We start from the raw sequence: 1103897 nt of genomic DNA, 5'->3' as shown, positions 1-1103897 counted from the left end.
GTAACAGGGAGAATCGAAGCTGTTCCATTGTGTAGTTCTGTGTTTTTCCTAGATAAGGCCAAGGACGGTGGAGAGGGGCGTGAGCGCGTGTGCATGAGTGTGCGCGCGCATGTGTGTGTGTGTGTGTGTGTGTGTGTTTACAATCAAACACACACAAAGAAAGTTTTAAGATATTTGGGAGTTGCTGTTCTCTTACAGTTTGGAACTTGCTGCCTTTCCAGGAGGCAGTGGAGTGTTGGTAAAGTTTGGGGTGTCATGCGTGATCCTGTTTCAAGCGCTGAACTAGCACCGGCATCTTCAGCAGGTTCAACTCTGAACATCAGCTTCTTGATCTATAAGATAAAGCAAAGTAACTAGAGATAGTGCCTAAGTCACAGGGGGAAAAAAATGTGTATCGTGAGGACTGAGACAGCTCAGTGGATAACAGTGCTTGTGGTCAAACCTCATGTCCCAAGTTAGAGCCCAGGACACACAAGGTGGCAGGAGAAACTCCTGCACGCTGTCCTTAGACCTGCACACACACAGTAAAGAATTAATTTTTTAAAAAATGGAACGTCCCCCTGCCTCCAACTGCTTGTTGAAATAATATTATCCAACTGGAATCAAATTTCCTATGGGACATGGTTCGCAATTAGGGGTGATTTTTTTTTCCTCAGGGGCACTTAGTAATATCTGGGGACATTAGTCATTGATGTTAGGTGAGGGCTGTTTCCTGCTAGCATCTAGGCTGCTGAAGTTCAAGGATGTCACCAATACCCTGCTGGGTACAAGTTAATTCATAGTAACTAGTCTGAAATGCCTGTAATGCCTGCTCTAGGCCAATCCTGCTAGGGTGTGATTCACCCAAGACTGCTGCTCCCTTTAATCCTCAACCTCAGGAAAAAGTGCTGTTTCGAATTAAGAAGAACAAAGCGTTGTAGGGATTCACATCAATGACTCAAGTACACAAAGCCTCCGCTTAACATGAAAATGTAGATTACAATTGTATATTTTATTAGGAAAGGAACATACAGTCGATGCATGGTTTTCTGTTCTTGTTTCCAGTTATCCTCAGATGCTTCTGAATAGTCACCGTCTTGTGCCTTGCTTGGTCAACCTGAAGTCTGCAATGTAGTCCCTGCCCCAAGGAACACTCGGCCTCCTTGGGAGACTGCTGTTCACTAACAATTGAGGAGCAATACAAAAAAAAAAAAAAAAAAAGGAGGGGGTGAGAGTGTCTGGCTTTGGGTTTTATTTTATTATGCTTTTTGAGATAGGATTGTGTAGCCCAGGCCTACCTTGAACTTGTTAGATGTTAAAAAAGAAACTCTGATTCTCTTTCTTCTTCTTCCCAAGGGCATGCGTCAGCACACCCTGTTTATGTTGCACTGGGAACCAAACCCAGGGCTTCACACATAGCAGGCAATCACTCCACCAGGTGAACTATATCTTCTGTCCTATTTTTCGTTTTTATAATTTTATCTATTTACTTTTTTTTTTTTAAGACAGAGTCTTTCAGCCAGCCGGTGGTGGTGCACACCTTTAATCCCAGCACTCGGGAGGCAGAGGCAGGCCTGGTCTACAAGAGCTAGTTCCAGGACAGGCTCCAAAAGCTACAGAGAAACCCTGTCTCAAAAAAAAAAAAAAAAACCCAACAACAACAACAAAAAGACAGAGTCTCTCTGTATAGCCCGGGGTGTCCTTGAATTCACAGAAGTCCACCTGCCTCTGCATCCTCAGTGCTGGGATTATAAGGTATATACCACCATTACTGGCTATTTACTTACTAATTTAATCTGAAATACTGGAGATTGAACCCAGGGCTTTGTGCCTGCCAGGCAAGCATTCTAGCTCTGGTCCAAATCCCCAGTCTGAATTTATTTTAATTTATTTTTTCTTCTTTTTTATTTATTTATTTTATTGTTGTTGCTGCTGTTTTTTATTTTCGAGATAGGGTATCTCAGTGTAACTTTTGGAGCCTGTCCTGGAACTTGCTCTATATAGACCAGGCTAGCCTCAAACTTACAGAAATCTGCCCACCTCTGCTTCCCAAGTGCTCGTATTAAAGGTGCGTGCCACCACCACCCGGATGAATTTATTTTCCTTAAACTATCTCATTCAAACTTTTACCCAAACATATGCTTCCTAAAACGACTGAGTTTCAATAAAACTGAAATGCTCATTCTGTTGACAAAACATATGCCCCTACTGTGTACAAAGCGAGCCCATATGCCCCTACTGTGTACAAAGCGAGCCCATACTCTCTGAATGTGAACGGAGCCCATAGCTTGTTCTGGTTGAAATCTCTTCTCGGGATCACAGGCTGTTCGAGGACATATGTTCTCTCCCAGCATATGTTAAATGCAAATCCCTTTTAACTGCAGGCAATATGGTATACATCCCAGAGTTCTGTGCATTAGCCCCGACTCAGAATATCCCTCCGCAAACACTTAGTCCAAACACACAGACACCCAGAATAAAGCACCTTCCCTCGGAAGCCAGGCACTGGTCCTGAATACACACCACACACAACAGGCCAAGCGGAGGGTGCTTGGAAAGACTGTCTTTTGGGGTCTGTGGTCCTATTCTCCTGCCTGCTGCTTCCTCCATGTTAAAGACCTTGCCCTTCCTTGGTCTTCAGTCTGTCTATCTTCCTTTCTCCCATACCCTGATTCCCGCTTAAGATGCTTGTACCTTGTACAACCTTTCCATTAAAGTATCCCCCATCAGCTGAGATTAAGGCAAGCATGCCCAACCTTCATCTTCCCCTCCCCCACCTAATGCTGTGTGGACACACTTTCATATTTAGGGCCCTCTGTAAGGCCCTGTAAGTCTAAAATATCCACCTTTCTCAGACTCTTAAAACTACTGCTTATAGGCTTGGCTTCTCCAGCCTACCCTTCTCTTGGCCTCTTTCCTCTATGTAAAGCTTCCCAGAGGCTGCCTGTAACCTTTCTAATGCAGTCCCAGTACTGCCCATAGAGCCGCTCCTGGTGAGCCTCTAGTCTCCACCTGCCTCTGTCTGTGTGTCTGTCCACCCCATTCGACACCCTCAGCCGCTCACCAGAATGCATGGCTTCCTCTGTTCCCTGCTGTATCCTCTGCTTCAAACACTGCTCTCACACACACGGGTCTACACGGCTCTCCCCACTCATCCCTAAGCAGAAAGGCTTGGGGGAGCCTGTTCTCTGAGGTACTTTCTCTGGTCTCCAAGACAAGATGAGGTGCCTCTCTCATGGTCCCAGCACCCTCAACTTACTCCCTCCTCACTGTGCTGAACTCTCCACTCTTTCTTCTTCATCTCCTACAAGATTTACAGGACAGTCTCATTTCCGTGATACAGCCAATGCCTCGTGTCCAACACAGCACAGTGCCTTAAGCATTTGCTGCTGAATGAGCTGCTGACCGGGTCTGGGGAAAGAGCAGCAGGTGCTCTATGGTCCAAAGCTTTAAATGTCACGTGGGCTCTGGGGCTCTTGAGGAGCTCCCAGCCCTTTCTTTAGAGCCAGGTGAAACTCCCAGTTTGAGACGTTTCTATCACTTGGTTTTCTGACCTGCAAACTCTTGTTGTTGTTTGTTTTTGTTCTTTGGGGTTTTTTGTTTGTTTGTTTGGTTGCTTGGTTTTGGTTTTTTGTTTTTTTTTTTTGTTTGTTTGTTTGTTTTTTGAGACAGGGTTTCTCTGTGTAGCCCTGGCTGACTTGGAACTCACTCTGTAGACCAGGCTGACCTCGAACTCAGACATCTGCCTGCCTCTGCCCCCGGAGTGCTGAGATTAAAGGTGTGTGCCACCACTGCCCGGCTGTGAACACCAAGCTCATATCACCACTTCTCTGCTTGGCATTCCAGCATTAAACCTCTGGGGTTCTGTGTCCAAAAACAGACTTCTGACGGCCCTTGACAAATCTGGTCCCTCCCACTTCAGCAAATGACAAATTCTTCTAGTTCTCTGGAACAAGCACACATCCTTGGAAACATCCTTAACTCATTTCCTTCCTTCCTTCCTTCCTTCCTTCCTTCCTTCCTTCCTTCCTTCCTTCCTTCTTTCCTTCCTTCCTTCCTTCCTTCTTTCCTTCCTTTCTTCCTTCTTCCCTCCTTCCCTTCTCTCCTTCCTTCCTTCCTTCTTACCTCTCTCCTTCCCTTCTCTCCTTCCTTCCTTTCTTCCTTCTTCCTTCCTTCCCTTCTCTCCTTTCTTCCTTCCTTCTTACCTCCCTCCTTCCCTTCTCTCCTTCCTTCCTTCCTGTCTCTAACTCTGTAATACATTTTAAAAAAAAATCTGTTGACACTATCTGCCTAATATCCTATTTCCAGTCCAGCTTCCCGGAACCTGCCACCATCTCTCCTACCTGGATTTCTGTAAACAGATCCTGCCTCCCTCTTGTCTCTGTTGTCTCCCTATAGTCTTTGCAATACCCCAGCAAACACAGGGCTCCTTCAGATCATGCCGCTCTTCTGCCAAAACCTCCAAGGGCATCTCCATCCGCTCACTGCAAGGCCATGTGGTCTTGGCCCCAAGCAACTCTGGCCTACTCAATGACACTGACCCCTTGCTGTTGCTCAAACCAGCCCCCACCTTAGCCTTCCTGAGACTACTTATTTAGAATCTAGAACAATCTTCCTCCAGACATCAAGTATTTAACTCCATCTCTGCTCAAATGCATGAGACGTTTTCCTTCCAACACATCTGAAACTGCTCCTGCCCCCAACCCATTCATTCACCCAGTGGTATCTCTAGTCTGCACTCACTACCACCTGACAGCCTGTCTCTCCATCTGCTCGGCTCCAACTTCAGTGAGAACAAGGATTGTATGTGTGCTGTGTCCTCAGCTTCTAGGATAGTGTTTCGCATATAATAGACACCCACTAAGTAATCAGAAATCAAGAGTCTGATTAGTCAATCAAAAAGGTACCCATGGGCTGGGGAGCTGGTTCGATGGGAAAACCCAGGCTCAGCAAACATGTAAGCCAGAGTCTGGATCCCTGGCACCCATGTAAACGACAGGTGGAATTGGTGGCCTGCGTAGAATTTCAGCCTCTGAAGTCAGCAACAGGAGGCTTCCCAGAGCAAGACAGCTAGCAATACCAGCCATCTCGGCTAACTCTGGGTTAGACTGAGAGACCTTCCTTCAAGGAACAAAGTGCAAGAGAGATGGGGGAATAATTCCTGATCAACCAAACCTCAACCTCAGGCCTCCATATACATGTCCACACACATACACTTGTATTCATGTGCACACATGTACCAAAACACACATAAATGTGCATACACACATACATACTTCACACACACATACATACACATGAAAATGAAAAGAGGTGTGTGGTGGGGTACTCATGAGTCGAGTTCTTCCATAACTTTAATTTCTTGAACCCCCTCCAGAATTTAGCTACCCTAAAGCAGGGCACCTATCAACTCAGTTGTTTGGGCTCTGTTTCTTATTTAGTCAAAGTAGGAGCCCCTGCTGCCTCTTCAAAACACACTTCTAAACACAGCTTCCTTTGTGGTCCTCTCAAAACCAGGCTGTGAGTTTCGGATGGAAAGAATAATATGCTATTTTTGCATCTGAAGCATTTTCAGTGCTTTTCTCCAGCTGAGCAAAGTCACAATGTATCTTAGTAGACACACATGCATGCACGCACTCATGCACACACGCGTACATACACACACACACACACACACACACACACACACACACACACACAGGCCCAGCACCTATCCAGGACATTTTTCACTCTAAGAAGCACAAGAGTCAGAAATTCTAAAGAGAGAGAATGTTTTGCAGATGAACCTGCGGCTAATAGTGGTTCTCACTGATCTCCTTGTCTTACGACTTTTCTGGAGGAAGTAGGCTTAGCATTCCCGTCGCTCGATGGTTGATAGGCTGTGAGGTTGTTCAAAGCTTAAGGGCATCCCTCAAGTACCTGACTTAGATCTGAGCAATGCACTTTCACCCAGACAAAGTCCCACAGGTGAAGACAGCTGGAGACACTTTGGTGCACAAACTCTCAGCGCCGTGCCTACTTCCTCTAATCTTTGCAACCGGATCTCAGCAAGAATCATACTCACTGAAGGAGAGAGAGAAAGAAAAAAAAAAAAGAACACAAGGCCTAAGAACTCTGGGTAGAAGAGGATGTGTAAGCCCAGGCAGGCTGTATATGCACATATGGTTTTATCATTTCATGCTTCTGCGGTTTCTGACACGGGAAATTCATTCTGGACAACCCTGCCTGCTTTCTAGTGAGGGCAGAAAACAGAGATGGGAAGTCTGTTTATCTCGGCGCTTGAAGCACAGTGATAAGATCCAAAACAGGACCATTTCGAAGGTGACTCCCAGGCATATCAAGTCCCTAGAGAGGAACAGAGGACCAGAAAGCTTTCCACACTGTCCTCTGGCTATCTGGATGGCTGTCACCCCAGAGCCTCCCAGATACAGGCAAGTTACAATAACAAAAACATTGATTGAATTCAACTTCATGAGTGTCACTGTGTGCTTCCCAGCGTCACCAGGGGCTTCTCTGTTAGAACCCCTGAAGAAAGAGTCTTCTCATAGAAGACCTCAGTGAGGCCTAGGGCAGCTTTTCCCACCCACAGGGGAAATAAGTTAGAGGTGTGCAAGGTATCGCAACATAAAACTCGATGTCTAGGTCGAGATGGTTCAGCAGGTAAAGGCACTTGCTGTCAGTCCTCGTGAGCTGAGTTTAATCCCTGGGACCCAGATAATGGGCTATAAGAGAAATGACTCCTGCAGATTGTCCTCTGACTTCCACTTAGATGCCATGCCACATGCTCACCCACAGGAACACACATACAAGATTAATTAGTTTTTGATTTGTTTGATTTTTAAGGTGGCTGCATTGTTTTTGGAAGTGGTTTTGTCTCCCAAACCTGGTAGGTTAGAGATGAGTTCCCAGTTTGATAATAGTAAGAGGTGGAAGAAACTTCAAGGGATGGAGCCTCGCCTGAAGAAATGTATCCTGATCTACAAAAAGGAAAGAAACTTTTCCATTAAGCTATTTAATCTTTAAAAATTACATTAGAAGGAGAATCTAAGTTTTAGATAACAGTGTCTATGCTTAAACTCAAAGTTCAGATAAAGAAAAGTGGATCTTACATTAAGATTGTTTATTTAAAGATTTTATTTTATTTTTATTATGTGTATGGTGTGTATGTGTATGGGTGTGTGTGTGCACGTGCACACGTGCAGTACCCTAGAGGCCAGAAGAAGGCGTCAGATTCCCTGGAGCTGGAGCTACACGTGGTTGTAAGCTGCCCGATGTGGATGTTGAGAACTAAACTCAGGTCCTCTGGAAAAGGAATAAGCACTCTTAACCACAGGGTCATCTCTCCAGCCCCATTGCTTGCTTGTTTGTTTTTCGGAGTCAAACACTCACCCGGAAAGCTAAGTCTTAGCCTCCTAACACAGCTATCACCACACTGATTCTCTTAAGCTGCAATTCATTAGACATTAAACCACATCCTGCTTTAGTAAACCTTCTAATACATTGAGATAGAGGCCCTATGAATTATTAAAGTCCTGTTCAATTACCTATTTGCATTATCCACCTGGGAGCACTCTGATTTTCCAAAGCTTGTCTCTGGCATGGCCAGTCTCACAATGTTCTCACAAACTGTTGACGTACCAAGTCCCACCCCTCCCTCTCTCAGTGTGTAATGAACTGCTTCAGTGCCTCCTGGGAACCCAAGAAATGGCTAATAACCAAGCATTGTCTGCGTTGGCACTTCAGAGCTGGGCTGAGGACTTTAGTCCACTCCAGATGGCCACAAAGTATTATCCCTTATATTTCCCACCATCGCTCCTGCTTACCTCAGGACCAAAACTGTCCTGAACCCCTAAGGCTCACTAGCCAGCTAGTTTACAACAAATGAGAGGAGCTAGGAAATGCCTGTTCTTTATTTCAGCATCAGCTCATTTGTAGTGAGCAAACGCACCACCGCTTGGTAACTTCAGTTATTAATGCCTTCCTATGTGTCTTGGTGTGTGTCTTGTATATCCCACCATTGTAGGATATACCTGACTCCATTGAATTATTCCCGGGTTTCTCTCACAAGAGTTTCTGGGTTGAGCCAAGACAACAAAACAGATGGCCCCATTCCTCAATGGATTCAGATGAAAACTGGTAATAAGACCAGGTACATCTCCAAGAGCAGACACTGGAAAAACAAGCTGGGTCTATAAGGACTCTCCATGAGTTGGCACAATAATCGTGATTTTATCAGTTATGACCATCTTACCCCATCACACATATAACCATGGTTCCAACAACTGACCATGCTTGGGAATCTGACATTTCTTTTTCTTTGATCTGATCTAGTTGGTTGGTTCAATAATAAATACGTGAGGCCTTCTTTAAAAGACCGTAAGATAACACTATTGCATTCTCTTTTTAGATCTATGTTTATGTATTATTGAGTGTGTGCATGTGTGTGCTCAGGCATGCCTGCATGTGCCACCGTGTGAGTATGCAGGTCCGAGTTCATTGCTCACCAATCAGTTCTCTCCTTCTACCCTGGGGCTCAGGGTTGTCAAGCTGGCTGGGCAAGTGCTTTTATTTGCTGATCCACCATGCCCACCCCTCACTCCCACCCCGTTTACTACGCTAAGTCTCAGGCATCATCGTGTCTGTCCTTCAACTCCCTCTGTAACCAAGGATAGCCTTGAACTTCTGTTCCTCTGCCAGCACTTACCAGAATGCTGAGATTACAGATCATCATACCTGGCTTACACAGTCCTAGAGCTAGCACCCAGGGCTTAGTGCCAATTAGGCAGGCACTCCACGGAGTGAGCTCCGTCCCCAGGCTCTCTGTTGACTCTTTGATGGGAAGAAGCCAAGGAGCAATTCTATTGCACAACACACACAACAACGCTCTCAAAAGCCTTCTTTCCAAATTCCTCTCCTCAAGATTCAACTCCCACATCTGCTGTTTCGCTCTGCCTCTCTTTCTTTCTGCTGCTGTTCTCAGCCTTTCGCATCTCACTTTCTCCCCCTCCTCCAGGGACAACCCGCCTTCTGCAGAGAAGCCTTTTCAGGGATCCAGCACCCCACTCTCACCAGGCCGAGGCTCCTCCAGGAGAGGAGCCAAGGACAGATAGGACTTAGTATTTTAGCCACCTCCAGTGTTCAAATTAATTCATTAATTTTTGATTCATTTATCTATCTATATTTATTTGTTTATTTTATGGGTATGACCATTTTGCCTGCCTGCATGTTTGTGTGCCACAGGGGTCAGATCCTCTGGAACTGAGGTTCTGGCTGGTTGTGAACCACCGTGTAGGTAGCAGAAACCAAACCTCTGCCCTTTGCAAGAGTAGTAAGTGCTCGTAATCACAGAGAGCCATCTCTCTAATGCCATCATTTCAGCTTTTTTTCCTTCTTTCTTCTTTTAAACTTTCATGGGTTTCCCTGATGTGTTTCCAAGGACTGCACGCAGCTCCCTTTCCCCCATAAGCCTTCAGAATGGCCATTACTGACCAAAAAAAAAAAAAAAATGTGGAAAGGATCATCTGCCCATGTTCTTTTGCATCACAGACACCCTTTTCCTTGGTGACCTGCCCAGCTCTTCACCATGGAACTATTCAGGAAGGAGAATGACACATTAGGGACCCTTGCTGTCTACAATTTAGTGATTATAAATGCCCCTGCTCCTATCTCTCCTTCAGCTTTAACCAACTAAAAATTGTTATCAGACTTCCTCCCTCCCTCCCTCCCTTCCTCTCTCTTGTCTTTCTTTCTTTCTATGTCCTTAAAAACCAAGTAATCTCATCTCACAAGCCTATCTTTGACTGGTGACAGAGTTCAGTTGATAGAGTGCTTGCCTAGAATCCATGAAGCCCTGGGTTTGATCTCCAACAGCACAGAACCATCTAAGACGGTGCTCACCCATGGCACATGGGAAATGAAAGCAGGTCGTCATCCTTGGCTGTGAATCCAGTTCAAGGTCAACTTGAGATACGTGAGAGTCTGTGTCAATAAAGTAAGATGAATGATGAATGTAATAAAGAGATAAACTTGGTCTTAGCAATCTTAGTAAAGTGTGGTGGCATGTGCCTGCATTCCCAATACTGGGGAGCTCAGGAAGAAGTTTATGCATTATAGGTCAGCGTTAGTCTGAGCTGTACATAAATGGCTGGGCACTGGTGGCACTCCCCTTTAATTCCAGCACTCGGGAGGCAGAGGCAAGCAGGTCTCTGAATTCGAGGTCAGCCTGGTCTACAGAATGAGTTCCAGGATAGTCAGGGCTACAGAGAGAAACCCTTCCTCAGAAGACAAAAGCAAAATACATAAATGAGCCAGATGGTGGTGGCCCACGCCTTTAATCCCAGCACTCGGGAGGCAGAAGCCGGCGGATCTCTGTGAATTTGAGGCCAGCCTGGTCTACAAGAGCTAGTTCCAGGACAGGCTCCAAAGCTACAGAGAAACCCTATCTCGAAAAACCAAAACCAAACAAAACATAAATGAGAAAATCTAGAATCTCAGTCCACATTCTATTCACAATTCAGACAATTACAGTATCCCAGGGTTAAGTGTTATCTATGTAACCCTTAATTTGGGCTTGTTGAAGTGTGTCCTGTTTGCAATGGCAGTAACTCTGAAGAATTGAACTTGCTTCCTTCTGCCTAACCCACATCCAATGGGACACACACACCCTTGGCCTGACTCACTACGGGAAGTAGAACACTTAAGAAGTGATAGTTGTGGCCAGCACCCAACTTCCATTATTCTCGGAGGGAAAAATAAACCCCGTGCCAAACTTATTAGTCAGACTTCTTTTTAGAGATAAGTAAGAGGAACTCGCTTTATGCTAGCTTAAGCAAAAAAAGAGCAAACTTGTTGGCTTCACTGAGAAATCTAATGTGCCAGGGATTGAACACAGGGCCTTGTGCATGCTGGTCAAATACTCTAACATGGAGCCAGACCCGTCCCCAGCCCTTAAGAGCTCAAGTTTAAACAACTTGGCAATGATTCAGCTAGCCAAATTTCTCATGTCTGTTTGCTCTATCTTAGTGTTCCTTTTATGTGCCCTAGCTCAAAAGAGCTCCCCTTGCCCCCAAAGGGCCTCCTTCATATACTTGGGAACACGGTTTGTTGGCAACTCCCAACTCTAACATCTCAACTTAGCAACTCTAGCAGAAAAACAGCCTTTTCTCTCCCAACCACCTCCTGTTGGTCGCGGAGGAAAGACTGTAATTGGCTGCTGAGATAAAATGTCCCACCCTCTCAACCACGGATCCCAGAAAGGGTAAGATTCTATGATCATGAAGCCAAATAAAACCACAGGGAGAGCTGGCTCAGGGCTTAAGGGGTGGGCTTGCTGCTCTTCAAGAGGCCTAGAGTTCAGTTCCCTGCACCCACCTAGGGCAGCTCGCCACAGCCTACAGTTCCAGCTCCAGAAGATCTCACACCTCTGGTCTCCACCAGAACCCACGTCCGCACGCACATAACCCACACACAAACACACACACCACTTAAAAGATAAATAAATATTTAATAACTAACCCCAGGGAATAGAGGAGTGATGTCCCCAAATCGGAGACACTAGTGTCAGAACACCACACATCCTCACACAATGGAGTCAGCGCCTCCTTTTAGCCCTTGTTCCTTTGCTTTTTCTGCCTTGTGACTTCTGACCAACTAGTGGCTTTAAGAGTTTCAAGTCTTCGGGTACAAAACAGCTACACGGTAGTTACGAACACAGTATCAAATGACGTGTGTGTGCTACAGTTTCTCCGTGCTTTGTAGCTTTCAGATATTGAGAAACTCAGTTGAGGCAGGCATTTGCCCAGTGTTGGCTTATTTTTTTTTTTTTCGAATTCATATGTGGAGCCCTTTAGGTTGTGTGAGCAGCCCTCTGGCTCATCCTATGAGTTAGAAGAATCAGGCGCGAGATAGAACTGCCTAGAACAAACCCCAAAGGGCTTATTTATGTGACTGGCTACATGCAGGCATGCGAACTACATGAGGACGAGCAAATGAATCATTTCCTGGATTAAGAAAAGAGGCAGAGACCCATTCAGGAACAGCACGCAGCGGGTGTCCGCCTCTTAGGGCAGCCACATTAGGAACATCGACCCACAGGACTACCCTAAAGGATCCAAGAATTTCAGGGCCTCAAAAACGGTGTGCATTCACCCTTCACCAACTACAGTACTGTGTGTATGTGAAGGGTGACGGCGCACAGGCGAGGAGCTGTGCAGCGGCTAGGAAATCGTTTAAAGATTGCGCTGGGCGGGATCATCCAGCTTCTTTCCAGGCCCGCCGCGGCACCCTGGGCCCCAGCCCGCTCCGCTCCCGGAGCGCGCAACTCCGGGCCGCATTTTCGCGCTCGCTTTCTCGCCACCTCCCCCCTCCCCACACCGGGTTACAGCTCCCCCGCCAGGAGTAAACAAGCAGTCCTGGAGCCCGCAGCCAGTAGGCCGGGCCCCTGAGCCCAGTTTCCTGCGCCAACCCTAGCAACAGGCTCCGCCCCCCACAACAGGCCCCGCCCCTCCCTCCCGTCCTCCTCTCGCCGGGCTGCGAAGCCGAGGAGGCCCCTAGCCTTCGCCGAGCCTTCTCCCCCAGGGACCGCCCCGCCCACGCGCACGCGCCCACGTGACTCGTGCTATGGGCAGGAGGGAAAATGGACTGGGGGCGTGGCCAAGCCCCGCCCCGCCCTGCGGCCTGCGCTGCCTGGCCCTTCTCCAACCCGCTCGGCACGCTGGGCCTCGGCGTGTGTACCAGCGCTGTTTCTGCAGACACAGCTCGCTCCGCTCCATCTTCCCTGTAGCCTCGGCCCGGCGGAACCTCATAATTTCCTGCCTGAGCCCCAGAAAATCGACCTCGGCTCTTGATGAGCGTACTCATTCCGGCTGCGTAAAAATGCCTCCTGCGCGGTCGGGGTGGCGCTCGTTGCCTTTTCCTCGAAGGTGAACGAACTTGAGAGTCAGGGCTGAGTAAGGAGATCCCAAGTCAGTCACGACCTCCTGTTGCTTCTCTGTACGATCTCTTACTGCAGTTCAGGGTCGGAAAACTGACCACTCCAAACCGGCAGGCCCAGTCCAGTCCGCATCCTCTCATCCCCCGCCTCACCCAGGGTCAACACTTCTGCCAGTCACCTTCCAGGTAGCCCCAGGAGCTAGACACAGATGCCAGAGAGCAAGGTGGGGAACCTTCCCAACAGTACTTTCTCGTGCCTGTTCCAAGAGAAAGGACTGAGCAGGCCTGAATTCCACGGCCTGTTTCTTCACCTACTTGTTATCTTGGGCAAGTCATTTGACTTCTCGCTGCTGGGTTCCAGAGATGACTTGTAACCTGGACGAGTGACAGAAACTACCTAACAGAGATGTCACCCAGATTTATGTGGTAGGTCAGGCGTTCAGAATAGGGCTTGGCATCCAAGCTAATCAAAGACATCACTCAGCACTGGTCGCCGTTCTGTGTTGCCTTTTTAACACACTTCCGGGTGCCTGCCAATGTGCAGCATTCAGACAAGGCTTTGGGGGCCTGAAGCTAAGGTTATCCATGCGCGGGAGTAGGGGGTAATGGAAGGACAAACATAAGGTCGCTGTACTGACTAAATCAAACGCAGTTTATGACTTGAAATCTTGTGGGATTGCACCTAGATCTTTTTTGCTTGCCACAGTAACCCCCACCACTGAGCTACACCCCCCATTCTCTTACAGACTATTTTGAGATAAGCTTTTACTCAGTTGGCCACTTAATGTAGCCCAGGCAGGCCTTGAACTTGTGATGTTCCCGCCACAGTCTCCTGAATAACTGAGGCTTGAACTCCCAGACCCAGCACCAACAAATTTCTAAGTAGAAGGAATGCCCTGCGCGATATGAACCAACTGTGGTACCGAGGACAGAAGTATGCTTGGTGGCGTGCTCGAGCGGGAGAAAGATGGGGTTCTGAGAAAGAAGTTGGCCATTGGCCCAGACAGAATAGGGAGACACTACTGGCCCCTGGTCTTTTACCCTTGACCCCTCCTTCAGTAAATTCCACAAGAGAGTGTTTGTGCTTAGCTTTTGCGCAGGTTCCTTCAGAAGAGAGAGCCTTTTAGTCTCCTCTATCCAACCTCTTTATAGTTAGCCCCCAACTCCATCCTGTGGGTATTGGTGGCCAACATATGTTTCAATGTTTGCTAAATGAAATTTTACCAGGGAAGCTCATCTTAAAAGGAACTTTAGTTGGCATGGTGGCACACCGGTTTAAGTCCAGTGTTTAGCAGGTCGAATCTCTTTGAGTTTGAGACAAGCCTGGTCTACAAGGCAAATTCCAGGACATCAAGGTCCACAGGATAGAGAAGGGGAAGAGGAAGAAGAAGAAATTTTAGGTACTGGAGAGATGACTCCCAGGTTAAAAACTCTTGCAGAAGACCTGAGTTCCCAGCCACCACATGGCTTACATGTAACTTGACTCCCAGGAGATCTAATGTCTTCTTCTGACCTCTGTGGTCTCCTGCATGCATGTGATACACACATACCCATGTAGTCTCACACATATACATAAGGTTAAGACAAATCTTAAACATGTTTAAAGGAATTTTTGTTTTCTTACTCAACTCCAGAAGTATAGGAAGCCTGGAAAGGTATTTGTCAGGGGTTCACAGCAAATGGGATGTAGAACTATGTTTCTAGCTTTGCACTGATTGTTATTGCCATCATACAGGAGCTGGAGAGAAAATAGTCCAAAGGGTGGGATTTGGGGCTGGAGAAATAGCTCAATGGGTAAGAGTGCTTGCTGTACAAGCATGAGGACCTGAGTTCAAATCCCAGTACCTGCCTGTGTGAGCACCTGTAAGGCAGTGCTTGGGTGGGGAGTGGAGACAAGAGGATCACTGGGCCTTACCTCCAGCTCCAAGTACAGTGAGAGATCCTGTCTCGGGAATAAGGCAGAGAGTGATAAAATGGGACACACTGTCCTTGTCTGGCCTCCATGCCCATGTATGCACATGCTGACACACACACACACACACACACACACACACGGCACACAGGACTTGCAAGAACTGAGAGAACTTCATCCAGATATCAGAAATACTGCAAGAGAGGACCTGGATGGTCCTCATGGATGAGTAAGATTGGCATCTGTAGAAAGAGAAGTCTTCAGAGGGGAAGTGGCTTTTTACTGAAGGCTGCGACGGATGTTTATAGGGGTGAGCAAGGAAGCCAGTTGGGTACGAAGAGAGGTCTGTGTTGGATCTTAGTAGTAAAACAAGGTATTGGAGAGTTGTTGAGGCCAGATTGGAGAAATTCCAACTAATGGAGTAAGTTTTGACCTTTGTGTGAGTACCAAAGACTTCCTGAAATTAGTGAACAAGGTCGCTGAACCAAGCCTGGGTACCAGGCGGAGATCTGCCAGCCTCCTCTGATTTGCATCTTTTGCAGACAGTCGCTTGCTGTATATTCATCCTCCACTCACAGGAAACTCTATCAACTAGCTTGCATCTATTTCATCTCCAAATGAACATGAGATTTGCCGGGGAGCAGAGAAGGGAGAGGGTGGTAAGAGAAACAGTAAGCATGTTGAAGACTAGCTGCCTCCCTTGTGAGATTCCATTTGATCCCCACCTTTGGAGGGGTGTGTTACTGCCTCATTATCTCCCAGAAAGGCAGGCTTCTGCCAGCCTATTGATTTTTTTTATTAGTAATCATCTTCATTCTTTTTTCCAATATTTATTTTATGTGTATGTGCCTGAGTGTATGCATGTGCACCACATGCATGTGAGTGCCTGAAGAGGTCAGCAGAGGGAGAGGTCAGAAGAGGTCAGGAACTGGAGTCACAGATGGTTGTGAACCACCACGTGGGTGCTAGGAACTGGATCCTCTGTGGTAGCGGCAAACGTTCTTTAACACTGAGTGCTCTCTCCAGGTCCTTGTCTTCATGCTTGCTAAGAGCAGATTGAAAACTGAGTTCAACAATGCCGTAGACTTCTCTCCTGGTTAAAAATTGGTTATGACATACATGCTACCAAGGAGTAATGGGTAGGCAGAACCATTAAAAAAGTATTGCTTGAGTTAGATGTGTTAGTGTACACGTCTAATCCCAGTACTTGAGAGTCAGGAACAGGAGGGCTGAAAGTTCAAGGCCAGATTGGACTATATGTTCTCAACAAGTCAGGGCTAGGGCTCATCATACTAGTAGAGTGTCCTGGGTCTGAGTATTGCTTAAGGGAAAACGGTTCCACTTTACACACTTATCACTTGTGAATCAGTCCATTTCTTCCCTGAGTTTTTCCATCAATGAAATGCAGGTCAACAGCTGTACGAATGGAGGACACTCCTCAAAGCCCCCTTCCCGTAGCTGGTCCATGGCAGCACGTACAATTGAAATGGGAAGTAAGTTCCACAATCATAGATCTAGGAGGTGGGAGAGCTAGAATTCAAACCAACGTGTCCATTCATGTGGGCTTTCACTCCCACACGGGCAGTTGTGTTTGCTTATTTATTTTGGTTTTGAGAATCTTGCTATAAAGCTCAGGCTAGCTTCAAACTTACCACTATTCCTGCCTCAACCTCTCAGTGTTGGGAATACAGGCATGTGCCACTGTGCCAAACCCGTGTTTGATGCCAAAGCCTACACCTGCTGCTTCTCACAAGCTTCTAATCCGAAGACACAGGCATCCTAACTCCCAAGTCCTTGAGGAGCCACCCTGGTAGGCTCTCAGTTTTAGAAATATTTTTACAACCCCAATTTTTCTCTTTGTTTGGTAAGAGGATATCCACATCTTGTATCGTGGGAGCCAGATGAGACCAGGTAGAAATTCTATTTCTGCTTTTTCCCAGCTAGTCCCAAAGGCTAATCAAATGGAGAAACCTTAAACTTCAGGGCCTCTCACATGCATAAGCCCTTTGCAAGCTGCCTAACCAATCTCAGCCCTCTCATTGTGCATTACTGTCTCTAAGGAGTCCCCAACAATTGTTTGTGCTTCAGACCCCAGGCATCTGGAACAGCCCTAGGTGGGTGGCTGTCCAACACCGTTGACACATCCTGGACTCTGGTCCACCGGCTGACCGTCCAGTTGGTGAAGAGTGCTGGGGGGCTGGAGATGACACAAACAGCCTGAAGAGCTGGATCTCAGAGAGCTGGCGGCCTGGGCAAAGGTCACACCGCCCCAAGGACAAGAGAAACTTCTGAATTACCTGTTTACTTAGTAGTTAAATCCAAACCACTGAAGTATGTTAGTAGTTCCTTATAAAGATGATGTATACGCATGAAAATAAGTCAATCTTTTTATTTTGCTTTTCAACAACTGCTATTACTTTCTACTGGGGTGTGTTGAACATCACACAACTTCCCAGACCTTACAATCAGATTGCACGTAACTGCCCTCATTTCCTAGCCCCCTCCGGGCTTTACACCGTGCATGGTTTTAACACAGCACCTACCAAGATCTGACTCTGTAAAGACTTGGCACCATCAAAATGAACTTAACGCAGGCTAATTCGGAAGCTTCACTTTCTTTAACAGTCCGTGCCCATTATGGCAGACATCAGGCATCATTATGTTTTCCTTGGATATTTATAAAATACTCCCAGTCTTGGTAAAGACAAGATGATTAGGAATTCAAAATTACCCTCCACTATATACAAACTTTTGAGCCCAAGCAGGGCAACAGAAGACCCTGTCTAAAAAAGAATTATTTCTTTTTCAGGCAAAAGGACATAAGTGTAGTATGGAGGTTGCTAGTCAGATTCCGGCTGCTCAGCCCCGAAATAATCACCCAGAAACCATATTATTTATAATACTGTTTGGCCAATAGCTTAAGTGTATTTCTGGCTAACTCATCTTAAATTAACCCACCTCCATTAATCTGTGTATTACCACGAGGCTGTGGCTTATTGGGTAAAGTTCCAGCATCTGTCTCTGGCGGGGCTACATGGCTTCTCCTGACCCTATTTCCTTTCTCCCAGCATTCAGTTTAGGTTTTCCCACCTAGCTCTACTCTACCCTATCAGGTCAAGTCAGTTTCTTTATTCATTAACTAATCGTATTCACAGCATACAGAGAGAAATCCCACATCACACAAGTCATGAGAAAAGATAGAAACCATTTTTTTTCTAGTTTCAACTTAGACATGGTGTGTGCATGTATGGATACATGTGTGAATACAGATGTGGCTAATAGTGTGTGAAACCCAAACAGCTATTCTAACTGCAGAGAAATTAACTGAGGTACAAACCGAACAAGTGTTTGAATGGCTTCCTAAGACCAGCTGTGTGGTGTTTTAATTTGTGAGTTAATGGGAAAAATAATTTTATTTATTAATAAAATAAAATATAAGTCCAGGTGTGGTGGCACACACCTTTAATCCCAGCACTCAGGAGGCAGAGGCAGACAGATCTCTGAGTTCAAGGCCAACTTGGTCTACAGAGCTAGTTCCAGGACAGCCAGAGATACTGAGAAACCCTGTCTTGAAAAAAAGCCAAATCCATAAATAAGTAAAATAAAATATGAGTTGGGTGTGGTGGTTCAGAGGCAAACAGATCTCTTTGAGTTCAGGACCAGCTTGATCTATCTAGAAAATTCCAAGCTAGCTAGCGAGACCTTACGCAGTAAGACCCTGTCTCAAAATAATAATAATAATAATATTAATATTTTGAAGTACCTTGTACCTCGTAAGTTTGTTGTAAGGCCCTAAGGTATCTCACAATTAGGAGAAAATTGATTCAGAAACTGTTAGAGATGATTTCAAAAGCAACTAAAGGAGAGGTTGGTTATCTCCAGAAGGATGGAGCAGATGAGAAGACTGCCATATTGCCCTGAGCATGCTCCATCTCATCTGGTCCAGGTATGGGCCAGACCTGGGTGGATCTGGATGGGATGGAATGGGAACATGGAGGAGAGATACATCTGAATACACCTTTGTTCATGGCCTGCCACAGTGTCCATGCTCAACTCTACACAGGAAGTCTCTTCCTGGCACACCCTGCCACCCCTAGTTGATTATATTTACATAACAGCCGCAAAGCCAAAAACAATGATGGATTGTTAGGAGGCCTGGTTCTGCCACTTAGGTTGTTTGACACCTTGGTTATCTCTTCTTTCCAAAGTCTCTTCCAGCCTTGAATATCACTGAATCTAGGCATCTGCCCTCAGACTCTCTCCTTGGTAGCCAAGGTCTATGCATCTGATTTCACCCCAGCTTCCTTGGAGTTGGAGGAAAGGAACCATTTCTTCTGAGGTGCACATCCTAATGCTGTCTTTGGAACCAGGCAACATTTTGACTCACAGCAGGCATATTTCTGAAACGAAGGAAGAAATATCAGGGTCAAGAACTGCTACAGAGGGGTCTGGCACTAGGGGCACTGGAAATACCTGCTGATCTGAGGTGTACACTTCTGTGATGAGCACATTCTTCGGATGTATGCTACACATCAGTGTTTTAAAAGACACAGAAGACAGCTCGTGTGGTTTATATCCGCATTGCCAATACTCCAGAGCCCACGGCAAGAAGACGGCAAGCTTGAGACCAGCCTTAGCCATATGGCAAGCTCCAAGTCAGCCTGGCCTTTATAGCAAGACCCTATCCCAAACAAAACAAAATAAATCATTGTGAAAGTCAGGAAAGCAAATTGTAGAATTGACGTAATATTGAAATTATAACACACTCCATGATACAATATTTTTTAAGATTTCTTTTATGTGTATGAGTGTTTGCCTGCATGATTGTATATGTGTGATGTCTGAGGAGGCCAAGGTACCAGATTCCTTGGAACTGGAGTTAACGAGCAGCTTAGAGCTGCCGTGTGAGTGCCGAGAACACAACCCAGGTCCTCTGAAAGATCAGCAAAGGCTCCAAACCACTGAGCCGTCTCTCTAATACCAGTATTGTTTCTGAAGTCCCGACAATAAACTTCAGCAGTGTGAGCATGCTATATGCTTGTAGTAATATCTTAAAATAAAATTTAAATCACGTGAAAAAAAATTTAGGATACTAGCTAGCTATCTGTAAGCTTTGGGCAGGAAGGAAGAGGCACTTTCTGCATGATTTCTTTTAAGTATGATTTCTCTGAAAGACATCCTTTGTTACACTGCCCTTTCCCTGTCAGATGATTAGTCAGTCCACATCCATAAAAAAGTCAGTTTATCAGAAAATTTGCAAATTAAAAAAGGTCGAATCTGCATTACTCAAGATTCTTGAGCCGGGCAGTCGGTGGCGCACACCTTTAATCCCAGTACTCAGGAAGCAGAGGTAGGCAGATCTCTGTGAGTTTGAGGCCACTCTGGTCTACAAGAGCTAGTTCCAGGACGGGCTCCAAAGCTACAGAGAAACCCTGCCTCGAAAAACCAAAGAGAGACAGACAGACAGAGAGAGAGAGAGAGAGAGAGAGAGAGAGAGAGAGAGAGAGAGAGAGAGAGAGAAGAAACAAAGAAACAGCAGGGTCGTTTAGAAGGGATGGTCAAAGTCATCCTTTTTCCTTTGTAATTATGCGGAGGAGGGTGGGGGCAGGGAAAAGCATGTGCCCACCAGTGCAGGTGCTCAAAGAGTTGACAGGTGCCAGATGCCCTGGAACTGCCGTTGTATGTGTTTGTGAGCCACACTGATGTGGGTGCTGGGAACTAAACTTGGGTCTTAAGAGCATCAAGCAGTCTTAACCAGCCATTTCTCTAGCTCTAAAGCAGTCTTTTTTCTTTTTTCTTCGAGACAGGGTTTCTCTGTAGCTTTGGAACCTATTCTGGAACTAGCTCTTGTAGACCAGGCTGGCCTCAAACTCACCTGCCTGCCTCTGGCGTGCGCTACCACTGCCCAGCTCCACAGCAGTCTTGAGAAGCATCGAAGGGCTAGGTACCCAGATAGGAGCTGCCTGTTGAGTACATGCATGAATGCCACTGATTTCAAGATCAGGGCAAAATGGGGTTCCATGTGCTGCCAGGTTATTTATGGTTCTGAGCAAGCAGGTCCCATTCTGGGGTCACTTGAGAGTAAACCTTGGGGTGCTGAGTGTGCAGCCAAACAGGAAAGTGGGTGCTTTTAAGTAAGTTGTGCTGTGGCCATTTGGACACAGTACATAAGGACTTCGCTGAGATCCACCCCCCCACCCCCTGCCCCCTGCCCCCCACTGAAGCAAAGAAGAGAAACTGGCACATGCTGTCAGTGACCAAACGGTAAGAAGGCAGGCAGTTACCCCCCCCCCCCCCAGCCTCACTTTCTACAGTTGTAAAATGAAAGTCAGTGTCCCTGCCATCTAGGGTTGGTATGACCTCATTAGTGGCCAGGAATGTACAGGCTGGTTCTCAGGAGAGTAGGCTAATACAAAGCTAGCCCAGCAGGCTGGCATACTCCTGTGATCCCAGCCTTAGGGAGACTTATGAGTTCAAGGCCAACCTGGGCTGCATAGTACCAGGCTAGGCAGAACTACATAGCAAGAAACTACAAAAGCCAAAAACAACAAAATCCCAAAAAATTAAAAAACAAAAACAAAACAAAACAAAAAATCCCCCAAGCCATCAACCCTTAAAAAGCAAACAAACAGAAAATCTTAAAGGCAATATTGCAACTTCAGGGTGTTACCCAGAGTCCTTGTCCATTCAGGTTTGGGGAACAGACTCAGGACCATGATTTCCAATGGGCTGTCTGGAACTGACTTCCCAAGGGACACTTTTTGAGCCGGTTTCACAACAGTAGCTCAGGCTGTCCTTGAACTTGTCATGACCCTTCTGTCTCAACCTTCCAAGGATTTGGATTATAGACCTGAGCCACCACAAATGGCTCTAAGGGACTCTTTGTGATTTTTGCTCCTGTCTTTTGAGACAAGGTCTCTCTATATAGCCCTAGAAGTCCGGGAACTCTATGGAGAGCCACCTGCCCCTGCCTACTGAGTGCCAGGACTAAAGGCTATGCCACCAAGGGACACCTGGCTCCAAGGGACTCTTAATCAGGTAATTACTATGATTATTCAGCATGTAAGCCATAACTTCTCTTTGAGCCTGACCCCATGGGAGCTGTTGAACCTATTAGTACAGCCCGCTGAGTCTACAGGGAACCTGGGGGGAAGTCTAACTGGAACCAGTGCAGCCTGCTGAGTCTACAGGGAACCTGGGTGTGTGTGTGTGGGGGGGGGGGTCTGAATGGAACCGAGGTCGGCACTCGGCCCTTGGGAAACACTGTGTACTGATTCCTCCTTGGCTCTTCAAAGTACTGATTTGGTGATATGATTTTGAAGCTTGAGGGGAACAGATAATGCCTGGAAAACTGAAAAACAAGAACTTGTCAAAGGTCACCATAGTCAGAACACACAAATTTAACTGTTGCCTTCCTTCCCTCCTCCCTTTCTTCCTTCCTTCCTTCCTTCCTTTTCTTTCTTGTAAACTGAGGCAAAGAAGGAAATGTTTGGGACCTACTAAAGGCCTGGTTGCTATTCCAAGACCTTGGCCTTATCAGAATTCACAGCGACAAAACCAAGGAACAATAAATCCGCGTGGTCTTCCTGTACAATAATGTTAGCATAGAACCATTTACTCGTATTTAGGATGTGTTTAAAGAAATGGAAGATGTAAGAGAGTAAGCACAAAAACCAAAGTTAGGTGGTTCATGTTTGTGATCCTAGTGCTTAGGAGGCGGAGGCAGGAGAATGGCTGCAAAGTCAAGGGAGGGCAGCATCAGACGTCTCAACCAGTAAAGGTGCTTGCCCTCAGCCTGGTGAACGGAGTCTGATTTCTGGAACACACCTGGCAAAAGGGGCACTGATTTCTGCAGGTTACCCCATCACCTCCACGCAAGCCACCCCCAACGATAAATTATTTAAAAATATTTTAAAAGCAAGATACTACATGATTTATGCAGAATTATCAAGTATGTAAAGAAAAATAGACACGTTAAAACATAAAATATTCCAGTGTATGAAGAATTTGATTTAGGGTGGTAGGATTCTGGGTGCTTTATTTGGGGAGGAATCTAATTATTCATATTGCAAACCTCCTGCTTCCTTCCCAGGTCACTGAATCAGGAGATTTTTTTTTTTCCATGACCAATCTGAAAAGTTGTGAAAGCTGCACAGGACCTTTGGGCACACAGACCCTCTGGGGTGGGGCTGCAGCTGGAGAAGAGGTTGCAACCTGGGGAGGCAGGCGGGATCACGCAGGTCTCCCTGCACACAGTGTTCCTCTGCACACAGTGGGCCAGCAATCCTAGTCTCGCTGGCTGGGGTCGGGGACTCCCGGCAGAGAGTGGCCCTGTATTGAGTTGCAGCCACAGTGGGGCAGCCTTCGTTCCCTCCCAGCCCCAGACTAGTTCAGGCCAGGCTTGCAACACGATCGCCCCATCATGATCCTGGCATGAGGAGCCTCCTAGATTCCCCTCCCCGCCAGCCCAGCCTTGGTGTGCCGAGAAGACGCGGAGCGCCGACGTGCCTGGCCCCACGGAGGCCCCTGCATTACTCCGGACCCGCCCTGCCGTAGTGGGTGGGTGGGGGTGGGAAGGACGTCGGACCAATACAGGGCCCCAGAGGCGGCCTGGCCTGCACGTTCCGGCCGCGCGACTGTGGCGCCGCCCTATGCCCACAACACGTGGACGTCTGTGGGGACCGCCGGGGACACCCAGGCCCCCAGAGCGCAATCGCCCAAGGCGGCCTTGGGATTGGGCACCACACCAAGTTTCCTTCAGTGCCTTGCTTCTCACGGGCTGTCCCCCACCCCCCTTGCCTGGCCAGTTTCTATCTCCACTTTCTTTTCAGCCCAAGGCTAAATATGCCTTCTGAAGGCCTTAAGCCCATCCTTCACTATCTGCAAACCCACCCGCCCTTGCTAGAACCTTCAGCGCCTCCCCACCGAGCTGCCGCTCAGTGTCAGCCAGAAACATTCCCAAGACCAAGAATAGTCCGCACCTGTGCCGGCTGTGTTACTTGCAGGGCCCAGTGCAAAATGCAAGGCAGGGCCTCTTGCTCAAACCTGAGTTCCTAGCAGGAGACAGCAGGGTTGACCCAAACCCAGAATCCTTCAAGTGGGACGACTTGCACTTGCTTCAGAGCCAGCAAGTTAGTCTTGCCATTAGGTTGTCCACTCTCAAGTGGGTATTAGTGAAAGCGTGGTATGCCGGACAAATAACCTCTCCATTGTGGTTGATGGGGTTTTTGTTTGTTTTGTTTTGTTTTTGATATGGGGTTTCCTCTGTGTAACCATGGCTGTCTTGGAACTTGCTCTGTAGACCAGGCTGGCCTCTAACTCAAGAGATCCAGCAGCCTCTGCCTTCAGAGTGCTGGGATTAAAGGCATGCACCTTCACTACCTGGCTTCAGGAAAATGTTCTTGCCCTTGAGCCTGAAGGCCTGCTGTGGAGGTCAGCAGCCAGCCTGTCGGAATTGACTCTCTACGGCAACGTGGATCCTGGGGTTGAACTCGGGTCCTCAGGTCTAGCTAGCATCAAGGGTTTTTACCACTGAGCCATCTCTCCTGCCCCATTAATTTTTTTTTTTTTTTTTTTTTTTGGTGGTGCTGGGGGTGATACCCAGGGCTGCACATCTGTACATATCTAAGCAAATGTGCTAGAACAGAGGTAAGAACCCAGCTCAAAAGTGTGCCTTCACTCTTCTCCCCTTCCTTACCCCTCCCTCGCCTTCTTCCTTTCCTTTCTTCTTTGAGGAGACAAGTAGACAGTGCCCAGGGCCCTTCTAATCACAAATGCTTTGGAGACCTGGAGGCAAATGCGCCAGTGAGGCCCAGCCCCCCCAGGGCCTTTCAAAGTGCCTCCTCAGGAGTCATTGCAGCCCTTCCTTGTGGGGGGTGACTTCACCCGGGAGAAACCTGGAAGACACCACCTTAGTCAAATCACGGAAACCACAGGTCCTGAGATGAGTGGAGCTTGTGTGCCCCCTGACAGGACACAGTGAGAAATGACAGTGTAAACACCGTGAGGCTCTGTCTCAGAGCAGCATAGCCCAGGTTAGGCACAGCGAAATAGCAAACAACTCCAAACTGAAGAGAGCCTGAAAAACCACCAAATCAAGGTCACCCGAGGAACTGCTCAAGGTGGACACAGACGACAACCCAGGTGCAACATGTGATCTCTATGAAGGCCCTTATTGAGAACATAGACAACACTTGAACGGAGCCAAGTGTGGTGGTGCATACCTGTGATCAGGGAGTGGGACAGGAAGTCAGGATCAGCCCCAGGGACATATCACCGTCCAGGCTAGACTAGGCTGTGAGACAAGCAAACACACAACAATAAAAACAAAACAAAACAAAACAAAAAGGGGGGCTGGAGAGATGGCTCAGTGGTTAAGAGTATTGCCTGCTCTTCCAAAGGTCCTGAGTTCAATTTCCGGCAACCACATGGTGGCTCACAACCATCTGTAATGAGGTGCCTTCTTCTGGCCTGCAGAATATTGTATACATAATAAATAAATATTTAAAACAAAACAAAAAACAAAAGCCTTGAATAGGCTTAGGGCAAAAAGAATAAACAGGGGCTGGAGAACCGGCTCAGTGGTTAAGAGTGCCGCTGCTCTTGCAAAAGACCTGGGTTTGTTCCCAGCACCCACATGGTGGCTCAGAATCATTTGTAATTCCAGTTTCAGAGGATATGATGCTACTTCTGGCCTTTGTGAGCACTACAGGCAAAACACTCACCATGAGATTAAAAAAAAAATAAAATAAAATTCACCATGACAGGCTCCACGTCAGCTTTTCCTCTAGCTCACGTAGAGAATGGTGTTCTAGTCACCCAAACTTAAGCACCTGGGGTGGTCTTTCATGTTTCCCTGGTCCTTCTCAGCCTAGCTCCTGAATCCTGCCAATTCTGGGTTTGTAAAATCTTTCTCCCATACTTGCCTTTTAAATGAAACCTACAGTTCTTAAGAAAAGGACTCAGCCTAGCTCACGTAATTGTTTTAAGGAGGATATAGAAGGAACGTATACGCATTGTGTAACTACAAGGTCCGATTACTGCATCTCCAGCTTGGATGACAGCTATTTACCGCTATAATCTCCTAGTTGGTTTTCTCAGCACCCATCACCAACCTGTTCTGTATTCAGTTACCAGAGTCATTTGCTTAAAAGCACTCGTCATCCTTTGGGGACTTTGCTTCCAATGGTCCATGGCCAGACTTAATCTGTGACTCCTGGGAACGCTGTGTCCTTTGAGTTGAGCGAGGTGGTCTGCCCGCCTATCAAATGTACAACAAACTGAGTCCCCATTTCAAAGAGAAAAAAAAAGTCAATGGATCAAACTTGCTTGGGGGGGTTGAAAATGCCCCCCATTCTTGTTTTCCCTTTGCAGTGAGGACCCAGCCTCTGATCCACTGGCATTCGTGGAGGACAAAAACGAATAGACCAGCAGCGTATAAGTAATAAATATTTAGTAATAGCAGATGAGGCTTCATTCCGAGGCTGGGTTTCTTTCTGGGCATGTGTTAGTAGTTGTGATTTTTGTAAATCATGTCAATTATATGGTCAGTTTCCTTCTTGAAAAGTATTGCTGTTTTTTTTTAAATGAAATGAAACATATCAAAATTTCATCATGAGCAAATTACAGGAAACATGTATTCCAAATAAGCATCAGAATTATGTAGCCAGGGTTTCCCATCGCCGCTCCCTTGACTTCAGAGTTACTCAATCCCTGTCCATGTTTGCTGGGCTGTTTTTGCTGGGGGTTCCTGACATATGGTCTTACTATGTAGCCCTTGCTGGTCTGGAACTCTTTACGTAGACCATGCTGGACTTATCAAAAATAGAGATGCGTGAGGCTGGAGAGATAGCTTAGCAGCTAAGAGCACTGACTGTTCTGCCAAAGGACCTGGGTTCAATTCCCAGCATCCACAGAGCAGCTTACAACTGTCTGTAACTCAGTTACAGGGGACTCGACAACCTCACACAGGCATACATGCACGCAAAATGCTAATGCACTTGAAATAAAAATAAAATATTTTAAAAATATAGATGCTAGCCAAGTGTGGTGGCACAGAACTTTCCATTCCACCCTTTATGGGGCAGATGCAAATGAATCTTTGTGAGTTCAAGGCTGTGTGTGTGTCTGCGTGCATGCATGCCAGGGGCAGATGGGGTAAGATGGCTCAGCCTGTTAAGGTGCTTGCCATGTAAGCATGGCGACCGAGTTCAGCCCCTGGAGCCTATGGAGGAAGAAGGGAAACAATTTCCAAAAGTTGTCCTCTTACTTCTAGTCACATGGATACACTTTGGCATGTGCATGCATGTGCATGTGTGAGCAGATGCATGTACAAGCACATACACACAATGTATTAAAGATGTCTTGAGGCAATATCTCATTATGTGGCCCTGGATACTTGGAACTTGTTATATAGATCAAGGCTGGTTTCAAACTGACAAGAGATCCACCGGTCTATGCCTCCAGAGTGCTGGAGGTTAAAGTTGTGCACCGCCATGCCTGGCTAAGAGGAAAAAATATATATAGATATAGATACAAATATATAGATTTTTAAAAATACACACACACACACACACATTTGTGGAATAACACCAGACTTTTTATGTTGTCTCTTAAAAGTTCATACGTTAAAGGTGTGGTCCCCACAACAGTACAGTCGGAAGGAGCAGCCTAGTGGGAGGTATTTTGGGTTATTTGGATCTCTTTCTCATCCTCAGTTTTAAAATTTCTGCAGAGGATCAATCCAAGGGCCTCACGCATGCTAGACAGGAGCTCCGCATAAGCCACACCTCCAGTCTTCCTTTTCTGCTCTTTCTAAGCTACAAGGTGTGCGTGTTTGCACTGCCAATGTTTGCACCATGAAGTGTCGCTGCACCAAAGACCCAAACCAAGCTGCTCGACCTTATCCATGAGCTAAAATTTCCAAAACCACAAGCAAAACCACATCTTTTCCTTTTATAAGCTAATTATTTGGGGCATTTTTATTATAGTGATGGGAGGCTGACTAACCTGGGAACAACTTAGAAAATAAAATGATCAAGATAGAAACCGTGTGTATGTGTAGGTGTGGGCACATAGGTGGGCACTCGTGGACAGGAAATACGGACAGGGACAGAGGAGAAGGCTGCGTGTCCTCTATCCCCCTCCATCTCGTGACTTGGAGGAAGGACCCTACCTAGCAATTCTGTAGCCCCTGCTGCCCCTCACCCAGCACTGGGGTTATAGAGTGCATTGTCACACCTAGCTTTTTAAGTGGGCGCTGAAGACCCAAACTCAGGCTCTGGTGTTTGTACAGCGAACTCTTCTTATTCACTGAGTCACCTCCCTGGCCCAAACACAGTATTTTATCAAAATCTACAAGTCATTTGTGTGACTGAGAAACTCGTCAAATTTTCTCTGTTCTGTTTATTTATTATTTATTGTATTAGTTTCTTTCCACTGTGGCAAAATCCATGACAGGAGTAACCTCAAGGATGAGAGGCTCATTTTAGTTCATGGATTCAAAGGGCTCAGTCCATCATGGGTGGGAAGGCCTGGGGAACAGGAATCGAAGAGCAGAGCACAGACGAGGCTGAGACAGGAGGATCATGGATTAGAGACCAGCCTGGGCTACACAGTGAATTCTAGGCCTGCCTGACCTTGTCTCAGAATCTACAACAGGACCCAAGAGGTGGCTCAGGGGTAAAGGTACTTGCTCTTAAGGCTGAGGTCCTGAGCTCTATCCCTGGAGCCCCTGGGGTACTGGAGAACTAACCCTCACCTCACCGGCTGTCCTCTGACTTTCACAGGCACACCACGGTATATGCACAAATGTAATTAAAAACAAACTAAAAACCCAAGCAAATAAAAAAGCCCATTTAGTCCAAGTATTATTCATCCCCAGACCACCCCGAGCCCCGCCCTTCCTTGGCCTCATGTCTGCCACCTCATTGTGGTGAAGGCAGAATAACTACAAGAAAATCATATACAAGTACTCGGGCGCTCGATACAGAGGGACATGAGCATCCCTGATCCCCAGCAGGTTCACAAACCAACAAACAACAGTGTTTTCCTTCTTCTGGTATAGGTATACACAACAGACCCCAGAGACTCACAGGAACACTTGGCAGGTGTGAAGCCTCCCTCTCTAATTACAGGCTCTGAAGGCACAGGCATGGGATTCCTAGAGCCACAGGCTAATAGGACTATAGCCGTATCAGTGAGCTCTGAGTATGATTGAGAGACCCTGTCTCGGTGAATAAAGAGGAAGAGGTTGAGGGTGATTTCTGACTTCAACCATGGGCCTTCGCATGCATGTTCACACACACACACACACACACACACACGCACGCACGCACGCACGCACGCACATTAACCTACACACAAGCAGAAGAAACATGTATACAGTCACATGCCACACACACACACACACACACACACACACACACACAAATGGGGCAAAGGAGAAAGAAATTGAGGTCCCTGAAGATGTCTGGTTGCTGGGTTGGAGGTAATGACAACATCTCAGAGTGAAAATGACTGGCGTGGGGGTAAGTGAGGAGAGGGTGAACGCTGGAGCTGGACCTGGGAATCATCACAGACTCACAAAGCCAACAAAGGAGGCAAAGGAGAGTCCATAGAAGGAGCAGAAGGTCCCTATGGATACAGGGTAACTCCCCAGTGGCAGAACGGGAGAGGGATCTGGGTTGGAACAGTCAGTGACTCACAGGTAGAATCCGAGGGGCCGATGGAACAAGATATAGCTTCTGACCCAACAACAGCTGATGCTGCAGAGTTCAAATAGGATGCAATGGAGGAGGGGCCACTGGAGGTGGCCAAAGGAGCCCCTGAGAGGAAATTATGTGAGACGGTGGATTTCCCTGCAGGGAAGGCTGAGGCCAAGTTTTCTAGCTACTAAGGAGGGTAGCTGCTGATGTGCCTAACAGGAAGATGATGACCGACTTACAAGAAAACATCTTGCTGTAAAGAGGAACAAATAGCATGTCACCGAGTGTGGCGGCACACCTCTGAAAATCCCAGTGTAGGACCCAGCCATGACAAGCTCAAGGTAGACCTGAGTCTCAGTCTACCCTAAGGTATTACCTGATTCTAAGAAAGACCACAGACTGAGACTACCCAGGTACCACCCAGGAACAGACCATCCAAAGGAAATTCCCAACATTCTGCTCTTGTAGTTAGGAATACCTGCCAGCACACACCCCTAGCTTTTCACCAGGACACCCCTAGACAGTCAATGTCAAATGTCAGCCAATCAGGGGTCCTGAACCTTAGAAATCCCTCACCCCCACCTTTGCTACTATAAAAACCCAATCCTAATTGAGCGCAGGACTCTCGGACAACTCCAATACATTGGACACACAGAGAGTCCGAGTTTGCAAACTTGTGTAAAAATAGAGGCTCTTTGTTTTTACATACAGGATTTGGTTTCCTAGTTGGTTTTGGGGGGACTCCATGATCTGGGCATAACACCAGCATTTGGGAAATAGAGGCAGGACAGTCAGATCAAGGCCAGTCTCAGCATCATAGGAAGTTTGAGGGCAGCTTAGGTCACATTAGAAGGTCTCACCCCTGCCCATCTGCCCCCAGATTATAGGATCTGGGATATAAGACATATACATGGAAGAGGCTTAAGGGAGAAAGCAGGTCCTGAGATGCACAAGAAGGTGAGGTCAGGATACCCCAGGGGGAGAAATGGTCTGGCTTTGTCTGTAGCCATGCCCCCCGCCCCCCGTCCCCTACTGACTTGGAACTGCCTGGCTGGGAGGTTCTCTGAACTCCAGCGGGTCTCTATGGGAAAAGATGAGTCTGTCTAAAACTGGGTTTAGGGACAGGAGAAATGGCTCAGTGGTTAAGGGCACTTGCCCCGCGCTCGGCCTCGCCAGCAAGAACGACGCGGGACACTTAGGATTCTTCTGCAGTAAAGCTTTATGCGTCTTGAGAGGGAGAGCATAAGCTTACATGGCGGAGACCCAGGATGAGGGGAACCCAGCCCTTATAAAGGAAACAGTCCTCGCTTCTGACGTGTCACTCTTGGATTGGTCCGCTGCCCATTATCCCAGATGATGCCTCGGAAGTAGGCAGGGACGCAGTGGTAGAGAGTTACCAAGCACATGCGCTGGGATTAAAGGCGTGTGCTACAATACCTTGAACTCACAGAGATCTGCCTGTCTCTGCTTCCCAGGCATTGGGACCAAAGGCGTGTACTACCACGCCTTGAGGTCACAGAGGTCAATCTGCCTCTGCCGCCCAGGCATCAGGACTAAAGGCGTGTACCGCCACACCTTGGGGTCACAGAGGTCAATCTCTACCTTTGTTCCTAGAAGCAATGGAGAATGTGGTCCGGCCCTCCACAGGCACTGGCTGCTCTTCCAGAGGGCCTATGTCTGATTTCCAGTACCCACAAGGCAGCTCAAAACAGTCTGGAACTCAAGTTCTGGGGGGGGATGTGACGCCCTCCTCGGACCTCGGTGGGCATTGCGTGCACATGGTGCACAGATATAAGCAGGCAAAACCACTCATACACATAAAAATAAAATCCTTAAAAAATTTTAAAACTGGCATTAAAAGGGTGATTTTAATGGAATAAATGACTTAAATCAAATCAATAAGCATTTTTGTAGGTTCTGGCATACAGAGTCAAAATTCTGAAAGCATCCTTCTGGATGCTGGTTGTAGCGTTCAAAGCAAACGAGTAATGGAAGAGAGGGGAAGGAGCGCCCTCTAGTGTCCCTTCTCTGCTGTAACCAGGGACTAAAGAAGCTGGCTGAGAAATGCGAATTTCTTAACTTCGGGTGACATTTTGATGACAGGATTACTGTCAAACACCGATCATGTGCCTGCTGAGTAAAAAGAAATGTGGAAAGAGCGGGTGAATCTGGGATTCTGTGAAGAATTTCCCATCCCAGAGGGTGGGAAATGAGGTTCCTGCGGGAACGAATACAATAGAAGACGGACAGACAGAAATGGGTGGAACGTTATAAACAGAAAAAAATCAAAACCAGAAAGGACAGGCATCAAGATCCGTGTGGGAATGGAAATGTTTCTGATTTAGACACTTAAAATGATACCTGACTTTCTTCGAAGGCTCCAGTTTCATCGTTTTTCTTTGTTTTGTTTTGTTTTTGTTTTTTCTGTCTTCCCAAGACAGGGTTTCTCTGTAATTTTTGGAGCCTGTCCTGGAACTCATTCTATAGACCAAGCTGGCTTCAAACTCATAGAGATCCGCCTGCCTCTGCCTTCCAAGTGCTGGGATAAAAGGTGTGCATCACCACCGCCCGCCTGTGTTTTCTGTCTCTTTAAGATAATCTTACTGTGTGGTTCAGAGCTGGCCTTTTTACAGCAATCCCCCTGCGCACACCCATAAATAAAATATTTAAAAATGCGAGAAAGGGGAGGAGGAAGAAGAAATTACGTGATGATTCCAGTTTTGTTCGTTTGTTTGTTTTGTTTGAGACAGGGTCTTACATGTAGCTCTGACTGGCCTAGAACTCATATAGACCAGACTGGCCTCAAACTCACAGAAACCCACCTGCCTCTGCCTCTCAAGTGCTGGAATTAAAGGCATGTGCCACCATGCCCAGCTAACTCCATGCCTGACAGCAGCCTTCAGCTGTTTTCTGAGAGCCCATGTGAGGACCGACCCTAACCCTCCCATCTCCCTACCAGCATCTTCCACACTCTCTATCCTAGGAAGACCCTCTGTCCAGCCCAAGTAGTGAATGAGGGTTGATCCAAGACGCAACAGGAGAAGGGAGGACATATCCACTCAAGGAGGTGCTGGTAGCCACAGGGCAGCAGAGGCGGGAAGCGTGGCTCTTTGGAGTCAAACCCTGATGGTTTGATGACAGTCACATCCCAAGCCTGCCGCTTTGTAGCCATTGCGTGGGCTTGCTACTCCATCCGAAACTTCCCATCTATAAACTGAGGGTGCCAGTCCTTCCCTCCTTCCCTCCCCCCTCCCCTCTTTCTGTTAAAGGTCTTGCGGGAACTACACAAGCGTAGGCAAATGGTTCCTGAAGTCTATAGTCGAATGCTGTTTCTTTTCCCCTCAGGCCCCAGACCAAGCTCCTGCTTCCCCTGCAATTCTCACAAGCTTTTCTTGTCCAATACAGTTGCGCCAGCGAGACAACTGTCAAAGCAACACAAGCTGCAGGGGAAGGAACTGTTTGTTTGCATTCCGGGACAGGGTGGTGTGGGAAGGTCTTTCCAAACCACCCTCATTACTTCCCCAGACTTTTCCAATTGCCCATGCCAGGCATCTGAGAGTTGCTCACCAACCTCTGGATCTCTAAGTCCCGCTCTTGTCTCTATCTTTCTCATCCTCGCCCTCCTGCCACCTCTTTGGGTCACCTCACTGTCCTCTCTGCTCTGTGACGGACAGGGACAGCCTTCTTTCTGCACAGCGCCTCTCCCCAATTACCCAGGCTCCAGAGCCCTCTACATGCAAGTCTCCCCAGGTCTCTTTCCTATTTAACCGCCCCTTATCGATTCAGTACCTAGGGTGACGCCTTGACTTCCTGGCAGGGCTCAGCTTCCTGTTTGGACCCTTGACTACTTTTCCAGCTCTTTCCCCAACCTCAGGGCAGCTCAGAACAGCTCCTGTGGGCTCCAACCTTCACAAACTGTTCAGTCTCCAGAATAACCCGTGGGGACTGAGGGCTTCCTGGAAATGGTTTTTTTTTTCATTTCCTCCTTCTCCTCTTCCTTTTCCTCTTCCTTCCCTTCTTCCTCTCTCTCCTCCTCTTCATCTTTTCCTTATCCTCCTTTATGTACCCCTTCCACCCCTTTCCCCTTTCCTCCCTTTCTCCAGTCTTCCCCCTTTCTTCTTTCCTTTCTCCTTCCCTTTGCCCTGGAGATGCTGGGGATCACACCCAGGGCTCACACTTGCTCACACTAAGCTATACACCCCAGTCCCCTGGATGTGGGCCTGTAGTACTGAAGCTGAGGCAGGCCTGGGCACACCAGGGTGACGGATGGTATGCTTTTGCCCTGGTTCTCTGGCCATTTCATTGCCTCATTTCTCGCTTGGAAATGATCTCCCTTGCAGATCCCGTGCCACTTCTATTGATTCGCCCCTGGCTTTCTTTTCTGCTTGGGCATCCCTGCCTCCTGCAGCTCCTCCCAGAGTGGTTTAATCGTCCTCTCTTCGAGCTCTGCTCAAGGCACTCTGTTCCAGGAGCCCTGTATTGCAGTGACTGCCCCCTCTCATCTCCTCAGCTTCTTGGGCTCCTTAGCCTAAGAACCAACAGGCTTAGTCCTCACAACCACAACCTGCATCTACAGGTTCTTCATTCTCAGACTCTACCAATCACCAAAAAATGCTACAGAACGTTATCACACTCTTGCTGATATACATGTACCATGCAGCCATGGTTGTGTCTGTACTGAGCATGTGTCCTTTTTGTTCACTGTACAAAGGACACAGTACAACAACCACTCACATTGTGTTAGGAATTACAGTTCATCTAGAAATAATTTAACTGTATGAGAAAGGCTGGGGACATAGCTCCCTGGTACCAGTTTGTGCATGAGATCTTGGGTTCAATCCCCAGCCAGCGCCGAAAGAAATAATGAATAAATGGGAGAGGCTAAGGATATTACAATCCCTAGGATATTGGTAGAGTGCTTATCCAGTACTCACAGGGCTCTGGGGCTGAGCCCTAGTGTCTCATCAACTGAACGTGGCACCCACCACACCAGTCATTTCAGCATCAAGAGGTGGAGGTAGGAAGATGAGCAGTTCAAGGTCATCTTCAGATACTTAGTAACTTCAAGGTCATCCTCGGATACTTAGTAAGTTCAAGGTCAGCCTGGACTATAGGAGACGGTCTCAGACAGGTAGACCAACAGAAACAAATGGGAGGCTATTAGAAACATTGCATATGAGAACAGGTTATTTGCACATGAGACACCTCTGCCAGGTCCATTTTGGTGTCTGTGGCTGTCCTAGGAACCAGTATGTTCTTCCAGAGTCTTGCAGCCCTCCAGAGTCCGTGTTCCCTTTGTTTTACATGGAGCAACTGTCTGGCCAACTAGAGAAATAGAATGGCATTATGAACCGCCATGCTTGGAACCTCAAAGGTGACTCAGGCCCCCATGCTTCAAAACCCCAGGCTGCTGGGGGCTGACCATGAGAACACAAGCTCCAGGAAGAGGACACCTTTCCCATGGGAAAGACATAAAATCTCAATGTGGAACAATGCTTCCGTGGCACCACCCACGGAAGGTGGTACAAACAAAAGGGATTACTAGATTGTTTTCCATCATTTGGACACAGACCACTTTATTCTGTCTGGGCCACTGTTCAAAACCATTTTGTGTGTGTGTGTGTGTGTGTGTGTGTGTGTGTGTGTGTGTGTGTGTGTGTAAAGACTTTCCTGGGATCTCAAGTGATGGCTGTGTTTGCTATCCTTTTCAATACTGTGCAACATACCTAAAATAAACAGTTTTCAGAGGAAGGACTTATTTTGGTTGCTGGCATCAGAGTTTCAGTCCCTGGTCAGTTGGTTGCATTGATTCTGGGCCCATTCAATGCAGAATAGCCTGGGAAGACGAAAGCTGTTTCCCTGTGTGGCAAACAGGGCAGAGAGTAAGACAGGAAGGGGCCAAGGTCAAGACAGACCTTACAAAGTATGACCTCTGGGACCTACTCCCTCTAACCAGACCCCACCTCCTAAGCACAGTTGGTGTAAACTCCTCAGTGAATTAATTGACCAATGAAGTCAGACCCTAATGATGCAATCACCTCCCATGGATTGGATTTGCCACCTGGGGACCATGCCTTCAACATAGGAGCCTCTCTGGGGCTACTTCAAACTCAAACTGTGATAGCAGACGCTGCTTTCCCATTCTGTTTTACTTAGGTAACTGTGCATCTCCGAGCAGCGGTTTCTGAGACACTGAGAAGGCTGCACGGGTAGGTGGTTTAGTGTAGCCGGTAGTGCTGTGAGGTGAGCCCACCCGTAAAGTCAAAAATGAAAGCCGTTATTGCTGGCCGGCGGCTGTATAGGGAACTGGCCCAAATCTTGCAGCCCTGAGTATTAACAGCCCTTTGTCTTTTACGTACAAACCCCACATTCTGGTAATCACACTTCTGTCAGCAAGCCGCAGAACTACAGAAGCCAAACATCAAGGTTAGTACATTGACAGACTTTTCTGAAACTACGGACTAGGCCTTTGATGGGTTAAGTCTTGGCTTCCATGTTGGCAGGCACTGGGGCTTATGTGCTGGGTGTTAAGATTGGAATGGTGCCTTGAACATGGCGTCAGTTGTGTTTGGGTCTGGGCGCCTGTTACAGTAGCACTCCTGTCTTTGTGGCTAAATGACTTTGTTTGTTTGTTTTGCTTTTTGTTTTCCAGTTATTCCAAAGCTCTTTTAAATTGCTTAAATGGCAACTGTAACTTCTCCAGACACGTACTCGATTGTTGGGGGGTGGGGGGGTTTATGCATGTGGAGGCCAGAGGATACTTTTTAGGAGTTCGTTCTCTCTTTCCACCATGGGTTCTGAGGACTGAACTTAGGTCATCAGGTTTGTATAGGAAATGTTTTCACCCACTCAGCCATCTTGCTGGTCCCAGACCTTTTCCTCCATGATACTGGTTATTTTCCATTGTTCTACCCTTGTCAGTTCTGGTCTCTTGCCTCAGGAGGGCTGGCAGCTAAGGGCTGAACCACAGGTATCTTTGTCTCTACTTCCAGATGGTGTTTGCCAGGAGTGAGGAAGGGTGTTAAGAGAGAAGAGTTAAGTATTGGCTGCTTCCCTCCCCACATTCCTCTGCCACCCCGAACACATCCTATCTGCTGGCCTCTCTCCCAAGTCCACAGCAGAAGCTGGATTCTGAGACTTCCCCCCTCCCTGCTCCCTTCATCTCTTTGACCCAAAGGATGAGAAAGGTTCTCACTGCTGCCATCTCAATGGCATCTTATCTCGATTCTCCTAATCCTGCCCATTGATGTAGGAGGGTCATCTGTCTATGTGTTACTTTCATTGGTTAATAAAGAAAACTGCTTGGCCTGATAGGTCAGAACATAGGTAGGTGGAGTAGACAGAACAGAATTATGGGAGAAAGAAGCAGAGTCAGGCAGAGGCAGAGAGCTGCCCGCCATGAAGCTGCCAGGTCAGACATGCTGAATCTTTCCCGGTAAGCCATGACCTCGTGGTGAGATACAGATTATTAGAAATGGTTTGAATCAATATGTGAGAGTTAGCCAATAAGAGGCTGGAGGTAACGGGCCAGGCAGTGTTTAAAAGAATACAGTTTCCATGTAATTATTTCGGGGGTAAGCTAGCCGGAATCTGGGTGGGAACGCAGCCTGCTGTTCCTTTTGCAACAACCCATAGCATGTGTTACTGGCTGAACCATGTCCCCTACGCATCCACATGCCAGACTCCTATCTCCTGATATCTTAGAAGGAGCCTGCGTTTGGAGACAGAGATGAATGGGGTTACGTGAGTCATTGGAACAGGCCCTAGTCCCCTAGAACTTAGAAAAAGAGATTTACATGAAGACAGGGAGAAGATGGCCAGGGGAGAGAGGAGACCTCGGCGTTACCTGCTGACATATCATCTTGGACTTCCAGTTTTCAGACTGTGAGCAAATACATTTCTGTTGCTAAAACCTCTCAGTCTGTGCTACAGATCCAACATTCTAAGTATCTCCTTTACCAACTCCTCCAGGAGCCTGGGGGGTGTCACCTCCTTCTAGGACCCCGACTCGCCCAGTATCATCGAGGCCATCAGACATCCCTTCATGGAACCCAACATATCCACTGACAAATTCCCAAGGTTCTGCACGCTTTACCCTCTCTGCCATTTATTCCCTTTTTCCAAGACAGACTCATAGGACCATTCACAAGGTACATAAATCAAGAGTTTAATGGAGGGACTTGTTAGACTCCAACTCTCAGCTGGGAAGAATACCTTGTCCTTTCTAGAAAATTCCTTTTCCCGCCTGAAGTCAGCTTTGCCTCTGGAGCCTCTCTGTGTGTGTGGGGGTGACTGAAGCCCAGGGTGTCTAGGGGAAGTGTTCCGTGAGAACTTGAGTTGCTGCTTCAGGATCTGAGGGTCCCACTGGCAGATGAAGAGGCCAGGCGGGATGAACCGGAACTTTCGGATGGGAACTCAGGGACATCTAGGGAAGGAAAAGTACCAAACAGAGGGAAGGTTATTAATGTGCCAAATGACGTCATACAATTAAACTTCTTATAATGCCTTGATGCAGTGTGAGGCAGTCATAAGGAAGATGAGGGTTTCTAAACTTTCCCAGTAACCCCTACATCACTCCCAAGCAGATTTCATTTTGAACTATATAACTATTACATTTTCACCCCCAAAATAGCTTTCACCCGCACACACAAACACGTGTATACACACACACACACACACACACACACACACGCACGCACGCACACACGGGCACTGAGTTCATTCCTCAAGAGCCACCCACCTTGAATTTTTGATACATGGTCTCTCAGTGGTGTGGGGCTCATCAATTAGGCCAGGTCGGCCAATCAGTGAGCCCCAGAGATCCCCCTGTCTTGCTCTCCTAAGTGCTGAGATTGTAGGTATACACCACCACACCTTTCTCTTTACATGGGGGCTGGGGGTCAAATTCAGGTCCTCATGCTTGCAAGGCAAACATTTTATAGACTGGGCTATCTCCCCAGTCCCCACCAAATTTTATTTAAGCCTCAAATTTTATTATGAGCTAGAAAGGGAGGGAGGGAGGGCAGGGAGGAGGGAAGGTGGTATTCACAATCTCCATCTTACAAACAAATGAAACAGAGGAGCAGGCATGTGAACTATAGTCCACAGTCACACAGCACAGTGTCACTGCAGGCTCCAGAGACTTCTGCATCTTAGACCAGGGACCACAATTTGGCCCCCACGCTTTTCACTCTACCCATCCGCATGCACACTCTCTAACAAGGCAGATGGCCCAGGCTGACATCCCAACCCGAACTCACAGCGACAAGAGCTCTCTCCTTGACATCTGGTGGTGTGCAGGAACCGGAAGAGAGAGGAACAGAGAGGAAAAAGAAAAGGCGATCTGAGCTTGAGGCAAGAGAGAGACGTGCTCTGTCAAGTTTGAAGCCGGGCACTTGGAAGGCAGAGGCAGGTATCTCTCTGTGGCTCTGAAGCCAGATTGGTCTACCCAGTGAGACCCAAGCTCCAGTAATAAATTAAACTTAAAAAGTTGGCCCTCGAGCCAACATCTATAGTTCCAGCTGTCTGAAATTAGAGGAAGAAGGGCTCCCAAAAGTTCAAGGCCAGCCTGGGCTACATAGTCCTAGGCTACCTGACTTATAACAAAATAAAAAACAACAGAAAAAAGTAAAATAAATAGCTTGCAATTTCCAATTGCAAATGATGAAAGACACCCCACCCTCCCCAATCCTGGCAGATCATGTAGGATCACTGATCCATCGTATGCCCTGACAGACGTGTGCAGGCTTCCTCTGAACCTTGGAGAATTTTACTCTTTATTTTCATTGATTCAGAAACCAGTGATGGCTGTCACCTGCCCTCCCATCCAGCTAACCTGACCCTTTACTGTCCCTGAAGGACGCATCATGTAGGAGAGTCCAGCACTTTCAGCACTGTGACCTGCCTGATTCCTTACAGCGAACTTATTCTTCAAGGTCCACCTTCTCCCAGAATGATTTCTTTTTCTTTCTTTTCTTTTTCTTTTTTGTTTTTGGAAACAAGGTCTCATCTAGCTCCGGTTGGCCACTTTGAACACTTGATTCTCCTGCCTCATGAGTGCTAGGCTTATAGGCATGCATGACTACACCTAGAGACTCAAATGTTTTATCTGTGTGTTCACACACATGTACACGCGGAGGCCAGAAGTCAACATCAGCTACTTTCCTCAACTGTTCTCCATCTTGATTTCTGAGGAATGGTCTCTTGTTGGCCTGGAGCTTGCTGATTCAGCTGGACTGGCTGGCCAGGAAGCACCACTCTTGTCTGTCTTCCCAGAGCTGGGGTTATGAGTATGTTTAGAGTCTTAGTCAGGGCTTCTATTGCCACAACCACGGCAACTCTTATAAAGGGAAAACATTTAACTGGGGTGGCTTACATTTTCAGAGATCTAGTCCATTATCATCATGGTGCGACACGGTGGCTTGCAGGCAGACAAGGTGCTGGAAAAGTAGCTGAGTGTCCTGTATCTTAACTTGCAGGCAACAGGAAGTGAACGGAGACACTGGGTGTGGCTTGATCACACATGAGACTTCTAAGCCCACCTCCACAGTGACACACTTCCTCCAACAAGACCACACCCACTCCTACAAAGCCACACCTCCTAATAGTGCCACTACCCTTCAAACCACCACACTGGGATTGCAGACTCACGCCAGCCACCACTGTCCACTTTCATGTGGGCACTGCCTTGTATCAAACTCAGGTCCCCACGATTTCACAGAGAACAGTTTACTGACTGAGCCATCTCCTCAGCGCCGTCTTTTGTGTTTGGGGGATAACATTTCTCTGTGTGGCTCAAGTTGACCTTTAACTTGTAGCAGTCCTCCTGCTTCTGCCTCTCAAATGCTGGGACTGCAGGTGTGCATGAGCACCTATTTCGAATGCTTTTACTTTCTGGGGTTCCTCCATCAGTGGGATTCCAGAACATTACTGAGCCCCCTTGACTGCTTGCTCTTGCACATAGGCGTTCATCTCCATGACTCTTGGTCACCCTGCCTGCAAAGCTGGGGTCTTGCACTTCACTGGGTCCACAGGCGCTGTCTACCGAGGTCCAGATTATGTAGGATGGTGATTTTTTTTCCCCCAGAAAAGGTAGACAAAACTAGGGTTGAAGAAGCAAGTGGCTAAGTTCAAAAGGTCAGAGTGTCAATGTTAAGAGCGGGAGCAGGGGGATGAGAGCATGTAACTGCCTCTCTTTTGACGTTTTCAGTATTGTCTTATGATCTCTACAGAGGCTGGTCTGCTCATGCAGGCCTGTGGTGCAAGCTCCTTAGGAGGCTGAGGCAGAAAGGCCAAAGTCCAAAGCCTACCTGGGCTACAGAAAGTTCTAGCTCAGCCTGGGTAACTTAACTTACTAACTAAACCTTGTCTCACAACAAAAAAGAAAGGGCGAGTTGGGGGATACAGCTCCATGGTAGAACATTAGCCTAGCACTGATGAGGCCCTGGGTCCAATCCTCAAACCACACCGAGGAAATAAACGAACCAACCAACCATAGAGCGATTGTTTCCACAGGAGGCAAGAGGACAGACTGGAGTGTTCCTTTGTGCCCCGTCAGGAACAATGAAGACGGTGCTGTCTGCTGGATGAGGACAAGGCCTGGCTCTGCCGATAACACGAATGGGCTTGTCGCCCTCACCTGTAACACTTTCAGCTTTAATCCTATTACTGGGCCCTGCTCATCTGTCACTGGAGTTGAGGAGCCCTTTGCTCCTGAGCCTGGGGCAGCCACAGGCCTGGGCAGGCTCTTTGCCACTCTCTGTCTTCATGGTGGCAGGTCCCAGGAGCTCCCCCTGCCTTGCTCCTCCGCAGCAGTTGTCACCACCTGTCCAGACTCTCGGCTGTCTCCTTCCCGCTGAGAGCAGTTCTGGTATTCTCACGTCCATTCGTCTTCTTGTCCCAGAAAGCAGCTACAGAAACCCTCTCCAGCTTAAGACTGGGTTTGGTTTGTCTGCTTTGGTTTCCGAGTGTGTGTATGTGGGTGCGCATGGGTGTGTGAATGTGCCTGCATGTGTGTGCGCACATGTGTGTGCATGCAGGTGTGTGAGTGCACATGTGGGAGCCAGAGGACACCCTCCAGTGTCATTTCTCGGGAGCCATGCATCTTGTGTTTTTGAGACGAGGTCTCTCAACATCCTAGAACTTGCCTAGTGAGAGAGGCCAGGAAACCCCAGCAATCTGCTTGTGTTCACCCTCCCAACTCTGGGATTACAAGCGTTTATCACCATCACCAGCTTCCCCCACAAACATACCTTACATAGGTACTAAGGATAAACTCAGGTTATTGTGTTTGCAAGGCAAGCATTTTATCACTGGGTTTACTTTAAGACTTTAATGTCTGTTTTTTGTTGTGGCTGTGTGGCTGTGTGTGTGTGTGTGTGTGTGTGTGTGTGTGTGTATGTGTGTGTATTAGAGTCAGAGTCTCATACAATGTAGGCCAGGCTGGCATGGAATATACCAATATAGCATAGGCTAGTCTCAAACTCAGAGCAGTTCTCCTGCCTCATCCTCTCAAGGGATTACAGGCATGAGTCATAAAATTTAAGAGAAAAGCAGTAAGATACATAAAAGAATCAAACCCTTAGAGTGCTGGATCTGGGTTTGCAACATCTGACTGTGATTGAAATGATAACTAGAAAATCCCTCATTCAACACCAGGGCTCCCCAAGCCTTTTGCTACCCCACCCCCACCGAGATCCCTGAGATGTCCACCTTCTCAAACATAATCTTAGCAACAAGGTCAATTTTAGGGAGGTGACAGAAGTCTTGATTTCATTTGACCCCGAGCACCTTAGGTCGAGTCTGTTTTCACTAACCCTCCTTCCTACACATGGCTTCTTCCTTAACCAGCATCTCCAAGTAGGCTCTGAGATTGCTCTCTTTCTTTAAAAATAGAGCTTCTTTATTGCTTGCATAGGCTACCTTTCTCCATAATTTAATACCGAAAAGATGAGGAAGGGCTCAGTGAGATCCCCCATTCATCCGTGCTCCCTCTTACAAGGTCAACCAAGGTTATTTGCTGCTTTACATCCTTCTAAAGACCCTGTGTATATTCACAATGCTCACAGGAAATGCAGATGCAAAAGCACACATAAAATATAAGCGTTGCCATGGAAACACAATGCACATGTGCACACACCATACACACCAACATAAAAACACGGGGTTAGATATTGTTCCTCTCTCTTTTAAAAATGTCTTTGGTTATCCTTTGATAACTTCATAATGCATATAATTTATTTTGATCAGATTCACTCCCTATCGCCCTCCCTAATCCCCTCCTACTCCCTCTGAACGCTTTCTTCTCAGTAAGTCCCCTCCTACTTTCGTGGGTTTAAATTTTTTTTTCAGATTTATTTACTTAGTATGTATACAGTTTCTGCCAGCATGCCTGCCTGCAGGCCAGAAGAAAGAGACCAGATCTCATTACAGATGGTTGTGAGCCACCGTATGCTCGCTGGGAATTGAACTCAGGACCTCTGGAAGAGCAGCCAGTGCTCTTAACCACTGAGCCATGTCTCTAGCCCGTGGCTTTTAAATTTTTATTATAACTCTCCAATGAGTTTAATGAGTGTTTACTGGAACACGAGCAACTCACAGTGGCCACGCCACTGAAGAAAAATGACTCCTGCCCTCCCCACCCCCAGCAGTCATCAATGCTGACAGCTCCTTAGCTAGACTTCACAAGCCCAGTCCCCACTCATGATGGCCTGTTGAATGGCCCCTTCTTGTGCGGGTCTTGTGCAGCTAACCACAGCTGCTGTAAGTTCAGGCTTGGAACATGGAATTGTTAGAATTGGCCTACTTCCTGAGTATCTGGTACCTAGATCATCATGGCTGGATCTACCTCGCCATCTACTCTTCCCCCCCGATTCTGGATCTTCTATTCAGACCTCCCCTGAATGGTTCACTGGGAGACCCACAAGTTCCTCAACCCTACCACATCTGCTGAGTTTCTGGCTTCAGTGAATAAATATTGGTACAATTTGTACCTACCTAATTATTTAGATTATTTAGACAGGTACAATTAAATACTAATTATTTCTTCCTCAGTTGGGAGCTTTTCCCCTCCAGCCTCCAAGCCACCTGAGGGCAAGGACTTGTCTTATCCTGTTTGTGTCCCTAGTCCAGTGCCTGCAGAATACTTGTTGACTCAGTGAGATCCGCTCCAGTGTCTTCTTCTTTCGGGGCAATGGCTGCAGAGGGCAGATGATGAAACAGGCACAGAAAATGCTGACGGTCGGCTGGGTCCTGGAAAAGTGGATGAGAGGATCCAGAGACTGCTGAAGCTGAGAGACCCAAGACGTAGCGGTGCCCCAACAAGCGACAAGCAGGAAACAACCTGCGTGAATAAGTCGGCACACAGACCTGCGTTCTCCATCCTACAGCTGATTTCTTAAGAGTTTTCCATGTATATGCAGCCGCCTGGAACAGCCATATGGGCAACACTATCAGATAAGTCCATGGATCCATGAAGAGAGTTAGGTAAGGCAGTTAGTATGGAGAGCGAGGAAATACAGTGCTAAGAATAGTACATGAGGTGTCCCAGTAGCTCCCCCAGAAAGTCAGTGGCCATCAATGTAAGTGCCTGGAATCAAACACACTTGTTCACATAATCTTCCCAGCACCTCTGTAATGTGTGTGTGTGGGGGGTGGGGGGTGGGGAGTAAAGACAGTGGCAGAGCCAAGCACAGGCAGGTACCTATAGCCCCAATTACTCGGGAAGCTGAAGTGGGAAAATCATTTGAGTTCACTAGTTTGAAGCCAGCAATGAGATTCCGTGTCAGAGGGACAGCGGGGACACGGCAAGTATTCACTGTGTAGAAGACATCACCACCCCCATCAGTGTTTAGGAATCATATCTCTTACGTATTGTATTATGACTCCGAGTTCAGGGTGATATATAACCCTGGGTCTAGATGTGGATTATAATTACTATTTGAAAATTATGAAAACAGAAGGCTTTTGTGCGAGTCACATAAAGCAAGAAGATCGAAGCACTGGCTGGTGACCGTCAGTGGAGACGAGGTCTCACTGAGTGAGGAGTCCTCACTGAGAGGGGCTCCTTCTGGGGACAGGGTCTACGAGGGGTGAAGGCCCAGCAGCTGCTCTGTGAGAAAGAGCCCTGTCCTGTCACTGGGAGCCCAGAAAGCTGCTCAGGCCCATCTGGTCGGGACCCTGCTTTGGTCAGCACCTACGGGAGGGTGTCCCCTTCCCTCCCCTCTTGTTCTGGGGAAACAGAAAGGACAGATCAGAGGGACATCATCAGCGCCATCTGGACGCCTCAAATATGGCTTTGTTCATTATCTTGAGGCGAAACTGCCAGCTGCGGAGGAAGATGGGGCAATTTAGCCAGGGTTTTGAAATTCTAACCCAAGACTTCAAGTCTATGCCACTCAGTCATCCAAGTAGGGGAAATAAAGCAGACATGTTGCAAAATATGCATGGACTATACAACACAGGCAGCGTGCTGATTCCTGCTCCCAAACAGCCACATCTCAGCACACTTGGCTCCCAGGAGATTTTCAATGAAGCCTCATATACCAAATGCTAAACACACACACACACACAAGATACATACACACATGCACACACAGACATACACACAGACACATATATACACACATACTCACAGACACACATACATACACACAGACACATATACACACAAATATATATGTATACATACACAAATACATAATACATACATAAACAAATACATGCACATAATATGTATACACATAAATATACACATACAAACATAAACACACATAATTTCTTAAAATTCCTAATACACACATATACAAACCCACATGCATACACACAAACATACATATGTGTATATATATAAATATATATATATATATATACAAACACACATATACACATAAATTAACCCAATACATAAACATGTAGTATGAATGCTTCATGAATGCTAGGCAAGCACCTGACTGACTGAGCCACAGGTTCCTACTTCAGAAGGCAAAACAAAGAGGAAAGAAAACTGGGAGAAGATGGGTACAGCTGGAACATACACACACATACATACATGCACACACACATACATATATACACACACGTATACACATGCATACACATACATATAGACACACATATACATAGTCACACATATGTATATACACATGCACATACATGTGTACACACATACGTATATACATACATACACAAACTACATAAACACAGATGCACACACAGATGCATCCCCCCCTATCTATGTTCATATAAAGTTTAAACACTATGGTAGCAGGGATTTAAACCTGTCATCACAGAGAAGCACATAACTAACAACATATAATTCACAGGCAAAATTCTTTTCTGGCAGATCCTAGGTAGATGTTACTTTGTGCCAAATGTTTTTGTTTAAATAGCCATTTGGCATATGTCTAAATGTTTGGTGACAGAGAAGCAGGAAGGTCCTTTTAGTGGGAAATGTCAAGGTCATTCATTATATCTAGTACACCAATAATGGGGGCAATGAGACGGAACTCAGCTCTCTCCGCAGTTCTAAGAAATGCAGGCCCTAGGCAGGGGTTCCCAGGCCTTTTAGGCACCAACACGGATAGAATTGGTAGTGGTGTATTCGGTACACTCTGTGCTTCAGTCTGGGAGAATGGAGTCAAGAGCAAGACTTCTGAGGAGCCAGTGCAGGGAATGTACACAGACACATAACACATATACATTCATGTCCAAATACACACTGGTGCAAAGGCCATATGGGCAAAGAAAACGTAAGGCTTGCACTTTGTTTTTACTTTGTTTTGAGACAGGGTTTCTCGCCCAGGCTGGCCTTGAACTCGCGTAGACAAAGTTGACACTAAACTTCTGATTCTCTCCATCACCTGAGTGTTGGAATGACAGGTGTGGTCGCCAAACCCAGCTTATGTGGTGCTGGGAATTGAACCCAGGGCTTCATGAATGCTGGACAAGCAGCTGTCTGAACACAGCCCTGCCCACTTCGGAAGACAAAGCAGAGGTGAGAGGAAACTGGGGGAAGAAGGCAGAGCCCCGTTCCTGCCTCTGTCTGGAGTCCCTGGACTCTGCCTTCTGGCTGCAGGGCTCCTCCTCCAGCTCCTCCTCTGTCTGCTTCCAGCAGCTGTCTCCCACACCTGCTCTGCGGCCCCAGGGGAGACTCGGTCTCTAACTGCTGCTACAGTAATCATTATCTGCAATGCCTGGGAGCAGAAGGATCTGATTCTGGGCTAAATGGGCAATGAGACGCCTCAGGGATGGGCTCTGAGTCTACAAAGGGAATTCACCAGACGCCTCAGGGATGGGCTCTGAGTCTACAAAGGGAATTCACGGATGATTTGTATACACCACACACATGTATCCTGAAGGCGAGTTTATGGGATATTTTCTATGCGCGTTACTTTTTTTTTTTTTACCGTGACACATGCTCGGAGGTCAGATGTGGAATGTTCTGTGGTGTCACTCAGAAAGTGTGGGTCAACGTGACACAATCTGAAATCACCCGGAAAAGGCGTCTCGGTGAGAGACTGTCTACATCGGGTTGGCTGTGGGCATGTCCGGGGGGGGGGGGGGTCTGCCTTTATGCCTAACTGATGTGGTCAGACCCAGGCTGAAAGAGAAACAGAGGGTGGCACTGCTTTGGGGTGCTGGCCTGTGTAAGTATAGAGAGGGGCTGAGCACCACCAAGCATGCTTGGCTCCATTCTCTCTCTGTTCCTGACTGGGGATGTGACTAGTTGCTTCTAGTTTCTGCCTTGACTTTACTGCAATGACGGACTGTAACCTGGAATTGTGAGCCAAATAAACTGTTTTCCCCTTAAGGTGCTTAATGTCAGGGCACAGTATACAGCAAACAGAAATGAAACGAGGCCTGGGCTTTGCAGATTAGAGATGTACCATGCAGATTGCCATGATTGCCAACTACCGGCGGCTGCCCACTTTGAGCTAAGAACTATGCTAAATGCCTCACCTTCTCCCAAGCTTGGATCAGTCTTGTCAACTGTCTCCATTTTCCCAGATGAGGAAATAGTCCCCAGGGAGCTTAAGTGCCCTGGGATAAATTCCCACACTACTGAAATAGTGATACAGGGCACTGTGCGTAGGCCATCTGAGTCCCGTTCTGTGTTCTTAGATGGCAAAGTAAACAAGAAAGACAGCATGTACTGGGGGGGGGGGGGGGACTAGGTGCCCCTACCATCGTAGGTGCTTGTGATGGCTGTCAACTTGACAAAATCTAGAGTCACCTGGGCTCTGGGTCTCTGAGTCTTATCTGTGAGGGACTGTCTTAAGTGATGTGAGAAGAGAGATCTTGACTACGGGTGGGGCCATTCCAAGCAGGGGATGCCAGACTGCATAGAATGGAGAGGGTACACTGAGTGCCAGCATGCTCTCATTTGTTCATTGCTTTCTGCTCTTGACCGTGGATGTAAGGCGACCAGCTGTTTCAGGTTCCCGCTGCCTTGATTTCCCCCACGATGATAAACTATAACCCAGAACTGCTAGCTAAATAAACCTATTCCCCCATAGGTTGCTTTAGTCTGAGTATTTTATCACATCAGAAAAAGAAACAGAAGTCGGTATCAAGATGTGTTTTTGCTGCTGTATACACCTGATTATGTGGCTCTTAGGCCTTTGAACACTTTTGTGGGAGGAATATGGAAGGCTTTGAATTTGGGGGCTAAAAAAAAAAAAAAACTATTGAATGCTGAGAGTCCTGCTGCGATGGACTGTTAACCTGAAACAGTGAGTCAAATAAATCCATTCTTCTTTAAACTGCCTTTCTGAGAGTAGTTGGCACAACCACAATGAAAGAAACTAACACGGTCCTTAACTTAGACCTTATATTTATGTGCTAACAATAACCCTGCAAGATAAACCATGATTCCCATTTTACAGATGGAGAAAATGAAGCTTAGAGAGACTAAGGAACTCACCCACAGCCATGCCCAGTTTAGGAAAAGAACCCAATTTTATCTCCATGTATAGCCACATCCTTTCTGCTTCTTTCCGAATGAAATCCCCAGATGTTTCCTTGGTGGAATGAAAGGATTTTAAAATCTCTCCCGTGGAAATGGGTAGCTTTGCAAATCCAAACCAAATAGATGTTATTAAAAAAAATGGGAAAGAGTTTGCTGGAATTTGAAAGCAGTTATTGAAGCAAGGAAACCACTTTAAATTCTCTTTTGTAACTTCTTCAGTCTTAAGGAACCATATTTTCTAAAGTTCAAAGAAAAAGATGAGAGAGTAAACAAGAATTATTGGCTTAAAAGTTGGATTCACAAATGGAACGGCTTACCTTTGGTATTTGATGTAATGTAATTTTAATCACGGTTGTAGCCTCCAGGAAAGAGGAAAAATGAGCATGAACACATTCAGTAAAAACCTAGGGGGAACCCTGGAGAGTCAGGATCCAGTCTGGAATGTTGTGTGGATGCACGGGTATGCGTTTGCAGGTGGAGGCCAGATAACCGCTGGGGTGGTCCCTCAGGTGTAAAATATCTATTTGAGACAGGGTCTCTCACTGGCCGAGGATTTAGCAATGAGGCCACGCTGGCTAGTCAGTAAGCATCAAACATTCCCTCACCTTTGCCTACCCAGTACAAGGACTGCAGGCACTCACCGCCACGCTTGGCTCTCCCCACCCCACTTCCGTCCCGTGGGCTCTAGGGATTGAACTGAGGTCTTCATTCTTCCAAGGCAAGCACCGAAGAATTATCTATCTCCTACCCTAGAATATTCTTTAACAATGTTGCCATTCAAATTCTCATTTTATGCACGGGAAGATGTAAGAGATTGACTGCTAGAGTTGAAACTGGGTTCTCCCCTTCTTTCGCATCATCCCAGAATCTCTTTAGAGTACATTTCTTTTTCTCTCCCACTTGATTCAGCAAAACAAACAGAGAATGATCAAAGAAACATTAAAAAAAAAAAAAAAACCGTCAGGACACCAGAACAAAGAGACCCTGAAAAGAGGTGAGGAAGGTAATTGCCTTCTGGAGGCTGGAATTAGCAGTCGGTCTTATCTGAGGCAATTAGAGAGTGTAAGCAGGTAATTAAAGGCCCAACCACTTGCTGAAATCCCCAGCCCGGGCAGGACCTGGAAAGCAAGGACTAACTTCCAAGGAAAAGTCCAGTGGAGACAAAGGTGTGTGTATGTTGTGCCCGACCTGGTGGGAAGGGAAGATCAAAAGGAGATGTCAGCTGGGGGCCTGTGGGGATTTGTGGAGGGACAGCTAGAGAGATGGCTCAGTATTTAAGAGCACTGGTTGCTCTTCAGAGACTCCGGGTTTGAGTCCCAGCCCCACATAGGTAATTTAACAACCACCTGTAACTCCAATTCCAGACGCTCTGACGCCCTCTTCTGGCCTCTGTGGGCATTGCACAATGTGGAGTGCAGACACATTATAGGCAGGCAAAACACACAGACATTAAAATAAACAAAATTTAAAAAAAAAATTTTTTTTAAAGATGTCATTCATGGTCCTCGGAGTCCAATTCCAGAAAATCTGATACCCACATCCTGAATTTTTGTGTGTGTGTTGTTCCAAGAGTTTTTGTTTTTGTTTTTGTTTTTTTAAATTTTCTTGGGCTTTGAGACTTTCAAGATCTTGTTTGTATGTATAAAGTAAATAGAATTTCCCATAGAGATGGAAGGAGGTTTAAACCCCAATAGTAGCAAACATACTTACTTGAAATGGGAAGAGGGGTCATTTGTGTCCTGGCCCCTCCATGACCCATCTCAACTTCTCTCTTTCTCCTCTCAACTTCCTGCTCTCTGCCTCCACCCTTCCTTTCCTTCTGTCCCAGCCCCTTCTCCCTTCTCTCTCCACCTGCTAACACTGTGCCCCTGAGGCCCCATTTCTCTCTACAAACTCCCCAAAGTCTCCCTGCAAGGGGACAGCTCCCTCCTTCCCTAGATGGCTTTTGGAGGTCAGCTGTTAAGACGTGGAAAAATGGTGTGTGTATGTGTGTGTGTGTGTGTGTGTGTGTGTGTGTGTGTGCGTGCGCTCGCGCGTGTTGATACCAGAATGGAAAACCTTTGAAGTTTAAATAAGATGGGGCATTGTGTGGCATTTGTGTTTTTCAACCTGGTCTGTTTGGTGAGGAATATTATCACCTCTAATAGTGATGGGGAATTCTCGATATGTCTGAAAGTTTCCCAAGAAGCCTTGGAAATTTCAAAGCATCCCCAACCAGATCTCAGTTTGATTCCCATCTTCTCACAGATGTTCACACCAAAAAGTGGTTAGGGGACCGGCTACATCTCAGGCAGCCCCTGGCGAGCTCATGTAGAAGTGAGAAACGCAAGAAAAAAGACTTCCACATTCACACCAGCTAAGCAGGAATTGGACAAGCTCATCGCGCTCCATGTGCAAATTAGAAGCTGACGCCCTCGGGAGGTTTCTCTGTAGACAGAGCCCCAGCGCAGCTTGTTCTGAGGAGTGACAGGCAGAGGAGAAGCTGGTCTCCCTGCCAGGGCCCTGCAGCAGGCCTGTGGAATATTCACTGCATTCTTTCTTCTTCCCTAGACCTTTCTATTCAACACTTTGCCTTCTTCCACTACCACACATGCCTCTCCCGCAGGATCGGAACAACAGGCCTTCAGATGTCGTAGTTCCAGACAGTCCTCTGGTTAGGTGATGTCACTTTCGTCTGTGTAGTGAGCACCGGTTCCCCCGACCACACCACACACACACCAGTTTCTCGCCCCCATAAACCTGCTGAAAGAATCCTAGAACTTCCTATCCCAGTCCCTCATGGGAATCATTTGGGGTGTATTCAAATGATGTTCCCCTTCTTTAGGGGAGGGGGTGATGGGGAACCTCCTTTAGTCAATCACTTTTAAGAGGCCAGGTTAGGGTATGACCTTTGGGGTACCCAGAGAAAACCACTAGCCCACCCAAGGCTCGCTTGCGCTCACGCTTGCATGCGCTCTCTCTCTCTCTCTCTCTCTCTCTGGTTCTCATGTTACACACCTGAGGTTGGACTTTTTGTTCCTGTTCCATGAGTTTGGCCCTTATAATAAAGAATTATAACTGGAATCTTTTGGAGTTAGCTTGGAATTATTTGACATGCGTCCTCACCCCTCTTTTAACATCTGGCACCCAACGTGGGGCGCAGGGACCAGTCCTCCTCTCTTTGGGAACCCCCCCCCCCCCGCAGCAACCGCGTGGTACACTGGGTACTGACTCTAACCCGCCCGCTCTAGCCAGCGGCTCGTGATCGTGATCTACAGCCATAGCTGAGTCCTGAGCACTCCACCCTGGGAACGCAGCCCTACACACGCTGCTGCCTCTCCAACCAGAGACTCCTGAGTAATGTCTCCCTCCCCTCTCCAGGTGTCCCCAGCACATCTTCACTGTCACAAGGGTCCTGCATTACCAGCGTGTGGCTTTGTCCTTCCCAGACCTGTAACCTAGAGTGAATGGAAACTACCACTCTATAGAGAGGGATCCTGAACCCTTACTTTGCAGGCTGGACAGCCAGGCTTGTCACAGGCCAGCGTATCGCAGGCATAAGTCAAAGACCACAGCATAGTTCTGGTGGGGAGGGGTAATTATACTCCATGTTCTTTATCAAAACTACCAAATGTACGTGGTAATTATAATTAGTATACTTACAAAACCAAAACAAGTAGATATACTAATCATGTGTTTAGTAATAGCTAATTGTTCTCTATCACTAATTCATCTGGATTTCCCTCTTAGCCCTAATTAGCACAACTTCTTCATGGCTTATTATTTATTTATTTACCTGGGTTGTTGAGGCAGCACCTTACCTTGGTCTAGCCCTAGCTGGCCTGGAATTTGTACTGGCCCTTCTCATGCTTCAGCTTCCCCAGTGCTGGGATTACAGGGTGCATCACCACACCTAACCACTTTTTAATGTCTTCATATTGGTCTTTGGGGTTTGTTGTTTTGTTTTTTGGAAAGGGGGTCTCACATAGCTCAGGCTGGCCTTGAACTTGCTATGTAACTAAGGATAACATTGAAGTTCTGACCCTCCTGCCTCCACCTCCCCAGTACTTGGATTATAGGTGTGAGCCAGCATGACCAGGTTGTGCAGTGCTGGGAATTGAACCCAGGACTTCATGCATGCTGGGTGAGCATTCCACCAGCTGAGTTACATCTCCATCCTTCCACTTTTGAATTCTAATGAACACTTTAAGAAATCTCTGCTAGTGTTTGATAGATGGTTAATGTCAAAAGTCACAGATTTTTGTGCTTTTTAAGCAGGAGAAACATTCAATTGCATTGATAATTTCTAATCATACATTGCCACCAACTCTTTAGATTCATAGTCTCTCTCTCCTTCTCCCCTTCTCCTCCCCTCCCCTCCCTCCATCTCTGTTTTTTTGGTATTTTGAGTCCACTCTCAGACTCATAGCTGTCCTCCGGCCTCAGCTTCCTGAGTGTTGGAATTCAGGAGTGGGCTACTACATCTGGTTCAGATTCTGTTTTGGCTGCTTTCCTCTTCCTCCTCATTTAGTGGGATGGAAACTAGGCAGAATGCCTCATAGTGGCCTGTATAGTAAGGCCCACGATGTTGTCTGTCTGTCTGATCTATCTATCTATCTATCTATCTATCTATCTATCTATCTATCTATCTATCTATCTATGTCTCTGTCTGTCAGTCTATCTGTCTGTCTGTCTATCTATCTATCTATCTATCTATCTATCTATCTATCTATCTATCTATGTCTCTGTCTATCTATCTATCTATCTATCTATCTATCTATCTATCTATCTATCTATGTCTCTGTCTGTCAGTCTATCTGTCTGTCTGTCTATCTATGTATGTCTCTGTCTGTCAGTCTATCTGTCTGTCTATCTATCTATCTATCTATCTATCTATGTCTCTGTCTATCTATCTATCTATCTATCTATCTATCTATCTATCTATCTATCTATCATCTATCTATGTCTCTGTCAGTCTATCTGTCTGTCTGTCTATCTATGTCTCTGTCTGTCTATCTATCTCTCTTTTTCTCTTTTTCTGTCTGTCTATCTATCTATCTATCTATCTATCTATCTATCTATCTATCTATCTATCTTTTCAGTCAGCAGACTCATGGACAGCTCTACAGCTTTGGTCCAAGCTTCATAGGCTGTGCATGTCTACACGGAGCCTCCCCCAGTGCAGTAGAACTGGTCTCTAGCACACAGGAAGGTCTATTTTAAGAAGCTTTCTCTCAGTCTCTTGTGTGTGTGTGTGTGTGTGTGTGTGTTTAATATAACACTTGAAAGTACATTTCAGCAGAAAGTAACAGGTTCTCAAGCAGACCTGAGGAAGAGATTTACTCCCGAGAGGATGCAGATTATCCCGCCAAGTGATATCCATTCTCTATTAATTTTCCTGGAGCGTGTCCTCAGCTTCTCTTTCAATTCTCATTACATTACATGCACTTTTAATTCCACCCACATTCCTTCCTACTTTGCTCCAAAACCTCTCATAATGTGATAAAAAGGGATCCCCTGTGGCCCAAATCACAATCTGGGGAAGTCTGCTACAAATTAATTGTGTTCCCTAGTCACAATTACTGCCATTATTATGTTGCTGATTAACTGCCTTTTAACTGAAAAATTCTTAATTCAGATTTTTTTTTAGTCGCTTTAGCCACTTATTTATTTATTTAGCCCAGGCTGGCTTTGAGCTTGCTGTGCAGCAAAACATGACTCGGAACTTCTAATCCTTCCACCTCTACCTCCCAAGAGCTGTGGTTCCAGGCGTGCACCACGGTGAGCTTTCCTCTGTGCCGGGGATGGGAGCCAGGACTTGGTGCGCGCTGCCAATCGCTCTAGCAACGGAGCTACACCTCTAGCCCCAGAGACCAGGGTTTAAACAACCACTTGACGATTCTGATTTAGCAAACAAATTCAATTTCGCAAATAGGATTAGGGAGCAGGGTAATTTCCATCAGTGATAGGGGGAGAGATTCAGAAGCAGACGACTCACCAGCGACCGTGCTTTCCTGAGCCTGACACCGGCCTCAAGCTTGTTTTTCTTATCTCGAAACTGCCGCTTGAAGTCTGGGGTCACTTCGTTTCTTTTTCTTCTTCTGCAAAATTGCAAGTGATGGGAAAATTAGAACCGATCATTTGGAGTCTTCAGCAGCTCACAGAGCTATTTTTTTTTTCCGTCTGACTTCTGATGCCCTGTGATTTAAAGACTGCCTGTACACCATTGGAAATGAGTCAGCTGTCTGTCTATCGAGAGCTGGGTCAATCAGCCCTGGCACAGGAACACAATGGAGCGCTATGGGCGATGAAAAGGAAGGCAGACTATTTCTATAGAAAACTGTAGGGTGAGCCTCGGGATACAGTGACACACGAAGAAGAAAACCAGGTAAAGAGAGGCAAAGATATTGTATGCTGCCATTTATCTCAGAAGGAGACAGCTGAAAACATAACATGCCTACTGTTCGCCAGCACTTTTTAAAACATTATTTTTATTTTATGTGTATGTGTTTTGCCTAGATGTATGTATAAGCAGTGCTTGTGAGGCCAGAAGAGGGCGTCAGATCCCCTGGAACTAAAGTTACAGGCAGTTATGATCTACCATGTCCGGGGCTGGGAACTGAACTCAGGTCCTCTGCAAGAACAACAACCCCTGTACTTTCTATTTGTTAAATTTTATTATTACTTTTGTTTGTACATTTTAGCTATTATGTTATTATTTTTGAGGCAGGATCTTACTATACTTACTGACTGCTCCTGAAACTTGCTGTGTAGACCTGGTTGCCTCAAAACTCAGGCTGAAGCCGGGCTATCGTGGCGCATGCCTTTAATCCCAGCACTTGGGAGGCAGAAGCAGGCGGATCTCTGTGAGTTCGAAGCCATCCTGGTCTGCGAGAGCTAGTTCCAGGACAGGCTCCCAAAAGCTCCAGAGAAACTTTGTTTCAAAAAGCCAAAAAACCAAAAAAAAAAAAAAACTGGTGCAGGAGAATTGTCTGTAATCTGTCAATCATATTTTAAATAAATGCTGATTGGCCAGGCAGGAAGTATAGGTGGGAAAATAAGACAGGAAGTGGAGGTGATACAATGAGAACAGGAGAATTCTGGGAAGCAGGAAGCTCCCTCCGCCATTCCTGCCCAGATCACTGAAGAAGCAACATGTGAGCTGCCGAGCTAGAAAAGGTACTGAGCCATGTGGTTAATGTAGATAAGGATAATGGGGTAATATGTGTTATAAGAGCTTATAAGAAGCTTGAGCTAATGGGCCAATCAGTTTTAAAATCTTATGGAGTCCTGTGTGTGATTTTCTTTGGGGCTTGCCGGTTGTGGGGTACTGGGTGGGACAGATACCCCCAATAAGCCGACCCTTCATGTTACACAAAACCTCTGGCTGATCATCCTGCCTCTGCCTCCTAAGCTTTGGGATCACGGGCAAGCACCACAACATCCAGCTTTTTGAACTTTTTAAAATGGAAGAATGATACAAAAATTTGAAAAACTGGTATCCATAGGTGGGATTCCCAGATGAACCCCCCCGGAAACGATATGGAGACAGAGGGGCAAAAGCTAGACTCCCCCAAACATAACTTTATTTTGTATACTTGATTTTGGAACCATCTAAAATGTTCTCCAGAGCATAAGCTAAGATGAAAGAGAGGAAATAACAAAAAGCAAAACGAAACAAGTTTGATCTTGTCTATGAAGCTGGTGGCACCGCCGCACACAAAGCAGTTTTTCCTGTGCCGTTAATGCTGAGATTTATCTGAACAGCCTTTCTTTTCTTCCTGCCTCCCTTCCTTTCTTTCTTTTTAAGACAGGGTCTATTTATATAGTCCTGGTTGGCCTGGAACTAATTATTTAAACCACACTGACTTCAAACTCACAGAGATTGCCTTTGCCCCTCCGCCTCCTGAGAGCTGGGAGTAAAGATGTACACCACCATGCCCAGCCTGTCTGAATATTCTTAGTAGGGTGTCTGCCAAAGATAAAAGCACAAACCAGGAAATCTGAAGCTATTTTCAGTAATCATGTGTTAGTATTAACACGTGTTTGCTACCACACATGCTAGGGGAAGGTAGAGGCCATCAATCTGTGGCACAGCAAAGTCCAGCCTGTTGCCTACTGTTGCTCATAGACTTGTATTAGAAATTGTGTGTGTGTGTGTGTGTGTGTGTGTGTGTGTGTGTGTGTGTGTGTAGGGGGAATGTCTAGGTGAGTTTTCAGGCTATGCTAGCAGGGCTGAGCAGTTGTGCCACGGAACTTATGTCCTACAGAGTCTAAAATAGTTCCCTTCTGGCCCTTTCTAGAATACCCATGTTTGCCTGAAATAGTGGGAAGGTAATGCGCTTCCATGGTTACCAACAACACAGAAGGGAACAGAAATGAAGGTGCATGTCTTTGTAAATATATTCTAGAGCTCCTGATTCTGACTATCAGTGTGGCCAGGGACGGAGGAACAGAGGACAGGGGACTGAGAAGATGCATGTGGCGGGCACTCCAGAATGTGAGGAGCATGACAAATGGCCCGATTCCTACAGCAAACTGCAAGGGGTGGGGGTGGGCAAGGAGGAGGAGGGAGAGCAGGATGGGGAGGAACAACCGAAGAGGAGGAGGCGGAACAGAAGGTTAACTTAAAATTCAGGGCAAGAATGGACAGGCGGGTCAAATACAATACATATTTTAGACCATATCTGGAACCTTATTAAACAAAGCATTCATTAAAAAGTCAAACATCTGTGTGACATTCGAGGAATGCTGAATGTTGATGACCCTTAACTGGATTAAGGAGATATTTCTTGAGTTAGATAAAGATGGTGTCAGGTTATGGTTTTTACAAAGGGTCTTTATGTTTTAAGAATACAGATAGAGTCGGGCATGGTGGCACAAGCCTTTAATCCCAGCACTCAGGAGGCAGAGGCCCGTGGATCTCTGTGAGTTCGAGGCCAGCCTGGTCTACGGAGTGATTTCCAGGACAGCCAGGGTTGTTGCACAGAGAAACTTTGGAAAAACTAAAAACCAAACAAAGAAAAAAAAAGAAAAGAGAGAGAAAGAGAGAGAGAGAGAGGAAGAAGAAAGAAAACAGAAGTATAGGTATGACATATGAAGTAAGTCCTACATTGGTGCGGGAGAATTATCTGTATTCTGTCAATCATGTATTTTAATAAAACGCTGATTGGCCAGGCAGGAAGTATAGGCGAGTCAACCAGACAGGAAGTAGAGGCGGGGCAATGAGAATAGGAGAAGGCTAGGAAGAAGGAAGTGCTTTCCTCCAGTTCTGCCCAGACCACCGGAGAGGAAAGATGTAAGCTGCCCCGCTGGAAAAGGTACTGAGCCATGTGGCTAACGTAGATAAGAATAATGGGGGTAACATAAGTTATAAGAGCTAATAAGTAGCCTGACCTAATGGGCCAATCAGTTTATAACCTAATGTAGACTCCATGTGATTTTCTTTGGAACTTGCTGGCTGTGGGGTACCGGGTGGGACAGAAACCCCAACAAGCTGGCCCTTATGTTACACTATATGGAATAACATAACATTATTTATTTAAAAATTATTTAGGGTATGCAGACATGGTGATGAGTGCTTGTGGTTCCAGCATTGGGAAGACTGAGGCAGGAGGATTGGGAATTTGAAACTAGCTTGGGCTTCATAGTAGACCCTGGTTTAATCATCAGCATCATCATATAGGAGAGGGGCAGAGTAGGTAAGGAATTAAGGACTCCAGATTGGCTATGGGTTAAAAACTGTTAATAACTGAAGATAGCCACAAAAGGGTAATTTGATTATCTATCCATGTATCTATCTATGCATCTCTGTATCTATCTATTTATATTTGAATACTTGTCATAAAAACTTTTTATTTAAAAAGAATGCACCTGCCCAGATATTACTTGCCACTTCATTTCCAAGACCTCGCTCAAGTTTTAACTGAGGAGTTTCAAACAGACAGAAGAGCTAGAGAATAGGGCATCGGTCTCAGCCTTAAACAGATGTTGGTGGCACTTGGCTGCGCTTGCTTCACTGCACCTTCCACATGTATATAGCTGGGTTTTGTGGTGGTGGTGACTTGATTAGTTGCAGAAATGACACCCCCTCCTCCTAGTACTTCAACACTCATCTCCTAAGACGAAGACACTCGTCTACCCAGCCACACTAGCACCACTGTCATAGGAAATAAACATTATTTAATATCATTTAGCACATGGTCTGTATTCAGATGTCTGCAGTTGTTCCAAGGATTTCTTTTTTCCCTCCCTCCCTCCCTCCCTCTCTTCCTCCTATCCTTCCTCCCTCCTTCTCTCCCTTCCTTTTGTCTCCCTCTCTCCCATCTGCCCTTTTAACTAGAACCCCCTTGAGAATCAAGCTGCATTTGGTTATTCTAGAACTTTCTCCCACCTCCTTTCCTCAGTACAGAGACTCTGTGTAGCCTTACCTGTCCTGGAACTAGTTCTTGTAGACCAGGCTGGCCTTGAACTCACAGAGATCCTTCTGCCTCTACCTCCTGAGTGCTGGGGTTAAAGGCATGCGCCACCAAACCTGGCTTTAATACAGATTTTTTTTTTTGAAGCCAGAATCTAAGACCTCAGAGACTTTAACACATGCTTGCAATACTGTGTGTGCCCCCAGACGAGCTACATCCCATGGACCCTGATGCCCAGTTGCATTCCTCATTCATTCTGTTTCAGGTGCAGGACTAGAAGGTAACTTCCCGACAATGTTTAATCCTAAAACTGGCTTAAACTGGCTTTGTTAGTAGTGACATACCATACAGCCTGGCCACATGTGGAAAAAATGAATAGCCATCAAATTACAATTTGAAGGAGAGCCTCGATATACAGAAATTTCAAATGTACCAGGCACTGTGGCACACACTTACAATCCCAGCACTCAGGGTTCTGAGGCAAGAGGAACACAGGTGCAAGGCAAGCCTGGGCTATGAAAGGAGACTCTATCTCCACAAACAAAAGGCAGGAAAGTTGAGAGATTCGCAGCATAGTGATAAACCACACAGTCTCCATCTCATTTCAATAACTGGTCATATTTTACTACATATAACTTAACTTTCTACTTCATTATACTACAGGTTTTGGTTTGAGGGTTTTTTTTGGTTTGTTTGTTTGTTTGATTTTAGGACAGGATACCTCTATGTAGCCCAGGCTATCCATAATGTGCTATCTTCTTGCCTTAGCTTCCTCGGTGCTATGATTACAGGTGTGTATCATTAATATCTCAACTGCCATTTCAATTTTGAGACAGGGTCTCATTACTTAGCTCAGGCTGCCTCAGACTTGGTCTGATCTTTTACAAGTCCATCCCTACTTAGCTTGGTAGGGAAAAGTGGCTGTCTTACTGCCTCACGCTCTGTATGAGAGGGTGGCGGTCAAAGTTTGGCCTTCCCTCCTGTTGTTTGCTTATTCACTGGTAAAGGAAGGAAGCATAAGAAGGAAAAGGAAAAAAAGTCTAGGATGAGCCACACGATGCTGGTTTGAAACTAATATTAAAATATTAAAACAAGACATCTAAGGTTGGAGCAATGGTTTATCAGCTAAGGGCTCTTCCTGCTTTCTCATAGGACCGGAGTTCAGTTCCCAGGATCCATACTGAACAGCACACAACCACCTGTGACTCCAGTTCAAAGGCCTCCTCTGTCCTCCACAGGCATTCCTCCCAACACACACACACGCATGCGCATGCAACACGTGCACACAAACAAATGGTTAAATTAAACTCTAAATATTTAACAATGGGCTGGCCAGCTGGCTCAGCGGGTAGCAGTCCTTGCTATACACACCTAATGATCTGAGTTTGTTGGAAGGAGAGAACTGACTTCTGAAAGTTGTCCTCTGACCGCCACACACGTGTGCCGTGGCACGCACACATAGTATTTAAAATAGTAAGTAGGTTGCACTGCTAAGTCATTACAGCTATGGGAAGTAGACGGATGGCGGTGAAAAGGGCAAATTTGTCAAGAGTGGTTTAGTCCACACCGACCCACTGAAAAGTTTCTGTAGTTAACAGTGAGCTCTGGGATCACTTTTTCTTCCATCTACCCAAATGTCAATCAATTATTTTGAAAAACAAATAGGGTGGGAGGGGCACGGAGCGTCTCACCGTTGCCAGAGGTGTTCGGGGTCACAGTTGTCTAGATAATTAAAGCGGATGATGTCAGTGGGATGCTTATCGGACGACCGCCACGGTGGAAGCTCTTTCTCCCCTGGGTTATTCTTCTTTCTTAAGGAAGTGGAGGATCTCAAAGCTAACGAAGGGGACTGCTTTCCCTCTGCAGAGCTGCCGGGAATGGGCTGAACGTCGGCAATTATGAATCCATCCTTGGGAGGTGTCTAGAGGAAGAGTGTGTGTTATTTCTACCCTCAGACCACCAGAATAACACCATCACCAAGAACAAAGAACACAAACATATTAATCACCTCCTCCTCCTCCTCCTCATCCTCCCTGTGGCAACGGTAATGGTGGTAAAGGTTACGCGGACCACAGCAGTCCCAGTCCCAGGAGTATTTGATGTGTACAGCAGTTCCTTTGCATTTTCTTATTCTGTCACTACAGTAATTGATTTATTATTTATTTATAGGGTCTTGTGTAGCCCAAACTCACCTCAAACTCCCTATACAGCACAATGTGATCATGAACTCTTGATCCTCCTGCCTCTGCTTCCTGAGCGCTGAGGTTACAGGTCTCTTACGCCAGGTTTACATAATGCTGGGGACTGAATTTAGGACCGACAGGCAAACACTCAATGAGACGAGCCGTGTCACCTGCCTTATTTGGTTCTCAAAGACAGTGTCTCAGTCTGTGACCCAGACTGACTTGGAGATCACTGTCATCCTTCGTCTCCAGTCTCAGAAGCGCTGGGATTACAGGTGTGAGCACCACTCCCAACTCTCACAGTAATTTAAAAATAGCTCCTATTTTACGGAGGCAGCGTCTGAAGCTAGAAGAAACTATTCAATCAACCCATAAGGACATAAGGAGGATTTCGATTTGATTGCAGAATTCAAATCCAAGTCTGTCATACTTCAAGTCCATATGTCAAACCTTTTCATCCTATCCTGTAGCTCTACTATCCATTATCTAGCCTGTCACACTGCAGTTAATATATTCATAGAAGGGTACAACCCCCGCCCCCGCCGCCTCCCCCCCACAGTGCTCTACCCTTAATGAGCTAACAGACAGACAAGTTCAAATTGCACAGGGGTAGACTGTAGCTGTGTCAGTTATCCAAAGCCAAGCCACTCCCCGAGAACAATTCTATTTAATTTCCAAAATTAGAAGTCTGTCTTTTGTGTGCCTGGTTCATAAAGCGTTTTCAATGTGGGTTTAGCCTAAGGGAAGTGGTACTGGTATGTTGAGAAGCCATTAAGAGCTCAATTTTTGTTCATTAAGAGATTAAGGAGGCTTTGCTTCGTAAATCGACTTGCTTCAATTGTGAGTGAAAAATCAAGAATTTCCCCAGTTGGGACTGGGGTGTAGCTCTCTGGTAGAGTCTTCACCAGGGTCTTATATTTCATACCCAGCTCCACCACCAAAAATAACGAAGGAAGGAGGGAAGGAAGGAAGGAAGGAAGGGAGGAAGGAAGGAAGGAAGGAAGGAAGGAGAGAGAAACAATGCCCTTAGTTCCCAGAGCACAGCAAATTCACTGTTTGATCCACTCCTTGTTTGGGGTCGTCATTTCTACTCCGAGATTATCCTTAGTAACTAAGTGTTTCAATGACAGTGTTTATTTGGGTATGGCATGGCTCCTAGGCCGAGTCCTGTGGAAACCTGGTTAGGATCTTTGTATTCTTGGCACCTAGCACATAGCAGCATCTGAAAAATATTTACTCAGTTAATGAACGATTATGGCTGTATCAGTTTGCTGTCTGCTGCTACGACAAACTCCACAGCCAGAAAAGCAACCTGGGGAGGAAAGGATTCATTTCACCTTACAGGTTAAAGTCCATCATTGAGGGAAATCAGGGAAAGATCTTGATGCAGAAACCATGGACGAATGGTGCTTTGCTTCCAGATTCATCCTCAGTAATCTTTCTTATATAGTTTAGGATTAGCACCTAGGATTAGCTGCCTAGGGTTAGCACCACCCATAGTGGACTGGGCCCTCCTACATTAGCAATCAAGACAATGCTTCACAGGCATGGCAAGTGGTCAATCCCAGGCATGTCAAGTTGACAATCAAGATTACCCATCACTGTAGCCAACTAAGAAAACATTTAATATTTGTGCAATTCTGTATGCTGTACAGGCCTCATCTAGAAGGGACATTCATTTTTATCAGCTTATTTAGAAATAAACCCTTGTCTTTTCGCTGGAGGAGTTCTACTTTTATCCCTTGTAAGGGTTGATATTGTCAATCTGACAGGATCTGGAGTCACTCAGGAGGCAAACCTCAGGGCACACCTGCGAGGGAGTTTCTAGACTGGGTTAGTTGAAGTGAAAAGATCCACGCTAACTGGGGCAGCATCGTTCTGGGCACTGAGGTTCCCGACTGGATAGAAAGGAGACAGTAACTGAGCACCAGCATCCAGCTCTTAGCTTTCTGACTGTGGAGGCATGTGACCAGCTGCTATAGGAATTTAGCGGTGTTGCTCTATCTAGAGTAGACACTATAACGAGCAGTTGTTTTACAGAAGTCCCTTAACCCTGAAGAATCTCTGTGGAAAACAGCGATTACTTGCCATGATTTGTAGAATGCTTTTCTGAAGGAGCATTGCAGCCTCCGTGTGACTGTGGTCACAGGACACCTCTGGCGCACCCAAGGCTCCTGCACTACTGTGTACTGCAAGCGGTACACAGGAAAGGACTAAAGTCACGAGCACCCGTGATGCTCTCCTTTGTAGACATACAGTGAGATCACGGATCTTGGTATGAGGAAATACTTTACCCAAAAAACAACTTTGTGTGACAATCAAATCGGCCTTTGTACGGCTGTTCTGGATTCAGTTCATTAGAGGCTCGACCTTCCTGCTGCCACACAGGCCTGAAATTTCATCTTGGAGGGACCTCTCTCTTCAACCGACCCACATGACACAGAACACCCCACCAACCAACCACCTCAACATCCTTCAGTCACGACTTTCCACCACTATAGACCGAGAGCCAAAAATAAGCCTTTCTTTCTGAGTTGCTTTTGCCACAGCAGTGATAAAAGCAATTAATACAATGGTATTAGAAATAAAATAATATGGAATAATTAAAAAAAACTGGGAAGTATTTAAGTATAAGTAAGAGTAAAATACAGAAAAAGCATTAATTCTGAAAAGCACAATGCTTGGTATTCTAACAAACTGACAATAATGAAACCCACGACAGTGACGTAAGCAAGTTTTGTTCCTAACATTTCAAGTCTTTTGTGTTGGCAGTCGGGTTAACTGATGGGCCTGACACATGCCAGGCAAGCTCTGGGCCCACTGCTGAGCTATGTTCCCAGTCTGAATGGGAACATAGTCCAGTAGATTTTCTGGAATTCTGTCATGAATGGACATTGAATCTTGTAAAACAACTTGTTTGCATATCTGTATTAAAATGATCCCATATCTCTTCTTTTTTTTATTCTGTGACTATTCACATCAAATGAGTGTGTGTGTGTGTGTCTGTGTGTGTCTGTGAACACATGTGTGAACATGATTATGGAGGACAGAGTTAAACCTTGGGTGTCAGGGTCTCTTCCTGGGATCTGGAGCTCCCCCATTTGTCTTAGCTAGCTGGGCCTAAGGGATCAACTCTCTCCACCTCCCCAGTGCTGGGATTGCAAGTGTGTTCCACCACTTCTGGCTTTTTTGTGTGGGTACTGGAGATCCAAACTCCATCATGCTTGCATGAGGCCCTAGTATGGATCCCCATCATAGCTAACACATAAAAACTCACGCAATCTGGCACATATCTATAGTAACAGCATCCCTAACGCTGAGGCAGGAGGCTCTCGAGATCAAAGCCAGCCTAGGCCACCTAAGGAGATGCTGTCTCAAACATTGAGCTAATTAGCCCACTGACCGACCAACCAACAAACTTGGTTGGTCATCTTATAGAATCATAACAAATATAAATATGTAAATTCTAATGGCCCATGCTGACGATTACCGAATATAATGCAGAATTCCCACGTCAGAACTATCTGGCACACAAATCAGGGTGAGGAATCAGAGAAGAGCACACACTCCCCATCCCCAGGCCTGACCTCTGCAGGTAGCTGCGGTTGGAGGGCATCAGGTGAGAGCTCTCTGTAACACAAATATCCTGAGAAGGTCTATGAAGCCTCAGACGAGACATTCGGAGTCGTGGGTATGTCCTTTGACCCACTCATTTCCTACATTCAAGCTGGATCTTTGACTCACAAGTTCTAGAATTTGCTACCGCTTTCTGTCTCAAACTTGCCTTGGGTTTGGTGACGTGAAGTTCTCTCACCATTTGAATGTAGTGCTTTTTCCAGACGCCCTGCTCAAACGGCGTTGGGGAGAAGTTGATGTACCAGTTAAAGCGCAGGCACTTGAGCATCCAGAGCTGGTCCAGCTCAGCCAGGCTCTTCCAGTACCAGCTCACCTGGGAAAACAAAGCAGCCTCCTCACGTTCACAGCCTCCTTTCCTCTAGCGCGGAGCTGCACTGAGGGACCCCAGGGAACTGCTGTCATTTGCCTCGGAGGCGCAGTTCGGTAATGAAACACTTCTGATTCTCCTGTGGTGTTCTGGAATTACAGGTATGCCTCACCACACCTGCTCTACAGGGTTATATCTCAATTTAACTCCGGTTTATTTTTTTTAATATTTTTTAAACCTTTATTTATTTTTACTTTTATGTGTAGGAGTATTTGCCTGTGTGTATGTATAGGCATGCAATCCAAAAGAGGAGTCAGGGCCCTGGAACTGGAATTACAGATAAGTTGTGAGCTGCCATGTGGGTGCTGGGAACTAAACCTGGCTCTTCTGCAAGAGCAGCAAGTGCTCTTAACCGCTAAGCCATCTCTCCAGCTTCTTAACTTCAGTTCCATACAGTAAAGAATACTTGTAAGAAATACTGGCTTCTTTTCTCCCCCCCCCCCCAAGCCCTCTGATGGTACACTGGCACATTCCGTTCTACCTATCTTTCTTTCTGTCTGTAGCCCAGGATAGCCCTGAACTCACAACGGTTCTCCTGCCTTAGCTTTCCAAGTGCTGAGTTCACAGCTACGCAGCTGAGCTTAGGTATCTGTCACTCTCATCCTCGTAGTAGACGTCTCATGGACGCCCTCTTTTGTGCTTTTCTATTGGCAGGTGAGCTGCACTGCACAGTCTGGGATGCTATTACAGCTGTGTACACAGGCACCCTGCACTGTGCGGTCTAGGGCAGCGGTTCTCAACCTGTGGGTTGCGGCCCTTTGAGGGGTTGAACAACCCTTTCGCAGGGGTCATATATAAGATATCCTGCATATCAGACATTTACATTATGATTCATAACAGTGGCAAAATTACAGCCATGAAATAGCAACAAAAATAATTTTATGATTGGGGGTCACCACACCATGAGGAACTGTATTCAAGGGTCGCAATAGTAGGAAGGTCGAGAACCACTGGTCTAGGTTGTTACTGTAGTTGTGTGCTAGGTGGCAATGCTGTTCTCTTGAGGAACCACGTATATGTGTATAATTGCTAGCAGCTTTGTCATCTGACACTCCTGGTGTCTTACACACACACACACACACACACACACACACACACACACACCTCTAAGTCTACAGAGTTAGATATAAAAAAAATAGCCAACGGTCATTCATTCAAACGTTGCAGAATAAAATCCATCACTTCGTCTTATGCCCATGCACGTGAGGGTTCATCTTTAGGTTACTCCACCCTCAAAGTTTTCTAAGGCTGCCCCAACAAAATGCCATGTGCCATTCCATTGCCTTTACCTGTGCACAACGGCAAAGGCTCCGGGGGTCCAAGAAGGAAAAGATATAGACAGATAACACCCTTGGCAGCTTGGTAGTAAAATCCAGGGCCTCCGCTGGGATTCTTTCCTGCAGCTTTCGACAGCAGAACTTCTGCTGAGCCAGGGAGCAGCGCTCTAGAAGGCCTGTAAGGATTCTTCTCCTTTGAGAGTCTGTCCATTTGTCAAACTGAGGAAACAGAGTAAGAGAGTCCCATGCTGATTCTGATCAATCGTGAGGAAGAGACCAGCACAGAAAGTGAGTTTAGTAAGTGACTGCTAGCGCATAGCATGCGTTTGTTGCTATACCGGTTTGGTAAATTCCACATTTCACCACGGACTTACCCTTTCTCGCATTTCCACGTACGTGACCAGACCGCATGCATCGGACAGACTGCATCTGGCCCAGACCTTTAGTGTATATGTAATAGTCAACTTGACACAATCTAGAACCACTTGAAGAGAGTCTCACTGAGGGGTTGTCTAGACCAGGTTGGCATTTGGGTATGTCTCTGGGAGAGTATCTCAGAGGGACTGTCTAGACCAGGTTGGCATTTGGGTATGTCCCTGAGACAGTGTCTCACTGAGGGATTGTCTCGATCAGGTTGGCATTTGGCCATATCCCTGGAGGAGTATCTCAGTGAGGGATTGTCTAGCTCAGGTTGGCATTTGGGTATGTCCCTGGGGGAGTGTCTTGATTATGTTAATTGATGTGGGATGATCCAGCCTTGCAGGCCCATATTTTCTGGATGGTGTGACAGCCAAGTTCTCGGGCCATAGTTGGTAACCAAAGCAATCCCTCTAGACAGGCTGTTGCTACCTAACAATAGGCTCAGGATGTACCGCTCCTCCTCTTTTGTTATTATGTAGATCGCCTGGGAAGAGATGTGAATTCCAAGCTAGTGAGTCTGGACATGACTGCTGTCCTCTACCCCAAGAAAGAGACTATTAATGAGCTTCCACCTTGGTTTACCTTGGGGAATAAAGGGTGTTTGAATAATAAACGCGGGTGATCCTCAAGAATGAACGAAGCCTGGGACTCCCTTCTGATATTGCTGTGTGAACTGTGTCTCAATTGTTCTTGCACCTCCGTGCCGGTCCAGAGAGGGAAAAGTAGTTTATGTTGGGGCATCGGACCCTGACACAGCCTACAGTGGGAGGCACCATTCCCTAGGCAGGGGATCCTGTGCTATCTAAGTGCCGAGAGAAAGCTGAGCATGTATGCACGTATGCACTTACCTTTCTCTGACTAGCTGTTTTAAATTACTGCACTGATGGCCCTGCTATGGTGGACGATAACCAGAATTGTGGACTAAGATGAACCCTTCCTCCCATGGATTGCTTTTTTTTGTTGAGGTGTTTTATCATAGCACACATGACCTGACACTAGGAAACCTAACAAATAATTGTGTGTAGGAAGAGCAGAGAGAAATGAGTGAGCTGCGATGGCTGTTAGCCAGCTTTCTCCTGTCTGATACAGTAGAGAAGCTCATGTTCAGGAAATGGTTTTACCTACAAGACAATCCCCGCAGACATGCCCACAGGTCAGTCGAGTTTAGATAGCTCTTCAGCTGAAATTCCTTTCTCAAATGAGTCTAGGTTGTGGCAAGCTGAGAGTTAAAATTCTCCTTCACAGTATGTGTGTGAATTCATTGTTGTTGGGGTACAGATGTGAGAAATGCCCCTGTAGGGTGTGTCCCTCCGGCCCTCGTATTCTCTTCCAACTTCAAAAGGAGCCTCTCTTTCAACAATTTAAATCATCTTGGGATGACTTCCTCGGCTTTCCTCCGAACACTGATTCAGAGTTATCAGAACTCTCCTGGATTACAGTTTACCTCATGTAAAGTCTGTTTATACGTTCTGAGTTTGGATTATTTGACAGGAGAGAATACTCAGGGTCTCGCTCTCAATTTTCTACTGTTTGTAATATTCAAAATGTCCTCAATTATACATTGTGGGTCATTATAGCTACATTATAGCTATACTATAATGTAGGGATACTGTGAGGATTATATACTATCGTGAGGATTACATATACACATATATGCATGTGTGTATGTACATTGTATAAGAGACACCTACTACTCTAAAATGCCATAGAGATCTTAAAAACGATAAGTGGTTAAATCTATGTACAAGAGATATGCAAGACACTTTAAAAGCAGCAAGCTGTCATTTCTGTGCCTCGACATGGCCCAGTCAAGGTAAGCTCCTCAGATTTCCTTAGTGCCACATAAGAGAATGAACTCACATTATAATGTGAATTAAAATGAATATAAATGAACATTAAGATCATAAAAACCTATAAAGGAAAACACAGAAACACTCTCCCTGGAGATTAAAAAGATAATTACATGGACTCTTCATTTGTTTCGCTGATCCAGAAAGTCCAGGATAATTTACATTTGGCTCGGATAGGTGTTTTTTGCCTCAGGGATTTTCCTTTCTAATTGTGTTTGTTTTAGCTAATAGAAAATGAATTTGCATTCCTTGAACCCCTACCAAGTCAAGGTGGGGGTGATGACTCAGAATACTGAGCAGCAGGAGAAAAAAAATCCCTTTGGAGTTTAGAAGGTGTTAGGACAAACTAGGAAGTAGCTAATCCATGCAGAGTTCCCTGGGCAGGAATTTAGCAACCTCCCTTATTTTTTGCATCAACTCTTCAGTAAAATACAAAGCATAAAAGGAAGGGATGAGGATGTGAGGCTGGGGAACCATTAGAATTCTCTTATTCCACTGTCACACGGTGTTGGGCTTCACTGGGGTATTCTTAATAACTGTGAGCATGCTATGTTTAGAGTTGCTGTAGCTTGAGCTATCGGAGTTCACCAATCTCACAATGAATGGCAAGGACAGGGAGGTGATTTGGTAAGCTTCCCCCAGCTTGTGGAGTGTGTGCGTGCATGTGTGTGTGTGTGTGTGTGTGTGTGTGAGAGAGAGAGAGAGAGAGAGAGAGAGAGAGAGAGAGAGAGAGAGAGAGAGAGACTGATGCTGGGAATCACCACCTATCACTGTAGACACCAAGTGAGGGTCTCAGCCAGATCCAGTGCTCACAGGGTTATCTTGCTAACCACCTTGCTCTGGGGATCCTGGCTCTGCTTTCAAAGACTAGCTTACAGGCAGAGACGACACCCACCTGAACTTTATCTGGATTCTGGGAACCTGAACTCCTATCCTCATACTTTTGAGGCAAGCACTTTAACCACTGAGCTCTCTCCATAACCCTACAGAGGATTTTTTTTTTTTTTTATTTAAAGAGAGGGTCTCATCGTGTATCTCGGACTGCCCTTGAACTCACAATCCTGCCTCAGCCTCTGGGGTGCTGGAGTTACAGGTGTGTACCTGTAATTCCACAGTGCACTCTACATACAGCTTAGGTTTCTCATTGATATTTTGCTTGTTGCTATTCTAACTATCAAACAGAACCATGTGTATGTGCATGAACAAAAATTAAATTATTTATGGGGCTGGAGAGATTGTTCAGTGGTTAAGAGAGTTGACTGTTCCTGAGAAGGACCCATGTCAGGCAGTTCATACTGTAACTCCAGTTCCAGCAGATCTGACACCCTCTTCTGGACTCCTTGGGTACCTGCACTCAGGTGCACATACGAAGGGACTCAAGCATGGCAAACATGGTTCTGGCAGGCCTTGCCCTTCTCCCCCAACCCCTCTGCCTTGCTAAAAATTGTTAGCTTACATTCTGAAAGCTAACCACCAAGGTCAATTCCCTTATTTGACCACTTCTTCCACCTGAGGCTGACCACCAAGGTACAGCTATCAAAGTATTGAAGTCCAGTAATCAAAAGCCCCCTTTGGCCAGGTAGTGGAGGCACATGCCTTTAATCCCAGCACTAGGGAGGCACAGGCAGGAGGATCTCTGTGAGTTAAAGGCCAGCCTGGTCTATGGAATAAGTTCCAGGATAGCCATGGCTACACAGTGAAATCCTGCCTTGAAAAATAAACAAAAACAAAACAAAAAAACCCTCACCTAATTAACATGTCCAATTAAAATTATACACCGCATCCTAAGACAGGGTTTCTCCTTTCCCCTTTATAAAATGCCAGTTTCCCGTGGGCCACATCTGTCTGCTCTCTATCCAAAGGCAGTCCTTTGTCACTCTGGGACAAATTTCCCTGACCTCTCTCTCCCGTTCCCTTCCCCGTCTCCCCAGTCCTCTATCTCCTATCTTTGTCTCTAATTCCCTGCCCTATGTCCCACTGGGGCAAATAAATCTCCTTTGTGCTGAGAACTTGGTCTTGAGATAAAATCCATGTCTTACAATACCTGCTCCCCTCACATATACACACAATTAAAAATAAAACTTTTAAAATTTGAAGACTTTGAAGGTCTGAGAGATGACAGCTCAGTTGGTAAGGGGGTTTGTCTTGCCAGATCTGAATTTAGACCTCCCCAATACCCATGTAAAACCACACACTCCTGTAATCCCAAAGTTGGAGAGGTTGAGACAGGAATCTCTGGGGTTTACTGGCCAGCCAGTCCAGTGGAATCCATGAGCTCCAGATTTGTAAGAGATCCTGCCTTAAAAAGTAAGGAAGGCCAGTAAGATGGCTCAGTAGTTAGGCGCCATAGTGTACAAGCCTGGTGACCTGAGTTTGATCTCAGAAATCTATGGAAAGATGGAAAGAGAGAACAGAGGTCACAAAGTTGTCCTCTGACCTCCACAGGAGCACTGTGACACGTGTGCCCTTATACAGGCACCACACACACACACACACACATACGCACATGAAAATGAGAAATAAAGTATACAACTGACACACACACACACACATACATGAAAATAAGAAATAAAATGTACAACTGACTGTGTTTTAGTATAGTTACAAGATCACAGAGCCATCACCACTATCTAATCTCAGCTTGTTTTTATACCCCCCCCAATAAAAAAAAAACAGAAATGGCACCCTGTTCTCTGAAGTGCCTTACATTTAATTTTTCAGCTGTCATTTACTGCCTTTCAGAGACTCAGTAACCAAATACGTTAGCCTGGGAGTCACAAAGTCATTTGGAACCAATCTCATCCTCACCTAGGATGGTGGATGAGGCACTCACAGGCATCCATCATAATGCGAATGATTTCACCACTTATTTTTCTAATTTTGAATTGCCAGCAGATTATTAAAGATAAAATGATTTGGGAAAAAAGAAATGCATACGCATTTATGCTATGGGATGATCTTTCTGTATGCTGTGAATATATATTCCTCTCACTGGTTAATAATAAAAGCTGTTTGACCAATAGTCAGGAAGGATAAACTTAGGTGATCAATCAACTGAGAACTCAGATGAGGAGGGATAGAGTCAGGAGAGATGCCAGTCAGTGCCAAACAAGCAGGACTCATTGAAAATGAAGTAAAAAGCCTTGACCCATATGGCAAAATATAGACAAAAATATGGGTTAATTTAAATGTAAGAGTTAGGTAGTAACAAGCCTGAGCTACCGGTCAAACATTAATAATTAATATAAGCCTCTGAGTAATTATTTAGAAGTGGCTACAGGGCAGGGCGGGACAGAGAAACCTCTGTTTACACATTTCATTCTATTTTAAACTGTTTTTTTTGGGGGGGGGGTAAGTAGGAGAAGATTGATTTATGGAAGCAGGGTCTCAGAAGCCCAGGCTGGCCTTGAACCTGGTGCATAGCCTTAGGCTGTCTTTGACTAGATTCTCTCACCTCTGCTTCCCAAGTGCTGGGATGACAGGCTTTTAAGTGTACAGTGGCATTAAATAATTTCACATTATAGTGCAACCACCACTACCACCTGTCTCCAGAGCTTTCTCAAACCAAGAGTCTCCACCCATCAAACACAAGCTCCCTAACCCATGGTCACCTCTGTTCTATTTTCTATCTGTATAAACTTGCCCATTCTAAGCACCTCATATAAAGTGGAGCTGTACAATATTTGTCTTTGAAACTGGCTTATTTCACTTAGCACACAATGCCTTAAAAGCTCATCCATGATCTATAGTATGTATCAGAAATACTTCCCTTTTACAGCTGAATAATACCCCACCATATGAACACACCATGTTTTGCTTATTCATTTACCTGTGGATGGATATTTGGCTTGTTTGGGCTTTTGACTATTTTGAATACCATTGCCATAAACATTCATGAGCAAGTTTTTGTATGACCATATGTTTTCAATTCTCTTGAGCAGCAGAAAATATTTAGCTGCGAGTGTAGAGTAATTCAACAAGTAATTTGTTGCCCAGAAACACATAACTTGACATTACTCAGTAATGGGTAATGACCTCTGGGACTCTGTCTCCTCGTTAGAGGAACAGATGAGAAAGTCCTCTCCAATGATGAAGGGTAGCTGTAACTTGTTAGGCAGAAGCATGAACTCTGTGGAAGTTCAAGTATACACTGGACGCTGGGGGCCCAGTGGATGAACTGCAGCGGTTATAGACATCATCTCTCAGACCCAAACCCACATCACTAGCTCTAGTTCCAGGAGGCTGGAACGCTGTAGCCATATCTCTCAGCTGACAGCTAGCTCTCTGTTGAATGCTGCCCATGAAGAGGGAGGCACTAGGGGGAAACTGAGGAAGGAGAGACATGCTCCTTTCTGTTCACCCGCTGCTGTCAGCTCTACCCTGACTTGTCACCCTGATTTCTTGCTCCAGCTTTCCCCCAGACGACCTTGAAACACCAGGCTTCCTTGGATATATAAGAACCAGCTGGCTGGGATGCCTGCTGTTCCCTCTCTGGAGTGTGGGCTCCCTGCTGGGCTGGGGTGAGTAAGGCTGGCATTAGCTCAGTTCTCCACAGACTCTCATCAATCCCTTCCTGAGTCTTTTCTTCAATATCCGCTCACCAATGCTTTTGATTAAATTATGTCTGTTAAAATAATGGATGAGTTGTGTTTTCCAGGGAGACTCTAAATGGAAATTATCAGTCATGCTTCTCAGGAAGGAGCTGGCACTGCCTTAGGTACACATGGCACCAAGGCAACATTGCAGACAGAGCGTTTGTGTCCTGAAACATTCACACGTTGAAATATTTACTGTCTGTCTGTCTGTCTGTCTGTCTGCCTGTCTATTGGTTTTTCAAGACAAGGCTTTTCTGTGTGTAGCCCTGGCTGTCCTGGAACTCACTCTATAGATCAGGCTGGTCTCAAACTCAGAGATCCTCCTGCCTCTGCCTCACTGAGTACTGGGATTAAAGGCATACACCCCTTTTCTGGCCTCTATGGGCATCAGGCACCCACATGATGCACATACACACACGCAGGCAAAACACCCCGACACGTAAAATAAATCTAAATAAAAATTAAAACAAACATGAACTCCTAAGCTGCAGATGAGGATGGGGGTAGTAGGTGGGACCTTTGCTAGGGGGAGCCCTCAACAGGATCAAACAGATCTCAGAGGACTCTTTCCCGCTTCCTGCCCTTTCAGAAGACAGCAAGATGGCTGCACAAGAGGGCTTTCAACAGACCCATCGCCAGCACCTTGATCTTGAGATTTTCCAAATCCCAGAACTAACAAAAATAAATAAATAGCTGGTGCAGGAAAATTATCTGTATTCTGTCAATCTTGTTTTAAATAAACGCTGATTGGCCAGGCAGGAGGTGTAGGCAGGAGGTGTAGGCAGGAAAACCAGACAGGAAGGGGAAATGATGCAAAGAGAGCAGGAGAATTCTGCGGAGGAGGAAGTTGATTCCTCCCACTCCTGCCCAGATCACCGAAGCAGCAGGATGTGAGCTGCCCCACTGAAAAAGGTACTGAGCCACATGGCTAACATAGATCAGAAAAATGGGTTAATCAAGATGTGAGAGTTAGCCAGTAAGAGGCTAGAGCTAATGGGCCAATCCGCTTTATAACTTATAGAGATCTCAGTGTGATTTTTCTCTGCGACTAAACAGCTGGGGGTCCGGGCAGGACAGAAACACAAACAAGCAGGCCCTTCATGTTACAAATAGCCACTTGGCCTATGGTTTTCATTACAGTAGCTTGAATAGACCAAAACAGATAAGATACTGATGTGCGATTCTCCTCTGTATGCTGTGAATGCCTTTAGTTAATAAAGAAGCTGCTTTGGGACTATTGCAGGACAGAATAGGGCAAAATGGGAATTCCAAGCAGATAGATATAGAAAGAGAATAGGCAGAGTCAATGAGAAGCCATGTAGCTGCCACAGGAGACAGACTCTGGACACCAGACAGAACCTTACTAGTAGGCCACAATTACATGGCAATACACAGATTACTAGAAATGGGTTAATTTAAGATGTAAGAGCTAGATAGAAATATGCTTAAGCTATTGGCCAACCAGTATTGAAATGAATAGGTTTTCTGTGTGATTATTTAGGGTCTGGGTGGCCAGGCAACAAACAAGCAGTCTCCATCAACCATGGTGCAGAAACAGACACACTTTATTTTTATTATCTATCTATCAATCTATCTATCTTTATTTTTATTATCTATCTATTTATCTATCTTTATCTTCTATCATCTTTCCTCCCTCCCTCCCTCTTTCCCTCTCTTCCTCCTTCCCTCCCTCTTCTCTCTCTCTCTCTCTTTCTATCTTCCTTCCTTCCTTCCTTTCTTCCTTCCATCCTTCCTTTCTTTCATCTAGCTATCTTGTGGCATTGGGGATTAAACCCAAGGCCTTGTGCAGGCTAGGCAAGTACTTTGCAACTCAGATATCCCCAGAAGCCCTGGATAATTTTAAATGCTTTACCCATTTTCCAAGCAGAGCTCTTCGTTCTTCAAACACCTACAGCAAAGAGAAGAAAATAGGGTCATTTTGGGCATCGTGGCTCAAGATATCCACTATAAACAACACTGTTAAAGGATCAGTGAGTAGGGATTTACCGCCTCAACCGAGTATGAAGAGACAGGTTGCATTTCTGAGAGGGCACTTTATTTATTTATTAAATGGCCTTGTACTCTCTATGTAGGCCAAGGATGATCTTGAATGTCTGGTCTTCCTGTCTCTACTTCCAGAGTGCTTGGATTACAGGTGGTGCCATCACTTCTAGTTTACACAGACCTAGGGCTGTGAGCACGCTGGGCAAGCACTGTACCACTGAGCTACACTACCAGCTCACTTTACTTACTTTTAAATTAGCCAAGGCCTCTCTTTTTAGTTTCTGTACATGGCATAATTCATAGGAAAGAAGTAACCTATTCTCCCTACTCTTTATTTCTATCCTTCTTCAAGTTTTTTCTTTTTTTTCTTTTAGACAGGGTCTCTCTCTATAGACCAGGTTGGCCTGGAACTCAGTTTATAGCCCAAACTGGCCCAACCAACTTGATCTTACTGTCTCTGTCTCCCAAGAACTGGGGTTACAAGTGTGCACCACCAAGACTCACTGAGAAATTGCCCTTTTCTCAAGAGAAATGAAGTAGGAAGGGAGAAAGGAGTTGTAAAGAGTATTCGAGCCTCAAATTTGGAAGGCCATAAACTGACACAGACAAATAAGAAAATGGAGCTCCTGGAATTTTTCAATATTAATCATGTAAGAACTTGTAAAATACATGAACAAACAGTTCTATTTCTCTCTCTCTCTTTCTCTCTCTCTCTCTCTCTCTCTCTCTCTCTCTCTCTGTGTGTGTGTGTGTGTGTGTGTGTGTGTGTGTAGAGACCAAAGATCAACAACATAAGGTATCTTCCCTAATTTCTTTCCAACTTATTTTTTGAGACAGGGCCTCTCACTGAACCTGGAGCTCATCAGTTTGGCTAGGCTGACTGGCCAGCAAGCCCTGGGTATCCAATTGTCTCTGCCTCCTGGGCATTGAGATTTAATGCATGCTACTGTGTGCAACTTTTCTGCAGGCTCTGGGCATCGAACTCAGGTCCTCACGCTTGCCAAACTGTACTAACTAACAAGCACTTTACTAACCAAGCCATCTCTCCAGTCCTGCTTTTGTCCTCAGTGTATACATACATATATGAATATCCACGGGCTTACTAATTATAAAATTAGTCATTTCTGTACGTGTGCCTCTGGGCTTACAACTTTGTGTCTGCACAGGTTTGCTCTTATATACTATTTGGGTTAGAAACCATGTCCTACGCATTTGACACATCCAAGCGGAGTGCTAGTATAGCATATTGCAAGTACCCGAGACAGTACATTCCAATGGATGTGACTGATGGCCTTACGGGTGTTACAGAACAGTGTGAGAGAAAGTATAGGTTGGTATTTTCCTGGGCCTCAGAGCATATGTGGATTTGAGCATACGAAGAGAAGAAGACCAACACGGGTATGTTTGGCAGAGGAGGAGTTATACAGAGAGGAAGAGAGAATAATGAACATATGTGACTGTGTCTCCCACGCCAACACAGACACCCTCTGTCAGCTTTCAAATGGGGACCAATGTTACCGCTCTTGAGCAGTCCTGCAGGAACGTTCCAGCTAGGAGAGGCTGTGCAGACCTTGCTCCTTCCTGACTGCGGAGGATGAGAAGTTGGCTTCATGCTGCCAGCCGGCCAACCTTTCCTCTCTCAGACCCTCACACTCTGGTTATCAAAGGCATATTGAAATGGGGGTTGAAATAGCAGCTTCAACGAGTATCATGAGAGCCTTCACTCTCCTGTGCAAGGAATCTCACACCCCACATGTAGATACTTTTTGCATATTAGAGAAGGATAAAAGGGACCCTTGCCTCTTCCCACCCCAATCACTGCCGCCGGGATGCTATGATCCTATAATAACGACAACAGATAAATTCAGGATTGCACATGCAAATAGAGGAGAATGTAGAAAACACAGAAGAGACAAAACTAAATCTGGGTTCAAATATTTCTGGAGATCCTTCTCTACAATACCTCCACAAGCCAAGCCGCCAATGCTGATGCAATTCTGATGCCCAGGGCCCCTCCCCTTTCTGCTCCACTTCTGCTCCACAGCGGCTGAAGAATATCTGGTTTTTGTGTTTTGTTGTTTGAGACATGGTTTCTCTATGCAGCCCTGGCTAACCTGGAACTCACTATGTAGACCAAGCTGGCCTCAAACTCACAGAGATCTGCCTCCCTCTGCCTCCCAAGTGCTGGGATTAAAGGCGTGCACCACTACATCTAGCAAGAGTGTCTGGTTGTGTCTCTAGTAGTTTCTGTTCATTTTACCTCCCCATAAAGATGCTCCCCAGAACCAGCAAGAACAGGTTTCATGGCAGACTCTAAGCAACACTGATGGTCAAACAATAATAATGAAAAGGTTTCTGAAAGCACAGGAGGTCAGAGCTGAAAGAAATCCTAAAGAGGGGCTGGAAAGATGGCTCAGGGGTTAAGAGCATTTGGCAGCTTCCAACAACCTGTAACTCCAACTCTAGGAGATCGATACCCTCTTCTGGACTCTGTAGACACTGCACTTGGGAGAACATACCCCCCCACATATACACATAAAAATATTGAAATAATGCTATAATAAAAATAAATAATAAAAATATTAAAACAATCATTAAAAACCTAAAGAACTTTTTTCTTCAACTTACTTATTTTAGATAGGACAGACAGACTTCCATAACTTTGTACACATTTTTAAAACAATATAAACCAACCACTAGATCTAGCTGGGCAAAGTGGTTGGTACAGAACTGTAGTCTCAGTACTCAGGAGGCAGAGGTAGGAAGATAGAAAGTTCGGGGCACGATTGGTCTAACAAAAAGAACAAAGGTCAAGCGTGATGGCACACACCTGCACTCCCAGCACTTGGAAAGAAAGCAGAGACAGGAGGATCAATGCAAGTTTATCTTCAACTACATAATAAGTTTAAGGCTTACAAGAGACCCTGTATCAAAAAAAAAAAAAACAAGACAAAACAAAACAAAAACAAGGAAAGAAAGAAAAGGGAAGGATGGGGAAAAGAAAGGGAGGGAGGGACCCTGGTACTGAACTAACTATTCAGCTTAACTCTGCCCTGGGTTTTCCACTATAACTGTGGTCTTCTCCATCCTGGCCGCCTGGAACTTACTATATAGCCTAGGTGGCTGGAACTGATGCTTCCCCTGCCTCAGCATCCTGAGTGCTAGGATTATAGGTGGATCCCACCACCCCTGCAGCCTTAAATCCTTGTGGAACTTCTGCCTGTGCTCTGCCTGGTGTGGAAAGAAGACTGGGTCTTGACATCATCAATAAGTTTTCAAAGGGGGGTCGGGCTGCACCATCGCAGTGTTCCCTGAAGGTGTGACTCGTGGTAACATTGACAGGAGATGCATAGTCCACAGAAAGTATCAGGAAAGGCGTGACGGGGGAAGTGGGTTCTGTCATGCTGCAGGCTAAAGCAAACACAATGTCTAAGCCAGACCTGGAGGTGCAGGCTTATTATCACAGCTACTCAGGAGGCTGAGGCAGGAGGATCACAAGTTCAAGACCTGTCTAGGCTACAGAGTGAGTTTAAATCAGTTTAGGTAATGTTGTGAGACTGTGTCTTAGAAAGTAAAAAAGGAGGATTAGGGCTACAGCTCAGCGGCAGTGTGTTTTCTAAGAATCTGTGAGGCCCTGGGTTTGAGCGCAAGCAGTGAAAGGAAAAGGAAAAACCAACATCTATTCAGACTCCAAGCAATCCCAGGCAGTTACAGACAGTATCGCCACCCAGGAGAAACTGACCAGAGAAGAGAGGAGGAGAGGGGTTACAATGAGCAAATATAACCGTCTCTCCTGCTTCACACATCCTGACTCAACGTCAAGAAGACTCCACTCTGGCTGAGTCTGCCCTTAATACATTATATATACAAACAAATTATATATATAATTTATAATTATAGCTTATAAGGATAATTATATAATATATATAATTTGGGGCAAATCATTTTGCTGTCAGTCCTCATTTGAATTTGCATTCTTACGTTCCCTGAACTGGAGTGAATTTTCATTCCAAAGACGTGCAATCAGGGCCTTCAATTTTAAGGAGCTGGAAAACAGACTCTCTCTTTGAAATGGCAATATTAAAATGGCTCTTCTCTCACAGACGGCTGCAGTCTGTTTATATCACAGTTTACCCACAGCCTGCTGTTAAGTCAAAAATCCCTTGGTTGTTATTTTAGTCTGTTGACACTGCAATTGCATATTTCCTCGGGTGACATCACTGCAGTGGAGGAGGGAGCTACTTTGGAAATCCTAAATTATGATCGATGGATGGCAGCGAGGGGCCGCCTCCCAGAATGCCCTTTTTACAGGCACTCTGGGACGCGTGGGAATCACGCACCAAAGCAATGGGGATGTGCACTTTTCATGATTGTAAATTATACGTATTTAAGGTGTGCCAACATGATGTTTTGGGATGCATATACAAGAGCGAAATAATCGCTAGAGTCAAGGCAATTATCCTGCCCATCCCTGTCCATGGCTAACTTTGCGTGTGGGGAACGCGATCCTTCTAATTACAACACTGGCTGGCAACATAGGTACTATTACAACACTCTCCCCTTGGAATCCTCAGTGCCCAAATTACTCTGTAATCTGCTGCATTTGCCTACCTTGATGATGCTTTTATTTTTTTTTAAGTAATCTAAATTTGAATTTAGTCTCTCAGCTGAAAACCTGCTGTGAAGTTAGAACCCTGAGTCTCTTATTTTAGGCTGGCTTGGCTATTATGTATTTTACATTCTGCCACAGAACAGAGGAAAGACAAAAATTAAAAGACAAAATGGAAGGTTGGAGATGTAGCTCAGTAGACTGCTTACTTAGTTTGCATGATGCCCTGGGTTCAACCTCCAGCCCCTTATAAATGGGGCTTAGAGCCACAGGCCTATAACTCTTGAACTAGGAAGGTAAATTCAGGAAGATTAGAAGGACGGAGTTATTTGTGGTTACCTACTGCGTTCAAGGCCAACTGGGTCTACATGATACCCTGTCCCCAAAGAAGATGGGTGCTGAAGAGATGGCACAGTGACTAAGATCATGTGCTGCTCTTACACGGAATCTGGGGTTCATTTCCCAGCACCCCAATAGGGTTGGGCACAACTGTCTGTAACTCCAGGTCTGGGGACTCTGATGACTTCTGGGCTTCATGTGGCACTGTGCATGTGTTCTCTCTCTCTCTCTCTCTCTCATACACACACATACACTAAAAATAAAATATTTTTTAAAATAGAAGCTCACAATTGCATATATTTTTAAAAAATTCATTTGAAACAAGAAGCTAACTAAATGATATTTTTGAATATGGGAGCTATGAATGATGAGTATTTTCTCTAAAAAATTTCACTGAATGTGACAAAAGCCATTAAAGAACAAGGGTAAAACCATGCCACGTTCACTATTTTGTATTGATCCTTTCTAGAACTGAAGGGTTCTAGAAAGGGTTTATTTAGTATCCACTGGGAGGCAGCTGGTTGACAGCCAGGTGCCCAAAGAAGCTGCCTTGACCAAAGTCATGACCTTGGAGGGGAGAGCAGCTGGTCACTGAAGGGCAGTGTCAACTATAATGGCCAGGCCTCCCTGAGATCCCGACAGCTGGTGTCCTATGGGGACAGTGGAGCTGTCATGGAGATTGCACTGCAGCTCACCTTCCTCCTTGTCCCCAAGCCCACGCCCTTCCCTTCTGTATCAGAGTGCTCCAGAGGAGCAGAACTTGCGCGTGTCTGTACAGGGTTTACTAGAGTGGTTTACAGGCTGTGGTCCAGCTAGTCCAACAATGACTGTCTACCAACGGAAGGTCCAATAATCCAGTAGTCATTCCGTCCACAAGGCTGGATGTCTCAGCCGGTCATCAGTATATGCCAGAATCTTGAAGAAGGAGGCTCTCATGCCAGTGAGGGAAAGTGCTTGCTAGCGAGAACAAGGGGGCAGAGAGAGCAAGCTTCCTTCTGTGTCCTTTATGTTATTCTGGCTGCCACCAGAAGATGTGGTCCAGATTAAAGGATGGATCTTCCCATCTTTAATGATTTAATTAAAAAATACCTTGCATATGTTCCCAGCCACTTGGGTTTTAGTTAATTCCAGATGTAGTCAAGTTGAGAAGCAAGAATGGCCATCATACCTTCTCTCCTCTTCTTTGGGGTTAATTCCTAGATGCTCATCTCAAAACCTGCTTCTCAAGGCCAGGATGAACATCAGTGGGAGAGACCTTGGTTCACGCATGCAAGGCCCTGAGTTCAATTCCCAGTATTGCCAAAATAAAGGATCTTCCTCTATTGCTCCACCCACAACAAGAATCCAGGTGCTTTGGGGACTATGAAGGTACTTTTTAAAAAGAGTTTTAATTTTGATTTTAATCATGTTTGTGTGTAGGTATGTGCACATGACTGCAAATGCTCCAAGAAGCCAAAAGCATCAGATCTCCCTGGAGCTGGAGGTACAGGAAGTTATGAGCCACCTCGTGTGAGTACTAGGAATTAAACTATGATCTTCTGCAAGAGTAATATGTGCTCTTAACTGTGGAGCCATCTCTCCATCCACAAGCACTGGCTGGTCTGGAACTCACTATGCAGATCAGATTGGTCTTGAACTGACAGACATTCTCCTGCCTCTGCCTCTGAGATCAGGGATTAAAAGAAATTGCCACCATGCCTAGCTTAAGATACACTTTCTTCACAGTGGCCAAATTGATTGAGACTCCTGGGAAACTTTCTGAAAATCAAGACATTCAACAACTTGGTATTTCAACTCAAGTCACTTTTCCACACATGTGCAAAACCTTCACAATTCAATGAGGAAACAGATTTCCAAATCTGACACTGAAGTTGGAGGGATAAACTGTGATATAAACTGTCGGAGAGCTACGAGCGTCACAACAGGTGCTCGGTAAATAATTGTTGTGCGGAAAGGAAAAGATTTCCATACGTTCATTTGGCACTATGGGGCCAGACTCCATCTGCCTCTTCCCATCCTTTTGTTCCCGAGGCCTCCTTTCTTCCCTCTCTCTCCCACCTTGAGTCATTTTTTTTTTTTTTTAAGATCTTTTCCCTTTTAGTTTTTCTCCACTTTATTTCTCAGGATTCCAATCTCTTACGCAACCCTCTTCCCTTTACTCCTGCTTCACATTAGAGAAGGAGAAAGGTCCTAGTTCTAAGATGAGCCAGGATTAACGATGGGCTTTGCCAAGAGGGATCAACACTTTGTTAGGATTGCAGAAACAATGGCCCAACTCCAGCCAAGGAAGGAGCTAGAAGGGCCCAATGATAAAAGTCAATGAGTAGCTCCAGAAGGGCTCAATTGATGAAACGCGCGGTTGCAAAAACAATGACCTCAACTGCATCCCCCAGAACTCACAATGGAAAACAAAACAAAACAAACAAACAAAAAAAAATACGAGTTGTGTTGTGTTTAAATCCCAGCCCTGGAGAGTCAGAGGTAAGGGGATCCCTGGGGCTCAACCTGCCTCACCTGCTTGGTAAGATATAAGCCTATGAGAGACCCTGATTCAAAAAACAAGGTAGAGCCAGGCGATGGTGGTGCACGCCTTTAATCCAAGCACTCGGGAGGCCAAGGCAGGCGGATCTCTGTGAATCGAGACCAGCCTGGACTACAAGAGCTAGTTCCAGGACAGGCTCCAAAGCTACCGAGAAACCTTGTTTCGAAAAACCAAAACTAAACCAAACCAAAACAAAACAAACCAAACAAACTAAGAAACAAAAAACCCAAGGTAGAGCATACCTGAGGAATAATAGCTGAAGTCCTTTGGTCTCCACATACATACATGCACATGTACACTTGTAGTTACACATATGCAAGTGCACGCGCACGCACACACACACACAGAGAGAGAGAGAGAGAGAGAAGGGTGGGGACAGAGAGAGAGAGAGAGAGAGAGAGAGAGAGAGAGAGAGAGAGAGAGAGAGAGAAGCGAGAGGACTGGACTTGTGTTCTGAAAGCCACACCCAGACCTGTGTCTTCAGAGAGTGGGGGAAGGAGCACATGTCAGTCTGGAGGGGCCGAAGTTGAACAGAAAAGGTAGAAACAGCAAAGAGGAGGCAGGAAGCAGTGAGGTGATGAGGGCACTGTGGACTTCACCCTGCTGGCCTCAAGTGTCAGGGAGTAGAGACAGGGGTGGAAGCTGGGAGGTTGGCTGGGGGTCAGGACCTGAAGGGACCTCAGAGATGCGTGGGGGATTGGAATTTGCTCTTTGGAGTAAATCCCATTTTCAGTCTCACCTAATAGGATTGGTATTTAGAAAGATCTCTCTGGAGCCTTAATAGAGGAAAAGTAAGCGGGTGCAGTGACAACAGCCAGGGAGTTACTGTACTGTGCGCGGCAAGGGTAGTGGCAGGAAGGGACCTGAGAACGTGGAGCTGGGCTGGACTAGATCTAGAGAGAAGACTCAGAGACCCAGAGAACAAATGGGACATGGAGGCAACGGTGTGTAGGGAGCTATTACTCCACGGCGTCCCTATCCTAAGAGTCTGGGCATGCTGAGAAGGGAAGGCACCGAGCGTTCTTCACTTAGGCCTATTTTCCAAGTTACACTGAAGGAAGGCAGCCTAGAGGGAGGACTTTGTGGTCATTGTTCACTATGAAGATTAGATTCCTTGTGTTCATTGGTCTTCAGCTGCCAGGAAAATCACCCTGTTCTAGGCATGTATCTGGGTAATGGGCATCACTCAGCTGGCCTAGGTCAACCAGGAGAGAGCCAATGTTTAGGCTTGATATGGAATGCTCACCCTGACAGCTCTGCTGTGCTTCGAAGTTCTTTGTCCCTGCCCAGATCCCTGTGTCCCTTACTGTGAGATAGTGCTGCCTTTTGTTCCGCCCGCAACAGGCTGACTTATTAGCCTGTAAATTGGAGTGAAGGATCCAATCCCACACCTGGCAGGAAAAGGGGAGACTTTTATGGCCTCGTGATGGTATAAAGTGGGGTTTCTCACCTGGAGGAAGGACTGGTGTGGAGAGGGAAGATAGTGAGGTCAGTTTTACACAATGAAACTGATTGTGCGTCGCTGCCAAGCGGGTGTGGTCCTGATGCTCAGGGACTGATCAGAGTTCTGCAACTCGCAGAAGCAGGAATACAATACCCCAGAGCTCCGCCATACCCACACCCCAGCCACTTGCTGCAATTTCTTACTGGGTGTATTTCACTTGGGTCTCCCTAGAATTAAACTGGGAAATAGACTTCTCAGGAGAACACCAGTACCACGAGTACTCGGCTGAAATGCATGTATTCACTAAATGGATAGACTAAAAGTTTACCCAGAAACTCGGGGATTGGTTTTGGGGGGAAGCCCTCCTAGACATCTTTCATCCCCTCCCCAAATTCTGTTGGCTCCAAGAAGAACCAGTGATGGGAAAAAGAAGACACACCTAGGACAGATAATGCAGGAAAGAACAATGACTTTTCCCTTGGGCAGAACTCTCATCTATTTTTAGTCTTGTCCACATACAAGGACACAAATAAAGTTGTTTTGTCTTTTGTTCCAAGACTATACCATCTTCAACAATTTGTGCTCATATTCTGATTATCAGGATTTTACCCCCGCCCCCCCCCCCCCCGGACCCAAATAATAAAATACTCTGACTGCTTACCTGGTCATTCAGAAGTTGATGATTTAGGGGTGTCCAGGTGCTCATCTTTGTCTGCATTTTGGAGCCATCAGTGCTTTTTGGAGGTGCAAAGGCCATCATGAAAGGACCTGGTATTCTTCCATCAGAAAGACTACACCTATCAGGAGAAATGAATTATAAAACCTTCTGAAAACTAAAAAAAAAAAAAAATTTACAACTTTTTTTTTTGTATGTTGAAAGAGGGTATGGGTGGAGAGAATATTTACTAAGAGTCTTGCTTATGTTAAAGACTTTATACGTATGTTCAGTACAAGTTTACAATGAGCTGGTGGAACAATTGTGAGTTGTAGCTACTTGGACCATTGAAAAAAAATGAGGCTCACTGAGGTTACCCACTCTGCCCAAGATCATATAGATAGTGAGTTGTACAGGGATCAGACCACTGGATCATGGGGGACGTTCAGAATCATTCTTAGCTCAGAACGAAGTTTACTGGCCAGAAAGAGCAATGCTTCAAATTTAGTCACAGTGCAACATAAAACACACCCTTAGCTGGGCAGTGGTGGTGCACACCTTTAATCCAAGCATGCAGGAAGCAGAGGCAGGAGGATCTCTGAGTTGGAGGCAGGCTGGCCTACAGAGCTCGTTCTAGGACAGCCAGGGCTACATAGAGAGAGACTGTATGGAAAAACAAAAACAAACGACAACAAAACAAACAAACAAAAACCCACATCCTTCAACCCAGCTTTTGGGAGGCAGAAGTGGGGGGATTTTTTTTTTTAATTTAAGGCCATATTGTTCTTCACAGAGAGTTCCAGGCCAGCTATGGCTATCTTATGAGATCCTGTCTCAAAACAAAACACCTAATTTTTGTCTTTGTGTAATTAGGTCTCCCCCTCTACTCTTAGCATGGAGGTAAAAGAGTTCCCATCTAATACACACTCGAGGGGTAGACTGAAGTAGTCGGCAAGACCACGCCTTTAGAGATGGACAGATGTGTTTACTGGGGGAAATCTGCTGGTTTTAGGTATCTGGTATGCAGTCTACCTACTTTTAATTAAGGTACTTTAATTTCCTTGAGGAATTATTTTCCTCACTGGTGTGCAGCTTGCTGGCTGGTTGGCTGACTTTAGAGATGTGTAGTTGCTGGGGTTTTTATTCATTTGGGGGCCACCAGTAGTCCCTTCCTTGACAACAGATGGTGAGTGGACCACGTCACAGATGAGCTTGAACTTCTCTGCATGAGGTGGTCACTGAGGGTAACATTAGCGACCTGAGCAGATTGCAATGCTGTGCCTGCTCTTCTGTCCCCCAGAAGCTACCTGCCCTTTCCCTCTTCTTCATTTGTTCGTTGTTTCTGCTTTTGCAACCTTTTTTTAAAATTGACCCTGTGCAGTTTCTTTTTAATACTGGCCCTGCAATTTAAAAACAGTTCTTAGATTTATTTATGTTATTGGGTGTGTTTTGCCTACATGTGTGCATGTGTGGATGTCTGGTGCCTGAGGAGGTCAGAAAAGGGCATTGGCTCCTTTGGAATTGGAGTCATGGATAGTTGTGAACCACCATGTGGGTGCTGGGAATTGAACCTGGCTCCTCTACAAAAGCACCAAGCACCCTGACTTCTGAGTCATCTCTCCAGCCCCACTTCGTGTAGTTTTTGTTTTGCTTTGTTGTTTTTTTTCAAGACAGGGTTTCTCTGTAGCTTTGGAGCCTGTCCTGGAACTAGCTCTTGGAGACTAGGCTGGCCTTGAACTCACAGAGATCTGCCTGCCTCTGCCTCCACTGAGATTAAAGGCATGCACCACCACCGCCTGGCTCTTGTGCAGTTTTTTAAGTCCTATGCATGTGTACCTCCAAAATGATACTTGGAAAAGAGAAAAAGGTCTTGACAAGGTGGCTGATGAGCAGGTGGGCTGAGTAACTAGTAACCTCTTTCAGTCTTTCTAAGAACTTGTCACTTATAGAGTGTGCAAAACCTGTCCTTTGGTGAGCCATGATGGAATATTTTATAATGGACCGAAGATTCAGAACCTGCCCCCAGTGTTTCTACCCTCCCTTTTCTCTGAAGATGGGTTTGTCCACACAGGTAGAACTGTGGCCAAGGTGACTCTATAAATGCCTGATCTGGGGCTCCGTACATGACCCTACAGCATTAAATATTGAACAAATTAAAAAACCAACTGGAAGCCAGGCAGTAGTGGTGCAAACCTTTTAATCCCAGCACTCAGGAGGCAGAGGCAGGCGGATCTCTGTGAGTTCGAGGCCAGCCTGGTCTACAATGTAAGTTCCAGGACAGCCAGAGCTGCTACACAGAGAAACTTTTCTTGAAAAAAAAAAAAAACAGAGAGAGGGAGGGAGAGAGGGTGTGTGTGTGTGTGTGTGTGTGAGAGAGAGAGAGAGAGAGAGAGAGAGAGAGAGAAGAGAGGAGAGAGAGAAGAAAAAACCAATTGGGCTGGAGATGTAACTCTGTTAGTAGAGAGTGCTTACATAGCTTGCATGATGCCTTGGGTTTAACCCCACTGACACATAAACCAGCTATGGTGTCACGTGCCTGTAATACTCGTGTTCATTGGATAGAGGCGAGAGGCCAGAAGTTCAAAGTCATCTTTATAGGCTAATGAGGCTTTGCCTTAAAGACATGCATAAAAAATTTTAATGCATTACCTTTCAGCTGAGATGGGATTTCTCCATTCACCACATCTGAAATCTCTGAGGTCCTCACTTGACATGTAATATTCACTCAAGTTTAAGTTACAGCTGAAGATGGAGCCAATATTTTACAACCTGGTAGGTTCATTCATCAACACCTTCCCTTGGTTGCACCCTGCCGCCATAGCTTTTCGGCTCTTCTCAGCTCCTAATGTTTAATTATCTAAGTCACTCCAGGTCTCGCTAGGCTTCAAAAGGCACAGGAAATGGTTTCCTTGCAGCATCGTTAACGAGCAGCCAGAAATACAGGTGCAGGTGAGCAGGCAAACAATAGATATAAAACACCTCCACCAAGCTCAGATCCGCCCTGGTAAAAAATTGGACACTGCTTGTTTTTATCTTGAAACAGGGACTTGGTATAAAGTTCAGGCCGCCTTCAAACTCAAGATCCCCACCTCTTCTATCTTCCCAGGGCTGGGATTAATGGTATTTGTCACTGAGCCAGCATCACTCCCTCCCCCTTTTTAAGACAGCAGCTCTTTTAAAATCTTCAAGAGTCCTGAAGCCTCTGAGCTAAAGGCTGAGTCTCCTTCCTAGAAAAAAAACACAGGAAGCTAAGATTCTGCTTCCCCCGGGTTAAAAAACCTCTGCATTAAGCTGAGAAGCTCCCTTGCTTCCCAGTGTGTGTGGCAAGCCATTTGTTGTATCCTGGGTACCGTTTCTGAATGAAGATAAGATAGATTTGCTCAGAGACACCCTCAGGGCCTGCAAGGCTGTTTTCTTCCCGCTGGTTCCTTGGATCTGAAAACTGCTTCTGATTAGACTTTCTGCAGAGCATCCGTAGTTTCCAGGAGGGGGTGGGCCTGGCCAGGAGGCACAGATCTTGGTGACAGTTGTGCAGAAGCGAGCCAACGGAGGTATCTTGCCTCGTCTTTTGTGATTATCCTTTTTTAATTTTCCTCTCCCCCGCCCACTCCAGAAGATGAGCAGTGTGCACAGCTTGTATGCACATACAAGTTCACAGAATAGACTACCACTCGAAAGACAGGACAAAGCAGGCTGTCTCACCCTCTTCCAGAGACACAAGTTGCTGGTGCTTTCGTTGCCCTCTTTGCCTTTTAATGACTGCCTGTCATTATACGTCACGTTCCTTGGGATAAAACTGTAGAAAGTAGGCCAGGACCCCCATCCCCTATAAACAGAGCTCCAAACTTCGTTTAACGGCCAAGCAGGAGTCTCAGGAGTCTCTCTAAGATCTGATCTGGCCTTCTAAACCTCCTGAGCCATTGTTCACACCATCACCATTACACAATAACTCAACGAAGGACCTATTCCAGGCAGGCCTCAAAACTGCTTATGTAGCCAAGGATGGCCTTAAATGTCTCATCCTCTTCCCTCCACATCCCAAGCTCTGGACTACAAGTGTGCACCACACACCTGACTTATGCAGTGCTGGTTTCAAGCATGCTAGACAAGCCCTCTACCAATGGAACTATAGTCCGAGCCCTGAGATTTGTTTTACCTTGCTTTTGTTTTCGTTATGTGACAGAGTCTCGATTCACATCCCTGGAACTTGCTCTGTAGACCAGGTTGGTCTCAAATTCACAGATTCACCTGCCTCTCCCTCCCCGTGGTAGGATTAAAGGCCTGTGCTACCACACCCAATAGTTTTTGTTTCTTTGTTTTTAAGGAGCCGTCAGTGAAGTCACTTTTTAACTAAAAAAACAAAAAAAAAAAAACAAAAAAAAACTTTGAATCTCACTAATGGCTATGGGACCCCCCAACTCCTCAACATGAAATCTGGGTCGGCTCACTGGAACTGTTTCAGCCTTACTCCGTCTTTTCCTGTACTCTGTCCAGATCCACCGACAGCCTAACCACTGTAAGGACGGTAGCATGAAACCCTTCTGGCTTGTGTGTTCTTCTGACACTGCGTATCTCAATTCCAATCACTGTGGTACATAAAAGATCTTCAATAAGTATGTGTTACTCAGTGGAAGGAAGAAATGTCCTGGTGGGAGAAGGGCGAGGGGGCAGTGTGACGATTAAACCTTGTGAGACTGCACGCCAAAACTCAGAGCATAAAGAACCCGGCACAGAGAAAATACTCAAGACTGTCAGGGTTTCATTTGGAGGCTACAATGAAGAAGAGGATTGAGTTTCTCTGCTAACACATAATTCACCCACAGTACACTGTAATGTTGCCAGGCGCGGGGAATTTCACACAGTATCAGGAAATAGAGGATGGGTAGGTTTAAATGCGAATTCACCTTATATTCAACCAGTTAAAAACCGAGTAAGCGCTGTAATGCAGGGCTTTTAAAGCTAATGTTTGACCTGCACGTAATTGTTGGTTGTTAATTTCATAGGTGTGGAGCAACCACTGAAACTGCAGCAGCCTGCAATCCCAAGAGCCCCGGAAAGGCTTGTGGGAAGTTAGGGAGCTCTCTCAGAATCTCCATCTTTTTCCTGCCCTGCCCACTGCTCTCACCTCAGCTGCCGGCCTCCTTCTTCAAGCCTCTGGCTCTGGGGTTGCCATCGTTGCGCGCTAGGGCAGCTTTCTTTGCTTCCTTCCAGCCCCCACCTCACCGCTCCCAGCAGTCCAATCACCATCTATAAATCCTGTCGCTGGCATCCGGGGTCTCTTAGGCAACAATGTGTGGTCTCTTGATTGGCCAGGGCATCCAAGGAGGGCTGGCTCCAAAATTGAGCACGGAGATAAAAAAGGAGAAAGTGTGGCTGTAGGGTGAGTGGGAGGAGCTGTTATGTCTTGATAGAATGCTAGCAGGAAGATATATCCAATCCTGAAACCAACAACCTTGAAAAAATGTTCTTAAAGGCTTGCCACGGTTGTATTCCAAAACAGCCCTTCCCTACGGAGCATGCCCAGTTATGTTACTCTGGTCCGTCAGGAGCTCTCAAACCTCGTCGCAAACCCCGTCGTGACAGGTTTTAAGACTGCCCAGAAGGTGGAAGAGGATTGGAAGAAATAAGAATTTGCAACGGGTTGGATGGCAGAAAAGCACCTGCAGAGGAAAAGGGAGTCGTGGAGGAACTGCCCCAAACTGAGTGACAGATACACCGGGGAACCAGCAGATGGCATGCCGTTGTAAGAATAACTCTGAATTTGGGTTTTAAAAAAAAAATCCAGTCACATTTAATTAGTTAAATGCACTGAGCACCCACCTTGTAATGAGAACCAGAGAATGCAAGGATTAAAAAAAGAAGGAAATATGAAGCTGGGCGTGGTGGCTCAAAAGCCTGCAATCCTAGCACTCAGAAGGTAGAGAGGCAAAAGGATCAGGGGTCCTTGGGCAGTTTTGGCTACATCGGGAGTTCGAGACCAGCCTGAGCTTCAAAACCCCTGTCTAAGACACAGGAAAAATCTAATGAGAGAAACTGAACAGGGAAATATGAAAATAACAAACGTAAAGCTCAGGGCTCTAGTAGCTGTGATCGTAAGTTCTGGAGAATTTCAGGAAGTTCAAAATTCCATGCCTGCAGCCACAATGCAAGGCAATTTTGATGAGCATCAGCTAGCTGATCAAAAATGAATCCCAGAACCAAAATCAAAAATAACAAATTTCCACACTGTCTTTCTTGCTAAAATAATGGACTCTCCTACAGCTTAAGCAGTCCTACAAACCCTACATGCTTCATCATTTTTGTTTTTAATAGTGTAGTTTTAAATTTACGTTTATTTGTGTGTGTCTTTGTCATGTGGGCATGTGTGTGCCATGTGTGGGGGTCAGAGAACAACTTTCGGGAGTCTAATTCTGCCCATCATGTAGGTCCAGGGCTCAGACTTGGCAGCAAATGCCTTTACCCTCTCAGCCATCATGGCACCCTTATGGTTCATAACTTTTAAATCGGCAGCATTCGCGTGTCTCCAATTTAAATGGAAAGAGGAAAGTGGGTCTCACGGAGGTCCGTGCTTTGCCTAAGTTAACAATGAATCAGTAAGTGGCCAAACTGAAATTAGAACCTAGGTTGTCTGGATTCCAACCTAGTGGCTTTTTTCCAGATGACCAGCTTGTATGTAAATTAATAAACAAAGCCTTTGGGGATGTGAGGGGGTGGCCTGGGGGAGGCAGGTAGAGATGTCATACTAAATTACCATGCATTACCAGTTAACATTTATGACTTCAAAACGAGTTCATCCAGAAAAGGACCAGTTTTAACAATGCCTAGGTGGCTGAGTCTCTCTGTGAAGTTCCCGCTTGTTAAAAGCTTTCTATTAGTGGTTACGACATGGAAGGAAGAGGGAGAAGAGACATAGACAGCATCTCGAGTTATCCCTGTGGGATCTGAATGTTTTTATTCCTGATAGATGATCCCTTTCTCTGCTCCTAACAGTGCCTTCTGGGTCTCCTGTCCTACAACTTCTCCATCTTGACTGCTCCCCCAAAGGGGAATGAGTCACCCCATGCCTACTGTGTTCCTTGTGAGTCACCCCATTCCCACTGTGTTCCGAGGGAGCATGCATACATAGCCCAGTGTCTGTGATATATTGACGTTACCTTTGTGTGGAACATATCAGACACAAAAGCTTAGAGACTTTCATAATACCTGTATCTCCAAAAGACATTTCAAAATGTTACTGTTGGCTCTCTCTCTCTCTCTCTCTCTCTCTCTCTCTCTCTCTCTCTCTCTCAGTGTGTATGTTTACCAGACACATAGTAGCTCTTCCTGCATACAGATCCCATTGTCTTCCCTATGTCTAGAAAGTCATTGGTCACCTTGCCACAGAATGAGTGTGCAGCCATCTTGTTCCTTTTTGATATTTTCATATGTGTTCACTCTTATAAGCAATGTATTCTCGCCACTTTTTAAAAGACACACTGCCACTTACATACACTGTAGTATCATTCTCTGCTAAGTATTGCATTTAAGGGACTCAATCATGTTGATACATTTGCAATTGTGTCTGTGTCATTACCACCTCCCGGTGTGAGCAGTAGTGTGGCCTGTGTCAGGCTTTTACAGGATGATGAGTCCATTGACTAGGAAAGCTCCTGGGGAGCACATTTCCAGTGCTTTAGCTATGGGGCCTGGCAATACATAAAGCCGGCACAAGGTTTCCCCCATACACTACCTGCTTCTTTACTCATGCTCATCGAGTGGCACCACTGGCTTCCCACGACACCCTGACCGCCTGGAATGGCCCTAAGAATCAGTGTTACTGTCCTGAAATGTTACTGTGTAAGTCAATAAGGAATAAGGAAACTGTTTCTGATTTCATTTATCATGGTGGTTCATCAAGGCCACCACATGATGTGAGACTATGTCCAAGCACAAGACTTCAATATTCACTACGCTATTTAAGAATCTTTTAAAGATTATTATATTTGTCTCTCTGTCTCTCTCTCTTTGTGTATGTGTGTGTGTGTGTGTGTGTGTGTGTGTATACCTATAGGACGGAGGTCAACCACAGGTATGTTCATCGGTTGCTCTTCACCTTGTTTTTTGAGACAAATCTCTCACTGGACTGGGGATTCACCGAATGGGCTAGGCTGAGTGGCCAGCTAGATCCAGGATTCTCTCTGTCTCTGCTTCCCCAGCACTGGGATCACAAATACCTGCTATCAGGATTGGATTGGGGGGGGCGGTTGTAGCTCAGGTTCTTCTCTTTGTACAGCAAGTGCTTTACCAACAGAACTATCTCTCTAGCCCATATGTTACCATCGTAACCATTTGTGAACATACAGGTCAGTCGTGCTAAGTACATTCACTTGCAACAGGACCAGTGTTGCTGACAGTCCTGTGAGCTGCCAAGAGAACAACGATGCCATGAACTCTAAGTTGAAGATGGACAAAAAGAAAGGCAAAACGTTGTAGCAAGGAGAAAACAATCGCGATTGATTGGACCCAGACACTTTCATTAAAACGCTGTGTGGCTTTAAAATAAGACATCCAACCCCTCTGAGCGTTCTTCTCCCCTGTTGGGAAAAAAAAATGTATTTAGATGACCTTTAAAGAATCTTTCCGCTCTCAAGTCGTGCATGTAGCAAACGGAGAGGGAAGCCTTTTCTAAAGGGAAGATGAGGCATGCCGCCAGTAAGCATAAGCTCCATCTGTTTATAAGGTCTTGTTGGAGAGGACGCACAACGTGCACCTGCTTCGCGGGTCAGTGTGCAGAGTTGCAAAAGGCCGGGTGTCCCTTGCTACTTGTTCACGGTCCTACCCTCCTCCACGGGTGATCGCTCCCAGACGGATCCCCGAGACCCCGAAATTGACACACTGGCTCTCAGAGCAGGTGTTGGAGGACCCGCACCGAGAGCTTGGCAAGGGAAGGCTTTGCAAGAAGGAACCGGCACATTTCAGATGAACGCCTCCAGCGCTGGGAACCACTAAGCCAACGTGCGGCAGCTCAAGGCGTCACCATCACCTAGGACGCCAAACAGAGAACAACGAAACGCGGGTCAGTCCCGCACAGCCAGGCTCAGGCTGGGAGACGCGGTGCAGCGCGCATGCGCGGCACGTGCGCGCGCACCTCCCTCCCCGGGCCGCGCGCCCCGACGCTCGCCAAGGCTCGGCGCGCCGGCGGTCCTCAGCGGCTCGGGGGACCTGAGGGACGCGCGGCCGCCTGCGGGGCCAGCGGTGCAGCCGGGGAGAACCCGGAGGCCGCCGGTGAGGTGAGTCCCGCGGCCGACGCTTCCTCCGGAGCCGGGAGAGCGGGAGGGGAGCGGAGCGTGCGGAGAGCGTTGAGGCGCCCGCCCTAGCCCGGCCGCCCCTCGTCAGGCGGCGCTCGCCGCTCGCGTCGCGGCCGAACAAAAGCCCGAGGCCGGCGCTGCTGAGGCGGGCGCGGAGCGGCGGCTGGCGAGGGGCCGGGCCCGAGCAGGGTCGGGGTGGGCGGCGCGGAGTTCGGGGCCTCAGCGGTGCCGGGTGGGGATGCCCCGGGAAGGTGGCGGGGCCGGTACGTCCCGCTCGCGCCGGGCAACCTGTGCGAGTGTGGACACGGAGGGTCCCCCGCGCCGGCCGCCTGCAGGGAACGAGGCCGGCCCGAGCCGGTTTCTGCGCTTGGCGACGCGGGGGCGTGGGCGGGAGGACGATGCGCCAGGCTCCGGCGCCGCTACTTGCTTGCTTCCCAGCAGCCCCCGGCCCACCCCTGCCACCCAATGCCCAAAAGTTGTCCCCGTGCTGCCCATCACTTTGCAAAGTCGGCGGCTCCCTTTTCCGCGCACTCCCTGGCTGCCCCGGTGGTGGTGACTCGGGGTCGCCGGATTTGTCCTGGGATGCCACGGCTGGATGATGAGCAGTTGGTGGCCTCTGGAATAAAGGCACTGGGATGAGGGTGACGTTAAGACTGTAAACATCCCAAAGGCTTCTTCTGCCTTGGGATTCTTGGAGGTAGGCTTCCTCAAGGGAAGAGAAGAGGGCTTTTTTCGTTTTTCTTTTCTCCTCCCCTTTTCTTATCTTTTCCCTTCCCTTTTGTGGGTAGAAAAAGAACAAAAGCGCATGCCGTTAATTAGGCAGAAGAGACTTAAAGTTGAAAAATGAGACTCGAAAGGTCTCCGGTTTTCGCCCAGTGTAAAGGAAACATGGGAATTTTTAGCATCCTTCTGAATTTCTCAGGCTGCCCAACAGACGCACCAGCTCAAAATCTCCCCGTAGAAAAGTCCTTTCAGTACATCTGGAGTGTTTGTTGATGGGAATTGGGTTACTTTGTAAAGCCTTACATGAGAGCAAGGAAACAAAGACCCAGCTGGGCTTAAGGATGTTACCTCCCTCCTCAGCCTTCTTTGGTCCTCGGTGGTATCCTGGTGGCATAATGGGCTAGAAGAGGACTGGATCCATCCTGAGCTCTGTATTAAGAAGCGGATACTTAGTCATGCATGATGGCTCATGCCGGTAATTCCAGCAATCGGGAACTGAAGCAGGAGGATCACCGCAGCAAGTTCTAGGACAGAATAGCCTAGCTACATAGTGAACCCCCTTTCTCAGAAAGAAAGGTGGGGGGGGCCTCTAGATCTCTAGACAATGCTCCCCATGCCAACTTTTAAATAAATCAATATCCCCTGCCCCCCTGGGAAACAGAACACATTGACTTGAACTGTATCAAACCACAGACAGCATAAGGTAAAAAGATTCAGAGTTAAGGAGCCACTGAAAGAAGTGTAAATATTTGGAAGGATAAAAAGGGACATACACTATAACCCAGTTGCAGCAATTTCCATGCTTCGCTGGACTTAGTAAAACAATGTGTAGTGTTGCACTCTGCTCCCAAGTGCTTTGAAACTCTTAGGAAAATAGGTTTTTTTTTGTTGTTTTTTTTTTTTAAAAAAAAGTCTATCATTCTATTTCATCTTTCCTGCCCCCCCCCAATCTGGTGGTAGTGTATGACCCATCTCCTAGAAAGCTAACCAGGTTCCATTAATAAAGGAAAAAGGGACTGTGGCCTCCTCGTCCTTTCTATTCTTTCTCCATATTTCTTTGAACTTTATTTTCTGTTTTGGGTATTCAGGTTATCTTTCTTGGTATTTTCATGCTTGAGATATTTGAAGTAGAAAGGGCTGGGAGGAATTTAATAGTGACGTGCACATTCTTTGTATAGTACAGCATGAAACCTTTATCATCTAAGATGAGTGGAGGTCTTGTGTGTGTGTGTGTGTGTGTGTGTGTTTTGTTTTGTTTTTGGCTTACAAAAGATTGTCTGTTTTCCAGGTTTACCTCTGGGGTTTGGGAATCCACCCAACTTATCTTTTATATTAGTTTGCTGCTAAAACTCTGCAATGATTTTGTATATTAAACTTCCGAGTGTGAGATCAGGTGTGGTGGCGCACACCTTCAATCCTAGTGCTTGGAAGGCAGAGGCAGGAGCATCTCTGTGAGTCGAGGCTAGCCTGCTTTCCATAGCAAGTTCCAGGACTACATAAAGAGACCCTGTCTCCAACAAACAAACGAAAACCTGAGTATATTAGTATAGTGATGCTTCTGTGGACGTTATTTTTTTTAGGAGTCTGGTGGTAGGCAACAGTTCTCAGGATATTGTTACCTTCTTTCACTCAGTAGAGGTTGGGCAGATACAGTAAGATTCTGAGGAAGGAAACTGAGTTTTCAGTGATGGTGTTTTCGTAAGACTGGGTACAACAACTCTTCATTGGCTCCAAAAGACTTAGCTTGTGTCCGAAATGGACTTTTGCTCCTTTCTGGTTTATCATCCTGGGAACCATTGGCTTTGGTGGACCGAGGGAATGCACAGCAAATGAAGCTTTTGAAGACTGTAACTCAGGGTATGAGCTTAACACATTCCAGTCTCCCCTAATTACGTCTCAGAATAATACTTTAGTCAGAGCTCATGAAGCATACGATCTTGTTAAGGGGAAAACATGAGGACTTGCTATTTCCTCACAGAAGTTCAGCTGAGTTCTGGGTTTTTTGTTGTTGTTGTTGTTGTTTTGATGAACAGACTTTAATTGGAAAGGGAAGCTGGTTGGAATTTCACCTTTTTACCTTTTGCCAGAATCTGTCCATCTTCAGGACTGGAAATACAACTCGGCTGGTAGTGGTTGACTGGTACCAGCAAGACTCTCAATCCAGTCTCTACTGGGGTGGGGGCCAGGGAAGCAAACAAGCAGATCTGTCTTTGAACTTTCAGTTTTACAGGTTATTTTTGAAAGATTCTTTGCTTCTCTTAGTTTCAGAATTTAGTAATGTGTAAATCTGATTGAAATTTGATGCCTACCATTCCTTTTGATTCTGCATCGAGAAGTACTTTTTGGTTTATTTCTTTAAGCAATACCCCTCAGCACATTAGTAGATTAGAATACTTGTTGTAATTAGTAAATAGCAGAAAAAAGTTTAAAAGCGAGTGAGGTGGATGGTGGGCACTATGATGCACACCTGTAATCCCAGCACTTGAGAGATAGAGGCAGGAGGGTCAGGAATTGAATGATAACCTTGGCTACATGATATTCTGTCTTACCCCTTGCCCCTAGTAAAAATTAGATTGATATAGTTAGAAAGGCCAGAAAAAAATAACTCTGAGATTAGTAGAAGTGTAAGTTCTATGAATTAAATATGACATATAAACTTTTTTTGTCCTAGCTAAGAGGCAATTTGGTAAGGATGAATTTTTTTTTTAACTATAAGATATGGAGGGCTGAGGAGGTGGCTTCATTGTTAAGTATTGCTGTGCATGCATGAGAACCTGAATTTGGATTCTCCATGCCCAGGTAAAAAGCCGTATGTGGCAGTGGTGCTTGTAACCCGTTGTTGACCAGAGCAGAAACATGAAGCCCTTGCTTGCAGGTCATATAATCTAGCCAGTTGGTAAGATCAGGTTCAGCAAGAGACCCATTCTCAGAAACAAAAACAAAAAAGCAATTGAGAAAAATCCTGACACATGCAGGCATACATATGAGCACATACACACATAGAACCCCCAGTAAGAAGTGGAAAATGAAAGAACAAATATTGAGTGGGCCTTAGAAAACAGGAAGTGACACTGGAATAGTTTGTAGGGATGTTTTTCTAATAAGATAATGCTTTCCTTCAGAAAGACTGCCTCAGAGGAGCCCATTGCTAATCTTTGTGATGTGTTCTGGGAAAACATGTCTGAAAGATGGCACTATGTTACCTTTCCACATTGTAGCCAGTGTACCCAGCCTTTCCAGCTGACAGATATTTCTGAACTGCCTGTATTTACAGGGTGTCAAGGAAATTAAACGTAAACTAAGAATGATGAGAGGGACCCTGTCTGTGGAAAAAGTGATAGAAAGGTATTTCTGAACAGTCTTTTCTTGCTGGAACTTTCTAGACAAGGCTTGTGGTACACTTTCCTTGTGATTGCTTCTGGGATCAGCTAGCTTTCTCCACCTGAGTTCTTTGAACCTGGTTTTGTAAGCAACCTGGGAAGAGTCATTCAACATTTCCTTCATCTTTTTCTTCCTGTCCTTCAGGTCATGTGCTCAGATGAATTTATTTTAAGGCCTTTTTATCATAAAAACTGACAGTAATTGGAAAATAGCAGACTTGAAATGATGTACATCCATAAAACTGGAAGTGTATAAAGTTCAGGGTTTTCCTGTGTCCCACTTAGTGCAGGAACTGAAACCAGACTTCACACATCTAGGAAAGTACTTACTAAGCTGTGTCTCTAGCCCTAGTCTAGAATGTTACCAAGCATTTACAGTCAGTTTTCCAACTATTTCATGTTGCTCTGTGGAGAGCATAGTGCATCTCTTTCCTTACAGACAGTGCATGAACTGTCATGGCATTCATTTTTGCTTGGACCATGGAGCCCAAAACTGCTTACTCCCTCTGTTAGCTCAATAGGCTCCTTTATTCTGTTGCAGGCCTATAGATTCCTGCCACCCCACAAAGGATAATACAAATAATGCTTCAAACAACTGTTAACCTTTATTTAATGGGTTGCTGTATTTTGTCAAGCTCTTTTTGAGTTCACAATCACCTGTTTCCTGCAGATCTGAAACTTCAGCTTAGAGCTTTTCCATAGATGAGCCTTGAGGGAAAGTGCCACATTCTCATGATTCTGATTAGAAACAAGTATTTCAGAGTATATGGAAATGGCTGAATCGGTAAAGTGCTTGCCATGTATATATGAGGCCTGATCCCTGGAACCTACATAAGAGAGATTCCCTCTGTAAGGTGCACGCATGTAATCCCAGCTCCAAAGACAGGTGGATTCTTGAGACTGACTCTCCAGACAGCCGAGCTGAATCAGAGAGCCCTTGGTGAGAGATCTGGTTGTCTCAGCAAAACAATGTGGTTGATTCTGAGAAAGACACTGGAGATTGACCTCTAGTCCCCATGTGCATGTTCCTGTACATGCCCCCATGTATAGGAAATCCATTGTTTGAGGGTGCTGTGGCATGTATACAATGTACTTTAAATTATAACATTTGATTTCAGTAACAGGTAACCTGAATTATTTGTATTAAAAAAAGTTTTGTTTTGTTTGGTGGTGTGTGTTGTATGTGTGTGTGCATGTGCATGTGTGTGCTACAACATGCATGTGGAGATCAGAGAATAACTTTTAAGAATTAGTTCACCCTGGGCTGGAGAAATGGCTCAGTGGTTAAAAGCACTGACTCTTCCAGAGGACCCGGGTTTAATGTCCAGCACCCACATGACAGCTCACAACTGTCTGAAAATCCAGTTTCAGGGGATCTGACACCTTCACACCAATGCACATAAAATAAAAGATAAATAAATCATAAAAAAAAGAATTAGTTCACCCTGTCATATGGATTCTGAGGATTTAACTTCTGTCAGCCAGGCCTAGTGGCAAGTGCTTTTACCTGATGAACTATCTGGCTGACCTGAAAAATCCATTTAAATCATGCTAAATTATCACTTTGCTTTTCCTACTATCTGCAGTAATACAAGTGGTGTATCTCTTGACTTGGTGCTTTAATTACCAGCCAATAAACTGTTCAAGTAGCATTAGTTCTTATCTGCCAGTCAGTACACATTGTTGGATTGGGGAGTTACTTGCCTTATATACAAAATGTAAAATCAGGTCTTTCATAAAATTCCATAGAGCACTTATTATTTTAAAATATGCCCCTTTCCTTTAAGATGATCTTAGCCATGTAGCCCAGAGTGTTCTCCATTTAAAATCTTTTTTGCTGAGTTCTGGGATTATAGGTGTGTACCACCATATCCAACTGAAATATCTGTGAGTTTTTTGTTTATTTTTTGAATATATGCTTTTCTGACAGAAGTGAGTTATATATGCATACTTTTTTTATTACTGCTATAGAAAACATCTTTGTGTTAGATTGTTGTGGTGCCAGAAGCCTTTAATTCCAATCCATGGGAAGCACAGGCAGGTGGATTTCTGTGAGTTCAAAGCTCACTAGGGTTACATAATGAGACCCAACCTCAGGAAAAAGAAAAAGATTTTGTGTGTGTATGTGTGTGTTTATAAATATAAGCGTACTCTTGTAGTGGTGCATGTATGGCAGTCAGGGCAACTTTGGATGTCAGTTTTGCCCTGCATCTTGTTTAAGGCAGTCTTTTGCTTATTGTTGTATATGCCAGACTAGCTGGCTCTTAGACTTCCAAGGAATCTCCTATATATGCCTCCCGTCTCCCTGTAGGCATGCTGGGACTACAGATATGTGCTATTGTATGTGCTTTATGTGGGCTCTAGAAATTTAAGCTCAGATCTTCATGAAACATAAGCACTTTATTTACTAAGCCATTTTGCCAGTCATAATTGTTTTGCTTATCATTGTTATGTTATTATGTTGTAAATACAATCCATGTTCATCTTTTGGGAGGAAGGGCCAGTGCTGAGGATTGAACACAGGGCATTGTGCATGCTAAGTGTACATGACCACTGAGGTATGCTCTAAGTCATGTTCATCCTTTTCAGTGTCTATATGATACTCCATTGTGTGTTTATTCCACGTTATTTAGCAAAATCCCTATGATAATTTTTTAAGGTTACTTTCAGTTTTTTTAATTGTTATAAATTGATCATTGACAAAAAACAAAAAAAACAAAAAAAGAAAAATAGTTGTTATAAATTACCTATGCTAATATTTCAGTTATATAACGTATGCACTTGTATGCTTCTGTAGCAAATTATGGATAGGTTTGGTGAATCAAATTATATGTGCGTTTAAGGAATTTTTATATAAATAGCCATTAAAAATGACTTTTATTTAATTTGTATGGGTGTTTTGCCTATATGTACATATGTGTGCCATGTGCCTGCAGTCCCTGCAGAAGATAGAAGAGAGTGTTGAATCCTCTGGAACTGGAGTTACAAGTGGTTGTGAGTCACTTGCAGGTGCTGGAAATTGAGCTGATATCCTTTGGAAGAACAGCATGTACTTCTTTTTAAAACTTTTTAAAAATTTTTTCTATCGATTTTATTGAACTATACATTTTTCTTTGCTCCCCTCCCTTCCTCTCCTCTTCCCTTCTACCCTCTCCCATGGTTCCCACAGCATGTGTCTTTTAACCACTTAGCCATCTCTCCAGCCCCATAAGTAGCCATTTTTTAAAAGTATTAACTAGTTTACATTTTTATCCAAAGTATTTCAAAATGTTGAAAATAACCTTTTTCTGTAATCCATGCCATACTTCATTCTGTTACTGTATTTTGTTTTTTCGAGACACGGTTTCTCTGTGTAACATCCCTAGCTGCCCTGGAACTAACTCTGTAAACCAGGCTGGCCTCAAACTCACAGAGATCTACCTGCCTCTGCCTTCCAAGTGCTGGAATTAAAGACTTGGGTCACCACTGCCTGGCATCATTGTTATTTTTGAACATTTTATTGGCAAAAGTGTTATGTTTGTCTTTTTTATTTGCAGTTTTTAAGTGAAGCTAAATATCACATCTTGTGTTTGTTGGCCTTTTGTATTTCTTTTGTTCTTTGGAATGTTTTCTACTCTTTTTAAAAATGTTTTTTATTTTATGTGTGTGAGTGATTGCCTGCATGTATGTCTGTGTGCCATGTACATGCCTGGTGCCTTCAGAAGAGGACATTGGATCCCGTGGAACTGGGGTTATGGATAGTTGTGAACTACCATGTGGGTGCCGGGAACCAAACGAGTCTTCTGCAAGAGCAACAAGTACTCTTAAGCCCTGAGTCATCTCTTTAGCCCTGTTAGTTATTCTTTATATCCAATATTTAAATTAGTTTTATGTAGATTATTATATATAAACATGTTTTTTTTTTAAAAAAAGATTTATTTATTATGTATACAGTATTCAGCCTGCATGTATGCTTGCATGCCAGAAGAGGGCACCAGATCTCATTACAGCCGGTTGTGAGCCACCATGTGGTTGCTGGGAATTGAACTCAGGACCTCTGGAAGGGCAGCCAGTGCTCTTAACTTCTGAGCCATCTCTCCAGCCCCCCATGCTTTTTCTTTTAATTGTTCTGTTTTAGCATAACATTTCTCAAGACCTGATGTATAGGACACTGTAACTATGGGTAGTCCTTAGGCAGTGGTCCTTAGGCAATGTGTCTCTCTTCAGGGGAGTTGGGTAGCTCAGTGGAAGTGGTAATTTGGAATCATTCCTTGCCCTTCTCTGGTTTGTCTACACAGCTCGGCTCTGTGGTAACCATTTTTTGGTCATGTGTTTAAGATTCTAGGGCAATATATGTGACCTTATATTTTTATGCTGTCTGAAGTAATGTAACATTAGCAAAACTGGCTGATGATACTTGTAGAACCATCTATTTTTAGTTCAGTATTGGTTGATAGACGTAGCCTTGTCAACTGCAATTCAGTACCCAAAACACTTAATGCTTGATGCTACTCTTTTGCATATGTTATCTCATAATTTACTCAAAGATTCCCATGTTTGAGAAGTGATGTTCAAATCATCTTCAGAAAAAAGTATGGGTTAATTGACAGTGTTTACAATGTTGAATTAGTAAGAGGTTTAATCTCTTCCCAGACCTTTCACAGCTACTTTCTACCAAGTCAGTTAATATAAAAGTGTACTTCTAGAGACCAAAACACATGTAATAAATTTGAAATTCCATGGTCTAGTTTACAACAAATGTCATTTAAACACAGTTTGGAGCAAAGGAAAAAGTATTCAAAATGGAGCAATTACATCTTGTGACAGAATTCTCCATCCTGTGTTAAATATACAACTTAGGTTATAAAATTAGCCTTTAAGTGTTATTTGACAATATTTTTAGTGAATATATCATATGATAAGATAGAAAAACTATTACTTTGTGAATACTCCTGTATTTTCTTTATTAGATAAGTTTGATATATGATCAAATATTTTAATGTCAAGTCTGCAGTATTTTGAGAAGTGATTAACTTTCCCGTTTTAAATACTTTTCAGATATTTCAACAAGGAAGAAATCACTCTCCTCCTAAGATGGAATCTGTGATTTGGGAATGTGGTTGATCAACTTGATATGCTGGCCAGATGTGCCCTATGTAATAAAATGAAAAGAAGATACAAGATGATGTCATTTTCCAATATTGTGAAACCAAAAACAAATGCCTTTTGTGAGACCAGGTTAACAAACCTCTGACAGTACAAGGAGTTTTTAACTGTTTGAAGAACCTAACAGATACAGAGGGGTGCTTTCAAGCTGAGACCTGCAAGCATTCACTGGTCGAAAACACATCTTGAGTGGATCTGATAATCCGAGTCTCATTCCAGATCCAGGAAGAATGGCTATGAGTTGGGTTGTCTTTTATCTTTGGCTCTTGACTGTGTTTGTGGGACATATAGGTGGGCACAGTTTATTTTCTTGTGAACCTATTACCTTGAGGATGTGCCAAGATTTGCCTTATAATACTACCTTCATGCCTAATCTTCTGAACCATTATGACCAACAGACAGCAGCTTTAGCAATGGAGGTAAGACTTGTGCTACTGTTTGACATTCCAGAAAATAATCTACAGTGCCCTGATGACCCACCTAATCTGTTTGATTAGGTGTAAACAGTAGGAAAAGATTGCTGTTTTTAACTATATCTTATACATTTGAAATTTTATATGGTTTGGCTCATACTATAATAGTTTGAATAATTTGTGTTTGGAGAAATTCTACTCTTGCATTTATTTTTAGACATGTTTTTACAAAGAAATTTGAAACACTGAAACATATGTGATGATACCTCTTCAGAGATTATATTTCTTTTTTTAAATAATAACTATATCAATAGTGGAGTATAATAATATTACATATATTTCAGTAGCTGTCTTAGGGTTTCTATTGCTGTGAAGAGACACCATGTCCACAGGAAAACATTTAATTGTGACTGGCTTATAGTTCAGAGGTTTAGTCTATCATCATCATGGTGAGAAGTATGGCAGCATGCAGGCAGACATGGCACTGGAGAAGGAGCTGGGAATTCTACATCTTGATCAGCTGGCAACAGGAAGTGAACTGTGTCCCACTCTGGCTATACCTTGAGCATGTGAGACCTTAAAGCCTGCCCTCACAGTGACACCAACAAGGCTACAACTCCTAATAGTGTCACTCTCTCTAGGCCATGCATTCAAACAGATGAGTCTATGGGGGCCATACCTATTCAAACCACCACATTAGCTGAGTATGGAATATAATGTGTTTTTTTAAAAGACTGAATTTTTCTTTAGGTTCACAGTGTTTTGTTTATTTTGTTTAATATTTGAGATAATTTCCTGGTAATGTCAGGTACACATCAATTTAAGAGTACCTTTCAGGCCGTGAGAAAGGTTTTTGTATATGAATTCTGTTCTTGATGGTTCAGAACTTTATGAACGTGTGTTGCCTTACTTGAATTTTTTTTATGATAATTCTTCAGGTACTTCTTAATATATTTGCCTCAGAAACTATGTCCAATTCATGAATATGGCTATTCCTAGATTTAAATGTATCTGTCTGTAATGGTCTTAGATTTGAGAACAAAGATATATTTACTAGATAGAAATGGGGAGACAGCAAACAGTCTAATGGGGAGTATGGGCTTTGGGGCTGGATGATCCAGAATTTGAACTCTAGCAGTGTCACTGTGGCAACTTGTGTGAACTTTGCCACCCTAGTTCCTTTGATTCTAGTAACACCAACAGCAGGTATGGTGGTGGTACAAGCCTATCCTCTCAGCACTTGGAAGATAGAGGCAGGAGGATTAGGAATTCATAACAGTTTTCCTTTATAGGATGAGGTGGCACCCAGCCTGGGCTGTGTATGACCCTGCTTTCAAAAAAAAAATAAATAAAATAAGGCTAATAATAATTATATAATCTTTCATAGTACAAAATTAAAATATGCCTATAGAGTACTTAGTACATAGCAAACAATCTCTAAGTGATGGTTTTTGCTACTCATTTATTTGAGACAGTGTCTCACTATGTAGCCCTGGCTGGCCTGGAATTTGCTGTCTAGATCAGGCTGGCCTGAAGCTCAGTAGAGCTCCATCTGCCTCTTGAGTTCTGGGGTTAAAATTATGCATCACCACACCCTGAATATCCATATTCTTATATTAACATGGTCATCTAATATAATTTTGATGATTTATATTTTAATCAGTTTGACAGTGCTTTCAGAATCTTGTTTTCTTATTTAAGGTAACAATAACGAAAAACCTAGACGGGCTTGTTAGGATTAAATGAAAGATTTGTAAGTTGCTGCACAATGCATGGTGTACAGATTTTAATTCTATTCCAGATTCTGTTTCTAAATTGTCTAGAGTCACTAGGAAAGTGAAGATGGCCCAGATGAACTTGTATCATTCTTTGCATGTTCGTGGAACATTCAGAATGATGGCATGACAGGTTTTCTCTGCCTTCTGCTCAAATATGCCCACATAACCCATATAGTTTATTGTCAGTAGGTTTGCCTCTTCCAATATCTGACAGCCTAGGAAGGGTCCATAAGTGGGAAGTAGTTTCTAAGAAAAGGCTGCAGAGATTTGACGGAACCCCGAGGAAGCTGCTTACTGCACAGTTGTCATGGCAGGACAGAGACGTCACTGACAGAGTCATCAGACACAGTTGGAGAGTGAATCCCATGTAATAGCAAAAGACTTGAAAACTTAGCAGAAACTACATCATGTTCATAGCCGTCTCTCAACTCAGTAATTCTGTGTTTAAAAAATATTTTTTTCTAGTGCTGGGGATCAAACCAGGGTCTTAAGCTACTAGAAAAATGTTGTACCAAACTATTTAATGTTTTGAGGAACTGTGGTATTACCTTCTGCAGTGGCTGTGCTGTTTCAGACTCAAAGTAATACACAAGGATTCTTAAATATCTCCTTGCTTGCCAGCATTTTCTTCTTCCTCTTTAAAAGATTTTATAGTAGTTATTCTGCTCTAATGGGTATGATGTCTTTGGTTTTTAGAGCTACATTGGGTTAGGTAGTTAGCATTTCTTCAATCAGTACTTACTGATGAACATTTGCTCATAAAAAGTGCCACACATGTATTTTCATACTTCTACTAATATGTTTTTTAAATGAAATTCAAATGTTCAAATCAAGGAAAATGCTTTCATTGATACTTTTAAACTCTATGTAGAAATTGTACCATACTTTATGTCATCCCAGCAATGCGTGAGAGGACCTGTTTCTCAGCATTAGCAGTAGAACCTACTATTTGTCTCTGTATTAGACTGTCCCTGACAGAGTACCTACAAAAATAGCATGAGAGTGAGAAGACTTATTTTGGCTCACAGTTCATGGACTTTGACTTCACCATGGGGGAAGGCGTAGCAGGGAGGCTCAGTTCATAAGATGTTTGCGGCCCTGTTCATATTGTAGTGGACCCAAAAGCAGAGTGCGTGCTGGAAGCGGTAGCTGAGTTTAACCCTGAAATGCACTTCCCAGTGGACCTACTTCCGTCAGGTAGGCCCCACCTCCTGCAGGTTCCACAGCCTTCTAAAAAAAAAAAAAAACAAAAAAAACAAAAACCACTACTGCTGGGAACAAGTGTTCGAAGCAGGAACCTCTGGGGACATTCAGATTGAAGCCATAGTTGTATTCAAACCTATGTGGTAGCTGCAAAATAGCATCTCATAGATCTTTAGCACCTACTTTGCAGAGACAGAAATTGCATCATATGTGAAGGCAGTAAAATGAAGATTAATTTCGCTGTAACGAAGAGTTTGTAGTGAAGAGGTTAGAGTAAGAAATTTGGAGGTACAGTAATTCAAGTCCAAGTTTTGCTACTTATAAACAGTGTCATTGGGACAGAATGTCTTACTGTACCATCATTAGAATGAAATCAGTTATAAAGATCAAACAAAATATAAAAACTACTTTTCTAAAATAGCAGTGCCAGTCCTTGCCCAGAGGATCCAGTTTGAAGCATAATAGACATTAGTAAATGGCTTCTACTTTAACAACTAGTTTCAGTGGTCTGTAGACGCTGTTCATCACAGCTGCACAGAACTTCCTAGCGTCCTTATTGAGTCATTTCAAATGTCACATTTGCCTGAAAGGCTCTTCCAATATCTGGGTGATATCTAGCTTTATTCTCAAGACCTGGTTTGGGCCTGATTTCCTTATGGGATGTAGGATGACTAAAGTTAGGGCCTTTTTCCTCCATACTTAGGATGCTTTGTTTACCTTTGTTCAGTGTGTATTTTGTTACAATGTTTGCTTTTTTGTCCCCATTACTACTTTCATTTGGAAGCTTGTCCTTATCAGAGGCCACCCTTGTATGCCTAGAGTACTTAAGATACTACCTCATATACAGTAATTAATAAATGTTTTAATTAAACTGTAAATTCTTTAGTAATGGCAGTGATCCTAATTATGTTTCACTGCTATACCCAAACTCTTAGTCTCCTGGGGTTGAAAATAGTTTGGTGGGGTAGTGATGCTGATCACAGTTCCAAAGCTACCACCTGCCTGTGAACACTAGTACGATATTCTTTTTCTCTTTCTTTTGTGGTTGTTGTTCAAAGTGATTTGAAACTTTCAACATTATGTGTTTATATTTTATAAACAATGTAATTAGCGAAAATATGATGCAATGTAGCTTTCCTTTCTCTAGGACCTTGTGTTGTTTCTGCTTAAATATACCTTTGCTTGTCCAAATTCTGTTGTTCTTGATCTATTGTTAAGTTTTTAAAAATGTACACAAGGGTGTGTGGCTTCTTCAAAACATATGTGATGCTGTGCAGGCTAGTTTTATGTCAGCTGATATAAGCTGTAGTCATCAAAGAGGAAGGAACCTTGATTGAGAAAATGCTTCCATAAGATCAGACTGTAGGCAAGCCTATAGAACATTTTCTTAATTAGTGATTGATGAGTGAGCCCAGCCCTTTGTGGGTGGGGCCACCCCGGGGCTGTGATCCTGGCTTCTATTAAGAGAGCAGGTTGAGCAGGCCTTAAGGAACAAGCCAGTAAGCAGCACCCCTCCATGGCCTCTGCATCTGCTCCTGCCCTCAGGACCCTGCCCTGTGTGGGTTCCTGCCCTGACCTCCTCCAGTGATGAACAATGATATATAACATAAATCAGATAAACCCTTTCCAGCTTGCTTTGGTCATGCTGTTTCATCACAGCGATAGTAATCCTAACTAGGACAGAGACTAATATAAGAATCTTCTAAATTTAAAATAAAAAACCAGAAGTAATTTCTCTTCTGACCTCTTTGGCCTTGGCAGAAAAAAGGAGCATCATCCTCTGGAAAGCGTTTCAGTAAGATGCACGTGTTGTCCAAGGCTCCAAACCCCTACCACCGTCACAAGTCATCCTGTGGCAAATGGGGCTACACTGCTAGGCGACAGAGAAAGTATGAGTAGAGTGCCAAAGCTAGGCGACAAAACAGTACTGGGCTTGGGTGGATAAGACACCAAAATTGTCTGTTGCGGATTCGGACTTGGATTCTCTGAGGGAACCATCCAGTTCTTCTTGAAGATTTCAATCAGTTTCAAACTGGTTTAAACACACACGCACACACACACAGTCTACAAACAGATAATGGGAGACTTATTTGCACTTATTTCTGATATTAGGAACAAAAATAACGGCTTTTGAAATTTTGAATGTACTCCAATGTAACAAGACTGATTGGCATTTATGGTTAGGCCTTTTAGAAAATAAAATTTCTTTTGAGTTCGTGTTTTTATTTCTTTGTTTTCCGAGACAGGGTTTCTCTGTGTAGCCTTGGCTATTCTGGAACTCTGTAGATCAGGCTGGCCTCCAACTCACAGAGATCCACCTGCCTCTGCCTTACAAATGCTAGGATTAAAGATGGGTGGCACCACTGCCTGGCTGAGTTCATGTTTTTAATCTCTAAATTACATTCATTGTCCACCATATTTACTTTCCTTATTGTCTTTTATTTAGGTTCATGTTTATAAGGAGTTCTTTTTCTCTAAACAATAATGTAGTGGAAAAATTATTACATTGACCTATATCCCCAGCCCTGATAGGTGTGGCTTTATAAACCATTTCTGTGACTAGGGTAAACCAAACAATAAGAAGCTTCTAAATTAAAACAACTATATATACAGGTAGTAGAGAATTATCTGCAATTATTTCTGATTTTAAGAACAAAAATACTGAGTTTTAGGTATTTTGAAATTGGTTTTCTTATGATAAATTGCATTAAAGAAATTCCTAAAAATTATTGCTTTAAATCAGATTATTAAATAGAATAGAATTTGACTTGTAAGGTATTATATTTTAAGTATGTCAAATTCAGAACTCTCCACAATGGTGGAAATATTAAAAGTTTACTCACTAAAGATAAGTTAACCCTATGTACTGTTTTAGGAACACTACTTTGACTTATAAAAGTGAATAGATTTCTGTAATAATAGCAAATTTTGGAACAGATTATTTAATTTCCCAAGCCATTAGCAATGTGTAGACTACCATGGTACATTTTAGAAACCTGGAGGTTTTTTTTTTTTGGTTTTGAGACAAAAAATAAGTATTAAAAATTTTGGACCTTGTAGCATCAGAAACTGTTGTCCAGAAAGGGAGATTGGGTTTTTGGTTTTGTTTCACTTTGCTTTGTTTTGTTTTTTTATAATCTTTTATAGTTCTACTTACATAAAATTATTTTTATAAATTGTTTGGAATAACTTATTCCAGTTGGATCTAAAGCAGCTATGAATAGCAGTTTTGAATTTTCAAGGCTGTTCCACATTGGTTCACATTTTGCGAATTTAATCTTGCTATTCCCAAACCCAGTATGGCACAGTTTCTATGGTTACCAGGCCCTTTGTACAGTGACAAAGATTGGAATTCTGATTCTCCTGAGTCAGATTTTGGCCTTTGACACTGTCCCCTTTTCACACCCTTCCTAAGCTTGGACTATTGTTATGCTTGAAGGCTTGTCAGTTAGCAGGTTGCTATGGGAACGAATAGAAATTTGAGAGAAGAAAGAATGGGAGCACAAAGACTTGGTTGATTTGAATTTAAACAAAGAATGTAAGGGTCCATGCAGTGCACCTTTGTTGTAGAAATTAGAAATCTAGTTTTAGAAAGTACTTTCCAGTTTGTAAACTTCCTTACTCCAGCCTTGATTTAGGAAGTAAAAACATCACTGCTTAGAGAAACACTCAAGAAGAATCATTTAGAATTCAGTCAGCCAACTTCCTTTCTATATTTCATAGATTGTGAGTACCGTTCCTTATGTTATAGATGTGTTCTCAACCTAAGTGTCCAGGCCATATCATTTAATATATATTTTGCTGAGGTTAAAAATGTTAATAAGGTCAAGGTTATTTGCTTATTTTAAAAGTATTAATACTTTGTTTTTATAACAGCTTTATTGAGTTGTACTATGAATAACAAACTACGCTTATTTAAAGTGTTTCCTTTGGTGAGTTTTAACAGCTCCTATCACCCTCACCGTTATCAAAGCGTAGACCATTTCTGTCACATCAGAAGCCTTATGGCCCTTTGTGGGCCACCTCTGTACTCATGCTTCCAGCTATGGCAGATGTGCTCTGTGCTTAGGAATTAGTGTGCATTCTAATGTTTTATAGACATGGGCTCATACAGCATCTACATTTTTAGATTTTATTTTTAGTTATGTGTATGTGTATTTTAGGTTTATGCACATGAGTACAGTGCCCATGGAAGCAAGAAATGGTTATCAGATCCCCTGATGCTGCACCTACAGGCTGTTGTGAGCTGCCTGTTGTGGGTAACAGAAACTGAACTCTGTCCTCTGCAGTAGCAGCTGTGCTCTTCCCTGCTGAGCCATCGCTCCAGGCACACCATATCTACTTTTTAAATAATCTGGTTTCTTTCAACTAGCATCACAATTTTGATGTTATGTGGGACTCCCCTCTGTATGCTGTGAATGTTTTATTACCATTGGTTAATAAAAAAGCTGCATTCGCCTATGGCAGGGCAGAATATAGCAAGACAGGAAATCCAGGCAGAGATAGAGGAGGAAAGAAGGCAGACTTAGGGACACTTCATGTAGATGCCCAAGAAGCAAGAGGTCACAAACCATGAACCTTGTAGTAAAATATAAAATAATAGGAATGGGTTAACTTAAGATGTAAGAGCTAGCTAGAAATATGCCTGAGCCATTGGCCAGTGTTATAATTAATACAGTTTTTGTGTGATTATTTGGGTCTGGGTGGCCAAGAAATGAAAGTACAGTCTCCATTTACAATGGAGACTGTTAGTTATGTTCTGTTTGTGTTAAGACCATTTTATAAAAGGGGAAACTAAAGCATAGAGGTTAAGGGAAGCATTGTTTAAGTATAAGGGCTGTAAGTAAAAATGTCAAGGTTTGACTGAACTTGGAGTCATGTTTATAGTTGTATGACCTTAGACAAGTTAGCATTCTGTGTTTATAATATGGAATTGTGAAATTGAAATAACATATGCAAGATACTTTGAACAGTACCTGTTGTACTGTGTAATGTCAGCAAAACTAGTTCAAGGTATTAATTCATTGCAAACACAATGTAGTCATTAAGATAAAATTTTATAACGTATGATAGTATTCACAGGTGGAGATTTTGATAACATATATACAAAGATACCCCATCATATGGTTTACATTTGCTTATTTATATATATATATACATATATATATATATACATGCTTGTCATATGTGTACATACATCATGAGCATGTGAATGTAGGTTTTTGTTTGTTTGTTTTTTAAGACAGTGTCACACTATATAGTCCTAACTGACCTGGACCTTGCTGTGTAGACTTGTCTGACCTCACATTCAGAGAGATCTGTCTGCCTCTGACTCCCAAGTGCTGTTAATTTTGCCTTTAGATTTTAAATAATTATAGGTGTTTAGGTGTGTGCCTAAACGTACACAACAATTGCATATATCCCTTTTCTAGTTCATGCTCTAATCTTACTGTTTTATAAAATTATGATACCTAGTTAACATTGAAAGATGCATGCAATTTCCAGGTCTTTGCTATTACAAATAAAAGTCATATAGACATTTGTGACAAGTTTTTGTGTAGACATAACTTGTCATTTCTCTGGGATAAAGGACCAGGAATGTGATTGGGTTTTAAGAAATCGTAGTGGTTGTAAACCCATTTTACATTCCTCCCTGTAGGATGTAGTTTTACTGTTTTTCTTTGTGTTCTTGCCACTATTTGGTATTACCACTATTTTTGTCTTTGGCAATGCAAGTATATATGTAGTACTATTTCATGTGCATTTTGTTTGTTGAAGTAACTATGCTTTATGCTTATTTTCTGATTATATTTTCCACTTTGTTAAAATAGTTTCAATTAGCTATAAAGTAACAGATTTCATTGTTTTGCTGAACCTTCTCTTTTACTCCCTCTCCATGTCCTTTCACCTCCCAGTATTCACCTTTCAACTTTAATGACTCGTTTATTCTATTACCACACCCCTATTACAACCCTTTCTCCCTTCTCCTGGCTCCCTTATATTTTACTTTGGAGTCTTGAGTAAAACTTTTACTTATTATTATTAATGTGTGTGTGAAGGGGTGTACCACAGTATGATTGTGAAGTCCAAATAATGATATTTAGGAGTCAGTTCTCCTTCTTTATATGGAATAAGTTCTGGGGACTCTAACTCAGGTTCCCAGGTTTACTCAGCAAGTGCCTTTATGTGCTCAGGTCTCTTGCTAGCCCCTGAGTTATTTATATATACTGGATACAAATCCCTTCTAACTATAATCCTAGTACCTGGAGGCTGAGGCTGGATTATGTTCTGGACGAGCCTGGCCTATGTGGTAAGATCCTGTCTCAAAATACCTAACCCAACTAAAACAAAATAAAATAAAATCTTTTGTGTGGTATAAGATACAAATAGTGTATCCTAGTTTGAAAGTTGTCTTTTAATCTTTTTAGCAGTCTTTATGAGAACAGGAATTTTCTGTTAGTCTTTTGGTTGTGACACTAACATTTAGTGACTGAGCCATCTTTCCACCTCAGTACTTTACTGACGTCCAGTTTAACACCCCCTGCCATACACACGTTAGGAATGTTTTGAGTTTCATTTCTAAGAACTTGTCACCTTGTGCTAGTTCTGAAAAATGTATTGTCATTTTCCTTTCTCTGCTTTCTCCCTCTGCTTTCTTTTCTCCCTATCAGAAGAGCTTGTCTATTTCCACTTCCCAGGGGTATCCATATATGTCTGTCTCTCTTAGGGCTCTCCTTGTTTCCTAGCCTCCCTGGGGTTGTGGACTGTAGGCTGGTTATCCTTTATTTTATGTCTGATATCTGCTTATGAATGAGTACATACTGTGTTTGTCTTTCTGTGTCTAGGTTACCTCACTCAGGATGGTATTTTCTAGTTCCATCCATTTGCTTCAAGATGTCATTTTTTTTTAACCATTGAGTAGTACTCCATTATGTAAACGTCCCACATTTTCTTTATCCATTTTTTGGTTAAGGAGCATCTAGATTGTTTCCAGGTTCTGGCTATTACAAATAATGCTATGAACATAGATGAGCAAATGTTCTTGTGGTCTAAGTGTGCATCCTTTGAGTATATGCCCAAGAATGGTATTGGTGGGCCTTGAGGTAGATTGATTCCCAATTTTCTGAGAAACCATCATATATACTGATTTCCAAAGAACCATGACAACTCTTATAAAGGAAAACATTTAGTTGAGACTTGTAGTTTCAGAGGTTTAATCCATTAATGTCATGATGGGAAATGTGGCAGCATGCAGGCAGACATAGTGCTGAAGAGGTAGCTGAGTTCTGCATCTTGATCCACAGGCAACAGGATGTGAAGCCCAACCCACACTGGCACCCTTCCTCCAATAAGGCAACTAATAATGCCATTTTCTATAGGTAAAGCTAGTCTCTGTGGGGGCCATACCTATCCAAACCACCACATTCTACTCCCTGATCCCCATAGGCTTATAACATAATACTAAATACATTTAGTTCAACTTCAAAAGTTTCTAGTCTCACAGTCTCAATAGTGTTTAGAAGTTCAAAGTCTCTACTGAGATTCATGCAATCTCTTAACTGTAATTCCATATAAAGTCAAAAATCATACTCTAATATATAATGGCACAGGATATACATTACTGTTCCAAAATAGAGGAAAGGGAGGATAGTGAAGAAATACTGGGCCAAGCCAGGTGGTAGTGTGCATGCCTTTAATCCCAGTACTCAGGAGGCAGAGGCAGGCAGATCTCTGTGAGTTCAAGGCCAGGTTGGTCTACAAGATAGCTAGGGGCTCTTAAAGAGAAAGACCCTGTCTCAAAAAAAAAAAAAAACAGAAAGAAAAGAAAAAGAAAGAAGGAAGGAAATACTGGACCAAAGCAAGATCAAAAACCAACTGGGCAAACTCCAAACTTGCATGTCCATGTCTGATGTCAAAATGTTTTTCAGATATCCAACTCCTTTTATCTTTGTTGACCACAACACACTTTTTCCTCTTTGGCTGATTTCACTCCTTGTTAGCAGCTTTTTCTTGTCACAGCTCTGGCATCTCCAGTATCTTGGGGTCTCCAAGGCAATCCAGGCTTCAACTTCACAGCTTCACGCAATAGCCTCTCTAGGCCTCCATTCAGGGATACCCACCCCTGCCATATGCCTGGCCTCAGCAACTTTTCTTAGTCATAAAGGAAATTCCACAATCCCCTTCTTCTATCCTTGGCTCTAATGCTAAAGCCACATGGCCTAAGCTGCCAAATTCTGCTGCTTGTTCAATTACATCTTCACCAGCTTTCTGTTTTCGATGATTTTCTTCACTGCCTAGGCTTGACTGTTCTGAATTTGCTCTGTAGACCAGGCTGGCCTCAAAACTCAGCGATCCACCAGCCTCTGCCTCCTGAGTGCTGAGTTTAAAGGTGTGCACCACCATGCCTGGACCTTAACTGTTCTTTAATTCCTTTCCCCAAATTGGAAGCTTTGTTGGGTAGGATCTTGCCCCGAGGTCACCACTCCCTTTATTCCATTTTTTAAATTTGTTTATTTCCTTGGACACATTTAGCTACATTTCACTTCCTGGTGTGCCACTTTCATCCTCAAGTTGTACATTTTGTATTTTTTCTTGCCTAGCTTGCTCCTTCACAAGGGTCAACACCAGTAACGACATGACAGAGTATATACTAGGGTGTTTTGAGATTTCCCTTGCCAGTACAATTAATCCAAAATTCTTCATTTTAGCCTCAGGCAGACTTTTTAGACAAGGGCAGAATATCACAAAGGACAATCTTAGGCAACATACTAAAATTCTTCTCCTCCGAAACCTCTTGAACCAGGCCTCCACAGTTCAAATCACTCTGTGGTGGTTTGAAAGAAAATGGTTCCCATAGGGAATGGCACTATTAGGAGGTGTGGCTTTGTTGGAGTATGTGTGGCCTTTTTGGAGGAAGTTTGGGGAGAGCTTTGAGGTAGGTCTCCTTTGCTCAAACTGTGATCAGAGTGACATACAGTTACTTCTGCTACCATCAGATTAAGATGTAGAACTTTCAGTTCCTTCTCCAGCACCATGTCTGCCTGCATGCTGCCATGTCCCACTATAATGATAATGGACTAAATCTTTGAAACTGTAAGCCAGCCCCAATTAAATGTTTTCATATATAAGATTTACTGTGGCCATAGTATCTCCTCACAGCAATAGAAACCCTAACTAAGACATACCCTCAGCACCACTGTCTTCCATGTTCCTCCTAGTATGGTCCGTTAAGCCCCACTAAAAGCATTCAGCTGCCTTTCTAATCCATACTCACAAAGTCCACACTTCTGAACAAAACCATGGTCAGATCTATCACAACTATATCTCAGTTCCTGCTACCAGCATCTGTCTTAGTGTCTTAGTTAGAGTTTCCCCTTTACCAGTTTTGATATGCACTCACTTGTCTGTATATAAGAGAATGTGTGTACAAGCTTTGCCGTTATCTTTTTAATCATGTTTTATGTTGTTTAATGTTTTATATTAAAATCTATGGTAAATTTTGAGATAATTTTTGTATAGAGCAAGGCTAATTTTTGACTTATGAATATTTACTAATTGAAGCACCATTTGTTTAAAACACTATATTATTTATCTTAAGATGTAGAAAAATCTTGCTTTTGTCTACTGATCATGCTAAGTTTGTGAGTAAATGAATATTTGGTGGGCTAGGATCAAACACAGGACTTCATACATAAAAAAGATTTCATTAAATCTTAGAGATTATTTGTGGGAAAAGTTGGCATTTTTCCTCTTTTTTTATTACTTTATAAATAATATCAATCAAAATCCCCACTTCCTTCCCCCTCCCACTTCCCTCCCACCCCCCCCCCCCCAGTCCTAAGAGAGGGCAATCTGTTCCTTTGGTTACAGTAGGTATCTTAGCCTAGTTTTATGTTTGGGGCCACCACAGTTTTCTTTTTGTTAACTTAGTATTAAATTATAGCATTAGCTGTATTTACAACATTTGATTTCAGTGTAAAGAATTGTTTAGAAGTTTGGGGTTTTTATGTTAAGGAAAAGAGGAATTGATCAGCAAAAGGTGAGAGACCTTCTCTCAATTGGAACACTCTTTACTGTGTGGTAGCTATGGATAGGCTGCTGGGCAGTGGTGGTGCACACCTTTAATCCTAACAGAGGCAGAGGCAGGCGGATCTCTTTGAGTTCAAGGCCAGCATGGTCTGCAAGAGCTAGGCCTTTCCCATTTCTATCCTTTGCAGTGTAACTACCTGTCTTCTCCCTTCTACCCTTACCAGATCCCCTTGCTGCTGCTAATTTGCTCTTTTTGATAGGTGTTAATTGAAATACATAAAAGAAAATTAAAATTCATACAGTCCCACCACCAAATGATAAAGCTGTAATCATTCTTGAGCTTTAGTGCATATTTTATATAGTTTTTCTTTTTCTTATGTTAAATGTATTTTATTAGTAGTAATTAATTCCCTGCCTGCTTTTTCATTAATATTACCTGTAACACTTATATATGTACAAGGATTTATCAATTTTGTCAAAGTCCTTGGATTTAACCAAACTAGACTCTTGAGAAGTAACTCGGGGGATATTTTATTTTTTTTTTAAAAAAAATCTTAGAAATATTAATGACTTTGAGAAATTTTTTAAAGATTAATAAAAAAGAAACTTATCTAAAGCTTTTTATCTAATTATTCACTTTTAACTTTTTCCTAGCCATTCCACCCTATGGTGAATCTGGACTGTTCTCGGGATTTTCGGCCATTTCTTTGTGCACTCTATGCCCCTATCTGTATGGAATATGGACGCGTCACACTTCCCTGTCGTAGGCTGTGTCAGCGTGCCTATAGCGAGTGTTCAAAGCTCATGGAGATGTTTGGTGTTCCTTGGCCTGAAGATATGGAATGCAGTAGGTATGGGTCATTTTTTATGCTAACATGTGCTTTCTCTTTCATCTGTTTTATAGAGTAGGGTTGTTGACTTTTTTAAATGTATGAATGTGTGTATACAAATGTTGAGCACTGTTTCATTGTCTTATTTTTCGTAAGAATTGGGAAGAAGTAAATGAAAATGATAGGAAAAAGGAATTTCTGTGAAGAAATGGAAAAGAATTAAGAATTATATAAACAGGACATTTGGTTGATTTTCTTTTGTACCTTTAAAATACTTTTCTGTTTTTTAGAAGTAATGACATTCATGAAAAATTAGAAGCCAGGCAGTGGTGGCATACGCCTCTAATTCCAGCACTTGGAAAAAAAGACAGGTAGATCTTAAGGCCAGCCTGGTCTACAGAATGAGTTCCAGGACAACCAGGACTACGGAGAGAAACCCTGTCTCAGAACCAAAACAAGCAAACAAACAAAAAGGAAAAAGAAATATAGATAAGAAAAGAATTACTCTTAATTGCCTTTGATATAGATGTGCGTATATCTAAAGCTGTTGTCAATTTTGTTTCTTTCTTTTTTTTTTTAAATCACACATTAACACCCAGTTGAGAAAATGTTGGGTGCTTTTCAAATCTCATCTAACACACAGACTGTGAGCTGTTACAGAAGATTAAAAGATTTGTTTAGCAGTCATTCCTGTAGTTTTATAGGAATGAGCACTATTAATAGTAATAATATAATATGTTATATAAGATACCTTTATTTTCTGAAATATTTCAGTGATGCAGAATAATAAGAGAATATTTATGTATTCATAATGATCTGCCTTTTTGCTATCTCAGCATTTTGTAATGTTTGTCTTCAGATCTTTTATTTTTTTAATTTTTTTTATTGGTATTTATTGAGCTCTACATTTTTCTCTGCTCCCCTCCCTGCCTTTCCTCTATCCCCCTCAATCCTCCCCCAAGGTCCCCATGTTCCCAGTTTACTCAGGAGATCTTGTCTTTTTCTACTTTCCATGTAGATTAGATCTATGTAAGTCTCTCTTAGTGTTCTCATTGTTGTCTAAATTCTCTGGGATTGTGGTTTGTAGGCTGGCTTTCTTTGCTTTATGTTTAAAAACCACCTATGAGTGAGTACATGTGATAATTGTCTTTCTGTGTCTGGGTTACCTCACTCAAAATGATTTTTTCTAGCTCTATTTGTCAGCAAAATTCAAGCTGTCGTTATTTTTTTCTGCTGTGTAGTTCTCCGTTGTGTAAATGTACCACATTTTTCTTATCTATTCTTCAATCGAGGGGCATTTAGTTTGTTTCCAGGTTCTGGCTATGACAAACAATGCTGCTATGAACATAGTTGAGCACATGTCCTTGTGCATCCTTTAAATATATTCCCAAAAGTGGTATTACTGGGTCTTGAGAAAGGTTGTTTCCTAATTTTCTGAGAAACGCCACACTGACATCCAAAGGGGCTGTATCAGCTTACATTCCCACCAGCAATGCAGGTGTGTTTGCTTTTCCCCAGAACCTCTCCGGCATAAGTTGTCATCAGTGTTTTTGATCTTGGCCATTCTTATAGGTGTAAGATGGAATCTTAGAGTTGTTTTGATTTGTGTTTCTCTGATGACTAAGGATGTTGAGCATTTCCTTAAGTGTCTTTCAGCCATTTTAGATTTCTCTGTTGAGAGTTCTCTGTTTAGGTCTGTACTCCATTTATTTTAATTGGGTTATGTGTTCTTTTGGTGTCCAATTTCTTGAGTTCTTTGTATATTTTGGAGATCAGACCTCTGTCTGATGTGGGGTTTGTGAAGATCTTTTCCCATTCTGTAGGCTGTTGTTTTGTCTTGTTGACCATGTTCTTTGCTTTACGGAACCTTTTCAGTTTCAGGAGGTCCCATTTATTAATTGTTTCTCTCAGTGTCTGTGCTACTGGGGTTATAATTAGGAAGTGGTTCCCTGTGCCAATGAGTTCAAGTGTACTTCCCACTTTCTCTTCTGTAAGGTTCAGTGTGGCTGGCTTTATGTTGAGGTCTTTGATCCATTTGGACTTGAATTTTGTGCATGGTGATAGATATGGGTCTATTTTCATTCTTCTACATGTTGATATCCAGTTCTGCCAGCACCACTTTTTAAATATGCTTTCTTTTTTCCATTTGATATTTTTTGCTTCTTTGTCAAAGATCAGGTGTTCGAAGATGTGTGGATTGATATCCGGGTCTTCTATTGGGTTCCATTGGTCCTCCTGTCTGTTCTTATGCCAATACCAGACTGTTTTCAGTACTGTAGCTCTGTAGTAGAGTTTAAAGTCAGGGATTGTGATGCCTCCAGAAGTTCTTTTATTGTACAGGATTGTTTTGGTTATCCTGGGTTTTTTACTTTTCCATATGAAGTTGAGTACTCTTCTTTCAACATCTTTGAAGAATTTTGCTGGTATTTTGATGGGCATTGTGTTGAATCTGTAGATTGCTTTTGGTAAGATTGCGATTTTTATTATGTTAATTCTGCCTACCCAAGAGCATGGGAGATCTTTTCACTTTCTGGTGTCTTCTTCAATTTCTTTCTTCAAAGATTTAAAGTTCTTGTCATACAAGTCTTCCAGTTGTTTGGTTAGAGTTACTCCGAGATATTTTATGCTATTTTGTGGCTATTGTGAAGGGTGTTGATTCTCTGATTTCTTCCCCAGCCCTTTTATCATCTGTGTACAGGAGGGCTACTGATTTTTTGAGTTAATCTTGTATCAGATCTTCTTTTAAGAAATAAAACACTGTAGATACAAGCTGAGCTTGGTGGCATATGCTTATAATCCCAGCATTTGGGAAGCTGAAGCAGGAGGATTATAAGTTTGAGACCAGCCTAGGCTACATATTGAAACCCTGTCTAGAGTGAGGTAGGGTGGGGTTGGAGTCTCTATAGTACAGCTGTGTATTTTGTTGGTCCTTGTCTTGCTCACATTCCTTTTTTTTCTCCCCAAGGTGAAGTAAATATCATGATAAATTAATTATTAATTATGCACATGCTTGGTTTTATATATTACACATACATATATATGTATTCCATAAACAAAATGTTTTCCCTTGTCTGTGCTTGTGTGAGTGTGTGTGTGTGTGTGTGTGTGTGTGTGTGTGTGTGTATGCGCTTGCGCATGCGTCCATATGTGGGTTTGGGTCATTTTTTTAAATTACTGATTAAAAGTTAATACCTGATGGTTAATTGTGTTAATATCTTAGAAGTACTTAACTATCTTCCTATTGATAATTATTTAGGTTACTCCATGGTCTTCATTAGACTATTCAGTTCTCCTTTAAAGTACTTTTGAGTGTAATCTGGCAGTATCTGATAGAGGAATATACCATGTCCTCAAATGACAGAAGGACTAGGAAGCGAAAGGGCAAACTCTCCCCGAAGTCAAATCCATGAGGGCCTTGCCTTCATAACTGATACTACCACAGTGAGGACTAAGTCCCAACACATGAGATTTGGGGGCATTCAGACCATAGGACTCACTCCACAATTTCATGGACATCCTTGGTTTCTTCCCCAGCCTTTTTATGCTTTTCATCATTTAGTATAAACTTTGTTACCTCTCACTTGGAATAATACTTCTGTTGATAATTTCACTTTTTTTTCCCTTGTACTTAATCAGATCTCCAAATGGACTGCTGTAACCCATTTCTTATAAATTAATTATGCTGTGTATTTAATTATCAAACCATACTTATTTTGTTGTTGTTGTTGTTGTTGTTTGTTGCTACTTGTCCTGGTAAGGAAATTTTCTCTTGTTCCCCTCAGCACCTTTGCTGATAGAATTTTAGACCCATAAGAACAGGGACTTTGTTCTATTCGCTGCTTGTCTTCAGCATCTAGAAGAGTTGGCACACTGAAGACACTTAATATTTGTTGATCTTATGCCTGTTAAATAAATATATTCATGTAACTCAGCCTGAGTAATCTAAGAAATCTAAGAGGTAGCAGAAAGCAATTCAAGCTGAGAAAAAATACATGCAGGAAGATCAATACATAAAAAATACAGGAAGGCTAATACATTTAAAAAATAAGTTAAAAGCAGAGCCAGATGAAGTAGTGATGAGGGGATGAAGCTGAAGGTAGTTAGAGACTGCAGCTGAGTTCATAATAGTTGGATATAGGGATTGAGTTCATGAAAGCTGAACAAAGATAACTTTCAGAGGAGAAAATAAAAGAAATTGTAGACATGTTGAAATTGAGGTATTTGAGACAAATTTAAGAGTTAAGATTCTGGTTCTGGCATTTACTTAAACCTATATCTCACCTTTATTTCCCTCATCATCAGCTTGCCCTCCTGTCCTTGTGTGTTTAGAACATCATTTCTGGGCTGTGGTGCTCTACTCTGTCAAACCAGTCAGTCTTGTTTCTTTCTTGGATACTCTTCTCATGTGTCCCTTGGGTTATGGTTCTTCACAGAGTTCATTCTTGCTTTCTTTGGTACTTTCTCTGGAGTCTCACAAAGCAAAACTCAGTAAAATAGGTATATTGAAATAATAGCTTGTATTTTATCTGATTACAATGATTAAAGCTAGAAATCAGCACCTAGAGAAACTATGAAATACACAGACCCATGCATATTAAACAATAACACACTATAAAATGATGAATGGGTTGTTGAAGAAACTAAGAAGAATTTTTTTATTTGTTTTTTTGAGACAGGATCTCTCTGTGTAGCCCTGGCTGTCCTGGATCTCACAAAGATCCACCAATCTCTGCCTCCCGAATGTTGGAATTAAAGGTGTGCGTGACTGTCCAGCAAGAAGGAAAATTTTTTAATGCTTAGAGTTAAATGAAAATGAAAATATAATACACAAGATATAATGAAAGCAGTCCTAAGAGGGACATTGATAGCTTTCTGAAATATGATTTGTGGTGACTGGTACATAGAATTTTCTTTTTTAAATGTCCTTAATTTTATGCACATCTGTGTTCAGAAGTAAATGAATTATAGGATACAGTGGGCTGAAGAGAAGTTGTCAGGATAGTGGGAAAAGCTAGGTAACATTAAAGATCTGAGATGCTATTTAGTTACCCAGTAACATAAGCAGAGACTGGGCTAGGGGCATCTAGAGTGCTTGCTCAGCATTCATAAAAGCCCTCCCCCGAAGATATTTAGAGAATGCACACAAGATTTAAAAGTCATTTGTAAGGTTGTTTATTACTAATTTAGCTCACAGCGCCTTGGACCATGCATTTAAGGAGGATTTTTAAATCTTAAGTTCAAACTTTTATCTGCTGTTCTTTTGATACATTATAATTATAGACACACACACACACACATTTCACATTTGGAAACCATAAAGACTGTACTAAGTAAATATTCCATATATATATGTGTGTGTGTGTATGTGTGTGTGTTGTTTATCATTGATGGCTGATTTGACTGTTTTTATGGTAGAACAAATTTAATTTAAGATTGCCATTTAAAATCTGCTTGAAGCCTCCCTACAATATGCCATTTTCTTTGTTGTTGTTGTTATTGTTGTTGTTGTTGAAGATTTTTTAAATATATAATTTATTTTTATTTTATGTTCATTGGTATTTTGCCTGTGTATATGTCTGTGTGATGGTGGTGTCAGAACTCTGGAACTGGAGTTACAGACAGTTGTGAGTTGTCATGTGGGTGCTGGAAATTGAACCGGGGCCTCTGGAAGAACAGCCATCTTTACTTAACTACTGAGCCATCTCTCCAGCCCCTCATTTTCTTTATTTTTATTTACTGTAAGTGATAGGAATAGTTGAGGTCATAGGTGCTAAATTTAGAATTTGAAAATTGTTAAGTGATGGCCAGCAGACATACATGAAAGTAAATATGGTTATCATCTTTTATTTTTTAGGTTTCCGGATTGTGATGAGCCATATCCCCGACTTGTGGATTTGAATTTAGTTGGAGATCCAACTGAAGGTGCCCCAGTTGCAGTGCAGAGGGATTATGGTTTTTGGTGTCCCCGAGAATTGAAAATTGATCCTGATCTTGGCTATTCCTTTTTGCACGTGCGAGATTGTTCACCACCATGTCCCAATATGTACTTCAGGAGAGAAGAACTGTCCTTTGCTCGCTATTTCATAGGACTGATTTCAATCATTTGCCTCTCTGCCACCTTGTTTACTTTTTTAACCTTTTTGATTGATGTCACGAGATTCCGTTACCCTGAAAGACCTATCATATTTTATGCGGTCTGCTACATGATGGTATCATTAATTTTCTTCATTGGCTTTTTGCTTGAGGACCGAGTAGCCTGCAACGCATCTAGTCCTGCACAGTATAAGGCTTCCACAGTGACACAAGGATCTCACAATAAAGCCTGTACCATGCTTTTTATGGTACTCTATTTTTTCACTATGGCTGGCAGTGTATGGTGGGTAATTCTTACCATCACATGGTTTTTAGCAGCTGTGCCAAAGTGGGGTAGTGAAGCTATTGAGAAGAAAGCCTTGCTGTTTCATGCCAGTGCCTGGGGCATCCCTGGAACTCTAACTATCATCCTCTTAGCGATGAATAAAATTGAAGGTGACAATATTAGTGGCGTGTGTTTTGTCGGCCTCTACGATGTTGATGCATTAAGATATTTCGTTCTCGCTCCCCTCTGCCTGTATGTGGTAGTTGGGGTTTCTCTCCTTTTAGCCGGCATTATATCCCTAAACAGAGTTCGGATTGAGATCCCATTAGAAAAGGAAAACCAAGATAAGTTAGTGAAGTTCATGATCCGGATTGGTGTTTTCAGCATTCTTTACCTTGTACCACTCTTGGTTGTCATTGGATGTTACTTTTACGAGCAAGCTTACCGTGGCATCTGGGAAACAACATGGATACAGGAACGCTGCAGAGAATATCATATTCCGTGTCCGTACCAGGTAAGGGAACCCTTGCTCTAATTCTCAGAATGTGTGATAGTGAAAAGAGGATTGCTAAAAATAAGTAGTCAGGTCTGTTGTTTTCCTCACAGTTCCTCATGAGCCTTAAGCATGTACATTAGAGTTTTACAGTGAAGATAGTAAGTATATTATAATAACTATATAACACATAGATTTGCATAGACATTCATATTAAAAGATGATTTACATTTCCATACTATGAACTTCAAACAACAACTTATTTCCATTACCACAGAGTGTTTATTGGTTCTTTGAAAGTAAGGTTTATAGGGAGAAAACTGTTCCAGCTCTGACAGAAGGGTCCTGTCTTCTGTGGAAATTTTACTGATCGTCAGATTAGTAATAATTTAAACAGTTTTGCAGAAAAAGCAGAATTCAGTTACATAAACTCCCTTGGAGTTATTTTTTCTTGTTTGTATTCAGAATATTTTGTGGTATACTCTTTTTTTCTTAAATATTTATTTATTTTGTATACAGTGTTAGTTTCCATGTCTGCCTACATCCCAGAAGAAGGCATCAGACCTCATTATAGATGGCTGTAAGCCATCATGTGGTTGCTGGGAATTGAACTTAGAACCTCTGGAAGAACAGTGTTCTTAACCTCTGAGCCATCTCTCCAGCCCCTGTGATGTACTTTTGAATTTGAAGAGTCATAGATTCAGAATTTTAGATCTAGAAAGAAGTTTAAAGATGGTTTACTTGGATTCTGTCCATAAGTTAAATTTTCATATGTCTGTTTTGTTTGAATATTTGAAATACTTAATGACTTGCCCATGTTTGGTATGTGACCAGCTGGTATTTAGACTTAGGAGAGTAACTGAGAACAGCTCAGATGACCCCATCCTCTAGATGGTACCCAATCCTCTTCCTTTTAAAAGGACTTTTCTTTTTCTTCTCTAATTTTTTAAAGGTTTATTTATTTAATTTTATGTGTATTTTGTCAGCATATATGTATGTACACCACATGCATGCCTGGTGCCAGTGGAGTTCAGAATAGGGTGTCGGGTCCTCTGGAACTGGGTTTATGGATGGTTGTGGACCATCATGTAGGTATTGGGAACCAAACCTGGATTCCCTCCAAGAGCAGTGAGTGTTCTAAAGTGCCGAGTGGCCGCTCAGCCCCTCAAAAGGCATTTTCTGAAAAGTGTCCTGACATTACATCTGTCTTCTCAGTGCACCAGTCACCTCACCACTCCCCGGCCTGTGGTCTCAGACTTCTAAACACTATTGAAGCCCTCACATTTCAGACCAAAGGGCTTGTGTTAATGTAGCTTTCCTTCCTACTAGCCAGTGAACTCTTTGAGAGCAAGAGCTTTTCTTTTACTGAAAATAGATTCTATTTTCATACCATATTACCTAATTAAGGTTTCTCCTCCCTCTACTCTTCTCAGTTTCTCCCTTCTCTTTGGATCTACTCTCTTTCTGTCTCTCATTAGAAAAGAACAGGCTTTTAAGAGATAACACTTAAACATGACAAAATAAAATATAGTAAGATAAAGCAAAAACTATCAAATTGAAATTGGAGATGGAAATCTAACAGGAAGAAAATAATCACAAGAGCAGGCACCAAGAATCAGAGACCCACTCCTTCTCACACTGAGAAGTCCCATAAAATACTAATAGCTAATAGCTATAATATATGTGCAGAGGACCTGGTGCAGACCCATGTAGACCCTGTGCTTGCTGCTTCAGTCTCTGTGTACTCATATGCGCTTTGCTTAGTTGCTCCAGAAGGCCTTGTTCTCCTGATGTCCTCCATCCCCTTTGTCTACAATCTTTCTACCTCTTTCTTGTGATTCCCTGAGCTCTGGGAGACAGGGAATTTGATGGAGACCACCAATTTAGACTTTCTCTCTTTCTACATAGTGTCTAGCTGTGAGTCTCTGTGTCTGTTCCCATCTACTGCCGATAGATATCTCTCTGATGATGACTTAATAAGGCACTGATCTGTGAGTATAACAGAATATCATTAGGAATCATTTTATTGATTCTTTTAGACCAGTAGTGTTTGATTTTACCCTAGGTCTCTGGGCTATCTAGTGTCTGCTTTTTGGTTATTCACGTAGTGTTGGGTATGTAATCCTTCTTGTGAAGTGGGCCTTAAGTCAGACATTGGTTGGCTATTCCCACATGTTTTGTTTTAACATATTTTGCAGTCAGTATAGATTGTAGATTTTGTGACTGGGTTGGTGTCCATGTTTCTCTTTTCATTTTCTCTTACCACACTAAAGAGACTAGAACATAGGCTCCATGTAGACATCAGCTCAACCACTCCATGTTCAGTGATTTGTGTTGTTACTGTTTTTAATGGAATTGCTTTGAGTTTCTCTCATTTAAGTTGATGTTGGCTACGGGCTTGCTGTAAATTGCCTTTATTAAGTTTAGGTATGCCTGTTGTTTCCCTAATTCTATTCCAGGACTTTTATCATGAAAGGATGTTGGATTTTTGTCAAAGGCTTTCTCTGTATCTAAATGAGATCTGTCAGGTCTCTAAAGACTATTAAAGCACTTCCTTTGTTCATGTATCTTTTTTTCCTATTAGACAGTGAACTGTTTGAGAGAAAGAACTTTTTTAAAAAAATTTTTGAAGGCATATTCTGTAAGTATATGTAAGTAAGTACAGAGATGAAGAAGAAAGGATGTCTTAGAGAAATAATAACACCAGTGCTGGGGTGAGGATGCTCAGAGCACACTGTGACAATGACAGTTTCCTGTTTTCTTGTGGTTCAATGTTTTAAAACCAGCCGTAGCCAACCATTGTCCGTTCACCAGCCATAAAACAACATATAATTGCGTACTAGGTAATATAGGGAAGCAATTGATAAGAGTCATCCATGTCTTTTATTTACTTTTAGATCTGAAAATTATATTAGGAGTTTTTAGTAAGCAAGTCTGATAGGAAATTCAATAGACGGTCAATTACTGTTTTTCCCCTAGCCTGTAAATTATGGGTTTTAAAGATAGTAACTAATATTTCTTACAGAGATAAAAGCATTGTTTGTACTGAATATACCACAAAGCAAATGAAAAGCTGACATTCTTGTCATCTCCTATGAGCACTGACTGTGTTAATATCATATTCATGTCCCCAACACTGCGGTTACATTTATTTAAAATGACCTCTCTTCTTCATCCATATACCCACATTCTTTGTAATTTTCCTTTCTGGTCTCTATAGGGTTTTTGTTGTTGTTGTTGTTGTTTGTTTTTACCCAAATCTGCAATTATTGCATTGCAGGATAAAGAATCTTCAATTCAAGTGGTTATTTTAATTTATATTCAAATATTTTCCCCTTTTACGTGTATTAGACATAAAGGGTTTTTTTGGTTTCTTTGTTTTGTTTTGTTTTTGTTCTGGGCCAACTTTTGAAGTACTACCCCAATTCCTTAGTGTTTACGTTACGTTCCCTTATTAGTAATAAGGTGATGCTCCTTACTGACCTTGTGGCTTCTCCCCTGTGACTTTGTCACTGCTCTGATAGGTGACTGTCTGTTGCTGATTTCCAGTTATTTGCATCACAAGTATCTTCTCTGGCTTATCTTTTATGATTTGGAATATTTGTTTGTGGTTTTTTGGTATGGTTTGGTTTTTAGGGTTTTTTAAAAAAATATATTTTTGTTTAGGTTGAATCTGACCGTTTCTTTCTTTCTTTCTTTCCTTCCTTCCTTCCTTCCTTCCTTCCTTCCTTCCGTCCGTCCGTCCGTCCATCCGTCCGTCCGTCCATCCGTCCTTGCCAGGGTTTCTCTGTGTATCACTGGTTGTCCTGGAACTTACTCTGTAGACCAGGCTGGCCTTGAACTCACAGAGATTCACCTGCCTCTGCCTCCCAGGTGCTGCGATTAAAAGTGTGCATCACCACCACCTGGTTTACAAATGTTTTATTAGTGCACCATACACAAACTGTAAATGAGTAAGAAGTTTAAATATCTGCACTAAAACAGGTGGCAGTTCAATATCCAGGGTGGAGCGAGCAGTGGAAAGAGGCCTCTTCATAGGCAAAGGCGGGGGTGGGGGCGGTTCTGAACCTTCTCAAACTCTTCTTGTTCATGATCATGAGATCACGTACCTCCATTCAAGGGGAGGAGTGGGATCTGGTGCTCCTCAGGCCAATCAGAACTCAAAGTCTAGAGCAGTGGTCCTCAAACTTTCTAATGCTACGATCCTTTAATACAGTTCCTCATGTTGTGGCCACCCCAAACCATAAAATTATTTTTGTTGTTACTTCATAACTAATTTTGCTACTGTTATGAATCGTATATATCTGATACATAATCCTTCTGAAAGTCATTTGACTCCTTATGGGGTTGTGGCCTGGAGGTTGAGAAGCACTGATCTAGAAGATGGAAGGGGAAGAATATTTCTATTTCTGGTGTCATCAGAAGCAGGAGCAGAACTTTGTACTTTTAACAGTCTTCTTGGTGACCCTTTTCACAGTGAAAGTTAGTTTTTGTTTGAGGTCTCTATTAGTCTTTACTGACTTTTCTGTAGCTCTTGACGAGCCTTTCTGTCAGTGTTGGGTAAGGCTGATGGAGCACTGAACACTTTGCCAACTTGTGTTTTTAAAACTGCTATTTCCTATCTAAGGTTTTGACACCAAGTGTCAGCCTTAACCCTTCCTTAGCCAAAAGGCTTCCAGATTCTCCACTATCCTCTCTACAGAGACCAGAATAGCCATCCTAGATTACTCCAAGACTACTCTAGGTTTTCTGAAACTCGAAGAGGACATTTTCCACATTCATATCTCATGGTTAAGAACACTTGTATGCATACATTTAATTTTTTCTCTGTTATTTAATTTTTCCCATAATTAATGTTAACCTTTCTTTTTAAATAATAATGCCATCTAATAAATTCCTTTGTGATTTCATGGTTTTTAATCTCACTTGAGTAAATTGGGTGTTTAATTGAATCTAGTATAGTCAAAAGACTGAAGTACTGTAAGGAATTCACTAGTTATAGTGACTTGATGGTGGGTAAAAGCCTATGATACTATTTGATACACGTAGTAACCTCAAAGTATATAGTGTGGTTTTGCTGGAGTAGGTAGGTATGGCCTTGTTGGAGGAAGTGTGTCACTGTGGGGGAAGACTTTGAAGTCTCCTATGCTCGAGATCCTGCCTGGTATCTCAGTTCTTCGTGTTGCCAGCACAAGATAAAGAACTCCCAGCTACCTCTTCAGCACCATGTCTGCCATGTCCCACCATGATGATAGTGAACTGAACCTCTGAACTGTAAGCCACCCAGTTAGATATTTTTCTTTATAAGGGTTTTCATGGTCATGGTGTCTCTTTATAGCAATTGAAACCCTAGCTAAGATACACAGTCACATTAGCAACAACAAAAGTAACCTGTACAAACTACATTTCATGACTACAAGGCTGGCCACCTGTGCATGTAAAAATACATATCACAATAGTCACCCTTTTACTTTTTTATTTATTTTTGAGACAGTGTTTTATGTAGGCCAAGTTTGCCTTGAACTCACTATGTAGCCAAGAATGACTCAGTTTGTAAAGTACTAGGGATGGAACTCAGGGCTTTGTACTTGCTAGAGGGTTGAAAGGGAAAGAGAAGCTCTACCAATTAATTGATCTATACCTCCAGTCCCATTTAAGCATCTGTAAGTGTCTCATTCCAAGTACATTCACAATTAGCAACCCTTCCTAGTATTTTTTTTTTCAGAAATGTTTTCATTTTCTCAAACCGAGGTTAAACGTTTAACAGTGACCCTACACTTATCCCCACAATCTCTGGTCCCCCCACCATTCTACTTCCTTTGTATGACTACTCTAGTACCTTAATAAGTAGGATCGTATAGCATCTCTCCTACTTTATGGTTTTTAATATACAAATGTTAGGATATTAGTTTTTATTCAGAATTTCATTGGTATCTTGAGCACCATGGATATTGTATTCTCATTTTGAAATAATATTGAACCTAAAGGAACATGCAGGAAGCTCTTTTGATAATTCCTAATGGTAAGTTTTAAAGTGGTTTTAAGCAATAGTGGGTAACTGCCTCAGGTAATTTAGAAAGACTAATTAGCATTTGAATGTGTTTGATTAAACTTGCTAAGATTGTAAGCCAGGAAGGGCAGTTCACACCCATAATTCAAGCACCACTAGTGCTTAAGGACAGCCTGGGTTGCTTAGTGAGAATCTAAATAACAAACACTACAAAACAGCTAAGGAAAAAGATAGTTGGCCTCTAATATCTAAAAAATCTAGTTTGTGAAGTAATTTATCACATTTTTTAAAATATCAATTGGATTTAATGCAAATCACATATATATAAGCATATGATTTGGACAAGATGAGCTAAATATGTTAGTTTAAAAAATCTTTGAAATGAATGTTCTTCCTGAAAATGGAAGTTCACTGCCTACACTGCCTACACTTATGCTGACAGTTTTTTTTTGTAAGAATGTTCATTTTTTTTTAAGATATGTCACACTGTAAAAAGTATTATTCAGGAGCCAGTCAAGGACATGTATCAGTTTTTTAAAGAAAGGAATACTTAGTCCTAAATTTACTCAGAGCAATGCTTATTTCACAATTGAAAAAGTGAAAGGGTTAGAGAGATGGCTTAGTGGTTAAGAGTGTATACCGTTCTTGTGGAGGGTCTGAGTTCAGGTCCAGCACCCAAACTATCTGTTGCCCTTCAGGGTGATCTGACTCCTCTGTCCTGTATGGGAAATTCACATAATTTATTTATTTATTTAAAAAAAAACTTTAAAAGCAATGACATTTAGTTCTAGAACAGGTGTTATATTAGTAATTTCCTAGGTACTTGAGGGGTTAGTTTGTTTTATGTTTTAAGTGTGTATTGGTGTTTTGCCTGCATGTATATCTGTGTAAAGATATATGTAGGTGTGACTAGAGGTTTCTCTCCCACCTGCCAGTTTCTGAATAACTACTCTAAGACTTAATATTAATTGCAAACTGTTTGTCCTATTAGCTCAGGCTTATTATTAACTAGCTCTTAAACTTAAATTAACCCATTTCTATTATTCTATATTTTACCACCAAGAGGCTTGTGGCTTGTTACCTCACATCTTACTTCCCTGGAAGCTGCTGGCATCTCCCAGACACTGCCTTCTTTTTCCCTTTATCTTTGCTTGGATTTCCCACCTGGCTCTATTCCCACCTGGCTATTGGCCAAATTGGTCTCTTTATTAACCAATGGTAATAAAATACATTCACAGTATATAGAGAGACATCCCACATCAGTAGGATTCCCTAGAACTGGAGTTACAGACAGTTGTGGTCTGCCATGTGGGTACTGGGAATTGAACCTGGGTCCTTTGAAAGAACAGCCAGTGCTCTTAACCACTAAGCCATCTCTCCAGCCTCCCCCTTTTTTCCTTAAATAGCAATTCCATTTATTTATTTGTTTGTTTGTTTGTTTATCTATCTATTTATTGTGTCTTAAGAGATTTGAAGCACTTTATAAAAATTATATTCCTCAAAAGTTGTTGATACTCCTAGAATAGATTCTGAATGTAACTGGACATATTAGCTTAAAACCGGAACAAATCAAATGGGTTGACTTCATACCAAGTTTTTGCCATCTGTTCATATAAGGAAATAATGTTACCTTTTTGTTTGTTTGTGTTTGTTTTTGTTTGTTTTTCAAGATAGTGTTTCTCTGGAGCTTTGGAGCTCTTGTAGACCAGGTTGGCCTCAAACTCACAGAGATCCACCTGCCTCTACCTCCCAAATGCTGGGATTAAAGTGTGTGCAACCACTGCCTAGCATCATGTTACCTTTTAAGTTGCTATGAATACTAAACATGATAAATTCTATCTCTTACCTGAGTGTCTCGTATAGAGTATAATTTCACTATTTGGATAAGCACATAATTCTTCCTGTATTCTCTACTGTAATCATCAGATTTTCTTGTAAACATCAATTTTCAAAAGCATATGTTTTTTCATTTTTCTCATGATCCCTCTAACCTTAACCCAGTGTCGTATGTCCTAAGGTATCTGACACTAGAGCTTTTGCTTCAGTTATAGGAAGTATATTTCCATAGCTCAGTCTGTCGAGTTTACATTAGAACCATTTGCAGAGTCTAGAAAAAAAATCACTTTTATAGGAAAACAAACATAATTTATCCTTCCAGACACACAAGACAAGCCATCTGTTGTTTATCTAGTCTTGATTCAGAAAATATAAAAATAGCAGAATGACATTAAATCTAATTTGTTGATTTTAGTTTCATTTTCTGATAGGACTGTTCCCTTAGGTAGGCATTTTCAAAAGAATGAACCACACTCAGGACTGGTATTTTTCTTCTTGAACCATGAAAGGCAATAAAGAGTTCTTTTTGTTTGTTTGTTTTGTTTTTTCAAGACAGGTTTTTCTCTGTGTAGTTCTGTCTGTCCTGGAACTCGCTTTGTACACTAGGCTGGCCTCGAATTCACTAAGATCCTCCTGCCTCTGCCTCCCAAGTGCTGAGTTTAAAGGCGTGTACCACCATCGCCCAGCCCAAGGATTTTTGTAAATATATAGTTCTAATGTTTTGGTGGAGGTATCTACTAATTTTTAAAGTGGATGCTTATTTTGCTTGTAACTTCTAAGTTCAATCAGTTTACTCTCAATTTTTTTAAGTTTCTGTTAAAGAGGAAAAGAGTCAAATTCCCTGAAAAAGTGTAGCAACTCTTACAGAGTTAAGATGCAGGCTGCTGCTATTATGGCCTCCATGGAGCAAAACAGTTTAAGCTATGAGTTCATTTAAGGGGCACTGTTGTATACCTGGTTTGTAAACTTTACACTTTGTGTTTTGGGTCATGAAGGCAGGCAGCCAAGATCTCATATTTGCTGTGTACCATACTTGCTGTGTAGTAGAGGCTGGCCTTAAACTCCTGCTTTCCTGTCTCCATCTCCCAAGTGCATGGATTATGTGCTACCATACTTGGTAGTTTACTTTCCCCCTTTTCATTTGGTGTCATCATGATCTCCAAAATGACACAGCAGCCTTTCTGTAAAGGGTCACATGTAAATATGGGGGCTTTGGTGGCCAAGTGCTTAGCTCTGCTGCTGTCGTCTGCAAAGAGTCATAAAAAAGGAGGCAAATGTTGCAAGAAAGTTTTACTTACAAGAGTGACAGCCTACATGCTGTAATTTGCCAGCGCCTGATCAACATCAAGCATTATTCTGTATAACCTTGGATATTATGTAATAAACGCCTGACAGCGATTGATACCTATTATGTAAATTGTCAGACTCGCAGTGCAGTCTCACCGCTTTAGTCATAACTGTATGTCCACAACTGAAATATTTAGTATAATTTATTATTGCTGTGTCACTATACTAAATAAATGACTTGTATATCACTGTAAGACATGTCAGTAAAGGTCATTCTTAGCAGGTTTTTATTTATTTAATTTTATTTCATGTACATCGGTGTGAGGAAGTCAGATCCCCTAGAACTGAAGTTATAGACAGTTGTGAGCTGCCATGTGGGTGCTGGGAATTGAACTTCGGTCCTCTGGGATAGCAGTCAGTGCTCTTAACTGTTGAGCCATCTCTCCAGCCCTCTTTAGCAATTTTTTTCTTTCTTTTTTATTTTTATTGAGCTCTACATTTTTCTCTGCTCCCCTCCCTATCTCTCCCCTCACCTTCAACTCTTTCCCAAAGTCCCCATGCTCCCAATTTACTCAGGATTTCTTGTCTTCTTCTACTTCCCATGTAGATTAGATCCATGTATGTCTCTCTTAGGGTCATCATTGTTGTCTAAGTTCTCTGGGATTGTGGTTTGTAATCTGGCTTTCTTTGCTTTATGTTTAAAAACCATCTATGAGTGAGTACATGTGATAATTGTCTTTCTGGATCTGGGTACCTCACTCAAAATGATGTTTTCTAACTCTATCCATTTGCCTGCAAAATTCAAAGTGTCATTATTTTTTTCTTCTGTGTAAATGTACCACATTTTCCTTATCCATTCTTCGATCTAGGGGCATTTAGGTTGTTTCCAGGTTCTGGCTATGACGAACAGTGCTGCTATGAACATAGCTGAACACATGTCTTTGTGGCACGATTGAACGTCCTTTGGATATATACCCAAAAGTGGTATTACTGGGTCTTGAGAAAGGTGGTTTCCTAATTTTCTGAGAAATCGCCACACTGACATCCAAAGGGGCCATACCAGCTGGCCCTCCCACCAGCAATGCAGGAGTGTTCCCTTTACCCCAGAACCTCTCCAGCATAAGTTGTCATCAGTGTTTTTGATCTTGACCATTCTTACAGGTATAAGATGGAATCTCAGAGTTGTTTTGATTTGCATTTCTCTGATGACTAAGGATGTTGAACATTTCCTTAAGTGTCTTTCAGCCAATTTAGATTCCTCTGTTGAGAGTTCTCTGTTTAGATTTTTTTTGGATTATTTGTTCTTTTGATAACCAATTTTTTGAGTTCTTTGTATATTTTAGGGATCAGACCTCTGTCTGATGTGGGGTTGGTGAAGATCTTTTCCCATTCTGTAGACTGTTGCTTTTGTCTTGCTGACCGTGTCCTTTGCTTTACAGAAGCTTTTCATTTTCACCTCTTAGCAGTTTTTAAAAGTTTCACTGCACCAATTAAGGGAAGTAATTATGGTAGTTTATGCTAATGTAACATCGGCAATACAGTTTAATAATTGTAGTTGCTGCCAGGGTATGGGTGTGTGTGTACATGTGAAGGGTGCATTTGTGTTTTCAAGCATGTGCCCATACATGTGGAAGCCAGAGACAACCTTTGATGTTGACTGACAGTGGAGCCCAAGAATAATTTTACAGAGTAAGGAAACTACATGTGAAACAGTTTAACCAAAATCATACAGTAAGTGACAGAGTTTGGATATCAACTGCCTGGTTGCAAAGCTTGCGGTCTTAATATTTTATGCTTCCTTCTATGTAAGAACACTGATGTGTTTGAGGGGCATTTTTCTTCTTTTGGATATTGCACTCAGAAGTTGTATTTTTAGGGTAGTCACTTAGTTTATTATTTCTTTAGCTCTATTTGTTTGTTTGTTTGTTTGAGACAAGATCTCATGTAGCCCAAACTGGCCTCAGATATACTAATGGTGGAGGATGATCTTGAATTTGTGATCCTCCTACATCTACTTTCCAAGTGCTGATATTACAGATGTGTGCTATCACACCCGGTTTATGTGCTTCTGGGCTTCAACCCCAGGCTTTCCGGCATGCAAGGCAAACACTCTTTCAAGTGAGCATCATCCCCAGCCTGCGCTCTGAAATCTTACAAGATGATATCTTAAGTTCTTCTCACATGCAGTAAATGAATCTAGAAACTGCTTTCCCATAAACCACATCTTTCTCTTCTTTTAAAAATCTCATTAATTCAATATTATTATGCTTCTCCTCTCCTGGCATGTTGAGGTTGCTATGGAAGAGGGAGTGATTAAGACACAATTGTCGTGAAGGAGATCATAGCCCAGTGGAAGAAAGTTACCTTGAGTCAGGTAACACCATGACTAAAGCAGAATTATCTGTGAGTTCTTCTTTTCCTCAATAGGAAACGAGCACTTTCTTAGCATGCACCAGAAGAAAAAAAATATGTGAATAATGACAAACAGATCTGGAAATACCTACTAAAACAGCTTAAAGTTTCTATAGCAAGAAAAATAATTGTTAAGTATACAAAGATTATAATTATATTTCCAACTCTTCATAGCCAGGTTAAAATGTCTCTGAATAAGAAAGCCTTACGTTGGATCCTGAGGTTTAGAAGTGACTAGGTAGTCGTTGTAACAGATTTCCAGATAACAACACAAAGTACTTTATTAACTCTACCTTAAAATTAAACACAGCATTTAAGGGGCTGAAGAAATGGACTCAGGTTTGGACCCAGGTTCATTTCTCAGCACTCACATTGTGGCTCACAACTGATAGGGTCTTTTGCCTGGTTGCTGTTTTTTTTTTTGTTGTTGTTGTTTTTTTTTTTTTTTTTAATTTTCAAGACAGGGCTTCTCTGTAGCTTTGAAGCCTGTCCTGGAACTAGCTCTTGTAGACCAGGCTGGCCTCAAACTCACAGAGATCAGTCTACCTCTGCCTCACAAGTATTGGGATTAAAGGTGTGTGTCACCACCGCCCAGCTACTTGCTTGCTTTTTAAATCATGAGATTTTAAACAATTTGGGGATGTTTTAAAGATTTCTCCATTGTGTACAAGACTGAGAATGCTATTGGTGATGACATTACCGTGTAAAGAAGAGCCCTGGTTTATTGTTCTGTAAAAACTGATTTCCCTTTTCTAATTATTTTTCAGTCTGCATTTGAAAAAGAAAAACTTGCTAAAATAATTTACTTTTTGTATGATTTGCTTTAGGAAGAAAACAGTAGTTTTGTGATTTTTTTTTAATCCAGAAGAGAAATTATATTCTCCATCTGTGCACATCATTGTTACAACATGCATGAAGGTCATCATTCCTTATGCTCACCAAGATTAAGATGATTCTGTAGTTTTTGTTTCCCACTTAACTGCATCTAGTATTGTGCAATCTATATGGACAGTGTTGTTTTTCTATTCTCTAGCTATTCCCTGTTGTAAGACAGATGATACCATCAATGATGATCAACACTTATTTTGTACAATTGGATGTTAACCTTTGCTTAATCAAATATAACTCCTTCATAATGCCAGCAAGACAAAGAATGACAAAAGTTAGATAACTGTATTGTTTCTATTTTCATTTTGAGCTCTTGAGTAAGTTTGGCTTTTGACATTTTTCTGTGGGGTTAGCTAAATAACAGTGTCATCTGTATTGATGTATGCATGACGTATCTGTCAGGTAGTAGTAATATATCATGGTAACATCTGAGTATTTGCATTCTGCTGGGCAGTTTATTCTGAATTAGGCAAGTTCTGCTCTCCTTTGTCTCTTTGCCCGCTGAGTAGTTACAAGCTTGAATAATGAGAGACAAGTTTGTTCTTTAATCATTACATTTTATTTTTTATTTACTTAAAGGTTGACAGTGAATAGTTATGCAGCAGTCATTGGTAAAGGTACCAGAACCCAAGTTGAACTTTGTTATAGTTGGCCACACTGGCTCCTCTTAATTTTATAAGAAGTAATTACCTTAAGATGGCAGTCACTCTGTTTAAAAGAGAAAGATTATTTATAAAATGTTTGAAAAGTAAATTTATATTGATTTTCTTCCAGTGATCAAAGTAAAATCTGGGGGTTGAAATTCTACTTTATTATACATTTTTCACAGCAGCACCAATAAATTGAGCTTTAGAGAGGAAGAGAAATAAAACGAAAGGGTGAACTGCCAACAGCTCCTTACTTGCCCAACCTCGTGTTGCTTTAATTTAAAGCCAATGTTTTCCTGAAAGGAACAAATTATAGTTTATAGACCATGCGTGATGTGTGTAGTGGTTAGCATTCCCTGGCTGCTTCTTCCTGGCCACACTGCACTGCGGTGCTTCCTCAGTGAGACAGGAAGAGTTCACGGTGAAACTTGCTGCCACTCTGTTCCAAGGCTTGCTAGTCTCTCTGTGCTATATTATCTTAATTACTATAGCATTATAATAGGCTTTTATGTTGATAGGACAAGTAATTGACTTTTCAAAGTGTAATAAAAGTAAAAGCTGATAAAGCAGCATAATGTAATTAAGAAGTGTATAAAAGTTGTAACTCGAAGCTTCGATTCACGAACTGGTGACAGAGGATGTGGCTCAGTGGTAGAACATTTGACTGAGCACACAGAAGGCCCTGGGTTCTGTCGTCAGTCCCCAAGAAAACAATAGAAAATCTGCACACTGTGTTACTTGTATGACAGGCTACCTGAGCCTGATTAATAGTTTATTTTCTTTCTTTTTTAATAGTATATTTTCATATGGCCTTATATGATTACAGGTTTGATGTAAGTCAGTGATTTGTGATTAGCATACTTTAAAAAATAAAAGCTAATCAAACACAGTATGTATTTCCATTAGAAAAATACAGATTTTGCTTGGTAAGGAAAAAAGAACCAAGAGCCAAAGATTCTGCCAACCTGATTCAAAGCAAAAATCTCAACAACAGTTTAGGCTACCAAGTAATGTGAATATACCTTAGGTTCCTTTTAATGTAAGGCTTTTCATCCTTAATATGAGTAATTTTTTTCCATTTACTTAAAAAGAATTTAAACCTCATGGCTTTGTTAGATTATGAATCTAATAGGAAAAATAAGATAAAAATTTTTCACATGTGCTTCAATAAAGCCATATAGTAGTTCTACTGGCTATTATTAGAGTGCTTGTGGAGATCAGGTGCTTAGAAGATAATGTCATATAGGTTCTTCACAGCTAGCCAGGCTATTCCAAAAGACAACAACGACAAAAACAGGGCAGTCATCAAAGTTGATGCAAGTGTCTCCTTTCTCTGGGATTCTCCTTGGTTTCCTAGGTGACAAGCCAAAGGAATACATCAGATGAATTGAATTAGGGTTATGTGCTCATGAGTTTTAAATGTCAACTTGATGCAACCTGTTCTAGACCACAAGGGAAGAGAGTCTCAAGGAGGGATGGTCCAGATCCGGTTAGCCTGTGGCAATGTTGGTGGGGAATTATCTTAATTACAGGAAATGATGTGGCTTCGAAGACCCAGTCTGCTATGGATAACACCGTGGATTTGGGCCTTAGACTATGTAAAAGAAAACTTGCTGAGCACCAAGCGGGATGCATTCCTTGTTTCCCTGCCCCTGACTGTGGTTGTGATGTGACCACTTCTCCTTTGCTCCTGCTGCTGCGGCTCCCTAGAGTGGTAGGCTGTAGCCTGTTTTGTGAACTAAAATAAACCCTCTGTCCCAAAGGGTTTTGTTGTGGCGGTTGTCCTTTTATTTTTGTTTTTGTTTGTTTTTTGGGGTTTTGGTGGTTTGGGGTTGGTTGGTTAGTTGGTTGAGTTTTTTTGTTTTCCTTGTTTTTGGTGAGGGTATTTTATCACTGCACCAGAAACAACTCAAGGCAGGTTATATTTATAACATCAGAAAGATTCTGGTGTTTTCGAGAACTTTATAAAAGAAAAAAAAAAGTAGTGCTTCTCTTTTTTCCCCTTCACTATATAAGGATCGATTTATTTTTCAAGTTTGTTTTCTTTAAGAAAAAATATTAATTCACTTCATTCTAGTTATTTTAAGTAAAATTGAGCATATATTCCTTTTCCTTTATTTAAGTACGTTTATTTGATGGGCTTTGCCCTGTGTATCATGTTTATATACTACAGACCCTCAGTATTTGTGTTCTCTAATGTATAACCAGGTAATGCATTCTCCAGCTCTTTTCCTCAGTCGTAGGGAGGCTCCATTTAGAGCACTCACTTGACCTCCTCCCCTTGGTGCCTTGGACTCATGCTCCAACACTCACAGTGTATATTTCTTAAGTCAGTGTCTTGCTTTACCCTTACCATCCACAGGTGCTAACTTGTCTCCTCTGGAATTGTGGGTTTTACTGGAATCTTGTAATATACTGTTCAGTGCTATGTCCCTGCTCTCCTTCAAATCTCCTGTGTACTGCTTGCATGACTGACGGTTTTTGTGGTTGCTTTGAGTATTACTGATTTTGTTTTTAGTACTCCTTCCCTTTAATTTAAGCATTTCCGTTCTGTGAGCAATGTTGATTTATAAAAGACAGTATTATACAGCATAAAACCATAGAGGATAGAACTTGGGAAATAGGACCTCCTGTCTGTCCTCTGTCGCCCCCCCCCCCCACTTCTACATAGTCTTAATCTTCCTGTGTTTTAAACATGTATCTTAGCTTAATTTACAACTCTTAATATTTTTCCTAAAACCTGCTTCCTGTGTCTCATCCCAGGTTCCCCGCATTCCCTGAGTGGTATTTGCATTCTGCAGTTGCTCAGACTCTTAATTTGGAGGCATCTTTGAGCCTTGTCTCCTCTCATACGTTGTATTCAACCCACTAGCTTCGTACAACCTCCACTTCCTCCCTTGACCAAGTGTGCACTCTCGCTCTCCACAGCTTGTTTCAGTATGGTAGCCAGAATAATCTTTTGAAAACACAAGTGAACTTGGTTACCCCTTTGAACAAAGCCCTTCAATGGCTTCCTGTAGTCCTGGAATAAAATTTGTATTCTTTCCATTGCCTGTAGGACCAGACGTCTTTTGGTTCCTGCTACTTCTCTGCCTGTATCTCCTACTTTTCTCCTCCTTGGATGCTCGACTTTAGCTGGCTTTAGCTTTACTGGCCACTTTGTTTTTCTTCAAAAGTAACAAATTTTCCTTAGGATTATCATTATCATTGTTTCTGTTTGAAATACTTTCACTCCAAAATACACCCTCAACCCCTACTTATTGTGTCATGTCTATGGAGACACCTTAGCCATTCTGATAATTTCTAATCCCTCTCCATCACTTCCTATCCCAACTCTTCTCTCCTTTGCTCCTTATCTTGCCTTAGTTGTTTTACTGCTCCCTAAATGCCAAGGAGTTCCTCGTTTCCTTGTGTATTAGCAGCACTCTACCGTACCTTTCCCTAGAATGGAGATTCAACAAGCATGCAGAATTCTCTAACTTATCTGCTGTGGGATGTAGTAACACTCAAAATTTGAATGACTGAAGGTGCAAATAAATTTAATCTTCAGGTGGTTGGTTTTACCTCCCTGTATTTTGACTCCATATCTACAAAATGAAGGGTTTGCACAGAGTCCATGAGTATTTACTCCAACTTCAGATGATCATTCCCTTATAGTCACAAGTTCAAGGCACTTAACTTTTCAAGTGATTTTTGAAGACATATTGCTCAATTTAGTACTTGACAGCCACAGCACTTCTAGGAGTTATATGATTTCTGTTGAGTTCTCCCAATGCATTTGACCAGTTGTATTTTCTAAGGTTATTCATTGTCTGCCTCATTGTATTATTATTTAAATTTCCTTATTATTATTTATGTGTATGAGTAGTTTTGCTGTGTGTATGTCTGTGTGTATGCCTGGTGCCCACGGAGGCCAGGAAAGAGCATCTGATTCCCAGGCACTGCAGTTATAGATTGTTGTAAACCATCATGTGGGTACTAGGAATCAAACCCAGGCCCTTTGGACGAACAACCAGTGTTCTTAACTTATAAGGGATCTCTCTAGCCCCTCTTTGTATTAGCCAATTAAATCACCTCTCTACAGTTCAATATCTTTTTCTGATCAGTCCTCATTTGAGCATTCATTGACTTTAAGAAAATGTGATTTGAAGTATATTTCTTAGCCATGTCTTTTTTGCTGTACTCCACCTCTGTGAAATTCCTCTTCCCATCTCTTTCTCTGGATACATACTACCATGGTCAATGTATATGTTCCTTGTCTTGATGGATTTCTAAATCATGGAGAAGACAAGAAAAGTAGACATAAAAATTAGTGTCTCATTATGCTGTAGTTTTCCCAGCCAGGGTGTTGGCACACACCTGTAGTCTTAGTACTTAGGAAGTTAAGGAAGGCAAATGTGTGTGGTAGCTCACCCATACACTGTGCACTCAGGTGGCAGAAGAGGTTTGCCACAAGTTCAAGGCTAGCATGGGCTTCAGAGTGAAGCCTCATCTTAAAAAAACAGAGGCTGCTGGGAGGTGGTGGTGCACACCTTTTTTGTTTTTTGTTTTTTGTTTTTGATTTTTGAGACAGGGTTTCTCTGTAGTTTTGGGTGCCTGTCCTGGAACTAGCTCTTATCCCAGCACTCAGAAGGCAGAGACAGGGTGATCTGAGTTCAAGGCCAGCTTGATCTACAGAGCAGACTTCAAAGCTACATAGAGGAACTCTGTCTGGAAAAACAAAACAAAACAAAAACCCACCAGATGCTGTGGAATCCAAAGGTGAGATCGAATGAATGTGTGTTAGTTCAAGGGTGTCCCATGTTAAAAGACATTGTTTCAGAACAAAACATAAACAAATAAAAAGGTTTTCTGAGATGAAGAGACTCATAGACTATAGGACAATGCCTAGAATTTGCCCTTTCCAACTCTTCATTGTCTGTTATCTTAGAAAAAAAAAACTTAGGTAAATATCTTCCTTACTGTAGGACTTTTCAGAAACATCAGCAGACTAATGTAAAGATCTTTTAAGAGGGGAGTATAGTCTCCAAGTTTTATTTCAGCACAGTATCTTTTTTAAGCTTTATTTTTGTTTCTGAGTGAGTATATGCCATGTGTGGGTGCTTGAGGAGACCAGAAGAGGGTGTCAGATTCTCTGGAGCTGAAGTTACAGACATTTATGGCCGCTTCCTCCCCAGCATGGGTGCTAGGAACTAAAATCAGCAGATTCTCTTAACTCCAGTCTTATATGGGAGACTGCTGTGCTCCGTGAGATATAGCATTGAACATTTGCTAGGTACAAGCATTGTTGTAACTATTTATTGTCATTCTTTATGAAATAGACATTTATTCCTTAATATTTCAAGAAAATCTTCCTTTAAAAAATACACTGTGGGATTGGAAAGATGGTTCAGAGAAGTGGTGAAGAGCCTGTGACTCTTGCTTAGGACCTAGGTTCAGTTCCCAATACCTACATGACTGCCTATAATCCAGCTCCCCAAGATCTAGTGCCATCCTCTGGTCTGTGTAGGAACCAAACATACAATGGCACACAGACATACATGCAGGGAAAACACCATACACATAAAATAAGCAAATATTTAAAAATATAGATTGAAACCTTTAGTCCCAGACTTTGGGAGGCAGAGGCAGGTGAATCTCTGAGTTTGAGACCAGCATTGTCTACAAAGCAAGTTCCAGGATACCCAGGAATACACAGAGAAACCCTGTCTTGAAAAAACAGCAACAAGAAAATTGATTAAAGCAACAGCCAGAATATTAGCATAAGTAAAAGACAATAAGGAGTATTGAGTGCAAAGTTGAAGACTACCAAAGGCAAAAGTCTCCAGAGTAAGATAGGTTTCTCTAGCAACAGCAGGACTTCGCAGACAGTGGACTTTCAGGTAGTAACTGATTAGCATCACTGTGCTATATGTCCACTCAAGGTTAATGACAGAGATGTTTTTAGACAAATTTAGGCATACCCTACCCAAGAAGTTGGGCATTGTATTAGCTGGAAAAGAAGGAGTCCTGAAGGGAAAAGTTGTAAGTAGTTCTAGGCATTGTTAGTAATGATAATATTTTTGTGATATCTGAATATTTCAAAACTAGGTAGTACTGTCTTATGAAGAGGATGTGTTGCTGAATAATTTTAACTGTAATTTTTTGTGGGATTGGCTTTGGTTTTTGGGGATTTGAGACTGGATTTCTCTGTGTAATGGCCCTAACTGTCTTGGATCTTGCTTTGCAGACAGAGATTCACCTGCCTCTGCTTCCTGAATGCTGGGATTAAAAGCATGAACCACTACCACCAGGCTTTTAACTGTAATTTCTTCTTAATAAAACCAAGCATAAGTAGCCAGGTGTGGTGGCACACACCCTTAATCCCAGTGCTTGGGAGGTAGAGGCAAATGGATCTCTGTGGGTTTGAGGCCAGCCTGGTCTATGGAGGGAGTCTGCATCAGCCAGGGAAACAGAGTGAGACCCTATCTAAAAAGTTTTAAAAGTGTAAGTATATATTTAAATACATATGTATTTACTGAATATCACTCATGTGTCAAGCACTGCTAAAGGCCCTGGAAATAAAACACCTGGAGAGTAAGTGAACCTTCATCTTCATGGAGTTCACATTTCAGTGGTAAACTACACATTGTTTTTAAAAGACACAACTAGCACAGACAGGTCTTGCTGGGAAAGAAACAGTCTATGAAGAGGTGTGGGGAATCCTTGTAAACATGTTGGGATGGGTAAGAAAAGGCTGATGAACAGTGTTAAAGTAAGACAAAATGTAAGGTGAAAGAACATTAACAAAGTGAGACAAAGCATCCCCCCCTTACTAGCAAGATACAAAGTGACAGGTGACAGGATAAGAACTGGCAGGCTCATGGTCATGAGAGTGTTGAGTGTATCTCTGCTAAAACTTAGAAGTAGACAGAAAATTAGTCAAGAATATAAAAGATAGAGGGTCGGAGAGATGGCTCAGCTAAGAGTACTTGATGCTCTTTTGAGGATCCAAGAAAATTAACCATAGAAATGAAGATACAAAGTTTGTAACCTGATTTCATTGTTATCTATTGTGTTTATAATTTCTATACTTGCCTTTAATAGATATACATATATAAGGTGATTTTCTTTCCCTCCCTGTAGGTTACTCAGATGAGTCGTCCAGACCTGATTCTCTTTCTGATGAAGTATCTGATGGCTCTCATAGTCGGGATTCCCTCTATATTTTGGGTTGGAAGCAAAAAGACGTGCTTTGAATGGGCCAGTTTTTTCCATGGTCGTAGGAAAAAAGAGTAAGTTAATGAGTTCTCATAGTATTAATAGCTCTTGTGCACACGCATGTGTGTGTGTGCATATGTGCTTGCATGTTGGACTGGGAGAAGTATTATAACAAGATTGTGACTATCAGCAGTGACTAGTAACACTCAGCACAGTAACATGACTTTAAAATGAAAGACTAGCTGGACACAGTGGCGCGTGCTTATAATCCTAGTTATTAATTAGACTGAGGCGAGGGATTAGGAGTTTGAGGCCAGACTGGACAAGAAAGGAAGACACCATCTTAAGTAAAAACAAACATAAACACACCAGACAACTGAAAATTTGATTTTGGTTGAGTAGAGCCATACAAATGATTCCTTGTTCTAATCTGTAATAAGGAAGGAAGGCCAAGCATTGAACATTTAAAGTATGACTTTCTTGAAATTGAAAACAAATGGATGTTTTTTCTCTTCCTATTTACCCGGCCTTCCTGACTCCCTTGTGAAGGTTGGTGTGTATTCTCATCTCTTTTTAGATGAGAAAACTAAGAGCAGCTTGAATAATTGGCCACAGCCACACAGCTGTTCAGTGTGAGAGGTCACTTCAGCTTCTACTTGAGGTTTGCCGTTGCTTTTCCAGGTCTATCAAACATGTGAAAAGATAGACTATTGCTCCATTCTAATTTAGTGCACATTAAAAGTTTATAACCTCAATTTCTTTCTTTTATTTAATTGTAGATTGAAGCTATTGAGAGAGTTAATTAAGAATAATGGTAATAGATAGCATAGTATTCCTGATTTTAATGAAAATATTTCTAGTTAGCCAGGTGGTGGTGGCACACACCTTTAATCACAGCACTTGGGAGGCAGAAGTAGGCCAATGTCTGTGAATTCAAGGCCAGCCTGGTCTACAGAGTGAATTTCAGGACAGCCAGGACTGTTAAATAGAGAACTCTTGTCTTGGAAAAAAGGAAAACTTGGTGTTTTCATTAAATATGATGCTGCTTCTGAAGGAAACATGTTTTCTCTTTGTAAGAACTTACTCATCATCTATTGATAATCTATTATAACTTTAAATATCAAGAATGCATTAAGTGGATTAAAGGAAAAAGAGTAAAGTACTCATCAATTACCTATCTTCTGCCTGTCAACCCAGTACTGTAAACAACAGGAAATTTTAACAACCCTGTTAATTCGAAAACTTACACATACTTTCTCAATATATGATGAAGTCTGTACATGTTGGGGTTGCTTTTTTTAAATTAAGTCATTTAATTTTAACTTTAACTGACACTTTGCAATGATTTTATTTTTGTTAATTTTATTTTATTTTTATTTTATTTTCGTTAATTCAGTTATTGCTTTGTTCATCATAATGCACATCTATTTACTGTCCATCCTTTCATAACATTCAAAAGCCTTTACTTTTGATAATTTGGCCCTTTAAATTGTCTATGACTTCATTGAATATTTGCTTAATTTAATTCTTCATAATACTTTGTCCTAAGGTTGACCAGTCAGGTTTGTTCTAACACTAGGTCACTATTCCTGCCACTGAGTCAAAATGGAACCTTAAACTGCTCTTGCAAATTAAAGTTGTATCCAGTTACCATGAAGCCATTATTCTGCAAAGCATGAAAGAAAACTTTTCTATCTTATAATTATTTTTTAAAGTATTTTGGAACCTAAAAAAATCACAGGTATCGTGAGCTGCAAGGGACCTTTTTAGAAATAAGCTGTCAGCCTTTATTTCATAAATAAAATGAAGGAAAAACAGGATAGTAACTTGCTGAGATCACCTGTGTGCTCACAAAATTGGAACTACAACTACAATCTTGATTTTCTTACACAGGCTCTCTGGCATACCACTTTAGGGCAGATGCTAGGATTACTGGCGTCAAGCCCACTTTTTGACAGAGATTTTTGTTATATTCTATTCTCTGCCAAAAATGTTCACTCAAATTGGTCCCAAAGACTTAATTTGGGGAACAATTAATTTCAAGGCTGGCATCAACCAGTATTGCATAGCAGTATTGTTTGTTAGTCTGTAGGACTGTTTGTATCTTACACTTCCTGTTGTGTGTGTAGGATAGTGAATGAGAGCCGGCAGGTGCTCCAGGAACCTGACTTTGCCCAGTCGCTTCTGAGGGACCCAAATACTCCTATTATAAGAAAATCAAGAGGAACTTCCACTCAAGGAACATCCACACATGCTTCTTCAACTCAGCTGGCCATGGTGGATGATCAGAGAAGCAAAGCAGGGAGTGTGCACAGCAAAGTGAGCAGCTACCATGGCAGCCTCCACAGGTCACGTGATGGCAGGTAAGTTCTGGGAGCAACTTAGTTTATTATATGTATTCAGTTAGGATCACAATACTTAAGAGACAGTCAGTTCTGAAATAGAAGTGGATCATGATTAAGATTTTTTAATTTTCTGGTTATAGTTGTCCCAGATTATGGGACTTAAAGCCAATCAAAGGGCTTTGGAGTTTAGACCTGACACAAAAGCAGCATGGTGTTACTGTAGTGCACTGAGGGGGATAAGAGGTGGGTCAGTCAGTTTAGAGAGATAAAATTAGCCAGGCCATGGTGGGCCACCACTTGGGAGGCAGAGGCAGGTGAATCTCTGTGAGTTTGAGGCCAGCCTGGTCTACAAAGCAAGTTTCAGGACAGCTAGAGCTGTTACACAGAGAAACCCTGTCTTGAACCTCCCCCCCCTCCCCGCATAAATAATAAATAAATAAAGATGGTTTCACAATTAAAAGTACTTGCTGTTCTTCCAGAGGACCGGAGTTCAGTTCCCAGCACCCACATCAGACAGCCCCAGCCCATCTGCAACTCCAGCTTTAGAGGATCCGACACCTCTGGCCTTCATAGGAACCTGCACTCACAGGCACACCCACGTGCAGGCACACACACACACACATAAAGAGAAAAATAAAAGGCAATCTTTAAAAAAAGTGCAGATCTAGGATGATAAAACTTAGTTTCCTTATGTATAAAGGAGAAATAACAATAGCTACCCCTTCATTAATGTCATAGATATTCAGTGAGATAATGTGCCTGTTCGCTAGAAACAGAGCCTGTCTCAGAGTCAGAGAGAAATTCAGTTATTAATGTAAGTAAGCACATAAGTAAAATATAAACATAAAACAAAATATATTCCAGGACTATGCAAGTGCTTTCTTAAGGAGCCAGATAGTAAATGCTTTAGGCTTTTTAGTTAAAGTGGCAGCCATTGCTCAGAGCTGCTGTGGCAGTGTGCACTCAGACAAACTGCATCTCAGTAGCCTTAGTTATAACCTGGAGGAAGCAGAGGCTGCATTAAGTCAGTTTGTCAGCCTACTATTTTGTGGGGTGCTGGAGTTCAAACCAGGGTTTGAGCATATTAGGTCAGGATTTTCACTCTGAGCTACATCCTAGTACCCAGCACCCAGCCCTGGTTTATTAGTGGAAGCAGAGACTAGAGTGACTCTGGTACCATGGAGAGCAGTTCAGAAAATGCTTCAGAGAGAACTTGAAGGAAGCCTGGCTGTGGGAGTTCATTAAATTTGGGGTTGGGATCTTAGAGCTAGAAACTGCTTACGAGCTGCCACATGAAGTCATTTGAGAGATAACAAGCTTCAGAGAATAGAGAAGCAGTGGGGAGGAGGAACAGATGACTTGAAAGACAGATTTTTCTTTAAGAAAATAAACATAAATGTTGGAAAAATGGAGGAGATGGGATGAGCATTGCTGGGGAGGTTGTAAAATATTTCAGCCACTTGGAAATCAGTATGGAGGCCCCTCAGAACACTAAAAATAGAACTGCCTTATGACTCACCTACATATTCCTGAGAAAATACCCAAAGGGATCTAAGCAGCATAATGTAGAGATACTCCCTGCCTTGGTTACGTTTTTTATTGCTGTAAAGAGGCACCATGACCATGGCAGCTCTTATAAAGGAAAACATTTAATTGGGGCTGGCTTACAGTTTCAGAAGTTCAGTCCATTATCATCATGGTGGGGAGTATGGTAGTGTGCAGGCAGACACGGTGCTGGAGAAGGAGTCCTACATCTTGCAGGCAACAGGAAATAGACTGTGACACTAAGCAAAGCTTAAGCAAAAGAGACCTCAGAGTGTGTCCCTACCATGACAGACTTCCTCCAACAAGGCCATACCTACTCCAGCAAAGCCAGACCTCCTAGTAGTACCACTCCCTGTGAACTTATGGAAGCCAATTACATTCAAACCACCACACCCTCTACCTGTGCTTATTGCACCACTGTTCAGAATAGCCAAGTTGTAGAATCAGCTTAGATTTTCATCAACAGATGAACATATAAACAAAATATAGTGCAAGTGCACAGTGAGATTTTATTTAGCTATAAAGAAGAAAAGGTCATTCTTTTGCAGGAAAATGAGTGGATCTGCAGATCCTCATAGTAAATGGAATAAGGTAGATACCAAAAGACCACTCTTTTCCCCTCTTATGTAGAGCCTGTAGAGTGTGTGTGCGTGCGTGCATGTGGTCAAAATGTGTATGTGTTGCTTTAGGATCTCAGAGAAGAGCACCATCTACCTCATCATGAACAGTCAGAAGCAGCTTCCCAACAGATGGCACTTCTGCTTTAGAGTTCAGAGGGAATGAATGACAAGGGAACAGTGCACAGAGACAAGAACAGGCAGATAAGTCTCAGTGCCCAGTGTGTGTTGGGACTTCTAAGAGATGCAACCATCCTAAGGGTTTGGGTTTCTCTGACAGTGAAGAGGCTGTTGCAAGACTTTGAGAGCTAGGGTAATAAATTCTGATTTGAATTTTAGAACAGCATGAGAAAGGAGAGTATAATGAAGCTCTTGATTTGGGGTCTTCATGTGAGGTGCTGACAAGGAGTTAGGGAATCCGTCTTTTGGAATGCACCTTATCCATGAACTGGTGATGTCACTGACATCCTATCCTTATCCTTTTCAGGGACAAATAGACATTATTATAGTATTGTGTCTATATATGACATTCTGTGCATAAAAATAAAGAAAGGTTTTAATTTCTGTATCCTAAGAGCATGGAACCTTATAGAAAAGGTGCAGTATATACACATGAAGCAGAGTGATGTAGGTACGGTCTATAGGACTCTCCCATACACAGAGCTGGAGGGCAGATCTCAGAGGTTCACGATTACATTGAAAGTAAAGTCTAAACAAAGATTTCCATAATCCAAAAGCCATCTCATGAAGATTTCCTTCTGCTTCAGCCAGGTTTCACTGCATGTTACTGCTGTCTGCAGCCGTCTCAGTATCTCAAGGTACCCTGGCCTGGGTCACAGATTCCAAGTACTTACCTGGATTCTCTACTTGGATAATTATTGATCTCTACACCTACATGTAAACATCACTTCAAAGAATAAGTAATTGTTAGTTAGATGAGAGGATAGCTAGCAAAGAAAGTCAGGAGGTAGACGCTTGGGGACGAGTGACTAGGTTGGTACATAGGTGACCTGGCAGTGGGGAGCGATAGGGTAAACTGTCATTGACTTAATGTAGATGAGTGGTAGCCAGTAATAAAGAGAATCAGTGTGTAAACCATCGCGTTCCCACTGACTCTGCAGTGCTCACATTATATTTTTACAGCAATGGCAAAAGTGACCATCCTGATATTTTGTCTAAAAATCTATAAAACTATGTTTTATATATAATGCTGTATAAAATTTGTATTTTCATATTGTATAGTATATAATCACATTGGTTTAAGTGGCTTTTGAAAGATACAGAAATTTTACAATTTCTACATTTATAGTTTATATTAAACGTTGTAATTAAACTTGTTTTCTATATAGTTAGTTCTTATTTATTCATGAGCAAATATGTTTTAGAATTCTGTGGATAGTCATGTTTATCAGATATAATTATACAATGTAATTTTTCCTCTGAAAATGTATTATTTGGAGGGGTCGGAGATCGTTCAGTCCTAAGGGAAGAGTTCAATCCCAACAGCACACATAAAAATGTCAGGTACAAGGGGCTGGAGAAGTGGCTCGGTTGTTAAGAGCACTGACTGTTCTTCCAGAGGACCTGGGTTCGACTCCCAGCACCCACATGGCAGCTCACAACTGTCTGTAACTACAGTTCCAGGGGATCTGGCATCCTTGCACATACATGCAGGCAAAATACCAATGCACATAAAATAAAAAATAAAGTTTAAAAAATGTTAGGTACAAATGGCACATGCTTGTAATTCAACATTAGAGAAAGATTTTAATTTTATTTATGTGTATCTGTGTGTATGTGGAATAGAAGAGGACGTCGGATTTCCTGGAATTGCAGGCCGTTACAAGCTGCCTGATGTGGGTGCTGGGAACTGAGCTCCAGTCCTCTGGAAGGCCCCTTTGTATATTTTAAATGACTGAATGTTCTCTGCTCTCCTTCCTTCCACCCTTTCCCTCTTTCCCTCTTTTCCTCTCCTTCCTTTCTCTCTTTCCTTTCCATTCCTGCTTAAACCCAGGGCCTTGCACATGGTAAGCAAGTACTTTACTATTAACTGTCATTCCCAGCCACCCTTTTGTAGTGTGTGTGTGGTGTGTAGTTTGTGCTTGTGTATGTATGTGTACATGTGTGTATACAATGTGTCAACATCGGGTGTCCTTTTCTTTTTGATATGGGGATCTCTCACTGAACCTGGAGCTCACGGATTTGGTTAGTCTAGCTCCACTGGGCTCTAGGAACCTGTGTGTCTCTTCCTCCCCAGCACTAGGGTACTGGTTTACATAGCCATGCCAGCTCTTGTGAGGTTTCTGGACATTGAACTTGGGTCCTCCTGCTTGCACCATTTCCCCAGCCTCCCTGTCCTGTTTTGTTTTTTTTTTTTTTTTTTTTTTTTTGGAGATTATATCTTGCTACATTGCCCAGGCATGCCTCAAACTTACCAGTCTTCCTGCCTCAGTCTCCCAAGTAGACTGTAAGATATGTAAGATATGTAAGATATGCACCACCACACAGGACTTGTTTTTTTTTGTTGTTGTTTGTTTCTCAATTACTTTCTATCATTACTAGAATATTTGCTTTCTTTATTTGATATTGATACTTAGGAAACTATTGAAAGGTAAAAGTTGGCAAGTCATGTTTGGATATCAGAGAATCTATTTAGTTTGAAGAACAATAATCATTTTTGCAAAGTAGTAATTTTAAAATAGATTCTAGCAAGCCCATTATAAGATATTTGTTTTTGCAAGCATTCCAATTATTCTATCAAAACATGCAGTAAAAATGTAAATATCTCAGCCGGGCAATGGTGGGCACATAGGAGGATCTCTGTGAGTTCAAGGCCAGCCTGGTCTACAAGAGCTAGTTCCAGGACAGGTTACAAAGCTATAGAGAAACCCTGTCTTTAAAAAAAAAAGAAAAGAAAAGTAAATGTCTCTAGGTTCTAAATGTAAAAAAATAAATGCATAAATTTAAGTGTTTGGAAACAGAGTAGGGTCTCTTGAAGCCCAGGTTGACTTTGAAATTCGCTATGTAGCCAAAGCTGAGTGATCCTTCTGCCTCTGCCTTCCTGTTTCTGGGATTACAAACATGTGCCCCATGCCTGGATGTAGTGTTTACTCATTAATATGAGAAAATGTGAAAACATCTAAATATACATCTGTCCTGGGTCATTTTATGTCAGTTTGACACAAGCTAGTCATTTGGAAAAAGAGACTCTCAGTAGAGAAAATGCCTCCATAGGATTGAACTATAGGCAAGCTTGTCAGGCATTTTGATTAATAATTGATAGGGGAAGGCCTAGTCCACTTTTGGTGGTGCCACCCCAGGCAGGCAGGTGTTGTATAAGAAAGCAGACTGAGCAAAGGATGAGGAGTAAACCTGCAAGCAGTTTTTCTCCATGGCCCCCACACCAGTTCCTAGCTCTAGTTCCTGCTTTGAGTTCCTGCCCTGATTTCTTTGGATGATGAAATAACCCCCTGATCTTGGTGTTTTATCACAGCAATAGAAATCCTAGGTAGCATCTTTATTATTTTTTCCTTTTGCCCGTCTTTGTCTCCTCCATGAGTAAGGAACTAAAGGTATACGCGATTGTGTTTGGTCCCTAAAATAGGTTTTTAAATGACTGTTTTCAAAGGACTTCTCAATGTTGGCAAGCACTACTATAAAACTGGATGGCCACCTCAGCAGTGTTCATGACTTTCTTTCAGATCTTTTAATTTTACAAATAGCTCACCTTAAGTCACGCTATATTTTAATAGGGTAGGAGAGTGATTTTTTAAAGTGATAGCTGACTCTTCAGCTGCTTATAATGATTTATTTTGATGACTGTTAGAAAGGGAATGAGCTGGACATGGTAGCACACACCTTAAAACCTAGCTCTTGGGAAGCTAATGCGGGAGGATCTTTGTCAATTCAAGGTCAGCCTAGTCTACTTAGTGAGCTCCAGAACAGCCAGAACCACTTAGAGACCTTGCCTCAAAAAGAAAGAAAGAAAAAAATGCGCGAGGGGGGGTGTGCAACTGGGGTCATTACCCCATTTATGTTCTGTTGCCTAATATGTCCAAGGCCTTACTTTAATCCCCATCACTACAAGCAAAGCAGAGAGACAAAAACCAAAATAGTTTGCAATATTCTGAGGTTTTTTTTTTTCTTTCTTTTGCAGTGCTAGGGATGAAACCCATGGACTTATATCTAGACCAGCCCTGTACAATTGTGCTGCCTCCATCCCTTGCCCTTGGCTGGCCTTGAACTCAAAATTCTCATGTCTTATCATCCTGAGTGCTGGTATTATAGGCCTAACAATCATTCCTGACCCTGTTTACTTTTAGAAACATTATATTTAGGCAAGACTTGTAGTCCAGGGGCTCTTAACCCTGTGCTGTAAAAGCAAACAAAAGCAATATGTTCATTAAAGTCAAGAAGTATGTATACTTAGTTCTCTTTTAATTTTATTTTCCTAAAATATGTTTTCCAAAAGTTTATGAGTATATGAACAAAAAATATTTTAGAAAAGGTGTGTGGTGGCACACACCTTTAATCCCAGCACTCGGGAGATAGGGGCAGGAAGATCTCTGTGAATTTGAGGCCAGCCTGGTCTACAGAGCGAGTTCTGGGACAGCCATGGAGCACAGTGAAAAAAACCGTCTCGAAAAATAAAACAACAACAACAAAAATATTTTTAAAAGAAGTTTCTCTAAGTACTACAGACTAAGACATAAGATATGGTACTTATCCTGAAAGAACTCACTGTTTAGTCAGAAAGATTGATAAATAAATGCATCAATTAAAAAAAGTCTAATTGGTTTTCATGGCCTGCCTTGACTGGCCTAGAGCTAATAACTTCTCATTCCAGTGGCTGAGGTTTGTTTTTCATGGTCATTGTTTTTTGCATCTGCTGTGGTTTGTTGATTGGGATTGTGACAAAAGACAATTTGATCAGCATTTCTTGGTAGAGTACCTAGAGTAAGCTGTGTAGGCCCAGCTGTGTGTAGAGACCAGCTAGGGGCACAAGGATTTGCTGATGAGAGTATTGGTTACAGGGTGTCAGGATGCAACTTCCAAGTAGCTATACCTTCTACAAATTACCATCTTCACAGCTTTAAACCCTGAGGAAAAGAGTGAAGATCACTTACAGATTTGACTGATCGTCTGTTAACTAGCACGTCTAGACACTCTGGGCACAGATGTCAGTAACGCTTAACATCTCACTCACTGATGTCTGCGTCACTCTTCAGTTCTGTGATTTTGTGTATTCCCTCTTCCAGCCCTAGTCTTTAGTATCATTGGAGTCTGCACCACTGTTGACTGTACCTGGTCTGATAGAGTCTGAGGGCACTGCCTCATTCCCTTTCTTCACGTCTCTGAGTCCATTGTGTTCGACACATACTGGAATAAGAACAGTCTCTGCACCTAACATAGCTCCAAGTGGGTCAGCCTTGCTTAGTTACCGTTTGCCCCTTTGCAGGAAAAAAGACCTTCATCCTGAATATAAGTAGATTCTCTCCGTTAGCCACATCAGATAATTCTACAACATTATGAAATCATGTCATTTATTGCTTTTTCACTGTTGACCTACTGAGCACTTCAATTACTAAGGCATTTTAATGAGAATTACTAGTGTTACTCTCTGGTGTGTTCGGTTACTCACTTCAGAACCCACTGTCTGTGCAGGTACACTCCCTGCAGCTACCGAGGAGTGGAGGAGAGACTACCTCACGGCAGCATGTCCCGCCTGACGGATCACTCCAGGCACAGCAGCTCTCATCGGCTCAATGAGCAGTCTCGACACAGCAGCACCCGAGACCTCAGTAACAACCCCATGACTCACATCACACACGGCACCAGCATGAACCGTGTTATCGAAGAGGATGGGACCAGTGCTTAGTCTTGTCTATGATGACAATGTGTGCTGTTGGAAAGCAGGTTTTAGTCTTTGCCTTTGCATGGCTGGCTGCTGTAAGTTGCTGTCTTCCTGCTTTCCCTCAGGCAGAGTGTGTCCACTGAGAAGGTAGATCTTTGCTTTTGTATCACATCAAACGTGGCGCGTAAACACAGCTAAAACATTAAGAGTCATGTCATCACAAAAATAATTCTTTCTAGGTTGTGAAGAGATGATTGTCTGGTAAGCATTTTTATAAACCCACTTATTTTATATTTAGAAAAATCCTATATGTGTGGTGACTGCTTTGTAGTGAACTTTCATATAATATGAACTAGTTGTGAAATGACATTCTGGTAGCTCTGTTAATAAAACAAAGTTTCAGAATTAAAGAAAATTTCTATGCAAGGCTTATTTCTCAGATGAATACTAGGACTTTGTAGGTTTGTTTCCACTGGGTGAATGAAAGCCGGTTTTTTAAGCTGTAGAAGACTGTGATAAGCCAGCAAGGGTATTTAACTAGTAGATAAAAGTGCCAGAAGAGTCCAGTTGGCCTGTGGGAGGTTCTCTCAAAGTCTCTCACTCTTCCCCAGAGATATTCAGGATGTAGATTAGCACTGGAGTAAAGGCAGAGATGAGCATTTCCCTGTAGTCGTATTGTTTTTTCACTTTTGTAAATATTACTTTTATGGGCTATGTTTTTATAATATCCATATGCATGATAGAAAAGTTTTAGTTTGTGACCATCTTTTCCCAGGTAATTGTATTGATTCATAGACAACTTCATGTTCAGACATGTTCTGTGGAGGCATGCAGTAAGATAAGCATCACACATTATAAGGGTTTTTAGTGGTAAAAAATTACAAAATGGCAAAATATTTTCTCTGTATTCGTTGTTGTATTTTTCTACAGTGAGATGTGACCTTGCCAAAGCCATCAGACATTGGTATCCAGGCCCTGCTATAGTGAGCTGATTGTCTGCCCTCGAATTCCCCAGGAGCCAGTTGGCTACCACTTTTGCCCCACATCCCTATTTTCAGTTTCTGAATCACTGTTTACATCTGAAATATATAATCTAAGTCTAAAGTGGTGATTAATTTGGGTTCTTGAAAATCATTGTAGCTAAATGGAGCATGGTTATTCTTTCTGTGAATACCTTTTCATCTTAAAAGTATCAAGTAAAAAACACTTGACATTTTATCTTATAAAACTTAAATGGTTTAGGATATGAACTGAAACTAATCAGAAAGAAAATTTCTGTAAAATGCTAATGTGTTATTCAGAAAACAGTGATGCTCAGCCCTGATTCAGATAAGACTCACTCTGGGAACTCTTGTTAGCCAGCATCTTTCTCTTGGGTGAGAGTTTATGCTTTAAAAATACAAAAGCTTTCCAGGTGATTATTAGCAGCCAGACTTGAAGCCCATTCTTCTAAGCTCCATGTCCCCTAATGATGGGCTGATGGCGTCACATCTGATCATGGGAAGATCCATCCAGACTCAGTGATACATTTTACATTGTTACCTAATATACATACTGTTATTTCTACTTTATTATCCATTATAAAACACAGAATTCTCAGCTCTCATCCTTAGAGATTCTTACTGAGTAAGTCGAGGGCAGTAGGATTTCACAAGTTTTGTGTATCTAAAACACCACAGAAGATTCTTAGCAGGGTGTCCAAGAATTGCACTCAGAAAAAATATTCTAGACTCTGGAGAGAGAGGCATGTCTTTGCCATATGCTAGCTTTCAACTTTGAACAAGTCAACCTCCTTGAGCCTAGCTCCCCTTGTTTGAAAATGAAGACTGAAGATGAATATCTACTCTACCTACCTCACTAAGTTGTCAGATTAAGATCAAATGATAAAACAACCATATGGAAGCTCTTTGAAACTGTGAAGCATTGTGGAATATGAGAGATTAAGGTTTTTGAGAACTTGGAGCTTTATTAGAGGTCTACTGTAGTACATTTCTTGACACACGTTTAATTCATGTGTATGCTTCTTTCACCCTTTAAAATTAAGAGTTCCCACCTGACAGAAGAGCCAGTTTTCTGGTCGTCATGACTTATTTGTATCATGCTGCTTCTTCAAAGTATATATCAGTAGAGATTACCCATCTTCATAAGACACATTTGAGCATGTACCCTAAATGGTTTCTCTTCCTCTGACCTCCTGTCTTTCTCCTTGGAACTGGAGTTACCACTCAGAGAGGCCTGGAGTTCCTTATAACGATAGTCAGTAAACTTTTCCTTAAGCCTTAAAAGGCACAGCTGATAACTTGTCTATAAATAAACCAGTAACTCAGGAAGCTTCTGCTTGAGAAGCTCCATAGAACAGCATGGGCAAACCACAACAAACATCCACAAACAAAAACAGGAAGTTAAGACAGAAATACCAGTTTGAGCTCAAAGATGTCATCGTCTGCCACCATCTGCATAATACCAATTGCCAAGTGTTAATTTGGTGTCTTTTCCAGTGAGCCAATTGTAGACAGTGACGTGAACATTGCTATCTATAAAAGTCTTACCTTTGTGCTTCCAGATTCTGTGTGTGTATTTGCATCTCCTCTAAGCTGGTGGTGATGTGTATGTGAATGTTGTTGGCCTACAGTCAGCTTCAACAAGTACCATTGTTCACTTGTTCTGTACAATCTGCATAATATTGTTAGTGTTAAGTAACACTGTTCTGTTTGGGCCATGTTCTTTATGTGCTCTGAGTTAGGAATCTTTTTTTTTTTTTTTAAGAGACTGTTGAAGAACTATAGCAGAACAGTGATTTCAAATCTTTACCTGCTTAAATTGACTTGAACAAGTCTGGACAGTTTTTACCATATGGGTAACTTTAATTTCTGTTGTGATTGGCATATGTTAATACTTAGTGTTTTCTTTGTTCAATTGACAACCAAGAAAATGATAGTTCCCTCTAAAGTATTAATACGTTATCAGAAGTGTTCTGAAAAGTACTTTGATTTTAGCAGTAGTGTTTTATTCATGATTCGGCAAAAGATCCAAAGCAATATTAAGCTCAAAACAGTAATTTGTTTCCGAGGCCGTGGATGAATAACAATTAGCACAGGACTTCGTGCAGCATAAGCTTCTCAGCAAACGTTTAATGAGCAGCTGACTCATAACACTAATGCGGACCATGACAGTTGTTTATATATGTCTGTGATTTTTTTAAATCCGTGTAAAGTGAGAACTCTTGGGTCTCACACAGAAACACAGGAAATAGAAGTTTCCTAGAACCCAGGCTTGTACATAAACTCATGGTGAGAAAAGCTTGGGGTTGGGGAAGTGGATGGTTCCGTGCTTTAGTGTGTTCGCTGCTCTTCCAGAGGACCAGAGTCAGTTCCCGGCTTCCCGTCAGCCCTCTGTGGGCTGCTGCAGCCCCAGCTCCAGGGTGTCTGAGGCGCTCCTCTGGCTGCCTTTGACACCAGCACTCTTGTAGCAGGCACACATGCACACATCAATTCAATGTAGAGTAATTTATTTTTTCCTGAGGCAGGGTTTCTCTGTGTAGCCCTGGCTGTCCTGGAACTTGCTTTGTAGACCAGGGCAGACTCAAACTCAACAGAGATCCGCCTGCCTCTGCCTCCCGAGTGCTGAAATTAAAGGCATGCACCACCATAGCCCACCTTAAAGTAAATATTTTTAAAAATATGAATAAGCATTTTTTGACTTCAACTATATGACCTTAAATTTATATATATTTACATACATTTGATCATCTGTTTATGGAAATGCATTGGCATTTGTACATCTCTTCATAGTTTTTCTTCTTTTTCATTTTTTGTTGTTTGAATCATGAGAATACTGGGGAAAGCTTAGGAAGACAGACATCCTTCACCGTTCACCAGACTTCAATTGCTTTCTCTAATTCTAATCCTATGTAGCTTTAATCATTAACTGATACAGGATGATGCTTTTCTTTCACTATTCCAATCTTCTGGAAAAACAATGTTAAAATTCTGCCTAGAGCCAACTATCTTAATAGACATAGGTGTTGTTTAGCCTATAAAAAAATTATCATATGTTAATGTGTTTATTCCTGTGTTCTCTAACTAGAAAATCTGGCTGTAAAGTTTTTCACTGATATTTTGGTCAAAAGTCAAGCCAGTACAAAATCCATTAAGTTCAATCTATTTAAATGTGTTAGAGGATAATTTTCTCTAACTTTTATTTAAATAACTGCCTAGAAACCTATCTTGTTTTTTTCATGGATGTTTTTGTTGGTGTGGTAAAATCATCCTTAATTTTCTCTAGTTTTATTTGCCACTGCACAATTTTCCCTTGGTTAAAAAAGTTTTTTACTTTTTAATAATTCAGAAGTTTAAATTTTGCCAGATGTGGTAGCGTGCACCCTTAATCTCAGTACTTGGGAGGCAGAGGCAGGAGTGTCTCTGTGAGGTTCAGGCCAGCCTGGTCTACATAGTAAGTGCCAGGGCAGCCAAGGCTACATAGAGAGACCTCATTTTTAAAATAAATAAATAAACAAACAAACAAACAAACAAATATTCAGTGTTCTGGTTTTCTGCTCATTACCACTAACTGTTAAATTGGTATTTTTAATCTTTTTTCAAGCTTGTTACATTTTTCTGAAGCAGATAAATTATCTAAGCAAGCTTGCTCATATTTGCAAACTTGCAGGTGTTTCTTTGTTTTATGCTAACTGGCTTTTCAAAATTTAGAACTCAGTGGTTTTGTTTTGGCCAAGTTTTATTTAATAATTCGTAAGAATACATTGTGTTATTTTAAAAAAATATACTAGGATTTTGAGTCAGGACAGCTGATACCTAATGGTGCCTCCCTTTTCAATGAGCTGTGTAACTTCAGACAAAGCATTTTTGTTTGCAGTTAAAGGGAATTTAGTGTTTAGGAGTCTCATATTCCTCTGAACTCTAATTAGCTTCTCCCTTGACCATTTTATAGTCATTGCTGTGAGTTCACTTGCATTCTCTTCTCATAAACTATGTTTACTTGATCAGCTTATACAGCTAAGGCAGCTTGAACTGAAGTTGACAGGTATTATGAGAGGCATTCCTAGTTCTTGTTTGGTTCTGTTGTTGAGGTGCGAGGGCTTAGACTCCAGGACCCCAGTGCTAGAAAGTGTTCTGTCACCAGACTCCATTTCCAACCCTTCACAGAATACCTCAGGCTGATCTGCAGGTCCTAAGTATATATCCCAGACTGGCTTTGAACTTGTGGTTCTCCACTTCTGCCAGCCAAGTGCTGGGATTTCGGGTGTGCCACCATGCCCCAGTTTAAGTGATTTTTAAAAGAGGAAAATTGTATTTCATATAGTAAAAGTGAAATAAATACCAGACATAAACTTCTTAATAAAAAAGTTCTTAAACACCAGCATAAACATATTAAGTTGATTTTAAAAAAAGAAATGACATGATATTTGTGGTCTTTGTTCTCTTAGTTATGAGTATAGGTATTTGGTTAAGACCTCTTACCAGATGCATTCTGTAGAGCTGTAGTGGAGTTCACTGGGAGAGCACCTACCTAGTGTGTGTTCAAAATAAAATTAGTGAACAACTCAGTTACAGCACTGGTCCTTTGCTAATTAAAAGACTGTCAGGTTTAACCAACATTCAAATGATTATAAAAATCTATTATTAGTTTTGGTTTTTTGAAACAGGATTTCTCTGTGTAGCCCTGGCCATTCTGGAACTCTCTCTCTTTGTAGACCAGGCTAACCTCGAACTCAGAGACTCACCTGCCTCTGCCTCCTGAATGCTGGGATTAAAGGTGTATATCACCACCACTCAGCTTGATTATAAAACCTAAAAGAACCTAGAGAAACTGAGTAGAATTTTTCCGTTTCATCATTATTTTTTGACTGCCTCTTCACATTCATTGAATAAGTGTAGCTGTCAGATTGCCTCAGAAAAGCGATAGCCTGTTTTAAAATATTATCAGGATTGGGATTTAGCTCAGCAATAGACAGGACCCTGGGTTCACTTCCAGCCTTGAAAACAAAACTCACAAAATATTGTTAGAGATAAATGTGATTTGTTATTGTAAATTTGTCCTGGCTTTGCAGAAAATATTAGCATAAATTCCTTAATTATCTCTAATAGGGCCAGTGAGATGACTCAGCAAGCACAGGCGGTTGCTGCCAAGCCTGTTGTTGAGTTCCAGCTGAGCTTCATATGATGGGAAAAGAGGGTATTGGATCCCCTGAAAGTGCAGTTACAGAGGATTGTGAGCCAGTATGTGGGTGCTGGGACTCTGACCCCAGTCCTCTGAAAGACCAGCCAGTGCTCCTAACCACTGAGCCATCCCTCCGACCCACCCAATTACTTTAGAGATCATTTTCTTTGCTCTGACTGTCTACATCAGATATAATGTCTTGAATGCTTTGGACTGTAGGTTTACAGTGCACCATTGGGTTTGAAGTCTGGCGAGTACATAACATTAGAAAGTAGATTAGGTTGGTGTACTGGTTTCTAGTGTTTTGTTTTTTAACTATGACAGTCTTGTAGCCCCCACCCACGTTGGTTCTGGTGAACAAGCCTAAGGCCTTGCATATGCTGGGCAGTCATCCTACCATCCTGGTAGGATTTCCTTAGCTATACTTGATTCTTTGTCTTAGGGCTTTCACTGGCTTCCAGTAACTAAATTAGATGCTTCAGTCTCTCACCCAAAGATTCCTGTGTGGCTATATGCTGCATAACATTTTAGTTGATTTAAAACTCAAGGGAGCCCAAGGCAGGAGGATCACAGGTTTCAGACCTGATTTAGACCTCCTGTCCATACTGCAGTGGTCCCTAGGGTCTTATCACTTAGTAACAAAACAGACATGTGATTGGGTGAGTGCATGCTACGATGTTGCAAAGTGACCCAGTTGCCTAGCAACACATTTCTCAAATGTAGTCTGCCATTAACCATGACTATTAAAATTTTTTAAATTGTCTCTAAAAACAACACATTTATTTCCAGGTTTCCTGCTAAGTCCTTGTTGTTGTAGATACTGAATCTGAAGTTCAGTTTCAGTGAATATTTGGGGGATTTATAGTGAGAAGATGGAAGAAAAGCCAAGTAACCCTAGAGTGGCTTATAGTTATCCATCCTATATTATTCTGTTTGTTTAGCTGTTCCTTCCACCCTCAGCTTTGGAAAGCTGGCAAATTGCTTCCCTCAGCTCTGCCTTAGATCATTTTCCAGAACTAATCCTGTCAGCAAAAACATTTCCTATGAAGTCTTTTTTCTTTTCTTTTCTTTTCTTTTTTTTTTGTAAGAGAAAATCTACACAGTAGGTTTTTACATTGAGCTGAAATGAAGATGCCTTGAAAATAATGTAAGTGTGAAATTATTTAAGTTTGGTGGTACACACTGGAATCCCAATCTTTGAGAGGCTAAGACGGAAGGATTATAAGTTTAAGGCCTGTGCTGCGTGGTAAAATCTAGGCCAACCTGAGCTACATAGTGAGGCTGTATCTCAAAAACCAGGTAGAGAGGAGAAAAGTGTTCAGCGTCTGGAAGTTCTCTCATCAGTGGGTATTATTTCTTAGCTATGGATTGAAATAAATCCAAATTCTTTTTCATTTATTCTTTTATAGTATTCCAACTTCCCCCAAACCCTCCAGCTTTTCATGTTTTGTGTTTGTTTTGTCATTTCCCCTAGTACTAGGACCTTGCCTGCTGCTCGGGCCTTGTGTATACTAGGCAAGTGCTCTAACTCACCAGGTTTTGGTCTTTTGTATCAAGTATCAAGACTTCTCATTTAGTCCAGACTAGCCTAAAGCTTGCAGGCTTGCTGCCTGGGCCTCCTACTCAAGATTGCAGGCATGAGCCACCCATCATGTAAGACTTTTTATCTGCTTAACTTATTTTTCCCTCTCTCCCTTCCATTTTGATGTGCGTGTGTGTGTGTGTGTGTGTGTGTGTGTGTGTGTGTGTGTGTGTTACTAATGATTGAACTGGGGTTTTCCTACACTATCCAAGCCTTCTACCACTAAACTGTATCCCCAGTTTTCCCAACTTTTAATACCAACTTCAAGCACCTTTTCTGCTTTTCTTTTTAATTTCTGGATTTTGTTCTTGAGTTTTATTTTCTCACCTATGTTTGACGTTTTGTTTCATTGTGACAAAGATACCATCGTCATCTTGTTGCTGAGTTCATGTTCTTAAAGATATTTTGTCAATTTGAAGCAAATGCCTTTGAGAACACTTAAGTTACATAAACTTTTTACTAAGTTTCATTTTCAAGCTTTTATAAGCTAACATACTGTCATAATGTCAAAGGAATAATCAATAAATACCTTTTAGAGGCAGAATAATCCCCAGAGTGATATATACTCTATTTTTGCTAAATACTGAGTTTTATTCCCCTGATAGACACTCTAAAATAATGAATGCCATGTTACACAGTCAACACATTTTTTCATAAGCTTTCATTTAAAGATTTTCTTTATACTTACATTTCTGATTATAAGAACAAAAATATATTAATATAAACATACATGCAAGAATATGAAACTCTCATTCAGGAAATCCCCAGTTTTATGATCCAAAAAGTATAAATTAGGTTGTTTCAGACTTAGACTAAATTGTCCTATATTGTTGTGAATAGTTAAGATTACTGGTAGAAAATGTTGTTCAATGCCCAGCATACTCTGGAGTTGCCTGGGTGCCTTCAGTTTTGGTGCATTCTTAGGCTAGAGAAAGTCACTTGGATTCCAGTACAGACCTGGTACACTTCTTCCTAGGTGATCCCCTCAAGCGATGCCCTGACTGAGCCCCACTCTATCTGATCTGTCCTCAAATACACAGCCTGAAATCTCTCTACTTCCCTCCTAGTCCCAGCTGTTCTGATCAACATGTCCAAAGTACGACCCACTTCAATTATCAGGAAGAAGGAAACTTAGACAGTCCATATTAAATTATTAGTGACTATATTCCTGTTATTTTGATTAAAGAGAAGTCTGCATTAACAACAAACACTTCAATCTTGGCAGCGCTACACAATGATGGGAAATTTATAGGTGAACACTGTCCGTGCCTGCTCAAAAAAAGATTTTTCCCTATTTTTGTTAACAGTTTTCCAAGGGATGTGAAGGCAGGAAAATTACCCCCTTTTCATTATTCCAAAACTTATTTTTAAGTAACTGATACTTAGCAATTTAGTTTTTAAAATACTGTTCTGAATTAAATTGTTGAGGTGATTTTCAATTCTAAAACTAACCTTGTTTTATCACATACACATCTAGTTGGAAAGTGTTTGTGATGAAGATTTGTATCTGTGGCATTAGTTCTTCATGTTTCTTCTCTATACGTTGGCTAAAATTGCTGATGTCCAGATGAGTGGACAGTCGCTGTGGTGGGGTCTGTGTAGGGCGAACACACCAGCTAGAGCATGGGCTGTACTTCACGGTAGCTGGTGTGCTCTGTGCTCTGCTGTTGTAGATTTATTTTGTTTACAGTAGACTGATGTCAGTTTTGTAAATGTTTTTCTTAGCACTTTAACTGTGAGTGTAAAAACTGATTTTAAATGTAGTGGCTGTATATTTTGGTTATAAACTGGAAATTTTTAATAAAACTAAATAATTTGTTCTCTTTTCTGTCGTTAGTATATTATTGAGTATAATTTCCTATGTCATCGTCCAGTCTCAGTCTAATAGATTTTACTACTTCTTTAAAAGTTAGGTTCCCAAGGGCTGGAGAGATGACTCGGCTGATAAAAGTACAGGCTGCTCCTGCAGAGGACACAGGTTCAGTTCCCAGCAAATGTGGAGTGCACAACCATCTGTAACGCCAGTTTCAGAGGCTCCAGCCCTCTCTCTGACCTCTGTGGTCACCGAGTATGCATATGGTACGCAGGCATACATGCAGGCAGAACACCCATACACATGCAACTAAATATAACTTAAAAAAATAAGTTCCATATTTCCTTTTTACAGTATTTCTATTTATGACTATGTAAGAAACATTAACCTGGGATTTAGAAATATATAAACACACAATGTCTATTGGAAGAATGATCTATGATAACCATTCAATTCCGATAAGTGAATTTAAGTATTTAGCAAACAAAAGTAAGAGAACAGATAGCAAGCTGAGAAATATCTATAGTGGTGTTTTATTTGTGTTTTAATAAATAAAGCTTGCCTGAAGGTCAGAGGGCAAAGCAGCCAAACTAGTTTGTCATACAGGTCAGGGTGGTGGCACACTCGGGAGGTGGCTGCAATGGATCTCTTTTAGTTCAAGGCCACCCTGGACTGGCAGAGGCAAACAGATCTCTGTTAGTTCAAGGCCACCCTTGGCTACACAAGATTGAATCTGTCTAAAAGAGAAACAGCTCACACAAAGGTGATCCCAGCAATAGGGAGGTGGAGACAGGAGCAACATGCCTGGGCAGAGAGAAGAATATCAGGGGGAAGAGACAGGAACTCAGTGGGACGTGGGGTGTGAAGTCTTCAGAATTTGTGAGCAGGATCTCGCCCATTTTCAGTCTGAGATAGAGGTTAGAGTCAGTGGCTGGCTGCTTTGCTTTTCTGATCTTCAGGTTGAACCCCATTATCTGTCTCTGGGTTTTTATTATTTATGCTACAGACATCAGTGTGGGAGCTTACAGCATCCAGCAGAAATGACGGTGGAGGTGTTGCTCCATCATGAAAGGTTCCCAATTGAGAGAAAAGCAGAGCTGTCTCTCCATGGCAGTACATGAAGTTTACCAGTGAAGTTTATATTACACTATCCTCTATCACAGTGCGGTTTATATTACACTATCCTCTATCATAGTGTGGTTTATATTACACTGTCCTCTCTCACAGTGCAGTTTATAGAAATCATGAGATCCAATCGCACACTCGGGAGACAGTAGTGGGAGAATCTCCATGAATATTTGCCAGCCTGGTCTACATGGTTCCAGGCCACCTAAGGCTACACAGTACCAGTCTTAAAAAAAAAAATCACAGGTGTGTACTCATTTCAGGAATACTCACTAAAATCAGAATAGTAAAGAGATCAGCATGGCTCCTGCCCAACAGTAACAGGGGAGTTCTATTTAAAAATGAAATCCTGGGGCTGGAGAGATGGCTCAGAGGTTAAGAGCACTGGCTGCTCTTCCAGAGGTCCTGAGTTCAATTCCCAGCAACTACATGGTGACTCACAACCATCTATGATGAAATCTGGTGCCCTCTTTTGGTGTTCAGGCAGAATGCTATATACATAATAAATAAATAAATCTTAAAAAAAAAGATAAAAATGAAATCCTAAAGTTCAACTGCCTCCCAGCGTTGGATTGGATGGTGTCAGTATCACACTGCTCCACAAGGCCTTGGTTCCACTTTGTGATGAGAGGCTTCCTGTAAGTTTATTGTAAAATGTCCCTTTGCCATTGGTTCTGTTTTACAACTACAGGATAATTCTTTCCTAGGAAGACTTCCTAGATCCTCACGCCAAACCGTTTTTGCAAGCAAGACATGCCCTGTTCTCCATGCAACTTCCTGTAGCTGTCCTTTGCCAAACGCCTCTGATGTGACTATCACAGAATAACCGCCCACCTCGGAAGGGTTCTACATTGTTCTCCTCGCTGTCCTTTGAATTCTAAATTTACCTTGAAACTCTTTTCAATGATTGAGAGATCTAGCTGTTCATAGAATAAACTATGTAGGTATGTATATTCTCATCCGTTGTTGAAACGCTGTATTTTTTAAGTTATTTTTATTTTATGTGTATTGGTGTTTTGCCAGCATTTCTGTCTGTGTGAGAGTGTCAGATCCCCTGGAACTGGAGTTACAGACAGTTGTGAGTTGCCATGTTGGTGCAGGGAATTGAACCTGGGTCCTCTGGAAGAGCAGCCAGTGCTCTTAACCACCGAGCCATCTCTCCAGCCCCATTGACTTGCTGCTGCGCACCAGGCCTGTGAACCCAGTAATCCTTAATATCCCATCAGTTCACTTCTAAACAAAACACTTACGATGGAGGAAGTGGGTTTTTTTTATTATTTATTATTTTTATTAAGCATTTTATGTTGGCTAAATTTAAGGTGTTCACATTCAAGGAGAGGTGAGAAGGTTTGGTTTTGTGTGTGTTTTGTGGTGTTTGCTGGTTAACGTTGCCAACGCTGGTCACTGGTGGAACGAGCACTATCACACAGCGTGTGCTAGAGCACACAGGTACATGTACACAAGTTTCTTCTTTCCAAAACGAAACTATTGGGCTAAGCCAATGGCTTTTAGCTGTGGGACCCTTTCATCAAATAATATAGTTGTTCAGGCTCTGGAGAAATGTCTGTCGTTCCAGAGAACCCAAGTTTAGTTTCCAGTGCTCACACCAGGCAGCTCATGACCACTAGTAACTTAAGCCCTCTCTCTTCCCACCCTCCCTCTCTCCAATAAATCTATTTAAAATTTACTAAATCCAGAGGAGCTGGGTGTGGTGGCGGTGCACAAATCCCTGCATTTGGGAAGCAGAGGCAGGTGGTTCCCTGTGAGTTTGAGGCTAGACTGGTCTACAAGTTCCAGGATAGCCTGAGCTGCTAAACAGAGAAACCCTGTCTCGGAAAAAAATAAATTACTAAATCCAACCGGTTGTGGCCATACATATCTGTTGTTAGAGGCCAGCCTGGGTAGCATACATAGCAAGGCTCTAATAATTTTTGTTTATGTTTTAGCAAATAAAGCTCACCTGAAGATCAGAAAGCAGAGCTAAGCCACTAGATGGTAGGCAGTGGCGGCACACACCTTAGATCCCAGGACTCGGGAGACAGAGCCCTGACAGGTCTCTTTTAGTTCAAGACCATTCTGGGCTACACAAAATTGATCCAGTCTAAAAGAGAAACAGAGCTCACAAAGGTGATCCTAGCACTTGAGATTATATGTCTTTAATCCCAGCACTATGTAGGTGGAGACAGGAGTGCTACGGCCGGGCAGAGAGGAATCTAAGGCAGGAAGAGACAGTCTGAGGAGCAGTCAGTGTGAGGACAGCATTACCCCTTTGGTCTGAGCATTGGTAGAGGTAAGAACGCTAATGGCTGCCGCTCTGCTTCTCTGATCCTTCAGCTTTCATCCCCTGATAGCTGACTCTGAGTTTTTATTATTAAAATCAATTAGAATTCATGTTATACCTAATTCCCCCAAAACTATAATTGTTTGCACCTTCACTGTGATGGTACCCACTCAGATCTACCTATGAGAACACTGTATAGATATGTGTATATACACGAGAGAGTAATTCTATAAGGAATATGTCTGAGTAAGACAGATTGTAGCTATCAAACTGTTGTGCCCAGACTCTTGGCCCCCAGAGAGACCACCAGGGTTCTGGGACGTGGATGCAAAAGCAAGGTTTATTCCAAAGCGCAGTATGAGCCTAGGCAAGAAACTCGTCCAGCACACTCAACGCAGTGAGGGCTGGAGGAGCTCCCTTCCAGAGATTACAAGACAATGTTTATAGACAATCTTGCAGGACCACCAGTTCTCACCTAATTTGCATACCCGAACCTAATTGAGGACAGCAAATGATAACAAAGGGGCATGAAATTCAATAAACATGATATGGTTATGCAAATGAAGTATGGACATAAGTGTGTGTGTTCTCAGTTGGCTCATTCCTATCTGTCCTTGGGGTATGTAGATGAAACATATTAAGGACATATTTTTAATTGGTCGGCTCTTGGCTATCCGTGAGGCAATGCTCTCCCAGTTGTTATCCACTCCTGGCCCTTGTCACGTATGAAGTGTGTTAGCCTAGCCTAAACAGCGTGATTCAGGCGGAAAACAATTAGGTCACTCTGACCGGTTTTTCCTTCCTCTCCAAACCAGTTTTCCTGGTTTGATATTGTGTTGTGTTTATGAAAGAAATGTTGCCGTTGGGAGAAATTGGGTGTAGACATTGTGGTGGTTTGAATGAAAACGGCTCTGGAGGCTCGGGGAGCGGCACTGCTAGAAGCGGCCGTTCTGGAGGACGTGTGTCACCGGGGTGGGCTTTGAGGCCTCCAGTGCACAAGCCAGGGCCAGTGTCTTGCTCTTCCTGCTGCCTGCTGATCCAGCTGCAGCACTCTGAACTACTCTGCAGCGCCACATCTGCCTGCATGCTGCCATGCTTCCTGCAGTGACAATAAGAGGCTGAACCTCTGAAACCGTAAGCAAGCCCCAATCAAATGCTTTCTTTCGCATTTCTTTCTTTTGCCTTTGGTCATGGAGCCTCTTCACAGCAATAGAAACTCTAAGATAGGCATTATTTCTTAAATTGCATTTAAATCGATAATTATCTCAAAATGAATACTTCAACAGCACAGTTTTTGTTTGTCATTGTTGTAGAATTCCACATACTGAGATTCCAGGTCTGAAACACCACACCTGGCTCTAAAATATTTTAAGCACTAAATTAAGATGATTTCTAGATGTTTTCTAAAATCTTCTGACTGACACCCCGGTTATTTTCTATCTACTTTTTGCCTTCCGTTGATTTAAAGAATATGTTAGCAATTGTCATATAGAGGTTTGATCCATTCTTATTTGACCCTCCAAATTTTAATGTTCTCAGAAGAAAACTAGACTCTGCTAATATATTTGCGCAAAGAAAGTAGCCCTCGGCAGCACATGCCTGCCTCCTGCTTCATCTAAGTCTCTCAGGAAGAGCAATTCAGGATTCAGATTGGACAGCAGCCCCTACTCTGGCAGACTGACACCCTCATACACACTCAGAAGATGCCTGGTCTGTCGTCCCCAGGACCTGTAAACTTTCCACTGATTTGGCAAAGGGACTCTTCTGGTTTGCTTTTCTGCTGCAGTGATAAAAGTCAGGACCAAAGCAACCTGAAGGGGAAGGAGTTCATTTCTGCTTACAGGTTATAGTCCTTCATCACAGGAAGTCAGGCAAGAATTTAGCACAGAAACCATGGAAGAATGCTGCTTACTGGCTTGCTCCCATCCCAGGCTCACATTTAGCAATTTTTTTTAATGCTGCCTAAGCCTGCCTGCCTCAGGATGACTCACAGGGCTGGATCCCTGTACATCAATTAGTAGTAGTAGTAGTAGTAGTAGTAGTAGTAGTAGTAATAAATTTTTAAAAACTAAAAAAAGAAAGACCTACAGACATGTCCATGGGCCATTGTGATAGAGACAGTTACTCCACTGAGGTTTCTGTCTCCCGGGTCCATCACATTGACAACCAAGATTAGCCATTGCTAATATTAATTGCTAATAGATATCATTAGGGAGACTGTCCTAGATTATCAGTGGGGTCCCAATCTAGTCACATGATTTGGTTAAAAAAAAAAAGTCAAGTGTTTTTGGCCTTGATTGTAAAGAGGGGTGAGAAAGATGTCACACTGCAAGGACTTCCTCTGCCGTCTCTGGCTTTTAAGGTGGATGGAAGATGCCACAGTGGATACAGCAGCCACTCAGAGGCGGGGCGGCTCTCAGTGACAGTCAGCAAGAACGAAGTAAGTCCCACCCTCCTCTCCAAAAAGGAACTGCTGGCACCTTAAATTTAAGCTCCTGAGACCTCCAACTTCAGAGCTGCAGAACCGTAGGATGGCTGACCTGTGTTGTTCAACCCTGTAGTGGGAATTATTTGTTAGAAGAGCAATAAAAAAATGAATATACAGAACCTCACACTTGCATGTCTGCAAACTGTAGGCAATTAAACGAGTAATGGGAAGTGGCCCAAGGAATCCATTAAAACTCGAACAGTTTGTAGAGCTGGCCGGTGATGCTGGCTGTTGACAGGATGGAGGTTCAGTAAGAGCACCCGTCCCCTGTGCCTTTGAGGGGGGACATTTCATCATTTCTTTTTGTTTGTTTGTTTTTCAAGATAGGGTTTTTCTGTGTAGCCCTGGCTGTCCCAGAACTTGCTTTGTAGACCAGGCTGGCCTCAAACTCACAGAGATCTGCTTCTGCCTCCCAAGTGCTGGGATTAAAGGCATGCGCCACCACTACCTGGCTTCCCCCATTTTCTGTTTTCTTTCCATTTATTTTCATATCTTGAGACTTCCATTCTTAATACTCTCTCCTCCTCCCAAACCATTCCATTTTCTCTGTTCATCTAACCAGACATGTGTTTGCATTAACCCTGCATTGCCACCAGCAAATGTGACCATGTAAGAAGATGTCAGGCCTTAGAAAAATACTGAGATTTTCAAGTATGCCAAGGATTGGAATAGGTAGGGAAAGTAGCTCTGTTACCTGATCTCTGTGTGCTCCTGGGACGTAGTCACAAAAGAGAATTATATGCAAAGCCATTTAATTTAAAAGGCAAAATCCCCAAAGTCAGGCATTCAAAAGTGTTTTTGAAATATTTAGACATGGGAAGCTCTTGGCTAAGGTCCCTAATGAGTCACCGTCATCTGCTCTGCAACAGAGACTTACCAGTGAATCTTTGGCATGCCTTTGTAGATTGTTCAAGTCTACCATCACACAGGATTATTGGATACCCACACACACACACCATTAGATGAATTGCTATGTAATAAATACACTAGAAATATCCTAGCAGTGCCGTGAGATGGATCAATGGATCATATATATTTTAGGAATTTTTTGACAGCAGACTTGTTGGAAAAGTGTTTGCTAAATATGGGGCATAAATGCACGCACTATGTCTGGAGGCAGCTTCTGCCTTCCCATATGTCCAGGAGAGAAGTTGGTCTCTGGCAACAGATTGGACACAGTTGAGCCTGTTTGAAGGAACTGTGGGTGGTGCACGTGCCCCTCAGCCACCCGCTGAGTGCAGTCTGCATGAGTCTTGGTCATAATGACAGAGATAAGTCCCAGGGTGAGGATGAGCATTTCTGAAAGTTCCCGAGGCCACATGGCTACGGGAAATTGCTTTCTTCCTGGAGCCATTACTGTAGTATTAAAGTTAATTAACAAATCCAGAGGTACTCAAGCAAACTAAATCCTTTCCATCTAATAAAAACCCTTCCTTCTCCCGTTCGCTGATAGGAGTCATTTTGCAGACAAGACAATCAAGTGAGAGTCTGTTTTAGATGTCAGAGTTGTAAGTTTTAGAGTGAAGGGTCATTATTTATATTGTTTTTCTTGTCAATTGGTGGAAATTACTTTAGGAAATGTTTCAAGTCTCTATGACCATCCAGTAACATTCATTCATTCATTTAATACTCATTTGTTTGCCTACTCCTTACTCCAAGTAATACAGCTGGTTTGGAAAAGAAAATGACCATCTCTGCTCTTGCAGACCTTACGCTGTAGTGAATAAGCTTCTGACTTAGTAACCATATACCACTTTACCCAAAGCTTGATGAGAGCACAGATGTGGAAGGAGTTACCTCTGCTGTAATAAATGCATATACAGAGAACCTTATAGAATATGAATGATGAAAGCCAGGCGGTGGTGGCGCACGCCTTTAGTCCCAGCACCCAGGGGGCAAAGACAGGCAGATCTTTGTGAGTTTGAAGTCAACCTGGTCTACAGACCTAGTTCTAGGACAGCCTGCAAAGCTACAGAGAAACCTTGTCTCGAAAAAAACAAACAAACAAAAACACCAAACAAATGAAAAAATACAAATAATAAGAGATTAAATCAGTAATTATTTCTTATTTTCTGTTTGCTGGGATTATGGCATTTTAGCTGTTTTCTGTTGCTGTAACAGAACAGTTGATACTGGATAATTTATAAAGAAGTCTGTTTAGGATATAGTTCTAGAAGCTGGAAGTTCAAAGTTGGGTGGCTGTTTCTGCCTGGCTCTTAGATCAGGGCCCAGTGTTGCTCCATCTGTGGACATAAAGCAGAAGAGCAAGTGGACACATGCAAAGAAATCTCCTGTTAATATTAATTTTATGTGCATGAGTGTTTTGCCTGCATGTATGTAAGTATACTATATGCATGCCTGGCAGCCATGGAGATCAGAAGAGGTCCTCCGATGCCAGCTGCTGTGTGGGTGCTGGGAACCCAATCACTGTGTCTGTGTGTATGTGTGCATGTGCACACACGGGTGATATGAATGAGCTACATGGAGTAAGGAATAGGCAAACAAATGAGTACTGAATGAATGAATGAATGATATATGTCTTCTGCCATTCTGTAGAACACACCCATCTTTCACCTTGGGAGCACTGGGATTACAAATGCATCGCACTGCATACGGCTTTTAATGTGGGCTCTGGGGATCAAGCTCAGGTCTCAAGGCTTTCTTGGCAGTATCTTTGCCTGCTGGCCCATCTCTCTGGCCCCTGGGTAATCTTACATTGCACTTAGACCTTATAGGAAACGTGAAGAGCACTCGAGGGGGGAAAGGAAGCAGCCATGGCAGAGCCAGATAAATCACAGAGGAACGGCCACTCCACTGAAGGCCTATTTCTCCATGGCCACAGAAGACAGTCATAGATCTTCATTTTCTGAGAGAAAAATGACATTGAAAATAAGAATCGTAAGCCAGCAGAAGTATCTCTTAATGAGAAAAGAAAAAAATGTTTCTGAATATTAAAGGATCTGGGGCCACCTACTCCAGACCCTCCTAGCTACACACCTCTTCTTCTTTTGTCAACTGGAGGAATATAGCTGTCGGATCCCACCACTAGCATAACAAGAAGACAAACTCCTGACAGAACAGTGGACAGTATTTTATAGAGACATTTCTGTTGGCGGCTGACTACCAAACTCTGCAGAGCCAGAGAGCCCGAAGGAGTCAGAACAAGGAGGATGGGATCACCCATAACAGATGGACAAAGTCTCCAGTTAGAGCTGTGTGAGACTGGAGCTCAGTGTTTGGCTGTGCCGTGTGTGGTGCCCATCTGACCTCTAAGTAGCAGGGAGATGCTGGTCTAGGTGTTCAGGAGGGAGGCCAGAGCTTGGGACACCAACGTGGACCACAGGCACATACAGGTGTTCCAAATAACGAGGAAGAAGAGTCCAGAAGCTCCCTCCTGTGCACCCTGACATTTGGAAAGGTAAGAAGAGACTAGCAAGATTGATGCGTAGGAGAAGGATTGTCCGCATGTCCGGGAAAGTGGCTGGTGACAGCTTGTCAAACTGGAGCAAGGCTCCATGACACCCATGCTGATCAGACTGACTCTGTTCAGCCATGCTTTAGTGGAGTTGGTGGGAAAGAAAATGTACAAGCAGGACTGAGAGACACTGAGATTTGTTTTTCAGTAAAGGAAAAGAGAAAACTTGTTGCAAAGAGAGCCAGGCGGCTTGTTTGTCCCAGCCACCCGGCTAGCTTAGCCCCGAAATAACCACACAGAAACTATATTAATTAAATCACTGCTTTGCCCATTAGCTCTAACTTATTGACTAACTCTTATATCTCAGTTTAACCCATTTCTATTCATCTGTGTATCACCACATGGCAGTGGCTTACAGGCTAAGTTTTGGCAGTATGTCTTACTCTGACAGTGGATCCATGATGTCCCTCTCTGACTCTGCCTTCTTTCTCCCAGCATGCCATTTAGTTTTCCCTGCCTACCTAAGTTCTGTCCTATCAACAGACCCAAAGCAGTTTCTTTATTAAACAATGAAAGCAACACAAAGACAGAAGGACCTCCTACACCAAGAGCTAGGTGCAGAGAAATCACTATTATTATCATTACGTTTATTTAGTGGGTGGAGAGTGGGTGCAGGATTCTGTGGAGGACAGCTTGTAGGAGTCAGTTCTTTTCTATCACGTGGGTCCCGGGGTTCAAACCCAGGTCGTCAGACTTGGCGGCGAGCACCCTTATCCCAGCCTGGTATTCATTCATTCGTTTATTTGAAACAGTTTTCTCTATATAGCCCTTGCTGTCTTGAAAGTCACTATGCAGACCAGGCTGATCTCAAACTCAGAGATCTGTCTACCTCTACCACCCAAGTGCTGGGACTAAAGATGTGTGCCACTGTGCCCAGCTTGACACTGTGTTTACTATGGGGATGAGCGTGTGTGTGTTCTGATGAGAATGAGCTAACAGGTGAGAATGCTCCTGCCGGGCCCTGAGCAGACCCCCTACAGCAGCACAGAGATTGCCCATCCACGGTAACAGGGTATGGGCATAGTAGTGGGTACTACAGGAAGGGCGAGGGTGGCAGCTTGAAATTTCCTCCCGTCAGCTAGAGAGTGAAGCAGGAAGGCAGGTCATTACGAGCGAGCGGGTCTGCTGAGAAGAGGTTGGCGTCTAAGGAGCTAGGAGGAAGTGTGAAGTCATCACCCAAGAGAATGGGAGAAAAGGGTCAACCGGGAACAGGCAGTTTGTCTGCCAGATAGCATTTAAGCCCAGCAGACATTAGCAATCAGTCACGATGAGTGTGGGGTTTCTCTGTCAGAGACATGGGCACCCAGGCTTCTGCACTTCTTTGGAGTTTAGCCAGTTTGGGTGATCTGGTGATTAAAGTCATTATACATCTTTTTATGGGAGGGTTGGTTGTTTGCTTTAAGGCAGGGGTCTCATGGAGCTCAGTCTGGGTAGCCAAGGGTGGGCTTGACCTCCTGATCCTCTTGCCTCCACTTCTGAGATTCTGACTTTGTTATATACCTTACAGTCAATTTTAAGGTGATCTGTAATTTGATTAAGCTGTGTTTTTTACAGATTGGTTAGCCTGTTTGCCTCCAAAATGCCATTCAAACTTAAATGTAAGAATACATTTTATGGCTAATACTACTCACTTGGTGCTCGTCCTAGCGTGACCAGCCGCTTTTTAGTGGCCTCCTGTAATGGTGACTTAGAATCACATGGAAATGCACCTCTGGTGTGTCAGTGTTTCCAGGAGATTTACCTGAGAAGGAAAGACTCGCCATGAAAGTGGGCGGCACCATCTCATGGACTGGGATCCTAGATGGGTGGAAATGGAGAAGTGGGGTTGAGCACAAGCATTCACTTCTCCTTGCTTCCTGACTGTGCACACAGGGTGGCTAGCTGCCTCAAGCTCCTACCCCCATCTCTTCCTGGACACAACGAACTGTGACCTCAACTGGTAAGCCAAAATAAACTAAAACGTTTGTGGTTCTCAGCCCGAACAACCCTTTCACAGATCACATATAAGATATCCTGCATATCAGATACTTACATTATGATTTATTGCAGTAGTAAAATTACAGTTATGAAGTAGCAACAAAAATAATTTTGTGGATGGGGGTCCCACCACAAAACCACCTTATCACTTCCTGTCTCCACCTCCCAAGTGCTGGGATTAAAGGCGTGAACCACCATCGCCCAGCTTCTGGGAACTAGCGGCTACCTAGCTCTGCCTTCTGATCTCCTGGCAAGCTTTATTAGTCAGAACACAAAATATCACACAACAGTTTTATAAAGTGTGTGGCGTTGCTTGGGAACAGGGATCCGTGAGGGGACACTCTGAGGTCTGACTTTAATTTGGGTCATTTCTAGAGATAGTAGGTCAGGAATCCAAACGGGAGGCAGACTAAGCAAGGTAGAGCAGAGGAGGCGGATCCTGAAGATGAGGCTGTCAGTGTAGACCCTGAAGTGCTGAGGACAAGGGTAGGAGCTGTTGGTGGAAGAAAGCAGAACCAGGAGCTACACCCTCCAGTGAGCAAAGGAGGCTGGCCGAGTAGTAAGGAATGGTGGGCGTAACAGGAGGGGAAGGAGAATGTTCTGGAAGAATGGTCCCGGAAAGGGGCGCATGACTCGTGCTCTCGACTGGTAAACGCTCAGGAATTTATTTTATTGAAGTTCTCAGTGTTAAAGAGATGAAGGCATTAAGATGCTATTGGATAAGAGGTGCAGGTAAAATGTCCCTTTCTATTTGAGAAAGGGCCTTTCCCCTCTCCTCCATTAGCTTATCAGCGTGGGCTAATTCGCAGACCGGCATCTGTGTTTCTAAGTGAGTGAGGTACAGGCAGGGCATTTGGTAAGGCCAATGAATCCGTGTTGTCGCCTGGGAGCTTGAAATGGGCAATGCCTGGAGAAGGCGCTTAATCTACCTGAGTCTGAGACTAGATCACCCTGGACTGACTTAGTACAGACCCTAAGCAGGGACTCCTGCTGTCTCTCTGGTTTGCTTTTCTGTGGTACTATTTCCGATCACTTAGTACCCAGTCTGTAAACGTCATCGCTTGTATTATTCCTTCCCTCTCCCTAGCCGTCCCTACAGCTAAAGAAATGGCTGATACAATACCAATGGCAATGTCTCTAGGGGCACGGTAATTCTCTTTGAAAGAGTTCCTAGATTGGGAGGGGCCTTACACCCCTGAGCCCAGGTGCAGGAGTTAATCCCCTGGGGAAACCAGTGTTCCAGAGACACAAGTGCCGGGAGAGAGAGAGGCTGTGGTGTGTCCAGTGACCACAGAGCAGAGGGGCAGACCTTCTGCTTCTGAGCTAACTTCAGGAGCAGAAGAGGGCTGAGGGAATCGAGGGGTTTCAGGTAGAGTGTAGGGATAATGGAGGATAGAGATAGGCTGAGAAAAGGGGGAACCTTCTCTGGCTTCCCTGGGAATAGGCAGTAGTACCCAGGAATTAGGTGACTTTTCTCACCTCTCCTGTCCAGTCATGGCTGCTGGATAAGATGGCTTAGCCTTGGAGCCGGGAGTGGAGAAGCTAGGGCTAGCTCCCAGGATATTATAGTTCCGGGAGGGAAAAAACCAAAATCACCTTATCTTGAGTGGTTGACTTGTCTACATACAGAACCGAGTAGAGACTGATCTCATGGTCAAGGTAGACACAAGTTGAAGACAGCGAAGCTGGTCCAGTCACCTGCTGAGTATCTGTAGGCCCAGCCAAGAGTTCATGTTTGCAGCAGAAGCGGTCTCACAGACTCTGAAAAGCAACCTAGTTGAACGTGATCATAATCCACGTCTGATGTGCTATCCTAGCAAAGCCAGAGGGAGACGGAGTATCGCCCAAGCACTGTGACTAAGTCAACCAGGAGCCAGTGAAAGTAGAGAGGATATAACATTCTTCATATAGCACCCAGAAACCATCTAACCTGGGGACAGGCCAAGGTTGTGAGGGTATTTTAAGCTTACTAATAAAAGCAAATTCTCACAGCTCCTCATCTCTGCCCCGGAGTCCACAAGCTACCCATACATGCTTCGTTTATAGTAATACATGTTGAATGGGTGGGGCTGGAGCCAATAAAACTTTATTTATAAAGCAAGCAATAGGCCAAATTTGGTTCCAGGGCTGTAATTTACTGCCCCCCCCCCCCGAGCCCACCAATTGATGATAGAACTGAGACCCGCAGGTGGAGGGGAAACAGGACTAGAAAAACACCTGCCCTGAGTCTCAGAGAAACACTCCCTTCACTAAAATAGATTCTAACATTTTACCTGCCTAAAAGCCACCTGGAATGGGGGCGTCATAAAAGAGCAGGCTGGAGAGTCTTGGTTCCGCAAATCTGGAGTGGAATTGGGATTCTAAATGTGTACATAAGTCTGCTGCCTGTGGCCCAAGGACCACCCTTTGCAAGGCTCCGCATGTTTCCAAGCAACAAATGAACCCGGTTTCACAGCTGGGCAGATAAGCAGGTGCTGAGGAACTGTTCTGGAAACTTCCCCCAGCTTAGCTTTCTTGTTTTCTTTTGTTCCAGAAACCCTGAGAGGGCATCAGCTTGCCCGTACATGGTGCGCGAGCGTGAAGTATGCAGGCACCTGCAGCAGGCTCGTGGGTGGACGCGCTAATGAGCATCCCCCGCTGACTGACTAGAGGGAGGCGCTCATTCCAGGCCTCTGGCCAGGAGCCTTCCCTTGTCGGCTTGTCAGAGAGCCAGTGCCCGCAGGCTTCGGGTTCACCTCGATAGAAAGCGACGTCGGAGTCACAGCCCAGGCCACACATCTCTCTGGAAAGGGTCGGGAAGCTTGTCCCTCGGCGCAGAGCTGTCACGCTTGAGTTGTTCCTTTTGTTCTTAGCTGGTTACCCCTGCCCGGCCCACCTTGATCCCCTGAATGTGGACATTGTCTGTTCTTAGTCAACCAAAGTGAAGCCTCTGTTCTCGGAGGAAGCCTGTCCCCCACCCTCCAGATACTTAAGAAATATAACCCCTAAGAAAACAACGCTGGCTTAGGAAATGCTAGGAGCCCTGATTCCAGTTAAAGCTGGCCTCATCCAGAAACTCCATTTCTTACATTAGCCTTGCTTCAGACGCAAGAGTACCTTTCGCTCACAGCTCCTTACCTCGCAGAAGAACTCTCCGATGAAGCCCAGAGGCACGTTTATTCTGTTGGAGTTCAAGTCATGAAACCTAGGTGGGGGGGGGAGGGGGGGAGGTGTCACAGTTGAAAGAGTGCTCGCCTAGCGCACAGAAGCCCCATTTTCAATCTCCAGCTCCGCGTACAATATTGGGGAGGTGGAAACGAGATGTTTGAGCTCATCCGTGGCTGATACAGTATTCAAGTCTAGCCTGGACTACATGAGGACCGTCTCATAGCCAAACACAGTGGAACTCAACGCTGAGATGCCTTTTAGGCTGTGTGCAGCTGGCGCTCCCAGGGAAGGGAAGAGACTGGTGGAGGTCTGGCTCACGCGTGTTGGCTGATAGCTGCCCTACGTTCATAAACGAAGTTGCATTCTTGCACCCAAGTCCTGGCAACTCACGGTCACTGTCTTGATTGAAGCCCCTCCTGTCGTCGCTCTGGGATCTGGGGAGACTACCGCCTCCTGAACAACTTCTGAGCCAACAGTATATTGATTAAAAAATGTCTGTTTTCATCTGTTTGAGTCTCCTCATTGTAAGATGAAAACCAAGGGCTTCTGTGGCCTAGGCCGGGGTAGGCGGCCAGTGGCCTGCAAGAGGGCTGGTGTCCCTGTACACAGTTTGAGCAAGGCTCCTGTCTGTGTGTGTGATGAGAGGGGACAGGCTAGAGCAATGGAAAGGTGCTGAGGGACTCCCTAGTTTCTGTGTAGCCCAGGATTGCCCTTGGGGATGGGGGTGGATGAAGATGGCTGTGGTCCTTCTCTGCTGTTTGCTCTCTTCCCTGGTGGCTCTCCCCGTCATCTCCCCACCTCCTGCCTTGTTGCATCAGATTGGTGGCACGTAGATACTTGAGCATAGACACACATCTATCAAGTGGGCAAAGACCCACAGTTTCTCAGATCCCTCTGGGGATTGCGATAGGAAAAAGTGAAGGACGTTACTACTGACTTTGCTGCCTTTTGTTGGGTTCTGACTGCCTCGCTGCCTGCTTAGCGTCCTTCTCGGTCTCCTCCATTCTATGCTTCCACGCCTTCTTTTTGCCTCCCATCTTTGGCTTTCTGCCCATGACATCCTCCTTTTCCACATGGTCACAATATGGATCTGAATATTAATAACTGTCACGTGTTGGGAAGCGTTCAGTTAGCAAAGCTTCCTTCCAACTTTCAGTGCTACCCAGTTGGATGTGATATGGGGAAAATTGCACAAAATATACTCAGAGCTGAACGATGAGACTGTTTCTGCAGCGTGTGTTTGCCCTAAGGAATTCCCCCGCGGTGGGTAGCCATGCTTCAGATGCCTCTGACAACTGTTCTTGGCCCCTCCAACTTCACCCTCGCCAGCTGGAAGTGGTAAAGTCCCCAAAGGTTGGTCCTAGTTAAGCATCTGGAACGTAATGGCGCCCCCTCGTGACACATTTTTAGATTGCATGCTGGTTGGATGAGCGACAATAGAAAGGCAGTAAGACCTCAAGTGGCTGCTGAGACCACAAGGATGGACTCACGCGGTGTCCTGTGAGCAACACGAAGTTCTTCATGAGCCGCCACAGAAACTGCAGCACTCTAGAGTATGGATTTCAACCTTATATCCTCTGGAACTAATATTTCAGTGTGCTGTCACCTTCCTGTGTCAAGCCACTTGTCATTTGCCGGCATAATGCTAACGTTGCGTATTTAGAAAATCTGACCATTTACATCTTGAATTGTTTCCTAGAGGGCTGGGCATCGCTTTAAATCTCAACAGCTGTCTGTAATTCAAGATCAGACACAGACATTCAGACAGGCAAAACAGCAATGCACATAAAATAAAAATAGTTAAATTACTATGAAAAGAATGTCTTGCCAGAACAAGTCTTGGAGGACCATGGCACTGCTGCCGCTGGAGCTGGGAACCATGTTGGTCCCTCCACTGTCTGTGACAGCAGTGAAGAAGCTAAGGATGTAGCTCAGGGTAGAGCCATTGCCTAGCAATGGATGTAGCTCAGGGTAGAGCCTTTGCCTAGCACGGGGTGCAGCTCACGTTAGAGTCCTTACCTATCATGGGATGTATCTCAGGGTAGAGCCCTTACCTAGTACAGGGTGTGGCTCAGGGTAGCTCACGGTAGAGCCCTTGCTGAGCATGGGATGTATCTTGGCGTAGAGCCCTTGTCTTCAAGCCTCAGCACAGCAGACTGAAAACCTAACTATGTCAGAAATAAAGATGATACAACAGGAAAAAGATCTCGAGCAGAGTCAGCAACACAACCACAGTGCCTAGCAAAGGAAGCACCCAGAAGGTTCTGAGCAAGGCCATCAGATATGAAAAAGCCATCCAGAAGAACATGCTCAGAAGGGAGTTTCCCATGCCCCTACTGTTCCCACGGTGAGGGGAGAGTTAAAAAAGGCCTGTTTAGCACCTCTGGAAATTTGTGGAAAGCATCCTCATAACTGAATAGCTAGAACATTGAAGTATTTGACTTCTTAGTGTTTTACAGAGCCTCACTATGTAGTCTAGACTTTATCTAGAACGTATCATCCTCCTGCCTCAGCTTCCCAAGTGCTAGGATTAAGATTACAGGATCATGGGGCGGGAGAGGTGGCTCAAAAGTGAAGAGCACTGGTTGCTCTTCCAGAGGTCCTGAGTTCAATTCCCAGCAACCACATGGTGGCTCACAATCATCTGTAATAAGATCTGGTGCCCTCTTCTGGCCTGCTACCTGCAGGCAGAACACTGTATACATAATAAATAGATAGATAGATAGATAGATAGATAGATAGATAGATAGATAGATAGATAGATAAACAAACAAATAAATATATAAATATATAAAAAATTACAGAAGTATAGTTATCATACCTGGTGTTTCAATTTTTCTATGCTCAAATTGTGTGGAGCAGAAGGATGGCTCTGCAGCTAAGGGCGCTCGCTACTCTTCCAGGGAACCTGAGTTCAGTCCCCAGCTAGCAAGTCAGGTAACTCACTGCCACCAGCTTCAGGGGATCTGGCACTCCCTTCTGCCTGTGTGCCCACCTGCACACATAGCGTGCACAGATAGACGTACGCATAAAAACAAGTCAAAAAGCTGAAACTGCGGAGCTGGGCAGGGTGGCCACAGCCCTATGACAACAGCACTCAGGAGGTGGAGGCAGGAGGATCAGGAGGGCGCGGTCCTCCTCTGCTGAGTAGCAACTTCAAGGCCAGCCTGAGCTACGTAAGTCTCAATACATAAATAATCTGCAATTCTTTGATTTTGCGTTCAATTTTTCATGGTTACTCTCATTTTGCTACGTTAGAAGGTAAAATGCTAGTTAGGTAGATTATGCTTGATGGTTTTATGTGCTTGTGATCTTTAACTTCAAGTGTGCTAAAGTTTTATTTTGCTGTTAAAACTTTCTGAAGTTTCCAAAGTTTGTATCATGTGTTAAGTCAGAGGTTCTCAACATGTGGATCGCGGTCCCACAGGGGTCACATCTCAGATATTAATAATTCATAACAGTAACAAAATCACAGTTATGAAATAGCAATGGAATAACTTTACGGCTGGGGGTCACCACGGCCTGAGGAGCCGTGTTGAGGTCACAGTATTAGGATGGCTGAGAACCCCTGCACTATAAGCAGTGTCCCAGCGGCTCAGTGCCAGTTAGCTCACGTGATCATCACATGCTATGATTAGATCTGGGGTGGTCTATCTTGATTGAACTGAGAAGAACCCAACAGATTAGCAAGACACTGTGGAGTGTCTGTGAGGGTGCTTCCACAGAAGATTAACTGAGGGGTCAGGGGGGACATACTCTGAATGTGGGCCACACCAGCCAATAGACTGGGGATCCCTGTGGAATGAAAGGGGGAACTTGCTAGCACAAGCATTCTCTCTCTCCCTCTCACTCTCTCTCTCTCTCTCCCCATCTTGTCTCTCTTCCTCTCTCATCTCTGTCCTTCCTAGGTACCATGAGGTAAGCCAGCTGCTTTGCTGAGCCACACGCTCCCCGTTGTGATGCCCTGCCTTACAACCAGCCCAAATACAACTGCCAAGTACATCTGGGTCAAAACGGACTTTTCCTATTGGTCCATTGGTCTCTCATATATGTGTCACGGCAACGAGAAGTCTGACAAAGAAGGCCTCATTTCACAGATGGGAAAATAGAGGACGATTCAGTGTGTCTTCCAAGGTTATGTCTCACATAGTTACTTTCCTATTAGTGCAATAAAATGCCTTGCAAAGGCAAGTCAGGGAAGGAAGGGTTGATATTGGCTCCCTGGATGGGGGTACAGTCCATCATGGCAGGAAAGTCGGGGTACCAGGAGTGTGAAGTGGCTGGTCAAATTGTATCCACAGTCAGGTGTAGTAATATTTCATTTGTATTTTTAATAAATAAAGCTTGCCTGAAGACCAGAATGCAAAACAGCCATACTAGTCAGCCATAGAGGCTGGGCGGTGGTGGTGTACGCCTTTAATTCCAACACCAGCGGGGAACATAAAGCGGGATGAAACTGTTCTTTTTCAGTTTGAAGATTTCATGGAGGTAACAGCTCTCTAGTGAGTGGCTGCTTTGCTTCTCTGATCTTCAGGCTGAACCCCGATATCTGTCTCTGGGTTTTTATTATTCGTGCTTACAGTCAGGAAGCAGAAAGATGGATACATGAGCTCAGTTCATGACCCCTTTTTATTCAGGCTGGGCCTCCACCCCATGAAATGGCTGAGCCCACATACAGGGTGGATAAAACCCTTTCAAGCAGTGTCCCATGAATACACCCAGAGGTGTGTCCCCAGGTGATTCTAGGTCCTGTCACATTGACCGTGAAGACGAGCCGCCCCTCAGCTAGTTTGGGGCAGAGTTAGAGCTTGTGCTATGCAATCTGGTTCCAGAATGTAAACTCTTAAACACCGTGTCATCCTGAATCTCCCCTAATTAAAATATCAGCTCGTCAGTATTATAGACAATAAAAGTCTAGGGGCTGTCATCAGCAACTCAAGGGAACTCCCCGGGAAGGAAAAAACTATTCGGCATGTTTAGGAATTTTTTAAATGAAAAAAGAAATATGATTCAAATACACACACCCACAAAAAAAAAATACATTCTTGGTTGTTTGCTCAACTCTAAGCTTGTGCATGCCCCGCTTTCTTCTCAGCAGCTGGAGGCTGCCCAGCGCTGTGAATGTTCTCGCACCTATTCGTATTTGCGTTTTCTGTGTCAGCCTCACTTTCCTGAGGATCTCCTTGAAAAAGTCAGCCGAATTTGTCCAAAGAAAATTTTGAGTGTATCTATCTGTGTTGGAGTGTGTGTGTGCGCGCGCACACGTACATGCTGCAAATTGAAACCAGAGCCTTGTTTAAATCCGACGGAGTGCTCCACCGCTGAGCTACACTGCCAGCCCACCTTAAAAAACCAAGCCAACGTTGCTTGTACTCTTTCCAGATCTGCCTCCGACGCTGAACTTGAGTGTTGGCAGCTCTTCAAAATAGTTCAGCTCCTTCCCTGAACTCACTTAGCAGCCGCTCCTCAGTCCATTACGGGAGGTTATTAGGAGGGGAAAGCCTCGCTTCCATCACCCTGGAGAGAGATTGTACATATTGCTTCCTCTTCTCAACTGTATTGCCAGGAACAAGGAAGGCTTCGTGGCACCACAAGTCCCCGTGTCGATATTAATACAAAATACAGACAGCTAGGGGCTGGAGTCAAAGCGTCTTCCAGTTTGAATTTAACATTAGACGATCTCTCCTCTCTAACATTTCCAGAGTGCTGAATTGCTGAGCTCGGAGAACGCAGCCTAGGTCTTTCTTCCGGGTTTGGACAAAAACGTTGCTGTCTTGAAGCGAAACAGATGTGATCACCCACAAACCCCTCAGGAGATGGAGCCCATTAACCTTGTTTCCTGGAGTGCTGTGCCTTGAAGGAGACCGGTCCCCACAGGCTTATATATTTGAGGATTAGGAGGCGTGGCCTCGTTGGAGGAGGAGTGCCGCTGGGGGTGGGCTTTGAGACTTCAAAAGCTCACACCATTCCAATTGGCTCTCTCTCTCTCTCTCTCTGCCTCCTGTTTGTTGATCCAGATGTGAGCTCTCAGCTACTGCTCCCACACCATGCCTGCCTGTCCACCATCATGCAGTCACCATGATAGGCACGGACTCGCCGTCTGAAACTGTAAGCAAGCCCCGAATTAAATGCTTCCTTTTATAAATTGTTTTGGTTCCGGTGTCTCTTCACAGCAATAGAACATTAGCTGAGACAAGCGGGGAAGTGGGGAGCTCAGGAGACCCTCACAAGGTGTCCACCTTCTTGGACAACTGGTTCTCATACCCAGTGTCTCTTCTCTTGCATCTCCACGTTCTCCGAAGTTTGCAGTGTTCTCTTGCAGACGGGAACTTGTGGGGTGAGCCAGGCTCTCTAGGGACCATGTGATGCCCCCTTCTTTTTCTTCTTCTTCCAGGTTTTAAATTATTGTCCAAATAGGCTATTGCATGGTGCATGGACATGAGCTTCTCTAAGCGTGGGGCTTGAAAAGAGAGGTCAGGTATTTTAGAATCCATTTGTGTTGCTCTCATCATCAACGCAGTGCTGTCCATGTGTGGCCAGTACACAAGTCACTCCGTCTAGCAGAGTATGGATTGAAATATGTTTTCATACTAGTGAATGAGAACTAGGTATCAGTTTCTGGAGCTTCTGTGACTTCTGCCTTTGTTCAAGTCCCAAATTCTACAGCCAGTGTTTTTCAAGCCTAGCTAAGCCCAGTCAGAAGATGCCACCTCCCCATCCCTGCTCCTTAAGATAATATAACAATGGTTCTATGTGGGGTGTATCAGAATGCCCCTGCATCAGAGCAGCAGCAGTGACTATTACTAACCTAGAAGACGCAGTTATAGAGATGCCAGCCCGCAGGAGTCAAATGGCTCTGCCCATCTTAGGGATGGATGTCCTAGTTGCAACCTGAGCCGCCTGGCGGAGGTAACTTCCCAGCCCATCTCTGTGAGGGGCATAAGGTGGAGTGAAGTGGGTGGCAGAGGAAAGGAACCAACAACTAATATATTCAAGACCTCATGTCAAGGCAAGCCTGGGTGCTAGGTAGGATGAGCCTCCTTTTGAAGCACTGGAAACTGAAGGTTCAGGTTAAATTGCCCAGTGAGTTTTGTTAAATGTAGATTTCCTAAGTATCCCAACTATATAGCTTAGAGCAGAGCTGAATCCAAGGCTGGCTGGCTGTCCTCAGTCTCTTAAGGATGCTGCAGCCTTGCTGGAAATGTGACGAAGTGGAGACCGTTCCATTCCCAGACTTCTGTTGGAGAAAGCAGGGGAGTGGCTGCAAGGAGTTGAAGGAACTGTGATAGGAGGGGGGTGGGAAGATCTGAAGCCCTGGCTCAGAGGTGGCTAAGAAGGGTCTGACTTTCGTTGGCTTTGATGATGACTTGCTATGCAAGGATGCATGGAGACCTTGGTCCTTCTGGACCACAGGAAAAGCTAGGCAGTTGTTAAGTAGTGTAGGGTCCTCGTATCCCCTCTTCCTCCACTACATGTAACACTTGGCCTTCCTTCCAAACACCGAGCAGATAGTTAAACACATTGACTGGAGGGAGAGGAGATCCATCAGCCTTTGAGGTTCCATCAGCATCTCCCAGAGACACACACAGCATCATACAAGCTAGGCCCTTTCCCCAGTCCAGTGCCCTCTGCCGGAACTTTCCACTCTGTGCTGGGGGTCAGAGGTGAAAGTGAACACATCCACACTGCAGCCTTCCTACCTCCAAGCGTTTTGCAAGCATCTGTGTCCAAATGGAAGACATTTCCAGATTTCTCGTGACTCTGAGTAAATCTTTCTGGAGCTCGCTCAGTAGCGCCGGTATTGTAAACTATTTCCTGGGGAGAAAACAGCAAACAAACTGTCCTGCTGCGGCTCTTTAAAAACTTTTACAGGGTGACGGTGATGGTGCAAGCTTTTTAATCCCAGGACCCGGGAAGCAGAGACAGGTGGATCTCTGTGAGTTCGAGGCCAGCCTGGTCTACAGAGTGAGTTCCAGGACAGCCAAGGCCACACAGAGAAACCCTGTCTCAAAAAACAAAACACAAAGCAGTAACAAACAGCAAAAATATAACAACAACAAAGCTCTGTGTGATTCTGACTACATATTGCAAAGTTTAAAATTTGAGTTTCCGTGTCACACCACGAACATGAGCCTATGTTGAGGTTCCTTGAGAACAAAATCAAGCATTTCCCCGGTGCAGAATGCTACAGTGACGTCTCCCTTCAGTGTAAGCCTAGAGGAAGGGAGGAGGAGGAGGCTGGGCTGGAGGGAGTCACAGAGAGTCAGAGAGACAGTGGGGAGATCAATGAGGGTGCAGTGGACATGGAGAACAGCATGGAAAAAAATGGAATAAAAATCTATGGTGACAGGAAGGACAGTGACAGGATTGTCAGGTCACATGACTGACTATGGAGAATTAAACCCTTGAATAAGCTCATGGGCAGTGACACTGTAGCACCAACCTGAGGTAAATTTGAGTGTGCAGGCACGGAGAAACTGGCGTTCTACCGTTGTCCCAAGGCAAGGCTCGTCCTCTACGCTTACAGCCGAGGGCACTGCAGAAGGCAGGGCAGATGCCTCCTCTCCCGAGGTGCCGGGGGCTCCACCTGCCAGGCTGTCAGATTGTCCTGGACATTTCCGGGCGACCTGAGCTCTCAGGACCACTAACGTGCAGTTTGGAGTAAGCCGTGTTAGAGGCACAGATGGACGTGTCTTTCCACAATGTCAGAATTGTTTAATGACGCCGAATTCACAAACTACATGAGTCCATTGGCTGCAGTTTGCCAAGTAGTCTCAATTCCCCTCGATAGCTGGCTGTTGGCAAACGCGGGTTCTTTTATTCCAGTCTTAATTACTAACGTGAACTCTCAGATCACACATCACAGAGTGCATGGTAATTAATCTATACATATGAATATATGTAGGTCACAGAGTGACTCCAAGAATTAAAGAGGCTGCAGCAGATTTGAGGAGCTCAAGGAGGCCTTCCTGGAGGTAGAAAGCAACTGATACAGATGCAGAATCACTGTAATGTTTAGGTGAGATATTAAGGAATGGGGCTGGAGAAATGGCTCAGCGGTTAAGAGCACTGGCTGCTCTTCCAGGAGACCCTGGTTCAACTCCCAGCCCCCACATGGTTGCTCACAACCATTTGTAACTCCAATCTCAGAGGATCTGACACACTCTCGTGCCTCTGGTGAACACTACACACATGTGGTATACATACATACATGCAGGCCAACATCCATACACATACAATAAAAATAAATTTTCAAAAAAAAATGAGTAAAGATATTAAGGAATCCAGCTGGAGAGTCTGTGGTCACTACAGCGGAACAAGGCTGCAGAGTCATAGGGTTGAACCAGGCCTCAGGGTTGAGTTGAGTCCTGTCCACAGAGACCAAATCCAGGACCGAAAGGACAAAGGCATGGATGAATGAATGCATAGGAACTTAAGTTGCTACATCAGCAGTGGGGACCAAACTGGGCTGAACTCCAAGGACGGTCTTCAGACGACAATTTGACAAGTCCCACTGCCTACCCTCTCTCAGTGTGTTCAGTAAGTTCTTGGTCTGGTGTTTCTGATACTCTTTTGATATACCCATTTTGTAGCAGTTCTCTGAGCCAAACAGCCACCATCTTCAGGAGTTTGAGTGGGCCAGTGTACCAAAGATCATCACAGCATGAGTTCAAGAGTTCAAGCCCAGCCTTGGCTACACAATGAGTTTGAGATTATTCTGGGTTATATGAGACCCTGTCTCAAAAACAAATGGGATGGAGAGATGGCTCAGTGGTCTCTTACACTTGCTATGCAAGCGTGAAGTTTGGATCCCCAGAACTCATGTGAAAGTCAGGTGTGACAGTCTGTGCCTAAAACCTCACTTCTCTGTGTGTGTAGAAGCTGTGGGCCTAGGGGCTTGTTGTCTGGTACGTCTAGCTAATTAATAAGGTCCAGGTTCCGGGAGATGTAGAACTGGACAGTGGTGGTGTATGCCTTTAATCTCAGCACTCAGGAGGCAGAGACAGGAGGATCTCTGTGAGCTCAACGTCAGTCTGATCTACAGAGGGAGTTCCAGGACAGCTAATGTAGTTACACAGAGAAACCTGAGAGAGAGAGAGAGAGAGAGAGAGAGAGAGAGAGAGAGAGAGAGAGAGAGAGAGACTGGGTGGTGGTGACGCATGCCTTTAATCCCAGCACTCAGGAGGCAGAGGCAGGCAGATCTCTGTGAATTTGAGGCCAACCTGGTCTATAAGAGTTAGTTCCAGGACAGCTAGAGCTGTTATACAGAGAAACCTTGTCTTGAAAAATCAAAAGAGAAAGAGAGAGAGAATAATGATGGGAAAACCCCAGGTCTACATATGATTCCTACAAATGCACAGACATGTGCACAAATGCCTGCAACACACATGTGCATAGATACCTACAATACATTCAGGTACACAGATGTTCACAACACATATACAAGAAAATGATAAAACACACATGCTCAGAACAACCTTTCAAACAAATACTAAAGTAAACTGGACATTGTCTTGTTGGGAGCCACCTGGAGGCACAGGTGGTCCTGCAGTTTGGAGGTATACCTGGCTTAGCCACGTGGGGCTGAGCACCCTTGCCTGCACCCTTGCCTGCACATGCTCAGACCAGCAGAATGGCATTAACCAATCAGGACAGCGTTCAAGCCTCTCCACCGTTTAAAAGCAGCTGCCTCTGGGCTCAACTTCCTCTCTCTAAGCTTTCTCTTGTCCCTGCTCTATCTTCCCTTCCCCCAATTTTCCTCAATCAAAGGGCTCCGAATAAAGACGTGACCAGGGAAGGAATTCTCGTTTTTAGTGGCGTTCATTCCTGCTGGTCAGGATGCGCGCCGCATTGTCTCTGTCACGCTATAAATGTTCATACCTTAGTTCACCCATGCAGATTTATGTGCACATGTGTGTGCATTACTGGGCTGTACAGCCTAGTCCCAGATGTATTTCTTTTAAATCTCTCCTATGGATTCTTCAGCCTTCAGGCTTACTGGGCTTTGCCCACCCCGAGCCACCTGCGTATATACGTGTGTACTATGTGCTAGGCTGGAGCTTTTAGAGGTTAAAAGTTGTTGGATCCTCAGCATGGGCTATGTAAGACACTGGAAAGAATTGATTTGTATGATGTACAAATCCTATATTCTGGATTCTGAATGCGAATGTTTAATTGTTCATCTCTGCATTTGTTTAAGAGAGTCTCACGTAGCCCAGTTGGCTTTGAACTCTCTACGTGGATGCGTGGATGAGGACTACCTTCAAGTTCTGACCCTCCTGTCTTGCCTCCCAAGGGCTGGGGTTATACAGTCACAATTGGTTTATGCAGTTCCAGGAATCAAACCCTGGGCTTTTGTGCATGCCAGGCAGGCATTCTACCAGCTGAGCCCAGCCCTTTTCTTTTTCTTGTTTTCTCCTCTTCTTTCCGTGTTTGCTGTTAGTGGTAGTTCTGTTTTCTAAATGAGAAGTTTTGAATTCTACTGTAATTCCAAGGAGGAGCCCAGATGTCTGTGCACAGACCCACACAGGCACTCACAAATATATGTCTTAGGTCAGTGCTCTTGGGCTGGAGAGACAGCTCAGTGGTCAAGAGTACCAGTTGCTCTTGTAGAGCACCCAGGTTAGATCCCTAGTGTCTACACGAGGGTTCACAACCATCTAACTCCAGCTCCAGGGAATTTTTGGGTGTTTCAGACACAAGGTACACACGTGGTTCACAGTCATACATGCAAGCATTGCAAGCAAAACTCTCATATATATAAAGTAAAAATAAAATACGTAAGTTATTTTCTTTGCACCATTGATAAGATCATATATGAGTTTCTTTTTTAGCCTGTTGAGTGATGGATTACATGAGTTGGTGGGATGGGTTAGTTTCCTTTTGTTTTTTAAGACAGGGTCTTGATATTTAGCCCAGGCTATCCCTGAACTTACTACGTCGCTCAGGCTGGCCTGGAACTTATGATTCTCCTCGTTCTGTCTGCTAATTTTGGGAAATTCTGGGATATGCCACTATATCTGGCTTTGGACTTTTAAATTTGGCATAAAATTGTTACTTTGGGAGCTGAAGAGATGGTTCAACAGAGAACCTAGGTTTGATTCCCAGCACCAACAATCATCATGGCTCACAACCATCCATATAAGTTCCAGGGGATCCAGTGCCTTCTTCTGGCCTCTGGGGCACCGAATGCACATGTGCACAGACATTCATGCAGGCAAAACACCCAACCACAAAATAATAAAATAGGCCGGGCGATGGTGGCGCACGCCTTTAATCCCAGCATTTGGGAAGCAGAGACAGGTGGATCTCTGTGAGTTTGAGGTCAGCCTGGTCTACAAATGAGTTCCAGGACAGCCAGGGCTACACAGAGAAATTATGTCTCTAAAAATTCAAAATAATAATAATACTATTTTTTAAATTGTTATTTTGGAAACTATAATTACTCTTATCACAAACAGCATATGAGCTGGAGAGGTGGCCCTGTGACTAAAGCACTGTCGACTCTTTCAGGTGACCCAGATTTGATGCCCAGCTCCCATAAGGTGGCTCACATTTGTCTATAACTCCAGTTCCGGGGGATCCAATGCTCTCTTCTGACCTCCTGTGTGCACCAGGCATGCACATGGTGCACATATATAAATGCAAACAAAGCGCACATATACATAAAATATAATTAAAAACCAATATAATAAGCTATTTCCAACCATTTATTCTAGAGTATAAATTAGCATGGAAGAGTCTCTCAGGAAACAGGTAGAAGTATTTGTGGTGCTAAGGGAGGGACCGTGAGATTGGGAGTCGGTAGGTGAAGCTGAGCGATAGAGGCCATGCAACAGAATGAGACAGAGGCAGACGGAAAAGCCAAATTGTCTGCAGTGCCTGAGAGCTTTCTCCCCGGACCCCAACCTCTTTAACAGCGAGTCTTCCTGTGGAGCCAGGCTGGCCTCAAACTTGTGATCCTCCTACCTCAGCATCCCACATGCTGGGATTATAGACGTGTGACAACACATTAGGTGGGCAGCCTTCCTTTCTAAGTAAGTTCAGTTAGCACTTGTGCCCTGCGTGTGAACCTGGATAGCGGAGGGTGATCGAGGAATGCCAGGGGGATTCCGAAATCCGAAATGCCGAAAGACAATCTTGTGTGACCTTGGCTGTGCTCAAACTTACTCTGACAGTCACCTTGAGCATCGGATCCTCCTGCCGTCTCCCCTTCAGTGCTGGGTTACAGGTGTATGCCGCCATGCCTAGCTTATGAGGTGCTGGGGAAGCAAACCCACAGCTCTGAGCATGCTGGGCAAGCACTCCACCGCTCAGCTACAGCCCTGGCCCCCAGAGGCTAATTTTTGAATTCTGCCTGGTGATGACCCATGGTTAGGGACACAGGGGAACTTCTGAGCCTACAAACTGAATGTCACCACCCAGACAAAGTGACAGAATCCAGTTCATAGTCTTGAGGCTTTGGCGCAGGGAAAGGAAATCAAAGAGGCTTTCAAGTGACAGTCCTTGGGGGCAGACTCACAGCGACGAGCTGGTTCTGACCGAATTCAGGTTAGGTCATGGCATTTCTCAGCCCTCAATGGGGTCCTTGTTGGTATTCTATAGTCTATTTATGTTCATGTGAAGCATGAAATAGAGTCGCATGCTGGCATCTCACTGTTTCATCTCTTGTGGATGTGGGGAGGGTGGGCGGTACTCACACAGAGCCGGGGAGGGGAGGGGTGAGCCTGTGCGTGTGCCCGGAGGACATTAGCTGGTTTGCACTCCACCTTATCTATTAAGATCGTTTCTCACTGAAGCTGAAGCTTTCCACTTTGGCTAGACTGTCTGGCCACTGAGCCCCGGGGATGACCTGGTTCCGCTCTCCACTGCTAGTGTTACTGGCATGCGCGGCTATGCTCAGCTTCTGTGTGTGTGCGCGCGCGCGCGAGCGCGTGCTAAGGATTAGCGCTCAGTTCAACTTGCTCTCACTGCACACACTCCTCAGTGGGCCATCTCCTCAGCCCGCTCACTGCACACACTCTTTCTCAGTGGGCCATCTCCTCAGCCCCTGTTCCAGTTTTCTTGAAGCGAGTTGGTTCTTACTACTTAATGCAGTAATTGAAGGGCTTTGCCGAGGTTCTGCTGCGTGTGCATTGGTGACTAGCAAGCCAGCAAGTTCTAGCTGGCCATGCACTCTGATCTCTCATCTACCCATCTGTCTTCTAGTCTTTCCAGCTCTCTCCTATCCACTGGCCCGTGTGAAGGGGCCCCACAGCCGGCTGTGCACCGCATTACCTTCTGAGAATAGCCCCGTGAGCACCCATTTGGGTATCAAGTATAGACCCAGCTTTACCACCCTTGCACCGAATGTAACTTTCTGTCACTTCTAGGCTGCTGGGGTCTCTGAATCAGTGGCTTCAGTCTTCCTCCTCTTCCTACACATCCCATATGGGGAAAGCCTGCGGGACAGAGGGGTGGCATGAAAAGACCCATGGGCCCAGTGGGAAGGTGTAGGCTGGGGCCCCTATTTTACCACATTCTCCTTACTGTTTATGAACTTATTTTCCTGAGACAGGCTATGCTGTGTAGCCCTGGCTGTTCTGGAATCCATAATGTAGACCAGGCTGGCCTCGAATTCACAGAGATCCACCTACCTCGGCCTCCTGAGTGCTGGGATTAATGGCATGTAATACCACACTGGCTATTTATGAAGGTATTTTTCTTCTCTTCCCATAATTCTCTTCCCTTCCTTCTTTCTCTCTTCTTCCCTCCCTCTCTCCTCCCCTCCTCCATCTTTTCTTCCTCTATTTCTCTCTCTTTTTTTCCTTGTGATGGATCTCATGGAACTCCGGCAAGTCTTGCACCCCTGACCCTCCTACCGCCACCTCCCAAGCGCCAGGATTACAGGCGTGTGCCACCATACTGACAAGTGCCAGGATTACAGGCGTGTGCCACCATTCTGACCTTTAGGAAGGGTTCTGAAAGATAAGTAGAAGTCAGCTAAGTCCACAGTGGGAACAAGATCTTACCCCGGGGCAGATGAAATACACTTCAAGTGTTGGCCTGTGTTCTGAGCATGCAGTGTCCTGAGCATATCCCAAATGTGGAAACAGCCTAAATATCCATCAACAGGAGGATGGGGAAATGGGGCATACCCATACCCAGAGACTCAGTCATAAAATGGATGAAGATTGATCTGAAGCATTCTGCCCCATGGATGGACGTTGGAGACCCCTGCTGACTCAAAAGCTGTGCTGAATAACTCCATTTATAGGAAGTTTCTAGAATAGATAAATTCACAGAGAAAGTAGATTTGGGGTCACCAGGTTAAGATGAGTTGGGCGTTAGGGCTTGACTGAACTGTAACTGAGCTTCACGGAGAGTATCGAACGTTTTTGAAAGGTGTTGATGGTTGCCTAACAGTGGGAATGTACTTAAAATGTTACTGAATTCAAAGCTGAAAAGGTTAGGTTACGTTCATGTTATCACAATAAAAGATAGTTTAAAATCTACATACTAATGATAATACTATAGGTATATCTCAAGATTTCTGGTATTGGTCCCAAATAGGGAAGCAAGGAAAATATGAAGTTCCAAGTGTGGAATAGGGGAAGGGCAGGACGGCAAATACAGCTGGGCATCCAGGGGGCATCAGATCACCCAGGAAAGGTTCCAAGAAGGAAGAAACACCCGGGATCAGATCTGTCTGTGGGAAAACCTCTCATACATGTGTGAGCATCACAGAGCACTTGAGACAGAATCGAACAATACTATAAGAGTCTGAGTGTACAGGGACTGGGCTAGGCAAGGGGTCCTTAGCTCTAGGCTTCTTTACAAGCCATTAAGAAAAAGGAGACCCACGTGACTCTAGATCTTGTGACCTGGTTAGTACAAGCATCACCTGCTGTAATGGGGTGGGTGCTCGTGGGTGCAGCTGGAGAAACAAGAGAAAGCCACGTGGCCCTGAGTGCAGTGATGAAGGTCATCCTGCTGCCTGGCCACCTGTGTTCCCAGCGCTTTCTTCTCAGGGACTGTGCCCTATTTAGCTGAATAGGGGGTGTTGCCCTCAATCTGGGAGAAGCTGAATCGCCTCACCGTTGTTCCCAATTGACAAGCAGTGAAGACGTGAGCTCTGGAGGTTAGCTCCGTCTCCCGGTAGTTTTCCAGACCCCTGCTCCCCTGCTTCCCACTGAGCTGCTTCCGATTGTCTGTCCACTGTCCACCACTCCGCTCCAGCCACAGCTGTCCGGCTGAACTTTGTGTCTTTCTCGCAAAAGCAGTGGCTGCTGTCGGCTTTTACTGCAGGACTCCCAGCTGTGGCCGACGCTTTGAGCATCACTGGTAAGTTAGTCGCTCCATCTCGGTGGCGTGCTGGAGTCTCCAACACTGTGCTCTGTGTCCTCTTGTGGGTAGCCTGAAGTCAGCTGGGGGTGTTTATGACATAGATGTCCATACATACCACAGACCAGAGCTTGTCCATGCTGAGCTTGGGGTTCTCCTGGATTCTAGCAAAAAAAAAAAAAAAAAAAAAAAAAAAAAAAAAAAAACAGCTCTGACAGACTGGGTAGGCAGTGCTTGGTTTCTTGTAGACAGTCCAAAGTTTTTAACGGTTACAGTTTGGAGATATGTCTTGGCTCTGGAAATCATTTTGTACCTGTGAGGCATCCTCTCCAACCTGGGGGCTCTGATCAAACGTCTGCTTCAGTAGGAGGACTTGCCATGTCCTCTCTGCCCAAGACCCCAAGGTTCAAATGTACGAGATGGGCCCTTCCGCCAAACCAAGCATATGAACAGCGTCCAGGCACATGAAATACACACCAAGCAGGTTTCCGAAGTCTCTAGGGCTACCTTAGCTCGTCCACAGTGCCAGGTTTGTCCAGGAAGGCTGGAGATGTGTTACAGGCCAGAAGAACAGAGTAATCATTTTGGTCTTACTGTGTTTCAGCTGCCAGAACTTTGATACATTTAGGGCTATTTACAATATTTTTGTCATTCATTGTGTGTTTTTCATAAAAATGTCCTAAGGTTGTGCTGTGAGTTTCCAACTTTCGCTCCCAGTTTTTGGGTTGAGTTGTCGTCTCTCTCCCATCGTATGCTGACGTTCTAAACCGCCCAGTACCACAGAAGGGATCTGCCTTGTAAGCAGGGTCCTCGAAGATGCAGTAGGTTTAGAATGAGACATGCTGGAGCCAGGCAAGCCCCTTACTAAAGATGACTGGCCCTATAATCAGGGAAAACTTGGTAACACTGTCACTATGAAAACAGGGCGGACACAAAACACTCCATCTCAGCTTTCAGCACTGGAGCCCACTTTGCTAGGGTGAGTCTTCGCTCACAGCTTGCTAGCCATTTTAACCACCTAGTCTGAGTTCTTAGAGGAACCTACCAAACTAATACGCTCCCGAAGAAATCCTAGCCTTCTGGTATCCTGCCACAATCTGCAGAAGTAAAATTGCCGTAGTTCTCTAAGGCCTCAGAAACAGTTTTGTGTGTAGATATCTTTAAAAATCACTTAAATGAACCAGGTGTGATGGCGCTTGTCTTTAATCCCAGCACGCAGAGGCAGAGGCACGCAGATCTCTGAGCTAGAGGCCAGCCTTGTCTACAGTGAGTTTCAGGACAGTCAGAAGTATATAGAGGGATGGCGTGGGGGGGGGGGGTCACTTCGAGTATGGAAAAACTGAAATCCTACTGTGCTAAAGTCAGAACTAGTCTCAATAACCTAGAAACAAGACTGGGTGGATTGGCAGCATACCCCTGGAATCTCGGCTCTTGGGAGGCTGAGGCAGAGAGTGGTTCCAGACTAGCCGGGGTATATAAAGAGATTCCATCTCAAAAGCTAGGAAAAAGGGCGGTGGTGGTGCATGCCTTTGATCTCAACACTCAGGAGGCACAGGCGGGTGAATCCCTGAGTTCGAGGTGAGCCTGGTCTACAACGTGAGTTCCAGGGTTCCAGGACAACCAGGACTGTTATAAACCCTATCTCAGAAGAAAAGAAAGGAAGAAAGAAAGAGAGAAAGAAAGTCAGAAAAAAATTTAAAAAGAAAGGAAATTCCAGGCACACTAAATGGCTTTCCTGATAGATTTTATAACTTTGCGCCTTTCTGCATAGCATCCCATTCCTGTTTATCTAGAACTCTGCTGAACTGTGCGTTCATTGGATATGCTTCTTTCATCTTGATATCATTTATCGTTTTCGATTGTCTTCCCCTGGTGTCAGGAGAATTTCTAACGTCGGAGGTGTTTTAGCTTTCGCTTATGTACTTTGAGGGAAGAGGCTCCAGCTGTTTTACAGGTTTCCCTTTTATTTTGGTATTTTCTTGAACGAGCAACCCGTCAACCAGCGGGGTCCCTCAGGGTCTTGAAGCCCAGCAGCCGCGCTCCGGGTGTCGTTACAGAAGTGCCCACCAGGGGTCAGCACAGGCTCGGCGTTGGCCTGAAGTATCCCACAATGCACCGAGCCTCCACCCGTGCTGCTGATTGTCAAGCGGTGGGGCGGGGCATCCCCATCGGGGGCGCGGCCTGGACGTTTGGGCAGGGTCTAGTTCTATAGGGCGTGGTCTATAGAACTGGGGCGTGGCCTAGTTTAGGAGGTGGGACCTAGCTGCGGGGGCGTGGCCTAGCTGGTAAAAGCGTGGTCTGGGTGGCGGGGGACCGGTCCGGCCACCGGGGGCAGGACCAGGACCAAGAGTTCTGCCGCGGTGGTGGTCGGCGGGTGTTGCAGGTGTCTGTCTGCTCCCAGCGCTGTGGCCAGGTAGGGACTCCGGAGGAAGTCCTGGAGCAGTGCGGGCGTGGCCGCGGGCTTTGCCCGGATCCCCTGCACTGCATTTCCAAGGGTTTCCGAGCGCGGACTAGAGGGCATCTGGAGCCTGGTGTGGGGTCTCGTGCACCTTCAAGGCCATCCCTCCCGTGGGAATGGATGCAACTTCGGGCGCAGGCGACTGGTGGGAAGTTGGAATCGTGGATTCGCTAGCACGCACTACAGGCTAGGGTGAGTGGCAGCCGCTACACTCGGGCCATCCTCTCAGGAGACGCTGTCTCTTGGGCTGAGCTGGTGGGGTCCTGGCGTCCCAGCAGTCCTAGACGCCACCCAGGACGGCCCTGGGGGACTCTTTGATACCACACCCAGCTCCTTAGTTTTCAAGTAATTAGCACTATCCAAAAAGTAAGATTCGGTATCTAGGAAACACTGAAATGCCTGGAGGTTTGGGCTTGAGGGTGTCTTTCCCCCAACAGCCTGTTTCTGCTTTAGTTCACTCCTTTCAGTCTCACTTTCTGTTACCCCGTTTCCTTGGCGATCATGTCACAACCTGGAAGCTTCAGGTCGCAAAACTGAGTGGAGTGACTCTGCCCACTTTTCAATGCCCTGCGAAGTTTTGTTCACGGATCTCCACCCCCAATAGAAAAGAAATCATATTTTAGTTTTTTCTTTTTAGATTTATTTTGTGTGTATTAGTGTTTTGCCTACGTGTGTATGTACACTGCATGTGTGCCTGGAGGCCAGAAGAAGAAAACAGATCCCCAGAACCAGAATTATGGATGACCGTGAGCCACCACGTGTGTGCTGGGGACAGAACCCTGCCTCTGTGATATTAACACATGTTCTTAACCATTGAGTCGTCTCTCCAGCTTCATAAACTGTATTTTAAAAGCATGTTTCATCCTATGTTATATCCACTGCCAAAAGCCAATTGATTTGCTTTTACTTGATCTCCAAGCAATTTCTCTTACTGCTTAGTAATGTTTATAATTAGGAAAACTACAGCGCAAAGATAATCCAGGTGAACACAGTCTTAATTAGCAAATGAGCTGTTGGTTGGGGGCAGTGGATGAGAAATCAGGCAAGCTTGTTCTCAGACATTTCTGCTGCCAAGGAGGTTGAAGTATGAAAACTGTTTTTACTGTGTCTTCCAAACCTAAAATGCAAATGATGAGCACATGCTCCTTTTTTAGTAGACAGACCTCTTGGCTTGCTCATCGAAATAAGAAAATTCTGTTTTAAAAAATATTTGTTTTTTTTTTTTTTGAGACTGGGTCTCTGTGTAGTCTTGGCTGTCCAGAAATTTGCTAGGTAGACCAGGCTGGCCTCAAACACACAGAGATCAACCTGCCTCTGCCTCCCGAGTGCTGGGATTAAAGGTGTGTATGCAAAGGTGTGTATGTGTGTATGTATGTGTCCATGCCCAACCAAAAAAAAATCTTTCTTTCTTTCTTTCTTTCATTCTTTCTTTCTTTTTTTCGAGACAGGGTTTCTCCATAGCTTTGGAGCCTGCCCTCGAACTCAATTTTGTAGCCCAGGCTGGCCTCAAACTCACAGATATCTGCCTGCCTCTGCCTCCCGAGTACTGGGGTTAAAGGTGTGCGCCACCTCTGCCCAGCAAGAAAATTCTTTTAAACTGTTAACTGAATTACTTCTACTCAAGGAAAGGAGGTGACTAATCACAGTTTGGCTTCTCTATCTTTGTTAAGCAGTAACTTGTCTTAATGGTTATCCTGAATGACTTCATCACATAGAGATGGGCCTGTTCTGTAATGACAGAGCACCACCCAAGTTATTCAGAGGCAGATTCTGTCCAGGAGACGTCCTGTCAATGTGCCCGGATTGGAAATGCAGAGATAATTTAAACTCCGGATTCTGAAACTGATCTAGGAGGGTAAACCAACCCAGACAGTGTGTATTTGCCAGGATAGGCGGTGTGGCAGTACGTGCTTGCTATGGTGACGGACAGCATGGCACTACCGTGCCACTCATGATGGCCAGGGCTTTATGTCTAGTCTGTCAGTTGTGAGGGAAAGACCTCAGGAGAAGCCAGCACTTGAAATGAGTACTAAGGATGTCTGGGAAGAGGGGTAAAGAAATAACAAAATCACAGAGAGCAAGAATGGAATGTATAAACCGGGAGAGATGAATATGCTAGATATTATACTAAGTGACACAAGCCAGTCCCAAAGGATAAATAATGTATGGCCCTATTTGAACACAGTTCTTAAAGGAAGTAGATTGATAGAAGACAGAACGCTGGTTGCCGGGAGCTGTGGGAAGAAACAGAGTTAGCGTCAAACGGGTAAGGATTTGAGAAGATGAAGTCCTAGAAAAGTATGCTGATGGTTCCACAACAAAGTGAACATATCAAAAGCCACAGAACTGCATAAAAATTGTTTAATCCCAGGACTCGGGGATGGCTCCGTGGATAAGCATGAAGACCCAAGTTCAAGTCCCCAACATCCCTTGAAAGAGTTATGTATGTGGCTACGTGCATGTCTGTAACCCCAGGGCTCAGGGTGGAGATAGGGCAGACACAGGACTTCTGGGGCTTGCTGGCTAGCAGCCTAGCTCTGGGTTCAGTGAGAGCAGTTATGCCTTGAGGAAGAGCGATAGAACAGGATGCCCAGCATCCTCCTCTGGCCTCATACTACAACACTTACCGCGTACTCCTCTGAGCACATATTCAACACACACACACACACAGACACACACACACACACACACAGGGTGAATCCCCTTTTTACTGTTTCCTATCAACATGAAGAATCTCCACCAGGTAGTGGCGGTGGCGCATTGTCTTTAATCCCAGCACTGGAGGCAGGCAGATCCCTGTGAGTTCGAGGCCAGCCTGATCTACAGAGCAAGTTCGAGGACAGGCTCCAAAGCTACACAGAGAAACCCTGTCTCGAAAAAAAAAAAAAATTCCTTCCACAAACCTCTGCCCACGAAGCCCAGAAACAGAACCAAGTAGCCCTGCATGCCTTGAATCCCAGCACTGGGAAAACAGAATGGGTGTATGTCTGTGAGTTCGAAGCTAGCCTGATCCTCACAGTGAGTTACAGCCCAGCCAAAAACTACTTAGTAAAACCCTATTTTTTTTAAAGCAATGCTAATGTATATAACACATTGTATATATTTGTATATCTTACTGTCTAGAGAAAGAAATCCCATTGGCCATCCTTTGTGGTCAGATTGCCAATGTCTAGGAGCTTGTGACACATTTGTGACCAGGAAGACAGTGCAACTCCCCTGCAAAAAGGTAAAAGGTATTTTACAGAACCCAGCCCAAGAAAAGAATGCTGGGTGGGTTCCCAAATGACAGATCCCCAGGGCGCAGGTCTATCTATGCTACAGCAGGCTTGCCTAACACCCTTAACACACCCTTTAACACTTTAACACGCTGACAAGAGGGAAACCCAAGGTTTCACAGTGATTGGCCCAGGGCCACTGCACAAGTCCAGGCAGACTGAGAATGGGAAACCAAAACCCATCTTCTAAGCCCAGACTACGGCTTGATACCCACAAGGACTCAGCTGATGAAGATGCTCTGTCCATCCGAGCAGGAAGCAAACCATGACTTTCATCTCTGTCAGCCCTGCGGCAGCAAATTATAAAAATATAGTTACTGAGGAGATTTGGGTGCTTAGAAGTGGGTGTGTCGGACTGCCGGTTCCATTAGGTCTCAAGGTGGTACAATGAAGCCAGGCATGGTGATCTAATCCCAGGCACTTCAGAGACAAAAATAGAGAATCAAGTAGACAAAAGTAGAGTTCAAGGCCAGGGTCAGCTATAAAATGAGTTCAAGGTGCAGCCTGAGGTATGCGATAGACCCTGTCCTAAAACAACAACAAAAACATGAAAAACACAAGGCAAGGAAAAGGTCAAACGTTTGTATCAAACGTGAACCTGGAGAGATGGTTCCGAACACGTACTGAATTGAGGCTTTGTGTGCACGCCTTAATTCCTGCACTTGGGAGGCAGAGGCAGGAGGATAGCTGTGATTTTAAGGCTAGCCTGGGCTACATAGCGAGCTCCAAGACAGCCAGGGCTGCATAAAGAGGCAGAGACAGGAGGATCTCTGTGAGAATGAGGCCAGCCTGGTCTACATAGCGAGTTCCAGGACAGACAGGATTGCATTAGAGAGACCCTGTCTCAAAAAAAAAAAAAAAAAAAAAGTTTCGCTTATGCTCTGCCAGTTCTGGTTCCCGTTTGCTGTGCTTTGAAAGTAGTTTGAGTATTTGATCCCCAAGCATTCACAGAGTGGCCTGTGGGGGTGATGGGGGTGAGCTGAGGAGAGCATCTATCACACTCTTCTCAGAGGAGGGATTCCTGGGCTGCGGACAGACAGTTTTCAAATCGAGTCTTGTGATTGAGGTATTGTGGCTATTTCCAGATAGGTGGACCAGCGCAGGCATCTTTTGAAAAGTGCAGACGGCTGTGGCTGTTAACTGTCTCCACTGTGGTGTCTCACGTGAGCTCCCATCTCAGCCCAATCTTTGGGTCCTCACAGGGAAGGGCCTTATCTGGTATCACTTGGTTTCCTTTGGCCAAGCATTAAGTCTGCTCTTAAGAGAACTGTGACCTTATTTTATAGGCACAGATGAAGGAGGGTGTGTGTGTGTGTGTGTGTGTGTGTGTGTGTGTGTGTGTGCGTGTATGTACACAGATACCCCAGGACAACTTTGGGTATCATTTCTCAAGAGCCACCCACCTTGTTTTTGAGATAGAATTTCTCACTAGGCTGGGGTTCTCCTTATTTCACTAGCCTGGTTGACCAATGCACCCCAAGGAATACTTCTGTTTTCACCTCCCCAATGCTGGGAGTACATGTACTTGCAACCACCCCTGGTCTTTTTATGGGGTTTGGGGGGGGGGTCCTTATGCTTGCAAGGCAAGCACCTTACTGACTGAGCCATTCTTCCCAGGAACACCCCGCCCCCCTGCTTTTTTTTTTTTAACTCTAGCCTACTGTCCTCTTTTCTTTCTTTCCTTCTTTGCCAGGCTGGCCTCAGACAGCAATTCCGTCATCAGCTCTGTGACATGAGCCACCGTAAACGGGCGATCTGCTGTCTGCTACCACCCACTCTGTCACCTGGTTTTTGATGCCTTCCAGTGTCTGTCTTCATCAGCTTGGCAGTTTACTAGATAGAAAGCTAAGAGCTGTGTCGACAAACCTAAAATTCCCTCTTTCAGATCATTAAGGGATTCAGACCTGGACTTCTGGGTGCTGGCCTTTCTGTCATCCAGATCTTGGTAAAACTGGAATGGTTTCTGGTACCCAAGGGGTCCTCAAGGCACACAGCCCGTTTTCCAGCTGGTTCTTTCTCATCCTGTTCTCCGCAACAATTTTTCTTTTTTTTCTCTTCTTTCCTTCCTTCCTTCCTTCCTTCCTTCCTTCCTTCCTTCCTTCCTTCCTTCCTTCTCTTGTTTTTTATTTTTGTTTCTTTTTTCAAGAGAGGGTTTCTCTGTGTAACAGTCCTGACTGTCCCGGACCTCACTTTGTAGACCAAACTGGCCTTGAACTCACTGAGATCTGCCCTTCTCTGCTTCCCGAGTGCTGGGACTAAAGGCGTGTGCCACCACTGCCTGGCTACAACAATTTTTCAAATGGCCTTCCAAGCTCCTCCCATTCTCAGCGAAGGACTTAACCACGGCTTTAGAGATAAGATAAAGTCAAGGCTGCTGTGCATCACCTTGAATAACTTTACCTGCACCCTGTTCTTTTCCTGTCCCTTGGGGTGCCCAGCCCTTGAATTAGAGCCACGCTCCCCCACCCCCGAAAGTAGGATCTTGCTCTATAGATTTAATCCTCTTGCCTTGGTTTCCCAAATGATCGGATTACAGATGTTACTACCAGATAGGGCCAGCCTTAAACTCAGGGGCTCAGTCTGTGTTCTAGCCTTGCCCTCTACCTCCACATCTGTCCCCACTGCCATCTCATCGTCAAACCCCACTTTTCCCAGCACCCTCTTCTCCACGTACCAGCTTCTTGCTTTAGACTTGTCTCTGCTCTCTGACTCTCCTTCCGTCCTTCCTCTTTTCCCTTCCTCCTGCTCGGTTCCCATCATGTCCCTGAAACTGTCTTCACAGAAGTCACCCCACAGTTGAGCATCACTCCGGTGCCAGAGGCTGTTGGCCCAGGCTCCTCTGCACTCACCAAGCTCTCTTGCTTTGTGCCTTGGCCTTGTGCTGTGCTTGCCCTTGGGACTGGCTGCTTCCCTGGGCTCCCCACTCTGGTTGTGCCCACCCTCCTGGAATTCTTTAGTTCTAAGCAACAGAGCGGACTAAACAACCAGCCACTCAAATGACCAGACTCTGAATCCCCAGCCAAGGAAATGTGATGATCTCTGCCCCCCCCCACCAAATCCAGAGATGGATCCAGGCCAGCGGCATTAGCACACAGCCTTGGCCTGCCTCTGGGTGTTCCCCCTGTGTTCCCTGGAAAGGTAGCACTGCTACCAGTGGCCCCACATTTCTCTTCAGACCTCAGAAACCCAAGGAGTGGCCCTGGCTTGACTTCCCACGCTGGAAGTCTGAGTTTCTCCTTTGCCATTTCCTCACAGATGTTTGCTGACCCTGCTCAGGCCTGCTCCTGGGTCTCCTGCCACATCTCCTCCTGGTGGTTCCCACCCAGTCTGCACACCTAGCCTGACTACACTTCACAACATGGTCAGGAACAGTTTTGGAAAATGCTACCAAATCCTACCCTTTCCCTAAGCAAATCCCCATTATGGAAGATGGCTTCCCTCTTGTCCCAAATGGCCTGGTCTGATGGATGCTGCTTGCTCCTCAAGCTCCCCTTTCCCTCCCTCTTAGTCCCTGCAGTTCTTACCCGTAGATGCCAGGCCGGGCGTCTCTCAGTTCTTCCTTCATAGTGTTCCTTCCCACATATGCTGCTGACAGACTGCCGCTGGTCCTCCGAGCTCTGGGGTCAGAGGCAGCTTCCCCCAGGAGAGCCTCTGTGCTGTGTTGTATACACATGCTTCCTCTTAGGGGACTCTGCTTCTGGCCAGGCCTGGTGGTGCAGGCCTGTCAGCCCAACTGCTCCAGAGGCTGAGGCAGGAGGATTGCAATTTCAAGGACTGTCGTCCTGGAAAACCATGAGGCCTTGTCTTAAATCATGAAAAGAAGCTGGGCAGTGGTGGCACATGTCCTTTTATTCCAGCACTTGGGAGGCAGAGGCAGGCGGATCTCTATGAATTTGAGGCCAGCCTGGTCTACAGAGCAAAAAAATTAAATTAAAAAGTGAAAACAGCTAGGGTTCATGTGGTTGGGTCGTGTATCTAAGTGGTAGATTGCTTTCTTGGTATGTATGAAGACTTAAGTTCAATCTGAAATCTCTCTCTGTCTTTCTCTCTCATACACACACACACACATACAGAGAGAGAGAGAGAGAGAGAGAGAGAGAGAGAGAGAGAGAGAGAGAATATTAGTTAATTTTGGTTGCTGTGGCAGAACACATGACCAAGGCAACTTACAGGAGAGTTTATTTGGGCTTCAAGTTCCAGAGGGACCCGATGGGGAAGCATGGCAGCAAGTGGCAGTCATGGCAGTGGGAGCAGGGAGCCAAGAACTTAAATCTTCAAATGCAAGCACAAAGCAGGGAGAATGAACTGGAAGTGGCTTGAGGCTTTTTTATCTCTAAGCCCACCCCCTCAACCCCCCTACCCCCCACCTCCCCACCCCACCCCCTGGTGACATACTTCCTGCACCAAGGTAGAACCTCCCAAACCTTTCCAAGTAGTGCTACCATCTGGGGACCAAATGTTCAAACGCTGGAGAGATAATGAGATTTCTCATTCAAACCAACACACACACACACACACACACACACACACACACACACACACATGGGTAGGGAAGAGAAAGGGAGGGGGAGGGAGAACCATTTTTTCATCTTGGTACTCAACACTCCGCATTAGCTTGTTAAATCATGCCTCAATTGACTTAAAGAGCTATGAAGGGTTAGGCCTAAGCGCCCTATGCCACCTCCCCGCCTCCTTCCCTTGTTGAGCTTTGCTTTCCAGCCTTCGCCAGCGCCACCCCGTGTGAGGTTGCCTTTGTCCTTATATGTAATATCATTCTAGCTCCTTGACATGCCGTGTTGTAGGAGCCATGGAGGAAAGAAACCGGAGAGTTCCTCACTGGATACAGAAAACACTTCATTATCTCCGCAGGAACGGAAGGGAGAACACATAAGTGGCGGCTCAGCTTGAGGGGTCTTCAGCCAAGAGGCAAGGCGGGGAAGCTGCTTCCGCAGTCTGTAGAGACGAGACGAGGTCCCCTAGGGGTGAGAGGAGAAGTCACACAGCAGTGGAGAGCTCACAGGGTGGGAGTGGGGAGGTGGTCGGGGGCGGGGACATCCCTTCACACTGGCCGCGTCCTCCGTGAAAGTGAAGCCAACAGTTGGCACTTCCGGTATACATCCCAGTGTCACTCTATCTCTGTTCTCTGACTGTGAGGTTTCGGGGCAAACAGGACTGCCTATCTGTCCTTCCTCTGCGGCTCTGCACTAGCGAGCTGACAAGAACTTACCAGGACAGACTTCGGATATGCAGAGAGCAGAAAGAGTGATGTCATGTACCCACCGCTTAGCTGGTTAGGTGGGTTTTTCGTTTGTTTTTAGTGCTGGGGTGCGCTAAGTATACAGTCTGCAGCTTCACCTGAGCTACGCCAAGCATGCTCACCCTCCCAACTCATACCACTCCTCTCCCTCCCCTGCTTTTAAACTACATACATACTCTCTATGTAGTTCTGGCTGTCCTGGAACTCACTGTGTAGACCTGGCTGGCCTCAAACTTGTATCTGCCCGTCTCTGCCTCTGCGGTGCTGGGATTAAAGGTGTGTGCTGTCACGCCTGGCTCCCACTTTTCTTTTTGAGACAGGATCTTGTTATGGAGCTGGTCTTGAACTTGTTCCAAAGCACAGACTGATATTTAGCTCTAGTCCTCTGGCTTCAGCTCTGAGGACCGAGGGTGTAGGTGTGCACACTCACACCCCATACCACTTAGCTTGCACACACCTTTGCGTCTTGCCTTTTTTTTTTTAAAGATCCTGTCAGATAAGAGCTGACAGCCCTGTGTACCTCTCCCCTTTTGTCCTTGTCCCTCTCTCCCTCCTAGAAGCCGAGGTATCTTTCCTTACAGTGCATGCTGTCACCATACACAGGTGTGAATGGGAAATCAGCATGCTCTTGTACCCTTACCTTTTAGATGTCAAAGGTGTTTGTTCATCTAGGACTCTAGCCATATAGTGCATGCTGACAGGGCAATATTTCTTTTTAGAACAATGTGGCAGTGGTGGGGTACAGTGCCATGCATGGTAAGGATCCAGAGATTGATCTAAAAGGGCTTCGGAGGGAATAAAGGACAGACACACGGGCAGAGAAAAAAGCTGGGATAGGATGGTATAGGTTCTCATATGGAAAAACTACAACACCCCAGCAGCTTGCTATGTTTATTATATGCAGTTGAACAAGGAGGCAGGCTTAGCTAACCTCAGTAGGAGTGGTCTCTATTGAGGAGCAGTCTTGGGACTATAAACATGGATGGGGAGAAAGCTATGGTAACTGCTGTCTGCAGACGCTGTAACTGTTGTCTGCAGACACTGTTGCTGTCCACGTTTGCCTGGAACCCGAAGAAAACTTTGCCATCCCTTTGAGCCTTACTCAGGGAAGGCTTTGCCAATGCAGTGGGGCTGAGGCACTGGGGTCTTTGACATGGCTATGCCCATGGCAACAACACACATTCCTTCTCCCAGGGCACTACCACCGCCCGGCTTTGTTTGTGTATTGTTTGAGACAGGATTTCTCTCTGCAGCCCTGGCTGTCCTGGAACCCACTTCGTAGACCAGGCTGGCCTTGAACTTACAAAGATCCTCTTGCCTCTGCCTACCCTGTGCTGGAATTAAAGGTGTGCATCACCATTGCCCAGCTAGGACTCATCTCTTGATAGGGTCATAATTTGATGGGCTATTGGGAAGTGATAAATTTAGTAGGTGCTGGTTGTACCCACTCCCAAGAGAGAATGACTCTCGACCTCTGTGTTCTACATTACTGCACGGCTTTGCACGGAGAGCAAAGGCCTGTTGTGTGCTCCGATTTTTGAGGTTTAAAGAAAACAAACAAACAAAAAACCCTAGCAGCTCTTTGGGAGTCAAAGATCATTAGGGCTGAGTTGGTTTTCTTTTCTTTCTTTCTTTTTTTTTAAAATTTTTAATTGATATTTATTGAGCTCTACATTTTTCTCTGCTCCCCTCCCTGCCTCTCCCCTCCCCTCTTCAATCCTCCCCCACAGTCCCCATGCTCCCTATTTACTCGGGAGATCTTATCTTTTTCTACTTTCTACTTCCCATGTAAATTATATCTATGTAAGTCTCTCTTAGTGTCCTCATTGTTGTCTAAGTTTTCTGGGATTGTGGTTTGTAGGCTGGCTTTCTTTGCTTTATGTTTAAAAACCACCTATGAGTGAGTACATGTGATAATTGTCTTTCTGTGTCTGAGTTACCTCAGGCAAAATAATGTTTTCTAGCTCCATCCTGAGTTGGTTTTTTAACCGTTTCTGTCATCTTGAATTTGTTTATTGGCTTTGGCAGGTTAGTACAGACTTCTGATATCAGCAGCATTCACTTTAAGCACTCCCAATCCAAAGACAGACTCCAGAATCTAAAACCTGAGCATTGACACAATTGTTGGAAAGTTCAGACTTTGGGATGTTTTCAGTTTAGGGATGTTTAGCATGTGAAAATACCCATTAATCTGAAAAGCTCAAAATATGAAGCACTCAGAACTCCACATTTGGGTAAGAGATACCATGTTGAAAATAACCTTTATAAGTCTATAAGGTAAATATTAAGTGTTTAGTTAAAAAAAAAAGATGGGTTGACTAATTCAGAGATAAGTGGTGGAGAGTGTTTAACTAATTTTGAAATAGCATTTTTGTGTGTATGTACATGATCACATGCATGTAATTATGTGTACAGGTGTGTGTGTGCACATGTGTATTTGTGTTGGTGGAGGCTCAAGGTTGGGAATTTTTACTGATCAAGCTCCATTTTCTTTCTTTCTTTCTTTCTTTTTTTGGTTTTTCAAGACAGGGTTTCTCTGTGGCTTTGGAGCCTGTCCTGGAACTAGCTCTTGTAGACCAGGCTGGCCTCAAACTCACAGAGATCCGCCTGCCTCTGCCTCCCAAGTGCTGGGATTAAAGGCGTGAGCTACCACTGCCCAAGCTCTACTTTCTTTAGTGGGACAAGGCCTCATGCTGACCTAGTCCTTGCCAATGTTTTTCAGTCTGTATAGCTAGCCAGCTTGCCCTGCGCGTCCCCTGTCTTCACCTCCAGTGTGCCTCCATACCCACAAGTCTCTTGGCAGGGGTGCTGTGAGTTCAAATTCTGCTCTTCGCACTTGCACGACAACACTTGACCCACTGGGCCGTCTCCCCAGCCTCCGTGGCTTTTGTGTGGTCCTAGACACCGACTCCAGGGTCCTTTGCACTTTCAGGCAAGCACTGTATCACCAAGCTCCACCCCCCAGCTCTAAATCGTTCCTTTTCAATATCTACTTGGTTACCAAGGGCTGGGGTATCCTATTTCCCAGCTCCAGTGTCTAGAGAATGATCCAGCCTGGTCTTGAGGGAGCCTGAACCAGGATTGCAGTGGACCAGGAGTTTGGGGCTGATTGGAGGGTGGTTATTGATGCAGAAACAATAATAGGAGCTAGCTGCTGGTCACGTGGGCGGGGACGAGCAGGTGGTGCCGGGATGAGTCGGGACACGGAAACCGTTCTGTCTTTTTATAAAAGAACTCTATTTGCTTGAGAGAAGCACCTGCCATTAAAGGTCCCTCTCTCTGAGGCCTTCTGTATGCTGCCATTTATAAGTTACCATCTGTGAGCGATTGGGAGGCTGGTGACAGGTAACCGTGGGGGTTTTGCTAAGGTGGTGGGGGCGGTTCTGTTAGGAGTAGAGGGTGAGACTACAATGGGAGGGAAGGGCTTGCTCCCAAGAGACCCCTGGCCAAGGCCCTTTGGTGTCTCTTCAGCTTCACTGCAGAAAATGTGCCTTCCGAAGAAGTTCAGTGTCTCTTCATCGCGTTCCTTTTTATTGGAATGTGGTAGCTCTATGCCTTAGTCTGCATTCTGTCCTAATGGGCTACCCGAGGGAGTCGTGGGTAGAGGCTTCTTTTGGCTCACGGCTGGGCTTAGACATCATGTTTGGGTGTCTAACATTATATGGTGAAAACTTTGAATTGCTTCAACTCATGGCAGAAAGTGGAAGGGCGGGTGTCTTGTGAGAAGACAGGCAATGTGACGTGGACACATAACCACCGGCCCTCGCGGTAACTAAGCCAGCTCTAGTTCAAGAACTCCTCCAGAAGGCGTTAATCCATTCCTGAGGGCCTCGCTTCCAGGACCCAAACGCCTCCGGCTAGGCAGGACCCAAACACCTCCCCCGCTAGGCTCCGCATCCCAGCACTGATGCACTGAGGAATTAAGCCTCCCACATGTAAACCTGGACAAATGGTGTCCCGTTCATAGCAATTTCTACTTACTTGTGTGATTCTGGTTGGTCTGGCGTTCTCTATTCCGAGCACCATTCCTTCCCCCTGGCCGTTTGATTCTGGCAGCAGCTGCTACCGCGCTCGTATACCCCACTTATCTGACCCAGGCCGACTGAAGATTCCTCGTAGGATTTTTAAACACAGAACTAGCAAAGGCTTGAGGAGGGTGGACAAGGGTGATGCTTGACCTCTCGGTGTCCATATTTCCTGCCCTATGGTAGTGTCTTACAGTGAGAATCATCAGCAGAGGACAAAGTCCTGCTCAAGTTTGGATCCTGGTTCCCAAGTTTTTTGGGAGATGGCTACACCCATCTTGTCTAAGGCTTTGTAGCTTAGCTGTTATTTTAGGGGTGTTCTTTGCTACCTGCCCCTTTGTACCCCCCGAGTTCCTGTCATTTACCATCAAGAGTTCTGACTAAAGCTGGGCAGGGTGTTGGCCATCATGCTACCTACCCCCAATCTTGGGATTCAAGAAGGTTTGAAGATTGAGACCTTGGAAGTGCCTAGGCCTTCTGTGTTATTTTTCAGTCACTGAGTTTTGAGTTTTGCATCCAATTTTATTAATTCATACAAAATTTTGTATGATATGGGATGTCCTTCTGTATATGTGTTACTTTTATTGGCTGTTGAATAAAGCTGTTTTGGCCAATTGCTTAGCAGAGTAAAACCAGATGGGAATGGGTTAATTTGAGATGTAAGAGTTACTTAATAGGTAGCCTGAGCTAGTAGGTCAAGCAGTGGTGTAATTAATACAGTTTCTGTGTGATTATTTGGGTCTGGGCAGCTGGGAAAAGAATGACCATTCTCCACTTACATTTGTGTTAAAAGGTAAGAGACTCTGCTACCTTCACATGCCCAAACCAACCCACTAATTTAAATATTAACCTGTTTTACCCATAATCATGGAAGCTGGATGGGTGGAGGTAGAAAGGGATAGTTTGAATATAGAGTGATTAAGCCACAAAGATGAATGTGACATCACTTGGGTTTAGAGAGTGGAGGGAGGAAGGGGCTTGGAGGGCTACTGAATTTCAAACCCACTGAGGAGAGAGCTGTCAGGAGGAGGAAGCTGCTAGCCTTAAGGATCCCGGATACCTCGGTTACCAGCTTCACTTCCTCATCTTGGACAGTTTTACTCTGCCTCTCAGGTCAGCTGGGTCGCATAGCCTACAGCCCACTGGTATCTTTGACATTATGGAGAATTTTTGTTGTTGTTTGTTTGTCTCCCATTCTTTTTTAAAGATTTATTTACTTATTTGATGTGCACTGGTGTTTTGCCTGTATATACTCTGTGTGAAGGTGTTGGATCCCCTGAACTGAAGTTACATACAGCTGTGAGCTGCCATATGGATGCTGGGAATTGAACTCAGGACCTCTGGAAGAGCAGCCAGCGCTCTTAACCGCTGAGCCATCTCATCAGCTCCATTATGGAGAATTTTTTAAAAAGTGTAACATTAAAATTCTTTTCTTTGTGGAACTGGGAGCTGAACCCAGGGCTTCATACATACAAGAAAATAGTTCACCACTGTGACACCACCCTGTGACATTTAGGCTGCCCATCTGAGCCTTCTCTGACCCACCCTTCTTTCTTTCTACTTGCGATAAGATCTCCTGTTGCCCAGACAATATGGCTGAAGATGACCTTGAACTCCCAGTCTTGCCTCTCTCAAGTGCTGGGTTCACAGCTGTGCACAGCCACACCTGGGTTATGTAGTGCTGAGGATCAAACCCAGGGCTTCAAACTTGTAGGCAAGAATGCTGCTAACTGAACGACACCCATGCTGGAGCTCACTATGTAGACCAGGCTGACCTCCAACTCACAGAGATCCATTTACCTCTGTCTCCTGAGTGCTGGGATTAAAGGTGTGTGCCACCCCCACATAGCCTCCTTCATCTTTAAAGGCTTCAGGCTACAGAAGAACCTTGGTGCGGCTTTGTCTTTAATGCTTGCATTTTTGTTGTGTTCTTGCCTTACCCTGTACTTTTTTGGCTTGTAAGAATGATCTATACTCATGAAAGCAATTGGAGAGCGCGTCAAAGAAATCCCAGAAAAGCAGCCCCCACCCATTACTCTGCAACCAGGAGCCAGCAGCGTTGGCGTGGGGCACACATCTCCGTGGTATCTGTGAGGAGTGTTCTAAGCTTTGGCCTGGCTGGCGGCCATGTATCCATCCCAGTCTCTTTGACCTCCCAGGCTTCGGTCTTCTGCTAATAGCAATCACTTAATCGACCTTCCCTGCCCCATCTGTCCTACATGATAAGAATTCAAGCTGGCAGGGGTGGGGGATGGATTCTGGTAACTGGTGAGGAGAGCCGATCCCAGGCTTTGAGATTCGGGGGTGAGGGTGGGGGTGGGGGTCGTTTCAGGAGCTCCGCAGCCTGACCGAGGCAGAGGTACCTGTAAGGGAGCCTGGCATCTGGACTGGGCTATGGCACAGGAGCTTGGTACGGAAGCAGCACACTTGCCATTCTCATATCCCTCCCTGACTGTTCATGGAGTCCACACTTGGCACGGGCAAGTCCAGAGCAGCCCGTGCCCCTCCTCGGCACGCAGACCACAGTCGGGGATGGCTTCTTCGGGCTCTTCTTGTTTTCCCTGTTCTGAATGAGAAAGCTTCTGCGCTCCATACAGCGGAGCATCTTTCTTCCGCTATCCACTTTTTCTACCCTCAGTCTGAGCTGGTTTTCTGTGCTAATAACCCTATACCACAGACTGGGTAAGTTAGAAAGAAACGAAGTCTGTTTTGGCTACAATTCTCCTCTAAGGTCAAGGCCACATCTGTCGTGCAGAATCCTCACCTGGCACAGTTGCAGCCCACAAGCTAGAGACAGAGACACGGGAGAGACCAAGCCATGCTGACCTTTGTAAAAGGCTCTTTATTTCTTAAAAGAAAGAAAGATGTATTTCTGTTATTTTTTTTTTAAATATTTATTTATTTATTATATATACAATATTCTTTCTGCGTGTATGTCTACAGGCCAGAAGAGGGCACCAGACCTCATTACAGATGGTTGTGAGCCACCATGTGGTTGCTGGGAATTGAACTCAGGACCTTTGGAAGAGCAGTCAGTGCTCTTAACCACTGAGCCATCTCTCCAGCCCGTATTTCTGTTATTTTAAATTACGTGTATATGCGTGGGTATGTGCCTGTGTATATGTGTCATCCGAGTCATCAGATCCTCCTGTTACTGAAGTTACAGGCTGTTTTGCACTATCTGACATGGATGCTGAATTCTGGAACTAGCTTGGGTCCTCTTCAAGAGCAGTAATTGCCCTTAAGCACGGAGCCATCCCTCCAGTCCCACAGACCCGCCTTCAAGATAGCCTATTAACCCATTAATATGGAGAGTTTGTTAATCCATTCATGAGGGCAGAGCTGTAATCATCTAGCGCTACCTTGTATAGCTCCTAATGGATATTGAATTTCAGCGTGAGTTTCAGAGAGGGTAAACCATGTTCAAATCATAGCACCCCCTTTCAACCCTCTCCAGTAGCCAGTGCAGTCATATAGCTTATAAATATTAAACATACACAAATAGTTTTTATGTTCTTGGTTTCCCTCCTTGCAAATAAAGCATTATATATATATATATACATGTATATGTATATATATATATTTTTCTGCACTTTGCTGGGCCTTTTTGGTCACATATGAGATCTTGGAGACTTTGAAAATACCTGCACAGCTTCCTCGCGCATGTTTGTACTGTCTGAGTCTTACGTTGTGTGTGTGTGACATGATGTAGTTAGCCAGACCACCTCCCCAGTGAAAGGCATTTGAATTCTTCCTGTCTTTCATTATTCTGAGCAATGCTACAATGACTCGATTTAGAGCTGTGATATTTCTTAAGTATTATAGTTTAAGGATAAATTCCCTGGAGTCAAGTTAGGGGTCAAAGGTGATTGTCCCTCTCCCTCTCTCTTTTTTTTTTTTTCCTAGAATTCCTTTTTTCAAAAACTTTTTATTCATTTTACATACTAACCACAGTTTCCCCCCTTCCTCCCTCTCCCCCTCAATTCCCCCCAACCCACCCCATCTACTCCTGATCCCCGAGACCAGGTTCCTCTCACATGGGGGTGTCTGGATCTGCACTTCACTAGGACGAGAGTGTTTGTGACTCACACGCGGCCCTATGTTCTCGTCAGCTGTTTTCATTCAGCTATTGTCCTCCCAATTAGAGGGCAGATGTGTGGAAAATAGGGCCCCAGATATAGATCTCCCTGCCCTTGAATTCTCTGCATTCATAAATTATAAGGCCACACCCTGGGAGCACAATAAATATTTTCCTTTGTCCAGTGTAATTGGGAGACCAGCCAGCCATGCCGGGAGGAGTGGAGTCTCACACTTGGGGAAAGTTAAGCAGAGCTTCTCTCTCTCTGTCTCTCTCTCTGTTTCTCTCTCTCTCTGTCTGTCTCTCTGTTTCTCTCTCTCTCTTTCTTTCTCTCTTTCTGTCTCTCTGTTTCTCTCTCTCTCTTTCTTTCTCTCTTTCTGTCTCTCTGTTTCTCTCTTTCTTTCTCTCTTTCTGTCTCTCTCTCTGTTTCTCTCTGTGTGTGTGTGTGTGTGTGTGTATGTGTGTGTGTGTGTCTGTCTCTGTCTGTCTGTCTGTCTCTCTCTCTCTCTAGAGAAAGTTATTTTGAATTCTTACCCCAAGCCCAGTGGTCACGGAGTGACTCCCGAGACCAGACCCTTGACTCAGGCCGACAGCAGGTCTGTTTATTCGCTTGTCAGCTTCTGTCCCAGAGCCTCAGCCTGTCCCATGGCTCATTTCCCTCAGCCTGCGCCAGCACCTGCCCCGGCGTCAGCAGCAGAACAAAAGAGGTTTTGAAGCTCTTTTCGTCTGTGCTGTGTATGTAAACATTACATCACTTCAGGTTACTTTGCCTGTATCCCAGTAGCAAAATGCACTCGTTGTTGCCTTGCTGTCTTGGTTTCCATGGCGTTACATCACCTCACCGTTCTGCTGCTACGGACGAATACAGCAGGCTTTACCCTAGTTTATAAAACTGGATGCCCTTGCATGTCAACCGTCAACACTGGAAATGTAAGTGGGAATTGCAAGGGATATATCTTACAAATGCTGTCAATATGGCTTCTAGGAAATAAGCTTGTTGGATATACAGACACATATAGAGGCATGTTGATACCTTGTATGAATGTACACACAATATGTTTATTTCCTCAGTTAAAATGTAGATGATTTTTAATGTAGCAAAACATGCACAGCATAGCATTTTACCCTTTTCTTTTCTTTTCTTTCTTTTTTTTTGGTTTTTTGAGACAGGGTTTCTCTGTAGCTTTTGGTGCCTGTCCTGGAACTAGCACATGTAGACCAGGCTGGCCTCAAACTCACAGAGATTCGCTTTCCTCTGCCTCCCGAGTGCTGGGATTAAAGGTGTGCACCACCACTGCCCGGCCATTTTACCCTTTTAAATGTATAACCCGACCTGAAGATGGAGCTCAGTTAGATTGCTTGCAAAGCATGCGCCATCCCAGCACCACATAAAAGAAGGGTAGAACCACAAGTTTGTTTGTTGCTTTTGTTTTTATTTTTTTAATTTTCTTAAATTTTTTTGATTTGATTTTTCAAGACAAGGTTTCTCTGTGTAGCCCTGGCTGTCCTGGAACTCACTCTGTAAACCAGGCCAGCCTGAAACTCACAGAGATCTGCCTGCCTGGGATCAAAGACACTCACCACCACTGCCCGGCCAGTTTTTATTGTTTTAGATTAAAATACATATCACAGAAAATTTAATCAGTGGGTTATACAGGTAAACTGTAAAGTTGGCCTCCAACAAAAGGCTGGTGTCCCATTTACTATGTAGCCCAGGCTAGCCTTGAACCCAGGCTAGCCTTGAGCACATGGTTATCTTCTTGAATCGGCCTCTCACGTAATGGGATTACAGATGCTTGCCTCGTGATGAGCTGTACATGTAGGTGTGTGTGTGTGTGTGTGTGTGTGTGTGTGTGTGTGTGTGAAGGATATGGACATGTGGATGTAAGTGTAAGTGGATCATGGAGGCCAGAAGAGGGTGTTGGGTTCCCAGGAGCTGGAATTGTAAATGCTTGTGAACCACCTGACATGAGTGCTGGGAACTGAACTTGGGTCTTCTGCAAGAATGGTATGTGCATGCAAACACTGAGCTGTCTCTCCATTCATGTAAACACTGATCTGTCTCTCCACGCATATAAACACTGAGCTGTCTTTCCATCCCACCCATCACCCATTGATTTAAATTGGGTGGGCTCTGAGGATGAAAGGATGTGGTGTGAGGGGGCTCTCAGGTTTACCTGGGCCCTTTCAGAGAAAAGTAAGGAGGTAGCTAAACCTCTTCGGGATGACTGCAGTCAGGTTAGGGCAGCTTCGATTACAGTGGAGAGGGCTGGGCATTAGTATCTGATGGTGGGGGCCAATGGATAGATAATAAATACAAGGGACTTGGTTAGGTACTAGGGATGGGAGGATTCCTGCTGAACTGGACTCAACAGGCCAAGGATGGTCAGCCCAAAAGGAAGCCTGGCAGTCAGGTACCCTCAGAGGAGCTGACTAAAGTTTGGTGTGTGTGGGGGGGTGGGGGATCCTCACTGGCTTGTGACCGCTGCTGTTCAGTACTGGGACTCCTGGCCAAGTGGCCCTCATCCTTGTTGGACTGATAGTCCAGGGCTTGGATGTTTCTTTACTTTGCATGTTTTTTTTAAAATCATAAATGTTCCCCTAGGGACTCCTTGTTCTAACATTTTGGAAGACAGGGTGGCTTTGTAGTTAGGAGCACAAGCTTAGGGGGCAGAGCTCATCTCTGACACCTTCCTTACTGCAGTAACTCTGGGCAGAGCACTGAATAATGCCTTCTTCCTAGAGTGGTTAACTATTAAATATTAGAGTTAGTCTGACACACTCCATCTTGGTCTCCTGAGGCCAACACAACCTGGCTCAGTATGCCTGATATATAATATAGATACAGATATCACTATACATTTATCTAGGCTTGGTGGATCAGTGAGCATTTAGTAGTCTCGGTAGCCAATAGCACAGCCCTGCTTCTTTCCATTGAAACAGAACCTCTGAGGCCTTCTGTGGTACCTCTTTTTCTTAGAAAAGAATTCTGGAACCTTTTTAGTACACACTGTACTCTTTAAGGAATGTACCCTAAATTTATTACAATAGTGATATGCTTCAAGCCCACTGGAACCCTGTGTGTGTGTGTGTGTGTGTGTGTGTGTGTATTTATGTGTGTTTACAAGAACTTTTTACAGTCACCAAACAAAAGAAAATGATAAATCAAAACATTTTCATATACATTAGTGGAGCCAGCAGGCAAACGGACTTTATCAAAGCAGAGAGATCTCTGCTCTAGGTCTCAGAGGTGATCTGATAATGTTCTTAGCTTTGGAAACACTTTTAAAATATTTATTTTTGTTTTTAATTATGCATATGCATATCTCTCTCTGTCTCTCTGTCTCTGTCTCTGTCTCTCTCTCTCTCTCTCTCTCTCTGTGTGTGTGTGTGTGTGTGTGTGAATGCAGGTTCCTTTGAAAGTCAGAAGAAGGTGTTAGGTCTCCTGGAACTGAAGTTATAGGTGGTTGTGGACTGCCATGTGGGTAATGGGATCTGAACTCAGGCCCTTCAGAAGAGCAGGAAGCTTTCTTAATTGCCCAGTCGTCCCTCCAGCCCTGGGAATACCCTGATGATGATGATGATGATGATGATGATGATGATATTGATGAGATATATATATATATATATATGCAGGGATGTGCATATTGAGATCAGAGGACAACTTTCATGAGTTGGTTCTCTCCTTTAACTATGGGCTCTGAGGACTGAACTCTGGTCCTTAGGTTCGGGTGGCAAATGTCTTTACTTTCTGAGCTCCCTCTCTGGCCCTGGAACCCTCTTTTAATGGTATAATTACTGTAGCAGTACCTTCCTTATCTGGTACTTAACATGATGTGTTAGCTACATGACTTTTCTGATCTTTCAATCAAATATTTTTTTTAAGCTGTCAACTACATAAACACTCTCAATCTGATTAATGGCTGAGTCCTCCATGGCCTTTTCGCCTTCTGAAGTATGTCTAAGAGCTCTCGGCGGTTTGAGAAGGAGCGTGCGTCTGTGAGTGTGTGTGCATATATGTGTGTGTGTGTGAGGGTGCTGCAGTCGGGGGAAGATTGAGAGGAGAAAATGCTATCATTTTTTTTTATAGTCACTCATACAAAATAGCTCACACAAAGGTCAGAGGGGCTGGAGAGATGGCTCAGCAGTTCAGAGCACTGGCTGATCTTCAGAGGACCCAGCTTCAGTTCCCAGCACCCTCTTAGCAGCTCAAAAGCACCTGTAATTTCAGTTCCAGGGGATCTGAGCCCCTCTTCTGGCCTCCGTGGTCTCCTTGCATGTATGTGGTACACAGACAGACATGGGCATAACTTTTATATAGATAAATCAGTAAGTCTTAGAGTAAAACGGATGGTTAGCTGGGGAGTGGTGGCACACACTTTTAATTCCAGCACTAGGGAGGCAGAGGCAGGTGGATCTCTGAGTTTGAAATCAGCCTGGTCTATAGAGCAAGTTCCAGGACAGCCAGAGCTACACAGAGAAACCCTGTCGCAAAAAAAAAAAAAAAAAAAGCCATGGAGCCAGGATCCTTCTAGTTTGTGGGGAGTACAAATTGACTCTCTGCTTCTCTACTCTGAGAAAACTGCACAAGGACATCATTGCTACCCAGGTGATGACATTGATTGTCTCAGTGAGCACACACACGCCTGGCTTGTCTCAACCCTGACTTCACTTCCAGGACTAACAACACAAGAGGGCTGACGTCAGTACTGAGTCACTGAACTGGGATCTCTTTGTTTGAGATACCGAGTTGCAGACAAGATGTCCTCCAAAGGGACTTGGGAAGAGTCACTAACAATGACGCTGATTCTTAGTGATGAGGCAGTTCAGGCAGAATTGAGGGGATTCAGAGGAGAATATCTGTTCATTGTTGTGTTAGGCTTCTCCAGGGAAACAGAAACAATATATACACTGAACTAAGATATGTACAGATGTGCACATGCATATGCTATTAAGTGAAACAGTATACACGTTGAATTAAGCTATGTATACATGTATACATACATATACTATACATTGAAACAGAAACAAGGAAAGAGATTACCATAAGGAATTGACTCATGGGACAAGAGGAAGCTGAGAGGCCCGGAGGTCTGCAATTGGCTGGCTGCAGGCCTAGGAGAGCAGTATCTATTCCAGTCAGGAAGCTAGGGCCAAGGTTTCCATCCAAGGCCAACGTTGTGGGGGAGGCTGAAGGTGTTTCCTCTTGACTCTTCCATTCACTACTGAGTTGATTGAATCGACACATATCTAGAGGAAATATCCAGTCAACCTCTGGCCTTCTTGTACACACATACACACATGTACAGGTAACATCTCCCACACATACATGTATATACCACATATGCACGCACGCACATGCGCACTCACACACACACACACATACACACAGAAGCAAAGGAACTAAGTAACAATGCAAGACTTTCAAACATCTTCAGACATTAGCAAACAACCATGCTTGTCAGTTGGTCCTGATGTTGCTGAAAAATTGTGAGTCTCGGGGATTAAATTATCAGCTCAAGCACTGATAAGACCTAGGACACTTTCTCTGTGCGCCTTGAAAAGGGAGCGTCCTGCGTTGCCTTAGGGTGGAGACTGCTGACAACCAAATAGAGAACTCCCTGCAACTGGCCAGATTACATTACCTGGCCTTGCTGTCTACTGTTAAATGGAGAACAGTTATCGGAACAGAATGAGATCTGGAAGTTGGGATAGGATGTAGAACCCCTACATTCTAATGCATTCTTTACCAGTGGCAGAAGTCCCCATTTTCATCCTCAATGCATTTGACCCCTTTGCTCAGGCTGAAGTGGCCTCTCTACTCTCAACACAGCTTAGAGCTTAACCCTGTGTTGCCCAGAGAAATTGTCACATTCTGAACTGAGGTAGTGACAAGGCTGGCTCGCCTCAGGGCCCACCTCACAGACCCTCTTTGCAGCCAATCATGTCCCTGGACTCAGATCTCAGCAGGTCCTGAAACTGAGATACAAGGTGTTACTAAAACCCCTTCCTTTGGTGAGATGTAAGCTAGGCCTCCCCATCCTCCTCCTCTCCCAATGATAAACCAATATGAAATTCCTTAGTGTTTCTTAAGCTTATTAACATGAAGCGATGGGGAAGCGGACAGACAGGAGCATGAGAGACCCTACAGCAGCCGCCGTGGAAGGTCTACCCCCAGCATGCATGCTGATTCCATCATGGAGTATAGAGTCCCCTCATCCATAGCCTCTAGCCCAGGAGTTCTCAACCTTCCTAATGCTGCAACCCTTTAATACAGTTCTTCATGTTGCGGTGATCCCTAACCATAGACTTATTCTCATTGATCCTCAATAGATGTAATTTTGCTGCTGTTATGAATCATATGTAAATGTCAGTGTTTTCTAACGGTCTTGGGCAACCTCTATGCAGGGGTCATTTGATTCCCCCCCGCCAAAGGGGTCGAGGCCCACACTCTGAGATCCAATGCTCTAGCTCCTTCCCAGAGACCCAGAGGTCATTTACAATTGGGGAGGGATTGCATAAAGCTGGTTGGGAGAAGGAGCTGGATCCTCAGGTGAGGGCCCCACGCCTGCCTGCCCCTCACTGCCGAGAGAGAGAGAGAGAGAGAGAGAGGAGAGAGAGAGTCATGATCTCTGGTGAGCAGGCTGAGTCCCACTCCTGAACACGGAGGCAGTTTGGCTGGGAGGATAGTCCCATACCACCCGAGATTTAACCTGTGGCCGGATCCTCCACTACATTCTAGAGAGCTACCAAGGTCTGTGATTTACATAGGCAGAAACTCTGAGAACATGTGTGGGACCAGATTCCCAGGGTGTGGGGTGATGGGGTGACAGAGGGAGGTAGGGTTTGCTGGCACATGTCCCTTTCATGGTGTGGTGGGGAGAGCTGGAAGGGGCTCCCATGGTGCACTTGTTTGGCTGAAATGTGAGCTGAGAGAAGGGTCACCCCGGTGGATGGGAAATGACAGACATATGTTGATTTAGTGTGGAGGAAGAAACTCAGAGGCTTAGGGAGATCTGGGAGTAAGAGCAGGCTTGGACCGGTTCACCCACACTGGGACTGTCTAGGAAGACAGATCTTCTACAAAGACTGTGAGAAATAAATTTGCGGGAGAGTCCCACATCTTTAAACAGGACTGTGAGGGCTCTCGTCTGAGGATCGGGCCTCAGACCTGTAGCTGATGTCTGTGACTTTCAAAACTCGAAACTGGTGGGAGTTATTGGCTCCTAGGATGGCAGGGGCCAGGTGGCTGCCACGTACTGCCATGGAGCCCAGATTGTCAACACAGATGCAGGGTGGGTTAGGAGATGCTGAGTTCTCTTCAGACAAGCTGAGTTTAGAAAGCCATGGAATATTTTGCTAGAGAGATCCAGAGAGCAACCGCATAAAATCCCAGGGGCTCAGAGAAGAAGCCAGAGATGGAGATGGCACGCTTGAGAATATCTGGTGTAGACTCAATCTGTGCAAAAAACAAACCCTGACTTGGTCTTTGGTGACCGAGTTCACTTAGAGAAAAGAACACAAGGAAACCCGAGGCCCAGGACAGAGAGAGCCCCAGGTGATAAGTTTAGTGACCGGACAGAGGAAGACAATCCAGTCACAAGAGAGGGATGTTAAGGGACAACTTGTGTCAACAGTGATTTTCAGGAAGAGCTCAAGAATCACCTAGGTGTTTGTTAGAATATAGGTTGAGGGTGGGGCTGGGGTGCTTGAACCCATTCATGTGCATGTTGGGGACGGAGGTTGATGGTGAGTGTCTTCCAGTATCTCCCTGAACCTGGAGCTCACTTGTTCCAGCTGGACTGGCTGGCCCATGAGCCCCTAGGATGCTACGTTCTCTATGTTTCTTAGTACTGGGGTTACAGACATGTATCTCCATGTTCGGTTTTCATGTGGGTGCTGGGGATTAGAACTCGGGTCCTAATGCTTGCTCAGTAAGCATGAGCCATGCCCCGACTCACTTGCTGCCCCCATCTCCCACCCCTCTCCCTTTGAGATTTTTCTGTAAAGCCCTGGAGACCTCAGACTCAAGGGTGATCCTTCTGTCCGTGTCTCCCGAGCCCTGAGATTTCAGGGCTGTCCTACACGGTTCTAGAACGCAGAGCCTCCCAACCCCAACCACGGAGATTTTGGAGTCAGTAAGTCTGGACAGCGTCGGAGCTGCTGATCTTCATCCACCCTCAGGGAACACGGGGAAAGGACCCCCGAGAACAGGGCATCTGAGGTCAGTGGGGTGTTTCTGGGGATGGCGATCTTCATAGGTTAAGGTGGAAGAAGCAGCAGAGACAGCATGTAGAACATCCCAGAGCGAGACCGGATAACTAACGGAGGAAATTAATGCCAGAGGATAACGTGAGTGGAGCAAACAGGATGGAGGAGTCAGAGATGGCCATGGTAAAAAAATGTTAAGAGGGCTACAGGGGGCCATCTTCAAAAACCGAGGCCCTTTGGAGAAGCCGTTCTCATGTTGCTCTTTCCTCTCTTATTGGCTTTTAAAGAGCTCCTTAATCTTTGGAGTGAATGTTTATCTTTCTGGCCCTCCCTCGGAGCCTAGAAGCTTTTTGTCTCAGACGATGTCCTCTGAGCCTGGTGACTTCTGTGTACGGATCCACAGAGATGACTCGCTCCAGATGAATAAGCAGGGATGAATAGATCCGAGGCAACACCAGGCATTTCAAGGATAAAGGGGAAAATTCAAAGACTGTTTGATCATCATTGCTAAAACCATGTTGCTGCCCGCTTCCTGTTAGCAATGCTGTCGGCTGTTAGACAGCTCCCCCGGGATGTCACTCTCTGGCAGAGCAATCACAGGGAAGCACAAAGACTTAGCTTTCTCTCTTCTGCTTACCAAAGCCTGCTCCCTCATAGCTGCAGAACCCTGCGACAAACAAGAGACGCTTCAAAAACCACTCTGTGTCCTTATAGAGCAAAAACATCCCTGAGAATAGCTGAGAGGTTGAATGTGTTCTGTACACTCTGAGTTCAAGACAATAGAAACCTCCAGCGGGCCTTGTAAGAGCAAGTACTGTGCTTGCAGAGACAGTGAAATACTGCTAGGGGGTCCATAGGGGTGGGATCTGTCACGACTCTTGTGACTGAATTAGATGCTATGGCTGGGAAAACACTTGGTTGCTACTCAGGCTGCCTTGGAGAGGGGCCTTAGACTCAAAATCACAAGAGACTTGTTTCTTTATTCAAGTACGGAGCTTTCCTCTTGGACAAGTATCTGGAGACTGCTTGACCTGACCCTGCACTAAGACGAGAAGTGCACTTGACCTATGGGGCAGGTAACTTCCCAAGAAGAATTCAAAGTGTCCTGGGCCCTCAGTGTGGGGTGACCTTGGACCCAGTACTAAGAATTACAGAAATGATAGTGTTCTTCTGTGAGGGTTTGCAGTGTGTGTCACTTGGTTTTCTGTTACTGGATCAAAATACTCGGGATAATTAACTTGGAGGAAAAGTATACTTTGGTTCACAGTTTTGGGAGGTCCAGCCTGTGATCAGGTGGAGCTGTTGCTTAGGCCTCTGGAGGTCATTGGAAGGAGCAAGCTGCTCACCTCATGGCCAAACAACCAAAGAAGGAGAGGAAGGGATCAGGATCATACAGCTCACTTCAGGGGCTTGACCCCAGTGACTTAACGGCCTCCCGCAAGACCCTTCTTGTTTTTTCAAGATTTGTTTTTATTATGTGTATATGTCTGGAGGCCACATGTGTACAGGTACCCTTGGAGGCCAGAAGAGGGCACCAGGTCTCCTGCAAGGGAGTTACAGGTGGTTGTGAGTGGCCTTATGTGGGTGCTGGGAACCAAAGTCGGGTCTTCTGGAAGAGCAGTAAGCAGTCTTAACTACTGAGCCATCTCTCCAGTCCCAAGATCTCTTCTTAAAGGTTCATGGTCCCTCTAGAGAGTACCGCTCTGGGGCTGGAGAGATGGCTCGGCAGTTAAGAGCATTGCCTGCTCTTCCAAAGGTCCTGAGTTCAATTCCCAGCAACCACATGGTGGCTCACAACCATCTGTAATGAGGTCTGGTGCCCTCTTCTGGCCTACAGGCATACACACAGACAGAATATTGTATACATAATAAATAAATATTTAAAAAAAAAAAAAGAGTACCACTCTGAAGAACAGGCCTTCAGCAAGTGGGCTGTCAAAGGGCATTCAACATCCAAACAGCAGCGTGGGATGGGCAGAGTGCAGGGCAGAAGCTACAGAGAAAAGAAAACTTGTAGATCCCCAGTGAGGGCGAGCAAGGGAGAGGGGAAGAACATGGCATCTCTGTATTCTCCAGTGGGTTGACCTCTTAGCTCAGGGCTTTAAGAAGTTCTTTTAATTTTATGTGTATGGGTGTTTTGCCTGCATGTATGTCTGTGGGTGTACAATGTGTATGCTGTGCCCCCCGAGGCCAGGAGGAGGCTTTGGATCTCCTGGGACTGGAGATACAGAAAGAGGTCGGGAACCACCCACCATGTGGCTGCTGGGACTTGAACCCGGGTTCTCTGAAGAGTGTAGCTAGCTATTGTTCTTCACCTCGGAACTGTCTCTCCAGCCCCTCACCCTGGGGATTTTATTATGGGACCACCTCCTGCAATGGTGCTAGAAGCTGAAAATACCAGAGGCTCCGACAGAAGCAAGAAAGGCCACCGGCTCCAACTTTCATAGGCACTCTTGTCTCTCTCCATAGACAGGGCTGCGGCTTCTTTGTCTATCTACCAGGAACCAGCTGTGGTCCTTCCAATGTTGCTGCCGGAGGTTCCATAAGAGGACAGAGGCACACAGTGAGTGATTACATGAACGGCAGCACCACGCTGAGCTCAAACCAAGGACTTGCTTTCTGTTCCAGTTCTCATCTCAAGAAGGCTTTCCCAGGAGCTCAGATTGTAGCATAAATTTCCCCCCAGTAACACCATAGCAGCAATTAAAACTGTCCTGGGTTAGAATTCTCCTTCTGCTCTTCCCCAAAGACAACTTAGATTCTTGCCTCCAGAATCCTTAGGTCTAAATGCAATAAGGTAAAAATCAATCCTAACAACCCAACTGGGGCATTTTATACTAAGATTAAAAACATTTACAACAGTATAGGCTGCGGCACTAATTCGCTTTTTATGTTTTGAGAAGCTCGAGCTACAGTTTCCCATTTGGGGGCCTGGAGAGATGGCTCGGTGCTTTTGCAGAGGGTATGTGGTGGTTCACAATGACCCAGGGCTGCAGTGCCAGGGGACCTGGTGCCTTCTTCTAGCCTCTGCAGGCACTGCATGCCTGTGAATTGCATATGCACATGAAAGCACTCATGCTTGTAGCTTTTTAAAAGGAGTTACTGGACTGGGGACATAGCTCAGTGGTAGAACTCTTGCCTAGCATGTGCAAAGTTATAGGTTCGGTCCCCAGGCCCACCATAAACAAACAAACCCAGTCAAAATATTATCTGGGTTAGGCTGGGTGTGGTGGCACGGCCTATAATCCCAGCACTCTGGAGGCTGAAACAGAAGCATCCCGTGTTCAAGGCCAACCTCATCTATGTAGCACTACCCTGCCTTAAGACACAAAACCCCAGCTGCCCCAAGCTTGTGGGAGCCCTCAGACTCTAGCTAGGTAGTCTGTATGGAACCGACCTAGGCCCTCTGCATGTGGGGTGACAGTTGTGTGACTTGGTCTGTTTATAGGGCCCCTAGCAGTGGGATCAAGGTCTGTCCCTGGCGCATGAGCTGGCTTTATGGAACCTAAGGATGCCTTGCTTAACCTTGATGCAGGGGGAAGGGGCTTGGTCCTACCTCAACTTGATATGCCATGCTTTGTTGACTCCCTTGGGAGACTTTTCCCTTTCTGAGGAGAGGATTGGGGGGGCATAGAAAGAAGTAGGGGAGGGAGTGGGAGGAGATGAGGGAAGGGAAATTGTGGTTGGTAAGTAAAAATTTTGATAAAAACCCATGAAACCCAAAAATAGCTTACACATGCATTAATTGGTTAGAACATTTACTATCTTACTTTTAACAATTTTCAAATACACTGTACATCCTTATGCAGTCTTTTGTCTTAATGTGTTTGGCTGTTTTGTCTGCTCATATGTCTCTGTTTTCTGTGCATGGAGGATCCATGGAGGCCAGAAGAAAGGTTGGATCCTCCAGAATTGGAGGTACAGACCTTTGTGAGCCACCTTGTGGGTGCTGGGAATCGAACCCAGGTCCTCTAAAAGAGCAGCCCTAAGCCTCAACCTTGAACCACTGAGCCACCTCTCTCGCCCCACAAACTAAGCACATCCTGGATGGTGGACCCTGAGGTGTTTGGTAAATCCCAGTGAACTTGCCCTAACTGACCGAATCTCTGCTCTTGGCCTGGAGACCACTTTTCTGTGCTTTGCTCCTGCATTTGACTGACTCAGATCCTACATCTTTGTGGCATTGTGCCACGTCTGCATTTGTGGTCCCAGCCTGCTTCACTTGGGCTACCATCCTTTAGGGTCTTCCGTGCTGTCACGTGTCGCTTCTATAGTAGCCCTTCTATTTTTAAGGCTGGAGAAAGTTTTCTGTAGGTGTGTACTTTTCTTTCCCTTGACCTGTTCATTAGCCAAGGGACACAGCCACAGCGGTATGTAGGTAGGTTAGTCACAGCTCCTGACTGTTGCCTCTGACCCTTGGTCAGAGGGTCAATCATTCTGCTTTCAGTTTTTCTTTTTTTTTTAAACTTTTTATTTTTTGTGACTTTCACATCATGCATCCTGTTCCCATTCCTCTCTCTCTCTCTCTTTCTTTCTCTCTCTCTCTCTCTCTCTCTCTTGTTTTTTTTTTTTTTTTTTTTTTTTTTGAGACAAAGTTTCTCTGTAGCTTTGGTGCCTGTCCTGGAACTAGCTCTTGTAGACCAGGCTAGCCTCGAACTCACAGAGATCCATCTGCCTCTGCCTCCCAAGTGCTTAAAGGGATTAAAGGCGTGCGCCACCACCGCCGGGCCCCCATTCATCTCTTGTCCTTTCATATCTACCCTCTGTCTTTGCAACCCCCATGCAAATAAAAAAATCTCATCATGGAAGCTGTAGTGTGACATAGTGAGTTACACAATAAACCCTTTTGTCCATTTTTGTTCTTGTGCAAGTGTTCATTGCAAAGAGTCATTGGTTTGGTTTGAAGTCTCCGGTCTTTGGTTTCTGCTACACTATTGATGCTGGCCCTCGCTGGAACTCCTCTTGAATATCTCTCTGTTGCCCTGTATTGTGGAGATCCTGCAGCTTTGGGTCTGCAGGACCGGCCCCTTCATATGCTCCAGCAGATCACAGATGGGGTGGATGTCGGGTCAGGCCAAGTTATAAACCTGGTTCTGGGCCTGGGTAGTGACAGGGTTGGTATACCCACCAGGGTGAGCTCTCCAGCATTGCCCTGGCTAATTCACCCGTTGTAGCTATGAGCAAGGGCAGGGCCAATTCTCCAGCTTCCACATCCTGGGGATCTGCTGCTCTCCCACACCGACACCTTCAGAGCCAGCTCTACCATGTCCCCCAGGTGAGGTGCAGGGACCACCACTCTCCCACGTGCTTCATCTGCTGAAGGGCAGAGCCAGCTCTCCTGTTCTTATGATCTCAGAGCTACAGGCAGAGGGGAGGGGGGAGGGGCATTTCTCCCTGTCCACACCTCCATATGGCAGATGAGGGACAGAGCCAGATCCCCCATGCTCTGCTGTGCTGCCCGGACAAGGTGCAGGGCCTGCTTTCCCAAGTGTTGGAGCTGGTAAAGGAGAGGTCAGCTCCCTTGCCATCTGGAGGCGTTAGGGGCAAGGGGAAGGGCATCTTTCTCTCATCCCCACCAGCATACCACAGACGAGGGAGGTGGTACCAGCTATACCCCTTTCACACCCTCAGGGTTGGCTCACCTGTGCCCCTGTCAACGCCCAGGTGAGGATCAGGGCCCATTCTCTGGTGTGCTGCAGCTGGTGAGGGGTTGGGTCAGATTCCCCATCTGCTGCGGGTGGCAAGGGGTGAGGGGAGGAGGACATCTTCTTCTCACCCATGCCACCACATGGCAAAGGAGAGGGATGTTACCTGCTCTTCCCTTCTCACCATCAGTGCCAGCTTGCCCATGTCCCTGTGAACAGGGTCAGCTCTCTTGTGCTGCCCAGGGATGGTGTCAGACCCTTTCTCCCAAGTGCTTCAGCCAGTGAGAGGCAGGACCAATTCTCCCTAGTGTTGTAGCCAGTGAGGGCTGGAGCCCACTCTGTACAGCCCTATCCTCTCTGCCTTTAGTGGTATCAGGAGCCTCGAACATCAACACAGACCATGGTTGTATCAGGGTCAAGAACATAGGTCTAGACATCACCATGACCCTGGGTGACAATCAAGCCACACACCTTAGCCAGCTCCTTACTGTTTTCCCCTCTTCAGATCTGCATCTGTCCACTGGACATGAACTGTCTGTCTCTCTGTGTCCCATAACATTGTACATTTGCTCACCATAATAGTGCCCCCCTTGTTGCTGTGGGTGGACCCATGTTTTCTTCTCAAAGCCCAGGGCAGGCCTACATATGGGTTTCTTGGCCCTGCTCAGTCTATCATGGCTCAGGGCAGGAACCTTGGAGCCCAGGGCTGACCCTTATATTTTTTCAAAGGTTTATTTATGTGTATTGTGTGTGTTTATTTAAGTGTACCACATGAGCCTATGGGGGCCAGGAGAGAACAACAGATCTTTATTTATAAATGGTTGTAATGGGGGCTGGAGAGATAGCTCAGTGGTTAAGAGAATTGCCTGCTCTTCCAAAGGTCCTGAGTTCAATTCCCGGCAACCACACGGTGGCTCACAACCATCTGTAATGAGATCTGGTGCCCTCTTCTGGCCTGCAGACATACACACAGACAGAATATTGTATACATAATAAATAAATAAATAAATATAGTTGTAACCACCAAGTGGGTGCTGGGAACTGAGTTTGAGCCCCTGGCTACTCTTATTTTTTTTTTTTTTGAAGAAACTCTATAGTAAGTCATTGTTTACAATTCTCAGTTCTAATTCAGCAGTTGCCAAAGATGCTCTTAACTCCACAACTCTGCCAAACACTTGCCATCTTTTGGATCTTTATATTTTTAAAACATTAATGGGGTTGGAGAGATGGCTCAGTGGTTAAGAACACTGGCTGCTCTTCCAGAGGACCTGGGTTCAAGTCCCAGTACCTACATGGCAGCTCACAACTGTCTGTAACTCCAGGTCCAGAAGATCTGATACATTCATAACACCTTCATACAGATATATATGTAGGCAAAACACCAACACACATAAAATAAAAAACATTTATCATTGTTGTTATTATTATAATTATTGTTACTGTTTCTGAGAAAGGATCTTCCTGTTTAGTCCTGGCTGGCCTGAAAATTACTATGTAGACCTGCTTGACCTTGAACCTCATAGAAATCCACTTGCTTCTGCCTCCCCAGTGCTAGGATTAAGGTCTGTTTAAAAGATTTATTTTCCATGCCATCAAGTTCTTTATAGAGATTGGATAATTGACCTCTCTTCAGATGCAGGGTTTGCAAACATTTCCTTCTCTTCCCACGGGTTACCTCTTCATTCTATTGGTTATGTCTTTTGCTGTGTGGAAACTCTGTAAATCTATCATAGCCTTATTTGTCAATTTGTGTGTATTGTCTTGTGCAATGAAGGTCATATCCCAAACTTAAATTCCCAAGTCAATGTCAAGGAATGCTCACCCTGTATTTCCTTCTTCTAGTTTTTAAACTTCCAGGTCTTATATTTAAGTCTTACTCCATTTGAATACCTTTTTGTATATGGTGTGACGAGTCCAGTTTCGTTCTCATGCACATGAATTTCAGTCTCTGTCCCATGAAGAGACCATCCCTCCCCGGTGTGTGAGCTCATTATTCTGGTTTACAGCCTTCCTCGCTGTGTGAGCTCTTTAGTCTGGGCTGGTTGTCTAGAAATGTGTAGATTTATTTCTGTACTCTGTTCTGTCCCTCTCATCTTTGTGTCTTTGTATCTTTATGCCAGTAAGGGCTGTTTTGATTACTATAGCTTCATAGTATATTTTAAAATCAAGTCATGTAATACTGCCAGCTTTTTATTTTTATTTTATTTTTGCCCTAGATTGTGTTATTTATTTGGAGTGTCATGGTTCCCTATGAATTTTAGAACTGATTCTTTTTTTTTTTTAATGAAAATTGTCATTGACATTTTGGTGGGGGTTTGTAGGAAGGATTTGTAGGGTAGTATGGGCTTTTAATAATCATTAAATCTCACTAGCACAGGAAATCTTCCCATTTATTTGTGTCATCTTGAGTGTTGGTAATCAACATTTACAGTCTTTGTCTCAGTGGAGAGGGAAAGCTTTCAAACTAGATGGAGCGCTTTGTTTTCTTTGTTGACATGTACCGCATTTGCGCGTGTGCTAATACACACACACACACACACACACACACACACACACACACACACAGAAGGTGGACACTCTAATGTATTGAAAGATGATTGTCTGCCATTAACTGTCTTAAATATTTTCCCATGAATTCTTCCCTCTTTCTGTCTCTTTCCTTCCCTCCATTCCTCCCTCTTTCCTTCCTTTATTTTTCTTTTTTTTTTCGGTGATGTAGGGGTGGGAATCCAGAGCCTCGAACCTCCTAGGCAACTGCTCTGCCACTGAGCCACACCCCGGGCTGCAGCATGCATTTTTTAAGCATAATGACATTCTTATACCTAACTACAGGAAATTCAATACTGCTATAATGCTGTTAAATACTGGAATCCATTCTCAGGTTTCAGCATTTGTACCAGTCATGCATGTCATAACTTTTTTGTCAATTTGGTCCAATTCAAGTTCACCATTGCATTGTTAAGTTTGGATTTCACACCCCTTCCCTCCTTCAATCCTCCCTTCCCCCCCCCTTTTTCTTCGCTCCTCCCCTCCCTCCCTCTCTTGCTTTCTCCTCCTTGTCCCTCTAGGACATTGACATTTTGAGAATGTAGGTCAGTTGTTTGGTAAAATGTTCAACTTGGGGTAGTTTGATTGCTTCCTTGTGGTTCTTCTGTTGCATAATGCTTTTTATTTTTAATCTTATTTGTCTTTTAAAGTAATTTCAAACTTAACGAACGTTTTCAGGGTTACCTAGCATTTGTTACTTGTTTTAAGTGTGAGGTTACTCTTAACCAGAGGCACCAGTTTTTGCCACTTTGCCTATATTCACAATTCATTTTCATTCATACTACTTCTCTCTCCTCTCGTTCCCCTCCCTCCCCTTTCTCTCTCTTTCTCTTCCCCTCTCTTCTATCCCTTTCCCTTCCATCATCCCCCTCTCTCCCCTTCCCTCTGAACTCCCCTCCCCCAGTAGAATTTGAGCTTCTATGTCTTGAACAGTTGAGAGAATGTGCATCACCCTTAAATAACAACTTTGGAGACGATGGTGTGGGCCAGGAGCTGACCACCAGAGGGTCAGCATGTGCAGACAGGAAGCCATTGTGGACAGGAAGTGGCCTGTGGGGAGTTCACAGTTTAGACTGACTAAACTCAGGAAGACGGAAGGGCAGTTAGAGCTCGCCACTTATCATGCTTAAGAATTAGGACTTAGTTCCATGGGCAAAAAAACCAGTCAGGTGTGGTGCGTGCCTGTGACCCCAGCACTTGGGGTGAAGGCAGGAGGATTAGGCTCTGAAGGACATCCTCTGCTGAAGAATGAGTCTGAGGTCAGCCTATACTATGTCAGACCTGGGGGAGGGGAGAAATGAAAGCAAAACAAAACAAAAGGCCAAGAAATCAAAACATATGAGAAGACAAAATGCGGAAGGTTTTGTGCAAAGGGATGTCAGTACCGCTTGCTTTCAGAAAAATGAGGGCATTCAGAAGAGGAAGGACAAGATGAGCCACGTGGGTAGACAGACATCTTGACCTACCAGCTGGTAAAGACTGGGAAAAGTGATGTTTTTTTATTTCCTACTGTATTTGACTATTTTGCATATTTGCATATTTGTTTAATTATCACAGCCCTGTCTCTCAAGCAATAGAGGTGAGTTACTTGGCCAGGAACAGACATAGTAAGTTTCTGACATCATTAAAATGCAGACCCTCTCTGAAGTCCAGTGGGGTGAAGAAGCAGTAGGATTTGTTTCTAGAAGCATCCTTATCAGACTCCAATGGCCAGTTGGACATGGTGGATGAAGGCCACAGGAAAGTAACAGCCCGTGTTTCCACCTTGGGCTACTGGCTGGGTTGTGACCATGTTAACTGGGGTTGTGGGACCTAGAGACGAGAAAGACCTGGGCAGGTAGACAGAAGAAGGATTTTGTTCATGATCTCGACAAAATTGATTTGAACAACTGGATTGGTGCAAAACAGGATAAGGTACTTAGTGGGTAGTGTGGCCCAAGAGCTCTGAGGAAGAGTCTAGAAAAGATATATTTGACTGCTGGTATCATAGTTATATTAACACAGTCAGGGCAGAATGAGGGGATGGCTCAGTGGAAACAGGAAACGAGGCATGGTGACACACACCTGTAGTTCCAGCACGTGGGAGTGGAGGCGGGAGGAATGACCCCAGGACACCCTTGGCTACGCTATGGTATAGTGAGCTTTATCTTAGGCCTGGGATTTTCCATGTAGCACAGACTGGCCTCAAACTCACAGAGCTCTTTCAGCCTCTGTCTTCTAAGTGCGAGGATTATATCATGTCCCACCAGATCCAGCGCTTGGATGCTTTTATTCCTTGGCTCCACAACGACCCAATTGTCAACTCAGTTCCCATCCCCTTTCTCTTATATTTTAAAGGCGCTACTGATGTTTTGTGTGTGTGTGTGGGGGGGGGTGTTTTGCTTGCATGCATATCTGCGTATCACACATGTGTCTGGTGCTCACCGAGGCCCGAAAAGGGCACCGGATCCCCTGGAACTGGAGTAATAGATGATTGTGTGTCAGCACGTGGGTGCTGGGGAATCGAACCTGGGTCCTCTGCAAGAACAGTCAGTGCTCTCAACTACTGAGCCGTCTATCTAGCCTCCCATCCCCTTTTCTCTTGATTTTTCTCCCAAGTTTCTCACACACAGCATTGGTACTTGTGACAGATATTAATGAAGGCTCGAGCAATGTTATACCCTTAGCAACATAAATAACTTGAAGTCCAAAAATAGATGTTGCTATCTTAAGCCGTTGTCTCTGGGACTCTTTCTCCGAGCTGGAACCTCTCACTGCCTCTATGTGAGCCCCATCTCCCTTTACCTCCAGACTCCATATTCCTGGACCTGTTCGAGTGAGATCTTTTAGCCATCGCTGTTTCACAGTTTGAGCTAAGCCTTGGTCTCTCCTTCCAGACTGCGTGCCATGTGAAGGTTGTTCTCTAAACAGACATCTTTAACCCCTCAGAGGAACCCTGGCCCTGGCTGTAATACCACTATTTTTTTCTAGTACTTATACGTAATTGTAAAAGTCGAAGCGAAGGTATTTAAAAGAGGTCAGTCACATCTGCGGCCTTCGATTTTCCTGCTGAAACATGAGGTGTGTTCCTTTGTAGAGCTAGTCATGGATCTTGGGTTGATGTCACAGCTGGGGCCAGAGAGTCGGTCAACAGAAATAGAGCAGATTTCCAAAACTTCACAAAATGCCATATGTACCCGGACTGATTTCCTCTCACAAAGACTACAAAGTTGTGGAATTGATTTGCTGCTGGAGACGGCGGATTTCATTTACTGAGCACAATGGTCAACATGAGAAGCTGAAGAAGCAACGGAGGACAAAGGAGCTGGATTAAGCAAACTGAAGCCTGGAAAATGGAAATGAGCCCCTGATGGTTCCCCCTTCGCCTCCAGCAAAGACATAGAACATGCCAGGAACTTCTGATGATGATGCTGGAGATAAAGGAGTTTTATTAATTACCCATTGCTCCCTGGAAAATTAGTCCAAAGGTGGTGGTTTAAAACGCCTGCGTTTATTATCTTACAGTTTCAGAAGGTCAGGGATTCAGGAATGGTGTGTCTTGGGTCTCTGGTGAGGCTATCATATCTACGGAGGCTGAGCTTGGGCTGAGCGGTCAGCTCTGGTTCCCAGCAGACTTAGTTCCTCTCCATAAGGGTCTCTCCATGGCTTCCTTTTGACCTTATGGTGTAAGATCTTTTTTTTGTTTTTCTTTTTTTTTAAAAAACCATTTTAGATATTGCATTTATATTGTGTGTGTATATATATAGATAGATCAGAAGGCACCTTGTGGGAGTTGGCTATCTCCTTCTGCTGTGTGGGTCCTGGAAACTGAACTCAAAGCCATCAGGCTTGGGCAATATGCCTTTATCGCTGAGCTATTATGCCAGCCCTGATGGTAAGCTTTTATGAAACTGGCTGGTACAGTGTCATAAGAGAAAGAACAGTCAGGTGGAAACCTGCAAGACCTCACACCACGTCTTGGGTATGGCTGCCATCACTTTTCTATTAGTCACACCGAGAACCCTTGGTTACTGTAGAGGGGACTGCGCTAGGGTGCAAATGGCAGCATGCGGTGGTCCCTGGAAGCTATAAGAAGTCTGCCTGGGCAGTGGTGGTGCACGACTTTAATCCCAGCACTCTGGGGGTAGAAGGGGGTGGATCTCTGAATTTGAGGCCAGCCTGGTCTACAAAGTGAGTTCCAGAACAACCAGGACTGTCACACAGAGGAATCCTGTCTCTAAAAACCAAAAGAAAAAAAAAATAAAGTCTGGGGCTGGGGAGATGGCTCAGAGATTAAAAGCATTGGCTGCTCTTCCAGAGGACTCTGGTTTAATTCCCAGCACCCACATGGCAGCTCACAACTGTCTGTAACTCCAATTCTAGAAGATCTGACACCTTCACATCAATTAATATAAAGTTAAATTTTTTTTAAAAAAAGGAAGTCAAGTTACCGAGAATTGTTTTCAGTAATGTATGCCATGGTGCACATGCATGCATGTGGGAATGTGTGTGTGTGCGCGCGCGCACATGTATGTACATGTGTATGTGTGCACTGCATACCTTAACATTCCAAGAAGAGTGTAATTGGGCAGACTAGCAGTTACCATACAGCTAGACTTTATGGATCAATATGTTACAAATTAAGTGCTGTAGTATGTTGTCAAGTAAGGAAGATACAGTTGCCTTCCACTAGAAATGTCACTTCATAAAAGCATGTTTTGACATTAAAATCGAAAGGACATGATCTTAGAAGGAAAGACATCCTCTTCATCAGGTAGGCTTTACTTCATTTAAAACATACTAATAAAGGGGCTAGAGCTATGGCTCAGTGTTCAAGAGCACTTGCTGCTCTTACAGAGGACCCTGGTTCAGTTCCCAGAACCCACACGGCAGCTCACAACCATCTGTAACAGTGCCAAGGGATCTGATGTCCTCTTCTGGTCTCTTCAGGCACTGCACACATGTGGTACACATATAGACATACATGCATACAAATGATCATACATATAAAATAAAAATTAACAGAAAAGCCATACTGACTTGCCTTTGCCTTTCTTATGTATCTGTGAGTGATGAAAACTTCATACACTGGGCAGTGGTGGTGTACACTTTTAGTCCCAGCACTCAGGAGGCAGAGGCAGGTGGACCTCTGAGTTTGAGGCCAGCCTGTTCTACAGAGTGAGTTCCAGGACAGCCAGGGCTACACAGAGAAACCCTGTCTCAAAAAAACAAAAACAAAAACAAAACAAAACAAAACCCCTTTATTCTATCTTGGTCCACAAACTGTTACTGGGAACTACCTAGTAGCTTTTGAGATGACTGAGAGTTGTGTACTAAAAATGAAACAAGCAAATAAAACCTCCAGGTGCTTGGTACATAGAGACAACAATAAACATACGCCTCTATCCTGGAAGCACTAATTAAACACAAAACACACATGTTGTATCACTGTTTCAGCGGATTTACCTGTAGTCTTAGTTTCTTTTCTGTTACTGTGAGAAAATGCTGGTAAAAGCAACTTAATGGCGAAAGGACTTATTTAGGCTCACACCCAAGGCTCAGTCCATCACGGCAGAGAAGGCGGCAGGAGTGTGAAGTGACTTGTCATGTTATAGCCACAGTCAGGACCCTGTAGCAGTGAATGCTTGCGTGCCTCTGCTCAGCCCTCTCTCTCCACTCAGTCCCCTGTGTGGGGAATTGAGATTAAGATGGGTCTTCCCACAATAATAAACCCAAGCCAGATAACCCTCCATAGGCATGTCCAGGAGCCATTTTCCAGGTGATTCTAGATTCTGTCAATTTGACAACATGCATCATTATCATACATATCTATGAACAGTACACATGCATGATGGCTTTTAACAGAATTTCCATATGTACTTTATGTATCACATGAAGCTGATGTATTTCTGCCTTTTTTGTGTCATTTCTGTCAAGTGTTCTGTTTTTGAGTGGTCACTGCCTCACCTTAGGGATAAGCTTCTCTTAATATGATGCAATCATGCATGTCTATAACATGATGTAATTATGCACATCTATAATATGATATAACTATACACATCTATGAACGTTCTCCATAAGAGATGAACTTTGGATGATTATATTTTTGTCCCTCAAACTGGTGAATTTGTAGAAAGATCGTCACATATGGTTCAGATGTGGCCATGAAAATGTGACCATATTTCTGGCTGCTGGTTTGGGTTGGAGGAGGGATGGGGATTATTTTGTTCTGAGAGTTACTTGGCTCCAACATAGTCATGTTCCCACCACTGAGACTGAGAATTAATGTTAGTGATATTAATGAAAATAGAAATTTTCTCCAACAAAATCGTGCTGTAAGCCTTTATGAACTAGCTTAAAGCCTACATTTTTTTTTTCTTTTTGAACTTCTGGTTGGTAGAATCGATTGGTTTTACACCCTATATACAAGCTCCAGATGTTCACAAGCAACTCATCTTTTGATAGTGTGCAGTGTGCTTTTGGAAATCACACACTGAACTTTGAATTTATAGCCATATTAGTTAAGAAAGTCATTGATGTGGCTGGAGAGATGCTCAGTGGCTACAAGTACTTGCTGCTCTTGCAGAGGACCTGAGTTCAGTTCCCAGTACCCATATCAGGTGGCTCACAACCACCTGTAACTCCAACTCCAGGGATCCTGTGCCCTCTTCTTCTGGCCTCCATGGGCATCTGCACACATGGGATATATGCTCACACAGACAATATGTACACACATAGATAAAAATTAGCTAAATATGTATATATATATATGTATGTATGTATGTAATTTTTTGTTAGAGATAAGGTCTTGTGTATTCCAGGCTGGCCTCAAACTTGGTAGGTAGCTGAGGCCAGCTTTGACTATCTGATTCTCCTGCCTCTACTCCCAAGTGCTGGATCACAGGTACTAATCACCAGGTTTGGCTTTATTGGTGTTCCTTCAGAACCTCTGTGTTGGAGCACTCAGTCCTAAATGGCGTGTCTTCATTACCCCCCCCCCCCTTCGGGGCTCAGGGAATCTGTTCAAAAGAGGAGGGAGAAAGACTGTAAGAACCAAAGGGGTGGATGACTCCTCCAAACACAGCGGGACCGATGCAAATATGAATTCACAGGGACTGTATAATAGCATGCGTAGGCCCTCAGAGGTTCAAGCCAGATGGGGTTCCAGAGCTGGTATGGGCTCCTACCCCTAACCAGGATCCTATGTGCAAATGATATTTGCTTGCAAAGAAAACAGTTTTCTTCAATGAAGTCTCACTTGGGTATATTAACCTTATGTCATGGTAGACCTCATGTCTGGCAGTAAATGGCCAACACAAAATGAACCAATGGAGTTTTGCAGACTTTTTGTCTCAAATTGCTTTGTTTGGGGGCATGTTTTGTCTTATTGGTCTTAACTGTATATTTTGTTCTCTCTCTCTCTCTCTCTCTCTCTCTCTCTCTCTCTCTGTGTGTGTGTGTGTATGTGTGCATACGCGTGCACAGACACATACATTGTGTGCATTTTTGCTTTGTTTTGTTGTTTTCTTGTTTTTTAAAAAGGGAGAGAAAGGATATGCAGTTGGGTGGGTGGGTAGTTCCTGGGAGGAGTTGGGGGAGGGAACATATTGTATGAAAAAAAAATTTCAATTAAAAACAAAACCTCTGTGACATTTGGCCAACTGCAAATCTTTTCCACAGAAGATGTTCATAGGTGAAAGGTATTAGCAGTTGACTTTTTTAATCTGTGGATGACTTCCTGGGGTGAGGACAGGCTTTGGGCTGCATACAAATGTGACAATGGAATGCAGCCACTACCCTGTCTAATTCTACTTCTTTTCTCCAGTTATAGCTCTCATTACACCAAGTCCCTCAAACAGATGGTGGTGTGGTGTGTTTTTGTCTGTTCATCTTTGCTATTCAATTATTTCATTTAGGATGAGTTTTGGTGCCTTTGTGTTTGCTTTAGGGGGACCTTGCATCACCAGACAGAACTGCCAGGACCATGCTTAGAAAATGTCAGTGGCATTTTGATATCTGCTATTGGTCCTAGCTAATGGGATTTTTTTTTTCCTTTTTTGAGGTTCAGGGATGAAACTCAGGATCTTGCCCGTGTTAGGCAAGCTCTTTACCACGGCGCTACATGTTCAGTTCCAGTATTATGACTGTTATTTGTCCAGTTCAGGTTAACTCTCTCTATGCAGATAACAGGATTGAATTAGACTAAGGTTCCTGGAAAGAAGCTAGAACAAAATTTATCTTTTCATAGCCACAAGACACTATGACATGGTGTTAATGACTTAACAAAATAGTACTCTGTGTGTGTGTGTGTGTGTGTGTGTTGTACTGCTGAGGACCAAACCCAGGCCCGCCTTACTTCCCTTGGCAAAGTGTTTTACCAGCCTTGCCCCACCCCATCTACAAATGGGTTTGTTTTTTTCTTTAGACAATAAAATGCGCGTTGGCTTGAAGCTGATGTTAACTCGGTGTTCTTGCCATAAATCATCCGCTCACCACCCCAAATGCTCTGCCAGGTTTTGGCAGACAAAAGCCAGCCACTTTTAAGAGGTAACATCAGAGCTGAAGCCCTGAAAGTGAGCCATTTAACCGTGCACTGAGTGCTGCTAGGAGAGCCTGGGGATTGACCTTTCTCTCTTTTGGCACTGACCGTTGGGGAAGAGAAGAGTGACCTTGAGCCCTAATCTAGAAATCGTCATGCATTGTTCTAATTATAAAGCCACACAATTGCCCAGTCACTTGTGCCCAGAAAAGGTCTTCAGCACTGGTTTTCAGCACCTTTTACAGATAGAACCAGTGCTTATCTGACTTAAACTCACTCACAGCTCCTGAATCTTTTTGAAGGTTACTGGGGTCACCAATGGCATCCTCGCTGAGTGGCTTGTAGGTCTGGCAGCTGTCCTTGTAGGAAGTGACTATGGATGCCTCCTTCCCTAGAACTTGAGACCTTCTGATATTAGTTTCTCATTCATAAGACCGACATCCAGGATTCTCTTGGGTAGTCAGCATTTGGGGAAGCCTAAGTCAGTGGCAGGGACTCCTTACCTAAGCGAACATTTTTGATGAACTCTAGAAATACTTTTCATGATGAAAGAACACAGTGGTTTTTTTGTTTTGTTTTGTTTTGATGTGTATGGCTTAAAATAATTTCTAGGTTTATTTATGCATATGAGTGTTTTTTTTTTCTGCATGTATGTACACGCAGCATGTGCCTGCTGTCCGGGAAGGTCAGAAGAAGACATCGGATCTCCTGTAACTGGAATTATGGGTGGCTGTGAGCTGTCATGTGGGTGCTGAGAAATGAACCTAGGTCCTTGGCGAGAAGCATCCCTCTGGCATCCAGTTTTCATTTCGTATCGCTGTGCCCTGTCTCGAGCCTCTCAACAATTCTCTAATCCACACTGTCAATCCTTGTGAAGGAAACGATGCTTACTGACATCAGCCAGCCAGCCTTTCGAGTTTCTGCACTTGAACTCACCTAACCAACCAGACACCTTAGTCCGATGCGCAGATGCAGTGCACAGTTCGCCTGGCGCTTGTTAGTGTTTTTCATGGTAAGATGTCAGGCCTTGGACCCGGGCTGCCCAGGTCTAACACCTGGCACTGTCACTTAGCAGGTTCTGAGACTTGAACAAGTAAGGTGGCCCCTCTGGGCTTCCTTTTCCTCATCTGGGAGGTAGGAATAATCACGATGCTGTCTGTGTTGTGTTGTTCAGGTGTTAAATAAGATGGTTCAAGACAGGTGCTCAGACATGTCAGCGGGTAACTGCCACTCGGTTATTTTCAGGAAAGAGTATTAATGACATCAGTCAAGGTGTGCTTGGTTGCCAGGAACAGGAAGGCTCTTCGTGTTAATGCAAACGACGTGAAGGTTTTCTTGGCAATAACTCAAGTGATTGCCTGCAGCTCCCATGATAGCTGGGACAGGTGGAAAGCCCCGGAACTAAATGTTGACAGCCTCGTAGGCTGCTTCCTTCATCTTCCACAGTGTTTTCCACTTCCCTCTGAGTATTGGCACGTTCGCTTTCTGTAGACCAGCTTTCTTGGTGAACCACTGTCTGTATATGTGTCTAGAAAGAGGCCCAAGTCTACGTAAGGTATTTGTTGAGCGGTCCCTTGTCATGTGACTGCTTCCCAGCATGCTGCGGCCCTCACATTTCCAGGCCAGATGGGAGGAGGCTGTGCAGTATGTCAGCCTTTTCTCAGGACTGCTGAAACAAGCTGACAACAGCTGGCAGCTCTGGGGTGACCACATGACAGTACCCCAATTATGTATTTAAAAAAATCCTTTCATTCAAGGGTGATATATGTTAATAAGAGGGCGTCTGGATGGATTTTGACAAACTGAACATACCTAATGCCCAGAGGACCACCTAACAGCCTGAACCTGTAGCTGCATGCCTGCTCCTTTCAGCACCCTGAACAATCGGATTAGCATTTGCATGCTCTTATACTCCAAATTTGGGAATTCGAGACTATATCCTTGTATCTCGATCCTTTTTCTTCTTTTAAAAGTAGATTTTTTTTTCTTGTCTGTGTATGAATGTTTCACCGGCATACATGTCTGTGCACACACTAGTACCTGTGGAGGTCAGAGAGTATGTGGGACTCCTTTGGAACTAGAGTGCCATGGGGGTACCAGGAGCTGAACCCAGGTCATTAACTCTTGTAGACCAGGCTGGCCTTGAACTCACAGAGATCCATCTGCCTCTGCCTCCTGAGTGCTAGGATTAAAGGTGTGCACCACCACCACCCAGCTTGCTGAGCCATCTCTCCAGCCCCAATTCCTTCTCCTTAGCATTATGTGAAGAACAGAATTCACATCAGCATCTGATGCAGCTTAGTAGAGGAGCACTCACTCATGGTCTGTGTGACTATGTCATGTTTAATCTGGTCTGCTGCTGCTGGCTATTTGGGTAGTTTTGTTGTAGCTGAGGAAGCCCTTTCACTTTAGGTCCTCCTGCCTCTACCTCTCCATTGTGAGATTACAGGCCTGCACCACCCTGGACAATTGGTACGTGCTAGACAAGCTCTTTATCAACTGAGCTACAAGCAGTGTACCAACCAATTGAGCTGCTTCCCCAACCCTGCAAGCCCCTTTTTGTTGTTGTTGTTGTTTTGTTATTTGAGACAGTTTCCCTGTGTAGCTCTGGTTGTCCTGGAACTTGCTCTGCAGACCATTCTGGCCTATGTGTTGAATTATCTCCATCCTGTGTAGTTGACTGATACTCTCCTATGAGAATTCTGTTTGACTGGGTGCCTCTTTTCTTTCTTTCTTTCTTTCTTTCTTTCTTTCTTTCTTTCTTTCTTTCTTTCTTCCTTTCTTCCTTTCTTCCTTTCTTCCTTTCTTCCTTTCTTCCTTTCTTTCTTCTTTTTTTAGAAATTAGCTCTTTTTAAAAATTTTTTAATGACTTATTTAACTTTTTATTTTTTATGTGCATTGGTGTGAAGGTGTCAGATCTCATGGAACTGCATTTCTAGACAGTTGTGAGCTGCCATGTGGGTGCTGGGAATTGAACCCAGGTCCTCTGGAAGAGCAGTCAGTGCTCTTAACTGCTGAACTCTCCAGCCCTTGGTGCCTCTTCTCTTCTTCATGGTGTGAGGGCACAGCCGTGTTGTCCACACTGCATAGCTTTGGTTAGGTGCGCACCTATTTACCTCTGTCCTTTAGACATAAGCTCTATTTATAGGTAGGTTTGAGGTAATCTGTCACTTAGGCTAAATTGAGTTGATCTAGGGGTGATACAAATTGAAACAATCACATTTGTCTTCTGGGAATTTCAAATTCGGAACTATTCAAGGCAGAATGCTGCTGGGAACCCCTGGGTAACTGTTGGGGACCAGAGGCATAATGGATTGATCCTTTTTCCCCCTAATTTCCTAATCTCCTACCCTAATTTTTAGGGCAAACAGGGATCTCTTTATGTGGTTGTTAGATCACAGTGTAAACCTGTTTCTGATTAAATTCCAAAATGTAACACAGGGACAATGAGTGCTGTAAAAGTCCCATCTATGGTGAGGCCAGTGAAGGGTAGCTTTGTTGTGTGCATTGTGACTTCGGCCTCTTTCCAGAAGAAAACCAACGCTATGATTATGATAAAGATTTTTTTTCAAATTTATTTATTTATTTGTTTATAAAAATTTCCACTTCCTCCCCTCCTCCCCATACCCTCCCATTCCCCCCACTCCCTCTCCTCCTCGCCCCCACTGATAAAGATTTTTGAACCAGATATTTTGGTAACAAGACAATAAGTTCATGGGAGGAATAAAGGGAACTTGATCCAGGGACGGTATGAGAATTCTAAAAGATGGGTGGTGGAGACCCTGGGTTACAGTGTCTTAGTCAGGGTTTCTGTTGCTGTGAAGAGACACCATGACCAAGTCAACTTTCAGAAGGAAAACATTTAATTGGGCTGGTTTGCTTACAGTTTCAGAGGTTCAGGCCATTATCATTATCATGGTGGGGAGCATCTTGGCATGCAGGCAGACATGGTGCTGGAGAAGTAGTTGAGAGTCCTGTATCTTGCAGGCAACAGGAAGTCAACTGAGCCAATGGGTGGTATCGTGAGCATGGGAAACATCAAAGCCCATCACCACAGTGACAAAGTCATCCCCACTCCACCAAGGCCACACCTCCTAATTAAGTGCACTCCCTAAGAGATTATGGGGGCCAGTTACATTCAAACTACCACACAAGGCTTTAGGTCTTTGTGATATTGAAGATTATGCTTCTTCAATTTGGGGTTTCTGTTTTAGGAAAGATGGAAGTAAAAATATTATAAATCAAGATATTCTGGGAGAGCAAGGAGGAGGGGATAGAGATGAGTTCATTGTGGGAAATAACAAATTTAATATCCCGGTGAAATAACTAGATTGTTCTGGTCAAGAATGTGGGGCTCAGAGTTTGGACAACTTGGAGTCCTGGGCTCTGCCTTGCACCCTGTGGCCCTAGGCACTTGCTTCCTGGAACTTTCTGAAATTTCACTTCCCCTGCCACAGGTATCTCCTAGCCAGCCAGACTTTTTAAAAAGAGAGAAAAACAGCAGGCACAGAAAGGGTGTGACCTACTGCCTGGCAATTAAGTATTCATAAAATATGCATTCACGGGATGTTGCGGCTGTGAAGGAATCTAGGGCGCCACTGCAAAACAAGGAGGGAGTCCTGCAGCGAGGGAACTCTTGCTACTCCAGCAGCTGCCCAAAGTGGCAAGAGAGGAGGTGTTAGGAAAAGCCAGAGTCACAGAGCTTGTTTGGCACACTTTTTAGAAGGAGCAGGACCTAGTTGTTGGTGAGGGGAGAGGAGGATGAGCAGGCAAGGGCAGGTCGACTGGCTCCTGAGGATGAGGTGCTTTCCGGGTGGGAGCCGGAGAGCAGCAGCCAAGCCTAAAGTCCAATAAGTTTCAGATGGATCTTTTCTCTCCCTAATGCTTAGGGTAGAGTTACCGTCAAGTATGTTAGAGTTAGAAACAGCAGTGTGTTACGTATTCAAATCCGCAGGATGGCTGATTCCTCCAGGCAGCTGTTATCTGCAAGTCAGGTCTTGCCAATATGGAGATGAACCAACCCCTGGAAATTCTTACCTTGTCTCCTATCCTGCCCCTTTGCATACTGGGCTCTTCCTGCCTGCTGCTACTGCTGCTGCGCTGTGTATCTCTCTGGAAGACAGCCAAGTCGATGGCTGTTAAATGAACACTCAAGCTAAGTGGACCACGTTTTCCCCATTTTCAGTTCTTCAGCTTGTAGAGTTTGCTCCTGCTTCCCTGACTTTCCTCAACAAATGGGAAGAAGTTATATTTTGGTACGTCAACTGTGGTAGTAAGGCTTTGGGATGTGTATATTCATTTCTAGTGAAAGGGACAGGAAGAGGGCTAGGGTCCTGGAAACCCAATGGCCATCAAAGTCACCTGCAAGCCAGAGGCGTTCGAATTCTTGTCTCTCAGATTCAAAGAATGAAATTCATGGAGCACAGAGGGCTAGTTTTTTTTTTTTTTTTTTTTTTTTTTTTTTTTTTTGCGGGGGGTGAGGTGGGGTGTGTATTCTAGGGGACTGAAGGGAGCGAAAGAAGGCTGAGCTCCTGGGCGGTAGGAAGGGTCCCAGGGTACCAGGGACGGGATGGGGTCCCATTGAGCTTCACTGCCTGGGAGTTAATGGTGCTTTAGTGGATGAGGAAGAGAGGGGGGTGGGCTGGTCAGTCCAGTTTTTATTCCAGGTTTCAATGTCTTGAAGTTTGGGTCACAGCTTCAATATAGTTTCCAGGAAAGGGGTACTCTTTTGATGGAGAAAGAAACAGAGATACACACACACACACACACACACACACTCCCACTTCCTGGTATCTTCAGCCTCAGGCCATGCATGGTAAAACCAGAGACACTAGATTAGACACTTATGGCCTCTTTGGCTTCTGCAAGGACAAAGTTATGGGCATTTCCAAAGGCATATCCAGCCTTTAGTCAAGAAAGGAGCCAGTCACTTCCCCTCCACCCAATTGCCTAGGCAATTTCTGCCTCCTGTTCTCACTGTAGGAGAGAGGAGAGTAATGTGTCCTTAGCAGGGAAAGGAAAAAGGATGGTGTGTTGGTTAATTATTTATTTATTTATTTATTTATTTATTTATTTATTTATTTATTTTGCCGACTTGACACAAGCTAGAGTCCTCTGAGTACCTCAGGTGTGGATGTGGTGGTCCACACCTTTAATCCCAGCAGAAGGAGGCAGATCTCTCTGAGTTTCAGGTCTGTATAATGAGTTCCAGAACAGCTAGGGCTTTGTAGAGAGAGACCTTTTCTTAAAATGCCCTTCCCCAAGTAGAGAGAGGGGAAAGGAGGAGAAAGGGAGAACGGGGGAGGTGGGAAAGGAAGAAAGGAGGAAGAAACTCCTCCATCAGACTGGCCTGTGGGCAAGGGGGGCATTTTCTGGATTAATGATTGATGTGAGAAGACCCAGCCCATTATGGGCACTGCCACCCTTGAGTAGTTGATCTCTAGTGGTATAAAAAGAAAACTGAGCCAACCATGGGGGACAAGCCAGTAAGCAGCATTCCTCCATGGCCTCTGCTTCAGTTTCCGCCTCGCAGGGTCCAGCCCAGCTTTTACGTTTCTACTTTGGCTCCTCTCAGTGATAGATGACAAATGGGATCTGTAAAGCTAATAAACCCTTTCTTCCCCAAGTTGCTTTGGTCACGGTGTTTTATTAGTGACAGAAAGTAAAATAGAACAGATGGGAAAGAGCTGACCCCGACTTTGGAGACGCATGGAGAGGTCAGGAGGATGAGGAAAGTACTCCAGAAAACAGGTTGCTAGAGTTTCAAAGCTGCTTTGCAAAGGGAGTGGTGAGCTCACACTGTCCACTGTGGGAGCGGAATCCTGCTTTCTCAGCCTCCCTGTTCTGAGCAGTGGGCGTGGGCTCTCCCACGAAGGGCAGGTGGAAGGGTCAACAGCTGTGACAGCCTTGCTCCGGTGCAGTTCTCCTTAAAGGAACAGACCACCCAAGCACAGGGATGGATTTGAGCCAACCTCGCTGGGTGTGTCTGGGTTCTGCTGAGGAAGGCCTGGTGTAATAATAACTTTGTTCCCGGGGGATTAAAATAAATATGTTGAAGCAATCTGGTTTTAGGTTATCCTGCAATTGTGAATTTTAAAAGATGATTTTAAGCTGGGCAGTAGTGCATGCCTTTATCCCAGCGTTCGGGAGGCAGAGGCAGGCGGGTCTACAGAGAGGCAGCCTGGTCTACAGAGTGAGTTACAGGGCTGCCAAGGCTACACAAAGAAGCCCTGTCTCAAAAACAAAACAAAACAAAACAACAACAAAAGATTCAAGACTATTTTCTAAGTTAGCTCTGTTGACCCCGTGCCGCTTTTGGGATCGGTCCTACCTTCAACCTCCATCTTTTTCTTTTAGGTATTTGAGGGAGTCTTGCCAATCCCAAAATTACTGGGACTGGCTTTAAAGAATTTAAAAGGCATTCTTCTTAGTCCTTAATTCTCAAGAGATTAACCTGTTGTTTTTGCAAAGCCGAGGGTTTTTTGTTTGTTTTTGTTTTGTTTTCCCTACGTATCGGCCCTGCCCTTTATTATTTGCAGCTAAGTATTTAAAAGTGTTTCAGAACTGTGGGTCATTGCTAGCGCGGGCACTTCAACTGAACATAGGTTTATTTTTAGGCTGAGGAGTTACCCAAATAAGTGGGCTCCTCCTCAAGCCCGCATGCCTGTTCCTTCTAACAATCACCCACAACCAGCCTACATCTAGGACCCCGGAGGGTAGAGCCCACCACCTCCTCTGCCCCCAGCTCCGGGCGCATCCGGAAAGTCACGAACACCTCTGCATTCTTTTCTTCTAGGCAAACGCAGGTTCGGCCATTTCCGTCCCTGGTCTTCGGCAAGTTCCGCCCTTGCCGGTCGGAAATGGCCGCCGGCCGGCAGGGGGAGCGGAGGATTCGGCGCGGCCTGGGAGGCGCGCAGCCGGCAGCCAGAGCGGCTTGTGGGAAGCGGAGTTTTGGGCAGGAGACGGCGATGGCTCGTCTCTGACTGGAAGCTGGTAAGGGTCCGGGTGGCATGGGAGCCCGAGGACCCGGGCAGGGCAGGAAGGGCTGGCGGGAAGGACCCGGCAGCTTCGAGCGCGCGGCCGTGGCGGGCGGGAGCGACAGTGGCTGTGCCCGGATCTGTTGTGGCGGCGCAGCCGAGTAGGCCTGCCCCGCGCTGGGGGCCTCGCTCCGCTGGGGCCGGACACTAGCGGCCCGTGGAAGCATCTCCTGTGGAAGCGCAGCCTCCAGCTCCCGGTGCTCAGTTCCACATCTGGCCGGCTCTCCTCGCACAGCTGCGCGCTGCTGCCCACCGGGCTCTTCTCACCAGGTGGCCACTTCCTGCCAAGGGTCCAGGTGCTGCTCTGTGTCTGTCTGGGGCCTGGGTGTGCCGCAGCAGAGGACGAGGGATGCAGGTCCCTGCGCCCGGAATGGGGGGTGACCTCTCTGTAGGCGACAACCCCAGATCAGAGCCTTGGGGATGAGCAGGGCAGCACCAGGTGCTTTCTCTGGCTCCACAGCGAGCCAGCTGCTTAGCCCCTGTTGATATGGCTCTTAGTCCATTGAAATTCGGTGGGTGCCAGCTCCTCCCAGCCTGGATTGTTGCTCTTTAAATTCGAAAAGCCTTTGTCAGGATCTCTTCTTTTGGGGAGGAGGAAACGCAGTATGTGATTTAAGAGATGGCTTTAGCTTTGCTTCTCTTCACTTTGTCTTGTTCTTTCAGTTTGGAGAGTCTGGCATTTCAACGCTGGTCTCCTTGATCCTCATTATATCCCTGTCCATCCGTTTGTCCATCCGTCCATCTATCCATCCATCCATCCATCCATCCATCCATCCATCCATCCATCCATCTATCCAATGTTCAAACCACGAGTTTCCCGGCTATTGCTCAACAGTTAGTCTTCCCCTCTGGCCCAGTGACTTTAAATCTGTAGAGTCTGGGTTGGTGGTTCCTCCTGGGGAATTGGTAGCCTTGAGTGAAACTTGCTTTTCTCAATAACTTATTCCAGCGGAGGACTTTTAAATAATTTGTGAGGAAAGAAATGCCACTTTGTTAAACTCTTACTTGGTGAGTTAAGCATACCCTTTCCTGTGAGAATTCCCTGCTCTTTGCCTGTGGGGAGCCTGAGGGTTGAAGTTAGTCGCATTGCTTTCTGGTGGAGACCTAGAATTGTGGATCTTCAGAATTGTGTGAATTTTGATTTTGTTTGGTCGTTTGAGACAGGGTGACACTGTAGCCCAGGCTGGCTCAGAGTTCTCGGTGAGCCTGTTGCTTCAGCGTCTGTATGTAGTGTTATGATTGCAGGCTGGGGCCGTGGCACCCAGACTTTTTTTATATATATAATTTTTATTTATTTATTATGTATACAATATTCTGTCTGTGTGTATGCCTGCAGGCCAGAAGAAGGCACCAGACCCTATTACAGATGGTTGAAGCCACCATGTGGTTGTTGGGAATTGAACTCAGGACCTTTGGAAGAGCAGGCAATGCTCTTAACCTCTGAGCCATCTCTCCAGCCCGGGTTTGGTAATTCTTGAGACATGTGTTTGGTCACCAGAGGTGAGGGGTAGAACTAACAAAAAGTTTATGGTGTGTGTGTCTTCATTCTCTCACCCCTCATTTTTCTAGAAGAAAAACCATTATCAAATATTTGGTGTGTGTTGGAATCTCTTAGTGACTAGGTCTGAGCGCTTTTGCCTGCGAGTAAAAAGACTCAGTGACCAGGTAGGAGACAAAAACAGGTTCTAGGTGAGGGAAAGGTCCAAAATATACTAGAAACTTTGAGAAGACAGTGTGCTAGCTGGAAAGGGTGTGCTGTGTGAAAGGGTAAGACCAGGGTGTGGTAGTTTGTACCTCTAATCCCAACACTAGGAAGGCTGAGGCAGGAGGCTCACCATGAGTTCCAGACCAACCTGATATGTGTGGTGAGCTCTAGCCTAACCAAGGGAAGGTCAGTAAAAGGTGGTACAGGAGTTAGGAGCGAAGCAGTTCCTGTCCACCTGAGAAGTGACTAAGTTTGTTTGCTTTTTACCTTTAGAACCCAGGGCGTCACACATGCATGCAATAGTGGCCAGCACACCATCGAGCTACAGCCCTAGCCCTGGTGGTGACTCTGGGGCAGGGTTAACGGGGTTGTTGGAAGTAGAGTCGGTTATCAGGCAGAAGAGCATTTCACCAGATGTAGCCCTGGGGAGGCAGAAACTGTCTTTGTATATGGTTTAGGGTGAAACAAGAACTAAGAACCAAGGACCTTTAATTAAAATGTCTAAAGTGACCCGCTAGTCTTTGCTGGAGAGCTAAGTTTAATTGAAAAAGTTTTGGGTGACCTGTTTCTTTCCAGGCAAGTTGTGGCAACACCCATCTGAAACAAACATTTGCTTGGTGGTCAGGAGCATCAGGAGCCTGAGGTCATCCTTAGCTGTATAAGGGAGTTTGGGGCCAACCTGGATTACATGAGACCTATGCCAAAAAAACAAAACAAAAAAAGCAAACCATCAAATATTTATTTTTGTTTACTGTTAGTATCTGTTTCCTTTAAAAATCTGTAATAACAAGGTAGCTGGTATGCTATAGGTTCCGGAAGTTGCAAATTGTGGGCAGATGAAACTGAGAACTTAGGACAGAGGTCAGGTCATCTGTAGCAAGGACAGAGGTCAGGTCATCTGTAGCATAGCCCTCTCCTGCCTGAACCAGTCACATGCCCATTTCACGTTTGCAGTCTTTCAGGGGCCTTATAAATAGGTGTAAGAGAAGCAGGATCTAAGAAACAAACCTGTAACCTTGAAGTACAGATGGACAGAGAGACTCATTTAGTATCACGGCTCCTCTACATAGGCCATAATAAGCAGTGTAGAGTATTGCTCAGAGGCATCCAGATGACCCATTAAAATCCCAGGGATGGAGCCTTAGGAAGGAGAACGGTAGAGTCTATTGAAGAGCGAGAGCAGCCCTTCATAATACAGAGCAGACTCCAATGCTTCCAGTAATTAAAACCTGCCTGTATCCATCGGCCAGTGAGCAAAGCTGTGCTCTCAGTAAAGCGTGGAAGAGCAGGCGGGCTAGCTCCGGTGCCTGCTCTAAGTATCACCTCTCATTAGCTCACTTTTACTTTTGTATATTCTTCTGTTTGGCTGGGCCCAATACCTTTGAGATTGGTCGTGATGTTAATGATTAACATCCAGACGGTCGCTTTGTGGACACTTTACCCTGTTATCCCGTCCTCTCCCATGGCATCATTGGAAGTGCTTTCAACTCCTTTTAAATATTTTCTTTTTCAGTGAAAATATTTCATATCCCAAGGGAGGAATACAGAACAGAAATAGGTTGGGACTATGCCCTCAGCATATGTAACAAGACGGTTAAAATATGTAAACCCATGGGGCTGGAGAAATGGCTCCGTATTTAAGAGTGCATATTGTTTTTGTAGAGGACCTGAAGTTTGATTTCAGTGCCTGCAGCAGGCAGCTCACAACTGCCTGGATCTCCAGGTACAGGGAGCCAACACCTTTCTGACCTCCTTGGGCACATACACAGGCACACATATACATATAAGCAAATAATACATGTTTAAAAATAAATCTAAAATATAAACACAATGTAATGGTGGATTATAATAGTGTTTTTAACTTTATAAGTTCTTTGCCATCTTTGTGTTTTTGGTTTTTTCCCTTCTTCCATAGAATTTATTCTTTAGGGGATGGAGAAGATGGCTCAGCTGTTAAGAGCACTGGCTGCTCTTCCAAAGGACCCGGGTTCAATTCACATCACCCACATGGCAGGGTCTGTAACTCCAACTCCAGGGCATCCGAGACCGTCACACAGATACACATGTAGGCAGAACACCAATGCACATAAAATAGAAATAAGTGAAAATCATTAAAAAAAAAAAGAATTTATTCTTAGCTCTGGCTGTCCTGGAACTCACTCAGTAGACCAGGTTGACCTTGAACTGAGTGATCCGCCTACCGAGTGCTGGGAATGCTGGTGTGAAAGGCTTGTGCTGCTGCCACCACCACCACCACCACCTCTACCACCTCCACCTCCACCATCACCACCAGCTTAAGAATTTATTTTTTAAAGTCACTGAGGGGCAGGAGAGATGACTCAGATAGGAGTGTGTATTGCTCTTGCAGTGGACCTGGGTTTGGTTCTCAGCATCCACGTGCTGACTTCTAACCATCTGTAACTCCAGTTTCAGGGGATCTGGTGCCCTCTTCTGATCTCCACAAGCACCAGGCATGTATTTGGTACACCTCCATTCTTTCAGGCCAAACCCTCATACATATAAAAAAAAAATGAGATAAATAAATCTAAAGACCAAGTCACTGATAGATAAGAGGCTAACTGTTATCGCATTGCTGTGTGGGGGCCGGGGGAGGAGAGGATGTAGGGAGAAGGCCTGAGTGAAGCTGGTTGCAGCAAGTGGTCAGATTCTTAAACTGGTCTGCAGTATTTACTGTGTCCCCTTCTGAAACCTTACCGTGAAGTCGCCGTCCCAGCTTGTAGACTGAGTCCCGAAGGCATTTCCTTAGATCCAGCTGTGGCTTTTGTTTCTTAGCGTCACCATTATGGACTACAGAGAAAAATCCCTATGTGGGGAGATAGTCACCATGTTTCCTTCTTAGCTTTAGCACACTGGTGTTTGTTTGAGTCAAATAAGGCCTTCTCAACTTACACAGAAACGTTTAGAAATAGGGAGATTGCATGTTAAAAACCTCTCCTTTTGTCTTCTTTTGAGGAAACTGTTGTAGGGTTTGTGCTTCATAGCTGACAGTGCATCACACAGGTGTTGGCAGACTGCATTTGGTGTCTTTACTGGCCAACCGAGCTTGTCTGTCTTTTTTTTTTTTTAATTTTTTTTCTTTTTATATGCATTGGTGTTTGAGGGAATTGGCTCCACTGGAACTTGAGTTACAGACAGTTGTGAGCTGCCATGTGGGTGCTGGGAATTAAACCCAGGTCCTCTGCAAGAGCAGCCAATGCTCTTAACCGCTGGGCCATCTCTCTTACCATCTCTCTCTCTCTCCATCTCGCCAGTCCGTTTGACTCTTAAGGCCTCTGCTGTCCTCAAAGGATTTCCATTTCCACCAGCTGTTTCTCGTTTGACGGTTTTCCATCCCTTTGCCAGCCTTTGAGTCCTCTGGTCTCCATTTACTGTGTTAATGGCCTTCTTCAAGTGCGGCGCTCAGCACAGATGGCAGAATTCTGCACACGCTGCTGAGGACACAGCCACCTTTGCTTTCCAGTCTCCTCTTTATGTGTGGGGGAAGGGGCAGACGGGAGCGGGGAAAGCAAGACCAAATTCAAGCTGATGGACTTTTCCTAAATAGTAGATTTCCTTGCTTTACTGATTGCAGTAGCTTTGTCGGTGCGCAGGCCTGTGCTCAGTTAAATGCAGTCATTCCCGTGCAGTTTGAGATCAAAGTGCTTGCTTTGTCTTTATCTCTATTGGATTTCCTCTGCAGAAATCCAACTGATAGCTTTTGTATCTTGGGTTTTCTCCCAGTCTTGACTGACTCCTCCCGTCGTGACTTCCTTTATGTCTTAGTTGTAAAACACCAAGAGCACTGTGGCTTTGAATGAAGAAAACAGTTGATAAGAGCCCCAAACTTGTGATTAATGAACTCTATGGAAAACGGAGGTGGGGTCGGGGAGGGGTGCTTAAAGGAACATGCCATGCACAGGGGGTGAGGACCCTCCCTGACTTGATTTGACACAGTGGCATTTGTCCTTCCAATAAAAAGCCTGTGAGCATCTGGGCATTTTCTGGACAAGGTACTTATAAGTCAGTGGAGTCCTAGAGTCCTGAGGATCTTTGAGGCCAATTGCTCTAGTCATTCCCTTTAGGAGTTAAAAAGAGACTAAGTGATGGCTCCTGACTGGTGGCAGGATCATCAGGAGTTCGAGGCTTGCCTCGGTTACATAGACTCTACCTTAAAAAAAAAAAAAAAGAAAAGAAAGAAAGAAAGAAACCAAAGTGCCAAGAGCGAATGGGTTAGGAAGAAGGAGGCATTCATTGTAAAGGACTGGTGAGTCAGAAAGATGGCAGTGATAACGCAAGGGCAGAACTCTGTTTCCAATAGTCACAAGCTGGGTTACAGCTGCTTTCACTTCTGCTCTGCATCTCATTGAGAGAGAGGCCCAGGCTACTAATGCTACCGACTCTACAGGCCACAGAACAAAGGAAAAGTCCTGTATCCCTGAGAAATGGAAGCCTGAGAAAGACCAGCTCATTCTCTGTCACGCCACAGCTTGACTGCTCCAGAAAAATTCACTAGCACATTGTGCCTGAAGACCTTACTAAACTGCTCTTTGTAAGTCTGGCTGTCCTGAAACTCATGTAAACTAGGCTGGCCTCAAACTCACAGAGCTCTACCTACCTCTACCCCTTGAGTGCTGGGATATTAGAGAGAGAGAGAAAAAAAAGGAAGAATGAAAAGATCGTGTATAACTTTGTGAAATAAATGAGCCACCGATGGTGTTTTGCCTCTGTGTGTTTTTCTAACCAGATACATGATTTCGAATATTATTTTACCACTAATATATCATTGTAACATGTTTCCATCTTACTGAAAATTATTGAAAAGTTTACAGCCTGATGTCCATATAAGAAAAATATTTTACAGTTAGCCATTCTTAACTTCTTGGATGTTTTGTTGTATATATTGTAGAAAGAATGCCGAGGCGTTTACATCTTGTGTGCAGGTCTTTAGCACATAGAATATATTCCTAGAAAATGAAATTGCTAAGTCAAAGATGAGAAAAGCTAAGACTTAGATCACAAATGCCCTCTATTTGCACAATATGAACCACACTGTGCCTGCTGCCTGCACAGCCTAGAGTGTACGGACCTTGCCACCTGTCCTTAATGTTTTAGTATAGACATTCTTGCAGGCCATTTTCTTCCTGTTCTTGATTCTGGCTTTCTGGAAGTGGAGTTAAGGGTCAGGACAGCCTCCATTTGCCAAACTGTCTTTCAGGAAGGTGTGTGACCCTGGATTCTGGTAAATAGCAGATGGCAAACAGTTCTTTGCTGATCTATTGGTGGAAAGCATCATTGTATTTGTTAGAAATGTGTTTCTCTGCCTGGAAGGCACACTTTTAAACATGCTTATTTGACTCCCCTTCAACCCTTCCTTTTAGTAACTTCTTGTCTTTATCTTTTGTCCACCGTTAATGTTTTTGCCCTTTAAACTTTGGTCAGGTAGCAAATCAGCCTTTTGATCAACAGATCGACAGACAGACAGACAGACACACCCCTTTGATTTGTGGGTAATTGTGCTGAACTGCTGTGCCTGGGCTGTTGTGTGTTTGCCAGGTTCCTAGAAAAGTGACCATGTTTAACTTGAACTGAAGTGACTTGCATGCTTTCCTTTTCTTCTTCCGCTTCATGTGTGACAATTTTTTAGTTCATCTGGAAGTTTTTATTCTGGTTTGTCATAGAAATTCTTCCCCCATAGGTGATTATCACATTATTTACTGAACTCTCCAGCATGTACTCTAAAAGACTGCAGCAAAATATTTTCCTCGTTCCACCTTCCTCATTTGTTCTGTAGCTCAGGCTGGCCTCAGACTCACCATCCTTTTGCTCAGTGTCCTGAGTGCTGGGGTTACAGGAGTGCACGTGCCCAGTTTATCTTTTCCTTTTAATTACAAAAGCAGTACAAACCTATTAAGTGAAAGGAATGGAGACCTAGCGTTTCTTGTCAGTAAACATATAGTAGATAAGTGAGAAGCAGTGTACAGGGTGCTAGGCTGCACAGACCAGGGCTTGTGTCTGCCTCCTCAGCTTGTTGGCTGTATTTTCTTAAGCACCTTTCCTGGCCTCCACCATTCACCACTTCTTTGTCTGGAAAGCCCCCCAGTGGCTTCTGAAGTGATCAGGAGTGTGAATTGTGTTGTTTGGAGTACACTGTCTCCCCCCCCCCCATCCCCGTGGCTTCTGAAGTGATCAGGAGTGTGAATTGTGTTGTTTGGAGTACACTGCGCCCCCCCCCTCCAGTGACTTCTGAAGTAATCAGGAGTGTGAATTGAGTTGTTTGGAGGATGCTGTGCCTGGCACAAGGAACTGTTCCTGGGTGCGGTGCTGCCACTGTCTTTCTGCTTTAATCTAAGTGCAGTGCTGTTTCTCTTCCTCAGTGGCTTTAATTATATAATCATTCCCATGCCATTGGCCTTTAAAGCAAGTCAGGTCTTTTGGCAGCAGAGGTAACCACAATGTGTGTAGAACCCATGCTTGGGTTCTGATAGAATTCTGCCACTTAATGAGGCAATTTTGGCCGAAATGGGAAAAAGAAAATAGTACTATAAATATGGATGGGTAGGTAGGTTTTGGGTGTACAGACTAAGACACACTTGGTAGATCATTTTCTCTTTTAGTAAAAAAAAACACTTTAAATATGAAGAGAGTGTTAGCTTTAATCATTGTTTATGGTTATAGTGTAGAACAGCCAGGGAGAATGTAGAAATCATCCTGTGTGTATGCATATGGGACACAGACACACCCTTAGATGAATGTGAATGTAAGTGCTACCATTGGTACCATAGTGGACAATGGACTTTGGTTTTGTCATGTGCAATGCAGTGACATCTACCTGTAAGGCTGTTGGAAGATTGGGGCGATGTATTGAGGAATGTAATAGACTTAACCTGGTGCATAGTGAGCATTCAATAAATGTTGGCTCACAATTACATTGAGAGCCATGTTAAGCACATAGAGGATTTCAGTTGGAAACACCTGAAAAGGGCCTAGATGGCAGCCCAAGTGGAACCAGCCACTCCTTTGTGCTTCTCCATCTCTGAGTATTTTGGCATAATTTTCTCTGCTTCCTCTTTGTCTCCCCTCCCTCCAGCTTCTTTGGATATAACCGTTGAAAGACACTAAAGAAGACCCAAATAAACAGGTGTCCCAAATCTATGGTAGAGAATCTCAGAGCGTTATCCTTAAAGGAAGAATAGTCAGGGCAGTAGTTGTGATATGAATGTATCAATTAAATCTTGGAAGCAAGGTCCTGGTACAGCAGAATAATATTCCTGCCAGTTTAGGAGCCGCTAGAGGAGAAGGTGTAGCTACAGAGGAGGGGGAAGACAACAAGAAGGAGGAGGTGGCAGGGGAGAGGAGGTGATAGGGGGTGACAGAAGGGAGGAGGTAGTGGCCGAGGGAAGGAGAGGTGACAGGGAAGGAGGAAGGGAGGAGAGGGAGTTGACTAAGGAGGAAGCAGGAGGTGTTTAGGGGGATCGGGATAGGCAACAGAAGAGGAGGTGATAATGGGGGAGGAGGGAGGTGACAGAGGGGAAGAGGAGGTGACTGGGAAAGAGGAGGTGATGGGGAGGTGACGGGGAGAACAAGGTGCTGGAGGAAGGAGGTGATGGGGAGAAAGAGGTGGGGGAGTGACAAGGGAGGAGGTGACTGACAGAGGGGAGCAGGCTATAAATTTCAAAATTGTCTGGGGATGAAAATGCTGGCTGAGAGTTTGAGTAGAATATTATTAGTAGCTGCCATTTCTCTGAGAGGGATTTAAAAACTAGAGAAAAAGAATTGTTTCTCTAAGGAGTTTTTAATCTGGTTGAAGAAGAGTCAGTTGAAATGATGAACTAGGTTTTGAACCATATGATACTAAATTGAGTCCAGTGAGATTTTAGGGAGTTGCCAGTCCTTTGTATTTTGAAAAACTTTATGGAAGCTGTTAAGACTTAAAGTGACCACAAAGGGTAGTGGCTATAGGGTTTATGGCTGAAGGAGAACTGTCTGCTGGGGATTGAGACTTGGGAGAGAACACGGCTCAAGCCCCTCCTCTCCATGCTCGGTGGGACTTTCAGAGTCCTGAAGGGACCCTGCGGGGCAGTGAACAGGGAGACGAGGCAGAATACCATGCATGGCCCGACCTGGTGACAAGCAATGTCCGACTGGGCACATTGGACTATTGGTGTGTGGACAGAGCAGTGTGTCTGCAGAGAGCTCTGCTAAACAGACCAGGATCGAAACTAAGGGCGGCCTCCCGTGGCGAGCACAAGAAGATTCTTCCTACGGGAAGATACGCGGTCTCCTATGTTGTCTGTTTAAGAAAACCTTCAGTTGCATTCCTAACTGCAGCAACAGACTCTAGTGTCTCAGGGACTTGTATATGGAGTCTGTCTTCCTTATATCTGCTTGGTGTGGCTCTCAATCTCTCTCTCTCTCTCTCTCTCTCTCTCTCTCTCTCTCTCTCTCTCTCTCTGTTTTTCGAAATAGGGTTCCTCTGTGTAATGTCTTAGCTGTCTTGCAACTAGCTCTGTACACCAGGCTGACCTTGAACTCACAGAGATCTGCCTGTTTCTGCCTCTCAAGTGCTTGGATTAAAGGCATGTGCCCCACTGCTTGGCTGGTATGACTCTTTTTAGTGGCATAGTGTTTTCCTATCGTTTTCTGGTAGGAGAGAGAGAGAATTCGCACCTGCTCTTAACTACCAGTTAGTATAAAGGACAGATTGCTCTGGGTCACTTTCCCTTTGCCCACACCTGGCCTTCTGGCTTTCCCCAGGCAGAAGAGTGGAGATGTGGTGAGCAAAGAGATAACTGAGTTCTGCCCACCTCTCTGCCACACGGTTACCAGTAAGCCCTGTAAATGGCAGCTTTGATTCTGTTCCTTGGAGAATGTATTATCCTCTTTCTAGCTAACAGTGATTTACAAAATGGCAAGCCATTCTTAATACAACCCAGCAATTTCACGTGGAAAAACACTGTGGCTCTCTGCAGAAATACCCAGGGAGGCCTCGATCGTAATGGGAACGAGAAGCACCTGTCTAACGAAAGGGGCCTACCTAGTGCACTCCCTTTCTGTATGGGTGGGATTCAACTACCAGTGCCTTCGTGGTAGGATGTCTCATGGTAGGAGAGCAGAGAGGTTTTGTTTTTATTTTTTAAACTCTTGCTGACTTTAAACTGGCTGTGTAGCTAAGGGTGTCCTTAAACTCTTTTTACATCATGTGCGTATGTGTGTGTCTATGTGTGCCTATGAATGCAGTGCCCTCAGAATGCAAGAAGAGGACACTGGAGCCCCTGGACCTAGAGTTCCAGGCCGTTCGTTGTGAGCCTCTGATGTGGGAGCCAAACTCAGGTCCTCCACCGAGCTACATCTTCAGACCCGACCTTGAGTTCTTGATTCTTCTGCTTCCACCACGTCTGGCTTAACAGCTCTTAATATAAGGGGGGAAAAATCAGGTTGCAAAAGAGAACATACGGTGTCCTAGTTTTGTAAGCATGTATGCGTGGATAAAGGAAGCCGCTGCCTTTGGCAAAACAGCATTTCTGTTTCCCTCCAGAAAGAGACATAACTTCTATTTTATTTTATTTTATTTTATTTTTTTTAAATATTTATTTATTTATTATGTATACAATATTCTGTCTGTGTGTGTGCCTGCAGGCCAGAAGAGGGCACCAGACCCCATTACAGATGGTTGTGAGCCACCATGTGGTTGCTGGGAATTGAACTCAGGACCTTTGGAAGAGCAGGCAATGCTCTTAACCTCTGAGCCATCTCTCCAGCCCCAAGACATAACTTCTAATTAAAACGTACAAGTGAAGGGTAGGATGCAAGGGCTTGGAATCTAAGAATCTGGTCAGTGTGCTGGGGTGACCACACCTGAGGTGTTACCCTGAGTTTGTGAGCAGTAGAATAGAGACACCATGTGAGGGAATAGATCTTCAAATGGCTGAGTGTCCAGAAAAGCAGTAGGGGGACAGAGCGCTCCTGCCACAGGCACGCAGATGCCCCTCTTAGCCCGGGCTGTGGGTTGTCAAGAGGGCGAAATAGCCACCAAGAAAGCATGACTGTGGTTTCCTGTCTGTGGGTTTTGTGTTCACGTTTATCATTGCTGTGTGGTGTGGGAGAATCTCTAGGTTGAGAAGTTGACATGAGACCAAAGGCTGATAATAAGGCTGGCTGGCAGTTCAGCAGACTGTTCTAGACGGGTGCACAGACGTTTCTCAGAAATAAACGCCCCCAAAGAGGGACTGAATATAGGGTTACAAAGGAAGTAATCTGCCACCCAGTAAGCAAGAATCAGCAGCTAGATTAGGGTGAGCCAGGAAAGATAAGGAGTAGGTACTGTCACACAGTGAAGGAATGGAGACTTGAAATAGTTGTCAGAGTTAAAGCCTAGAGGTAGAGGTGATGCTGGCAGAGGAGGTAACTGACTAGTTAAGTAGACAGAGCTGAAGACCATGGCCCGTGGGCTGCTTCTGGCTCCTGGCTTGCGTTTATTCTATTTATTTATTTATTTTGAGATAGGCTCTCGCTTGAATTCACCTGCCTCTGTCTGTGCTGGGATTAAAGGCGTGTGTCACTGTGCTTATCAAGTGTTTTGCTATTTATAGTTTGCAGTGTAAGAATGAACATTTTAAAAGGGGTTGTCTTAAATTTTTTTTTTAAATTTTCTTTTTTAAATTTATTTAGTTTTATTTTATGCACACTGGTATTTTGCCATGGGTGTTAGGTCCCCTGGAACTGGAATTAAAGACAGTTGTGAGCTGCCATGTGGGTGCTGGGAATTGAACTCAAGTCCTCTGGAAGAACAACCAGTACCCTTAACCACTGAGCCATCTCTCCAGCCTCCTGTCTTAAATTTTTTAAAGCTTTGTTTCACTTTATGTATATGAGTATTTTGCTTATATGTATGCGTGTGCACCACATGCATGCACAATTGGTGTCATGGAGGTTAAAAGAAGGCATTGTATCCCCTGGAACTGGAGTCACAGATGGTTGCTGGCCACCATGCAGTACTAGGAACTGAACCTGGGTCCCCTGCAAAAGCAGCAAGTGTTACAAGTGTTCTTAGCCACTGAGCCGTTTTCCCAGATCCTTCTGCCCTTTTTGAAAGACTGAAATATGCTTCAGGTACTCTGAGTGACCCATACACACACTAAAATATTAGTTGTCTGGCGCTTTGCTGAAAGTTTCCCAATTCCTGAAGTAGACAGACGTGAAGAAACTGCCAGAAGGCAGTGCAAAGGGCAAGGTGAAGTTATGAAAGAGATAAGAAGGGAGGAGGCCGGCATAGGCTCTGGCAGGTATCAGACGGAAGCTCAAGGGGGAGAGAGAGAGGGGCGAACTGTATTCCAAGACCATGGATTATAAGTTTCCAGGTTAGTGAGTGGCAGGAGCTCCAAGATTTAGAAAGTTCAGAGTCTTCAGCAACGTGAAACCAACTCCTCCCCAAATAAAACTCCAAGTGAACAGCAGAGCATGGGGCTGGGGAGACGGCTCAGCTGGTGAAGTGCTTGACACACAAGCAGGAGAGCCTAGGTTCGATCCCAGCACTCCTATAAAAGCCAGGTGCAGTGGCATGCTGGCATGCTGGTATGCATCTGTGCTGGGGAGGGAGGCTCAAGCATCCTTGAGAACTTGCTGGTTGGCCAGTCTAGCTTAATAGACCTAAACTCCAGGTTTGGCAAGAAATCTTCTCTTAAAAAGGGAGATCAGAATTGGGTGGTGGTGGCACAAGCCTTATATCTCAGCACTTGGGAGGCAGAGGCAGGCGGATCTCTTGTGAGTTTGAGGCCAGCCTGGTCTTACAGAGCAAATTCTAGGACAGCCAGGACTGTTATACAGAGAAAGCCTGTCTTGAAAAACTAATAAATAAATAAACAAACAAAAAAAAAGGTAAAATCAGCTTGAAAAAGATGCCCAAGGTCAAATTCTGGCCTCTGAATGTGCCTGTGCACTAAACCCCACACCCCATGCAGAAAAACACATACAGGAGCCAAACCCATCCAGTGGGGCCAAACTGCCCATGAGGCACACGTACAGGTGGACTGACATCTCACTTTGTAACAACGATGATAAATCCAGAGGGGTCTCCAGAGTATGGTGGAAAAGGAAAATTGTGTATGAGGAAGAAAGCAACAGCCAGAAGGGAGGAATGAAGCTCGGAAGAGGAAAGAACAATTTGTGCAGAGAAAGGATGTGAATGAACATGGTGAGCTCTGTTGACGGCCGGGAGGCCGAAACGGAAGTGGAGCATCATGTGCCTGCTACGGGTTAGCACAAGCATGCCTGAAGGAAGGAAGCTGTCAGAAGCACTGCTAGACCTTGGTTAGGGCAAGATTGTGCTTTACATGTTAAGGGTAACCACTGAAGAGCACAGACTGCAGTTTTCCTAGTGTGAGAGGGGACTGTACCAGATTCTGTTGATTAAAACATCTGCAGACATTCAGGATTCTTATATAAAGTGGGATAGTGTTTGCTTGTATTGCCACGTCCTACCACATCAGTGGTTCTCAACCTTCCTGATACTGCAGCCCTTCAATACAGTGCCTCATGTTATAGAGACCCCAACCATAGAGTTACTTTTATTTTCGTTTACTATTTCATAACTAATTTTGCTACTGTTATGAACCATAATATAAATATCTGTGGTTTCTGATGGTCTTGGGCGACCCCTGTGAAGGGGTCGTTTGACCCTCAAACGATCACAGTCCAGAGGTTGAGAACCCCTGTGCTATGTACTTTAAATCATCTCTAGATTACTAGTAATACCTTATTAGTCTGTTTTCTCTTGTCACAAAATACTTGAGGTTGAGTAATGTAGAAGATAAAGAGGTTTATTTAACGTGCAGTTTTTTGTTCATTGGGAATTTCATACATATATCAGTGTATTTGATCTTCCCAGCCCCGCACATCTCTTTCCAGCTTCCTATCCTCTTTTCACAGCCCAGCGACCATTAGTGCTTCTCTTGTGCATGGCTGTAGGGCCACTTAACAGGGTTGTTTTTCTGATTTCTATCCAGCAGGGTTTTCAGTTGCCCAAGCACCTCAGCTAGGGGTGGGACTTCAGGTCCTTGCCTAGTGTCTTCGAGCTTTGAGTGGCTTGATCTCATTCATAGTTTTTTGTTTGTTTTGGTTTTTTGTTTTGTTTTGTTTTTCAAGACAGAGTTTCTCTGTGTCCTGTCTGTTCTCGAACTTGACTTTGATGACTTTGATGGCGTCAAACCCACAGAGATCCACCTCCCTCTGCCTCCCAAGTGCTGGGATTAAAGGTGTGCACCACCCACCACCTTGCTTCTTACTCATAGTTTTTAAGATTGAACATTCAAAAGACATAGTGCTGGCTTTGGCAAATGCCCCATGGCTGTGTTGCCTCTATGGTGGTTGATAGTATGGTAAAAATTAAGACCACAGGTGGTTTAGTTGTTGGGATTATCGTATTAAAATTTTAATTTTATTTTTAGATGAGAGTCTGCATTCATTGTCCATGTTGGTCTTGAACTCCTACCTCAAGTGGTCCTCCTGCCTCTGCCTCTTAAGTAACAGGTACTTGCCATCATTCCAGGTTAATAGTTTAATTCTTACAAATACACTAAATAAGATCGAAAGGTAGGGAGAAAGTGACATGGGTCTGAAATCATTGTATGGATTGCAGTCATCAGTAGACTGGGTGAAGTAGAAGAGTGGATTGGAGAATTGAAGGATGGGCAGGGACATTCGAGCTATAGCATCGTAAGTGAGATTATTAAAAACCCGAATTTGGTTTTTTATACCAAATTGTTGTTTGCCAACAGGATAAGTTGGCAGACTCTGGTTGTTCTGGGCTAGAACCAGGGTGAAGACAGAATAATAATTAAAAAGAAGGGGAAAGTGTAAAAATTACTGTAAAGCATTATTGCAAACATTATCATGATTATGATCGTAATAAAAATGACAGGCTTGGCAGGAGACTAGACATAGGAGCTGAAGATTGAAAATAACTGATGCTTGTAGCCTTTTATGTGACAAACTCAGAAGGGTGATGCCTGCATGCTGTCTCTAATTTTTGTAGTACTTCTGAGCAAAGGTACTGTTGCTTTTCTGATGGAAAAACTGTCTCTCATGGTAAAATGGGTGTCTAACTGTGGGGTTCCATCCAGGGCTGGCTGCTCTGAGGTCTGTGTCTTTCCTGAATATAGCACATTGTTTCTGACTGGAAGAATGTAGAATTACGGGCAGAACTAAAAGCTGTTTGGAAAATGAAGTCCTTGAAGTGACTGTGACCCCAGGAGAGGCAGGGTGCAGAACAGCAAGGCAAGTATTGCGGGTATAGCTTGTAGGGAGATATGAGCATAGGTGATGCTTGACATCATGAAAGCAGATGGGTTCATTAACAGATGATGCCGAGAGCCTTCCAGAATACTTTTCAGTATGAGGTGGGAGGAAGACTGGATGTCCCCAAGACAGAAAAAGAACATGAGTCAAAGATGTGGGTGGGATACTAAAAATGTCCTTCCATAGAATTAAGGGAAGAGACCAAGGAAGTGATCAGTGACACAGTTCATTCATTAACTCTCAGTGGACACAGTGGTGACACAGCAAGGCCTGAGCAGACGAGGGTCCTGCTCTCGGGGAGTAGGGTTTAGTGTGGGAGGGAGGAAAAGGGGAGAAAGAGGGAGGGGAAGGGAAAAGAAAGGGGAGCGAAAGGAGAAAGAAGAAAAAATAGGTTAATTTCAGAAAGTGTCAGACTAATAAGAGAGGCGGCTTTAAAGTGAGAGCATCAAGAAAATGGGCCTGAAGCATGAGAGTCCACGGGAAACGCGGAGATTTCAGAGGACAGCAGGGACGAGGACGTCAGGTGGGACAGAACTTGGTGTGGGTGAACTACAGGGGAGCAGCGCAGCTCAGTTTGAACGAGCAGGGGGGACGGTGGCCGCGAAATTGGTACAGTGAGAAGCCCTGTAGCGTCCTAAAGGAGGGAGAACCCACTAGTTTGCAGTATATGGGGGCAGTGCAGGCAGGGATGGGCCGTGGTGATGAGGAGTAGGAAGATGCACAGTGCACTTGCACTGAGAACCACCGGCAATCAATCACCTAAGTGTGTTGGCTTTTATTTCTAGACGAGAGAGGAACAGAAGAGAGTTCATGGTTTCTCTTCATTTTACGCTTGAAAACTCCTAAGTTGATGGTTAGGAGACAGAATCCACACAATTGGCCACTGATTGCTCTTTTGGCTCATGCTGGTGGATGAGGTAGAACTTAGTGGGTGAAATTCTTTAGAATCAGCGTTGGCTTCCATTTGAACATTTATCTCCATTGTCATTTCTCCTTGTATGTTGGGCACGCTGGGAGTACTGCTGCCCAGATGCATGGAACCCAGGGTTCTCTTGCCTTTGTTTTCTCCGTGCGGGATGACAGGTTTGCCTGCACACCTGGCTCACGGCTGATGCTGGTCCATTTATGTCTCCAGATGCTCCTCACCTGCCTCCTGTTTGTCCCGAGCTCCATTCTAGTGTAAACATCTCACCTACCCAGAGCTCTGTGCATCCTTCAGAAATCCCTTGTATGCTGCCCACATTTTATAACATCCTGCTTTACACTCTCCAGCACGTCAGCATGCCACAACCGCCCGAGAGAAAATTCCCCATTGTCCTAGTGTTTGTCGGTAGTACCTGCTCTCTCCAAAGAGCTCTGCTCAGCCGTGTGCTCTGTGACTGCTGAGTCTGCAAGGGAAGCCTTCTCAGGAAGACTAATCAACAGTGCCTTCCTTAGTGAGCACTTTTCAAATAGTCTCTCTTTTCTCTTTCAGCCAGGAGAGCAAGCTCTGGTGTCAACTACTACAAGAACTCGTATGTTGAAGCATAATGCTACTACATAAGGCAGAGAGAGGAAGAACGCTGCCCAGTAAGGTGAGAAGGTCGCACTGGCCGCACTGCCTGGATTCTGTCTTGTCTTCTCTTTATTTACTCATCCTTACAGCAGAAGCACAAACGTTTGAATAAAAGAATAGTGTGGGTTCTTTAGAAATGTGGGTTGTGAGTTGGGCATAGTTATGCACACCTTTAATTCCACCACTTGGGAGGCAGAGGGAGGTGGATCTCTGTGAGTTTGAGGCTAGCCTGGTTTATAGAGTGAGTTTAAGAATAGCCAGGACTATATAGAGACCCTGTCTTCAAAACAAAACGAAACAAAATAAACAGAGAAATGAAGGTCTTGCTGTGGGTTGTTTGGCCGGATGTTATCTATTTGAGTGTGAAGATTTGTTTTCATATTTATTTTTTGAGGCATATTTATTATTTGAGGCTCACAATATAGCCCCATCTGGCCTAAAATTCACTGTGTAGACCAGGGTAGTTTGGAGCTTAGCTAGATCTGCCTGCCTCTGCCTCATGAATTCTGGTATTAAAGGTGTATGCTACCACACCCGCCCCTAAAGATTTATGTTTGTTTTAAATCATGTGTTTGTGTGTGGATTTGTGCACATAAGTATGGGTGTTTTTGGGGGCCAGAGGCTTTGCAGCCCCTGGCGCTGGAGTTGCAGGTGGTTGTGAGCCACCCCATGTGAGTGCTAGAAACCAGGCTTGGATCCTAGTAAGAGCTGTAAGTAATCTTAACTGCTGAGCGATTGTTTCGACCCCTGTTTATCAAGCTTAAATTATCCAAATTTAGTATTTTAAGGGTGGATTTTTGTTTTACTTTTTGTCATCCTGACCACTTATTCTCAGTAGAATTGTCATCAGCTTTTTGTTTTTACCTGTTCGTAGACAAAAACTTACGAGACTTTAAGGGCTGCACATCTGGAGCAGAGGTGGAAGCTGGGAGTGTGAGCCCCCGTGAGACGCATAGACGTGCTCTTGCAGTTGGTGTGTGTCTTCCCATCTCCCTCCCCTCCACTGGGGATCGAATCCACAGATCTGACAAGACAGACAAGTGCTTTTCAGCTGAGGGCAAGGGTTTTTACACTTGCTAGGCAGTTCTTGACGTATGTTAGGTATGTCAAGAGTAGCCACAGACACTTTTGTTTTCTTTTTTTGAGGCACAGTCTTACTACATAGCACAGGCTGGCCTTGAACTCAAGACTCTCCTGCCTCAGCCTCCGGAGCGCTACCTAGAATGGCTGTGCCACCCTCCCTGGCTGTGAGTGTGTTTTTGTGTGTGTGAAGAAGTGAACGAATGAAATGGTGTATGTTTTGGCGTAGAGCAGCTCGGCTTGACTTCTAGATATGTCAGTTTGAAGGGAATGTAGGTAGGAAGCCTCTCTGTTGGTCGGGGAGAGTTTGCAGAGGGCACTAAGGATGCTGTGTAGAATGCTTGAGTCTCATGCTCATGCCCTCTGCTTATCTCATAGCATGGTAATTCCTCGTCATCTGCATGCACTTATCTCCATTTCCAAGTTTAGGTCCCTGAGTGCGAGGGCCGACAGCAGGTCCTTCCCTAAAGGACTCATTTCTAAGTACACTGCTCTCTCTGAAAGACCGAGTTACTGCTTCTATTTTAAGGAGTGCCTGATGTCTGCTAATGGATGATAAATAGAGGCAAACTGGAGGATACCTTTCATCTATTCCTGGGTGAAGTTCAAAAGAGCTCTCTTAACTCTTTTCAACTCTAAATTTAACAAACCGAGCTTCTCAAGAGTTGTTTTTGCTGAGCAGCTCACAGGGAGACTTTCATGTTAGGAGAGGACCAGCTCCAGATGGATGCTGCTTCCCTCATCTCACGGGGTGCCCAGGTCTCGGGTAGGAACCACTGAGCAGGGCTGGTGTGTAAGCAGGTGATGGAGCTTTGAACATAATCTTTTCAAGACTGACAAGATTCTTCTTCTTTTGCAGGCCTGATTGTCGGTAGTGACATGGAGGACGGGGCTGGCATCTCAGGCTGCCAGCTGTTTTCACCAGCCACTGTTTAACTTGAATAGAAGCGATGCATACGGGCTGGTCAACAAGGCCAAGGAACAAAAGCTATGGCAGTTAAAACGGTCCCTCCGAGCCCAGGGCCTTTTCCCTGGATTTTAACACCATGGATTTCTTCCTTTTCATCCCATCAGCAATGTGGTACCCTCTTCTATTTGAGGACAACAGCCAATACTTAGGATCTGCCTGACTAGGGTTAGAGACCTTCCAAGTCACGGCTGAGGAAAATGAAATTTCCATTTTATTTGGTGCCTTGCGCGGGGCTCACACGGACTCTTCCAGAAACTTGTGTGTGAAGAAGAGGTTGAGTTTTGTCAAACACACTTATGGTTATGGCGAGTGATCCGACGTGATCAGAGTGGGCAAGAGCCACAGAGAACTCATGACAGGCTATACCATGTTGCGGAATGGGGGAGTGGGGAACGGTGGTCAGACCTGTATGCTGCGCTGGTCCAACCGCATCCGGCTGACGTGGCTGAGTTTCACACTCTTCATCATCCTGGTCTTCTTCCCCCTCATCGCTCACTATTACCTCACCACTCTGGATGAGGCAGATGAAGCCGGCAAACGCATCTTCGGCCCTCGGGCCGGCAACGAGCTCTGTGAGGTAAAGCATGTTCTCGATCTCTGTCGGATTCGCGAGTCCGTGAGTGAAGAGCTTCTGCAGCTCGAAGCCAAGCGGCAGGAGCTCAACAGTGAAATCGCCAAGCTCAACCTCAAGATTGAAGCCTGTAAGAAGAGCATAGAGAACGCCAAGCAGGACCTGCTGCAGCTCAAGAACGTCATTAGCCAGACAGAACACTCCTACAAGGAGCTGATGGCCCAGAACCAGCCCAAACTGTCTCTGCCCATCCGACTGCTCCCCGAGAAGGATGATGCTGGCCTGCCGCCCCCCAGGGTCACGCGGGGTTGCCGGCTGCACAACTGCTTTGATTACTCTCGCTGTCCTCTGACCTCTGGCTTTCCCGTCTATGTCTACGACAGTGACCAGTTTGCCTTTGGGAGCTACCTGGACCCTTTGGTCAAGCAGGCTTTTCAGGCTACAGCAAGAGCTAATGTTTATGTTACAGAAAACGCAGCCATTGCTTGCCTGTATGTGGTGTTAGTGGGAGAAATGCAGGAGCCGGCTGTGCTGCGGCCCGCCGACCTTGAGAAGCAGTTGTATTCTCTGCCACACTGGAGGACAGATGGGCACAACCATGTCATCATCAACCTGTCCCGGAAGTCGGACACACAGAATCTACTGTACAATGTCAGTACAGGCCGGGCCATGGTGGCCCAGTCCACATTCTATGCCGCCCAGTACAGGCCTGGCTTCGATTTGGTAGTGTCACCACTTGTCCATGCCATGTCTGAACCCAACTTCATGGAGATCCCACCGCAGGTGCCAGTTAAGCGGAAATATCTCTTTACTTTCCAGGGTGAGAAGATTGAGTCCCTGAGATCTAGCCTTCAGGAGGCCCGTTCCTTTGAGGAAGAAATGGAGGGTGACCCTCCAGCTGACTATGATGACCGGATCATTGCCACCCTGAAGGCCGTACAGGACAGCAAGTTAGATCAGGTGCTGGTAGAGTTTACCTGCAAAAACCAGCCGAGGCCCAGTCTGCCTACCGAGTGGGCGCTCTGTGGGGAGCGAGAAGACCGTCTAGAGTTACTGAAGCTCTCCACCTTTGCCCTCATCATCACCCCCGGGGACCCGCACTTGGTTATTTCATCTGGGTGTGCCACACGTCTCTTTGAAGCCCTGGAAGCGGGGGCCGTGCCTGTTGTACTAGGGGAGCAGGTACAGCTCCCATACCATGACATGCTGGAGTGGAACGAGGCCGCCCTGGTGGTGCCCAAGCCGCGTGTTACGGAGGTTCACTTCCTATTACGGAGTCTTTCAGACAGTGATCTGTTGGCTATGAGGCGGCAAGGCCGCTTTCTCTGGGAGACCTACTTCTCCACGGCTGACAGTATTTTTAACACCGTGCTGGCCATGATTAGGACTCGCATCCAGATCCCAGCTGCTCCCATCCGGGAAGAGGTAGCAGCTGAGATCCCCCATCGTTCAGGAAAAGCAGCAGGAACTGACCCCAACATGGCTGACAATGGGGACCTGGACCTGGGGCCGGTAGAGACAGAACCGCCCTATGCCTCACCTAAATACCTCCGCAACTTTACTCTGACCGTCACAGACTGTTACCGTAGCTGGAACTCTGCTCCTGGGCCTTTCCACCTTTTCCCACACACACCCTTTGACCCTGTGCTGCCCTCTGAGGCCAAATTCCTGGGCTCAGGGACTGGATTTCGGCCCATTGGTGGTGGGGCTGGTGGCTCTGGCAAGGAGTTCCAGGCAGCACTTGGGGGCAATGTCCAGCGGGAGCAGTTCACAGTCGTGATGCTGACCTACGAGCGGGAGGAAGTGCTCATGAACTCGCTGGAGAGACTCAACGGCCTCCCCTACCTGAACAAGGTAGTGGTGGTGTGGAACTCTCCCAAGCTGCCCTCGGAGGACCTTTTGTGGCCAGACATTGGTGTCCCCATCATGGTAATAGAAATGGGCAGTACGTTTTACTGCGTGAAATTGTACCGCACTCTTAATGCCTCTTCTAACTTTTATCACTTTTTTTTTTTATCACTTTTGCTCCCTCGCTGGTAGCAGAGGTGAATGTAACATATATATACCTCTGTGTGTGTGTGTGTGTGTGTGTGTGTGTGTGTGTGTGTGTACAGGAAATGCTGGGGATTGATCCCAGGGCCTTTAACATCTTTTACATGCTGGTATAGCACATTTATCTATTTATTTATAAAGCCCTCCAGGCTCCTTCCCTGTGAAGTTTCTGCTTGCTGCCTTCCAGGCTTTGCCGGTTCCTTTGCTGCCCTGCATATCCTCCACAATAGGAACTGAAGCCGGAGCTGCGAAGGTTCACAAAGCTCCGGTTATCCTTCGGGCACCTTCCATACTGATGCGTTAGAGAACTCTGTCTTGGGGCACTTAGTAGGCACCGTGTGTAGTCTCTCCATCTCCCTTCTCTAGCTCTCGCCAAGACTGCTGCTTAGTAACAGGAACTGTGCTTAAGCACGTTTGAGTCCAGAATCTTCCATTTCAGTCGCTCCAAAGGACTGGGAAAATGATGCAGGTCTGCCCCCGGGGTACAGTGGAAGCCTCTGGAAGGCTGGCATTGGGGCTTTTGATATTTGAGAGTTGAAGATTTTGAGCCTTCTTTTCCTGAGTATTTTGCAGGCTGTACTAATGTTCTCCTGTGTCTGAGTCAGGGTCCAGGGGACACATTAGCTGGGTGTGTAGGGAGAGTGTGGTTTCTGCGTGTCTGCCTACAATACTACACTTAACCAGCTGGGAGAGGTACTCCATTGCTCTTGTCTTAAGACCACCAGGCACTCAGCTGCATTGTGAGTACTTTCTAGAAAAAGGAACAAATAAAGAAGGTCTGGTGGGCTGTGTATTGCTAGATGCTTGCTTGAGAAAATTCAGAGTTTTTGGGATGATTCATCTAGAAAAGAGTTCTGGGTCTAGTCCACTTTTTAAAAGTTGATGTTGTTAGTAAAGTCATTCTTTTAAGAGGTTTCCTTTCATTCTTTTTTTTCCCCTTCCAACATGGTCTCACTATATAGTTTGCTCTGGCTGTCCTGGAACTCACTATGTCGACCAGGCTGGCCTTGAACTCACAGAGATCCATTGCCTCAGCCTCCTGAGTGCTGGGACTGAAGGTGTGCACCAGCATGCCCAGCTACCTTTGCAGTGTTTTCTGAGCAGCAGTAGCATTATGTGTATGTTTAGTGTATGTTCTGTAAATGGGAGAGTTCTCTGAGAGACTTCCCCAGTTAGTTTGTATCCTTTCGGGTCTTCAGTTCCAGGTCGTGGTGCTTGGAATGAGAATGATCCCCGTAGGTGGTAGGTTACCTGTTCGCATGCTCAGTCCCCAGTTGATAAACTGTTTGGGAAGGATTAGGAGCGAAGCCTTGTTGGAGAAGGTGCATCACGGGTTGGACTTGGAGGTTTCAAAGCCCACACCAGACCCCGTGTCTTGCTCTCTGGCTGCTGATCAGGATGTAGCTCCCAACTACCGCTCCGGCACCACGCCTGCCTGCCTGCCCGCCACCCTGCTCTCCACCATGGCGATAATGGACTTAACCCTATGGAACTTTAAGCAAGTTCCAAGTTCAATTCTTTCTCTTTAAACAGTTGCTTTGGTCATAGTGTCTTTTTGCAGAAGTAGAGCAGTGACTGGGACCCGTGTTGTTGAGTTGTTTTCAAGTGTGCTGTTTTATGAGAGACAGATTTCTTCATGCAGTGCATGGCAGAGCAGGCTTGGCTTCCTACTTCCAGTAAGTGATGACTGAAATCCACCAGAGAACTTGCCAGAGCTAATCCTTTCTTTAATCTGGTGGGAAATGAGTAGTCCCCAGTGATTTCTGGTCAGCCCATTGCAGTAATATGATACTTAGCTAGAAGTGCCAGAAATTCTCCAAATGGACCGTTTTAACATATTTTTCTGTAGTAGCATGCAGTCTTTTCTAGAGTTTCTTTCTTTTTTTTTTTTTTAAACTACATTTGTGTGCATTGGCGTTTTGCTTGCACTTATGTGGGAGGGTGTCAGATCTTGGCGTTACAGACAGTTGTGAACTGCCATGTGGGTGCTGGGAATTGAACTCGGGTCCTCTGGAAGAGCAGCCAGTGCACTGAGCCATCATTCCAGCCCTCAGGAAAGAGTTTCAAGTTAGAGAATTTCAGTCTAGTTGACCACACCTTTTGACTGTGCTTCCTGCTTAAGGGAAGCAGGTATTTAGAGCAGCAGTTGAAATTGCTGACCCTCTTGGTGGAGGCAGGTGTCAGGGCCAGCAAGGGCTCTGTCTATAAAGCTTCCCAAAATAGGTTTTCCACCTTGATGTCCAAAGTAGAAGTAAGTGTCAGGATTTCCAGCCATGTTAATGCATAGCTTTTCTTTTGTACCAAGCTCAAATTTCCTGGAAAGGCATACAATTGCTTATGAGGAAATAATATAAATATATAATGTATAACATTAAAGCTGTAAAATAACTATGTGTAAAGCATGTAGCAAGCTGGGCGAGGTTGTGTTAGTCTCAAGATGCAGTGACTTTGAGCAGCATTGATGGTTGGAAAGCAGAGGCTTGCTGTGAGGGCTGGAGCTTGCCATTTGTAACCAGGCTGGTCCTGAGTTTGTGCTCCTACCTCACTCTGGGACAGATGTGCATACCAGCCCAGCTCACGAACTGTCTCAGCATCTTCTTGGTGCCGAGTGGTCTTTGTGTGCCTCGTCTCCCTGGAGGCTCACCCCCTAGTTTGTGCCGTTTCACTAGTGCTATCACAGGGCTCGTCAGCATTGCTTTAAAAAGTTCAAACAGACTTGTCTCAGAAGTTAAAGCATGGGCTGTTTTGTGCTGCATGAGCCTCGTAGTTAAAGTTATGAATGAAAAGCAGCTGTTACTCTTAGCTCCTGCCCCTTGTTTTTTTTTCCTTTTGGCTCCTCCCATTTGTTCAGTGAGTGAGAGAATAAGCCAGTGCCCCCTTGGCCTCAAGGTCTTTGATGTTGGTGCTCATAAGTTAGAGACATGGTGGGTGCAGCTTCCCAGGCCTCATGCTCTTCATTCCTGAGCTCTGTGGTTTGCTCTGAGTTAGAGGAGGCAGCTGCTCTTCCCATCCTTCCTCTGTGCGATGACCTGAGATGAGGTTGGCTACAGAAATGCGCTGTGTGTGCGACACTTAGAGGCTGAGGCCGTCAGGCTGGACTGAGCCAGTGTAATCTTAGTGATGTAAAGGACAACCGTCAGGAGCAGTGGAGGTTCTAGGTGAGTACTGTAGGTTAGTGCTGCCGTCTTGGCGCACTGCACGGTGTTGAGAAGGAACGTGTGACAGAGTCAAGACTTCTGTGAAGGATGGCAACAGATGGCCGGCTGCCCCGAGTGTGCTCTGTGAAACAGGCAAATGGCACGGAGAGTTGTCCAACTTGATCCATGTAAGTCAGTAGATTTCTTTTTGTTCTTCTTTGGAAAGCAAGATTAGAAGTCAGATGTGGTGGTGCCTACAAGTAATCCCCGCAGTCCAGCGGTGGAGGCAGGAGGACTGTAAGTTAAGGGCCAGCCTGTCTGAACAAACATAGCGAGAAAAATAAAACAGAACAAATACTAAGAGGCCTCCTAATTTGTCTCATTATCATTCTTTAGGATTATTTATATTGTTGAGTATTCGATCTGTAAATTTGACAAGATCATTGCCATATTCTAGAAACTGCAGGGCTGGCTTATCTCTGTTCCCCTTTTGTTCTTCCACATGTTCATATGACATATGTCGGACATTTCTGTGCTGGCACTACATGCTGTTCCTTCTGCTCAGTGTCGGCCCTGTAATTAAAGCAGTACTTCAGAGTTACCAAACTGCAAACACTAAGTCTGCAATATACCTTCCTGGCACAACATGAAGAAACTGTCAGTTTTGGGGGGTCAGGGTGGAGGATTCCTGTTGTAATTTGAAACCAAACAACAAAAATGGGAATGTTGCTAAGTTCTTCTAGTTGGCTTGTTTCTCTTACATTGGCTATGCTTTCCTCAAACTCCGAGAGGCCAGTGCTGGTCTTGTGCACATGGGTTTAGGAATGGCTGAGTCTATCTGTCAGGATTCTGTTGCCCAAACTGACAATGGTTAGTTGCTGAGCATTAGTCTAGTGATTAAGTACTATAGCTTTGAAGGCAGCACCTGTTTTTGTTTTGAGGCAGGGTATCACATAGCCCAGGCTGGCCTGGGACTTGCTATGTAGCTTTGAACTTACATTCCTGTCGTTCCCACCTCCAGTGTGCTGGGGTTAAAGGCAAAACCTCCCCCTTCAGCTTCTGAATCAGAAATTTCCCTTCTCTTCACTTCTTGGCAGACATCTCAGGGACGGACTTTAGTGAACTTGTGCACAAACCTGCCTGTGAATCCGGGCCAGATCTTGTTTGCTGTTAGATTCTCAGCTTTGTGGTCTGCCCTGCTCAGGTCCTTTAAAAAAGAATAAGAAGGGAGTTAGGTGTGGTAGCACACACCTTTGATCCCAGCATTTGGGAGGTGAGGCGGGTGGAGCTCTGTGGGTTTGAGGCCAGCCTAGTCTACATAGTGAGTTCCAGGATAGCCAGGACTACAGTAGAGAAACTCTATCTTAGATAGGGTAGGGACGGGAGAAGAAAGAAACCCCTGTGAACTGTAGTTTGCAAATGACTCCTGTCTGTGCTCTGGGCCCCAGGTTGTCCTCATCACTTCAGTTTTCCTTGTTTCTCGTTTATGGACTTGGAGTGCGGCTGTTTGCCTGGTGATTGACTCCAGGTTCTGCCGACAACCGAGCCATCACCAGGCTCACGCTGTCAGAGGTTGAGTGGAATCGCTCCTCTACTTACATAGGCTCCACAGCCATGCTGCTTTCTTTGCGCCCGTGCAGAGCCATCTCCTGGGGCTCTTTGGGAAATGCAGCCTTGGCTGGTGACTTGGAGGCCCTAGTTCCAATAGTCCTGGCAGTGTCCTTGCTTTGAGTCACACCAAGTGCTCGGACGTTGTAGATAATCCTGCTGGAAATCAATTCACAGAACTGATAGTCTTCAGGAGAAGCTTGAGGGATGGAACTTCTCTGTGTGTCTCTTCTGGGGCTGATGAGGGGCTGTGCTCTGCAGGACTGGCTGAAGTTCAGCGCTGTGAGTGGGTGCAGATGTGTTAGGAAAGCCAAGGAATGATGAGGCAGTTTGGGTGAGTGGTCACCTGTTCCATCCTCTCAGGCAGTCACATGGTCTTCCGTGATATAACATCTCTGAAATTGGGAACATCTTAACGTGGATGGGATTGCTAAACTTGCCTTTGGCGCCTGTCACTTCTGGCCATCTTCCTGCTCCCTGGGGAACAAAGGCTGCTGAGATATAAGGTCTTGGTTGCTTCCCTCCTGGCTGTGTGTGTGGATCCAATCCAGGACCTCACAGTCTAGGCGAGTCTTTTACCCTGAGCAGTACCCATGTGTGTTATGTTCTCTCTCCCTCTCTGTGTAGTTTGGTCTCTTTTGCCTTTCTTTAACCCAGTTTGACAATCTCTGCCTGTTAAATGGCCATTCTGGCTCCTGACCCAGAACTTGGCCTCTTTGTTCTGTTACCACTGAGTCTGAGCTTAGGTGATCCCTGACTACAAACCAGGGCTGCTTTTTTGTTTTTGTTTTTAACTGGCTATATATGTTCAGGGCAGGGCTGGGCTCTGACATCTGGAGCAGGGTAGTTGTGATCCCTCTTTGTTGATGGGGCTGGAGCATCTGTGGTGCTGCGGCCTGTCTAAAGCAGCACTCCAACTAATCTGAAACTTCACCTACATTTGGAATTGATGTCATTTTCTGTGTCGGAACAGGAGTTAGTGATAAATTTTCCATGGTGGCTTTGGTTTGAAGACATTTGCAAAGTTAGCATCAGTTGAGCAGGCAAGGGACTGGTCCAGCCCAAAGACCATCTCCAAAATCGCGCAGATGTGCACGCAGCGCTGTCTCCAGAACTCACAGCAGAAATCTCTTAGCCCCTCCCCTCAGGTAATGGTCCACCATTGGTGGAGCTGGGCACGAGTCAGAGATGTCACAGTTGGCGCTGTGGTAGCTCCCTTGTTTATAGCACTGCGGTAGCTACTTTTCTGTTGCTGTCATAAAGCGGCATGGCCACAGCAGCTTACAGAATAAAGGGTTTATTTGGGAGTACGGTTCCAGAGGGACGAGAGTCTGTCTTGTGTCAAGGAAGTGAGACAGGAGCAGACATGGCAGCTGGGAAGAGGCTAAGCAAACACATACTGGTCCACAGCAGGGAGCAGAGAATAAACTCAGAATGACCCAAGTCTAAGCTTTTTGTATGTGCAGTTTCTCAAGACAGGGTTTTTTTCTGTGTAACAGCCTTGGCTGTCCTAGAACCTGCTTTGTAGACCAGGCTGGCCTTGAACTCCCAGAGAGCCACCTGCCTCTGCCTCCTGAGTGTTGGGATTAAAGGCGTGCATCTCCATGCCCATTAAGTCTAAACTCTTAAAGCACGTGCCAGTGACACACTTCCTCTAGCCAAGCACACCTCCTAAACTTTTCAAACAGCCACCAACTGGGCCTATGGAGACATCTTATTCAATCCACAAGTTCCTTAGCTATTTGTCCAGCTAATAAGGAAGCATTATTTTACCCCGAGGATGCAGAGAGGATCTTACAGGGACCCAGATAGCCAGAATGGTCATCTCCCTTCCATCGCCATCTGTCCTGCACTGAGGATAGCCTGCTCCTGACACCAAGTATGACGTGTATCCCAGGTCTAGAAGTCTACGTACCCGTGTTCTCAGCTAAATCTCCTGGCTGAAACATCTTTCCTCTGTCCTTTTACCAAAATTTTGCTCCCTAAGAAGATGCTCCCTGGTCATCAGAACAAATCAGTCCTGTGCACATGTAGCGTGCCAGGAAAGGAAAAGCTTCTGCATGCAGAGTGAGCATTGTAGACGGTATCTGTCAGCACTGTGGGTGGGCGCCGCAAAGGCAAGCTGAGGAATACTGTTCTCCGAAGCTTTGTCCCCCAAAGGCTCTCAGATTGAGTGGTGGTGGGAGGGGCGTGGCCAGAAGTGAGATAAACTCAAAAGTATTTCTAAGTGTCATTTTAAACTTTGTGAGCAGTTGGTTAGATCTGAGCTAGAACCTGGACCCAGCTGTGCCCTGCCACTTCATGTTCTCGTGGGAAACATGCTTAATCTTCTAGACTGTATTCATTGTATAAATAATCGTCAGTGTTTCATGAGAAAGTCAGTTTTCTGTGACTGGTGGTTAGTGTGAGGCCCTCTTCTGTGTCCTGAGTGGGAGGCAGCGTCATTGAGAGGCACACGCTAGGTGTCACCCACCAGGCCAGTCGTTGGTAAGATTTGGACTAAAGTCACTTTGAGAATTCTTTGATGCAGTGCTCATTTCTTGTGTTTGCCTCCTTCATTTTCAGGTTGTCCGTACTGAGAAGAACAGTTTGAACAATCGATTCTTGCCCTGGAATGAGATTGAAACAGAGGCCATACTGTCTATCGACGATGATGCTCACCTCCGCCACGATGAAATCATGTTTGGGTTTCGGTGAGGGACAGATTTTCAAACACTTCAGTGTGAAAGTGAGAAAAACCAATTTGAACTTGTCAGCTGACAGAGAGGAGAAACTCTATGAGACTGTCAGGGCATCGTAGGACGGGCTTGGTCCCAGGTCTCAGTGGTTTGGCTAACTCTTGCTTATCCTCTTCAGGGGTGCTCTAATCTCTGTAGGCTCTTCCTCTGGGGCCAGGGAGATGGGAGTCCCTAATTAGCTGGGCCAGGGCTGCTTGCCTCTCCTGGACCTGCCGGCCTGTCCCCTTAAACCCAGCCTCCGTGGCTGAGAATAGAGGTGGGGAGATTGGGTTTGTGTTGTAGGAGGGGGAACAAAGGGCTGTTTGGTGAGGAATGGGACAGGGCCAGAGTACTGGCCCCCAAGATAGAAGTGGGGTGGAGAACAAGGTCCCAACAGGAAAAGAAGAGTGGGAGAAGGGGGTGGTAGCAGTAGCAGTGGTAGTGACACTAACATTAGTCACCAACATTTGTCCTTGCCGTGTGCTGGAAGACTTCCAGAAAACCTTGGCTTCTCTCACTAATGCCCCTTGAATTAGTTAATTTTTGCTATGACAAAATAACCTGATAGAAGCATCGCAGGGGAAGACTGATTTGACCTGGGCTTTGAAGCATCCCGTCGACAGGTGCCTGGCTCCATGCACATGGACATGACAGCTTGGCAAGGAGAGAGTGTGGAGAGGAGACTCTGTTGACAGACGGGAAGCAGAGAAATGGCTGAGTATGGAAAGGGACCAGGATAGGTGTTAGGAATTTTTCCTAATGCGAGCTCTCTGCCGACGCAAATTCCCAATCAAGCCAAATCAAAACAAGTCAAATTAAGAAATATCCAGGTTTAATGGGAGTCCTGCGCTCTCGAGTGGCTCCGAGGGGGAACTGGGAGGCTGTGAACACAACCACCAGGAGGAAGGAAAAGAGACCACGTGATTCTCTTTTGGGAGTTCACTTAAATACTCTGTGGGAGTGGTCCTGACCCCTCCCTGGGGTTCTAGGACCCCATCCTAGGATTTGAAGTCCAGACCAATACAACTCTCAGGCCTTGGGGCTGGGGGCTATGCTCCCAACTTAACAATAGGGTGTCCCTCTAGAGACATGCCCTCAGTAAGCTTGTCCTTCTAACTAGGATTTCACCATCTCCCAATAAAACCATCACATTATAAGTCCATCAAGGGATGAGTCCCCTTATAAGATCAGAGCAGTCACAGACACAGCCCAGGCTGTGTCTAATCAAATTAATAAACAGGTAAGCCAGCACAACCCTAGGGCCTGATGGTAGGAGTTGTAGTTTGTATACGTGATCTACAGCAGTGAGCTGAGATCCCAGAGAGCAAAGCTGTAGGAAGTGGCAGCCAGCTGGTGGACTGCAGGCCTGTTTAACTCTTCAGTGCTGGCTGCTCTCTTGAATTCACTGTGCCGGTGCTCTGGGGCTTAGGTGGCCTAGTGAGGCATACTGCCTGTAAGAGACTGAAGTGGGCTGGGGGTTCTGAGTGGGTTGTCACTGGTGTGGGCTCAGGTCTGTGTGTGAAACCTCCACAGTGAGGTCAGTAAAACACCTCGCTGAGCACTCAGAACTTTTTCAAGAAGTTGGCATTTACTGTGTCACCTGGGGTCACTGTGGAAAATGTATTATTAATTCCTGTTCCATCACAGAGAATAATGTCAGTTACAAACGTACATGAATTATGGATTAGTTGGAGTGCTGCTTTAAATTTACTTTAGTGCTAACACCCATGGCGAACATTTTGCTTGAAATCAAGTATTTGGTGGCATTTATTGGATATAATTTATGTACACTCCCATTCCCACATCCAGGTGTAGAGCTGGGTAGATTTTTATACAGTCATCGAGTCCATCTTAGAAAACATTATCACCAAAAGAAACCGGATCCATCAGCCACCGCTCATCCTGCAGCCCCATTAAGTCCTAGGCAACCACTAAACTTCACATCTCGGTAGATTTTCCTATTGTGGGCATAAGTGGCCTCCTGTGGCTGGTGGCTGGCTTTCTTCTTTCTACCTTGTGTTTCTAGGGCCGTCTGTCTCATAGCGTGTGGCAGCGCTTCATTCCCGTTGTATGGGTGCCATATGTTCTTTCCTCATTTATTTAAAGACAGGGTCTCAGGATGGCTGGAGAGATTGCTCAATGGTTAAGACCATTGGCTGCTCTTCTAGAGGACCTGGGTTTAATGCCTAGTACCCACATGGCAGCTCACAACTGTCTTTTGCTCCAGTTTCAGGGGATCTGACACTCCCAAACAGACATACATACAGGTAAAACACTAATCAATGCACATAAAACAAATAATTTTTAAAAAGTGGGGGTTCTCTCACTGTGTAGCTCTGGTTGGCCTGAAACTTACAATGTTAATCTGGCTGGTCTTGAATTCAGCGATCTGCCTGCCTCTGCCATCTGATTGCAGGGATTAAAGGTGCATCCCCACCAGGCCTATGTTGTCTTTCTTAATTGTACTAATGGACATTTAGGTCTTTACTACTTGGCAGTGAAGCCCAGTGGTGTACTGTGCCTGTTCATGTGCGTGTCTGGACTGGAGCATTTCTCTTGTGGGGCGACTGGGCCAGAGGGCAGATGTTTCGAGGTCCTGCTAAACTGCTTTGCAAAGTTGCCACACCACTTTCCATGCCAACGGTTAGTGAGCATGCCACTTTAAGCATACACTTACTGATTTTTATTTTATAGCTATCCTAAGTGGGTGTGAAGTGGTGTGGTTCAAGATAGATTTCTGTGTGAGCAATGTATGTACACATGTGGAGGCCAGAAGTCAGCTTTGACTTTATGGACTGAGCCATCTCCCCAGTTCCCCTTTACAGTTTTGTTTGCTTTCTCTAACGACTGTGATGTTGAGCGTCTTTTCACGTGTTTATGAATTAGTTGACCATTTGTGAATTAATGTTGATTCAGATATTTGGCCTGTTTTTGTTTGGATTATGTGTTAGGGCTCTCCAGAGTAACCTAAACTAAAGAATGGATTCCTATATGTAGAGAAAGGGGATTTATTAGAATGACTTAAAGGCTGTGGTCCAGCTAGTTCAACAATGGCTGCCATCAACAGAAGGTCCAGGAATCCACTGGTTCAATCACATTCAGAATACACTGGGATCCCAAACAAGTAGGCTCTGATGCCAGGAAAGGAATGGACTTGCTATGGCGGAGAGAGCAAACGGGCAGAGAACAAAGCTTTCTTCTTCCATGTCTCTGGAGAGGCTTCCAGCAGGAGGTATGGTCCAGATTAGAAGTGGGGTTTCCAGGTTGAAAAGATCCAGATTAAAGGTGTGTCTTCCTGCCTCGAAGATTCAGATAAGGCGTGGATCTTCCCTCTTCAAATTTAGCAAAAACCCCTCAAATGTGTGCCCCTTTATTTTTGGATTTTAGTTAATTCCAGATGTAATCGTTAATTCCAGATGTAATCAAGTTGACAGCCAAGAATGGCTACTGCAGATTGTTTAGCTCTTTATTGCTGCTTTCTCAAAGTTCTTTATTCTAGATAGAAGCGTATATATGTTCCATGCCAGAGAGTCTCTGCTCAGCAGGTTCTCTTTGCACCTCCTTGTGGCATTCTTTCAAGCACAAAGTTTTAAATTTTGATGAATTCTAATTCATCTGTGTTCACTTTGTTTCAAAACAAAGTGATTAGTAGCATTTACAAAACTGTTTTAATTGTATTTTGTCAGCTTTAGTTCATATGAATTGAGAAAAGGTGGTTTATCTTAGGCGGTACAGGACTCCACTGCCTTGTTCCTCTGCCTTCTTTCCATCCCCTGACCCTCCTGGTCTTAGGCTTCCTTTTGCTGCTAAGCCATAGGTCACAGAAATGGCATCTTTACTTCTGGCAGAAGATCAGCCCCCCCCTCACCCCCCTTCCACGTGGTGGATTACTGAAGCAAGTCTGTTGCTAGCTGAGATTGAAAAAGGAAAGTCCTGCTGACCGGGCTGTTGTCCGTGGTAATTAGCCATTGCTCTTCCTGTTACGCTAGGAGAAAAGCCTAGAAGAGCTCCAGAAATGGTCTTTGCCACTGCAGGTGTCGATGGTGGGAAATGGCTGTATTTTTGATGTGGAAAGACACACTTCAGGCCCACTGAGGGGCTGGGAGCTGTGGGTGTGGCTATGAGGTGGTAGGAGAACTTCAGACACTCCTAGCCCCCTCCCAAGAATGATGGAGAAAAGGAGCCCCAGCTCTGAGGAGTTTGAACTCACAGAGGTGGTGACGGTGCTGACTTCTTTGTCAACTCTGGCTTTTTGGTCTTTTCTGGATGGTGAGGAAGTAGTGAATCCCTTTTTAGTCATTCTGGATGTGGGGCGTAGCCTTCAAGAACTGAAGTGGCACATTGTCTCCAGGGGTAGATCCCCACCGACATCTGTGGGCAGGAAAGGGAGACACAGAGCGGAAGGCACAGTATGCCTTGTTTAGGTTTTATTAGCTTATATCAGTTGTACGGAGCTAGGGACCTCATTGTGACATTTCTGTGCGTCCGCAGGAGGCAGTTTGAGCGCTCGCTCATCTGCTTTACCCCTCTTCTTCCTCTGTCCCCGCTTACTTCTTTTAATTTCATGTCATTTCCCCTTCGCTTCTGCACATGCTAGGAAACATTTGTCTTCCTGAGTCCAGCTTATTTCATACCACACGATGAACTTAACTCCGTCCACATTCCTAAAAAATGACATGATTTCACTCTTTGTACCTGTGTCTGTGTGCCACACTGTTTTTATCGACTTAAGAATGAATGGGCACCGGGCCACTGTGAAATGCTACCGAAAACGTCTCTGCAGGATGCTGACTTGGATTCTTTTCAGTAGAGGTTGTACTTTAACTCCCTGAGGGGCTCCGTGCCAATTTTCTAAGTGGCTGGATTAATTTAGACTCCTGCCGTGTGTGTCAGGGCCCTGTGTGTCCATACCTCCTTACTAGAGTTTCTGTTTGTTTCCTTGACGACAGCTATTCTGCCTGGGTAATGTGAAAGCTCAAGGTAATTTTGATTGCATTTTCCTGATCACGAAGGGTGCTGAACAGTTTTCTATGCATTTATTAACCACTTCTTATTTCCTTCGCCCATTTATGTTGATTTTGAGGTCTTTATATTCTAGTTATTGCTTCCCTGTTGGATGTGTACCAGGCAGTGCTTCTGTTCCCCTCGGTCTCTCCACTTGGGGCTCCCTTGTGCAGAGCTTTTGTAGTGGACGCAGAATCACTTGTAACAATCAGAAGTGGAAACAGAGGAGAGAGCCATTGTGTGGTCTGCTCACAGGAGGCAACTATAGGTACAGTTCATACGGACATATGGTGCGAGCTAGGCTAAGGAAGACAAGTAACATCTGAGACTTCAGTGCTGGAGATGTCGTGACGGTGACCTAACTTGTATGTCTGGATAGTGTACCCTTAAAAAAGATTAAGATGGTATTTTGCCGCAATAAAAAAAAATCCATTGTTTATAAAAGGAAATCTATAAGGCCCTGTTTTGTGGTGGAAGTTGTGAGCTATCGTCTGTTAGATCGGTGACTCTCAAACTCTGTTTCAGGGGTTGAAATACCCTGAAGCAGCTCAGGAGGTCTCAGGGAGCTGCAGTCTCTGAAGCCTTTAGCGGCTGCCAGCTCCTGGAACTTGTGCTTTCAGCCAGCGAGACTGTGAACTGATTCTGTTTGTTCTGACTTAGCTACAGATTTGGGAATGATATAAAAGTTTCTTCTGGGCAGCAAGATGGCTCATCAGGTAGAGGCACTTGCCCACTAAGCCTAGGGACCTGTGCTTGATCCTGGACCCCACTTAAAGGTAGAGAGAACTCATGCCACCATGTTGTCCTCTGATCTCTACATGTACACATGAACACATGCATGCAAACATGCACGCATGCACGTTTCTTCAGATTTCTCAAAGAGGGACCCAGTTCTCTCAGTTTTCTTGCATTTAACAGATGCCTCCATCTGATGGTCAGTGGACAGCTTTACACAGCGGGTTTCTCTCTAGGCCCTGCTCAGCTGAGGAAATGGGTTCTCCTCACAGTGATCGCCTGTGGTATCTGAGTGCTTCTCACATGTGCTCTCTGGAGCAGGAAGAACAGAGAAGCTTAGGGTAGAGAAATTACATACATGTTCCGTGGAACATGTTCATTACATGTGATTGTACATTACAAAACTTTAAAGAAATTATAGAAACAGGAATTGGTTGTCTCCCACTTCTTAGCAGATTGTCACCTTCTGAGGCGTCTTACAATGTGACCTTCCCACGAGACACTGGAGGGACACTTGTGTGCAGATTATTGATGACACTGTGTTTTTTTTTTTTTTAACCTGATTTGCTTGTCTGGTTTTGTTTTTTTTTTTTTTGTTTTTTTGTTTTTGTTTTTTTTGAGAAATGAAAAGGAAATAAAAGGAAAAATGCAAAAGTCTAAGGGTCAAAGCAAGCAGATAAAAGCACTCATTTTAAGTGTGTGTGTTTTCAAGGGTGTGGAGAGAGGCACGTGATCGTATTGTGGGTTTCCCTGGCCGGTACCATGCATGGGACATCCCTCACCAGTCCTGGCTCTACAACTCCAACTACTCCTGTGAGCTGTCCATGGTGCTGACAGGTGCTGCCTTCTTTCACAAGGTAAGAGAATGCTGGTTCCGTGCTCTGCCCTTAGTAAGGGTGAGCTTGTGTGGGAATGAACGCTGCCTTTAACCTTTACACACACACACACACACACACACACACACACACACACACACACACACACCTATATACTGTAGGCGGAGCCCGCTTGTTCATTTCCTGACTGCTCAGACCCGAATAATCATACAGAAACTATGTTAATTCTATATTAATTACAATGCTGTTTGGCTGAGAGCTTGGGTGTATTCCTAGCTACCTCTTATATCTTAAATTAACCCATTTCTATTAATCTGTGTATCGCCATGAGGCAGTGGCTTACCCGGTAAGGTTCTGTTCTGGCATCTTTCTCCTTCGGCAGCTACATAGCGTCTTCCTGCCTACTCTCTCCCTATATCTCTTCCAGCCTGGCTTTATTAACCAATGGTAATAAAGCATATTCATAGCATACAGAGGGGAATCCCACATCAATATACCCTTCTGGGCCAGAGGCAAGCTGTTCCTGCATTTGAAGAAACTGGGTGCTATGCTCAGAGAATCTGAGTGTGGTGGCCCACACCTGGAATCCCAGTAGCCTGTAGCTAAGTAGGAGGATCATAGGTTTGAGGCTAGGCTAGGTTGTACAGTGAGAACCCATCTCAAGACAAGGAAACAACCAAAACCATGCATATAGTAACTAAAAGTCAGGACCAGGACTGCCTGTAGACCATGAGGACTGCCTGCAGACCACTGGCTCTCACTATGGACAGATAATCTTCTGCCTCAGACTGATTGCCACTGTACAAGGTCCACTGTGGTCCTCTGTTCAAGGGCTCTGCCACTCCTGCCCAGAGATGTTGTTTTCCCATTAGAGTTTGTACTCACTGGATGCCCACAATGCAGGTGCCTTCGACCATCATGCCTTTCTGCACTATTATCTTTATGCTGTTTTTGCTCCTTTTTCTTTATTTCTTCTGATATGCAATGCAAGTGCTAGCCTGTTGTGGCTCCTGAGTTCTTAATGGCTGTGTGGTCAGAGCTGCGGTATCCTGGGTTATAAGGAACATAGGGTATGAAAACATGCATGAGAGAAATGAAGAAATACCGTAGGTTTTTATGTTTGCTTGTTGAAAGGCCGTCGTTTCAGATAAGTGGGGTAAGTGAGGCATTCTACTTTCATTCTTCCTTTGTTTGTTTTTTGAGACAGGGTCTCTTACATACCCTTGACTGCCCTGGAACTCACTATGTAGATCAGGGTGGCCTCAACCCGAACTCAGATCTGCCAGCTGCTGCCTTCCCAAGTGCTGGAACTAAAGGTGTGCACCTTTAGTTTTTTTAAATATTAATTTTTTCCAGATGTATGTGTATGTAGGATATACTTGCATGTGTGTGGGCACATGCAAGACTGTGTATGGTATGTACAGACTCAAGGCTGATGTCAGGGATCATCCTTGGTCATCTTCTACATTATTCAATAAGGTAGGGTCTTAGTGAACCCCAGAGCTTGTGGGTATGGTTGGTTTTGGCAGCCAGCTTGCTCTGGAGGTCCTCTGTCTCCATCTTCCCAGGTTGCATTTACAAATAGGCTACCACCCCACTTGGCAATTATGTAGGTTCTGGGGATCCAAACTCTAGTTCTTTGTGCCATTACCTCGGCCCCGTATCACATTTCTTTTGAGTGATGTTGGCATATACTTTCCTTTTCGAAGTCTTCAGCTGGCTCTGAAGGTGGTGGGCACTGCTCCAGTGTTCAGGGGGCTTGGGCTCCATTTCAGCACCACCCCTACAGAATGCCTTTGCCAGCTCCTCAACCACTGAACTGGCCATCATTAGGGTGCTGCCTTCCATTTGGTGCTTTCTTGTAGACTGTAAAGATGCAGGCTGATGAGATGTTCTTAGTGGAGATCCATGTTGCAGGATGCTCATTCTTGTTCTCAGTCCATAACGCCAGTCCATGCATCCCTGCTGTGACCACCTCCTGGGCACCTTCCCACACCTGTCCAGTAGCCCCTAGAGCCATGGGTATTTTTGCTGCAAGTGAAAGACCTCCTAACAGTGTTCCGATCTTTTCTTCCCTGACAGTATTATGCCTACCTGTATTCTTACGTGATGCCCCAGGCCATCCGAGACATGGTGGACGAGTACATCAACTGTGAAGATATTGCTATGAACTTCCTTGTCTCCCACATCACACGGAAGCCCCCCATCAAGGTAGGCCCTGGTATCTGTGGGAAGGTGTGTGCATGTATACTCCATTCTTTTGTTTGTCTCAATGCAGCTTGTGACAGTGCCACCCCTCAGACTTTCCTGTCACGTGCACAAGGACACCCCTTACATAACTGATGTCAGGACTGTAAGATGGGATCTTGCACTAAGGCCACTGGATGGAGCTGAGGGATTGGCGGGGCAGGAGGGGTGGGGACAGCTTTACTCCTGTCCTTCCTTCACTTCTGAAGCAGGCTGCGGTTTCTAAGGGTAGATGCTTTGTTACTGGAAGGAATTGCAGCCATCTTCACGACACCTTATGGTAGCTGCAGCATATCAAAATAGCACTGCTGGTCACTGCTGGGAAGTGGTGGTCATAGTTTAGTTCTCAGCATGCATGTCGGGTGCCTCACTACCTCCTGTAACTCCAGTTCCAGGGGATCTGATGCCCTCTGCTGGACTCTGCAAGCACTGCACGCATATGCACATTCCTATACACAGACAGATACATACATGTGTACACATAATTAAAGTAAAAATGTAAAGAAGTCACTGCTTCAGTGAAAACAGTGGTTGTATGATATGAGCGTGTGGTGTGGGTTCAGGGAGAGTTGGTGGGAGAGCAGCGGGTAAGTGGAGTGAGGGGCCAGGCTGTGTCTGCGTGTGTCCCCTCAGCACTGCAGCTTACTCTTACATGTTTCTTTGTAAGAAGATTTCATTTAAAATAGATGGACAAGAGTTGTGAGCCGTACACTGGACGGCTGGCTTCCTTCTGCCCTGACTTGGTCCTGTCTCTGCTCCAGGACCAGGGTTGTCTGTTCTGAACTTCCGTGAATGACCTTACACCTTTCTCCATGTCTCTTCATCGTCTTGCTTACATAACTTTGTCATCTTGTTTTCCATGCTGAGTTTAATTTCAGTGCCTTTCACTGATTTTTCTCTTCATGCTTGTAGGTTGAATGGGTGGTTTCTGAGTATCTCTAGAAAGTTCCTGTGTACATACACATTCATCACAGCCACCCATCGTCCTGCTGCCTCTGGCTCTGGTTTCTGCAGGTCCTTCCTCTGCTCGCTCCTATGTATGACTTGTTTTGATGCTGCAAAGGGCTTTGCCCTTCCTCCAATGGTTAGAGCTGAGCTTGAGAAAAAAACCTTTGTTCACCATCTTTCTCGGTCTCTGCCACCCAGGTCTCATCCCACTGGGTCCCAGGCTCAGGTCTCTAGGAGAACTTTGTGAAAGGTTGCTGTCCTAGTTAGGGTTTCTGTTGCTGTAAAGAGACACTTTTTTGTTTTGCTTCATTTTGTTTTTGTTTTTTTGAGACAGGGTTTTTCTGTGTAGCCCTGACTGCCCCCTAGAACTAGCTCCATAGACCAGACTGGCCTTGAACTTGGAGATCCTACTGCCTCTGCCTTCCGAATGCTGGGATTAAAGGCATGAGCCACCACCACCTAGCCGACAGCAATGCTTATAAAGGAAAACATTTAATTAAGACTGGCTTACAGTTCCAGAGGTTTAATTCATTATCATTATGGTAGGAAGCATGGCAGCATGGTGCTCCAGGCATGGTGCTGGAGAAGAAGCTGAGAATTCTACATCTTCAGCCATGGGCAACAGGAAGTGAACTGTCTACCATACTGGGCACAGCAGCTTGAGCATATATGACTTCAAAGTCTGCCTGCACAGTGATATACTTCCTTCAACAAGGCCACACCTTCTAATAGTGCCATCCCTATAGGTCAAGCACTCAAATGCACGAGTCTATGGGGCCATACCTTTGCAAACCACTAGTTGCCTATGCTAATAGTTAGCTATATGCTTTGTGACACCATCATGTTTTTTTACATTTTTCTAGTTGTTGGAAATCTTAATAACTAACCTTTTTTCATGCTTTAAAGTGTAATTTTCTTAAATGTCTTTTTAATGGCTATGTAATATTTTAGAATTATTTGTTTCCGTTGTGGCTAGTTTTCCAGTATTTCTCTATGCAAATAACTATACCAACATCTTGCTGTACCACCCAGGTAAAGATTGCATGTAGACTTATTTGGGCCAGTCACATTGGGCATGCTGGTACTTTGTGTCTGATAAGTATGGTGACACGGAAAGACACCTGTGAGTGTTTTTGATGCATATATGCTGGGCTGTGTGGATGTAGCCATTGGCTCAGCAGCTTCTCTGTGGACATAGCATTGGCTTGGCCACTATGAGGTTCTGTCGGCACCCATGCTGTGTTCTCACCCTGCTCTCTCCTGTTTCCAGGTGACATCGAGGTGGACTTTCCGATGCCCGGGGTGCCCTCAGGCCCTGTCCCATGATGACTCTCACTTTCACGAGCGGCACAAGTGTATCAACTTCTTTGTCAAGGTGTACGGCTATATGCCCCTCTTGTACACACAGTTCAGGGTAGACTCTGTGCTCTTCAAGACCCGCCTGCCCCACGACAAGACCAAGTGCTTCAAGTTCATTTAGGGCCTTGCCAGTTCTGAAGAGACGATGAGTGAGTGGAGTGAGGAGAGTCGCTCCACGGTTCCCAGGCATTGAAGGACCTTGGGGACATCTGTGGGCGGGGCTCAGGCCCTTTGCTGGGGAAGGCAGCAGGAAGAGTGGAAGGGAGTAGCTGTCTTTATCTTGAAGTCAGTCACACTGGGCCCAGCATCCTGGTCAGCCGACTCAGGGCTTCTGTACGGGGCACTGACTGATGTGAACACTGAGGACTGTGGGACTCTGGGGAGTCACTAGTTCATAAGCCCAGGACGGCTGGTTCGTGGTTTTTAAATTCAGTAACAACTGTTATTATTTAAAGAGAGTTTTCACATTTGCCATTCAAGACTTATTTATATGTGTGCATATATGTACACACATACGTGTATATACATATATATGCACACACACATATACATATATATATATATATATTTGGTGGGGTGGGGGTGCACCTGAAATTTCTGCCAATCTCTCCAAGGGAGGGACCTGCCTGGCTGTGTATTAGGTGGAGAGGGTCCTGACCCTGTGTTACTTGGACTGTCCCAATGGCACTGGCTGCAGAAACAAGCAGGATGGACTTGGCCTAGGCAAGATCTGATCTACTCCGACCCCTCCCTGTAGCCTCAGTGATGCTCACACAGCTTCCCCTCCTGCTGGAGGCTGCACAGCGGGGCCAGCATGCTCCCTGGGCTTTGAGGGCTGGTGCCAGGCAACACTTGTCTTGGGGGTTATTGCCACTCTCCCGTTCTTTCTTGTGTTTGAGAGAGAATAAAGAAGCAGGTGGTGAGGCAGGGATGAGGCCTCTGCTGCCCAACGGCCTTTAGCTCACCCTCCTGGTGATGCCGGTGCAGGGCGCTGGTGCAGGTCACTATACTATTGGCCGGCAGGCCTTGACTGGGAGCTTGTATGGTGCAGAACTGGCCTGTGTCCTTTTAAGGATCCCAGAGTCTCACGGCAAGGCATGCGCCTTGGGATGGACACCTAAGTGAGTTCACCTTTCCCCTCACGTCTGGACTCCGTCGTGTACCTGTGGGGTTTAGACCCCGGATGTCGAGTTGGCTGTTGGAAGCCCCCTCTTTCAAGGTCTGCGACATGCTAGAAGCTGGAGGCTGGGGTCTGCTAGGAGAGTTCTAGTCCGGCCTTAGAAGCTAACAGGCACTCACCCCCACCTTACCGCTCTCCACTCCCTGTTGTGGTTCTGTTCCCAGGGCTGCCAGTGAAATAGGCTGATTTTTGGGGGTGGTGGCAGCAGGAAACTGAAAGTGTAGCATTGTGTCACTCAGGGCTGTCCTAAGCCAGTCCCGTCTTCCTAAGCCCTGACTTCCACTCCTGCCGCTGTCCTGACTTCTCTGTAGATCCCTACTGCAAGCTGGAGACTGCCGTGGCCTCCACCTCCAGGAGTCCTTGCGGCCAGAGGACCAGGATGCTGCAGAGCCTCTACTGGTGTCTTCTCCAACCTGACACCAAGGGCTGCCTGGGACATTTAGTTTTTAGCACCTCAGCAAAGGTGTCCATTCTCCTTCCCCCGACTCTCTGTCCCCTTACTGTTCCTTGTGGCAGTAGCCCTCTTCCCTCAGGGGAGCCAAAGAGTGTGGTGTTTTTTTGCTAAATGTGTGGCTGCTATAATGTTTTTTTTTTTTTTTTTTTTTTACTTCCCAGTATTGGGTATGGAAGCCAGAGCTGTGATGGGCATCCCGACAATCGCTCTGCGGTGAGCCCCGTCCCCATCCACCTTGTTTCTTTCAATGTGAGAACTTGTAGATTGCTGTGGTATCCGATGAGGAAGTCCTGTACGGTAGAACCCCTCTGGAGGGCACTGAAAGCTGTTGGTCACTCATGGATAGCATCGAAATGTGTTTCAGGGATAGTGATCAGAGCATCCTATGGGATAGCATCTCTGGGCCCACTGGGAACACTAACTGAAGGTCCCCAGCAGCAAGTATGGACAGTGGCTGTGTCTGAGGGACCCTCTCAGAGGCAAGAGGCAGAGACAAAGCAGTTGGACACTGCTTGTCATTTGGGCTGGGGAGCCAAGGGACATGCTTGGAAATGATTCTTCCCGCCACAAGCTGCTTTGCCGCAGCTCACCATGGTCACCTACTCCAGATTCCTAACACGGGTCACACCTGGCTACCCAGTCTCAGCTTCCAAGGCCAGGACAGCCTTGTTTTTCAGTTGCTCTTTATCTTGAGGGCAAGGGCCACCCACAGAGTGACAGTCCCCCCAGGGTGCCTCAGGCCAGTGGACCACCAACAATGCTCCTGTCTGGGGTGGCCTTGTTAGCAAAGGTGAAGCTGGAGGGTGGGGCTGCCTGGGGCAGCTCTGATAACATAATTTGTCCATCTGTCTGCCCCTTTCAAATCATGAGCACAAAGGTCTTACGTTGGATTTTTGTAAAAAAAAAAACAAAACAAACAAACAAACAAAAAAACAAAAAAACCAAAATAAATGGAGACTTTAACTCAAGCTGTTTGGAGGTGTTTGGTTATTCTCAGCAGTGACAGAAGAGTGACCTGAGCCAGGGTGCCTGCCTGAACGCAGTGGCCTCTGCATGGCCAGCTGGGCGCCCTCCGACATCAGCCAGGGAGAATAATGGGAGCCGACGAGTGTGAGCCCAGGTGGTCAGCTGGTGTTTTATTTTGCACACCAGCCAAGCTTCTTACTGTGGAGATTTTAAAAAAGATTTATTTTTATAGTGCGTGCGTGTGTGTATGTGTGTGTGTGTGTGTGTGTGTGATCACGTTAGCAGCTGCCTGCTGAGGCCTTAGAGGGCATCAGATCTGCGCAACGGGTCTTTTTTTTTAACCACTGAGCCATCTCTGACTCCTCCCGTTTGCTTTTAAAAATGTTATGGTGTCCTGTGCTGACCTGGAGGGGTCGTCTCTGGATTCCACTTCCACATCAAGTCACAGGCTTTTGGTGTGTGCATCTGAGAACTACCTGGGTTGAGAGCAAGTGCTGTCCTGGGCTGTGGAATATGGAACCGGAATTCCAGGCCTGCAGAGGCAGCCCTCCTGTGGTTCGGCAGGTGGGAGCTCAGGACACTGACATCTAAGATTTGATAGGACTTAATATTGTCCCCCTGGTGAGGCCAGCAGATGTGGAAGTCGTGCCATAGTCATTATTTCTTGCCCAGAGTACTGAGGAGGGTGAAGGAGGCTGCTATGTAAAAATATCGTACTGTGTACACAGAATGCCTATTTAGGATTTCTGGTTAGTTCTGTGGAATCCAGAGTGTGCGGTGGCATTCTGTACCACTGTCACTCAGGTGTTAGAGCTGGTTACAGTGAGGTGGGCACTCTCTGCCGTGGAGTATGTGTGTTCAGATACTGGGCTAACACAGAACTGGTGGGGCCAAAGCCATCTCTCTGCTTGTGGTGTAATCTCATAGAATGGCAAAAACTGCCAGGCATCGGCCTTCGATAAGACGGCAAGTCCACGTTGGGCACATGTGAACAGATGCGATTGACTAAAGTCAAGCAAACTGCTGGGCTCTACGTGTGTTCCAAATGACAAGGCCCTGCTCACCTGCTGCAGCTGCCCTTGGAGTGTGTGCTGTGAAGTGGCCACTGTCCTGTCTCCTGGCAGAGCAGCCCCGCTTGCTGGTCATGGCCTCCTGCGTGCTCTACGTCACACACTGGAGGAGCATCCCAAAGAATGTAGCGCCAAGGAAGCCATTAGTGGGCTCCTGACGAAAGAGTGGGACAGGTAAGTTTGGGGGAGAGGACAGGCAGAGTGAGCAGGATTGCTCCCAAGGTGTCCTGGCATTGAGTGATCTTGGGGACATTTGTGGGGTGGGGTTCAGACCCTTTGCTAGGGGAGGCAGTAGGAAGGGAGGAAAGGGGGTAGCTGTCTTGCCAACAGCCATTTGTGCATTTCAGTGATGGGCGAGCCGGGTGTGGAGGCGCAGACCTGTAGCCCAGGCGCTCAAGAAGCAGGAAGACTGCCTGGAGTTGGAGGCGTCTTGGGCACTTGGGCCGTTTCCTGAGTTCCGCGTTAGGGATTAAACTGCTGTGAATGCAGGAGCAAGACCTTTTTCGTGGACACCGTTCTTCCTGCAGTGAGGACCTGTGAGCAGAGCTGTCGGGTGATGCACATTTGTACAGTTTTCCGAGCATCTGGGAGACCTTTTCCTGCAGCAATCGCTGCATTTTGTACTTGCAGTGATGCTGAGGTGTGTTCCGTTTCACATGTTCAGCAGCCTGTGGCACTGCCAGACTTGGGTTCAAAGTTCAGGCCACATTTCCTGGTGACTAATGATGGGAAGCATCTTCTAAGTTTACCGCGCTGCCTTAATCAATGTTCATTGACACTTCCATGTGCAGGTATAATTCATCTCATTCCCGTCTCATTCCCGTCAATCTCCTTTCTCCTCTCTGGATCCCTTTCACCCCCTATACCCTTTGTGGTTTGTGAATGAACTGAGTTTGAACAGGGCTGTCTGTGACCATGGGTATGGCACTGTCCACTGGAGTCTGGTGGGCTCACCAGTGGGTACACAACTGAATACAGTGACTTCCCTTTTAGAATCTCAGAGTAGCTAGTAGTTTAACACAGAGGGGTAGGGCCCCACAAGCCTCTCCTCCACCCACGGCTGATTGTGGACATGTGGACATGGCCAGTCTTGCGCAAACCAGTGCAGGCAACTAGCTGCTGAGTTCATGGCTGCGATGGCTGTGTCATGCCCAGGAAGATGGCGCTTAGATTCTTTCTGCTCCTCTTCTGCCTTGTTCCCTGAGCCTAAAAGTGCGTAATAAAATGTCTTGTTGGGAGCTGAGCCCTCTGTCCGTTATTCTCAGCACTGTGATTCGCCATGTGGCTCTGTGCCTGCCACTGCTCACAGAGGGGAGACTTCTGATTAAGGTTGACAGTAGCATTTGCCTGCAAGTGTCGATTTTTAGAGGGCAGTTTGATGCTATGTCAATCTAACTAAACGATAGTAGTAAGTTACGCCCTAGGGCCAATGACTGCCCCAGCCATGTTTTTGACCAGTTATACAGTACCAGGCATAGGTGTTTTCTCATGGTGGGAGACTCAAACCCATCATCTAGTCATTGGCTAACCCCAGAGCATCATCTCACGGCAGAGGTGGGCACAGTTCACCTGGCAGTTAGTGTTGGTTTATACAGTTGACAGCTGGGCAGGACCTTGGCACTTTTCTCCCTTACCCACCTGCCTAGCATTTTCCAGGAGTAGGAAGGCTAGCTGGCAGTGAGCAAGTTCTAGTGCAGGTTTGGCTCGATTTCCCTAGCTCTTGCAACCAGAGGGTGTGGTGTCTTCAGAACACGGTCTTACCATACAGTTCTGCTGGACAGCCATGAGGGATGCCAAGAGCTTGTATTACCTTAGGGGCCTCTGAGGTCTCCTTGATAACAGCTCGTAAAAGTACCAAACAATTGGCACTAGGAATTCTTTTTTTCTAGTTCTTTTATTTTTCCCTCTGGGCTTACTTTGTTCTTTTTAGTTACTGGAGGTAAAAACGTAGGTCCATTTTAGGCCTTCCTTTCCTATGACTATTTAAGGTCTGTCTTGAAGGTGTTTTAAAACACAGTTCCTCTTTTTTTGAGAGCGGGGTCCCTCTGCATTTATGCCAGCCTGTGTGTGCATATATGTGTGCATATGCACACAGAGACCAGCGATCACACTTGGTGTTCTTATGAGCTGTCAACTTGTTTCTTCAGCCAGGCTCTCTCACTGGGCGTTGGGGCTCAATTAGTCTGGGCTGGCTAGCCAGTGTTAGCCCAGGGACCCACTTTTCTCTACCTCCCTTGTGGTGGATCACAAGCACGTTCAGTCATACCCAGATTTGCCCTTGGACTCTGGGGACAGAAGTCATGTCCTCATGTTTACATAGCAAGCACTTCCCCAGCTCCAGTTAAGCGCCCCCCTTTTTTTTAGTTCATTGGGGAATGAACTTTTTGACCCACACTTATTTTTATGAGCTGCTTAGTTTCTGGATATTTGCAGGTTTCTAAAACGTGTTATAAAATTCAAATTTAATTCCACTCTGGTAAATGTTACCTGGATGATTTTAAACATAGCAAGACTTGTCCATTGCCTGGCACAGGGTCCTCATAACCAAATACCACTGCCCTTGACGACTGTGTGTGTGATGTGCAGCTGGAGCGCAGCACCTCTGTGCCCAAGACGGGTACTTGGGTGAAGGGTGTTGAGCTCCGTTTAGCTCATTTATAAATGCACTGCTGTGGTGGTTTTAATAATTAGTGTCATCAAGTTTTCAGCTCTGTGGCTTGGCCCTCGGCACTGTTGATTCATAGCCATGATCCTATCTAGATCCCTATGAGCTGTCATCTCTGGCAGCATCACCGTCAGGTCTGCACTGCTGTTCACATGGCATAGCCTCCCCCAGCCAGTTACTTCCATCCTGGTTTTATATGTAACCGTAAGCAGTACATAGTTTTTTTTTTGTTGTTTGTTTTTTTTTGTTTTGTTTTTTTTTTTCAGGACAGAGTTTCTCTGTAGCTTTGGAGCTTGTCCTGGAACTCGCTCTGTAGACCAGGCTGGCCTCAAACTCACAGAGATCCACCTGTCTCTGCTTCCCAAGTGCTGAGATTAAAGACGTGTGCCACCACCACCCGGCTTTCTTTTCTTTTCTTTTTAAGACAGGGTTTCTCTGTGTAGTCTTGGGTGTCCTGGAACTCACTTTGTAGACCAAGCTGACCTCACACATGCGGAGCTCCACCTGCCGCTGCCTCCCGAGTTCTAGGATTAAAGGTGTGTGCCACCACTGCCCGGCTAGTTGTTTTTACTGTTTAAATCAGCCCTAGCAGTCTCTCCGTGTTAGCTAGCCATGGGCTTGCTGCTCTGCACACCACCATCCGACCCCATAGTGGAAACTTGTCATTTCCTCCCTTTCAGGTGAGGGGCTTCTAGAGGTGGGCTGCCCTTTCCTTGCGTCCCAATTCCTCTGGGTTTTGAGTGTGTGTCGTTGTTATTCAATCTGCCTATCCAACATCCTATCTGACGCCTCTACTCTAGTCCCTACTACGTTTGCCTGGAATTTAAATATGAGGTTGGCCCTGATGGGAGCTATCAGGGGCCTCATGTTGTTTACTCTTGCTTTGTGGGGCATGTGATCTATTTAAATTGTAACTACAAAGTCTTTTTAGTTCTTGGCCAGTTTTAGTTTGCAGACAACTTACCAACATCTTCCATCTTTATCAGTAAGGTCTCTACCAAATCAGGAAGTCATTTAAGAGCAAGGATGAAAGACAGCGAGTTTAACAGTGATGATGTTTAAGAAACTGACCACCAGGAATGAATCCCAGCACTCAGAGGCAGAGGCAGAGGCAGGAGGCAGAGGCAGAGGCCAAGAGGCAGGAGGCGCTCTGAGTTCGAGGCCAGCCTGGTCTATGAACGAGTTCTAGGACAGCCAGGACTACACAGTGAAACCCTATCTCAAAAACCAAAAACCAAAAACCAAACCAAAACAAAAAAACCAAAAACCAAACCAAAACAAAAAACCCCCCAGCAAGGTAGGCTGGGCCTGTAATCCTCTAAAGAAGTTACACGTTTACTGAAGGTGGGAGGACACAATGTCGCATGTACACATAGAGGTCAGAGGTCAGCTTTCAGGAGCTGGTTTCCTGTGCTTCCTACCATGTGTTTCCCAGGGACTGAATGGAGCCGTTGGCCTTGGCAAGTCTTGAGTCTTGGTCTTCACATCCCTCAAGCCTTGTGGTGCTCCTCGTTGCCCTGGAGTTGAGGGCAAAGCAGACCTTGGCTCTGCTGAGCTAAAGTTAGCAGACCATGTGCAGTGCACAAAATCCAGCAGCAGGAGTTTGGCCAGGACTCCCGGCTGATGAGAGGGATGGATGGGCTTACGGGTTGGGAAGATCATCATTTTCAAAGGATGAAAGTGCTGCAATTAGTTAATCTGGGAATGTATTCTTAAACTATTTTTGCGATATATGGTCACACCTTGTAGTACAGGTGAGCCTGGAGAACACTAGGTACCCCAGGCTGGCCTTGAACTTCAGCAATCCTCTTGCCTCAGCCTCCTGAGTGTTGGGGTTGCAGGCGAAGCTACCCCTGGCTAGCAGCTTTTTAGGTAGTGATACAAACATTATAAAGATTAAGTTGCTGTTCACTGTGGTAGATGTGTGATGTGGGAGCGGGCACGGTTGGGAATTAACACTATGGTTACTCGCGTGTCCAGGGGTGACATCCTGTGAACACAGTAACTTAACTCCCACCGCAGGCCTCTAGTTCCCGTGAGAGACAAGCAGTGTGGTTGGTGCCTAAATGTAGGAATTTAGCAGAGTCGCTGTGTCTGGGGTAGACAGATGAATAGTTTCTGTATCTAGGGTGAACACTAGAGCGAATGGCTGTTTTCTAGAAGTACTGTGACCCTGAAGAATCTCTGTGGAAAACACTGATTGTTTGCTGTGATTTGTAGAATGCTTTTTCTGAAGGAGCATTGCAGCCTCGGCGTGACTCTGGTCACGAGACACCTCTGGCGCCCCCGAGGCTCCTGCACTACTGTGTACTGCAAGCGGTACACAGGAAAGGACTAAAGCCACGAGCACCCGTGATGCTCTCCTTTGTAGAGACATACGGCTAGATCAGGGATCTTGGTATGAGGAAATATTTTACCCCAAAACCAACTTTGTGTGGCAATCAAATCGGCCTTTGTACGGCTGTTCCGGGTTCGGGTCATCAGAGGCTCGACCTCCCTGCTGCCACACAGGCCTGAAATTTCATCTTGGAGGGACCTCTCTCTTCAGCCGACCCACACGACACGGAACACCCTGACACCTGATGACACGGCCTGGTTAGAGACCCTGCTCAGACACCGTGGTGCTAACATGCGAATGCTGAAATACATGGAAAACCATCTGATGGCGGGACTGAAGCGGTACATGGGGCACATGGAGCGGTCCAGACTGTAGTGGAAAACCTTCAGGATTTAAGCTCACGATCTGGCTGGAGCCCATGGCACTAGCCATCTTTGGCTCAGTTCTATACCGCCTATCTCCAGGTCAGCCGTGCCCTCCCCCAGAACTCGAGTTGGTTACTTACACCCTAGCCAAGGTTCAGACCAATGCGCCGATGCATCCTCCCGCCGTGGGAAGCCTGTGAGCACATCCCACCTACTTCCTGTGGGGGGCAGCTCTTCTCCTGGTGCCTGTTTCACGACTGGTTTGTTTAGCTCTGCAGTGCCTGTCATACAGTGAGGGTTCCTGTTGGTCCTTCAGTGTCAGCTGGGAAAGCCAACCCCCGCATTTCCAGGTATCAGGGAGGGCTGCGGGCTCACTGTGGGGTGAGTGAGAGGAAGAGCAACGTGCTCTTGCCTGAGAGGAATGGACCACAAATCCTGTCTCCTTGGCAGGATGTAGAGGACCGGAACCATAAACTGGCTATTTTGGGGAGACTCACTCAAACTCTGTATTTCAGGCCTCTTGTCCAGCCGCGGATTTTCATTGTGAGCAAAGAGAATTTGGGCCTGGGAACTCCAGCTGAGTGGGGCCAGGAGCTCTGGCTAAGCCACAGCAGGTCCCTGGGCCACAGAACCCAGGAAAAAAAAAATCTACTGATTCCCAGCTGCTAGGCTTGGGGTCACTTGTTAGAGCAGTAGACCCAGGCTTTAATCCTTTGGGGAAAGTCGGCCTGGGCTACTTATGTCAGGACCCTGTCTCCAAACGGGCAGACAGTGAGAGCTGCAGAAGACTTACACAAAATCGATGGCCTCATTGACTCTAGCGAGGACCAATTTGTCACTTGGGTTGTGCTCAGCAGCGGAAGTGCTGCCCAGCCCTCCTGCTCCTGGGGTGTGGTGCGCGTGGATGGAGGGAAGACTAGAGGTCAAGCAGTCACTGCTTCACACTGGAAAGGCCCGGATGGATCACGATGAGCAGTGCCTTGTGACCTATTCTCTGGGCTGCGGCTGCCTGTGAGGAATCCTGAGCACCAGGCTATCTCAATTCGGTGGGCTCCCTCTAAAGCTATAGAAAACAGCAGCTTCCTCAGGCTCCATTTTGTCATCGATAGCCACTAGGCTTGGGTGGAACTCTTGAGTGCGGGTGGGTACCATTGCAGGCTGTGTTCCCGGGCCAGAGCCAGTCACAAGTGGCTTTCATTAGTTCTGTGGGTTCTACTAACCAACCTACTATGGCTTCCAAACATATAACCCTTAGAATTAGTCAGCTGGCTCTCTCCCTGTACCTGGGATGGCAGCACCACTCTCTTTGCTGGAAGCACGCACTTTGCTTTGTCTCCATCTAGCTTCTGCGGCCAAGTGGATGCTTGTGACGTAAATTACCCTCAGTAACTTCTAAGTCATCCCAGCTACCAGGTATGGGTTGACTGTCTCTTGGCAATCAGGCCTTGGACGATCAATGCCTTGGCTCTCTGATCAGACTTAACAAGCTAAGCTCAGGGTCCCCAAGGCTCTCTGGACACACACCTGGTAGACAGTTTATTTAAATGTACGTTTGGGTCTTTTGAACTTTATCTTATAATGCATTTGCATTTTCCCAAGATGTTTAAAGTTCAGTTTGATCTCTCAGAAGTTTTGTGAGAAAGAAGGTGATGCCCTTCCCTTCCCACACAACCCTGAGACAGCACCCAGCTTGCATGGTAGCCCCTCCCCCCCCCACCCCCGTCCTGTCCTTCCCAGCTGGGCTCATGTAGTGGAGTCCGAGGTACATTCCAGAGGCCTCGGCAAAATGACCCATACCCTGTGTGCAAGGACGGGAAAGTGAAACCCCTTTCCTCTGCCAATCAAGAGCTCACCCCAGATACAATTCTAGGAGAGCCAATCACCTCTCTTCAGAGCCTGAATGTACCATTCTGCCTACAGCACTTCCTATAGCTCCCACGTCACTAAAACCCCTTGAGACACGCAGCTGTTAGACCAATTTTATTTTTTCATTGTTGGACCTCACACTTGCTAGGATACACCTCTGAGCTGCACCCCAGCCCCTATACAGGATCTCATTAAGTTGCTTAGGCTGGCCCTGTGATCTCGTGTCTCTAGAGAAGCTGGGCACGCTGGCCTGAGCCCCCAGACCTGGCGGCTGACCTCCTGCTGTGCCTCCCACCCTGCTCCCCAGGTCCAGGGCACCGCCATTTCTTTGCAAAGCTGGCGTGTGGTTTCCACTCACATTTTCTTAGCTGTGGTCAGGGCCAGTGTTATTCAAAAGTAGCCATGTCTGTGACAGGCCCTTCTAAAGCCAACCTCCCTCCTGCAGTGTGGGCAGGGGTGGAGAGCCGCACATCTGTCAGCTAGTTCTCGGATTGTTCTGCTCAGGGTCTCCCTACAAGGCTGTTCACGATTTGTGTAAGAAGTACCTTTCCTCCTTCCTTCCTTCTTTTTTCCCAAAATGGTTTCTCTGTTTAACAGTCCTGGCTGTCCTGGAACTCACTCTCTAGATAAGGCTGGCCTCAAACTCACAGAGATCCACCTGTCTCTGCCTCCTGAGTGCTGGAATTAAAGGCGTGCGCCACTACTGCCTAGCTAAGAAGTACCTTTTAGCAGAATTGAGATCAATTTGAATTCCATGTTGCTGTTGTCTCCTGTTTTGTTTTTCGAGACAGGGTTTCTCTGTGTAGCCCTGATTGTCCTGGAAGTCACTCTGTAGACCAGACTGGCCTTGAACTTAGGAGGTAGGTGGATCTCTGAGTGCTGGACTAAGGGCATACACCACCATGCACGACTTGTTCCTGCTTCTTGAGACAGTCTAATGAGCCCGGGCCAGACTTGAACTCGCTGTGTATCAGATGATGACTTTAAATTCTCCAGTACTGGGATATATCATTTTTGTAAACGGGGCTGGGTTATGATTAAGGCAGAGGTGAGACAGATGTGCTGTGACATTTTCACTATGAGGTGTGGTTTCAGACCCTCCCAGCCCCCCAGATAGTAAATTATTATTTAGACTATAGTTCAATAGAACAGGGTAGTTCTATAAAAATAATGTTTATTTTAGCAAAATGGGCCACAGAATAGAGCTGGATAGGTTAGGTTTCTGATTTGGGGGACTTTCCTTTGTTAGGTGTAGCACTGTCCAAGAGCTGCCCCCTTCGAGCCCTGAAAACGCAGGCAGCCGTTTCCCACTTCCCTAGGGAAGGGCTTTGTCACGCTGCCGCCCCCACGCTGCTCGGGAGCTCCAGAACCGAAAAGAACAGGACTCCAAAAGTTCTTGGCTTCAGCAGTACAAGGAAGTGCAGGTCCTGGCCGAAGACACGTCTCCCCAGACTGTCCGCGATGAAGGATGCCCCACTCAGAACTTCTGTAGGAACCTGAGGACAAGGTCCCGCAATCGTACCCTCAGAGTCTCGTCGTTGTCACAGATGATGTGAGTTGAGTCTTCTTCAATCTGGATGAGTGTCTCAGCTTCCTGCAGCAGGACAATATGGCCCTTGGCTGTGTCTTCCACCTTAATGTCACTGAAGCCATGCTGTTCCAAGAGAAAAGAGGATGATGGCTACTCTGAAGGCAAGACCTGACTAAGCACTTGAGACTGGCATTACTCTTAACACAGCTCTTTCGACTACCAGGGTCAGAATCCAACCAGAGTTTCATATTTATAGAAGGCCTCAAACAGCAGTGGTGGCACATGCCTTTAATCCCAGCACTCAGGAGACAGAGGCAGGCAGATCTCTGAGTTTGAGGCCAGCCTGGTCTACAAAGCAAGTTGCAGGACAGCCAAGGCAACACTGAGAAACCCTGTCTTTAAAAAAAAAAAAAAGGCCCAAACAGACAAAAATGTCAGGAAAACAGCCCAATCACCTAGCCCCTTTTACGAGTGTACGAGGGACTTGAGTACACCCAGACTCTGAGATTCAGGGGGAATACCAGGTTGCTGACCTTGGCACCTGTCCACGTTCAGTCCCCACAGTTCTGAGTCCTAGGGAAAGCTCCACTCCTCAAAGTTACCACTAACTGGGGGTCTAGCAGCATCTCTCCAGCCACCTTTATTGCTGACTGTAGCATCGCCTTGGAAATTAGAACTGCAGCTACAGTAGAAAGAGACTTCCCTGGATGGTACATAAACAGGCAAATGCCTGATGCAGGGACTGCCTGTCCTTGGCTGCAGACAGCACCCACTCAGCTTTGGGAAGGAGGTGAGGTTTGCAGGGCCCATGCAATCAAAGGGGCTTGCTCCTGGACGAGTCAGGCAGGAGAAAAAGGTAAGGTCATTGTGGAAAAGCCAGCTATTTTGAGGAATAATAATTTAAAAACTCATAGGTAGGAACCAGGATCCCTGCCAGGCCACAAGGGAGATGGGGTCCTTTGGTCATCTGCAGGACTAGGAAGATCCTGAGAGCAGTTTGAGAAAATCAAAAAATTCAAAGACCAAGCCTACTGAGATAGGAAGCCACGCTTCTGAGACTCGAAAGAAGTCGGCAACTGAGACAGTGTGGTTATTAACAGCTTGACTGCGGAATGTCTGTCTCTGTTATGTACTGGGGCTAGCCCAGTTCTCTCGGAAACATACCCCATCCCCCTTTTCCTAGCAAGGGTGATAATGTGTAAACAGTGAGCATTACAATCCTGCGACCGAAGACAAAATCATAAAAACTTTAAGGTCGTCTACTGCCCTGCCCCAGCACCAATGTAGTCAAGAAATTTCCCGTTTCGGGGCTGGGGAGATGGCTCCATGGTTAAGAGCATTGCTGTTCCTCCAGGGAACCTGGGCCCTGGTTCAATTCCTAGCATCCAGTGGCAGCTCCTGTCTGTAACTCTAGTTTCAGGGGATCAGCCTCCTCTTCTGACCGCCTTGGGCACCAGGCAAACACATGGTACACAGATAAATACGTAGGCAGAACACCTATACACACACACACACACACACACACACACACAAATCTCTCCTTTGGGAGAAGCAGCCACTGGGGCCCAGGGAATAGACGGCCACTGAGACAGGACTTGAGTGTCTCCATCACGCTTCTGTCTGAATCACTACCTGTCTAGCCACACCCATGCTAGCCCTCTTGGCTGGCAGTGGTCTTCCTGTGAAGAGCAAGGCTCCCGTGAGGATGGGCAGTTTTAATGTGCCACACTTGTTTCTGGGGTTCTGCTCCCTCGTCCCAGACTGAAGGTAAGGGTGCTCTGGGGACAGCCCAGGAGGGAAGGCGTTCTTTGGCTTAACCCATTTTGAGCCTCTCCTTGGGCTATCGCATCCTGGCTTATCCTAAGAGGAGATCAGGCCACCAGGCTCACCTTTTCCAGGGTCTGCACGAACTGCTCTACCGGGATGGAGCCGCTCAGCAGAGGCTTCAGCACTTTGCAGTCAGGAACATCCTCACTCACCCGCTTCCTCTTCTTACTGCTGGTGGGCTGGGCGGGCCGGGGAGGGGGCTAGGACAATCAGAGTGCGGCTTTCAGTGAGAGCCTCTTCACTGAGCTGAGATCATGACCCTGCTGGTCTGAAAGGCCAGGCTCATCATCACCTGGGCCCATGCGGGTTAATGCAAACCATGTGCTTGGGATCATCTCATCTGCCTTTCAGCAAAAACCGTGTTTACATTTCGAGGGATTCCGCTACTTGCTGATGAAGTCCCTCCTAATGGACACTGGCAACCACAGCCATGCATGGTGATTAAGAACAGATTGTGGTGTCTAGCCACCAGACAGCGTGGAAAACGTGAGAAATCCTGGACCTCAGGGCTCTGAAGATTAACCAGGAGATGCACGGCAGCAACCAGCACAGAGCCTAGTACTCTAAGCGCTGGCTGCAGGGGCACAGGGGCAACTGCCTGTCCATGTGTCAGGCTTTGGGCCACCCTAGCTCTGTACTGTGGCTGTATCCCAGGCCTCGTAAGGGATAGGTATTGTCTGCACCTTTTGGGTCTTACCCTGCAGTGCTCAGGCTTGGGGCTCAACAAGGAACGTGCCCGTGATAAGCTGGGGTAATGCTACTTGCAGAGTGGACCAACAGGGCACTCCTCAGGCTGGCTTGTGTGGTTTGACGCATGTCGTCAGAGGGAGACGTGTAAGAACTCATATGAAGTGCCTTCTTTGTTTCAAGAACACACATGTCTCACTTAACCGGATCTTCAGTGTCGAGCTGGCTGGGGGGCCAGAGCTGTCCTGAGGGGAGGGGTCTCTACTGGGTTCCCACACGCCCTCATACCTGAAGCACATGCTTGTTATCCTTCGTGTGTAGCACAGCCGAGACAGTTGCCAAGGAGATGCCAGGCTTGATTTCCATGGGCACCAGGGAGTCTGCCAGCTAAAAGCAAACACAGGGTTTCAGATGGGCTCCCCCTGAGGAGGCGGGAAGAATCCCAGGTGGACAGTGACCCAGGGCCTAGTGGAGCACAGCACTGAGCTCTTAGCATTCTTCTGTCCCGGTGGGAAAGGCCTTCGAGGCTGGCCATTATATTTGTCTTGGATTTTACTTACGCTGCCAGAATCTAATATATCCAGATGACTCACTGCATGAAGCAGGTACACACTCCCACAAATCTCTTGCCAATTACAGTGATGGAAGAGGGACCAGCAGGAAGGGGTGGAGACAGCAGACGAAGGCTAGAGGAGGGAGTGGGAACTGAGAGTGCCACCGCATCTCAGAGCACTTGGCACGGCGGCTCCTGAGCACTCGGCAGGGTCCATCAGGGCAGCTTCACATCACTGTGCACTGGACCCCACAACTATGGACCCCCTGCCATGACATCACTCATACAGCTCCAGACAGTTCCTGAAGTCTTCTCAGAGCCTCCAAGAACCTCCCAGATTCCTCAACACACACACCAGGTATACATTCCTTTTACTCTGCCTTGGGCTCACCCCCATACCTTCTACAGGTGACCACTGTCACACAAGATAGGGGCTGTTGCACATGGACCGAGTGCTTTTCTGATTCCTGGCAATCTGGTGTCTGCCAATGGCAGGACAAGTGGCCCCTATTGTGGGACTGTGTTTTCCAATGAGGTCACCGAATGAATGGGTGCCTCTTCCTGTGCAGCGACAGTGCACACAGCGACAGTGCACACACTGCAGGGAGCGCGGACCTCTGGGGTCCTGGTGCTCAGCCTGGCTATGTGCTGTCCTTAGCTGTACGGATCTCCAGGAAGCCAGGGAGCCTTCACTTAAAAACAAAATTAAATGTGCAAGATGCCTTTGCATAAGCATTGGCATCCACTGTCAGTTGCGTAGAGGGAGTAGCTTATAGCATTTAAACATCGGCGAACAAGACGGGAGGGCTCTCCTATGAAGTGAGGAAGCGTGAGAGGAGCGAGCTGTGCCTCACTGGGGTGCAGTTACCCAACACCTGACTGCCAGGTTCCATCCTTCACCTCTGCCCCGCTCACAAACACACTCTGCTCCGTAAGTGACTGTTCTCTGCACAGGTCGGGCTGGCATGGAGGCCTGAAGGTGGCATCACAGGGACCAAGTTGGTGAGCGATTCCCTGGGCAGTTGTAAGCTACCTCCAGGTGGGCCTTCTCAGAGGGGACAAGTGCCTCCACGGGAGTCAGTCTTGAGCCCCAACCCATGGCAGCTTAGGTCAGCACTCCGGAGGGTGGCATTCCCCGCCCCCATAAGCCGGGTCTTCTATGATAACCGGCCCAAGGACTGACAGCTCACAGCGTGCAAGTCCTCCTTCCTGGAAGACTAGATCACAGAGGCTGCTGCTTGGGGAAACACTCCCCTAACTGCAGAAGATTTTAACCCTTTCATCCTCCACATGTACTTTGCTTGCCGGTGGTAAAAGAAACAGCACTTCTGAATCTGTCTTACACTGTACTGGGTAACACAGCAACCCTGACTCCCATATGAAGCAGAACCTAGAGAAAGGCTTCTCAGAAGCTGAAGAGACAGTGGTGGAGCTGCAGGGGGAGGGGAGCAGAGCATTGGCAATTCTCTGAAAGAGAAAGTTAGAGAACCTTCTCATTGCCAAGCTAGCCATCTGTTTTCTAGAACTTTTCCCCAGCAAAAGCCATTTATTCAAATCAAAAATATTCAAAGGTCTTTAACAGACACACTGAGAAACCTGAGTGCTGGGGGCCCCTGGGCAGCAGCTACACGTTGCTCTACGGTCACCTCCTTTTCCTTGCTGTTATCCCTAGCTGAGTCACACTTGACTGTTCATAAGTACAAGGCACCTTTCCATTTCCTTATAATAAAACCCAAGAGAGAAGTTAGTAGAATGTAAACCATTCAATTTCGGAATAAAAAACCTTAAATGATGCCGAAGTAAATACAGACGAGTAAGTTTACACTTCTCCTTTCTCAAACATGAGTTCCAGGAAGGACAGGAAACCCTCAGAGGGCACTGGCATCCTCCGCAGTAGAGACCCAGCACGCTGCCTGCAGACCCCACCACTGAAGTCTAACAGAGGGAGCAGTCACGTGCCTGGGGTCTGTGTTCCTTCCTTCATTTTTGACAGACTGGCTGTGTCCCAGAGGGCGCTCTGGCAGAAACTCGGGTTTAAGGGCGAAAGGACAGCAGCTCACCTCTGGCATGATTTCAATTTTCTCATAGCGTCGTTTGAAGGGCAGGGCGAGGACCTCAGCCCGCCGATAGGACATGGCTGGTGGCTGGCAGTCGATCATGAGGTCCATCCTGTGGGACTGGGCTGGGGGTGGCTGGGTGTACTGCTCAGGACAGACCACGTGCAGGGGCTGAGGAGCAATGGGATAAGAAGGTCACAAGACAGGGCAGGAGCTGGGTGCACAGCAGCCCCCTAAGCCTCCTCCTGACTCCGTAGTACCATCCTGAATGCTCAAGCCCACTAAGTCAGACCACCAGGGCACATTCTCTCAAACCCAGCTAGCCCTGAGGGAGAAGAGGAACCCAGGTGGTTGAGGGGAAGGTCTGCTTCCTCTGCACCTGCCTTCAGTTTTCACTACACTGAGTAACTTTGGTGGTGACATCATGTGTCTACTCCCTAGCTAGGCTCAGCTCCTTGAGGGCAGTCCTCCTGTGATGCTTGCCGTCAGCTATTACAAGCCCTTGACTAGCAAGAACTGTGGCTTTGCGCTAACCCAGTATTCTAGGCCTGGTGTATCTTAGGCTATCTCTAAGAGAGTGGAAACCGGTGAGGCACATACCTATCTGAGTATGACAGAGAGCTGGAGAAGAAACTGTACAAACATCCCAGCTGACCGCGGATGCTGGCAATCCATAGGTCAGTGAATTGTCCCAGCTCTGACTCAAGAGTTTGGATTAAGCCACAAATCCTTTTAAGAACAAAGGTTTTCTGTTGCTAGGCCTGGCTGGATCTGATCTGCTTGTCCTTTCAAGCCAGCACTTCTCCGGGGCGCCTTCTGTTGTTACTAGCCTGGCTAGCATCTGACAGCTGTGTCCCTGCCTCAGCCTGAGCGTCCTCCAGAGTGTTACTCGCTGAAGGTGGGGACCAGATAGCCTGATTTCTAATATTAGCACGTGACACGGGTGTGAGGCTGTCTTAGGGACCTGGACTCAAGTTGCTCATGATGAAAAAGCACGAGGCCCCTAGCCATCCCCTCCGCATGCTGATGAGCACACAGGGTACTCTGTGTCCATCCAAGGTGACAAGCTAGGGCACCTGCATCAGCCTCCCTGGGGGCTCTTCAGCTTCCTGTCTCTTGTCACCCTGCCCTAGCCTTTTGCATATGGGCACCTCATCATGATGGCAGAGTCCGTGAGGAGGGGGAAAGAGCTAAACTCTTTCCATAGCCGAGAATGACCAGCTCCCTTCCTCTCGCAGGGTCTAAGCTGTCCTCCTCAGCAGCTCTAATTGCCCCCCCCCCCATCCCAATGCCTTGGCTCATCTCCTGCCGCCCAGGACAGAAACTCTCACTTCACTAGAACTACTTTCCCTTTCTGCAAAGTGGACTAACACGGACCTAGCATGGAACTCAACTCGGGATTAGGCCGAGTGACTGTCCTGGAGGAGAGGGGCATCCGTGTGCTTTTCAGGACACAGCTGGTCCTCATTAGAGGGCCCGTTTATGCCTTCTTTTCCTCCCTTTCCATTTCTTTGGAGGGGAAAGTTTTTCAGGGAATTAAGATCATTTCCTTGAGTTAGAAGGGTAATAGGCAGCATTCTACACAGCCGAGGTCAGGCATCTTCACATCATGGCTGTGCAGACCTGATCCACGGAGAGCCGCATGCAGACCCCGGCCCCATAGCAAATGTACCTGCACTTCTTTAAGCAGCTTTGACACCTGGATGAAATTCAGTCGAGTGTCAATCGGGCAGTAGATGCACTTCATGGCCAGTGGTTGGTAAGGTGCCAGGGCCTCCAGGTAGGAGAAATCAGGCTCTAGGAAAGTGGAACAGGAAACTTTAACATGCAGGTGACAGAGACATCACCAGGCCAGCTGGCAGCTGATATGGTCAGGGCTAAGCAGACAGTCTAGTGGGATCAGGGACACAGAACAGGGGCCATGGGAGGAAGGGGAGAGGCTGGGTGGACCCCTGTGATGACTGCTTGGACCTGGGGGCATGGGTGTAGGCTTTAAGACTTAGAAAACAGAGACAGTGAGAGAAATACGGGATAAACAAGTAAAAGAGCTTTTCTCTAAACAAAACGCCAGCTCACAAACAGGAACTAGGTGTGTAGTAGGCACCATACTTCAGCACTCTGGAGACTAAGGCAGGGGACTAACAGTTTAAGGCCAGCCTGGCTACATACTGAGACCCTGTCCCAAAAACAAAAACAAAAACAAGTAAAGGTATTAGGCAAACATCACAGAGACAGTTTGGCCAGACTGGGATCAGTGCTAAAGCTCCAGATACAAAGCTGGGAGCGAACGGGATAAATGTTCTCTTATGTCCCCTGTAAGAGACAAACGGTAAGTTTACAGTGCAAGACCTGCTCAAAATTAACACCCAGGTGGGAGACAAAACCTTGTAGGTCCCACCTGCTGTCACACACCTCACAGACTGAGCTGCAAACCCAGAGGCCCTGTCAATAGGCTCCTGCTGAGTCTGTCACAATCCCACCAGGAGCCTGGGCTTCAGTTTCTCTCTCAAGGGCCACTAGGGCTTGCTTGGCAGGAATTGTGCATACCAAATGAGCTGCTCACCAGAGCCAAGAGAACAGGATATCCTGCTTGCCCCACAACATCCAAGGTGACAAGTACAGGCTGCCTAAGACACTGAGCCCCTTCTCTCAGCTAAATCCAACTATTGAAGCAATGGACCTCCAAAAACTAAAACTTGCCCATGAAGCCCAGGCTGGAGTGCTAGTCACAGGAGGACTCCAGCCTCCAGCAGCTCCGGGAAGAGAGATCACAGTCCAACAACACAGAGGACCACTTTGTAGACGACTATGATGGATCAGCACCGGGTAGAACCACATCCTGACCAGACTGCTAACTAGTGTACTGCTACATCTCTGTTTAAACTTAGGTCTTATGCTGCTACCCCAAAGATGGATGTGGAGGTGCTCACTGGATCCTTTTACCTGTTCTCCAAAATATAGCCACACTGGATAAATCTTTTCTTTTCACTATATTTTCTCTGTTGAGCCTGCTTTTTAGGGTTGCCAAAGCCCAGGCTTTCCTTCTAAAACCTCTGGTAACAGGAAGGAATACTATGCGGTAGCCACAATACAGCAGGAAAGGAAGACGAAACTTCTCCCCTCTTGAATGGGGGTCAAAGCTGACACACCTGTCCCTGAAACCCAACAAACCAGTACAAGTGTCAGCACATTGCCCAGTGTAACTGGGCATCTCACAGCCTTTGACTTCTTAGCTGGCCCCTCTCACTGTGCCCACGGAACCAGAAATTTCTGTCACATCAGTCACAGCTCATCAGCGAGCAGAAGAGACGAGCCACAGCCTCACTACACAGTGTTTTCTTGACAACCCCAGCAAAGCTCTGGTGACGGGCAAGTTTTAGGCTTTGTGGGTAAATGCATGGCCTGAGAGTCTCTGCTTTCACCCCAAAGGTGGTCTGAGGACAGCAAAGCAGTTCTTGGGGTCACAGCTGAGCCACTGACTTCCTGTTGGATGTGGCCCCAGTGTGAGACAAGGCTATCCAGGGACCATACAGAATCCATGAAAACATTCAAATATCCAGCACAAACATAAAATGCAACGCCGTACCCAGCCCAACAGGAGCAACCATTACCATTGAAAGACCTGGATAAATCCAGATCCCCCTAACAGGAAAATAGAGCCAAAAATCTAGCAGGAAGAGAAGAATCAGAAATCTAAGGTTAACCAGTTCCAGGGTTCCAGGAACTAGCTGAAGATAAAGGTGGATTGTAATCTTGAGAGTAATCTTGAGAGACAAAGAGATTCCCCCTAGTAATTGTCACCCCCTAGTAATTATCACCGGAATAGGAACTAGCTGATTACGACCTTTGAGAATGATCTTGAGAGGCAGGGAATTGCCCCTTTGTAATCATCACTGGAATTTTCGGACATCCTCCCTGCCCTCCCTTTTGGATTACTGGACTGTGTGGTTTCTTCCTATAAAAACTACTTCTCCCGGTCACTCGAGGTCGAACTCTTCCCCTGCGTGGGTTATGAGTCTCGGCCTCAGTGCACTGGTCCCCGTCTTGTCGTCTTCATTAAACCTCATGTGATTGCAGCAAGGACGGTCTCTCGTGAGTTATTGGGGGGTTGCGTTATCCCGAGGCTTGAGTGAGAGTCTCCCCAAATCGGGGGTTTTTCACCATAGCCTGGCTATTCTCTTGCCTTCTACGTAGGACACTGAGACAACTAATTGCATAGAATTCTTGTGATGGCACCCAGTGCAGAATGAGCCCAACGTCTGTGAGTCAGTCTGTTACCCCGCTGAGACCTGACCACAAACTTTCCCAAGCTTCCACCCTGCTGTGTGACTTCCTGCAACAGGTATAAGGAATCACATACTCTACTACAGTCAAGTTCTCGGTGGTCCCTGTCTGGGGCTGCCTGAAGTGTTCACAAACTCAGGCTGAGCACAGGGCAGGGTTGACGTGCCCTGACCCAGATGCTGTCGGTATAATTGCACTCTCTAACCCCAAACTCCAGCCTTAAACATTATTTTTATTTTCTGGTAAGTGCATGTGCCATGGCACGTGTGTGGAGGTCAGAGGACAACTTGTGGGCACAGCTCCTTCTACCATGTGGGGCCCAGAGAGCTACCTCAGACTGTCCTGCTCCGCAGCTCCTTTTCCCAGTCTGCCATTCTGCTAACCACAAACCAGTTCTTCAAGGAATTAGGGAGTTATAAGAAGCAAGATGGTGAAGGACATGGCATCAACAGCCACCGTGTGCCAGCGCTGTTCTCAAGGGCCAATACACTCTCCCTAAGGCCTGGGGCCACCCAGACAGGGCTTACCAGTGATCCTATGGACAGCGAGGAAAGCAAGGCTAGGGATGGAGTGATGGCTATTCTTGGTTGTCAGCTTAACTCTATCTGAAATGAACTAAAATACAGAAATGGAGGGCACACCTGTGAGAGATTATTTTTGTCTGGTTTGAAGTGGGTGAATCTACTTCTAGTCTGGACCTTTCAAGTGGGAAGAGACTTTCAATCTGGGCCATACTTCCTGCTAGGAGTCTAAATAAGGACACAGAAGAAGGAAGCTCTTTGCTCGCCTGCCCTCAGTTTGCTAACACATCCATCATTCCTTTGCTGGCACTGGAGCCTACTTCTTTGGGATTCCAGCTCACACTGACGACCAGCTGAGACCTCCAGCCTTGAGGACTGATTGAGCATCTTTGGGATTGTCAAGCTTTCTGTGCACAGCCAGCCACTGTTGGACTAGCTGGACTGCAGCCTATAAGTCATTTCAATAAATCCCACCATATAAATGAATGAATTCACATATGAATGAATATGTAGTCATTCATTCTATAAGTTCTATTGCTCCAGAGAACCCTGACTAATACAGATGGGCGGGGCTGAGGGTACAACAAGCTTTCAAGAGTCTGACTTCCTAGCTTGTAGCATTTCTAAACTTCAAGGCAGTACGAAGGCCTTATGCTGATAAAATAGGTAGATTGCCTATGTCACCTCTGCATGGCCTCATCCCGCTAAAGATTTTGCTCCTTCCTGAGGGCTCTGTTTCTGGAAGGGCAGTTGTAAACCAGAGCAGACCAGAGTCAAAGACCCAAGATCCAGTTAAGTAAACAATCCCCAACTGGCGAAACCAGACCAACTTCTGGGATCATTAAGGCTCTCAACACCTTACAAAATCCTATCAAAAAGCAGCTCAGCAGATTTCAGGACTGAAAAAAAAACAAAGAATCAAAAGGAGCAGAAGCAAAAGCTGTGCCTGACACACAGTTGCCCAACGCGGCTTTACTCTTATTCCTTCATAGCTAGTTTATTCCTGTTTATTTTTGGAGACAGGCTGCCCTGGAATTTGATCCTCCGGCCTCAGCTTCTCCAGTGCTGAGGTTACAGATGTGCAAGGCTGCTGTGTCACATTTATGCTTTTCTCTGTCCTGTAGGCCCATATACCGTCATCCCAGTGGTCAGAACAGGAACCCGTTTACCTGTAAAGATGACAGTGTTGAGGCTAGACTTCCCCCAGAGCTCCATGAAGTGGACAACGTCCCCAAACCGGAGGGAAGGATGCCCGGTGAACACCACACACGGCTGTCTGAAGTCATTGCTGAAGTCTCCATGGATGCTGGGGTAGTGCTTCAGCTTATTGGTCTGAATGAGCTAGAACACGTAAAAAACCCAAGAGATGTCAGCTGAAGAACCCAGTTGTGCTGTAGAGATGACTGAAAAATACAATTGAAGATGACAAGCGACAGACTAGGAAAGATGTATATATATATATATATATATATAAAGCCACACCTGTCTGTCAAAACCGAACAACCTGGTTTAAGCCAAAGGTCTGCAGAGGTAACTCCCCAAAGAGGATACAAGGGAGCATCTGGAGGCGCTAACACCAGGCATCATCAGGGAAATGACAATCAAAGCAGCAGACACTGCTCCTTATCCAGTGCAATGGCCAGAGGCTAGACCCACTGTATCTGTCTGGTGAGAGTGTGGTACAGAGGTGTCCTCCCTCCTTGCTGGTTGGATGAGAAATGACATAGCCCCTGAGGAAGACTCTGTTGTTGCTTGTCAAACAGGCCTATGTATACACTCACCAGAAGACCCAGTAACCATGCTCCTTTGGTATATAACTCAAGGAACCGAAAGCTTAAGATCTACAAACTCCTGCCCATAGACAGTTTTATTCATAACTGCTAAACTTGGAAGCAACCAAAACATCCCACAGTTGGCAAATGGATAAATGGGCACATTAAGACAACAGAATATTAATTCAGTGCTGAAGAAGTTATGAGAAGACGGTGTTGAATGTGTCACTAAGCAAAGACTGAAACAGGAAGAGGTGGTGCACTTCCGGAACTATATGGCATTCTGAGCAAGAAAATGTGTGGAGGCAGAGGCTGTGTACAAAGTCTACTTGGGTCTGGATGGGCCCTGGAGTGCAGAGTAGGGAGATCAAGTTCTTGCACATGTTCAGCAATAGTCTCATGCAATATGGCACACAGGCACAAAGGCACCAAGTATGCTTATGGCTGTGCCAGACACCGCTGTATCTGAAGTGGTGATGTCAGTGTTTTGTCAGTTTAACAAAAACATAATAAAAATTGAGGACTAACCTGTCCAACAACAGGAGAGCTGTCTAAATTCATGGCAGTGTATCTGTGACACAGTATAGATATTATGCAGCAATAACATAGTAACAGTACCACGAGTCACACAGAGAAGTGTGCTTAAGATGCCACGTGGTGAGCAAACTACCTGTTGGGCCTGAGAGGAAGGGACGTCCCACTTGTTAACTGCAGTGTTACTTCCACTACTGGAACTTTCTACGTGGACCAGGGAATACTCAGTTGGTAAAGTGCTTGCTGTACAACCCTGAGGACCTGAATTTGGACTCGGGCATCCACACAGAAAGCTGGTGTGCCTATGTGTGTCCAGTGCTGGAGAGGTGGAGTCAGGAGGACTCCTGAGGCTCGAAAGTCAGCCAGGCTGAATTAATAAGATCCATGTCCAGTGAGAATCTGTATCAAAAGTATAAGATGTATGTATGGGGCAATTAAGGCTGATCACTGGTGCACACACATGAACACATATACAAATAGTTTAAAAATTAGATTTTACATATGTGATTGACATGACCAGAAAACATTTTGATAATAGATCTGTTCCTAAAAAAGTTGGGAGGGGGTATTAGAATAAAAGTCCCTTGCACAGACTATCACAGAAATGGGCTGTGAACTGTCCAGACTTTGTAATATGATGTGTTTATTAGAGGAAGCAAATGAATTGTGAGCTGGAGTACTTATCATCTTTTTAAAAATCTGTCTGCTTGCTTTTGAAACAGCATCTCATTGTGTATCCCTGGCTGGCCTGGAACCCAGATACCTATCTCTACCTCCCAAGTGTTGGGATTAAAGGCATGCACTATCAAACTCAACCCCTATTGTGTGTGTGTGTGTTTTAAGAGTGAGTCTTGTTGGTGCCCAGGCTGACCTGGAACTCACAACCTGTCTGCTTCTGCAGTGCTGGGTTTACAGGCGTGTGTCATTGTACCTGGCTCCACGTAGGGATGTCTTAGGTAAAGACAGATATCCCCGTCATACCATCACCCACATTTCTTCCATGCCCTGGCTCCCTGGCTTCATTTTCTTACCTCTGCATGTGGGAAAGGCGGCTCTGGGAGATACACTTTACTCTGTTTGTTGTGACAAAGCCTTTAAGAAAGAAGACACAACAAGGCGTTAGGCAGTGCACGGGCATCTGCTGCCACCTAGTGGCAGCAGCGCAAACGCTACACACACAAGTTCTTTTAAAGCAGTGGTTCATAACTTGGGAGTCAAGATTTCTTTGGAAGGTCAAACAACCCTTTCACAGGGGTCATTGGAAAGTACAGACATTTACATTTTGATTCGTAGCAGTAGCAAAATTACTGTTATGAAGTAGCAACGAAAATAAGTTGTGGTTGGGGGTCAGCACTGCACGAGGAACTGTTTTAAGGGGTCACTGCGTTAGGAAGGCTGAGAACCCTGTTTCAAAGCTTCCTGGCACTGACTCAGTAACAGCCAGGCCTACAGCTCACTCAGGACACGGTCTCTTGCAAGCACAGTTTTTCTAAAGAAATAGACTGACTACTTGTTTGGAATAATCCTCGATTCATAAAAAAGCTGGAGAGTACAGTTCTCTTGTGTGCAGCGCTAACAATTCCCACACCAGGGATACAGCTCCTATGCCCCGGGGGGCCTGGAACTCACAAGGGCTGGTGTGACAGGTTTGCACTGCTATGCCTGGGTGAGTACATTAGACACTCAGGTTTTGGAACTATCATTATTGTAACTGTTTTGATTTTTGCTTTGTACACGGCAGACAAGAACTCTGCCCCTGTGCCACGGCCCAGACTCGATCTGGATCCAGCTGTTCCCACCCAGGGTCCTTTTCCTGTTCCAGGATCCATCCTGAGACACCAGATTATGTCTCACAGTGTTTGGGAGAAGAGCACCTGCCTTTTCTGAGACATGGCTTTCTGCGGATGCATACACCCTATTCCGTTACAGCAGCACTACGCGTCCCAGTTGTAAGGGAACTGAGATAGGAGGATTTGAGTTTGAGGCCAGAGTGGGTTACATAGTAAGACTTCAGCTTTGGCTCAAAAATTATAGAGGAGTCTAGAAAACTGAAATATGACAAACAAAACCAAACCCCTTACAACCAACCAATCGGTGGGCAGTGATCATGTTGGCCAATGAGCATGTGCATACACGGGCACGCGCGCTTAAGCACACACACACACACACACACACACACACACACACTACCATACGTTCTAGGAACTCTCTTTTAAGAACCGTGTCAAAATGTTGAAAAAAACAAAGGGTTCAGGGGTAAAATTTTATACTGTCCCTACAATGTACTGAGGTTTTCCTATCCATAGTTTCTTTAATCTTCTTTTAAAAATATAGCTTTTAGGAAGACAAACCATGAAAATACTTTTAGAAAACCACCTCATACACCTAAATGGACCCTAGTTCTGTCCTCACTTCAGACTTAGGAGAGAGATCCAAGAGTTTTAGTTCAGAAGTCTCCTGAGTCCAGGGTACTACTATACATCAGAAGGCGATGGAGAAGGGACCACAGTCGGATTAGGGACTGGGAAGCAACAGGAAAGCGCTATGGCCAGTTCTGCACTCTCCCCTCATCACTTCTAGACTCTTCAATGTAGGCACAACAGACAGACTTCCATACCCTGCTGAGAGGCTAAGGGTTTGCTTCTTCTGGGGGCAGCAGCAGCTGGAGTTCAAAGGGCAACTCGTGTTTACTGGGTTATCAGGGAAGGCAACAAAAGCTGCTTTCAGAATCAGGCCTGTGAGTCTGTAATACCCCTCCCCCCACCCCCAGTCTCTGGGCTCCCAAAGCTAGACATACAGCTGGCCTGCACTCTTGAGAACACTGGCTCGGGGAGAGTCTCTGGGACTTTCCCTTCAACTCTCTCCTCTGAAAACTATCCTAGCAGCCAAGCAAGCAAATGTACCCTTGGTCTGGAGCTAGGCTGATACTGGGACGACAAGGAACCGGGAGGGGCTTTTGCAGGTTACAGCAGAAGCCCCTGAGATCAGGAACCACAGAGTAGTTTCCAGCAGCCCCAAGCAAGCAGCTGGGCCTGCGGTTGTCCCCAGAGCACCTTTCCAAGCAAGGAAGAGGGGAGGCAGCAAGCCCGAGTGGATGATGGCGGTCCTGACTTGGGGTGACCAGGCCTAACTTGGTTCCACCACAACCTGTTGCTGAGTTACTCCAGTCTAGGGCTCTAGAGCGAGCACTTGTCCAGTTAAGCAACTGAGTTCCTAGTGGTGACTTCGATCCCGAGTGGGGAAAGGTCATGGAGCAGTGGTCTTTGGGCTCCAGGCCACACTGGAACGGCGACATTTTCAAAATCCCAGTACCTTGGGCTTTCAGATGGTCACCAGCTGCCTAGACACCTCCCATATATAGCTCAGGATGAGAATGGCAGCTGGGCAGGAGGGCAGCGACCTAATGCTGGGACAGCTTACAGAAATGAGGAAGACTTTTACTCTGTGCTTTCTCTCTGGGAAACCATGATTCTTAACACACTCTGAGGAAAGAACTTAAGTCCTAATCTTGCTCCTCATTACACCATTCCTTCTCCCTCAGGAGCTGACATTCCATCCCTTCCTTACCAGCCGCTCTCGGAGGGTTACTCCTCTCCCTAGGCAAGCACACCCATTCTATGGCTTCCGCCACCCCAACGCCAAGGACATCCCAACGCCTTCCCTGGCTCCCAGATTTCTGGACTAGTCGTGTTTCATGTGTTCAAACACAATGCTTTCTTTTTTTTAAACAGGGTTCCATGTTGCTGAGGTTGGCTTCGAACTCACTATGCAGCTGGGGCTGGCTTTGAATTCTGGATTTTCTTTCCTCCAGGCTCCTCACTGCTGAGATTACAAGCATATGCCACTACCCCCGGCTCTACTATTAGTTCTTGCATACTCTTGCTTTCTGAAGATTTACTTGTTTTTATTTTATGGGTATGGGTGTTTTGCTTGCATGTATGTTTGTGCACCACACGTGCACTACCTGTACAGGCTGAAGAGGGAGTTGGATCTACCCTTGGGACTGGAGTTTCCGATACTTGGGAGTTGCATTTGGGTCCTGGGCCCTGAACCCAGGTCCTCTGGAAGAGTATCCAGAGCTCTTTCCACTGAAGCACTTCACCTGATATTTTAGTTTTAATAAATATGGTTGGTCGCAAGTAATATTAACACAAGGGGAAATCAGGTGAAAAGTGTATGGGAACTCTTATCATTATGTTTTTCTGTAAATCTAAAAAGTACGAAGTTTATTAAACAAAAAAAAATTTTGGAAAGTATCAAAATGAGGACATGGCTAGAGAATATTAACAAAAAGTTTCATTAATATGTACAGAGTTCAAATACGTAAGAGATATAAAACCTCTAAGAAGTAAATGGACAAAAAAAGAAATAATTTACATAAAAATCTTTCTGGCAAACAGTTTACTGTCAGATAATGAACATTAAAAAAATATTTCTACCCTTTATTCCAGGAATTCCACTTTTAGTAACTTACCTAAGGCAAATGCTATCATCATACATATACAGAATTTTCCCTAAAAGGAAAAGCCCTGCCCTGCCAGCCAATAACAAGCTAATAAGCTAAGCTATACGGATGTGGGTGACGTAAAACAGGAGACAATGCTGCAGCCTGTGTTCTCATTTTTTTTTGAGACAAGGTCTGGCTTACAACTGAGTCTGACCTTGAACCTCTGATCCTCCTGTTTCAGCCTCCTGAGTGCTGGGCATACAGGCAAATGCTGGTCTTCCCAAAGATTTCATAATGGTTTACTATAATTAAGTGTTTCCTGCTACACAAGCACTGCGCTCCTGAGCTACCACCCCTGTAGGCAAACAAAAGCAGAAATAGTCACACTTGGCAGGCACTGCCTCAAAAGTGTCACCTGCTCAGCATGGCTTATAGATGCGGAGAGTGGGGTTCACTCTGACCACGGTGCTGCAGGCTCAGGGCCTATTGCTTTCTGTCATGTTCCCCCCTACAATAAACATGGATTACCCACTTACGAGCTAACAAAGCCCTATGAAACAAAACGACAGACGGACCCTACAGCGCTCTCATCCCTGCTCTGGGTGGCAGCCACACTTGCAGCCACAGGCCTGGTGAGGTGGGCGCACTGCCTACTGTGCCTTCAGGGCTGGACCCAGAGTGTGCTGCAATATTTTAATTGGGGATCTGGATGAAAACAAATTTCTAGCACCGTGATTCAGTCTACAAATGATTCTTAGGGCACCCTATGTGGGAAGAGACCTATGTGTAAAGGATGAAAATCAGTGAGGACAACAGTAAGGGACAGTCCTACCCGCCAAGATGAGCAGTGTCAATTCAGGGGGAAGCCCTCAATTCAGTGGGAAGGAAACCCCCACACTAAAGCTGGGGTGGGGCAAGGGGCAGACATAACATTGGATATGTTACGACACAGGAATGTAAAAATTCTGTTTTCAGCTAGCAGTGGTGTACGCCTTTAATCCCAGCACTCGAGATTGAGTTCGAGGCTAGCCTGGTCTACAGAGCAAGCTCCAGGACAGCCAGGGCTACAAAGAGAAACCCTGTCTTGAAAAAAACCCAAAACTACCCCTAACCCCCCCAAAATTCTGTTTTAAGTGAGAAACTTAGTAAATGCTGTGTCCATTTGGCCACCATATTACTAAAAATGATTGGACATACTCTATCATGTGTCTCATGGTTCCGGAATGTTTAGAAATAATAAGTGCGTTGTAACAGTAACTACTACTTCCATCTCCCTCTTTCTGGCCAGGGGAGTTAAGACTCAAACTGACCATACACCATTAGGGTTCAGTAACCTCATGTCTAAGTATCTGCCCTAGGGTTTGATCAGATTCCTGATATGATAAAACACGACTGGTAAATGGGCTATGGAAATAAAATAAAAATATAACTTTTCTTATCAGATATAGTTAATTAACTACAACAAGGTGAGTTTGGCGCTGAAGGCCTTTCAGAATGGAACTTCTCTTTGTAGTAGGTAGGAAAGTAAGCAATGGTTGTTTTGAGAACAGAGTAATTTAAGCCGATTCCATTCTCTCCTTGGTATGCTTCTAAACTCTAGCAGTATAGGGGATTTGACTTTCAGTAGTTTAGTCTTTTGATCAGATAGGCAGACGGGCAGGCAGGCATGCGAGTACACACACACACACACACATACACACAGTCTCAAGAACTCTAAGAAACCACGATTATTTTTACTCTTACTGACTAAATATACTGAAGTAGAACTCAGAGACAGGACACTGACATACCACTCAGCAAAAATCTGGGAAAACTCCAGCGAACTGTTGGCCACCGGGGAGATGAAGTAGAAGGGGATGCTGGAGAGGCCGGCTGAGTCAATGTACTGATACAAGCACTCCAGGAGGTCATAGATCACTCCCGAGGGGTAGCAGGGAACCAGCACGTTTCCTCCGTTCCGGACTGTCAGAGCTAGAAAGGTTGAGGAAGGAGAAGATGGTACCAAACGGACAGTGTTAGGAAGGGCGAATGCAGCCTTTAAAACAGCAGCTACATTTCTTGTTTTCTTATGTCTGATTTTGTTTATTTTTGAGACAAGTTCTTGTTATGTAGCTTTTGTCAGATCAAAGGAAGACCCCAATTCCCAAAACTCCAAAAGGGAGTCCAAATATCCAGAAACGAGGTCCACCTGGACTACAGAAGGATTTCTGACAGTTAGATAAAAGCCAACATTCCACAGGCACTGGTGAAACCAGTTCCCATGAACTAAAGGAGTCATTTCCCTTACCTGGCAGAAGGGACATTGACTAGCTGTGGCACCAGGCTCCTTCAGCATTGCCGTACCTATCACACATTGCAAAGTTCCGGCAGTAGCACCCCAGCCCTTCTGGCCATGTCTCACTCTGAACTTCCTCCAGTCACAGGCTTCCTCTCCCTCTGCACAGCTACTCTTTCTCCTTATAATCCTGCTATTCTCGCTCTCCTCTCTCTCTCATGACCCACACCGTTACATCATCTACTTCTGCAGAGGAGCAGACACCAGGGCACTGCAAGGTTGAAGGCTGATGTTCTCATCACTGTCCCTGGGAAGAGTGTGTGGTTTTTTGTTTTTGTTTTTTGTTTTTTTCAAGACAGGGTTTCTCTGTGTAACAGCCCTAGCTGTCCTGGAACTAGCTCTGTATACCAGGCTTGCCTTGAACTCACAGAAATCCACCTGCCTCTGCCTCTCAAGTGCTGGTGGTATTGCTGGTATTAAAGGCATGAGCCACTGCTGCCTGGCAGAATATGTTTTTTATTTTTGGTTTTTCAAGATAGGGTTTCTCTGTGAAACAGTCCTAGTTGTCTTAGAACTAGCTCTGTAGACCAGGCTGGCTTCAAACTCACGGAGATCTGCATGCCTCTGCCTCCCGGGTGCTGGGATTAAAGGTGTGAACCACCACTGCCCAGCTTCAGTGTGGATTTTAATAACTGCTATGAACCCGAGCTTCCAGCAGCTCCTTCTCTTTAAATCCTATTTAAAGTTTGCAGGATGTCGCTGCTTAGTCCCTTGTCATGGCCAAGTGAACCAGATGGAAATAAACCTTTTCAATTTAAGGTCTTTTCATCACATTTTCTCTCACTAGTATGTCTGTAAGCAACTATCTCTTAAACACTGAAAGCCAGTACAGAACATAGAATTAATCACAACTTATGGAGCTGTAATGTGTTAAAAGTATGACTGGCTGAAAAACCGTAAAGTCAAGTCTACTTTTGTTTGTAAAACAACGGAAGCAGACGGCTTTGGGTGTAGGAGCTGAAGTCTCGTGCCAGGAGCCCTGCCCACCCCTGCTGTGATGGACAGGTCTCCAGGAGGCTGTGAATTGCTGCCATTAGAGCATGGAATGAAGGCGACACTTCAGAGAGGCCGGCTCTAGTTTCAACATAGTAAGGGCCGCTAGTTTACCACTTCAGCTGGCTGGGCCTCAGTTTCCTCATTAGCTATGTGGGGACCGAGTGAGCGCGGTGCTGGGCCTCAGTTTCCTCATTAGTTATGTGGGGGACGAGTGAGCTCCGTGCTGGGCCTCAGTTTCCTCATTAGCTATGTGGGGACCGAGTGAGCTCCGTGCTGGGCCTCAGTTTCCTCATTAGTTATGTGGGGACGAGTGAGCTCCATGCTGGGCCTCAGTTTCCTCATTAGTTATGTGGGGACCGAGTGAGTCCGGTGCTGGGCCTCAGTTTCCTCATTAGTTATGTGGGGACCGAGTGAGTCCGGTGCTGGGCCTCAGTTTCCTCATTAGCTATGTGGGGACCGAGTGAGCTCCGTGCTGGGCCTCAGTTTCCTCATTAGTTATGTGGGGACGAGTGAGCTCCATGCTGGGCCTCAGTTTCCTCATTAGTTATGTGGGGACCGAGTGAGTCCGGTGCTGGGCCTCAGTTTCCTCATTAGCTATGTGGGGACCGAGTGAGCTCCGTGCTGGGCCTCAGTTTCCTCATTAGTTATGTGGGGACCGAGTGAGTCCGGTGCTGGGCCTCAGTTTCCTCATTAGCTATGTGGGGGACGAGTGAGCACAGAGCTGGGCCTCAGTTTCCTCATTAGCTATGTGAGGACGAGTGAGCTCCGTGCTTTTCAAGCTCCAGTCTGTCTAACAGTCGTCTAGGGAACACGCTGAATGAGCTTTTCTTCTAGGTCCTTCCCTTCCCTGCCTAGCGGATCTGCGACAGGACCTTCAAGTTTGCATTTTCATTAGCTACCCTCGATGATCTTGAGGATCCCCACCTGACACAGTGCATTAGATGCTGGGTTGCCCCCCAATCTAAAGCTCCTGGAGTCAGGGGTTCTAGGTTACTAACAAATACACAAAACCCAGAAGCTCTCTGAGACCAGCCCACTTTTCCACAGCTCTATACGACAAAGAATAAAAACAGGGGATGAATTGGTAGCAAGGCTCAGATTTCAAAGGACAGCGCCTTCTGTGTCCAGGAGCCAGAGCAACACCACTTAAAGTTGCTGGAAGGTGAAGGTCAGCCCCTTAACCCCTCCCTCTTGGGTAGCTAGCTCAGACTTAATGTTTTGTGCCTCTTGCCCTGCCAAGCTTATATGCGGCAGCCAGATGGCCAACACGATGAAGATCAGTAGGGACTCGAGGAGGAGGAAATTACATTCAGATGAGCTCATGGAGGCAGAGACCCCAAGATGAGAATAGTGCCTCTGAAAGGAGATGAAAGGAGACGAGCTTCCTTTGCTCCCCGAGAGGATGCAGGAAAAGGGTGGTCCTCTGGGTCTGATTTCTGTCTCAGGGTGTGAGACAAATGCTCACTGCCTAAGTCACCCAACTGTTAGATCCAAAGGACACTCCAGCTCCCCAAACCCTAAAAGGTAGTCCAGATACCCAGAAATGAGCTCAACCTGGACAATAGGAGGATTTCTGGTGGTTGTGAAACCGGTTCCCATCTACCAAATGGAGTCATTTTCTTTACTTCTGGCAGAAGGGACACATGGCTACTGTGGTGCCTATTGGTATATCAAAGTTCATGCTGGCCTCCAGGCTCCCTCAGGATCACAAGTACCTGTTACACATTTCAAAGTCTATGTTAGCATCCTGGCCCTTCTCACCTCCTCTTCCACCTTAAGCTCCCTTCAGCTCCTAGGCTCCCCCCACCCCTCACTCTGTTCCTGCTTCTCTCATTGTGTTCTCTCTGTTCTCCGCTCTCTCACAGATAGTTCTGACCATGTTCAATCTACTTATTTCTCTCTCTCCTCTGGACTCTTCCAGATGCCTCTTGCTGTTCTTTTTCTCATATCTACAATAAAAACCTTCCCCTTGACCGTACACGAGGTGGTCACGTTATCAATTTATACCCTGATGGTGATACTTTGTCATAGCAGCTTGTACAGACATAGACAGGAGCCAGCCTTCTTTCCTAAGACAGGAATGGGATTGCAATATTTCACTGACAATTTTACCAAGGGGGAAAAAAATGTTTTCCAGACAGAAAACATCCCTAGGGCTCTCAATTTAGTCTTTTCCCAAAAGAAGGAACAATAAAAGCAACCAGATATCAGCGAGCACAATTCCATGCACCCATCTTCTCACTGGTGTGAATTTCAAGTGTGAGTCATTGCTGGGCTAGTATTTGCAAAGCAGTGTGAGGGGGTGTGACTCTACCGCTGCGATGTATGAGCACGTGTCCCTGCCATCCCCACAGCAACGGGTTAGCCAACACGGGCTGTGAGAACATGCCGACTATGTTTCTAGAAGCTGCTAACAATTCTGACGGATGGCTTTAAAACCCTTAGCACACCTTCAGATTTACAACCCTTTGGAATGACTCTTTTGGACAACAGTGCATTTCGAGGAGGAACCTAGGGGTGAAGTCAGTGAGAGCACGGAGGCTTCAAAGAAACACCAGAGGGCAGGAGTGCAGGAAAGGGGTGAGGCTCAAATGAGAAATAAACCTAGGATAGGATGCAGACCCCAAGTTCGGTCTTGAGAAGTCCCTTACCAAGGTTGCTGCAGAACTCGCCCACCATGCCGTCGGGGTTGGCAGTGGGGATCTGAGTGAGCCCTGTGAGAACCAGAACGTCGCTGTTTTTGAGAGAAGCTTGGTCCATGGGCTGAAAGACAAAAGAAAGCGACTGTTACCTACAAGCAGCAAAGGACAAGAGCAAATGTTTCTCTTGTGGGTCCAGTCCAGCAGCGAAGGCTCAGCAGCTCTGGAGTTAGCAACAATCTGCCATGACTGGGTGGTCTCACATCACATTCACCGTCACAGAACTAGACATTTAAGATCGCCTCCTGTTTCCAGTGCTTCCCTCTTGAGAATGTCATGCACATGCCTTCCACGTGGTTCTAAACATCAGCATGGATCAGGGTCGCCAGAGGGTGTGTCAGAGAACCGCTGAGCTCATTCCTACAGTTTCTGGTGTGTTCCCAGGCAGGGCCTGAGAATCTGCATTTCTAGCAAGTTTCTGGGAAATGTTCCTGCTGTTTGACTGGGAATCACATCTGCACTAAATAACCATCTTCTCAGAGTAACTGCTGAGGAGACAAGCACATGCCATGGGAAGACAGAGGCAAAGTTGTTTACCTGTGTAGCAAGGGTTGGAGGAACCAGAAAGAACACTGGGTTAGCACTCATGCCTGTTCCCAATTCCTCAACTAGACCTACCTATGACCTGGAGCAAGCTTTGAACCTGATTTCTTATGAAATAGCTGGTCCTGACCACCTCCTCCAGTTGACTCTTGAGTCTCAGAGGCTCACACACTCTATCTGCATGTGAACTGTGAACCCCACTGGCACCTGACATTCTTCATGATGGTGACAATTACTTTTACCTACTATCATTTAAACTGTGATTATTTTCAGAGCACTTAAAAACATTCTGCTTTTCTGCATAAATTAAGATTTGACTGAAAACAAAGGTATAAGAACCGAGAGGCCAGAGTGTACAAATGTTTTTCTCTTGTGACTATCTGCCCTGAAAAAGCACCAGACCACACACTTTATGAAGATATCTTATTCTTTCTTTTGCAGAGCAGACCAGCAAAGCCTCAAATCTAGATTGTCAATTCCAAGAATCCATACCTCTTGAGACGCTTCTCCTTTGAGTATCAAAGTATGGAGACACGGGCTTCTTTATTTTATGAAATAACAAGGTATGGCCCTGTTACAAACTGCTCATAATGCAGAAGAAATTTCTTTAACTGGGCAGAGAGAGCTCAGAGATGAACATGCAGTACATGACTGGCTTGGTTCTTCTCCACAGGTTTTTACTAATGCATCTAACAGCTTTTCCTCTTCTTGGGCAGAACCTCTCAGATTCACACCTATGTACTTGTTTCCACAAAAGGAAGTAAGTGTGCACTGGTGGGGGGCACAATGGTTTTAGCAGTAGCGATGCAATGAGCCTTGGACTGCTTCCTGTGTGTACCAGAAGGAAACTGAAATGGTGACAAGGGGACCCAGCAGTGCAGTAAATGACACTCAAGATAGCCAACTAAACTGACTGAGGTGGAGGAGGACCTCAGAGGGCCACCAGATTCCCTGAAATGGTGTGGATGATTCTATATGGCTCTGGAGATTTAACTAGGTGGTCAGAAAGGGCTATGACCCCAAAAGTTTAAGAATGGCTGAACTAAAAGAAAAAGAAAATGCGGAGTGAACTACTCTGACATGACCTCTGAGCCCCAGCCATTAATATCTTCTTCTGAATATTAAAAGCCCACAAACAAATGCAGGGTGGTGTTCAGTGTGAGCAGCCTGAGCTGGAATCATTACAAGATACTTGGCGGTCAGGTTTACAGATGTTTGTAATTTCAGCCCTAAGCAGAGACAGTCTTATTGACTCCCAAGGCTCCAGGACAGATACAGGCTTAAAAGGTTTTACTGAAAGTTTCCACACCCAGGTGACATTTCAAATATCTGCACTTCAGCAAAGATAAATACATATATTACTGGTGTCAACAGCCACTTGATGAGTAATTAAAGGGGAATATTTCGTTTAATCACAAAAAGAAAAACTTCCCTTGTTTAAGAATCAAAAGTAGCTCACAAACTGATAGTTATAAACATATGAAATAAAACGGTAAAAGCTCCAAGTTTAGGGGGCTGGAAAGACGGATCAGGGTTAGCAGCACTGGCTGCTCTTGCAGAGGAGTGGAGTTCAGTTCCTATCACCTACACAGTGACTCAAAATCATCCATAACTCCAGTCCTAGGGGATCTGATACCCTCCTCTGACTTCAGGCGTGCATACGTTGCACAGACATACATACACACAGGCAAAACATTTATATACATAAAAACAAAACAATAAATCTAAATCTCCAAGCCTAGTTAGAACTGTTGTACTGTACTGGTTCTTTGTAGGGGAATATTATTTTAAGGTGTATTGCTTTTTTTAAAAATATTTATTTATCATGTATACAATATTCTGTCTGCATGTATGCCTGCAGGCCAGAAGAGGGCACCAGACCTCATTATAGATGGTTGTGAGCCACCATGTGGTTGCTGGGAATTGAACTCAGGACCTTTGGAAGAGCAGGCAATGCTCTTAACCGCCGAGCCATCTCTCCAGCCTCAGGTGTGTTGCTTTTGTTTATGTTACATTTCTTTAACTCTGTGAAGCTGTGATTCTTTACCTGTCTAAAACACCTGATGGTCTAATAAAGAGCTGAATGGCCAATAATGAGGCAGGAGCAAGGATATGAGGGGTTGGCAGACAGAGAGGATAAATAGAAGGAGAAACGAGGGGAGGAGGACATGGGGCCAGCCACTCAGCCACCCATGGGGTAAGAAAGGAAGATATACAGAAGAGAAGGAAAAAAGCCCAGAGGCAAAAGGTAGTTAGGATAATTTAAGTTAAGAAAAGTTGGCTAGAAGCAAGCCAAGGGTGGGCATTCCTAACTAAGAATAAGCCTCTATGCGTGATTTATTTGGGAGCTGGGTGGAGGGCCCCTCAAAAAGCCAAAAGAAAATCAAACAACATTTTGGTGCCTAACATGGGGTGCCGATTGTCCTCTTTTAAAATTGTTGTTGCCTTTTAAGCTACAGCTATCCTAGTCAGCAACTGCCACTCTGCCGGTACCAGCAGCGGTTCTGAAGTTCTGTTTCCTCAGGCACCAACTCTTTCAAGCTACAAAGGGAATTTATCTAATTCTCTGTCCCTCTAAAGAACTCAAGACTCAAAAGTTGAGGTGGAATTCTGCTCTCCAAGTTTACCTCCTCGTGTCTCTCAAGAAGCTCTTGTGCTTCTCCTTGCCTCTCTTTAAAAGCCCTTCTCCACCTGGCTCCTCCCTACAACTTCCTGTCCGCTAGTTGCTGACGCAGCCTCCTGACCACAGGTGAATTTTATTTAATCAAACACATCTTTGCATCATTAAACAAATGTTCCACAGCATAAAAAAGTAACATACCTTAAAATAATAGTCTACAACAGTTCTCTAACAATTAACTTTAATTTACAAGCACACATTCACTTATAAAACAAATAACAGGTTTGGTTATGACATCTTTATTCACATATATAATGCACATGGACCATAGTCACTTCACCATGACCTCTTGTCCTTCCTCTTCCCTCCCAAGTCTCTTTCCCTTTCCACTTAACTTTTATGATTTTGTGTGTACAAGTGTGGTGGTGTATGTGTATATATACACGTACACAAGAAGGTGTGCATGTGCAGAGACCAGTAGTAAAGAGACAAAGTGTAACCGAGAAAATGCAAAAAAGGTCAGAGTGAATCCTATGAACAGGGCAGGCAATAAGAAGTCAGCAGCCTGAAACACAGAATAGTTTTTGGTGATAATAGAAGTAAAGAAGGCCAGAGGGGTAGGGAAAATACAGGAGGAGATTCCTAAGGTGAGGTAGTGATTTCACTCTTAGATGTGAAATAGGATCCAGTAAGTACAACAAGAGGAAGCCAGAGTGCAGAAGACTAGATGATTGAAACACAGGAGAAACGGCAGCCTGGTCAAGGGAAAGTGAAAACAGAAGTCAGCAAGGATGCAGAGAAATCTGAAGGCCCTTTATACCTTAAAAACCATTCATAGCAGCATTGTTTATCATAGCCAGAACCTGGAAACAACCTAAATGCCCCTCGACTGAAGAATGGATAAGGAAAATGTGGTACATTTACACAATGGAGGACTACACAGGAGAAAAAAATAACGACACCTTGGAATTTGTAGGCAAATGGACGGAGCTCATTTTGAGTGAAGTAACCCAGACCCAGAAAGACAATTATCATATGTACTCACTCATAGGTGGTTTTTAAACATAAAGCAAAGAAAACCAGCCTACAACTCACAATCCCAGAGAATCTAGACAACAGTGAGGATCCTAAGAGAAGCATACATGGATCTAATCTACATGGGAAGTAGAAAAAGACAAGATCTCCTGAGTAAATTGGGAGCATGGGGACCTTGGGAGAGGGTTGAATGGGAGGGGTGAGGCAGCGAGGGGAGCAGAGAAAAATGTAGAGCTCAATAAAAATTAATAATAAAAAAATAAACACTCAAAAAAAAAAAAAACCAGATGGCAGAAACAAAGAAACGAGTGAAAACAGTTAAGGACTTATTGCCTAGGAAAGGGAAAAAAATACCCCAGACCATGAAGTACAACTCTGCCCTCCAAAACCAGTTCAAACCCCATCATTTCAAAACTCCCCAATCTCCTAGCTGCATCCCTGGACTCCCACAGTAGACTTCTGGTCTTATAACAATGTTCAGTTGCACTGTGGGGAAAAGCTCCTCCCTATCAGAACTTCTGTAAGGGTCACATCCACCATCTTGTCTTCTTTTTAGACACTCCACTCCTAAGCCCTCGCTTAGGGAATAGCTATGGCTCCTGAGGAGCCGATAAACATACACACACAGGGATTCACTTAAGCAGCACACATTACTTTTGAGAGAAGAAAATACTCTGAGGAGAGACAGTGTCCAGCCAGAGGAGACAAACAATGGAGACAGCCAATGGAGAAAGACACAGATGCCAGCCCGTATTGTTCCTCTCCTGGCTTCTGGGGCCAAGTTAAGTGAGCCAGAAGCTCCAACAAATTCAGGGCTTGTTTGTACCTTTCTTGTGGCCCTAGTTGAAATTGTAAGACATTTAACTTTCACCATGGAGCATCCACATCAAAGTACTGCATCAAAAACAAAACAAACCAACAAATAACAAAACTTTTGAGAAAAACCCAAAAGAAAAAATTGTCAACAATACAAAGTGAAACCAACAAAATGAGTGGCTACCTTAAATCTGAACAATGGTTTTAAGGACTTTAAAATTTAAAATATTTTCTTTTTTTTTTTTTTAATTTTTTTTAAAGCAGCAAGTGTTCTTTTTTTTTTCAAATTTATTTATTTATTATGTACACAATATTCTGTCTGTGTGTATGTCTGACAGACATCATTACAGATGGTTGTAAGCCACCATGTGGTTGCCGGGAATTGAACTCAGGACCTTTGGAAGAGCAGGCAATGCTCTTAACCACTGAGCCATCTCTCCAGCCCCCTAAAATATTTTCTTTAGATTTATGAGAGGAATGCACATTATGAGACCGTGGACAATAAGACCTCGAGAAAACAAAGCAAAGATATGAACTCGATGTAAGTGCTCACAAGACATGAACTCACGAAGAGAATATGGCAGCCATCCATGCAACACAGCCCATTCAGCTAGAACAACAGCAATCTTGTCATGTGCAGCGAAATGGATGCAACTGGAACAGTACATTAGGAAATTACCAGCTATAGAAACACAGAGAGCAAAGTACTGTGTGTTCTCTCTCATATGCAGAAAGGAAAAAAAAATCCACACTCCACTCCCCCATCCCAAACCAAAGGAGGACAGTGATTAGAAGGCACTGGGAATAGGGGTGGTGAGAGCGAGCGGACAATGGATGAATATGATCAATATGCATTGCATGCATGTGTGGAAATAGCACGGTGAAATACATCAGTATGTACAATTAATTGTGCTAACAGCAACAAAACCGGGGGAAAAAAAAACCCAACCCTATCTAACCCAAGTCTAACCGGATAAAACAGACTAAAAACAAAAATGCAGTAAAATACCAGTGGACTACTGAAGGAATGAAGACTGTAGAGGCCATTATAACCTATTTAAGATGAATCACAAAGTACTGCTTACCAAAATCTAACAGTTAAACAACAACAGGAGAGTTGAATGGGGTAGAGCAACAGAGTTAATCCTAATATAAGGAAGGAAGTAAAGGGCAGAATAGAGAACAAATATTCATGTATAGTCTACAGAGCACAGGGTTAGCTCAGACATTCTATAAGGAGCAGGTCTAAAAAGAAACTCCTTCATAAATAGGTGTGGACCGTGAACACATCTCATCCAGGGATTATAAAAGCACCGCCTTTAAACTTCAGTCCAAACCACAGACTACCACCGCTTGTGTTAACAGTGGGACTGGCGACTTCAGCCAGAAGAAGAAAGAAAAGCTCTAAGGGGAAGAAAGGGACACAACAGTGGGGCTGCAGATGACACCATCGAAGGGTGCCCTGGAGCCACACAGTCGGCATGGCAGCCGAGTAAGCGCTGAGAACCCATGCCCTTCCTTCCTGCTCGGGATACTCTTCTTTGCTAGGGCCTCAGTTTTCTTCTCTATTTCTAGTCATACTTCCACACGGCTGCTTTTCTTCCTTGCACAGCCTACTGAGAAATATTTCCCTACAGGCCGGTCTTTGGCCCTTGGCCTTTTATTTATATAATTAGAATAAGTATGATGATTCTCCAATTTGTTTCTACACTTGCCTTCAACCCAGGCTCCCGTCTTGTACTTCTAGCTAATATTCTCTCGGTTCACATCCATCATTATCTACAGCCTACTTCTGCGACAGATGATCACCTTGCCAACTCTTTGTCAAATGCATTATCCTTATTCCCAATGTCATTCATGCACAGAATCTTTTACTTCCATTTCTCCTCCCCTGAAGACAGTGGCCATCAGTGACTGCTCTACATTTTAAAAAATCATATTGAAATTTGTAATGGTTTTGTGAGCATCTGTGTGTACTTGTGGCATGGTGAGAGGTCAACTTGTGGGAGTCAGGTCTTTCTTTTTACCATATGGGTCCCAGGTATTGAACTCAGGTCATCAGATTTGGCAGCAGGTGACACTTGGCACCTGGTGAGTCATCTTGTCACCCTAGCATAAAGGCTTCTTGAATTGAAGACTTGCCCATCTTTCCTTTTTTCCACCTGCCCCCCCCCCCTTTTTATGAGACAGGGTTTCTTGTGTAGCCTTGGCTGTCCTGGAACTTTCTCTGTAGAATTATAGACCAGGCTGTCCTTGAACTCACAGATCCACCTGCCTGTACCTCCCAACTGCTGTGATTAAGGGCATGTACTACCACTGTCCAGCTCAGCCTGTGTTTTCTCAAAGCCACCTCTCCACTCCTGCTGCTTCCAGTTTAGGCAAAAGCCTCGTACTCTTGTTTACAGACCATTGCAGCAGCTTGTGCTGTGTTTCTCTGCTCGCAGGGGCTCCAATCAGGCAGGCCAGAGTACAGTATTCTTTCTGTGAAGCTTAACTTTAAATCTGCTGTCACAGCATATACCGAATTCTAAATGATCTACAAACAAACAGGTGTGTCTGTAACCCAATAAAACCGGGCTTATTTCATTAATTAATTTTCTCCCCAGAATAAGTGGTGGGCCAGACACATCCCTAGTCGTTTCTTAACCTCTACAGTAGACCATCATGCTTTTTTCAAACTAAAACTTCTTTATTCCCACATATTCAATATAAAACCAACAATATGGGTGAAGGAAAATCTATTTTTTTCCTTTGATACATATAGTACAGGTTGCCAACTAGAAATTAAACCAGTTATTTAGGTATGTTGCTCATTATTCTCAAGACCTTATTTTCCCTTTAAATTTATGGCCCTTGTAAGGACAATTTACTGGAAATTACGTCAACTGTACTGTAAAGGTTTTGATCTAAGCAGGACAAATCAGAGCAGTTGGCAGCCAAGTCATCCTCTTGTCTTTTAGGGCAGAATACATCAAGAATGAAAGAAGCTGCCAATAAAAAAATTTGATTCAATGAGGCAGATTATGATGGCATTGATGGGATTTTGATCTCAGTAAGCGGGAAGGGCCCAGAATTCTGCTAGCTACAGGAAAACACAAGAACTTGTCTCCTGGAGACCTTGAGATCAAACTTGGTTATAAAAGAAGGGATGAGTTAGGGGAGGTGGTACACCTGTAAGGACGTCACTTTGGAGGTCTGGGCAGAAGGACATAGTTCAAGGTCATCCTTAGCTGTATAGCCTGTTTGAGACCAGCCTGGGTCACGTGAGACCCTGTCCCTGCCCCGACAGAAAACATGAATAAACACTGCAGATTGGCAGCAGCACCTAGTCTTTCAGACAGGGCACAGAATTATTTTCTCCTCTTTGAAAATGGAGTAAGATATTAGTTTGAGTTAGTCATTCTGTAAGGTATATATGTATGCATATATATACAAATATGATTAAATCATACATTTTTCTGTCACAAATATAGCAAATATTTCTCAAACATGAGGAACAGAGCGCAGGGAAAGCACATCTGAGACAGGAGGAGGTGGTTGTGGTATAGTTCAAAGCTACTGTCAGGGAGAGGGCAGAACTACAAAGGAGGCAGAAGGGCCTCCTGGTCCAAGCCTCAACTTCTGTTTTATTATGCAGACAAAAAACATCTTAAGGTTACATTCATAAAGTAACCAATTCCAGATAAAATGTGACTGGGATGCCCACAAGTTATCTGTATATTCAGCAACTGACTACGTAATCTCGATCACTCTTCCTTTACAACCACAAAAGAACCAGGGATTAAAACAAACAAACAAACAAACAAAAGTTCTCTACAAAACCCAAAGATTAAATATTACATTCATAACAATGTTTATGTGTAACTTACTGCCAAATACATAATAGCTTCCCCTCCATGTTAAAATACAATAGGACACCTTTAGCCCCAGTGCTCGGGAGGCAGAGGCAGGTGGACCTTTGTCAGCTGAAAGCCAGCCGGGTCTAGACAGTGAGTTCCAGGCCAGCCAGGGCTACACAGTAAGACCCTGTTTCAATCAAACAAAATATACAATAGGGTGGAGCTTGGGAAGTGGCTCAGTGGGTAAAGTGGCTGCAGGATAAGCATGAGGACCCGAGTTCAGATCCCAAGCACCCACTTAAAAAGCTGCAACCTATCTAGTTGGGGGTGGAGACAGGTGGATCCATGAAGCTCACTGGCTAGCCAGTCCAGCAGAATTGGTGAGCTCCAAGTTCAGTGAGAGAGCCTGTCTCTAGGAATCAAGGCAGAGATGGATCAAGAAAAGACACAAAGCCGTGACCATTTTCCTCATGCATGTGTACACACATGCACATACCCACACTACAAGTATACACACCACAATTACACCACAAAACAAAACAACTGGGCCTCATCATGGTCTACAAAGGACCGTGTGAGCTGGCCTTGCTCCTTTTCCGGCTGTATGGTACACCGCAGTCACATGGAACTTTCTCTGCTCTTCACACGCCCTGCCTGCTCTGCTCCGGGGACTCTTCATCAGCATCCCTGTAGGCTCTGTCCCACAGCTTCACATGGCTCTTTAATCCTGGCTTCAGATGGACCACCCAGGCTATACTACCTCCATTCCTCTCAAAATAAACCTGCTGTGCTGTTCGCAGGACTCCTACCCCAGTCTGAAATCACACAGCACATTTCCTTACTCATCTTGGTCTTAGATACTATCGACTGAAGACAAGATGTACAAGCGGAGACCTTGCCTGGTGGTCACTCAACCCTGACACTGAGATCAGGGCCCGAGATCTGCCTTCAGTAAGTGCTCAGCAGTTAGTGTGTGCGGAAAGAGTCAACAATCTCTGTGGCCTGCATCAGGCCAGGCAGGGTCTTGGGAGGACCAGGAATCATCAACCCAGAGGTGACCTTGAGACAAGAGAATTCCTTCTAAGGAAAGCACAGTCCTGGCCTTAAGGACCGAACAGTTCTAACTCCCCAGAGCATCTAAGAAACAGATTATGAAGGTGTAAAACTGCTCACAGTACACTGGAGACATTCTGAATTTGAATTAAATAAGCACAGGCTGATGACGAAACGTTAATTTACCTGAGGGTGTGTGGTAAGCAAGGAGGATCCGGAGACATAAGACACTTTCTCATAATGGGACTGGATAATCCAGTTGGAGCTTCCTAGGGCATAGCCAGAGCTCAGAGGGGTCACCTGAACAGCACCAAAAAGCTCCTAGAAGAAACCACACAGAGAACATGTCAGCTGTCAGCAAGTTAAGTCAGTTTAAAGGAAAGAGCAACGGAAATGTCCTTATTTTAAAGCAAACTGAAGAAAAAGGGAAATAACAGAGCCCGTGCAGTGGACAATGGGAGCACTCCTGGAGTCTCTGCCACCTAGGGCTCTGCTCATTGTCTGTCACCAGGACACGGCCTAGGCATTAAGGAGCAAAGGCGACAAGTCACCCAACAGGGTCAAAGGCTACTTTTCCTTTCCACTTTAGGTTCAGCTCTGAATGGCTCCAGCTGCAGGCCAACAACAGAGCAGGAATCCTCATCATTTAGGCCAACTCTCCAGTCACCCATGTAAACTGCTTCTGTTTCCTATGGCCTATGTCACAGACAGGCAAAGCTGTGTCTGGTTTCTCAGGTGACAGGATGGGACAGGTCTCCAGACTCACGGCTAGCTGGCCAACCAGTTCGAACTGGTGTCAGGGAACGGGGGTGACAAACGAGGACCACCGAAAAGCAAGGAGGGTGGAAAAAAATCGGCCGACATCCTTTTTTCCTGGAATCAGCACAAAGGAGACAGGGCAGCTTGACAAAGAGAGCCACCAGTCCCCAGGGACTCAGCACAGGGGTGGCCCTCATGAAAGCACTCACAAGGTATCAACACTCACAATTTTCTGAGAATATCCCACCAGCTGGATTTTACTCAGGGCAGAGTTCACCTCCTGCATGGTGTAGCATCTTCTCCAGGTTGACACTTCCACTGCATCCTTGAGAGGAGAAGGCAGCAGCCTGCAAACACACCACAATGTCAATCAACAGGTGAACATGCCATCAATTAATAGATATCTCTAGTAATATGACCACTTTACGTAAGTGGGTCAGTTTATTGGCACAGGACTGCTCATGGGTTCTTTTGTTTTTTGCCCCATGGGTTCTTTTCTAATCATCATTTATATAATGCTAGTATTACTGTCTCCTCTCTCTTATTCTAATAATTTGAGTCTTCTCTTTTTTTCGGTCAATTTTATTGATTAAAAAAAAACAAACCAGGGTGTATGTAGTGGCTCAGTGGGCAATAGTACTTGCTCACTAAGCTTCATGACCCAAGCTCAGTCCCTGAAATGAAGGTAAAACTCTGCATGCAGTGGTGGGCATCTGTAATCCCAGGACTCTGTGACATGGAGAAGGAGACAGGAGAATCGGCAGGCCATGGGTCAGCTAACTGGGAGCATGCAGTGTAGTGGCAGAAGCGAGGGACCCTGCCTTAACAAGGTGGAAGGTGAGAACCGACTTTCAAAAGTTGCCCTGACTTCCACAAAGGTGCCAAATCCACACCCACTTTTAAACCTTTAGATTTTGTTATTTTTTCCTATTATGTTTCTATTTCCATTTTAATTATGATTTTTTTTTAAAGACAATGTTTCTCTGTTTAACATCTCTGACTGCCCTGGAACTTGCTCAGTAGACCTGGCCTCAAACTCAGAGATCTGCCTACCTATGTCTCCCAAGTGCTGGGATTAAGGCATATACCACCATCTGGCTAGTTATGATTTTTTTGAACCTAGGATGATAATCCCTGTAGTCCAATTGGACTGTCCAGTCCATTCACATTTATCTTTTATTACTGAAAGAGTTGGACTATATCTTCCACTTTATTTTTTTTAAAGATTTATTTATTATGTATACAACATTCCTTCCATGTATGCTTGCATGCCAGAAGAGGGCACCAGATCTCATTACAGATGGCTGTGAGCCACCATGTGGTTGCTGGGAATTGAACTCAGGACCTCTGGAAGAGCAGTCAGTGCTCTTAACCTCTGAGCCATCTCTCCAGCCCCCTATATCTTCCACTTTAATTTTTGCTGCTTGTCCCACTTCTTTTTCATCCATCTATCCTTCCTTTACTACTTCCTTTTGCACTAATTTCTGATGAAGCTTTTAAATTTACAATTTTCCATTATTTTTGAGTTATACTTTAAAAATGATTTATTTCAGCCAGGCAGTGGTAGTGCATGCCTTTAATCCCAGCACTCAGGAGGCAGAGGCAGGTGGATCTCTGTTGAGTTCAAGGACAGCCTGGTCTGCAAAGCAAGTTCCAGGCTACACAGAGAAACCCTGCCTTGAAAAACAAAAATAAATAAATAAATAAATGTTTTTCCATTTTTAATTTCATGTGTATCATGTGGGTGGGTGATACCAACAAGACTGGAAGAGGGAGCCAGATCCCCTGAAACTGGAGTTACAGGCAGTTATAAACTGCTCTGTGGATGTTGCGTACCAAACCCATGTACTCTTCAAGAGCAGCAGGTACTCTTAACCACCGAGCTATCTCTCCAGCCCCTTATATACACTCTAACACAGAACATTTGTACTTGAGCGATAGCCCTGTCCTGTTGTTTCCTCCCACAGGGCTGGTGATGAACCCAGACCCTTGCACACTGTAGACTATGCTTTGCCTCTTTGCTATACCCCAGACCAGGCATTTCTACTTACCATCTCACATTCTCTTTCCTGTTCATAAAAGATAAATGTGACTGCTAATACCACCATCAAAAAACATCTCTTTGATGAACAAACATTTTTGTTCTAAAAAATATGAGGAATAATCTGGAAGACTGATCAGTCAGAGGCTGGCTATACAAGCTAGGTCGAAGTACTTCTGGTGAACTGAACACGCGCAGGCTCTACTCCCCCAAATACACTGAGCAGCAGAGGGGTTCACTCCTTCACACCCGCACCCTCATCTATACTCTAATGGTTCCCCCTCTACTCAGGTTTCGCTGTACTCTGTCTTCCAGTGCCAGGTTTCCCAGCGTTGGAGACCCACGTTCTCACCACCTGTCTTCCACATTTTAGACAGGTAACAACAGCTACTCCAAACAGAGACCACTGCCCCACTTTGGGTCTCATGACAGCACCTGGGCCACGCGCTCTCTTACATGCTCTGGGGCATCTGGCCTGCTTATCAGGGAGCAGGGAAGTGGTGAGGAAGCATGTCGGACAAGGCCATGGACAGTAAGCTGCTACGGATTCTACTTCAGGCAGCCCAGAAGGTGCTGCTTCAAGGTGGCGGTACTGTGGTAGCATGGGAAGCCAGGAGCGACGCCAGACAAGCCTGGATTTCAGCCCAAGGTCACCATCACCTCTGAGCTGCAGTCCTCACTTGTAAAAGGGGACACCAGGAGTGTTCTGTTGGGGGATGGGTAGCACAATGGATGTACAGTGTCCGCTGCAGCCACCCTAACACCCACCTTTTAAGTTGCCACCACCAGGGTCCAGTTCTTGGGCCCTCCAGCTCCACCCTCCGGGAAAAATAATGACTTCAGGCCAGAGCTGGACGGCTTTCATGGGAATGGCTAGAAGTGCAGAGCACAGTCCTAAGTGCATGGCTCCTTTGGGTGAATGTCATACATGGTGCCTCTCTCTAGGAGACTGACTAAAAAGTCACGCACAAGAGTAGACTTGCAGCTACGTTTCCTGTGGGCTTCCTTACCCATCACGTGATACCTGGCACGTCACTGAGCTTTCCCTCCAGCCAGGACTGAGATCTGTAGCAGGCTTTGTCAACATGGGCCATTCTGCTGGTGAGTGCTAGCCTTGAGTCAGTCACCGTTAGAGTCAGGTCTGAAGCTTAAGGGAACGTTGCGAGTGTGATTGTGGAAGTAGTTCCTGATTTTTAATCTGTTGATTCGGGGTCTATTTTTAGAGAAGGTACTAGGGTAGAAGGTACTTTTTATGTAAGAAAGCAATCCATTAAAGTCACGTAAAAGGCTAGAACTTACAAACATAGCGTCAAGAGACGCTGAAGATAGCATTCTTTACACAAAACCTCCCCCCCATGTCTCTGACAACAGTTCAGTAGATCATGGTTGTGTGGGGAGCAGGCTTGTTAAGTATGCCTTTAATTTCACTAATATACACTGAAATAGCACGGCACCTTTTTTTTATCCAATTCTGTCACGTCACAAATGCATTAACTTTGCTCTCATTTTCTAGACGCTGCACTGAATTCTCAATACTAATAACAGATGCACGCATGCCCAATGGCTACCTCAAGGAAGGAACTGGCTCCTGTCTGAACTGCACTAGCAGATGAGGGTACAGGTCACGCTAAAACAGAGAGAGAACAGCGGGAGACAGCAGACTGAGCTTCCAGCTAACTGGTTTCAGGTCTGACTTTCCGGATTAGGGTTTTGTGTTAGGTCGCTTTAGACAGGGCTCCCTATCACACCCCTATCCTGCATTTACCACCTTGTATTGGCCACTCCCTGGGCATGGACCAAGTACCTGCTTCTCAAGAAGAAGAGTAGGACAAAAATAATGAGCTTATAAATCTGATGATTAGATTCTGAGAGAGAGGGACTTCAGAATGCCCCATTTTTACACACTCTGATGAAATCAGCTGCCATGTTGTAAAAAGTTCAATTGATGGGCACATAGGGGAAGGACTTGAGGGAGGCCTTAGTTCAACAACTAGATATGTGAGCCTGCGAGTGGTCCTTTCCAACTGGACCTGAGTTTACCAGCAGCCTGCTGAGAGATGCAGAAAGACAGAAGCTGTACAGTGTTGGAGCTATGATGGTGTCACACACCTGCAGTCCCAGCAATTCAGAAGGTTAAGGTTCCATTGAGTCCTCAAGTTCAAGACTGACCTGAGGAAGGTAGTGAGAACTCATTCCCAAAACATACAAAGTCTGGGTTTATGTTCTACTGGAAAGGCGGCATTGTAATACCCAACTACGTTTGGCTTTTCGTAGGCATTCTGAAGGTAATTTTATTTTGCTTTCTCTCTCTCTCTCTCTCTCTCTTTCTCTCTCTCTCTCTCTTGACAGGGTTTCTCTGTGTTGCTTTGGTGTCTGCCTGGAACTCACTATGTACACCAGGCTGGCCTCGAACTGACAGATATCTGCCTGCCTCCCAAGTGATGGTATTAAAAGGGTGCACTACCACTACCTGGCTTCTCAAGGTAATTTTAATAAACAATTAGGAACAGACTGCCTTCCATGTCTAATTTAATGTTGATTTTTTCCTTCTTTCAGTTGAAATATTAAGCATTCACTTAATCTTTCATCCCTATATCTCTAAATTGAGGGGAAACTTCTTCCTTATAAACAGCAGCAAGTGAGTGACATGTAGTGAGGGTGTTAATTCCCCCCACCCCGGATAGGGTTTCTTTGTATAGCCCTGGCTGTCCTGGAAGTAGCTCTGTAGACCAGCCTGCCCTTGAACTCAAGAGATCTGCCTGTCTCTGCCTCCTGAGTTCTGGGTTTAGGATATGGGCCACCACTGCTAGTCAAATCTACTTTCTTAAGAAATATAAAATTGTCCCCAGGCTCCATAGGGTACTGGTACCAGGAATTCCTGGCACACACCAAAATCTGTGGATGCTCAACTCCCTTCTACAAGATAGTACAGTGTTTATAAAGTCATGTGCAAATTCTCCAATATATTTTAAGATTCTTTAAAAAATTAGAGGTAACTCTTGCCATGTAACTGACAGTAGGCCTGAACTTCAGGGCTCAATAAAGCAATTTTGTTATTTCAGCAGTATGTTCTAATAAGTTGGACAGGTCTACTACACTTTAGGTCATCTCTAGGTTACTGATCATATACAGTGTATGGTCATAGTGCAATATAAATGATGGAGGAGAGTTATCTGTCTATTGTGCTATTTTCATTGGTCAATAAAGAGACTGCCTTGGCCCCTTGATAGGACAGAAAATTAGGTAGGTGGAGTAAACAGAACAGAATGCTGGGAAGAGGGCTATGAGGCAGACGCCATGGAGCCAGCCACCAGGTCAGACATGCTAAATCTTTTCCGGTAAGCCACCACCTCGTGGTACTACACAGATTATTAGAAATGGGTTAATCAAGATGTGAGAGTTAGCCAGTAACTAACTCTCTAGAGATAATGGGCCAGGCAGTGCTTAAATGAATACAATTTGTGTGTTGTTATTTCCGGGGCTAAGCTAGCCTTGCGGGAGTCGGGCGGGATGAAAAGCATGCCTGCACACAGCTCTTCACTACATATGGCGCCCACGTGGATAAGTGAATCCACAGAAAGCTTGAGAAAGCTTGGGAAAGAATAGAGTAAAGCATGGTTTCTTGGTAGCAGAATTTCTTGGGTCTGCTCTGCTTGCTAGAGGCAAGCAAGCACTCTCATCTAAGAGAGGCTTCCCGACTCAGCTTTAGCTGCAAAACTTTGCAGCTCTTTTAAGAGGTCCTGCCACTAAACACTTAATGTGTTTAGGAAAAAGTGAACGCATGCTTTTCGGTTGTCAGTCGTAGCAGGAAAAAAGCTATGCTGTTTTAAAGTGCTGGCTTTCTGGGCTGTCCTGCCAGGGCAAACTCTGACTCTTTCAGGCAGGCACTCCGACTGAGTGTGGTCTGTGAGCAGAATGCTGCAGCTTGCTGGCAAGGACCTTGAAACGCCATAGAGTTGTGGCAGTGAACACAGCTCTGGCTGGTATCTCAGCCATGAGGCTGGAAAGCTAAGGAATGGGCTGGATCTAACTGTCAAAGCTACGGCTTTAGTCCTACCCATTAAAGACTCGTGTGGTCAAAAAAAGAAAGAGATATACAGTAAAGATAGATTCAAAGATGAAGAAAACCTCTAAATGGTTTACAGTGTGTTAAAAATAAATGCAGGATAAAAGTTAAAGTTCTTAAAGTAAAAGAAAGAGAATAGTTGGGTGTGGTGGTACACACCTTTAATCCCAATGCCTGGGAGGCAGAGGCATATTGACCTCTGTGACTTCAAGGGGTAGAGGTAGATTGACCTCTATGACTTCAAGGTGTGGTAGCTTGCACCTTTAATCCCAATGCCTGGGAGGCAGAGACAGACAGATCTCTGAGAGTTCAAGGTGTTGTAGCACACACCTTTAATCCCAGCACTTGGGAGGCAGAGACAAGTGGATCTCTGTGAGTTCAAGGACAGCCTGGTCTACAGAGTTATTCCAGGACAAAGATATACAGAGAACCTGTCTCAAAAAGTCAAAGTAAAAATAAAAGAAATGGATGTTGAAATAAAGCCACGTAAAGATGGAAAATACACAGAGAATCTTGACGCTGTATGTTATTATGCTCTCTTTGAATTGTTTGAATGCTGAGGAAGGAGCAACAATCGCCAAAAGACATTTGCTTATAAATGCTGCAGAACTAACCCAAAATAGGTATTTTGAAAATACCTTGGCTTCAAAACTGAAGTCAAAAGGTATGTTACTTTGGAGAAGAGATTTTGCTTTTGTTTCCACAGAAAATGAGAGGCTGTGGATTCATTCTGAGTTAAGAAAAATCAGGTTCCATAAAGGAAGACCACCTGAGAAATCTCCGATAGGAACAGATGGCCCAGATGTCTGAGTTCTACATCCAAAACAGATTCAAGACTGCTGCCTGAGATGATCAAGACTCACAGGATACTCCAGTCAGGACTTGATTATAACTCTAAATTTTCTTTAGGTCCCCATAAGATCATCAGCGCCCCCAACCAGCAGGAAGTAGCCTGAAATACTACGCCCACATTCCCAACAAATGGACTATGGGTATTTTCCATTGTTTAAAAAAAAAAAAAGAGGGAAATGGTTCGGGAGAATTGTCTGTATTCTGTCAATCATGTATTTTAATAAAATGCTGATTGGCCAGGCAGGTAGGAAGTAAAGGCAGGTCAATCAGACAGGAAGTAGAGGTGGGGCGATGAAAACAGGAGTATTTCTTCTGGGAAGAAGGAAGTTCTTCCACCACTCCTGCGCAGACCACCGAAGAGGCAGCATGTAAGCTGTCACACTGAGAAAGGTACTGAGCCCATGTGGCTAACATAGATAAGGATAATGGGGTAATATATGTTATAAGAGTTAACAAGAAGCCTGACCTAATGGGCCAATCAGTTTATAACCTAATGTAGACTCTGTGTTATTTTCATTGGGGTTTGCCGGTTGTGGGGTACTGGGCAGGACAGACACTCCAACAAGCTGGCCCACATGTTACATATAAAAGTACTGCAAATGGCTTTACTGTTCATGGAATAATAGTTTCCATCAGCAGTTGGTTGAATTCATTGAGTACAAAACTCCCAGATACACACGACTAACTGTATACAGTAATATATGGTGTATACACATATAATATATGTATGTGTGTATGCATATTTACATAGATACACACAACAGTGCCTAAATTCTTTGGATAGCTTATTCCAGTGCCTTATATACTGTTTATGTCTCATAGATTTCTCTACTCGGAAATGTTTATAAAGGTTCTCTTTTCATAAAAGTTTGACAACTACATTCTCGCAAATGATCTAGGATTTTTTTTTGTAAGCTAGACAAAAGTCTTAAATTAGGGGTAGTCAAATGTTCTGTTAGCTTTTAAAAAAAGCTATTCTTTGGTTTAATGCTAAGACTTAGAGCTTTTGTCTTTTTCTTGGTGTACACTGGCTGATTTTCAACAAGCCAGTTATTTTTGTTTACCCCATTACTTGTTCCAGAATGGTTTCTTGATACTTTGAACCAACCTAGCCTACAAAGTCCTAGCCCTGGGCTGTAAGCTCAAATTCAGGGGTTATATGTCTTAAAAATTGATGGAACTTTTCCACAGATGTTTCACAATGCTGGCCAGATACTTGGTTGGCAGATATTCGTAAAATCTGATTCCACATCTATACCCACTCTTACTTCCCCCTGACATTGGGTCACTCTGTCATATACACCTATCTCCTAACATCTTGTCAGACTGAGCTTTCCCTAAACCTCCTAAGTGTATGTGAGGCCACACTTACAGCAGGGCACTTAGAGACCCACTTAAAGCCATTAGGATTATTAGCTGATTTGGGATAAGTAGGATAAGGAAACCCAGAGGGAACTGGTTCTGTTTCTGGCTTTCTAATTTATCAAAGTCAAATTTTCATAGCCTAAATTTTTCATAAGTACTTTCTCATTTCATTCTTTTCTTATCGCACTTGAGTGCCCAATAAACTTCTTTCCCGGGCTGCTGATATTGGCCAAAGTCCTGCTGCCTCTTCCCGCATCTTACCAGCACAATCAGCAACCTAAGATCATGGGTTTTTGTTAAAGAGTTAAGACCTTTAGGCCTATAGGGACCACTTAAAGGCAGACAATGAACACATTGATCAGGTTCTAAGTGTTAGTTGAACAAATGGGCAGAATATAAGAGCAGAATACAAGAAGTAGAAGCTGTGTCTACTCTCAATAATGACCATGTGACATCTGTGCCACAGGGATGGGTTGGAGGCTGGATGCTCTATATTGAGTTTATCAAAAGTGAAGCTCAAACCAGACATTTCTCAACATTAACTGGGAACACTACAATCGGAACTTTTGTTTCAGACCCAATTGTCTCTAGAAAAAACAAAGGCAATTACTATGGTCAGCAAAGCATGGTACACATTATTCGAGAGGGTGTCCAGATGATCTTTGCCTCAACTCTACAGTCACCAAAAGAAAACAAAGCAAACTCTTCTTTATGTTTTGGTTTTTCAAGTGGACTTGCTGAGCAGGACAGACTCATGGACAGATGAACCACACCAATTCTGAGTCTCAGTAGGAAGTAATAGAACAGTATTTTCCCCATTAACATCTTTGGAGTTTGGGTACCATGAATTGGTCCCTCGAAGGTTAACTTATTGACTTAAAATGAACAAAGGATCTGGGATCACAAGGCTCAACAGTCTGTGACTCCATCAAAGTACAGCCATTCTCTGAAGACTGACCTTGAGGAGCCCTTCCCATAGGTATCTTCGAAAATTGTAATGCATGTGCTCTTAGAGATAATTCAATTCTATGTATTTTACAGAAGAGGCCAACAAGTCTCAAAAAGTGAGGCTGGCAATGTTAAAGAAGAGGCAAGCGTGGGCTTAGAAAGTTTCTTTGCTTTAACAGGAAGGGTGGCATCTCAGATGAATTAGGCCTAGAAGGCAGGTGTGCTCTGGCTGCCATAATTAGTCTTTTTTTTTTATCACTGTTGTAAAACTGAAAGAAACATAAGGAAAAAAAGGTTTATTTTGGCTGATGGTTGGTTCCAGAGGGTTAGAGATTAGAATTTGTAATGGTGGGGGAGGCACGGCAGCAGAAACAGGAAGCAGAGAGACTAAGAAGGAAGTAGGGAGAGTCTGGAAACTCTCAAAGCCTGCCCCCAGAGGTGTGCAGCAAAACTGCACCCTCTAAAGATCTATTCCACAATGATGTACTTCCTCCAGCAATGCTGCAACTCCTAAAGATCCCATACCCACTCAAACAGCACCAGCAACTGGGAAGCAAATGTTCAAATACATGAGTCTTTGGGGGATATTTCTCATGCAAACCACAACACCAAATGTTACTAAAGTGGGTAAGGACTGGTTTCTCTCTCTGTGTGTGTCTCTCTCTGTCTCTCTCTTCCTTTGAGATGAGGGGTTCTCTGTGTAACAGCCTTAGCTGTCTTGAACTCACTCTGCCAACCAGGCTGGCCTTGAACTCACAGAGAGCCGCCTGCTTCTGCCCCTTCCCCCCAGTGCTGAGATTAAAGGCGTGTGCCACCACCACCAAGTAGGTAAGGACTATTTTAAGAAGTTTACCCAGTACTCATTTGATCTACTTGATACCCTGAAAAGTGGTTAACATCCATCTCAATTTTACCAATGAGAAAATAGAGCTTAGAAGAAAATGAACTGATTCAGCTACCAAGAAACAGACCTAAATTCTCTCTCCCGTCTGTGTGACTGCTAAGCCCAAACTTGCTAAATTTCGTCCTATTATATAGTTAGGCCATAGCTGATGAATGTCAGAGCGAAAGAATAAAACCTTTAATATGCATTTGAAGCCAGTGAACCTTCCTCTTATGTTCTTAACTCCTTAATGCTTATGAGATTATGACAGTATCTTATGATTTTTATCATGTTTTTTAAAATGCAGAATCTCACTAGTATCCCAGCTTGCCCTTGAATGTTTCTCCTGCCTCTGGTCCCTACCTACCTGGTGCCAGAATTATAGGTGTGCACCATCACACCTGGAAATGCCTTATAAAGATTTATTTTTAATTATGACAATGGAATCTAACCTCATAAAGCATTCGTATTAAAAATACCAGACACCAGAGTAGCTTCTTAGGTGGAACATTTTGCTTTAAAATTGCTCATTAAAAATCTAAACTTTAAGGTTTATGTAAGAAAATTCTATTGTGCGGGTTTTCTCTTCAAAACTCCATCTCCTTTTTCAGGAAGAGTATACAGAAGTGTCACGAGTAGGAAGAACGATAGCTAACATCTTCTGCATAAATCTCAGGGACATGTCAACTGAGGCAAGAAGTCACACAACTGTCAAAAGCAAGACTAATAGGATTTTTGAATATACATCCTAATAATAAATCAAATGTGAATTCAAACCAACTCCGAATGATTTAAGAGAATTTGTCAGATTTTTTTTTTGACCAATGAGCTTGAGAATTTTTAATTTATTGTTTTCTTTACTCGATGGCCTTATTACTAACTCCAACTACTTACATGCATTAATTCCAGGCACTTGACCAAGATCTATTTTAAGAATTCCTGTGTAGTTTGAAGTAAAATTAGGGGGCTCAAGTTTCAAATCCGACACCCAGTGATTTGCTTGAATCATACAGGATTTTATTTTAATGTGTAAGCCAACACTTAAAAAAGATTAAAAAAAACACTTATAAAGAAGCCAGATTTAAACTTCTTAAAAAAAAGAAAGAGAAAAAAGAAAAAGGAAAGAAAAAGAGGGTAGATTTGGCAGCTCACATTCTTAAACAGCCAAGACACACTCAGTGTGCCCCCAGATGCTTCAGTCAGGAGTGTGACAACCAGTCCAGGCTCTATATCATGCCTCTATTTTAGAAAATTCATGGATTGCATCCCCGGGGGGGAAACATTCAATAAACTAGGCCACAGAAACCCAGTTCTCAGTGCAGCATGCTTTGGTCCCTTAGAACACTAGGTATCAGAGGAACCTAACGGTAGCAGGCATCCTTCAGCACCCAACCCTTCAGCCGACCAACGAAGCACTTCTAGTACCTAGCCCAAGGTGAAACTCTAGAGCTCTGCTGTCTGATACCAATCAAAAAATAAAGAGCCCTTTAAAAAGTTCTGCTTCCTTTTTTAATTTTTTTCCCCCTGGGCTATAACAGTACCCCCTCCCCTACAGACAGACACACACACTGATGTGTTTCCTTGAGTGGGAAGGGAGAGCCACATATTGATATCAAATGTCCTCTGTTATTTTCTACCTTATTTTTGGGACAAAAATCTCACAGAACCTGGAGCTTGCTATTTACGCTAGACTTGCAGGCTAGCTGACCGCTGGGTCTGCTTGTCTCTGTCTACCCCTCCCCCCCAGCACCAGGTCACAGATGTACCCTACCTGGCCTTAAGGACCGTGCTGAGGTGGGAACTCATGCTTGCAGGGAAGGTGCTTTCCTTCCTTAATGAGCCGCCACCAGCCTCAAAGAGTGCTCCAATTTTCATGCCAGTTCTAATATTTATGCTGAATTTATCTATGATAGAAAAAGGACAAAGCTGGAGATTTAACTTTCTCACTTCGGCATATTCTTTCCAATAGCGAGGGCCCACCATGTGTTCCAAAGCCAAAATGCAAGACCCGCTCAGGGCCAGAATACACAGGGATCTTCTCCAGCAGTGCCTTTTCCTTTTCTACTTTTTGTCCACCAGTTGGTGGTTCTGTTTCAACTAACACTTTTTGCTGAGCATCTCCTGAATAACCTCCAGGGCCCTGCCCTTACCCTCCCTTCTTTCCAGCTCCATTCACTCTTCTTAATACATATTGACATCACTCTGGGAGCAAATTATCTTGTTATGTTTTACAATAAATGGGTGGCAAGGGGGAAAAAGGGACTTTGCTCAAGGTCACAGAGAAGGCAAATGAAGACTCAGAAGATTTGGTCCCAGGTTTGGGAAGTCAGGGACACGGACCTTTGAATACTACTTCTGATGTGCCCAAAATATTTGCAGCTGAGTACACAGGACGTAAACTTACCAATAGGAAATAAGTAAGGGAGGCAAGGCATATCGGTCTATTCCAGGGAAAGATAACACAACCTTATGATTTTTAAGGAGGGGGGTTATTGAGACCTGGGGTCCCATGGGGTCCAGTGTGCTCAAGGCAGACTGTGCCACCATTAAGGGCTGAGAAAAAAGGGAGCTGAGACTTTAAATGAAACACAAGGAGGGGAAGGGACCATGTATCACTGTGTGGGAGTGGCCAGATGAAAGAGGCCATTTAAACAGAAATAAGACAGTTTGGCTATGGGTACATCCAGGCGATGTGAAGACACTTGCACACCATCCTACCAACCAAGGAGACATCCAGAAGATCCAAGCAAGACAGGAGAAAGGGTGCCGCATACTTGCTTCCCTTTCCACCACACAAGGGGGCCTGCAGGACACGCCCTCAAAGAGCGACTAGGCAGAGGAGTGGGAGTATGAACTCTCTAGCCCGAATAATCAGGACCTACCACTTCACTAGCGGGACGACCTTGGGGAGGTCAAGAATGTCTTTGGCACTTCTCTCCTGTAAACTGTAACAAGGCCACTGCTTACCTCACCAAATTATTAGTTCTCCTTGGTAACACATTTAGAACGCTGTCTGGCAGAAAAAACAACCCAGAGGTTAAATAAGCAGTGCACACAAGGAACACATAGAGGAGACTTGTACCTAAACTCTAAAACACAAAAACAGGGTAACTCCGCTACACATACACACTCTCACAGAAAGACTGGCAAAAATCAAAGACATTCTGAAGCCAAGGTGACTGCCATTATCACTGTTCTGGGGGTGAAGGTCAGGGCAACTGGAAAAAGGGGGCAGGATCAGGAATGCTCAGGAAGTACAGACTAATTTGAACTCCAGGCTTTCCATGCTAAAAAACAGAAGGTGAGGGCGGGGCGTGTCGGCAGCAGCAGGGGTTAAACAGAGCCTAAGTCAAAGCTGGCTGGTGTCCTCTGCATTGTGGAGGTCAAAGTGGATGAGGGGTTAAGCCACCCCTTGCTCCCTCCCTGGTCCTTCTCCTTTCCATTACCTCTGACATTAGTCTCTTGGTCCCTGCATGTCACTCTGGCTAAACTCTTGGGATGGTTACACCCAGGGCTCATCTCCATTTTACCACTTGCTTTCCTTTGTCTTTTCTTGTACCTGGTTTCTAGCATGCACCTTTGATAGACATAGAATTTGTTTTATGCAGCCCAGGCTGGCATGGTTTGCAGTCCAGAGTGCTGGGATTACAGGCATGTCACCACCACCCGCAAACCTGGGTTTTGGGAAGCACCCTTTGTCCCTAGGCTTCCACTCGCCTTCCTGTTTATTATTTTGCAGCTCCCTTTAAATCCCAGCTCAGAAGCTTCTCTGAAGCTGCAGTCTTCTTCATGCTCACTACTACCCCCCAACTCAGACTTGTCATCTGTTCTGGAATGATCCCCTGCTGGTCTTCCTGTGTCCATCTGCACGCTGCCTCACTCCCAGGCTGCGTTCAGAGCTCCTTTCTTCAAAAACAAATATGGTCATGTCATTCTCCTTACAAGCCTTTACTCCTTCCCTGCACGTACTCAATGGGGGAGCCAACCTCAACCTCACAGGTAAGAGACTGCATACATAACCTCACTAAACCTGCCCCTCCTCCTTTCACCTCTCACAGTCAACACTGAATTTCTCACCACCCCATGACATGAAAGCTGGACTCTTCTTCACAACTGGAGTGTGGTGTATATGTGTGTGCGTGCACGTATGCAAGGGTGTGCACGCGGGTGTGGTGTACATGCATATGTTCACATGTGTGTAGACATTCTGGTGTGCATATGTGTGGAGGCCCAAAGCTGATCCAAAGTATCTTCCTCAATGGCTCTCCCTTTATTTACTGATGCTGGGCCTATGGGCTGAACCCAGAGCTTAGCAGTCTTATCAGTTCCATCCAGTCTAGCCAGCTTGCTCCAGGCAGCCTGTCTCTGCCTCCCAAGTGCTGGGATGATCTGCTCACTCTTAGGTGTGCTTTGGGGATCTCAACTATGATCCTCATGAATGTGGGGACTTTGTCCACTGAGCTACCACTCAGCCCCCAGACTTTATATAAGAATCTTTTCCTCCAGTTGCTTGACATCTTCTAAGAAACGTCCACCTCAGCTTCCTTAAGTAGCAAACATTATTTTCTTACTCTAAAAAAATATTTGAGTATTTACTGTGTGTATGATGTTTGTGCATGGGCATATGTATGTGACAAGACCTGTGTAGAAGTCAAAGGCCAACCTGTGAGGTTTGGTTCGCTCCTCCTACCACGCAGGTCTTGGGGATCAAATTCAGGTCTTCAGGCTTGGTGGCAAGCCCCTTCACCCATGGAGCCATCTGGCCATCGTAGCTTTTTACTGTCTGAGTGTCAACAGCACTGTGGTGAATCTCTCTTAAGACAGTCTTGGCAAGACCTAAGTGACCTGAATCATGAGACCCAGAACCTCCATGGTAGAGCCATGTGTTGCCAAAGCTCCCACACCCAGCATGGGGCCTGACTCTGTGAGTTAAATGAAGCCCTTTCACCTTTCATCCTAACAAGGTCTGTGTTGACGCATAAAATGAAACCCAAAGAGCCTCATGAAGCTCTGTAGCCAACAAGGAGAGGGCTATTCTCACCGCTGTATATCCTTATTCTTCCACAAGGAGGCAGACTGGGCCTTTGGCACTCTTTCGATGAACTTCACCAGCTCTTCCATGAGAAGCCTGCATTGAAACAGAGCATGAAGAACACTGGAGAACAACTTGCTGCTGACACTGTAGCCTGGAGAGGTGGACTTGCCCACCGCCCACTAGCCTGTCTCAGGAGACAGACATTTTAAACTGATGCAAGCAGCTGACGATGGCTTTAGGAATCAGAAGTGCTTCACTTAGAGGGAGACCTCAACAGTTAGTTTGAAATCTGCCCAAAGATCAGCAGTGGGACAGATCTCTGCCATCCTGAGGTGGCACACCCGAATATAGGCAATGGAGTCCAAGGCCCACTGGGCTGTATAGATACTGAAAGCTAGAGATAATCAAAAAGCTAGAAATAGAGCTGAGCATGGCAGCTCACGCCTGTCATTTCAGCACTTGTGATGTTGAGGCAGGAGAACTGCCATGAGTTTTAGGCAACAGAAGGAGACTGATTTCCCCGCACCCCCCGACCATAAACTCACTTTCTCACCTACCTGGATATACATTTTCAACATCTGAATCTAGTTTATGCTCTAATCCAGCCAACCCACACTGGTTAATATCTTCTCTGTACAAATGCATAGGCAACAGCAATATACAAATTTATTGGCAATAGAAACCCAAAGAAGTGGTGTGGCGTTCGTCTATTTCCCTAACTACTTCTGTCTCCAGGGGGAGTGCTGGCCCCAGCACTGAAGTTCTGAGCCCCAGGCTCATTGGTGCTCTGGGATGCTCCACAGAACCATCCTCAAGCACCATCTTTCTCAGCCTACAGCCTAATAATACGCATAGCTCTTTCTCTCGCTACACTGCTGCCTTGTTTGGCCCTCTCTGGTCTCCAGAATCCCTCACTCGAGGGATTTTTGTATGCACTGTAGGTGATATTTTCACACTGAAGATTCTGTTAGCACTCCTCCAACCTGAATATTGGATTCTAAAAGTTTTAACTTACTTGGTTATTTCAAAGCAATACATTGTGGGCTTTTATTACCCTAGTAATAATTTTCCTTACTCTCCCCCCCCCCTTTTCTCTCAGTAACTGATCCCATGACAACTTGCAGCAGCCACCTATACTGTGAAGGCTTAGTTGTAGTAGAGAAGCATGACCTTTTTGGTTGACTGAAGATTATAATAAAGATTTTAATTTAGTTTGCTTGCTTTTTGTTTTTCAAGACAGGGTTTCTCTGTGTTGCTTTGGAGCCTGTCCTGGAACTAGCTCTTGTAGACCAGGCTGGCCTCGAACTCAGAGATCCATCCGTCTGCCTCTGCCTCCCGAGTGCTGGGATTAAAGGTGTGTGCCCATACCACGGCCTGACTGCAATTTTTTTTTTTAAGATTTATTTATTTTCGTAGCTGGAGAGATGGCCCAGGGGTTTAGGACCCTTGTTGTTTTTATATAGGACTTAGGTTCGGTTCCCAGCACCCACACGGAGGTTCACAACTATCTGAAACTTCAGTTCTAGGGGATCTGATACCTTCTACCGACCTCTACAGGAGCCAAGGACAGGAGTGGTGCAGAGATATATACACAGGCAAAACACTGAACAGATAAAAAAATCATCTAAAAAGTTTATTTATTTTCTTATGTGTACACGTATATATGAGTGTGCATGCCTGCATATGCATGCCTGCTCGCAGGTGCCCGTGGAGTCAGGAGCAAGATCCCCGAGAACAGAAGTCATAGGAGGCTGTACGCTGTCTGATGTGGGTGCTGGGAACTGAGTCTAGGTCTTCTCCAAGAGCAGGAAGCCTTCTAACTGTCGAGTTATCTCTCCAGGCGCAAGACTGCCTAGTCTTAAATCCTTAGAGTGCTATATTTCATTCTGTCACCAGGGAAGGACAACTTAACTGCTTAATTACTCTTCTTTCCTTGTTTTCTACAAGCTGTCTCTATTAATACCCCTCAGTAAATCAAGAAAAGGGGGATATTTTCAAAGCAAAGCAGTAAAGTTTCTTTTTCTTCATTTAAATATGCCAAGTTCCCTTGCTCTGAAGCTCTTTGCCCTGGATCTCTGTGGCATCTTCCTAGGTCTCTGTCCTATCTAGCACCATCTACAGAGGGGTTGCCTAGGAACACTCCTTTCAGTTATGCTAAAAGAAAAGACTGGGACTGCCGGGGCACCAGTCTCCAGGGATCTCCAGTGAGCATTCTTGTATCCAGAGAGCAGCCTACTCTTCCCTGCTCCTGGGAAAGAAATCAAAACCCTCTTGATAACCCACTCAACAGCGGCCACTGAAGGAGCTTGGCAGCCATATCGCTCTCACCTGCCGATCTGCATGGTGGGTTCTGTGGCATACACTGTGCCTGTGAATCCCGTATGCTCGGTGATGTAGGGCAGCGCCATCATGCAGTGATAGTTAGAGATGAGAATCACATCGACTGTAGACAGGTCTATTAGCTCGGTCTGAAGAGAGAAGGAGGGGTGATGTGTGTCTGTGTCAGGCACACAGATCAGCAGACGGGACTGACAAATGAAGCTGTCGGGGTGCAGAGAAGGAGTTTCGGTTCTTTCCCGCAACACCGCCCTTCTCTCACCGCGGATGTGTCCTGATACGGACAGCAGATAGCGGGGTAGGATGGCTAGCTGCGAGGATGTGGCTGGCTCACCAGGATCACTCTGATCTTACACGTTTAGCAAATAATCAAAGAGAGAGACAACAATATGTTTCCATTATTGTTTTTCAAGTTTTTGACTTTTCATGTTTGACCACCGTATTCATAGAGGAGAAAACAAAAGAGAATGGTGGCCACTTCTCTTTTTTTCCCCTTTCCTAGACAGGATTTCTCTGTAGCTTCGGAATCTGTCCTAGAACTCGCTTTGTAGACCAGACTGGTTTGGAACTCACAGGGATCCACCTGCCTCTGCCTCCAGAGTGCTGGGATTAAAGGTGTGCACCTTCCAAGGGGGCTTTTTATGTATCCCTCCTGTGACAACCCCTGCGTGCTTTTCCAAAACCTCCTCTGCATTCCCACCTAACAAGCCTCTGCACACTAGTGGAGGGCAGGACGGACTCAGGCAGGGACTGTGGGAAAAGTGAGCCCCTGCAGCTGGCAACTCTTTTTAGAGGAGTTAACCCCCAGCCATGTGACAGACCCCAGATGAGCACAGCTGGGTCACCACAGTGTGAGGTAGGAGAACGGGGTGTGGGGCTGTTGCTCAGAGAAGGAACACAGATACTGAGGGCATGGGGAAACGAAAAGAAGCAGTGTGCCATCTGGGATGCGGATGTTTTCTGGGAAAGTGACTTTAACAAAGCTGCCAGCGACACCAGCATGCGTGTAAAGGACACGAGTGTCTCATTGCTAGGACAGTGGCATCTATGGTGCTGTGTAGCGGTTTCTCTAAGACAAATATTCCATCTCAGATGAGACGCAGAGTGTTGTCGAGGGAGGTCAAACCTTCCATCCCGCAGAGGAGTTCATTAAAATCCAGTAAGTAGACAACCCAAAGGTTCCAGGAAGGCCCTAAAACTGACCTGAGTCCCCAAGCCTCTTCTTCCTCAAGTGTATATAAGCAGGAAGGGCTGCCGAGAACACACTCAGACTTGCAGAGCTGCCGGAAAGAGGCTTAAACAAACTGAGCTCTTTAGAGGAGACACTCCTGGACTTGTTCTGCTACTTGCCAGTTGTGCAGTGTGCTCCAGGTTTCTATCTTTTGTGAGCCATCATCCATGCTGGGGTGGGATTTTAGTGAAGTAACTGTCTTTGAGCCATTTCTTTCCTGTAAGTAACCCCAGCTGTATTCCTTCAAGTAATACCAGTAAAATGCATTGTTCCTTCTTTCCTTGGTTTATTATTGGTTCCCTATCTGGGGTGAACAGGTTTGTCCCCATCTCCTCAGAAGTAATGTCACACTACCTATACAGCATATGGGAACAACAAACCTATGCAGCATCCCACACCTATTAGCCTTAACACCACACTCTGCCCTGTACTTGCAAGACAACACCCTTATGGTGGGGGTGGTTCTACTCCCTGATATTTCTAGAGCCAATTTCACAAAAGGAAATTAAGACAGAGCAGCAGAGGGACAAATACAGAAGAAAACCATAGGAGTGATAGTGAAAGCAGCAGTGAACCTCAAAAGCAGACCCCTTTCCTCACACGGAAGGATGCAAAAGGGAGCCTGACTGTTCTCTTTAAAATGGACCAATCAGGCTGGAGAGACGGCTCAGAGGTTAAGAGCAATGGCTGCTCTTCCAGAGGTCCTCAGGTCAATTCTCAGCAACCACACGATGGCTCACAACCATCTGTAATTCTATCTGGTTCCCTCTTCTGGCATGCAGACAGAACACTGTATACATAATAAATAAATTAATTAAAAATAAATAAATAAAATAGAACAGTCAGCCCACAGAGCCCAGAATCATGGAAAAATTTGCTGAGGAAGGTCAGAAGGAAAAAAAAAAACCTTATTCTTATTTTATGTATCTAAGATACATGATTTCATAAACATTCCCCCCCAATAGCTTAATATTAAAATCACATTTATGCACTGACATTCACATATTTACTTACATACTTTTAGTGGGCTAAAAGATAATTTCCTTTAAAAGTGTTGTGTACAAGCGTTTGGTTGTACACACTGCAGACAGGGGCACAGTGATGCAGTGGCTGCTGACTGTGCTGCACTGTGTCCTCCAGGACAGTGTAGGTCGGAGGGAAACAGTTCAAGGAGTTCCATGGGTCTGTGATTGGTCTAGAGTTGGTGCCTCTCCTGTTTCTACCACATTCATATTCTTTCCAAGTCCTAACAGCAATATGGCTCTACCTTAAAACAATGATTATTGCCTTTTAAGTCACATAATCTTGCTTGAACAACGACCTACGGCGTTTGAACCCTACTTATATGACTAGCACAACCAAAGGTGCACTGGGAAATGGAAGTGTTCTACTGAGAAGTTCCGCACTCTGGGGCACCAATTCACATGCTCCACATTCTTGACCATCAAGTCAAGGTTGCGACAGTCGGTGCCCTCTGTGTTCTGCCGAAACAAATGCAGCACCTGGGATATGGAACAGATGGGGAACCACCCCACCGATTCTTAAGTGACAAATGCAGTAACACTTGAGGGAGGGCTCAGGGTCATGACCCTTAACTATGTATGCCTTGACTTCAGTGCTGATTACAGGATGCTTTGCTTCCAACAAGAATTGCTTTCGTCTTACCTCTGGTAAGCAGAATTCAGGCACAGAATCCACAAATACATGACCTGAGCATTCTTTCAGCTCCTAAAAGAGATGGGGAGGAAAAATACTAAGAGACACTTAATAGATACAGTACCAAAAAAATTCAACCTCCACACCTAACTTGGAGGGTGGGAGGTTATTTTTAGACAAACCATTCCCTCTTTAGGCTCAGGTTGGCTAGGCGCCCGACTGAGGATGGAAGCGCAGCTTGGTGGCAGACTGAGGGTTTGAATGCACATTCCCCGATGTCTCTTTAAGAAGTTACAAAGAATGCATGTTCTGCTATCATTTGTAATCCCGTGATTTCCAAGAACTAGTTACCAAGTCAAAGCTCCCTGGGCCCTGTCTAATATCTAAGAGATCAGAAACTGGAGAGGGAGCCATGGACCTCGTATTTATGACAAGGACCTCTGGGGATTCTGCTATGTCAGGTTAGCAGTCCAGTCCCAGAGAGATTACTTAGGAGCCTTTCTTCCACCTATCAAGAGCTGAAGGGAAGGGGCCTAGTAAGGAGGGAGGAGTGAGAGTTGGGGGGCAGGGATCAAAGCTGCCACCACCACAACGCATGTACTGTCTGCTTCACAGAGCGTGGACTTACTAAGAAGCACAAACCAAATATATGTATTCAAAAAAAGAAGGTTTACGTCTTAAAAATGGGACCCTATAACTTCCCACCTCAAAGGCTACTGCCCATAATTACAAGCACACCCGAGTCTGGGTCTCCCAAAGGCTGGCTGTGAGAAAAGAGTCTGAGAGCAGCAGCTTGGACAGGGTGTCGGTTTTCTGGTAGTGGTTCCCTGCAGGGGAGGGTGGCAAACAGAAGGCATGGTGTCTGGAGATGGACATGCATCTACATTCCACTAGAGCCGCTCTGTCCACTCCCATGTGGTCACTCAGAAGCGAATCAAACTGTCCTGAGTCTACTGAGAAATGAGAGTAGGTTCTAGAACCTCAACCTGCCAGTTCCCACGCCGGAGCAGCATCAGGAAAAACTACAGATGAAGTCACACAGATAAGAGTGGCTGAAACTATGCCAGAGCACGGGGGACTGGAAAGGCTGGAGACTCGGGCGGGTCACTGACAGGTTGTCTGCAATGCCCCCAGGAAAGCCACTGGCGCTTCTAAACAAGGGGTGGAGTTTCTGGATCATCAAGCACATGCCTATGATTTTACAATCAAACCAGTTAGGACTTGACAGTGACCTTCGCTCTCTTCAGAAAGTGAAATACATAACTTTAGTTCTACCATGCTTTCACAAGTCACCCAACAGATATTTCTACATATCTACACAGATGTATCGAAATTTACCTCAATCTGAATTACTCTGAGTCTTTATTTGAAAACAGGGTGCCAACTACATTACTATCCTTAGGAATTTTAAAGTCTTTATTGGGGTCTTAAACACTTCTTCCCCTTGAACACGTTGAGAGTACTGTTTAACTACCGAGAGGATGAGCCAAAAAAAAAAAAAAGATGAACAATCCTTAATTACAAAAGAACAGCTAGCTAAAAACAAATGAGCAATTAATTATGTTTAATGGGGGAATTCCCAGCTTCTCCAAGATGAGGCTAAAACGGAGGTGTTAGAGAGGCAGGAAAGAAGGCAAAGCAAAAAGAGGTCTTTTTGTTTGTTTGTTTGCTTTGTTTTGATTTTTAAAAATTTTCTTTTGTGTGTGGGGTGCTACGAGGATGAGGGGAGGAAATGGGGAGAACTAGGAGGTGAGTGGAATTAGGGTGCATGATGTGAAACTCCCAAAGAAGCAATAAAAAAGTAAAATTTGGGAAAAAAAAAATGAGCCACACCAAGGATGGTTTCAGTTTCAATTGCGTGACCTTAAGAGGGCACTGTGATCTGCCTCTTCAGAGTGCTGCGCACCAGCTCGACACAGTCTGAGCTCTCAGCCACCAGGCCCGCAGGAGACTCATTGTCATTCCGAACACTCCCAATGTGGCTCTCGCTCACTCACCACTCCCTTGTAATGAGACACTCCCACGTACACATGCAAGTCATTTCACTGGCAATGCTTGGGAGCCTTTCTCGGGGACAATGATTTACGGTCAGCAGGAGACCCAGGCTGAAATCAGGTACACAGGCTCCTGAATGTCACATCACTTTATAGTCAGCTATGAGGAAAATCTAGTTTCAAATCAGGCATCTGGGTTGCACTAGAGTTTGGGGTGCAGCTACAGGAATTAAGTCTGAAAGAAGCCCACGCTTCTGCAGCAGTGGCCATCATAAGCGGTAACTGTCTCACTCAGATGAATCATGTGAAAGATCTTTCTCATTCAGCTTTTTAATTTTGAAGCTCAGGCGAAGATGGATGATTTAGAGGACCACATGTTTTAATCTTCTACTGCCGCCTATGTCACAGTTTTAATTTTTTTAAGCATTGGGATCTCATTTAATAAGCTGACCAAACTCAGACAAGCATCACCTTTGGGACCCTAATTACAACTGCAGACAGTTTTCTTCCTTTGGTGATAAATTTGCAAAGTATTTAAGATTGTCACAGACACAAATGTGACCTGAGGCCAAACACAGAGAGTCTCTAAAGTTCCACAGAGATAGTAATTACCAAGTATGAGAGATCTTAACATGAATCTCAGGGTTTGGAATAGAACACACACAAAAACACAATGAGTCCCGAGTCGTCAGCACGGCTCCAGCAGGACAGGACAGCTTTTCACTGTGTTCAGGCAGGCTGCAGTTTTCATTTTAGTCTTACCTTGTCCAAAAAAGCATTTCCATCTTTTAGAGACCAGCCAGGAAGATTAGACAGCCTGGGACTGCAAAACAAAAATTGAATTATCCTAAATACATTATAACCTTCAGTGAAATCATGATGATTTAACATTCACCACACAATTAAACACAGTTAACAGTTACTGGCAGTGGTTCTTACCCAAATTAACAGAGATGATGAGAACCAACCACGTTGTATTAAGCCTAAGAATCCATCTTAGAGCTGGCTACTGTGGTCCTCGCCTATCACCCCAACAACTGTGAGGACGAAGCATGAGGACCTCATCTTTGGGAACACCTAGACTTCAGAGTGAAATCCTGTCTGAACAGAATAAAACAGCTGGGTATCATGGGATGTGCCTGTGATCACAGCACTCAGGAAGCTTTGGCAGCATAGGGACCCAGAGGTCAGCCTAGGCTGCGCGTGCAGTGAGGTGCGATCTCATAAATACCAAGGGCTGGGAATATAACTGGATGAGAGAAAGTTGTCTTTCGTGTGCACGGCCCCGGGTTTACTCCCTAGCACCACCAAAACCAAAACAAACAAAGGGTGGTTATGTGGGAAAAGAGCAGTTTAGCACGGAAATGGGGAAAGTACGAGGATTTATGCAGAAAAGGGAAGAGTGCAGATGAAATAGTGAGAGCATTTTAGAGCTTCCACTCACTAACTCCTTGGCTTTATCTTATTTGTGTTTAACAGCCATCGTGATGGAGGCAGAACGGGTGGCTTCGTAGACTGAGAAAGCAGACGCAGGTTTGGTGCTGGGCTGTGACTTCAGCGCTGACAAGTGGATTACATCACCTTGAACTCTACCTGTGATCTCCTTTTACAAAAGAAATCTTTATGTGATCCTATATATACAGGTATATAAAATAAGCACACAGGGGCTGGAGAGATAGCTCAGAAGTTAAGTGAGTACTACTTTTTGCAGGACCCAGGTTTGGTTCCCAGCACCCACACTGGGCGTCTCAAAACCACCTGTAACTACATTTTCAGGTTATCTAGTGTCCTCTACTGGCCTCTGAGGGTACCTGGACATACATAAAAACTCATACACATGCACTACACTAAAAGTAAACAAATAAATCTTAAAAATTAAGCATAGAAACCAAACATTTACTAATAATTATAAAGAAACAATCTTTTGGCATACATATCACCTTACCAACTACTAAAGATCAGAGTAAGTTTGCATACTAATGAGATAGATATGCTCATTTTGATCTTACAGACATCAGTAAGTCTTTTCTGCAGGAATCAGACAGCTTCAACATTTTTCCAAGTCGATAAAAATTTTGATATTGTAATCACCAATGTTAAGAATGTCATTGCACAAAAATATATGATTTTTAAAAATGACAGAAGCAGGGTCATTTCAGAAGTCGTTGGACATTCTATCCTAACTGCAAGCCAGAATTCATCTAACAATTTATGAAACTGAAGTCAGCAATTCAAACGACAACGTAAAAATTTAAATTGTTTTTATTTTGTGTGTGTGCCAGGGGTTGTATATGTATCATGGCATTCGTGTGGTCAAAGAATAACTTTCAGAAGTAGGTTCTCTCTTTCCATGAGGAGGGTCTTGAGCTCAAACCCAAGGCATCAGCTTTGATAGCAAGTACCTTTATCTCTGAGCCATCCTACTGATTCAGAAACAGCAAGTTTTAAAATCAAACATTCTAACACAATACAATGTAAAGATATATCCAGCTTGACTAACTTTACTAATGTGCTAATCTGTTACTTGCACACAGCAATGGCAGGGAAATTGTCTTTGTTTTTTGTAATTAAACCATTATAAGTTGGAAAGTCATGTATGCACAGTAAAGCATTGCAGTGGAGACGACTGAGGCACTGTGTACCGGCACCGCAGAACACGAAGCCCGCTGCAGTGTAGGCACGGGACACAACATAGGTGAGAGCAGACAGAAATCCTGGACTCATCTGACTTTGAATTAACTCTTGGTCACTGTACATTCAGAAACCTGCTGTTGCCAAGTCTCCTGCAGTCGTCACAGTCAATTAAGTAGGGCACCAATCTACAATATAAGAAGCTGGGCACTTGGCACCCATGGCTTAAGTTTCCGATTATGGAAAATGAAGCCACTTTCCCTAAGAGTTATAAAGCGACTCTCTATCCTGGTGAATGGTTTCTAGAAGCTGAGACTAATTTCATGTACATTAAGAAGGCTGAATAAAAACAAACAAACAGACATGTACGAGCCAGCAAGAGAGCTTTGCAGTGAAAACACTTGCCAAGCAAACCTGAAACCAGAGCTCAAACCCCAGATTTCATGGTAGAAGGAGGGAACCAAGTTCTGAAGGTGTTTCCTGACTTCTACATGTGCTGTGTGAATGTACACACACACACACACACACACACACACACTCACACACACACCCTACTCACATAATAACAAATTAAAAATCAAGCAATCATTTATTTCTAGTAATCTGACTTAGTTTTATATACTAGAGACCTGAAAAATGTCAGCAAAGAAAATACTAGAAAATAATGATTGAAGAAGAACATATTATTATTGCATTTAACTATTTTAGAACCGGTTTTTGACACAAAGGATACCATGAATTTTTTTTTGGTCAAGAATTCACATATACAAGATCTGTTTTTCTAATAACTATTTACTTTGGAAAATATGTAAATTAGTTCCATAAGAATATAACCTAAAGCATTATAAAACATTTACCTAGGAAAATAGTGAAAGGCAAGTTGAACAGGATAGGCAATTTTTAAAAATACATTTTATAATTTTCTAGTATGAAATGTTTTATACTTTTAAATTCAGAGATAATATCAAAACAGACACGGTATATTCACATAACTATTCAAAAATATTTATTAATAGCTCATTACTCTACTTTGATCAAAGTCTAGAAGATAGGAAAGAGTGTCAGCATTTGGTCCAGTGCTGTAGAAACCAAGGCTTTCACCCAGCCACTTAGGATCTTTATGTCAAGCACCCAGGTGGGTCCTGGACCCAACTGTGAATGAAACACACGTGTCCTCCCACAAAGGCAGGCAAGACATTACACAGCCACACAAACAGCCAGAGAACAAGCTGCTCAGAGGATGAGGTGCCACAGTAGTACCAAGTACCACAGAGGATGCCTAACAAGGACCAGTCCACTCAGCATCAAAAGACTTCCCAGGGCATAGGACTAAATTGAGGTCTGAAACACCAGGGGCTAGGTGTGGAGAGCACAGGGAAGGAGCAGGCATTTCCACATGCTGGCAGCCACACTGAGCCCCACATGGTCTCCCCGGCCCTCATCTGGCTAGTGGCATCTGCACATCCTTCTAGCAGAGATACTGCCACCTTAGATGACCTGAGAGAGGGCTTTCTGCTGTGCTGGCCAGGAGAAGGATAGGACCCGGAGAGGGTGAAGCGCGGACGGTACAGTAAGAGCGGTAAGAGAAACACACACCGAGAGCTTAGACAAGTGCTAGACAAGCCCTGGCTTGTACGTCTACAGGATGACTCTGGGAGGAGGGGATCTATGTCTTCTTATAAGAGGATAATAGTTCCAACCTAATGTGAGTAACATCAAATACACCCACATTAAAAGACTCTATAAAATAACTGACCCGTATGTCTAAAACTGACAGATTGAGAAACTCTTCCAGATTGAAAGAGACTCAAAACCAGACAATTGAATACAGTGTATGATCAACACAGGATGCAGAATTACAAATTAATCCTTTGTTTTTGTTATAAAGCACTTTATAATGAAAGGTGAATTGGTGAAATGGAGAAATACTAATAGGTATAGAGATGAGGACTAAAGACGGAAAGTCAGTCAGGTGTGGTGATGCACACCTGCAATTCCTAGCATTGGGAGGTAGAGACAGGAGGGTTATGAGTTCAAGGCCTGCCTGGTTTCAGGAAGGAGTGATTGACTAGTGTTTACAAGGCCCCAAGTTTGATCCCCAGCACAACACAGACACAGACACGCCCACCCCTGCCCCGAGTTTGCACTAAAGCAAAGATACAATAATTTAACAAAGGCACTTTAATAATGAAGACTCTGAGAAGGTAAAGCGGTTTGGGCTCCAAGGAGGAGAGTGATTTACTCATAAAGCCAAATATTTACGGAGTTGCTATTACAGGCCAATAATTGGTCTAAGTGCTGGGAATGCAGTAAAAAACAAAAACAAAATTCCCATTCTTATAAAACATCTTCAGTGGAGAAGATAATAACTATGTATATAAGAAGCAATGCAATAGTAAGAGCTACAAAGACAAAGCAGGGTAAGGGGACAAGAGAGGGGAGGATGGATGTGCTTATTTTAAGCAAATGTATCCTAAGTTTCTGGCTTGAATGACAAGAGGCACTTAGCTTTTTTTAAAACCCATGGATTTGTGTAGTGTACCATGCATTCATGCGTGTGGAGGCCAGAGGTTGATGTCGTCGTCTTTGATCCCTTTCCACTTCACTTACCAGCCCAGAGTCACTGATTCAGCTCATCTAGCTGGCCATGCTGCCCCAGGGTGTCCCCCACTCTGTCTCCCCAGTGCCAAGATGAAAAGTAAGTGGCCACGCCTGCCTGGCTTTGATGTGGGTGCTGGAGATATGAATCCCAGTCCTCACAGTCGGACAGCAAGTGCTTTACTCAGTGAGCCATCTCCCTAGTCCTCAGTACACTTTTTATAAATGACTCCATGGACTGCTGGCCATTCCAGTAGTATTACTTCCCTCTGAAGTGAAAATAAGAAAAAAAAAGTCAGAAGAGGATCTCCCTTCTCACCCGTCCTAGTGACAGAGAATGAGCAGGAAGGACAACATGAAGCTGGTACCGTCTGACCGATTCTGGTTTTGGTAGTCAAGGAAATCCACGAGCCGGAGAGCAGGCGTGTCCTCTTTAGAAGCCTTCATTGTAGCTGAAGACGGTATCTATCTTAGAACTAGGTGCTTGTTCAGGTGCAGCAGTCTCCAGCTATGCACCGGCTTTCTCTGCTGAGAGACTCCATGCTCTTTGAGGGTACGGGATTAGTTTTGTGATATAGGTATCCCTGGTTCCAAATAGGGTAGATTTTTAATAAACATCGAAATGATGAATATTTTGTTCTTTATGGGGAAAAAAGACAACAGTATCCAGCTTTGCAAATAAGAAGTAATCTGCCAGCTATGTAAATACCATCTTCCCCCAGCCTTGGATAACATCTATATTCTAAAGTGCTGGGTGTTGTTATAAGTGAATCCCATCAACTTTGCATAAAATGTAATCTGAAATTATCTGTGACCTTGTCCTCATGGCTCTTTGTTCTATCCTTTATCTCAGAAAAAGATCAATGGTAGATTATAATTTTTCTGGATGGTTCATAGGGTTATCCTTGTGAATAATCACTGTAGTCGGTGCTGTCTTCAGGAAAGACTGAGATGAATTAGATGGTTTACTCAGTTCGCTATTCTTTTAAGCTCTTAAATTCATTTCAGATAGCTTTTCCATCTCATCTCTGATACATGGTTATCATCTTTTTTGCTACTGTGAGCATATTTATCCTAAAAGTCACTTTTCTTACAAACTTCCCTGTCTAAGTAGAAACAAATGGAGAAACCAGCTTCTTAAAATCTTAGTGTAGTGTCCCCAATGCTGACTGTAGAGTCAAGGCAATCTAGGTGACTTAAGACAAGGACTTGGGACACACACACATACACACACACGACCTAAGATGAATAATATGAAAACAATGCACAGAAAAGAAATGTCAGCATTTACTCTGTCAAGCCCCTGAAAAGGGAGTTAAATGATCCTAAAATTCAAGTCTGGAGCTCATCAGTCAGTCATTTATTACCTCTTACATGAATTAAGAAGACAGATGAAATATACATGACCTCAGTTGCACTGAGCAGTTTCAGAAACATTTTACAGAGGCCCAGAAGAAGTTAGAATAAAAGAGTCAGTCAATAAATCAATAGAGCACTTTCCACCAACACAACCAAAGGAAATTATTTGGACAGAAGTTTTAAGGGGACAAAGCAAATGCATGAGACAACACAAGGTACAAGTAATGTTCATACTAATGGATACCATTTTTCAGGAACTAAAGCACATTTTATCTCAGAATGCATTAGTACATACCTTTGAACAAGAGGCAAAGGAAGGAAATTGAGGGTGGAAGTCATGTCCAGTCCGCAGTCCAACATAATAGTGGTAGATTTGAATTTAAGCACATTGCAAGGTAAAGTTGGATGCCCTGACAGGCAATACTGAAAAAGAAAAGGAAAAAAAAAAAAAGACAAGTTACAGAAATAGCCTAGGAAGTGAAGCAAGTAAAAGCAATCATCTTCTCCCGTAAGAATAGTTTATACTCAGCTAGCTTTCTGTGACATCACCTTCTCTAATAAGAACAGTATGAGCTCAGCCAGCCTTCTGTGTGACGTCATCTTCTCCCAGAAGGGCAGTGTGTGAGCTCAGCTAGCCTTCGATGTGACGTCATCTTCTCCCAGAAGGGCAGTGTGTGAGCTCAGCCAGCCTTCTGTGTGACGTCATCTTCTCCCAGAAGGGCAGTGTGTGAGCTCAGCCAGCCTTCTGTGTGACGTCATCTTCTCCCAGAAGGGCAGTGTGTGAGCTCAGCTAGCCTTCGATGTGACATCATCTCCTCCCAGAAGGGCAGTGTGTGAGCTCAGCTAACCTTCTATATGACGTCATCTCCTCCCACAAGGGCAGTGTGTGAGCTCAGCTAGCCTTTTATGTGATGTCATCTTCTCCCAAAAGGGCAGTGTGTGAGCTCAGCTAGCCTTTTATGTGACGTCATCTTCTCCCAAAAGGGCAGTGTGTGAGCTCAGCTAGCCTTCTGCGTGACGTCATCTTCTCCCAAAAGGGCAGTGTGTGAGCTCAGCTATCCTTCGATGTGACATCATCTTCTCCCAGAAGGGCAGTGTGTGAGCTCAGCTAGCCTTCTATATTACGTCATCTCCCAGGACAGTGTGTGGCTTCACCTAGCCTTTTATGTGACATCATCACCTCCCAGGAGGACAGCATGTGAGTTCAGTTAACCTTTTATCTGATGTCATCTTCTCACAGAAGGGCAGTGTGTGGGCTTGGCTAGCCTTCTATGTGATATCCCTTTTTCTTGTTGAATTTTCGTTACTTGCAAAATATTCAAAAGTCTCAGATCCTAACAATTTGTGATAGGTCACAGTTGTTCAAAGTAGAGGATTCCAATGATGCAGCCATGTACTTAACCACCTATGGGCTCACAGATCCCTGCTGACCTTCTGCACCTAAGGGGCACACCGAAGCTGGAGTGAGTCAGTGAAACTCACTGAGTCCTCAAATTATGTTTGAGGTTTGGGTTTCTCTGCCTATAAAGAGTGGCTTTTCTGGAAGAGGAAAAGGAAACTGTTGTAGACTATCTATCAGACAGGGGATTCACATCAACAGTCTATATGGAACAGCAAAAATTAAACACCAAATAATTTAACTGATCAATAGGTTAATAAACTGAACAGAGATGGCAAAAAAAAAAGAAATACAAATGACCAGTACACATTTGAAAGAGTCTTCGATATATTCAGCTATCCGGGAAATGCAAACTGAAACTGCTTCTGGACTCTATCACACACGAGTCATGACTCTCATTAAGAAAGCAAGCAAGAATAGTGGCGCCTGCCTGCAACGCCAGCACCTGGAGGCAGAGGCATGAGGCGCAACACAAATCTGAGGCCAGCCAGGCTTCTTATTATGAAGACCCGACCTGGAAAGACAAAATAAAAGCCAAAACAAAGATGACAACAAGTGATGGCAATAGCGTGAGGAAGGAGGAGCTTTACACGCTCCTGAGGGGGTGTCAGCTGGCACAGGCCGTCTGGAGAGCTCAGGAACTAAAAAGAGAACTACCAGAGGAGTCGGCCATCTCCCTCCTGGGCATACACCTGAAGGGCTCAAAGAGAGACGTACACACATGTTTTTATTGCTGCCCTATTCACAACAGCTAAAAAGCTAGAACAAGCCTAAACATCCAGTAGCAAATGAATGGTTAAAATGTGGTACAAATATGCCATGATTATTCTGCTGTAAAGTAAAAAGAAAGCATGGACTTTACAGGGAAATGGACAGTATCAATGTTCTACTGCTAACCTTTAAGCAAGCCTCCAGCCAGTCACTACTTCGCTGCAAATGAGCCCAAAAGAGCAGCTTGTAGCTTATACCTGTTAGGTTAAAGATGAGTCAAAGTAGGAACTTTAACCAGCCGCAGACATGAAGGCTAAACTCATGACATTATTTCAGTTAGTCACTACTTTCTAGCCCAAAGCTAACGAAAGCTAAAAGGTAAGCTCACATAATAAAAACAGCTAGCTATCTCCTGCTCCAAACACCCCATCCTGAATTTTGGGTCACGCAGAATAACTTTTAATTGAAACAACAGATGGTTTCCTTCTCAGTAGGTCTAGGGGGATAGTGCACATGCTTTATGACCATGGTCCTCATCATCTGAGCAGAACACAGTTTCATGTCACCCCAATAAATGCTACAATGAGTCCAAGACTTGGAGCAGCCAGTTTGTTCTTGTTCTGGTCAGCCTGTTTGGCCCACAAGGTGTCTTTCTACTTTTCTATCACGGCAACAAAACACCATGACCAAGGAAACTTACAAAAGGATGTGCTTACATTGGAATTTACAGTTTTGGAGAATTAGAGTCCATAACCATCATGGTAGGGGTGGGGGGCAGGGCAGCAAGCAGACAGGAGAGGCACTACAGCATAGTTGAGAGCTTACATCTTAAGATACAACCAATAGGCAGCAGGAGCTAGTTGGGAATGGTGGGCTTTTGAAACCTCAAAGCCCTTCCCCTTTAGAGGAAGGAGAAGTATTAAAGTCAGGACACACCTCCTCCAACAAGGCCACACCTCCTAAACCTTCGGAAACAGTTTAAAAAACTGAGACCAAGTATTCAAACATATGAGCTCATGGGGCCGCCGTCATTCAAACCACACAAGTTACACTTTATTTCCTTACTTTCATTTCAACAAAAGCTTACTTTAACTTCTTTAGGTCTACTTCGTTATTTGGAAAGGCACTCTAAGGGAGGCATCATTTATTATGGTCATCAGAAGAGACAAAGGGCTAAATATGAGTGCAAAATATGTTTAGAGTAGCTCTGAAAGGTGACAGACCCTCCCTGTTCTCATGTGCCTAATTTGGAAGGACAAGGAAATTGTATGTTACAGCTCTGGAAGAGCCAACATATGGTGAGGTCCTCCCGCCTCCCAGGACGGACTGCTCACCACAGGTCACCTGCATGGAGAGATAGTGTGCTAGCCAAGGGTTTCTCCAATCAATAAAAGAGGTATACCCCGTATCACCCAGAGATGACTGACCCCCCCCCATGCTCATACAAGCCTCTAATGGGCTTTCTGATCACAGCGCAGCTAACCTATAGAAAGGGTTTTAAGATCAAGTCACAAAAACCCAAGACAGCAAGGGATTTCAATTTTGAAAATAGAAATATACCTATGTTACAAAAATCTTCAAAGATAGAGGAAAGAGAAGTATTAAAGTCATACCAGTCTAATTATGAGTATTTCCTTTTACTTTATGCAAAACAATATAATTTTTGTGCATGGGTGGGTGGTACTGGAAAGATGGCTAAGTAGTTAAGAAAACTGTCTCCTTAGGTTTCATTCCCAGCACCCACATGACAGCTCACAGTCATCCATAGCTCCAGGGGCCTGGCCACCCTCTTCTGGCCTCTGAGAGCACTGTATGCACATGTTATACAGATATACATGTAGGCAAACACCCACACACAAAATAAATTAAAATTTAAAAAGGTGTAATTTATTATAAAATCTGGGTGCTGCTTTTAGAACTCATGATGACTGTTTTCCTTGTCTCGGTCACACGACGCTTCATGTCCATTGGCTAAGCAAATATCTCATCGCTCTTCAGGCAGTCATTCCCTCCTATTGAACACAACGGTTTGCACAGCACTAATTACAGACATAGTGTGGAGGGTTGCTCCCCTACTGGACTGCTTCTTTCCTGCATTCTCAGAAGTGGTATTAACTAGGTCAAAAAGTATGAGCATTTTATGGCTCTTAAAATCTGCTGCCAAAATGCTTTCCATAAAATGCCGTGGCTATTTACATCACTGCTAACAACTCAGATTTGTTCTGCCCATACATTACAGTCTACACCATCTAGAGCCTACGGTTTCACCAAAAACACCCCTAGAACTGCAGTAGCTATCTAAAGGTAATTAAATGACCCCACCCAAGAAAAGCCAACTATTTGCTAAGTAGTGTTGAGGCAGTCTGATCAAATTATGTAAGGCTGGGGTTTCGTCTGGCAGATTACCTCAACTCCAATCTTACTCAATCTCATTCCTAATGTGTGATTTCCTGAGGTCTAAATTCCCTCATCTATCGCAGAACTTCAAGAACCGAGGGAGTGGAAGGCGTACCCGCCACACCCATTCCTAGTTGCCCTAGTTACAGCAGCATTAAAAGGTGGTGGTGGGGAACTTGCTTCTAGCGGTGCTTACCTGTGCCTTAAACACTTGCACATCTCCTAAGACTAGGTAGTCTTATTGGTTTACGATTTTAAAATACAAAGATTCAAGACTTTCATGACTATTTGGAATCAAAACAAAAAATAAAACTGTCAATCATTCTCTGTGAGTACTGCATCCATCTCGTTCTTTGTACTTCTCTTTCTGGAACACCTACTAGAACACACGCTGCAACATTCCATTTTACCTGTGTCCCTCACAACTCAACTGTTTTCATTTTCATTTCCATACAGCACACTTTGTCTTTTCCTCAGATTTCTTTTGTTAATTTTAGTGTTATCAAATCAGCTGTTAACCAATGAGCTAAACTGATAATATTCACATTCCCCCCACCTCCCCGGGCTGTAAAACAACAACAACAAAAATCAAACAAACTTCTTTGTTTGGTGTGGTGGCAACTGTAATCTAAGCACTGGAGAGATTGAGATGGGAGGATCCCAAGTTCAAAGGCTTGGGCTACAGTCGTGTTTTATGCCAGTCTAGGCTTCACCAAGACCCTGAACCAATTAACCACCCACCTCTTAAAATTCACCAAGGTACAAACAACACAAATGTGCAACAAATATTTGAACAGGCATTCACTGAAGATGACACTGCAGTAAATAAACACTAATCCTTAAAAAGGAACAGTGGTGGCGCACGCCTTTAATCCCAGCACTTGGGAGGCAGAGGCAGGCGGATCTTTGTGAGTTTGAGGCCAGCCTGGCCTACAAGAAACCGTTGCACCTGTATTAGAAAAGGCAACATTTAAAAGACCAAGTGCTGGCCAGAATACAGGGCAACAACTGGGAACTCATACACATCTCCACAGTACTGCTGACTCAACTTACTGCATGGAGACAGCTCACCCCTTCGAGTATGGGTTTGACTGCATATAAGTCAGCTTATGTATTCAGAGTGATGGATATTTGGCTTGCACTTAAGTGCACCGTGGTGGAGAAAAGTCTACACATTTTGTGTGATGATGAATAATGCTGCTGGACATGTTTACCTACAAGTTTCTGAAGCAGCACACATCTTTATATAATGCCTCTACGGGAAATAGGTAAGGATTGTTGGGTGATTGATAAATCCATGTGTAGCTTTCTAAACTATCTTCCAAAGTGAGATATTATTTTTGGCTTAAAAAAAAAAGTCAGTTCTTATTGCTGGGCTGTGTATCACAGATCCAGTATTGCGTGTGACCTGGGCGTCTCTAAAGTGGTGTTGCCCTGAGTAGAAGCTGGAAATCTTTAGGCTTCAAATTTCTCAGTGGACAAATGAGATTTAACTAACTCATTTCTCAGCTGTCTTTTAACTTACACAATGAACATGCTGGGAGGAACTACGTTTCTTATGCCTAATTTTTTAAAAGAGGAACTTAGTTCTGCAGGGGCTAATAAGCTTTTCTCTACACCAACAATGGCCCTCAGGAACAGCAGCAGTTCATGAGGAGACGCTCTATGCCCTAACAAGGATGCACTGGATTCTTGCTGTAGCAGGGAAAGGGGAGGACATCCTCTTTTAGGAACCCTTGCCTTATTTCTCACCATCCTGAGCCACTGAGCCAAATGTGCTGAATCTGTAACTATTACTACCCCTACTAAGATTGTCTTGGGGCCAGACCCTCTAACAGCCAGAGATTTCTTTAAATATATTGCAACTTATTTGTTAATCTTTTATTTTCCCCCCTGCTTTTTAGCTTGATTCTATCTTGTAGGAATGCCGTCAAATGTGCCAATCATGTTCACGGTCAAACTAACGACACAGCTGGGTAAGATAAGAGGGCTAATTTTCCACTTGTATAGAAAGTCTGCAGCACTCACAGGAAAGGCACTTTCAGGCTGGAGGGTGAGTAGGCACCACACAGACTGACACCCAGGGCTCTCACTCCCTAGACCCTAGTCTTGTGCTTGTGGTTCCATGAAAACAAGCCCAAATGCAGGAGGAAGTTGGATAAAGCAAGGCCCTGGCCAATGGAAGCTCAGAAGGGGGTGAAAACGCGCCCAGTGAACAATTACGGCCGAGGGAAGTACGACAGGTCAGGGTTGGCTGAGGATTGTAGGCTGCCTAGCACCAGCAAGTGATATATGTGAAGAAGTAATTAGAGCAGATGAGAAAAGTTCACAGACCTATTTATGTGACTGTTGATGTAAAAGGAAGCAAATTACCCACTCCCCCAAATCTAGCTCTTAAATAATCCCCCATCCTACACACCAGCTTATTTCCACTTTCCCCCTCCCATTTGTCTCACTGATATAACTAGAAGACAATGCTTCATTCAATAAACTATCTTAATTTGTGGAGAAAAAAAATATCAAAATGTGGTCAATGCTAAGCTTTCCAAACTTAAGATAAGCACACTAAAAAAATGCATGACTGACTGCTGGCTGCCTCTTCCCCAAGAGGAGGACGACTCTTCCCATTTCTTTTTGCCATGTGAGCACCGTGGTTTCTAAACTAAGGAAGACATCACTCACAGCTTCAAAGGATGCAGCCTGTGGGCTGAGGACAACAGTTACGTATGCTTGTTTTGGACACTGGATGACAAGCTTCTACCAATTTTCACAGGTACAATACTTTATTTCTGTGACACAGAAATGATCTCTGAGCAAATCCTTGCTATTTCAGCACAAAGCAAAACAACCAACCAACAAAACAAAACAAAAAACCCAACAAAATACTTCAAGATGGCACCGCAGCATCATCCACCAGGTACCCACACTTCTGCACTCCTGCCTACTCCTTTTTAACATGAGCCAGCTTTTGTTGTTGGTTTGTCTATAAAGAAGAAAAAGAGCAGGCATGGAGGTTTGTGCCTGTAAGTCATGCACTCAGCTGAAGCAGACTGCTCTGAGTGAGGCCAGCCTGGGCTCAAACAAACAGTAGGCAAGATGGCTGATCAGGTAAAGACGCCTGCGACCAAGTCTGATGACTTCAGTTAAATCTCCAAAACCCACATACCAGGACAGGAACTGACTTCTAGATGTTGTTCCCTGGCCTCCACGTGTGCGCAGTAGCATGTAGGCACACAAGCATGCACACACATACTCACATGCATGCACACACACACACTTATACAAAAATTCACATCAGAAAAGACTTGAGACTCTTCCTTGAGTGTCTCTTTCCCCCATCCTCATGTTTAATCTATATTAAAATATCCTTTAGAGATGTCTATCTCTGCTTCAAAAATGTTTTCTGCTGCTTTTTTTTTCATTTTTAGAGTAATTAATTATTACCACAGGGTTCTACTGGCAAATAAAAAAATAAAAACAACAGGCTTATTTAGGACTATCTTGAGGAGTTGGGGGAAGGAGAAAGAATATAACACTGTATGATAGTCTCAAAGAATAAAAACACTATTTAAAAAAGACAGGCTTAAACAAGATGATGGTGGCACATGTCTTTAATCCCAGCACTTGGGAGGCAGAGACAGGTGGATCTTTGAGTTCAAGGCCACCCTGGTCCACAGAGTAAGTTCCAGGACAACCATGGCTACACAGAGAAACCCTGTCTCAAAAGTCGCCCTCCATCCCCCCCCCCCCCATAGAGAAGAGAAAGAGGAATTCACACCTGCTGCACCAACCCTGGACTTGGTTTCCACAGGAAGGCTGCAAACATCCATCTTGTGTCCTTCTGTCCCTCAGGCTGAATCTCTTAACTGATTCACACTTGAGGAGACTCACACAGAGTCTGCCAGTCTACTGCACTCCAGTATATTAAAGTGTTAGTCACTGATTAGAGGATTACAGGGGATCCTTATTTATTTACATTTCTCTTTTTACAGTAGTGTTTACTGATTTTATAATAGGGTTATTTTTATTTTCACAAAACTTTTAAAAATTTACATGTGAAGGGCTGGAGAGATGGTGCAGTGGTTAACAGTACTGGCTGCTCTTGTAGAGGACCTGCATTTAGTTCCCGACACCCATCTGGCAGCTCACAACTATCTGTAACTCCAGTGCCAGGAGATCCAGTGGCCTTTTCTGACCTTCATGTGGACCAGGCAGGCATGTAGTGCACATACATACACACAGACAACACACACAGACATACACAAGAAAATAAGTTTAAAAAGTTTACTTGCTAAAGAAATGCTTTCTTTTGATTCTTCCCTCAGAAGGAAAGTTTAGTTCAGTGGGTTTCTCTGGACAGAGCCCTCTGGCCTTGCTGCAGCTTTGCACTGGGTCTCAGCAGCTGGTTCAACAGAGAAACCATTTCACCAGGTTGAATTTCTCAGGGGTGCCTAGGGAATCCAATACGAAGACGGCAATTGCAAAAGCGGCATGCCAGTCTGTAAGGTGTAGGCAGGGACCTTAGGCTTCGTGTGGCTCAAGCCAATAATACCAGTTCCATACTTTAAAACTTTCAGGGCAATATTATGCTGAGTAGAGGAAGGTAGACACAAATGGGACATATGGTATAGATCCACTTAAATGAGGTTTAAGAGAAAGCAAACACAGAACTGATATAAACCAGAATGATGAAAGCTGGGGTTGTGTGGTGGGGGAGAGGCAAGTCTGACAGAAATGGCTTCCACTGTAGTCTAATTTGCATGCACAGGTGCATACATAGGTTACAAACTCATCCCACCGTATGTAGGATTGAAATTGGCGCTAGTTTTATTGTGTGAACTTTTAAAGCTGAAAACAGTGGAGTGTGGTGGCACTTGTCTGTAATTGCAATCCTAAGGTGGCTGAGTACAAGAGACAAGCCAGGCTTGTCTACACAGTGAGTCCAAGGTCAGTGTGGGATCCCCACCAAAATACTGTGTCACAAAACATAACCAGGAGCCAGCAAGCATGGTTCAGAGGGTAAAGCTACTTGCCATACAAGGTTGGCAACCTGAGCGAGTTCTATTTCTGAAACCCACAAAAGATGGAAGGATGTAGCACAAACTCTAATTGTTCTTAATAAAAACTCGGCGTCAGGTATTAGGTAGTGAAAGCTGAGAGTTCAGAGAAGCAGAGCAGCCAGCCACTAAAGAGACCTTATCTCTACTGGTGCTCAGACTAAAGGGGCGATCCTGTCCTCAGACTGCATCTGAGCTCCTGTCTCCTCCCGCCTTATATTCCTCTCTCCGCTCAGCTGTATTCCTTCCTATCTCCACCTCTCTAGTACTGGGATTAAAGGTGTGTGCCACCACCGCCTGGCCTCTAGTGGCTTAGCTCTGCACTCTGATCTTCAGGCAAATTTTATTTGTTAAAACACAAAGTATCAATACATTTCCCCCTTTTTGTCTAAAATAAAAAAGAAAGCTGTAACTAATCTAAGAAAAATTATATACAATAAGTACAATAACTATATACAATATAAATAGGCAATAAGTACTTCAACAATGTCTAGTCCATTTGTATTTGACAAATTCAGAGAAGATACTCCATTACCTATCCTATCTTGTTGAGTTCAAAGTCTTGTACCTAATTTACTTTCTATCATAACTTGTATTACCATCCAAAACTATCTTTTGATATCTCTCAACCTTATACACTTTACACCTCTTTAGTTTCTTTTCTGTACCTGGTAAACAAGGAAAACTATAACTATCTAGTCTTCAACTCCCTCAGAGACCCAAGAAAGAAATAATATTAACTGAGTAAGCAGTAAGTGCAAGCAAACGACTTTCAAAAAATGTGAGAAATCACAAAAACAGCCAACTGCCTGGACAGTCACCCAAGTTTCCTCTGCAGAAGGAGAGAACCAGTTCCATAAAGCTATCTTCTCACCTTCACATGTATGTCATACAACATGCACCATTCTTATGACCACCCACCCATGTAAAGATAAAAAATAATAGCAAACTAAGTCAATGAATCCAAAAATAAAAAGGCAACTCACAACTCTGAACACAGCATCATACTGATCAGTGATTCATCTGTTGGTATTTCTGATGATATTCAAGCCATTTATTAAATCTGGAGGAATGGGGTATTCTCACCCATCCTCACCTTTCTCAATGACGAAAAAAGCCACGGAATTATTAGTGTTATTCTCTCCCTTTCAGATCTGGACCCCTTCTCGGAGTCCAGCCATCAGTTAGTCCCACTGTTTCTCAGGATGCCTTTGCCTTCTGCCTCCGAGGCCCTCTGTGAAGTGGCTGGCATACCCCTCTGCTCGAGACAGGTAGTTTTGACTTTGGACGTGCTTCCATGCATTTGCCGACCCTTCATGGTTTGATTATATGCCATTTTCCAGACCATTTTCTGTACCTGAAGCCGAGTCATACTTTTTCTTTCCCATTCCAAAGCTTTTTTCTGGTTACTTCTGTCTTAGATTCTCAAAGAGATGAATTTAAAGTCTTTGCATGTTCAAAATTTGTACTTTTAAGACTTTCCTGATACTTCCTATGGAAAAGAAAAGTCCTTATTCTGTCACTATTTAGACCACTGAGCGTCTGCTCAGTCTCATTACCGCAACTGCTATTGGCCAAACTCACAACCTTTCAGACATCAGTGATATCCATGGGGTGGAAATGCTATTTCACAATAATGAAGTAAAGCACTACACACCTGTCCATCCCTGGGAAGTGGATACCTTACTTTCATATCCTTCTTACTTTTAACTGTCTTCTCCACCTAGAATAAGACACAACCCTCCTATTCAGACAAATTTGCCAAAGTACTTTCATGTGAGTGGTGCTGAGGATGGAACTCAGGGCCCAGTACGTGCTGGGCAAGCACCCTACCGTGGAGCTACAATCTCTGCCCCGAGAGTTTGTAAAGGCCAGCTCATCAGCTTTTAATTCTGGAAGGAGCTGTGATTTCTAGATGGAATTCATCCTTTACAATCTCTGTCTTACACAGGCCACTACTGCCTTTATCACAGTCTGCCACCGAAAGCCCACTAATCACACGCTCGACTACATGGTGCCTGCAGACCGATAGGCACATCCCACACCACCGACAGTGCTGCTTACACGACAGGCTCAATATTCACTCAGTAACACTCAAAGGACCTTAGACAAGCAGACAATGGGTTTTTGTTAGTGCCTTTCCTACTGGTGGCTACAGATCATCATTCTGCAACCGTTTCTTCTTCCTACTGGCGATGCAGTTTGAATTAAATACCCTTTAAAATAAATAAACTGCCAGGTGGGGCTGGTTCTGAGCCTCCTTTGTTCCCATACTTTTTTTTTTTTGGCATGTAAGATTTAAATGATAACTATGTTTATTTTAATAGACTATCTGTTCACCTTTCTTGCCTTGATAGGGGCTGTCTCTGGAGACAGAACTATTTCTGGCTGCTGTTTTTTGAGGAAACTGCCATTTCTTTTAAGGTCACAGAAGACTTATTCTTTCTGAGTCGGCTAAGAGTCACCTAAGACTTCAAGTTATAAAATCCATTGTTTACTTAAAACTTTGGAAATGGCATACAAGATATAATTAACTGCCTAGGACAAACATTCAAACACAAATAGATCTTTCCTGTAGAAAATAACATATTGTTGGACCATGTGAAGGAATCTCACTTAGTAATGACTAAAAAATTCTGGAACAGGAAAGCAGCTAGCTATAGGATACGAATTATTCAGGAAATTCAACCCAAAGTCAGCATCGAGGTAGTGTATTGACAAGGCACAACCACTGTCACCAGGAACAGAAGAGATGCCTACCACCATCACCACTCCAACCCACATCACTGCATGTGTGTACAATCTACAACTGCAACTACACATGATGTAAATGAAGCCTGGGGAGAAAATGAAGTACAAAGATAGACACCTAGAATTTCATAAAATCTAACTGGATAAATTAAATAGTAAAATACACTTAACAAGGGGGCTATATATCTTAAATATGTAGGAAATGATTCTAATTCAGTAACAACAACAACAACAACAACAACAACAAAAACCCATATATTATTTAGATCTGGGGAGATGTGTTTGTTGCACAAGCATGAGGACCCAAGTTCAGATCCTCAGCACCCGTGTAAAAACCTGGGTGTGGCTGTGTCCCTGTGAGTGCAGCAAAGATAGAAGAATTGCCAGGGCTTGCTGGCTGCCAGTCTAGCTCCGGGTTCAGTGACAGACCCTGTCTCAAGAAAATGCTAGAGCAGGATGTCCAATATCCTCTTCTGGTCTCTAGACAAGTATGCATGAGCACATGCACCTATACACGCATGTAAACAAATATCCCCATACATGCACACGGCAGAAAGTGCTTAGACATATTTAAAAGGAAGTATCTATTAGGAGAAAGTTTTAAAACGCAGTAAAGTAGCAGTAAAATGATTTAAGCAAAAGACATCTTGTTCTTGGACTCAATAATTTAAAGAAATAGTAAGTCGGGCAGTGGTGGTACTTTTAAATCCATACCTTTAAATCTAACATGTATGTATGTATACATTTTTGCTTATTTCTCCAATTAACTCTTTAAATTTTTGTTGTTGTTGTTGTTATTGTTGGTTTTGTTTTTTGAGATGAGGTTTCTCTGTGTAACAGCCCTAGCTGTCCTGGAACTAGCTCTTGTAGACTAGTCTGGTCTTAAACTCAGAGATCCATCTGCCTCTGCCTCCCAGTGCTGGGATTAAAGGTGTGTGTGACCACTGCCAAGCTAATCTCTTTAAATTTTAATAAATTAATCTAGTTCCAAAAATATTTTAATGGAAACAAATAATTCTAAGCGAAAGGTCTAGCTTTTATAGAACATGTAATGTTCTGGCTTGCTCTGGAGTCTGCATTGAGGAACAAGATGACCGGGTAAGATATAGAGGTATCAATCAGAGCCCTACAAGTCAAAGGGTGCAGAGCTGGAGTGGACTAGCCTGGGAGGGGAATGGGAACACAAGAGCTTGCATTGCAAAGACACACGATGGCCTCACATAAGAGAGGGAAATCAAATTACAATCATGTTGTTGACACACCATGTTTTCTCACTTTCCAGCCAGGAAAACAAACAAACAATTTTGACGCTAACATGGAAGTGGGGCTTAAGAGGGGAGCTTTAGGCAAGCTTAATCTGATGAACCACGATGGGGAACTCGTGTGTGTGTGTGTATGTGTGGTATGTGGTGTGTATGGTGTGTGTGTACGTGTGGCCCTTGAGTCATCAATTTCACAATGAGAAAAGTATTTCCTATACACTCTCAGATGCCAATTAAGGTCAGTATGAAATACAATTCACTTGCAAACGATGGGGTATAACCTAGCGCTGTGTCTATAAGTTTGGTTGGATAAATTCAGCTATATTTAAACAACAGATGTTGTGACATGGTTTCCTGGAAACAGTGTGAGTGTGAGTGTGAGGCACAGTGGCACCAACTTCATGAGCCACGCTTAACATCAGCACCATACTCCACATCTTCAACTTGATATTTTCACAATAACTGGGAGTGGCAGAGACGGGGCAGCAGAACTCTATTTCCGAGGCTAAGAGCCACAATTCTAACTGTCCTTTCAGGAAACCAAAACACAATGTGTTTGGTAAAAATACTTCTAAAAATACTTGAAAGGCACATTGGAAACATCTCATAGTTTAGACCAAAAGTATGTAGAAAACAAAGAGTCCTTGGATTTTGCTACATGCAGGTTCTTACTTAATAGGCATGAGCATTTAGTTTTAGAAATTGAGGCAGTTTTAGATTTCTTTTTAAAACAGGGTCTTATGCACCCCAGGCTGGCCTCAAACTCACCATGTAGCAGAGGATGGACCTCTGAGCTACCTGCCTCCACCTTCAGAGTGTTAGAATCAAAAGTGTGTGCCACCATGCCCCATAGTTTTAGAAACTGACAGGAAAAAAGTTGTACATTTCTAACTCAAGACAAAGCAATATGTCTCAATATTAGTATTATCACTATTTATTCAAAAAATAAAAAGGGAGATGATAATTACATTTATATATATAAACTCAAAGACTATCTTCAAGAACACATAAAAAAACTGATGGGGAACCTCAGCCAATCACATTCTGCTTAAGGTGTGTCCTCCTGGGGCCACACAAAACAAATAAAAGATTGAAGTGCCTTGCCACTTCCTCTTGCTTGGCCCCTGCATTCTTGGACAAACCATTGGGACTCTCGTGTAAGTTTTCCCCTTTTTCCCAATTATTAAAAGCTAAATCTTTTTGTATTGAGTTGGCCTGGTTAATTACCGATTGACCTTGCCCCTTTAAAAAACAAACAAAAAGCCAAGTTATTCTGGGTAACAGGATAAAGAGTAGAAGGGAGGGGCTGGAGAGATGGCTTAGCAGTTAAGAGCACTGGCTGCTCTTCTAGAGGCTCTGAGTCCAATTCCCAGCAACCACACAGTGGCTCACAACCATCTATAATGGGACCTGATGCCCTCTTCTGGCCTGCAGGTGTACATGCAGAGCACTTGTACATAAAATATAAATAAAAGAGGAGGGAATGCGCGCGCACAAACACACACACACACACACACACACACACACACACACACACAGAGATAGACTGATTTACCTTTATGCTATATATATGAGTGTTTAGTCTGTAAATATGTCTTTGCACCATGTGCATGCTTGGAAACTGAACTCAGGTCCTTTGCAAGAGCACCACCTATTCTTCATTAGTAAGTCATCTCTCTAGTCTCAAGGGATTTTTTTTCTTTTCTTTTTTTTTCTTTTGTTTAGATAGGATTTTATGCAGCCTAGGCCGGCCTGAAAATGATTGTGTAGCTCAGGATGACCTTGAACTCCTAAACTTCCTGTCTTCATCTTCTGAATTCTGGGATTATATTGTACAATGACAAGACAATGTACAAGACAAAACCTTGACAGATTTTGTTATTATTTATAATTTTTACACATTCAGTTTGTTTTTAAAAATAAAACTAAACAAAACAATGTGGATGCATTACAAAAACCCCCAAAATTTGCACACTGAAGTCTCAGCATAATTATTACAGAAATGCAAATCAAAACTACCAGACTCAGGATGGCTACAAAATAACAGCTCAAATTGAAAGTATCAGCAAGAGCGTGGAGAAATCAGGAGCCCAGGACACTTCTGGTGAGATTATAGAGTGGTGCAAGGACAGTCACTCTGGAGCACACGACGGAGGCTCCACAGTAAACTAAACTCAGAATCCTGGATGATTTGACAATTTCATTTCTGAGCACATGCTGAAAACAAAATAACACACAGGTGAACTGAAAACGAGGACTAGAATAGGGATCTGTACTCGCAGTATCTGAAGCAGGCAAAGGTCTGATGAAACACAAAGTGGCCTATAGCACTGAACATTACTCAACCTTTAGGAAGGGGACTCTGACGCATGTGACAACATGGATGAATTTTGCAAACACTGCTAAGTGACATAAGTCAGCCAGAAAGGGCACACTGTATACTACTGATGTGAGGAACCTAGAGTAGCCAGATTCACAGGGACAGAAAGGACAATGGCTGACAACCAGCTGCTTAGGGGAGTAGGAAATGAGTAATATTTAATGTGTAAAATCTAAGAACATTCTAGAAAAGTATGGTCACGATCGCATAACAATGTGAATGTACTTAGTGCCACCGATGGTTAGATGGTAAATGGAACATTGTGCATGTTTTGCCACACCTCAGGCAACAGTCCACAAAGACAGCCAGAGAAGCTGACTATGTCAGTAAAAGCCTCCAACAGCTGCACACAGTGATGAAAACAGTCAGACACAAAATACTGCACAGATTATGAACCAGTTCATATGAAAAGACCAGAAGGGCAAGTCTCCAGCGACAAACAGTAGATTAGAGGCTGCATGGGCCCATTAGGCTGACTGAGAAGAGGCATAAAGGATTTGTGATGATAGGTGGATAATTGTAAATTCACTAAAATCCCAGTAAACCTCAATGAGCCTGCTTAAAATATAAAAAAAATCAGCAATACTATAATATTCTTTGTTAAAACTACTGATATATAGTATATATATTTTCACATATTGGGAAAAAACATGGCAAGGAAGCCTTAACTAGAAAGCCTAACTATGCTGCCTTAGCTTTGCTCCTGATGCTGAGACACACACCCTTACAAAAGCAACTTAAGGGGGATGGGCTTACTTTAGCCACTCAGGGCTTATTTTAGGCACTCTTCAAGGTACAAACCATTACAGCAGGTAATTTATGCGACAGAAGCTTAAAGCAGTCGCCATATTATCAACATCAGGAACAGAGATGGACAGATGCATTCTTGCTAGTGCTCAGCTGGCTTTTCCCATTTCATACAGCCCATGATCCGTGGTTCACCCATAGTGGGCAAGTCTTCCCTCCTCAGTTAACACAATAAAGCCCTCACAGGCATGCCCAGAGGCTCATCTTGAAGAACCAGCCTGCCTCCATCTTAGGCTTAAAAGCCACCTTACAGAAGACATACCAGGTTCATTTCTGTGTATTGCCTGTTCCAGGAACGGCAATCACTTTGTTTCAAAAAGTTAGTAAACCCCTTGCAACCCTACCTTTGTTTCAAAAGGGTTGTTATGGCTACCTTGTTGTGACTACCTGTTGTTAAGACCACCTTACAACCATGTCTTACTTTTTAAGGAGGTTGTTATGATTAACTTGTTATGCTTATGTTCTGACCTGTAACCCCACCTATTCTGCTTGTTAAATCTCCCGTTTGGAAACCCTTTACCCCTGAGCTATAAAAACCTTGTCTTTCTCTATGCAATGCTGATTTCTTGAACTCTGCCTTAGGGGGAGGCAGCCCATGTACATGAATAAAAAGGCTTGTTTTAATTGCTTGCTTTAATTAATATGGTCATGATAATCTGGGTCAGTGGTCTTCCTCCTCCTCCTCCCAGTTTTGGGATTAACAATCTCCCATATGGTTCTATATTCTATCAAGCTGACAATGAAAAGAGGAAAAATGTAGATAAATTATACTTATAAAAAGCCATACGTCTGAAAATTTGATTATGCCAGACATTTTATTTTTTTCTACACATGCACAATTTATTCACAAAGTAATCAAATATCGGTAACTTTCTCAACCGGCCATTTTAATCTAAATCATGTCCTTGTACTCTGAGATTCCATCTTAAAGAAACCAGAATGGAGTAGATCAAAAGCATGAATGACATCTTATGTTAGAGAGGATGCAGAGCAAGGGCAACACTTCCCAATAGTGATGGGAGTGCAAACTTGTACAGCCCCTTTGAAAATGAATATGGCTATTTCTCAAAAATTTAAATCAATCTACCTCAAGACCCAGTTATACAACTCTTGGGAATATACACAAAGGAAGCTCTATTAAAAACAAGGACAGACATTTTATTATAACCTTTCCATCCCTTTATAAACACCAATGATTAAAAAAGTTAACCACCTTAAGAGCAAACGGGGCACTAATTTCACAATTTGTACTGAAGAGTGCTTTTGTGAATACCATCTGCCCGACTATACATCCTGGAGGAAGCAAAAGTTCACTTAGTTGTGCTTTCCATAAACTTAAACATTTCAGATCTTTAAGGCATGGGCATATACTTAGCCAACATGGGACAAGTTAAACTTGCGTTTCTCACAGCAAGTTCATTGTGGTCACTGAACATCCTGGGCTCTGAGTTGACTCTTCTCTGACTCTAGGGGCTAGAGAGAAGGCTCAGGAATAAGAGCAATTGTTGTTCTTGCAGAGGACTAGGGTTCTATTCCCAAAACTCACAACTGTCTACAACTCCAGTTCCAGCGGATCTAATGTCCTCTTTTGCCCTCCTTGCACTCAGTACACAGACATACATGCATGCAAAACACACATAAAATAAAATCTAGGAAAAAAAAAACTTTCTCTATCCCTTTCCTGTCTGTCCTACTTTTCTCGGTACCTCTGGCTGCCACCCTCTTCTTAGTCCTACCTGGTATGGCAGTACCTGGCTTCTAACTGGCCCTTTTCTAGAGGTGTGGAGGATCTTTGCTGTTCACATCCTTACCTACCTGCCTGATCCCATAATTTTGTTCACCTTAATGCCTAATGTTCACACACTGGCATTTTCAAAGCAACACCAGACATCTTTTGAAAATACCCTTTACAGATTGCGTGTGGCACCACGCTATTTATTGAGTTTGCTTGTTTAACGGGGGATGAGGCACAGAGTCTTACTGTTAGCTCTGGCCAGCCTGGAACTCACTACATAGGTCAGGCTGGCCTTGAATTTGCATCATTCCTCTCGCCTCTGCTTCCCAAGTGCTGGGATTACATGTGCGAGTCCTCCTGACCAGAGACACCACAATTTCAACTGACGAGAGCTCCTCTTCCTGAGAGGTCCTTCCATATCCACAACCACTACTCTAGGTATGTTTTGCTAAATATGAAGAAAGTCTGCAGAAGGTGGATAAGGGTAAGGCCAGAGGAAAGGAGACAGTTATATCAGTAGGAAAAAGGCAACAGCTTTCTCAAATACTGCCAGAACAATGAAAAGCTAGGGGCAGCTAGACATTATTAAAGTTTTAAGAAGGTATATTACTGGCTACCACTAAAACTAAAATCTCTATTTTAGTACAAGAATACTTAAGCCAGTGATCCACAGTATGTCTCTATCATGGCACACACTGTGAACACTGTCTGAATCCTACAGTAAACCCAGCAAGCTGTATTTCCATAAAGGCAGGAAATACATCCGTCCTGCTCACTGCAGTACACCAGAACTTGAGCAATGCCTAGGACAAAGGAGGTGTCCAAAAAGGTGTCCACTGAATGGAGATGTGAGGGCCAGTTTATTCCCAGATCTTTGCTGATATACAGGAAGCTAGGAACAAATTTTCCACCAGGAATGGCTAGGTTTCCCTGAGTGTGGAGGCCAGAGTTTACACCCTCCCTGCTTGTGAGCTGTCACAGACACACTGCTGCCCGTCAGAGAAAATGGTGAAGGGCTACGAGTGTTCAGGGAAAGTCACCCGGGCACAGTGTGTCAATATTAGAGGGGGTTGCCTTTATTGTGCAGCACTGGCTTAGTTAAGGAATCACAGAGTGGTGCCGTCACCCCAACCCCAATTCAGTTTTGCTTCCTGGGGGGAACATCTACCTTCTATATAGTTTTTACTTTGGTAACAACAGAAAATCAGATCTTTAGTGAAACAGTTTGGAATTCTGAAATGTAAAATGTCCATTTTTATTACAGGGCATCATCACACAAGGTATTGCACGGCTAATGCAACATAGGGCTCTTTCAGAGTTTGAGGAAATTAAGAAAGGAAAGCACTTATTTTACTGGGGCTGTGCTTTAAAAAAAAACAAAACAACAACCAAAACCCACCTTCTAAAAAGCATGGCATGACACTACAACAGAGGGACACAGGGGGGCGCACTAATCAACCGGAGAGGAGAAACAGAAATGCCTGAAATCAGGTTGACATTTTAATAGTCACACTGAGACACATGCAGCAAATTCTGGGGAGATCTTGAGGCTTATCATTTACTGAAAGGGATGTTCTGTTCCTGATTCAAGTTCAAGGAAGCCAAAAGAATTTGTCACTCTGTCAAGGAGAAGCCTAGCACTTTCAAATACAAGATGAGGATCAGTCACACCCGTAGCCTCTCCTGACTTGTTAAATGACCTTGGAGCAGGAGTCACAGCGTAAACAAAGACCTTTATATAATCCACAACTGCACTTGAAATTCTGCGCGTCCTCCACGGCACGGCTACATCAATCTACTTCTTTGTTCCATCTGTTTTCCCTGGAGTAATGGTGAGTTAACCTGAACAGGTAAAAGGGAAACAGTTTTGCAAAAAGAACAGCCTAGAACTTAGATGTAGTCTGTGGTCTTCCGAGTTTTAAATTTGTAAATACAATAGTAGTACACAATTTCCTTCACAGAATTCGATGAGGACAGTATAATGGAGAGCAAAGCGAGCTTCCTTTCAGGCCTTTAACAAGAGTGACAACAGCTGTCAGGAGCCAGGGACGCAGAGGCAAGGCGCCTCACTCACAAGAGTGCCATTAATCCAAAGTCACATTCAAGTCTGCACTTCAGCAAAACGATACGTTAATCCCAGTCACAGCTCTTTGGGGTCGAATGCACTAGTTAAAACGGAATGGGCCGAAACTGTGACTGTTAAGGGGATACTGTGGCTGCATAATAAATATCTGTGGACTGGCTAAGCTAGAAGATTCTGTCAGTCACTGGGCCTCTCTCAGAAGGACTCTGCTCATCTACTTTCATCTTCACTCACTTGAGTGACTAGACTCCTGGCCATTGTGTTTCAAGCTCACTTGATGTCTGAGACACTGAGCAGACATTCAGTGTACCTTACGGCCATTTGCTAGGGCCTTTGGTGACTTCTTCCCATGATTAGCTGAACTAGCCACTAGGGGGTACCTAATTAGGCTCAACCTATACTAAAAAGTAACTGTGCTCTAATGTGTGCCAATTTAGAAGATATACTTGGAAATTTCTTAGCTCTCCTAAAATGATTAGTGGGAAATACCAATAAATTTATTTTGTTAAACAAAGCTGCCAGAATAATGTATAATATTACAAATATTGGCAGTCATTAAGTCCTTCGAGTTAGTATCTAATTAGGAACTCTTCAAATATTATAATGGCATTCAGTGTCTTAAGTGTTTGTGTGAAAAGCCATCAAGAAAGTGGTGTGAAAGGAGTTAGAGAGATGGCTCAGTGGTTAGAGCACTTCTGTTCTTCCAGAAGATCTCCTGGGTTTGACTGCCAACACCCACATGGCAGCTCCCAATTGTCTGCAAACCTAGTTCTTGGGGATTCAATACCCTCTTCTGTCCTGCTTGGCACCAGGCATGTACATGGTGCAGACATGAATGTGTGGGGGGGAAGCACTCATACACACAAAACAATACATTTTTAAAAAGAAAGTGGTGTGCAAGGGACTTAGCGGTTATGAGCTCGTGGTGCTCTTGAAAAGGACTGGGGTCTGGTTCCCAGCAACCACACTGGGTGGAATTTATAGCTCTAATTCTAGAGGACCCGACATCCTTTTCTGGCCTCCTTAATACATATGGTACACATACAGATATGCAGGCACACCCCCATATACATAAATACAAATAAATATTTAGAAAAAGAAAGTGGTGTGCAAAGTTAGAAAACTGCAGATCCTACCACTGAAGCTATTTAAACACATGAAAGACAAACAAAAAGCCAACTGAGCTGAAGTATCAGCTGACACTCTTGATCCCAGCTCCAAAAGGCCGAATGCAGGAGGACCACTGCATGCTGAAGGTCGGCTGAGCCAGGTAGTGAGGTCCAGATTCAGATTCAGAGTTTCATGTGATTCAGAGTTTCAGTTTCAAAAAAGAAAAACCAGAAGAATACTAGCTTCATTCAGTTGGTACTGACATGGGGCCTGTTAGATTACAAATGAGGTTTTGTTGTTGTTTTGAGACAGAGTTTCTCTGTGGAACCCTGGCTGCCCCGGAACTTGATCTGTAGACCAGGCTTGGCCTTGAACTCAGAGATCCACCTGCCTCTGTCTCCCTGAGTGCTGGGATTAAAGGCATGCATCACCACTGCCTGGCCTACAAAGGAGGTTTTAAAACCTTAATTGTTTTGTAAACAAGTTTGTAAGATGGTGTCTTACCATCTCAGGTTGGTCTGGAACTTGAGATCCCTCTATCTCTGCCTTTGCAGGGACAGGATTACAGATGTGTGGTACTATGTTCAACGTCAACAGTACTTTTAAAGACTGCAACTGAAACGAACTCCAATTAAAATATAACATATCTGTTTGCATGCCTCCAAGAGTTGATGTAGCATTGTGATGTCATTGTGTTCTGACTGTCCTTACTAAGCAGCAGACTCGTAAGCCAGGGAGACATGGATTCAGACCTTGCTTTTTCACTTTTAATTTGTTTTAACTTGGGGTGTCTTCCTTCGTTTCCCAGAAACTCACATTTTTAATTTGTAAAATGGAATACTATCAACTAGACCAAAGTATGTATTGCGCCAACACTTTGTGCACCGCCGGTTCACACAGGGCCTGCTCTGCAAAAGGCAGCAATCAGGGCTAGAGAGGTGGCTCACGGGTTAAGAGCACTTATTAGTCTTGCAGAGGACCTGGGTTCAGCTCCCAGAACCTATGAGATGGTTCACAACCATATATAGCTCCAGCTCTAGGGGATCCAGTACCCTCTTCTGGCCTCTATGGGGACTCCAAGCATCTGGTGTGCAGATTTACAGGCAAAACAACTCTCCCACACAAAATAAAAATACTCTTTCAAACAGTAGAAATTATTATTTTTTACTCAGGTTATTGTTTATTATAATCTCAAATTCACCCTTTCACCTTTTCCCAGCATTTCCCCAGACCTTGACAGGCTTTGGGAAATTACTCATGTAGTCATAAAGTCAAACTATGTGTTAAGGCTCTGGGAATACAATGTCCACATTAGGAAGGACAAACACAAAGAAATAACTATAAGCCCAACAAATAGAAGGTGTGCCATGAAAACATGTACCAGGACTGTTGAATTTAAGAAACAAATATGTGAAGACATTAAATAAGAAAAGACAAAATATGGTAGGTAATTGAACATACTTTAATTCCTAGAGACAAAAGAAAACAGTGAACTCAAAGAACTGAAAAACGACCCATGCGATCTGAATAAAGACATCAATGACAAAGGCTCCTTAGACTACAGGTAGAGTCATATTCTCCAGGGTCAAGTCAACCAAGTTAAAGATTATGAGTTTATCTGAAGGGCAAAACCAGCTACTAAGGTGGTTCTTAGGGAATTCTGCAATTGAAAAACAATGTTGAGATTCACCAGAAGAGAATAAAGAGGTTAAGACTGAATGTAGGGAGGCCGTCTAGAAGGTGTTGTAGTTTGTTTCCCATTTCTTTGATAAAACACCATGACCAAGCTAAATGTAGCGGTGCACACCTTTAATCCCAGCACTTGAGAGGCAGAGACAGGTAGATCTCTGGGAAGTCAGTCTGGTCTACATAGTGAGTTCCAAGAGAGTCAGAACTACATAGTGAGACCCTGTCTCCAAACAAGGCAAAACAAAAGACAACACACAAACAGAACACGACAAAAAAAGCATCTCCGATGCCCCATGAGGAAGAAAAGGGTTTAGCTGGCTTACATATTCTGATCACAGGCTATCCTGATGGGAAGTCAGGACATGAATTCAAACAGGACCCCGGGGCAGGAACTGAAACAGAGGCTACGGAGGAACACTACTTACTACTTGCTCCCTGTGGCTTGTTGAGCTTGCTTTCTATCAGCTTCAGGAACACCTATACAGGAATACACAGCAGCTGGGGGTTGGGCCCATTCACATCAATCATCAATCAGGAAAATGCTCTACAGACTTAAGAGAGGCATTTTCTCAACTGTGGTTCCTCTTCCCAGATTAAAAACAAAACAAAAAACTAACCAGGACAGAAAGTCAGATTGAATTCCAAGTGCCAAGTGAAAGAAGCCACTACAAAAGCAGTATTAGTAAGAAAGCAGAAAAAAAAAGAAAAATTCAAGAAATTTTCATTAAGGGAAAAGAATCATATCAATGGAAAAGAATCAATAAGATGTGATGTGGCTATACCTCATAAGCCATGTGAGGGAAAAGCACTTTGGAAAGTCTTATCTCAAAACAAGAATTTGTTCAATAATATGTACATGTTTCATTATGTAACTCATTATCCCTATGCTGATGATCAAACCTAATGCAGTGTGCATCTTAGGCAAGCATTCTGCCTCAATCCCTACAATATATATAAAACAAACAACCACAGCCAACTCCACATTCCTAAAGCAGTGCACAGAGTTAAAACTTAACAATATGAGAAATTTATTAAAACCCTTTGGCAGGCACAGCACACAAATTTAGCCTACTGAGAAACTATTTTTGAAACCACTTTGGTGTATGAACAGCAATTCTCCATCAAAGACCACTTATCTTTCAACTATAGGGTTAATTATGGGATTTACACTTGGCTTGAAATCGAAGAGAGGGGGGTGATAATTAGAATACTTTCTTTTCTTGGTGTCAGCTTTCGGCTCTGAAAGGTAAAGGCTAAGTTTTCATTTGGTCCCCTCCCGTTTTAACCTTGTATATCAAGCAGAAGGATTTTATGAGTAAAGCAAAAGAGACATAAACTCTGCCGCCCTCATAAAAGTTGTTCTGGAAGAAGCATTTGCACACCGCTTCCTTCTTAAACAGAACCTATCAAACAGGCTTCACTCCTCATTGGGGGCATTTATCTCCATGTAGCAATTATGAGGGTTCTACCTGAAGTTGGCAGTGAGGACATGGGGGCATAAGGGGTTGAGGGCAAGCATTTTACACCTGCTTTCAATTCTCCTTACTTCTCTATCACTTACGCCTGAATAAAGCAACTTGTCGAAGCAAAGATCTGAGAAGGCTGCCTATACGCCAAGTGTTTGAGCTGTGCCACACAGTGACTCCTCCAAGATGCATGTTTCGTCTAGAGCTGTTTATTTCACTCAGGACCTAAACTGGAACGCTTCAACGCTGCTCCGGCTAAATCCTTCACGAGCACACTCCGGCACAGGTAGGAGTAACAAGACATTTAATGAGCTCCTGCGCTCTGTTCAGATCGAATCCGGCTCTGCAACGTAAGTACGGAGTCCACTCCAGCGCTCATTAAGTGGAAGGAGGAGGATGAACTGTTACAACTCGCATGTGGAAGCTGAGAAACGCGACCAAACCAAAGTCTTAGAGTCTATCCTTAGCTCGAGGGTGAAGAAATTAACCTTCAACTTCATGTTTGGCCAAGGGGACCTACCAAAGAGTAATGAAGACATTCTGACAGGTGCAAGGAGTGTGGGGTGAATGCAGGAGGGAATTCAAATCTCAAAGCAAAATCAGCTTGCCACAGTCCATCTCACTTTAGTTTTGTAACTGCTGACCTTTCTCCGCCACAAGTCATGGTGGAGACCACAGAATCCAAACGGATACAGCATTACCTTTGCCCTCTGACTTAGGAGCGGAAACTCACCAGTTTCATATCGGACTTTTGGATGTTCAGTACCAGTCTCTTCACTTCTCAAAGCAAAGCAGCGTCTTCCGGTTCCAGCTCCGTCGCCGAGAGCATCGCGGGACTTGGAGTTTTTCCTTCTCACGCACTTTCTGGAGCACCACGGGAAATGCAGTTTTACTGCAGGCATTATGGGAACTGTGGGCGTCTTTCCTTTTCCTCCCTTTTCTTGCCAAACGCCTCCTTCCGTCCGCTTAAATTCATCGCCGCCGCCAATTCATCCTTCCTTTCCATCCCAGAATGATATCATGACCCTCATCCCGGTCTGGAATCCATGGTGTTCTGGGATATGTAGTCCGCACGGTTCCAGTTCCCGGCTCCCCTCCTCCCTGTGGGAAGGCGTATGGGCGCAGTGCCTGCTGGAAGCTGTAGTTCCCTGGGGCCTCAGACCCTGAGCTCTACGCTTTTTCTCTAGGGAGCCGAAAACTACAACTCCCAGGGATGCCCGGCGGCAGCAGGTGGGAGCGGGGCTGTTGCTATCAATATGGCGGTTGTCAGCCAGACAAAGACAGTCAGTCTGATGTGATTGAGACAAGGGAGGTTTTCAGGGGGAGACTGGGAGATAGGGGGCTCCCCTCCCCCCGCTGCTCTTCCTGCGCGGGCCTGGAGCCCTCCTCAGCCCCTCCCGCAGGGCGCCCCGCGGTGAAGATCCCCTCCCCCTCCCGTCTTCCTCCTCCCTCCCTCAGCCTTGCTCTGGGACGCTGGGGAGGGGGCTGAGCCTGGTGTAGAGAACTCAGCTGTGCTTCCGAGGTGAGTGGGGTCGTTTGCGATCGGACTGCCTTAAGTCTCTTTCCTCACTTCTTGCATTACTTTAAGGGGGAGAAAAATGTTTCGGAGGGGTTTTGGGGGAGAGAAAGTGAGTAGGCGCCACAGATGGGTCTCTGGAGTGGCCAGGCTTGGGGAGGGGGGGAGCGGGCAAGCGGAGGTGGGGGGGAGGCTCCCCAGGGGGCGGTGGTGCGCGGGTTGTGGGGTGGGGCAGTTTGTGAGGGGCGGGCGTAGAGAGGCGAGGACGGCTCCCTAACTTCTCCTCGGTCTCCAGGACCGGCGGAAGGTTTGAATTCTGGAGGTGGGGTCTTCCTGCTTGCGAGTTTGAGAAACTGTGAGGTGGCTTCGAGGTGTGCTGGTTTGTTTGGGGAGTGTCTCGCTGTGTTTTAAACTGTGACGTGTACTTGGGTGCTGGGCTCGTCTCGAAGGAATGTCTGTAGATGGTAAGTTAGATAGCCGGAGTCGAAGATAAGCGGCCTGGGCTTGGGAAGCACGCGTGAGTCCGGGGCTGGACTTTGGCTCTCCGGACCTTGTGCAGGGTTTTTTTTTTTGGGGGGGGGGGACGGGTCAGTAACTCGTTCGTGTCTGGGGGGCCAGCTCACACTCGGTGCCCTCATCTGGGCCAGTCTCCACCCCAAACTCCCGGCAGGAGGACTGTACCGATGATGTGTTGGGGAGATGCATCTTTGCCTCCCCAAGTCGGCAGCTAAAGGTGGGAAAGGAAGTGTCTCTTAAGATTTTATTCCGGAACCGTGTTTTGGTTACACTATTGGGGCTACTTTGAAAGGAGTCCTCCGCCCACCTTCACCCCGAAACAGTAAGTAAAGGTAGCCTGTCATCTTCATGCTCAGTGACTTGCCAGTTATTTAAAATTCCGGGACGTGGGGTTGGGAGTCTGGAGGGCTAAATGGCATATACATGTGTGTCTACTAATGAGGCGAGTGTCTGCTGTGTGCCCTGAGGTAGACAGGGCGACTTATTTTCGTAGTTGAAAAAACTGTTGGAAATTATTTTCGGGGAAGAGGCTTGATGGTGCGCTGAAAGGCGCTGCGTGGATTTTTCGTCTACCCCACCCTGCTCTGTCTTAACATTTGCTTGGAAACTGGTATGGAAGAGTGAGGGAGCATTGGGTGAGCGAAGCAGAGAATGCACTTAGCAGGACGGATACACGCTATGTAAAGTTGAATGATAAAAGTGATTGCTATTTTGTCTGAAGCTTTAAGAAAAGACCTCGTGTGTTATATAGGGTATAGTCACGTGCTCCTTTTTCTGGGGACCTACAGATAATGGAACTCTTTGCCTTCTCCTTTCCTATCTTTCCCTCCCTTCCTTCCTCTCCCCCCCCCCCCTTCCTTCCTTGGCACAGAACATTTCTCTTCCTGATGGACATAATACCTCCTGTGCTTTTTTTTTTTTTGCTTAGTTTGTGCTAATATGGGTCGTGCTTTTTGTGGTTGCACTATAAAATGCATCATTAAGTGAAAAGAACCCGAATTTGTTGGTTTTTTTTTTTGCATTAATGCCACAAGTAATTATCACACCAGGCTTGCAGTGTTTTGCATTAAACTTACTAAAATTGCACAACTAAGTTGCTAGATCTGGTTGAATTATGCTTATAAGTCAAGTTAAAGAAATCTGATTTTATTTTTCAATTTTCAATTAGAGTTGGAATGAAACATCTCTTGTTTCTCACAGTCTTGAATATTTAATGACATTACACCAGGAGAATTTAAGATCATGCATTTTGTACTCCCTCAGTCCAAAATACAACTCCTTCAGTCACTCTCTGTGATAATTTTGTGCTAGCACAGACTTTTAAATAACCAAGAGTAATTGGCATCACTTCTATTTTAACTTGAGAATTTAACGTATTTATATATTTGATCAAAATGTATCAGTTCTTGAATGTTCCATCTATCAGAAAGGGGCTTGTAGATTCCATAGCATCTGAAAGTCACACAAATACATTGGGATTGTCTGGTGGAATTAGCCTTTGGTTTGAAATTTCTGCTGTCGATCATTCACGCAGATAAGGGAACTGTTAGCATGAAATCGAGCATTATGTATTTAAATTGACCTGAATAGAATTTCCGATACAGAATGTGCTGTTCCAAGCTGAGCCTTTGGTTTGTTGAAGACCAGGATTTTCAGAATTACTTGTTTTAAGCTTTATCTTAACCTGAAACATTAATTTTCAAAAACTGGAAGAAAATTTCATGTAACAATATAATAGTTGCTTACTTGTGTTTTTCTGAAATGTATTCTAATAGTCATGGAATTTTTAATTGTTTAATAATCATTTTAGATACGTCAAACTGAAATGCTCCAATCTAGAAAAATAAGTATTTTTTCATCTACCATTTCCTGAAATCTTTTTGTTTATATTCTCCAATGGAAATGTGAAGTTATTTATGGGAAAAGCATTTGTTAAACTTTTTTTGACTACTAGTCAGAAAATGGTAAAAATGGTAATAAAATAAAATAAAATAAAATAAAAAATGGCTCCGTGTACACCAGGAAATAGTCCTTGCACTCATTGGGCTGATTCTGTTGCATTTTGAGCACTGGGGCATTAAAATGATGTAAAGCCTTTACTGCAGGCTAAAGCATAAAACATTCTCAGCATGTGGAAGTCATATGGTTTACAAAAAAGAGTAGAGAACCAGGGCATTGGTGCCTGTCCAGCTTAAATTTTCATCCTGTAACTGTAAAGACATATTTATTTTAATCTGATCATTTCTAAAAAAAATGTGGCCTTTATTACGGGAAGTTGAAAATGCAAGCTGTTTTTAACCAAACTGCTGCTAGTTATACGGAACACTGTGTAGTCAGGAAAGCGCATTAAGGAAAGGAACCCTTAGCAATGTGTTGAATGCCTTTCCAGAGGCTTTATTTGCACTGCTGGGTGCATTTCATCTTCTAGCCCAAGTAGAAACTTAATATCTTTATTTTTCTAGTTATAACACACATTGTAACAAAGACCTCATTCTTCTGTCCTGGCAGTTTTCTACTAAGTGTTAGTGGGTATTCTTGCTTGCGTCATTGTATATTAATTTGTTCTTTTTGAGTCTTCCTATGTGTCATATTAGTTCTGTCTCTGGTTTCAAAGTTCAGTTGGCTACCTTGTTTCTATCAACAGCAGGTTTACCATGGGGTTCATCTACTGCAGCTTTTCATTGTTTTTGTGTTCTGTTCTTTAAGCTTGGGTTATTTCTTTTGGAAAGTATAAATTTATCATAGAATGTTATTTTTCATAAATAGGAGTTGGTGTACTTCTCAACTCTATGAAATGATGACCATTATAGAGTAGTATTAAAAGTGCCCAGTAAAAATGTGCTGGGTTTTGTTTGTTTGTTCTTGCTTTATGTAGGTATTTTGGCTTCCAGACTCTTACTATTCTATTCTTTGGCTAGATTTTTATGTCAACTACTGGTTTTTCTTTTTCTTTTCAATTTAGTACAACTTTATATAAGACTGTTATGAATAAAAAACATAGCATATTCATATCACATATATTCATATATGCAGTTAAATATGAAGTATGCTTGTGTGTGTATCAGACCTACAGCCATGAAAACAAATCTGACCCACAAATAGCAGAGATCAAAGAGTAGCCACCATTCATGCTACATTAGAGAAACTTTGGAGGTTTCCTTATCATTTTAAACCATCATTTTAGCAGATTCTATCAAACTATAGTTCTCTCAAATGTCAGCCTGTCAGTCTGGCATTTTTCTCCAGCTAGTACTAAATAATCAGTGTGTGGCTCAGATTCCTAGATACAGCTGTGCCCAAGACGGCGTTTGCTTAGACTGAGGACCCATCCGTAGGTGCAGAGTAGAGACTCTTGGTGACTATCTGATGTAAAACTTGTAGGTTTTAGTTAATCACTGTTTATGGACTCTTCTGATTTAGGGATGCATAGTAGGCTTATTTTAAAAAGCATTTGTGAACTAAAGATAAAAATTGCAGTTTAAGTTTAGCTTTGCTGTGACGGACTATTTTAATTTTTTTTTTTGACTCAAGACAGGTGCACCTGAGTCTTTCTTTTTAAGTGATAAAATGATTCTAGTTCATTCTGTGGCCATTTAGAGTTTCATTGGGTTGTTGGTTATGATTAAAATATCTACTAGATATAGGTCTCGACTAGGTTTTTGTCACTGTAACACAGGTTGAGGTTAAATGGGAAGAGGAACCTCAATTGAGAGAATACCTCAGTCATATTGCCTGTGGGGCATTTTCTTGATTACACATTGTCAAGAAGAGGGTCCAGTTTGCTGTGCAGGCAATTTTACCCCTGGGCAGGTGGCCCTCCAAAGCATAAGAAAGTGTGATGAACAAGCCAGTGATGAAGTCCCTTTGTGGTCTTTACCTGGTTTTCTGCCTCCAGTTTTCTGTTCTTGTGTTCCTGTCTTAGCTTCCCTGAATGATGGGCTGTGATGTGGAAGAGTAAACCAAATAAACCCTTTCCTACCCACATTGCCTTTAGTAATGTGTCTTTATCACAGCAAACGAAAGCAAATTAAGGCAGTGTACTTGGTAGTTCTGTCCGGCTGTTGGTCAGAGGCCCATATGTGGTGCATTAGAAACATTAGTAAATTTCATATTCAAGGGGCAGTATGGATGTGCAAAGGGACAGTGACTTTAATGAGTATAGTCACATTCTTTTTATATTTATTTATCTATTATGTGTGAATAAAGACACCTGCCATGGTGCACACATGGAATTTAGAAGACAACTCACAGGAGTTGGCTCTTTCTTCTTCCATCATGTGGGTATTGGGGATTGAACTCAGGTCTTGGGGATTTGAACTCAGGTCTTCGGACTTGCTAGTAGGTGGCCCTTGACCTGCTGGCCCAAGATTCCATTTTTTTATACAGGGAAAACGCAAATGTTTGTGGGTTCTCCTTAAATGAGGATGATGTAATACTGGAATTATCTGCCTTGTAATTTTGATAAGAAGTAGTAGCAGTGGTAAGTCCTGAAGCTCTTGGCTTGGCTGGTCAAGCTTTGCAATCATGAGATGGAGTTGGTCTTGCTGTCTGCATATACTTCCTTTCATTCTCTTGCTACTCTCCTAATTCATTGTTTCTGACTCATTACATCAGTCTCCTAACTAATCTCGTTGCGTGCAGTCGTGTTTTCATTAGTCATTCTACACTGGTACCTGAGGGATCTTGCCAAAGTAAAATGTGAATTTGATTGTCAGCCATACTTTTCCTGTAATCCTTCAGTGGCTCTGCAGCCTTTCAAATAAATCCACACTTTGAGTCATTCCACCTGTGTCAAAACCAGTTTTCACCACTGTGTAACCTCGAGCAAGTGTTTTAAATGTCTCTATCTCAGTTTCCTCATCTGTAGAATGGGGATGAAAAGAGAACCCATTTTGTGGGATTGCTTCACAAGAGCCCTTAGAGCGCCTTGACTATGTTGTGTCATTCACAGAGTGCTGCAAAACTAGCTTCCCCTGTCAGTTATGTCATACACAACTGGAGTGTGGTGCAGAAAGAGGAGGGGATATAACCTATGGTGCGGTGCTTGCCCAAATACCGAAAACAGAAGAAAACAGAAAATCCCAAACCTAGAGACTGATATTGGTACAACATATGTGTATAGTTCTATTTTACCATGTTTAGTTCATGTAATTCCCACCAAAACTTAGGCACAGAAATAATCCATCACCGCATGTGGGGACTCTGTGTCCTCTTTGTTAGGGACTGTTGTTCTGTGGTATAACTGCACAGAAAGGCTCTGGATGAGCTGCTTTTCTATTGTTGTGATAAGACACCATGGCCAAGACAACTCGCAGGAGGATTGATTATTTTGGCTCATGGTTCCAGAGGGAAGAGTTCATCATGGTGGGGAGGCATGCCTGCAGGATGGCAACTGTATGGTACAGTGCTGAGAGCTCACATCCTTTCCTCTAAGCACAAAGCAGAGAAAGCAAACTAGAAATGATTGGAGTGTTTAAACTCTCAAAGCCCACCTCTAGTGGCATACTTCTCCCAGCAAGGACACACCTCCCAGATCTCCCCAAACAGCAGCACTAACTGGTAATACCTGTTCAAATACACGAGCCTGAGGGGGACATTTTCATTTAAACCACCACAGGCACCAATGGTTGGATCAGGAATTTCACTCATTTGCCTTTTTAGTATTTGAGAAAGTTTTTGGTACAGATAGAAAGTTTTATGAAAAATTCGTTTTCTTGTTATCAGAATTTGAACTGGAAAGTGGTGGCACATGCACTGTCTCAAAACAACAGCAACAACGACACAAAGAAGTTGAAAGCAACAACACAACACAGAACAAACTCTAGGGCATAATACCAATAGTCCAAAGGGTTAGGAGTTCAAGATCATCTTCCTTGAGATAGTGAGTTTGAGGCCAGCGGGGGCTACAAGAGGCCCTGGCTCACAAAACCAAAACAACAACAAAGCGTGAATAAGCTTTTCTTACGGAATGATGATGTTATGATGTTAGTACCGATTAAACTTTGCTGGTGAAATTTAAGAATGATAGTGAGGTGAGGTTTTCTGTAAAATTAAGATGATTCCTCCCTTCCCCCTCCCTCTCCTACCTCTTGAAACAGGTTCTGTAGCCCCGATTGACTTGAATTCTTTTTGATTTTCTTTCCTCGACTTCTGACTGCTGGGACCAGAGATGCTTGCCACTGCCCAGCTGATACTTAGCTGATACATACATCCAAAGCAGAATGATGTTAGATGACCAAAATTACACCTATATTCCATATCATATTGATCTTGGTTGGTGTTAGTGCAAACTTGCCGATGAATCGGAGCTCATGGCAGTCTTATTTTGAACTTGGAAGGAAATTAACTTCAAAGAAAGTATTTCTGAAATTATTCCTGGGGAAATAAATGAGAGATTTAGAGAATAAAAGAGGGAGAGATTTAGATATCATGACCTTTAGTTGGGGGGACCAGAAAGGTTTATCAAGTTCACAGCTAGTCATGGGGCTGCCTATCCTTAGCTATGTGATAGAGAGTTTTTAAATGTCACCGCTCTGTGGTATTAACGCAAGATTTTGTCTTTGAAATCTGAAGTATTTTTAATTGTTAGCATTGATAATTTGCTTTGGAAAAAATGAATTTAAGTTGTTTCAGTGGCAGGAATAAGATAAATATCAGTGGAGCTTCCTGGTAAGCCAAATTCATCGTTTCAGCTGCCTGTGGTTTCAGTTTCTTCCTGCTACATTTTTTCATTGTATTTATCTGGTTTCAGCATTCCTTTTCTTGGTATGTACTCTAAATTATGTTTTAATTAGAACTTACTTAGCCTCAAAGAGAAATTGTTATAGGTATACAACTGTTTGAGACTGATGAAACTAGATGTGTTTATTTATTTGTGTGTGTGTGTGTGTGTGTGTGTGTGTATCTGTGCCTGCATATACTTACATGTACACTTGACAGGGTGCATGGGTAGAGGTCAGAGGAAACTAGCCCTTAAATGAAGAACACTGTTAAGAATCTTAGAAGATAGTCTCTGCCTTCTATTCTGGAATATGTGGTCTCTTGTCTCAGCTATATTTTGCATGCCTGCTTTATCTGTTTCTTGCTTCCCCCATCTGCTCTGTCTGCCTTGCTGAGTTCTGTAGTCTCCTTGTCCCTATTAACACTGACTTGTAGATGGGTGCGGTGTACCATGCTGCTGTTAAACTGATTCTTCATCTAAAGCTTGCTTCTTAGTGGTGATAGTGCTTCTTTTAGTTCTCTGGACAAGAGAGAGATCCGAGTGCACTGACAACGCATTCTTGTCTGTCCCTATCCCGTGAGTTAAGAGAGCAAGTGGAACGCAAGAGGGAATCATCTATAAGAGAAGCGAGTACTTGGGCGTTGTGTGCATGGGGTTCCTTGAAGGGATTGTACAGGAAGGGCATTCAAACACACTGAGTCTGGGAGTGTGTGCGGAGTTACTCAGTGATACAGAAATGAGTTCATTGCCCTTACTCTTTTCTTCAAGGATCAATTTGTAAGAAGTGGCAGAAGACCTACGTTGTAATTTAGCATTGGTTTTTTAATCCTAGTCACCTCAGGCAAGCTAGAAAGATGGTAGAATAGCACTGTAGAAGTAAGCTTTAATTAAAGCAGCTCTTTCTTTGCTATTTCTCATCAAGTCCGAAGGGAATAAGAGGAATGTTAGGTGATTCTCTAACTATTGTAGCAACTAGAGCCTATCTCACACTTACCTTCTAGTATGGTAACTGTTTCCTTATAACATCCATTATGAGTCTGGAGAGATGATAGCTCAAGGGTTAAAAGCACTTACTTCTAACGTCTTCTTCCAGAGGACGTGGGTTCAAATCCCAGCATCTACCTGGGAGTTCCCAATTGTCTATTCTAGTCCCAGCGGATCTGACATGTCCTTCTGGCCTTCTCAGGCACTGCACAAATGTGGTGCAGACATAAATCAGGCAAAGCTTTCATACACATAAAATAAAATAAAATATTTAAAAGTGAGCATTGGCTGCTCATTCAGAGGACCCAGGTTCAATTCCTTGCACCCACATGGCTCCCATCTGTAACTCCAGTTTCATAATCTGATGCCCTTTTTCCTAGCTTCCATACTACATGTATTTATTGCATAGACATACATGCAGGCAAAACACTTATGTGTATTAAATAAAAATAAAGGGAAAAGAAACTTTTGTGGTAGGTCAGAACAAAACTAGTACATTTGTGCCTTCTATTTGAAAAGCAATAAACAGGACTTGAGCTAGTAAATGCACCATATAAACCATCTTGTGCTGCTGAGATTCAACAGTGGAAGAATTGGCACGTCTGTTCAGCACAGTATCCATCAACCTTGCTTTATATTTAGCAGAGAATCTTAATGCCTAGGAAAGGAACTAGAGCTTTTTAAAGTTCCTCTATCAATATTGTTTTTAAAATGAATTTCAACGCTGAAAACTCTAAAGCCAAGTTTAGATTTTTACAAATCAGCCCGAGAATTTTAGACACAAACAGAAATCAAACCTAGTCAGCTAAGAGTCTAGAAGAAAGGCAGTCCAATTACAAAGGAAAGGAGCTAATGCCTTTGGAAGTCAGAGTGATGTCAAAGAAAGCAAGTCTCAGGTTTTTGGTTTTGTGTGTGTGTGTGTGTGTGTGTGTGTGTGTGTGTTTTCAGATAAAAAAAAATACCCAGAAGGAGTATTAAAATGCTATTTTCCTGAGTGCTACCTCCAGATTTTTAGAATCTGGGATGGGCTCCGGAATAGGCCTCTTGCGTAAACATACTAGATAATTCTAATTGATATAGGGCACTCCTCCATAAATGCACTAAATAATTCTAATTGATATAGTACATTTGGAAAATGCAGATAGTGTAATGCTTAGATCTGAGGTAGTTGTTAAGATCTTTAGTACATTAAAATGTCTTTTCCTGATATGTTCTTGCCTTGTTCTAAGTAATGTGTTTCTCTAGTTGCCTCTGCTCTTAAATTCTGATGTGAGGAAGGCTTTGGGTGAGCATAGGTAGTTCTCTAGATATTATCCTAAACAGTATTATGCCCCAGGCAGTTATTCTTCAATGACTAACTACTTCATCAGCTCTTTTTCTTAAGCATGTGTATGTGCATACACATGTACGTGTGTGTATAAAACCTTTAGAATATCAAGCATCTTGAAATTTTGCCCTCAGAAATTAATTCCTTAGCCCCACCCCCTTAAGGTCTATCCCTGTTATGCTCAGAGTCTTGATTATTTCTAGACCATTGAGCTGCTGAGGAACATGAACTCTGGGGCACGACTGTTCTGATGCCCCTCTGAGCTTTACAACTTACTTTTTGTATATGTGTTTCATTATCTCCATTGGTAAGCTGGGGGCAAATAACAGTATGTGTTTGGGGCCAGTGAGATGGCTCAGCGGGTAAGGTGCTTGCTGCCAAGCTCAACAACTGAAGTTTGATCTCCAGGACCCACAGGGCGAAAGGAGAGAATCAACTTCTGAAAGTTGTCTTCTAACATGTTTGCTGTAGCACATGTGTGTTTGTACACACATGTAAAATAAACAAGTAAATGTACTTAAAACAGTATCAACATAATAGAATTCTTGAACTTAGAAAAACATTTATACTGTGCTTATGATAGTGGTTCTGTGATCCTGTTTCTAGGATCTGCATGTTCTCCTTAATCCTTAGGATTCTTCTGTGGAACAAGCAATATCCTTTCTAGCTAAAATATTTTTATTGTATGTTTATTCTTGTCTCAATATTCTTTATGTGTAGTACTTAATTACATTTCACATAAATACCCATTGAGATCATTGCAGCATAAAACTAGCCTTCCTACCTTTTCCCTGCTCTATTCCCATGGTGCATAAAATGCACCCTTAAAATGATTTTCATGGGACTAATAATAGTCATGTTTAGTGTGGATTCTATCTAAGGTCACATTGTACTGTTTGACAGTTTTGACCCCTGTGCTTTTTAAAGCTTCTAATATCTCCTTTTCCCCTTGAATAGTATCTTACTTTCTTTTCCCTAGAGATGTTTTCTGTACTACATCCAGATGAGTTATCCCTCCTTCCATCCGTCCAGCATTTCTCCTCTTTGTATTTGCCATGTTACTCAGTTAACATGTTTTCATATCCTTGTCTTATCAGTTAGGATCTTATTTAGTAAACCCAGTTAAATCCTTTTTCCCATGGATCTTGAGACACTCATGCTAGTCCATGTACTTCTAAGCCGTGCTTACAGACTCACCATCATAACGTTTGTGTTTACTTTTAAAGCATGTTGCATTTCCAGTGGTTTAGTCTCCATTCCCCGTGTTGTGTCTGTACTGGTTTCCCACCCCGAGTGTTGGGGTTTTGCTTTTCTTGTTGACTGAACCCTCTCATTCATTTGTATGAACTCTCAGTTGACTAGCCACTGCTGGATGGATTACTATGTTTTCTCACTTAAAGACTTATTTCAGTCGGATTTTTAAATTTTTAGTTTTTGTGCATCATAAATAAATCAACAGTCATTTACTTTGACCACCCACTGTCTAGTAAACATTAAAACTTCTAGAATTTACATGTGGTAGCCTCTTTAGTATGGTGCTGTGAACGTGCAGTAAACTTTACTGGGAATGAGACCTAGGAGAGAAGACTGATAGTATGTGCTGTCCTTGTGCTTCTCCCCCTGCTGGGAACTGCTTTTTCTGTTCTCCTATGTCCTTTTGTTCCTTCAACCTTTGCTTCCTGGGCTCACCTAGTTGGTAAAACTGTGCCTCTGTCTTTATGTTAGAAAAAGATTGGAAAAAAATTGAGAATCACTAAAAATCAAGTAAAGCTATCTTCCTTGGCAGTTTACATGTTGAATGATTGTGTTTTGACTTTCTGATAAGTGTATAAAAGTAGGCGTCAGTGACTTCATGTGAACAAGAGTAGTTAGGTAATGAAAACAATTAATATACCAAAACCATTAAAAAGTGATTTCCTAAATATTTTAATCAAAATATATGACTGTTTGTTCACATTAACTGATACAGAGATGTGGCTCTCAACTGATGTCAGTGGAGACTGCCCTTTCATTTCTGGCTTCCCAAACCCAAATAATCACACAGAAACTATATGAATTTCAACACCATTTGACCTATTAGCTCAGATTTTTTATTAAATAATCTTACATCTTAAGTTAACCAATTTCTATTAATCTGTGTATCACCATGAGGCTGTGGCCTACCAGTAAGGTTCTGGCGTCTGTCTCCTTCAGCAGCTACATGGTGTCTCCCTGACTCCACCTACTCTCTGAATATCTCTGCATTCAGTTTAGTTACCCCCCCCCTCCCCAGCTCTCTTCTGCCCTGCCATAGGCCGAAGCAGCTTCTTTATTAACCAATAGTAATAAAACATATTCACAACATTCAGAGGGGAATCCCACATCAAACTGGAGAATTGTACAGTGCTCTTACGTCATTTTGATTATCACTACTGTAGTAAAGGTGGTCTGATCACCCAGTGGGCAAACAGTCGCAGTGTCTCCCCATCCCAACAGAGAATTCTCTCATTCAAACTTACAGTGGTATGAGGTCCAAACACTTGATCTTGGGCCACACACAGTCTGATATTGCTGGAATGCATAGATTGACTCTGTATATCAGCTTATCTTGTACACACCATGTATTTATGATGTCAAGTTTGATTTTTATTTCTATGCCTCTGTGTATGTCTGTGTACCCAGTGCATGCATGTAGAAGTTAGCTCGAAGCTGCAAAGCGTAACAGACTCCCTAGAACTGTAGTTACAGACAGTTGGACAGCTGTTATCTGCCATATGGGTGCTAGAATTGAACCTGGATCTCATGTAAGAGCTGCCATTGCTCTTGACCCTGGGACCATCTCTCCAGCCCTAAAACGAAGGGAGATCTTGAAGACAAAATCTACAAGTCATATTTTAATGTCTTAACTTCCCCTAAGTCTCTTACAGTAGGTTTCACATCTACTTTTCTTGTTTTTAGTAAGCAATCTTAAATTGTATGAAAACATTTAACCTTTTTTTTTTGTAATTTACTTTGTATATAAACAAGTGCTAAAACTTGTATTTGGCCAGCTTCGATAATATATAGTTACATTCCCCCCACTGCAGGGCCAGCCGGGATATGTAGAGTAAGAAAATCAGCCTACCTTTGGCACATGGGAGTATGGGAGGTGCTTGTTTTGTATAGGTCAGGGTTTTTCAAAGGAACAACTGATAGAATTGTTACAAATTCTTCCTAACATGAGCTCTATGCCGACTGGCCGACGCAAAAAATCCCAACCAAGCCAAATTAAAAAATATCCAGGTTTAATGGGATTTCTGCACTCTCTGGTGGCCCCGAGGAGAAACCAGGAGGCCGCTAACCACCGGGGTGGGGTGGGGGGCACGACACCATGTGTTTCTCCTTTGGGAGCTCACATAAATACCCTGTGGAAGGGGTCAGGACCTGGCATGCTGGGATTTGAAGTCCAGACCAATATAACTCTCAGGTCTGGGGGCTGGGATGGATGTGAGGGGCTGGGGTCTAGGCTCCCAACTTAACAAGAATGAATATGTGTATTAAAGAGAATTGTTAGAATGGCTTACATAACATAGGCCAGTCCAACATGACTGTCCCGCTGGAGAGACTGAGAAGCAACTTGCTGCTCAGCCCGTGAGGCTAGATGCCTCAGCAATACCAGTGTTGTGCCAGAGGCTTGGGGGATTCCTGGGGAACTGCTGGTCTTCATTCTGTGTCGGAGGCCTGAAGAAGTTGGTTCTAATATCCTTGAAAGAATATAGCAGCGACAGGATAGATGAGCTTGCCAGCAAGAGTGAAAGCAAATAGCAAAAACTTCCCTCCTCTGTGTCTTTTTATCTGGGTGGGTATTCTTGCTTCAATCTGACCAAGAAAGCCCCTCATGGGTGTACGCAGTGGGTTGCACTTCAGCAGATTCCTGATCAAGTCAACTTGATTAGCTCCACACTTAGCCTCCCTTGTCAACTGTTTTAGGAGGAATACCTAGTTAGCATGGTTATTGAATGGAGGTTAGCCAGGAGCTTATAAGAGAAAAATAAGGAACCAAACTGTTGTTGTAAATTGTTCTCAAAGTAAGTTCACCGATAAATCTTTTCTTATCTAATGATCAAGCCCTCCCCCCCCCCCGACAAATAAAGCTCTCTATAAGCATACAGTAATTTTAAATTGCAAGTGCATTGCTTTGCCCCAGATTGATAGGATTCATGAGGGTGTCAGGGAGGGAAAAGGACAGCGAAGTCACCAGTTATCTCTTTAAAAAAGAATAACGCTCTTTACTTTTGGTGATAGGAATGTTAGAGAATCTTTGATTATTCAAAGTAGCTGGGAGCTTTGTCTGCCTTAGAAGTTATTAAATTATTTATTTTCTGAAAATTGCAAGGAGAAAGACTAAATCCACGATTATCCAATTAAAGCAAGCTGTATTTGGGGGTGCACCTGGGCTGGCCAATTTGACTGCCTCTCCCTAAGTCGGAATTTTAGAGAGCAGCCCCGGTTGGCTTCTTGAGGTCCCTTTTGTGGGAATGATAAAGTGTTACAGGGGGGAGAGAGTTGGCTGTTGTCCAGGAAGGAACAACGGTGAGGATATACATCATGTGAATGAGGCCACACATTTAGTGCAGACTGGAAAACATGTTTTGCAGTTTACATCAGACCTAAGAAACAGGAACTTCTTCTTAATTACAAATAGAAACCTTAACTTGCAAGGACTTAACACAGGACAAACAGGAACCTACTCTTAATTGTCCTAACTGCAAACAGAGCCCTTAACCTACAAAGGATATTGTCCTGTTTTAGTCTCACACTAGTTGCTTTTGTGAGGGTTTATTTATTTAGTTACTTCTTTTCCTGGTGCTTGGGATGAAATCCAGTGCTATGAACACACTCTTGTTTTGAAGTATATTTAACTGTGCTTCAGAGGGTGCTACTAACTGGCCTTGTATCCTATATGACAAGTCTGTTTTAAGCCTAGTCAAACTTCTATGTTTTTTTTTTTGTATTTCCTTCATTTAGACCTTTGTATATTGAATACCACTAGCTAGTTTTCTGCCTTTTACCAAAGTATTTTTCTTTTCATCTATTTTTTAAGACTATACTTGACTATATATAATCCATGCTGCCCTTGAGCTCCCAATCCTCCCAGCTCAACTGATAGTTGGAATCACAGATGTGTATTACTACTTCTGATTTGTGTTTTCATATTTTCTCTCTCTTCCTCCCTCCACCTCTCCTTTTCCCTTCTTTCTTCTCCCCTCCTTTCTTCCCTCCCTTCCTCTTCCCCTCCGTTCATGCTGGATATTGAACCCAAATCTTGTACGTATAGACACATACTCTACCCCTAAACTACAGTCTTAGTTCTTAATATGGTAAATACTGAGCCAGCAGTGGATAGCTTGTGCTCTTTTGTGACTATCAGTTTGACTAGCATAAATTGTTGAAGTTCATCCATGTTGTAACATACATTACTATTTCTTTTTATTGCCCAATAATATTGTATTGTTTATAAATGTGAGTTCATTCAGTACCTGGTAATTTGAAGACAATGAGAACGATGTTTATGTGAAATTTGTCCACCATGGACTTCATGTTTTCATTTCTCTTGGATGGATACTTAAAACTAGTAGTTTTAGTTCTAATGTTAAATTTATGTTTAGCTGTTTAAGAAACTACCAAACTTTTTTATTTTATTATTGGGAGCTACTGAGTACCAGGCTCAGCACTCCCTCAGGGTTCAGAACAGGACGTCTACAAGTGAAAACTGGCTTGGAAAAGGGATCTGAGGGGTAGAACGAACAAACTCAGGTGCGTTTTCCCTGCATGTTTCTTTATTCCTTTGGGGAAGATAAAAGAAGGGAGAAGAACAAGAAGCATAAGGGCTTAAGGGCAAGGTCATAAGGCATCAGGCAATACATAAGGGGTTTATATAGGCACACAGACAAATTAATAATCCCATAGGCGGTAACAATAGTACCAGGCATGCATTTTCACAGAGTCACACGAAACAAGAAACCAGTGGATCTGACCAGGCGGTACCTTATGTCTCAGAGGGGGCATGGCTGTGAAGTTCCCCCGAGGCCTGGAACACAGCTTTGGTAGCTATTCTAACCTGCAGTCTTGATTTGCATTAGCATCTAGCTGGGTGAGTTAAAAGGAATCTCTTCAGTGGCCCTTGCTTTTGACTCCAGCAGGGTGCCCAGGTGAGAATTTTTCTCTCGGAATCTAGGTATTTTTCCTGTCTAAACAGTTAATTTCCTGGGCTATAATCTTGTGTTAGTTGAAACCAAGGTGAAGGATAATACAGAATATTGGTAGTTTGTTTGGAGCAAAGGGCCAGTAGATTACAGCTTCCTGAGTCTGCTGTTAGAGCAGACATACTGCTTGAGGCTCCTTTCTTATCAGTGAGCACTGTCAATAAGAAAGTTTGTGGGGGACTATTTTTATGTAGATTTTTGGCTATGAGAACAAGGACTTGACTGAGTGAATCCTTGTCACACAGTGGTTTCATGTTGTGTGAGGAGGTATCTTATTGCCCTACAGGAAAAGTCAGGCTTATACACTGCTGGGATACAATAGAAGGGAGAAATGTCATGATTTCAGTAGCTTTCTATGGAATTGACAGTGACTTATCGAAATAACAGGTGGGCTTGTAACTCTGCAAAAACGGGTTAGTCCGTGTGGGTGTGTACAGATACACTTTCCGTGGATTGTCCAGTAGATCTGTCAGCTGTACGTCTGGATACTGTATAATACTTGTGGGCTCACTACATTTTATTTTTAGGTTTTTTGAATCAGGGTCTCAATCTGTAGCTCTGACTGTCTTGGAACTCACTATGTAGACAAGACTGACCTCGAACACACAGAGATCCACCTGCATCTGCCTCCAAGTCCTGGAATTAAAGGTGCGCACCACCATATCCAGCTTTTGCTTTATTTTCTCTTATTAGTGGTGATCTGGGTTACAGTTTCTCTGTCTGTGTTGTCACTTGTCTATCTTTGTGTTTGTGTATTGGTTGCAGATTTTCCTGCGTCCTTGTTAGTATTTGTTGTCTGTTTATAATGTAGAGACGCAGTTCTTTCATACCCTTGCTGCTACTTGTAATCATCTCCCATTTTATCTGTGGCCATTCTCATAAGACTGATGTTAATTTGTTTTTCGGATAGGTGATGATGGGCATCTTTTCAAAGATTTACACATTTTTGGGTGAAATGTCTGCTCAGGTAATTGTTCATCTTATAGTTTCATCACCATTCTATGAGTGAGTTGTAAGAGTTCTTTATGTTTTCAATGTATTTTTGTTTGTTCTTATAAACAGTAAATTCACATGTACTTTTTTTAATCTCTGTTTTATTACATTTCTCTCTTGTTCTCTTTTTTTCTTCCTTTCATGAATTTTTAAGGGGGACTCTTTCAACTCTCAGTAAAATTGATGCTCATTTCAAAGATCAGAGAGGACAATGAATTGATAGACCAATGACAAACTACCTTACCCTGTTCTTCCGTTTGCCTTCAAAAAGTACTTATATAGATTCTATCATGGTGGCCCCTATTCATGATCCCAGTACTCAAGAGGCAGAGGCAGGAGGATTCAGAGCTAGAGTCAGCCTGATACAAACAGACATACACACACCCTGTCTAGAGCCAGCCTGAAACACACACAAACATACAGAGACCCTGTTTAAACCAAAATAAAACAAAAGTAGTGGCGTAGTCCCACCTCTGCTTTCTTAATGCTACTAATAATATCACAGTTTTAAACTTCATGTCTCAGTAGCCGCTTCCACTGTACATTATCTTTTCGTCATAGTTGCTTGAACAGTCAGGTGCATAGATGGAACAACAGACACTGACTATCCTACGTAAGCTAAAAGTATATTTACTGGACTATGGATATTGCTCAAGTTGTAGAGTTCTTAGGAGGCAGGCATGAAACTCTAGGCTCTATATCCATTGTCACATAAATCTGGCATGGTGGCACACTCTTGTCATCCCAGCTTGCAGGAGCTGGGGGCAGGGGCATCCGAAGTTCGTGATTGTCTTAGCTATAGAGAGCATTTGAGGCCAGCCTGAGACACATGAGATGCTATATCAAAAAAAAAAAAAGAACAAATTTATTGCATGATGTTAGGAATTTTTCAGAATTATTAGCAAGACTACAGAACAAATCTCATGCAATGGGAAGACTATAGGAGGCAGCTCCTGGCAGGATCTACAGCCAGAGCTACCCCATAGGTGTGGGGTCACCAGTCCTCAGAGTCTGAGGCACATACATTTGCCTGTACTCCATATTCAAAGGACATTGAGGTTTTGGAGTCTTATATTTTTTAAACTTCTTGATGTGAGACAGATTCCATCTTCAGTATTAAAAGAAATCCAGGCATTCATCCAACTAAAATTGTAAACAGAATGAAGTTCCATGGGCCGCAGTTTCACATCTCAGTTTCAGGTCCTGCTTTATTCCCCTTCTCCTTCAGAGACAATATTGATTATTCTCACTGGTGTTTCCTGATGCAAGCTTCCAGCATCTGGTGGACATGCTTACTCATCTTCAAAACTTTTACACAGTGTCACTAAAGTCCACGAACAAGTTTCATCCTTCTAGTTTGATATCTCGGCAATTTTGTCATTATTAACCCCTTTCTACTTCAGAGACTTCCTTCTCCCAGACCTCAAGTTTCTCAAAACTCTACTCCAGCCCTGACTTGTTTCTCATCCACACATACTTCTTAAGCATACCCATCTACTCCCATTGTCTTATTTCCCAATGGTAGACTAGCCTAGGCCTCTGGACATCCAACTAAATGTTTCCTCTTAGGTGTTTGAAAGGCATCTGAGGTAGCACTTCTGGAATCATACTTGAGTTTCTCTTTTCTTCTACTGTTGCTCTACAACAGTGGTTCTCAACCTTCCTAATGCTGCGACCCTTTAATACAGTTCCTCATGTTGTGGTGACCCCCAACCATAAAATTATTTTGTTGATACTTCATAACTATATTTTTGTTACTTCTATGAATTGTAATGTAAATATCTGATATGCAGGATAACTGATATGCAACCCCCAAAGGGGTCATGCATGACCCATAGGTTGAGAACCATTGTTCTACCAGAAGTGACACCAGTGGTCAACACCTGTTTCTGCTAGTAAACTGGTGTCCTTGACTCTTAACTACTTCACATTTTCTTAGCTTTATTTCCAGATAGCTCCTGGTTGTCACCATTTCTCTTTTCCTCTTACATGTCACATGGCCAAGCCCCCATCAGCCATAGCCTGAAATAGTTATCCCACAGAAGAGTCGTGCGGATAATGTTATTCTTCAATTTTTAAACACCTGCCCTCAGGAGGAAGCCTTCACTGTCTAATGTGTCTCTTGTGCTCTCTGATCTCCAGAGTTCGTTATCTCTGTTTTCCTTCTTGATTTTGATGTTTTAGCTTTACTGAACCTCTCAGCTGGCAAACCTCTTCCTACCTTAGTTGTCCCCCACATGAGGGACGTGAGACACTCAACCTAATTGTTTATAGAATACAAATTCTCACAATGTTTTTAAAATTTCCAACCCAGTCCTCTTTTCTGGCTTTTACATGGGAGGGGCTCTGAGGGGAGGTGGGCATGTGAATGCTTGCTTTTCCTGTTCTCCGTCATGACACACATCTGGGAGCCAGCACCATAGGCGGGTGCAGCAGTGGAGCAGCTGCAACAATGCAAGACAGCGCTGAAGCCTCTCTGACATCTCAGCCAGAGTAAGGCCTCAGTGGCAGTTGAGTTAAAAAGTGACTGTCTAGTTTCATTGTAGTGAAAAATAATATTTTCTTTATTATATCAGTGAGAAATTCCCTTTTTAAAGTGTATTCTACTTTATTTGAGAACAATGTTATATGTGTAGTATCTGTGCAAAACAGAAGTGAACTAGTTTATAAAACCAGGTAGTGTATAAAGAGTAAAAGCGTGACAGTGAAAATCCTAGTGAACACGGCTTTACTTTTTTCAAAGATGGAATTGGAAATTCTGCTGGAATGGAGTATGGGTCAGGACACTGTCAGCTGGAAGTCACAAATGCTTTGGGAAATAACTTTATAAATTCATTCATTTTAATGTAGCAGAAAAATGCAGAGCAGGACAAGCTTTTGGCAACAGCTGACCTAGTGGCACTAATATCCTCTGTAGTCTTCGTTGTTGTTGTAGTTTGCTTCTTTTGCTATGGCTTACATTCTCAGCTTCCTACAGCAGCGCTGTCTAATAGAATAGAACGAAAGGGGCTGGAGAGGTAGTCCACTGCTCTTCCAGAAGATCCAGGTTCGATTACCAGAACCCACGGTGGCTCACAGCCATCTGTAACTTCAGTTTCAGGGGCTCTCTTGTCCTTCTCAGGCCTCCATGGATACCAGGCACACAGTGGCCCAGACATGCAGACAAAATTTTTCAAAAAATTTTGAAACCTTTTAAAAGGAAATATAGTAGGAGGCAACATTTTAAATTTAAACATTCTAGTGACTACATGTCGGCAAATAAAAAGAAACATTCAAAATTAAATTTAATAATGTCTTCCATTTAACTTAGCTGTCCAACACATTACTGTTTCAGCATGTTCTTGGTGTAAAAATGAGTAGGGGAATATTTTATCTTCCTTTCTTACATTAAGTCTTCAGAATTAGTATTTTACCTAGAGAGCACATTTCCGAAGCGCAGCAGTAGGGCACTTTCAGTGGCTTCTGGGGGAACTATTGAGAAAGTGGCACGATGAATCCGTTTGGGAGCCATGTGGATGAGATGCTCTGAGTGACGCAGTACAAGCCAAGACCCACTCTGCGAGGATAATGTTAAAACCAAGGTTTCTCTTTGGGTTTTCTTCTAGAAGTTTCATGATTTTGGATGTTATATTTAGGTGTGTGTGGTGTATTTTGAGTTAGTTTAAGCTTGAAATATTCCTCAAGGTTCTACTTTTTTAGAAACAGATTTCTTGTGTTCTTTATTTGGGTATTGAAAACGCCATTCCATCTATCTTGAGTTGCCTTGGCACCTTTGACAAAGCTGTGATGGTCTTCTTTTGTGGAGCCACACAGACTTCAGCATCAGCTTGCTGATATGTGTCACAAGCCCTTCAGGAATTCTGAGTGGCTCTTAGGAGTTAACAGAGAAGCATCTTAGTGACACTGTGTCTCCTGGCTGCTCTGTTTACTTAGAAGATCTTTGATCTTCTTCCCCTTGAATTTTTCATTTGTTGCTCTACAGATTGTGAATCTATGTGTTAGATTTATAACAATATTTTATGGTTTGGTGTTATTGTAAATGCTACTTAATTTTTAAAAAGATTTATTTATTTTGTCTTATCTATGTGAATGCTTTGCCTTTATGTATGTATGTATGTGTGCCACATGCATGGTGCCTGAGTTGGTCGTCTTTTGGAACTGATGGTTGTGAGCCAACATATGGGTGCTGGAAACCAAACCTGGGTCCTTTGTGATTGCAGCAAGTGCTCTTTACCCACTGAACCACCTCTCCAGCCCTATAAATGGTACTGTTTAAGAAAAACAAGCAGCTGGGCAATGGTGATGCACGCCCTTAATCCCAGCACTCAGGGAGGCAGAGGCAGAAGGAGTTTTGTGAGGTCAGGGCCAGCCTAACCTTCAGAGTGAGTCCCAGACAACCAAAGCTACACAGAAAAATTCTGTCTAGAAAAACTAAAATAAAAAGGGAAAGAAAGAGAGAGAGAGAGAGAGAGAGAGAGAGAGAGAGAGAGAGAGAGAAAGACAGACAGACAGACAGACAGACAAAGCAAATCGCATAGATTCTACATCATTCCTAGTGTGTAGAAATGCAGGGTTTGTTGTTGTTGTTGTTGTTGTTGTTGTTGTTTTATCTTTGAGTCTGGCAGCTTTGCTGAATTCATGTAATCAAAAAGTGGGGCTCCCTCCCTTCCTTCTTCCCTCCCTCCCTCTGTAGAAACCTTAAGTTTTTTCTATATCATAATTGCATCATCTGTGGATGAGTGTTTTTGTTGTATTGGCTAAGGTTTGGGGTATAGCGCTACTGAACAACTGTTAGAGCCACAAACTTTGTCCTGTTTCTGTAGTGATGAAAAGCACTCCACCTTTCATTATTAAAGTGTGATGTCAACTACAGGGTTCCCGTGTCCCTCATCAGTGACAGGGTGCCTATTTTTAGTTTACTCCAACTTTTGGACATGAGTGAGGTGATCAGCTTCATTAGGTGCTGTTTTTGTAGTTATTAATTCTTATTTAGTCTGCTATGATGGTGGCTTGCATTGGTTTACTTTTAGATACACATATACCCTACATGGTGTAGTATCTGTTCACATATTGCTAAGGATCTTTCTCATCTTTCTTCATGAGGAATAATGTATTTCACCCTGTAATTTCATTTTCTGTCTTCTTCCATTAGGATAATTTTTGACCTTATTCAAACAGTTTGTTTTCTTCTAGTTCAAGTTCCAAAATAAATTAAATAAAATTTTAAATTAATTTTAATTAAATAATAAAATAAATAAATAAAAGCTGACATTGTTTTTTCTCAGAATAGTTAATCAAGTTGTCAATGAAGCCATCCAGACACGAAATTTTCTTTGTTAACGTATTTTGGAAGTGCAAACCCAGTTTCTTAAGTAGCTACTTGACTATTTAGGCTATTTTTTTTGTGGGGGGGGGTAATTTATGTATTCAAGGAGAAGGTCTGTTTCATCTAAGCTTGTGTGTGTGTGTGTGTGTGTGTGTGTGTGTACGCGCGCGCGTGTGTGTGTGTGTGTGCGCGCATGTGTGTGTGTGCGCGCGCACACATGTGGTTTGAATGCTCCTTTGGGCACAGCAAAGATTGATCACAGGGCTAGCACTCTACCACTGAACTGTCCCAGACCTGATTTTCATCTTTTATTTATCATGTATTTGTGTATGTTCAATAATCCTGGAGCACTTGGGATTCATAGTGTTAACCAGAGTTGACATAAAAGGGCCCTAGAACCCAGCAACTGTCAGTTAAAAGAGTCAAACCAAGAAGCCATCCATAGTAATCTCTAGCTCTTCTGCACCCTAATGTTCATCACTCAACAGGATCTGTTACTGGAGAATTAGGAAATTGCCCGGTACTTGGGTGATGCAACGTAAGGTTAGAAACACCTTTGCTAGCACACCTTCCCGACAGAACATGGAACAGATTAACAGAGAGAGCTATTAAGTAAGTATATGAAATAACAATAAGAAAATAAAGTTCATTTTGAGAGAATAGCTAGAAGAGCTGATGAAAACAAGAACAGAGAACTGGCTGCCCCGAGTCTCGACTGATTGTAACATTTATGAAAGTGGATATGAAAATTTCTTTCTGCCCGGGATGACATAAGCCTTGGGTGTGAGAATGCACAGCATAAGAAGAAATTCTTACTACTTTGGTTGCTGTTGATTTGGCTCTGTAGTCAAAGGCTGCTTGCTCTGTAGATCCAGAACTCGGAATAGATGCTTGAAACAGGAGAGAGCCAACTGTATTTACTACTGCAAGTGGACAGTCATAGCTTTTGTTAGCTTTAGACCAGGATGTATTAATCTTTACTGCCATCACTTTATCCTTCAGGTCTGTAACTGGTTTAAAGTTCCGCCCTGGCTCTCCTTTAACCTAACAGTTAGAAGCCCAAGCTGCCTCTGATAATCTGCCTCATTTCCCAATTCCTGTACTTCCTGCCTTCCCCACCAGAATTATGGGTCTGCCTCTACCTCACCCACATTAACAGATGCTTTCTCTATGCAGATGTGAATGAGTACCTTAAAATATGGAAATGCTTGAATGGTTGCTTTACCAAATATGACAGTGATTCTGTTGCTTGGCTAAAATGCCCTAGAACACAAGAAGTTACTTTTAAAAAATGAATTTATTTTTAAATTCTGTAAACTTGTGTGTGGTATGTCTGTCAATGGTTATGTGAACGTGAATGCAGGTACACCCAGAAGCTAGGGGGTCAGAGTTTCTGGAGCTGGAGTTACAGGTCATTGTGAGCCACCTAATAGGTGCTGGAATCGAACTCAGGTAGTACTGAGTAGTACTGGCCCTCAACTGCTGAGCCAACTCTTCAGCCCAAGAAGCTACAATGTGATATCAGTAATTAGTATAATAAGGTAAAGAATTATTTAGTAGACCATTTCAAATGGGTAACGCTTAGCTTAGCACCTGAATAACAAGAAAGAGCCAGGCGTGAAAAGCGTGAAAAGCACGTTCTAGGTAGATTGTGCACACTGTCTGTCTCAGAAACAGTAATGACCTTGATAAACAAGCTGCCTGGGCTCAGGGCAGAGTGAGCGAAGAATAGAGGCCAAATGTTGTAAGGCAGTGTATACATACCACAATGAGAGATTAAATGTATTCTGTGTGTAGTGGAGCCCACTATGGGTGGGGCTTTAAGTAGGGTGTGACATTATTCGAGTTACTACTGTGGCTGCCCTTGAGAACTGCTGTTAAACTCTGGTTCCTAATTCCTGTACTTTCCTCCTCACTGCCCCGCCCAGGAGCTCTAGCAGACACTGCACTTGTAGAAAGCACCTGGCTCCAACCACACATGAAAGCGTTCAGTCTTCCATCATGATTGTGATTAAATTTTAGGTATTTGGTAAATCATTATTTTGAAGAAGTTTTTTTTAATGCATATTTTGCTGAGTTTTGTCATTGTCTTTAAATCATGAGTTGAAATTTTCTGTGTTTTTTGAAATGGTCATAGTTAGCTTGTTAATATGGTAAACCACATTGAGGGGTTTGGAATGTTAAACCATCTTATACTCATTGTATTAGTCAGGATTGCAGGGACCTTTTGTATCACTGGGCTCAGCATGTCAGTTTATCATTTCCTAATATTTTATTAAGGCTCTCTGTACATGTTCCCAAGGGACACTAACACATGGATTGCTTTGCCCTTAATGTATTTGACTTGGTGTTACAGTGATACTAGCCCTGTCTGTTGAGTTGAAAAATGCTTGCTTGCCTTCTGTTTTCTGAAATAGCTTATATGAATTGGCATTATTTCTAACTTAAATGCTTGGGAGAATTCACTGTGAAACCAAAAAGCTGAACAATAAAAAGAATTGATAAGTTTTATTTAATCAAAGCCTCTTCTTCTAAAAGCATGATTGAATAGCAGCAGCAAGGTCATATTACAAATGGATGTGTGTTCAGATAGGTGTGATTTCTAGCCTGATTTTGTGATGTGTCCTCCAGTGGAGTGTAGAAAGGTCAGTGCTGAGCTTAACTCAAGAGCCTCTATATGCAATTCTAACTCTGACACTTGTGAAACATACTGTTAAATTACTAAAGTTTTTTTTTTGTCTTTCAAGTCTCAATTTTCTTTTGTTGTGAGATGGAAATACTAACATTACAGCCAAATGAAGAAACAGACACTAGTAGTATACACAGTGTTATGGCTGTTAGTGTATTCTCACTAGTTATTTGTATGTGCTTAATCCTTAATAGTGTCCCTTTTTCAGAAAACAAACTAATTATGTCTTAAGAAAAGTCTAAAATATTTTTTACTCTTTCATTAGAAGTATAAATTTCAATTTAATCTTCTGATTCTTGATGACTGTGGAAATCAAAAGTGGGTATAGCCAAATTATTTTCATGCTCTCTTTAAGGAAAATGCAATCATACTATTGTCGCATGCGCTCTGTAGTTTATGTCTAGCTAGTTCCTGTTACCAATGTTGGTTTTATGAACAATCAAAATGCAGACACAGTAAATGATAATCATTGTTACTGTGAAGGGTTAATATTATGACATTTTAAGGATATGCTGTATGTTATGTAATTAAACCAGAACAACAAACTAAACAATCATTAGTGTACTTTTTGCCTGAAAACTTCCTCATTTTAAGTTTTAATAGAATTTTACCAATCTACAAAGCATAAGTATCCACTATGAGAAGTAAAAGATAGTTACATGGCTCTCAAGAAAGTATTAGGCATTTTGAGCTACAAAGAGAATAATTTCATGTCAAATGAGAAAACGGTGAGGCTTTGTAAACCCACTTGTCTTTGGCATAGAGAAAAATGATTATTTTAAGTATCTGAGAGTTATATAACAGACTCAGCCATGCATCACAAGTTTAAACTTTGTACAGTATAGATTTATTTCAGTCTGTGTGAGTGTTTACTTGCATCCATGTATGTGCACATGCATGCCTGGTGCCTTTGGTGGTCAGAAGAGAGAGTTATATCCTCTGGAACTGGAGCCGCAGAAAAAGTGTGAGCTGCCATGTGGGTGCTGGAAACTCAACCCACGTCCTTTGCAATAACAACAAGTACTCTTAACTGCTAAGCCTTCTCTCCAGCCCAAGAATCTTTTCTTCTTTGATACGTCAGTGAGTCACAAAGTTACAAACAACAGCTCTGAAGATGAAACTCCATATTGATCTAGAACTATGACTTAACAGAAGTGAAAACAGCACAACTCATTGTTATACCTTTTTTCTTCCACTTGTCTCAATAGCTGTGTAGTGTGATTTTTTTTTACTTTTTACTTTTTATTTTTTTAAATGTTTGATATTTGCCTCTACATTTTTCAAACACCTTCATGTTTTCATTTGATGTTCAAATGCCCCACAACATAGGTAAGTTGGTTTTACAGCTACTTAAACATAGGAAAATTACAAGCAGAATAACAAGACTGAGATAGAATCCAACGATCCAGAACTCCTGGTTCAATGCTTGTTGAAATGGTATTTGCAGATCATTATTCATCTACTTACTCACTACTTATTATGTAACAACCATGTTCCAGGAACTATCTTGACCAAGAGGAACAGGGACATACATGTTTTCTACCTTCCTGAAGCGTCAGTGTAGCAAGAATCATTATTTAAATCACCATTCAAACCCAAAGCTGCACTCCAATGAATACTGTATTAGAACTTAGAATGTGGAGTGTTGACCTTGTCAGATTGACAGGAAAGGAGTCCCTTGGGAAATGATGAAGTCCAGGTCTGAGGGCTAGGTATCACATTAAGAAAGGAACTGTCAAGGCTAGACAAGGGGGGGCATCTTGTGCAGAACAGCCACCACTGCAGGAGAGGACATGCGAACTGCAAGAGACTTGAGGAAGAGCAGGAGCTGACAGAGATCACAGTGTAGTGGATTCTGACCACCCACGCTGAGAAGGGTGTTTATTTTGTTAAGTCCCCTGTGTCATGTAAGCGTGTTCAAGTCTTAGTGGTTCCTGCTTTATTTTACCAATTGCTTTCTAGTTTGCCTAGATGGTTCACAAAACTAAGCAGTTAGGGAACTGTAACTCCATTCACAAGTCATCAGATTAACTCATTCAGGGAGGTCTATCCCTTTAGGGAATAAAGGAAGAATTCGCCAAGCTGGTGACCTTTGGCCTAGGTTTTATTAGTGCATTGAATTACCAAAGCAACTACTCTATAAAGACATAAAGAGAGAGTGAAATGATACCCCTTGCTGCTTCAGGAGTGTAAATACTTTCTTTTGCTGTAGCCCTTGTATATGGCATTTGTTTCTAGACTGTCATTCCTACACTGTCCTAACAGACAGAAGTCTGGTAGCTTGCAAAGTTTTGTTTAGCTCAATGCTTGTCCTATTAGGTTAGAGGTGTGGACATCATTTTCTCTGTTCTGCAGAGAAAGCCAGCTGAGGCAGATTGATTGTACATAGTCCCATTTCAACACCACTCTTCATTTCCCAACCACTGCAACGAAGAATCGACGTCAAAGTCTCTTGTCTGGAATATGGGAAATTGATGGGATCCTAGTGACATAGGAGCTCTGCTAATAATTTGAGACAAATGACAGCTACCTTGCCTTTAGTGAAATGAAGGTAAATGGGCAATTAGCGGTATTCTCAGTGGAAACAGAAGTTGGCATGTGGAGAAGCAGAGGTTGGATAAAATGTGTCTAGTGACACGCTATTTTAGTATTCATTAAACTCACCTTACCTACAGTGGGGCATTTGAACACAATGAAAAACCTAAAGGTTCTTTGAAAGATACAGAAGTAAGCACAAAATTATACTACATAGCTACTGAGGTAGGTAGAAGAAGAAAGGGGGTTATAATAATTGAGTTGTGTTGTTTTCACTTCTGTTAAGCCATGGTTTTATATCAACATGGAATTTCATCTCCGGAGCCTCTGAAGTGACTCCTTTCTAATCTTAGAAACTCCTCTTCCTGCCTTTGTGTAAGACAGTATTGTTCATCTTCACATATGAGTCCAAATTACCCAAGGATGGTCTTTGCTTTCTTTTCTTTTCTATGATCTAGCACATGTTGTGGTTTCAGCGCAAACACCATCTGCATGCCTGACCATGAAGTGATTTTTTTTTTCTCAAAGCCTTTGTTAGGCTGCTCCTGTGTGTTACCTCATCACAGGCACTGCACTTGGGTCTCCTGTGAGGGGACAACCATGCCATGCCCGGAATGTACGTTCAGAGCTTCAGCCTTCAGCATCAGGAGCCTGGCTGGAGTTAGAGAGCCCCTCTTCCTGCTCAGTTTTGGTCTGCCTGTCTTGAAAAGATCCTTTATCTTTTGGGTCTACCCTTTACTTCTTCAGAGCTCACAAGCAGTTCAAAGAAACATATGGCAAAGGATGCCATTTCTCTCATTGCCTTGTTTCCTGCTCCTTTCTCCACCCCTAGGTTCCTGTTGAATCAGTGCCGTGAACTCCAAGGCAAAATGCTGTAGATGTGGAGGGGGTGTTACTTACTGTCCCACTCTTTCTGAATTTTGTCGTCCTGGAAGTACTGAGGCTTGAACCTAGGACCTGGTGAATGCTAGGAAAGCATTCTGTCTCTGAGCTGCCTCCAATGGGAAATTCTTACTAATGCTTGGAATGAGCTCTGCCAGCTTGAGACATGTACTTAAAAAAATTCTTTAATAGGTGTTCATTCGTTTTCAGTTGGTAAATTCAAAAGGTGCATAGAGGTAGACTTTTGCAGTCTCTTTACTACTTCTATCTCTCAGTTCTCCTTAAGAAACGTAGGATTACTGGTTTCTTCTAAACATTTCTAGAATTATTTGATGTGTATATAGAAACAAGGCCATGTGTGGACAGGTTTCCTTACCTATTTTTCCTCTGCAACTGACAAAAATACTTTGTCCTCTCTTGTTTTTTTCAATTGAAATCGATTTCATAATGGCATATAAGGACTTTCTTTAATTTTTATGGCTGTATTGTATGATTATCCCATGAGTTGTTTCTCTAGTCACCTTATGGTACTGATGTAGATTATTTCTGATCTTATAATAGTGCTGCAAGGAATAACCTTAACTGAAGTCACCTTGCCCTGTGTGACTGTGTGTTCCTGGATTAATCTCCAGAACTGAAATTGCTCGGCGGAAGGTTATCGGAATTATCATTTTGGTCCCACCACCTTTTTTGGTAATAACTCTGAAAGGGGTTATTTGTTGTTGCCATTGTGTATTCTTAGGCCCTGGTGTGTCCTCTGGGCTGTCTTTTAGGTGAACTAGCTTTGTCACCATTGGATTTTGTTTGATGACTGTTCTAGCAATGCCTAGGCAACAGAAAATAAACCAGGGATATGAGAAAAGAGAAAAAATGGCTTTCTTTCACAGTGTAGGGGAGATATATATCTTCTCCGTTCTTCTTCAAACATTAGAACTAAACTAACATATTATTTTGAGAAAAGCACACAATTTTTTTTGATAATTTGTTTTCCATGGGAACCCTCCCAAGAAGAATGAGGGCCCCAAGAAGCAATTAGTACCAAAGCTGGTTTAGACAATTAAAAAGCTTTCAGTCGGGTGGTTAATCTTGGAAGAGTGACTAAGCAGATAAGGTTAGTTGAACAGGATTTGTTTATGTAGATTTCTTCCATCCTGGACTCCTGATAAGAATGGCTTCCTTCCTCCGGTACAGGGAGGGCACCTTTCTCACGGGAGTTCTATCTCCTGCTCTCATGAAAGTGCCCTTCTTGAAGTGCTGCCTTCAGAATGCTTTTAACTAAAATAACTCACATGAAAAGCCAGTGTGTTTTGTAATGGCAGCGTTTTTCTAGGGACAGGACAATATAAGGCATTAGTTTTCTTTCCTGCGACAAATCAGAGTGTTAGCTAAGCTCGGTGATCTACAGTGACAGGTACGTGGTGTCTGGAGATGCTGAGGGATGTTGTTACTTGCCTTTGGAGACAGGTGCAGAAGATCTTGTTTATATCAAAACCCAAAGCACTGATATATATGTAGTCTCAAAATTGTAGATACGGTGTAGGTTAAACAGTGTGCATCCACAGGATTGATTCAACTTTACCCCCAAAGAAAAAATTGTTGAGAATTTAGGAGCCCAGGAAAGTGGCTCAGTTGATAAAGTGCTTTGCCACACAAGCATGAGGATCTGAGTTGAATTCCCAACACGCACATGGAAATTCAGGAATGGTGGTGCACACCTAATTCCAGCCATGAGAAGGTGGAGAGAGACCACCCCTAGTGCTTGCTGGCTAGCCAGTCGGTCCTAGTCAGTGAGAGACTGCCTCAAAATGATAAGGACGGGAGTGACTGGGGAAGACACCTGCAGCCCATATCTGGCCTCTCTTGGCATCTGTACTCACACTTGCACGTTCAAAGAAATTATTTCTCACAATTTAGTTTGAAGGAAGCCAGCTTTTGTGGGTGCAGAAGTTCTTTGGCCCTATCTTGGTCCTTAGATTTGTGTTTTGTGGAAGTTGTAATTATGCACAAGAAAAAAATATAAGACAAAATCGAGAAAGCAGTTATTTAGCTGCATTAATACAAGGGAAGAGAAGGTCTTAAATGGAACAGTAGCATTGGAAGAACCTGCAATGGAGTGTAATTGGCAACATTTGGTTTAGCACATGCGTGGTTTGTGCAGTTCACCATATAAAGAGTAAGCTTTCCCTGCTGCATATTTCAGTTTAAAATAATGACCCATCATTATTCCCTTAAAAGCAGTATTTGTGAGTCTACCACCAGTTCATATGAGTGTAAAATGAAGCATTTTCACAGTCTTTCACAAAGGGTTTTCTAGTCTCTCTCTCTCTCTCTCTCTCTCTCTCTCTCTCTCTCTCTTTCTCTCTTTCTTCTCCCAGTTTTTCGAGACAGGGTTTCTCTGTATCTTTTGCTGTCCTGGAACTTGCTCTGTAGAACAAGCTGGCCTGGAACTCACAGAAATCCACCTTTCTCTTACTCCCAAGTGCTGGGATTAAAGGCGTGCGCTGCCACACCCAGTGTCTAGTCCAAATTTAGCAAGATATAATTCATCTACTTAAGGTAAATCACTTATGTTTAAAATTTTGTAACACCATCATCCAGAATCCACAGAAGATACTCCTTTTAGATTCTTTTCCTTCTTTTTTTAAAGACGCATTCTGTAGCCCTAGGTAGCCTAGGATTCATAGTGTCCTCCTACCCCAGCCAGGAGCCTGAGATACTGTTGTGAGTCACGTCTGCCTCTTAGAAGATACTTTGTTTTCTCTTTTGTTTTAAAATCTCTTCTGTGATGATTATACCTCTGCTTACTCTCTTATCTCCCCTTTCTCCTCCTTACAAGATCCTGTCCCGCATTCATGTCCTTTTGTTTTGTGAGCATTGACTTTAACCATGATGTCTGTGTGTCCAAGGGCAGAACTATGCAGTGGAGCCTGGTGGGCTCATCTTTGGGTCCACAACTGAAAATAGTGACTGCTCCTCCCTCAGAATCCATCAGTATTTAGTAGTTTAGTAAGGATGGTTAGGGCCCCATGAGCTCCTTCCTGATCCATAGTTGGCTGTTGACAGGTTCAGTGCTGTGCAGACCTGGTAGATATTCTTAAGCATTGTATAAAATAGGTATTTTCACATTTTTATTTATAGATAAACACAAATAAGTAATAAAGACCGGGGTACATATTTAGCATATTTATTGTGCTGGTTAGAAATAATGTAAAGAATTTAACATCAATTTGAGTATGGAAATTATCCCAATGATGAAAGAGTTCTTGAGGAGTTAGAGAGATGATGGCACAGTGGTGAGGAGCACTTCGCTGCTCAGTCGAGAGGACCAGAGTGTGATTCTTAGCGCCCGCATTAGGGATCTTACAACCTCCTTTAAGTCCACGTCCCAGGAAATCTGAAGCCCCCTTCTGGACTTTTTAGGTACTCACAGACAGGCACACCTATACACATAAGTGAAAACATAAAAATATATCTCTAAAGAACTCTTTCCATCTATAATTCATAGCACATTTTGTGAGAGCTGGTGTTATATCTAGTTGCATACAATAAATAAAAAGACTATATTTCTATGGTGTTAGCTTATACTTGTTATAAAATTTTGGGCTCCTTGAGCCCAACTGAAGGAAATAATTCAGAGTAAGGGGTCTGTAGTCCATGAAAACTATAGCAGATAAAGACAAGATAAATTGTTACTATTTTGAAATAAACATATGCTCCTTTTGGGATTGAAGGTCATGGAGGAACATAGAAAGTAGGGTTACTTAGCTCTGAACTCATTTTTAAAAAACGGGTATTTAGAAAAACCAAGTATCCCCTGTGGTAGTTGAATGAGAATAGCCCATAGACTCAAATATTTGAATGTTTGATCTCCAGTTAGTGAAACTGTTGGGGAGGCTTGACTTTGTTGAAGGAAGTATGTCACTTTGAGGTTTCAAAAGTTCATGACAGACCCAGTCAGTCCCTCTCTCTGCCTGGCCATTGTTGTCTCATCATGCACCATGCCTGCCTGTCCTGCCTGTCCTGCCTGTCCACTGCCATGCTTCCCAACATGATGGTCATGGACTCTATTACCCTCTGGAATGATGAACCCCAAATTAAATGCTTTCTTTTGTAAGTTGCCTTGATCATGGAGTTCCTTCGCATCTATAGAAAAGTAACTAAGACACCCCCCATCTCAGCTACATAAACTCGGAAGCTGAATACTAACTCTGTAGGAAGTAGAGTCAGCTCTCTATGGGGCTATGAATGGGATAAAGCTTGGGGCAGGAACACTCCTAATTTTGTAGTTATTGTGATTCTTTATTTCAAGTTATCTTTGCCAAGCTTTCTCCTTCCCTGTCTCTTTTTCTGTTTTTACCGGGGATTTGTATCGCCTAGGCTGGTCTCGAATTCTTGCCTCTTGTCTCAGCCTTCTGAATACCGCAATTACAGGTGTGTGCTATCCCGCCTGGCCAGCTCATCTTTTCCCTTGCTGTATGTGGAGAGGTCTATTCCCTGGTTCTCTGCCTTCTGTACTCACCAATGCCGATGGATGCTGTGGCTCATCTAGAAAGGCTCTGTGTGTACTTTATCATTTTTTTTTGTTTCATTATAAACTGAGGTGATTGGAAAATTTGGTCTTCTCATTAGCATCAGTTAACCCAAGATGTTGTAATTTACCCTATTGTAGCTTAATGAATTCATTTTTTTAAACAAATTTTGTAATTATTTCTGTGATTAAGCATTAGGAAACTGCTGGATTGAGGGGAGTACAAAAAGAAGGGGACATTTGGATCTTCCAGTTGTCCAGGGTGATAAGCTTTGCTCTGGTAATTGTCACTTTATTCTGCCTATGAAGGTGAACAGTAGAGGCGTCAAATGAGTGAGTGAGCAATAGATAGGGATTGATTCCCTGAATAAACTATTATATTGTACTATCGGAATATTCCAGATGTATGCCAAGCAGAAATAGATTCTGTTTTAGGCCAGAGGAGAGTCTCTTTTAAAAGATCAGCCACTTGTAAAGTTACCAATCACAATGGCAGGGATTCTGTCCTCATGGTTTTCAGTTTTCCTACTGTAGGGAACTCCAGGGACAGTTAAGGGTTAAACGGCATGAAGCTGTTTTGTTTCTAAATTCTAGTTTAGTATTCTAGCTACCCCGGGGGCCTCTGATCTTGACACAGTTTGATTCTAAGTGTAGTGTAGATGTGGATTATAAATCGTTAGTCCTGGGAACATACACTGTTCCTCTTTCAAGAACAAAACTCATTTATTTCTACGATGTATAAATAAATACTTTTAATTGCCTGAAAAAATGGTCAGTTACATATTTTAAATTTTAGTATTAGAGTCTTTGTGCTTTCCAAGTTAGAACTTTAAGACTATCTTATGTGAATGAGAGTTGAAAATAGGTATTTTTACTGGAGGTGGTGGTGCATGCCTTTAATCCCAGCCTTAGGATCTCTGTGAGTTGGAGGTGAGCCTGGTCTACAGAGTTAAGTTCCAGGACAGCCAAGGCTGCACAGAAACCCTGTCTTGAAACACTCCGCCCTACCCCCCAAAGAAAGAAAATAGGCATTTTCTTTCATGTCTGCACTAAACAAAGGTTTGTTTACTGCTCGTCAAGTCAGCACACAGTTAAGGAATGAGCCTGCAACAGCTGATAGGAAACAGACCTTGCTGTTAAGCTCCTGTTTGAGTATAAAAGACGTTACATGTCACATGCTGTAACAGCAGATAGAAGAGCACTGTAACGGGCATTGGCGGTCATTCTGATTGCAAGGAGCCCTGTATTTCAGAAGGACCAGAAGAGCTGATTAGCTAGAGCAGGTGTTCACTATGAGAGAAGGGAAGTAGAGGTTAGAGACTAGTTTGGGATCATTTAAGGCATCTGGCCCAATATCTGATACACATTCCTTTGAAATGTTTGTATCTTAGGTGTTGTCAAATTTGCCTTTAATGATGAGTTTTGTTAAGTATTCAGCTTGGAATTATTGATATTGTAGCATAGACACACATACACACGCCTATGTATCATGCATTTTAGTGCTAATATTTGAATCCAGGGCCTTGAGCATGCTAGGTAAGCACACAGTGACTAAACTACATCATCAGACCCGTGAGAGGTATTTTTGATAATACTAGGCTCAACTTTCCTTTATACCCAGGCAACATTATATGTCACCTGAGATACATGACATTGGGTTACTGTATAGTTTTCATTGTCTTTTAAACTATAATTTCCAAGTAAGGGGGCTGTTTAAAAATCCTGGACTCGACTGGGCGTGGTGGCATACACCTTTAGTTTCAAAATTCTGGAGGCAGAGGCAGGCGGATCTCTGTGAGTTCAGGGACAGCCTAGTCCACACGGTCTACAAAACAAGTTCCAGGATAGCCAGAGTTGTTACATGGAGAAACCTTGTCTCAAAAAAAAAAAAAAAAAAAAAAGATCTTGGACTCCCTTCTACCTCAACTTTGAGCTCAATGGTTCATAGGTTAACTGGGATTTTCTCCTGTAAAAGGTGTTCATGCGTTTCTGATGCACAACTGCTCTAGCCTGACATGGAGAGAATATTCTGCATGCTATCACCAACTTTTATAATAATTCAGTAAAAATGGAATGAGGTCATGTGTATCTTAACAGTACCAAGCCCAAGATCTCCATAGAAGGGACTTAGATATATATTATAGACAGTAGCTGCTCCATACATGGGTTTTGAATATATGTGTACCTGAAAGCAAAGCAGAGCATATAGCTACAGATCATTTAGAAACAATGAAGTCACAAAGAAGTGACCTCTCTGGTGGATGATGTTGTGAAGGTGCTGATGGATTCTTTCTGTCAATATATTAGCTCTATATGTACAGGGAGAGATGCAGGATCAACTCTGACTAGGAGTAAATGTTCCTTGAATTCACAGCATAGTTGAGTTTCCAGATACATGCTATTAATAAATTATAAAGCATGCAGTGTAATTTCTAATGACCAAACTAGCCACGTTTTAAGGTGATCAAGACCAATAATCTCTGCAGTATTAGACTGTCATAGAGATTGTGGCAGGCATGTGGCAATTCTGGGACTCTTCTGATTGTGTGTATCGATACACCTGGGGATTATCATGAATTACAGTGATTATAATGAGTTATGGTGGCCTAGGGACTCCGTGCCAGGAGCCATATAGATGAGGATGCTTTCCTTTCTTCTTTCTGTTAATAAATATGTGCCTTTTATGTTCCACATACTGCTTTAAGAGCAGGTGTAGCTACTAGGCAATAGTGACACAAAGAACAGGTAGTTATACGTACTTGGTATGCGATTAGACAAAAAGCAAATATGTGATTGTTTTGCTTTTTAAAATAAAAATGGAGTTTAGAGAAGAAAGCTGAAAAAAAGTGTAATTGTACCCTGGTTGTTTGCTCAATGACTGTGCAAACAAACTATACATTATCTAAGAAATACACAAAAAGACTCATGGTGTGCACAGTATCTAAAGTGAGTTTCTAGGACCTGGGAACCTGGTTCCCTGACTCTGCTGCTGAGAGCACAGGTCAGGACCTGAAGAGGAGCTGCAGAGTCTGTGGCTAATCACACAACTGACTCACACACAGATACCTCTCCAGCATGTTCCCTTACCTCTCTCCTGATGTTTTTCTTCTATATACAGCTGCGTACACACACAGGAGACTTTTCTGAGGGCCAAAGCTTAGTTCTCCATTTTATTTTTCTTTCTGTTGCTTTACTGTTGTTCTACTCTGTTCTTTCTCTGGTTTCTGCCCTGATGTTTCCTTCTTTTTCCCTGCTCTTCTCCTTCTATATCTTTCCTGGTGTTTTCTTTTTATCTCTTCCCTGATGTATTCCTTCTACATCGCTCTTTTTTTCTTTCTTATTTTTTCCCATACAGCTTATGTATCCCAGCAAAATTTGAAAAAATAATAAATATAAAATATAAAAATTACAATATGGTTATATTCTATTTTTCTCCAAGTGAATGATTATAATGAATACAAGAAAAAAACAGCTTGTTTCTTATTTCCCTTACATGATTAAACATTTTACATATTAATTTGTGAAAAATAAATTATTCCCAAAGACCCACATACAATAATGTATAAGCAACTTGTTATAGATTAACAGAGTGTAAGCAAACAAGATGTTTTTCTCAGTTAGTTCTTTTACTGGCAGGCTGCATTTTGCTGTTACAAAGAAAGGATTAATTGTTTTATTATTTATCTCTAAAAGTAATATTATAAAATATTTGAAGTAATCGCAAATCTAAACTTTTGTGTATATATAAAACAATTAGTTATTTCTACTTTTGATTCTCAAAGCACACACCAATTATCAACAGGTTCTTTTTTATTAAATTTTATCAGGAAGCTGGGGGCAGAAATGGGTACAAGAATTAATCATCGCCTTTGATCACCAACCCATCTTTAGCAAGAAAGTCACGTCAGCTATTAATAACTGGGCTGCCTTTGTTCTTGTTCCTTGACCTCAATGAATCCCTCAATCAACTATTAAAAGTGTGTCTTTCTTTACTTTAAATTGTTCCCCAAGATTTTCTACATCAAAGCCATTAACAAAAACATCTTAATCTAACTTTACTAACAATATACATATCTAAATTCTTTCTAAGGATGGTGGTTGAATCATTAATCTGCTCCAATAACAATGCCTGGAAAAAGTCAATCACTATTTTTTTAGTCCCTAGTGAGGGATTAGAAATCCCCTTAGAGTTTTCATACAGCTCATAGATTTTAAGGGACATGGTGACCTCGAGGGCAAAAGCAGCGATATGCTCAAGAACAGCATGAAGTCCTCAGGACATGGAGTCCTTGAGGCTCTGCCTCTCCAACCCTCACCCAGTGTGAGTAAGCTGACCGCCAGGTCATATTCTGTGAGTTCCAAACTGTTTGCTCTTCCATTGACATGGCCTCCAGCGCTGCCCTCATTACTCTATAGAAGTCTTGTGTTGGGTCTGAGGAGCCGTGCTCCTTAGGGAAACTCTACTATCATACTGGAAAAAAAAAAAAAAAGGTCCTGCAAGGATAAATGAGATAGGAATGCCCAGTTTGGAAGCTGTAAATGTTATGCTCATATTTTAAAAGTTGTGTGAGGGGGGAAAAAGGATGGAAATTTAGTCAGTGTCTGTCAAGCCAGGTGAGTTGAAGTGAGAAGAAATAATCTTAGAATCTAGGAAAGCAAGATCTTTATCAGTAAATCTCTCCATGAAGTTTTCCCAGCACTGGGAATGTAGAAGCAGCAGGGGTATCTGCAAGGCTATAAGATCTTGACAGGTAGGGTGTGTAATAATTCTTCCAGAGTAAAAAATCTTCATGGTATGTGATACGCCTGTTTAATCATGAATGCTGAACATGCTCAGTGCATCACATTGAAGTATTTGCTCCAGAGAAACAATACAGAAATGATAATGGCATCATTAACCCTACAGTTTGAAGATGAAGCCTGTAATTCTGTAAAAAAAGCTGATTGACCTTGGGCAGCTAGTGTCTTAATGTTCCTCAGGTGATTGTGAACTTCAATAAATTGGTTCACATAAAGCCTTCGTCCAGTGAATCTGGCTGAGAGAATAGCCATTAAATTTATAGTCTGAAACTACCTGGAGGAATTATTTGAGAAATTAGTATTAGTATTTTATATCTTTTTGGTGGTTGTGGTAGGAGGGCTCACAGGGTCTCAGGCTAGTCCAGAACTCACTTTGTGACTCAGGCAGGTCTTCCCAGGTGCTGGGATGAGCCACTCTGGACAATCTAGTCTTCTTCTCCTTCTCTTCCTCCCTCTTTTTCTTCCTTCTTTTTCATTTTAACCCTTTGGAGCTGAGAACCAAACTGAAGGCCTTGCACTTAGTAGGCAAGCACTCTACCACTGAGCTAAATCCCCAGCCCCCAAGCCCTAATATTTCAACCATGGTGCATTTTAAATTTCTGTATGTGTGAATCTGTCTTCTCACATGTCACCAACCATTCTTCACCCCACATTTACCATCTGCCTCTCAGATAGATACTAAATATAGAAGGCAGTATTTATCTGGAACTATTCAAAGGGAAAATGGTTGACGTGAGTGAAACACCTCTGATTAATGTCCTAAAGCATAAGCTTTTAATTGTTTTGTCTTAACAAGAAATAATTGATTCAGGCTGGGGTTGTGCTGGGGTGGAGTGGGGCCTAGCATGTTTGAGCCCCAGGTTCTGTCCTGAACTCTGTCTTTAGCCTCTTATTGGCTAACTCTCACATCTTGATTTAACCCATTTCTATTAATCTGTATATCACCACGAGGTCGTGGCTTAGCAGAAAGATTCAGCATGTCTGATTCTGGCGGCTCCGTGGCAGTTCTCTCACTCTGTTTTCTTTCTCCCAGAATTCAGTCTTGTCTTCTCCGCCTACCTAAGTTCTGCCCTATCAACTAGGCCAAGGCAGTTTCTTTATTCATTATCCAATGAAAGCAACACACAAACAGAAGGAACCAGGCCCAGGGTGGGAGGGTGCTGTGGTGTCTGCTTGTTAACTGTCCAAACTGTGTGTTGGGTACATTAAGCAGTTAGTTCTAGATTCTGTGTTTGCAACATGTTTGCAGATTTCCATAATTTTTCTTCATCTCTGTCTCTGTATGTTTGTGTGTGCGCTTGTGTGTATGTGAACAGGTGTGAAGGCCAGAGGCGAGTGTCAAGTGTCTTCCTCATTTGCTCTCCCCTTATTTTTTTTTTAATATTTATTTATTACATATACAATATTCTGTCTGTTTAAGTGTATGCCTGCAGGCCAGAAGAGGGCACCTCATTACAGATGGTTGTGAGCCACCATGTGGTTGCTGGGAATTGAACTCAGGACCTTTGGAAGAGCAGGCAATGCTCTCAACCTCTGAGCCATCTCTTCAGTCCCCTCTCCCCTTATTTTTTGAAGACAGGTCTTTACTGAACCCTGAGCTCACTGATTAGCTAGCCTGGCTGGCCAGCAGGCCCCAGAGGTCCTCCCATCTCCACTTCTCCAGAACACCTCTGTGCCTGGCCTGTTTTAACTAATTAATTATTTATTTTTTTGGTAAATTATTTTTGCTTTGCTTTTAATTAATTTATTTTTGTTGTTTTATTTTTAACATGGTTGCTGGGAATTCAGCTGTTCTTCATGTTTATGTGGCAAGCACCTTACCCTGAGCTGCCTCCGCACCCTCATTCTTTGTTTTATTGAGACAGGAGCTCTACGCGGCTCTTAACTGACCTGGCACTCCTGGGTAAACCAGGCTGGCCTTGAATTTGCGGTGAGCTCTGTCTCTGCTTCCTGAGGGCTAGTGTTAAAGTCTTGTACCACCATTCTGGCTTAGGTTTTTATATTTATTTATTTATTTATCTATCTATTTATTTATTATGTGTCTATTGGTGCATAGTGAAGGGAGTCTCATCTGTCTGTCACAGTGCAGGTGAAGGTCAGAGGACTACATTTTGGTGTTGGTTCTCTTTTACTTTTTTGTGGGTTTGGAGCATTGAACTCAGCTCACCAAGCTAGCACAGCAAATGTCTTTACCAGTTGAGCCATCTTGCTGGCCCACAGTATAGCCTAGCCTAGGCTAGTCTCTAACTCATTTTCTCCTGCTTCAACCTCCAGCATATCCTGCTGATCTTTTTAAGTTTGCAATTAAAAAGAAAATTTGTCATATATATATACACATATATATATATTATATATATATATATACATACATACATACATACACATATATATTTAAAAAAATCAACAGGAGACTCAATAGTTTTTACCCCTGGGCAGAAATACTGAGAGCTATCAGATCGGGTTTTTTTTTTGGATGGGGGGGCGCTGTTATTATTTGCTTTTGCAAGCTATTGAAGACCTGTTTCTGGCCTTTGTTAAAATATGCAGAAGGTCTAGCATCTTCTAAATTTTGTCATTAGATATGTTGCTGTGTTATTGTTTCCATTATCTTTTTCTGCCTGGAGTATATATTTTTATATGAAATGTAAGAAGAAATTTTGTTACTTTTGCTGAGAAATGCAATCAGCAGTATTTTCAAAAGTAGATTTTCTTTGTACTTTACCCTTATTTTAAAGACAGGTATTTGTTTTTTAATCAGAAAGAAAGTTAGCTATGGCAGTAACTTCTTTAACACTGTAGTTTAAAGTATGTGGCTGCACAGAGTTTCTACTTTACTGTGCATCCACTAGGGACTTCAGTCATAGGTAGACACTTGGGTCTTATTTAAAGTAATTAAATGATGGTGGGTATTTCAGGTATTTCACTGTGAGTCTTTTATGTCAACATTTTTACTAATTGACTTCTGATATGTATCTTAATGTGCAATTTATGGAAATAGTTGTTTCTATCTACAGATTAAGGTTTGAAATGCCGATAAATTTAGTCTTTGGTCTTTGATTTCTAAACCATGAATAGATGTAGGAGAGGGAGACAGAGAGAGAGGGAGATAGATAGATAGATAGATAGATAGATGATAGATAGATAGATAGATAGATAGATAGATAGATAGAGATAGATAGAATATTGATTTGAATCAGAATATTGATTTGTTAGCCTTACTCTGTCACTCATGTATGCTGTGTTAGTCATCTGAATCAGAAGAATATTTATCTCTTTTTAAGTTGATAGTAATAGCTACTACCAGTGCTAGTTTCTGAAGTGTTTCATCACTCCTCTTAAAAACTGAAAACATTCTTCAGTATACTTGTGATAACTGAGACTCCGAGAATTGAGTCCACCTAGCAGCAAGATGAGCATTACACTTAGCAGTATACCCCAGAACCCACCTGCAGCTAAGCTGTGCTGGGGCTTGCTTTGTCTTCCCAAGTGCCTGGCATTGTGGAAAAGATGGCTGAAAGCTGGGGAGTGCTACCCTGACATGGTTGAGGGCCAAGGCCTACTCTTCAGTTAAGGGCTTGTTGAATGCCATTAGAGTGTGTGCATCTCGTTGCAAGTTTGGATTCACTTCTGTGGGTGGTTCCTGATAGCAAGTTAAATTCGGTGATTTTTTTTTTATTGCTCTCACACCCCCCCCCCCAAGGAAATCATTTGGACAGCTATTAATGTAATTTTTCTGTGTTTTTTGTTTTTTAAGTTTTGCTCCAATTCAAACTTCCAAAATAATTTTGGGAAAAAAGATTAGTAGATATTAACTCTTAATATAATACCCCAAAGTTGCACAATTAAACTTTTTATTCAATGCTGAGTTACATAACTGTTTCTCAATTTCTGTCTTTATTCCACAGAATGGTAAATAAGGCTGGCCGTCTCTGGAAAGGCCACTGATCCGCCTCATGTAAAGTATGCTCAGTTCCTTCCCAGTGGTGTAAGTATCCTTCTCGACTCTAATGTTAGCTGGTTAGACTGTGACTCAGATCTGATGACAAATGCTTTCAGAATTCAAAGAATTCGTTTAAATGGCATTTATTTCTTTATGTGTGGGGTGGTCCTTCAATTGCTTTGGCTTGTGTGTGGAGGTCAGGACAGGTTGGTGGAAGGTGGAATCAAACACAGGTTTAAGGGCAAACACTTTTACCCTCTAAGCCATCTTGCCAGCCCAATGTGAAAGAAATTTTTAGGAAACTATTCAAATGGTGTACGTCTTTGTCAAGGTAAACAAGTGTAATTATATGGTGAGGAATGAGGTTTCAGACCTGTGAGGTTTTTGTTTTTTTCTTTTTTATCATTTTTACTTTCAACATTGTATTTTGACATTTTCCATCTAAACATAAAGTTTCCATATTTATTATTTCCTTAAAAATTTTTTATTTTAATTATGTACATGTGTGGGTATGTACTAGTGAGTGCAGGTGCCCAAGGAGGCCAGAGGCCTCAGAATTGGAGTTATGAGTGATTGTTAGCTGTCCTGTGTAAGTGTCAGGGACCAAGCTCAGGACTCTACAAGAACAGTAAGTGCACTTACCTGCTGGGCCTCCTCTCTGGCCCTCTCATTATTTATAACTGTTTAATAGCCTAGAAACTGGTGAGGTAGGTGGTTACGTGATGGCAAAAGCTTCAGTTGTATTCTTAGTAATAAGCAGAATATAAAAAGCATGCTCTCTTAATGCTTGATTTGCGTGCAAACTCCTAAGGACACTGTAGCCATTTCTCTTTCCCTACTACAGATGGTAATGTAGTTCTGCCTCTTAGCTAATGTAGTCGCTAGCTGTTGTTTGGAGTCAAGGCAGAGAGATACAAATGGAGATGGTGGTGTTGTGTCAAGAATGTTTTTGTGCTGGAATATGAACTGTAACCACCAGTTCATATAAAATAGGCCTCAGAATAAAAGTATTCCGGGAATTTCAGAAATTAGAGAAGATAAAGGGCCTATTAGCTCATTAAGTGCATCTTTAGCGTCTGGTGCAGAGTGCCTTGAGCCTAAGTAATTTCTAAAATTTGGTGGAGTCTGTTTCACTTAAATTTCTTCTGTTTTGGTTGACAGTTCTATAATCTAATAAGTAGACATTAAGATTGGTTTTCTTTATTATTTAGGTTTCTCTTTGAAGCTCCCTCCATCCCCCAACACACACATACATTACTTCTGTGATTTAGTGCAGTCTCTGGAGGAGATCCAGGTGATAGAACTGTCGCCTGAGATTCTGCTCAGTAGCTGTGCCCTAGGAACGGCACTTTATCTTTGGGACTTTGCCCTCCCCACCCACCCTTGCCTTCCTGCTGCTTTCTTTGTCTTTTTCTGTTCCTTTTCTTTTTCATCCCCACCCTTGTTTTTTGGAGACTGGATTCTCACTATGTCTAAAATAGCCTGGAACTTGCTGTATGCCTCAGATTGGCCTTAAACTCAACAAACATTTGGTCATCCTTTTGAGTGCTGGGATTGTAGGTATATACCACCACATCTGGCTCTTGACACCAAATGAAATTAAAGAGATGATCAAAATTAGGTTCACAAACCACACAATTCATTGGCACATAAAGAAACACCTCTGCTTGGTTCACAGTTTTTTTTGGGGGGGGGAGTTTCAAGACAGGGTTTCACTGTGTAACAGTCCTAGCTGTCCCGGAACTAGTTCTTGTAGAGCAGACTGACCTCAAATTCAGAGATCCGCCTGCCTCTGCCTCCCGAGTGCTGAGTTTAAAGGCATACATCACCATTGCCCGACCATATTTTGTGTTTTGAGACAGGGTCTTATGTAGCCCAGACAACCCTCAAAACTTGGCTCCATGGCCAAGGATAACCCTGAGCTCCTAGTCCCCCTGCCTCAGCCTCCTAAAGTTTCTAACAAACCTCAGAGGACTGTACTTAATGTATAGTTTTGGTACATCTTAACCACACAGTGAGTTCCTAAATATTTGACACTTAGGTGTTCAATTAGTGTAGTACTGGTTTCTGTGAGAAGTAAAGCCTACGACCAGGTGTACCTTTAGGGGAGTGACTGCGTCTCTTGATACTCACCGTAGAGATCTGCAAGATCACGAAGAGGACACGTGGAGGTCACCTTGATTGACTGCCGAATGCTTAGCCCCAAACAGAACATCTATGCCATCCCCTCCAAGGCCTTCCAAGGCCCAGAACATTGAAGAGAGGAAGCAGAATGACTGTGGGAGCCACAGGTTAGAGGAGTGCAGTGGGAATGCACCCTTCTGTGACATGACTGCAGCAGCCAGCACATTGTATACACATTATTGTCACAACTTTTAAAAGAATTCATTCAATTAAAATAGAAAGCAAAATTAAGGAATGTATTGACAAATGAAAGCAGCAATGAGATTTTTTTTTTCCTGTGGGATTTTTTTCATTTGTTTTCTTTTGTTTCTTGTTCAGCACTTGATGCCGGAGGGCAGTGCTGATAGCAGCAGGTGAAGTTGCAAAGCTTTCAAATTGTCTGTCAAACTTACATGTTTTGAAGGCTAGTAGTTCTAGTCAGCAACTTTCTACAGGGTCTGGGGAGCTATAATGTAACATTTCTAAAAGAAGGGAGAGTTCTCAAGTAAATGAGTGTTGACTCCAGATTCTCCTGTACAGGACTCTGATGAGACTTAATATTCTCTGGCCTGTAATCTCAGTACTTGGAACACAGAGGCTGAAGGAGCGTGTGTTCGAGGCCAGCCTGACCTACATAGCAAGGCTCTGTTTCAGACACGTCAAAACAACAAAGTACTTTACCCTCCAAGAGTAAAAGGAGGAGCTTCATGAGCTGCATCCTCAGATGATGGACATCAACTCTGCTGTATCTTATGACATATTTGTCATTTATGGCAGGGTTTGCAATCGTTTTAAAGCTGCCTAACAGATTATCCTCCAAACTGCACAAAATGGAACTCAATCAGTGCTCATTTAAAAGAATACCAAGCTTGATTGACACACTGGAATGGAATATAATTATACATTTCACAAAATCTTTTTATTATGAAAGGGACATTTACAGGTGATCTATAGTCATAGGCTGTTCTTAGGCTTTAGTCGGTTTACCTAATAATTTGAACTAACGAATCATTTTACACTGCAGTGAAGCTCAGTTCACTGTAAAACATTAGTTCTTACTCTTACATGTCATTTTCTTACTTGAAGCCACATATTTGATAGAGGTAATAATCAAGAGAGGGAGCAATGTATATAAATAGTAAGAAGGGTCTGGAATGTTTGAATCACCCTACAGTGACCACATAAAGCAAAATGGGTTCTGCCTAGTCATTCTGAACAAGATAAAAATAGCAGAAATGGCCAGGTGGTGGTGGTGCACGCCTTTAATCCCAGCACAGAGAGGCAGAGGCAGATGGATCTCTGAGTTCAAGGCCAGCCTGATCTACAGGAGCTATTTTCCAGGACAGGCTCTAAAGCTACAGAGAAACTCTGTCTCAAAATAATAATAATAATAATAATAATAATAATAATAATAATAAAAAAACCCAGCAGAAATGATCTGGGAGAAAACTTTGTTTGTCTAAAAGTCAACTATTGATGCTTTGCAATTCGTGTCATTTTTGCCCCTATGATTTCAGTGCTAATTAATCATCTCTTAATGCTTTAGCTAGACTCTTCTGCTGTCTGTCTTTGAAATATCACTTATAAAGGTATATCCCAAGCCTGTGGCCTATCTAGAAAGGTTTTAGGTATTATTGCAAAATATGGTCAATATCTCAAGATATTGGTAAGACTGTGGTCTTATAGTATCAGTTTAGGAATTGAGCTTTAAAGTCCTGAACTGAATTGGTCTTTTCTAGTTTAATCTTTGTCTATCTTATTCGAGTGTCAAAATTCTTAAATTATTTTCAATTAGTGTTAGTTGGAGCCTATGTTCAAATTAGTAATTTAAAGGAAAACTGCCCCTTATCCTATAAGTGATCTTTGGCCTTCAGAAAAGCAATTTAGCTCCTCCATGTCATCTTTTGTCATGTGAGGACCGCTGGCATTCTGGTCCTAGATGACCTCTATAGGTCATTTGCTGCTGTTATTTTATAAAACTGCTTCCACTAGGTAAATTATGAGAAGTACAAATGGGGTATGGCATAGTATAGCCAGTCATGTGTATTGATTGCGCATTATTCTCAATGTCCACAAGAGCTTCCAATCATTTGTGTGCGCTTGTGTTTTGTTATGTGCATGATGTGATCCTACTCAGGATGCTGTTGTCCTCCTCTAAGTCACTCTTTTGATCCTGGCAACTGTGACCTCTGCGCTAGCTCCCGTGGCAGTTGGAGCTGTTCTTGGTACAAATTACAGATATCCATTTAAACACAGTGAAATGTAAAGGGAAATTGATTGTTTCACCAAATGAAAGAAGAGCAGAATTATAAGAAGCTTAACAATTACAGGGCAACAATAGGATGCTGCAGGGCTTTTCCCTTGTTCTCTGCAGTTTTGGGTTATCTGCTTTATTCTTTCTTCAGCTCCTGCTTTGTGAAAGTATTCCTGTGACTTAGCTCAGTTACACTCACTGTCCATCTTACCATAGTCTAAGTAGAACGTTTTGTAGAGAGCCCAGTTTCTATTCCTATGGTTGTCTGTTCACCAGAAGTTGATTTCTGTGAAGAGCTGACCAAAGAACATGTGCTTAGGAATGATTAGGTGTTCTGGGTAATCAAGGTAATAGGTGGGCCCTATTGCTCCCCTTATGATGGATGATACCGGAAAAAAAGTGATTTTCTGTTGTTATTGGATCCTAAACGGTGTAAAGTATTTCAGATACTGTGAAATTCTTTGCTCATAGATAGTGTTGTGTCATATAGAAGGAGGCTTGAAGAACTGCACTTGTGATGTACACTGACTGAACAGATAGAAAAATATGATTAACTTTTCTGCATATAGATCTTAACGTTAGACATCTAGAGGAAGAATAGTTTGTGAAATACTTTGATTGAATGAGTACTGAAGGTACCAAAGCAGGCTTTTATTTTCAAGGGAAAGTACCTATGAAGATGAAAAAATAATTATGAGGGGAAACTAGAATTTGCCAAGATAGTAAATTCAGGGGTAAATTAGTTTAAAAATTAGTTTAAAAGAAAAAATGGAGCCAGAGAGGTAGCTCTGTGGCTCAGAGTGCAAATTGCTCTTTAATTTTATTTTAAGACAGGTCTTATTAAGTTATAAGATGACCTTGAACTTAGTCTGTTGCCCAGGTGGGCTGTGAAAGTTGTCTTTGTGCCACCAGTACAAAAGTATCCTAAGTCCCAGTTTCCTTAACAGTTAATACTGTAACATTAAAACAAAACAAATAAATCATATCTACCACAGAGACTTACTGTGAGGATTGCATGAGGTTATACTGTATAAAATTCCTGTTCAATTTCTTAGTTCAATTGAATTTTTCTACAGTACAGTCCAGGGGTTGAAGAAACAGTAAGCTCTCCACAAGGCTTAGGGGACTGCCTCGAGCACATTTGTCTTTAATGGAAGAAAATACCTTTACCTCTGTATCTCTTAGTAGTTATTTATTTCAAGGCTATTCCATGCCACATATCATATCTATGACTAGAAAATACAAATTAGAATAGAGATGGTTCTCATTTTCAGAAATACTGAATTCAAAAATCAGATTTTAGGGCCAGAGAGAGATGGTCAGCAGTTGAGAGTACTTGATGTGTTTGCAGAAGACCTGGGTCGGGTTTTCAGTCCTCACATGATAACTTACAAAACCTTTTGTAACTCCAGCTCCAGGACATTCATTGCCCTCTTCTGGCAGCTCCTATTACTGCATGCATGTGGTGCCCATACATACATATAGACTGACACTCATTGCAAAATAATAGACAAATACATAAATCTTTTTAAAAGTTAGCTATTATTTAAAAAAGTAATTCAAAGAGAGAATGTTTTTATGATGTAGCTAATGTCTTAAAATACTAAGTTTCTCTCTAAGAAAACATTTTTTAGAATTCTACAGTGTCTTATGCTAGTTTAGGTGGAGACATGTAGAACCAGTTTTCAAGACATGAATAGCTCCAGTTGGCTGTACATATGAGCAATACATTCAGAGAGCATGTCACAGAGACGAGAAGCTCGCGAGACTGCTAAGCTAAGAAGTAGAAGCAGTGCTTGGTGTGTTGTTATATTTGTATAACCAAGTATTTATGTAGTCACTAGCATTTGCTTAGACTAAGCCAAGCAAAACAGTTTTCATTGAATGACCTAACAGTTGTCAGTTTTGCTGATATTTGGAAAAGCAAGATAACACAGACTTTTCCACCAATTTCCCATTAATATGCTAATATGCATCAATATATTTTGAAATTGAAAAAAAAACTGTACATTACCACATAGTCTAAGCCTGATGAACTGTATGTTGTAGGAGGCTGCTTGTTTGTTCCCAGCTGCTCAGCCCCAAAATAATTACAAAGAAATGGTATTCATTAAATCACTGCTTGGCCTATTAGCTCTAATTTCTTATTGGCTAGCTCTTTCATCTTAATTTAACCCATTTCTATTAATCTGTGTATTGACATGTGGTTGTGGCTTACTGGCAAGGTTCCATCCAGTGTCTGTCTCTGGCAGGGCTACATGACTTCTCTTTGACTCCGCCTTCTTTCTCCCAGCATTCAGTTTAGTCCCGTCCCTCCTCTTTGTCCCCCTCACCTTGCCTAGCTCTATTCTGCTAAACCATTGGCCAAAACAGCTTCTTTATTCATTAACTAATAAAAGCAACACATATACAGAAGGACCTCCCACACCAACTATATGTACTTTACCTGATGAATTGGCATTTTAACATAATAAATGTTTTGTTTCCAAATTTTGGTTGGTTACCAAAACTGAAAAACATAACTTTTATTCCATTATAAATTAGGTTTTATGTTATAACTGATAGACTCCTACTAAACTCAGAATATGTACCAATCCAAACCATAAAAAAAAAGTCTATTAGGACTCATGTCTTTTTATTTTCTTTCTTTTTTTGTTGTTGTGTTTGTGTGTGTGTGTGTGTTATTAATATGTGTATGAAGGCATGCAGAGGCCAGAAGTGGACATTAGGTGTCTTCGTCAGTTGCTTTCTACCTCATTTTGAGACAGGAACTCTCACTGAAACCACAGCTCATTAACTAGCTTACCTGGCTGGTGGTCAGCAAGCCCCAAAGATCTGATGTCTCCCTCTCCAATGCTAGAACTGTCATGTGCTACTGCTCTCAGCTTTTGCATTGGTGCATAAGACTGAACTTAGGCACTACTGCTTACACAATAAACATGCCACTTGACTGAGCCTTTCCCTGTCCCTTAGGATTTTATATTCAATGAACTGGTACTGAGATCAAACCTCTTCTGCTGAGGATTCTTGATGGTGAAATGTTTTTGTTAGTTGACAATAAAGGCACTTCATTTTTATCTTTTTCTCCCTCCAGTTTGCTGGAAACCATGTCTCACTATACAGATGAACCCAGATTTACCATAGAACAGATAGATCTGCTCCAACGTCTCCGGCGTACTGGGATGACCAAACATGAAATTCTCCATGCATTAGAAACTTTGGACCGTCTTGATCAAGAGCATAGTGATAAGTTTGGAAGGAGATCCAGCTACGGGGGAAGCTCCTATGGGAACAGTACCAACAATGTTCCAGCATCTTCCTCTACAGCCACAGCTTCCACACAGACCCAGCACTCCGGAATGTCCCCATCACCCAGCAACAGTTATGATACCTCCCCACAGCCTTGCACTACCAATCAAAATGGGAGGGAGAACAACGATCGATTGTCCACATCCAATGGGAAGATGTCGCCATCTCGCTACCATGCAAACAGCATGGGTCAGAGGTCATATAGCTTTGAAGCCTCAGAAGAGGACCTAGATGTAGATGATAAAGTGGAGGAATTAATGAGGTTAGTTACTTTGCCTGTTATGAATTACCCCAAAATAAATATGTTTTTAAGATTGTTTTTAAATAGTAGCTTGTATTTCAAAAACTTAACAATAAGAACAATGGTTTCTCCCTCCCTTCTTTGGAAATGAAAGTAAAACTTGAAATTGTGGTTTTAGATCAAACTTTTTTTTCTTCTCTACTTCAGCCCTTTTGCCTCATGATGAGGCTTTTCCGGTTTCTTGATTGTTCAAGGGCTTTCTCTATTTATGGTGTTAGCAGATAGTTTCTGACTGATGGTTTATTTAATTCAGTCCTTACTCCTTCATTGTAAATATTTTTCTGAGTAGTAAGATAGATTTACCGTGGTGTGGAATACATGCACTCCTCGTGTTCCTTTGCATCATTTCAATCAGTGCAACAATTTGAACAACTGTTGGGTTAGAAGTAATTTTCAGTAAGAAGCATAGATACCATCCTGCCCATGAAAGTCTGAAATTCTAATTTTGGTAGTAGATGCAGCACCCACATGTACACCATACTTCATCAGTTGCCAAGTTAGCATGTGCACTTCGAGTTTAAACACACACACACACACACACACACACACACACACACACACACACACACACACTGAAGCCTACTTTCAGCTGAAGTAATTTAGACTTTGTGGCAGACCTGGTTCACTTTGAGAGTAACACACATGTGTTTTCTATTCTATGTCCAGAACTAGGAACTTCCTTAAGCACATGGTGTGGGCTCGGTATGTTAGCGGAGTAGATAAATTTAGCCTAAACCATAAGGATATTCTGTTTTGAAATAAGGATATGGAGCTAGTTCAGGGGATAAAGGTGTTTGCTGCCAAGCCAGAAGACTTGAGTTCCATCCCTAGAACCCACACAGTGGAAGGAAAGAACCAACTCCTAAAAGTTGTCCTCTGACTATAAACATGCCATGACACAGGTACTCCTGTACATCCACATATAGTCAGTAAGTGAGTAATTTTTAATTTTTTTTAAATAAAATAAATAAAAATTTAAAGATAAATTTTAAAACAAAAATAGAAATATACATATTTTATTTAGTTTATTTTTTTTTTATTTTTTCTAGTTAACGAACCAAAAAAACATATCTTTAACCTGGTTAAGAACATAAGCTGGGTATGGTCACTTATGCCTGTAACTCCAACATTTGGAGGGCCAAGGCAGGAAGATTGCTTGAGTTCAAGGCTAACATGGTAACTTTTAGGCCTGTCTTGCCTACAGAGCATTGATCTTTCTTTCCAATAAGCATCAAAAGAAAACAATACAGTTGAGGCAGACCTTGGCAAGTGTAGTAATGCCTCAGGTTGCAGCACACGTTTTCAGAGGCTTCACATTCTACACTAAGTGGTTAAAATTAGGGAGTTTTTATAAACAGAAATGCCAAAAGCATTTTTTCAGAATATTTAGGTTGCTATGTAAGAAGGATTGCTTTGTGCTGGAGAGATGAACTCATTGGTTAAGAGCACTTGTTCTTGCAGAGAACCCGAGTTTGGTTCCCAGCACCCATTTGGTAGTTCACCATCATCTATAACTCTCATTCTAGGAGCTACAAAACCTTCTGACCTCTGCAGGCCCAGGCAACACATACATGCATGCAAGCAAAACACTCATACGCCTAAAATAATCTAAAATTAAACATAAAAGGCAAGAGGCTGCAGATAAATTAGTTATAGTTGATAATGAACAGAATTGTAGACTTGTCAGAAGTAAAAACAAAAGTTGTAACTGAGTTTTAACTGGTCCTGAAGATTTTCTGACATCAGGACAGAATGAAGGTGACTTGACAGTGCTGTGTGAAGACCCATCCTGTAGCACCTCAGTGAGGAGACAGCCTTCCACACGTGGCCTCTACTGAGCTTGTTTTCAGGGTAGAGTTGTGACACATAGAATCCTTGACTGCAGGGACGGTGAGGTACATGTAATGAAGAATATCATACCTCATCAGCAGTCAGTGTTAGCAAGCTTTTAGTACTCTGAAATACTAGAGGTCAACGAGGCCTTTGGTTCCTCTTCAACAACTAACACAGGTGCCCAAGGCTCTGCTGTTGCTGGTGACTTTCTTCGTGCTCAAGATTGAACCCAGGGCTTTATCTTCCACTGAGTCACATCCTTGGCCATAGATGGTTTTAGGAATTTAGCATCTATCATTATTTAGAAAGGAGAACCATTTGGGCAAATTAGTTACTTTATTCATTGATGTTTCATGAGATTTTAATTGTCCTGCGTAGAGAAGATAGTAAACAAGCGTTTATTTGTTCAGGTGCTAGTTTGTTCTGTTTGTGCGTGTTCACTTAGGTACAGTCTCATGGGAATAATGTGTGTTTCATCTGTGTGCTCGTAACTGTGTAGTTATTAGGATGCTTTCTTCTTCCCTTCCTCTGCTTCTTGCTGAGAACAGCTCCTCTGACACTTAGATGGCTAGGGCCCCTAGACCTCTGGTCCCCTCCCTGTCCTCCACAGTGAGCTTCCTCCACTCCAGCTCTACTCAGGTGTACCCTTTCTCCCTGTTCACGTTTACTCAAGTCTTCTTAGGACTCAGGGGAAAGTTGATTGAATGGCTGCTCACTTGATGTTTGCAGTCCCAACAGCCATGCTGGGTGCTTGATCAGAGAACCTAAATTCATGAAAATTAATAATCTGCTTAGGAAAGTTTGATTATTGGGCAACTGAGCCTAAATTATATCCCATGTCTTTATTATCATGTTGTTGCTCGTATATTTTATCACTGACATTATTTATGCTTAGAGTTTACATGAGGCTTTAGGAAAGGCAATAATTATAATTTTTCTAAACAGTGTGAATGGCCTTTCTGGGCTTGACCTGCTCCTTCCCTGACATGATATCTGCTACTTCAGATCAGTCACTTACTATAAATAATGAATTCTTATTGGTGAGATATTAGAGAAATTTTCAAACCGTAGCTCTTTCTGGGTATTCTGTGTCTGTCTGGTGATACACTGTCCTTCCTGTTTGCTAAACACTGACATGACAGTGACCTGGAGTTGGTGGGCTCTAGTAGGAAAGATGGATACCCGAGGGCCTTCCTGCCTCCTGTGCTGTGTATAAAATCCACCTCCTACTTGCCCACAGTCCCAGCCTGCAGGTACTCCACCCTAAGACATGCTTTGCAGATTTTGTTAATTCAGTGAATCTATATTACAGTATATAATTTGAAAGTATATAATGGAGATTTTGTGTGTGTGTGTGTGTGTGTGTGTGTGTGTGTGTGTGTGTGTGTGGCTTCATCAGGTTATAACTGTACCCTTGATCATTTGTTGAAGAGACAGACATTTTCTTTTCTATTTTTGAATTGAGTTCAAATAAATGAAGAAAGCCACACTAGCATGTAAATTCTCAGTAAATGGTTGCATGTGCCAACAGTGAAAGCCAACTCATTTTACATTAGGACATCTTAAAAGGCCCATTAGTATGTAAGTATATGCATAGGGATGTATGTCTACATCTACTAATAGAATATAGCAGTGTTTTCCTGCGGTCATGTATGCGTTACAAGATAATGTAAATGAGGCTTATTGAAATTAGTAATGTTATACGTTATATGTTGCTCTATACCATTATACACCTCATTTTGTTAGTATTTTGTGTAAAATTCTGCAAGTTCATACAAACTGTATGTATATGCTTGACACTAAAACATAGGCAGAGCATCCTTGAGCCATGGTGTTTTAAAATTCAAAACTTCTGAGCACTCTGGTTCACAAGTGAAAAATAATAGAACACATTCCTAGACACAGAGTTATTTAAAATACTGTCTCAAGTTATATTTAGTTTCTCTATATAATTATATAAAACATAGTTGAGTTTTGTGTTTATACTGCGCTCTGCCCCTAAGATATTCATTATAAATATGAAAATAGTCCCAGATTTAGAGAAGAAAACCTGGAAAGGCTTCTGGTCCGACGCACTTCAATGGGCTCTCAGCCTGTATTCACTCGTGCAGGCAGGGTGTTCATGCTCTGTAGGACGGTAACACCACTGAGTGGTGGTGCGCTCTCCCTCCATCTCTGCATATAGAACAGCTCTCCCTTTAATGTTCTCTCTTAAAATCGTGCTTTGTATCTGCACAGGGAGAAAGTCGTGTCTTTCAACTGTGAAATACAGTGTGTTGGCTTCATCTTGGGGTGACTTTGAGCTAGTTCCCTTTATAACATCCAGAAGAATGCTGAGGGTGTGTTAACTCGGAGTATGAGTCATCCTAACGCGTATTATTTTTAAAATATGAGCCCTTTAATATGCTTTCTTCCAGAAAACAAATCAGTGTCATTTTGAATCACCATAAATAACCTCTCTATCCTGATTTGGAAAACATAAACGTACTTGAAAATAAGAATTTAAAGCTGTTGTATAAATTATTTAGATTAGGTTTTCCATTTTACAGCCTTTAATCTCTAGAAAATTTTCACTCATTGAACAAATTTTTATTATATGAAAAATCCATGCTGACTATGACAGAATCTTTGTACTAAAGAACTTTCCAGGCTAGTAGGATAGATGGGCTACAGAATAGCATTGTGTCAATACTATAGTTGTTAAGTGTTAGCTTTACTCAGAGATCTTTCTTTGTAAGCTATGATGATCAGAGAGAACTTACCTAGGTAGATGACAGTTACATCATATCTTCTTAATCTGAAAGCCATGTGTGGCGGTAGTCCTCTGGAATACTAGTACTTAGGAGGTGGAGGCAGGAGGCTTGCTGTGAGTTCAAAAACAGCCTTGACTCTGTAGCAAGACTATGCTCAAAACAAAACAAAGTAAGGAGCATTATAATCAGTACAGGGTGGTGGTGCCACTAGATCCCAGCACTCCAGAGGCTGAGGCAGGAAAACCTCTGGTTCAAAGTGATCCTGGGTTAGACCCCTGCCTCATACTCCTATTCTCAGATACAGACACATGTAAAATTTTTGAAAGTGTTTTATCAAAAAGGCATTCCTGATGAATTCTTACGTATTTATTAGAACGGGTTAATGGTGATGCTAACTAGTTTAAAAGGAAGGCAGTAGTCAGTGGTGGTTCTCATCCTACTGAGAAGTCCACCAGATGAACAGTGCAGCGGTTTGAGAACAGCAGCAGGAAGACGTGGCATGCACTTCAGGTGCCTCAGCTAAGACCAAGTGCTTGCTTATGTTGGAAGTAAAAAGTGAAACCAGAGAAATAACTGGCTTGTTCTTTAATTCACTAAGACTTCAGAAGTGGGCGTCCTTGGAGTATGTGAGATACTTGGTGCAGTGGGAGAAAGGATTCATTCTATTTAGTCAAAATGTCAGACTGCCAACAAAGGGAGGAAATATGGAATAGAAGACGAGAGAGTCAGATCTGTGTAAGTGATCTTTCATACTAGCAAATAGGTGATTCCGTAAGGTAGAATGGCAGTTACAGGAGCGGGCGAAGAAGACACAGAGCCAAGCCAGCCCAGTAGAATGAACTGGGCAGTGAAGGCAAGCGATGTTACTGTTTTTGCAAATACCTAGTGAACCCAAGCAAACAGGTGTTCTTCTAAAGTGACTTTAGAGCACTCTGTCCATGGTGCTTTGAGGCACCTGGTCTGAGATGTTAACTTCAGTCTGACAGTTACAGTTGGTCATTTGGTTCTTCTTTTGTGTGGATCCTGTCTGACTGTTTCATAGAAATAATAGTTTGTGTTTATATGGTATATTTACAATTCCAGAACTTTCTACTTCAATGAGAGTTCCTTTGCACATATTATATTCATGTATGTGTATGTATTTATGTTGTATTTATATCATTCAGTTTTTTATTTCATTGCTTGGAAGAACATTTTAAAGGCTCTCCCAGCCCCAATGTTAGAGATTGAACACAGGGTCTTGTACATGCTGGGAATGCATACTGCCACAGGCTATATCCATGACCTCTGAAAATCCTTTAAAATTTGGGGATAGGTGGGGACCAACAGGAATGGAGAAGAGAAGAGGAGAGGGAAAGGACCAGCTGGAGTTGAGAAGGGGAGAGGAAGGGGACCAGTGAGAGTGAAGAAGGGATGAGGATGGGGGCATGGCAGCCAAGAGACTGGATCAAAGTGCATTATACACATGTGTGAAAATGCCATAGTGAGACCCATTATTTTGCACAATTAATATACACTATAGAAATGCAAATCTTTGGAATGAGTGTGTTAATGTTCTTGTTTTAACAAAGGGTGAAGCCTGAGTACAACCTTATTAAGTCGCTTTCCCTTGCATGTTTTTGTCTATTAAGAAGTGAAGGGGCTGGAGATTGAGACCAGGGTGGGTCTTTTGATGCTCGCCAGGCATTTAGGCTTTTAGCCGCACCCCAATCTTTTTTTAAAAATTGTTTTTCAAAAATTATCTATGGTAAAGCAATGAAGAATGTCTGTTTAAACTTACTGTGAATACTTTAGAAACTGCATAATATATAAGAATGGATTCTTGGAGGTGGTGAGTGGGTTGCTGCTTTCTAACACTGGGAACTCCTCCTGTCTTGTGCAGTCCTTTAGAAATACCATGCTGCAAGGCTGTGAGTAATTTAGGCTGCTTACATAGTTGAGTTTATCTGTTCTGTATGATTTAGTGTCTGCTCTAGGTGCATTTGATTTAAAATGAGTTGGTTTAAATTTGATTTTAAATTATTAGTCAAGAAAATACCATTTGCTCATTTTGCCTATAAAAGTACATTTTTAAATTTAATCTGAACACTTATTCTCAAATATAGCTTCATCATTTGGTATGTTGAAATGTAATAGTTTATATAAAAAATTCAACTTAATTTTGTAGTTATGTCAGAAGACAAATTATTTGGTTTGTGTACAAGAGCCGTCTGAAACAGCTACTGCTAAAGTCGTCTCTTGCTCATAATTGGCCCAGAGTCCAGAGACAGGCATTTTGAAAGAAATGTAGTCAGCATGTAGATTGGAATCTAAATAAGTTTGTGAAATTTTAAATATTACATTAGGCAGCTAAATTTTTGTTTCCTTGTTACTGGTTGACTGTGATTTCCAATCAGTAACTCAGGGATATTATAGAGCTACATATTGGATACCCAATATTCCATCTCTACTCTTTTCCAAAATTCCCCAAAGCAGGGACATGGCCCAGATAGTGCTATGCCTGCTGCACAGGAATGAGGAACTAAGTTCACATCTTCAGCACCCACATAAAAAATCAGGCAGTGGTGGCCTGTGCCTTTAGCCCTGAGGGGATCCCTGCAGCTCATTGGCCAGCCAGTTAAGCAAACTAGTGAGCTCTGAGCTCAGAGACAAGCAGAGACTCACACATGTACAGGCTACAAGTGAGTACATCTCCACGGGGAGCATGGCACCCCCAACAGAGTGCATAACACATCCAGGTGAGGGGACCGAAAGACCTATCTACTTGAAATTACAGGTTGGTATCATGTTCTGATAGGATACTTCCGTTTCTTCTCCAATCAAGTGTCAAAGGTTTTACTGTGAATAACTGTTAACGTTTTAGACTTTGCCAAGAGGCAAAATCGAGGGTATAGTATAGACACACCATACAAGAGAGAAAGCTGGGAATGGCAGCACACAGCTACACACCTAGCACTCAGGAAGCTGAGAGTAGGTGATCTGTAAATTCAAGGCCAGCATGAGCTAATAGACTGTGTCGCCGGAAACTAAAAATGAGAGAGAGAAGGAGAGAAACGGCCACAGCCATTCTTGATAAAAATCCAACATGGAACTTGTAATCTTAGTACCAAGAGACTGAGATGGGAGGATTGCCTTGTGTTTGAGCACCACCTTGACTAAATAGTTTCAGGCTTGCCTAGTGAGTGAGTTCCAGTCAGGCAGTGGTGCATGCGTTTAATCCCAGCACATAGGAGGCAGAGGCAGAAGAATAGTTCAAAGCCAGCCTGGTCTGTAGAGCAAGTTCCAGTACAGCCAAGGCTACACTGAGAAACGAGAGAGAGAGAGAGAGAGAGAGAGAGATTGATTGATTGAGTCCCTGCATTAAAAAATGAAAAAAAATTCAATATGAAATCGTAGTGGTTGTATACGGTATGGGGAGCTTATATAATGTTTGTAAAAGTAAAAGTAATAATGATTTTTTTAAAGAAAATTATTTGCAAAGGTCCATCTGAGAAAGATTATTAGTTTGTGATTTATATGAGGGCAGAAGGCAGAAGACTGACTTGAGCTGAGTTCCTTAATCTGTTGACCTTGTTTAGATAAGCTACCATGATTCTTTCAGTTTTCATCTTGAACAAAAAACAGTGTTCTGGTTTTATAGTCTTTAGGCTCCGATTTAATTTTTATTTATTGTTTGTTTTGGTGAAAGAATGAGTTGTTCTTTGTTATTCTTATGGATGTCTGGTTTATGAAAGCATGCTGACTTTCTAAATAGTTTGTAATGGACCAAGAGTATATATTACCAAGGTTGAATAGTATAGTTATTAACTATTTTGTGTATTTATTATATGTAATATGAAATTAATAATTACTTTCAATATGAAGCTGTTACTGTTTCAAATCATCCCACATTCTTTGGGGAGGGACTTATGCAGAAGGGAGGGAGAGGAAGCAGCTAAGGGTGTTTCATACAATGCTAGTATTTTCAGTTGTAAAAATGGTGTTTATTTCTGCCCCTGAAGCATTTCCAAGACTTTAAGATGAGTGTCACTTCTACAGTTCCTCCATTAACCTGCAGACCCACAATCTACTTTCAGCTGATTTTCATTGCTGTTGCTTTTTATTTTTCCAGGATTTCTATGTATGATTTATTCCCCAATATTGAGACCATACATACTGCATATGGCAACCTTATTCCTAATTTAGATTATACACAGCTTGCAATTAATGGTCCTCCCACATGAGACTTGTATCCACAGTGGCATTCACTGAGGTGTCTGTCTGATGGTGTGATGTTTCAGGATTGGAGTATTTGGTGTTTCTTGGTTTGTTGTAATTTCATATTTTCACCTAAGTTTAGTCTGTTCCCCTTTTATTTTTGTGTCCTTCCTTTCTGTGTTCTCCCCACCTCTCTGCTTCACCTTTCTTTTAGCAAAGATGAGGATTTCTACCTTCAACATACATTGTTGGTCTTGTCTTCTGTTTTTGTTAGGAGGGACAGCAGTGTGATAAAAGAGGAAATCAAAGCCTTTCTTGCCAATCGGAGGATTTCCCAAGCAGTTGTTGCACAGGTAACAGGTAAGAGCCGGAGAGCCCTTTATTCTAGAATCATGTCTCGTCTCTGCCATCTGTGCAGGTGTTGGACTATCGCTTACATTTCCGTGCTGCAGCCCTGTCGGCTTGGGCATGGTGACGGAAGCCTGGGACTTAAACCAGTGTCTCTGATAGCACGGACTGCTCCAGTCATTTTTTTTTTTTAAAAAAAAAAAAAAACAAAAAAACAAAAAAAAACTTGTGTTGGTAAATTTTGTAACATCAATAATAAGAAAAAAAATTCCCTATTTTATAATTGAAACAGGGATGTCGTTTCCTCTTGATTATGATAGCGCCTGTGACACATGCACACCAGCTGCTGTCTGTGTCTTTATTTTTAAAAGCTTTGCAGTCCTTTCAGTTAAATCTAGGACTTTACCAGTAAAAAGTGACTCATGAGGAAAACGCAAGTCTTTGTTTTCCTTTTTTGTTTTGGGGGTTTGTTGTTGGGACTTTGGTTTTGTTGTTGTTTGTTGTTTTTTTGTCTTTTCTTGAGACAGGGTGGCATGCATGCAATTGAAGCTGGCCTCAAACTCACTCTGTGGCTAATAATGACCTCTTGCGGCTGGAATATATGCACGCCCCCATCCCCTACTGAAAACTGTGTCTTTTGAACGACCTTTTCTGTATGTGAAAGCTTTCCTCACACCCCTCTTGACAAGATGAGAGTCACCATTGTCTTTTCGTTGTTGTTGTTTCTCTCCCATCCCATTCTCCACCCAACCCAGACCCCCGCCCCGACATGTGGTGTATATGTATCATTTTGGAACTCTTGAATCTGGGTGTAGGTATGCCATCACTGTTGGTGTGTGCCCGTCCTTAGTTATAAAGTCCTAAAGGAACCAGAAGTTCTTCTAATACATTTACATTTGCTGTGTTATTATACTTTCTGCACTGACAGTGCAAGAATTACCATCACCACCCCTTTTTGCTCATAGTTGCAAACTTATGCCTTGGGGCATCTTAAGTCCTTGCCTCAGTTTTCCTACTTTGTGGTTACAGGTTGGCGTCTGAGCTTCTCCAGCTCTGGTGTTCCTTCTGTGGTGGAAACGCTGGTACATACTGAAGTAAATATTCTTAAGAGGTTGTTCCTGCTTAGTAATTGATTTAAAAATGTAACTTCAGAGTTAAAAGTATTAAATTTCATTCCCTGTACCTATGTCAGCCAACCCTTTATGATATGTATACATACATGCAAGTGTATATATTTTACCAGTAATATTCTTTTATAAACAATGTCTTTATACTGGTAAAAAGACTTTTAAACATGTCCTCTATTTAGAAGTCTTAATGGTAAAGAAAGGTGTGTGAATTTAATTATTTAAGTCTTCAGGTATTTGCCAGTGGGATGTATAAGATAAATTATTAATCTTTATCTTAAAAAACTAAGTTACAGTGCTTAACATACCATAAGGGCAAGTCGTGCGGGTGTTACTGAAACTCGTGATGTGGTAGTTTATGCCATGATGGGGATCTTGTCTTTTTGTCCTTTACTTTAACTTCTAGGAGTATAAACAATATATGTCCTAGTTTGCAAACCTGGGTGCGTGGGGAGCAAGACGAATTTGTAATATGATAGAATCACAAGGTTGTTTTTGTTCAGAAGAGAATATTTCTGAGTATTGAATATATTGAATCTTGAATTATCTTAGGCATGAGTGTGTGTATCTGTGTGTGTGTAGGACAGAAGACAGCTTGAGTAAATCAGTTCTCTCCTTCTACTATGTGAATCCTGGGATCAAACTCACCTTGCCAGGCTTTATGACAAATTCCCTTGCCTTCTGAGCCAGCCCTTGTCTTGGACTTGTGAAATAGTGGCTTTGGATGAGTGTCCAACATAGTTGCAAATCATAAAAAGATACCTTTAAAGGTATCTTCCTGGGCTGGAGAGATGGCTCAGAGGGTAAGAGCATTGCCTGCTCTTCCAAAAATCCCGAGTTCAATTCCCAGCAACCATATGGTGGCTCACAACCATCTATAATGAGGTCTGGTGTCCTCTTCTGGTCTGCAGGCATACATGGAAGGAATGCTGTATACATAATAAATAAATAAATATTTTTTTTAAAAAAAATAAAGGTATCTTCCTTATGCCACTCATGGTGGCATATCCAAAAGCATTGTCTCATAATGAGTTAAACACAGTATATAAAATATTTCCATTTTAGAAAGGGAAACTGAAAGATGTTTTACATCTTGCTATTCAAAATACAGTCCAGGAAATAGCAGTTTTGGCATTAGCTGAAAACTTGTTAGACGTGTAGGAATACACGATGGCACCTCTAAATCTGCTGAAGTGGATTTTACACTTCAGCCAGATCCCCTTCCTTTAACCACCATAATGATGGGATATTGTTAAAAATGTCTTCCCCATTTCAGCTTCACCTCAAAGAGGTTTTCCTCTTTGTTTTTGTTCCAAAGGATTGGGTTCACATTTCTGTGAACCTACCTTTGGCCCTTCATTGTCTAAAACAAGAAATTTAAAAAAAGAAAGAAAGAAAACCACAAAAGCATTTATTTTTGTATGTGTTCCTGCATGAGTGTCGCAGTGTATGTGTTGAGGTGAGAGTTTCTTTATTCTTCTACCATGTGTGTTCCAGAGATTGAACTCAGGTCATAAGCCTTGGCATCAAGCACCTTTATCCATGGAGCCATTCTGCCAGTCCAGGAAATTCTTATAATGCAACCCCTACATCCATTTTTATTACTATTTTCTATTATGTGTATTCACACAGCTGAATTTAACAACTTGTAGTTTTGAGAGTCCTGCTCATTTGCATGCTCCCAAATTCTTGGTTTACCAGAAGACCTTTACCTCCTCAGCATAGCTCTATCCGTTCCTACTAACCGCACCTCATTCTCTTAGGGTGGCATTTTGACATTCTGACATTGGTTTAATCCTCACCTGAGTGATGCAGTTTCTTCGGAGGGTCTGTCACTGACCTTTTACCTGGAACAATTCACATCTACCTTGACACCTGATAGATCTAGCTGAAGCACCAAGGAGCTGGTTGTGTTTAGCACAAACCATACATCGAAAGGTACACTGAGGCACTGTTTCAGGGATGATTGCTTGCTAAACAGTCCCATGCATTTTTGTGGGTAAGAAAGTTGCAGTACTTTTTTTTTTTTGCTATTTTATTTTAATCTACAAAACAGGAGAATGAGGAAATTAATAAGCAGGCTAATCTACTTTTTATCTATTGACTAACTCACTGAGTTGTGGTTCTCATGTATTATGAATTAATCACATTTGTGTCCCGGCCTGACCAGCCAGGAAGCTAACAGAAACAGCACTTCTCATGTCTGGGAAGAACAATGAGTTAGTGAAGCCCTTATGATTGGCCCACTGGGGGAGGGTGAGCCTGGTTTAGGAAGCCTTCCCATCCCTGGAATATCTGGCTATTACCTAGATATGTTTTTCTGTTCTATAGCAGATTTTCTGAAAGTCATTTGAGTTCAACTCTAATATGTGAAATCAACCTTAAGATAAAAATCAGAGCGGATGGTGCCTAACAACAGAAAATGCTAAATAAAAAAGTATAGCAAGGTGCAAAATTCCAACACATGTGCTGTTCCAGAAGTAAATGCAGAGGCTGCTTTTTATAGATTTGGAGGGCTTCTATAATAAGATAAACAAGAAGTGCAGGGGTGGGGTCTGTATAAATAATATCCTGCTGATAGGAGAAATGACAGTGTAAACAGGATATAATAACAGTGCCTGCCGAATTCCCAGCATGTTATTTGTAGATTCCGTCACAGTCGCAGCTGCTCCCACCATGGGTGGATTTTTACCTCTGCAAGAGGTCGGCCAAGATTCTAGCTTCTCCCTAACAATGATAGGGTGGTGAGCATAGCCTTGGCTTTAGTAATAAACACTTGCATTTTATATTCACTGTCAGTAAAATGTTTTCTTAGGCTGTTTAAGAATTTCTAAAACAAACAAAAAAATTTAATGACCTCTGGGAAAAATTGGGCACACACAGAATAAATGAGTAAATATACAAAGGTTGATGGGTATTATCAGCCAAAGAAATACACTAATTGGTGTCATGTCTTCTGGGAAAAAAAATGAATACATGGGAGAAGAAAAAAGTTAGCATCTCTGAATTTTAAGAACTTTATTATAATTGTGTTGAATTGTTGGGGTAAGTAGACACCGAGTTTGTTCTTTCTGTAGTTTAATCATCTCACAGCCTCCTTTTCCTTACTTATAAGATGTGGGACTTTGACTCCATAATTGTTCTCTTAGTCGTTGTAACAAAATGTCATAAACGGGGTCGTATACAAACATGGAAATGTATTTCTCATAGTTCTGGGGTCCAGGAAACCCTGAGCTAAGGCAGTTTCCATACCTAGGGACTGCCTCCTTATCTGACTCATACACTACTCGTTCTTGCTGGGTCTTCTCGTGGTGGTAGGGGTGAAGGTTGCTAATCCTGTTCATGAAGGTCTGCCCACGTGTCTTGGTCCTCCAAAGGCCCCTACATGTGAGCATCACCTTAAAGGCAAGAATCTCAATAAAAGGCTTGAGGTGGGCACAGACATCCACACTATAGTGGCTCCACTTTTCCCTACTTGTCTAGTTCTATCTGCTCTTAAACTTCAAGGACTTTTGACACTCGTATCTACTTAGATCTAGCAATTTCACTTCCAGCCACAATCAAACCACTTCCCTTGTTATATATCTCTAAAGTGAAGAATGAAAATATTATATACGAGTCAAATATTTTACATTTGCAAAAAACTTGTATTGCTTCTTTTAAATTACAGAACTTTAGACCAGGTGTTATAAACCAACTAAGATATCAGCTTACATTTTTAAAACTAAACTTTATTCTCTAGAGGAGTTTTTAGTTCACAACAAGATTGAACAGAAAGTTGAGAGACTTCCAAAATACATTCTGGTCCACCACGCGTACCTAGTCTTTCCTCCACTGTCACCGCCCACAGTGTCCCATTGGTTGTAGTCAGTGAACCTATGCTGATATGTCATATGCTAGGAACTAGCACCCCTAGCTGACAGTAGGCCCCCTCTTGGTATTGTATATGCCATTGGGGTTTTGACAGAGGTCAACAATGTATGCCCACAATTAAAATACCACACAGGATGATATCACAGCCCTCAAGGTTATCTGTGCCCTGCCTGTCTGTTCTTTGCTCTCCTGAAGTGCTGTAATCATGCATCTCTGCCACACGGTCTTGTCATTGGAGTCAAGTCTTGATAGCATCCTCCTGGGTTCTTTAGTGACTAGCCGCATTTAAGGTTCCTCTGTGTCACTTCATAGCTCAAGCACTCATTTTCTTCTGCTGATGAGTAATATCTGGTTGTCTGGATACCACGCCTTATCAGTTTCCTACTAGTGAATGTATTACTTTGAAATCTTGTCAGTTATGAATAAAGTTGTTATTAAGAAGTAGAATTTATATCTAAATTAGAATAGCCGTGTTTCTAGAGCCTAAATCAGACGATGGAATTGTTATAATAGTCAGAAATAATTCATTTGCTCATCTGACAAGACTTTATCAGAATTTCACTGACTTTAAGTAGATATCCAGTTTGAAAGCTGTCTGTTATCTGTCTACACAAGCAGGCTTTGAGGTGGGAGATAATGACTGTCTCCAAATTAAATGTTTGGAGCTGTAGTTTCTCTATCCAGAGGCTTTCTCACTCGTTCTGAGCAGCCTCTCTCTACAGTGTTCTAAGTGTTTTGTGTCATGTATTAGGGGCTTTCTCTTGTTTTACAGCTCTTGGAGACTGATTTTTATTCCATCTTCCTCTTCAAATTCTGGATAAGCTATTTGCTTGTAAAACCAGCACGTGTGGGCACACCATTTTCCTGCATGAAAGAAACCCGCCTCTGACGTGCGATGCCCGTATTTTCTTACTCTGGTGGTGGCTGTTTTAAACTGCCCTGTGTAGTCACTGCAGTGTATGTATTCCTCTGGGCTTCCGTAGTGTCAAGCGCAGTGTGGAGGGTTGCACGTTTCCATGCCGAAGTTAGGTTGATTGCCAATCTTATAGTGAGAACCATATTCCCTATTTGAACTTAAGTCAGAAACCACATTAAACTGCTTCACATGCCCATTAGACTTGCCGGAGACTGCCGAAGGTGATACACCTGTGCCTTCCAGGGCGCACTCTGCAGTTCTCATTTCTGTTTCTCTCATCACCTAAGATTGAAAAGTCAACTAACAAACAAACCTGTACATAAAGTGTATGTCCCTTTGTGAGATAAATAATTTCTTGCCAGAATATAATTTTACTTTTTCTTACCATTAAGTAATAGTGAATTGAGGTGGTGGGGTGAGAGCAATGACAGCTTCCTGAGCAGAGGCTCTCGTTCCTCAAGCCTAATGACTTTGAGATCCGTTCGTGGAGCTCACTTGGTGGAAGGGAGAACTCCTGAAAGTTGTCCTCAGACTGCCACATGCATGCTATGGTATGCACCTCACATACACAAAAGGTAAATAAGTAGAACACTGTATTTTTTTCTTTAAAGCTAGGTATGGGGACTGGAGAGACAGCTCAGCGGTTAAGAGCACTGAGGAGCAGGGTTTAATTCCCAGAACCCACGTGGCAGTTCACAGCTGTCTATAACTCTAGTTCCAAGAGAACTGACACCCTCACACGGACATGAGTACAGGCAAAACAGCAGTGCACATTTAGAAAAGAAGAAGAAAGAAACAACAGAAGAAACCTAAGCCTGGTGACATGTGACTATAATCCCAGCACTAAGAAGATAGAGGCCATGTAGTATCATGAATTCAGAATTATCCTTGGTCGAACTCAAGATTAGCCTGAATTATGTGAGGTCAGGCCCTAAACAAACAATAAATACTTAAAAAACAAAACAGGAATAAATGTCCGAAGGGGGATGCCAATGTCCTAGGAAGAGAATCAGGAGGCACCTCCTGTGAGATGGTAGTTCACCCAAGGCTCAGGTGTACCCGTGTGACTGTCTCTAGGTCTCCCTGGCAGATGTGTGGATAGTGTCCTGCTTTTGAGCATGTTCACTTAAAGGGCCTATCCCAGATAATATTACCAAAGAATTGCCGCTGTTTTTTATGAGGAACTTAGAAGCCAATGTTTTTGATTCTGTATTTAAAAAGCAGGAAGAGTCTTGCTATGTCATCCTGGCTTGCTTGGAATTCACTATGTAGCTCATTGTGTCTCAAACCTCACATCCTCCCGCCTTAACCCTTTAAATGCTGTGACTTTATAGGCATGTGCTACCATGGTCTTTTTTTTTGGTGGGCGGGGGGGATTTATCTGTGTAAGAGCCCTGGCTGCCCTGGAACCCACTGTGTAGACCATTCTGGCTTGAACTCACAGAGATCCATCCGCCTGCCTCTGCTTTCCAAGTGCTGGGATTAGAGGCACGTGTCGTCACCACCTGTCTATAATAAATCTATTCTCATGTCTTTATTTGTTTGTTTGTTTGAAGTAAGACAATTTTTATTTTAATGTTTTGAGTTTGCATCCTTTTAAAAACTCTTATTTTCTATTTGTTTTCTTTTGACAGTTTTTAACAGAAAGATTGCCTTTTACTCCCAATCTCTTCCTCTGCTTAGATGACTTTTGAAGGCTGTTCGACCAGTTTCCTTTGATTTTCCCAGCAGATAGAATGTCTTTGAAATATTTGTGTGTGTGATAATCTTAAGACTAATATCTCTTAATCCTTGTTGATCTGTGTGTTGAGTCTCTGGTTTGGCCTTATCATTAGGCAAGTGACGGCCGTGAGTTCTAGAGACAGTTGTTCTGCTTGGTAGCAATATGCACCTTCCAGGCCAAACCTCTTTTTAAGAGTCCTTATTTTTAGCTGTAACTGATGTGACACTTACCAAGTGCTGGATGCTGTGCTAACTGCTTTATATAATTGAGAAACAGGTGTGAAGTTCCACAGTTACAGATGAGAAAACCAAGGCAAGGAGGTGGCTGGCTGACCCATCAGGTAGCTTCTTGTTGGCTGTAGTCAGGGTTCCTAAGCTTAGGCCGATCAATGCAGGCAGGATGTGTGTGGTCTGAGGCCAAGGATGAAACTGCAGCTGTGTGGGGCCTGGGTTCAAAATAGCTTCATATAGTTTATCACCTGCTTTCCAGAGAGTGACTTGTCCCATACCCAGTAAGGAGGTGAATCAGGATTTTGAATCCAGACTCTGCTTAGTTCTGACCAGCATCTATTGCCCACTTATCTTTCTCCAGATTGACTTTATGGAGCTAGGCTACTCAAAACCAAATATGTTGATCACAGTTTTATAGTCCTAAACTGTATAACATGAACTTAGAGAAAAAATAAATTAAAAAATAAATCTAACCCCCGCCCCCTTTTGATGGCAGTTGGAGCAGCACTGCTCTCACGAATTGAGTTGGGAGTAGTTGGTAGTTTGTTTTTTCCTTAAAATTTTGTTCACTTTGTTTTGATTATAGACCTGGTTGACATACCATTATCCACACACTTTCCTTAGGACTCTTTTTTATCTCTGCAGACATAAGCCCCACCTCACTCATGCTTTAATAATTGAGTCATCTTTTTCTTGGTCAGTGTATCTGACTGAAGGTATTTACAACTTAAGTTTCCATCAAGTCCTGCCTTGGTTCCTTCATTACAAAAGTTTGTATATGTTGGGTTCTTTGTTTCTAATCATCTCTAAGTATTTTATAATTTCCTTATGGTTTCTTCCTTGACTTACTGGTTAGGAAAGTGTTGTTTAATTTCCATATGTTATTAAATTTCTTAAGTTTTTCCTTCTGTTTTCTCATTGAACTCAGGATTTTGTGCATATTAGGCATGCACTCCAGCACTGTTCCTTATTCCAGATTTCATGGCGTTTGGAGAACATACCTGTTTATTCCTTCTGGAAATAGTGTCATTCCCTTCTGGATACTGTCACATGCATGCTCCCCCTGTAGTTTGAGGACTGAGAGATATGTCCTTCCCTAAAGGAAAGTTAAAGTCACCTTGGTAAACATTTGAGAGCGATGTGTTTTCTTCACATGTTGGGTAGAATGTTAGGCTTTGCTTTCTGCTTATGCGTTGTTTCCTTATTGCTCTTTAATTATTTTACTTCTGGAAAGTGGGATTATTGGTATCACCATTTATTAGCCTTACCCGGTTCTCCCTTCAGGTCTCATCAGTTTTTTGAAGTTCTGTTTTGTGTATATGCTTTTAGTTATATCTTATGCATTGACTGTGTGTTTGTGTTCAAGGCAGTCTCACTATGTAACTCAAGGCTTACTTGGAACATTTGACTGTCCTGTCTCGACATCTAAAGTTCAGGATTATGGGCGTGTACTACATGCCCAGCTCTGTAAATTCTCTCAGCATTGAGGATGCTTTTCTTTTTTTTTTATAGTATCAAGATTTACATTACAGTTTGTTTTGTCTGGTGGTGGCTGCTTTCTACATGATCTGCCTTTTCCAATCTTGCTTCCGATTTATTTGTCTTTGAATATGAAACCTGTTTCTTACAGACAGCATATAGTTGAACATATATTTATTCTTCTCTCATACAGTACATCCAACTGCAGCTTCCCTTTCTTCCACTCTTCCTATTGCCCCCCCCACCTCCCCTTTCCCCGAGATATACTCTCCACCCCACCCCACCCCAGAAAAAGGCAGGCCTCCCAGTGATATCAACCAAACATGACACAGCAAGATACAATGAGACCAGGCATAAACCCTCCCATCAAGGCTGGGCGAGGCAACCCACTGTAGGCAGAGACTGATTATTTGTTTCCCAGCTGCCCAAATAATCACACAGAAACTATATTAATTGCAACACTGTTTGGCCTGTTAGCTCAAGATTCTTATTACTAATGCTTATATCTTAAATTAATCCATCTTTATTAATCTGTGTATTGCCATGAGGCTGTGGCCTACCAGTAAGGTTCTGGCGGTGGTGTCTTTCTCCTTCAGCAGCTACATAGTGTCTCTTTGACTTTTTCTTCTCAATCTCTGTCTCTGTCTCTGTCTCTGTCTCTCTCTCTCTCTCTCTGTTCTGATTTCCCACCTGGCTTTGCTCTGCTAAGCCATTGGCCCAAAGAGCTTTATTCACCAACCAATAAAAGCAACTCATATACAGAAGGACATCTCACATCAACCCACTAGAAGGAAAAGAGTCCAAGAGCAGGTAAAAGCTTCAGAGAAACCCCCACTCCAACCATAAGGAGTTTCTCCAAAATACCAAGGCAACAACTATAACATATATGTCGAGGCCCTAGCGTAGACCTATGCAGACTCCAAAATTGCCACTTCAGTCTCTGTGTGACCACATGAGCTCTGCTTAGTTGATTACATGGGTAGTATTCTCCTAGTGTCCTTAACTCCTATGGCTCCCTCTCTTCTATAGGGTTCTTTGAGCTCTGAAAGGACCCAATGGAGACCTTCAACCTGGGCATGCTTTCCTTCTTTCCCTTTCTCGCTTTATCGATTTCATTTATCTAGCTAGCTAGCTAGCTAGCTAGCTATTTATTTATTGTTTTTGTCAGTCTTATTTGGTTCTACCCTAGGTCTCTGGGCTCTATAACCTCTAGTTTTGGGTCATCCAGACAATGTTGGGCATGGCTCCTTCTCTTGTCACTGGCCTCAAATTAGACTAGTCATTGGTTGGCCCCTTCCACAAGTTCTGCTCCTGCACACCTTTCAGGAAGGACAGACTATAAGTAGAAAGTTGTGTGACTGGGTTGGTGTTCCAGTTCTACCACTGGAGCTTTGCCTGGTCACAGAAAATGGACACACAGTTCAGGCTCCATATTCTCCATTATTGGGAGTCCCCACTAAGGACGCCTTTGTGTATTCTAGGGAGTTTCCACTGTGCTAAGTTTCCACATCGTTCCCCAAATGTCCTCTAATTCTAGTTGTCTCTCCCTTTACTCTCTCTCTCTCCACCCAACACCCCAACTTGATCCCTCCTAGTTTACAGCCCTATCTGCCCCAGTTCACCCCCCAAATCTATTGTATTTTCCCTTCTCAGGGAGATTCATGCATCTCCCCTGTACACCTCCTTGTTTCTTAGTCTTTCTGAATTTGTGGATTGTAACATGATTATTAATTACTTAACAGCTATTATGCACTTATAAGTGAGTACATAACAGCACTATGGATGATTTTTTTCTGGTTCCATCCATTTGCCTGCAAATTTCATGCTGTCATTTTTTAGCTGCTAAGTAATACTCCAGTGTGTAAATGTATTACGTTCCTTTATCCTTTGTTTGGTTTTGGGACATCTAGGTTGTTTCTAGTTTCTGGCTATTATGAATAAAGCCACTTGTAAACAAAGTCGAGCAAGTGTACTTTGGGGTATAGCTGGGTCTTGAGGTAGGTTGATTCTCAATTTTCTGAGGAACTGCCATATTGATTTCCAAAGTGGCTGTCCAAGTTTGCATTTCCACCAGCAATGGAGGAGTGTTCCCCTTGCTCCATATTATCTCACCAGCATGAACTGTCACTTGTGTTACTGATTTTAGCCATTCTGACAGGTATAAAACGGAACCTCAAAATTTGCATTTCCCTGCTGGGTGGTACTGACATCCTCCTTATTCCCAGCACTCTGGAGGCAGAGGCTGATGGATCTTTGTGAGTTCAAGGGCAGCCAAGATTACACAGAGAAACCCTGTCTTAAAATCCAAGACAAAACAAAACAACACACACACACACACACACACACACACACACACGCACGCACGCACGCACGCACAAACCCAATAACAAACAAACAAAACCTTAATTCAAATTTGCATTTCCCTGATAGCTAAGAATGTTAAACATTTAAGTGTTTCTCAGCCATTTGAGATTCCCCTGTTGAGAATTCTGTTTAGATCTATACCCCACTTTTAAATTAGATTGCTTGATTTGTTGATGTCTAGTTTCTTGAGTTCTTTATATATTTTTGATATTACCCTTCTATTGAGTGTGGTGTTGGTGAAAATCTTTTTCCATTTTTGTAGGCTACCATTTTGTCCTGTTGACTGTGTCCTTTGCTTTACATAAGCTTTTCAGTTTCATGAGGTACCATTTATTAATTATTGATCTTAGTGCCTGCATTATTGGTGTTTATAATGTTGACTCCTGTGTCAACGTGTTCAAGGCTATTCCCTGCTTTCTATTCTGTAAGTTTCAGTGTATCTGGTTTTATGTTGAGGTCTTTGATCCACTTGGACTTTAGCTTTATTCAGGGTGAAAAAAATACAGATTTAATTATAGCTCTGCAGGATAGTTTGAAATCAAGATGATGATATGTTCAGAAGTTCTGTTATTGTTCAGGGTTGTTTTAGCTAATCTGTTTTTGTTTTGTTTTGTTTTGCTTTGTTTTGCTATATGAAGTTAAGTATTATCCTTTCGAGGTCTGTAAAGAATTGTGTTGGAATTTTGATGGGGATTGTGTTGAATCTATAGATTGCTTTTGGTAGGGTGGCCATTTTTACTTTGTTAATCCTACCAATCCATGAGCATGGGAGATATACATCTTCTGATATCTTCTTCCATTTCTTTCTTCAACAACTTGAAGGTTTTTATCATACATGTATTTCTCTTGCTTGGTTAATGTTACCCCAAGATATCTTATTTTATTTATGGCCATTATAAAGGGTGTTGTTTCCCTGATTTCTTTCTCAGTCTATTTGTTACTTGTATATAGGAGGGCTGCTGATTAATTTGAGTTCATCTTCTATCCACCCACTTCGCCAATATAGCTGTTTATATGTTCCCTGGTTGAGTTTTTGGGGTCACTTATGTATACTATCATATCATCTGTAAATAACAATATTTTGACTTCTTCCTTTCCAATTTGTATCGCCTTGGTCTCCTTCAGTTGTCTTATTGTTCTAGTGAGAACTTTAAACACTATATTGAATAAATAGGAAGAGAGTAGACAGCCTTGTCTTGTTCCTGAATTTAATGGAATTGCTTTGATATTTTTCTCTCCATTTAATTTGATATTGGCTATTGACTTGCTGTAAATTGCCTTTATTATGTTTAGGTATATTCCATGTATTCCTAATCTCTCCAAAACTTTTATCATAAAAGGGGTGTTGGGATTTTGTCAAAGGCTTTTTTGAGCATCTAATGAAATCATATGTTTCCTTTCAGTTTTTTTTTTAATGGTAGATTACATTGACCGGTTTTTCTATGTTGGCTCTTCTTGTATCTCTTGGATGAATCCTACTTGGTCATGGTCGATGATCTTTTTGATTTGTTCTAGGATTCAATTTGCAAGTATTTTGTTGAGTATTTTTGCATCTGTGTTCATAAGGGAAATTGATTATCTTTCTTTGTTGATTTTTTTTTATGGTTTGGGTATCAGGGTGACTGGGCCTTTAAATGAATTTAGCCATGTTCCTTCTGTTTCTGTTTTGTGAAATAATTTGGGGAGTATTGATATTAGCTCTTCTTTGAAAGTCTGATAGAATTCTGCACAGAAAGCATCTGGCCCTAGGCTTTTTTTTGGGGGGGGGAGGTGGAAGACTTTTAATGGCTGCTTCTATTTCCTTAGGGACTATAAGTCTATTAAGTTGTTTAAGTTGTTTATCTGATCTTCGTTTCACTTTGGTAAGTAGTATCTATTGAGAAAATTATCCAGTTATTTTAGATTTTTTTCAATTTTGTGTAGAATAGGTTTTAAAGTATGACCTAATTATACTTTGGATCTCCTAGGTATCTGCCATTATATCACCCCCTTTTGTTTCAGATTTTGTTAATTTTAATATTCTCTCTGTGACTTTTAGTTAGTTTGGGTAAGAGTTTGTCTAACTTACTGATTTTTTTCCCTCAAAGAACTAACTCTTTGTTTTTTTGATTGTTTTTATTGTTCTCTTTATTTCTACTTTATTGATTTCAGTTTTCCTTTTGATTATTTCCTGCCATCTACTCCTCTTGGGTGTGTTTGCTTCTTTCTGTTCTAGAACTTTCAGATGTACTCTTAAATTGCTAGCATGAGATCTCTCCAATTATTTTATATAGGCATTTAGTACTATGAACTTTCTTCTTAGCACTGGTTTTATTGTATCCCCTAAGTTTGGATATGTTGTGTATTCGTTTTCATTCAATTTTAGAAAGTCTTTAATTTTTTTTAATTTCTGCTTTGACTCAGTTTTCATTCAGTAGAGAGGTATTCAGTTTCCATGAGATTGTAGGCTTTTTGTTGTTTCTGTTGTTGTTGGAACCCTACTGTAGTCTGTGGTGGTCTGGCAGGCGCAGAGAGTTATGTCAGTTGTATCTGTTGAGACTTGCTTTGTGACCGGGTGTGTGGTCAGTTTTGTAGAAAGTTCCATGAAGTGCTGAGAAGAAGGATATTCTTTTGTATTTGGGAGAAAAGTTCTGTAGATATCTGTTGGTGAGAGCCAGGTATTCAAGTCTCCCACTATCAATGTATGACTTAAGCTTTAGTGGTGTTTCTTTTACAAATAGAGGCACCCTTGCTTTTGGGGCGTAGATGTTGAGAATTGAATGTGATCTTTGTGGATTTTTCCTTTGATAGTATGAAATGTCCTTCCCCTTCTATTTTAATTGATTTTGGTTTGAAGTCTTTTTTTTTTTTTTTTTTTAGATAGTAGAATAGCTATACCAGCTTGCTTCTTAGGTTCATTTGCTTTTAAAGTCTTTTTCCAACCCTTTACTCTAAGGTGATGTCATCTTTGATGTTAAGGTGTTTTTGTATGCAGCAGAAGGATGGATCCTGTTTTCACATCCACTCCGTTATTCTATATCTTTTTATTGGGGAACTAAGTCCATTGATATTGAGAGATAACAATGACCGATGGTTATTAATTCCTGTTATTTTAGTGGTGGTGGGGGTGGGTGGGTGGGTGGGTGGGTGTGCGTTCCTTTTTTTTGGTTTTGGTGGTATGCAGTTACTTATTTCCTTTATTTTCATGAATGTAGTTGACCTCCTTGGGTTGGACTTTTCCTTCCAGTACCTTCTCTAGGACTGGCTTTGTAGATAGATACTATTTAAATTTGACTTTATCATGGAATATAAAGTTTTATCCACCTATGGTGGTTGAAAATTTTACTGGTTATAGTCGTCTCGGCTGGCATCTCTGGTCTCTTAAAATCTGCAGGAAAGGCCCTCCTGACTTTTAGAGTCTCCATTGAGAAGCTGGTGTGATTCTAATAGGTCTAACTTCTTATGTTACTTGCTCCTTTTCTCCTTATAACTTTTAATATTCTTTCTTTGTTTTGTATATTTCGTGTTTTGATTATTATGTGATGAGGGAGGGGACCTTCTTTTCTGGTCCAATCTAGTTGGTGTTCTGTAAGTTTCTTATACCTTTATAGACATCTCCTTCTCTAAGTTAGGGAAATTTTCTTGTATGATTTTGTTGAAAATATTTTCTGGGTCTTTGAACTGGGTTTCTTCTCTTTCTTCTATTCCTTTTAATCTTAGGTTTGATCTTTTCATAGTATCTCAGATTACCTCAATGCTTTGTGTCAAGAATGTTTTAGATTTACCATTTTCTTTGATTGATGTATCTGTTTCTTCTATCATTTCTTCAGTGCCTGAGATTCTCTCTTCTGTCTCCTGTATTCTGTTGGTGAAGCTTGCCTCTGTAGTTCCTGTTGGTTTATCTAGATTTTTTATTTCCAGGATTCCCTTAATTTGTGTTTTCCTTTTTGCTTCTATTTCCATTTTTAGTCTTAAACAGTTTTTTTACATTTCCTTCAACTATTTTTTCTTGCCTTTTTGTTTTTGTTTTCTGAGACAGGGTTTCTTTGTGTAGCCTTGTCCTAGAACTCACTCTGTGGACTAGGCTGACCTCAAACTCACAGAGGTCCACCTGCCTCTGTCTCTTAAGTGCTGGGATTAAAGGCGCGTGCCACCACCCCTAGGCTTTTTCTTGGTTTTCTTTAACAGATTTATTCATTTCCTTTTAAGGGCTTCTATCATCTTTATAACGTTTTAAGGTCCTTTTTGTGTGTGTCAGCTTTGTTGGACTGTTCAGGGCTTGCTGTGGTAAGAAAGCTGGACTCTGGTGGTGACATATTGCCTTGGTCTTGTTGATTTTGTTCTTACTGGTATTTAGGCATCTGGGTTTGGAGTGATTATAGGTCGAGGTGCTGATTTCTGAGTTTGTCTTTGTTGAATAGGTGTTTTGTTCCTTGGTTTCTGTTTCCTCACTGATCTTATGGTCAGTGTGGCCTGTAATTGAGTGGGGGTCTCCACCCAAATTGGGGTCTGGTACATGGCTACAAGAAGGGGTTCAGGGATTAAGGTAAGGTTGGTTGGGCACTGAGAGAATGGGAGAGGTCTACAGGCAGGTGACATACCTGGAGTTCTGGTGGCCAGTATGGCCTCTGGTTGAGTAGACCATACTTGAATATATAGTGGTTTTTATCTGTTCTGCTGGCTTCTGTCTTCTTTTAGAGTATTTAATTCATTAAGATTTAATGTAATTTAATGATAGACAAGATTTGTATCTATCCTGTTCTCTGTACATCTTATGCCGTTTAGTTCCTTTTTTATTGCTTCTTCTTTTTGTTAAGTGAATATTTTCTAGTGTGTAAGTTTAAATCCCTTGTTATTTGTTACATAGTTTGAGTTATTCTGTTGGCAGTCGCACTAAAGATCACCATTGGTGTATTAATCTATAATAATCTAGTCCAGATAAATGTCAGCCTAATTTCAGTACAACTTTGCTCTTACATAGCTTCATTTTCTTCTTGCTTTGTGCCATTGTTGTCATACACATTGTATACTAATTAATACATGTGTTCATTAACTTAAATATGTAACTAGTGCGTTACATTTTTCTTTTCAATAAAGTTAGGACTAAAAATGCTTTTGTCTTTCTGTTTCTGGATGCAGTTTTCTTTCTCATCTGTGTTTGCTTGCTGTCACTTGCTCCATCACAGCAGCAGCAGGAGGGCATAACGAAGCGATGCCACTCACCTCCTAGTGACTAGGAAGCAGGAGACCACAGGATTGGGGACATACACCCTTCCAGTGTGTGCTCTTAGAGACCTTATTCCTCCAAGTAGGCCTCACCTCTCAAAAGCCTCCGCTGGGGACATTTTTAGATGCTCCCGTAGCACCATTACTTTCTCTGTCTTCAGTGTATCCACATTCCTGTCTAATGTCCTTTCTTTATACCCCAGTATGTTCTTTGTATATTCCTTTGTATATTCCTTTCAGGAGAGTACTGTCACATTACTTTTGTCCCTCAGGCAGTGTCCTTAAGTCTCCTTCCATGGCTTCTCTGAGAAGCCCACTTTTAGCCCTAGTGAGCTTGCTTTCTACATATTTTTTTTTATTTCCATCTTTTTATCCTTGATTTTGAAACATTTTTATTACAGTTTTGTTTATTTTATATGCATGGGTGGAGGCACATGAGTGCCATGGGCCATGGGTAGAGATCAGAAGGCAACTTGTGGGAATTGGTTCTCTCCTTCCAGCATGTGGATCCCATGGATTGAACTCAGGATGCTGGCCTTGGAGGTACCTTTATGTGCTGAGACATCTCACTAGCCTTCTTTTGAGGTCTGAGAGATTTATGGTATTCGTAGGTGTGGATTTTTTGTTAACGTACTTGAAGATCTCTGGGCACCTCTAAAATGTTAAGGTTTTTTTTATCCAGTTTTCAGTGATTTTAGTCATTATTTTCTCAGTGTTCTTTATTAACTTTTTAATAATCCTAAGAGTCTCTGTGTACTGGGCATGTGTCTGTCTGTGCAGCTTTGCTCCAGAGTGCTCGTTCCCATCTCCTGTGCCCCATAATGTCATCTCAGTTGACCTTTGCAGTGCTGAGACGATCACCTCCGCTACTTCCTGTTTGCTGTGGAACCTTGCCAGTGAACTTTTCATTTATACTTTTGAACTCCAGAATTTCTGTCTGGTTCTTCCATATAATTATTGTCTCTCTTGATAGGTTTTGTAGGGTAAGACATTTTTCGCATCTTTTCCTGTTGTTCTTTTGACCTTTAGTTCTCTTCATATATTTAAAACCGTTGGTATAAATCTTTGTGAAATGAGTCCATTGTCTCAGTTTCTGTATGGACACTTTTTTTCTGTTGTTGAATTGTGTTTTGTTACGTTGTGTTGTTGTTTGGTTTTTGATTGATTGGAGACAGTGTCTCGCACTGTAGCCTCGGTTGGCTTTGAACACTTGGTAATCTTTTTGCCACTGCCTCCTGGGTGTTGGGATTACGGCATGAGTCACCATGGCCAGCTTCTGTGTCACTTTTTATTGACAATGGGTTTGTTTGTTTGTTTGGTTTGTTCTGTTTTTAAGACTTACTTACTTCTATTGTGTGTGTGAGTGGTATGTGGCTGGTGCCTGTGGAGGCTAGAAGAGTTCAAGATGATTGTGAGCTGCCTTGTAGGTGTTAAGAACCAAACTTGCACAGTAGGCCTTCGATAATTTACACAGCTTTGAAAAGGGTGGCTTTGAGAATTGTGGTCAGTGCTTTTGTAGAAGCTGTCTTGCTTTCTTTGCTTTCACAGAGGCTTGGCATAGTAGAGATTCTTGCTATACTATTTTCACTGACTTTACTTGAACAGATCCTAAAGGAACAGTGACTCAAATTTTATCCCTGTAACAATGTCCTCCAAGTATGAAACTGGGGAACAGACACTCAAGCCGATAAGGCCTGGCTAATACAGCACCAATCAGCTTGTACTGGTAAGAACTCTGTGGAGAGATTGTGGCCACCGAGACTTAAGGTGAAATTTTTAAATTGAGTGGAACATGGAATCAAGAAGAAATCTGTATTTTCATCCCACCATGATCACACACACATTTCTCAAAATTCATTGTATACATAGGAATTTGTTCTTTGTAGAATATACTACAGTTTATAACAGACATACAGGGCTTTAGAATTGAAAGACTGGGAGATGAGAAAAATCTGAAATCTAGTTAAACCTGAGTAAGCAACAGTGGGAAGTCTGGGTCATGACAGAATGAACACGCTGACTGCAGATCAGAAGTTGGTGTGAAGGTCACAGAGCCAAAGTGTTTGTCTTAATCATTTATTGCTGCATAAACCTTTATCCCAGAATTTATTACCATCTTGAGACATAAGCCTTTAGTATTCCAGACAGCAATATAGGTCAGAAATACAGGAGCCACTTAGCCAGGTTATTTAAGCTTAAGCGTAAAAATTGAATCTGACACCCTCTTCTAGCTTCCATGGGCACCAAGCACACTTGTGGGTACACATCATTCATACACACAATAGAAATAAATAAGTCTTTTTTTAAAAATTGTCATTAAAAAGTGACCCCGAAGCTGGTCATGGTGACTCATGCCCCAATCCCAGCACTCAGAAGGCAGAGACAGAAAGATTCAAAGCCAACCACGGCTACAGAGTGAGAAACTTTCTCCAAACAATCGGAATCCAAACAACAAAAGATAATACAACTGAAAGAAGTCCATACAAAACATAGCTAGAGGGCTTATGAGATTGCTGTCACCTGGGTTACGTGAGGCTTAGACGTATAGTGTAGAAGATGGAGAAAATTCCAAGACATGGGACAAAGGTAAGTCACGTAATATGTGTAGCTTCGTAAACTACATGCTCTTTAAAACTACACATATGCATAAGTTTATGTTACATGTATTGAGAAAGTCGTATGCATTCATACCAAATAAACAAGGATGACTCTAAGGTAGAAAGTAAGAAAGTGGTAGGAAAGAGCTGTTTTCCTCTGTGTGTTCAACTTGAATTTTTATAGAGAATCATGTTTTGCTTAGAAATTGAATCGGGAGCTTGATAGTGACACTCACTTATATAATCGGAAGATTATTTGTGTGGGACAGGCTTGAGACACATAGTAACTTCCAGGCAAGCCTGGGCTATCTAATGAGACTCTGACTCAAATATAACAAAATATGTTTAAACATCTGATTTCATTGTGAAAGTGAATTGGAGAAACGGTAGCAGTTCTGCAGTAGAGAACTGCTGAGAGATGTGTAGTGGTCTGATTTAAGAGGAACATTCATGAGGATTTTACATTTTGTGGTTCTGGGCTGACTTATTCATGTCATCAGGTATTTCAGTTGTCCAGGTTAAGATTCCAAAATGCAGGAATGATGACTCGAAGGAGGAGATATGGCAAAAATTTAAGAGTTCGGGAAGAGAGTAGGTAAAACTGAGCTGTCTCATACAGGAAGACAAGCAGATGAGTGGTGTGGAGAATGAGTTAGGCTACTATGTCGATCTATGAGAAGTTCTCATTGAGGGTGACTAGCTGGTGGTTTTCAAGAACAGGCTGTGCCCCGAGAGTCTCTTGCATTTACATTTTAAGTCATTATTGTTGGTAGTTATGATGGTCAAAGGCAGAAAGAAGCTTAAATATGGAATCCCAGGGGCACTAATATGTAGGGAGCTAACATAGCACCTGGAGTTAAAGAGAGGCTCTTCTCTGGAGGAGCTGCATCCCTCATTCCAAGGATGATGATATGAATGGCCAGTAGTGTCATATTCCATAAATTTGGCAGGACACGAAACATGGAATGGTAGGGTCCAGCATTAAGATTTAGAAGACTAAGTTATGGTTGAGAGCCCCCTAGTGGAAGGAAGTGGGTGTTTAAGCACTTGGAAGCCCCCAATACAGCTGAAGTTCAGAATGTGAATGGGGCCTCAAGACTGTTTCCACCTCCTTTTATAATGTATGTAAGTTATATGTAAATTTGTCTTTACTTCTGCCCCACCAGAGGTAGAAAAGAGGATTTTGAAGAGCTGAAACTTTTACAGAGATTTTCTTCTACAGCAGGGAAGGGAGTGTCAGGGAATTTTTCTCCCAAGGGAAGTAGCAGAGCTGACAGGCAGTGAAGAGAAGCTGCTGGGACCTGAATGCCAAGTCCACCAAGCTTTCAAACCAGCCCTTGAGAAAAATCATTTCCAAGTGTGACCTTTGCTGTTTAGCTATCTGTTTGGCAGTGCCCCTTCTGGAAATGGCTGACTGTACTTTATTTCCTGCATTGTTGTCTGAGTCTGAGGTGTGTCAAGAGGACACTTGTATCACTTGCCCCTCCCTTTGTTTTTATTAAATTCATAATTACAAAGAGAGAAACTTGTGTGACATGCTTCTAAGTCGGTCACATGAATTGTAGACAAAGGGCAAAAGTGACCTTTTTATAAGTCTTCATTCACTTTAATTACAGTATTTCTAAAAGAATCAACAAGAAGCTATAATATTCAGTGTCAAATTCCAGAAATTGCAACTTTTATAGAAAGATTAAGGAAGCTGTAGACGTAGAAATGTAGGAAAGTTTACAATTTTAGATTTGTAATGTATGCCTGTAAGCTTTTGATTATATAGATATAAATGTGATACATAACATATAAAATTATATTTTCATAAAAGTATGTACTTCCTGATTTGTATCAAGTGTATAATACATATTAATATATATTTTATCTACTTTTTAAATTTCAGAAATTTGTGGGGATGTTTTTAAAATATAAGTACGTACAGTAGGTGACAACTTGGTGACTTTCATAAAGTACAGGCACCTACCTTCTATATCAGTAAAGAGCATCACTGGCTGCCACGTAAACTTTCATTCTCAACCTTTCTTTTCCTGCATGGTTACCAGTATTTGCATCCCTATAGATAGTATAGTGTATGGCTTTTGTGTCTGGCGTTTGGGAGGCAGCTTTGTTTCTGTGAGGTCTGCCCACATGGGTACATAAACTAGTAGTTTATCATTTTCTCGTGCTATGGCAGTCTGAAGTAGAGGACACAGCTATCATAATCTTTGCATTCTGCAGCTGATGGCTATTCAGCTTTTGAACCATGGGATGCTATGTGTAATGCTCATTTATGAGGCTTCTGGTGCATGTCTTTTGAGTATGTTTGTGCTGGATAAGTACTCATTTCTATGGGCTGTTTATCTAGAATTTACCTTTCGTGGATATTGTTAATTTGTTTCTCAAAATAGCCCTGCCATGTATGATTCCCATGACCATACTAACACTAAGTATAATGGCTCATTGTTGCTAAGTTAGTTTTAGTTTTTGATTTTTTTTTTCGTAGCTTTTAAAAAACATTAAATTTAACTGGGCAGTGGTGACGCATGCTTTTAATCCCAGCACTCGGGAGACAGAGGCAGACGGATCTTTGTGAGTTCAAGGCCAGCCTGGTCTACAAGAGCTAGTTCCAGGACAGGCTCCAAAACTACAGAGAAACCCTGTCTCAAAAAACCACCAAAAAAGAAAAGAAAAAATTTAAATACATGGCAATATTTTGTAATGAAAATAAATATATTGTAACTGATATCCTTTTGATGGGCTATTGCTACCCTTGCCACATTCTACCTTGTGAGCTCTGTGGTTAATTCTGTGTGTATTCTAATGTGAGGAAAATTTAATATTGGAGCAAGCTAACAGATTTCATACTTTTTCTTAACAATTTTTTTTAACTTCCCTGTTTTTTACCTATGTGATAATAGCAGGAAATCCATTTGAATGGTTTTATTTGGTTATCAAGAAAATGGATTTTGATTTTATGGAGACAGGGTTACTCTGTGTAGCCCTGGTTGTCCTGGAACTCACTCCATAGACCAGACTGGCCTCGAGCTCACAGAATTCTGTCTTCCTCTGCCTCCCAAGTGCTGAGATTAAAGGCATACGCACTACTGCCCAGCCGTTTTCTTCATGCTTATTTTAAGAGTAGTATAAAGAAGATACCATGGTGCCTGAAGCTAGATTTTGCTGAAAAAACACCACTAATTTAATTGTCCAGAATAATTAACAGCACTAGCTGCCAGAACCGGCATCGCATGGACCCTCTACCATAGGAAACCATCTCTGGGGATTACTCGAGAGCATTTTCAAAAAGAAAATCTTGTCCTTTGGAAAAGAAAGATGGTAGATGAGTGAGATGACTCACTGGGTGAAGGGACTTGATGCCAAGCCCGACAACCCCCGTGTTGTTCAGTTCTGAATCCCCAGTGATAGAAAAGAACTGACTTTCATATGTTCTCTGACCTTGTGCACTGGACACACACACACCCTACACACAAATGTTAAGACGAAAAGTAAGTTTTTAGTCAGAGAACTTTCCTTCATAATGTTCCTTTTAGCTTCTCCCATGTTCTCAATAGTTCTGACAGGAGTTGCTAAGTGTCTGAAAAATCCTGAGGTCTTGCTTTTACTTAACATTTGATAATGTCATGGTAGCCCTCCATTCTGTTGAACACCATAGCTTTAGACTGCTGTTGGCACAGTGGTGTTTGGCGATGTCCTGTTGCTACAGTAGGTATCTTAACCCTTTGGAGCAGTGGTTCTCAACCTTCCTAATACTGTGACCCTTTAATATAGTTCCTCATATTGTGGTGACCCCCAACCATAAAATTATTTCATTGCTACTTCATAAGTGTAATTTTGCTACCATTATGAATCATAATGTAAATATCTGAAGCAGGATATTGGATGTCGCAACCCATAGGTTGAGAACCACTGCTTTGGAGACTTTGAGAATTTTCAAACTCTATCATAGCCAGATGATCTTTTGGAAATGCCTGCTTGCTTGCTTGCTTGCTTGCTTGCTTGCTTTCTTCCCAAATTTCTCTGATATTGCCAGTTGTATATTGGATTTTTAAGAATATAATGACCAGAATGAGTGTGTGATTCTTGAATGTTTTGGAACATTCTTTTGACTTTCATATGTGCAAATCATCCACCTCTCTAAGTAATCGCTGACAAGAAACTCTTAGCAATAGCAGAGAACTACTGTTGGGTAGTTTGTTGTTTTGAAGGGAAGTCATCTGGAAACTGCTTTTAGCTGCTGAACTTTCTTGAGAGGTCACGCTGTAACCCAAGTCCACAAGTCTGCCAACTCTTGCTCCTCTCTACTAATGGAGATGGGTCTGAGATGCTTCAGTGAATTAGCAAGTAGCCCGAAAGCTTATTGAAGACAGTGTGTTCGATGACCTTTCCCTTCCTAGCCTCTAAATCTTTTTATTAGTGTCAATAATGAGAAATAAAACTTGCTGACTAGATCTTTCTCTCACACAATATCTGCTAGAGTGTCTCATTCTTAAACAGATGTAGAATGTAGATCTGACAAGTAGTGTTACTTGGGCATCATCTTGATATCTCTTGGTTACAGACTCAGTTTGCAGATTAATTCTAGAAGACACTTTAAAGTCTTTGTTGACAAAATGTTTGACTTCTTATAGATAATTTCTGCGTATGTCCTAGTCATGGTGGTCAGGGTAGTGTTAAGGAGTTTCTTCAAGTTGTAGCTTCCTCACACAGTCATATGGAGTCAGCACTGAGGAACTAAAACCAGCAGAGCCCTCATTGACATGACTGATTCCAGAGCCCCATCAAAAGCTGTTTTCTTTTCTGTAGGTATCAGTCAGAGCCGGATCTCTCATTGGCTGTTGCAGCAGGGGTCAGACCTGAGTGAACAGAAGAAAAGAGCATTTTACCGATGGTATCAACTTGAGAAGACAAACCCTGGTAAGTATTTCTTTTTATTTATGTGCCTAAATGAAAAGCATAATTATTTCATTGAATCCATGTGCTAATTTGTCCAGAGAAACTGTTTCATGCTTTAGTGTCTTCCTTTATGTGAGTAGGCAACTATAAAACCTAAAGCGTGGTTGTCATTGTGTTTAGGTTTCTGTTTCCTAGGCCACTTCACTTCCTCCTCTCAGCCACCTCTTGACTTCCCGATTAGGAGATTTTCTGGGCACAGTTCGGAAGAATGGTAATGGTATCAGTGGCTGGCTCTCTTTTCAGCTGTGGATGCACAAATAAAATTTACCTTTTTTCAGTTTTTGGAAAAACATATTAATTGGTGTGTATTTAATATTTTTATTGAGTTCATTCTTTGCCCATTACTAATGGTTTTGTGTCTTTAATGCCTGTGACCTGGGTAATAAATGCATTGTGAAATTTTAAGGTAAAGCTGTTCACATAACTCCCAGAAACAGCACTAGACTGGAAAATAAAATGAAATCTTAAGGGTAAAAATCATGAAAGTCTTGTTGTCTGGAGTTGCCAAGAATAGGCAATATTTATCCCAAGATAATTTTAACAAGTGATAGATCAAGAAAAATATGATGTCACGGGAGTGGCTGTCTTGGGGTGCACGTTGCAAAGGTGATGATAGTGAACCTCATCTCAAGTACACTGTTGCCATTGAGATGCCTTCTCCAGTCCTCTGCATAAAGCCTGCAGGCACCCCAGGCGAGGGGCTGCACTCAGCAGTGCTAGCCCGAGCTGCAGACACAGCAGTGACTTTTAGGGTGTGTATACGGGAAGTTTTGTTAGTTTTTCTCAACAATTGCATTCTTAACCCAAAATGCCCTGGTAAGATGAAGCAAAACAGAAAGTATCAATGTATACAAGGAATTTCTAGAATCTGTTCTCCCCCACTTTCTCTTTTGAAGTGCTATAGATACACAGACATTTTAAAAGACCAACAAGGTATTTAGTTACCTTATTGGATAAAAAAATTATGATCATTTTGCTGTTTGCCAATAATTGTTAAGATTTATTTGTGTGTCATGTTCTAATAATCAAGGTAGTTTCCTATAAAGATTGCAATCTCCATTATTGTACCTAAGAAAAGGAATATTTCCACAATTGTTAGTCTTTTATCACATCTCTCTGTTACAAAGGTGCCTTGTATAGCTTAATACCTGTTTTCTCCCTCTCTGTCTTTTAATAAGCAGTATCAGTTTTAGGTCACAAATTAGGATGCTTCTCTAGCCTCTTAAATTGTCCAAACTTTTTATTTTTTAATGATATAAACTTTTTTGGGAGGGATCTTTTCAAGACAGGGTTTCTCTGTGTAGCCTTGGCTGTCCTGTAACTTGCTCTGTAGGCCAGGCTGACCTCCAGCTCACAGAGATGCTAGGGCTGGGATTAAAGGTGTGCACCACCACTGCCTGGCTAAAGTAGCAAAATCAAAGGATGATATTTCTTCTTCTGCGGGTACTTTAGAGTTGCTGTTATCTCTAAATACGGTGTTGCACCTAAGATGAGTTCTCTTCTCTCTGCCTGTTAAATAGTTGCTTGGAGTACCTCACATTCATCTTTGCAAGATACTGGAATCATCTGACTGAGAACTGGTTAAATTCTCTACAGGATAATATTGTAGGATTGTATAATTATTTTTAGTGTGTTTTGTTTGAATTATATTTGCATGCAGTGAAACAGCATTCAGAAGTTAAAAATGTAAGATACGAAACAATATAATCTGTATTCAAAGAATATGTACATACACACATGTGCGTGCTTGGGATTGAACCCAGGGCCTTGTGCATGCAAGGCAGGCATTTACCATTGAACTGTGACCCTTCTTTGACTTTCTGAATTTTAGACCATGTAGTCTGTGTTTGGAAAATGTGTAATATTCCTTCCATATAATGTGTAATGGAAGGAAGGAGGGAAAAAGAGATGTGAAAATCAATTTGTTTACATTATAGTATCAAGAGAAGAGCTCAGTTCCTGAGATGTGGTCCCACAACTTATCTGAAGCAGTTTAGAGAAAATAAGCTATGGGTAGGCTTATTAGGAGGTGGTTGCTGTTACCACACTCTATCCTCAGCCCAGCAGACAGGTCATAATGCGAAATGTAGCTAGCATTATGTTTTCACATGCATTCTGAGAAGAATGTAAAATTACGGCAAACCACAAAATGAAAAGCTGACTTTTCTGTTCTCTGATACTGAACTATCTGGCAAACAAACAGCTGTATTTGTGGATTCTTTGCCTACTCTTGACCTTAACAAGACTTTTGGTTGCATTCCTTGAGTGAAATTTTCCTTTCAACCTCCTATCCATTTGGATTTTTTTTCTTTTTTTAAAAAAATTTTTTTATTGATTTTATTGAGCTATACATTTTTCTCTGCTCCCCTTCCTGCCTTCCCCTTCCCCCTCTACCCTCTCCCATGATCACCCTGCTCCCAATTTACTCAGGATATCTTGTCTTTTTCTACTTCCCATGTAGATTGGATCCATGTATATCTCTCTTAGGGTCCTCATTGTTATCTAGGTTCTCTGGGATTGTGAACTGTAGGCTGGTTTTCTTTTCTTTTAGACAAAAGCCACTTATCTGTGAGTACATATGATATTTGTCTTTCCATTTGGATTTTTTTATAAGGACTCTTTTTACAAAGTTCTTTTTACATGAACTCAGCAAGGAAAAAATAGAGTTACTTTGACTGATAATCGAATACCTATAGATACAATGTAATAATCAGATAAATAGACCCATAATCAGTTATTCCTACCACATTCTAAAGCCTGATAAGACTTCTCAATAAAGCAAATTAATGGGAACCAATCATGTGCACTTTATATTGTTTCTTATGACAACATTTACAAGAAAATGCCTGTTTTCTTAAAGAACGGAGTTTAAATTCAGTGTGTTTGCTGTGAGAAAAATTCCTTTACTCAAATTAAGCTCCAGTCTTCTCTTGCCTGAATCAATCATTGCTATGGCAGACAGGGTTTGTGGGGCACCTGCAGGCTTGAGACACTAATCCTTCAGACTTTTCACATTAAACAGTCTGATGGGATGCCTATGCATAATACACAAGAAGTCCATGTCAGATCAGAAGAAAACACCCATTCTGCGCATGTAGCATGCCAGAGCTCCAGGAAATGTGTGTATGACATGGGAGAAGGTGAGAAAGACTTGGGAGAACCCATTTTCCATTTCCGTGGAAGGAGTACTAATGACCTTCTTCTACTAGCTGATTAACAGAGGCTTGTCCAATTCTAAGCCGGTACACAAGATAATCATATCTACAGGAGAACACTCACAGAAACCTTAAAATCTAATAGTAAATTATAAAAGTGGTTTTTGTAAGCAGAAATTGCTTGTTCATTCCTGGCTGCCCAGACCCGAGTAGTCACACAGAACTATAATAATTGCACTGTTTGGCCTATTAGCTCAGGCTTCTTATTGGCTAGCTCTTACATCTTAAATTAACCCATTTCTGTTATTTTATATTTTACCTTGAGGCCTATGGTTTGTTACATCTTACTTCTTAGTCAACTCCAAGGCATCTGCCTCATTCAGCAGCTACATGGCATCTCTCTGACTCCACTTACTCTCTTTATCCCTTCCAGCCTGACTTTATTTTGCCCTGCCATAGACCAAAGCAGCTTTATTCATTAACCAATAAAAGCAACACATATACAGAAGGACATCCCACATCATCTCCCCTTTTCTATCTAATTGAAATGGCAAGTTTTAACTTTAACATAATAAAATTATATATACACAACAGTTATCAAGCAAGAATTATAGTTACAGTATTTTGCCCATTTACATTTGGCAAATTAAGGAAAAATAGTCTATCATCTATCTTTGTGAGTGTAAAGTTTTATATCTAATAACTATCTGTCTTCAACTCTTCAAAGACTCCAGAAGGATATAATATTACCTGACTAAACAGGAAGTGCATTGTAAGCAACCCCCAATTGCCAGAGACATCTTGCTGCCTGGACAGTCACCCAAAGTTCTTCTGTAACATTGGGACATCCATCTTCAACCTGCAGGCCTATAGTATCCAGCAGACTTTTCCGTGAAGCAGAAAATTTGAAGATCTGTTCTGCCTTGTAATGGCATAGTCCATCAGTTGCTTTCTTCTGTGTCCTGCAAGATGTCTGACAGTCTCTTTTATGAAGCAGGAACCCTGAAGGACCATCCCATCTTTTGGAAAGGTCAGCGGCCACTTTTCTGTGGGTCCTGCTTATCCAGTTCATATGTCATACCATCAAGCAGCCCAAGCAAGAGCAGTTTTTTGCCCAAATGGCTAGCCTTGTCACATTTAAGGCAAATTCCATAGTAAGTTTCTTCAATGCCCATTAACCTCTCAGAAATAATTAGTGCTGCAGAAGCAGGCATATATCACTGTCAAGAAAAGTCTAAGTTCTTAAAACATTTTAAATGCCATTTTTTAAATATTTTAAATACATTTAAAACTGTAGGTCTTTGAAGTGTTGAAGATTATCTATCTAACTGAAATATATCTCTGTATATCTAGAAAACCTAACTAACATGACTACAAGTTTGACTATTATAAATGATTATTAATCTATAATTTTTAATTATACATTACAGTTTTGAATAAGCTGTATAAACATAATACCTTAAACAAGAATAGAAATACACATACAACAAAATTGACCTTAAATTTGTATCAGTAAACCAAAGTCCATACCAATGTAAAGTATTCATTTCTATATCTTATCCCCCTTTAAATGAAAACTAACATTTATAAACAATCATTTTGGGAATGTGTTGTTTCTTCCAAACTGCATTGTGCTGTTTCTTGGACCAAGTTTTTTTACGATTCACAGAGACAGGGGGGTCTTGTTCCATCAAACCACATTAGTCTGGAAGGAATCCATAGGCTCTCATCTTCTGTGGAAACAAAAGCAGAACCTCTTTTCCAAAGTAACATATCTTTAGACCCAAATTTTGATGTCAAGATACATATATGTTGGTTTAACTTTAGCTGCCCCCAGAATCAAATGTCTCTCTACAGTAACAATTTCAAAGAAAACACAGTAATATACATAATCCATATTCCCTGTGTATATTCCATCTTTATGTGGTTTATTTTCTTTACTCCTTTATGTTTGTCTGTATTCTTTTATATTACTTTTACTGTCTCTAAAGATTTTGTTTTATTTTTAAAACCATTTACTTCTTTTTATAACTGTGTGTATTCTTTTTCCTCTCTCCCAAACCTACATACATTTTTTAAACGCACTGTGTCTCATTTAGTTGCCTTTTATGTCTGAATTTGTCCTATTGTGTATCTGAAATCCTTATCTGACAAGGAGCATTTTAAAATGGTTAGCAGTGTGGTTGCCCCAGCCTTGGATGCTGACTCTGCCTCTATTGGCCTTTCATTATGGTATAGGTATGTTCACCTCCTCTGTGAGACATTTTCACTTCCCCAGCTCCAGGGACACAGCAGGTCTATGTTGCCATTAAGCAAGTTGTAGCACTCTGCTCACAAACCCCATTTAAGTGTTCCATAATCAGACCTCCTGAAAGAGCCAGAGCCATTTGTACCAGCGTGAACCAGGAAACTCATTTCTAAAGGAGTCGCACATCCGTTTGCAAACAGAGCCTATCTGAAAAAAATATGGCTACCTAGAAGATGCCCTTGGCTTGCATTTTTGTAGGCCTAGAAGCCCTTTTCTTAAGCTTTCTTAGGTTTTATGTGGATGTATGTTGCCAAATGTCTGGGTGCCATTTTGTAAGCAGAGACTGCTTGTTTGTTCCTGGCTGCCCAGACCAAACAATTACATGGAAACTGTATTCATTACAACACTGTTTGACCTGTTAGCTCATGCTTCTTATTGGCTAGCTTTTATATCTGAAATTAACCCATTTCTATTCTTTTATATTTTACCTTGAATCCCATAGTATGTTACTTCTTGCCTCTTGGGGCATCTTCATGTTGTCTGTCTCCTTTAGCAGCTACATGGTGTCTCTCTGACTCCACCTATTCTCTCTCTGTATCCCTTCCACCCTGGCTATTTTGTCCTGTCATAGGCCAAAGCAGCTTTATTCATTAACCAATAAAAACAACACATATGCAGGACATCCCAAATCAAAATTTTGTTTTAATGTGAACTAAGATATAGTGTCGAAACTGTTACTATAAAGAAGTAAGTCACACATAAGTGAGTCCCTGGGTTTTTCTCCAGCCCAGATTTCCCATATCACTACAGGGAAGTTTTAAGGCTTGTACTCACTATTCCCACATTCTAGTTTCTATGCATTGTTCTGTCAAAATCAGTAATGTTCATCATATTCTTGTATAATTCACTGCTCCCTCTCTGTCTGAACCAAAACAAAGTAGATAGACTTTGCTTTCCAGAAGTAATCTGTATTTATTCCAGAATGCTTTGTTTACCATTTTTCTTGTTTTTCGTTTTATCTTGTGTGTGTGTGTGTGTGTGTGTTAGAGTATAGGGGTACACATGTATGTGGGTATATGTGCACCTGAGAGTCTGAGTGTGGGGAAATGCGTTATAGATATCCTGACTTATTGGGAAGCCAGACTGTACTTAGAGCCACAATAGGACAGCTCTGGGGGTGGGTAGAGCCATAATAGGACAGCTCTGGAGGGGTAGAGCTGCAATAGGACAACCTGTCCTGAAGGACAGGTGTCCTGACTATGGGGATGCCAGGCTACCTGGTGCTGGGGTGCAGTGGGGGGATGGTCTCTCCACATTATATAGCAATCCTGCTCTTCTCCTGGAGAACGCTACAGCTGAGCTGTGCTCTGTTTCCTTAAGGGAACGAAAGTTCTAGCAGAGCTGTCTGCTTCTTCTCTGGCCCAAGGTGTTACTTCTTTTGCTAACACTCTGCTAAAGGGGAAGCCCCTACAGCAAGGTTTTTCAGCTCAGTTCGCTAAGGGATGTCCCAGCCAGGTTCTATTCTGCGCAGGCGAATGAAGATCATCACCCAAGACTCTTTTGAGAAAGAGATTTATTTGGTAAGGAGGAGTCTAGGAGAGTGGCCACCTCTGCCAGGGAGGGATAAATGGTGGCCCCTAACTGAACAGGCAGAGTGGCTTATAGTGCTTCTTAGGGGCGGAGTTTTCCCAGGGAGAAGAGTTGGTTAGTTTTTCTCTGCTCAGGGATTGGTTAGTTTAGTTGGTCAGGGGCAGAGATGGGTCTGATTTCATGGCCAAACTGTGTTTCTTTCACTGATCCTTTTTAGCTTTTTGACTCTAATCTTAGTACCAGGGCTGTTCCCCCCCACACACTGGCTCTGATTCTAGGGACAAAGTGTGTTTCTTTGGCACTGGTTTCAGAGTCTGGGCACATGTCTTTAGTCCTGGGTTCAGGGATAGGAATGTTTCTTTCCCTGACTCAGGTCTCAGATCCAGGGTGTGTTTATTTTACTGGCTCTGAGTTCAGAGTCAGGGTGCACAGTGATCAGTTGGTTTCCTGCTCCAGTTGTCCCCTTCACCCTACACTGAGGCTAGATGTCAAGAATCATCTTCAGTTTCTCTTCCACTGTATTCACTGAGACAAACTCTCTCAGCCAAATCCTGAGTGCACAGATATGGATAATCTTGCTATTTGACTTGCTCTGGGGACCCCCAACTACAGTTCCCAGGCTGGGTTACAGGTAACTAGCTACAATGCCTTCCTGGCTTCTTGTGCTGTTTTGAATGACTGCTACATTGAAAAAGAAATGGGACAAGAAAAAAAAAAAGGCCCTCAATGTGGTATTTTAAAATTAAGAATAGTTACAAGTTTAAAATTGCTCAGTTTTAGCCTTCTGTATAGAAATAGTCTTCATTTCTTTCAAAGTCACCATGTTAATATTTTCTTCTCTTGGTTTTATCTCTTTTCCTCCCTCCGTTTTCTTCTTTTCTTACAAACTTTATTTTAATCTAAATTCTTTTTTATAGGAAGTTTAGACAATGCAGAATATTTTTAAATGATTGATACCATTAACAGTAAATCCCAACAACAGGTGAGCAGCATTGGCTGTCTACCTCCTTCAGCCTCTTAGGGTCCTGCTCTCTGTTAATTTCCATGCCTGCACCACGTTGCCTACCTGTAAGAACATGCCACAGTTCTAGCAGCACATGCTGGAGCTGACTGATTTGTTCTCTTCTCCCCCATCCTCTCCACTCTGAATCCCTTCATCCCGTCACCAGATCAAGCCTAGGGTAAGAGAACCCATGGCCTTATCTATTCAGTTTCTGCCTTCATCTTGACTAGCTGTGATGTTAGGTACTTTGACTGCTTTGGACATTTTCTTTCTGGAACAAAATTTGGATAATTTTAATTAGGTAGATTCTTACCCTAGACTCTTGCCGTGCTGTAATCCTTACTTGCTTTGGGAAAAATTGGAGACTTTGAATCAGGCCCAGATTATTTTGACAAACCTTTAAATATTTATCTATTTATTTATATATGTATGTATGTGAATGTTTTGCCTGCATGTATGTCTGTATACCATTTACAAGCATGGTATCCACAGAGGCCAGAAAAGGTCTTTAGTTCTCTCTCTCTCTCTCTTTTTTTTTTAATTATAAACTGATTGGCCTAGTATCTCAGGCTCTTCTTATTAACTCTTTCTTACATCGTACATTAACCCATTATTCTTGTCTATGCTAGCCATGTGGCTCGGTACCTTATTCAACCAGGCAGTCACATCTTGCTTCCTCTGCGTCTGGGTCATGACTGCAGACTACAGAACCCTCTACCCATTAGTTCTCTTGGAACTGAAGTTATAGACAGTTGTGAATCACCAGGTGGCTGCTGGGAATCAAACCTGGGTCCTCTAGAAGAGCAGCCAGAGCACATACCTGCTATGTCCCCAAGCCCTTTCCTCAAACCCATTGGCTATAGTATAAAAGATTTAAGCTTTCTGGTAATAATAGAAGAGATTCAAACCTACTGGCCTTCATACAAAAGAATCACACTCATTGACTGCATGGAGAAAGCTTACAAACTTAACTACATGTAAATTAAAATAAAAATATATACCATAATTAAAGATACAGCAAATGAGAAATGAATAATTACAGCTATATAACTGGTAATTGATGTTGTATCTCCACTCAGATAAAATCTATAACTCAATAACAAAAGGACCATAAACTAACAAAAGTTAGATAATAGGCAGTAAACAAGAAGGTGCTTATCTTTACTATTAGTAAGGTATTTTATCTTAAAGGTATTTTTTCTGCTAAATTGGTACATTTTAATATGTAATATGCTTAGTGTTTGGAGGATATGATGAAATAACAGCTGGAGATGGTTGTGATGACTTGTATTAATTATCTGCTGTGATACAAAGCGTGCTATATTTTTTTCAGCTTAGCAAAACAAAGGTTTATTTTCTGTTTCTATAGACCAGGAATCCAGGAGCAGCATCCTCATGAGCTTTTAGTCAAGCCGTCAGCCAGGGCTGCAGTCACTGGAACTAGGTGGTCCACTTGCAAGGCCACTCACATGGATATTGTCTGTCCCTGTTCCTTACTGCCTCATGGCCAGAGACAGCAGTTCCTCAAGAGCCCCATCATCCATTCTCACCGAGAAACGCCTCCCTTGAACAAATGATCTGAGAAAGAAAGCACAGAAAGATGCCCTAGCGTCTCAATCTGGACGAGACGTGCTCTCACTGCCACATGCTGTTGCTCACACATGAGTACAGAATGGGAAAGCACCCCACAGAGCACAGCTGCCAGGAGGCAAGGAAGGACTCATGAGCCCTTGGGGCTGACTACCAACATGCCTTTGTTGGGACTGAATGTCTGGGTATTTATTTCTGTCAGCTGGGTGTAGAAGGATCCATATGATGTATATTGTGGCGTAGTGTACAAGGTAGCTTTTTTCCTGCTTTGTCTGGTGCTCAGGTAGAATGGCAAAGGCACCTGGAGATCAGTTGGATAGCTTTTATTCTGTGCAGACTTCCATATGGCTACTTTGTGGGGTTGATCCTACTTCTTAAAGCACAGATGAGCCAGCATACCTAGGAGATGTAGAGAGCAGGTGCAGGGCTCCCTGTGATCTAGCTTTGGGTTTTCTCCATGTCATAGATGAGCCCAGGTCTAAGAGCACAATGACAGGGAGGCATGGCTTATTGTGAAGATCCATATTTAGACCTGCCCTAGGCAGTTATGGTTGTGAGAGATGATGCTGACCTGTTGTAAACCATCTATCTATCTATCTATCTATCTATCTATCTATCTATCTATCTATATAAAATTTTATACCGGATTTGTCTTGAATATAAAATTAATGAAATTTGCGTAGTACTGGCTTCATAATATGTGGAGGGAAATAAAGAAATTAAAAATGAGATGAGATATTTTAGCTTGCAGTTTGAAGAAGAAATTTACTAAGAAGGGAGAGATAGACTATATGTTTAAAAGGAGAATCTAGATTGTTTAAACCATTGGTCTCCATCCAAGAAAATACAAATAAAGATGTTGCCGTTAGGAAAGGAGTTTAGCTGGGACCACTTTTGTGTACCTGTTGTTCCAACTACTTGGGAGACTAAGACCAGAGAAACTAGTGAGGCCAGGAGTTAAAGGCCAGCCTAAGCAACATAGAATGACCCTGTCTCAGAAAGGGTGTGTGGATATTCAAATAGAGTATATCCATGGTGTTATTTGATGATATGATAGAAAATAGTTCCTATCGTGAAGAAACATGTTTATTGTGTGAGATTAACATGTATTCTTATGTACATAAACCCTTTGAATTCTAACTTGCCTTTCTAGGACAATATTAAGAGTTTTGATAAGCTGGGCTTGATGAAGCATGCCCATACTTCCAACACTGAGAGATGGAGGTAGGAGTTGTGTGCTGCCTTACTCCTTGTCTCGAAAGAAAGAAAAGGAGTTTGCTAAACTACAGTCAAAGGGAACTTCTTGGAGGCTTTAATCAAAAGAGTGATATAACTATAATTGTGTTTGGGAAAGATGGATTTAGCAGTGCTAGGAGTAAATGAGGAAGAGGAGGCAGGGACTTGCCATGGCAGCATGCCAAGCTCTGTGCACATCTGTGAGCTAAGTTCATAGAAGCCAGAGACAGTGTAGCTTCTGATTTGAGGCTAGCCTCAAGTCTAGAACAAACCATGGGAAAAGACATGTGATAAGCCAAGAATTAGTGAATTATAACTCGCTGATGCTGTTTGAAGATAGCTGGTCTAAATTAGTTAACCCTCTCAGATTGAAGTTGTTCTGTCAGAGGTGAGCAATATGGTCTTGGTAGGTGGTAGGCCTGTAGAGCCTGGATCCTGCTCACTAATAGCTTGTGAAATACCATCTTATTTTCTTTACTGCTGTATTTTACACTTTCTTTTTGAAACAAGGTCTCATGTAGCTGAGACTAACCTTAACTCCTGATCTTCCTGCCTCTGACTTCCAAGTAGTAGGATTACAGATGTGTACCATCACATCTGGCCTAGTGTAGGAATTTCAAAAAAGGCTCAATGTCCCGCGCTACCGTCTCTCCAGCAAGAACCACGCGGTACACATAGGATCCTTCTGCAGAAAAGCTTTATGTCTCTTGGGAGCTAGAGCATAAGCCACATGGCGGAGACCCAGATAAGATGGAACCCATCCCTTATATAGGAAACAGACCCTGCTTCGGAACGTGTCATTCTTGGATTGGTCAACTGCTCCCAGTCCCAGGTGATACCTTGGGAGTAGTGGAAAAATACCAACACGTGTGAGCTTTCTAGCTCACCTGGCGGTGCAGCGCCATCTATGGTGGAGAGTGTGGTTGCGGCCTTCTACAGCTCAACAAGGAAATTCCAGTGCTTTTTATGAAGAAATAGGTCTCATGCTTTGTGTGAAATGCATTGAAGGAGCTAACAGACACATGAGCTGTGGAAAGGTAGCAATTAGGATGACCTTTGTAGGCTTTTACTGTTTCAGGTTTTTTCCTTTTGGTCATTTTTGTCTTATGTGTATAGGTGTTTTGCTGGTGTGTACGTCTGAACCATATGTGTAGAGTGCCTGCAGAGGCCAGAAGAGGGCATTGGCTACCCTGGAACTGGAGTTGCAGATGGTCAGCTGCCATTTAGGTGCTGGGAATTGAACCTATGTACTCTGGAAGAGCAGTCAGTGCTTTTAACCACTAAGCAATCTCTACAGCTCTTTGATCATGGTTTTAAAAATAAAAATATTAAATATATTGGCCTTCAAGTCTCAATGTCAAGAAGCTTATACTCAGACCTCATTGTCTTGTTTTCATGGTATCCTTGTAATGCTGATGTTTTTTAAATTATAAGATATATGCTTAAAAAATGTTTTGTTTATTCCAGGGGCTACGTTAAGTATGAGACCTGCCCCTATTCCAATAGAGGACCCTGAATGGAGACAAACACCTCCTCCAGTCTCTGCCACACCTGGAACCTTCCGACTCCGGCGAGGGAGTAGATTTACCTGGAGAAAGGAGTGCCTAGCTGTTATGGAAAGGTACTTCTCCTATCGCTGGGAAACGCTTCCCAGACCAGTTTCATTTCCAACAAGTAATCTGAGGTGCAGATTCTAGTTCTATGGATGTAATAGACTTTTAGAATTGTTGAAATAGGAGAACTCACAAAGCTGGGGTTAGCGTTTATCGGCCTATTTGACTTACATACTATTTAATTTTGTCATGGGTAGCATAACAGTCTTTAGAGTTAATATTTTTAAATGTATATCTTTCTATTGTTTTGAAAAAACACTGTGAAGTCTTTATTTTCATCAGTGTTGAACTGTAAAGGAGCGCTCTGAGGCTCACTTTTCTGCAACAGGGAGACGATCTCAAAAGATGGGTCTCCAAAGGTTTAAAAATTTAACAAAACCCGATCCATATCTGGTTTTAACACTTTTTGGCAGTTTCATTTTCCCCATTTTTATAACACATTGCTGTATTTAGTATGTATTCTAATTGTCCTTTGAGTACCCTTCCACACACACTCCTTGCATAAGTGATACCTATCTATAGGACTCTGACTTGGTAGAGAGGTGGACAGACAGGCAGCAGAGTCATTCTTACCTAATCTGACCCCCAGTGTGGCATCCTGGAAAGAACACTTGATGAAGATTCAGAAGTACCAAAACCTGATCAGACTCTGATCAGGTCAGAGACCAAAACTGCATCTTCCTTGTCTCTAAAATGAAAATGTCAGTACCAGCAATATGTTATTCAGGACATTTGCCATCTCTCTTTCGCCTACTTCATTGCTGTTTCCCGGTACATCGACATCACTACCTGAATGAGGACAAGCTTTACAGTGTTGAAGTTCAGATGATGTAAGTGAAGTGACTAGGTAGCCAGAGTGGGGCTGTCAGTTACCCATGGCTGTGAAGTTCTCTCTCTCTCATAACCATGAATTTGTTTCTTCCTGATGACTGAAGTGAGCAGGGGAGACTCATGCTCTGGGAATCTGACTGCAGTCTGTTTCTTTTCTCTCATCTGGAAGTCTGGTTCTTTCTGAAAGTTTGTTTCAGATTTTTCATATAGAAGATGGGAATAAAAATAATGCCTACCTTAAATTATTCACAGCATTATATATTTTCCTCTGGGTACATGATAAATTTTGATATTATCTTGTGCCTAGAATGGGTTCTAATTATACTGATGATAAGAGTCAGTTAAATTTTTCATTAAGATATTAAAGTGCATTTATTACATAAAGTCAATATGAGAAAGGATTAAACATTGAGACCATGAATACAGTGGATTACATTCTCTGTATGTTTTAGGAATCGAACCTCAGGGACTCAGAGAATAGGTTTCCCTTTACTTCTGAATTGTTCTTTCAAGGCAGCAACATCTATACATGAATCACACGGACTAATTTTAGACAAAAAGATATACAACATTTTATCTTTTTGTAAGGGTCCTATTTAGTTCTAACATACTTTTAGTCTCAATTTTAATTAATGAATATCTTCACTTAGGACTTAGTTTCTTCTGGCTTCATTTCATCATAACCTGACACAGCTAAAGTGGGTGTGGCTCAGGCCTGAGTTCTCAGAAATGCTGAAAGCCTTTCAAAGCACTGAGTATCAATTGTCTAAATGATCTGCATCCTCCAGAAATGGAGATTTGTATTCTCAGAGGTGGAGCATGAAATCTCCTGGTCTTAGAGTAGCGTATCACACTTTTTGGCTAGACTGAATGTTTGAATAAATACATACATAGCCCAACCAAGTAAACCTTATTCAAATATGTTGGTATAGAATAAAAGTAAATACTATTCCATTCCTCACTCCATACAGGAAGATAAATTTCAAATCAATTAGGGAAGTGAATTCATAATACATAGAAGAAGAAAACATAGGCTATCTCTTCATAGAAGAAATCTTCTGGAAATGAGAGAGGTGTTTCCTGACTGAGCCTCCAAATCAAAAAGCAGAAAGGAAATGATGGACAGATATAAATGGAAAGAACTGCTGGGGTGAAACTAAGCAAAGTAGTAAAATAAATTGGAATAAAATATTTGCAATTTTTGTTGCCCTTAATCTGTAAAGAATTTCTAAATGAGATAAGGCCAACAGCTCTACAGAAAGATGTACTAAAGGGGGTGGCACAGAAATAATGCAGAAGCCTTTTAAGCACATACAAAAGTCCTAAAGTTATTGTCATTCTTGATTGGTTTTTCTTGAGACAGTCTCACTTTAGCCCTGGCTAGCCCTCAACACATGGCAGTCTTCCCATGCCAGCCTCCAGGTGCTGAATTTACAGGTATAAACCACTGCATCCTAGCCAAGATACTAACCTTGAATCGAGTGATTCAAATTCAAACTCCATTGAGATACCATTCTTCACCTGTCCCACAGGCAAAAATCACCAGGTTTGGCCAAGTTTTCTCTTGATTAGGCTTTAGAGAAATGGCATTCCGATCTATTATTATGGAAATGCAAAATGGAGCAGCTTCCATGGAAGAGAGCTAGGCAGTGTCAGGAGCCATTACTAATGGATTTGCCCTTTGCAACAACATTCCTGTTTCCAGAAACTTATACTGGGATATATACTGTCAAAGATATACTGACAGAACACTGACAACAGCCTGAATGTTGTCAGTAATGGTCTGGATGAATGAGTATGGAAAACAAAAGGCCATTGGCATGACTCGGCAGGTAAACACTTGCTGCGCAAGTCTGGCACCTGAGTTCAATCCCCAGAACCTACCTAAAGGTGGAGGGAGAGAGACACCTCCACAAAGTTGTCGTATGACCTCCACATACAGTGTAAATGCCCTTAAAACATATAAACAAACAAAAAATAACTTTATTGAGATAGAGCTCCCTTGTTGAAAGTGTTTATTTTAAAGCCCTGAATGTATCTATAGTCACACAACTATTACCACATTTACTCTAATTATGCCTCCAGAATCTTGGTGTCTAGCAGAAGTTACTTGCCTTTTCTCCCATCTCTTTTTAACTCTGTGTAAACATTAATCTTTGTACAAATTTACCTGCTGTGAACATCTTAATATTATAGGAAGCCAGATTAGGAGGCTGTTAGAATAATCTGGGCCTAAGTAATAAGGGCGTAAATTATAGTAAAAAGACAAAGGAATAAGATATGAATGGAAGGCATAGCTATCAGAAAGGAATTTGAGGAAAGACATAATATAACTCAGCTATAGGCTGAGCATGGGAATGGTAGCAGCAAGAGCCTAAGAGGAGATGGTCAGGGTGCTCACAAAGGAGCCAGTGTCTGCACCATTAGAAAATGGAAGAATCTTTCAGTATCCCTAGACTCCAGTTCTTGTTTATAAGATGAAGATTTGGGTGTAATGATAGAATAAAGGAAGATGAACTTCAGAATTAGACAAGGGTTGATTCTAGCCACTCACCCAACCTCCTAGTGAATTGTTGGGAATGTAGGGCCTTGATAAGTCTATGGAGATGAATATGAAGCAGTAGTAGAACAGTTATTGCTGAGAGTGTTTGTTTTCAGAGTAAGCCTATTCCGGCTAATAGGAAGTATGAAGTTACCTGGCATGACTCTCAGGAAGTTGTCATGGCGTTAGAAATGGGAGCACCATCATGAAGTTATTTTGAGCTCAAGCCTTGGGTACAGGTGATGTCTGGTTACATCTTTCAACTTACACAGTTTCTTCATGTTTTCCCCCAGCTAAATGTAGCTAGGGGGGAAAAAAAAACAAAACAAAGCCAACTCTTAAAACCCTGCTGATTTACCAACTTTAAATTCATGGTCATGAACATCAAGTAGCTCTTCAGTTCTGTCAAGCATGCATACTGCCTTCCTGGCCTCCCCCTTTCCTCTTAAAATTAGTTTACACCTTGTTTTCTCTCTGAAAACACCTCAACCTCTTTCTCTTGTCATGACCTAATTCACATTTTATTGAGAAAAGCAAAGCACTGACAGGAGACCGTCCAATACCTGATAGCATGTGCACACATGTGCAGAGACTATGTGTGTGTGTGCTTTCCTATGCCTTACCACACCCAAGGCATTTCAGGGATGTATTTTCCCCAGTACTTATCAGAGTACTGTGCTTACCGTAGACGGTCATGATGCTAATATTCTGAACGTTGCCTTTTTTTCTTTGCTGTCCTCTTGTATTCTCTATCCTACGCACATGAGTTTTCCAATAGTGACTTCCAGAAACATTGATTATCACAAGAGGCATTTCTATTTATAGAAATACCCAGAATAATCAAGTCTGTAGGAAAAGAACATAGTTATTTCCTCAGGCTGGGGAAGATAGAGCCCTGGGGGTCAGGAAACAGCTGAAGAGCACATTGCTTGTATGAATATACCAAAAGCACATTTCAGATATGTAAACTGCTTCACAAGTGAGTCATACCTCAACAAAACTACACATAAAAGGGGAGACACCATTAGGAGCATCCCCTGTCTACCCTCCACAGTTGATCCCCACTGCCACCCTTTCCAAATGAGGCAGCCAAGGCTCCGGGGGCTTAGATGACTTGCTAAGGCCATACAGTCCCGTGAAGAGCTGAGCTACATGTGTCTCTCTAGACAGTGCCTATTGCATGTAAGTCCTGTCCCTTGAAGAGAAAGCCATTTTCTTCTGGGTGTATACAGTGCTCTTAGCACATGCAATAGGCCTTGGTTAGCCCTGGATTAACATACCTTTTAGCCTTCTGTTTGGCTAAGAACATATAAGGGTTTTTATAGGAAAAGATGTAGCACAAACATTAAGAAAATAATTGATGTTGGGCCATAGGAACATGAGGAATCACAGGTTTATTCTATCTGTGTAGGTTGGTCGTGTTTCCTATTTAGAACAGTATTTGTTGTCTTAAGATTTGAGTATTTTAATAGAGAATTTAGGATGACATTAGATCAGTTACTTATTAAACTTTTGCTATATATTAGCACTAAGCTAGACTTACCTCAGTGGTTTATATATTCACAAGATGGAAAACATTAACTATGTTGCACACTTGAAAGGTTTATCTGTAGATAATATGAGACACATACTGGGATTTCCATTCCAGAAACCTGCCCCTTTACTCATTCAGTCAGTCATCTGCTTCCTGGTAATGAGGCAGTATCTGGCAGAGAGCTAAGAAACAGTCACAGTGGAAGAAGGTCATGAGCAGGCTGGATCTGGGTTCTGGAGGATTGCAGCCAGGCCTCCCGGTGCACTCTTTCCTATGCGTCTGTCGGGAATCTGGCCTTGGTGTTCCTTTAGCTTTGGAAACAAGTGTATCTCCGGAGTATTAGAGTCTGTGACTGGAATGCAGAGAATGAAACCTGGCTATTGTTCCTACCCCTGTTTCATTTCAAGGAAGAAGGTAAATGAAGCCTCGAAATCAGGCCACAAGCTCTTAACCCAGTTATGTAAGATGGGAAGAAAGCAACAACTTGGGGAACCTTGACCAGACTCAGGAATAAATGTGAGAGGCCTGGCAGTATCAGGTTGATGCAGTGACTGATCACCAGCTCTGGAGTCAGAGGTGTGAGAAAGTTACTTATGCTGTTACTTCTAGGCGAGTGATTGAATGCCTATATGTCATCGTGTCCAAGAAGATACAAATGAATGTGTCTGTGCACTTGGAGTTCTACCGTGTGTTTTGTTGTTGTTGTTGACCAGAATACCTATAGTATGCTGTTGTTCTTGGGTTGCTTTTGTCATGGTCCTCTTCTTTAAGTCATAGAAAAAAGACCAACTTAGAGCCCTGGAATTATAAGAAAAATGGTTTTTGTTCTTTTGACCTTTGAACTTAACAAAACAACTTTAAGAAGTTAATCTAGAATATTTTCCCCAGAAGCCAAGGAAGCAACACTGAACACAAGCCTGAGAGTGAGTGTCTCCTTCCCCCAAAATTCAAGTATCCAAAAATAGGTTCTTAGAATAACTGCTGTCGTGAGCGAAAATAGCATTGCAGCCACAGTACTATGGCAAACACAAATTAAATCAAAGCTCTAAACTTGGTGTCCCTGCCCTTAACCTGATGTGCGTATAATCTGCGTTTGAGACGTGTCTGACACACAGATGCATTTCACACAAGTGTCTTATTGCTTCCTGGGAGAATTAGTATGGAAGAGCCGAATCGGCTTATAAAGCATGTTTCTAGAATGTTGTTTGAGGGGTCTGTAATTTAATTCCCTTGGTCTTCAGCGTTTTGGAATTCTTCCCAGGACAGTTTGTGTTAATGCTTGGATTTTGGTGTCAGTTTCATCTCTGTCTCTTTTTACTTGTAGTTTTGGCGAATTCCTTGCTGGGAGGATTCAGGGAAGCCATATTTGCAGAAACTAAGCTCTAGTGCAGGCTGGCATAGCCTGGGTACTGTGAGCAGAGTCGTCCCTGATGGGCTCTGTCAGAAGACCATTTTCCAAAGATTTAATTTTATGTATCTCCTGATAGTTTGTTAATGCCTCCTTCAGCAATAGTCTTATAGAGAGAGTCCCTCAAATTCGGTGTTTACAGGTGTAGGATAATGAAATATCCTGAGAGGGTTATGATCTCTCATAATAAAGAATGGTAAACAAAGCCATTGTTCACCTCCCACCCACTTTATCAAGGTCTTCTCATTTCTTATAAAATGAGAAAACTGCAAACCCATGTCTAAATAGTAACTTAGAAAAAACTGATTTCTCTTATTTTTCTTTTCATCCCTAAAACTTCCTTTACAGTCCCAAGAATATTTTGTTTTATCTGTATTATATTGTTGCTGAATTGAATGAGCCTGCTAAGGAAAGTACCCCTTAGCTTCTGGATCTCAGGCAAGTTAGTAACATCGAGAGAAAAATGGAGAGTGTTTTTAGCTCTTTCCATTTAAGTGTGATTGCTTTTTACAAGTATCTAAGTCAGTAATGGTGAAGTTGTTAAGTGGAATGCCACACAAAGGACAGATATGACTTGGTAACCTTGAGGGAAGATGCGGATGACATGATGTGAAGCAGTTACGTTTTCATACTAAAACACGAGGCAAGGAGGAGTCATGGCGACTCAGGAAGCTGAAGCAGGAGGATCACCTATGAGATTGAAGCCAGACTGGGAAGAATAATGAATTCCAGCCTAGCCTGGGCTGCTGCGTGAGTCTCTGAGAAACTGATAACAATGAGTGATAGTAAAATGAAGCAACAGATACACGTGTACAGAGATAAAGATTGAGAGACATAGTACAACTTCACTTATTTGCTTTTAATGTTGGTGTTGTGTTTTTGTGTTCTTTTCTTTTTGTTTAATAGCTGATGATATAGTGATTAAGAACACATTGGTGTAGGTACCCTTAGGTGAGCCACTTGCCAAATGTAATGACTGCGGGCTAGGGAGATGTCTCAGTGGTTAAAAGCTGCTCTTCCAGAGGGCTGAAGTTCCATTCTTAGCACCCACATGGCAGCTCACAGCTGTCTATACCCTCCAGTCCACGGGGAGCCACCCTCTTCAGGCTTCTGCAGCACCGGGCACAAATATGGTAGACGGGCATATGTGCAGGCAAAATACCCCTACATAGAAAAAGAAAAAAAAAGATGATACTCATCTGTAGAAGTGCTGTGATTTCATGACTATGTTTACACAGTATACATGCCATGTGATTAATAGTTCATAATCTTCCTTTCACTACATGTTCAAGATTTAATTAAAAAAATAGAGCCAATGAGATGGCTTAGTGATCTAAGGCCCCTATCACCAAGCCTGACCACCTGAGTTAAGTCCCTCGTAGTCACATGTTGAAAGAGAGGAACTGACTCATGTAGGTTGACCTTTGACCTCTGCATGCACCTCCTCCCCCAAAATAAGTGAATAAATCTAGATAACAATAATAGTACATTAATAACTTTCATGGTGTTATGGTTTGAATAAAAATGGTCCCCATTGGCCCATAGTGAGTGGCTATTAGGAGGTGTAGCCTTCCTGGAGTAATTGTGTCACTGAGGGCAGGCTTTGGAGTCTCAGATGTTCAAACCACGCCCAGTGTGACTTTAGTGTCCGGATGTAGAACTCTCGGCTCCTTCTCCAGCACCATGTTTACCTGTATGTTGCTATGCCTTCTGCCATGATGATAATGTAAGCCAGCCCCAATTAAATGTTTCCCTTTATAAGAGTTGCCATGGTCATGGCGTCTCTCACAGCAATAGAACCTTAACCAAGGCATAGAGTACTTTTGTTGAATTGGAAATTTCTGAAGTTACTACTTTTCATATTTCTTAATCAATTAAAGTCTGCTTGGCCTTTCTTTTAAAATGAAAACAATCCAAACAGGACATAGCAGTGCCTACAAGTTGTTCCAGGTGCATGTCTAACTGGGACAAGAATGTCACCTGAGTCCAGAGTTCAAAGTCAGCCTGGGAAACAGAGACTTCATCTTTTTTTTTTTTCTTTTTCTTTTTTTGAGAAACGTGGGAAGAAGAGGTAGCCATTCACTTTTCTCTGTGGAACACTACATAGTGCTGAAGCATTTTGAAAAGCTCTGATCCTGTAGAAGTGAATGATGGGTGGGGCCCAGGCTACCCTCACACAAGAGACTGGCAGTCAGACCAGTGGGATGCGTGAAGTAATGTCAGGAGAGGAGACACTGCAGAAGCACACAAGCTGCTTGCTGTGGCTGTAACAGGATGTTTCCGTGGGTTGAGAGGAGGCAGGATATGCCAGTAGCAGGAGTGACGTGCTGTGAGCATGCGTTCACTCGGGCTAGAGTGGCGAGGGATCTTGCATCCTATAAGCTTGGCTGTCTCTGCATTTTGATTTGCGTCCATGCCGCAGTGAGTTCTCTAACCATATTCTTTGTCGTTATCCGTCTTCCAGGTTGTCTGTGCTGCCACTTTCTTCCCACATGTAAACAAAGTGGATGTGTTTGCTTTTTCAGTGCCAGTTATCCAAGATTATGGTTTGAGTGGCGATGATTTATAGGACAGCATAGGAATTGAAAGATTGAAACTAGTTAGCAGTCTTCCCAGACTTCCTTTCTAAAGTCAGAGCCTGACTAGACTCCCTTTTCTAGACATGAAAATAAGTAACTTGACATCCTAGCCACACTGACTCTTTAAAATCTTCTGATTCCCTCCCCCCATATTATAAAGGACATTGTTATAACAATTACAAAATTCAGTTTTCTCGCTGATTTGGTGTTAAGGTACATTGTCAAGATGGAGTTACAGACAATATCATTGCCAGAGAGAATTATTCCCATTTGCTCAGTGTGTTTTACCTGGCTCTTCAGCAGCATGCTTTATGTGCTGCAGGCAAGCATTCTGTTAGACCCAGCAGGCATATGAGGTACATGGCACCGGGCATGAGGGCTAATGGTTCTAAGTGTAGCTTGAGTGTGATTGAATGACGATGTAAGAAGACCCCAAACTTTAGCAGAGCCACAGACTGTTATCCCAGATCTGCTCCTCCAAACCTGTCAGGCTCAGAGGAGGGACAGAGTAGTACAGTATTTTGTGATTTTGTTCAAAATTTTAGGGCCTTTAGTTCAATTCAGAGAGAAGTAATAATGGGAAGATTTAAAGGTCCCACTTAAAGTGACTCAGAAATCACTTTCATTCCCTCAGTGTTGTCTTCCCTTTGCTTATGTTGTTGTTTTCCTTCACCCATAAAAAATGTTCTACGGTGGCGGAGTTGAAGCTCCTGAACGCTGCTCTGTAGTGAATGAGAATTAAGGCACATACCCTCTGCCTCCCTGAGATGGTTTTGCCATCAGCTGGTCCTCCCCCCTCCCTTCTGATGCTATCACTGTTCTAGAATAGGAAATGCTGGGTAATAAAGTAGACATTTTGGAATTAATAGGTACTGGAAGTTGAATTTTAAAATGAGTTTCTCCTCTTCCTTACCCTTGTGGAACACTCGAGTGGAGCGTGATGAGCCGCACCTCCTGCACCTCTGCAAAGAGAAGGAAGTTCTTAGCATTTATATGAGACAGCAGGAGCCTGGACATGACCTCATTTCAATCCATTAGACTATTTGAGGAAAAAAACAACAAAACTTTGCCACTTATTGACAAGTAAAGTTATCCCAATCCATTTCTCATAGCCAATAAGAAGATGAACTGTCCTTAAATGCATTTTAAATTTGGCAAATTATACTTCCTGGTTCCTTTCTGGTCAAACAGAAATAGCTAAAAGAGAAATTATCATGATGCTTTTGAGGTGGATTAAAAGTTTTCCCCGTTCTCTTGTGGATGCTTTGCCAGCAGTTGTTATTTTTAACAATGTTTGAACCCCTGTTTCTCAATAGTTCTTGAGCCGGAACAGACAGCCCCACGCTCCTCGTGCCATCCTGTAGCCGTGGTCTACACGGACATGAAACACAGCTCATACCATATTAACGAGTCATAAGAACCCGAACTTTCGATGTGTGAAAACTAATTGAACTTGTTGCACAAGTTCTAATTGGTCTTAATAATAAAAACCTGGAACCAGGTAATCAGGGTAAATGCTGAAAGATCAGAGAGACAAAGGAGCAAGCCACAGCCAACCCTTACCTTGCTAATTTCTCAGCTCCTCCCAGCCATGTCACTTCCTGTCTGTCTGTATAGACTTCCAGACCTCTGTGGTTAACTAGTGGCTATCTCCGCCCTCTGATCTTCAGACAAACAAAATATCGCCACATGAACTTACTGAAAACTCTGTGGGAAACGAGTGAGTGAGCTTCTTCTTAAGGTTCAGATACGCCAGTTTCTACCTTGTGTAAGTCCTGTGGGAGATACTAGGAGACACTATATCATCAGCAGGATCAAAGGAGGCCTTGGCTCTTGTTAACAGCGAGGGAAAAAGTTGTTAGTCCTAAGATCACAACTTACACAAGGGCTTGCTCATGAGGCTGGTAGGAGAGGAACTTGTGAGTCAGTGTTCTACATGACTGTCTTTTGGTTGAGGAAACTGAATGTATTGCTAAGTGTCATGGTACAAAATCCCTGGATGTGCTCTTTAAACTGTACTTGGAAGAAGACCTGTGCCATAGCAGTCCTGGTCATGATACAGTGCCTCCTACAAATTATTCTGTTCTATTGCTTTGGTGACATGCCAGTGGTTAAGAGCACTACCTGCTCTTCCAAAGGTCCTGAGTTCAATTCCCAGCAACCACGTGGTAGCTCACAACCATCTATAATGAGATCTGGTGCCCTCTTGAGGAAGAGGTCAGTCGTCCTCATCAACTTAGACCATGAAACCCAATATGGACAAGTTCAACAGAACCGCCATATATGGACTCTCCGTGCATGCTTCAGCACTGCCAGGGCATAGATTTCATTTTCATTCATACATTAAAAGTTCAGACTAGAGCTGGAGAGGTGGCTCAGCTCTTGCTGAAGACCTGGGTTTGATTCCCAGCTCACAGCCACCTCTAACTCCAGTTCCACCTGATCAGACTTCCTCTTCTGACCTCCACTAGTACTGCACACACACATGTAAAATAAGATAAATGAATATATTTTTCAAAAGCCCAGATTCTGTTTTCTGTCATTTTGCTGACTGGTCAACAAAATAGCCTTTCTGTTTAGTTATTACTTGGAAGTTTACTAACCTTGTGTACAGTTGCTCAGTAGCCTTTAGCTGTGGCACTGAGTAGTAACATGTGTTCCTTCAGGTATTATCAGAATTAATTTGGCTTTTTAAAAAAAAAAAAAAGACAGAATCCCCCTACAATAGCCCAGGCTGTCTTGAAACTAGCTGGTTTGTTGCCCAGGATGGCCTCAAAATTAAAGATCCACCTGACTCTGCTTCCTGGGAGCTAAGATTTAAGAAGTGCTCTACTACAACCTACCTTTTGTTGTTGTTTTTAAGGAAAAGGTTTGGGGGGGGGCTTGTTTGGTATTTTGTTTTGTTTGAGACAAAGTTCTCTGTAATTATTACTCCTTTAAAAGGTTGCTGAAGACCCCATTACCTACACTCTGATAGTTTGACTATCACTGAAAATGGTTATGAACCCAAGACACACGTAGTGGAAAGCGAGGCTTCAGGAGTACTGGGGAACTGCAGACTGGTGCATCCCGATTCTTTCTTCGCTCAATCTTGGCCAAAGGCTAAGATGTTACTGCAACCTCAATTCTTAAAGGTTTATGTACTTGGTTTGCTACTTATTGAGATGAGAGAAAAACAAATAGATTGATCCCAAGGAAAACCAGTTCTCATTTTAGGCTTAGACATTATCCTTTTGGCATGAATGTGCATTTTGCAAAAAGCTTGGTATTGATCCTAAGGAAGAAAAAAAAACATCCAGGAGACAATGAGTTGATCTGTATCAATCCTCTTTTGTTGGTCTTTGTATTATGATACATTATTGGCCTGGCAAGTATGAGAAACTTAATTCTGGATTACCTTCCAGTTCTCTCTTTCAAACCTACTTCCTATCAGTAAAGCAGGACAGAAGCCAAAAGGTGCAGCCACAGCCTGGCTGTAGGTGAAGCAGATTGAAGAGGAACTCACCAGCCCCAATGCCCAACAGTTTGTGAACGTTCAAAATGTCGCTTTCAGCTGACTTGCATTTCACTCACAATTGGTAGTTTCTCTAAAAAGTTTGTGGACAAGCAGACCCAAGCACCACCCTTTGGGCATAGCGTACTCTTTATTGTTAAAGCGGAGAGGTGACCAAATGCCTCAAAATTTCATGAACTTCAGTCAGGCCGCTTGTCGCAGGCAAGTGCTCTTTCCTCACTTTTTTTTTTTTTTTTTTAATGTGGTGGGAACTTGCCAGGTTTACTATTTGTTTGGTTTTGTTGTTGTTTTTCCAGAGAACTCCAGAAATATCACTATCTATATTGACTTGAATGTAAAATGTCCCTTGGGTTCATATGTTTGAAACCCTGGGCCTCAGCTTCTGGTGGTGTTCTGGAAAGCTTTGGAACTCTTAGGAGATATGGCCAGACTGAAGGAAAGGAATTTCTGGGGAATGGATTTTTGAGTGTATAACGTGGTCTAGCTTGCTGTCCTCCCTTTTGACTGGTCTCCTGGAATGTGAGCAAACTCCCATCATGCTCTCCCACCATGCCAAACTACCATGTCCCTCAAACCATGAGCCAGAATAAACCCTTTCTCCTTTAAGTGGCCTCTTTCAGATAACCTGTGACAGCAAAGAAAAAAGTGACTAATTCCTGGCTATCAGGGAGCAGGTGGTGCGTCCACCAAACGTCTAAGCATGGAATCTGCAATGAAGGGCTTTGCAACATGTAAACCTTGGAAGGCCACATTTTATACATAGTATCCATAATTCTCAGCCTTGAGGTTTTTTGTTTGTTTGTTTGTTTGTTTTGTTTTTGTTTTCAAACAACAAAAAAGAGCATCTTACTATCCTGATAGTTAGTTGGAAGCCTGTACCCTCTAATGTCTGCAGAGGTATTGATGCATGTAGATTAAGTGAACCCCACTGTAGACATAGGCTGGTAATATGTAATGATGGTTTAATCCAGAGTTTATTTAATCCTGTTTCCCGGGGAAGAAAGATGGGTCAGTGTTGTAGTTGTCCCCTGAGATTTTCTTTTTCAAGGAAGCAAAGCCCTTGGGTGAGATGCAGCTGTGAACCTGCAGGTAGCATGGGTCCCTCATCAGGGACTCCTGTGAGATTAGCAGGATCATGGGCTAGTTGATTCATCTTTGGGGGTTTGCATAGCGTATCTTAAATGAAATCAGAAACAGTTTCCTGTCTTTAGCTAACAATGGCCATTCCTGTTAGGACTTTGAGTAAATGAACTGAGTTAGGAAACCTGCATTACAAGCCATGTGACCTTGAATAAGGCAGTTCTTTCTCCTTCCTGGCTCCATCTATGAAATTCACGTTCTTACTACAAGTAGAAGATGCTGACCTGCTGATGTTTCTTTCCAGCTTAAAGGTCTGATTCCTTGTCAGGGTCTGCTCTACAGTCTCAACCGCATGCAATGGGCTGTGTTAGGACTTCAATGGGCATTTATGAACGATTTGCAAATTTGTCTTTTTATGTCTTTGATCTTTCCATAGGCTGAAACTAATTTTTCTGCTTAAAACTCTTTATTTTCACAAGCTTTTCCCTTGTAAAACTTTTAAGATACTGCCAAGCTGTGAAAACAGACAGCTCTCTCTGCAGCAGAACTCATTTATATTTTAGCTTTCCTCTTCACGTACACCTTTTAAAAGGTTGATGTGGGGAGAGCCGTTATTTATTTTGTTCTGCCTGTAGAATTAAAAATGAAGCCATCTGTAAAAAGGCATTAGTGTAGGAGAATGGGTTTTGCTTGCCGTACTCTAGTCCATTTGCAAAACACTTTTAAATGTTGCTAAAAGGTATAGGACAAACTAAGAAACTTTATTGTTTAATAATAATTATATAAAATTCCATTTCTCGCATAATAAGGTAGCATATTTTCCTTTCAAATATTGCATTTTGCATTATAAAGTTATTATATGATTAATATATAAATTGTGAGGAAATCAAGAAAATACAAAGTAGACAATAAGGCCCTTTTGTGCTATCACTAGCTGGTAATCATTAATGCTTGCTGTTTTTCAGTCCTATCTCTGTATCTTATGTACATATCTTTTTAAACAGAAGAGACTTATATCAGCGGTGCAATTCACTATTAACTATCATTACATAACCTTTTAAGCATAACTTTATTATGAATGCTACCTTGAGAATATGTTGTAATTTATGGACATTTAAGTTAGCAACTGTCTTTCTCCTCTGCATCTAACTTAGGATAAGATCTAATGAATTCAGGAAATTATGGCCATAGTGGACTTACTGCATAGCTGATTATGCCCCCATTTGTATACATGATGGGGCTAAAGTATATGGAGAAGCAGGTGGGTTGGATTTGAGAGAACCCTGCTTACTTGCTTGTTTGCTGTTTTGTTTTCTTGCTTGCTTGTTTTGAGATAGCAATTCATTGTGTAGCTCAGGCTAGCCTTGAACTGACATCCTCCTGACTTCAGCCTCAAACTCACAGCTAAATATGACCTTGAATTCCTTTTCTTCCTACCTCCACCTGGTGAGTGCAGGATTACCAGGCTGATCTCTACATGCCTGGCTCTTTCTGTATTTTTCTTGTTAGACGTTTTATTTATCTTGCTCTTAAATACATAGATCCTTTTTTAAAAAAATTATTTATTTATTTATTTATTTATTTATTTATTTATTTATTTATTTATTATGTATACAATATTCTGTGTGTGCCTGAAGACCAGAGGAGGGCACCAGACCTCATAACAGATGGTTGTGAGCCACCATGTGGTTGCTGGGAATTGAACTCAGGACTTTTGGAAGAGCAGGCAATGCTCTTAACCACTGAGCCATCTCTCCAGCCCCCGACATAGATCCTTTTGTGTTAACTTATTTAACTAGCTACTATTTATATCTGGGAAATTCTGATTTTTTAAAATGGTTTATATGTATTTACCATGTACAATATGAATTTTTAAATTTTTATTAGCATTTATTAATTTTGCAAAATAGTAGGTTTCATTATGACATTTTACACATATATAATATGTATGAAATTTTTGATCATCTTCAATCCCCTGTTAACATATTCTGCTCCCTACTCCCTCTCAACTGTTTCCCTTCCATCACCAAGCCCTCTTTCTACTTCCATGCATTATCTCTACTGGCTTCTTCTTTTTCTTTAATGATTATTGTTCCATGTGTATGTACATATAGACATATAAACAGCAACCTGCTGAGTTCATTTAGCATTGCTTACATGTGTATGTTTTAGGGCTGACCATTGGTATTCGATAACCAATTAGGGGCTCATTCCTGGGAAAAACTGATTCTCCCGATCTCAGCAGTCATTGATAGCTTCTCTTCTGGGGTGGGGCCTTGTGAGATTTGCCCCATCCATGTTGGCATGTCTGCTGGTGTTGTCATTGTTTAGGTCTTGTTTGGGCTGCCATATTGTTGAGATTCCACCGATGCAGCTTCCATATCATGTATAGAAGACAGTCTCATGGCAGACAGTCTGGTCCTCCTTGGCACTTGCAATCTCTCCACCCTTCATCCTTGGTGTTTCCTGAGTCTGATGGATAGGGGCTGTGTTACAGATGTCGCAGTGGGACTGGGCAACCCATCAGTTGTTCTCTGCTTTTTGACCAGTTGTGGCTTTCTGTAATGGTCTCTCTCTCTCCTGCAAAAAGAAGCTTCTTTCATGAGGAATGAGAGCTACATTTATCTGTGGGTACAAGAGTAAATACAGGGAAGGCAGAAAGTGATTATATTGGTTTGGTAAAGTAGCTGTAGGGGTTCTGGGGCTATGTTGTCTCACCAGACATGGGTAATTGGCTATGATTCCACTATCAGACATGAATTCCCTCCCACTAAATGGTCCTTACGTACAGTTACATAGCTATTGGTTACCAACAAGATATAAGTGCCACTATTGCACCTTTGGGGATAGCTTGCCATTCTGATCATTGTTGTGGTTCATAGGTGCCTCAGCTGGGCAGGACTGTTGATTGCTTTTCTGCCATGGCAGCTTGCATAGCACTTTTCAGTACTATGAAGCCTAGTCTTCAGGGAGCATGCTTCTGGGACAGATCCAGCTCCTGAGTCCATAGGGTTTTCAGCAAAAAAGGAACTTACTTCAGAGCCTGGGAAACAACTAAGTTCAACTACAATACACTGAATTGTTTTTGGGAGTTGCTTAAATTTACTGAACAACAACTTAAAAGAAAGTTTCTCATACCTGGTTTTGTGTGTGTGTGTGTGTGTGTGTGTGTGTGTGTGTGTAGCACATGTGTGCGTGCACACACACACTTTTATATACATATAAATATATAATTGTGGGTAAACATAAAATAATGATTCCTTCATTCCTCTCTCGCAATATTGTCCACAACTGCCACCACCATTCTCCCTTCATGCTACCTGCTTGCTATCTGCTATTCCCTCTCACCTAGCAACCTTGGACTCAAAGTCAGAAGACTTGATCTAGTTAGTTCTGTAACCTTGGGAATGCAGCTTATACTGTACCATTTCAGATGACTAGTTAGCAATCTTCAAGACCCATGACTGCCACAAGACCAGGCTCAGTGATGGAGTCATATGTACAGCAGAGTTCTAGCTCTACCCTTCTCATTTCTCTCTGGCCCCAGACTGTTTTGTGGAAACTTTTAAAGGTATGATCAGTCTTAGAAAAACGTTGATATCTTTGAAGGAAAGGTAGAATATTATTTAATGATTTGTAAGTGCATGGGAAAAGTATTAGAGCCTGTAGCAGAGACAGATCCCTCCTTTGGGAGGGCTTTCCCATCTGCCATCTCTGGCTTTACCCCATAGTATAGAAACAAAGAAATGAAAACATTTTAATTGTTTTATTGCTAAAGATCATTTCACACATAGATGCTCTTAAATAGGAGGTGGAACAATTAAACTTCATAGCATGAAGGCTGGTTTAATGTTAATGTCTTCTGAAGAAACTCACACAGAATTTTGGGTAGTAGGAAACAATCCTGAAAGCTTATTCTGGATAACTAAAACAGTGAGATTGTAGATCTCTGCTGCAGAGGTAGCTTACATGAAGACACAGAGGGAAATGTTCGCAGATGGCGTTAGCTCTTCTTAGGGCTGGTCTCTGTCTTTTCTGCAGTCTCACCCAGACACAAAGGGAAGAATTTCCTGGCTTCAGTTCCCAGGGGCTGAAGTGTTACTGAAATGGAAGTGCTTAAAGAGCATTGCCATTTGTGCCCAGCTCATGGCTTCTTGTCTCATGCACATTATTTTGCCACTTTTCAATTCTAACTCTTTCCCATCATCATATAGCAAAACAGTCATTTGGCTTCCCTATGGGAGGCTTTGCACTGGTCACTCACTGACGATGTCCTCAGTGATGCGCAGTGTCCTCAAAATTTGCCGTCACTTTATGTTGTTACCCACGGGCATGTGCATACATTTCTCCCCCTTTTGTTTATTTGAATGTCCAGGGCTGTAAGCATTTTCAATAGAAAGAAGAGTAAGGTTCCAGCATTTGATTTCAAGTCTCCTTTAGAAAGAATAACCAAGATCTCCTAAAGTAGAAATGTTCTTTGTTTTGTTTTGTTTACAAAAACCAAAGCAAACAAAAAACAACTAAAAGCCAAAGTGCTGGGAGATGAATGTTGAATCGTTCTATAGGGTTGTCATAGGGCGTATGGGTACCACCCCAGGGACTCCCACCTCTATCTCCAAGCCTTACCCCACATCTTGCCTTCTTAGTTACAGCCACAGGTACACACCTGGCTTCTGGTGCTCTATAAAAATAGCTTTGACCCTCAGATGTCACTACTTTAACCCATTCTCCAAGACACCTAAAGAGTTGGTTCCACTCTGCAGTGTGGACTCAGTCTTTCCTCCACATTGATCTGCTGCCCCATCTCAGGCACCTTGCACTCAGCCTGGGTTGTGTGTCTTCCAGTCTCAGAGTGCTGCAGGCTGCTTTAGGATTCCTTTCCTCTGCCTCTCATCGTTTCACTATGCCCAAACCTCTGCCCTGGAAGCTCTGCTCTCTCCTTGAGAGCCTGTACAACTGTCAGCTCTCATCTGCTACGGTCTGCTTGCTGTGCCTGCAGCCGCTCTGCTTCCTTTCATAGTTCTCTGTTTACCTCCGTCTGCTGACCACACTGGCAAGTTTTGTCTGGTTCATCTTTGCCCGCCCTGAGAGTCAGCTGGTAAGTAGAAACTGGGACTTTGTTTGGGGGTGATTAAGAAGTTGTAGACATTAGCCTATGTGCTGACTTCCTTAATGGTCCAATTTGGTCACATAGTACTAAAAGGAAACACTATTCTGATGTAATTATAGTCATCTATGTCTCCATTGCTGAAACCACCAGCATACCTGAAGGAGATACTGTGGAGCCGGCTGGGACCCTGAAACTCTTTCTGCTTGAAGAAATTATGCTGGTTCCACCAGAAACCTTGCTTGGAGCCTCTGCTCTCTGCTCACCCCAGATTCTTTCTTACATTCCTTAATGCATTTCTTGCTCACACGTCTTATTCACACATTTGTTAGTCTTGTGCTATGACCAACCAGACTCCCTTTGTGAGTAATTAGAAACACGGTCGTTTTCTTCTTTGATGCTTCTCTTTTCTCTAAGCAAATTCCCTCTAACTGAGCCTCTAAGGGGAAAACCCGGGGTTTTTAACATAAGACTAATCAATATAGTGTGGTCCTAGGTCTGTACCTTACTGCCCAAGCGGGGGATCAGGTTCAAGTTCCTTATATATTTTAGATTCAGTCATTGTGGCAGCACGATAAATAAAAACCCAGAGACAGAAGCTGGGGTTCAAATCAAAGGTCAGAAAAGCAAAACAGCAGCCTCTGATTCTTAGTTCAAAATGGTGCTCCTGCCTCCAGGAATCTTAGAATGAGACTGTGTGTGAGAACTGTCTCCTCCCATTTTATATTCCTCTCTAGGGCTGGGATTAAAGGTGTGTGTCACCACTACCTGGTCTGTAAGGCTGGTTGGTGTGTCTGTTTTACTCTCTGAACTTCAGGCTAGCTTTATTTATTAAAATACAAATGAAATATCACTACACTTTGTCAGACGTTTTCTCTGATTCTGTAGCTTGTCTCTTCACTTTGTTGTTACTTCCTGTTGTCCTGGGGTCTTGTCCAGGAAATCCTTGTTCATTTTGATGTTCCAGAGTACTTTAATTTTCCTTCTGGTGCTCTTTTGGCTTCAAGTCTTATATTTAATTTTGATTTGAATATTCTTTTAACTGGTGGTGTTCAGTTCATTCTTCTGCTTACAACCAAGGTTTTGTTAGACTGGTTGGAAACTGGTTGCTAGCTAAGACCTAAGGTCCCCATGAAAAAGTGATGGGTAAGACCTGACCCATCATCACAGGCTAACCTCATCTCCTGTTGAAGAAATGATAAGTGTCAGACATGAACAGATATTGGAATCTTATCAAATTCCCTTTGTGCGCCCAGTGAGATGATCGTATAGCTTTTGTCCCTCACACTATGGGAGGCTGTGTCATGCTCAGGGATTTGTGCATGTTTAACCTCTTATCCCTGGGATGTCTCTTGGTTGTGATGAATAGTCTTTTTAATGCGCTCCTAGATTCCATTTCCAGGATGTTAACTGAAGGGTTTTTGGGGTTTTTTTTGTTGTTATTGTTTTGTTTTGTTATTTGTTTTTTCTTTGTCATCTGTGGTCACTAGGGTATTGGGACAGTACAAATCTTCTATAATGAATTTAGAAAAACTCTCTTCAGATTTTGAAATGATTTATGAAGAATTAGTGTTAATTCTTTAAATGTTATCCAGAGCTCAGCAGTGAGATTAAGCAGAATATTTCTTAATCATAAACAATAGGGCTGGTGTTATGACTCAGCAGTTAAATGCATTGTCTGCTCTTCCAGGGGCCCAGGCTCAATTCCCAGCCCCAACATGACAGACAGCTCACAACCATCTGTAACTCTAGTTCCAGTGGACCCACGCCCTCTTCTGACCTCGGTGCACAGACATAACATGTTGGGCAAACATTCATACATATAATTTTTAAAAACAATAGCAACAGTTTTTTTAAAAGAGGAGGAAACACTGCTTTTTCAAAAATATGGCTTAAATTATATGAATAAATTATCCTTTTCCTGAGGTCTTGATTTGAGAGAAGTTACTCTCTTTACTCTGATCTTCATTGTATGCACTTAAATCCTGGAAATACAGTGTAAAAGAGAACTCTAAAACTTTGAGTTAATAGAAAACATTATGCCAGGAATAACTGAAAATTTTAATTTAGCTCCCAAAACCAGTACGGCATTTTTTTGTTAGTCACTGCACCACAATGCTAATGCCTTCTACCTGATCCCAATCCACTTTAGAGCATGAATTGTCTACAGAATTGTATTAATTATCAAACTGGTTCTTAATTATTTCAGTGTTTCCCCCAAGGTCCTTTTGTTGTAAAAATGTGTTCGTTCACTTCGAAAACCCTGCAGAGAATTCTGCAAAGCACATTATGGAAGCCAGCCGTGTCAGCAGCATTTTATTTCCTGCTCTATGTGTCGTTCTTGCTTGGCAGAGATAAAGGCCTCTGACAGCTCTGTGTGTTCTGTGTTGGGCTTAGCCGTACATGCCTGTGACCCCAGTGTCTGTGAGACAGCTGAGGTAGAGTCTGGTCTGGGTTTCAGTGCTTTCCTGTGGATGAGGAGAAGGTACAAGACGGAAGAGCTGTGAGGAAGGAGCAGATGAGTTCCTATAGGATTCGGTTGGTAACGAAAACTCATTTCTCAGGCCATTGGCATTGGAGGAAGGCAAAAGGCAGGTGTGCTGGCAGGAGACAGGCACAGGCTACTCCCTTTCTTACTTATATGGGGGTGGTGAGTCAATCCCAAGCCCCCATAGTAAACCTTTGAAAATATTTGAACCTAAGTAATGTGTCAGGAATATGAATCAGTTGTGGTCTTTCAGGTTATTTGGCCAAAGAGTTATAAGGTATACTGACCATAGAGTTGTCACTCACATGGAACCTTAGGTCTTACCAGCCACTGTTTTCCATCCAGTCTGACAAAGCCTTAATTGTAAGGCACACTTTACTGTGCACGCCAGTGAGAGAGGAAAAAGCAAAACAATATTACCCGTTAGGAGATGTGTCCTGATGTCGAGGGTCACAGTGATGAAATGTGCATCATGAAATCAGTGAAATAAGATCTTTACATTGGTACAGAGAAAAGCTGAGAAATGCAAGAAAGAATTTGAGAAAATGAGCGGAAGAGGGGATACAATTAAGGACAAGTAGAGAAGTTGACCTTGAAAAGGAGAATGATTTATGTTTCCTTGGCTATGGGAAAAGAAATAAATAATGGCCTAGAGAAGTTTAGCCGTTCAGAAGCTAAGAAATCTAGCAAACCAATAACCGCGAAGGCAAGGTCATCTGCAGAAAGAGTGACAGTGGTGGCTTTGAGGGCTTGAGACTTCAGAGTGGGAAGGTTTCAGAGGAATGAGTCATGAAAGAGTTCCATCAGAAACAAAGGGACGAGTTCAGATTGCAGAGGAAGGAAACCTCTTGGCGCTGTTGTGTGGTGTTCGGGAACACTTGGTCCTCCGAGGAGGACGGGAACAAAAGGGAAGGTGCTGTGCAGCGGGAGATTTGCAGGGCAGGATCACAGAACAGAAAAACTCATCAGTACAATTCCCTTCCTCTCAGACAAGTTTGGCTTGTCTGTCATTTGGGCAAGAAGTTAAGGGCTGCGACTAGACGTAGTAAACATTTATTTTTTACTTAGGAGAGGAGAAACAATTACAGGATTAGTGATTGCTGGAAAGATGAAGGCTAAAGTTTGCAGAGATGTAGATCAGGAGGAAGCTGACTGGAGAATTCAGAATTTAAGGTCATGGAGGGAGAATTCAGAGTGATATGTTTGGAGGCGTGTTCTCTTCCTATAAAGCACAGGTGGAATCATGTTCCTGCTGTATGAAAACCTCTGGTTTTCAATGGATGGCCCTTCATTCCTAGAGGACAGAGCGAGTGCATTGCCAGCTGTCCCCTCTCCCTCTGAAGAAGTGATCGGCACTAGCACTGATCTCATCGCACCGTCCTGCGAAGCCCGTGCTCTTAACACTCTGCCCCCCTCGGTGCCCAGGGATCTCGTGGTCTCATCTGCCATCGCCTTCAGTCCTCAAGACCTAGCTCAGACTTCCCTGTGACATCTTTGCAGACTCCTCCCACAAGCGTGACCACACAAATCCTGTGGCCTTTCACCACAAGTACATGATGCGGGAGAATTGTCTGTATTCTGTCAATCGCATTTTAATAACTGGGCGGGACAGATACACCAACAAGCCGGCCTTCATGTTACAAGTACACTTACGTATATCTTTCTGTCCCAGTAGATTGTGAGCTCCTTGATTGGGGTAAATGAGTCAGCTGGGTGATGTTTCAGATGTTAGTCTGTGTTCCGGTTACCTGACTGTCATATTGAAGTTTGGCTCTGAGTCTGCTCCATGGGAAGCTGTGCTGCTGCCACGGCCTAACCAAAAGTTCAATCAAACACAGAGACCAGGACAGCATGGACATGGAGCAGCCATGAGCATGGTAGCTTGGAAGGGTCTGAAAATGAACACTGGCACTCCAAGGACCATGCAGGAGGAGATGCTTACACCAAGGGAAACAGCAAGGACCCATGTGGAGCATGGTCAGAGACAAGGGTGGGAGCATATGGCTGGGAGGCTTATGTTTCAGAAAAGAAGATGGAGAAGCGAGGCAACAGCTTTACCCAAACTGAAGTGAAGGTGTGCTGTCCGTACAGAGACCTCGAGGGAGGTCAGGCTTTTAAGGAGGAGAGGGACCTCTGAGGCATTTGGGCAGTGAGTGGTCTTTCTGTCATTGCTGACTGGCTGCTTTCCAGGGAAAGGAAGAAGATTTGGTAGGTACTAGAATTCAGTAAAGGTCATTGCCTGATTGTCAGCATCCAGGCTCAAGGCATGAAAGCTCCCTTTTTCTGTAAGTTCATAGATGTCAGAAAAAGTAGCACTAATAATGGCATTCTGTTTCCACCTACATTTTATGAGTCTGCCCAGTCTAACAACAGATTTAGCAAGCCTCGTGTTTTAACTATTGTTGAGCCAAAGTAATATCTACTTCCTAATGTACAAAGATGAAATGCATAAGTATGCCTTGAAGCCCCTTCTTCGACAGTGAGTGCTCAGTATTCTCAGCTTACTGTGTGTTCTCCTCTTTACCCATGGGAACCAGCACACATGTAGCACACATGCAGCACACATGCAGCACACATGCAGACAGGAGCCTTCTAATTCATAGCATTTGTGATGTACATTATTCTGCATTTTGTTTTTCTCACTTAGGAATATGCTTTAAAAATCCATTCAGGTCAGTGGATAGAGTGCTAACTTATTTTTTCCTAATTGTTTAAAAATAGTATAAATACCCCATAATTTGTTCTGCCACCCCTTGTTTGTGGATAATTGGTTAATTTTCAGTTTTTACTACTATTAAAAAAAAATGACCAAAAAAGAAAAAGCTGTGCTGATACCAGTGCTTTAGTAGCATGACTCTTGTGGCTCTGTGACTTTCGTCAGTCATGCACACCAGAATAACCTGTAGTGTTTCCCTGCATGTGTCTATTGTATATTGGTCATGCCCCTTACCTCCCTCCCCTCCCTTTTCTTCGCTTTCCCTTCCCATTATTCCTCTTGCTTCCCCCAGTTAGTTTCACTTCTGAGGTCATGTCATACATACATCCACAGTTGTATATAGCTATATAAGATCTAAGAACCACCCACTCGTGAGAATAGGCATAATATTATGTTCCTAAGACTAGCTTGATTCAGTTAACATGATCATCACCAGGCGCATTCACAAAAAAATAACTTTCATCTTAGAGGAATCTGTTAGTGAAGCACAGAAGCATGTAGCCACTAGGCACACAGAGTAATTTCAGTTAAGTAAAAGGCAAATCTACTCCTTACGTTGTCGTCCTTTGAGGTGCACAGTGGGCACATAGGTAGTGGTTACCATAGCAACACTAGCAACTGTTTCTCTCCACCAAAAAGTTCTTCTGGACATCCTGGACTATACCAGGTTACATCTTAAAGGAGACATTTTAATGAGCACATTTTAAAGTAAAATGTGCCTTTGTTGGTTGCCCCTGCAGTTACTTCAATGAGAATCAATATCCAGATGAAGCAAAGAGAGAAGAGATTGCCAACGCTTGCAATGCAGTCATACAGAAGCCAGGTAAGGAGGTGAGCTCAGAGGGCAATGCTCAGTTACATTCAGTGTGGTCTGTACACTCACCCTCCTACTGCAGGTCCCAGCCAAGTGTTCTCCAAACAGTACTCCTGATGTTCATGTGACCTATGTGGATGAAGTAGTCAACACCATGACTCTCCATGAGACTTAGGCCCTGTTTTTAATTATGGATTTTTTTACGTTTTTAATGGTGGATTTATTTGTCCAAAATTTAGCATAAATTTATCAATTCTGACAATGGTAAAGTGTGAAAATTCAAGCAAGTTTTGTTAATAAAAGTATGTAAAACTATTTTGTTCACCATTGCTATAAAATTGTGTGAATTGTATTTCTTTGTGGGGCAGCTTTTTGGAGTTGAACTCTATCTGCTTCCCACACTGGCACTGGTGACTTCTGCATAGCTAAGGGAACATGGTGGTTCCTTTTGAGTCTCCTGTGGAGGTCCATAGCCACTCTGGCACTTCCTATGTACCATACCCCCTCCATACTTGAGAGACTTGGCACAAACAGCTAGTTTCCACGTGATCACTTGTTTTGATGGCTTAAAGACTATATGAATATCAGAGTTTTATAGGGTGAGGGGGATTAATCTCCTTTATTTAGAAAGCCAGCTTCTAGTGATATTACCCAGGACACTCAGCTCTACCCTTAGGGGAGGGGAGTCTGGGCCTTGAGTGCACAGGCCTGCAGTCCCAGTGCAAGGGAAACACATACAGATTGAAAGCTGAAAACAAGAGGCCAGGAGAGGAGGAGCTAGCACAGATGGCTGCTTACAAGTTAGCATGGTGTCTCCGTAAGAATCAACTGCAGCGACCAAGAGGACAGGAAATCTGAACTCTAACCTGAGTGATGCTGTGTTCCAGAACAGTCACAGTAGTGGATGGGTACATGGCCATTAGCCTTCAACACAACATGTATCTCCTATACATAATATGTAACATATATCTTAAGATGCCAGGATTTTATCTGTATACTTCCATAAAGAATAACATTCCTCTCAATGCTGCTATTTAAATGACACCTCTCCGGAACTAACATGGAAACTATGATTTGATCTGGAATCCTAGTAATCGGACTTCATGGATGTTTTTAATATTGAGCGTGTCTTCCTGTGTTGTGGCTAGCTGTGTATTCATTTATGTGTTTGTTGATGCTGTAATAATTTTAGTGGGTTCTTAGTACTAAGCAATGCTAAAAAAAAGATTCCACCCCATCTGTTATTTTGGCAATAAATAGAATCAAAAGCAACTTTTAGCAAAGAAATATTTCTTAAGAACAGTTCAGTCTTGGATCCAAGATACAGATTATCTGAATTTTGTTGCATGCATTCACAGGCAAAAAGCTGTCTGACCTGGAACGAGTTACCTCTCTGAAAGTTTATAATTGGTTTGCTAATAGACGGAAGGAGATCAAGAGGAGAGCCAATATCGGTAATGTATCAGAGAGACTGCCTTCTCTCATGAGAAGTTTAGAAATGAGATAAGAGTGGCCAGTTTATGAGCTGCAGGTCTAAGTGATCCCAACACTTAGGGCTGTCAAGAAGCACCATTACGTCTCTTCATTGCATTTTTAATAGCGAGGTCAGTGTTACCTGCACTGTTTTATTTATATTTTAATAACAACTTCGTTATTTATAAAGCTGATTGTTCTTAATGTTCTAGATTGTAGAATTAACCCCTGAGCAATGGCTTTCTCAAGTGACTCATATTAAGGATTTCTGTGGGGTCCTAAGAAAGGAACTGTGATGCCCCCAGCCTGCTGGTTACTGCTACAGCTATGACCTAGACTCTGAGAAACATCTGATCAGTAGCTGGAGTAGAAGAGATTCAGCAGACAAGAAGCAAAAGTCACAATAAAGGGCGTATCAGAAATCTAACATCAGGTTTGGTCAGTTCACAGTGTATACTTATTGCTATATACTGTGCCGTATACCATAAACAAAGTTTCCACTGGCCAACAGCAACTTAATAAAGCTGGAAGATGGAAGACCATGTGAGAATGCCTGAGGGGAAAATGTGCACTCAACTAAAAAAAAGAAGAAAAGACATAATTTTGTCCTGTTCAAAACTAGTAAAAGTGAGATTTGAGCGGATGAGACGAGAGTAAAAGATTCATTTAAGCTTCTGAAGTTGCATTTCAGGGCTGGGGTGGCACAGTGACCGAAAGGACCTGGTTTTGATCCCCAGCACCACAGGAAGTACAGTTGCATTTCATTGGTGAATGTGCTTCTTCCTGCTCAACCCAGTTCTCATTTCCTTTGTGCAGCCCACCAGGACAGCTGCTGACGTCATAGGTTTTAGGAAGTACCCAGCAGTCCGGGTTGGTAGTTGAATGTGTACAGAAGCCACACAGAATTGTATTTCTGCCATTTACAGATAATTAGAAACAGATTAACTATGTTCTGACTTCCTCACCGTAAAGATCATGGTGATGAGGCAGCAGATAATTTAGGGAGCTATTTGCTTTTTTCGAAGAAGCAGCAATCCTGGAGAGTCATGGGATAGACGTACAGAGTCCAGGAGGCCACTCCAACAGTGATGACGTGGACGGGAACGACTACTCCGAGCAGGTAGGTGGCTGAGCTGAGGCTTCTGGTTACAGAGTGGTGGGGCAGTGTGGCAGCTCAAGCCCGTGGGTATGGTCGTATGGGGAGGTGGGGAGAGCAGTTGGTGTCCCTCCACTCTGCTCATGGATCTAGTTAGATTTTCATGTGCTAAGATTCTGTTGTCCTGTTAAATCTGTGAGTAATCTCTATCCACCCCATGGGTTTATTGTCACACAACAGGACACTTGGCAAGCACGCAATGGGGAGGAGGAGGAGGGAAGAAGTTCAGAGGGAGGCAGAGAAGCAGAGAAGGTAGAAGAAGAGAGGAGGATCTGACCCAAACAAGCAAGTTAACCACTTACCACACACACAGTGTTTGAGAAGCACTTAGGGGCACGCGGGCAGTGGTGGTGGTGCCTACATATGGACCATGCAGGGCACAACAGAAGGCCCCGCCCACTCCAGCCCCATTACAGTGGGAACGCTCATGCCCAGAGAAGTGGTTAATCAGAGTTTCTCTGGACATTGACATACTCATCTTGTCATAAATGCAATACCTGCATGTCTTCTCACCTCATCCTGCTGTGTTCTGCATTGCCTGGGGAAAGTGTATTTAATTGTAGCCACTGCATGGAATAAGTCAGTCACTACAAGTGGGGGAGTTCCCCCCACCCACAAGCGTGTTGACAAAGAGTTCATTAAAATTTTCTATAGGATCTAAGTTTCATTTCCATACGAGAAATTCAAAGAACACACAGTCCCTCCCTAGACTCTGGCAAGAAAGCAGGCATTTGCTCTTTCTTCTGGTGGTTTCCTTGTCCCTCAGCCTGCCGTGCTCTTCACTCTCTCGGTGTTCATTACCTCTGTGAACCCCAGTACTCCAGAGGGGCACGTGAGTCTCTGCAAATCCCTTCTTCAGTCCTAAAGCTAAAATCTAAAAGCCAGAAGGAAACAGTACAGCCATGTGTTCCAGAAGATCATCTACCCCAAGAGAGTTGCTTCTCCAAGCACATCTCCACCCTTGGCTCAGGAGAGTGCTCTGTTTCTTTCTTGTCGAAAACCTTCCTGTAATTCTTCAGCTGACCCACATAGATGGATCATTTCCATCTTTTTTTGCAGATGCCCTGAGGGCAGCACATCCTATGCTTTTTCCCCCAAGGGACTTACCCTTTCCAAAGCTCTTTGGTACAGAGTCCCCTGAAGATGTGACAGGTGAGAAACACCCCTTCTCTGTGTTAGCACTTTCAGTGCCCAGCACACACCCTGTAAGGACAGCTTCATTCACAACTTCCTTCCTCTGTTGTCTGGGTTTGGTTTGATTTGATTTTGGAACTTGCAGTCAGTCTCCTGCCTCAGCTTGGGAGTGCTGGGGTTACAGACATGTGCCACTAAGCCTGTCAGCAGCTTTACCGTGTAATGTGTGTAGCTTGAAGGGTGGAGAGCTTCACTGAGCTCTAAATGGGATGCTGCACTTGTGACTTGTGTAACTGAGGACCCTCCCTGACTTGTAAGGTGTAGATGTCTGTACTTCTGCGTTTTCTTTACTTGTCTCAGCAGTGACACCGTGGATTCCAGTAGCCACTCAGTAGCCTTGTAGATTTAGGAGTGCGCTAGTTTGGGCTCAGTGATTACTGTTGTGTCTGTGGCAAACAGAAAAACCCAAATTACTAGTTTATTTTAATCACTTCAGGTTTGATCACCACTAGCAGTTTTTTGATAGAATAAATAAATTCTCAGTGCAAAAAAGAACAAGTCAAATCATTTTTGCCCTTTTTGTTGAGTCACACAACCACTTGAAGTCTCTGGACCCATGTCCATTCAGTGTCTACTTAAATACAGTTCACTCCACCGTGAGATGCACTCGGCAGCTTCCTCCACAGATGCTTCTGTCCCCTGCACGGCGCCCTGCATGCCTTTCTGTGAGCTTGAGAATTGTTACCAGCCAACGAATAACATTCATTTCTTATTTCTACACATCTAGGATGACAGCACGAGCCATAGTGACCACCAAGATCCCATCTCACTAGCTGTGGAGATGGCAGCCGTCAACCACACTATCTTGGCATTGGCCCGGCAGGGAGCCAATGAGATCAAGACAGAGGCCCTGGATGATGACTGATCAGGGAGGATCACACAGTTACTTAGTTTAGACGTAGCACCTTAGCAGACTTTCCTCGGTCCTTAACATGTGTTCTTACAGTATAACTTACAGTTTCTTGTATGTCAGGTAGCCGTTAGGGTCTTGTTCTGTGAAGATGGCATGGTGCCCTCAGCCTTTGCATATACTCTCTCAGTATTAAAATCCCAGTAAGTAATAACCAACCAACCAAACGTCCCTCTCCCAGCCCCTGAGGCTAAAGAAATCTTGCTGCTCCGTCTTAGCATTCCAAGAAAGTGCTTCCAGGTATATAAATAACCCTCAGTTCTCAAATATTAGGCTCTGTGTAAAATCTTGGGTACCTTTAGATTCATGTAACACTAGGCTGTACCCTGTTCCTGCCCCAAGACTGACAGGATGCAAGCTGAGGTAGAGGCACAGGACCAACAGACACCATCCGGGAAGTATCCACGGAGCGCAAGGAACACTAGAGCCCCGCCTCAGCTGGAGAGTCATTGATTTCAGCCGCAATAAGCCGTGCCTCCTAGTCACAGCGTGACTAGACTATACTTCTTTGGGTGCTGTGCTAAGAACGTCATTGGAATCCCGAGCTCAGACCTTGGTTAGTGTTAATATGGCCAACACAGACATCCTTTCCTCTCACAAGCTGTGTGACTTAGTAGATAACATACTGCCTTCTGCCTTTGGGACCACGATCCTAAAACAAAAAAGACAAAACACCAAGTTCTGAAAAGCAGAACCCAGCTTGAGAGCATAGGGGAAAGCATGCGCTGAATGTCGGATGGATGCTAAGCCCAGTTCTCAGAGCCGCTATACATTCCACAGCGTGGTACCAGCGCCTGCCTGGGAAAGTGCTGGAGATACCATGCGAGTTGCTTTGTCTCCTCTTGGTGCCCCCTCCCTGCTACCAAACAGTCTCTGAGGATAGAGCTGAGGTCAAGTGAGTGAAAGATCAGGCTCTGTGCCCATCTCCTGGAGCCTCCCAGAGTTGCTAGAACTCTCCTGGGGACTGTGCTGCCTCGACTGTCACAGGTGCAGATCCTTGCCTAGCTAGGGGCAGAGAAAGCAGGGGACATTTACCACTTATATCCTGAGTGTGGGGCACAGCAGGATGTGTCTGCTCTGCTCCCATTACTCTGTCCTTGTGGAGGTGTGAAAGCTATATTGCTATAGGCAATTTATTTAATAATTGGAAGCCATATTGATAATGGATGTGGTAATATTTGTAGTTTAATCTACTTTAAGCGGCAGTAACTAATGGAATTTTTTTCCTTGATCACATATGTAGCACTTTTGTTACTTTTTAAAGATATTTATATTTGATAAATCTTTTTTTCATTTTGAGAACTCAAAATACCAAACAGTGAACTTACGTTATAAAGTCACCCTGTGATCACCTTGTCATCTAGTAGCAAAATGATGAACTATTCATGTATCAAAGGGAATTACATCTGCTGGCCTTGTATGAAAATGATCCTGGCAACCTGATTAAATGACACACTGTCACTGTGGGCGAGAAGAAGCAGCCTTCAGTGTGTGTCTGAGAGAGGCTAAGTGTTTTCTGCCTCATCCCATCTCTCCTCTGTGTGTCCGACAAAGCCTTGTTTGGAGGGCAGTGTGGAGCGGGCCATTAAGCAGGGCTTCCTTCCGTCTTTTTGTCCATTACCTGAACCAATTTCTAAGACAGAAAGTAGGCACTGTCTCCTTACCTCCTCCTTCACCAAATGTGTTCAACTTCAGAGCTGTTGAGAGAGGAGGGCACACTGACCCTCATTCTCCTCTTCTTGCTGGCCGGATACTCAGTATCCACAGCACTTAGCTGGTCTTACTGGGGCACACTCTGACGGGATTATCTCTTTGGTTGTAAGTCTTGGTTACATGAATGTGAGGAGTCGTCTTTGGGGGGCCTGAGGATGCCACCCCACCTACGTCTGAGACTTTGAAGAGCACTGGGTAGGGCCTGGTCCTGCTCCTGTCCGTGGATTTCAGGGGGAAACGTGTGTTTTTCCCAGCTCCAAAAACTGAAGTAAAATGGAGCCATCTTCTCTTACTGTAGTACTTGAACCCACAAATTTAAGAGTAGCATTTCTTATTCTCAGGAACGAGCACCCCACACCTACTTAGAATCTTCCATGGTTTGTTTGATTTATTTTATTTCACTTAGGAGATTGCATTGTCTTTCTTTCCTTTTGTTTGCTCAGAGGAATATACCTATTGTGTCTTTCCATTGCGGTCGCGTTTTGTCTGCTCATTCTCAGTTGAATCAGAAAGAACAGGAGGGGGAACCATATTTTTCTAATGAGCCACATCCACGATTTACCACGAGGTGATTGTAACTGACGACTTCTTTCTGGTGCCGTTGCTCTTGTCATTTGTTCTTGCTCGCCTTTTCAAGGGAACAGACTTCAGCTGTTCAGACAGCTCCAGTTTCTAAGGGAATTCTGACTGTAACAGAAAAGCAAACCCTTCTGTTGTCCGAAGACCTCTGAGGGGGAAAAATGCAGTGGGGGATTCGGCTGAGGCTAGAGCTGGCTGGTGCAGGCAGTTCCGGCTCTGTGTGGCTGTGTCGTGGCACTGGGAGGGCAGAGCTGCCACAGAGGCTGGTCCTGCTGCTGGAGAAACTGCCGCATGCCCACAGACGCACAGCCTCACACGGAACCTGCGTTTTCAGACCCACAGTGGGAATTTGCTGCTTTGGGAACAAGGTTCAAATCTACTGTCAGGTGGTTGTCTGGGGGTCACCAGGTTCTACTTTTGTGTTCTGGTCCCTGGGCTCTTGGGATGGCCACGGGGCTGCCGCATTCACTCTTCCTTTGGACGGTAAATCTTTCCTGAAGATTTTCCGGGTTTTAGGTATGATATCGAATTAGAAACTTAAGCGTCCCAGCTGAAAGGAGAAGAGCTGTGCTCTTGCTTGCCTGTCTCTGCTCTTACCTCCATCTGTACTTCTGTGGCCCTAGAGATCTCTGTCAGGAGTTGTGCCTTCCTGACCAGTGAAGATGTTGAAAGGTGGGGGGTGGGGGCCAGACATTCAGAGAGTGTGCTGTGGTTTTATTTTTTTCAGGCATTTTGAGTTACTGTTGCTGGGTAGGAAGGTAACTAACTTCTCACCTTCTAGTTAGTACTTTCCATGACGACCTGTTCACAAAGGACCATCTTAAGATATTCCTGCCTATCTGAAGACAATCGCAGCCAGCAGCAGAGGATAGCCAGGAAGGGCAACACAGTGCTCTCCTGTGTGTGACTGTGCAGTGCCCTCAGAACCCAGAAGACACTCGCGTTCACAACAGCCAAGTTTGTGTTGAATACCACATGAGGCAGGCTACAGGAGGAGGGGACCTGGGACAGGAGGCAGCCAGCCCCTTGGTTCCTTTCACTCCAGCAATGCAGGTGACGTTAGAACGACATGAGTGAGTTGGAAGCCTGTTTGGGCTCCTGCACTCCACTCCAGAGCTGCATTCCTGCACAACTAGTTAGGAGCAGACATCTGGACTTATTTTCACCTCGCGGGGCTGGCATACAGAGAGCTGTGGTACAGTCATCTCCGCTCTCTAGCTTTAGGAATTCTTGCTCTAAATTCTTCTTGGCTACCGTCACCAGGCACCAGCGATAGAGGACCCTGGTCCACCAGGACACCCCCGTCTCCCCATCCCTGACTGGCTCCTCTTCCTTACATTTTGGGTCAGCACTGCGTCTCTGCCTTGAGCTGATTTTCACGCGACATTTTCTCTCATCTGATCACAAGCTTAATGGGTAGTCCACTCCGAACCCGAGCCCTCCTTCCTCTTTTAGGTAGCCAGACTCCATTTGCCGTGCCTGCTTCCTTTGTCTACACACCGAGAATACTCCCCTTTCCACAATGACTTCTCTAGTCTGTTCTAAAAATGTTTCCTTCAAGTCCTTATTCTCTCTCATCCCAAAAAGAATTTGATTAGAAGCAGCATCACCCACTCCATCCCTTTTTATTTTGTTTTCAAGACAGGGTTTCTCTGTGTAGCCCTGGCTGTCCTAGAACTCACTCTGTAGACCAGGTTGGCCTAGAACTCAGAGACTCACCAGCCTCTGCTTCCCAAGTGCTGAGATTGTTGGCAACATTCCCCAGGCGGTGGTGGCTCATGCCATTAATCCCAGCACTTGGGAGGCAGAGGCAGGAAGACCTCTGTGAGTTCAAGACCAGCCTGGATCCAGGATAGGCTTTATAGCTACTGAGAAACCCTGTCTCAAGAAGCAAACAACCAAAAAATCCTAAACAATCCCATTTAACTTGACTCTACTTTTATATTTATTTCCTCTTGTTCAGAGAACAACCTGAATTTTTCCCATGAGCCTCACCAAGTTCCTAGGCAATAACTTTTCTTGTGGTCGGTGGTCTTGTGCTCAGAGGCTCTCTGCCTCCTGCGGTGCATCAGTCTGTCCATCTCTGTGACGTCACCCTATTGCCATCATTATCAGCTATGTTTTACTACTGCAGTCACTGAGGCTGTTCTAAGGCCAGCCAAATCCACTTACAGCTTTACTGAGCCAAACTCATTTTTTACGATTCTCCAAGTGAAGGTTGTTCACATCGACCAGTTCTGCTGTGCATGTGTTTGAGTGGGAGTTGATTGGGATGCACTGGGGCAGGGGTAGGAATTACACATGCACAGCATTCCTTTGTGTGCGTGTGCGTGTGCATGCTGAGTGTGTGTGCTCATGCTCTGTGTGTGCACAAGTGTGCTTACTCGGGATTCGGCCACCAGTTATCAGCCATATTAAATTTAGCAAACTGAGCTAGGGCTCTGAAGACCCTTTAGCAGTCGTCTCCGTAGCATGGGTTATGACTGTAACAGCGCCTGGACAGCCGTGAGGCTTCCCAGGGAGGCGCTTTCTAAGGCAGTCATGGTAGCCTGTGCTGCCCTGCACAGCCTCCTTCATCACACACCCTCCATTTCAGAGATGACCAACACTTTAAGAAGAGCCCTCATTGCACTAGAGAACTGACATACGAAGGCAGTAGGGAAGGCCTTGAGACCCATCACATCATCAGATCGGTGTTCTGGTTGCAGAAGCTTCTCTCCTGCAGAGTGTGTTCCAAAAGGCTTTTCTTAAAACTGTTTGTTTCTAAACTGAAGGGAAAACATTACTGCTTGCAGCAGATACAGGTCTGCCAGGTGCTCAGAAATGAAGCCTTGTGCCCATCTATGGACTGTTAGAAACCGGAAGTTTGAAAACCGAGAGGTTTCTATAGCTACTTCATTACACTATTTGGTGAGAGGGTGGGGGGTGGGTTTTAAGAAAAAAATCAGAAAAATCAGCTAGTAACCTGAGCCACCTAGACCTCCACAACACTGATTTTCTTCTTTAACCAAGAGAGAGCGATACTGAGGGAAGGTTCCTCCAGCTGTCCCTGTCATCACCAAGGTCCATTCCCAGGCTGCTTTATCATTCCTAACATCCATCAGAACTAGATGTAGTTGGTTCCTCTCAGGTGAGATGTGAAAAGTCTTCTTCCACTAGTGGAGTTCCCTCCCAAGCACATCCCACCCTTCACCACTAGCCCTTGCTAGGAGCAGGGGAATTCTGCTGCCTTCCTTGGCTGACAAGCCCTTTCTGTCTTCAGGCTGAGTACTATTGTTGAGGAACTTGGTGCCCCATTTAGAAAACCCAGGAGGCCAGCTCCCCTGACTCCATGTCCGTCTTCTCTCTCTTTAAATAAGACTGGCTCCATACAGCCATAATTAACTCACAAATTCATGGTGGTGTACTGTGATCAAATGAAGGTTTGGCTGAGTCTTTTTTCAAACTGTAACCATGGTAATTGAGGGGGGAGCGAAGAATGAATATATAAAAGTATAATGGCAATTGTTCCGAATGACTGAGTGTCCTCCTGACATGTAATTAGCTGTTTTAGCAGGATGTAGATTGGCATGGTCATAATTAAGAGGATTTCTGTCCTTTATGTGACTGAGAATAGCAAGGCACCCATCCTTGTTCCCCCTCGAGCACTGATGCTCCCAAGAACATTGAGAGCAACAGCTCAGTAAACCAAAATAATGACATGGGTGAGAGAGGACTGGGAATCATATCTGGTCCAGAATGGATTGCTTATTGCCTGCATCTGGCTTCGAAATTCTCTGAAACCTCTCGTGTCCAGTTTCAACCTATCCTACTTTGGGCAGAAACTAGTCAGCAAACTGAGACAGCCTCTGGCAGAGCTCCTGTCTTCATCCTCTCGCTGGTAGCTGGGGTACCTCTCTGGGGATACCTGCTGCTTTACTGGGCTTCATATTTGTAGGCTTTTCTTTGGAAACTTATTTCCACTGCCATGACCATCAGAAAGTGTTTGTCACATGGAAGTTTACAGAGTTGAGTAGTGGTTTCCTTATGGGGCCATAAGGCCCGGGACAGATAACATGACAAGAGCAGGTGCACACAGGAAGGTGTGAGCTCAGGCCCTAGGAGCAGGTGTCTGCACTCCCCATCTTGTTCATGCCAGGCTTGTTTGGCTATTGCATGCCTCCTAGTGATAGTCTGCTGTCTTTACTGGGTTCTTGGCTCTTCAGAAGCCATGCTCTCTGTCTCCCCCCACCCCCGAGTTTAAGTTTATTTTCCTTGTGCACGTGTGCCTTCAGGTAGGCATCATGTAATCCTCCTAGCCTGTGGCATCCTCATGACCAGGAACTGCAGAACTCACTAGTCCTCCAGCCGATGCTTAGTTTGTGCTTTTTTTTTCTTTCTAGTCATCCTTTGCAGGAGCCTTGGTTCAGGTAGAGGAGCAGAAGGGTCCACAGGAATGCCAGCAGCTACCAGTGCTAAGTGGCCTCTTATAAGCTCTCTGCTGCCCGTGAGGCTCAAGACTCCGGTGAGGTTAGTTGGAGTCCATGAGCCCTGTCCTGTCTCAGGCTGGACACTGTGGGTTTGGGTAGTGGCTGTGTGTGTGTCTTCACCCTTTCTACAGAATGTGCCCCTCTCACCCGGAACACTAGTCAACCAGGATGCTGGTCTTAGGAGACACAGAGTGTGGAAAAGATTCTGTTCATGGAGATGCATCGGTTTGATTCCTCCAGATACCTTCAGTGAAATGTACAAAGGTGTCTGTGTCTGGATGGTGGTCCTGGAAGGGTGGCCATTGCTGCTGCTTCTATGAAAGACACTTGTGGCTCCTTCCCCCGGCCTGCAGGCCAGAGGTGCGATCCTTGGGAGGGACCTTGCTGAGGACAGTCTTACTTTCCCAGTGATAGTAGTTATCTATGTTTCAGCCTTCTGATTCGATTCTGGAAAGTCACTATTTGGGTTGATGTTGTGATTCGTACGATACGTACTACACACAGCAGTACGTAGTCTTTGGGAGACCAGAATTGGCATTCAACTAGAAGTCCCTAATGTTACCTGCTTGGGTGCTCCAGGGGGCCACTGATTAAAAACATACTACCCAAGGTACATAGTCCTACATTCCCACAGATACCCCCACCTCAACACGCAAAACTGGCTCAGTTGTCAAGGGCAGTGTAGGTAGTATTTGTTTCTGAATAGCTTTAAAAAAGAAAAAAAAACTAATCCCAAAAATGATTACTGTAAGAATCAGAAGATGCTGGCATTTGGGGAATGTGTCATCTTGTTCTGCTGAGGTCACTGCCAACCTGCCTGCTGTTCTCTGGCAGCACTGGGTTACCCCAGTGCCACAGACACTTCTGTCGTCCTCTTCTCTGCGGCCTTCAGCTGTGGGGTGCTAGCCCAGCCCTCCCCACTTGCTGGTGGCTGCCCTGAAGCCTGCTCTTTTCAGTTCTTGCAGCACTTAACTCCCGGGACTTAGGCATCATGCTTGAGTTCCCAAGTGGGTGGTGAACACTCCCACAAACCTGCTGTCCCTCTACCACAAGAAAGGGAGGTAGGGGCATTGAGGAACCCAAGGTTCTGGTGTTGGGTATCAGTGCCACGCTGCCATGACCTTGGCTCCTCATCAACACTGACCACCCCGTAAGTAAATGCCTGAAGACACCCAAATTTAGGCCTAGAATAAGAAGTTCTTAATATTTGGAGTCCAGGAATATAGCAAGCTGCCTCAGGATCACGTGGGGGCTTAGTATTGGTCAGGCACCGAGTAAGAGGCATCTTCTGGTTGACCTGCTCCACTCCTTTCCCCATCTTCTTTTCTAGCTCTTTCGCACAAAAGTAGGTTCTCCAAGAGTTGGCTGGGTCACTGTCCTCTTTCCATCTTTTGTCACATCATGGGTAGCCTTAAAGCCCAAGACAGTGAAAAGCACTTGAGGCTAAGGGACCCAGCAGGCCAGCTCCTGGAGCTTCTGACATCTTATTACTACACTAGCTGTCCGGGGGGGGGGGGGGGGGGGGTCTTAACATCTTAACATTGTCCTCGTTCTGCCCCCAACACCTTGATTTGGAGAGAAAGAATATGTGTGCCTTTCATTTTGGTATGATCAAGATTTTGCATCTCTGTTGATGGCCAAAGGTGCCATGGAAATTGTGGAATAAAATCAGTGCCTGTTGCCTACCCAGGGCTCAAGACAGAGGCCGGTCCCAGGGACTTGTGTTTGAAGGGTCGTTGCTCCCTCCAGGATTTTGCTTCTCAGCGCTTCCAGGTCAAATCTCTCCAGTCTTGTTTTGTATCTTCCTAAGCCCAGAAACCCCTCCCATTTTGCTTTACTGGAACTAAGAGCCCAGCTTAAACCTGTGAGGCTGTCTGTCCACTCCATGGCTTGCTGAGGCCATTAGACTAGAAAACCAAATGGCATTAGAGCTCTGTGAACGCAAACAGCAGCCACTCTGCTGATGCTTCCTGGGCCCTGTCTGCAGGCGGGGAGGTGCCTGTGGGAGTCGTGTGTGCTGAGTGGAGGTGAGTGCTCGTGGCTGCTCTCAGAAAGCAATCCCTTTATCATTTGCCTTGATGCCCATGTTGACTGTACTGAAATCTGTGGGGACCTCATCATGCATCTCGGAAAATGGGCACCAGAAAAACAAAACCAAAGTTCTCGGGGTGGGTAGAGTTTTCCTTCCAAGCACTGGTCGTTCTGGCAAGCTTTCTCCTTCCTGCTCTTTGGTTCTCCTACACCACCACTATGAAAGCTCCCTTCTCTCAGTGGTTCTCACAGTGACCCTGAGCAGTGTCAGGGTAGCTGCATCTCACGAAATGCAGATCAGGGACCACAATGGCCAGACTGGCCCCGAGCCACTACATAACTTCACTGGCTGCAAGATAGGACACTCTCTACCGGAAGGTGCCAGGAGTGTGGCAGTTGCTTCCCCTGGAAGAGCCTACAGCCTTCCCCGAGATCATGGGCTCAGCCCCTCCTCCATAGTCATGGTTGAGTCAAATCTGCTGTACCTTCCAGGATAAAATTCTCATTTATGTTAAGTGCCTAAGCAAGTTACAAACCTCTGGGACCTGCTGAGAGTTGGCCTGTGCCCTGCCCTGCCCACCAATGTACCTAGCCTCAGGGTGGGTGTCATGCACCCCCCATCCACCCAGTACCCCTGCCATTCTGAAGGCAGAATGGTCACAAGGGCAGGCGAGGGGAGAGGGCTGGCTTTGTCACTGTTTCCTGTGTTCCTTCTGTTGATGTGACTGTGGTCTCGAATCATAGGTGGGTTTTAAGGAATCTGCTTAGCTAGGTCTAGCTCAGCGGCAACTGAGTGAAGCAGCAGGCGTGAGACAGCTTCTGTCTGAGCAGAATTCTGCCTGTTAGCACTGGGGGAACATTCCAGCTCTAAGACGGCTAACAGGCAGGGATCGTGGCTGATACACCTGTGCCCTTTTGCCACCATGAGTACTGGAGCCCTGGCTACACCAACAGCCCAGATACCAGGGAGCCAAGAGCCAAAGGCCATCATCAGTAGAGTTGCATTAAGACCCAATATGCATTTTTTTTAAAAAGTTGTTTCGTTTTGAAAATCAAGTCTAAACTAGATTCAGGCCTTTATTTACATGGGGTATAGGATAGATTAGTGACTGTGCTGTGCTCTGTTGTCTAACACAGGTGATGAGTGGGAAGGGAACAGTCCATAAACAGACACCCAGGGTTTCTTTTGTTCAGACAGTGGGGCAGTGGAAACACTGGTCATTTGCATGTAACAGGCATGGACGACCTTACCAGTAAAACTGCCTCACCTAGAGAAAGGAAAGCTATGGGTGAGTGGCCAAGTGGTGATGAAAACGAGGCTCTGTGGAGCATGCCTACCATGCTGGCCCTGAACGGTGCTGTTGCCCTCTCCTCTAGATGCAGCACTCGTGGCGTCGGGCACCTGCTGGCCCCAGTGTAACTGAGGAATGTCAACCAAATGCATGACTGAGGGAGGACAGCTCTGAGGCAGAGTATCCAGAGGGTCAGGGTTCTGGGCCCTGACTGGACTTGAACATTCTAGCAAGAGCCCAGTGCTGAGGAGTGGCAGCCACTCCTGCTGGAGTTCACCGTGGGGCTGGGAACAAGCTGGCATGGCCAGCTGGGAAGTGGAAAGCAGGCTTCTGTTTTGACCAGACACCAGGGACTGGATGTCTTGAGGGTGCCCGCAGGCATTCAGCGTGGCTGTGTAGCGTCCTGCTGGATGGGTGGGGGAAGGGGGCAGAGCACCCTCCTGGCCTTGGCCATTGTGTGTCTTAGTCTCTGTGTTTTCCTTTGGTGTCGCCTCTGGTCTCTGTCCCCATCTTGTGTGCCATGTATCCCTGAGGGTGTCACACCTGTGTCTGAGTCTGCTGTAAGGTGTTCAGTCTACCTCAAGGGGTCATCATGGCAAGCTCTGTCCACATGGAATCCTCCTTACATGCCACACACACTGGAATGTATACCGTCCCACCCCTATAACCTCCTGACCCCATCTTTTCCCGTAATCACCACAGACTCCTAGTGCAAATTGGATGCTGCTTTAAATGTGAAAAATTGTTCAAAAGCTATAAAATCTGAATGAAAGCTAAAGCTGAATTTATAAGCCTTGTTGCATATGAGCCAAAAGTGCAAAAAGCTCTATATAATGAACTAACCTGCCACTCGTATAAATATAAATATATATAAATATATTAAAACCAGACTGTTCTACAAAATTGTGTATTTGTATTTTTGTGTACGTACAATTTTCTGCTAAGCAGAAGGAGGGTGTAGTATAGGGCGCTGTGAGAAGAGATTTGGTTTGATCCCATTTCTTTGTTACTTATTTTTGTTAACATCAGATGCCTGTCTTCGTCTTCTCTGTGTATGACACTGTTTGGAAAGCTGCAGTATCCTTCTTCCTTAGGCCGGAGTCTGTGATGATAAAGCTGGGGTGCAGAGAGGTGTCTTGGCCACCCAAGAGAGGGGAGCAGGCTTGACTCCCACTGTGCTCCTCAGGTGTCCTGAGGCGGCCCTGAGGGAGGGAAGTAGCTGCACCCTGAGGCCAGGCATGGCATTCTGATTTGTCTCTGGAAAGCAAACTCCCCTTCTAGAAACCAACTTCCCAGACAAGACCACTGGATACTTAGACCCGGGGAGCAAGGGGAAATCCTGTCTGTTGCCCAGGTGGCTCTGCCTGGAGTAGCACCCAGCCCCCTGGCTGTCACTGGGCCATGCACCCCTTCCAGGTAGCTGCTGCCTTTTTAGACAGGGTTACCAGATGCCTCCCTCTCGGAGCTGTCATCTGACCTCCTGCCCTTGACCTGGAGCATCTCAGAACCCACTTTGCCGGTGCTAAACAGGAGAGGGGTTAGAGTGGCTACCAGTAATGGCCAGAACCAACCCACTGGAGGCCAAGACAAGCTTGGGTGCCCGCCCACGTCCTCCTAGCCCCTCCTGGGCCCGGGTGGAGCCTGCTCTAGGAAGTGATACTGCACCTTCCCAGTAGGACTCGGATTATAACAATGTGTGATGACTGTAGCAAGAAGCCCTTGTTTCTGGATGTAAATGGTCAAAGAAACAAGGGCTCTACTGTATTGATTAAATAGTTCAGACGAGTCCTGTTTCATTGTATCTCCTATTCTGGATTAGTGCCTTTTGGACAGTAGACTGTTCTGTAATTAAAATGTAGTATACTGCTTTTTTGTACAGTTTTGTTTTAATAAAACTTTTTTTTAATTTGTGTTTATTTTAGTATTGTACCTATTAGAGAATAAAATGTATAACTGAACAAAGGCTGTCTGGGATTTCTTTGGATCCGAATATTTAAGGAGCGGGGGCTAAAGTGGGTATAGGTGTCTGTTCTATTCACCATCCCTTATGCATTTTTAGGGGGCTATTTTTGTTTTCTAGTTTGGGGATCAAACCTCAAGTCTCTCACATCCCAGGCAAGTGCCCTGCCCCCAGCTCTGCCTTTTAGACTTTGCAAAGGGATGGGGAGCTGGGAGATCATAGTGCCAAAGCCCAAGCAGAAGAACCTCTGCCATCACTTGACCCTGGGCCCCATGGTCACCCTAAGGGATCTTTTAGGAGTCCCCAAGCCCCAACCACAGTGGCCCAGTGTCCATGTTTGGAGAGGGCCACCCAGTAAGGCTCCACCCCCAGGATCACAGCCAAGCTTAAGGTGCCATTGCTTTTCAGTCTTTCTGTTTCCTGTTGTAGCCAGCCCCATTCTGGGCCTCTTAAAGGAGGCAGCTCCAAAGCTACATCTGGAGGCTACATCTGCATGCTCTGGTTTTCAGTGGTGAGCAGAGCAAGAACCAGGTCCCAGCCTTCCCTGTCCCACAGGCAGATCCATTGACCCTCCTTAGAAGACTGAGAACAACCAGTCTCCCTTTATGGGATGGCATATGGCTCAGGAGGTCAGGACAACAGGCCTGTCCCTACCTCATGGGTCTGCATAGTTTGGCCCTAAACTCCTATTTCAACTTAAGCCTAGGCACATGCACTACATGGCTAAGCATCTCCTTGGGGTACCCCTCCTCTCTGCATCCAAGAGTGATTAACTCAGCCCCTCCAGGCCCTGGTGCTGGCCACACTCCAGGCTCAGGATTGGTGCACATGTTCCTTGAGTAACTCAGTAAGCAAAGCGTGGATCAAGTGTGGCACCCACTAGAGCCCATGTGAGGGCTTGGTACACCCTAGACTGCTTCTGGAGCTGCTGGGTAACAGCAGTCTGGAAAAGATGACGTATCCACCCCACCCCTCACTCATCCAAGGCTGGATCAGTTCCATTCAGAATCCTGCCTCATCTTTCACAGGACTGCCCCTGGCTGCCACACTCCTGTCCCTCTTGACAGAGCTTATGTCTGAGAATAACTCTGCGGCACTTGGGAATACAGACAAGCCCTGTGCAGACAGCTGCCTGTGGCTGTGCCCACTTTCCCTCGGGCCTCCAGGTAGCCTTGACCCTGCATTCCCAGACTATTCTATTTATGAGACTTGGGCAGAATGATGCACTGCCAGGGAGAAAAACATGAGCAAGTCCTGTCTGCTGAAAATGGCGCTCTGCTGTGGCAGGGAGCTAAAGAGTGGGGCTCCAGGAGAAGCAGAGGCGGCTTGGTCCCTTCCCTAGTACAAACCAGGAAGGGAAGGCTTCCTGGTAAGCAGGCCTAAAGTCAGGTTCCACAGCCCTAATTTATGCCTCTTCCTGAAACACCTGTTCCAGGGTATGTCCATGTCTGCAGCAGTACAAAGGCTTTTGCTCTCTAGTTGAGTCCAGAGTGGGGCCTACCCCACAGGCTGAAGCAGATGGTAAAAGCCCTGCCTGACAGCTGAGGACCCACACACCCACACTGCCACCTGTGCTTAGCTAGCCCTGAAGCCCGGTTACTTTTGAGTCTAGCACCTTAGTTCCTGTTGCTGCCTGGCTTCTAGAAGGGGCTGATGTGAGTGAGGTTGGAGACAGGTCAAGATGCCAGTGGGGCCTTCCCAGGGTCTTTGGTCTGTGCCCTGGGGCCTGCTGCTCTCTGAACTCCTCTTGTCCATCTTGAAAAGCCCTAGCACCAGCACCGAGGGACAGAACAGTGAGCAAAACCCAAGGTGAGGGTAGAGAACAGTCAGGACTGACCTCAGACATACGCAAGAAACCATCTGGCTTTATTTAGAAGCTGTTGGTCACTTGATAGAAAGGCATTTATGGTACAAAATTACAGTAGTTTGGTTCATCGTACAACATAAATCATCATCTTTACTACTCATTACAGGGTCTTTGGATTTTTAACTCCCATTTAATATGCACCAAATCACTGTAATCCTGGAATCAACATCACTTCATGTGAGCTCGTATTTATATGATCCACACACCCGTGCTGTTCCCGACTCTCCCCACACCGTGGGTATCCACAGCCCACCAGAAAGGCACCACAGATTTTAAGAGAAAGATGCTTTGGGTAGTGTCTGGGGCTGGAAGCACAGGCTAGACACTGGCCCCAAGGAAGGCACTAGAGATGGCCCTATAGTCTTGACCTGAGGTGGCCTGGGCCTTGAGGCACAAGAATCACCCTCCATGCACAACACACCCCGCATACACAGGCAGCTTGGGCAGGCAGGTCAGTGCTGTGTGTGCCACTCACCTGCTTCCTACACGGAGCCTCTAAGGTATGAGAAGTGGTGGGGAAGACCACAGATGTGGGGACACCATCTATACCTCTGCAGCTCCTCAGGGGCCATGTCCCTAAAACACAACCCAAAAACAATGGCCCTCTGCCCCTTAGACCTGGGCCCCAACTACACACCCACTACCTGCCTAAACTACCTGTTATTTTAGCAACCATGACCCCTGTACATCACCACTTTCCAGCTGCAAGTTAGTGTCAGCCTGCTCCAGAAAAGCATTGAGTAACAGATCGAAGCTGCAGCTGGCCCATGTGGCCTCATCTAGTATAGCAGCCTAGTCAGCAGGGGACATGAGGGTCACGGTGCAGCAAGCCCTGCAGGCCTGCAAAGACCTAGGCTTCATCTCTTCAGACTCACCCTGAAGCGCCAGATTTTCTGCGGTCACCTCCCTACCCTCATAGCAGACACACACACAGGGTCCTCTCAGCTACAGGGACGGCTCATAAGAAACACCTATGAAGATAAACTTGCCAGCATGAGGCCTCAAACTTCACTCCCATTAAAGCCCATCCTGAGCACCAAGGTACATGAGAGCCTTCTGTGAGGGCAGACTGCCCTTACAAAACTCAGCTGCCTAGGAAGCTGGAGCGCTTCACCTGAAGGCTGTCCTGCAGGCCCGGTGGGAGTGGGGAGGGCTGGGGAACCTCAGGTCCAAGGAGCTGGGAGGAAAGTGGGCTGGAAGGAGGGAAGATGGTCCCAGAACCACCAGACAACAACAGCTGCTCAAGCTGAATCACTTAGGACTTGCACTGCTCTGGAGAGCCCCAGCTAACAAGATGAAGTCAGCAGTCCCTTTACATCCTGTTTTAGACCTCCGCAATGACAGGTGGCATAATGTCCCTTCCCCCAGCATAACAATACTGGCCTTATGCCTACGGGAACTGCCCTCCCTGGCACACACTGCATGGCCACCCCCGAGGAAGGAGGTACTCTGGGGCTCTGGGGGACACCGTGGACTTGACTGGACAAAACCTCTAACTGAAACAGTTGAGAACTTCTGTGCTGGCCCCAAGTACAAGCCAGGCAGAACTGGCAGTGCTAACTCAGCAACACACATCTAGAGGGGATCCCCAAAATGCCAGCTGAAGGAGTTAAGAGGGCTGGTGCCTGCCTCTAGCCGGCAGCTCCGGACATCCGTGCCGTTCCAGAAGGAGATGGAGGCAGGTCTCTCCAGACAGACCCTCTGCCAGCCAGGCCCCCTGGTGACAAGAGCAGAGTAAAGCTCAACACCCTCCACCCCTGCTGAGGCTTCCATGCAGGCGGCTCTGCCAGGGAGACCGCCATCCTCCTTTTGCCCGAAATCAGCCACTGCTCGGGCTGGGCACACAGATGTAGTGAGGTTTGTAGTGGGCTAATCATACAACACAGACTGTCCAGACTGAGTGCCAGCAACACTAGCATGGAGGCCACAGGGCCGGTGGAGGCTGAGATGTTCTGAAGGGCTACTAAACCCATTCCCCAACAAAAGCTTTCTGGGTGTGGTTCTTAAGGGTCAGAGAGTTTGAGGCCAACCTGTTCTACAAAGATCCAGGATAGCCAGGACTGTTATGCAAAAAAAAAAAACCAAGTCTCGAAAAATCAAAGACTCTGAGGGTCAAAACTTACAAGCTGCCAAGAATAACTTCCATTCTGAGCTGAAGAACAGGGCAGAACCTGGGACAACAGGACTGGGTGGCTTCGACCTGCCCACTCAGCACCCCCCACACACACTCTGGGACTCAGAGCCCACACACATTCCAGGGAGGAGGTGGTCATGTCCTGGGATCTACCATGACTGCAGCATATATCCAAGGAAGGAAAATGGAGGGCAGTTCTCTCCTCACCGCCTGCCTGCCCAGCTCGTGGCCCACAGGTGTAGTCAGGGTTTAGGAACTGCCATGGAGTCAGACACTATCCAGCTGTTTCCTGAAACAAGGTACTAATGGCTTGAGCTATGTCAAGCCTTCACCCCAGTGACAATAAGGCCATGGTATATCTGCAATCAAGCAACATAAGGGTGGCTTCATTTGCTGGCCGTCTCCCTCCAAAAGGCTGCAGCTCCAAGCAGCCAGAGGCAGTGAGTGCAAGGCAGGCCCTAGGCAGATGAGCTGGGATAGGCAGCGGCTGTGGGTCACTAATTATTTCAGCTTTTGAAAAGAATAAATTAAATAAATATAGTTCAAGCATCCTGTTAGGGAATGAGTAGCCAAAAGGAAAGACTTTCTGGTGTAAAGACTGGACACCAACCAAGATGCCTCCCAGCAACACCGTGTGTCACGCAGGGATAGACATGGGTTAGGGAGACTGAGGAAGTCTCTGGTGCACAGAGAGTGGTACGGGGCTGCTCCCCGGGCACAAAAGGGAACTCCTGTCTGTGGAGGGCAAGACACTAGTTGGGGTCATTATTTAAATTAAGACATTAGTAAGGTCAGCAGAATAAGGAAAAGGGGAGCCCAACAAACCTGGCTGGGACTCCCCCCCCCATTTCAAGCAGGCAGGGAGGAGCTGGCCTGACTCTAGCCCTGCCAGCCAACTACCATCCCTCAAGTCTCAGGGCTCCCAGAACCTTTCACCCCAGCTGGAGGAGCGCAGCTGAGGAGCCTCTGCCTTCATCAAGTAGAGGAAGAAATGCAGCTTCCAGATTCCCAGGGAGGATGGAGAACCAGGTTGCCCACCATCCCTGCATCGTGCAAAAAGCATTCATGGCCCTGCTCCCATGAAAGGGGTGTCCTCCAGGGAGGTACCAGAAGGTCTCCCCCTTCCCATTAATGTCCACCAGGAGTGGGGGTGCAATTCAGCTGGCCCAGGACTTCCGGTTCTCGGGGCTCTTGTGGCTCCTGTCACCCTTGGCCAATGCAGCTGTCAGTGAGGCCAGGTTGGTGGCAGAGCCCGAGATGGTAGCACTCCTGCGGGCCTCTGGGGCTCCCTGAGGCTGGAGCCCTGCACTGCGCCTGCGCCCAGGGCCTGCAGCCCTGCGGACTCGGCCCGGTCTCACCAGCAGCCCATAGCCAGGGTTGCACTTGAAATACTGCTTCCCACCAATGGAGCCATCATTCTTTCCTGCGGGAAAAAGAGGAAGCATTATGGAGGTGCCATGTTATACACAGTCATCTTCCTTACTGTGCCCAACATGCTCCCATCTCCATGCCACCACCCAACCCAGAAAACAGGTGGTTCAGTCATTGCCATGGTTCAGCACGGCCCTGGGGAACCAGTGAGCCTAGAGCCAGAACAGCAGCCTCTCAAGACAGCAAACAGTGTCACCACGGACCCGCAGCCCCTCAGCCCTGTGCTCTCAAGCATGAGATAATAAGCCTTGGACAAAGACCTGCTGAGGACTGGGGAGGCCACCAAGGCAGAGCTGGCTCTTGCTCCTCCAGGAGCACCAGTCCCTTTTCTGAGAATGCAAATGTAAGCTTAGGAGGGCAGATGACCCAGGTTCATCCAAGAAGCTGGCAAAATCACAGCAGAGTGTGTCAGCAGATGCCACAGAGTAGGCTGGCAGATGTCATACTGGGGAGTCAAGAACTGTAGGAGCGACAATTTCCTCTGACAGGTGAGAAGGGGATGTTATAGGGAGACGGAGTAGACAGGGAAGAACCTACCTGGGAGCCATGGTAACCAGGTTATTTCTTTTAGTGCCTGCCTTGCCTGTTCATCTCTGGGAAGTAGGCCAGGGCCTGCAGTGGTTGCTCTGCCTCTCTACTTTTCAAACATCCTCACACATATCCCTTTTGGTCACTGCCACAATCTCTTAACTGGCTATCTCTCACCCCAGCTCCGCCTCATCTGGTCTCAGCTGAGGGCCCAGCCAGCTGCACACAGACCACAGCTCAGTCCAGGTGTGACTTCCCCCAGTTGGGCCCCCACAGCACCTAGCATGGATGACTTGAGACAGTGGTCCTTCCCTGATTTCCCTGATGTGCAGCTCTCTGGCCTTGCCCTTCATGACCTGTTTTGATGTCACACACTATCTGTCACCTTAACACTCCTCCCAAATGGTCCCCCTCCGACCATCTGTCCTTGGCTGCAGCTTCTACACATCTTCCCCAACCCAACCCTGACCACTGTTGCCCACACCTCCCACAACCTTACCCACAATCCTCTCCAACCCATACAACTGCCACTCCTCACAGTGAACTTCCCGTTCCCATTACTCCCCATGTATGTTCTGCAAGGGGTGATCTTTTCAAGCCCTGACCAAAGTGCACTAACTCCCACAAAACCCTTAGATGCAGGCAGCAGACACCCCTCAGGCCTCACAGCCATCTTCCTGATGGTCCTCATACACAGCGAGCTGGGCCACACTCAGGAGCGCTGCCATGCTGCCCTGCCCGACCCTGATGGCAGCAGCCTTCCCAGCTCTGCTTCCTGCGTCCTTTGTTTCTCTGAATAGCTCATGGCATTCCTGACAGCCGCCCTCCTCCTTCCTCAGCACACTTCTTTCCCTCACAGTGCTTATTCCCATCAGAATCTTATTCCTGTAGCATTTTCCCCTCTGCACAGTTAAAAGTCAAGTGGGGGATGTTGCTCACCATCATGATAGTGAATTTGAACCTTAGCACAGCAATGTGAACAAAAGCATATGCTTAGGTAGTTCCTGCTGGTGAATTATTTACTAATTCTCTTTAATTCTGGAGCTCAGCTGCAGACACAAGATTCTTCCTGAATCCCCCTTTGCACTTTGCAAAGAGCAGATCTGAAATTTTTCCCAGCCGTGCTGCAGCTAACATCCTGAACCACTTCCAATCAAGCTATTCTGTCTGTGTCAGATTATTTTTAAAGACAGTGACTTCAAAGGAAGCATTTGGCTCAGGGACGAGGGTGTCATTTTGGCCTATGTCTGTAGTCAGGAATGAATGGGCCTATGAGGTCACAGGCTGGTAGAGGGATGACAGTAAGGCCTAGTGCTGGGCTCTGAGAGTGGCCTCCTAAAGGCTGGAGTCCACCCTGGCAACAAACTGCTAGCTCTGAGGGTCCACAGACAGTGGCAAGGAGCCAGCTCTCTCGGGTGGCAGCCTGGGCAGTTACTGCTGCAGGAAGAGGTGGACTGCACACCTCAGCGACTGTCACTGCAGTCCAAACTCTGCACTCTCATCTCTCCCTGCTCAGACCAAGGAACTCTTCGTGCTCCAAAAGGAGAAGATGCTCACACCTGGCCCTCCAGCACTGTGAGGGGGCCACCACTCTGGAAACCATCTGTTCTCTTCACACGCTCAACGCTGAGCAAGAGAGATGGGCCCCTGTGTCCATGTGACTGTCCTCAGCCTGCTCTGAGAGCAGCCTAAGGGCACAGACATCCATGCAGCAGAGCTCAGCCATAAACAGGAATGAGCTGCAATGGCACCACCACAGAAGGGGACTCTGGCCACACGTTAGGAAAGAAGCCAAGCCCAGATCATGGCCTCCCATAAAATTGCAGATAAAAAGCAGATTAGCTGTAACCCAGGGGTGGGCAGGGCACAGCTGTCAATGGACATGAGATTCCCCTGTGACAATAAAGAGCCCAGTGATGGCGGTCAGCTCAGCAAGTATGCTCAAAAGCACTGAGCTGCAGGTTTCACTGGCGCAGGTGGGAAATGGGTACCTAATAAAGCCTGGCCTGCATCTGCAATGGGGATGGCAGGGCTTGAGAGGCCAGAGTGCTGGGCACCCAGAATCTACTCCTGAGGGTAGATTCTGGGAAATGTCTAGATAGAAGTCTGGCAAGTGATTCTTTAGGGCCTCCCCTGCTCACTGACCACTTCTGAGCTCTGAAGTTGGACCTGAGAGTCAAGAGTCCACAACACTCCACTTTCCCCCTCCCCTCGAGCCACCAGCTCATGGCGAAGTGCCCTGGAGTTTCAAGAGCACTGAATGCAGCCTGGGGTGGTACTGCTGCCACTTTACAAAGAATGCTGGGCATGGTGGCAACCAGTTATAGCCCCAGGTAATGGTGAGGCTACAGCAAGAGGATTGTTGGGCCCAAGCCATTCTGAACCAGTCTGGGCCACACAGCCAGATTTAAAAGCATTACACCAAGTTCATAGTGGTTTTCGGTGACTACCTTGGGTCTCTGATGTTTCAGAGACCTTAGACATGCTAGCGTTGGTTTATGAAGGATCAGGAGGCTTGAAGAGTGTGACTGATGTCACTGGGCACATCCCACAGCCCACTCACCTGAAGGCAGGTCCAGCTCCACACCAATCCATGTCCCTTCCTGGAAGTCAGTGGGTCCAATGTACCTCACGATGCCAGTTTTGCTGGTGCCCACAACAACATACTCTCCCTCCCTGAGCCACTCAGGGACTTCGCTGGCCTCCTCAGAGTCGGATGTCACTTCTAGCCTCCCCAGGGCTTGCCCCCCAGCATGGCTGAGCTCTTCTGAAGCCAGTGGGTCCTCCTCAGCTCCAGAGGAGGCACCCCCCAGCATGCCTGTGAAGGACTTAAGCTCTGAGGTCCGCACTTTCCGGATTCTGAATGGGGATGTGGGCACAGGAGACGTAGGTTCAGAAAGAAGGGGTGGTCTGGGAACCTCCAGCTCTATGCTTTGAGAAGGTGTGGTAGGCAGTACCTGGGGCTCCTCTGGGGCAGGTGGATGGCTCTTTGTACAGGAGAGGAAAGCCAGCTCAGGCTCTGGGGTGACCTGACTTAGGGCAGGGGGAGACCCAGGTGTCTGATTGCCAGGGCCTGTGGTGTCCAGGCCTAGGTTGAATGTTTCTGACAGGGTGGCAGTGGAGACGCTGTGGGAAAAGTAGCCACTGGAAGCTTCACTCAAGGGGCTGGGGGGGCCATCTTGCCCTTCTGGGGGCTGAGTAACCACCATGGTAGATGGCGAGGAAGACACTTTGACAGGTTTGTCGCAGATCTTTACAGCAGGGGCCGCCATCTGCACCATGGACTCCAAAGCCCCAGCAGGCACTGGGCTGCCTCCTTGAGCCTGCAGAAGGGCAAAGGATATACTGAGGAGAGTTGAAAAAGGCCTTCCCACCATATCAAAGATATACTGAGGAGAGTTGAAAAAGACCTTCCCACCATATCAAAGCACATGGGCTAGCTCTACCAGCTCTACGCTGAAGCCTGGGTAGGAACTGTTCCAGGCTGAGGGATAGCACACACCTGAAGCAAATATAGCCAGAGCTTGCCTTGGCCCTGTAGCCAAACACCAGGTGAGGCCTGTGCTATATACCTGTGTCCAGGAGTGGCTGAGCAACATGGTACAAGCCATGCTGCATTTGCAGCTCATCTTCCACAGAGATTCATCTCTGCACTTGGGGACAGGGTGGGATGACACACAGCAAGGCCCCTTGTTCCAGGGAGCATGCCTGTCCCAGCCTTCCTGGTCTCAGGTAACTGTTCCCATGGAAGCAGACGCCTTCATCCACCACTGTTCTCACAGTGAGACGGAAACACACACTAAAGAGGGCAGAGGAGCACTTTTCTCTGGCCAAATCCAAAGGATGACCTCACCAGAGGATCTGAAAGTGCTTTAGCAAGCAGTGCAGGCACCAGGAGGCACTGACCCCAGACAGTGCTGGGTGGGGTGCTCGGGCTGGGAGTCAAGGACAAGGAGGGGACCCAGGATCCCTGCGGCCATGACTCTTTCTCTAGGAGCTGGCTTTCCTGGCTGTCGGTGTCGTGTCAGGGCCGGGGGCCTCTAATCCTGGGACATGGGTCAGGGTTTCTCACAAGCAAGGACAGAGCCAGTGGCAATGGCCTTTCACAACTCTGTCCGAGTTACCAGATAGAAGAGACAAACAAAGCTAGCATGTTGTAGTAATGGCAGGGTACCCACTAGGCCCAGCGTTTGGGAAGTGAGTGTAGAACGCTCTTTCAGATAACTGAGGCTGCCTGAGGGAGTAGAGCACCAACTCCCAATTCTGTACCCACATGCCAGGGACGACGGTGGGAGGCTGCACAGGGAAAGGAAAGCTGCATCTCAATATTTATGTACAGCTATGGTCAATTTCCACTTGAAATACAGGATTTATTTGAACTGGGAAGTAGCTAAGATCTATACGTCTCTTCCAGTTTCTTGGCTTAACGCAGCAGTTTGATAAATCATGCATTTTCCCGTGAACTGTCATTTATATTCCTGCTTCCAGAAGCCTCCGTTGCCCACAAGGCACCCTTTCTGGGAGGGAATTAACGGCACCTCTTGAGATTAACAGCCCATTTTTGTGATGGGGCTCCCACTGAAAACTTACTCAATCTAGCAGATCAATAACTGTCATCGCCATAAATATGCTGAGAGATTAGGCAATCCTTCAATCATTTTTCTTCTGCAACTTAGACATGCTTTATTTATTCTTTCCTACTCTAGTTAGCTATTGCTGGATGTGGGGAGTGGAACACACAGAGCTACAGAAGAAGCTGGACATGACCTGTGGCTTTGAGAGAGGGCCCTTTCCACGCTCACCCACCAGTGAGATTCAGTCACCCCCAGTTCCATCCAGGCTGCTCTAGCAATAGAGGAGCATGAAGGAGAGGCAAAGACAGCCTCAGGTGACAGATGTCCCACTTGAAGGTGGGAAGCAGGTTGCAGGAACTATAAACACAGTCATTTATTTACAGTAAGGCCAAGGGAAGTTGAAGTGCTTGCCCACGCTCCCCACAGAAGGGACAAAACAGTGATGGCACAGATCAAAGACAGTGGAAGGGGAGACGATACACTTGCTGCCTACCATGCCAGCATCCCGCAAGCAGTTTCCATGGCTGAGGGTGATCTGTCACTTGCAACCTAACTGCTGCCTCTGGAATGTCCAAAGGTCGTGAGGCCATGAGGATGAAGGTGGCCTTGCCAGTGAGAGTCTTGCTCCTGTTCAAAACTGTACACACAACGAACAACTGTGCTCCCAGGAGGAGGGACTCCTTGGGAGTACTAGGACACCAGGAAGGCACTAGAGTGATAGGGCGCTTTCAAAATGGGGTGCTACCTGAAGGGGGACTTTTCCTTCACATCACTGGGCTGGCCCTGTTTGCTGTTGACTGAATGAGTAAACTTCCCCTATGAAGACACAGGCATCTCCCGAGACTGGAGACATGGGGGAGGTGGACAAGGGAGGCCTACTGCTCACGGGACCATAAGAGATGGTTTCCTCCCCGCTTAGCATCAGTCTTCACGCAGATATCATGAACCAGAATGAAATGTAAAACTGAGAATTAAGCAAACACTCACAAGGAAGAGATGGTTCTGTTTATAGAAATCCCCTCTGCCTAGCAGTGAGCTATTAAAGTACAGACTACATTAGCAGTCAAGCACCAAAGACTTTAGCAATCATATGATTAGCAGGTTGAAAATAGCCAAGTGTAACAAGGAGCCTGTGCAGGGAGAAGACAGTGACCTACATTGTAGTTAATTATCAAAGTGGGAAGCAAAGGGGGAAAGGCAGGTGTGGACGAAAGGATTCTAGCTAGTGTCAGGGCCACCTCTGCAAGTGGGACAGCCCCAACCTGGTGACTCACCTCCTCTGTCCTCGTTGCCCGGGCATCTGAGAAGGTAGGCTGCACCAAGATTCGGGGCACGGGCTGAGGAGACAAGTGCATGAGTGAGAGACCCACAAAGGGCACAGGAGCACAGAGCAGAAAGCTGCCAGGAGTCACTAGGAGACCATCACAACACTCAGGAACTCCAACACACTCCAGGGTTCCACACCACAAGAGAAAGGAACCCAGTAAAGACTCACTCCAGCCAGAGACAAGACACACATACAAGTGTCATGCTGCTCTGTGGTCATGGACACATGCTGACCAAGGATAGACTGTTTAAGTGCAAGTCTCTACATGGAGTAACTGGGGCAGGAGGCAGGCGCTGGGAGACAACCTGAGCGTACTCAGAGCACATAACATGTCACAGGACTGAGAAGGAAGGAAGTTTCTCTTGCTGGAGCACCAAGCAGACAAGGACATATGGGCAGCCTTGGGCATCCCAAACTAACCAAGCTAGGGAAAGAAAGAGAAGTCACCTGACTCCTAGCAAAGCAAGCAGAAGACAGCCAAGAGTCAGAGAGCCTCACTGGCTGTGCAGTGCAGACTGATAGGAAAGATACTGCAGTCAAGCAGACATAGCAGTAAGAAAATTTGGGGAAAAGAGCCTAAAAGAGGGGTGAAACATCACAGCAGAAGACTTCTTGACTTACAAACACATGATTCGAGGAGCATTAGAGGAAAGCTGAGAATCTGGGTAAAAGCGTAAAGTCAGAAGGAGGTAGCAGGAGCCAGGTTCATCTTGCAGTGAGCTCAGCAGTATGGGACACAGAGGTAGACAGCAGCGTGAAGGTCTCTGGAAGAAACCAGGAGCCCACCATTTCTGCCTCCAGCACTTGCCAATTCTGGCTTCAGTGTCCCCTTCCCCAGCTCTGCTCACTCAGCACTAGAGAACGACAACCAGGCAGTGGGCACAGCATGGGCTGCCCTCTCCCTGTTCAGTGGCCACAGCTCTACGACGACTCATGTCATCATTCTGACCTAGAAAGGCTGAAGTATTTACCAGAGGACCCCAGGGAGGAAAAGTCAGGGGTTTGGCAACTGCTCGCTGCTCAGACAGCAGAAACGTGAACTAACCAAGCCTCCATTCCGTTCCTTCTGGTTCCCAGGATCGGACCCTGAGAATTCTGTGTAGTTCTGACTGTTAGACAGGGCCTTCAGGCCTAAGCATGACTGCCAACCTTCCTGAATTGCAAATGACTCACTCACACACACACACACACACACACACACACACACACACACATTTTGGCAAAGGTGACACCACAACCACATGGGTCACAGGGCTACTTTTAGGAAACAATACTGCCATAGACCCACTCTACTGAAAGTGATGGGACGGCCCCAAGAAGGTGCCAAGGAGAATGCAGACAGGAGCAGGATAGAAGGACGAGATAGGCAGGGGAATGAGCGAGGAGCATGTGTGGCTAAGAGAGTGGACAAGAGAGGGTGTCCTGTAGCAGCAGGGCCACTGTCATGCAGTTCAAAGAGCCTGAACTCCAAGACTCGACCATAAGAAAAGTTCTTGGTCTTAGTACCACCTCCCCTGCCCCTAGCCCCCAACCACACTCGGGACAGCTGGCACTCTGAAAGTGCAGTCATCTTCTGTGTGCACCTGCACTCCACCTGAGTCCAGGGGACCTGATGCTGCCTCTATTCTTTTCCCCACAGATCAAAGTCCACCCAAACAGGAAGATTTTCAGGGTATGTTTCTTATTAAAGACAGTACAAGGTTTATTTCTCATGCTCAGATTGCAAGATTCATTCTTCAGCTGGGTCTGACTGAAAACAGATGAGATTTGGGGAATTGTCCCACTGAGATGAAAACTGCCACCACTAAAGCATGAAAAGGTAGGAGCCTAGCAGGATGGGATGGTGGCCACTAGCACAGACATTTGCTGACGTCATAGTAAGCGTGGAAGGATGCTCAGGCTCCTCATGACTCAGCAACTATAAGCTTCCATGGCTCCCTAACAAAACAGCTGCAGGAATTAGCAGACCGAGCCCTGGTTCCCACAGACTCTCAAGATCTCAATGTCCGCAGCATTTTCTCATTAGGGAGTGGCAATCTGGTGGTGATGGTGACTAAAATGAAGCGTGTGGAAGGGATACCAGGATGGAAGGTTCTAAGGCTGAGGGGACGCAGAGGAGCCAGAGGGACCGTGCAGGGCCAGCCTGAGCAGCATGGCGGGCAGCAGGGAAGGGACTGTGTGTAAGGTACCACCTACTCATCTCCCCAGGAGAAGTTACTCCTTCTGGGTCTTGAGAAGCCCCTGCAGAGCAAGAGGGTCAGCGCTGTAGGGGTCTGTGAGTGCACAAACGGCCCTGCTGCTTCTCCAAATGGCGCCAGTGAGAAGGGTGCTCTGGGAGACTGGTTAGAAAGGGAAAACGCTCGGTGTGAGGGGATCAGTTAAGACATGGTTTCAGTGGTTCTACGGAGCACTAAGGGCCTGAACTGAGGCAAGAAGGCAAAGACACAGAAATGAGCATTCTGGCTCAGGAGGGAGTGTCTGGGGGCTAGAAAAGACAGACCCAGTACCCAGGCTGAGAGGAACTGTGTGCATCCACACATGAGGGCATGGTGGGCAGGGCTGAGCCTCCCATGTGGGACGATGGCCTGTGGTGAATGCAGCGGTCACTGTAAGGGTACCAGATCCATCTACAGACTACACTGGACCTTATGTGAGCCACTGTTCCTTCCCACGCAATAGCTTCACCCTTCAAGCTCAACTGTTTGCATTCTAATGCTCTTTTCCATATTCCCTGCACAGACATTGCCTCTATTTCAGGAGCTCAAAACATTTCAGATCATAAGTTCATTAATCCTTATGACACATCTGGTAACTATTAATAAAAACGACTGCAAAGTATTTCACAACCATAAATATTAAGAAGCCCCATGAGAAGGCTGAATACAATGATCTGTTTCCCACTCACTCAAGAACCAGGGCTCATGCATAGCCTACTGCCGAAAGCACCATAGCTGGATTGGGTTGGTGACCCAAAGGAGCCTGTGCATGGTTTGCTGCACACTGCTGAGACCCAACAGAGCCCTGTTCAGCCACCACAGCCTGGCAGTGTTTCTGGGAAGTGGTACCAGTCATTTCTAAGATCACAGCTCGCCCTCAAAGTGTCAATCCTGGCTTGATGAACACCCACTCCCTTCCCCATGCCATACACACACATTGGGCAGTGCCTGCCGGGACCCTGCACTGCCTGTGCCTCTGTCTATGGAGCTCAGAAGGAACATCTTGCCCTCTACTCTTAGAAGGGCATCAATGAGTTTTCTGTCTTTGTGTTTTCTGAACAAATAAACCTGTACATCAGTTTCTTAACAAACAGCATAGAGAATGAAACAGAGATTGTGGGAAAAGATCCTCATAAATTTTAGCATAAGGCCAGGTAAAGAGAACAAGAGGTTGGGCAGAGGAAAAATTAATTACTTTAAACTTACTGAATATTGAATGTTCAGACGCATTTTTCTTATCTATAAACCTTTTCTAAGGTTTGCCTACTACCCTCAATTTGATCAAAATGGTGCCTAACTATAACACTCAGCCTGTATTCTAATAAATATTAATCAATGATTTAAGTACAAGTAGGGTTTAGTTTTATAAGAGTTGTAAATTGTATTTTTTGCTGCAAATAATCAGAAGCCAACATCTCACCTTCCTGATGGCATGAGGAAAGCTTAAGTAAACAAAGCCAGACATTGGGCGTTAGAAACATCTAGCTTTTAAAGATTCTGATGAAAGCAGCGCCTGGTTACAGACACACACGCTACTGAAGACCAAGCTGCAGCGAAACTTCATCAATGGAGAGCTGTGTCTAAGGGCCATGTTCATGAGGGGAGAGAGCTCTGCCTGCAGGACGTGGCAACAGTAAGGGCAGAAGCATGCTCAGGGAAGGCTCTGGCCTGGCCAAACCATGGTGGTGGTGATACCTTCAGTGCCTGGTGTCTGCCACATCCATGTTCCCACAGCTACCTTCTACTTTACACTCTGTGTGTCAGGCATGACGGAGCCAGTGTTTCACTCATCTGGTGGCTCTATTTCAAATGAAGAAGTCGGCGTTCTGACAGCCACGACAGTGCCCTTGAATCACCCTGTCACCAGCATAAGGCACACACATGAAGGTGGTGATCCAACCACATGTGTTCTCTAGGTGACCACGTGGGGAGGGCGGGCAGACCGACCATGACAGGTTCTGTCAAAGGCACTATTACCCTGCCCGCCACATGGTTCTGTCAATCACAGGAGGTGACTTGAGATTTCTGATGAACACACAATTCCTGTGAGGGCTTTATGCAAACTTGAACAGTCTTCCCATTTCCTTCTGGACTCTGCCTTGCAGACCCAGCGAGAGGGAGCAATCCAGCACATAGACTTGACTTTAGCTCCCTGTTCTGAAGCAGCCCACAATCCCCACTGCCCGTGATCATCTTTAAAACAGGAAAGAGCAGGACAAGGAAATAGAGGTCAAGGGAGCTCTGTTCTTCCCAGAGTTTGTCTGGTTCTTTAAATACTTTCTGATTCAGTGATTTGATGAATGCTATTACTTGGTTATTGTTAATCACACTCAGCTGCAATCTAGTCAGCCCATGCTATATCCAAAAGCTTAGGCTCCAGGCCTGATGGAGGGGCCAAGCCTACCTGGATCTCAAGTTTCCTCAACAGGGTGGTACTATCTGACAGTGGCCCCCTGCGCCTGAGGCTATATGAAGCAAAACCTCCTGCAACCACCCTACCCAAAGCTGCAGGCACAGAAAGTAAGCAGGAAGGGAGCTGCCTGTGGCTGGTGGAAGTCACTCACATTAACCCTTTCATTCCTTAGACTAATCAATGCTGCCACTTGGTGTCTCAAGCTCTGAAGCACACCAACAGCTTCATGAGAACATAGATTTTCAGAACATGAAGAAAGCTATCATGGCAAATTAATTCAATCTGACTAATTAGAGAGCAGGAAGTCCTTTCAATTACTGTATGTGCTGTCTGAGAAACACACTTGAACACGGGTGCGGGTTTCATTAATTGTAGTTCATTATTTTCCAGATTCGTTACTAAATGTGCCTCAGAAGGTCAAAGACAGCAATTTTGTCAGCTGCCACCTCTTTCCGTGCAGTATCTTTGCATTTCTGGAACTCAGGCAGAAACTGATTACAACCAGAACTGCGCGCCATGAAAATGAGAAGCCCAACTCTTTAAGAATACACTCACACAAAGAAGACTGCACACAACACAACCTACAGTTGTTTGTAAAAAAAGGAACTATGAACTTCTATCACAAAAGAAAAGATTGTGAGCCAACATTCTGAGCCACAAAGCCAGGAACCAAAAGCATCTGGCCCGTTCTCAGGAATCAGAAGCAGTGACTGATGTGGGATTTCCCTCTTGATCCTTTGGGGTTGCTGCTTCAAGTGACCAGATATCTTCCTACCAGTGCTACATCCTGCATTGGGGGTGGCGGGGGAGGGAGGGTGACAGACACTCCTGCCTACAAATGCCAAGGACACCGATTAAGATTTTTGGCACTATTCAATGTCTCCTGACAAACCTACATTCCTCTCCCACCTGCCCTGCCTGCTGCTGGAATGATGGAAATGTGAGTGATCCAGGGCCTCTTCTGCCCTCAGACATCATCTGGGTTAGTTACTGTATGCTCTCCGAATCACTGTTGCAAAACCCAGGAATGGCAGGACCCTATTCTGTTCATTTTAGTCCACCTCCCTGTGGCAGCACTTCAGCGAAATCAACCTGTGCTTCCTCCCCTTTGGAGTTGGCACGAGGGTGCAGCAGTCCCCTGTGGGGTGAAGTAACCAGGCCCCCCCAATCCTTCCTCATAGAGCATTTCCATTTGCTCTGAAATAATGCCATCTTGTGCTGTTGTTCCTAACAATCTCAAAGGCTCCATGCTCTTTGTCCGCTGATGGCTCTGGAGAACCACAGTTATAGGACTGTCTCTAAGAAAGTGCTAAGCCTCCAGACTAAACTGTGATCATCATAAAGGAAGCCATTTAGTCCCTCTCTTAGGAGAGGAAGTGGAAGGTGATTCTGATGACAAAGGCCTGCTTCCCTGAACGTGGTATGCAGGTTTGAGTCTGGCTCTCTGCTTGTCATCATACGCAAGCCTTAAGTAGTGTTGCTCTCTATCTGTGTCTCTAAGTCCCAGCAACAGCAGCAGCAGAACCACCCTTCCTACCCTGCAGTGAGTGGTGCCAATCCACTGAGGCACGTCACTGATGGGCTTTTTCTGAGTTTCATCTTGGGTGATGTTCTAAACATCTCAGCAAAGGAACATTTGTACAGACACTGGAAGAAAATAAACCTCAGGGTACTTGTAGCTAGCTAAGCTGTTGCCAATATCAGGTGCCTACACAGAAGACAGTGAAGTTGGGCAGAAAGCAGGGTCACTGAGCACTGGCCGTGGAGCTCATTTTGCTGGGCTGGTGACATAAAGCAGGTGAGAGGTCCCTTTAGCTCCATGATTCCACTAAGGGGACAATGTGGGTGGCAGCTACTCATGTGGAGACACACTGTGCTGACCTGGTGCATGGTGGCCAAAGAGTGGCTTCCTTCGGGATCAGGGCTCTCTCTGCCTTAAGCCTTATAAAGTCAACCTTTTGTTTGTGCCTCAAATGCTGACACCCTATAACTAAGAAGTGTGCTGAGGATAGCTAAAAGTGTAAGGTTTAAAAAAAGGGAACTACTCAAAAAGAATCCTGGGGATTTTAAAATAAACTTTTAGAAGTGAAGCTTGGAGTTTCCTGTTTAAGTGTTTTATATATTATTAGTTATCACAATATAAGGAGAAACTACACTGACAAGAATGGAAACAGAACAAAAATATCCAAGTGGTGGTTAGCACTGTAGGTTAGTTCCAGTTAGTGATTGTGCTAGCTAGTTTATATCAACTTGACACAAGACAGTCATCAGAGAGAAGAGAGCCTCAGTTGAGGAAATGCCTCCCTCATCCTGTCTGTAGGCAAGCCTGTGGGACAATGGTTCTCAACCTTCCCAATGCTGCGACACTTTAGTAAAGTTCCTTACGTGGTGACCCCCAACAATAAAATTGTTTCTGTTGCTATTTCATGACTGTTGTGAGTTGTAATGTAAATATTTGTGTTTCAAAAATGGTCTTTGCTGGCCCTTATGAAAAGGTTGTTTGATACCCCCATAAAGGGGTCACAACTCACAGGTTGAGAACCACTGATGTAGGGCATTTTTCTTAGTGATTGATATGAGAGGGCCCAGCCCATTGTGGGTAGTATCATCCCTGGGCGGTGGGTTTGGGTGCTGTAAGAAAGCAGGCTGAGCAAGCCATGTGGAGTAAGCTAGTAAACCACACTCCTCCACAGCCTCTGTATCTGCTCCTGCCTCCTGAGTTCCTGTCCTGGCTTCCTTCAGTGATAAACTACAAGGCAGACGTGTAAACCCCCGCCCCCACCCAAAAAAAATCACCTTTCCTCCTCAATTTGCTTTTGGTCATGGTGTTTCATCCCAGCAATGGTAACTCTAACTAAAAAGAGTGGTACTCTGGTACAAGTGCACCATTTAAGGTCAAGCTCAGGATATTACTATCCTACCCACTCCCCTGCAGGCCCCTATAAGACAACACAGAGATGAAGATATTGTCACAGGAGGTAGGGCAGACTAATCCAGAACTGCTAAGACTGGGGTAGGCCTGCAAGATCAGGGACAACTCTTTCCCTGACTTCCACCAGCAAAACAGAGAAAGTCAAAGGCCAAGGCTACAAACAAGATGATCCTGGTTTTTTTGGAGAAGCCACAAGGAAGAATTTTTTTTAAGTCAAAATTTCAACTACCAGGTATACAAGATTGTCAAGCGAGTGACAAGTAATGGAAGGAGGAGGAGGACCATGCAGGAGCCTGGCTGGCACTCTGGCCATTCTCCCACTGGCACTGAGACCCCACGTCCGCGGATGCATATCCAGGAAGTAGAAGCACAAAGCACATTCCAAGTTACCCGAGTAGAGAGAAAACTGCTATTGACACTGCCACTTACAGTTAGAATTTCCATCCCACAGAGCTCTAGCAGACAGGCAAGGAGAGTGAGAGGCTGAGGCAGTGGCTCAGCTGGAGGGAGGAGGAAGGGGCGTACATTTTGAGTAACTGGATCCCAGTGAAAGACCCAGGCCTCTGGGAATCTGTTTTGGTGGCATGTTCATCCACCTAGGAGAGAAGGTTCATAAATGTCATGACACCTCAGGTACACACTCTGTCTCACCTCTGCCCTATACACAGTGCTGTCTACACACATGACAGAGGCCCACACAGGGTCACATCTCCATGTTCATATAAGCAGACACTAAGACAACTTAATATGTGATTTGCCAGGCTGACTCAGAGCAGTGAGCAGGGAGAGAGTCAACAAATGGAAACCCAGCAAGTCCCAGGAAAAATACGTGTTTCTGGTAGAAGCTGCTGTTTTCATTTGGTTCAGAGAAGGCTACTGTGAACTTGGCTGTGCTTCCTTGCATGGCTCTAAACCAATGCAGGGGAGACCAAAGGGCCTTCCAGCACTGGAAGGAAAGGCAGGTACCGGAACTCTGAATGACATGTGCTCCGGACATTCCTAAGATAAACGGTAGTGGGATGCCTTCGAATGGCAGAGTGGGGAGGGGAGCACAATCAGACTAAAAGGTGGGCACTCGTCCTGGAGAGCGAGTGCTGTAAGCCACAGTAAGAATGCAGATTCGGCTTTATTTTCAGAAGGTTTCAAACCACAGCCTTATGCTTCATATGAATAGTTAAAGCATGGGATGAAGTGAGCTACCCAGAGGAAGAAACACAGAGGGTCAAGGAGATACCCGGACACCCAGCCTAGGAGAGGCCACCATGGAGGACGTGCTGTTAGTGACAGCAAGGCTGACAGCTCTATGCAGATGAGGACAGGACTGTGTGCGACCTGGAGGCTGAGGAGCCACCTTCCCCAGAGAGGTGTCCCCAGAGATCACAGCTTATGTTTTAGCTGCACCACCACACACTGTCACTGAGTCCAATGTTAATTTATATTTTCATACATTCACCAAGAATTTGGACAAGGTCAGCCTCAGCAGCCTCGGCCTTGCTCATGTGTGCTCAAAACCTAAGTACACTTAAGTGAACAGAAACTGCTCAGAAAACCTTCCAAATCTCCAGGACACCTTGTCCCCTGGATATGACAGACTGCCTTTCTGCTCCCATTAGGGGCTTTGTCTCTAACAGCTGCCGTTTCCGTCCTAGCCAGAGCTCACGGCTTAGTGCAAGAACAATGTGAGCAGAAGTGAGCTCTCACATGCAACCAGTACTTTGACTTGCTGTGGTAAGAGCTGAAAGGAGCTTAACAAAAGCCCCTCGTCTTCAACAGGACTCCCATCTCCTTCCATCTGGACAACTACCTGCACTGAGCAACAGCTGAGAAACCGTGGCCATCAAATCTGATGTGAAGTCACCACGGTGCACACGAATGCGGGTGAAATGAAATGGTCACCAGGAGAGACTGGGGAAGTGCAGCTCTTTTTGAAGTTACTTTAGGAATCAGATAGACCCTCAAATCAATGGTGACAAGTTTAAAACAGCACAGTGTGCACAGTGACAAACCACTGCGAAAGTTGGCTTTGCCTGCTGAGCCCTCCATTCACTCATGTGTCTCTATAACTGTCATGTGACCCTGGACCTGCTTAGCTAAGTTCAGTGTCAACAGTTACAAAATTGCTGTGTTTCATTTTGCCATCTGCTCCATGTGCTGATGTGCACGCGTGTGTCACACAGGGCAGGAAGCTCTCTCCACGTGTGTAACAGCTTCCTGACACCAGCAGCGCCCCTCCTGAAGATGCCTACACACAGTCCTCAGGAGTCGCTACATTCCTGCCACTCAGACATTCGAAATATGGGGGAGCCGATGTCAAAAGACCCATTTCGACAACGCACCTGCACAGCTTGTGTTTCCTCATTCATCACTTTCCGAAGAGTTAATGCCTACATGACTACAGGTTGCATCTCCAAGTGGATTCCTTTCACCGCTGCATAGAAGCAGCTTCCTGGTAGTCTGACAAACCCTAGAACATTTTCTCTGATACTTACTCCATTGCTAGGCAAAGTTTTTTTTAAAAGGAAGGGAGACAAGGGGCCACTTTGAGTCAAAGAACTGATTGTCCACTGAGGAGGAGAGAGTTGGGGGGAGAATCATGATTCAAAAAAGTTTGAAAAGAAAAATGAAATCAAGAATTAAAAATAGAATTACATTTTCTACTTGGCAACACAAACAACACTAAGTGCACCTCTATACATCTGACTGTTGTTGCACTAAGCGGTATCACCATAAATCACATTAGTAGCAGACTTGGCGTTCTGTTTTGGAGCAGAAAGGATAGAGTGTCAATACATTCAAACAGCTCTGCTATCTGAAGGGAGGGGAGGGGAGGGGAGGGGAGGATAAGAGAGGGGAGGAGAGAGGAAGGGAGGAGAGAGGAGGGGAGGGGAGGGGAGGGGAGGGGAGATTATCACAGGCTTTCCCAGGGCTAGAGCCAGCTCTAATACCCACAGGGCTATTCTTCTACCTCCAGCTTTGGAACAGCAACACAACAATGCCAGCACACCAGAGAAACATTCACTATGGCTTCCTCACCTGGTGTGCAAGGGGAGATGACTGTCTGGCTCTTCTGTCATCACGGACAGGGAAGAGAGACTTCAGCAGCTTTGGCATCTGTGGCACCAGGGACTTCACTGGGTTCAAGTAAGAGGCTGCTATGCCACCCAGTCCTGTCAAATAAACAGAAAGAGACGGGACAAAATAAAAACAATGACACATAACTTTTGCTCTATAAATTTTCCAAGTGTCATTTGTAAGTAAACCTAGCAGTATGAACTACCAAAGGCATCAGTGCTGGGATTAAAGTGTGCGTCCACACCCAGCTGTAAATCTAAAATAATAATAATAATAATAATAATAATAATAATAATAATAAAAACAAAACCCAGAATAATACTGTGATATTTATGAAAATAAACAATAATCTATACAATCAGACACCGTCACGGGGCAACCCTGTCAAATATCTAAGGAGTAAATATTACCAATCCCACAAAAACCCATGCAGAAGAGATGAGGAGAACGGCTTCCCAAGTCATTGTGTGAGGTTAACACAAGCATGACACCAAACCTAACACATAAGAGTAAGTAAAAGCTGAGTCATCATGGAACATGTAGGTAAAAATCCACAAATGTTAGCAAACAAACCAAGATGGGCACAAGGTGACTTATCAAGAGGAATGCAGGATAAAGATACCCTTCCAAACCAAGGTAACACTCCAACCACCAGGACATCCTGACAGAATCTCTTTCTGAAAGATGTTCACATTTCATGGCAGTGATTAGCAGATGAAGACAACTCACCAGGATCAGGAGACTGGTTATTCTGGGGAGAAACAGTGTGAGCTGGAGGACTTGAGGTTGTTCTGCTGGAAACTAGTATCTGGGATACATCCTGCTGACTTTCCCACCGGCCCTGTTACACACAAGGACAAAGATAAGTCATTTTGTTTCAAATTAATAAGTTTATGAAAAAATTATATATAATATCCCAGGATAAACCAATTAGCATTACTAAAGCTTTATTCTGTCTAGGATAGAAATCTGATTGTCAGCCTCCTTCATGCTTGCCACTTGCTTATGGGCTAATTCCCCTCGTGGTGAGTCTTCACTGCGGTGTGGGGCTGATTCCCCTCGTGGTGAGTGTTCACTGCTGACTGGGGCTGATTCCCCTCGTGGTGAGTCTTCACTGCGGTGTGGGGCTGATTCCCCTCGTGGTGAGTGTTCACTGCTGACTGGGGCTGATTCCCCTTGTGGTGAGTCTTCACTGCAGACTTCTCTTCACGTTACAACCTGTGGTTTCCAACAAGCCCATCCCAACATTCACTGCATCCTGCCACCTCAACACAGCCACGTGGGTGGGCTGTAACTGCTCCTTTAGAAATAAATCCCCTTAATTCTGCCTCGGCTCCTGGCTCCTGCGGCTGGGAGCTGACATCCTCACTCCTATGCCTCTACTGGAGCTCAGGAATGGGTAGGGGCCTCCTCTTCCCAGGGTTCTAGGAAGTTGCCTCTGGGTAGCATGATGCTGAGCCCCAAAGTGTGAGCAGATCTTAAGTTCCCTTTGGTCCTGTGGTAACAACTCCCATCTTTCTCACTGAGGTCAAATAACAGTTTTAATATTACTTTAACTGAGTGTTCTGCCAACAGATGACCCAGGGTTAACTAGGATACCCTGAGACTGCTAAGAAACAGACCAGAAATGGTGAGTCCTCGGGAGCTCAAGAGGGACTGAAGGGGGCAGCCCCACAGGTTCCTACATGGATTAGGAATCTATCTGCTTTTAGCAGCAACCAAAGGACTGATCATAAAATCAATAAGCCCTAAGTGATCTGGATCATGTTCACCGCTGAGAACTTGCTCAGCACTTGATGGCATTAGAGAGAGAGAGAGAGAGAGAGAGAGAGAGAGAGAGAGAGAGAGAGAGAGATGTTCTCTCTCTGGGCACTCATTAGGAAACAGAAAACAAAACAGACTCCGAACACATGATCAGGGCAGTAAGAAATACCGCTCCAGCTGGGCGTCTGCACACCTACAGATCACAAGCTTACTTACAGATCTTAATCTTTGGCTTTTTTTTTTTTTGCATTCTAACTTAATTACCTTCTTGGGAGGTTGCCCATTTTAGGTGCTCTGGGGTGTCATGGTCAGGTGTCTGAACACTAAGGTCAGTAGCTTCAGAAGATCTCAGCAGAAGAGACACTGTGAGCTCTGTTCATGGTGTCAAGTTCACACAAGGTTGTTCCGAAGACAACTTACTTCATTTCAGAGGAAATTTATTCTAATATCTTAGCTCTCTCGTCTGCCAGCAGCCACAGCCACACTGTGTCCCTTAGGAAACTGAGCAGCTGATCTGCAGTCAGCACCCGGGCTGTGTGACACAGAGTTGACCAGTACCAACTGCAGAAGGTGTCACTTCTCCGAGGCACTTTCAGGGCTCCCAGCCGGCACATGGTGCAGTGTCACCATTGAGGACGACCAGCAGCAGTGGTTTGTCCTGCCTCACACCCTATACTCTGAGTGTAAGTAAATGACAGGCGCAGGCAACACGCAGACAGTGTACGCATAGCAGGCCTGTGATAACGGCAGATGGAGACCATGGGCCCCAACACAGGTCCCTGCAATCAGGACAGACAAGAAACCTCACAGTCATCCGTCGCCAGCATTACTGCCCAGAGTCAGCGCCCTGGCAGATCGGGCTCTACTTCCTAGGGACAGAAAAGAGGAGATGGGTCCCCACTTCTCTACCAACACTCAGAACTACATAGACACCCCCGACTAAGTAAGTGGTCCTCCTCCTCCTGCACAGCTCAGAGATGAACGAAATACTCAGAGTGGGGCTGCCCGCCCAGGGTCGTGGGTCCCTCTATCCCCCAGGGACAGGGCAAGTCCTGACTTTGCGATAAACTTGACCTGCCTGGCTATGCTAGTTTCTCTGTACTGAAATGTTGGAGGAGAGAACAAAAATAAACCAAACAAAATCAGTGAACACTCAGATGTACTTCAGAGGGAATGAACTTGGGACTATGAGGAGAAGGGGCTTTGGAAATTTTGCTCTAGAATTTTCTGGGCTCTCTCAAACGGCTCAGACATAAAAGTGAAAAGGCACTGGCACCTCCTTACTTCTCCCTTGCTGATCTTCAGAATCAGCTACGGAGATACTAGAAAAATAACCCTGGCTTATTTGGCTCCCCACACAGATCACACAGAGACTCTTTGTTCTAAGAAGCAAAACTCCAAAAAAAAAAAAAAAAGCAAAATCCTCAAGATTTTGGGATGGGTCCGAGGCTTAGAAGCACAGCACAGCCAAGGCAACAGAGTCTCCCTGTCTACCTGTGGTCTTCCAGCAGGCCACTGCTCCTCCACCAAGTATAATTCTTTGCTTTTCTGTAAAAGACTTTGACTTCAATGAGGAAAGTGACAAAGAGTAAATAAAAAGAGATGCCATGTCATTTCCGGCCCCCGGGCTAATGTGGCTGAAGGGAGGGTGGTGACTCATGCTTGGCGTCTCTAGAGCCAAAGCTGAGCTGACGGCAGTTCCAGGAAGCTTTGTTAACTCCACATGCTCAAGGTACCAGCTGACTCAAACTTCATCAGAACTCCTGAGGACTGGGAATCAGCTCAGTGCAGAGCAATTCCCTGGCATACATCAGGTCCCACATTCAGTCTCCAGGACCTCACAAAGCACCACAAAACAAAACCTGCCCTACTACTTAGTAGAAAGGCACCTCCTCTACAATGGCTTTAGGAAAGACAACAGATTTGTTGACAGCTGTCCTTGCACCACAGAAGGTCTCAGTGCAAGGGCCAGCAAGAGCTGAAATTAATTCTGCATCGAGATACCCAGTGGTAGATGATCATAAAGAATCCATTTTCAATACATCTATTAAAAATGTTTTAGAACAGAGGCAATGCATCCAGTAACTGTAAGCAGAAACACCACTTCAGTTTGGTCACATTTCATATTTTTAATTGGAAGACATCCCAAGAACGATTTGCTTTAGGCTCTAAAGTGATAATCAAGCTCTTTAATTAATTACTTTATCAATTCAATTTTGATGAAGCAATTCTGAGCTTCAGTAAATAAATAATAAAGGTAAAAGGTGGATACACACACACACTTGCACACATGCACATCCACATGTACATACGCATGCACGCATGTGCACTACTCCATTAACTGAATTCTTTAGGGTCAGTCGTATCAGCCCCTTCTTGACACCTCTTAATGCTACTCCTGCTCCCAAGGATGATTGTCTACTCTGATGATAAGAAACCACAAGCACAGGAAGGGAGACTGGAGCTGGCTAGTGGATGCTCTCTGACAAACTGTAGTACTCTGGTTTGCCTGTGATGTCTGGATTCCACACTTCACATTCTAACTTATGGTGCTGATCTACAGCATGACCTACAGTGTTGATTGATTTGTAGTGTGGAGCTGAGAGCAGTAAACAGATTAAGAGAAAACCAGAGCTGACCTCATACAAGCCTGCAAGATAGACATAACTAACACGAGTATAATATTTGATGATTTCAAAATGACTTTCTAGCATTTTTAGCATCACCAAGTCTGGGTTGAAATCTGTAGGACTCAACTCCTCAAGTCCATGGACATTAAATACTTCCTTGAGGAGAAATCAAGATTGTCTGCTTCTGTAAAGTTTTAGGGCCAAAAGAATGCCTGAATTATTTCTGCCCATGTGTCTGTGTGTGTACATGTGCCTGTGTGTAGTACTTAACCACACCACAGGTATATGTTTGTTTCCTCGGTCACTGTAAGGATGTTGCAGTGCTCGTCCTAGTACTCATGCCAAGTCACTGTGGGTAAGCACTTCTGTTGGGAAGGGTTTGACAGGCCCTTTGACCTTCTGTCTACCAGTTTGAACACTGTCCAGCTTAAGGAATGCTCCTATAAATGTTCATAACCCTTTTTCTATATACATAATGACACATGTAATGATGTCCTTAATGGGCCAAAGGGTGAACCTTCTCCCTTACTTCTCATTAGTGAGAAGGTATGACTTAAAACATATTTGGGAGTTAATCATCTTTACAGTGCTCTGCTTTAGATCATAATACTTTGGGGCCCGCACAGGAAAACGGGGAGCTATCCTGTGACCCACAATTGATGTTGGCTGGAATATTCTTGTCTGCTGCCATCTGCCTGTCCTATCTATAGGCATCTGTGACAGAGCAGTTCTCCTCCTCACCCAGGGGCAAAAGCAAGGCCTAAGGTGGTACTCAAGGTGATCACAGCCAGGCTCACAGGAGCATGCAAAGGTTGTCTCCACCATGGAACTGACAGCCATGGAAACCAGGTTTCCTGATGCCCAGCACAAAGATAAGAGTCAAGATCTGAGGATTGTAAACTGTTCCAAGCTCCAGGCAGAGGCCACACATCTCAGAGGTTTATAGGAAAGACTGGGGAGACCAAATCAAGAAGACAGAACCATCACATGAGCCAAATCTGAGCAGATGGAAATAAGATTGCCATTTTCTCCAAGTTATTCAGGAACCCCAAAAAATCCAGAACAAAAAAGGGCAGCTCCTAGAATAGCAACAAGAAGCACTATGCCCTTAAGCTGAGCAATGCAACACAGGTAGACTGCCAGAAGATGAGTCTCATCTCTCCCAGTGCTCAGCAGAAACGGCCTGGGAAGGTGCGGTCATCCGGTATCGTCCCAAGCTATCCTAAATGCTGTCTCAAAGGAGTCTGGAAGGATCTGACATGATCAATCGATCTGTCTATCTGTCTGCCTGTCTATCTCCATCTCTCTGCACACACATACAACTTTACCTGCTCCTCCCACAGCCTGCTTCTCTCTGAATGGCACCTAGTCCTCTCCTTCCCCAGACATTTCTTCTTACCCGCAGGGTCCTAGAATCCATCTCCTTGGTATCACTATCTCCTCCTATTCTTCCCCATGAGCAGCTCTGTCCCCCTCCATAGTCTTTCCAATCCAAATAATCTTGTGGCTTTTGCACTGACAACTGCATGCAGCGCTCTACACACCACAGTCAACAATGGGATGGCTGGGGCTCAGACAGACCCCTCAGACCGTCCAGTCCAAGTCTGACACTGCTGCCCCTTGCACCACTGCTCCTCAGCATATGGTCACTCAGGATTTCCAAACAAGGCCCCTCCTCCCTGGCTTATCTCCACTCCTCTGTGGTCATGCAGGAACTTCTGCCCAAAATGCGAACTCTGGCTCTGCACCTGCCTGGGTCACCCTTGGGGCTCCACACATGATCACCACCTCATTGCAAGCCTTGCAGGATGTCTGGAGAGCAGGTGTCCCTTCTGTGTGGTGCTTTATCTCCTCTGCCTGATGTGTCCCTTCATCATCTCTCTTGGTGCAGACAAAGCACGGCCCTGCTCTCTGAAGCAGATGCTACTGCTGGCTGTCACTGTCTCCATTTTAAAATAAGGAAAGCATGCGGAGACAGAAAAGCAGAAATCTCAGCCACTTCTTATGAGGAACTTGGTTTTTGTTTTTGCTGTTTTTTTTAAATTGTATTTGCATTAGTGTTTTGTCATGAGGTTCAGGTCTCCCGGAACTGGAGTTACAGACAGTTGTGAGCTGCCATGTGGGTGTTGGGAATTGAGCCCAGGTCCTCTGGAAGGGCAGTCAATGGGCCATTTCTCCAGCCCTTACAAGGAACTTGTAACTGAGGCTTTGGGTTAGATGCGCCTCCCCCCAAACACACAAAGTCACGTTTTTCCCCCTACTATATATATTTGCCTTAATAGTTCCTATATTCACACTTAAAAATCCTCACACAATCAAGTCCCCAAAAGCTCTGCTTTCTTCCACTGATGCAGGAACTAAATCACAGTTCGGCCCAAGTCATGAAAACCATGCACCAGCTGAGCAGCTCCTCCTGTGTCTGTGTGAGTTCAAGTGTGAGCGTGGTTATGGTTTCAGGCATAGTAACAGCATCTGGATCTTTACAATGAGCCTTGGCCATTAACTTCATCTTCATTGTTTTTATACTTTCATAAAGAAAATGTCCAATATGAGACGAGTACAGAATAACAAGAACAGAAACGGTCTCATGGACACCATTTGGCCTCAAGGATTACTGTCAATCAGCCAGTCTTTATGTGCCCACCCCCCCCACCCCCCCGCAGTCATCTGAAGTAACTCCTTCACCTCACACTGCCACCATGGCAATGCAAGCTCCCGACCTACTCTAGGGTCATCCTGTCAACACAGCACCAACACTTAGCCAGGTACCTCAGAGTGACAAGAACAAACTGTGGGGGGATCCCCCAGATCAGGCAGCTGCAAGGGGCACTGACATTTTTAGGCAAACAATAGGGAGTTTTTGTTTGCGTAAAACTCTGTTACTGGGGTTTACACATTTTCTTTTCTTCTAACAAACAACAATAATTATAAATATATGCCTCTTATTCTTTGTAAGATCATTATATCATAGTTTCACTATCATAAATCCAATTTGAAGTTTTGTCTTCAGAAATAAAATATATATTACAAGTAGAAAAAAACAGCAAAATAAACTTTTTGATTCTCATAATAAGAGGGTATTAGTGGATGTCAATGCAGGATCAGAGAAACAAATCTGGAACTCTTCCCAATACATACAGCATAGCTCAGATGTGAAGTAAGAGTTGGGACATATGCAAATACAGAGGTTTGAGAAGATGAAAGAGGCAAGGAGCTAAGTGTACCTCACCTTGTTGCTGCCCAGACTGTGGGAGGGGCTAAGCTCCTGCCGGCTTCCAGACAACTGGGGAGAGATAAGGAGGATTAGTGTAAAAGCAGAGAGCTTCTGGAAAGTCTTGCTTTGAAAACCAAATCAAGCAGGGCCTGAAAGCACAAGCCTGTGCTTGTAATCCTAGTGTTTGGAAGGCAGAGGCAGGAGGATTACAGTGAGTCAGAGGTCAGCTTGGTTCCAACTCAGTCAGAGAGACATAGTAAGACATAATCTCAACCAACCAACCAACCTACCAAACAAACAAACAAAGCAAGATGGTGAAAACCACTGAGTGGTTATCAGTGCCTTCCCAGGGTGGCTTACCTAGGCTCTAGTACCTGCTACACACCACTGAGGTGATGCTTCCCTGGGCCTGAAGAGAAGACATTTCGCTCCTTCTGTTTAATGCCACTGGATCCTGCCATGGATAATTTATTTCTTAGGTAATAATACCTTTTCTTTTACCTAAGAAATAAACTATTCAGAGTATAGTATCCCAAATACCAAATCTCTGCAGATGCCAGTATGTGTCAGTAACTTACTGCAGTGACTTGGAACTACAGTGGCATTTCTACATGCCTGAGAGTGGGCCTGTGGTGGTCAAACGTGTCTCCTGCACCTCTACACCTGCAGGCTCTCCAGCGGGAAACTTGTCTTTCCTGTCACTCACAAACACTTACAGCTGAGGACAAAAGTGGCCTACTCTTCATGGAAATGAGGAGCAGATAAAGAGCATATTTATTTGTCAACAATTATCTCCATATTCAATATACATATAAATTAAACCCTTTTTAAGATTTATTTATTATTGTATATATACAAGTGCTCTATCTGCATGCAGACCAGAAGAGGACATCAGCACTACAGATGGCTGTGAGCCACATGTGGATGCTGGGAATTGAACTCAGGGCCTTTGGAAGAATAGTCAATGCTCTTAAGCTCTGAGCCATCTCTCCAGCCCCATACCCTTTTTTTTAAAATCAACAAATCTCAGCCATAGTTATGAAACTCATATAACCCATTTTATGCATTCATACTCCCCTACATGGCCTTCAAGCAATTGGTCTACTAACATATTGCAAGCACTGTAATTTAAAAATAATGAATTAAAGCCCAGAAAATGACTTCCAGGCCCTGGGCGGGCAGGCAGCTTATATTTAGCTTCACACACATTTGTGGCCTCCCAATGTGTGCTGGACAGGTGGCAGAGGACAAATGAGCAATGTGTGCCAATGGCACTCAAGCGAGCGTCCTGGCTCCAGCAGCAGGCACAGTGGCAGAGGGGGCACAGATGTGACAAGGGAAGGGACAAGGCACTTCAAAACCAGCACAGGGAAGTAAGAGGCTGCAAGGACGCAGACAGGCATCCAAACAAGAGGCCAGAAAGGTAACAGCTCCCCAAGGGCAGCAGGAGGGACTCACCCTGTTCATGCTGGGTGAGCTAATACTCCTCCGGTTCAGCTTCCCTTTCCCTGTCAGCTGCTCCTTCACGGCCACTTCCTGGGGAATGAAGAACACGCCAAGAAGAGGTACATGTGAGAGATGCATGCCAACACACATGCTTAAGACTTTCCCCACATTCCTTAAATACCAGCCATTACTTGACAAGACAGAATGACCCCACTGCAATCACTGGATTATGGGAGAGTAAACTCTTCAAACTTCAGGTGCAACAACCCCATACTCCAGAGGGTCAAGTATATAAGCCAGATGGTGCTCCACCGTAGCACCACTGCCCATCACTAACCTGACGAAGGCGATCTAAAGTCAGGAGGTTTTCCACAGCCAGCACACTCCTCAAATACTTCTCAATATAGGCCTCGGAGTCAGCAGAAGCTGTGTTTTCCACATTAGCTGCCATCCTTGCCAGTGCCTCTCGCTCCTCTACTCCCTGGGCATCCTGAAGAACACAACGATGCATGATAAAAATAGGCAGAAAAAGGAAGTACTACAAATATTTCTTTCTCTCCTCCCTCCCTCCCTCCTTCCCCCCCTTTCTCCCAAAAGAACAGAAAGAGGCATGTTAAAATTAAAAGATATCATTACAGATGCTTCACATAACACATGCTACACATGTACAAGCTCCCACACACATATACATGTATATATCCACAGAGCTCTAAACTGACAAAATTCATGGAATCCAAAGTCCCATTTCAACATCTGCTTTTAGAGCTCAAAATGCACTTTTCCCCCAGAAATCATGAACCATCACTAAGTACCAGGCTAACCAGGAAGGCTCTCACAAGCATTCCAAACACAGTTATTCTCATATCCCAAATAAACATTCACTATCAGTTACCTACTGGAAAAGATTCTGCAGATAACTGGAAATACAATCACCAAGACAACAGTTCTGCAAGAAGGTAGTAGCATCCCTGAGATTCATGGGAGCTGGGTCAGCCCACTAGACAAAGTAAAGACCTAAGAACCCTGGTACCCAAGTGGGATGCTGATGCAGTGTAGAGAAGGGAGTAGAGGAGGGCAGGGTAGGGCCCTCGTTGCTGCGAAGCAACCTGACACAGATACTCAGGTTGCTGAGCTTCTAACACTGCCTCAGGCCTCCCTGGGGAGCAGCAGTGGCCAAAGGTTCTGGAGAACAGATGTGAAATCCCACATTGTTCTACTGACTGAGCTGCCTGTGCTCATAAATGGGAAACTTGTGGGTCAGGAGGGAATGAGGAAACAATGTTGGCTTCCTCTGGAAGCCTAGCCAATTACCAACCATTCAATCACACAAGGGTGCTTAGTTTAAGCTGATTCCCCTACAATCCTTTCCTTTTAATTTCTAGAAAGAACAATGAATGAAGCATGGAGTAATCTTTGCTAGGTCCAAGATTTATAATCAGTCTACTGCTGCAAACAGCTTCCTTGCTGACTGACCGGCTGAGGACTGCTGTGAAATGAATGTAGCCCCCCCCCCACACACACACACGGACTGCACAAGGGCACTATCACAGTTACACCTCAGCCCTTGACTGTTGGGGGTTCTTGTTTACAATAGGGTCTCACTAAGTAGCCCAGACTAGCCTCACATTTATGACCCTCCTACCTCAGCTTCCCAAGTTCTAGGATTATAGACATGTACACACCTGGCAACAGTCTAGTTTTCATATGTCAAAGATGCTTCACTCCAAGTTAAATACTTAAATAGTTAATGTTTAATATGTAAGGCTAACTTTGAAAACTCAAGAAAGAATTACTATTGGATGCTTTAAGAGACAAGAATTTTACAGCATTAATGTAATAGGGCAAGACAGTACAGAGGTTCCTCCATCTTATATTCTTGCTGAGGTCATTTCAGGTTTAACTAGAATTTGGTCTCCTTGATGGACAATCTCATGAAAAATTACCCAACTCTATCCTAGGGACCTGAGGTCAGGATAGGTAACTTAGCCTGTGTGTGCAGAACCCCTACAGCTAACTATTTACCTTAGTCTCTATTAAACTGCTTGTGTCTGTGAAGCCCCCAGTAGCTGTGGAGAGATCACGGTGTGACTTTTGCCTGCAAAAACCCTGTGCTCTGGACACTCAGGGTCACACCTAGGTTGCCAAATACCTGGATGTAATCCTACCTAGCTAGAATAAAGACTTGAAGTTGGCTATGCACTGTGTCTGAGTGGTCACCTCTGGTGGGCTCCCTGTAGCAGTAAGAATTCTAAAAGTCCAGGTGCTGGTAGTTGCTTGCCTACTTTTCAGACTGTGTTAAAGCAGGTGTTGATCAGGAGGCAGTGCTGACAGTGTGTGGGGAGGCCCCAGGACTCCGGTACCTGTGTCCCCTTCTGCTCTGAAGACATCATTCTCCGATTCAGAGTAAAGCAAGCAAGCTCACTCTGCTGGCTACCTTCTGGCTGCACATCAGATACAAGTCTCTACACTGGACGGTTTCCGTCCCTGTGATTAACATATTACTACTGTCTACTGTGTTTTAAATAAGAAGTTTTCAAAATGGAGTTCTTGACTAGAGAGATGGCTCATATTACTACTGTCTACTGTGTTTTAAATAAGAAGTTTTCAAAATGGAGTTCTTGACTAGAGAGATGGCTCAGTGGGTAGCTGCACCTGCGGTGCAAGTCTGGTTACCTGACACTGACCCCTGGAGCCCATGCAGGAAGCTGGAAGTAGGCGAGCATCTGTGAGGCAAGGACTGCTACGACAGGAGATGGGAGGCAAACACAGGAGACCTGGCTGGAAGCTCAATGGCTAATGATGGAGGAAGACCCCACCTCCAAACAAGGAAAAAGGAGAGAACAAGTCCCAAAGGTTGTCCTCTGTGGCATGCCCATGGCACTTCTTCCTCTCCTCGACACTCTCACTGTCTCTTACACATTCACTCAATTAAAAAAATATATACAAAATGCTAAAAATCTCAACTTTTAAGGTCACAAACACATTATACTAAAAGTTTGGAGTAGAGGACTCATCAAAAAATCTATAGCATCTCCCTAAATAGATGGTTCATTTTTTTTACATTTCTTTGTTTGCTTGTGATAGAGAGAGGTGCAAGTGCCATTAGACCTGTGGGAAGGTCAGAGTACAACCTGCGGAGCTGCTTCTTTCCTTTGACCATGTGGCTTCCTAGGATGGAATAAACTCGGGTCATCAAGCTTGGCAGCAAGAGCCTTTACTCGCTGAGACATCTCGCCAGCCTGTATCATTGGCTGTAATAGTTCTTGGTGGGTGACTTTTCAAGGAGCTAGCTCTTTGTTTATTTTCAGTTCGAACTTCAGAGAATCCTTTACCTCTGGAATATTGGAGACAATCTCAAAGGTCACTCCACAGCCAGGAATAGAGCTCCGATGAGACATCTTTTTGAGGAGACTTTGAGCAAAACCCTAGAGGAAAAATAAAATATAGACCATTACTCCTCCCCTGCTAGCTCTTTTTACTGGAACAAAGAGCCAGTATAAGAGCAGGCTTCTGACACGGTGCATGAGAGTCCTCACTTAAGCACAGAATTGGTGGACTGGCACCTACAGTGTGTGTCGGGTCCTGCACCCAACAAGGGAGAAGTCAGACCTGGGGTCTGGAAGCTGCCACACGCATCTGGATAAATTCAGAAGACACGAGATACAACAAAATGACCTTCTAAGTAAGATGGAAACAAGGACTGGTGACGCTTACACTTTCCTCCTCCAGCACGATAGACGTCTTGTACCATGAATATTGACAAGTTCAGGCATTAAATTCTTGACCAAAGCAGGATCGTTATGAAGGATGATTTAAGAGTGCCTGGTCATTGTTTATGCTGACTGCGCTCTTTGCACAGTTAGGAATTGAACTGTTGAATTAATGCATAGATGACTCATTTGGAGATGCTGTGAAGATTGAACATTCTGCAGAGGTTGAAGAGAGCAGCCATGAGGGCGGAATACACTTGAATAAAGATAAGGGAAGGGAATAGTGAGTAGGCACGAGGCGAAAGGTGAGGCAGGAACACACAGAAATCCGAGGGAAAGAAGAAGAGCAGTTGGTGCTAAAAACCTGTAATTGTACAATCCTATCTAATAATGATTGAGTTCCCCCTTGGTGATGGTTAACTAATTTTCAAAGGAGCCTCTCAGTCAGGCAGTGGTGGTGCACGCCTTTAATCCCAGCATTTAGGAGGCAGAAGTAGGTGAACCTCTGTAAGGCCAGCCTGGTCTACACAATGCGTTTCAGGGCTGTTACACAGACAAAACCTATCTCAAAAAAGCAAAAAAATAAAAAATAAAAGAGCCTCCCAGAACACCTGAGGTTGACCTCTGACTCTCCCCCAAAAGAGCCTCCTAAAGTGAAGAGGTCATTCACTTTAAGACCCCAACAATGCCCTGTAGCACTCGGACAAACAGACATGTGGTCCAGGCATGACTGTGGTTCCTCAGGGGTGTTAGAGCAAAGGGTCACCTGACTATGCTTACTATTTGCATGAATCAGTGACGCCATGCTGCCAAGCGTTTGTCACTGTTCTATCTAAGAAGCAATGGAAAGGAACTAAAGGACGGGGGAAGTGGCACTGCTTAAAATACTTCCAGCAAATCACTCTAACGAGGAAGAAATGAACATGTCTCTCCTGTCCCACAATACATGTCATTCCCCTGTGCCTCTCTGTGGGGATGCTGCAGGTCAGGTGGACAGGACAGCAGAAGGAGAAATGGAAACTCACTCTTCACGAAGCTCCCAGAGCAGCAGGCCTCTCTCCACCCCTTTAGACTTTCCGAAGAGAGACACAGGAGTGAGCTGGAGACATGCAAATACTCCACAGCTAACCCCTGACCTGGATTTTATTGATGTTGGACTGGAGCACAAGGAGCTGCAATTTTAACAGCATTATGCCAGTCTTCATTGCAGAGATTGATATCAGTGCGACATTTAGAACTAAAGATTAATTTTTAGGGGTGGAGATTATATCTCAGAGTCTGTCAACCATGACTGTGTTCTTTCAAATGAGAAGATCTATTTCCATCTGAGCCTGTGGGTTCAGAATGGCCCACAAAAAGGGGGTGACAGAGTGAATGAGGAGCCCCAGAACCCACCTTCCAAATCCTCACATTTACAAATTCAGTAACACAGAGTTTAAATCTTACCTAGAGTGTTTCTAGAAAACTCTTCATATGTCAGGGTTCCTCCCTCCCTTTCTATCTCTTCTGTAGGGAAAGCCACCTGATTGCCTGCCTATCCAGCACTCTATAAAGTGCCAGCTCAAAGCCTCCCTCCCCTCCACAGCTATTCCCCATTACTCTGTGGGCAGGATGCCATCCACTCCACCCCATGGCACCCCACTTCGGAACTTAGGAACTTTGGAAGGCAAATGGACTTTGGCTCTCTAAAGACCTATACTAAGCCAGGTGGTGGTGGCAGCTGTGGTAATCCCAGCACTCTGGAGGCAGAGTCAGGAGTTTCTCTGAGTTTGAGGTCAGCCTGGTCTAATAAGGGAGCTCCAGGGCTACACAGAGAAACCTTGCTTTGCAAACAAAACAAAAACAGATTAAAATAATAAAAACAAAAACATAAAAACCCAGACTGCTTCCTATTCAATGTTTTAGAACCAAAGCCAAACTGGGAACCAAAGACTTCTGGGAAGAGAGGAGTCAGCGCTCCCAGATGAGCACACAACGGATCCACTAAGGAACCTCCTCGAGCTGCTTGACCCAGAAGAACCCTTAACAATAATAGAGCCACTGGACTTTCCCAAGGCAGGGCTCCTGTATGAATCTACCCTGAGTCCTGTGAGAAGGCCATGTGTGTTCAGAGACTGACGGTATGGTGAATGACGGCAACAGGAACCTGGAAAAGGTAGGCTCAGAGCTCCACAGAGCGTGTCTACAGAGTTCTTAGTGTTAGTGACACAGTCAGCCTGTGCTCACTCACCTCACCCACTACGGCTAAAGCCTCACCTGGCGCCCATGAACGTGGACACAAATCCTCTTGCGTAGGACCAGCTGCATGTCGGCAGGATGGCTGAGCTGGACTGTCACTCGCAGGATGAGGAACACTCGCTCATCAGCAGGAGTACCTTTACTGAGCTGAGGACAGCTGTGCACTGCAGAGTCCCAGGAGGCCTCTGCCTTCGCCTGCAGAGGAAGCAGAGACAGACTTCACTTGCCTGGCCAAGGGCGCATACCCTCTTGAGAATGCCACGTAGCTTGAGTAAAGGTTCTCTTTCAAGAACTGCCCTGAAGAGTTGTCAGGGTGTGAGCGAGCAGCTGCTGCTGCCATGAGAGGCTGCAAAGCATTGGGCATGGAGGCCAGGCAGTGGTGGCGCACACCTATAATCCCAGCACTCAGGAGGCAGAGGCAAGTGAATCTCTGTGAGTTTAAGGCCCGCCTGGTCTACAAGAGCTAGTTCCAGGTCAGGCACCAAAGCTACACGGAGAAACCCTATCTCGAAAAACAAACAACAACAAAAAAGTATTGGGCATGATACCTGTGTTGGTACCCAGGCTCGGATATTTGAATGCCTGGTTCTCGGTTGGTGGATTGCTTAGGAAGGATTAGGAGATGTGGTCTTGCTGGAGGTGTCACTAGAGGTGGGCCTTGAGGTTTCCAAAACCTACACTAGGCCCAGTCTTTGCTCTATTGGTTCTTCTCCCCACCCCACCCCCACACCAGAAGCCTGACCTAAAGGGCCAATCAGCTTTATAACTTACAGAGATCTGTGTGTGATTTTTCTCTGGGACTAAACAGCTGGGGGGCCCGGGCAGGACAGAAAAACCCCCAACAAGCAGGCTCTTTCATGTTACAGAAGGGCGCCCAACGTGGATAACTGCATCACAGAAAGCCTATGAAAGCTTGAAAAAGACTAGAGTAAAGCATTTTGGTTTTCAGCCGTAACAGGAAAAAAGCTGCACTGTTTTAAAATGTCGGCTTTCTGGGCCGTCCTGCCAGGGAAAACTCTGACTCAAGCAGACAGTCCGGACTATGGAAACACTGTTGCAGCTTGCTTCCTGGCAAGGACCTTGAAACGCCTTAAGAGCTTTTGACTGTTGTTTTCTCCATATTCCTTAGCAAATTAAAGACCCATGTGCTCAGAAAAAGAGAGATATACAATAAAGAGAGATTCAAAGAGTAAAAAAACCTCTAAATGGCTTACATTGTGTTAAAAATATATACAGGCTATAGGTTAAAGTTCTCAAAAAAAAAAAAAAAAAAAAAAGAACAAGTAGCCTGGGAGGCAGAGACAGACGGATCTCTTGGAGTTCAAGGATAGCCTGGTTTACAGAGGAAATTCCAGGACAAAGATATACAGAGAACCTGTCTCAAAAAAGCCAAAAGTTAAAAGTAAAAATAAAAGAAATAGAGGTTAAAATAAAGCCACATAAAGATGGAAAATATACAAAAAATCTTGATACTGTATATTATTATGCTCTCTTTAAATCGTTTAAATGCTGAGGAAGGAGCAACAGCTGCTAAAAGATACTTGCTTATAAATGCTGCAAAATTAATCCAAGATAGGTATTTTGAAAATACCTTGGCTTCAAAATTAAAATCAAAAGGTATGTTACTTTGGAGAAGAGATTTTGCTTTTGTTTCCACAGAAAATGAGAGGCTCTGGATTTATTCGGAGTTAAGAAAAATCAACTTTGACCAAGGGAGACCACCTGAACAATCTCCAGTAGAAACAGATGGCCCAGATGTCTGAGTTCTTCAACCAGAACAGGTTCAAGACTGCTACCTGAGATGATCAAGACTCACAGGACTTGATCATAACTCTAAATTTTCTTTAGGTCCCATAAGATTATCAGCACCCCCAACCAGCTGGAAGTAGTCTGGAATACTACGCCCACATTCCCAAAAATGGACTATGGATATTTTCCTTTGTTTTTCTTTTTAAAAAAAGAGGGGGAAGTGGTGCGGGAGAATTGTCTGTATTCTGTCAATCATGTTTTAAATAAACGCTGATTGGTCAGGCAGGAGATGTAGGTGGGAAAACCAGACAGGAAGTGGAAATGATGCAAAGAGAGCAGGAGAATTCTGGGGAGGAGGAAGCTGATTCCTCCCACTCCTGCCCAGATCACCGAAGCAGCAGGATGTGAGCTGCCCCACTGAAAAAGGTACTGAGTCACATGGCTAAAATAGATCAGAAAAATGGGTTAATCAAGATGTGAGAGTTAGCCAGTAAGAAGCCTGACCTAATGGGCCAATCAGCTTTATAACTTACAGAGATCTGTGTGTGATTTTTCTCTGAGACTAACCAGTTAGGGGGCCGGGCAGGACAGAAAAACCCCCAACAAGCAGACCCCTTCATGTTACACACACCCATCATGGATCAAGATGTAAGCTCTTAGCTACATTTCCAGTGCCAAGTCTGTCTATCTGTCTGCCTGCCTGCCTACTACCACACTCCCCACCATGATGATCAGGAACTAACCCTCTGAAACTGTAAGCAAACCCTCAAGTGTTTTCTTTTATTAGCTGCCTTGGGCATGATGTCTCTTCACAGCAATAGAATATTAACTAAAATATTATTAGACTGTTTGCTGCTAAATTACTTGTTTTTTAAATGTTTAAACATCAACAAAGACTGAAAGTTTTCAGTACTGTAGACTTTGTGTACTGTTCCTTGATCTTCACTCACTGAGACCATTTGCCTATTTAGTCCGCAAACCAATCACTTTCAAGTAAATTGCTGGTAAGTATCACACCCAGGAAATCACCAGGATGTTATCGTATTAGATTTGCCCATGTTCCCAGTCCAAGATTACAGACTGCAGTAGCTGTCAAGGCCCCAGGGTCTACTATACCATGCAGTGCCTGTCACATCACATCTGACACAAGCAGGTTTGGGGCTAAGGAAGGACATAGTGTGATCAAGAGGAACAGGGCTAATGTCCAACAGCAGGTATATGAGTTCCTCAGATGCTCTACTGCTGGTACCATTTGTCAAGCATATTCAAAATCAGGGAATAACCCCCAGGATTATGCCATCACATAGATTCAACCATGAGATACATTCAACAATGAATCTGTCTCATTGCCTTCATTTATTCTTTTGCTCTTTTTATTCTGAGACATGGCCTCACTAAGTAGCTCATGCTGACTTTGAACTCAGGTTCCTCATGTTTCAGTCTACCAAATGCCAGCACCACAGATATGTACAACCAGACCTGGCTTCCTTTTTCTCCTCTTTTGACTCTTAAGTCAGGCATGATGTTCCATACCTTTAACCCCAGCACTTGGGAGGCAGATGAAGTAGATCTCAGAGTCTGAAGCCAGTCTGTCCTACCTAGCCAGTTCCAGGCCAGTCAGTGCTACATAGTGAGGCCCAGTAATGAAAGTCCTTACAAAAGAATTGCAGAGCAAATATCAAAGCCATGTCCTTCCAGTCTGTAGCTCCCTATACTTCAGTGGAATCAACAACCTCCTCCCTCCTTCTCAGGGTGGAACAGAGCACAGCCACAGCCAGTGGATGTGGTCCACACTGACATGAGGGAGGGAGAAGGTAGATGGAGTCGGGAGTGAGGATCAAGCTTGGCTTTCTCTAAGTACAAATAGAGTGTCCACATACACTGTGGAGGCCACTATCTTGCTGACATCAAAAGGCTCCTGCAGGACTGGGAGCTCCATATCTGATTCTCCAGGTATGCTGACTTACCTCACCATCGTGTTGCTTCACAATCTGCAGCTCAAAGAACTCCTCCTCCTCTTCCCCAGTCAGGGTGGCATCCCATCCGGCTTCTGGGTCATCGAGATTATCCTGAGAGCTGAAATCATCCGCTGAAAGCAGGGCTTTCACTCAACATCAGATCGTTTGCAAGGACACCCTCCTCCCGCCCCCCCACCTGAACCAACGTGCTTATTATTAAAATTCTTCTGCTTTAAACTTCACTTGCTTTCTGCACTGCAATCTCGAATAACATTGACAATAACCATTTAATAGTTCACAGATCCAAGAGCCAGAAAATGCTTCAAAAAATTACCCAAGCTGTTCCCCATGTGTCATATTTTACATGGAAGGCAAAGGAAGCCAAAACGCCCAAGAGGTTTCTAGAGGTCAGTTCATAAATGGTAATGATGGGATCACAGTCCAATTCCCTCACCCGTTAGTGCACTTAAGAAACAAGAAGAAAGCAAGAGCAATTCCTGACAGGTAAGGCTAACAAAAATGCACACTGGCTAATGGACCTGGCAAATGCACAGAGCCCTGTGGTCACTCGGTCCCAAGTCTGGCTTCCCAGTGCCCCATCCACCTTAAGCCTGTGCCTACACAGCAACTCTAAGTGTTCTTGTGTGGACCACTAATGCAGAGTACTGAACAAAGTTCTGACTCTCTTCAGCCTCCCAGGCTAATGTGGTATATCTACACAATGGACTTTTACTCAGACATAAAGAAGAATGACATTATGGAATTTGCAAGAAAATGGGTGGAACCAGAGATTATCATATTAAGTGAAAGAAGCCAAACATCATACATCATGTATTTTTTCCAAACAGAATATAAAATAAAAGGAAAACTACAAGGGAGGCAGAGAGTTGTTGAAAGGGAGGGGGGTGAAGAGACTATAATAAGGGAGAAAAAACACAAATACTACATTTTCTCTCATATGTAAATCTAGATCTATCTATCTATGTAGTCATCCATCCATCTATCATCTGTCTGCCTACCTATCCATATGACATGAAAGCAGGAGTATGACTTGGCAGTAGGAACCCGTGGAAGGTGTATAGGAAAGACAAGAATAACATGAGAAGGTCCATATGAGCAAAGCACAATGTATGTACATATGAAAATGCCATGATAAAATTCATTATTTTATATGCTAACAAAAAAATTTATCTGGAGAAGAAAACAAACACACAGCTAAGAAATCTTTCTAAACCTCAATCCTTCCCAATCTCTTAAAGCTTCTTCAGCTGCCTACGAAGCCCAACACAAGAACAGGCCAGAGCCCACTCCTCCTCCAGGCTCAAGAGCTCAAGATAAAGAGTCTCCCATGACAGCTCTCACCCTAGGACGGACGGACAGGTGCTGTGAACGCCCCATGTCTCTCTAACCGGTGCATGTGTGAGCTCAGACACAGAATGCTGGCCCCTCAGGCATCCTAACACACCTAACACGTCCACGCAGTGAGGGGACCACTGAGGACGCCCAGGCTTTTTTCTATTTAGGGAAGTTCGTGTTAATGCACACTTCTGCAGGTGTTTCATGGAGCTTAACTGCTGACTTCTTATTTTTAGCTCCCTAACCTACCTTTGCATTTCTATTTTCCCTCCTATAGACAGAGACCAGTGGGATGGGTGTGTGGGGGACTGGGGGAGGGGAACAGTTATGTAAAAAGGAAAATAAGCAAGCAGGGTTAAGTTCACAGGAACTCACAGAAAAGCTGAGAAAATCATTAAATAATGCTAAGAAAACATAGTATCCCAAGTTGCTGGTTCCTTCTAGATAGTTTTTTTTTTCTGAGCAATGAAGTCAGAACATATTTTCAGTATAGAAAAACATCCTAAACTGATGGGAAAACAGCATTCTCACAGAAGCAAGGCTGCAACATGGAGATGTGCCCATCACTGTCATCACTGCTATGCTGGGCTGCAGCTCAGTGGGAGCACACTTGTCTGCATGTGTGAGGCACTAGACTCAATCCCCAGCTCTGGGGACAGAAATGAGAAGGAAGAGAGGAAGAGGAAAGGAGGGAAAGGAAAAGGGAGGGAGGAAGGGAGGGAAGGATGGAGGGACGGAGGGAGGAAAAAAGAGAGTTCACCAAAGTAAAAACAATACTGAGATTGACTTCCAACAATTCAGTCTTTGTCCAGCATTATATTAGGGAACAAGGAGCACTGACCCTAACATTAGGGCATCAGGGTGACTGCAACCCCACAACATGAGTGACTACATCTATAGTGTGACTCTGTCACTCTTCATCAAGGTAAGCCTCCAGAAGCCACCTCTAACTTACCATTTAGGTCAAGGAATATGACAGGAATGTGGTTCTCCATTCCAGGCACTGGGGTCCTAAAACAGAAAGAACAGATCATATACATTATCTGAGACACAAAAGACTCATGTCACTCGGGTGACTTATCTCACTCTAAGTTGGCGTGACAAGGTTCATGATGGACTGCAGGACCTGCCTCCTAAGCTGGGCCGTGGAGCTCACTCTTATAGACCCGCTCACTATTCACCACCAGCCTGTCTAAAGCTTTCTTTCTTGCCAAATGACACATGTAAGGGCTCCTGGTGGCTTAACTTGCTATTTTTAATTTCTGTCAAGTGTCAGAGAACATTTGCTGACAGCATGGCTTAAGTACCAAAACCAAAAACTGTTTGAGATGCAGTTTTCTTATGACCTAACATTCTTTTAAGGGAATGAATGATCCAAGTAATTAACATATTAACTATTTTTTAATGCTAAGTGCAGTGGTACTAAATATTGATTCAAGTTCTCAGAAATCCTAATTACCTTGGCCAATAACAATATTATTTAATAAAACAGTTTCAGGCCATAGTCATAACCAACTCATGAAGATAATTTACCAAATAACTACAGATAGCTCTGTTCTCACACACCATGATGAACCAACCATTAAATGCAGCACTGCCAACAAAGGAAGGAAGGGAGAAAGGAAGGAAAGATGGACGGACGGACGGACGGACCGACCGACTGACCTGGTCCACCTGATCACCCCTGGGGGACCTTACCATTCTGCTGGTGCCCCTGGAATGCCACTGCCAGCAGAGGGCACCATCACTGCATTTCTCTCCTCTGTGAGCGTCAGCCGCATCTCCAGGAGCTGTGCCTCCCGCTCAGCATCATCCTCGGTTTTGTCTGGAAGAAAGGAATCAGGGTTGGAGCCAGCAATCCTGCTTGCTGTTCCCACATATTTTACAGATTTATTTATTGAGAGAGAGAGAGAGAGAGAGAGAGAGAGAGAGAGAGAGAGAGAGAGTGTGTGTGTGTATAAAACAGGGAGGATCATCCCCCAGAGACCAAAAGAGGGTGTCGTATCCCCTGGAACATGAATTACAAACAGTTGTGAGCTGCCATCATGTGAAAACTGAGACTGAACCAGGTCCTCTGCAAGAGCAGTAAGTGTTCTTAACCACTAAGCCATTTCTCCAGCCAGTTTCCATATTGTCTTTGAGTAAACATGATTTCCCAATATCAACTGGAACTTGCAGAGGCTTCTTATAGCTCACAGATCTCTGGTGTAGGTCTGACAGGTTGGTTCAGCTTCCAAGTTCCCAGTACCTCCAACAAGAAACATCAGCACCTTTCACCCAGTTACTTTCTAAGGAGTATGGATATTTTGCTACATGTATGTCTGGGCCCCATCCCCAAAAGGAATTTCAAGAAGACATCATCACAACCAAATAAATGTTCTTCTGAAAGGCTATACCCCAAGTCAAGGACAAGCATCCACCCTCACCACCACATTCACTGGGCCCTCAGCTGGTTACAAGAGGGCTATTGATGAGATGCCTTAGCTGCACTGCCACAGGGAGGAAAATGTCCAACTTGTTCTTCCTACCATGTTTACTGACGAGCTTCTGCAGTTGCTGATCCAAGTATTCTTGACGCTTGGTTAATGCATTGAGCCATTTTCTACGCAGCCTCTCTAGATCCCTATCCTGGAAGAAAACAGGGGAAGCCAAACTCAATGCAATATTCAGGCAACACATCCAGCCAGATATTCCCCTGACTAACTTCATTCTCTTAACTCCAAGATTCAAGCAACATGCAACAATTGTCTTTTGTTTTTTCTTCCTCCTCTTTTCTTTTTTAAAGACAAGGTCTAATGAAACCCAGACTGGCCTAGAACTCACTATGTGTAGCAGAAGATAACCTTGAACTTCACAAGTCTCTGTTCCCACCTCAGAGTCCTGGGATCACAGGCCTCTGTCACCATGCACCTAAGCACTTCATGTTTGCCAGGCAAGCACTCTACCACCTGTACTGTGTGCCAGCCCAACATGCAGCACAAAACTCAGATCAGAACTCCTGGAACAGAAAGCATTAGCACACTCTAGAGTAGACAGGCCCTGAAGAATTGGTTCTCTTTGTATTTGCTGAGAACGACATCTACGAGGCTGCCTTGCAGGACAAGATTCACAAACTGTAGCTAACAAGCTCCAAGCTTCTACTCCTTGGAACAACCAGGAAGAATCCTTCAGGTCTCTATCCACTGCTCCCGTCAGGTCACACTAGACTCCTGAGGACCACAGCACATAAGTGCTTCTCCTCAAGTTCGTGTACTCAAGGTAGCGTTGGGCAAGTGGGCAGGGGTTGTTACTGACAGACTGAACTCCACCAGTCAACACCTGCCAGCACGCCAACCTGACCTCATTTCCTTTAGTAACATGGTTAGGGGGCTGGGTGGTTCAGAGGAATGCTGCAGATGTCGAGTGTCTGGGTTTCACCAGGGCACTTAACCAAATAGCTTATGACATTCCTGTGGACAAGATAGAGAAATGTGCTATGCATCTACTCTAAGTGGCATCACAGAGGACTCAAATGCCACATCCAGAGAGCAGTGATGAATGGGAGAATGTCTGTTAAAAGAAGACTCCGTGGTGGTACCATACTCTGAGTACAACCCCAGCTGAACGATGAGGTGTTTTTGTTTTCTTTTATCAGTGACTTATAGGAAGGCAGACATTTCTATCAAATTAGGATGATGCAAAGCCAGGAGAGTGACTACAGTGGATGACATAATCAGGCTCCAAAGAGCCCGGCAGTCTTAAATGATGACTAACAAGATGCAACTTCACAGACACAAACAAAATCTGGCACATTAGGAAAAGAAAAGACAGGAGAAACAAATCCCGCCCCCCCCAAAAAAACTAATAGATAAGTCAAGGAAGTGGGCATTCGGGGTGACCTAGCTTCACACACATAAGACACAGAAATAGGCATACATCCCCGTGCCCAACCGTGGGTGACTCAGCTCAAGGGGAGCCTGGCAAGGTATCTGGGAGGTGGTTGTGTAAACAGCCCAATGCAGAAGGCCTGACTAGGAAAAGCTTCTCTCACAGCGGCTTCCTAGTCCTAGCTCGCCAACCCCCCTCCATGCTACCCAGCATTCCATACTTTGTTTGACTTTTGAGAAAAAGCAGAATTGTTTAATTATCAAGTATCAGTGCAGAGATCCTGGCCTGTGTAATTAAGCACTTGAATCAAGCTGATTTGATGAGGACAACAGGTGCTCAATTACCTGGTAGCTGTCCATGTCCTCCTCTTCCTCCTAAAAGAAAACAGCCTATTATGTAGAACCAAAACAATTATTTACCCACAAATCAGGCCTCCATACACAGCACAATCTTCTCCCACAGTTCCAGTCTTCTTGTTTAATTGACACACCACCCTGTGGCCGCCCATCCAGCCCCACTCCAGTCCTCCATTGTCAGGAAGATGGTAAGACTGTAAGCTTCTGGGGAAAGTGAAGAGGCTCCCCTGACCTTTTCCAAGTCAGTACAATGCTCTCCCCGCTGGGCTTACAACCCCCAACACCAGGGGAAATCAAACACCTGCTGGCACGGCCTCTTTACCAGCCAGTGGGGGGTTCTATAGAGGGGTGGGCCATGGGAGGAAGTTAATCACTGTGAGGCTTGGTGGTTTGCCAGGCTGAGAGGTTTTAACTCTCAGCTCACTACACACCAGAACAACACATGGTCACAGCCTAGTGCAAGGGCCTCTTGCCAAGGCAGTGTCTGAAGAGACACTAATGGCAGAGAAAGGGGCAAGGGTAGCAAGGTCTCAAAGACTCTGGTCGGCTGTTGCCTTTCAAAGAACACAGAGCAGGCACAGAAACTTACATGACAGCTCTCGTGGATCTTAGGGGACCTGAGCGGTCTAACTTTCACACACCCAATGCCAACTGACAATATGCATTCTTCCATCAGTGGTAAAGTCCCTGACTCCTGCACGGACTTCACTTCAACTTGAACTCGCCGAGACTGCCCCTGCAGCACAGAAAGATTTGATAACACAAAAGATCAGCTTCTTGATTTTCAAAAATCTGGTTTAGAGAGACCCCTACAGCCTGATGTAAAGAAATGCAGTTGGTTTTGGAAACATTCATCTATCTCATAACGGTTTCACCTGTCTCATAACTGTTAAATACTAAAGCACAAATTCAAAACTAGTCAGGAAAATCTATTTTCCTTCAAACATATAGAAGACAAAACGAACATACATTTTTATAATTCCTGAGTAATAAGAAACTAGAAGAAAACTTTTGTGTTTTGTTTAATGAAAATTAGGCTTGCTATGTAGCTCTGGCCTAATCCTGAATTCAAGGCAATCCTCTTGGCTTACCTGCCAAGTGCTGGCAAGTGACAGAACACACAGGTGAATAAAAACTTACAAGCAAAAGAAATGTAAACAACCAAGCCACTGTAATCTCAGCATTCAGGAGACAGTCAGGGAGATCTCTGTGAGTTCAAGGCTAGTTTGGGCTACATAGAGTTCTAGGCTATCCTGGCCTACATGGAGTTCCAGGCCAGCACAGTCTAGACAGCATTCTGGGGCTCTATAGGGAGGCCATGACCTAAAAAGGAAAAGATGAATTTTCTGATAGGGTAACTATGGGAGCCTTCATTTCTACCTGCTAAGCTAGAAATTACTCCCAATAGAGACCAAGGTTTATGAAATAGGCAGTATCAACCCTATGGAATGGTCAAGCTTGTTCTAGGGCTAAGTAACTTCAAACTGTGAGCAACGTTTGCCCCAGGAATTCAGCAATCAAGTACATGGATAAGTATTCTGGAAGCACCGTTAAGAATGAAGTAGTGGATCTCTACTAAATGCATAACACTGACAACTGTTTAAAGTATGAAGCCATGCACAGTTACTAGGTGACTGCTGCAGAGAAACACTTATGACCTAAGTTAAAGTGCAGGGCACCAAAATCAGCATTCAGTCTGGTGTTAAAAATAAGAACTGCCAAGCCGGGTGGTGATGACACACACTTTTAATCCCAGTACAGGTAGATCTCTGTGAGTTCCAGGACAGCCAAGGCTACACAGAGAAACCCTATCTCAAAAACCCTCACTCCCCACTCCAAAGAAAAGAATTCAGCTGTGTCTCTCCAAGCGCTGTGTCTTCACACAGCACAGTGCACACTGCTGTCCCCATAGCACAGTCTCTCCACAGCATCATGTCTCTGCATGGCACTGTGGCTGAAAAGCCTCTAAGTCTCTGACTTATACATGAATGCATCTGAGAAAAATCATTTACTTTTACCTTTTAGAACTATCAGAAATTTAAATATTTAAGCAAACATTCTCCTTCCTTCAACCTTTTTCCGTGTTTTTCTTTGAATACTTTAACATTCATCTCTGTAGCAATTCTAATAATATGGGTTTTTAAAGATTTTTTAAATTTATTTATGTGTGTGTGTGTGTGAATATATGCTATGTGACTGTTAAGGCCCTCAGTTCTCCTACGGCCAGAGATACAGGTGATTGTCAGCCATGCAACCTGGGTGCTGGGTTCCAAATTTGAGTCCACTGGCAGAGTACAAAGTATTTTTTTTTTGCAAGTACATGAAATTATACTCAACTTCAACAATCAAAGAAACACACAAGATAGAACGACCACTTAACATTCAATGGTCTACAGAAGCTGAAGCAGACTGAAGGGAATAAGGGAACCTAACAAGAGCTTGAAGGCATTGGGCTTAACTGTCACCCTGACAAGAGATTATAGACCTCCAGTCCACTGAGCTGATCTGATTGTACAGCCAAGTCACTCTTCTAGAGCAGGACTTTCTGGCTTCAGAGAACCAGACATAGCTTGGGTGTCGGTCTCTGAGAAACAGAGAAATTGGTACACACACCTCACTGGGCATGTGCTTCAGTGAGAACAGCACTAACAACGTGAATCTCTTAAAACGTTAACAGTGCAGGCAGGGTGGGGAAACACAAAGACTTGTATTAGCTGGAGCTACAGCTTCTGAAATGAGTGCTAAGGCAACCCAGAGCGCCACAGGGAATTCTCAGGGAACACTGCAAGTACAGAGTATTCTTAATCACCGGGTCATCTCTCCAGGCCCCCAATATTGTATTTTAAAGTATGGAAACTCTAGAGAATAGCCTACTAGATTTCAGAATGATGTAAATTATAATAAAAAGAAGTACTTCCAAATTTTTATGCCAATTATACTGAGATTTTCCACTCTCTGGAATTTGTGTGACATGAAAGCAGGAAACAAAGAAGGGGAAGGACCAGTAAGAGGGGGTGTGAGGGAGGGAGTCTGGGGGAGAGGTATGAATAAGCACTAAATATGTGCGCATATTCAGGAAACTGTCATAATGAAGACTGTCACTTTTTGCTAACTAAATTATAAATGGAGACCCTCCCTGTCACTGTCAGTTAGCAGCACAGACTGACAGACCACCACTCACCAGTAAGTGGTGCTTCTTCCACATCTCTCTCTGCTCATGGACTCAGCCATACACACTTAACACCCACTATGTGTCAAGCAAGTGGCTCTAGCACTGTCCTAACTGTCCCCCAAACCCACGGCTGGTGCGAGCCTCTGCCCCATGTTCCAGGTGGAGGAGCTCACGAGTACACAGCTTGGACCTGGCAGGTCAGCCACTGCACGTTCGGTTCCTTCTGCCACTTTGAACTCCTTTCCTTGTATTCATGAGTCTACAAGAGGGCTCACACAGTGAAGGTGCTTGCGTCAAGCCTGATGACCTAAGCTCAATTCCTAGGACATGAATAGTAGAGAAAATCCACTTCTGCAAATTGTCCTCTGACCTCCACTGTGTCCTGTGGCACACAATCACTCACACACACACCACACACACACACAAAGTAATAAAATGTTTTTCAAAAAAGCTTATTTTTAACCCTTTTAGAAACTATTTTTAAAATATCGTAATAATAAAAGAAATGTATATAACATAAGAAACAATTTTAATATAAAAATGGGCTTGAAGACAAAAAATTGAAACTAAAAAAGGACCAGCGAGATGGTTAAGTAAGTAAAGAAGTTCCTGCCATGTCTAACAACCTGAGCTTAAACCCCAGGACTATATGGAAAAAGAAGAAACAAAATCTCAAAAGTCCTCTCACCTCCACATACACAACTATCCACATTCGCTCACAATACATAAATGCCAATAAAACTTAAATTTTTCAAAGAAATGGGATTGACCATTGTATATATAATCATCATCAAGAGTTCTGTTCAAAGAATCCACTGTAAGTCTTCTGGTGTCTAGGAATTTACTATGACATCACAGTCTTGGCACCTGTCGGAGTTGGAAGATCCCTCCTGTTGGGACATCTTTTGCAGCAATCACTTCCACGGGGCAGTATTCACCATTCTCATTCTGTTCCAAGATCTGAACCCAGAATTCCAACTTCCTGGTGACTTCACTCCACCTAGGAAATACATGCAGTTCTTGGGAAATTACACTTCTTTTGGAGGGGGCAGGGTTTCATGTATAGATTGTGCTCAAATACATAGATATATATTTGATAGTTGAAGGTAACCTTTAACTTCCACTCTTCCGGCCTCCTTCTCCAGAGATGACAGACGTGTGACAACATACAAAGTACAGACGTGTGACAATATACAAAGTTTATGCAGTATTATGAATTAAACCCAGGGCTTCATCCATGCTGGGTAAGTACCATATCAACTGAGCCACCTTTGCAGTCCCCAAATTATGCTTCTCTGCTTCAATGCAGACAGCTTAAGATCTTACATTTTACTTAACAGTGAGAATGACCTTAAACAGAGGAGCTCAGGAAAATGATCTTCAGATCAGAAAGATAAGTACAGCATGTAAATAGCATGAACAGAAAGTCAAACTCACAGCATCAGATACAGGATGGCTCCTTGGTTTTCTGTTATGGTTTCTGAGAACTGAATCCAGGTGGCCTTCATGTGCTAAGCACATGCTCTACCACTGAGTCACACCTTAATCACTGGCACTTTTATTTTGTTTCAGAAATTACAATATGGGGCTAGAACAATGGCTCAGAGTTCAAACCCACAGAAACAGTGGGTGCAATGGCCCACCAGTAATCCCAGTAAACAGAAGGCGCAAACATAGGGCTCTCCAGAGTAAGGTAGACAGCTAGACTAGCTGAACTGGTGAGCTCTGGGTTCAAGAGCGAGACCTTGCCTTGATATATGATGTGGAGAGCAACTGAGGAAGACATGTGACATCAACCTCTGGCTTCTATACGTATGCATACATATAAACATAAGTGCACGCATGTACGTATAAACACACACACACACACACACACACACACACACACACACACACACACACACACCACAGTTTATCCAGTGCCCGAAATACTCTAGTCAGTATGCAGAAACCAAGCACAGGATGCTCTTCTCATAGGAAGGTGTCATCTATGACTTGAGAAGGATGTACTCTCAGGTCAGGAAGAAAACAAAGAAAACAAATCTCACCTTCTAATTTAGGAGTTGATAAAAAGAGAAAATCTGTTTCTCATCTATAATTAGATGGAAGTAAAAGTACCCCCTCTTTCAGTCCTTCCCTTTCAACTCTTGTATGTTATCAAATGAGCCTACCCTCCTCCCATCACTGATGCCACTCAAAACTGGAAATGCTGGGGGTACAGAACTGCACACGGCTTGCCTAGCGTGTGTGAGGCTCCAGCAGCACAAAACCAAACAAGCAACCACCACCAACAAGCACCTATGAGCTTGAGACACGGTCAAAATGACCCTACAGCAGACTGCATCCATCTCTCCATAGCTGGTTAATCAGACAAAACCCACTGTGCTAAGTGACCTTTCTCCTAAACTTCATTCCACTGTTGCTTCTTAAACACCCATGTGCTTTTCCCATCATCCTCTAAAGTTCGCTGCTTTAAGAACATTTTACTGGAAGACTAGAGACAAACCTGGTGATGCTCAGTAAAGGGGACCATTATTGTATAAAATACCAGGATAGCTCAATAGTTAAAATGCTTGGTGCCCAAGCATGAGGACTCACTAGAGTCTAGAGCTCCAGAACACACATAAAGGCTGGATGAATCAATGCCTGCCTATAATTCCAGCTCTAAACATAAAGACACACAGGATCCCTGAAGCAAGCTTAGCCCTGCTGGTAAGCTCCAGGTTTGAATGAGTGGCCTTTGAATAAGGTGAAGAGTAGTTGAGGAAAACTTCCTATGCCAATTTTGACTCCCCCCATCCATGACAGGGCACTAGCACACGCCCGTACCCCCACTCATGCAAATATGTCTACACACACATATATATATGCCATACATACACAAGGGAAAGAAAACTAATTTAAAAATAAATGATGCCCTCTTTTTCCCCCTTCCTGCTTCCAGCCTGCACCGTCCTCATGCCCCTTTCCTATAAAAATAAATAAATTAAAAAAATAAAAAAAATAAAATAAATGATGGTCATCTCCAGCAATTTTTTTAAAACCAAGAAATGGGAATCCAATGAACATCATCAAAACTCACCTGTCCCGAAGACTCCTTGTCTTTGCTTGGATGATTCCCAAATCCCACAGGGCTGGGTTTTTCCGAGGATCAGTCATTTTATGCCCATAGACTTCAATGGCCAGTGCCCCATCTGAGAGGTACTCAATGAAGTCTTCTGTGATGTTAACATTGAACTCCTGAAACACAACAGCTCATTGTAGAGGAGCACACACTGGCTTGATCTTTCAATCACATAAGCCAGACTTCACATCTTAATGACGTCAGGGAGGAAAGACAAAGACAATGGCACACTTTCCTCATAGAACACAATGATCATTTAACACCAACAGCAATGTGCACACAGACTAACACACTTGCTTTCAAATACAGTTTGGATCTGAGGGCAGCTGGAGAATGTTTCCGTGCTTAAGACTGAGTGAGTACTGCTCTTCGGGAAGCCCCACATCTGGTGACTCAGCTACCCAGATCCAGGGGATTGATGCCTCTGGCCTCTGTGGGTACCTACGCTCATGTGCGCACACCCACAAAGAAACACACTGATTTAAAAAATTAATCTTTTAAAATTAAAAATATATAAATATAGCCATGACTTTAAAACTTCTCATTTTGAAAAGCTAATCTGTAAGCACAGCAAATTATTTTGTTAGCAATATTTTGGGAGCCTGTTTTCATTTTGTTGGGAGTCAAATGTGGAGTAAATCGCAAAAGCTGGTTCAAACTCTGATGGTCACCAGTCAAAGGCAAAGTGATGGTCACTACTTTGAGTTTATTCAGCCCACAAAAATATCATCACTAATAATAACTGTTTGGAAAGAGCAAGCAATCAGCATGGCAGAACATGTAGTGCCCATCACGGTACTCTCTGACCTTGTTAGGCCAACCATCCAAAGATACAGTACTCACTCATTAGCTGTGTTTACACAAATAACTCGGGCACTGTGGTAGACTGGAAAGGAACTCACACTGCAATGATCGAACACAACCATACACTGTGGCTCCTTGCTGGTGGGAGACGAAGAGGTATCCACTTCGGGGGCAACAGTCACTGGCTCCTGCTGATCCCAGAAGTCGTATTTGCAGAACACAAAGTGGCACAGATGCTGCGGCAGTCCTGTGGCTTGTAGTATTTTAACCTGAAGGGAAAGAAGACTCCACTGTCTCGACCAGCAAGCTCCCAGGAATACTTAATTCAGAGATTAGGGTGGGTGGGGGTCGTGGTCCTGTTCTGGCTCTGTCACCAAACATGCTTCAACTTTGGGCCTATGTCCTTCAGGGTTGGTTCGGGACTAGCATACAGGCCAGCCTGACACAGGGTGATGATAACCAAATGCCAAGGTGGGTGCTGGGCAGTACTTAGAAACGATCAAGAGCATCTGAATCTTAGCTTGTCAGGATGTAGGATACCATCATCACCACTCCCAGAAGACCCAGTATTTTATAAGGAAAGCACAAAGGCGTTGAATGTAAGGAACAAAGCACAAAACTGTGTCTGAGTCAATGAGCAGCAAATCTTCAGGGCGGGGGAGAGATTCACTCAATTATCTCAAGTATAAGGAGAGGCTGAGCTCTGGAATAGCATGCTATGTGCTAAGACCATATTACCTAATTTTTATTTTATTCCTAGTAGAGAACTGCCTTGAGTGTTGCACTTGACCATCTTATCTGGAGCGGAGAAGGGAGGAGGTGAAGATCATAGAGTTGCTGCTTTCTGCACGGACACTCGCCCCAGTATCTTCCCCAGAGAGTGACAGCAAACACTCAAATGAATCTCTGGATGAGGACTCTGCAGTCCGTGATTTAAAAAGATGGCCAGAAGCAAGGGCCCAATAGGATCACCACCCCAGAAAAGATTCCTGCACCAGAGTCTTAAAACAAAAAGTTATTTTTATTAATTTTTTAACTATATGGATGTGTGTGTTACATGTGGGTATGTGCCTGTGAATGCAGGTTCTTGTGGAGCTCAAACGAGGATGTCTGATCCCCTCTGGAGTTACAGAAGACAAAAGGTGCCTGACATGGATGGTACAAACTTACCTCCAAGTCCTTTACAAGAGAAGCAAGTACTCGTAGCCGTGAGCCATCTCCCAGCCCCGTTTATTTATATACATTCATATACACATCTGTATGTCTGTATACATGTGTGTATACATGTGTGAAAATGATGTATATGCAGGTGCCTCAGAGAGGCCACCAGACCTTTGGAGTTGGAATTAGAAGCAGTTGTGAGCTGCTACAAGTAGATGGTGGAAACAGAACTCAGGCTCTGGAAGAGCAGCACACACCCTTAACCATGGAGCCATCCCTCCAGCTGCTCGGTCAGATCTTAAAGTAGCTAAACATTTTTCATACTTTTTGCAACAGCATCTATATTTAAACTTGGAGTTTCTGTGGTAGCTTGTGATGGTCTTAAAACCACACAATTATAAGTAATTCCTAGAATTATTAATTATACTGCATGGTATATGTGATGGCTATTGCTGGTTGTCAACTTGACTGCATCTGGAATTAACTAAAACACAAATGGCTGAGCATACCTGTGAGGGAGTCTTTCTTTTCCTTTCTTTCTTTCTTCCTTTCTTTCTTAATTTATTTTTATTTTATGTGTATTGGTGTTTTTCCTCCATATATCTGCTGTGTACATTTCCATGTATATCTGCCAGATCCCCTGGAACTAGAGTTATAGACAGTTGTGAGTTGCCTTCAGGATACTTGGAATTGAACTGGGATCCTCTGGGTTTCCAGTCCTGGGATTTTTTTTTTTAATTAAATCATTCGAACTGGGAAGATCCATTTCTGATCTTGATCTTTGAGGTAGGAAGACACACCTTTAATCCAGATCTTTTGAGGTGGAAAGATCCACCTTTAATCTGGGTCACACCTTCTGTTGGCAGCCTTTATAAAGGATGTGGAAGGAAGCTTGTTCTCTTTGCCGGCTTGCTCTCACTCTCTCTATCAAGTCCACTCCCTCACTGACATTACAGCCTACTTCTTTGGAATTCTGTTGTATACTGAAGACCACCTAAGACATCCAGTCTCATGGACTGAACAACTGAATTCTTGGACCTCCCATTGATCATCAGTCATTGTTGGAATAGCTGGAACACAAACTGCAGGCTATTCTAATAAATCCCCTTTAGATGACAGACAGACAGACAGATTCATGCTATAAGTTCTGTTCCTCTGGAGAACACTATGACCAGGAGGATTTTCACACAACAGAGTTCATCACCAACTACACTGTCCAGTCACTCTCTTTCCCTAAATTGTCTGATTTACTCCGGATCTAGTAAATAAATTTAATGAGAATAAATTGCACTACGTGGTGTAAGTTCTCGTGGCTCAGCAACCACAACTCTAACCATGGCATTCAGGGACTGTGAGGACGCAAAGCAGATTTCCTGTGTAACATGTACAAAACAGGTCAGCCAATAAACAGCGACTTTATTTTATGCAATTCTTCCTGAGATGCCAACGAGCTTGCACTACCCAGGCAGCAAATCTCTGACGGGCTCTGAAAGGCTAATGGATTTTCTCTCTTCATATCGAACTGACCATCAGTATTCTAGAATACATTTTACAAGAAAATTTTCAAAGTTCTATTCTCCACATGTTTCAAATGTTTATTACACACCTCAAATGAGGTAATGTGCTGTGGGGCATGATTACAAGGTCTTGGTATAACACAGATCTAAAAGAATCCTTGCCACTTGCTAGCCTGTGTGCTGGTGTAAACGCTTATTCTTAGCTTTCTCCTGGCAGAGAGGGGAGGATTTATGTCTGTCCTGACACAGGTGAGGCCAGCCACATCAATGGAAACAAAGAGATGAGTGACAGCAAGGACAGGCACTGCTGAGCAGACCCTGTACACATGCTGATCTGTGACAGAATTCTACCTGAAAGCCATTGCATTCCTTCAGAAATGAATCTCAAACTAAGGCTGAAATAAACAAGAAACAAGATCAGATGTGCTAACCTGCCCTCTACAGGAACTTCTAAGAATTAAAGACTGCCAGTAATGAAGAGCAACAAGAACAAGAAATAAGTATATGTTCTCCGGAACATATGCAGTTTAGAGTTTTTTATTGTCTTTTTTTCTTTTTTAAGTTAGCTACCAAAATTGAAATCACCACAAGGTGTCAGGATAGCACTCCACTTTCAGCTCAGCATGAAAGAGCCCAAAAGTATTGTCAGGAATCAATGTTATTTGGGGCTTTTAATTTACTGTTTTTGAAAACAGGAATATGGACATACTTTCATTATGGAAAAAAGGAATGCAGATGTCTTGAACAGCCATGATATCCCTCACTCATGGTACCAAAACCACCCCCAGGTTTGACTTTCCACAGGAACTTCACTCACTGTGGCGTCTCACCTTTTACACAATGGGCTCCCACAGCGAGGGCATGGCCTCCAAGAAGCATGTCCCCTTTAAATGAACACAGCTTCTTAAGAAGTGCAGATTCTGAGTCCAGAAAAAGAAGTGTGTATAGGATGAGATAAAATGTTTGCCATTCCCAAAAGCTAAAGCTTTTGTCAATGACAGTCAGGCTCCTGTCTGCAGGACTCAAGAGCAAAGTGAAGGGGCTGCCACTACTCAACTTTGGAAACACTGGAGATTTGTTACAAGTAATGAATACCCATTAAAAGACACATATGTTAAGTCTGAGAGTTCATTATGACATGAAGACAATTTTAAAAACCCGTAACTTTAACAGAAAACACACCACTCCCTATAATGCATACTTGCTTTCCTATTATACAGCACATTATGTTTTGCTGCTGACCTACATTTAATGCCTCTGAGTATGCCATGTATGACCATCAACACACAACAAGGCAACATACAGGTTTTATGACAAATTTCAAGGTGAGAAAGAGCGCAGAATCTAGAGATAAGAGAAACCTGGGTGACACTAACGAAGACGGTTAAGAAGGCTGACTATATAGTTTATGATCTTAATGAATTACTATTTTGATTCTTTTTTTTAAGTACTTACTATTTTGGAGACACATACTACCTCCAAATGAAATAAGATGCCTTGGGTGTCTGTCCTAAAGCTACTCCTAATGGGAGTGACAGCATGAAGTGCATGGTGAGCCATGCTGGACTGTCAGGGCAATGTGGAGCGGGTAGGCGGGGACTGACCACACTTTCCTTACTACTTTCATGCTCGGAATCTTCCATTAAATCTTAACGTATTTTGTCACTTTTTTAAAGGCCATGTTATCTCAGATACATGTCTTTTTTTTTTTAATGGCAAATTTTCATTCTCGTTTTGTTGTTGTTTTCTTTCTTTGGTTTTTTGAGACAGAATCTTCCTGCATAGCCCTGGAATGTACTTTGTAGACCAGGCTGGCCTTGAACTTACAGAGATTCACTTGCCCCTGCCTCCTGAGTGCTGGGATTAAAGTCACCACCGCCGGGCATCATTCTCATTATTTTACACTATGAAAGCTGACCTCCCAGAGAAGCAATCAACTGTCTGTCATCTCAGAAATGGGCCACATGGAGTCAGAGCCTACATACCTGTGGTAACCAGGCACGTGACCTCAAGGAAGAGCTTCTGCAGTCAAGTACAAATTAACAAGAGTGGGGTCATTAGTGAGTTAAGCAACTCATGTCTCAGAGCACCGCAGGTTTCATCATGTGGACGGCTGCAGAAGGCAGCCCGCTCACAGCAGCACTCGTTTCCCCACCCACGGCTGTGTGTAACTTACTCCTTCAACTTCAATTCTAAAAGTACTTACTGAGGAAGAAGACTGACCAATGACGAGTTAGGAACAAGAGCCTGACTTACGCTTCTTCTTCGCAGATCTTTAATCATCTCTTTTAAACATTACAGGTTCTTACTGGTCTCTTGTCATCAAAATCCTGCCAGGATTCTGAGCACTAGCAGCACTGGTCCACTAGGCGGCACTGGAGAATCAGGCAAGGACTGTACCATAAACAGACTAGGGCACAGGTACAGGGAGCACGCCATCCTCCATACTATTTACCCACAAAAACACCACAGCACCTGTAGATCTGGTTGTAGCTAACATCTCTCCTGCAGTCTCATTCTCCCAGGATCTCCCTCAGTCTCCCTCAGAACCTACCTCATGAATTCACAGCTTTCCTGTGTGCCCAGACAGCTGATGCCAGCTCTATCACAGCAACGAATCATACACTAGAGGCTTCTGCTCATACCCGCAGATCCCTACCACTGGACAGTGGGAACCTGGCATTTTCATCTTTACCCTGGTGCCTGACATAGGTCTTCGAGGAAACACTCACAGTGTGCCATGAACAGCACATACAGGGAGATGAGACAGAAAGGGCCGGGAACTGTGGAGCTGAAACGGCACACGCAAAGGCACTGGGTAACCAGGGAGAAGCTGGGAAGGGTGGAAATGGCAGCAGCTGAGGGACAGGGCACAGAGAGGCAAACATCCACTTCATCAGAACTCGAAAGCTCCAGTAATAGAAACTCCTATGGGAATTCTGGGCTGCTTCCACAGAGCAGGATGTGTAAGCAGGCTCACTCACCCTGTTGAGAGAAAGGCCACGGAGAGAAAGTGCTGGAAGTGCTGAGTGAGTCTTCCAGAAGTATAACTGGAACAATCACTAAGATACTGAACGCTAAAAGATTTCTTTGAAGACAGGCATTTACAAGTTATTGGAAGTAAGTTTCTTATGCAAATACCTACAATCTCATAGATGGTCCCACCTTCTAGACTGGATCTGGAGCTTACCATGCAGACCAGCCTGTTCTCCTGGACATCCTTGTCAGAGCTGACCTCTGCAGCATCCTCTCCTCCTACAATCCTCTCCCCAATGGCCCCGCTGAGTCGCATCACCTCCACATGCAGCCGGCCGGCCACCTGAAGGAAGGAGGCAAAACAAACACTGGTTTCTGGGGCTGAGTTTTCTCTGTGGGACCTGTCTCCCTTGATAAAGCCAGAGGGTAACAATGTGTGAAAACCTAACAGGTGATTTTCTAACAGCTGCTACGCTGTTAGAAATCTAAACAAGATAGGAAAAGTCAACTTACAGCCCTATGGAAATACACAGTATCCACACACAATACTATCACTAGTCAGGACTGGCTAGACAACAAAGGTATTAATGGCAAGTGTCCTGTCACTGCCCACTCCCTGTCCCCTGAACTGCTCTGCAGAATGAGCCAGAGTGAAAGCCCACCTCTCCCTTCTGGTTGATGATGGGCACAGCATACTGTAACTTCACGTCATAAAACAGGGTCTCCAGGAAGACATTGGCCACACCAATTAGACTGTGATTCTCCTGCTCATCGTAGAACGGGTCAGCACGCTTGAAGTAGGACCGGGTGACCTGAAAGAGATTTCAAACATACAACCTCGAAAGAAAAAAAATCACATAAAGTAAACTCATTTGGCCAATAACTTTACCACCATATCCAGACTCCTTCCTTCTTTCTCTCTCTCTCTCTCTCTCTCTCTCTCTCTCTCTCTCTCTCTCTCTCTCTCTCTCTCTCACTGTGTAGCCTTGGCTAGTCTATAACTCACTATACAAACCAGGCTAACCTTGAATTAACAGAGATTCTCCTGCCTCAGTCTCCGACAGTTTCTTTATGCAGAAGGTTTGACACAGAAATAGAGAGACAGACAGACTGACTAAAAAGAAAAAGCTGACAGCACTAACCCCTTCACTGTTCTCTCAGGCAGGAAAACCCCACTAAACTGTTAGACACACTGCTGCCATCAGCACAGCACCAGTGAGGGGGGAGATATTTCTACAGAACTACAGAAGAAAACTACAAATTTATGCAAAAATATCATCTCTTCATAAGATGACAATGTGAAAAAACAAACATTAAAAAGAGCTAAGGAAGAAAGGCATTCCATGCAGAAACAGGGTCATCAGACTGTAAACACTGATATATGTAGCGGGGTGTGACAGTGCACGCCATAAACCCTCCCTCCACTCAGGAGGCTGAGGTAAGAAGAACAAGCTGGGCTACAGGAAGTCCTGTCTTAAAGGAACAAATATCTAGAAGAGACTAACAACAAAATACACAGGGTGCATTTCTGTTTTAAGCATGTACAACATGGCTTGCTTGAGTGAGAAAACCTGGCAATAAGGAGCCAGGGCCAGAATAGATCTTGGGCACTTACTTTGGGATCAAAATGCCTTCACAAACTTTCCTAACAGAGAAAATATCAGGGTGCACTGATGACTGTGAAACCATGAATGGTGGAGTAGCTGTGTTTGCAGTGTGCTGAGACGGACTGGTTCCCACCTCAGAGAGAACCCAGAATAACCTGAGACAGACTAGCAGACAGAAAGGAGAAACTCTGCTAGAACCCCAAAAGAAAAAGAGATAAAAAAGAAAAAACATGCAAATGACCAATTATTAAAATTCTTACATAGCTCAACAACTTAAGGAGTAAAATAAATTTTACTTTAAAAATTAGAACGATTGTAGGAAAGCATTCAACGTCCCCAAGTCGGCAGATTTGTTATGATGTGGCCCCTTCTCGGACCATCAGGTAAGTGACCCTTGAGCGACTCACCGGGCTGTCTTCTTCACATTCCTTCCACTCCTGATAGAGGTCTCTCATATCCAAGAGCCTGTTTTCCAGCTTTTCCAAAGACCAAATTTGCTTTCCTTTTCCTTTTCTTCTCACCTGGATGGCAGGTTCACTGAGGAGAGAGCCTCGCTGCAGAGACAGGAGGTGGCAAGAAGGCAAAGTCAGCTGAGACAGTTATGAAACTTTATTCTTTGAGATGGGGTCTCATGTACCCCAAGCTGGCCTCAAACTCCTGACCTTCCTGCTTCCACCTCCTAAAGCAGCAGTTCTCAACCTGTGGATTGTGATTGCTTTGGGGTCGAACAGGGGCCATCTAAGACCATCAAAAACACAAGATATTTACATTACAATTCATAACAGTAGCAAAATTGTAATTATGAAGTAGCAACGAAAATAATTTTATGTCTGGGGTTCCTCACCATGACATGAGGAACCGTATTAAAGGGCCACATCATTAGGAAAGCTGAAAACCACTGTCCTAAAGGCTGGGATTACAGGAGTTTACCACTGCTGTAGCCTAAAAAACATTTATTTTCAGAAGTGTGAGGGTTTTTTGTACTGTGAGTGTGTGTGTGTGTGTGTGTGCGCGCGCGTGCGCACACGCGCATGTGCACGTGCACGCACAATGGCACAGGTCAGAGGTCACCTTACAGGAGCTGGTAGTCTCCTTCCAACATGTGGGTCCTGGGGATCATACTCAGATCATCAAGCTCAGTGGTAGGCGCATTTACCCAGTGAGCCATCCTGTCAGCCCCCAAAACTGTGACTTTTCATTTGTTTAAATCAATAGCATTTTATCTCTTCATAAAGTAGACTTCTAAGAGTAGCCACATGGAATGTTTACAAGAATAAATTATCCAGGGTATCCCAGTCATTCATTTGAGGCCAAAAGAATCTCAACAGTTTCCTACTTAAAACAACTAAAGGAGCAGAGTATGCGGCACAGCCAGTGGCCGCACAACACTGCGTGTGGACTGAGTGCCACTGCAGCACTCTTTCCAGAGCAGTGCTGTCTCCAGGGTGGTTGTGCATGCTTATAATCCTACACTCAGGAGGCTGAGGCAAGAGTATAGAGTTTTCAAGGCCAGCCTAAACTTTTATAAACTGCAAGATATAATTCAAAAATCCAAGAAGCTCATACACATACCTCAGAACTTAGGAGGCTGAGGCAGGAGAATTACCTTGAATTTGAGGCTTTGTCTCAAACAATAAAAATGCCAGAATAAAGAAAGGAAGCTGAATGAGAAGAAATGATAGGACCAGAAGTGCATGCTTAGTGGCGAACAGAGTCACACAAGCAAGCACACACACTCAGAAAATTAGAAGGAAATAACTTCCCACTAATCCAACCACTGGGTAGAGCCCAGTGCAACCTCAGCTATGGCATTTCTGCTTTCCTCACCTTCCTGTTGGCATCCAGGCTGGAGGCTGGAATCTGGAGGGTAACTTTGTACTCAGTTCTTTTATCCAGCTCCTCTGCGATGTAACTAGCTTCTCGGACCAGCAGGTTGGCCTTTACAATCTGTTCCCTTAGCCTCATCAAGCTGTTATTCAATGCTGCTTCTCTTTAAGATAAAATAAAAACAGGACTGGTGGGTGCAGGGAACAACACACAAAACAGCATATGGGAAACCAGGGTCACACTCAACTCATTCACAACTCTCTCCTATACTCAGGAACATATTTGAACACTGCACACACTAGTCTCTGGATCATGTCACAGCACAGCACTCCTTGCATAGCAAGCCGGCCACAGGCAGGCGCAGGGCTCTACAAACTAAATGTGTATGAAACACCAGGCACCCTGATCAATTCAGATGCACTCAATACGACATGCTTCACTCTCCAGTCGACAGGGACGTATCCCTGTATGCAGACCGGAGTAGCAGGGGTTAGTGCTACACTCTGGAGCTGTGGGAGATGGCATTTAGTGCTATGCTAATTAGCTCATACAGAGATCAAGCCGGTACTCTGCATCTTATTAGCATCGTGATTTACCTACCTGACCTCATTGGTCCAGACTATCAACTTTCTTTTCCCCTTTCTTAAAAAGGGTATCTACCAACCTTCATAATCTAAAGCATGATACAATGGTAAAGTATACTTCTCTATTCAAAGCCAAAGGCCACACAGACTGAAAATGAGCAGCATCTAACATGGCATTTTGGTGGTGGTGGTGGTGGTGGTGGTGGTGGTTTTCTTGAGACAGGTTCTCTCTGTGTAGCCCTGGTTGACCTGGAACTTGCCCTGAGACCAGGCTAGTCTTAAAAAGACCAAAGATCTGCCTTCCTCTGCCTCCTGAGTGCTGGCTAGGATTAGAGCTGTGTGTCACACACCCAGCTGCGTTTAAAGAAAGCTGCAAGTACCGGCAATTCCCATCTTTCCAAAAATGAAAAATAAGAGCTGGAAAGCAGCTTAGTGGTAGAATGCCTGCCTTGCATCCACTAGGCCATGAGTTCAATCCTCAGTGCTGTGAAAGGAATACAAGAGCAAAGACGAATCTAGGCAGCATATGAGCACAGACCTGCAATCCCAGTGTGTAGGGTGCTGAGGCAGGAGGATTCTAAGTTCCAAGCCAGCATACACTGCAGGGTGATTTCAAGGCCAACTTGGAAGATACATATGTATAAAACTCTGCCTCAAAATAACAACCAAAGAAAAATGAAAGCGGAAAAGGGGAGAGGAAATAGAGAGATGGGGAGAGGTGGGAAAGAAGTGAAGGAGGAAGAGAAGGGAGAGAGACAAACCAAGTGACTCTTGGCTGTAGCAAACTCTTGAAATGCTATTCCTTTGTAAGCATCACCCGGGGTTTCCATCCAGAACTTTCCCAGGTGGGGAGCACAAACACTACCCAAATCAGTCAGGCTGTCCTACACACCTACCTCTCCTCAGCCCACTGTCTCAAGCGCTGCTGGGCGCTGGGCGAGTGAAAGGAGAGCCGGTCCCCACCGCGGCAGTTCTGCCTCTCAGGAGACAGCCTTCTTCGGAGCTGTTCCAGCTCGTGTTCGTACATGAGCCTCTGGCGCTCCAGAGCCGAGCGCTTTTCCTCCTCATGCTGCTGTTCTAGGCTGTTCAATATGGACTGCATTGGATCTGAACATGTTAAAAGAAAAAAAGTGTAATGAATAAGAAAGTATGGTGTGATAGTTTGAATGTAACTGGCCCCCATAAGCTCATAGGGAGAGGCACTATTAGAGGAAGTGTGTCACTGTGGGGGCAGGTTTTGAGGTTTTCTATGTTCAGGATACTACCCAGTGCCTAAGACCATTTCCTATTGCCTGCAAGATGCAGGACTCTCGGCTACTTCTCCGGCACCATGTCTGCTTGCACGAACCATGCTCTCTGCCAAGATGATAATGGACTGAACCTCTGAAACTGTAAGTGAGTTCTCCCAAACCCACCCCCACACACACATGCCCCGCCAAGTAAATGTTTTTCTTTATAAGAGCTGCCATGGTCAAGGTGTCTCTTCACAGCAATAGAAACCCTAAATGAGACATAAAGTATACTTCAGACATCCATCATTCATTCAAACTGTCATGACCGGATACATTTCAGACAATTTGGAGTAAGGATGGCTTTCTCACTGCCAGTTACTTGTATGATATACTTTAGATAGACTCAACACTGTCTGCAAAGCAGTAAAAGAGAAGGTTAAAATGTATTCTCTGCAGAACCTAGGTTGTAGTGAATGCTCCAGAAACACAAGAAACCAAAGGCAGTCACACTTCAAACCTGAGAAATTCCACCCATTAGGACAAGTTTGCAGTGATTTATCACAGTAGAGAGAGGATGTTCTGTAAGCACAATCAATTATTATAGCCAAGGACACAAACAGAGTTCAGAGGTCATCAAGAAAAGGGTGTCATCAAAAACATGATCAGCACCTCCCTCAAGCACAGCCTGTGCTCACCATTGCTGCCCAGGGCCTTCATGGTCACCTCCATCTGTGCATACTCGAAGTTGAAGTTGATCTCGCTGGAAACCTCACTGGAGGAGTCCCCGTCAGCATCCAGATGCTCACAGCTGCTGTCGTTCTTCAGAGAAGCATCATGTTCCTCATCCTCTCGTTCGACTTTCTTTTTCTTTTTTGGCAGATTGAGTCTTGGGGTGAAAAAAAGGGTCATTAAATAAAGAAGGATGCTTATTCATCCCATTCCTTACACACTGGCATTTGCTAGAGGCTAAGGGAATGCCACAGCAGTACTAACAAGCTGCTGCACTTAGGAACTTTGTACTCTAGTAGTAGAAATAAAACATCCACAAGCGTACAAGTGGTTACAGCAAAGTCCGCACAACTTCTACATATCAGGTGAGAGAGAAAGGCTGAGGGCCAGATCAGAACAAGAACTAGATGTGCTGACAAGTCTCTGGAGACTTTATAAGTAAAACACCATGGTGTACACACCATACGGAACCATCTGAGGGCCTGGGAGACCAGTCAGCAACACTTTCAGTGTGGAAGGAAAAAATGAAAAGCATTTCCCATGAGCTTGCATCTTTCTAATTTTTCCTGTAAGATCAAAACAGCAAATGGTATAAAAATGAGGATCAGCACCAGTTATGAGCAAGGTTTGTTAGACAGAAGAAATACATTGGCCAAGGACAGAAAGAAGAGACCAGGGTCTGAATGCTACAGCAGACAGCCTGTCTCACAATGCAACAAAATCCCTACCATGTTTGGGGTACAGTGTTGCAGTCACAGATGAGAGCCTTCCTTTGCAGACTCCCTTGCAGCTACTAGTCAGAGTCAAGGGGACTAAGAGGAAGATTTCTCGTGCCCTGACAAGAGGATAGCAAGGCTGTCCTTTGCTGCTCTTTTGTCCCTGTGAGCTGAGTGCTTCTTTCATGGCTGCAGGGGCACAGTTCTTCCATGGGGAAGTGTCAAGAAAATGGTGAGCCACAGCCCACTTTAGCAGCCTTCTCCGTGAGGGCTTCTCACTGTCTGGGAATATACAACCTGCTTAAGCCATCAGTGTCCAGTGTGCTGGGACTCATTGAAAGCATGGTCAGAGAAACCACCAACCTCCTCTGGGGATAAGGAAGCTAAATCCCACATTTCTACTACTGCTTTTCAGACAAAAGAAAAGAAATACCAGAAAGATGACTGATAGACAGACAGACAACAAACCCAAAAGAAAAAAAATGAGTTAATTCTGATACCAGATTGGGGGGAAATCTTACACTGGGAAGAAAATTAAACCATTAAGTAAGTTTAGTACTTTTGATGAGAGACATGTCATTCTCGGCACCTAGAGTTCACATATATATGAACAAACGCATAAGTCATGAATACAACATATATGTACAAGCATGAGAACACACACAAAAGGTGTCATTTTTATGCTGTTAAAATGACTCTTCTGTTTCAGAACATAGTCTTCAATGGCCTCCCACCTTTGGAAATGTGAGCGATGCCATACCTGAAGAAATGGTTGTTTCCCCAGAGTATCCTATCCCCATGGTGCAGCTGGATGGGGCTGGAGACAGAAGACCCATTTACAAATGTCCTGTGGGAAAAGAGGACAGCATGAGTAGGATGACCACAGCCTCTGCTTCCACAACCTTATACTACACTAGCTTATTTTCCTCAAACTAAACCTGCCCTTGGAGATGCTAAATATTTGTAGTTACATCTCTACACTTACCTCAAATGTGAGGACATTGAGCATTATTATTTTACAGCCTTCAAAGTTCTAAGCATTATATAGCCCATTTCATACACTGATGGTACTTTCAGAGATCAACCTCTGTTTCTCAAAGCTCTGAACATCTTAGACCGTAGGGAGGAGTAAATATGACAGGTAATAATGAAAGACAGAGCAAGGAAACAAAGCAGAGCCAAACCAGATAGATAAAGAACTCGCTAAGTGACCAGATTCTAGAAACAGTGGCAGATACCAGGGGTGAAATCTACAGGGAATTCTGAAACTGCTCACAGTGGAGAGCGTCACCCATGTCCTTTCAATCCAGAGATGTCTCATCAGCTCAGCTGAACTGTTTAGTTCAATAACAGACTTCTATAGCAGACATGGTGGGCAGAACACTAGCATGGGAGGAATTTGGAAGCACAGGAAACAAGCAGAAAAAAGTACGCCTGTGCATATTCCCAGGATACCAGCCCACGCTTCTCTCCTACCAACTGAGTCACTGGCTGAGAAATAGGACATCAAGTACAAATTCTTTAACTTGCCATGGGAGGCCTTTCCTTCCTTCCACAAGGAGGTCTCTGTATCTCCTCCATTCCCTCTTCTAGGGAACCTTCAGCTCCTCTGAAAGCAGATTTCTTTTCTGTACACTAAGCACAATCAACTCTTCCTCCACTGAGGAATCTATCAGTCTCTGGAGTCATTTATTGCCTCTGGAAGAAGGTCCCGCCCCTCTCCAACCCTCTCTAGCCTCCAGAGTCTTCCTCACAATCCAAGTCTAATTTGGATTCTATTTCCTCTGCAGAGCCTGCTGAGCACTCTGGTCTGAGTTTCTTTAAACTCTATAAAGCTATGAATCTTGTTTGTTTGGTATCGATTGTTTGGGTTTTTTTGTTTTTATTTATTTATTTTTTTGATGGGCTCTCAGCATGTAGGCCTGAGTTCAAGATCCTTCTGCCTCAGCCTCCTTAGTCCTAGGCTTATGAACATATGCCAACACATGACTAAACTATGCACTTACCTGTCTATGTGTCCACGATACTCTGCATTTCCATCTGCACAAACTCTTACTCTTATTCAAACCTTGCTCCCCATGTGGGATTCTTAGACACTAACACTGACTCTTTTGTTTCTGTCTGTATGAACATTCAAAGTACAAGCTCAAATACAGAGTTGTGATGTGCTAAACTTAGCACACCCAAGGCTTTATGGCTCCATTCTTCAAATACAATGAGTTAAGAAAGAAAAACAGGAGCCCAGGCATGGTGGCACATGCCTTTAATCCCAGCATTTGAAGAGGAAGGTGAACCTCTTGAGTCCAATGCCACACCTATCTACAGATCAAGTTCCAGGGCAGCTAGGGCTACACAGAGAAATCTTGCATCAGGAAGTGGGGGTGGGGAGGAAGAATATAGGCTTACTTTGAAAAAGCACTGTAGTTAAGTCATGATTTTTTTTCTTTTTTTTAAACTTTATTTCATGCACATTGGTATAATGATGTCAGATTATCTTGAACTGGAGCTACAGACAGCTGCGAGCTGCCATGTGGGTGCTGGGAATTGAACCCGGGTCCTCTGGGGGAACAGTCAGTGCTCTTAACCACTGAGCCATCTCACCAGCCCCATGATTTTTTTCTTAAAATATATATATATATATATATATACATACATATACATACATACATATATATATATATATATATATATATATACCAGTTCTTAAAGGTCGATCTATGTGGGGTACCCATGACAGAAACTGCTTCCATTGCAACACTGGCCCATGTCCTATACTAAGACTCATATAGACCATGCCAATCATCAGCCTGTCTGACACTCATATAGACCACGCTGGTCACCAGCCTGTCACCTGTGCTGTGAGCTACCCTGCTGAAGCTGCACACACAGTAAGGCTTCGACAGCAAATGCAGTCTTGTCAGAGAAGAATGTTCCACCGGACTGTCCTAGGATCAAGCAGTATGGCATTGAGTAAAACCTGACCCTGAGCATACAGCACCTTTACTATCTCAACTGACAAGATAAACTCCCAGAAAGCACCGCTGCTTTGTGTCAAAGATGGTGATGCCTTAACACACACAAAGCAGCATTTCAAATCTTCCAGGTGAGCAGTGAACAGAGGGAGCCCATTGCCAAGGAAAACAACTGGCAGCATTCATTGCCATACTAAGAACTTTGAATTCTGGAAAATTTTTGTCCATATCCTCCACTCAAAGACCACTGGGAAGTTATCCCAAGTTGAACTACTTGGACTTGTCATTCAGACTTGGAAGCAGTATGTGGAATGACTGCCTGTGTGGCAGTACCAGGGTGCCAGGGAAGACCTGGGGTAGAACTGGGCTTTGGCTGGATGAGGAGAGGGTTTAGAATTATTTCCATCATTAAAAAGTGTAGTTAACAGGGAATTCCCCCAAGTAGACATTGGCAGAGCTTAATCCTAAAAGTCAAATGGGAGTTGACAAGCCAAAAGAATGGCAGCGTTTTATAAAGGGAGATAAATGGGAATGTAGGGACTTCCTCCCCAAACCAGAGGAGTGTGCCAGCTGAGCAGAAAATGGAAACTGTTTGGGGTGTCGGAACCAGTTCCAATCAAGACAGAGGGAAGGCGGCTGGAGAGATCTTAGTGGTTAAGAGCACATGCTGTTCTTCAGAAGACCTGAGTCCGATTCCCAGCACCCATGCAGGGGCTCACAACCATCTGTAACTCCAGCTTCAGGGAATCTGATGACTCTAGCCTCCGTAAACACCTGCACCTATGTGTGTATCCTCTGACACACATATACATACACATAATTGAGAAGTAAATAAATATTTTTTAAAAAAATGAGGCATGTGGAGTGAGGCCAGGATGCCAGGAGTATTAGAGGATGAGAGATACTAAGATTAAATAGAAAAGGCCTGACATATAACCAGGGTGTCTTAAGTGAGGTGAAAATAAGAGCAGACCCGATGTCCCTCATCCTCCCCCTATTCCCTACCCCCTACCCAGTGTAATCCACACTAACTTAAGCATGTTACCTGGTGTTCTTCTGAGGGGTCAGCATGACCTGGCCTTCAGGCATGATGTCTATGATACAGTGCTCGGGAAGAATGCCCATCCCGCAGAGCTGGATGTCCTGGGAATTTGCTGACCCTATCAGTGTGTGCTCCTAAGAAAGAAGTAGAGTTCCCTATGAATTAAGATCAGCTTCAGTTAGCCCCTCAGGCACAAGACTCTGAAAGCAAATGAATGGTGGCCCCTGACATTCATTCTGTGAGTTCTAGATCTTTAAAAGAAGCAACGTCCCTCAGTTGTTGTCAAGCTCAAAATACAATCTTCTATTTATGTACATCTACAGTTGTTATTTCTCTTACCATCTTGATTTTAAATATTTTATACCACTCTCAGAGCATAAGCCATATATCAACAATATTTCACAATATTGTCTAAAAACTACAGTTACAGATCTGGTAGGTGGAAGAAGAAGGGCTGAAAGTTTGAGGCCAGCCCTGGCTGCACAGTGAGTTCAAGAACAGCCTTAGCTACCTGAGACTTTGTTTCAGGAGGAGAGAGGGAGGGAGAGAGGGAGGGAAGGAGGAAGGGAGAGGCAGAGGCAGGGAGAGGGAGAAAGAGGGAACAAGAACTATGTGGTCTCAATCAAAATGAGACAACTACAAAAATAAATGTTGTTTAAAGACAGCATCTGGGGCCAGGAAAATGGCTCAGTAGGTAAGGGCACTTGAAGCCAAGCCTGATAAGCTGAGTTCAACCCCAGAACCAACATGATAGAAAGAAAGTGCACCTCACTTCAGATGTTTTCTTTCGGTTTTTTTCTAAGGTATTTTAAGTGTATGAGTGTGTTGTCTGCATGTTATATCTGTGTACCATGGAGACCAAAAGAGGATTTCAGATTCTGAGGGACTAGTTACAGACAGTTGTGAGCGGGCATATGGGTGCTGGGAATTAAACCCAGGTTCCTCTGAAAAAGCGGTCAGTGATCTTAACCACTGAGCCATCTCTCCAGCTCTTCTATCTCAGTTTTTAATATATTTTCAGAGCTAGACCAGTGTCACTGCCACACTGCCCCACTTCTGGCCCACTGTACCAACTAGCATGGAAACTGTACAGCTGGTATATCCTGATTTCTCCCTCCTCTTGAGCCCCCATGACACTTAAGAACTAGTAATTATTGAGTTACTGTTTTGCACATGCTGTTTTCCTCCTTGTTTTGACTGTAACCTATCCAAGGCTCCTGCAGCTGGTACAACCAACACAGGACAGAGTCTGCAGTGGTCTGGTATCTGTAGACAATGATTACAAGTCAACAGAAACAAGAGACACAAACTCAAAACAGACAAAAGTAATCCAAGTTCTAGTCCTGGCTATTCTGGAACTCATTTTGTTGATCAGGCTGACCTCAAATTCAGAGATCCACCCTTTCTGCCTCCCAAGTGCTGGGATTAAAAGTGTGCACCAACACTGCCAAGCTAGAAATCCATTCTTTCAATAAATACTTTGCATATCAAATATGTGAGAAACAGTGGATTCCTAGAGACACAAGAAACTGTCAAGTCCCACTTAGAATTTATAGTATAAAGGAAATCTCAAGTTTCTCACTTGAGGTTGCAATCTACTGTGATTTGGAAAATACACTAGGATCCAGACTCTAAATCCAAAGGCTCAGTTCTGCAAACTCTTTACTGCTCAGTGTTTAAGTCAACAATATGCTCTAAGCAACAGGGTGAAAAACAGACGAAGAAATTTCTCACAGGCTGTCTATCTCCTTGGTATACACAGGCCTATGATCCCAACACTCAGAAGGCTGGGTCAGGAAGACTGTTAAATTCAAGGTCAGTTTGAGACCCAGTCTCAGAAACATGCTCCACCCCACCCCACCCAGAAAAAATGATCTAATGAGTACCTAAAGCTGGGATGGGATGACACACGGTGAGCAATAGAATGAACTAATAAGGGACTCCAAATGGTGACAGTAGAAGGTATATCAGAGTACAGGTGGAGGGGCACGCTCTGGAGAAGAAAATCCTATAACCTGGACACAGGATGGCAACAGAGATGCTTTAATCTGGAACACGAATCTGCAGATGATGTTGGGAGAGTCACCTAGAGAGATTAGGTCAGCACATCTGAAGTCACATCCATTCAAACTGACTTAGAAGTTGCAGGCTAAGAAAAAAAACGTGCAGCCTCCAAATTCCCCCATCCCACATGGTAGCATTTTCTAAAGAGAGACCATTCTTGAACTGAGCTCACCCTTCTGATTGTGCCTTGTCATGAGGATGGTCTTGCCATCAGGCGAGCCTGGCACTGCCTCAGTCTGGGCCCAGATGGGGCTGACCATTCTGGAAAAAAAAAAACTGATCTCCTCAACACAAGGGACCAGAAATGTTCTGACTCTAAATGCCCCTCTCCAAACAGCTGTTGCTGATTTATTAACTTTTTACTTAGAGAACAGACATCAATCGGGTTGCTCTTTTGTGGGTTGTTTTGTTTTTCTGTGTAATTTAGACTGTATCACTTCTGAAGGAAAAGGAATTCCAAACTCTGAGACTCCGAAGAGGCAATGTGCCTCAGTCCTAGTCTACTGTGCATATTCCCAGAGTCCGTGAGTGTCTGTAGACTGTACTAACTCAGGATGCTCGGCTGGGAAAGAAAGCATGCCTTGCCTTGTATGCAGGAGAACTTGAGTTTGATTCCAGAACCCACTTACAAATGTCAGGCAGACCTGCTATCTCAGTCCTGAGGAGGGAGGAACAGGAGTGTTCCTGGGGCTCATCCGACAGGCAATCTGGCCTAACTAGTGAACACCAGACCACTGAGAAACGCTGTCTCAAATTAGTAAGTGTCTTTCATGACCAAAGGTTGTCTCCTGATGTTCACATGCATGCCCACACACATATCTGTATATACATTACACACAAATACAGATATACAGCATATTTTAAAAGAAAGATGTTGCCAACACTGTTCAAAGGTGTCATGAGAATTGTGATGACATACTATTTTTACTTTTCTATTTATTTTATACATATGGGTACTTTGGCTGCAAGTATGTCTATGAGCCACTCGCATGCCTGGTACCCTTGGAAGCCAGAAGAAGGTACTAGAACTAGAATTACAGACAGTTGAATTTTTTTAGTTGGTTGGTTGGTTGGTTGGTTGGTTCTGTTTTGTTCGAGACAGATTCCATTATGTGTCTCCGGTTATTCTGGAACTCGCTTTGTAGACAGGTTCGCCTTGAATTTAGAGATCCTCCTCTTGCTTCTGCCTCCAAAGTGTTGGGATTAAAGGTCTGCACCACAACACCCAGCTGTAGTTACAGATAGTTATGAGCCACCATATGGGTGCTGGGAATCAAACCCAGGTCCTCTGGAAGAGCAGCCAGTGCTCTTAACCACTGAGCATTCTCTTCAATCCAACACACTATTTTTAATAGGGCAAAAATAGCATGTGTGGGGGAAAGCAGAGTAGGGAACACAGTATAGTTGTATAGTGCTTCTGTCTATAAAAGTTACCCATAGAACCAGTCTTCACATGAACCCAGGAAGCTACCTAGAGGCACTCTCTTCCAGTATATAAAGAACCAGAAAGCCTTGACTCTGCACTAGATATGTACTCATTCATATAAGTGTCAAAGGCATTATTTAACAACTCATAGGGTTGCCAAAAACTATATAAGATACTTACGGGGAAAAAAGGTGGGGAGACTTATCAAAATGATAATAACTAAGCAATTATTTCAGTGTATCCTCAGTGAAAAGTAAGAAAGCAGCTGTGCTGGTTGGATTTTTTTTGTCAACTCTCACCTTGACACAACTAGAGTCCGTGGGAAGAGGGAACCGAAATTGAGAAAATGTCTCCATCAAATTTCCTGGGGGCAAATCTATGGGGTATGTCCTTGATTAATAATTGATATGAAAGGACCGCCATGGGCAGTGCCACCTCTGATCAGGTGGTTCTAAGTGGTATAAGAAAAACGCTGATAAAGCCATGGGAGCAAGGCAGTGAGCAGTGCTCCTCCATGGTCTCTGCTTCAGGCTCCTGTCTGTAGTTTCTCTGGTCCTGGTTTGTTTTGTTTGTTTGTTTGTTTTTAATCACGGTAATAGAAAGCAAAAGGACACTAGCCAATGTGCATGTTCTTAGAAGGTAAGTGACAGCATTCTTTACAACTGTCTCTGACTTTATCAAAGCCAGCTCTCTTTCCTCGCCACATTAGTCCATGTAATGATGGGAAGAACCTGCGCCCAGCAGTACAGACCCTGGGCTAGAATCTATGTGCAACTAACTCAGGCTCTGGGACAGGTAAGGAAAATGGGAGACACTCCTCATATCTTACTGTATCAGGCTCAAGGACTTTCCTGGCTTTCCCATTTCCTGAGATTTTCAGATTTCAGTGTGTACTGTATTTTCCTTTCTATTTCATGTGCTGATCTGCCAATATCTAGGTGATCAGCTCTTCCTTTTGTTTGTTAATAGGTTGATAATTTAAACTTTTACATTTTTCCTAAAAGTTATTGGAAATATCAATCTCCTATCAAGTGGCCCTAAATAAGAACTTTAACTATTTTCTCTCTTATTTAAAAAAATATTCCCTATAAATTATATTAAATAATGGCAGGTACATTACTTAACTTATTGGAAATAATATCAAGATATTCTTTCTATATAAGTAGTTCAATGACATTACTCAAAGACAGAAAATGGGGGCTGGAGAGATGGCTCAGTGGTTAAGAGCATTGCCTGCTCTTCCAGAGGTTCTGAGTTCAATTCCCAGCAACCACATGGTGGCTCACAACCATCTGTAATGAGGTCTGGTGCCCTCTTCTGGCCTGCAGACATACACACAGACAGAATATTGTATACATAATAAATAAATATTTAGGAAAAAAAGACAGAAAATGGAAACTGGTCCCAAAAACCCAAGACTGTCCTACATTCCAATTGATGAAATAAAAGCGATGGGTAACAAGCAGTCCCCCGTGTCTCACCAAGCACTCCGTGAAGGTAGGCCATGCACTCACCTTTAAGTAGTATACCAGGAGTTCATTCAGAGCGGGGTCAGCATTCAGGTTAACCAAGAAGCACTTGTCATCGCCAACTTTGATTCCAGAAGTCTGAAGAGATATCCCAAGGCTCTCAAGCTGCTTCTGCCGCTCCTGCAAAGACACCAGGAGGTGGTGATCCCCAGCCACAGAGGCAGCAAGACACAGAGGCTCTGACAGTATCAGAAGACTGTCCCACACCTTTATCATCCAATGCAAAGAAAGCATTCTCGGGAAAAATAAAGATGATCATATTTTTCTCTTCCCAAATATTAAAAGTTTCACTTCGCCAGAATGGAGGTCAAAACAGCCTGTAATGCTTGCAGAGCCCTTCAGCCTGGCCCACGCCCTCTCCTTCACATCTCAGCACACTCTTCCTCCCACCTGGGCCACCATGAGCTACACAGAACTTAAGGTCTCCTTCTCAAGTCACAGTCATCAGAGTCACTGACCAGGTCCCCCACAGTGTAAAATAAAAATAAGTTAAAAAGTTAAAAATTAGGGCTTGGCAAAAATAGGCATCTGTATCAACCCCCCAACACCCCCCTCCAAATACACACACAGGCTCAGGGTCCATCAAGGAAGGAGAGACAGAAAGCTGCAAGAGCCAGAGGTTGGAAAGGAGCAAGTCAAACGGTGTCCTCTGGTCAGAGCAGGGCCACTGCGGGCCTGAGCTCACTGCAGCTACAGGGCCTCCACAAAACCTGTACATGATCACACCAGTCAACATTCCAGAATGGAGGGGAAGGTGCTCACGAGTCCTCACCCTGAATTAGAGACAGTTGATGCTGCTGGGGGAGGAAAAGTCGGCTTTCTTTAAGGTATGACACCTGTTAGGTCAATCCTGCCCCAGAGTGAATGGTCACACACCCATGAGTGTAAGAACAATACAGTTAGAAGGAAGGAGTGAGCAGTGACTGCGATCAAAATACACGGTAACATCGATGAAATTCTCAGTAAACACGTAGCTCAATAGTGGGGTCCTTGATTAGCATGTATGGGGTCCTGAGTTCAGTCTCCAGTACAAATAATAAATAAATACTGATACTACAAAACTAATCATTTCTCACACAGAAACAAGCTAATGAAGCTATGAAATCTTTACCTTCAGACCAATTCTCTGAAGTGCAGCACCTAGGGGACCTGCAGGCCCATCAGTGTGCTAGATTTGCCACATCGCCACCACCTAAGTACCATAGCAAACTGCCCCCAACACAAACCTGTGCAATCTCCTCGGTTTTCCTTAGTTTCTCCTCCCAGGTCACAGTCATTTCCTGGATGAGCTTCTCGGATTCTTCCAGACGGTCTTTCAGCTCTGGAGATTTCATTGCCTAAAAACAAAACTTTACTTTTTCAAATGTCTGTTTGGTGCCGGGAAAGAACAACCAGTTGGCTGTGAAAGGACAGGGGCTACCACCTGCCACTGAGTTTGCCACCTGCCTACAGCAGGGTGATGGCCTTCGGAGACCACAACACCTATCCTGGGAGGACTACAGACCCAAGAATCAGCTATGGCATACTCAGAAAGACACCCTAACTCTTCTCTTTCCTCCAGCCTTCTGTGGGGATTTCATTACATTTCAGGAGATAAATGTGCCCAGCTACTTATGGAGGGAAGAGGATTTTAATTCCAATAAGTTGTACATCTAGAATCACAGGCATTGCTTCATCTCAGTCTCTTCCTACTGATGATTTCAGGAATGTACTCAAGGCTACACAAGTTACATGTGTGCATGCTGCAAACTGGACAGCATTAAAATAACACTTCATCTAAGCCAGAAGGCAGAGAAGCAATGGATGGTGTTATTAATAAAGGGAAGACAGAAATCACATCCCCAAAGTTCTTGAAGAACTATAAATTCAGGATAAAATTCAATAGGAACAAAAACAAACCAAAACCATGATCAAGGTAACTGTTATGACCATGTAGCCACTTGATTTTCTACGATGACAAGAGTAATGAGACAGGAGAAGGATGTGGTGGCAGCTCCAGAGACAAGTCCCTGGGACAGAAACATTAACCACAGCAGGAACCCGAATGTGACATTTCATGCTAACCCAAGGAAAGCACTCACATCTAGGCCAGCACTGTGATTTTCAAAGCCTGTTACAGAGCCTAAGCATCAGCTGCCACAGAATGAACGGAGACAGTGACCGCACAGAACACCTCCAAGCTCTGGCCACTTCTGTCCTGAGACAGCTTACAATATTACTCTACAAACCTAACTCACCCATAACAGAAAAGGGTGGGATATAAAGGTGAGGGTGCCTTCTGTTCTAACTAACAGAGTGAGAAAAAAAAATCCATCCAATTCCTTTTGTCACAACTGTATGCCCAGTTTCTGCACAAAACTAAATCACTTATTTTGCCCCCCCGCCCCCCGCCTCTCTTTCTCCCCTCTTATTCTAGTCTGTCAGCTTCCTGGACAGAAACAGAAAGAAGCATGCTTCCTATTCCCCATATTCTCTTACCCAATCCTTTTCAATAGCCATTTAAAAAACAACAACAACAACAACTAAATTCAAACATGACCACCTACTTTATCGCTCTACTCCAACTCCTCTTCCCACAGGGCTCCCAGAGTTCCTAGCAGAGCACTGCTCAGGGGAAGAAAATTCACACTCCAGCTTGCCAGGGCCCCCAATGACACAGAGCCTAACCAGCGGGGCCTCCTACCTCAGCCTTGGTCAGCTGCTCGCGGAGCTTCTCCACCTCTTCTCGGAGATCTCGGATGATCCGCGCATTAGGATCCTCGTTCACCACAGCGTGGTTGACAATGTGCTTGGCTCTATCTGCATACCTCAGGGTTGAGAGGGTTTCATCATAGTTATCAGCGGCTGGGCTCACAGTGGCCACCATGGCGGTCTTGCTATTTCCCCCAAGACTGTCCTACCAGGAAGAACACAGTGAAGAGTCTTTTAAAGTCTGAAGAAGACATCACATGAGAAAGCTGAAATCTGAAAGACTAAAACAGCCCAAGGCCAAGCACACACAAGGAAAAGCAGGGGCTCACAGGCAGATCCTCATGGGGCTCAAGCCTGAGGCTGACTCTTCTCTGCCAATTACTTTCTTTTCTTTTGGGGGGTGGGGTAATGGTGGTGGTGGTGGTGGTGGCAGGGGGTAGGGTTTCTCTATGTAGCCCTGGCTTTCCTGGAACTCACACCGAAGACCAAGTTGTCCTTGAACTCAGAGATCCACTTGCTTTTGCTTCCCAAGTACTGAACCTTAAAGGTATGCACCCCTATGTCCAGCTCCACTTACTTAACAAACCAACTAAAAAGAACCCCTAAACAACAACAAATCCTTCCATTTTTTTTTCAAGAAACAGGAAACCCCAACAGACTACATTCATCTTTTTAAGTAAAAATTCACCCAGAGCTAGCATGTCCCATTTAATAGGCAATGTGAGCAGACTTCGGTGGCCAGCTAACTTTAGAGGAACTGAGTGTGCATAGTATCAAAGTCCCCTCCTTTGGGGACTTTGGTAGTGCTGTGTATGGAACCTAAGGCTGTGCCACTGAGTCACACTCCCAGCTCCAAGGAAGCTCACCAACACCCTCCTCCACGGTTCCACCTGTCCTGTGGGTACAACAAGTTCCCGGAAACCTTGTAAGGCTCTGAAACCTAAGGGACAATTATGATCCTCCGAACCAAAAGCTGAGTTACAGCAGCTTCATTTCTTCCTCTGCCAGCGTTCTAGAAACCACTAGCACATGCTCTGCACAGCAGCTTCCACAGCTCATTCAAAGATCCCAAGGAAGCTACTCATCCGAATGTCAGGTAACTGGCTTCCAGGACAGGAGAACTACTCTAATCAGAACATTCAAAATAATGAGTTAGGTAAATTGGTAGTAGAACACTTGCAGAGCGCACATGCTCTGGGTTATATCTCAGGATTGAAAAGAAAGATAAAAGAAAAGTCCTCAAAAAACTTTAAAATCAGCCGATCAGCTCCCACTCCATTGGCCATGCAAAGGAAACTACAGGCCACTGCTCTGCATCTCTGCCTCCCAAGTCCTCACTAGTACAGACCTCTTCCCTTGTGTGTGGTCAGCATTAACAGACTGGCATCTAACTGGCAAAACACCAAAGGTAACAGAAGGGCTGGCATGTCACTTTTGATATTAAATTAAAAGCAGGTGGTGCTTTCTCTCTAGGGCACTGTCTCTTGCTCTCAGGAGGAGATGCCATGAGGTAGGCTGGCCCCTATGAAGAGACTCACAGCAATGAAAAGGGAAGCAGGCCCTTGAGTTCTGTCTATCAGCATGGAAGTGAGCAACACCCTCACCCAGGATCACGCCTCCAGATGGCTACAGCCTTGCCTCATACTTGGACTACAGCACATAGCCCCTAGCCCCAAGCACCAAAGACTGCCTGTAGAATCCTGACCTACAGAAACGGAGATGACTGCTGGTCCTGCTAGCTCGTTGGGGAGTAAGCTGTTAAAGGATGGTAGATAACTGCAGACATTACCATACCATATAAGGCATGGGAGCATCATAAAAAAACTAAACCAGGCAGGCAGTGGTGCACTGGGGAGGCAGAGGCAGGAGGATCTCTGTAAGTTTGAGGCCAGCCTGGTCTACAGAGTGAGTTCCAGGAAGCCACAACTACACAGAAAAAAAAAAAGCTAACCATAATAATGCACACTTGCAACCCCACTGCTGGATGGGTGGAAGAAAAGCAGATCCCTGGGACTTCCTGGTCAGCCTGACCACTAGATGAGATCCAAGTCAGCGAGAAACCCCATCTTGAAAATAGGTGAGAACTAGGAAGACTGTTCATGAGTTCAGAGTGTTCACTGCTCTCACAGAAAATCTGAGTTCAGTTCCCAGTACCTACAAGGTGGTTCACAACTGCCAATAACTCCAGTTTCAGGAGATTCTGATGCCTTCTGCTGGCTCCTACATGTCTGCGATGCATATAAACTCACATGGGCAAACATTATACACATACAATAAAAAATTCTTAAATGACTTTAAAGGTGTACAGAGTTTGAGGAACAAAACCCAAGGGTCATCTAGCCTCCACAAGCACACAAGCATGCACATGGATCCATACATACATGAACACATAAAGATTCAATATTCCCTTTCAGAAATGCAGTCTCAAAGAATGGCAGTCTCAAAATCCAGAGAAACGTTCACTACATCACAAGAAGGCTGACTTAGGCCAATATTCATCTCCAGAAAACTCTTAATTCTGAATTATAGCTTTTCCAATTTTAATACATATAAAATTTGTTAGAAATTTTTGTAGTTTTACACAGTTCTCTTTTTGAATTCACTTAGTACCCCGACTCTACTAGTGAGAAAACAGGCTTGTTCTAAATGAAAACAGACAAAAACAAACAAGACATACCCATCAACAACCTGCCTAACAATTCAGAACTAGCAGACTGAGCAGCACTCTACCCAAGGTGTTTTCCACCTTCAGTTCCAAACAGACCTCTCCTTCCTCCCCCACAGCCACCCACAATAAGCTCTTGGCAACCACAGCAACTTCAGGCCTAAGGGCTGACACTGCTCCAAATTATTCTGTCCTGATATTAGAAACAAAATTAATTCCCAAGGCATCAACAGCTCAATCACAGACAATATGTATGCTTACTCATTCATTACTGAAAATCTAGTTTTTCAAAGAAAGCAGAGATAATTATATTGAAGAAAATAAATTCTTGCATATAGAAAGGCAGAAAATGTAACCAATCTGAACTTCCAGGAGTACAAGCCAGGACTGTTTGATTCTCTTTTCACTCCTAGACACTGGTGTCACATTGTCAATGCTCCAGGTTTGTCTGTGGAGTCCCATGCAGATTAATGACATTCAGATGGGACAGAAAGTCTCAAGGACTGCAGTTCCACCCGCCACATATCCCACTTAGGACTACTGCAGTCTGCCCATGGACACAACAAGCATGGATGACAAATGGGACTGTAACCATAACCACCAGGAGCAAAAGCAAGCAGCCACTGTGTTTAGGCTGAGAAAAGGAAACTGGCACCCCAGGCTTGATTTACTAAATGACCATGCAGCAGCAAAATGCTCATATTGCCTTGAACAAAAAGGAAGCGGTAACAAAAGAATGGGCAGGCATCCAAGAAAGAGTTTACAGTTTATTGTTTACTCTTCAATTAAGCAAATCAGACCAGCTTTGTTTCAAATGTGGCAATGCAAATTAAATGGACACTAGAAAGAAATCTCATTTTAGAAGTCAGAATTTTTCTTTTCAAGTTGAAAGAACACTGAAGTCATCTAATCAAATTACTTCATTGTTCTGCTAAGAAGCTGAGTCCCAGAAAGGCTGAAATTCTTATGGAAGGTCAGAGTGCTAGTTCAGAACAGAGTGGGGATTGCTTGCTCTTCCGCTCTCAAGAGCTTTGCCATCTAATGCGAGAGGCAATGTTGTAGGAGAGTTAGATTCAGGGTCTGACCACAAAGAGAGGGAAGAATCCAGAAGAGAAGACACTGTAGATCTCTAGGTGAACCAGCACTGGTGGGCACAAGAGAGAGGACCAGGAGAGATGGGGTTAAAGGCCTACAGTGCAGGCCTTTAACCCCAGCACTCAGGAGGCAGAGGCAGGTGGCTCTCTCTGAGTTCAAGGCCAGCCCAGTCTACAGAGTAAGTTCCAAGACAGCCAGGGCTACACAAAGAAACCCTATCTTGAAAAAACAAACAAAGCCCTAAAGTAAGAAAAGTTAGTACAACCATCTGCACCAACTAGAATCTACCTCACTGGAGCGCACAAGAGAAAGCTAGGAGGAAAGGTCAGCTAGAGTTGGCCTTTGTAAGCCCTTCATTGAAGAACTTGACCTTGATTCTAGGGGACTGGAATACTGAAGAGACTTAAAGTTCTGGTGAATTTAGAAATTGTGGAGAGTGGATTGGACAAAAAAGTCCAAGGGAAATGGCTGTCAGCTAAGTGAGAGATCTACATGACATCCACTAGGAACTGACATTAAGAATAAAAGTGGGGGTTAGCTCTCACAGAGTGTGACCTGGGTGCACGTTACCTTAAAGACAAAGGGGTTAAGAGACCCACACACAGACGGAGATAAACATCAAGTGTGTAGCACAAATATTGTGTAAATGGCATTCACTCACAAACTAAACATGCGAATCCTGTCCAAGATAAGCAGTTTGATGCTGGGGAGATAGCTCAGTCAGTAAAAGCTTTAACACCCAAACGTAAGAACTTGAGTGTGACCCCAGCACCTACATAAAAAGCCTGGTGTGGTGGCACATGGCTGTAATCGCAGCCAGTGGGGAGTAAGAGACAGGCACATCTCTGAAGCACACTGGCCATTCCCCAGATCCTAGTGAGAGACCCTGGCTCAAAGGTCAAGGAGCATCACTCCTGAGAATGACACCCAAGGCTGACCTCTGGCACACCTCTACACACATCCATTTCTTTAAAAATTGAGCCATTTCAAAAGAGTGGCACACAGTGACACACTGCAGATTCCACTTAGAGATTTTTTTCCTTTAATTTGCATTTTTATTGTTTATTTTTCTATTTTTATTACATTATTTTCTTTGTGGGTAAGATTGCAAGAATGAAGGACAGATACAGAAGGATAGGGAGATGAGTGGGATTGCGGTGCATGATATGAAATTCACAAAGAATCAATAAAAAGTTTAAAAAAAAAAAAAGGTGGGGCTGGTGAGGTGACTCAGAGTTCAAGAGCCTGGCTACTCTCCCAGAGGTTCTGAGTTCTATTCCCAGCAACCACATGTTGGTCACAACAATATATAGTGAGATCTGGTGCCCTCTTCTGGCCTACAGGCATACATACAGGAGGAACAGTGAATACATAAAAAATAAATCTTTAAAACAGGCAAAATCACTAATTTAAAAAAAAAAAAGTGAGCCATTTTATGGGCTCAAAGGAAGTCATTCCTGCTGAGGGATATGCAAATCTCACACCAACACTGAAAGGCGGGGCTTAGGGACAGACTATGAGTTAGAGGACAAGGCAACAGCCTAAAGCCCATTCACAGATGAACCAAGAATTCATGCTCTGGGTGGGGGTGGAAGGCAAACTACTACATCTCTGGAGTAAGTTTTTAAATCCCTACTTAGGTTCTTGATGCAAAAGTCAAATATGACATAAAAAAGATATTTCAAGTCTTTTTTGTTTTGTTTTTTGAGACAGGGTTTCTCTGTGTAGCTTTGGAGCTTGTCCTGGCCCTCACTCTTAGACCAGGCTGGCCTTGAACTCACAGAAATCAACCTGCCTCTGCCTTCCATGTGCTGGGATTAAAGGCCTGTACCACCACCGCTCAGTTGATAATTCAAGTCTTTAAAGAAAAAACAAATTAATATCAGAAACCAAACAAACATGTGTTGTTTTTAACCTGAAGTGCCACAAAGAAGTTGCAATTACAGACTAAATTAAATTAAAACAACAGGTAAAATGGCTACTTTGGTTCATTCTTCACATATTATGAACATTACTTTTGATCAAAAACCACAAAAAATCAGTGGGCAGCCTCTCAATGAATCTTTACTAAGGAGCACCACCTCACACAAACCAGTCAGAGCAGACATGGACGCCTGTGCCCCAATTCTCCTTAAACAGGGGCGACAACTACTTTGTAATTAATGGCAGCCAACTGAACCAACAGAGGAGAACGCCTGCTGTCTTAACTGAAGTCACAGGGACCATGTAGATTCTCATTTTAAATCAGGCACATCAAGGGAATGGCCATGCATGACTGGAAACACCTCTGTGGCAGTCTGAGGGAGAAGAACCTTATCAGATTCTCTTTCTAAAAACATGAGCAATGTAGGCTAATCCCTGACACAGTCCCTGGTACTAAAATGTCTATAGTACTCATTCAAAAGCAATTCTTGGGGAGTCAGGAGAGACAAGAGCTTGTTATGTAGCCCAGTTGGCCTAAAACTGGAGGCAATTCTTCTGCCTCAGCCTCCTTCGGGCTAAGATTATAGTTATATCCAGTTTATAAGCGATTTTTTAATTATCAAAATTTTTCTTGCCTCCTGTTTAAAATATCACATTTTATTGCATTTTTGTCAAAGGAAGCCATCTTTTTTATTTTCTAGTACAGCAATGCACCCAATTTTAGTCTTAGACTTCTGCTAAACTTACTGCAGTTATATAAACAGTATTTCAAAGGTGTGCAGAGATGTAGAAAGGATGCTAAGAACCTGAAGGTAGCAGGGCAATGGTGGTGCACACCTTTGATCCAAGCACTTGAGAGGCAGAAGTAGCTAGATTTCTGAGGTCAAGCCAGCCTGGTCTACAGAGAGAGTTCCAGGACGACACAGAGAAAACCCTGCCTCAGGGTGGGGGGTGGGGGGGAAAGAGGAGGAAGAGGAGAAGGCAGCTGAGTAAGTACAGTTGGGAGGAAATAGATCCCTTAGCAAAGGCTGGTCTCTACACAGCGACTCCGTTGGCAGCGGCACCCTTTACTAAACTCCCCGAGGCCCCTGTTTCACTGTAGTTAGAAACAGTAAGTACAGTACATTCTTACCAATGAGAAAATAAGCCATTACTAAACTAAGCCAGGCACCAAAGTTATTTCTGTCTTTCTTTTGGTTGTTATTGTTGCTTTTAATTGTGTGTGTCTCTGTGTGGATTTAAGCAGGCGAGTTCAGCACCTTTGGGAGCCAGAAGAGAGTATCATATCCCCGGAACTGGAGTTACAGGCAGCTGTGAGATGGGCTACACAGGTGCTGGGAACTGAACTCAGGTCGTCTAAAAGAGGAGAACTCGTTCTGAACCGTGTGCCATCTCCCCTGCTTCTCTATTCTCAATGGACCATGGTGAGTATTAGAAAAGCAAAAGCTCTGTTCCACACTGACACCTTAATAAAGCTGTCACCTAGTTTACATGCTCTAACACCCAGCCTGATGTCCCTTCCCCACACCAGCTCCAGGAAGACCCCAGGGGTCTATTGTGAAATCCCCTCCAAACTTGTAAGTTGAGCCTCCATGCTCACCCCTCACTGAGGGCAAGGGTCTCCATTTCCTCCTGTTCCCTCATGGAGGTTTTCCTTCCACATTCCTGTCCCTTGATCATGCTAACAGAGAAATAGCTGTGTGCTCTACTCTATATTCAGCAGACACTTTCCAGAGGGAAAGAAACCAAAAGTTCGGGGGGAAAATGATAGAGAAAATAAAGCTTGAAGCAGGTGTCAGGCAGTGGACACTGAGTGACAACACTGTTCCCTCAGCACTAGGTCTTTCTTGCCCATTCCAGCTCCAGGGGCCACTGTGTATCTAACAACCCTTTTCCAGGCAGGTTCTGGGGGACAAGAATGCCAAACACTAGGAAGAAAATGCCACAAGCTCCTTAAAATTGAAACTGTCCAAACAGTCTAAAAGCTACTAGCCTGAACACAGATGGAGAAGGTACCTAGAAGAGATGAACACAGATAATCACAGAAAGTATGCTAATGAAGGATGAAGAAAATGACTCACCTTGAGAAGCCACGTGAGAACTGAGTCCCGGTAGGGAACAAATTTATTTTTGTTTTTGCCAGCGCCCTGATCAGCTAGGGCCGAGATAACCAGACCCAGGGTTGTGAGAGACCTGCATGGAACAAAAACCACAATTATCTAAACCAAAACATATCAAATGTCACATTAGTCGCAAGAATGGACAGCAAGGTGCCCTTGTGCCTGCATGTGAGGAGCGCTGTGGTCAGCACTTTGTTGTCTGAAGACTGGGCTCCAAAGGCTGCTGCCCATCTGTGCTACCGGTATCAATAAAAATGCTTAGCATTTTTTGTTTCTCATATTTGCAGATAAAATATATGAAGTGTAAAACTTCAGGTAAAGATAATATAAACAATGGACATCTTCAAGAAGAATCCACAAGGTAAAATACTAATTAAGGCAATAGTGCTAACAAACACATCTGCACAAGTCAGTCAGATCCCAGTATTGGAGACGTGTTCCACAGTCCCCATTTGTTGCCTTGACTCATGGCTGTGGGAACCCTGAGGGGAGGGAAGACTTGATTCCACGAAGAGGTAATGATTCGGCCTGAGGGAGAACCATATGCGTGATATAGTTGGCAGGTGAAGCATTACTTAGTAAAGTCTTGCTTCTGACACTTTGACAAACACAACAGCAGACCTAAAGGGACAGTCCAATGTGGCTGGCACATTCACTAGAGATGGATGGTCACTGGCTTTCTCTCCATTGCAGGCCAGTGGTTCTCAAGTAGAGAATGACTATGCTCCTCAGGTAACAGTAAGTCAGAAAGAAGAGACTGAGTGGTCAGAACTGGGGGTCAGTGGATACTAAAATCTCTTAGTGAGTGGACACCAGAGAGTCCCACATCCCACAATGCACAGCATCCTTCACCGCCAAGGACAAGGAGTCATCTAGTGTCAATAGGGGTATTGTTGAGAAGCCCTGACTTGACTGAGGGCTGTGCTCCTCAGTCCCATCAACAACTCCACAGATGAGAAAATGAGCCTGGCTCATGGGAAACACTAGGAAAAAAATCCAAACTGCTTATTCACCATTGCCTCAATCGTTCCAGAATCATCTTACTCCAATACCCACAGATGTTCCCCTATTTTTCGATCAACTCTATAAAGCAATTCAAGAATGTGATTCTGGGAAGCTTACTTGTTGATGTTGCTGCCCTCCTTCAGCCTGTCGCCCGCAGCTCCAGTTTTTGTGGCTCGTTCGCTGCCAGCTAAATCCACTAAGCTCAGCTTGCCCACTTTCTCTCCAGATGTCTGCAAAGAAAATCGACACATGCTGGCAAACAGCTAATGAATGCCAAAAACAGGCTGGCTCCTTCGAACAGCTTATTGTCTTATTCGTGCTGCTGCTGTGCTCTGCAGAAAAACACCACCTAGCACAAAACCAGCACAAAACTGGCAGAATTTGCTAACCCGGTTGTTAGCAAACAAGGGACTTGATGGCCTCAGGGAAAATGTTACAAAATGGGACACTTTGGAGAGATTGGTAAAATTTTCAGAGATGTATACAAAAAAAATGCTCTTAAGATCAAAAGATTAATGATTTGAAACTGTACTTAAAATTTCACAAATATTAGCCAGTAATCTAGAGACAAAATAGTTACATTTTTGATTAACAGTTTTAAAAAAATCTGACTTTTGTATAACAGAATTGTTCAAGAAGTCAAAAACATTTTCTAAACACTTTCTCCTTGAAGCTGACTGGCTCTAGTTTTCTACCATCAGCTGTGGTCTTAAGACAGTGGTGTTTCACTTCAGCAGATCACAAACTTGTGACAAGTTTTCTATTTTACCTCATCATCAAAACAGAAACATGAGGAAGCAACATCAGAATCTGCAGATTCGAGCATTTTGAAAAGTTCCCTTTAAAATTTATATTATCATCTGGCTGGGAATGTAGCTCAGTGGCAGAATGTTTATCTAACATGCAGAAGACTCTGGGTTCTGTTCTCAGCACTGCAAAAAATACATTTATATATTTCCATACAATAAACATAACAAAAGAATATTTTGCTTTCCAAATCAAAAAAACTTTTAAGAAAGTCTTCAATATGGTATTTGCTTTATTTTGTTTTACACTAAAAAAGGAAATCAAAAACAAGTAACTTTTTGTTTCTAACACTGATCTGGATGTGATGGAGGAAAAAGTGATTTTTCAGCAAGGAAAAACATTGCCAATGTGGAGCACCCAGCCAGGAGATGATTTTGGCTTCCAGTATTCAAAACTGAGGTCCTGAGGGATGGACATTATCAGTCAGTCTTCACATGAAGGGAAAGAACAAGCGAGTGAGTCGGCAAAACTGTTCCCAACGTGCACAAGCCCTGAATCTTCACAGGGTCCCAAACAATGCTCCAAGGGGGCTCTACACAGTCTAATGATTTTATGCCACGCTTCCCCCACACAGGCTGCAGCAGATATCCCACAGCAGGGTGTAAATGCACAGCTGCTGTGGAAAGGCCAGGTCACTGCCCTCTCTCTGGAGTGGGAGGGTCCCAGCCTAGTCCAAGATTCCCTTGTAGCCAGGCCTCGGGCTATGACTCAGGAACTTTCCAGCGGACGTTCTCGCTAAAGACTGGCTTTTTTTCTACCATCAGGCAAGTCATGGAATCTGAGGTTTCCCAGGACGTTCTACAACTTACAGAGTGCTAAGAGGCAGCTGCACTGATAGAGGCAGTTTCTCCACTCCTGATTGCAGCTGTAGTGTCCCTGTGGTTTTAGGAGTGACTCCTAGAGTTACTGGGGTGCTCCAACAGCACTGCAGCACCTCACTCAGCTTCTATTCGTCAGGACCTTTGTCCCTAGTCCTGACCAACAGCTACCATCAGAGAGAACAGGATCAGCCATAATCACTTCAGAAGCTACTCACCCCAGACTTCACATCATACAGAGTGTGTGTCAGGGTGATCTTGAAGACTGCGTGGGACCGGCTGCTTTCCTCATTCATGTTGGTTGCAGCAACTGTCCGAGACTTGTTGCCCTCAGACATCAGAGACTCAATATCCTAAGTAGAAACAGGTTACAGGCATGCATTTGGTTATTTGTGAATAATCATGACTCTCGCACACTAGCACAAGCACCCAAGTTCTTAGAGGCTACATTTTGTTTTTCAGCGAGAATACAACAGCTCACACTGTTTCTGAGAAACAGCTAAAGTACATGATTTACTGCAGACACGGGAGCAAATGGCAGCTTTGACACAGAAAAGATAGAACTTAGATTCCCTCAACCCATGGATGGGATCTTACAAAGTAGCCAGGCTGGCCTCAACGTTGTGATCTTCCTGCCTCTACTTCCACAGTACTTGCTGCGGGAGTACCTTCCGCTCCGTCAGCCAATAGCCCCTGAAATACCAGCCCACTGTGGCGTGGTATATTTCTCTTTAAAAAAAAGAGCGGCAAGCCTCGGCTAGGCCTCTTGGTTCCAGCGCTTGGTTCCGGCTCCTGCTCCAGCGACTAGGCTCCTTTCCTGATGGTTTATGTATATGTAAGTTTACCACCCAAAATAAATGCCCCTTTAAAACATAACTGGTGTGGGATTGATTCGCCATTAAGTACTGAACCACAGGTGTGCCATGTTGGGGACCCTGAATTTCTTGTGCCGGAGTAAACAGCCTGTTTTTCGTATGCTTGCAGCTGCTCTGAGCATGAGCCTGATGGCTGGGGAGTGGTTTCTGGGCGTGGCCAGAGCACTAGATAAGCTGCCTCTGAGCACAATAAAGGGGGCATTCTTGGGGAATTAAAGGATGACCCATGTATCTGTCTCTGTCTGCTTGTATGTTTCAATCTCCATCCCCTTGCCCGGCTCATGAACCGTCCCTGTATGCTACAGGCTTAGTACCATAGTACACATAGTATAGGCGCTACAGTTCTATAGTACATGTAGTAGCACGGTCGCTACAGTGTCATACACAACATTAGAAACAATACTTTGACTGACATGAGATGCTGATATTCACCTACTCTAGAAATAAAAAACAAAACTAAGTACATTCAATTGTAAAAAGCAATACAAGTTTATGCTATTAAAACAAATTATCTAAAAAGCAAAAAAATACAAAAGATTTACCCCAGCTGGGTGGTGGCGGTGCACGCCTTTAATCCCAGGACTGGGGAGGCAGAGGCAGGTGGATCTCTGTGAGTTCGAGGCCAGCCTGGTCTGTAAGAGCTAGTTCTAGGACAGGCACCAAAGCTACAAAGAAACCCTGTCTCAAGAAAGCAAAAATAAATGAATGAATGAATGAATGAATGAATAGGATTTACCCCTTTACCCAAACACATTAAGTATAAAAGTATATATTGGATAATACTGCTATAAAAATTAGCATAAAGCTTGGAATACTAGAAAAATTACTATGGATTTGGGGGTGGGGGACAGGTCTGGGAACTGAACCCAGGACCTCATATATTTTGTATGGTTGCTACACAAATGTTCTACCATTGAGCTAGCTCTAGCTCTATTTTTACTTTTTTGAGACAGGGCCTAAGTAAGTCACTCAAGCCTTGAACTGTCCATCTTACCACCTCAGCCTCCAAAAGATCTGGGGTTGGAGAACTGGGCCACCAGGTCTGGTTAAGTTTTTCCAAATGTTATATGCTCTGGGGCCAGACCTAGTGGCACATACATTTAATCTCAGCACTAGGGAAGCAAAGCAAGTGGATCTCTGGAAGTCTACACAGAAGTTCCAGCGCATCCAGGGTGACACAGTGAGACCCTGTCTTTTCCTCATTCCCCAAACTTACAAGCTCTGAAACAGTGACTGGAGCAATCCGACCTTAGCTTCATTAATTACAACACAAATTATCATCTTCTGGGCTGGGAATGGAGCCCAGGAGCTATGGGCTTGCTTAGTGTGACAAGGTCCTGGGTTGAACACCGGCATCACAAGCAATAATGAATAAATACACAAACATAGCAAAGTCATCTACAAAGATCTGTGAAATGAGGACTGAGAGAGATGGAGTATGCAACAATGCCACCCAGCTGCCTCCACCACCTGGTGCTCTTTCCGGTGAAGGAGCCCTCTCTTCTGCTGGGTTGGCTGTGGCAGAACCAAGAGGCAGCATTTCCCAGATGTCTTCGTAACCCAGCCTGGCCACATGATTAACTAAAGTGTGACACAGACCATCTGGGTGATTCTCCGTAATGGAATCATAGCTGTGCTGTAAGAGGCATTAGGAGAGGCTGGGCGTTACATCTCCCTGTGGAGAAGGGAAGGACTGAGGTCCCTACCAACAGCTTGGAGTCGTGACACCAGCCTCAGACTACCTATTTCAGACATTTTTCCTCCCACAGGAAAGGATAGTTTAAATCACTGCTTATTCTTTGATTAATTCACTCACATGTATATTGAAAACATCTACCATATGCCAGGTACTTCCTAGACACTAAGGATACATAACAACAAAACATGTAACAATCTATGCAGAAACATTACTAAAATCCTGGTATGTTTTTATGATGTATATACTTGAACATAATCTTAAAACTGTGAAATAACTATGAAAAATTTCATAAGTCATATAATTATACTTTTGTTTATAAATTAAAAAAATGATACTTAGTAAAAAATTTCAACACAACAAGTACTCTCAAAGTAAAATCATTAGCTGCAAAAATAGCAACACAAGCAAAACATTTTTCAGAACTTTCCCAAGCCCATCCTAGATCCATTAGCTGTGATAACCCAGAGGCCCCAATGGAATTAGGCGACATTTACTGACTAATTTCTATCTTGCTTTGAAGTTTTTTGTAGAAAGTGAGTTACTAAATGATGATATTGTAAATTTAATTTTAAAAATATAACACAGGGCTGGAGAGATGGCTCCAGAAAACGTGAATTCGATTCCCAGCAGCACATAACAGTTCATAAAACTTTGTAACTCTAGTTCCAGGAGATCTAATGCCCTCTTCTGGTCTCAGAGGCACCAGGCACACACATGGTACACAGGCATACATGCAGGCAAACACTCATATATATAATAAAAATAATAAAAGTTTTAGAAAACAAAGACATGTAATGAGCGAAAATTACAGTAAATTGAAGCAGCTTATATAAAGAATGCTGTTACCTTGTAGCTTGTGACAGCCAGTTTAGAAAGTCCATCCACGTAGGGTCCCAACACACTGTGCTCTCTCACTTTCAAAGTTTGACGGCTTCTGTTCAGGACAGAGATGTGATCCATTAGTGATCACCTTTTTTAGAAGAACTCGACTGTGCTTCACAGAAATGTAACTTCTTTCAAGACGGAACCCCCAAAAGAGCAGAGGAGCTGACTAGAATCCTCGAGGATTTAAACCTAACTTTAAAACCCTTGCTGGGAAGAAAAGCTTGAAAATATGGTAAAATACCACATCGCTCAAAAGGGTAAGCGTGGGAAGTCCAGTTACTACCACAAAGAATGCAGAGTCAAATAAATACCAACAATCTCCTTGTCTATCCCAGAATCGGCCCCAAGACAGAAAAACCACAGGCACAGCTCAGGCGTGAACAGACAAAGAAACAAAGACAACAAACGGCTCTCGTAGCAATTTAAAGACACAATACTGAGCTTATCTAAGGCTTGCCTGGTTGTTCTAACAAGAGGGTCTGCACGCTTTATCACACTGGCACACTAAAGAAAAGGGGGGAAGTATGATTGTTTCAATAAATGCACAAGAGATTCAATAAAACAAGAAGCAAATGTTCATTAGTTCCTAAAACAAGTCTCCCAGCAAGCATGCAGCTGTGGCGCTCTCAATGCTTTCAGCAAAATACGAGGAACACCTGTCCAGATGTTGGCTAAAGGGCACCAAGTTTCAGTCAGGATGGGAAAAGTCTGAGACCCACAAACTGCATGGTGACTACAGTCAGTCCTTGTGTAATAATCAAAATTTAAAATTGCTGGGAATGAGTTTCACACCACAGCAAAAATAAAAATGACAATTGAGGTAACAAATAAATTAGTTAGATTGAGGAAGCTGTTCCACAGTGTCTACATATCCCAAAATAGCCCACTGTAATCTATAGAGAAAAGTATTATTTGTCAATTAAAATTATTTTAAAGAGTATTTACTAATAGTGAAAGCCTATTTTTGTTTTATCTGTATGATGTGTTCATTTGGGCACCAAAAGATACTATTTTTTCAAAATAGATGAGTTAGAATATTTAAAATTCTATGGTAATTTTTGGTGCCTAAGGTTCATGCTCCTCAGCTGATGCACATGCTCCTTTATAATCTTTCCTGTCAATTGTCTTGTCTGCCCATCCCTACCAGGGATCAAACTTTATTTGCATAATAGACTTTGGGCTCTAGAAGAGTAAAAATGCCTTGTATTAATAATAGTTTTGGGAGTCTATAGTTCCTATACAATCCCTGGCATCTAAGAGTCACTCAAAGAATTAACACACTTGGTTAACAAAGTAGAAACAGAACTACAGTGCCAATGAGGACTTGTGAGGTACTAGCTGCAAGGCTTGGTAGAGTACAGTACAGGTAATGGGGTGGCCTGGAGACAGAGTACAGGTAACGGGGGACCTGGTACCATCTCTACATCATCCACCATATGGGAAGTGAGCAGAGGTACTGAGGGAGTGGGGGAACCAAGAATAACTCGGCCATCTAAAAGCTTTACTGTCTTTCAGCTTAGTATTTCCTAATGATTCAGAATCTTAAAGCATCCTATGTTCAACTTAAAATGTTTTATGAATGCAGATGATGCCACGTGGTTTAACAAGGTGTTGAGTTCAGCTGAAGTGGACAGAGTCTGAGATTTGGGTTACTGCTCACCTTTTACAACAGCACATAGTTTGCGATCAACTTTTAGTCCTTCAGTTTTAATTTTTGTTTATATGTATATGTATGTGGGTGGGTATATATGCATGTTCAACTGTGTGCAGGTATATGTGTGAACAGGTGTGTACCTGTGGAGGCAAGAGGTCAACCTCAGGTATCATTCTTCAGATACTCTCCACCTTATTTTTTGAGGCAAGGTCTCTCACTACGACCTGTGATTCCATGAGTAGCTATGCCAGCAGCCTGTAAGACTTAGGGATATGTCTGTTTCAGCCTCCTTGGTACTGGATTACAAGCACACACCATCACACATGCTCCCTGCTCCCCTTTTCTGAAAGACAATGTATATATACTACATTATGCCTCCAGCAAAACAACAAGATTACATTGTTATACATGATAGTCACTGAATTAATAAAATCAGTACTTCAATTTATTTTTATTGATATTTATTGAGCACTACATTTTTTTCTCTGCTCCCCTTCCTGCCTTTCCCCTCCTCTCTTCAACCCTCTCCCAAGGTCTCCATGCTCCAAATTTACTCAGGAGACCTTGTCTTTTTCTACTTTCTACTTCCCATGTAGATTAGATCTATGTGAGTCTCTCTTAGTGTCCTCATTGTTGTCTAAATTCAACAATGGGGTTGTGGTTTGTAAGCTGGCATTCTTTCCTTTATGTTTAAAAACCACCTATAAGTGAGTACATGTGATAACTGTCTTTCTGTGTCTGGGTTACCTCACTCAAAATAATGCTTTCTAGTTCCATCCATTTTCCTGCAAAATTCAAGATGTTGTTATTTTTTTCTGCTGTGTAATACTCCATTGTGTAAATGTATCACATTTTCCTTATCCATTCTTCAGTCGAGGGGCATTTAGGTTGTTTCCAGGTTCTGGCTAAGACAAGGAAAGCTGATATGAACTTAGTTGAGCACATATCCTTGTGGCACAATTGAGCATCCTTTTGATATATACCTAAAAGAGGTATTACTGGGTCTTGAGAAAGGCTGTTTCATAATTTTCTGAGAAACTGCCACACTGACATCCAAAGGGGTTGTACCAGCTTGCATTCCCACCAGCAATGCAGAAGTGTTCCCTTTTCCCCAGAACCTCTCCAGCATAAGTTGTCATCAGTGTTTTTGATCTTGGTCATTTTTTCAGGTGTAAGATGGAATCTCAGAGTTGTTTTGATTTGCATTTCTCTGATGACTAAGGATGTTGAACATTTCCTTAAGTGTCTTTCAGCCATTTTAGATTCCTCTGTGGAGAGTTCTCTGTTTAGGTCTGTACTCCACTTTTTATTGGATTATGTGTTCTTCTGGTGTTCAATTTCTTGAGTTCTTTGTGTATTTTGGAGATCAGACCTCTGTCTGATGTGGGGTTAGTGAAGATCTTTTCCCATTCTGTAGGCTGTCGTTTTTTCTTGTTGACCATGTCCTTTGCTTTACAGAAGCTTTTCAGTTTCAGGAAGTCCCATTTATTAATTGTTTCTCTCAATGTCTGTGCTGCTGTGGTTATATTTAGGAAGTGGTCTCCTGTGCCAATGCGTTCAAGTGTACTTACCACTTTCTCTTCTATGAGATTCAGTGTGGCTGGCTTTATGTTGAGGTCTTTGATCCATTTGGACTTGAGTTTTGTGCATGGTGATAGATATGGGTCTATTTTCATTCTTCTACATGTTGATATCCAGTTATGCCAGCACCACTTGTTAAATATGCTTTCCTTTTTCCATTTGATATATTTTGCTTCCTTGTCAAAAATCAGTTGTTCAAAGATATATGGATTGATATCCAGGTCTTCTATTCGGTTCCATTGGTCCTCCTATCTGTTCTTAAGCCAATACCAGGCTGTTTTCAGTACTGTAGCTCTGAGTAGAGTTTGAAGTCAGGCATTGTGATGCCTCCAGAAGTTCTTTTATTGTTCAGGATTATTTTGGTTATCCTGGGTATTTTGCTTTTCCATATGAAGTCGAGTACTGTTCTTTCGAGGTCTTTGAAAAATTTTGCTGGGATTTTGATGGGCGTTGCGTTGTGAGTACTTCATTTTATTAAATAATAAAATTTAATAAAATCATTTTTAAAATGAAGTTTTCTCAAATACTCTGGTTGAAATAAAATCTGATTTAAAACTTTTGATCCAATTACTTTGACTTTTCAGAAACAGAAATGCTTGTCGGGTCTGGCGAGATGATTCAGCTGTTAAGAGCGTTTGCTGTTCTTGTTGAGGGCTAGAGTTCCACTCAGAGACAACAGACTGCTCACTACGTTAACTCCAACTCCAGGGCATCCCATACCCTCTTCTGACCTCCACATATGCGCGCGCGCGCGCACACACACACACACACACACACAAAATTTTTTTACATTAAAAAGGAAACAATTTTTTTTTTTAATCTTCAAGGAACTTTCGTAGAAAAACACCATAGCCCGCACAGGTTGAGCCCTTACTGTATGCCAAAAGTCCAGAGACCTCAGTTGTACCACACTCTCAATCTTCACAGCAGCCTCTGGGATGCTGTAAATAGCATCATTCATTCCCTGTGCAGTTTGCCGAGGAAGTGTAAGGAACTTGCTCAACCAGTAACAAGAGGATCCTGAGCTGTGAGACTCCAATGCCCATGTGCTAAGCACTACGCTACATGCAAAACAAACTAGGAATCACTAAAGAAAGACTAAACACATCTGACTGGCAGACTTCAAGCCAGCCTGCTGGGGATACAGAACACAGGCATAAACAGCTATGGAGCCTACCAGCTGACTGCTCCTGGGAAGAGTAGGTCTGAGCTATCTCAAAGAAACTGACCATCTCACAGAGGTCAAAATACAAGGAAAGCAGGAAGGCTGAATTAAAAAGTACACAGGGATCAAAATGTAACTACCTAAGCCATGACCACTTATCTCTGACCTCTGGCTTCTACATACCTTACCCTCCAGCTGCACTGAATGATGACCATCCTGTAAATGAGTGATATCCATACACTTCCACAAGGCTGTGTCTATACATAAGTGGTTCTCATCTCACTTCTGAGTGAACAAACAGCATATAAACCATCAAGCACCTCTATGGAATTCTTTCTTGGCTCTGGGAAAGGCCCCCTTCACTTTTTGCACTCTGCTTTGGGTTAGTGTCCTTCACAAGTGAGACGCAGACCGCATGCCCCTCTAACTTGTCTGCAAAACTGATTCTCTCCATACTATGCCTCTTCCTTTGAACTGCATAGTGCCTGGCATATAAGAATGACTTGAGGGGTTGGAGAGATGGCCCAGAGATTAAGAGCACTAACTGTTCTCTCAGAGGTCCTGAGTTCAATTCCCAGCAACCACATGGTGGCTCACAATCATCTGTAATGAGATCTGGTGCCCTCTTCTGGTGTGCAGGGATATATGCAGACAGAACGCTGTATACATAATAAACAAAACTTTTTAAAAAAAAAAAAAAGGATGACTTGACACACAATGGATAGGTAAAGTGTGGACAAACTATCAAGTGTCAACTCAAGCTCCAGCTGAAGATCATTATCAGTCAAAGAAAGGTGGCTGTCAGGTACTGAGATCCATTTGCTCTTGATTAAGCCTCACTGGGATTCTCTGTCTCTAACGTCATCTTTCCTGATCCACCCTCCTCACTCAAACATAACTCACTATCTGCTCCTGGGCTTTAAGCCTCGCCCACATGGCTCTCTGACCTAGTTCGGTTTCACATGAGCCAGCAACAGCCACAGTCATTGCTTCCCACTCTCCATCTCCCCCACCCGCCTGAGGTACATAGGTTCCTCAGCTACCTCTCCCCCTCCTCATTTAGTTCCATGTGGCCGCAGGGTGAACAAAGCAATTCTAAGGGCCTCCTTATGCTCTAATGCAGTTCTCTTTCAAAGTCAATCCCATGAAATCAGGGGCATTTCCTACGGGGCGTCAGGGGAGCTTTTAGATTAACTACCCTGAGACCAGGTTCAAGCTCTCAGTTTACTTCCCACCTCAATTCATACCTGGAACCAACCACAGAAATCCACCCAAAATTTATTGCCTCTAAAGAAAAAAGCTGAATCACTGAAGACTACAGCACATTCGTATAAAATGACTGCCTCTCGCCACCTTTGTTTTGTCTGTGGCTTTGGGTAATGACAGGAGAGGCAGCATGGCACACGTACAGACCTGCATCATCACTCTGCCTGCTCTAAAGACCCCGAAACTGGCTGTGGGAAGCTGATCCGTGTAAACATAAATCACAAACAGCATGGCGAGATCACTCTCCACTATAGCTCAATTACAGACTTCTCTAAAGGCAGTCTATTGTGTCTGTTTCAAAAAGCCCCAGCACTCCAGCCTCCAAGTCTTTTACCCTTTGGGGTCAAGAAGGTCTCGAACTTTCTCATTATAAATCTCCATGTAGGATACTTCGACTTTAAAGCTCTGCTCTTCGCTCTCCTCTTTCTGGGTCCGCTCGAAGAGTCCACTGCAGAGTCTAGGGATTAGTCCAGGCTGGTCGGCTGTGCCCATCATGGTGTAAGACTTTCCAGACCCTGGAAAGGAAAAGGAGCCATCACCACCTCTTAGAGAAGTCTAACGGCAGTTAATCCTATTTCTACTACCTATAACACATTTTTAGAATTTAGAAAAATGCACAAAATATAATAATATACACGTAAGAAATGCATCCAAGAATAATGAGAATGGAACATACAGAAGTGTCTATTACTTGCGTAAAACAAAACTAAACATGGTCAAGAAAGAAAAAAAAAACTTATCCAGCATAATGGCCCATACTTCTAATGTAGCACTCAAGAGGTAGAGGACAAGATCGGGAGTTCAAAATCATCCTCCACTACTTGACACCTTGTTTTTGTTTTTTCAAAAAAAAAAAAAAGACAGCCCCTCCTTGAATACTCTTCATATTTAAAAAAAAAATACCACCAGGCGGGCGCACACCTTTAATCCTAGTACTCGGGAGGCAGAGGCAGTTGAATCTCTGTGAGTTCTAGGCCACCCTGGTCTACAAGAGCTAGTTCCAGGACAGGCTCCAAAGCTACAGAGAAACCCTCTCTTGAAAAAAAAAAAAATTAAAAAACATAGCAAGATTTTTCAAGTTTTCTGAGTAAGTTAGAATCATCATAGATATTCCTAACTACTAAAATCAAAGCACAAAAGGCAAAGGCATCCATGGGCTGTGGGGCAAATCAGCTTACTGCCCTCTTGTAACTGAACAAACAATAATCTTCCTCTATTTTTTACAAGCATTTTCTCCACTGTAACAGAAATGCATATTCTTTCAAGAAGACTCAGAAACCTGTGTGATGGTACACATCTTTAACACACCAGCACTCCAGAGGCTAAGGCAGGAGGATGGCAAGGTCAAAGCCAAACTAGGTTACAGAAGGAGATCCTATCAAAAGACAGAAATAAAGGAAGGACAGACGGACAGATAGACCAGAAAACACAAATGAAAAAAAAGGAAAGATTAAATCGCCTCAGTCCTACCACCAGGAACCAACACATGACACTTTGATATAATCCGCCCTTTGGGTACCAATGGCTTTGCAGTAAGTATGTGCTTTCGACCTTACAAGTCCTGCTGTGTCACCTGTCACAATACCTAAAACTAGGGTTCTACATTCCAGGCCTTCCTAAAGTGAGCACAGGATAACATCATGCCAAGCATTTCACAATGAGGAAATGATAAAGCAGAAAGGCCCACTTGGTAAGAGGCATGGGCAAGAGAGCATCTGGCACGCCTGGCTCAGAATTTCTGTTCTTTTGGGCACAACACATGATGTCCGAACCCATCATAAAGACTGTTCTATGAAGAGTCCTGTCCAGTTGGACAGGTCACATGATAAACCATTAAAAAAGCAGCCAGTTTCACTTTAAATTGGTTTTCTTTCTTTAATTATAAAGTATAGAACCCTAAATCCCTTTCCAGTTATGCCCAGTAAACTATTAATAAATGTGTTCTTTTAAAAATCTATTTTCTTGACCAGGCAGTGATGCACACACCTTTAATCCTAGCACTTGAAAGGCAGAGGCAGGTGGATCTCTGTGAGTTCAAGGCCAGCCTGGTCTACAGAACAAGTTCCAGGACAGTCAAGGCTACACTGAGAAACTCTGTCTCAAAGAAACAATAAATAGTATATATTTTTTAATTTTTACTTTATGTGTATGGGTATTTTACCCATATGTCTGTGTACCATTTGCATGCCTAGAGCCTGCAGAGGCCAGAAGAGGGTGTCAAGTCCCCTGGAACTTGAGCTACAGATAGTTCTGAGCCACCATGTAGGTGCTGGGAATCAAATCCAGGTTCCCAGGAAAAGCAGTAAGTGATCTTAATCACTGAGCCATCTCTCCAGCACCAGAAGTGGGTTCTTTTTTTATGGTATTTTCTCTGTCATGATCCTTAAAGAACTACAATATACAGACACAGCCAATAATAAACACAATGGTCACAGCTTTGCAAATTATTAAGATTAAAAAACAATTTGCATGAGAAGAGGGAGGAAAAAAATCAAAAGAGAAAAAGGATTTTAATCCCAATTTTATTGTACTATCTTAAAAAAAATATGCCACTGACTAATTTAATCACCTGTGAGAAAAACTAACACAGGATAAGTAAGCAAGCAGCCCAGTAAACGTGGCTTCATCTTCTTCATGGAAGGATGCTCAAGTGTGGACTATGTGTTAGTTCACATTACCTGTCTGCCCGTAGGCAAAGATACAGGCGTTGTAGCCATCAAATGCATTCTGAAGGATGTTTTCCCCAAGGCACTTGAAAACATCATCTTGACCTAAAGGACAGGAAAATTTTAAGAATATTTTAAGGGCAAAGAACACACAAACAAATAAGAAATCAAACAAACTCAATAAAACGAAACAATCTGCCTGTTTATCCCCAAACAAGATTTTTAAGCTTGAAAGTTTCTGCCCCACATGCGTGAACAAGGCCATCCAAATCAAGCCATGCAATGCAGAGAGCTAAGGAGCTGCTTATTTTACTGTTGACAATTAAGATTCAACAATCTTCTCTGTTTATGGTATGTGTTGCCCCGTGTGTGGAAATTAGAGGACAACCGTTAGCAGGTGGCTCTCTCCTTCCACCATGTGGGTCCTGGAACTGAACGTAGATCATCAGACTTGGTACAATCACCTTTACCATCTGAACCGCCTCACTGGCCCTAAACATCTGAAATTTAAACTTAGGACCTAAATGTGCCTGAATTCAACTACATACCATCATTTTATTCAAAATGTACTAGAGTTCAGAAAAATCATCAACATAAACTCCTTTCATTTTCTCATGAAATTTTCAGGTTACACGACTTACAATTCACAATAGTTAGAACAGGGAGTGAGATCCTGGAAATAGAGGCTGAGGAGATTGTTCATAAGTTAAGAGCACTTGCTGTTCTTGCATAGGACTTGGGTTCAATTCTCAGTATCCACATGGCAGCTCAAAACCATCTATAACTCTAGTTCCAAGGATCCAGTATCCCCTTCTAGCTAGCTTCCATGGGCTTCAGGCACATACATGGCACACACACATGCAAGCAAAACAATCATACACATAAAAAAAATTAGAAGAACCAAATGTTGCTGTGCCTAGCAAAAGTGTTCCATCTGCCTCACATTCTAGACAATTTACCAGCTCAGTTATCACACTTCTGAACTTGGGTGATCCATGGAGACACCACTTATGCCAGGGAGATCAAAGGAAACCTTAAATGTTATTTTTGTTAACCATGATCTTTCTTATATCAGAAGCAATAAAATATTATGTTCAGTGTGTAAAAGATACTGCTTAGAAGCACGTGACCTTGACAGTCAAGGATGCAAAGAACAAAGGGCTGTCACACAATCCTACACTTGTTGAGAACTGGGGATGAGACAGTTCTCTTTGGAGAGTAATAGAACAGGACAAAAGAAAACGGAGAGGGGTTGTGGTATAGAGAGATGACAGACGCTTTGGCAGGCCTGAAGAATTAGTGAGCACCACAGAGGTTTTAAGGACTAGAACTTGGGCTCCCGTGTGGGGCTTCTCCCTACTTACACCAGGTCCCTCTACAGCACATCACAAACATCATAAGGGTCTGCATGCCTGTAATGTGGCTCCTGGTTCCATTAGATGACCTCATGAAATCCTGCAGTCATAGTATTTATCATCTCACATAAAAACATCTCACTGAAGTCTCCCGGTCCCTAGACAGCACAAAATCTTTCATAGCAAATGCTGGAAGCAGCTGCCTGGACAGTGTTTGAAAGTTACACCAAATGGCAGTGGGAGAACACACCAAGATGTTTCCACATTACTAACTGCACAGAACAGTGTGCTCAGTTACCTGCATACTTCTCTCGGACAGATTCATCCATGGACCAGAAACAGTGATCATATGCAAATATCTGTTGCAGAGGGAACATAAAGAAAGTGCATTAAAAACAAACTTTTAACATCACAATTGCCATTATAATAATGCTATGCATTATTATAACTTACTAGTCAGGCCTTATGGCACAAACCTGTAATCCCATCACCTGAGAGACTAAGGCAAGAGAAAAGCCAAGTTTCAGGGTAGCCTGGGCTACATTGTGATCATGTTTCAACTGCCCAATCCCTCAGATAAATACTGACACTTGAGGTCGGAGAGTAGGGGTTAGTGATGCATATAATCCCACAGTGACAACACAGTGATCCCCTTACATGGAAGACATCTCCAATGGTAAAGTCAAAGAGAAGCCTGTGAGATGATATGCACAACAGCAACTATGTGTGTGCAGCTATAAAAAGGAAGTTTGTTTTTACTTCTTGGTTAGTTGGTTTTCTAAAGCAGGATCTTACAACAATCAATTAACACTCTTAGTCATTCTCTCTCTCTCCTCTTTCACTTAAAGTATCTACCCAAGTTTACCAGCACTTACCTAGCACAACTTAAGTCAAAGAAAGCAAACTTCAAGAAGTTTGGGACTCTTGTTTAGAGGACTGAAAACTAATAAGGAGTAGTTCTTATTTACCAAAAACACTGAATAAGTCCCTTTTCCATTTCAGCAATTTTGTAAATTACTACAAATACCTTTTAGTCCAAAACTTCATAAACTCAGTGATAATCACACTATATTTAGTGCATGCTCCATTCGCAGATACAAATTAGTGAGTATTTTATACAAACAAAAACTGTCAAGTATGTCTTGATAACAGCCTTTTATGTAGCTATTATCATCTTACTGGTTTAGAGCCTGCCCACTTTGTCAAACATTGTACAGTGAACATTGCCTTCCAGAGACTATGTTTGCTTCTCTTGCTAATGAAATGCTTTGCTTCTTATAAAACAATATGTTGGCTGGGTGGTGGTGGCATACACCTTTAATCCCATCACTCGGGAGGCAGAGGCAGGCGGATCTCTGTGAGTTCAAGGCCAACCTGGTCTACAAGAGCTAGTTCTAAGACGGGCTCCAAAGCTACAGAGAAACCCTCTCTCGAAAAACAAAGAAACAAACAAACAAACAAAAAACCAATATGTTCACTATGTTGAATAGTTAGGAATGGGCTTGGTTGTAGCTTAGTGGTACAGCACTTGTCTAACATGGACAAAGTCCCAGGTTTGAGCACCAACAATCGAGCAGATTAATTGTACTAATTTGTGGATGTTAAAGCTGGAAGTTATGTATGGCACAGAGCAGGCCTTCCATCTGAGTGGTTTTCATGCTTTTAGGGTTTTCCACTATAAGTAGCAAATACTATTTTTTGAGTTTGAACTTTAATGATTTGTTTGTTTGAGACCAGATTGGTCTCAAGCTTCCAGAGATCTGCACCTGCCTTTGCCTTCCAGCTGCTGGGATGGAAGGTTTGCAGCACCCCATACCTGGCTCCATTCCTTTTTTTTTTTAATTACACTTATTTAAGTGGGCATCCAAAGCAGTGGGTTTCCCTTTGGCATTTATGTCATTTCATGAGTATGCTATTTTAATTTGTCCCCTCCCCCACTGTCTTCCCTTGTTCCCTTTCTAAATAAACATTAGCTCTTTAAATCCAAAATGTTTCCAATAAACAGAGAAGAAATACATAGTCACGCTAACAAATTCCACAGAAAAATATAAAATAAAAATAGAGATTGTGAGATGGTTCAGAGGTTAAAGGTGCTTGCCACTAAGCCTGATGACTCTGAGTTTGATTTCTTAGGGCTCAACTCATGAAAAAAAAAAACAAAAAAAAAAACCTGATTCCCAAAAGTCGTCCTTTGACCACCTAAGTGCTTGACATCGGATGCACATGGCAGGGTAAGCATGCAACAGTGTGCACACAAAATAAATAAATTTTAAAATAAATAAACAAAGGTCTCCCATTTGCCAACTACACCTCTACCCCAGAGGAAGCAATCGTAAGAATGTGGGCTTTTCCCCTTTTAGACTTTTTGTCTGCAAAGCATTTCTCTAAGCAGTGAGAACAGTTCACTAAATAAACATAGCAAGTTTTTATTTCCTCACATCTTTACTGGTCTCCAGCTTCTGTTCCAATAAAAAGCAAAATTAACCCAGCACCTCCTTCATAGATAAAAAGTTCAGACATATAAGGAGATCAGTGTCATATCCAAGCACTGTTTAAAAGGTCATTGGGGATCCCAAAAGGCATGCCTACACATATTTTAACAACAGAAACAGCGTAGAGTTACAGCTCAACCACAGGCTGTAAAACAAAAACAAGTCCAAGAATGTAGGCAAACGGAATTTCCTGGAAGTTCTAAGTAACTTCAGAGAATTGTCCAATTAAAAGCAGGCTCCATGCTGACTTAGAAGACATATAAGAATAAGACCCACCGGGGCTCAGTGGTTAAGAGCATTTGCTGCTCTTGCAGAGGACAGGGTTTCCAGCACCTACATGGTAGCTTATAATTATCTGTAACTTCAGTCTCTGGGGGCCCTATATCCTCTTCTCAATTCCATGAGCACCAGGCATGCACAAGGTACACATATACATGCATGAAGGCAAAACACTCAGACACATAAAATAAAATAAATAAATCTTTTTCAAAAATTAAAGACTCTTGGAAGACAAAAGAAGTCAACACTTCCACACAAAAGTTGGCTCAGTGGGAAAAAGGAGTCTGCCATCAAGCCTGAGTTCAATCCCTGGTGCCCACAAGGTATAAAAAAAGAACCAATGCCTGAAAGTTGTCCTCTGACCTCTACACATGTGTTATGGGTGTGCAAAACACACACACACACAATTAACTTTAAAATGTAATTAAGAAAACTTAAGGGCGGTCTCAGAATTTGACTCCAATGTGAGATGCAAGCACAGATCCTAGAGGAATCTGAAGCCCAACTTGAGGGGTCCCATCATGATGGAGGAGGGCTAACTGTCTATGTGTTGCTTTCATTGGTTAATAAAGAAACTGCCTTGGCTTTTGATAGGACAGCAGCTTAGATAGGTGGAATAAACAGAACAGAATGCTGGGAGGAAGAAGGCAGTGAGGCAGTCGCCATGACTCTCCTCTCCGAGACAGATGCAGGTTAGAATCCTCCTGGTAAGCCACCACCTTGTGGTGCTACACAGATTATTAGAAATGGGTTAGATCAATATGTAAGAGTTAACCAATAAGAGGCTACAGATAATGGGCCAAGCAGTGTTTAAAAGAATACAGTTTCCGTGTAATTATTTCGGGTGTAAGCTAGCTGGGATCCGGGTGGCGGGAAAACAGTCCGCCGCTCCTTCTACACCGTCAGGACTCCACAGGTCTGGCAAAGCACCCCACTGCCTAGGAGCAGTATGAGTTGGATTGGCCCAGAGTGAGCACAGTGTGGAACAATCAGTTTCATGCCAATCTATGGCACACAGGAAATCTGTGTTGGGTTGCTAGGAGACTGGGAAGAGCTGGCCAAAGTCACTGCTCTCCATAGCCCTCTAGTCCTGTCTGGGCCAATAAGCAGCTTTGGAATCATGAGACAGCCAAAGGCTTATACTGCTTTTATAAACTAGCAAGGAAAAGGAGTTTTCTGTTTTGAATACTTCAGGGATATACACAGGAATTTCTATAGGCATCATGTGAAGAACTCTTACCTTCGGCTGGCTCCTGAGTTCCAGAGAATGGTGTCGCCATTGACATGAAAGAAAGGGGACAAGTGTTAGCAAAGAAGCATGTTTAGAAAACTCTTCTTGGACAGTAAAAGAAAATAAATACATGCAAATTTGCAATAAGAAAACAATATAGTAGCCGAGCACACACACCTATAACCTATTCACAGAGAAGCTGGAGGCAGGAGGATCCGGAGTTTAAGGTCAGTCTGAGCTACATAGCAAGTTCAAGAGCAGTCTAGGCTACAGAAGAGTCTGTCTCAAAGGGAACGAGGGTGACAAGGTAGACAGGGAAGGTAAAAGGAAAGGGGATAAAAAAAGAAAAGAGAGAAAAAATATTATTTTTGAAACTAGTAAATGAAAGGTAAATTAATACCAATGATGGGAGGGAATAGATTACAGACAATTACCCTGTCTCTCTCCAACAGGAAGAAGGATCTGAACACTGGAGAAAATTTTAGGGAGACTCTTAAAGTCCTAATGGCTCTGCCTCTACGTTTTTGCTCATCCTGTATATGTCTTACAAATAATTCTTTCAAAAGCTTGACTTCTGAGGCAGGTGCAGTGGCACCTACCTCTCTGTGACCCCAGATACAGTGAGAGTAGGTTAAGTAAGATGACTGTAGGTCTGTGACCAGCTTGGGCTTCATTAATTAATCCTGTCCCAGGTTGGAAAGATGGTTCTGTGTTTAGGAACACTGGCTGCTCTTCCAGAGGACTGGGATTCAATTCCCTGGACCCACATGGCAGCTCCAGTTCCATACAGTGCAATACACTCTTTTGGTCTCCTGGCACCAGGTACAGCATGCGGTGCACAGATATACATACATGCAGGCAAATATCTGTTAACCACCATCCCCTCCAACAGAAACTACCTGTCGTCTGATTTCCCTTTGGGAACTTTCCTGAGCTTTTACACAGCAGTAGCTTATGCTCTTACCTATCCAAACTTTTCTATCCAGCAGGACTTCTGTTCTGGCTCAGGAAAAAAGATTGCATTTAAAGGAACAATTAACTTATTGCCAGTGAGTTCCTATTCACTGGGTTGCTCAGTACACACCCTCTTCACTTGCCTGGGCACTTCAACCTCCCCTCCATCCCTCTGTCTGAAACTGCCAGGAAAAAAAAAAACAAACAAACAAAAAAACTAAGGCCTGAGATCCCATGAAGAACTCTCACAGACCCTTCACCCCAGATCGCAGTGGTCACCCCTGAACCGGGCTGCTTTCATGTGCTCCCTCATCACAGACATAAAAACACAACCATACTTCTTTTTTGACCTGGACCTACTGAAGGCAGGGGTGCCTTCTTCCCTGACAGTCAAGGGCAGAATTCCAAATAACAGCCATGTTCACTTCGGTTCACACAGCAAACTTAAACCAATTTAAGGATGAAAGAAGTGCATTTGTCTGTTTTTTGTTTGTTTTAAGATGAGTCCTCATTATGTCTCCCCAAGCTAGCCTTGAACTTACAGTGTGGAGCCAGTTGATCTTGAATTTGTAGCACTCTTGCCTTAGGCCCAAAATAGTGCTGTCATTAAAGGCAGGAACCTCTCCTGACTTAAGGAAAGTTCTCCTGATTTTGGAGTGAAACAAGAATAGTGATACCCGGTCCTTCTCAGAGAACCGAAACATCCAGCCTAAGTTTGGAAAAATACTACATACAAATGTCCCCGCTTGTTGTCCACATGTTTCTTGTTCCTTTATCTCCTAAGGTTCTCTTCTAAAATAAATCTGATGTTTATTTGTACCAAATGACTTGAGATGAAGACAATAAATATCTAGGAAATGGTGCCAAGTATCTGGTAGATTGGGGTAAAACATTCAACAGAGCTAAGATGTTAAAGAAAATGTGTTTTTCTGGACTAAAAAGATATGGGAAACCTTCCTGACAAAAAGCCCTAGGCCAGTGAGATGGCCCAGAGGGTAAAGGCGCTTGCTGCCAAGCTGATGATTTCCTGAATTTGATCCCTAGAATCTATAGGGTGGAAGAAGAGGACCAACTCCCACACGATGTCCTCTGACTGCCACACATGCGCCATAATACATAGGTACACTCATGAGCACATAATAAATAAATGTAAAAAAAAACATTTTAAAACCTTGGAATCTATAACACAGGTTAATGACAAATGCTACCACTGTTACAGATTTTTATAGGCAAAGCAGACTCTCAGCTGTGGACAGACTGGTTAAAAATGCAGTCATGCATCTGAGGTGTCTACAGGCTAAGAGCACATCACAGATGCACTAATGAATCCAAACTTACAGATGAGAAATTTAAGAATTAGAAAAGTTAAAGGACCAGCTAAAGTAGTCCTAGGTCTTCAAACCCCAAAAAGTCCACTGTCTTCCTCCCATGCTGATCCAAACGACTCAGATTTTAGAACCCATGAGCGACATACTATCCAACACTCTTGTGAACAGTGGCACCTACCAATGAGTTCATTCCCTCCATTCTGTTACCTATAACCTGGCTGGTATTTGATAACTTGACACAAGCTAGAGTTAATTGGGAAGAGGACCCTCAACTGAAAATGCCTCTATCAGGTGGCCTGTAGCCAAGTCTGTGCGGTAATTTTCTTGATTAACAATTGATGTGGAAGGGCCAAGGCCACTGTGGACAGTACTTCCCCTGGGCAGGTGATCCTGAGTTGTATAAGAAAGTAGGCTGAGCAAACCATGAGAAGCCAGTCAGGAAAGTAAGCAGCACTCCTCCATGGCCTGCTTCAGTTCCTGCCTCCAGCTTCCTGCCTTGAGTTTCTGCCCTGGCTTCCCTCAGAGACGGATGACAAATAAAATAAACTCTTTCCTTCCCAAGTTGCTTCTGGTCATGGTTTTCAACAAAGAAAAAGAAACCTAAGACATACCGTAGGGCTCCCAGGTGGGACTTATGCCAGTATTTTACTATTTAATAAGTATATGAAAATTCTTGCCTTTTCTAAGAACAAAAACACACATCTAGCATATTTCAAGCCTAAATAAAACAAAATTTTAAAAACTTTTAAAATCAGCTCTTCCTAAGAGGCTACCAATAAATATCAAACTGAATATATGACTCACTGCAGAAGAACCGACGAACTCACCTGGCCCAATAAAAACAGAAACAAACCAGCAAATCAATTACAGGGGTACATTTCCAGCTACGGAGTCTGGGAGCCACAACAAAGATCGGGTAACCTGCTAGTCATAGGACACCTCAATACATAATTACAGCTCCTTACAAAAAGAAGTAGATTAATTAATGAGACCTTGTCAACAGGCTGAAATCCCATACAGCCATGGCTCACCGATCTCAGGATCCCTTACCCAGAAACCACAGGAAGCCTCATCACTACAGATACTCTTGAAGCAAAGAAACGCAGCCAGTTCCTGATCCATCCAAAGGGCTGGCACAAAGCATGTCAGCCACAGTCTTTACTTCCCAGCTCTGTTGAATTAATTTTCTCGTTGCTTAACTTCATTTTTAAGTACTTTCAAACTTACAAAAATAGTACAAGGAATTTCCACACAGACTTGCTCAAGCTTCCTTACATGCTAATGACTTACAGAACCCCAGTTAAGTGTCCAAAGTCAGGACAGATCTATCAACATACAACCAACCTATTAAGTTTACAGCCAGTCCTACTCACATTTTGCCAACTTCTGTCACTGGTGTACTTTTTCTGGTCCAGGACTGTGGGCTGTCTGTTGGCATGATATTGGCTATGATGGTCACCTGGAAAACACTGGCCACTCTGTCTGCAAATCATCCCTCAGACTAGCTACCTAATGGTCCCTCATGACTCAGCTCAGCCTGTATGCTTGGCAAGTGTCAACACAAACAGCAGATGACCCTGTGCATGCATCCCACCAGGAGATACGAGGTGTCCAGGGCTTACTCTGCTCGCTGGCTAGGGTGTGACACTCTCCACACTCTAAGGTTACCATGCTTCCCTTTGTCCTAGATAGTCATCTAGCAGGAAGAGGCTTTGAGACCATGCAGAACCTCTCTATCTCACCACCACACTTTCAACCATGAACTCTGCCATCCAAATGCAATTCTTGCCTGCAGTGACTAACGTCTCCCAAGTGGTGAGCAGACAGCCACAGCACTGGAGATGAAAACGCTAATGATCCAGGTGGATCAACATGGAAGGTGCTGCTGTTTTGGAAGAGATCATTGTGGAAAACTTGATGTGGCTGCAATGGGGGCTCCTGTTTAGCATGTGCAAGGCTCTGGGTTCCACTGCCAGCAATGCCTAAACTCCACGTGTAAAGGCTGGGTATTTCAGAAAGAAACTGGTATCTGTGATAAACTATTCTCTTACTCTTTTCTACTGATCTTGTTAAGGGACCTGTGCTCACTTCTCACTCAAATAATAAATCATACCATGAAACTAATCAAATTACGTTCCTAATCTCCAGACTGATAAATATGAAGACATTCATTGATGATTTTTATGTACACTGATAATCTTTGGGAATGTCTCATTAATACCTTTGACAATGGAAAATTGATATATGATCTAAAAGTAATTAAAAAATATTACATATACTTAAGATATAAACAAAGCCGGGCAGTGGTGACACACTACACTTGGAAGGCAGAATCAGGTGGATTTCTGAGTTTGAGGCCAGCCTGGTCTACAGAGTAAGATTCAGAACAGCCAGAACTACACAGAGAAACCCTGTCTCAAAACACTAAATTTAAAACACACACACACACACACACACACACAAACATGTCAGAATGAATTATAAACCAACCAATTACCACTGTCAACCAATAAAATCTAAACACCACCACCTCTTCTGTCCTTCACTGTTTTGGGGGTGTGGGGGGGAACGACTGACTGACTATATAGTCTTGGTTGTCTGGCTGGCTTGAACTTGTTATATAGGCCAGACTGGCCAGGAACTCACAGAAATCCTCCTGTCTCTGCCTCTTGGTGGCTGAGGTTAAAGGCCATACCACCATTCTGTCCACAATCATCTTTCAATTCTAAAGATTTAAACTGCTGAAATGATCATAATTAGAAATATGCAGAATCTCTGATTTACAAGATCCCACTCTGACACACTCTAAAAAGCACATACACATCACAAGGAGCTTGAGGCTGGGATGCAACTCGACCTGTAGAATGCCTATCTAGCATACATGACACCTGGGATTCCGCTCTATCACTGCACAAAGCAGGCCTGTACCACATGCTTAAGTTCCCAGCACACGGGAGATGGAGGCAGGATCAAGGTCATCCTTAGGTACAGAGGGAATCAGAGGCCAGTCCCTTAAGAGAACCCATTTGAAGAAACAAAGACAGAAAACAAAGAGCTCGCTTTAATCCAGCCACCCAAGTAATAATGCTGTTTCCTCTTTGGGACTCAACTGGCAGTACCAGCAACCAAACACAATATGATGACAGTGAGTTTTCGCTGGTCACCCCTCCCCCAACCTCCTTTCTACACACAGAACAAAGCTAACAGGACTAAAATCCTGTACTGAATGACCTCACAGGTGCTTCTTAACCTTCACAGGCGGGTCTCTGTGAGAAGTCTGGACATCATTACAATACCAGCCCACTTTTTCTTCAACATCTGGAATATTCCATTCAACTCTGAAGAATATTGAGCATCACTGATAAAACATGCTTTGAGAATGGGATGCAAGAGGCTTCAGCACTTGAAAACATCAACAAAATAACCAAACTACTGGAACTCCACAGGACCTACTACAAGAAGAGGGACTTCTCTTTAATGTACAAACAGCCTGGTTCCAGCAATGGATTATATAAAGAGAGGAGAAAAGCTTGTTAGGATAACACATAGAAGGGAGATGTTTCACTGGGGTACTTGTTCAGCTCTGTGGAACTCCACAGTGTGCGTGTGCGCGCAGGTCTGTGATGCTGGGAATTGAGCTCAGGGTCACATGCATGTACCTTAGGAAAGTATTGTACCACTGAGCTACCTTCCCAGCCCTGGAAAACCCGTCTTATATGCAGTAATGATGAACAGTAAACATCAATAAGATCCACTGCAACTCCCTATCAGTGATGTCTGCAAAGCACAAGACCCACAACCTCCTCAGCACACCCGCAGACGGCCGGTCCCTTCACTCAGGCTACTTCAGCACTTTCAGATTCCACGTTCCCACACCCAGACAAGGCCATGCTGCCACTGTTGCCACCATCTGACTTCTCTGCTTACTTAAGCCCTCCCACAGAGCAGAAAAGTGAATTAGAAATGCAGATCCATCCATGAGAGCCCACACCACACCAATGACCCAAACTACCTCCACTGCACTCTGGCCATCTGTCTCGTGACAACAGGTCTGTCTGCTGTCATTTGAGGAGCCTGTGAACCTCTAGAGATTGAGCTGCTTCTTTTATCAGAGGCCAACACAAGACGCTGCTTGCTCAGTAAATGCCTCCTGTACTCTGTAGACAACCTGGCCCCTGCCAACACTCAATATATTCAGCTTTCCTTCACCCACACAGTATACACACTGCCTGTTCTGGGATATCACTTTGTCAGCCTTGGCCCTGAGAAGCTAACTCTTTACTTATTTGACTCTCGCCTTGATTAAAGTTCCCCTAGTCATAACTATTTCTTAGACATCCCTAATCCAACCCTCTTAACACATCGCAGTGTTCTGCAGAGCAGACCTTTTGCCACCACCCCTCCTTCCCCAAGCCACCCAGAAACAATAAGGCAAACGAGAAATACAGATTTCATATTCAAAAAACCAGGAAAGCTTTTTAAACTGACGGACATGATACAGAGACAAAATAAAATAAAAAATTTAAGGGGTCAGGGTAAATGCACCAGGTTATCCCAGAAAAAGAAGAAAGACCCTAAAACAAACAAGCAACAGGTAGGTATCTGTTTGAAGGGCATGGGCAAACCCCTCCTGGCTCCGACTACCTTCAAAACTTCAGGCCACTACTTTTGACACATAGTCCTCGAAGAAAACTGTTCAACAACCTTCTACTAGAATCTTTTAACTACACAAACCACACTGGCTCAGAGCAGAAGAACAGATAAGACAGTGACCACAGCTTGTGTACTTTGTAATGATAAGACTTTGGACACAAAGAAACCTTGATCTAAAAACTCCATAATTTCAAACTATCATACATCTAAGAATGCAATCACTAATTAACTCAACTGATCACTAACAAATCATCTGTCTTTTCACATCTGTAAAACACTCTTTGCCCAGGGCTGGAGAGACAACTCAAGAGTACTTGTTGCTCAACCATGAAGACAAGAGTCAGAACCCAGTACCCACACCAGGGGAATCACAAACACCTGCAATTCCAGCTCCGAGTGATCTGATCTCCTCCTCTGGCCTCCACAGGCACCTACACATATGTGCATATATATTCACAAATACATAAATAAAATCTTTAAAAATAGCCATTGTTTGCCTTCATTATAAGAAGGTATAAATTTGTTCAAAGAATATTTATTAATTTCTGGTGCCTTTTCTAAAGCATATATATATAGAATGAGTGATGCACAGTCACTTGAGCAACTACAAATTCAAACAGCATCAAAGGCTTATACATCATCCATTGCTGGAACTTTCTGGACTCTAAGCAGAGAAAACTTGTGACTTTTATTCTCTGAGGTCTCGTGGTATCCAACTGTCTGAGTGTGTGCTTTCCTCCTTAAATGGACTAATGTGACTAAACTTCTCTACAGACCGGGAAAAACATTTCCCCAAGTTGACAAAAACTAACTCTCCCAACCTCCCAACTCATCCTGCACCTCAGTCTGCAACACAGCCCACAATGCACTCCACTGTCTAACCCTCACAGTACTAACCCCAACTGGAAAATTGGAAGGTTTCACATTAGGAAACTGGAATTTCCAAATTCTCTTGCCACTGAGAAAATCTAGCCAAGTTCCCCCACAGCAGCCACAGCTACCACATCCACCAGGTCCTGCCGGGGACAGGCTCCAGTTCTGCTTCAGAAAACAGGAAGTTTCCTTTCTCTCAAATAGTAGGAGAGCATAAGCAACTCTCTCACTTATACCCATTAAGAGGATGACCCTATAGTTCCCACCTGCTCAGTAAATAATTTGATACTCTTTAAAACTTGGTTAGGGATGTAGCTCAGTACGTAGAGTGCTTGCTTGCCTGGCATGTGCCAAGCTCTATGCTCAATCCTGAATGTCACATAAATCAAGCATGGTACCACACACCTGTAATCCCAGCACTTGGGAGGTGAAGGCAGGAGGATCAGTAGTTCAAGGTCATCCTCAGTTACATAGCAATTTTGGGGTCAAACTGGGCTAGACTAAACTCTGTCTCAAAATAATAAACAAACAAACATTCTAAACAAGGGACCCCCAACACAAATGTCACTCACAAAGGTAATGTCATCAAAGTTAGTTACTATCAAATCCAATTGAAGTAATGAGCAGTGGCAGGTCTAGAATTCAGACTGAAGTCAGGAAACCTGAGAACCTCAAAGAAAAAGCAACCGAATATGTGAGGTGTATGTCACCCATGTATCCACACATGCTAATACATGAGAGGTAGTTCATTTCAGGATGCAATGTTGTCTTAATCCTCTACAGTTCAAACTAGCTAGCAGATGGAGAAAACTTGAAATTTCTAGCTTATTACTATAATCACTCCCTCAAAATCTATTGCTCACCAAGTCTCCTTAACTTCCCTGGGTTCAACTAAATAAACTAAAGATTCAACACCCAAATGTGTCCAACTTCAAGACTCACAAGAAAATCAACTGCTCAATTCAGTGAAGATGCTGCCAGTGGTTCCCATCTTTGTAATGTCTCTCAAGCCCACGTCCCTCCTCTTCACTGTCATTCATACAGACAATACTTGTTTCCGTCCACATGGGTCGTGGCTTTTTTGTTTCATTTTGTTGGGGGAAGGAAGCAGTGGAGTTTTAGCTTCCAAGCTCTCAGACTAGCATCTGCAACCTGAAGCAGATTAGGATACAGTCTATACGGGATTCCTACAAGTTTTGTCCTGGCCTGTCTCCAGCTGGAAAGACTGAAGATGGAACAGAACACAGCTAATGACAAACTCTGACCCTGAAGCTCTGCAGCAATCTGCCCAAAATATTCAAGCCTTGGTGAAGGACCCCAGCTCTCCTCAATTTTGCCCCATTTACTATTACTAAAATAAACCATGTATAAACCCCACTTCTAGTTGGCCTGCTTCCAGCTTCCCACGCCAACATCCCCAATTCTGAGTGCTGTACCACTCTAAACAGATGCCCTCTATGCTCCTTTGGGTGATCTTCATTTAGAAGTCAGAGACTGGCCAGTTAACACTTTAGATTCTAAAAATGTAACCACCAAAGCCCAAATATGAATGTAAGGTATCAACAGAATAACAGTAAGTTGCAAATGTGTGTCTCTATCACGAGATATGTTCAAAACAAACTGAAAGGAATGAACATGAGAAGGAAAAGTGTGTAGGGGAAGCATTACTGGGAGTTAAGAAGGAAGTTGTGTAATCCCAGCACTGGGGGATGAGGCAGGATGATCAAGAGTTCAAGCCCAAAACAGCAAGTCTGGGACTCACACGACAAACGGTGAGCACCAACTCCTGCTAGCTAGCCCCTGACCTCCATGTATGCTTTAGCACAGCCATGTACAGACACATACAAACAAGATAAATAAATATAGCAATATTTTTTTTTAAAGTTCAAGGAGAGCCTCTGTGACATAGCAAGTTCAGGACCAGCTTGAGCTACATGAACCCTATGCCTAATAATTAATAAACTGCATAACATCAAGCACTATGGAAAGAACTAGAAAGCACCTTTTTTCTATGACTCCATTTTCTGTATTTTGAAGTGAGGCTCACTGCATTGCACACCGGCCGGCCTCAATTCCCTGGGTTCAATCCATCTTCCTGCTTCTACCTCTTGGAGAGCTGGGGCTATGAGTATGAGTACTGGATTAGGCTGTTCCCCTTTCCATGTGGGCTCAACCCTATCTCTTTGACTCTCTGCCATTCTGCATGCCCAACCTCAAAAATTCAAGGAATGAGCCCCCACCTTGTATGCATCCCAGATGGGTATGAGCCAAATGTCAGTGAAATAGGTCAGGCTTGGCTGATTTATAAACTTATGCCAAAATTTCACTCATCCTAAGTGTACATAGTTCAACGGCAGTTAGCAAATACCACCTCCACAGTGGATGCTTAGAACACCTCCACCATTCCAGAGGCTCCCTAGTACCCCAATATGTTGGGTCCAGGTTCTACACTAGTTTCAGGCGACCATTTGCCACTGTAGATTTGTTTTTTCTTCTTTGTCTTTTCTGGACATTTAACATAAACAGAAGTACACACAATATTGTCTTTTGCATCAGGTGTCTTTGACATACCACATCTGTGAAGCTCATTCCTGTGGAGTGTGTTAACAGCACCAGGCTCCCTTTTATTGTTGTATTGTATTTTGTTTATTCATTATCGGCTAGGCCTTTGAACTGCTTCCAGATTGGAGCCACTAGAAAGTACACTGGTAGGAACATTCAACAATAAGCCCTTGTGCACACATTTTTTTTTTATTCTTCTTGAAGAGATACCTAAGAATGTAACTTAAGTCACGTGGTATGGGTGTTTATGCCAGAATGATACTTAAACCTTAAGCAAGTCAAACTATATACCAAGTATATGTAACTGGCTGGTGTGTCACCAGCAGCACATGAGAGTTGGCACTGTCTTTCTGATATCAGACATTCAAGTTGGGACACAGATCCAGGACTCCATTTGGAACTATGTTCTTTCTACTTTAACATTTGATGTCAGTCTTCTCCCAACACCCCACTTCTTTTACCATCTGGTCCCCTAGCCATAGTCACAAGATATGAGAAGACAAATTAAAGACAACATAGTTTAGGAAACTGGAGAAGAGGGTGCTTGTTTAAAATGACCTGGTTTGGTTTTTTTTCCCCCCTTACTGTTTTTCTCTCGCCTTTAAAGTGCACAGCACAAAAAAGCAGGGGACCAGCACACATGAGGCACAGAGCTCAAGTTTCCATGGCTCTTGCTCCAATTTGTTAGGGTGGCATGTCCTTCTTTCTTCCCTTGTCCTGCCCACCAACTTTTGTTCACTCCTACATGACAGCCTTCAAGAACCCAAATGTAAAGAGCCATAGAATATCACTGACAAGCACAATACTACAAATAATTCTCTAAGGAGAAATGGTGCCTGTATGTCCCTACATAAGCACTCAAAGCAACCTGCCTGGGTTCTGCTCCCTACAAGAGGACAAAGTGGTCCAAGGCCTGCTCTTACTGTCTGCCATTCACTCAAAAGGGACAGGGATTGGTAAATCTACTCAGTCAGCACAAGCAAAGCTACTTCTCCCATTGCTTCATCAGTAATCAAGTAAGTGTGAAACAGTGACACATGGTAGTCACAGAGACCAAGACTGGGCTTTGGAATTCAACAGCCTGGGTCTGAATCTTGTCTACCTCTTTCTATTACACCTAGGGCAAGCACCTTTACCTCTGTAGACTCCAGTAACAAGACGACTCAAGAGGTGGTGCAATAGTTAAGAGTATTAATTGCTCTATCAAAAATCAAAATATAAATCCCAGTACCAATGTCTGGTCTCTCATAAACACCTAAAATACCAGCTGCAAGGGATCAGATGCCACCCTTCTGAACTAAATGGTCACCTACACACACACACACACACACACACACACGTACACACACACACGCGCGCACACACACACACATGCACAAACACACACATACATGCTAAAAAATAAATCTTTTTAAAATTATGTAATTAAGGACTGGCATGATAGTTCAATGGTTAAAAGTCACTGATTCTCATGCAGAAGACCAAGGTTTGATTCCCAGCACCTACATGGTGTCTCACAATCTATCACCATAACTCTTGTTCCAAGGGGATTCAATGCATTCTTCTGGCCTCCACAGATAACTGCATATATGTGTGCATATGCACACAAACACATAAATAAAAATAAACCTCATAAAAAGAAAATACACACTTTGCAAAGTTCCCTAAATACATTCCCTTGCAATATGCACTACATTGCAGCAACTAACTACAGGTGATTTTGCTGCCAATCACTGCCACATCAGCTCCTTCATCTGATATCCTTGGCAACCACCAGCCCAACACCAGCCAAGCTTGAGGCATTTGATGAATGCTTACTAAAATCAGAGACTAGGACTAGGCATGGTGGCACTGGCCTGTAATCCCAGCATTTGGGAGATGAAGGCTGGAGGACCTCTGACACAAGGTAGAGGTATCCTGGGCTACATGAGACTGTATCAAAATAAATAAACTTAAGAAGAGGCTACTTATTAGGAAACCACTATTGAGGGGCTGGTCAGATGGCTCAGTGGTTACAAGCACTGGCTGCTTTTGTAGAGGATTTGAGTTTGGTACCCAGAACTCACAGGCAGCTTTACAACCTGTAACTCCAGTCCCAGAGGATCTAACACCATCTTCTAACCACCTCAGGTACCAGGTATATACATGGTAAATTTTACATAATGCAGGTAAAACACCTAATAGACATAAAATAAAAAATAAAAACATCTTTTAAAAAACCATTATTGAATCAGATCATTGGTCTGAAAGATGAAAGAAGATTTCAAATATGGAAGTGAAACATGGGAATGCAGAAGAGAACATCTGTAAATGACCATGAGAGTGAACAATATTGGCTCTTTAGCAAACTGAAAACCGTAACTATCTTACCGCAGGTGAAAAGCAAGGCCAACCAAACATTCCAATCATAAACCTTACCATGATGATATAAGGACATCCCACACAGGCCATGTGGGTTAGGGTGTGGGGCGAGGTTAAGCATGGGCTTCTATAAGACATGTCTGTGAAATTCATGAATACCCACAATGTCATAAGGGCAAGTGCTGAATCTGATCTCAGCCAATCAAACATTTGGAACTAGGAACTAGCTAACCAAGCGTATCATAACAGGTGGATTAAGTATGTTTTCATAAAACTTCCATTTGGTTATAAGCACTAAGATTCCATCTATGATGTGAAAAGCTTCAGACCCTAGTCACTTACCTACCAGAGGCTCAGGTTCAGGCTACTCTATGCCTGCTCAGCTGAGACTCTCAACAGTCTTTCCACAACTCTTATGGAAGGAGGTTGGGAAACACTTTCCAAATGTCTTATAAGAATTGGCTGGGTAGTGGTTTCGGATTCCTTTAATCCCGGCACTGGGAGGCAGAGGCAGGTGGATCTTTTCCTAGACAGGGAAGTCAGCACACGCTGCATGTACATGGGGTGCGGTGAGACACCACTGCCTGACTGTTAGCGCACCCTTGATCTCCCTCAGTCCCTCCCACTTTACCTTTGCCTTCTCATCAATAATCCCAGAAAATAAACCATGAACAACTTACGACAGCAGCTGAGTCACCAGACAGTGCACATTTAGAAGCCACACCCCCAGAGTCCCTCAGCTAGTCAGGTGACTACAGCAGTGTACGCATAAACACTAGCTGCAGAGGACAATAAAACCATAACCACCACCACCTCCCCCCAAAAAAACCATTCACTGGTCAGGGAGGGAGTCACAACAGAAACAGATGAAAACAGGGATGAAAGGATTGAAATTGCTAGAAAAGTCTCTACTCAGAAACACCAGACTTTTTTTTAAAGAAGGAAAGAGTTTATTTTGTCGTAAATATTACAGCAGACATTATCTCTTATTCCATGAATTCTGTCTAAATTGAAAACCGAGATGTATAGATTTCTGGGTTGTAAAATCCTTCACCTGTTCTTAAAGCTTAGCATTCAGGGAACCTTTCCATCTCTGTTCAGTATCGTGTTAGCAGCCTCTGACCCGGTGTCATATCTACAGTCGTACACCACCTAGTTTGTCCTCTACACTGTCATCAGGGTACTTTTGTGCTGAGTGAGTGTAGTCTGGAGTCCCAGCTAGCCAGACAGACCTAATTTTGACTTTGGGCAAGTTACTTTATCTCTCTGTGCCTGTTTCTCATCTGCAGGAGGCAGATAATAAGGGAGATTAGAAAAGTAAATACATGGGAAGTGCACATAGCCAAGTCAGGCTTCTGACTTTACACTACTCACATGGGCTCATTCTAGGTCTTTTCTCCTCCTAACCCAAGGTCATACTGTCCTTTATATTCTAAAGAGCTTGACCTCTCAACCCAAGCACAACACCCTCATCACATATAAAGAAGTGACGGGAACACAGTCATCCATCTGATAGACACAGAGGTTAATGGTTGGCATATGATCTAAAAGTCCAACCAAGGAGGCTTGCTCTAGAAACGGGGCGGGGGGGGGGGGGGGAAGGGGAGTCTTTTGTTTGTTGGTTTGTTTGTTGAGACAGGGTTTCTTTTTGTTAACAGTCCTAGCTGTCCTGGAAATCGCTTCACTGATCAGGCTGGCCTCGAACTCACAGAGATCCTCCTGCTTCTGCTTAAAGGCGTGTGCTACCACCACAGAGACTGAATGGCAGGCTCTGTGAACCCAGAGAAGAGTTACACCGCCACTTCTCAAGACCTTACCACCGAAACTGAGTGTGCCCTTTACCTACTGATGGAGCAATGAACTATGGTATCAGCAGAGCCTGTGACTCTCTCACCAACAGACCCAGCTGCTTTCCCATCACATTCTACTTGCTGCAAATAGTTTGGTTTTTATTTTGGGGGTGGGGGGCGGGTAGAGGGTGTGTATGTGTACAATGCACCTAAGTACAGCGCCTGCAGAAGCCAGAAGAGGGCATCTAATCCCCCAGAGCTAGAGTTACAGGGGCTGTCAATGCGTCTGGCAAGGGTACTAGGAAGTGAACTCAAGTCCCCTGCAAGAGTAGGATGTGCTCTTAACAACTGAACCATCTCTCCAGGCCTGTTGTAAATATCTTGTTAATATCATATGTACCCAGAACAATTTCAAAGCCTAAGCAATGATTACCAATTGCTTGATCTGGCTAGTTAGTGGTAAGGGCATATCACTACTATTACACATTTCCAAAAACATTTCTGATAATTGTATTTCAGTACACATCTGGTCTCCTTTAAAATCCTATGCATTTTCAGGCTTTATCTGACAACCAAAGGGTTCATGGCAAGAGAACAGTTAAGAAGTTCTGCTCTAGAAGCAGTTTTCGCATGCTCCCAGTTATCTCTTTTTCTGATCAGCACTAAAGGGGTTGTTTACCAAAAAAGAAAATGCTAGAAATAATTTTTCATTGGGAAAATGTACGGTGTTAAAAGTAGATCAACCAAAACTGGATGCAGACACCTCTGTCCTGAGAGGGCAACTCACAAAGAGCAGCAGCCTCCTACTCTTCTGCCTTGGGAGCTGAGTTCTTGGCTAGGCCCTCCCTAGGCCAGAAGAATACCTGAATCCTGCTACATGTGTCTCCAGGGAAACTTTCCAGCCAAGCACATGTCTGATAGCTGTGACCTCACTGGGCCTCTAGCAACAGCTTTTACATGACTAATGTTGTGGCTGTCTGCTAATAAGCATGGTGCAGGATTAATCAAGGTTATACTGTCCTACCTCCTGGTGGTGTGGTTGCCCCTTCACCTAAGTCTAATTACAGAAAGTACTATACTATCTCATTATAAATGATCACAGGGCTTAGATCAGTCTACAACACCCTACTATGCTAGCAAGCTCCATGAAGCCTGGAAAACCCCCATTGTTCTACCACTATTTTCTTCAGGTCAACACTCCTGAAACACAATAAACAGTCATTGAGTACATTAGTGAAAACAATATTCTTAGCTGTGGTTGGGTTTCTGACTCCAGAATGTGATTTCTCTTCTTTTTTCTTTTTCTTTTTTTTTTTATTTTAAGGCAAGTCATATTTACCTTTCCCTTATCAAGCACCTTGCCAAGATCATAAAAATTAGGTGCCAAGATCTCCTGAGAAAATTGGGAGCGTGGGGATCATTGGAGAGGTAAAGGGGGGAGGGAAAGGAAAGGAGGGGAACAAAGAAAAATATATAGCTCAATAAAAACAATTTTAAAAAATTTTAAGAATTAGGTGTCAATCAACAGCATGAGCCAGAACTGGTGGCACATACCTGTATAGTCCTAGCACTCAAAGTACTGAGGCAGCAGGAGTCTGAGGGATACCCTGTCTCAAAAACCCAAAACTAGTATAACAGCTGTAAATAAATGCTGTTTGCCATCAATGGGACGATCTAAAAACTATACCTTTATTCAGTACTTGCATTTCCAAGGTCTCTAAACTGCCTGTCAACACTGATAGCTCCTAAACCTGTCAATCAGGACCAGAGTCTTCTAGCCTGAGGACAGTTCTTCATGCAACTGTAACCAACTCTAGGCAATATTATGCCAGTTGATGCTCTTCAGAGAAATCCCACAATCCTGAAATCTGGAGATTAACACACTAGCTCCTATGAACTCATTTGTGATACTGTCAGTGTAAAGAAACCTGATGTAGCTACTGCATGTTCAACCCAATCAATACGTATTGACTGCCCAGAATACACAGTTGAAAAGAATATCTCTTAAAACATGACATGGACCGACAAATGACCAGAATAAGTCTACCAGAGCATAATAGTAGCCACCATCTACTAAGTATCTAGCATGAGCCAGGTGCTTACATAAAGAGCTGGCCATGCCCACAGCAACCCTGCAATGACAATGTGATGCATAGAGCCACTACCTCCACCTTACAGAAAAGGAAACTGAGGTTCCAGGAGGGAATGTGAGCTTCCAGATTTACACAGACGACAGCGAGGCCCAGAGCCCATGGACCCATTCTAAGCCCTACTGCTTTCAATCAAGACTGTCTCTTGCCATCGCACAGGTAGGAGGATAGCTAAATTCCAGCAGCAGCAGTACCTAAACCCAGTGCTTGTGGGGTTAACGAGCCACTCTAGGAAGAACAGGTCCGACCTCTTCCTATAAAGTTGATTCTTGGAAATGATCAGTACCAAGTCCTTGGAAGCCAAGGGTGAACAGGAAACTAAATCAACAGTCAGTGAGGCATGAGCAGGAGATTTGGCACACAGACAGCTGCCCCACACTGAGTCCTAACCAAGCTGAGCAGAGGGCACTAAAGGAGCAGGAGAAGTGGGGAGGCCTGAGAAAGTGTGTGACTGTGTCTCAGTGAGGCTGGTCAGAGTTCAGGCTGAGCTGGCAGCAGGCAGGGCTGAAAAGTGATCAAAGGCTCTGAGGAGAGGGGAGAAAGGCGGAGGATCTGAGGCAGCGCTGAGGTGTCTGATACAAGTGACAAGGAGAAAATCAGAGCCTGGAGATACAGGTGAGGCTCTGGAAATGGCAGCACTGAAGTATGTCTCTGGCCCATTACCCTGGTCCACGAAAACAGATGAAGGCTGGCAAGCAGGCTCAGCCAGTGCATCTACACTCAGGAGGAGAATTTCCATCCAGAAGAGCTTTCCTAGGCTACAGAGAAGGCTAAGAACAGCTTAGTGATAGGATACTTGCCCGCAGTAACCTTCAAGAACCAGCACCACCAAAGCAAAATAAAATCTACTCTTCAAAAGCAAATTAGAAGCCAGGGAAGAGGATGCAGATGCACGCCTTTAATCTCAGCACTTAGAGACAGAAGCAGGTGGATCTCAGAGTTTGAGGCCAGCCTGGTCTACAAAAAAGTTTCAGGACAGTCGGGGCTACACAGAGAAACCCTGTGTTGAAGCCAAAAAAAAAAAAAAAAGAAGAAGAAGAAAAAGAAGAAAGAGGAGGAGGAGGAGGAGAGGGAGTGGGAGGCGGAGGGGAGGAAAGGAAAAAAGAAATTAGAATGGGATTGGAGTTGGCTCAGCAGTTAAGAATACTGGCTACTCCTTCAAGAGGCCCTGGTTTCGGCTGCCAGTGCCATAGTTGGCTCACAATCATCTATAACTGCAGTTCAGAAGCTCCAAAAGCCTTCTTCTACTCTCTGTGAGCACCAAGCATGCACCTTTCACAGTGATCTGCCTTTTCACTTGGGAATACTTTTAATTATTTGTTAGATTATTTTCTGATATATTTATAATCAAATCAGTCCATCTGAACCAGCAGAATATTGGTTTGTCAGGAAAGGCATGCTCGGTTTCTCCCTTTTCTGTCTTCTGTATGACACAGAAAGACACAAGGACTTCATATAACCCATGTCACTCCATTACCCTGAAGCATCTGAACCTCAGTCAAAAGTCCCCTAAAAACAGTTCCGTCTCAGTTTTTCTGCACACTTCTGACTCCACACACCTCTCTGTGAGCAAGGCAAGCTCAGAACCAGGGAATCCTTGCCCACTGCCCCAAGAGGCCTGCAGTAAATGCCCAGAATTGCTTACTCAACATGCTTTGGTGAACAGTGCCATAACCTTCAGAAATATCACAGGCTGAGGCTATGGATAAGGCTCAATGGGTAAACTTGCAAACATGAGGACCTCAGTTTGATGCCCAGAACCCACATAAAAAGTTGCGAGTGGTGGCACATGTTTGGAATGCCCACACTGCGGGGGCAGACAGGTGGATCCCTGGTGTGCTCCCTGTGCTCACTGGCTAGCCAGCCTAGCCTGGAACTACTCAGTGAGTCCCAGCCAGTGAGAAAGACTGTCTCACATGCTACACACACACACACACACACACACACACACACACACACACACACACACACGCTCTCTCTCTTTCTCTCTCTCTCTCTCTCTCTCTCTCTCTCTCTCAAGGGCAACAGAACCTAAGGAAGACACTTTGATTAGCTTCTGGCCTCCAAACACACATAAAAGCACACACTAAATAAATAAGTAAAATAAGTAAATCAAGCAACAGAACCTAAGGAAGACACTTTGATTAGCTTCTGGCCTCCAAACACACATAAAAGCACACACTAAATAAATAAGTAAAATAAGTAAATCAAATATCATAGGTTGAATAAGATTCTGTAGCAACATAGAAATATTATTTTAAATGACATTAGTTAAAAAGGAAATTACGGTATTTTGGGGGGGGGTGTCTCACAATGTATATGAGGCAGGCTCCAAACTCTTTGTATCACCTATCCTTGCCTTGAAGTCCCTGCCTTCTTGCCTCAGCTCCTGAGTACTGAAATTCTATAATTCTATATATTTACAAATTTTTTTTAAAAAAATGGAGGTGAGGTTAATGAACCCCAAAGCCCAGGGCAAAAGTCAGGAAGAATAATCTTTGTCACAGAAGTCAGAAAGAATCGGCACTGCTGGACTGGTCATAGTGATGCACACCTGTAATCCCAAGAGGCAGAGGCACAAGCAGGCGGATCTCTGGAAGTTCGAGGCCAGCCTGGACTATACAGGAGTTACAAGCCAGCCAGGGCTACATAGTGAAACCCTGTCTCAAACAAACCAAAAAGAAAAAAAGGGGGGGGGGGGGGAACAGGGAAGGAAACAGACTAGAACAGAACAAAACAGATTAGATTTGGAACTGGAGAGACAGTTAGCACTTTCTGCTCATATAGAGGATCAGGGCTCAATTCCCAGAACCCATATACAGCTCGCAATTGTCTGTAACTTCAGTTTTAAGGGACCTGATACCTCTTCTGACTTCCAATGGCAATCGTACACACATGGTGACCAGACATACATGCAGACAAAACATTCACACACATAAAATAAAAATGATTTTCTTAAATAAATCTACACTGCTGGTTGGAAAGGGAGAGACATACAGGAGCCCTGACAATAACAAAGGAACTGGGCCTGAAGAGGTCAAAGCCTAGTCACAGGGACAACAAACCCAGCACCGTCAGATTTTCATGCTGTTTAAACATATAACAAATGAGTTTATACATGAAGTCTCCTTATTTTTAAATACTGAAGTTGTTGGCCAAACCAAGCACTCTTCTGGGTGACTCAGGCCCCTAGTACAACATCCAGTCTGTGTCTCACAAGCAGTGCTTCATCTTCAGAAAACAGGTACATTACCCAGTAACTACAATCCTAACATTAGATCCCCGAGAAACAGTAGGTTTAAAACACAGTCAGTGCCACACACAGAAACCAGGTGGTCAGAATGACAGCAGAACAGAGCTATGTGTTATGGGCATCTAAAGGTTCCAGTAATGAAACTGTCACCCCAAGAATATGCCTAGTGAACAAAAAACATCCACTCCTGGGAAAGTGAATTGGTACAGTGAGCAGACAGAAGGGTATACCAGCTCAGTCCATCATTAGGAACTGGAAGGACACCCAGCTCTCATACTCTCAGATCAACCTTCAAACCATTGTCTTAGAGGCAACATCAAACAGGGGCCTTGAGAATAAGCCCAATCAGAACAACGGTAACCAGCAGGCATTGTAGGAGCAGACTCAGGTCTAAACACGTATCTGCGGTTCATGCACACCTTACTCACAAACCACGAAGGTAAACACACGGGATTATTAGTGCACCTGCATTTTGACTGCGACCTGTCATGAGATCAGGAGCAGAGTGTTCAATCTTGGGCATCATGCCCGTGCTCAGAAAGTTTTGAGATTATTAGAGTAGTTCCAACTCTAGACTTACACATTAGGGGTGCTCACCATGTGCATTACTAACTATTTTTAAGGTAAAATTACAGCAGTATGGGCCGGGGGTGGTGACACTTGGGAGGCCGAAGCAGAGGCAGGCAGATCTCTGTGAGTTTGAGGCCAGTCTGGTCTACAGAGCAAATCCCAGGACAGCTGAGGCTATACAGAGAAACCATGTTGAAAAACAACAGCAACAACAAACACAATATTATGATTCTGTTTTAACAGCATTCAAATGTTTGAGTAAATGGAATTTCCTCCAAAACAATATAGGAATGAAGAAAGGGAGGGAGAGAAGACAGGACATCGTTGGCCACAGATAAGGGTTTTATATTATGCCAAGTTTTCTATAACAAGATTCTTAAAATTAAATGGCAAATATTACTTCTACATCCTTTCTGAACCTTACCTAAATTCATTTTAGTTTTCTTAAAGGTGGGGCAAAAGCATTACTGGCTCTACTTATCTATCAAAACATGCAGATACATGCAATGCTACTCTTAAGGATTATGGCTCACCCTGGAATTTTTAAGCTGGGCTGGGGTGGAGCTCAGTGGCAATCTTGGCCCTAGGTCTAATTTCCAGCATCACAAAACAAATTGATTTTATTATAAGCTTAAATAAAGTAGGCTTGATAAATGTAAAGCAAAGATGAAATTTACCACAAGATACCTGTGATTTAGGTTTTTTGTGGTTTATTTATTTTTAATTTATGTGCACTGCTATTTTGCCTTCATTTATGTCTGTATGAGGATGTCAGATCACTTGCAGCTGGATTACAGACAGGTGTGAGCTGCCATGAAGGTGCTGGGAATTGAACCTGTGTCCTCGGAAGAGCAGCCAGTGCTCTGATGAGCCATCTCTCCAGCCCCAACACTTATGTTTTCTAAAATAACTCTGTGTATGAAAGTTAAAGACTCCAGCTTACTAAGAATGAATCTGCAAAAGAAACTTCCTCTGGGGAACCAGGCAATCCTCAGAATAAAGCCACACTACTTCACTCTGAGTCTGCAAAGCCATGGAGGAACGTATGACTGCTCACAATGACTGATGCCGTGACTACATACAACTAAAGGCTAACAGATCGTCCTAACTCTTGGCTTGATGTGGGACACTGGATCCACAAATGCTGAGCTGGAGAAAACCTTCCAAAGGTGCTATGAATCAGCTACATTCCTACATCACATTTCTTCATGAGTGTCTTGTCTTGAAATGTAACTGCACCAGGGGTAGTTCAACAGTCCATCTACTCTGCAGCCTACGACAGGAGGACAAAGAGCCTTACAGGGCTGAGGGGAGATGTGCTGTGGTTGTTTAACTCCAGTAACTGGACTTGTAATCATGTGGGAGACACCCCAGTACCTCTGAAAAGGCTGAACTGGGGAAGGAAGACCCCTCTGAATGTAGGCAGCATTACTGCAAGGGTTAGGGTCCTGGACTGAATAAAAAGGAAAAAGGAGAAAGTCAGCTGTGCACCAGCATGCCTCTCTCTGCCTGATGAGGATACAATCCCAAGAGTTGTCTCATGCTCCTGTTCTTGCTAGAGCCATGGTACCTACAACCTCCCTGCCATGATGGGCCGTGCCCACAAACAGTGAGCCAAAATTAGCCCTTTCTCCTTTAAGCTGTTTTTGTCACAGCAGTGAGAAAGTAATTGATACAGATGCCCCCCCCCAAAAAAGCAACAACGTTCTAATGTCAGGACTGCTGCCCAAACTTTATTCATAATTAAACAAATCAATCTAGTAGATCATACACTGACCATTTTACGCTGAATTCAGAATTTAGCATTCCCAACAGCTATAACTTACTTGTTCTATCATACACTGACCATTTTATGCTGAATTCAGAATTTAGCATTTCCAACATCTATAACTTACTTGTTCTAGACTTACTATCTGTTTACACAACATGGGTCCTCGTTTTATCAAATGTAAGCATCCTTACAGCATTTTCTAAAGTTTATTCCTTTTTATTACCACTGAAAGTGATAAAAGCATGAGTAAGACAATACTCACATATCCAATAACAACGATAGAATATAAATAAATTCTAAGCCAAGCCTGTGGCACACATCTATGATCCTAGCACTTAGGAAATAGAGGCAGAAGGATCAGAAATTCATCCTTAGCTACATGCTGAATACTACATGAGACTTTGTCTCAAACATAAATAAATGTATATACATTCTTCAAATATTGATTCTGTGGTAGGTACCCTTCAAACTCTTTATTCAGAAAGCTTAACTAACAAGTTATCAAATAGATCAGTTTAACAGCCTGCTAGACTGTGCTGGTCAAACTTGGCAAAATCTATACTTACTATAATTTGATCGTATGTTTCTATTAACTACACAATGAGCTGCATTCAGCCACAAATATTTTCTTTGCAATCTACTCTGACTCCTTTTCATAGCCATCCTCAAACATACATAATTTACTTGCTCAGCATCATAGTGTTTCTGTAAATGGGAGCATGTACAGAACCATCTACAACCTCTGAGCACAAAATTATGCTCCAGCCCTCCCCATAATGAGGGCAGACAGGCTCCCGGGGGAAAGGCTCTTAGGAAATTAAATCAGACATGTACGAGTCTCTAGAGGAGCACTTTCTATACAGGCAGAGCTGTTAGTCTCACACAGGCCATTTCACAGCACAGAGAACAGGCATGTCCACTGAGCATGCCATAATTACATTTTGCATGACTTCCTTCAATTAAATTCTTCATTAAAATGAGCATCCATCTAGCAACAGAGAAATTTTAAAAAGTCATTATCTAATATGACCTAATGACGCCTTCCACTAATAAGGTATTAGTCGGAAAATGACTTCATATGTTTCAAAAAAATTACCAGCATAAACCCTCCCCCAATATATTGTGCAAGAGAAAACAGTCATCTCACCACTCAGTGTTTTACAAGCACCAATCCGTCCATACACCCACCAGGATCGGAGTGAAAAGAGGTTGGAAGTGCTTTGCTTGTATTAGATATTCATTAATTACCTAATGAGCTTGACTAAACTGATGCCTCTAACACATCAGAAGGAACAAAGGGGTTTCTAATGATTTACTAAGTGGACTGAGATCCACATCTCACACACACTCCTCATTAGACCAGCACTCCTAAACTCCATTGCTCTCTGTTAGATTCAAGCATGGAGGACAGGGGAGCACCCTATGTTTACTGTAAAAGCAGAGACAACCCATGCCATCCTTGGCACCTGCCCCAGTGTACAAGAACAGTTCATCACATGGGACACTAGAGAAATCAGTTTCTGGGTGAATCAAGATCTTGAAGTATTGGAGGGTGGGGGTGCTGTCATTCTTTTGGGGTTTGAGGATTTTGTTTGTTCTTGGTTTTTTGAGTCTTTTTGTTTGTTTTTTATTTGTTTGTTTTTTGAGACTGGTCTCATGAATTTCCAGGCTGCTCTCTGGGGCCAATATGGAACGGAGGCTACCCTTGAGTTCCCTAAATGACTGCTGCCACTCCCCAGATGCTGAACAGTAGGTGTTGAGATCTTGACATCTAAATCTCCGAAGGCTTTCAACTTCACAAAGCTCTAGTCTTAAAATCTGACACTTGGTATGGGAGAGTCACAAAGGAGAAACTGCACTTTTTTTTTTAACATACCAAGCATGGTGTTAACAAACAGACGTGCACACACAGCCGCATACAGCACACCGCCGGAACAGAAAGCAGAGGGCTAAACAAGAAACCGGAGTAACTGGCCGAGCAACTGGAAGTACAGCTGACAAGAGAGAGGTCTTTCCTTTTCAGGATTCAGGGCTGACATTTAAAGTGGTCCCTCTGAGAGATACAATCTCTTCAAAGAGTCAGAGGTACACCAAAACACTCCACAGCCACACTGGATCAAAATTCACTGCCAACAAGACACAGGAGAGGAAGGCTTCTGGTCTCTTGATTTTTTTTAAAGGAAAAAAATTACAAACAGGATTTAATAAAATAATACCAAGGTATCACTTCCATACCATATTATGATTATATCCCTTTAACCTTTTGTCTTTAAAAACCAGACATTAGGTTTTATAAGGTGGCTGATCTTTTCCAAGTCAAGCTTCTGGCTTTTCATGGAAAAATGTATTCAGAACACCTGATACTGTGGACATGCTCTACAAACCCACAGTGAAAAGGCAAAGAAACACAAGGGAGGGATAGCAAACGCACCAAGGTGCAGGGGGAAGGTGCACATGAGAACAGATGAGGCAGGCTGGCAGCCCACAGAGAGTGACTAACTGAGCTGAGCTGATAGGTACATAAACTTTCTTTCTTTAGACTTTTTCTCATGCTACAGTCTTCAAATTTTGCTCAACTTTTTTTTTTTTAAAAAGTCCTGCTGAAGAGAAGCAACCAGACTCCAGTTTACCAAAGCATGGGATTCAGATTGGTAGCCAAGGGCTGAAGCTGGCTAGACTTGTTTTGTTTGGACAGCACAATGTTTTATTTTGCTTTTTCATTGTAGCTTCAGGCAAGACACGCACTCCCCAAGTAGCCGAAGGTACCACCATTATCCTCATAGTGAACCAAAAAAACCACCCCTCCTGAACTCCTGGTGGAACATGAAACGGTTCAAGGACTTTGGCAGTTTCTGAAAGGTTAAGCATAGAGTTTCCATATGACCCAGCAATTCTATGCCTAGATACCTACCTACAAGAAATAAAAACATGTGTCCATATAAATCATACACCCAGGCAGCAGCATCACAAAGCCACAAGAACTGAAAACAACCCAATGTCCATCAACAGCTGAAAGGATATGCAAGACGGAGTCCATTTTAAAAAGGAAATACCAGACAAAGCCACAGGAGGGAAAGACTTCAAATGGCACCTGAGTCAAAGAAACTAGTCACAAACCATACAGTGGACAATTCATTTACTGACACCCTGAGAATTCGCCTCTAAGAGATCATGTTGAAACAGGGGCAATCTTAGTCACATACCAACCTCTCCACCTTTGGTGGAAGGCCAAGGATTAGGGACAGTTCAACCACCTGACTAAAAATCTAACTACACCTTTCTACTGAAAACCCTGGTTTAAAAAGAATCTCTGGACTGAGCCTGTGAGATGGCTCGATAGGTAAAAGTGCTTGTTCTAGAAACCTGGCAACCCAACCCACGTAAATGTGGAAGAGAACTGACTCCCTAAGGCTGTCCTCTGACCTCCATGCACACCATGGCACAGATGTGTACACCCACACACACACACACACACACACACACACACACACACAAAACATGTACACATACACACATGATAATAACTTTAAAGTGTTTACGAACTCTAGACACAGAAGCTCACTGGTTCTTCCCCGGCTGGTGAAAACATGGGTGTGCTGGGATGACAGCACCCGCTGACTGCATGGGAGAATGGCACAGAATTCTCCACTTCCTCCCAGACCTGGCCTTGCATCTCTTGAGACCCTGATCCTTCTGATTTGTATCCTGTACAGGAGCATGGTGGTCTCACTGTATTTGTGTGCTCTGGCTCAGGAGGTTGAACCCAGAGCCTTCTGTACACATTCTACCTCTGAGCTGTCCCAGCACCAAAAGAGCAGTTTTAAGTGGACTGTTTTCCTGCTGGTATTCTCTGAGTGTCAAACCAGAAAGGAACATGGGAACTACAGACCTATATCCACCTAGAAAGTGGATACGCTGGGAACCCACAGTTAGGCCAATGTGTTACGCAGTCTTGGGCAGAACTGTGGCCTTTAACCTGTGAAGTCTTGAGCTGCCTCTAGGTGATCAGTGGAGAACTGAGCTGCAGTACACTCAGCTGTAGGTCAAACAGAAGGGGTGGTTGGCGGAGGTGGAGGTTCCTGAAGGGAAAGTGTGTTCAAGAAGACATGCTTAATAACAGGGACACACAGTGAACAAAAGCCATGCTGTGTCTGATTTGCCATAGGACAAAATCTAGACAAGAACAAAGACTGGAGATTGGAGAACACTGAGAAAGGCTAGGACAGCATTTTTTTCCCAGTAAAATAAATTGGATCTGAAAATCAAGCTGAGATACATAAGCAAGGTTGGGGTTCATGCTGAAACAGTAGAAATCTCAGTCACTTTGGAGAACCAATAAAGGAGGCAATTATAGGTGTCCTCAAACTTTGATCAAAGGAGCACTATGCCATGAGCTATCACCACCTATATCTAAAAAGAAAGTGTGTCATATTCCAATAAATGACGGACTAAATAAAGCTGCAGAGTTCTTCACTGCAGGTTCATGGGTCCATTCACATGTAAACATACATCACTAAAATGCTCAAGGGGGAACAACTGCCCACACTTCTCAAGTACACAGGACACTTTTTCTTCACGCTATTTACAGATACCTAGGAATACCAGTCTGAGAAACAGCAAAGCAGAGAAAAGGGAAAAGGTTGTCAAGTGGCATCATCAACCCAGTGGAATTCAGAGCCTCACTGCTCCAGAGTGTAAGCCACTAGAAAACAGAAAAGATAAAAAATTATATTTTAGCCGGGCAGCGGTGGCTCAAGTCTTTAATCTCAGCACTAGGGAGGCAAAGGCTGGTGACCTCTGTGAGTTCAAGGTCAGCCTGGTCTACAGAGTTAGTTCCAGGACAGGCTCCAAAGCTACACTGAGAAATCCTGTCTCGAAAAACAAAGCAAAATATATTTTAGGCAAATATGTCTGGGACAACAGATTAAATATATACAGTATATATCAGTACATACTGTACACAAACCTGTCTGTGTGTGTGATGGTTGCCAAACTTGGTTGTCAACTTGACTGGAACTGAAATCAACTAAGAGATAAGCCACTGTGCAAAAACCTGTGAAAAGATTTTTTTTCTTTCTTAAAATGTTATTTATTAGGGAAACGGGACTCAGATACCACAGCATGTATGTGGAAAACTTGCTGGAATGAACTCTCTTCCACCACACGAGTCCTGGGGATTGAACTCGGGTCATCAAGCTTGACAGCAGGTGCCTTTACCCACTGAGTCATCCCATCAGTCCTTGAGGAATTTCTCATCAAGGCTATTTGAAGTGAAAAGATCCTGCCTAAATGTGAGTATCACCTTCCAGGGGCAGCCAAATAACGAGAGGTGTGAGGAGAAAGGCTGAGAAGTCATCAAGTTCTTGGCCTCAGTAGCAGGAAAACAGCTACTGCTGGCCCCTGCTGTGTCATGTGAGCAAATCTGATCAATCCCCTTTCAAAATACATAGTTCTGTTCTAGTGAACCTGACTAATGCCAAGTGTACATACATGAAGATATGCAACACAATCCCCTACTCAAAATCTAAACATTAGAGTGAAATTAAACAAGCAAAGGAAAGACACACTAGGTTCTTAAGAATCTATAAAAATGGCTAAATCCGAGTTCAAGGCCAGCCTGATCTACAAGAGCTAGTTTCAGGTCAGGCTTCAAAGCTACAGAGAAACCCTGTCTCGGAAAAAAGAAAATGGCTAAATCCCTGAAGTGGACGTTGTCTCTCGTGGCCTGAGATTCCTGGGCAGTTCCCGAAGCTTTCCAGAGGGTCTGGACGTCAAAACTATTTCCATAATAATAATTTTAACCTTTTTAACTGTGGTGACATAAAAACCAGGAGTGGCAGAACTAAGGCAGAAGGATCAGGAATCTGAGAAGTCTTGGCTGGGTGGTTTCAGGGCAGCCCAGTGCTGGCACCTTAGAACAGTGACTCTAACAATGGCTATGCTTCTTCACCACTGTACATCACAGATGAAGACAATGAGCTTTGTCAGGTAGGAACATCCTCAGGAAAGTACAAATATGTGCACTGAGCTCACCCCGACCCCTGTTGGTGTTAAGCTAGTAAAACAGAAAAAGAGCAAAGCATTTGATTGCAGAACAAAGTACAAAACCGACACGGGAGCTGAGGGTTGAACTTTCTCAGGATGCTGTTGGTTGTTACCAGACACGGTGACAGTTCCTGTGTAATGATGAGCACACATGAAGCAGAGTCTGCAACTTTCCACAAGCAGCCACCCTCATGTGCTCAAGAGAAAATGGTGCCCGAGAAACCACCTACCATGGCAAAGGGCACTAGAAATTAAATATGACTAACGATTGTTTCACCTGCTTAAGAGTGGAGCATGATACACCACATTATTGTAATTAGTTACAGTGCAGTGCTCCAAAATGTGGAGGACGAGCATTAAGACACGATCTTCCTGAGCAGTCATAGTTGGCCTAGAACTTGCTATGTAGACTAGGCCAACCCTGAACTCATAGCAATCCCATGTCCTGTGAGAACAGGTATGTACCACCACATCTGGTATCTAATATGCTAAATTAAATTACACACTGAGAATGTTACTAGCTTAAAAAAAATCTACACAAGGTAAGAAATTAGTCATTCATTAGTTCCCAAATGACTTATATATGTTGCTGATGAAGATATGGAAAGCCCCAAGGATGGGTCTAGAAAATTCAACTGGTTCCAGCTAAGATAATCTTAAAAAGATATTTGATTGGACTGGAGTGTAAGCACAGTGACTCTATATGAGAAAATAAATAAATACATAAACTGTCTCCAGTGGGTGTTCTGTGTAATCACATTAGGAAGGGGGATACAGTAGATATAAGTATTTAACTTAATAATGTTCCCCATAATGTTGGTAAACAGAGGAAATCATTTCCGTATGTGATGAAATGTCTCCTGGTTCATAAGCAAAGGTTTGACCTGCTTTCCCAAATCAGTTGATGCTAACAGGGATTAATATCCTATTCACTGCAAATACAAAATCAAAGGTCTTGTCTGGTGTGTGTACACACACATATGTATAGGTGCATATGAATGTGCAATCACAGGCATGTAGAAGACAAAGGACCCACCTCGAGTGCTGTTTTTGAGATTCTGTCTACCTTGTTTTTTGAACAAAGCATCTCCCTGACCTGGAGCTTGACAAGGAGGCTGGGCTGGCTGTCCCAGGGATCTACCCATTGCTGCCTCACGAGTGCGGGAATTACAATGTGTGACACCACCCCCAGCTTTCTTATATGGGTCCTTAGGTCTGAATTTAGGTCTTGATGACTGCATGGCAAACACCTGCCAACTGAGCTCACTCTCCTGCTCAGGGGAGCTGTCTTGTTAAGAGAAGGCAAATTAGTCATTAAGTGCCCAATCAACATTGGGAAAACTCAATAAAGTTTTCAGATCCTGGGCCAGTGAAATGACGCAGGAGGTAAAAGCTCTTGTTGAAAAGCCTGATGACCTGAATTTGATCCTCTGTACCCCTGTAAAGATGGAAGGAGAGAACCAACCCCATAAAGTTATCCTCTGAGCACACAAACAACGGCTTATTTACTATTACTCTTATCTTATTATACCTTTGTGAGTTTATGTGCCACCATATGTGTTCAGGAATCTGTGGACCCAAAAGACAATGTCAGAACCCCTGAATTGAATTACATGCAGTTGTGATCTATCATGTAATGCTGGAAACAAAACCTGGGTCCTCGACAGGAGCAGGAAGCCCCACTGAGACATCTCTCCAGTCCCAATAATCGGTATTTCTAGATTTCTGGTCCTGAAAGGCTGAACTTCTTGACAGCCACAGACATTCAAGTTCTAACTAAACATGTTGATTTTTTTAAAGTATTTATCACCTTTATTAAACTATATTATAGCATGCACTTCAACTTGAATGCAGTATAAAAATAATAAAAGCATACTGAGACTAACAGCAGACATTTCTAGAGGGCTCACTGTGCACCTGGAACTGGCTATCCCTGAACTCACTATGTAGCCCAGGCTGGCAAATCCTCTTGCCTGTCTCAGCCTCCCAAGAGCTGGGGATACTGATGTGAACACTTCCCTGTTAATTGAAAATCCCTCATTTCCTAGCTATAAGTACAGACCTGTGAAGTTGGGATCTATTACTCTGCACTCTACGAGATAATGATGTCACTAATGAAAGTTTAAGGTAGGGCTAGAGAAATGGCTCAGTGGTTAACAAAACTGCTGCTCTTCCAGAGGACCACAGTTCAGTTCCCAGCACCCACACAGGGTAGCTCACACCAATGTAACTCCGGTTCCAAAGGATCTGACATCCTCTTCTGACCTCAGCAGGTACCTGCACACACGAGGCACACAGACACACATACTAAAATTGTAACATGAGGGCCGGCTTGTTGGGGTTTCTGTCCAGCCCAGTACCCCAACAGCCGGCAAGCAACAAAGAAAATCACACACAGGACTCCATAAGGTTATAAACTGATTGGTCCATTAGGTCAGGCTACTTATTAGCTCTTATAACTTATGTTACCCCATTATTCTTATCTACGTTAGCCACATGGGCTCATTACCTTTCTCAGTGTGACAGCTTACATGTTGCCTCTTCGGTGTTCTGCGCAGGAGTGCTGAGGGAGCTCTGCTTCCAGAATACTCCCAGTCTCTTTGCTCCACTCCTACTTCCTGTCTGGCTTTCCCGCCTATACTGCCTGCCTGGCCAATCAGCATTTTATTAAAATATGATTGACAGAATACAGACAATTCTCCCGCATCATTTCCCTCTTTTTTTTTTTAAACAAAGGAAAATACCCATAATCCATTTGTTGGGAATGTGGGCGTAGTATTTCAGGCTACTTCCTGCTGGTTGGGGGCGCTGATAGTCTTAAGGGGACCTAAAGAAAATTTAGAGTTATAATCAAGTCATGACTGGAGTATCCTGTGAGTCTCGATCATCTCAGGCAGTAGTCTTGGATCAGTTTTGGATGTAGAACTCTGTCATCTGGGCCATCTGTTCCTATCGGAGATTTTTCAGGTGGCCTCCCTTGGTCAAAGGTGATTATTCTTAACTCTGAATAAATCCAGAGTCTCTCGTTTTCTGTGGAAACAAAAGCAAAATCTCTTCTCCAAAGTAACATACCTTTTGACTTCAGTTTTGAAGCCAAGGTATTTTCAAAATTTCTATCTTGGGTTAGTTCAGCAGCATTTATAAACAAAAGTCTTTTAGCAGTTGTTGCTCCTTCCTCAACAATCAAACAATTTAAAGAGAGCATAATAGCATACAGTATGAAGATACTCTGTGCATTTTCCATCTTTATGTGGCTTTATTTTAACCTCTATTTCTTTTATTTTTACTTTTACTTTTTGAGACAGGATCTTTGTATATCTTTGTCCTGGAATAACTCTGTAGACCAGGCTGTCTTTGAACTCACAGAGATCCTCCTGTCTCTGCCTCCCCAGTGCTGGGATTAAAGGTGTATGCTACCACACCTTGAACTCACAGAGATCTGTCTCTGCCTCCCAGGCATTGGGATTAAAGGCGTGTACTACCACACCTTGAGGTCACAGAGGTCAATCTACCTCTACCCCTTGAAGTCACAGAGGTCAATATGCCTCTGCCTCCCAGGCATTGGGATTAAAGGTGTGTACCACCACACCCAACTACTCTCTTTCTTTCCTTTTAACTTTAAGAACTTTAACTTTTAGCCTGCATATACACACTGTAAACCATTTAGAGGTTTTCTTCCTCTTTGAATCTCTCTTTATTGTACATTTTTCTTTTTCTGACCATATGAGTCTTTAATTTACTAAGCAATATGGAGAGCTGTGGCTTTGATGGCTAGATCCAGCTCATTCCTTAGCTTTTCAGCCTCAAGGCTGAGGTACCAGCCAGAGCTGTGTTCACTGCCACAACTCTATGGCATTTCAAGGTCCTTGCCAGCAAGCAAGCTGCAGCATTCTGCTCACAGACCACACTCAGTCGGACTGCCTGCCTGAAAGAGTCAGAGTTTGCTCTGGCAGGACAGCCCAGATAACCGGCATTTTAAAACAGCACAGCTTTTTTCCTGTTACGGCTAAAACCCTGAGAAGCATGCATTCAGCTTTACATCAACACCGTTTAAGTGTTTCGTGGCAGGACCTCTTAATGAGCTGCAAGGTTTTGCAGCTAAAGCTGAGTCAGGAAGCCTCCCTTAAACGAGAGCACTTGCTTGCTCTAGCAAACAGAGCAGACCTGAGAAATTGCTGCTACCAACAAAACATGCTTTACTCTATTCGTTCCCAAGCTTTCTCAAGCTTTCTGTGGATTCAGTTATCCACGTTGGCGCCATATGTAACATGAGGGCCGGCTTGTTGGGGTTTCTGTCCAGCCCAGTACCCCAACAGCCGGCAAGCAACAAAGAAAATCACACACAGGACTCCATAAGGTTATAAACTGATTGGTCCATTAGGTCAGGCTACTTATTAGCTCTTATAACTTATGTTACCCCATTATTCTTATCTACGTTAGCCACATGGGCTCATTACCTTTCTCAGTGTGACAGCTTACATGTTGCCTCTTCGGTGTTCTGCGCAGGAGTGCTGAGGGAGCTCTGCTTCCAGAATACTCCCAGTCTCTTTGCTCCACTCCTACTTCCTGTCTGGCTTTCCCGCCTATACTGCCTGCCTGGCCAATCAGCATTTTATTAAAATATGATTGACAGAATACAGACAATTCTCCCGCATCATAAAATAAAAATAAATCTTAAAAAAGTGTAAAGAAAAGATCTAGTACTTTGAGTACAAAATCAAATTTTAACCTCTTAATTTATGATTTCCTTCCTATTTCTTTTCAAATGTATGAAGCTAGCATATGCAACTGACTCCTACATTTGAAATTTCTATTTTCTTTTTTCAACTTGATATTATGAAAGAAAAAAACAAACAAAGAAGAAGGAAGGAAGGGAGGGAGGGAGAGAGGGAGGGAGGGAGGGAGGGAGGGAGGAAGGAAAAAATGAAGGCAGGCAGGCAGCCAAAGGGAGGGTCACTACAAGTTCAAGGCCAACCTGGTCTACTTTCTGAGATCCTGAAGAAGAAAGGCAAGAGGTTGAGAGGGAGGTCTCATCAAGTAATCTTTTGACACTAGCAATGTTCTGTTTCTTTTTCTCATTCTTATTTTATTTACTGCTCTTGCATAGGTCAGAGGACATCTTTCAGGATTCAGTTTTCTCCTTCCACCATGGGTTTCAAGTCACTAGACTTGGTGCCAAGCACTTTTACTGGCTGAGCAATTCACTGGCTTTTTTCCTTTACATGGTACCAGTTGTAGAAGGACATCCAATTTATAAAAATTCACCAAGCTGAGGCTGGAGAGATGGCTCAACAGTTAAGAGCAATGGCTGCTCTTCCAGAGGACCGGGTTCCAATTCCCAGCACCCACATGGCAGCTCACAACTGCCTGCAACTTTAGCTCCCTGGGAGCTGACACATTTACACCAATGCACATAAAATAAAGTTAAAATAAATTATTAAAAAAATTCACCAAGCTATGTACTTCTCTGTACATGTATATACTTCAATGAAAAATTGTTCTTTAAAAATCTATGGTTCAAAGCTGGGCATGATGGCATATGCCTATAGTCTCAGCACTCTGAAAGCACAGGCAGGAAGATCATTAATTAGTTCAAGGCTGGCCTGGGCTACACAGTTATATAGAGATACCTTGTCTCAAAAGTCAAGTTGCGCCAGGCGGTGGTGGCGCACGCCTTTAATCCCAGCACTCGGGAGGCAGAGGCAGGCAGATCTCTGTGAGTACGAGGCCACCCTGGTCTACAAGAGCTAGTTCGAGGACAGGCTTCAAAGCCACAGAGAAACCCTGTCTCGAAAAAACAAAAAAAAAAAAAAAAAAAAAAAAAAAGGTTGCTTAACTTTATTTGACCAAAAAACATTATATGTAATTATATTCAATTCATTGTAGAACTTTTTAATCAGAGTGTATCTACAATAGTAAATAATATCCAATTTCTATTCTTACTATATGAGAGAAAAGAACCATCCAAAATAATCTATATAATCAGAAAGTGCAGCTTTTTCACAGACCTCCAAGACAGGGGGATCTCGGGGGGACAGGTACTGTTTTAAGTTTGTGGGCTCACTTCATTTCAGTCACTTTCTCAGGCAGCTATACCTCATAATGACAGATTGCACCCAAAGACAGTGGGCAAATCTACCTGTCACCCTACCAATGCTATCCTTAGAACCTAAGGCTTGGGGGCTGAATGCTTCTTTCTCTAAACCAGAGATGCTTATTGGGTAAGAGCACATGCTACCATCCTGAGACCTGAGTTCAATCCTGGAGAACCACATGGAAGAAAGAGAGAACCAGCTCCCGCTGGATGACTTCTGATCTGCATATGCATACACACACACACACACACACACACACACACAAATAACTTCACAAACTATAGAGCTATAGAGCAGGAAAATGTGACAGAACTGACCTGTGTGACACACACAATGGACATATGAAGCAGATATGCTTCCTCCTGACTTGGTCTCCTCTAGGACACTCATCTTGGAACCGGTCACCAGATTATGAATTGCAGTGCTGCACACATCCTCAAAGACATCTCCACTCAACAAAGGATATGAACTACCAGGCCTGTTGTCCACAGCCCTTCCAGATGATTCCAAATCCTGCCTTCAAGTCTCCTAGCCAGATCCTACATAACATGGAGTAGCACAAGCCATCCCACTGTGTCCTGACTGGTCTCCTGAAGCACAGAAACCACAAAACAAAAACTGATGGTTGCCGCTTTAAGGTACTATGCTTTTGAGGTAACAAGAGGTAACAGAAGCACCGAGTAAACAAAGAGCAAGGGTGAGCTGCCATGCCTTAAGGAGGCAAAGTCAGAATTCTGAGCATAGTCACTGCATCCAGATTTACACAAAGTTGCCCATGGGTCCAAATAATGCATCTGCACTGCATGTCCCTGAAGTGAAAAAACCCAAAAGCAATGCCCCGCAGAGCCATGGTGCATTTTACTGGCCAGTCTGAACTCCTAGCAGCCTCTTTGGTAGCCCAGGCTAGCCTCTAACTCAATATGAGCCCAGAGGTAACCTTAAATTTCTGATCCTTTTGACTCCACCTCCTGAGTGCTGAGATTACAGGTGTCCACCATGCCTGGTTTATGTGGTGCTGGGTATTCAACACAGGGCCCTGTGTGTGTGTGTGTGGCAAGCACTCTACCAACTGAGCTACATCCCCAGACTCCCAGTAACATGTTTTACAAGAATATACCCTTAATATATCATTAACAACATAACTCATAATCTTTATCACTAGAGATACTTAAGAAATATCTCCACCATCAGTACTATAAATATTTGCAAAGCACTTGTAATATTTATGAAATATTTAATCAAACATTAATTTGATCTTTGAAGGAAAAAAATTATTCTGTAAAATAGGTAAATCTGTCATCATAGAAATTTGGTTCAAATAAGTTAAAATTAACTAGCTACAAGGCAGGCATGGTGGTTTACACCTATACTCTAGCCACTCAGGAAGCTGAGGCAAGAGGATTTCTATGAGTTTCAGGCTAGCTTTGACCACAAAACAAGGCCCTATCTAAGCGAGAAACACTAGCTACATGACAGCTATGGAAGGATTCAATTCAGAATCTCTGACCCCACGTCCAGCAATTGTTAGATTCAAATCAAAAGATCACCATGAAGAACCACAAGCCACACTACCCAGTTTTTACAGAGTATCTACTTTGCATGGGGCACCAGAACAGAAAGTCTCCCCCTCCTGACTTCTCCAAGTTCAGGGTCAGCACAAAAGCATCCCCAACTTTACCCTGCTTTCTACAGAACCAATTTTTCCTAATTTACCTCCTGCTCATACAAGCCAGAGACAACTTGTATGTGGTAGCATACAGCTGTAATCCAGCACTCAGGAGGCTGGGAGCGAAAAACTATAAATTCAAGGTCAGACTGGACTACAAAATAAATCTCCTTGTCTGTTTCCTGGCGTTTCTATGATCTGAGTCCAGCTTAGTTGATCTAATTAATTTCACTCCATTTTTTGAGACAAACATACTTAATCTCATCTGTTCTTTCCTGATTCACTTTCTCACTCTTTCCTTCTGTTCACACATTTGTCCAAATTCACAAGTGATGCTGAAATTCTGTCCTCGGCCTAATAGAATCAGGGTGTCCCTCAGAGAGATAGCAATGTGTAGTAATTAAATTAGGTGGTCTCCAGTTCACCTGTATTTAGAAGAGACAACCTTCTAAGGGCTGCAGGAAAGTCTTCAAGATTGTAGCACTTGGAACTGGCCCTGACTGATGACAGGATTTGGGCAAGCCTAAGTAGAAGCCTCCTCACTAAGGAGTCAGTGCACAGTCTCCCTTTCTGCCCTCTCTGTGCTCACCTGCCTGGATCTTCACCCAGCACTACCTGTCCAAAGGTTTCCACTGTCGGAGCTCCGTCTGAAACCTCGTAACATCCCCTCACTACTCATCCGCAGCCTGGGAACAGCCTCCTGGTAGGCTGTGTCTATGTCTACAGGGAGCGCCCAGGTTTGTCCAGGAGCCACTGGCTATTTCAGTGAACATGATATCATTTCTTAACTTACCGGGCATCTCCTTTGGAAAGATTTGTATTTACAGGATTCAGAATAACTTTGTTTGCTTCGACATCCACGACACATTTGGTATGTAAGTCAATTTCTGCGGATTAAAAAGAAAAGAAAAGCCATCATATTTAAGAAATTAATAAGTTGGGGAAAATATTTAACAGAAATCCCAGTGTTTCATGAGAAATATGCTAAGAAGAGAAGGGAACTTTCTCAATCTAATAAAGCTAGCATCATACTTGATGGCGAGGTACTAGACAGTTCAACCTCCAACATCAGAACAAGGATGCTTACTGCTCAAATTCTGCTAACCACTGTACTAGACATTCTAGTCAGGGCAGTCAGGCAAAAAAAAACAAACACAGGAATTCAGACTGGGAAGGAAGGAAGGCATGACTCTCTCTATTTGTCGATGGTTCTGTCTTGTGTACAGAAACGTCCTTTAAGACCCACTAGAAAAGGACCAAACAATTTGTGTGTATGTGTGTGTGTGTACACATAATATGCTTCTGAATAGAAAAGCATCAGTTGTATTTCTATACACCCACCAGCAATGGAAATATGAAAATGAAATTAAAAAATAATTACACTTAAAATAGTATCAAAAATTTAAAATTAGGAATAAATTGAAAAGAAATTCAAGATTTATATTCTGAAAACTCCAAGCTATAGTTGAAAAGAGTTAAAGACTTAAATAAAGGGAAAGACACTATGTTCATAAACAAAATCTTCATACTGCTAAGTCAGCATCCCAAGCACACAGGTTCAAGGCAGGGATTGAGGCTATACTCAGTGGAGAGACCTGAGGAGGCTGAGTTAAATCCCTAGATCCTCAGCAACATGGGCAGGGCGGGAATCAAAAAAAAAAAAAACAGAGAAAAAACCACACCGAACTGAAAAAAAAGTTTGCCAATGGCATCTGTATACTAAGGGGCTTGCATCAGAATATGTAGAGAACTCTTGGCTGCACATGGAGGTGCAGACCAGTAAACCAGCCCTTGGGAAGTAGAGGCAAAAGGATCTGGAGTTGAAGATGACCCTCAGATGTATAAAGATGTGGAGGCCAGCATAGACTAGAAATATTGTCTCAAACAACAAAAGTCTTACCCTTACACATCAATAATAAAAATGATGAATAATCAATTTTCAAATGGACAAAGTATGAGAAAAGACAACATTCAAAAAAGGTACAAAGCCCACTGAGTACAGGAAGACATGCAGCATCACCCGACACCATAGGAAGACAACCAAACCACAATGAGATGCCCCCTCACACCCATGCAGAGAACTATAATCAACAAAGCAAAACAAAGGTTGGCAAGGATGTGCAGAAGGCACATGACTGGCATGGAAGTGGGCAGTCACTTGAGAAAACTGTCCCTAAAAGGGCTAAGCAGAGTCATCATACAACCCAGCAATTCTATTCTTAGATACATGACCAAGAGAAACACAGAAAACTGCATCCACACAAGAACTCCCAGACAAAATGTTCACAGCTGTATATTTTGCATAAAGTAGAAAAAGAAAGAACTCCAAAGTCCATCAACAAAACACAGATAATGTGAACTGCCACAGAATGGAACATTACTCAATAATTCAAATGAATGGGGCCAGAGAGATGGCTCGGTAGGGAAAGGGCTTGATGGGCAAGCCTGATAACCTGTATTCTGCCCTTGGAACCCACAGTGGAAGGAAAGAATCAACTCCCCAAAGCTGTTCTCTGATCTCCACATAGTCAGGTTAGTACACACAACAAGCTTTAAAGTAATAAAATAAAATGAATGAACTACTGATACAAGCCACTACTTGGCTGAGGCTTACACTGAGTGAAAACAGTCACAGGCCAGTGAGATGGCTCAATAGGTAAAGGTACTTACAACACAAGGCTGCAACCTGAGTTCCAAACCTGTGACCCATATAAAGTTGGAAGAGAATCAGTCTAACCTCCACACACACCATGGCATGCTCCCATCTGCACACATACATACCTCACACACAGCAATAATAGCAATACAAAAATTGCAATACACAGTCACAATATGCTATGAGAGTTCATTTGATCTAAACACCCAAATGGAGGACTCTGCAAACAGAAAGTAAGGATGGCTGTCTGGCTGGTGCAAAGGAGTGACTGCTATAGGTCCAGTTTCTTCTGAGGGTGGCAAAACGTGTTTATGAGTGTACAGCCGAACTACAAACCACGAAGCTGGATACATCATTTCAATGTGGATTATGTCTGAACACAGCTGTTTAAAAAAGACTAGTCTGTCATGTGTGTAAGTTCTCTTTCTTTTATTTTCTTCTATTTGTCTGACCCAAAGAAAGAAACAGCTTCAGCCTGCCTCACTCCCCAGTGGTAAAAGATAAGCTCTCAGGAAAGGGGATGCGGAAAGGGGACTCAGGAAAGGAGACTGTGCTCTGGACTCAGTAGTATTTCCCAAATAAGCTTGGCCAAATGTCTGTGTCACATTTGGGATAAAGGAATTCCATGTCAGAGAAGCCAAATTTTTACTCAATTTAACTTACATAACAAATACAAAATAAGACAAGTCCCTCCTTTGCCAGCCCTAAATTAACTTTTGCATATCAACTATTCAATTTGCCTTCGGTTTTACCGAAATGTGAAAGACTAATTCCAATAGAGGAGGTTGTATTCTGTGGTGGCCAGTCAGTCAGCCTTGAAGTCTATTTCTAATGCTTTATGCTTCAACCAGTTCTAGACAGTCCCCAAAGGAGGTAAGCAAGGCCAGATACTAGAGGGGCAGCTTTACAAACACTCTAGCACTTCCTCGCGTCTGTGGGTTGAGCCCGAGCATGCACACCATGGAGATTGGCTAATAGGCTTGCCCAGTGACATTTGACCACACTGCAATAGCTGGGCCCTCATGCAGATCTTTATTACACAAACACATCAGTAAAGCTCCGGAAACCCTGACTCAGAGCCTACAATCTCACCACCCACCACAAAGTCAGTGTCGCTTTGAGTTTGCTAAGAATGCCTCCTGTCTACCTGAAAAACTGGGCTTTCCCTAAGAATCTATGACCAAAGTACCTTGAATTAAGAGATGATTCAAGGAATCTAAACATTTTCCTTCAACGTCCATACATCTCTATACTTCTGCCCTGCGTGTCACCTCCACCTTGCCTCTTTTCAGACAGGGTATTGCTTTCTCTCAGGCTGGAATCAAACCATGATCCTCTTACCTCAGTTTGCCATGTTCTGGGTTACAGGTGTGTGCCTAAACTCCTGGCAATAGCTTTTCCCTCTGCTGCACTCACACACACACCATGTAGGTCATCAGATTCAGTTAATAATTCGGGAGCATTAGATGGTATGATTAAGAAACTGGAAACTATCATTACCAAATATCACTTAATAATTAAAACATCAAACATAAATTCATTTTATCCTCAAGACATCTACATTTATAAATACCCTTACATGCCCTCAAAGGCAGTCTCTAGCACGTGAACAGCAATCTGCACTTCTTTATTAGCTCAGGAGTTTCTGCTCATTCAATTGTTTTGTTGTAGAGAATGGGTTTTCTTGCATTTTACACTGTAGCCCAGACTGGAACACAAGCCATCCTCCTATTCTGTGCTGCTGGAATGTGGGGATTAGATTACAGGAGTGAGATGTCACACCCATAGCTCAGTATTTACCAAATAAAATCCCCACCCCAATTCCATCAACTGGTGGACAGATATTAACAAGAGCTTTTCACGGGACCTTTTAGAATGTGTCAGGGTTTACAGTCTCGGATATACGCCCATACAAGCAGTGAGGTCTCGAAAGCTTGAAGACTGGTTATCTGAAAAACCATCGCGGGGCTGGAGAGACAGCTCCATGACTAAGAGCACTTTACTCGGCATGAGAACCTGAGTTCGATCACTAACACCCACCTAAAAAGCTTAGCACAGCTGCAGCAAAATGACAAACTCTGGGTTCAGTGTGAGACTGAATCTCAAAAACAAGTTGGAGAGTGACTGAGAAAGACATGTGACATCATCATCCAGCCTCCACTTGTGCACACACTGACATACATGTGAGCATATATACCATGAGGGCAGGGGTGGTGGCTATGTACTGCCTCTACAAAAATAAGCTAAGGAGTTCATTCATAGCAGCATTATTCATATTCTCTAAAAGTGGAAAAAACTCAAGAATCCACTACTGAATGACTGGATAAACAACATGTATATACACAAGCTCATGTGAGTATGCACGTGTGTGCACACACGGGCGCACACACGTAACATTTAGTTTTTAAAAAGAAACAAATTCTGGTACGTGCTATATATGTTTTTGAGACAGAGTCCCATGTAACCCAGGCTAGCCTTTCACTCTCTATATATGTAGCTGAGGCTGTCCTTGAACTCTTGATTCTCCTGTCTCTACTACCAAGTGCTGGGTTCACAGGTGTGCAACACCACACGCACTTCAGGGATGAACCTTGAGGTCACTATGCTAAGGAATGAAGCAGTCACAAAAGGAAATGTACCGTAGGTAAGATTCCACTTACATGAGGCCCCAGAGTCAGACTCACAGAGACGGAAAGGAAAATGGTGGATGCCAGATCAGCAGGGTGAATGGGGGGTTAAGCAGACAATAACTATGCAATTTCAAAGTTCTGGGGTATGGGGGTGCGGCAAGGTCTCACACCGTAGCCCAATCTGGACAAAAAACTTGCAACAATCCCCCAGTCTCTGCCTCCGGTCTCTACCTCCCAAGTGCTGGGATTAGTTATATATATTAGTTTATAATTTGAGAAAGCTCTGCTCATGGATGGCGGTGATGGTGACTCAATGTGAAACATCCTTAATGCCTCTGACCAATACACTTCAAATGGTTAACCCACTGCCAAATACTGGTCGCTATTACAATAACTAAAATGGGCATGTTTATTCATAATGAAACCTAAAGTAACAAGATTGAGATTTAATTAAGACTATATCTGACTAATGGGCCAATCAGTTTATAACCTGATGTAGACTCCGTGTGATTTTCCTTGGGACTTGCTGGCTTGTTGGGGTACTGGGCGGGACAGAAACCCCAACAAGCTGGCCCTCATGTTACATATGGCGCCAACGTGGATAACTGAATCCACAGAAAGCTTAAGAAAGTTTGGGAAAGAATAGAGTAAAGCATGTTTTCTTGGTGGCAGCAATTTCTCGGGTCTGTTCTGCTTGCTAGAGGCAAGCAATGCTCTCATTTAAGAGAGGCTTCCTGACTCAGCTTTAGCTGCAAAACTTTGTAGCTCATTAAGAGGTCCTGCCACAAAACACTTAAATGTTGTTGATGACAAGCTGAACGCATTCTTTTCAGTTTTCAGCTGTAGCAGGAGAAAAGCTGTGCTGTTTTAAAATGCCGGTTATCTGGGCTGTCCTGCCAGGGCAAACTCTGACTCTTTCAGGCAGGCAGTCCGACTGAGTGTGGTCTGTGAGCAGAATACTGCAGCTTGCTTGCTAGCAAGGACCTTGAAACGCCATAGAGTTGTGTCATTGAACACAGCTCTGACTGGTACCTCAGCCATGAGGCTGGAAAGGTAAATAATGAGCTGGGTCTAACCGACAAAGCCACGGTTTTAGACTCATGTGGTCAGAAAATAGAGAGAGATACAGTAAAAGAGAGGTTCAAAGACGAAGAAAACCTCTAAATGGTTTACTATGTGTTAAAAATATATGCAGGCTAAAAGGTTAAAGTCATTAAAAATTAAAAAAAGGGAGATGTAGGGTGTGGTGGTACACAAGTTTAATCCCAATGCTTGGGAGGCAGAGGTACGTTGACCTCTGAGACTTTAAGGGGCAGAGGTAGTTGACCTCTGTGACTTCAAGGTGTGGTAGCACACACCTTTAATCCCAATGCCTGGGAGGCAGAGACAGACAGATCTCTGAGTTCAAGGTGTGGTAGCAAACACCTTCAATCCCAGCACTGGGGAAGCAGAGACAGGAGGATCTCTGTGAGTTCAAGGACAGCCTGGTCTACAGAGTTATTCCAGGACAAAGATATATACAGAGAACCTGTCTCAAAAAAGCCAAAAGTTAAAAGTAAAAATAAAAGAAATAGAGGTTGAAATAAAGCCACATAAAGATGGAAAATACACAGAGAATCTTAATACTGTATGCTATTATGCTCTCTTTCAATTGTTTGAATGCTGAGGAAGGAGAAACAGCTGCTAAAAGACTTTTGTTTATAAATGATACTGAACTAACCCAAGATAGGTATTTTGAAAATACCTTGGCTTCAAAACTGAAGTCAAAAGGTATGCTACTTTGGAGAAGAGATTTTGCTTTTGTTTCCACAGAAAACGAGAGGCTCTGGATTTATTCAGAGTTAAGAAAAATCACCTTTGACCAAGGGAGGCCACCTGAAAAATCTCCGACAGGAATAGATGACCCAGATGTCTGAGTTCTTCATCCAGAACAGGTTCAAGACTGCTGCCTGAGATGATCAAGACTCACAGGATACTCTAGTCAGGACTTGATGATAACTCTAAGTTTTCTTTAGGTCCCCATAAGATCATCAGCGCCCCCAACCAGCAGGAAGTAGCCTGAAATACTACGCCCACATTCCCAACAAATGGACTATGGGTATTTTCCTTTGTTTAAAAAAAAAAAAAGAGGGAAATGGTGCGGGAGAATTGTCTGTATTCTGTCAATCATATTTTAATAAAACGCTGATTGGCCAGGCAGGCAGTATAGGCGGGAAAGCCAGACAGGAAGTAGAAGTGGAGTAAAGAGACTGGGAGTATTCTGGGACACAGGAAGCCCTCAGCCACTCCTGTGCAGGCCACCGAAGAGGCAGCATGTAACTTGCCCAGCTGAGAAAGGTACGGAGCCATTATGGCTAACATAGATGAGAGTAATGGGTTAATATAAGTTATAAGAGTTAACAAGAAGCCTGACCTAATGGGCCAATCAGTTTATAACCTGATGTAGACTCCGTGTGATTTTCCTTGGGACTTGCTGGCTTGTTGGGGTACTGGGCGGGACAGAAACCCCAACAAGCTGGCCCTCATGTTACATCTGACAACCAACTAGAAACCTTCAGTAATATATTAGGTTATGACTAAGCAGGCTTTATAATCCTCAGGATCATGGATACTTTGATATACTCCCTAAGCCTTTTTAAAAAGGACAGGAAATGTACCCACTGTATTAGCAGGAAAGGCCCCAGGCCAGTATTCCCAAGTAGGAATGCCTTTCCCTGTCAAATTATCCATAATATTAAATATCAACAGCTAACACCTCTGCTTATTCAGCCAAGTGTATTAGTCACCATAAAAGAGTGAGCAATCATTTGAAACAAGTCTTTCTTCGATGTACAAATCGGCTATGATTTGCACCCAAATGACTTCATAGCAAAATTCGGGCAGGGCCTGGGACACTCCCCTTATGTAACTCATGTTCTGTCTGCGGAAATGCATCAGTCACTTGTGAGTGAAATATCAGAGATGCCCATTTGGTAATCTGTCTTTGTAATTTTCAAACCAGACTGCCCATGCCCTCCCTCTCCTTACCAATCATGTTACTAAAGAAGCTAGCACTAAGTGACTCTTCAATACCGCTAGGTACCATTTTGTAAAGGGAGATAATAATTATTTATAAGATTCAGTGTTTAAAGTCTACAGGTAATGTGTAGTCCTGTTTTCAAGTCACCTACGCCACATGCCAACTCTTCACTGATCTACACTGCTTACAGAAATGGCTTATTCTTTTGACTTGCAGGTTTCTGGACCCTTCTTACTGTGGTCCAATGTTCCAGGTTGGGGAGGGAGCTCGCAAAAAAAAAAAAAAAAAAAAAAGTGAAAAGCAAACTGGGAGCTGGAAGATGGCTCAGTGGGTAAAGGCACCTGCTGCCTAGCCTGACAGCCTGAGTTTAATCCCCAGGATGCACGTGGTGGAAGGAGAGAACAATTCCTACAAGTTGTCCTCTGACCTCCACATGTGCTTTAACACATGTGCTGCTCTCTTTAAATACATGTAATACTTTGTAAGGAAAGGCCTTCCATAGGTAAGACACGTAAATACATAAGAAGTAAGCTCTACCTGTATATATTAGAGAATATCAAAATCTACTTGATGAAAATGATGGCAATGGAACTGAGCTCTAGTATGGAGCAGCACTGAAAAGATGAAACAAAGAGGTGATGTGTGTTAAGCGGAAGAGAGAACAGAGTGAAAAGTTACAATAATTTTTTGTGGTTCCTCCCAAACACTCAAAACAAACCAACCTGAGGGTTTGCAGATGGGTGACTAAAACCCTCCAAGATGGGGCTGAAGGAGTAGCTCAGCAGCAGAACAGAGCACCAGCACAGCAGTGTAAGCCCAGCTTCAGTCCTTGAGCTAAGAAAGACAGGGCTGCACGGATCAGTGTGCGCATCGATGTGGGATAGAAGGGTGCAGGCACTTTACCATACAGTTCAGCAGTCCCTCCAAAGTTAAAACTGCCGTATGCCAGAGCAACTCCACTCCTGTATCCATGCATTCGCAAAATAAATGAAGATACACCTCCATACAAAAACTTGTAGACAAGTTGAGCAAGGTGACACAGCCTATGATGTCAGCACCAGAAGAGGAGGGAGGAAGAGATGGGAGTGGGGACAGGTTGAACAGGAGTTCAAGGACTACCTGGGCCACATACCTGAGTCAAAAAGCTGAACTTATGCCAGGCATGGCGGCACATACCTTTAATCCCAGCATCCTGGAGGTAGAGGCAGGCAGAACTCTGTAAATCCAAGGCCAGCCTGATCTACAAAGTAAGTTCTAGGTAAGCCAAAGCTACACAGTGAGCCTCCATCTAAAAAAAAAAAAAAAAAAAAAAAAAAAAAAAGAACAAAAAAGAACAAACTAAACTTAAACTCAAATGTTCATAGCAGCTTGACTCACAATAGCCAAAAGGTGGAAACAAACCAAAAATGCCCATCAACTATGAGAAAACCAAATGAAGCATAATCAAATATTTTATTCAACCATAAAAAGAATGGCGTTTTGATTCAGGCTATACAGTACAGACAAGTCCTGAATTTATTACGCCAACTGGAAGAAGTCTGTTCCATGTTGTAAGACATTTACAAAACGCCTGAACAGGTAAATCCTCAGAAAGGAAAAGGGATCGGGGAACGAGGAGTGACTGTGACTTGGATGAAGCAAACATTCTGGGGCCACATGTCTCTGAGTGTCCTAAGACACCGAAGGGTACAGTTTTGGCACTCAAACTTCATCTACATTTTAAAAGGAGGAGGAAGAACCAAGTGTGGTGGCAAACACCTGAAGTCCCAACTGTTCAGGAAGCTAAGGCCAGCCTGGGCAAAGTAAGAAGGGAGAGGGAGGGGAGGAGGAAGGAGGGGAAGAAAGTTAAAAAGTCCTATAACCCTATTACCCTCGATAGATATAAAACAGTGCTGGAGTCCTTCAAGGGCCTTGTTTCCTTTGAGACGTGATTTACTGAGGTCCACAGGACCGCCAAGGACGACCTTCGGCTCCTCCCCAGGACTACTGGCATGCACCACCACACCCATTTTATATGGTGCTGTGGGTGGAGACCAGGCTCCAAGCATGCTAAGCAAACATGCTACCAACCAAGCTATTTCTACACACTGTCTCTGATTGTTTCAGCTCATCCAATTCTTCTCACTTCCAATTCTTCACATTTTAATCTTGCCAAGAAAATGAAGCTTTCCAGGACCTCTTCATTAGGGAAACATCCTTTTCCTCCCACATTTCAAAGCTTTCCCTCTGCATGAGTTTTCTGCGTATAACTGGACCAAATATCTCTCAGACTTTAAAAAGAAATTAAATCAATAGGAGGCTGGAAAGGTCTAGAACTAGCTGCCTGACTCTCTAGATACCACTCCTTAGCCCTCCTATGCCCAGGGAACTAATGAGTATTCACATATATAGACTCTCAAGTCTCAACACTGGCAGCCCCACTTACTCTTCAACATGCGGCCCACACCCCACCACCAAATCATCCATCTATTTAGGTGATGTTATTCTGAAAATTACCATCAATGCCATGAGGCCAAAGCCACTGGTCACTCCTGTGACATCTGACTGCAGGCCAATTATTCTGTGACACATTTTGTCACCCTGATCTTACACAGCATTACTGTCACCTCATGCTCTTAGGCACCTAATCTTGGTCTCTGTGACCTCCTTCACACAAGCCCTAACATAAATTCTCTTTTCTACAGTATGACTCCAGGTCTCTATGGACCCTCACAGTCCCTAAGTTGAGACGATTACCTTTGTCCATTCAGCTATGGGCGACCACTGAGTTTCTTCCCGGTACCAGACAACTCACGTGTGTAGAGATACCTGGCACATAAGCACTGACTCAAGTTGGCTAATGATGCAAAGTGGGCACATCATCTCCAACAACTCCCCCTAAAACCTGCCTCTCCTGCACTTCTCCTGCACCACTGCCACAGGCATGCACCCTGTCATCCAAAGCAGAACCTGCAGAGGATTCTACAGGCTCAGAGCTCCTCAGATGGACACCTCTGAACTCACTTCATCTGTAGCATCCATCTGAGTTTCTCCGCATCACTTTTGTGCAGCTTGGAGGCCAGGACGACAGCCAGTACTGCTAACAGTGCACTCTCAACCCCAAGTCCTACTGCTTTGCATTCTAACTCGCTGTCATTGCTGCACATCCATCTGCGGCCTGATAAAGAACCGATCTGTGCGACCTGCTGTTACCTAAGTTCCTTTGGTCGAAGATGGTGATTTACCGGCATGGTAACTAGTGCCTGCATGTACTCTCATCTCTTGGGAGACTCAGACAGAAGGACTGTTGTGAGCTTGAGGGCAGCCTGGGCTACACAGTGACACCCTGTGCAAAGAAAAGAAAGAAAGCACGCCTCTCAGAACTGTCAGGTTCCTTCAACCACCATTTGTCTTAGATCTGACTAGCTCCTGTGAGGCCCAACAAAAGCACAGGCTTTAATGGCAGACCCCTGAAAGACTAGCTTCGTTATCCTACAAGGCTAAGCTCATTCTCTGTGACTGCGATACACAGAAATTCTACAAAAGCATTTCAAAGTTCAGTTTGAAGAAAACAGTAAAATCATGTATTTTTTAAAACCTAGAGATGGGCCAGTTGTGGTGTTGCACACATTTAATCCCAGCAGTCAGGAGGCAAAAGCAGGCAGATCTCATAGCCCTGCCTGGTAAACATAACAGCCACACTACATACTAAGATTCTGTCTAAAAACCCTGTCTCAAAAAAATAAACAAACAAACAAAAAAGGCCGGGTGGTGGGGGCACATACCTTTAATCCCAACACCGGGCTACACAGAGAAACCCTGTCTCAAAAAAAAAAAAAAAAAAGCCAACCAATAGGTAGATAGATGATAGATAGATACAAAAAAAAAAGACTTAACTAAATAGTTAATGAATACCACTTTCTAAAGCCACCTACAGCTTACACGAATAAAAGCCTAGCACTTTGTAAGCCAACTTCATACACTTCCCCAGCAGGCACCCCCATCTCTGCCAAGTTTCTGCAAAGAACATGTCCTGCCATCAGTAAGCAGAAATCAATAAATCTGTTTCCACTCAATAAATGCCTTAATTCATCTCCTTAAGTAATAGCTTTGTCAGTGGTTTCTCCCACATTCAGAACTGAAGGAAGTGGAAAAGTGGGGGATTAGTCATGGCTTTACAGAGGTGACAGGGAAACAGTCACACAGGTTGTAACAAAGTTGTATGTTACAGGCATGCACCTTCAGCAAAGGCGCTGGTCCTCTGTGTTCAACCTAAGCTTCCAAGCTTCCGTCCCTGGACTGATGGCAGGAACAATGTTGTAATAATGGTTGGGGTGTTTCATTGGACACTAGCACATCAAGCAGATTGCAGCAAACAAGTACCTTCTGTCTCAGCAAAGACTGACAGAAATGTCCAGCCTCTGCCACCCAAGGCTCCACATTTGTCAAGTATCCGTCTGAAAGATTCAAAGCCTCCCTGTGGTCAGCTTCAAGGCCAAACACACCTTGCTTGTTCCCTTGCTCCCTGAGGACATCTCCTATCTCTTTTCAGATGGGCAGGGTCTTCTAAGTTTCCCATTTCCAGTTTCCCACTTCTTCTGAATCAAGGCTACTTGAGTAAGGCCAGCCTTCTCTGACTTCTTGTTCATCTGGTTACATTTTTTTCAAGTGGGTTTTAGAGTCATCTACCTAGTCTGCAGCCCAGCAATCTTTCGCCATGACTGTGGACACATCCAGTTCTAAATCTAAAGAGACCAGCTACCTAAGCTGACTTCTGGCCTAGCTGTCAGCAGGGTCCCAGCTTCCACCAGTCCTCCTCATCCCCTTGCCAGTCAACCTATGCGATTCTCCTTTGGGACAGGCCAAGCCTGTCTCTGCGGCCTAAACAAGCCTTGCTCATTCTTGTCCTTTATGCTTGGCTCCCAGGCCACACTTCCTCCTCAGGGAACCGAGGCCTTCCCTTCCCACCCCTGGAAATCATAGGTCTCCTACTGGGAATGTTTTGTAACCGAGATCAGTCCTCCATGGTGAAGCCTTCCCTAATCACCAGGCATGTGGAGGTCTTTCACTCCTCTAAATTCCTCCCTGTCCCTGTCACTCACCTGGCACTTAATAAGTAGCAGTCAGCTATGCCTGTTTACCTTTTCATCTTATCTCCTCACCTGACAGTCATTTCCTCACACAGAAACCATAGAGCACACCTGAAGACACAGGACAACACTGGGCAACACAAACAAGGTCTTTGGCAAAATGTCCTCCACAAGAGCAGTCCATTTCCTTTCCCAGTGTCTTCTAGCTCTGGCCCTACACTACTGTGATTTCTATTCAGCAACAGCCACACCAATAGATTCCCTCTTAGGCACACACAGAGTTAAAGGTTCTGTTCTTCCCACAGCATGTCTGTCTAGGCTGCCATCACTTTCAATGATTACCCCATGGTCCCTCCACTTCGCCACTAAGACCATGATTTAAGGAAGTGCTGATTTGTACTTTTTTTGTTTTCCCCTGCATTAAACACTGCAGAATGCAAACTTGAAACTCACTGGAAATATCTTCTGAAATAGAGTTATCACCTATGCTCAGCAATACCTGAGATTATATCCCTTCTGGCTCAACTTCTAACATAATTTTCTGTTCCATTCCCCTAGGCAAAGGTATTTTCTAAACACTTCGTAGTTTGTTTCTTTTCCTAGATAATCTTACACATATTCTAAAACTGGCAGTTCCCTGACTGAAGCTCCCATGCAGTCTAGTATGAGCTAGAAACCTGGTAAGTAGTCACTATTCGTTTACCTATTATTTTTTAAACTACCCAACTATATAAAATGTCAAATTCCTGAAAAGTGGAGTGTATCTGATATAATAATTAAAATTATGCTTTGAAAATGTTTTGAGAGACTGAAGAGATGGTTCAGTGATTACGAACACTAACTGCTTTAGTAGAGGACCCAGGTTCAGTTCCCAGAACCCAAATGAAAATTCACAATGCCTGTAACTCCGATTCCAGGGGATCGATCCAACACCTTCCTCCTCTGACCTCTTTGGATACTCCACCCATGTGGTGCATATACATATATGCAGGGGAAATACTCATGCACATAAAATAAAATAGCCAGGCAGGAGTGGTAGTGCACACATTTAATCCCAGCTTTTGGGAAGCAGAGACATGCAAATCTCTGTGAATTCGAGGCCAGGCTGGTCTACAGGGTGAGTTCCAGGATAACCAAAGGCTACAGAAAGAAACCCTGTCTCAAAGGACAAAAAATAGTAAATACCTTTCAGGCTATTTAATGATTAGATTAATTAATAATAAATGAACAGGTCTTCTGTGCAGCATGTGGAAGGATGCGAACTTATCTGCTTAGTTTTACAGTCTGAAGGACTAGACCAAAGTTGAGCGTGATAGAGCAAGTCTGTAATCCCGGTACTTAGAGGCAGAGAGATCAGGAGTTCAAGGACAGCCTCAGTTACACAAGTCTGAGGCCTGCCTGAGTAGGCCACCTGAGACAAATCTCAAAACAATATCAGAAAAAGAATGACATCATCTGTAAATACAACTTCAAGATCCTTAAAGAAACTATGCTTACCCCTTCCCTTTAGCAGTTTAGCTTCCGATTTCAGAGGACTAAAAGCTCCAATGTTAAGACTATGTAAGATTACACATACATGTGCACATAACGCTAGAATGGAAATATTAGTATATGCAAGGCCCTGGTTAAGATACCAGTATCGCCCAAAAAGAAAACAATGAAAAACAGAAGTCAGGAGAAGGAAGGTTAGCTGGCTAGCAGGGAAGAATATAGAGGATGTTTTACTTTTTAAAAAAGCAATTTCACTATTTATGCTGCCCAGACTCACCTCAATCTAAGATCCTCCTACCTCCATCTTTCGTGTGCCGAGACTACAAACACACCCATACACACACACCTCCTTTCTTTATATCAACAAATTAGCCATTACAACTCTAGTTATTATTAAATTAGGGTTTCCTGCTCCATGTTCAACCAAGTTTGCCAAATCCATGGACAGGTGAGCAGAAAAACTGAAGCCCCAAAACACAACCAGCCACTGAGTCACACAAAGAACTGAACCCTACACCCAAGGGTTCTGGGCATCTTCAGATTTCCCTCAAAAGACATTAATGTCATTTCAAACAATAGACTCCATGAGTATATCCCTGTGACCCGTTCTCAGGCCATCTCAATGCCAATTATCAGGATGCTTCCAGCACATACACCCTAAGTCAGGAGCACCCAGGACTAGACCCAACTACTTGACAGCCATGTGCTATTACTTAAAATATTAATTTTCCCAGAAGAAGTAATGTTTGAAGTAATAAGATTCTTTTCAAACTCAGCAAAAAGGAGTTCAGTTTTGTCGCTGCTTTTTCACAGAATTCAAGATGCCAGCTTATAAATCGCAGGCTTTAAAATCCCTGGTATATTGCATAATAATGTTGATGAAGAAATTATCCATGATGATCACTGGAAAGGCAAGCCCAAGTACATATCAGAAAACAAAAGACAGGAGACAGAGTAAGCCAAGAGACTGGGGGCAGTGTGTCATCGGACAAAGGAGCCAAACTGTAAACACTCATTTTCAAGGGAGTTCAGCCAGGAGTGGTCGGGGCACCCCTACCATCCCAACACTCAGGAGGCTGAGGCAGGAAGATGACCATAATAAGTTCCAGATCAACCAGGTCTACATAAGAAAACTGTCAATAAATAAATAAATGGATGGGAAAAGACTAGGACTGGCGAGATGGCTCAGTGGGTAAAGCATGCACTGCACAAATGAGAACCAGGGTTGAGATCCTTAGCACCTACGTTTAAAAAGAGAAAGGAGGGTCAAGTTTGGTGGCCCACGCCTTTAGTCCCAGCACTCAGGCAGAGGCAGACAGATGACTGTGAGTTCGAGGCCAGCTTGGTCTAGGGCTATGTAGAAAGTCCCAAGAAAGGTCTCAAGGAAAAGGGAAGGAAGGAGAGAAAGGAGGGGAGAGGAAGACAGCATTCAACCCAAGGAACAGCCAACATACACTCCACAGCTAAAACCATTCAACACGTGTCTCAAAACTCTGAGCATGATTAAGAACCGCTGTCCAAATTACAACCACGGCAAATTAAGAAAAGAGAGTAGCTTCCTCCCCGTGGTAGAAAACAAGGAAGAGGAGCCCGGCTCTCACTATCCGAGCCAAGCTCTGCTGAGGTGGCCTGTTGGCGGCCTCCTTTCAGTGCTAACATTTCCAAGTGTTTTGCAAAAAAGGAAATTTTAAGAATGTGCTGAACCCATCCTTTCCGAATCATTCCCAGATAAGTCGGGTTTCATTTGGCCTGGTGTGTGTGTGTGTGTGTGTGTGTGTGTGTTTTCTTAACCACGCTGACAATCACAATAAGCTTAAAGTGAACTTAATAAAGATGTCTGGACACACACACACACACAAAAATGGAAGCTTATGAAAGCTTTCAGAGTTCTTAGTTACTTTGGTTTGTGAGAGCCTAGATTTGAGAACGCAGTCATCTGAGAGCTTCAAAAGGTAGGTCTCCCAGAGAAACCTTGCCTCATAGATTTAAACGGGTTCAGGTGGGCAAACCAACGCCAACAAACAGAAAAAACGAACTAACGTCCCACACAACAACCAACCAGGAAAATCTTTGTCAACTGTCTCGCCTGTTTACCTCCATCTATACACAAAAGGGCCAGGAGACAGAAAAACTGTATTTAAAACAAACAAGAAACTTTAGAAAGTGATGCCGGCACTTAAAAAAAACGATTCCAGCTAGTCAGGAGTCGGGTCAATTAGCTGCAATTCCTTCTCCTGGGAGAGAAGCAGCAACCTCAATAACAAGACTAGTATACGAAGTGTTTTTAAACACGTCACCTCATTTAAAGCACCCTGCCCAGGCAGCCTCGGGTGAAACCGCAAAGGCAAAATTCAGCTACTCTAGGGACTTGAGTTGGGCTTTAGTTCTTCCAACTTGGAAAGATGATTTACGTGTCCTGGGTTTATCTACTTTCTCTACCCTCCCTACGGACTTCAGAGCATGTTTGAAAGATACAATTTCCCAAGAATCTTGGCACGGAGACTATTTATTGTTGAGTTGATGACTATCACTTCAAGCAAAAGGGAAAAAAAAAGAAAAGAAACTCTCGACAATCGCAAACCAGAAGAAACTAAGAAGGCACGTCCTCCCTTTCTGCAAACAGTTACAAGGTGCAGGTTCAAGTGATGGAACGTGGAAAATCGAAAAGTGGGGCTGTCCGCCCCGAGAGCTGCGTGCACAGGCGGGCTGCGAGGCCGGAGCGGCCCAAGGCCTGGCGAGCGCGGTGACAGCTGGCGGGGCGGAGGGCTGAGGGCCCGGCCGCGCCGTCGAAGGCGCACGCGCGGTGAGGGGTGCCCGCCGGGACCCCCCGGGACGCCGAGGCTCTAACACCACAGGCACCTGTCGCCCCCGACCCGGGACGAGCGCTCACCTCGTCGGTTCATTGGCCGGACCCGCACCGCCACCTTCACTTTAGAGTCGCCCATCGTGCCGCTGCCGGGGTTATCGTTGCACCTCCGTCTGCCACGGCCACCGAACAAACTCTCTGAGACCAACCCGGCGGGCGGGGGCTGTGAGGAAAGGGGGCGGAACTGGCGAGGGGCGAGGACCGGTGCATCCCAGAGCATGCCGGGATTTGTAGTTCTCGAAAGGCGGGCGGAGGTGCTGGCGGGAAAATTCGCGCGTCGCTCTCTGGAACTTGTAGTCAGCTGTCCCTCTCCCTCTCCCTTTCTTTCTAACTATACTTCTTCCTCTTTCTTCTTTCTTCCTTTTTTTTTGCGGGGGGTATGGAGATTTAAATCAGGGTTCTATGCGTGTTAGGCAAGGGTTTTACCCTTTAGTTAAATTGCCAGCTTTCGTTTATTATTTTTTTAGATAATAGAGATAGTTTATTTAAAAAAAAAAAAAAGCAGCCTGGCACCTGGCATGATGGTGTATGTCTTTAATCTCAGTACTCGGAAGACAAAGGTAGGCCAGCCTAGTCTACAGTGAGTTCCAGGATAGCCAGGGGTGCACAGAGAAACATTGTCTGGGAAAACAAGAAAGAGGGAGAGAGAGAGGGAGAGAGAGAATCACTTCCACATACACTCCAAAGCTCCTTTTCTGCCCTTTTTTGTGTTGGACTTTTCCCCCCCTATTTATTTTATTATTCATTTATGTGTGTGTGTCTCTACACACACGTGGGAGCATGTATCTAAGGACAAGTTTCAGAATTCAGTTCTCTCCTTCTACCACGTGGCTCCTAGGAATGGAATCCAGGTCATTCAGCTTGCCACCCAGAGCCTTTACGCACTGAACCATCTCTATGGCCACGTTTGGGGGTTTGTTGTAGTTGTTCGTTTGGTGGGTGAGTGGTTTTTTTTTTTTTTTGTCTGTGGCTTATTTGTTTACTTTTTTATGTTTCCAGGTGTTTGCCTGAAAGTATGTCTGTGACCAAGGGCATGCAGTGTCAGCTGAGCTCAGAAGAGGGTGTCAGATACCCTGGAACTGGGGCTACAGACAGTTGTGAGCTACCACATAGTGCTGAGAACCAAACTCAGGTCCTTTGGAAGAGCAACCCATGTGATTAGTGATTAACCACTGAACCTGCTCTCCAGCCCCGCCCCTGGGGTTTTGACAGTGGTTCCCGGAGTTGCTCAAACTGACCTTGAACTTGCAGTCTTCCTGTCTCAACCTCTCAAGGAGTTGGAACGTCAGGCTTGAGCCCCCTGGCCTGCCTTCTGTACCTAGCCTTGGCTGTCCTGTAAACTCACTTGGTAGACCAGGATGGTCTCCAACTCAGAGACCAGAGATCCGTCTACCTCTGACTTCCGAGTGCTGGGGCTAAAGGCTTGGGCCTCACCCCTCCTGGCTTCGGTACTACTCTTAGCTCTCAAAATCAGCTTTGAGACCAAGCTGGGAGCCAAACCTTCATCTGAAAACCTCGGCATCTCATTTTTAAAACCTCAGAGTCCTATCCTTGATTCTAATGATGCCCTGACTGGCTTGCCCCGCCCCCCTCACTTTGTTTGCTGATTCATCCTTGAAGATAAGTGGACAGACCTTCACCATGCCTTTCAGTCAAGTCATAACCTTGAGTTAATAGAAACAAACTCAACTCAAATACCACTCATCCCAACCCATGGCCGTGGTCAAGTTAATTGGTGTCTCAAATTTCACCTTTTTACTTGTTAAATGGAGACAGTAATTCGGCAAATTTCAAAAGCTGTGTCATTTAACCTGCAGTAAAGACCCCAGGTACATTTCTTATGTGCATCAATGAAACCAAAGTGAAAATACTGTTTATCAGACTAGCAGAGGCTACTAATTGGTGGCTTGTGAGCCAAGTCTATCCTGCAAACATGTTCTGTTTAGCCAACACAAAAATAAGATTTGGGAATGCGTCAATGGCCTAACTGCATGATATGAATACTACTAGGTCAGAACTGAAGAGCACTGAGCACGCTGCAATCCCAGCCTCAGCAAGCCAAAGCGGGATGATTCTCATAGCTTGAGAGCAGTCTAGACTACACGTTCCTGCCTTCGGCTACCGGGATTACAATGAGTCGCTCAAGTATAGCTCCTTAAACAGGAGCAATTAAGTAAGAAAAATGGTTATGCAATTTCAATTGGAAATTATATTTACGTGGAAATTCAGGACAAACCCCCCCTAGGAAGTGGGAACAGTTTTCCTTGGGACTCTAGGTCTCCTTTGACTTCTTAAAGAACAGGCAGAAAAGGATTCTTAGAAGCCTGGAAGTCATCCAGCGACAGGTGAGAGAAGAAAAACAGCTGCAGGTTGTAACCTGCAGCCTGGAGAGCCCCGGGGGCTCCAGGGCCAGCTAAGCCGAAACTGGAGCTGGTTAAGTCAGCGTGCTCTGGGAGACAGTGGGTTGCAGGAACCGGGAAAGTCGTGGTTTCTGTCCTGTCACCTTTGAGGAGAAGGAGGGGGGCAAGAAAGAAAAGCCCTCTCTCCTGTGCCTTTGTTTTGTAAATCGATATTGTAGTGTAGTTCTGCAGGGCTTCAAAATGGATCTCTGAGATACTACTGATTAACTAGGTCTAAGAAAGTCTCACTTTCCTCCCTGGCGTTTTGCAAACCTATCCATCCTGATTTCTTCTTGTTGATTTGGCAGTTTCTGATACTAAGGAACCTTCCTTGTTCTGCCTCTTTCTTTCTCTCTTTCTTTCTTTCTTTCTTTCTTTCTTTCTTTCTTTCTTTCTTTCTTTCTCTTTGTTTTCCAAACAGGGTCTCATTATGTAGCTCTGGCTGTCCTGAAACTCACTATGTAGACCAGGCTGGCTTTGAATTTACAGCAATGCTGCCTCTGCCTCCCCAGTAATGGGATTGTACCACTACTATCTGAGTGGCTGTCTGTTTCATTTTGATAATGGCACCTAATGGAACACCTAGTGTGTGCAAGACACCACCCTAAGCCTTTACATCTCTGAGCCTATTTAATCCTCACAGAGACTGGATGGAGCAGTTGGTATTATTATCTCTACACCGAGGATGTAAGACTGAGTAACTTACTCAGACTAAAGCTAGGCTGCCAGCATCCACCCTCTCTCCTCTGCAATCTCTGGAAGTCGAAACATCGGTATACAAAGAATTCCAAACAGCTCCTGTTCTGCATCCCACTTTTTAAATTCAAGATTTAATCTGAATCAACTCACTCCCCCAAATCACCTGTTGGTGCATTCTTTCAAGAATCAGAGCTTGCCAGCAGTGGTGACGCAAGCCTTTAATCTCAGCACCTGGAAGGCAGAGGCAGGTGGATATCTGTGAGTTCGAGGCCAGTTTGGTCTACTGAGCGAGCGAATTCCAAGACAGGCTCGAAAGCTACACAGAGAAACCCTATCTCAGAAAATAAAATGAAAGGAAGGAAGGGAGGGAGGGAGGGAGGAAGGAAGGAAGGAAGAAAGGAAGGAAGGAAGGAAGGAAGGAAGGAACAAAAGAAGGAAGGAAAGAAGGAAAGAAAGAAAAGAAAGAGAAAAAATGAAAAAGAAAGAAAAGACTCAGAGCTCTGTGAGTTCGAGCCCTGCCTGGTCTACATAGTAAGTCCCTGTGGAAAAAAAATCACATCTCTCCCATGAAAATTCCCGACTCCAGTTGTGCCCACAGTCTACTCTACTGGCACGGGTAGATGGGAACCTTCAGATGCTCGGTTTCTCTCACCCCATTCCATAGAAGAGAGGTTCTGCTAGCTGGCCCTGTGCAACCATTCAACAGCTCTTCCATCTCCAGACCCTTCCTGACAGCTTCAGAGCCCACCAGGAAAAGCAAGAATAAATAATAGCGACTTAATCTCTTTTGTTTAGCATTTCATATATAAAACGTATTTCTATCCTTTTCTCCCCTCCCCAACCCCTGTAGGCTCATGCATTTGACTACTTGGTCCCCAAGTGGTTGTAGTGGCGGTGCTGTCTTGGGAGGTTTGAGCGATGTGGCTTTGTTGGAGCAAGTGTGTCACTGGAGGCAGGCTTTAAGACTTGTCGTTTTCCGGTTTGTCCTCTCTGCTTCATGCTTGTAGTGGAAGATGTAAGCAATTAGGTAGCTTCCTCCTCCAGACGTGGTCACTTGCAGGCAACCAAACTGTTGAGAGTTCATGTCCAGAAGACGCGAGCTAACCTAAGTCCTGATCCTCTGCTCCTTACAGTATTTTTGCCCCCTCATTTGAAACCCTCGGGTGTAGAATGTGTGTTAAGAATGTCCCATTTGCCGATGGGCACTTTATGGTCACTTATTTTCTACACTCTGACAAGTTGTGGTTCTCTAAAAATAGAATCCATCTGCTGTGAAAAGAAGCCTCTTTGCCGAGAGGTGAGATCTGCACTTACCTATGGGTAGAAGGATGAATATCTAGAAGACAGTTTATATTTATATTAAGTTTGGCAAAATGATAGTCATAGGCTCTCCTCTATGGTCTATGACTTCTCCAGTCATAGAGTCCTGGCTAGTTTTACAGTACCAGATCTGAGTTTCCTCCTACTGAGTGGGCCTTAAGTCCAATATTACAGCTCTTGGTCACCCTCAAGGTATTAGTGCCACCATCGCCCAGCCAACTGTTGTTGTAATTTGCAGGATTGACCTCTGGGTAGGATTGTTGATAACTGCCCCTTACCCCCGCCAGCTTGCATAGCATCCTCCAACATTCTGAAATCTAGTCAGGGAGGAGGCTTCCAGTCAGTACCAATCTGATTCCTCCAAGTCCTATGACAAAAGAATAATTTGATGCGGGAGAATTGTCTGTATTCTGTCAGTCATATTTTAATAAAATGCTGATTGGCCAGGCAGGCAGTATAGGCGGGAAAGCCAGACAGGAAGTAGGAGTGGAGCAAAGAGACTGGGAGTATTCTGGAAGCAGAGCTCCCTCAGCACTCCTGCGCAGAACACCGAAGAGGCAACATGTAAGCTGTCACACTGAGAAAGGTACTGAGCCCATGTGGCTAACATAGATCAGAATAATGGGTTAAGATAAGTTATAAGAGTTAACAAGAAGCCTGACCTAATGGGCCAATCAGTTTATAATCTTATGGAGTCTTGTGAGTGATTTTCTTTGGGGCCTGCCTGCTGTGGGGTACTGGGCAGGACAGATACCCCAACAAGCCAGCCCCTCATACTACATATGGCGCCAACGTGGATAACAGAATCCACAAAAAGCCTGAGAAAGCTTGGGAAAGAATAGAGTAAAGCATGTTTTGTTGGTAGCAGCAATTTCTCGGATCTACTTTGCTTGCTAGAGGCAAGCAAGGCTCTCATCTAAGAGAGGCTTCCTGACTCAGTTTTAGCTGCAAAACCTTGCAGCTCATTAAGAGGTCCTGCCACAAAACACTTAAACGATGTTGATGAAAAGCTGAATGCATGCTTTTCGGGTTTTCAGCTATAGCAGGAAAAGAGCTGCGCTGTTTTAAAATGCCGGCTTTATGGGCTGTCCTGCCAGGGCAAACTCTGACTCTTTCAGGCAGGCAGTCCAACTGAGTGTGGTCTGTGAGCAGGATGATGCTGCTTGCTTGCTAGCAAGGACCTTGAAACGTCATAGAGTTGTGGCAGTGAACCACAGCTCTGGCTGGTACCTCAGCCTTGAGGCTGAAAAGCTAAGGAATGAGCTGGATCTAGCCGTCAAAGCCACAGCTCTCCATATTGCTTAGTAAATTAAAGACTCATATGGTCAGAAAAAGAAAAATATACAGTAAAGAGAGATTCAAAGAGGAAGAAAACCTCTAAATATTTTACAGTGTGTTAAAATATATGCAGGCTAAAAGTTAAAGTTCTTAATGTAAAAAAAGGAAGAAAGAGAGTAGTTGGGTGTGGTGGTACACACCTTAAATCCCAATGCCTGGGAGGCAGAGGCATATTGACCTCTGTGACTTCAAGGGACAGAGGTAGAGATTGACCTCTGTGACTTCAAGGTGTGGTAGTACACGCCTTTAATCCCAATGCCTGGGAGGCAGAGACAGATCTCTGTGAGTTCAAGGTGTGGTAGCATACACCTTTAATCCCAGCACTGGGGAGGCAGAGACAGGAGGATCTCTGTGAGTTCAAAGACAGCCTGGTCTACAGTGTTATTCCAGGACAAAGATATACAAAGATCCTGTCTCAAAAAGTAAAAGTAAAAATAAAAGAAATAGAGGTTAAAATAAAGCCACATAAAGATGGAAAATGCACAGAAAATCTTCATACTGTATGCTATTATGCTCTCTTTAAATTGTTTGATTGCTGAGGAAGGAGCAACAACTGCTAAAAGACTTTTGTTTATAAATGCTGCTGAACTAACCCAAGATAGGAATTTTGAAAATACCTTGGCTTCAAAACTGAAGTCAAAAGGTATGTTACTTTGGAGAAGAGATTTTGCTTTTGTTTCCACAGAAAACGAGAGACTCTGGATTTATTCAGAGTTAAGAATAATCACCTTTGACCAAGGGAGGCCACCTGAAAAATCTCCGATAGGAACAGATGGCCCAGATATCTGAGTTCTTCATCCAGAACAGGTTCAAGACTGCTGCCTGAGATGATCAAGACTCACAGGATATTTCAGTCAGGACTTGATGATAATTCTAAATTTTCTTTAGGTCCCCATAAGATTATCAGCGCCCCCAACCAGCAGGAAGTAGCCTGAAATACTACGCCCATATTCCCAACAAATGGACTATGGGTATTTTCCTTTGTTAAAAAAAAAAAAAGAGGGAAATGATGCGGGAGAATTGTCTGTATTCTGTCAGTCATATTTTAATAAAATGCTGATTGGCCAGGCAGGCAGTATAGGCGGGAAAGCCAGACAGGAAGTAGGAGTGGAGCAAAGAGACTGGGAGTATTCTGGAAGCAGAGCTCCCTCAGCACTCCTGCGCAGAACACCGAAGAGGCAACATGTAAGCTGTCACACTGAGAAAGGTACTGAGCCCATGTGGCTAACATAGATCAGAATAATGGGTTAAGATAAGTTATAAGAGTTAACAAGAAGCCTGACCTAATGGGCCAATCAGTTTATAATCTTATGGAGTCTTGTGAGTGATTTTCTTTGTTGCTTGCTGGCTGTTGGGGTACTGGGAGGGACAGAAACCCCAACAAGCCGGCCCTCATGTTACAATAATTCTTGACTGAAAATCAAAGGGCCATTTCCTTAAGCAGGAATCCACATCTGGTTGGATTTTCTCCCTGCCTCCTGCACAACCAAGCTACCCAAATAATAGTCTACAGTATCTTGTCTTCCTCGCCTGTCATTAGTCAACCAACTATTAATTTAATCATGCTTTCACCTGTCCTCAACCCTCCAATAAAACCGTCATGGTAGCATGTACAATTGACCTTCTCATTACAAATCCAACCAGGTAGACTTTGGTCCTTAGTTTTCTTGACTCATCTGTCGTATCTGGTGTTGGCCGTTGCCTTCTGGAAACACTGGGTTCCCTTGGTTTCTGTGACATCACTCTCTCTGTCCCCCTAGTCTTAATTATCTTATTAGTCTAGTCAACAAATGGCCCTAGCCTATGGTCATCTTATATTGGGTATCTAGGATGCAGATTTGAAAACAGGAGAAGGCAGTGCGACTCGGCTGGCAGACCAGCGCTGGTGATATCCTGGGTGTGAGCCTCCCAGTGTCCGTAAACTGATGGCAATGCTACATGCCTGTAATCCCAGCACTTCTGAGGTGGTGCCAGGAGGATCAGAAGCTCAAGATTGGACAACTGGGATGTGGCTCAGTTGTCAGAATGTTTGCCTACCACGCACAAAGTCCTGGGTTCAATCACCAGCACCCCACAAACTGAGCATAACAACACGTGTCTGTAATCTCAAAAGTCAAGAGGTGGAGGCAGGGAGATCAGAAGTTTAAGGTTATCCTTGGCTACATGTGAGGTTCAAGACAAGTTTGGGTTACATGAGACCCTAGCTCAAAAAACTTTTATTTATTTATTTACTTATAATTCCTAGCCCAACAGTGTACTTTGGGCTAGAGAGATGGCTCAGTAGTTAGGAACAATGGCTGCTCTTCTGGAGGACCCGAGTCAATTCCCAGCACCCACATGGTAACTCATAACCATCTCTAAGTATAGTTCCAGAGGCTGTGATGCCCTCTTCTGTCCTCCACAGATATCAAGCACACATGTGGTGCACAGACATATGTGTAGACAAAACCTGCATATAAAATACAATAACAAGACATTTCCAAATGAATGAATTAACTAAAGAAATAAAAAGTTCCCAAACTTGGGCATGCGTGGAGGTGCATGACTTCAGTCCCAGTGCTGGGAGGCAGAGGCAGGTGGATCTCTATGAGTTGGAGGTCAGCCTGATCCACATAAAGAGTTCCAGGACATGGTGAGATTCTGCCTATCTGAAAATAAAAAGGTTTGAAGTTCCAAACTTCTTTGGGGCTACACAGATGGCTCAGCTGTTAAGATGTTTCCTGCTCGCCGGGCGGTGGTGGTACATGCCCTTAACCCCAGCACTCAGAAGACAGAGACAGGTGGATCTCTGTGAGTTCAAGGCCAGCCTGGTCTACAAGAGCTAGTTCCAGGACAGGCTCCAAAACTTAAAAAAAAAAAAAAAAACCCTGTCTCAAAAAACAAAACAAAACAAAATGATGTTTCCTGCTCTTCCAGAGGATCCAAGTTCAGTCCTCAGCATCCAAGTTGGGCAGTTAACACCCATCTGCAACTCTAGCTTCAGGGGATCTTCTGTTCTCTTTGGGTACCCACAAGGATGCACATACGTGCACATGCCCACACAAGCATGTGTGACTTGCATGTACACACACACACACACACACACACACACCTTTAAAAGTTCAAGGTTATCTTCAGCTGCAAAGCAAGTTCAAGGCCAGCCTCTGCTGGAGACCCTGTCTCAAGAAAAAGAGAAAAGATCATTGTCATGTCTCCAAACACTAGGAAGTTTGAACTGATTTCTGGAAATTTGCAGCATCTTACAGTTATTTTGCACCCTCTTTGTTCTCTCAGTGTGGAACACCCCCTTTTATGAACACTGCCCTCAAGCCGGACTGGTGGTGCATGCCTATAGACCCAGCTCTCGGAGGCAGAGGCAGGCGAGTCTCTGAGTTGGAGACCAGCCTGGTCTATAGAGTGAGTTCCAGGAGAGTCAGGGCTACACAGAGAAACCTTATCTCAAAAAACAAAAACAACAGAAAAAAAAAAAAAAACCCACTGCCCTCGAACTGGAGGTTTGGGTGGGCCTGGCTTTGGGAGCAACACGGGAGCCAAAGAAAGCTGAGGCTCTTCCACTCGCTCTCATGGGAGCACCAAGTGAAGCGAAAGCAGTCAGAAAAGAAAGGCCATCTGTGTCAGGAAATAGCTCTGAGTTCTAAGAGGTCAAAAACCAACGTCCCTAGGAAACAAGCAAGGCAAGTCTGGGGCTGAGCCTCCCAGCCCACCAGTGTCCGTCCCTAAGCTTTCAGTGTTTGCTTTAAAGCTCCCATGTAATTGCTCCCACGGTCACAGCGTTAGACAGAAAGCACTGCCCCTTGCTGGGTATGGGTGTCCCTTGATAATTACCCAGCTGTGTCTCTCCTGAAACGATAAAGCCACCATGCTGTGGGTTTAGGCAGCTGAGTGGAATTGACTACTATTGGGAGGATTAAGTGTTCAAAGGTTCCTCATAGGTATCAAAGGTTAAGAGGGCTCCTGAGAGGGCTTAGACAGGGCGGGCCCCAGCACCGATCGCTTTTCCCGGGATCTCAAGCCCCGAAGAACAAGGTGTTGCCTTGACAATTACTTTAAGGATGATGTGGTTCTCTGAGTTTTGCAAAAAACTTTCTTTTGTTTTGTTTTTTCATCTCGTGCTTGCTGTCATTAACGTTTGCGATAGCTTCACTCTGTAACCCAACCAGGTTGAACCCTCTAGAATCCTCCTGCCTCAGCCTCCCGAGCGTTGGCGTTGCAAGTGTGCCAGCCACCACACCAGTCTGCTATATGCACACGCATCCATACACAAGTGGAACTCTAAGCAATCCTCCTGTCTCTGCCTCACTCGGGAGAGTGCTGGAACTACAGGCATGAGCTATGTTATGTTAGCCATGCCGGCTAACTTTTCTTAAATTTGTGGTTATCTGACCTATGCTGAGGGAAACCAAAGAGGGGACGTTTGTCTACACCGGAGACAAATGTTGTAAAGGAAAGAAGTCCAATCTCTGAGCCAGAGTGGCTTAGGCTCAAAGGAGGGGGGAGGGGAGGGCGCTCACAACATGGAGCTTGGAGGGAAACCACAGCCTGCGTCCAATCAGCAGAGAGAAAAATGTCGTGTTGGGCTTCAGCAAAGGTCTCCCTCCATTTTGGCCCTGTGGCTCTGGTTCCACTCAAGTTATGGATGGTGACACTTCCTAGAGTCTCCCTTCTCTTCTTATACTCTCCTCTCATTTGGCACTGTCTCTGTTATCCTACAGGCTGGTTCTGGTTGCTTGGACTTAAGTTCCACCCTCCCTAGCAAGCCCTTCCTCTCCCAGTTAAAGTCTAACTATTCCAGCTGCATCGCCCTCATGAAGTCAAGCCTCACTACCCAGCCTCTTTCGTGCTTCCCTTCTGGAAACTCCGAACTCCGGCACATAGTAGCATTTGGTTACCACCCGATTTAAATAATAGATGGAGGTCTTGTTGTCTCATGTTAGACTCAGGACTTAACAACAGGAATGGGGTCTTCTCCGGTGTCACTCCAAGAAGAGCACCCAGCCCTCCTGATAAATACTGAGTGAATGAATTGTGGTGATCCAGTTAAAACAGCAAAGAAACTGCCAGCGAGATGGTTCCGGAGATAGGAGGATAAGAATGCTTTTCTTTCTTTCTTTCTTTCTTTCTTTCTTTCTTTCTTTCTTTTTCCCAAAACAGGGTTTCTCCGCAACTTTGGAGCCTGTCCTGGAACTCGCTCTGTAGACCAGGCGGACCTCGAACTCACAGAGATCCGCCTGCCTCTGTCTCCTGAGTGCTGGGATTAAAGGCATGCGCCACCACCACTGCCCAGTCCTCCTCTTTTTTTCTTTTCTTTTCTTTTCTTTTCTTTTCTCTTCTCTTCTCTTCTCTTCTCTTCTCTTCTCTTCTCTTCTTTCTTTCTTTCTTTCTTTCTTTCTTTCTTTCTTTCTTTATTTCGAGAAAATGTCTCTTTATATAGCCATAGCTGCCTTGAAACTCTCAAGGTGAACCAGACTGGCCTTGAACTCACAGAGATCCACCTGCCTCTCCCTGCCTGGTGCTGGTATTAAAAGGATGCACCAATCGCACACCACTAAAATGTGTAGTCCAGGCCAGCTTTGAACTTGGTGATGCTCTTGCCTCTTCTTCATCGTACCCTACCAGTGGGTGCGACCACAACCAACTCGTCCCCTTTAGTGAAAGACTTTAAGTTCCTTCTGACCTTTAAAGAACCAGAACATCCCTGTGGTCAGAACTTTAAAAATTCTTCTTCCAAAACATACAGAACCCCACTCCTCCCCCCCTACACACACATACAAGAGCTCACCATCTACATGGACACCAGCTTCCTTCCCTTGGAAAGATGCCTCTCTGAAAAACATCAATAATGACTCTCCAGTGGGTCTGGTCGGCCTCCATAAACCGTCCAGGGACCGAGGCTGGGGTCGGAGAGGGCATCCTTTCCCTGTTATTCAAGGCAGATTGTACATTTCAGGCCCCATTAGTAAGCACAAAGGGACACCCATAAAGTATTCATGGGTTGTGGCACAAATGCATTGACAGCCCCGGGGGAACCCCCCTCCCCGCCCGAGGGATTTGATTAGAAGGGCCTGTGGTTGCACAGAACCCCCTTAAGCTCAGAGGTTTCTGGAGCTCGTCTGCAAATCTTCTTTAGAATTTAGAGGGATTTATTGAAACCTCAGGCAACAGGGTGAGGTAAGCTGGGAGTGAACTGTGGAACCAGGGCTCACACCCTAATGAGAAGCATTGGGCGTTGTTCCCCAAGGACAAAAGTTTAGAGAGATACTGGGTGAATAAGGGGAGGGTTGCAGTGCACTGGTAGAATGCTTGCCTAAAAATACTGGCTGAAGCTGTGGCCAGCAAGCCTGAGGAACAGATGAGTAACTTGGGACTGTCTGGGTTTGGGTTATGTACACACATTCCTTCAAATGCTTTTAGCGGCCTGTGTCCTTTACCTACCTAACTACGCACACTGTTCTTTGAATAAGCGCCTAATTGACCCTGGACCCCAACCTGCGCTGGGCTACACACACACCTCTTTCTGAACAATGGGATAGATAGATTTCTTCTCTTAGTGGCCATCAAATGTGGACAGTTTCTATTCAAACACATATGAGGGAAGGGTGCGACCCAGCCTGGACTGGGTTTGGGCACATGGGTACATATACAGTAAAATAAAACCTTGTACTCGGGTAAACTTGTTTTGTTTTGTTTTTCAAGACTAGGTTTCTCTGTAGCTTTGGAGCCCATCCTGGAACTAGCTTTAGTAGACCAGGTTGGCCTCGAACTCACAGAAATATTCCTGCCTCTGCCTCCTGAGTGCTGGGATTAAAGGCGTGCACTAGCAACGCCCAGCTCACGTAAATTTTTAAGGAGAATCTATTTATCTTCTTATGCCTATGCACGTAATGAAAATCCAGCACTGTGGGAAAAGACATGCAGGGCAGACAGAATATTCTTTTACAATCCATTAGTCAAAACAGAGAAATCACAAACACTCTGTCCCTTAACGACCAAGCTCCTCCCTCCCTTGAACGCCATAAAAGGTAGCCCTGATCCAACAGGGCCATGGGGTACTCTCACATGGTCACTGCTCCCTTGTGGTATATTTTGGTCTTTTCTATTATTTTGCTTTAAATAAAGTGTCCTTAATCCTTTTGTAATTCTTCGTGAGCTTTTATTTCAATTGCTTGAATAAAAAGCCAAGAACGCGGAAACCCTCAACCCTGACCACCAGTGACAAAGTCAACCATGAAAGGGGGAGGGGTGGTGGTGACAAAATTCTGAATGGGACTGAAAGAATAAACCAACTATGGTGCACACCTTTAATCCCAGCACTGGTGAGGGAGACGCAGGTGGATCTCTGAGGTCAAGGCCAGCCTGGGCTACAGAGCAAATTCCAGGACAGCCAGGGCTACACAGAGAAACCCTGTCTCAAAAATAAATAAATAAGTAAAAGAGCATTCTAGAAAGAATAGGTCTGGGAGAAAATCCCTCAGTGAAGGCACTCTCATCCCAGCACTCATTACTGAATTTTTAGACAAATATAGTCAATCTGAGTAGTATTCAGCTGCATATATAATACAAAGTTTTTTCTTAATCAGGAACCACAAAACAAATATGTCAGCCAGGTGGAGGGGGGGCCTCACATCTTTCCCAGCACTTGGGAGGTAGAGTCAGGTGGAGCTCTGTGAGTTCGAGGCCAGCCTGGTCTGCAGAACGAGTTCCAGGACAGGTTCCAAAGCTACAGAGAAACCCTGTCTTGAAAGAAAGAAAGAAAGAAAGAAAGAAAGAAAGAAAGAAAGAAAGAAAGAAAGAAAGAAAGAAGAAAAAACAGTCATGTTGGACATTCTGAAATGTAGCAGCAGGCCATGGAGGTGGTTTAGTGGGTGAAGACACTTGTTGCCAAGCCTGATGACCTGAGTTTGACCTCTGGAACCCACACAGTGGAAAGAAAGAACTGACTTCTGTAAATTGTACTGTGCTCTGACCTTTAGCCTCATGAGTGTGTGTGCATACACCCCACCCCACCAAAAATAAATGTAAAGAGGTACAGGGGTACACCTCAGTAATAAAACATGGGTTTAACATGTGTGAGGCCTTGCTTGGGTTTGAGGCCCAGAATAGGAGAGGGAAAAAGGCCATTTAGAAGATTAGGAGTTGGCAGGGAGCTTCCCTAGCATGTACAAAGTCCTGGATTGGATATTCAGCATCAAATAAGACCAGTCTTGGCCTTGGCACATCTGTAATCCTAGTACTTAAGAGGTGGAGGAAGAAGACCAGAAGTTTAAGTCCAGCCTGGGCTACAAAGCAAGATCCTGTCTCAAAATAGAGAAAATAAAGTATTGTTGTTGTTGTTGTTGTTGTTTCAAGATAATTATGCCTCTAAAAGGAAGCCTGTAGAATCCTTCCCATGATACTGGGCCAGTAATTAAGAGCCTGTTTTCCCAGGGACCGTGTCACCTATGGTGGCAGGTGGGTGGGGGTGAGGCCTGAACTTAGGAGGGAGAAAGAAGATCCATTCTGACTCACCCACAATGAATAGGTGTCATCGTCGGGAAGCACCAAGGGAGGGTTCCAGAGTCTTGGTACAAAGGGAAATGAAGGCAGAGGAAACCGCTCAAGCCACCAGGGAAACCACATGAGCGCACAATCTTCTAGTCGGGGGACATGAAACAGTTAAAGAAAAAACTCAAGACAGTCAGGCGGAGATGGGGGGGCACACACAGGAAATGTCACAGGGTTCATTTGTCTGTGCCACGAAGGGAGACTGGTTTCAGCTGGCCCCAGTCTGGAAGCTGTTCTTCAGACCAGAAAGCCAGGAGAAGGGGAACCTCCCTGGGCCACGCATGACTCATTCCCAGGCAGCTGAGGTAGGCTCGCAACAGGGGGGCGGCGGCAGTGGCCTGTTCACGCCCTGCGTCTTCCGTGCCGGGAATGTAAGGCATGTCCCATGTTCCACTGGAGGGAATGAGGCATCCTCGGAAGGAGAGAGAGAATAAATCAGGACCCAGCGATACAGGTTCCAGGCAGACACAGGGCTTGTGTGGCAAGCTGGAGAGAAATGCAAGTGAATCTTCAACCGATCTCAAGCAAAGACATCTTCGTGGATGGGAGTTTCGAGAAACTTGCCTAAGTCTGTGTTGGGGGATCAAGAACTCAACCCTGAGACAGAGAGAGACCAAACTTTACTCTTTTATTTTCTTTTTCAATTCCATTTGTTTATTTGAGCCAAGCATGGTGGCTTTCACTTCTTTAATCTTAGCAGTTGGGAGACAGAGACAGGTGAATCTTTTGTGAGTTTGAGGCCAGACTGGGCTACGTTGTAAAACCCTGTTTCCAAAACAAAACATATACTTATTTATTGTTTTGTTTTGTTTTACCCGCTGAGTCATCTGCCCAACCCAGACTTTTCTCTTTTGCTCTATGTGAAACTGGCTCCTGCAGAACAAATTGAAAACAGTTGATTCAGAAAACATAGACCTTTAGCCAGGCATTGGTGTCATGTGTCTGTCATCCTGGAACTCTCAGTGTGATGGCAGGAGAGACAGGAGTTCAAGGCCAGCTGTAGCTGGATGCTGTGTTCAAAGCAAGCATGTGAATCCCCATCTGAAAGGAAAGACAAAGAAAAACAAAACAAAACAAAAATCATGAAAGTGTCTATAAACCACTATAATTCACAAATTTGGACAAGTTTGCAGTTAACTCGGGGTTAAAGTCCTAAAGGAGTCTTAACAAATTAAAAAAACAAAACAAAACAAAACACAAAGAGGTCAAGAAGAATTTTGGCAGAGGTTACTCCTAGGCTGTTTCCAAAGGAAGTACTGTGCTGGCCTCTGAGCATGTGAAAACGATCAGTCTAACCAAGAAAGGCACCATCAGCAACAGCCTCTTCAAATCTTAGTCACCATGGCTTATCAAGTCACTGTGTAAACACAACATTGGCATATCATTTTTTTTCATCTAACAACTTGGCAAACTTTTTAGAAGTTATTTTGCATTCATTAATACGTCTGAAGATCAGAAGACAACTTGTGGGAATCAGTTCTCTCGATCCACACGCTCAGGGGATCGAACTCAGGTCCTCTGGTTTGGAAGCAAAGTAATCCCAAGCGATCTCATGGGCAATTTGGCAATTTATTTAAAATGTGATGTCTTGGCTTGAATTTGAATAAGATAACTGTCGTTTTCAGAAGGGCAACGAGGGGCACCATTGTACTAGACAAAAAATGATACATATAATCTATAACAATGGCACAAGTTGCTACTAAATATAAAAAATATGAAAACACAGTTACTTTATGCCTTTCATTCTGTTATTTGCTTTTCTGTCACGTGCACACTACTGCTTAAACAAAGACCCAGGCATCTAGCTGACAGAGGCAATTAGTGGTAATGAATAAGGGAAGTCATTTGAAAATAGCTACACATAGAGCTGGATGTCATCAGCCTACTGTAGTCACAGCAATTGGGGGAGGGGTATAAAGGCAGGAGGGTGACAAGTTCAAGGCCAGCCTAGACTATGAAATAAATTCTAGGCCAGCCTAAACCATATAGAGAGATTTTGCCTCAAGAAACAAAACACAGACTGGCTATGGTGGCGCACACCTTAAATGCCAGCACTCAGGAGGCAGAGACAGGTGGATCTCTATGAGCTCGAGACCAGCCTGGTCTACAGAGCCACTGCAAGATCAGCCAGAGCTACACAGCATGACCTTGTCTCAGCAAAACAAATAACACCAACAATATAAAACAAAATATATAAAATAAAAACACATTATTTTTTTATAGGATGAGGATATAGCTCAATGCTACAGGACCTGACTAGCATATGTGAGGACCTGGGTTCAACCACCAGCACTCCTAAGCAACGTGTTCAGGCAGTACATTTTGTGCCAGTGAGGTCGGCTTAGCAGGTTAAGGAAGCTGCTACCAAGTCTGAGGACCTGAATTTGCTCCCAAAGCCCCACACAGGTGAAGGGGAGAAGCGACTTTCTGAAGGTGTGTTCTCTGACCTCCATGGATAATTTAAAATAATTCCCCCTAATATTCTGTATACTGAGCCCGGAGCCTGGTACATAGTAACACATGCCTTGGCACTGAGCTGCATTCCACAACATCTGTCTGTCTGTCTGTCTGTCTATCTTGTGCTACTGCAGATGGAATCTAGAGCCTTGTGGATGTTACTCAAGTGCCCTACCACTGAGCTTTATCCCCTGTGTCAATCTTTTTATAATGCTTTTTGTGGGTTTCCATTTTGTTGCTGTTGTGTGGTGGTGGTGGTGGGATTTTTTGTTTTTCTGTTTTGAAATAGGGTCTCTTGTAGCCCCAACTGTTCTTGAAATTGCTATAAAGATGAGGGTGATGTTGGATTGCCAGTTCTCCTGTTTCTAGTTCCCAAGTGCTGGGATTTTGGACCAGGACCACGACACCTGGTTCATTCTGCTTCTTTTGATTTCATGATAGAACCATTTAAAAAGATTCATTGTTAATTTTTTAATTATATGTATTTGGATATGTGCACATGTGAGTTCAGGTGCCTGAGGAGTTGAAAAGAGGACCCCAGATCTCAAGGAGCTGAAGTCACAGGTAGTTGTGAGCTGTCAAAGTGGAGGCTGGCATTTGAATTTGAATCTTCTAGATCAGTATACACTCAATTGCTGAGCCTTCTCTCCAACCCTGATACTGCCATCTAAAACAAAAACAAAAACAAAACTCCTTGTTAAAAACTTAAATTTTGTAGCCTATGTGGTTATATTATTTTAAATTATTTTTAGAATTGTTTTATTTTATGTGTGTATTTTGGCTACATGTATGTCTGTGTACCACATGTATACCTGGTGTCCTCAAAGGTCAGAAGAAGGCACTGTATCCCCTGGAACTAGGCTATAATGAGCCACACCTATAGGTGGTTGAGAACTACCATGTGAGTGCTGAAAAATGAACCCAGGTCCTCTGCAGGCGTGTTCAGCCATCTCTCCAGCCCATTATTTTTTTTTAAAGATTTTATTTATTATGTACACTGTTCTGTCTCCATGTATGCCTGCATGCCAGAAGAGGGCACCAGATTTTATTGTAGATGACTGTGAGCCACCATGTGGTTGCTGGGACTTGAACTCAGGACCTCTGGAAGAGCAGTCAGTGTTCTTAACCTCTGAGCCATCTCTCCAGCCCCCCAGCCCATTATTTTTGAGACACATGACTGAACCACGCTTTCAACAGACAGCATAGATATACTAGGACTAGTAAACATTAAGTGACATTTAATAAAAACAGCATGTTCCGTTTTGTCCCATGATATTGTGAGATATTTTTACTCGCTTCTTGCACCAGGAAGGAAAGGTCATTTATGTCACCAGGGAAGGGAGCTGAGACTTGGAAGTGTTTGCAGAAGCAGACTTTACGAAAATAACCTTCATTTGCATTGATTCCACCGTATAGTTCCTAGATCCTCAGGCTAATCAGGGTCCACCAGCAGAACACACAAAATTATGCGGGGATTTAGTAGATGGCTTCCCAGATTAGACTCTAAATAGTCCCACAATAGTCAATGGTACCATAGAGAAAACAGAAGCCAAGACCACGTATCCAAGGACCAGCGATTCAGGCCAGCTCATGGGCTCAATGCCCCTGGAGAGCTGTTGGAGCAAATCAATATTCAGAGATTAAAGAATCTGGGGGCTGGAAAGATGGCTCAAAGATTAAGAGCATTGCCTGCTCTTCCACAGGTCCTGAGTTCAATTCCCAGCAACCACATGGTGGCTCACAGTCATCTGTAGTGAGATCTGGTGCCCTCTTCATGTCCAGCAAGCATACAGACAGAACACTGTATACATAATAAATAAGAAATCTTTAAAGAAAAAAGAAATTAAAGAATCTGTAGTCAGATTCTTCAATGGCAGCATCAGAGTGTCCTGGGGGCCTGGAGAGATGGCTCAGTCATTAACAGTCCTATTGTTCTTGAGGAGGACATGGGTTCAGTTTCCATCACCCTATGATAGATCACAACTACCCTGTTTCTAAGGGATCCAGCGCTCTCTAGCTTGGGCAGGCATCTGCATGCATTTGGTGGAAATAAACTCCTTCAAGCACACAAACGTGCACACACACACACACACAAAAAACAAACCAAATGAACAAACAAATACGTTTTAAGCTGGATGTGGCACACCTTTAATTCCCAAACTTGGGAAATAGGTGGGCAGATCTCTGTGAGTTCAAAGTAGCTTTGTCTATATACTGAGTTCCAGACCAGCCAGGACTGTATAGTGAGAGACTCTGTCTCAAAAGAAAAGAGTCTGGGCAGTGGTGGTGCAAGCCTTTAATTCCAGCACTAGGGAGGCAGAGGCAGGCAGATTTCTGTGAGTTCAAAGCCAGCCTGGTCTACAGAGCAAGTTCCAAGAAAGACTCTAAAGCTAAATGCCTTTTTTGTTGTTTTTTTTTTTTAATTTGTTTTATTTTGTTTTCCGAGATAAGGTTTTGTCTGTGTGGCCCCGGTCCTCCTAGCACTCCTCCGTAGAGCAGTCTGGCCTTGAACTCACAGAGATCTGCTTACTTCCAGCTCCTAAGTGTGGGCGTTAAAGGTGTGCCCCACTGTGGCCCAGTTTTTATTTGTTTGTCTTGTTGTTGTTCCAAATGTCTCAAGAAGTTTACTCCTGGGACACTTTGGTTACAGCCTCTGAATTGAAAAGTAAACTCACAGTGTGGCCCAGGCTGGCCTCAAACTCACAGCAATTCCCTGTAACTTTTTCAGTGTAGGGATTTCAAGTGTGTGCTCCACCACAACAGCTTTGAAACAAAAGCAAAACCATGGCGTCACACACTTGGACTGGTCTCGGACTTGCTCTGTACTGGAGGCTGGTCTTGAACTCTTGATCCATCTGCTTCTGCCTCCGTGAGCTGGGATTAGAGGCTTCTTTAGAGAAACAACATCCCTGTTGATTGATGGAGAAACACTTGGCTGTCTAGTTCAAGGCTTGTGAGGGCCGGCCTCCATATATGGTGTTAACCTCTTTCTCCACCAAGCCTAAAGCAAAATTATGGTCCAAGTTGCATGTTCTGCTTTGGTTGTTGTTGGTCTTCATAATTGGGTACCTGTGTCCTTCCAACTGTCATTAAGATAGCCCAGTCACATAGCCTTCCTCTTTAGCGACAACTGAATCATGCTGATGTTGCTTTATAATCTGAACCCTTTAAAACCGCAGTGGGACTCGTCACGGTGTTAAACATTAAGCAAAGGTTATCTAAGTACAAACAAAGACAGTGAGAGAGTCCACGGGCAAAGTCAAAGACTGGCTGCTAAAACCTGCAGTTGGAAGGCGTTTCATTGTCTCATTAGGTCATATCCTATTCAGCCGCGGTAGCCGTGGGCTGTCTGTTACTGAGGAATGAAGAGCCAGAGAGCCAGCATCCGTGGCCGTGAACATGGACGGTGTACCATCAAGACTCCCCTGCATGAGACACTAAAGGCCAGGACTGCATTCAGCCTTGTATTTTTGGTCACTCTGCGAGGTTTGTACTTGTCCCAAGGTCTTCCGCATTTCTCAATATAAACTAGGGCTCCCCAGTGTGGGGGTGGGGGTGACTCCTGAAATGTGGAACATTTGGCATTGAACCGTGTGACACCCTCTCTGTGAAGAGAACACTTTTGGATCACCCTGGTAGGAGTGTATGCTGGTGTGACTCCTATAGAGAGAACCCTGGGTATGACTTTCAAGCGGAGTCTTCCACTCGTTTATGCTTTCAGGCTGGCAATTCCACTCCTCAGAGACTGGTCTTAAAGGAATAATGAGGAGCTGGGCTGTGGCGGCGCACGCCTTTAATCCTAGCAGTCGGGAGGTAGAGGCAGGCAGATCTCTGTGAGTTCGAGGCCAGCCTGCTCTACAGAGTGAGTTCCAGGACAGGCTCCAAAGCTACAGAGAAATCCTGTCTCGAAAAACAACAACAAAAAAAAAGAAAGAAAGAAAGAAAGAAAGAAAGAAAAAAGAAAGAGAGAGAGAAGAAAGAATGAGGAAGCCAACAGATTGTGGCTAAGGAGGTAAAGGCCTGGCCGACCTGAGCTCAATTCCAGAAACCTACATGTATCCCTCTCTCTCTTTCTGTGTCTCTCTCTGTCTCTCTCTCATACACACACCTGGAGGAGGAAATAAAGAGCAAAAACCAAGTAGTGAAAAAAGTGAGAATCGCAGGCTTATGTTTACCATGTGTGGACTACTGCAAGCCCACCTGATTGCCTCCTCGTTTCTTAGATTAATTTATTCCAATTCTCTCCCTTCCCTGTTGCCAATGTCGTCAACTTCCTTATTAGAACAGAAACTGGTAATGACCCATAAAAGGCACCGATAACAGAGACTGGGGCAGGGCTGGGGTTAGGATGGCAAGGTGAATGGTTCAGGCTGAAAAGCCGCCAGACTGGAACCCAACCTGGAGGCTAAGCATGGACAGCCAAAGACAAATTAACGAAGGCTGGCTCACTGGAGCTAGCAGTAGAGGAGACCAGAAAACAAGGAACTGCAGGAGCCAGCTGAGGCCAGGAGGTCACAGCCCAGTCCGAAACTGGTTCTCCTTCCGGGATGTTATCTGTGAACCATAAACCAGATCAGGAGAAGGGAGGGTGAGTCAAGGTGTGTTTGGGACCTGATGTGAAGACAAGGTTTGTTTGCCTTTCTGAAGCCTTCAGGGCAGGAACTGGGGTCACCGGCTATCCCAGCCTCCCAAAGAGCAGTTGGGGAGCAAGTGTAAGAACTGCGTGGCCGTGGGTGAGTCCTGGGCATGAGCCAGAGGAGGTGCCGGCAAGGCCACTGAACCGGGTAACTGAGCTAGACTCGACTCACCGCAGGGAGCTTTTAAACAAATCCAGGAGTTCGGCCACACCCCAGGTCAATTATATCGGAATGTCTGGGGGTTGGGCTCTCAGAGTCAGTTGTTCACGGTTCCTAGGAGATTTAAATGTTCAGCCAGAGAACCTGGTGGGATCTCAGACCTGCTCCTTAAGAGGATTCAGGTGGGGAATTAGGCGAACTTATTTTCTTGTGACCAGTCCATAATTACAAAACAAACTTGATAAAAAATAGTGTCAAAAAGAACACTGAAGCCATTGTAAATATGTGGGAGGTTGTATGTACGTATGTATGTATGTACGTATGAATGTATGTATGTATTTTGAGACATGGCCTCACTGTGTAGCTCTGGCTGGTTTGAAATTCACTATGTAGCTCAGGCTAGTCCAGGCTGACCTCAACTCACAGAGGTCCTCCTCTGTCTCAGCCTTCCAAGGGTTGGGATTACAAGGGTGCACCGATCTGTTTGGTTATGTGGTGCTGGGGTTGGGTCCCAGGACTTTGTACACACCAGGCAAACTCGCTCCCAACTGAGTTACACCCCAACCTGGTCCTGGAGGGGTTGGATCAGAGGCTTTCCAGGACACAGTGTGAGCAGTGATTAGCCCCTGACAGGTCAGTCTCCCTCAGCACACACCTCAGTGAACACTGTCTTATTCAACGCTGCCAAAGGCCCTAGGAGGCCGGCAGTCGTCAGCCTAGCTTTGCAGGTACAGAGTCGAAGGGGCCAAAGGTGAAATGGCTTCCCAAGGTCACAGGTCGAGCTCAGGGAGTCAGAGGTGACTCTGGCTCTCAGCTGCAAACTGCCCTGTAGAACCACTCTGCTGAACGACTGGGCTCTGATTACCCAGACACAAAGATGTATGGTCACAGTTCTTGTGTTTAAGAGATGGACGGTTGTCACTGTATATAAGCACAATGAAGCTGGGCATGAAGGTTCATGTCTGTAATCACAGCACTCAGGAGGATGAGGCAGGAAGATTGCCACGAGTTAGAGACCAGTGTAGGATCCTAGGGCTAGGGGACTGGTAATAAGGCATTTGCCTAGCATGCCTGAGGCCCAGAACTGGTGCATCACCTAGGAGCGGTGGAGGCAGGAGGATCAGAAATTCAAAGTCAACCTTGGGCACACAGCTAGTTTGAGACCAGCCTGAACTCCCCAAGACCCTGTCTTAAATACAAAACCACGAAAATAAATCCCCCAAACCTCAAGAACGACAAACAGAATCTTGTAAAGACGCTGGAGAGATGACGGCCTAGTGAATGAATGAAGGTGCTTGTGGCCAAGGCTGAGGAGTTGAGTTTGATCCCCAGGAACTCACACGGTGGGAGCAGAGCCGTGACTCCAAAGAGTTACCCTCTGGCCTCCACATATGCCCCAAATAAAATTGTAAAGTAACAAAATCTTAAACCTTAAGTAAAATTTAAAAAATTAAAGTCTATTAGTAACCTTCACTTTTTTAACGAATTCCCGGGGAAAATCTCTCCTGTGTTCCGTGACCCATCCTGCCACCCTTTCTCACCTCCAGCTGAGACCCTCCTGGAATGTCCCTTGCCTTCCTGCCTCACCTAAGGACAGAAGAGGACAGAAAATGTCCACATGGGTTTTCAGCTGAAACCAGCTTTCAAAGTTAATTTTCCTTCCCGAACCGGAATTTGCTTCCCTTCCTTCTTGTCTTACTCCATCCTGAATCTTCCTCGCCATCTGAAGTCTTGGTGACTCATGCTGTGACATCTGCCACATCCTCTCTAGGCACAGAACATTTCTGCAAAGACATTTACTCTCACTCCCTTTCTCTCTCTCTCTCCAACAGTGTCTCATCTAGCCCAGGCTTAGCCTTGAACTCACTGGGTAGCCAGGGATGACCCTCCTGCTTTACTTCAGGGATACAGGCATGGGGTACTGCACTCAGTTTATGGGGAGCTGGGAATTGAACCCAGAGCCTCTTCTGTGCTGGGCAAGCACCCTACTTACTGAGTCACACCCCAGCCCCCTTACCTTTCTGATTTTCCCTGAATCTTTAGAACTGGAGAAGGAAAAAGTCTCCAGACATCTTGGTTATATAAGGAGTTTGATACCAAGCTGGGCTTGATGAGACCCTGTCTACAAAACAAACTCCCAAACCCTTCAAGTGACTTCAAATGTGACTGAGGTCAGTAGCTGGAGATGGCTCAGCAACTAAGAGCACTTGGTGCTCTTCCAGAGGGTCCAAGTTCAGCTCTCAGAACCCATGTCAGAGTTTTGCCTGTAACTCCAGTTCCCAGGGATCCAAGGCCCTCTTTTAATCTTCATAGGTGTGTATGCACACTCAAGTACGTAGACACACACACACACACACACACACACACACACACTTAAAAGGTAACTGAGGGAGGGGGCTAGAGAGATGGCCCAGCAGTTTAGAGTATTTGTTGCTCTTGCAGAAGACCTGGGTTCTATTTCCAGCACCCACGTGGTAGCTCACAACTGCCTGTGACTTCAGTTCGAGGGAATCTGATACCTTTTTCTGACCTCCACAGGCATGAGGCACGTATGTGGTGTATAACATACACAAGCAGGCAAAGTACTCATATGCATAAAATAGTAAAATAAATTTATAAATAAATAAATGGTTCCTGACGAATAAATAAATGCTAACCTGACAAGCACAGTTGTCATTGTCCAGGTCCTGAAAGGTCAGGATTAGAGGCTAGAGGCTGGCTACCTTTCCTGGGGTCGACCTGTTTTTTGTTTTTGTTTTTTTTTCTCGTGACAGGGTTTTTCTGTGTACTGGTAATAGTCCTGGCTGTCCTAGAACTAGCTCTTGTAGACCAGGCTGGCCTCGAACTCACAGAGATCCATCTGCCTCTGCCTCCTGAGTGCTGGGATTAAAGGCGCACACCACCATTGCCCGGCTCATCTTTATTCTCTAGCTAGCGTCCTTTATCATTTTAGGAGGAGAAAGCCACCCTTCTCCAGGTGCTTACATCTGGATGAGCGCTGGGAGGGAGGACACTGATGGGCCAGGTGGGAGGTGGAAGACCCCTGTTGATCATCAGAGCCGTCTGCCATAGACTCTCTGAGTCGGAGAAGCAGCCAGCAGAGGTAGGCAGGAGAAGGCACTCAACCACGGAGACTTTGCTGTGCCAGCCTTGCCCAGATCAAGGAAAACGGAGCGCAGAGAGGGAGTAACAGTAGGGAATGTGAGGCGTTCTATCAGGAGTGGAGTGGGCTGGGAAGGGAGGACATTCTGTTGTATGGGGTGGGAGGAGAGGGCAGAGTGACAGAGCGGCCATGCCTAGCACTGGGATGGGTGATGAGGTGACGGGCAAGGTGGCCACACTCAGACTCTATTGTGAGTGGAGAGCTGAGGGGATTTCATGTAGGGCACGGGATAAAGGAGGCGGCTGTCCTCTTTACCCAGTGTGAGGTTCAGGGGTATAGAGTGTATTCGTGTTTGTAACCATTCATCCATAGAAGATGTGATGTGTGTGTGGGAGGGGGAGGGAGGGGAGAGGGAGATAGAGAGAGAAGGAGAGGGAGAGGGAGGGAGGGAGAAAGAGAGAGAGAGGGAAAGGGAGAGATTGCAGATATGTGCCACCATACCCAGCATCAGCATTCATGGAGCTTGTCATCTTACCAAATCAAAATGTTGCCCACCCCCTAAACTCAGTCCCCAGGCTTATGAGCTGGCTTAGAGGATAAACGTGCTTGTTGTATGACCTAAGGTCATCCTTGGGACCCATGTCACGGAAGGAGAGAGCTGACTACAGAAAGTTGTTCTCTGACCTCTACACAGCGCACTATAACATGTGTGCCCTTCCACGCCCACATAAGGACAGCGCGCGCGCACACACACACACACACACACACACGGACACACACACGGACACACACGGACACACAGACATACACACACGCTGACATACATACACACAGACACACACACAGACATACATTCACACACATACACAACTTGTAGTGGCGCATGCTCCAGTGCTCAGGAGGCAGAGGCAGGTGGATCTCTGTGAATTTGAAGCCAGACTGGTCTACATAGTAAGTTCCAGGACAGCCAGGGCTACATAGTGAGACCCTATCTCAAAAAACCAAAACAAAACAAATGAACAAGCAAGCAAGCAAGCAAACAAACAAACAAACAAAAAACAGCCAACCAAGCAACTAATTAAACAAACCAACCCCCCCCCCAAAAAAAAAAAACTGGGCAAAAAAATGACACACAAACTTCAACTCCTATTTCTCCCTTTCCAAACTTCCTGGTCACCACTATGCTACTTTTTCTCTGTGAATTTCGCTACCTGGGGGACATCACACTCAGAAGAGTCATGCAGAATTTGCCTCTGTGACGTTTTAATTTGTTTATCACAATATCTATCCTTCAGGTTCAGGTTCTCCCAAGGTGCAGTTGCGGGTACTTTGCAAAGGCAGGGCAGGGTAGGGTGGACCTTTCTCCGCAGGCTGTGAGCGCCCTCTTGTGGCCCTACACGGAATCTTGTCCCTGAATTACATGCTACTAAATGATGGTTGACAGGAATATATATATATATGTACTTGGTTATATTTTGGTGGGTTTTTTTTTGTAGTTGAGTTGGCAAAGATGAACCTGAAGGCATCCCTGAAGTCAGAGAGTAGAACAGAACATGAACTTTGAACAAGAAGCGAGGATTTCTTTCCTGAATGTGTCAAGGTCACAGGAGTTAGGAAAATCCACCAGTCACCCAGAGTGGCCGACTCAACAGAACTTGGAGACAAACCTCAGGCAGACGCTCAGTGACTCTAACTGCATTCTCTGTAGGGTTTTCTTTCAGAAGCAATTATAGTCCCATGTAGGGTATTTTGTCGCTGTTAGTATGGCCGTAGCCTGTGAAGACAGGATATCCTGAGGCGCAGGAACTTCTTGCAAGATAGTCATAGGGTGTGAAAACTAAGGGCATCCTTGACACAGGTTGGCCAGATCTGGTGAAGACTGCTGATCGAGGGGCCCATGACTGGCATGCCAGCATCTGTAATGCTGTTCAGAGTGCTTGTCTAGCATGCATGCGACCATGGACTTGGTCCCCGGTATCCAGGGTACTGTGTCACCTGTCTGTAAAGTCCGGGAGAGAGAGAGGCAAGAGATACAGGAGTTCAAGGTCATCCTTGGTTATGCTGCAAGTTTGAAACCATCTTGGTCTACACGGGGCTATGTCTAGCTGTGACTTTATTTTTCGGCCTATATTTTTAAGGTCTAGGTTTGTCTATCTGTCTGTCTATCTTTCTATCTATCTATCTATCTATCTACCAGCAAGGTCTTACTCTGTAGCTTAGTGGCCTTGAACTCAGGTCTTAGCCTCCCCAGTTCCGGGATTACAGGGGTAATCACCCTGTCTTTCTCAGATTTATTAATTAAATCCAGGGACTGTTTGTTTTATTTTTTGTTTACTTATTTTTCTTTCTTTTCTTTTCTTTTTTTTTTTTTTTTTGCCTGGTAAATTGGGATTAAAGCTAGTCTGTCTAGGGGGCTGGAGAGATGGCTCAGCGGTTAAGAGCATTGCCTGCTCTTCCAAAGGTCCTGAGTTCAATTCCCAGCAACCACATGGTGGCTCACAACCATCTGTAATGAGGTCTGGTAATGAGGTCTTCTGGTCAGCAGGCATACATGCAGACAGAATATTATATACATAATAAATAAATAAATATTTTTAAAAAGATAGTCTGTTTAGCTTTCAAGAAGAAAAAAAAACCCAACACTAGAGCAACATCGCCACCTTGTGACTGATATGTTTTCTAACCGTGACATGTCTTAGCCACTACCCTTCATTAATGGAGCTCACAGTATTGAGTCCCAAACATTCTGAGCTTTGTTGGTTGTTAGTCTTGCTTGACCATTAATTTACATATCATATGTAAATTTACATATCATATGTAAAATAAAAAAAACCAAAAAACAAAAAAAGTATGTCTAGGGCATTGTGCATTTTCACCTTTCCCTCTTCTTGTTTTCTTTGTAAATTTCAACATCTTAAAACTCCTAAGGATAGTTGACATTTTTCTATGCGAAATTTACATTTTAAAAACTAGGGAGCTGACTAACTTTCATAACACTAGAAGGCTCTATGCAAGCTGCCAAGGAGAAAAGCAATCAATAGTCCTACCCAGCTGTGACACCTGAACTGCAGCGTGGCAAGGCATTCCTAAGGGTGCAATTGTGGCTCTTCTATCTAGATAGAAAAGGCCTGCTCAAAGGAGGGAAATCTTGCCGGATTCTGGAAACCTTGCCATCTACCTGGAGCTAGTGATGTCTTGGATCTTAGAGGAGAACCTATGACTGCCACCTCACCAGAACCACACAATACCTAACTGCGTTTTAAATACTTATAAGTGTGACTCTCACCCCTCATCTACTTGCATTGGCTAGAGACCATTCCAGAAAGCCACAACTGGTTAGAACACAGAGAACAACTGATTTGGGGGTGCCCAGCCCCAAGAGATATATCTGCAACACAAGACCTACACCTAAGGCTCAGGGAAGATTGTAGAAGGGGGGGTCAGAAAGCCTGTAAGAACCAGATGAAATCTGCCGGGAGAGGGTCTTTTAGAAATGACAGAAGTGTGCACTCACAATACCTCAACAATATGGCTGCCTCAACAATACCAATAGACATACAAGCAGGTAAGGGAGAAGTTTCATGGGGCTCCATTCCTAGACAGAACTACAGGCAGCTAATGACCATGGAGAGAAGGAGAATTAGCCTCTCCCAGGAATAAGCCCCTTAATTGTTTACCCAATACCAAGTGGCATCCCTGAAATCATATGCATTCAAGCAACACTAAGCGGACTCATCAGGTTGTATTGGTTCGTATCTAATAATGCATACACACATAAACGAAAAGGGGGCCATGGATTTGAGAGGAAGTAAGTGGAGGCATTGGAAGGGTTGGGGGAGGGAACGTGAGAGGGTGAAGTGATGTAATTATCTTTCAATTAAAAAAAAAAGCCCTTAATAGCTGTTGAATTTGTAACACTGGTCATTTTGAGTGCTCAGAAACTTAATGTGTTTACCATCTGTGTCCCGAATACCAAGATTTGGTTGCTTCTTTAAAAATTCGGTTCTTTAGGCAGGCAGACGGTATCCCTTTGGGCCTATGGAAGATAAAGCTGGAGCCGGTTTTGGGTAGATTAAGTGCTGCCCTCTAATGGACACATGCAATATTACAGCCTATGAAGAAGCCTCTGGAAGTTATTAATGCTTTCTTTCACAGTGGTCTGTTTTCTTGTTTTTTTTTTTTTAATTTTATTTATTTATTTATTGGTTGATTGATTGATTGATTGAGATTGTGTGTATGTGTTTGCCTGTGCCTTTGGAGGTCTGATGACAATCTGTAGAGTCAGCTCTCTCTTTCCATCATGGAAGTCCCAGGGATTGAACTCGGGCCATCAGTGTTAGTGGCAAGCACCTTTAACCTGCTGAGCCGTCTCACTGGCCCATGCTTTCTCCGTTAAGACTCCTCGGGATCCTGAAATTTTCTCCTGCAGCTTCTGATCGACCTTCCACACTTCAGGAGTTCATGTTCTCCCGAGTGCTCTGATAAGACTTCCTTGAAAGCCCACCACTAGCTTCGTCTGGCCTGATTCTGGGATCCTTGATTCTCTGCATCCTTTCCATGAAGTATATGGACCACCCATTATCCAGGGCTCCCACAGCCCACTCGATTCATCAGCTGTTCTGTAGTGCTGGTGTGGAATCCAAGGCCTTGTGTACCCGAGGCAGGCACTCTGCCAGCTGAGCTACATCCCCATCGTCTAGCAACTGTCCTTTATTGTGACCTGCAAGGACAGCATGTCCTTGCTTTTCTATCTCTGCACCAAGTTATTCGTTATTAAAAATAGCCTATACAGGCATTTGTGCAAAGTGCTTTTGTGGAGAACCGAGGGAGCCCTGAGCTTGTAAAGGACTGAGTGAATGTGTGCTGTAGGACACAGCCATGACCATGAGGGGGCGCTGAGTGTGGGTGTTGATAGTGTGAGCAGAAAGTGCCCACCATAGCTTTCCTCCCCCCTACCCTCCATATTTAGAGCCTGAAGCCTGCCCCCCTACAGAGACTGCTCTCGCAGAGATTAGCTAAACTTGTCTACTTGATCCAGCTGTATACTGTAATCCTGACTCTTTGTTTATTTGTGTGTAATAACCCTGCCTCGTTATTCAGCTGTATGCAATAACAGCACCGCTTTTCAACTCTATATAATAGACATCCTGAATTTCTGGGTCCCTGTGGCTTCTCCATTAGAAAGCCCAGCTCACCTGCCTGCGCCCAGCTTTTCTGTGTCTTTGTGTCTGTCTGTTTTTCATTCTCTCGACGCCCCCAGTCTGGCCAGTCCCTGGTTACTGTGCAAGGATATGGCCTGTGGTAGCAAAGAACACCAAGAGTGTGGTTTTCCACCCTAAACGGCAAGGAGCGCAAGCACGAAGGAGAATCCAGAGAGCAAGAAGGGGAAATAAATACACAGTTCTACTCACGATCAACCCAAATGCTGTGGGCTACTTAGATCCCCCCTCCCTGCCAAGAACAACCCCCCCCCCCAATTCCACCCAACTCCCACCCTGACTCTGGCACGAGGAAAAAACAGGCTCACTAAATAACCCTGGCAGGCCAGGAACTCACAGAGATCGTGGAGACTCTGCTGGGGTTAAAGGTGTGTACCTTTTATCGCTTATAAGGTAATTTAAAACCTAAGGAGGAGAGGTTACCAAGGAAACAGAAGGGGGGATCCAAAGCTGATAATAAGGAAGGGGGTCCATCTTCAAGGGCTGCCAAAGCTATAGATCCCTATAACATAATCCCTTTAAGAACTGAGACCCTAAAGTTATTAAGGAACCAGACCAGGGACCAGAACCCCGAAATACTTGCTGGCATTTCTGGCCTCTAGCCAGGACAGGCCCAAGGGCGTTTCCAGCTTCTGACCCAGGACACAGAATCAAGATCCCCATTCCTAAACTGGATGCTCTTTCTAGCTTCTGTCCTCATCAGTAACATCTGCATTATGATTCATAACAGCAGCAAAGCTACAATTATGAAGTAGTAACAAAAATCATTTTATGATTGGGGGTCACCACAGCCCGGGGAACTGCATTAAAGGTTTGCAGCATCCAGGAGGGGTTGGGAGCACGGCTGTAGACCCTACGACTACTGCCTCTCCCTCCCCCTGAGATCAGGCTCCCTGAAGTCAGCCTGCTGCAGCCCTCTCTGAAGAGCTGATAAGCAGGTCTGTAGTGGCTTTAGTTCCCACCCCGGCTCCCCTCCATTTTGCTGCAAGCCTAGCCCAGCTTAGCCCAGTCCAACCCAGTCCAACCCAGTCCAACCCAGTCCAACCCAGTTCAACCCAGTCCAACCCAGTCTAGTTCCCACCCTTACCCCAGGTCCAAGACAACAAGACAACAAGACAACCTACAATTCTAACTTCACTGTCAATTGGGATTCTGGCCCTGTAGGCTAACTCTACATGGTGTGGGACTCCCTTTGCCTCCCTACCCCAGAAACCTGTGAACTCATGAAATTCCCTTTGTTTCCCCTGAGATGAAAGGTCTTTCCCTTCAGCACCTTCCCACCTGACAAGATCCATGATGGCTCTCTCTCTCTCTCTCTCTCTCTCTCTCTCTCCTGATGAGTGCCCATTCGAATCTGAAGGCTGTGAGCGTTATTATGTAACTTTAACTAATAAGAATCCCAATAGCCTGGGGTATGTCTCTCCCTTCAGGGTCCCCATTGTACTTCCTCTTCTCATAAAGCCTTTCGCCCTTTAGGGCCCCCTTGTGGCCGTCTGTGGCCATGATGCTGTCGCTTTCCCAGTGAAGTTCTTCGGAAGGGTAACTGAGTAAACCCCAGTCAGCTCCTTTGGATTTCCTGTAGGGGAGGGGCCGCAGTGGGTTCTGGGGTCCTCTCTGTGGTCTCCTGTGACTGACTGAGTAGCGAGTAGCTGCCCGTTACCAAAAGTTCACCACACTGTAGACAGGCAGTAGGTTTTGTCTGTTTGTTTTGCGCATTTTGAGACCAGGTCTATGTAGCACAGGTCGGGCTTGCACTTAAGATCCATTTTCCTCCTTCAGCCTTTTGAATGACATGTGTCACTATACTGGGCTTTTTCTTTCTTTCTTTTTTTAAATTTGTTACTGTAATCATACACATTAAAACAAAACAAAAACAAACAAACAAACAAAAACCTCAAAGGAAAGTCTGCAAATTTTATCGGGGTTGTGGTTTATGCCCGTAATTCCAGTACTTGGGAGGCTGAGGGAGGGCTAGGGCTGTAGCTCAGTGGTGGAGCGCTTGCCTAACACGTGTGAAGCCCTAGATGGAGTCCCCCAGTACAACCAGAACACAGAACAAGCTACAGCTGTCAGCAAGCCGGCTCAGCAGGTAAAGACTCTTACCACCAGGCCTGACTGTTCAGTTGGGGGCCTCACATATATACAGGCTGTCTGAAATGTTTGGTGGAAAGTTCCAAGCCCCCTCCCCTGGGACTTGCCTCAGTCCAAACTCCACCTCTGAGAAAGCCCACCAAACGGTGACCCCTCCCCAGGGAGGGTTAAGACCACTCCCACAGGCTATTTAAACTGCCCCCAGAGAACAAACACAAGGTCTCCCTTTTTCCCTCTCCAGGGGACATTCAGGTTCTCCTTTCTTCCCCTCCATGTTTCCCCCAGAGGCCACCTTGGAGCTCTGGTATTCATTAAACCTGGGTTTCTTCTAATTTGGTTTGACTTGGTCTAATTTGGATTATTGCATCGGCGGGGAGGCTTACCAGGCCGGAAAAAACTTAACACTGACAACCTGAGTTCAGTCCCTGGGGCTCACGTGGTGGAAAGAGAATGAACTTCTGCAAGCTGTCCTCTGCTTCTGTGTTCACAAGCACACACACACACACACACATACACACACACACACACACACACACACACACACACACTCAAACATCAACCACGAAAAACATGGACGTTTTGGAACTAAAAAGGGAACATTGTGCTGCTATTTTAGACCATGTCTAATTAATAATCACTATTATATAACAAATATGATATCAGAAGAAACTGGGAAGAATGGATTCCGTATGCCCACATCTCATCCTGCCTCCCCGCTCCAGAAGCTGGGCACTGCCCCCACATACCAAAGTATTCATCACTCCAGACTGGGCTGGGCCTGTGTCCCACAATGAAACGAAGAGGCTAGATCTCAGGTGGTGGTCCCAGGGCAGAGCCTTTACCTTGGAGACTTATGGCAAAGAGAGTAATGGGATTCTCCCCAGCATGTTTCCTGTTATGGCTGTCAGATGGGAAGCTGGCCTGGATCGATGGAGGGTCTGACCCAGGGAGGCAAATCTCATTTCCTGTTGTACCTACAGAAAGGAAGTCCTTCCCCAGAGGACTGTGGGCTCTGTGTGTGTGTGTGTGTGTGTGTGTGTGTGTGTGTGTGTGTGTGTGTGTGTTCTGGATGGAGGGCGAGGCTGCCCTCCAGTATTTACCCTGAAGACGAGGGGTAAACCGTATATGGGGTTGCAGAAGGTTGGGTTTCACCTTCACGGTACTTGTCATCAGACGGGAAAGAAAAAAGTGACTCCCGAGACAGGAAGATTTAAAATTTAAATGATGTGACTTTAATCACCAATGTATTAACAGGGAAAAGCTTTGCAGATGTCATGCTAGAAAAACATGCAGGACTCTACAGGAGAAATAGACATAGGACCTGAGACCACAGTCCATAGAAAACCAAATTCAAACAGCAACATTCAGTCAAAATCACAAAGTGGATCACGGCAACAGACAAAGCCCTGCTCCTCACCTACAGGATTGTCTTGAAACAGCTGGTACTGATACTGGTGTGCAGAAGTGAATAGAAATGGTGGCTTCTGGTAGGAACATAAAGAATCAGCTGTCACTTCCTAATTATAATTGTATCAGCACAAGCTTATTTTTTTTTGTTTATTTATTATGTATGTGTTGTTCTGCCTGCATGTATGCTTACAGGCCAGAAGAGGGCACCAGATCTCACTCTAGGTGGTTGTGAGCCACCATGTGGTTGCTGGGAACTGAACTCAGGACCTCTGGAGATGGCTCTTAACCTCTGAGCCATCTCTCCAGCCCCTAATAAGCAGGGAAACGGAGTCTCTCTATTGTAGGCCCTGGCAGGCCTGGGACAGAAATGTGCTGCCTCTGCCTTCTGAGTTCTGGGATTAAGGGTCTGCATCATCAGGCCTGGCCTAGCACCCTTTTGAGGAACAATTTGACAATATTTATTTTTAAAAAATCTTGGTGATGTATGCTGTTAATGCCAGCACTCTGGAGGCAGAGGCAGTTAGATGGTTGTGAGTTTGAGGCTAGCCTGGTCTACATAGAGAACTCAGGCTAGCCAGAACTACATAGTGAGACTCTGAGACAAAAATAAAAATAAGTTAAAAAAAAAATAAGGGGCTGGGAGCTGGAGAAATGGTTCAGAGGTTAAGAGCATTGCCTGCTCTTACAAAGGTCCTGAGTTCAATTCCCAGCAACCACATGGTGGCTCACAACCATCTATAATGGGGTCTGGTGCCCTCTTCTGGACTGCAGGCATACACACAGACAGAATATTGTATACATAATAAATAAATAAATATTTTAAAAAAAATAAGGGGCTGGATGATGGTTTAGCAGTTAAAGCTCACTCGTTGCTCTTGTAGAGGCCCCGAGTTTGGTTCTGAGCACCTGGATGGAGGCTCACAATCATCTGTACCTCCGATTCTAGGGGATCCGAAGCCCTTTCTCAGGGCATTAGGTACACACATGGTGCACATATATACATAAGGCAACACACACACACACACACACACACACACACACACACACACTAAGGAGTTTTTACAACTGTGCTTCTTCTTCTTCTTCTTCTTCTTCTTCTTCTTCTCTTCTTCTTCTTCTTCTTCTTCTTCTTCTTCTTCTTCTTCTTCTCCTCCTCCTCCTCCTCCTTTTCTTCTTCTTCTTCTTCTTCTTCTTCTTCTTCTTCTTCTTCTTCTTCTTCTTCTTCTTCTTCTTCTTCTTCTTCTCCTTCTCTTCCTCCTCCTCCTCCTTCTCCTCTTCTTCTTCTTCTTTTTTTGACAGGGTTTCTCTGTATAACAGCCCTAGCTGTCTTGAAACTAGCTCTGTAGACCAGGCTGGCCTCAAAGTCACAAGATCCGCCAACCTCTGCCTTCTGAGTACTGGTATTAAAGGTATGTGCCACTACCACCCAGCACAACTGTGCATTTTTTAAAGATTTATTTTTCACGGATGCAGGTGCTTCGTCTGCATGTATGCCCGCAGACCAGAAGAGGGCACCAGATTTTGAGCCACCAAGTGGGTGCTGAAAATTGAATTCAACTGGAAATTGAACCTCAGTGCTCTTAATGGTTGAGTCATTTCTTTACCACCAAAACTATACATTTGGATGCAACCATTTGAGTTAACTTAGAAATTTTGCCTTAAGATAGGAACTTTTACTTATAGTGATGTTAAAGAATCATGCTGATATAGAGGTAAGAAAGAAATCAGGGATTTTAGTTGTCTCACGGAAGGAATTAGATGCTTGGGGACAAGCATAGGAGGACTGGGTGAGGATTACAGAAATGTAAGGGCTTTTTTTCCCCCTTGATCCTCTCATATACTTAAATTTTGAAGACAATATTTCAGATTTTTTTATTTTCCGTATATGAGTGTGTGTTTTGCTTATATGTATTTGTGCCATGTGTGTGCCCGGTGCCCATAGAGGCCAGAAGAGGGCACAGGATCACCTAGAACTAGAGCTTATGAATGGTTGTGAGCTGCCATGTGGGTGCTGGGAATCCAACTCAGGAGCAGCCAGTGTTTTTAATCTCTCCAGTCCACACATGAAAGCTTTGAGTCACCGAGTGTGTTACTTGTTTAAAACAAAATGTCAGAAAGAGACTTCAAGGTAAGTCCAACAGTACGTTATTATAACGCGGAAGTGAAAATAATCCAAATGTCTGTCTTACTCATATATCTATGTTTGTTTCCTTTTGTTGTTGTTGTTGTTGCTGCTGCGGTGTAAACACCCCAACGAAAACAACTTGAGAAAGGGTTAACTTGGCTCACAATTTCAGGTATACCCCATCATCACGGGAGATCAATGTGGCAGGAACGTAAAGCAGCTGGTCACATGAGGGGTCCGCAAGCTTGGGAAGCAGTAGCAGTTGTTCTTACTCCCTGAGTCATCTCCACAGACAATGGATGTCTCTCTCTCTCTCTCTCTCTCTCTCTCTCTCTCTCTCTCTCTCTCTCTCCCTGCTTCCTTCCTATCTTTTTGTCTTTTCTTTTCTTCCTTATTTCTCCTTTTTTTTTTTTTTTTTTGGTGGATGCAGTGAGATGGTTTCTCTCTTGGTTATTCTGGAACTCACTTTGTAGATGGGGTTGGCCTCAAACTCCGCCTCTACTTCCAAAGTGCTGAGATTAAAGGTGTGCTACCCCACAGGGCTTGGGGTTTTTGGTTTGTTTGTTTGTTTTTGTTTGTTTTTTTAACAATATTTTATTGTTTTTATTTTTGATTTCTTGAGACACGGTTTCTTTTGGTTAGCCTTGGCTGTCCTCAAACTCACTCTATAGACCAGGCTGGCCTCAAACTCATAGAAATCCACCTGCCTCTGCCTCCCAAGTGCTGGTATTAAGGGCACACATCACTACCACCTGGCTATAAAACATTTTTAACAAGGGTCCTTAAGAGAGGGATTGTTTAGCACACACTTCCTGACATTTGTTGTGTGCTGACCCTGGGGCAGACAGAGGGAAAAGAACAGGAAAGAGGAAGCACACCTTGGAGGGCAGAACTGAGAATCCTTGGAGACCAAAAGGGACTTACAGATGCTGACCATACACTGGGATATGCCCTGCTAAGAGGGGCGACCGATGCATCGCGGAAGGTTCAGGAAGACTTGGAAGACTCCTCCAGAATTCTCTGAAGAGGGGAAGCTAGTGCTGTAGTAGGGGTGACCCGGAGCTGGCCAGGGTTCTGGAGAGGAGACTGGGCCGTGGTGTGGCAAGTTCTTCTGTATATGTGCTGCTTTTATTGGTTAATAAAGAAGCTACTTTCGGTCAATGGCTTAACAGAATACAGCCAGGTTAGAAGACATATATATATGTCTTCTAACCTGGCTGTATTCTGTTAAGCCATTATATATATATATATATATATATATAGAGAGAGAGAGAGAGAGAGAGAGAGAGAGAGTAGGCAGAGTCAAAGAGATGCCACAGGGCAACCAGAAGAGAAAGACGTGAGCCACCAGCCTTGCCGGTAGGCCATGAGCCTTGTGGTAAAATATAAAATAATGAAAATGGGTTAATTCTAGATGTAAGAACTAGCTAACAATGTACTTAAGTGATTGGCCAAGCAGTGATTTTAAATAATATAGTTTCCGTGTGACTATTTCGGGAGTCTGGGCGGTCAGGAAACAAACAGCTTCCTACTGCAGGGTTGGACCCTTGTTCCATAATAGAACAGACCCAAGTCCTGTAATTAGCAGGATGTGGGTGAGAGGGTGAGGAAGACAGGGTTAGTTCTCCATGGTTGGATTGGGGACTTCAGTTAAGTCTGAGGTTATTTAAAGAGCATCAGAAACTGTTAGGCAGTGATGGGAGTCATAGATTGTATGACAGGGTCCCTACCCTCCAGAAAAGCATACAGTCTGGTGGGTGGGAAAAGTGACATTAACGTCTCCCTGTCATTGGCTTAAACTGGCATTTCCATTTCACTAACACATGTTGTTTTGCTGAAAACCACTACGTCTCTCCCCTGCAACATGTGTCAGGGAATGTGTTAAAGGACACCACTAAATAAACGCCTTTGTCACCCAGGGGTGCTGCTATACAGCCCTAGAACTTGATATGTAGATCAGGTTGATCTTGAACTCAGGGATCCGCCTGCTTCTGCCTCCTAAGCACTAGGATTAAAGTCGTAGACTACCAGGCTTAGTTTGGCAGTGCACACCTTTAATCCCAGCACTCAGAGGCAAAGACAGGTAGACCTTTGTGAGTTCTAGGCTAGTTTGGTCTACATAGTGAGTGCCAGGGCAGCCACGGCTAGGTAGAGAGACCCTTGCTCAAAAATAAACAAAGAGGCAAACAAACCAACAAACAAAGGTGTTCGCTACCACACTGAGCTGCTCCCATTTTTTAGCTATTTTTAAAAAATTTCAATCAGGAATCTTTTCATTGATTTTTTTGTTGTTGTTATTGTTGCTTTGTGGGTGCTAGAACCTGGGTCCTCTGGAAAAGCAGCCAGTGCTCTTGACTGTGAAGCCATCTTTCCAGCCTCTCCAGCTCTTTTGAATAGCGCTGATGTAAACATGGGCACATGGTCATCTCTTCAAGACGATTTATTCCTTTAAAATGTTTACATTTGGGCTGGGGAGACAGCTCAGAGGTTTAGAGCACTGGTTGCTCTTCCAAAAATCCTGAGTTCAATTCCCAGCAATCACATGGTGGCTGACAACCATCTATAATAGGCTCTGGTGCCCTCTTCTGGTCTGCAGACAGAACACTGTATACATAATAAATAGATAAACCTACCTTAAAAAGAAAGCTTACATTTATTTATTTTGTGTGTGGAGAGGCCCCTGTATGGGTCAGAGGGCAAAGTGTGGGAGTTGGTTCTCTCCTTTCACTGTGTGGCTCCAGGAGATTGAACTCCAGGTCGGCAGGCTTAGTGGCAGGCATTAACCTGTGAGCTAGCTCAGGGGCCCATGTTCTGGGACTTAAAGCAAAAACCCAAAGGAATGAACAAGGGAATTAAAGAACAGATGGTAAACAATTGGTGAGCGGTAAGACCGCCTCATCCCTGAATGTCTTCAGAAAAAAAGGAGTCTCTTGATGAGCTGAACTTTACTTAAGTTATTTTTATTTTTTATTTTTTAAAGATTTATTTATTTATTATGTATTCAGTGTTCTGTCTGTGTGTATGTCTGCAGGCCAGAAGAGGGCACCAGATCTCGTTGCAGATGGTTGTGAGCCATCATGTGGTTGCTGAGAATCGAACTCAGAACCTCTGGAAGAACAGCCAGTGCTCTTAACCTCTGAGCCATCTCCCCAGCCCCTAAGTTATTTTTAAATCAATTTTTTTTAGAATTCCATACAATGCGTTTTAATAATAAGCACCATGAAATACTCCCTTTACTCTTCGAGATTCATCTTCACCTTCCAACTCTCCACAACTTTATGTCTTTCTATCTTCCTTTCCCGCTTTCTTTCTTTTCTTTTTTTAATTTAATAACTTATAGACTTCAATTGAGATGTCGTCAACCCACCAGGGGCAGCATCTTAAAGAAAACCGGCATTTTCTTCCCCATAGCTCTTCAGTCCTGGATAGGGGCTCCTGAACCCCTTTTCACTCCACCTAAGAAAGCTGACTGGTTTCATTATGTGCAGGCAGCCCCAGATACTCTGAGTTCTTGAGTCTTGTCATGTCCCTAATAAACTAGTTTCCTCCAACCTCTTCAGCCGCCGGCCCTTACAATCATTCTACCCCATCTTCTGTGATGATCCCTTAGCCTTGGGGTGAGATACAGATGTCCCATTTGTAACTGAACACTCCACAGTCACTTTCTGCATTTGTTTTATGTTTTGTATTTTAGATTCTGGGCTCTAACCTGAAGATTTTACTGGAAAAGTTAGTGGAAGGAGCTGGGGTATTCTCATACCATAGTTGTTCCCCTTTAAAGGAGTTTATCTATCTACTTATTTTTATTTTCTTTACAGCCTGATGGCAGTTTCCCCTCCCTCCCCTTCTCCCAACCCTTCTCTCTACTTCCCATTTGCCCCACCCCCATCTCCTCCTCTTCCGTTTCTCTCTAGAAAAGGGCAGGTCTTCTATGGATATCAACCAAACAAGGCATATCAAGTTGCAATAAGAATAGGCAGCTCCCTTCATATTGAGGCTGGACAAGGCAACCCAGTATGAAGAAAAGGGTCCCGAAAGCAAGCAAAAGAGTCAGAGACAGCCACTCTCTCACTGTTACAAGGGATGGTCTTTACAACACCACACATCTGCAACTCCAACACACAGTAGGTGGAGTCAGGAGGATCAAGAATCCAGTCATCCTTGGTTTAGAGTAAGTTTGAGGCTAGCCTGGGCTACGTGAGCCCCTGACTCAACAAACAAAACAACACCCCCAAACAAGAGACTTGAGTCATTAGAGAATATTTAATCCAGCAAGGTGTTCAAGATAGAACAATTTTGCAATATGATTGCTTTTATTTGTACAGGGAAAATAACTAAAAAGTGGCAAGGTAGACAGAGACATGGTAAAAATGAACGGTTTTCTCTGAGTGGAAGATTTTAAAGCAAATTTTCTTTTTTTCTGTTTTTGTGTGTTTATATCTTCGTGTGTGTGTGTGTGTGTGTGTGTGTGTGTGTGTGTGTGTGTGTGTGTGTCTCACTTGCTTTCCACCTCAATTTTTGAGTCAGGATCTCTCACAGAACCTGAAGCTCTCTGCTAGGCTGACTGGTCAGTGGACCCTAGGTAATCTATTATCTCTGCCACGCCCATGCTGGGATTACCGGCATGCCACTATACCTGGTGTCTTAGTCAGTGTTCTATGGCTGTAGAGACACCATGACCACAACAACTCTTCTAAAGGAAAGCATCTAATTGGGACTGGCTTACAGTTTCAGACGTTTAGTCCACTGTCAGCAAGCAGACCTGGTGCTGGAGCAGCGGCTCAGAGTTCCATATCCAATCCACAGGCAGCAGGAGAGACGCTGCTCCTGGCTTGAGCTTTTGAAACCCCAAAGCCTTGTGACACATTTCCTTCAACCAGGCCACATTTATTCCAACAAAGCCACACCTTCTAACCCCTCACTAGTAGTACCACTCCCTAATGACTAAGCATTCAAATACAGGAGCCTATGGGGCCATTCTTATCAAACCACAGTACTTGACTTCCTCCAGTCCCCATAGATGATGGAGATTGACTAAGGTCCCCATGCTTGTACAGCAGTCACTTTAATAACCAAGTCATCCTCCCAGCCTCTGAAATGAGTCCTCTCCCATCCTCTCCTTTCTCCTCTGCTCTCCTCTCTCTCCTCTCTTCTCTTCTACTGAGACAGAGTCTGTCGTCTTACTATGTAGTCCAAGATGGCTTTGAGATTGCAGTGATCCTCCTGTCTCAGTCTCTTAAGTGATACAGTTGAGGGTGTGCACCACCATGCCCTCCTGTGGCTGTCAGATAGAATGATTGCCTAATTTGTTCTAGTATACTACAAACTCAGGAGTCAGAAATTGAGATAAAAGCCTGAAAATTCCAAGGAGAGCAGAACCATTGGCTGACTCCTCTCTCCACATCCCTGCCCCCGCCCCCAACCATAAGCAGTGGAAAATCCCTGGAACTCCTCCCCGCTTCTTATCCCCTCTCACTGGCTCCTAAATCCTCTGAGAACTTTATGGCTAAATCCAGTCAGCCAATCACTGACTCCGTCCTTTGATCAAGGTTGCTTTATTGGCACAGTAGGTTGGCTGTACGGACAATTCTCCCACAACCTCCACCTCTACTCAAAAATTTACTTCTAAACAAGGGAATGTCTGGCTTGTCCAGGCTGGTGGGATCCAGTGGGGCTGCTGAAGTTCCTGTGTGTGTTCCAGTGTCTGCCATACTAGGCCTTGAGGTGGAAGAGACCGCCAGGTGCCGGGAGGGGGATGCATGGATCTGCGGATGGTACTCCATACTCTGTCAGATCTGTACTGAACATGGATAGTTTTCAGTGTGATCACTCACCAAAGAGTGCAGTGTTCGGTACCACTGACAACCATCCATAGGGCATTTACCATGTACTGGGTATGACAGATGGCACAGGAATGAAAGTGTGCCAAAGCCTGGGTGCAGGTTCTGCGCAAATGCTGGCACATGCTTGGGCTTTATATCCCTGGGGACTGGAGACACCAAAGAAGAGGACCTGGTTGTAGTCACAGGTGGGCTGGTGGAAGAAAGACTCTGAAAGATTTGGAGTGAGGAGTGTCACCAAAATGGCAGCTGGAAGGGAGTGACTGCTCCTTTTAAAACACTAGTTGAGGGCCAGGAGGGATGGCTCAGTAGTTAAGAGCACTTGTTACTCCTACAGAGAGAGCTCAGTTCAGGTCCCAGTACCCACATCTGTTGGCTCACAGCCACCTAGTAACTCTAGCTCCAGAGTAGCTCACACCCTTTTCTGGTCGATGAGGACACTCTAACATACATGAATATGCAGTCATACAAATACATACACACAAATAAATAAAATGTTTAAAAATGAATAAGTAAATAAGGCATAGGTGGAGGAACAGTGTAACCAGCCATTCACATTCTGTCTCCGTGCCTTTCCTGTCATAAAGACTATATATCCCTTCAAACCACTAGTAAATAGATCCCTTCCTCTGGTAAAAACCCTTCCTCTGGTAAAAACAAAACAACACTTTGGTCTTGGGGATGTAGCTTGTCTAGCATGCATCTAGACCTAGCTTGAGTCCTAGAACAAATTAACCAAGTATGGTAGCCCATGACTGTAATCACAGCTCTCAGGAGGTAGAGGCAGGAGGATTAGAAGAAGTTCAAGGTTATCCTTGGCTGTAGTGAATTCGAGACCAGTCTCTAAACCAACAAACAAAAAAGTCTGGCCAATAGACATGTGGTTTAACTGTGACCCCCTTGGAGTTCTGATAGGTAGAAAGCCCTACTAAATCCAGTGCCCCAGACGAACAGGAGATGGGGCTGTAGTGTCTCAGAGGAAAGAGCATCTTAGATAGTCCATGCCTGCATGTGTCCTACCAGGCAAAAGGGACATCATGGGGCCTTAGATGTGTTTGACAGGACAGAGGGAAGGTGGAACAGGCAGTGAGGAAACACAGTTCTCTCCACGTGGACTACCTTCTGTGGACTCCACTTACCTGGAGCATCTCCCAGGCTTTGACCTTCAGGTCACTGTCCTTCCCCAGCCCATGCCTGCCACCCCACCACATATGTGGTGCTTAGTGGGTAGCAGAATGATCGGCGACTTTCTAGAGCCTGGGACTCTTTGTTCCCTGCCTGTTTTCGTTTCTGTAGCTGTCTTGGCTCTTTTCCTTTAGAAATCTGTGTCCTGGGTGTAGAGCTGGCTTGGGGCAAGCTGTCCATCTGGGTTTGTTTGATTGTGAAGTGCTGTCTTGTATTTAAAGTTACTGCGGTCCATGCCGAAGAGCAGACTCAAGAGTGTTGTTTCCTAGCCCGGAGATTACAAGAAGCCGCTGGGGCTTACCCCAGCACAGGAGGTAGGTGATCTGGGGAGTCATCTGGTGTTCCGAGACACTATTTGTCCCCAAGTTCTGGCAACTGAGGCTAGGAGCAGCCATGGGCTGCCAGTCTCTTTGCACATTGTGGATAACTTGCAGAGATCTTAGTTTGAAGATATACTTTAGATAACATAGAATATTTGATAGCTTATTGATATTCAAAAATAATGCCCGCAATATTCCAAGTTTGGACCAGTGTGTATTGTTGGTCTACAACCTGGCACCATTAGGAAATACTCTAATTCTATCTTTTTGGATAATTTTGATATTGTTTAAAAAAATTAAAAACAATTTTGATAATCTTTTAGTAATTCTGTTCAGTAGAAAAATCATTTTCAGGGGAAATCTTTTTTCTACTACTGTTCTCACACACACACACACACACACACACACACCACACTTAAACATCCTTAAAAAAATCCTAGTGTTACTGAATACTAATTATTGATCTACCCCTTATATACAGCAAGAAATTTGACCCTCAGCAACCTTGAAATGTTGCATTTTCATTGGAGTTTAGCCAATAAGAAAAAGAACTCAGCCACAATCACAGTTAGGTATCAGAGGGGCTGAATCAAATTTTTCCAAGTCCAAAGCTTAGGACCTTGTTTCCATGCAGTGATGCCTCTTCCTTTTTGTGGTTTAGAGCGTTTCAAGTCTAATTTGAACCTCTTGAACAGTTAAAGGCATGTCTATAGATCGCCATGATGACACAGGGCAGAAATACTGACTTGGAGGCCTGGGGGGATGGCTCAGTGGGTCAAGAGCTCATTGCTCAAGCATGAGGGCCTGAGTTTGGAGCCCCAATGTCCATGCCAAATCTCAGTATGGACATGCAAATACGTTTAACTCAAGTCCTGGTGGGAAGAGTGGAGAGAGGAAGGCCCTGGAACTCACTGGCTGGTCAGTCTAGCTAACCAGTGAGGAAGAGACCTGTCTCAAAGAACACGATGGAGAGAATTCCTCAGAGAATAGAGGAAGAGACCATGAACCTCGCTCTCCATGTGTGAGCACTCAGGCACATACCACAGACAGACAACACACACACACACACACACACACACACACACACACACACACACGGAGGAACACACACCAAATGAAAAATTAATTACTTACTCCTTAGATATAATTGCAGAAATCTATTACTTGGGATATTCTCTGTCTTATTTCTTAAAAGGGCATGAAAATCTTTAAAATACAACCATCCCCAAAAGAATATTAGTGTGTGAGAAAAGTAGAAACGAGTGAGCAACACCAACACTGATTTTTACCAAGTCTGAAAGGGGGACTCTCCAGCTCGAACAGAAGCAGATTTAAAACTAATGAAAACGAGGCACCTTTTCATGTCTTAACAAATGTGTGAAATAAGTCTGAGAGCTGCAAGGGGTAATAATAGAAATATACACGCTTAAAAGGCAATAAGGGGGTGCTTGAGAGACAGCTTGGAGGCTAAAAGCACTTGTCGCTCTTGCAGAGGTTGGGGTTTGGTTCCCAGAACTCACATGACGGCTCACAACCATCTGTAACTCCAGATCCAGGGGATCTGATGACTTCCTCTGACTCCACAGGCACCAAGCATGCACATGAACACACACATACCTGCAGGTAGACTATGCATGCACGTAAACTAAATGTTTAAAAAAAATGAATATTCTTCGCCAAGTGATGGTGGTGCATACCTTAGGCTATTTAAACTGCCCCCCAGAGAACAAACACGTGGTCTCCCCTTTTCCCTCTCCATGTTTTCCTGGGGGGGCCCTTGCATCCATTAAACTTGGGCTTATTTTAATTTGGTCTGATTTGGATTATTGGGTCGGTGGGAGAGGTTTATTGGGCTGGAAAAGCTTAACAGCTTCCCCACTATTTATTTATTTATTTGTTTATTTATTTATTTATTTATTTTTGAGACAGGGTTTCTCTGTAGCTTTGGTAGCTGTCCTGGAACTAGCTCTTGTAGACTAGGCTGGCCTTGAACTCACTGAGATCCACCTACCTCTGCCTCCAGAGTGCTGATAGTAAAGGCGTGTGCCACCACTGCCTGACTAAAAAAGAAAAATGGATTCTTTTTTTCTTTTTCTTTTTTTTTTTAAAAAATTTTTTACAGTCAAATGACACAGGAAAAAAATGGATTCTTAAAGACACATTTTAGACACAGGAAGCATTTCTTGTGCATGCAGGTGGGTGCGTGGTCATAGGTGCACCTCTGCATGCACAGGTCAGAGGAGCATGTTGGGTCTTCCTCTGCTGCCCTTCATCCTAATTCTTGGTACAGAGTTCTTTACATTTCAGCTAGGTTGGCTGGCCAGTGAATACCTGGGATCTTGCTATCTATTTTCCAAAATATTAGGCTTACAAGTACATGTGGGCGTGTACAGCTTCAGTTAGGAGCTGGGGATTTGAACTCAGGTCCTCTGGTGTTCACAGCAAGGAGAGTGTTTGTTTGTTTGTTTTATGAGACAGCGTTTCTCTGTGTGGTCCCGGCCACCCCGGAACTCGCTCTGTAGACCAGTCTGGCTTCGAACTCAGAGATTTGTCTGCCTCTGCCTCTGGAGTACTGGGATTAAAGGGGTGCGCCACCACCACCGGCATCACAAGCAATTTTGACCATTGCGCCATCTCCCAAAGCCCAGCGCTCCTAAGCTGGAGCATGCTGTCGCAGAGAGCCACATTTTTCTACAACAGGGTCCCAGATATGGGAATGCGTGGGTTTAAAGCCGATTCCGCAGACATTCGCTGACTCCTTTCACACCGCTCAGCATCCCTGCAGCTCAGCGCTGGAAAGATGGAGGGCACACCCCACCCTCCGGAAGCCCCTTACCTGGAGTCCTGCTGTAGCTGGTGAATGTCCCATTGTTCGGGAACTCAACGTTGGTGACATCATTTGTGGGGCAGAAATGAATGTCATCCTGACACATTATTTTTAATGATATCCTGATTAATAGTCACACTTGAGGCTATTTTAAAAATGGAAGCAGTCACCATGAAATGTGATAGGAATTACCCCAAAATAGACGTTTTATCCTCTGTGAATAATTTAGACCCCAGTGCTGCAAAGCAGCAGGAGTGAACTGTGAGAAGGCTGATGGGAACTGTTGGGAAAGAGACCTGGGTCCTGGCTCCCTGCAACCCAGGAATATCCTACAGCCCTGCAGGTAGCGAGACCTCAACAAGGAAAAGCTGAACCCACCTACCATCTGGATGGATTTCTTGCTCTTAATGCGCATGAGTTTGGGACAGAAGGAGCTCATGGGGCTCCGCCATTAGAAGACTAGGATCAGGGGGAGCTGGGATAGGCTAATAAAAGGAAAGAGAAAGGGGTTGGTAACCCCGCTCTGAAGGTCAAGAAAGGTGCTGGTCAATCCCGGAAGGAGAGGACTGGTTGCCACACAGTTGTTCTCTGACCTCACACGTGTCATCGGGCATACATGTCCCCCACACATGTGCACCCAACAAGAAATACATAACTTTTGTTTACTTGTTTATTTTGAGACAGGGTCTGTCTATGTAGCCTGTCTGGCCTGGAACTCAAAGTGACCCACTTGCTTCTGCTTCTGCTGACGGAGAGCTGGAATTAAAGGTGTGCAACACAACATTTTTTTTTTTTAAAAAAAAAGAGGTCTGTTAAGAGAGCTCAGCAGGTGAGGGTGCTTGCCCGTTCTATTCCTGGGCCTCACAGGGAACGAACACCTGAAAACTGTTCTCTGCCCTCCACACACACACACACAATGAATAAATGTAATTACTTAACTAAGAAACGAAAGGAGTGCAGATGTAAAAAGCTATTTCTGCCTCCCATCATGATGAGGAGCCATGAGGAACCCCACCAATGCCAATCCCTGACTTTAGACTGCCCAGTCTCTATTACTGTGAGACAAATAAATCTCAGTCTCTTTGTTTCTGTCTCTCTCTGGGAATTGAATCCAGGGAGTCAGAGATGCCAAGCGTTCACTTTATCACCGAGCCACTAAACCTCTCTTCTTTATAAATGGCCCAGCCTGTGGTATTCAATTATAGCACATGGTGAATGGCAGAGAGTAACCAGAAACTGCTTTAGACTTAGGCCAAGAAGAGCCTCAATTTCAGCTCCTGTACTGAGCACAGGGCCAGAGATCCAGAGCAGCTTAGCAAAGCCAGGTCTCCGTGGCATGTGATGGCATTCTTCTCTGGTCGAGTGAGAAGAGAGGGGTAGAAACGGCTCAGTTGGTAGTGTGAATGCCAGGCGCGCACGAAGCCTAGTGCCATAGGTACCAGGTGTGATGGAGTACACCTGTATGCTCAAGAACTTGGGAGACGGAGGAAAGGAGGATCAGAAGTTCAAGGTCAGGCTCTGCCATGTAGTGAGTCTGAGGCCATGAGCTACATGATTACCCTGTTTCAAAAATAAGAAAGGAAAGAAAGAAGGAATAGTTGGTATTTTGTGGCATAGATATATTCATTCACAGTCTGTTCCCATCCTATAGTAACACTTCTGCCGTAGGTCCTAACAGAGTCTGAAGAGATCAGAGCATGTGACCAAGGGCTCCTCACCAATCTGTCACAGACTGCACCATTTTGCAGCAGCTGTCCCTGCTGAATCCTGAAGAAGACTTTTTCTTTTTTTCAAGAAATTTTTTGTTTCTTTAGGATGTTTTGCCTGCAGGTACGTATGTGTATTCCACGTGTTCCTGGTGCCTGTGGAGGTCAGAAAAGGGCATCAGATCTCCTGAAACTGGAGTTATAATTATGTATGAGCCGCCGTGTAGGTTCTGGGATTGGAACCCAGGGCCTCTCCAAGAACGAGTGCTCTTAACTGCTGAGCGCTCTCTTTCTGGTCCCTTGAGGTGGGTTTTGAAAAGAGCAACTGCGAAGCCAACTCAGAGGGGGTGCCCTGAAAGGAAGAGGGTGCATCCTTCAGAGAGCCTGTATACAGCACAGTGTCTCCCAAATGAAGGACACAATTCTGCAGCCAAGGGGTAAAAGCAGACAAGCCTTCCCTCGCCACGCTCCCAAGGACACACTAGGTGTGTCCATGTGTACCTGCGCATGCACACACACATGTGCATTTGTACACATCTACTCATACCTGTTCTCTGCTGTGTGAATCTGAGCGCCTCGGAGTCAGAGATCTTAGTCCTAAGTGGGGGTACACACCCTTGCCAGGAGACATAGTAAGGAACCCACTAGAATTTAGTTACATCTGTAAAGAAACTTGTGGCCACCACCTCAACCTGAGAAAGGGCATGTTATTGATTTATTCATTTTTGGGGACCTGGTCGAGAGTGTGCATCGACCGTCAGTGCTTTCTGACCTGATAGCTAAAAGTGGAGGGGGCTGAGGATGCTCCAGTTGTGTTGTGGGAGTAACTTCCGCTGCCTCAACCAATAGTCGCTGAAATACGAGCCCACAGTGCAGCGGGGAGCGACTTCCGCTCCGTCAGCCAATAGCTGCTGAAATACCAGCCCACTGGGGCGTGGTATATTTCTCTTTTAAAAAGAGAAGCAGATCTGTATCAGGCCCTCTTGGTTCCGGCTCTTGGTTCCGGTGCTTGCTCCTGGCTCCTGCTCCCGGCTCCTGCGACTAGGCTCCCTTCCTGACGGTTTATGGTGTATGTAAGTTTTACCCCCCAAAATAAATAACCCCTTAAAACATAACTGGTGTGGGATTGATTCGCCGATACAGTTGTACCTCTGATTAGGACTGTGGGGGAAGCCACTAAGCTAGGAGACACAGCTCACAGAAACAACCATGAGAGCCTTGGAAGAGTCACTTTCTCTGAGTCTTCTTGGGCAGAGGAAAAGCGGCTGTGTGCTCCACGGTGGCAGTGACAGCAGTAAGTACCTTCAGGACCAGAACCAGCCAGCTTGCTGAGAGAGGAGATTTGCTCCCACGCTTTGAGAGTTAGTACGGTAGCTGGTCTACGGTGATGCTTCCTACTGGCAATTCCTGCAAGTGATGGGCTTTAAGACAGACTTGTGTCTAGCAGATACCATAGCCAGGGATGGCTGACTGTGTGTGTTGAGGGTGGGGATTTCAGGTGTGTGCATGAGACTACTCCTTGTTTGTTATGTGGGTGCTGGGATCTGAACTCAGGTCTTCATGGTTGTGTTGTAAATCCTTTTAATCCCTGAGACAGTGTTCCAGCACTCTACCTTTAAACTGAATTTCATTGACGGAGGGTTTCATGGAACCCAATTGGGTCTTGGACTCTGTGTGTTGCCAAGGATGACCTTAAATTTCTGATTCTCCTGCCTCCACCTCCCCAGCATCAGGGTTACAGGTGTGCACCCACACACAGGTTGTTTTTGTCAGTTTGACACAGCCTAGGGTTATCTCGGAGGAGGAAGCTCAGTTGAGAAAATGCCCCCATCAGACTGGCCAGAGGCAAGTCTGATGGGGGCATTTTCTTGATTAACGATTGATGTGAGAGGGCCCGGCTCACTGTAGGCAGTGTCACTTCCTGGGTAGGTGGTCCTGGATGGCATAAGAAAGCAGGCTGAGCGAGCCATGGGACTCCACGGCCTCGTTCCAGTTCCTGCCTTCAGGTTCCTCCCTGGAGATTTTGCATTGATTTCCCTTAATGACAGACTGTGATCTGGAAGGTATAAGAGAAAATAAACAACTTCTTCCCCAAAGTTGTTTTTGGTTCACGGTCCTTATCATAGCAATTAAAATGAACTAGGACACCCTTTGTATCCCATTTGGTGCTGGGGACTGAACACAGGGCCATGGGCATGCGAGGCAAGCTCTCTACCACCTGAGTTACAGCAGCCCCGTTACAGCAGCCCCGGGTCAAAGGCACTTCTATGTAACCTCTTTCCCCCTTGCTGTTTCCCTTCCCTGTTTTGCTGTCTGACATTCACGCAGCCTGCTCCCCTTCCATTTCCCCCCCCCACCAATGTAAGGATTTCTTTAACGCAATCCTTACACATTTCACTCTGTCTAAGCACTTGCTCAGCCAGCTGTGTGTAGGGAAGTTGAGCTTCCAAAACCAAATGCATTTGTTTCCCTGGCACACTCAGAGCAGAGGACATCTCCTTGGGGTTCTCGCCAAACTCCCACACAGCTCTTAGGATCTTGTGTCAGCCATTCCGGTATACAATGTCATCTGCCTTTGGGGGCTGAGAATGAGTGGACCTGCGGAGGCCTGTGCTGTGCTTCAGGGTAGGTGAGTAAAAATTTGAGAGTGGATCATTTGGTTTCTGTAGGATGGTTCCATGGTTGGGATGTGGTGTATTCCTTGCAGGTTTCTACGCTAGAAGTGTGGTCTCCAGTTGTAGGTATGTGGAGGTGATGGGGCCTTCAAGATATGAAGTCTTAAGTGGGGCATGGTGGCTCATGCTTGTAATTTCAGCACTTGGGAAGTAGAGGCAGGTGGATTGCTACAAGTTCCAGGACAGCAAGGGCTACATATTGAGAGCCTGCCTCAAAAAATCTGAAACCAAACCAAGATAAAAAACTGCACAAAGAATGTAATTAGGGGCTGGAGAGATGGCTCAGAGGTTAAGAGCACTGATTGCTCTTCCAGAGGTCCTGAGTTCAATTCCCAGCAACCATGTGGTGGCTCACAAGCATCTATAACAAGATTTGGTGCCCTCTTCTGATGTGTGAGCATACATGCCAGAACACTGTCTACATAATAAATAAATATTAAAAAAAGAATGTAATTAGGCCATGATTCTCTCTTGTGGATGGATTTGGGCTATCTCACATGAGTCAGTCAGCTCTCCTGGGAATGGATTAGTTCTGACAAAAAAATGGATTGTAATGGGTAGGTCTGGCTTTTGCTTTAAACAGTTCTTGACTGGCTCCATGGTGTCATCTGCCCTGAGGCCATCACCAGATCTGGGCAGATGCTGGTTTCATGCTTTCCAACCCCCAGAATGCCAGGCTAAGCCAACTTCATCCCTGTGATGACATAAAATGTGTCAGAGGATGTCTTCCTCTGTGTCCATGGACCCAGGGTTTCGTGCATGCTCAAGTTATCCTTTGACCTCCACACCTTTTCAGTAGTATGGGCATGCTCAAACAAATGTGTGCTCAAGTGCTTCTCACATAGATACAATACATTACTATTATTATTATTATTTTGGTTTTGCGAGACAGGGTTTCTCTGTGCTAGGATTAAGGCATGCAGCACCACAGCCAGACAGTCAATATATTAATTTATGTCTTTATGAAACTTATCACTGTGCCATAAAAATGTCATATGAGAAATCATATCTTGGGGCTGGAGAGATGGGTCAGCAGTTCAGAGCACTGGCTGCCCTTTCAGAGGACCAGGGTTCCATCCTGGCACCCACGTGACTGCTCATAACAATCTATAACTTCAGTTCCAGGGGATCCAGCATCCTTTTCTGGCCTCAGTAGGCACTTCATGTACATTGTATAGGCATAAACTCATATACATAAAACTTTCACAACAGGAAAAACCTATCTAACAGTCACCTTTTCTTAGAGAGGTGTTTGTCACAGTGGAAGGTGATAATAGGTACTGTAAAATTAGGGCAATATTAATTTAAGCATAACAGCGCAGGTTTCTTCAGACCTGGGCTTATCTGTGATAAGTAAGTGTTTGCTGTAAATAGCCCTCCTTGAGGGTCAGTTTGCTGTTGCCATACTTACTCTGTATGGACTTCTCTTCATGTTTGCAGAGCATCTCTTAGAATTAGTGTGGTGAATTTCAATCTACACACCTACGAACACCTGATTTTTGACAAAGAAGCAAAAAATATAAAAATGGAAGAAAAAGAAAGCATATTCAAGAAATAGTGCTGGCATAACTGGATATCAACATGTAGAAGAATGCAAATAGATCCATATCTATCACCATGCACAGAACCCAAGTCCAAATGGATCAAAGACCTCAATCTAAAACCAACCACACTGAACCTCACTGAAGAGAATGTGGGAAGTACACTTGAACACATTGGCACAGGAGGCCATTTTTAAAATATAACCCCAGCAGCACAGATGCTGAGAACAACAATTAATAAATGGGACCTCCTGAAACTGAGAAGCTTCTGTAAAGCAAAGGACATGATCAACAAGACAAAATGACAGACAGCCTACAGAATGGGAAAAGATCTTCACCAACCCCACATCAGACAGAGGTCTGATCTCCAAACCATACAAAGAACTCAAGAAACTTGACAGCTGTAACATGAGGGGGCCGGCTTGTTGGGGTATCTGTCCCTGCCTGATACCCCACAACCGGCAGGTCCCAGAGAAAATCAATCACACAGAGATCTCTATAAGTTATAAAGCTGATTGGCCCATTAGGTCAGGCTACTTGTTAGCTCTTATAACTTATGTTACCCCATTATCCTTATCTATGTTAGCCACATGGCTCAGTACCTTTTCCAGCTAGGCAGGTTACATCTTTCCTCTCCGGTGGTCTGGGCAGAACTGCAGAGGGAGCTTCCTGTTTCCCAGAATACTCCCAGTCTCTTTGCTCCACCTCTACTTCCTGTCTGGCTTTCCCGCCTAAACTGCCTGCCTGGCCAATCAGCGTTTTATTAAAATATGATTGACAGAATACAGACAATTCTCCTGCATCAGACAGCAAAAGAACAAATAATCTAATACAAAATAGGGTACAGACCTAAACAGAGAACTCTCAACAGATGAATCTCAAATGGTTGAAAGATACCTAAGGAAATGCTTAACATCCCTAGTCATCAGAGAAATGCAAATCAAAACAGCTCTGAGATTCCATCTTACACCTGTCATAATAGCCAAGGTCAAAAACACTGATGACAACTTATGCTGGGGAGGTTGTGGGGTAAAGGGAACACTCCTGCATTGCTGGTGGGAATGCAAGCTGGTACAACCCCTTTGGATGTCAATGTGGCCATTTCTCAGAAAATTAGGAAACAACCTTCCTCAAGACCCAGTATATATCCAAAGGATGCTCAATCGTGCCACAAGGATATGTGCTCAACTATGTTCATAGCAGCATTATTCATAATAGCTAGAACCTGAAAACAACCTAGAAGCCCCTCAACCAAAGAATGGAAAAAGAAAATGTGGTACATTTACACAATAGAGTACTACTCAGTGGTAAAAAAATCAATGACATCTTGAAATTTGCAGCAAATGGATGGATATATAAAAAAACAAATTGAGTGAGGTAACCCAGACCCAGAAAGACAAATGTAATATATACTCGCTCATAAGTGTATTTTAGACATAAAGCAAAGAAAAACCAGCCTACAATACATAACCCTAGAGAACCTAGACAACAAAGACCACCCTGAGAGAGACAGACATGGATCTAAATAGGAAGGAGAAAAAACAAGATCTCCTGAGTAAACTGAGAGTGTGGGGGTCATGGGAGAGGGTAAAAGGGAGGAAAGGAGGAAAGGAGGAAAGCAGAGAAAAATGTATAGTGCAACAAATACAATAAAAAACTTTTTTCTTGTTTTTTTTGAGATAAGGTTTTTCTGTATAATAGCCCTAGCTGTCTTGAAACTAGCTCTTGTAGACTAGGCTGGTCTCGAACCCACAGAGATTTGCCTGCCTCTGCCTCCTGAATGCTGGGATTAAAGGTGTGTGCCGCCACTACCACCTGGCAAAAAAAAAAAACCTTTTAAATAAATAAAAAAAAATAAGCAATGTGGTGGTTTGAAAAAAATGGCCCCCAAAGGGAGTGGCACTATTAGGAGGTGTGGTCTTGTTGGAGGAAATGTGCCACTGTCAGGGTGGGCTGTGAGGGTTCCTATGCTCAAGCTGCACCCAGTGTCACGGTTCCTCTCCTGTTGCCTGCAGATTAAGATGTGGAACTCTCAGCTCCTTCTTTAGCACCGTGTCTGCCTGTGTGCCACCATGTCACACCATGACGATAATGGGCTGAAACTGTCAACTATCCCAATGAAATGTTTTCCTTTATAAGAGTTCTGTGGTCGTGGTGTCTCTTCACAGCAACAGAAACCCTAAGACAACTAGTGTCCTGTGGGACACTGTGGAAATGTTGGGTGCTCAGCCGAGAGAATGAGAGGCAAACGCCTTAGGATTTCTTTCAAGGTCCACTATTGCCTAGGTCCAACAGTTGCCTGGCTTTATCCTCCTGAAAACCCTTGAGCCAGAGTCTCACTATGTAGCCCTGGCTGGCCTGAAACTCTCTATGAAGATAGGGCTGGCCTTAGAGAGCTACTTGTCTGTTTTCCAAATACAGAAGTGAAGGGTGTATGCCACACCTAGCCATTTTCCTGAACCTTACGTTGGAGGAAACTCAAGCCACACAGTGGGCCAACTCGTGGAGGCGTCTCAACTTTTGACCCCCTACACTCTGGCCTCCTCCCGCTCTAATGTCTGCCCTTCTCTCCTGGACACATTGAAACTCAGTGATCCTTTCAGGCCCAGCTCAGCGTTTCTCTTCGTCAGGGTTTTGAGACATGTGATACGCTACACTTTCCCGGACAGTTGGCGTCGTGACAGTGGCGTCGTGACAGTTTTAACTGTGTAGTTCAGCGGCATTTAGTACATTCACGTTTTCAGGCAGCTGTCTCTACCACTTTCAGAATGTTCTCGTCCTGTGAAACTCTGACTTTGTATGTTGCCTTACCACAACCCCAGACAACCCAGGTGTGATGGTTTGAATAAGAATGGCCCCCATGGGTTCCTATGTTTAAATGCTTAGGGAGTGGCACTATCTGAAAGGATTGGGAGATGTGACCTTGTTGGAGGAAGTGTGTCACTGGGGGTGAGTTCTGAGGTTTCAAAAGCTTAAGCCAGGCCCAGTGGCTCACTCTCTCTTCCTGCTGCTTTTGGATTCAGATGTAGCTACTTCTGGATATAGCTACTTCTCCAGCACCATGCCTGCCTGTGTGCTGCCATGTTCCCCACATAATGACAATGGACTAAACCTCTGTAATTGTAAGCAAGCTCCAATTAAACGCTTTCTTTTATGTGAGTTGCCATGGTCATGGTGATGGGGAAACCTTGTTAGCCAATTATCGTTAAGAAGTGGATCCAAGTTAAGGCATGGCTTTCTGGGACCAGGAGAGAAAACCGGGCACACAATCCAGGTGTGTTCTCTCGGTGTGATTCACAAAGGTGCAGCTGCACTTGGACTTCTAATTCCTATTTCGTGAGTTTTCCTCTTTTTTAGCGGCGGGGGTGGGGGGAGAGGAGTTTTAGAGACAGGGTTTCTCTATAGCTTTTGGAGTCTGAAACTAGCTCTTGTAGACCAGACTGGCCTTGAACTCACAGAGATCCTCCATCCTCTGCCTCCTGAGTGATAGGATTAAAGGCGTGTGCCACCACCACCCAGCGAGTTTTCCTCTTATAATAAATACAAATATAATTGTTTTATCCTTTAGCTAGCCTGGTTATTTCCTTGAAGAGCTAATTTCTAAACTCATGGTGTCTCTTCCCAGCCATAGAACAGTGACCAAGACACCCTGTCTACTTTTGCACTAGAATTCTGTAGATCTCTCACATAACCAGAACAATTCAGTTTTTTTATGTCTCTTTTGACTTATTTCACCCAGCATAATGTTCTCAAAATCCATTCGTGTTCTAGCACGTATTAGAACTAGGACTTCCTTCTCTGGGCTGGAGAGATGTCGCATCAATTAAGAGTGACTACTGGTTTTACAGGAAACAGGATGTTCAGTTTCCATGGCCCATGATGGGTGGTTCATAACTTCCTGTAACTCCAGTTCCAGGGGATCCAAATCAAATCTGTCTGTCTACTCTCCTCCATGGACACCTGCACTCATGCGCATATACCCACCCATAGACATAACACAAATTTTGTTTTTTAAAGAATTATAGGCTGGGCAGTGATGGTGCTCACCTTTAATCTCAGCACTCAGGAGATAGAGGCAGATGGATCTCTGTGTGTTCAAGGCTAGCCTGGTCTACAGAGTAAATTCCAAGACAGCCAGGGCTACATGGAGAAATCCTGTCTCAAAAGAAACAGAAAAAAGAAAAATAATTTTCTTCTCTCTGAAAGCTGTATTTGTCACATTTGTTCACACATTTATCTAAGATTTGTTTCTTTACTTATGTCTTTTTCACTCTGTGTGTGTGTGTGTGTGTGTGTGTGTGTGTGTGTGTGTGTGTTCATGCACACATAAGCGTACAGGTGCCCTGGAGACCAGAAGAGGGCACTGGAGCCCCAGAAGCTGGGGTTACAGTCAGTTGTGAGGAGCCTGACATGTGTGCTGGGAACTGAACCCAGGTCGTCTGAAGAGCAGCAAGTGTTCTTAACTACTGAACCATCTCTCCAGTCCCTCACCTGTTTATCTAATGAGTACTTGCACTGCTTCTGCTCTCTTACTATTTGAGAGTATTGCTGGGGCAACTATAGGTGTAGTACTATCTGCTGGAGTTCCTGCGGGGGGCAACTATAGGTGTAGTACTATCTGCTGGAGTTCCTGCTTCCCTTTTGTTTTGTTTGTTTTTAGATTTTTTTAATTTATTGTGTATACAGTGTTCTCCTTGCGTGCATGCCTGCAGGACAGAAGAGGGCATGAGATCTCATTATAGATGGTTGTGAGCCACTATGTGGTTGCTGGGAATTGAACTCAGGACCTTTGGAAGGGCAGCCAGTGCTCTTAACCTCTGAGCCATCTCTCCAGGACCTAAGATTTATTTATTTATTTATTATGTATATAACATTCCTTCCATGTATGCTTGCTTGCCAGAAGAGGGCACCAGATCTCATTATAGATGGCTGTGAGCCACCATGTGGTTGCTGGGAATTGAACTCAGGACCTCTGGAAGAGCAGTCAGTGCTCTTCACCTCTGAGCCATCTCTCCAGCTCCCTGCTTCCCTTTTGGATATGTATGCAGAACCGGGCTTGCTAGAGCGCATGATAATGCTGTGCTTAACTTTCTGAGAAGCTACTATATACTTGTTTCTGCAGAGGCTGTGTCATTCAATAGTTCTGAAACCACATGACCTTTTAAAGCCAGTTTGTTAGTTATCTCTTCCCAGCATGTGCTTAGCCATTTTATTTGTCTTGCCTCTGCTGTGCTGTAATTTCCTGAAAGGTAAGATGCACGCCACCTTTCTGTCCTTGTTCTGTCCCCACCCCCTCTTAGATTAGTGCTCTATTGTGCCACTGATGTTTGGTCCCTTGACTGAATTCCACACTGACATCTACCAACAAGCTCGCATAGCACACACTGTCGGCTGGCGACGCAAACTTTTCTGTTTGTTTAGCTTTCTCTGGCCTCAGACTATATACCTAAGGATGACCTTGAATTAATGATCCTCCTGCCTCTACCTCTCAAGGGCTGATATTACAGTGAATGCTACCATATCCAGTTTTATTTCACTCAGGGGATGGAATCCAGGCCTTGTGCATGCTAGATGCGCATTCTGCATCCCCAGTCTGATATTATAAGCCTTCTGCTTTTGCTCACAAGAAACAAATCCTCACCAACGGTTGCTGAGAAAGATCCCAATCATCTCATCATGTCAGAGCATCATGTCAGAGTTGTCGGGCGGAGATAGTGCTTTCCTGGTGTCAGTGACACTGGGACAGTCACCCTCTGATTTAGTCACAAAAATATAGAAGCCAGAAGGTCTCGAGGTAGCTCCCTGTTTTCCTCTTCCATCTAGGCTGCTCCCATTTTGGTCCCCCTGTCTAGCTAACTCGCCGTTTTGATCACCCTGTCTAGGTAGCTCCCGTTTTGGTCCTCCTGTCTAGCCTGTTCCCCATCTGGTTCCCCCCCCCCCCCCCCCCCGCATATAGGTAGCTCCCTATTTTGGTTCCCTGTTTAGGTAGCTCTCTGTTTTGGGTCCCCTGTCTAGGTCTCACCCACCCCCAGTTTTGGTCTTCTAAGGTCAGGTGTGGCAGTTTTCATTTCTGTTTCTTTTCTCACCCTGGAATCCAGCTCCTCTATTGAACGGCCCCACCCTTCCCTCAATGGGAAAGGAGCAAAGGCAGATGGAGAAAGAGTTGCTCCTCTCCTTCCCATCCCATCCCCACACTCCTCTCCCCATGGTTACTACTCCTCTTTTACAGGTTAACATTTAACGTGGGTGTGTGTGGAGGGGCACAGCTACTTAGAATTTTGAGTAAACATCAATCACCAGCAGTAGCCTTAGTAATCTAGTTTTAACATTTCTCCGGAGGTGGGCAAGGTTAATTTCGCTTGTCAGAGGAGGCTTTGTCTGCTATTAGCCTCTGCACCTCTTTGTCTTTCCCTAGTCTAGTTGCTTTAGCAGGGTTTAATTGGATTAGGGTTAGGGTCTCAGAGATTTTCAGAACTGGGACCCTTATTAACCAAGACAGTGGAAAACAGAAGGCGTGGGAGGGTCATTAGTTTGATACCTGGCATGCGGGGTGGGGGGAGGGAGGCAGTTTCAAGCCAGAATTAGTGACACATGGGAGCAAGGGCTCCCCATGGGAACTTTCTTCAGGTCCCTGATTGCTCACTGACAGGGAGTCCCTGGGAGAGGAGAGTCTGGTGATACCTGCTGCTCTTTTTAATTTTTGTATCTTCTTTTCTAAAGGAGAAAAGAAGTTCTGGTGGTTGGCTAGGGATAAAAGCAGTGTAGTGAGGGGGAACAGGGCAGTGTATGTAGAGCAGCTCATGCTATGGTAGTTGCTAAAATGCACACACAGATGCATACAGATACACATGCATACAAGCACACACACATACACACACACACACACACACACACACACACACACGCCACTCCAGATTTTGTCATAAGCTAATTTTGAATGCTGAAGTACACAGAGACTTGAATTCAGGACAAGAAGACACAGACAACATTTCAAACCACAGGACTCATCAGGGCCTAGGGGTGTAGGCCTGTAATACTAGTTACTCAGGAGGCTGAGAAGCAGGAGGATCATAAGTTGAAAGCCAGCCTTGGCTATAGAGTGAGTTTCAAGGCCAGTCTGGGAAATTTAGTTAGATCCTGTCTCAATCAATCAATCAATCATCAATCAATCAATCAATCAATGGAAAAGAAAGGAAAAGAAAAGAGGGAGTCTCTGTAGTGTATTTGGTGGCTATCATGTTTGCCTCACAAGTGAAAGATGCCCCTGATTTGAAACCAGGTGGAAACCGCACTGGTATCCATCCCTTTGCCAGGGTGTGGCGGCACACGCCTTTAATCCCAGCACTCAGGAGGCAGAAACTGGTGGATCTCTATGAGTTTGAGGCCAGCCTGGTCTACATAAAATCATTAAAAAAATAAATGTTTGAAAGGTGCCCTCCACAGTCTGGGCTCTGAGACAGAACTTGCGGGAGATGGCGAGAAACACAGGACTTTACACTGCTGTGCAAGTGGGTCTTTGCTTCTTAATAACTTGGAGGTCTAAAAAACTGAAGGAAGGTCATTCCTAATAGGTTTCTGTGAGGCCCCAGGATCACGTTAAGTAATTTTCCTAGCTGTGCCCGAAGGCTGCTTTGGATGGATCTTAGTCAACAGTGTGAAGAGCGACTCAAAAATTGGACCCGAAAGGCCTGACAGGCGGGGACTCAGAAGGGGCTGGCCTCAGACCTACCACTGCCACCTCCCATGCTGGCCTATGGCCATTGGTGGATAGATATGCCTCCAGGCTGCCGAAATCACTGCTAGAGGAGACGATGGGAAGGGGATGAGACAAGCGATTCTTCCCAGGTTGGTGGGGAGCTGGTCTGACAGTGACCCTGCTAGCCTCTCACACACACTACAGAGATACCAGTGTGCTCTGCTTCTTGCTCTGAAGAATTGCTCCTGGAGGGCAGGTGATGGTGGAGGTGGTGCACGCCTTTGATTCTAGCACTTGGGAGGCAGAGGCAGGCAGATCTCTGAGTTCAAGGCCAGCCTGAGTTCCAGGACAGCCAGGGCTACACAGAGAAACCTTGTCTGGGAGGCAGGTGATGAGGATGAAAGAAAAGAAAGATTAGAACCCTTGGAAATTATCACCCCAGTTCTTATCTGGGCAGTGGTGGCACATGCCTTTCATCCCAGCATTCAGACAGCACAGAGGCAGGCAGATGTCTGTGAGTTCGAGGCCAGACTGGTCTACAAAGCAAGTTCCAGAACAGCCTGGGCTTGATAGAGAAACCCTGTCTCAAAACAAAGAATTGCTCCTGGGTCTGACCTTGCTGAATAGGATGAATCTGTTAGGCTTGGGCAGTCAGGTAGACAGAGGGCTTCAGATTCAGGGAAGGTGCTAGCTGAGGAGAGGAGAGGAACCAAGCCAACAGGGCCAAGGATCAGAGCTGATTTCTCCCCAACTACTCAAGGCCTGTCTTGGGCTGGTAGGGTAAAGTAGGCTTTCAGAGTCACATTGTTTCCTATGTATCAATTAATTATATATGCTTCATGGGGGCAATACAAACAGAATTCACAGTTATGCAAAATAACAGGAAAGAGCTGGCCTTACACCTTCGAAGTCGTGGCATCCTTAGTCTAGAGGAGACTCCACCTGCCATAGAGTCAAAATCATGGGAGTTTCTGTTAAAGGCTCGGGGGGGGGGTGTTCCTAACTTCCTGTCAAAGACTTTGAGGGGGTGTGAACACCTAGTGTGTGGGAGGGCAGCGGCAGAAGGAGACGATCAGGAATAAATTATAATCACATGTTTGGAGGAAGGGGCCATGAGGAAACCATCACTTTGTGCAGTAACTTTTTAGCTACTTATTTTTACTTCGTGTGTATGAGGGTTTTGCCCCTCGTGCATATACGTGCACCACGTATGTGCAGTGCTCATGGAGGCCCGAGAATTGGATCCCAGGAATGGGGATTACAGGTGGTTGTTAGTCATTGTGTGGTTGATAGGAATTGGACCCAGGTCCTCTGCAAGCACAGCTAGTGCTCTTAAGTTCTGGGTCCCTAGTGAGTCTAAAAATTACACTAAGAGGGGCTGAGGAGATGGCTCAATGGTTAAGAGCACCAGCTGCTCTTCCGGAGGACCCAGGTATAATTCCCAGCACCCATATGGTAGCTCACAACTGTCTGTGACGCCAGTTCCAGGGGATCAACACCCTCACACAGACATACATGCAGGCAAAGACACCAATGCACGTGAAATAAAAATAAAACTTTAAAAATTACATTAAAGGGAAAAGGAGAAACCACTGTGGTTATTCCCTCCGTCTGCAAGAGCCTCTTCTAAGCTAAAAATATCACGGAGCAAGTTAAGAGACGTCCAGCAATTCACACGGTAGTCTTCTTCCTCCTAACACTTTCTTACAAATGCTACTTTTATCTGTATGAATGCTGCCTGCATATATATCTGTGTACTATATGTGTGCCTGTGTCCACAGAGGCCAGAAAAGGATGTTGGATCCTCTGGAACTGGAGTTATACATGGGTCATGAGACATCGTGTGGATGCTGGGAGTTTAACTGGGGTCCTCCGGAAGAACAGCCAGTGCTCCTAACCGGTGAGCCACCTCTCCAGCTCCTCCTTACACTTCTTGAACACGAAGGACGTACATGTTTTGAAGGGGCTGGGCGAGGGGAATAGGGCCCAGAAGTTTATTGTTGTTGATATTTATGTTTAGAGGGCAGACGCCGACGGAGAAGGCCTTTCACGGGGTGTGAACCAGTGAGGTTTGAGCAGAAGAAGCCTTGCTCTCAGGAAATGGAAAGATGACTTTTCCTCTCAGCAGTTCCTTCTGGGACAGGGGAAAGTAGCATGGAGTCGGTGTCCTTATCGTGTGCAGAGTGTTTGCCAACATAACCCCACACACCTAGCCAAGCTGAGGAAGGCTGAAGACATAGATGAATCAGAAATAAAAAAAAAAAAAGAAAAAAAAAAAAGCTGGGCAGTGGTGGTGCACATCTTTAATCCCAGCACTCTGGAGGCAGAGGCAGGTGGATCTCTGAGTTCATGACCCAGCCTGGTCTCCAAAGCAAACTCTAGAATAGCCAGAGCTACTCAGAGAAACCCTGTCTCAAAAAAAAATTAATAAAATAAAATAAAATGACATTATAAAAATGTGTTTTCTCCCTCTACCACGTGGGTCCCAGGGAGCAAACTCAAGTTTGGGGGTGGCCGCGGTGGGGAAGGGGAAGCAGTGAGGGCGAGGGGTGGGGGCGAACGACTTTACCTGCTGAACTACGAGCATGACCCCAGAAATGTTTTGAAGTCTTTCTTGCCCTAAAAGACCATTCTATGAGACTCTGCCTAAGAGGCCCTGCGCATAATTGTAGCCTTTCTGCAGGAAAAGGCGAACAGCTGCTGCTGGTGTAATCACATCCAATTTGGGTGGTGTTTATTGAGCCTTATGTGTAAGGGACCTTCTTCACAATGTCCCAACTCCCCCTCCACCACCCACTCCCCCCACTATGAAAAATCTGATCATAGGAGTCCCAGGCAGTGGAAGCTTCCAGCCAGCTGCCTCAGAAAAGCTGGGTCCTCCAGGTGGCCAGGGAGGGAGGCTTCAACTCCAACGGAGATTGGAAGGGCGCATGCTGGCAAACAAAGTGTGGTTTCCAAATAGGGGGCAGAAGGAGGCAGACAAAGAAGAAATCTGCTGACCTCAGGGATCCTACCCTCTTTTTTTCCTGTTTTCAGAGGATGCTGGGAAGTGGCTGCTTCCTCCCTTGAGCCTACGAGCTTGCTTGCGGCTCTCAGAGATGACAAAGCAGAGGCGCACTGTTGGTTTTCTAAGGCTCTTGCCCCTCATATGCATCAGCTCCCCAAAGCAGCGTTCTGTGGTGAAAGTCAGACAGGGTTTCCAGGGTATCAGTGGGGACTCCGGTGAGATCCTCTTCATCTCTGAACGTACTCCCTTCTCCTTTCCCAGACTTCCCTCCCTGGGTTTCTAATGACGTTCTTAGAGCATTCTGAATCTGTGGTGCTGTAACATCTGCAGTGGCTTTGGATCAGCCAAAGGTAGCCAGGGATACTGGGAAAATAAGACGGGAAATGGGGAGGGAGGAAGCCTGAGCCTAGAGGGTTTCCCACACGCTTTGCTGAGACAGGGTCTGACTATGTAGCTCAGGAGGCTAGCCTTGAACTCACAATCTTCCTGCCTTAGTCTCTTGAGTGCTGGTACCACAGGCACGTGTCGCCATGTCGGGTCATAACTTCCCTTCTTTGGTGTAGAAATACTACTTCAAAAAACAGCTTCAGAGCCAAGGGTGGTGACTCATGCCTACAATCCTAGCTTTTGGGAGGCTGAGGCAGGAGGATCTTGAGTTTGAGTTCATCTTGGGCTACATAGTGAAAGACAATGGGGGAAAACTAAAAATCTATTTTTTTTCCCCTTTGAGATAGGGTCTCATGTAGCCCAGGCTGGTCTTGGATTTGGTATGTAGTTGAGGCTAACCTTGAATCCCTAAGGATCTCTTCCTCCTTCATCTTTTAAATTCTGGGATTATAGGTGTGGACCACCATACCTGGCTCTAAATTTTCTTTTAAGTTTTAGCCTGGCATGGTGGTACTATTCTTTAATCCCAACACTCAGGAGGCAGAGGCAGGTGGATCTCTGGGAGTTCAAGGCCAGCCTGGTCTACATATCAGGTTCCTAGGACAGTCAGAGATACATAATAGAGAGACTCTTTCTCAAAACATGTATTTTAGATAGAGTCTCACTGTGTAGCCCTGACTGACCTGGAACTTGCTATGTAGATCAGGATAGCCGTGGACACACAAAACATTGCCTGTCTCTGCCTCCTGAGTGCTGGAATGAAAGTGTGTACCACCACATTTGGTTTAAATTTCTAGTTTCTTAAAAAAAATGATAATCATAGCCAGGTAGTGGTGGTGCATATTTTTAATCCCAGCAGAGGCAGAGGCAGGCAGATCTCTGAGTTTGAGGTCAGTCTAATCTGCAGAATTCCAGGACTGCCAGGGCTACACAGAGAAACCTTGTTTCAGAAAAACAAACAAACAACAACAACAAAATAAAGTCATGGACTTTAAGAGCAGAAATTTCCCTCAGTGGGGTTAAAAGCCATGAAGAATACCCTCCTACCCTCACCCTGACAGCCAGGCTGAGACAGACAGACAGACAGAATGTCTGTGTTCACTGCCTCATGTGGGCAGGAGAGAGCTGCAGTGGAAGTCACCGCTGGGCAGAACCACAGGAGTCGGCAAAAGCAGGAAAGCGGCAAAGCCGAGGCTATGGGATCCATAATTGGTTAACGAATAATAATGCCAAAATTGGATATTAACAGCAATTAGTTTCCATAGAAGCACTAGGGAAAAAGAGCTACAGAAAAAGCCCACTGGGCCTTAAACCCAAGCAATCTGAAATTAAAATAGTGTCTCAATTAAATGGGAATAAATATTGCCACATGAATCTATGCACTTGTGGGAGGGGACTGAGGAGGAGCCCTCCCTGTGAGCCCCAGTCCCACTTTACTGCCTATGGATAAGCTTTTGTAGGCCCAGCCTGAGTCAGTTGCCTTCTAGGCCTGACAAATGACCTTGGTGGGTCAAGTAGCTCATGGATGACCTTGAAATCAAGGTCTGAAGATTATTTCAGCTATTTGGCTCGTTGGCCCCAGGAGAGCTGCTTACCTCATTAACCGAGCCCAGGTAGGCCCAACAAATGAGGAATATTAGGTATCTCGTTCTTTGTATAAACAGAAACCTTTTTCTGTCCCTGCAATGGCTGCGCAGGGCAGCGAGGTTTAAGAAGACTAGGCCCGGCTTCTCTCTTCTCTGGCTGACTCAATTCAATGGCTCCAGCCCACTGGCGGCGGATCAGCACCGCCCAGGGAGTGTGTTCTGGGTATAAGATTTTTGTTGTTCTACATTACTTAGAGCATTGGGCGGATTGTTAAAAGGGGTACAAGGATGTGGGGAAGATGCCTCAATTTTGGTCCTGTCTCCTTGTGTACCAAGGCTGGAGTAGGATGGGGATGGGGCTGTGGAAAGGGCAGTCTGGGAAGATGCCACTCTCCCCTCCCAGATAAACTAGTTTCGCTGGAGCGCCCTGCTGGTGCAAGCAACTGAGTGATTTGTGCTGGGAGGGTCTTCCCCTTGGCTACATCTGCCTCTAGGCATAACCGCGAGCCAGTCTTGTACTCCTCGGAGACTTTTCTGGGTTGCGGGACAGCACTCTTCACAGGTCTCAGAGAGGGGCCCATGGTAAAGGACTGGTGAGCTTGGGCAAGGCCTGCCTCTCTGGGGTCTGGGAGTGGCAGAGAAGCCAAGACAGCTGAGGCTTGCCGTGGCCCGCTCTTTGAAGGTGTACCCACTCTGCCCAGTTTCACGGGTCCCCTGCCCCTCTGCTGGACTTTGTAACCACCCTTAGGGTGGATCCACAGTATGGACTGGTACCAGAGTGGAACTGGGGGAGGTGAATTGAAGCTGGAAAAAAACATGGGAGGGGGGTGCTCAGAATCTGTCTCTGCTGTTGGTTGACCCCAGTGGAATTTAGGATTTCGGTTTGGGGTGCATCTCGAAGCTGGATTGAAATAAACCCACTTCTGTGTGAACCTCGGACAAGTTCAGTGTTTAAAACACACAAAAAATCAGGAACAACACAAATTTCCCATATCCCAAATCTCCGTGATTGGGAAGAGGCTCACAGAAAACTGGGGAGCACAAAAAAGATGAAATCAGGTCTGTTCCAAGTCCACGTGCTGATGCACCCGGGGCGGAAACGAGAGAAGTCTGCTGGCCTGGGCTGCAGCATCCTGCCTGCGCTTGGCTCCCACAGAATGGCATACTGGCAGCTTCCAAAGCTGCCACCTTGAGAACTCGGCACAGAGCCCCTACACGCAGTCATCCCACCTCTCAGGCCCCCAGGTCTGGTGATTTTGTCGTGTTTCAGAAGCAAACACATTTGATTTGAATTTAAAATGGCGTTAGCCCCAGTGAAATCTCCTAGTGACCCTGGAATGTATTTGGGGGCTTCCGTGACTCTGACCTCTGGTAGGCCCTCTTTAAGACAAAAGAGACAAGGAACCTAGCTAGAGACAGTTGCTGATACTTCCTCTCTGACCTGGAACTTTTCTTGGTCTCCATAAAGCTAGCTGCCCGGCCTCCTCTTAAACTTGGTACTTCAAAATCTCTAGGTACAAAGACTGCTTCTAACAAATCCAGCTTAAAGTCTTTCCTCTTTTTCTTCTCCTTTTTTTTTTTTTGTACCATACTTGCTTGTTTGAGGCAATTAAATACTAAAAACTTGAATCAATCTGGCTAGGACTTGGCAAAAATACCCAACGAAAGAATTGTAGATGGGTCTTGAAAGAAAAAAAATCTTTATTAGTTATCATAATTCTCAGCATTGCTGTTAATATCCTCATCAGTGTGAATCAGCCCGCCAAGCCTCAAATACACACACACACACACACACACACAGCACCAGCACACACTACAGTCTGCCCATGTTGACTCACAGGCTCAAAAACCACCCACAGTGTAGCTGAGGAGGGAGAGGCTCCATCTGTCCCAGGCAGGATTTCTGCAGCTGCCCCCAGACGGCACTCTAGGTTGGAATGGGGGTGGTTGTTACGTAAGCTCAATAGTGGGAGAGAAAATTTCCTTGTAGAGGTAGTGTGGATAGGCGCACTTTCTTTTGCGGTCAAGTGCCTTCCACATTAGCGATGGATATGGTTGTGTGAGAAAGTCTATGACTTAATATGTGTGCACGAACATGTTCTAACTGGGGATGTGTCCCTCCCCACACGGCAATGATCTGATAAAAGTTTCTGGTGTACCCCCCCCCCCCACAAGACACACACAGAAGAAATTTATAGAGTTTATCACTACATCTGTTAAAGAATCAATTCTTTTCCACTGAGACAGATCTGGGGTGTCTCTGGCAGGGGAGAGAAACATTTTAATCACAAGTCCTTTTGATACATTCCTAAATCTATTCCAAGTACTGGGCTCCTTCAAAAATACAAGAGCTTGTACCCCATGGGGACTAAGACCACAGTGGGTGTGAACCAACCCAAGGGACGAGGAAAGTGTGCTCAGTCATCACACTGTGCCAGCCTCATCCTACCTACCGTCAGATCACGGATTTATTTCTCTCCTCACTTTTAGCCATAATAAGTAACGAGAAGGTTCACATGGGCAGGGGAGGTGGGCTTGAGCACCCAGGAGATGCCTTGAGAGTGCAGAAAGCTTCAGGTTCTCTGTGTAATTACTGATGGGCATAAAAGGACAGAAAACGTAGAAGGAGGAGGCAGCTCAGGCTGACCTTGGTTCTGATTCTTCATGTGTTGCAAACAAAAGGGGGCTAGCAATTATACCTGGGCTGAAAATGTCACGAGAGTCCCCCCCCCCCCCAACCCTTTCCGTGAAGGAGACCTGGTGGACACATACCCACACTAGTCCACACAGACTGGCCAGCCCGGAACACTCCCACACACTAATGCTTTCTGGAACAAGAGTTTCCATAAGCAATAAAATAAAACGCACTCCTCCTAGCATAGATCCTATGGAGCAGATCGTAGGCAGGCCTTACAGAAGAAGGTGCCTGTGCCTGCGGTTGAAGCTCTCAGAGAAAAAGCACATTGGGTTTCTACCTAAAAGGACCTTACTTGGGGAGGCATCTGGAGGTTATGTAAGATGAAGTGTCAGTGAAGGACGAGGGGACATTTGAAGGAATCATGGGGAAGCAATTACTGAGCAGAGGATTGCTAATGGGGACGTTTGTGGTACAGGGGGTTGGGCTATCAGCAGTTTAGGCCAAGGCTTGAAGGCAAAATAACATCTCATCGGGCATGGAGGGGGGAAGCAATGGGTACATCCCCAAAATGGTACAGTACGCTGATTGCTCTCTACTAACATATCCATAAAGGGTGGGGGTGTCCCAGGACAGGGTCAAATCTCATTTCAAGGGAGGGAGATTTTGAAGGCAATGGCTTCGGCCTCTCTCAGGACAGCCATTGCTAAGGCTTTCCCTTTCTCACAGCCCCGCTTTCTCTACAGTCGGCGAAGCCCCTGCAGCCCCCATGATGTGTACAGTGGAGCGAGCAGGCTGTGGCTCATTTCTGCAGAGCAGAGACGGTTCTGGGAAAGCCTATGTGAAGTGTGGCGCGTTTAACCTCAGCCCAGCTAGCTCTAACACTCCCTTCTGTGATGAAGTTTAGCCCTTAAGATGAGGTTATTACAAAGACGGACACATAGCAGATACTCAAGAAATAGTATGTACTCCTGAGGAAACGAGGCCGGAGAGGTGCTGACCCATGGTACTCTCCAATACTAATTTACTAGACTAGAGGAGGCAGGGGCTTTGGAGAAAAGAGTCTTCCATTAACTTCAACGGATGCTCTTTTAGATCCTGATTACTGTGTTAGGAATCAGATTAAACTCCTAAACATCCTTTATGGGCTTGGCCTTGCAAAGGCAGGCCTCTGGCGTGACAGCAGGGGGAAGGGCTACAGCCTGCTTCCTGGGTGGGAAGGCCAGCCCTTGGCCTCCTTTCCCTCTCTCTGCGCCTGGGACCTGCCCCTCCTCCATTTTCTCCACCTGGAAATTAATGAGGTTAGGTCAGTCACCAGGCCACCATCCATCCACTGGCAGGTTGGCGGTGAACACAGAGATGGAGATGGAACTGGGTCGGGGGTCTCCAGGACCAGCTGCTGCTGGGGGCTGATTTGGGAAGCAGGTGCTTCGGGATGAGGGCGGCTTAACCCTTTCTGTTCCTGGACAGCCAGCTTCAAAACAGACTTTCCTCAGACCCCCCCCCCCCCCACCTGCGCACATGCTGTTTTTCCTTCTGTCCCGATTTTAAGAGCAAACAGAGTAGCCCGCCCTTTGGGGGTACTGCACCTCTCCTGCAGCTCTGGATCTCTGCCTGAAACTTCAGTCAGAGCCCTGAGAAGACTGGGGGGGGGGGCCTCCTTGGAGCCATGGGCTAGCTGTCAGCTTTGATGGAGTCTGTGCGCTGTTCATGAGCAAATTTGCTGGTTGCCTTCATCCCGGAGATCTGCTTAAGCTTGTCAAATGCTCACAGCTCTCCACCAAAGTGTGACAAACAGCTTCCCGCAAAGAATACCTTACCAACCCCAAGCAGAACACAATGTAGCTGCAGTCCAGGCTCTGGGGCAGTCTGCCAGTCGCATGGGTACCAGATTATTAGTATATTTGTCTAAGGGCAAATTGAAAGCCCAGGACAAAAACAGATACGGAGGAAGGTGTCGACCTTGTACAATGGGCAGGGTCCCAGAAGCTAACGCGCTCCCTTCACCCTCCAACAGCTCCCAGACCATCTCCCACTCCCACCACCACCCGCTTGCATCGATCCGTGTTTTCTGTCACAGAATGGGTTGTTTCTTTCCTAGATTCTGTTTGCATCTGCACAAGCCCCTCTTTGTCGGTAGCCGCACACATCCCCACCCTAAAGGCTGCGGTACGAGGCATTCAGCCGCCCGTTGCCCCTCCTGTGGCGCCTGCAGCTGCAGCGCTGAGTTCTGCCCAGAGCGTTGGGCTGGGTCGATCCTTCTGTGGCGGGCCCTCGAGGACCCAAGGTGCTCAGACAGCCCCATTCTTGGCATTCACCGCGTGCCTTAATTGTATGGACATTTAAATCAAGGTCCGCTGTGAACACGGAGAGAGAGGCCTTTCTCCTGAGGAAGGAAGGAAGGAAGAAGGAAGGAAGGAAAAGGAAAGGAAAGGAGGAGGGAGGGAAGGAAGGAGGAAGGAAGGGAGAGAGAGAGGATAGAAGGGAGGAAGGGGGGTCTCTGGAGGGAGGGAGGAAGGAGAAAAGGTGAAAGAAAGGGAGGGGATGGGAGAAGGTGGAATGAGAAAACGAGAAATGAGAAAGAAAAAGCTGGCGGCGTGTGTGCGTGCGCACTGACAGCAGGGAGGGTGGGGGGTGGGGGAAAGCGATGAGCTAAGGACCACCGCATCCTTCCTACCGCAGCTCCCCCAGTCACAGACAATGAGATAACAGCCACGTCCTCCAAAGGCTCTTTGTTCTCCCGCATCCTTTCGTTTCCAAGCTTTTTCCTGCAAAGAGGAGGGGGGTGGAGGGTTCGGGGTGTGGGTGTAAGTGGGAGACGGAGGGGTGCCTCCCCCGTGTTAATTACCCCGACTCCCTCACCCCTCTCCGCGCGCCTCGCCTCCCCTGCAGCTCCAGACAATAAAAAAACATCAACCCCACCTCGCCCCACCGCAGCGAGTCCTACCCACCCAGGTCGCTCTCAGCTTTGCCTAGGAAACTGAGGGGGGCCAGGAGGAGGGAGAGGACGGCGAGGAAAGGGATGGGAAGCAGGGACCAAGCGACCGCTGCTTGAACAGGGCGTGTGGCCGCCGCCTTTACCTCGAGTGTAGAGTCCTGGTGCAGCCTAGCCGGGCGTGCCGCAGGGTTGAGCTGCAGCAGCCGCTCACCAGGATCTGTGGGAATCAGCCTTCCGGAACTCTCCTGCTGCGGTCCTTTCGCTTAGGTCCCAAGTGGTGGAGGGGAAAAAGGAAAAGAAAAAAAATAATAAATAAATAAGAGCGAGGCCCATCTGGCCCCTCATCAGCCTTGTCAAGTCTTGCATACGCTAAAATGCTAATGACCTAGATAGCTCATGCAAAATGCAGCAGGGAGGGAGGGAGCGAGGGGGGGAGCGAAGGGAGAACGAGGGAGGGAGGAGTGAAGGGAGAGGGAGGGGGAGACGGAGGGAGGAGGGAGACTGGAAAGGGGGAGGGGGGGAGAGAGAGAGAGAGAGAGAGAGAGAGCACCCCTACACACTCCCCTCCCCACCCCACCCACCCCTGTCAACCGGCTTTACAGGGGTAAAGGGTGGGCGTCGATTTAAAAGGTCACTCCTATATAACGGAGCTAGATGGGGTGGAGGAGAGATCCCCAAATCCATTGGGACAATAAAACATTATTTTAAGACCCCTCCTTCTCTGCCCTCCACCAATCTGTTTACACACAAGTCCAGTCACCTTATGCTTGTACATGCCAATTTCTCAAGACTGTTTTCAACAGACAGCCACGTTGTCATTCCCTATACAACTCACCCAGGGCACCGGAGTGGGGCAGATGCCTCCTAACCCACAGCTCTTTTCACCTGGCCAACCCCACATCCTACTGCCTTAGCCTTTCCGGGTGGGGGTGGGGCTCCCACTCACTGTTTCTCTTTTCTAAGCCTTTGGGGTTTCATTTCTCTTTCTAATATCTAAGGGGGAAAAAAAAGGCGAGATAGAGGGACATGCAGGACAAGTTGGATTGGATCTACATTCAGTTTCCCACCCACCCAACAGGGTGGGGGACACAGCCTCTACCTAACACTGACCCTCTTAAAGCATGCCACAAAGATCAATAAAATTGAGTCTGAATACCCTCAGAGGTCCGCAAGCCCTGCGGGGTGCCCTTGGGCTGTGTTGATCTCTCCAATCCGGGAGTCAGAGTTCCGCGCGTCCCTTGTCACCCAGCCCAAGACGCTTTGTCCCGAGTCCGCACGAGAGCCTCATCTTTTTGTTCTCCTTTAAAAGACATTGGTTGCAGTCCGCAGTGTTTCAGCCAGTCCAAACCAAAGGCAGATCTGTTGGAAAAAAAAGAATGCGGATAATATATAGATGCAGATGAACGCGGGAGAGTTGTGGTGGCTAAAGGCAGCCCCGCAATCAGGGAGCGGCCTCCCTGGCCAAGCCCCAATCGCTTCCTTGTCTGGGGGGAAAGGAAGAGCTGCCAGCAAGAGCTGGTAGTCGCACCACCGGACCGGAGGAAAAGCTAGCGATAAAACTAGGCATCGTGGTAATGACCCCAAAGAGAATTTAATAAACAAAACCCAAAACAAAAACAAAACTAAAAAACCCAAACCAGAATCCTCCTGTAGTGAACCAGAGCCTGCGTGCAGAAGAGACTGCACTGCTGGTGGCCGCGGGCAGGGGGAAAGGATGCTAGCGCAGGAGGCGAAGGTTGCAGAGGCTGCACCCTCAGATGAATAATAATAACGCGCTGAGAAGTTGCAGTGCAGCTTGGAAATCCAGCCCTGCGCGTGAACTCGCGTCGAGTGCGGATTGCAGGGGATGGGGGAGAAGGGGGAGGGGGGATGAGGGGATAGAGAGGAAGGCAGAGAGAGAGAGAGAGAGAGAGAGAGAGAGAGAGAGAGAGAGAGAGAATTTAGAGCCTTTTCTTTTAGCCTCACCAAGCTCTGATCTCCTTCACTGTTCTCGCGGGGTGAGGCCGAGGTCCTTTTTAAAAATTATCATTCCCTTAACGGATTATTCAGCTAAGAGAAGCCACATCTGCTGACGGTTCCGAAAACAAGAGGATTAGGAGTCGGTCCACAGAGCCCGGCCCTCAGCCCCCCACCCCCTCTGCACCAACACACGTCACTCTCACTGCCCCCGGGCACCTCCCTCTCCTCGGTGTTCAGGAGGGCTGTGCCAAGGAAAATGCGGATTTTGGGAAAGTGAGAAGTGGGGGTGCTCGCAAAAGCGGGAAAGTCAAGGCCGGAGGTGGCGATTCGCACCCCCACACTTACATGCGCTTCCGTTTATCCGTTTAGATCCTGGGAGAAGTGGGCGCTTTCGCCGCGCCCACACGAGCCGCATCTGCAGTGGTCCGAGCCCTCCGATCCCTTGAAGCCACCCTGGCCGCCCCAGGAACTGACAAAGTCCTCTGGGCGGACTCGGGGGTTCAATCCTACACCTGTCTGCACCGCTCCATCGTGCTCTCTTGTTCCCCTCTTCGCTCCCTCGGTGCAACAGCAACAGCGCGTCTAGCCCACTCTCTGCTTCTTGCGCTTCGGCCAATGGCGTGGGGTGGGGTGGGGCTGAGACACCTTCACGGTGTCTTCCGCTTGTCGCCCTCAGCCCGAATCGCCAGGTTCCCGCCAGCAGCGGCGCGGGCCAGGCGGGTGAGGATGGAACTGGGTGCTGCTGCGGTTGCGGTTGCCGTCACTGCGGAGAGCGAGAGCGTGAGGCTGTGGGGCGGTGCGGCGACCCGAGCGCCAGTGCAGCCTCCTCCTCACCCCGCCCTAGGCTGGCGTCTGGGCAGGACAGTGATGGGGGTGGGAAGACGAATGGCGGAGGGTGAGGGGGGGGTGGAGGACCATAGTCTCTTGTCCCCCCCCCCCCACGCAGTCAAGGTGAAAGTGAAGGAGAGCGGAGCGCGTGCTCGCGGCTCTAGTTGCGTGTGCGCGCCCCTCCCCTACCCGCGCCCTCCCGCCCGCCCTCGCCCGCCCGGGCCAGATGGACGTCCGAGATTACAGAGGCACAAAAGTGCGTCTACACGTCCGGCCACCCGTCCTGCGGACGTGGAGAGCCACTTCGGGGAGGCGCCTTTTGTTGTACTTGTGTGGCTGTGTGACTGTTTTTCCAAGAGCACCGACTTAGCTGTGCCTTAAAGAAGGACCCAGAATGAATGTCCCCATAAGAGCAAACCAAAAAGACTTTCCCCCACCTCGAGCCCCCGCGCCTGCGAAGAGAAATCTGTCTTCCCAAAGGGGCTACTGCGGCAGCCGCGAGGCAGCCCCGACCCGCACACGCTGGCCCATCTGCTTTCCCAACGCCTGCTTTTCTTTAATGACTTAAAAAAAAGAAAAGGAAAAAAAAAACCCAAAAAACAAAACCAAGTGTTTCTTGGTCTATATTGGATTCAGGACATCTAGACGTAGGGAGAACAAGCTTGGGTAGCTAAAAGCAGTCTAAACGTGGTGGCTGCCAAAGGCCAGTGCTGGCCAGGCGGGAGCACCTACCTAGTCAGGATGGATCTACAGGGATGTCCCCTTAGATTCAAGACCATTTCTGCTTCTGTCAGTTGTTAGGTGTGGACCCCAACAGAAGAATGGCTATCACAAAACCTCCCCTACTTGCTTTTTTTTTGCTTCAACAATGTGCCGTTAGTGGCTTAGAAAATAAGCAGGGTTTTTTTTTTTTTTGGAGGGGGGTTAATTTCTAGAATTGAGAATCTTGGGAGGGGTGTATAAGAATTAGAAAACATCTTTGAGACAGATTTTAATTTAAAAAATGTAGCTGGTTGGCCAAGGCCACCACAGGGCTATCTTTCTGGGAACACTGACCACGCTGATAACAGTCCCGACCAAATTGCAATTCTCTGGTGGACAAGATCTATTACCGGTAACTTAGCCATACTTTCCACCATTTTGATAAAGGTTTTTAGATTTAGGACTATTGTATATTCTGTCTATTAAGTATTCCTTTGGCGTACAGTTTCGAACTCCTGCACCAGCGAAGAATGGGGCTGTGACTTAAGGTCCAGTCAGTTGACTGAAGATCCACGGGACATGGAGGTTGCTGTCTTTTGCTAGATTGTCAGAAAGGCCTGGTTTTGTTTAGCTTGTTTCAATGCAGTTCTCCTGCGCCGTTGCGGCATTGCGGGGATGCTGGCTCTCTCATCTTGCGGCGTGAGGAGCGCGCGCGGGGGTGGGGTGTGGTGGGGTGGGGGAGCCGAGACGTGGTTTTGTAACAGGCTCCGCAGACCAGGCCAGAGCGGGAGCGCCTTAAATGATGAGCCCAGGGTTAAAAAAGAAAGGGAGAAAAAAAAGGGGGGGGGAGATACGGCAGCTGATGCTGAATTAATAGTTAGAGCATACCCCTGGGACTTTCTTCAACCAGGGGGTCAGGAGTCCTTACCCCTCCCCCCAGCCACAGATTTCATATCTGTTTTTAACTAGTCTGAACGGATGCTGAACCATTTGTAATGGCTTCTTAAAACCTAAACCCCTGGGCTTAAGGGCTGTCTATGCGCTTGATGAAACTCACCCCAAATACTAGCACGTTAAGAAATTACATTGTAACCCCCCACCCCCAAATCGGATTGACTGAGCTGTTTGGGGCCCATATGGCTGGACAGCTGTACAGCCCCACTGAAAAGACAGCATTGCCCCTCGGATGGGATAAAGCGGGGCTTCCCTAGAGAGCTCAGACATGACCTAAGTATTAGCGTAGCCCGGGGTGAAGACTGAGTTCAATCTCTCTCTCTTCTTGAGGTTAAAATAAAGACAACAGAAATCAAAAGAGAAGCACTTTTGAATTCATTGTGAATGGCATGCCTCCTGCTGGTCCCACCAAAGGAAGGAAGGAAGACTGAGAGGTGCCCTTCAGCTTAGCACATGCATGAGGGTGGGTAAACGGAAGGGACAGGGGACTGGAAAGAAATATATTATTTGCCAAGCCCTGACATGTGTCAGTGACATTTGTGGTTCCCTGTTCAGAGAAGCAGGGTTCTGACCTCGGCTGATGTCCCAGTGTTAACCATGAAGAACGACCATCCGAGTGCGATATCCATGGTGAGAAGATGGAGAGAGAGAGAGAGAAAGAGAGAGAGAGAGAGAGAGAGAGAGAGAGAGAGAGAGAGAGAGAGAGAGGAGCCCATTATGAAATGCAGCCCGGTTTAATTTTTAATATGATGGCGGAGCCTCTAGCGCATTCTTTGCTTGTTGTTTGCATTCAGGGGGAGCCCTTTATCCTGTGGCAGAAATCAAAATAAAATTCTGCAGTACTTTTAAATGGCTTAAAAAAAAAAGATGTCCTGAAACAGAATATTCTATCACCTTCCAGTTTAGGAATACAAAACTCCATCCCCAGTGAAATATTCAGACGCATAAGAAGCCAAGTTTGTTTTTACTTCTCTTCTGTGTGTCTGATACCAGTTATTTTCTTCAGGCCTTTCCAGTAATGTTGGAGGTGGGGGTGGGGGAGAGAGAGAAAGATTTATTTTTATTTATATTTATTTATTTTTTTATAAACTCATCATCTGAAGACATTCAACGTTGTTCTGGAAGATCATTTCTATGGTGAGACTCCCTCATTAGCAAGCTTTATATCAGCTTCAGCAGATTCGGAAGTGCTTCTGTTTTCTGGGAAAACAGTTCATGTCTTTGGAAATAACTGCAGAGACTTCTGCAGTTACCTCGTCTTTCCAAAAAACAAAACACAGCAAAAAAAAAAAAAATTTAGAGGTGGTATTTGGACAGAATAGCTAACCATAGAACCCAAGAGGTGGTTGATTCCTTTTGGCGTATATTAGAGAAGAAAACAAGGCCCAGAGATATGGAAAGATTCCCTCTAGACCTACGAGGTTGATTCCTAGTAGAACAAAACCCGGGTCTTTTTTTTTTATTTTTTGTTGTTAAATATTTTTTTCTTAAATCATACTTGTACTTTAAATTTTTTTCTTATGATTTGTCAAATAAAGCTTAGGGTAACAATAGCCTAAAGCAATATATGTTATTTTCAAAGTAAGTGGAAAAGATTTTGAAGGTTTTTCATCATATAGAAATGCTAAAATTTTAAGGACCTGCAATCACTGATCACTCTGAATTGAGAACTACACATTGTGAATACGTATTGAATGACCACAGCCTGTAAATAGATACAAGTGTGGTGTGGCAATTAAGATATAGAGAAAAGGGCCTACTAAAAGTTGAAAGAAACAGCCTGTTCTGACTGGTTTGTTTAGTGTTTTGCTTAGGCTGAATTTTGACGTTCAGATGTTTCTCCTTCCATTTCTCTAGTTTTAGCAGCATACCGGGGCATGTGCAGAAAAACACACAGATCGAGTTTGTGCGTGTTGTGGAAGCAGAGCCTGAGGAAAGTGTCAGGGCCTTTGACCTAGTGAACTAAGTCTATAACATGTCCAGAAAGTAATCATATTAAAGCTGGCAGAAGCAGTTTTGAGGAAGGACCCACTAAGCCTGAACCCCTGGAAACAACAGCCTTCCATTACTCATTTTGAAGGAAGAATAAGGTCCTTGACAAGGGTCTTTGGTAGAAGTTTACTTTATCAGGTGGCAGACACTAGTCAATTTATTTTGTTTCTGCTTTATTTGATGAATTATTCATAGCGTGCAAACCCCCTAATTTTCAAAAGAAAGCCAAAAGAAAAACAGATCCTGGCTTGTTGGAGGACACTTGCATTTCCTATCTCTTTCTGCAACACGGGGAGGTGATTTGCAAAGTCCCCACCTGGGTCGTAGGAGCCTGTTGTATTTTACAAGAAGGATCCATATATTCTGGAGGCCGGAAGGAAATCTGGCTGGCAAATCCTGTTTAGGTCTTAAAAAGCAGAACGAGGAATACTTAAAGCCTGCGTGTGTTTCAATGTAATTCATCTGATGGTATAGCCCTCTTTATTTCTGACGACTCTGTGGGTCAGGTGAAGAGTATCTCTCAATTCCCCTTAGAATGTTCCAGTCCAGGGTAACTGGGCCTCCTGTGCCTTCTAAGCAGATCGACGGGAGCCTACAGCAGATTTAAAAGCCATCCCATAGGCCCACTGCTCCAGACTGACCTAGATTGCAGGATGAAGGCTAAGGATTCATTTGCAATGCTTATGGTGGGCAACCAGTGCGGGCTCCCCTCCCCCTCTCTCCCAAAGAAACCCTGCTCCCCTTATCATCTGATAGTATCACAAATAAATATTTTTGTTCAATTGCTACATAGGGCACGAGGCTATTTTCTAATGAATTATCTGCCTCGGGAGAGGCACTGTAACTCACCAGTGCTTCGGGCAATTTTTAGCATGTGTCAGATTGTGTTTGTATTGGAGAATTTTTTCTTTTTTCTTTTTCTTTTTTTCTTTTTTTTGGTAAGCCATCTCTTGATTTTCTTTTTGTCTTTGTGCAGAGTTATAAAATTCCACATACTTTTGGGTGAGAAAAACATTACTGTGCTTTAGGAGTCTAACAGGAACATGAAACTGTTCATAGGCACAAAAGGGGGGTGGGAAATCTCATGATTGTATTTATGTGCCAGATATTGTTTTAATAGGAACCGGACAAGCCCTTCGCTGAATTTCATTTAGAGGCAGCCACCATGCACGATAAATTATAAAATCAGAGCATTATCCATGAAAAAAAATGGCTCTGACTGATAACGAGGGACCAATTGGTGTGTTCATTAAATATACAGATTTGAAGCAGAATTAGTAGAAATGACGGGAATGGAAATCTTGTCAATCATAAGTGAGACGGCTGACAAGTTCGAAGGAAAAAAAAGCCTGCCTCAGATGTGATTCATATCTTGTAGGATTGTGTCTGAGAATGATTTAAATAAATTTGGACATTAGGTAGTGACAAGAAGAAAATGAAAAATAACATCCAATTGGGCAAAAAGACTGTTAGGCCCCTGGGATAGAGAGAGAGAGAGAGAGAGAGAGAGAGAGAGAGAGAGAGAGAGAGAGAGAGAGAGAGAGATATTAAAAAGGGAATAGGGAAGAAGGAAGAGGGAGGGGTCATTTGGAGGATAGGTTGTTTAGAATGAATGAATGAATAGATGAAATCTAGAATATTTATTTCCCAGTAGCCAGCACTCAGGAGACACTTAACCATTGTTCATAAAATAAAATCAGTGTCCCCTCTGTGTTTGGCAGCTTCAAACAGATCATCTGCATATATAACATTGCCGGGGAGGCCCAAGGATTGTTGAGGAAAGTACAGGGTAGGGAAGGTGGTGGGCTTGCTCACAATCTTGAATTGCAAAGTGTACTGAGAGGGCATTTCCAAACACTACCTAAAACAAAGGGGGCCATGCTTAGCAACTCCCAGGCAAGCACAGCCACGAGAACCGCATTTTATAAAGAGGAGACATTGCAGAGTGCTTTAAAGGACTTTGGGATGCAAGTCTGCCAGCCCCAAAGATCCTGCTTTCTCCACGATCACACCATTCCACGGCCTTCTCAAACAAACACGAACACCGTTATGTAATTCAAAGCTGGTATTAAAAAAAAAAAAAAAGAAAAACCCAAAACCAAACCAAACCAAACCAAACCCAAAACAGAACAGCATTTATCCTGCGGCGCACAAGCAGGGTGAGGCAACAGCACATGAGAAATGTCACTTGAGATCATCTTTCCTCTGCTAAACAGTGCCGTACACTATGCAAATAGTATTGCGAAGGTAGATTGTTGCCAACACTTTGGACGTTAGTTATGCTTCGGATGCTTCTCAGGGCAATCAACATAAAGCACATATACTGTATCCTAAATAATAAACACACTGGTGTGCATCATTCTGCCATTCCCCCTACTACCCAGAAAGCCGATCCCAATGACCTATAGTGACAATAACGTTGTGCATTTAAACAGAATCCAAAGGGCAGTGGTGTAGCGTCTCACCACCTGAGGTGGGCAAGGGGAGGGGTGCCGGAGAATTTAACAATCTTGTTGAGGGTAGAGTTCCCCCAGGGAAATTCTGGGGGTGGCAGGCTGTCAGTCAAGGCACATACTTCCTTCTGGGTGAACTCCTGTCAGGCTACCCTAAGACAGGCCTGGTAAAGCGAAGTCTCCTGTTCAGCAGACACATCCCTTATGCTTTGGCGCCTGGTCAGACACACAAGCTGATACCGTTTAACAAGTAAGATACCGTACATACACAATGTGTGATGTCATACAGTACCATACAATACCAACACGAAATGAAAGGACGGATTGCCAAACAAATGGGCAAGCAAAAAAAGGGTGGGGTAATAAAGGAAAAAAGTGGGTATGAGGAAAGGAGAGGTGGAGGAGGTCACACAAGCCTGACAACTTGAGTTTGATCCTGGGACCCACGGTAGAAAGAGAGAACAGACCCCTGAAAGTTGTCCACATTCGCACCGTGGTGCTCCTCACCCCACCTCTCACGCGCACAGAGACAACAAATACATTTAAAAAAATAGAGATTTTTGTTTTTATGCAATTTGTTTCTCTGTTTAACAAGCATTTTTGTTTTCATGGCTTTGGTGCTGGAGACTGCTTGGGTCCCCGTGCTCAGCACACACTATCACTGAGCTCCTCTCCCAGCCCCAGTATTAAGATTTAAATTATTCACTGCCCGGGACAAGAAGTGTGGCAGTTAATTAAATTCTTTGCCATGATAAAGCAGCGGTCACAATTTTACCAAGACCCTTCCCTGTCCAGTAAGGAAGCCTGTGTGTCTTCATGCTGCCTTGTGGTGTGAGACTTCTGGACAGGGAGGTGGGGGCCTGGGTTCAAGTTCTAGGTTTGGCTGTGATCTTGGGTCAGTCATTTTCCCTTTTAGAGGCCTAGTCCCTCTGTCACAGATAGAGGTGAGCAGTTACCTTCCACTTTCCTGACACTCTGACCTTTTTGCTTTTGTTTTCCTCTGTTCCCCCTTGGTGAGGCTCTCTCCTGACTCCCGTCAAAACTGCCTGCCATTCAAGGTCTCAGCTCAGAAACTGACACCTTCTGTTGTTTATTCTCTTCAAGGAACCTTTAAGAAGCCTCAGTGTGAGGGAACATCTTGGGAACTCCTCAGCAGGTGAGCGGCAGATGCTGGGACAGAGGGGATGTCCTGATGCAAAGGTGCTGGCCTGGTCTGGCTCTTGTCTTTTTCCTCCGTGGCTGGTGGCTCGGAGAACCACCCCTAGAACAGTCACCCCTTGAAGCTGAGTGAGACATTCTAGTTCCATCTGGTTTTCCCTGTGAAGCATGGGGATGACTGTCGGACCAAGCAGCTCACTGAGTTAAAACCAGTGAGTGCTTTCACCACCGTCCTGTATTCTCTTGAAAGAATGAGCTGGGGACCAGAGAGATGGCAGAGTGGGTAGAGGCACTGCCAACAATCCCAGCAATCTGAGCTCAACCCTTATGACCTCCATGTGTGTGCTGTGGTGTGTGTGTGTGTGTGTGTGTGTGTGTGTGTGTAAGTGCACACACTTCCAAATAAATAAAGAAAGAGGAAATAAGTATGTAAAAAAGACGAACAAAGAGGTCCCCAGAAGCCTACAGCTCCTGTCACACCTCATTCTTGCAAGAAAGCCAGCAAGTGAACTTTGTCCGCAGGCCACACCATGTGGTCCCTGTCTCTGGGCTTCTGGGCAGAGGTAGAGTTGGAAGAAAGAACTCTTCATGGTGTTCCTCTTAGGAGCCTCAGAGACTGGACCAGCACCACAAAATACAAGGGAGATGGGAAAACACAGCAGTCAATGCCCTGAATTTTGGGGAACAGGAGTCAAATCTTTTTTTTTTTTTTTGAGTTTTAGATTAATGTTTAATCTATTTTTTTCTTTTTTTTTTATTAAATTATAAAAGTTTCCATTTCAGCCCCTCCTCCCAACACCCTCCCACTCCCCCCACTCCCTCTCCTCCTCCCTGTCCATCCCCCAGAGCAGTCAGGGTTTCCTGCCCTGTGGGAAGTTCAAGTTCCTCCCCCCTCCCTCCAGGTCCAGGAAAGGTGAGAGTCCAAACAGACTGGAGCGCCAAAATCCAGTATATGCAGAGGAAGCAAGTCCCAGTGTCATTGTCAATGGCCCTTCAAAAAGGCTCCGGGCCAGCCACATTCAGAGAATCTGGTTGGATCACGTCCTCGTTCAGTCCCAGTCCAACAGGCCTTGGTGAACTCTCATTATATCAGTTCCCTTGTATCAGTGGGTGCTCGCATCCCTCGCAGTCCTGATTACTTTTTTAATTTTCTTCATCTTTCTGTTCCTCATTTGGACCGTGGAGTGCTCAGTTCGGTGTTCCAATATGGGTCTCCATCTGTATCGCCATCCAACGTCGGATGAAGGTTTCCTCTGCCCTTGCCTTCTTTGCTCACGTTCTCTTTCCTTCTGCCTCTTATTTGGACCTAGGGAGCTAGGTCCAGTGTTCCAACGTGGTTCTCCGCCTCCATCCAGGAGTCAAATCTTGAGGCTTTCAGAAACCTTGCAGATTTGGAGTTTGGAGAGGTGAGTGCGAGAGCTTCCTCGCTGATCACGGTCTTGGACTGTTATGTATCTGCTGTCCTGGGGCTAGGGAGCATTTTGCAGTTGTGAGATGAGGAGATCGAGGCACTGATGACTTTCCTTGCTACAGTAGCTGGAAACCAAAGTCGCGAGGGCTGCCTGACTGTGTGGGAAGCCAGAGAAGGGGTTAGCAGTGGAGTGGGGGGGGGGGTATGATGTCCTTTTCGCAATTTCTATTTTATTTTTTTGTGTGTTTGTTTTGCTTGCATGTATGTAAATGTACTAGATGTATACTGTACCCTTCAGGTGAGAGAAGGGACCAGTTGAGGAAAGAGGGAATAGGATATTGGTTTTTTAAATTTTTTTATTTTATTATTTTGTGTGTATGCATATTTTGCCTGCATGTATGTAAGTGTGCCCTGTCCCTCTAGGCAAGAATAGAACACTGAATCCTCTGGAACTGGAGTTACAGATGGTTGTGAGCTGCCATGTGGGTGCTGGGAATCAAACTTGTGTTCTCTGCAAGAGCAGCTAGTTCTCTTAACCATTGAGCCATCTCTCTAGTACTTCCCTTTTTAATTTTTTTAAATTGATTTTATTGAGCTATACATTTTTCTCTGCTCCCCTCCTTTCCTCTCCCCTCTCCTTCAACCCTCTCCCATGGTCCCCATGCTCCCAATTTACACTGGAGATCTTGTCTTTTTTCTACTTCCCATGTAGATTAGATCCATGTATGTCTCTCTTAGGGTCCTCATTGTTGTCTAGGTTCTCTGGAATTGTGATTTGTAGGCTGATTTTCTCTGCTTCATGTTTAAAAACCACTTGTGAGTGGGTACATATAATAATTGTCTTTCTGGGTCTGGGTTACCTCACTCAATATGATGTTTTCTAGTTCCATTCATTTGCCTGCAAAGTTCAAGATGTCATTATTTTTTTCTGCTGTGTAGTTCTCCATTGTGTGAAGAACAATTTTCCTTATTCATTCTTTGGTCGAGGGGCATTTAGGTTGTTTCCAGGTTTTGGCTATGACAAACAATGCTGCTATGAACATAGTACTTGTGGTACGATTGAGCATCCTTTGGGTATATACCCAAAAGTCTAGCACCCCCTTTTAAATATATTTCATTATATCTTGCTCACTTGCTTTTTTATTAATCCACACTCTAGCTCTTTTAGAACCTCAAACTTGCAGAGGTCCCTTTGAGGGGAAAATAAGACTTATGCCCTTATGATAGAGTTGTCAAGATAAAATGATAAAATATAAAATATGCTATATAGCAAATGCTCAATAAATGCTTGCTGAGGACAGGCATTTATATCTAGAAAGGAGGGAAAAAAGAAAAGGAAGGACCCAAAGTGTGTGTGGGGTGTAGTTCATTGTCCAAATGTCCGACTACCATGCCTGATGCCCCTGGTTCTGTGCCACTGAAGAAAGAAAGGAAGACTAGAGAAGGAAGTTGTTGGGAAACACTGCTAAGGCATCCTTGGCTTTGTCTTGGACGAAGGCCGGAGCAGTTTCTCAACATTTTTGGGGGGTGACTGGTAGCAGAGGAGGAAAACTGTAGCAACATCTTCAAGGATCTATTCTTTCTTTGGGGACTCAAGCTTCAAATCTAGGTCTGTTTTCAAGGAAGTGACGTTCTGCACAAGTCACTGCTGGCACAACAGGTTGGTAAGACCAGCACAAGGGCAGAAACTGAAGAAGTTGACTGTGACTGTGACTTATGGAGGGATGGAAGAGACAAGATGCCATTCGAAGCTTACCAGATGTGATGGAGAGACACCACAGACTGAGGGAGAGGCCTCGGTAGGTTTTTTTGTTTTTTGTTTTTTACATTCTGTAAGGGGTATGCAAAGTCGTAAAGTTCATGCTCACGAACGTCCTTCAGTGGGAAAACCAGAAAGTCTCCTGGAAATGAATCCCTAAAACCTATGGGCTGACTTTAAGAGGGTTCTTTCCGGGAGGCAGAGGCAGGCGGATCTCTATGAGTTTGAGGTCAGCCTGGTCTACAAAGCAAGTTCTGGGACAGCCAGGAGCCTGTTACACAGAGACACCTTGTCTCAAAAAACAAAACAAAACAAACAAACAAACAAAAAAAGCGTTTTTTCCCATTGTATGGTATTGCAGAGCTCAAAGAAGATGTAGCTGGAATTGCCATAAAACCTACCTATGTGTTGTTTGTAAGAAACACAAAAGACATAAACCACAAAGGGTGAGAGAGCAATGGCAGCTAAATTTCTTTGCCTGCTTGCGTTTTTGGGACAGGGCTTCTCTGTGTACCAGCCATGCTGCCATGGACCTTGCTTTGTCGGCCTCAAGCTCACAGAGATGCAATTGCCTCTGCCCACCCCACCAAGTGCTGGGATTAAAGATGTGCGCCACCACATCTTACAAGGAGCTAAATTTTTTATTTTTATTTTTATTTTTTTTAAATATTTATTTATTCATTTATTATGTATACAATATTCTGTCTGTGTGTATGCCTGCAGGCCAGAAGAGGGCACCAGACCTCATTAGAGATGGTTGTGAGCCACCATGTGGTTGCCGGGAATTGAACTCAGGACCTTTGGAAGAGCAGGCAATGCTCTTAACCACTGAGCCATCTCTCCAGCCCCAAGGAGCTAAATTTTAAGCAAACAAAAACTGGCAATTGCTGTTAATGTCAGAATAAAGCAGCCCGGAAGACTAAAGGTATTGATGGAGATGGGTTATACATCACGACCAATAGGGGGCGAACAGCTGAGCAGAGCAATAATTCTAAACTTGTATGCTCCCAGAAACTGAGTTCCAAAATATAAAAGCAAAACCGAAAACAAACCAAAAACCCCAAACCCAGAAAAGCCGAGAAACATCAACAAAGAGAAGTACTATAGGCAAAAACAAAACAACAAAACAAAAACAAACAAACTGGGAATACAATACAGAGATTTTTGAATTTCCTTTCCTTGGTCATTGATTAAAAAAGCCAGTAACGTAGAAAGGCTATGAAACCTTGGAATAATGGAACAATGTGACTGGAAATGTAGCTCAGCTGGGAATGTAGCTCGGCTGTACAGTGATTGTTTAACATTCATGAGACCCCAGGTTCAACATCCCGCACTCCAAATGCTGGGTGTGGTGGTGTCCATCTGTAATTGCATCGCTGGGAAAGTAGCGGCAAGACCCATTTAAGGTCATTCTTGACTACAAGCAAGTTTGAGGCTAGATGGGGCTAAATGAAACCCTGTATCTCTCTTTCTCTGTCTCTCAAACACACACACACACACACACACACACACACACACACACACACCCCTTACTTTAACACACAGGTTTAGAAACCCTCTTATTCATTATTAGAAAAATCCCATACCTGGAAACATTTTCTATAAAACCTTGATTATGTTCTAGCTCCAAAAACAGTCTCAGACAAATTTTAAGATAATGTTATACACATCTAGTTATTTGACAACAGATTTAATTTAGTCAAACTCATAAGCTCCATTTCTGAGTCCTGTTTGTAGCAATAGATGAGACATGGTGCTTACTTTTGGCCTGCCTTCTTTTCTTCCCTCCCTCCCTCCCTCCCTCCCTCCTTCCCTCCCTCCCTTCCTTCATTTTTCCTTCCTCCTTCTCTCCCTCCTCCACCCCTGACTAGGTGGCTTATGCTCTCTCTCTTTCTCTTCCTCTCTTTCCTCCCTTCTCCTTCTCTTCCTCCCTCCCTTCTTTCACCTTTTCCTTTCTTTGAGCAAATCTCATGTAACCTAGGCTGGCCAAGGATGACCTTGGACTTCTGATTCTCCTGCCTCCACCTCTTGGGGTGCTGAAATTTCAAACATATGCCTTAATACCTAGTTTTATGTGGTGCTAGGGATTGAACTCACGACTTCCTGAGTGCTAGGCAAATATTCTACCAACTGAGCTCTATCCTCCCTCCTACTTTTTTCCCTTTTATTGTGATAAAAAATATGTGCAATGTGAATTTAACATTTTAGCCTTTTATTTTGTTTTATTTTGAGACAGGGTCTCACTCTGCAGTCCAGGCTGGCCTGAACCTCACTATGTAGCCCAGGTTGACTTTGAACTTGTGGCAGCCTTCTTATCTCAGCTTCCCACATACGCTGCCATACCCTTAAATCATTTAAAACTACAGCATTAAATACATTCCCAATCTCACCCATCTACCACCTCTATCCATTTCCAGAAGTTTTCATCATCCCAAACAGGAACTCTGTCCCCATTATTTTTCAACCATGCCATTTTGGATAAGTTGCCAGTTTCTTCATCGGTAAGTCGGGCTAATCATATTATCTACTGAATAGGATTATTGTTGGGGTTAAATGACGTCATGCATGAAAGCTGCTTAGCACTGTGCCTGGCACTGTGGCTTATTGAGTACGCGCTCAGTGCTACTACAGAAAAGAGCAAGAGAGGAGAATGCAAACCTCTTAGTGCGGGGACAGGGCACAGAGGAAACTCATAGCTCTGTGTGTTAGGAAGCAACGGCTAAAGATGCTTGGCGGCATGAAGGGGGCTTGGCAGGAACTGTCAGCAAATAACCTCTCCTCCATGTTTGGAGAAACGCCCTCCCAGCATCAACAGTGCTTCTGGTGTGTCCCGGGAATGCGAGACGTGCTTGATTAAGGAGAAAGGAGTGAGTGCAATTTCAGGGTTCAGAGGGAGGAGAGAAATCACTGAGTCCTATTTGTCAGTTTATCAATGAGAAAAGATGGGGGCGCCAGGAAGGAAAGTAACTTATCTAGCTCCCACAGCTATTGACCTGGCTGATGGATGTGGTCAAGTCTCTGAAATCTATCTCATCGCACTAACTTGAAACTACCCAGAAAAATAAGGGACAGACCAGAGGACTCCCCCACCCCGCCCCATTATGTCATACGCAATGCCTAATTGAGAGTCAAAGTTTCAAGTGTTCTGCTCTGTTTGCATGTTTGGACCACAATGCAGGAGATAATTGCTTCTTACTAAGGGGAGAATATTCTTTTCCATCTTAGAGGCAAAGATCACATTGGTTGAGGGAATTGTAGAAAATAACTTTTTTTTTAAAAAAAACTTAGATTCTTAAGGAAAATAGGAATTCTAAAAGGGTTCAAACAGCTCATATTCTTAAACCTTACCCAGCCTCAATCTTCCTTCCTTGTCAGGTTTGGATAATAGGGTAGTAAGGCCTCGGGCTGCTGTGCTGAGTCGCGAGATAGTGAATGTGAGCATTGCGGCGGCTGTTGAGTGTATCTCAGCATGTGAGCGAGCCCTGGCATGACCATAAGATAAAATAAGACAGAAACCGGAGCTCCGGGTGGCTTGCACCATGCCTGCTGTATGGTTGGCATTTGGCAAACATGCAGTCTATGGGCTGAGTGGGGGAAGTTATTGATGTGGCAAGCTCTTGAGTCTCAGCGATGGCTCCCTGGCTGGGAAGAAATAGAAGTATTTGGTATTGTGACCCAGAGAATCACCTCAAGGGAAGAGGTGGCCATAAGGGCTGGGGGATTTAAGGCCAATGCCGGCTGTTGTTTTGTTGTTGTGTCCCCAATTGCAGTTAGCCTAAAATAGTTTCCTAGGTTGACTGCCGCAGGGAGATGTGTCCCAGTGACATTCACATTTGGCTGCAGTCTTTAGTTTCATGCCCAGGAGTCTGAGTCACTTGGCCCAAGGGCAGCTCTCCTCTCCCCATATAGAATATAAGAATCTCATGCTGGGGATCAGGACCCTAAGTTCTAGACCGGTCCCTTTGTAGCTCTGGAATCTTAGGGTTTTGTCTCTCTGGACCCCAGAACACACGACTGCTCTGACTCTTTTGCTCCAAAGCACTGCGTCCGATTTATTTATCACCTTCACAGACACATATGTATTTCTGCGCCACGACAATGTAAGTGCCTGTCCATGTGCTCTGTCCGTCTCTCACACACACACACACACACACACACACACACACACACACACACATACACACACACACACACCCCTCCATCAGGACCCAGAATTTTTCCTCGGTCGATGCCCCAGTGAATAGCATGCTACTCACCGCCTTCAGAGTGACATTGCCCAGCAGCCTCTGGACTACATTCTCACACTCCTTGCAACTTGGTGCTTCTGTCGCCAAAGAGGTAGAAATGGTGCGATCTGATTCCCACTCCCTGGAGCCTGTGCTGTGGCTGTTACTGCTGCTGCTGCTGCAGCCGCCGCTGCCTTTTGCTAACCAGGGATGCAGCATTTGCACAGAAACGCTGAGCACAGCACATTTCTGAGCTGGGGGAGGCAGACTGGATCGCTGCAGAGTGAAATAGGTTTCCATTCTTTCAGTGACAGGTTTCCCCATTATATATATTTGTGTGTGTGCGTGCGTGTGTGCGTGTGTGTGTGTGTGTGTGTGTGTGTGTGTGTATGTGCCACATGCAGGGTGGAGGTACATTTATTTTTAAACACTGCAACCTACAAAGTCACAGATTTGAAATGCCTTAGCTTTTGCCGAGTTCAGACGCCCTTTGTGCAGCCAGAGTTAAGCTGGCATTGGGGGTTTGCTTCCCATTTCAGACCTACTCGCGAAGGTGACATGTGTGTTCATTGGTGCTGATGGTGACAGCATCTTTAGCAGGTCCTGTGGCTCATGTCTGGCTTTTTTTCTTCAGGGGCGATGCTTCTGCTCTGAGGATCCAGGCAGCATCTTTTAGCCTGATGGGGTGAGTGCTGCTTTGGGGCGAGCTCTCCTGACATATTCTTCTGGGAATAGAATGTGGGGCAGAGCTCATGACTCAGTAGTGATCAGAGAGGAATCTGCCTTTTAGTTTTCAGATATCTTCCTGAACTGCACACTCAAGTTTCATAGCTGGCTGGTTCTCATTTCTCCATACACCCTGCAGCTTTTGGTGGGCATCTTTGCCTTCCTGAGTTTTTACTTTCTTTTCTAAAACAAAACAAACAGTACCAGGGTGATCATGAAGGTTCATTTATGTGGCTTATGACAACAGCCTGTCTTCCTTCAGCATGTGAGCTCGTGTGTGTGTGTGTGTGTGTGTGTGTGTGTGTGTGTGTGTGTAGGCCTAAAATTGTTATCGGTGGTGTCCTCAATTACTCTCTACTTTTTCTGCTGAGGCAAGATCTCTCCCTGAACCTGGAGCTTGCTAGTTCCAGCTAGGCTAGCCAGTGAGCTTGTCCCAGGGATCCCCTGTGCTGCAATTACAGGAGGGTGCCATTCTGCCCAGCTTCTACGAGGGTCTGGGGATCTGAATTGTGGGCCTCCCATTGATATGTCAAATGCCTTATTCACCAAGCCATCTCCACAGCCCCGCTGCTTATCTTTTTGACTAGGTTCTCCATCAATAAAAATTTGAGCGTGCATCCCAATGAACCTGCATTTATATGAACTATATAATGAATGCACTTATATGATCGGTTAATATGTCAAGTCATAATAAGCAGTCAAGGGGCTGGAGAGATGGCTCAGTGGTTTAGAGCACCTGTTCTTTCGGAGGATTCAGGTTCAACTCCTAGCACCCACATGGTGACTCATAACTGCAGTTCTAGGGGATCACACATCTTCTTCTGACTGCCAGGGCACCAGGCATGCACATGGTATGCATACATATATACAGGCAAAACATTAATACATAATGCTAAATAAATAAATATAAAATGATTTAAAAATACACATTTAAGGTGAATTTACTTTGTGTATATGCGTGTTTGTCTTCATATGTTCAGGTGTGTGATCTGTGTGTGCATGTGATTGTAGAGGCCAGAGTACCATTTTGACTGTCATTCTTCAGGGCCAGCTACCTTATTCTGAGTCAGGGTCTCTCACTGGCCTGGAACTCACTGACTTGGGTAAGCTAGCTGGATGATGAACTCCAAGGATCCTCCTGTCTCTACCTTCTCAAGTGCTAGGATTACAAGCCTGTGCGACACAAGGCTTTTCAGCTTTTTTATACGCATAAATATGCATGCAATTAAAAATAAAATAAAAACCTTTAAAAAAAAAGAGTCTTGGGCGTGTGTCTAAATACGATCAAGTAAAATCCAGAAGCTTGTGTAATAATTAACAGTAGGAAGGATGACTCGGTCTCACGAGTGCTCACAAGAATAACAAATGGGTTACCTCTAGTTTATTACCGGAGCGCAGGGCTGGGTAGGTGGCTCACGTGGCTTCACTAACTGCGTGCCTGTTGGAAACATCTTGAAAACGGTGACAACTCTTCATCCTATGGACTGAAAGCCCCAGGGGAAGAGCCTTCTATGGGCTGGGAGCTGGGTGATATGTGCTTGTTGGGTCTCTTCTACCTGATAACCTTTCTCAAGCCAAGTTTACCCCTAGAGAGACTCAACCCTTTCAAAACAGTTGCTTAACCAGCCCAGCCGGCATGATGCTCTGGATAGGGGCCTTTCTCAGTTGCTCTGGGAATAACTGAGGAAACGGTCAGAGGTGATTAGGAATGGTCCCTCTGTTCAAGAGAAAGCTACAGGTCATCACTGGGAAGAATGCAAAAACACTTCTGCATTGAGCTGCGGTTGTAGAGAGCCAGAGATTTCCAAGTAGTTCTGGCATTTGGGACTGAGTACCCAGGAGTCATTCTCTGGGTCTGAAAGAGTTCCATTTTTTCTTCTGTGGCTGTGAAGAACAGGTTGATGTTGGAAAGGACAGAGCAGTCACAGATGGTGACTCAAAGTCTAGGTGGGGTGGTGCATGTCAACCAGCTTAGCACTTTGGGAGGCTGAGGTAGAAGGATGTGAGTTTGAGGCCAGCCTGGAATATGTATGGACTCCCTGGATAGGCAGAATGACTGAGAGAGATCCCCTCTGAACAAAATAAATCCAACTAAGACAAAGACAAAAGCAAAACAAACAAGCATGCAAAGAAACAAAAGCAAAGCAAAACACGTTTCTTAAGATGATGCTCCACTGTTTACCCTATGTAACGCACACACAGAAAAGAGGGGAGCTATGTCACTGTTCTCTGCAGATTTCTGGGTACAGAAAAACTTTAGAATCTGAGGTAAGAGCTGGTTGAAAGCTGGATGAGTCCCTGAATGATCAGGTGGCAAAAGGCTGTGGCCCCTCCCCTCCCAAACCTGAGCCACCATGGGGGCTGCTGTGGAGGGTTGCTGAGGTCTGTTTTTGTTTCAAAGCTTCCATTCTTCTAGCTTCTGGTGTGTGGCTGCTGAGGCCCAGCCTCTGAATTCTTTAGGAGACGCTCTTGTCTAAAGAGACATATTGCACCTGAGGCTCCATCCCACCTTGAATGACGTCAGGGCCATGTAACAAAACTGGACATCTAAGCTAAAACATTTTCTCTTCCACCTCCTTCCCCCCACACCTCACCCCAGATAAAAACTCTTTACATAACCTTTTACATAGTTTCTTTACAGCTTGAGTTCACGATCCTCTTGTCTCTGTCTCCCAAGAGCTAGAATTACAGCCATGTGTAACGGAAGCTTATCTAAAGCTTCCATTCCACTGTGACAATGGCAACCCCTCTGCCCAGATGCTGCCGAAAATGTACTTACCTATAACCTTCCGGTGTGCAACTCTCCCCATGAGGCTGTGTTCCAGAAAACGCAACCTTTGTGGTATTCATATTGTGACTTACACGAGTGGAAATGAAAAAAAAAATAGAAACTCAACCTTTTTACTCCTTAAGTTTCTGCAGTGCTGTGCTTAGCTGTTACGGCGGTATCACCCTTCAGCTGTTATTATTTTTGTGTGTCTGTGTGGGTGCATGTATGTGTACTCTATGTGCATATGTGTGTGGAGGCCATAGAACAACTTCAGCTTTTGTTCCTCTAGCGCTCTTTATTTTATTTTATTTTCTAAAATAAAGTCTCTCATTGGCCTGGAATTAATCAAGTAGGCAAGGCTAACTGGGCAGTGTTGTGTAACAGTTTTCTATTCTGCAGTGAACTCCTTTAGGTAGCAAGATAAACAGCTCGAAACAGCTTCAGGAAGTTACTGAAACAGACCAGATTCACTAGGCCCCACCCTCTCAGGCAAGAAAGGGGGTGACAGCCGCTCTTAGACAAGCCAAGATGTAAAGATGACCCTAAGCAGAGATTAGCTGAGCTGCCTGAAAGAGACTGAGACCAGACCACAGGGAAAGGACACTCCCCAACATATCGAATTGCCTGTAGGCTGTGTGCTCCAGGTTCCTAGTTTCTGTGAACTGTAACCCCTATTTGGGTAGGTTTTGGTGCGCTGTCTTTGAGTCATTTTTCGTAGGCAGAGGCTGCTTATTTGTTCTTGGCTGCCCAGACCCAAAGTAATCACACAGAAACAAACTGTATTAAATACAACACTGCTTGGCCAATCACTTAGGTATATTGCTAGCTAGCTCTTATATCTTAAATTAAAACCATCTCTATTAATCTGTACATCACCATGAGGTTGTGGCCTACTGGCAAGGTCAAACATCTTTCCCCTTTGGCATCTACATGGCGTCCCTGACTCTACCTTCTTTCCTCCTCTATCTGCATGGAATTTCCGCCTTGCTATATTCTGCTAAGCCATTGGCCGAAACAGCTTTATTTATTAACCAATAAAAACAACACATATACAGAAGGACTTTCCACACTATTTCCTCTTTTCTGTCTAAATAAAAAAGAATTCAACTTTAACATAGTAAAATTACATATGTGAAACAGTTATCAAGCAAGAATTACAGTTACAATATTTATATTTACTTTATCTTTTATTACAACTAAGGGAAACTATAATAATACCCATCTATTTTTTAATTTATTAAAAACTCCAGAAGGATATAATATTACCTAAGTAAACAGGAAGTACATTGTAAGCAACTTCCAAAACTCTAGAATTGACAGAGACATCTCGCTGCTTGGACAGTCACCCAAAGTTTTTCTGTATTGTTGCAGCATCCATCTTTAGTCTATAGTCATCATAGCAACTGGCAGACTTTTCCATGAAGCAGGACATTTGAAGATCTCTTATTTTTTTATTTTTTTATTATTTATTTATTTTTTTTGGTGTGTGTGTGTGTGTGCCCTGTAAAAATGTCTGGCAATTCTCTTTTATGAAGCAGGAACACATATACAGAAGGACTTCCCACACCAATTTCTGTCCCTGTAATGACCCTTGTAAGTAACTCCAATAAAACTCACTGGTGCACCATGCTGGATTTTGGTGGTATCCATACTTTGGTCTGTCATGAGCTCCCTATCTGGGGTGAGTAGATGTGTGTGTGTTGCTTCCCTGAGAAAAGTTATACACTATCCAGCAGTCCCCAGGAACCCTTCTGTCTCTGCCTCACCAGATCCTGCACTACAACTGTGTGCCACGATTCTCATGCTTCTAAAACAGTTTTATTTATTATTTTTTGTTTTAGGTTCATGAGTACCTATGTGTATGAAAGTGCGCCACTTGTGTGCAGTGCCTCAGAAGAGGGTGTGGATCTCCTGGAACTGGGGTTACAGAGGGTTGTGAGCTGCCATGTAGGTGCTGGGAACTGAACCTGGGTCCTCCGATAGAACAGTTGTGCTCTTAACCCCCAAGCCATCTCTCTAGGCCCCCTTTAAAAACAAGACAAACAAACAACAACTACAAACAAACCAACCAAGTATGGGTTTTGGCAATTGACATCAGGTCCTCACGCTTGCCAGGCAAGTGATGAAAAACCTTTATGGACGGAACTGTTTCTCCCAGGCCGCCGTTCAATTATTGAAAGTAAGGAACACGCTGACCTGAGAATCAGGTGATCTGAATCCCAGTTCTGTTTTTTCAAGGGACTCGTTTCCTGACTGAACTTCATTTCTCTTGGCCCATCCTTTTATCTGCAAAATAAAGATGGGGGGTCAGGTCATTTGAAAAGGTCTCATCTAACTCAACAATCTATGATGATCCTCTTTCTGAAAATCTTTCTATTCATGACGATCTAGTGGCATCTGGTGATGCGTTTTGTTGAAGATTTCCAGCCACGTGAAAGATCTGGGATGTGACCCTCCATGGTGACCTCTTCCTTGCTTCTTCTAATCCCGTCTCCTTTCCCTTCTGTCCACACCACCTGGCCTCCATTCTCCTTGATGCGGTTTATCCACCCGCCTGAGAGCAGGTCCAGAAAACCTCAGTGTTCTTGGAGCTCAGCTGCTTCTGTGTGCTTCCAGCTGAAATCCCATCTGGAGCCAATGTGCCGGGCCAACTCCTCCTGTGAAAGCCATCTTTTCCCTTTGTACTCTCAGCCCTGCGTCTGAGGGGTGGCTTGGACAGAATTGCTCCCTGAGGTCAAACTTGGTATATTTTTTCCCCCTAAGGCAGATCTCTTTTGGAATTTAAATGCCCTGGATACCTGTCTCCGGGCACATAATCCTGAGCTCAGCATTGGTTGCCTGCCAGGAGGACCCAGCCTGCCCTCACGGCTCTTACATCTGAGTGAAGGCATTGCAACAAGACAGTCAGAAAATGCTTCGTTTAACTGTGATTTGCCTTGGTAGAGTGAACTTTTGTGTCGCCTCAGTATTTCTGCAAAGTAACTAAGGTTGATATGCTTATTATTCTCACTATAAGGAAAGCAAAGTTAAATGTGATTATTCTAAGAAAACACAGTATTCATTTCATCTTTTCTTTCTGTACTAGAATATTTGAGCAACTTCTAATCATAAAAAAGGGCTTGCTTTGGCTTACAGTCTAAGGTGATAAGCTCCATCAGGGCAGTGGGGGCCAGCTCTTGTCTTTGTACAATGTTTCTCACTTTTCGTGATGCTGTGACTCTTTAATACAGTTCCCCATGCTGCAGTGGTCCCCAACCATAAAATTGTTTTGGCACCACTTCATAATTGTAGTTTGGCTACTCTTATGCATTGGAACTATCTGATAGGCAGGATATCTGATATGTGACCCCAAAGGGACCTCGACCCATAGGCTGAGAACCACTGTCTTGGTGACTCAGGAAGCAGATAGCCAGACCAGACCTAGATGTGACTGTCTGCTGCAAGCCCCCCTCCCATTGACTTCTGATATCTAGGCCACAATCATAAAGATTGTACCCCTCCAAAGTTCCACTGGCTAAGGGAATCAAGTGTTCAAACACACGAATCGGTGGGGGACATTTCTCAGGCAATGATACAAAATAGAATCAGAATAAGACTTGAAGCACGGTCTTCGAATCTCGAAATCTCTGCTGTTGGCTAGGACAGTAGCTCATGGACTCTCATTTAGGATGTACACATTCCAAGGGTCAAGCCGCAAAACCTTGAAACAAAAGCAACCGAAGCACAGAAATGACCCAGACTTTTAAATTTCCCTTTTGTTAGCCTGACACACGTTTCAAGATCCATGCCTAGACCCTCGAGACAGTCTCCAGGCTCTCCGGGAATCTAGCTGGAGACTCGGCACGTAGATGATTAGTTTGCCAAGCAATACTCATCTCCCAAACTAGATTTGGGTTTTCTATATTTTCAGACAAACATTTTGTGTTTCATTCTAATTAAGATCATTTAATCTTGGCTTGTAATAAACGACGGGCCTTTTCCTTTTGATAATTCCCACGGCACTGTGCAACGATGACAGTAACCGACCCTGTCGTGTGTGGGACAACACATGGGTGTAATGTTGCACACCTTGAGAAACATTTTCCTGTTTGTTGTCTCAAATGGCAGCACCCCCTCCATTTCTCTGGAGGTTGGCCTTCATAAAAGTCTTCTAGACTCTCTTCTAAGAGTGTCCTTGGAAAGTGAGCTATTTAAGAGGCTTGTTATTGGAGAGCTGCACCGGAGGCAAGAGGTCAGAGGAGCCACCAGAAGGGAGAAGAAGATATAGAAAGTGGAACTTTGGAATGGGAATGGCCAGTCATCTGGCGTGGTCGTTTGGATAATACCGACTTTTAAAGTATGGGTCATGGTGCCTGCGTAGGAGTCAGAGGACAACTTAGGGAAATCAGTTCTCTCCTTCCACCATGTGGTTTCTGGAAATCAAACCCTGGGCATCAGGTTTGGTAGCAGATGCCATCACCCCTTGAGCCGCCTCACTGGCCCTGATACACTCAAGCTTTAAAAGTCTCCTTTCTGTGTCTTTGAGAGCTGAGTTAAATGGTGGTAGTAGAGGAACGAGAGGGGATGCAAGGGATTTTGCCCCAGTTTTGAAAATTAGCAGCCGAGTTCCAAGGCGGAGGATTGCTCTGACTCCAAAGCTAAATTGGAAGTGGGGCATGGAGTAACTTGGGAATGTCCTAGCCGCGCCTGCCTGTTCCAGGCGCCAAGCTGTGCCACTTCAGCACCGAAGACAGCACCCTGGAGGCTGCCTGTCGCTGTTTACACTGGGGGAGTCCTGAATCTCTGAGTCCGTGTCCTTGGCAAACGGTGCGGGAAGACTGGAACACGAGTGTTAAAGAAGGCTCAGCACCCAGGGATCTCACCCAGACTCCTTTGGGTTTTCCCCTGGGCTTAGAATAAGCATTTGCTTTCTCCAGCTTTTTCTGTCTTAGTCTATCAGACAGAAGGTAGAATTTTGCAACCTTTCTGCCCTTTCCCCACATCTAGCCTATTTCTTTAGGTCTAAACACGCTTTTTCTTCTTAGGGAATGCAGGATCCCTGCTTTCTATACAAGAACTAGCTAAGCAGCGTTGGATCTCAAGGAAGACATAGACGGACACCAGAGTATGGTTGGCAGAGAGTTAGATTCCTGAAAGAGCATCCATGGACCATTGGCCAGGAAGTTTGTTGACATGATGTCTTGACTCAGTGGGATGTTACCGCCCACTGAGCAGGAATTCAGAATCAATTAAGTCAAGGTGGAAGAGATCTCTAAGACTCCCCAGACACTCAGAGCTGACCCAGATTATACAGTAACACAGGCAAACTGACAGTGTGCATCTATGGAGGCCGTCGTGGGTGTAGTTCTAATTCTTCACCAACTGGGTCATCTTGAGCAGCTCACTTTACTCCTTTAAGTCTCAGGGGGATGTATGTTACATACAAATGGACACTCTTACGGGAAATTATCCTAAGTAGAGTAGGACACGATAATTAAAACCAGCCCCTACAGTCTCTGATGGAAAGGAAGCCGCATTTCTGATTTCCCGTCACTGTGGTGTGACAAGTACGGTCTGCCATAGTTGATGAAGATAGTGGTGGTCAGGCCAGTGGTTGCCCATGAATGTGACTTTGGTCCTTTCTGCACCTGGACAATCTCTTCTCCCACTAACTTAACAGGCTAGGAATAGTCATAGTGACATTTATGGTTTAGCAGATAGCCACAGAGCTGGGGGAAACAGCTTGAGGCCCACCCTCCCACCCTTCTGCACCAGCTGGACACCCAGAAAGCTGCAGAAGCCCATGGAGCTGTGTGAGAAATCTCTGTTCATTTGCCACCTACCTTCACAACCTGCTCACACATTGTCAGCATGTCTGTTGGATGAAGGGAGCTTCCTTGGGAGCTCTCAGGAAAGACGATTATATTTAGTCCCCAAGGGGCCATGGGCTTTAGCATAACTTATGAACAGGCAATATCCACCCAGGCAGGCTGCCCTGCGACAGGAATCTTATTGAGTCCTAGCCAGATGTGCAATAGCTATTTAAAGATATATTTATTTATTATGTATACAACATTTCTTCCATGTATGCTTGCATGCCAGAAGAGGGCACCAGATCTCATTACAGATGGCTGTGAGCCACCATGTGGTTGCTGGAAATTGAACTCAGGACCTCTGGAAGAGCAGTCAGTGCTCTTAACCTCTGAGCCATCTCTCCAGCCCCTGTAATAGCTATTTATACCACTCTATTTCCCTTTTTTTCTTGATGGTGCCTCAGTTTTGTTCATCTATCTCCCATCTCCACATGGCTACATGCCTCTGGAACATGACTTCACCTGCATTTCCAGAGTGGTGCAGCCTTGGCTGTAGTCAGTGCTGAGAGGTCTCTAACAAGGGCAGAGGGACGGGGACGGGTCTGAGTGAGATAATGAGAATCCTCGGTGCCAGCCTAAGATGAGCCAACACTGAAGATACAAGGCAGGGAGATGACAGGAATCCGAGTCCTCTGTGACTCTGTCAAGCCACAGTACAAACATGCTTTCAAATGTGAATTTCCATCGGGGGATATTATTTTAACGTGTGTTACTTTTGCTTATGCGGTGGAACATTTATTTAATGATGTAAAGGTGTGATGCTTTTGTTTGTGCTGCTTGTTTGTTTAACTCTGTGAAGCTGTGATTCTTTGCCTGTCTAAAACACCTGATGGTCTAATAAAGAGCTGAACGGCCAGTAGTGAGGCAGGAGCAAGGGTAGGTGGGGCTGGCAGGCAGAGAGGATACATAGAAGGAGAAACGAGGAAAAGAAGGAACAATAAGAGAACGAGGGGAAGAGGACATCTGGGGCAAGGCACCCAGCCACCCAGCCACCCAGCCACCCAGCCACCCAGCCACCCAACCACCCAGCCACCCAGCCACCCAGCCACCCAGCCAGCTACGGAGTAAGAGTGAAAATAAGACATAGAGAAGTAAGGAAAGGAAAAAGTCCAAAGGCAAAAGGTAGATGAAATAATTTAAGTTAAAAAAAAAAGCTGGCAAGAAACAAGCCCAGCTAATTGGGCATGCCTAACTAAGAATAAGCCGCTGTCTATGGTTTACTTGGGATCTGGGTGGCAAGTCCCCACCCTCCAAAAAGCCAAAAGAATAAAGCATCACACAACAGATTTCTTCTGGTTTTGTTGGTCTGTGAGATAATAGAGTTCTTGATTGATGGAGCAGAGATTTCTTTCTTTTATTTTCTATGTGTATGAGTGTTTTGCCTGTATGGTACCCAAGGAGGCCAGAAGAGAGCATCACATTGCCTGGAACTGGAGTTACAGATGTTTGTGAGCATCCTAGTAGGTGCTGGAATCTGAATGCAACCTTCTGCCAAAGGAGCCAATGCCTTTGAGCCAGCTATCTCTCCATCCCTGAGCGAGGTTTCTATTCTGTTCAGTAAAGTACATTCTAATAAACTCCATGCCACTCAGGAGCTGGATGTGCGTCATTTGTTAAAGATACAGTGTAAGCCTGAGTTGTTACATAACCACATGTGCAGTGCTCCATAATAACCTCTGAAGCCTCTGAGCTCAGTAGTTCATCTAGTCATTCCTGCCAGTCTCGGCCATGTGTGTGAGGGCATGTTAAGTGGTAATAGCTGGAAGGCACAATCTGCCTTTATGCGGTAGATACACAGAATCATTATTTTTAAATGGATATTATTGTGTGGATGTAAGTGGAGGTTGCTAAGAAGGCCAGAAAAGGATATTGGCTCCCTTGGAGCTAGAGTTCAAGGTAGTTGGAACTGACAGGTATGGGTGCTAAGAATTGAACAGGGGTTCTCTGTAAGACCAATATGTGCGCTCTGAACTACGAAGCCATTTCTCCAGTTCCCAGCTTTGTTCATTTTTGTTATTTTGAGACAGGGTCTCATATATATCCCAGGATAGCCTTGAACTCATTATTAGTTGAGGATGACCTTGAACTCCTGATCCTCCTGCCTCCATCTTTCAAGTGCTGGATCCCAGTCCCATATCACTGTGTCCAACTCAGCTTCATCTCAATTACATCTTATGGCATTTCTTCTCCATGTCACTAACAGTTGCAAATGAGAGCTTTATACTAGTGCAATTTCGTTTGTTTTGGAAGGAAAGGCATCTTTTAGTTTTCTAGAACCAAGCTTCCCTAAGAGAAGGCCTTTGTCAAGTCACTGTTTGGAGTACAACTTTGGGACCTGAGATTATACCTACCTAAGAATACAGTTATTGATTGTCCCCTTGGAGCACATAGAGAGGATGACATGTCCAGACTTCTCTGCAAGGCATTCTGACTGATGCTCTGTTAGCTGGGACAAGGACTTTCTCTTTGTGGCTCTGGAGTATTGCCTGTCTCCCAGCATTGTGGCAGAAAAGTGGAGGAAGCCATGTTTAGAAGCTGTGTGATTCTTCATACTCTTAGACAACTACTTAGATACACTATTAGGTACCCATGGGTACAGATACAGATACAGATACAGATACAGATGCAGATACAGATACAGATACAGATACAGATACAGATACAGATACAGATACAGATACAGATACAGATACAGATACAGATACAGATACAGATACAGATGCAGATACAGGGGAAAGATAGATACAGGGACCGAAGAGCAAGAGAAGTTGCAGTGAGACACTGTCACACTCCTAAGAAAGCTTGTGATAAAATCCAATAAATATGCTCAAGCTGGTGAGATGGTTCAGTGGGTAAAGGTCCCTACTGGCAAGCCTGAAGACTGGTCTTAATCTCCGAGGACCCATAAGATGTGAAGAGAGAACTGGTTCCCTCAAGTTGTCTTCTGACCTCCACATGCATGATATGTCAAATGCACACCCACCTACACATACGCACATGCACACACACAGATATTAAAAATTTGTTTAAAAGAGAAATCGTATTGAGGGGAGATGGTTCAGTTTGTCAGGTGCTTAACAAGCATGAGGACCTGCTGAACCCCAGAACCCATGTGGGATAAAAATGTCTATGTGTTCTGGCACATATTTGTAACTCAGCTCTGGAAGGCAGAGATAGGGTGCTCTATGGGGCTCACTGGCTAGCCAATCTACCCTACTTGGTGAGTTTCAGGCCATTGAGAGGCCCTGCCTCAACAACAGCAGCAGCAGCAACAACAGCAGGTGGGTGGCTGTCAAGGTAGTCCTCTGTTCATGAACTCATGAACACATGCTGGAACACACAGACACACAGACACATACACCGTATTGAGCACATCTAAAATGAAAGTCTGGAGACACTTTGCCTGTCCTTAGGAGAGCAAAAAGCCACTTTCAACTATGAAACCAGCTCATAGAATGTGCTGACAATTCTTGGACAACAAGAGAAGATCCATCACATTAGGAAATTAGTGTTTCAGAATCATAAATTAGCCATGAAGTCAACCTAGAATAGAAAGAAAATTTGGGGGCAACAGTGGATGGGGAGGTTTCAGATCCTGTCTTTATCATTAGCAGTATTGCAAAAGTTACCCAAGCAGTAACAGATTATTAAAAAAAATGATTATTTATTATTATGCATCATATGTCTCTCTCTCTCTCTCTCTCTCTCTCTCTCTCTCTCTCTCTCTCTCTCTCTCTGTGTGTGTGTGTGTGTGTGTACTACACATGTGTACTACAGTGCACATGTGGAGGTCAGAGACAACTTTGTGGAGTCCAATTTCTCCTTCTACCTTTATGTGGGTACTGAGGAATCGATCTCAGTGCATCAGGCCTGTGTAACAAGTGCTTTAACCACTGAGCCATCTCTCTGGCCCCGTAATAATTCTGTTAGATGATCATCTCCCATAGCCATTGCCATTTTGTGGTCACAGCAGCATTACAAGGTGTTACCCCATTTGGAATAATGAGATAGAAGTAGATTGCCTAGGAGTCCTGTAACAGCCTTATTCAGAGTGTTAAGTTACAGAGTGTAGACTCACTCTTTCTTTCCAAGGTTTCCAGCTCTGTCACCGAGGTGGACAAAACCACACCACAGTCAATTACAGAACATTTCCACCACCTCCCCTGCTGTAGAATGAGCTACTCTGAGCAACATACTCTGAGCTACTCTGGTCATCAAAACTTGAAAAAAAACTTGCCATCTTCGTCAGGTCAGCTGTGCCTGCTTATAAAAGACCGCTACAGAGGGCCTTGTTGGACATTAACATCCCCTCACAGAAGGAGGGGTGTGGTGGGTCACTGGATCCCCGCTGGAGAGCCCAGCCACTCCTCAGAGCCGACTGTATGCGATTCTGCCATAACTGATTCTGGGCCTCATGGAGGTGCTCGAGTATGTGACCTAGTCAAAGGAGTTCCCTCTCTGCCTTGAGGAGAAGTCGTCATCTGTGCTGGCATGGGGTGATCAGTTTCTGGTGCTGCTGCTTCGGGGTCACCAGTGCTCTGTAAGTCAGCCCAACAGGACTCATTTGTTCTCTGGGGATCTTTGGGGCTCATTGCTTCTCTGGGGATCTTTGGTGGAATCATACTTTGTCCTGTCGTAGGGATCTTAGAAGGACAGGATAGATTTTTCTCTGACATTTTCCCACCCTAAATCCACTAGCCTCATTCACCCTGCCTTCAAAACTCCCAGTCCCCCAATTAGAGATCTTTGTTTGTTTATATGTGTTTTGTTTTTCAAGACAGGGTTTTCCTGTGCAGCCTTGGCTGTCCTGAAACTCATCCTGGATAAGGCTGTCCTTGAACTCACAGAGATCCACTTGCCTCTGCCTCTCAAGTGCTGGCATTAAAGGCATGCACCACCACCACCTGGCTCCACAAAGGGATCTCACTCAGGCCTGTTGGCACTGAAGAATTTGTTAAGTATGAATGACCATAGTCTCAGAAATTAGACTGGTAGTCAGCTTCTTGACTGCTCCTGACTTTGGGATGGATTCTTGATGTGTGTAATTCTTCACTGCATCTTCGTTAGATGGCGTTTTTTGTGTTTAAGTGTCTTATTCATTTTTGTGTTTGGCATTCATGTGTGTATGTAGGTTTGTGTGTGCCCTGGTGCACATGTGCAGGTCAGAAGACAACTTCTTTTTTTAATTTTTAAAATTTTATTGATTTTTATTGAGCTCTACATTTTCTCTACTCCCCTTCCTGCCTCTTCCCTCCCCTTCAACCTTCTCCCAAGGTCCCCATGCTCCCAATTTACTCAGGAGATCTTGCAGAAGACAACGATTAGTATTGGTTTGCCTTCCATCTTGTTTGAGGCAAAATCTCTTGCTTGTCACTGTATGAGCCAGCTATAGCTGGCCTGCAAACTCCTGGAGATCCTCCTATCTCTACCTCTACCTAAGATTGCCTTAGAACTGGATTTTACAAATGCATGCTGACATGTCTGGCTTTCCATGGGTTCTGGGGATCTGAATTCACTTCTTCAGGCTTGTGTGGGAACTGATTCCCCCACTGAGACATCCCATCCCTCCAATCCAATCGTGCTTCATTCTTCAGTATACAGATCGGCCTTAGAAGCTCTAGAATTACATTCCCAGACTGTTTCTAGGCTGCCTGAGGCTGAGCTTATTGGTTGGGAATTTCAAATTAAATTTCCTGTGCAGTTTGGGCTGCGAGTGCTGATTCACAGATGGTCAAACAACACTGTCCTTCTTGGCCCCTCTTGAGATGGGAAGACTGGTTGCAAGATAGCGCTGCTAGGATGAGGGCTCTGTGATTTTCTTTCATGGTGACATGGGTCAGTCCCACTGGAAGCTGATGTGTGGTCCTGTTAGGGAATGTGCTACAGGCCTCTCTGCCAATAAGACTTAAGCCACATTCCTAAGTCCAAGTCCTGGTGAACTGGAATTGTGGAATGCAGAACCAAGTGTTAGGAGTGTTCATAAGTGTTAGTGGGGTATTGAAGTAAAAGGGAAGGGTGTTACCCTATATTGCCTGAAAGCCCCAGGACGGGGAGAATATTAATTAACTTGCCCGAAAGCACATAGCTACTCAGTGGAGGAAGAGCTGAGCTTTGAGCCCGGACTGACTTGATTCAAATGGGCATTTCTCTTCCTGCTACATCTGTGATGGAGTCATCAAGAGCCTGTCCACTTGGGTTGGTGTAATGGGACACTGCCAAGCAGTGTATGGCAATAGTCGTTCGTTTATCATGGATGTGGAGGATGAGACATACCTGCAGATTCCAGGTCTGGAGAAGGCTCACTGGCTTATATGATGGCTTCTTCTTGGATCCTCACATGGCAAAGTGGGCAGATGAGCTTTCTGGAGCTTATTATTTGTATATTTGCTGATTTTATATGACTTTTTTTTTTTGCTTGTTTTTGTTTTTCGAGACAGGGTTTCTCTGTGCAACAGTCCTAGCTGTACTGAAACTAACTCTTGTAGACCAGGCTGGCCTCGAACTTACAGAGATTCTCTTGCCCCTGCCTCTTTAGTGCTGGGGTTAAAGGTGTGTGCCACCACTGCCCGGCATTATATAACATTTAAAAACACTTATTATTTTATGTGTATGAGTGTTTTGTCTGCACATTTATTTGTGTGCCATGTGCATGCCTGGTGGCCAGTCAAGGTCAGAGGAGATATCAGATCCCTTGGAACTGGAGTTCTAGATGGTTGTGAGCTACCATGTGAGTGCTGGGAATTGAACCTGGGTCTTCTGCAAGTTCAACAAGTGCTCTTAAACACCGAACAATTTTCCAATTGTAAGGCAGGGTTTCATGTAGCCCTGTTAAACTATCCTCGAGTTAGCCAAAGATGACATTGATCCTATCCTCCTTTCTCGACCTTCCAAGTACTGGGATTATTAGGTATGTGTTACCATACTTGGCTCTATTTATTTAGAGATAGGGTCTTACAATGTAACCCAGGCTGGCTTGGGTCTTGTGATTCTTTTGACTTAACCTCTCAAGTGCTCTATTATAGGCATATCTCACCACACCCAGCCTACGGGCCTCTTATAGGAGGGCTAATCCCTTTGATGAGCACCCCCAAGGCTAAATAATTTCTCAAAGGCTTTATATTAAATCACTAAACAAATGCCAGTTTAAGCATTGTAAGGGTGTGTGACAACTGCCCCTCACTGGTAGCAGGGAAGGTAACCCTGATAACTATAGAAGACTTTAAATGAGGGTATTATTGTCTGTCTCTTCAGTTTACTTAATCTCTTGGGCATGCATGTCTGCTCCTCCTGATGTGTATTGTGCTAGGGATGGGTCTTGAAGCAGAAATGCCCCCTCAGCTCTGTGTCATATTTGATTTTCCATCTTGTAAATTGGAAGAATCAAACCAAGATCCTCAGTTAAATTCCTTTTTACTTTCTAGGCCAAGCAGGAGTTGGAGGGGTATTCAGATATTTGGGTGAGGGGTCTCCAGCCCCTGGACTGGTTCTAATGGGGACCATTCCTTTCTCTTCTCTGGCTGGTGTCTCGTGAAGAGCCCGTGGAGGAGAATGAGATCATGTCTACAAAGTGAGCTGAACTTCTTGGAGCGAGAAGCTAATGATCCCAGGGCCTATGAGTGCCATTATCTGTCTCCAATTTCTAATCCTGATTCAAGGGCCAGACTGAGTTTATCTTGCAGAACTGGTCAGCTCTCGAGTCAAAGAGCTGAACCCTCTTATTTTCCTCTTCTGGGTTTTCCGATGGCGACAAGAGCCCCTACTGCCATGGCAACGGGAGCTGTGGAAAACTTAACCCTGAAATGTGGGCTGGAGTTGGCAGCCTTTATGGCAGGGACAGTCTTCTCCTGGAGGCTCTTCCCCCCTCTCGACTTTGCTCATTGAAGCCAGGATTCAAGGGACCAAAACCAGAGACTCTGGGGTCATGTGGTATAGTCTTCATCTGGCTTGAAGAACAGCTTCGACACTTACTAAGTGTATGATACTTGGCAAGTCACTTAACCTCACCGCGTCCATATTGTAGGTGGCAACTTAGGCCATTAGAGGAACTTGAGAGTGCTCTGTGCATGTGGTCTGTTTGAAGCAAGAACTCTAAGTTGTCCCCTAACGGCTGCTTGTGAGTTCATCTGTCTGTGAGAGGGTAGGCCAGGGCACCTGAATCTCAAGCTCTCTTAGGTAGGAAAGATTTTGGAAAAATCAGCCTAACACTTTTTTTTTTTTTGCAGTAGGTATTTCTTCTTAAGATGTGACAATATAAAGGCCAGGCATCCAGCTCAGTGGTAGAGAACTGGCCTAGCACGCATAAGGCCGTGACTTCAATCTCTGCTGCAACAAATTTTTTTTAAAGGGAAGTAAAGAAAAAAATGTGATAATATGGAGAGAAAAAGAAATTTGCAACAGACTGTCAGGGAACAGAAAGCCAGGCCTCTGCAGTCCTGGCCCACAGATACTCCCCGAGTCATTTAGTAACTTCTCTCTGCCTTCAAACTTCCACATTGTCCTATGGAATGTAAAAGTGGATGGTTCTTTGAAAAAAACAAAACAAAACAAAACAAAATAAAATGCCTTTCAGAGTCTGGGTAAAATTATCTTCACCTGAAAAATGTCTTTCTAACCAGCTCTCCAAGGACTGGAATTGGACGCTCAGCGCTTTCTCAATCAGCACGTTCCAAACAAGGCTTCATTCACTCTCTGGGCCCGGGAAGCCACTAACTTGCCACAGAGGAGTATTTGCCTCTAAGACTGGAGAAGGAAGAATCTACACGAAAGGGAGAGAAGAACAGAGAAGCTCAAGATCCTGTCCAGGTTTCATCTCTGGGTGCTTTCTGGGCTGGGCCACCAGCCCTTGCCAGAGTCTCTGTGTGGTAGAGACAGGGAAAAGGTATTCAAAAGCTCCCTGTACACTTCAGGAAGGCCACTGACATTTTCCATCAAGCTGTCCAAAGTACGCGACACAAACGACAACAAGCAGTACTTTATTTTAATTCATTGTTTCAGAGGGTTCGGCTGGTCATTGCTTGGTTCCATATGCTTGGGCAGAACATCATCCTGGCAGGAACCTTCAGCGTAAGAGAGCTGAGCCCTTTGCAGACACTGGGGAAACAGACAGCAAACCAGAAAGTGGCCTGGGGTAATACACTTCCCAGCATCTGTCCTTCATGACCAACTTCCTCCACTAGGCCTTACCTCTTAAAGTGGCCATCGCCTTCCTAAATAGTGCTCCCGACTGAGGACTACACATTCAAAACAGGAACCTGTGGGGACGTTTTATATTCGATTTATAACAAATACCATGTCTCCTGGGGCCCTAATGGCTACATCTACAAAGGAAGAGCGTTGGTTCTTCTTGATGCCGAAGTCTGAGTTACAGATCTGTGTGGCCTTAGAGCAGAAGGGTCAAGCACGCGGAGCCTCTGTCCTGGGGCCTTTTCAGGGCCTGCTTGGAGAGAAGGTCACTCATGGCTCAATTCAGGGCCCCTTTCCAGCCTCTCAGTGAAGAGGAGGCTGTTTGGAGGGAGGGATTCTCAGGCACTAGGTGAAGATAGATCGACAAGACCATTTCCTTTTCATGAGGGGCGTTATTTGCTTTCTAGAGAAATCTTTATTTCACCCAGCAGGCGCTTGTTCCCATCAGGATATGAAGTACACGTTTGTGTGTCCTGGGGTTTCCCCGTTTCCCCCTTTGTCCTGCCTTTCCTGTTACCGCTCCTGCTTCTCTTCCTCCCCCCTCCGTGGTGGGTCCTCCCTCAGCCTGCCCTCCCCCTTTCTAGGCCTTGTCTGATTCTGCTTTGGTTCTCCCTGGGAGCTGGAGACTGAGTGTTTTGGTCTGCTATGGACAAACAGCAGCCAGGAGGAGGCCTAGGAAATCCCCAAGGGAGTTTAGAGCGTCTGTGGCTCTGAGTGCCAGCGTGGGTGGGGCTGTGTGTGTGCAGGGGGAGGGCAGAGGCAGCAGACTTCTGTTGTTGCCTTTTTGATGGACACAGCCTCCAGGCCGGGGATCCTCCCACTGCAAGATTCAGCTTCTGTACCTTCACGACAGGGGTCATCAATGTACAGATTGGTGACATCGTTTTATGTTTTTGAGAGGGGAGGGTCCCACTGCAGCTTAAGATGCTTGTTAAAGGGGAGCGAGAATGTATTTGGAAGCGCTCTGCTGGACTGCAGTGGAATATGATTCTGGGTGCAGGCTGGGAAGTCATGGTTGGGCTGAGGAGGCAGGCGCAAACAGCGGCCTGCAGGCCTGCCGGAGTGTGCCTTGTGGGAGAAGGCTAGGTATGCTGCTCACGTAAGGGGATGCAGAGCGATCAGACTCAGCAGAGCTCTGTGCTGGCGCAGGATTAGAACGGCCCCCTTCTTTCCTGGGCTAGAGCAATTTAAATGTAATGGAAGGGATATGCAAATATTCCGGTTAACGATTGGGAAGAGAGGATACAGTTCAAGGACGAGCGTGTGCGTGGAATGGGGCTTCAATGGCACTCGTAAGCATCCGGTGCCCTGATGTAGCAGGTAGCACCTGGGATGCTGAAGTCAGAAGGATGAGCGTGGAAGAGCTGGAGTGTGGTGAGGATGCCAAGGTGGAATTGGATGCTGGTTGTGGCTAGGATGCTGGGGTGTGGTTATCATGCTCATGAGAGCATCTTCTGTCTGAAGGATGATTCCTGGTGGGTGATCACTACAGATGTCTCAGCTCTTCAGTGAAAAGAGTGCGTTTTTACATTCTGTTGAGGCTGAAAAACTGTAGTCCAGCTTGTTTATCATTTGTAACAAGTGTTACCTCTCTGTGTTCTGTACCTATTTTTTCACTAGCTTATTTGTACTCTTTTTGGTTTCTTGGGGACCTTAGTATCTCATACATCATAACCTTTTTTGAATTGCTGCAATAATTTTTATAGGTCATGACTGATATGAGCTTTTTTGACATCTATATATATCTACATATATCTTTGAGGTATAATTGGTACACAATAAACTGCCCATAGTTAAGACATTCAATTTTTTTGGGTTTAAGAATATATGCCCCAATGAAAACAACACGATTCACTAGTGTATTCACATCCCCGAGATCCCTTGAACCTCTTAGTCTTTCCCTCTTTATTGTACCCTCACTGAAGCAATCCGTGATCTCCTTTCTGACACCATAACTCGGCTTACATTTTCTAAGTTTTCCTAAGTATGCACTCCTCTTTTTAAAATATGACTTCTTCACTCAGTGTAAGGTTTCAGACCTATCTACATTGTTTCTTGATTCCATGGTGCATATTCTTTGCTGTTGAGCACGGATAAGTCGCCATTTGGTTAGTTATGTCCCCAGTGATGGGCATCTGGGTCTTCTCCAGTGTGTGGATATTAAAAAAATAAACCTGGTATAAAGTCTTTGACTGTCAAGTAGAATTTGAAAAAAAATAAAAGCACATTTTAGACAGAGACATACAGGCCCACAGAGAAGGAACATGGGACATGGACAGGGGCAGTGGAAGACAGAGTGTTCATTGGAGGGAAATGAGAAAAGACAGCTGATTGGAGATGTGTCTCAGAGAAACTATAATTTATGCATGAGGGGCCATGACAATTCTTTATTAAGGTAAAGTTTTCAGTCTTTCATATTGACATCCCTTCAGTTCATATTGAATGACTAATGTTCACACTGATGTCCCTCAGTTCATACAGAATGAGAAGTGTTCACACTGATGCCCCTTCAGTTCATATAGAGTGCAGAATGAGCAGTGTTCACAAATGAGCAGTGTTCACACTGATGTCCCTCAGTTCATACAGAATACAGAATGAGCAGTGTTCACACTGGCATTCTCTCTGTTCACACTGATGCCCCTTCAGTTCATACAGAATGAGCTGTGTTCACACTGATGTCCCTCAGTTCATACAGAATGAGCAGCGGTCACACTGACTTTCCCTCAGTTCACACAGACTAAGCAGCATTCACACTGACATTTTCTCTTTTTGTCCTTACTGGACGAACAGTTTGCTTTCAACCTTGCATTAGGAAACTGTAGACGAAAGCGGTTTGTTCATTCCTGGTCTCCCAGATCCGAAATAATCACACAGAAACTGTATTGATTAAAACACTGCTTGGCCAATAGCTTAAGAATATTTCTAGCTAGCCCTTACATCTTAAATTAACCCATTTCTATTATTTATGTTTTACCATGAGGCTCGTGGTTTACCAGTAAGGTTCTGGCAGGCGGCTCATGTCTTTCTCCTTAGGCGGCCACATAGCATCTCTCTGACTTTGCCTACTCTCTCTGTACATCTCTGTTTGGATTTTCCACCTGGTTTTACTCTATTAAACCATCGGCCAAAAGCAGCTTCTTTATTAACCAATGGCAGTAAAACATATTAACAGAGAGGAATCCCACATCCGAAAACATTCCCTTAAGCTTGTCACTAGGACATGATGAACGACAGACTCCCGGAGTCTTGGAGAATAGAACATCTCCGAGTCATATTTTTTCTTCATTCATATAATATGAGCACTTCCACTTACACAGGGGATGTCTGCAATCCGACAACCTTTGTAAAATGCAAAAAGCAAGATTTTATGAATAACCTCTAGTTTTGAGTCAGGCCTGGTGGCACAGGCCTTTAATATTAGCCACAAAGGAGAGGCTGTGTGGAGCAGGAAGATCTCAAGTTCAGGACCAGCCTGGCACTTTAATGAGAAGTCTGTCTCAAAATAAAAAGCAAAAGGTTGTCTGGGGATCTAGCCCAGTGGTAGAACACTTGGTCAGCAAGTGCGAGGCCCTAGGTTCAATCCCCACCACTGCAAAAATTAATAAAAAATGAAGCTCTAGTTTCACAATGATTTCCATGAAAAATTGAGACTGTATTAGCGTGGGAAGATCTAACATCACAGATAAAACATACCCTCTTATAGACACATCACATCATGCAATAACAGGACGGGACTCCGCGGAGACAGATGTTGGGGAATAGGCATATGGTTAAGTAGTCAGCCTGCCTGCACTGAAGGGCACAGCCATCTGGAGACAACCCCTCAAATGCCTCAACCCCTTTCTCATCATTGTCACTGGCCAACCCCAGATGGAAGCCAGAGATTATGGGAAGCCTCCACGCGGTCCAGGCGAGTAGACAGGCCTGCTGAGCGGGCCAATTTTTGGGCACACTTGCTCCCTTCAGCTGCCCTCTGTCCTCCATTCTGCTTCCTACTTCAGGATCATCCTTACCCTCTGGTTTAGATTTGACTGACAGGAGGCACCTGCAGGGGGAGTGACAGGGTCTTTATTTCCCTGCAGGCTGCTGTAGCCTGGACCAAAGGGCCAAAGGACCAAAGGTCACAGCTCTTCCTATTAGAAAACACTCTACTCCCTTCCAATAGCCATTTCTTTGGATTCTGGCAACCAGTCCCTTTGGTTGCAGGGGTGGCAATGAGTCCCCGGTGATGGTAGTCCTGGGCACCATGTCATTCATTCCTCGCTATTTTTTCTAATCTTGCTGATGGCTCTACGACTTGTCTCTTTGTGTCTGTCTTTGGTGACCTGGCGTGTATTCCATCAGTTTCTTACTAGGGCTGACTGATGAGGCTCTTCCTTGCAAAATAGGAGAAGCCCGGCTGTGTTTCAGGGAAGGAACTGTAAGCACAATTTCTTCTAGCGTGTTCCAACTGAAAGGAACACAGGCTGCATTATAGTCACGTCGGCTAGTGATCCTAGCGCAGCTAAGTGGGTCACTGGTTTCAGACTTGTTCTAACTCCTCTTCTTACAGGTTGCTCCTTTTCCAGGTCCTGGCCCCACTTTTACGAATTGGACTGCTGAACTCATCATCTTGTAGGCCACTCCTGCCCCTGTCCCCCACGTTCCTTGCCCGGGGTGAGTGTTTTCTAAGGCTCTCGATAAAGTTGCACACTATATAAACTTTTCTCAAGATTCTTGGTCTTTAATTGGTGACCGGGCTAGAAAAGAACTGATAATAGCCCATCACTGCTAGAGGCTGGTAGTTCATTGTGAGACCAGGCACCTGGAGATATATAAAGCAACAACAACAACAACACACAAATGATAACATTAAAGACAGCCGGGTGGTAGGGACTTAGACCTTTAATCCCAGCACTTGGGAGACAGAGGCAGGTGGATCTCTGTGAGTTCCAGGCCAGCCTGGTATACAAAGCTAGATCTAGAACAGCTGAATCTATACAAGAAACCCTGTCTTGAGAAGCAAAACAAATAATAAGAATATGAAGGACATTTCAATAACCCAAGTATAATCGGAAATAAGCCGTTCAGGGGGTGCTTACTGAATGCATGCTCTGGGCCAGGTAGTGTGCTAGGAGCCAGGGAGGGGACTTCACACTGGAGCTATTTCCTGCTGCATGCTATTCTTATTATGATGCTATTAATAGGAATAATTAGGTATACTTGGTTTATTAATGTATTATAAATCTGCTGTCTAATTAAGTAATTAAATTAGTGACTGCTTAGCGCACACAGTGGGGATGTATTGTACTTGGTGAAGTCAGCACTGAGGAATGCTGGTATTTTGGTAGAGGTCATGGCAAGCCCTGTCACACATCAACTTGCAGTGTAGCACGTATCAGACAATATGGTTTGTGTGTGAAAGCGAAGGGTACAGATAGTACCACGGAACAAGCTGGTCTTTAGAGCCTGACTATGTCTGTCACTGCGTGTGAGTCCTGGTGTGCTTGAGAACCTCTCCGTAACTTAGCTTTGTGGCTTATCAGCTGGAATGCTGGCACCATGGACCTAGAAAGGCTCCATGCTTGCTCTCTGCATGGCAGCTGCTTATGTGACCCTCGATGCCCCCCTTGGTTTGTTATTTTTGTTTTAAGACTTTATTTTGAATTGTGTATACATGTGTGTCTATCTGTGGGTATGTGCACATGAGCACAGGTACCTGTGGAGGCCAAAAGAGGGCGCTGAAGCCCTGGGAGCTGGAGTTATAGGTGGCTGTGAGGCACCTGATGTGGATGCTGGGACCAGAGCTCCGGCTCTCTGCAAAGAGCAGGTAGCACTCTTCACGGCTGAGTCATCTATTTTTGCTTATTCTGCTTCCCCTCTGTTGGACAACAAGCATCTCCAGGGCAGCTCTCTGCTCTCGTGGGGGATAACAGAGGGGCTTGATGAAGCAGCAACTGAGAAACAGAACGTGGATGGAAGCATTTCTCAGGAGCTTTCCATGGGTGAGGTGGCAGGACTGATCTTCTGTGCAGGAACTGCTGTCCTGGCTGTGTAGTTGAGAGAATAGAAGGCTGGAGAGCACCGAGGAAATCAGCTTTAATATAACAGAGATGGTAAGAAGCAGCGCCAGGTACCGGAGATGAGCAGTGGTGACTGTCACACAGGAATTGGAATGTCCTTGATACTACAGTGAAAAATGGCTGAAATGGCTAACCAAACAAGCAGCGTCAAGAGTCGAGCCTATGTAGAACCGCATTGTTCTGTGTCTCAGAGGTGTTTAATAAAGTTCAGTATTGTGGCTATCTTATCAGAGTGCTGGGAGTGGGGTGAGGAAGGCTACCCAGTTCCTTGATGCTCTAAACTGGGGAGAGATGCAACTTTTTCTCCCTTTCCAGTTCAGTTTTGTTTTGATATATTTATTTGGTTATTTCGTTTTCTGAGCAAAGGTCTCTCTCATGTAGCCCAGACTGGCCTCAAACATGTGATGTAACCAAGGATGACCACTAAGTCCTGATCCTCCTGCCTCTACCTCTCAAGTGGCAAGATGACATGAGTCACCACATCCCATGTTATGTGGTGCTGGGAATCAAATCCTGAATCTCATATGCGATAAACAAACACTCTGCCAACTGAGCTACATCCATAACCTTTTATGCCTTTTAAAATAGTTAAAAGTTAAAAATATGTTTGTTTGTTTATTTGTTTGGTTTCTTTTCTTTTTTTTTCTTTCTCAGACAGGATCTCACTATGTAGCCATGACTGGCCTGGAGTTCATTATACAGATCAGGCTGGTCTTGAAATCATGTTTGTCTGCCTGCCTCTGCCTTGTAAGTGTTGGGATTAAAGGTAGGTACCACTGTATGTGACCATTTAATTTTATTCATGCACATATCTTTGTATGAATTTGTGTGTATTATGGCTTGCAGGTACTCACAGAAGCCAGAGGGTTCATATCTTCTAGAACTGGCTTTATAGGCAGTTGTGAAGTGCCAGATTCAGGTGCTGGGAACTGAAACTCTGTAGACCAGGCTAACCTTGAACTCACAGAGATCTGCCTGACTCTGCCTCCTGAGTGCCGGGATTAAAGGTGTGAGCTACCACCACCTGACAGAACCTGGATCGTTTGCAAGAGAAGTAAGTGCTTTCTAACCATTGCGATATCGCTCCAGCTCCCTTTAGAAATAACTTTTGAGTAATATGTAGTGATGTATTCACTCTTTTTTCTTTCTTAAAAATAAGTATTAGGTGAGAATGCAAGCTTAACTATCTACCAATAGCTCCTCAGAGAGGGATGGGTCTCTGTGCTTACCTTCCCACTCCATGCTGGGATTTTGTCTGGCTTGAAGTTTCCCAAGTCTTGTACATGCTGTCATGTTGTTGTTTTGTTGTTGTTGTGTTTCAAGACAGGGTTTCTCTGTGTAGCCCTGGCTGCCCTGGAACTAGCTCTGTAGACCAGGCTGGGCTCGAACTCAGAGATCTGCCTGCATCTGCCTCCCGAATGCTGGGATTAAAGGCATGCAGCGCCATCACCCAGCTACAATTCTTAACATAAGAAAGAAGTTTAGTTAAGATGGTGGCCACCTGAAGTGGATACTCAGCATCTTAATAGTTAGAGTTTCTTTTGCTGCAATGAAACACCATGACCATAAAGAAAGTTGGGGAGGAAAGGGTCTATTTGACTTACTCAAACAGGACAGGAACCTGGAGGCAGGAGCTGATGCAGAGGCCATGGAGGGGTGTTGCTTCCTGGATGGCTCCTCATGACTTGCTCAGCCTGCTTTCTTATTTAACCTAGACCTTCAGCCTAAGGGTGACCCCATCCACAATGATGGGCTCTTCCCCATCAATCACACATTAAGAAAATGCCTTATAGGCATTTGTTCAACTATGTTCATAGCAGCATTATTTGTAATAGCCAGAACAACCTAGATGCCCCTCAACCAAAGAACGGTAAAGAAAATGTGACACATTTACACATTAGAGTACTACTCAGCTGTAAAAAGCAATATCTTGAATTTTTGCATGCAAGTGGATGGAATTAGAAAACACTATTCTGAGTGAGGTAACACAGACCCAAAAGGATGAATAAGGTATGTACTCACTCATAAGTGGATACTAGCTATAAACAAAGACCATTGAGTTCATGATCCTAGAGAAGCTAAGTAATAAAGTGAGCCCTAAAAACACCCATATATAGATCCACCTGGAAAGTCAAAGCAGACAAGATTGCCTAACAAAATTGGGAGCATGGGAGTTGGGAGAGAAGGGAGGGTGGAAGGGGAAGAGGCAGGAAGAAGGAGATGGATGAGGAGAACTTGAGGGAATGGGATAGTCGAGATGGAGGAAGAACAGATATGAGAGCAAGGAAAGAGATTTCTTGATTGAGGGAGCCATTATAGGGTTAGCAAGAAACCTAGCTCTAGAGAAATTCCCAGGAATCCACAAGGATGACCCCAGCTAAGACCCTAAGCAACGGAGGAGAGGGGCCCGAACTTGACTTGCCCTGTAGTCAGACTGATGAATATCTTAAATATCACCATAGAGCCTTCATCCAGCAACTGTTGGAAACAGAGGCAGAGACCCGCATCAGAGCACTGGACTGAGCTCTTAAAGTCCAGTTGAAGAGTAGGAGGAGTGAGAATATGAGCAAAGAGGTCAAGACCATGATGGGTACAACCCACTGAAGCAGTTTACCTGAGATAATGGGAGTTCACAAACTCCAGCCAGACTGGAAAGGAACAAGCATAGGACCAAACTAGTCCCTCTGTCTGTGATGTCTGTGGCATCAGAATTTATCCCAACTCCATGTACTGACTTTTGGGAACCTACTCTCTTTGGATGGATATCTTGCTCAGCCTAGATATAGTAGGGAGGGCCTTGGACCTTCCCCAAAGCAATGTGCCTTACTTCTCTCTGAGGATTGGATAGGGGTGGGGTAGGAGGGTATGTGGAGGTGATGGGAGGAGGGAAAGGAGTGGGAACTTGGATTGGTAAGTATAATGAAAAAAAGATAGTTTTTTTTTAAAAAAAAATTAAATCAAAAAAGGGGAAAAAAAGAAAAATTAAAAAAGAAGAAAATGCCTTATAGCCAGATCTTACGGAGGCATTTTCTCAACGGCAATTCCCTCCTTTCAGGTGACTCTAGCTTGGGTCAAGTTGACATAAGATTAGTCAGCACATTGGTAAATGCTACCCAGACTCACCTTTACCTGGGACTCTTGGTTGTGGATGACTTAGCACTACTTCTGGCTGGGATTTGTTCTTGGCAATAGGGAAATGCCTCATCTAAAATGTCATGCTTTTCTTCTCTCCCATGGTGTGGCATCTGGTGATGGGCTGATAGGAGAATACCAAACCAGGTCCTTGTCTCCCTTTGGGACAATTCTGAAGGGCCATACCAGTCCCAGAAAGCCAGGGTTCACTCTCAGTCATCTCCGCATCCCGAGCCTGCTCCTTCCTTATTTCATTCTTGGTGACATCGTAGCCCCAAAGCAGACAATGACTGTATTACATTTCCAGGAAGGTGGAATTCACCTGAGCAATGAGTGCCTCCACGAGACAAACCTACTTTTCTGAGTGTCCTGTACAAGGTGGCTCAGCCCTAGACTTAGGGGCCAAGGAATAAAGTTCAAGGCAATGTGTGCACCACTGTGATGTATATGTTTGTGATTCAGATGTAAAGACTGCCCTGGGGTGAGTAGGTTAGGGTTCCAGATTCAGCTCAGGCCGCTCCCAGTTGCCTGGCCTCACCCAACCTCTTGTTCCGACTGTCTGATCACTGAAGGACCCCAACGGCTCCTCTGCCTTCCGTCTCCTAATGCGGTCATCTGTCTCATCTCCCCTACTGAGGGCTAGGCTTTGGCAAGGCCACCAGGACGTCTGCTGTGGTGTCAGTCACAACAGCTCCAGTGTCTGTGGGTGACCTGCGCATGTCCCAGGCATGGGACTTGGTTTCTCCGGGGCTGCCTGGTGAAGCTGGACAACACACTCTGGATGTACAGAAGGTTAGAGTGTCCCATGGGGTGATCTGTGATACTTGAGAGAGAAGACATGGAGGATCCAGCAAAAACCTGGCTCTGTTTGGCCCCCTCTTTGCCACTCCGGGCTGCCTAAAGTACAGAGGCAACGTGTGAACTCTCATAGCTAGTTCTGACGGCTAACAAAATAATTCAGATCCAATGACTTAGAAACAACAGGCACTGTGTGTGTGTGTGTGTGTGTGTGTGTGTGTGTGTGTGTAGGAGTATACACTCCTGTGTGTTGGGATATACATGTGTACATTTTCAGGTAGAGGTCAAAAGGCAATCTTGGATGTTGTTTCTGAGGTACCATCCACCTTTTTATTTTATTAAAAAAATAAATTTGAACCTGGAGAGGTGGCTCAGCTAGGCCGGCTGGCCAGTGAGCCCCAGGGACCCTCCTGTCTCTGTCTCTTCAGTGCTAGGATTATAGGTGGGCACCATCACATCCAACTTCCTCACTGGGTCCTCAGGAATCAAGCTTAGGTCCTCACCAACTGAGCCATCTCCTCAGGCCTCAGCTATTTCTCCATAGTGCTGGAGACCTGGGGGGTCCTATGTTACAGCCCTACAGTGTGTCTGAGGAGGGCCCATGCTTTTCAGGTTAAGCTATGTGTGCTAATGTGTTTTTAAATTAGAAATCTGCATGGCATGTTATCTGCCATTGCTTTGTTTTGAAGCTGAGAAGGACACCGTAATCTTCATTGGCCATGCTAACTTGGATGTGAATTGCTTTTAGACCTTTTTGGAGTTGGATTTATTTCCTTGTGGGCATAAAATATCTAAAAACTTCAGATCTCAAGACCTCACACACGCCAGGCAGGCATCCTGCCATTGAGCTACACTCCTAGGCCAGTGAATGAGTTTCACTTAGGTGGCATTAGAGGGGACTGATTCTCAAGAGGGGGGAAAATTGGTTCCCCATTGTGTACCTTGCATTGAGTTTCAATGATGCAATCAATGGGGATTTGCCTTACAAATTACAAAGAACTCTGGGACTTGTAGTTGACTAGAGAAGGGTTGTCAGCGGAGGAGTCTCTTGCCATGAACAGTTGAGGGAAACCCAGTGGGCTCACCAGAGACGTGTGCAGGGGAGAACTTTGGTCTAATTTTTGTTTATTTATGTTGATGAGTTATTTCATTTTAATAACTATGTGTATCTGTATATTTGTGCATATGTATGTGTTTGTGAGTGTGTGTGTGTGTGTGTGTGTGTGTGTGTGTGACATGTATATGGGCCCTCAGAGGCTAAAGAGGGCATTAGATTTTCTGATGATGGAATTAAGGGGGGTTGTGAGCTTCCTGACATGGGTGCTAGCAACTGATATTGGGTCCCCCAGAAGAGCAGCGAGTACTCTTAACCACGGAGTCATCTCTCCAGCTCTAGAGTATTTTATTTCCCACTCAACCCTATCCTAAGGCTCTGGTGTTATCACCAGACATAGACTGGAGCCCATGCCAAAATGAAGGGAGAAACATCTGGTCTTTTTAATCAACCCGATAAAAACATCCTTATAAATGGATCTAAAGATTTTGAACACAGATGACAAGGTAAATAATTTAAATGACTGGCTGAATTTTGTTACTCAACAGATAAGGTGGTGTGGGTTGTATGAATGCTCCTCATGAGGGCAAAGGTCAGGCCGCAAAGAGATAATCTTGTCAGGCGTAAGGCTTGAATCTCCAGACTTAGGCAAGCGCGTGATCTGAGAGGGTTCTCTGAGACTGTGGCTAGAAACAGGGGATCCAGACAGGACAGAAGGAGCTCATCCGGTTTCATTTTTCTGGGTACTGTCCAGGGAGCTCCTTTTGTATGTCCTTGTCCTCCAGCTCTTCCCAGATACATTTTACTGTCATGGGTGATGGATCACTTCCTGAAGGATGCCCCTTCCTTAATGCATCCGTTTTCTATCCTCAGGGGACTGCCGTTCCTCATGCTTTTCCCTGGATGGCTCCATCTGGGCCAAGACACTGCACCCACACCACCCTGGGGACTCTCAGCTTAGCAGGAATCCCACCAATTACTTCCCTTACCCAGAATCACTTTACAGGCTGAGACCCAAGACAGGCCCAGAGGCCCCGGGCAGCAAGGAGGAAGTCCAGGAAACAAGCTGGACTGACGAGGGGAGAGAATGAGAAAGTGTGTGTGTGTGTGTGTGTGTGTGTGTGTGCCCTCATGCATGTGGAGGCCAGAGGTTTTTGCCTATAAAGGACAGATTATATGATTATGCTACTCTCCTTTTATTTTTAAAATATATATTAAAAATTTTAAATTAGATTTATTTATCTTGTTTTATGTATGAATGCTTTGCCTGCATTTCTGTATATACATTGCCTGTATGCTTCGTGCCCACAGAGGTATCAGATCCCCTGGAACTGGAGTCACAGATGGTTGTGAACTTCCATGTGGGTGCTAGGAATGGAACCCATATCCTCTGAAAGAGCATCAAGTGCTTTGAACCACCGAGCCAATCGCTCCCGCCCTCCTTCTGTTCATCTAATGACAAAGGCTAGAAAAATCTAGATACACTTCCAGCCTCCTTCATAGCTAAAGTAGCCATCTGACAGCCCTAGCTAGCGAGATTTAATTGGGGTTTCCAAGGGAGGCCTGTGCTCCTAATAAAGTCGGCGATGTTAGGAAGTTACTTCTGCTTTGTCTTTCTTGAGTGTGGATGCAATAGCCAGAGCAGAAGCAGCTATCCTGAGACCATTATATAGCAACCCACCAGGCAGAACGCAAAGCTATGGACTTTCTGGTGGTCTCATGGAGGTCTAAAGAAGTACAGACTACTACACATGCTCAGGCGCCTATCTCTCTAAAATGAAGTTATGTGGACGTCCTGGGAGGGGGTGGGCAAAGTATGAGAGCGCTCTCTCTACTCCAGCCTGATTCCAAGGCCCTGTGAACTGTGCCTGTGCAGACTGCAAAGACCGGCCCCGCTATGAGCTGTCCACCTGTGTGGTGCTGATCTGCACACTCTTTCCAGTGCCTACAGAGAAACCTGGGAGCTGTCCCTGCTACCGCTAAATTGAATGCCCGCTGTTCACCTCCCTGGCATCCACCAGGAGTGGTCAAAGATATGTGCTGGCAGAATACGATGTGACTGCCATTTCAGGGGCTCATTTTTAATTGAGAGAACCCCCTGGCTTTGGCCTATCAAAGCCTCCACTAAGAAAGAATGGAATATGCTGGGGAGGGAAGCTAGGGTTCTTATTGGGTCTGGGGTCAGGTAAAAGAGCATAAATTCTTTCCTGTCCCCTTCAGTACTGGGTGGGGCACTGGCTCAGGGAATGTGGGATACAAGGGGGGAGGGAGTCTATGGAGAGTAGGCTATCTGGTTTGATGTTCATTTTCAAACAACCAAAGCTTCCCAAGCAAGGTCCCACTAGGGACCTTGGTCTGTTACATGCTCCTAATGCCAATTTTGTTAGCGTGGAACCTCATTTTGTTTTTCTGATGATCCCAAGAATTGGACTTTTTTTTTGCTTATATTTTATTTATTGTCCTGATTTGTCACCACTGTGACATTTGGGACAGGGCATATTTCAATTCTTTGCTTTCCATCATTCAGTTAACACACAACCCTAAGCATTTTTCTTTAACCTCTGATAGTTACTACTGAGAAACTGACATGGGAGAAAAAAGGAAAACAAAACCCAAACATAGGCCAGTTGCTAAGTTACGTGGACTCTTAAAAGCTTTGGTGAAATAACTGGTGCTGATCTTGGTTGCAATCTAAATAGAGCTTCTCCCGACTCTACTTAACCCTTTTCTGACCCTTCCATGAGCTCATCTATGGGCTTCTCATCCATCCTCTGATTTCTTTGGGGATTCGCTGGCCTGGTGTATTTGCATCTTGCGCTTTTCTAAGCCCTTCTGAGGGACTTGATGGGGGAAAGAGCTGGGTGAAGTTGGAGGCACAAAGGAGAGGTTTACCTCTACCCATGTGGAAACTCCTGTTTACCCTATCCTGCAAATCCTACACCACCCAGAAAGTCCCTTTTGAAGAGGCCCCTGTGTTCATCACCTTACGGGGGTGATGGTAATACTAAATAATATCTCTTAGATATAATAATATTTTTTAAAATTTCCCAATTATATAAATTGAGACTTGCTTTGCACATTTAGAATTCCTTTGATCATCAAATTATATCATTTTCTCCATCTATTTAATTTTTTAAATTTTGAGACAGTGTACAGCCCAGGATTGGACCCAAATTCATGGCCTGACTGCCTTTTGGATAGTAGTCTGTCAGGCATGTGCCACCACTCTGACTTTCTCCCCATCTTCCTATGCCATGCAAACCCTTTTACTTTTATGATTGTGTACATGTGTCTGTGGGCACACATGAATGTTTGTATGCATGCAAAGAGGCCAGAGACAACGTCAGGTCTCACTTTTAGGGAAGGCAAACATTTCCTTTGAAGCAGGGGGTCTCATTGTCTTGGAGTTCACCAGTTTACTTAGACTAGCTGTCCAGGAAGCACCAGGAATCCTGATGACTTTATCTCTATAGCTCTGGGATTATAAGTATGTGCTTCCACACCTGGAATTAAAATAAAACATTGTATGTGGGTGCTTTATCTGCATATATGTCTGTGCATCCCATGCATGCTTGGTGCCTGCAGAGGTCAGAAGAGATCTCCTGGGCCTAGAGTTAAAGATGGTTGTGAGCTGCCATGTGGATGCTAAGGAATGAACCCCAGTTCTCTGGAAGAGCAGCAAGTGTTCTTAACCGCTGAACCATCTCTTCAGCCTCATGCCATGCATTTTTAGATGCATTCCTAGGATTGAACTCAGGTCCTTACAAATACTCTATTGGCTAAGACACCCACCTAGCCCCTATATAAACTCTTTGTAAAGGCAAAGGAAAAATTCTCCACTCCCCATCCCAAATAGTCTTTGTTGAAGGAATGGAAATTTCTTTGGTATCCAGACTTGGGCTATCAGGAGGGTGTACTCTGTTTTGTGGTCAAGTGTGATAATCCTAAATGACGACCGGGAACTATTGCCTGCTCACTTTCCGTCTCCTCACCTTGTACACTTTCTTAGAGATCCCATGCCAGGCTCTCACTTGACAATTCTTTTTATTTTGGAGTCCATGACTTCCACTCGATCACTTAGAAACAGTCTAAGTAGTTTTGCCTCTGGATTTGCTTTGATTGCCTTCTCCTACCTCCCTTTCCAAATTACCTAGCTTTCTCCATCTTTCAATTTCCCATCTGGACTCCATCTTTTCGGGGAATGCATTCCAGGAAACACAGCACAGAGAGGCTGTCTGCTTTTGGCAGTGAGAGTCAAGATATGCAGGATTATTCAATTAACACTAAATTACTTGTGTCTTCCATCGCTTCCCACTAGAATGCCTCTCTAGCTAGTTAAGAACTCACAGATGCCCCACAGGTAATTGAATTACTAGCTTTTCAAAAGCACTGCAGCTACCAGCACTCAGGATTTTTTTAAAATCATTTGACTATCTTATACATTCATATGATGATTTTTTTGTCCTTTAGCATTTATTTATTGTCATCATCATGAAAATGTACATGTGGAGATCAGAGGATAACTTTGGGGAGTCAATTCTTGCCTCCCATCCTCTTGGGGGAGGGTCCATCTTGTTTTTGTGGTGCTGCAGATTGAGGCTAGTTGGCTCATGAGCGTCTGGGCAATTCTCCTGTCTCTGCTTTCCATCTTGAAGTAGGAGTGCTGGGATTACAGATGCCTGCCACCACATCTGTTTTTTTTTTCTTTTTCTGTGAGTCCTAGGAATTGAATTTAAATCTGAGACATCTTGCTAGCCCTGGATTTTGGTCTTTGTTACCCACTAACCTATTTCATCCTCTTTCTTCCCCTACTAAAACTGTTCTTCCAATAAGCCCCCCTTCTCTTTCTCCTGCGCCCTCACCCCCACTGTGAAGACCATCAACTTACCAGTACCTATACCACTGAAGAAACTCCATTCTCCACTGCACAAGCAGCCATTAACTACCTACAGTCCCCTCAGGAAGGAACAGGACCTTGTGAGCCATGATGCATCTTAGCACTAGAGATCTTTAAAGATAGGCCAGAGAAGGATTTAATTATGATCCAAGCAATATCTCCTTATTCTTTTGGCTACTCACCCTTTCGAGTCCATTTCTTTTTAACATTTATTCATATATATGTATATATACATATATACATACACACATAAGTGTGTGTATATGTGCATGTGTTAATACGTGCATATATGCATGCATACCACAATGTACTCATGGGGGTTAGAGAACAAATTATGGAAGTCAATTTCCCCTTACCACATGGGTTCTGGGAATCAAACTCAGACCCTCTGACTTGACAGCAAGCACCTTTGTCATCTGAGTGTCTTTATGGCTCTAGTTACTCAGTGTACTGGCCGATTTTGTGTGTCAAGTTGTCACAAGCTAGAGTCACCAGAGATGAAGGGACCTCAGTGGAGGAAATGCTTCCATGAAATCCAGCTGTCAGGCATTTTCTGAATTAGCAATCAACGGGGGAGGACCCAAACCATGGTGGGTGGTGCCTTCCCTGGGCTGATGGTCCTGGGTTCTGTAAGAAAGCAGACTGAGCAAGCCATGAGAAGCAAGCCAGTGAGCAGCAGCCCTCCATGGCTTCTGCATCAGCTCCGGCTTCCAGGAGCCTGCTCTGTTTGAGTTCCTGTCCTGATTTCCTTCAATGATGAACAGCAATGCTGAAGTGTAAGCCAAATAAACCCTTTCCTCCTTAACTTGCTTTCTGCTCATGGTGTTTCATAGCAGCAACAGACACCCTAACTAAGACACTCATCTTCTTTTTGGCCCACCCCACGCTGTCCATTAAGACATCTGTCCTTTTCTTCCAGCCTCCCTGCTGCTCCCACTTGCTACCTGGGTTTACAGATACCTTGAGTCAAAGGCAACATGACGTTTTTCTTTTCTTGCCTACCTATCTATTTTCCCCAATGGCAGGTTCTATTGCTTTTAAGGATGGGTTCCTCCACCCCTAAGATGCTGTTTTAAAGATGCAGACAAGCTGCATTCTGTCAGACATCTTGGCAGTGATGTTCCTGGCACCGTCAGTTTGGGAACTTCAGCCCTGTAGAACTCTAGGTTTAACAAAAGCTTCATTAGTGGATGATTATCCACTCGACAAAGGATTCCTTTAAATAGAAAATTCCCAAAATGGGTTTAAAATAGCTTTCATGTAGCCCAAGTCCAATTTGTATGCCCTATTCAATAACACTGACTGTTAAACATGAGGTACTCTTGTGCTTATTTATAGACTAATTGCTTGTTTGTTCCTTTAGCCCCCCACTTCTTACCTAGTAGACCACACCCCCTCTTTCAAATGCTACCAGATTCTCTTCTGGGGAGAAGGTCATGCATTTTCTGGACGAAGGGGAGTTCTCCAGGTCTCTGTGCTGTCCTGTTGTTACTGCTACCCGTGGTCAAAGGGGATTTTCTCCACCAGACCCCACTCCAAGACACGGCCACATCCACTCTTCTTCAGGTCACTCAGCACATGCTGCCAGCTACTGCAATGCCCACACTTGATTTTAACTGATTTTCTGAGTGCCCCCATCGGGGTTGTGCCCGCCCGGTTCAAGAGCTTTGAGACAAGTGAGGGAAAAAACTAGATCAAGGGACCTTTCCTCCAATTCCACAAGAGAGATTTTATTAGTCTGTTTATCATTGCTATAACAAAATACACATGACTTGGAACTTCCCAGCAAGAGCCCAGTTTAGGAGGAGGAATGTTCACACGGCATGTTACTGGTTCTGGTGAAGGTCCTTGGTGGGGAGCACATTATGGTGAATGTAGCATGGCTTGAATATATATTCGAGGGAAAGATCACATGGTGAGACAGGAAGTCAGGAAGAGACCATGGCCATGCCAGGATGACACTTTTATAGCAACCTTCTTCCAGGGAACTAACCATCTTCCCAAGAGAACTACCTCAGTTTCTTCCTAGAGCAGTGTCCCTGGCAACCTAAGTATGCTAGAACCCACCTTTAAAAGGTCCTGTCACCTCTCGCATCAGTACACTGGGGACCAAGCTTCCAACAGAAGAACCCTTGAGGGACACACTCAAAATGTACCTAGAGCGTTGTATATTTTAGTGCACTGACCTGTGGTTATCACAGCACAGTTCTGTCTGCAACAAGAGTTGTTTCACTAGTTCACTCATTACCTGGATACTTTAGATGCATATTTAATCTCTAAGTGGAGAGAGTGGCCCATAGGCGACTGTTAGGATGCTGTTTGATTAGAAGGCTTATTATTGCTTTGTGAGTAGTCTTCCAAAAGCATCCCATCTTTCAAAGGAGAGTCTTTCCCCTTCAGTGATGTGTCTCTAGTTTCAATGTGCTGCTGAATCTGGGCACTTTGTCTAAAGAACGGATTCGGGGGTTGGGGAAAGAGTCAAGTGCTTAGTGCACAAATATAAGAACCTGAGTTCTGATCCCTACCACCTGTGTAAAGGTGAGGTGTGGCAGTGCCTCTCTCTAATCCCTGAGCTGGTGAGGCTGAGATGGTGGTGAAAGTGGATTCCTGTAGCTCACTGACCAGCTTGCCTAGCTGATCATTGGTGGACTCTAGACTCAGTGAGATACTTTGTTTCCAAACATAAGATTGGGAAAGTCACTTGACACCCACCCTTGGCCTACAGAAACACATGGCTTTTGGTTTGGTGTGTTTGGCATGCAGCCTAAGATCTGTATCTTGAACAAGTTCTGGAACAAAGCTGGTGGTGCTGTGGACCACACTTTGAGCAGCCAGATGCATTACTAGAGTGAGGTTCTACATGCAAGTCTAACCATACCAGTTCCCTCCTTGCAATCCATCAGTGACCCCCATCATTGAAGGGTAGGTCCAATGTCCTTAACAGACGTCCGATCAACTTCCTGTCTACTTTTTCAGGGCTACTTGTCACTATGTTTCACAAGACTGGACATTTTCTTCCTCATTCTCATCCATTAGCCTGGAAACTCTGACTCCAGCAGTCCCTGCCTGTCATCCTGTGCTTCCTCCTTAGACCTCCCATGTCCCTGCCTGTCATCCTTGGTCACACTGCGTGGTTGGAAAGTTTCATCTCTTTTTTTTCTTCATTCCACTAGATGATCAGTTCCTAAGGAGACATCGGTCACTGTTTCTTAATCCTGAAGTCTTCAGCACCTAGCACAGTTACTTCGCACTTGGTCAGCATTTGCATGGATGCAGAAATGAACCTGTACGCTTGTCTTTCTTCTCCCTGCAGCACTGCTTGCAAAGCTGAGGTCAACCTAGCTCTGACTGTTGTTTGCCCAGAAATCTACATTCAAGCTTCGTCTGGGGAGATGCATCTGATGTACAAGAGTCGTGTCTAATTCCATGCCCTGAACATTAGCAGCAGTTTGGAAATGTTGCCAGATCCACAGGACTCTTCTGGTGCTTGAGGAAATAAAAAAAAAGTCAAATTACTTTAAAAGTAGTATTTAGCTCTTTAGGTAACCATGTTCTGTGAACCAAGGCAGCAGTTTCTATTTCCAACCCAAGGCACTCTTTAGAACCACTTGAAGATCTTTTCAAAAATACGGATACAGAAATTCTCATGTAATTGGTCCCGGGTAGGGTCTGGCATGACCATCGATGACCACTCAGAGATTCATTGAGAGTCACTGTACTAAGTTAGAAATCACAGCTAGCAATCATTGTCCTAATAACCCTTGGCCACTTCCGTGATGGCGGATTATCCAACTATTGTTCCTCCAAGCAAAACCTTGATTTAGATTTCTTTTTGACATCAGTAGCATGGCTCTTGATTACCTTCTAGCCCCACACGGTATTCACTAGTTCCCATTTGCAGCTATGTTTCTAGACATCCTATCATTTTGCTAGGAGGACTTAAAAAAGATTTATTTATTTTTATTTTACATGTATGAGTACGCCTGTGTGTATGTGTGTGCAGTGTGACTGTGGAGGCCCGAAGACGGCATTTGATCCCCTAAAAATGGAGTTAGAGACAGTTGTGAGTTGCCATGTGTGTGCTGAGAATCGAACCCCAGTCCTCTGGAACAGTAGTCAGTGCTCTTAACCACCAGCCGTCTCTCCAGTCCCACTAAGAGGTCTTTTGAAAGAGAACCTGTGCACATAGATCCGACATGGAAGGGAACGCCTCTCTGCGTTGCTTGCCATGGACTCCAGGGGTGTTGCCATTTAACTCTGTTGTAGACACAGGTGTAGATTTCACATGGGGGCTTCCTCTTGGTGGGGACGGACTGTCAAGAGTTGAGTCCACCTGCATCAGAGGAGACAGGGCAGCTTCCCAGGGCCTTCCTCACTGGCTGAGAATGATCCATCGGATCCCAGCAGCCATCTTCCCGTGAGGGGCTGTGAAGAGTCACCCAGTAGGCCACAGCACTGCTGAATATTCCTTAAGGCTTTGCATTTCCTGTTGTCAAGTACATGGTAAGAAGCGGGTAACTGTAGGGACGGGACATAGGCTGGTCAGTTTCTAGTCAACTAGTAGTTAAAAAAAACACTTCTTGTCCATCATAGTTCAATATTTTAGTTCACCTGGGTATGGTTTATGTCTTAATCCAATGAAAATCCCAAGAATAAGTCACAGAATTCCTTAATTTTCTCAATAATTGTGAATTAAATGCTGACTTCTCATTGCTTTATTAGAGGAGTTGGTTCAAAATCTCAGGTTATGTGGCCTTCTTCCTTCCTGAGAATTCTAAAAGGTGATATAGGGCAGAATCTTAGACTTAAGGTAGAATTTTAGACTCTGGACTGCAGGATGAAACTTGAGGTCTTTGTACCTGTTCCTGTCTTATTCTAACTGGAGGATGACTGTCCCTGTGTATTCCATTAGGGGGTGCTCAACCTCTCCAAGGACCATGGGTACCATTGTTTAACGGCTTAAGCTACTCCTTCAGTAATACATATATGTGTATATATATATTAAATTGCGTGGAGCTGGAGAGATAGCTCAGTGGTTAAGAGTACTGGCTGCTCTTCCAAAGGACCTGGGTTTGAGTCCCAGCACCCACATGGCAACTCACAACCATCTGTAATTTTAATCCCAGTGGATCTGACACCTTCTCTGGACGCTGCAGGCACCAGGCACACATACAGCACACAGATATTCATATAGGCAAAACATCCGTATACATAAAATAATAAAATAATTTTATTAAAAAAGGAGAAATTGTGTAACACATCCAACAGCAGATTGCACACCCACCGAGATCATTCACTAGTTGAGAGCAATGTGAATGTGCAATGTGTTCAGACTGGGAAACCTGACCTGAGTGACTTCTGTATACTCTTCAACCTTCTCTCCCCAACAGGGACTTTGTTTCTCAGGTTTAATTATTCTATGCTTTTTGTCCCTCTAAACACTTTATTGCTTACATAAGAATTGACTTGTTTTAGATTTTAATGCAGAGTCTATGGCGATTGCTAGAGGTGATTTTTTTTATTAAAAATTTCCACCTCCTACCCTACTCCCACTTCCCTCCCCTTCCCCCACTCTCCCTCCCCCTCTTTCTCCAGGCCAAAGAGCAGTCAGGGTTCCCTACCCTATGGGAAGTCCAAGATCCTCCCCACTCCCCCCAGGTCCAGGAAGGTGAGCATCCAAACAGACAAGGCTCCCACAAAGCCTGTCCACGCAGTAGAATCAAAGCCCAACGCCACTGTCCTTGGCTTCTCAGTCAGCCTCCACCGTCAGTCACATTCAGAGAGTCCGGTTTGATCACATGCTTCATCAGTCCCAGTCCAGCTGGCCTTGGTGATCTCCCATTAGATCAGTCCCACCATCTCAGTGGGTGGACGCACCCCTCGCGGTCCTGACTTCCTTGCTCATGTTCTCCCTCCTTCTGCTCCTCATTTGGACCTTGGGAGCTAAGTTCAGTGCTCCAATGTGGGTCTCTGTCTCTATCTCCATCCATTGCTAGATGAAAGTTCCCTCATGGTCCTGACTTTCTTGCTCATGTTCTCCCTCCTTCTGCTCCTTGGGACCTAAGTCCAGTGTTCCAATGTGGGTCTCTGTCTTTATCTCCATCCATTGCCAGATGAAGATTCTATGGTGATATGCAAGCTATTGATCAGTGTGGCTATGGGACAAGGCCAGTTCAGGCACCCTCTCCTCTGCTGCCCAAGGAACAATCTGGGAACCCCTCTAGAATCAAGACTCTTGCAAAACCCTAAAATGGCTCCCTTAATTAAGATATTTACTTCCCTGTTCCTATATCCACCCTTCCTCCATCCCACCCATCCCATTCCCCCAAGCTTTCCCGAATCCTCTCCTTCTCCCTTCTCTCTACCCATCTCCCCTTACATCTACCCTCCACCCCCACCCCGTGCACCCAAGTTTTGCCTGGCAATCTTGTCTACTTCTAATATCCAGGAGGATAACTATATGATTTTCTTTAGGTTCATCTTCTTATTTAGCTTCTCTAGGGTCACAAATTATAGGCTCACAGTCCTTTAATTATGGCTAGAATCCTCTTATGAGTGAGTACATACCATATTCCTCTTTTTGGGTCTGGGTTACCTCACTCAGCAAAGTGTTTTCTATTTCCATCCATTTGCATGCAAACTTCAAGATGTCATTGTTTTTTACCGCTGAGTAAAACTCTAATGTGTATATGTTCCACACCTTCTTTAACCATTCTTCTATTGAGGGGCACCTAGGTTGTTTCCAGGTTCTGGCTATTACAAATAGTGCTGCTATGAACATAGTTGAATAAATGTTTTTGTAGTATGATAGGGCATCTCTTGGGTATATTCCCAAGAGTGGAATTGTTGGGTCAAAAACGCTACCAAAGAACTCCTACAACTGATAAACACCTTTAGTAATGTGGCAGGATACAAGATCAACTCCAAAAAATCAGTTGCCCTCCTATACACAAAGGATAAAGAAGCAGAGAGGGAAATCAGAGAGGTATCACCTTTCACAATAGCCACAAACAGCATAAAATATCTTGGGGTAACTCTAACCAAGGAAGTGAAAAACCTGTTTGACAAGAACTTTAAGTCTTTGAAGAAAGAAATTGAAGAGGATACCAGAAAATGGAAGGATCTCCCTTGTTCTTGGATTGGGAGGATCAACATAGTAAAAATGGCAATTCTACCAAAAGCAATCTATAGATTCAATGCAATCCCCATCAAAATTCAATCAAAATTCTTCACGGACCTTGAGAGAACAATAATCAACTTTATATGGAAAAACAAAAAACCCATGATAGCCAAAACAATCTTATATAATAAAGGAACTTCTGGAGGCATTACCATCCCTGATTTCAAACTCTATTACAGAGCTACAGTATTGAAAACAGCTTGGTATTGGCATAAAAACAGAGAAGTCGACCTATGGAATCCAATAGAAGACCCGGATATTAACCCACAAACCTATGAACACCTGATTTTCGACAAAGGAGTTAAAAGTATACAATGGAAGAAGGAAAGCATCTTTAACAAATGGTGCTGGCATAACTGGATGTCAACCTGTAGAAGAATGAAGGTAGATCCATATCTATCACCATGCACAAAACTCAAGTCCAAATAGATTAAAGACCTCAATATTAATCAGACTACATTGAACCTTATAGCAGAAAAAGTGGGAAGTAATCTACAAGACGTGGGCACAGGAGACTACTTCCTAGGTAGAACGCTAGAGATGATTGCTAGCAAGGACTTGGGCAAAGGTGCCTGTATTCTCGTCTTAGCCCCGTGTCCTGTCAGTTGTACATGACTGGGAAAGCAATTCATCTTCCTTGTGCCTCAGTTTCCTCACCTGTGAAATAAGAACAATGACAGTTCCTACTTTATAGAGCCACTATGAGAAATAAGCATTCATGTTGTAAGAGCAGAATGCGTGTCCAATAAACAACACAATTAGAGCAACTATTGTTGTTATTAAGCCCATACCTATCTTTCCTGCAGTCCAGCTCCTCTCTGACATCTAACAAAAGACTGTAAAAGTAAAATGACATTATCAGGCCATTGTGAGCTCATAGGTTTGTAAAATATGGTAACATTAAATAATTAGATATACAGGATTTGACCCTCACATTTTTATTGTCAGTGTTAGCAGAAGCAAGACTATCAGACCAGACTGTGATCCATGTTTTAAGATTCAATTTCTTCTCTTTCTTTTTTTTTAAAAATTATTTATTATCTAATTATGTATATGCATGTGTGCATTTTCAGGGGTGCATGCACGCGAATGTTGGTGTCCTCATTGACTCTCCCTCAAGCGGCTGAGAACCACCCGACATGGGTGTTGGGAACTGCACACGTGTCCTCTGGAGGAGCAGCACGTGTCCCTAACTGCCGAGCTGTCTTTCTAGCCCAAGTGGTTCAGTTTCTGTGATTGCTTGTCACAAGCTCGGAGCCAATAGTTTGTGACCGCCACCAGCTCAGACACACACCCTCGCTGCTCTGTTCCAGGTTTATGCTTGTGGATTCTGAGTCCTGCTGGAGACCCATTCCTTCCTCAGGAAGAAGGGTTTTGTGCCTTTGGCTAGGCAACCCCCAGGAAGTGCTTTCACTTCATAGTGCTTTGTACTTTCTAGAAATAAAAAGGATTTAAAAATAAACAAACACTTTCTGCAAGAGCTAGTGATCGACAGAGACCATAGTTTTATGTCTGCTGCTTAAATACTCTTTCCTTGTGTGAAGGAGTCTTCCCAGGGAAGACAAGCATCTGCAGGAGAAGTTCACATCTTGAATTTTCAGACTTAGAAATCCAAATGAGAACAGACTTGGGATTTTGCAAGCCTTTGTGTGTATGCATGAGAGAGAGAGAGAGAGAGAGAGAGAGAGAGAGAGAGAGAGAGAGAGAGAGAGAGAGAGAGAGAGGCAGAGAGAACACACATGTGGAGACAAGATGGTGACTTTGGGTGTTGTTCCTCAGCTGGTGCCCCCTTTTCTTTGAATTGGAATCTTCTACCAACTTGTAGCTCACAGCATAGCCTAGACTAGACTGGCGATTGAGCAAGCCCTAGGGATTCATCTGTCTTCAGTGCTGGATTATATAGAGTGTTCTATCATCTCTCTAGCCTCTAATCTCCCGAGTTTGTATTTGTGTTGTGAGCTTTTTGAAGCTTGGCAAGTCCTCCATGTGGCAGTCTGTGGACAAAAGTGTCCCCCAGACTGTCCAGAAACTGTCTTAAGACAGCCATGAGGAGGCCCACAGATACCGTGTTGAATGGTATGATCTAACTTGCCACCATTCTGTTCCTTAAGACAAAGACAAAGTCTGCTTCAGAGAACCCAGTCTCCTGTGTGGGCTTCGGATTTGACCTGTTTTGTCTGCGAAGGATGGATGACCTGGTGACCTTCTCTTGACTGTATACCCTAGATTTTCAGAGTTGCTGTTGAATTCAAGGCCAAAGAGTGGACTCCCTACCACCCAAGAAGACTGCTTTGGCATTCAAACTCGATAAGAGCCAAACATAACTGTGGGGATTGAAACCAGTACTTGGGAGTTCTTTTCCCGGGTCCCCTGTGCATTTTTAGCCCAGCCCATTCTGTCTTCCATGTGGATTTGTGTGGTAGCCCCAAGTGTCCCCACACTTGACTAAGATGAGGATTTAAATCAGACAGCAGCCCAGAACTCCTTCGCGGTGAGGAAAATCTACTCACTTTGCTAGCTATGTTTAAACTCTTAATGTTCATACAAGACTAGGGGTCAGAGGCCCTGTCTGCCTGATGTGAAAATTACTGTTTTTAATTCTAACAACTATGAGGCTGCTTGGATTTTAGTCTAAAACAGTCACGCGACCCCAGTTTAGAAAGTGTGGTTTCCCAGTAAGCCCCAAGAGATGAATTTTTATAGTCAGTCTTTCTGAAGGATAGAATGTGTCACTTTCGAACTTGCCTGGAATATGCCTTTACAAGATCTATGCCTGCCACTAGCCCTCAAAACAAGGGACAGGTTGCCAGAGTCTGTCACAAGCTACTGATTCTTCACAGTGATGTGGGCCTGAGAGGAGTGTGACCTCCTTCATAACCAAATCCTTCCTTCTGCCTTTTTGTCTTCCCTCCCTGTGTCGGGCTAAGCTGTGTTACCCTTCCCTCCCCACAACTGTTGAGATCCCAACCCCCGGCATGTCCAAATGGGCTTGTGCATGCAGAGAAGTCTGTACAGAGGTTAAGTTAAAACAACACTATTGGGGAAGAATCAATGTAGTGAGATTAGTGTCCTTTCAAGGAGAGGGCGAGACACATTGGTGCACCTGAATGAGAGAATGGCCACACAAAGAAACATCAAGAGGGTAGCCATCTGCAAGCCAGGAAAGGCCTCAGAGTAAGCCAGACCTGCCACAGCCTTGATCTTGGGTTTCCAGCCCCTGGATGAGGGGAACTCTCTGTCCTTATTGGTTCTGAAGTGCTGTGACTGTGTGCTGATCGAGACTAGACACATCTCTGCTATTGTGGGGCAGTTGCGCCCTGCAAGGGCTATTCCATAGTGCCTGAAGATTATTTTAATTGAAATGTTTATTATTTTTTAATTACATGAAACTACGTACGTGACTGCGTGTGGGTATACGAACATGATGCCAGAAGCATCAGAACCCCTGGAGCGGGAGTTCCAGAAGGCTGTGAGCCTTCTGATGTGGGCACTGGGAGTGAACTTGGGTCCCCTGGCAGAACAGAAAGTGCTCTTAACAGCGGAGCCATCTTGCCAGCCCCTTGGAGATAAGTTTGGATTCTCGTAACTTGAGGGAGATGCTACTGGCATCTGGTGGGTAGAGGCCAGGGCTGCTGGGGGACTGTCCTACAAATGTACAGGATGCCTTCACAGCAAAGAGACACCTGGTAAAAATTCTAGTAGTACCAATGGTGAGAAACCCTGCTGGCTGATTCAGCCATTGGGCAGTGACGGACAGAGGGTGTGGCTCAGCTGGTGGAGTGCTTGCCTAGCATGCTCAAAGTCCCAGCTCTGCAGAAACCAGACCTGGTGGCCCAGGCTTATAATGCCAACACTCGGGAGGGAGGTGGAAGCAAGAGGGTCAGAAGCGTAAAGCCCTCCTCAGCACACAGCGAGTTTAAGAACAGCCCGAATACAAGTGACTTTGTCTCTAAATAAGAAAAATGACTGGGCAGCCAGATTGATGGTGGACTTTTCAGTCCTCTGACAAGATTCTGTCAGCTAGATTCCTCCTTCCAGGGTTCTGCCATTCCCTCTAGGACTGTCCACAGGTCCTGGCAGGACAATGTTGACCCTTGGTACATTTGGCAGATCTCAGGTGTCAGGACCCACTCCCAGCAGGGTATACTTCCAAAGTCACATCCTCTATCTAGGACTAAGCAGGGCCTGCTGTGGATCAGGCTGACCTTGCCAGCTGATTGTACTGTGTTTCCTTTCTCAGCTTCTAACCCATGGGCTGAAGGATCAGGTGGGCCCTTGTGATTTGGACCAGGATCTTCCCATGCCAAGTCCCTAAGTTTGTAAAATGTTGTAAGACAGAACTCTGTATGTGTGTTAAAAAAGGGGGGGGGAAGCATGTGTATGTGTGGGGGATTGTGTGTGCTGAAAACCGCATATTCAAACCATTGCCTATTCCTGCACCTCATCCTGCCAATTGCAATCTGCTTGGTGGTGTGAAGCTGACAGCCGGCAGCAGTGATGGAGACAGGAGGGCCGGTGAACAAGGGCTTTGTGCATCCTCAGCTTTAGAGAGAATGTTCAGCGGGGCGGACAGGCATGTAACTGGCAGGTTTAGGGATCAGTAAAAAACCAAGAGCTGGAAGTCCTAATTTATCGTCTGTTTCAATACAAGGCTAGACACAGGCTATTTCATATAATGCATTGTTTTCCAGCGGAGGAGAGTGGAAGTTATTGATGCATTACAAATGCAGGCAAATGCATCTCATAAGCCAAGGGGTAGGTAATCACAATTGCAGAAGACTAAATTTGACTTTAATCCCCTGAAGAATGGCACGCGTGCAGCTTAAAATGATAAAAGCTGGAGGGGGTGGGGAGAGAGGAGAGGGAGGGGAGGGTAAGGAGTCTGAGGGAGATGGGGGGTGGAGACAGACAGAGAGGGATAGAGAGAGAAAGGGAAGCTGATTTTTCTCTTGGGATTGTGCATTTCTTGGTTAGGAAATAGAGTGGAAATGGAGAGAGAAGATTAAAAAGATCTTGTTTTGGTAAGCAGCACCCAGCTTGGCAGGGTGTGTTCTCTGAAGCAGGTCTGGCGTCATGCGTGGTCAAACAGCATGGAGCAGTTTAAAGATCTTCCAATCCCTTAGATAATCCCAGAGGTAGAGAGAAAGGAAACTCTGGGTCCAAGAGTCCATGTAGCCTGTTCAGTGTCCCCCTCCTGGGGCCTCTGGGAACCTTGCCACAGCAGATACTGTCTGTGCATTAGAATTCCTCACCACACAGTGTCATATTTCAGATAGAGAGGCACCCATGGATGCCAGTAGAGAACATGAGCAATAGGGATGTTAGGCTCCCTACTTCCAACTGAACCATGAAAGTGACTTAAGCAGTCTCCTCCAGCAGGGTGTGATGACATGCACCTTTAATCCCAACACTCAGAGGCAGAGCAGATGGATCTCTGTGAGTTTGTGACCAGCCTGGTCTACACAGTGAGTTCCAGGCCAACCAAGGCTACATAGTGCAACCCTGTCTCACAATACCAAAACCAATAGAAACAGCAGAAAAATCCCCCTCCCCCAACCCATACTGAACCCCATTGTCACTGACCGGGGTGTTGAAATTCTAGGTGAAAAGTCATGTGATAGGGCACCTCTTAATCCTAGGCAAGGGGATCTAAAGTCAGTCGATACTTATTGGGTATGCATTGACATACCCACACATCTGTCTCTTTATGTTTGTATTCAGGCTTAGGAGAGACCCATCATATTCCCCTTTGAAAGATATGCAAACTGGGGTACAGCTGATGCTGAGGGGAAGGATTGCTCCCACCTAGGTGTACAGAGGCTGTGGACTGTACTCAGCCACTGAGGTGTCCTCTGGGTTGAGCAGAAGTTTGCTTTCCTCCCCGCTACCATCCACTGAGTGGTCCCTGGTGATGCCGTGCCCGATGTCGGCTTTCCATTATCAACACAAGTCACATTTGCCTGGTTTATAGATGTGTTTGCAGGGCACCATCTGCCTTCCCTGGTGATCCAGTGACAAACAGAGGGAGAAAGAAGATTGGCACCAGAAGGACTTCCTGGAGCAACTTTGGAACTGTGGCAGCCAAGTGTATCCAGCTTGGGTCATGGAGCACAGAGTCCCCGGTTATGGCTGCCCGAAGTCACTGTCTGTGGGCCACTTGGAGATAAACAAATGGACTCATTCAGGAGCACACATGGTGCCTGCTAAGAGGAGCCAGTGATTTCCCTTCTCTAGGCCTACCCCGATGTAGCAGGCCCTCAGTCAATATTCACTAACTCTCTGCTCTAACGGTGCTCAGCCCAATCAGATACTGCCAGTCCATGTCCCAAGACGTGCTTAGCTCGCAGAGAGAAATTCTTTTTATTTGGAAGAACGAGCTTTACCCTTTGCCTGTGACGATGGGGTAAGTAGACCTCATAGCCCTAGGGTCTTACTCCCTTGCAACTGGCATGGACTTTTGTGTTCTGTGCCTCCTGGCTGCTCACTCATGAGGAATGACAGGGCCATTGTTTGGTCCTAGTTTCCCTCTGGGAAGTGACCTCCTCTCTCCAGGATGGACACACACTTTTAGGATGCTGCAAAGAGAGACGGACTAAATCAGAGCAAATGAAATACATAGAATGCTCCGAACCAAGTGGAGCACTTCCTTCTCTTCCTGAGAACCCTTACTATGGGTGGCACCTTAATCTTCTTCATCATCTAAACTTGGAAACCAGAGATATCTTTGTTCGCTCTTGTGACTTCCACATCCAATTTGTCCTAGCAAATTTGAGTCTCAAAGCATGTGTAAGGCTGGCTCAGGTCTTCCCCTCTCTTTCCTGACCTGAGTAGCTATGGGAGATCCTCTTTGCTTTCATTGCCCCTAGCTCTCCAATACTTTTGGTGAGTAAAAGCTTTTAAACTCTGCTCACCAAGATTTAGGCTTTTGCAGACCAGTGTTAAGTCCTCCCCCTCCACCCCCAGTGAAGGATCAGACCAAGTCAGGGTGAGGCTCTTGTTCCCTCACTGCAATCCAACCAGTTCCACGTTCTCACTTAAAATGTTTTTTAGAGGTCTGAAAAGCTGAAAAAAGACTTAAAATGAAACCATCAAGGGACAACTCTATTTTTAAATTCTGTTTTCGGACGTTTGGGTGAGATTTCTCTTAAAGAAACCCATGGCTCAGATTTCTGGAGGGCATTACGTTAAGTGGGATAAGCCGGGCTTGGAAAGCCAGGAAAAAAAAATCCCAAACCGCACCTGCTCTCACTTACATATAGAATCTTTAAGAAGGCTGTTTCACAGGAGGATGGAGAATAGTGATGAGGAGGGGCTGGGAAGGAGAATGGTTAGTGGGGAGGAAGAGGGTCCAGTTGGGCGGGAGGGATTCTATAGCACAGTATGGTAATTATATCAACAGTTCAGCAAATATTTTGAAGGAGCTAGTAGAGGGACTTTTGAGTGTGTACAACATGAAGAAGTGGTAAGTGTTTGGGGTGAAGGGATGTACCCATAGCCTTATCTGATCATCACTACATATTGTATTTGTATACTGAAATGTCATGCTGCACTCCACAATCATGCACACTTTTTTTTTTAAAGCCTTTAAAATGTGGTTATAAAATACCCCTGCAGGCTTGTGTTTTGAATGCACTTTGAATACCTCCCATGACAGGTGCTGTTTTGGAAAGTGATAGAAAGCTTACAAGATGTGGTTCAGCTGGAGGTTACTTGGGGCTGACGCCTGGAGCTGTGTCTTGCCCTGGTCCTCTTTTTGTGTTTCTCCACTGTTTCCCTACGATGTCAATTCCTCTTCCGCTGCTTGTCTGCAATGAGCTGGAGAACTCTTCAGCACACAGCTGTTATGATGCTTTGCCCAAGTGGGCTGCAGGCTCTAAACTACAGGCTCAAGCAAACCCCTCCTCCCATGAGTTGCTTTGCTCAGGTCGTCTATCACAGCAATGCAAAAGTTGCTAATACCACGCGGAGCGGACATTAGGAGCTTTGAAAGGGTCTTGTCCCAAAAGAAAGAGACTACTGAGGGAGCTGGGAGGTGCAGGCTGACTCTAGTCTCAAAAGTTCTCCTAGCAGGCCAGGGGTGGTGCGTTTGTTCATACTAGTGAGACTTTATTGGTTCTCAAAGGCTAATAGGGTCTAGGACACTGGGCAACTTCTGAGTCAAGGGTGAGGGACGGCGGGACTGAAGAGAGTAAAGGGAAAAGCGTGGCCAGGCTCACTCTGTTCCATGGAAGCTTGTTATCAAGACACCAGAAAGACAGACATTGGAAGGATTTGGGATGAGGCTGAGTTTGAGCAGGGAGCTCTCTTGACTGCCCCACTGCCCACCAGTTAAGGACATTGCCTCCTGTTGTTGACAAGTGGGTGTGCTTCATGGAAGTTCACGGACAGAAGCAATGCTAGAGGAGTCTCACCCTGTTTGTGTTTTACAAGCAAAAATCAAAGCAACAAAAGCTCCATTCAAAGTAGGCCTGGGAACGAAGGACTTGGGGTCCCACTGCCTGGTCCCTGGTGTGGAGAAGGGTCCCCTCACACCAGGGCTAGGTGTGTGCTGCCTCTAGCTAGGACTGAGGTGGCGCTGCTGCTCTTCAGAAAAGGGAACTTGAGCCTGGGGAAGCTGTGATATCTGTCTGGGAGGATTTGCTGGTTTTGGTTTTCATGGATGTAACCAACGTTGAGCCTGGTGACTGGGAACAAATGACCCAGTGTGTGAGGAAGGTAACCTAAGGTTCACTATCTGCATTTATCTTCAGCGGTCCACCACAACTCAGCCTGATGACAAACCTCATGTTCTTACCACTATGGCATAGCATTTAGTCACCATGGATTTATATAAAGATGAGATATTATATTATTATTATTATTATTTTGCTGATTGAGAGAGCATGAAATTCCAGGTTTTAGAGAGGCTGCATCTTAATGTTCTTATTATTACATTTATTTACTTACTTGTAAGTGTGTCTACAGGGGATGTGTGCACGTCCTTGGACATACATGTAGAGACTAGAGGGCATTGTGTGGCGTCACTTCTGTCCTTCTACCATGTGTGTCCTGAGGGTGGAACTCAGGTTATCAGGCTTGGTGACAGGTATCCTCACGACTGACTGAGCCCTCTCACCAGTCCAAGGCAGTATTTAAAGAAAGCAACTATACTATGCCTTTTCTCCAAGAAATTTAAACTGGTTCAGAATAAAAGACACAGCTATTAACACTCAGCTGTGGTTTGAATGAGAAATGTCTCCCATTGGCTCAAGCATTTAAGTGCTCGGTCCCCAGTTGGTGGCAGTGTTTAGGAACCTTCAGGAGTTACAGCCTAACTGGAGGAACTGTAACACCGGAGGGCGGGCCTTGACGCTTTATAGGTGTGCCCTACTTCCTTGCTCTGATTCCTGGATGGGGTTGAAACATGATCAGTCATCTTGCTTTTGTTGCAAGGCAGGGAAGGCCTGGTGAGATGGCTGCAGCCATAAACCAAAACACACTCTTTCTTCTGTAAGTTGATTTTGGTCATGGTTTTTTTATCATAGCAACAGAAAGTAATTCATACATACTCCAAGAATTTAATTCAATAATGAGATAATGAAAATGAAGTCACGAAAGGGAGTGGGGAGGCCCTTACAAGTCTAAAAGCTACAGGCTGGATGGTTGCTGTTCTAGCTCTATTAAGCCAGCTACGGGCATCTTTCCCAAACTCAGTTCTGTTCTCTCATGTTGAAAGCAGCAGCAAGTGAACTATTTATTTATGCCACAGAAACTGGCAATGCTTGGGAGGGAGGCTCAGTTTCCCTAGGACAACTGGTTGAAAGACATTTACCAGAACACTGCCTGGCTAACAAATGTCCCTACAAGTTGAAATGATGTACTTTTGGGGTTTGGATCTGCTCTCCATAGGGCGCTGACTCTGGGCTCCCTGCTTTCGCTGTGGTGGCTTCCATTGTAACTTCTGGTACAGAGGTAACAGCTTTAACTGTGGCTATGCTAGCCACTTGTCTTGTGCTGTGACATCATAACTAACAGAGTCAGTGGAAACGAGGAGGCTTAATCTGGCTCATGGTTTGAGAGAGTGCTCAGTCCATTATAGTGGGGAAGGTGTTGTGGTGGGGGCCATCAGTTAGTGGTTGTTCACATGGTGTGGACCAGGGAGCAGAGAACATAGGCCACAACGAGAGATGATTATTATAATCTTTGAAGACCTGCCCCTAATGACCTACTTCTGCTAGTCAGAGTCCACCTCCTAAAGATTCCATAGCCTTCAAAATAGTACTGGGGTCTAGGGACCAAGCATGTCTATGAGTGACATCTCGGATTCAAGCCATAACAGTGAGTAAGTGGTGAAGGTGGGAGGCATTGCCTCAAGATCCTTGTTTTTGTTTTTAAGGAACAAAACACATCTATTTTAGTCTGCTTTGTGTGGTTGTAACAGGGATATCTGAGATGAAGCAATTTATAAAGAACCCGGGTTTGTTTATCATGGTTCTAAAGACTAAGTCCTAGATCAAAGATCCTACATCTGGATAAGGATCTTGCTACACTGGTCTATGGTGGAAGGCAGAAGGGCAAATAGGATGCATGTGAGAGAGATGGAAGGGGCCACTCATGTGACAATTAATACATCCCTGTGACAGCAGCCGACAACCATTAATGAAGGCGGAGCCCTCGGAGCCTAACCACCACTTAGCCATCTCATATCCCAACGCTGGGAATTGAGTTTCCAACTTAGGAACTTTGGAACTTAGTGCCATGCTCAAATCACAGCACTATTCGAGTTGGCTTAAGCAGAGAAGAGAAAGTCATCAGAAGAACCAGGTGTCTCTCCAAGAGCACAGTGACAGAACGACTCCTGGGTCTCATGTTGGGGTGCAAGCAGCGATTGGAACACCCTCAGATAGGAAAGTTTCCTCTTTCCTCTCCACACTCCTCCCTTCCTCCTTGCTCTACCTCCTCCTTCCATCCTTTTCTCTCTTGTGAACCGTTCTGGAGACAGAGTCTCGCTATGTCGCTCAGGTTAGCCTTAAGCGTGTACACTTCCTGCTGCTGCCTCCTGAGTTCTGAGATTATAGGTGTGTATGGCCACACTCATCTTGTATCTATATTCTCGTTTTCTCCCCTCTCTGGATTATTGCCATGGCTTTTCTCTCTCTTGGTCCTGCTTTCCTTTGGATCCATCACAATGTCCACAGTTTTGACCACATTCCAGTTTTAGTAGTGAAGGAGGCTAGCGAGAATTTCAGTTTCAGTGACCATGTCTTAGTGACAGCATCTGATTGATCTTGCTTGGATCAAGTGGCCATTTTTGGTCCAATCACCTGCAGCTGAGGGGATGAAGTCGCTTTTCATTGGTCCTCAGCAGGAATATTAGAACAAGGACTACTGAAAAAGGTCATGGCGAGGCAGGAAGGCAAATCGATCGAGGGGAGGTCTGTTGTGTTAGTGTCCTCTGTGTACATGAGCGATGAAAGGTGCCAATGAGCAACGGCTCTCACTATCTGTCAAATTCCTCTGAATATTAGAAGGGATCTCCCATATACAAAAACTGAAGGGTGTTAAAAACCTCATTCTGTTCTTAAAAAATAATAGCTCGAGTATTGCCTGCAACCCAACTCTCTCCTTAATGTTCACAGTTCACATATCAGCTGTTCTAGGTAAAGAGAAATGAGAATGGTGGGGCATGGGTAGGAGAAGAGAGATAGAATTACCGCATCAAGAAAAAAAAATATCCAGCAGCCCTCTGTTGTAGCCAAGAACAAATTCTGCTTGTTGACTCACACAGACAACTGTTTAAGATTTGTACGTGGGACTGTCCTGTTCCTTTGATCCAGGGTCCAGACACGCCACCTGGGGAGCAAGTCAGATGGTTCAGATCTAGGTGTCATATGTAGATCTAAACAGAATCAGGATAGAATGCCCGGTTGGCCGAGCTTCTCCACCAACTCCCGGAAAGTCAAAGGGGTATTTGAGGCAGAAAAAAAAATAAAATGATTCGTGATCTAAGATCATGTGTCCTTGAGATGTTCCTGGTCTTAATTTAGTCTCTGATGTAATTACACTGTTTTATCAGGGTCAGGGTGCAAGGGAGCTTGTTAAGGGCAGGAGAAGATCTGACACATTTGTTCTAACCCGATGGGGGATGTGAACGGCTCAAGTCACCAGTCCCAGGCAGGGCGCGTCAAAGGCTTCAGACTGGCAGTGTTTCTGCCATGTGGGGAGGGAAGCAATTTCTATTTGGTTTTGAAAATCACTTCCTGGCAAAAGCAGCAGAATGGTAAGTTCCCAGTCCTCTTTAGTACTCTGGGGGACACAGTATTATAAGGCAGAGGGAGGCAGGGAGAGAGGGAGAGAAGGGGGAGGGGATGTGAATGGGAACAGGTGGGACAAAATGACCGGCCAGCCCTGAGATGATTCACAGTGAAGGATCGGTGCAGAGGCAGGCACTTGCTCTTCCTTAAGTGTTCTAGGCAAAGACTATTGAAAAAGCCGACAGAAAGAGGCAGACCGTTTCTGGAAATGAATAGTAAGCACGGCGACACCAGGAAACAACCATTCCAGCACAGAATGGCACAGAACAAGAACACAGCCTACCACGTAGAGATTGGCAGAAAGGAGAAAATGAACTGTCCAGGGCCAGACAAAGGCTGTGCTTTGTCACATCTGATTAAGGGCTTCCGTCCATGCCTTAATGACGAAATACTGGAAGTTACTCTAAGAACCCCGCCATGGGTTTCCTGTTGTTTAAGTTAACCCTACACAGTATCCCCTCTTATCTGTGTGGAATAAATACCGAGATCCACAATGGATGCACAAACCTATAGCTAGTACCACAGTCTATAGAGATAATGGGTTTTTTTTCCCTTTGGCAGACATACTTATGGTCAATCTAGTTTCAAATAGAATGATTGTAACAATACACTTACAACAAATGGCGGCATTATCATTCTCACACTTTGGAGTTGTTATTGAGTAAGATAAGGATCATTTAAACACAAGTACTAGACAATTGTCTGATTTCCAAGATAGTACTAAGTAACCAATGAGAGAGTAGTGTATACAGGCTACATTCTCTAGACAAAAGTCACTTCATGTCCCAAGCATGAGTGGAAAGGTGTAGAATTTCATCACAAAACTAAATAAGGTGCAAGATTTATACTTTGATTAATCTGGGGGGTGTGGCCTTAGTTGGTAGGGCACTTGTCTAGTGTACACAAAACCCTGTCCATGTTGTCCTTGGCACTACATGAACTGGATGTGGTGCCTCATGTCTGTAATTCTAGCACCTGGGAGGTGGAGACTGGAGGATCAGGAGTTCAAAGCCATCCTCTGCCACATAGCAAGTTTGAGGCTAACCTGGACTGTATGAGACCCATTTCAACAAGCAAGCAACAACTCACCCCTTCAAGCCCTCCAAGTCCCTTAAGATAATTTTTGCTTCTGTAATTATCCATTCTTTCAACTAATATTTTTGAATCAGGATTGACCATGAGTAACTGAAACCATACTACACCATATACAGTTCTTTACATTTTAAAGTTATATTTCCTTATTTAGTGTGTGTGTGTGTGTGTGTGTGTGTGTGTGCGCGTGTGTGTTCCTCAATCATTCTCTATCTTGAGACAGGGCCTAAACATTGAAACTGGAGCTCATCAGTTTGTTCAGACTGAGGTGTCCGTCCAGCTTTTAGATGTAGGGTCTGGTGGTCACACTCAGGTTCCTATGCTCTTATGGAAGCACTTTACTGCCAGAGTCATCCCCCCCTTCCCTATCCCCCAGCTCTTTCTTGATGAATCTGAAGATTTCAGAACCCTCAGTCCAAGTATGAGAAGGCTTACAGTGCAAGAACTGAGTCTCTCACGCAGTCTGCTCTGTATAGACGGGAGAGAAAAAAAAAGGGGAACAGGAAGAGAAAAGGTAGACACGCGTGCAAAGGGAGGTAGGCAGGTTACGGCTGGGCGACTGTTTGAGACAAGGCAGGAATCATTCTCGGGGCTCAGGCAGAGCAGCCTGGAGCAGACACTAAGAACTTCTGCAGCCAGCTGTGGGCCAGCAGGGTCCTCTCTGAGATGCATCCTTTTGTCTTCATAGATCGATTAGTCTTCTGACTTGTCTCATTCTTTCCTCACAACATCTGTTTATAGGCCCTCGGGCAGAGCAATTGCTCTGCTAACATGTGCCCTTGACAGGGACACTTTGTGACAGACATGCTCCCTTGCAACAGCTCCTGGAAGCTGGTATGCCTGCCGGGCTTCCATGTGTTCAGAGACTTGACATTTTCTTTTCTTTCTTATTTTTTTTTGTCATGGCGTGCATGTGTACATGAAAGCCTATTTTGAATATGTGCATGCAACTGTGTATGGGTGCATGTATGTATAATGCATGTTTTTTTTATGAGTCTGAGCACATCCATGAATAAGTGTGTGTGAACGTGTATGCACAAGCATGTGGAGGACAGAGGGAGGTTGATGTCAGAAATCGATCTCAATTGCTTTCCCATCTTATTCATGGCATAGAATCTCTCAATTAAATGCAGAAATTACTGACATGGCTAGTGTGTTAGTTTGCTCTGGGGAATCTCTGGAGGACATTTTTAGGGCTGGAATTAAAGATGGGTCACACACTTATATGACATAGACATGGGTTTGCAGGGCTCTGGACTCTACTCCTCATGCCTGTATGGCAGACATTTAACCAAGGAGCCATTTCCCCAGTGAAATTACCTGACACAAGCAAGAAGGAAAGGGGGGAGGGGAGGAAGATGGCGAGTCCAGCTTTTTAAAAGCTGCCTAGAGCATGCGCACAGAGGGTTGGTGTGAATACGTCATACGCTGATGACGCAGATGACAGGCTCACGCATGCACGCAAGGGTTTAGTTGAGTCATACGTGGATGGAACCATGCATGCGTGCTCGTGAGTCACGCGGGGGTGATGGGATGGCGGGTTTTAACATTCAGGCAATTGCCTAAGGGCTTGCCTGCACATGCATGGCTCTAGAACCCGGAAGTGCAGCCTTATTTGTGGCTGAATAGTTACATCCAGCCTGCACACACACACACACACACACACACACACACACACACACACCTTTAGTGTGGAGGACTAAGGAAGGAGAAGATAGGCAATTATAGGCAAATTTCCCAAGGACTCTGAACTGTCTTTTATTTTCAGTTAATTGTTTAGAGGCTTGACTTTAGGAAAGCGACTTTGCTCCAGCTAGTACAATTCTGAGTCACCAATGGCCCGTTGGATCGCTGCAGATGAGGCCCTTCCCTTAGCTTATTTTAGCATCAATGAAGTGGGAAAATACCAGGTCGTTTCCCTATGACTCCTTCATGGCATGTGAATATTTGGAAACGTCCTCCAAAAGCACGGATGCTAATGGTTGTTTGGGTCCCCAAACCGTAGTACTAGCGGGAGTTGGTGGAACCTTAGGAAAGGTAGTCTATTGGGAGGAAGTTGAGTCATTGGGGGTACACCCTTGAAGAGGACACTGGGACCCTGACATTTTTCCTTTATCTACTTCCTGACCACCATGAGGTGAGTAGCATTGCTCTGCCACATGCTCCTTGCCGTGACAGTCAGCCTCATCAGGGGACCCGCAGCAGGGAAGACTGCTAGCCGTGGACCTACACCCTCTGTAACTGCATACTACACTAAAGTCTTTCCTCTTTCTATTTATTTATTTATTCATTTTTTCTGAGACAGGGTTTCTCTGTGTAACAGTTCTCCTGGAACTCACTCTGTAGACCAGGCTGGCCTCAAACTCGCAAAGATCCTCCTGTCTCTGCCTCCCGAGTGCTGGGATTAAAGGCGTGCCGCCACCATTGCCTGGCCAAATCTTTCCTCTTTTAAAGTTGAGAGTCTTGGGTCTTTTGGCACAGCTATGGAACCTGGGCACGCACTTAGCCAGTGAAGCTAAATTCTAGAGGGTGAGTACTTTTGAGAAAAGAGTACAGACTCAATTTTCTGTGACATTCTCATAGATTCACAAGGCAGTTTCAGAGCATTTCCACTCTGGCACTGTCTGTAACGCAATGGAGCTGCAGGCCAGGAGCCTTTCTCCCTGCCCCCTTCCCATTATATGCTCCTCTCTTTCTCGCTGCCTCTGTTGAACGTTATCTTGTGAAGCCTGCAATCTTAGACCTTTAGGCTTCTTTGCATACCACTCAGAAATGATTGTATGCAGATTTGGATATAATTAAACTTGCTTTTTCTTAACAATGTGGTAAGATTGACATTTTAGCAACCTAAGTCCTTTTATTCTCCCCCAGGTAGATTATTATGATTTTTTTTTAAAATTCAGATAAGGCCTGTGTTATATTTTGAATGCTGGGAGAATGGATTTTTTTTTCATTTGGAGTTTGAGGCAATTAGGCCACAAATTAATTTCTCACATTAAGAAGAATGTTTTTTCTTCCGACCTGCACCTGCTCAGCCCCATTTCCAGTCATTTGGAGACTGCTATCCTAAACAGGAAGAGGAAATACACATGCAGGGACAGAGGGAATCACTAATGGCTAATCAATAACCATGCAGTGTTTCAGAACTCCAAAGAGATGTGGCGTGGGGTTGTGAAAAACCAGGGGACCAATTAGTTGTGGTTTCGCTTGTGTGTGGGTTACCGGAAAGCTCCAAAACTTACCGCTGGCCATCAATACATGTGTCTAGTCACTTCAGACCCAAGAGCAAATTTTCTGTCTTCACTCTTCTCCAAAAGCATCCCAGTCTCTGTTTGGGTGTTAACCAGAGCTAGAGGCTTTCATGCTGTCTTGCACCCTCGTTTTCTGTTAGGGACAAGGGTGAGCTGCTTACCCAGCATCCATCCCTCCCTTCTCCCTTGCTTTTGACATTGACAGATTTAGTTTGAGGATGTTATTTTGAGGTTGGGGCAAAATACACTCTACCCATTGCCCAAATGGTGAGTCCTGATTAGTTAAGGAGGATCAAGGTAACTCTTGTCTTCCTTGCCTCAGAGATTTGCTGAGAGACCTCATTAGTGTGTAGCCTCCTCCTAGCTCTGTGGTTGCCTCAGGATGGTCGTAACAGTCTGGTGACCTGGGAAAGAAAATCTCTTGTTTGTATTGAACAAGGTGGTACCTAGGAAGGTCTGGATGTGTCGAGTCAATTTTACTCCAGTGCTGGATCCTCAGTTCTAGGGAGGAATCAGCTTTCTTTTTTTGTTTTGTCATTTTGTGTGGAATGTTCTGGCAATCAAGTCTCCTTAGCTACCAGACACTTCCAGCTACTCACTGCATCCTACTCATATCAATTTTTGAATATATCTTAAATATAATTTCCTTGATTTCATGAAGTCATACTAGGTAATTCACTGGGTATTCAGTACCTTAGTTACTGGACTCAAATGTGTGTGAAAGTATGGGACATATGCATGTGTACGCATGTGTTTGTGAGTGTGGAGTTGAGAGGTCAACATGGGTTGTGTTTCTCAATCGTTCCCTATATATGTATTTTGTTTTGTTTTTATTTTGTTTTCTGAGACAGACTTTCTCTGTATAGCATTCCTAGTTATCCTGGAACTCACTCTGTAGACTGGGCTGGCCTTGAACTCACAGAGATCCACCTGCTTCTGCTGGGTTTAAAGGTGTGAGTTGCCACAGCCCACTCCCTATTTTTTTGCGACAGAGTCTCTTACTGAACCTGGAGCCCACCAGTTGGCTGGGCTGCCCGTGTCCTCCAAGGATCTGCCTGTTTCTGCCTCCCTAGAGCTGGGGTTAGAGCCATATTGCCACACCTAATTTTTATGTGCATCGTGGGGATCTGAACTTAGGCCCTTGTGGTTGCCTGGCCAGTTCTTTACCAACTAAGCCATCTCCCTAGCTCAATGTAATTTTTAAAGTGGTGCTTTTAGCTTTGAGAAATTTTCTGGGGATGCAGAAGCCTGATGATCCAAAGATGAGAAAGATGACTGATCCTCTCAGAGCTATCAGTTGTGGAGTGTCATAGTCCACAGAAGGGTCTTGTGTGAATAGGGAAGACCCGTGCCAGATTTGCTTCACTCTGGTTTTCAAGCCTGTGTTCTGTAACCCTGCCCACATGCCCTACATGCCCCACATGCCCCACATGCCCCACATGCCCCACATGGCACTCATGCCACGCTCCTTGCTCTTTCTCAAGTTCTACCTACTCTATGGCTTGGCATGTTCTTAAAGACTGTATATATTCTAACTCTTTTGTTTGAAAGAAAGAAAGCTCCCATGATTCCTTCCGAGAAGACGCCATCACCTCTAGTCTCATTGGAATCTCAGGATCCTGGGACTAATGAGGCAACACACAGGCTCGACCAGGTCCGGGGATGAGAAGAATTTGACCGTGGGCTCTAGAATCAGGTGTGTGCTGACACATGGAGGTATAAACATGGCTCAGTGGGCATCTCTGATGAAGACCTGAGAAATCATCCAACAAGGACCAAGCAAGTGAAACAAGAGATGAGGAATAAAGAGCAGATTCTAAGACTTCAGTCTATGGGTGCACAGAGCCCTGGGCTCTGCATCCGTTTTTCTTTTTTTGGCTTTTGGTTTTTCGAGAAGGGAGTTCTCTGTGTAGCCCTGGTTGTCCTGGAACTTATTCTTTAGACCATGCTGACCTTGAACACACTGAGATCCACCTGCCTCTGCTTCCTGAGTGCAGGGATTAAAGGCATGCACCAGCAACACCCAACTGTGGGCTTGTTGTTAATGGTAACCAGATGGAAGCTACGCACTAAAAATAGAACCATATCCTTGATTAGGGGTCATAGCAGGACACTAAAATATACGTCAGCCTAGCACAGAGACTTCATGATAACCTGGGAGAGACAGGGCATATGGGCAAACAATCAGAATTATGTAGGAGAAGATTTCTCTGTTACTTTTGTTTTCAAAAGGAAATTATGAGGCATTGACCCTGACTTTAGCCCTAACCCTTGTGGGTCTGAGAAAATGGGAGTATGGAGACAGACAGGGAGGACTGTGAGATTTGAAAAAGGGCTACAAGTAATGCTGATGTCAGTCTGCTGGGCACGAAGTCCCTCACATCTTCATTGTAGCCTTTCTGATTATGTTCCTATTCTGCCTTTGCTTGTGTTGCTCCAGAAGTTTCTTCTTGTCAAGCCCCAGCTTGTCTTGGTCATCTCTAGCATTGATTAGAATATTGTACTCTTAATTCTATCTCTAATTTTTCTCTCCTCTCTCAACCCTGGGTTAAGTTCCATACTCCTTTTGTACCATGGGCTCTTGGTGCCCTGCTGTGGGAGTCACACTTTACTATGTCGCCATCTGTCCATCTGTCTGTCCTACCACAGGGTGAACTTGTGGGAAGCCCAGCGAGGTCTTTCCAGTTTTGAAGCCATACATTGCTGTGCTTTGCACACAGGCTCAGTTGATATTTCAATACAGTGTTAATGAACAGATATGGATTCAGGGTACCCCGTGGGGGTACAGGAGACTAAACCACAATGTCAAACATTTTACCACTGTTTAGTACAACAGAATATCTTAAAAGTCTTCAAGTTTTACTTACCCTTTAATATTTGTCTTGCTTCCCCCAGCAGACATAATCAATAATCAATAGCTTCTCCCTTGGAACTGTCTAGGTGTATTCCATTAGTCTTTTTTTTATGCAAATCACCAGCTCTGTCTCATGTAACTATCTCCCTTACTAGACAGAAGAGTCTCCTAGAGGTGGGACAGACAACATCCTCTGGGTTCTTGGAAGCTATGCCAGCATTTTCTTTCCTTTTCCTTCTCCCCCTTCTCTCCTTCTGTTTTTTCCCCTCCCTCAGTGGTGATTTTAACGAGAGAGTCTCCATCGCCTTGGCCATTTGAATACTTGGTCCTGAGGTGGTCAGGCTGTTTGGGAAGTTTTATGAAGTATGGTCATGTTGGAGGAAGCATGCCACTGGAGATGGGGCTTTGAGAGTTTAAATACTCATCCCATTTTTTGTTTGTTCTTTCTACTTCATGCTTGTGGTTCAACATGTGAGGCCTTCAGCTTCTTGCTCTCATCAACATGCTTTTGTTCTGCCATCATGGATTCCAACCTTCTGAAACTGAAAACACAGGCAAATTCTTCCTTCTGTGAGTTGTCTTGGTCTTGGTGTTTATCACAGAACAGAAAAGTAGCTGCTACTCCCTCCCCTGCCCTCCTCCACCCCTTCTCTCTCTCTTTTATGTGTGATTGTTTGAACAAGTTCCTCAACACTGGCTTTAAATGCATTCTGCAGTCCAGATCAGCCTTGAACGCGTAGTGATTCTTCTGCCTCAGTATCCTGAATGCTGGAATTATAAGCCATGATGCCCAGCTTAAATCAGTGATTTGAACATTGGTATTCACTAATTTTCAGTCTTCTGTTCCCCTTGGGGTCAATGTCTTTGTGATAGTTAATCTTCATTGTCAGTGTGACTGCATTTGGAATCATCGAAGAGACACACGGTGCCTGGGAATGTCTGCAAAGGGAGAGGCTTAACTCGGGAGGGAACTCTCACCAGGAAAATGGGTGGCGCCGTCTCATAGGCTGGGCTCCCAGACTGAACAATAAGGAGAAAGCTAGCAGGGCACCAGCATTGGTCTCTCTCTGCTTCCTGCCTGCGGACACCATGTGACCAGCCCCCTGATGCCACGCCTTCCCTGCTATGATGCACAGTGCCCTCAAACTGTGAGACAAAAATTAACCTCTCCTTCCTTAAGTTGCTTTAGTCACAACAGGGAAAGGAACCTAATGGAATCATTACCTGTACCCATGTCCTCTTCCTGCCAGGCTCACAGGAGGCAGCAAAGCTCCTCTGTCTTCCTTTCCTGCATCCTTGGACTTGAAGATGTCAGTGGAGCTGGAGCTGTCCTCAAACACGGACAGCTGGTGTATCCTTGCCGCAGACAGATCAAGAGACCTCCTTGATCACGGAAGAAGGGCCCTTAAGCTCAGGCTCTGTTACTAAATAGGAAAAATAGAACCCAGTGACTAGGGTTGGCGGAAGCAGGCGAGAGGCCGTGAAATAGGCTGCACAGAGAAGAGGGCTTTTGGGTGCAGAGGGAGTCTCTCGGGGACTTGTTAGGGTTTGTGTTGGGTCAGAAACATGCCTGATTGGGAGAGGATTAGGAAATGGCTGAGCATGAATTGGGTGGACTTATTCAGCTTGTAAAAAGCCTTGTGGGAGTCCTCTTTGGAGCCGACTTTGAATCTGTTCAGTTGGAAACCAGGGTGTTTGAACTTGAAATACATAGAGTGATCCAATTCATTGATCCTGTTTCCCCTGGTGAGATAGCTGCTGTAGACCTGAGTAAGAGCTGAACACTGGTAACAGGGGAGGGAAGGTCCTATTCCTTAGACCTCAGACATGCTGGATCCCAGAGTCTTGGCCAACATGGAGTTAGGGACTGGTAGACATCCTCCAGGACACCCTAAGTGCCTTGTCAGAAGTCATTCGGATAAATAGTCTGGAGAAAACCTCGGGTCCTGTTACTCATGGGCTAGGGTCTGTTTCCATTACTACAGAGGGTATGTTTATAAACAAAAGGCTCCCTGTGGGTCATACAATGGCAGCTAACCATCTTCAAGGACTGGAAGTCAATGAATAGAATCAATAGAGATGATTGGACCACGAAGAGACTGAAATTTGCTGCGGAGATGATTCTATTGTCAAAGTGCTTGCCACCCAGACATGAGAACTTCAGTTCAGATCACATGAACCCATATAAAAAGCTGGTATGGCACTGTGTCTATATTCTCAGCTCTGGGGAAATGGAGACAGGAGGATCCCCAGTCTAGCCAAAATTGGTAAGTTTCAGGCTCACTGAGAGACCCTGTCTTAAAAATAGGATAAAGCACAATTGAAGAGGGACTGGAGAGATGGCTCAGCAGTTCAGAGCACCCAGGTTTGAGTCTCGGCACCCCTATGGCTGTTAACTGTTTATTGACTCCAGTTCCAGAGGGTCTGATCCTATTTTGCCCCTGTCATGAGACCCCCAATGGGACCACTAAGGAGATGGCCTCCAACACAAGCACACAAGGGTTTTTGTTGACAGGCTCGAGCTTGGTCCGCAGCCCAACACTCTGACACAGCAGATGGAGGGAATGTGGAAAACCACCCAGTCTGCGCCAGTCTCCAAGGTCAATTTAGTTAGGGCCTCTTTTAGAGTTCTGTTCATCCTTTCTACCTGCCCTGAACTCTGGGGTCTGTAGGCACAATGCAGCTTCCAATCACTCCCCCAGGAAGGTGGCTAAACTCTTGATTTAACTGGGACACAAAAGCTGATCCATTGTCTGAACCTATCATTGGAAAACCATACCTGGGCAGGATGTCTTCAAGTAATTTCTTTGCTATTCCCTGCGCTGTTTCATATTTGGTGGGGAAAGGCTCTGAAAAAGTATCTACAAATACTAGCAAATGCCTGTAACCATACCTGCCAGGTTTTATCTCAGTGAAGTCTACTTCCCAGGAATCTCCAGGCTTCTTTCCTCTGAGTTGAGATTCATGGTTTTTAGGGCTGGCAACAGCGTTGATGAGCTGACAGGCTTTACAGTTGGTGACAAATATTTATAATTTTTTGTTCTTTGATTTTGATTTTTGACTGTCTAACCAAGTCCTGTATCCTCTGTGTTCCCACATGAGAGGGTCGATAGGTCTTGTTCAGCAGTCTCTTCCCAGCTGTTCCCAGGATGATTTTATTGTCTGCAGCTCTCCTCCACCTGTCTAGATACTGGGTCATAGGAAGGGTATTAATCCAGGCACGATCTTCCTCAGTATACCCAGGGTTCTCGGGTAAACTAGGTGCCCCTGACTCTCCCAGTACCTGTGCAGAGACTACATTAGTCTGGTGTGCCACCTGCCTGACTGTTTTGTATGCCAGATTGTTTCACCTGGGGATGGGTCTATCCCTTCCCTGGTACCCTGGGCAATGGATGATGGCCAGTTTCTTAGGTAACCGTAGGGCTTTGAGGAGGTCCAGGATTTCATCTTTATTATTGATGGTTTTTCCTTCCTCAGTTAACAGTCCCCTTTCTTTGTATACTGACCCATGTATGTGTGCCGTGGCAAAAGACTGTTCTGGCTGTCGGTGTAGACATTAACCTTCTGCCCTTGCCCTAGTTCTAATGCCTTAATTAGGGCTATCAGCTCTGCCCGTTGGAAGGAGGTCCCAGTTGCCCTTGACTCTGCCCACATTACTTCCTCTTTGGTGGTAACTGCTGCCCCTACATACCTTCTGCCATCCTGCATGAAGCTGTTGCATCAGTAGACAAGATAACTTCCATGTCGGGCAGTGGGGTGTCCTGAAAGTCTGGCCTGATGCTGTGTGCCTGGGTCAGGATCCTGGGACAGTCATGCAGTGGTGCTTCTAGGTCAGAATCAGCCAGTGGAGTAGCCGGGTTCAGAGCTGAGGGTACCTGGAAAGTTATTCTGGCAGGGTCCAGCAACAGAGTCTGATAATGGGTCATCCTGGCATTGCTCAGTAACCCTGAGTTCTGAGCTCCTGTGTCCACCATGAAGTCATCTGGTTTACTCTCCACTCTTAATGTTACCCTGGGCTCAGGAGGGGGCAAACCCTGACTTCCCTAATTGCTGTCCACATCCCTCTGGCTAAGGACCTTAATGTTGCCTCTAGCCGTCTTCTGGGGGCACTCTTTGTCCCAGGGTCCTTCCTTTTTACAATGAGCACATTGGTTCTCTCCCAGCTGGGACCTTTCTTTGTCACCCTTTGGTTCTTTGTTCTCCTCTCCAGTCTCCAGGTATGGCAGTTGCCTCCTACCCACCTGCAGTTCTGCAGTAGTGGCCAGCAGCATTAGTGAGGGGTTGGTTCTTGTGCCGTTCCTTTTTAATTCCCGTTTCGTTGGCACTACCCCTTACATTATACACTTTCTCGCCACTGCTACTAAATCCCTGATACTCTTCTGTCCGAGACGCTCTAGCCTCTGTAACTTCCGGAGCTGACTGGTTAATGAAAACCAGGGTCATTGCAGTGGTGTTTTCCTGGGACCGTGGATCATAGGGTGTCTGTCTTCTAGAAGCTTCCTAGAGGCACTCCACGAATGTCACTAGGCTTTCATCTGCTCCCTTACATCACAGACTTTACCCGAATTTGCAGGCTATCTTGTGGCTGCTTTGAGACTCGCCAATGGAGTCCGGTGATATACCAGGAGACGCCCCCTACCTTCAGCCATGATGCAGTCCCATGCTGGGCAAATGAGGAGGAAAGCTGCATCTTTGAGAGCCTGCTTAGTGGTTGGCTCTCAGTGGGGCCCCGGTCTGTGTCCAGTTTCACTCCTCCATCATGAAGAGGACCTGCAAACGCTGCTGGCAATCATCCCAAGTGGGTTTATGGGAGAAAAGAATCATCTCAAAGAAGCTAATTAGTTCCTTAGAGTTTTCTGAGAAGTGAGCCTTTTAGGCTTTCTGATTGTAAAGATCACTAGTGGCAAAGGGCCAGTAGTGATGTGGCTGATTCTCATCCTGGTTTGGGGGTCCCACCATTCTGAGGGCATAGATTGTGGTCCCCGCATCAAGGCATCTCCTCTGCAGCTATGGGTCCCACAGGCTTGTCCCTCCTCTACAGCAGTCAGGACTGGTGGAGGAGAGGCCAGATGAATTGGTGGTAGAGCTGGTGATGGAACATGTTTGCCAGGGTCAGGGGCATAGGGAGGAGGGGGGAAAATATCTCTCTGGAGGATCTCCAGCTTGGGGGCTGGAGGGATCTTGGCAGGCAGGTCCTTCTTGGCAGCAGTCAAGACCTTAACCTTCCTGGGAAAGAATGGTTTAATACAGGAGGGGGGGATCCTCTACCAGGTCTCTCCAGACCACTATGTCAGGATGCACTTGATCAGGATGACTCATCTGTGGCCTAAAGACAATTTCCTCTACTGCTCCTATGAGGGTCAGGTTGAAAGTTCCCTCTGGGAGGGGGCAGTCAACACTGAAAGTTGGTCATCCTGACTTGCAAAAGGGCTGAGAGGTAGTGAACCTGCACGTTGACATCCTTATAATGAATCGAGAGTAACTCGACGGGAGAAGAAGCTCTGTAGTGTTTGTCACAGTCAGGAACACAAATGCAGACTAACTGAGACACCACAGGTGACTGAGACACCATAGAAATAAGTTTGCCCCAGCAAGACTGAAAGCAAAGCGGCAAATAAAAAGCCAGCTTGTCCTCATGCTGTGGGAGCAACCCACTTGTGCGCCCAAACACTGTCTAAACCCGAGTCTCTCCATCCTCAGTTAAACAGATGTAGGGTTCTCCATCCCCACCACTGGGATCTGGAGCATCTTCCAGCCTCTTGTGATCATAGTTGTCTAGCGCGTCTGCTCTAACCGCTATTGATCACAGTTACCTATTTGGGTGTGCTGGCCAGGGTCCGTGGGGTAGTAGGGGTTCCCAGAGAATGCACCAAATATTATGCCTGTGTCATGAGATCCACCATTGAGACCACCAAGGAGCCAGTCCTGACGCGAACACCTAAGGGTCTTTGTTGACAGGCTCGAGTTTGTCCTGCAACCCAACACTCTGACATAGTGGATGGAGAAAATGTAGTCCTGAACTCAGGGGAGGGTGAGTTTTGATGTAGATTCCCCTTTGTACGCTGTGAATATGATTGGTCAATTAATAAAGAAAACTGGCTTGGCCTGATAGGGCAAAAACATAGAGGTAGGCCGGGAGAACTAAACTGAATGCTGGGAGGAAAAAGGCGGAGTCAGAGAGAAGTCATGAAGCTACTGCCAGAGACAGACACTAGGAATTTTACTTGGTAAGCCACAGCCATGCCGCAATACACAGATTAATGGAGATGGGTTAAATTAATATGTAAGAGTTAGCCAATAAGAAGCTAGAGCTAATGGGCCAAGCAGTGATTTAATTAATATGGTTTCTGTGTGATTATTTCAGGGCTAAGCGGCCAGGAACTAACTTCTACAGAGTTTTTAAAGGAAAAAAAAACACAGCAGGGAGTTCCATGTCATGGTGGTTCAGTGGGGTCAGGGGGTATGGGATAAGGCAATTTTGTTTGGTTTTGTTTTTCAAGACAGGGTTTCTCTGTAGCTTTGGAGCCTATCCTGGAACTAGCTCTTGTAGACCAGGCTGGCCTCGAACTCACAAAAATCCTCCTGCCTCTGCCTCCCAAGTGCTGAGATTAAAGGCATGCACCACCACCGCCTGGCGGGATAAGGCAATTTTTAAAATCACTGGTAGGCTGTTGGCATGAAACCACAAACTGCCTACAGAATTCTGCAAAAACATCTGGACCTTGTAAGTTTTATTGTCCTGTCTTCTGATTGACCGTATCTAGGGGTGTTGTTCAAATTTTACTGCCACAGCACATTCTGTGGTTTTTCTCTGGAACTGAAAACCTCCGGTCACCAGATGTCTTAAGATGGAGGCCCCTTTTCAAGATGGAATCTGTGAGGCTAAGTAGGATTTCCTAGGTCCTGAAAACAGACAGATACCAAAATTAGGCCTTGATTGCATAATAGCAAATGCTAGGAACAATTCTGTCTCCAATTCTGTCACCAAGGCTCCCTCTGGCACTAAAGAGCCATTAAGATTCATACCCCTGCTAGGTGATGGTAGCACACACCTTTAATTCCAGCACTCAGGAGGCAGAGTAAAGCAGATCTCAGTTAGTTCGAGGTCAGCCTGGTTTACAGAGTTAGTTCCAGGACAGCCAGGGCTGTTACACAGACAAACCCTGTCTCCAAAACAGGAAATGTGATCCCCCTGCATCCTGCCTTTGCTGCCTAAGTAAAAGTAACCCCTTTCCCTGAAGTTACTTGTGGTCATGATACTTTTCACAGCAACAAAGGATTAACAAAAACACATTCTTTACTTGTTAGGATGGCTGCTGTTTAAAGAAACAGAGCTAGTTGTGATGGCACATGCCTTAATCTTAGCCCTTGGGAGGCAGAGGCAGGTGGACAGCTATTGAGTTTGAGGCCAGCCTGGTCTACATAGTGAGTTCCAGGCAAGCATACATAGGGAGGCCCTGTTTCACCAAACAAACAAATAAACAACCAAACATACAGTAATAGAAAGCTACCCAGAAAACAGTGAGTATAGTTAAGGCTGCCGAGAAATTATGAACCTGGTGCATTGGTGAGAATGTGAAATGAGGGGCTGCTATAGAAATCAGTGTGGTAATTCCTCAAAAAAAATGGGAACACAGAATTGGCATGTAATTCAAGTCTACTCATACGTACATACCCAGCTGAAATCAGTATTATGATTATGAGATGTTTGTGCACATATGTTCACATCAGAAATAGTTACAATAGCTAAAACATGGAAGCAATCCAAGTTTTGATCAACAGATTACTGATTAAACCAAGTGTGGTATAGTGTGATGTTCTTCAAGGCAGAATGGGGCCGTGTCCCCAGACATCCACTGCAAATTGAGACCATCAGACCCTAAAAGTGAATTTAGAATATCCATCCTCTAAACACCGGAGCTTAGCAACACAGTACTGTGAAGTGTTGGTTGTTTATCCACAGTATAACCTATCTGGCCAGGAATTATATCTCATGGCTATGGCCCAGTATGGCAAAGAGAGTGCTGGGTCACAAATCACTAACCTGGACAAAAGGAAACAAAGCCAAACAATCCCCCAACCCCACAGTACTGTTTCTAGCACTGTTGAGATGAAATCTTAAGTCAGAGGCAATTTGTATGTACAAAGGAACAGGCCCGCAATGCAGGTGGGCAGAGCCTGAGGGCTTTGTGCTACTTGAACTAGCCAATCACAAGAGAGGCACTTACACAAGACATTTCGAGTAGTCAGACATTACAGAGACAGGGAGAAAGGGTTTGCCAAGGGTTAGGGAGAGAGAATTGGAAGTTATTGTTCAATGGGTAGAATTTTGGCTTTATCAGATAAAAAGAGGGATGTAGAAGAATGCCAAAGATGGCAGCAACGGTTGACATTGGACTGTGGGCTTAAAGATGGTTAAGATGGTATATTTAAACATTTTTAGATTTATTTACTTAATTTATGTGTGTGAGTGTTTTGCCTACATGTATATATGCATACCACATGCTTACCTGGTGTTCTTGGAGGTTGGAAGATGGTACTGGATAGCCTAAAACTGGGGTTAAAGATGGTTGTGAGCCACCATGTATGTGGGTGCTGGGATTCAAATCTGGATCCTCTACCAGAACAAGTGTTCTCAACCACTGAGCCATCTTGCCAGCTCCAATATGATGAATTTTTTCATTCATTCATTCATTCATTCATTCATTCATTTATTACACACACACACACACACACACACACACACACGTATAACTGACTATGTAAATGATAGAGGATAACTTGAGTCCATTGGTTCTCACCATGAGGCTACCAGGGATTGAATTGAGGTCGACAGGTTTGGTAGCATTGTCCTTTACCCACTGAACTGTCTCACCAGTCCAGGATGGGAACATTTTATGTTAAGCACATTTTATTTAAGTTTAAGTTTTTCAAAATCGAAAAAGGAGAATTTCCTCTAAGTTGCTGACTGCAGCGCAGTCCTGGTTGCCGTTGGTCTGCTCGCTGTAGGAGGGAGGAGCTGGACTGGAGTGTCTTTGTGTTTATTATACAGGGACTGAACTCTCCCTCGCGGGCTAGGACCACTCCCCACACCTGTGCATAGAGTTCTCTGCCTTCTCCAAGTTCAGACTAAGACCTTTCAGGCCCAGAAGACCCTTTCACCTGTGTCCTAGGTTGCCCTTCCTTTGTTCTCATTCGTTAGTCACTGCTTGTGTTTAGTCACGTTTAGGAATAGTGACTAAATACTAACAGAGCAACTTAAAAGGAAGAGTTTCTTTGACTTGCAGTTTCAGAGATCTCAGCCCAGGACCCTTGCTTCTTTCATTTCCTGGCGAGACAAAGTATCCTGGTGGCAGCATGTAGAGGAGGAAGTTGTTCTCCTCAAGACAGACAGGAAATGACCAAATAGAAGTTAAGGAGTGAGGAAGGAACTGGGGACCAGAGACAGCCTTTGGAGTGCCCCGTGACCCACTTCCTTCTGCTAAGTCCCGTTGTCACTGGTGGACATTGAATCTCTGCTAATTCTGCTCACCCTTTCTTAATTTTCCAGAACCTCCTCCGAAAGTGCCACCAACTGGGGACTTAGACTTCAATACACGAGCCTGTCAGGACGTTTGGTATTCAAACTAGAACACCGTTATTTCATTTCCTTTATGTCGTCCAGCCTCTCTTGGCACTCCTCTCATTTCCTGGCCTTTGTGTTTATCCCTTTCTGTTGTAAAGAGCCGCCTGTTGGTTCCCGGCTGCTCAGTCCTGAAATAACCACAGAGAATCTTCATTAATTAAATCACTGCTTGGCTTATTAGCTCTAGCTTCTTATTGGCTAACACTTACATAGTAATATGAACCATTTCTATTAATCTGTGTATCACCATGTGGCTTACCTGGTAAAGTTCCATCCAATGTCTGTCTCCAGTTGGAGGCACTCTGCCTCATCACTCTGCCTCCTTTCTCTCAGCATTCAGTTTAGTTTTCCCTGCCTAACTAAATTCTGCCCTGCTATAGGTCCAAAGCAGTTTCTTAATCCATTAATGGTAATCACAGAATGCAGAGGGGAATCCCACATCACTTTTCACATTCTTTTTACCTTTTGATGAGATTCTGAGATTCTGAAAGGGAAGGAAATAGCCAGGCATACTAGTCACTTCCTTAACTGTCTAGCCAACATTGGTGTGAGCTTTGTGTAGAAATGACGATCCTCTGGATTTTCAACTGATTCTGGATGCAGAATCTCAAGGACTGGAAGGAATCTTAAACTCTAGCAAATAAATCCCCAAATCTTCTAGGTGGAATTGTGAACTTTAATCAATAAACCCCACCTCACACTTCTATCAGTCACAGTTCAGCCAGAGGAGCAAAGGAGCAAAGTCACTAGTTATTTGTGTATTTCATTATTTCATTATTGTACATATTTGACCTTACATTACTCTAGAAGATGTCTTTGTGTTTTATCTTGGGGCATATATATCTTGAGGTATACACACACACACACACACACACACACACACACACACATATATATGAAGTCTAGGAGGGTTAGGACAAGATGGTACTCAGAGGTCTGAGCTGATATCTGTGAGAATGGGTCAGATCTTGGCCAGCTCTTGCTGTGTTTGACTTTGTGGTCAAATAGATCTCCCACAGGAGAAACAAGTGTGCTTTGACACAGAGCTAAGCATACATCTTGTCCAGGAGGTAGAGGAGCTGGATGAAGATCTGAGGGAAGGCTGGACAGCCTCAGCCTGACTGCTGTCCCATGATACCTCCTGAACCAGCAGGTAAGTGATGATGAGTGGGAAGGTACTGGTCCCGGCAGCCACTTGATAAGCATAAGACTCCGCCTTTTCCATCTGGGCACATGCTCCATCTGCAGGCCTACAGGGAAAGGGATTATGACAACCAGCTCAGACTGGCCACACTGGCACATTCCAGAGACTTCCAGAAAAGAAAAATTACACTTAGGGAGCCGACATACATTACCGGGGGCTTGATAATTCTTTAAGTGGCCAAACTTGGAGGAGAAGCCAGGATTCTGGATTCCAGATTCCTGTGTCTTTTAAAACTTTAATCCCTATCATAGCTAAGACACATCCTTATTAAAGACAATTTGAAGAACAGGAAAATGAAAGCAACAGCACCCTGGTATTTTAGTTTATCCCCTCCTATCCGTTCTCTAGGCATAACTTTATTTGGATAACTATGCTACGTATGTCTACAGATATAGTTTGCTATGTATTAAAATCTTTATTAGCATACTTAGTACTAATTCACTTAATCATTTGTTTCAAAAACAACAATCATGATAACATTGAGCTAGGCCCAGTGGCATAGGCCTATAATCCCAGTTACTGGGGGGACGCTGAGGCAGGAGGACCACAAGTTTCAGGGCTGCCTGATTTACAGAGCTCAAAGCCAAACTGGTTAACTTAGTGAGACCTTGTCTCAGAGTGAAAATGCAAAAGAAGGCTAGGTTATATAGTTTAGTGTAGGTACTTAGTTAGCAAGCACAAGGCCCCTGGCTAAATCTCAGAGAGAGAGAGAGAGAGAGAGAGAGAGAGAGAGAGAGAGAGAGAGGGAGGGAAGGAGAGAGAGAGAGGAGAGAGAGAGAGGGAGGGAGAGAGAGAGGGGGGAGGGAAGGAGAGAGAGAGAGAAAGAGAGAGGGAGGGAAGGGGAGAGAGAGAGAGAGAAAGAGAGAGAGAGGGAGGGAAGGGGAGAGAGAGAGAGAGAGAGAGAGAGAGAGAGAGAGAGAGAGAGAGTCAAAACAATGCCAAAAGGAATAGACATTAAGTGGGAGGCTGAGGCAGGGGAGTTTGAGGCCAGTGTGGGCTACATAGTGAAGACCTCAAGTCAAGAAACAGACAGGTAAAGACAGAAGACATTAAGGCTACTGCTACTATTTTGTATGTTAGTAATATAAATCATGATATATGTCCTTGTGCATACATTCTGATTCTAATTTTATCATTAGAATCAAAGGTTGGAAGCATTTATTATGAAATTGCTCTCATCAAGGCTTATACCAATTTATCTGAACTGTACAAGAATATCTGTCTTTCTAAATCTTGACATCCATGGATATTGTCTTTTAAATATTTTTTAAAATTATTTTTTATTTTATTTTATGTGCATTGGTATTTTACTTGCGTGTATGCCTGTGTGAGGGTGTCAGATTCCCTGGAATGGAGTTACACACAATTGTAAGCTTTTATGTGGGTGCTGGGAATTGAACCGAGGTCCTCTGGTAGAGCAGTCAGTGCTCTTGACAGTTGAGCCATCTCTCCAGCCCCTCATATATCTTTCTTAACAAATTTTATCTGACCATTGTTTCACTTTGTACTGCTTTGAGTACTTGAGAGGGTAAAATTTTCTCCTGTTTGCTAATCACTAATATTTAATTTCATCAGTTTGTTCAACCACTTACCAATTGAGAACCTTCATTGGTTTTTTGGTATAAATTCTTTGCTGTATTAGACTCTTGTCATTTTGTTTCAGGTGTGTGTGTGTGTGTGTGTGTGTGTGTGTGTGTGTGCATGTATTGTTTCTTTCTGAGCAATTTGGCACCCTGAGTCATAATGAGAACAAAAGACTCCTGGGAACAGAAGCGGTCGCCATGTGGAGGGTGAGGGCAGGCTGACATTTAGAGTTAGTCTGGCCCAGAGTGACCGTTGTTGTTAGTTTAGCGTGGATGCTGGTGTGAAGCCCAGCAGAGACACGAGGAACCACAGATAGCTCTTGAGCTGATGAGCATGGCCAGGTGGGGCAGGTGAGAGGCTTCCCCTTAAGGGAGGCGATGGAACCTGATAGAGAGAGTGACGCTGACATCTCCGAGCTCATAGTCAAGGCTGTGCTTGGATCTTAGAAGCTGTTTGGAAAAAAAATCAGATAATGAATGAATTTAGTTCCAGTCTCTAAAACAAAGGCAGCAGCTTGGGAACATTTCTCGGACCCACAATGTACAGGGATCCTGAAGATGTGTAAGTCGGGAGGGAGTAGTCAAACCCCTTGCTTTTCCATATACAGGGAATAGCACATATAGGAAGGTATGCTTGGATGTGGGCTTTACTCTGGAACAACCAATACATTTCCCACTTACTGATTAAGGGTGTATAGGATACAAGCTTCCTTTAAATGTGATGAAATACGAGTAAAGAATTGTATCTGCTCTTATTTCTATTGTCTGTGATACTGTATTTTTGTCGGTTTGTCTGTTTGTTTGTTTGAGACAGGGTTTCTCCGTGCATAGCTCTGGCTGTCCTGGAACTCGCTCTGGTGACCAGGCTGGCCTCAAACTCAGAGATCTGCCTACCTCTGCCTCCCAACTTCTGGGTTTAAAGGCGTGTACCACCATGGCCTGACGACACTTTACTTTGTTAAAAAAGATTCAAAAATTTTAGTATATGTGCCTGTGTCTATGTTACATGTATGCAGGTGCACATGGAAGCCAGAAGAGGGCGGCAGATTTCCTGGAGCTGGAGTTGCAGGTGGTTGTGAGTCTTCCCATGTAGGTGCTGGAAAGTGGGGCCTCTGCCAGAGCCGTAAGTGTCTTAACTGCTGAGCTATCCTGGCCCCAGAACTGTGTACTTTGTCAATGAATCCTGTCACTGTGTCTGAGTTCACACAGGTGTCCTTTTCAAGATCATTTCCAAGATTTATTTATTTGTTTGTATGAAGGAAAATTTGGGGGCCGGAGAATTTGTTCTTGTTGCTCTTGCAGAGGACCCATGTTAGATTCTTAGCTCCCATGCACTAGTTCACAACCCTCCATGACTCCAGTTTCATGCGACCCAATGCCTCTTCTGAACTCCATAGGCATCAGACACACATGTATGTAGTACACTTGCATACATACTGGAAAAACACAAAATAATAAAAAATCAAATGAAAAAACAGAATGAGAAGTGAGGTAAGGTGGCTCACGTCTTGAATCCCAGCACTTGAGAACAACCACAAGATTGGGGTCATCCTAGGCTACAGCAGGATTCTCTGTCTCCAACAACAACAACAACAACAACAACAACAACAGCAAAACAAAGCAAACAACCTTAAACAAGACTGGTGCATGCCCTTAATCTCAACACTCAGGAAGAAGTGGCAGGTGGATCATTATGAGTACCAGGCTAGCCAGGGCAACATAGTGAGACCCTGTCAAGAAACAAAAACCTACCCCCTCCAAATAACAATAATCCAAAACCCAAACCCAGAAAACCTTTCATTACTGTAGGAGAGAATTAGAAAGGAAAACTATTTGTCTTTATTTTATAAAAACCTGAGATATCAAGCTGGGCCTTCGGCCCTGGGGTAAGGCAGAATGACAATATCCAGTTTCCTCTCTCTGGTGGCTGCTGGGACTCTGTCTCTGTCTCATTTCATCCCATAAAGGGGTTCATTTTTCCTGGCTTTGCTCTGCTGCCTTCTTTAGTGGGAATAATTCCCTTTCTTCTCCATCTGCTGAGCTTCTATGCATACTCTGAGAGCCAACTTGATTATCACCAGCTCTGTGAAGCCTTTCCAACCCACCAAGGCAGAATCAGCCCACCCTTCCTAATGCTTGCGCCGCCGTCACTTTCGAATTGGTGATAGTTCCACCTAGACTGCAAGTCCCTGGTGGACTCGTTGTCCGTCCTTGGTGTGTAGCCCAGAGTCTACCACACACACGTAAGGGACAACAGCATAGGCCTCTTCCCGACTACACCTTCTGTTTTCTCTCTGTGTTTCTGCACAGAGATTCTGAAGGTAACACGTTGGGCCTGGCTCTGCTCCCCACTCAGGCCTTTTCTGGAGAATGGCACCTTTAGCGCATGTCTCCACCATGAATGCAACCTCCTTCACTGGGTTGATGGTTCTAACTAAGGGGAGAAGCCCCGAGTGAGTTCATGGTGCTCTGACTCCAAGCCAGCTGTTATCTGCAATAAGTCTGACTGTCATTTTCCGTCTGGCTCCCGAGTCTCTCAATTGGTTCCCGACTCGGGAATGGAAGAGATGCATTATCTATTGCTCCCCTGCCAAGCCCCCAACACCTGACATTTGTGTAATGCTTTTCAGTTTACAAAACACTTCCACATCCGATATTTCAAGGGTTGTAAATAAGGCACACTAGTGCCGTGCAGAGCTGGGAGGGCTGAGTCATTTCAGTTGGGAAGCGGGGGGATGCTTCACAGGAAGCCGCCTGTTCCTGGGCCTTTTTTCAATTTTTTTTCTTTTTCTTTTCCTCTTTTTTTTCTTTTCTAAAGCACAAATAGGTGACAGGTTTGGACTCTGCCCATTTTAAAGCTTTATAAAAAGACCAAAACCCTAAAAGGTCGTTGTCCCTTTCGGTCACAGCATCTGCTTCAGCCACCATCTAGTATGTGTTTCTGATCTGCAGATCCCCAAGACTTCTGACTTCTGACGTTATGTGTACACACTGGTTTTCCTAAGTCTTACCAGGAGGCCCAGACTTTGTCGGTCTCGTTGGACGCCCCACTGTGACATGAGCTGTTTGTGGTCCTGTGCTCCGGCCACTCCTTCTCCTGGGTCGCCACATCAAACCATCTGGTACAGGTGACAGCATTTGAGTGCCAATACTGTACCACCATTGGACTTCCGAACCTTAGAGGCTGGGTGGGACTCTTTGATGGGTCCCAGCCAAAGCCTCATGACTCTGAAGAGTTATCTCTGGGGTACAAACAGGCAGACTTTATAGTCAGTATTGGTTTTCCTAAGACGTAAGTCCACCAAGAGGTGTGCAAAAAGGCATTTGGGGACAAATGGGTTTCACAGAAGTGCTGAATTCTAATTGACATTGTTTTTCCAAAATGTCAGTTACACACTGAATTTCAATGCAAAGGGAGAAAAAAAATTGAAAGTAAATCTGAATTGACAACCGGAAGTGAAAGAGTCAATTTAAATTCCGAAACTTGTCCTGAACAGGGGTAAAATAACAAACTAGGTTTGCGGGGGGGAAAAAAAAGGATATCTAATATTTATAAGGACTTTGACATCTAAGGGAAGATAAATTGCACTTGAGAGGAAATGCAACATTAGACAAATTTTATCTTGACACCGAACCCTTTAAAATGCCTGTAGAACTTGTCGCGTACATCTGCTGTAGCCCACATACCAGTCTGTCCCTGGTAGTAACTGAGGGTTATTTTGCTGAGAAAAATCTGTTTGACTTTAGGAGCTGGAAGACAGGAGGAGAGGGAAAGCTCAGAGATTGGAATCTAAATGAGTAATAGAAAAATTTCAAAATGCCACCGTAGCAGGGAAAAGATGAAGTCAAGTCTGCCTTAGCTGACACTTCTTTTCCTATCCGGTAGCGACCTCTGTGATCTCTGAACTCTCCGTCCGGTTTCACATCTTTGTTTGGAGTCACAATAGTGAACAGGACAAAGGAACTCAACCCAGTGGAGCACACCATTGGGGAAGGTTACCTGGGGAGATGGGGCAGTGGGCCGTCCTGATTTGTCTTTGGGGCCTGAGCTCCTGTAGTCCCTGATAATACCTGAAAGCGAGGAAGGACACTGTTCCAGACCGAGAGTGTGAGGGTCTGGGCTGGTAGGGAATTTGACGGTTAATTTGTGTCAGCTTTCCTGGGCCCTGATCAGCTGGCAAGGCTTTGTTTCTGGGTGTGCCGGGAGATGTTTTTGGAAGAGATGGGCTTAAGAGATCCTTAGTAAAAAGGATCTATACTCACTGATGTGGGGGAGCATCACCCAGCATGGTGAGGTCCTGATGGAGCGAAGATGCAGGGCAAGAATGGCTTTGCTTCCTCTTCTGGAGCCTGAATGGCCATCTTCTCTGTCCCTCCAAAACTGGTGCTTGATTCTTTGGACTGTGGGTTAAATTTTTTTAAAAATATTTATTTGTTATTGTGGTGTGTGTGTGTGTGTGTGTGTGTGTGTGTGTGTGTGTTTGTGTGTGTGTGTTGAAGTCAGAGGTTAGCCTGCAGAAGTTGGTTCTCTCCTACATTGTGGATTCCAGGGATCAAACTTAGGTCACCAGGCTTGACAGCGAGTGCTTTCAGCCTCTGAGCCATCCCGCTAGCCCTGGTCTTTGGCTGTGACTGACACTACCAGCCCTCCTGGCTCCCTGAATAACAACAACAATCATAAACAGGCCTTTTGAGACAGGTTCTCATGCGCCCAGGCTGGCCCTGAACCCACTTTATAGCTAAGGGATAGCCTTGAACTCCTGATCCTCCTACCTCCATCTCTTCAGTGCTGGCGATACTAGCCTGTGTCACCACACCCAGCTCTGGACTGGATTTACCCCTCTGGCTTTGTTGGGCCAGCATCCACCCAATAGATCGCAGGATTTTTGGGGTTTCCATAATCCTGTGAGGCAATCCCTTATAGAAAACTTTTTTCTGTATACTTGCGTGTGTTCTCTTGATTTTGCGGGTTTCAGAAAGTCTAATTAACCCAGACAGCAAGGGTCCAAGTGCAATCATATGTGAAATATGGGTAGAAGTGTGTATATATGTATACGTGTGTGTACATATGTGTGTGTGTGTGTGTGTGTGTGTGTGTGTATGAATGTATATTGTGTGGCCATGCCCTTCGGCAGATGCTCCTTTTCCTTGGTTTCATTATTCAGCTCGTCCATCAAAGCTTTAAGGGTATATGTGCAAAATTAGCATTCAGCGGCAGATACGATTTTAGAATGAGCTGGGAAAAGAATGTTCAGTGTCAAAGGCAATATATTATACTGACTACATCTTTATTTTATATATAAATTATGAGATGATTGTGACATTTTCATACCAAATAAGCATTTAGTGATGGACATTCAGCGTGGCACTCTGAATGTTGACTAGATCTGGATTCAAATTCAGTTCGTACTTCTTACCTTAGGAGCTTCCCCTGGGTCCCTTGAGCACAGTTTCAGGATTTGGGAACTGACAATAAAGTCTACCTTGAAGACTTGTTTTAAAGATTAAATATGAAAATCTGTAAAGAACACAGAAGACATCAAATACTCACTAGGTTTCCTGCTTTCTTCCTAGACTTCAGATACATTTTATTTTTCTAAAAGGAAAAGTGTTAGGTTAGAATTTTATTTAAAAAAACAATTATCTTTAGGCCTCAAATATTTGACCAAGGCATTAATTATCAATTATTAAAAATGAAAGTGACTAAAAATACTTTGTCATTTCTTTTTGAATTTTTATTGAGAAACAACCGAACAATTGTAGAGTTTGAGGAACAGTATAAAGAATATCTGACAAGGTTTAATCTACTTTAACTTGTAGTCAACATGTTGCCTCACTGTCTGTCATCTGTCTGTCTGTCACCTGTCAACTACCTATCCACTAATCTCTCACCTACTTTCTATTATCTACCTACATTTGTGTATGTATGTATTTATTTGTGTATATCATCTACATATGTATGTATATATCTATCTATATAGAATATTTGTAGTTTGTATCTATCTATAATATATATATGTGTGTGTGTATGTATTTATGTATCTCTCTCTCTCTCTCTCTTTTTTGAGATAGGGTTCTCTGTGTAACAGCCCTAGCTGTCCTGGATGGAACTAGCTCTTGTGGACCAGGTTGGCCTTGAACTCGCAGAGATCTGCCGACTTCTGCCTCCCAAGTACTGGGATTAAAGGCATGAACCACCACCACCTTGCCTATCTCTCTTTTTATCTGTCTATATCATCCATACATCTAACAACTCTTTATATATGTATCTATTTACCTATCTATGTATCATCTCTCTATCATTTATGTATGTATCTGTATCTACCCGTTTATCTTTCTGTTCATGATTACAAACAGCTCAGTCCTTATCCTTTCATAGTCTAGTTTGTATTTTCTAAGAGTAAGGAATATTCTTTTTTCTTTAGTATCAAATTTAGCTCATTTAACATGGATAGAGTATTTTTTTTAGCTAATCTACTGTCCTAGCATGATTTTCCCAATTTTATCAATCAAAACATAATGTCCTTTATAAAACATTTCTTTTTTTCTGCAGGCAATGGGCACAGTGAAGGATTGGGTATTGCGTCTGGTTGACACATCCCCTTTAGTCAGGATTATCAGAAATTGTATTTCATTGTCATTTACAATCATTGATAAATGATGTCCCTTTACATGGCTAGCCATATATTTAGAGTTCAATATGAAGAATAATAGAGTAACCAACTATTATTTCTCTAGACCATCCGATGACTTCCTTCTGTTCATAGTAATGAACAGAACCTGTCTGTCTAATCCTCTGCAATCTACCCTACGATGCTTTATTTTCTCTGTCAGCCCACCTGGGCTTATGGGATGCCTGGGTATCTGCATAACCATTATTTTGGTCTTTCTGAGAAATGTTTCCAGAAGACGTCGTAACTTGGGTTGGTGGCTTGAGTAGAGCAGTTTGCTTTCACCAATATGAGTGGTCTCCTCCTTTGTGTTGAAGGCCTGCATAGGACAAAAAGGTGGATGGAGTATTGCTTGACTTTTGCCCTGGAACAAGCACCCCTACCTGCCTTCAGTATGCCTCGTTTCTCAGGCCTATGGACTTAGACTAGGACAGTAAGTGTTAGGTCCCCACCTATCAGCTCTTTGAACTGTACCACCAATTTCTTTGGGACCATAACTTGCGGACTGCAGGCTGTCAGGACTTCCTAGTCACCATAACCATATGAGCCCAAACCTTACAACTGTCTGGTATTACATAACTAACCCATTGACTCCCTGAATGATGCATACTGTCACGCTATTTATTTATTACTCCCTCTGTGGAGGTAGCAATGTGTAGCTGAAAAATAGAAGCTTGGTACTTTGCATAGGCCGTGGCTGTGTGTTCTAACTCTGCCACTTGTTGGCTACACAGCTTTTACCTCATTACCGTCTTTTAAGTCCTGGTCAGGAGGATGGTGGTCAATAAATAATTGTGGGGTGGAATAAATACACCCACTTAGTAGGGCTTCCTGGGAGGACTGGAAGCCATGTTTGGCCTACATGTGTGCACATAGGTGCTTGGCGCACAGGTCGTTGCCACCAGTCCCCTTGCTTCCCTTCTTTCCAGAGTCAGGTTGTAGTCTTCAACTGCGTGATGCTGCTTCTGCTTCTGCCTCTCAGCTTTGCTGGCAGAGGCAGCCCTCCACTTTGTCCTTCCCTTTTTTTGCAGGTCACCCAAAGCTTGAACACTTGCTAAGCTTGGCTCTAGTTTTTTGTTTTGTTTTGTTCTTTATCGTTTGACAATTTCATACCTGCGTATAATGTGTTCTGATCAAAACCAGCCCCTTCTTCCCTACAGTTCCTCTCATATCTCACCCACCGCTTTCCCTCCCAACTTCATGGCCCTCATCCCTGTCTGCTCTCTCTTCACCCGCTGAGTCTCACTTAGGGCTGCCTGTTATGCTTGAGTATAGGAGCATTTGCTGGGATTTCGTCTGGGTTGATCTCATGTAGGTCTCACATATGCGGCCACAGCCACTGTGAGCCCATGTGTACAGCGGTGCTGTCGTGTTCTGTAAATACTGTTTCACTGGACTCATCCACTTACCTCTGGCTCTTACAATGTTTCTGCCTCTTCTTCCACAATAAGCCCCGTGGCTCTAGAATTCGTGCCTGTTTCATTAAGCTCTCCTTGATCTCAATATTCTCTCCCCCTTCTAAATTTCAACACCACTGTGTACTCGTCAAAGCTTCTCTAAATACCAAATGAATGACATCCTAGAATATTAAAGTTGTGGGTTGGGATAGAACCAGAGAACAAAACTTCCTGAATCTAGAAGGGAGGGACATTCATAGCTACCGTTACTGTTCAGCCCTCTGTGCTTTCCTTATGACACTGACCCTCCGACAGCTTCGTGGCAGGCTTCCTACCATCCGTTTTGCAGATGAGAGACCCATGGAACAAAGTCACAGAGCTAACAGGGGCAGAGATGTGTTCTGAACCCAAAGTTGTCTCCATATTTCTTTCACACTGGATGTCTGTCCACTCTGAAATGTATGTTTGCAAACAGTGACCATGATTTACGAGTGGCAGGTGCATCTTTAGTTTTAGGGGACCTAGGAAGGTAGTGGGGTTGGGTGCTCCCACCTCCCACTGGCTTGAAACTCACTTTTGCCCTCTTGCCCGATAGTAGCTCCAGTTGAGCCTGCAACTGATTCCGTGTGACTCAAAATGACTGTTTTACATGCTTCAGCGGGAAAATTGGCCGGGCTAATAGGTGGTTCAAAAACCTTTCACTACGAAAAGCTCAATAATTTCCCATTTTGACGGTGTCAGTTGCAGTTAACGGTTAACTGCCGGCAGTGGCGGCTTCACAAACAGGCGTTTATGCGGAGGGCTTTGGTGTGAAGAGATGCTCAGAATGACCTCTCAGGAGCTGCCCAGCAGGTTTAATCAGGCCGATCCAACCTTCAGACCCAGTGTGAGCTCAGAGAAGAGTGTTTATCTCCTGCTTTGAGTCATCCTACCACGGTCTTGGGGAGCGCCTCTTATCCCCCAACTGGTGGGTTCTGAAAGGCCAAGACGTTGAGTGCTCATTAGTGTCTGGGCCCAGCAGCAGGCACATAGTAGGTACTCAGTAAACACTAACTGATCAAGGTAGGTAACCCTGGATACTTATACTGGAGGGGCTCTTAAAGGGAGGGCAGATCCACAGAGGACTCTCAATAATGATCCTTAAGTGCCATTGTGAATTGGATTGTGTGGACTCCTATGGGAAGCTCCGCAGGTGGTGCTGGTTCATTTCTAGCCCCAGGTGATGCCCACTCTGCTGTTGTTCTTCAGGAGGGATTTAAACGACTAAATGGGCCTCCTTTCTTGACTCGCCTTCCATTTTAGCTTTGCTTCTGACAATATGTCATAGAGAACTGTGCCTGGATGTCCCTGATAGAGCTTTTCAGATTAGAAATGCTGCATTGCATCTCTGTGAGTTCGAGGCCAGCCTGGCCTACAAGAGCTAGTTCCGGGACAGCCCCCGCCCCCCAAGCTACAGAGAGACCCTGTCTTGAAAAAAAAAAAAACAAAAACAAAAAAATAAAGAAAGAAAAAAGAAAGAAAGAAAGAAAGAAGAAAGAAAGAAAGATGCTGCATTGCTAGAGATGCGTTACCCAGCAGCCCAGCTCTAATATTGGGAGAGACAGAAGTAGGAGGACAAAGCAAAACTGCATATCAGAATTGCCCTCCTCAGAAGAATGAGGAATGACTTTCTCCCCAAAAGAGGAATGCTAACATTAGAAGTGATCTGATTAGCAAGGGTAATTAAAATTGTCTAATTGCATTTAAGGCCTCGGAAGGAATTCATGCCTGGATCTGTAAACCTAGGCAGCTACCCACAACTAGGGTCATGGACCCTAGAGGAGAGCCAACTGCTTCCATTTTCCTAAACTAATATCATTTCTAATGTATTCTAAATACTTATACCCATAGATAAGTGTGGTTCCCCGTCATGAATGGTTAAATGTTGTTATCTCCGAAGTGATTTTCTTGTCTTCCTTTCTTCCTCCCTCCCTCGCCACTTCTCTTCCTCCCTCGCTCCTTCCCCCTTCCTTCCTTCCTTCCTTCCTTCCTTCCTTCCTTCCTTCTTTCCTTCCTTTCTTTCCTTCCTTTCTTTCTTGACAGGGTTTCTCTCTGTAGCCCTGACTGTCTTTGAACTCACTCTGTAGATCAGGCTGATCCTGAACTTTGAGATCTGCCTGCCTCTGCCCCCCCTAGTGCTGGGATTAAAGATGTGCACCACCGCCACCTGATCAAGAGGAGTGTCTTATATAAAGATGGGTTGAGTCCTTTTCGTTCCACATCTCACCCTCTCTCTGTCTTTCCTGCATGGAATGAAGTAGAGTAGGTAATGAAACTCTGGCCATCTAAAATGGGGAGAGGGAAAGGCAGGTAGGTGGGGGTTCGCCTTCGTCACATCCCTTGCTTGCCCTCTAGGGAAAGCGAGAGGGAGGGATGCTGATATAACCATGCGATTCTTGCCCAGGAAGGGCACCCTAGTATATGGCTGTATTCCCCCCCCCCCCCGCCCACCCCGTATCATCTCTTTTTTTCCCCTACCTGATGCAGTGGTCACAGGGCCAAGGTTGTAACTACAAGTGTAGGAAGCAAGGTGATTCCTAAGCAAGGAGTTGGGTTTTTTTTTTTTTCTTCTTTAATCTTGTGTCAGGAGTCCTAAGGACCTGGGGATAGTGGAGTGTGCCTCCACCCTGCCTGGCAAAACTGGGGTTGCCAATGGATGTAGTTGTTGTCTGGGGGCTAGATCCAGCCCATTGGTTCTTTACTTCTGTCACCTTCCCAGCCGGTCTCAAAGGTGACTGTCTGAGGGGAGACGCTTGCTGGACTCCTGCTGCTGCCTACAGCCTGAATGAGCAGAGCCACAGACCTAGGGTCTCTTCCAAACATGGAAAAGTTTGTGTACAGACGAAGGGAAGAAAGGTTCAGGGGTTCGTACTGATTGACAGCTTGACAGGCTCTGGAATCACCATGGAGACGAGTCTCTGGACATGTCCGGGAGGGAGGTTCTAGATCAGTTATTTGAGGAGGGAGGACCTACCCTAACCCACCCATGGCACAGTCTCATGAACTGTGGTCCCAGGCCAAACAAAGAGGACCAGCATTCATCTCTCTCTGTTTCTTTTTTTTTTAAAATTATTTTTCAAAACAACCTTTTCCCAGTTTACATACCAATCTCAGTTCCCTCTCCCTTCCCTCCCCCCACTCTCCCTACTACCTATCCACCCCACCCCATCCACTCCTCAGAGAGAGTAAGGCTTCCCCGGTGGGAAGTCCACAAAATCTGTCACATCACTTTGAGGCAAGACCAAGGCCCTGCCTCCTGTGTCTAGGCTGAGCAAGGTGTCCCTCCAAAAAGAACGGGCTCCTGACTGTAGATCCAACATGTCCAGGCACCGCACACTCCTGATGCCTAGATGCTTTCTCCCCCACTACAGACTGTGCCTTAAACCGTGAGCCAACGATGCTGCTCCCCGTTCCTTAAGTCGCCTTTGTCAAATGTTTGGTCACAGCAATGAGAAAAGTAGCTAATAAAGAGATGGAAGAAACAAGCGAGAGGGTTGTACGGGAAGCGAGGGAAAGGCAATGTGATGCTAACATCTCAAAGGATGGCAGAGACAGAACTGATATTGTCTCTAAGTTCAGTTACACCACACTGACACCTGTGAGGGTTGACACCTGTGAGGGTGAAGTTTATTGAGACTGTTGTTGACCCTGGAAGACTGAGCCATGTAGTTTGATGGTGGACTGAGCCAATTACTAACCACAGGATGGCTTTCTAGCACCATGCTGGGATTTTTTTTTTGTTATTTATCTTATGTGTGTGTGTGTGTGTGTGTGTGTATGTGTGTGTGTGTACCATGTTTGACAGTGTAAAAGAGCCACAAAGACTTCCCTCCCCTCAGACCTGTCCCCAAATGTTTCTTTTCTTTCTGTCTTTATCTCCTGATCCCAGACATAGAAAGCACAAAGATATCCCCTCAAATAGCTTGTCTCGAGTTTGGAGCACTTTTCCGCCTTCTGAAGGGTTAGGTAGCATACCTGAATCCACTTCCATGTGTATAATATTTCAGTTTAACCCTTAGATGCTATCCTAGTTCATGTTTTTGACATTCTTTTTTTCATACATGAATCCTCAAAATAACCAAGTGTCTTTTTGTATGGTGACAAGTTGCCTGGGAGTGCTTGTAGTCACCAGGTAACTTCAGGATGGGGGCTGCTTTCACTCATGGAAGGAGGTTTTCATAACACTCCAAGAGGACAGCTCCTCTCTCTTTCTCCCCCCCACCCCGCCTCCTGCATTGTAGACCAAACTCCTAGGGCATGTCCTTCTCCTTAAAATTCACATTTTGGAACTTTCTTTTGGAGCTGGGTGGGGAGATGGCTCAATCAATGAAATGCCTACCAGGAAAGGATAAGGACCGGAATTTGAATCCCAAACACCCATATAAATTCAAGGCGTGGTATTGGTAACCCCAGTTGCTCGGATGTGGGGCTGGGTCCTTGGAGGCCTATTGGCCAGCCAGCCTTGCTGAATCAATAAACTTGAGGTTCAGTGAGAGATCCTACCTCAAAAATTAAAGTGGAAGTTATCACGGAAGACATCCAATGCTGACCTCTGGCCTCCACATGCATGCACACAGATATACACATAGGTGCATGAATAGCACACACAAACACAGATACATGCACACACACACACATAGACACATATATACACACAGACATATGCATGCACACAGATATATACAAAGGTGCATGTATAGCACACATAAACACAGACAGATGCGAACACACGCATAGACACATGCATGCACATACACAGACACATAACATGCTTGCACACATACACACACAATGCATGTACAACAGAGTCTCTTTAGAAAAGGATTGTTGCTATAAGGTTACTCACTATCCTTTATTTGAAAATATCCCCAGCCCTAGAAAAGATGTCAATTATGTCCACTTTTGAACATGATGTGATTCCAGTTGTGGAAATGTGTGTATTTACTGACAATAAATACACTGACAATTGTGGATCTACTGAAACTGGAATGATATGTCAGTGTGCTTGTAACATTATTATAAAATCCCAGAGAGAGAAATTGGGGTTCAACCCAAAAACCAGAAAAGCAAAGCAGTCAAGCCAATTAGAGAAGTCTTTCCTCTATCAAGGCTGGGAGACCACAAAACTAAGCAGACTAAGCCTCTCTCTCCTCCCATTTTACGTTCCCTCTAGTGCTGGGATTAAAGGTGTGGGACTGGAATTAAAGGTGTGAGCCACCACTATTTCGATTTGTTTCTACATCGATCTTGTGTAGCCTAGGGTGGACTTGAACTCATAGACATAGAGATCCATCTGACTCTGTCTCCCAAATCCTAGGTTTAAAGGTGTGTGTCACCACTGCCTGATCTTTAGTGGCTTTAGCTTTGCTTTTGGTCTTCAGACAAAATTTATTTATTAATGTACAAGTAATGTACCACTACATGTTTCTGCTTGCATCACCTCATACTCTCAAACCAAAGACACGGACTCTTGATCTGTGTCTTCTTAGCAAGGTTTTGTTGCCAGGCAGTGGTGGTGCATGCCTTTAAGCCCAGCACTCGGGAGGCAGAGGCAGATGGGTGGATCTTTGTGAGTTCAAGGTCAGCCAGGATTTGAACTAGTTTCAGGACAGGCTCCAAAGCAACAGAGAGAAACCCTGTCTTGATAAACCAAAATACATAAATAAATAATACAAATAAAAAAAAATAAAAAAGAAAGGTTTTGTTATACTTGTATGCTTAACTTGAATATAAAATGAAGACCAAACAGTTCAAAGAATTAGGATGACAAGACTGAATATAAACAGCATTATGTATTCGTATATGTGTGTGTATGTGTTTCTAATCCAGGGAGACTATTGTTGCTTGCAAAAAAGAACAAAGCAAAAAAATATAATAGGCTGTGCATGATGACTCACACCTTTAATCCCGCACTTGGGAGGTAGAGACAGGCTGGTCTCTGTGAGTTCAAGGTCAGCTTGGTCTACATAATAAATTCCAGGCCAGTCAAGACTGCATTGTGAGACTATCTCAAAAACATAAAAGGAAGGGAGAGAGGGAGGGAGGGAGAGAGGGAGGGAGGGAGGGAGGGAGGAAGGGAGGGAGGGAGGGAGAAAGGAAGAAAGGAAGAAAGGAAACAAGGTGAGTGTGCTTGCTCAGGGTTATGGGATGGCTCAGCAGGTAAAGATGTTTGCCTGCCCAGCTTGGTGACCTGATTCTGATCCCAGAGCCCACATAAAGTTAGGGGAGAAATGTTTCCACAAAGCTGTCCCCTGGCCTCCACACACACGCTATGGCACATGTACCCTTCCATGCACTAATAATAAATCTAAAATATTTTAGAAGAGTTTTTGTTTCCTTATTTTTCATTATGGACAATATTAATGGCATCTAAAGTTAACACATGTACAGATTTGAAACTAAGTGACTCTGACCTCTTTTTTGCTTAACCTTGGAGAGCTGTCTTATGGAAAACTGTCTCCAGTGATATAAGTATTTATCTAGACATCAGCAATCCCTTTGGTTTCTCTTTATTTTCTATTCCTTCTGTTAAATTAAAATAAAATTAAATGTAAAGCTTTTTTAATAAAAATAGAAGTTATATGGTAAGCCTATTGTTATAAAAGCATTTCCCTGTCTAGTCTATGTATCCAGAGAGAACTTCAGGAACTTTGTGTACTTTAATATTAATAGTGATTTATTTCATGTATTGGTGTTCAGGCTAGATTTTAACTTTATTTTATATTTTCTATATTACTTGAATTCTTTATTACATAGATATTATTAAACCATCAATATATCTTCTAAATGCAGCATCAGCAGATTTGCAGGGCACTGTGAACAGGGCTGCTTGCTCCTTCTCAAGTGTTCTGTGCCAATAGCCTTGTATTTAGTCATCAGTGGATTTAGTAATGTCTGACCTTCCTCTAGAGATCTGTCAATCAACATATGAAAAGTCTGAGTTACCTGTAAAACTTTGGTTGGTGCTGGGGCTGGAGCCTAGGGCCTTCTCTATGCTGTACAAGTGCTCTATCACGGCGCCACCTTCCTAGCCCTGTCCTAAGGGGCTGCAGTGTTCAGCCAGTTCTGGCTGCTCTTGTGGCCATCACCACTACAGCCAGGCTTGCCGCATTTTCTCTTCCTTCCTTCCTTCCTTCCTTCCTTCCTTCCTTCCTTCCTTCCTTCCTTCCTTCCTTCCTTCCTCCCTCCCTCCCTTTCTCCCTCCTTCCTTCCCTCCCTCTCTCCCTTCCTCCCTCCTCCCTGCCCCCCCCTTTTTTTGACAGTCCTGGCTGTCCTGGAACTTATTATATAGACCAGGCTGCCTCTGAACTCACAAGCGCTCCCTGCCTCTTAGCCCTCAAGAGCGCTAAGATTAAAGATGTGCACTACCACGCCCAACTGCCACGTTCTCTTAAAACTGGGCTTTTATAATGCTTCTGCCAAGAGTGGCCATTTTGATTTAATATACTGTAGCTCTGCTACATGTTTCTTTGTTCATAGCTTTGATTATTATCATTTCCATAATTCTTAGAAATAGTGTCAGTGTGGGGCTGGTGAGACAGATTAGTGGGCAGCGGTGTCTGACGACCTGAGGCCAATCCCTGGATCCCTCCCCGGAAGGGAAGAACTGACTCCTGAATGCTGTCGTCTGACCTCGGTATGAATGCTGCAACACACCCGCACCCACACACCTCATCCGCACAGACACACAAAGGATAAACACAAACTTAAAAAGAGAAGCACTATCAAACTACGCATAGTTTCACATGGTCAAACCGAATTTTGATATAATAATTTTATTTGGTGCTTCCTCCGAACATGTTTCTAGAAGGTCTCTCCCAAAACTTTCTCACCACAACTAATTACTCTTTTTCCATTGCTCCCTGCTCTTATTTGATAAACAGAAGTGCCATATGATAGATGTCTTAATTAGTATTTTTATTATTAGTGGGATTGAGAGGTTTTCACGTGACTACTAATTTTTTTTTAAAACAATTCAGTAGAATTTTGTAAATGAGCTAACATTTTATAGGTGTGTGTATTTATATGCATATGTTTAAAGGCAAATCTAGTGCCGAATGGGGCTGGAGGACATGATGGAGGGGCAGGGGAGACTTCGGGGAGGGGAAGGGAGGATGTGAACTGGGCCGAGGCAGGAAGCAGGATCAGCATACCCTGTTCCCAATCTAACTTTCTTCTGCTTTTCCACCAGTCTCCCCCCCGTGAAAATGACCATATCAGGAGCCCTTCACCCTGATTAATTTACAAGGTTCCTAACTTATTTAAAAATTTGGGGCTATTTTGTCATTCTCCTAACAGACCAGTTTCTATGTTCCCCTTCTACAGAATCAATAATTCAGGGAATTTGGCTGCAAGACTGTGACATTTGTTCTCGCACAGCTCCTGTGGGGGAAAAGCAGAAATGGATTCTGTGACTCTCTCGATGGTGCAGGAACACTAACTTTTGCTAGTATTTGTTAGTCTGTCGAGCTTTTATCTTCAAGTCTTTACGTGCTCTATTTTAAAATAGCAACTCGAAATGTACATCAGCAGGTTTTAGCCACACCGAACCCCGATGAAAAGAGACCAGCCCTGTGTAATTCTGCGTGGAATTGAAATTCTTTGTTCTCTGTAGCGCTCAGATAAAAGGATTCATGTGGGATGGTAGATAGGGCGGTTTTAATTTGGATCAACCGGACTTACTGCTGGATTTTATCCCAGCCATGCTGTGAGGCGGGCTCTTTGTTTTCGGCAATTATCAAACTAAGCCTAATTAAACTTGCTTTGCTTTGATGTACTGTAATGTTTTCCATAATTTTATATTCCGAACCATTTTCCTAAGCCCTTGTTTGAAATCAAGGGTAGACTATAGATTCCTTTCATGTCTGTCATGCCGTGATTGAGTGTGGCTCTAATCAGGTTAGGAGAGGCCTGGTTTTGGTCGATAGAACGTAAGGTGGTCACCATCGTTGTCTTGGTTAATTGTGCCTTTGCAGCTTGGACCTGTGGAATTACTTTTAAATACAATGTACTCTAGATTGATGTGAAAATGTGAAGACTTTCAGTTTTACCAATTAATTACGGATCTTAAATTATTGAATGAATTCTATTCTGTAAGTTTTAATTGATTTCCTCTTTGATTGTGTTGTTCTTTAAGGGGATATTGAAATATTTATTTATTTATTTACCTCATCTGGTACAATTGACAGTATATGCTTCTTTTGTGTAGATTAAACAAGATGTCTTTTTTTTCTGGATTTGAAAGTTGTTATTTCTCACTTAGGGGTGCATTCATTAATTTTGTCATTAGAGACAAAATTGATGTCTCTAATTTTGTGGGTACCAGAATAGATTGAATGACTGAATTTTTTTCTTTATTTTTTAATCTTATGTTTATGGTGTTTTACCCAAATGTGTGTCTGTATAAAGTCTCAGAGGTCAGAAAGTTGTTGAATCCACTGGAATTGGAGTTAAAGATGTTTGGAAACCAACATATGGGTGCTAGGTTGTCCAGACAAACAGCCATGCTGTCAATCACTCCGACATCTCTCCAGCCTACTTGAATGGTTTTTTTTTAAAAATTTACTTTTATTATTTTAAATTATCTATATATGTATGTGTCTGCAGGAGGGTATGTGCCTGTGAGTGCAAGTCCCTTCATTCCAGAGGCGTTGAATCCCTTGGAGCTGGAGTTACAGGTGTTAGCCGCCCAATATGGGTGCTGGGAACTGAATCTGGTACCTCTGGAAAAGCAATGAATCCGCTTAGCCTCTGAGGCTGCACTGAGTAATTTTTAAAGAGCACTTTTCTTCATCAGATAATGGATATAATTTCAAAACACATTCGCTTTAATCAGCTGTCATTCTCGTTGGAGTTAATATGAACGCTGCACCCTTTGGTGCCTTTAAATACAAGAGTCACTGTTTTTGTTGAACTGACCCAACTTCCTGTGACTTTTACTTTCCAGGTTGGAGTGAGTGCAGGCTAAAACCAGCCAACGGCGCTGCAGAGTCTACTATCAGCCTTGATGGCATGAATGACTACGGTCAACACATCAGATGATGTAGTGCCTGTCCTTGTACTTGCCGCAGAGAGCTATTATTTCTGTCTGGTTTTGTGGAAATCAGGAAAACTTTGAGTCCAGTCATCATTAGTGATAGAAAAGCTTTGGATTGGTGGGCATACTTCGATGGCATTTGAGCAGAACTGTGGAAATGTGACTTACACGGGAGGTCAGCACTCAAAAGAGCTTAGCTGAGCGACTTCTCACAACAAATGTACCCATTTAAGCCAGTGACCAAAGAAAGAGAAAGTGGCCAGCACCCCTGGACCCTATGCTCCCAACCAACTCCTGTCTTCCTGCCTCTTCACCAGTCACCATGAGCCAGGGTAATGAGACAGAGGGAATGATGGGAGCTTGGGTAGAAGGAGTGGCTTTTCGCGCCTCACTCAGACTGAGTCTAGTTAAAGACGCTTGTCAGTGGAGAGTCAGGAACTCTGCACATGGGGCTGGAGAGATGGCTCAATGGTTGAGAGGTTGCTCTTCTGGGGGACCTGGGTGCAGATCTCAACATGCACAAGACAGCTCACAACCACCTGTAATTCCAGTTCCCGGGGATTCAACAGCCTCTTCTGTTTGCCAGGGGCATTGGGCACACATACAATGCACCTACACACATTCAGGCAAAACACCCAGGAGTGGAAGATAAGTAGACGTTAATCTTAAAAAAAAAAAAAAAAAAAGACAAGGAAATATCTTTCTTTGGAAGTTGGGTCTCAAGTAGCCCAGGCTGATCTGGAATTCACTATGTAGCTGAGGCTGACTTTGAACTTCTGGTTCTGTTGCCTCACCTCTTAAGTGCTGGGGTACTGGTGTGAGCTACCACACCCACCCCATCTTTTTATGGATATTTCAAATAAGAAAGTTAAAGTAGCGGCAAACCATGCTCGAGGCTGAATGCTTGGCCTTTCCCCTTTCCTAGCTATCCTTTCCTGAGAGTTTCCTAAGACTAGAAACTTGTTCACAGTCAAAATGTAGTGCTTCTTTTTATAGTAATATTTACTTATTTTTTTCTGTTGCAATCTGAACTTCTCCAGCCCTTATGAGCCTGTGGATACAAATGAGGACAAATCAAAGCATGTCTTCTATTTCTAGTTTTAATTATATGTACGTGTGTAGGTCTGTGCATGTGAGCGCAGAGCCCATGGAAGGCAATGGAGGACATTAGAGAGTGTAAATCTCCTGGGTCTGGAGTTACAGGTGAGCGGTCTGACTTGGGTGCTGGGAATCAAATTTGGGTTCTCTGCAAGAATGGCACACACTCTAAGCCACTGAACTATTTCTCCAGCTCCAAACCATGTCTTAACTCTCCTGTGATCTGGTCTAGAAAGAATTCCTTTAAGCCTTGACCTGTGGTCATTCCTCTATCAGCCTGTGGCATGTGAGCCCTGTACACACACATGCATGCACACACATGCATGCGCGCACACACATGTGCACGCTCAGAAGCACATAAGGCATGCATGCATGCATGCACTCATGTACTAAACAGAAACGTGTGTTCCACCATGCCCAGCTCAGCTCAAAAGCCACACCTTATGAACTCATTTACTAAAAAATAAAACCAAAAAACCCCCAAATGATTCTTTAGAAACCCTTTAAATGATATGACTTCCCTTTTAAGAAGCCTTCACTCATTTCTTGTATGTTTCCTGCCCTTTCCTTTCCCCTTTCCTCTGCCCTCCCTTCCCCTCCCTCCCTCATTGCCTGTGATTAAAGTTGATTTAAAACACTCTTTCTCTCTCCCCTTCCTTCTTTTCTTTTCTCCCTTCTCCTCCTCCTCTTCTTCTTCTTTTTCTTCCTCCTCCTCCTTCTTCTTCTTGGTGTTTTTCGAGACAAGGTTTCTCTGTAGCTTTGGTGCCTGTCCTGGAACTAGCTCTTGTAGACCAGGCTGGCCTCGAACTCACAGAGATCCACCTGCCTCTGCCTCCCAAGTGCTGGGATTAAAGGTGTGCACCACCACCGCCTGCCTCCCTCTTCATCTTTAGAGACAGGGTCTTAACTATATAACCCTAGCTGACTTGGACCTCACTATCTAGACTAAGCTGGCCTATAACTCTCAGAGATCTGCCTGTCTTGTCCTCTTGAGTGCCCCAATATTCAAGGTGTGCACCACCACAACCAGCTCTAAATCAAGATCTATTTTTATTACTATTATTATAATATTTATTTTAATTTGTGTGTTTGAATGTTTTGACAGCATATATGTATGTGTAGTATTTGTGTGCCCGGTGCCTGTGGGAGTCAGGAGAGGGCATCAGATCCTTTGGAACTGGAGTTACAGATGGTTGTGAGCCGTCAGGAGGGTTCTGGGAATCAGTTCCCAGCACAGGATCCTTTGCAAAAACAAAAAATGCTCTTAACTGCTGAAACCTCCTAAAACAATTATTTTTTTAAATTGTGGGAGAATACTTAAAACATTTAATGAATTTTTTGTTCATATACCTTTACTTAAAAGAATTCATTCTGAAGAGTCACTGGTCCGGTTCTCAGCCTCTGGTTTCTGCTACCCTACTGATGCTGGTCCCTCACTGGGACTCCTCTTGGATATCCTGTTGTTGCCTTGGATTGTGGAGATTCTGCAGTCTTGGGTCTGCAGGACCGGCCCCTTCACAGGCTCCTACAGATCACAGATGGGGTGGACATTGGGGTGGACCGACTCATAACCCTGGTTCTGGGCCTAGGCAGTGCAGGGTTGGTCAGCTCACCGACTCTCCCCTCTCCCCACCACCAGGGTGAACTCTCCTGCATTGCCCTGGCTAGTTCACCCCTTGGAACAATGAACAAGGGGCAGGACCAGTTCTCCTGTTGTTTTGATTCAGGCTGACTTGCCTTGGAGAGCGTTTTGACAGTTAAGAGTCCCCTTCACCTGAATGGAGGTCTCTGAAGAATGCAGACCACTGCAGGCTGCAGCACAGAGCTGTGCCTCTTGGCTCTTGTTCCCACTGACCACCACTTGCATGACTTAAGCCTTTCAGCTTAGTTCTATGTGCTTTGGCACATCATTTCCACGATACGCTATCCACTATGTTTCCTCCTCATGTCTAGTGTCTTTTACCCATCATTACATGAGTGACATTCACCTATATCATTCATTCATTTATTTATAGTTCTATGTGAACATACCACAATTCATCCATTTTCTTACTGAAAATTTGCCTTAGGTGAAGGGGATGTGGGCACAAGGTCCTAGGAATATGGAGTAAAATGGCTTTATGTGGTAAATCTTGTCTCTGTCCTCTGTCAGCAGGAAATGTAGACAAGGACAGACCCTACCCTCTGAAAGTGTGCCTGTTCTGCATGGTCCACCAGCAAAGGCACTCAGATGAATGTGAATGTGTTACAAAACACCACATAGGAACCGAGAAACAGAAGAAGTAACTAACAGGATGCTTGGCATGGTGGAAACAGTTCAAGACTTTCCAGATGAAACAGAGAGGCTTAGGGACAGGGAAATGGGGGAGTGTGGAGCAGCAGATCAGACCTCACAACGCGTGGACCGTGCTGGCAGTGTCCGAGTCTGATGAAGCCACACTCACAGGGAAGAGCTAGTCCTCTGCTAAAAACAGGCTGGGCTCCATTTGCTGATTTCTGGGTCTCTTGGTATTCCCTTGGGATCTCATCTTTGGTCACTTGAAGTGTATTTTGTTCAGTTCCCATGATTTTTTTCCCCCAATCCCTGAAACAGCAGCTGAATTGAATAAACCAATGATTATGCAGAGTCATTGATCACCACAACAGCTATACGAATGCTTGAAATTCTAGCCAGTTTCGCTTTTCTGCCTTGCTGTTTAATTATTTTTTTTTTAAAATTAGGATCTCTGGATCCTATATATTCTAGTTTTTTTTTGGTAGAACATGTTATAATTTATTTTTTCATTTCTTTTATTGGCTTGATTGAAGTTGCTCTGAAATCTCAATAATCAGCACACCAACATATTAATAATTGTGGCTAGGTCCCAGCAAGCGGTAGGAAGATAATTGCCTAGCTAATACCAGCACAATATATAAATTATTCATTAAAACATATAGTGCCTATTTGATTATGTTATAGCCTACCAGCAAAAACATGCTTTACTGGGGACTCTCATTTTGATTAAAGAAATGAAGACGGGCCATTCATTTGGGCAGACTCAGAGAGGTAATAATTTGGCTGCTTTAGGGATTGATCTCAAAGGGAATGCAAATGATTGTCAGATTTGAAAATACATCAGGGTGGGATTTGGCTTGGTAGATCTTTGTTCTACCTCTATGCTGTAGCTGGGAGGGCTGAAACAATAGGAGTTTAGTTTCTCTTAGGTCTGCAGAGTGGGAATCCAAGGCCAAGGACTCAGCTAAGCTGACTTCTTGGTGGCCATCTTGTTTCTGTTCCTTATATGACTGTTCCAAGCCTGTGTCCCCATGTCCTTCCTATGAGATTATAACTAATATGAGGACCTAACCATTTGCTCACATTTTGTCTTCATTAACCCTTGTTTTTAATTGTATAAATGTTTTACATTAATTGTGTGCTTATATATGCATGCGTGCACACATGTGTGCACACATACCTGTGTCACAGCATGCGTGTGGAGGTGAGAGGATAACTTTTGGAAACTGGCTCTCCTATAACCATGTGGAATCTTGAAATCAAATTCAAGTGGTCAGGCTTGGCAGCAAGCGCCTTTATTGAGCAACCTTGTCAGATCCCCTTAGTTATTTCTTCAAAGGCTTTATCTCCAGATGAAGTTATATTTGAGGGAGCAGTGTTGCTGGGATCTCACTGTGCGTTGCCCTCAGTTCCTCAGTCCTTGTGCTCCCCATGAAATGACTCAGAAAAGAGTGTAAGGTGGGAGAGAAGGGGAGCTCATCACAAAACAGCAGGAGGTCCTCTGTAGGGTGAGGGCAGGCAAAGACCAAAGGAACCAGTGTGGAGGAATCCATTCTCGTGGGTTGATGGTGGACAATGGCCAGAGAGATCACTGTGCCACCCAACCTGTTAGGTGGGCTCTATAGTATTTTCTAAAGCCTTTGAATCAGATGACTTTTCCAGAGGGTGTTTTCTTGCTCAGATGATTGACAGATCTATTTGGATGAAGCAAGACAGTTCTGTCTTCCTTCTTTCCTAGAGAGCCTCCTGCTAGAGAGTGACCTTAGCAATCTCCTTGGCAGTTCAGAAGTCACGTTTGTACCAAGGGTAAAGGATGCAACTCAGATCCTGTTATTTGACCAAAAACCATGGGACAGAGCAGATGAAAAAGAATGAGAGAAGAGAAGAGAGAGGGAGAGAGAGAGAGAGAGAGAGAGAGAGAGAGAGAGAGAGAGAGAACAAAAATAAATCCGTAAGTTTGGCCATGCTTACCAGGGCAAAATAGCCTTGATGGGTCTCAGCAAAACTCTGCTTCCTCCAGTTCCCTTCTTTCGTCTAGTCTATAGCTACCCTTTCATGTCATCATCTGAATTCTAAAGAGGAGCAACTGTCATGTTTCCCCTTTCTTAAAATCTCTTCCTAAGCGGAGATGTGGAAACTGGAGTCCAAAGCTGATTATAAAGTTCATTCTTCATGGCTGTCCTTCAGACCCGACTAGCTACCAGATGCTGGGGGCTTAGAACTTCACAACAGGCATTTGGAGGGTGTAATGGCTTTCTCGCCGAGATGACAAAATGCCTACTGAACGCAGCACAATTTGACTCACAGTTGGAGAGGACAGCCCATCATGGCAGAGAAGCCATGGTGGCAGGTGTGTGAGGCAGCTGGTCACATTCCATCCACAGTTGGGAAGCAGACAGAGACGCTCATGCCTAGCTTACTTTTGTCATTGGTTGAGTCTGGGATCCTAGTTCATGGGATGGTGCCACCTATGTTCAGAGTGGGCCTTCCTTCCACAGCTATACATTTTTAGAAAGACCTTCATACATATGCCCAGAGGTTAGGGTTAGGGTTGGGTTATCTAAATTCAGTGGGCTTAACATTGAAGATTAGCCACCACAGAAGGGGTTACAGATCATCCCACAGACTCCTGCCAAAATGGTATTTGAGAGGGTTGGCAAGATGGCTCAATCAGTGGTTAAGAGCGCTTGCTCCTCTAGCAGAGGACCTGAGTTCAGTCCCAGCATCTCATTGTAATCCCAGCATGAAGGGATCTAAGATGCTTTTCTGGTCTCCACAGACATGTGCTTGTGTGTGTACACAAGCACTCATGCATACATGCATGTTTATACACATGTGCACACATGTGTGTGCATACATGCACGCGCACACACACACATAAATAACGTAAATCTTAAAAATGAAGACCTTTAGTGTTTGAAACTATGACCAGTCACTGCCAAAGGAGTCTTTTGCCTTTTGGCCTTTCCCTTCGTTTAAAATTTGGATAGGATGCCATGTAGTTTCTTACATACCTTATGTGTAGTCCAAGAGCCCAAACTGGCCCCGAATGAAACTCCTAAGTCTTGAGAAGGTTGCTCAAGCTGTATCTTAAGAACTTTGGATATGGGGAGGAGGCAGCTAGGTAATTCTACCCTCAGTCTTTTCCATGGCTGGTTCCAAGTCAGTTTACAGAAACTAACCAGGGATGTGACCTCAAGAACCTGAGACTAGATAGCTCAGGGATCTAGGGTGAAACCAAATGATACTGGTCTTAAAAAAAGAAAAAAAGTGTAGTGATAAAATGACTCCTAATGATATTCTGCTAAACTCATAGATCAGTGCCTTATCCAGTTATCATCAGAGAAGCTTCCTCCTGCAGCAGACGGGAACAAATACATAGACCCACTGCCAGGCACTAGTAGAGAGCAGGAGACCTTGGAACAGTCAACCTTGAATGGGATGTCTTTATCAAATTCTTCCCCTTAGAGCTCAGGGAATCCCTCCGGCAGAGGAGGCAGAAAGAGTGTAATAGTCAGAGGGGATGAAGGACATCAAAACAAAACCCAAGGACCTCTAAATCAGCATGATGGAAGCTCATGAATTTAGAGACTGAAACAGCATGCACAGGGTCTACATGGTTCTGTACCAGGTCCTCTGTGCTTCTATTATGGCTTCCAGTTTAGTGTGTGTATGGAATTCCTGAGTGTGTGGTTGAGTGGGTCTGTGATAACTGTGCCTGGGCTCCTTTCCTTCTATTGGGTGGCCTTTGTCCAACTTCAATGTGATAGTGTTTGTTTTAACTTATTATACTTTATTTTGTGATATTAAAAAAATGAATGAATGAATGAAAACCTAGCCATGAGGGTGAAGGTTAACAACGGAACTGTCATTTATAGTTCCTGGGAGAGGTGAACTTAGTTTTCTCCAATGAATGACACTGGGTACACCAACCACTCCAGGACAGGCCTCATGTTCAGGAGGAATCGACCAACATATAAAGGATGCCATAGCTTTGTTCTTTTGGTTGTTGTTGGTTTCTTTTGGGGTGTGGTTTTATTTTGTTTTCTTGGGTTCTGGAGTTTTGTTGTATTGGGAGTTTTGTTTGGTTTTTGAGAAAGAACTTAAACGTTGGGTGGATAGGGAGGAAGAGAGGATTTGGAAGGACTTGGGGGAGGGGAGGAATGTGATCAAAATATATTTAAATTTAACATTGTTTTAAATAGTGAAAAAGATATAAAAAGAAAAGAAAAGAAAAAAAGCAAAATTCATAATGTATATGGACAAAACCATGAAGCTCTTGCTTTGCATGATGCATGTACACTTTCACATTTCTATTCATTTATTTGTTTATTTAATTTTGGTTTTTCAAAACAGGTTTTCTCTGAGTAGCCCTGACTATCCTGGAACTCTCTCTGTAGATCTGGATGGCTTTAGAGATCTGCCTCTGCCTCTCAAGTGCTGGGATTAAAGAAATGTGTCCCACTGCCTGGCTATATTTCTTTTTAAGAGAGAAAGCAAACAAAAGAAAATTAAAGGTTTCTCAAAGATCGTGGGTTAAGATAGTGCCAGGGTATCCGCTGGTCTTCAAGCTCAGTGAACAATTCAAGTTAGAACAGAAAGGCTATCGGTTCAGAGAGCAGTGTTTCCAATAAGGAAATAAAACTGAAGGATTAAAAATAAATAAATAAATAAGAGTTGGGTAGCCCCTGGGTGTGTTTGATAATTTAACCTGTTGTGAAGTGGGCCAGCCCTATACAGTGTGGTTTCCGGTAAGGCTTCCCACTCCTCCTGGTTACACTTCCGTTTTCTCTTGCTAATAACTCACCGGACCAGGGTTCTCAACCTTTCTAATGCTGCAACCCTTTAGCACGGTTCCTCACGGTGTGGGGACCCCCAGCCATAACATTATTTCATCACTACTTCATAACTGCAACTTTGGTGCTGTTGCTAATCACAGTGTAAATATCTGATATACAGGATATGTGATATGTGATATGTGACCGTCCCCCTCCAGGGGAGTCAGGACCCAGAGGTTGAGAACCACCGCCAAAGCTCCATCTGCCTGGTGGAACGTTAGGACTCAGTCCTTTCTTAGGCTCTGTGTCTGTGAATCCAGACTAAGATGAATTCTTATTCATTATGGAAGTTTTGGTCTAATTTAGAGAAGTGGCGATATATTTGCGCAGCAGAAAGAGGCGAATGCTATTTTTAAAATTATTTTATTTTGCTTTTTTGTGACAGGATATTCTCTGTTTAGCCCTGGTTGTCCTGGAACTCACTCTGTAGACTAGGTTGGCCTCAAACTCAGATCTGCCTGCCTCTACCTCCTGAGTGCTAGGATTAAAGGCGTGTGCCACCACCACCACCTTGGTTTGAAGCTTAATTTTTAAAGTTATCATACAAAATCATGGGTCTACTGTGGTGTTTCCCAAGAGTTTTGCTTTCACTACCACCACCCCCTCCCCGCAACTACCCTCCCTGCCTTTTCTCGATGGACTCTTCCTTCCCTGCTAGTCCCTATTTGTGTTCACGACACACATATTCTATTACCTTATTTTTCTCTCTGCCTCTTACTCCCTCCATGCTTTCCTGGAAAGAACAGGCTTTGTTTACCCACATGTGATGAAGACCTGCTGACTACTGAGCAGGACTGTGGATGTGAGCTTTCTGATGTTTTGAGGGGGAAGAAATTCATGTTTCCAAACTGTAGATAGATAGGAATATTCAAGAATTAAGATGAGAAGTTGAAATCTCTAAGAATCATCAGAAATTTCTCGTCATAACTTTTTCCTGGCTTTATAGCATCCCACATACTTATTAGTCCAAAGGTCACAATGAGTGGGTATAAAACACTCATTGGCATATGGTGTGATGATTCAACTATCCAAAGACTTTTTATGGAAAATAATTCATGCCATGTTGTAATAAATACCTGGTTTATATTAATCTAATATCAACATAAATATTTGATAGTAAAAATTCTGGAAGTACATTTAGTGCTAAATAAATTTCAAAAAATCATTTAAAATGTGAATGATAACAAATTCTCAGAGAATAGAAGATGTCATTCTGAAAGTAAGAAATGAACATTAAAATTTTTATGTCTGTGTGCGTATGTATGTGTGTTTGCGTATACACCCATGCACACAAAACACAATACAGGGCTTATATGAAGGTCAGAGGACAACTTGTGAAAATTTGTTCTCTCTTTCTACTGTGGATGCCCCAGGAATTGAATTCAGGATGCCAGACTTGCTGGTAAGCACCATTACTTGTGAGCCATCTTTCCAGCCCTTCAATAGACTTATTAGAACACATTCAACATTCAGTACCCTGCCCAATCATTCAGTACCCTGCCAATCATTTAGATCTTGGTTTCATGACAGTATTTTGGATATAGAAGAATTGGTTTTGTGCTGACTTTTGTTGCAGTGTTAAGGCTGCATCCGACATTATTCTCAAGTAAAGGTTCAAGCTACCATAGCCAAGTGTCTCTCCGTACCTCTCCCCTCTGGCTTCCAGCATGCCAGGCAATGCATTACCCTTGAGCTGTATTTCCAGCCCCTCGTTCCTCCTGGTACAGATACCAACACTTCATTTGTTTTCCCCAGCCTTGCTCTCATGTGGATTGTACTTTCGCTGGCAGAATTGCGTGTCATTGTCTGGTTTCATCTGGAAGCACACCGTGACATTCCACATCTCATTCGTTTTGCACTTTTTTTTTCCTAGTAAAATATTTATAAGAAACTACAGCCTCTAGAGCATGCACACACAGGAGAACGGCAGGACTGGGCCTCATTACAGCAAGTTTAATAGCACTAAACAGATGCAACTTAAGGACTCCCTTTAATTTTCGAGCTTGCTCTTCCCTTCAGTTTTGCGATGGGACTCCAGCACTTTGAGTCATTAGGAGAAGTCTTTGACGTTCATGAAAGGCTGTCAAAGGTGTGACGATCCTCGACTGAGTCTTTGATACCAAATTTTACCGGTTGTTGCCCAACAAGAGTTATGCCAAACAGTTTCCCAGGGGCTTTTATGTTTAGATTCTTTGTTGTAAGACCTGCTACACATTATATGGCATGGTGTCTAACTGTTGACCATATGAGATCTGTTAGCAGACACTAAGGGTGGCATGATAGGCCAGTAAATCTATCGCCCAGGAGACAGAGGTGGGAGGATCATGAGTTTGAGGCCAACTTGGACGATATAACTAGATCCTGTCTCAAAAGACAGAAGGGGTGGCTGGGTTCTGCGGACATGGCTTAGTCAGCCAGTGTTTTCCATGCAAGCATCAGGGTCTTGGACCCAGAACACGCACATAAAAACCCGGGTGTGGTAGCATGTGCCTGAAATCCGTGCTGGAGGGCCAGAGAGAAGGCTCTGTAGGGCTTGCCATTCAGCCAGCCTGGTGAAATTGGTGAGCTCCAGGTTCAGTGCGAGACTCACTGAACAAACAAAGTGGAGAGATGCCCAAGGGAGACACTGTGTGTTGGAGGAAGGCCACTTGTTGGTTCCCGGCTACCTGGCTAGCTTAGACCAGAAATAATAACACAGAAACTGTATTAATTAAATCACTGATTGGCCCATTAGCTCTACCTTCTTATTGGCTAGCTCTTATATTAATTTAACCCATTTCTATTAATCTGTATATCGCCACATGGCTGTGGCTTACCAGATAAAGTTCCCAGCATTTGACTCCGGCTCCATGGTTTCTCTCTGACTCCACCCTCTTTCTCCCAGCATTCAGCCTAATTTTCCCGCCTAGTTCTATTCTGCCCTTGCCATAGGCTCAAAGCAGTTCTTTATTCATTAACCAATAAAAGCAACACATAGACAGAAGGCCATCCCACACTACCCATGTCAGCCTCTGGCCTTCACATGCTTGTGCACACGTCTGCTTGCATACCCAAACACATGCATGAACACACCTTTACACATACATGCCCATACAAAGAGAGAGAAAACAGGTGTTCCAGAGTATGCTGTGCAGACTGTAAGGGAGACGGCGATGAATGGGCTCCTGCTTGGTGGTCTGATGGACTCACACCAGGCCACGCTTGGGAAGCCATGTGGAAAGCTTTCTTGCGGTTTAATTTCCATAAGATGTTTCTCATAAGGCATCCATCAACACGTGACCCCTTTCTGTTAATCTTGCAGGCCTCATCACACTGAGGAGCAGTTTGACCTGCATTAAGCTGGGGTTTTCAAATACAGGTGATTCAAGCATTTGTATTCATGTTACCAGGGGCAAGTCGATGACCTCAGAACTGAGCAAACATCCTGCCACCGACAGTATGAAGGAACCCACACCTGCAAGAAGGCATCAGAGAATACGTAGTTAAGACTCACAAGGCAGTGGGTGGCAGCTTTAACTCTGGCTGCAGTGAAGGAAGGGGGCAAGGGTGAAGAGGGAGGGGTGTGAGACAGGGCACAACCATCAAGCCTTCTTCGGGATGAGAGAGCTGAAGGTTGCACTTGGAGCCCCAGAGGCCACCATGCCACCAGAAGACACGCAGGGCCGTACAGAAAATGAGCTGACAATAACCCTTCCACACCGGAAAGCATTTACCTCCCCAGCACCTCCCACTTTATTGGGTTTGTGAAAAACAAGTGGGAAGAAATCAGAAGAACAATAATGAAAAAAATGGTGTTGATGTGTTTGAGGCTCAAGGTAGGTAGAATGAATTCTGCACTGTTACAGAGTGGCTGGGAGGACTTTGAAACCAAAAAGCAAATGACCTTGTGGGACACACAGGAAAAGAAGGAGGTGAAATCACGTCTGTCTACCCGGTTGCCCAAGCTAGACCTAGAGAGACTGTCTCCGGCTCCAGTTTCTTTCTCTCTCTTCCAAATGGAGACAGATCAATGGTATTTGGTTGGCATGTCAGGCTTCCAGAAAGTAGCTTCAGGCTGAACTGGGGGTGGGGGGATGGTGTGGGCGTGCTGTGCAGTGGGTGTATAGTTTCTGTAAAAGTGTACATAGCCTGGTGTTTATGGGCTGGGTAAAGTGGCTCAGTGGCGGTTGTGACTCATGTGGGTGGCAGTGGGAACATAACAACTTTTTGAGATATCCATTAGCAAATGGATCTACTTTGGGGGTCAAAAGTCCCTCCTTTCTTTGTGAATAGCTCTCCTCCAACCATTTCTGTTAATTCTTGTTGTTTTTATTTTTGAGACAGGATCTCACTGTGTAGTCCTGACTGGCCTGGAACTCGGTATGTAGACTAGGCTGGCCTTGTATCTATCTAGAGATCTGCTAGCCTCTGCCTTCTAAGGGCTGTGGTTAAAGGTGTGCACCATTATCCTGGCCTCTTTATTCTTGTGGTGTGTGTGTGTGTGTGTGTGTGTGTGTGTGTGTGTGTGTGTATGTCTAATCTTGCTAGTCAGGGGACTTGGAGGATCTGCCAGCCTCTGCCTTCTAAGGACTGAGGTTACACCACCATTTCTGGCCTCTTCATTCTTGTGGTGTGTGTGTGTGTGTGTGTGTGTGTGTGTGTGTGTGTGTGTGTGTCTAGTCTTGCTGGCCAGGGGACTCAGAGGATCTGACTGTCTTTACCTCCTAGCACTGGGATTGCAGGTATACCACTCACCTGACTTTTTATGTGGTGTTGGGGATTTGAACTCAGATCTTCAAGCACTCTATGATTGAGCCATCTCCCCAGCTCTATACCCTCTTAAAATTTCAAGAGCAAAGTACAGTATTTGGGAGAATAAGTACCAGACCACACACTCTTCTACAACTGTCTTATCTTATTCCCTCTGTGCAGCATCTTCTTCTCCCTTGTCCTTTGCCTAACCACCATCCTTTCCTCGTATGCCTTTGGGTTGTTCTTTTCTTGTCCTTGAAGGTCTCTTTCATCCCAAGAGCCTGCTGTGCATCTGGTTCTTGCTTGTCTTCTTCCTAAACATACTCTTTCCAGGTGCCCTCATAGTACCCAAAACATGATTCTGAAGTGACTTGAAGGTTCGATAGTTCAGGATTGTTTAAACGTGCTGATTTTTTTTTTAAAAGTAGACTGCTATGCATCATTGGAGGAAAACAGTGCTCTGCAAGAACATTTATCGACACAGAGAGATGTCACTGGTATTGCTCAGTCAATAAACCATGTTGTAATGTTGCATGTATAATGTGATTCTGTTTGTACAAAAATAGATAAATACACAATGTCATTTAAAGGAATGTTCACCAAAAATATTAGCAGTGTTTATCTCTGGGTGGTTGAATTGTGTGTGATTTAAGTATTATTTTTTGCTTGTCAGCAATTTCTAGTTTTTCTACAAGGAACAGATATTGCTAGCATAATGAAAAAGAAATATATATCATGAAAAAAATTCTCTTAGGATATGAATCCTAGTCAGCCAGTTGACTGTGTAAAACTGCAATAAATATCCAAGCAATTTCTCTCCTGTAGTGTCAGCTCTGCAGAGGGGAAGAGGCTCTTAATGATTACTGGCTGGTTCTTTTTCAAGATATGCGTACAATTTTTGTTAACCCCCTCTTTCTGGAAACCTACTCTACGGAGCAGTAATTAATAGACTAGTAATGAAAAAGTCTTCAGGACAGCATTATTTCCTTCCTGCAATATTGTAAGGACTGACTTTGCTGTGTGCCATTGGGACGGATCTGGAATGCAGTTAGCCTTGGAGAATGCAAGAGACACTGAAGCCTGTCTTGGGCCATGAACTCATCTAACAGGTACCAGAGTGTAATGTATGGATGCCTATGCTTTTGGAACCTACCCTGGTCTCAAAATTGATGTGTAGCTGAGGATGTCCTTGAACTTCTGATCCTCCTGTCTTCACCTCTGGAGTGCTTGACGTGACAGGGTGCACCATTACACCTAGTTTATATGGTACCAGGGACAGAACCTGGCAGGGCTTCATGCATGCTAGGCAAGCACTCTACCAACTGAGCTATGGTTGGGGATCTGGGGAATGAGTGTTTTTGAAGTTGTATGATCAATGGTGCTAGTATTATTATTTATGACATTTTGGGGGCAGACTGGTTTAATCAAAAATGATGATCATGATTTGTTATGCCCTGACCCTATGTAAACGCCATGTATATAACCTCAGATTGATTCTTAGAGCACTTGTATTACTTACTTTCCTTGTGGCTGTAACCAAATATCTGACAAGAAGCAAGGAGGTAAGGGCTTATCCTGGCCCGTGATTTGAAGGTGCAGTTCATTATTCAAGCTTGTCAGCAGAGATGTCTCTTAGCTATGGTGACACCTGGAAGCGGAAAAGAGAGACAGGAAGTCGAGTGTGACCCACTCCCAGTGTCCCATTTCTTCTAGCAAGGTTCTGTCTCCAAAGATTCCACAACCTGAAACATTGCCACCAGCTGAGGACCAAATGTGCAAACACTTGAACCTCCAGTGGAACGTGACATATTCAGATTGCAACAGCTCCCTATGAGACAGGTGATGGTCTCATCTTAGAAAGCAGAAGACAGGCTCAGAGCAGTCACTCAAGGTCAACTGGCAAGGGGAGGGGCAGGTTTCAGATCCGTTCTGGTGGTTCCAAATCTGACTGACAACTCATACAGAAGAGCTATGTCCTTACAGGCACTGTTCATTGCACTATGTGTGGTTTGAATATAAATGGACCTCATAGGTTCATATATTTGAATGCTTAATGTGCTGACTAGTTTTACGTCAACTTGGCACGAGCTACAGTCGTCGGAGAAGAGAGAACCTCAATTAAGAAAATGTGTCCGTAACATCAGGCTGTAGGCAGGTCTGTAAGACATTTTCTCAATTAGTGATTGATAAAGGACGGCCCAGCCCATTGTGGGTGTAGTCTTGGGTTCTACAAAAAAGTAGGTAGAGCAAACCATGAGGAGCAAGCCAGTAAGCGGCATCAGTTCCTGCCTCCAGGATCCTACCCTGTTTGAGTTCCTATCCTGACTTCCTTTCATGATAAACAGTGATATGGAAGTATAAGCCAAATAAACCCTGTCTTCCCTAACTTGATTTTTGGTCATGGTGTTTCATCATAGCAATAGAAACCCTAACTAAGGCCTTTGGTCATCAGGGAGTGGAACTTGATTAGAAGGATTAGGAGGGGTGGCCTTGTGGGAAAAAGTATGTCACTTGGGGTGGACTTTGAGGTTTTCAAAAGCCCACACCCAAGCCGGTGTTTTCTCTCTTTCTTACTCTCAGTCTGTGGATCAGGATATCGTATTCTTAGCTACTGCACCAGTGCAATGACGAGAATGGACTAAACCTCTGAAACAGTAAGCCAGCCCCCAATTAAATGCTTTCTTTTATAAGAGTTGTCTTGGTCATGATGTCTCTTCACAGCAATAGAACAGAGATGAAGACACACCAATGCTCAGTTTGATCATCTGTTTCAAAGGTGAGGAGCTGCCATTAGAGGCAGTGATGGAGAGATGGTTCCTTGGTCCTGTTCTGAAGACCTGCATCTTCAAAGAGGCATCCCTAAATGGATGGGCATCAGTCACTGTGTAACCTTCCATAGGCTGTCTATGAAGAACATCACTCAGAGCTGAGAGTGTATACATGTGTGAGATTTTCAAAGAATTGAAAACAGCAATAACAACACAATAATAATAATAATAATAATAATAATTCTAAGTATTTTGTGGAGCAAAATGTTATTTTCTTTAAAATTTTATTGCTTGGAGACTTTGAAAAGGAGTTCCTTAAAAACCCTTGACTTTTTTGTATGTTCTCATTACAAAAGTTTAAAATGTGAGATAATGCATATGCTAATTAGCCTGATTTAGCTATTCCACGATGTTTCCATATTTCAAACCATCATGCTGTATGCAACGCATATAACGATTACTGTCAACTACAATGAAAGAATGTGTGAATGAATTAGGTACAAAATATCCTGATTTGAGTCCGAGAGATGGGGTTCTGTTCTGTTACCATCCCTATGACCCTGAGCGTGTCACTTGAGCTTTGGGCTCTCAGCATCTTTGAAGGGGATCTTCACCAGCATCATTGTCTTGTTTGAGGGAGAGTTGAAAGATCAGGCACCCAGCACGGAAGTATTTCTGCACACCTGGCCTATAGCATCATTCGTCACAGAAGATGAGCTCCAAGAGCCTTCAGATTGTAAAGTACTTTTACTCTTTAAATGGCTGATTAACTCCCAGAGGGTAGTGTCTTTTAATGCAAGTCCCATACGTGAAATGAGGTGCCAAGTTAACAATGCAGGAAAACAGAAGGCTCGTGTTTTTCCGCATAATAAACTGTGAAGACATGAGCAGGGCTAGCTCTGCAGTCTCTCTATTAGGGCTGGCGCTGTAAAACACAGAACACATGCACAGAATCTCCTTGGAGCCACGGTGCTACTCTGGCTGACAAGAGTATGAAGAGGGTTATTCTGGGGTGTTCTTGAACTTGTCATTAAGCTTTAAGACAGCTGGGGCTGTGCTAGTTAGTTCTCACACGTGAATCTTGCAGCTTGACAGACCCCGTGTATTTGGGATTCTACAATCCATAAGGCGTGATGATTAAAAAAGACCACCCACAGTTCATGCCTGGGTCTTTGTTCTCAGCAGACAGTAGATGACAGAAGCTGACTGTAGATGGTTGCTCGGGGTGCTGTGGGAACATAGAGGGTCAATCTGCCAGAACTCTACTTTCAAAGGTTATGATTGAGGGTAGGATTTTCACATATTGTGTTGGGGGCAAAAGTCAAGCCATGGCAGGTACTTTGGCATGTGGGTGCTTTTGCCTCTAATGGTCTATATTTATTTGCAAAGTGCTCTGCCGGGATATTTACATCCTGCATTTGGAAGAATCCATCAGGCTGGTGAGGAAGACAACAATGTCAATGTTACAGTGTTATAAAGAGAGAGAAATTAGGGCATTTTAGGTACAGTCCTCTTTGGCACACAGAAGGTATTCAACTCATGTTAGTTCTTGTGTAATTCTATTCTCTGTTGCTGTAACGAAATACCAGAGTATGGATAATGCTATAAAGAAAAAGGATTTATTTAACTCACAGTTTGGAGGCTGAAAAGTCCAGGCTGGGTGGCTGCCTTTGTTAATCCCCTGGTGAAATGAGTAAAGATGGCAGCATAAGAAAGAGGGACCGCAGGGTAAGACAGGAAATCATGGAGGAGTTCTCCCATAACAACCCTTCTCATAGGGGCCCCTGTGAGCACAGTATCCTCTTCTGAGAGTAGCACTGACAATAGCCTAATTACTTGGCCTTAGGTCCTACCTTTTTAAGATATCCCACCTTCCAGCATCACTGTACTAAGAACCAAACTTGCAAGGGTACCAACCACACCCAGCGCAGCTATACACCTCTTTCTCTTCAAAAGGTGGAGTATGGCAGCAAGTCTTAGGAGTAACATGGGGTGTGACAGATATAGGAAGACAGGGTCCATACGGTTGTGTGTATGTACAGAATCAGCCTTCTTTTCCTAGGAGTTTGGAGAGCCACACAAACCTTGCTGCAACTTCAACAAATGCAGTTCTATAGTCCGGGAAGCCATGGAGGAAACTGCAGGGAGCTTGGGGTTCTCTACGCCTGTACCATTGGGACCCACTGGGCCATGGTTGGAACATGGAGATAGGAAGGCCTGTGATCTCAAATCTCAAGGAAGTGAGATTTCTGGGGCTCCTTATCTTGCTCCTATTCTGAGAGTCTTGGTGCGCTCTGTCTTCATGGCTGAACTAGGACTTGGCATGCTCCACAAAAGCATGCTTTTTCACTCTTTTCTGATTTCCTCCTTCAGCCAGAAATAGGAGGAATCACTTAGAATTGTTGATGTTCTATAAGGTGAAGGAATTTGGTTAATTCATGATCCACTCTAGACGTCTGGAAATAAAATGCTGTGATTCTCCTTGAAGGAACTTAAAGCATCCACAAGCAAACAGGATGTCCTTTCTCTTCGTTCGAGGGAACTGATGCTCTAAAATCCCCCCAGTCCCATCTGGTCCCAGCCTGTTGGGAGGTAGGCCTGGAGACAGTCAGGGAGGGATAGTAGCAGGGCTATTTCACGCTGCTATAACCGAATACCAAAGAGTGGCAGTTTAGAATACGTGAAGATTTGCTGGTTCATGGTTTTAGAGATTGGGAAGTCTGAGACCAAGCCAGTGGCACCAGGCAAGGCTTTGTTATTGAGTTATTATTATGGTTGGGAGGGCAAGCATGAGCCACACAAATTCTATTATGGTGTCATAACTTCCACCCTTCTGGAGGAGAGACCATCACAGTCTACCAGATACTATTCTGGGATGCTGGGAAATAGCCTTGGCATTGCTCTGGCAGTGGAGGACCTTGCATGCTGACCTGTGACGTATCTAGGGGATTGGGCAGCCCCATTCATTTCTAAGATACTGAGAAAATTGTGCAAGGGATTAACCAGTGCTCTGATGTCTCCTTCCTAAGAGCGCTTACCCTGTTCATTAGAGTTTCTCTTTATGGCCTAGTCATATGTCCAAAGCCTTATCTTCTAAAACCACCACCTCTAGGGGCAGGATGGGGAAGGCTTCAAAGGATGAGGATTAGGGAATAGAGACCTTCAGGTTATGTGAACATTCACACCTGTGTCTTGGAGTAACACATGTCTTCATTTCTGTTGGGCAAATACAGGGCCAGCTTCATCATGAGGGTGCAGTGAATATAGCCATATGGGGCCCAGCACTGATTTATTTAGTGTCGCTATCTTAAAATCCTTAATCATGTCTGAAAAGAGGCCTCACATTTGCATCTTCTTCTGAATACACATGTTCTATAGTGTTGATGCAAAAAACAAAACCCACAAACCTCAGCTCTCACTGCAAAGGGAATCAGAGGTAGTTTATTTTGGAGGCAAACTTGAATGATCAGAGCCCAGAGAACATAGTTACCCCGTGGAGGTAGTTTCATGAAAAGGTGCTTGCCACACAAATCTGAAGATTGCGTTTGACCTCTGGAATGTGCATAAGGATGCAAGGAAAAAACTGACTATAACGTTGTCCTCTGACTTCTACATGCGAACATGTGCGCATGCTCACACATACCAATGATAGAGTTTATAAACTACCATCTGAGTTCTATAAAGTGCATATTCGCTGAAGACTACTTTTCTCCTAATTAAAATAAGCCAGAATTAAAGAAGTTATACTCTTCGCAGGTGGTCCTTCCACAGCAATGTAGGTAGTCTCAGACCACGTGCAGTGTTCTCTGCAACAGAACCGCTTCCATCAAAATAAAGGGTTCCCGAAATCCTGCTATTTCCTACCAAATTCTTTGCCCTTGTCTAGTAGTCCGCTACCTTGCTCAAGAAGGAAATTGGATTGATCTGAAAGGCTGTGCGCTACAAAAAGTTACATTTGCTGTGGTTGCATTAAGATTTTCTGAGTCTTTCCATAAAGCAACTAAAATATGGTTTATGTTCTTCACAACAAAAGGTGACCGCTGTATCCTGTGATTTAAAAATGCCATCATAGAAATAATTCTACTTCTTAAGTGTTCCAGTAAACACGACACTCTAACATGTTCTTTTGGGCACATTTTAAGTGCAGTGAAATAATAATGAACGCACGTCAGTCAAATGTAGAGCTGCATAAAGAAAATGCTAAAATTCACCCAAGCAAGAAAAAAAAGAGAAAGAACAAAAGTCATTGATAATTGGGGAATCCACAGCCTACACACAGGTAGGAAATGATCCCAATCAACCCACAAGAGGACTTTTAGGAATACTAACAAATTCCAGCCAGGTGTGTGGGCACATGCCTTTAATTCCAGCATGTGGGAGAGGTAGAGGCAAATGGATGTCTGTGAATTTGAGGCTAGCCTGGTCTGCTTGATGAGGTCCAGGCCACCCAGAGATACACACTAAGACTCTGTCAAAAAATTGAGAAATTCATTTCAGATGTATCAAGATTAGGGAAGAAAAACCAAAATAATGTTGAAAAATAATTTGTTAGTTGCCAAATATTAAAAAGCTTGTTTCTTGTTTAATTACTTATCTTGTGTGTGGGAATACACGTGCCACAGTATACATACAGAAGTCAAAGGACAACTTGCAAGAATCACTTCTCTCCTTCTGCCATGTGGGTTCCAGAAATCAAACTCAGGTCATTAGGCTTAGGAAGTGTAAACACATGTAGGAAGTTAAAGGTCTACCAAGCCAATAGGAGCCACTTGTAGTATGTCTGGTGCTGTCCAACGTCCTGATTGTTCCTAGCCACTGAGGGACAACCACATGATGCTAAGGAGGGCCTGCCTAGCAACAGGTGCTGTCAGAGGTCTTGATCAGGCTTAGCCAATGAGGGGTGACTACACAATGTCAATGGAACAGAATGCCTGGGTGTTGGGAGGGTATATAAGATTTTCCTCACTGCTAAAGAAGAGTCAGCTGTATCCCTTTCACAAAATTCCCAGTAGTGTCTGTGTTGTTGAAGTTGTGTGGTTGCCCCTCACTGGCTAGGCATGATCAGGACCTTTGACAGCTCCAGGCAGACTCCAAGTTAGCTCCTCTTGGCCTGGTGGGCCTTGACTTCCTACATATCCACCCTTTTTTTTTTATTTATTACATGGGTGCCCAGTGGGAACCAGAGTTCTTTGCTCAGGTCTTGTTGACCCCACCTCAGGAGGGCTCAGCAACTGGACTGTGCCTGTCTTAAATTGGCCTGCCAAATAAGTTCTTACTCATCATTGTTTTCCAGCCCTCAAAGAGCATTCATTCCTGGAGAGGTGCCAGCATGGTGGGGACTAGGCAGTAGCCTTTTGCATTACAGATAGCAAGGCATGCATAACCTCCTGCAGAGGACTGTGAGAAAGATGTCTAAGAGTCATTAACACCTGAAGAGCTGCTTTAGTTGCTACCTACTGGATATGCTACAGGAGACATTTAAACAGAATAAGGATTAACAATACCATCCTGCCGATTTATGAATACGTGAGCATCCAGGAGGGATCAAATAGCCTTTTTATGTTATGCCAAAGTTTTTTAAAAAATGAAGAGTCAAAGGCCATAACTCTTGATAAATCAATTTGTTTGGAGTGGGCAGTGAAAGCAAGAAAGGGGAGTATATACATTACTCCTCTTGGGTTATTCTCTCCTTGGTGGAAACAGGCTGATCCGTGGCCAGGTGCACATCCCGTACCGGGACCCATATTGGTGTCATGGCAGTCTGAGGAAAAACATAAGCATACCCTCTCCCATAGGTTATCGGGGGGGCTGATGGCTGCCATTGGAGGGAGATAGAATCTCTCCCTCTCACCAGGGGCAGGGGTGTGTTCCTTGGCAGAGATGCCCAGTTCTTGTAAGCTGGGCTGAACTCCTTGTCATCAAAACTGAGAAAGTTCATGTGGAAAAGGACCTCTGCTAAGACCAGATGAGGGTCTCTCCTGGCCTCTGAAGAGTCAGTCCTGGCCAACAGCTCCTTAAGAGATCTGTTGTCCTCTCTACAATGACTTGTCCCTGAAGATGGCAGGGGATGCCAATGGTATGGTAAATTTTCCAGAACCACAGAAAGTTATTGGATTGTTGAGAGGCATAGGCAGGTCCATTATCAATCTTAAGTGCCGAAGGTACTACCATGGCCTACTTAAGGGCCTTGATCTATGGGGCCATCTCTCTGGCCCTAGACTCAAATATTTTATTGCAAGAAATTGGTCATATCTGGAGTTGGGCACGATGGCTCACAACAGTGCTTGGTTGGCTGATGCAAGAAGACCAGAGTTCAAGGCCAGTCTGGACTATATAGCAAGTTGGTGGCCAGCCTGGGTCATCTGAGATGCTGTTTTAAAAAACAAAGCAGATGTGAGTTTGATATTATTTGGGAAGTTTCTATTTTTGTTTATCCTTCCATCTAAGGTTAGATTAGACATGTATGTATTTGTGTCTGTATGTGTGTGTGGGGGTGTGGTGTGGTGTGTAAAAATGAACCACAATTGACCTAGTGGGCTGAGATTCCCCCCCCCCAGGGATCAGATTCATGCCAATACTATTCTTATATGGGTATTATCCCACCCTTTAGGACAGTCCCTACTGATTCTCTGAAAGCGACATAGAGCTTTTAACATTAATAGAGGGCTTAGTCTCCTGCTATTAGCATATCCTGTATAATGCTAAGATGTTGTGCTTGGTTCCATGAGCAGATGGATGTCAAGAGAATTTAAATGACAGAAAAATAAGTGTATTATTGAAACCTCAAGTAACAGACAGATTTAGTGAATCACTACAATGGCTTCCATAAGCATCCTTCATAATTTCTGATCTCTCATTTTCATATTAGCTGGAATGGATTCCTTCTAAAATGCAATAGGATGGAAGATGAGAGGGAACAAATTGACTTATTGATGAGAGAGAAACAATCCTCTCACCCCATAAAGAATCAGGTAGCCTTTTAATATAGAGGTCCAGCTGAAGAATCATGCTGTTATTTCCCCAGGGAGACACTGAGTAGGATTTCCCTGTGGTCTGAGAGAGCCAGAAAAAGACAGAGGCACATTTTTCTCAACTCCACACCTGCAGCTCCCCAGCCCCTTCTCATCTGCATCCCTAGCACTGGCTGGGGCCAGGGCTTAGTGCTCTAGTCAAGGATGAAGATGAGAAGTGACAGCCAGCTCAGGATGAGGATGACAATTGCTCTGATTGGCTAGGGGATGCTCATGCATTCAGACATACTCGGTGGCAATTCTTTTTTTTTTTCCGGTGGCAATTCTTATTTTTAGAATTCTACATAGCATCCTTGTGACTCCGGATCTGCCCCCACCCTGAGCCTCCCACGTGCCCTGCTCCAGAGTTGTTTCTGGGCTCTGCAGAAGATTCTCAGCTGTTCACCTCTGTGCTGGGCTGTCTGAATGCATTGGTTGTACAGGAGTGTGTGCCTTTCTTCCTCCGACGACTCTGCACTGCACACGTCTCCGTGTGGGCACTGCAGGGGTTGGGTCACCAGTGAACACTTTCTTTTCCCATAAAAGTCGCTTTTGATCTGTTCCAAGTCAATACCTTCTGCCTTGACCCCCTGCAGTGTCTCAGACCTGCACATCCTGCCACCCATGGTGGGTTAGCACTGCCCATGGGGACACTGATGTGCTCGACACGCTTGCTTCCCCAGCTTGTTGTCCCTCTCAGAACAAAGCTCCTGGAGAATCTCCAAGGTCCTCCCTCTTGGTTGACAGACCACACATCTGGGAGTCATCTAAAATTCTATATTCTCTTTCTGGAATAGAACTCGGGCATATTAGGCAAGCATTCTACCACTGAGCTATAGCCCTAGAGTTATGTCAAGTCCTTTATGTCCAAGTTACAAAGACCCGTTACTCTGCTCAATTTTCTCCACAGTCCTAGTGCTGCTTCTTCACCTGGACTCCTTCATAAAGCCCAATCTGGAGTGTCCTAACAACCTAGCAGGCTTTCTAAGTCTTCTTATGCATCCTTCCAATACAGCGCCAGTGTTGCTTCTGAAAACACAAAACAGTTATGGCGTTATATCATTGTCCTAGTTTAAAGTCACTCGGTGGCTCCACTACTAGTGGGGCATCCTGGGGACATGTCAGTTACACACAACCCCTGGAGGAACCCCCTGCCTACTTTCTGTTGTTGTTTGTAACCTTGTGACGTAGCCCAGGCTGGCATAAACTGCCCATCACAGGCACGTGCCTCTGGCTCCTGTCATGACTTTATTGCTTTCTCCTTACCTGCTGAGTTTCCTGCAGCTACCTAGTGGGTCTTGCTTCATTCTACTTTATCCTCATGTTTGCCTCTGTCAAACAAACGATCCTCTTCTTGTTCTAGGCTGTGGAAGTCTATCAGCTCTTCTGAAATGACCTCAAACTTCAAGCCTCGCAGAGCCTCCTCAGCCTTCTTCAGGCAGGAGTGATCTCTTCCCTCTTTGTGAGGTAACAAGCCATTCCTTAGGGGTGAAGGGAGGGCCCGAGTGGCTATGGCAGGCTTGTGTCTCCTTTCTTGTCCTCTCTCCTCCAGGAACCTTTGGCTAAGTTAGGGCTGCACCTGGGAGTTTGTTTACCAACACAGTCCTTGGTTTCCCTGTCACGACTCAGCTCAAGGGCATCACCATGACCTTGAGGATTAAGTATCACCCAAAGATGTGAGTATTCTTGGTTTCGCGGAAGGTGGGGCATCAAGGTGTAGAGCGCGTCTGCAGTTCCTTTGACTTGTGTGCTGATTGTAAAAAGGAAATTCTATTTTGGTGTGTGTCGCCTGTTCCTGAGGGGAGCCAGCTGCTGGGGTTGAGTATGGGGTGAAAGAAACATAGCTGGTGGGTTTCCCGTCTCTGCTGTGGTACATCTGGCTTCACACCCACGGAGCTGCTTTTGTTCTTTGGACTGTGTTTCCTGAAAGCATAGGTTTCTTCAGACTGGTTTTTATAACTGCAGCATCTAGGCACACTCCTGGTGTGATAAAAACCGTTCAGTACGGTGTGCCTTATTTCATGAATAGGATACACCCATAGGCTTCCTCTCCTTCCACTAAGAACAGTCTTTATCAATACTTATTTTAAAGTATCCTTGGGGTTAGAGCCATTAGGAATTTTAATACCTGTGCATTCCTTGGATAGCAGTTCATCAAAAAACACCCTGTAAGGAAAGGCCAGGAAAGGATGGAGCTCATATTCATTGGGCATAGCTGCTGAGCAGATGATGTAGTTACAAGTGGGAGCCACCAGATGGCTTACGGAAGTGAATTTATCTCCAACCAAGAAAGCTTAGCAATCTGAGGCTCGAAAAAGCAGCGATCGGAGAACAATCAAAAGGTTTCTCTTTAACGAACCCCAAATAACCAGCAACAGCCCCTCACAATCACCTGACATCCTTGATGGCTCTGGACAGATTTTGTAGTGAAAACACCATCTTTTTTCATTCTTCTTCTTCTTCTTCTTCTTTTTTTAAACCTTCTAATGTCTCCATGCTTTAAGAATTACAGAGTAATCACTGAAACTCAATTTAATTCCACAAATATTTGTGGAGTGCTTAAGTCTCAATTAAACCTTCTGAGCGGCTTGTGGAAGCATATGCCACCCAGAGCACAGCTTGCTAGACACGGAAAAATGTATGGAAGACTAAAGGCAAAGATGGATTCTTCTCTCTTTGTCTTCATGCGCTAAGATCACCATTTCAAGGAGAGGTGCTGGTAGAAAGAGAGCTGTGGCCTAGAAAATACCTGTGTGTAATTTGTAGGTGAAATTAGTGACATAAAGCAGAGACTGTGAGCAACTGCGGCACTTATAAACTGAGACGTGTTTTATCTTGCATTTGCATAATGAAACCAGAGTTAAAGTTATTTGGCTAAAGAGTCTCCAAGGTCATTTGAAACTAAGCCTAAATGTATTGCCCTCTGGAAAGACACAAACCACTGGTAGATTGTGTTCAAATGGTTCTTCTTCTTCTTCTTCTTCTTCTTCTTCTTCTTCTTCTTCTTCTTCTTCTTCTTCTTCTTCTTCTTCTTCTTTTCCTTGACTATTTAGTGCCATGTAAAGTGTTTGGAATATACTGATGGGTTTTTATAATTTGGAGACATAAGGAATTACAATGCATGCCTAGTTAAAGATAATTCCATCTGTGTACATGTGCTTGGAGGCCGGAGCTGGATACTGGGCGTCCAACTCTACCTTCTTCCAGGAGATAAGATTTCTCACTGAACCCGCAGTTAGACTGGCAGGTGGCAAGTTGAAGGGCTCCTCCCATCCCCATGCCCGGCAGTGCTGGGGCTGTAGCTGTTGTGGGGGCCACACCAGCTTTTTAGGTAGATGCCGAAGATTTGAACTCAGGTCCTCATGCTTTCCCAACAACCACTTTCCCTCACCAAGTCTTCTCCCCAGCTCCTGTGGCACCTGCTGGTTAATGACGCACATCAAAGAGGTTTTTAAAATAACTTTTCAATGTCAGCTCATTTTTAAAAATTCTGAATAAAAGTTGAAGCAGGCCAGGCATGATGTTACACTCTACAGTTTCAGTGCTCAGGAGGCAAGGGCCAGAGGGTCAAGAACTCCAGGCCAGCCTGGGCTATATAGCCAAGACCCTGACTTAAAGAAACAAAGGGGAAAAAAAGGTGAATCAGATATAAGGGAATTCAGAAAAGATTATTTCATAATGCTGAGAGCATAGCATGTCCTATAATTACTGGTTATTGGCTTAGAAATATTTGTGTGCTAATAAGAATTGAGTAAAACAAATCCCCCAAACAGAGAACCAGAGCCCTTTCAAGTGTAAACTAAAATCAGACAATCAACTCCTTAAAGCATAGATTTCACCTGAAAGGATAACAGTTCTTGATAAATCTGAAGTAGAAATTTTATCTCTCTCTTCCAGCTATGAGTAAAGTAATATGATAGAGGCTAGCAAGATCTCTTGGTACGAGTGACCGAGAGAAAAGCCTGCACTGCTCCAAATGGGTGACTGGCTCTACCTTTTTACGAAGACGTGGTGGTTCATCTTTGCACTTCTTTATTTTGTTAATCAAAGTGTTTATTCATTTTCTCTGGAAAATTTTAAAATTGAAAAGTGTGGTGGAAAAAAATGCAACATAGCAGGGCATGGTGGTGCATGCCTTTCATTCTGGTATTCAGGAGTCAGAGGCAGGGGACTCAGACTGAGAGTGGGAGGGCAGTGAGTTCCAGGCCAGTCAGGATTATAATGAGACTGTGTTTTAGCCAGGATTACTATAGGGTGAAACACCATGACTAAAGCAAGCTGGAGAGGAAAGGGTTTATTTGACTTACACGTCCACATCACAGTTCATCATTAAAGAAAGTCAGGACAGGAACTCAAACAGGGCAGGAACCTGGAGGCAGGCAGGAACTGATGGTAAGGGCATGGAAGGGGGCTGCTTACTGACGGGCTCCTCAAGGCTTTTTCAGATGCTTTGTTATAGAACCCAGGACCACTAGTCCAGGAGTGGCACCACCCACGATGTGTTGGGTCCTGCCACGTCAATCGTTAATTAAGAAAATGTTCTACAGGCTTGCTTACAGCCCAATGTCATAGAGACATCTTCTCATCTGAGGCTAACTTCTCTCTGATGACTCCAGCTTGTGTCAAGTTGACATAAAACTAGCCAGTACACCTTATTGCACAATTAAAAAAAGCAAGTTATACATAGTACACACACACACACACACACACACACGCACGCACACACATACACGGCGGGGATAGATTTTTTTTCTTTCAGTCTTTTTTCCTTATGACTCTAATAGGACACTATCCAACTGTATGTATGCCTGTAGGTGGCCAAGATAATTCAAAACTTAAGGTAGAGTCATCAAGAACTCCCAAACAAAGAATTTTTAAAACAAAGTTGTGGTGGTAAGGCAACTGTCTAGCATGTGTAAGATCTTAGGTTCAACTTCTAATTTCTAGAACCCCATCTCCCAAAAGAGATTTTTTTTAAAAATACAATCAGGGAGGGGATCATCGGACTGCTCCCTCAGTCCTCCAAGAAGCTAGATGTGTCCTGAGTACAGGAATAGATGGTCTGCCATGGGGAGAAGTCCCCAGAACCCTTCCTCCAAAGCTAATGGAACCGGACTTGCCCACAGATGCTGGTAAGTCTATAATAGGGGATCAGATTTTTCCAAGGGAGTGTCTGCTGGCAGTGTGTGCCTGGAGATCAGATTTGTGCTCTAGGAAAAGGACTGTGGAGGGAGGTGAGCTGCAGAGGAGTCCCACTGGTATGCATAGAGGCAAACATGCATGCGTGCATGTATCCCTCCTGGACTTAGCGAGCATGTATGCATGCATGTATTCCTTCTGGACTTAGGGACACCTTGGAAGGAAATGAGATAAATTCATTTTGATCCCAGAACTCAACTTCTTAGACTGTTGATAACAACCTCATCATGTGGGAGTTGTAAAAAATAAAAAGGCAGTGGTAAAAGGTTTTTGAATGTTCAAGGGTAGAAAATAAATTCAAAATCAGATACATAGTGAGTGATTGCAAGCCCTCGTCCATGTTGCATAGTGTGACTTTACTGCAACCGTGAACACAGAGCACACACACATCACACCTCTTATACATATGCCACATAGTACCAACAAACACTGCCTGCAGCACCTTAGCTCAGGTTAGACACTCTTGCATGGTATGTATGTATTTTTACTATGTATACCATTGTCTGCCTTCATAGACACAGTGGTTTAATTTTGGTAAGCAAAGACTTCCAGGATTTTTCTGCCATCATTCCTCAGGGTGTAAGTATCAAATTACTTTATATTCTGTGTTGTATTACATCAGAACATGTGGTCTTAACAATTACTGTTTGAGTGGCTGACTTGCATTTTCATAACACATTGTTAAACCTGTTTTTGTTTGGGATTGGACAGAATTTCTAATTCCTGAAAAGCCTTTAAACATATTTCTGCCATTTTATACTGTGTGTTTCTGTGAACTAGTGTTCTCAGTACTGACGATTATAAAATCAAAATGTCAGTCAATTCTGGAAGATGTTAAGGATGCTCTAAGTCCTATAATGTCAAATAACCAGAAAAGATGCAATTCTTCATGTAAAAATTAACAAGTTATTTATTATCTGCCTTATTATTCTACAAATTTGCTTTCATCTTTAATAAATAGTGAATTTATATATATCAAAGAATATCTTTAAAATGCACTTCTTGATGATTTATAATCAGTAAATATTTGATCTGTAGAAGTATTTTTTTATATACCTGAGTTCATGTCAGTATTTCTTGGGTTAAAAGGGGTCACATGTGGAAAAAGTTTTAAAAGCCCTGATAAAAGACACAATGTGACTAGGTTTCCAGGGATGAAGGGCTTCCCTGCAGCCAGGGACTTTTCTGGTAGTAGAGTCCTGTGTCTAGGCGTCATGTTCTGGAAGTCTGACAGGGCAGCAGCTTAGGGTCTGCAAAGGGCATGGGCAGAGTCCACAGTGTGACCTGCAGTTGGACAGGCTGGCAATCCATCCACCAGATGGTGGACCTGTTTCTTTATCTTCCCCAGTCTCCAGCTCTGTAAGAGCCTGACCCTAGGAAAGGGAGGAGGGAAGCTGGGGTAATGCTGGACTGGGAGGGAATGGGGTATGAATGTTACAGGCAGGCGAGTGAAGTCTCCCAAGGTGAATCGAACTGGCCTGAGGTTTAGTCTCAAAGAGCAAGAGAAAGTTGGCAGGGACCGTCTGGATATCACTGGGTGGGAAGGCAGAACGAGAAGGCGCCTGTTCCTCCTCTCAACCCTGATCTTTCTCAAATAATGATAATGTGTTTGTAATTAGAAAGTCAACAAAGTTCATTAACTGCTTATCATGTGCCCTGAGTTCAAGCTATTTAATAAATGAGCCATTAAACTGCTTTATCTTTTTCTGAATTAAAAAACTGCCATTAATAGTTGTGAGAGAAAGATGAAGAAAGTGACTTTCTACTGTCTAGAGAGTTCAGTGTGGGTGTGTCTTTGTGTTTTGCTAGGCTTCCCTCCTTTCCCTCCCCATTTCCTCTATTGTTTTGTCTTTAGACAGCATTTCATACTATATCCCAGACTGGTCTAAAACTCATTATGGAGTCCAGAGGCTGACCTGAAACTCGAGGCAATCTGCCTACACCAGCCTCCCAAGTGCTGGGATGACAGGAGCAAGCTATAACCAGCTACTGCCTCATTTCCACTTTTTCTTTCTTACACACACACACACACACACACACACACACACACACACACACACACAAACACAATAATGGTTGAAAATAGTGTACTTAAAACAGGTTTCATCGAGATACCCAGACCTCACTATCTCAGTCATTCCACACACGGATTCCAGAGAATTCATATGCTTGGGAGTATTGTCCTCTGCGAGAAGATCCTGGCAGCTGCAGGCAGCAGGGGGCTTTTCAATGCCACCTTTTAGACAGGTAAATTTCAGAAATACCTGCTGATGGACAGATCACAAAATGCTCTCTTTCGGCTTACAAAGTTTGTGGTTCAGCGAGTTTAGAGAACTCGTGATTGCTCTCTCCTGTCCTCTCAATGTCACAGAGAAAAGAGATGACACAGTAAATATCTTGCCAAAGGTCACAGAACTGGTTAATCCAAAACCAGGTTTCCATCTAGGCCTTCCCTTGGATGCTGATTCCCCTGGCTCTCTGCTCAATTCGTCAACCGAGGCTGTGTGTGGCCTGCGGTGCTCTGGGGTTGTCTGTCTTTTCCTTAGACTGCAGTGGGCAGCAGCATCTGTCACAGGTGCTACATTAGGCAGCCTGTGGAGTGCGCTCTCTGGGATCATCCTGTTCCACTGTTCTATATTGTTAATAAATAATTACAGAAGAGATAATGTTGATAAGTTTGTTATTTATTTTTATTATTGCTACTGTGTGTTTGTGTGTGTGTGTGTAAGACAGAGGGAGAGAGAGAGATTAATTTTTATACGGATCCGAGGGCATTCAAATAATGAAATAAAAGCCCATCTTTCTTTCCTTCCTACATAGTCCAGGTTTTCCTCAGACTCATGATCTGTCTGCCTCTGAGTGTGGGAAGAATACTATATGTATCTAGTCCACTGAGCATCCTGTGGTGATGAGGAAGACAGAGATAGATTCAGGCAGATGGTCAGGAGATGCTGAGACTAGGCCTGGCAGTCATTCTGCCAACACTGACTCAATGCAAACTAAGTGTCTGACTTGCAGTGGGCTTTGGGGAAGCAGTAATTATCAAATACTAACATGATTCCTGCCTGCATAGAGCCTACTGTCCTGTGGAGAAGATATATCTCTACTGATTATATGATTAAATATCGTTACAGTCACACTCTAACACCTACATGTGAGTACGTATTCTAGGCACTTTTCCATTTTAACTTATTTAAGCCTGGTGTTTATTGTGAATTCCAGGTTAGCCAGGACTATGTAGTGAGTCCTTGTTTCAAAAGAAAACAAATAAAATACAATAATAAAACCCTCAATCAAACAATTCCCTATGCTGACACACTGAGTCACCTCCCCACCATTTTCCCTTAAGTTTTATATCCTGACAAACTCTCTGAGACAAAAGAAAGGGTCACTTGTCAATCACCTTCCTTAATGCATCTGTTCTCACCAAGTGATTGCTTATTTATTAATTTACTTTCGGCAGTACTGGGGAGTGAACCTAGGCCTTCATGAAAGCCAGCAAGCTCTCCGCTACTGTGTTATATCCAAGCTATCTTTCCCCTTCCTTTGGGACAGGTTCTCATGAAGTTGTTCAGTTTGGACTCTGTAGTCCAGACTTGCCTAGAATTTATAATCCTCCAATCTTGATATCCAGGGTAGCTGGGATTATAGGAGTGTGCCACCAGGCCTGACTCTAAAACATGTGATTTAGGGGCTGGAGAGCCAGTCCTGGAGACAAGAGCACTTACTGCCCTTTCAGAGGACTTGAGTTTGGTTTCCACCACCCATATCAGGTGGCTTAGAACTGCCTGTAATGAGATCTGATCCCTCTGGCCTACATGAGCACCCACATGGTACACATAAACTCATACAGGTGCATGTGCACGCACATACATAAAAATAATAAATCTCTTAGCCTGGCAGTGGTGGTGCATACCTCTAATCCCAGCTTTTGGAAGGCGGAGTCAGGCAGAATCTCTGAGTTCAAGGCCAGCCTGGTACAGGACAGGCAGGGCTGCACAGAAGATCCTATTGGTTGCTGATCTCTGGTTCTCATAGTCTCACAGCTCCACGTCGGTCACTGGGAGAGGAGATAGGATAGAAGGGGAGTGTGCTGCTCGCTTCTAAGGTCATGACCTTGGAGCTGCACAGAACTGCACCTCCCTTCCTGGAAGAGTCACTTCATCACAGGGTCACACCTAGCCATCCTCACCTGGAAGACCAGGCCCAGTTTGAACCTGGTGGCTCTGTTGGTGTTCAAACATGAGGTGAAATAATGGCGGGTGGGGGACACATGCTGGTCTCTTGGGAAGGACCCTGAAGGGGGGCTTTGACCTTTTAACGAAATCATTCCATTCTGCATTCCATAAAGACTACAAATTTCAAAGTCAATGTTGAAGAGAGTCAGGGCCACCCAGCTTGGTTTTTCTGTTTGTTTTGGTTTGGTTTTTTGTTGTTTTTGTTTGTTTTTATGGTGAAGCTGTGTTCTTGAACTCGGGACTTTGAAAAGCTTAGATTTGAGTCCACGTTCTCTCTCTTAGTAGCTGTTGGTTTGGACCCCTCTCTGAGCCTGTGTTTCTTCACCTGCAAAACTTTGAAAATGGGTTGGAGCGAAGGTTAAAAATAAAGCGTGCGGCGTTAACCGGAGCTCCCTGTTTAGTAATGAAGTCGATTCTTATTTCACCTTCCTCTTAAAAATTCAGGAAGATAATCCATGCAATTCATTAAATTCCTCAGACAGCTCTGTATCTTCTGGAAGCAGGCCGTATATAGAGCCACTTGGTTATAAGTATGCAAATGTAAATGTCGCTTAAGCCTTTTATTTATTCATTTATAAGGGTGTCTCTCTACCTAGGTAAGTGAAACCTTATCTATTTGAGTGTGCCAGGGTGCCTCTGCTGTATTTGCAGCTCAGTAGAGAGTATGGGTGATGGCCAAGCGCCTGCTGAGAGTACATGCTGGCTCTGGAGCATCCTCTCTGAGTCATTGGCATTCTTTTTCTTCAGAAGGCCTGAGTCTTCCACGTGCATGGTCCTGCTGATGCTTGGCCCATGGTGGGACACAGTGAGCAAACTCATAAACCAAGGAAGGCTCTAGTAGAATCTTAAGTCGTAGTAATACAGATGCGAATTAAGGTAAAACAGCCAAATGCTGTTTGACAGTCATGATCAGGAAACAAGTATGTTCATTAGGGAAGTCACGTGTCAGTACTTAGATAACAATCAACTTTCTAATCCATGCTTCAAGTGTTGATTTCTTCTATAAGGTTTTAGGTGTTTTCTGGTTTGGATACAGAGCTCATGTAGCCCAGGCTGGCCTTGTGCTCACTGGATAGCTGAGGCTAGACTCGTACTCTTAATCCTCTTGCCTTTACCTCCCAAAGACTGGCATTACATGCTTGTACCATCATGCTTGTTTTTCCCACATGTGTGTATATACATGTTTCTGGAGATCAGACATCAACACTGGGTGCCATTTCTCCATTCCTCAGGTGTACCATCCTGTAAACGGGCATCTCTCTCCCTCCACCTGTTCACAAATACCTAGTGGCGGCTTCCCAAATAATTGACTCAGAGAGCTAATATTACTTATAAATGATTGGCTGATAGCTCAGGCTTGTTACTAGCTAACTTGTACATTTTAAGCTAACCCATATTCCTTATTTACACTCTGCCATGTGGTGGTACCTTAATTAGCATGGCACGTTCGTCTCCCTCTCCCTCTGCATCTAGCTGGCGACTCCCAACTCTGCCCTTCTCCTTCCCATCCTCCTTAGTTTGGTTGTCCAGGTTATGCTTCCTGTCTGGTTACTAGTCAATCAGCATTTTCATTAAACCAATTCAAGTGACAAATCTTCACAGTGTGTAAGAGGATTATTCCACAGCACCATCCATCTTGTTTTTGTACTTATTTATTTTTGAGGTAGGTACTCCTGGCCTGGAGCTCACCAACTAGGCTAAGTTGGCTGGGTAGCAAGCCTCTCCTTTCTGCCTCTCCAGTACTGAGATTACAAACCTTAGGTGCAGAACGGCAGTGCTGGGGATACTGTCCTATAGGACTTTAGCAGGGTAAACAGAAGGACCATTATCAGGCAAACAATCATAAAAGTAGGTTTCCTAAGGAGGATTCTGTTTACCAGGAACCAACCTTAATCTCCCTCCACAGTCAGCTACCTAGTTTCCTGTAATCTAGGCAGTTTGTATTTGTGTCAGCTCAAAGATCCCGGCCTGGTGTGCAACTGTCTATATTCTGTCAATTATGTTTCAAATAAACGCTGATTGGCCAGTAGCCAGGCAGGAAGTATAGGCGGGTCAAGGAGAACAGGAAAATTCTGGGAAAGAGGAAACCCATTTCTCCTCAGTCCTTTCCCATTCACAGAAGAAGAAAGATGTGATTGTCCCGCTAAAAAAGGTACCGAACCATGTGGCTAACATAGATAAAAATAATGGGTTAGTATAAGTTATAAGAGTTAATAAGAAGCTAATTGGCCCTGGGCTAATGGGCCAATCAGTTTATTATTAATATAGACCTCTGTGTGATTTCTTTGGGGCTAAACGGCTGTGGGACCTGGTGGGAGACAAAAAACCAGACAGGACAGGAAAACCTCCAACAACAAATGGTGCCAACGTGTGGACAACTGTATCCACATCCGCCCTCCTGGCACATAAAATCTGCCTGCATTTCTGGTAGTTTGCTTGTCTCTCTGCCCCCACTCCAAGATTAGTTTGATCACCAATAAACCTTTCTTTCTACTCATGAGTGGTCCAGTTTGGTGGTTTCACTGTACCCTCAATAACAGCAAGCTATGCTCCTGTGCCCAGCCTCTTTATGTGGGTTCTGGGAATAGACTAAGGTCCCTGAAGAGGGAGCATGTTTCCTCCCAGGAGTCTGACACACTGAAGAGAAATAACCTGTTTTCTTGAACCGGTTGTGTTTTCAGATTCTTTGTTGCTCAACAGAAAATGTGTAGACAGTGTCTTGAAGGATATAAAGTGTTAGAACAGGATAGACTTTGTCAGAAAGCCCGAGTATAATTACAGGAACGATAAATCAGCACGTGTTAGAAAATATGGGGGGGGGGGAGTAGCTCAGAGGGAAGTAGTTGGAGAGTCTGAGGGAAAGCAAGGCCTAGTCTTCAAAATGGCATAATTATTTCTCTCCTCAAAAAACAAAACTCAGAGGCTGGGTATGGTGGCTCGTACCTTTAATCCTAGGACTTGGGAAGCAAAAGCAGGTGGATCTCTGTGGATTCCATGCGAGCCAGGGCTATAAAGAGAGACTTTGTAATGAACAAACAACTCAGCTATCACAGCTATTTTAGTAAATGAGGGAAGAAACCATTGTTTAAAGGAAACTTTAAAGAAACTGGGATACTTCTTTCCTTCAAAAAGATGGTAGTTTTCATGAGTGTAGCATAACCACTAGGGTCCTCAAGAACATTTAAATACTGTACAAAGAACACTCAAAACTGTTCAAACTGGGGCCAGAGACATGACTCAGCAGGGCAAGGTGCCTGCCACCAAGCCCGATGACCTCAGCTGGATTTCCAGGACCACAGAACAGGAGAGAAACTTTAGTAGGATCTCACTACTCCACACAATAAAATTCTAAACATTGCTTCTGTTTATTTCTTCCCATTTTCCCTAAGTGGGTAATGCTTGTATTTTTATAAATCTTGCATACTAAATGTTTATGGATTGTGGTTCTGGTGTACCTAACATTACATAAGTAGTTTCCCGCAACATTACAAATTCTTCCATTACACATTCACAGTATTTAGTTATGAAGTTTTTTTTTCCTTTGTTTTTCTGAGACAGGGTTTCTCTGTAGCTTTAGAGCCTGTCCTGGAACTGGCTCTTGTAGACCAGACTGGTCTCGAACTCGAACTCACAGAGATCGGCCCGCCTGCCTCTGCCTCCTGAGTGCTGGGATTAAAGGCGTGCGCCACCACTGCCCGGCTACGAAGTATTTCTTGTATGTTTCCATGTTCCATCAACCACAAAACAGAAAAAAGCAAGTCAGTACGTATCAAAAGGCAGCAAAACAGAAGTACAACATATTTTCTTTGACAGACTATTTTGTCTTTAGTGACTAGGCCCCCTTCAAGCCTGGAAGAGACACCTTGGGATGATTTCAGGCAAGGCCTTGTAGAAAGAACCCGCTTGGCATCATTTCACGGCAAAAACAAATCAAAAGCAAACTGTGGATACAAGTTGGCCCAGGGGACTTCTACAGTATAAGGTAAACACCTTAATCTGTTTAACGTTGTTATGTCTGGCAACATTCTATACAGCACGCTAATCCTCCTGTCCTTCTATTACAGCCCCACATGAACACAAAGTGGTAACTAAACCCACAGAAGAGCTTCGGTTCAAAGCTCCAAATCCCTGTGGGTGCTAATCCTGTTCCTTCCTTCACACGAGCCTGTCCGCCCATTTTGGCAGAGTGTGTAAACCAAAATCTCCTAGACGGACCTCTCAAGTCACTCATCTGGCCCTAGTGACCTCAAGATTAAGGCGAGATTTGTTTTAGGAATATTCTGATTTCAGAAGATGGATCCAACTGTATCATTAAATCAACGCGTTAACAAAGTATTTGTGCCTGCATCCTTTTTTTTATGGACTGAAGAATGTATTTATACACACATACACTCATATATACATAATATATCAATTATATATTTATGTGCATATTTATATATGTACATATATTTCACATTGAGTACGTAATCCTTTGTGGTGTTGAGAATCGTGCTTTGGATCAATTCTACTGATCAAGATAGATCCAATAGAAACAGACAAAATTTCTAGCTGTTTATCCATCCATCCTCTTACAATCTGCCTTCTAGCTCTCTGCCATTTTATGCACACACTGATTTCCCTTTTCTGCTTTGTGGTTGACTGAGCACGAGAAACACACTGGAAACCCTGCTTGGCTAAGCTCTTCCTGGGCACCAGGAACACGGGCGGCGGACGTGGTGAAACGGCAGGAACTTTAACTAATACCCCGCGGTGGCGTCCAGCCAGAATAATTTTTGGCCCTAGTCGCTTCTCGTACTCAGGAAACTTTGCCCCTCAGAGACGGTCAAGTCCGGAGGTCGGCCGGCGGGACGGATACGCTGCCCATGCTCTCCGTCGCCAGAAGGGCTCTCAAGCTACTCTCTGGCCCAATCCCGGTACCGAGAATGGGCGAGTCAGCTTCGAGGGTCATCAGCGCACAAGAAGCTTTGCCCGGCCGAGCCGAGCCGATCCCCGTGGCAGGTAAGACGGCTTGAGCGCTGAGCATGCGCGCCGAGCCTGCGCACTGCGCCCTCCCGGAAAAAAACCCCGCGGGGCCTCGGGCGAGTCCCAGGTCGGGGTCTGCGCGTGCGCGGAGGGCAGCTCTTTCGCCTCCTCCCACATCCCCCCCCACCCCCCCTGGTTGTCTTTACCGCATCCCTCCCCCGCCTTCTCCCGCTCCGGGACGGGTGGGTGCTCAGCAGGGCAGTCTCCTGTCTCAGTGCTTCTCTTTGTTTGACTCTCTTAAGACAAAACAGGCAAAACAGGGCGCTCTGAAAGAATCTAGCGTCGGCATCTGATGCAACTATGCTGCAGGCTTGCAGCTCCCTGTCTGGAGCTAGTAAGAGTGCAACCTGAGAGCTGCCTTAGACTCCTTTCTCACCTAGGCCGCCAGGAGAGTCAGGCAATTGCCAGTTCCCGGGAAGTGCTGGAGGGAGCCCTAATGATGCGACCTTGTGTTTTGAAGTGGAATTTTAGGCCAGAGCTGGTTGCCAGAATCCTTCCCAGTTTCTAGTTATTTCGAAGGCTTGCTGGGCTTTCTCCTCGGTTTGCAGGATCCTATGAATAGGACAAGGTTTGCTTGTCCTATGAATGAGGCCTCCTGGAGATGTTTGTGCTCACACACTTAAACCCCAGGTGCACTTTGGAAGATGAGCCGATTACGTGTGGGACTCAGTTTTCTCCTTGTACCACTTAGGACCCTGAATTGAATTCAGATTGTGGGGCTGGTTGGTAAGCGCCTTTACCTGATAAGCCTTGTTAGCCCTATTGTATTTCTAGCCTCCACTCTTGGGGGTATTCATTCTTGGCAGGTTCTTGCTGGCCCCGGTGTAGAATCCAAGTTCATTTACTTCCCACTTGGAAAGGGACCCTAATATTTGAGAGAGAGTGTATGTGGAGACAAGTAGATTTATTTGGTAAACTAGCAAAACCAGAAGGTGGCCTGGTACATGAGAAGATCGAGCAGCACATTGCTCCTTGGTTCTCCCCCCCATTCCCGTCCCAAAATATTAGATCAAAAGGGAATTTCTTATCTTCGGGAACCTAAGATAGAATACTAACTAGTCCCCATTCTCATTCCAAGTTCCTTCTAGATAAGGAATTCTCAGCCATCACACGGCTTTTGGCCCTTCTGCTTCTGCTAATTGCTGTTGGCTTTCATATCACTGAAGCCTTAACTAAATGATGATAATTCCTGTCTGGGTACCATTAAGGTGATGATGCTAAAACCCCAATATCAGCCCCTGGACCAAACACTTGCAGATGACAGCAACTGGATAAGGGGAAACACTTTGCTGTTAATAATGGGAAAATAATGGGAAATAGTCTCTATTTGGAACAATCCCCACATGGCTATGTCCACCTCTGCAATCTCACTCAGAATCCAGTGGAAGCCAGCTTCGTGATCCCATCGGATGACATCTGATGGGCATGTGCCGCTGGCTTGACACCCTATGTTAATGTTCAGGTTTTAGACCAAACCAAAGACTCTTATATCCTGGTTCAGTTAGTCCCCAGAATAGTCTACTACCCTGATAATACAATCTTTTACCCACGAAAAAAGTCACTAGGATGGGGAACATGAAGTCAACACAGCTATCTGTGGGTCCACCCTCCTAGATGTCAGCTTAGCTGGAACCAAAGGAATTGGAACTTCCACCTTGTCATTACAGAATCAGAACTATAGGGCCTTGAGAACAGCAATAGATGCAAAGTTGCTGCCCTGTTGCACATTTAAAAAACATTGCTCTCCTCTCTAGTTGAAATAGTACTTCAGAATAAAAGAGGCCTATGCCTCTATGCTAGCCATTCTGGAATTATCAGGGACCGGATTATCATAGCCCGGCTTATAAAGAGGCTTCGTGATAGACAATCGGAAATACAACAATATAAGCCTGTAAATCAAACCAATTTCAAGGATTTGAGATGATAGACTACTCAAGAAGGCAGGGGAATGAGAGAACCAAGCAGATGCCATAACAGTCTGCTTGATCTCTCAGAGACCAGGCCTCAATTTCAGTTTCCTGAGCCTGAATAAGCAGTTTCTGAGGAAGAGCCACGAACAAAGGACAATCAGTCTCCAGCACCCTCAACAGCAAGGAGGAGATCTGGTGGCCCAAGCCATAAACAGCTCAAGATGAAAACCAAATAAGGACAAAGTCTGGGACTTGTCCAGGCCTGCCCCCAAATGGAAAACTATAGCCCTAATCAGCCCCTGACTAGCTCTAGCCCATTAGAACACACTAATATGATTGCCACTTGCTTGAGCTAATCATATTTAAAGTGACCTAACTGCCCTAGGACCTCCCCTTGACTGTGCTTAAGCTCACCTCGTCTCAGGGTCTCCGCCATCTTGCCTTTGTATAGATGACAGGCCCCAGCATGATGGAATAATAAACGTCCTTGCTGATTGCATACATGGATGGTAGTCTTTTAAGGGATTTCTCCAAGGACCCTAAGAGTAAACCGTCTTAACCCAGCACAGGTTTTTCAGGGCCCTTTTATATTCAGGCAGAGAGGGCCTGGGAGAGGGCTTTAGGTTAGGAAATAACAGATCCCTGTAGGCCTCTATGCATCGCTCTAGTAGTCTGGAGTGGGTTGTCAGAAATCTGCTGGCCGGTGATCCGTTCACCTGGCACGTAATCACAAGGCCACTGGATGCTCTAGTAGATAGTGAAAATATCTTATCTTGATCTCTTCAGACTTGAAGTGGGAGGGGAAAGCCTAGGAGATTTTGCTAAGCCATTAACCTTGTGCTCCTCAGTTCAGACAAACAGTTCTTAAGTGCCCACACAAAGTAGAAAGATGGTTGGATACAACATGGAGGGTGTGAGGCTGAGTTGTCTTTGAAGCCACCAACACAGCGTTGGTCACAGCCTGCACAGCACCGGGGTTATCTGCAGCAAAGATAGAAACAGACTTCTAATATGTTACCCAGCTGCACAGCCTCCAAAATTAGTAATTTCTAAAGTCAAGTGGAAAGGGAAGCATGCGCAGCCATCTTGGGCCATACCCCCACACACATGGCAGGCTAGAGGGTCTCTGGTGGGGAGGGGTCTAAAGGAAGTCACTGAAAGCAAGGGAGGCTAGGGAATTTGCTTACGTTTGCCTTTGGTTCCAGCAACAGTGTGCTGTACTCTATATAGTGAGTTTTGGTGTCCATGTCTTTGAAAGCTATGGACTTCATATCCCTAGTTCGAAAGTTACCATGCTTCTACATTGCATCTCAGCCCTTCTCATGCCTCTATATCATCTATCCAAGCCTGTTGTTAACTGTACCCAAATGTCTCAGAAGCTGTCGCCAGTGTGCCCTGCTTTAGATGACAAGGTCTACCTGTTTAGGGTTGTGTTATCTTGTCCCAGATATGAATTTCCATCCAGAGCTTTTGGAGTGAACCCTGCCGTCTTAACTTCAGTCCTTTTTTGTATGCTGCAAGGCTGTCATACCCTTTTATCGGCTGCCGCCTAGTAGTAGATTTATTTTGCAAGAAGGTAAGATTCAAACCTTCAAGCCTTTTTAATGTTTCATTTCTCTGGGCCACCTTGAACGGATGGGAACATGAGCAGACTGGCCTGGGTAGCTGGTTGTTGTTTATGTGGAAGTGTGCCAGGCTGATGGCAATTGAGATGTGCACACGGAGGAGGAAAAATCAGAAGCTCTTAGATGTGTACGGGAAGATGATCATATGGTGAAACTGACATCTCAGGTCGGTGAGGAAACTGGTGTAGGGACAGGTAGAGAGACTAGTGGGGTTACACTGGTGCTATTTCTGGTCACCACACCTTTAAAAGCAGTTAAATCCCAAGCAGATGTGATGGTAATAGCTGGTGTATCACACACCAGGCACTTTTGGGAAACTAAATTAATACATTTAATTTTCTCAATAATGTGGTGATGCATTAACCATCATTATCCTCATTATGGATGTAGAAACAGGCTCAGGAGGTCAGATAACTTATCCAAGGTCATACAGTGGGGCTGGTATATGCACTATGTTCTAGAGTTTCTGATGTAACCACTTTTTTCCCATATATGTATGCATGCATGTTTTTCCCATATATGTATGCATGCATGTTTTGATACAATTTTAATGTCCATCTCAGGTTGGTCTTGAATTCATTTTGTAACCCAAGTTGACTTTGAACTCTCAGCAATCTTCCTGCTGCAGTCTGCTGAGTGCTGGGGTTACTGGTATCTAACACCATGCTTGCCTTCTTTAGCTAAGAGCAAAACAATGAAATAATAAGTATGAGAAAAGGAGAATTTATTTATAATTGTTTGAGGAAGACCTTTGTATTCACAGCTAGAAAAATCAGGAAACTAATAGTTAGATCACATTAAAAATCTGTGTGGGGCCAGAGAGATGGCTCAGTGGTTAAGAGTGCTTGCTGCTCTTCCAGAGACCTGGGCTCAGTTCCCAGCACCTACAGGGTGACTCACAACCATCTGTAACTCCAGTTCCAAGGGATTCTACATCCTCTTCTGGCCTTTGGGGGTACTGCTTACACACGGTACACAGACTCACATGCAAACAAAACACCCATTTATTACATTAAGTAAGAATTAATATTACTTAAGTAGTAATTAATATTACTTATTACATTAAGTAAGTAAATAATAAGAATAAGAAAACAATAAAAAATCTTTGTGTGACAAAAATCACAGAAGCAAAGTCAGAAGACAGCTTAGGGTACAGCAGCATGTACTAAAAGGCAAGGACTAGTTTCCCCAATAGAGCAGAAGCTTCTAGAAGCTTGTAAGAAAAATGTCAGCAGTGATTACAAATCAGGCAGAGGTTTTGAACAATTTACCCCCAAGGAAGTACAGTTGGTTCTTAAACACAGAAAAAGACGCTCAAGTTCACTCAGTGAGGAAAATGCAAATACCGGTTTTCATTTTCAGATTGGCAAAAATCCAGAAACAATGATCCATTCTGTTGGGGGGGGGGAGGAGAGAGAGAGAGAGAGAGAGAGAGAGAGAGAGAGAGAGAGAGAGAGAGAGAGAGAAAAGCATACACTTGTGTGTGTTGTTAGAGGCTGTCAGCCGGCTCCACTCTTATAGAAGACAACTTGGCTGCATCTACCAAAAATTTAAATGCACATTTACCTTCGATCTCAGGAATTCAATTTCTGGGAATTTGCCTTCCAGATTTGCTCACACACACGCCAAATGAGGACTGCACCAGGCTGTTCACTGGAGCTTCATCTGCGTAGACAGAGATTGGAAGCATTGCAGGTGCCCATCAACGAATGATGGTTCAGCCTCAAGAATACAGCACGCAGGCATAAAAGATGGGGCTTCTCTAGGAACAGAGAGATTGCCAAGACACAGTAGCTGCAAAGGCCAGACCAGATCAGCGTGCTGACTTCTGTGTGGACAGGGAGCAAGCTAACAATCCATATGCCTGAGGAAGCATGGAAAGGCTAGCCGAAAAAGGAAAGGGTGGGTTTGGACCGTGCCGTGAAACGAGGGTGGTTGAGATATTTAGGCTTTACACTTTGTGTTGTTTTAAACAACTTGCTTTGTCTAATGTGGCTTTGTTGTTGAATTAAACAGCTACTTTGAAGATAGTCTCGGCTGTTTTTAGCCCAATCAGCCACCTTTCTGTCATCCTTTGTCATACTTCAACTTAAAAAAAAAATTACTCCCTTTTTCTTGTCAAGTATATATATATATATATTTTTCCCCTCAACTTGCTTTTGTAATCAAAATCTACATTTTGGCATGATTTTAAAAAAATCTAAATTTAGAGGATGAAATTGGAATAAGTTAATCCAAGTCATTTTACATTTCATAAATATTCATTTTTATTGAAGCGTCGATTGTGGTGGCATGATTTATACAAAAGAAGGACCTTTGGGGACGGATTCCTTCCACCGTGGTGTAGAAGGCATTATGTGTTTCTTTTATGTGACGGGTGTACATAGATTTTTTTTAAAAGAGAAAACGATAGGAAGCTGTTCTCCTTTTAGAAAAAAAATTCCCTAGTGTGTGATTAATTTCTAAATTGTAGGACGCAGAACTGTTATTTTTCTTCTCGCATCCTGCCCAGAGCTCTTAGATTGTTTTATGCTTTCTTCCAGAACCTTCTGTTTCCCTGCCGCCCCCGCTGGGGAAAGGCATTTCCCACCTCCCACCTTCCGATCTTTACTTCCCTCCCCAGCCTCTTTCCCCACCAGGCCCCCACGGAGCCCATCTTCTGCCTGACAGGATTCTGTGTTCCGCCTCTGCGGTCGCCCACGTGATCGTATCCTTGCGGATTTACTACTCTGATCTTTTGATTTATTTCTTCATTAAATGCTTGCATGGGTAAAGTGTTGTAGTTTCCCTTTATTCCTTATTTTACTCTTTCTTCAAAATTTGCCTAGCTTGAATTCTGTTTGTCCTGTAAACCAGCCCTTCCTCCCTAGGGCCTAAGTGGCGGCTTTCAACTCCACTGGGCGACTCCCCTGAACTCCTTCAGACTCCTTCCCATCGGCTGGGCTCGGCGGCTTTCCCATTGCTTCTTAGATGTTCTGCTGCCCAGTTACCAAATCTGTTCCTTTTCTCTCTATGCGGTAATGAGCTCCCGGGGAGAGAAGCCGTGTGTCTCTCCTAGAGGGAGTCCTGTGCTCGCTGCTCAGATCTATAGTGCATTACAAAGGAGGATGCCCACACCAAACATTCAGTTATGGCTTATGGCTGTTGGGCTGAGAACGATTAATGTCTGAAAACAAATACAGAAAAGGTGGCCTTTCCGTGTGTCCATCGTGTGAGCACTGGGATGCAGTGTTTCCAAAGCAGCCAACCCTTTGTCTGTGGCATGCGCTCTAAGTTTTTGCCCCCAGACTGGTAATGAATCTGAGCCAATTTCTTTACACCTCGCCATGGTAAGCTTTACTTTTGCTAGGATGAAGGGTAGGTCCCCCATCTCTGAACCCCACCTACAGTGGGGCTATTGTGTAAGGGATTAGCTCAGCACTACCAAGTGGGCCCTAACCTGCATCTCTACTTGGGGCGGGGCAAGGGGAATTGATTGGAGAAGGGAGAGCGAGGACCTCTCTAGCGATCCCTGGGATTGGTGAAGTAGGCTAGGCACAGGTTTTGGGGAGTGAATGGATTCCAAGCTTCAGTAACTGCAGAGTGGAGAGACCTCTTTGCTGAGGTATTTTCTGTTCTTGCCTCTCTATGGGTCCCAGAGGCTTCCAGTTCATAATCGGCCACTTTCCCATGAAGAGCCCCAGTTTGGTCTTGCCACCCTGAGCTAACTAAAACTGTGGTCGCTCTGATTGTGCAGGAGGTGACCTTGGGCTGTCAGTGTGTGGTGAGGTTGGGGAGGGGCACTGTAAATCTTCCTGAAGATGCTCCTCTAGCGGTTCCCCTCCTAAGTTCCTTCTGGGGCAGAGACTCACTGTAACCCTGCTTGTGAGCACAGCTCCAGACAGCGAACTGCTCAAGGGCAGGGGGGTCTTACCCCTTGGTCCTGGGACACCGCAGGACAACGATTATTTGGATTACTTGTTGAATAGCATGCTGTGTGGGAGGGGCCACCAGAAAGAGTGTGAAACAAAATAAACGCATGCATGAGCTACATCAAGGTGACTAGCAGGTAGTTAGGAAATGCTACAGTGAAGGCTGAGGACGTGGCTCAGTGGGTAAGGTGCTTGCTACCCAAGCATCAAGGCATGACTTCAGATCCCCAGCGCCCATGTAAGAAGCTGGGTGTGCCATTGCACACACAATCCCAGAACTTTGGAAGTACAAACAGGAGGATCCTGAGGGCTAGCTGGCTATCTAGTCTAGCCAGTGAACCCCACATTTAGCGATAAACTTTGTTTCCCTAAATGAGATGGGACTGATAGAGGAAGACACCTAATGTTGTTTTCTGAATCCCACATACACATGCACACATCTGCAATTGCACCTGTGCAACCATGCTATGCGCTTGCACACTCACGCCCGTGAGAATGAGTAATGTAGAAAGCTGAAGAAGTCAGGACTGAGAGGGTGTTGAGTTGCTGGACTCCATGGTACTGACTCGTACATCACATCTGAAAGCATTACTGGCTAGATAGACTTTCTGCAGCTAGGTGGAAATCTGCCAGGCAGGAGTGGACCATGCCACTTGCCCTGTGACACTTGACACTTTATTGGCTTGCCACACACCCTTCCCTAGCTCAGGGAATCAGCTCAGGATTGGCATCGTGGGACAGGCTGTTCCAGGCTGCTTTAGAGGCTGAGCACAGTGGGATTCGCTGGGAGCACAGGGTTGTCGTCATACTGCAGTGCAGTCATATTTCCATCTCCTTGTCATGTTGCAGTCTAAATGGTGGTAGGAGGCTGGGAGTGTGGCTGCGCCATGCGTCCCTGTCCTCTGCTTTCTCTTCTTCCCCTGGTGCCTGGCTTCTTCATGGTACCAGACCGTGTCACCCTTGTGTGGCCCCCAAAGTCCACACAGCATCGTTTGAAAAGCTCTGCTTTTCCATTTCCCAACATCCTCAGGATGTGCGGGGCTTGCTGTAACAGGATGTGTGGGTACTGCTGTGTCTCCACACTCAGTTCCAGAACCCACTTTTTTTTTTCACAGGAGGGGCTGTGCATCTAGCTTCCCCATCTCTCTCACTGGCCCTTCTTCCAGTGCTTTCTTTGTGGAGAAGGTAGACTCTCTGCCTTTGTTTGGCATTCAGTCTGAGATATATTTGTTCCTGTGTCGTCTGAACCCTTAGCCTGCTGGCAGCAGCCTGCTGGCATAGCCAAACTTTTGGATTCCAGCTTCTGACGTACCCGATGTTCTGTGCTAACTCTCTTCTCCCTTGGTGAGATGTGTGACAGTGTTGGCTCATCCTGAATACGAGGTCAGGTGAAATCTCCTCTGTAAGCTGCCTTGAAAGGTGACAAAGTTGTCAGCGTGAGGAAGACTTGGGCCTTGTATATGACCTTGTCCGTTCTTACTTTCTTCCCTCCCCTTTCTATATTTATTTATTTTTTTGGGTGGGGGGGGCAGAGTCTTGCTCTGTTGCCTAGGCTGACCTCAGACTCACTGTGTGACTTAGGCTTGTCTTGAACTCACAGTGATCCTCCTGCCTCAGCCTCTCCAGTGTTGGGATTATAGGCATGAGCCACCATGCCTGGCTTTGTTCCTTATATTTCTGTTGGCTTTGTTTGGGTCTCTGGAGTTTCACAGTGGATTTGTTTCTGCTCTTCTACCTTTCCTGAAGGAGTTTATTTAATTCACACTATGCAATAGCAAAGACTGACTGAAGTGAAGCTGGAGACGTCCTGTTGATGCTACATTTATGAAGATGAAGAATACCACTGAGGAGAAGAGTGTCTCCAGAACACAAATAAAAGGAATTTTTAACATTACCATAGTAAAGTGATGACAGTGTTGCATTAACTTTTGTAAGTTTTTCATATCCTTTTTTGATTAAATATATATATATATACATACATACACATATACATGTATACACACACGTATATATATATGTGTATATATATATCAGTCAGTATATATGTCAGTATATATATATATATACTGACAAGTATTTATTTGATAGATTGCTTGGGTCAAATGCCCTGCTAACAGTTAAGAAAAACATTGTTCCAATGAGGATACCAGGTATTCTTTGGTCTACTGAAAAAAAAGTGTTTGAAGAGGTGACACCCAAAGGGAAGCCTCGTGGAAATGAAGTGTTTTGAGGGAATTCATACCCTCAATTAAAGAATCTTGAGTACACTGAGAAGAAACCAGGTTCAATTTTGGAGAATGGCACTGCCTGCTTGTCTAATGCCCTACCAAACAGACGAACAAACAGACAGACAGACAAACAAGCCCCATGAGTCACTTGCATCTCAGGGTGCTGGGAATGCAGCCTAACATGTTTGTAGATGATGTTATACCACCATGTCAGAGGTTGGCATGCTGGGAGCCTGTGACTTGCCTTGGTTCCTTTCTACTGAGGTCTTCTGCAGCAGGATTTGTGGTTTTGGCATATGCTCTTTGAGTCAAGTCTAAGAACTCTCTCTACCTTGCCTCAACCCTAAAGATCTTTTGTTCATCATTTCTAAACATTTTCTAGTTTTAAATTTATATTTCTAGTTTATATTTAAGGCATGATGCATTCTGACTTGATTTTGTTTCAGGCTAGGGTGGAAGATGGGACTCATGTTGTTAAGCAGAACACTGTAAACTGGTCGTCAATCTCAGGAGAGAATCCCAGTTTCTTGGGGCACAGCAAAGATCACCACCATGCCCATTACCAGCAATTCACATCTGAACACTGCCCATTGCAAGTTAGTATCGGGCTCCCAAGTAAAACACAACAGTTCAGCTCTAGGTAGAATAGGGCCCCAATGCCCTATTTTGTGGAGCAGAGACACAGCAAGATCAGTTTCAGGACCATATGAATGTCTCCACAGCCAGCAGATCTCCCCTGGCTGCCCACACGGGGCAAGTTGTTTATAAACCTGATTCTCATGCCGCAGTGAAAGAAATGTGTCCCTTCCTGGTGGGTGAGAGATGGCAGGGTTGGGTAGGTATCATGGGACATTCTCGAGTGAAACAAAAGAGCATGTGCTGAGCTTGCTGCACGGGAAGCTGTGTGCGTGTAAGGCACGCTCCTGGCACAGCTGTGAGGGTAGAGGGATTTCAGGCTCCAGGTCTGTCCTTAGGAGCACAGTCGGGAGACTGGCTGGGCGCAGGACACTGCCTTTCTTAACAGTTCTGTCCGACCCATGGGTGTTCAAGCGCTATGTCAGTATTTGTGGAGTACATCGCTGTTGACTGTTTTTGTATTTGTTTAAAAAAATCATGTAGCTTCTGGGTATGGTGGCATACACCTGTAATCCTAGCATGCAGGAGGTAAGAGGATTGCAGTTCAAGGCCAGCCTGGGCTATATAGTGAGTTCAGGTCAGCCTGGGTTCCATAGTTAGATTCTGTTTCAAAAAAAATAAACAACCATCACTAAGCACATGGCCACAGTTGTGAGGATCTATGTATGGGTCTCTGTCAGTGTTGACTACTGTCTCCATCCCTGTAATCATAGAGGATCATAATGTGGATAGAAGGGCTCCTACCACTGTACTATATTTGGTTTCATATAAGGCCTGTGCTTTGCTATATGAAATTTAGAATAATCTTGCCCATGCCTAAGAAAATCTGCACTAGGATTTTGATAGGAATTCCATTAAACCCGGAGATCCATTTGGAGAGAATTGATAACTTACCTTCCAGTCCAGTGCCATAGCTTGTCCCATATATATTCAGTTTGGCTTAGTTTTTAGTTTTTGTTATTTCCTGTGCATGGAAAAACTCAGCATGTTTGTTAAGTTCAAACTTAACTTTTCATGTTCTTTGAAGTGTTTATAAATGCTAATGAGTCTTTAATTTGGGTCTTCATGTTCATATATACTACACATGAGTTTTTGAATGCTGAGTTTGGGGACGTTGGGCCTTCAGTCTTGTTGGCCTCCATTATTAGCCCTAGGACTAAAAAAAATATTTTTATAAACTTCTTGGAATTTCCTATACAGATACCATGTCATCTGGAAGAACATTTTTTATCTGTGTGTCCTTTATTATTTTTCTTGCCTTCTTACAATGATGGAACTTTTAATACTATATATTTCCCCAGTCTTAGGAGCCAAGGTCAGGTCATCTCTAAAGGTGCCACAGGGCACACAGTGACTCCAGGTTTTTGCAGCACTGATTACAGTCATTCTCTTCTGCCGCCCTCCTGGGAGTGTTTCACGAATGTGTCTTCTACCAGCTTTTCCTAAAGCAAGCCATACTGAAGTACAGGTGTGCTTGTTGGTTTATTTTTATTGTCTGTGCCTGTTTCTGAGTCCAATGACAGAAGTGAATAGCTGTGAGTGAGACCACTGGACCCTAAAAGCCTGAGCCTAGGCCTCTATCATTAGGACTTCTGCAGCAAAGGCCTTTTGAAGAGTGTCACAGTTTTAGAACCTTGTTCTTCTGATTCCCGCTCTGTCTTAGCTGTCAGGTATTTGCTCACTTGATGTCATCTGGTTTAGTCCATATGAGTGTATTACCTCACTAAGACTTAGAACCCCAGTCCTTGGCAGGCTGTACCCCAGTGTAGCAGAGAGATGAACGGAGGTGAAGCTGCTGCCCGAAGCCCCTTCCACTCTATTTGCACTGCATGATGGGTGGTTCAGAACTCATATTAACACTGTACCCTAGACAAGTTAATGGTGCCCAACTCACTGTCTGTCTGCATTGCTGTCCTTCAGAGTTTTGGCAGACTGAAAAGTCACATGACTCTGGTGACTGGAAAGGGTCCAGTGGCACCCAGTTCTCTAAGTATGAATTTGTTAAATAGTATTTATTGTATCTTGCCTACTCACCCACCTCCCCTCCCCTCATCCCGCCTAAGGGAATGCTAGTTCCTTTAGCTTTGCTGAGTTTCTTGTTTGCCTGAAGACTGAAAACTTAGGGAATGAGCGAAGATGCTTCAGTCATGGGGATATGGACCATTGCAGTTCCTTCTTATTGGATGCTAATTGGCAGCGATAATGCATCTGGCATCTCCACACACATGCCATTGCAGCCTGCTGGTCTGTTCTCCACACCTGCCTCCCTCTCCTCATCTGGGCTTCTCCTTTCGCTCCAGTCTCTTCCTTCAGTGAGCCCAGTCTGAGTTGCCTCCTACTTTCTCCACTGCCCGTTTTCCCTACAGCCCTGTTGTTTGATTGAGATGGCCTCTGTTGTTATCTCACCTCAGCTCAACTTTACCATGGCGACCTAGCTTACACATATAGAGGTCCATCTTTAGTCTTCTGCGTCCGGTGAGACCCCATTTGTTTGAGCTCTCACAGCTCCTCCTTGTCACATTCATTACACAGTACCTACTAGTTACACGAAAGCAAAAAGCGACTGCGCCTCGACTCTATGATGTTTTGCTTGGAAATTGTTTGTTCGATAAAATCCTTTCTTGTGTGCACAGGTCAATAGATATCAGTACTAATGAGTCACCACAAACAGGGGCCTCTGTTCCCAGCTTCCCAGGAAACGCAAGTCGTCCATTTTTAGATGTTTGACTCTAACTGCTTGTGCGTGTCCAGTGGCTGGCTTTCCAAACTGTTATTTATAAGAGCTCTGAGCTCTTGCCCTCTGTGTTACTCTTTGTGTTTGCTCTTTGGGGAAGGGATGTCTTTCTGCAAATATGGAAACATAGTGGTGGGTGCAGGAAATTGCCCCCAGGAAGACTGCAGAAAGCATCTTTTAAAAGATCCGTAGTTATCTGCAGTCTCCCCAAGGTTGTGTTAACATAAAATAGACATTGTTTTGTGATTGAAACTCAAGAAATGATTTTATGATTTAACAGGTTCTGCACAGAACCTTTGCAGGTTTATGAGCACCTGAGTAACTGCTGCGGAGACCACACGGCAATGTGAGCCCCCGGATTTACTGCATTTGCTGGCTCCTTGAGTGCTGTTGGTAGGCTTCTCCCCAGGGCACCACTTTCCTCCCTTGACGCAACTCATTTCCGCTGCAGATGCAGTGCATGATGCTGGGAAGCACTGCCTGCTTGTTACTGCTCTGCAGGTCTGTTATGACCACACATCATGGTTGGTCCGTATAGACAGTGGAGCTCAGAAATGGATTCCCTTTGTAGTATGTGTGCATGGGTGCATGTGTGCGGGTGTGTATGCACGTAAGTGAACATGTATTTGAATGCCAGAAGATGACCTTCGGGGCCGTTGCTTTTTGTTTGAGACAGAGTCTCTTACTGTTCTGGGGATTGCCAAGCAGACTAGATTGGCTGGCCATCCAGCCCAGGGATCCAGCCATCTCTCGTCTCCATCTCTCTAGTGCTGGGATTATGGTTATAAACATGCCATCATGGTTGGTCTTTATAAAAAAAAAATGTGGGTTTTGTGATTGAACTCAAGTCCTTTGTGAGGCAAGCACTCTACTGACCAGACTCTCTCCCCAGCCCCAGAAGTGGGTTTTGTAGTGAGGGGCTGTTGGTTTAGTGGACAAACAGGCACTTGGCCTTTGGACAGTAGCTGAACCATTCTTCACCACCCCATTAGCTTGGTGACTTCGGATGAATCTGCCTCAGTTTGTCCTTTTCTGAACTGGAGATGGTGGCAACAGCTTCCTGTAGGTGTTTCTGGGGATGAGCTAGGACAGAGCTCAGCACAGGCCTGGCTCCTCTGGGGTGTGCCGATTCACCGAAGGACTGTTGGAGGACAGCTCACCACCGTGCTGCTGCCTGGTTCTGTGAAGGCAACTGCTACCTGCTTCTCACTGCCCTCCCCGCCTCACTGAGAGACGCATGGCATCTAGAGAGACTGCCAAGCCAGTCTCCTAGTGACCTTGACCCAGCGTGAGTAACAGTGTGCGTTTCATTACAGTTCCCTCCTCCCTGGCTATTGTTTCAATTCCAGGGAGGCTTTGGAGATAAAAACGAAAATTGGCTTTCTCCCTGAAAATTTAAGAGACCATTCCCCTGCCTCCTCCCCTACCCCATCCCTCGCTGCCTTTCTCTACCTGAATGTCAGAAGGGCCATATTTTGGAGATTTTTAAAGACACCAAAGGTTGCAGACTTTTATCTTAGTAACCACAGCAACAGCCTAGACTTGCAGAGTTACTTTGTATTCAGGAAAGTGGGAAACTCAGGTGCCTTTGGATTCCCTGCTGATGTCCCAGTGTGGAGACATCGCCAGAGGGCTGTTACATGGCAGTGCTGTTTGGGGCCGCATGACATATTTCCTTGTAGTCTTGAAAATCTCATGGGTATTTTAAGTTTAATCCATCTGATTTTGATCCAAATATAATTTACTCACAATAACAGGGAAACATTTGATACCAGAGAAGCCTGCTGGTTTTCTTGAAGCGTCTCTCTGGGGAAATAAGAAATCACATTTCTTCAAGAAAGAATCACAAACCTACAAAGTCTACTTTCTGCTTCTTTAACAAAGCCTGAGTTAAATATCAAATCGAGCGGTTCCAGGTCAGTTATTTATATATTTTTCGGTGGTTCATTTTTAACCATGCAAAGGATCTTTCTTTTGAGACTTTTTTCTTCCTGCCCCTCTTATTCTGACAGTCCTCTCTGCTGTATTCCACTCCCCTCCGCCCCCACCACCACTCTGGTCCCAATAATCATTTCAGACGAGTTGAGGCAACAGAAAAATTTTGATGTCTGTGGATTAACGATGTCTATATTTAAGATGCTTCATATTGTCAGCAGTTTGGACATAGCAGTGCAATGTATTGCCTAATTTTAGCTTTAAAGTACATTTTCTGAGAATTAGATGCTACTCTTGCCCAAGTGTTTAGAAATTAACAAATGGGAACTTGGGGCAAGGTACAGCCAGACTTCAGACTCTTGGAAGGCATGAAGTCCATGGACTGTGTGGGGATGGCCCAAGCATCTTGGGTGGCCATCTGGGAACTAGGAGTAGGGACAGGAGAAGCCCTGCTGTTCTGAGGAGCTGTTCCTGAGCACCCCAATTCCTTCTGGGGCTTCTGATGTCTCGGTTCTGCTTTCTCCTAGAATTCCGAGGATGGTTCTCAACTCTTTCTGCCACAGAGGAGTCTTTCATGACTGACCTGACCTTGCTTGTTCTTAAGTTGGTAGGCCAGAAGCCTGAGTAGGGAACTCACTTTTGCCCCACAATCTCTGCTGCCTTCTACTGTCCAAGCAAATGGCAACAAGCCCTGCAGACCCAGCTGGGATCTGGTACCCAGATCCTTACCTTACTCTTTGGGTCCACTCTTCCTTTAGTTCAGGAAACAAATCACAGGCAGACACTCTTCCCAAGATGACATCCCGCAGGAGGTAGTACACACAGCCTGGAGGCAGACTGCCTGTCGTCAGGACCAACTTGTCAGTTGCAGAATGTCGGGCAGGTTGGTCAGGGTTGCCTGATCTGAAAACTGGGGTTAGTAGTATTTTTATGAGACCTAGGGTGACAGCTTTTTGGAAAAGCATTTTTTCTCAGAAGTGTGAGGACCCAAGTTCAGCATCCTCAGAGTCCACATAAGAAGCTAGGTGTGCTGCTGATATTTCTGGCAGTGCTGAGGGGGCGGTGGAGACAGGAAGCACTCACTGGCCAGCTAGCCTAGCTCACCTGGGAAGTTCCAAGCCATGAGAGAACCCATTTCAAATAAAGATGGCCTGAGGAAATGTTATGGGATATCCTCAAGAGAAGACCACTCAAACAGGACTTTAAGCCAATAGAAAGACTTTATTAGCTGGCAGGCCATCACACTGGGTGTTCAGGATCCCAGGGTAGCTCCCAGCCTTTCTCAGGGAGAGCTTTTAAGTGCAAAACCACATCCAGAGTTGATATGCCTCAGTTAACAAGAACAGTTAGAAGCAGAGCCAAAAAGCAAGGGTAGTACATTTAGAGATGTTTTCAGAACTATGGGTTTGGTGGATTAGGTCTTTTGTTATCTTGACAGATGGTGCTATCTATGTGCTGAGTTTTATGGACTAAATGGTACTTCCAACATAGAGTCAGTTGTGCTAAGGTCTGGGGCTCTGTTACAGAATGACACCTAAGGCTGTGTTCTGACTTCCTTGTGCATGTACACACACATGTATGCATGTACCCCCCCCCCCCCCCACTATAATCTCTCCCACACAAACCTGCAAACATAGGTGCGCGCACACACACACACACACACACACACACACACACACACACACACACACACTTCCAGTGCACAGATAATATGTTTGTGAGTTGGAAGTGTTCTCAGGAAGATGGAAGTGCCGAATGAGGCCTCTTGAGTAGAGCAGGGTACATGGTTGATGCTAGGCAAATTTCAATTCATGTTGGATCTGTTGCCTGTTTTTAGAGTTTGCTAAGGATTGGCCTCTCTCAGAGTGTGAGAGACACAGTATGGTACTGATATCTAGAGGGTGAAGTATCAAATGTCACTTAACGCAGAGAGAAAAGCACCTCTTTCCAATCTTCTTCACCCTTCTGACTCCATCAGGGTGAAGGAATCTGCCCAGTACTGGGCTGTTTCACCTTCTCTCCCAGGCTTGCTCACCGACAGGCCTTGAACTTACAGATAACTTTCCACTTGGAGAATTTGATGACATCTTTGTTTGTTAACGAATTTGCTATTTCTAGCAAATGATGCTATATGTTTAATATGAACATCTCTTTGAAATTAACCTATGGTACAAAGAAGTAAACTGAAAGAATTTTCTGTAAGCCATTGTGATAGCTATTCTTGGTTATCAAGAATATCTGGAATTAACTATAAATAAACCCAAGTCACTGGGCATACCTGTGAGGGATTTTTAGTTAATAGGATCATTTGAGATAGGAAAATGTACCTTAAATCCATACCAGTTGAGATTGGAAGATTCACCTTAAAACTGGATCATTTGAGGTGGGAAGACCCACCCTAAATCTAGACCACACCTTCTAATGCCAACCTATATAAAAGATAAGAGAGACACTTCCTTCTTTCCCTGCTCGCCTTCATTCTGCTGGCATTCCTTCATTGGCATTAGAGTCGGCTTCTTTGGGATCCTGACATATACTGAAGACAAGCTGAAACATCTGGCCTCGTGGACTGAGTTGCTACTAACTCTGGGGCTTTTCTGTCTGACAACTGGAATCCAAAGGCTTCACAGCCACAGTCACAGTCATGTGCAAATGGGAAGGGAAATGACATTTATGAGTGTGCACAGTCCTGCTGCTCAGAGTCCCATACTGCACAGAGGACAGAGTCCTGTCTATGTGGGAGGGTGGGATGAAAAACAGTGGAAGCAGAGAATTTGGGGGCACAGAGGTAAGTGAGTTGTGGGTCAGGACTGAGGAAAGCTCGAGGAGCTGCCAGGATACTATGTGTGGAGAATGAGGTGTTCTGGGAAGAGAGGACATGGTGCATGAGAGATGTTGGCTGTCAACACTCTGACTTCCTTAGTGCCTGGTAGCCAGGATTCGTGTTCTCCAAGGAGACCAGCCCCTGAGAGTGGTCAGAGAAGCCCTATGTGGGTGGAGCTGGGAATGCTGGAGTCAGCTGGGACCAAACTAAGAGGCTGAAGCAGCACTAGGAGCTAGAGCTGCTGGGTGGATCTGGGAGTAGATTCCAGAGGGCCTTGGTGTTTGACAAGCCCTTTGTGTAGCAGGCCCAAAGGGCCACCATGGCTATTTCAAGTGACCAGTCAGAGCACTTGTAGACATTGAAGATGAATGGGACATTTTAAAATTTAAAACGATAAGATAAAAGGCACACCCAAAACTTACCATGTTTTCTTGTTCAGCCTGTGACTTTCAGCTCACCTCGCTGTGTGTGTAGTTCCAACTCCAAACTGGTTTGCAGCCACTCACTCATCCTTCCTTCTGTCCAGACCCTGGCAACCATGAAGGTTTTTCCTCTGTTTACAGATCTGCCCACTGTGGATTTTTTCATGTAAACAGAGCTATATAATACGTGCACCTTCATCCCTGGCTTCTTTGGCTCCACCTCACTTCCATATTTCATCCACCTTATAGAGTGAATCAGGGCCTCATCCTTTTCATTGCTGAGTAATATTCCACCATGTGTTTATATCATACTTGGCTAGCTTAGAACTTCCTGAGTTGTCCTTAGTCTGACTAATGTGAATAATGCTACTCCAAACATCTGTGCACAAGCTGTGCCGATGAGCTTTACAGTTCTCTTGAGGCACTATCCAGGAGTGGATCAGCTGCCTCAAAAAAAAAAGAAACCTTTATGTTTAATTTGTTTAATTTTTTTAAAGACTTTTTTTTTCCAACTCTGTGTGTGTGCACACGTGCACGTAAGTGCAGTGCCCAAGGAGGCCAGAAGAGGTATCTGAGCTCTCAGAGCTGGAGTTAGAGGTAGCTGTGAGCCACCAAAGTGGATTTGGTAGGAACAGAGCTCAGACTCTCTGCAAGAGTGGTGAGTTCTCCTAAGGGCCAAGCCATCCCTGCAGCCCCTTATTGTGGAGGATCTTAAGACTGAAAACCAAAATGAAACACAAACCTAAATTCTGAGTAAATTACCTTTATCAGATGCGTGGTTTGCAAATGTTTTCCTGTTCTGTAGGTTATTCCACTTCTATTACAGAAAAGAAATAATTTTCTTCCTTTCTCCCCTCTCTCTTTCCTCTTCCTCTGCCCCCTCCTTCTATCCTTCCCGCTTCCCCCTCTTTCTCTTTTTCTCTTTCTCCAGGCAGTTGACTGTACGCTTCTTTTCTTTTTGAACCCACGAAGCCTGTTTTGTAAATGCTTTCCTGTGCCCACAGAGGTGATCATGTGGCGTCTTTTCTTTATTTTGCCAGTGCGATGTGTTGTATTGCCCACTTCTTGGTGTTAAACAGGCCTTGTGTTCCCAGGGCACTTGGTCAAGGTTGGCAATCTTATGACTACATTGCTGGATTCAGCTAGGCTCTCACGAGTATTTGGTTCAGAAAATTCTCACTTATATTTAGAAGAGATGTTGGTCTGTGGTGTTATTTTTAATTTTATTACTTTTTAAAATTGGCATAAAAGTATAATTATGGAGGACAAGATGAGTTTTGAAATATGTATGTTCTGTACAGTGGCCTAGCCAGGCTAATCAGCGTACTCATCACCTCACTTGCTTATTCTGTGTGTGGCGGCAATGCTGTGGGGCTCCTTGGCTCCCTGCCAGCACAGTGTGTTGTTCAGAACTACAACTGTGGTGTGGAGCAGGCGGGCTCTTCAACTTCTCTACTGATTGGATTGAAAGGTCATATGCTTTGACAATCTTTCTTAATTGCTCCCTCTCTACCATCTCAGGCCCAGGAACCAGCGTAGTACTCTTGGCTTCAGTGTCCATTAATGGGGCCCAGAATGAAGTGAATGGCAGGTGTCCATCATTTTGTGCCTATTTTATTTCACTGGGTACCTTCCAGGTTCATCCCCTCTGTTTTAGTTAACAATATTTTCTCACTTTTAAAGGATTTGTAGTCTTCCGACTTGAGTATACGTCTTATTTTCTTTACCTATTTGCTGATGGGCCTCCTTGACTATTGTGAATACTGTTATAATTAACACACAAGTACAACCATCTCTTCAACATGGTGCCACTAGATATTTACCCTGTTGCTGGATCATTGCTTGTTTTGTTTTTAATTTTTTTTAAAGCTGTGTAGCTCAGAATATCTTCAACATCCCAATCCTCCTACCTCACCTCCCATGTGCTGGGGATGACAGACTTGTGCCTCTACACCTGTTTTTAGTTTTTGGCGAACCTGAAATGCTGGTTTTGTACTTGTTTTGTGTCCCCTAGCATTCCCATGCTGATCACACACTCATCTACTCCTGGGGTGGCTCCTCTCTTAGACACTGACCATGTGGCCAGTATCAGGTGGAGGTCAGTCCCATCCTCACATCTGTCTGAGTGTTTTGATTTCTGTTCTCTTCCCTTGCTTCTTCCCTAGTTTTTGTCTTTTCTTCTTTGGTTATTACCATTAGCTTGAATGTCCCCATAAAACACATTTTGGAACATAATTCTCATTGTGAAGTATGAAAGCAGGGACGTAACTATGGGGTGTGGAAGTGGAGCTTTGGTAGTGACAAGGTTAGACAAGGCTTTCAAGCAAAAAGAAGCTTCTCTGATGAGATAGTCACACTAATCTATGAGTATATAGATAAAGTATTTATTCAGAAGGCATTTTGATACTATGCCCATGAAGCAAAATAATAATAATAATAATAATAATAATAATAATAATAATAATGATAGCTTCTTCCTAGGGCCTAAGGCATCCCTACTCATGGGTTCTTGGTCCAGTTTACAATTCCAGGTATGAGTTCCCTTTTGTTGAGTGGGACTCAACTCAATAAGAAAGTGATTGGTTGTTCCCATAGCATTCATGCCACGATTGCAGTGGTGTGTGTAACTTACCATGCTGGCCATTATTATGGTTCATAGGGTTCACAGCTGGCAAGACTGTTGATGACTTTTCTACCTCCGACAGTATATCCAGCTAGCAAGGAGGAAGCTTCTATGTCGGTACCAGCGTGATTTCTCTGTCATGTGACCTGTGTCTTCAGCAATAGTCTATTGGCAAATTCTTATGGACAACCAATGGTTGACCCATTTCTTTCTAGTCTCTGTTTTTTTTGAGGAATCCTGTTGTTTATTTATTCAGGTTCTCTTGTACCTTAATGAATTCTTTCTCTTGTTGCTTTTAAGATTCTCTTTGACTTTGGTGGCAACAGTTTGATTATGAATTTAAAATTGCAGAAGTCCTAGCCTTGTTTCGTTATTCCTGTTTGAAAGAATAGCTAACATGTTGCCTGGTTTCTTTAGCCCTCATGGTGTTTCTGTAGCATCCCCTCGGTCTGTCAGCTTTGTGACTTAGCAGTATGTGTGTGTGTGTTTTTAAACCATCACACACAGTTTTATAGGACTTCAGAGTGACGTTTGTGTGCTCTCTTCTCATGACTTGTCCCCTCAGCAGATTTGCTGAGCACTGTGTCTGGAGGTTTTTGGAAGACTTTCACTTTTCTTAGGCAAGTGACACATAACCTTGTCTGTAATGATGCCACATCCAGTTGGTGACCTGAATATGAAAAGATATTTTAGGAACCCAGAGGGTGAGTCACTCATGACTTTCTGACCCTTCTTAGTAGATGAGAAAATTAGATTTGAATAGATGAAGCAAGTTTGTGACCTTGAGGTTATCCAAATGAGAAAGCAACAGACCCAAGGATGAGAACTCAGACTTATTGACTTTCTGTGAAAGTCTGGTCATTCCAGAGCTTAGGTGTACTAAGTCTCAATTATTGGTGCTGCCAATCAATCAAACAAGATATTTTCTTTAACCAGGTAAAAGAGTGAAGTTATGCCTGCTATTTTGTTTCCAAAAGTGCACAATGCTACAGATTAAAATAGGATATGTATGCTTATTCAGTTACAATTACCACAAATTTAGAAAACAAGTAATGGCTGAGACTCAGATGTTACTATGTGGTCATCTAATATATATTACTAGTCATGACAATGTTTTGCCTTCCTCTTTCCTTGATATTTCTGTTTTGAAAGGATTTATTATTTTTTCCTCCCTAAAGCAGAATTTTGGTAAGTATAGTTTACATACAGTTTCCTTAAAAATAAGGGTAAATGATCAACCAGAGTCATGTTTATTCACCAGAGGATGAGGCGTGACAGTTTAAATTTTAATCTCCATGCCTCCTTTTCTCCCATGATTCTTTGCAGCAGGGCAAGGGGAAGCAAATGTATAAAGAGAGTGCTCCTAAAGTTCCATTCATCTCCCCTCATAGGGGAGCTCAGCTTTTTTGCAGGTTGAGCACATGTCACATATGGACATTTCTAGAGAACAGATTTCCCCATCTCCAAGCAGCGAACACGTTAGTTCACTGCGGGGAACATGCTAGTGATGCCTGGGAAAGGTAGGGCACCAGAAAATCTGTAAGGTGATTTGGCAGCAGCCGGTGCTGTCATGCCAGGATCTGGGTACTGCCCTACAGCTTCCTGTTTTCAGATGTATTAATTGATCCGCAAAGGACATCCTTTGGAGACAAGAATTCAGACAGACTGGCATAGCCTGGACCTCCGCCAAGACTGCTCGGAAGGTTGCCATACTGGGAGGGAAGGAGTGAGGGAGAGAGAGGGACAGGAGAGAGAGAGAGAGAGAGAGAGAGAGAGAAAGAGAGAGAGAGAGAGAAGAGAGGGGAGGGAGGGAGGAAGGGAGAGGAGGCAGAGGGAGAGCTGAGGAAATTTTGAAAAGGCAAGACTTGGCAGAGCTCGGTAGCATCAGTCTCTTTTGTCTGTTTCTCGGCTTGAGCTTCAGAAAGGAAAACGTCCCGGGATGCAGGAAAACTCACAACTTTTTGGTTTTCAAACTTAGAAAGCTTTTGAAGTCTCTTGGGCTGTTTGAGAGTGTTGGCTCTTACTATGACATTTAGTCACCAGCATTCAGGAAAAAAAAAATAGCCTGTTTCAAAAAAGGCATCCTCCCCAGTGTCCATGCATTTGGGAAATAATGTATTTTATTTTATTTTAATTTTTTGCATGTATGATCATGACCGTGAGAAGCAGAATTACTGTAGAAGATGGCAAACAGAGTGTCTTATTAGAGAGAATTGTAGTTTTTTACAGAATAAACTTTGCTCATCAATACAAACCTGCTTTCAAATCAAATCAGACATCCTCGGAGTTATGTTTGGAGCAGCAGCCTCTAGATTTAAATACTTTCATTTTACTTAATATCCTCCCATTTCTAGATACTGAGTTTTCAAGGAGTCTTTCTAAGATTTTTATGGCAACCTGGCCAGGGAGTCCGAGTCAAAGTTGTTTCATCCATGTGTTTGAGAAAACGATGTCTTAAAGCCACAGCCTTGATTTCTGCAGCTTCATGCCATCCTAAACTACACCCCCAGCAATTAGTGACAATACCGAAGACCAGAAAGGCAAGCTGAAGACACCCGACTTCGCTTGAAGGGCAAACAGGAACTGTGAGCTTGGTCATTATTATTATTATTTTTTGTATGTGTGTGTCTGTTACGTGCATGCGTGCATGCGCGCACGTGTGTGTGTGTGTGTGTGTGTGTGTGTTCGTGTGTGTCTTGCTTGAACCATTTTTGGGAGGTGGGTGGGGAGGTGGGTGGGTAGGTGTCTGTGCAGGGATGTTTGTGGTCGGTGAATTCGCGTTGTGAGGAGGAAATGAGCAAAGGTAATTTTTATGATGTTGGCAGAAAAGGCTGGAGTGGTAGAGAATAGCAGTGTAAACCTTTTGGGGAAGAAGCTGTGCACTGTATGTGAAATAGCTGGAGGGAAAAAATATCAGTTTTGAGTTGACTAAGGTTTTATTCAACAATTCTGTACCTTGACTCTCTCAAAATGTTTTTTTTTAAAATGGAGAAAGTTGATCGATCTTCTTTTTTAAATTTTATCCAGTGTTTTACTTAGATTATATATATATACTTTTCTATCTAATTTCTTACTAATAAATAACTTGCTGTGAGGCCTGGTTATGATGCATTGTGTGAGAGTTTTGCTCTTAAACATCAGCTTTATAATAGGGGAGGCTCACAGACAGACAGATAGGTTTTTTTGTGGGCCACCTAATTGTCAGAGGTGTTCCAGAGTGGGAGCTGTGGGTTTAGATGATGAGCCCCTGCAATCCTCATTTTCTTTTGATCTTGTGGACTGAGAGGATACTGGGAATTCATATATTCTATATCCATGTGAGTGCCGATCATTTGGGGCAGGTTGAAAGACGTTCTGAGACCCATGCTTTTGTTTTGAGTTCGTAACCATCGATTTGTGATCCTTAGACAAAAACAAATTGTTCATTTTTTCCTGTCGATGCACGCCTTCAACGATCAATTGTTGGGGATGGTTTTTATAAAATTATAGAGACTCACCAGCCATCCTGGAAATGACGTTTGGTGCGCAAACGCGATTTTAAAGCGCATGAGCGCAGGTGTGTGAAGTTGAAAGCTAAAGCATTTTCTTCCACCTCTTTAAAAACAAACTAACCAGCGTTGTGATGTTTACTAACGTGAAGTCGCATAGTGTCTGTGTGGTTTCCCACACGACCACCTTTGTTGTGTGAGCTCTTTCATCCACTCTCTTGCGGATGTCCCTGGAATGGATGCCGAGCCCAGGGCAGCGTGATGGGCACCGGAAAGGGGCGCTTGCATGCCCAGTCGCAGAACGTTCAAGTCCACGCTGAAAACCACGTGGAGTGAAAAGGCAGTGCGGTGGGTCAACTCAGATTCCCTAACTGTCGTCTTCTTAGCTTCGCAGCCATTAAAAACACCCCTTTGCCACTGCGGATTTGGTTTAAGAGCATTTTCTCCCTTTCAAGTTAAGAGAATTAATATTTGCAAGTTTATTTCTTAGCTTCTTTGTCGCGGATTCAGTAAAGCACCAAACTTGAGCCAAACCATTAATGACCAATTGTTTTGACTAGAATAATAGAAGTAAGAAAATTAAAAAACAAAGATGTTAGAGTACACCTTAAGAAATACTAATTTTTTGTTAGTAATAGAACTGTATTTTTTATTTTAACTGTGCTTCAGATTTGATAAATATTAGTCGCTTTATCGAACAAAGTTTCTTACCAATATATTCTCTCTGGCCTACTTGCTATGTATCTTTAAACGAAAAAAGTTCCCTGTTCGCGTGTTTGCTGTTACCTGGGTATCAATAACTCTCCCTCAAATAAGTTTTCCATATAGCTGTAGTTAAGAAATTGCATGGATAAAGTTTTCCAAAACGAACAATTCAACTTAATATATGATTCTTTCCTTTTGATCCTTCAGACAACAGCACATCAGCGTTTGTTAACTAGCTCTGTAACACAATAGCATGAATAGCTTAATTCTAACGTGTCTAAAGACTGTGCTCTGATTTTAACCGAAGCCCTCCTCACACACATAAGCATCGCACTCGGACTGCATTCTATTTTACTAAGACAGACATGGGTTAATATTTTACTGTTCCCCCAGGACTATTCTTGAGTTCCATTTCAGTGTAGACACCTAAATATCCAAGCACATTGTTCTGTAATCGAATGCAAACCTCTCAGGGGGCTTTCATCCAGTATTTTATAATTATTCATTCATGTATTCAACAAATGTTTACTGAGCACCCACTTATGTATGCTAATATTTCATCGATGGAGTTATTCTGGGTGACTGGGAAGGAAGTCTGTCAGTGAATGGAAGAGAGAACAGACTTCACACCAAGCTCAAAAGGCCTGGACAGAAAAAAGCAGTATTGTTATGGGATTTATTTCAATATATTAAAGGATGTTCACTTTTATTGTGCAATATACATATTCTAGGGCACTGTTCTAAAAATAAAATGGAGGTTCGCTCTAGTCTACCCAGTTTTAAAAGTGTAGCTTTCACCGCTGTTTTGGATGCCACATTTCCATAGCGAAAACACTTTGGTGGTTCAGGTTGTCTTCTATATGTGTGGGGTGAACACTGCAGGGAAATACATGGGGTCAGGCCCTCTGCTCACATATTAGAATCTACCTGTGTTACAACAGGCTCATTGAGCTCTCAGAGACTCAGCTCTCACATAGAATGGTGGATGTTTAGAGCAGTCTTCTTTCATTTGCTTTGTTTTCCGTTGTCTCATAGACGAGGACCAAGAGGCCAGTCTGGCCTGGTTAAGCCATCATGATCTCTGAAAGTGTGTTTGCAAGGGGGTGGTGTTCTTCCATGGGAGCGATGAGTCTACCCTCTGTATTCTGCGGGAGTAGGGGACCTGGCTTGTTCCATCCCCTGCATTGAACTCAGCGACTTGACTTTATTCTGTATGTAAGTAAAGTGGAGGTGCAGGCTCTGAAGAGGAGTTAGACACCACGTGTGTTAGGGGTGAGCAAGGAAGTTGTGATGGTGGCCCTGATGTGGCCCATGGGATAATGATGGGCAGAGAAGGTCAGTCACAGGTGCCTACCGTTCAACATTCAGAAGGCCTGTTCTAGCCAGACAAATGACACATGATTAATCCTGCTGTAGCTGGGTGTGGGAGGGGACACAGATGACTGATGAACGTTTATCTCCCTATAGTAGGCCAAAGCCTCCTGCATAATTCCATCTGCAAGGCCAGAACAGGGATGGGCATGCCGCCATGACCACTTAGTATGTCCCACGGAAGGAATAAGGCGCCTGGTTCTCATCTCATTTTGACCCTCATGCTTGAAAAAGAGAAAATTCAATTTGCTTGTTTTAAATCTTGATTGTGCATTGCTGGTTCTGAATTTGGAGAGGGGTGGAGCTTAGCTCCCCATTCACTGTGACATGATGTGACTATGTTAGCCTCCCCCAAGGTCACCACTGGAGACTATGTAAAATAAAGGCCACATGGAAAAAATGAGTCCTGACCCTTCTCCGGCTGGCCACACTCAGTGTCCTGCATTCTTCCTGCTTCAAGGGTGCCTGCCCACGGCCTAGGATCTGACCCTCTAGTGTCTGGGCACTCCAACCATGTGTCTTGAACTGAAGAAGACTCAGACCCTCTGTATCCACGCTTGTCCTTTTCTCCACTCGTGTCAACACCACTCCTCTCCCTCCTCCCACTATTCACTCCAAGCTACTGTCTTCCATTTGAAAAGATCGAGCTTTTCTCCAGAAGCGGGTGTGTTCACCTCCTTCACGCTTAGAGAAACGCTTCCTTTGAAGCAGTCTTGCCCGTCATGCACACAGAGAGAAAATGTCCCTCAGAGCTTCAGCAGCCTGGCTGGAGAGTTTGGCTCTGTCCTTTAGGCATGGGACAAACACCCAGTTTTCCACCTGTGAATAGGGCTCGTGGTATCTCCTGCAGAGGCTCTAGGGAGGAGCAATGAGGGAATACACACAGAACACGTAGCTAGCTTGGTGTGCGACAAGTTCAAGTACGACAGTAAGCCATCTTTAATTATTTTGTGTTGTGTTTCTCTGGAGTGTATATCAGGGCACCCCCCGATGAAACAGTAGGCTGTCCCAGGCTATCCCAGTCAAAGTTCGTTTGTCATACCAAGCGATGTCTTAAGCATCCCTCCCACTTCTGATTGGAGAACTTTCTGGAATCATGCTTTGGGGTGGGTCTGCCTTCTGGTTTTTCCTCAGTCTGACATTTAGACTGTTTGGGTTCCCCTTTTACCCTTGAAAGGCATGCTATCTTTGTGTGTATATATGCATGTATGTGTGTATATATAGCATTTTTCATGTTTGTGTAGGTGTGTGCATGTGTAAGTATAGGTTTATATGCATATGCATGCATATGGAGGCCAGAGGTTGACACTGGGTGCCTTCTTCAATTGCGTGGCACCTTAATGTTTGAGACTTGGGCTCTTATTGAACCTGGAGCTCACAGAATAACTAGGTTGACTGTACAGTGAACTCCAGTCACTGTTACAGATGCAACACTGCCAAGCCTTTTACATGGATACTGGGGATCCGAACGCAGCCCTTCCTGAAGGATCTCTTTGCTGGGTATAGAATTCGAGGCTGATATAGTTTCTTTCTTTCAGCCTTTTGTGCCCCTTTATACTTTGTGGGTTCTGATGGAGATCTGCTGTGTTTTGCCCTTGTAAAATAGTGCCATTCCTTTCAAAACCTTCCTTCTTGTCTTTAGTTTTCAAGGAGTTTGATTAAGATGTGTCTTACTCTACATTTGTCTGGTTCATTCTGTTCTAGGCTCATTCATTTTCTTGAATATATAGGTTGCATCTTTTTCTGAATTTTGGGATTTTTTCAACTGTTATTTCTTCAATTACTTCTAGAATATGAATGTCAGAACTTTTGTTACACTCCTATCTTATATGTGTTTAAATTGTGTGAGTGTGTTTATATGTCTGTGTGTGTTTCTGTATGTTCCTATGAGGGCAGGTTCTTACATAGACCAGAGGAATTGGAGCTCTCTGGAGTCACTCGACATGGGTGTTGGGAACTGAAGTCAGGTCCTTCACAAGAGCAGTGTGTCTCCTAACCTCTGAGACATTGCCTCAGGTCTCTTCCCAATCTCTTGGTTATTTTTTCTTTCTTTTTCTATTGTTTGGATCTCCAGATTCACAGATTCATTTGTTTGTCATTGAACATGGCCGGTGAGCTTGAGCTTGTGCTGCGTTTTCTCTGCTCCGTCCTTACTCTGTCTTTCCCATTTGTTTCCTGCGTGTTTGTAATTTCCAACATTTTGTGCTGCCGCTCTTCAATGTGTCAGATAGCCTCACCACCAAGTTGCTTGGTCGCTGGCATTTTTTAATTGTGTGTGTGTGTGTGTGTGTGTGTGTGTGTGTGAGAGAGAGAGAGAGAGAGAGAGAGAGAGAGAGAGAGAGAGAGAGAGAGAGAGAGAGGACTACTTGTGAGAGCTGACTATCTCCGTCCACTCTGTGGGTTATGTGTATGGAACTCGGTTCATCAAGCTTGGTAGCAAGTGCCCTTTACACTGTACCATCTTGCCAGGCTGGATTGGGCCTTCTTAACTATCTCTGGTACAAGTGAAGATTTTCCTTGGCTTTTGGTAGGACTAGTGATTTTTTACTCTACCCTAGACCCTTTGGACACTTCTTTGTGAGCTTTAGCATCTTTCCAAGTCTTCAACACTAAGCCATGTGGGAAGTGGGCACCGTCTTCTCTCTGTGAGTTAGGGACAAGTCCATCTTCATCAACTCTCATGGACAACCCAGGATGGGAGGGACCTGCTCATTGCTGGGTGGAGTGAAGCATGGTCTCCAGTAGTAGGTGATGCTGTTTTATTTTATTTGTTTTTAAATATTTTAAATTCTTTGTTTATATTTTATTTTATGTTCATTGGTATTTTGTCTGCATGCATGTCTGTGTGAGGATGTTGGATCCCCTGGAACTGGAGTTACAGACAGTTGTAAGATGCCATATGGGTGCTGGGAATTGAACCCTGGGTCCTTTGGAAGAGCAGTCAGTGCTCTTACCCACTGAACCATCTCTGCAGCCCCAATACTGTTATTTTTGTGGTTGCTTTTGAACTTGATGTTGTGGTTGCTTTTGAACCTGAACAGGGCCTGGGCAGGCAGCATAGCCCTTAAATTCAGTTTATGTGGGTACAGTGTTATGGTTTTTCTTGTGTGTGTATGTTTGTTGTTAATTTTTGTAGATTTTCCTTTATATGTATGAATATTTGTGCTGCATGTGTGTATGTGCACCATGTGGTTGTCTGGTTCCCATGGAGCTCAGAAGAGGAATGGGTTCTCCTGGAACTAGAGTTACAGATCATGAGCTGCCCTGTGGGTTCTGGGAACTGACTCCAGGGTCCCTGTAAGAACAACAAGTGCTTTTGGCCACTGGGCTCCCTCCCACCTCAGTGCGTGTGTGTTTGGTCAGCATGTTTGGTGGCACAAACCCTCAAAGCAGGAACTGAGTCTGGCTTATTTCTCACTTCTCTGTGATTGGTATGTGTGCTGATCGTCACTAGCACACCTAATAAAAGATATCAAAAGATAAAATAACAGTTTCTACTTTTAACTTTGGAATTTTTCATAGTTTCCTTAACTAGGGAATGTTTTGTGATTTTGTGTTTGTGTGTGTGCGTGCGCGCATGTGCGTTTTGTGTGCATGCAGATGTGTGGGTGTTCATGTTCGTGGATGTGCATACACATGGGGTTGAGGCCTAAGGTCAATGTTGGATGTCTTCCTGGCTGCTTTTCACCTTCCTTACCGAGGAGCATGGCTGCCTGAGCTGGGAGGTGTAGCTGGTCTAGCTAGCCAGCCTGCCCTGAGAGGATCCTGTACTTTGGCCTGGCAAACACTGGGATTACAGGGAAGCTGCCACAAACACCAGGTTTTTAAGTGGGTTCTCTAGATACCAACTCCAGCCCACATATGGCGAGTGCTTCATCCACTCAGCCACCTTCCTCAGTCTTTGAAAAATCCTACCTGGATAGGTTTTTCTTTTCCCTCCTTATCAACACATCATGAGTTTTGAGGTAATGTTTACAGCCTGTCTATAGAGGCAGCCCAGGGTTTTAGAAAGGCTTGTCAGGAGAGGTGGACCTGACTGGATGCGGTAAGTGTGTCACTGATGGAGATCTTTATTTGCTGAATAGGCTCTGCTTTCATGTGGAGAACCAGACCTTAAAGATGATGTGTGTGTCTCTGAGGTCATAGGTCTTCAGATCTCCCTGGGCAATGTCCATATGGGATCTCAGTACTGGATCCATTACTGAGTGATCTTGGGGAAAAATTCCTCAAACTCTAATGATCGCTGTTTCCTGTCAGTAAAACGGTTGTCTTAATACCTGTATCCAAGATTTGGCAAGAATACCAAATGGAGTAACATGCCTGGAGCTATTTAGCTGATAGGCCCGACACAGGCATGAGTGATAATGATCTAGTTTAGCTCCCCAAGCGCACGCTGGTGATGGATAATGATGCTGTGCCTGATGCTCATGCTTTTTAGCTGCACATACCAATAGACTATGTGAGTATCTTTTAAAATGCTTAAAACATGTTTAATAAGGAGAATCTTTCAAATACAGAGAATAAGGCGGAATGAATACCCCTTGTCTCAGATGAACACATGCCTGTATTTATTTTCTTCAGGTATTTTAAATTTTTTTTTTAAGAAGTGAGATCACTTGAGATGTAAACTAAAGCCTTGAAATTGACAACTTTCTGGTACATACTTTGTAGTGTTTGCTAGACAATGTAACTTTTGTGTTACCCAATTACAACTTACACCAGCTTTAAAATGATGTGGAACTCTTGCTATCTCCTGCCTTGCAAAGTCAGGTATTTTTGAGATTTATCTATGCTGACAGCATGGGTCCATTGCAGTCCATGCATTTAGTGGATGGATATTTGGGTCTTTGCCTAGTGCTAAGGATGCTGTCATACTTCTCCCTGACGAATCACCTGCCTGTATGTGGGCCACCTTGGGCACGACCTGAACTTGGGGTCTCACTGCTGAGTATGTCAGCTTGCCTCTGTAACACAGGATTATACTTCTAGGCAGCTGACCCTGGGGGGGGGGGGGAACAGCTTGCTTCATCTTCATCCACACCTGCCTGTGTCCAACTTTAACTCTGAGCCAATCCAGTGGCTGGAGTATATTTTGTTGTTGTTTTTTTTTTTATCTCTGTGCTTGCTTGTTTAGTGGGATAGAGTATCTTTCTGTATCAGTAATTTATATTTCCTTTTCTGTATATTATATAGCCTCCTTATAGTTTTCTCTTGGTTACTTTGTCATTTTGTAGCATGCTTTGCAATGAGTCCTTTATTATATGAGTTATGAGTTGAAAATGTCTTCCCAATCTCTGCTCTATATTTCATTTTTCTTGGCGGTGCCTTTCTTTTAAAAGACATGGTCTCCTGTAGTCCAGGCTGGCTTTAAACCAGGTTGGTCTTGAACTCCTGATTCTCCTGCCTCTAACGCCCAAGTGTGGGATTACAAATATGTATCATGTACTCTTTGTGGTGACTGTTGAAATAAACTATGACATATGTTTAAAATATTGAAGTGGTTTTACTTTTTGTTTTCAGAGACAATTTTCATCACAATAAATGCTTCTAGTCCATGCTCAAAAGGGACTAACTGACATTTCTTTCAATGGGCTGCAGTTGTATCCTCTTAATAGCTAGGGGATAGAGTTCGAATTTTCCACATAGACTTGCTCAATTTCCGATTCCTGCTTCCCAGGAGCCAGTCTTGGGGCCCAGGGCTCCTGTGAAGTTTTGTTGACTGAGACTCTTAGACCACACCAGCAATGCAGGCGCTGTCCCAGCCCGCTTGCAGCTTACCAAACAGGAGCTCTCTGTCCTTAGAAGAAATGCCAACCTTTTCTATACAGCGAGTGTACTCTGTGCTGCGGGTGCTTTCCCCTTCCCCTCTTAGTTCTCCTAACAAAATAAATTAATTGAGAAAAGCAAACTGTTGGGGCCAGTGGGGCTGAGTTGTGGCTGAAGCTCTCGTTGGCCTTTTGTTGTGCAATCAAGTAGCACTTACTTACCCAGGGTGCTGCCCTCCCACCCAAACAAAACCCTCTTAATCTCCCAAATCACTTTGCAAAACAAAAGAACACAGGGAGGACGCAGACGAGAAGGGGCGGGGCGGTGGATGGGACGCTCTGGGCGCTGCCCCTCTGTTCACCTGCTGATTACTGCAGCAATCTGTTTAGGAAGCTTTATAAAACTTCATAAAGTTTCTGCAGCACTCTCTTTACCATTCGACAGGGATCTTGCTCGTCAATAAAGTTCTGAGTGGGAACTAATAACTGGTGAGAGCCAAGTCTTGCCAAACTAGGCTTGCTGGGCCAGTCTTCCAGACCGGATCTGGGAGGATTGCCCTCCCCAAGGGCGGAGCCTGATTCTCCCTCGGTGCCTACTGACTGTCTTGAATTTGATCCCTACTCAAGTCTGTGAGTGAGCTGTAGACAGAAAGGTGGGGGTACCTGGGAGGGTCCCCTTCTCTGGGGGCCTTGGGTCCTTCTTCCTGCCTTACTGAATGTCTCCCCCATGCTAGCATCTTTGTACACCTGCCTTCTGTGTCACAGTTTAAGTCTTTATAAAGAGTGCACTAAAGTCATGCTACATGTAATTGCAGACTCTGCCATTCTCATGTCCTCTAAGCTACAGACAGACAGACAGACCGACACACACACACACACACACACACACACACAGGTAAGAAATTTGTAGCTCAGAGAAGTGCAGCCTGGCCTTTTTGGTGACAAGGTTAGTGCTCAGATGCAGCCTTCTGCCTCCAACTCCATTGCTCTTGCCGTCTTTTAGCCACTTCATTCTGTAAGGGGCTCAGTAGGAGAATAATGTTGTGCTATGTGCAAGCACATGCTTTGTGTGAGTGACTGTCTCTCTCTCTCTCTCTGTGTGTGTGTGTGTGTGTGTAGGTGCACATGCAAGTGTGCGCATGTATGTATGGAGGCCAAAGAATTTTCTTAGGTGTTTTTGCTCTCAGGCAATGTGCATGTTTTGGGTTACATAGTCTTTCATTGTCCTGGAACTCACCAAGTAGGCTAGTCTGGCTGGCCAGTGAGCCAAGGAAATCCACCAATCTCTGCCTCCTCCGCACTGGGAGTATAAATGTCCACCCCCAGACCTGACCTGTTTTTTTCCCCCTTCTTTAAGTGGGTTCTAGATCAAACTTGGGTTTTCATGCTTACAAGGTAAGCGCTTTACCCCAACTGAGCAATCTCCCCAGCTCAAGAAGCTGCTGCTTCTGCTTCTGCTGTTAGTGCCTCCTCCTTCCCTCTACCCTTCTTCCCTTTCTTTTCTTTCCTCTTCTTTCTCCTCTTCTTCTGCTTGTACCTCCTCCAATAGGGAACATGTGTCCTTTGGTAAATCCTAAGTCATTCATCCATTCATCTAACCCATAAGTCAGTCTGTCCTTCTCATTCTATCTGAGTCCCTCAGGGTTAAATGATGAGACAGCACACACAGTCCAGCCCCACTGAGCTCTCAGTGGGGTGGAGAAGATCAACAGATATCTAGACACAGCCTGGTGTGACGCCTTTGTGAGGAAGAAGGGCCAGGGTTGTTGGTCTGTTCACTCTCTGGCTTGTTTCTCTCTATATAGAAAGGGACAATAGAGAGAACATGGACTTAGAGAATATGCAATCATCTTGGATATGTGTGTGTGTGCATATATAAACATATCTCTCTGTATATATATGTATGTATGTTTACATACAACTGGGCCATCTTTCTAGTCCTCGTTTTTATAGTTATTTACTCAGTGTTTCATTACATGCATACACATAGGCGCATACATACAGCTATTAAAACAAACAAACAAACAGAGGCCAGAGAGATAGCTCAGCAATTAAAAGCAGGTTCGTCCTTCTTGGAAGATCTGGGTTTGGCTCCCAGTATCCCCATTGCTCATATCTTTACCTCCAGGGGCCCTGCTGCCCTCTCTGGCCTCTGTGAGCACGTCTGCTCATGTACAATATATGCGGCACAAATGAGCACACCCAATTAAAAACACAAAGTACTTCAAATTCTTTAAAATTGTACAGGAAGGAGATCATCGGATTGGTCTCTTTGTGGCTAGATGAGTGAGACTGTCCAGTCTGAGTCCCAGCTTCCTAGATGAGCGGTGTTCTATGTGGAGGCACACAGCTGGGTTGGCTGCACCACCAGCACAGAACGTCCCCCCCCCCACACACACCATCTCCCACCCGTGTTCCTGTTAATGCTTCAGAAGAACAGATCTGTGAGGATGCAGTTTGGTTGTTTCTGGAAATATATAAAGGAGGAGGAGGAAGAGGAGGAGGAGAAAAAGAAAGAAAACAAAAACCCAGTGTACTCTTTAAATAAAGAAAAGTGAATTTTAGCTCCAAGCATGTTTTTGCCTTATTCTTAATGCTTATTCTCCTTCTGAGAGCTCGTTACAAAAAAAAAAAAAAAAAAAAAAAATGACAGTAGCTGTCCCTTGACTGGGCCAGGGGCTGCCTTAGCTCCCAGATCAAGGTCAGAAGAGTGGGCAGAACTTTACCTAAGTGACCCCAGGTAGTTGGCAAACTATTCTGCTTTTTGAAAAGACCTCCAGGGAGCACCCTAATCTCCATCGCTTCCCCTTCCCGGTGTTTAATAACCTTTGCTGCCAGGAAGCTCTTCCATTTAACCTAGTTCTCCCTTGACACAGTCAATCCCATTTCTCTTGTTGTCCTTGGTGGCGACAGAATAGCGGGTCATTATCTTCTTGATGATACCCTTAATGTTCTTGGGGATGAGGGAGGTTTCTGAGAGCCTACACTTCTGCAAGTGAGATAAATATAAACCCCCTTTCTCCCTCATCTCTTTCTCTGGGGCCTTATTTAGAAACAGAACCACTGACATTTTTGCCCTGGGTCTCTGGTTCCAAATCAGGCCCACCTTGGGCAGTCATTGCTTCTAGTGGACCCTTTCATCTCTTCCCTTACAGGTGATCCCCCCCCCCCATTTAACTGCTGTAGCATGATTAATAAAAACCCAGGGACTGATATTGTGGTTCAACCTGAAGATCAGAAAAGCAAATCAGCCAAGCCACTAGAGAGCTCTTACCTCTTTTAAATCTGCAGACTGAAAGAGAGCGAGTTCCTGTCTCATTCTGCCTTATATTCTTTTCTAGTGCTGGGATTTAAGGCATGCATCACCACTGCTAACTAGTGTGGCTGCTGACATTAAATGTGTGTGCCATCACTGTCTGGCCTGTATGGCAAGCTTTATTTATTAAAATAGAAATGAAATACCACTACAAATTGCTGTTTGCTAACCTGGCTGTGAGGCCTGTTCTAGAGGCAGCAGGATGTGAAGAGCAGTTCCTTCTCACTTACCTGGAGGGAGGAACCCAAGACCTCTGCCCAGGATGGTCCTCTGACATACTCATTTCTTCTTCATGGACACATTTTCCTACTCCTGGTTTACATTTTAGTTGCATATGAAATTTGATCAAAATGAGCCATCCATCCCATTTTTATGCACGTATACAATGTGTTTGATCATGCCCTCCCTCTTCACCTCCAATTCCTCTTAGACCCTTCAGTCGTATCTCCCTCCCAACTTCATGTTCTCCCCACAACCCCTGCTCTCAAAAGAACTCATTGAGTCTTATTAGTGCTGCTGGCATGTGTGTGGGTATAGAGCCATCCCCTGGAGCATGGGCAGCCTACCAGGGGCCACATCCCTAAAGAAAGACGACTCTCCCTCTAGCCTCAGCCACCAAATGCTAATAGCACATCAGCTGGCGGTAGGGCAGTGTGAAGACCGAACCTAGAGCCATGTTCTTTTTTCTTGGTTTAGCTTATAAATAACCAGTCAGCCTTGTTCTAAAAGTGATGGGTGAACCCATCTGTCTCCACTCAGCTCCTATGAAGGGGCATGATCAGTCTTCAGGTGGCCTCACCCTTTACCAGCAGCGTCTGCCATCCTTAAACTGCTTGGTGGTTGGTGGCCACATCAGCTTCTGGGACTTTTGCCTCGTTTTATTTTATCCCACTTTAGTTTCATTGTTTTTCAGTTCTCTTTTCTCTCTGATCCTTCCACTGAAGCATAAAAGCAGCACAGTGCTTTCTCCTGGCTGCCAGCGCGTAGGCAGCCCTCCCACCTCGGCTGCCAAGCTCTTAGCAGATGAAATAAAGGTCTATTTATAACTGGTCTCTGATGGATTTCCTCCCTACCTGTGGTTGTGCTCCATCAGCAGGTGTGCCGAGCAGATGGAGGAGGGTTTTAATTTTTTTTTCAGTTCAATTAGATCAACTCTCCAGGTTCAGACCAGTACGTCCCCTTTTCACTCAGTCTCTTCCTCTTGGCATTGAAATTGTCGAGCATAGCAAAACCTAAATTAAGGCCAGGAGACGAAGTGAATGCAGTGACTGCCTTTAAAGTAAGTACTTTGGCAGAGGAACCCTATTGGATATTGTAGGCCAAGCCAGTGTTAACACTTTCCTTCCTAGAGCTTAATTTCAATGTGACTTAAATAGTATTCATAGCACTGGCATACTAAGACCATCCATGCTTCTTTGTTTATTTTCTTTCTTCTTTTTTTTCCTTCCTCCTCCTCCTCTTCTTTTGAGACAGGGCTTCTCTGCGCAGTCCTGGCTGTTCTGGAACTCACTCTGTAGATCAGGCTGGCCTTGAACTTGCAGAGATCCACATGCTTCTGGCTCCTGAGTGCTGAGAGTAAAGGTGTGCCCCCACTGCCCAGCTGCTATGTTTCTAAAGGTGCAACACTGACATCCAAACTTATGCATCTGAAACTGTATTATATGACCTCTGATGGAGGAGTTTGGCAGGTCTGTTTGTGTGATGAGGAATTTTAGTGAAAAGGTAAAGCCATTCAATTCATGAATCCCATTGGATATCTTTTGGACAATAGAACTACTCGTGAAAATGTTTAGGCAATATCCTGTAGTCCAAACTACTGGCAACAAAGCTTTTTCCAGCTTGGAGCTTAACACCAGGAGCAAGTGAAAAGCCGGTGAGCTGGAATCAAGTTCCAGCTTCGACATCTACAGAGTTAGGTGTGCTGGCTAGTCTTATGTCAGCTTGACACACACTAGAGTCGTCTGAAAGGAGGGAGCCTCTGCTGAAAAAATGCTCCATAAGATCTGACTGTAGGGCATTTTCTTTATTAGTGATCAGTGGAGGAGGGCCCAGACTGGTGGTCCTTGGTTCTGTAAGAAAGCAGGCTGAGCAAGCTATAAGGAGCATGCCAGTTAGCAGCATCTTTCCATGACTTCTGCATGCTCCTGCCTTTGGGTTGTAGCTCTGCTTGAGTTCCTGTCCTGACTTCCTTCAGTGATAGGCTATGGTGTGAAAGTGTAAGCCAAATAAACCCTTTCCTCCACAACTGGTATGGGAGAATTGTCTGTATTCTGTCAATCATGTTTTAAAAAAACGCTGATTGGCCAGGCAGGAAGTATAGGTGGGCCAACCAGACAGGAAGCAGAAGCCGGGCGATGAGAACAGGAGTATTCTGGGAAGCAGGAAGCTCCTTCTACAGTCCTGGCCAGATCACCGAGAAGCAAGATATAACCTGCCTGGCTGAGAAAAGTACTGAGCGATGTGGCTAACATATATAAGAATAAAGGGTTAATATAAGCTACAAGAGCTAATAAGTAGTCTGAGCTAATGGGCCAATCAGTTTTATGACTTATGGAGATCTCTGTGTGATTTACTTTGTGGCTTGCTGGCTGTGGGGAAGTAGGCAGGACATAAACCCCAACAAGCTGACTCTTCATGTTACACCCAACTTGCCTTTGGTCATGGTGCTCATCACTGCAATAGGAAACTAATAAGGATGTTAGGTCAAGGGGATCGTGCTCTCCCTTCTTGGGGCGAGTGTTGCTCTTTCTCAAGAGCCCAGGCTTTTCATTCCAAGGCTCTCAGGCAGGAGACTGAGTCTGATTACATCATACAAACATCCACACATCCCACAGACATCCCTGAGCTCCTAGCCAATGGTACCATGTTATCTTGACTGAGGCTCACACTCTGGACCTTTGTCATCCTACATTATTTCACTAATATGTTGTTTGAGGATGGGTTTGAAACAAATAAGGCTTGACCTAGTCTGATGAAATTTTTGTTCTAAATGTAAGAGACACAAGGGAGAGAGAGAGATGGGTCATTGGTTAAGAGCACGTGCTCCACAAGTATGAGGACCCAAATTTCAATCTCCAGAACTCACATGAGTTTCCGAAGCACAGCCTAGTCTTCTACAATCCCAGGGCTCCTATTGAGAGATGAGAAATGGAGACATGAAAATGCCTGGGAGCTGGTGGCAGCTGGTGGCAGCTGGCTTGCATATGCAACAGAAGAACAATGAAAATAGCCTTTCTCAAACCAGGTCAGGAATGATTCCTGCGGCAGTCCCCTAACCTCAGCATGCACACTGTGGTATGTGTGCGCCTGCCTTTGCACATATACTAGTGTATGCACATACGTGCACACAATTATAGTAGACATGTTTCCCCCTCTCTGTTTTATATCATTTTAAATTACCTCTGGATAATTTTTTTTCTTAGGCTGTAGATTCTGTGGACTCTTCCCGTAGTCTCTCCTAGCTTATTAGCCGTCAGGATTCCCATGGGGGAGGGTGTCTGGAGCCAAAAGACAGTCATTCATGCTCCTCTTGCTGCAGGAAGGTTTAGGGTTTGTTTAGGAGCCCACATATACATAAGCCCACTTCTCACCAGCTTGGCATGTTGAACATTTCTGGGAAAACATCTGGAAATGTGTCCTGGGCTTTTATCACTCTCTTGTTGGAACATGGCTTCCATATTTTCACCAGGAGAGTCTCTCCTCTGGTCCTTCCATATCCTTTGCAGCATCCATGTCAAGTGTCTTCCTTAGTCCTTACAGTGGGGATCCCTTTTTCTCACCAGCACCCGGCCTAGGTTATTTCCAGCAAGCTGTTTTCCTGAGCTATGAATCTGTGGTCTTTCCTTGTGTTACTGTTTCTTTCCTGTTCACACCCCCATGGGATGTTGTGGTCTTCCCTTCTTTCCCTTCTGTTACTGTTTCTTTCTTATTCACACCCTCATGGGATGCTGTGGTCTTCTCCTTGTGTTACTGTTTCTTTCTTAAGGATTCACACCCCCATGGGATGCTGTGGTCTTCTCCTTGTGTTACTGTTTCTTTCCTATTCACACCCCCATGGGATGCTGTGGTCTTCCCTTATGTTACTGTTTCTTTCTTATTCACACCCCCATGGGATGCTGTGGTCTTCTTTTCTGTTACTGTTTCCTTCCTATTCACACCCCCATGTGATTTTGTGGTCTTCCCCTCTTTTACTGTTACGATTCATAGCCCAACTTTTTTTTTTTTTTAACCTTCAAGGGTTGTTCAGTCCAAACACTAATTCTACCATGGGACAGCCTTTCATGTATTTGAAAACCAACCTTTCTGTGCACAACCCATTCTGCATGATATGGTCCAGTTCCATGACTTTCCCTAGGCCCTACTGTGGTTAACTACTGCTTCACTATGGATGGCATGCAGAGAGAAAAGTGGCACATTATCTAGTGCAGCCTGAGAAGTGTAAACCATTCTGGTCTCTGCTCAAACCCTCTCTGTGTGACTCTTCCCTGAAGTGTCATGTGGAGACTGACAACTGGCTCTCTCTGTCTTAGACTTTCCAAGTGTCCTTTCTTCAAATACCTCCTAAGCAGGGCTGCAGCCTCGTTCCTAAAGAAGCAGCCCTGCTTTGTTCAGGGCTGAATCCCATGACAGAAGATGGGACAAGATGGAGCAGTCTGGGGAGAGATTGGAAGCAAAACCTCCTTGGGCCTAGGAGAGCTTGAGGCACCGAAGGAGAAGCATGCTGATTAGTTTTGATTGTGCATTTGAGGGGAACAGGAAGCTGATAGATTAGGAAAGCACATGTCTGGGTGTGTCTGAGTGTGATTCCAGAGAGCATTAACTAAAGGAGGAAGAACCTTCCTGAATGTGGGTGACATAACCCATTGACTGCGGGCCTTCATGGAATAAAATGAGAAAGCCCAGAGCAAGGCATTCTTTCTGCTTCTTAGCTTGTCCAGAGGCAAGCAGCCTCTGCCCCGCAATCTTCTCACCAGCATATCCTGCCTCACTGTGGAGCTGAGGATGATGAACCTCAGAGACTGTGGACAGAAACAAAGCGTTCCCCCCGAAAGTTGCTTGTGTCAAGTAGTATGTCACAGTAACGGGAAACGGATCCACACAGAACAGTCCTTAGATGGGGCAGCAAAGACAACCTGAAAAATCTATACCTTTCTCTGGCAGGATCTGCAAGGCTCCTAATCCAGCACGGGCCAGGATGATGTGTTTAATTAGATAGGGTTGTGGGAGTATGGGTTCTGGCTTTAAGGGACCTTAGCTTCTGGGTTCATGCCTGTCACTCATCAAATACAGCATCTTATGCTCACAGATAATCAGTAATTAAAGATACTGATGTTGGTATCTTTAAGAACAAGCAAATGCATTCCAAACTCTTTGCTGCGCTAATTGTGAGGATAAATTTTTCCTATCTTGGGTTATTTGCTCTGATGAGCCAGTTAGGAAACCATCCGAGTAAACCTAAATTTGCCCGCATTTTCATGAAAGAATCTCTGATTGCCTCAATGGTGAAAGATCCTAGGTTCCCGCTCCTGTTTGCAGTCACACAGGTATCATCTTGACCAGGGCAGAGTGTAAATACGAACATAGAAACCCTTCATCACTCTGAGGAGATGTTTAATTTCCTCCATCAAGAAAGAAGCAGGTGCTGAGTCAAAGGTTTAAGTTTTAGGGCAAGTCTCCACTGTTTTATTTATGTTTCCCTATCCCCCAAGAGTGACAGGGATGCATGGCAGAGGCTGTGAATCTTTGCCATATGCTGAATTTTATGAGTCTAAATTCTTGTCTGGGTAATGGTTCTTTTTTTATTGCCTGGAAAACCTTGATGGGGATATTTAGTTGTAGGTATACATCCTCTTTATAGGAAAGACTACACAATTAATGTTCTTCGCCACTTATTCACCGGCCATCAACTGCGAGTTGTGTGCCATGAACATTTGAATAGATGTGAGGGGGACAACAACACCATCTGAAGAGTGCCCTTGAATGATCCAGACAACAGCAGAGGCCATGTCTACTTGCAATTAACACGGCACAATTGAGGGAGTACTGTGGGTCTAACCGTATCTTCCCTTGGAGATTTCTGAGTTCCCATTACCATTAGAATAAAGTTCAAATGCTTGAGTGTAGTCTCTGAACTTTGCCACAGCTAAGCTGTAGCCATCTTGATGCCCTTATTTCCCACTGTTTCCCCTTCTACCCCAATTTATCATCTTTGACACAGTCCACAATTTGAAGCATTTGTCCTGACTTCTGTAGTCTGTCGCCATGCTTACAGAAGGTTTTATCTCTCTCTCTCTCTCTCTCTCTCTCTCTCTCTCTCTCTCTCCCTCTCTCTCTCGACTATAGATGAACTACCTCTGTTTCCAGGACTTTGGGAGCCTCTTGTGAACATGGGGGATCTAGAGGTTACCTTTTAGCCTCTTGGACTCTATATAGACTATAATTCTGCCTCCTTATAATGCAAAGTTATATCTGCATAAGCACCCTCTAACATCACTGGGAGAATTGAAGCTATTAGCTCCGTGGAGACCCATTATCTGAGGTATTATTTCTGGCAAATTCTAATAGTGATATGTAATTTGTCCATAAAATGTAAATCTTTATAATAAAATATGAGCAGGTCTTTGTGAAAAGAAAAGAGTCTTGTTGAGCAAGATGTCAGGACACAGTGAGGCCTGTCATTTGTGTTTTTGTTGGGCACACTTCTTAGCATCTGGAGGAAATGACAGAAGACCCGTTGCATTCATTCTCTACTGGTGTGGGCTGAATGACTCAAGTGTGGGTGCCTCTTGCATAGAGGAGCAATAGGGGTAAAGTGTCTCTTTGTGTGTTTGGTTCTCTGATCGGCATGTGGGTTCCCCAGATGATTCACACCCAGCCCTTGTTTTGAAGAGAAAACTGTTCAAGGATGTTGTGGCAGATTTAAAAAAAAAAAAAGTGTTGAGTGTTCAATTCTTGGAAAGTTCCAGATGTTCAGTGAGGGTGTGCCTGTCGCTGGAGGGCTATGTTTTAGAATCGTAACTCGGGTAGAATGCTGGGGACAATGAACTTTGGAGTTGTCTCTACAGGGTGCTTCTAAGCTCCTGGGGTAGGCTGGGGTTATAGAAGATGTGCACTCAGGGAGACTAAGTGTCAGCAGTTCAGGGAAGGCACTGCCTACAGAGGCCTGACCAGGGTCAAGGGAAACCAATGGGGTGAGCAGAGCCCTCAGGGGCTGGTATCAGCTTTACTACTCCCAGGCTAGAAGAGGCAGTAGGAGAGAATGGAAGTGTGACCACACACATCAGATTCACTGTTTTCAAGTTCTGTAGAGCCTCAGCATTGCTCAGGATCAGTTTTGGTTATACACAATCAATTCTTCTTAAATCAATCTCCGTTTGATTTTCCAGACCCCCTATGTACCCTCGTCTGTGCCTGGATGGGCTACAAAAGGGCTTTCTGTCTCTGCTTCTGGTGTGTTGGCCAATGGGAGACACTGTTAGGAGACTGGATAGCTGAGAGATTGGTTGGAAATTGATTTCCCCAATTCTCTTGCCTGAGTTTGGCCATGGAAGAATTCCTCTACCGAAGGACACAATTACTAGAGCCAAAATGAATGCTGTGAGGTTCTTTCTCATTGTTGAATTCAGTGCTTTTTCTGTTAATTGGAAGAGGTTGATGTATTAGAAACATGGACCAATAAGTACGAGAGAGAGAGAGAGAGAGAGAGAGAGAGAGAGAGAGAGAGAGAGAGGAGAGACCTTTGTTTGCATTCAAGTCATGTCAGAATTTTGAAGCACTCAGTGAAAGCTAGTAACTTGAAAATGCCCCTGGGATGATATGGGTGCCATGAGGCTCTTGGCATGGGTGACTGTAGTGATGGTGAAAGGTTCCTAGCTTTTTCTGCAAGGTAGGAGAGAGATGATGATGAGGGATCCTGAGGCACAGAAAGGCTTGAGAAAGATGAGATGGAGAGAGGGCTTGTTAGAGCCTGGAGAAGGACCCCACGGAACATAGTCTGCCCAGGCTGGAGCCCATGCTGTGGATTCCTCAAGCTGTGCTCCGTAGGTTGGGGTGGAAGGAGAGACGGGTGCTCAGACAGTCCAGGGACTTGGTGGTGTGGATGTGGTTGTAGCATGAGGGAGTGAAGATTTGTTTTGATTCACAGTTTGAGGAGGCACAGTCCACTACAGAAGGGAAGGCACAGTGGCTCCATGGTGGTGGGAGATAGTGGAGCTACTTACCTACATCTCTATGGATCAGGAAGCAGAGACAGGGCTGGAAGTAAGGCTGGTTATAAATCCCAAAGCATACCCTTTCCCAGACTCATTTCCGAAAGGTTCCACAGTCTCTCAGAATGCCACCACCAGCTGGGAGCCAAGTTTCAAAATGTAAGTCTGTGGGGAACATTTTACCCCCACACTATGTTCCTAAACTACTTTAGGATCTCTGAGTCCTAACTCCAACTTTCAATTTCTGTAGGAATAAGGAGTTGTGCCTTTGGCCACTGCAGATATGAATTTACCAGAAAGGTGGAATTGTGAACATGATAGGAATGGCACTATTCTAAAAAGAATACCCCATGTGTTACCATAGTAACACTGAAAGAGCTAATGGTGTTACCCAGCATGTTGCAGGTGCTGTTAACAAACAAGTTATACAGGCATGACTCTTACCTAAATAAATAAATAAATTAAATAAAGGTATCTATCAAGCACGCAAGTCCCTCTAGGAGTCGAGACAGCTTCCTGAAGCTGGTAGAGAGAAATGACCAAAGGAAAGAGACCCAGGCTTCAGTGAAAGTGGCAGCCTGCTTTGCCCAGAGTAATCCACCCAGTGGGAGCCTAGGGGTAGGGAGCAGGCACCGCACAAGGGGTTTAAAAAGATAAAAGATCGCTTGGGATGGGCATGTAGCTCTGTAGAGTGCTTCCCTAGGATGCTTGAAGCTCTAGGTTCCATCCTCAGCACCCCATAAACTGGCTGCAGTGGTGTGTGTCTGTAATCCCAGCACTCAGGAGGTACAGGCAGAAGGCTCACAAGTTCAGGGTCATTTTTAGCTACCTGGAATTTGAGACCCTGTCTCTAAACAAGCAGGCAAACAAGCAAGGAAGCAAGCAGGGAAGCAAGCAAGCAAGCAAGCAAACTTGTCGCTGGCCTGTAAAAAAAATGGGGAAAGGAATGGAATTGTGCTCTAGCTGGAAAGGAAAGCACACCAGAGCAGAATAGGGCTGAGGTAGTTCAAGTGTGATGCTGGCAGAGAACAAGTCCTGGGGCTGCAGGGGTGGAGGGGTACATCACTGGAGATAGTTCCAATGTGGGTGGTGTAAGCCAAGGGAATTCAAAGATATGGAGGAACTTAGAGGCCAGAGAGGGTTTTTTTTTTTTTTTTTTTTTTTTTCGGACATTGAGATGGCCCCAAATGATGCCAGGATTTGGGATTTACAGGCAGATGGGGAGACAAGTAGAAAACCACCAGTGAATTTGTCAACCTTTCCAGGAAGATGAGTGGTAAGAAAAAGCTCGGAAGCAGAGTCTGCTATGATGGTGTGGGCAGCAAAGGGCTTCTGTCTTGGGAGAGGGGGAGATGGTTTTCCCTGGGCTGGTCAGGGAGGCTTTGTCAGCAGGTCCCAACTTGAGTTTTTCGTTGGGTGTGGCACTGCCACATTTAAACTGCTTGCCTGCTCTAGGTATGAATTCTGCAGCAAAGCTAAATGGCTTTGGTGCTGTAATTGGATCTGAGACGCTCTCCCTGCTGCTCTGATTCTAGTTTGATATTAAATAGACTATCTTCCTTGAGACATCAGTCGGTAAATAGAACAGGAGCTATGGCTAAATAGTTAAAATTATTTTCATCATTGTGATTGTGATCTGCCTTGCCATTTCCAACCAGATAGCCACTTATCTTCCTTGAAATTTTGCAAGAAATCTATTATTCAAGGATGCAAGACGTGATTTTGGGGGTGGTTGAGTTAAACATTTTTTTATGGATTAGATATGAATTCAGTAAAATAATTGAATTAAATTGAGTGACATGAATAATTCATGACATGTAATTTCACATCAGTTCTGGTGTAAGAGTAAAGCGATCAGTTTGTGTGCTGGGAAAATGTATTTTATTATTTAGCAAGGTAGTGAACATTTGCTATTTTGGAGGATAATTCATTTTGTCATTAAATAGAGATATTAAATTGTGAGAATGAAGGAAAGCACACACTTCAGAAAGAGGCCCTGGCGTAATTCACTGCTCCCCTCCTTACACTGAAGTGCTTGCTGTTCTTTGTCAGTCATGAGTGACCCCAGTTGACTGGCTTAGCCTTCAGATTTTTCCAGACGAGTCCAGTAATTGTGACAGATTGTCCCAGGGAGCACACAAGGCTGGAGCTTCCTTTGGGGCAACTCTTGATTGCTGGGGGACTTTCTGACCCCCATGTCCTGCTCAGTACTGTCTATGATTAGATTTGGAATGCCTGCAGGGAGAGAGCATGGGCCAGGGTCTCTGCTGACTGTTGGTGTGGCCATAGAAACAGCTTCCACAGTGGTATCAGTGCCTTGAGACATTCTGTTAGCAAACCTGACCATGGTGGGAGCTGTCTGTCCTCTTGTTATGAAAACATTGAAACATTGATGTTACCCATTCTTCTAAGAACACAGGGCATGAGATCAGGCCTGGGACATTCTGGAAGGGAGCCATCACAGCCATGAGAAAATTTTGATGGCACGGACGAATGGATAGGGTCTGTCTGAAACGTTGGTACCCATCTTTGTTTAAGTAACTCCATTTTGAACCGTGGTTTAGAGGTCATGTTTGTGTTTAGTGATCATTTTAATGGTTTGATTTGTTTCTCAAGAGCAGGCATGGCCATAGTAGAGTGTCTCAGGTACACAGGTCTTGTTTGGGTAGGGGAAAAAAAAAGCCTTCACTGACAGGAGACGTAATATAACAGATTGACCCAGTGGTCAATCACTTAGCTGAGGACCGCCTTTAAGAAGGCAGGTTCATTTTAAATCATTCTAAAGAGATGGACAGAATAATTAAACCTTCAGTGAGATATTGCGCTTTTCCTTCCTCAAATTCCCATTCTAAGTGCAGTAGCTTATGGGGCTGCAGCTGCGTTGCTTCATAAGTCTGCCTGATTTTCTGGGTTACTTAGAAAAGCATGATTTCACCTTTTCTTCTTCCTGTGTCTGTTCTAAGCATGCTTTCCCTAACACTTTGGGCTTTGCTGACATTTTGGACTTCCTTATTCTTTCTCTAAAGCCCCCTCTCCACCATGTGTCTGCTTGTCCACCATGTATCTGACCTCTATGCCAGCTTACATGGCGTGACATTTTTTCTTTTCTCCTCCATGCTTCTCCTTGGAGCAGAAGGTTTATAGCTTGCTTGTTTTGGAGTTTTTCCTCTTTTAAACCCTAATGAAGTTTTCCTGAGCCTCTATTAGAGTCTACTCTTAAATTCTTTTACTAATGAGACTAAGAACCCCAGGGGGAGCCCAATTTCCCCCATACTATCTGATAACCATAGAGGGACCCCAAAATGCAGTCACACTTCTTCAATCCTTCTTTTTAATATCAAAATAGTCAATGAAATTTTGATATTGGGATTCACGCTCTTTTTTTTATTGATAAAAAAGATTGGATTGCCATAACTAGCTTGATTAAAAGTCAAAAGTCTGTAATTAAATGGGAGAGATCAGTAATTTTAAAATGCCAGGGTTTGAATAAATACAGGTAAAGAAATACAGGTATGAAAACCCATTTTTTTTATCTTTATAGTATATGAATATTTAAATCCTACTGGATTTGGGGTATTTTTTTCCCAGAGATTCTAGAGGGTTGGCTTTTATATTGCACACATGTGGGATGATTTTTTTGGATGGGATTATGTACCACCTGTCCAGGGTTTTCAAGGGGATTTGTTCCTAAGCCACAGCATGCCAGGGACCTGCCTGTGGACTGTGGTATATTTGGGGACAGGAGGACAGAAGATGGGTGCTTACTGTTGCCAGATGGTTCTCAGAGACCTTTAAAGTTTCTTCTTAAAATTCCAACAGGACAAAACATTAACATATGTAGATTCAAGGTCGGATGGCATCACTGGATAGCCCATATTTTGACTGCTACATTCTGAACCACTCACATTAGCCTGTTCTCCTGAGGTGGAACCTTTGAGGTATTGTTCAGCAGATCTCCCTGAAGGGAAACGGATGCCATGTTGCACCTGGTTCCTCTCCACCTGCAATAAAGGTCTTTGTCACTTGGCTCTTCTTTCTCATGCCATTTATCCAACAAAAGCTCGGTACGTGCTTATTATGCAATGGGCTTGCAAGAATGAATGGCATTCAAAGCCTGTTATGTTAATCGAATTTTACATTGACTTTTTGCAGGACAGGTACTCAGGAAGACAGTCTGTCTCCTTGGGTAACTTCCAAATATCTTGATGGCGGGTGTTTCTTGGGCCTTTGGACTGGGCCGTGTGCTGTCTTCTCATCTTCAAGTTTCTACTAGTGTATAATCTTGTGTGTGTACATGCATGTGTGTGCCATGGCACTATGTGTGTAGAGGTCAGAGGACAACCTCAGGTGACTGTCCTCACCTACTACCTTATTTGAAACCGGGTCTCTTGTTGTTTACTACTGTGGGTACTAGGCTAGCTGATCCTCAAGCTTCTGGGAACTCCCATTTTGCTATAGGAGTTCTGGGGTTGCAGATGCACTGTATTGCATCTGGCTTTATTCGGGTTCTAGGGTTCCAAAGGGGATCCCTTACCCTCATGTGGCAAACACTTTCCCCACTCCAGGCATTTCTTAACAGGCAGCCCAACGTGCATTTTCTGCGGCTTCTCCCCTCATCTGGTTTGATTTCTGTTGCTATAATAAACACCAGACCAAAAGTAGCTTGGCGGAGGAAAGGATTAATCTAGCTCTCACGGCCCTGTCATAGCACATCATCACTGAGGGAAGTCAGGGCAGGGACCCGAGCAGGAACTCAGGCAGAGATGGTGAAGGAACACGGCTTGCTGGCTTGGCTTCCGTGACCTTTTCAGTCTACTTTATTACTTAACCTATGCTCACATGCCTATGGTTGGCACCACCCACATTGGCCTGGGCCATCATATGTGAATTAGCAATAAAAAAAATGCTTCACGTACACAGACATGCCCACCCGCTGATTGGTGGAGGCAGTTCTTCACCTGAGGTTTTTTCTTCCCAGGGCCCTAGGTTGTTTGTGTCAAGTTGATTGCTGGAGCTAAGACATCATCATCTATCACGTATTCCTGGACATCACAGTTCCTATTCTCATTGTCCTTTCTGGAAACAATGTAGTACTGTGTCCCACAGGCGGAGATGTGAGTAGACGTAGGTCCCATAATAAGAAAGATTTGGAAAAGGTACTTGACTTTAAAGATGAGAATTAAGAACAAACAGATCTCTCAGGTTGTGAGAGAGCTGAAAGAGGTGAGGCGTATGTACAACAACGAGGTGAAGAAATGACTGGAAACAGTGTTTCCTTGGTTTATCATTGAGCCGGTGCCCATCTCCTACTCTTGTCTGGCAACCTATGTTCAGGTAGTCCACAAGAGTGAAGATGCAGGAGCCTAAATTCCAACATGGAGAAGGGAGGAGGGCATGAAGTCTCGTCCCTAGCGGAGGAGTTGTTGGCAATTGGTAGCTGCTGGGAAAGGAGGCGTTTGCTTTCTTTAAGGATGTGACCCCTGGTAGGCTGACCATACACACTCTAATGAAAGGTCCCACTTCCAAGAGAATGTGGGCAACACAAGCTGAACTGGATGGTTATGAAAAGGACAAAGTATTGGGCAGGTCTAGACGGGTAGTGGATCTGGGTGAAGTTGGGCAAAGGAAGGTATACATGATCAAAATACATTCTACGATCTCAAGGAGTTCATTAAAAAAAATGAGACAAATTTAAATGTCAGAAGAGAGAGAAGATGCAGAATCCTGAGGAGGAAAGGTACACGCCAGTGTCCTGAGATGGACACTGAGCCAAACCCCAGGTTCCATGGCCTTGGATGGTGCACATCAGAAAGGTAGAGGAGCTACTAATGACAGAATTAAGTGCCCCTTTCAATCTTCCATCCAAGCAACAGGAGACCCAAAAAGCAGAGGACTGGGGACCAGGCATTCCGTCTGTAAGTGGCTGAGTTGAGTTTGTGTCCAGACCTCCTCATCTCGTGAAGTTCTGGCTCTGGCTTGCATAGAGTCACCATTCAGCCAACGCTACCTCCATGTCTTGTATTTTCCCTTTTTCCCTCTAGAGACGCATCCATGCACATCTATAATGCAGGACATGTAATACGCAGTAGTAACATGGATCTTAGACTATGTGTGCATGTACTCCACCCATGCATCGGCAGTATTGACGTATCTTTAGGAATGACAGGGGATATGGATGGGGCCAGGGCACATGGAGTGTACTTTAGGTGATCACAAGGACTGAGCTGCCTTGCTGCCGTTATCACGGATGGTAAATGTTTAGCATAGCATAGGGCACCCGCCTCTACCCATCAGATCATTGTCCTGGTGAAGGCCCAGGTAAGAAATGCTGACTGTTCATGGTGCAGGGGAATGCTTTGCCTTAGAGGCTGTCTGAATCCCACTGTAACAGATAACTACAGTTCAGGGGAAGTTGAGAGCTTGAACTTTGGCTGATGTGTGAGTCAGTGGAAATATCTATGGCATCTTAATTCCTACCATGAGATTCTTGATACGTTAAATCCCACCATATATGTGAATATTATTTCAGATTTGACAGCACTGCGGGCACCATTCTCTTTCTCTCAGCATGGGTAAGATAGGGGTCGTTACTGCTTGGATTTTTGACCCCTAGACCTTTCTTCACTGGGAAACTATTAGATAAAAATTGGGTTGGCTTTGTGAACGAGGCATTTCACCAGAAATATAATGTTCACGTCACTCTGCGCTCACACGGAACTATGCACACAAAGAAACTTTGGAGGGCTCTTTGATATCACACAGGGAAGTGGGCAGCACTAATAATAGCATAGGGCTGTGTCTCTCAAAGTGCCTTTGAAAGCATACAAAGCAAATGACAATTCCAGTGGTAGCTAAGGGGTGCGTGTGTGTATGTGTGTGCGTGCGTGTGCGTGTGCATGTGTGTGTATGTGTGTTGCAGTGGCTGGAAAGGATGCTAGCATTCTTAGCAGAGTCCAGCACATTGTCTCTGTGGCATTGAAGGCACATAGAAAGCTAACAACACCTCAGAGGAATCGCCTTTCTCGGCTTTTAGATGCCACAGATGCCAGAGATGCTAAAACCAGGATATAAAATCCTTCTTATAGGGCCTTTCAGAATCCTGCGCATGCTTTTATTAGCAGGCTGAGCATGGATATGGAAATGCTAATGATCTGTGGAGCAAGCTCAGCTTGTTTTCGCCAACTCAGAACCATAAAAGTTATTGGAAAGGACACAGGCTCTGGCTTCTTCTTTTGTCCCTTTGTTTCCTGTTTATTTCCTTCCCGATGAACTGTCACACACCCTGGATACAGAGGTTAGTCTGATATGAAGTCTTCTCTCCTGAACCCGGACCTGCCAGAAAGGGGACATATGTGCATGCCTGTCCTCAGTGCAACACGGAAGGCCAGATGTTCTACACACAGCACAAAATCAGTGGGAACTGAAGCAGGGAAGAAATGACTTCCAGCGGATGGGGTCAAAGCAGGCTGATCAGAGGAGAGAGATGAAGTAGCATTCAACTGTTTTCACTTAGGCAGGATCTGGGCAGGTAGCAATTAGCTTGCAAAGAGAGATGACGGTTGCAGGGCAGGCCCTCTGCGCTGGTAGGACACTGCTCGCAAATATCTGGGCAGCAGTGACATGAAGTAGGGACTACTGAGTTTCTTGACATGTCCTTCTGACCCCTCAGAGAAGGAATTATTGGCTATTGATTGGTGGTCTGGAGCTCCAAGTCCCACACAGAGATTCTAGTATACATGTATGTAACCACTGACTCAGAAGATGTCATTCCCCTCACCCCCGGGCTTGTGACAAGTGTCACCTGGCAGCCAGCCCAGATACTCTATTGCTGCATGTGTTCTGACCTGGGGCAAAACATTAGGCTGACCTGAACAGAAGGGGCTTGTGATGCCTTTTCCAAGAAACAACCTCTGTTTTCCTTCTTATGCAACTAGCAACAGTTCCTGGTGTATGCCATTTGCTTGTAATGGAAAAGGCAGTTATTCTAATCGAAAGCAGTGGCTTGATGGGGAAGACATGAACAACTTTGATAATCCCTCTGTGCGACTGCTTGCTGAAGGTTTTGGTTTCTCAACTGATTAAAAAGGGAAAACCAGGGAAGATTGATATGCATTGTCTCTTCTCAAGGTTTCGCAGAGTGAAACTGCCCAACTTGTCAATCAAATGCTCAAGGTTGATTGTCATTTTCCATTCATCTGAGTGTGCCATTCATTGATGTGACATAGGTCCGGATCATTGTGTGAATAGGGAGCTGGGCCAGAGGAAGTAAAATCTCCATTCACAAAATAAGTTTTGTATTGGTTTCCTTCCTTCCTTCCTTCCTTCCTTCCTTCCTTCCTTCCTTCCTTCCTTCCTTCCTTCCTCCCTCCCTCCCTCCCTCCCTCCCTCCTTCCCTCCCTCTCTCCCTCTCTCTTTCTTCTTTCCTTTCTGTTTTTTTTTTTTTATTTTTTCGAGACAAGATTTCTCTGTGTAGCTTTGGAGCCTATCCTGGAACTCACTCACTAGACCAGGCTGGCCTCAAACTCACAGAGATCCACCTGTCTCTGACTCCCAAGTGCTGAGATCAAAGGCGTGCGCCACCACCGCCCCAGCTTGGTTACCTTTCTAGTAAGAAACACCTTAAGGTGTTTCAAACAAACAAACAAACAAACAAACCCAAAACTCAGCATGATACTTAAGGAATGATATCTGAAGTTGTCTTCTGGATTCTTCATGTACAAACACATATGTGCACACACACATGTGTATCCTCCCGCACAGGAGCGTACACATACATACACAAAAAGGAGATAAAAGATTGACCGGATGTCGAACTTTTCTATGGTACACCTGTCTTTAAGTCACTCATGCTCCTGTAAGGAACCCTGAAAGATTCCACCAGGCTGGACAAGATAGCTTTGATCTGTCATCTCTCTATGTGGGGTGAGTACCTGCCTTTTAACTCCCTAGTAAAGTCAGGTAACAAGAGCCCTTGAGCTATGGAGTCCATTGTCTTGTATGGGCTCTGGAGTAATTGTTCTCGTGGCTCACGGCCACTGTACAATCATTGGACCATTGTGACTGCAAGCTTTGCATCTGAGCTCTTAAGACTCACTGTGACCCAAGAAAAGTCCTGAGCATTTTAGAGAGATAGGAGTGGGCCGTTCAGGAGGACAAAGCTTCCTTTGACAGAACATGGCAGCTAAACCAAATGTCTGCAAAAAGCCCACTTGAGTTCTTCATTTAACAATGTCATTACATGTTCTGTTCAAATTCTGTTTTACAAACCGTGCCCCAACTGTGGGCTTTCTAAGAAATCAACCCCAGAGAACTCTTGCTGGAGTATTCTGTATCCGAGGTAGGCTCTGAGAGTTAGAGCTGTTGCCAAGGGAACCAACAGAGGAACTTAAATGAACAAATCTCGCAGTTGCACTTAAATTTTGTGTGACATTTGACCTCAGCTTTGCTTGAAGGAAGGGAGGAAAATGGAGAAGAAATCACAACAGTCAAAGAGGAATGAGATGGGCACCCTTGTTTTAGGGCCAGATACTTAACCTTTGGTGTTGATGTTTTGCTCTTAAATAAATACACAGGGTATTTATTCTTTCTCTCTCTCTCCCTCCCTCTGTTATGTATATGTATATATATATGTATGTATACATGTTATACATGCATGTATACACATGTTTGTGCACATGTGTGTGGAGGCCAGTGGTTAACACTGAATGTCCTCCTTCACTGTGCCCATCTTATTTTTGAGACAGGACCTCTCACTAACCTGGAGCTAGCCGAGCCAACAAGCCCTTTTCCTGGTGCTAAGATCACAGGTGCACCCAGATTTTGTGTGGGTGCTGGGATCATACTTGCACTTGTGTGGCATGAACTCTACCCCCTGAGCTGTGTCTCCAGCCCCTCTCTTTTCCTTTGTAAGAACTTTAGAGAGGCTCTTCCCATAGTGTGAACAGTCACTCAAGCCTTGATGGAGGATGTTGCCATCTCTTGCAGGGCACAGGGGTGCCTACTTCAGATGACTTCAGAGAAAGGCCTTGTGGTGATAGGAAATGTATTTTAAATATTGACACTCAGGCACTAGGATGGCAGAGGCAATCCCAGTGTACTTGGTGTAACAGTCTTGTCAATGCTGCTCTTCAATGGGAGTTTTTTTGTCTTAGTCCATGGTGTTGAAAACCAGAGGAAGTCATACAGTAACATTGGTGATCTCAGTTGTACAGGGATGTGGCGATGTTCCAGGTATTCTATTGACTCTTTAATGTACATTATTGCACTTAAATTTGCATTGCAAATTAAAATTGAAATGGGAGTGAGGCTCCCATTCCCAGAATACAACACATACAGCGGCTTAATTTCTGTCGGCAGCCACATCCTGTGCATTTGTCGGCCTCTGTGCTGGGTAAACAGGCTGAACGGTATGAATGGTCATGTTTTTGAACCACGAGAGCTGGATATCAATAGTTTCACATGGCTCAGTCCAGGCCACATTTGCTTCCGCCCACACTGGCAAACACTGTTCTGGAAGTTCACTCCTTCCTGCACATGTCAGAGGCCTTAAAAATATGTGGAATTTTCCCAGAAAGGCATCACCAGCCATGCAGAAAGCAAACTCTTCCAATGTTTCATCTGATCACCACCAAGTGAAAAGCCCAGGAATGCTTAGAAGGGTTTAGAAGGTGCCGTGTTCATGCCTGGCTTTCATAGACATAGGCTCTTGCGGGGGAGGCCGGGACCACCACACAGCAATTTCCAGAACACCGTGTTTCACATTCCCCAGTTGGTTTTGGATTTTAGGCCATCAAAGCAAGCATGGCATGGGACATATCTGACTGAGAAGAAAACAACACATGGGTTGCAGGCCGTAGACATCTGCTGTGTAGAGGATAATGAGGGAGGGTGGGTCATGCATAGCTCAGGGCTTTCTGCTGACATACTGACAGGAAAGGCTGTGTGAAGAGTGGGCCTGGCTGCCATCTTGAGCCACTTGGGGTATCCTTCTGTCCGTCAGAAAGACCTGCAGGTCCACACATGGCAACTTGGCTCAGGAGCAGGTTGCTTCTTGTTTCCAGACCTTTCCAAAGGGATCTCATTTCCTTACCTGCCCCAACACAACCTTTACCCATCTCAACAAGCTTCAAAAAGTTGAGTCTTAGGGAGAAATGGTTTCAGTTTTGAGGCCTATCTTTTCCTCTCCTGACCTCCAGAAAGACCTCTGTACTCTACAGATTTGCTGACCCTGAGCTCAACTGGTACCTCCCATTACTTTCTCTCCATAAACAAGAATAAGGTTCTATCAGGTTCAGTGGGTAAAGCTTCCCATGCAAGTGTGAGGGCCTGAGTTCAAATCCTCAGAGTGCAGTAGAGCCGGGTGTGGTAGCACTTGTCTATGATCCCAGAGACTGAGAACAGAGACGGGAATTCCAAGAATCCTGCAGGCAGCTAGCCTGTTTTGTGCTGGGTGAACAGCAAGAGACCCTATTTCCAACAATGTACAAGGCGAGGATTGACACCCAAGTTTGCCTTCTGACGCTCACAAGTTCCCTGTGACATTCATGAGCCTGGGTCTCCTGGGAATGTGCATGCACAGATTAAAGCTTTGTCTTATTAGATACTGATGAAAATACTTGTATTTGGCATATCCATGGGTCACAAACAGCTCTGTAGGGTTATGATTTGTGACTTTTGAAAGGACTGGACATCAATAAAGTGTATACTGCCTATTATTTGGGTTTAATTCTCCATACATTGTGGAAACAGGCCAATGGAGTCAAGGGACATGACCAGGTGCAGCGGTGACTCTTGGAAGGCGTGCAGTGGCCTCTTCTAGGTGACCCTGGGGTCACACCCAGGTCAGGGATAGCAATGGACCTCTGTCCACCCATGACCATGGCCTTGCTTCTTGTCTTCACTAATGCATTTACTAAGATTAGCAAGTGTGTCCTGCTCAAGCCACTGCATTTCTCCCTGGTGCTGTCCACGGTGCCACCTCAGCTCACGATTTTCCCAGTTTTCAGAAAGCCAGCTCTTCATCTTCTGGATGCATGAGTGTCATTTTCTGTGGAATTCCGTAGTAACCTCGACATTGGATGGAGACAAGAATTCCTATCTTCTCACATCCGTGTTATCTACTGACAGCTGTTCGCGTTTGCCATCACGGGGATTCTGGGTAGTTCACACCATTGTCCTTGCTGCTTTACTCCTGACTCTGGTTTTCAGAAACAGCCTTTCCACCTTTATTTCTCAATCCCACTATTATTTCTCTTAATTTCCTGTAGGTTAGCATAGAAAGCAATGGGTTTCTTTATGACATTTTCGTACAGATAAGACATTGTATATTATTCTAATTTTCCCTTTTCCCATGCCCCTGCTCAACTTAAGTTACCAGTGCAGTTTTGAAAACTGGCCTTTGTATTTGTGCTTGTAAAGGAGTTGTTTATGGTGTTGTTAAATTTAAACCTCTATGGTGTGCTCCATAGTTGGTGACCATCATTTGAAAGATCCTTTTGATGCTGAAAAGTTGCTACTTGGTTTCTTTTATAGCGTAAAGGGCTGCCCCATATAGATCATTGAAATAGACATTTGCTGTTATTCCGAACCCATATCATTCTAAGGGGATTATGATGCACTGAGGAATAGCTACATGGAAGAATTATTTTGTGATCCACGTACCCATTAAAAAGAGTTGGCCAAAGTTTAGGTGAAACCAGCCCCACAATATTGGAGCCTAAACAGCTCATAGTGATTTTCTAGCCTCGTCTACCATGGAAACACTCTATTTCCCGAAAGAGGTCCTACATGGACCCGTGTTAGTCAGCTGCCACTATTCAAGATAATTCATGACAACTCATGTACAGAGAGAAAAGTTTTGATTCCATTCATGGTTTTGGATGTTCCGACCTATGACTGGGGAGACTACTTGCTTCTAGGCCTTTAGTTGGGGGTGTGGATGGATGATGATCTTGGGGAGCATTTAATAGAGCAGACTGATGGTCTCATGGCCATGAAGTAGAAAAGAGAAGGGGATTGGGCTCCCACAGTCCTCAATGACTAAAGGATCTCCCACTAGCTGCCTCCTCCCAGAGAGGCTACCACCTCCCAAGAGCACCACCATGGGGAAATTCAGCATACCAGCCATAAGGAAACTGTGCATCAAACAGATGGAAGTCCCATGTGCTTGTGGAGGAGATGTGAGGAGCTCAGAGTGCGTGGTGCAGCCAGCTCTGCTCTGTCCTTTCCTGAGGCAATTTCCTGCACAGAAGTTTAAAAACTGGTATGTGGATATAGTCACTGTATGAGATAAAGGAAGTAAGCCTAAATTAAAAACTTTCAAAAGATGTATTTATTCATTGTTTTGTTTGAACCCAGGGGGGAAAAAGAAATAGCAAAGGCATCGTTATCTCTTTGTCCTCAGTTCTCATAAGAAGAAACAATATCAGAGGGGTTAGGAGCGTGGTGAAGATCACACAGGTACGGTGCAAGGCGGCAGAGATTACCATGCAGCTCTCAGGTTAAGGCTCCTTTGTGGGGTGACAGAGTTGTATTAGACAAAACTCCACTGTCTCAGAACTAGTTCAGTGTTTCTAGAATGCTTTGTCTAGCAGTGAGAGAGAATGGGAAGGTGTTCGGAAGGGAGGGTGATGGGGTATGCTCCCTAGCAAGGAGACAGCGTAGTCTGGTGAAGGTAGAGCTTCCTTGGAGGTTGTTCATGGTGTAAGTTGGTGTCAGTAAAGGGGGTTGGAGCTACCTCAAGAAGGACTTGAGTCACAATGCTTGGACAGTGTGTTGCGGGGACATATCCTTCCTGCAGTGTCCATGGTGAGCAGCCCGTGGCTTATGAGACACATAGGACCACCGACATCCACAATGCAACCATTGTCCCTATTCCTGAATGAGAAATTAGAAGGCTGTCTTCATGTCACTACTTCTCAAATATGTTATCATTTTACTGACACCCTTTGATTCAATATAGTAGGTAATCTGAATTGTAACGATATGGTGTGTTTCCCCATGGGGCTAAATTATGGTATCTGCATTTTGAATGCAATAAAAGGCTCTAAAAATGTCACCCTGCTCCTGAATCATCCCAGGGAAGAGAGCTTGCTCACCACTGTTTTGTTTTGCTTTTCGTAATTATATCTGGATAAAGCCAGTTGCAAAAAACAGAACAAGTCCCTGCACCTATCAATGGGAGGAATAGGTGGAATCCCACCATGGCAAAATAGTCACACTACCACAGATCTGCTCGTAGATGGAAAAATACCTGAGAAGAGATTTGGAGTGACTTAAACGGTGGTGGTGTCCTGTGCAGTTGGCCAGCTACTGAGATAACATGACCAGATGGGATCATTGTGTAGGCAATGTCTGTCCCGGGTCCAAAGAAGAAGTTGAGTGTGAATAGCCCATTGGTCCTCTCTGTCCTGTGTGTGTGTGTGTGTGTGCGCGCGCACACATGCGTGTGCATATGGAGGTCATGGTCAGAGGATAACCTTGGGTGTTGTTCATCAGTATCTATTCACTTCTCTGTTCACTTTGCTTTGTTGAGGCAGGATCTCTAACTGACCTAAAGCTCACCAATTAGGCTAGACTGGTTACCCAGAGAACCCCAGGGTCCTCCCATCTGACTCCCCAGCACTAGGATTACAACTGTGTGCCCCAACATGCCTGTTTTTTAAAACATGGGTGTTTGCATTTGGGATCTGTTCCCCATGCTTGGGAGGAAAGTACCTCACTGACAAAGCTATCTACTCTGCAACTGTTCTGTTTATTTGAGACTTGAGAGTCCACCATTTGAAAGGTTTTCATTTCTTCCAAGTGGAAAGGATAATTTGAGTTTTCTGTATTTGAGTATAGTTCAAACAATTGAGTTTGGGGCTTATGAATTTATCACTCTTGGCACTGGAAATACTGTGATACTGTTTGAGCCAGATTTGTCTATGTACTTAAGAAAACATGATTATGGAGCTAGAGAGATGACTCAGTGGTTAAGAGCACTTGGCTGCTTTTTTTTAAAGGACCAGAAATTTAGTTCTCAGCACCAAGACAGACAACTGTTTACTGTACCTCTAGCAGCAGGATGTCTGATGCCCTCTTCTGGCCTCTGTGAGTACTTCACTCACATGCACATACACACATACATAGACATATACACATAAATAATAAAAATTTAAGAAAGAATGTACAACTAGTAAGTGAAAGAAAATTTCTGGATATAGAATGGTAAAGCAATATTCTCCATACTGCTAGTGTTTTTTTTTTTAAATTAAAAAATTTAAAAAAATACTAGCAGTTTTTAGTGTTGGCACAACACAGGAGTTGATCAGTATGTCTTTGGGCTAAAATATGCAAGGTGATTGTGTCCCTGAAGGTTGTGCATAAAAGCCTCTGTTAACTCCACTGATGTTTGTTGGGGAGGGTGGATTCCTCTTGTTGCCGCTGCTGAGCTTATAGTGGGGCACCTGAAGCAAAAATTTGACCAGGGAAAAAGCTCACAGACTTGCCTGGAAAACTTCAGGCAACACAAACTTCACAAATCTTCAGGTCCTTCTTCAATGAGGACCAAAGAAAGAAGGAAGGTCACGTGCCTTTATGTTTAAATTTTGCAGAGAGTGGACAGTTGTGGCAAAGGATGGTTGGACAAAGAGGCATGAGCTCATAGTAACATATGGAGACTTGGCAAGGAAACTTCTCCTTAGCCTCGTGTCAGCAGTGTGTTCAGGGAGGGGACCACCTCTCTGATGGAGGTCTAAAGACCTGCCCATTTGTGTGTGTGGAGAGGGGAGGAGTCAGAGAGACCTGCTGGTTTCTCAAATGACCAGGGTCATGTTTGGAGTAGCATATTCCCAACCCCATCATTTACATAGAACTTCAAAGATTTTCTGTTTATTGCTAATTAATTATTTTCAGTGTTCAGGTGTTGTATTCCCCATGCATGCCCCCATGCATGCTCCACACACGCATGTCTAGCTCGCCCTTCTTCTGTCAGCTATGTGTGGCACACAGAGTCTGGAGGAGGCTGCTGAGGCAGCAGCTAAGGGCCTGGCACTGCAAGCGAAGCAGCAAACAAAAGCCCCCTCTTCTGCGAGCACTCTTGTCTCACCCATTTCCTCAGTTTCTCTATTTCCTGCTGGACTCTTCCTACAGCAGGGGTGGAAGCCACGGAGATGGGAACTTTGGAGCAACGTGAACAAAGCAGCAAATCTATGATGATGTGACACATGCCATCACCTCCCCCTAGCTCTCTCCCCACATCTTTCTTCTCACTACATGGCAGAGAGAGAGGTCACTGAACAGAGACAAAGAAAACCCCTGAGATCTGGGTTCTAGGAAATGAGAGCCCAGCCTGCTGGCCTGTCATGTTAGTGACTTGTGTCATGATTCCCAGCATTGCTTTGTGTCTCTCAAAGGGCTATAGATGGTGCCAAAGTGAAGAAATTCACCCTTAGCAAATGCTTACTTTAAAGGTTAGCTTTTTTTCTATTTGTTTTGACATAAAATTAAAGTGACAAAGCAAATTTTCTAGAGACAGTATTTCAGATAAATATGGCATTCCAGGGTTATCATGGTTGTGCCTAGCATGAAGTAGGTACTCAGAAGATGATCAGACAGTAAGTGTGAGCATGGGTCCATTATGCAGCATTATGTGACCAATCCCAGAAGCTTCTCTAAGCAAGCATATGGGGAAACTGAGGCCCAGAGGGGGTCTGCTACCTGATTGAAGTTTTCAAGCTACTGCTTCAAAGCCAAGTTCTTTACTACTGGGCCTAATTGCTCTTCAGTGACTGACAGAAATCGCCAAATTTTTAGGGAAATGAGCAATTATGTTTGTAGGGCTATAGCTTGGCTGAAGAAATTCATAACTCTGGTTTTTCTTTCATGTCTTATATAAGTATTACAGCTTTAGAGGGAAGAGTATCTTGGCCATCAGAAGCCAGGCAATACCTGTAAGTCCTGTGCTCTGCTTGGGGAGTTTCCCTGCAGAAATGAACATTCTGCTCCTGCTCTGGTGAGAGCCGTCACAGCGCTGTTCTGCTCTGCTTTCTTCTGGCAAAAGTTGTTACTTCTCTGCTCCGTTCCATTCCAGCGAAACCTCATTCTTCACCCAAACCTCATTCAAGAGATTTACTGGGCGAGAGAAATCCAGGAGAGTGGCTGCCTCCTCCAGGGTGGAAAAAGGCAGCTTCAAACTGAACAGATACAGGGCTTATATAGGATTTCTTAGGTGTGGAGCTTTTCCAGGGTGAAAATTTTCAGGGTGGGAATTGGTTGGATTTCAATCTCTGAGTTTGAACAAGCTCAGAGATTGGCTGGATTTCGTGCTCAGGGATTGGTTGGGTTTTGTACTACCTTGGTCAGGGCCAAGGTGTGTTTCTTTGGCTGGCCCTTTTACCCTACATCTTAGAAGAATAGCAAATATCCACAGTGCTTAAGTTTCAGAAAACCCTTTTTGAGATCTTTAATTCTTTTTACAAAATGCTTTTGGGGGCTTTTTCTCTCTTTGTATGTATGCGTTGTATATGCTTTATGTGTGTGTTAAATATGTTCACACACATGTGTGTGCATGTTTGTGTGTATGTGTGTGTTGTGGATGTGTTCCTGAATGTTTGTGTGTTCTTGTGTGTTGAAGCCAGAGTTCAGTGCCAATTGTCTTCCCTAGCTAGATTCAATCTACATTTTATCTTTTGAGATATGGTCTCTCACTGAAACTGGAGCTCGCCAACTGTACCAGACTAGCTGGCCAATGAGTTTCAGGGATCCTTCTGCCTCTGCCTCCCAGGCTGGGGCGATGGTTGCGCTTGTCTGTGCTGCTTTGGTGTGGGTGTTAGAGGCTTATACTCTGGTCCTCAGGCTGGCACAGCAGGCACCTCCCTCACAGAGTTATCAGTCCCGTCCCCTATTCTGTTTCTAGCATCAACAGGCACAGTTCCTCAGCAACTGATACAGGCTGTCAAGTAGGGTCTTCAAACAGTGTGGAATTTTGCTTTTGTTTTTTGTTTGCTTGTTTGCTTTTTCTAGGCTACTTGATGAGGCCTGTTTCTAAGGTCACCTATGAAGTCAGTCACAGTGCTGGCCATAATAGTCCAAGCAGGATCTCTGCCAGTGTATTGTCCAGTCCCCTCTTTGTATCATTTTGGGTGCTATTTTGAGTAAATTTTTAGGGGAAAAAAACCCATTATTTTAAAAATATGCTCTTTTTCTTTCTTCTTTTCTTTTTTCTTAGGACAAGATTTCTTTGTGTATCCTTTACTGTCCTAGAACCAGCTATGTAAACCAGGCTGGCCTTGAACTCACAGATCGCCACCTGCCTCTGCCACCCAAGCGCTGGGATTAAAGGTGTGCACCCCGACCACCTGGCAAAATCATGCTTTTTAAAGAAAAAAAATTTCAATAAAAATTTAACAGCCTTGGGAATGGAGAATGTACCTTCCCAACCCCTTTCCCATGTCTTGTATTTCTTCTTTTCCCTGGGAACTCTGCCTCACAGGATCACACTTGCTCTCCCAGTCCTGCACCCAAGGAGTTAAGTACCATTCTACTGAAAGGATGCTGGGGAAGGAAGCTCCCTTCCCATCATTTTGTTTTGTCTTCTCCTTCCAGGGGAGAGGAAGCTGAGCTGAGCCTGGTCGCTCACTATAAATGCTAAGCATGTGTGTTTGCCCCTCGTTTTATGTGGGACCCACTGAAGAGAGCACCAAGGAAAGGGAGGAAAGCTAATGCCCCCCGAAAGCACGACACTCGCATCTTAATTTTAAGAGCGTGCAGAAAGCCAAACATTTTCAGCGAAGGGCCCTTCCCAGAGTAATCTGCCTGGTATGCCATCCCAGTTTGTTGTAGAATTTCAGGCCTGTTGCCATGGTAACCTGCCTTGGTGTTACCGTGATTGTTAATCAGGATTTGTCCGTGTTCCCCTTTCATCCCAAACCTCTATAGCTTTATGGATTAAATCACAGTTCTCATTGACAGTGGCATAGATCAAAAACTGTGACCAGACATAAAATCCTGTCCACTCCCTGTCATTTCCCGTTACCAGACACGGTGAATACAAGCTGAAACCCAACTTTACAAGGGAACCAAGGCTTCCTCAGGCCTGCTCTGAGGGCCGCCCTCAGACTCCAGCAGTCTGGCAAGAGGACCACTGTAGTCTAAAATTGCCTTGTGCCGGATGGAGCCGATCTGACTCTGCAGATATGAACACAGGAGAGAAATTTCCAGGTGACCTTGACTCTCTTCTTGGGTCCCTTGTAAAAATGCAAATGCCAGGCATTTGACTGAACCCTTTTTCCAATCGACTTTCCTACTTTCCTTGGTTTCTGTTTGCTGCTTTTCTTTCTTCCTAGAGAAGGGAGGACAGGTGCTAGCTACCCCAGTACTGAGGCTCTGTAAGGTGCCCCTCCCCCGGTTATTACTCTTCCCATATTAGACTCTGTTCAGTACAGCGACTGCATCTAGCAGGGCTAGAGCCTTGCCATGTTTGGGAGAAACAGGCAGAGGAATGTAAGAAGGCGAAGCTGTAGCTACACAGAGAGACGGGTGATGTCTCCAGCTATGACGCCAAGCCAATAACTGCTTTGTTAGATACCAGGTCTTTTCGCCATGCTGGTTAACCATATCACCCGTGAAGCCAGCCTGCCTAGGTCTCATGTCTGGCTCTATCCACCCTTTCCCTTCTGTGTGCCCTTGGCCAGTGTTGGAACCTCTCTGAGCTTCAGCATGATCAAGGAGGGTGATAGTAGTTCCTGCCTCAGAGTCTTGGTAGTCCTTCCGCTAGGGCCTGGTGTCTCTAAAGTGCCTCCCTCCCTGGCCGCTGGCATGGTGTGAGTGTTGCACAGGCAGGTGTTTATAAATAAAGGAGACAAGAAACAACATCACATGCGCACACATTGAAAATCATCCAGATCAGATGATCGGAATCAGAGAGAGGTTCAGAAACTGGCACTCCCTTCCCCCTCCCCTTTCTGCTCTCAGCTTTCTCTCCTTGATCTCTGCAATGCGCCCAGCCCCCAAGTATCATTCTGATTGGCTAAATTAATTCTGCAGTATCCTGCTGTGAATAATTATGTTGATCCAGTGTGTATTCTGATGCCTTTTTTTCCCCCTTTGCCTAAATTATAATGTGACAATTGCCGCTCACAGCTGGCTCATCAGAGGTGGGCAGTTTGGGAATTGGAGCATCTGAACACGCGCTTCTCTGTTAACTCTCTGTCTTGATTGCTTAAGACAAGACATATGTAAACCCCATGATTATTGCCTTTTTTTTTTTTTTGGACTTTGCAAAGACTCTGCCTTCAAACATAAAGCTGTTGGGTTTGTTTTGGGGGAGGGGGATATGTTAGAGTCCCCTCTCCCTCCTCCTTCCCCCTCCTCCCTTCTTTCCCTTTCAGACAATAAATAGCTGTCAGGCTTATGTCAAGGATGAAATTATAGGTGCACATGAGGCCTTGATTACATTGTTTTGGAGAGATTGCTATTAGCATACTGAAATGAAGTCTAATTTTTCACTGACAGAGCCGAGTCAAACTCAAGTGACAGTGGCAGGGCAGACAGTGGAGCAGAGAGTGGCCTATAGGCAGGGGCACCTGTTCTGTATCCAGACTGGCATTTCTGTATTTAAAATAAACAATAGAAATAAAATAATGAGTGGAAAGACTATCTCCATGCCGGGGAAGATGCAGTGATAATGGGATGAAGGGCTCGGGTTAGACGGGGCTGAATGAGTTTCAGGAGCTTTCTTCCATCCTGAGGCAGTGTTTGGACTGTGAACCACGCCTGCGTGTTAGCTGAAGTGTGAGCTGCTTGTAAATGTGTCTCTTCTGCCTGTCCTGGAGCCCTGACTAGGGACTGCGATGTCGTGAAGTAAGGACAGACACAGACTCAGAAGAGCTGGGGTCAGGTGAGGCGTACACATTCCAATGGAGTAACACGGACTAGCTTTGCAGCGTTGACCCTCTCTATGGCTATTGTGCGCAGCACAGGGAGAGGGGCTCCTCGTCTCAGAAGGAGGCCCCTGTAGGCCAGCAGTCTCAGGCTGTAAATGTCCAGAGGAGGAAGCTGCAGTGACTAGATTTTATACACACTAGTCACTCCCTCAAACTCAGACCCCTGAAGAAAGCTTTGCCATCCCTCTGAGCCTGGTCCATACGGGAACAGCTTTGCCATTCCCATGGACAGAGGCACTGGCATGGCTATGCCCACGTCAACAATAGACATTCACTCAAGGCTTCACCAACTCAGGCTTCCTCTACTTCCTACAGTGCCCATACCAAATGGCACTACACAAATACACACATCTTCTTGGATATTGGCTCTTGTTCTGTTCTGAGGAGGCAAACCTGGGGTCTGTTTACCTTCAGAGTTTTTTTTATTAAAAAGATAATTCCTTGCATGGGGTCTTCCTGAAGTGTTCGAAGGAACAGTGTTTCATAGTGTGGCAGATTAATAATTGTGGGTAGTGTTGTAACCGTCCTGCTCATGGTCGTGGAAGTTCAAAAGCCATGCACAGTCAGATGTGACTTGCACACCTGTAATCCCAACACTTGGAGGTAGAGGCAGGAGGATTGGGGATTCAAGCACCCACTGCCTAGACGACGTAAGACCTTGCCTCCAAAACAGAACGACCACCCCACAAATGCACACATATCTGTGCACGTGCGTGTGTTTGGTATATCCTGAAAGATTAACTAGCATTGCTTCATTATCTTTAGAGGAAAAGTGGAGAATTAATCTGTAGCAGAGAAAAATGGCGCTCTTCAATAGGAAAGCTTCTCTCAAGAGACAAAATTCATAGTCCCTGTGGTATTAGTTATTTGAAGTATGTAGGCTAAACACCTACCACGCATTAGGTGCTGTGCTGTGGCGGTGCTAGGTGAAACTGGTGCTCGCTGCTAGGAAATGTGTGGTGAGGACTCAGAACAAGTCTGAGTGAGTGAGACAGCACGGCCCGACTGCAGTGGAGGACAGAGGAACTGGAGACGGGGGGGGGGGGGCATTTGCTAGGGGTGTTTGCCACTGGCTTGTAGAAACAGGGAGGGGGAGAAGTAAATAGAGGGAGAGGAGCACTAGTCTGGGGTTGACAGGAGGAGGGCACAATGGGAGAGCACCTCATGGCGTGGGGAGGATGTCAGACATGGGAGCAGAAGGCAGGCATCCCTGGCCAGGCACAGCCCAGGAGCATGAGCAGGGAGCTGCTGAGCTGCTCAACACAGAGATGCCTTTGAGTCACTGGAGAACTGTTAATTAAATGACTCCAGCTGGAAGTCCTTAGAGACGGAAAGTAGACGAGTGGCTGCCTGGGGCTGGGACCTGTGAGAAATGGGGAGTCATTGCTTGAGAGGATGGTGCTTCTCTGGGGGTGATAAAGACGTTCTAAAGTGGGACATGACGTGCTTGTATTGTACAACCTGGGGACAGCCTAAAACCACCGGGTTGTACTGTGAAAGTGAGTTATATCTCAATTAAGCTATTATTATTATTGTTGAAGCTCACACTGCAGTCCCATTAAGTCATACTGTCTGGGGGGGGGGCTTGGTCTTTTGTAAAAGGTCCTCAGGAGATTGGACTGAGCCTGGCTCTTCATCCTGAGCCCCTAGACGACAGTGATGGAAGGCACACACAAGCACTGGGGTTCTTAGCCTAGACATTCTTGTTGGAAGATCTGTGTTTCTCTTGAAAAAGCAAAAGAAGTTTGAAGCTGAGGCTCACTGTGGGGAGATTGCCTTTTGAAAACTGCTCACCAGCCTTACCTGTAACCTCAGCACTCAGGAAGGCTGGGATGCGGGTGACTGCAGGCTTGAGTTCAGCTTAGTCCACCGAGTGAGACCCAATCTATTTAATCCACTTAGGATATTAATTTGTTTAGGAAACAAAATCATAACCTCAAATTTGATCATGGTGTGTGGGATGCCAACAGGGCTTAGCTTGAGTTCCTGCTGTGAGTGAGCAGAAGGAAGAGAGGCCAAGAGACTGAGGCGGCCAGGGCCTAATGCTGCCTGGCTGGGGGTCCGAGGGAGCTTGATCTTCCAGGTTGCATTCCTGGGAAGATGGGGGAGCCAGTGCAGATGGGGGTGAGCAGGGGGCATTAGGGAGCTGGCACATGAGTTTGGCATCTGCTGGATTTAAGGGGCTAACAGTCCACCCAGGAAAGGACATGTGTATTTCAGTAAAGAGGAACCAGTGTGGTTCTGACCCCAACCAGAAAATAGGCAGGAAACAGAGACGAGGGGTGTTCAAGGTGACCAGGGGGACCCTTTCCTCACTGGTGCCCTCATTTTTTGATTCAGATGTCTCCTGTTGTCTCACCCGGCCTCCTATTTGCTACCAGAGTGCCTCTCCTTTGAGTGAGTGGACCAAGAGTGAGCGAGGGAGTGAGTTAGTGTTGCTGTGGCCGAAACCGAGAATAACACGACCTCTCCCCTGATGGATGCTGTTGGTCCACAGTCCAAACCTGGTGTAGGAAGAGAGAGGTATTAAAAGGGGCATAAACTCAGGAGGCTCAGGCACGGGGCCCTCTTGGCTACTGCTCTCCAATTCCTGGCTCTGTACTGCAAATAATGAACGGTGCAGAGGAATGGGTGGCACAGGGCAGGCTGTCAGGAGCTGACCTCAGCTGCTACTGGCCCAGGCTCACTTGTGTGGAAGCCCATGCTGCCTGGAAGGCCTGGGGCTTTGTGTGCCAAAGAGATGAACATGACCCCATCTTTCTGACCCTTCTGGGAACTTACTTTGATGACTCAGAACACACATAGACTCCTGACCTCCACAGCTGTCCCCAGTGCTGGGCTGTTATGCAAAGCTCCAAGGATGGGCAGTAGCTTTGGTGGGCTGGGAAGAACAAGCATGTCTCCCTGGTTACCAGAAGCCCTGATTTTGGTCTTGTAATTTTATCAGTTCTATGGTGACTTCCAAAGGGGTACTGCCATGGGCTGCTGTGATGGGCCCGGGTACCCTGGCTGACTATGGCCAAGCCTAGTCAGGCTGAGTGCTGAGAGACCAGGCAGGACTGACTCTCAGTTCCTCAGAGTGCTGCTTGCACCCTAATAGGCTAGAAAGGGCAAGTATTTTCAGAGAAGTGTTACAATCAAGACTCCATTCCTGGAAACATTGGGATGGGCTGGATCTTCATTAATAGTGTGAGGTGGGTCCCCTAATAAAATTCACCCTTTTTCTTTATTCCATAGCAATTTCATGCATATGTGATGCATTTTTAAATCAAATTAAGACTCCAACCTCTCTTGTCTCCCTCAGACTCTCTCTGACTCCTTCCCAATGATTATCCCTTTCTCCTTCCCAGCCTCCTTCTCTTTTTTAAATGGCCCACTGACTTTAAGTAAGTACAGTGCGTAAGCATGGATTGGAGATAGTATTTCCTGGAGATTGGGCAAACAGCAGTGTCTACACCACTAAAGCAACCATTACATGCTTGACTGTCTAGAGCTCTTCAGCTGAGGGTGGGGCCTATGAACCCCTCCCTCTTCTTTGTTGGAATGTTGCTAAGTCTTGCACAGGTAACGGCAGGCAGCTGCGGGGTGCAGTGACCACATCAGGTCAGGGAGAAAGCATTAGACTCCACTCTGCCCCATGACCTGCTCTCACCTTGTTTATTAAGTACTCACCTTGTCTGTGGTCAGGGCTTCTCTTGGGAAAAGAAGGCTGAACATTTGTAACTGGAATACCTGATCTTGCTTTCTGCTACTTGCAAATGCCAATGAGCGGAGACAGGAATTGAATCTTTAAAATTGCTCTTTATTTAGAGAGCCTGCAATCTGGGAAAGCAGAAGATTAACATATTCAAACTCTGCCTCGCATCTCATTGCAGGCAGCAGATTAGACAGGGGGTGGTGAGCTGGTGGGGTTTTGTCAACTTGATACCAACCTAGACAGATATGGGACATTGGACGAGGGAGCCTCAACTGAGAAAGCAGCACTGGTAGATTGGCCTGTGGTAAGTCTGTAGGGCAGTTTCTAAATTAATGATAGAGGTGGGAGCGCCCCCATCTGCTGTCAGTGGTGCCATCCTGGTCTGTGGTTCTGGATGGTAAAAGAAGCAGGCTGAACAAGCCATGAGGAGGAAGTCAGTAAGCAGCCCCTCCATGGCCTTTGCATCAGCTGCTGCCTCCAGGTTCCTGCTCCACTTCAGTTTCTGCCCTGGCTTCCCTCAGAGATGGAGTGTGACCTGAGAGTTGTAACCTGAATCAACCTTCCCCTTCCCAAACTGCTTTGGTCATGGTGCTTTCGCAGCAATAGAAACCCTAACTAGGACAGGTGGGGGCACGCCAGTCCATCGTTCCGGAGCTCGGGTTTACCCCTCTGCTCAGTTGTCAGCCACGTTTCCGAGACTTGTGTTTGAGGCTCCCTGGTTGCCGTCCCTTGCACTTTTCCCTCATCCTGTGTATGTGGGCTCAGGCGCTTCTTGAAACAGTTTGACTACTGGTCAACCCTACACTGCTCCAGAGGCATCTGGGTTGAGAGCTGGTTAACTCAGAAGAAAGAAATCACTAGCCATGTGTGAGTGTGTTCATGTGTGTGCATGCACACACACACACACACTAAACTAGCAATACCGTATATTTGCTGGCTCCTTTTTGCAACATGGAGTACAAGTTTGTCTCTATGATATGTGCCCTGTCACATGTCCAGAGCGTATGAACAGTAGAGCAGTTGGGAGAAGTCCTGGGATGACCTGACCAATGTTTGGCACACACTGCCACAGTGGGTATCACTCTGGTTTCATTCCTGTTGGTATTGTGGAAAGAGGCTTTGTCAGCAGTCTGTGGTTAGCACCACCCTACCAGGGGCAAACAGTCTGTTTCCCACTGCAACCACGTGATGGTCCTGCCTGTCCTCCTCCTCACAGGACTGTGTGAGACCGGAATGAGATAGCCTTTAGCAGCTCCCATTGCTTAAGGCTAGCAATGTACCCTTCTGTTAAACTGGCTTTTCCTCGGGAAGGTTTTCATGAAAGACAACCATACGTATAGACTTTGTGGTCTGGCAAGATAGATCAGTGGGTAAAGATGCTTTGTTGCCACGCCTAATGACCTGAGTTTGGTCTTGGACCCACATGGTAGAGGACTGACTTCCTGAAGTTGTCTTCTGACCTCCACATGTGCATGTGCACATGCAGACACACACACCTAGGTGTGCATATGCACATACAAACACATATACCCAGGTGTGCATATGCACATATAGACACATATACCCAGGTGTGCATGTGCACATACAGACACATACACCCAGGTGTGCATATGCACATACAGACACATACACCCAGGTGTGCATATGCACATACAGACACATACACCCAGGTGTGCATGTGCACATAAAATAAATAAATGTAAAATAGAGAATAATTTATTATTATTTTTTACGTTTCTGTAGGTTTTTGGAAAATATTTTTAAAATGAATTCTACAATCAGACTAAAAAAATCCAGATATTTCTTTTATCTTCTAGATTTTTAGATGATCCTATTATCCTCCAAGCCTAATGACATTTCCACACAAATTAAGAGAGAGTTGTGAGTCCCTCCACACCAAGCCTTTCGTTAACTCATTTTGGATTCTGGCCATGTCCACCCTACTCTAGTCTTTACGTTAGTCAAACAGAATTTAGTCCCATGGCCTCATTTCTTCTATTTTGATTCTATGGATGGAATGAGTCCTGGTTACCTGTGGAGGCGGCAGAGGGAGTGTTTGCTTGTGAGGAGCAGATCATCCCCTTTCTGACAGAGGGAGACCAAGGGATGAGGCAGGTGGTGAGGGGGAATGCAGTCACAGAGCAGGGACACGAAGGGAGCTTCAGTTCAGCCCTTGGTCTCCTCCGTGGGAGTGTGCAAGAGCCACTGCACACTGCAGCCACCTGCTGGCTCTGGCTGTCTCCCTTCCTGGATGCTACAACTGGGAGATGCTGATGGGATCCCAGGCTTTGGTCCAAACAGTGATTTGGAAAGACAAAACAGGTGTTTAAAATCAGATCCTTAATGCTTGTGACTATTTCTTTGGGGCCAGGAGCTTCTTTCAGTAGTGGGTACAGGATAAAACGGTTCTGCCAGCTTTACCTGAGATTTACGGATGGATGATGCTCAGTAACTATGGTTTCTACTGCATTCGATTGCACGCTGTCTTAGGGTTTCTGATGCTGTGATGAAACATCATGGCCACAAAGCAAGTTGGGGAGGGAAGGGTTTACTTAACTTATGCTTCCACATCATGGACAGGGACTCAAACAGGACAGGAACCTGGAGGCAGGAGCTGATGCAGAGGGTGCGGCTTACTGGCTTGCTCCTCATGGCTTGCTAATTCTGTTTTCTTATAGAAACCAGGACCACCAGCCCAAGGATGGCACCACTCATGATGGCCTGGGCCCTCCCACAAAAGTCCTTACAGCTTGCCTACAGTCTGATCTTATGGAGGCATTTCCTTAATTGAGGTTCCCTCCTTCCAGATGACTTTATCTTGTGCCAAGTTTACATAAAGCAATCCAGCACACACCTGATGGGAACTGTTAGTCTCTTTGTGCTGTGATTCCTCTGTAAGGTTGGGGACTCAGGAACAAATTAATAAAACATGTTGTTTAGGGGCTGGTAAGATGGCTCAGTGGGTAAAGTATTCACGGTGTAATCATGGGTCCTCAACACCTACATAAACAAAGCTTGGCAGCATACTTCTGTAACCATAGTGTTGGACGTAAGGCGAGGGCGGGAGGAGCCTGGGGGATTGTTAGCCAAATGGCCAATGTGGTGAGCTCTAGGTTCAGTGAGAAACCCTGTCTCAAACATAAGGTGGAGAGCGGTAGAGGAATATATGTGATGGACTCCTCGGCCTTCTCAGGTGCCCACACATGCACATCACACATATGTATGCACGCACACACACATGTATGTATGTACATACATACCTACAAATTTATACATACATACGGACATACATACAACATTCAGTCAAGTACTCTGGGAATTCTGAGCATAGACAAAAGATGCAGGAGCACTGTGAGCAAGCTGCAAACAAAGCCGCAGTGCAGCTTTTAGGATGCCCATTGTCCTCACAGCTTTCCAGCTCCTTTCAAAGCAGAGGAAGTGGATGAGACAGAGATGTCACTAATTAGGTCTGTGAAGTCTGTGGACCAGCACTGTGACACAGAACAAGACCAAAGCAACTTGAGAGAGAAAATTCATCTGTCCCATTTGCACAAATACGTGTACTTCCCTGATAATTACCATAGCCATTGTTTACTATTGCTCCTCTATATTAATTATCTATTCAATGATAATTAAATACATAACTTGAAGCATCATCCCCAAACAAATTACCTTTTATCAATTGAAACAAACCAATTAAAAATTTCAAAATGCAACCATGTAATCAACAGCTTAATACATGATAATTATGACCAAAATTTCAATTAATGTGTTAATATATGACCCCAAATCTCCAGATACAAACAATAATAATAATAAAAGCAGGCTCACATAGCAATTATGGCCTGGTTTGATTGACAGATATCTGTGAGTTTGTTTTTCTGTCTGACTTGGTAATTTGACTTCTATCAGAGGAGCGGCATATTCTCACCTCTTTTTGGAAGTCACTGCATGAAATGTGCACGAGACTTAAACATGCAGCCCTCTTTTTTGTCTGGTCTTGTTGATCTTTTCCTTGTCCTTCTGGTAAGCTGTGTCCCTGTCTGGTACTCTTCCAGCTGCCTCTTGAGCCCAAGGCAGACAATATGGTTTCTTAAAATGAATAAAGGGACAGTGTGGCATGAACAGACTCCCGCAGCTGTATGATTTGATGTCCTGCTAAATGGTTCAAGCCAGGTTGAAAGTCCAGATAATCTTTTATATGACCTTGCCACGACTGGTGCTAGAGATTTGATGGAGTTCATACTATTCTTTAGTGCATATATACATGTAGGAATGTGTGTATATTTGTGTGTGTGTGTGTGTGTGTGCGTGCGTGTGTAGCAGAGGGTGAGAAGGATAAATCATGCTGATAATTCCTAATAAAACCTTGGCTTCAGCTGGGAGCCATAAACAAGGAGACAAGGGATGAAGGAATCCTATCTACACATGGAGTGTCAAGGTTTGGAGGAAACTTTACTAGCGGGAAGAATGTAGCAGGAAGAGATTGGCATGGAGAAACTCCAGTGTCCTTGGGTTGAGTCAAGGCACCAGTTTGGCTAGAATTTAGAATGGTTACAGACTCACAATGACAGTTAGCCCAAGGAAAGGAACCCCTCAGCCTTACATTTCATTTTCTGCATGAGCCATGATGAGAAGGCCGTGTCTTGGTATAGATATAAAGCACACAGTCATGTAAACCTTCCACCATCTGTGCTCCATCAGCTGACCTTTGCTTCCTTGATTCTTGACAGCCAATTCGCTGTGAGATGAGATTTTATTTAAAATAGAACCGGGGGTGCATATAAAACTGTCCTTGGTTTTAATTAGTCTTTCCTTGGAAGCTCAGCCCACTTCATTAGATTGGTATTAGACATTTTGTATGTGTTTACAATGAGCAAGAAAATCCTCCTGAAAGTTCAGAGAATTCGACTTCAGCTTGAAAATCATAGAAAATAGACTTTTTTAATGTATAAATATATGTATATGTATGCACGTAAAACAATACAGAGGCACATGTACGTGTGTGTATATAAGTAGGATAAAGCAAAATAAAACTGAATTGAGTCATAAAAGTCTAAATATAACAAATGTGAAATCACCATTGGGGTTTGTCTTCATGACTCAGACCAAGAATTTACATGTGTCAATTTCTTTTCGCCTGTTTCCACCTCCTTGACAGGAGGATGAGTCACTGGTCTGAGTCATGAGGTCCTAATGAATCCCAAGCAGACAAAGCTCAGCCTGAATTCCTGCAGTCAGTGACAGAATAGCGGGTAGACTGGGAATTCAGTACAATAAATATTTCTCTTCATTAAAACAAATTATCTGAGCAACCTGTTTAATAAAGTAATACCTCTAAAATTGTATCAAAGAGAAACAGTGCTGTGCCTGGTGAAGGAGGTTGTTGCAATTCCCCACTCCCACACATAACAACATTATTCATAATCACCAAAGAGGGGCATCTAACCCAGCGTCTGCTGATGGATGAGCAGATAAACAAGATGTCCACATGGTGGGATGGGAGTCAGTGTATTAGCAACCTTTCTGATGCTATGATAGCACCATGACCAAGGCGACTTACAAATGGAAGGGGTTATCTGGTTTCTGGCTCCTGAGGGATAAGACTCTATCATGGCAGCAGGCCACCCCTCAACTCTGTGCCGTCTTTGATGCTGGGAAAAGCCCTCACTATGCCCGTGTGACTGACTATTGTCACAGTGACAAAATGCTTGATGGAAGCAACTTGGAGGAGGATTTGAGTCATGGTTTCAGGGAAAGAGTTCAGCATGGTGGGAAAGGCATGGTGGCTGGGGTAGCTTGATCCACAGTGGCAAGAGCAGGAAACTACCAGTTGTCACCAACTGTTCAAATGCAGGAACCTTTTGGGGGGAGATTTCATTTTCTAGCCATGGCAATTCTATGTACTGTTTCCCTCTCCTTGTCTCTTTCCCTATTTAAAGTTGACCATGTCAATGGAGGGACCCAGGCGGGAGTGGTGGAGTTCTACTAGGTTTCTTGTTTCTTGGTGGATGTTAAGGATGTCAGTTCCCAGTTGGAGACTGTCCACCATCTAAACACATGACACTCATTGTCCATCTTCTGGGTTCTTTCTCACCATGAAGGGTATGTCACCATAACAAAACTGGGCAGCATTCTGCAAAGAGATTGTGAGTTTAGTTTTGAATTTTACCTCCTCATTTTCAACTTCTTTGTTTAGGATCAAGTTTTCAAAGTGCCTGATTCTGATATCAGTTATTAACATCTAATATGTGGAACATTTGACAATATTATTAATATCCCATCATTGGTAAAATGGAGTATCCCTCAAAGTTTAAATCCAAACCACCGCAGACATGTGCTCAGTCTTCATCATAGATAAGAAATAGGAGATAATGGTCCAGGATCCTAAACCCTTCATGGATCGACCACAAAATGCAGAGACAGGTGAGGTCTGACCTTAAGGATGAGACTTGGCCAAAAGCACTTGCCAATTAAATCTGTTTTGGTAGCGTGTCTGAGAACTTGGCTGAAGCGCCTGACTCAAATCATTTGTGGTTCTTACTAAGGCCACAGTCACTGTGATTGCTCAGTTACTGCATTCCCCTGTCAGAGGTTCCTCAAATCAGAACGCCAGCTTTCATGGGATGCCGGCTTTGAGGCTAGGTTTGGATTTTATGGGAATAATATTCTTGTGTTTTCATGAAGCAGCTTATGGATTGACGTTAAAGACTGGGTCACACATTAACTGTTAGAAGATCATTTGAAGAAAATTATGTATGTACTGAAAAAGATTTTACTTTTTCTTGGAAATAGTGATCTATTGTTTCTATGGAAATCAGTATCCTAGTCTACATGCTCTTTGATGTTGACTCAAAAGCTTCGCATCACTTGTTTAAATACTACAGGTACAGGAAAATTGAACATGAAGGTGAATGTTAACAGGGGCCATTCTTATAAGTACACACAGATTGGTGTTATATTCATATTTTAAGAGAATAAGGTTAACAGAATTAATTAAGAATCTTTTCATTGATAAGCTTGCCAAGGAGATTTTTTGAGTGGGTTAGAGTTTTAAAAACTGTACGTATCTATGTGACACGGAGTGCCAAATCGGTCCATATGCAATGTGTAACAGTCAAATAAGGTCTTCCCAAAGAGTCACTCTTTCTTTGTGGTGGGGACCTTTGAGCTCCTTTCTTCTTGTTTAGAGAATCTTATATTAAAATAAATGTCCCCACACTGCAGATAGTCTAACGTCAAGAGACCTTTCAGAGGAACACTGACATTTTAAATATCAGTGTTGTGTTAGTGGGGCTGTTGATGGTGAAATGCTGAAGCCATTTTGTGTGTATGAGGATTTTCACACTGTGTGTGTGTGTGTGTGTGTATATGTGAGGGTGGGTTTCATAGTACTGAATTTGAATGGAAAATATCAATGTAAACTCAAATCCAAAACATCACAGGGGTGGGGTGATGGCTCAGTGGGTAAAGCACTTGCCGTGCAAGCGTGAGCACTGAGTTAGAATCCCAAGAGCTTACATGAAGGTGCATGGGATGGAGTGTGTCTGTAATCCTACTGCCCCTACGAGAAGGCCGACGGAAGCAGACGACTGCCTGGGAGCCTGAGGGCCAGGTGGTATAAGCAGCAGTGAGCAACAAGGGAGTGCCTGTCTTCAGACAAGGAAAAAGGTCAAGACCCACACTTGAGACTGTCCTCTGACTTCCATACATGCATCTTGGCATACACATACTCTTGTGGACACACACACACACACACACACACACGCACGCACACACAACTCCTGGCTGTGTCAGTGAGAAGAGTCTAGAAGTCACGATGCCCTTGTTGGAATTCTGAGCATCCCCAGTGCCGCATCTTGTTCTTGATTGCATTTTCCACTGAAAAAACGTATTGCCGAGATGGGGGCGGGTGTCTGAGATTCAGAATGAACAGTCATGATCAAGCAAATTAAAAAATGCAATGTGTACCCCAAGTGATGAGAGCCAGGGACTGGGGGAAGGTTGGAGAAGCACCCTGCAGAGGCATGTCAGGTTAGTCAGTGCAGAAGTGTTCTAGGTATTCATCCATCACACTGTGAGTAGCACTCAGTCACTGGCTCTCTGCGAATCTCAGGATGATTGAGTCCAAAGTCAATAAGGATATATTGGTCCATTGAGATGTGAAGTCTCTGGTTCTTGCAATTGTGAATTGAGCTGCCCATTGTGACATTCTTACCATGATGGATGGAAACTTTCTGAAATTCTGAGTAAAAATGAGTCTTCCTTTACCTACATTGTTTGGCCACAAGGATACAACAGTAATTAAAGCATGGTGGTTTGTTCATTTTTTTTAGTCATTATTAAAAATTTACTTATTGTTGAGTTGCTTCAAATTCTATTGTATTTTAGATATTAACCCTCACAGATATGTGCTTTCCAATGTTTCCCTCATCTGTAGTTTCTTTGTTCAGTTAACTATTTCTCTTCCCTCTTTTGTTGGGCCAAAGCATTTAAGCTCACTTTTCTATTTTTGCTCTTGTTATCTGTGTCTTTGACTTCTTTTTTTTTTTTAAAGATTTATTTATTGGTTATATACAGCATGTTTTCCTGCACACCAGAAGAGGCATCAGATCTCATTACAGATGATTGTGAGCCACCATGTGGTTGCCGGGAATTGAACTCAGGACCTCTGGAAAAGCAGTCAGTACTCTTAACCTCTGAGCCATCTCTCCAGCCCTGAGTTCTTTGCTAAAGAAAAAAAACCTTTGTCTAGTTAACATTATGAAGTCCTGCCCCTCGTTTTATGGCTTACATGTAAGTCATCATATGGTGAGTAAAAGATAGGGTTGAGTTTCTCCTGCTTAGGATGTCTGGTTTGTCTTCAACCGATTATTGAAGAGACTTTATTTTCTTCCATATGAATTCTTATTGCTTCTATAAAAAACAAAACCAAGCAAACAAACACAACAACAAAAACAGCTTGGAATTGGTGAGTGAGCCCGTTTCTGGTTGTCTGTTCTGTTTTTGTGCCTCTATTCTGTTCTGTTGGTCACTGTAGCTGCAGTGTATTTTGAGGTCAGTTGATGTGATGCCTCCAGCTTTACTCTTTGTTTAAAATCTCTTTGGTTTTTTGTGGGTCCATATGAATTTTGAGATTATTTTTCTCTGTGTGAAGTATATTAATTGATATTTTGATGTGAGTTGCACTGAATATATAGGTTGCTTTGTGGTATTTTAAGAATATTGATTATCGATATTTTCACAATATTAATTCTGTTAGTCCATGAACATGGTATAACTGTCCATGGATTTGTAGCTTGTTCATTGATTAATTTCTTTTACTAATGTTTATAGTTTCGATTAGTGAGGTTGTCAACTTCCTTTTTCAAGTTTATTGTTTCAGTGTTTTATATTTTGTACATATTATAAATGGAGTTACTTGATTTTTTTTCAGACTTTTTCTTTCAAACTGATTTTATATGTTAATTTTATATCTTATAACTTTGCTGAATTCCTTTTTGAACATATTTTGTAGAATGTTCCATCTATATATAATGTATCTCATGTCATCTGCAAGCAGGAACAGATTGACACATATTTGAGTGTTCTTTCTTTCTCTTGCCTAATTGCCCTGGCTACAACTTCCAGTGCTGTACTGAGTACTGAGGAGAAGCTGTGAAGGTGGGCAGCCTTCTCTTCTGGGGTATTACTTCCTAATGGACTTTTCACTGTTAAACTTTGAGAGAAAATGTTCAGGAAGTTTTTCTTATTTTTCGCCTTTAGAACTCCAAGTCTTTTAAAACTCTTAGAAAAGTCGGCAGTCTTATTCTTAGCAGGGTGCTGGAATCAAATGCTTTTCTTCTTCTCATTGCTCACATTTTGTCAATTGAAGGTGGGAAAGAAGTTTATTTGAAATTCTCCCTGGGCCACAGGTCTGTTATGGCGGAAGTGGGCTAAAAATATTATAAGAAAAAGACCAACAAGTGATTAGAAGCACGGCTCATTGGAACCAGTAGCTCACCCGTAAAGTGACCTCATCCTTCCCTTGCATGGGTGAGGCAGGGGGTCCCATTTAGCTTGAATTCTAGGTAGTGGTGTAGCAAGCTTTTTCATCTGAGTTTCTTTGGACTTTCTCCTTTTCTCTGCAGGTATAGGCCAATTAGGAGAGGATGGGCAAATAGATTTGATTAAAATAAAAGGTGACCCTAAAAAGTCACTTGAATTCCAAATAAATAAATTTATAAATTCACTTAGGTTCTGGAGCAAATGGAAGTAATTGGGACTCTATTTGTACAGCATTAATTAACATTACTAATTCTCTGCACATAATTATGCCTAATAAGAACACTAATAAAATGTAAATATCGGATGAAAAAGAGAGCACTACCCGCCATCTCTTTTAAAGATACTGTTACAGCCTCACCTATCAACACACAGTGTTACCCAGCTTCCAGGAACTCCCGTTCTAAACCCAGGCAGGATGAATTCTAATGAAACCATGAACTTGTGGTGTAAATCTCTGCTGCCTGGTTCAATGAGGGGCTGCCCAGCAAGCCAATAACTCCGTCCCTTAGAGCATTCCTGCAAATATTTATATAATATCATCTGCTCCCTCATTTAATTCCTGGTCTCCCCCCCATCTCTCCCCCACTCCTGACATGCCATCTCCCTGGGTAGGCATGGCTGTGGTACTGATGGATCGTCTTCATTACGTACTTGGGTGATGACTCCCTGAGTAACTCTGAATTTGATTTACCACATGCAAACCCTAGCCTTCTCTCAGAAGCCCTAAGTAGGGCAGGTTTTATGTAGCTTTCAGCTGGGTTGTTTAAAGATGAGAGAGAAAAACAAGCCGTTTTTATAAAACGGTTTTGGGCAATATTTGGTCTCTGAGGAAGCCCCCTTAACAGAGCCCCCCAAAGCCAGTGACACTGGGAATCCTTTCCGATAAAGAAGTGGGATCAGCGGAGAGAGAACATGGAGTCAGGGAAGCGAGAGAAGAGCAGGGGAGATTGGGTTGTACCTAGGATGCCTCTGGAGCCAGGTATTAGGGAAGCCCGGAGATAGAGCATGGCTTTCAAGGCACATCAGTAAGAATGTGAAGGAGAAGCATAGACTCTGGAGCTGATGGACCTCGTGTGAATTCCAACTCTGTGCCCCTGTCACAGGTCCATCCATCTACTTTGGCCTTGGACTCTCCATGTTGAAAACATGAGCCCGCTGCTCCTTTGACCCACCTGCTACAGGCTGATAGGACAGTAAACAGGAGAGCACACCACAACACATGCAGACAGTAACCCTCCCCCGCCTCAGAAGGCATCTGGAAGGTGTGTGCTGTGGGACTTTGATACAGAGTCCTAAGACTTCCCATGTGCCGTGATTAAAGAGTAAAGAATAAACAAAGCAGCTAAGTTTCTGCCCAGAGAGAAGCTGTCCACAGCAACGGAGTAGCCACGTTGTTCCCCTAGTGCTGAGCCCAGGTGCAACTTCATTGTTGTCTTAAAGAGGGCACTGGCAGAAATGAGGCCTTGGGTGGGGGTGGGTCACAAGCACACCCTGTTGTCGCACTGGGTGTCTAACACCCATGGGTGCCACTGGAGCGTCTGCTTTAGCTCACAGCTGTCTAATCTTGGTGGGGCCCTTGCTGCTGAACTGGTCTGATCATGAAGGAACTAGGGGTTGTTAGTGATGGACTGTGGTGGACTGTAAGGGTCGTGTCGCGCTGTAGTGAAGAGGAAGCCTGTAACCTTGGTGGTCATAAAGAATCAAGTAGAGGCTAGATTGACAGAAAAGTTTTTTTTTTCCCCTGAACCTGTAGATCCCTGAAGACCAGGGTTATTGCAGCTTATGTGATATCTCTGCTTCCAACTCCACAATTTTGGTTGCCACAGGAAGAATCTCTGGATGGTGCTGCTGCCATTTTCAGTAAGTTCCAGATTCAGCAAGAGACTCAGAAAGTAAGAAGAAGCCAGGCATGATGTCACATGCCTTTAATCCCAACACTTGGGAGGCAGAAGTTGGGAGATTTCTATCTGTTCTAGGGTAGTCTGCTCTATATAGCAAATTCTAGGATAGCCAGGACTACACAGACAGACCCTGTCTCAAAGAATAACAACAACAACAAAAAAACTCTAAATGTAAGAACACTACCAATGTGGACCCCAGACCTCCACATGCACATGTAGCACACATACATGTATATACACATGCACACGCAAGAGCAGGTACACAGATAAAAATGAAGAAACTGACAGCTTTCTTAATCAAGATCACTTGGATTAAAAAAAAAATTAATGCAAAAGGCATAAAAAAAATCTCTAGAGGGTACTTGGCCAAGAACCTAACACCAAGAGCCCAGTGTCAAACACACAAATGTGAAGATACACCCAGAGTTAATAGCCCCAGCGAGAGCAGCTGCTCTTGAGGCTTTCTATTGGAGGCCTTGTGCTGAGTACCTAATACTTATTTCATTCTCATAGCTTCCCTGAGGCGAGCACTCAGAACCACTTGCTGCTAGGGAGACTAAGGCTGGGAGATTTTAAGTGACTGGCCCAAGGTCACATGAGCTGGTTAGAGTTCTCATTCATGGCAGAGATATACACACACGATGGAAGTCCTTGCAGTACCTGCTATGCACTGAATGCTCATTGGCTGAACAGCTCCCCACCCAGGTGTTATGTGATGCTCTGGAAAGGTGATTAGGACCTGTTTTAGTTAGGGTTTCTTTTGCTGTGAAGAGACAATATGACCGTGGGGGCGGGGAGCGTGGCAGCACTCGGGCAGATTTGTTGCTGGAGAATTAGTACATTCAGATCCTTAGGCAGTAGGAAGAGAGAGTGACACTGGGCCTGGCTTGAGCATCTGAAACCTCAAAGCGCATCCCCAGTGACATATGTCCTCCAAAACAAGGCCACACCTACTCCAACAAGGCCACACCTCCTAGTGACACCATTCCCTATGGGGTCCATTTTCATTCGAACTGCCACATAACCTGAGGGTGGAACCCACATCAGTGAAGTCTGTGCCCTTAGGAAAGGAGTCCAGAGAGTGTTGAGTCACTGGAGCCGTGTGGTACTACACTGAGAGGCTGTCATAGTCTAGAAGAGGGCTCTCACTAGGAACCGACCGAATGTCCCCCTGACTTTGAACTTTTACTCTTCAGAACTAAGAACCAAATTTCAGTGGTTGTAAGCCACCCAGTCTGTGGCAGTTTATTACAGCACCCTAAATGGATTAAGACAGTGTCATGGCACCAGAGACCATGGACTGAGAACCTAGGGTATCCTTGATTCTTTTGCCTTCTCCTTTCCTCTTGGTCAGCAGCACCCACCTCAGTGAGAAGCAACTGCATGTGTTGTTAGGTAGCAGTGACGTCACAAGGCTGGCACTTATTGTTCATACAGCTGGGTGTTTTGCCGTTGACCTAGAGGGATGCTTTTTGTGCCTTCAGAACTGTAGAGAAAAAAACCCGTGTTGATGCCTTTCCATAAACCTAGATAAAGTAACAACGTGGGAGATTAAGGGTGAAATCAATGTGGCATAGACTAGAGACCGAGTTCTATGGCATGATAATGGTGTTTCAGATCAAAGGCACATCTGTTTATCAATAAGAAGTCCTGGAGAATGCCTGGATCCAGAGGCATTATTAGGTGGGCATCTTAGAGAACCCTCCGTCCCTGCCTGGATAGACACTGTCTGCCTGAGTGGCAGTAGGTAGCTCCATGGAAACACAAGACACAATACAAATACCAATATGGCGGCCTCCAGTGCTTGCCTGTGTGGGCAACTGAAGATTTCGGTGTGGTAGGAGGACAAACCTTTCTGTGTAGCAGACCCTTAGCCCACAGGGGAGACAAACTGCGAGGTACCCTCATGGGAATCTAAAAAAGGGCCATTCTCTCTGCCTTTCATCTCTTCTGTTTCATTTTCTAGGTCCTTAAGATTTTTTTCTCATTGTCTTAAGAAATCCCTCATGTTCAACTTGGTCTACAGAGTGAGTTCCAGGAAAGCCAATGATACGCAGAGAAACCTGTCTCTCCCTTCCCCCTCCCCCCCAAAAAAAGAAAAAAATAAAGAAATTCCAAATGTCTCCTTAAAGCTGTATAATCTTGGGTTTTGTTTTGTTTTGTTTTGTTTTTTCTGGGGGGAGGTTTCCAATACAGGGTTTCTCTGTGTAGTTTTGTAATATGTTGTGGAACTCACTCTGTAGACGAGGCTGGCCTTGAACTCACAGAGATCACTCTGCCTCCTGAGTGCTGGGTTTAAAGGCATGTGCCACCACCTCCCGGCCAAAGCCACATACTCTTAATGGACATAAAAATAAAAGTAAGACTAAGGTTTGCGTAGGCATTTCTTCCGCTGCTCTGGGAATATCAGCATTTACAGTATAACGGAGTCCTAGCATAGTTGCCTGCTCTAAGCTTTTCCATGTGTTCAGTGCTCCATGGGCTGCAGACAGCTAACCTTTTCTGGATATTTTGGCAAGGGTTGGTTTCTTCCATTCTTGGGCTGTGTAGTGGAACCATTGAATCCTTGAGCCTCTTGAAAGTTTAATGCTATTTTGATTTAAAACTTATTCCTCCCCTCTCTAGGGCTCTCCCAACTGACAACAACAAAAAAAAATTCAGTATTTAGTAAGCCACCATTGCAGAGAAAGGGGAGGTGCTTGGGATTATAGACTTGTACCCGAAGCCTAACACAATTTTCATTTTTGAAGTTAATAATATACTGTATTTGAGCTAGAGTACAATGCTTGAGCTACAGAAGGACTTGAAATACACTAGCTTTTCTTCCCTCTAGAATAGCTTGGACTTTGAAATTGCAAACCTAAGCCAAGACATGCTTAAGAATTGCTGGAGTGATTTCGCAGGAGCATCCATATCAGAGTTTCTCAACTTGTGGGTCTCGACTCCTTTTTGGGTCGAACAGCCCTTTCACAGGGGTTGCATATTAGATATCCTACATATCAGATATTTACATTATGATTCATAACATTAGCAAAATTACAGTTATGAAGTAGCAATGATGCAATTTTATGGTTGGTGGGGGTCACCATATGAGAAACTGTATTAAAGGGTCGCAGCACTAGGAAGGTTCAAAACCACTGATCTAGGTGGATGCCCACCCGGGTGCTAGCTCTCTTCCCAGCCCTTCTCTACCAACCCTGGTCAGTGTGTTCCTAGGATGGAGACACACCAGCTTGTGAGCAGAGAAAGGATCATGTAAGTCAGCCTTGCACTAGCTGGAGAAAAGTGGGCAACCAGTGCCTAGTCTGTGGGTCAGAAAAATCTTCCCCTCTCTCCTCCTTTTCACCCCTTCCTCCTCTTCCAGCACTGCCCACCACCGATCTCTCTCCCAACCAGGAATTAAAATGTTTTGTTTGGAAATAGGTGTACTGTATGGCACAGCCAGCCAGGTGAGCTTGAATGTGAAGATTGGTGTCCAGAGGCACTGGAGAAAGCTGAAGCCATTTCTATTGTGCTGGGAGTCATGGGGAGACCAATCAAATCATCATCTCCAGTATGAAATATTCAGTGTACAAGGTTATTAACATATAAAAGACTTATGGGCAAATCACTTTTAAGTATGACAAGGTCTCTAAATGTTCTTGGGCTGAGCATAGGGAAAAAAAAGAGGGATTTGGGGGGGGGGTGTTTATCAGCAGCGCCATGAGGGAGGCTTACTTCTTCCCTTAAATCTGGCTGAATATGCATGTGTGCGCGGCATGATAATGACAGTCACGCCAGCCGGGAGATTAGCCGGGCTTTTGCTTCAGTAATTCCAGCATGCTAATTCAAAGGACAGGAGGAGGCAGGGGAGTCTAGGCACCACTTCCCCTGTAGCCTAGCCTCTGTGCTGTGCTGTCCAAGACAGCCGCACTGGGAACCCTCCCAGTCTTCAAAGGAGCCGGTCCTCTTGTTCTAATTGTGAGATAAACAATGAGAAGAAGCCAAGCAACTCGGTGAGTAATTGTAGTTTCTCACGCATCTGTCCCTCCTCTAAGGGCAAGGACAGTACCAGTGCTCTGTGGAGAACCCTTGTGTGTCCTGCTGCTGTATGAGGTGAGGTGGTCACATGGGCACATAGGAGACCAGCAATGAGAAGCTCTGTGGGCACATGGGACTGCTGCCCTACTTAATGGGCACAGTGATGCAGAACCCTGGTAGTCTGGGTTAGAGTCCCATCTTTGTGGCTGACTCTGGGCAAGTCCTTTGTGCTCCTCGTATTTCAGTTTTTCTATCTCCAAAAAATTGTCAGCTAGGTGTAGTGGCCCACCTGCAATATCAGCCCCAGAAGCTGACTAACAGGACTAGCCATATCTGTGAGCTCTTGGTTTGATTAAGAGACCCTGTCTCAGTGACTAAGGTGGATTAACCTTGGGCTTCCACATGGCCATGCACACCTGTGCACATGTACCTACACATCACATGAATTCTCATGTATACCATGAGCACACATAGAAAAATGTTAAAAAAAAAAACAAATGAACAAACAAACACGGAATTAGCCAATATTTTTATCATGAACCTGTGCTTTGAAGTCAGGTTGACAACCCTGAGGAGGGCCTGTGAGCCTCAAGCGTGTTAGCTACAGTTTCTTTGCGAACAAACAGCCCCTGTTTTGTAAATTTGTGTTGTTTTCCACGTGGAGTTTCACGTTTGGCAAGAACAAAGGCTATTGTTTACTCTGTTCCTAGTCCTCCCCCTCACTGGAGTGATGTCCCTAGCCAGCTCAGATGTCCCTGCATAGGTCTTTACGTATACAAGGATTATTCTCACGCTCTCATGTTGAATGTGCCCGTGTGGCAGACATCACAGTAACTAAAAAGATTTTCTTTATTCTTGAGAATTTCATGATTTATACAATGAAATATGATCATGTTCACTATCATTTCCCTTTTCCAACTCCCTCCACGTCCTCCAGAACATATCTGCCTCCCAACTTCATGTCATCTTCTTTTTCCTCATTACCCACTAAATCCATCAGTGCTGTCCATCTGTATGGTTGTGTGACTCCTCAATGAACCCTTGGAAATCTACCAGTGGCCACATCCTCCAAAAAGAATGAGTTTCCCTCTCCCAGCAGCCTTTTCCTTGACCCACCAATTCCATCATATCCCATCTGCTCTAGGCACCACCTTCAGGACTGTCATTGTCTGGGACTCACAGTTGAGTGACATGACAAGCCCATCACAGTTAGAAAATGGCCCCTACAGCGTGATTGTTAGAAGGTAGGAAAGAGAGAAGAAGTGAAATAGTTAAACAGTGTTTGACCAGTGTGTGTGTGTGTGTGTGTAGGGGGGACTGGTTGGTGAAGCGTTTGTGTTCCTCCTTCCAGGCCAGGATAATGAGGTTCAGAAAGGTGAGGCTGCAGGCCTGATGTCACACATCGAGGCAGGCCTTCAGCTAGAATTTGAAACTGCTTCTCTTCTGAAATCTTGGGCTAGTGCTTGCCACTTGAGGGTCTTGAAGCTTACACAGTACACCCTTCACCCAAGCAGGAGTCTCCCACAGTCCCCCAAAGTGACAAACAGTGGAGGCTTTGCCAGCATAAATCATCCACTGGAAGATGATGGCATCTTGGCTATGCCAAGTATGTAACAGTCCACCCAGCATATTGTCTCCAGTCACTGGTAATGCTAACTGACTTCAGGGCATGTGCTCATGATGAGAATGTTGAAGAATTGCTTATTCTTAATCATATGCGGTATGTGCAGGCCTTTGGAGATGGAGCCTAACAAAGGGAATGGTCTAAGTACTTTTGCATTTATGAAATTTTTCTCATCCCTGTCTCTCTCAGTGTTTGAAGATAGTTCTGCCTTCTAAATATTCAAATTGAGACTGGTGTACAAACCTAGTAGGGAGCAAGGGAGATGGCACAATGAGTAAGAACTCTTGTGGTCTGAGCATGAGGATCTTCTTTATTTTTTTATTATTTTATTAAGTTGTACATTTTCTCCACTCCCTTCTTTTCCTCTTCCTCCCCTTCTATCTCCTCCTGTGATCCCCACACTAGCAATTTACTCAGGAGATCTTGTCTTTTTCTACTTCCCAAGTAGATAAGACCCAGAGCATGAGGATCTTAGTTCGAATACCCAGGACTCATGTAAAAAAGTGTCATGATTATTCATAACTATATCTTTACTGTAGAAGGGTGGAAGTAGGCCAACCCCAGGAACTCACTGGTCAGCCAGTCCAGCTGAAAAGGAGAGCTTCAGGTTCAGTGGGAGACCCTATCTAAAGGGAACAAGACAGAGGGCAATAGAGGCAGATACTAATACCCTCCTCTGTCCTTTGCTTTGCATACATGAGCATTGGGTATGTGCATCCACACACACGTACATACATGCATACACCACCAATCCCACAGAACACTTTAACAAACAAACTCCTAGTAAGACTTCAAGCTGCTTTGGTTAGAGTCAGTGGCAGAGTGCAGAATCTGGCTGTGCTTGGGAACATAAAAACAAGAAAACATTCAAGAAAGACGATAGATGTGTTATTCAATAGGTGTTGCTGAGAAAGATGGAAAGGCAAATCTGGACCAACCTTACTTCATTCAGTGTCATAAGCAGTGTCTCCATCTCCGTCCATCTCTAGCCACTCATTAATAGATTAATCTATGTGGTTTTTCCGTGTTAACCTTGTCTCTTCAGACTCGTTAAGATCACTTACTTACCTCTAGTAACATTTCTGTTTATTTTTTGATATTTCTATGTAGACTTTTATAGACTGGATGTGTGTGTCCTTCAAAACTCTGCGTGTTGAAATCCTGACTTCTGCTAGGAATTTGGCTCCGCATGAGCACTCGCCTAGATGACTGGAGGTCTTCAGAGCAGTCTCCAGTCAAAAGAGAGAACTGGGAAATCCTAACACTCAGTGTGATGGTGTTGGGAGGCGGGATTTGGAGATCAGTGCTTGTTATTGCTGGCTAAAATATCTCTGTAAGCTCATGTTTTAAATACTAGTTCCCTTGAGGGCTGTGGCATCTATGGGATTGGGTGGGGTCTAACCAGTGGAAGTGGATGACTAGGGAGAGCCTTTGAATTGAATGACAGCTGGCCCTGTGTTTAGCCTGCTCTTCCGGATTCCTGGTCTGTTTTCTTGGTTGAGAAGTTTACAACCCCTGTTCCCCACCTCCTTATCTCCCAGCTCTTCACCCAAACTTGTAACACTGGGCTGAAGGTAGGGGTCCAAGGGCACACACTGGCACTTGGAAGTCTCTTTCAGTGTGTTTGAGAAGTTTGTAGTCTTTGTTGACTATTCCCCTGCCTGTCTGTACTTATCTCTCTGAAATCCCTGACCCGATAAAAACTGTGAATGCTAACATTTTTAAGAGACTTAACTTCATTTAACACATTACATTTGAAAAATAAACCTTTAAGAAAGCGAATAGCCCCTTGCAGTGCTGCATCTTTGGATCAGGGCTCTTCACGGGTGTCCTCCCTTCTAGTTGCTGTGAGAGAAAACAAGGACTTTCTGTCTTTGTGGATGAGATATTAAATAATGAACAAATTAGTATTAGTGAACAGAACCGAAGGAAAGAAATATACTCCTAAAGTCGTGAGCACTGCTCTTGCCCAGCTTTCAGACTGCTGCACGTTTGACAGCATGGGCAGACACTGCAAACCACCAATACAGAAGCACCCAGCTAATTACACAAGAGGAGACTTTGGAAAAAGGCAGAATCATCAGCTCAACCATGTGAGAACATTCTGAGACTCATCTTTAAAGTGCCTCTGCAATTTGTCTGGCTGCGAGTGGCGCTGGTGCAGGCTCCATCCTTTTAACAGCAGCACAGTCCTGCCAAGCGCTGCTTGAAACTCCAGTATGCCCTATTGTGTAGAAGGCCCTTCTTAAACACGGTAATGGATGCTTCTGTGTCTCCCATCAGGAAAGAGGACACACTATCTTAGGTCCAAAGAATAGAAAGAAGGCAATGGGAGCAGAGGAACTTAAATGCAGAACAGGGAATGCATAATGTCATATGCAATTATAGGGACAACAAAAATAAAAATGATGTCTGATAAACATCCTCGCAGTGGACAAGGAATGCTCCTCTGCAGCTGGCCTTGGAGGAATGGAATTGCAGCAGAGGGATGCCACACTTGTGGAGACAAAGACAGTGGGGGATTGGAGATGAACCCTGCTCAGGAGATGATGCTAGCTGCTAAAGGAGCTCATAGCTTCTAGAACCACAAAGGAGCACTTTGGAAAGGACCAGGAAGAGCTGATTGAGACTGGAGGGACTTCTCTGAGAGACATGGTTGTGGGACTTCTTATGGTGTTGACTTTGGAGTGGGGGCAGAAGATTCCAACTAGGTAGCTTGGATGGTGAGCAAGCATGACTGAGGAAGATGGGTGCTGGCTAGAGAATAGAATATCAACTAAGGGCAGAGATCAAGAAGTAGACCAGTTGGTGTAGAGGGGTATGGACTTGAGCTCAGGCTGAGGGTGCTGTGAAAAGAATGGGTCAGTGTGGTGTTAGAGAAGAAAGCCAGAGAGAAGTTCTCAAAGACAAGACAAAATTGTGATAAGAGCTAATTTCCTGGAGAGGAAAAAGAAGCATAGTCAGTAAGCTGCAAGAGACAGTGCAGCCACAGCTTACTTCCTCTCCCACAGGTCTTTTCGTCATTTGTTGGTGTCTTAGTCACCGTTCTATTGCTGTGAAGAGACACCATGACCATGGTAACTCTTATAAAAGAAAGTATTCAATGGGGGCTGGCTTATAGTTTCAGAGGTTAGTCCATTTTCATCATGGCAGCATGCAGGCAGATGTAATGCTGGAGAAGTAGCTGAGAGTCCTACATCTGGATCCACAGGCAGCAGGAAATTAGAGACTCTTGGCCTGACTTGGACTTCTGAACCTTCAAAGCCCACCTCCAGTGATACACTTCCTCCAACAAGACCATACCTCTTAATCCTTTTAAATGGTGCCACTCCCTGTTGACTAAGCATTCAAATCTAGGAGCCTATGTTGTCATTCTTATTCTGACCACCGCAGTTGGACTCTACCTGTGAAGGGCCTGCAGGTATTGTTGGAAGTAGGGCACTTGTCAGGCATATACAAGGCCCTGGGTTCAATCCCAACCCCTAGAACCAAGAATAACCTTATAAAAACAAGGAGCCTGTGACATGCCAGGGGGGTACAAAGCTGACAGGATCTTGAGAAAAAGAGATTGATAAGTGGGGTGACTAAACCATCTCCAATTCTACAACCAAGACAGCAGAAAAGTGAGCTGGGTCTCTTGAGAGTCTGGAAGGTGAATAGGGGGAGGGGGCACAGAAAGAACCTTCCAGATGGAAAATGGAAACCACTTTGGTAACTGCTTTTTTTTTTCCAGAGCCATCATTGTGAGCTCCTTTGCTCATAGTCTTTCAGTACAGCCTGTTTTATTTTAAGTCTTAATACTTCTGCTTACAATATGCGGTTCTTAAGCTCTTCAGAGAGAAGACAGCTAAATGGCAGGACGCCTCTGAGCCGGAGGCTCCATGCCTGCCTAGAGTCTTTGTTCTTTGCCCTGTGAGTCTAAAGGCAGCCTCAAACACATCACATAATTCAGTCCTTGTGAAATCAAGAGACTGTGGAGGCAAAGAAACTGAGGGGGTCAATTGAATATCAGGACACAGTCCGGACTCATGATGCACCTTGGTCTAGTCAGAGAGAAGTCTTCTCAGTGGCTGGTTCACCCTACGTTGACAGGGGTCCTGTAGTCTCTCTTTGAACCCCGACCTTGAAAACTCAGTTTCCTTGGAATGCCTCCAGGCATTGCCCCAAAGTTAGGGCTCCAACAGCTCTCTAGGCATCTCCCCAGGACCCGCAAACGCATGCTGCCCCCTCTGTGGGCCGCATGCCCAGGAAGCTTCCCGCTTGTCTCTTTTTTGGGCTTGCAGCCAGGCTCCAGTTTTCAAGATGCTGCGGCTTCCAGATCCTGCCTTGACTAGCTCAGTCTGCAGCCCTCAGCGTCACAGTTTCCCTGTCATTCCTGTGCTCTTTCCTGCAGTCATCTGTGTCCCTTGTCTGTCTCATGTTGCATCAGAAAATGCCGGCGTTTCTGTCTAAGTTGCACACTGCAGCATCCATCTACACTAAAAACGACCTGGGCTATGTGTGAGACTGTGGAGATGGCCTGGTAACCCCGGGATCCCCACGGGTTTGGATGACAGTTTTCAGCCTCCTCCAGCCAGGGATCCATTTTAGGCAGGCTTCTGAGGGGGAGAATGCTTAGCCTAGAGTGGATATCTAGGGCAGTGTGGGGAAAGAACTGGGGTAGCCCTAGTGCTTTGCATGTTGGAAAAGGTACTGGGTACTTGGTGAGGTTGGGGAAACGGGGTAAACCCCTACCCCACTCTCAAGAGGAAAAAGGACAGGGGAGTTCCTGGTGGCATGCCAGAGGGAAAGAGGGCTGGCTGAATGGCCTTCTATATAAACAGAGGACAGGTGAGGGAGACTCAGGCTGGACCGCACTCAGGAAGGTGACAGCAGGCAGGCAGTGTCTGTGGGTACATGCTATGCTTCCCCATGGTGGTTCCACCCAAACCTCCTGGACTCCATAGTTCTCCTCCGTCTGGTACTGCCCCTTCTCCAGATGTCCTCCTATCTCACAGTACCCCTGCTTCCTTGTAGGTACAAGGAGGAGGCCCAGGCACCCACAAGACACCCTGATGACCATACTGCCTCTTAGCCTTCCCAGCCTGTCTTGAACACTGCTCCTCCCTGTTGGCTTCCTCTAGAGATGCCTGTTTCTTCTGTGCCTCTCAAAGGGAATTATGGATGCTGTGCTTTTTGTTTTAAGGTTCTTACTCTGATCTCCCCAACATGATGTTAACTGCTAACAAGTCATCATGACTGTGCTTCCTTCCATTCTCCAAAGACCAGAAATGCAATGTCGGAGTAATACGCATCAGCTTGGTTAAGGAAAAATGTAGAGAACTTATAAGTAATTGTGTTTATTGGAAAATCCCTACATTGGGGTGTGGCCACCATGGCTGTTCTGTCTCTCTTGAAGAGAATCAGGCCTCACAAACATTTGTACTGCCAGCACCTGGCTAAGGAACCTGATGTATTGACTGGTTTGTTGAAGGAATACCCAACTCACATAAACTCTCACACTGAGGATCATTGATTCCATTTGTAGCCCATCTTTTACATAGCTAACATTGTACCTGGTGATGGACGGTTTTTCAAATATGTGACTTATTGAAGGTGGCGTTTTGCTCTCTGTTTTCCTCTTGGTAGTTATGACTCTATTTCCTATTTTGAATGTTAACTTTTGAAGCCCTAGCACTCTATCACATTTATTTATTTCTGATTCATTCCTTACAATAGATGTGGGTGGGCAGGCCAAGGCAGTAACATTTTCTTCCATTCCATTTCATCTTTTATCAGCAGTTAACTATGGACGCCTTTCTTGAGTCATCAGTATTGGCCTAATGGGCTGGAACAGCCCAAGTTGAAAGGTAATTACTTACTCTGTCGCTGATAGCCCCGATGAAGCCAGGACTTATTAGAACTGTAGTAGTGGAAGTCTCTGTTTAATGCAGCTCTTGTAAGTAGTTTGAAGCGATCTCAAATTCATCTTTTTGCCATATGTTAAAATGTCATATCGTAGTTTTAAAATTCAGGACAGGAACAGAAGTTTTGGGAGAAGCCTGCCTGTGGAAGAGTTCTTGAATCTCTCTTTGAAAAAATCAGAAGCATTTGTTCATCTCAGATTACAATGTCTCTCAGAAGGGAGCCCAGCTCACATTTGCCTGAGCTCGGTAGCACCTGCAAGAATAGGGTTCAGGTCATAAGGATCCAGCTTGGTGGTCCTGGCTGCTGGCTGGCCACCAGAGGTTGAGTGACTGCATGTTGTGTTCAAGGTGAGTTCCAAAACCAAATACCTCTTCCTTTGCATCAGGAGCTCAGCTCACTATCAACCTCCATACACACACCCATTTCTGTTACTGTGATCTAGACATGTCTGCAAAAAAGTCCTCCATACTCCAAACCCATGTTCACATGAGTGCTGTACAATGGCTTGACCAAGGTCCTGTTAACACTGGATCAGGCCCAGGTCAGCATGGAGTCCCCCTCCAAGCTCCTGGCACACTCAGAGATCTGTGCTACAGTGCGAGCTAACAGTCATCCCATGTTGCATTTTCAAGTTATTTCTCAGCTGTCTGACTCCTTCCTGGGAAACAGTGAGAGATAACTTCATTTTCCCTCTCAGTAAGTTCCTGTGGTGCTGGGGTTTATACTGGGCTGAGTAAATGCAAGCTGCTGAATCACAAGCCAGGCTCACCCAGACTGGAGTGTGGTGACTATATCGGCTATTCTTCTTGTCACTGTGACACACACTTGTGAGAACAGCTTAAGAGTCAGGAAGAGTTTATTTTGGCAGAGTTTCAGACGGTTAGACCATCGAGGTGAGGATGCACGATGGAGGTCTTGGTAATGAGAAGGTACTGCTAGGGTTCTTCGTATTTCAGTGGCTAGCAGTGGAGTGGTTTCTAGCCCTCAAAGGCCTGCCACCAGTGTCTTAAGATGCTACCTAGGCCCCATGGCCACAAGGTTCTAGTATCATCGCAAAGCAGTGCCATCAAAGAGGGGGCAACTGTTCAAACACACGAGCCTGTGAAGGACATTTCACGCTTAGCCAGTAATAGTACCATGACATGTGCCAGGCCTGTGCAAGGCTGAGCAGGTTGAGCTGGCCAGTTCAGTGGAGAGGGGTTGGTTTCTGTTCCACGGCTCTGAAATATCACACATTGGGCAGCATAATAACCCAGAGACAACTGGCAAAGTGCCTTGATGGTTGTGTGGGTACCAAATAGAATCCTTCGAAATTAGGATGCTCACAGTATGCTTGCTTGTCAGTTGGATGTCTGTGTGTCCATGTGTGTGGGTGTGTGCACAGGGGTGCATGTGTGTTTACACATGTGTATTTACATATGCATGTGCATGCATGTTGGGAACAGAGGTCAACATTGCATGTTGCTCCTCAGGTGCTAGTCACCTTATTTATTTATTTATTTATGGTCTTTCTCTGGTTTGGAGCTTGCTAGACTTAGTGAGCCCCAGGAGTTCACCTGTCTTTACTTTCCCAGTATTAGGATTACAAATGTACTACCACACTTGGGGGAGGTGGTAATTCTGGGGATTGAATTCAGTTCCTTATACTTTTATAATGTAAGCACTCAACTCTCTGAGCCATCTCCTTGGACACTCAGTTGCTTTCAGCTTTTTTTTCTGAGTTTTGATATCCCCCCCCTCTCTCTGTGTGTGTGTGTGTGTGTGTGTGTGTGTGAGATGTGGTATTTATGTATGTGTACAAGTGTATGCACTAGGTCTCCTGCTCTCTCACTTGTTCTTTTGAGACAGAGTGTTTTCCTGAACCTAGAACTAGCTAGTGACCAGCATACCCTAGGGATCCTCTTTTCTTCAATCTCAGAGTGTTGAGATTACAGACATGTGCATAGCCATGTCTGGCTTTTTTTTTTTTTATGTGGGTGCTGGGATCTGAAATCAGGTCCTCTTTTTTGTATAGCGAGTGCTCTTAACCACTTTTTGTTTGGACATTTTCTCTAAGTGCTGTGAATTTACTGTGTGCATAGAGCTTCACAGTTGTCCTAGGACCACCTCTAATTGGGAGGAAGTAGCTGCATTTCAGTAGCCATGGAAACAGCTATTCTTTGTATGTATCCACATTGACTGTTTGCTACATGTTTTAATAATGTGATATATTCCACTAGGGACATGGAAGATTTCTTTTTTGGTAATGGTGTAGTGGTTTGAATGATAAATGTCCCCCATGGGCTCTAGTATTTGAACACTTACTCTCCGTTGGTGGTGACATTTGGGAGAGTTTTAGATGGTACAGCCTTGCTGAAGGAAGTATGTCACTGAGAGTAGGCTTTGAGCCATATCCACTTCACTCTCTCTGTTTCATGCTTTTGGTTCAAGGCATGAGCCCTCAACTTCCTGCCCCTGAAGCAATGCCTGCCATTTGCTCCTTGCCCCCCTACCATGATGGACTCTTCTCTTCCTTGTACCCTAAGCCCAAATAAAATATCTTCCATAAACTGCTTTTGTTCGTCATATTTCATTGCTACAACAAAAAGGTAACTAGTACTCTTAATTCACATCTGGTGTTGACAGATGTTTTACTGATGCACCTTTTTTTTTTTAGCAGTATATCTGTAAGAAATTCTGGAACACCTTAATACCAGTGTTGGATAGAAGAAAATCTATAAATGCCTTGGATGCCAAGCTGGGAGTTCATATTACCTGTCTAGACCTATTTCACACTCCTCTCAACTGAGTATTTGTAGTTTGATGAGGATTTTAAAAATTGGAATAGAATAATAAGTAATATTAATAAATAAGAATAATAAAGGCATGATCTCTTCAGAATCTCATAGCAGCAGATATAGACCCCAGGAACTCTGAGTTCTATATCTTGGGTACCTCTCAGTCTAGAGCCTGGTATCCCTAGGTTCAGACCCCAGATATCTTTAGGTATAGACCTTGGACACTTCTAGACCTAGGCCCTGGGCACTTTTAGTCTAGACCCCAAGCACTGCTAGATCTAGAACCTGGGTACCTCTAGTCTAAACCCTGGGTTGTTCTAGTTCTAGGTCTAGATTCTGGGAGACTCTAGGTCTAGACCTAAGTTTCTCCCTGGTCTGGCCACTGGCTTCCCTACCTCTTGACTTGTGTCCTTCCCACCCCTTTGTCTAGCTCCATTTTTGCAGAAACAAAACAATGTTTTAAAGAATATCTGATCACTTCCTAATGAGTACATTTATACTGGAGGCTGGCAAACTTTGTGATTCTATCAGAGAAAAAAAACTTATTTGTAAAGAAACTGGCTAATTATCCATGACATTTTAAATGTCTGAATTGTCCTTGAGCCGAGAGTGTGAAAAATCCAAAGACTTGGGGGCATTTACTCCCTATAGATTTGCTTAATTTCACATACTCAGACAGTAGAAAAACCAAATGAATCTGAGCTGTTGAACAATCACAACATTCCAAGCAGGAAAGCAATGTGAAGAACCTGTTTACTGCAAGGCTGCTAATTTTGTATCACAGAAAATACCCCTGGATATGAAGAAGCTCGCTTGAGTAGCAAGTGATATAATAGATATGCTTTGTTGATGGAATTAATTCTCAACTGAGTGGCTGGACCAATGATGGTAACTGGCACTTTAATCCATCACAGTATGGGAGAAAAGGCAGAGCTCACATCACTTGAAGAGCTCCTGTGCTGTTTCTTTTATTGATACCCTGAGCCCTGTAGGTTGACCAGTAAGCCATGCTGAATTGGAAGCTCTTAGATTCTCATGGTTGGGATTCAGTGGAGATGCCTGGGTATGTTAGAGAAAGAGCTCAGTGGTTGAGTGGAACACAGTAACACAGTGTCTGGACCCATTGCTTATACCAGCTGCTCAAAGCAGAGAAGCCTTTTGTGTGTGCATATGTCCATATTTGTGTGTATTAGTGTAGATGCACACATGTCATTGCATGTGTGTGGAGGTCAGAGAATGAGCTTAGTCATTGGTGTTTGCTTTCCACCTGGAGACAGTCAGCTGTTATTTGCCACTGTGAACTTCCAAGGAGTCTTCTGGCTCCACCTCCCATCTCACCTAGGGGCACAGGGATTACTGATGCTTGCTGTTATACCCAGCATCACACAGGTTCTGGGGACCCAAAGTCAGATCCTCATCTGAGTGCTTGATCACTAAATCATCTCCTTGGTCCTAGTGAAGGTTTGTGTTGGTCCGCTTCTTGCTGTTTTCTAGGATGACAGTCTTAGCCTGTGATCAAGGCCTGATCACACTGCCATCCTAATGGGGCATATGAGTTAGGAATGTGGCTCTGGGTTGGAAAAGACCTGGATTCAAATCCTGGTTCCAGTTTTCTCAGGAGCAGATTTCTCACAGAGAAGGTGGGAGGGAGCACTGCTGCTTGTTGGGTTAGCATGAGATTTAGCGAGATCTTGATGGCCCAGCCACCTCTCAGTGTCTGCCAGTCTCTCTGCACGAGTGTCTCTCCCCAAGGAAGTTTGTAATGCACAGAAATATGATGACCATCAAGTAGTTCTAAGGGGAGGGGGGAGGAATCCTGTTTGTTCTATACTCACAAAACATTTCTGACATCAAATATGCTTATTCCCCACATCAAAACATTCTCTAATTCTCTGCACACCCCAGCTGGGTGTTCATCAGCTTTCCCTAGACCTAAGTCTCCAGAGCTCCCGCCAGATTTCATACACTAGGTTTCAGTCCCAGAAGACTGCCCAACCCCATATTAGATACCAACTACAAGTCTCAGATCATCACTTCTGCTTCTAATGGTAGTTTTCACCAACCTCCTTAGGCTATATTTGTTTATAGAACTCAGGGAAGTATGTCACTTATATGTTTTAGTTTACTGTACAGGGTACAACCCAGTACCAGACACATGGGAAAACATGAGAGGTTGGGGCTAGGACAGAGCTGCAAAGCCTCTGTGTCTTCCTTGGGGCTCCACCTTCCCAGATAATCTCCACACCCATGGTTTGGGGTTTCTATGGAGACTTCATTCTCTGGGCATGGCTGGTTTAGTCATTGACTTCATTCTTCCCTGGAGGTCAGTGGGTGGGACTAGAAATTCCAACCTTCCAATCAATTTGATTGATTTCTCTGGCAGCCTTTCCCTCCTCTGTACCCTGTCTGGTCCTCTGGAAATCCCCTCATTTGCATAAACTCAAAGATGTGGAGACTTGTTGGGGAGACCTTGATGACTTCCCATTGGAACCTCCTTTGCTGGACTTGTTTATGAAATACACAGCCAATGTAGCAAACACTGAACCCGAGATGCTGTCCCAGGCACTGGGGACAGGTAAAGGCAAGATGGACAGAACCTACACCCCCAGTGGGACATGGGAAGGAACAGAACAGAGCCAGTAAGCCCAGAATATACCTTAGCTTCCAATATTATGAAGTAAAGTAAACAGAAGAAGGTATGAGAAGGGGGCATAAGATTCGGCTGAATAAAGATTGGTCCAAGAAGACTTCTCTGTAGAACTAGTCCCTGAGTAGAAGCTTGAAATGAGAAGTGAGATAAGCATTCATATGCAGAAAGAGTGTTCAAACAGCTGGAGCATCAGTACCAAGGCCGGTTGCTAACAGTTTGGCTTGTTCACATGATAACATGCTGGGTGGCCAAGAGGAGAGGACAATAGGGAAAGGGAACATGAGTGGGAAACAGCCAGGGACAGACCTTTGGAAAGGACCTCGGGCTGAGGTACAGGCTGTGGGGTTCATCTTAAAGATGATGTTCAGTTATAGAAAACCATTACTCATGTTGTTCAATAAAGAGGGAATGCAGGGAGGGTCAGAGAGATAGTGAGGGTAGAGTCAGGAGATTGGTCACTGGTATAGGAAGTGAAATTAACCAGCTGGCTGTGATAGAGATGGTGAGACGTGGTCAAAATCCAGAACCCCAGAGGTGGAGCCAGTGGAACATTCTGGTATCAAGTTTAAGTGTCCTGTGAGGTGTATCAGGGTCCTAGAAACTTCACCTCTCACCCATGGGCCATGTTCCTGAGGTAAACAACCTTTCTCCATGTGGACCAGTGCCCATTTTGTCTGTGGGAATAGATGAGGAGATAAATTTACTTCTCAAAATGCAGGTGTGCGAATGAAGTATCAGAGCTGGTGGAGGGAACAGTGCCATTTTCTTGGCGCATGAACCGGTCTACAGCTTCCATCTGGAACCCCAACACTTTGAAGCTGGAGTGTGGGCAGGAAGGGGCAAGAGGTTTCAATAGCTTGCCTATTTTATCTTTGATGCTATGCAGTGGAGTCAAGCCTCCTGGTTCTTCTTTTTTCTCCTTGCTTCCTGATTCTTAAGCCACGTTCCAGATAATTGCTCATTTTATTTATGGAATGTCCAAGAATATCCAAAATAAATAGCAAAGTGCAGATATTGAGTTCAGCGATATAAACAATACTGTGTATTAGTTATCTATTTTAACTTGGCACCCTAAAACAACACACAAAAATGATCGGTTTCTGAGGTTCAGGGTCCCAGATACACTCAGCTGGCCCTCTCCTTCAGGGTCTCACTAATGTGTTAGGCAGGATAGAGGCCTTATCTTGAAGATTCCACCCAGGAAGGGATCCTTCAGGATTACTTGTATGGATGTTGGGTGGCTCCAGTTTCTTAAGAGCTTTGGATTGAGGGTGTCAGGTCCTTCTGGCTGCTACCCATAGCTGTTCTCAATTCCTTGCCACACATGTCTTCCCAGTGCGTCATCTTGCTTCATCAAAGCATGCAAGAGAGAGTGTCAGCTATTAAGATGGAATTACAATGTTCTGTACTTTAGTTCCAGGAGTGGGGTTGCCTTAATGTCATATTCTATCAGTTAGAATATAGTTATTCAAGGAGAGAGGATTATGCAAACATATGAGTTACACCATGATATGAGTCTTTTTGGAATAGGCATAGAGACTGCCTAACACATGGTGATTTGCATGTGATGAGATTGTGTGTTGTAAATGTTCTCCTAAGGTAATACTAGGTCAGAAAAGATCTCAGTAATCAGGATTTATAAGCAAAAGCTAAGAAACTCAAAGAGGTGCCAAAAGCCACAGCAGCTTTGAGATAGGCCTGGACTTTTTTTTGACCATCAACCAGTAGACGGGGGTTGTATTAGCCTACCCCAAGTTAGTAAATTTTGAGTTCACAATTTCTGCCTCAAGGGTTACAATTCATTGTACTTTTATTTTGGAGTGTGTGTGTGTGTGTGTGTGTATGTGTGTGTCCCCTGACCATGAGTATATCCTTTTTTAGGCCAGTATTACAACAGATGCTGGAAGTGTAGAGACAGGCGTGGGAATTAACAGAAGGAAGGCCGGCAGCACGACCCATCATGTGGTACTTTGGGCCCTTGTCCCCAGGGACCAAATGAGAGCAATGGGTCAGTACATAAGATCTGCAGAGTGCTGGGTCACTGCCTGAAGTCTACTGTTAGTAGTGTCTGGATGGATACTACAGGAGAGAAGTCAGAGCGGGGGGGGGGGGGGTGGGCGGGCGTGGTCACTGTGACCACATTCAAGGGTAGACCAAAGTCCTGAAAGCTTGAAGCAGTCCTGGCCAGAGCAAAACTAAAAAGTAATTTATGACTTAGAAATCCAGATTGAGTAAAGTCATAGTGCTGACCAGAGAGCTGGAGGTGGCCAAGCTGAGGCTGGCATGCCTGTCCTACACTTTCCTTTCTCCCTCCTCTTTTCAAGTTGAAGGTAAATGGGGTGACTTACTTAGGATTTGAGAGGTTTTAGTATTTTCAGATACTTCCTTGACCGGTTCCTTTAGGATCTGGCATTTTAAAAGAAGACCTCTTTGTAACAGCTACGGTTTGTCTAATTACCCGAGATTATCAGATCTGTCTTCAGTACCCACTCCACATAACAACTCTGGCACATTAAACAGGATGGTGCCTCATAGATGGAGAGACCTTGAACCAGAATTGTTCAGTGATAGGTCAGAGGTCAAGGCACACACAGCTATCCGTCATATAACTAGTGACATTGTGCCTCTGGTACTCACACCTAGATTTTCCCTTTGAAAATCCGATGCTCAAATTGAACACCATGTGGCCTGATGTCATCATCTCCTCTATGGGAGAAGAGCAAGGAAGGCAAAGAAGTAAGTGCTATCGAATAAAACACGAGAATAAGCAATTGGCAAATGTGGTCTTAAGATCATTATTGCCTGAGACCTGGTTCTCAACTGTTCTTTCTTTGTGTTCCTTCAGCTTTTCAGCAAATTCCCACCATTTGCTGTGGCATCTTCTATCTCAAGGCTAAAGAGCTGCCACTGCCTCTGCAGAGCCCCTGCCAGTTCCATCTCTGGGGGCGGCTCTACCCTCAGTGAACACCAGTCCTCTTCAGCGATGGGGTCGACAGCTGGCCATGGGGTGGTTCATCAGCACACATGGTGATCAGGGTCTAACCAAATTCATTACAAATTTCCCCAAGCCCTAGGAATCTCATTCCCTTCTTCCTCAGCAGCTGGGTGATCTAGGTTTTGTCCCCAAAGCTGTTCCCTAAGTGTGTAGGAGTAGGGGACACTAGGAGGTCAGGTGATCCGATGACAGGGAGATGGAAGTGAGCTAGAAACTCTGCTTAAGAGTCAGAATAGATGTTCTGAAGATGCCGTCTGGAGGACTCATGAGAGCTGTGGGCGCATTTAGCCCCTAGTAACTATGGTGAGCCAAGGGATAATCATGGGTGACTTGGGAAGTCATTAAGAAATGGGGCATGAGTGGAGAAGGGAAATCGATAGCCAGAAGAATTGTGAAGGAGTGGTTGTATGCCAGGTCCCTTGACCAACCACCTCTTCTGCTTCAGGGATCTCTTCTCCCCTCACCATGGGATGAACTGACATCCAGTTCCCTTCCTCGCCTTAGAGCCCCATGTTCCTATGGAAACCCACTCATCTTTCAAATTTGAACCCTACTGCTCAGCTGGGTACTTTCCAATGAGCCATTCCCTCACCCTTTCCACAGTGACTCTGAGAGAGGGGTATTTATTCCCAGTTATTCTTTGGGATATTGAGAGGGGTCACATGATCTGTTGAAAGACAACATTCTGGGACCAGAACACAAAGCTACAGCACATTCTACCCTATACTACACATGGGTCCAACTGATGTGCCCTTTCTAACAATCCTGCCATGCATTGGATATGGGTACGGTGGGCCGAGCTTGACTTCTGTGCTTTGGGCCTTTCTCACCTAGACCTGTCCATATGAAGACTCTTTCTTCGCACTGAGTCTTGACCACCCCCACCCCAACATCACATCCTAATAGTCTTCTCAAACTGGTCTAGGACAGGGCTGGCAAACAATTTCCATAAAGGTCCAGATGGTCAATGTTTTAGGCTTTGTAAGCCATACGGTCTCAGTTACAGCTCCTGTGTCTGCTATTGGAGAATGAAAGCAGCAGAGACAGTATATACACAAGTGAGTGTGGCTTTGCTCCAGGAAAACTTTTCTTAATGACACTTGAATTTGAATCTCATAGAATTTTCATGTCACAAGAACCATTTTCCTGAATGTTTTTCAACCATTTTTTTTTAAAAAAGGACAGAAAAAAACCAAACCTCAGCTCATGAACCATGGACCATAGAAAAACAGGAGATAAGCTGGTTTTGACTGGTTGACCATTTTTTACCACCACCTGCCATAGGAATGTTGGATGGTGACCATTTATTTACCTCTGGGTAAAATTGTCTCTGCTCATTCCCTTAAAAAGCATGCATGATTTAAAGCTTCCACTGCAGGAGAAAGCTTTGTCACCTAGAGGGATTTCGGGCAGTGGTGGCTGGGATGCAAGGGGTGGGAGAGGTAACGGTGAGTGGATAGCCGCCTCTGCGGGAAATAAGGTCAGTCTTGCTGGGAGACTATTGTCTCTTCAGTGAAAATGTTAGATTTAAATCCTATATGCCATTTATCTTTGAGCTCCGTATAGAGAGAAAGGTCTTGCTTTGGTTTCTGTAAAAATACCAGGCTTAGATCTCTTTGTATGAGCTGTCATCAGCCATTCTGAGGCTTGATCCCGTAAATTCATGGCTTTTTAGTGTTGGCAGAGGGATTGCTTTTGTTTTCGAACAATTTCCCGGTGTGTTCTTTTTAGCTGGGGCTCCCATCAGGCTTCAACTTTAGCTCCACTTTTCATCTCTGATGGGTTTGAAAGACACGGGTCCCTGCCATTATGCCACAGAAGGCTGCTTCGCGCCCTTTCTCTGCTCCTGAAAACGATGCAGCCAGTCATCCTCGGTGCCCATGAAGACAGCACCTCTGAGTGCTTCTCTGCATTTGGCCCATGATTTCTGGATGGCCTTGGAGGGGTTGCACTGGACCCTCTCTTGGGTGTCCCTGGAGTGAAACCGTCTGCCGACTGTTGTCATTCTTTGCAGACTTCGGAAAGAAGCAGAATGTGTTAGTTATTTTCCTCCTTGCTGGGGTGGAACACCCGACAGAAGCAACTGAGGGGAGGAAGGCTTTATCTTAGCACAGGTTTCGTAGTGGGCATGGCAGTATCCTACACCTCTCTTGGTGGCAGTGGGAGCAACAGAGGCCGCACTCACATCTTAGCAGATCAGGAAGCAGGGAGAGGTGGGGGTGGGGGGATGAACTCAGGCCAGAGGCAGAGCTGGACCGTTACCCTCAATCTCCACCCTTTCAGACTAATGTTAGCGAACTAGACTCCACAACCTCCCTAAACAGTGCCACCAGCTGGAGACCAACTGTTCACATGAATCTGTGGTGAATATTTCATACTCTAACTATAATACCCAAGAGAGAAAGTGGAGACTCATACAGAGCTTGGTTTCCTTAGCACAAGGCCAGCTTCCTCCTCAGCCCCTCCCTGCTGGATGCTAGAGGCCTCATGAGGTATGCTGCAGCCAGGATTCTATGGAGGGGCCTGACTTACAGAGCCACCTTTCAAGAAGACCACCCCCCACACAAAGGAACATTTATATCATACCTTTCTCTGCAAACTAGGATCCACTCATCTGGGGAGGACAATAATAAGAAGACACAACTTCCTTGTCCGTATTTCTTCCTAAAATGTTTTGATTATATTACATTTTATCAGCAAGCAATAGTTATGTGCTATTATTACTTTAAAATTAAGCTTATAAGGTCCTGGTCCTTTAACATCTTGCTCGCTGTTGGAATGGATTTATTCTCTGGTTATTTCTCTCTGAGATAATTCTGTAGTGATTTTGTTCTACTAGGGAAGTGATGGGGATCTTCACTGCTGTGTTAAGTACAGAAGTGAAAGCTGAAAACATTAATTTTGCCATTAAATATGATAATAGGTAAAGCATCATATGTAGATTTTTTTCTTAAGGTATCTTTTATTAAGATTTCATCTTAGTTTATCAAGAACTTAAAAAATTCACAAGTAGAGGCTAAATTGTGTCAAATGGTTTCAAGAATCTATGGAGAAGATCTGGATTCTTTCCCCTGTTGGATTATTAAAAAGACAGCTATAGAGAGATAGAAAGAAGGAGACCTTGAGTAGGACCATGTTTATTCACAGTGAGGGGGCATCTTTGTAATCCATGTGTGTGGATGGCCAAATACCTCCAGAAGAAGGTGGGACATGACCTCTTACAGGATCAGAAATGACTTCTGTAGTCTGCAAGGGAAGCTAGGAAATATAGTCTTTCAGCAGGAAACATTCTCTCTCTCTCTCTCTCTCTCTCTCTCTCTCTCTCACACTCACACACACACACACACACACACACACACATTTTTAGTTTATCATCATGTGATAATATCTATTACTGGACTTCCTGGATGTCTAAACAACAAGTTCTTGGACCAACCCACTTGATTATGTTTCTTATCCTTCTGTTCTGCCCCTACATTCAGTATTCTTAGAGGGTTTTGTGTTTATGTTCACAGGAAAGGGAAGTGTCTATAGTTCTTCCGTGTTTTTTCCCCTAGTTTTGACCTTATGGTCATGTGGGTCTTGTGAGCTGAGCCAAATCCCTCTCTCCTTTTTTTGTTTTTTTTTTTTTCATGAAGTAGTTTACATAGGGCTGACAGTCTTGTCTTCTTTAAATGTATCCAGAACTTTCCAGGGAAAATCTATGAGCATGAAGTTTCCTAGGTCAAATTTTCTAATTTTTTTGTGCTACTTGAGTAATCTGCATCTCTCAAGGTGTGTGAGTTTTATCCCCTCTGCATAAGCTCTGAGATAAACACAGGGGTTGTTTTGGTGTTACTCAGTTCTTATGATCCTAGTATAAAGGGCTCTTGAGAGAGGGAACCAGGGGACGTCGCTGGGAAAGGTCTCTCCTGACCATTTCTTATGGGATCCAGGCTGGTGTGGGTGTGAGGACATCCAGCGAAACCTGCCAGCTGTGGTTCCAGAATACAGTTCTGATTTCCTTAGACTCAGCGGGTGATAACCGTTCCATGAGAGACCAGGGCCCCTGTGTTGCCCAGGCCTGCCCTGTTGATGCTCAGAGCTGTGCGCAGAAACTCTGTAGATGCCCTAAAGCCTTGCCCTGGACTCCAGCTCCACAGGCTTAGCAGTTACCCTAGTTGCCTGCCTCCTGGGGAAGAAAAGTTGAGCATCTTTCAAAGATGCTGATGCCACCTTTTTCCAAGGTATCTTTTCCTAGTCCTCTACCTCAGCCTTAGTGCACCATGGCAAGGTTCCTCATCACTGTATTCTGAACTACAGACTTCCCCTGGTTAGTTAGCACTGTGTGGTTCCCATCGCCTCCTTGGCCCCAGACTGTTGTGCAGGAGGTTTTGGTAAGCACCTTTGAGTTGAGACTTTGTCACCTGCGATCTTTGTCCTTATTTTCATGACAAGTGGGAGATACAGCTGTGCACTTACCTGACAATATCTCCCAATGTCAACCACAATTAAATTTTCCAGATTTGATTTTTATTCCCTTACACAAGTGATGAAAAGATCTGTCAGTGTATCACCATGAGTAAAAGGCAACCTAACCATCTTTATACTTTCATATAAACAAAGGGGGAAAGCTCTCAGATTCAACTAAATAACCAGCCAACCAAGCAATACGCCACCAAAATAAAAAATAAATAAAAATGCTTTCTATTGTAGTGAGGCCTTTGGCATGAATTTAAGTTTAGCTTCCCTGGGAATTCTGGGAAAACGTTTTTCTTCATTGTTTTTCTAAACCCTGCAAAGCAGAGCTAGAACTTCCCAAACAAAGCAGCACAGGAAACCACTAACAATCCCCTGGATAACGCAAATGAATAAAAATTGCCAAAATCATCGTGAAAGTGCTAAAAGCCTGGCTCAGATATTTTCCGCACGATCCCTACCGTGGTTCAGAAATGCCTGCTTTAGCAATGCCCTGCACACGGGAGTGGGGTTGGGGCACATCTGTGGAGAAAATAAACCACATAGCGAGGGTCTGCAACTTAGAAATGGCTTATGTTCCAAGGATTGATTTGCAAATCAGTGAGACTGGAAATTTACTGTTTCCTTCCTATGGAAATCAACTATGTAAAATGTGGTTTGCTTTCTTGGTTCTCATAGTTAGTTTTTCTTTGTAAAAAATAAAAGTAAATAAATTGCATGGTTTCTTTCCTTAGAACATATTATTATTTTACTTTCATATTTCTGAGTAATAAGTAATTCCAAACTCACAGCTTAAAACAACAGTTTCCTATTAATCTCATGGCATTGAGGTCAGGAATGTGTCTGTGGCCCAGCTGGGTACCCGGGTCAGAGACCCCCAGGAGACTGCTGTATGTCATATGCCTGCATCTTGGTTTCACTCATGTGACCTTGCATAAGGCGAGTGTCTTGTCACATGGGCCTCCTCGCAAGGCTGCCTCATCACATGGCAAGAGATGCCTCCTATTGTGAGCCACCCAGGAGAGAACCAGAGGGCATTTAAGACAGATGTCCGTGACTACCTGTGCTCAGAGCAGACCTCCCATCATTCCTGTTGTGTTCAATCCAACAGAGACACATTAAGCTCAGCTCACGCTCAAGGGGAGGACATCCAAGCCACACTTCTTGATAGAGTAGGGCAGAGAAGTTGGGACTGTGCACTTAGAGCCAGGGGGGTACCTGTCCTCAAGTTCACCAAACCCCACCAACAGCCCGTTTTCAGGTGACGCCATAGCCTGGCTGAGCTTCCTGTCCTAACATGGAACTGGGCTTTGGCATTGGAAATGTGTGCTGCATTCAAATGATGACTGTTCTAAAGCAGGTGATTTCTGCCCTAAGCGGGAGGGAATCTGCTCTCAATGGGCCTGAGATTTGTTTCTATAGTCAGGTTAGTAGCTGGGCAGCTTGGGAAAGTGGCAAGTTGTCAGTATTGAGGGTGTTTTCTTGATGCTTTGCAGGAGAACTTAAGAATGTATTCTCTCACTGCAAAAATACTTCATGGCCAGATACCTGGGCATAGTTCTATTGTAGACTCATTACAGGCCAAGCAGGCCATGTTGGGGTGGCTCGCTACCATATATGTCCGCATGTTCATGGGAAATGGGTTCTGTGTCCCAGGCCTTATAAACTTGCTTTCAAAGTGTGACTTGTTTTTAAGTTGGGGATTTGCCTGTGTTCCCATGGCTGCTTCCCAGAAACCTTCCCCACAATAGTTTATACTCTGAGCTCTCAGTCTTCGGGGACAAGAATGTGACAGAAAACACTGATTACTGTAATTTACTCTTAGCACTAAGAACCTGGCAAACCTATCAAGATATAACTCTACACAAAACAGATTTTCTGCTGGGCCTGTACTAACTCCCTTTGTAGCTGAGGTTTGACAGGTCACAGTTATCTTCTCCATCTCTGGGGATGTAGGGTCTAAATCAGGCTTTTCCAAATCCCTGATCCACTTTGGACCACCCCCCCCCCCCCAATCAGGCATATCTATATAGAAACTGATGGCCCCTGAAGAGTCAGACATCAGCTTGGCCCCAGTGTAGGTCCTATGGAAGGCTCCTGCCTTCCCCTTTCTTGAGTCTTGCCTTTTCAAACATTGATCCCATTTCATTCAGTAGAGACCTAGCGAGTCATTAGGACATTTTCCAAGAAATGACCTGATGGGGAGCCTGCCTTCGCCAGTGGCCTTTAAGAGACTGGACCAGGTCGGGGTGTGATTTAGAGTACCAAAAGCCGGGGTCCTGCCCAGCTCAGCCTCTTCTTCCTGTGCTCCACACCTTGATGTTGTACCCCGTTCCTGTTCCGTGAGTTTTCCCTTTTAATAAAGAAAAACCTTAGAGTACTCTGTTCAGAGTTATCTTGGGATTATTTAGCTCGTGTTTCCCCCCATTTGATGCATTCAGCATCATTGACCTATCTGCAAATTAGAATCTGCAAATGTGTGCCTGAGCATACATACAAGGAAGGTAGTAGACTCTCAGCATTTTGCTCTCAACTCTGTCCCTTCATGCAGTTAGATGCCCAGATCCATGTGTAAACAGTTTAGACGTTCTGATTAGCATAGAAAAGTAAGTAAAAATAGCTGGGCAGTAGTGGCGCACAGCTTTAATCCCAGCACTTGGGAGGCAGAGGCAGATGGATATTTGTGAGTTCGAGGCCACCCTGGTCTACAAGAGCTAGTTCCAGGACAGGCTCCAAAGCTACAGAGAAATGCTGTCTTGAAAAACCGAGAGAGAGAGAGAGAGAGAGAGAGAGAGAGAGAGAAGTTTTGTTCATTTTGTTTCTCAATATGGGTATGTACTGAGTTATCTAACTTCCCCTAACTAGCTATGAATGCACCCTGCTTTCTCCAAAGGCTAGGTCCTTAGACAGTGTTTTTAGGGCAGCCATTTCAAAGCTGCTCTGTCTCCAAGAAGAGTTTATTCTAAAGAACTGTGTGTGTGTGTGTGTGTGTGTGTGTGTGTGTGTGTATGTATATGTGTTGTTTTTTAAGCAAACCTCAGTGTGTCATACATCCTCTCCTGTACTTTCCCTCCTTTGTTCCTTATGAGGATGCATTCTTACCAACAGGATTCTTTTCTCAGCATTGTTGCTTGTGCTCTTTTATGTATGACCCCTGCACTTAGTATTTATCTGTAAGCAAAGGAACAGTATCCCATCCTGCCGCTCCGGTCTTTGCTGAGCCTTGCCGATGTCCCACCTCTTTAGCAATACTTTAATCTCCTTAGAAATTTTTCTTCCCTTCTGATCTTCTGAAACAGACAATGACTTCAGCAACTGGGAGCCTCTTCATGTAGCAGAGGCCAACTGTACAAAGCCAGCATTGTGTTCAGACCCACCCCAATTTGTCTTTCTGAAAATCACCGATTTTTAGCTGTATCTGCTTTATTCCCCGGGTGGAGGGGAGCGAGTGGAGTTGAGTTTGCTGTGAGGTTTGTACCAATATAGTCTGTGCTTCCAGCATAGAATAATGTCAGGATTCCTTCCCAGTGGAAGAACAGCTACCATAGAGCCAACCAGGCCCACTCCCTCCAGACCTAAGTGGAACGCTGCTGATAGTGCCAGAGACACTGTGGGGAAGGGGGTTAGCCTCCGGAACAGATTGCGTGGGGAGGGCTGGGCCCCACAGGCTCAGCTGAGCATCAGGCTGGCCATTTATCACTGCCAGAGAGGGCGGGGTGAGGGCGGGAGTCGTCAGGCCACTCCTGCTCCGCGGCTGACTGACAGCTGACCGCACCCTATACCACCTTCAGGTAGCCCGTGTGCCATCAAGGGAAGGTGTGGTCACCTGCCCGAGCTGACATGGTCCCAGAGAGGACAGAGAGATAAATAGAATGCTCGGGGTGTCAGTGAACTGTGAACAGGCTCCTCCGTGGCGGTGTGTGGAACTGTTAGTGGGAGCCAGGTTCAGTGGGTACAAGAAGCTCCGGGTTAGGCTCCAAGGAAATAGCGGGCCTGGTGATTGGATGAGAAGATGCCTCCGCGGTCTGTGTACCTTTATTACATCCCAAGGACTTGACTGTGATGTGACGCTGTTATTTTGATATGCCCAAACCAATCTCCCTGACAGATACCGGGGAGAAAGTGAATATCTGCGTCAGCAGTATACCAGGGCCGTAAAGCAACACAAACTGTCCAGGCTCAGCCCCTGCAAGCCTTAGGAGACAAACGTTTTTAAAAACAGTAGTAAAAGTATGATTTCTCTGTCTTTTTGCAAAGATATGTTTGCCATACTTATTAAAATCTACACCGTGCTTTAGAAGCTGTAGGTCGCAGTAACATGTTAGTATGGAAGGGGAACTGGTCTTGACTTACTCCTGTGTGCCAGCATCTTCTTTTCTTTTTCTTTCCTTCCTTCCTTCCTTCCTTCCTTCCTTCCTTTCTTCCTTCCTTCCTTCCTTTTTTTTTTTTTTTTAAGACAGGGTTTCTCTGTGTCACAGCCCTAGCTGTCCTGGAACCAGTTCTTGTAGACCAGGCTGGCCTCGAACTCACAGAGGTTTGCCTGCTCCCCCCCCTGCCCCGCCCCAAGATCTAGGATTAAAGGTGTGCACCATCACCAACCAGCTGCCAGCATTTTCAACAGTTATATTCACAAGGACATCACTGAGTCCTTCAGACTAAAATACAGATCTCAACCCATAAAGTAATTTTTTTTAAAAAGAAATGCAGTTTATACTCTCAAGATTATCTGTTTTTTAAATGTGTGTATGCAGCGTGATATGTGCGTGTCTCTGTGTGTATGTGTGTGTGTGTGTGTGTGTATAGTATGTGTGTATGTAGGCTAGAGGTTGACATAGCAATGTTCCTCCTCGCTCTCCACATTACTATTTGAGACAGAGCCTGTCACAGACCCTGACATAGCCTGGTTGACTAGTCTGACTGGCCATTGAGTTCTAAGGATCTGTCTGTCTTCTCTCTCCCCCAGCACTGGTGTGCAGCCAGCACAGATGGGTGCAGCCATACTTGGCTTTCTTTATAGGAGTGCCAGACATCTGAACTCAGGTCCTCAAGCTAAAGGCAGGCACTTTACTAACTGCCGTCTCCCCAACTCCAAGGTAATTTGATTTGGATAGTCATTAGGAATTAGTTGTGTTAATGAGGGGGTGGGGTTCATGAAGTCCGGAAATTTCCATCCTGTAATATTGCATGCATTCCCAAGTGCAGAAGTTAGCTGTGGTTCAATGTGGTGATTAATAAAAACGTCCCCAAAGTGAAGCACTCCAGATGAAAGGGGTGATGATGGAATGCATTTCCTGGGGTGATGGGGGTGAGCCTGGAAGCTTGGGTGCCCTGGGGACTGCACCAGAGCAGGGAGTTTTAAGACCAACAGCCTTTTCTGGTACAGAAACTAGGGCACGTGGCTAGGACCAGCAGTCCCGAGGAGGATGTTGGCTGTGCTCGCTGATGAAGGGTGATGACAGGGAAGACACTTCATCTTTCTCTTTGTGTCACTGATGTGAAGCACAGAGCCTGGCAGGGAACCAGCAGCCCATAAGCTTCCCAACTTGCTTGGCTAGAGGATGGATTCCTCCGCTGTGACATGCGGGGCAGCTCTGTGCTCCCCCTCCCCCTCCCCACCCCCATCAACCTTCTTCATCCTTCCTGCACAGTTTATGAACTAATGAACTCATCAGCCCTGCCCAAGTCTGGAGCAGTGTCTCAACCCCCATCAGACAGAAACAAATAGCCTGCTCACACAGCTGCTTCCGTTGCTAGATCCTAGCAGCTGAGCCCTCATTCCTCAGGGCAAGATTGAGTTCGTGATGCTTGGATCATAGAGAGGAAGAGTCTTGCAGGTTCAAACAGGAGGGATAGCCAGAAAGTGGAGCTGTTGGTGATTTTCATACTGAGAGGCCTGCCCCCCTTCTTTGTGAATCAGACTGAGCCCAGAAGAAAACATTTTGATTTTTTTTGAGACAAGGGTTTCTCTGTAGCTTTGGGGCCTGTTCTGGAAGTAGCTCTTGTAGACCAGGCTGGCCTCGAACTCATAGAGATCCACCTGCCTCTGCCTTCCTAATACTGGGATTAAAGGCCTGCACCACCACCACCTGGTGCAATATTTTGATTTTTAAAATACTATCTTTTGATGGTTTTTTTCCTTTTATTTTTAGTTGACTGATTATCAAATAAAGGCTTCTCAGAAAAAAAAACCACAACAAAAAACCAAAAACCAAAACCAAAACTAGAGCCCACAGTCATGTGAAGAAAGAAGAAAAGTCCTTTGTAATTCAGCACGCGGCAGCTCCTGTCCTGCTGCTACCACTGCCCTGCTGTCATTGTTCTGGGCCTTTGTTTCTCCTTACTGAGTAGACTGTGTAACCTGCCCTCCTAGCCTTATTCTTCTCACTTCCTGATGCTGCCGGAAAACCCCGTATGATAATCTCTTAGAAATAACCATCTATCTCAGAACGGCATAACTTTTGTTATTGTTGTTAGCATTTCCCCCAACACTGTATTCCCAAACACTATAGCCCCAAACTGTAAGAACAGAATGCCAATAATAGATAGGACTCTAGTGCCCATGGGCATGCTTGGCTAGAGATGATTCTCTCTCCTCCCCCAGGGTCCCTGCCCCACATCTGAGTGACATACAAACTGTCTTTGATGTTGTGAAGGGGACCCGAGGCAGGATCTGGTCAGTGTTCTGGAAGGAGTCTTCCACCGAAGATGGAAGAGACTGGTACAGAGTCAGATCCTGGGGGCTGGACGGATGCTGCTTACTTCCTGCATACGCCTTGAATGTGTGATCCGGAGAAGGAGCAGTAAAGAATGAAGGGAAGGGATCGGGGGACTCTTGTTTTGGGAGGTCAAAAGACTTTTCATCTCAGACCCAGTGAGAATGTTGATCAGCATTCTCGTTAGAAACCGGGGTGCTGGTTAATTTTAACTGTCAACTTGACACAACCTAGCATCTCTTGGGAAGGGATTCTCAATTGAGGAAGGAATTGCCTAGATGGGACTGTTGCGTGGGCATGTCTGTGGGGGTTGTCTTGATTGTTAATTGAAGTGGGAAGACTTACCCCACATTGGGCAGCACTGTCTCTTGGGCTGGGTCCTTAGCCTGTGAGAGTGAAGAAAGCTAGCAGAGCAGTGACTGACAGACAAACAAGGAACAGCGGACATTTCTTTCTGCTCTTGACTGTGTTAATCCCACCAAGTGAGAATAAAACCACTACCACAATTTTTTGAGCCAAATTTGAAGTAAGCTTCATTAAATACTATGGACACTGGCCAAAGAGCCATACCTGGTGTTCCCAGAGAATGGTGGCAAATTCCGTTAGTCAGGTGCTTATGAAGGCAAAACCCATAAGACTATATACTTCCTGCCTTTGTCCAGTAGGAGGCAAGCATACATACATCCTGACATATTTCCTGTCTATATACCTCCTGCCTACACGTGATTAAGCACATCCTGTGCATCTGGGGCAACCAATCTCGTTTACAGAAGTGAAAACACAGGGCTTGTTATCTTATATGAACAGCAGCCCCCAGCATTCTAGGACGTTACCTGTCCTTGGGTAAGTGGACCTTAGAGGTTAGAGGCATTTTGGTTTTATAGATCTCTTAAGCATAGTCATTTAAACTTAAAACATCAGCTCTCATAACTGTAGATGTGATGTGACCAGTTGTCTCAAGAACTTGCCACTGAGACTGCCCTACTGTGAAATAATATAACCTGGAATTGGAAGCCAAACCAATTGCCTTCCCCCCAAATTGCTTTTATCAGGATATTTTGCAGGGGGTATTGTCACAACAACAGTTTTGACCACTTACCATTTTGAAGGCCTGGAAACACAGTAGTAACGGAACTTCCCACTGAATGTGTTGACATTGGGAAGCAGATGACTGGTATCCTAAATCCTGTGTTTGGGAATATTGACAGGAGCTTGAGGAAGGAACCAAGTGGGGTCTACTGCATACAGCCTGGCAATCTTGGTAAACAATAGTATGGCTGACCATTATTTCAGGTCTGGTTCTGTGAGGACCCCCTGGTTCTGGGGATGTCTGTTGCTCCATCTAGTCATTCAGTTCTCTCCACCAGATGACTGCTCTGGTGTGTGAGGATAGCTTAGGCCGCTCCTCATGGAGTAACTGTTACTCATGGAGTGACTGCCTGCAAGAATCAGTGTTCCTGGGCACAGTATCTTCAGTCCTGAAGAAGGTAGGAGAGGTTAGGCAAACTTGAGGCAAATCAGCCTTCTATTACCGGTTCTGAGGCAGCCACTAGATTATCCACGTGCCTATGTGTAGGGTTGGGCAGGAATCTGACGGAAAGGTTATTAGATGCTAAACTCTTGTCCTGCTTTCAGGCTCTTTTCCTCAGTGTCTGTGGTCTGAAGTGAGGTCAGTGCTTTGTGGCAAGTTTTTGTTGCAGGCATAGTCAGGATCAAAGCTCTTGCACCTTCTGGTGACTGTGTTCCGGGACAGCAGTCATTGTTCCTAGACGCTCTAACCAGGCAATATTCCATTGACTAGCCAGTCAGAAGGAGCTTGGGCCCAGGAGAAGCCCAAGGGGTGGGATCTGCTCTTCAGCCTTCAATTTCCTCTTCGTTCATTAAGATACAGGTTTTAGCCATCATAATTGAACTATAAGTCAGGCAGCTTAGGGCTGGGTGGTTATGTGTGAGTCTGAATTACTGCAGACACGCGATTAGGCAGTGTTTGTTGTCCTTTGTTCAAGAAAGGAAGCTGCCATAATATTTGGAGCATCTTAGACTTTCACAGGACAAAATCCAGTGGTGTCAGTGCCTTCTTCTGAAGCCTTGAACATGTCCCCCGGGTCCCTTTCAAAATGCCCGTCAGAGTTGACTCTGACCCTTGCTTACATTAACCTCTGTGTTCTTCAAGCAGGAGGCTTTCAGAATAGATGAAAATCCGCCCCCGTGCTCGTCTACCCTTGACAGAGGACACATCATCACCATGAACTGCACACATGGCTTTGGAAGGGCCCCCACTGAGCAGGGAGCAGAGGCAGGGCCATGTGCTCAGCCAGCCAGATTGGAGGCCTCTACCCTGCTGTGACTGGGCCACAGATGTCTCTGCCTGTCACCCCTCGTGTCCTTCCCTGCAGTAATCAATAGAGAGGGCCCAGCTAATGCATGATTATTCTGTTCGGTGAGCTAGTCAGTTTCTTATGGTGAATTATGCCACTAATTTTGGAGCATAAACTTGTGAATGCTGCCATTGACAAATGCCGGTGTCACCCCCTGATAGGTAACCAATTCTGACTCTGGGGTCCCTAGATACCTTAGATATGTGGCTGAAGCAGAGTTTCAATGGGGAGGGGTGCTCTTTTGACTTACAGGGACAAATCCTTCATTGCCGGATTTTGTTTGTTGAGCCAGGCTCTCTTATAGCCCAGGCTGGCCTCAGATTCTTTGTATAACTGAGGTTGACATAACATCCTGATCCTCCTGCCTCTACCTCCCACGTGCTGTCTTGTCTGGGTTTTAAAGATCTCACAGTCCTCATCCCTGCCTCCACTACTCTGTCCTTATTCTAAAGCTGTTTATTGTATTGCTTCTTATTTGAAATTTTCTCTTTGAGGTTTTAGTGACCTGGGATCAACTATAGCCCAAAACAATTAAACAGAAAACTTCCAGAAGTAAACAAAGAGTTTAAAGCTGTGTACTGTTCTAGGGACATGGTGGAATATCGCGCATTTCACTCTGCATTGCCTAGGATCTAGATCATCCCTTTGACTGGTTTCCTGTCCATTAGCCACTTGGCAGCCATCTTAGCTATCAGAGTACTGAGGGACTTGCAGTACTGAGGTACTTGGGTTAAAGTAACCCTTATTTTACTTAATCAGGGTCCCAGAATTCATGAGTAGTGATTCAAAGGAGACACCAGATAAAAAAGCAAAATTCAAAAAGCAAAACCAAACCAAACCAAAAAAAAAAAAAAAATCCCAATCCCTCAATACCCACAAACAAAGATGAAAAGACAGTTTAATTCTGGTACTATGTAGCAAGGCTGGGGTCATATAGAGTAAAATACAGTATCTATAAGGTTGGCTCTGTCTAAAGTTGGAAGCTTTCACTTGGATTCCATCCTCCGTAGATGAGAGGAAATTACCACTGCAGGGAGTTTGATAAGTTATTGAGGAGATTTTACTGCAGTTTATTGGTAGAAATGAGGAAAAACAACTACCTTTTTTTTTCTTTTGCTCACATCTTCCTGTTTCCTTCACTCAGGCCAGGACTGACAGGTGACTTTGTTCTATATTCTGTCTCTGAATGATAGTTGATTCTCTGGGTTGTTCTAACGAGAGAGGATTTTGGGAGAATACGGAAAGTGATTAGTGATGTCTGCCATGAACACGTATGTGGAGGAGGATAAGATACACCATTTCCTGATTCAGATCTAGGTTTTTTTTTTCCCCCCGATAGAAAGCTCCCACGCAGATTCCAATGCTAGCCAGGCAGTTGTGCAATACTTGCAGTGTGGCAGGCTTTACATATCTAATGTAATTCTCAAAGCCACCAACGAGGTGGTTCAAATGAGGAAATACGTAATGGAGAGACTGCGAATGAGGGAAAGCCTCACAGAGGTTAAATGATAGGTCAAGGTTGTACAGCCAGGATATGGGAGAGGCTCGAGATCACACAAGCTCCTTCCAGGGCCCTGTCTGTCATCCCAACCTGTCCTGTCTTTCTCTTGCTAATGTTGCATAGACTGCCACAGGGCTGACGGAAGACTCAAAGATCTGTATTCCAGAAGCAAATGCAAAATCAGTTTATAGAAACAATTATCTTTGGGCCTCAGGCTCTGGAATAAAAGATGAGAAAAGGCATCTCACCAGAGAGGACGGCACAGACTTGCTCCTTCCTGTCCGGTGTGGAACACTTCCATGCCTACTTCCGTCAGCCCTGTCGTCTTCCCAGACGCCAGGAGGTAAGCAGCTAGGAAGCAGGCTCCATCATCGGAGGGTGGGACATTGGCTCCCTGCTCACGAGGCCACCCAGCTGGGTCACTGTTTCTGAGTGGCAATTTAAGTGTTTACCTTTATATGTGGGAAACATGCTCTTTGTATTTTTTTTTTCAAAAGAGGATACTACAGGACTATGCCAATGGCTTAGTTATTGAAGTCCTTGCCTTGCATGCATAAGGACCTGACCAGCCCTCGGAAAGCCAGACGTGGTAGTAGTGTGTGCTTGCCTCTCTGGTGCTGGGGAGGCAGTTCCAGGTGGATCTCTGGGGCTCACTGGCCAGCCAGCCTAACCCAGTTGGTGGCTTCCAGGCCAGTGAAAGGCGATGTCTCAAAAATAGGGCAGGTGGCACTTGCGGAATGACAACTGAGGGTGTCCTCTGGTCTTCACATGTACTCAACAAACATACATGTGAGCCCCGCATGCACACACACATGTGCACACAGACAGATATCTGGTTACATGTCACAACAGTGTTTGAATCACAACAGACCAGAGTTGATGGTGGCCTAAAGTTTCCTTACAAAGTTAGTGATGTCTTGATCAAGTTTAGTTTGTGTAAACATACAGAATGGTGTTTAAGAATCTATTTCTTAGACTGTCTCCCATTAAATAATGCAACACTATGGGGGTGTAGGTGTGTCTATTTACTGGGTCTTTTATATTGTCTTAAAGAGACTTTTAAATGGTATTTACTTCATTTACTAGCTTAACAAATACTGAAAAGCTCTGTGTCACTACATGCTGGGTTTATGAGATGATGGGACGTGGGATGTGGTCACTGCCTTCTGAACTTGCCATTATTCCCTGGGAGATGTGGTCCTTGTCCATGTAGTAACACAAATGTTTAGTGCAGCTCCAGTGAACCAGGCAGAGGTGTCTGTAGTGGAGGGAGGAGAGGCTTAGTAAGCAATCCTTATGAATCCTTGAAGGCCAACAGCAGCACTGATTCTAGCCTCAGAGTTAGGTGGACGAAGTGCGGTTAATCTTGCCTGTTGGCTTGATTGCACTGAGACCTGCCGAGAAGGTTCCTAAAGTATGCCTCTGAGTGTGTCTGTGAGGGTGATCCCATTAGCAATAGGGGTGGGGAACCTTCCCTGAGTGTGGGTGACATCACCATGTAGCCCTGGTGGAATATAGGAGGAAAAGGGAAAGAGCCCATACACACAGGTACTCTCTCTGCCTCCTGGCTGCCCTGATGAGGACTGTTCATTTTGCCTTTCCACCCTGACAGACCGAGTTTCTGAGACTGAGCCAAATGACCCATTCCTCCCTGAGCTGTTTGCTCAGATATATATTTTTTACCAGCAACAATTTTGATGGACATGGGAGGGTACTTGGGAGTTTATGTTATATTATTAGATTTTTTCCCATGTTGAAAGATCACTGTGGTTACACTGGGAAGAATGAATAGGCAAGGGATACAGAACTAGAGGCCAGACAGGGAGGTCAAGGACATGAGACAAGGCCGATTTGCTGGTAAAGGGAAGGTGAAGTTGGCTAGACTCAGGACACGGTGTGTGTGGGTAGTACAGGAGCTAGCCCAAGAGATGGGGAGATGGTGGCCCGTTCCTAAGGCAGTGATGCAGGCAGTCAGGTCTGGGAACATCTCCTATGCCACCACAATGCCACAAAAGACATACCTTCTCTTATATGTGTGAACTTCATCTGAGCTATAGGTTAGCCTTGGTCTGCCCAGGAAACCAATTGCTAAGGAAAAACAGTATACAGAGAAGTCTATGGTTTTGTGGGTTTTAAAATTTTTGAGTGTTTTTATCCTAGACAATGGGAAAAAGAATCTAACAATGACAAAGGTAGTATTGAATAAAAAGAAATACCCTACATAGTCTCTGTGCTTTTCACTTTCCTCTCAATATCCCCATCTTTCCTCTCAATATTCATTGTCCTTGTAGTCCACATGAGTGGTGTGTGGCATAATAAAATAGTTTCCTTTTGTCAGTACTGCAGATATCATAGTTCTTTGTTGTGCTAAGTGGTGCCTCAGATACATTGCTGCCACATCCATTGAGCTCAGGTAGAGAGGGCATCAACAAATCAAGAAAGGACTCCATGCAAGTCCCGCTTGGTGACCCAATGAGTCTACTGGATCTACTCACAGGAACATAGGCTGACCAGACCACTGAGAGTCCCGCCAACAGCATGGAGGACTCTTGAAAAGGTGCCCTCTGAGAGTCCATTGGACAACTCCTAGGCAGCGACCCTACTGGAATGTCTCACTAAGTTAGTTCCCCTCTTACATATCTGTGGGGAGAGGCACCTCTTGAAGGTCTCCTGAAGGCTCCTAAGCCTCCCAGTCCTTCCGTGAAGAAAGGCTAATAAGCCTGGTCTCTTGAGGGTAGTGTGCTGGTGATCACAGCTGCTCTGACTCAAGATGGCGATGGCATCGCCAGTCCTGAGGGACCAGCTACATTTGATAAAACTGTGAGTGTAATTTCTAAGCAGTCTGTGAGGCTTCCTGATGACAAGTGGAACTTAACATTCTGTTATGTAGATCCTCTTTTTTCCTACCTACATTTTCCCTCAGGTTCACCTCTTACAGGTGGGGTTCATGGGTTAAAGGAAGGACTTTCTGATTTCTTGGCAAGGGTAAAGGTGAGAATCTAGGCTCATTGGTCAGGGTACTCATAAGGCCGAGCCTTGGTCACCGTGCGTTTACAGGGATGCAGTGACCAGGGAGCTTAAGCATATGAGCGAGCCAGACAGGGTCATCTGGGACCTTTCATCATGTCTCTGCTGATTGTGTTCAACAGTGGCTAAGGGCCCCGGGAAGCTGTCAAGCCTGCCCGCTATCTGTCTCTACTCTGGGCTGTTCACTTCCCTTTTCTCAGATTTTCTTTCTTGAAAACCAATAGAAAACCCTGAGATGAACTTATGAAATTTGGAGAACTAAAAGGAGCCTCACAGACTCACAGGGTCTACAGCACCTACAAAGGGTGCTGAGAAGCCCATGATTTGGATAGGCGTTTAAGGCCTCCTGTGGCATGGTCCCCATCTCAATCTAGTGTCTTATCTCCTCACACCTGGACCAGATAGTTCTGTGGTTCACCAAGATCCTCTGGCATTCGCTCGGGTTGTTTCCTTGTCATCCTTGGCCAGAGCTTAGTAGACCTGGTGTGACTCTTAAGCCATGAGGAGGTTGAATGCCAGGATTTAATTGTTTCTCCTGTGTTCTTCTATATAAACACTCATATCTGAGCATCACCAAGGGCAATACTAAATGTGCTCAGATGGAGCATTCTCCAGGGTTCTCCGCTTGGGGGTCTTGAGAATAAATGTATGTTGGAAGCCCCAACCTGGAGGCTCATTATAGCTCTACTTTGCCATGGTAGTGGGACTTCAGGGCTGAAGGGCTGTTGATAAGCACCGAATATCCGTGGGTCCCCAAAACAGTTGTCCTGGAACAGTGCTCGAATCACAGTGGGGTGCCCTGGCCTCCTGCTGCACTTCTTATTTAAATACCAACTTTATCAGTATGCTGATTGTTGGACATCATTGGGGAGACATCCTTACTTAACCTGGATTTTGAGGATTCCCTTGTTCTCTTGGATGGTCAGCTTCAGTAGGGACCCTCTGACCAGGGGTCCAGCACTTTTCCGTTGTCCAGGTTTGTAAGAACTTGGTCCCTGACATTCCTTTACAAAACAATGTGCCAGGGTTTGATGTCTAAGCTGCCCTGTCATTGAGATTGACTCAGGTAAAGGGCTAGGGAGATGACCCAGTCAGTGGCTTCCCCTGCAAGCCTGTGGGCCTGAGTTTGATTTCTAGAACCCATGGAAAATGCTGGATTTGGTGACATATATTTTAATCCCTATACTTGGGATTAAAAGCTTGACAGGCTTACCAACACATGTCATTATATGTCAGTGAGCCTATGTGGGTATGATACAGGCAGATACAGGTGTGATCTCTTAGGCTCCTTGACTGGCCAGCCTTGCCAAATTGGTGAGCGACTGCCTCAAAACAAAGCAAAACAAAAAACAAAACTCAAAAACAGAGTGGATCATACCTGAGGAATGACATCTGAGGCTAACTTCTGGCCACTGCATATACGCACACACATATGTCTGCTTCCTCAACCCCACATGCGTCCTTGCATGCATGCACACGAGGGCATGAACACACATGGCTTTATAAAAAAAAAAACAGGTGATTGAAATTCTCTTAAGAGGGTAAGCTCTGGTGTGTTCCTGACTCCTGCAGAGAACGGGCTCACTGACACATTTAATGACATGTGTTAGCATGCATGTCAAACTTTACACTTAAACTCACATTTCTTTCTTTCTTTTTCCAGCCAAACACCATGTCAGTGGCAACAGAACGGTTGAACCTTTCCCAGAGGGAACACAGATGGCTGTATTTGGTAAGATATCAACTCAGAAAGAAAACCCAAATACTGTGCAAAGCTTCCTGCCAACTTTCTTAGCTGTAGTAAGTGTCCTCGGGGCTTCAAAATCTGGGCTCCTCTAGATATTTACAAGTCATTACAGCCAAGAAAACTCTTGAGTTCTTAGTAATTTCTGGGCCCAGGAATACTTACTTTGTAGAATCCAGTATGTTTTCTTGTCTAACTTTGACAGCCCAGATATCACGCTATAAGTTTGCAGTTTCTTTCGGCCACACTGTGAATTAACCTAATTAATTTCGGGTTTGAGCTTTTCTTTCTTTTTCGCGTAGATGCACAACTTCTATCAAGTTGTGTGGAGTCATTATTGCGGCCCACTCCTAACTAGGTGGCCTCTTTCTTCTCCATGAATTGAGCACATTCATGAGTAGGAACATTAATTAAGCATATTTCAAGCGGAGCTGAGTCCAATCCTTGGCTATGGACCTAAAAATTGCAGTTGTGAGTTTTTGAAAAAAATTTATGTATTTATTTTTGGCTAATTCTGAACCATTTGGTGAAGTCTTCTTTGTCCACGTATCCACCTCCACAGCCTCTGTCTCTCACACTGCCTTCCACACGTCCCTGCTTCTGGCAGTTTTCTGTCTGTCCTTCCCTGCCTCTTTTCCTTCTCCCCTTCTTCACACCAGCTCCCTTCTCCCCTTCTTTGCTTCTTCGGCCTCTGGCCTCCTCTCTCCAGCAGTGCCCTGAGGTCTTCTCAGGCAAGGCTGCTCCAATTTATTGGGACCTTAGCTTGTCTTTCTCCATCTTTGCTGACCAGCCACTATGAGATTCATGGCTCCGCTGTGCCATGGCCTCCACGCTGTGATGCTGTACCTCACCACAGGATTTGGTTGATGGGCCAAGCCATCAAGGACTCCAGTCTTGAGCAATCATATATTTTCTCAGGCATTTTTTGACACAGTGATGTCTAATAAATCCTGTTGAGAGAGAGAAATGACACAGGCCTGTCCTAACAGGCCTCTGTCTCCTGCAATGCAGTGAGAACTGGCACTCACTGACCTTAGCGTTGGAAGCATCAGGGCATGTGACTCCATGTCAAGACTCCTTTCCTTTTCCATCCCATATTAATTTCCAGTGGTTTACTAAAACCTCACCAAATGCCTTTACAATTTGACTTCGGGTAAGACGCTTCTAAGCTTTCTTACCCGCTTTCTGTTGAGTGGATCCTGAGACCTCTCTAGGTCTTCTGCCTCCTGTCTACTCAAGACCTCAGACTCAAGTGTCATAGTAGCCTGGAAACTGGATGAATGGCCAATAGGTGTGACGTGAAGAAAAAAGAAAAAGAATAGGCTCAGAGTCAGGTGTGGTAGCAACGCCTATGATCCCAGTATTTGGAAGACAAAGGTAGAAGGATTGCTATACATTTGAGGTCTTCCTTTAAAAACAAACAAAAGGACTGCTTGCATAATTCTTCAAGTTCACAATGGCTAAAGGGCAAAATTATACAGAACCGAAAACAGCATAAGCCTGACATCTAAAAATTCTGTCTCTGTAAGTGCAGCTTGGCTCTCTCTGCGGCTTAAATGAAGCTCCCCGTTTGGTTAAATAGATGCAGTCATTGCACAGTGAAGTTTCCAGAGCTCTGCTCCTTTTATGTCACTTGTCCCCCTGGCCGATGGTAGATGAGATAACGGCCGGTGTGGGGAGAACTCTGTCATCCTGGGCTGCTCATAGCTGTCCTGAAAAGGTCAGATTGACACAGTGCTTGACTCTGAGATATACAGGGTGCTTAACCTGCTGGCACTTCAAGAGGCTGATGGGTTAGCTAGGCAGTTGGCTCAGAGAGGTCATGTGACTCACCCAGGGCTGCTGGACCTTTGGTACCAGGGTTTGAGACGGAGTCTACTTGTCTTGGAACTGACATTCTCTTTCTGGTGTTACCTTTCTCTGCACTGCTTGAAGGAGCCCCACTAGGGCCTGATAGATTAAAAAATACCTTTCGGCCAGTTTCAAACACAAAAGCATGGTTTCCAGCCAAGTCAATTTAGTAAATTGATTTGTAAACTCCCGTGTATTCCCAGAGTGCTCTGAAGAACTCTCGAGATGCAGCTTTTGCTGGGAAAATGCTGTTTGGAGTGAAAGTCTCATCCGGCTCCCTCCCCGTTTCAATTTTAGTAACAAATAATGTGGCTGCATCTGCCTGCCTGTCAGTTACCCAGAGCAACATGGGTACTTCTTACCTGTCCAGACTCCTCCTTCAGCCTTGGAGGTCTCAATACATCATGCCAAAACAGTGTCAACAATGGTAACTTTATCTAGTGGCTGAACAGGGTGAGTAGAGTGATGTCTACACGGCTGCTTTGTGGGTTAATCCACTCTGCTGGTGACTGCTGGGCCACAGTTAGGCTTTTAGATTAGCTTGAAGGGATTAAGGCCAATTCTGGTGCGAAAAATACAGAAATGTGTTGTACCCAATGGTCAGAGATAGCTCCTTAAACATTGTTCCTGCCGTTCAGTCTTTGCCAATTAACTCAAGACTTTTTTTTTCTCCTGTCTTCTGTGGTCCATCTGTGAATTTTTCCTCCAGGTCTTCTCCTTCTTCCCTTCTTCGGCTGGGCCAATGTTAATGAGGGAGGCTACAGGCCCTGGTCCCTGGTGCTCCTTAGGTCTGCCGCTGATGCTCACTTTCAGGTTAGAGGAAGCTCACACTTTGCCAAAGTGAAACGGAACAGTTGGCTGTTATGTAATGCCTCTGTCTGTGCTGTCTGAGAGTGCCCTGTGGCTGTCCTGCCTCTTATCTGTACAGGGGTCCTGTGAAGTGGGCAGAGACTGAAGCATCTCATCTGGAGATTAAAGACCCAGCCAAGCTGAGAGCCTTTTTTCCTCCCGCATGAGAACATCTTTGGCTGTCCCTCCATGCCTGTCTCAGGAAGGTTTTCTCTGCTCCCGATATCTTAATGAAAGTGACAACTGTTGGCTGTGGGCCACTCTGTCCAGTAGAGCATCAGGCTGTAGCCTTCTGGGGTTGGGGGAGTGTTGTCAGTTCAGAACAGCTACTTCATCTCTGGGAAACACTCCACAGACAAGAGGATCGATCAGAGCAAGTAAAAGAAAAGCTTATTAATAGAGAAACATGGACAGGGATGGAAAGGGCAAGATTCTAGTCACAAGCTAGAATCGAAAGATGAGTTATTTGAAACTTTAGGGGCTAGAGAGGTTAAGAGCACATTCTCTTGCCGAGGACCTGGGTTTAGTTCCAAGCACTCACATCCGGTAGTTCACAACTCCTGCCACTGCAGCACCAGGAGGATCCGATACTTTCTTCTGACCTCCACATGTACCAGCACTCACATGCATGTGCACTTACATACCCACACGTAGAAACACATCCATACACACAATTAAAAAAAAAACTTTAAAGTAAGTCTTTGAACATCTGTTTGCCTCCCAAACTCACACACTCCCAAATATGAAAGCTTGCCCTTGAAAACAATGTCTAAACTACACACAAAGAGCACACCTATAATCCCAGCATGTAGGGGCTTGAGACAGGAGGATCTCAAGTTCCATGCCGACTTGGACTGTACCATGAGAGAATGAGAACCCGATCTTAATTAAACCTTATTTTTTTTCAAAAAGAAAACAACTAGAAATATTAAAATAAGATCTAAGTGTGTAGAGGCTCAGGTAATTGGGTTATTACTTTTAAATACACACTGAATGAGGTAGATATTGAAAAATAATAAACTAAGACATGCAAGCTGAGGCTTATAAAAGTTGCAGCTTATAAAAGTGATGTTGTCATCTTGTTACCTCTGCTGGAGCTAACTTGGGAGATTCGTGTGTGTGTGTGTGTATGTGGGGTACTTGTGGAGGTCAGGGGTTTGTGCCAGGTGTCTACCTCTCTTATGATCAACTTGATTTTTTGAGACATGGTCTCTCACTGAACCTGAAGCTCATCAGTTAGCTAGGGTGCCTGGCCAGCGAGCTCCGGGGAAATACCTATCTCTATTCACCCTAGTGTTAGGTTATAGGCACACTACCACCCCCACATGTTTGCTTTGGTTTTGTTTTGTTTTTTTGTTTTCTTTTAAATGTGAGTGTTAAAGTTTTGAACTTAGGCTTTTGTTTTTTGATTTATTTGTGATAAGTTTTCTCTGTATAGCCCTGTCTGTCCTGGAACTTCCCCTGTAGACCAGGCTGGCCTTGAACTCAGAGATCCACCTGCCTCTACCTCTCAAGTGTTGGGATTAAAGGCTTGCACCACTACACTCAGCCCTAAACCTTTCCTTAAGAAATTATTTCATATTCAAAACTCTTTCATGTTCTCATCTCAAAGCCCATGCCTAGATTGCTCAGAGGAAGAATCCTACAAGGGGAACTTGAATGGGGCAGAGTTGTTAGGAAGTGACAGCAGCTTCTATCCCTTATTGTCCCTTGGGTTCTTGATAGCCTGACAATAGCTTTTTGGGATGAGTAGCTTCCCAGTGGCCTGATATCTATGACAGGCTGTCTTGGGGGTCCTTCAACAAGGAGAACACATGCCAGTCTAAGATATTCGGGGACATGCTGACGCCCTTGTCACCTGCTACTGTTGACACCAGGGCCAGCCCTTCTCAGGCCTTTCCTGGAGTAATGTACAGAAAAACTGATCAAAGGGGTCTGGGGACCAGCAGGTGTCAGAAGCCCCACTCCTGCGAACACCTTTGTCACCTTGGGAGAATGAGATCAGTGTCTCTATGAGGAACCCATCACAAGATCAACACCCCTCCCCACTTGAACTGTGATTTTTTTTCCCTTTAAGCAGTCCTGGTTATTTGTTGGCCAGCCGAGAAAACAGACTTAGGAACAGCAGGCAATATGTCAGGCTTCAAAGGAAAATGTATTGGTGCCTCACTGGCTCACAGCCAACATTATGTTGGTAAATAATCAAATCCTGGTGTGGCGGGTTTCTCCCTGAACCTTGACTGAAAACTATTGAAGCTGGGTCTGGGAGCAGAAGAGTGGCAGACACACATTCCAGGGGAAAGGCTGGGGCGAACGACAGAAAATGTGTGTAATTACGTAGCCCATCAAGACTGATGGCACAGCAAGCTGAGAACTGGAGCAGCCTTCCAAGATGGAGAAGCCATGGGTAATTAGAGGCGGGGCCTTTCCCTAGGTCATCTGAAACTTCTCAAAGGACAGGAAAGTCCTTAGATTTTGGAGACCCTCCCCCCCTTTTTTGAGACAGAGTTCATATATCCCAGATTGGTTTTGAACTCACTAACTAGTAGCCAACCTTGAATCTATGATTCTTCTAACTCCAACTTCTGCGCACCAGGATTATAGGCCTGCACTTCCATCATGGATGCTTTATGAGGTGCTGAGATGGAGCCCAGGGTCTCCTACTTGCTAGGCAAACCTCTTCCAATTACGTCCCCAGCTTTGGAGATGTATTTTAAGGCAAGTTTGTTTTTCATATCTTTTTCACATGTTGATGATCTTGACTTTCATTTTATTCCTGGATGTAGACAGGTCTGATGACAAAGGGATGGGGCCCAGAGGAACCTGAGCATGTCATGCGACTGGGGAGATGCATCCATGTTGTTTTGAGAGAGCAGGAAGCCTGTCTGCAGTGGGAGAAGAGACTTGATTCTTACAGGCGTTTCTAACCTTTTAACTTTGTGATGCATCTCTGTCTTCTACATATATAAGAACCATGCACTCAATTTGCACAAAAAACTGTGTAATTTTAGAATTTTGGGTTGGGCTGCCTTCATAGCTTTCATGGGCCTGTGGGTAGAAACTGGAGTTCTGGTGGAAATTGTATTTGAAGGATCATTCTGGGCAGGAGAGAGATGACATTTACCACAGTAACATGTCACTGATTTAGATATCACTTTTCTATCAATTGCAGTCATTTGCAGTGCATAGAAGAGCCCAGAGGTAGGCCCTCCCAAGAGAACAGCTGGGGGGAGGTCCAGGAAGACCTGGGGAGCTCCGGTGGGATTACACCACAGAAGTCTAGGGTGTTGCTAACGAGTTTCTTCTCCCTCTTTTGTGCAATCTATGGGATCAAGAAGGGAGGACAAGGGCATGGGACTTGGATCAGACTGTTATAGAGAATGCCTTATGGGCCAAAGGGGATATGAGATCACCATAGTACTGCCCAGTGACTCACTAGAGGGTCTGTTGAGCCTCCCTTTCCTTCCCAGTTTGTCATCATGGCCAAGGTCCTGGAGACTGACCTCAGCTTCATCCAAATCCATTGGTTCCAGCATCCTTTCTTTGTAATGCCAGACAAGACCTTTGTCTCAAGGACACTGAGAGAGACAACTTGTGTCACAGTTGAGAACTCACTTCCCATCACCCAGGTCCCTGTATTGACCTTTCCGGCAATGCTCTTTAACACTGGACTGGACTAGCCCAGCCCAGGCTTCCTCCCATGCCTGGTAGAGAGCTTTGGCCTCAGCTATGAAACCAGCTGGTTATTAATGTTATCATCCTCTTTTGTCCCTAATCCAACAGGCCTGTTTTTTTTTTAATTTTTATAATAGAAAAGGATCAATTTATTTTACAAACGTGGCAGACATTTCTCACATCTCCGAGAAAGCATGCAAAAAACGAAAACAAAAAACCAGGCTGGGGGAACAGTTGTGTTTCTATTGTTTCTCTCCACACTCACATTTCACAGACAGTAAACAGATGCAGACAACAGCAAAAACTGAACTGATTATTCAGCCTCAGTGAACCAAGCTAGCATTTTATTTTTGAGTGCTGAGGATCAAATCCAGGTCTTTGTACATGCTGGGTAAGTATGCTACCACTGAGCTGAACCTGCAGCCCCCAACCAGTGTGGGTCAAGTACAGGTAATATGAAACATGCCATTCTTTCTCTTGCTCATATTCTCCTCAGCTATCTCTGTCTTGATTGTAAAACACAGGAAAATATGTACAAGACATAGTACAGCAACAGATGTCTGAACTCTGCTAGATCAAAGAAAGAAAGGGCTGGCGAGATGGTAAAGGCTCTTGTCACCAAGCCTGAGGACCTGTATTGTGTGATGGTTTACTCTTTTGCCTTTTTGGGGGGCCCACTACCCAACTCCCAAATAAATCACACACAGAGGCATATTCTTAGTTACGAATGCCAGGCCTTAGCTTGACTTGTTTTTTTGTCAGTTTTTCTTAAATTATGCCGACTACCTTTTGCCCCTGGACTTTTATCTTTCTCTATTTCTGTATACCTTTCTTTCCTTCTTACTCTGTGACTGGCTGGGTGGCTGGTCCTGATGTCCTCCTCTCCTTGTTCCCCTGCTCCTCATTCTCTCTCCTCCCAGAGTTCTCCTTCTATTTACTCGCCTTGCCTGCTAGCCCCGCCTATCCTTGTTCTTGCATTGCTATTGGCTATTCAGCGCTTCACTAGCTCATCGGGTGTTTTAGACAGGCACAGTAACACAGTGTCACCGAGTTAAACAAATGAAGCATAAACAAAAGTCATACACCTGAAAATAACATTCCCCAACAGACCTGAGTTCAATCCCTGGGATACACATGGTAGAAGGAGAGATCCAGCTCCCATAGATTGTTCTGTGACCTCCACATGTATGTTGTCATACACGTGTACCCACTTCCACGTACACACATAACCATAAATAAGTAAATGTAATAAAAATTTTTAAAGGAAGAAACAAATAAGGAATATAAGTTATATCTATAAATTTGTGATTTATAAAACAGCACGAATTGACTTGGTGTTTCTAACAGCAATATGAAGTAAGATCTCTTGTGTGATATAATTTAATTGTTTGGCAAACCAATGTATATACAACTTGTTGTTTTAACAGTTTTAGGCATTCAGTTTCACGTTGGTAAATGCAGTCACATTGTTAGGAATCTTCACCATCCTGCATCCCAGACTGAAGTTCTGTGGCTGTTAAACAACTGTTGCCAACCCACTTCCCCTAGCTCTGATAGTTCCCATCATGCCTCTGTCTTCTTCAGGCTAACTGTTCCAGGTGTCTAGGTGTGGAATCAAGCAATGTCCATGTATGGCTAGCTTGTTTCACACAGCAGAATATTTTACAGTCCCTTTGAGTCACAGTGTATGTTATGTCTCTTCCTTTGCCCTATTGCATGTATGGACCACGGTCTGCTTATTCCTTCAGCCATCCACAAGCACCTGGGTGGTGTCTGCCTTTTGCTGTTTTCAACGACGCTGAGAGGAACACAACTGCAGACCTCTTCAAATTCTTGATTTGAGTTCCTCTGGTGACTGCACCCAGGATAGAATACTCTGCTGGGGTTCTTTGGAAGTTTTTAGGCACTACCATTTTGTTTTTCAGAACAATTGCACCTTCACAGGCCCCAGTAAAACACAAGTACTGTTCCCCCGCATCTTTCCAAAATTCTTTACTATTGATATTTTCCACAAGAGGCAAAGTAAGTATCAACACGAAAGCCCATCAGTGGGTGAATGGGTAAAGAAAATGAAACCAAGGTCAGCGTTAACACTGAAGGAAACTCTGTCATTAGGGCAACCTGAAGGAGCCTGCAGGCCCTTATGCTCATTGATAAACCAGACACAGAAGGATGGTGCCACGATCACCTCACATGAGGAATCTGGGAAGGGTGATCTCCTAGAAGCAGAATAGTGGATAGAATAGTGGATGCCAAGGCCCGGGACTGGGGTGCAAAAGACAGGTGGAGGAGCATTTGTCAGAGAGTGTGAAATGTTACTCTGATACAAAATAGTCACATATGAGAGAGTTCTCATAAAAGAGGTGACTATAGTTGATATAATGGACACCAGGAAATTGTTAGAGAGTAGATATAGGTTGGCTTACTCCCCCCACAAAAAAAAAAAAACGGTGAAGATGTGGAATGATATGTTAATTAGCTTGATTTAATCACTCCACTGCGGATACATAAGTTAACACATTATATACCATGATTATATTCAGTTTTATTTTTAGAAGTTAAATTAATAAAAATAGTTTTGAAAAGCTTAATAGAGTAAGGGAGGGGCTAGAGAGATAGCTCAGTCAGTAAAGGGCTTGCCTTTCAAGTATAAGGCCCTGAGTTAGATTCCTAGCACCTATGCAAAGAACACTGAGTATGGTGACATGTACATATAAGCCCAGCTCTGGGGAGGTCGCTCTGGTGGATCTCTGTAGCTCATTGGTTGTTGAGCTTCAGGCTAATAAGAGACCCTGTCTCAAAATCTGAATCTGAAAACTGGTGTAGGCAGAGACTGCTCATTTGTTCCCCTACTGTTTAGACCGAAATAATAACACAGAAACTGCATTAATTACAACAATGCTTGGCCAATAGCTTAGGCTCCTTATTAAATAACTCTTACATCTTAAATTGACCCATTCTTATTATTTTACATTTGCCACCAGGCTCATGGTTTACTGTTAATGTTCCGGGGTGTCTATCTCCTTCAGCAGCTACATGGCATCTCTTCGACTCTGCCTACTCTCTCTCTACACTTCTGTTAGTTTTTCCACCTGGCTTTACTCTGTTAAGTCATTGGCTGAAAACAGCTTCTTTATTAACCAACGACAATAAAACATTCACAGCATACAGAAGGAAGTCTCACATCAGACTGGAGCAATAGCTCAAGGGTTAAGAGCACTAATTCAATACCCAGCACCCACATGGTAGCTCACAACTGTCCATAACTCCAGTTCCAGGGAATCTGATGCCCTCTCTGACCTCCTTAGGCATCAAGCATACAACATGCTGCACAGATACTCAAGCAGACAAAACATCCATACACATAAAATAAATAAATATAAAGTTAAATTTAAATTAAAGGAAAGTGAAATCCTTTAATTTACAACAGCATGGAAGAGCATACGTTACATGAAGTAGGGCAGTGTAATATAAATTATATTAGTAAACTGTCACATGCTGTTTGTACTTGCTGAAAGTGGACTCTGGAATGGAGAAAGCCCCTTGTCTCTGACTTGAGCATGTTATATCAAGTGTGCACCAAGACTCCCTGTCCTGGAACAAGCTGGGCCCTGGCCCTATAGCAGTGAGAAAGTAGAACAGCAAACTCTTAAGGATATTAAAACAATGCATCCTTGATCCCCGACTGAAGCAATAGCAGGCTCTAAATGCTCTCTACCAAGAATTAGCATATTGCATGTTTGATTAATCTCCGTTGTGTGTGTGTTCAAATGTATGCAGTGCACACGTGTGCATATTTGAGCACATCAGAGGACAATGTTGGGTGTCATCTCTTGATCCTGGGATCTGAACCCAGGTCCTCATGGTTCTGCAGCAGGCTGTTTCTCTCACTGAACCATCTCCGCAGCCCACATTCCTAACAGCATACACAGCCTGCCATTCTCTACATTATCACCAATATTTTTGTCTTTTTGGTCTTAGCATTCTAGCAACAGTAAGATGATATCTCAGTGTGGTTTTGATTTGCATATCCCTTATAGTTAATAAGCTTGGGCCTGTTTTCATATACTTGTTGGTCTTGTGTGTCTTCCTTTGAGAAATGTCCACTCAAATAATTAGTCCATTTAAAAACCATCACCACCATCATCATCATTACCATCATCATCGTTAGCTGCTACTGAGTCATTTGAGCTCCGTATTTGTTCTGATTGTTAATCCCTAATCAGATGAGGAGTAGTTTTTAAACATTTATGCCATCATGCAGGCTGTCCCTTCACACGGATGCTATGCAGAAGCAGTTTAATTTGATATAACTCCGTGTATCTCTTTCTGCTTTTGTTTATGCTTTTATCTAAAATTTGGTTGCTCATGGCAATGTCCTGAAGCGTCCCTGTGTTTCCTTCTAGCAGCGTTGTGGTTTCCGGTTTTGGAATTATCCCTAGTTGGATTTTCCTTCAGAAGCTACTTTTATGCCTATCCACTTTTCTATCACTGTTTACTGACAGATTGCTCCATCTCCACTCATTTTTTTTGGTGTCTTTGTTAAAAGCTCAGTTGGCTGTTACTGTGTGGAGTTACCTTGGGGTTCTTCATCCCATCCCATTGGCTCTTGTGTCTGCTGTTAATCCAGGGTCATGCTGTTTTGGTTAGTGTTGTTTTGTAGTGCATTTTGAAGTTTGGTATTATGATGCCTATAACTTATTTTTCTAAGTCTTCTTGCTCGGGTTGACTTTGATTGTGGTCTTTTGTAGTCTGATATGATTTTAGAGTTGCTTTCTCTGTTTTGGTGGAGAATTCCATTGGTGTTTTTGTTAGGATTACATTGAACTTATCTGTTACTTTGGGTAGTTTGTACATTTTAGCACTATTCATTAATTCTTCTACTATGTGAGTCTGAAGTGTATTTTTGCTTTTGGTGTCTATTTCATTTTTTCCTCAGTGTTTTATATTTATATTGTATCATTAATTTACTTTATTGTTTAAGTTTATTCCTAGCTATTTTTTTTTTGAGGCTCTTGTTGAATGGGATGTTCTAAAATCTAGGTCACCCATGATGTATAGAAACTTCCCTGGTTTCTGTATCCTGCTTTCATGTCCTACAGCTTTACTGAATTTAATGGGCATTTATTGATCATTTACCAAATACCAAACAATGCTATAAGAAGGATATTTCCATCAGAGAAAATACCGAGAACTAGAAAAAGTGAAGGAAGAAATTGTAAACGATTACTTGACACCTGGTATAGGAGGTGTAGGGTGACTCGGAGGTAAGAGCTACTTGTGGCCTGCACTTGGATTCCTGACGTGGCATTGGGGCTGAGCTATGAGCAGAGACTCATCACTGCTGATGTTTCTGTTTGCCATCTTTCTAGAACAAAATGGTGCCTGTTCAGTTCATGAGGGGTCACACTGATGCTGCTCAGCCCCATGCAAACACTCCGCCTGTCATCTGTCTCGTGCCTGCCTCTGTCTCACCACCTGTGCGCCGCCAAGAGTGGCTTTTCATGGACCCTGCCTGCTGTCCTCTGTCTTCCAAGAGAAGGAGAGCCATTTATGCTGACCCAAGTTTTCTTCTGCCATTTCACTGCTTTTCAAGAAAGCTAAGCAGAAGGCCATGCTGTGGCTACAGATGGCTTTGGGAAGTTTTCAGGAAAATGTCTCCATCTGGGGCCTCTTTCCCACCTCCGTATGCCCTGCACTCCCTTAGGAGGGAGCTGGAACTGAACGCATCCCTCTGTGGTAACTGGCATTCATTGCAAATGTCATGGCCATTTGTTCATTGACATTCCATAGATCTCCTACCCCCTCTCAAAGGGAAAACCAACTTGTTAATACCTTGCAGAGTGCAGAGCCTGTGACAGATACATCTGGGGAGGAGAAGAGGAGTAAAGGATGCTCTTTGCAACCCTGAATGCTGGTACTAATTTTTCTGGGCTCCTCTTTGGCCCCAGCCAGATGCTGAGCAAACTTGTCAGGTTCTGCTGGCATCCTGTGTCCCCCAGTCAGCCTCACTTCCTCTAGAGCTGTTTGCATCCCTGGAATTGAGAGTCTTATGTTTGTCAAATCCTTTGCTGTCCTCTGGCAGCAACTTGACACCATTGGCTCTCCAGCTGCCTGGAGACATGTTCTGCCTGGTTGCAGAGCCAGGCTTCTATGTGCCTGGGGCATTCCGTTCAGGGGAATGCAGGGCCTCTTCATGCCATCCCTGGGGAAGCATCTGTGGCTGGGCTGTTCTTTAAAGGCTAGAGACTCACTGGGGCACATCTTGAGGAAAGCAGATGGCCTTGGACACAGAGATGTCTCGTGAGGAGCAGGGTGTGAGGACCTGTAATCCTCGTGCAGAGGGGAGTGCCATGGGAGCTCTCAGAGTTGTCATCACATGGTCAGTGGTCGTCAGGTTGTCATAGAGGACTAGAGGGACAGAGGTACATTCCAGGACTCTGGTTCAATGGAGGAAGATCTTTCCAGCTGTTGTTAGATCTACAGAGAATTGGGCTCCTTTGAGCTTCTACTGGACAACCAATTGCCAGGATACTCGAGGAGTTTTGAACATTCTCAAGGCATCTAAGCTAGATTAGAAGCAAGTTCCAACCTTGGGGTTCTAGTTTTTGAAACTTTTTAGTAAATACTTAGGAGAGCAATCCTAGCCAAGGGCTGAAACCCGGCAGCGGTGAGAACCCAGAAACGCCTAAATCTTGATTAGTGGTGCAGACATGCGCACATCTCGGCATGCATTCAATTAGAGGGGAGCCTGAAGAGAATGCTTTATCGGGTTCAGGCAGCATTAGAAACGGATGTGGACAGAAAGCAATTAGCCATCATCAAATATTAAAAATATCAATCAGCTCCTACTTGCTGTATGGCATCTCTAATTAGCAAAAAGTGTTTTTAAATTTTGTACTTTCAAGTAAGGGCTGTGGTAAGGGAGGCATCTTGCAGAGTCTTTAACACAATGTGTAAAACTAAAGTCATTGTGCAAAACAAAGGGAATGGTTCCGTTTTTATTACATGCTCATCTTCCACAGGAGTCAAAGCCCATCTTCAAACTCCCAGTTTCCTGTCCTCTCCTCCTTTAGATCAGCGGTGACTCAACCAGGCAAACGATTTCTGTCACTAGGGCTCACACAGTTGCTGCTGTCCCTGTCCTGTATAGTTTTCCTTTAGAACAAAGGTCTGCGCTGCCCGTTATGGCTGGACTTGAGTACCTCTGGGGTGCCCTGGTGATGTCACTTGTCCCTGTCTAGAGGACAGGGAGCTTGTGAGAAGGACCTTGGAGATGTGCAGCTTACAGTGCACACTCCGTGTAACTGTCACTGATAGCCATTGGAAATGCAATTCCGTTGTCTGCTATTGTTCTCTGAGCAGCCACCATCCTCATCAGATTAGCTGTGCCTGGTTGAAAAAGTTCATCAGGATTGGACCTGTTGATTTATGTTCCCTCAGAGAAGGAGAGGGTGGGGAGGGCCATTAGACACTTGCCCCAAATTCCTACCACCCCTCCCAGCCATCTCTCTGTAGTTCTGCTGTAATGGCAGGCAGCTTCCTCCGTGTTGAGAGTGTAAAGGCTGGGGGAGGTCAATCGGTGAAGGGGTCCATTAGTGTGGCCATCATACATGCTGGGTGGAGACTTCAGCCAGGGAACCCTCACCAGTGTTCTGTAAGGAAGCCCCACAAACTCTTGGTCTCCAAGGTGAAATGTGGTGCAGTTGTAGTTTGCTTTGTGGCTGGGATCTTATGAGGAGGAAATAGACATAGTTTGTGCCTCCCAAGGGAAGATTCACACAAGAAATCCCAGAAGAGTGCCCTTGAAACTCTCCTTGGGTCTCCAGGCTGTTTATTAGTGGGTGGTGCTGAGCCCTCTGCAGAGGAAGGCGGCACAGAAGCAGTGTCTAGCCTTAGGCTCCCACGGTCCAGCGTCTGAGATGGTGCCTCCCATGGTCTAGCATCTGAGGCTGTGCCTCCCACAGTTCAGGGTCTGAGGTTGTATCTCAGGTGGCTGCAGGAGAAGGAACAGCATGTTCTAATTCCTTACAGGCCTGCCTGGCTTGAATCCTGTCTTTGAACAAATGACCTCAGCAATTAGAACTTCCATCTTCTCCTTTAAGTAATGTGTAATCACATGGTTGGGGGAAGTCCCTAAGCACAGAGGCTGGTCGGTATACTGTGTAGCTCCCAGATGACAGTTGATGAGGACCAATTCCCTCCCTCCTTCCCTCCCTCCATCCCTCCTTCTTTCCTCTAACCTCTCTCTTCCTGTCATACAAAGAAAAGGGCACCAGGCTGTTTATTGACTATGGGAATAATTTTATTTCCTTGCTGGTGTTAGTGCTAAAGTCACAGGTCGAGGACAGAGGAGACGAGGGAATGGGTTTCCATGCACCTTGTGTCACCCATAGCTGATCACTTGGTAGTCAAGATGAACGTTTGCTATGTGAGTTTCAGTTGTCTTCTAGATGATAAATGGAGATTTCAAAACCTCATAGTGTGAGCCAGAGGCCTATAACTATGTTCTCATTCAGCACCACCACCATTCTGTCTCCCAAGTGGCTCCTGAAGGGATGGGATGAGCAGAGTCTGCGGTGGGTGGTGCCCAGAGCAGAGCCTGTGTCAGGTGGTGACCAGAGCAGATCCTGTGTCGGGTGGTGCCCAGAGCAGAACCACAAGGTACTGGGCTACTCCTGAGACTGAGGGTGATGGGAGAAGTGGCTCTTACTGTGAGTGAGGGTGTCTGGAGTGTGTGTGTGTGTGGGGGGGGTTGAACAAAGTCAAAATTAAACTTCATTTAGACTATGGTAACATGAAAGAGATTTTTTTGGTGTGGAAGCACTTGAATGTAGGAGACGATGGGTGCTAAGTGATGCTGGACGTGCAGAGGAAGACATGCGAATGAGGTGTGTGTTTGAAATGCTTCTCTATTTTTTGCCTTCAAATCAGCAAGGAAGGGGGAGTAAACATAAAAAAAGCAATAACCCAAGCTAGAATACTGTCAAATAAAATAAGAAAGGGTCATAAGTGGAAAACAAAACAAGGCTCCATAAATAATTTAAAATAGATAAACAAGAGTAATTATATTCCTACTGCTAATAAAAGACAAAGTTTTCAAATACTGTTACACATTTAGATATGCTTACAAGATGCATACCTAAAACAAAGGCATATGGAAGAATTAAAAATAAAGAATAGGAAAAGATATGCCAAATAATATACAAAGAAAGTTAACCCAGGGGCATTGCTATTAGTAAAAATAATTTTAAGAACAAGTCTTTTAATAGCATTCAGTAGAGACAGTAAACAAAGGCATAGAGCCAAGAAGGTGAAACAGCAAGGGACTCATAGATGCTGACAACACAACCAGCAATTATACAAAAACTAACAGAACAACAGAGGGTGTGAGATATAAAAGAATATTTCACATAGCTTAATGTGCCAGAATCTTGAATGGGCCCAGGTGATTTAAATTCTGCTGTCCCAAGCTTGTACACTAATGTCAGGGAAACACCATACCCAAGCCATAGTTTCCTAGGTGACCTTCTCTGTCAACCTGAAATAGCTTAGAGTCACCTGAAAAGGGTTCAGTTGAAAGATGCCCAGGTAATGTTGGCCTGTGGGCATGTCTGTGGAGGATTGCCTTGATTGCAAACTGATGTCGAAGGGGTCAGCCCACTGTGGGTGGTGTCATTCCCTGGGCAAGAGGTTTTGGACTCTCAAAGAAAGCTAGGTAAACATGGGTCTGGGGTTGAGCCAGCATGTAGCCTTCCCCCTCGTGGTTTCTACTTCATGTTCTTGCTTAAGTCCCGCATTGACTTCCCTAGGTGATGTACTTGACCTGGAAGTGTAAGCTGGAACAAACCCTTTTCTTCCCTAAGTCGCTTTTGTTCAGAGTGTTTTTAATCACAGCAACAACAAGGAAACGAGAACAGAAATGTTTGTAGTATTCAGGCTCATGTGAAACACTTAGAAAATCTGTGTTCTGGTTACAAGATAAATTTGTGACAGGATATAGTAAAAGCTAGTTACTAATCCAGTACAATGCAATTAGAAATAAAGATGAAAAGATAGAACAGTGAACAGCCACACATTTTAAACTATGTCCTCTTAATCAATGTGTTAAAAGGAAATGAAATGGGGCCTGAAGAGATGGCTCAGTAGGCAAGAACCCTCACTGCTCATGCAGAGGACCTGGCTTCAGTTCCCAGTGCCCATGTGGTGGCTCCCAACCTTCTGTGGCTCCACTTTCAGGGGATCCTATGCCCTCTCCTGGCCTCTGAGGGTATTGCATGCACATAGTGTGCATATAGACTTCTTGTCTAGTGAGCCATTCTCAGTAAGGTGTATATGATATTAGGTTTTTGTCTCGGTGTTTTTTATTGAAACTTTATACAACGTATTTTGATCACAGTTTTCCCCTCCCTATCTCCTCCAAGATTCTCCCTGCCTTGCCTCCCACCCAACTCCATACCTTCTTTCTTTCTCTTCAGAAAACAAACAGGAAAAAAATCAAATAATCCAGAATTAAACAAAACAAAACAAAAATGGCAAAAGGAATAAGAAACACACAAAACACAATACACATATAAATACAAATGTTCACACACAAAAAAACAAGACCCATAAAAACACAAAATCAGAAACCATACAAGCAAAAGGTAAGATAAAAATTGCCCAAACATAGTAATACAAAACAAATATATACAACGGTACCATTGAGTTTGTTTTGTGTTGGTCATTACTACTGTGCACAGGGCCTACCCTGAAGTGTGGTTTGTATATCTAGTGAGACTTCATTGGAAAAAAAAAAACCTGATTTTTCCTTTGCAGGCAGTTGTCACTTGGCATCTTGGTTAGGGATGGGAGATCATCTTATGTCACCATCACCATTTTCCTCCGCATTGTACAAAGGTACCAGCAAGGTGGGAGGACATGCAACTCTCACATTGGAGAACCAAGGAGAGCCTGGAGACAGACAATAGACCTAACTAACTCAGAGCTCTTTGACTATAGAGGAATGTAGTGGCATTTCAGTTGTATTTTAATAAATAAAGCTTGCCTGAGGATCAGAGAGTAAAACAGTCCCAATGGCCAGCCAGGCAGTGGTGACACACACCTTTAATCCCAGTAGTCACACTAGTTGCTATAGAAACCGGGCAGTGCAGGCCTTCAACCCTAGTGGTGTGCACCTTTAATCCCAGTCCTAGAGAGGATTAAAAAACAGGAGGAGACAACTCTCAGATACAATCCCATTCTGAGATTCCTGTGGGCAGGATCGCCATTTCGGACTGAGGTAGAGGTAAGAGTCAGTGGCTGACTGCTTTGCTTTTTGGATCTTCAGGTTGAACCCCAATATCTGTCTCTGAGCTTTTGTTAATTGTGCTTCAGAGAAAGTCAAGTAAACCAAGATTTATGCTATAGTGCAAAGCAGTGAGAACGTGTAATAGAAAAACATGGTATTGGTAAGAGCAACGCAAATCAGGGCACACAAAACAGTGCTAAATAAAAACATGTCAGTTTCTGCAGAAACTGTATCATGGTGTCAAAGAATATCCAAGAAAATTTGCATAAATGAAAAGTGATATTAGACTCATTGATAGAAAGACTCATATTATTAACATGCCAAAAATACTTTAAAATTAATATATAAGTTCAATGTAGTTCTAGTAAAAATCCTAAGAGAATATGTTTTATGGAACTTGACAAGCTGATATTAAAATAAATTGAGAATGTTAGAGGGCCAGAATAGCAAAGAAAACTTTGAGGAGTAATGTAAGAAGATTCATTTTATCAGATACTAAGATTCATTAAAGGAGGGCGATTAGAACGCCTGATCTTTTCTGATATATTTGGGCTCTGTTACAGTCTTTTCCATGACAACTAGCGATGTGAGAGTTAGTCCTAGTTCTCTCTCTCTCTCTCTCTCTCTCTCTCTCTCTCTCTCTCTCTCTCTCTGTCATTCTGTCATCCTGCTTCCCTACTGTCAAGGCATCTTTCTAACTCTGTCTTCAAAAGTATATTCCAGGGTCTGGAGAGATTCTCAGTAACAATTTTGTATTGCAATCAAGAGGCTTGATCATCAGAATCCGTATAGAAGTCAAGTTTGGTAGTCACATCTGTGACCCCAGCACTGGGGAGGCAGAGGTTGGTAGATCCCCAGAGACTGTTAGCCAGGCAGCCTAGCCATGAGCTCCAGGTTCAGTGAGAGACCCTGTCTCAAAAGATTCAGGTAGAGAGCAACTGAGGAAGACACTTGATGCCAATATCTAGCCTCATGCACATGGACACACAGCTGCACATGTACACATACAAACTATACAGATATATATGTATACACGTGTATATATTGTATATGGAATACATATATATGTCTGTCTATCTATCTATCTATCTATCTATCTATCTATCTATCTATCTATCTATCTATCTATCTATGTGTGTGTATGTGTGTGTGTGTGTGCATGCAATATATATGTGTATGTTCCAGAGTTGAGTCATGCCTTCTGACTATCTCTGTCACTGACTCATCTCCTCTACCAGAATCTCCCACCTGACAACCAACTTCCTGCCTATTCTCAGTGTCTGTTTGTCCTGTCTGTTCTGTATATTAATCGTGCTTCAGAGAAAGTCCAGTAAACCAAGATTTATGTTGTAGCGTTAAGCAGTGAGAACTTTAAAATCCCAATCCAGAGAACCCTAACAAAACAAGAGTTTTATTATGATGTTCCCTGCTCAGCACTCACCAGCATCTGTCCATCTCCCTCAGATAAAATTCTAGAATCCTTCCATTGTCTCTCAGGGCCCTACCTGATCGGCCTCGGCTGCTTGGGTTCCTGTGTCATCCTCACTTCACTCAAGTCACACAGTTTCCTTCAGTGTGAGACTCACTTGGGACTTCAATCAGGAAATGATTGCCCCTCTCCCTCACCCCTCGTCTCTCTGATCGCATTCTACTCTTCTTACTTTTTCAGGTTACTTTTTTACTCTCTCTGCTTCATCTATATATTGATTTTTGTGTTTGTTTGTGTTTATGCACTGAAATTGCACTCTAGAAAATGGTACGATCATGTCTTATTTTCTTTGTTCATGAACTCGGAGTGCTTAGAGCATTTCTAGTATTTAGCAGACACTACATAAATGATGACTCTTTAGCCATTGACTACATGAATGAGCAAGAGTATAGTATGGGTGCCAGGACAGACATATGAATGGAACACAACAGAGTGTTCTGGAAGAAAGCCATACCTATTGATATTTTTTGAGGTGGGAGAAGCAGAGGATGGACTTTTTAGTAAGTGACTATTGATTTGGGATATTTGTTCTCTATATCTAAAAAAAAAAAGAATCTCTGTGTACAAATACCCCACAACACCCTAGCTTGAACCACACACAAATTTACTTGCAAATAGTCCAGGAAGTAAAAAGAAAAGGAAACATAGCTTTCTTGTTTAAATGAACAGGCACAACTAGACACACTCAAAACCAAGTAATGGGATGTTTGTATTATGCTGGATCCAGTGAACTCAAGCATTATCTTAATTCCCCAAGGCATTATTCTGGCACATGAAGTTCCTCAGGGGACATTGCCTGACTGGAGCCTGACTGGCTTCCCCACCAGGGGTCATTTCTTGCTCCCTATTAAATATTGGGAAACGACTATCTTTTTACTTGTAGTTGATGTCTTGCTGCTTGATGTATTAGTTACTTTTCCATTGTTGTGATAAGACCCTGTGACCAAGGCAACCTGAAGAAGGAAAGGTTTATGGTTCCAGAGAGATAAGTCCATCACTGCCACACCACCTAGGCCTCCCACTCAGCTGGCCACTAATCCAAGAACCAAGAATTCAAATGTCTGAGGCAGTGAGGGAGATTCTCATTCAAACCACTGCATCCCACTCCCTGGCCCCCATAGTCTCATGACCATCTTACAGTGCAAATGCATTTAGTTCAACTTCAAAATTTCCCAGTCTTTCACAGTATCAACATTGTTTGAAAGTCTAAAATTCAAAGTCTCTTCTGAGACTCAAGGCAGTCTCTTAATTGTAAGCCTGTGTGAAATAAAAAAGAAAATGGCGTACTTCTAACATATAATGGCACAAAATATACCTCGCTATTCCAAAGGAAAGGAATGGAGTCATAGCAAAGACATCCTGGACCAAAGCAATATGGAACCTTTGGAAGGCAAACTTCATATGCAGTGTCAAAGCCTTAGTGGCTCCGTCCTTCTATCTTTGCTACCTACAACAAGCACCCTTGGGTCTGGGGCCACTCCCTGTCTGCAGCTCTCTTTGGCCAACACCCCACGGCTCTGGCACCTCTGACATCTTGAGGTCAAGGCAATCGAGGACTCACTTACACAGCTTTAAGCAGGAGCCTTTCTGGGTCTCCATGCAGAGACTCCCCTGCCACATGCCTGGCCTCAACGACTCTCCTTAGACATGGAGGAAGAATCTCCAGCCACTTTACTTGCATATTGTTCATGTCTTTAAAGCCAGAAGCATGTGGACAACACTGCCAAGTGGCTGCCTGCTAGGGGCTGACCCTGGCCCCTGGAATCACACTACAGCCGTTTTCCTTTGTGGTTGCTGTTTGGGAGAGAATCGTTTTTAAGTTGGAAGCTGTACTAGATGAAGTCGTGCCCTGAGGGCACCCCTCCCCTTATTCCAATGCATATCAGATTTCTCATAACCCCCTTGTCTGCAAGCCTTGGCTACAACATTAAGATTCCTGGTGCTCTTTTTCTGACTTAACTGTATGTTTTGTGTCTCTTTTAGTCCTGCTTGCACTTTTTCATTGTAGATCTGCATAAGAATGATTGCTAATAACCATGTGACTGAGTCGTATTAGGCTGTTTTGATATTTTCTCCACCAAAGAAATTAGTATGTTACTCAGGCAAGTTCTTAGGATAAGTCCAGACAGCCATGTTCTTTGCCAAATATCACAAGAAATGATCTCTAGTCCAGCTGCTAATATTTCTTGAGCTGGGCCTCCATACCCTGCATGGCTTTCAGCATTACAATCTTCTAAGCTCCTATTATTCTTATAGTATAGTATAGTATAGTATAGTATAGTATAGTATAGTATAGTATAGTATAGTTCATGGTCCATTATTCTCTGCCACTTTCCAATATAAAGTCCCAAATTTTTTTGCATTTCTCTACGAAACAGCCTGGCCAAGTCTGCTATCACAATACTCCACTCCTGGTACCAACTTCTATATTAGTTATTTTTCTATTGCTGTGACAAAACACCAAGGCAACTTTAAAAGAAAAAGTTTATTTGGGCTCATGAGCGACCAGGTTGGAGAGGGCTAGAGTCCGTGTTGGTGAGGAGAACCACAGGGGACGGGGACTGATTGCTAAGAGCAGGAGCTTGGGGCTCACTGCTTTAAGTTCAGGCACAAGACAGAGAGAGAGAAAACTGGGAGTAGCTGTGTCTTTGTTTTTGCTTCTCTGTGTAGTCCTGGCTGTTCTGGAATTTGCTGTGTAGACCAGGCTGGCCTTGAACTTAGACATCTGCCTGCCTCTGCTTCCCGAGTGCAAGGATTAAAGGTATGCACCACTACCACTCAAGTGAGTTTTTAAACTCAAAAATCCCACCTCCAAAGACCCACTTCCTCCAATAACAGCCCACCTCCCAAATCCCCCCAAACAGCTCCACCACCTGGGGACCAAGTATCCAATGTCTGAGACCATGGGGACTTCTCATTCAAAATGTAAGTGTCCAAGAAAACACTGAAGGAAGACCCCAGACTCAAATAGTATGCAAGAGCAAAGATTGTCTCTCACCAGCATGTGGTTGTTCACCTGTACAAAATGATGACCATGAGAGGGGCATGTAGGCTCCTTTTAAGCTAAGCTAGGGGAATTTCAGGAACAGTAAAGTCATCACAAACATAATTGATCAAGCAAACAGCAGTTACACTGGTATATTTTGGATTGATTGAGGTTTTAGTTTTTTCATTTTTGAGCATAGCGGGGCAAGTCTGGGTCTGTTTCAGGGGGCTACAAGAACTGTCCTTTTTGGGTCACTGTCTTGTGATACTGTGGGGACTGGCTCAGGCCTCATGTGTTATTCCCTCCTCTGCTGTCAGGGTGGTGTTGACTAATGGTCCGTTGTTGGGATGAAACATTGTTTACTCTTAAAAATACTGAAACCTAGATCTAATTATAAAATGGGGGAAATTTAGGCCTCTCAGAACCTCCACAGCTTTTCTTTAAAAGCTCGTAGGACAGTCAACCCCTTTATCTGTGGAGGGTGCTTCAAGACCCTTCGTGTGCCTGAAGCAATAGGCCACTCTATGCATCTATATATCCTATGGCTTCTGTGCCGTCCATTGGAATTTCTTTGATTATCACTCCTGCACTTTGAGGCCTTCACTAAGACTGACAAGGGCTGTCTGAACACTCGCACTGAAATAGTGCTGCAGTTGATTGACTTCTGAGATGGTACAGTCACTGATGGGTGGTAGCGTACATAGTGTGGGTGTACTGGACAAGGGACGCTTCAGGTCTTGACTGGGAAAAGAATGGAGTGATGTGAAATCTCCTCACCCTACACAGGGTGAGGTACAGTTTATAAAGCCGGGAATTGATTATTTCTGAAATTTTCTACTGGATATTTTTAGATAATGATTGTTAACAAGAAAGGAAACCACCGACAAAGGGAGACAAATGGATGAACTGGACAGCCTGGGACCAACTGGGCCTGCACTGAGGGTCAGGGAGGGATGGGGGTCAAATAGCCTTTTCAAATTACTCTCTTCGTGTAAGTCCATGACAGCCTTGTGCACCATCACTATTAGCCATGGTACAGTGCCCCCCTGTTTCATTCACAGAGCCCCACAGATGCTAGATGTTCTGTGGTAGGTGTCCTCAGCTTGGCACAACTCCTGGTACCCAGCAGGGCTACTCAATTCCCTTTCCCCTTCTTCTCCAGCCATGCCCTGTTTCTTTGCTCAGCCATGGTGAAATTTTGTTTGTGCTCTAACAAATAAAGCTTGCCTGAAGATCAGAGGGTGGAGATCAGAGGGATAGAGGCCAGGCAGTGGTGGCACACATCTCTGATCCCAGCACTTGGGAATCTCATGCCTTTAATCCCAACACTAGGGAGGAGGAGACAGGAGTGATATGGCTGGGCAGAGAGAGGAATATAAGGTGGGAGGAGACAGGAGCTCAGCCCCTTTTGGTCTGAGGATTTCATAGAGATAAGAACTTTAGTGACTGGTGGCTTCTCTGACCTTTCATCTTTCACCCCCTAATATCTGACTCCAGGCTTTTATTATTAAGACCAATTAGATTCTCACTACACTCAGACAGGGCACGGAAAGAAAACCAGCCTACCAGTGCCCTATGTGCCACAGAAAGGCACTCAGTTTTAAGGATGCTTGGTACATTTTTATGTTTACTGCCAGCAAACAGTTCACTTGGCCATAGGAAAGATGGTATTATAGCAGACAACTCCCAAGTTCAGGTACTTTTATGCTGTCTTTAAGTGTTCTGTTTTTTAAAAATGTTTGTTTTACATTTTTAAACTAGTAGGAATCTACTACAAAAAATATTTTTTGAGCATAGGGTTTCACTCTGTAGCCCAGGCTGGCCCTGAACTTGAAGCAAATCTTGTGCTAGGATTACAGATGTAAGCCACCACACCCAGAGACAGAAAATTCCAAAAAAATAAAAAGAAGTCTTTTCACATACACCACTCTGATAGAACCTCGTTACAACTTTAGTATATTTTTCTCCAGTCTATTTTGGTATGATTATATCTTTATATTTATAATAAAAGCATGCATATAATTGTGTTTTTCCCTTTTAATTTAGCTGTAGATAATTATGATATAATCATATACATGCTGTACTGTCAACATAATGGTAATTTTTACTGCATTGAATTTCATTATTTTGATTTATCACCGTTGAAGGCTATTAACCTATTTTTGTTAGATTTTTTGCTCCCATTTTAGCAAGTATAATATGTCTGAGTGCTGTAGGACGTTCTGTTCACCTTCTGTTTTAAGTTACCATGTTGCTTTGAATTTTTCAGAAGTTGAATATCAACAAATGTTAAGAATGTCCTAAAGTAGATGATCTTATAGTCCCATTCAGTATCTAACCAGTGCAGAGCGTGTTTTCCAAAGGCCTGTGCCCACTTGTCTTACCCAGAACTTAGTGTGCTGATTTGGATAAAAAATGTCTCCCACAGGCTTAGCTGTTTGAACTTGTGGTCCCCAGTGCGTGGTGCTGTGAGAAGGCTATTGAACTTTTAGGAGGCGGAGCCTTGCTGGAGGAAGTACATCACTGGGAGAGGGGTTTAAGGATTGATAACCTCACCCCATTTTCAATCCTTCTTGGCTCCCTGTGGGTGGTTGAAATTTAATCGCTCAGCTTCCTGTTCCTGCTGCCATGCCCTGCCCCCTTCCACATTCATCACTCTTTGGGAATGTAAGCTGAAATGGACTCTTCCTAAGTTGCCTTTGGTCATGGTATTTGATCACAGCAACCAAAAAGGAACCAATAAAATCATATCTGACTTATTAAAGGCATATACAATTTGGGAGAGGAAGCAGTCTTGCTTACTTGTATGTGGAAACAGGTCAGAGAGTGGCAGGTGTACTGAGCAGCTGGTGATCTTCCCATAGAAGGTGGAGGTCCTGCGTGGGGGCGGTGCAATGATGTGTGCATGTGTGCTTTGCAGAGACAAGTCTTGGTTTGCATCAGATAGTCAAAGGGATCTCGTGACTGCTGGTCTAAACGTGGTGATTGCGGGTTGAGAGTGTTGGTTGCCTGTAGTTCCTTAGCTGCCCCCCACCCCTGGCCCAAACCCCCTCACTCATTATGCTCAGTAATAGAACTCAGAAAATGTTCTTTTTGGGTGAATATTGCTTTATCACTTGCAAATTTATTGTGACTTTTTTTAAAGCTGAACACATCTGTTAAGTTGTTAATTGGCAATAACTGTCTCAGTCTTTATTGATCTTGTATGTTTTCCCATTTCAGTCAACCCAGACTTACACATCTTTCTTATAATGATCCTGAGGTCAATCATTACATGAATTTTCTATTAACTTATTAAGTAAATATAGAAATCTTCTTAAAATAGACTCTTACTATGTTATTCAGAAAAATGTATTTTTGATGTCTTCAAATTACTTTAAGAAATTTTAAAATGTTTACTTGTTATTGTTCACGTGTGTGTATATTTGCATGTGAGGACAGAGGACAACTTCCTGAGAACTGGTTTTCTCCTTCTACCCGTTGAGGCCTCTTGTCATTTCTACTGTTCTGCATATGGTTCAGGGTAATTCTCCTGTCCCCACCACTATTTTGTCACAAGAACACTGGGATTACAGATGTGAGCCACTGTATGTGGCTCTTGTAGCCCTGGGGATGGAACTTTAGTCACCAGGCTTTCATAGCAAGCCTTTACCTGCTGAGCCATCTCGTTGGCACTAAATTATTCCTCAGTGCTAAAACCTTTGCTTTATACATCTTCAGTGTTGAAACCTTTGGGCCTTTTTGATCATCAGATGACAGGACAGCTTCTCCGTTCCAGCCGACAAGTGTGGTGACACATAGTGCTCGCCTTATTTTGGATCCATGATTTATCTTTGCTTTGTTCTCTGCAGGAATGGGCTGCTTCTGGGGGGCTGAGCGCAAGTTCTGGCTCTTGAAAGGCGTGTATTCAACCCAAGTGGGCTTTGCAGGAGGCTACACATGCAATCCCACCTACAAAGAAGTCTGCTCAGGTAGGGACAGTTGTTCAATCACTGGAAGAACAGGGGAGAGCTCATTCCTGCTGGTGGGTGACAAGATCTTTGAAATGGAAATATATTTAAAAATACATATTTTATCTGTCTTTTTTTTAAAAAAAACTATTTCTGTAAATACACCTCATTGTTTCTCCTATTATAGCTGTAGAGGACAATGAACATCCTGTGGAATGTATTCCACTTTTTTGCTGTGAAAAAAAAAATCCCATAACACTTAGTTGACTGGAATAATTGTTCTTTTAGCTCAGGAAACTGGGCAGGGCTCAACTTGGCAGTTCTTCTTTGAGGGTCACCTGGTTTCACTCATGGGATGGACCTTGGTCACCCTGTGGAAGGTTCAGGACTGGTTGGTCTCAGATGACCTCCTACGGCAGTCACTCACTGATGGCTGGAGAAATGGGAGTGTCTCAGACTGGCGTGAGCTAATGCAAAAAGGGGCATGTGTAAAGACCTGGAAACGGCAAGAGGATGAGCATTGATCTCCACGCACGTCATTTGATATTGTCCCAAGGACCAAACTGGGGCACACAGTGTAGCCTAGAGACAGGGATGCAGAGAGTTGTAAAGAAATCAAGAGCATCGCTACAGTGCTCTCCAACAGCAGTAGACATGTTCTAGAGGGAAATCATGAGAAGCCATACTGTGATGCATGGCTTGGTGAATTACCATTCCTGGGCCAAGTTCCCCTCCCTCCCTCCTTGGTTGTCTATAAATAAAAGTTTTCTAAAGCACATCTGTGCTAGTATTACTTAGGTTCTCTAAAGGAATGGAACTCATAGAATGAATATATAATGTATATATTCATATATAATAATATATATCCATTCATGTATATAACATATGTATCTTAAAGGTGAGAATATCACATATATATGTATATGTACATGTATTAAAAGGAGAGTTATTAGTTTGTCTTCCTCAGTATGGTGAAGCAGTCCCACAATGGTTGTCTCACAGAGGAGAGGTGGGGAATCTGATATGAAGTCCTCGTCTCCACTATCCCCGCCCGGTGTTGAAGGCCTCGAGGATTCCTGGAGAGCTGCGGATCTTCATTCTGCTCTGGAATTCTGAGCAAGTCACTTCTATTATCAGTGCAGGAATGCTGCGACTGGAGGATGGGTGGACTTGCCAGTGAGAGCCAGGGCCAGGGGGTGAAAAGCAGTTTTCTTCTTCCACGTCCTTCTGGGCTCCCACCAGAATGTGCTGCCTAATTGAGGGTGGCTTCATGGATTCAGATAATTTGATCAGGAAAGTCCCTCATAGGAGCACCCAGCATCTTGTGTTTTAGTTGATTCCAGATGCAGTCAAGTCATCCACCAAGACTGCTCATCACAATGGCTATTCTCCGTGTTTTGCTTTCCCGGTGTCGATGAACAGGTTGGTGTCCCAAGGGCAATGGTTTATGGCTATGGCAGATATGGTGTGGACTGCAAATCAGGAGGCACTACCACCTAGCCCTCTGCAGAGACAGAAGGGCTGAGTGCTGCTGAGGGGTGAACACAGGAAGATGCCCATTGCAGGTTCCAACTCCGTGCCCTTTCCTCCTGGGCTTGCTTTCTGGCATTCAACAGCTCCCTTGTTTTCCTGCTACCTAACAGTGTGTTTTTCCTGCCACCTAACAGTATAGCAGGGAAACAACTTTTATTTTTTAATAGGGTATTTTGTTCACCATCCTAAAAGGTCTTAATTAGGGACTCTCTGGAGACCTGTGGTCTATGTTGACATAAGCAATATTTAAAAACATAGCTGGGCCTGGTACTATAGCCCTCTACATCCACATGTTAAGGAGGCTGAGAAAGGAGGATTACAAGTTCAAGGCCCATCTATAGTATGAGTTCTAGGCAAGCTTAGACAATTTAGCAAGATCTTGTCTATAAACAAAGGGAAAGAAAAGAAGTCCGGGGACACATCTCAGTGGCAGGTGGCTTGCTCAGTGTGTGCAAGGTCTTCAGTTCAACCCTGAGCATCACACAGAAAAGAAAGCAAAGTAATAAAATGATGTTCTAAATATGTGAATAGTTTTATCTTTTAACAATAAATGCTTGAGGGCCAGGCATGCTTGTAATCCCAGCTCTTGGGAAGCTAAGGCAGAAAGATCATGAATAAAAGGCCAGCTTGGGCTATATAGGTTTAGGTTCCCTGTAGCTTTTAGTGAGACCTTGTTACAACCAAACACAGATTTTAAAAATGGAAAGAGAAAAAAAAAGCCAAGGGTTTGAGGGCATTATTTATGGAAGAGCACCTGGAATCATGGACACCTGAGGGAGCAGGAAGAACGTTGTGGAAAAGTGGGCATCCTGGTTTCTGGAAAAAAGCACGAGTTTTGCTTCTGAATGTCACCGCAGCCATGAAGCTGCCCAAAACACGTGTGTTCTTGTTTTTCCTGATCATAAGGAAGAACACTCCAGCACTAGGGATGCAGAACATGCAACACATTCTTTAGTGATCAATCCATACGTTTTTGCTTCTGTTTCAAAATTAAAGATGCTTATGTAGAGCTATAAGTGGAGATGCCAATGGGTCCTGGAGGTCATCCAGGTCATTCTCTCAGGTCTCAGCAATGGGAATGAATAGATGTCCTCCTGTAATTCCAGATGTGGCATAATGGCTCAGGAGGAAAGGTTGCCAAGAAAACCCACAGGGGCTGGGGAGATGGGCCACTGATAAAGTTGCTTGCTCACAAGCTAGATTGCTTGAGTTTGAATCTTTAGGACCCATGTAAAAGCATCTACAATCCCAGCATCCCTTACCTGGGGATGGGAGACAGAGACAAAAGAATCCATGTAAGCTAATGGTCCAGCTAGCTGAGCTTAGGAAGCACGGAAGAGATTCTGTCTCAGGAGGTGGAAAGGTGAGAACCAATACTTCAGGACTGTCCCCTGACCTCTACATATGTTCACCATGGTACATATACACACAAATGAAGAAATAAATCCTTAGACACCTGTTCTCTATACTATTAGCCTCACTCTACAAAGGGCAAAAGCAAGTTCTGATATTGTAATAGCTGATTTGTGTAACTATAGGCACTTTCCTCATTGACAATATAATTGCCAAGTGAATTCCTACTGTATGATAAGCACTGTAATAAGTATTTTTAAGTCTTTGCTTTTTTTTTCTCATGCAATCACATGGCAACCCAGTCTCTGTCTTCTACAAGAATCACCACTGAGACTCAGAGAACTCATGTGATTCTCCCAGGGCCTCCATAGCCTGAATTCCGCCTCCATTGCCCTCTCCTAATAGTTTATGCCATTGACCCTGGTGCAAGCCTCCTGGCTGTTGCTACAGCCTGGTTGTCCTCCATTCAACCATTCACACTTCCTTCCTCTTTCAAATCTGTCCACTGACTGAGCTTCAAAGTATATTGCAGTGTTTTTATATGACTCCTGTGTGGAAAGTGTTTTGTCCTACAGATGTTTTAATTTGAAAGGAAAGAAGTATCAATTCCTGTATATTCAGTCCATGCAAACAGTTGGTATCAGGCTGCAGCAGAGGGTGAATATGGAAGTCAAGGGGTTTCAGAGAGAAAGAGACAGAGAGCTATCCGTTCTATCCCAACAGGACTGCTAATCTAGGGCAGAACAAAAGGCATGGTTGTTATGGAAACTGATTCCAGAATACAAAGAGACCATGTTGGGTTCTACCCAGACTCAAAAATGAAAGGTGGTGTCTTTGTCTGGAATTTGTTGTAGTGATTATAAAAGTTAGACTGGGTAAAAGGTACCTCTTGCCTAAGAGCAGTAGAACCCTCAAGCCCCCAAAAGTAGCAGGAACACAGCACCCAGCTAGGGTGATAGTAGGAAGGAACCAGTTAAAGATTTTGAACTGAGAAAGGGGTATGTAAACAACACAGATCGCCTGCCTGGACTGTCCTGGGAAGCCCCCAGTGCTCCCCGCTTGGCTGAAATCTGTCACCCTGGAAAGATTTGATTGGATAAGAAAAAATGCAAAAAAAAACCCCTAAAACTATCCAAGAGATGCGGCTTGCTGAGGTTCAGAGTATATATCCTCTAATCAGCATCGGTTTCAGCCATTTTCTCGTGCAATCTAGATAACTCTGGAATAGTGATTGCAGCCATGACTGCTTCCTAGAGGTTTCTGCCGACTGGGAGGGAACTGGAAGCCCCTCCTGTGCTAGGCAGTGCTCCTGAGCTTAAAGCCCCATTTGGTTCTTGGGCCAGGTACCTGGACTGCAGGGAGGGATTGTCTGAGCACCAACCCACAGGATCTGCATAGCCTACACTTCCCCCTTCAGACCGTCTGACATGACGCCAAGGCAGGGCTTCTGCATGTGCATCTCTGTGCACAGGTCATGAGCCGCTTGCCCCAGAGCCAGAGCCTCCTGAAGGTCATGTGATCTTGCCTGTGGGGATACAGTTTCAGCAGACAGGCAAATGTGTTTGGGTGCAAAAGCAGTATGTTTATAGAAAGGGTGTGTCCTCCTGTTCCCATGGTGTTTCTAAAGTAGGCAGATGGCAGGCAACTAAAACCCAAGAGAGAGTTTGGATAGGGCACATGGAAGAGACATAGACACCAACTAGCTGCTGATAAGAGAGATGACCCAACACTGACAGGGGGTAGTGTCTCAGTTCCTTTTCTATGACAAAACGCCATGGCCAAGACAATTTATGAACGAGTTTAATTGGGCTTATGGTTTCAGAGGCTTAGCGTCCATGATGGTGGGTCAAAGGCATGACAGCAGGAACAGCTAAGAGCTCACATCTTGATCTGCAAGTAGAAAACAGAGGCACACTGGGAATGTCAGTAATCTTTTGGAACTTCAAAGCCAGTCCCCAGTGACATACCTCTTTCAACAAAGTCACACCTCCTAATCTTTCCCCAAAATTTTAGTAACTGGGACCAAGTATTCAAATATATGAGCTTATGGGTGCATTCTCATTCAAACTACCACAGGTAGGGGTGCCTGGCATCTGTTAATCCCATCAACTGAGAATAAGACCACTACCATAATTTCTGAACCAAATTTGAAATAAAGTTTAATTAAATACTGGCCAGGATAATGGACTCTGGCCAGGACCATTTAAGGTTCCCAGAAAATGGTGATAGTCACATTTTGCAGATGCTCAAAAAGGCAGCCCCATAAGGCCACTGTCTTTATTTCCTATCAGGTTCAATCAGGGGCAAGCATAGATCCCAATGTACTTCCTGCCTGTTTACTTCCTGCCTACGTCCAACCAGGGACAAGCATACATCCGAACATATTTCCTACACACACACACACACACACACACACACACGCACACACACACACACACACACACACACACACACACACACTTCTTGCCTACATGTGATCAAGCACATCCAGTGTAGTTGAGTCAAATAAACGTGTCTAACGGAGTGAAAACAAGCAGCAACCTCCACCATTTCAAAAAGTATCTGTCCTTGGGCAAGGGGCTTACAGGTTAGAGACATTTTTGTTTTATGGATCTCTTAGGCACAGTAATTAAAACATAAAACATAACTTTGGTTCTCACACGTCCAAACAGGACACATAGGAGTGGGCTCAGTGATAAATGCGTACCAGGCTATCCTCATCCGTGCATGTGACCGGAGCCTTATGCTATACAAATTATTGGGTGCTGATGTTTCTTTCAGTCTTTTAAATAGTGCAGTCCCTTGGGAAAGGAAGAAAAAGATGTCTGTGTTGAGGTGCTAGAGTGGCCGTCACATAGGTGGGAAGAGACCGGCTTCTGAGTTACCGGACTCAGAACAACAATTGGCTAGCCTTGACTTTATAGATCCCACCAAGAGGTTGATGAGCCTGTGAATCCTGTAGTGGGAGGTTTTGCTGATCCCTCTAGAGTACTCTGAGCAGCCATGCAGCCTCTAAACCGTGGCATTCTTAATTGCTGTGCCGCCAGATTCTTGCTCTGATCCTTCTGCTGTACCTTCTCATCTGTTGACCTGTGGAGATCATTTCCAGGCAGACGATACAATGAGACCAGGCCAGTTAGGCAGGCAGACAGACAAATTCTCATTTTACATCAAATCTGATGTCACCCTCATTGTATGTCTCAGTCTATGTTGAGTTTAGTCTGCAAAGGTCATTCTCTGCTGGTTGGATTAACCCTAGGGTGGCACTAGAGGATGGCAATGGAGTTTAGGCCTGCAACGATGAGAGGCAGAAGGTAGGGCCTCCATAGCTCCACCAAAGGCTGTGACTGTCATCTTCATCCTCCGCATAGGCCCCACATTCCATTGGAATGTGATTTCTTTACCTACCTCCTCACTCACAGGGCATGTTTTAAGAGTACTGATTCTCCTGGGATATGTGTCCAAACTTACTTTCTCAGACTTGTCAAATGTTAAATCTGTCGCACAGGCCAGCATGTTCCCTTCCTGGAGCGCTGTACTGTGGTTTGTGTTGTTTTGTTTTATAATGGTCCTACTGTAGTTCAGGCTGGCTGGGCGCTTGTAGTCCTCCTGCCTCAGTTTCCCAAATTCTTGGACTATAGGCATGCTACTCCCCTTTCTTGGTTGTCCAGGTGTTTCACACCTGGCCTTTGACCCCTTTTAGAGTCACACTCTGGGTCTTACACCATGCACATGGTCTCGGCTTTGATGTGAGACAGCCTTGATCATAGCCAACAAACCTTGCAGAATCATTCTCCCTCCACGACTTGCTTACACTGCAGTCATCTGAAATCTCATTGACCACCATTCCCTCCCTAAAACCATTTGAAGGATTTTCTCTGCTAGAACCCAGATTGGGGCGACATAGCTGTGAGGATTCTGCCTTCTGTGGAGGCGTTTTCATATGAATGAATGAATGAATGAATGAATAACATAGATAGATAGATAGATATACATATAGACAGATATATATGAATATATTAGTTACTATGAATGGCTTACATGCAAAAACATGATACTAGATTCTGGTAATGCACAATGTGAAGACAATAACCCAGTCTGTCTTCTGGAACTTTTTTCCCTTTGGTTAATGAAACCTTGTTGTTCTATGCTTCTTTAAGGGGTTGAACTGGCTCTAGCTTTCTCTTTATTCACATGTGCCACATACAATGCACTCCGCTTGCACGCACGTGCGCACACACACACATACACACACACACACAACACTACACAGACACCCTCCACACACACACCCTCTCCAAACTCCACACACACATACCCTCCACACACACACACACCCTCCACACTCCACACACACCCTCCACACACACTCCACACATACACAACACTCCACACACACAACACTCCACACACACACACACACACACACACACACACACACACACACACACCATGCATTCTGCACACACTCCCTGAAAGGATTGTTATGCAAACCTGCTGATTAGCTGGCCTGCTGTTGTCTCACTCCACTGATTCTAATTGAGCTATTCAGAGTCCTCAATGCCCTGGTAGAGAATTATTCTTACACTTTGTAATAACAACCATGCAGATGAAAATATGAAAAGGCATTCTGCAACGGGTAAGCACTTCGGGTTAATTTTGGCACATTAGCCAAGCGTACAAACTCCATATTGCTGGTGAAGGAGCCTGGGCTGTGCATTCATTGGGTGAGGTCTTCTCATATTTTGCTTACAGATGTTCATAACAATGCCATGTTTATCATTCCATTCAAAAGCCTTTTGAAATCTACTCAGCTAAGTGGCACCAGAACCCAAAGCAAGAGAGGGGCCAGGCCACTCTCCCCTCCTCCGAGCTCATATGGTCACCAGAACAGCCTGAGGTCTAAACACATCAGCAGGCAAACTGTGCCACAGAGGTGCCCAGCGGGAGCTAGGTCTGAGAGCAGCTGAGAGCGGCAATCCTCCTGTGGCCTCTCAGGGGTGTTTGTCCCCAGGGCACCCTCCCCAGCCTGTTTCCTCTCTTACAAAGCAGGGGTGAAGCTACTTTCTGAAGCCAGCACAGTGATGGTTAAATGCGTCTAAGTTTTATTTTTATTTTGTTGATGTTCAGTGTGCTGTATACATGCGAGTATATGAGGTGCACGTGTCTGGCTGGCATGTGAGGAGGACATCTGGTATCCCGCCCTGTCATCTTCTGCCTTATCCCATCGAGACAGGGTCTCTCCCTGAACCTGGAGCTTATGGAACGGTCTAGGCCAACCAGAACCGGGCTCCACTTGTCTCGATCCCAAAGTGCTGGCAAGGTGGGTGTGCTCAGCCATGCTCAGCTGGAGACCTGAACTTCGGTCCCCCTCCTTGTACAGTGAGTGCTCTTTCTCACTAAGCCATCTCTCCAGCTCCCCGATTTCTTCCTGAAAATAAGATCATTTCAGAGCTGGAAGATGACTCAGTGAGGAAAGATGCTTGTCCCCATGCCTGGCAATTTTCCCTGGGTTGCACATGGAGGAAAAAGAAAACCAACTCACACATTGCCCTCTGACCTCCACATGCCTTTCATAAGTTCAATAAATCAATGCAAAAATATTTCAGAAGGAAAATATTTCAAATCAGATATGTCTTAGAAAATCCGGGACTTGCCCTGAAGGAAAGAAGGCTGAAGAGGTGTCAGTATAGGTCACAGTACTTATACCTACACCAGCTCTGCCTATGCCTATGAACCCTCATTTTTCTGGGCTCTTATGATCTTTCCCACCCTTTCCCCAGTACCTGTTACCATCTCCTGAAGCTTCAGTGCTCCGGCTGAGCACGAAATCAGCCTCTCTCCACGCACGTAAAGCACTCAGTGTGTCTTTTCAGTTCAAAGTAATTTCTGCAGTGTTTGGGTGGAGGTGCCGAGACTGCAATTCTTCCAGGAGTTAAGGGATCTATTCTTCAAAGGAGGGAGGGGCCGGAGCAGAGCTCATCAGGTAATGGAAACCTCCATCTCAATCTCTCTCAGACAGCATTCACTCTCTCAGTGCATAGTCAACCTCATTGTACCTTTGTCAATGCCAGTCAAGGAAAATTACCAAGTTATTGACACCTCTCCCCACATGCAAGGATCTTGGTGTTCACTCCTGTAACAGGCAATTTGATGGTTTTTTTGTCCCCCTTATTTGAGACATAAATTTGGGCCTTGAACTTGGCACAAACAGAATGAAAATGCTTCTCTTTAAAAAAAAAAAAAAGGAGGAAGAAAGTTCAGAGGTCAAGGAGCTTCAAGCTGCAGCTATAACCCCCAGGACCTCTATCCCGGTGCACCAGCTAGTCAGTGAATAGACCCATTGCCCAGCTGACTGCAGCGGTCGTAGAGGAGGAAAGCAGTTTGTCTTGTTCGAAACCTAGTCACCCCTAACAATAAACTTGGCTTCTTGACAAGTGGCATCCCTCTAGACCGTCTGTCTTCTTGGGCTTAGGCCACGGGCACATCACATTTCAGGCCTGGAAGGGGCTTTCGCCAGCTCCTAGCCTGGTGGTTTTCAAAGTGAGTGAACACAGCACCAGGCTCCAGACAGCTGCTGTAAGGTTTCCACCCACAGTGAAATGTGTGCCCTGGACGGGTTTAAGCTGCATAAAAACCGTCACCGTTTGACCCTCGCCGGATGTGAGGTCCTGCTGGATATTCTGTTGAAAGTGTTTCTTTAAAATGATTGGAGTATACAGAGACTCCTTGTTTTGTTAGGTGGGGAAACTGAGGCTGAGAGGTAGTACATGATCTAACAGTGAGATTAGTGGAGAGGAACTGGCAGCTCACTTCCCTTCCCAGATCACAGCCTCGTGAGTCCTGAGAGGATGCTAAACACTTTGTTCTGTACTGTTAGGTGAGACCTGCCCTCAGGGCTCTAGAGTGCAGGGTGTTTCAAGTTTGTAACGTTAGGAGCTTAAGTCATTGGAATTTTTATCTGTTGGTCCTTGCCCATCTTTCTGTTAGACTGGATACCCCTCTCCTTAGAATTTATAATAGGTATTCTTTCTAATTTGTACAGGATACAACCTAAGATCACCCCACCCCCATGGATGCTGGAAACTGCAGCTGATACTGAAACCAGCATGCATGTTGTAAAAACCACAGCTCTCATCTTAAAGAGAATAAGAGATTGTTCTGGAGCCATTATTAGTGGCCATGGCTGGGAACACAGATTTAGGTTACCCCAAATTCCATGTTGAAGGAGTTTCACAGGGTTTTTATCATTTTACAGAATGAAGCCAGTCATAATCAATTTTAAATACCTTGGTAGGTCCACCAGAGAAGTGGGTACAGCGAGATGGGGGAAGCTATCTTATAGGTCCAAGATGCTATCTGATGACACTTTTAACTCTTGGATTGGTGGAAGCCAGTGCTCTGCTAAATTTATAGCTTCTACGGGGTTTTTAATTCCTTCTTACGAGGTGTTAGTTCAGAAACAGAGTGGGGCTGTTCTACAGAGCTAAAACGAGCCCAAGCTAAAGTAATTAGCCTCTGAACCTGCAAAATTCTACCCCCCTCCCCCACAGCACTGTGATCCCAGTGGCCTATCAGTCTCTGCAGGCAAAGATGCTTCCTCCGGGAGGTTTTGTTCACAGCCAGACACTTGTGTTCAGGAGTTCTCGTTCACATGCTCTATGCTCTCCATGTGCATATGGATCAGTGGGAGAGTTCAATTTATAAATTAGGCACAGCAAGAGAGAAACACCTCAAAACAGAACCCTCAAAACAATACAGTACAGTAAGTTATGTGAGTGAGGGCTCTTGAGCCCTCTCTCTATCTCCCTTCCTCTCTTCCCCACTTAATAATAGACTCACCCTCCTGTTGCTCTCCCTCTCCCCTTCTTCCTTCACCCTGATTGTTCTCTCTCTCCCCCTCCTCTTCCTCCATCTTACTGTTTTCACCTTTCTTTGTCCCCTTGCCCCTCCCTGAAACAGAAACCGCAGGACCCCCATGGACAGGGGCCAGCTGTTCTGGGCTTCCTAGTGGACAGTACTCATGACTAGGGTGAACTTTTCATGCCGGCTGCCTGTAGCAGCTGAGAGTGGAGCCAAGGGCCTGACTGAAGAGTTTGCAGGGGAGTGAGTGCCCTCCCTGCACCATCCCTTAACCCCACCCTTTCCCAGCTGTCCCTGCCAGCACAGCCTAAGCACCTGACCCGGAAGAGTTCCCCTCATAGTTGCTTTAGCTCTGATGAAGAGGCAAAGCCACCAGGCTAAGTAAAACCCATCCTCTATGCTCCTGAGTCCAGGCCTGTCCTGATCATTCCCCACATCCTCCTTCCATGGACTCTGACAGAGTTGTGTGGCCTCCTTGTCTCAGGGACATAATGGTCTGCCATGCCTAGGGTCCCCAAAGCAGAAGCAAATTGACCCACCTTCTCCACACAGTTTGCTAGAAGTATTTAAAATTTTGCTAAAACACTTGAATCCAGTGTGAATGTCAGAGAAGAGGAGAATTTTCTTGTAATTTCAAAGAACTGAAGGCTAGCCCACACCAGGCAGGAGGCACCAGAGAGCTGTCCTTGGGTGGCAAAGGAGGTTGATGACTTTTTCCTCACTAGACCCATTGCCCAGAGACACCAATTATGCATCCCTCTGCGACCTTGAGATTTTGACCTTTTCTGACTGGTTTGGTTAGCTGACCCACCTCTGTCTTTGAACAATTTAAATCCTTGCTAGGGCACAGGTCAGAGGTCACCAGGCCAACAGACTAAGTAGTTAAGCAAGTCTGATCCTTTGGCATCTCCGAAGGTGCCCTCCAAATGGGTCCTTTAAATGGAAAATAAATGGAAAGAGCCAATCACTGCTGCAGCCTTTATAACCGGCCCAGACTGGACAGAGGCTGTTCAGTCATTGTCTCAGGATTATATTCTCAAAGATTTAGAAGGGAGATTAAGAGGAAGCAGCTAGGTTAAGCACTTCTTAAAATGTAATTGCAAAAGCCACTGATGGATAGGCCTGCCCTGAAATTTTCACATGACATATGATGGAGCCGTAATGTCACATGAGGAGATAACCTTACTGTGGCAGGAGCCTGCTTCTCTGGCAATTTCACGTGATGAACTGGGTCTTAATTATTTCCAAATGACTAACAGTTTTTACAGCCTTAGAATAGGTTTCTCCGTTATTGTTCTCTATAAGTTATATTAAAAATAAATATCTGGGTCAGTGACCATCCCACCTTCTGAGCGACAAATCACCTGAGGGACCTTGCAAACACCCAGTCACCCACCGTGCCAGGGAAGCACCCAGGCAGCTGAGTGGCCCCTAAAGGGGTCATGGCCATTTACCAGGGTCTGCCTCCCACTGGCCTGGACCTCCAATTCTCCAGTCCCCTTAGCTGGCAGATCGGCCTCACTTAATGCATTCCAGCCTCTAACCTATTAATGAGAGCTGTTAATTTCTTTTACAAGGTAACCAGGATTTTGAAAACTGCCTGTCAAACATAGCCAGGGCTCTGGAGCCACTTAGATGACCCTGGTCCACAGAAATGAGAAATGTCTTTTTCTTTTTGTTAGTCAGTTCCTAGAACTCACCTCTCCTGTTTATTTTTTAAAAATATGTGTACATATGTGTACTCATGCATGTTTATGAATGTACATGGAGGCCAGAGGACAACTTGGAGTGTCATGGCCAGGCATCATCCACCTCCTTTAAGGCAGTCTCTCTCATCAGTGAGGTTAATGATTGGCCATTGAGCCCAATGGATCCCCTTTCCTGTGCCTCTGAATGCAGGGATGACAAGCATGTGCCACTATGCCTGGCTTTTTCGTGTGGGTTCTGGAGACTGAACATATGTCCTCATGCTTTTGTGTCTAGCACTTTACTGCTGACCGGTCTCTCATTTCTCAACCCCCAGATGAACTTTAAAAGTTACATGAAACATCAGACTCTTTTCTGTGGAGGAAAATTTTACCCGTTAGTCCAGTATGAAACTATATCCAAGATGCTCTAGCTGGAAGATGGGGCTTTCTTCCTACTCTGTTCTTGTTATTCTGGTCACAGATGCTTCCCAAGGACTCAGGAGGAGTATGCTTTGTCCATTAGCACGGGGCCAAAGCCCAGCATGCTCTGAGCTGAAATGTGGGGCCTTCCACACGGCAGCACCTGTCGGAGCCTCTGTACTCTGTCTGCGCTCTGTGTTGCACAGGACAGTCGATGAAAGGTCACTCCAGGGTGGATTTAGGCCTGTGGCAGCAGGGACGAACTGTCTTTATGAACTGAACCTTGAACAGTCATGTAAAGGCATATTTATTGATTGCGTATTTATTGATTGTTATACAAAAGTTGTTTTTCAGATAAAACAAGTTCTTCATACCAAAACCCCTGATCTGTTCTATATGCTTTGTGAAGGAAATCATCACACCCTGCAACTTTAGTCCTTTCCGTGTACTGTTTGCAATACCCAATAATGCAAGATGCTCCAGGTGTGCCGGCCAGTCTTGTGACTAGAATCACGCAAAGGCTGTGAAACTCCCTCAGGAAAACCGCTCTGTAGACAACAGAAAACAACCACTGTTTCCTGCAGTGATTTCTTCAAGGTCACAACACTTCTAAAAATCAGCTATTCATTCTGATGTTTACCCTAGATACAGTGAAAACAAGTTTTCCATTCGAATGTTTACCCTAGATACAAGAATTCTACCAGAATTCCACTACAGTACTCAGTGCTTACGAACAGGAGGCTGGGCAGAAAGAGCACGGGAACACAGTGGAGGGGATGTACACTAAGCCGCCATGTTCGCATGAGTTCCAGGTCTTTCACACAGTTGCCAGATCTCCAGTGATCTGGACCCATTGGTGAGCCTATGGACTTTGAAGCTGTGCTCACTGGTAGTCCTGGAGGTAGAGAGGTGTCAGCTGCTGCAATACCAATGATGTCAGTGGACCTGTGTCACCCTGGGAGAATTGATAAAAAGTGTCTGAAGCCAAAAGCTTGCTGGGATATATTTGATAGTTTGAAATGTTTTAGGGACAATTACTTGTCCCCAGTGAGACAGGTTTTAAAGTGGACAAAGCCATGTATTGAAAGCTTAGGTTGGAAGATGAGGGGCATGGCTTGCAGGAGGATCTACAAGAGTTGGGGTTTATCTTATAATTTTTTTAAGTTAATAAACTTTTGGGTTCTTTTTTTGAGCCATTGAAGGTTTTTATCAAAATTGAATGGGACGTGTAGAGACTTCGTGTGTGCTCTGTTCCTTCAAACACCTACAAGCACCCCATTTCCCACATCCTGCTTCAGAAGGCTGCATGTGTTGCCATGGATACACCTACCCAGATAGGATACATTAAGCTTCCTCTCAGCGCCACACATTTTGTAGGTTAGATAAATGTGTAATGGCTTATCCCACCATGGCAGCATTGCACTGGGTGGTTTCACAGCTCTGAAAACCTGTTCAGCACCCTCCTCTACTCCTTGACAACCAAACTGCACTCGATCCTGTCTCCATGGGCTTGCCTTTTCCAGAATGTCCTGAAGATGGATGCATGCAGTCTTTTCAGCTTGCTTCTTTTCCTTAGGAATGTGCATTGGAAAGTCCTCTGTGGGGCTGGGAATTTTGTCAAGCTGACACAAACTAGATTTACCAGGAAGAGGGAACCTTAACTGAGGGGTTGCCCCCATCACACTAGCCTGTAGGCAAGTCTGTGGGGGGCACTTTCTTGGTTAATGATTGATGGGGGAGCACCCAGTTTACTGTGGGTGGGCAGGTGGGCCTGGGCTGTATAAGAAAGTGATCTGAGCAAGCTATGGGGAGCAAGCCAGTGAGCACTATAGCACAGCTCCTTCTGGTCTCTGTTTTAGTTCCCGACTCCAGGTTCCTTCCCAGCTTCCCTCACTGAGGGACTGTTGCCTCACAGTGTAAGAGGAAATGAATACTTCCTCCCCAAGTCGTTTTTGGTCAGTGCCTTATCATAGCAACAGAGACACAAACTAGGACACCCTCCATGAATTTTCATGGCCCATCCAATGCGCCCCCTTTCAGTGCCAAATACTATTCCGTTTTGTAGATATACCGCCCTTTGTTTATCCATCACTGGGAACTGATCGCCACAAGCCTTGGCCCTCGCATATGAATATGCTATCTGAATTTCTGTCGCCTGTATAGAGTGATAGAATTTTATTATCTCGTTTAATTGTAAAAGTTTCTGATGGATAATCTCCCAAAGGCCTGACATAACCAACATTTTCCATGGGAACTCTACTTCTTCCTCAGGACAGGCCTCTGGGATGCCTTCATCCCAGATAACTGGAATCAACCATTCTGTTGTATAGTTACATACAACCATCCCATGTTTACAGCAGCGCTATATACAATTTTCAAAACCTGGATATAGTGCTGAAGAAAGGCAGCCCCTCTTCCCCTCTCTGACCAGTTTCCCAAGGCTTTGATGAGAGATGGAGTCCCATTTGTAAGGGGACTCTCCTTGGTCTAGAGATCACCTCTCAAACCTATCACACCATACTGTTTCTCCAACTGCACACACCAGCGGCCCTGGTCTTATTTAGCCAGAGCAGTGCAGCAGAGGGTAGCATTGGCATCTGTGGTAGAAGTTGGAGGTGAGATATGAGATTGCCACCAGCCCATTCCGGTGGCCAATTTGAGAAGGAAAAGAATGACTTCTATTTTTTGTGTTTCCCATGTGCCAAGGCTCACTACCACACCCCCCAAGCCTTCCCAGCAGCTTCTTTGGTTCTCATAATAACTCACTAGAGGAAGGGCACATGCTAGCCAGTGTGGCCACTGTGAAGATGAACACAGGCAGTGTCTGTCTGGACCACATGATCCACAAGTGACAGGGCTAGAACTGGTACTGGCCCATCTATCGCAGGGCCTTTGCTTAGCATTTTTGCTGTTTCTCTTAAGGAGACAGAGAAAGCACAAGCAAATACTGTGCAAAGAATTCTATGGTTGGGTAGCTGTGTCCCTCCCTCCCCTACGTCAAACCAAGCCAGTGCTTCCCTGGGCTGGCTGGAAGCAGACTAGTTCCGGTAAAGTTGTCCCTCCCATCAGTTGTCCCTTTCTGAGGCTGTGCTGTGTCCTTTCATCTCTCCCATGACAGCATTCAGGGCCTCACACACCATAGGCTCCTAGTCACAGTATCCTAGGCATTCATTAGTACCCACATACTTTCTTTTTTTTTATTGAGCTCTATATTTTTCTCTGCTCCCCTCCCTACTTCTCCCTTCAACCCTGTCTCATGGTCCCCATGCTCCCAATATTCTCAGGAGACCTTGTCTTTTTCTACTTCCCGTTTAGATTAGATCCATGTATGTCTCTCTTAGGGTCCTCATTGTTGTCTAGGTTTTCTGGGATTGTGATTTGTAGGCTGGTTTTCTTTGCTTTATGTTTAAAAACCACTTATGAGTGAGTATATACGATATTTGTCTTTATGCATCTGGGTTACCTCACTCAAAATTATGTTTTCTAACTCCATCCATTTGCCTGTAAATTTCAAGCTGCCATTATTTTTTTCTGCTGTGTAGTACTCCATTGTGTAAGTGTACCACATTTTCCTTATCCATTCTTCCATCGAGGGGCATTTAGGTTGTTTCCAGGTTCTGGCTATGACAAACAATGCTGCTATGAACATAGTTGAGCACATGTCCTTGTGGCACGATTGAACATCCTTTGGATATATACCCAAAAGTGCTATTTCTGGGTCTTGAGGAAGGCTGTTTCCTAATTTTCTGAGAAATCGCCACACTGACATCCAAAGGTGCTGTACCAGCTTGCATTCCCACCAGCAATGCAGGAGTGTTCCCTTTTCCCCACAGCCTCTCCAGCATAAGTTGTCATCAGTGTTTTTGATCTTGGCCATTCTTGCAGGTGTAAGATGGAATCTTAGAGTTGTTTTGATTTGCATTTCTTTGATGACTAAGGATGTTGAGCATTTCCTTAAGTGTCTTTCAGCCATTTTAGATTCCTCTGTTGAGAGTTCTCTGTTTAGGTCTGTACTCCATTTTTTATTGGATTATTTGTTCTTTTGATGACCAATTTCTTGAGTTCTTTGTATATTTTGGATACCAGCCCTCCATCTGATGTGGGGTTGGTGAAGATCTTTTTCCATTCTGTAGGCTGTTTTGTCTTATTGACCATGTCCTTTGCTTTACAGAAGCTTTTCAGTTTTATGAGGTCCCATTTATTAATTTTTTCTCTCAGTGTCTGTGCTGCTGGAGTTCTATTTAGGAAGTGGTCTCCTGTGCCAATGCATTTAAGTAGTACCTGCATACTTAAATGGGGCAGTGCTCAAGGACACAGTTGGGAACCCAGGGTGGTGACTCTTATACCTACTTTTAAAGTCTGGGCGTTCAGTGATGCTTCCTAAGTATGGGGGGAAAACAGAAAATAGCTTTAGAATAGTCCAGAGACTCTGAGTCCTGAGCGACAAGAGGCCAGGGACTCTTAGTGACTTTGGAGGAAGAAGCCAGGCTTTGCCTGATATAGCTCACAGTGGGCTTTGCCTGGATGACCAGCAGTAGGCTGTCTCCTACCTTGAGAGGTCAGCAATTATACACATCTGTCTGCTGCCATGGAACCCAAGAGGTCTCGTGCAACTTTTGTGAGACATGGGACTGCATGCTAGGAAAGACAGATGAGGGATTCAAAATTATAGCACTCTACACCCAGGTTTTTTTGCTCTGGCTAACTTACCCCTGTTGTGAGCCCTCACTGGGCAGAGCTCTATTGCTTGTGGCCTTGGTGGACATATGCCTTTTAATGAACAGAAGCTCCAAATGTGGGAGCCCTGCCTGCTTTGAGTCTGTACCACACAACCATGCCAGAGGTGAATATTCATCTGAGTTATGAAGTTCATTTCCCAGTAGACTGAAAGTAAACTACAAAGACAAATGGTTGGACCATAGCTGTAGGCTCCTTCCAAAGGCATGGCAGACCTGAGAGCTATGTGCAGGTGAGCTAGGGATGTAAAAGGTTCACCCTGTGATTTGAACCAGCTACAGCAGAATAAACACTCCTTTGGATGAAGAATCACACTTGGCAAATGAAAGCCGTGTGTCCCCACTGCACCTGGGCCGCTAGTGTAGCGGTCTGAAATGGCACATCTCTAAATTGCTACCCATTCAGCATCCTTAATGTCCACATAGCACAGGTACAGAGGTTTTTAAAAGATAATTCAAGCATTCATCAGATATTGTAATGACATGGAGGACCAACTTCTGCCTCCATAAATATGTTCATCCTTTACCTAAGAAAAGATAACTTGCAGGAAAATGAAGCATGAGGTGGGTGTATAGATTTCCCATGTTACCCAGCCTCTACCAACACGTGCCTGCTTACCCTGCTCACAGCTGACTTTATTGAAGACACTTGTTTTTGCTGATGAACTAACACTGGTATGCTACTATTAATGTCCCTGGTGTACATCAGGACCCTCTCTCTCTCTCTCTCTCTCTCTCTCTCTCTCTCTCTCTCTCTCTCTGTGTGTGTGTGTGTGTGTGTGTGTGTGTGTGTGTGTGTGTGCATGCTTGTGTGGGGATCTGCAATCTATGAACTTTGATCAGTGTAAAAGAACATTATTGGCCATTATAATGCCATGAAGATCTAGAAATAGTATCTCTGTCTATTCCTGCCCAGCCCCACACACCTTTTGTGACTAACTTCTTGTTATATTCTGGGTTGGGGCCTTGTTAGACACCATAGTGTCTCCTTGTTTTGGTTTACAATTCCCTCCAGGCATGGTGTGCAATGTCTGCCCCTGTGCTACTGTGATCTGTACATCTCCTTAACTGGAAGACTGGGGTGGCTCTAGAAATGTGGCTTTCAAACCTTCAAAGCAGGCTTTTTATTCCAGACCGCTGAATCGCTGGATGTTCTCACTCACATCTTGTTCACTTGTTTCCACTGACCTGAAAATGTGTTGTAGTCTTCTCTCTCTCTCTCTCTCTCTCTCTCTCTCTCTCTCTCTCTCTCTCTCTTTCTTATTGTTCACCAACACTCTGCCATTTGGTTGTGGATTCTGGATGTTCTCTCTGACTTCACACTCTCCATTCCCTGCCTTTCCCGTGTGTTTTCTTTACGCACAGAGAGAGGTGAGAGACTTCTACTCTAGAGCACCATAGTCAAACCCAAAGTCAGCCACACATACATCATATATGTACACTACTCAGAGAAACATAGAAATACATTGCCCAGTTTTTATAACACATTCAATGATGGAATAATAAGGTCATTAAGGGCAATCAGTATTTTGTTCCAGTCCTGATTATAGTCCTGATTGTAGTTTGCTGTCTTTCTTAATACGAACATAGAAGGAATAAGTAGCATGTCTCTTCCACCTTTAATGAGGACCAGCCTAGACCTGGGCTGCAGTAGGAAACCTTGTCCACAGCCTGATTGCATATTGTTTACCCCCACCCCCTCCTGGGTGGGGTAATCATGGCTGCTGCCATTTCCTGGAGAGGACATAGGGCTTAATCATGTAATTATGCTTCTGGATGGCTGTCCCAAACAATGCGAAGCACAGTCTCTGCCATTCATAAGAACAGCAGAAAGAGAAGTTTCTTTAGGCTCTTATTATGAAGACGCCACAGGGATGGGAGTGGGGGGCCTGGCTGTAGTGCATGCAGACAGCAACTCATGGGCAGACAGAGTGAAATTTGGAGGGAGACAATAAAGCAGTGTAGACGGATCTGGGTTTTGCTTTTTCCTCTCTGCCTGCCCTTCTGTTAGGCACTGACCCACGAGCAGAGTGTGACTTAGGCTGCGTGTTATCCTTTTCCAGGGATGAAGCTAGTCCAATCATCCCTGAGAAATGCGGAAGGGCCCAGTATTCAACCTGATCTGTGTTTATGGCCACAGTTCTGCATAGCAATAGAGAGCCGTAGAAATGCAGCCCAGGCTCCAAGGGTTAGGGTTTGCATCCTGAAAGTCCCTTACACCAGCTAGGGGTTCAAGGACTGAGTCATGTAGGGGCTCCCATGGCTCCTTTCTTATTTTCCAAACAAGGGAGAAGAACATTGCTCTAGTGTCCTCACAGGCATGTCAAGAGTGTGACCTATCTATCCAGTACAGTGTTCCCATTAAGAGCACATGGCCAGGCATTCCTCATCCCTTCATTTAGAAGCACAGATGTGCACATATTTGGTGCATCAAGTATTGATTGGTCTTCCCTTCTACAGGTACCTTGCCTCACCTCACCACCAATCCTGAGCTGAGGGTATCCCCCACGTACCCCATTCCTCCAGCAGACTTTCTTCATGGCATTTACTATACTGCAGTGGCCCTTTCCTGCTGGAGTAGGGATCTCTTCAAAGCCCTGGTGCTGTGTAATAAACATAGGAATTATTAAACAAGCAAATGAATAGCTTCGGGGATGAGCAGGCAGCGTCATGTTAAAGACTCCATGGCCTCATGGAGAAGACAGCACTGTAACGAGCAATTCATTGATTTATTTTCAATAGAATGGGGCACTTCATTCTCATTTCATGAAGTCACTTTTATTGACACTTAAGATATCTGAGTGCAATGTGTATTGCTGAAAAATGACTTCTAAAACGAGTAAAGGAGATGTGGAGAGAATTTACTCCTGGATCTGGCCATCATCCACGTATTTGTAAGTGTTGGCTTCCTGTGGTGCCCCCACCTCTCCTCCCTAGAGTATGTCAGCCCCTCATTACACATGCTCACAGACCTGTTGGTTGCCTTTCTTAAGTTCCTTCCGTGTGTGTGAGGTATGCATGCTCATGCGTGCGTAGGTCAGTGTATGAGTACAGGTCGGTGTATATGTGTGTAGGTCAGAGAACAATCTCAGGTGTTCGCTTCAAGTATGCTGATCTCCACTGAGACAGGGTCTTTTATTGGCTTGGAGCTCACCAAGTAGGTCAGACTAATTGGCCAGTGAGCCCCAGGGATCTTCATGCCTCTGTCTTCCTAGAGCTGGGATTTCATGTGTAAGCTGATGTGGGTTTCCGGGGTTGTCCTCTGTAGGTCCTCCTCTCTGCAAGGCAAGCACTTCACCAACTGATTCATGACCCTAGCCCTGGAACTTTAATTCTTTGCCTAACATCGATCTCTTCCCTCCCTTGTCTTTTAGAGCAGGGCCTGGTATGTAGTAAATTCTCAGGAAACAATTGTAGCTAGGTCAAGTAGATGCTGTAGCAGCCTATGCACAAGAAAGAATGAAAAAGCCAGTAAATAATTCAGATCTCAAAAACGAGATGGTCACAGGCTCTTCCTTTGCCTCTAGATTCTAACTGTTTTGGGACCCAGTACTCCTTCTAAGAGAAACTACGGGGTCATTTTTCTTTTCTCCTCTCTCCTCCTCCTCCTCCTCCTCTTCCTCCTCCTCCTCTTCCTTCTCCTCCTCCTCCTTTCTCCTACTGTTTTTATCGTGACTCTGTAGTCCAGGTTGGCCCCAAGCTGCCCATCCTCCTCCCCTCACCTCCCGAATGCTGTTATTACAGGTGCGCACTGCTATGCCTGGCTGCATTGTTTTTCTAAACAAACCACACGGAAGCGCTGCATCCGTCTCCACACACCCAGCAGAGCTAACCAACTGAAGAGGGTTGTTTCATGTCACCTTCTTAGAATCCAAGTATAATCCAACGTCTAGCCATTGAAACATGGTTTTACAGTGCCACAGTCTCCCACCTCCTGGGACCCTTATTTTTAGTTTTCTGGAAGACATGCAGATTGGAACACAATGGCTCCAAACAGATAAGACATCCCCTGAAACCCACCTGCAGTCCGTCTCTCTGTTCCTCAGCAGCCATTTGTCTCCAGGTCTGAATGCTTCTCCAGTGCCTGTATTGGCAGCTGAAAATGAAGTGCTAGCCAATGCCGGCACATTGTTACCACAGAATGCAACTGGCCATCTCACGTTGTGTTCAGATAATGGGCAAGAGTAGAATTCATCCAAACAATTGTGCTCAAAGAGACCACACTGCAGAGTGAGTCATTTAAATGGTTCCATTGTACGATAGACCTTTGTGGACCCTTCACTGGGAAAATAAAGGTTTAAAGGAATTTCATTTCTTAAAGAAACAGAACTTAGAATCAGAAATATGTTACGCTATAGACCTGCCTCTTAAAACAAAACAAGACAAAACCAATACTATTCCCATCGACTCCTGGATCACTTTGGTGGATTCTATGAAGTTTTTGATCACAGGACATATATGTATATGGACAACAGGGATGGTTTCTTCAGTAAGCTATCAGGGTGGGGATGGGCATGGCACCCAAGGGCAACAAACATGGCTGTCAGCTTGCTGCTGCTTGAGGAACACATATTCTTAGCTACCTTGTGGGTTTGTTAAATGCATCAAAGAAGATGAAGTGAATTCCTAGCATTGTGTCGGTGAAGAGACGTGATTCGGGTCTTCTGGAGTCTGTACAACCCAAATTGTACATCAGGGGTTAGGTCTTTCCATAGTATGACATTACCAGAAACATTTGTTTTATTATGGACCCATCTTTTAAAATTTTGTTTATATGCCAGATCTGATTACAAGGAATAAAACGTCCCAGGTTTAATGGGTTATTTTAGAAAAGGACATGAACTGGAGACGGGAGCTGTGCTCTGTGGGGTAACTGGGAGAGCTGGAGGGAGAAATAAATGGAAGGTGGATATGATTAGGTTTCATTGTGTACAAGTATAAAATTCTCAAGATAAACAAAAATTAATATAAAAAATAAGCCAGGTGTGCTTGCACTTGTCTTTTGAGACCAGCCTAGCTTACGTAGAGAGCTCTAGCCCGGCCAGGACTATAGAGAGAGACCTCAACTCAAAAAACCAAATATATCAAATGAAGTTCTGCCATCAACATCTATTTCTTGCTTCTAGCTAATGTTCAGAGATGTGGAGTTGTCTTTAAAAAGCAACATGATATCATCTGGTGAGTGCCGCATTTCTATTTATCAGAAACTTTTGTCTTCTTCTGAAAGAATACAGAAATTAATCCATAACGAATGCATCACCTTATTCATGTGATTAAATTTTGGCCCAAGCTTAATCATAGAGAGACAGAAAAAAGAATTTTGCAGATTAGTAATTGGCAGATTGGTGTTGGTCACCTCTGATATTGTCACATTGATGGAGGGGACAGTCGCCGACAGCAAGTCAGGAGTCATGAAGCCATATTGGAGCAGCTATGGTTCTAACATCTGGGCAGGATGCCGGAGAGGAGTCCAGAGTCCTCGGTGAGTGGATTCAGGGTTCTCTGAGTTCATGCGTGTCGACATAAGAGCTTGGCACAGCGCTCAACATTAGCTCATCTGTGTGTGAAGAATCGAGGGCCTGTTTCATTCCACGGTCTTTGGGGTTTTCTTCAACAGGAGAGAATTGGCCAGAAGACTGAGGGGCACTGTGTGGGAATCTGCAGCCTGGACCAGGTATCCAAGCTCAAAGATGAATTGGGTACCTGCCCGTAGCTTGGCTGCACTTCACACAAATGTGGAGTTGGCAGAATCTTGTTCTGTCCCTGAGACAGAAGCTTTCGTTTATTTCAAATCCTTCCTTTCCTGGCTTTGGCAGAAAATGACTTAAAGTTCATCTGCAAGTTCCCTTTTTTCTCCACCCCACAGAAGAATAAAAGTTTTTACCCTTTTGAAGAATGCTTAAAAGTTACTAATAAGAAAACTAACAACTTTTTGAAAGTAGGAAAAAGCTCTGAATCAAGTCACCATAGAAGACCTACAGATGACATGTAAGATATTTCCTGGATGTTCAACATCGTTAGTCATCAGAGAAGTGTAAATAAAAACCACATTGATCTGCTGCTAGCGTTCTGTTAGAACAGCTAAGTTAAAGAGGATCACTCTCAGCAGAGGAGATGGCTCAGTGGCAAGTCCAAGTGTGAGAAGCCAAGATGGATTCCCCAGGACCCAAATAAAGCCTGACACAGTAGCTCAAGTCTACAATCCCAGAACTGCTACTGTGAGATGGGAGGCAGAAACAGGAGGATCCCTGGGAGTGTGAAGGCAGCTATCTGGACTGAGTCTGCACGGGACAATAGAGACCCAAAGATAGAAAGAGAGGGCAAACACCAGGGCTGTCCTTTGAATTCTGTGTTTGTCCCATGGCACATACATACACTAGAACATACTCCCCTACCAAAGACTAGAAAACAGTGACTGTCAGCATTGCGTACTAATGAAGTGCAGAATTCTGACAAGCAGTGCAGAATGCTATGGCCACTTGGAGATATCATGTAAAGTTTAATATACATGAATGATTTGGCCCAGGAAGCCTACTCATGTACATTTCCCAAGGAGAAATGAAGACATGTTTAGATTAAAACCCCAATATAGGGATGTTGGTAGTATCTATTCTGTAAGAACCCCAAACTATTTCTGTAAGAACCCCAAACTAGAAACCACTGAAATGGCTATCAGCAGGTGAATGCATAAGCAAATATTGCTATAACCATTGAGTGAAACATCACTCAGCAAAGGGGCAGGGCAAACCACGGCTACAACAAAATGGGCAAGCCTCAAAACAGTTATGCTCAAATAAATTTTTTTCTGCAGGAAATAAAACAAACAAAAAGGCACATGTATTATTTAATTCAGAATTTTTGAAGTGGTTTATGGCTACAGTGATGGCTATACTTTGGCAGATCAGCGAAGGGTGAGAGATTAGCACTAAAAGGGAGGGAGGGAGTCTCTGGGAGCACCAGATCTTCATTACTGAGACTACAGAAATATTTCCAAGGCAAGTGGACAGGTTAGAACATCACTGTTCTTTTCTAACATGTATGCGTTGTTGTGTCGGTGGAGGGCTGCCCCTGTTCCCGTGGTTTTAATTCTCCAGCCACTGTTAGCGTCGTAATGACCATTGAGTCAGAAACATCCCGGTGTAGCAACCTCTAATGAAGTGGTGTCCTCAGGTGATGTTCACTCCGCTAAGAGCCCTTGACAGACATTGCTGCCGTCTCCTGAATCCTCCAGTTCCTCTTAGCAACTCTGCACGTCTCAGTTTCTTCTCCTATTACTGCGAGCAATTACCTGGCAGAAACAACGCAATAGGAAAAGGTTGATTTCGACCCACCTTGCCCCTGCCACCCATGGTGGGCGAGGGCACGGACCCTCCCCTTACCAGCTGCAGCACTCAGGAAATTGGGTCCTGCTCCTCACCTGGGCAGCACAGTAGCATGGGCCCTGTTGGTGGAGGCCTGGCCCCGAGGGTGTGAGAGTAGGCTAGCTGGCCACACCCACCTCATCTGCCATGTGGTGGTGAGGGTGAGGAAAAGATGTCCCTCCCCCAGTGCCCCGGCTGCCTGTGGTGGGTGAGGGCGCTGACCCTCCCCCTTATGAGCACACCTGAAAATGGGTCCAGCGTCTCGCCTGGGCAGCACAGCGGAGCTGAGCCTATTGACAGGGGTGAGGGTGAACTGGCCCCCAAAAATGTGAGCATGAGTGATCTGGCTCTGCTGTTCATGTGCCATATGGTGGTATGGGTACCGCCAACCCTGTCCCTCACCACCTGTGACAGGGGGGAGAGCTACCCTGAGGTCACAAGAGTGGGAGACCTGTCCCTGCCGCTCAGCAGCTGTAGCACTCAGGGGAGCAGCCCCTGCCCTCGCCTGGGCAACACAATAGAGCTGGCCCTGGTGGTCCTAGTGTGGAGGAACAGATCCAGCTCCACCCATTGTCCCCCTCCCCCAATGCAAGGGGTGAACTAGCCAGGGCAATGCTGCAGAGCTCACCCTGGTGGTGGGCACAGGGGAGAGGTGGCAGGTTGACCAACTCTGCAGCTACCCAGGCCCAGAACCAGGGTTATGAACTGGCCCACCCCAACATCTACCCCATCTGATCTGCTGGAGCACGTGAAGGGGCCGGTCCTGCAGACCCAAAGCTGCAGTCTCCACAATACAGGACAACAACAGGGTAACCAAGAGAGGAGTGCCAGTGAGGGCCCAGCATTGATAGTGTAGCAGAAACCAGAGGCCTCAAACCAGACCAATGACTCTTTGCAATGAACATTGACAAGTAAAGCTATGTGGACAAAAAGGTGTCTCACTGTGTCACATACAACTTCCGTGACGAGATTTTTCCTTTCATTTTTCTTTTTTCTCTTAAATTTTAATTTATGGTGGGGGTAGTTGCAAGGGCAGAGGGCAGAGACAAAGGGATGGGGAAATGAATGGGGTCGAGATGCATAATGTGAAAGACACAAAGATTAAATCAAAAGTTTACAAAAAGAGTATGTCTCAGTGTGGTAGGGAAGTCAAAGTGCAGGAGCTTGAGGGAATTGGTCACTTAGTACCCGCAGTCAGCAACTAAAAGGAGATAGTACGCATGCTTAACTTGCTTTTTCCACTCTGTGCCCTCGAGAACTCCAACCCAGGGACTAGTGCTACCCACAGCCAGGAGGGATCTTCCCTAATCAATTAATTCAATCAACAACGTCATTGCATGTCCAGAGGTCTTTCTCCCAGGAAATTCTGTAGCTCATAAAGTTAACAGTAGTGATTATCTATCACATATATGATCTGTAACATATAGAGCATCCCTTGGTGCATAGAACTGACAATGTATAGGCTATCTCCTAATGTGATGTGTGCTGGGATGCATAGCACCATTAATGAGAATTCACACTGAGATTGAGATGATTCAACCTGCACAAAGTGATAATATCATATCTATGCCCAGTGTACTGGACATTGCAGGGGCAGATTAACATCTTGCATGACACGTCTCATGAGGAAGCAAGCAGGCAAGTTTGAGTGTGGGATATCCTGTGGATAACAAACCTACTTCTTAAACATCTGTGTGTATTTTGAAAGGCTGCATATTCTCTCTCTCCCTCTCTCCCTCCCCCGTGTGTATGGCTGTGTAAGAGTGTGTGGTCTGTACTTATGTGTCAAGGGTCCTTCTCTATTTATTTTTACCTTATTTCATTGAACCTGGGGCCAGCAAACCCCAGACCTGACTGTCTCTATGCCGAGTGATAACTAAGGATTGGGGATTTGAACTCATATCCTCATTCTTGCAAGCAAGTGCCCTTACCAGCTATGCCATCGCCCTACCCAATGAATCATTCTCAGCCTAAGACTGAATAATGAAATATGGAGTGTGAGACACAGGATAGAAATTGGTTGGGGGGCAGAGATAAAAAGATGGCAGCAGTCAGGGAAGTCCGAATATGGACCAGGAGCCAGCTGTTCTAAAGCACGGCGGCCAGCACTGTTAGATGAGGGAGTGAATTTCAGTCATGTACAAAGTAGTCTTAAATTTATACAAAGAATTTCAATTCTTGTATTTAATTATGTGTGAAAATATTGAAAAATTATGTGAAAGGTTTGCTATCAAGCATGAAAAGAGAAAGAGGGAGGGGGATTGGTGAGGTCAGCCTTCAGCTGATTGGGACAGGCCCACCCACTGTTTGCTTCACTCAACTCATGATCTTAAATGTTCATCTTTTCTAAAGATTCTTTTCATAGCCACAGCCAGGGTATCCTGAGCAAAGGACATAGACATGTTGACACATAAGACTAACCGTCATGTTTAACTTTGCTTCAAGACCAACCTCAAATAGACGGTCTACACCAAGACCCCCAGACACCTATGCCACACAGATGTGTCTATCTATTTCTTTGCTATCATTGGCTGTAATTTAGATACAAGGCTGGTGCGTCTCTCATCCTTCAATCGCTATGGCAGGGCCTGGAGCAATGTAGGTGAAGGTCTGTGAGTGAGAAGGAAAGGAAGGAGAAGTCATCAGTAAGGGAGGAATTATAAGAGCTAGGAAAGCCCTTGCTTTGATGTTCTGAATTTAGACGTGGCTCTGGGAAGACGGCTGCAGAATGGATGTGAGTAGTCACACAGGGTGACACTCTTTCAGAAAGGAGACCCGGTAAAGGAGGTCATCAAGTTCCTCTGCCCCCTCTCCTCTGATGTGGAGAGGAGGTCAAGGGATAATGCTGGGAGTCCATTCTCACCTTCCACCTTGTGTGTATTCTGCGGATCGAATTTATGTCTTCATGCTTTGATGCAAGCACTTTGACCCACTGAGCCATCTCTTTTCATAAAACATTTTAATGTATTCTTCGATAATTTCATTCATACACATAATCCATTTGTCTCACTGGCATTACCCTTCATCTTACCAAGAAGTGACCTTTTACTTCCATGTGTTTTTTTTCTCCCTTCCCTCTCTCCAAATTATGCACTGACTTTAATTAGGGTTGCTTGCATGAGAAGGGGTGTGGGGTTCTTTATTGGCTACACCACTGAAGAAAAATGACTTTTCTGTCAGCAACCATTAATTACCTATGGCTCCTTAGCTAGGGGTGGGGCCTCGTTAGCCCCCTCTTCCATTCATTGACTGTTTTAATCTTGTGCTATGAGTTCATGTAAGTGTTATAATAAAACAACAATGTTAATGATAACTAAAATTGAATGCATAAACCTAGATTTCCATGCTACCTTCCGCCATGTACCACAGTCTCTTAGTCTCTTATCTGCATCAATCACACCATTTTAGGAAACCAGTAAACAGTGTTAGCTTCATGACCATAGAAACACGTTCTCCACTGAAGTAGATACATTCTCACACTCTCCCTGGCTGCGCTTCCATTGTCCTTTCTCTTTATATGTTGGGAAGTATACGCTCTGGTGCTGCTGGAAGTCTGAGCTTTCCCATCCATGAAATGTCTCTCTGAGTGGGACGTTGCCCAGAGTGAGCTGAACTCTAACTCCTGCCAGTTATAACCATAAGAGGATTGAAAACACCATACCTTTCACTGTTCTGAGTGGATAGGGCGGTCAGGAGGCTGGGTGGAAGTTTGCAAATTTAGATTTATGACATTTCCTCTTTACCATCTGTGAATTGGAGTATAGCACCCTTATAAACTGGGGAAGTTTGAATTTAGATAGATTTTTAAAGTCTATTTTTATTATTTTTAACTGTGTGTATGCATGTATGTGTGCAAATGAGTACAGATGCCTGCAGAGGCCAAAAATGTTGGATCCCCAGATTTGGAGTTACAGGAAGTTGTAAGCTGCCCAACATGGGTGCTAGGAACTAAACTTGGGTCATCTGGAAGAGCGATAAGTGCTTTTAGCCACTGAGCTATCTCTCTCCTCCCCTAGAGTGACTTTTAATGTTTGTTTGCAAGAAACACGAATGATTTAAATGATTTTATGCAGAGCTGGGGTTTACAGTATGAGGTATCCACACAGTATATTAGTTGAATGGCTTCCTCTCTGGATGATGGAAGGCTACCCTCGTAGGTCCTCCAGAGCCTCCTAAGAACTGCCTTGAAGACATGAGGGCTGGAACAAGCTTACCCTGCAGGAGTCTGAGGCAGTACCTTCTTCATTCTCTGATATTCCTCAGTGACCATCGACCGAGGAGGCTTAATACCAGGCTATGATGTTAAAAGACCATTCACAAAGCCAGTTCCATTATTATAGAGCAGTGGCAGAAGGGTGACTTTGGAACTTGAGGGTTGCTATGAATTACAAACTGGTTTTCCTGCTAAGAGCAAAAGCCATCTAACATGCTGTTGTCATCAAAGGTTTGGCTCTGTGTGGTGGGAGAGGAGTGTGTGGGAGCCATTCCAGTATTAAAATTGGAAAAACTGCCACACAAGGGGCAGGGTTGTTAGCAGTTTTACAGGGAAGAACACTTGGAGAAAGAGAATAGGAAGTTGGCTTCAAGTATGTCAAAAGGATTGTAGATATGTATGTTTTTAACTATCTTCATCCTCCTTCCCAAGAATCATGATACAGAATCCAGAGTGATTCTTGTTGTTGTCAAACTGTGGGACTTTACACAGGAGGGAGGTTAAGCTGCATGCAAGTTCAGTCTAGAGAAGCTGTGACTTCTTCTTTGTAGCTTAAAGTAAGGTATGCCTATATATCTAACAACTAGTGTCAACATTTGTTATGTATATAATCCATCCATCATCCATCCATCTGTCCGTCCATCCGTCTGTCCATCTGTCTGTCGTCCGTCCATCCATCTGTCCATCCATCCATCCCTCTTTCCAGCTAGATACCCTTTATCTATCCATCCTTCTATCCTTCCACATTTACACTTATCTGTCTGTCTATCCATCTGTTCACTCATCAATTCGTCCATCTGTTAGTCATCCATCCATCCATCCATCCTTCTATACATCCACCTATTTATCCAGCTGTTCACCCATCTATCCCTTCATCTATGCTTTAAGGCTCTGAAAAGTAATTTCACTCAATTAAAATTAATGTTATTTGGATGTATTTATTAAACAGCTTTCCAGAGCTATCACATTAGTGGATTTAACCAAAAGCATTATATACAAATCCATTATTTTCATTCAGTTTAAATATTAGAAATGATGTTTCATTTGCTCACTTCTATAGATAGGCATCCTTTTTCTAAAAATGTCTCATTTTGTGCCAAAAGGTCAACCCATGAAAGCAAGGAGACTGAATAGAATCCCACCCAGCCAAGCATCCCAAGGAGAACACACACATTATACAATGCACGTAATGACTGCAAGGTCATTTCATTGGGTTTGAGTTTTGGAACAGACATGTACAGCTGTCTAAAGAGAAGAGCAGAGGCAAGCGTGTGTGTCGGCTGTGCCTTCAGGCCGGGCCTTATTTCCCCAGCATAAGCCTTGTTTGAAAGGGTTAGTAATGGTTTTGTTGTGCGATATGCTTTCTTTTCTGATACTTGGGAGTTCTGGGAGATTGGAGTCCTAGAGCAGAAAGGAAATGGCAGACAATACTTCTCTTTGGTCAAAGATGAAGTCACTCAGAACACTGACAAAAGTCACAGTTAACTTTGAGGAATGGAGCTGAGCTTTTATCTCTGGGTCTGTGGTGTCCCCCTCACTCAGTACCCTTGCTCCTCAGTGTCAGTGCTGGGGGGCTTGTGAGCAACGTGAAGCTGGTCCGCTCGCTTGAATTTCTAAGCTCTGAAACACGAGGCTGGAAATGGTGGTTTGATTCCTGAAGAAAACACGACCCTGAGTACACGCTGACTTCCCTAGTGTCCCCAGCCACAGTGACACATCTTGATGCAGAGCTTGAAACATTTTTTGTTTTAACTTACATTTCCAGTTTTCTCACATAGGTAGCTAGCCATCTTGCTTATGAAAACCACAGTCCCACTTGGGAAGGAAGTTCCTTATATTCAGGCATGTGAGCGTCATATAATGTGTGCATGCTGGTGACAGGATGTTCCATGGTGACTGTCTGATGACCAGCACACCGCTGTGTGTGGAGGCAATGAGCAGAGGGAGGCAACTGTCCAGTGGTTGCTGCTCTGTGGCCTTAGAGCCAGCCTTGCCCGAGGCTTTAACCCATGGTAGCGGGTCCTTGAATGTGTATCCCACAGCAGCTGCAGGGGCCTGGGAGAGCACGCCACCCATGCCAGCAATGAGTTTGGTAATCATATATAATCCACCCCACAGAGGGCCGCCTTGTCATTGTTCAGGACCCTTTCAATGTCTTGCAATTTCCTTTGTCTCTGTACTTCTGGTCGCGTCCTGAAAACTGTCAGGCTTCCGTGTTGCTGTGAGGACCTGACAATTCTAGACTCACAATGGAGCTCAAATTGGACCAGCTGCTTCCTCAATGGAGCAGGCTGCCCATCTCCGAGGCATTAAGCCCAAAATTATTTCGAAAATTGAAGCCTTTGACTTGCTGTGGATTAATGTGATTAAGCGAGGCTTGCTTTAATTCATACTCATCTCTTCCTTTATTAATAACGTCTCATCGGTCAGGGCTGCATGCATGTGCACGAGACTGCAGAAGGTTAGGCTGGCTGCAGTGTGTCCATAAGAGAAGTCTTTCATGTTTCAGAAGCAAGTGATTCAAGGCTTCGGCTGGGCCACACTGAAACCGCCTGTTATTCTTAATGTTTTTATATGGAAACCTCGTAAGCAAATGAACCTTCCCTCCCTCCTCCTCCTCCTTTATCCCCACCCCCATGGAGGTCCCCATTTGATTTACAGCTCCCCGTAAGTAATAAAGAGAGGATCTCTCTTTCATCTGGGTTGTATCAGTGGGTGAGATCTGGGCAAAATACCCTTCACTATTAAAGAAGGTGGAATTAAAAGGGATTTGAGGGGTTTTTTTCCTTCATATAATTGAAAGTGTATCACTAGCACGATGAGCCTGAATCATCCAGTAGCTTTTCTAAATAAGGAAGTATTGCCTCATTGCATGAGACCGTGGTTTGTATAATGACAGCAGCAGATTATAAAGGAAGAAATGAGGGCAATGTCTTAAAATCAGCTTTAATTATTTTTAAGCTCTGTGAAATTATTCTGATGAACTTTACTCTGTAAAACTTAAGATGGCAATAGCAGTAAGTCTTATGCCAGTCTCTTGTACACAACAAAACTAATGAGTGTATATATCCTTGTATTTTAAAAATATTTAAAAATCTTCAAAAAATATTTTTTACATGTTTGTGTGTGTGTGTGTGTGTGTGTGTGTGTGTGTGTGTGTCCTTATGACTGGAAGTCAAAAGAGGGTATCAGGAACCTTGGGACTGGAGCTATAGGTTGTTGTGAGCCACCCAACATGGATACTGGGAAAGGAACATGGGTCTTCTGGAAGAACAGAAAACACTCCCAACCACCAAACCCCTTTCTTCCTCCCAAATACAGTTATTTCTTCATTTATTTGAAGATGGCCATTTATTTGCATACTTTTTGTGCATTAAGAACTGTTCATAGGGCTTGCCCTGTAGTAGTGGGTTATAATCTGAGAGCTGCTCATAGTAAGCATGAACATGATGCATATGATAATCACTTATTCCATTCTTTCTACACTGGATACTTACGACAGAATGTTAAATTATTTGCTGCTGTGTTAGTTACTTTCCTCATCCGCATGTCGAAATGCTGACAAAAACATTTTCAAGGAATAAGAGTTTATTTGGCTCATGGTTTGAGAGGAAACAATCCTTTGTTACTGGACTTAGGGTCAGAGTCTGGGCGGCAAAGCCCTAACAAGCCAGAATCACTCACTTGTCCTCAATGAACCAAGTAAAGAAACAAAATAACAGTGGAAAGCAGAAGAGGGAGATTCATTACATGTGACCATGTTGGGAAGATGGAAAAATAATCCCAGTGACCATCCACTTCTCGGGATCTCAATATGAAGCTTAGGTTTAAAATAGAGGGCAAGAGGTATGTATAACTGAGCAGCCCTGATTGAAGTGTGGTCCTGTGGTCCTGGTTGCCATCAACTCAGCTCCAGGAATGTCTCTTTAGGGCATCTCCTTTCCTGCCAGGACAGGACACCATCATGGTGGGGAAGTATCCCCGAATTTGTGGTAGTGGGCATAAAACTAGGGCTCCTCCAATCTTGAGGGGATACAGCCAGAAGCAGAGGCAGAAATAGACTTAAAGTCCTATCCTGCCGTGACCCACATCTGTCAACTGTGCCTCAGAACACCTCTTCTTCATGAGACTTTCAAAGCTTTAGGTTGGTCTCTCTGAGTTGATAGCAAGGTACTGAGGCGGCTCCACGTCCCTGCCTGACTCACCTGACATACAGATTAATCCTCAGCGTTGCAGGCACCAGGTCAGCAGTGCGCACATGGACAATGGTCATCTCTGTGCACGTGTGTGGTGACCCGACACTGGAATTAGACCTGTCTCGTTTTCGGGAGTTCTTTTTGCAAGGGGTATTTAGGTTGCTGGTTGTATGAGAATCCTATGGGTTTTTTGCCTTTTGCTGTAATTGATTTCAAGACTCTACTGCTGAGTGACTATCTTGTGTGTCTGTTCATTAATGACACGAGGAATAAGAATTCTTAGTTTGCGGAATGGAGTGGCAGTAGTGGTGATGAAAGTGTATACTGCATGCCTCAATGTAGCTGTCCAATATACTATGCAGTAGGATAATTAATATAATAATTAATAACTAATAAAATAGATAGATTCCCAGGCCCTCATAATGAGTGAAGACGGAGAGAATAGGAAACATTTTAGAAACATACATTCTTTGAGGTTTAAGAAATCAGTAATATTGGGGTTATCAAGAGGTCTCAGGGGCAGAGGTGTTTGCTGCCAACCCTAACAGTAACTGAGTTTGAGGCCTGGGACCCACATGGTAGACAGAAAGAACCGACTTCTGCAAGCTGTCCTCTGACTTCCACATGCACACTATGGTATGTGCATGCATGTGCGCGCACACACACACACACACACACACACACACACACACACACACGGTGGGGGAGAGGAGGGAGGGAGAGAGAGAGAGAGAGAGACAGATCAATAATCTCAAAACTCATTTTCAGCATAACTCAGATGAGACATGTCTTCTTTGGGGATGACCTTGCTTGACTATTTGACCTCAAAAGTCTGGGCCCAGTGTCTCAAGTGCCCTTCTGGCAACTGCATTGCACTCCTGCCTCAGCTCTGCTAGAGACAACTATGGCTAGTGTCTGGCTCCTCCTAGATCCAACGTGTTTTCACCCTATTTCTTAGGTAGTCTCAGACCTACCATGACTGTAATGCCTAAAACTGCTATTGTTATAAGAAAAAGTATTAACAGTCCCATAAACCTAATACCCAGACGACAAGCTGTTTTGTTGTTCATCAAGTGATGGTTCGCTTCTGCCTGTGGGATCCACATTCTTCTTCTGAGTCCCAGGCTGCATTCAGAACCTGTAATGCCATGAGCGATGCTTTCTGGAATGTGCTCTCTCAGATCAGTATCCACAGACTTCTTAAGAAGAGTCCAGTTCGTGCTTTGTCTTCCACAACACCACAAAGCAATGTAAAGTGGGGCATGCATTTTATTTGCACATGGGTGTCTTGAGTTCCCTTTTAAAATTATGGATGGAGACTGGAGGTCTCGTAATTGGGAAACGGTAAGTGACTCTATGGCAATCACAGAGTCTGACAGAACAGCATTTGTGCTGTGTGGCTTGTCTCTTCTGCCAATGGCATGGTTGTCTTTGACTTGTTAAGGATGTCAGCATGATTGACAGGAGGTTTTTCCTGCTCTAGGCTTTTGTGTGTGCATCATCTGGTTTCCCTGGAAGAAACACCAAATTTGGAATCAGACCTGATTGTGGATTCAGCTATGCCATTTACATGTGACCTTGGCAAAAATATTTGAACATTTTGCTCTTTTATTTGTTTTTTTTAAAGCCTGCTCTATACCACTGATGTGAGAATTTAATGAGATCCAAGATCCAATATGTAGTTATTTAGAACACTCTCAGCAATAAGCTGCAGGAATCTCAGCGTACACTGGCTTAAGTACACACACACACACACACACACACGTATATATATGATCAGAAGTCAGAATGTTCCAGAGGAGTTAATTCAGTATTCACAAAAAGTCATAAGAATTCAGTTCCTATAATTTTGCTCTGCCATCCTAGGCTCTGGCTGTGTCATCACTGTTCAAGGTGACTGTCACGGTTTTGTCCATCAAGTTCTCTACCCCAATAACCTAATGTCAAGAAGACATCTTTTTGCCTTCATTGAGGAGAATGACTTTTTCCAAGTTCTCCAACAAGGCACCTCTTATGTTTATTGGCCAGAGCTGTTCCACGTGTCAGGATCTAAACTAATATCTAAAAATGGGAATGAAATAGCCAGTAAGAGAATAGTTAGGGGAAACCTTGTGATATCCATCACAGGGACCCCACCTGCCTGCAATTATCTTCTATAAGGAATGCACACCTGCAGGCCAATAGCTGTTGGATGGCCAGCAAATAGCGTCAGCCAAACCATGTGACAGGACTTGCCCAGCCATCTAGGATAAAGACCGTGGTAGTTTAAATGAGAAATAACCCACATAGGCTCACATTTTTGAACATGTGGTTCCCAATGATATCCCTGTTTGGGAGGTTATGGAACCCTTAGGAGGCAGAGCTGTGTACACAGATGCCTTTACTCAGACAGATGTTTACTAGTGTGATCTACAACCCCAGTGTGCGTTCCCCTAGAGAATTTGTTTCATATCCACAGTGCTTCTTGTTCTTCAGTCCCACATCACACGAAGGCATATGATTAAATAGTCTCTATTAAAATAAATATTTTAAAATCTATAGGATTTAATGCTTAGATACATCCTCTTGGATAAAAAATATTCTCTGTGTCTTTGAAGTGAGCAGCTCTGGAGAACTTTATAGGCAGTCCACCTGCCTACTATACAAATGTTAAGACAAAGCAAACACCTCTTCCGTAAGGGCTGCCTCATAAGAGAACTACTCCTACATGGTGACCTAATTTATCTTACTCTTGATGACTTGCTATGAAGATCCGATCTGCTCACAGAGACTCACAGAACTGAGCTAAGCAGTTTTTCTAGGCATATTTTTGTATTCCAAAAACCTATAAAAACCATGACTTTGTTTCACTGCATAATGACTGGAAGGTCAATGCTGTGAGTGAAATGTGTGTGTCGGCCCCTTCTGACAGTCTCGTCCATCACCAGAGCATAAATCCTGAACCCCATCGTCACAAAGGAGTGTACACACGTACTCTTCCACCACCTGTTGAGTGGATGTCCACACGTTTTAAAGTGTCTGTGCTAGCGGGACCAGAAACCCACAAGACAGCCTTACTGTAACTCCGATAGTTCATCACCTAGAACAGCGACATAGTTCTGTTTTGGGGTAGAAATGGCTGAGGCGCTCCAGCTCCCATGGAGAAGAGAGTTCTGGGGCAGGGGGTTCCCAGGAGTAAAAGAACAGGAAGGAGTCACCAAGGAGCTAGACAGATGAGGTTGGGAAAGAGGGTGAATTCAAGCCAAAATATCCAACCTGTGTAGGAACATTAAGCAAGGGTCCCCTGAGGATTGTGATGGGAGGAACTATCTGGAAGGGATGATGACGCCAAATCAGGAGTCACACATCACACATAAACCCTTGTTACACTGAATAATTACCCACTAGCACAGGCATATGTTTCAAACTATTTCACAAAGGTAGTAGAGACTCCTCAGTTTATGTCATCTTCTGAACTGCCTCCGCGAACCCCAGCTGTCTCAGGCTCTCAGAGAACACTCAGTAGAATCTGGTTAAGGAGCACTTGGTGACTAGCTGCAACGTGGAAAGCTCTGATCTTAGATACCCAGGGTTCAGAGAGAATGCAGCCCAAACTCAGCTTTTCAGAAGGCTGGGTCCCAGGGTTCTCCCACAACTAGTCCCAGGCTGGTCTTCCTGCCTCATTACATAGTAAGTGGGGAGCGGTGGTGCAGTCAACTCATTTTGCTTGTTTGGAGGACAGATATGGGAAACCAGTCCAACAGACCACTTTGTTGAGTTTCTATCTGGTTCTGCCTCTTGGTCATCAGTGCCCTTCATATCTTCCAGAAAGTTGGAAGCCGAAACAGAAAAGAGAGCTGGATGTTCTGCTCAATCTGCAGAGCCTGAGCCTAGAACAATGCAAAAAAGGTTAAATAACAACACTGCCATGGGGTTTGGACCACTTGTGTGAGACACGCAGGTGGTTATAGAACTCTGTAGACCAGCATCACATAGAAGGGTTTCAAGAGATTTCTTTGGAGAACTTAGATGGCACAGCCTTCCCACCCAGAACCTAAGAAGTTTTGTCATGACCTCAGACAAAATGAAGTAGCTTCGGAGGAATACCTGGTAACTTACTATTCATTCCTGGAATTTGGTGGTGGTGGTGGGGAGTATGAGGTAAGGCTGTAGTTTCTGCCTGGATGGATGTGCCAAGTTCTGCCAAGGCAAGACTGGGCATGGCACTAAGAAACTGTGTGCTCTAAGCTTGTGTGTGTTTTCGAGCTAGACCCTATAGAAGACAGCCATCTTGACATGCTTTCAACTGTCTCTCTCCTATGGGCCTGAGGATGTGTGTCAGTCAGTGTCGGAGGCACAGAAGTCCTTGTACTCACAGAGGGGAAACAGGTATGTTAAAAATACAGGGTTGATGCACTATGGTTCCTCCCCTAGACCCTTATCATGAGCTTCTCAATCTATAGAACCTATCTTTATGGAAGGTGTCACATGTAGTCCTCTATAGAACCTATTATGGAAGTTATCACATGCATTTTACAAGGAGTTCCAATGTAGTCATGTCTTAGGCTTTATTGTGCACACAGTATTGAGTTAATTATCACCAGGAATGGTTTCATTAAATTGTATTGTGCTTAAGTATGCCTAAAATAAACTACTCAAGGTCAGAATTCCAAGGTTTGAACCAGTACCAGCAACTTAGTTGCTTTGAACAAAACTACCTTCTGCTCCCTGCAGATCCTTACTCTGCTGGCCATGGTGGTTGCAGAGTCATTAAAGTGTTTGCCATACAAGCATGAGGACCTAAGTTTGATCCCCGGAATTCAGTTAAATGGCTAGGTGTGAGGGCTGGGGAAGTGGAAAGTGCTTAGTCTACAAGTATTAGGACATAAGGTTAGATCTCCAGTATCCACATAAAAAGCCCGGCATAACCATAGTATGTCTCTAGCTTCAGCACTGGGGGAAAGACGACAACAGAAGCAGGTAAATCCCCAGAGTTCACTGGCAGGCCTCTCTAGCCAATCAGTTGAGCTCTAGACTCTGTGAAGAGACCCTGTCTCAAAAACTAAGATGGGAAGCATTAGAAGAGGACTCCTGATGTAGACCTCTGACCTCCACAGGCATCCAAGCACACACACACACACACACACACACACACGCATACACACACACACACACACATGCTGGGTGTGATAGTGGCTATAACCAACATTGGGGAATTGAGACAGGTGGATCTGTAGGACTTGCTGGCCATCCAGCCAAACCTGCTCAGTCAATGAGAAACCCTGTTCCAAATATCAAGGTGGATGGTATCTTCGAAATTACATCTGAAGCTGACCTCTGGTCTCCAGACACACACACACACGTACATGTGCATAATGCAACCTCATGAACACACACACACACACACACACACACACACACACACACACACACACACGAGTTATCTAAGAACAACTCTTGGAGGGACAGAAGGATTCCTATTGAAAACAATGTGTCAAGTAGATTGCCAGACACCAGAGGTGGGAAGCAAGCAAGGGAGGGGCTGCTCAGGCTGGCATCGTAATTAACAACAACGTTTATTTTTTTCACTGTCCTGAAGGCTAGACATCCAAGATCAAGATGCCATCAGGATTGGTTCTCCTGAAGCTTTTCTGCTTGTCTTTTGCCTGTGTCCCCAATGCCCAACCTTCTGTGTGCATCTATATCTTAATATCATTAAAATACATCTTAGATTCATTTATTTGATTTTATGAGTATGAGTGTTTTGCCTACATGTATGTATGCTCACCATGTATGTGCTTGGTGCCTGTGGAGGTCAGAAGAGGACATCAGACACCCTGGAACTGGAGTTATGGGTGTTTGTGAGCTGCCATATTGGCACCAGGAATCAAACCCAGGTCCTCTGCAAGAGCAGCCAGTGCTCTTGACTAATGATTCATCTCGCCAGACCCTTAATCTCCTCCTTAAAAGAATAATGCCCTTTTGGATTATAGTCCATTTTAAATTTCTCAATCACCAAATAGTTTCCCAATATAGTTCAAGGAGTTGGGTTTCATTATACAAGCCTAGGGAGAAATACCAGTGCTGCCTCTGACTCCAGGGGATTTAGTCTCTGCCCTTGAGGTGAAAATGATCAGCATGTGCATGTGCGTGCATGCATGTGTGCATGCGTGCGAGTGTGTGTGTGAGTGTATTCAAACCATTTTATTCTGTGGTTTGAGGATGGGAAAGAGCCGACAGGTCTGGACTCTTTTCCTGCTATTTTTTCTGTCTCTACCCTCAGCCTTGGAGAGGTCAAAGGGAGAAAGTGGACAAAGCCCTACGTGAAGAAGCCAGTCCCATCTCCTGTTGCTCCCTGCTTCCTTAGCTGATGCCTCCCCAGACAGGACGGGGAGTGGGAATGTCCTTAGGGGTGCCTCACCGGCCGTATCAGTACTGCTCCTGGGTCAAGGTCTAACCTTTAATTAACCCAGCCATCCCACAGTGCTATTGCCATAGTTTATTTTCTAGTTCATTTTAAAGTTTGCTGCAGAAAGCAATCCTCTTTAACGTCCTGGCAGACACCTTCCAAGAATCAGGGGACAATCTCCAAACATGGTTTTAGATTCTGTCATTTACAAGACTGAAAGGTAAAGGCTTGAAGGTTCGATCTGAATAGACTAGGGAAAGAGGGTTCATTCTTGGCCTTTGCACTGAAAACAACCCTTTTTCAGGTATACATTAGTGTGGGGTCACAGGGCAACTCAGAGGGTAAATAACGTGTGCGTCTGCATGGATAATTAAATGGAAAGTCAAATTCTCAAACGCAGCGTTAGTACTACCTTCTTCTTAGGAGTTCTTAAAAGTTACCGCTGTAGTTCTGCTTTCCCGTGTGACTCACTGTGAGATACTATGTGGCCCAGATCTACACCAGGTGTTCATTTTAAAGGAAAATGAGACATTTGACCCCCCCAAGGGAATTCCATAAAGTTAACTGACATTGCAAAGTCTAGGGAAACCCCACTCACGGCTCTATTGCAAAGCTCCTTCCTTATCCCAGAGAGTTAGGTCTCTGGGTGCCCCACCCACCCCCAGGCTCACTTCTCCCCTGCTGTGACCACTCTGGGAAGGCAGCCCTCATCCAGCTTGTACTCTTCCTTGATGTTTTTTGCACTTGTGTTTGTCTGAAAGCAGCACGTCCTTCCCGCCCGTTCGAGTCACGGTAAGTGTTACCTTGCTCTCCATATCTTTGCACAACTTTTCGTTTTCACCAAACGTTTCGTTCTTGAGATTCGCCTTCAGGACCCGTGAGCGCTAGTACCTTGGCTTTCTTTTTCTCCCACTGGCCACCTAGTCTTCAGGGTTGGTTGCTCAGCAGCTTTTAAAACGTACTTACAGATGAGCATTCAGTTGTTTGCATGTGGACTATCGCCTGCAGGCTCCTATATTTGAACACTTGGTCTGGTGGTGCTATCTAGGGAGGCTGGTGAAACTCCTGAGCACGGGCCCTAGCTGCCAGAGAGATATAGGACCGTAGGGGGCAGATTACAAGGATGTAGTCCAGTGCTGGTTGCCACCCTGCTCTCTGCCATGTAACAAACAGCTGCCACACACTTCAGCCACCACAGAGTCCTCTGCCACTGTGTCCTTCTCACCGTGATGGACCTGTATCCCTTCATACTGTGAGCCAAGATAAGCCTTCTTTCCTTGCACTGCTTCTGCTAGCTCTTGCCACAGGTTGGGAATAGTTTTTCCATTTCCCTTCTGCGGCTGCTTCTGCACAGGTGTCTCCTGCTAACTCCGCATCGGCTGCTGTGTCTGGCTGCAGGTGTCCAGACTGTTGAGACTGTACAGTAGCCTCAACCACTGAGCTCCAAGGTAGAATGTCCCTATAATACAATGTATTTTTTTTTGTTTTGTATCCTATGGATTCTAATGGCATCTATTGTGCTTTTATTTGCATTTTTGGTTATAATAATTTTTGTGTGTTAACATGTTGGCTATTTATATTTTTCATCTATAAAAGCCCTATTTATATCTGTGGCTAATAATTCTACAGAGATTGTTTTTGTTATTTTCTTTCTGATTTTAAAGAATTGTCTATGAACTCTGGATGCTAATTCTTTGATACTTCTATGCATAAAAGATATTTTTCTTTATTGTGTCTCATGCTAAAAAAAGTTCTCAAGTCTTTTACTTCACAGTTTATATGTTTTGTATGTTGCTTAAAAATATTTCCCGTACTTAGGATCATAACTCAGAAATCCCTTCTTTTGACTTTAAAAGAAAGCATTTTTTTGCCTTTTATAACAAAACTTTTAATATAAGTAGAATTGGGTTTTAATTATTATTCAGGGACCTAACTTTTTTTAAAAAATGAACTATCAGTTCCTCCTGATACCGAGATATTTGACAGAGCCTGGTCAAATACTTACTGTGTGCTTTGGTGTCTCTTGGCTCCTGTTTTATCCTTGGGTCTGTGTGTCTATTGCTCCATCAAAGCACCATGGTGATCATTCGTTATGTGTGTGGAAAGGACTGTCTTTTCAGAGAGGTTTTTGGGAGCATCTGGGCCAACTTAACCCCACTGCTCTGCCGCACACTCTCGAGAATCAACTTTCATGAAATGTGCCCCGTGGGGTTAAGTCTAAACTGCATGAAAGTTTCGAATTTACACATATCGATGGGTTCACTTTGCTGTTAAATTTAATTTGGTGTTTGTGCTTTGGTTCACTGATGAAATGGACTTCCCTTCTTCTCACTGTGTGTCTGATCTTGACGTTAGATTGCACCAGCCGTGTAGAAGGAGTGTTAGCTCCCTTTTCTGTCATGTTGAAGAGCTTGCAGTGACGGGACCATTTTCAAGCTGACTGTGGTGATAGTTGCCCAACTCTAAATATTCTAAAAACCCTTTTTTTGTGATGCTCTTGGAATGGGTGAATTATATAGTATGTAAATTGTATCACACTGCATTTGTTACCAAAGGGAAAAGCGTTTTCTATTGAAATCACCAATAAGATAAAGTAGCCCTGAACTTCTTACTTTACATCTGTGTGGACCAATTCTTATCCTCCCTCCTGCTTCCTCTTCTCTCCCTTCTTCCCCATTGGACGTATCGATTAAGAAAATTTAACTCATTATCAAAAAGGATTGATTTAAAGAAAACCCATACAAACAGCTATTGTGGTTCATAGGCTCTCACAGAGACTGACCGATAAACCAGGGAGCCTACATGGGACTAACCTAGGCACTCTACCTATTTGTGACAGTTGTGTAGCTTGGTCTACTAGTGGGACTCCTAACAATGGGAGCAGGGCTGTCCCTAACACTTTGGCTGACTCTTGAGAACCTAGTCCTCAAACTGGATTGCCTTGGCCAGCCTGAATACAAGGGGAGGAGCTTAGTCCTACCTCAAATTGATATGCCATGCTTTGTTGTTACCCATGGGAGGCCTGCCCCTTTGTGAACAGAAACAGAGGATGAGTGGATTAAGTGGGGGGAGGGAGTGGGAGAAAGGGATGATGGGGAAACTACAGTCAGGTGTAAAATAAATAAATTAATTTAAGTTTTAAAATTAATTTAATTTAATTAAATAAATTAATTCATTTTAATTTAATTAAAAACACCTAAATGAGCAAAAAAAGCTCATATAAGCTGAAAATCTTCAGCATGTGTCTTTGAAATCCATTGGAGATTTTATATATATATATATATCCATGAAATGAGATCATCTCTCTCTCTCTCTCTCTCTCTCTCTCTCTATGTGTGTGTGTGTGTGTGTGTGTGTAAATATATGGGTTGCCTTAATGAAAATGAATTGGAATGATGGACACGACCATCATCTTCCACCAAGGATCATGTACCAGCAGTCCAGGCTGATACGGCGGTACTTCCTCACTAGCGTGTATGGCTTAGACCCTACAGTCCCGAAAACACAAACAATGCTGAGACAACACATTCCCCACTGGGGAATGAATGTGGGAGCCAGCACGCCCAGTACAACCTACCTCAGGAAAGTGTTAGACATACGGAAATGTCTCTAAAGGACAATTCTGGCTTATGCTACAGGGGAAAAATGGTATCAAAGACACACAATGACCGGCCTCTGTGGAGTGGGCCCTCTGTAGGGAATTCTACTTTGTTCTCTATGCCAGAAACCTTGACCCCACCCTGTGTGTGAAGCAAGAGCCTGCTTTGTGAAGGGGCGCTGATCAAGACCACAGCCATTATTGTGCTGGGAGCCAAACATCTGAAGCTTATCACCAAGCACAATAGTGGAGGCTTCTTAGCCACATTTCTAATTATATTTCCTCTGCTTTTGAGATAAAGGAACAAAGCAATATGGGACTTACTTTTCAGGTTTTGAGGCCACTCTGAAGTGTTCTCTGTAAAAGGAAAGGAGGTGATTTTGTTCTGTCATGGTGCTGTGAACAGAGTCTGTGCTCCCCAGCCCTCTACCTTTGCGCACGTGGATGTCAGAGATGCACTGGGGCCTAAGACAATTCATTCGCCCCTGCTAATGCATGGTGATAATTTATCGTTCGTACTAATCAAAACCCTTTCATCCATGAAAACAAACAAGCTCTGCAAACCGTCCCCTTTCCTAACCTCTGCAGCAAATAGCAGCCAGATGTGAGCATCGGGCAAGTGTGAGCGCTGGCAGTTTGTAGAAGGGACCAAGGCAGAGAACATGCCACAGAAATCACGACCAGTTTGTCTGCGTCTGGAAATTCATGCTTCCAAAGTCATGCTGACCTGATTGTCGTTCACAATGTTGGTGATCTCTGTAATGGGTATCCTATACATCCTATACAATGGTATCCATGTCTGCCTAGACAAAAACAGCAAAATTCATTTATCCAGATGCTTTCTGGCATTAGCATGCCCATTGAAGATAAAAGTTGCCGGCCTTGTTGTCATTTTGGATACAGGTGTCAATTTTGTGCCTCCTTTGGGGCCAGCCTAATTGACTCTGAAGTCCGGGGGTGACAGAAATAGCCATGATGACACTGAGCCTTCTCTGTCACCCAATTCTCTCTCTCTCTCTCTCTCTCTCTCTCTCTCTCTCTCTCTCTCTCTCTCTCTCTCTCTCTCTGTTCCTAACATCTTTCTCCCTTAGTCTTGCCCATACTTGACCTGAGAATATTTCTTTTTAATTTTTAACTTCCTTTGATTGAGTTTTTCTAAAGCTAAACTTAATTTTAATAGAAACAAAGCTCTGTACCTTTTCTAGTATTATTTCTTCTCTAGATTGATATTTGGTTATATTACTCAATTATAAAATAAAGAACTCATTTAAGTAAGTTTGGGAACAAGGGCATCAAACCAGATGGAGCTAGTACATAGACAGAGCTATGAGCACTGGCCATGGTTACAGAGAAACTGGCTTGGACCAGCTGCTTAAGTCATTCTTCCCGTCCTGTTGTTTCCCTTCTCTGTGTCACGGTGTTGTCAGTCATCATCCAAGGCTTCCTCATCCAGCTCTGGCTGTCTAACTTGTACCCAGCCTGCTGTGGTTTTAAGATAAGATGTCTATCAGAAGGCTCCTGTATTGGAACACTTGGTCCCCAGCTGGTAGTGCTGTTGGGTGGGTTTTGAAACCCTTAGGAAATGGAGCTTTTGTTGGAGTAAGTACTTTACCTTGGACTGACCTTGGGGTTTTGGAACCCAGGCACACTTCCTGTTCCCTTGCTGTGCTTCAGGACAGATGCCTCTTGTTCCTGCCTCTGTGCCTCTTCCACCACCATGGATTATACTCTTCTGGAACTGTGAGCCAGAATGAACCCCTTTCCTTTATGTTGCTATTGTCATGGTGTTTTATCATAGCGGCAGAAGTAAAACGAATACACACCACTTTCCAGTTTCTTGTTACATGTTCTTTCTCTGTGGTGCCTTCTCTGTTTCTCCCTCCCTCTCTGTGAACTCTGGAGAATTATCTGTACCATTCCCACAGTGCCTAGTTCATACTATCCCTGTTTTCATGAGTTTTCTGAGAGCAGGCTCAGCGAATCGCGGCTTTGGGTTTCTCATAGTCTAGTACTATGTGTGGAACCGTGAGTCTTGACTTATTTTTATTAAATTTCCACCTTTGTCAGACTGGGGTAGAGAAAATTAGGCATTGGAAATTAATTTATAGTTAACAGAACCAGGGTGTGTGTGTGTGTATGTGTGTGTGTGTGTGTGTGTGTGTGTATGTGTGTGTGTGTGTGTGTGTGTGTGTGTGAGAGAGAGAGAGAGAGAGAGAGAGAGAGAGAGAGAGAGAGAGAGAGAGATGTAATCCTGACAGTGTGCCCTTTTGGCATCTTTATTATAACTGCTGTCTGGTTGAGGGACCCACGACCCAGAGAAGGCTGAGGAATTCATCTGAGTCGCCTTCTGACTACAATGCGGATGTCCTTGGCACAACTTACCAGCTCTTCATTGTTGAAACCATTTGGTATGCTCCCAAGGACATGTCTTTGGGGTCCTAAATTAATTACTAGCTGTCATCAACGCTTACTAATCAAGGTTAAAAGATTCCCAATATCAATCTAGCTACAGCTGAGTTTGGCTCTATAGGAAGCCATTGGTGCAATAATTTAGTGACTACCACTTAGCTGGGGTGTTGTGGGAGTAATATCATGGTCATTGAAAATAGTTTTATTAGACTCCAGTGAGCTAAGCTCCTAGAATTGCCTGGTTTGGGGTTATGCATATATTCTAAGGAGTTTCTAATATATAGATTAGATGATAGTAATATGTTAGAACATATTAATATTATATTCTAATATAATATTATAAGATATACTGTACATTCAAATGCATGATATACCAGAATATATTTTTATATAGAATATATTAATATACACTAATATATTAGAATATATTTATATATTATATATAAATATTGCATATATTATACATGTGTGCACACACACATATTTATATTACACAAACTGTATTCATTTAGAAAGATGTAACCTTGGTTGCTTATCTGGTTTGCTTACTTTTGAGATAACAATGTTGGATTGATTTCTTTGTGTGCCCCATGGTTCAGTGGGTATCTTGGACTTGAACAGGTGGAAAGTGCCAACGTTTCCTAAGCAACCAATAGTATTTCTATGTGGGGCTCTGTTCCAAATAAATCTGGAGGTTTGGCTGTTAGTTATATTTCTCTCAAAAGTAGTTGAACTGGGGGCTGGGATGGAGTTCAGTAGAACTGAGCATATGCAAGGACTTCTATTCGACCTCTAGCACCACTAATAAACACCACCTTCCCCCAAGTTAAGGTATGGGCATGTTATCACTCATGACTGTAGACACTGAAATGAGTCAGAACCATTCTTGCCCTGTGATCACCAGGATATTTTCTGTGTGGGGTGTTTGTATACAATGCACCATGTGAATTGGAAAAGTACACAACAATCACACAGACTTAGAAAGCAAATGTCGTGTGAGTCAGATGCAAAGGAGCGTGCAGTTCTCTGTGGATGACTTCAAGCAGTTCCATGGCCATACTGTGCAAGCAGCTATGGTTATAATAGCAGCCTCCAGTAAGATGCCATTCCTCGCCCAAGTTGTTCAAAGCCGAGAATGCTTTTATTACAGGTATGAAGTACCAGGCTTGGTTTTCAAGACCTCTTTGTCGCCAGGATATGGGGTGGGTGGGGGTCTCTAGCTGTCTTCTAGTTCTCATGGAGCACAAATACTTTTTTATGCAAACCTACTCTCAGTAGCTTACCCAGATAAACCCACCCAAGAGCTGCCCTGGCCAGTACAGCCATGCAACTCCAGATCCTAAATCTCAGGATAGTTCCGAGGTGGAGGGATGAAGCTGCATTGTACTGTGGTTCATCACTCTTGGTGTGTGGCAATAGCAAGTCATAGACTCAGTAACTAATGGCAGGGTGTGGATTTGATTACTGCAGGTACCCAAAGCGCTTTCCATCGTCTGTGCGTTGTTGCAGTGTTACAGGATGTACAGGATGGATGAGACGTGTGTGATCATCCCTACCTCACAGACAAGCAACTTGTGGGCAAAAGGCAAGTGACTCTCTGGCAGTCGAGCCTCAGGTGTGTGGTTTCTGACTCCTAGTCAGTGCCCATTTAACAACTTCCAATGCTCTGAGGCCTGAGTTCTGAAGAGTCACCGTGAAGGCCTCTCTAAGAGGCACAAGTCGGATCGAGTGTAGAAGGAAATAGGTTTTGACCAGCAAAGATGGAAATTTTCAGCAGCTAAGACAGTCTAGCAGTGACATGAGCTGCTTTGTGATGTAGTGTGCACCCTCCATGGGTGGTAGCGCGGGGTGAGGTAAAATAGGCAAGTGACCTTCGAGACCCTTCGAAGTTGGAGACTGTTCACAGCCATGGGTTTCAAATGCCTGCCTCACTTACCAGCTCTGAACAAAAGGACCCACGGAAGTCATGAGAATGTCCAGGTCTCTCCCCAGGTTTCCTGTGTTGGAATTCTACTTAGGAGTCGAGGGATGGGGTGAAGAAGAGTTTCAGAAGGTACCACAGGGGCTGGAAAGATGGTTATGAGAACTTGCTGTTCTTGTAGAGGACCTGGGTTCCGTTCCCAGCACATGGCAGCTCATAACTCCAGTTTCAAGGGTTTTAGGCCTGTCTTCTGGTCTACAAGGACACCAGGTACACACATATGTACCTTTCATACATGCAAACAAAACATTTACATTAAATAAAAATAAATAAATCTCCAAAAAGTACCACAAACAATCCTAGATGTAGTCGTGAGCTGCTTTCCTTGTGCCGCCCACTCGTGACCAGGTGCATGTGGCCTCTTTTCATACTGAGCGGTTTAATCTCATTGGTTCAAAGAGTCCCATTTTCTCAGTGTGCAATACCTGTGTTAATAGTGGGCCATCATCCAGTGAAGTCTGCATTTGTTCTTTCAGCTCCAAAGGCCCGTGCCTTGCAGATTGTCTGCTGATACCTTCCGCGGCCTACCGTTTCCTGGTAGGGAGGCCCTGGAGCCGCGCTGCGAAACGGACATCAGCTACTCCACACATCAACACCTCGTGTTCTCACTGTCCTGTAAACCCAGCTCACTTGGTGATGTCTACCTCTGCGATCAGCAGAAGTAAATAGCCCCTTCCCATACTAGGGACCAACTTTGACCTTCACATACATCTGGCAGCGGTAAGAAGCCCCGAGGATCACCAAAAGTTAGAGTTAACTGCCTTCTCAGGGAATTTTCCTGAGCAAGGACCCACCTGTGGTTATCGCGGCCCTCTGAGAGAATAGTCTCAGGATGATGTGTCCACATAAAATACACTCCAGCAGATTCTGACATTCCCACCCTGTCTCCCCATGGTGGGCCAGGTTTTTTTTTTTTTTTTAAAAAAAAATACAATCACTCTAACAGATTTTTTCCTCCTACATTTCAATCAATAGGATGCTTTTTAAAAGCTTACATTTCTCGTTGGACACTTTAAGTGACGGATGAGACAAAAGGAAGAAAGCCAAGATAAAATGGCAGCATAGACGCTCCTCAGATCCTATAATGAACTCCACAGGGCATCCAATTTTGATGTATTAGGACTTTTTTTTATAATGAGTACATTGTTAGAAATCGCATTTTCTATCGGCGGGAGCTAGAGATGAAATTGAGCTGACACCTCACCTCCTTGTAGTTAATTAGCAGGAGAAAAGTAGTGTTCTGAATCTCGTGTGGGAAAGGAGAATATTATTCATCCACCCTCTCGCCCGTCTTCTCCCTTCAAACACCTGGGTCTTTTTGTGCTCTTTTATTTGGTTCTTCGGCTCAGCTGAATCTGGTTGGCAGGGAAAGGATGCGGGATATTGAAGAATGGTTATTATTTAATGAAAAAAAAATCTCCGTAGCTCACTTCTCCCATTCCTTCAGCCTGCAGGGTAAATAAAATAGATCTGATCTTTTTATTCAAAAGATCAGTTCCTTACCTAGACTGCGACGTGAGGCAATACCCGTGGGGCAGGCGCTCCTTGTTATTATTCTACCGCCATTCGTCATCATTGAATCCTCAATACTTGGCACAGCATGTGGGACTTTGTAGGATTTGATTCATGCTTATAAATCAACAAATAAATAAGATATCCTGTTGTCCCGTCTGTACAGTGTTATTGTTGTTTTGAGTCATTCGATATCTTCCTCTGGGAGGGAGGATGTCCATTTTAGGATGGGAAGTGGAGTTCATGTTGGATTTGGGAGGCTAGGGGCAGGAGATTCACGCCCAGCATGTGCCAGCAGGCTAGCTGTGGACAGTGTTGGTGTCTTCGTGGACCTCCATTTGGATGAGGGCTAAATGAGTGGTGGGGAAATTTCGTGTGTGTTTTCGTTTGATCCATATGCGTTTATTCACGTCATATCTTGTGCTCCGTCCCAGGGAGCCGCAGGGAAGAGCGGCTGTTATTGTCTCTTCTCTCTAGGATCTCACTGTGTCCTGCAGGGGAGACTAGAACATGCTTTTGGACAGTGCGTATGGAAGCATTACCTGCATGGAGATGACCCTGTGGGATTGAGGGTCCAGAAGGGACTGGCCATTGGGGTTTGGGAGGAATCATTTGAACCCCTTCTGTATGCTGGGTTCTGAGTGCAGCCGTTCTCCTCACAGAGACCCTTTGAGTGACTTCGGGGTCACAACTCCACCGAGGCACTAAGGAGCTAGACTCTGAGCCAGGCTGATCCCATTGAATGCCAAGGGCTCTGATTTCCGCTGTGTACCAGCTCTTCCTGTAACCCCTGACTCTATATGGCTCTGGAAAATGCTGGTTATCAAGAGGCATTGAGTCTATATTGCAACTTAGAGGCTCCGTGGATGGGGATCTATGATGAGGGTCATAGGTCTGAATCTAAGAGGGTGTGGGAAACAGGACTAGGATCACACCCATCCTGGAGGGCCCTAAGCAAGACCAGGGCTCCACATACCACTGCACAGAGGATGGGGAAGCATTATTGACTCCACTAAGTTCTTTGTTGTCTCCTTTGTTTGTGAGCTTAGCCTTGATTTTCCTAGCAGTATACATGGGCATTATAATACCCATCTTGAAAACCACCCAGAGCGCCGTGATACTGCAAGGCAGGCACAGATCAGAAGCAGCATGCAAAGCGCGGGCAGGGGGTCCTGTCTTATTTAGTAGTAGGTAGCTGGGGAATGGATGGCCATGAGTCTTTACCGATGACAAGGTCACAAGAGCTCCTCTGGGCAGGGAGCTCAAGCCTGTTTCCCCTTATCCTCCCTGGATCTCTGGGGACATTGTGAGGGTCAGCTTGAGCCATTCATATCAAGAGCTTGGCACCTATGCTACCCGGCTGTATTATCATTACTACTGGAGAATATGAGATCTCCGTTCTCCATCTGCTCCTCACTCTCATCCCAGACTTTTACAAAGAGTTAATGACCTCTGCTTCCCCTGTCTTCTCCTCTTCAACTTTTCACCTGATTCTGCCTTCCTTTAAGGCTCTGAGCCTTAAATAACAATACCACACCAATACCATATATCATAACAACACCAAAGAGGCTATTATTAATAAGATTGAAGTGGATGTATTCTGTGTTGTCATTTGTGATATGTTTGTATAGCTCACCTGTTCATACAGCTGTCCCTTGCAAGGAAGCTGTCCGATTTAGCACGGGAGATAAGGATCACATAGGACTTAGGAGTTAGGAGGGTAAGGCAGCAGATTGTGTGCCACTAGGCTAGTGGACAGTGTTGAATCTGCAAGGACCCCCTGTTACTGAAGACTGGGTGGGTATTAGGGAAAATTTAGTACAGAACTAATCTTGAGTACACTCCTGTGCAGCCAAAGCTATTAATGTTCCCACTTTGTAGATGATAAAGTCAAAGCTCAGAGGGAAAAGGGGGCTTCAGGAGACCGTATAGCTAGATAGCCAAGAGGCTACCCAACTACCCAGCCTTCCAAGCTTCCAGAATCTGCTCAGTCTGGGTGACACCTGGCCATCCTTGCCCAGGCACACCCCAATATCTCTTCCTAGGTGCTTCTTTTGCTGGGAGCAGTGGCCCATTACCCTGTCCTCTGAAGTCATGGACCTTTCTTTGGGCCTGGAGGGCCAGGCAGTGGAGCAAGATGTTCAGAAAGAGCACCTGGCCCTTCTCTTTCTTCCTCTCCAGATATTTTTGTCCAGCAGCGCAGACACCTGCCGTGCTGCAGCGAACTGCTAACAAGCGTGTTTGCACACCGCTCCCATCATGCTATTTGCACGATGGAATGTGAAGACGCAGCTCGAAATATTTTTAAGATCTGGCCTTTTTATCTCAGAAGCACAAAACAGTGTTTGCAGTTTGGCCTCTGGAATGAAATTAGCTCAGCGCATTAGCTCGTTCCTGCCAAGCTGGGGCACGTCCGTAAAGCTCCCGAGTCCCTTGAATCCTTTTGATCATTTGCAGTGTGTATTTTTACGCAGGTTCTTTTGCTTTGGAGAAATAAAGTAAAGAAACTGAAAGGTGAGCTTGGCCGGGGCACCCTCTGGACTGTTTGCCAATGCAAATTGGGGCTTGAACTTAAATGATAGTTTCCTTTAAATGGCCAGGCTTCTTAAAGCCTCTTTACAAATAATGTTGGTGGGAATCATAGCTAGAAGTGTTTGCTAGGGAGTGAAAATCCTTTCTGGGCCAGCAAATGACTCACAGGATGGAGTTTACTCTGAAAATATGGTGACCCGAGTTTGATCCCTGGAACCCACATTTATATAGAAGCAGAGGACCAATGTCACAGAGTTGCCCTCTGGCCTCCACACCTACTCTTCCCCTTCCCCTAGTAAAGTTAAAAAAAAAAATCTTCCTGACCCCACATTGCTATCAGTCTGGGTATCCATTGCCACATAGGGGTGACTTTTCATATGGGTCACTGCTTGTGTGCCATCTGCTCTCTCCTGGTGATTTCAGGTTCTTCTATTCTAAAATCTTTACTTGGGGTCATTAAATGGGCAAATAATTCACCTGCACTTAAAGCTTGGTGGGTTTGGATCCCATTGCTTCTTAGCTGTGTGACTTGTTTGACAGAGAGACCTTAGCTTGCCCATCTGTAAAGGGAGCCATGTCTTTCTTGCACCAGTAAACAGTAAGCAGTATCTGCATTCTGTGTTCATAGAAGCTAAACAGAAAAAGGAACTCAAGTGTCCATTGGTGGTTGAATGGATAAACAAAATATGGTTCATACATGCATGTGAACATGTATACACACACCACACACACACACACACACACACACACCACACGGGATGGGACAAAGGAATGACATTCTAGCATATGTTACAGCATGGATGGATCTGAGGACATTACGCCAAATGAAATAAGCCAGCCACAAAAGATACACACATTTTGTGTGTATGATTGCCACTGTTTTGGTGCAGTCAAAATAGTAATATTTAATCAAATATATTTGCACTTCTTACTGTACTCTGCCATTGTAGAAATGGAAGAGTATTCCCCATTTATGTATCTTCCCATTACCGGGGGTTCCACTCATGAGTTGGATTTCCTGCCTCACCTCATTGAGGCACGTGAACATCTTCCCGGCTCTTGCCACATATGTGAGTGACCTTTCTAAAATAGTTTAGCCATCTTTGCCCTGTCTTGGGTCAACTGAAGCAGGCTTCGCTGTTTCTTCAGCATCGCCGCACACTTTCCAGCAGTTTTAGAGGTCATAAATAATAGACGGCACACTAATGTTTCGGTGTGCATTTATTGGCTTTCACTCAATCACTGAAAATGTTGCACATGTCATGTCTTAAAGGGCAGTTGTTGCCTCCTATGCGAAGCACCTGCTTGCATCTCTGGCTTACATATATCTTGTCGGGTTTCAAAGGTTTTTCATACCAAAATATTTGTCATGTTTACAACATATCATTACTACTTTTAACATTCAGAGGGCCTAAATGCTTTGTGTATGTGTGTGCATGTGTGTGTGTGTGTGTAAGATGTATTCATGTGGGTATGTGCACATATATGTGTGTGTGGTGGTCAGGGGTCAGCATCTGGTGTCTTTCTCCATCACTCTTCACATTGTTTTTTTGAGGCAGGGTCTCTCCTGCATCTGAATCTTATTGATTTGGTTAGGCTAATTGGCCAACGGGTTCTAGGGATCCACCTGTCCATACAACACACACCCCAGCATTTGTTACAGAGAAGAGCCACTCTGCCAAGCTTCTTTATATAGGTGCTCAAGTTCCAAACCAAAGTCCTTATGTTTGTGAGGCAGGCACTGTACCACTGAGCCCTTCCCCTACCCTGGCCCCTTAATGCTTTTCATATTATCAAGTCACTGAATCACTATAGTAGTTAAATCATTCATTTTGACATTTCAAATGATTAAATCAGATGTATAATAGACCAGAAGTGTTTGCTATAACCACTGTTATTTGTGCCATGTGGTCTAAGCTGCCCATGACCATTCCTCTTATATCTGTTAGCAGAAAGTCTACTCAGGAGACTGGGAAGAGTCAGGGATCCCCAGAGAAGGCTGACTAGCAACGCTGACATTGGTCATCTCTGGGTTTGATTGTGAGAGCGTGCCTCAGTGAACAAGACAGAAGAGGGAGGGACCAGATGATTCCAGATATCATCCTCAGGCCTCAGCATGCAGACATACCCATGTGGGTGCTCCTCCACATCTGTACCCACACACATGAAGATACACATGCCACATACACACAAAATGGGAAAAAAAAACATTAAATAAATAATCTGCTTAGATGCTAAATTTTATGACTATGGTATCTGAATAAAATTGTATGGATTAACTAATTAATAATAAATTTTAATATATTAACCACTAGTAGTTCATTGCAAAAAGAACACAACCAACATTAAAAAAAAGCTAAATTGGTCAATCAACATGAAATTCAGTATTTAGTAATAAGGATCCCACTCCAGCTGACACAGAACCCTCTCCTCCAGCTATGAATGCTATGGATTAAAAAGCAAGTGAGACCAGACTTCATGCTGCTCATGGGGAAAGAAAATGTGGTCAGCTTTACTGAGAAGGAGTTTGGCACTGGGCACCAAGAAATCTTTCAATATTTATAAGTGTTGATCCAGAAATTCCAGTTATTCAACTGTGACTTTAGATGCCTCTGAAGTGTGGGAAAATATTTACATTTGTGGCTTGACATAGGATTCCGTGTAAATGCCCAGCGATAGGAAATGAGAGAAGAAGGAATCGGACAGCCATCTGATGGAGTGTTATGTTGTGATTGTAAGTGCCGTTCGCGCAAACCTTCATTGCAGCGGGTGATTTGATTTCTTCCTTGTTACTTCTCTTACTTTCCTTACATCTTCTTGACTTAATATTATTCTTGAACACCACTCCTATAATAAAAAATAAATTTACATATTAAAAATTAAAGTGAACGACAGACTTTATTCCTTTTCTGGGCTCAGGTTCCCCATCTTCACCTTGCTTGATCTCCTTTGTCATAGTGAGTGGTCTCTGGATGTAGAGTTGGCAGGCACGTGTGTTTAGGCTGTAGTGCCCATACTCGCTGGCTGTGTGACCTTGGGTGAATCTAACCTATATGCATCATGGCTGTCTGGTTTGTAAAGTGGAGTGTCTGTCTATTTTGTTGTCAGACAGAACTAAAGTGAGGAAGCTCACGTCAAGTGAACCCTCTGACTTTCTGAGTCTTAAGTTCGGAGCCCCCCCCAAGACTACTTCATAATTGGTCATTTGCATGAAGGGCCATCAGAGTTCAGTGTAAGAATGGTCATGGTTTATCACCAGGACAAAGCAGGGCTCCAGATCAGTCAGAGATGCAAAGCACAGTGTCTGGATGGGTTCCGGGGGCGTCTGAACGTTCTCCAGCAGACCTGGGTTAAGCCAGTCTCCAGCAGACCTGGGATAAGCCAGTCTCCAGCAGACCTGGGATAAGCCAGTCTCCAGCAGACCTGGAATAAGTCAGTCTCCGGCAGACCTGGGATAAGTCAGTCTCCAGCAGACCTGGAATAAGTCAGTCTCCAGCATCCATGCACAACAGTGCACAAGGTGTTGCTCAACAGCGAAACTCACCTGAGCCTTGGTGCCCCGGGATTTTATGCAGGAGCCGCCTGTAATGTCAGAATGATCAACGGAATGATCGCCAGTGTGGTTGAACTCAGCCTCCAGGTTAACTATAGCATGCCAACCAAAGGCCTCATGGTCGTTCTTTCTGCATGGTCAGCACCACCCTAAGACCATAGAGTAGAGTTCGCCTCACTGTAAAGTCCGTTGTGGACAGTCTCGTTTCTGTTGGATATCTTACAGTTTGTCTCCCAGGCACCAAGGGCAAAGGCCAGACCTCTCTTTGGACAAGGCCAAGTTCTTTATGATACATAAGGCGACAGAAAAGAGAGAGGGAACAGGTTTGAATACAGAGATAGTGTTGTTTGGGGAGGCCTATTGTGCAGGGGTCTGAGACTGGACAATAGCAAGAACATGAACTTGACAGTTATGAGAAGTATGCAGGCATGCATGCCCCTCTCATCCTGGAAGCTTCAGGGTT

General features: G+C 44.3%; 7 protein-coding genes and 5 long non-coding RNA genes across 40 annotated transcripts in view; 6 read left to right on the top strand and 6 right to left on the bottom strand.

Annotated features, from left to right (window-relative positions):
• Positions 1-37677: 37677 nt before the first annotated feature.
• Positions 37678-90382, bottom strand: Fbxo16 (F-box protein 16). 4 transcript variants are annotated; one of them, XM_087912186.1, is made up of 9 exons: positions 89937-90371; positions 84818-84953; positions 75092-75127; positions 66366-66572; positions 64858-65022; positions 60582-60811; positions 54471-54573; positions 38787-38812; positions 37808-37951 (listed from the first exon to the last, which is right to left on the bottom strand). In XM_087912186.1, exons 1-9 carry the CDS (start codon positions 90056-90058, stop codon positions 37942-37944), a joined length of 1035 nt encoding a protein of 344 aa, XP_087768312.1. In that variant the 5' UTR covers positions 90059-90371; the 3' UTR covers positions 37808-37941. The 4 variants fall into 4 exon arrangements, with proteins under 4 accessions (XP_087768310.1, XP_087768309.1, XP_087768311.1 ...); XM_087912184.1 differs by lacking the exon at positions 38787-38812 and having other exon boundaries at positions 37678-37951; positions 64888-65022; positions 89937-90382; XM_087912183.1 differs by lacking the exon at positions 38787-38812 and having other exon boundaries at positions 37678-37951; positions 89937-90365.
• A 3565-nt stretch (positions 90383-93947) lies between these two features.
• Positions 93948-164681, top strand: Fzd3 (frizzled class receptor 3). 2 transcript variants are annotated; one of them, XM_085698655.2, is made up of 7 exons: positions 93948-94080; positions 103239-103765; positions 117424-117620; positions 123454-124471; positions 144656-144804; positions 146860-147093; positions 154902-164681. In XM_085698655.2, the coding sequence occupies exons 2-7, from the start codon at positions 103577-103579 to the stop codon at positions 155113-155115; spliced, it is 2001 nt and encodes a 666-aa protein (XP_085554781.1). In that variant the 5' UTR covers positions 93948-94080; positions 103239-103576; the 3' UTR covers positions 155116-164681. The 2 variants fall into 2 exon arrangements, with proteins under 2 accessions (XP_085554781.1, XP_048277961.1); XM_048422004.3 differs by lacking the exons at positions 93948-94080; positions 103239-103765 and having other exon boundaries at positions 117479-117616.
• A 33121-nt stretch (positions 164682-197802) lies between these two features.
• Extl3 (exostosin like glycosyltransferase 3) lies at positions 197803-290950 on the top strand. Of its 5 annotated transcripts, XM_085698654.2 has the most exons (8): positions 197803-198132; positions 247292-247488; positions 265004-265103; positions 267024-269559; positions 277068-277195; positions 283671-283815; positions 285877-286005; positions 288260-290950. In XM_085698654.2, the coding sequence occupies exons 4-8, from the start codon at positions 267487-267489 to the stop codon at positions 288467-288469; spliced, it is 2685 nt and encodes an 894-aa protein (XP_085554780.1). In that variant the 5' UTR covers positions 197803-198132; positions 247292-247488; positions 265004-265103; positions 267024-267486; the 3' UTR covers positions 288470-290950. The 5 variants fall into 5 exon arrangements, with proteins under 5 accessions (XP_085554780.1, XP_048277733.1, XP_048277732.1 ...); XM_048421776.3 differs by lacking the exon at positions 247292-247488 and having other exon boundaries at positions 197806-198132; positions 267024-269634; XM_048421775.3 differs by lacking the exon at positions 197803-198132 and having other exon boundaries at positions 247163-247488; positions 267024-269634.
• A 9459-nt stretch (positions 290951-300409) lies between these two features.
• On the bottom strand, positions 300410-389030 carry Ints9 (integrator complex subunit 9). Its single transcript, XM_048421794.3, has 17 exons — positions 388737-389030; positions 363452-363579; positions 357331-357391; positions 354584-354646; positions 351679-351818; positions 349357-349443; positions 334387-334507; positions 333588-333722; positions 323448-323559; positions 319256-319436; positions 314050-314110; positions 311882-312053; positions 307580-307704; positions 305911-306078; positions 303586-303684; positions 302673-302810; positions 300410-300906 (listed from the first exon to the last, which is right to left on the bottom strand). The coding sequence occupies exons 1-17, from the start codon at positions 388743-388745 to the stop codon at positions 300730-300732; spliced, it is 1977 nt and encodes a 658-aa protein (XP_048277751.3). The 5' UTR covers positions 388746-389030; the 3' UTR covers positions 300410-300729.
• LOC146892282 (uncharacterized) lies at positions 304038-313833 on the top strand. Its single transcript, XR_015004877.2, has 2 exons — positions 304038-304208; positions 311837-313833. It is a non-coding gene; the product is annotated as an uncharacterized LOC146892282 (long non-coding RNA).
• A 200-nt stretch (positions 389031-389230) lies between the features above and the next one.
• Positions 389231-545355, top strand: Hmbox1 (homeobox containing 1). 18 transcript variants are annotated; one of them, XM_085698647.2, is made up of 11 exons: positions 389231-389525; positions 430950-431029; positions 438496-438972; positions 448069-448154; positions 472469-472579; positions 484908-485061; positions 509593-509675; positions 511025-511120; positions 512171-512259; positions 512476-512547; positions 514217-526445. In XM_085698647.2, the coding sequence occupies exons 2-11, from the start codon at positions 431007-431009 to the stop codon at positions 514352-514354; spliced, it is 1329 nt and encodes a 442-aa protein (XP_085554773.1). In that variant the 5' UTR covers positions 389231-389525; positions 430950-431006; the 3' UTR covers positions 514355-526445. The 18 variants fall into 18 exon arrangements, 17 of the variants coding, with proteins under 17 accessions (XP_085554773.1, XP_085554772.1, XP_048277769.1 ...); XM_085698646.2 differs by having other exon boundaries at positions 389232-389525; positions 512168-512259; XM_048421812.3 differs by having other exon boundaries at positions 389232-389525; positions 512165-512259.
• Positions 528289-685962, bottom strand: Kif13b (kinesin family member 13B). Its single transcript, XM_085698645.2, has 40 exons — positions 685806-685962; positions 668844-668937; positions 631989-632001; positions 628276-628336; positions 626635-626727; positions 624291-624471; positions 618252-618339; positions 615050-615184; positions 613324-613436; positions 612163-612274; positions 604391-604603; positions 602934-603044; positions 601693-601827; positions 596692-596822; positions 593435-593521; positions 591925-592115; positions 590894-591104; positions 589414-589576; positions 587994-588140; positions 586642-586791; positions 586194-586322; positions 580424-580594; positions 579480-579637; positions 577265-577397; positions 573815-573961; positions 573214-573243; positions 571531-571630; positions 570701-570827; positions 569958-570013; positions 567656-567777; positions 563958-564134; positions 561324-561416; positions 558329-558481; positions 558004-558081; positions 556561-556614; positions 549667-549778; positions 548899-549032; positions 538252-538314; positions 534967-535726; positions 528289-531867 (listed from the first exon to the last, which is right to left on the bottom strand). Exons 1-40 carry the CDS (start codon positions 685858-685860, stop codon positions 531602-531604), a joined length of 5547 nt encoding a protein of 1848 aa, XP_085554771.2. The 5' UTR covers positions 685861-685962; the 3' UTR covers positions 528289-531601.
• A 14730-nt stretch (positions 685963-700692) lies between these two features.
• On the bottom strand, positions 700693-707410 carry LOC146892281 (uncharacterized). Its single transcript, XR_015004694.2, has 2 exons — positions 707344-707410; positions 700693-701119 (listed from the first exon to the last, which is right to left on the bottom strand). It is a non-coding gene; the product is annotated as an uncharacterized LOC146892281 (long non-coding RNA).
• A 44322-nt stretch (positions 707411-751732) lies between these two features.
• On the bottom strand, positions 751733-758374 carry LOC148120240 (uncharacterized). Of its 2 annotated transcripts, XR_015739469.1 has the most exons (5): positions 757927-758374; positions 757588-757687; positions 756779-756981; positions 755766-755884; positions 751733-755452 (listed from the first exon to the last, which is right to left on the bottom strand). It is a non-coding gene; the product is annotated as an uncharacterized LOC148120240 (long non-coding RNA). The 2 variants fall into 2 exon arrangements; XR_015739468.1 differs by lacking the exon at positions 757927-758374 and having other exon boundaries at positions 757588-757738.
• Positions 758375-876192: 117818 nt separating this feature from the next.
• Positions 876193-888918, bottom strand: LOC125392448 (uncharacterized). The gene is made up of 3 exons (XR_007229525.3): positions 888750-888918; positions 879225-879353; positions 876193-876428 (listed from the first exon to the last, which is right to left on the bottom strand). It is a non-coding gene; the product is annotated as an uncharacterized LOC125392448 (long non-coding RNA).
• Positions 888919-888989: 71 nt separating this feature from the next.
• On the top strand, positions 888990-901253 carry LOC125392096 (uncharacterized). Its single transcript, XR_007229392.2, has 3 exons — positions 888990-889159; positions 900750-900902; positions 900985-901253. It is a non-coding gene; the product is annotated as an uncharacterized LOC125392096 (long non-coding RNA).
• Positions 901254-901715: 462 nt separating this feature from the next.
• Positions 901716-1103897, top strand: part of Msra (methionine sulfoxide reductase A) — a 313151-nt gene continuing 110969 nt past the window's right edge. The window contains exons 1-3 of one of the 3 annotated variants that reach the window (XM_048421857.3): positions 901724-901921; positions 1021928-1021996; positions 1048000-1048119. In XM_048421857.3, the coding sequence (XP_048277814.2) occupies positions 901786-901921; positions 1021928-1021996; positions 1048000-1048119 (325 nt within the window). In that variant the 5' untranslated portion in view covers positions 901724-901785. Of the gene's footprint in view, positions 901922-925571; positions 925597-1021927; positions 1021997-1047999; positions 1048120-1103897 lie in introns of those variants that run through there. The other 2 variants (XM_048421859.3, XM_048421858.3) reach the window with 2 other exon arrangements.

The sequence above is a fragment of the Myodes glareolus genome, chromosome 12, assembly GCF_982192425.1.
Source record: "Myodes glareolus chromosome 12, mMyoGla1.1, whole genome shotgun sequence".
NCBI classification, from domain to species: domain Eukaryota; kingdom Metazoa; phylum Chordata; class Mammalia; order Rodentia; family Cricetidae; genus Myodes; species Myodes glareolus.
The sequence above is the reverse complement of the archived record's forward strand: the minus strand, read 5'-3'. Positions and strand labels throughout refer to the sequence as shown.

What these genes read in the sequence shown, in the direction of transcription:
- Fbxo16 (XM_087912183.1), bottom strand. Translation starts at nt 90,058, where the DNA reads ATGGTGATTGGACTGCTGGGAGCGGTGAGGTGGGGGCTGGAAGGAAGC. An exon ending in GCCTTTGCCGTTGTGCACAG is followed by an intron (nt 65,023 to 66,365) that starts GTAAAGGCAATG and finishes TTGTTTTCCCAG; the next exon opens with GTGAGCTGGTACTGGAAGAG. An exon ending in TCAGGAAAGCACGGTCGCTG is followed by an intron (nt 37,952 to 54,470) that starts GTGAGTCGTCTG and finishes TTCCTTCCCTAG; the next exon opens with ATGTCCCTGAGTTCCCATCC.
- Fzd3 (XM_085698655.2), top strand. Translation starts at nt 103,577, where the DNA reads ATGGCTATGAGTTGGGTTGTCTTTTATCTTTGGCTCTTGACTGTGTTT. An exon ending in CAGCAGCTTTAGCAATGGAG is followed by an intron (nt 103,766 to 117,423) that starts GTAAGACTTGTG and finishes ACTTTTTCCTAG; the next exon opens with CCATTCCACCCTATGGTGAA. An exon ending in CACAGGTCACGTGATGGCAG is followed by an intron (nt 147,094 to 154,901) that starts GTAAGTTCTGGG and finishes CTGTCTGTGCAG; the next exon opens with GTACACTCCCTGCAGCTACC.
- Extl3 (XM_048421776.3), top strand. Translation starts at nt 267,487, where the DNA reads ATGACAGGCTATACCATGTTGCGGAATGGGGGAGTGGGGAACGGTGGT. An exon ending in ACATTGGTGTCCCCATCATG is followed by an intron (nt 269,635 to 277,067) that starts GTAATAGAAATG and finishes CTTCATTTTCAG; the next exon opens with GTTGTCCGTACTGAGAAGAA. An exon ending in GTGCTGCCTTCTTTCACAAG is followed by an intron (nt 283,816 to 285,876) that starts GTAAGAGAATGC and finishes CTTCCCTGACAG; the next exon opens with TATTATGCCTACCTGTATTC.
- Ints9 (XM_048421794.3), bottom strand. An exon ending in AAGAATAAGGATATACAGCG is followed by an intron (nt 334,508 to 349,356) that starts GTGAGAATAGCC and finishes GTGTGTTTGCAG; the next exon opens with GCTGCTGCCTTCTCCTCTCA. An exon ending in CAACACTGTCATCTTTACAG is followed by an intron (nt 307,705 to 311,881) that starts GTAAACGGGTTC and finishes CCACTTTCCTAG; the next exon opens with AGCCTGATTTCTCCTACCTG.
- Hmbox1 (XM_048421812.3), top strand. Translation starts at nt 431,007, where the DNA reads ATGCTCAGTTCCTTCCCAGTGGT. An exon ending in ACTTGAGAAGACAAACCCTG is followed by an intron (nt 472,580 to 484,907) that starts GTAAGTATTTCT and finishes TGTTTATTCCAG; the next exon opens with GGGCTACGTTAAGTATGAGA. An exon ending in TGCAGTCATACAGAAGCCAG is followed by an intron (nt 509,676 to 511,024) that starts GTAAGGAGGTGA and finishes ATGCATTCACAG; the next exon opens with GCAAAAAGCTGTCTGACCTG.
- Kif13b (XM_085698645.2), bottom strand. Translation starts at nt 685,860, where the DNA reads ATGGGCGACTCTAAAGTGAAGGTGGCGGTGCGGGTCCGGCCAATGAAC. An exon ending in CTTTGCCTACGGGCAGACAG is followed by an intron (nt 624,472 to 626,634) that starts GTAATGTGAACT and finishes TTTCCTTTCCAG; the next exon opens with GGTCTGGAAAGTCTTACACC. An exon ending in AAACCGAGGAGATTGCACAG is followed by an intron (nt 601,828 to 602,933) that starts GTTTGTGTTGGG and finishes GTGTCTTTGCAG; the next exon opens with GAGCGGCAGAAGCAGCTTGA.